The following is a 1,035,985-nucleotide window of genomic DNA, read 5'->3' as shown; positions in this document are numbered from 1 at the left end:
ATGTTTTTGGTTCTGTCTTTCTATTGTGACACTTCTGCTGTGCTTTGTACTTCTTCCTCTTGTTCTTCTCTAACACTATCATAGGCTTTTCGTACGTCTGTTAAATGTATCCAATATCTCAGGCCCTTTACTTTTACCGCTGCCGATGTGCAATACACTACCTCATATGGGCCATGAAATCTTGGGGCATTCCACCTACGCACGAAGCTCCTCAAGTACACCTTCACACCTGGCATTAGTTGGCCTTGCAGGTTTTCTTCTATACATTTTACTACCTCATTTCCTTCCTCGTGTGTAAATGGTGGTGCGAGCTGTCTTGATATCATGCGGGCTGCTCTGGTGAGTTTTGTCAGATAGTCATTAAATTCTTCTCCTAATTTCGTGGCGCTTTTGTGGGCATCTGAATGTCTGCGGAGTGGGGAGTGTGCTGTGTGCATGCGCCTTCCAGTCACTATTTCGTGCAGTGACAGATGGTGGTCCTTGCTGGGTTGATTTCTCAGCTCGAACAAGGCCAAAGGCAGACAGTGCACCCAATTTCTTTTAAGGGAAAAGCACAATTTTGATAGCCTCCCCTTCAGGAGGCCGTTGATCTTCTCAACTACTATATCACAAAAAAGGGGGTAGCCGCCAAACAGAAGTTCAGTCATACTAATTGTTTTATATGACATTATTTAAAGAAAAGTAATCGTGGTGTTTAGAAGAATCACCACTGGTCCATACTTCTAACAAAGTCTGAAGTATCCCATAGAGTAGAAACTACAGGCACATTAGTTTGTACATGTAAATACAATGCTGACAATAAAGGCATTAAGATATGCAAATTTAATACAGCAATTTTATGGTAAAAAAGGCCCACAACAATCAATGGTAGGGCATTTTAGTACCTGTGAGAACCGACAGAAAACATTGGAGGCATGAATCTTGAGTGTGTTCTGCAACCGTGTTTGTACATAATTTTAAATTATTCATGTGTAGTTGTACTTCATCAAAACACGATTGTTGTACAGTGAAGGGTATACAAAGAAAAAGAACAGAAAAAATACATCTGTTAGCAAAACCTTAGTACGGTAAAACATAGGGCTAGACTGCAGTAAAGCATAAGCAGGTCTAGTGAGGAAGTGAGGACTAATTAGTAGTGTAAAACAAGGAAAAGGATGCTTGCCCTTGCAAAAGTCAAGACAAGTCCTGTCCATTCCAACATTAGTCTATTAGCTGTAGGTGACCAACCCTTGGTCTACGTTGGGAATAGAAGATTCCCAAAGATGTAACTGGGGCCAGCAGGAGTACGACTGGACCTTAGGATGTTTCGGCTTCCAGGATCTGGTGACTTCTTCCGGGCCAAAGGATTGTGTCTCCCTATGGGTGCTAAACACAAAGTGAGGGGGTGTTAGACTCAACACTGTGTGTAAAGTGTTGCAGCTTGTGCCTGTGATAACTACACGGGCGCACAGGTTGTATGATTAAAAGAGTAAACTTTCTCATGTAAAAACAAATGCAAACAAACCTAGAGCTAGAATCAAGGGGGAAGTGGTAGAGGAATTCCGACTCCGATTAGTAATCTCAGGTCCCTGCTGCAGTATTAGAGGGAAAAGACAGCCCCATGAATGTAGAATGCCATGCTGAGAGTAAATCCTTGAGGGACCACCTGCACAAGTGGAGGGACAAAGAAAGAAAAAGAACCACTGTGTCAGTGCTGGGAGTATGGCATATACTGCTGCAAGGATATATGCAGGGACATGGTCAACCTGAAGAATGGGAAGCTTTCCCAAAGGACCTACATAAATAGGAGGAGCCTTCAGAGGGTAGTAGTGCACCGAGCTTCGGGCAGGTGGTGTGCACAATTTGTCTCCAATGGTGTGGAGAGACAGGAGTAGAGTCTCGCACCTGTCTTGCTGCTGAAGTTGGAGAAGCAGTTGGAGAGGGGGGCCCTTTCAGTGTAGTAAAGGGCAATATGCATTAAACAAAATTAAAACAAAATGGAGAGCGCTATTGTGAGAGGATCCACAACGAGAGGCCACAACCTCATGGGTCGTGTGCCGGGCTACATATATATCAGCCAGAGTTACGAATGGAGGAAAAAGGTGGCCGGTGGCCCAGTGCCAGGGGACAGCTTACCTCAACGAAGGAGGGAGCACGGGACCGCGGTCGCGAACACGTCCATTGTTTTGCATGGAGCTGTATATGCTGTAGGTGAACAGCTTCCGCACATGCGCCAAGAACAGGCTGGTACTCCTGTGGGCATGCGTAGAGTACGACCGCTATGTGAGCATCAGCGGGTTGTCAACACAACAGGAGGGCCTGCCCGGGGGCCCGTAAGTGCATAGACATGCTGGGAAGCAGGATCAAATAAACGGCGCCCGGGCCTACCCTCCTCGCCTGCAGCCAGAGTGTAATCAGCTGTTAGGAAGTGAAGGTGCTGTGAGAATATGTAGTGAAGCTCACAGAAAGGTAAAACAAAAGGGGGGGACTGGACCCTACGTCAATTCACTAATTGCAAAACACCTAACGTTATTTATGCAATTGAGTATCCCTGCAGGTTAAGATATGTGGGGAAGACCAGCAGACCCATAAATAAATGTATTGTGGAACACCGCTCCAGAATCAGATGCCAGACCATAACAGCCCTGTTAGTACCTCACTTTCTTGAATTACAATACAACCAAGACCAATTGAAGTGGTGGGTACTTGAGAAAATACAGAACACAGTGAATGTAAGAAATGCCTGAATTACAAGGAAGCTTGGTGGGTCTTTAAACTGCGCTCCGTTGAAAGAGGTTTCAATGAAGCCATGCCCCTTGAGAATCGTCACTACTGAAAGTTGCACTAATCACTCTCAGTGTGTTTTCTGCTGCATCATGCTTGCACCTTCTGTGCTCCCAGTATTAAGCCCCCTCTGCAGGACCATTTACAGGGAGAAGGTCTTTGATTCAGCCTAGCCCGTGGCCTTGTTTCACCATTTTTACTTTGCCAGTTGTGCTAGCACTTCTGTCTCCCTCTGCCCCTTTGACAGGATCTACTTACTGTACTGTACCATACTAGTTCCCGCAGCAGTGTCCCTAACAGTTTTCCCTACTTGCATCCCAGTGTGCAAACATAACATCATGTAGCCCCAGCAGCACATTACATATTTAGCTCGGGGGCTACACAGGCTTTTTCCTTTTCCTTTTTCTCTTTCCTTTGGCTATTCGCCTTTGGCAGTCAATAACCCTCCCCCCCTTTTGTTTTACCTTTCTGTGAGCTTCACTACATATTCTCACAGCACCTTCACTTCCTAACAGCTGATTACACTCTGGCTGCAGGCGAGGCCGTAGGCCCGGGCGCCGTTTATTTGATCCGGCCTCCCAGCAAGGCCTTGCACTTGCGGGGCCCCCGGGCAGGCCCTCTTGTTGTCCTGACAACCAGCCGATGCTCACATAGCGGTCGTACTCTACGAATTCGCACAGGAGTATCAGCCTGTTCTTGGCGCATGCGCGGAAACTGTTCACCTACAGCATATACAGCTCCATGCAAAACAATGGACGTGTTCGCGTCCGCGGTCCCGTGCGCTCTCCGTTGAGGTAAGCTGTCCCCTGGCACTGGGCCACCGGCCGCCTTTTTCCTCCATTCGTAACTCTGGCTGATATATATCTAGCCCAGCACACGACCCATGAGGTCGTGGCCTCTCATTGTGGATCCTCTCACACTAGCACTCTCCATTTTGGATTTTCTCCCATGGCATTCTACATTCATGGGGCTGTCTTTTCTCTCTAATACTGCAGCAGGGACCTGAGACTACTAATCAGAGTCGGAATTCCTCTCCCACTTCCCCTGGATTCAAGCTCAAGGTTGGCTTGCATTTGTTTTTTCATGGGAAAGTTTACTCTCTTTTAATCATGCAGCCTGTGCGCCCGTGTAGTTATCACAGGCACAAGCTGCAACACTTCCCACACAGTGTTGAGTCTAACACCCCCTCACTTTGTGTTTACCACCCATAGGGAGACAATCCTTTGGCCCGGAAGAAGGCACCAGATGCTGTAAGCCGAAACGTCCTAGGGTCCAGTCGTACTCCTGCTGGCCCAAGTTACATCTTTGGGAATCTTCTATTCCCGACGTAGACCAAGGGTTGGTCACCTACAGCTAATAGACTAATGTTGGAATGGACAGGATTTGTCTTGACTTTGCAAGGGCAAGCATCATTTTCTTCACATTTGTGTTTTACACTAATTAGTCCTCACTAGACCTGCTTATGCTTTACTGCAGTCTAGCCCTATGTTTTACCATACTAAGTTTTTGCTAACAGATGTATTTGTTCTGTTATTTTTCTTTATATACCCTTCACTGTACAACGATTGTGTTTTGATGAAGTACAACTACACAGGAATAATTTAAAATTATGTACAAACACGGTTGCAGAACACACTCAAGATTCATGCCTCCAATGTTTTCTGTCGGTTCTCACAGGTAGTAAGATGCCCTACCATTGATTGTTGTTGGCCTTTTGTACCATAAAATTGCCTTGTATTTACATGTACAAACTATGTGCCTGTAGTTTCTACTCTATGGGATACTTCAGACTTTGTTAGAAGTATGGACCAGTGGGATTCTTCTAAACACCACAAATACTTTTCTTTAAATAATGTCATATAAAACAATTAGTATGACTGAACTTCTGTTTGGCGGCTACCCCCTTTTTTGTGATATAGTGTATACCCCAGCCTTAGGTTCCGCCATTTGGGCTGCCCTCCAGTTAATAGATCTTCTCAACTACGCCATTGCTTTGCGGATGATAAATCGAGCATAGTTTATGTTTAATTCCTCGCAAAGCTGTAACTTCTTTGAATAGGTCATTGACAAAATACGTGCCATTGTCCGAGCGAATCACATCGCAAATTCCCCAGTGTATGAATACTTCCCTCACTAAGAACTTTGCAGCACACTTGGCATCTGGACATGCACAGGGCCCTACTTCGACCCACCTGGAAAATGGACAAACTACCACTATCATGTATTGTGCACCATTGCATCTTTCTCCCATATCTGCATAGTCAATATGCAGCTCTCTGAAGGGACCTGTTGGTATTGTCCCCTGCAGTGTCCTCAATGTCAGTCCTGAATTATATATCTGGCATGTTGTACATTCCATTGCCAATTTTGATATCTGTTCCTGTAACCCTGGGACAAACCAATCTTCTTTTATCTCTGCGGCAATATGTTGCTTTGCATTGTGTGCGGGAAAGTGTGATTGTTGGAATGCTATTTCTAAGAGTTTGACTGGCATTACCACTTTTCCTGTGTTATTTTGATGCCATAAAAGATCAGTTGCTGACTGGCTACATCTCCTCTTTTCCCACAGCTGTTTCTCTTCTTCACTTGCTCCTTCTTGTAACTCCAGTATTTGTGACACGGGCATGGAATTATAGCCATCCGGGAGGTCTTCCTCTACCTGTTTGTGTACTAAGTACTCACCTGGCAATTCTTTCACTAGATAAGAGGCTTCCTTAGCTGTAGCGTCTGCCGACGCGTTTCCCAAAGAGATAACATCTGTGTTGGTGATGTGGACTTGGCACTTCACTATGGCTACCATGGTGGGGTCCTTCAGTGCTTCAATAATGTCTTTGAGGAGTTCTGTATGTTGTACAGGCGACCCATCAACCCTGTGGAACCCCCTCAATCCCCACCTTGCCAGCCCGCCATGTACGGTAGTGGTCATGTATGCTGAGTCCGTGTAGATTGTGACTGCACACCCTTTTGCTGCATGTAATGCTTAAATTAGTGCGATGAGGTCTGCTGCTTGAGCTGAGTAATGGGCAGGTAGGCGCTGCTGTACTATCACTTCGTACTCACCTTCTTCCATCCTTACAACCGCTATTCCTACGTGCTTTTCACATGTGTCTGGGTTTATTGATGCTGATCCATCTATAAAGAATACTTCTCCTTCATTTAATGCGTTTTCGCTCACCACAGTGCTTTCTCCCTCTTCCCCCTTGTATGTAGCACAGTCGTGCACCTGCATGTCTTCCAATGTGCATGGTTCTGTGATGAAGCTTGCGGGGTTCATTGTTTTACATCTTACTATGTGTATGTTTGCACTAGACAGAATTATCTCGTACACAGTGTCTCTTTGCGTTGTGAGTGTGTTTTTGATCTTTCCAAGGTAACAAATAGGGAATGTTCCACAAATAGGGTCACGGAACACCCCATCACTATTGTGGCACATTTTTCAATGGCAAACGCTGCGGCTGCGAGAGATTGCTCGCAGGTGAAGTGTCCTTGCATTACTGTGTCCAGTGTGCCACTGTAATAAGCAAGGGGCTTGTGTCCCAGGGATGTCTTTTGTGTCAGTACTGCTGTCATGAGGGTCCCTTTACAGTGGGAGAAAAGGTAAAACTTGCGCTCGTAATCTGGGTTCGCGAGCACGGGTGCGCTTGAGATCAGTTCCTTGAGTGACGGACCATTGTATTTCTGTGTTCTCCCGTTGGGCCTCCTTGAGTGCCTGCAATAATGGTCTTGTATATGCTGCGTAATCTAATATCCATGCTCGGCAGTAATTACACATGCCGAGGAATATTAGCATTTCCTTTACTGTTTTTGGTACTCCCACTGCTGTAATGGCAGCTACTCTGTCTGGTATTATTTTCTTGCCATCCTGTGATATCAGTTGTCCCAGGTACAACACCTCTTATTGACAGTACTGCAGTTTCCCTCTGTCAACGTTGTAACCCTTGTGGGCCAGCAATGTCAAGAGAGCAATGGAGTCTTTTCTACATTCTTCCTCGTTTTTCGCTCAGATGAGTAAATCATTTACGTATTGAATAATCATACTCTCTGCTGACCTATTCCCTAAATCTTCATGCAGGATGCGATTCAATATGCTGGGGCTTTCGCAGTATCCCTGGGGTAACCTGAAGTGCTCGTATCTTTTCCCCCCAATGTAAATGCTGTTAAATATCTGCACTCTTCTGCAAGTGGTATTGAGAAAAAGGCATTTTTCAAATCCACTACTGTGAAATGTGACACATTTTTTGGAATGCTGCACAGGATGGATGCCGGGTTAGGGACTAAAGGGAATTCTTTTTGGATGGCGTCATTGAGGGGGCGTAGGTCTTGGATCATCCTCCACGCCCCACCTTTTGCTTTTTTGATCGGGTAAATACAAGTGTTACATGGCGAGTTTGAGGGCACTATTATTCCTTGAGCCAGTAATGCACCAATCGTCTTTTATCCCTTCTTCTGCTTCTCGGGACAGGGGGTACTGTTTTACCTGGGGTAATATGGCTCCAGGTTTTGAGTTTTATTTTAACTGGTGTGACCCCATGCAGCAGTCCCACATCATGAGGGCCTGTGGTCCACAGGTTACTGGGCACTGCTTTCATGTCATCATCGAAGAAGGAAGGAGGGGCTCCTACCACTGCTACAGGCAGGCACATGTCTTTCCTGTATCATGATATCACAAGGTATCGCTATTTCCATTATTATTTCACCATCACTTTCTGAGTCTGAGAAAAGGTCCTCATCTGATAGATCACACAATGCAATTTCGGCATTGATGCACAATACTGTGCGCCATTCACAGCCATGTATGTCCATTGCAATGACTTTTGGCTGACATCTGAACTGCATGCAGATCTAGTGACATCACTGTCCCGGGCACGATCTCTGGGCGTGCTATTGGTCGGAAGATGAACTCTGCGGGTACTCTCCATTCTAAATTTTTAAATTCTGGGACCACCCGAGCAAGTGTTTTTAGCCCTTGAATGAACACATCAGGGTCCACCGGTATGCCGTGCACTTCTGGTGCTGTTGCGCGTGCTTGCACCACCAGCATTACCCGCATAGGGCAGATCCCTGGAGTTGAACAGACTATATCGCGTTCTGTGAAAGAGATAGTCATATTAAGCTTACTGATAAGGTCCCTTCACAATAAGTTAATTGGTGACTGTTTGTAGTATAAAAGGGGTGCCCTCACGGTCTTTCCCCCTACGGTGACATCCAAATCTTTTGTATAAGGAACTTCGACAACAGCCCCACAGAACCCCTGCGTCTCCAATTTACGATTAGATAGCGGACACCGGCCTTCACGCAAGCATGATTTTTCAGCTCCCGAATACACCATAAATATGAACTGTTTATTCCCTATCTGCGCCGCTCTCAATGGTTCCTCTGCTGCATTGTAGGTCGTAGATAGTACAGGACACGCAAGTGCTCCCTGTGGGCTGTCCTATGCTGGGTGTCTCGTGTTCCCCCCTTGGCTGAAGACATTACCTGATACCACTGCCACTCCACCGTATGGTGCAGGCGCCCCGTTAGCCGTTGTTGCGAATGGGTTGCCCTGTGAGAATGGCATATGCTTGCGGCCCTGTGAGTGCTGTTGTATGTTGTGGGGTTGTTCCCTTCATTGTTCCAAATACACTTGCTCTTGTTGCCCTTGTGCCCCTGCCATAGGTAATCCGTATGGGCTTCCCGGGTGTGGGTGACCATAAGGTTGATCATCTTGGTACATGTTACTGGGTCTATTCCTGCACTCTCGTGAGAAGTGTCCCCATTTTACACAATTCCAACAATTCCCTTGGCCTCCTCTAGGTCCTTGCCCTCCATACCCGCCATTTTCCCCTACACTTGACCACCCCATCTGCGTCCCCTGTACCCACCTCACCCTCCGCGGGGGGCCCACACTTGCCACTATGGTCCTCCGTACTGCTGCTGTCCATTCCACTGTGTCTGCCCGTTGCCTGCCCAATTTGCTGCCATCCTGCCTTGTATTACTACCAGTCCCTCCTCCTCTTCTGCCTCCTTATCTTGGGGGAGTGCTGCTACAGCTGCAGCGACCTTCACCAGTTTCGTTTGTACTAACTTCGCCTCGTCTGCCAACCTTTTTTGTACAATTTCCTTTTCTCTTTCCTTTATTCTTTTGCAGTGGTGAACTATTATGCTTTGAATTTCTGGCCACCGCTTTGCTTCGATCCCTGCTATTTTGTCGAGTGCTTTCTGCACTTCTTTTGAAAGCCCCCTCTTTATTATAAAGTAGAATAGGGATGTTGACTGGTCCCAGGCCGTACCTGTCTCGGCTCTCCACATCTCCTGCACCCGGAAAATGAAATCCATAGCATCCTCCCCATCATTCATGGTACATTGCATCACTGACTGTAAATCTGGTGTGTCTGGAAATGTTTCTCTTAACGCATCCCATACTCTCGCACGCATTGTATTAAAAGAAGCTCCATCATGACGGTCACAATCCAATGTTACTCCTGGGAAACCTGCTTTTGCCCATACTCTGTCTGCTTGGTCGCCTACTGCCGATACTAGCAAGCTCTACCGCCAATGGCACTCCTGTGGTATGCTTCTCAAATGCATATATCCACTTACTTGCCCCTCTTGATAGCGGGGGCAGGGACTTCAATAAAATTGCTTTGTCCATTCGGGCCCAGGGTATGTAATTTGGCCTCCCATCTCCCCTATGTATCAATGGGAGTTGTAGTTTGCTCTTGGTTACTTTTCCTGTACTTACCTTCAATCCTTTCCTCCCTAATGTGGCCATTCTCCCCATTCTATTCCTTAGCCTCCCCGTCCACTCTTTTTCCATGGTTCGTCTCAGGGGCGTCTCGTCCAATCTTCCCGACCCACCTCCTGCTGCTATCCCCAGCCTTCCATTTTCCTGCCCTTCATCCTCAATATCACAACACAGCTCTTCCATTCCCCCAGCGGCCATCCCTTCCTATCCTGTTTTGTCCTCGAATTTGTGTGGTCCCAGTTCTATTATTCGAGTTGGTTCTTCCTTAATTCTAAATAGTATTTCCCCCTCCTTCACTCTTCCTCAGAAGACCCGTCGAGCGTATGCGCCCTAGGCGTTCGTTCTGTTCTTGCAGCGCTCGTCCCACTCTGTTCACATATATTTCTTATTCTAGATAACTCATCTCTGGCCATTCAGAGCCTAGAGTCTAAATCCTCTGTCAGTTTCTCAATGTCTACTGCAGGGGTACTTACCTGTCCACTCTGTCTAGGACACTCATACGGTGGTGGTGCAGTTGGTCGTGGAGCAGCTGTAGGGGCAGTGGTGGGCACATGCACATACGTAGGATCGCTATACCCTTCTGCTGGAACTGGTTTGTTTAGAAGGGGATACAGCCATGTTACTTCTATTGACTCTTCTCTCTCCTTACTCTCACCCTCATTTGCACGTTCTACTAAGGGAGTGGTAGTGGTGGTGGGCTGGTCGAGCGCTATGTCTTTCTTTTTGAGTGGAGGAACTTCCTCAAACAGCCTCCACAGATCTCATATCTGTCTCCTATTATGGAACTGCTTTCCTTTGTATTTTATGAATATGCACGTGGCTACCATATCCAAGACACTTATCAAATGATCTTCCTTGTGGCCATACCTGGGGTAGCCCCTCTCCTTTCAATTCCGTGACCCATTGGTTATGGTACTTGTTTATACGGTCTGCATAACCAGGTAGATTTTTGCAAATGTGGGCCAGAGGTGTTTCCGCCCCCATATTGTATTCTCGTTGGTCACCTGTCTATGTTGTTTATGTCTGTCACTAACTTATGTGTGTGCGTATCTCTTGTCTCTAATAATTCTTGGACGTTAAAGAGTGTTTGTCCACAATCTTACTCTCTTAAAATCTTACCGGGTCACACTTACAATGACCATACCACAGAACTATCTAGTATCATTAATTCAACATCATTTCTTTACAATTCAATTCCCTGAAACATGAATAGCTTAGCACATGCAACATGAAACAGACATTTAACAAACCTTTAACATACAACATATAACATTGACTCTCCCTTTTCTTGCCCTGTACTCCTGTCTTTACGAGGCCTCCTGACCCACACCCAATTTCTCCCCCTTAACCTTTAGAAATTATAACACTTTTTCTAGTATCGATGTACCCAGAATAAAGAAGAAGAAAGAAGCAGTTTCTAATGTATACACGTGCCTCCCTATTTTTCAGACACCCTTATTTTATTTTCCACTTTTCAACTTATTCCCAGTACTAGTCAAGATAGCACTATGTGGCGCCGCCTTCTACCCCTTTGCAGAGCTAGGTTCCCGTCTTTATCTTCCCTTATTTCACCTTATTATCCTAATGGCCATATCCAGAGAAAGAAAATAGTATTAATAGTCGAAAGCACCCACTGACTGACCTTGTATAATCTGGCTCCCCCCCTTCTCCTTTTATGATCACTCGCACTTAATACTCACGTGCCCGTCTTGATCTGAGATTCTCCGGACTGGCTCCGTCCAGACGGCGCTGCGTCGCACTCAATGGCCGCTCCCCGGCTCCGGCGAGCGGTACTAAAGGGTTTTTTGGAACGGGACCCATACCCTTTGGCCTACTGCGTGCGCACGTCTAAGCGTACCAGTTGCCGTAGGCGGGCAGCTCTCTTGAGCGGGCGCACCGTGCGTCTCCACTGCCGCCCGGAACTTCTCGTGCCAACAGGGGACAATACAAATCAAATCACGCCTTTGGGGTCACCACTGAAAGCAAGCATCCCCCATAAGGCAGTAACCTCCCTGCAATGAGAGGCAATAAAGGGCACACCCCAGGAGGGAATGAGACGAGAACCAAGTGCGGGTGATGTAAAAAAGGTTTATATAATTAATATAGGGCATGCAAAGGACTCTGCAAGCTCTGAGAGCCCTCTGTCTGACAATAGCAAAGACAGTCATATGTATCGATGAGCTGCTCCAGGAGTGGTGGACATCTGCTATATATGTTAGTACAGGGGTGAATAACTGTCTCTATGGACCATTAACTTGGGGTGAACTGGAGTACTATTGGATCAGTAAGGGCACATCTCTGGCCCCTTGAGGCGGTGGAATTTAGGACCAGATTGTACATAATTCACTTGGTCAAACTATGGCAGCCTCTGACATGGGGGAGGCAAATACTTGAAGCGGGTCCAGCAGGAATGTGGGGAGGTGAGGCTGTGCTGTTTGAACACCAGCAAGCCCTGGCGGGCCTTGACGGGAGGAGGGGGAGATGGCCTTGTAGCTCTAAGCGATTCTCTGTTCCTGGATTACACAATATACCATAAGGGGAGACAGTTACTACAGTTAGTGGCAATAGGATGATTACATGTTTCTATCGTTTACAAATTTGTTTACTGCTTCATACGTAACAATGGGGGTCTGGCAGCGACACATGTATTACATCACGTTAGTTGAACACATATTGATCATTCATAGGACAAACAGACGAATAATAAAGTGAGGTAGTGTCAGGTTGGATTGTATATGCAGGATCAGAGAAGCAATATGTTTGTTTACATTCTTGTTCATAGCAAAAAAACGGCTCAACGCCCTTGACGGCTGTTACACTCTTTTAAAACGTGTTTCACTGCATTACACACAAGTATTCGTTGTGACACTTTTCGCTTTATCCTTTGTACATTAGCAGCAATCATTAGTTAGCATAAGGCGGAATCCATCAAGCCCTTTCATTAGACCTTCAAGGCACATGGTATTTTGCAGTGGGCAGAGTTTCATGGAGGAAGGTTATTGACACCATATTTTTTAAATGTTGGGGGTTAGATGCAGGGTCAAGACTTGTTTGATTGGGATGGTTCTTGTTATTTTCCAGACTCGGGCTGCAAGTCAGGTCACTTCTAGTGAAAGGGGCCCCTAGAGGACCCTGACATCTATGGAAACAAGGCGAGTCACCACACACGATAGATACGCCAGACACAAGGTTGTATTCCCAAAGCTAGGGTTTATTGCAAAGCAAAAGTCTCAGTTGGCCAATTCGGTCTCACGCCCCGCGACGTGTATCTCTAGACATCGAGGGACGCAAGAGAGTGAATTACGTACATCAGTTACATATATACAAAATGCATATCAAACAATCAGCTACGACATGTTTAACACCCCCCCCTTTATTGGGTTTCTTTGAACTTGGTGTGATGATGGACATCTCCGACTACTATGACACCTTCAAACATCTATTCTAGTAACAATTTGCAATTTGTGAGTGCGAAGGCATCTTTCAGTTGTTGAATAGAACACAGCGCTTCTGTTCTTGGAAGCGAGCTACATACGGGGGGAAGAGTTGCATTCCGGGCCTTGCTATCCATCAGGTGTTATTCGCGTCCTGGGAGCCGACACGCTCTAGCGGGCTTGGCAAAGGGGGGCCGTAGGAAAAGCATAATTCAAGCCTTTAGCGGTATTATTCTAACATATTCTACCATATAACGAGACTGGCTGGCAGCTGTGAAATGATTAAATGCCCTGCAGCTCTGCTTCAAGGCTACATTCCGGAGGGAGCCGGGTATTCTTCCTGGCGCTGCCTACGTTTGTGTTTCAGCGAACTCTTGTTATCCTCACGGCCCTGCGGCCTTGTCCTTTTCACATACAGACAACAATGTTTCACAGTCGAGCAGTGTAAGCGGAAAATATACTGCGAAGCAATAGGAACAGAAAGCAATGAGCAATGGTTAGAAAACAAAATGGCGATTCTTGTTACATCAAAATGGCAGTTCATTGGCAAACTCAAAAAGCTATATTCTGTCATATCGTGCATGAGACGGTTGGCCCACGTCCACCAAAATGCGTTTGTGGTCACAAAGTAGAGGTATCCATATTTCTAGACTGACAAACCCTCCTTTGGCCGTATGCCAAACGTCTCATCTATTTTTTGAAACCTCCTCTAGTGATGATGAATCTGAAGTACTTATGTCTGAATTTTGCATGCTATCGTGGATATCATTGTCTTCATCAATATCTATTGCCATCAACTCTTTTACTGCTCTCATCTCATTTGGGTCTGGGTCAGTTCGATCATGAGGTTGTTTTTTCTTTGTCATCATATGCATACATCCTTCCGTACATCCCTCAGTTACCCTCAGCGCAAACTATGTGTAAACAATGTATACAACAACAGCACGTTAGGAATATTCCAAACACCACTACTAATATTGAGATCAACTTCCATCCCCAAGAACGTAGTATTCCCCAAAACCAAGATCCTATTCCCCAGCTCCCTTCTCCAGTAGGGAGTTCAGAGCTTACGACGTGCATTTTCTTTATTGCTTTAAAGATCGTGGGGGAATAGTCATCGACATGAACGCAACATGCTGATCCCACTATTTTGCGAATTCCCCCACGATCAACCAGGATCACATCGAGAGCCATTCTATTTTGCAGCGTCATTAACCTGATTCCTCTTTCTTCCAACGTCATGTTAAATAATATATCTGTTGTTGTGTTTATTCAATTCTTTAGGATTCTGGACAGTTGCCTTATATAATAGGAGTTCACTATCTGCCCTAAGAATGGAATGAATGATTTTGCTACATCAGTTGCTATTAAAACACCCTTGTCAGTCCTTTTGACTCTAGTTCTGGATAATCTGGCCATGGCTGCTGTTTCTAAGAGGAATACTCCTGGGAACAGTAGCCCTAGGTAACATGTACCTCCCCAGTTTCTGGGCAACCAAGGGTATTCTCTCCACATATAAAATAAACTGGATCACCTGCGTATACTAGTGCTATTTCCCATTTTAATACCACTGTATTCATACAACCAGCATATGTTCCTACTGAAAAAGAGCCTTTCTTTTTTAGACAAAAAGGGACAGTTCTTGGGCTATAATTCACTGTGTAAGATGGGGAATTGCATCTTTGTCCCCTTCTGTTCTTACACGAAACGTCATTACAGATGTTTGTTCTGGTGGGGACAATCTATCTCGTCTATTTTGTCGTGTTATCTTTCGTGTATTTTTCCACGTGGGCTCTGGGGCTATTACTTGTGCTTTATGGAAAATGGAACAACCCACAGGCTTCATTATTATCTCCTCAAACTCATTCATGTTGGTTCTGTCTAATTGACCCGTATTACTCTCATTCCATTTCCCATAGAACATTGCACCTAAAGATGCACTACATGCAGAACTTAAAGGATAGTTCCGGGACTTTTTTTTTATTGTCCCTACGGTTCGGCCATGTGTTTTTAAGCATAAATCGGTAGATCGTAGAAAACTTTCCTATGGACCTTACCCGACTTTTCGTCCATTAACGCACTTGAAATCAGCCGCCATTTTCTGATAATCCTATCATTTCCCCCCATCGACCTGGCTCACCTGCTTTTGCGGCACTAAATCAAATTCCCCGCCCCGAGCCTGACATCAGCAGACGCGTACCGCCCATTTCCCAACGCCAAAGCACGTTTCGTGTCAACAATCGCTGCGCCTCAGCTAATGAAGTGTCGCCATGGAAATGGCAGGACGCCTCTTTCCTCAATAAGTATAAACACACCGTTTCACAACACACAGCAGCAGATTTTCGATTCCATTACTCTCTCTGTGTTACTTTGAGTATTCTGTGACTCTTTTCTGTGCTCTGGTCAGCTACCTTCGCCGCTTCTAGGCCTTGTGAACACCTGTACCATCTCTGTAAATTATTTTACTTTCTTTACCACACAATGGCTACAATAATGCCGTATATGTACGAGCCCGAGTACACCGAGGAAGAACTACTGGAAAGGCAAGCACGCGAAAACGATGGGGATTCGGACGGCAGTTGGGAGGACCAGTCAACGGATGAAGAGCCTGGACCATGTCGCATGGACGGCGTCTCCACCTGGTGCACGTGCAATCGGTGCGAGCTAATGCCAACTGAGGAGGAGAACTGCTGCTGCCGTGAAAATTCCGGGTGCTTGGCCTACATTTCGGAAGGCGAGCCAAGTCCGCAATGCATCACCGAGCTGCCAGAGTTCAGGGAAGCCTGCCTCTCACGGACCGTGTTGAGGATGATGATGGTGCTTATGCACGAACTTCGCGGCACTGTTCGTCCGCGTAATCCGAGTAACGAGTAAGTATACTCTGGTTGTGATGTCAGTGATGCCACTACTATTTCATGGTCGTCTCCCACATATAAAATTACATCTACATATCATTCGAATGCATGTAAATTGGTTCCATATTGTGCATTTTCTAGATAGAATTTTTTTCAAAGCAGAATGACATTTTTTACCTGAATCGACAGTGATAAGAAAGTTTTGTCATTTTAATACAGTTTGCATCTTTCATTTTCACAGGTGGTACAGGCTGGTGGCCTATCGTTGCTTCACTTGGTGGCTTCACGGGAGGCTCGGACACCGCGTTCGGAGAGTAATACCTGCCTGTGCGGTACTTGCCATTAGACAACATTTCCCCAGCGACAGTGGACAATACCGCGGATTTTCCCTGGATGTGCTGCAACCGGAACTTTACAATGTGTAATGTTTATTATTTATGTTCAATTGAAATTAAGATCTAAAATAAAACCCAACATATATTTTAACAATGGTTGTTTTGATTTTTTAAATGAATCTAGTGTGTCTCCATTGAATAGTCTTCCTGTGCCTTGTCTTGTCACACCACATGTCTCCGGCCAGCATCCTCCCTCACGCTGGCCGCCCACCTTCAATCCACATAACCATTGAACCCATATGCAGCAGACATACATAAGTTATTTTGCGGGTTGGCATCAAGCCTCCCGGCCTTGCCTCCTCCCCCAAAAATACTTACCAAACCACTTTGTTCAAGCGTTGGCAATAAAAGGCCGTTGGATTTTATTGATACAAAACATGGTTATAGGTAAATAATCAATATGGTTGATCATAATAAATCATCCTTTTGGGCACCGGGTACAGAGATGACCCCCTCTGGCCCGTGCCGCCTTGCCACCACAGGCCAGCCTGCTGCTGACTAACTGCCTAGGCATCCAGGGTCTCCAGGGTGAACTGCACCCATATATTCTCCTGGGAGGGTGAGGTATTTATAAACTCACCCCCCTGCCTTCCATGTACTAGATCCTGCAGCCTGCCTCTTACATGCAGTTAGATGGCCTCTCCTTGGTGAGGCCCTGCGGCAAACGAGTCTTGTCTGCACGACCACCGCCCCAATCCACCCCCCCGCCCTATCAAAGGCAGTTCGCACCGGGGTACTTGCGCTGGCAAGTGGAGCTGTCAGGGAGCGATAAAGGCCAAGAGGTGCCAAAGACCATGTACACTTCAAAGTGGTCTATAGAGCATGGGTTGTTGTTCCCATGTCTACCTCCAGACTCCGTGTCTCCTGCCAAGCATCCCCCCTCACGCTGGATGGCCCACTGCAATCCACATAAGTGTGTCTCCATTCACGAGTCTTCCTGTGTCTTGTCTGCACGACCACCGCCCCAATCCACCCCCCGCCCTATCAAAGGCAGTTCGCACCGGGGTACTTGTGCTGGCAAGTGGAGCTGTCAGGGAGCGATAAAGGCCAAGAGGTGCCAAAGACCATGTACACTTCAAAGTGGTCTACAGAGCATGGGTTGTTGTTCCCATGTCTACCTCCAGACCCCGTGTCTCCTGCCAAGCATCCCCCCTCACGCTGGACGGCCCCCTGCAATCCACATAAGTGTGTCTCCATTCACGAGTCTTCCTGTGTCTTGTCTGCACGACCACCGCCCCAATCCACCCCCCGCCCTATCAAAGGCAGTTTGCACCGGGGTACTTGTGCTGGCAAGTGGAGCTGTCAGGGAGCGATAAAGGCCAAGAGGTGCCAAAGACCATGTACACTTCAAAGTGGTCTATAGAGCATGGGTTGTTGTTCCCATGTCTACCTCCAGACCCCGTGTCTCCTGCCAATCATCCCCCCTCACGCTGGACGGCCCCCTGCAATCCACATAAGTGTGTCTCCATTCACGAGTCTTCCTGTGTCTTGTCTGCACGACCACCGCCCCAATCCACCCCCCGCCCTATCAAAGGCAGTTCGCACCGGGGTACTTGTGCTGGCAAGTGGAGCTGTCAGGGAGCGATAAAGGCCAAGAGGTGCCAAAGACCATGTACACTTCAAAGTGGTCTATAGAGCATGGGTTGTTGTTCCCATGTCTACCTCCAGACCCCGTGTCTCCTGCCAAGCATCCCCCCTCACGCTGGACGCCCCCCTGCAAACCGCATAATGCCACGACATATACACGTCATTCATTCACAAACACACCCCTGTTTCGAATTCTTTATAACCCACTTCATATTTCTAATGAGAACTTCTTTGCGCTTTGCTAGTCAACCCGTGAAGGTGCTGGTTATCTGCTCTTCGTCTCTGTGAACTTCCGTGACCACTTCGAGGAAACTCGTCAGTTTGCAACCTGTGAACTGCTCCCTGTTCTACGACAAGAAACTACTCTGATCCCTGCATCTAACTGTTTGTTCGTCAAGGTAAGGCCATGTACCATAATCATTTTGCGTCCAATTTCTTTTCGTTCAAGACAGTACATGCAAGGAACTAGTCACATGTTCTGAGTTTAGTCAAATTATTTTTCTATTTTTTTTAAAGTTATTCAAATACTTATCTGCATGTGAATAACGTGTATAGTTCCAAGAACCAAAACGAACCTTGCATTGAACCTTTTATGTGTCATTTAATTATTTAACACATTGGTATTCATATAGAATTGTTGATCTTTACTTTTCAGAACTTTCCACAATGCCTGCCTGTTCCATTGGCGGTTGCCCTTCGAAGACCCATAAAAAATCTGAAGGTACTATAATGCATGTTTTCCCTAAGACAATAGATCAGATAAGAGAATGGGTCCGATATTGCGGATATCCACCGTCTGAGCTTGAAAGTAGAGTCCTAGAAGTCTTTGCGGACAAGAGGGGTGATCGATACCGCATCTGCAGCAGGCACTTTAGCTCAGACATGTACTCCACATCATTGCTAATAAAGAAGAACACACCGCGAGGGAAGCGAAAATTGCTCTGAACCGCTATTCCCACTCTATTCGTCCACATCCCTCCACTGGTGAGTCAAGTTTACGTATTTATCTCTCGGCCTTGCGGTAGTGTGTAGCATTAGCTAACAATAATTTCCCCATTTATGTATCCACTCAATATGAAGGCGGAAGATTCTCCATCCGTGTCGTTATTGCAGTCATCAGCCACTTCAAGCGCCTATCGGGTAATCTTACTTAGCTATTCTGCCACTGACTTGTTTTAGGCATGTAAATCAATAGTTTTAATTTATCGTGTAATTATTTTACCTAATGGTACACCCTTGTACTCGTCCTCTAGTCTTTGTTTTCAGTTATAATTATTGTTATCCAAAATAATGCAAGTACTGTCTTTCAGGGAGATGCTGAGGAGTCCAACGCATTGACGACAACCGTTGATGTCACTCAGATGCTCGAGGTACGTTTCCGGACAGTTCCATCGATGGAGATCATCAGATCTTGCATTCTTGTAGCGTGATTGTTACACACAATGTTTCTTTCGTTTTTAGCCATTGATATGTCCTTCTGTCGTCGCCCTCCTATGTGTCTTCTTTTTTCAATATTGTGTTCATTACTAATGAAAGTCCTATGTTTCAGGGAGTCGATGGAGCATTAGTCCAAGAAGAAGGGGGAGCATGCAGTTACGGGTCGGCGCAACAGCTTGCAGAAGTGTGCACCGCAGTTACATCGTCCCTTGATGTTCTTATGCATTTCGAGGTATGGATACTGACAGTTCGATCAAGCGAAATCATATGACGTGATTACATCCGCTATACTTCCTTCTTTATTAACGCAAGTACTATGTTTCAGGGAGATGACGGAGCTTCTTCTACAAGAACATCACCCCTAGTAGTTGATGCAGATCTCTGGGTGGTGACACTTCCAACGATCGAGCAAATCGAATCATATTTAGATATCCATTATTTATTTTAGACAACTGATCATTTGTGCAGGTCTATTTAGATGAGCCGTTGACGCCTGCACAAAGTTTATGTTCTTTTTAACAAAATAGAAAACCATACTAATGCAATTACTGTGTTTCAGGGAGTTACTGAAGCATCATCTTCAATAATATCATCAATGGAAGTCTATGAGGAGCCCGAGGTATGGATCTTGACAGTTCCATCTAACTAGATCAACAATGCGTGAATAATTGTCGTTTGAATGTTCTACACAAAGCGTTCATTCGTGTTTTGCTATTGAGATGTACGTGGGTATTGGTCCCCAAGTACATTTTGTGTTTTCAATATTATTATACATACTAATGAAAGTTCTATGTTTCAGGGAGTCGATGGAGCGTCAGTGCGTGATGGATGTGCTTATCATGACAATATAGTCGTTGCAGCGCAAGAGGAAGTGGAGACATGCACACACGAGTCGGAGCAACAGCGTCCTGATGTTGAAGTTCGAGGCAAGAAAGTTTCAAAGAAAAGAAAGCAAAAGAAGGTTAGTGTCCTGGTCACTATATTATGTTGTTTTTCACTGTTAATAGTTCAATACTGTAAGTTGTGTTTAAACTGAACATCCCTTTTCCAATCTGTCCTCTAGTCGCGAGTGGGTGTATGAACTAGATCTACACAGACAGTGAAGCGAACGAGAGATGTTGCTTGTCAAACCTTTTGGCAGGGACTTGAGACTGGAGATGCATCGTGCCAATGGGAAGAATATGAAGTGATTGACAACGGAGCTATACCACCACCAGCCATTGATAGTGAATGTCCTCCTGGTAGTTCGGATGCAGTCGGAGATCAATTCACAGAATCCACACCCGCAAAAACTAAGACCGCGAGAAAGTTGAAGAAATTGTTTTATTCACCCATCGCCGGAGAAGGAACAGATGTTGCAATGGAAGAGAATGAAGTGGACGACAATGAAACACCATCAATATCACTGAACATAGCGGAAGACGATGTCAGAGATTCTACCTTTCATGAGAGTGACATGTCCTCAACGTTACAGGCCGAACCAGCTGGGATGCAGAGTGACAGTATAAGGAAAGAGGCCAAATTCATTGTATTCGATAGTTGTTTGATTGATATTATTATTCGGATGAAATGTGGGCATTCGGTTGGTGGGGAAGTATGTGGGGAGCCATTGATTAATGTGACTCGTGCAATTCGAGGCACTAACCTTAAAATACATGCCACCTGTACAAAATATCATCCTTTCTCATAGTCTGCACAACCCATGCTGGGGCAACTGCCAGCAGGCAATCTACTTTGTGCAGCGGCCGCACTTTTTAGTGGTTCAAGTTTTAAAAAGTTAGAGTCTTTCTTTCAGTTTGTGGGAATCCATTTCATTGCGAAAACTCAGTTCTACAAATACCAAACCGATTATCTATTTCCAGCCATTAGCGAAGCTTGGAGAATGGAAAAAATGTCTATTGATAGTACATTCGCGGGCAAACGGTTCAGGCTAGCCGGTGATGGACAGTGCGACAGCCCAGGATTTTCAGCCAAGTACTGCACCTACCACTTTCAGGACATGGAAAGTAAGAAAATTGTGAGTTTGGTGGTTGTGCAGGTGTCACAAAGTACATCCTCAGTGGCCATGGAGAAAGTTGGCTTTGTAGCATCATTGCAAGAACTACAATCGCGGGGAATGGTGATCGACCTGATAGCCACGGACAGACACGTTTCAATTGCCAAGACAATAAGAGAAGAGTACAAAAATATAAATCACCAATTTGACGTTTGGCATCTTGCAAAAACAATCAATAAAAAAATGTCGGCTGCAGGTAAAAAAAAAGATATGCAAGGTATTTCACAGTGGTACAAGTCAATCAGCAACCATCTTTGGTGGAGCTCAAAAACATGTGGAGGGTCGTTGGAAATTCTACTGGAAAAATGGCGGTCAGTAATGCTACACTGTAGCAACGTTCACCGCTGGACCACAAACCAACATTTCCACAATTGTGAACATGGCCATTTGTCCACAGAGGAGGCACGGAAGAAGAAGTGGTTGATTCCTTCATCACCCACTCACAAAGCCATTGAAAAGATTGTATTTGATAAAACTATAACAAGAGATTTGAGGGGACTCACGGAATTCTGCCACACAGGAGATTTGGAGGTGTTCCACAATATGTGCCTAAAGTACAGGCCAAAACGATTGCATTTTGGCATGGAGGGCATGATAAATCGGACTCTTCTAGCGGTCTTGGCACATAACCATAATGTTGGCCGTCAACAAAGTAGGACGACCGGAACTTTAGGGACGCTTCGCTACAATAAGGCCTTCACTAAAAGAAGTAAACAATGGCTGATCAAACCAGTGTTTGAGGATATGCAATATGAGTTTATTGAGAGACTTATTGTTGATGTCCTAGATAGGCACATACATGGAGTTGTGAACGAACCTGTGCAGGGGACAACTGCATTGCCACCCAACATTGCCTCTGTTCCATGTCCACCTAAAGCAGAGCTCATTGAGAAATACACATCACGGTTTAAATGATTGTAATTTGATTGTCTGTTCTCTCGAGTCTCCTCATGTCGCAGGCCCATTGAATATGTGTAGCTATGTATTGTGTAAATAAAAGTGATTGCTCAGTGTACATGCAATGTGTCTCTCCACCCTTGTTCATTTGCGCATTAAATTAAACCAAACAGTAATATAAATCATTTTTCAAAAAATATAGAATGTCTCCGTATTTATGGTTCGCTGGGGCTGCAAATGCACGCAGACAAAATGCAAAGATGGAGTGTAAATTTCAAGTCCTGTGAGATGGCCTTACACTGAATGTAGCTAACTAGGAATGTGTGCTCGCTCAAAGTGAAGGTCAGCTGCTTTGATTTTTTGCTCGGGTGCCGGAATGGCCCACGACTCAGTATAAGGTTCTATTGTTATTTGACCTTGACAGGCCGGGACCATCCCGAAAGACTTCTTTTTGGGGGTGTGGGGCAATAACCTGAGAAACGATAATGAATATAATTTCAGAAACGAAAGCCATTTAATGTTCGTTCATTAGAAGAAATAACGTCGGCATAGAAGGAGTGGTATTTCGGGGCTGCCCTACGCACAGACACAATGGAAAATGCAAATATAATGTAATTAACTTTGTACCGCAATTTAATTACTATACAGTAGCTTTAAAGACGGGTTAAGTTGTACTTGTTCGTTCTATGTGGCATATTGTTTTGTACCGCGCACTATCTTGAGGAGAACCATCTCCTTTTACGGAAGCACCTCAAAACCTTCCTCTTTGCTTCTGCTTTCTCTCTCCCTCTCCCCTGCTACAACTGGTCCACTGTCTGCGACCTCGGTCCTGGGCCCTTCCACTCTCCACCTGCACTGCCTCCCTGTCAACCCCTGCACTGGGGGACTGTCTCAGTATCCTACAGCCCCCCCTTGACGTATAATACCCAGTTGCACTGTCCTAGCTATGAAATAATTTCCCGACCTAATATATAAAATGAATAATTTTAATAAAGATCTGATGGTGAGACTAATTTCATTTTTTATGTTTTTAAAACAGGTACATCCTTCATTATTGTATGTATCATGAGTACCAGACACAGGCGGATGGCTTTTACAACCGCCAGTTGCTTCTCCGCGTGAACAACGTTACCACCCTGACCATTTTATGGGACGATCGGCAAGTACAAGTATGCCCTTACGCGGTACTAACGGCTAGATGCAACATACAGACCGTTGTGGTGGCCTAGTGCCTCGTTGTTGGAACAGCCATGCGATTATCAGTGCGACCGAAGAGCTTATTTTATCGTAAACCAACACCCTGTGTACTGCACACGAACATCGCTTGCCTCAAGACGAACTATTTTGGATCGAGAGCAAAGAAAAATGCAAATCGCTGAATATTCTCTAAACATTTGATGTCCAATAAATGTACTTTGCCAAATGTACAATCTTGCCGTTTGCTTTTAAACCACAGTTTCATATTCCGAATTGTGGCGCTGTATTGTGAGATGATCTAAGACCCTGTGTACAGCAAAGGAACATCGCGTGTCTCAAAACGAACTTTTTGGAACGTGAGCAAATAAAAATGCAAATCGCTGAATATTCTCTAAACATTTGATGTCAAATAAATGTACTTTACCAAATTTACAATCTTGCGGTTTGATTTAAAAGTACAGTTTCATATTCCAAATTGTGGCGCGCTGTGTTGTGAGCTGATCTGTGTTGGTTTCCGGGTTCTGTGTGGAGTCGCGTAGAAGACGCCTGGGCGCGTTTGCCTACGCAGCACAGTCACGTCACGGATAGAGGCGGGGAATATGAATGTTTTGATAAAGTCTGTTTCAGGGGCGGGGGATTTGATTTAGTGCCGCAAAAGCAGGTGAGCCAGGTCGATGGGGGGAAATGATAGGATTATCAGAAAATGGCAGCTGATTTCGAGTGCGTTAATGGACGAAAAGTCGGGTAAGGTCCATAGGAAAGTTTTCTACGATCTACCGATTTATGCTTAAAAACACATGGCCGAACCGTAGGGACAATAAAAAAAAAGTCCCGGAACTATCCTTTAATGGTAATGGCTGCACATAACACCCTATTCCTTTCCCAGCATGCTGTGGTAAATGGGCACATACCAAGCAATTTGTTTTCTTCAGGATTGCATGTGTCATGTTCATGATCAACAGTAAAGTGTTATTTCCAAAACCTTCCCTGTGTTTTTCTTCCATTGGGGGTAGGGTATAAGTGATCACCTGAACCGGGCTTTCAGTAGTGGATATATTAATCATTGGTAAAAACATTTCTAATGGGTGTATTGTTTCTACCCACCATAATATTAGGGCTGTCGATATTGGTGCTACCACGCTCATAAAGCACATTATTATCGTCAGTACCAGCATACATATCTTTTTACCATGCGTTTTTCTTAAGCTTATAGTCTTTATAATTGACTCATTCTCAGCGGTGGTGGTGCAGGAGGAGGCTGGAACCGGTCCCGGCATGTTTCTCGTCGTCCTTCTTTCTTCTCACAGTTCGTTGTGGATATCTCTCTTCGTCGCGCTTGCTCTGATGTTAATAAGTTCAATGGAATTGTCACAGTTCAGTTCTGCCTGTCCTTTTTAGCCTGGATTCGATTATTCGTTTTTAGGCGAGATCACTTGTCCTTTCTTATACTGCTCAGAGGACCTTTGTTCAGTTATCTTATCGCCTTAGTATCATGTGCACCCAGCTTGTCCGCTCTGGTTCCGGACACACGTACTTTTTATGATCGCACCGAGGAGCCGCGAGTCTTGAATTGTCCGACTTGCACAATTCTCACGCTTCTCTCCTCTACACCTCTGGTTCCTTCTCCGTCCATGAGCTGAACCAGAGGTTGACATAAACACCAAAAAGAACTGCGGATCACTTTGTCTTCTGAGGCCGCAGGTTGTATCGCCTTGCTCCTGGTATCGTATGATCCATGAACAGTGCCGGTGCACTTCCAGATTCAGGCTCGAAGTCAGCCTGTGGCGCTACTGCAGGTGCTGGTGTGCGCCGCGCCAATGATGCAGATCCGTTTTTTGGCATGCTGGCAAGTGCTGGTGGGCGCCAAAGGGGTACACGATTTGTTTCTGCTGGTATTTGCAAGGCAGATTTCGCGTCAGTCACCAGTGATGTCGATTCTGCTGGGCAACGTTGGGGCACTCTTTGCCCTTCCCCCTCTTTGGCAATCGTCTCAGGCTTTGTTTCGAGTTTCACTTCTCATTTTGGCAGATTAGGTGGCTGCTTACTGGCAACAGTTTCTTTCGTTTCTGGGACCGCTGTCTCTTTCCGGTCATCAGTGTCAGGCAAGTCTTTCAGTGCAGTTGGAATCTTCTTGGCATGGGTGGCATGGATCCACGACTTCCTTCCACCCACCCGTATTGCCGTCTGCATCGCCAAAAGTACTTGATAGGGCCCGCGCCACCTGGGTGCTAATGATGACTTTCTTTCAAAGTTCTTTAGCAGCACCCAGTCTCCTGGCTCCAGCGCGTTCCCCGGACCGGTGTATCTCACTGGTAATGCCTCCTGCACCTGCTAATGAATCAAACGCAATTTCTGCATTAAAAGGCCACAATAAGTACTAAGCACAGGATGTTCTATCTCACTAAGACGTTTTGGCTGAGGTGCGCACCAAACATTTGCCGGCCTCCCCATTACGATATCGTACGGGGAGAGCCCAGTTTTAGCCTGTACAGACGTACGCATGCATAATAGTGCTATTGGTAATGCATCCACCCAACTCACCTTGCTTCCCGCACAAATCTTGCTAATCTTTGATTTAAGAATCCCGTTGTGCCTCTCCACAAGACCGGCAGAACTCGGATGCCTTGAACTATGGAATCTCTTATCAATCTGAAGACCAGCACATATCTGTAATACCACTGCACCCACAAAATGTGGTCCATTATCAGACCATAGGACTCGGGCAAGCCAAATCTGGAAAAGTACCCCTTCAACATTACTTTTGCCGTGCTCATTGCTGTGCAGTCCTTCAAAGGATATGCCTCCACCCACTTACTGAATGCACAGATCACCACCAAGATGTATTTTAAGTTTTGGCACCTCTCCATCTCTATGAAATCAAAATGAATGACCTGAAATGGCATGGAGGGCAGGCCAAAACTGCCTGTTGGAGTCACTGTTCCCTTCCCTACATTGTGTTGCAAACACGTGATACAGTTCTGCACCAACCTCTCTGCATTCTTTTTTATGTTTACATTCTGCCAAACTGTAGGAAGGTGCTGTATTATTTTCTTAGCACAGATGTGCGTAGAGCTGTGGGCCATTGTGACCATTGCAGTCATGTATGAAGTAGGCAACATCCAGTTTCTAGTTCCCTTGTCCATCCAACAACCCTCCAGATCCAACTCAGCAGATCCCTCTGCCCACCCCTGTATTTCATCGGCCGTAGCCTCGGCCTGCATTTCTTTGACAGTGGCAACTCCATCTTCTATCATACAGGGTACTTTGTCTGAACCGTCATAATTTTGGTATTCAAATCAGTGGCAGTTTGTTTCGCAATTCTGTCTGCAAACGTGTTTCCCTCTCCTACTTTGCATGTTACTTTTTTATGTGCCTCGCATTTCACTATTGCTAGGCGCTTTGGAAACGTGAGTGCAGACAGCAATCGTACAATCAAAGGGCCATGTTGAATTCTGGCGCCATGTGATGTCAGAAACCCTCTCTCAGCCCAGAGTCGACCAAAATTATGAACCACTCCAAAAGCATACTATCAGTATATATATTCACATTCAAATTTTCAGAAATCTCGCAGGCTCTGGTTAATGCTATTATTTCTGCAGCTTGTGCTGAATTATAGGGAATTCTTTTACTTTCTACAACGCTCTCTAGGGTAGTGATAGCGTATGCGGCAGTTGTCGTGCCATCTGGTAATTTAAAACATGAGCCGTCACAAAATAACTCTGCATCTGGCTCTTTCTGTGGGATATCACTTAAATCAACTCTTCCCTTGGTTTCTTCCTCAGTGACCATTAAGCAATCGTGGGGGGGGGGGGTGATTCATTCTTCCCAATTTCTTTTATGGTTGGTGGCATTATTTCTGCAGGATTTAAAGCGCTACACCTCATAATTTGGATATGGGGCGCGAACAAGATAATCTCATATCTTGTCAATCTAGCAGAGGTGAGGTGTTGCGTCTGTGTCCTATTTAATAGAACGTCTATTGCATGTGGCACCATCAAAATTAAAGTGTGCCCCAATACCATCCCTTCCGTTTGTTTCACTGACACAGCAGCTGCCGCGACAGATCGCAAACATCGTGGTAGTGCGCGCGCTACAGGGTCAAGCGCAGAAGAAAAATAGCCGCACGGCCTATTTCTTCCACCTTGTTCCTGTGTCAAAACCGCCAATGCACATCCTTCACTTTCACACACAAATAGTCTAAAAATGTTCTCATATTTCAGCGTACCCAAAACTGGAGCCGAGCATAATGCAGTTTTCAATCCATCAAATGCTTTCTGACATTCCTCATCCCACTGCAAAGGCATAACCGCATCCTTTCTAATTAAATTCACCAACGGTTTCACAATTAAAGCAAAATTACCAATCCATTGTCGGCAATATGAAGCCATGCCTATTATGGCTCTGACTCCTTTTTGTGTCTTTGGAATAGGCATACAAGAAATACTTTCTATGCGTTCTGGCGTTAGTGTTCTCCCTCCTTTCGAAAGTAGGTAGCCCAAATAGGCCACCTCCTTTCGATTATACTGAAATTTCTTCAAACTAGCTTTATGGCCATGTGCCGCTAGGTGTGACAGTAGTAATGCAGTGCTTTCTTTACAAATCTCCTCTGTGTCTGCAGCTAGCAATAGATTGTCTATGTATTGCAAAAGTACACAACCCACAGGTAATTCCAGAATGTCTAGCTGCTCTTTTAATGCTCTACTGTAAATACTTGTACTTTCCGTGTAACCTTGCGGAATCCGTGTAAATGTAAATGATCGTCCTCCTAATGTGAACGCAAACAAATATCTGCTGTCCTTGTCCACTGGAATACTGAAGAATGCGTTTTTCAAATCTACTACACTAAAATATTCTGCTGAAACAGGTATCATTGTCAATATTGTAGTGACGTCTGCACTAGAGGAAATTATGGATCTACTACCTTATTCAATGCGCGTAGATCAATTATGAAACGGTATGGTACCTCATTACCTCCTTGTTTATAAACCGGAAGAATCGGGCTGTTGCATGTACTGCCTGTAATTTCCTCGATTACCCCTAATTTCACTAAATCTGTAACAATACTCTTCAATCCTTTCTCACCTTCAACCAAAATTTTGTATTGGGGTATTCGCAGTAGGGTAACACCTTCTTTCAAAATGATCTTTACAGGCTCTACCTTTAAACATCCTACATCATTGTCATGCATTGCCCATATACAGGTTGGTACTTTACTTAGTTCCCCTGGTAATGCTTCGGACATGAATTCTGACACAGGGGCGTCGTGTGGCCATATCGTTAGAAACACTCCGTCTGCCGTGCAATGTATAACAGAACCTAGTTTTTTCAACAAGTTTAATCCCAACAAATTCTCCCCACAATTTTCTGTTAAAAGGAAAGGACAATGTTCAGTAAATGGTCCTATGGTAACTGGGACTGGTTTGGACACTGGGTTTATGACTGGTGTACCTGCGAACCCTACGGAAATATTCTTTTGCCCTGACAGTGGTATATCCGGAACCAAGTGATGGTCTATTGAACACTTATGTGCTCCTGTATCTACAAGAAAGCGGTGCTCCTCATTCCCGACTCTCATTTCTATGTAGGGTCCTCTCTGATTCACGGAATAGACACTGGTCAGACCCCTGTCCTGGGCTGTCCTATTGGGGAAATAACACATCATCCGATGTGTAATCATTGCTATTACTGTAATACGTGTTTGGCTGTGTATCGAAAACATTCCCACTCTTCCCTCTATTTCCCCCACTCTGGTTTCCATATTGTTGATTTTGCTGTCCCTGACTCTGGTTTGGGGCATTTTGGTTTTGGTCTTGGTTTTGATTACCTCTGTTATTGTGATGCTGCTGTATACTATTCCTATTTGGTCCATTCGCTCCTGGGTGTCCTCTATGCTGTCTCCTCTGACCAGACCCATTTCTATTCTGTAGATACGGACATTGCGCTCGCCAATGTCCTTCCTCCTTACAATATCCACACTGATTCGGTTCCACTGTTCCCCCATGCATATTCGAATTACTCCTTCCTTGTGCGTTCCCTCACCCTAAATTATGTCCTGTTACTTGCTGCAATAGTACCTGTGCTCTTATTAGACATTCTTTCAAGTCTGCCCCCACCTGTTTTAGCAACGATAATTCGTTCACCATCTCCTTCTGCCCCGGCGATGGTAATTGCTGCTGTTTATTATGCGACCCCTTTTCCCCCTTCCCAGGTCTCCCGATATCCCTACTCCTGTATGCAGGTGTAGTAAACACTTTGACAGGTGCAGTAAACATTTCGACATAATCATTATCTAATTCATCTCTAAGCTCAAAAAGTCTATATACATGTTCTCTCACTTCTTCATCCCTCTCCCTACAACGTGCTAATGCAGTCAAATCTACCAATCGCTGCGGTGGTAATTTCCCAATTAGCTGTTTCCGTTTCTCCACCAAATATTCACCCATGCATTCCAACACTACCTGTCTTTCGTTGCTTCTATGGAAGTCATATATCGAAGCCACTGCTGCCGTCCCATCATTCCCGTCTATATACATCTCTGCCTGTTGCTGCAATTCTACCTTCCTTTCTTTGCTGATTGCGCTGCGAGTAACCCTCGTGCATCCCCGTTGGTCAGTCCCGCCTCTTGCCCCCGTGGTTTCAACTTCAACCCCGGGAGGAACGGACAGTACCGAGTCTGTGCCTGAGGCAGGAGGTGCGGATGGGTCAATGGGAACAGGTAGTGTCTGTTGTGGGCCTGATTGGCTAATAGGAAGTGTTATGCATGCAGTCTTTGGCTGCGGGAGGGCTTGAGCTACCGGAGGGGGAGCTTGAGCTACAGGCGGGGTCTGGGCAATAGCTACTGACGTGTCTGGTCCTACTTCTGATCTTGGGCCTTGTTTTGTATGGGTCAATATATTTTCTATCAATTCATCTGCTATGTGTAATTCTCGTTGTGGGTATTTCTTTTCTGTATTCAACTGGTCACGCCTACCTGCCCTTCTTAGACTCTCAGTCCACTCCTCCTCTTCTTTCTCTTCCGCTACTTCACCTTTCGATTTATGCCTGCGCGCATGCTTTGCTCTGCTTTTAAATCGGAGCATTACTTCCTTTCTCCAGTCTTTAATAGTCTCAAACGCAGCAGGATGCGCTTTCTTTCTTATCAACACCCTTTCCAGGTTGTCTATCCTCGCTATCTCAAAACTACCATTAATCGGCCACTGATGGTCTTGCTGCTTTCTCGTTTGCCTATGCCAACTCTCACAGAATATTATCGCACCCACTCCATACTTCACATACATCTCATACACCGGCGTTCCCCCAGGTGGTACAATTTGGCCATCTTCCAAAGATTGTCTACCACAGCGGAAAAACCCTGCTAAAGTGGACAATACCCCAGGCATGTTTCAACCTTCCCCCGGTTAATCAACCTTACCTAGGGTGTTTGATTTTGCAAAGTCAACTCTCAACCAATATCAGGATACTTTGAATCGGGGAATGACTCACCTGATAAATCAAGTCGTCTGTATACTGATGCACCAAAGGACGTCGTGTCTGCATTTCTTGGCTTCCGCCTCTTTTCGGGACCCTCGCCTCCTTGTTCTCTAGCCAGGCACGTCGATCAGGGATCAAATGTGTGGAGATCTTCAAAGGAATCTCATCACTTTTACAGGGCGCCCCGAATACCTCATGATCCCGGCTCAATCGTCCCGTCCTCGCCGTTCTCTGCCTTACTCAATTACAACGTTATGCGATGGAACAAGTGGGAGAGGATCCCTATTCGGGCGCCATCTTGAAAGGGGCCCCTAGGGGACCCTGACGTCTATGGAAACAAGGCGAGTTACCACACACGATAGATACACCAGACACGAGGTTGTATTCCCAAAACTAGGGTTTATTGCAAAGCAAAAGTCTCAGTTGGCCAACTCGGTCTCACGCCCCGCGACGTGTATCTCTAGACCTCGAGGGACGCAAGAGAGTGAATTACGTACATCAGTTACATATATACAAAATTCATATCAAACAATCAGCTATGACATGTTTAACACCCCCCCCCCCCTTTATTGTGTTTCTTTGAACTTGGTGTGATGGTGGACATCTCCGACTACTATGACACCTTCAAACATCTATTCTAGTAACAATTTGCAATTTGTGAGTGCGAAGGCATCTTTCAGTTGTTGAATAGAACATTAGAACATACGGGGGGGGGGAAGAGTTGCATTCCGGACCTTGCTATCTATCAGGTGCTATTTGCGTCCTGGGAGCCGACACGCTCTAGCGGGCTCGGCAAAGGGGGGTCGTAAGAAAAGCATAATTCAAGCCTTTAGCGGTATTATTCTAACATATTCTAACATATAACGAGACTGGCTGGAAGCTGTGAAATGATTAAATGCCCTGCAGCTCTGCTTCAAAGCTACATTCGGGAGGGAACCGGGCATTCTTCCTGGTGCTGCCTACGTTTGTGTTTCAGCGAACTCTTGTTATCCTCACGGCCCTGCGGCCTTGTCCTTTTCACATATAGACAACAATGTTTCACAGTCGAGCAGTGTAAGCAGAAAATATACTGCGCAGCAATAGGAACAGAAAGCAATGAGCAATGGTTAGAAAACAAAATGGCGATTATTGTTACATCAAAATGGCCGTTCATTGGCAAACTCGAAAACCTATATTCTGTCATATCGTGCATGAGACGGTTGGCCCACGGCCACCAAAATGCGTTTGCGGTCACAAAGTAGAGGTATCCATATTTCTAAACTGACACTAGGACAGTGATGTACTGCGGAAGGTAAATGATACAGTGTTCGTTCTGATACTTGTTTGTGTCCGGTTGCTCGTGAGAACGGGCCTTCAGCGGATCTGCCATGGGGTGGAGGCCCGGGGGAAGTGCATGACTCCCTGTGCGCGGTGAGCCGAGGCACAGCTACAGCTTTCACATGCAGGCTATTTCGCTTGGGGTTTGGCCTGTACATCTAAAATGGAGTCTTGTCGTTTTCAAAATGGTGTCTATAGTATGTTACAGTACAGGTCGTGTGGTTTTATGTGTCTGTCAGCAGCCATCCTGCCTCCTGGGCCAGGTGCATGGGGGGGCCGCTGACGAGCCACGAGCCTCACAAAGGTGGGGAAAAAAGATTGTCAGTGATTCTGATGATTGTTTGGCACAATAATTTGAGATTTGAGATGAAAGAGAAATTCTTGGCACGTGGCTACAAGAAAGAAGAATTGGATTCAGCATCCCAAAGAGTCAACACTCTTGATTGGGACATTTTACTGTCTAACAATAAAAAAACCAAGAGAGAATTTAAATCTCCTGTATACGTTTCTAAATTCTCCGTGCAGAGCAATACGATTAAAAACACCATTAAGAAACATAGGAGTATCTTTAAGAATGCTATAAGGGTACAAAATGTGTTTGACGAATTACCGGTATTTGCTTACCAGAGAAGTAGGAACCTACGGGATGAATTAGTGCGCACAAGACCGCCAACAAAAGAACCAATCACGCAGCGAACAGGGACATTTCCCTGTCTTCACTGCACTAATTGCAATTTGGTATTCAAAGGTAACGCCATATACCATCCACGCACAGGCAAGAAGATATTCCTTAAAACTTTTGGCACCTGCGACAGTACCAATATTATATATGGCATCAAATGCCCATGTGGGAAATATTACGTGGCCCAGTGCACCAGAACAGCAAAAACCTGTTGGAACGAACATTGATCCTGTATCCGTAATGCTAACCCCAACTCTGCAGTAGCCCGCCACTGGGTTGAAAAGAGCCACAACTTGACACAAATTAGGTTTCTAATCCTAGAAGTTCTATCCAGAAACAATCCACACAAAGATTTGGGCTTACGACTCAACAGGAGAGAAACCTTTTGGATCGATAAACTGAGTAGCCTGGCTCCTAATGGTCTCAATGAGGGGATCAACTATCACTGTTATATTTGAAATTTGATTTGTTTCCTATCACAATTACTGTTTTGATCATGAGCATCCTGTCTCATGTGGACTTATTTCATATCCTACTTCCTTCATCCATTATGTATTTTTCATGTAGATTTATTAATTGTTTTCAAGTTGATTGCTTTATGTATGTTATTTGTAACATATGTCCCCCATGATTTGGTTTTCTTAAGATATGATTTCTTATATATTGTCATGTTGATCTGGGAACCATCATCAGGGACCCCATCACCAGCACCCAACATCATCAGCACTGTGCATACAGCATCCTTTAATTTTGATTCATTCCCTCAGTGGGGTGGTTTTGCAACTTAAGAGCATCATGGCCATCGATCCCGGACTGCTTGTCTGGGACCCAAGGTGCCACCTACCGGTGGCACCGCCCGTGACATTGGTGCCCCCCCATTTTTTCAAATTTACATCCTTTTTACATCTTTTTACATCCCATTACCTGATTTTCGATCAGAGTACAATATGCTATTTCCTCGTAATTCTTGCTGAGTACTTCTGTTATGTCTATGCTTTGGTAGTTTGTTTTTTTCATTACCCACTTTTATTATTATTTTTATTTTCATTACCCAACATTATTGTGGATTATTGCATCAGTTGACCTCTAAATTGATTTCTTTGGTTTATTCCGATCTGCTTATTCCCCAAGCAGTGTTCTACCCCCGCTTCGCACCTTTCTTCAGACGCGATGTGGTCACGAGTGAATTATGTATAGCGTTTCCTTAGCAACGGTTAAACTGAATATTTCTTTTATTTTTATTCCAAGTTTAGCTCGATTTTATTGCTTTGACCCCAGCACAATTTTGGATAATTCTCCAGATTTCCTCTAAATTGATTACTTTAGCTTGATCCTATCTGCTTTATCCATCAGCAGTGTTCTGCCCCCGCATCGCGCTTCTTTTCGGGCGCTATGCGGTCACATGCTATTTATGAGCAGCGTTGCCTCAGCAACGGTTAAACACTGCAGCCCCTTGCCGCGTTCACGCGCCTGCGAGGAGTTGTCTCTCTGACCACCCGTGTGTTATCAGGTACACTTTTTATCATTGCTCCCATTACCTGGCATCTGCCTCTTAATTCTGTCACTGATCCAATACTCCCTATTTGTCTTTCAGAACGGCACGATCGTTCCGCTGTGTAGTGCACCGAGCGGCCATTTCGAATGCCGTACACTATTTCTGTACGGATATTATTCTGCATCTCCTTTTGTCTGGGCTGCTCACATCACACAGGTAATAGATGTGATTCTGGTATTTTGCTTTTACCGTTGATACCATATGTAACATTGCCCCTCACAACTTGGCTTTTCTCTTTCTCTTTTTTGTTTGCTATTACTCACCTTTGAAACCATCCACAAACGGTATGTTGTATTTTATTTTATTTGTGTTATTATGTCTGTTTATTTTACCCATCATGTTGATTTGCGACAAAACACAAATGTGTAATTTATTCATATTCTACACCATAGACTAGCCCTGATGAAGGAGAAGATTCTCTGAAATGCATTGGCATGTTAAGTCTGCTCTGTATGATAGATGTGTCAGCCGCTTCCTCACTAAGAGTTCATTAGTGATGTTCCTTCAGATTTTTTTATAAAATCCATTGTTGTAAAACAACGAAGACTCTTTTCTTTCAGAAACCTGCTCATCTAATTTTCAATTAGCGGCATTTTTTACTAAATATATACAGTTTTGAAGAACTCCATAATCTCACTACCCAGGTTGGGTGCAACGGAGAGCGTCTGTGTGACTTGGTTTTGTTACCTAGTCTCCTGATCTCCATGCCTGTTACCACTGCCTGTGAGGCCAAGTAGCACAAAGGGTAAAAGTTGCTTGGTGTGTGTCGACACCCGCCCACGTTGGCTTCTGATGGGCGCCCTGGCTAAGCATCGGCTTATATGTGGCTTTCTGCTGTTTGATGAAGTGTGATGGCTGTGAGGACACCCCCGCCTCCTCCTTAACGCGAGTCCTGCTGTTATCCCGCAGGCTCTGTAATTGCTTAGTAAGCAGCCCTGACTGCTTACGTTTCCGGGACTGCGAGGACGCTCCTTTCATCTACCTTGCTGTTCCCTGGCTGGTGTGTGGAAGGCGTAGGACATAGGCAGTCTTCTCCACAGAATGACACTGCTCTAGGTAAGCGGCATGCATCCACAAATGGGCGAGTCTCACAGAACTACAGAAGGGTGTTGGGCTGCACTACATGGTGTATTTAACTGCTGGGATCATAGCCCAGTGAGCCTGCTGTGCCGCCCCCCCTTTGCCACGGTCGTGGAGATGCGTTGGGTCCCAATTGGAGGTGAATGTGCTGCCTACTGTGGGCCTGATCATGAGTTGGGCGGTATTCCAGGTGGGATACCGCCCAACTTTATTAGCGTTAGTGCCCACCCGTCCGGCCGTATTATCGCCGGATCACGGGATGGGCACTAACTGTAAGTCCCCATTCCCCAATGAGTCCATTGGCCCCAATGGGGAATTTTTGGCACAATTGCCATGTGGAAATACTGCCGGCGGTGATTGTGCCAAAAATGGGCATTTTCTCTGTGTGTTTACCCCCAGCTCTGAGCTGGGGGTAAACACCCCAGACTAGTGGTAGGGCCAGCCTTTAAATGCGTTACAACCACATTTAAGGGCTAACGCCCAACTCGTGATAGGCCCTGTATCTGAGTGTGCTCCGTGCTGGCTGCTGCAGTGCCCTTGTTGGATTCCTATTTCTACTCCACACAAACACTGCGTCAATACAGCATCAGGAAGGGAGCCACCCATTGTAATGTACTATGCATACAAGTCTTCCTAGTCAGTGAAGAATGCCTACTTGCCCTCGTTTACCACCCCAGTCCGCCCTTGGGCATGCCTGCTGTCTCCTGTTGGGAGTGGTGCTGCTGTCTACAGTAGAGTCAAAACATTTTTTCAACATGAGTGCTGTCACTGTGCATGGTTTCCATCTCTTGGGAACTCAGTGTGGCATTCGATCACCAGTATGAAAAGGTGCAAAATGAATTTTTCCATCTGAGTTTCTGGACATCTCCATGTTGGTGGCGTGATGCTTAAACTGGTAGATCAGACAAGGCTCCATTAAACTGCAACTTCCAGAGTCCCTGTGGGAGCAATCTACAAAGCCCAGTCTGGATCCAAAGGATGGAGAACCAAGGAACACTTCTACCAAGTTCCAGTTTGAGACTTGCCATATCCCAATAGCGACGAGCGAGAAACCTATCATAGGCTGCTACTGAAACCGCAACCTGAGAGAAGCCCTGAACAGCCAGAGAACAGAGTCTGAAGTTCTGAAGTTCTTCTGAGCTCGCCTTCCTTCCTCCTCTGCTGCTGGAGCAGTGCAATACCCTGTTTTCGGTGACCTGTGGGACGTTGTGCACCTGATTCGTCTGCACCTGTCTTGCTGCTAGGCCCTCTGGTGAGATTGTTGTGCATTGTGCAGTTTCTCTGTCTCTCTCCCCCACTTGCATCCCTCTGCCCTCTTCCTCCATGATGCTCTCCATCTCCCCTATTTACTCTAACTGCTACTTCATTACCTATCCTACCTCGCTTTCGAAGCCTGGAAGAAAAAGGTTTAAGAAAGATCTCTTGGTCTCCAACCCAGGCCTGCCCATCGCTGACACCTACGTCAATGTTTCTTCCAGGCAGACTGTCATTGACATCCTCTTTGTCGCCCCCTCTCTAGACCTATGGACTCCCCAAATGGTCTCAGTCCTCTCCCCTTTGTCTTCTTTGCCAATTAATGGCGCAACAAGATGGGAAGTACTCTTGGCACATTTCCCATCTTCTAGGCGCATCATTGTCTACATGAATGGCACTATCATGGCCCAGGGCTCTCAACCCACCCCCCTCCTTCTTGATGGGTGCTTTCTGTCTTCCCTTCTCCTGCCACTCCTCCTTCCGCCACCCACTATCCCTTTGTCACCACCGACAGATGTAACACATCCCTGTACCCCTCCTTGGAAAACCACTTAGCTACCCTCAGCTCTCACTCTGCCGTTAAACACACCTCTGACATCAGTCACCTCCTTGAAGACTTTGACCTTGACGTTCTCTCGCTCACTGAGATGTGGTTCACTGCCAGCTCTGTCACTGTTTGTGTCATACTCTCCCTGAGGGCTACAAGATCCTCTCTAAGCCCAGGCCTAGCCAGTCTGGAGTTGGAGGGGCCCTGATCTTCCCTGAATGGGTCCCTGCTACTATCATACCCACTCAGTCCTACTCTTCCTTCGAATGCCTTGTCTGCAGGCTTGGTGTCTCTCCTATCCTCTTGCTGACTCTTGCCACCATCTACAGGACCCCTGGTCCAGTCTCCGTCGTTCTTTCAGAGTGGTCTGACCTCACCTCTTCTCTCCTGGCCCCACCTCCAAGCTTTTCTTCCTCTGAAACTTCAATATTCACATTGACTCTCCTGACACGCCACTGGACTCTTCCGCTGCCTCTGACTCTTTTTCCCTCACCATTCTTCCCTCTGGTCCGGCGCACTCAGTTGGACACCCCTTGGATGCTCTCTCATCACAGCGGAAAACACCATTTCCAAACCTCTCACCACACCTCTCTCCTGGTCTGACCATGCTTTCCTGTCCTCTCACCTGGATCTCTTGGGTCCCCCGGCTAAACCTCTGCCTGCACTGCCAGTCTCCTTCTCCATGATTCGACCGATGAAGCGAGAGTCAGTTGCTACTTTTACCGCCACTTTCATTCCCCCTCCCACTCCACCCACTGACTCACACACAGCTCGGAGACAGCCCTTGCTAACCTTGACCTCTCCATCTCCAAATGTCTGGACATCCTTGCCCCTGTCATGTGGATCTGCATGAAGCCTGCCTCCAAGCGCAACACCTGGTATGACTCTGACCTTGCCTCTCTGAAATGCAAGTGCAGAGCTGCTGAGCAGATATAGCAGGCATTAGACGCATCCTCTGACAGACTGGCCTGTTCCGAAGGCAATACAGACTCTCTATCTGCTTGAGGAAGAGGGACAATATCAAAGCTGCATCTCTGGGGCCACCAACAACACGGCTGAACTGTTCACAATCTGCAAGGAACTCACTAATCCCACTGCAGTCTCCACTTCTCCGCTGCCATCCCTGGCCCTCTGCACTGCACTGGCCTCCCACTTCGTCACCAAAACTCAGGAAATCCTGTCCTCACTCTATTCACCCGCTCTCAGGCCTCCCTTGGCCCCCCTCTACCCTTCCCTCCTACTCGCCTCCTTCTCTCCCATAGCATCATATGAGGTCTCTAAACAAGTCCTCTCTATGAAAGTCTCCTCCAAACAGCTCTCCTGCTCCTTCAGAACTATCAAGGACACCATTGCCTCCCTTGCTCCAGCCCTGGCTGATTTCTGCAATCACTCCTTTGGCACTGGCTCCTTCGCACTACCCCTCGAACACTCCCTTGTGACCCTCTCCTCAAAAAGTCTTCTGCCGACCCTTCCAGCCCAGCTAACTACTGTCCTATCTCCATTACCCCCTTCTTGGACAAACTCTTGGAGAAGCTGGTCATCTCCCAACTGATCCATCATACTGAATCTGTTGGTTGTCTAGAGAGCAGTTAGAGGCACGGAAACTGCTCTCCTGAACACCCGTGATGACGTGTTCTCAAATCTCAATTCCAACTCTCCTTCCATTCTTACCCTTCTTGATATTTCCTCTGACTTTGATACGGTCAATCATGCCACCCTTATAAACCTCATTCCTATCTGGCCGACCTTCCCAGGTTCTACTTGGCCTTTTTCTCTCCTCCAACACCCTCTCCAATTGCAGCGTCTCCCAGGGCTCTATCCTCTCACGGTGGCTCTTCTACATCTACCTTTGCCTGTCTGGCTCATTTGATCTCCACCTTCTCTCCTCACTTCCAGTGTTATGCTGATAACACAAAACTATCATTCAAGCTCCCCCAATGCCTCCTCTTCTTCCTCTCTCATTCCTGACTGTGACTGCTATTCAGGCATGGTGCGTTGCTAACGATCTCTGCCTAATGCCATAAAGATGGAGATCCTTCTCATTGGGCCCCCTACTCCATCCTTGCCGCCTCCTCTCTGTCCAGCCTCCATGGGACCCCTCCCCCCACCCACTTATGAGGCTACAAACCTTGGCATCCTCTTTGACTCCTCTCTCTCTTTCTCTCTTCACATCACGGTCCTTGCCAAGAAGGCCCACTTTCAGCTGCATCTTCTCAGAGGCATTCTCCCTTTCCTCACATTCCCCCAGAAACTATGTCTCCAGAGCTCTGGTCCACTCTAGACTGGACTACTGCAACAGCACTCTTCCTCAATCTGCCTATGTCCTTCCTTCGCCCCCTTCAACTAATCCAGAATAAGACTGAGAGACTTATCCTTGGCCTCAAGCCCAGGGGCCGCTTCTCTCCAGCCCTAAAATCTTTCCACTGGCTCCCGGTTGATGTGAGTATCAAGTTCAAGACCTTCTGCATCATAAACATGGCTTTCTTGGGCCCTAAATCCAACTCCCTTTCCGTAAATACCTCCCTGCTAGAGTCCTACGATCTTCTAGCTCCAACTCTCTGCAGATCAGACACTTCTCCAAGCAGAGAGTGGGGGCAGATCTCTCGTCCGCAGGGTCCTCCCTCTGGAATGGCCTCCCTGCCCCTGTCAGGCTTGAGCCAGAACTCCTTAAGTTCCGTAAGCTTCTCAAGACCCCCCCTTTTCTCTTCTTCCTTCCCTCTCCCCTGCTTATGCCCCCCTGTGCTGCATTGACTTTGACTAGCAGCCTGGTCCCTTCTGAATCCTACAGGGAACCAGGCCCTCCTCACCCACTCTACCACAGCAATCCGGTCTCTTTGCCCCCACCCCAAACCTACACTTGCCCCTCCGTGCTCCCTTCTTCCTAACTAGCCTGGTGGGTCGTGCATCCCTACCCAGTCTGGTCTACCCCCGTACTCGCACTTAGCATCCCCTGGCACTTACCCACCTTGCCTCCCCTTGGCACTCACCCTGCCCCATTGGACTTCTACTCTTCCCCTCCACCCCTTCACCTGTATGCCTCTTCTCTGCCTGCACTTCACGTCCCACCCTAGCATTTTTCCTTCCACCACGACCAGCATTCCCCCTCCACCACCCCATTCCCACCCTGCACCTCTTGTTACTGCACTTGTACGATCTGAATGACACAAGGCCTAGTAGGCGCGTTATTGTTATTTTTCTCCCCTGTTCTCCCCCACTCTCCCCTTTTGTCTTGTGGCACCTCGAAACACTATTTTGCTGTACAGGCTCGTTATAAATATTCAATAAATACAAATAAATGAATACATAGACTGTAGACTGCTTTGACAAGACTGCAGCACTCGCTTCATAAGCAAAGCAAACACAGGGGAATTAGAAACGGGAACCCACTTACCCCATGCCTAGTAGCATACCACAGATCCTGTGGTCCCCTGCCACCCACCACAAAGACTTACATGGAATCCATTTAAAGACTTGATCTACCTGCTCAGTCAATTGGTAAATGCAGGTGAATAAATTGACCCCAGCCAATCCCAGACCCTCAGCACTTTGCCATCATTCAGGGAAGCTGCCCTAAAGAGATGCTACAAGACTTCTTAAGCCTGACGCTCATTAAGTAAAGGTGGAGAAGGAAATTCTGGCAAGGGTTTGGAAATGGCTGGAAAGAAGAAGGAGCCTGGAGGAGGAGTGAAACCTCTAGATGAGAAGGGAGAGTTTGGTTTGTAAGAGGTGGCTGTGAAAAATGAGATGTTCGGAGAGTAGGTTGGCAATTAGAGGGGAAGGAAGCAGCAGGGTAAAAGGAGAAGGTTGGTAAACAGGAGGAGCTAAAACAAGGAGATGAAGAGGAGGATGGTAAACATCAGAAGAAAATGGAATAAGCAGATCAGGAGGAGTCAGATATCAGGAGGGGGTGGCAGAAAGAATTGAGGAGGAGGTTAGTGAACTTCTGGGGGAAGGGCCAAAGGAAAGGAGGAGAGTTCATGAATATCAGAAAAATGTGTTTGAAATCCAGACAGAGGATGGTGGCCGAAACCCGAATGAAGTCGTAAGAAGAGACTAGGTTGTTTTTGGAGAACATCAGAAGAAGGTGGCAGCAGGAACCCAGGAGGAAGTAGTGTATGGTCAGCCCAGGAAGGTTTGAGGGGGACAGTTAGACCCAACCCAGGGAAGAGCAGGAAAACACTGATCTGAAGGGGTTGAAACCACGAACAAAGGATGAACACGATTGGCAGAGTATCGAGGGGCGTCAGGAACAGAATATAGGGTCCTCCAGGTGGGGAGAACCTCAGTCTGGGAATGGAGAGACCCTTTCATCTGTCATTGGGAATGGAGACGGTACTCCATGCTCCTCATGCCAATACTCCAGATTCCATATGGCGTTGGAAGGTAACACTCAGTCAAATATGAGAATACTTCAGAGCCAAAGACTGAAGCAGTAGCCGAAAGGATGAGCTAGAGAGAGACAGTGACAGACCGAGAGATAAAGAGAGAGAGACAGAGAGAGAGAGAGAGAGAGAGAGAGAGAGAGAGAGAAAGAAGTCAGTTTATCTCGAGAAATTTAGTTTTGGTCATAGGAAGGAGAGAATGGGGCCTAGTGGGAACATTTAGAGGGTAGTCGGCACAACAGATGGTAGAAGGAGCTATAGTGTTGAATGAACAATGGGCAGGATCTGCAGGAGTAACCCCTGCAAAAAGTAGGGTCAGATTATGTGGCGGGCCTGGCCCGCAGCAACAAAATGTGACACAGGAAACCAAGTCTCGGCAAAAGTGGCCTGCAGGCAATTTTCATAGAACCTTTTAAACCAATCTGCTTCACCAATACAGTCCAACAGGGGAATGGGGCCAAATTCATGGAAGGAAAGATGTTCTGCTACCAACCAAAGGATACGATTGGGATCCAGCAATAACATACTCCTAGAAACCACACAACATGCTACAAAAATATACAGGCTTTCACTAGCATCACAACGAATTCCTGCAACTCTCACCCAAAGGGAAAGCTGCACAATCCATGGCCTCTTGACTTTCATGAGCACCTTAAAGTCCTGGCTTTTTATGGGCCTATCTAAGCATGGCACCATTCTGGCAATCTGCCACTGACATACCAGACAGATGCTCTAAATCGCCTACTGGGAGCACGGCTAATCTCCTGCACTAGAAGGTCATATGCACTGTGCACATACCAGATACACCATCTGTGCACAGTGCACTAATGATCCCTCCCATCAGACTTCAATCAACACAATGCACTACCTCAATAACCAACATGCCACACTCTCTGGCCAATGCATTGTAGCACCACAGGCAAATGAGGTTCCCCATTGGGAAAATAAGTGCCGCTGTGCCCCTGACAAACAACACATAGGTACAGACCCCCACACAGAGCTCAGGGTGCTTCTGGTCTGCACGCGTAAACACAACAGCAGAGCTATCTTGCAGCTTCTCTCTCCTACCTCCAACCTAAATCCTTACGGTTCAGATCCACCAGAGTGCGCAGAGGTCAAGAACACGACAGCAGTTCATGGTATGTATCCCAGTAACAGAACAGAGATACATGTTATGTGCATGAGCACACACAACTCAGCACGCTGCAGTCATGCTCATGCGGGTTGACAGCCACCCTGACCAACCTCCAAACTAATGATTAACACTGGGCCCTTTTCTCTGGTGTAATCTAGTTACTACCCAAGCACCAGAAGAAAAAAAATACCACCTCTAGGAAAAGGCTCACAAGGTTCCACTTGCAGCAGGCCTTCCACAACGTGGACTACACCTTGACCACACAGGGGCACTTTGAGTCCATTGTTGTATTCTTTGCTAGGTGATAATAGCATTAAAATCTGTGGCGATGCCTTATACAGCACGTGACACATTGGAAACGACCAAACACAATATCCACGATTAAAAAGCATAAATGGCTTAATGCTTCCTTTGGACTTTTGATAACTTCAAAGAACTACAAAAATAACATCAGGGGGATTAATCGCTGTGCCTTTTCCTTTGCATTGAGACCAGAGGGCACAGGGGTGAATACCTCTGGTGCCACTGGCTGCTGAGCGGGTGGCGGCAGAACACGAGGCCTTTAGCATCTTCTGGCACAGGAAGGTTGGTCGCAGTGGTGTATGGCCGCCGTCAGTCTCTATCACTCTCTCACGGCCTCTTCTGAGGCTTGCCAATTTCCATGCCTGCACTCAGTGAGGAGGGACAGCTTCCTGAACAAACTGCAGTGTCTTTTCAGCGTTTGTGTGCATTGGACTATCACCATCAATCCCTTTACCTTGATGGACTTCCAAGGAGTAGGTTCATAGGGTAAAGTCATTTTCTGCTTAGGCCTTTTACTTTGTGCTAGAACTTCCTCACCATCCAGTATTGATGGTGGAACTGTGTGGTATCTATGGCTTTCTTTGTCATTGGCAAACACTTGTTTGCCCAAATTTGGTTATTCCCGATTTGGAGAACGGATCAGGAGGGCTGATTAGGAAGCATTCTGCGGAGGAGAGGGCCTAAAACGGCCCTCTTCTGTGGCTATCTCGTCCTTTCTGGGGAAGGGTTTGCACTCCCGCAGAAACACATAGTGCCCTTTTCCATTATTTTCCCTGGGCCGTGGGCGAACATAGAATTCTCATTTAGGGTCTGCATGACCCTCTCTGAGTCACCATTCGGCCCTGGGCCATATTGGATTCATTTTGTGGCCAATGTCTAGAAAGTCCAGAATTCCTGTCCTTTCAGATGGTATGTTGTCTGTTCCACTTCTGGGTAGAAGATATTCTGCGAAACACTAGAATGACTGATCCATTGGCCATAGATTGCAAGAATATCGACTTTCAGGGTAACAAGACCCTTTGTCTAACAAAGGTGTGTCCGTCAGGATTGTGCTTAAGTCCATGCTGACATGGGTCCATGGGATGAAACACTTTCGGGGAGTTTCTAAGGGAGGGGGAAGAGTGATGTCTGCCATCCCTTGGACCCATCTGCAGCTTTTAATGACCTGTTCCACTTTGACCCCCAGATCCAGGAACACACTTTCTCCCAGAGGCCTACTTTTATTTTAGCAACGCATATGGACCAGGATTATTTACCCACAAGGGCCGAGGGTGCTGCAGGCGAGAATCTCAGAGGGATTCACATCCGTTACTGGCGGTTTCTCATGGGCTCTGATTGGTAGCTATGCTGCAGGGGTTCCATGACCTTGGGAGCCCAACAAATCTTTCTAACAGTCGAATTGCGTTGCTGCCACCACAAGGTGGAAGGAGGCCAGGAGGCCGCAAACAATGTGGTCACCATGAAAATAAAAATGGCCATTGAGTGAGGAGGGAGGAATCTACCTCAGTACGGAGAGCCCCACTTACTTGTTTGTTGATTTATTTTTTCCTAAGGGTGTTGAAACAGAATGTCTACGGGATCATTTGCTACAGGACTGTACACCGAGCGAAGTGCAGAATCATGACAGTGCGCATAAATGGTTTGTGGTCAGTCACCAGTTGTACTACTGGTTGTCCACAGATGTATACACCTGATAGTGGGGACATACCACAGAACACTCAATCTGTGAACCTCTGCTCATAGGCAGTTACCGTACTGTTGCCATTGGCGATGGGGAGAGCTGTTCCTGCCTGGTCCAGACTGCCCTAAGACAAAATAGGCTTAAATTGACCAGCAGCTCTGTGGTTAAGGCAAAGTGGTGGTATCGGTAGCGAGCACCATCTTCAGAGTCCTGAAAAACTCTGTTTCTTCCGGTGTGGTCCAATCACTTGTGGCAGCTTTTTTTGTGAGAGATTTCTGGGTGGGTCAGACGGGGTTCTTAAGCCCTGTGTGAATCTGCCACAGTACGTGACCATTTCCAGAAAACCTTTCACCTCAGAAGGACTTTTGATGCAACAGCCAAGTGCACATCTCTCATATGTGTGGAATCGGCAGACAGGCTTGAATCTTAGAACACTTAGCCGAATAATTAAATCTTGCTTTGCAAGAATGTGATCTGTCTCGATACATTCACTTTTATTGTTGTCACTAAAGCACATTTGAAAGGCATTACGGGGGTTCCTCTTCTGTAGCCACGAATATGAGGGTAAAGACGCTGACAGGCTTCTAATTGTGCATAGAAACACCACTGCCGCGGACTATATTCAAATACTTAGGGCCTCATCACGACTTGGGCGGTAACAATAACGCTATTAGCGGGGGCGGTATTAGCCCTACAGCCGAACTCCCCGGCGCTAATAGCGCCGGATCACGAGTTCGGTGGTAATGTCAATCCCCATTCCCCATTGAGCCCATTCGGGAATGCCCCATTCCCCATTGGGCTCAATGGGGAAATTTTGCGCTAATACCGCCGGCGGATTTCCCGCCGGCGGTAATAGCGCGAATTTTCGGCGGATTTCCCCCCAGCTCAGAGCTGGGGAGAAATCCGCCGAAGTCCTGCTTTGGCGGACCCTTAAATCCGGCGGTAATAGCGCTACCGCCGGATTTAAGGGTTACCGCCAAAGTCGTGATGAGGCCCTTAGTCTCTTGCAATGATAAAGAACTTTAATGTGTAGAGAATGTCATTATGTATCTCAACACGCAGTGTAGAACTTCATGGTGATACCCTGTGTTTAGGTCTAGTTTAGAACAAGACTCTGCATCCCGCCGTCAGCCACTGTGTTGTCTACAGCCTGTGTGGGATGCCAATGTCTCTTGATTTCTTTGTTGGGGAATTGCATGTCCACACAGATTCAGACCAAGCTAGGTGGCTTAGGACAAGTGGTAACCATGATGCGGAATACTAATGTGTGGAAAACCAGTCACTCATTCAAAGACATCTTCCTGCTCAAATTTCTCTAGTTCCTCCAGACTCCAACGCAACATCAGCTCCGATTCTGCTAGACCTCTCCGCAGCCTTCGACAAAGTAAGCCATGACACCCTAACCAAAAGATTGGAGGACATAGGTATAACGGACATGGCACTACTCTCTATTAAATCATTCCTAGCAGACAGAACAGAAACCGTATGCATAAAACCCTTCAAATCTACTCCATGAGTTAACGACTGTGGAGTACCACAGGGATCCTCACTATCACCACTATAATTCAACATCTACCAGACTCCAGTAATCAGAATCTTCATAAATACAAAATTACATGCTACAACTACACAGATGACACTCAAATCATCTACAAAACTGAAGACACTCAAGACAATCACTCAACCCTAATTGAGTGTCTAAAAGAAGTCTTTAACTGGATGAGCACCAACAATCTGAAAATCAACCCAGGAAAGACAGAAATCATGATTATATCCAAAAACCAAGAGAACCGCTACATTCCCTGGCCAACGGAAATGCGAACCGCGCCAACATCATCTAAGGTAGTCAAAAATCTGGAAGTCCTGATGGACAACACCCTAACCTTAGAACTGCAAATAAATGCAGTAATCAAGAAATGCTTCTTCCTCCTTCACACAACAAGAATAACTCTACCTTTCCTCTCCTTCACCCACAAAACACTCACAATCATCGCCCTAATCATGTCAAGAATCGACTTTGCATACAGCCTCTAACTCGGGATGCCAGAATACCTCCTAAAGAAACTACAACGCATCCAAAATGCAGCAGCCAGACACCTCCTCAAACTATCCAGAAGAGACCACCTCACTCCAGCGCTAAAAATACAACATTGGCTCCCAGTCAAACACTGCATCACCTTCAAAACAATGTACATAGCACACAGGAAGCTGAAATCCTACAAAAGAAAATAACAATCTACAAGCCAACAAGACTCCTCAGATGAAGCAATGGAATCTGCTTGGAGCCAAAACCGTCTGTCAAGAAAAGACTAGGAGGCTCCTCCTTCTCCTACCTGGCCACAAAAACCTGGAACAACGTTCCGAAAGAAATAAGAAACACCAAAGACCACCTACAATTCAGCAAACTACTAAAACCCTGGCTGTTCAACGCCACAGAAACAAATTGAAACTAAACAAGCAAGCAAACAGGAAAGAGAGAGAACAGGTTGACAGAAATTAGGATGACACAGACAACAACCAGGCACGACTAAGGAAATTCCTACAACAACGAGAGAGACAACGATAGGTTGAATAGGACACAAGTGACAACCCCATGAAGACAGAATTAGCACCCCTGCCCAATTCCGTCCTACCACCTCACCCACTCCATGAACACTAGCAAGTGCCAATTATGAATGTTAACAGCCGCCTTTTTGGCCAGAGCTATGGACGTTAGCATGCCTACAGCCCGGACGGAGTTATGAATGATGGCAGATGCCCACCTAGTCGTAGCTACGAATCTTGGTATGTACCTCGCTTAGATGACAGGGTTGTAAGTGATAGCCTGTGTGAGCAACTGGGTAGGATTATGAATGCCGACCATTGCCACATCTGGATAGAGTAGCAGTTGCTGAACAAACCCACGTCTGGACTGCACCGGAAGGCTACCCAGGCCAGATTAGGATGGAATCGCGAATACCAGCTAGCCGCACAAATAGGCAGGTTCCAATGGTGGGCAAGGGCCGAATTTGGGCACAGTTGTGAATATTGGAGAGCATCATCTATGGAAGGGATAGTGACTATCGGCTGGCGCCTGAACTAGATTGACATGCAGTGATGTTCACTCGCCACACCTACAGGAAAGAAAAACGTGGAAATTCAGCACATGACTTATAGACAGCAATGCCAATAAACAATCCATTAACAATTTGACCCCTCTGCCTACACCTCTCAACTCTAACCAGACACAACCACAACCCTATACCACAACAAACCGCACAAACTTCACTACACCGCAACAACAAAACAAACCGCACATAGACTCGCACAACAGCACACGACATCTACCGACCAGAAAACACCCCAAGCCCAGCGAACAGTGTAAACCATGTTGAGGCTGCCAACAGCACATCACTGCTGTCTTGCACTTTTCCTGCTTACTCCCACTAACTCACCCCCCCTTTCCTGTTTCAGAGGTCCACGGGACCACTATGGTGGTGATAGTGCGTGGTACAAATATCCTTTAACATTAACCTTTATCCTTAGGTGAAAGGGAATTCTGCTATGTTTAAGGACAATCAGCTGGATTGTCTCATCGATATGAAGCCTTACTGGTTGGCCTCTTAAACATTCTACGCCTTGGACTGTGTCCTTGTATCAATTGAGAAGGCTTATGACATCCTCAAAGTGCACGCAAAACACAAACTTCCCCACAGCTACTTCTGCAGTGTCGCAGCTCAGCAGAGGGTCTGTACTTGTTTTAGGTATGAAGAATCTTGTCTGTACTGTTTTCTGTCGTACCCACATCCCCCACAGTTGTCCGTGCCAGGGGGCATTAGCTTGCGAAGCCAAAAGGTGAATATATAGACTTAGTTGTATGAAGAATCTTGTCTGTACTGTTTTCTGTCGTACCCACATCCCCCACAGTTGTCCGTGCCAGGGGGCATTAGCTTGCGAAGCCAAAAGGTGAATATATAGACTTAGTTGTTTTTAGCAATTGATGAAGTGTCCTGGAGTGGGTGCCAGGCAGGACGTTCATAGACGCTCCTGTGTAAATAACCCCTGGAATATACTTGCCCTGTATTTAGTTCATGCTTCTTGGCTGACGGCGCTTTTTGGCCTCATTTAGAATTTTCATAGCTGTTTTGTGCCATCAGTTTGCATTTTTCCACAGGGATAGGATTGAGGGCCGGCATCATTCTGAATTTTCACTGCTGTTTTGCGCCACCACTTTGCATTTTTCCCCCACCAGCATTTTGTTGAGGTTGGCCTCATTTTGAATTTCCACTGCTGTTTTGTGCCACCACTTTGCATTTTCCACAGGGGATTTGGTGTGGGTTCGCATTTTTGATTCTCGCTGTTCCGTTCTACCACTCCGGGTTGTTTCCGCAGGGATTTATGTATTGGTCCAGCATCCCATATCCTGCTCTAGTCCCTCTCACTGCACTTTCTTTACACAGTACGCCCCAGAAGAGGTCTGTTGCACTCCCAATCCCACAAATGCGGATATCACACTTGATTGATGTTGCTGAACTGTTCCTGCATTCATACACTCTTCTGCCTTCTCCTCCCCCCATAAGGCCCAGAGTACAGTCTCCCAGTCATGCCTTGTAGCTCCAAAATTAGATAGTTACTTCCTGGGTAAACCATCACCCCAAGACAGGCGTCCTGGGCACCTGATGAGTAACCTGGTGAAACAACAAGGCGGTACCTTGCCTGCAGAGAAAGGATTCCAGTCAAACCGGATATGATATGATCTGCATCACTGCATGGTAACTAGCTATCAGCCGGATTCACTGGTGCCTATAGCATTCCATAACAATGGAACATAGCTGTATCGTCCCGGAGGCACAGTCACTCACTCGCATACATCTGCAATAGTCTGGACTCGACTTCACAACATACACCACCACTTCCAATGGAATGCTGAGGAAATACTTCAGTCCAGCTGTGCACATAATCAGTCTTCTTGACTTGCCTACTTTCCTATCCCAGGGCCCGTAAAGTGTACAGATCTCCATGGGTCGCCATCATGGACCCAGCCGCCCCTACTTACCTTCTTGCTGGCTAAAAATGCACACATGTATTTTAGAATCCTCCTTCACATCTCGGTCCTCCAAGGGCGTTCACCCCACAGCACTGAGGTCATGCCAGCGGTCCACGCCTCTGTCACCCCTTTGTACTATCCTTCAGCTGTGTGCAAAGTCTCGAAGATCTTGTGAACAGCTGCACCGGCAGTGTACAGGAAGGTGTACTTCTTGGCTATGTTGTCATCGCCCAGAGTTGCTGTGAAGTACAACGTGAGGTGTTGCACCCAGAGGGCCCTAGAGTGCAGGTAACTCCTACCACACACATTTGTTCCATGGGTGAGCGGTGCACGCAAGACGTGTGCGCCATGCCCCTTCCTGCACAAGGCAACTGTAAGGACATCAGGGAGGTGATTTTTCTCACTCATGACTAATCACACGTGGTGGACCCAACTCGGTGATCAGAGCGTACTTTGATCGTCTGTCTTCTGTTGGTGCTGCAGATACCTCAGTGCTTGGTACCTCTTCTGTGTGAAGTATGCAGACGGGGTGCCAGAACACTTACATAAATGAGGTATAACACATACCTTGAATAGCATTGGGGTGGCTTGCCAGGTTAAACAGTGACCTCTATACTGTCCCACATGTGCACTCTGGGCAGAGTCACCATCACACTTGGACACAAAATGTTCGGGATTGGTCACACATGGAGCACCAGGGCCGGCCCGAGGCATTGGTGTCTGTACGGCTGGCCAAGGCGTTGCGGTCTCAGGTGCCCTGCAGGATATTGCTTTCAGAAGGGGCTGTGCTTCCTCTATGTACGAGGTTCCCTTTTTGTGGTCCTAATGAGACCTCGTGTCACCTCTCAACCGCCTGCTGCAATGCTCTCGAGACAAGTACCACCCCCTATCAGCCGCCCATTAGACACTGCAGGTCCCCGTAAGTGCTGCTTATGCTATGATAGTTTATTTATATAGCGCCTATACACAATGTGTTTCAAAGCGCTTCACGGCAAGGGAGGGAACAAGGGAAAATACAATGACATTCTTACAGGCCATGAACAGTCAGGATGTGAAATTAACTATCGTACTCGGCCTGATGACATTTCAGATAGTGCAAGAGCTAAGACATAGATAACTAAGGGCCGGGGAGAGTGGGAAGGAAATGGAAACAGACAGGCGACTACCGTACTAGGACTGATGACATTTCTGGTAGAGCCGGAGGGGTCGGGAACGAAAAAAAAACAAGTAAGGGGAGGGGGGAGGAGATAGACGAGGTTGCTATCATACTAGGTCCTGGGACAATTCTGATAGAGTAAGTGCATAGAAGAAAGTAAGGGGAGGAGGGGAGGAGATAGGAAAAGGGAGAGGAGGAGAGAACAGAGAGTAAGCAGTCAAAAAGAGTGGAGAAGCACTTCCTTTCTTCGAGAAGAGCATTCAAAGTGTGAATGATTTACAAGTAAAGGCCCATTGAAGAGACCATTGTTTTGGACAAGACGTTCTTAACATTTCTATGTTAAGAACTGCAAAGGGGCATTTTTATTTTGAAAGTACACACAAAGCACCAGTTAGATGCCTAAAATCTGTGCCCTCCTTCAGTACAGTTAAATATTACACAAAACCGTTTTATCTGCCTCATTTTCACATGCTCATATTAAACACCCCAAAGTGTTTATTTTAGGTAAAATGTAGCATTTGCCTCACAATATATATAAAGCATTCCTTTGTCAAACATTGAAACACAAACAAGTTACCTTTTAACACATTACCTTTTATTTTGAGTCTTTAAGACACGAAAGTACATTTTCAAAATGCACAGGCCATTTCTTGCCTTCTGCTGAATTGCATTTTGGTATTTGTATTCTTCCATTCCAGGTGGGGGATTAATGCCACAATTGTAAACCTTTTGCCTAGCATATTTCTATAGGGATTTTTATATTTGTGCGAGTACTTTGCTATGGTTTGTGTACTTTTCAAGTTATCTTTATAAAATAGAGTATTGTTGAATGTCAGACGTGGGGGTGAAAGTGGAAAGGATGAGGGGGGCAAGTGAGTCATGCATATTTGCCCAGGATGTGGCGGAAGAGGTTACAGTCCTGGAGACTGGAGGGGTTATTTTCTCGGTTCTGGCCCTGTGCTGATTTTCAGGGAAAACGTTGAGTATACATGTTGGACAGCGTCCACCCACTTTATTTTAGAGGGCCAATCCCTGTTGGATGTTTTTGAGACCAGCATTAAACCAAAAAAAAGTTTGCTTGGTGAAGTGTTCATAACAGGTTGTCATGTTTGCAGTGCAGACGCTTCCCCACAAGACCTCATGAATGTGCCATTAAAGCACACGTCCCATGTCTGGATTTTGTGTTCCTTAGAATATTTATTTATATATTTTTGGGTTTAAAAGGTGGGCACCTTTTGTACTTTACCAGCATAGTAATTCAAATTTCTACTCTCTCTGATAATTTTTCCAGGTTGATAAATGTTTCTGAAAAGCAAATGCTTGTGCACTTTCTTCTAAGGGGAAAGGTACATTTGCATATTTCACTTTAAGATATGTTCATTTCCTGTGCATATATTAATGGGTGGCAGCCTTTGATTTTTGCTAGGGGGCACGAAGATTCCCATATTGAGTGACACACGGGAGCTGTACCCATCTCCAGGTCTAAACAAATTTTACAGCACATTTTGCAGCAGAAATAGGAAAAAAGCCATTTGATTTACAGGAAGGTCTAAACATATAACATCTCAGCAACAGTCACCTAACCTGCTGGGTTGAATTTGCAGCATTCTACTATAGGATCCCTGCTTCTCCCGAACCGCAAAACAGTTTTGGCCTGCCCACCCTCTTAAATCATGGGTCAGGTGGGTCCATTAATGAGGCTCCCTCCCCATTTTGAAGTGAGCAGCTGTTGCTAATTTTGCAAGATGCATGCCAACATGTCATCAAGCCTGAACCCAGCAGGAGAGGAGAAAGAAACCCTGCCACAACCAGAGATTTAGATGAGCATGGCAAGGAGAACAGGTACAACTAAGCACCCTACCCCCATGTACGCAGCGCCTATGCATATATTATTGAGCCTCCCCTCCACTTTTTTTTTTAGGACTGAAGAAGTTAATTTTGTTAACATTTGAAGACCTGAAAATTGCTCAAGATAGGATTTATTGCACTGTAGACAATTCTGCAGTGGACACATCCTGCCATATCTGTCCTCACCAATCCCCACCCTGACATGACATCCTTGGAAACTGCTTGGAGTTAATCCTTACCTGTAGCTTTTGAAATAAAAGCATATTTCTAGTTTGGACAAAATGGCCAAATATATACACAATAAAAAGAATTGGGAAACGCCACTAAAACCCTCCGTTAACTGCAGTTCGCAAACTACAAATCATATTTTTGCAATGCCTTCCACAGTCAGATGGCGTTTTCATACAAAAGTTTCAAAAATACCTTTTACAAACTATAGTTCTACCAATTACATCTGAGAAGAGATGTGTGCAAGTTCCTGAATTGCAGACTGGTCTAAAATCCCTGCTTCTCCACTTAACCAAAGTGTGTGTTCCTGGCCAAATCCTTTTATCTCACTATTCCTTGTCGGCCAAAATTAAAAGTCTATTTAATGTATGCATTTCACACTGTCTTCTACTTCAAAAAAAGACTCACTCCTGATATTTCTACATATGTAAATATTAACAGTGGAAATTCATCTAGTGGAGGTCCCAGTTTATTTGTCTCCTGCCTTACTCATGGCAAAATGTTTTCATTTAACTTCCCATGATACCTTTGTGTATTATATCATTTCTGTAATATCACCAATGTCACTATTTATGCAAATAAAGGGGCCCCCACACACTTTTTTCCACCCATCGCCCCACAAATCCTGTGGAGCACCACCGCTCATGAGTCACCATGTCTTTGTTGACCCACTGTACTGCAACCAGGCTGTGCACCAGGGCACGAGAACAGAAGCCCTGTGCAGGTGGGTTAGCACAGCAGGCACCTCCCTGGTGCGGACGAGTCACTGAGACCTTCTCCAGAGAAATCAAACGAGCACAAGGCCTCGCCTTAGTCTCAAGTTGTTGTAGGGGCAAGGGGTGGGGCATAGCCCCGGGTCCAGAGTGTGGCCCACTTACAATTCAGGAGGTTGAGCACAGAAGAACCATACAGTGCGTGTTCACCTCTCTCAACCTGTGGGCGCCAACCCATTTTAACAAATCAGCGTGATGATATAAACAGCATCATCATGCACAACAGTACTTGTGAAACACACAAGCATGCAGTGTTGATAATCCAGGAGAATGTTTATAAATGCACTGTGTAATTCTTCTTAGCCTTTTGAGTTTCCCTGGCAGGAAAAATCAGATGGAGCCAGACTCCAGCCCATTGAAATCTATTGGTGGGAATGGGACTGGGCGAGTGGCTGTGTTTAGGCACTAACTCCATGGCATGCGACACCCGCCAAAGGCGTACGAGTTAAGAGGTATGATTTTGAAGTAATCCAAATATATGGTGTTCCCTTATCCATTAACAGTATCAAAATGTTTTCCATGCAGACTGGTGCTGTGCTCGCCACACAATGCAACACAACAAGACAGACACTGGGAGCTAATAATACTAATTTGCATTTATATAGTGCTACAAACCCTCAGGCATCTGAGCGCTTCTTATAATTGCCCACGGTGTATGGTGCTCTGCACGGATGTCAAAGCGAGCGCTCTACTTGCTGTGCTATCTGACCGGCTGGTAATTTTAGAACAGTACCATCATTGCTTGCGCAGCAGGACTGCGCTTGTTGCTCCCGGCGTAGGATTAGCGAGTGGGATCCGCCTTTTCCTTCCACATGCCCTCCTCCTTGCTTGTGCCTGCCTCATGCACGCGATGATGACAGTCGTGAAGGTCGGAGCAAGAGCAACACAGGATACGATAAACCCTGTGAACAGGGGGGTTGCTAGGTCTGGCAAATACCCGGAACTCTTGGGACTCGGGGCTAGCTAGTCTTTTGGCTACAGTCCCTGAACTTCTATCTGGGGCTACAACCAAAAGACCAGGTGCTATAGCCCCCTTAGCCGCGCCCTAGCAACGCCTCTGCCTGTGAACGTAAAAATAATCATAGCTCGTCCATTTCTTCAATGCGATAGATGAGTTAGCAAACGCCCCAATTAGGCCTTCTGGGCGAGACTAGGGGCCCCTAGGAATGTCCACTGTTGCACGTGGGGGCAACCACGGCATCCCCTGAACTGTTTTTGTAACTGTTTTCTCCACTTCTCTGAAATCTTCTTCACCAACAACAAACCTCTTGCCGGTGTGCTAGGAGTTGCTCGTTTTTGTTTTGTTCATCCTTTTGAGTATCCTTGCGAGATAGTCCGTGGATTGGAATCTTTGCGTGTGACGCACTAAATCAACAACTTCAATGTTGACTTCAGTGTGGTTGGCATGTCCATACTGGTCAACATTGGATTGTATTGTGTTCTTTTGGGCAAGATGCCTGGACCCAAGAGTTTAGGGGTTCCACATAATTTGCGCCTGGGGTTCTGCATGTAGGATGTGTGTCTGGACGGTGCGGCCAAGCATAGGTTCAGAGGGCAACTAATTGGTGATGCACAGTTGAGTGTTTCGGCAATCTCTTAATCATTTTGATCTTTCCGAAGTCACGGTGCATGCACTCTGGCTTGAGAAAGCGGAGGACCGATGGCTGCGGTGCGCCCTTTATGTCGTGTGGCCCTGTGTGGCCTCAAGCCCTGCTGGGGCCTGTGAGAAGGCATACTGTGCATCCTCTCACAGGTCCTGTGCATGCATACGTCTGATATTGCATACCTGACGTATGCATGCACAGGGCCTGAGAGAAAGCATATGGTATGCCTTCTCACAGGCCCCAGCAGGGCTGGCATAAGGGGCTACCGAGCAGTGTGCCCACACACAGGAAATCCCAGGAAAAGGAGTCGATGCAGCCATTGGCACTGGTAACTTCATGCCCAGTCAATGATGGGTACCTGTGAAATTGAGGGTTGAGACATCGGTAAAAGCATTTCAATTTCAGGCCATTATCAACGAATTGTAGTACTCCAAAGTAAACACTAGATGGCAGACAATGCACATTTTGTGAATCTAAAAGAAGATTCCAGGCTGCAGAAATCTAGTATCTGTGTGCTCATAAAGAAAGGGGGAGCTCATATAATTTAACTAGACTAAATACATTATAATGTTATATCTAATCCAAAAATATCAAAGTACTGACAAACAGGAAGGCGGAAGTCCTTGAGTGAAACCAATACTATGTGAGTATGAAAAAAATCTATTATTGGCGCATTAAAAAGTGCATACAGAATCTAGCTGGGGAAGAGTACAAACCATTGGGTGCAAGAAGGACCACGAATGTCTGGCATGCAGATACTTGTGAAACGTCTAACAGGGAAAGGTCACGTAGCAACACTTAGGAAGGAAGAGTTTCATTGTTTTTGATTTTCTAAAGTGAAGATGTGTAAAACCATCGTTATCTAGAGTGAAAATCGACGCTATGGAAACATGGGGCAGAAGATGAGTGAACAGGAAAGCCAATGGAATCGAGAATTAAGAATTAGGCCTGTGACAGCAAAAAGTCAGATGGGCGATCACAACCGTTCATCATACCCGCCTAGTTTTTACGCTCTTCTCCGGGGTCCCTGGGGAAGAGCATGGCGTCTCCGGGATTTCTGGCCCGTCTAGTAACTCTGCCAGACGTAATGTTATTGGCTACAAATAGAATGATGGAAGCCTATCACATCGAGGTATGGGCAGATTAGCGTAAAACTCGGTCAGATTGGCGTAAAACTCGGTCAGATTGGCGTCATTTGACGTTAAAAAGAAATGTGGGCAGGGCGGGTGGGCGTAGTCTCATAAAAAAGGCAGTGGGGTGTCCGATGACGACATCCTCTGTTTTTTTCTTTAGCAAATGTAGGCAGCCATGCTGTCAACAATCCCAATCGCTAACGCGGCTAGGGTACAATTCAAAGTGGAAGTTTGCAGGACCCTCTTCATCAAGGATGCTCTAGATAGCTTTTCAGACATGGCCACCTCGACTCGACTCAGTGAAGTGCGAATGTATAGCGTGTTGCAGGCTCCGGGGAGGTCGGGCCTTGCTCTATAGATAGCAACAGTAATAACACGTAGAGCGGGTGAGAGTGAAAGTAACTGGCGAGCGGGAAGCCGCATCACCTCCTTTAGTAATAAATTGCACAGGATCACAGCCGTCCTGGTTAGAGACATGCTGTCATCACTTAGGCAGTAACACGTCACAGCACAGGCCGTGTTTAAGTCACAACATCCCATGCCAAGGTTAGAAACACAAAATATTAACACAACCATTATAACATCAACAAGACTCAGCCCCAGAGTTCATTTGCAAAGCTAGCCCTGGCCACTCACATTCCTGCGTTGGCGGGCCCGGGCCTCCTTCTTTTGCCTTTTCCTTTCTGACGCTCTTGTCTCGCTTTCTAGTGCTCTCAGCACTTGATCCGTCAGGAAGAACAGCACCTTCTCCTTGCATTCGACTAGGGTTACCACTCTGGTCTCATTTACACACTTCCCTCCTTCGTTTGTGAGCCGTGATTTCCACAAAAGTTGGCATAATGTCCTGCCTTTTGGCACCTACCACACTGTTGTCCCACTGCCTTAAGTGGCCCTACATGTGGCAGCCCCCGCCCACAGAATTTGCACAGTCTCGGGGGTGCCCCTTCCTTGCCCTTCCTTGGCGTGGTTCCACTTCTGGCCCAGGTCACCGGAGCGGCCTTCTTGCTCTGGGTCCTGACGGCGTGCACGTCCTCCACTTGCAGCCCTTTCATAGCTACCTCCATCTGGGTCGACCGCACCTCTGCAAGCTCTTGAGCTCTCACTAGTTCTAGAATCTGCGCCAGAGATTTCCCTGGTTCCTTCAGGATCTGAGCGCGCAGTTTATTGGACCAGCATTTTTTTATTACCTGATTTGTTCTCAACTCCCTCTTAACTGCTCGCTACTCTAAGCAATCCTTGGTCCTTATCCTCCTAGACCTCTCTGCTGCCTTTGATACTGTAGATCACCCCTTACTTCTCAATACTCTTTCCTCCTTTGGTTCAAGGGCTCTGTCCTCAACTGGCTCTCCTTCTACCTCTCCCACCGCTCTTTTGCTGTCCCTTGGGGTGGTCGAACCTCCCCTACTCTCCCTCTGGACTACAGCTTTCCCCAGGACTCTGTCCTTGGACCCTTCTTATTCTCTCTTTACACCTCCCTCCTTGCCCCCATCATCTCGTCCTTCAGGATTTCTCACCATTTCTATGCTGATGACACCCAGGTATTCCTCTCCTTTTCTTCCTTCACCCCTGACTTACATCTAAATCTCTCTTGCTGTGTTACCGCCATTAAAAACTGGAACTCTGCTGCCTTCATTAAGGCTGTAGCTGCTACTGAAACGAACAAACGTTTTTCTATTCCTTCAAACCAGCATTGCAAGCTGATAAGGAGCTCTTGCAGATGCTGGTGCCCTTGTGCTTCCTGGAGGAAGCAGGGCTTGAACTTAACACGTGTCGTGTCAAGTGACTTACATCGACGGGAAAAGCCCGAGCCATCCGCTCGAGAGGCGAACTCTGCTGCCTTCATTAAGGCTGTAGCTGCTACTGAAACGAACAAACGTTTTTCTATTTCTTCAACCCAGCATTGCGAGCTGATAAGGAGCTCTTGCAGGTGCTGGTGCCCTTGTGCTTCCTGGAGGAGGCGGGGCTTGGACTCCACACGCGTCGTGTCACATGACTTACATCAACGTGAAAAGCCCGAGCCATCCACCCTCGCAGCGTTAAGCCCTTAGGAGACAAGCCTACTGGCTGTTGTGCGGCTGTTTGGCGCTGGTGGCGCGTTAACTTCATTCGGGGAGACTGCGGAGGAATTACCTCTTTGATCCCTTTACGGAGTTGTGCGCTGAATCAGTTTGCGCCTGGCTGCCACCTGCCCATAATGACTGCTCAAACAGAAAATGGAGGGCCGCATACGCGTAGGAAAACCATCCAACAACGTCGGATGCAAAACCCTTGGGCAGCCTTAAAAGCCAACTCACTTCCTGAGACTGTAAAGGTAAGCGCTGCCAAACGTGTTCGACATCCTATCGAACTAGCTTTTCCTACTGACTCTTCATCTGACTTCCCATCAGTCTCAGCATTATTGCCCATTCTACCATTGAAAACGCGTGCTCTCAATTCACCCCCCTTAACATCACCATTGCGCTCCCCAACATCCTTGCTTGCAACCTCCAAGCTGATAGACGACAGGGGTGAGATGAACAATCCTCCCCACCTGATAGCAGTGTCATCGCTCCTGGTCAGGCACCACTGCCCCCAGAAATAACCATTTGTCAGCTTGCGGGAGCTGGTGAGCTGAATATTTCCGCCCGTACAGAGGCTGCAGCTCCCGCTGAGCGCGAACAAATTATCGTGCCTGCAAACGATCCGACATACTTCAAAACCCCAACTCCATGTCACTTACTAACGTTGACTGTTTTACCTCGTGTACCTGTAAGTCCATCAGGTTTGTCTCTATCAGCCAACTGTAAACAAACTGATCTTAACTTGCCAATCTCGGCAACAGCTGATGAATTTTTTTCTCCCTTTGACTGCACAGACGCAGAGATATGGAAGCCTCTCAAGATGGTGACGAAAACATGAGCATCAACAAGAGTGTGTATTCCTCTGACCAATACACATGTGAAACTCAGCGCCCAAATATTAAAGCTGTAATTGGCTGTGACCCTGAAACTGACACCATGAATTCTCATGATGTCAGCCGTAGAGGGCATGAAATGAATAACTCTCAATCCCTCGAAGGCGAGGCAACTGTAAAGCCACCAAAGAATCATCGGAATGTCACCACTTCACCCCAGCCCCTCTGCACAGAGCCTCAAAATCGGCCGTGCTTGTCAAAGCTTCCTCAGCTATGTCTTCCGACTAAATCTGTTATGAATACTCAAAATATTTTCCAACATGATGCTGATTTGGACAACCTGCCTTTCCTCGCAAGTGACAACTCACGTAATCTACGAAATTCAAAACTGACCTCTCTTCGCCCTAGTGCAAATTCAGTCGATGGTAAAAACTCTGGAGGTCTGGCAGGCCTTAGCGTGAAAGAAACTCCACTAAAAGTACGCGTGTACACAATGCACAAAGACATTCTTAGCACCCCCAGGAGTGCAAGCTCACGCACCAAAGCTGCACAGCCACCATGTGACAGTCAAGTCCTGCCAGCTGTCAACACATTTGATCTCAGCGATGTCCACTCTGATTCTGCAAACAACTCCCAGTTAAGCACTGTCGAAAAATCCGGCTCTAAATCTAAACCAAGTCTCTCGTCCGCTGCAGCGATGCAGATTTACAATAACGTCTTGGCTGCCTCTTCCACTGCATTGCTACCTTTTCTAAAAATGTATGAATCACTGCATGAAGCCTTCAAAGACCAGACTTCCGTAATCATTACCCTAAAAGAAAAGATGGACAAATTTGAAGCCGTGACCAATTTTCTACAATCTCAGTTATCTCGGGAGGCTGAACAGACTCTGCGATGGCAAGAGCGGCTAAGCGATCTTGCCGCACGGCACCACTGCCAAAATGATACTCTATCAGATGGCCTGCTTGAAGCCGTAAAGTGGATGCACCATTCAACACAAATGATGAATCCAAATCTGGCGCCAGTAAAGGATCCTCCAAGGCCAGCCATCGACACCAACGTAATGCCTTTATTACAACCATCGGTACTTGTTCCTGACACTATGCCCTCCCTTGATTGTTCAAACAATCCACACTTACCTATTATTGCCCTTGAGAGTGAGTGTACTGAAAAAGGCACTGGTTGTCCAATCGATGAAGTCGCAATAATTAATTTGGACACAGAGCCTCAAATTGTTATTCCAAACACCACATCAAAGGAACATCCAAAATGCCCATCTCCACTTGCTATCCCATTGAATCGAACAAGTTCCTTCGGCATCTTTGGTGGTCCTGCCAAATCAATAGTGGTCACCCCTAAACCGGTTAAAAAAATTCCAGCAAAAAAACTTTTAAACGACGGCACTATGGCAGGCATGAAAAAACCAAGAAATCGTGAACAGAAAACAAAGCAAAGAAAATACATCAGAAATGTTATACCTTCCACTAAACCAGGTTTAATCTCTCGGCCTGAACTGCCATATACACCCCCAAAATGGTATTTTGTTGGAAGAACTCTCGGTACCCAAACCCCCTAACTTTGCGGCACCTACAAAAAAAAAGACCACGCTTGGAATCAGACCATGAAAGTCTTGTGAGTAACCCATCAGGATCTGAGATCGATCTTTGTAATCTCTCAACATATTCAGATGGTTCCCTTACCGACCAGCAAACCGGTCAATTCCATACAAATCCCAAAGTTGCTGGTGCGGCACCCGTGTCTAGTTCTAAGCCAGAACCGCGGCGGAATAAGAACTTCGACCACAGAACGAAAGATCCTAAACGAGGACAGCAAACATCTGGGTTCTTGAACCCCAAGCAACCGAGACTCCAGTCACAAAAACAACCTCTGTTTATTTCACGAGTCCATACAGCTGCAAAATCTGGACCAGGAAACCCGAATTTCAAACTCCGCTTACAAAATGTTCACCATGAAGACTGCGAACTTAATTTGAATCGACACAACGTGATGAAACTTTTTACCTGCATTCCATCAGTCCGCACCATTCGATCCGACGACATTCGAATCGTGGAGTATGCCACAGAGAAATGTGACCAAGTTCTTTTACACATAACCTCAGCCTCAGTCAGAAATACCCTGCTGAATGCCACAGAAGACCTGCTCGTCTTTGGGTTCGACATCTCAATCGAACCGTTATGCCTCAGGCCTAACCCGTCACCATCAAGCCCAAGAAGTAGCCTCCAAGGAAGCAACGAACAACGACGTGCGGATCTTCGTCAAGAAATATCAATTCCAAACAACTTAAGACCGCCTTCCACTGAGGTGCAAAAAAGTGTCAATCGACATGCCGCTGCATTTCAGCGCTAGCCATCAGTCATCCCTGCTGAATGCAAATGGGAATTCTTATCCTGGAATACCCGTGGATTCACCCACCTATTCACCTCTTGTGATTTTGAACTGGACAATGTATTTGCTATCTGTCTCCAAGAGACATGGCTAACCGATCCCCCAATTAGAGACGGCCTTGTCTCCTTATTAAATCCGGCCATCAAAAGCCCTATAGGACGCCCATCGTCCGGGCTCCTGATGCTGATTAAAATCAATCCTTGGCGGAGTCTCGTGGATTCATTCAACCCGAATCCATTCGTACAAGGAGCCTTACTAAAAACTGCCGAAACAAGAACCTCTGCGAGAAAACATTTGTTAGTCCTGAATGGATACTGGAATCCAACTAAAATAAGCACAAAGATCTTCATAGACACGGTCACGACAATTATCGACAAGACACTTTTGATTCACAAAAATCTGACAATAATATGTGCTGGTGATTTGAATTGTTCCTGGTTCAGCTATGATCCCAGCGCTGGAAATTACAAACTATTGTCAGCTGATGATCTGTCTACAAGAAGCAGTCATTGGAGTCTCTCTCTTGGAAATCGCAATTGTATGATGGTAAATGGAAATGTTCCAGGTGATCAGCCACCGCGACCAACCTGGTCAAATCAAAAGGTACATTCAATAATTGATTATTTCTGGGTCTCATGTAACTTAACTAGAGGAGCAGACAACTTTGACAGTAACTGAGATGCCATCCAGCGATCATAATCTTCTGCGTTTATCCTGCTTCTTGGAATGGCAAACAGACTGCATCCAATTTAAACCCTCAATCTCTGTCAACGCTGGAGAAAACCGCCTGCGGATTGACGGACCAAAGATCGAGAAAGTAGGTCAAAAATTCTTGCAGGACACAGCTTTGTCCGTGAACTATGCTCCTTTATTTCATGACTTTATCACCCCTAAATCCCACCTTTCGAAATTGGGTATAAAGTACAAACACAAATCCTCAGTGACACTGTCGCAAGAAAAAAAGCCCATGAGACGCAACATTCGCGCGATAAAAAAATCTAATTCCCCGACCAGCAACAACATCTTGATTCAAACAAAAATCCGCCAGCGGCGTCGAACATATCGTAATTGGCTAAAATCTCAAAAAATAATCATCGAACAAGAACAAGCGGAAGCACTAATGAAGGAACTGATCACAAAGAATTCCCGTGAAATCTGGGTAATCCTGGATACAGGCAATGTCCGGCACTCTTCCATGATGTCAAATGTAATCGATGCCGGAAAATGGGAACAACACTTCTCAAACCTCTTTAGTGATCAATCCCTGGAAACATCGACAGTCTCTGACCTTGGTCTCACTCCATGGGATTTAAATATCAACAAAGAGGTCATTGAGTTAGCAATACGAGCCTCAAAAAGATCACATGCTGCAGGTCCGGATCTAATTTCCAACATGATGCTCAAGGAAAATGTTGATCAGTGGGCAACGTTTATTGAAATGCTGTTCCTGCGACTATCTGCATCAAAGTCGATCCCAGATTCTTGGCGTGAAGCGATTATTGTGCCAATATACAAAAAGGGCAATCGGGCTGACCCTGCCAACTATCGCCCGATTGCCCTGTTGGACACAATAGGAAAAATCTTCGCCTCATTTCTGTGCCAAAAACTAGCAACATGGTCTGTGTCTAACCACATCTTTGACATCAGACAACTGGCTTCATTAAAGGTGTGGGTGTGGAAGTAAATCTCCTATTATTAAACATACTAAAGCTAGAAACTCTCAAGTCCAAGACCCATCTCTACTTGGCCTTCATCGACCTGAAAGGCGCCTTTGACAGCATTAAACAAGATAAATTGTGGCAAAAATTGAATAACTGGAATTGCCCCCGCAATTTAATCGACCCTATAAAAGCTTTGCATAGCCAATTCGTTTGATCGCAAAAACCAACATTATTTATATGTACTATAATCTAGAGGCTCGCGCGCCCCCATCTTGACAATTGGGAGCACTAGTGCTATTTTAAATCACAAAAGGGAAAATGTTTAAATATGAAGTTAGATACTTCTATACTCAATAACATCAGTCATACGGAGCTTATAGAAATAACTAAGCTCTCTGTATATATATTTTTACAGACTCACGTACCTGAGAAAATCTAACCACTAGATGAACCATACACAAGGTGTGGAAAGAAGGGAAGCCTCAGAATTAGTAGCCACTTTTTCCATCGAATAAAGCACTCAAAAATGAATTAACATCGCAGATCGTGGCTGTTTCCACTTTTGAGTAAGTGACAGAGCCCTGTTCTTCCATTTATGGATACTGATTGTGATTTACTAAAACATATAAATAATGTTGGTTTTTGCGATCAAACGAATTGGGTATAACAGATGGTAATAGGTATATGCCTTAACCCCTTAGATCAGAGGACAATCATCCTCGAGATTCCAATTAAGATGTGCTGAAATTCAATACTACATCCTGCCCCTCCTGATTCCACTGGATAGGAGGTGAGTCGGATGATGCTTTACAAATTTTTAAAGCATACCATATTAATATGCAATTAAATAATTTGAAAAGGATTGACGGGAGTGCCCAATACTTATGTAGTGTTTTATATATTTTTATAGATGGTGTGGCCCATGCCAATATATGTGCCTGAAAAATGGGTTGTTTTGTCCTGAAGAAGGTTGCCGTACAGAGAGAGTATTAATGGTGATGCTCGCAGAGAGCAACTGAAACACGTGTCGACGTGAATCTGTGGGAATAAGAGAACACAGACTGTTGTGATACCCCAAATTTGTGGGGATGTTTCATAATGAATTATAATCACATGGAGATATAACAGATGTTTAACTGTTTTTTATATACAGACCATTTTTTCAAAGAATGAATTGTGAAATGAGAGATTGATGAGAATAGTATGTATGTGAACGAATGGAAAAGTGAATGGGCCATAGTGTTGTAGGAAACGTTTAATATGTTTTTAGACATAGCATTTTTTGTTTGAATAAAATAATAAAATCTTGGGAATTGAAACCAAGTTAAAAATTACCTGTGCATTCCGTCATCCTTACCTTTGTCTACTAGTTCAAGTTCTTTTGTATTTTCTGATTGATTGACCTGTAGAACTAGGGACGTTAAAACAGGGACCCCTTCTATTTTTGCAAATTCACCCTCAATCCAGTTCTAACCTTCTATGCTTTAAAGGTTGTTCCAGCAATTACCTTTGGATCAGAAGCCGCATGGAATATCGACACCTTATTTTGGCAGAAGATGGAAGGCCTTTTTTGGCGGCGAGTTCTGAGGTTACCTTCAAACATTTTGATGGTCCAAATTAGATACGAACTGTCCTTGAACTCGCTCCACACTTACGTTCTGTGGAAATCACTAATGGCTTTGCGCAAGATGCGTCTGACGCCAGTGGCACCAGCTTTTCAAATCTTTTGCACACAACCAGGCCAGAGTTCATCGAAGTTACTAGAAGAGTGGAAAGAGATGATGATCTCAACTCTAACAGCTGCCGATCTAAATTTGAATGACTTGATCTTGCGCCCATAAGTAACAAAAAAGAAGTTCGAACTCTGGTGCTGGATTCAGAACACTGACCGTTGTCACCAAATGCCGACTACTTTAGACTCCGGACCTAGTGCCCATAAATTGAATGTGCCAAGCATGTATTTGACAAACTGTCCCTCTCGTCATCACAGGACCCAATTCTTGAGACTTCGCTTAAACGCGCTTAAAACAAAAGAGATTCTGCGGCAACGACACATCAACGAAGGAAAAGATAATATGTGTCGCTTCTGTAATAGCGATACAGAAACAACCAAACACCTGCTAACAAAGTGCGAGCGGCTTGTAGCACACCGGACACAGCATCTAAGTGAATTTATGCCTGCAGCAGAAGGAAATCGAGATTGGTGTACTTACGCCAGTGCTTGTCAATGCATTAAATTGAGTTGTGCTGTAGTTAACCTTTTAGATTCACTACGACTTGACAAACTGTGATTGTCTAGTGATATATATACCTACTTGGGCGTATAACACCCTTTTTTTTATGAACATGGATTTTTGTCAGCATTGATGATCAACAACTTGTAACAAAAGCTTGAGGTATCGATGCTCGCGTTGAGTCTATCAGGCTGAAGTTTCATTAAAAAAAACAAAAAAAAAAACAAAAAAAAAAACTGGATGTCATCTCACTATCTCTCTCTTAACACAGACAATACTGAAGTCTTATTCTTTCCTTCTAACACTCTTCCTCCTCCCTCTCCCCCTCCTTATATTCATTTTCCCCCTTCTAATCTTGCCATCTCCACCCTTGCTCGTAATTTAGGCATTCACTTTGACCCTTCCCTCTCGTTTACTCATATTTCCCTCACTTCTTGCGCATGTCGCAACCACCTCGTCAATATTCGTAAAGTCCGCTCTTCTCTCACCTTCCATGCTACCAAACTCTTAATCTCCTCCCTCATCTTTTCTCGCCTCTTCTATTGTTCTTCTCTCTTCTTTGGACTCCCCGCTTCCCATCTCGCCCCACTCAAATCCCTCTACCACTCTGCCGTCCGTACCCTCTGTCTTCTCTCTCCTCATGACTCCATCTCCAACTCACTCTCTTACCTAGGCTGGCTTCCCTTCCACTCCCAGCTTAAATTGAACTTCCTTTGTCTTGTCTTTAAATCTCTTCATGATCTTGCCCCTCCATATCTCTCCTCTCTTCTCTCATTTTAAACCCCCTCTCGCTCCCTTCGATCTGCCGATCACTTCTTACTTTCTGTTCCCCTCCCCCTTGTGCTTCTCATTTCCGCTCCTTTCAGCGCCTCGCTCACCCCTACACTGGAACTCCCTACCTCTTTCTATCCTCTCCATTCCCACCTATTCCTCCTTCCATTCCTCCTTGAAATCACTCCTTCTTTCCCCACCCTGACACCTTTCCCCAATCCCCTTTCACCTTTCTCTCTCTCTCCCGTCTTAATTCGTTTTACCTTCCCCCTTCTCTCCTAAGTCCTCCCCTCTTCCTTCTGACTCACTCTTCTCCCTTCATCTTCTCCCTCTTCCTTTCCTTTCCTTCCCCACCTCCTCCTCCCTTCATCTTCAAATGCAAATTATTCTACATGCTGTTTTACTGGTTTGATTCATATATATTGTCATTGCTTCTACTGTTTCATGTCCTATGTATTCTTGTTGTTAAACTGTAAAGCGCTTTGGATTAAAGCGCTATATAAAAACAAATACAATACCTGGCCCCTCAACTGTCCCTTTTTTTCAACAAATGTGCACGTTGCTGCTAGTTGACGCACCCAGGTATAGAACGCGTCAATGGTCTCAGTGGGCCCCTGAGCCGCCTGTCGCAGCTGGAATCATTTGTAGTCCACATTGACCATTGGTGCAAAGTAGTTGGACAGCACCCTCCCCATAGCTCTACACGACCCATTGCCTGGGGGGCAGCACTCTGTACAGTTTATGAACCTCGCTCCCCGCATAAAAAAGCAGGAGCGCCTTCTTTTTTTTGTATCATCTGTTACTTCGACCACTTCGAAAAACATGTCTTGCCTCTCCAGCCAGTGCACCCAGCTCGTGGCCGAGGGTTTTGGATTCGCCTTCATATCAAACTCCGGCACCGGGTGGCTGTGAAAGGACATGCCTGCGGCAGCGCTGTATCCCTTGGGCTCGGACTCAGTGTCTGGAAGTTGAGAAGTCCTTAGGTCGTGAGTCCAGCCCCTTGGGGATCCGCACCACCACCATGGTTTGTGAACCTGGAATCCTGATGCGTGATGGGCTCCTGCGGGTCTGTGGGTGCATGGCGGACTCCTCTCTAAGCCTAGGGGGCCGAGTCCCTTGAGCGTGCCCTTTCCTTGAGGGCCGTGGCAGTGACAGCCGGGTGACCGAGCACCACACTTTGCTCCTGCTCTGTGCTTCACAGCGCACGCCCTGGGAGCACTGGAGCACCTGCCTCATGTCTGAGGGCACAGTGGTCGGAGCACTGTGTCACCACCCAGTGCAGGAGTCCCCAACCAGAGTTTCTTATGGATTGTTCTAGCCGGATGAAATTAGGTGTTTAGGATGCGGTCAGGTGTGCACAAAATCGCCAGCGCAGTGAACCCTTGATCTTGCCCTCTTAAACTGTGACAGCATCTTTCTATAGCACCACTCTCCTCTCTGTGCAGGGCTGCAGTGTCACTTCATCAGTTTGTGAGGGATCTCTGTGCCCACCCACTTGTGTCCTTCAATGATCCCAGCTCCCCCAACAACACGTTCTCCACGAACGTTGCCGTTCTATGTCCAGGACCTGTGGCTCTGGTAGCTGTCCAATTTCCCTTGCAACCAGTCTCCTTTTGCAGCTATGCTGCACCACTGCGCTCCAGGAGGCTGCACCAGCACCACCAGCAATTGCCGTACTGCCCCCATCCTTTATTGAGAATGCTGGCAGTCCTGCTTGCCGGTCTCCAAGCCTGCAATCCACCGCAGAGGGGCGCTTCTCCAGGCGGGAACACAGGCTGCTACAGAGCAAGCCGCGTGAGTCTATTCACGGCTCACCACACGCCTGGTAGATCACAGCGGTTCTCTCTTGCTGCCCCATGCCCAGGTGGTCATGCACTGCTGGCGAACAGCTTCTTTTTTTTCTTCTCTATATTCAGTTTGTGTGTGTGTGCCCAGAGGTATGGAGCGCTGCACATCTCTCCCGCAGCACCTCAGGGACTCAGGAGGCACCGCCACGTGCCAGGGAGGCTGGCCGCGTGCAGTAGTAATCTTGGGTCGGCAGCTCCATGCAGAGGCTGAAAGAGTGTGCACTGAGGAGGCCAGCACACAAGTGGGCACTTTCAGACACTCGCTCCAAGTTGTTGGAGGCTCCGGGGAGACCGGGCCTTGCTCTATGGATACTAACATAGCCGCAACACCCCACACCGGCTACCGGGGCCTTGCATTGGCATGACTGATTTCCACTTCCACTTGGTTTTCCTTGCGTGTGTCTCCACACATTTACCTCATTCCCATGCCCTCCACCCACAACCCCCTGAAATAACACACTAACTCAGATTGTGGGTGGACAGGCCACAGCTGCTTTATTTAGCAGGAGGTAGCTTACAGGTGTTCCGTTACTTGGTAATACAATGTCAGGATTCTGCTCTGAGCAGAAACCCCTTCCACTTCACTCCCCCAGCGACCACTGAGGAGAGAGGGCAGGAGCCCGCCTCCATCGTGGACCAACTCAGCTGATTTCAGCGGCACAGATCGATTGCCCCCACATGACCGCTACACTGCGCCGTAGCCGAGGTCCCCATATCCATTTTTAAATTCATCCCTGGCCCCTAGCCAGTCTGATTAGGTGAGATTACAGCCTACTTGCTACTTTTGGGACCGAAACAGCCCCATCCAACGTGTGCTTTTCGTCTAAACGACCGCAGCCTGATCCAAAATGGCCGGTGCAACGTGGCCCCAGAGCGAGGCTGCCTCTGGTTGCTAAGCAACCACCCCGCTCTTTGGCCAATCTGCAGCACCGGCAGGTGGAAGCCGGCTGCGGGAGAAGGCCAGGGAAAAGGCCCTGTTAGCCTCTGTTCGCCTCGGGACCACAAGACTACTGAAAACTATAGACCTGTTCACCTGTGTCGCCGACCACACCCACAGCACTTACAAGGTACTTTTCATCCCTGACTTATTGCCGTTGTATCTCTCCTGGAACATAACCTGTCCTCATCTCCTCCATATGTGGCCCATCTCCTCCAGCCGCATGGTAACTCTAACTTAGTTTGCCTCTACCATCCTATCACGGAGACACTAGGCCTTGTACTGTTTGTATTCATCATGATGTAATATTCCTGCTTTATGACTGCTATGTACGATTTGCTTTTATATTGCCGACTTCCTGCCAAATGTATCGATTCTATTAATTTTGTGCGCTAACGCCCCCTGCCATAACGCATATTTTTGATTACCCCATTGGCTCATTACAACAAGTATATGGTTCTGATTGTGCTAATGGCCTTGACCTCTGCCTATTGTGAAACTTCACTAACCCACTGCTATTATCTGTCTGCAACGAATGTTAACCTGCATTTGGTCATCTTGTGCCTACCCGGCTGATACCCTTCTATCTGGTTAGTTTGTGTTCACCTGTTACTATGTATGCCCCCCTCGGGAATCTATTGCCGGTTAGACTCCTTATCCTGACCGCCATCTTTAGTGTTAGCACCCTCCCACCTACAACTTCAGCCACTAGTAAGTGCCTGTTTGCCCCCACGTCTAGGCCAGACCATCATGGCCAAGCAACTTAATCCAGAACCCCACATCCCTTCTATTAACTTCCTCCCACCAATGAGCCTACCAATGCTGATCAAACCTACTCCATTTCTCTCCCCTTTGAAACATATGTACACCTCACTACTATACAGAACCCCGACACTGCCCACAGCAACTATTACCCACAATCACAGATTGCCACCTGACATCCCTCAAACCACCATGACCATCAGTACTGATAGCATGCCTGAACCTTTGACCACACCCACCTTACCGCTTCCCACTTATCCATGCCCTACAGTCAATCGTAACATTAGCCTCGGCAGTAGACTTGGCAAATCCTATAAGATACCGTCTGACCCACTGCCTTCCAACAATCCTCCTCAACTCACTGATCAATGCTAGGTCCCTGGTAGTCCATGCAGTAGACATTGCAGATCTAATTTCAGAAAATAACCTAGACTTCCTTGCAATTACCAAGACTTGGCTACATGCAGCAACTGTGCCCTCCCTCCTTTTAGCTACTCCTGACAACTATACAGTCCGCACATCGGACAGAGAATCCTCAAGAGGAGGTGGGGTAGCTTTCATTTCCAAAACCACATTGAGACTCAGAATTGTCTCACACACCCCCACTAAATCCTGTGAACTAATGACTGTGAAACTTCCCCTCACAAAATCCCGACCCATAACGATGCATCTAATGTATAGACCCCCTCGACCCTCGGGCACCTTCGAAGAAGAAATTAACACTCTTCTTTCTACCAACACAAAACCCACTTCACAAATCCTCTTACTAGGCAATTTTAACTTAGGTGTCAATTACCCTACAGACCAACCTGCAGGATCTGTAGCCAGCTCCTTAGCCAAACTGAGCCTCACTCAAAGAGTCGCACTCCCTACCCACGACAAAGGAAGAATCCTTGATTGGATCGCAGACCTCAACTGTAACACAACTATCACCTATATTGAACCTCAACCCTGTACTGACCACTCCCTACTTTCCTTTAAACTTTAAGATTGCTCCCTCCCGAATAAAGACAACCTCATTGCCCCTTCCGTGCCAACCAGGAATATTACAGCAGACAAACTCAGAATTGGTGGACATTTACAATAAAACCTTGCTACAGCGCTAGATAGCATTTCCCCTTTAAAAATGCACAAAGGCAAAGCTAAGGCACACCTGAACTCATGGTTCACCTCCAAACTAAAAGCCTTAAGAAATGAAAAAAGGAAATGCGAGACATCCTGGAGAAATAACCCCTACATAGCCAATAAAGACATCCTACTCAAAATCTCAGCCAGCTACAAAGAAGAAATCTTGCTAGCAAAAAGGGATACCTAAAACAACAACATTGAGAAGGCAAGCTCAAGTTCTAGAGAACTATTTACTATTCTAAGAGAACTTGAATCTCCCATTCTCACCACTGAGAACTGTACCAAGGACGAGACCTGGTGCACCAAAATTCAAGAAGCAGTAACCAATAAAATCACTCTGCTCAAAAAGAAAATAGCAGCCAAAAGGCAGAACCTGACACCTCAGCCCACCACATCTATACCAGCACCTAGCCTCCCTAAACCTCATCAACGTTTCAATTTCACTTCAGTGTCCACCCAAGAAGTAATCAACATTATTGCCTCACTTAAACCCTCCAATTGCCAAGGTGATTCCTGCCCTGCATCCATCATCAAAGATGCGGCCAAAGAACTTATACCCTTCATCACCACTCTCATTGATGCCTCCTTCCGCACAGGCATCGTTCCAACAAACCTGAAGAACTCATGGGTACTCCCTCTCCTAAAAAAAACCTACATTAGACCCTAGCATCCCCACCAACTTCAGACCTATCACCACTGTCCCTTTTTTCTTAAAATCATTGACAAGGCTGCCTATAACCAGATTCAAACATACCTAGAGACCCATAAACTACTTGGACTCCATCAATCTGGATTCAGATCCCAACATGGGACAGAAACTGCCATGATCGATTTGAAGATCCAGATCGATGACCTGACGGACAAAGGGAAATCTGCTCTCCTGTTTCTGTTGGATTTGTCGGCCGCCTTTGATCTGGTAGATCACAAGGTGCTTTGTAGACACTTATCCACTGCAGCCCACTTTTCAACAGAACCAAACAGCGTGGATCCAATCATTCCTAAATAATAGATCCATGATAGTCTTCTCAGCCTCGGCAGCAGCTAATCCTATCCCCATCTCTTTGTGGTGCCCCACAGGGTTCATGTGTATCACCGACCATGTACAATGTGTTCACCAAACCATTGTTTGATGATGGGCCATCTGGGTGTCACCTACACAAACTATGCCGATGACACCCAGATCCTCCTTCCCCTGACAAGAAACTATGACAAGGACCTTGCTCTTATCAACAAAATCTACCTCATCATCCAGGCCTGGATGGCCACTCACGGTCTGTGCCTGAATGATGAGAAGACCGAGTTACTCCCGATAGCCTCTCCTGCCAACATGAAGAAACTGAGCAACCAATACCTATCCTTTAATATTGATGGTAATGACATAAAGGTGGCCAGCGGAGTTAAAATGCTGGGCTTTTACCTAGACTCCTCCTTGAACCTGTGCAAACAGGTTAGTGCAACTGCCTCGACGACATCATACACCTGCAAGCTCATTCATTCTTGCAAACCCTTTCTCTCCCCGGAAAGCTGCATCACCCTAGCTCGAGCGCTTGTTTTATCAAAAATTGACTATTGCAAGGCACTTTATCCAGGTGCCTGCAAATATATCACCAACAAACTACAGATCTTGCTGAACAATGCCCTTAGAACTGCCCTGGGTATCTCCAGAAGGCATCACATTTCTAGTGACAACTACTAGACAAAACAACAACTGGCTATCTATCATGAAAGAATTCAGCTCAAAACAGCTTCACTGACCTATAAATGCCTCAACAACGCTGCCCCTCGATACCTGGCAGAAGATTTTTCCAAAAACAACCCCATCAGACCCACTAGGACGTCCAACACCGGCTGCCTAAGGGTGCCAAGGTACAAATCAAAAATGTGAAGGGGGTAGCAGCTTCCCAGTTATGGCTGCCCAACTACGGAATTCCGTTTCCCCTACGCTACCAACAGACCAGTCCTTTTATATATTTAGAAAAGACACCAAACTTTGGCTGATCTCAAAAGACACACCGTAACAAACCACATTCTCTCCATGTACCTACCTGTATATATCTCGTGTCAGCAATGTTGTATTCCTTATGTACATACCTTGCCTTCTGGCTAAATTGTGTTTTGCTATGTATGTTCCATGCCCTTTTGTGTAATTACTGTGTGTACTGCCCTTTCTGTAACCATGAATATGCATATCATTGTAATGCGCCCAGATATCTCAGGGTATGGCATGCACTATAAATAAATAAACAAACTTGACGGCGGGCAGCATCCGTTGTGCGGAGCCAACGCCCTTACACTTTATTAACTCCCAACTTCAAACACCCCCCATTTTGGAAAGGGCTTCACATTACTGCCGATTCCACTTTACTACTTTTCCCCAGGTGCAGGATCGCTAAACATCTTTTCACCCCCGTCGCCTGCCCCTGCTCCCTGTTGGCCAGGTGCAAGTGCTCTAAACTTTCCCTTCACCCAACCCCTTCATACACCGACCCCCAGCTTCCAGGTCCCTATCTTATTCCTCGCCCCCGGGGACCTGTAACTCTCTCGCCTCCTCAACCCTCCCCTCCCTTGGTTCCTAACCTCTGCCTTCCACCCGGTCTCAAGGCCTACTACTCGCTCCCCGTTGCTTGTGTGACTTACCCTCTTGCATGCCGCCATTTGGTTTCCTGTTCTCCTTCATTCCCTGTTGCACTTGCCCACTTTCCCTTACCCCCGTTGACTATTCCTCGTTCCCCTGGGGGTTGATTGCTGGCTTCACTCCCCCACCCCCGATGTTATAGCTTCCTCCCCCTTGTTCCTGGGCCAATTGTCCTCTCCTAGGTTTCCTTGCGTTCCCGGGTATCTGGACCTCTCCTCGTCCCTTGGGTTCCTTCCGTTCTGTCTACTCGTGTCTCCCTTGGTTGCCCCGCTCCCCCCCCACTCTCCTCCACCTTTGCTCCTTAATGGTAACCGACCACTAGTCCTCTACCAACTCCCCAAGTTGCTGCACTGCTTTTCGTACCTTTGGCCCTTTACCCCTTTTCCCGACTAACTGGATTCCCCTGCACCCTGTTACCTTGTGCCTGCCAGCTCCTACCACTAGTTGCCTAGTCCCCCACCATTCTTTATCCTTGCACCTATTCCATCCAGCCAGCCGCTCATTCCTTCCCCACTTACCCCGTGGCCTGCTGAGTTACCTACTTCGCTGGCGACAATCTTAGACACTGCCAGTCCCTTGTGGATTCCGGCAGGCCACCAGCCTGGATGCACCATGTACCTCCACTGCGACGTTTCTGCTGTAAAATATAAACACAGATTATAACAATTTAACAATTCATATTTATGCATTACAACTTCTGGGTGGGCGGCGAACCTTACTGCCATCAGTTGATCAGGAAATGAGGCTGTTTGCCTACTTTCTGGTGCTTAAAAGTACGCAATAGGGGTTGGGCTACCCTCTATCCCCCCATAACGCCCCTTTTGCACCTTAGGGTTCCTTCCCCTACGCCCACTTCCTGAAGCTGGCAACAGTCGGAGGAGGGGTACCCCCAGCTGGTCCCTACTGTGGGGGGATGGGACTACGTGGGCCCAGGGAGGCCTGCTGGGCAATGCGGCTATGGCAGCGCCCCCTGGCTGTGAAAACACCCAGAGCCGAGGTGAGAGTGAAATAACTGGCGAGCGGGAAGCCGCATCACCTTCTTTATTAACAAATTACACGTGAACAAAGCCGACCTGCTTAGAGACGTGCTGTGGTCACGTAGGCAGCAACACGTGACAGCACAGGCCGTGCTTAAGTCACAACACAGTGAGCTTGTTGATAGACGGGAGTTTGTTTGATAGAAAACTGTGAAACCAAATTTAAACTGCACCATAACATGCTCTTGTGCATTGGATGAGATTTTTCCAATAGATTACCTCACCGTCTTCATCTGTGACGTCACATCTGCCCATGATGCAAGCAGGCATGGCTCCTTTGTTTGTTTCCAGGTAGCATGTAGCACCTTGCTCCATATACACTTCACCCAGTGGCAGATTTAAGACAAAGGGCGCTATGGACAAGACTGACAGAGGGCCCCGAGTGGGCAGGAATTGGGGCGGAGCTTAGGGTAGCAGGGGTTCACGGCTATCATAAGTGTGACAATGATGAACTTTAGGGATAAATGTTCCGTGCTTTTCTATCATTGCAGCTGTGTGCTGTTTAGTGGCGTGGCTGGCTGGAAACAGCCGAGACACCTCACCAGGTTTAGCCGACATAGTGATTTGCCCAGGATCACCCAATCTGACCAGTGTAATTGGGTGGTAAAAGCGTTTGCAAGGGCGTTCTAGAACCTGTGTGATTATGTGCATCAGAACTAAACACGTGTGCCTGCTCTTTCAGGGCTGCCTGCCAAAACCGTTTTGGTTTTCCTCCAGCATGCATTTTCGTGGTGGTGATGTAATGCCACCAAATCACCGGGATAAGGATATATGAGATGGAGAAAGTAAAACTCACAAACAGGCATTCCACGGAGAAATGCCCCTTCAGTGGAAAAAGTGTCCTGATCTATGAGCCCATGCACTTCAAGTGGCAAATCAATGCCCCCAAAATCACAGGCTGTCCAGTACCCCTTTTAAAATCTACTCCTCTCCTATTCCTGCTCCATCTACTCCCTTGTCTCCTTCATCCACCCACTCCTTTCACCTTCCATTTGCTACTGCCTTCCGTCAGTCCCCCATCCCTCTCACCTTCCAGTGCTGGAAATGGAAATGGTTAACTGTGGGATCCCACCAGCCACGCCGGGTGAGCGTGCGGGGGAGCAGTGTTGCACACCCGTGAGATCCAAGCCCTCCATAAATAAGCCTTTCCATTTCAAAATAAGAACACCTGGAAAATAACCCAAGAGGAGTGGCGCGTTTCCTATGATGTTGCAAGCAAAGTATAAAGGCTACATACCTTTTCAGCGTTTAAGGCTTGCTTAAATGTGTTCTGCAAGATGCAATGCTCACATGTATCCTGAACAGACGTTCAAATGGGTAAGTCTCTCGACTTTCATCCCGAGGACGTTTGTCCGAATCCTGGCTTTGCCAACAAAAGTAAATGAATAACATTAAAACACTTGAAGGGCGGATCCGAGTTCCAGGGGAGACATTTTGCCGGATCATGGATCCGTCCCAATGGCCAACATTGATACTCTCCCGTTCCCTATAAGAAAAACTATAGCCACAACATGAAAAATATAAACTATACACCCGAGTCCTCCGAACAAGAGACTGAGGGGCGAATCGCACTGAATCATGCCTTGAGAATCCAAGTTATGTACCTTCTATTCAACAGGTGTGCATTAACTGAGCTATAAAAACAACTGCACAAACTAAGGGTAGGAAGAAAAGTAGTGTGGAAACATCAATGGACTGATTGTCCCTTCTCATTCTGCTCTACCCCTTCCAAGTCCATGCATTCCCCCTTCACCTTTCACCCACCAGTCAACTTCCATTCACCCCCCCACCCCCTTACCACAATTCCCCTTTAACACCATCCCCATGCACCCCCACCATGTCTTCTTGGCCTGTTGGGGGAGGATCGAGGATGAGGCCTTTCTCCTCTCCGAGGGTTGAGTAATGAGGCCCCCACTCCTTACTCTAGATCATCTTCAGAACGCTCCCAAAAGTGCCCCCTTGAACAGTGCGGCCACTCCTAGCAGGCCGCAGGGGTCGTGACATCGTTTTGTGAAACAGAACCAACTCAGAATACTGCAGCATTATATTGTAGCTTAAAAAACGAACCTACATTTTGAAACACAATTGCATTTTTTGCAGCAATTTTCCAGCACATTTGTAATTGATTTGGGGCTTGAGGGAGTGTGCGTATGCAGGAGAGAGCCAGGGTGCAACAGCATGTGGAAATGTAACCAATATCCTCAGGGTGGCAACATCTGCTACTTTGCACAGTGAATAGGACTATTAAATATGAAGCAACCCTAGTCTATCACATTATGAGTGAGGCATTTTTGGGATAGTGCACACTGTGAACAAAGTTCCTTCAAAGGGGACCTAATTTTAATTGGTGAGGCTAAGTGAGATTCATTTTCTGCCCAGGATCACACACCTTCATTAAGTGGCGAAGCCGGAATTTGAGCCTACTCTGATATGTAGGTACTTGACCAAGTATCTTCCCAGTTCAAGTTAGTACAAATATGTGCTAAGGCTTGTGTTTGAAAGACATAAAATAATACTCTATGTTATACAGATGAATTAAAAAGTGCACAAGTCGCATGATAAACCAACCTGACAATGTATATATCAAGGTAGGAATATGGTGATCAAAAAGTATGGGGGTCATTTTTCTCTCTGCAGTTTTGTTTCCACAAGGTCTTCAAAAAGTAAATAGTTAAAACACAAGAAAACGGTTCCCTTTTCCACATGTCCTGACAAGTATAAATGTCCCTTCCAATTAACGATTGTGCGAGCCATGTCCATGTATTCATTTGAAGTGTTAGGAAAGAAAGCGGAGTCAACAGCTACCCTAGTCATTGAGGCTTTCAGTAGGAAAAAAAAGTTTGAAGTGTGCCTGCTTTTTCCAGCTAGATTCCATAAGAATCTACAGGTTTTCCACCACCACGAAAATGCATGCTGGATGAAAACCAAAACGGATTTGGCAGGCAGCCCTGAAAGAGCAGGCACACGTGTTTAGTTCTGATTCACATAATCAAACAGGTTGTATGTAGAACGCCGTTGCAGACGCTTTTACCACCACTTTTTCTAGTCCCCAGAACTTGGAAGATGAATTCGATTGTAGGTTCTCATTAATGTGCATGCTGGAACTTGTAGGCTTCCATTGACAATGGAGACCTTCTAGCTACAAGGTGAAGAATAATGCATGAGAAGGTCATTGTTTCACTCAGGTTACAGCTTTTTCTCTACTGCCGTCATCTCCAATCACTCAGCAATCGCACTTGAATAGCTTAGACTATCTTAATAAAACCATATATAATGAAAAGTTAAACAGTGCCACAGCTATAGCCACTGCCAGTAGTTACCTGCTCTCATCACTAAGCATTTCCTGCTGTGAAAGGTCTGCTGCTGAGACCTCACTGGGAGGGGGCATGTGTTCCGGGTCCCACTATTAAACTTGCCTCCGACTTCATCAATGCTTCATTTGTGTGTTCTTTTCCAATAAGTCCATTCACTTCAGGGCAGTAAAAACACTCCGATGTTTGCCCTTCCTCTTTCCCCACACCCCGGGTTTACTCCGGGTTACTCTCGCGCGCGACCCGGAAGCCCTTGGATTCCCTTGGTTTTACCATTTGACGTGGTCACATCTTTTTCCTGCCATGGACTCATTTAAATGCCACCTCGGATTACCTCCCTAGCGTAGCTCTCCCTCTACTCTACTCTAGAGCCTGAGTGCTCACTTGGGTGGTTGCAGTGGGCTTCTTGCCTTAAATCTGGCCGCGCTTCTCGATTCCCCCTCTTCAGATAGAAGATTCTACAACAAAGGTTGGGCAGAGTTCATGGACTGGGTTGCACATACAATGATGTCATGGTTACAATGAGGATATGATATGTCATTTAGAGCTTAGTGTTGCAAGGCGCGAGGAGACACATGAGTGAAGCGATGCCCTGGTGGCAGAGCTGCCCAAGAAATTACCTCTGTGCTTTCTTGTGATTACCACACCCTCTTGCCACAGAGGACCCAGAGGGAACGCAAGTGCTCCCTTTGCACCGCTAGATACACGGCCTATGCTGTCGCTACAGCAGGCGGCATTCTGTCAGTCTAGAAAAGGGCAGCACCACACTGTCTTTACAGTCTGCCCTGGAGAAGAGCCGGGCGAGGGGAAACATGGAAAGTGAATTATGGAGGAAGACGGGAACGAGCCCTCGGTGATGACGGGAGAGAAGTTGGGCGAAGGAAAGGTGGTGCCCACCCTCCCCCACACACGCCCACCTACTCCACATACCCATACGCTTAACATCGGCCTGTAATTTCTGATGTATGCTGAACGTTAAATAAACAAAATTATACAATGCCGGCTAATTTACAAACTGGTTAAATTGGATTTCTTAAAGAAAAATTGAAAACACCAAGAATACCTTAAAATCAAATATCTTTATTAAAAGTAGATACTGCAGAAAATGCATTTACATTTCCCTACCCTATTATTGTGGCAATAATCGTTTTAATGTGGGCTTTGGGAAATTGGAGTGCTTGCCGGCTCGGGAAATAGTTTAAAAAAGCAAGTCTGTACGGGATATTTTTGTTGATTTCAAACTGTAAAAGATATCGGATTTAATCACGAATTCGCCATTACTGATTAAATGCCTTTCATCAGCTGCAACAAATCAGAAGTTTAAACAAAACACAAACTCAAATACATTTCAGTGCAATGTGTATTTTACATCAAGTGCTTTTTTAGGCTTAACTGCAGGATTGCCTAGAAATAACAGGAGCTTCCGGGTTTTAGAGTCCTCGTTAGTAAGGCAGCCTAGGGTCCTTTTAGAAATCCATCCTGGTCCAGGAAGTCGGTGATGGGTTCACCGGTGGCGACAGGAGATGCCACAATGCTAACAAACTACAGCTATGGACACAACATTGCCAGTGCGCCTGTGGGTCAGCGCGGCATAAAGAATTTGTTCGTAATTTACGCTAGTGCTGTGGAAGTTGGAAAGATCAGGGTTGTGGAGAGGTGTAGACAGGGTAGGGCCTGAGCGGGCAAGGCCGAATTAAAGTCTGTAAATGCCCACTCAGCAGCACTTTGTGGGCATTTACAGATGGTAATGTCACTGCGGTGGGCCCAACTACATTAGCTTCAGGCCCCACTTGTTAGATAATCCTGGCCAGCCTCTGGGGTTGTGCCTATTGTCATGGCTCAACCTGCACATTTGTTTCGATCCTCGCCGCATAGGAAACAGTCACATAGAACGATCATCTACACATCTTGAATTGCCATCGCCTCCTTCGGCCACGTGTAATTGTCGATGACGAAGGAGTCATAGTCTGGGCTGTAGATCAGGGATCTGACGAAGCTCTCCTTGTCTTCGGGTTCCGGGTACCAGGAAGCAATATCATTTCTATACGCGTGGTCAACGATCTGCAAACAAATGCAAACAATGGGATCAGAAACACACTCCAATGTTACGATTTCGTGCAGCCATGTATCATCAAGGTTTGAACAGAAATATGAAAGCTAATTTATGGCAGTTTGATCATCACACCCATCAAGTAAAGACAATTCTACAGGGGTGCGCCATTTCACTGCCAGCACTGTATGGCACCTCAGGTACAAATGTCTTTTCTCATATCGTCAACGAAGCACAGAGGACAGGTTTCCTGTCTTTGTTTTGTACATTGTACTGTGTGACAAGGTCAGCAAAATGACTGTCTAGAAGGGATAGGAACCTCCCTCCGCCTGGGCTGGGATGCCTCTGAGTGGAATCCAGAGCCAGTACTACCGCAGATGTGACCTTTTACCAAGGAGGGCCACATGTCCCGTCTCCTCCCCAAGTGCCAGTCTTTATATGTGCAGTACAAACTTGGATCACTCCATGGCTCTTAACAAAAGTGCTGGCCAACTTCTCTCTCCCTTTTCCAAAAATGTCAAAGAAACCACAATCACGAAAGGAGAGCATCTGCGGGACAGCAGTTCAATGCCACACCCCAGCGCCAAGAGAGTACCAGCGAAAAGGCAGACAGAGCTCCTATGTATCTGCTTTGAGGCATGCATGGTGTGCATACAAAATCTGCCATGAGAGAGAGAACAAGTGAAGGAGGAGCCGGATTTCCTATGCAGCCGTTTCTGACATTGCAAATAATACCTCAGCCTTGGCATGTGCGGTAGCAGTACTGCTGCGGGCACCCTAAACAACCAGGGAAGCAGGGCCACGTTTTCACGCAAGAATGTAACTTCCCTAAAGGGAAAAGGGCCGCAGTCCCTATCAGAACTCTGACACCGTGCAGTGCGGGGCACCACTGTTGCTTTGAAAAGGGGCAGGGCTTAACACGCTCTTTGAAACCTTCTGTAATTGTGAGCCACCCTGGGTGGGGTAAGACATGGACGGATTGGCCTAGGACAGAAAACCAATCAGAAGGTGGGGAGGGGGATAAGAGTGACCACAGGAGGCAGGAAGTTGTGGGTTGTTCAGTGAGGTCAGAGGAGGAGTTGGTGGCAGCCCAAGAGACCAGCAGGATGAAGGATGGTGGAGAAGAGCGTGGAGGCGAATTGTAGAGTAGGTGAAGCATTGGTTAGTAGAGAGAATGTAGGGAATGAACATGAAGTGAATGTGAGTGAAAGAGGGTTGGCTGTGGAGAAAGTGGGGTGGAGTTGTAGTAATAGTGTGGAGGGGGAGTGGTAACATCGAAGGATGGAGGTAGGAGGCAGACACCACAGGTACTGAGGAGGAAGATGCAGGGAGTAGGAGTGAAGGTGGGTGGAGTTGGGAGCAGGAGAGTAGTGATGGGAGAATATCAGACAAAGGAGGAGGGAGAGGACAGGTGGGCATAAGACTGAGTAGGGCAGCATGTCTGAAAACAACACTCTAAACATCCCTGTTGGTCAACTAACACAGGTAGTGTAGTGTAGTGTAGGGTCAGTCTAGGACATCCCTGAGGGAGTTTACATAGAAAGGCATTGGCCAGTAGGGTGCCCCTTCCAGCAAAGTCAGAACCTAGACAGTAGGGAAAAATCTGCAGTACATTCTAACCTGGAAAACTCGGCTAGGGTGGCAGTAGTGCTTTTATTCAACAGAGCGAGGGACAGCCGAAGGGCCCTCATAAACGGTGTAATAATAACAACCTTGAACCATCTCTGAGTAGGGGTGTACGTGGAGCCATCGGCGACAGACAATCTGCGTGGGTTTAGGAACTGGAGGAGCTCTCCTTTCACAAACATGGATTGTTCAGCACGATCATGTTACAAAGGCAGACGTTACCTTTTTAGTGATACTTTTAATAAAGTTCTGCAATTTTATTTTAAGCTTCAACTTCAGGCAAAAGGAAATGGAAGCAGCATAAGTATATGGTGCTACCTCAAAGGACTGTAAAACACAGCGACAGAGATATTTAATTATGCAGACATTAATTAAAGGAGGATTATATCCTTTCTCCATCCACTTGGTTGGAGAAAGGATATTGTTTCGTTGCAAAGGAGTTGTTGTTTTGTTCTACCAGTCCTACAGTGCAATGTGTATATAGTGCAGGTTGGACAAGACGGTTCTACATTACCGCCTCTGGCCACACGCCTGTGCAGACCTGTATAGTGATCCTGAGTTCCACGGCTGCAGAACTGTTGAGGAACCTTAAACCTTCGTGCATGTATGCAGGTCCTACTCCTGTGTGTGTGTGGGAGAGCATCTCGGGCCTGCAGCTCTTGGACTCTGCTGGTCCATAGCAATCCAGAGATCAATAGGCCTTTCCTCCCACTCGGCTCTGATTGGGACCCTGCGGGAAATGGGTACATCTACCACCCTACCAGAAAGGCATGCCCATGGGACAGGGTTGAGGAATCAGGATATCATTTATTCCAGGAGGAAAACAAGTCATGTAAGCATTCGATTTGTTTTTACTGGTGAGAATTTTGATGGAGAAAAGAGTCTTGTAAAATGAATATGTTGCTGTTATGCCTTGATGAAGGCAAACAGTTTTACGAGGTGAACTTGGTACTTTCATTATTCGAAGCCTCTTGTTTTTCTTCTATTGTCAACTAGAATCAACACGTTCTCGTCTTGCCAAAGGTTAGAGGCGCCAACGTGCTGTAGGCGGTGCCAGCTGTAAAAAAAATAGGCTAATGTGAGGTCTTGGTGGACAAAGTGTTGCACAAGACAGCAACGATTCTTCCCACCTCCTTGGAAAGCTCTTTGCTAATCCTTATCTACAAGAAGGGCGATCGCCTTAATCCCTAGAATTACAGGCTTCTAGCACTGTTGATATACCTAGATGTTTGCCACGTTAATAACAATGAAATGCTAACATGGGTTAAGTAAAATTCGATCTTAAGTCCATTGCAAACTAGCTTCTGCCCTTGGTCTGCTACCACACAACATTCCGGCACTTGAACTGAGAGTTTGAGCATGGCCTAGAGCAGCACGCCATTGGCAGCGGATTGCGTTTCTACTAACATCAACAGCTAAGTTACTGCATTACAGGGTTATGTCTAGCATGAACAATCAGATTTTCAGTTTGGGATTGTTTTTCAGGCACACTGGTAGTCATTAACATTAGTTGCCTGAAATTAAGAAAACCAGATGAATACGGTATGCAATTTTTTAATAATGGTGGATCCTTACAGTGATTAAAGGCCATAGAAGGGATTTCACATTAGAACATCCTATGCTTTGTCCCCTCTCTGCCGGTATTTCATGGCAGTTTAACATTTGGTGGAGAAGGGTTCCTGAATTTGCTGCAACAGGAAGTGCTGTAGGCAGACCGTGCAGCAATCTATGGGCCCTCTTTTGGCATAGTTAATCATTACTGGGTCCTGAAGAAATGGGCAACTAATAACTTGAATGCCTGCTGAAACTGGCTGACCGAAAGAGTGCATGTTCACACGTGACACTCTTGATATCCAGTGCTGGATTCCCCAAAACCAAGACATTTCCTTACAGTTTGACCCAGCTCTTTCTTTTTTAGAGTTTTTTCGACACAAGAGGGAATAATAAAGTTTGAAGTTTAACTCCCCCAGTGTCACAATCCCTTACAGAATTGTGAGGGTTCGGGTAAACGATGTCCACTACCTAGTAGGCTCCAGAGAACAATACAACTCTTTTATACTTGGATGTGTGTTATTTGGAGGTTAGAATGAAGAAATGGTGCCAGCCTCTTGTTCTATGCCCTAACCAGGACAGGTGGCACATCAGCACCATCTCGAGGGGGACACCACCCCAGGGATAGTTTGCTGTCTTTGTGAGGTTGACTTAGTGAGGATGAGGCCTATTTGAACTCATTTATTAAACATGGGGATTCACCTCCATTTTGTGTGAAATGTTACTGAGCATTTGGATGGGTTTCGACTGCTCGTGAAGGCCCCCTTGTGTGTTGTTACTTAAACTGAATAGTCAGGCTTTTCAAAAAGCCCCCGCCCCACATTATACTTCAGGTTTATTGATTTCACTGCTGCATTTGGCCGTTATATGCAAACAACTTTGGGCAAAAGTGCAGAAATAGGTTTGGAGACCTGCCCTGCTAAATCCGCGTGTACCATTGCACGCTGGCAAATATGTGCAGGTGAGATTTAATGCAGAGGGCATTATTCACAGCGAGTCGGCACTGCACATGGTTTGAAGCAGGGGTGTGTATTGGCGCCGCTGCTGTTTTACCTCTATGTTGCTGATTTACTAAAAGTGTTTCAACGTGTAAGGAAATCTTTTACCTAGAATAGGCAGCCATCATATACACTGGCTCGCGTACGTGGATGACGTGGTCTTACTTGATCATACATCCATAGCGCTGCCTAGATCACTCATGGGGTTGCACCAGCACGCAGTCGCAAATGGATTAAAGATGAATTCTGACAAATCGAAAATAATGTGTATAGGGAACGAAGCAAACAGCGATATATCAAACTGAAGAGAAATTGGTACAGATGTAACTATTATGATAAGGGAAGCTTGAAAGTATTCATTTATACATTATTTTGATTATTGCGCATTACGAATTAGCACAATGGCAAAGCGCGGGTCTTGGAAGGAAGACCACGCAGAGCAACAGAGGTTCGAATCCTGGATCCGCGCTTAGAAACCGAACTCAGGTATGGTATTAGGCGCGTTATAAAAAAACAATTAAATAAATACATTGGAAACCTTGGATAGGAAGGTAATTAAAGTTTTATGTATAATGCAATGAATTAATTATTAGCAAAAATGTCGTTACCATTGATCTGACATTTTTATATGAAATTATTATGAAATTTGGATATTCTGAAATAAAGCCTATTTATGGACTTTATATGAATATATGTGTAACTTACATTCATTTGTTTAATGTAGATGTGTGTGAAAAGTTTAAATAAAACGAAATTAATTTAAATTTGTACAAAAGTAAAAAAGTATTTCAAGATGATATCAGAAGAGGTTTTGTACTGGCGTGACCCAGCGTGGGGAAAGATAATGACTAATGAAGGACACAGAAGTAATTGATCCAATAGAAAATGGTTAATAGGAAGCCACTGGTGGCCAATTTATCATCAACTGCCTTCACAACACAGCAGGGGGGTGGCATTTTCCCTGGCAGGCATTTATGTTTCCCATTTTTTAGTTGCTGCTGGGTCAGGTAAGAAGGAGCCTAGTATTTGACATAGTTTCCGCGTGCCTCCCCTGCCCATCCTTAGCACTGGGGCCATACACCCACCATAACATTACAGAGGCACAGCTTTCAGCAGTGGTGTATATTCCACGGTGGAGTTCTGAGACAGAAGACTCGAGCTTCACTCTGGTCTATCAGATGTCACCCGGATCCCCCGTGGGGAAATACCTCCCCATACTTTATAGACACAGCCATACATCTATAGCCTTCCATCATCCAAAACTGTAGTTGAAGCATACGCTACGCGGTAAGTTAACAATTTACATGGCTCGGTGCAGAGAATGGCCTTTGCTTGACAGGTCGTTTCTCGTTTTTGCAATTTTTTTGCCATTTATGCTGGAACAAAAGGGTTACACCGCCATGAGGACAAAGAGGAGTTGCTCAGCCACATTCTCATTTAGATACAAGTCCTGGAGCAAGCCCATCCACTAGATGGAACCTGTGGTAGCACAGCGACAGTCATTAGACGGACACAGTGTTTCCCCCTCAGGCAGGGGTACGCAGACTACGGGCCCTCAAACACTGGGCCTATCCCCCAAATCTTTAGGGTTAGAGAGCCCTCCATGTCTCCTTCAGGGATTCGCGTGCAGCTCAAGAATGAAAGAGGAATGTCTACAAGAGCAGCGTAGAACATCTCAGGCTCAAGCATCCTTTGAGTGCTGCGAAGCACGGAACTAGAACACTCCCTTCTCCACCTTCAGCAATGGGCAAATGGACAGAGATCCCACTTTCCCAGGATGCATTAAGCAACATTACTAATTTCATGGATGACTATGGCCTTTAGCTCTCTTGAATAAAGTGGCAACTGACTTTCCCTCGAGAGGTGTGGATAGGACGCGCAGGTCGGCCATCAGGACGAATTCACTGTGGCAACCAGGACCAGTTGTGGCAGAACCTCGATCATCTTTGGAGTCGCCATGTAAAACCAAGATAAAGGGTTCCTGATACAGAGGACAAGGGGTCCTGTATCGCAGGAGCAGAGAGCAGGGCATTTGGCGACGTTTACAGGAGTTGGGGTTAGAGCTGGCTAATATCGTGACTATTCAGTATAAGAGATGGGCGAGGAAGGGGCTAGATCTCTACAGCGGTGGGTCCAAGAACTGACTAACTATACGCTAGACCGTCTACTCCCTTGATGTCAGTGGTAAACAGCACCTCCTGAGGCGGTTTCTGGTGCCTGCTTTAGCCTCAAACCCCCTCCATGTCACTTGGCCTTCACAAACTAGAGCATGCAAAGGCATTCACTCCTTGACATGACATATTGCTTGACGTGAAGAATGCCAGACCCTCTGCATTATGCACACAGATCCTTAAATCAAGGTTATATGATAACATTCATCAAGTGTGCGCATTAAATGACATACTCGGACTGCTATTTTGAAAGACACATCTCTGATCATGCTGAGCGGAGGGTACAGCCGTCCTTCTGCCAGGTTCTCTTCTGTTACTTCTTCGGCGATAGCCTTTGAAAAGAAAAGAACATGTAACATGTATTTAGTATTTTATCAAGCAAAGTATTCAAGTGTGTGGCTTATGAAGGTTACATTGGTACTGAGACAAGTCTTAAAGCATACGCCATCCCTCCAATCTCAGTCCCACATTGAACATCACAGATTTGTAGAAACACCCAGAGTATCCAAGAAAGAAGACAACACAATGTACTTGACACAATTGTGCATGTGCAGTTGTCCTTCAAGCCACACTGTGCATTAAACGCAGGCTGTTTGAAATCTCTGCTCCCTCATCAGGAAAACAACGACATACACCTGGTGCGGTCTAGAGGTGCTCTACGGCACAGGCCAGACAAAACCACACCCACTTCACCCGAGAGCGGCTACGCCTGTAGCCAGAGGCATAGCCAGGATGGTCTAACAGGTGGGGCCTGAAGCTAATGTAGTTGGGCACACCGCAGTGACACTAACATCTGTAAATGCCCACGCAGTTTGTGGGTGGGCCTTGCCTGCTCCTGGACTACCCTGTCTACGCCTCTGCCTATAGCAAGCCTATACCATAGAGTCCGAGCTGTGTGTACGGTGCCCACACACAGCGCCAGCTCTCTATGCCCACACTGAACCTGGCTGCCTAACACAAGCACAGTTTTCCACCACATCACCTAAAGATATTAATTCCTCCTATATGTTCCATCTGTATTAGGTCACTATGCCAGTGCGTGAATGCTACTGGCAAAAACCGCAACACCGTCCGCGCATTCATATATACACCACCATTCTCACTTAGAACCAGATCACCACAAAGTGTACAAATACACACACTTGTAACTTTTTAAAAACACACAAAAAGCAACACCCTTGCACAAGCACTCAAGTCTTTTCCCTGAAGCTACTTCCCACCGCCCCACACTCCACTTTATTTAACCAACGATCTTATAGGCTTGATTGCATTCCCCCATCTATCACACGGGCGTCGAGAGGCAATGGCAATTGTCTAACGCCCCAAACCTAAGTTATCAAGTGAATAGAACTTTGTCACTCTACCAGTATCTCTTAAAACCTGTTCGTCAGTCGCCTCATTGATCGTGATGCTGCGCCCCGCCTCTGTTGCTCTACATACTTGAGCAGCGTTCACTTTGGCCGTTTTATCGACTGTCTTTGATTGGTCACTTAGACAAAACCTAAAACCTGGGATGGATTCCTATTACCACACGGGGGAAAAGTATCAATAATTGGAAGCAAAGCTACGTGTGCAATATGTCCAACACCTCGGAATTCAGCAAGAGAGAATATTGTAGGATTACAGAATCTTACAATTATTTCTTTGCTATACATTTTTCTTGATTTTGTCCTTTGCGAGTTATTCCTGTTTGTTTTCTGCGTTTTTACACATGGTTTCATCACAAGAGTAGGTTTGCTCCCCTTTCTTTGCAATGGTAGCCAGGCAAGTAGAACCTTTATAGTCAGATACAGGGATGTTAATGTTAAAGGACATTTGTACCGCGCACTATCACCACCGAAGTGGTCCCCTGGCACTCTGGCGACTCTGAAAAGGGAAAGGAGGGGGGGGTTAGTGGAAAGGAGCTGGAAAAGTGCAAGAGAGCAGTGATGTGCTGTAGGCGGCCTTAGCCCGGTGAGTCCGTTGGCTGCGCCTGGGGTGTTTTGCAGCCTTTAGTCGTCGTGTACTGTTGTGCGAGTATGTGCGTTTTTGTTTTGTTGTTGCCATGTAGTGAAGTTTGTGCGGTTCGTTGTGCTGTAGGTTTGTGGTTGTGTTTGGTTTGGAGTTTGAGAGATGTATGCAGAGGGGGAAATTGTTAGTGCAGTTGGCATCTCTATCCTGACTTGAGGCGGTGGGTTTCTGTATTCTCCCCAGATGGGTTTTCGGTAGCACCCCTGTGCATCTGTCAGGATCTGGGTCCCTCCAGCCTTCAAGGTCCCTTTTGCATCTGCCCCCCTCATCCCCTAGCCTGTCTCGCAGCGCTACCCATCCCACTTATACAGCCATTGCACCTGCCTACACCTGCGTATCCTAACAATTCCAACCACTGTGGTCCCTGGTAGGAACTAAGGGGCAAGTGCGCATGTTGGATGCAAACATTGGTAAAGGAGAAAGGCAGAAGAAAAGGTCTTCAAATCTGAGATTAGCTTGGAGAGTCCAGATCAGAACATGACAACATGGGCCTGTTGCCAGGTCCAATGGAGACAAAGCAGTGCAGAGGGCATTAATGAAGCAACAATGACCTGCCCTGTAAGCTTCACCAGCCGTTAACAGCCTGGAGCCCAAGTTAACTCTGGGCCCTGGTACAGTTACAGACAGGTGATTATTGCGATCATCACCCCGCTTTTACATTCCAGGGTGCACACAGCAATGTGTTTCAAAGAATGGGTCTTGTGCTCACTGCGACCTGTTCCTTCAAACAAATACTCACTCAACATGGCAGAGCCCCTCTTCCATTCCATGGTGAACCAAGCCCATGTGGGAGTAGAGAGGTGTGGCAGCACCGTGTGGATGGGGCCGGAGTGAGGGAAGGAACAGGGAGACGGAAGATCGCAGGTGGGTGTGAGAAGCTGTGACCTTGCTCGGTACGCAGACGTGGCTTATAAGAACCTGATTGGCTGCTGTAGCTGCCTCGGGCACTTATGGCTGGAGTAAGTATCCATTCCCAACATGCTCTTATTTCTCCTTTGACTACCCCGTTTTAAACAAAAAACCTTCATACTCAATCCTCATCATTTTAGGCCTGAGCTGCTTTAACGGCTGAAATAACATTGGACGGTTCTTGATTGTATCCCGGTAAAACAGACGTCACTCATTTCTGTTAGTTGGCTCTAGGTTTAAACGAGAGGGTAAAAGATATTGGCAATTAAAAGCAATCTATGAGTAATAAATAATGCAAGTCTTACTCAGAGCCGGCCTTGCGGAGGGGCAACAAGCCAGCTCGGGGGTCTTTCAAGGGCTCCCCCGAGCTGGCACTGTGGGAGAAGCCGCAGCAGGCGGCCTTTTAATGTGAAATGTGCCCACGGAGGCGGGTGCATTTAAATGCGCTCCTCCACCACGGGCACTTTTCATAAGAAAAGGCGCCATTGGCCCCCCAAAACACCAGCTCTGGGGAGTCTTTCAAGGGCTCCCCCGAGCTGGCGTTGTGGGAGAAGGCGCAGCAGGCGGCCTTTTACTGTGAAATGTGGCCACTGTGGCGGGCGCATTTAAATGCGCCCCTCTGCCAAGGGCACTTTTCATAAGAAAAGGCACCATTGCCCCCCCCCCCACCACGCCAGCTCGGGGGAGTCTTTCAAGGGCTCCCCGGAGCTGGCGTGGTGGCAGGCGCCTCATTGTCATTGATGAACCCGCGGCGGCAGGCTCATTCAGTGATAACTCGCCAGAGCGAGGTTAAAAAAAAAAAAGTTGCCCGCCCTGGCCCCGCCCCCTTTCGTCCCGCCCCCTGTTAACCAAGGGCGCGCGGTGGCCGAGAGGGGGGCCCTGGTCTTACTCAACTACAGCTAAAGCATCCCTGACATGTCTGAGATATCTGAAGAAAGCACATTTTAAGCTTTAAAGGGGATGCAACTGTTATTTCTAAGCAGTCTTCTGAAAACGAATGGCTTAAATCACAGCTGTAAACCCCAGCTACAGGTGTGATAAACATGGGTTAATGGTGCCTTCATCTACTTGATCTATAACCAATAGGCCTATATTTGCACTGAATTCCTGGTTAAAATAGGCATTGGTGTAGCCAACAGTTTTGGCTCTTGGAGCGACATAAGATAGGCATTTTCCAGGCACTACCAAAATATGCCCAGGTAATAAAACTATTTGCCAGTTGTTGCCGTATTTAGGCCAGATAGTGTACCAATAGGGCATTGCCTGGAAAATGCCTGTGGCTTGCCGACACAAAAGCCCGAACTGTTGTCTTTGGCAACGCATGTTGTTCTTTGTAGTATGTTGTGGTCTGCTGAGTTAGCAGCACACGCTGTACTCAGCTGGTGGCTTGGCTGTCCTCGCCCATGACAGCCAAGAGTGCATCCTTTGAACTAGCACACGCTGGCACAGCTGACACGAGCGTGGCAGCTGAGTTGGGGTGAATAAAGGTACTTCGAAGGCTCCTGCATTTTCCTCTCCATTCCTTCTCCGGCACTGACCATGAACTGGCGACGAGCAGCATAGCAAACCTTTTTTTTCTTTTCCGTCGTGCTGGTTTGCTTTTCTTGTGTTGCATTGCGCCCCCGGTGGCTGCTGCCGGAATTACAGCCGCCAGCAAAAAGCAACTACTGAGAATGTTGCTTAAAGAATTACTGAGGATTTCACCTTATGGGGCCTCTTGCATCATTGCCAAGTGCAGGTTACCGTGAGCAGATGTGGCAAAGAATGTTTGTGGCCATGGGTTGCTGAGTGCCATACAGTTGGCTGTTAGCATTAAGACACTGTGCACGTTAAGAGAGCCACGCTGCTCCACATTATTACTGGTGTTATGCAGACCATGGAAGCCACCGTTCAAGCTCCCACCCTTCCAGCACACCAGAGGAACCCAGGATATTGTGGGAACAGTGAAAACAACTGTTTGACACATAGTTGATTGCCACAGGTGGGAGAGCATTTGATGCCGAGAGAAAACAGGCTGTTTTGTTGAACTGCCTTTGCGTGGAGGGGAGAAGGATTTTTGAAACTCTTCCTCCAGTATCTGTTGGAGATGGTGACAGTGAAGCAAGGGATGTTAATCTGGCAAAAGAACAAGTCATTTTGTAGCAATTTGGGCCGTGTTAATGTTGTTGTTAATGTTGTCCTGGAACGTCATCTGTTTTTTTCTTTCGAACAAGGATCAGGTAAGAAACTGAGTTCGCATGTTGGGGCTTTAAGAGGATTGACGGAGAATTGTGCTTTTGGCAATCTTACAGACAGCCTCATCAGGGACCAGACTGTGCGCTGCACCACAGGTAAGAGGCTACAGGAGAGACTACTGATGATTAATAACGGACCCTAGATCAAGCTGTGAACATCTGCAGCTTACTCTGCAACCTTGTCTGCAGCGCAGAAAAGTGAAGACCATACAGTAGACGTGAGGCACAGCAAGACCAGCAAAGAAGGGGCGAACACCGTGAAATATAGTGGAAATCTCAGAAACCGCAGTTCCCAAACAAATCAAAAGTCCATAAAATTGAATGCTATGCATGTGGCGAAAGTGGGCATTTCTCCACAAGCAACGCTTGTCCTCTCTGTGAAATGTAATGTATGGTAAAGGCAGAAAGCGGGGTCATGTAGCAAAATGGTGCAGAAGTGACAGAACAAACGATGTGCGGTGTATTGGTGATGACATGTAATTCTTGCAAGAAGTAGTAACTGATATTGTGATTGCTACTATAGATGAACATAATGTGGCAGCGCTGTGGTGCACTGTCCAGATTGTTCGTCGTGATTTGCGCATGATGGCAGATTCGGGATCAAAGTATACTGTGGTTGGCATGAATACATTTGAGAATCTGGGGTTCAAGAGGGCAGACCTTCAAGCCTCGGACATTAATCCTAAAGGCTATGGCGGTGTTCCAATAAGGATTTTAGGCTCTAAGATTATAGAAATTGGATTTAAGGGCAGGAATGCTTGTGGCAGAGTCTATGTAGAAGACAAAGGGGTGTTTCTGCTGAGTTGGAGACATCAGAAGGCATTCAATATCCGAATGCAAGTAAACCAGTGATGCTGGTAGAAGGAGATTCGTTCAGTGAGTTTAAAGAAGTTTTCAGTGACATGATTTGCTGTTAGAAAGGGTTTCAGCACAAGATCTGTTTCAAAAGAAATGCAAGAGCAGTTGCTCACAAAGTAAGGCCTGTACCCCTAATGCTAAAAGAGAAACTAAAAGCTGAGTTGAGTTAGATAAGTTGTGCCGGGTAAATGTAATTGAACCTATTGAAGCGGCTGAGTGGGGTTCTCCTGTGGCCATAGCAAGAAAACCAGATGGAGCGATTGGCTTGTGTGTTGATTTACGCTCTTTAAACAACATATGGGTTGACCAGTATCCCCTTCCGAGAGTGCAAGAAATTATAACATTGTTGCATGGAGCAAGGTATTTCAGAACTATAGATCTTTCTAATGCATATCACCAGATAGTGTTGCACCCGAAGTCAAGGGCTCCACATCATTCATGTCTCAGTTTGGAGCATGTAGGTTAAAGAGAATGCCTTTTGGCCTAGTCTCTGCGGCTGCCGTGTTTCAGTGCATGATGGAATTTCTGTTGGGAGTTATGGAGAATGTGAGATGTTTCCAAAATTACATTCTGTTCTTCACATCAAATGGAGATCAGCATGATGCATGTGTAAGGAAAGTACTGTCTGTCCTTCAGAAGGTGGGGCTGACAGTTAAAAAAAGAAAAGTGTAAGTTCAAGATGAAAGAAGTATCTTACTTAAGTCGTGTTTTCAATGAACAGGGTATCAAGGCCAGGACCAACCTGGTAGAAGCAAATGTAAAAGCTTCTGAACCCCATGACAAAGACACCTTGAGAGCATTTCTAGGATTAGCTGCATATTATTCAATGTTTGCAGAGAGGTTTGCCACTGAGTGCCCCGTTGAGGGATTAAAGACAAATGTGGCTTTTACATGGACTGAGTGTCATGATGGAGGTTTTAGTAGGATAAAAGAGGGTGTTCTTCACACCCCGATGCTGGAGATGCTTGACCCATGTAAGAAAACTGTGTTAAACACTGATGCTAGTGCAGTAGGATTGGGAGCTGTGCTTACCCAGGTGAAGGAGGGGCAGGAAGTGGTAATCGCGTTTGCCTCAAGGGCCCTACAAGAGGCAGAAATGAACTATTCTACTGCAGAGCGTGAGGCATTAGCTTACTTCTGGGCAGTAAATAATTTAAAAGGTTCCTTTGGGGGTATACAATTTTTGTTGAAGACCAACCACAAACCTTTGGTGCATGCTTTGGTGGAGCACAACAGGGGTGGTTCCCCTAGGATCAATCGATGGGCTCTTCCTCTGCAGGAACATCATTTTGAAATAATATAAACACCTGGTTTAACTAATGTTGTTGCAGATTGTTTGGCCAGGCTACCGATTGAGGAAGTACACACGTTGTTTATTGAGCAAGTGGCAGTGGTAGCACAAGTCACTCAAAGTGGAGTTTTGGAGCCAACAAGGTGGCGAGAGGAATGTGCAGTGGATGAGGAATGGAACAGAGTCTAAGTTGTTGGAGGAAGGATGGCCGAAACGGTCTTCGGGAGTGAGAGTGCAGTTCGATCAAGTGCAGGGCTAATTGTGGATGGCGAACGGTCTGTTCCATAGGGGTGAGAAAATTGTGCCTTCCAGATGTACGAGATCAGTGATTCTTGAAGTGGCATGTAGGGGCCATCTGGCTCATAACATGACCAAGAAAATAGTCAGGGAAACATACTGGTGGGCAAGTATGGATTCTGTAGTTGAGCGCATGGTAGTGAATTGTTTACCTTGTGCGGCCAGTGACACATCACATGTGTCAGTGGAGCTGCCCTTGAAACCGAAATCCAGATGCCAACATGCCCCTAGGAGAAGGTGGCATTGGACATTATTGGGCCATTACCTAAATGTTATCAGTGCAAAAGATTTATGTTTATGTTGATGGATTACCATAGTAAATGACTATGTGTGGGTTGGGCTGACGGGGTTACAGCCAATGCTGTGGTGGAGTTTTTGGATTATATATTTTTGTAGAGGGGTTTCCCTCAGTTGTGATAACAGACAGCAGTGTACAGTTTCAATCCAACGTATCTGCAAGCTATCTGGGTAGTGCTGGTGTGAAACATGAGACCACGGCTTTGTATTGCCCCAGGCAGAATGGGTTGGCGGAGAGATCTAATTGAGTGGTGAAGGGGACATTGCAGCTGGCTTTCGTGTCCCGGTTAGATGTTGCGATGACATTGAGGGATATGGTGTGGGTATACTGAGCCATGCCTCATTCGGCAACTGAGGTCTCTCTATTTGTGTCCCGGAGGGTAAGAACGCGCATCTGCGAGTTGGTTCCTGAGTGGTTGGGGACATTGGGCCCAGTAAAAGTGAAAAGGGAAGAACTTATTCACGGAGCGGAAGTGTGTCAGGAGAGATATAAGAGATGGTTTGATGATAGGAAATGTATACACTTGGAACCGTTTCAGGTAGGAGACAAAGTGAGAAGAATCCCAAGATAAGAGGAAGAATATTCCGTACCTCCCAAGTCCTAAAAGAATTCAGAAGGTACTAGGTACCGTGGTGATATTAGAAGATGGAACAAAATGGAATGTGAGGCAGCTGGTCAAGTGTCATGAGGCCGAGAGTAGAGAGTGTGGCAGGAGAATTGTGAATGATGTGTGGACTGATGAGTGTGGCGCAGAAGTATGGAAGGAGTGGATCAAAGGATTGAAGGACATGAGGGAAAGAATTCCAGAGACAATAGGGCTCCTAGATGGGTAGAGTCAATGGAAGCTTTGAGAACTGATGTGGCTGGTGCTGGGGTTAGTCCTGCTTACCGAGGAGGAACTGTGGAACCAATGACTATAATAGGTGGTGCATCAGACAGGGAACAGCCTGTATTGGGAAGGGCTCAAGGAACCAAGAACATGGTGGACTCTAGTGAACCAATACTGTGTACTGGGGAGAAGGAGGAAGGAACTTGGAAAAGTTCTAGAGTGAGATGCATCTCTAACCAACTGAAATATTATGTGTTAAGTTTATTATCTTGGGGGGGCTTTGTGGTCTGAACTGCAGAGCGGGCTGAGTTAGCAGTGAGCTGGTTGCTCGGCTGTTCTCGCTCGATAGCCGGGTGTGCATTCTTTGAACTCGCACATGCGGCTGACGCAAGCGAGGCAGCAGAGTTGTTGGGGTGATCTGTGAGTGGTTGCTCAGGAGCCGCTGTCTTATTATTTATTTCCTTGAATAACGGTACCTCAAAGGCTCCTGCATCTTCCTCTTCATTCTCTCTCCAGCAGAGAACATAACATAGTACTATACTTACGTTATATTTCTTTGACAGAGCTCTGGTTGCTGTGCTGGTAAGTTTCATAATTTTTCAAGCTACTGTAGTCTACTTTATTTTTGAAAACTTTCTTTCATCACGTTTTGGGGAGGTCCTTTCATCGAAGCTGTGGCACAATGAGACCACCTGTCCAGATATGGATTCCCACGTTCTTTGTTGTACATTAGCCTGTGTCCTGAAACATTACCAGGCCAGACGCACGGTCAGCACAACTTGTACTGAAGGTCGTTAGGAAGTATGTCTGCCAAGCAAGTCTCGGTTGTAACAATCATTGTCAGTGCTGGCCAGCAACATGTCTTGTTTCTATGTCCATGGAAACTTGGTTTAAGGATTTGCTGGAACTTACGTGTGCTTTTGTGTCCCATGATCATGTAATTACTCTTTTACTGTGGTCTACTTTAACAGCAATACAACTCAGACTATTAGTTTTCAGTTTACAATATAATTGAATGCTGGGATTGCCCCCATCTAGTCCCCCAAACTCAAAACGGTGCTGTGGCAAAACAACTTTTTCAAAGAAATATCATACTATGCTTACTAACATCCAATTGGATGCTCTGAGAAAATTGGCTGGGGTATACAAATATCAACTCTACCCACAAAACAAAGAAAAGTCAAAGTGAGAAAGACTTCTTCTGCAAAATAAAACACACGTTTTTCACAACATTAATCAGGCGCCCACATCCTTGTTTGCTGTTGGAGCACCTCATTAGCTAAAAGCTAATACTCACCTTTGTTCCTCTTGGAGTACTGTACTGTCCTCGGGAGCCACAGTGGCTTAACTCAACAATGCTGGTCCATGCATACCAGCTAATGTATTGCAGTACTGCCAGGAAGGTTAAACTGAGCAAGATAATGCCAGATCACAGGAATTATGGGGGGGCCATAAGAAGCTTGGATCTTGGTTCCACTTTATTGTTTTTTATTATAATGATAATATCCCTTGTTCATTTTTGGATTGCCAATTTAGAGTGCTGTAGTTTAGGCCATTTTAATAATATACAATTAAATTCTGGTTTCTTCAGTTTTAATGAAATTGGATTGTAGCGATTAGCCACAATTGAAATGATTGTACTAAAATGTTCAATTGAATTCTTTTTCTCCTGCTAAATGAATGTTAAATGGCATTGTGTTTTGTATGAGATGGATTGGATGAGCAGAGGGACTGCTGGCACCTGCGTATAATGGAGGTGTGGAGAGATTACAGAACAGAATGTGAAGGGTGATATGTGAAACCAAAGGGTGTCTCATCCTCTAGTCCTCTGGGACTTGTCATCCAGGTGGCCAGGTCACGGCCATCGCATTTGGATCCAGTTCCAAGGGGTGTGGGAGGATCACCTGGGTGAGGGGTCTTCGGGGAGTGGGGGTGAGGGTGAGGCAGCCGGTGGCGAGACGCAGTATTCCTCCCTTTTCCACACCTATGATCCCTCCTATTTCATAGGATTCTCCAATGTCCCAAATCCCACCCCCTCTTTCCACACAAACACTGGGTTGAGGGAGAGGGCGACTAAGAGTAATAATGCCAAATCTTACACACCGCAATGGGCATATCCCACTAATTGGGTCCGGTGAAGTCAGGCACTTAACCCCAAGTGCATACATCTGATACCAATTAGCTCTCCTCACACGGATAAAAGGCAGAACGTAGAAACACTCTGAGCAAGGTGGAACAAGAGTAAGAGCTGAACTTCTGGGGTGAAGGCCAACCTACTGGATCAGAGCAACGGACCAAGGGACGAGAGCCACGGTTGGATAATCCCAGGGGATCCCTGCAGGAGGACGTTCCCTCCAAAAGGCTGTGAAAGGAACGTGGAGAAGGCTGAGTCCCAAACAAGAAAGCTGCATTGTGTTTCAAAGACGCCAGTGACCCTCCCGGGTGAACGGCAGATTTGGGGAGGTGAGGTCAAGCCTGTGGTACTAACATTGACTCGAGAATCAAAGCAACACAGAACAAAAACGAAACTCACAGCCGGTGAGTTGACAAGCAACATGAGAGACCGGTGTGTGCTAAAGAAAGATTGAAGTAGCAATATAATATTGCAAAATTGAAGGCTGCACGCATTTGGATGAGACGCGAAGAAAGGAGATCTGTGAATGAACCTTAAAGTAACTGCAAAGACTTGAGGGGGCGGGGTTATCTGTACTCCTGCCCTCTATGTGGCAGAGGGGAAGACCAGAGCATCCCAGCCAAGGTTCTCTATTGTGGTAACAATGGACGAGCAACCAAGGCTTAAGCTCTCAGGTGGTGATGCGGTCTGGTTTCTAAGTACAGTGTAGTCCCCAAACCCCCACAAAGGAATGTCCACACACTATGTTATGTGCTAACATAGTTCTTTATATAAAAATAAAGTTCAAGATCTATACATCAATTAAAAACACACTTTGTGCTCTGGCAATTCTAATATGGCAAATCTATACAATGTCTGTGGTACCACACTTAGCTATTGGCTCCTTTAAAATGCATCAACTACTGACAGTTATTATGGCATACAAATTATATAACAATGTGCATCAGCATAGATCATAGGAAGGAAGGCAAGTTAGATAAAACAATGGCAGAATGGTTCTTTAGCTACAAAAACACAGTTCTGAGTGAGGATCCCCTCACCTGGGCAACCTGTAATAAAGTGTATTAACATGCTCAGGCCATTTCTTTATTTAATTTTTTTTTGCAATTTGTACAGCGCACCCAACCCGAAGGCATCTGTGCGCTATTCTTGACATGTAAAAATACACAGGTTACATAGTTACGCATATACTTGAAGATTCAAAAAACACATAGGTTACATAGTTACAGATATACAAAGGCATACATTTACAGGGGTCAGTCATTAATGGTTAAATAGTCTTGTTTCCTGGTTAAAATGTTCAACTACCCCAATGTACACGAGTTAGAAGAGTTTCTTCAATGGTTTGCCGACAGATCCCAATAGAGTGGACTCCCTTTAAAACAGGGGCCACAGGGCACTGCGATTCCTTGAAGAAACGTGAACACTTGCGTCGAGACTGTCCGCTTCTGGGCAACACGACTTGGCGGCCTTCCAGAGGTTACGGCAATCTTCTGAACCCCGGTCGACGGCGATGTACTTCCATGGACTCGAGGTCCGGGTACTTCACTTCAAGATTCTCGGTGGACCCCTTTTCCAGTTGACAGCCTTTCGGAACTGGCTTCCAGGGTGCCTCGATGAAGATCAGCTTCTGCACAATGCTCCCTCGTAGCTCGGGGAGAGGTCTCCTAGCCAGGTTCTCTTTCGGATTAGTCCTCGGCAGACTCAACAGCTTTTAGATTGGATCAAAGGAAAGCAGCAGCAATCATTCTTGTTCCAGTTGGGCTTCAAGGATAAGCAGTTTCAAGTTTCAACTTCAGCTTTTGAACAAATTGGGAAGTGAGAAGTCCCCAGATATACACACCTGTCCCTCATTCACTCTGGTGAGCCAAGCTCAGTCAGCCAATCAGACAGAAGGGCATTCATGCAGGCAGGCAGCCAATCAGGCTCACAGGCATTCAGGCTATTCACTTCCACCCAGACACCCATAATAAGCAATGTGGATGGGGCAAGCCCCCAGCCTTTCAGCAAACCACACTGCATTCATTTCATTTTCATGCAGGGCTGTCTCATTATTTGTGTCACTCACACAGAAACCAGAAACCAATAACATAGAATGCATATTGGTCACAGACTCTATTCACATAGGTCCCACCCCAAGGGTCTACCCACAACATAGTCACCGGGAAGGCTCCAGCTAGTCTGGCCTGGACTTCCCCACAATACCATATATGGTTCTTCCACCCAACAGCCAGTCAGGGGAAGGGACAGAGTCAGAGCTTCCCAGGACTTTGAGAAAACAAGGTAACAGGTAATAGAAAATAAGAGGCCACAGGGGCCATCTCTTCTATCAGGAATCCACCGATTCCTATGGCAGGGCCTGGGTATCCCAAAATGGAGGATACTCACAGCATGTGTCAAATTCAGCATGGAGCTGCCATTACCATTACCATTACCAGGTCTGTGGGCAACACACAGGTGCCAAAAAACATACACTAGGGGTACAGGATTGTACACCCACCCATGGGTGCTATAAGGGTATCCCAAGGATCTCTGTTCGCCACAACCAAAAAGAGGAAGAGCTGCACTGTCAGGAGTCCCAACTGGATTCCTGTGCAGAAAACAACACAGAACACACATAAGGAAGTACAGGACAAGGACATGGAGGCCCTGTCCCTCCAATGCATTTCCAGCATCACAGTAACGATAGCTGTAAAGTCAGCGATACTGAGTAACGTAGTGGTCCAGCAAAAGGAAGTAGCCCACTCAAAAGTCTCAGTGAAAGGTGAAATGTTTGTAGCGAAAAAGAGAGGGAGAGTAAAAAGGTCAACGTTGAACTTTGGTACATAATCCAGTGAACTACCCAGACTAGGAAGCACTGGGGCAAATGATATAGGCACAAATGATGTAGAAGAACAAGTTACTTTCTTACCTGGTAACGTTCTTTCGATGGGATGGTCCGACGACGTATTCCATATCTATGACAGGTAATGTCCACAGCTGTGCTGCTTCGGAAAATCTTTGGCGTCTGCGTCCTGCGTCGATGATGTCGATGCGCCGTCCCTGAGGACCTCCTCCGACGGCCGACGTCACCCGATGTGATAAGTAGGACGCACAACGCCCATAGCCTCAGTTATAGTTTTTTCCCAGAACGTGTGCCACCAGTTTTCTGCCAGTCAGACACACAAGGCCTTGCGGAACGCAAGCTGCAATCGCAAAAGAAATTCTGCAGCGGGAAGGCAGGGAGGGAGCGATATGGAATACGTCGTCGGACCATCCCATCGAAAGAACGTTACCAGGTAAGAAAGTAACTTGTTCTTCGAGGGGATTGGGTCCTCCGACGAATTCCACATCTATGACAGACTCCCAAAGCAGTACCAAGCAAGGAGGTGGGAAAGAATTTAGAATACAAATTTAGCATGCCCAATCAAATTGTGGAATAGAGAACTGCCTTGCCAAAGGCCAGATCTTGCCCTCTGATGGAATCGAGGGAATAGTGACGTACAAAAGTATGTACTGAAGCCCAGGTGGCTGCATCACAGATGTGACGAATAGGAACTCCCCTCTGCAGGGCAGTAGATGCAGCCACTCCTCTGGTAGAATGGGCCCGCAAGCCAGACGGAGGGTCCTTACCCGCCAAGCGGTAACACTCGGAGATAGCTAAAATAATCCAACGAGACAGTGTTTCGTCACAGCTTGTCCCAAACGCTTTCCAGCGTAACCAATGAAAAGTTGATCGTCCACTCTGACCCGGGACATGCGCGAGATATAAAAGCTCAACGCTCTCCTAGGATCAAGCCTATGGAGCCTCCTCTTCCTTACCAGGATGTGGAGGAGGATAGAACGCCGGAAGAACAACCTTCTGGCTCAAATGAAATTCCGAAACCACCTTCGGAAGAAAAGAAGGACGAACTCTAAGGACAACCCTGTCCTTGTGAAACACAGTGAAGGGTGGCCAGGTAACCTTTAATGGTCCCCACTTGCAAGCCCCTGTGGGCCAAAGAAAGCAAAAAAGACAACCATGGGAATGTCGCATTCAAAAAGATCCACATTCTGAACTCTGCACCAGTCGCAGAACTTGCTCCAACGGCAATGGTACAGAGACTTAGTTGCCGGCCGCCTGGCCGAGAGCAACACCTCCATCACGTCTTCAGGGAGGTCCCAATCCTTATACCTCAACCTTTCAGAAGCCAAGCGTGAAGATTGAGGGATCTGACCTCTGGATGGAGAACCTGACCCCCCTCCCGTGAGAGCAGATCGTCTCGGTAGGGAAGACGACGTGGAGGGAGGATGGACAAGTCTAGAAGGTCCGGGTACCACGTCCTCTGGGCCCACGCCGGAGCAATGAGGATCATCCGGGAACCGAACCTCCGCAACACTTGCCGGATGACGGGGACTGGAGGAAACGCGTACAGCAGTGGGAATGACCACTCCACCACGAACGCGTCTCCTAAGGCTCCTTTTGGAGGAAATTCCCGTGAGCAAAACCTTTCGCACTTCCAGTTGACACTGGAGGCAAAGAGATCCACTTGAGGGGTCCCCCAAAGGGCGAAGATCTCCAGGAGAATCTCCTGAGCCAGCTCCCACTCGTGAGAGATCGTGCTCTGCCTGCTCAGAGCATCTGCCGTCTCGTTGTCTTTTCCGGCCAGATGAACTGCTGAGATCGACACTTCCTGCTGGATGGCCCAGAACTCGAGCTGCGTCGCCTCCCTGCACAGCGGAAGTGACCCTGCCCCCCCTTTTTGTTGAGGTAGTGCATGGCCACCGTGTTGTCCGTCAGAATCAGGACACTCTTCCTGCGCACAGTCGGCAGAAAAGCCTTCAGGGCTAGCCTGACGGCCCTCAGCTCCAACAGAGTGATATGGAGTCTGGACTCTGACGGAGACCAACGACCGCTGACTGTCAGCTCGTTGGCATGAGCTCCCCATCCCGTGAGGGATGCGTCCATCACGATTGTCACCTCCGGCCAGGGCAGCCAAAATGGGGCACCCTTCATCAGATTGCCCTCGACGGCCCACCACAGAAGGTCTCGGGCTACCGAGGGCGGCACCTGAACAGGGTCAGACAGCCTGCCGGAGGACTGAGACCACTGGAGCTTGAGCGCCCACTGCAAAGATCTCATCCGCAGACGAACCTCTGGCACCAGAAAAATGCAGGATGCCTTGAGGCCGAGCAGTCTCAAGAACTCGGACGCTGGGAGTGTCTGGGCAAACTGAAACTTGTGCACCATCTGCTGAATGTGTAGAGCCCTCACCTGAGGAGGAAAACCCTGCCCCAGGGACGTGTCGAGCACTTCTCCGATGTACTGGAGCCGCTGCGTTGGTGTCAAATGGGACTTCTTTAAATTGAGGGAGAAGCCCAACCTGTGAATGGAGTGGCAGGTGACGGAACGATGATCCAGGACTTGCTCGGGAGAGCTCCCCCTGATCAACCAATCGTCCAGGTAGGGGTAGAAGTGAATCCACCCTTTCCTGAGATGTGCTGCCACCACCACCATGAGCTTGGTGAAAATCCTCGGGGCGGAGGTCCATCCAAACGGCAGGACCCGAAACTGAAAGTGCGAGTCGCTAACCGTGAACCTCAGGTACTTCTTGTGCTTGGGATGGATCGGCACATGGAGGTAAGCATCCTTGAGGTCGAGAGACACCAACCAGTCCTGAAGTTGAAGGGCCTGGAGGACTTGAGAAAGAGTCACCATCTTGAACTTGTCCTTCCTGAGGAGTTTGTTCAAACCGCGTAAGTCCCCCGTCTTTCTTTGAAATCAAAAAATAAGGGGAATACCAGCCCTTGTTCCTCTCCGCTACAGGCACCAGTTCTATGGTGCCTTTCTCCAGCAGAGCTTGAATTTCCTGCGCAAGGAGCGGATCCGGACTCTTCAAAGAGAGGTTCCCTGGTGGATTGTCGTGAGGCCTCTGCCGAAAGGGAAGACAGTAGCCGTGGGTTATGATCTCCAGAACCCACACATCTGAAGTAATGGCTTGCCACTCTACAAGATGCTGCGGCAGCCTTCCCCCAACCGGCGAACCATGGGACCTGGCCTCATGACTGAGTGGTAGCGGCTGCGGCGTTGCCTGAGGGCAAAGAGGCAACTGCCCGAGCGGCCTTGGCACCTCGAGTACCTTTGTTTCCACCTCTGGCACTCTTACGATGGCCTCTGACTGCTAACTCCTCTCACTTTACTGAAGGACGAGTAATAGCGAAAGGAACCTCCCCTCCATTGCTGTCCCATAGGACGAAAAGGCGGAGGTTGGCGAACTGCAGTGCCCAACGACTTTGCTGCAGCTTTCGAGGTCTGCAACCTCTCAAGGCTCTCGTCAGCCTTGCTGCCAAAAAGGTGTTCACCGTCAAAGGGCATGTTGAGGAGCCGGGACTGCACATCAGGAGCGAACCCAGACTTCCTCAACCACGCAAACCTGCGCATTACGGTGCTCGCCGCCATGGACCGGCTGACACAATCCGCCAAGTCCAAACCCGACTGAACGGCCTCACACATGGCATCTTTGCCATCCTGAACCATAGCAAGGAAACCATCCCGTTCGTCCCCTTCGGGAATATGATCAGTCGCTAATGCAACACAGTTCCACAGAGTGTGTGTGAAACGAGACAAGGCACATATGGAGTTGGCCGCCTGAAGCGCCATACCCCCAGAAGAAAACACTTTCTTCGCCCAGCCGTCAAAATGTTTGTCGTCCCTATCCGGAGGGATGGTAGGATACGACGCCTGCTTTGCCGGGCCCGTAGCCGCCTGCACCACCAAACTCTCCCGGGTGGGGTGCCTAGACAAGTAGCAGGGGTCGCTACTGGCTGGATGGTATTTTCGCGACAAAGACTTGCCCACTGCCGGGAGACTCTCCGGAGCAGTCCAAGCCGCTGCCACCCTTCTCTGCAAAGCCATATGAAAAGGCAAAACCGGGTCAGTGGGTGGACCGAGATCAAGGATGTCCGTGAGATCATCCTGAACAAACTCCCCTGGGGGAGCTGACCAACCCAAGTACTCGGTAACCCGAGACATAAGGCGCCGATATGACGATCGGCATGAGTGCCAGGCTCCGGCCGACAAAACTCCACCTCGGGAGAGGTGTCCAGTCCACTGGCATCATGCAGTGACGGCCTCAGGTCATCAAACTGACTATGGCCCGAGAAAAGGTCATCTGGAACTGTAACCGGAACAAGGCCGCCATCAGAGCCTTCATCACCCTCTGAAATGTACTCCAGGCGGGAAGAGGAAGACCTCTGCGGACCAAAGCAGTGCCGGACCTTAGCCACAGCCTTTTTAGGGGCAAACCCCGTGCCACGAGGCCCCGCCGACACCATCGCCTCGAAAGGCGTCGAGGGCGCTGAACGAGTCGGCGTCGACGTCAGCTGCAACGCCTCCAGCATCGGCGGCGTCGACACAGTCCTCGAAGCCGGAGCTCCGAGCGTGTCTCTCGACAACCTGGGCGCCAATGGCGTCGACGACCCCCTCGAAGACGGAACCTCGAGAGAAATCGTTGACGACCTCGGCACCACAGGCGTCGACGTCTTCTTCAAAGACGGCACAGGATCACGCGGTCTCGAGCGCGTCGAGGACTGGGACCTGGAACGGGCATGGCGAGAACGGCTACCCTTGTCCGAGCAGGACCTCTCTCGCGAGCCGTGCCGACCACCCGAGCCCGAAGGCGTACGGGCGGTGTCTCTCGACCGGTGCCGACCGACCCCACTCGGAGGCGCAGACGGATCGGTGCCCTGCGATTCCAGAATCGCTAGCATGTGCTTCCCGAAGGAAGCCCATTCCTCCGGTGTCGCTTGCATGGAGGGATAAGCGACCCGCCGCCAGGCGGAGTCCTCGGAAGAGGACGGGGAAGGCGACCTATGCCGGCGCTTCCTGGAATGCCTAGAAGACGCGGAGGAGTGGCGAGACTGACTCCTGGAAGGAGACCCTCCGGACTTCCGACGACGACGCAGAGAGTCACCCCTCGAGTCATCAGTCGAAAGCCCCGCAGACCTCGACCTACCGACAGTTTCTTCTTGCGTTCTGGCAAGGCCTTCGCAGTGAGCGACTGGCAGTCGACACAGTCGTCCGTATCGTGGGCCTCCCCGAGGCACCAGAGGCAGGCATCATGCAAGTCCGTGACCGACATCTTGGACCCACAGTCCCTGCAGTTCTTGAAGCCCGGACGCGGGGTTGAAGATGAGAAAGACATCGCCACAAACAACCGAACAAGTTCAACGAACTGAGAAAGAAAACAGTAACTCCAACGAGTCGAGGCGTACCGAGATTCATGAAGCGAACACGTTCGCGGAAAAAACGGAACTGAGGCTATGGGCGTCGTGCGTCCTACTTAACACATCGGGTGACGTCGGCCGTTGGAGGAGGTCCTCGGGGACGGCGCATCAACGTCATCGACGCAGGACGCAGACGCCAAAGATTTTCCGAAGCAGCACAGCTGTGGACATTACCTGTCATAGATATGGAATACGTCGGAGGACCCAATCCCCTCGAAGTGTGAGTTACAAGTTGGAAAGTCGAAGTGGTCCTGAGGAGATCTGAAGAAAAAGCCACACACATTTGAAAGTCTTACCATTGGGAAATGGTCTGAGCTCGACAAGGAGACCGAAGGTCTAATAAATTAGGGGAAAGGAAACCCTAAAGGAGGTGTATGAAGCTTGGGGAAGGGAACGTTTTGTCTTGCTGGGAAAGGTCCAAGCCCGATTGAGGGAGAACAATTAACTTTTGGCTGTGAAAGGTTGAGGACTTTTGCTTTAAGAGGTCTGAGCCCGGCTGAGGGTGACTGATGTGAACTTTGCTTTAAGAGGTCTGAGTTTAACATATGGGGGCCGACGTGAACTGTTTGGTGAACTGTGTTTGAAAATTGGAAAGAAAGACTTTAACGTGGAAGGCCAGGCGGGCCTCTATCCACGTATTGACCTGCCTTTGTGTTAAGAGCCTGAGCCAGAGTGTGTCATCTTGCCTACAGGGACCGCCTTACTCCGTGCTGTCCAACGTGGGGAGGAGAGCTGATTCGGCCACATTTATTCTTTGTATTTGAACACTGGCTTTCCTTTACAAACATTCTCCTTTTCACACATTTTGTACAAGATATAGGGCAGGCATTAGGTTTTGTTAGTATAGGCCATTTTGATTTGACTACTCAACTACAACTGTTTTGTTTATTAATTGATGGCCGAGACGACTCCCATCTTAGCTATAGGGCAAAGTAGGAGTTTCTCCAACCCCATAGAAACTTCAATAAAGGTTTTACAAATTGTACCTTTTGTGTAAGTGTCATACTTGTGATACCATGTCTCCCTTACAGTGATCAAAAGGTAGGAGTTGATGGTTGTTGCCGGGTGAGGGCAGCCGGAGGGTCGTGAGGGTCGTGAGGCTGGAAGACATGCAACAAAAGAAGTTACCGTACTTACCTCCTGAGCATGAACAGTGCTTCAATCTGAAGGGGGGAGCCGGATACAACATTGTCAACAAGCACCCGTCTCTGGAGTCGGACCGGTTCCATGCAATAATATCCACACAAAAAATGTCTCCTGACAAAAAAAGTCCCGTTTTCTGCATAGCCATTACATTGAACATGCGGGGGACACGACCGCAAAAACTGAATTCGTTTTTTTCAAGGGGAACAGGGGCCATCCCTGCAACCCGCCCCCATACATAATGTCACCATATTTAATGTCGCTTTTCCCGGCGACATTATGTATGGGGACATTATTACTGGATACCGTCGGACCACTGACGTGCCTGGCACTACATACGGAGCTATGAGCCATGAGGAGCCATGACTGAAGTCCCAGAGCGTTAGGAATCCAGGGTTGCCTTGGACTCTTTGGTGGAGCTGGAAGCGCTGGGGATGCATTGAAGTGTCTTTCTGCGCTCCTTCAAAGATGGCGCTTGGAGTGCTGTCAGCACACTAGCTTCTGGCTACCTTCCTCGAAGGACCCCGCCTATTGCAGAGTTTGGGAACAGTTATCAAGTGTTTGGAGCCTGGCGGTCCCCACATCACTTCTCCCCATTGTGGACGCTTTGTAAATTCGCTCACTAGGCAAACCCTAATCTGTTCTCTATCTGTTCCTTCATATCTGTGCTTAACTTCTATGTTTTCATCTGCAGAACGCCTGCACGGACTCATGAAACTCTCCTCACGAAACCCTGCTTCCAGCTCATTCTTCTGGGAACGCTATCCTGTTACCCGGCAACGATACAACTCTGTTCGAGGGCTTTCTCTTTTATGACATATCTCATACTAGAATCTCATTTCAGATCGAATCCGCGACCGTCACATTCTTGCTTCTGTTTCATAAAAGGAGTTTAAGATTGTCCCAGTTACGAGGCTACTACTTGGCAATGGTATGGCGTCTCATGTACACTAATGCGCTATCAACTGAAATCTTTACCCGATCTCCATTCACTTTCCTATCTTCAGTATTTCAGAACTCAGGTTTATTATCTTCCGACTACCATAACCCCGAAGGAATTACCTCACTCAGACATGCATACACAAAACGAATGTAGGAAGCTCCTTACCCAGCTGCTTTTTACTTCTAAGGTTCTCGTGCTTCCGCTCTGTTCCCTTCTATATAGACCTGGCTTCTCCCATCTTCACAGACGGATTCCACTGCATACCAACCTGCAGGGATACATGGGTACTTGCTTTCTTTTTTCTCATTAATGGACTTCACCTCTCAAAACCCACACACTAAGTTTCCATTTCTACACTCCAGGTAGCCGCCAGCATTCAGACTTTCAACCATCTCACTGAACCCGACCTCCAGCAAGACTGAACCTAAGACCACGGCCGTCCAGGTTCCCCCTCCCCCCCAAGAGGGCTTCTCTGAGGGGCCGTTGTTATCTGGCACTGTACATCAGCGGGGAGGACTCCGGTTTCATGGGGGGATTCTTTCAGCGCATCATGTGGTCCATTCTGATTCAGGTTAATCACTTTCTTGCTTAAGACTTCCAGTTATCAATTTCATATTCAGAGGTAGAACACAGGGAGCAGTCCAATACCAGGAAAGTTAAGGCGCTGGGTGAAGGGGGAATGGCGCAAGACAGGCACCTCACTTGATTTAGGCATTAACAGGTCGGCGTTAAGCTGCGGGGAGCGGCATCAAGTAGCACATGACATGTAGAATTTGTGAGAATGTGGTTGCTGGGCAACAGGATGTGAAAATGTGTATACGCTCTGTTAAGTTCTGTCCACGGTGTATATTTCCAGCATCACGATGACGCGACTCACACTTTAGTATTTAAATGGGTTTATTTATAACGGAGAGTTCTCCTCCAGCATCACGGCTCCGATGTCGTTATCTCTGCCCAGCTCTAGAACAGAGCTCGGCAGACACACGTCACCTAGAACCCGAGCCAGTGGAGATTCTCATATAGTAACATCGTCACACAGGTTACATATCATAACACCCCCCCCCCCTTTATATTTAAACAAAGTATGACCATACCTTCCTTTAAAATAAAACAACAGAACTTTAAAAGAAAATATTCAAAACGTATAGCTAAACCACCAAAAAGGATACATGTCGTTGTTGCTTCCCAAACATAACTGATGAACCCTTTATAATAAAGAGTATTAATAATACATGAAGTCCTTCTTGACATATGGCACTCTATTCCTGGGTTTCACCATAAAAGTATTGTCCTTCATCACATCTGCAACATTGGTATGCTTGCTTGTTGACTTTTCTTTTGTTTTATTGACATCTCTCCACTCCACTCTTTTGGCGATGTCATGAGTTCGCTCCACTTTCTCATCTGTCTTGATCAAATCATCACATGACCACCCATTTCCATCCTCTAATACTACAGATTTACTGGAGCAACCCACTACCCTCTGCGGAGAGCGATATTTAGATTCTCCTTTTACGACTCTTCTGGGCTCTTTCACTCTAACCCAGTCACCTTCCTCTATAGTGCTTTCCTTCACATGTTTCTGTCTGTCATAATATTTCTTATACTTTGCTTGTTTATCTTTTACTCTCTTTACAACAGCTTCCATGTTGACAACCCTATTGTTCCTTTCTGTTAACCAAGCTGGTCTCAGTCTGTTGGTAGCAACTCTTCCTCTCATCATTGTAAATGGTTCTACCTCTGTTGTGGAATGTGGCGTAACTTTATATGTAATCAATGCCTCCTTAAGGGTCTCTCTCCAAGAAATGCTGTTTGCTACTGCTAATTGGATGGTGTCTTTGATAAATCGATTCATTCTCTCAACCAATCCATTTCCCATAGGATGATATAAAGCAGTGGTTCTGTGTCTAATGGCTCTTTCTTTGAAGAATTCTTGTACATCATTTGACATGAATTGTGCCCCATTATCTGATATCAACTCCTGAGGCTCTCCTTCCCTTTCAAATATTTCCTCCAGGAATTTCTTGACTTTTATTGCAGACATAGACTCCTCCACAATACCACATTCAATCCACTTAGAAGTATAGTCAACCAGTACTATGATGTACATTTTGTGAGGCTCTAATATTTCAAATGGCCCGAAATATCTATGGCTAACTTTGTCCACACAGATCCTGGTATCTCTATGGGTTGCAAAGGTGTGGCTCTGACAATCTTCCCTTTGTCACTCACTGCACATGCAGAGTACTCTTTCACCATGTTTTCCAACTCATTCCACATCTTCGGCCACCAATAAGTCTCTCTTACTCTTCTTTTAGTGAGATTTCTCCCTATATGTCCTTCATGTGCTATTTGCATGATCTTCTCTCTTAAACCCATGGGCGGCACAATACGATCACCCCGATATATGCAGACTTCATTGCAAGACATTTCCTCTTTCTTGCCTTCCCATGACAACATCCCTTCATGAACATTCTTCCAGTCACTCTTTATTGCCAATCTAAGTTGTTCTTGTTCCTCATCTGCTTTGACAGCTTCCATCCAATCTTCCTTAGTGAAACCAGGATGTATTTGTGCAATGACGCTGTCCATTTCTATTTCTTCTCTACTGTTACCCTCATTACCTGAGGAACATGGTAATCGAGACAAGGAATCTGCAACTACATTACTTTTACCTGGCGTATACTTGATAGAAAGATTGTACTGCATTATAACGAGAATCCATCTTCTAATGCGAGGAGATGTTAAATGCGGATTCCTTGGATTTAAAATATGGATCAATGGTTTGTGATCAGTTCTAACTTCAATGGGAATACCCCATATTAATCCTTTAAAATGTTCTTCCAAAATCCACATCACAGCCAAGGCCTCTTTCTCTATTGTAGAATAATTTTTTTTCAGCATCTCTCAGTGTTCTAGAAGCAAAAGCTATTGGAACAACTCTCTCATTTTTAACCTGTTCAAGTACACCTCCCAAACCTGAATTGCTTGCATCAACAGATATAACTGTTTTAGCACTAAAATCAAACATTTTCAAAACTGGGGCTTTGTTAATTAGCTCCTTGATTGTTTCTAATTCATTTTTACATTCTGTTGACCATCCAAACTTCACATTTTTTTTCATAAGATTTCTCATGTGTGTCGTTTTGTCAGTATAATGATCAATGAACTTCGCATAATATTCAGTTAAGCCCAACAAGCTCCTCAATTGATCTTTATTAGATGGTTCAGGAAGTTTCAATATAGTATTCACTAGAGCTTCCTTGGGCTTAATTCCGTCAGCATCAATACAATGACCCAAATAAGTTACCTCACTCTTTTTCACTTTGCATTTTTCAATTTTCAAAGTAAGACCTTTTTGTTGTAATATCTGAAGAACCCCAAGGAGGTTGGCATCATGATCCTCCTCCGTCATAGCTGATATCAAAATGTCATCTTGGAAATAGTACACTCCCGGTAACCCCTCAAATAAATGTAGCATTAGTCTCTGAAAGACAGCAGCTGCCGACGCTAGGCCAAACGGCATCCTTTTAAAACGAAAGGCCCCCAACGGTGTTATAAATGATGTGAGATGTCTGGAGTTTTCCTCTAATTCAATCTGATGATATGCTGATGATACATCAAGTGTGGTAAAATATTTGGCCGGCTCCATAGTGGTGAGCATTTCTCCTATGTTTGGCAGGGGATGGCAATCTATCCATATGTTGTTATTCAAATCTCTTAAGTCAACACACATTCTAATAGCCCCCTCCTGTTTCCTTACTATAACAATGGGGGACAACCACTCAGAGCTTTCTATCGGTTCGATGATATCTTGAGAACACAACTTTTCCAATTCTTTCTTCAAAGGATCACGTGTTCCAACCGGTATATTTCTCAATTTATGCACAACAGGTCTCGCTCCTCTTTTCAGGACAATGCGATGTTTGAAGCCCTTAAGCATTCCAATCCTATCGTTAAATATTTCAGGAAATCTCTGAACCAAGCTATCAGGAGAATCACAACATTTATCCATGACACTCAAAATAGGCTTGATTTCTCCTGGATGAATTCTAATCTTTAGAGCTGCTTGTTCCCACCAACCAACTATGGCAAAACCCTTGCGCGCCACATATAACTTGCAGTAAGTTTGTCTCCCTTCAAAGGACAATTGTACCCAAACATAACCAACAATGTCAATAGGGGATTTGCCATACCCAGTCGCTTTGACTCTTGTCATATTTAGATCCTCCATCTTCTTATCTAAAACTCCTTCAAACGTGTCTTTGTCTACTATAGTATATGGAGATCCAGTATCAACCATAATCTGTATGGTCACTCCATCAACATTCATTGGTACCCATGGACCCATTGCCTTTCCACTGGATGAAAGAGCCAAAATGTGTACCTCATCTTCAATCTCATTGGAAATTGCCACTACTCCATCTGGCTGATGGGTCTCTTCTATAGCTCTCACTCCTGATACAGATTTCTTACTGTTAAATCTATGTCCTCTATAACTATTTCCACGCATGAAATATCTTCCTCTTCCTCCGATACTTCTGCACATCTTGCCATAGTGCCCAACTTGACCACACTTGAAGCATTCAGCGTTAACTGCTGGACAGTCTTTGTCTGGATTGACATGTTTAAACCATCCACACTTGTCACAATTAGCTTGAGATCTTGAAAAGGTATCTCTGTTTTGCCATGAACTTGTTCCCATATCAGATCTCACTATTTTTTTTACCATAGCAATCAACGACTTCTCATCTTTATTCAAACTTTCGTTCTGGACAGTTTGAATAGCGCTCTTATCAAGTACCTCTTGTTTATTTTGTACTTCTCGCATGCACTTATCTCCCAGTTCAATGGATCTTGCAATTTCCAGTGTCTGTTCTAAAGTTGGATTTTTCGCTTGCCAGAGTTTCTGTTGTATCTTGGGGTCAGCCACATGTAAAACTATTTGATCTCTCAGGTACTCATTGGCTATTCCAGAAAAATCACATGTAGCAATGAGACCCCTCAATGCCGCCACATACACATCAATCGACTCATTTTTGAGTTGTTTCCTGGTAAAGAATCTATATCTTTCCAGGACAACATTCGTCTTATTTCCAAAGTGTTTGCTCAGTTTTGTTAACGCTATATCATACTTCCTGGAACTGGTCGTAGCATCACCTGAACTACCACCAGAATCGGATCCCCCGGCAATGTTCTGAAAATTCTCAATGCTTCTGTCCCTATACAGCTCAGCAATGTAGCTTCTTTCAAATCATCACTGAATTTTGCACCACCTATAGCTGTTATGTAGACTTGAAAATTGTCTAACCATTGTTCCCAAGACAAAACAGGATTTCCAGGATGAGTCAAAAACTTTTCTGGAGCTGGTACACTCTGCATTTTTATGCTCTAAGTGTGCTGGTATCTGTACTGTATATTTCCCTTACAAAGTCTATTGCCGTTAAATGGTCACTTTATGTGTGTTACAGTGTTGTTCCACGTAGATTGACTCCTTTAGATATTTGATTTATAGAGCTGTGTTATAGTCCACACTGTTATTGACTTGTGCTTAGTAACCACTTTACTACATGTCCAGCAGTAGGATGTAATTCACTAATTGCCACGTTTCACTGTAACATCTCTGTGGATTTTTATCTTGCACTTCCTGTATAATGAAAAGTCACTCATCCAAAATATAGCCGTTCCGTACTATCGGCGGTTTGTTTACACCCAAACAAAGATGGTGGCACGTAAAGCACGTTTTTTTAGGTGCTTTACTCTAATAACGTGATACACGTCATCACGTTTCACTTCATGGCTCCTTCATGATCTTCCGCATCGCCTCGCGCAAGATTCAAAACACGCATCGTATTTCAGCATGCCTTTCAATCCTCCAAAGTTTACGAGGTATCCTTTGTTAATATTTGTACTGCCATGCACACGAAAAGTTCCGGTACCTTAAATTTATTTTCGTGATGTTTGGATCTGTTGTTCCGTATATTCTTCTTCCTCCGGGAACTCTCCGCACTAGGGAACAACAGTGGTATCCTCGTCGCCACTTGTTAAGTTCTGTCCACGGTGTATATTTCCAGCATCACGATGACGCGACTCACACTTTAGTATTTAAATGGGTTTATTTATAACAGAGAGTTCCCCTCCAGCATCACAGCTCCGATGTCGTTATCTCTGCCCAGCTCTAGAACAGAGCTCGGCAGACACACGTCACCTAGAACCCGAGCCAGTGGAGATTCTCATATAGTAACATCGTCACACAGGTTACATATCATAACACGCTCCACTGACCGACCCCAAAACAGCTGAGCGGGTTGCCGAGCAATGGTGCTCCGAAAATAGCTTGGCAAACTCATCGCTCTGAAAGAGCATGGAGCACAAGATGCAATGTGGACCCAGAGGGCTCATAACGGAGCCAAAAGCAAAGCACACCAAAAAAGAAGGGGAAGGAAGAGCCAGAGAGAAGGAAAGAGTGTAATTGGCAAACATACCAGTGCCAATGTTATTTTTGCCCTCAACCGGAGAACCAACTATAAAATGGAAGGAATGAAACAAAGGTTTTCTAAAATGTATATTGGCAGAGTATGGGTCCAATTACTCACAAGAGAAAAAAGATTTACTATTCCACTGCCTGGAACACGCTGTACAAGAAATCTTGAAAAGGTTTCCAGACATAGTCGAGGCGGGGGGAGAACCCTCAAACATGTTTATAGCAAGCCTGAAGAAATTAGGTAATATTGTGAGGTAAAATAAAATATTGGCAAGATATACTTTTGCCACCAGAGCACAAAAAGGTGGTGAAAGCATAGAAGAATTTGTCCCGGCATTGAGAGGATTGGCAATTAAATGTGAGTTTAACCACTGCAGAGAGGAGGAACATTTAATGATCACATGTATCAACAACAGGATTAGGGAAGATCTCTGGAAAGAGAAGGATCCAATGCTGGAGAGAGCAATAGAAATATGCAAGGCAGTGGAACACAACAGGGTTGCATCAAGGCATTGAATGTGGATGGAAACAAAAACATGGGAGAAGTCTGTGTTGGCAACCCACCAAGATAAAGGGGTTGTGATGAGCAGAGGAGACAACCCGAGAAGTTGGATAGAAAAAGGTTAGTGATCAGAGAATGAGAGAAGAATATCGAATGGAAACACGATGTTACAGATGTGGAAGTACCAGGCATATAGCAATGGATATAGAGTGCATGGCGGTGCCAATAATCTGCAGGAAGGGCCATCATGCAAGGTGTTGTATATCTGCCAGTGGGGGCCAGATTAATAAATGAGGTATTCAGTCAGCATGACTCGGAAGAAGGTGGTTTCCGAGGACGACAACCCACAAGTGGGGAATGTCATCATTGGGGAGAGAGAAGAATAAATAAACCCTGAACAAAAGTTGCCATTAATGGAATTGAAACAGATGTTCTGGTGGACAGCAGTGTAGACTATACGCTGATTGGTGTTAAACCTTGGAAGAATACATTCAATTGCTGTACACTGAAGGAAATGAAAACAGAAGCCAGTGTATATGCTGAACACCCAAAATGATTGTAGGAGAATTTGATGCTAAAACAACAGAAGGAACTGTATGTGTCACTGAAATAGGAGGAACTTACCGTCTTTGGATGATCAGGCTGGGCTGCAGATAAGGTTAGATACAAATGACCAAATATTAACAGTGAATAGTGAGAAAGATGAGGAAACAAACAGGGAAATCTGCATTTGGGCACCTAAAGTGATCAAGGAGTTGGGGACTTCATACATCAAATCAAATTGAAGAGTAACGCAGTACCAATAGCATCCATGGTTTAAACAATTCCACTGGCACTTAGAGCAGAGGTGGAAAGAGTTGAAACGGATGGCCAAAGGAGGCATAATTGAAAGTGACGGAAGCAGCACAATGGATTAGCCTGTGTGTTGAGGTCAGAAAGCCCAATTGAACGATTGTGCATAGACTTCAGGGGTTTGAACAAAAGTGTTGTTTGAGAAATTTTCCCATTGCCGAAAATCTCAGAAATGGTGACAGATCACAGGAGCAAAGATGTTATCTTTCTCAGATCTGAGAGCAGGATACCATCAGGTGCCGCTGCACCTAGTCTATGGATCTCAGGCCATTTGGGCTGATTTTAGCAGCTAGTGGATTTCAATGAACAATCTGCTGGGTGACATTAGAAGAGTGATGTGCTATTCAGGATGATGTGCAGAAGGAGTGTGGTGGAACATGAGATGCTTATGGAGGTTTTGTCGAGACTGGAAAGAGTTGGGCTTACGATTTCACTGGAAAAATGCAAGTTTAGACAGCTGAAATTTGAATACCCGGGGCATGAGAGAACGGTGGAGGGTGTAAAACCCAAGTATGACAATTGCAGAGAAGCCTATTACCAAGAATAAGAGTGAGGTATCTTCGTTCTTGGGGTTAGTGGAGTTTTATGCCAAGTTTGTGAGTAAGAGTGGGCCAATGAGTAGACTGACTAAAAAGAAAGTTCGATATGAGTGGACGGATGAGCGTGAAGAAGAATTTCAAGCGATAAAGAAGGAGATTGTTAATGTCCTGCTATTGAAGGGGTTCGATGAGAAAATGGAGACGTTATATATGCGGCTGCCAGTGCGAAAGGACTGGGGGCTGTGTTGATGCAAAGAGGAGCAGAAGGTGAGAGGATGAATGCATTTGCATCAAGGTTGTTGATGGAAGCGGAAACCGGGTACTCAGTAATTGAAAGGGCGGCGTTGTGTATTAGGCGATAGAGAAATTCAAGTATTATGTGTGGGGAAGAGAGTTTAGAGTTAAGACGGGCCATTTAAACAAATATATATTTTTCAGTTTTTATCAATAACAAAAACAACCATGGCAGTGCCTCGACTTCTTCTCATTAACAATATTGTAACATAATAATCCTAAATATGGCAATTCCATGTGATGGCAATAGGCCACATCCGCTAACCAGTCTGTTATTCTCGGGCCAGAGCCAGCAGGAGACCAACAAACCTTTGCGTAAAGCTTGGCACATTTCTGGTCAACCCCAGCAATGTCATTGCCGGAGTTGGATTCAATTTGTCCGCAATCATGCCGCTCACAGCGGGGAACACCTCTGCCCAAAAGATCAAAACCACTGAGCAAACACACGCCAGATGTATGAAATCTGCATGTACCTGCTTGCAACGATTACGTTTGTGTGTAGCTTCCGGATATTTATGCAGTTTTTTGGGTAGTGTAATAGGTCTGGTGCAGACAGTTAAAATGTATCAGTTTGTACGTAGAATTCAATGAAACCTTTTCGTCTGCCCAAGTATATACAACCATTTCACATCTGGTACCACTTCACCCAGGTCTCTTTCCGACCTTCGCTTGGTGCACTGTCCATTATCTTGAGTGGCCTGCAGGACTTTATTATATACGATGACAATCAGATGGCCTTTCCCCTGTGCTATAATCATGTCTGGAAGGTGGGGAGGAATGCTCTGGAAATGTGGGGAACACTGCTTTAAAAGCGGTCTGAATTCTAAAATACATAAATATATCCAATGACGACGTTCCCCACCTTTTCCTTAAGTGTGTTTAGTGATAAAAAAAAAGGTGTCGCCAGGAAAGAAATCTCCAAAGGAGGTGAACCCCAATTGTGCAAATGTGTTCACATACAGTTTCTCATGAGCTATCTCCAGTCCCACCATGTGCTTATCTGGTAGTAATGCTGGTTATAGATATGTTAACATGAATTCTATTGCCAGCCTATGTAATGTCATCACTGTACATGTCACAACATTCACCTCTTTAATTTGGCTGTTACAGGGCGCCGCCAAGGCTCTCTCAATCTGCACGTGTGGGCCTATCTGTGTAGAGTACCGAAAAGACAGATAGTGGGCTTGCGCAATCAGATAGTATTGTTGAGAGTCGGGTAATGCAAGACTGTCCCTGTCCATGGGTGCTGACAGTTTATTCCAGCCCCCCCTTTGCCGGTTTCCTTACCCATAGGAATTCAGTCAGTAAACACATTAGGCGCAAGAATAAGGAGCCCGACAAAATTAGGGGAATATTAGTAAACAAATACAGAAACTCTGGGAGGACCACCATTTTTATTAGGGCCACCTTGCCCATTAATGACAGCAGCAACCCTTGCCATCTCTGCAACTGCCCCAGCAAGTTATCTACCGCTTTGCCCTAATTTTCTCTATCATTCTGTGTCTCTCACTCTTTCTATCCCCAGATATCTAGTGCGGTCAGTGCCCCAGTTAAATCCAAATCCATCTTGATATACTAGGGTGCATTTGGTCAGAGGAAATAGAAATTTGGTCAGACTTCCCTAGTAATCCAGAGTACTCCCAGAATCTCTCCGTTTGTTGCATTAGTGGAGACATATTCTCCCTCAGTTCCTTGATCAACAGCATCATATCGTCAGCCAACAGCATCATATCGTCAGCGTACAGACATCTAAGTAGTCGATGTGCATACAATTGTAGACCCCTATGTAGATGCTGCTCTATTAACAGGGCTGCCAATGGTTCTATCGCCAGGGCAAAAAGTATCGGCGGCAAAGGGCAGCCCTGTCTCGTACCTCTACCCACTGTAAATGTTTGCGACAGCTGCCCATTGACATTTATTGCAGCTTTGGGTTGATCATATTAAATTGTAACCATATTAACAAACCGGGACCCCTATCCTAACTTCCGCAGTACTATATAAAAAAAAAAACACTTGAATGGAGTCAAATGCTTTTTCTGCGTCAAGAAGAACAGCTATTGCTGGAGTCTCCAGTTTCAGCACTTTTAGCAACCCAAATACGCTTCTGAGCCCATATTATGTGTTTCTCCGAGGGATAAATCCAGATTGATCTGCTATCTCACATTAGTGCATGCATAGCAATAGTCTGTTCGCTAGTATCTTAGCATACATTTTATCACCCATGTTAACAAGAGAGATAGGACAATCCGAGGAACATTTGTCTGGACTCTTTCCCGGTTTGCATAACAGGTTGATCGTGACCTCCCTCAGTGTCCGGGAAGACACCAGACTGAAAGTGTGAGGGGAAGAATATCACTTCACAATACAGTCCATCATGGCTCTTGACACTATTAGATAATCTGTACGTGAAGCTGTGTGGTGTACCCACGAGTGGAAACTTTAGACTCTACCCAGAAGACGCTGCTGCCATCATATATATACCAAGTAGAAGATTTGTTTTATTCTGGCCACTGCAATGGGCGTATATTGTCTTTGGATCTGGCTACCTTTGTGTCCAACACAGAATTAAAGTCTCCTCTTCCTACAAGCATAGAGTCGACAGCTTTGGCATAGACGTCCATCTCCCAATTATAGTATTACGGGGTATCCGAGTTTGGGCTATAACCCATAATAAATTAGATTGCCCTGTTTTCTATGAACCTACTGACTGATATGATCATTCCTTCTGTATCCTTGCTAGTCGTGTGCAATCAAAAGCTGAGATAGCTATGTATCAGTATGGCTACTCCTCTGGCATAGGGCGAATCAGAGAAATCCCCATTGGCAGTCAATGTTTGCTTCAGTTTGGCAGGTCAGGTGCGCTTCTTGTAAAAATACGACCTTAATGTTGTGCCGGCACATATACAACAATATCTGCCTGGTTTTATGCGGGTGGTTACTATCCCGTATACGTATATTCAATGTGGCTAGCTTCACCTTCTCCGGGATTCCCCCTTCACCTCATCATTTCTGCCCCTCACCATCTAGTGTGTGTCGGCCATATCCTCATGGCATGGTATGTTCTCCATAGAGCCCCCAAAAATGTGCCTTCCTGAATACATGCATTTGCCTGCACCTCTCAGGCTATAAAGATATTGCTTCCCCAGGACATTGTATCTTCTCACTGCCAGTCATTAAAAAAAAATGTTTGACACAACCATAGTCCCAAACTGAAGGGTCAGGAATGAAAGCTGGAAACACTTTAGTTTATTATTTTAAACTTTGTTTATTGGCATTTTATTGGCAGTGTAATTACTACAGTGACTTCCAGCAGTGAAGGAAATGATATAAACAAGTCTCTGCTTTTTCTGCAGCCGGTCAAACAGGCCAATAGAACTGGTTAACAAAACAAACAAACATTCCATACACATTAGACTGTTCGCTAGACAGAGGTGGGTGGTCCATTGGTTCAGAGGTTATGATAGACTGGCAGTATTAGTTTACAAAAGGTGTAGTACCCAGTAGTGTAGCTCTAGGTTTGTTATTAATTGAACTTTATTACATTTCGGTAAGTTCGGTCTAGCAAATACAGCAAGTCATAAGTGCCATGTAAATGATCTATCACATTTCTGGGGCTCTTTGGTGATTTCAATTGCATAGCGATTTGCCTTTTCACGAGTATATGTGCCAAGTCCGGGTCAGTCTGTTCCCACTCTGGGTCAGTGATATCAGCACCCAGGTCCGCCTACCATTTTAGTTTCAGTTTGGGGTCTCTGACACCAATGCCTTCGATCAGGAGGTTGTGTAATCTGGTCTCTGGTCTCCAGCCATCCTCCATAAGTACATTAAGGCCAGACCTCCCGTCTCCTCTGGCTCCTCAGGCCACCCCTCCCATTTGCGTCTGGCTATACTCCTCACTCTCATGTATTGCAAGAAATGGCCCTTGGGTAGGCCCATCTGCTGTGACAGGTTATCAATATCTCTGAACTGACTGTTCTCATACATGTCCCACCCCTGTATAGACGCCCCATTCTTCCCAGTGTCTGGCAACTCCCATGTCTAAAATTTTTATGCACACATCTGTGATTATCGGAACATTAGGTGAGTATGGACTATGTATATTTAGGAGCTTCATTGCCCTGTGCCATATCTGTCGGATTGCGTTCGCACAGCTCACTGGAAGCCACAGGATTTAGCTGAGCCTGGCTGGGACACCAGTTGCTGCAGAAACTGCGATTCTGATGTGGGGTGTTTCGCCAGCCATTTTTTTGCGACAAAGCTTAGTTGGGCGGCAAGGTAGTAAAGTTTGAGATTAGGTAGTTGTGTCCCCCGCCATCTTTGTAAGGTAGTTGCAAAATGCTAAGGGCTAGTCTGCGGCGACCAGTGCCCCATATGAAGTCTCCGACTATCGTGTCCAGATGGTGAAAAAAGGCTGCTTCTATGTAGTGGTGGACATTTGTAAAGCCATAAAGAAATCTAGGGAGCACTATCATTTTGATAATGGCAATTCTGCCCATGGCAGATAGCAGCAGTCTGGACCAGAAGGACCTGAATTTCTCCAGACTCCTCAGTACCAAGAGCGTGTTGCAATTGTGTGTTTCTTTGCGTGTGTGTGTGATCCAGATTCCTAGATATCTAAACATTTCAGTTTCCCAAGGGAGTCCCAAATCAGGCAGGGTAGCCGAGTCCACCTCGTGGAGGCCAGCTACTGGGAAGAGGCATGATTTATGTCTGTTAAACGAGATGATCCCAGATAGCTCGGCAAATCTATCAAGCACATCTAGGAGATCGTGTCGTGTTCACAAAGGTAAAGAGTCATCCGCATAGAGTGATATCAAATCCTTAGTGTTGCCAATCATTATGCCAGCTTCTAAATATTCTTGGCGCATATATGCCGCTATGGGTTCCATAGCTAGTATGTATAACAAAAGGCGAGAGTGGGCAGCCTTGACGGGTACCGCGCTGAATATTCCATATTACCCGTCTTTAATCTAGCGTCAGGGAGGTGTACAGAAGTTTGACCCCAGTGAATGACTGTCGGGCCCAGCCTGAAATTTACCAGTGATGTGAGCAGCCACTCCCAGTATACCGAGTCAAATGCCTTAGTGGCGTCTAGGGATGCCACCACGTAATGTCTGTTGCGGGTGTGAGTCTGGTCGATGATGTGCTGGAGTCGTCTCAGGTTCAGGGCCTTACTGCGCTCGGGGACAAATCCTGTCTGATCTGTGTATCAGTGTTGTGATGACTGTGCGGAGGCACCTAGCTAGTACTGTCGTATCTTTTTTGTCACAGTTTAGCACTGCCAGAAATCGGTATGAATCACACCCGTCTGGTGGTTTTCCAGGTTTGAGAATGGGTATCAGTAGTGTTTCGCTCATGTCTGCCGGGAGTGTGTCTGTGTCATACGCCTCCGTAAAGACTTTCAGAAGTAATGGGGCCAGGGTGGCGGTGTAAGCCTTATAAAATTTGGAGGGGAGCCCATCCGTGCCCGGGGTCTTCCCGGTGGGCAAGGAATCGACAGCTTTGCTCAATTCCTCAACAGAGATGGGTAAGTCCAGGGAGTCTCTCTGACTGTCAGAGTTTCGGCAGGCGTATCTGGGACCTCATCCTTGTCCTTTTGGGGAACTGGGTTATAGTGCTTGTACTATTGTGCATAGAAGGAGGTAAGGGTCTTGTTAATCTCCAGGGGATCCCACATTCGTCGTGGAGCAATGTTGTCTGTAGTGTGGGGTGTTCCCATTTGCAAAAGCCATGCCAATAACCTCCCAGGCTTATCCCTCTCCATGTGTTCTTGGGCAGTCTGGACTGTGTAGTTGACTTTATACAGTGCCTGCCAGGCACCTAGATAGTGCGCCTTTTAGTTTTTCTTCAGTGGACAGCTGGCCCGGGTGTTGGGTCTCTAGTGTCTTCATTTCTTCTTCTGTGGTTTTCAAGCTCTCCCGTAGTACCCGACAGATGCCCCCAGCGCTAGTAATGACCTCACCTCTTAAGGAAGTTGATTAAGAAGTCTGAGAGTTACTTTTTGAACGCTACATCAGTTAGTGCTCCAACAGGTAGGTGCCATGTAGGGATAGGAGGTCTTGGGTATGCTATTCACCACTCGATCACCAGGGGGTCTGATATTGTGCGGGCCATGTTTTCTGCGCTAATGATCTCTGGCTGATGTAGTGACCCCACAAAGAAATAGTCGATTCGCGTGTGCACCTTATGGAGGGTAAGGGGGGAGTAGCAGGAGTAGCATCTACTGTCTGGGTGCATTTCCCTCCAGACGTCAACTAAATCAAGGTCTGTTAGCATCGTGTTCAGTGCTGTAGAGGATTATTGTTCAGTAGGGAAAATCTGTCCAGTACAGGGTTCCGTACACAATTACAATCTCCACCCCACAGAACCAGACCATCACTCCTAGCTGTTGCTAGTTTACATAGGGTGTGTGTGGGTCTTGTGATTTGGGACATATGAGTTTACTATGCAGACCTCCCTATGTTCAAGATACCATCTAACAATCAGGTATTTCCCCTCCTTGTCTCTTTCTATATCTAGTAATTGGAAGGGTAGTGTGCCATCAATCCAGGTAAGCACTCCCTTGACAAATCTGGAATAGGTAGCAGCATACCCGGTACCTCCCCAGCGGGACAGTTTCGCCTCCTGTCCCTCTGGGAGCAGGCCTGTCTCCTGGAGCACTACTATTGATATCTTTTTGCGTCTTAGGTAGGATTTTACTCTATTTCTGCAAAGGTAGGATCCAAGGCCTCGCACATTCCATGACATTTTTATGGCAGTAGACATTGCATTATGTAGTGGGTAGCCCGCCTGTGAACTGTACCCCTGTTCCCCAGTAGTAGCATTGCTGTCCTGCCTCTAATAGCCCTTTGCTAGTCCCAGCGTCAACATGAATATTACGGATACCCCAGATCAACCATTTTAGCGCCAGTCGTGCCTGCTGGACGGGAACTCTCGAGAGTCGTTGTGTGGATAATATACAAGAACAACAAAACCAAAACCAAAACTTGAACTTGGTGCCCAAAAACATCACGTTGTTCAGACAGTCTGGTACCTACAAGGGTTGGTCCAGCCATTGTGTAGCAGGCGTAGGGTCCAGCAACGAGCTGGAGACCTTCAGTAACTTCTGGGGCAAATGGTTGAGACCAGCAGTGAGTAGCTGGGTTCCGCTCCCGCCAATGGTTGAAACAGAGATTGCAGCAGCGACATTCTCCTTGTGTAGTTAGGGAAATCTGTCCAGCCTTGGGTAGTCCTAGTAGTTCCCTCCAAAGAGGTGGGTGTCTCTCGTGGGTTTAGGGACAGTAGTTTGTCTTATATAATTAGTGTTCATATCAAGATCCAAAACCCAGGTCTGCAATTGTTGCAAATAACTTCTTTGACATAGTTTTTTTTTTTTTTAATTCTTTTTTATTAGGCAGCATGGCAGCAAAACAACAGGCGAACAGCGCCCAGCAGGTACAGACTGACAATACAGATCATGAAACAGTCATACGGAGATTGCACATTAGATGACTCAAAAAAAAGGAAACCAGAATTACAAACGACATACGGGGAGGGGAGGCTGATCAAAACAAAATGGGGGGAACTCTCAGACTAGTAAGAAAGAGCAGGTGGAGGGGAAGCAGCCGGAGTCATGTCAAGGTCGGACAAGTAGGAGCGGAATCTAAGCCAGATGTCCCTAGGCCTGGAGTGAGTAGGTTGCATGTGAGACCAAGTTTCCTCAGAGTCAGAGGCCCAAGTAACCGCCTTTAACCATTGGGCATGTGTGGGGGGAAAGGGGCGAAGCCAGCAGAGCAGGATGGACCGAACCGCTAAGAGCATGCAGAGGCCAGTCAGTTTTTTAGAGTTACGGGGGAGGCCGGGGAGATCATGGAAGAGACACAATGCTGGAGAAGGATCGATGGGGTGATCGAGCATAGCAGATACCGTCGCGCAAACCGCTCCCCAGAACTGTGTGAGGCGGGGGCAGGACCAGATCATGTGGATGTAGTCCGCGTCATCATGCCCGCATCGAGGGCAACTAGAAGGGTGCTCACTGGACATGCGATGCAATCTAGCCGGAGTATAGTGGAACCTATGCAGCACTTTTAACTGAATGAGTTTGAATCGGGAATTAAAGGACACCCGGTGAGTGCGGTCGCATATATGTGCCCAGCGGTCGTCCGATATTTCCTCCCCCAGGTCCCTCTCCCAAGCCCCCCTGAGTTTAGAAAATTCTGGGGAGGATCTGGACTGCAGCATGGAGTATAACCTAGAGACTTTACCTTTCATGGGTGAGGGGGAAGTGAGTTCCTCAATGGCCGGGTCGTCTGGTGGTAACGCAGGGAATGTTGGATAATTACGCTTAAGGGTCTTACGGAGAGACGCGTATTGGAGCCAGACACTCCGGTCACTCCTCAAGGATAGGGGAAGATCAGTCCACTCGATGAATATGCCCTGGTCAAACACGTTCGCAGCAGCTCATAGCCTGCCTCGGCCCAGCGACGAACAATAAGTGGTGTGACCTGGGGAACCCCCGGGAGGAAGTTCCAGAGGGGAAGGTTGCCGTGGAAGGCGCGGGCTATTCCAAGCAGCTTCCATGTTTTGGCTAATGCAAGGGATGTGCAGGCTACCGGACTCTGTGAGTCCAGCACCTGAGGAGCGGGTTGTATAACCAAAGAGCGGATTTCGCGATCACAGACCGCAAGTTTCTCGAGGCGGACGTGGGGGGGGGGGGGTCAGTTGTATTAAACCAATGGGAGATATATTGGATCTGGGATACTAGCCAATATTTGAGAAAATCAGGGGCACCAAAGCCCCCCCTGGCCATGGGGGTGGACAAGGTCTCATACTTAAGCCGGACCGCTCCCGAGTGCCAGAGGAAGGAGTTAATCGTACGAGTCAAGTCGCGAAAAAAGTCTGCGCCCGGCCACAAGGGTACGTTGGCAAACTTGTAAAGCAGCTGAGGTAACACCACCATTTTCAATAGACCCATTCTGCCCGCGAGAGAAATCGGGAGCTTGTCCCATGCTAAAACCTTAACAGACAGGAGTGTAAGGTATTTCCGGAAGTTCTCTTCGAGGGTTAGTGCCTGCTGGCGCGTTACTGCTATCCCCAGGTAAGTGAACGTGGATTGAGCCCATGAGAATCCCAGAGTGTCAGGGGGGGGGAGAGTGCATTCCGTGAGTGGGAAGAGGGTGGATTTCGAGCAGTTCACCCTGAGGCCCGAGACCCGGCCAAAATAAATGATATCCTCCAGCACTGGAGGCAAGTTGAGGGATGGAGAGCGAATGAACAGCAACGCGTCATCCGCATATAGGGAAACTATGTCCGCCCTCCCGGCAGTGCGGAGGCCCCTGTGGGCGTGGCGATGGCGAAGCATGTCCGCGAAGGGCTCTATGGCTATTGCAAAAACCAAAGGAGAGAATGGGCACCCCTGCCTCGTCCCCCTGGCGATCCCAAAGGAAGGAGAGCAGTGGTCACCTGTACGGACCCTAGCCACGGGGGACGAATAGAGTAGCTTGACCCAAGAGAGAAAGGAGGGACCAAATTTACAGCTCTCGAGAACCCGCCAAAGGAATCGCCATGAAACCGAATCAAAGGCCTTTTGCATGTCCAGCGTAGCCGCTACAGCCTGAGTCTCTGGGCTAATCCTGTCAATTATATTAAATATACGCCGTAAGTTCAGGGAGGTGGACCGCCCCGGGACAAAGCCCGCTTGATCGGAATGAATGATGGACGGAAGGATGGGGGCCAACCTGAGAGCCAGGGCCTTTGCGTATATTTTGGCGTCGCAGTTTATAAGGGAAAGCGGACGATACGATCCACAATGCGAGGGAGGTTTGCCAGCCTTTAGCAATACTGTAATCGTGGCCTCACGTAGTGAAGGGGGGAACACACCTGTCTCGACCGACTCCTCCCACACAGCCAACAGGTGAGGAAGGAGAAGTGATTTATAGGACTTGTAAAATTCGACTGGGATACCATCGGAGCCGGGGGCTTTCCCCGAGGATAGGGAATCGATAGCGTCAGAGAGCTCTTCCAGTGTGAGTGGGGAATCAAGAGAGCCCGCGGCCTCAGGGGATAAAGTTGACAAGGGAAGGGATTTGAGAAAGGAGTCGATTTCTTCCACTGATACTTCATCCGCATTGGAGTATAGGGACTCGTAAAAATTAAAGAATTCCGTGTTGACGTCCCGGGAGGAGACAGCCAAAGAGCCGTCCAGTCTCTCAATCCCGAGAATGTGTGGGGAACCCGTCTCATGTCGGATCAACCTCGCGAGGAATCGGCCAGGGCGCTCGCCCTCCCCGTATTTCCGCGCGATACCTGGGTTGTCCAGAAACCTCTGTTCACGATCAGCCAGGGAGCGAAATGTATCCAATTCCGTCCCAATGGCCGCTAGGTTACCCGGAGAAGAGTGAAGTGAACATGCAGCCTCCAGGGTCGACAGCTTGGATTCACTCTTGGCTAGGGCTCTCCTAATTGATTTGAGGACTCCGTTTTCCTTGGAAATTGCAATCCCTCTAATATAGGCCTTGAAAGACTCCCATAGTGTGGCTATTGATGGTACCGAGCCTGTGTTTATCTCGAAGAACTCTTCAATAGAGTCCTCGAGCTCGGAATGAAACTCTGGATCAAGAAGGGCAAGGGGTTTCAGTTTCCAGCAGCGGGACCGGCCAGGATCAGGGGCCCAATTCACGGTGATGGTCACTGGAGAGTGGTCGGACAAGGTTCTGGGTAAAATCATTAACTGTTTCACGTCTTTAACCAGGACATTGGAGATCACCCAGCGGTCAATTCGGGAGTATGAGTCATGGACTGAGGAATAAAATGAATAAACGCGAGAGTCGGGGTAAAAGAACCTCCATGCATCCACCATGGCCAACCGGGGCAGAGATGATAATGCAGCATAGGCTGCCCTGGAAAGATGACGGGGCTTGGTCCCAGATCTATCAAGGGCCACATCAAAGATAGTATTAAAGTCCCCCCCCCAGAGAATTGGAACAAGGGGGAAGCCATCCAGAAGGGACGTGACCTGTCTGTAGAACTCGGGGTCATCGAGGTTGGGGCCATAAATGTTCAGCAAAACCACTTCTTTCCCTTGAAGCGTGGCGTGTAACAGTACATACCTGCCCAGGGGGTCAATATGTGAAGAGATGAGGGTGAACCGGAGACTCTTGTGAATAAGGGTCATGACCCCACGACTTTGAGTAGAGAAGTCGGTAAAAAACCTATGGGGGCCCCAGGTTTTGGCGAAACGCACGCATTGTTCCATGCGAGCATGTGTCTCCTGCAAAAAGAGGATCTTGGACCCATGGCGCTCAGCCTGCAGCTGGAGCTGCCTCATCTTTCTATAGTTCCCCAACCCCCGCACATTCCAACTCATAAAGGTTAAGTCCCCCTCTGCCATGGATGACGTAGTGGTATAGTCAAAAAAGGTGTCCAAGACCAATGGGTGAGTGCTGCACCCCAGTCCGCCCTCGCTGCCAGTGCCAATTTTCTGATAATAAAACCCCAAACATGTCCCATCCCCACCCACATCCCCCTCCCAAACAGAGGAATGACAATCCCAAACCCCCTCAACCAAAACCAAACTAGAGGCATCAGCGCCTGGGGGCCTGTAGGCCGGGCCGACCGCAGCGCTCCGGGCTCAAGGTGCAACTTCAAACATTGAATGTAACTTAAGCAGGGTGTCTTGCACTTAGCAGTATGGCACATCATTGAAATGAAAGGAGAAACTTGAACAAGCCGAATCCGGGAGAGAGGATCAATGCGGCACCAGCGACGGGGAAGGGCCGGACCCAGCCTCCCCCCGCAGGGCCCAAGGGGGAAGCTGCAGAGTTGTGGACAAGAGAAGGAAGTCAGCCTGGGAAGTGTTCGTCCATAAACTTGGAGGCCTCTTCCGGGATCGTGAAGAAGAACACCTGATTAGCGTTTTCTATGCGCAGTTTGGCGGGGTAGAGCATGGCATATTTAATGGAGTGATCTCGCAGTCTCCGCTTCACAGCCTGGAAAGTCTTGCGTTCTCGTTGGACGGCGGTCGAGAAGTCGGGGTAAAGATGAATCCTCGCACCTCCCAGTAAGAGCTCGCCCTTGACCCTTGCAGCTCTGAGTAGAGTATCACGATCCCGGTAATTCAGGACCCGGGCGATGATGGGACGAGGCGGAGCCCCGGGTTTAGGTTTAGCGGTGAGGGCACAGTGCGCCCGCTCAATAGCGAAGTGGGGGGAGAGCTTGGGCGAATCCAGGAGTGACATTAATGTGTGCTCAACGAAGTCCTCCATTGGCTCGTGCACCTCGCTCTCAGGGACCCCGATGATGCGAAGGTTATTGCGCCTCGAGCGGGATTCCAAGTCCTCGTTCTTCTTCTCCACCTCAAGGACTCGGCTCGAGAGAGCGACAACCTCGGAGCGCAGTGCACCCAGTGCATCCTCAGCGGAGCCGACCCGTGTCTCGACCTCAGACACGCGGCTATCAGTCCTCTCGATGTGGGCCTTGATTGAGGATATTGTGCCGTTCATATCGTCCAGTTTTGAGTGTAGGGCAGTGAAACCCTCCCTGATGAAGTCCATCATGCCCTGGGGCTCAGGTGCCACTGCGGACGACGACGCCACAGGGGCCCGTTCAATGGGGTCCCCCGGGGATCTGACAGCCGCCTTCGCAAACATGTTGATGGAGCTCTGTTTCCTCGCGCCCCCTTGGTCAATTTGACAATGGTGATGGTTGAGTGGGTTGAAGGGGAGTCACCAGCAGCCCCAATAGGGAGACGGGGTGGAACCCAGGCCGTGTAAGTCAATAATCCAGGTGGGGTGCGTGACAAGAGAGGGAGGCAGGAGATATCGTGGCCACGAGACTATGCCGTAGAAGTGTAGGCTGCAGGGCTCCCGCCCGATCAGGAAGGTGTGGAAGACAGCCAGAGACGGAAGAGTAGGGACCAGCGGTATTGACGGAGCCCTTCTGCAGAGTATCGCTCCGGGTGGAGTGGCAGTAGCCTCCAGGGCACTGAGGCGGGGAGAGGGCAGCCCCCAGTGAACGATAGGGCCACACAGAACGAGGGGCTCCAGCCAAGGTAAATGCAATATGAGGTTGGTGAAGGCCGAGTAGCCCCCCAAGGGGGGGAGAGCTAGAGCTGTGCCCCAGAGCAGGGGAGCCAGGAAGGACAGGGCTCACCAGGCGGAGCCGGTCGTCGTTGTTTGTGGGCCTCAGATACCCCACACCGCAGAGAGGGCGGGCCGCCAAGGAGGGGTGACCCCAGAGTCCCGAGGGAGGGTGGCGGCAGTTCCGGCGTGAAAAGTCAATGGAGCCTCCCCAGCACGCACCCAAAGGCCGCGTCGTCCCACCGGCACAGGGTGTGCAAGCAGGGGGGGGAAGGTCCCCTCGACCCCCCTGCTGGGACCCAAGGAAGGAGGAGAGAAGGAACAAGTTACTTACCTGTAACTGTTGTTCTCCAGCATGGGTCTGGCATGGATTCACATGCTCATGAATATTCCCCGTCGTCAGGCTGGGAATCCTCGGTAAAGAAAAAACCAGTATCAGTTTCGTTTCTGATCTGTCTTTCGTAGTAATATCCAATCACTGGTATCTGCGTCATACTGACCACAGCCAATGACTGCCCTCTACCTAAGCACCGCCTCTGGCAGCCATCTTCAGATTTGGAAGCACGTGAAGTGGCAGTATGACCAAGTGAAGAGCCGCAGAGGGGTAGGCGGGAGGGTTCGCATGTGAATCCATGCCAGACCCATGCTGGAGAACAACAGTTACAGGTAAGTAACTTGTTCCTTCTCCAGCATGGGGTCTGGCATGGATTCACATGCTCATGAATAAAGAATACATAGCAGTACACACATGCACAACCACGGGAGGTGGCAAAGGCTCAACATTAAGCAGTACATCCAACTCAACATTAAGCATCTTACCTCCTCACCAGGCTCACCTCAGGCGAACAGGTTGCGCAGCACTGCTTGGCCGACCCTGGACTCCTCCCTGGAATCCCGATCGACGCAGTAGAATTTCGTGAAGGTGTGCGTCGACCTCCACGTAGCAGCCCTGCATATGTCCAGCAGGGGCACACCAGAAAGGAACGCCGTGGTAGCTGCGATCGCTCTGGTGGAATGGGCTCTCGGACGGCCAGGCAGCGGTCGGTTTGCCAACCGATGACAGTACATGATACAGCCGGAGAGCCATCTGGAAATGGAAGCCTTCGAGAGAGCCTTCCCCTGATTGACAGGTCCAAAGTTCACAAAGAGTTGCGACGTCTTCCGAAAACACTTCGTGCGGTCCACGTAGAACTTCAGCGCTCTAGCCACATCCAGCGAGTGCAAAGTCCTCTCAGCCGGCGATGAAGGCGACGGGAAGAACACAGGCAACACCAAGGGTTCGTTGAGATGGAAGTCCGACGGTACCTTGGGCATGAAGGAGGGGTGCGTCCTGAGCACTACCCTCGTGTCGTGAAAAGTCAAGTACGGGGCCTTGCATGAAAGGGCCTGGATCTCTCCCACCCGTCGTGCGGAGGTGATGGCCACAAGAAACGCTGCTTTCCACGACAGAAACTTCAACGGGGCCGAGTGCAGAGGCTCGAACGGAGGTCCCATGAGCTTGGTCGGCACCACGTTGAGCTCCCACGCCGGGGCCGGAGCCTTCACCGGCGGGAACGATCTGAACAGTCCCTTCATGAACTCTTTCACCAGACGATGAGACCACAAGGACGTCCGGCCCGTGGTTCTGGTGTATCGGGAGATCGCAGCAAGATGAATCTTGATGGACGCGTGTGCCAGTCCAGCTTTGGCCAGCGTCAGCAGGTACGGCAGTACCTGGGGAGCCGTAATCCGTAGAGGGTTAATCTTCTGTGCGTGGCACCAGACAGAGAACCTCTTCCATTTGTGTCCGTAGTATTTAAGAGTCGAGGACGCCCTGGCCTTTGCAAGAACTTCTCTGCAGTCGGCCGGTATGTCGTATCCTCCAAACTCTAGCGCTGCAGGAGCCAGGCCTGCAAGTTCAGCGATTTCGGGTCGTGGTGGAGGATGGCGCCTCCTTCCCTGGAGAGAAGATCCGCGTCCACCGGCAGCTTGATTGGCGGGGACGCTGACAAGTCCAGAAGGTCCGGGAACCATATCTGCCTCGGCCACGCAGGTGCGACGAGGATCATCCTGCACCGTGACCTCTTGAGCTGGTTGACGAGCCGGATTAGCAGTGGCAAAGGAGGGAACGCGTAGAGGAACAGGCCCTCCCAGGGGAACGAGAAGGCATCGCCCATGCTCCTCGCCTGGGGAAACCTGCTGGCGAACCTTCGGCACTTGGAGTTCGTCGCCGTCGCGAACAGGTCGATCTGGGGTGTGCCCCACCGTCGGAAGAGGCGATCCACTAGATCCTGCCGTCGTTCCCACTCGTGGCACGAGCGCAGCTCCCTGCTGAGTGAGTCGGCGATGGTGTTTTTTATCCCTGCCAGATGAAACGGCACCAGAAACATCCTTTGGGCGACGGCCCAATGCCACAGGTCCTGCGCCTCCTTGGACAGCGCTGGGGACCTGGTTCCGCCCTGTTTCCTGATGTAAAACATGGTGGTGGTGTTGTCGGTGAAGATCCTCACCACCTTGCCCTTGAGGGACGGAAGGAAGGACCTGAGGGCCCAGAACACTGCACGGAGCTCCAGGACGTTGATATGGAGGGACTTCTCCGTCGGGAGCCAAAGGCCTCTCGCGTGCAGATTTTCGGTGTGCGCTCCCCACCCTTCCAGGGAGGCATCGGTGGTCACTGTCTCCTGGTGGTCTGGGGTCTGGAAGTCCATGCCCGCCGTCAGATGCGTGCGGTTGCCCCACCACCGGACCGCTCGGCGGAAACTCTCGTCGAGTGTGATCCTCTCCTCGAAGCTGCCCGTCGTTTGGATCCAGCGCGCGTCCAGGAACTCCTGCAACGGGCGCATCCGGAGCCTGCACATGGGAATGAGGTAGATGCAGGAAGACATCATTCCGAGGAGGGACTTGATGGACCTCACCTTGGCCGCGTCGGAAACCAACATCCGCTGTACCTTGCCCAGGATGGACCCGGTCCTTTCCTCCGACGGGGAGGCCAGAAGAGACACTGTGTCGAGCTTCGCTCCCAGAAACAGTGCGTTTTGCGCGGGTACCAGGTGAGACTTGGCGTAGTTCACGGAGAATCCCAGGTCCGTGAGAAGTCGGACGGTCCTTGCCGTGTGATCCAGGGCGATCTCCCTCGTCTTGGCTCGGATGAGCCAGTCGTCCAGGTAGGGGTAGACGTGGATCCCCTCGCGGCGCAGCTGCGCCGCCACCGGTGCAAGGCACTTGGTGAATACCCTGGGGGCCGACCGTAGTCCGAAGGGGAGGGCTTTGAACTGGTAGTGACGCCCTTGGACCACAAACCTGAGGAATTTTCGGTGCCCCTTTAGGATGGGAATATGGAAGTAGGCATCCTCCAAATCCAACGACGACAGGAAGTCTCCTTCCTCCAGCTGACCCAGGACGTGCTGGAGGGTGACCATCCGGAACTTTTGCGCCTTGATGAACTTGTTCAGACGTCGCAGGTCCAGGATGGGGCGCCATCCCCCCGTCTTCTTCTTCACGAGGAAGTATCTCGAGTAAACTCCGGAGCCCCGAAGTCTCTTTGGGACGAGTTCGATGGCGCCCTTCCTCAGCATCGCCTTTACCTCCAGGAGAAGTTGAGGGACGTGAAGTTCTTTCCTGGCCACGGAGGGGGACGCGCGGACACCTTCTTTGAAATTCGAGCGCGTGGCCCCGGGCCAAGGCGTCCAGCACCCAACTGTCGGTGGAGATGGACTCCCACACGCTGACGAATCTCGCCAGCCGGCCTCCCACCGGGGTGTTTCGGTGGGGGCCCGACCCCACGGTCGGTTCAATCCTGCTTCGACGAGGCTTTGCCGCCTTGACCTCCTTGGCGACGACGGCGGGGTCCGCCAGACTTGCCTCGTCCTCTGTAGGCCTCCTGAGCCGACGAGCGGGCCGCTTGACGGTAGGTGGAGAAACCGCCGCCTGAACTTTTGGAGGCACCCTTGCCTCCGCTGCTCCGAAAGGGCGTCCGTCGTTGTTGCAGAACTCCAAGGGCCCGGGCCGTCTCGGTGTCCGCTTTAATGGCCTGAAGGGAATCGTCCACTGTTTTCCCAAACAGGTTGTTCCCATCGAAGGGCATGTCCAGGACTCTGGTCTGAACGTCTTGACGGAAGTCCGTAGCCTTGAGCCATCCACGCCGCCTAAGGCAAACGCCGTTGCCCAACTGGCGGAACCCAGTGTCGGCGATGTCCGTCGCAACGGTAATGGCGTGGTCCGAAGCCATCTCACCTTCCTGCAGGATCTCCAGGGCCTCTGCCCTCTTGTCGTCCGGCAAGAAGTCCAGTAGGGGAGCCAGTTTGTACCAGAGCTCCCTGTCGTAGCGGGCTACGATAGCCAAGGCGTTGGCCGCTTTAATCGTCGTCGCCGCCGACGAGATGACTCTGCGTCCCATAGCGTCCAATTTCTTTCCCTCGCCGTCTGGTGGGGAAGTCGATGTGGAGGCCGCACCCCCCCCCGCTTTTTTCCTGGCCGCTGCGGAGACGACGGAGTCCGGGGTAGGCTGCGCCCGGAGGCACAGGGGGGCCGTGTCCGGGACCCGGTACTTCTTCTCGTACCGGTCTCTTCTAGCTGGCGTCGTGGAAGGGTTCTTGAGGAGGGTGAGGCCCTCATCCCAAATGTCGTCCAATAGAGGCACTGAGAGGACCGTCTTCCTCTTGGCCTCGCGCCGCTGATAAAGGAAACCTTCCTTCTTCTTCTCCTCAGGGCAGAGTTGGAAAAGCTCGGATGCCCTGGTGATCATGGAGTGGAACGATCCAATCTCGTCGGGCGGAGAAGCCCTGGTGGGAGGCGACGACGGTACATCCTCGTCGTATACCTCGTCGTCCGTACCCGTCGCTGCCGTGTCAGTCCCCGTATCATCCCCTCGGGTGGACGGGGAGGAGGGCTGGAAGGGGCACGACGGCTGAAAAGGAGGCGGAGGGTGGATCCTTCTTTTCTTGGTAGGGGGAACACCAGAAGGTCCCGGTTCTGGGTCCCCCGACGGGAGAGGTTCCGTCGGCAACGGTAGTCTCGTCCTTATCTCTGAGCATAAGGACTGTATAGCCAACAAAATGGCCGCCGAGTTGTCTCGCGGCGCTGGCAGAGGGGAATCCGACGGGCGATCAGGGGCCCCGTCGGTACCCTCGATGATGTCGTCGTCACCTGCGTCGGGATCCATCCCGACGGGCCGGTCTTCTTCCACGCCGAGGCCGTGGCTTAAGACTTCGACCAGCTCCTCCTCCGAGGTTGAGGCCGAATCTACGACGACGCCCTGCCCCCCCTTTTTCTTCCCCACGGGGGATTTCACGGGGGCCCTATCGATGGGCACAAAAGAGGACTCCCTCCGAGGTGGCAGGGAGACTCTGAGCCCCGAGGTCGCCACCATTGGTGTAGCCCCCACAGGCTGAGCCAGGGCCGCCGCGACAGTTTCGATAGAGGGCTTGGCCGGATGGATTAAGGCCTTCACCACCTTAGGTGCGCTCACCGCCTTATCCTTGAGGGGGGGGGACACTGCCTCGCTCCCCCTCCGATGGGGCCTTCGAGCTCGACCGGGGCCTCTCCAGGAGCTTCGCCGGGTGCTCGGCCTTCCTCTTACCCGACCCAGAGCGTTGGCTCGTGGTTGATGGTGCCGGGGAGGGTGCGCCCTGCCTGGCGCCCGTAGAGCCCGACCGTTCGGCGCTCCCGGTGCCAGCGGACTCGCGGTGCTTTGCCTTGTGTTGGACCCCCGTCGCCGGGGCGTCCTCAAAGGTCTTAGAAGACCGCTCGGATTTCTTCTTCTTCTTCTCGCCTGACGGGCTCTTCCCTTCCAGCCAGTTGGCGAGACGTTGATGGCGGTCCTTCATGGTCCGCTCCGACATGTTGCCGCAAAACGCACAGTCCTTCTCCACGTGCGTCTTGTCCTCATGTAAGCAGTAGAGACAAAAGGAGTGTTCGTCCTCCTTAAAGACGTTCTGCAGCTGGCATCCAGGGCAGACCCTGAACAGCTTTCCGGGCGTCGAGCATCCCTTCTCCTGGGCCATGTCCGGGCCTGAGAAACTTCTGGAGTCCTCCAAAAGCGTAGCTCGACGAAATCTTCACCCTTGAGGGGCGCAGACGAATCCGACACGGGTCCCCGTTGATCGGATGGAGAGTCGGTGGAGCTTGAGGCTCCTTTGACCGAAAAAACGAAGTTTTTGAGAAAAAACGTGAAAAAATAGCACTAACGCTCGAGAGCAATAGCACGAGGATCCCAACACATGAACGTGCGGTAAAAATCTGAAGATGGCTGCCAGAGGCGGTGCTTAGGTAGAGGGCAGTCATTGGCTGTGGTCAGTATGACGCAGAGACCAGTGATTGGATATTACTACGAAAGACAGATCAGAAACGAAACTGATACTGGTTTTTTCTTTACCGAGGATTCCCAGCCTGACGACGGGGAATATTCATGAGCATGTGAATCCATGCCAGACCCCATGCTGGAGAAGACCACACGGCGACTCCCAAGCTGGGACAAGGGATCAGTCCAGGCGCCTCTCCAAGAATGACGGGGGCGGCGCGCTCCAGGCCACCCGGCACCAGGGGGAGCGAAAGCCCGGCCCCCCCCAGCAGATCGCAGGTACTGGAAGGAAATCAGCAAGGCCCCCAGGCGGATTCGTCCACCCCCCGCCGGGGCCGGCCGCGGCTCACAAGATCACCCCAGGAGGGGGGGTCGGCCCAGCGGGGCCCGAGGGCTGCAGGAGCACCGAGGCGGCAGCCGCAGGATCGCCCCCGGAGGCAGCGAGACCTCCACAGCACGTACCCGGGCGCCGCGCCGCTCCAGCGGCGCAACGCGTGCCGTCGGGAGGGAGAGGCTCCGGTGACACCCCCACAGGTCGCGGAGATCCTCCGGAGAGGGCGAGGAGGGCCCAAGATGAAGTGTGCAGCAGGGGGGGGGGGAGCGGGACGGCCGCGTCACAGGTCCAACGTCCCTCCAGGGACACGGGGGCAGCCCGCCCCAGGCCGCACCGTCCCAGCAGAAGCCACAGCCCCGCCGGCGGGCCACGATCCCGGGCCCCCGTCGGCCCCGCCGCCGGAAGGGATGAGGCACGCAGGCCCCCACCAATGCCCGGCAGATGTGGGAGGCACCGTAGCAGGACCCCGGCGGGTACGACCACCCTCCGCCGGGGCCGAGTCTTCGGCGCGCAGGAGCGCCGCAGGCGGGGGGATGGGTGTTACGGAGTCGGGGAAAGCCCTTCCCGGCTCCGATTCACAGCGGGATCGGGTCCGCTGGATCCCGGAAGCCGTGGCAGCAGAATCGTGTACCCCGTACATGGCAGCAGATAGGAAAGGCGCCAAGGAACAGGATTATGAGGTCCGTTCGCCACGGAGCTCACGCATCAAGCGGCCATCTTGCTCGGCGCACAACAGCGTCCCCTTCTTTGACATAGTTTTGTTAACGGTCCGGGTAGTTTTTACTAGACAGGTCGTTGTGGTCCATCCACATGGCAGCCGCTTCTGGGCTCTCTAAAGATTGTGCTTTTCAATGATAAAGTACTTTGAGTCTTGCAGGGTACAGAAGCATGTATTTGAGGCTCAGCTGCTTCAGTCTTGCTTTTATAGGGATGAACGAGTTCCTGGCTCTTTCAACTGTTGGCGTATAGTCCGGGTAGATATCGATCTTGGAACTACCACGTGTTGTCTCGCCTCCCTCTCTAGAGTGTTGCAGGATAACTTCCCAGTCTCGCAAGTTAAGGATTCTGGCAATCATTAGTCATTGGTGTGATCCAGGCGGAGGTCTTTTTTGGAGTGATCGTGGGCTCTTTCAATGGCGATCCCTTGTCAATGTTTGCCTGGTCCGATCTCTTGAAGTAGTAGGTTCTCAATATACGAGGTGGTGTCTGGCCCTTCGGTATACCCAGAACCAGCACGTTGTTTCTGCGCGATCTGCCTTCAGCATCTTCTGTGTGCATTTCCAGGATGAAGTTTTGTTTCTCAAGTTCCTGGACCCTTTTGTCTAGGTCCTTGGTAGAGTCTGTTGTCTTTTGCAGGAGCACTTCTCCAGACGTGATCCTCTCGGCTAGTTGGCTGATGTTTTGCTAAAGGAGCTGTACATCAATTTTGACCTCATCTATTCTCGACTCCAGGGATGTGCGTAAGGCCGCTATTGCTGTGAGAACCTGGTTCTCTTGTGAGCCTTGTGGAGTTGCAGGGATCAGTTGTTGGTTAGGGTTCTCAGCCTTTGCAGTGTTCAATTTATCCCCTGCATCATGATTTATTCTTGTTCTTGGTAGGTGACATGTTGTGTCGTTGCTTGGCAAGCAACGCTGATTATGCTATGTCTTGCAGTCCAGCCAGGGGCCCAGCTGTGTTTGCAGGGTCACTCTCAGGGAAGCCCAGGTAGACTCCTCTGCTGGGCATAGTCTGTGGTGTAGCAATTTGCAAGCCGCTGAACCGTCAGGTAGGCACGTCACCAGAGCGCAAACAGCAGGGTTTCCTAGGGCAGTGCCCGTCTACCTGAAATTCAAAAAGTTGCTTGAGTGTTGTTGACCTTGTTGCAGGCCACATAAGGACTTGCTGCTGGGTGTATGGGCATTTTGTTCTCACCGTTCCAAGTATCTGGCCATGCTATGGCTGCCCACTTCGCTGGCCGCTTGTTCTAAGAAGATCAACGCCAATGGCTCACTGAAGCAGGCTTATGGTCACCTTGCCCGGCCTACATTTCAAGAGCCTCAGCAATGTAGGAGCAGACTGGCCCAGCTCCGCGGGCGCAGTGGTGGGGGGGGGAGGAGATAGGGGAGAGGTGAAGGCAAGGATGTTTTTGCTCAGCTATGAGTCTAGTTCTGCAGTAGTCTTGAGCTGTAGTGGGGCCACGTGAGTCTGCGTATGGTGGGGGCCCTGGGGTGGAGCAGCGGCAGGCAGCCCTCACTGCGAGGCACTGAGTTGCGAGACTGAATCCAGGTGCTGGAGCAAGCTGCTTAGTGCAGGTCCCTCAGTTTGGGTCGTTAGCCAGGGAAGGGGAGTAAAACAAGACAAAGGGGTAAGCCCTTTTGAGCGAGTTCAGGCCAGGTGCAAGGCGTCTTGCGCAGGAGTCTTTATTTAATAGGGCCTGCCGTGATTGTGTGCTGGCAGAGGCCCTGGGGTGTGGAGATTGTCACCCGCACTTACCGCATAATGGGAATCGCTGGCCCGGAGCCAGGCAGCACAGGCAGTGTCACGGCTGCGTTCGCAGTAATAGGGTTGGCGGGAGCCGCAGGCACAGCCTCTTGCAGAGGCGCCGGGTGGTGTTGTGCACTTCACAGCTGGTCCTGGCAGGGGACGGGCCGCCTCCTCGCCGGTCGCAGGGACAGACTGCACCAGCATGGCTTGAGTGGAAGTCAAGCCCCCCCAGCGTTGCTGTGCGCATGCAGACTGCAAGGTGAGTTGAGCTTTGTGGGTCGCTATCTTGGTGCACAGGGGGGACTCATGCGATCATCTGTTATCCATTGTTATGTGGCTCTCATTTTCTCCCGGGATGGGCTCGACAGTCAGGCACCACTTTCCCCCGCTTAGGGGTGTGTTTCTGGGCTGGGATAAAACATTGTAGCTGCCATTGTGAGGATTAAAGCAAGATCACGGCAGGAGCACCACGCAGCTAGGACTTAACGCATTGGCTCAGGCCACGCCCCCACGTTGGGCACACTTTAGACATGGTTTTGGCTAAATAATGTCATTGATGAAAACAAAGGGGTTGGCAAAAGGCCTCGCTAATCCTGTGCTAGAGGTGTTTCCCTACCTAAACTAAGGATTTGTCAGTGTCAGGGTGTCCAAAACAAAATTGTCCTGTGTACAAAACACTATTCTGACCCTCACATTCTAATGGACTAAATCTTATGGTGAAAAGGGTAATGTTTTTGGCCTTCAGCATTTCAAAAGTGTTCCAAAAAGAAATAAATAACTCAAACATAAAGTCTCTTATGTATATAGTTTCTTAATCCAGAGGGTGCCACCCTTCCCCTGAATTCTTCTTCACAATTTCTTGACTTTTGCTCTTGTTTAATATCAAAGACACTTGTATGTCTATCGTTGTCCTTTAGATTGTCAGGATACCTGTATACTTGCCTGCCAGTGTTTCCTCTGTTCCTCTAGTTTCACACACTTGGGATTGCCTGGTATTGTCCTTCCAGGGCGGCTTGTATTCTCACTTGCAATGGCCTGGTATAATCTCCTGTCAGGGCTTTCGGTTTCACACACTTGCAATTGCCTAGTATGCTCTCCTGTCAGAGTTTCTTGTTTCAGACACTTGCAACGGCCTGGTATAATCTCCTGCCAATACTTTTTGTAACTGTCTGTTTCTTCGACTCCACCTTTCATAGTTGATCACATTCGCTCTGTTGGCTAATTCCTTTATTTCATAATCTATTACCTCATTAGTGTTTTGCTCACACTTCCAATCATTCACCATCTTAGCATTGTGGGTTAATGTACATTGTCCGTTAAAGATTCTCTCGAGGCAAACGTGCTTTTAACTTTTTATTTTCAGTATCAAGAAACTATTTTCTCTCTTTAGCCAACTTGCATTGTTCAATGTTTAACATACAGCATGTATGCAAATGCGCCCCAGTGCTCCTTTCATCCCAGCGTGGACTCACCGGCTCTTCGTGGTGTCTCCTGTTCTGCCTGCAGCTCGCTGAGGACAGCCGCTAGATTCTTTCTCCTTTGCGCTGCTCGGCTTTCGGTTTCCACGACTCTCATGGTGCTAGCTGGGCTTCTTTACTCGCGGCTTCCCAGTAAGCTTCTCTTTGCGTTCTTCCACCAGCACACCCAGGAGCACTGTTCTCGCTTCTGGCATTTCCACGTGAAAGTTTCTCTGCGTCTTTTGGTTCTGCTCACTGCATGAGCCGGTTGGCTCCAACGTGCTTCTTTCGGGTGTCCGGCCTCTCGAAGAGCTGCAGCCCACTCTCATCAGCAGTCTACAGTCTCTTTACCATAACCATAAACTTACATGGCACTCACCCCAGTTGGGAAGGAAACAAATGCTCCCTGGTTTCCCCCTCAGTGAGGGATTCTGCAGTGTCTTTCGGGATGTGGCACTTTGTTGAAGAACAGGGGTTTTCCTTTAGCCCAGGGGTTTTCCATCTTTCTGGAGGGGGTAGAGTGCTCTCCCTGGCACCTTCAGCACATCTCAGCTCTCTCGATAGTTAGTTGGGATGCGAGGGTTCCCCCTTCCTTCTTCTGGCACAGCAGTCCAAGGCCCTTCTCTCTGCAACACAGAATTACTGCAGCCAGGTCCTCCAGGGAGAGCCTAGCCTATCTCACACTTTGAGTCTTTCCTTACTTTTATATTGGCTCTAGTCAATAGGATTTGGGGAAGGACTAGGCAGCTGACAGTATATTCTTCCTCATCCCAGTACTTTCTTTCTAGGGGATTGGTGAGGGGTACAATTTATGAGACTTTTAGGGAAGAGACTGTTCCTGGGGTCTTAAGAAGGACGTTTTAGGTCCCTTGATTGGCAGAGATAAAGCGTTCCATCTGGCGAGTCCACTTTCCCCCAATTAGGATGTTCTCCCTACACATGGTCCACCCTCCAGCAGCCACCCCCAGGGTGTGGATCAGGTAGCCCCCGTCCTTCCATGGCCACATGGGGAGACAGTGGTAACATCACCAGATTCATCACAAAACCCTCCCTCCTGCCCCAACAGGCAACCCCAATTGGCCTGGCATATTCCAAGCCACCCTTCTCCCCCCTCCCAACAACCTACATGCGGTTCTTGCAAGGGGTTGCTCGGACTACCAGATTCCCAGCCAGCCTGGTCCCACAAAGCGATCATTAATAGTGTTACCAGCCTCCCAGCTACTCTGGCATTCATATCCATTTGGTCTGCAAGGACCCCTTAATTCGATCCATCTCGTATAACCTTCCAGTGTCTCCCCCCACGTTACAAGTGGCTTCTTTCCCTCTATGCTCCGTTCCCTTCTCCAACCTCAATGGGCATGACTTACAGCAAAGACTCCAGCTGATTCGGGAGACAAATAGATGTGGACCTTAACCTCATATACAACCCTCAATTTGGTGGGGAACATCATGGAATATGTAATGTTCTTCTCCTGTAGTAGCTGTTTGACTCCTTGGAACATTTTCCTAGAGGCTTCAACTGCCACCGAAAAGTCTAGGAAGAATTGGATGCAATTGTCATCATATTGTAGGTCTCTATTTTGCCTGGCTAGATGCAAGATAGTGTGTCACAATAATGTAGAGTTTTTTGCAATGATTGACCTTGATGGCACACCTGGGATTGGGTTGGTCGCTGGTACTCTGTGGCCCTTTCTACGATAAACATTGGTGAAAGCTCTTCCTGGCAAAAACAAATCTTTACGTAAAGTCTCAACATATTTCGTCCGTATCTGCTTCTCATGTATCCCAAGTATTCTTTTGCTTCTATGCAGTGCATGATTCTCCAGATCATTTTGGCACCACCGCTTTCACAGACACTTCCATCACTGCAAGCTTGGAGATTGTTGACTTAGACACATCCTCTTACTCAGAAATTCTGTTTTCACTCTCGACTAGTTGTGTCCATTGCTCATCAAGCCTTGTTTGTAGCAGGTCTACCTTTCCGGAAAGGGCGTCCAACACAGACTCTAGCTTGCTGATCCCAGCTTGAAGTTGCAACATTAATTCTTTTAGACCAGGTGAGGAGTCACCTTCCATTTGCCCACTTGTTTCACCACTAACATGGCCAGGAAGTGTATGCATAGCTGTTTTACACTTGTTTGAGGCCGTAGTGGTTTCGCAGGGCAGTTTGTGCGATTACAAAATACTTTTCTCATGTACACATTTCTTCAGGGCGTACACGTTTCTTCAGGGCGTCCCACACCCGATTCTATCATAATAGCCTGGCCTCCACGGCAGGTGCCCGGGACAGCCTCCCAGGTGGTTCTGCAGACCGATGCCCACCTGTATCCTCCACCGCAGAGCCTCGGTCCGCTATTCCAATCTGGCACCAGCCTCTTGTTCGTGTCAGCAACCAGTCAGGCAGCCAGCGATTGCTAGGATGTTAGTCTGCTTGAGAGCCTCACCAGGTGCCCACCTGACCCTCAGTACCCGGCAACTGCAGGTTCCATGAACGAGTCGACAGGCGGGCCTACCCGGATACGGCTCCGATCTAGTCTACCTTGTAACACAGCCCAGCTTTGGTCCCAGCTCTCTGTGCACCGATCACCATTGGTCCTGTCAGATGGGTGCACTTCAATCGGAGCAGCTCTCCCCTGTGTCCTGGAATCGCCTCATGCACTACATCGTCGCCCGCCCTGCGTTAAGACATCCTGGGCAGTCTGCCACATCAGACCCTGCCAATATATTGCGCCCTTCAGCCCTGGTGTCTGTAGCCGACCCAATTGGCTGACGGCAACAGCTTCCGGTCTGTCCCACAGCCTGTTCATTGGATCTCAGTCCTCCGAAGTCCCCACAGCCGTCTTTCACTGGGGCTGTCCCTGCCTTCCCATATTGTTGGGCACCTGCTGCGTCCAAGCCCTCACTTCCTCTGTCCATATGCACTCTGTCAAGGGGAAACCTCCATTTGATATCTTCCCGGAGCTGCGGAGCAGCCGGTAATCTCGATGTCGGTTCCCAGTGTGGTGTTCACCACTCCGTTAGTGTCGGAGTGTGAGATGATTGCCAATTACTATAGGATTTCTAAGGACTCTCAGACTGGGTTTGCAGAGCTCACACAAGCACCACCATCTTATCCGGGCTCTCCAGCGCCCCCCCCCCCCCCCCCCAAGATGGATCATAAACTACTAGTGTCAGTGTTGAACAAGGGACTGCAAGGAGAGTGAAGGGGAATAATGAAGTGGGTGACCAGCGCGCAGGGCCGACATTTGCTGGTTGAACACCTGGATGGTTGGAGAAATGTAGCAGTCAATACCCTGTCCAGAAATCCAGGAGACAGACAAGGTAGAGTATGTTGCTGGAGTGAGAGTAGGGGAGGTGTTTCAAGTCAATTAGATGATGAAACAGAATGGATGGGACAAGGTGTGTGAAGAAGATGAAATATCAGGGAGTATGTGAGGAAGGAATGGCTAAGGGACGTGGAGGACGCCTGGATACAAGCGTTCAAGAGGTTGAAGAAAGAATTGAGTGTGCAAGACTGGAAGGGATGAGAAGAAAAGTGGTGGAGTTAACATCAAGGACATTTTGGGATTAGCAAGACAAAGGGGTTGATACAAATTGATTGTTGGTGGCTGAACATGGACAAATACATAGAGAGCATCATAGGGGAATGTGTTAGGAGGGACACCGTTTTGTATATTAAGATGCCACCCATGACATTGACTAGGGCTCCACAAGTGCCGTGGGATGAAATAGCAGTAGATTGGATTGGACCAATGAACTTTGGAGGAGCATGGGATGCCAATGTGTTAGTGCATCACCTTTTGAAGTGGCCAGAGGTGTGTGTTTTGAGGAACATCATGTCAGCGAGCATCATTCAATTTTTGGATACACTGTTCTGGAGAGATGGCTTTCCAAAGAAACTAGTGTCGGACATTGGTCCACAGCTAGTGTCAACATTTTTTAGGGGTTCTTGCAGAGGCATGCAATTACCCACTCCAGCACGTCAGTGTATTATCCAAAGGGGAATGGAACTGTTGAGAGATTTAACCGTACAATAATGGACATTAAAATGGCAGGATTCGGTCAATGGCATGATGGAATGAGTGTTCCAGTATCGGATTTCGCCACACAGTACCACGCGTGAGACACCATTTGACATGTTGAGGGGTGCAAACCCAATACCCAACTATGTCCTGGATGGATGGTGTGGCGGGACGGAAGAAGGAGCTGGACAACTGGTAGACATTTTAAGGATTCTTTTTTTTAAACTATAAGGAAAAAGCCTATACTTTCCTATCACTAAAGGGATTACCCTGCCCATGTAAAGAAACTAAAGGTGCTTGTCTCATCAGAAAGTCCACAAAACAAATGCCCTCAGTCCAAATCTAGTTCTACCCAACCCTACCACTAAGACAAATAACTCAAAATAAGGCCAAGAGAATCTCTCTTTTCTCCTGCTCTCGTCTTGTGGAACTTTTGTTATAGAACTGTCTTTGGTCAAAGAACATTTGTTTCTTAACACAATCTTCCTTGATATCTTCTTACCATTTCCTTCATGAGCTCCTGTAGCTCTTCAAGATTACTCTCATCTCTTGTCCCCTCTTTAGGGATCTGTTAGAATATTACTTCTCCGTTTTATCCTTGGTTGTATAACTCTCCCAGACTTTAAGCTCAACATTCCCCAGTTTTGTTGTGACTATCTCAAGCCTTTCCCTCTCCAGGCTTCTTGTTATTGGATTGTCTCTTATTTTATCTTGCTCACTTGACACTTATCGCACAACACTTGTTACTTGTCTGTATGCCGTGTTCTCTCCACTAGTTCATGGGGCCTTTCCCGTTCTTCCTTGAGTATTTGTTTCCAGTCTCTTATTTTGCCATCCAGGGTTATTCGTTGCGTTTTTAATGGGTCTTTCAGATCCTCAGTCAAACTGTTTTACTGTTCGTATTTCATCCTTATGACTGGGACGAGTTTTTCCTCTTCCTATAATGTTGCCCCGGCGGCCTCTCGCTATTCTCGTTCTCCTCTGTACCTTCTTGTATGCAGGGGAACATTGCAGGACTTGGCACTTGCTCGGGTGGCCACTTCCGTGGTCTGGCTTCTCCACAGTTGCTTTCGCTGTTCTGTTCTCAGTTTCTCTGCAGACAGCGTCAGTCTACGATCGCTGGATGCAGGGAGCTGATAGCACTCTTGGTTGTGATGCTCTCGGAGCCGTTCACTGGGCTGCTCACCACCACGAGATGTTTGTGGCCACGTCAACACCTGGTGTGGGACTCCTGTCCCCGCTCTGTTAACGGTTTCTCTGTAACTTCTCTTGGCAGCCTTCTAGCATCTCAAGTCAGCTTTCTCTGCCTCTTAGAAAGTTGCAGGCTCCGTGGTTTGCCTTTGTTCCACCTCTACAAGGCGCAATCACGTCAGAGGGCTTCCCCTGCGTACCATGCTCTCTCTACCTCTGCAATCCACTTGTCTCAGTTAAGTACCCATCTCTTCTTAAATAGACATCTGCTTTTCCATTGCAGGATGCGTTTGATCAAGCATTGCCTGTAGCCATGTGTAAGAAGGACATATCATTCTTCATTGCAGGCAGTCCCATGCATGCTGAGATGGTCTAGGGAGTTCCTTGAGGGAACAAGTCTCCTTGTACCCTAAGGGGGAGCCACTACCAGTGAGGTCCCACTTTCCAAGACCCCTACAGAGGGTCTTTTGCAGAGCGGGCTCCACTCCCTAGCCTCAAAGGGGGTTGCCCCCCTTGGGGAGAAGGGACAAATCCCTTTGATTCGTAACAATGGGTAGGTCGAGGATAGTGGTGCCAAAGGTCGAGGTTGTCAGATAGGATGAGAAGTAGAGCAATGAAAGTAAAGTGAGGTATGATTGCATGAACTGCTGTAGGAAAGTGGAGGTAGAAATAACAAAAAGGGGTGATGGCTGGAATTTTCAGAATAAAGCAACCTCTGGCATTGCTCCGAGCAACCCTCCAGAACATCGTTCTTTGCCTGCCAAGCCATTACAGAAGGGGAAAGACCACATGCAAATCAGGCTTGGTCCCACCCCAAGTGAAGGTGCCCGAGGGAAGCATGGTCAAGATAAATACCCAGGACAGTCAAAAAAGGAGTCTCGAGTTACTCCAGGCAGAAGGTGGTGTGTGAGGATGGTACGGTGTGGAACATGGCGAGGGTGGCTGCAATCAGATGTGGTTGAAGTGGAAGGGGAGGCGGTGCTGTACGAGACTCAATATGGATGAGAGGGGATGCTGCTGTCACCTGTGTAGAATGAAGGTGTGCAGAGATTTCAGAACAGAATCTGAAGGGTGATGCAAGGGAAGGAGTTGATGGCTGATGCAGGGTGAGGGCAGCCGTAGGCTGGTGAGGCTGGAGGGCACACAATGAAAAGTTACTGTACTTACCTTTTGAGCATGGACAGTGCTTCATTCTAAAGAAGGGGGAGCTGGACACAGATCTATGCAAATGTGTGTAGTTATATTGGTGTGGAATGCTCCAGGTTTGCCACCTGCAGTGGGATGACTTGCATTATGTTCATAGGGACGAAGTGCATAGAATACCAGGATGTGGTGGTCTTAAGGATGCCTGTGCTCTTTCGAGTGGTGTGAATTTGCTCAATACAGCATATTCATGTTTTCCGTTAACAGCCCAGTCGGTTGTGTGGACCAATTAGCTTGCTCCAAGCGCGGGCTGAAACCTGTACCTGAAAGGTGAGTGTAAATGCTATGATCAGAGCCTGCATTCGGGACGAGCTGTAAACTCTGTGCCCCTCTACCCACTCCCCACCATCACTCTGGCTCGCCACTTCCCCTGCTCCAAACACCCCAAGCTCTTCCTCTCACTGCACTTGTTACCAATGATCTCTGCCCGTTACCACCCTGTGTATTAGTGCTTAATAACAACACGGAGGGTCAGCTATAACCAGGGCGGATTATAGAAAAAGGCAGGTTTAGGTAGCCCCTGGGCTCGCTGCAAGGGGCCAAGTAGGCACAACACAAAAAACTATTGTATGGCCGAGGCGGTGTGCGCAAATGCCCCTTTGCCTATGGGTGCCCACGTCTGACAGCCGCAACTAATGCGGATGTCTTCTCATGCTCAAGCTTACGCTTAAGAAGTCTTAGATTTATTTCTGAAGACAGATCTTTTTCTTTTTTGATATGTGATTGTTTCATTTTTGAGGATTCGGGATAGCTTTTTGACTTTGCAATTGATTGGTCCGACTAGCATAGTGTGACGTCGAAATCAGCATTTTCCATTATTTCTGGCATCAGAAGATCATCCTATAGACAATGGACCAGAATCTGCCTCCCAAACCCTCCTTGTGACCCGTGCTTGACATGGACCTGCTAAGGCTACATCCGAAGGCTTGTGCGTTTCTGTACCACATCTAGAGCCCCATAGGCACTGGTGAAGACAGACTAGGCCTGCTGAAACATGCCAAGTGAAGCCCCATAGTCTCTGCCCTAACTGAATAACGGTAGCTCTCCTAGTATTAAAGGTTAGTCATCAAATTGTACTCTTGATTGGGCATTTTTCTTTTCGTTATGTCATAAGGAGGGGCACTGCACCTTATCACTCAGCTGCCTTATCGCCTCAGTCTGAGGTGCCAAAACGTCAGGTGACCTAGCAAGTGCAATTGTTGGCAAGCCGTGCAAACACACAACTCCTTATTTCAATCCTACTTGCATGCATGCTAATATAGCCCATTATATTCCTCGCCTATGGATTCCTGCATTGCCCATTATAAATCCGCCACAGGTCCCTGAAACCAAGGAAAACAAGCAGTCGCCATGCCAACAGTTTGGGTTTTTGTGTAGAGATGAAGTAGGCATTTGCGAGGGACTACCATAATGGTACTTAATGTCTGTTAATAGTTGCAGCTGCAAATTGGTGCGGGGACCCGGCCATATAATAGCAGTGCCCGGCAAATGCCTATGCACAAGCCGATTCATGCTTTTAACAGGACTTCCGTGTAGGAGGCACGCACTGCTTATAAATCTATTATACCAGTAGCACATTTGAAACTCCAATTAAACCATTAACTCTCAGAAGACTGTTGTTTTGAAATAGCACTGTGAGGCGCTCCAAGCACAAACTTTAATGTTACTGCTTGAGAAAACGAGTTGAAAGAGGTCCCAGGAGGATGTGTTTTGGCCTTGGAGAGGCAGGAAGTGGTTAGGAGCGGCCATAGGGATTAGCATGGCCATGAGCAGTCAATGGGTGAATAAATTACCCATCACCTACAATGGGGCAAAAATTCAAGTTGAAAGCTACTAGCCAGACATACAACAGTCACATGCCACCTCAATGTTATACATGTAAGCAGAACATTATTTCTTGCTCGCCAAGAGTCAAATATCACCAGCGCATGGCTAGTGGAGAGTGCAATGTGTGTGCCCTGTCTACAAGCTGTGTTTAACTACTCATATGCCATCTCCCTCCTAGCGGCACTCCAAAACAATCATTTGGGCCTAGAGGTGGTGTTTTCGTGCCAGCTAATAGGCAAAATTAAAAACGGGACTGGAACGACACCCCCCAGATGGAATGTCAATATGTCAAAACAATATTCATTCATTAGCGACAAGAATGCTTTGAGAATGCAACTTCAAAGAGTGCAGTAACTACCATCTACATAAGTAGATCACAGATGTTGGTGGAACTATAACTGCTGGAAGACTAATAGAGGAACAGTTGGAACAAGGAAGCCGGGCGCTGGAGACTAACCATTCCAAACTGTTGGTATGATGTATGGCATTTATAATGCGCTTTTACACACGTGTTTCTAGGCGAGACAAGGCGGGGGAAACAAAGGGAGGACAAAACAATGATCTTACTAGGCCTTGTGTCACTCAGATTGCGCAGCTGTGAGGAACAGGGAGGGGAGAAGGGCTGGGGGGTGAGTGAGAAGTGCAGGTAACTCAATAAGTGGGGCCAGCAGGTGGCTCATAAGTGCAGAGAGAAGGGACTGTAGGGTTGCAGATACAGACCCTTAAGTGCTGGGGAGCCTGGAGGCAGTGCGAGAGCAACTGGACATGCAGGAGCCTGGGCCCGAGTTCAGAGAGTATCCAGTGCGCAGAGCAGTAAGGTGCATCAGCAAGGGAGAGGAAGAGAGAAAGCGGAAGCTAAAAGGAAGTTCTTGAGTTGCTTCTGGAAACAGAGGTGGTTCTGCTCAAGTTTGAGAGAGGCAGGGAGGCTGTTCCAGAGGGAGGCCCCTGCCGAGGAGAAAGATCTGTCCCCAACTCTCAGCTTCGAGAAGCGTCTGACCCGAATAGAGATGGAGGTGGATGAGTGGAGAGCTTGAGAAGGAAGATGCGAAGGAAGAGAAAGTTGGAGATAGAGCGGTCCCAGAAGGCCTTATGGACGATGCAAAGGGACTTGAACTTAATCCTTGCAGCCTCAGGGAGCCAGCGAAGAGATTTCAAAGCTGGAGAGATACGATCCCTGGGCTTGAGGCCAAGGGCAAGTCTTGCAGTCCTGTTCTGGATGAATTGTAAAGGGTGAAGAGTACAGGAAGGCAGATTTAGAAAGAGGCTGTTGCAATAGTCCAGCCTAGAGAGGACCAGAGCTCTGAAGACAGTGAGCTTCTGGGGGAAAGTGAGAAAAGGCAGAATACCTCTGAGGAGGTGCAGCTTATAGTTTGACTTCTTAGAGATGTCAGAGATGTGAGGAGAGAAGGAGAGGGTGGAGTCGAAGATGACCCACAAGGTTCTTAACCTCACAGGAAGGAGAACGAAGTGGGCCCAGAGTTGGGGTGGGTGGGAAGGAGAGGAGAGGAAGAGAAAGAAAGAGAGGGAGAGGGAGTCCCATTGAGGAGGATCTCAGTCTTACTGGCAGTAAGGCACAATGACGGCACACCATTCCTGAATTGCGGCTAGACAGTCTGGTATGAGAGAAAGGGCAGAGGTGGCTCAGGGGAGCCTGAAAGATGGGTGTTATCAGCATAACACTGAAAATTGGAGCATAAAGTAGTGATGCAGTGGGCAAGAGGTGCCAGGTAGTGGTTGAAAAGCATGGGAGAGAGGTTAGACCCCCTGGGGAACACCACAACTAGAGGGAGAAATAGAAGAGAGGAAAGACTCAAGTTGGACCAGAGGGTCGTCGCTGAGAAAGGAGGTCAACCAGGTCAGGAACTGATCAGCGATACCCAGGTTGTCACAGAGGCGATTGAGCAGAATGGCATGGTTGACCGTATCAAAAGCAGAGGATAGATTGAGGAGAATGAGGACAGAAGGAAGATTAGAGTCCAGATTGGAGAGCAGGTCTTCACAGGTGTTCAGGAGAGCAGTTTCTGCGCTTCTGGCAGCTCTGAAGCCAGACTAGTGGTCGTGGAGATAACCAACAGATTCAGTGTGCACATTAAGCTAGGAGATGGCCAGCTTTTCCAGGAGTTTGCCCAAGAAAGGAGTGATGGTGATCGGGCAATAGTTAGCTGGAGAGGAAGGATTGGTCAAGGGCGTCTTTAGAAGGGGGTGCACAAGGGAGTGCTTAAGGGGGAGGGGAAAACCTTAGTCTTTGAGAAAGCATTTTGGGAAGATGCAGCTCTCGCCCTCACACTGCTGCTGTTAGCTGGGAATAAGCTAACCACGCTAGTCAAGGTGTCATCATAACCAGTATTTAGTTCAATAAAAAGAATCTTAAGAATATAATGTAAGGATGGGTCTGGTGCCGTGCTCGACATCTCGTAACAAGGTGATCCATGAGCAATCCGTAGGAGGGTCAGAGCATGAAATGGCGTATTTTGTGGCATAAGCAGGAGTTAAACGCACAATTGTGTACACTAACAAAGATTGAAATGCTCTGCATTGTTCTTGAGGTTCTACGTGATCTGGTTGAATTAATTTCATCGAATTGAATTCCCCCCACCTGCAGCCTTCTCAATAAACCAACCATATTATTTATTACCCTAAACTCACCCTCCACATATATTTGGGGCAAAATGCACTAAAGAGATGAAATGAAATAGAATTAGATGAATTCTCCCACGCAGTAATCTACCGATCCTGTTCTTGACAATGGAAGGACGGCATTCTGTTGAACCATTAACGTGTGTGCCAATCACAAGTTGAAGAATTGGATTTATGATATAAAATAAGACTGGGCTGAGGGCCAAAGCCCTGCAACTGTCAATGCGATCATTTCAATGCCAATGGATAAGTGGGCGGATGGAACAGAAACGCACAAGATTTTGATCCCTCTCCTTCCGATGAATTTGTTTCCTGGCATCCAGATACCCCCTTTAGATGCAAGGTTGGGCTTCAGAGTTCCTAGCCTGGCTATTTAGGATATTGCACAGTCCAGTAACTGGTTTAATAGAGAAACCCCAACCCCCATCCCACTTCATTAATACTCATCAGATGAAAACACAAACCTCGGCCGTGGTCAGAAAGAGGTCTTCCGTGATATGCCGCACTCCACAGGCGATGATGCCAAGTGCCACTCCAGGAAACACATAGGCATTATTTCCTTGACCAGGAAAGAACGTCTGCCCATTGGGGAGGGTCACTTTAGAGAACGGGCTCCCGCTGGCAAATATACCTCGGCCCTAACAGCAAACAGAGAGAGAGATCCGCTTTAGCAAAGACAATAAAAAAAGAGAAAAGTACCTGCGCTCCGGCGATATCTTCAAACACGTGGCAGTGGCACAAAGGAAACAAATAACGTAAAATGTGCATTTTAAGTTACACGTTGGTGAAAATACTGCCCCCAAAAGATTAGTGGATTACATTGATATTTGAGAATAAGAAAAGATTTTTCATGGCAAATGTGCATTCCCAACGGAGCATTTAGTAGGGCTGGGCTGGTATATAGTAGCTATCCAGACAGGGGTCTCAGAATGACCAAACCCAAACAAACAATGCCCACTGATATCGATTGCATCCAGCAGATTGCTACATACATGCTTTGGAATATCCTGAAACCGGACTAGAGTTTCACTATTCAACGGGTCGATACGCCCTACCCTAGTAGAACATGTGATGTAAAATAGGCCTCTGTGAACCTCAAGCCTTGCAGTAAACGCAGTGAGAGGGTGTCCTTTTTACACACATCATGTTAACTTCTTGAAGATGAGCAAGGCTTCTTTTTTATCCGGAGCTCTAGGTAACGTTTGTATTTAGTGGTTAACTGCAAACCCATTTGAAGACCTACATATATTTGAAAACGTTTTAATAAACAATTGCAACTTTAAAAAGAAATCATATACTATTGACATATTTGTTTCTGTTTGGGTGTATAGCCTGCTTGCATAAATGCTATAAAAGCTATCAAGGTGTATACAAATTAAAGTTTACATTTTTTTTTTAAATGTTAAACTGACAGAGCCACACCTGCTCTTTTTGTGAAATCTGCTATTCACTAAAGTTAACTGACTTTTAATTCAAAAGACACTTCCACTCAATACATTTGGGTTGTACCGCTCGGTGCTCTTGTAATATTGTGGCAATCCCAGATTTCGCCATCTGGTAGCAACTAATGAAAAAGAAGTGCCCATGCTTCAAGGGTAGGCTGGAGCACATTTCAAGTCCATCAGCAACCCAGTCACTAGCCGATTTCAGGGCTCCCCAGAAAGTACTAGATGCGACCCACACGTGCACAGGCGCGTTTGCAGGAGCTTTACGCATTTCCCATTTTCTGATCAGTGATCTTCTACCGGCATGTACCACTTTCATTCCTACCCCTCCTGTCCTTTCTCACCTGTACAAATCTTTCATGTGAGGATTAGCCCTCCCATACCTCCCCTTCATCTGCTGCCCGTTTTCTATTCTTGTAGGACAGTGTCTGGACACCCCTTTTGGGTTCAGAATATGCCCCTCTGCGGACAAATACAGCGGTGATTACCGCACTAACTCAAACCTCGATCTTTCTTTTACTGGGAGTTGGCTTCGAGACTCTTAGGGTCTGGAATTTCTGGCTGCTTTTCCTTCAGGCTGCAACATACTCGCTCTGATCACCCCAAATGCTAGTGCTGGAGGAGTTGTATTCATTTTTAGTTTTGGCTATTAGGTGGCGCTGAAAGTGCTACCTTTAAGCTGAAACTATTGTCATTAAATTAAGAGCTTTAACATAAGAGCTCCAAATAGGGGCTGTAATGCTTTTCAATGCAGATGTCAAATGAGGATGTATTTGTATTGTTTGGCTATGTGCCCCACCCATTTAACGTCCATCTCTAGGTCAAATCTATATGATTTCCCTCCCATTCCCGCCCATCTCACCCTAATCCACACCCTTTTCTGCACGCTCACTACTGTGATGTATGTGCTTTTTTCCCTAACGACTGCCCTTTCCTTTCATTGCAGCAGAGCAGGGTTCTACGGGATGTGCTGAGTGATTTAAAACACAATCTTTTAAATGAGAGGCTATGTGCAGCACACATTTGGAGACCTATTTTTCTGTTCAGGTATTTAAGGGGGCATAGATAAAGTGTGTGGGAACTGGAAGCCGTTTAATGCTCCCAGTCCGGCTCCCTTGGTAACTGTTTGGTACTATAATGCTTGATCGGCATGATGGTGGAATTTTATTACTCTCCTCAATCTGTCGAAAGATCATACTTATAAACGTTGCCCAGCCGCCTGGATCTTTCTTTAATTCCACGTTTGTCAAACCGTCGGGTCCTGCTGCTGACAAGTTTTTTTATTTTTGTAAATAAAATTTTAAATTACATTTTTTAGACGTCTGACTATACAGTGACTATACAGCACTAATGAGGGTGAAATGCCTGTATGCTTGACAGCTGCCGGTCTTGAGTTGATAAATAGCGCTGCCTTACAAGACAAGGGGCCTCATTACGACTTTGGAGGTAGCCATGGCGCTATTGGCACCATGGCTGCCTCCAAAATCGGGTCCGGGTTCCCTGAATGGGGAATTACCAGGCCATTCCGAGTTCCGAGGGCCCGGTAATTCCTCCTTCAGGGAACCCGGGGCCGGACCTTCCCCATTCCCATTTGAGCCCCCAGAGGGCTCAATGGGAATGGGAGAGGGAGCAAACAACGGGCCGATTACGACCGGCCCGTTGTTTGCTCCCTGGGCCCCTCGCGGGACCCGTCCCACGAGGGGACCTCGTAATCGTGTGCAGTGGGTTTAACGGCATTGGCACCATTACCGGCACCGTTAAACCCATTTTGCACATCTTGTAATGCGGCTCAAAGACTTTTCTGGAACATAAAGCAAGATTGAACTCATTTGTAAAACCACCATGCAATGTTCAATGGCTATGCATTGGAGATGAACTTCCAGTGGCTGTCACTGGGTGGCGCTGTGGCATTTCCGTCTCACTGTAGGTATTGTCTATCTAGTTTGCTTCTGGACTTTATTGCTCAACTAGCCTTTGCTTTATCTAGCCTACAGTTTAGGGATGAGCACCCGCTGTAGCCCCAGTCAGGTCCCTCACTAACAAACTGGAGGTGCTGGATTTATCCATCGCAGTCCGATTCCCCCCCCCCCCCCCCCCTTCAGAACTTAGCTTTGCTTCCCCTCCTCTTCCTTTTTTTCTACCTGTACTTCCCCTCGTCATTGGCCACATTTCTATTCCTTTTCTTCTTTCGGCTCAGGCCATTGGTAGGGGGCTGATCACGGGATAATGATTCCATCAAACATGATCCCATTACCCGGAGATCGAAGTGGAATCTTAACTACCGGATTTAACATGGGGCATGCTTTTGGGGAGCTGGTATAACAGTTTTTGCAGATTTTGGCTTGGTAACCAAAGTTTAATGCATGTAGAATTGTTCATATGAAAATAGAATATAAAGAGTTTTAAAAGGGCAGGAACACACGTTGCTACGTAGAGCTCTACTAATCTCGGCAAGCAGAGTTCGCGCTTTAAGACAAGGTTACCTCGGTGATGCGATAGCACTGCTCGGCAGTGCACTCGGCTTTGCTTGTGGGATTGCTGAGGGCAAATATGAGTGGCCGATCATTGAACGAAGCCATGTCGCTCAAAATCTGTTCCGTGAAAGCTCCTCCAATGGCTGCGACGCCTAGAAAAAAAAGACACCGGAAGGACATGTTTAGAAACTGTTATTCTAGGTGACATTTGGAAAGCATAACGTTCCTCGTTTTGATGTTTCTTGGCACTGATGTCTGTGTCTGAGGGGGAGAATAAGTCCAGTCCTGTGATACCCTCCAGGAGGCTACCAGACCTTGAAGAGATCTGACACATCCCCCTGCTCAGGTGCACTGTGGGTTCTAGTAAACGAGCATCTCAAACTGAAACCTTACACAATACAGTGAGCGGTAGAACACATATTACTTACCTCTTGGTAATTTTCTTTCTGATGGATTAGTCCTTCCTATCACATATTCCTCATCTTAGATATATCTTCCAGGAACTGTCTTTGGAATTCTTTCAGCCACTAGGGGGCGCAATGCAGCTCTGCTGGGTATCGTGGGGTGCCGTAGCATTGGACATGACGTCATGGACAGTATATATGGCTTCTGCTGCGCCCCATGACCTCAGTCCACCTGTTTTCCATAGTGCACAAGCTCAGTGAGCGGAGACGTTTGCAGAGCCATCTTTCATAAGGGAAAGGTTGGGAAGGGAATGAGGAATCTGTGGGAAGGAGGACTAGTCCATCAGAAAGAACAACAGAGAAAAGTAAGTAACGTTGTCTTCTAATTGATGCTTTCCTCCCTACAAATTCCTCATCTTAGACTTCCAAAGCAGTACAGAACTTGCAAGAGGCGGGACAATCTAAAACAGCAAAGTCTGGACCACTACACGTCCAAAGTGGGCAGCCTGGCCAGACAAAACTAGTGCTCATAGAATGTGTACTGGGAAGCCCATATAGCTCCCCGACTGATGCCCAAAGCACAGACATTCCTCTGCAGGGCAGATGTAGCAGCCACGCTCTTGTAGAATGGGACCCAAGACCTCCAAGAACCTCTTTCCTGGCCCCATTCATGCACTCTGATACAGAAGATGATCCATATGCACAGGGCCCGCTTAACAACAGCCACGCGTGCACAATAGCACCCCTGTAACCAATGAAGAGCTGGGCAGCCTTCCTGATGCCCTTTATCGGATGGACAGTTACTGGGGAGCCCTCTTGGGGCCCAGACTGAAACCTCTCCTCCATCTTAGAAGGAGGCAGAAAAAAAGAAAACCAGAATATGAATCTTCTGTGAGAGATGGCAATGTGACATGTCCTTGGGGTAAGTCCGTCTGAACCTCAGCCACGTTCTCTCTAGAGACGAAAAAGAACAGAGGCTTTACAGAAAGAGCCTGGAGCTCACTCGCCCACATAGTACAAGTGATGGTACATGGGGAAATCACCTTAAGGCTCAGTAACCACAAACAAGAAGCAAAGACTCCTCTCGTCACTCCCTACAACCTCTGCTAGCCCCTCCTTCCAACCCTCTCCTCATCCCTCTCCACCCACCCTATTCTTCTCATCCACTCCTCGCCACACCACTCCTCTCCTCCTCAACCCCTCTGTCTCTCTTCACCCTGTCTGCCTCCTCTCGCTAGTCTCTCCCCCTCTGCAACATCCTCCTTTCCTCAAGCCTCCTCCTCTCCTCTCCTCACCTCCTCCTCCTCTCCTGCCCTCTCCCCCCTCTTCTTACCCCCTTCCTCCAGTCACCACCCCTCCTTTCCTCCTCCTCGCCCCACAATCTCCTCATCCCCTCATCTCACCACCTCATCTCACCCCTCCTCAGGCCTCCTTCACCTCCTCTCCTCACTCCCTCCTGCTCTTCTCACACCTCTCCTCACCCCCTTTCCTCCTCTTGCCACCCCTCCTTTCCTCCACCTCGCCCCCTCCACCTGACCCCCAATCTCCTTATCCTCTCATCTCACCCCTTCACCCCAGTCCTCCCTCACCCCTCTACTCACTTCCCCATGCTCCTCATCCCCTCTTCCTCTCCTCACCCCCACTCCCTCCTCCTCTCACCTCACCCACCTTTCCTCACCCCCTCACTCTCCTCGACCCCTCCTTCTCTCTTGCTCTCCTACCCTTCCCATTAATCTCACCCTCACCCCCTACTCCTCACCCCTTCCACTTCCCCCTCCTCACCCACTCCTTTACTCACCCCATCCCTCCTCCGACCACCTCCCTCCTCACCCGCCTTCCCCTCTCCTCACCCCTCCTCTCCTCCTCCCCAACTACTCCCTCCCTCCCTTACTCAACCCTCTCCTTACTCCCCTCTCAACCCCCCTCTCCTCACTGCCTTTCTCATTTCACCACACCCTTCTCCTCACCCCTCCTCCTGCTCTCCCCATTTTATCCTCAACCCCCTCCTCTGACCTCCCCCTCGCCCCTTCTCACACCCTCTCCTCATCCCCTGCTCTCCCCTCTCCCACAATCTTCTCCATCTCTCCTCACTTTCCCTCCTTTCCTCAACCCTCCTCCTCTCCTCATATCACCCACTTCTTCACCCCCGCTGCTCACCACCTCTCCCGCTCCTCCTCTTTTCAACCCCCTCCTGCAAACACCCTCCTCCTTTCCTCACCCACCTCCTCTCCCCACTCCGCTGCCCTCCTCTACTCATCACCTCCCCCTCCTCTTATCCCATTTCTCACCGATTCCTCCCACCTTTTCACCTCCTCCTCCCCTCAAACACTTCCTCCTCTCACCCCTCTCCCTCTTTACCCCTCCCCTCTAACTCCTACCACATTCCCTCCTCCTATTCTTCCCCCTCTCCTCCCATTCCCTTCTCCACCCTCCCTCTCTCCCTCTCGCAACCCCTCCCCCTGTGATAAGTTGGCCTCTCACATTCTCCCTATGTGCCCCCCTTCTTCCTACAGTTGTGCGGTGTAAATAGATATAAGGGTCGAGCGTGTCAGAGAAACCCACCCCGTGGAGTCACTGCTGTTTGTGCTGCCTGCAATACGATATCTAAGAGCGCACTTCAATTGCACCCTGATCTTATGCTGAGAGTGCGGGTGTGTGATGTGCAGTTTAAGAACATTACTAAAAACTGGGGTTAGAATTCGTCAAACCCTTCAGTGAATATAATATAGGTTTAACTATCTCCAGGTCCCTTAATGGGACAGGAATGCCCGCTGGTGGCACGTGGCGAGCCCATGTCTACTGATGTGAGCCTAGTGGGATTGACACAGAATCCTCCCCAAGACAAGTCGCCATCTGGCTTGCTGGCGGCACCCAGCCACCTTGGCGACCCCACGATCCACCCTTGAATGAGAAGTTGGTCACATATCTCCCCCCCTTCCCTTCAAAGAGGAAACCATCTCAAAGAATCTGCATTAGTATGTATGCAGCCTTCTATGAACTACGGGGGTTGGAGTGAGAGGAAACATCTCTTAACAAAGGGCTGGTTTCTTTGGTTCTTGCTAGCCATGTGAAAGGTGGATGATCAGTGGATAGACTACTCTTTCCCTTTCTTCTAGTCACCCATTACTTCAGGGCATCAATAGCCCACTCCATGACCTGGTACTCTAAACCAATTGAGGCATCATTTCTATCCCTGAGGGGAGAACATTCTGCCGATGAAAATAACCTTTTGTATCCCATGGCGTACTTGGGATAAAACAGCACTGAGGCCAATCATGGAGCATTTTGCTATCGGATAAACAGATATTTGGAATCCTGTAAAAGGGAGGGGCAGTTGACAATTTATTTTAATGGCTTGAAAGCCTATTCGTAATTCCAGTCTACTCGATCTGATTAAACTTGGATCCCTTCATTCAGTCTTTAAGTGATTCTAAAAGTGTTGTGAAGCTCAGGATGAAAGCATCTGTAGTAGCTTTCAAACCCTAGGAAGGTTTACAGTTCTCCTTTGCTTTTAAGCGAGGGAATGAATCTTCTGAATGGCTTCAACCATGGCCACTGGACAACGTTGAGAGCAAAATGACATTTCTCTTGGTTAGCTTTCAAAACTGCCTTCTGGACACTCTGGGTAACCAGGCAGGTAGAGCTGCTGCATGTGTTCCGCTCAGGATGAAATCTATGTATCTCTATCATGCAGATAAGCCCAAATATATGCCTGGTGGGGCTGCAGGATGCATTCCATAACCAAACGTATTGTGGCAAGGGCACGAATTGTAACACTGTTAATTGAGATAGCCCAATAAGTATCAGGCAGGCAGCCATATTGCAGTCCTCAGCAGCTAGCAGGAGCTAGCAGTATCTGTAAATAGCTCTTAGTTAGATCAGGAGTAGTACTTGGATGGATCTCAGAGAGTCATTCTGGGCATTGGATATGAATCAAATCTTGCGATTTTGCTGTCCTTTTAGAAGTTCATGCAAACCCTCAGGGAGCTGCACGGCTTGCCCACAAGGGCCATGGGTGAAAATAATTGGCTCTGGGAACGTCAGTGACACCAAACCTCAGCATGCTCCGAGTTTCTTGCACCCCTTTTTTCTTAGCCTTTCGCAGTCAGTAGGATACAAATTGGCCTATTTATCACTATTCAGTGCACTCTTCCAGACCTCTCCCTAACCAAATCCTCAAACTGTTCGAGCTAGTCGCACCATTCAACAGCCAGGTGTGGATTCAGGTTCTCTGGTATCATCTTTCATAGACTTGTATGGGTCTCTGCCACTAGGTGGGGTCCACCACTGGACATACCTTCACAGTTGTCAAGATCCTTCTACATTTTCAAACAGATGAAGTGGTAGAGCTGGGAGGTTTTCCAATGGTCACCCTGTTGAATATGAAAGTTCAGATTATGGAGGACCTTAGTGATTCCATAGGGTCCATGCCACTTGGCAAGGAGTTTGTTCTCTGATGTAGGTTGCAGAACCGGTAAATGGTGTCCGAATCAGAATGCCCACAGGTGGGCTTGGCAATCATGTAAGCCTTCTGCTTCTTCAGACAGGCCTGTAGGTGCTGCATTATGATCGCTCAACAATCAAAGCCTTTCTATCCAGTTTCTTCTTTAATCTCCAAACCTTCCTGGAGTATATGAAGGACCTCTTTGGGTTATCGTCAGCAGCAGACTATCTCAAAGGGCAAACATTCTACCAAGCTCGTGGAGAGGCTCTTTCTCACTGCAAACATGGCCCATAGTAGTAGCTCTCGCCAGCCCCTGGCTTCTTTGTTGAGCAATTTCTGCAAGACCTTTTCAAGGTCTGATTGCACAGACACTAAGCCATCCATCTGTGGCCTGTACATGGAAGTGTGGAGAGGGACTTGCTCTACTTCTTTATATGCTGGTAAATGCCCAGCCAGCAAATATGCCTATTTAGGATGAAGTCTTGTGTTTTTGCAATGCCGTGGTGACCTGCAGACACGCATGAGTCTTACAGGGGCTTGACCAGTCTCCCCCAGCATCCCTACTAGTACTTGCCTTCGGGCATCCTTCCCAGACTAGCTTGAATCTGGTCCACCCCTTCCACCGCACTTGTCCTCCCTCTCCCACTTTTCCCCCGGCACTTGCCCTTGTGGCTCCCCTCAGCCCTTGCTCATCCCCATGGGCCCCCACTCCTGCACTTCCCCCCTCCTCTATCCCAACCCTTCCCCCTACTTCCACCGTCTCCTGCACTTCTTTGTCTTTTCACTTGCACGGTATGAATGTCACAAGGCCTAGTAAGACCTTTACTGTTTTTTTTCCTATGCCCCCCTCCATTTTTGTTTTGGTACGATGATTAATATTTGGATGTTGACCATGCCCTTTTAATCTGTGTCTATTACTGCCGTTCTCACATCAACCACATACTGCCAGTCCTGACTGATGCTATACTGCCCTAAGTACCTATGGGAAGCAGAACCCTCAAACCATTGGAAAGGAATGTCCACCTCGTTATTGCTATACGGATTCAATCCTGCCGATTAAGGGAGGTGAGAGCTATGAGGTCAGCTATGCTCCTTCTACTGCAACCACAGTATCTGAATGGGAAACATGCATTGCTGCCCAACCTGAAAGCCTAAGAGCAGAGACATAACCTGGGAGTGGAGAAATCAGTTTGCAGGTAGAACTATTAGGGAAGAGGGACACTGGCTCCATGGAGCAAGTTGCCCCAACGCGCTCCTTTCTCACAGGGACTGCATTTCCCCTCTGCACTCCTGGTGAGACGGAGATGCATTGTTCTGGTAAATTACATTTACAACTAATGATATATGATATGATAGGTTATTTATAACGTGCTTAATACCCAGAGGTTTCTAAGCGTGGACCCGGGGATCAAACCTGTGTTGCTCCGTGTCGTCTTGCATCCAAGGCGAGCTCGTTGCCCCCGAGCTATCCTCCCGAGACTCGGGTAGAACTAAGGGTAGAACTCTCTAGGCCCTTCAATGGACAAAGGTTTAACTATCTCCAGGTCCCTTTAAAGGGACAGGAACCCCACGTGGAGAGTGCATACCTCCCTATTTAGAATCACGTGGCTTGTGGTGGTAGGTGCCCCACCCCCATGTTATCTTTGTCATAATACACCCTTATTTCAAACATTAAAACATCATATCCAGTAACGAAAAAAAGGTTCTAACAGAGGAAGATTGTACCTATAATAGCAGTAGGCTTCACTGCCCGCACCACCTCCTCGAGTGTTTTCACTTGTGGGTGGTCTTGGGCGAACATCTCCTTCTCATGGTTCAGCTTTCCTCTTCCCTTCAAAAAAATAGAAGATACATCAGCATTAGATGAGCAACAATTTATATTTCTATCAGACGGCCATGCTTGCAAACCCCTTTGTGCAATACGTAAATTAAATGTATAAACTACTCTGGGAAACTACTTTCTCCAATCTTAGCAGCCCTACCAAGTCAACTGCTAGCAGTAAGTTACCAGTCACCATGCTGTCTGTGGAACCCATATGCGCTTTTGGAATCTGTACATCCTGCTTTCCACAAATTCCTTAATGATAGACTTCTTGTAGATCTTGGAATATCTTTATCTTGAAAAATATGAATAGTGACATTGACTGTATCTTACCCTTACCAGAAGATTCAACAATCTCGCATTACATGTTTCAATAAACCATGATTTCTGTAAGCTTATTGAATTTGATCAATAGTAAGACAACTCATGCAGCAACAACTATACGCTCTTGTTCCTTCAGTGAATAGTACTTCTCTTATTTAGTGAAGTTATTAAATTACAAGCCAAAAAGTAAAGTGTGATATTTGTTTGACTATTCCACTCAAAGTATACAAAATAAAAGTAATACATTCAGGAATTTTAGGATTAAAAAGGAACACAACATGTAGGGTGACTTTAAACATCTGCCTCTATACACCTAGCCTTCACAAGATACCTCTAAAAACAGGGCTTTCTTAATTCAGGTTATGCTTTGTAAGCTCCTTAACTGATCAATGTAAACTGTTTTATTTGGAGGAGCCTTTTTTTTTATAATCTTACACCATCTTCAATGGGGATATTCCGTTTATTGCTTGGATTTCAAACAAAGACCATTCATTAGGCCTCTTAAAACTTTCTTCATATGGGTGATTTTTGCACATGCAATTTTACGTTACTTTTGAGTGTGCTCATCCGGTTTAAAATCTATGAAGTGCTTTCACCTAAAATTACAAAAAGAACATACTAAAAATACATGGACAAACAAGATGATACATTCTTAGCAATTCCATATGACAAGGTGGTGAGTTTTGAGACGGATCAGAAAATATCAAGAAAGGAGGATCAGCAGAAAAACATTCCAGAGTCTGGGAGCGAAAAGGAAAAGGGAACATGAAGTAAAGACGGGCTGGACACAGGGAGGCGGTGGGAGAGGCAACAGGAAGAAAAAACAGGCCCAACGGGAGTGAGGTGGAGCATCGACAGAGCCAAGACAAGAGAAAGGGGACACATGTAAGAAGAATACACAGGTAGCAAATCTGTGGACGGGCAGGGGAAAAAAACCCAATCAAGAAAAGCTAAAAGGAGAGACAAGGGTGCAGGCAGGAGCAGAAACAGAGACAAAACTGCAGAGTTAAAATAGATTTAAGAGAAGAAAGAGCAAAGACCAGAAGGCAAAGGAGGATTGAGAAATGGAAGTCAAGATAGGAAAAGATCGGTGCGAGATTACGAGTCTTAGAAGGAGAAAAGGTAAGGTAACAAGAACTGAATTTTGTTGACCACCAAAACATGCGAACGGTGAGATGCAGTAGTCGAAGTGTACACAAAATAGTAGCAGAACTATGTTCCCTGCTGGCCTGCCCCCGCCCCCCACAAACCCCATTGCCATGGCCCCTCCCACCCGCAATCCAAATCCCCAAACACACACACCGGCTGTTTAATGGAATGTTCAGTGTAGTGCACTGAAGTGCAAGTTTAAACTTCTACCTACACTTTTATTCTAAAACGAAACCATTCCGGAACAGTTTCTTTTAAAAATAAAAGTATAAAAACAGTAAAACTTTATGTAAAAGTAGAGGAGCACCGCTGCCAACCGTTCCCACCCACTTTGACCACTGGTGAGACAGGAACAGAACAGGCACCAGCACAAAAACACAGAGGGAGTCAATACAAAGACAGAAGAAAAACTAGGAGAGACCAGAGCCAGAAATGCCAGAAGAGAGGAGAAAGGAGTAGAATGATCTATCTTATTAAAAGCTGCGCAGAGAATGTGAAGCGAGAAGTGTTTCTATTTACAAGAAGTGAGAAAATGAGTGATGTGTAAAAGAGCAGTTTGGGTAAAGGATGAAAGCTATTGTGTAGTCGAAGGAGCAGAAAATTTGAGTTATGACAGAAGGATAGTTGAGAATGGACAGCACGGCTCAAGGAATTTCAAAAGCAGACACAGGAGGCATGATGAACCAGAATCCAGTTTCTCCCATTGGGTGGGATAACTTCTCACATCCTAGGGCATTGCCGATTGCGTAGGGGTTCCTGAATCCTTTCTACTGATCTTGCTCTTCATAGGAAAAGTCTTTCAGTTAGGTATAATGTCTCAAATCAGTTGTTTGTATAGCCACAGTATCTCAGTCAGGGCGTGGAAGGACCATGAGCGGTCACTGCTACTTTTACCAAACTTAACTCTGGGTTCCCTTTCTCCTTCAAGTCTCTGGGCCTTCTCGCCTCCACTCCAAATACTACACGCCGTCCTAAGTCCCTTCCTTGGGGGTGGGTGGGGACTCCTTCATTCTCATGCCTTCTCTGCCTGCCTTGGGCCAACTCCTGCCACACTGTGCCTTCCTGTTCTTGACTAGGGAGTTTCTCTTCTCAGTCCAATCAACTGCTGTTTCTTAAGCAATATCCACCATCTGCTCCTTTGACACCTTCACATCTGCCACCATTTTTGCCATTTTCCTCTCCATTGTTCCCACGCCCTCTGTGTCTGTTCTCAGCACTTTTTTCTCGATCTTGCCACCTTTCCATCCTCTGGTATTTCCACCTCCTCCTACTACCTCTTCCTCTGACACTATGCATTTCTAATGGCTCCTCCTAATGCACTCCAATACTGTCTCACTACTTGCCACACCCTTCTCAAATGCACAGTTAGCGACTTGAGCTGGGTACTTTTAAAGTGAAAGTGTGTTCACGCCTCTCCCTGGGTGAACGTTTCAGTGACTGTCTGCTCTGCACATGTGACTTCGAGTTGGTTGAGGGCTGGAATTGATTGTTCTCCAAGTGTACACCTTGTGCTGCCTGGAACTGAAATGTGCTTCCCAAACCTATATCTGGACTGCCCACCATCTGGAATGGTCACTTTTCTATTCTAACCCTCACTGGTGCGGCTTAGTACTGAGCTGAAGTGTTTAGGAAGATTATTCCGAGTGTTTCCAGCTTCTAATCCACGCGCTGGCAACAGTCTGGGTAATTCTTTTGACCACTTTGTCTTACATTTTACGATGCACTTGCGTGGAAATAGTGGTATAGTGTTGAAACATTGTCTCATGCAGGAAAAAATGCTTTGGTAACTGTTTACCATGTTGAATCTTCAGCGTTCAGGCGACATTAGTATGGTATCGTCTTTTTATTGCAAACAAAACAGAGCAGTACATTTCAGAGCGGACAAGAACACTGAAAAACAGTACAAACATTAATGAAATTAAAAAAAGGGTAGTGGGGTTAAAATGAGTCGGGATGGGGTTGGGGTGCCGTTAAACGATTTTAAAAAAACGGTGGGGGGTAGGGTTTGGCCTCCCAAATAAAAAAAAAAAACCAAAAGAAGTTAAGTATTTTTCTGTCTTTTGACCGCAAGGAAATTTACCACTTTGCAATTGTGGTCGGTAAGATTACTTAGTACCCGGCGAGAGTCAAGCAGAATGCAACACGCATTCTGATTGGCTCTCGCCGGGTCCTTACCCGGCCGAGAATCCTTCGATTCTCGGCCGGGATTCCAGCTGCCTTGTCCTCGGCGGGGGGCGTGGCAGCCCCTCAGCCAATGAGGAGGCTCGAAGCGGGGCCATCCCCGCTCCGAGCCTCCCCACGGCTCAGAGGCTGCCTCCGCCCCCCGCTGGGGACTCGGGTAAGCTTTTTTTTTTTTTCCTTCCCTCTCTCCTCCCTACCAGTGTTGCCAGGTCCGCTTATTATAAGCGACTTTGGGCTTCTTTTTGCCCGAAGTCGCTTATAATTTTTGCTGGTCGCTTGTCGCGGTTTTTGTCCGCTTATTTCCCCTAGTAACCGCTTATTGTTGCACTTATTCAGTTCACTGATTCACTGACTCGCTTCGCTCGGGCCTATATGGGCCCCGGGGCATTACCTGAGTCGGTAATGCCCCCGCCGCTCGGGTCATATTGCTTAAATATAACCCATTCTATCTGCAGGGTTGCAGCGTGAATCGCGGATCCTTTGAACCTTGCAAAACTTAGGACTCCTGTGATGTACTGAGTGATCTAGTCAACTCACCCTGCTACAGCTGAAGCCCGGCAGGTACTGCAAACTCTTGAGAAGATGTAACAGGGCTCAGTTGTGGGCGGAAGCACCATTGTCTAGATGGCTATAATCACTGAAGTCCGAAAAGCATCCAGGTTGTGAGGGGAGGCTGGTAGAGTGAAATTCCACCAGAGCATCCTTTAGGGGAGGAGAAGTCACATGGTATTGCCCAGTAGGAGAGTTCCCTGAAGAGACACAAGGAAAGGGAGCAGAAACCAACATCTTGCACTAGTAGAAAAGTGGTGAAAACTGAGGCTAAGCACAGATTCCAGGGACGTGACTGACCCACATAGACCATGTACCAAAGCTAAGAAGAAAAATGCTGATGAGCTTTAAACCTCAATGAGTGCGATTGAACCTTAGAATATTGCTGGAGTGAGGCAAGCCGGAATCTTGCTCATTAGGGAACTGGACATTTGAATTTGGACAGTAGGTCTTTTAGATTAACCCTGTGCACCAGATTTAATTGTATCCTAGCATTAATATTAGGTATCCCCTCTGTTGGTATTCTAGTAAGTGTAGACCCAGGACTCAATATGAGTTTTGCTCTTCAAACCCCAATTTGCCACCTATAACCTGCGGGAACTAGACTTGGGTTGGCCACCCTAGGATCCAAGAGATAACCAGGAGAAAGTGACTACTCATCTGTGTTCCTCCCCAGGGAGGCTGTCTTTTGCTCATGATAGATACACATTGGGTGTCACACAAGCAGTAGCTGTGGTTCACATAAGAATAAAATGCTTATGCTCCCTCCAATACCATTGTCGAGTATTATAATCCTTTTCTCCAATTAAACCTAACTTAGGCAGTAAGCGAGAAGAGGCTGCAGAACACAGCTTTTTTTTAATTTAATTTTTTAAAGAAAAACGTACACATTAAACAATACAGTATAGCCAACCAAACAAAACAAATCCAATCTGTTAGTACAACACTATTTAGCCATGACATATTCCAAGTCCACTTATTCCCCATATCTCTGTTACACCCTCATAAGCCAGGCCCCCCAAAACCAAAAAAGAGGGGCCATAGCCTATTTCTTATGAATATTCCAAGTCCTCAACATATTCTTCAAAGACAGTTTCAGTTTGCATCTTCCCATTTCTGCCAGATCTTCTTCGCTTTCCCAGGGCACCCTCTAGCAGGATATATGCGCTGTTCCCTTAGCATACAGACATTCACATCCGCTACCCATTGTACAAAAAGCAGGACAACCTTAGATCCCCACAGTTGTGCAATATTACGCTTAATCAGTCCCGTGGCAGTGGAGAGGAACAGTTTCTCAAAGCGTGTTATTTCACCCTCCTCTTCAATGCCCAGTAGCATCATCTTTGGATCGCTAGGGCTGGTGTGACCCAGGAACGCAGTCAGTTTGTTACAACATTGTTGCCAGTATTCTTTAATCCGTGGGCAGTCCCACAGAATATGGAAAAAGGGGACTTCTTCCTGTCGACAGCACAGGCAATTGAGATCAGTGGCACGATTCAGCCAATACAGAGCTACTTGCGTATAATATACCCTGTGTGGGATCTTTAGCTGTATTAGCCGGAGTCTGGCAGAGATCGGAGTTTCCCGCGGGTACATCAACATTGTCAACCAATTCTCAGGTTGTATAGGTCCAACATCCCCCTCCCGTTTGAGTTTCAGGTTACAAAGTTCAGGGGTAGCAAAGGAGGATATGGCATTATACATGACATAGGTGATTTTAGTAGGGATGCGTTCTAATACTATATTCCTTTCTAGTGGTGTGCTGCAGTCTGGCATGTTCGATAGTATGGGGAGGTGAGTATGTATTGCATGCACCAATTGGAGATAGAGATAGTGCTGCGTGGCAGGCAGGCCAAATCGCTTGGAGAGGTCCTCAAAGGGGGTTATCTTGCCACCTATGATCACGTCCCCGACTTTAATTATACCTGCTGATACCCACCACGGCCACACCGGCAGCTTATCTAGCTCGGGCAGGTCATTGTTTCCCCAGAGTGCTTGCACCGGGGTGTTCCTCCTGTCCCAGCTAATATACTTGTGGACGTCTCTCCACGGTAGTGTAATGTGTGCTGTCATCGTACAGGGGGAGGGTCTTGGTAGCTTCTGATAGAGACACACGAGTGGGGCATATCTTGCATCGTCGTGCTCTCTGCTCAAATGTGGGGAAGTTCTTTATTCCCATGTAGGATATTGTTGACTACTGACATTTGGCTGGCCCAATAGTAGGATTGCAGGTGTGGTAGCCCAATTCCACCCTCCCAGATGGAGCAGAACACAACTTGGTTAAATTATATCAATATGAATATAAGAAAAACATTAATCTTGCTTTTAATTTTTTTTTTTTATTAGGGCCACGGTCTCTGTGCCCACCCTTAACTCTGGATTATAACATTCATTGCTGTTTAATTACTTTCAGGATTGAGCATGGTGGTAACGGGAGGCTGCGGGTGCATGCTTCTCCCTCAACACTAGTGGTAAGATAGAAGACAGCAGTGATCACTGTTACTCCATGCAGAGTGGTGAAGACCAGTGATTTGGTTACGATTCCTGAGAGGAAGTCACGAGACGCTGTTCCTACATACGAGTATGCCATTCTGTTAAATAAACATACTGCATCGTGGCCACGCTATCAATCAAGTTTAGATTTGGTTGGAAACCATTTTATTCCACTTTCTAATCACCCTAAGCATATAATCTGTCTACTTCCCCGTCTCCAACACCACGATCCTCTCTTCATCTATATTTTGACTTTTCCATCATAAATGCATTATGTATTAATATCTAGCTAGAAAGGTTAATGCCTATGTCTGTTGTAACACCGTTTGAGGAGAAACTGATCTAACCTAACCCCAAGATTTTCTAATGGCGGGCAGGGCACGAGAGAAGGCGTCCACTGATCACCATAATGTAGGTTTAATCAGTGTTGGCCTTTAGTTAATTACTATTCATTCAGTTGGATATCACCAGCATACAACTCTGGAAACAGGATATGTACGTCCTGTGATGAATCAGGGGTAGTTGTCCCAGTATCCCCCTTTGAGGCTAAGGGAGGTGAGCCCACTCCGCAAGACCCTCCCTCGGGGCCTGGGCAATTGGGACCTCACTGGGAGAGACTCCCCCATTATGGGACAAGGATACCTGTTCCATAGAAGTATATATGGGACTATCTGTTGTGAAGAGCACTGTAATACCTAGGTGTTTGGCTGAGAACAAAACTAAAATACACTATAATGTCCAAGGAAAAAAGGACCCTTCTCTTTAAGGAGAGACGCATATTTAACTCAGATGAGTGGAGAGAGAGATAGAGAGAGAGAGAGAGAGAGAGAGAGAGAGAGAGAGAGAGAGAGAGAGAGAGAGGATTGGAAGCAGAGGAAGCCCCCTGACATCATAACGCCTTGGAAAGGCAGAGCGAAAGGGAGCTACGGAGTCTGCGACTTTCAAAAAAGTCCTGAACACCAGATGAAAATGCCAGAGGCCAGACGTTTACGAGGATGGAGAAACAGCAGAGAAGGCAATCATTACTCCAGTGGTGGCATGACCACAATGACTTTGTGGTGGGCGTACGCCCATCGATCTATGCCGAAACCATCCAGGGGGGGAGTGGATGAAATGTCACTAACTCGGTGTCTGCAACCCTAACCGGTCGCACAAAGAGAGAAGACCGAGGGGGCGGGATGCCAGCAATATCGAGAAGCACGAGATCCAGAGCAGAGGAAGAGAACCCGAGCGAGCGCTGAGCTCAAACAGCATTCCCATGCAGACACAAAGGTAATGGCTGGGCCATTGTTATGAAACAGGAACATTTTGTCCCCGTGAAATTGACGAGATACTGAATATAAAACCTTTTCAGTGGAATTGTGATAAGGCAATTCACAAATAAGCCTGAAAGAGGAGTCATTAATGACTGGACACCAATGCCATGGGAAGAGGAGAAAGTACCCCATGGTTTCAGAAGTAAAAAGTGGTGGAAACCAGAGAGAGAATTCTATAAGTATGATTGGGAAGTGAAATCAAGTGAACCATATAAGAGATAATCAAAGTGAGAAGCCCCAAGAGATGGGGGCGGGGGGTGGTCAAATTACCACAAAGTACACCCAGAACTTATCCAGAAGGAGGCAAGAGACCATCTAAAGATATCATACTAAAGAAAACCTTTGAGTAAAGAAGAGACATTTCAATAACAGATGACTAGGAGAAGGGAGACCTTTGTTAGTTAAAATAGTGGTAGGGTCAGTTAATACTAGTCTGTACCGTGGACATATTAATTTGGGACTTCCTGACAACTAACAAGCACCTTTATAACTCACCACAGGCCCCACAGGTCCTTCCAGTCATATGAGAAGTGCGGGGTCATCAGTCTAAATCGAGAATCCATAGCAATTTACGCTCGGTCAAAGAGATTACAGAGAAGGGGAGAAGGAGGGGAAACCTAGGGGAGCACCACAGGAAGGGAGAGAAAAGAGACAAAAAAGGTAGGACACAGCCCACGAGAAGCCCTGCAAACATGTTGCAATGGGGGGCATTGCAAGGCTGTCAGTCCTCATCAGTTCCAAACCACTAATGTGTCATGGTCAATGGTAAGAAATGTAGCTGAGAGGTTGAGCCTGGATTCTGTCGTTTATAGCTACCCTTTGCATCATTCGCATCTGACACAAACCCAGGGTTTACACCGAGAGCAGACGATTGCCGGCGTCACAGAAATCACTAAATTGAAGTGTGACCAAGGATTCTAACATCACAGAAGGGCAGGAAGAAGAAATTAGTGGGCACAGTCGATTCAAGGGAAGAGATAATGGTTGAATTGAAGGAGGGAGGAAGTGTGCAGATGCAAATAAAGGTTAGTAGTGGGTTCAGCACCGGGTGCATGCATTTTCTCCACATGCTCATCACTGGGTTCACACTGGGATGGCAACCCTAACCATGCTTGTTACACATATGCCAAACTTTGTTGATGTAGGTGATAAATCCAGTGAGTGGGCTCAAATTCATGCACACCCACTACATCCATCAAACTGCTTTGAACTCTGAGCAGCAACAAGCAAGCAAACGTATCAGTTCTTACTGAATCTTCCATTTCCTTGCCTACACTACTTCGGTCTTTACTTTTAAATTAGGAATGTGCAATTGGCAAACAGCCTAACAAGTTGTTTGGGAACTGTAACGATTTATAGAATCATCTACTCCATTCTAGGCCTACTGAAACACCATACACCCTATCTGGTCCCCGGGTCTTTTATGTTATTAGCTCTGGAATAGATCACATTTTCATTACTCAGTAGATGTTGATAGCATGCACGGCCAAGTCCATCTTAACTATTAATTGCCTTGCCTGATGCAACAGGATAGGAGTTCTTATGCGAGAGCAAGGTACACACGTTCCTCCTTACAAGTCAGGTGCATGTGGTTGACTAGCAAGCAATTCACTGGGATATCTTGCTCTGCAACACCCATCACACACCGCAGCTTGCATCACAGAAAGCTAATACAGGCTTTTATTAATTTCTTAGATAGGTTTTCCAAAATATGTTATTTCCTGCAATAACCTATGACCACCCCATTCCCATCCTCTCTAAGCCACACACACTGAAGGCATAGGTTGCTGTTTCAGAACACCATTTTTAAAAATGATTATTTTTTAATGCGTTGCGGTTATACAAATAACCTTTTTCGCAAATACAAAGAAGACGTAAATAAAAATATATGTATGATGCAGTTTAACATATTTTAAACTAACATACTAAACATAATAAAAGAAATAAGAGTTAAAAGGCATAGGTTATCAGCAATTGTCTTTCATAAACGATCTCTGTGGCAGACTTCTCAGTGAGTTTATGAAAAGGTAATTATTTTTGGTTATCCGTTTCTAAAGTTGATAAATAGCATTCATTAACACTAATGAATTACCAGACACGACATGTGACCCGAACTGGTCTGTAAATATTATAGATAGATTATGCACAGTGTAAGAACACAATCATTCAAATATAATTTAATTTATGCTTTAGAAACCAACAACATTCAGTGACATTGAAAATAATAACAAAGAGCTGTAATAAAGTAGGTGTGATTGCAAATAAAGTGGAAACCGAGTCAGTAAGCCCTGCTAAAAGGGTAAAAACGAACAGATGCCTTGCAGAGTGGAAGATGAATCGGTGGCGACGTAGGGTAGGGTTTTGCAACCTTTGGATCGCCAGATGTTTTGGGCTATGGCTGCTAAGAACCCTCACCATTGACTATGCAGGCTAGGGCTGATGGGAATTGTAGTTCATAACATCTTGAACACCTGACAGCCTGTCTGAGAGATTCCTTAATCTGGCACAACAATGCTATGCCTTTTGAGGGGAGCATTCTCTGTGATTCCCCGCACATGCCAGCCTTTCAGAGACGATCCTGACATGCAGCCGACAGTGCTCCATACCTACTGATTTATCAGAGCTACTGAATGGACATGTGGCCGATTCGGAAATGATGCATTTGTTTATTTATTTTTCATTTGTAAAGCGCACTCCAGCCAGCAGGCATCTGGGCGCTGGTTAAATGAGTGAAACGGTATCAACAAAGCAGTACATAACAGTAGGTTGTATATCAGGACAATATGTTAGCGGTAGATGAGGCGACTTAGTTCAACGCCAAGGTCTTCAGGTTCTGGCTTGGCTTGTAGTATGGTTCCGATCATATGGACTCATCACTACCGGTAATGATTTCTTTAAAAAAGGGTTGAAATCCAGTCTTCTCTCCACAAGTAAAAACAAACCATGAATACGCACGCGCAAAACCAGGTCACTGGCAGCTGATTTCAAAGCTTAGTTTCAAGGACAGCAAAAGAGAATCTGCTCTCACAGGATGTGAAATAAAACCACCAAAAACCTCACCTAAAAAGTTTGCCATTGCTAAGGAAAACATAAAAGAAAAGACAATACCTGCAACTCCCCTCCCCAAAAGGCTGACATTTTGGCAAACCAATATGAAAAGCACAATATGTTGAGGGAAATCAGCTTCTCAGGAGTGTGTTGACAAAACATTGTTTACACTAATGCCATTTTCTCCTCTCCACGCTCTATACCATTTGTTTAGGCACTACCTAATAACAAAAAACGCCATAAAAGGTGCATATTTCGCCTATTTCAGTTGTAGTCAAAGAACTACGCTGTTTGAAAAAGACTATGCCGCACAAATTGATTCAGGTCTTTCCACTGCACACAAAAGAAACAAAAAAAGTTTCCCAAAATACTGTAATATGTATATATTGTACTTGTTTTGGTTTGGCAATATTTTCCTCTGTTGAGCTTTAAGTATTGGCTTATTTCTGGTTTGCATTTGGTCAGGGTTATGTCTGTTTTCACTCGTCTTATAAGTGTGGTGTGTCACCCCTACTGGGAGCATGTTATCTCCCAGGGCTTGTGCCAAGGTCACATGTTGTGGCCATGTGACTCAATGGTAATAAAACATAAGGGCCGTTTCCGGCTCGTCAGTCAATGCAACCTGGCTGCAGCGCGATGCTGCCGCTGCGTAGTAGGCAGAGGGCCTGCTGCGTAGTAGGCAGAGGGCCTGCTGCTGCAGGGCCCGCCACCCTGACAGTGCATCTGCCGGGCAACAATGTCTCTGATGCCCCCGCCCCTGTGTAAGCACAGCCCCTTTCTGGGCAACTCTGCATCCCTTTGTTCACAGAGGCCCCGCCGGACAATTCTGCATGGAGGTGCCGGTGCCCCTGCTGGGCAACTCCATTGCTGTGTCCGGTGGTAGCTTGGGTGCCCCCAGGCAATGGCAAAGCCTGTGTGCTCACGGGCTGACAGGGTGCCCCCTGTCCACAGATGTCTTCTGGGTGCTCCCAGCAGGTCGGCTGGGTGCCCCCTGACTTGGTCTGCCTGGCATGCGTGATAATAAACAGCTCGAACAATCTGCCTAATTTTTAGTGCGCTCCGATTCCTCCAAGCTGCTACAGGCACTTCCTGAAAAGGAAGGCCTTGCCATGAAAAGGACACTTCCCAGTCTACCTTGTCCTTCCTTTGTTTCTAAATAGAAGGGGACCGTCAGGATGGCGTTATCAGGGGAGTTTCACACTGTGTCACATCCAGCCACTTAGGATGCTGCCAGAACATGACACTGCATAGGTCAAGTCCATTCAGCAAAGAGTGAAGGACGTTAATGCTGCAACAAAAGTATTCAAAAATAAAAAAAATACTATAAAATACAACCCAATCTAGAACATTTTTCATAAAACATATGTTTTCAACTGTTTCCTTATAAACAGCCAGACGGATAGACTGTTGCAAAGAGTGCAGGGAGGTCTACTGTAGATTACTTTTTAGATGTCTGCAATTGGGATCATTAATGAAGCATGCACAACAGTTAGTTGTTTTAATAGATAAACTACAGGGGCACAATTAAAGTAATTTTTGATTTGGGGGGTTAGGTCTAAGCTACTTGATTATATTTTACCTGCTGTTTTATAAAACGTCACACAGTTTAACAAGGGACCTCCTTGGAGAACAGAAATAACAAGCGTTAAAAGGCATGCCACACTTACACGGTGGATTTCACAAAATTAACTATAAGGAAAAAAACAAATATCGATGCATCTTGCAGCAACCATAGTAACGCATAAAAAGTAGAAAAGAAATGCAAGTTTAAAAAGCATATTGACAATGCATACATCATACTTCTGGGTGCAAAAGTGCAAACCTCTGATAAACTTTGAACATCCTGCATTTTAAACCTTGAACATCCTGCTATTTCTTCGCCCTTAGACTTCTAGGAAACATCTCCCCCAGCGGATCGCCAGCATCATTAGGTTCCAGGCGACCACAGGCGTTTGTAGTTTTAATGAATTGTATATTTAGCATCGGAGAGAGAATGAGGAATAAGGGCGCAAGCGGGTAAGAATGACAGCACAAGGGGGAGGAATGAATGATCGCACAGGGGGGAGGAATGACAGCGTAAGGGGGGGAGGAATGACAGCGCACAGGGGGGAGGAATGACAGCGCACGGGGGGAGGAATGAATGATCGCACAGGGGGGAGGAATGACAGCGTAAGGGGGGAGGAATGACAGCGCACGGGGGGAGGAATGACAGCGCACGGGGGGGAGGAATGACAGCGCACGGGGGGAGGAATGACAGCGCACGGGGGGAGGAATGACAGCGCACGGGGGGGAGGAATGACAGCGCACGGGGGGGGAGGAATGACAGCGCACGGGGGGGGAGGAATGACAGCGCACGGGGGGAGGAATGACAGCGCACGGGGGGGAGGAATGACAGCGCACGGGGGGAGGAATGACAGCGCACGGGGGGGACGAATGACAGCGCACAGGGGGGACGAATGACAGCGCACAGGGGGAGGAATGACAGCGCACAGGGGGAGGAATGACAGCGCACAGGGGGAGGAATGACAGCGCACAGGGGGAGGAATGACAGCGCACAGGGGGGAGGAATGACAGCGCAAGGGGGGGAGGAATGACAGCGCAAGGGGGGGAGGAATGACAGCGCAAGGGGGGAGGAATGACAGCGCAAGGGGGGAGGAATGACAGCGCAAGGGGGGAGGAATGACAGCGCAAGGGGGGGAGGAATGACAGCGCAAGGGGGGGAGGAATGACAGCGCAAGGGGGGAGGAATGACAGCGCAAGGGGGGAGGAATGACAGCGCACAGGGGGGGAGGAATGACAGCGCACAGGGGGGGAGGAATGACAGCGCACAGGGGGGAGGAATGACAGCGCACAGGGGGGGAGGAATGACAGCGCAAGGGGGGGGAGGAATGACAGCGCAAGGGGGGGGAGGAATGACAGCGCACAGGGGGGGAGGAATGACAGCGCACAGGGGGGGAGGAATGACAGCACACAGGGGGGAGGAATGACAGCGCAAGGGGGGAGGAATGACAGCGCAAGGGGGGGAGGAATGACAGCGCAAGGGGGGGAGGAATGACAGCGCAAGGGGAGAGGAATGACAGCGCAAGGGGGGAGGAATGACAGCGCAAGGGGGGGAGGAATGACAGCGCACAGGGGGGGGAGGAATGACAGCGCAAGGGGGGGGAGGAATGACAGCGCAAGGGGGGGGAGGAATGACAGCGCAAGGGGGGAGGAAGGTGTTTGCATTACCCTTGCAAGTAAAAAATGTCATGTCACTTTCAGAAAGTATATACAGACCGCCACTATAAGTAGTGCCAGTCTGCATATACTTTCTTCATGTGGCCTGGCATTTTTTACTTAGCATAAGGGTAAACAGGATAAGGCAGACTGGCATACATCAAATGTAGTCCAGTCTAGCCTTGTAATAACACTTATGTTTGCTTTACCTTCAACGCACAGTACTGTGCTTCAAAGGTAAACCAAAAAAAAGAAGGCCTTGACCCCAGCAGCACCACCGGGTGTGGGCTGCTGAGGGCATGGAAGCGGCCACCCCTAAATTAAGTTGCACTGTTCCTCCTTAACAGGCACCCCCACAACACTTTCACCTGTGCAGTCATACACCAAACAACTGCTTGCAAGCACGCATACACTTACCAACACGTACGTACGTACGTACGTACGTACGTACTGTGACAAACCCCTCAGTCTCGTCACTTCTCCCCTGGAGGGGGAGCCTTCCCATGGGGCCAGGGAGGTGAGGCCGCTACCGGATAGCCCCCCTAGGGGTGTTACACAGCGGGAGGATCCCATGGGATGGGAGCCCCTCTGTGGGAGAGGGGAAAACTATCGAGGAAGAACGTGGAATGACAAATACCCCTTAATCCCCAGAACCACATCCTGTTAAAGCCATAATATTTTCATCCTCTGTAGCCCTTGTTTCTACTCATAGTTATTTTAATGCTGTGTACTCCTGTTCATGAGAATGAGGAAAACCCCACTGTGACGGGCAAGAGTAAGGAAAATTATTGCTTTGTAAACGCTGACATGAGGAAGAACAAAGAGGAATGAAGAGCCTTTTGCAGAACCAAAGCAAGCATACCAGCTCTCACATGAGCCGACCAAGGATAAAAAGAGAGGAAGGGCTTCTCTGCATGTCTGATCCTCCCTGGAGGAACCATGAGCTGGAGGGAGCTGCTGTGCAGAGAAAAGGGACAGAAAGCGACCAGGATGGCATGCAGCCAATTTACGCGTCCCAGCTGTGTACGCCGCTGACACCCGTGTACCACAGTGGGAGAAGCAGGTATCTGGCGGCGAGCAGGAGAAAGTACAGCTGTAACTGTGAGGGACCCAGGGTTGTGGGGCCCACGGTATGACTTTGAGGGGAGAGAGAAGCCCAGCGAAGCAGAGAGCCAATGAGAGAAGCCTTTGGAGAGCAGGAACTGGCGAGAGAATCCCAGAGATACCAAGAGCCAGCAGAGGAAGCAGTAGGGGCCAAGAGCCGACACGAGAAGCCTAGAGGGGCCAAGAGCCGACACAAGAAGCCTAGAGGGGCCAATCGCCAACACGAGAAGCTCAGAGGGGCCAAGAGCCAACAAGAGAAGCCCGGAGGGGCCAAGAGTTGACACGAGAAGCCTAGAGGGGCCAAGAGCCGACACGAGAAGCCTAGAGGGGCCAAGAGCCGACACGAGAAGCCTAGAGGGGCCAAGAGCCGACACGAGAAGCCTAGAGGGGCCAAGAGCCGACACAAGAAGCCTAGAGGGGCCAAGAGTCGACACGGGAAGCTCAGAGGGGCCAAGAGCCGACACGAGAAGCTCAGAGGGGCCAAGAGCCAACAAGAGAAGCCCGGAGGGGCCAAGAGTCGACACGAGAAGCCTAGAGGGGTCAAGAGCCGACACGAGAAGCCAAGAGAGACCAAGAACCGGTGAAAGGAGCCTGGATAGACCAGAAGACAGCAAGTGAATCCCAGAGGGGCCTAGATGATGACATGAGAAGCCCAGAGGGCGCAAGAACCAACAAGAGAAATCTGGAGGGGACCAGAGCTGACAAGAGAAACTCAAGGAGACCAAGAGCCAGTGAGAGAAGCCTGGAGAAGCTGGGAGTAGAAGAGAAAAACAGCCCACGGAGTAGGTGTAAGAAGCTAGCCTCTGGGATTGAAAGAAACTATAAAGCGAAGTGTGATAATGAATGGGAAGGTGCCCTACACAACAGGGGGACAGTGTGAAATCCCCAGTGAGACCCCGAGGGCTGGAATGAAACCAAGTTCGGGAAAAAGCAAGACTCCTAGCTAAAACAAATTATTGAAAACAAGCAAACTGCATACAAGAGTCGTCATACACATCGTATCATACTTTGAAGAAACCCAGAGAACTTATGCCAAACAGTGTCTGGCAGGTTAGTTAACCGGGCCTCATTGAGAAGCATTATAAACTGGAAAAGAGGGGTCTGGAACCCGAATGCTGCGATGATTGGAAACATGTATGTTCAAAACAGTGCCTGGCAGGTTAGTGAACAGGCCTGATTGAGAGACATTATAAACCTGAGAAAGGGTCCAGGACCAGAATGTTAAAAGGATGAAAGAATTGCATTGGCAAAACAGTGCCTGGTAAGACAGTGAACTGGGCCGGAGTGAAGGATATAATAAATCTGAGGAAGGGGTTTGAGACCACCCCCACCAGTGGGGGAGTAGTATCGAGAAAAGAGAAGGAGAGATACCCTTTTTACAAGAGAAGACTGGGGGAGGAGAAAGATTCTCTGGCCAAACCACAGACGTCATTGGGAATACAAAAAGAGCTTAAAAAAGGATTGGGGGAGGGACACATACTTCCCCTTTCTTTATGGAACTGTAAAGAGTTGGCTAAAAGGCACTGGGGAGGGGAGACCTCTGGGAAAGACTTGTGACGGCCAGGAGAAGAGGATCTGCCTTATAGTCATGTACTGCCAAAACCCGTCCAGAAGGAAGGGACCACCTTTCTGGAACCAGAGTGAAGCTAGCATTATAGTTTTCTGTTTCCGTCCGAGGGACCAAATAGGTTTGGGTCATAGGACAGGACTATTCTTCTTTTGACGGACACTGACACTATCCTTAGTTATGTTCGAGGTAGGGCAAGCCCTCTTAGTTATAGGGACAGATAGGATTTCCACATTAGTCCTTTCAATAAAGGTTTATGCCCACAAACAAATCACCTTTGTGTCCCGTGTCTACTTCTGCAACCTTGCAATACATACATACACACACATTACATAAAAAACACTTACCTGCTCGCGCCCTCACAATGAGCCGCACCGGAAGACTGGATGGCCCTCCTCTCCGCTACGCAACTTGGATTTGCTGACTGTCCGCATTGCATAAAGGAGAGGGACGGAACATCCGATTATCCATGGCAGCACAGCACATTGTGAGGTGACAGGCATTAAGTGTATCTAATGTGCCTGTATGCATCGGTACATACAGGCACATTACATAACATAACATTTTTAAAAAAAGCACGTACCTGCTCGCACCCTCAGCATGCGCCACCATGGAGGACTGCAGGACTCTCCCTTCCACTCCACAACGTGAACGCGATGATGGACAGGAGGGGCCGCCTCTGCCGCTATACGAGAGGGGGCGGGGCCAGACTTCCAGTGCCCCTCCACCTCGTATTATTTCACGCTCCGTCATGTGCTAAGCCCCTTCCGCGGGCCTCTGGTTGCTTGGTGGGTCACGGCAGGCAGAGACAGAACTCCATTGCTCTGCCATGAATGGAGCAACTGGAGGCACGCAGGGGCGGCTGGGCACAACCACAGATCGCTTTGCGCTGTTGATGCATTGGGCATGTGATAGAAGACCGTACTCTCCATGGGCCAAATGCATTTAAGATCAACAATCATTAGTTTAAAGGGTGGAAGGCCATGTAAAAGTAACACATTGTGCATTGCCCACTGAATCCAAGCATTGCCAGCTGTCAGGACAACCAGATACTGTTTGTTCATAAACCACATTTCTTTCACTTATATCAGTAGCAATGGTTTCGGCTTTATGGTGGTTTTTTGCACTACCAAAAATGCACCAACATCAAAAATGCACCTGGCAGCAGTGCTGCAAGTCGTGATCTCAATTGATAACTACTTTCCGGGCAAGGATGGAGATTCTACTTGTGACGAACACTGCACTAGCAATGCCACAGCGTTACCTTATAATTTAGCTCAATGCATACCACCCAGACCACGTTGTGTGCCTCATCATGACCAATTCCACCCCAAATGACCTTGTTTTCACTCTACGCAACCTTTATCAGAGTCAATTCAATGTGAGGTAAGGTGGCTTGCACCACTGGCAGAAACCAAGATTCAGAGCGTACTCAAGACAGCATTTCTTAAGTGTATTTGAAGAGTCTTTCCTTAATGCTTATAAAATTGCATTCTGGTTTTCATACCGTTATACATGCAAATGTAAAATACCAGGTAGTTTGAATCAGTAGAAGCCTGAATATGTATTATTAGAGCAGCTGTCTGGCCACGTCAAGCACTACAGTATCTCTTCATAGACCCCAATCCGAGCGATTTGCATAAAAGCAAAGAGCATTATGGGAACATGAGAATGTTCAATTCATTTCGAAACATGTTTTATAGTGATTCAGTAAGAAAACCTTTTACGTGAATATTGGAGGTTGGGCTCTGCAGTTTTGATTGAACACACTACTCACCCTAAGAATACAAATGTCTGTACATTGCAGGACATATACATTTGTGTGGACAGCAGCAACAAGTATGTTAGGCTTTGGCTGTTTCTGTATTCAGTTTCCTGTGTTGAGTCTACTGAAAGCATCTGCTTGTTGAAACATGGGTTGCTCATGCAGGACAGATCTCACTGTTCTGAAGCAGAGTTATCACATGCACAAGCAACCAGCACTTCAATTAGCAAAGCGCTTTCAGAAAACTGGGCAGTGCTGCAGAGTCTTCTGAAAGGTGCCTGCTCGTTGAAGTGTGGGTTGCACGTCCGTCCAATAAGGCAGCTTCAGAGCAGATCTGTGAGTGTCATGGGAAGCCCCTGGGTCGGGGGACAAGGCAGCGCATCGCTCGTGTTACGGCCCATTTCCAGCGCTGCTTGATACAAAATAACATACTATACAATCCCACTAATGTTCAGGCACGAGACAAATGCCAGATGAAAATGTCGAAGGCAAATCATGAAAGAGGTTTTCAGTTGAAAAGCTCTATGTTTTATATTTGCAAAGTTTACAGCAACTGAAAGTGGCACGCTATTTACCAATCTTTTACAGAACAAGTCGATACCACTTCAGCTAACACAAGCACAATAGTAGTATTTTTTGTATGTACATGTTATTCTATTAATTGACACTGTGTTGTTTTGTGCTAAAGGGCTATTATGAATAAAGCTTAACATTGATTGAGCGATATTGCCATAAAAAGAACACATCCCAATCCATCTTATTTGTATGACACCCAGTGTAAGGGTGTGGAAGGAGACACAGGTGGCCTGCTTTTGGGGAAAGACTTATTTAAACTAAATGAAAGAAGGAAACCCAACAATCCCAAACTCCAAGAGGGGTTTTAAGGCGGCCTGTCAGAATGTCTGTAACTAAAAAGAGTCCACCGTGTTGTGTCCAAATTCTACTTCTATCCCTTACACTTATAAATGAACTAAACTGGATCAGTCTCTTCTGAGTCCAGAAGAATGACTCCCTTCTTCTGGATGAACACAGTACACAAGTAGGGGGAATGTCTTCCTTCCGCTGGCCTTGTTCAGACTTATGTTTACAGTTCCGCAAAGTAGGGGGAATGTCTCCCTTCCCCTACCCTTTCTCACACCTCTGGTGAGCCCCTCCAGTGACTCACTTGGACAGACCTGATATTCGACCTTACCAGGTACTGCGACGAAGAAGAGGGCTTGTTGAAGGACCTTGTCCTCAGGCACGGTTGGGTCCTTGACCCCTGGGTATGCTTGACTGATTCTTCCCAGTATTCCTGGTACACTACCCTGCCCGGAATACTGTCTCTGCTCCAGAGGGTCCTTGACCCCGACGTTATTCTTTCTTATCCTTGGATCCCAGAAAGCTTCACATTGGTTTCACTTTCACTTTCTCGAGTCCTCAACCCCTTCTCGGTTCACAGGCCCCTGGTTCTGCGTTTCTCTCTCTCGGGTCTCAGCACCCTTTACATTGGCTTCTCAGGTCCCAGACCCGTGTTTTTGTGTTTCTCCCGGGTCTCAGACCTCTTTGTATTGGCTTCTTGGGTCCCAGACCACTTTTTTCTCTCTCTTGGGTCTCAGACGACCTTGTATTGACTTCTGTAGTGCCCCTGAGGTCTCCAGGCCACCCTGTCACTTCTGTATGGGCTCCCGGTTTCTCTTCTCGGACTCGGGCTTCATCGCATCCTCCGACGGCTCTTCTATGCTGTTTCCGGTTGTGCATTGGCATGCGCGGCTCTCCAGGACTTCCTGGGAGCCCGGCTGTGTGTACCAGCTGGACCGTCTTCGTCCGTGCTCTTCCACGTTAAGAATCTCATCCTCTTCAAAGCAGGTAGGAATGCAGTTTCTCCGCCTGCCACATCCCAGTCAGTAGCTGCAGGTTCAGCTCTTCCATCTGCGCAGTGCTTGCCTTACTCGTGGTGCCTCTGGAGAGGAACTGCCAATGATGTTAGTCTTTTTTACCTTTTTAAATTCAATGTAACACAAAAGGTAGACTGTTCAATGCGATGGTCTTGCAAGTTCTTTCTGGTGTAGAGCTTCTTCCTTGTCTCAGTATACTGAGGGAATAGTTCAGTGGAGCCAGCCCTGATCTTCCTCTTCCCAGTACTAGTCATACCACTAGTATGGCAAAAATACATGGGGGAATTTGTGGGACCAGAGGAAGGAAAAGAAGGTGAGGGAAGATAGGTGGGTGAGGGTGCACTATACTGCGTTAACCCATCATGTCCTCCCTAAATCCCAGAGGGGGAATCCCTCCCCATGAGATCCACCAGCTGAGTCACACCCCCAGGGGACTATTGGGTAGTGGCCTCAACTCTCTGGCCTCATGGAAAGGGTCTCCCTCACGGGGAGAAGGGACGACATCACAGGATTCGTTACACCAGCTACAAATGGCAGCAGCAACCTGCATACATCCTTTGCTGGTCCTTTCAAGGTCACCCCCATAGAAGCCCTGAAGCTCAGCCATCCTGACAACAGCCACTTTTTCAACTACAAACCTCGAGTTGCTCCTCACCACCTTCAGCCAGAACCAAGGCACCCTTGCTGAGATGCATGCACCATTAAAATCGTGCTATATAAGGACAAAATCATTCAAGGGCTGGTATTCACATAAGCTCCCGGATAGTAATCGGCCCACAAAAAACTTAAATGCTCGGAAAGCATACCAGTCAAACAGTCATCCAATCAAATCGTGCCTGGCGACCATGAACCTCTAAGAGCTTGCCCCTGCTGCTTATGACTAGGCTTCACTACTGACTGTGACCTTTTCATCACCAGGAAAGACTAAAATGTCTCCTATCAATTAGCATTATTGCACAATTAAACCCTTTCATGCCAGTCTCCGATTTCAGGACTGGAGCACAGTCCCTGGTCCTACAACACCTGGTTGGAGAAAACTCACTCCTCTCTGGAGTTTCTACCTCAAACTATATAGCACTCAACGTAGAAAATCAACGCAGCATGCAGACCTATCACAGGCCGGCATAAATAAAAATCAATGTTCACATCTCCCTGACCCCAAAGGAATCTCTTTGGCTACTGTATCACAGACTTCAGCAACTAAATCACCGCTGCATCTAGCCGTAAAGCTTGGGAGGCCAGCTTAATTCAAGAGGCTAGAGCATAGTGAGAGGGCAAACAAGTTTAAAAAGTAACTAAAGTGGCAAAAGGCCTTTTCCGGTTCAGCACCAGCACTTTGGAGCCCCACATCATTCCATATACCCATGGCACCAAACCGCACGACTTTTAGGAAAGAACTGAAGACCATGCTACTTGAGGAGTTTCTCTCAAAAGCTTGGTGCACCATGAGTAGTAACAATTTAGCATTTATAAAACGCTACGAACCGTCAGGTATCCGAGTGCCGCTTATTATTACCCACGGGGTGCGGTGCTCATTTATCGACCTCCGGAGGTCGCCGGGATTCGAACCAGCGACAGCAGGATCTGCATAGATGTCAAAGCGAGCGCTCTGCTCGCTGTGCTATCACACCGGCTGTATTAAACAAGATGCTGTAAAAGTATGATGCTTTCACCTATCACTGCTTTGATAAAGTCAAAGAAATGTCATTAAATGCTATGCCATTGGGATCCTGTAAAATCTCTTCTGAATTGTGGGTGGGGGCATTCTCTTCCGTTTACAGGGGATATTCAGTTCGTTTGAATTATGTACCCCAGAGAGCAATGGAAGGGAGTAGTTTCTTACCTGTAACTCCATTTCTCCAGCATTGGTATCTTTCATGGATTCACATGCTTAGAATATTCCCCGTCGTCAGACTGGGAACCCTCGGTACACATATATATAGTCATTTCCAATAGGAAAAAACTTCTGCCCTATCCCCGTCTGCGTCCTCTACGGGGCCGCCCACGTACACCCCGTTGGACGTGATGGTATATAAGCCCCGCCCCCGCGGGTCCCTTCAGATTTCGACCCCTCCAAAATAACGGGGGAAAACTTGCTTACATACCAATCTTCCACATTGCAGTCCGGGGGGCCGGAGGGCGCATGTGAATCCATGAAAGATACCAATGCTGGAGAAATGGAGTTACAGGTAAGAAACTACTCCCTTCTCCAGCATTGGATCTTTCATGGATTCACATGCTTAGAATAGATTGTAAAGCAGTAACATCAAGAAGGAGGTGAGAGTGCAATGTAACTTACATTCGTAGAGACACCCCCAAACACTGCCGTTTACACCATGTATGTAAGCAACAACTTATTATACTGATACGAAACGGATTTCCGCCATACAATGCTATGTCATACGACTCAGTATGCACCCCTTGCGCATATATCTACCCGACCACTTATGTTTAGGTCAATAAACTATGTACATTCATGTATACACTCTGAAAAAACAGCTGAGGCCAAATAATAGGCAGCATTATTCTTGAAACTTTGGCTTACCTCATTGAAAAAGGTGGCGAAGCACTGCCCTTCCCATTTGTACCTCATCCGCGTGCTGCTTTTCCAGGCAGTAGTGGCGCGTAAACGTGTGCGGAACAGACCATGCCGCCGCCTGGCAGATGTCCGTCAGCGGAATTCCTGCCCATAGAGCCACGGAGGAAGATGTCGATCTCGTGGAATGGGCTCTGGGACGATGTAGTAGAGGTCTCCCGGCCTTGGAATGACACAGGGTAATCGCCGAGGAGACCCAGCGAGCCAGACCTTGTTTGGAGATAGCCTTACCCCTAGCCGAGGGGCCGTAGGCGACGAATAGCTGTCTGGTGGCTCTGATATCTTGCGTTTTTTGCAGGTAAAATTTTAGCGCCCTTTTGACGTCCAGAGTGTGAAGAGCCTTCTCCGCCGTCGACGAAGGAGATGCAAAGAAAGTAGGGAGTACCAGGGTCGAGTGCTTATGATAGACCGACGGTACTTTTGGGATGAATGAAGGGTTAGTTGATAAAATAACTTTGTCCTTAAAGAACCTCAGATATGGAGGGTCTATGACCAGTGCCTGTAGTTCCGACATTCTTCTAGCCGAAGTGATGGCAACTAGGAACGCGAGTTTCCAAGATAGAAATTGTAGAGATGAAGAGGACATTGGCTCAAAGGGAGGCTTCATTAAGGCAGCTAGAACCGTGTTCAGACTCCACGACGGTGGGAACCGTTTTTCCGGAGGGAAGGTTCTAAACAGACCCTTCATGAAATGCTTCACTAGCCTGTCACTGAATAGTGGAGGGGACTGTCTTCTTCTTGTAAATCTCGAAACAGCCGCCAGGTGCACTTTGATTGACGATGATGACAGTCCGCTCTCCGCAAGATGAAGAAGATACGGGAGGATTTGCTCCGGAGTTACTTCCAAAGGTTGTATATTTTGTTGTGTTTGACACCATATACAGAACCTTTTCCATTTGCTTACATATGATTTGTTAGTGGAGGGGCCCTGGCCGCCTGCAGAATCCTTCGGCAATCAGTCGAGACTTTTAGGTTCCCGAACTCCGAGAAGTCAGGAGCCATGCAGTTAAGTTCAGGCTGTCCGGATTGTGGTGCCACACGGTCCCCTCGTCCCTGGACAGGAGGTTCGGCACTTTCCTGAATGGTATCGGCTGATCCAGCGACAGATGAAGGAGGTCTGAGAACCATGGTTGCCTCGGCCAGCGCGGGGCCACTAGGATGACCCGGCAATTGTACCTGTGGATCCCCTGGATCGTCCTCCGTATGAGGGGAAATGGAGGGAAGGCGTAGAGGAACTTGCCTGTCCACGGAAACGAGAACGCTTCCCCCAGGGAGCCTGTTTGGGGCCATCTGCTCGCGAACTGAACACATTTTCGGTTTCTTTCCGTGGCGAAGAGATCGATCGACGGGGTCCCCCATCTTTCGAAGATTTTCCCGAGTTGAGTGGAGTCCAGCTCCCACTCGTGTATTTGTGACATAGTCCTGCTCAGGGAATCCGCCTGTACGTTCTTCGCTCCCGGTAGGTGGTATGCCACTAGGGAGATGTGGTGTTTTAAAGCCCAATGCCAGATCTTTTGAGCTTCCTTCGAGAGGGTCCTGGATCTGGTGCCACCCTGTTTTATCAGGTAGAACATAGCTGTCGTATTGTCCGTGAGCACTCTTACTTTTGACCCCTTGATGTGTGGGAGGAAAGATTTCAGGGCCCATCTCACCGCCCTTAGCTCCAGGACGTTGATATGTAGGCGAGATTCGGTCGACGACCACCTGCCTTGGGTTTGGTGACGTGACATGTGTGCTCCCCAGCCCGACAGAGAGGCGTCTGTAATGATGGTGTTCTGAAATTCCGGCTCCTGCAGGGGGACCCCTCTGTCCAGGTTGCGCGCCACTTTCCACCATCGGAGGGCTTTGATAACTCGCTCGTCGTCGACTATTATCTTGTCCGACCAGCGGCCTGTGGCCTGTGGCCTGCTTCCATCTGTCTGATAGGAACTCCTGTAGAGGTCTCATGAACAACCGGCAGTTCGCGACTAGGTGGATGCACGATGCCATGGAGCCGAGGAGAGCCGCATATTTTCTTACTGACAACCTGCTCTGTAAACGAAGTTGGCTTGTCAGGTGTTTGATCTTCAACAACCTTTCCAGGGATGGTTTCACTAGTCCCGTGTGGGTGTCGAATTGAGCACCTAGGAACTTCAAGCTCTTCGAGGGCTTTAGTGAAGACTTTTCGTAGTTCACTGCAAATCCCAGACGCTGTAGCAGTCGCAAGGTGGTCAATAGGCTGTCGTTGGTCGACGCTGGGGAGGATCCCCTCACGAGCCAGTCGTCGAGGTACGGGTAAACGTGATGCCCTTCCTTCCGCAGCCAGGCTGCTACGGGTGCTAGGCACTTTGTAAAGGTTCTTGGGGAGGACTTCAGGCCGAAAGGGAGCACAGTAAATTGGTAGTGTGTTTGGCTGACTAGGAACCTCAGGAACCTCCTGTGGTGAGTGCGCACCGGAATGTGAAAATACGCATCTTGGAGGTCCAGAGACGCCAGGAAATCGTTCTTTTGGACCGATCTGATTACTTCCTGTAGAGTAAGCATCTTGAACTTTTGACTCAGCAGGGTTTTGTTGAGGTCCCGTAGGTCGAGGATGGGGCGCCACTTCCCGTTTGGTTTCTTTACTACGAAGCAGCGTGAGTAAACCCCTAAGCCTCTCTGCGAAGCAGGGACTAACTCGATGGCGCCTTTTTTTAGCATGAGCGCAACCTCTCGACGCAAGACGCTTAGGTGTGGTTGAGACAGGCGTATCGGTGGACGTCTTGGAGGTCTGGATTTGAATCTTAGGGAATGTCCCAGTCTCACTGTGTCCAGAACCCACCGATCTGTCGTAATTGACTCCCATTCCTCGACGCAACTTGACACTCTCCCTCCTAGAACGTCATTGTTGATCTTTTTGTTTTCCCGTCGACGACGAGTAAGTGGGACGTCTCTTGGAGGCCTGGAAATTTCTGCGTCGGGTCGAGGACTGTGAGGCGCGCCTATAGCCTTGGGACGGATATGAGGACCTCCCGAATGCTCTATCCCTGGATCCCGCAAATCGTGCGTTTCCCGTAGCTCCTCTAAAGGGGCGAAAGGAACGAAAGGGCTTACCGCTTTGGAGAGAGCCCAGTGAGCGCGCCGTCTCAGAGTCCTCCTTCATTCCTTTCAAGGCCTCATCCACCTTTTCGCCAAACAGGTGGTCACCTTCAAAAGGCATGTCGACGACCTTATATTGCACCTCGGGTCTAAAGTTGGTGCACTTGAGCCAGGCCTGGCGTCGTAGAACCACTCCGTTGTTAATTTGTTTGAACCCCGAATCTGCCAGGTCCACCGCTATATTGATAGCATGGTTCGAGGCTTCTTCTCCTTCACGAACCAGGGACATAGCTGATTTTCTGTGTTCTTCTGGGAGGTGGTCCATAATGGGTGCCAGTCTGTGCCACATCTCCCTGTCATACCTGGCCATGATTGCCAGGGAGTTCGCTGCTTTCACTGTTGACGCTCCCACTGACAGGATCTTCTTACCGAAAGCGTCTTGGCGTCTAGCTTCGGAATCCGGAGGGGTAGAGCATTTATGCTGGGCCTTTGCCTTTCTCGTCGCCGCCGCCGATACCACCGAGTCAGGCGTGGGTTGCGCAGAGAGGCATTTTGGCGTCGAATCTGGAACTTTAAATTTTTTCTCTACGCGGCCCTTGACCGCAGGTTCCGAGAATGGATGCCGCATGGTTTGGACGCCCTCTTTCCATACGTGGTCCAGTATCGGTATCGAAAAAACGGAACGCCTATTCTTGCCCATGTGGTCAAAGAGGAAGCAGTCCTTCTTTTCTTCTTGTTGGGTCAAACCGAACTCCTTGCAGGCCTTTTCCATCATGGAATGGAAGGCCCCTATGTCATCCGGTGGAGACGGGTGAATGGGACTTTTCGGAGGATCCACCTCCACATCCGAAACCCATGACGGGTCTCTCGACGGCGAGAGGGAGATACCAGAAGCTGACCCCTGTTCAGAGAGGGAGTCCGAGAGCTCACCTTCTTCCTGGACTGTTGGAGCAGTTGGGCCCACGACCGATCTAGTCGGGCGGTGTGAAGGTCCGGGCTCGTCGACGAGGGGAGTCGTCGGAACAGGTGGGAGCCTTTCGTCCAGGGACTTCAAGAGCGAGTGTAAGGAGGAAAGTACCTCCATGGAGAGAGTAGCCTGGGCGTTTGGAGGCTGGGTGAAAACTTGAGAGCAGGTTGCACCAGAAGGAAATCTGGGCCGTAGCCCCAGGTCTTCCGGGCTCACTATTCTGAAGCCGTCGTCTTCTTTGGAGGCGATCGAAACTGCCTGTTCTTGCAGCAGTGTGTCGGGTAGCCCCATGTCGAACACTTCTGGCCTCCAGGCCTGGAACTCCGTCGACGAGGGAATCGTCGTCGACGATGAGCCCGTTTGAAAGGCGGGGGACTGTGACGGAGTGGGCACTTGGATCGTCGCCGTCGTCGACGGAGGGCCTGCAGGTGGCTTAGGCGGTCCCGCCTTCGCGGAGCTCTCCCTGCGTTTATCCGCCTCTCTACTCGTAGCTGATCTTTTCTGATCGCTCGAGGAGGATTTTGGCCTGTCCTTATCTTTCTTCGACGAAGAAGAAGAGGAAGATGATTTCTTCGTCGATTCTTTCGATGAGGCCTTAGAGGAATGACTTCGAGGCACGTCCTTCTCCGTAGGTCGTGATTTTTTGGCCGGAGGTTCCGACGGATGTGAGCGTCGGGGGGCTTCTGATGTTTTCGCTGAGGCGATACTGCGCACCGATCCTACCTCCGACTGAGGGTACGCTCCAGCGCCGTCGTTCAGCCACGAGACCAGTCGCCGATTCCGGTCCTTCAGGGTTTTTTGGGAAAACCCCTTGCAAATATCACATTGGTCCGCAGAGTGGTGGGGGTGAAGGCAGTAGATGCAGTCAAGATGGCCATCCCCTTCATAAACCTTCTTTAGACCGCACGTGGCACACGGGCGGAAAAGAGGCTTACCCGACATTATTGCCAGCCCAACAAACAAAACTTGTAGGAGTTAGAAGTGGACCAAACAGACAAACTCGCAGGAGTTAGAAACAATTCGATAAGTATTTGAAGAAAATACACGAGGAGATCCCACTATCTTTGGAGACGGTTGAAATCTGAAGGGACCCGCGGGGGCGGGGCTTATATACCATCACGTCCAACGGGGTGTACGTGGGCGGCCCCGTAGAGGACGCAGACGGGGATAGGGCAGAAGTTTTTTCCTATTGGAAATGACTATATATATGTGTACCGAGGGTTCCCAGTCTGACGACGGGGAATATTCTAAGCATGTGAATCCATGAAAGATCCAATGCTGGAGAATGATTTTTTCTAGGGAGAACCTGACCCAAACTGATCTTAATACTTATGAGAAAAAGACCTTCCCACAGATTCCTCATCGTTTCATCCCAAAATTAAAACCAAATGTCAGGATGGCTGCGTGGGTAACGAAACCCAAGGAACCAGTGTCCTAAAAGACAAACCGCTGTAAGAACAGAGGTCCAAAGGTAAGCTTGCTCCACATGCAAATAGTCCAGGGAGTACAGCTCGGCAAAAGCATGCATTGAAGAAAAAATGGCAGCCTGACAGATCTCAAGCCGAGGCACACCCCTCCAGGCCACCAGTGGCCGCTAGTCGAATGAGCCCTCATGCCTTTACCAACTTCCTTGACTGGCTAGCTCAAAGCAAGGCTTTATGCACATGGCAATGCACATCGATTTGGCCTATTTGGTAATGGCCTGTCACCTGAGGACCATAAATCCAAGAAAGAGCTCGCTTTTAGCACAGTCCTCCTTGGATTGAGACACCTAGAAGCTGAGCACTCTTTTTGGTTCTTGGTGATGAAACCTCAAATTTGAATAGCAAGAATTTGGAAGAGGAAAAACCTGAAGCTTTCCATTAAGGGAAATTAATTTCCAGCTATCACTGTGGGAAGGCGAAAATAATCTCAAAGTCACCTTATCCTTATGGAACACCAGGGAAGAAGGGTCCACTCAGAGAGCCATTGGCTCACACACTGCATCTTTATTTATTTATCTATTGGGTATTTATAATGCGCCTATACAGCAGATGGTGTTTCAAGGCGCAACGAGACAAAAGTTGGGGGCGGGGAGACAGGGATTAAGAATAACAAAAACGGTCCTACTAGGATTTGTGGCATTTGGATCGTGCAAGTGCAGTAACAAGAAGTAGTGGGGAGGTGGGGGAGAGGGGGCAGGGAGTGCTGGTCAAAGCAGCAGAATGCACTAATGCTAAGGACGGAACAGAAGTGCAAGGCGGAGTGGAGAGCGTGAAAGTGTAGGGGGCCGGGGAAAAGAGGGAAGAGGGCCCCTGAGCAAGGAGAGTTCTAAGGTGATGCCAGGGTGAAAAGTGCCAAGGGAATGAAGGTCCACATGCTAAGTGCGAGGACGGGCTGGATGGGCTCAATAGGGATGCAGGCTAGTACAGTGGGATGGAGCCCAGTAGGGCAAGTGCAGGTTAGGGGGGTGGGTCAGGGGAGACCAAGGTGCTCGGGTAGACAGGGTGAGTGGGGCCTGGTGCCCTGTATGAATCAGAATAACCAGGCAGCCAGTCAAATGCGGCAAGGGGGACATTAGCAGGGAAGGAAAAAGAGAAAAGGAGGGTCTTGAAAAGCTTCTGAAACTTAAGAAGATCCACCTCAAGTTTGAGAGGGCCAGGGAGGCCATTCCAGAGGGAGGCCCCTGCGGAAGAGAGATCTACCCCCACTCTCTGCTTGGAGAAGTGTCTGATCTACAGAGAGTTGGAGCTAGAAAACCACAGGGGTCAGACAAGGAGGCATTTAGGGAGAGAGAGTTGGATGTAGCGGGGTCCCAGGCCCCAGAAAGCCTTGTGGATGATGTAGAGGGTGTTGAACTTGATCCTCGTAATAACCGGGAGCCAGTGGAGAGATTTTAGGGCTGGAGAGATGCGGTACCTGGGCTTGAGGCCAAGGATAAGTCTTGCAGTCCTGTTCTGGATTAGTTGAACGTGGCAAAGGGAGGATTTAGGCAGATTGAGGAAGAGGCTGTTGCAGTAATCCAGCCTAGATAGGAACAGGGAGGGCTGGTTGTGGAGGTGCACTCAGATTGCGATAAATCTGTTATCTTAAGGTCTTCAAGTGTTCATGAGTAACTTATTGTCAAATTCGAGGTGTTCCTAGTTGGTAAAGTGCTACCTTTACAGAACTAGAAATACAACAAATAGGTTCCCCGTATATAATAAACGGGGAACAAACTGGGGCACAGCAATAGGCAAAACAGAATATAAATAAATATATCTGATTTTTTGCAAACCTTTTAAATTAAGTTCATTAGTACATTGGAATACATCAGAGTAATCTACATGGCAATAATATATATACTTACAGGGTTCATATTTTTGACTCCTAGGGATATTTAAGATCACGTAAATTCTTGAATGATGTAAACTGTATGCATTTTTTCTACACGACCGCAATACATTACATCATATTACTGGAGTAAGAGTTACCATCATGATTACTTATTGAACAATTGCCCTTCAGAATTCTGATGTACAGGCGGACCCAGCGCTATTTTAAGTGCCTGGTCCCTCTGTACGCCACCGTACTATTGTACATAGTATTAAAAGCGATGTATATATATGTTTTACAGCGTCCCTAACAAGTTCATCCTACTGAGGTCTTCCTTCGTGGACTAAGGGCCATTCTGAAGGTTAGTAAGGGCTAGCGCACACTAATTTTACTTATGATTACTTGAAACTAGGGAGTTCAGAGACAAATTTAGAATTTTTGTTACATTGTTTTCAGAACATTTAACCCAATACATAAACCTGAAGGAAGGGTGGGAAGCGCCCGAAACGCGTAGTTAAGGATAGGCTACTATAACAAACGGCTGCCGCATCTGCATTATGACAGCCTCCGATCAAGTTACTGGGACATGTGTCTTATTTTTATAAAATAAATTGCAATGCCACTGTTTATGAAAGAAAAGTTTGTTACTAATTCATGAATACCCGAATTGAAAGGTTGCAAAATAAATTATGTGATTTTGTTATATCTTTATGAAGAATTGTTGTTACTTGTTGATCAAGAATTTGTTTTCCACCATATTAGAAAAATATATTGATACAACAGGATGGAATGATTTAGACTATTTTTCTTACTGACCTGAATTCCAATGTACTAATGAACTTAATTTAAAAGGTTTGCAAAAAATCAGATATATTCATTTATATTCTGATTTGCCTATTGCTGTGCCCCAGTTTGTTCCCTGTTTATTATACACCGGGAACCTATTTGTTGTATTTCTAGATAGGAACAGGGCTCTGTAGTCATTGAGTTTCTATGGGAATGTGAGGAAAGGGAGAATGCCTCTGAGGAGGCGCAGCTGAAAGTGGACCTTCTTGGCAAGTTCTGCGATGTGAGGAGAGAAGGAGAGAGAGGAGTAGAAGATGACACCAAGGTTTTTTGCCTCACAAGAGGGTGAGGGGAGGGGGCCCATGGAGGGTGGCCAGATTGTGGGAGGGAAAGAGGGATCAGGGGTCCAAATGAGAAGTAGCTCTGTTTTACTGGCATTAAGGCAGAGATCGTTAGCAGCACACCATGCCTGAATAGAAGTCAGACAATCAGGAATGAGAGAGGAAGAAGAGGAGGCAGTGGAGGGAAGCTTGAAGGAGAGCTTCGTGTCATCAGCATAACACTGCAAGTGAGGAGAGAAGGCGGAGATGAAATGGCCTAGAGGGGCAAGGTAGATGCTGAAGAGCCATGCGAGAAGATGAATCTAGGATGGTCAGTCAGAGAGGAAGGATGTCAACCAGTCCAGGGACTGGTCTGTGATGCCAAGGGTATCACAGAGCCGATTTATAAGGGTGGCATGATTGACCGTATTAAAAGGCAGAAGAAAGGTCAAGAAGGATGAGAACGGAAGGCGTGTTGGACTCAAGATTTGAGAGCAAGTCTTCAAGGGTGTTCAGGAGTGCAGTTTTCGTGCCTCTGGCTGATCTGAAGCCAGACTGGTGGTCATGGAGATAGGGCAGTAGTTAGCTGAGCAGGAGGGGTCTGCAGAAGGGTTTTTGATGCGAGGGTGCACAAGGGAGTGATTGAGGAGTAGAGGGAAGGAGCCAGCGGCAAGGGAGTGATTGCAGAAATCAGCCAAGGCTGTGGGCAATGGAGGAAATGTTGTCCTCGACAGTTCTGGAGGAGCAAGGGAGCACCTGTTTGGAAGAGACTTTCATAGAGAAGACTTGGCTAGAGACCTCATCCGGTGATGTGGGGTTGAAACAGGAGAGTAGGCAGGACGGGGTCAGGGGGGCCACGGGAAGATAGAGTGGTTGAGGGAGAAGAGAGGGGTGTAGAGGAGAGTGAGGACAGAATGTCTTGAGTTTTGGTTATGAAGGGAGATGCCAGTGCGGTGCAGGTGATCAGGGATGGCAGAGGGGAAGTGGAGATTGCAGTAGGATTGGTGATTTCTTTGCAGATTTTGAACAGTTCAGCTGTGTTGTTAGCAGCCTCAGAGGTGTGGGCTTGGATATAGGCCTTCTTTGAGTGGATGGAGAGTCTGTATTCCCTTTGGAGCAGGCAGCAGGCCAGTCCGTCAGCGGATGTGCTTGAAGCCTCCCACTTCCGCTCAGCAACTCTGCACTTGCGTTTCAGAGAGGTCAGGTCGGAAACATACCAGGTGTTGCGCTTGTAGGCAGGCTTCATGCAGATCCTCATGACAGGGGCAAGGATGTTCAGAGTGTTGGCGATGGAGAGAGGAAGGTTAGCAAGGGCTGTGTCAGTGTGAGATTCAATGGTCAGAGCCGTAGGGGGAATGAAAGTGGCAGCAAAAGCAGCAACTGAGACACGCTTCATCGGTTGAATGACGGAGAAGGAGACTGGCAATGCGGGAAGAGGCTTAGCCAGGGGACCCAAGAGACCCAGGTAAGAGGACAGAAGAGCATGATCAGACCGGGAGAGAGGTGTAGTGAGAGGGTGGGAGATGGGGATGTCTGCTGAGATAAGGGTATCCAACATGTGTTCAACTCAGTGCGTCGGACTGAAGGGGAGAATGGCAAGGGAAAGAAAGTCACAGAGGCTGCTGGAGAGTCCAGAGTCTGCATCAGGAGAGTCAGAAGTCTCTGAGGAAGAGAAGTTTAGAGGTGGAGGCCAGCAGAGAAGCAGTGTGGTCATATCACTCCGAGAGGAAGAGGGAGGCCGGACCAGGGGTCCTGTAGATGGCAAAAGTCAGCGAGAGGACTGGAGAGACACCAAGACTGCAGACGAGGCATTCGAAGGAAGAGCAGGACTGAATTGGTATGATAGCAGCAGGGACCCATTCAGAGCAGATCAGGCCCATTCCACCCACAGGCTGATTAAGCCTGGGCTTATAGATAATCTTGTAGCCCTGCAGGAGGAGTGTATCAAAAATAGTGACAGAGCTAGCCATGAACCACGTCTTGGTGAGAGCGAGGACGTCAAGGTCGAAGTCTTCAAGGAAGTGGCAGATGTCAAAGGAGTGTTTAACGGCAGAGCGAGAGTTGAGGGTAGCTAAGTGGAGCTGGTTGCCACCTTTGAAGGTCTTCCGAGGAGGGGTACAGGAATGTGGTACGCCCGACGGTGCTGACGAAGGAGCCAGACCGGTGGCAGAAGAAAGAGTGGCAGGAGAAGGGAGGAAAATGATGAGACACAGAAGACGCCTATCAAGAAGGAAGAGTTTGGACTGAGAGCCCTGGACCATGACAGTGCTAATGATGCCCCTAGAGGATGGGAAATCTGCCAAGAGAACTTCCCATTGTGTTCCACCATTAATGGGTTAAGAAGAGAAAGGGGAGAGCACTGAGACCATACAGGGAATCCAAAGTCCGGAGAGGGAATGACAAAGAGGATGTCAGTGATAGTCTTCCTGGAAGAAGCTTTGACATAGGTGTCAGCGATGGGCAGGCCTGTATTGGAGACCAGGAGATCTTTCTTGAACTTTTTCCTAAAAGGCATTGACAGAGAGATAGGATAGCTGATAGAGTAGCAGTTAGAGAAGATAGGGGGATGGAAAGCACCATGGAGGGAGAGAGCAGAGAGATGGAAGGAGGAGAAAGAGGGAGGGAGAGACTGCACAATGCACAACAAACTCACCAGGCAGTCTAGCAGCAAGCCAGGCACAGACGAATCAGGTGTAGGAGAAAGAAAGTCCAGGCCAGTGAAGAAATGTCCTACACATCACAATGTCGATGTGGGGTCTGCTCTGGGACAAGCACCTTTAATGTGGTTTGGTGCCTTTCACTATGCTGTGCACACTGCAGACTTCAACTTAGTGGGAGGATGAACCAGATGCTTCAATCTGCTGCTGAGACATCCAGCTTTCAGAAAAGATGCAGGCGGGCTCGGCACTCAAAAGCTGGTGAAAGTTTTTTAGGCCCAATCTGACTGCCGGAGCGGACACGAGAAGGTGGTCATGCACAGTGGACTCAGGGAGCTCACCGGAGCTGAAATGGTTCTTAGCGTCCTCAAGCAATAAGCCACGGAAGCCTAAGGTTGGTAAGCCTCAACTGCGTCCCTGGGTAGGGCAGACCAGGGCCACCAGGACAAAGGAGAAGGAGCCACTGCTTGGCAGTCAAATCAGGCTGAATATCCCATTTACAGTGGCGATCCAGCCTTTTGGAGCCGGGGACCTCCACAAAGATTGGTCCGCAGCGGCCGCTGTAGGCAGCAAAATGCTCTTGTTCTCTGGAATCAGCATATCGGGAGCATCCCTGCATCGGTGGTGCAAGGTGATGGGAAATCCATGGGTCCCAAACAAGGGGTTCAACACACGCCACCATCAGCCCCACAGAGCAGTGAGGAAACACGACTGCTCTGGCTCATCACTCGTCCACCAAGTCCACTGTAGTGCTCGCCTCTCACCTGTCTCCATCCAGTTTTTCCCACACTGTGAGCATGGGGAGGGTGCCCGGGGGAGTGTCTCACTGGTCTGTTCTCCCCTCACTCATTAGTCAGCAGTATCTGGAAGCATGTCTTGGTGCAGCAGGCCCTTGCACCCTCCTTAGGTGACTGTGCCGGTGTGCCAGGTCAGCTGCTGTATACCTTCCCAGACTCTGCAGGCCTTCTTCCTCAAGTTCGCACCCAGATCCAGCTCCCCACTAAGGGGACGGTGTGCCACTTCTGCCCTGGGCACCCCTGGTGGCGTGCTGCCTGACTGTGTCGGTACACTAGTCCCCCTGAATCATAGCAGGGATTGCCTTGTTCCCCTGTCCCCAGAAGACCTTGTCTTGGCCTCTCAGTTCGGGATGTGGAAGGAGAGCACACATCTCCGGTGCCACACTTCTGCGCCAGCTAGGACTCCTCTCACAGGCCCGGGTGGGGAACAGTCCCCCCTGATGGCAGTAATTAAATTAGGCTATCATGCTGTAACCAGTGACAGTGAGTCTGCTACGGTAAAGCCTTGTTTGGCTGCGGCGTGTGCAGACAGTTATTTTGGAAAAATAAACTCTGAGGAGAACATGTCTAGGGTAGGCCAATGCTTGCATGTCCTGCACCTTTGTTTATATGTGAGTCAATAACAAGCAGGAACATTGACCTTCACATTCCCAGGTCCTTAAATCCACTGGTAGTTTCCAGGGCACCTTCATTAGGTTTCCAGGATTGATGCCCGAGCTGTCTAATCTACAGGAACAGCTAATTCCTGCTGGAGTGCTGCGCCACATCGTAAACAAAATAGTTATTCAATTGTCCATTCTCAACATTAAATGTATAATAGGTAACACATTTGTTAAATGATCTGCATTCTAGCTTGCATTCACGGTCTTACATTAAAACACAGTATTTCTAAGATCAAATAAAGCTTTAACCTCTCTCAAATGATCAGACTTGGTGTTTTCTTTCAGATGCCCAACACCCACTCCCTTCTCCTACACCGAAGGCCATACTATTAGGGCTCTGTGGGGGGGGGGTTCTTTGTCTTATTTTCCTGTGTGTCCTCCAACATACATTCTGAACACAGCCCACTCAGCAAACACCAATATTAATATCAGGCCATGAACATGAATATTGGGTTATGCTTTGCCCCAAGACCTTACTGCAACTCTTGCAGATATCAAGGCACTCATGTATTCATGGATTGATTCAAACGAGTTTCATCAACACACTATTATTTACAACTGTTATAAATGGAGACTGCCAAGAAGGACAGTTCTCAATTATTTACTAGACCTAGCTTTTCCTGTTCTAAATACACAATACATTGTATACATACATCCCTGTGACCACTATCACTCACGCTCTTGTTTATCACTCCATGCCGCTGCGACTCAAGTCTGTTTGGTTCCCCATTTCTCGACTCTTTCCCTTCTCTTCCTTTTCCGTTTCTCCCTTTCACTCAATAAACCAGTAACAACCAGAGCACAGTCACAATCTGCTTGCACATGAACAAGGTCTTAGTGCTTTAAGACCAATACAGCAGTGATTTCCACACTACAAAAGCCAGCTAACATTACAGAGTTTAAAAAGGACAAGAATGTGTAGCTTCAAAAGGCGCTCCCATTAGAAATCTCAAAATTAATTTCAAATCCCACAATGTGAGAACACAAAGGTTTTAACTGAAAGGATGTTCTTAACCTTTCAGAAAGTATAGGACTGTACAAACCAGGCTCTGGTTTCCTTGCATATGAATATAGATGTGCTAAATAAGTATCAACAGTCCAGAGATTAAGACTACTCTCAGCAAAAACTCCAAAACAACCATGGAAAACAACAGGTTGATACCATTTGCAGAGCATCAACTCAAAATCCATTTTGATCTCCAGGTATAAATTGCCTTCGTGAAAGGCTGGGAGTCAAAAAAACATGACATTAAAACATTTTCAGAGTGACCCCAATTTCAGTAGCTTAATCTTTGAAGAGTCTGGCCTGAAGGATCAAACATCTCATGCTCAATACAGGACCAGACTGCAACACGTACACATACTACAGAAGATGGATTACCGACAGAAGACGGAAAGGTACACACGCTCTGAATACCACGTCGTCATTGCACAGTTAGGTGCTACAACAACTATCGAGGTATCATGTCTTCTGAAAATGCAACAAGACGAGGGAATGCATTTAGAAAATGGAAATCAAATCCACAGACAAATCTTCCTGCAGAGACCAATTGATGGCAAACTATGAAGCAAAACAGATGATCCTTGTAGGCTGGAGGTGAACAGATCCAACTGATGATGTCCTCACACCACACAGATATTGTCACTTCCCAGTGTAGCTCACACTCATGAAAGATGCCTCCTGCCTGCTCTTACTCTAATGTTGTCGGAAAGTTAACTATAAAAGCCTTTCCAGGATGGATTGGAGATGGGCAATGGTGGCAAGCTTGACAGCCCTCATTTTCAAACAGTTGATGTGAAGATTTTCTCCCAAATCAAACAGGGATGCATTCACCACCAAGGTCAACTGTGGCCTTGGTTGGCAAAATGGCCCACTACGGAGAAGATTGGAAGAAGAAACCAAATGCAGCATATCATAATGTAAACTGCCAGACTCTGAAAGCCAATCCATGAGGCCTCCCCAAAACTGGGACAAATGAGACCTGTGCCTATCAACCACATCAGTAGCCATCCCTCTGGCACCAGAAAGATGTGCAAAGTAAGAGGACCCAAATAGTGTGAGGAATTGTGTTGCCTGTATGCAAGTGTTTGAGTGGAACAGAGACACATTGGGAGAGTGGGCTCTAACCTGCTTTGCTGGTGGGCATGCTTTCCCAATCTGGGTGCCCAAGATCACCCCAATTAAATGAATCCTAGTTTAAGGGCATAGATTGGAGTTGTTGAAATTCGGCAAGAACCTCAAGGAATGAAGAGTTTTCATGTATTTCTGAGATGATGAGAAGCAACGTTTGATGACTTGGCCTTATTCGGCCAATCATCGAGACGCAGAAAGACAGGAACACACTTGTTTCCTGAGGTGGGCATACACCATGAAATCCCATAGGCTAATGCTGGTCTAAAAAGGTACTGAAGTAAACTGGCAGTGATCTTCCCAGATGATAAATCGCAGGTACTTTGTAGTCTATGAGGATTTGAATGTGTAAATCTGCTTCCTGTGTGTCCAGGAGTCTGAGGAATCTGAATCAAAGCTCCCATCTTGATCTTTTCATTTCTCAAGAATGTGGTCTTTGAATGAAGGCTTCCCACGTCTTCCTCAGAGCCTAGCCTGCATTCTGGTGGCCTCTAACCCTTATGCCCTTCTAGGAAGCCTTCTGAGTGCCCTCTGTAACATCCTGGATACCCTGGCCGAGATGTGGTTCTACTCCAACCTGGCCAACACCACAAACTTCTTGACCGGTTGCAAAAAACATTTGCCATTAACAGTGGTGCTTTTAGGTGAATTACATCCTTTCTTCTGGTGAGAGGTTTAGGTCTGGTCAGATCAAGCCCCTATTGTTCCAGTCCTACTATCTCTCACTGTGGAGCTCCCCATGGCTCCAGTCTCCCCTTGGATCTTGAACATGTACCTCTCCCTGACCTGGCCGCTCACCCCTTCTCCTTTCAGTCTTTTTTTTCAGCTGTATTGCAACGCATTTCCCTCCCTTGTGTAGAGGCTTGGATGTTCAAAATAAAACTGTCACTATTTGTGTTGAAAAGAAATCTACCTTACCCCCTACCCCCACCCCTCATCACCTCTTTCTGGGCCATGGATCCCTCTGTGAGGAATCTGGGTGCATATTCAACAACTCCCTCATTTACTCCCTCCACCCCCCTGAAACCTTGAGCTTGCCAAGATGTCTCCTTACCAATTGCACCGCATTCAACATATTCTGCTGTACCTTATATGGTGGACGTAATCAGCGCTTTGTCTCAAAGCCAGACTGCTGTAATAGCATTTCTTTGTACCGCAATAAAAACTGCAACAAGTCCCTTGCCTTGCTTTAGGGGCCTGCAGTGGGGTAATGAAGGACCCATCTTCCCCCCCAAGCTAGTAGGTGATGGGTCCAGTGTGGTATAGTGAGGATCCCCTAGTCACCCAGACTTAGTACCAGACTCAGGTTACGGTCAGTCACATGGTTCCAACTATGGGCAGTCCTTACACCTGGGAAGTACAAGCAATATGAGATAATGAGATAAGGGAAATCGGTTCCCCCCCAAAACAAAATTAATGGCTTTAGTGTCTATTGAACTTGTGACGCTGCCACTTCTGCCCTTTTAAGAGAATCATGGAATAGCAGTCCCACAGACCAGGATACCGGAATCCCATATGAATGTGACGAGGAACCTAATGAAGAACAGTGGATAGTGCACAGTCATCCATCCATCCATCCATCCATCCATCCATCCATCCATCCATCCATCCATCCATCCATCCATCCATCCATCCATCCATCCATCCATCCATCCATCCACTCATATAGTTAGGAACAGATAGGGTAAGAGAGTTTACCCGATGGACAGGGTCAGGGCATGATCACTAAAGGGAGGACTATCCAAGAGGGACTAGCCAGCTCCAAATCCCAGATCAGAACTGGAAGCCATAGGGGTGAGATACATCAGCTAAGCCTTGCAACATGCTGCCTGAGGAGAAACACTAGAGTTGCCATAGCCCACAGAGGCTAGAAGGCAGCCACCATCCAAGGGGAGGGACAAGCCAATCCCCATCCCAACCAATACACCCAAGTCCTCTTCAACTAGAGAGAGGGTGGAAAGCCAGGTTGAAAGCTCTAGAATAGCCCACAAGCTCAGCCTGGCATTGACAGTGTTTGGAGCAGGAGCTGGAGAGTGGTGGGAATGTTGGGGGAGAGAGCAAGAGACTGAGCAAGTCCCAGGACAATGGAGGTGAGGTTCTGGAGGCAGGGCAATAGCAGAACCTGGGAGCTAGGGGAGAGACCCATGAAACCAGACAAAGAGCAAAAAAACTGTACTGGGACAAGAGGCCAGGGGTTTGCGAGAGGTAGCCAAAGAAGGTATCCCTAGTTTACAGGGGGAGAGGGAGGTGCCCGGACAGGTAAAGACATTTTGAGTTACAGTACTAGTAGAGGGGGTGGTGCCCAGAGGAGCGAAGGTGGTGCAAAGAGAGATGAATAACTGGAGAGCAATAGTAGGGCAGAGGAGGGTAGCATTGATAAAAAAAGGTTGGGGCAGTAACAGCAAAGCTAAAATGGGTGATGCGTTTGGGGGTGGTAGTGATGCAGAGGAAGGGAATGCTCAAAGGGGTGATGGCAGTGATATTAGTGTCCAGAGGGATACCGCATTTGAGAGTCATCACAGCACAGAGGAGGGTGGTGCTCAAAAGAGTGAGGGTGAGAAGGTGAGGATAGGGGTGAAGAAGAGGACAGTTACAGTAGTGAAGAGTGTGGGCAAGAGAATTGAGATGGGGGCACAAAGATGACAGATGGTGAGGTAAAGAGGAAGTCTTGAAAAGGAGAGGCAGTATATATGTATAGCTTTTAACAGAAGAGTGTACTTTAGAAGAATGGAATAAAGAATATGAGGCAATAGGGACAAAGAACGGATCATAGAGAAAGAGGAGGACTGGGGACTACAATGGTTGAAAAAACTAAAGGCTTACTGCGGAGAAAGTATGGCATCACAGCTGGTGGGAGGAGATCAGTGTATTTGGACGCTCCCTTACATTGCCACACTCCCCTGGCCCACATCCCGGACTGTGAGTCATCCTAACCTCGACTCGGGCCTCTCCTATTCTTGACACTGGACCAAACCTCTACTGTGGTGGACAAACTGGAACCACTGGCAAGAAGCCCAATAAATAACAAATCGCACAAGTTACATTGGAGGCCAGAAGAAAAAGGGACAGTCCCTATAAACCAGGTACAGTGGAAGTCAGGGCCAAGGTGAGGCACGTTCCAGAGACTGGGAACCCCAAAGACGGTTTTATCTCGTTTTAAGAAACTCTGCTGGCTACATACTGATTTCCTGCCACGCGAATGGAACCTGGGAACAGCATAACATTTTGTTTCACCAATTGTGTTATAGACAGCTCTCAGAACCATTCTGACATTTCCCCTGCACTTTCCGAACGCTCTACAATATTTCGCCCAATGATAGTACAGGCTCCCTAATAAATCACTTTAAATGGATGTTTATGAGTGTGTTTGGGTTCTTTGATCCCCGCCTGACCATACTTAACATCACCTTCAAGCCATCTAGAACAAGGCAGCTAGGCTCGTCCTGGGCCTCGGACCTCATAACCATATCGCAGCTGCTATCAAATCCCTTCAAAGACTCCTGTTTAAAGCCAGGAACTCCTTCAAAGCCATCTGTATCATCCACCAGGTCATCTGGGATCAGGGTCAGGAGTACCTTGAGCACATGGTTTCCCAGTACTAACCACATTCAGGTTCAGGGCCCTAAGATTGTCCTTTTAAAAGTCTCTTGTTTTGTGGCAGACCCATCAGATCTGCTGGCCCAACCTCTGGAACAACTTTTGAGTCCCAATCAGAGAATTAGAAAGCCGCCTGTATTCCATAAAACGCCTAACGACTAATTTTCAGGGAAAACTGACCAGTCACATCAAATTATTTTCCACTCCCTCCCTGGGTGTGCCCCTCGATCCACTGGGGCTTCCTTTGCTCTGGGACAGCCTGGTGGCTCACACCTTCATGATTGGAGGAATGAAATGGCATCTTGGACAGAGGGGGGGTGGCATTAGTTATGGCTACAGTAAGCAGTTTTGCTTTGCTTACTCCAAATTATTTAGGCTCTCCTGGTTTAGATTCCAACAAGTGTACTGCAATATCTGCAAATGGAGGTGGCAATGTTCTTATGAAGGGGGGGGGGTCTCTTCACACGATCTCAGATGCTACTTTCTATAGAGTTAAAGAACAGGGGCCCTTGTACCGTCATTGAGAGTTTTGAATGTGTGGTTAAGCTTCACCTCAGTCAGATCTGGAAGCTGTTGGAAGACAGGATTGTGCACTGTTCTCTTATATATAAGATATGGTTGCAAAAGAAAGCCAAGACTACCCACGCATCAGCTGCCCTCTCTTAGGGTGAGGAGTTTAAAATAGTATAGTTTATCTGTTAAGATGAACTTGTCCTCATTTCCGGGGGTGAGGGGGGGAGCTACTCCCATTATTAGCAACCCACATTTTAAACCAGCAAATTAAAATGGCATATTCCAGAAATGGGAAAATTAGGGTTGCAAGTGCATTATGCATATGTATGCAAATAGGCAAATTAAAACATTTGAAGAATGCAAGAGAGAATTCGGTCTTGATTAGGACAAATCTTGCAATCCTATCAAATGATACATTGGGTCTGAAGTGAAGAGGTGGCCTTGCGCTAATTGACTCGGTTTGAGGTGGTGATCTATTCTGTGAACCTGCAAAGGGGCCCATCTCGCAAATTTACAAGCTTTTGGAGATATAGACCAATGCAAACCTTCACTCCAACATGTCTGGATGGCATCAGGATCTCGGAAAAGATGTCCGTCTCATTGACTGCAAAAAGGCTAAACAGGTGTCTGTCTATAAGCAGTCATCACAATGAGCATGTCTACAAATGTATATCAAGATGGCATCTGGTACCAGAGAACTAGTCGTTTTTTAGTGGAGGCATCTGGTCTATGTTGGCGGCCTGCGGAGGAGCAGAAACCTACTTGCACATATAGTGAACTTGCCTCAACCTAATATGATATTGGGAGACACCTATATTTAGATTCAATCTGATTAACTATGCTTGCAAGGTCCTCTTCCAAATGATCTGCTTAAACTCGAAACCAGGAACATTCCTAATGGTTACAAAGGTGATAAATGCACACTGGAAATCTTCACTTGTCTGGACAATAACAATTGTATTCTAAGGTGTTGACAAGGATTATTTGTGAAAAGATGACATATGTTCATGATGAGAATCTCCCTAAATTCTTTCCTACTTGATCTTTATATCTTGAGGATGTTAAAAACACCAACACCTATTTTGCCTGTCCCTCTAGGTGGAGGCTGTGGCCTGCTTGATTTCATGGGTGGATAATTAGTCTACTCTTAGCCTTTAATTATACGTTTTCTTTTTTCTTGATCTAGACGGGGATTGGGAAGTGGGTGGTCTACTGCTCATCTCGGCATGTTTTCTATGATGTGTAGTTCTCATTTCGTTTTCTTGAAATGGTTATTGATAAGTGACTTAAGGGTGTGAAGTAAAGAGCTACAAAAAAAGATAATAAAAACACAAACTACAAAAAATCTTAAAGCCTTGCATTACCTTAACAATAAGTCCCTTCGAATCGACCATCCAGATTTTGTGGATTGCTTCTTTCCTAGGCACCCCTTCCTTTTCCATTGCCATGACGATGAGGTTGGCAATACCCATAGCAGCCTGGAATAGTAGAAAAAGCAAGTCATGAGATTTTTGATGTGTTGCTGACTTGGCCCCTCAGGCTTCAGCATGCATCTATTAAAAAAAAAAGTCTGGTGATTTAAAGTTCGGCACATGGCCCTGCCAACAAAGATTTTTTCAGAAATGTGTTATTCCCACCGGCCCACCTGTGTTACACACCGCGCAGTCAACTGCCAGGGGACACCCATGACACTAATTAGTTCAAAACGATGCCACAATTCGCCTTATCATGGAAAATTAAAATGCTGTTATTTATAACTGAGATGATGCTTCTTCACACACTGTCCAGTATTTCATTACCACATTTTTATAAAACATTTCTGATTTATTGACATTTGATTTATTGTTTCTATAGGCCTGTTTTTTCTCTTGACAAGATGGATTTCTTATTTCACACAACAGAAATTGCAAACTGGCATAACATTTTTGTTGGCACTATGAGCCATCATGATGAAGGTTCTCAAGTGGGGATACTGGCCATGTTTTATTCAGTGGCATATCATCTTTTGCTAGCATTATGGTCAAGGCAAATAGGACTGTGTGTTATGTGGGGATACTGGCACAGCCAAGCATGGCCATGCCTGCGCACTCTTGGTTACCTGGCATCTTCTGAATTTTCCTATGCGTTACCCTAAAAAAAGTGATCGTACAATATGGGCCATTTACCCAATTCTTCCACAGGAAATGCAATGCTTTAATGCATTTATTTAATCCCCCTAGTTGGGTGGAGCTCATACACATATTTGGGAAATGTTTAAGTCCCTCCACCTAAAAGATTCCCAAGCCATCACGGTCAACAATACTTTTATCTGTGTGGTCAGATCAGGTTAATCCTCCCTCTTCAGAAGCCCTCTAAGATCTAGTAGTGGCACTGGAAGACTTGGTGGCTTTGGGTGCAAAGAATCAGAGAAACTTGTTCGCAAGCGGGATCAGCTGCCTTAACATGGCAACAGGGTACTGCAGCAATGTCGCCTTGGAACTCTAAGCTGGTGACTCGGTGGCAGATTTGAGTTGGGGACGCTAGAAGACTTTGATCTCAGATGCAGATATAGCAGAGATTTGGCTTGGAGAGGAAAACTCTGATGCAGAGGTGGTTGAGCGTCGCGGTTGGAGGGGATATTGACAGTTCCTGTGCAACTTGCATGATGTGGAAGGTTCCCAAGCCAGAATCAGCATGGTTCAGAGATGCAGGGAGAGCCAAGGATCACTTAATTGGTTTTGTCATCACTGCGAGATCCAGTCCTAGGACTCAGGGGCAAGCAAGTTCTTCAGTTCTGCACTTCCACTTCAGGAAGTTAGCTGGCACCTACAGGGGCTCCTTCAGTGCAGGGTACAGGTTCCAGTTACACAGCTAGCAGATGAACCTTGATCCACAGCAGTTCACCACCAACGTTCCCAGAGAGTGGTGTAAGGAAGGCATAGTATCAACAGTAAGACCGACACAAGTGACCACAGTTCAGGGGTGTTTATTGAACTTCAAAAAAGGGTTTAGAAAACGCCTATCTCATCCTAAATCTACAGATGGGAGCAAGCTACTACCATCAAATAATAATAACGCAGTCCTCGTAGTGTCTTGTCAAAACAAAAAGCGCCTATACTAATAAACCTATTGCCAATCCTATCTCTAAATACAAATAGTGTGGAAAATAATGCTATGAAAAAGAAAGAAGTGTTCACAAAATGATATGTCCGGATGTTTAGGCCGATGGCCTCCCTTCCCCATGTTTTCAGCACGGGACAAGGAAGTACACGCGAGTTTGGCACAGTCTCTGGCTTCTCTGGCTCGAGGATACAGTTCAATCATCAGCATCAGGGCCTTCTGTGCCCAAGTCTTCAGAGGGCCTGATGCAACAAACAAACAATAAGTTATTTCCCTTTTCGGATTATCACAAGTACTCAAGTTCTTAGGCGATTCGCTATTCACCTCGGATCCCCCTCAGCCGGACGCAGATCCTTTCACCACAATGTTCGTAAATTATTTATGCATCTAATTCCTCATAGGGTATTCTTTGTCGGCTGACTCACGGTTCACCCCAGATCCCCCTCAGTCAGGCTCAGATCTTGGATCCCCCTCGGCTGGGCTCAGATTCCTTTCAACAGAATGTTCATAATTTTACACATACTTGCTTTAACCAAAAGCTGTTGGCTGATCTCTCTCTGCAGGGCTCGGACCAACCTTCAATATGATTTCAACAACTATCAAAAACTTTCGAATGTACACAGGGTTTTTTCTTGACCCGTTGCAGGACCACTTCGATTTTACAATTCTTTATCACTCTTCACATTTGCCACCTTTCAGCTGGATACCTAAGAGAGACTTTCGAATGAGCACCCATGTGGTGCCGGACAACTCAGTTTACGGTATCATATCTTGGCTTCAAAGTTCAATCCCTCATCCGCTGATTAATTGTATTTGCATAACTTGCCACAGACGCTTCATATACTCCTCTCTTCAGTTTTCATTACACAATGTTGCCGCTTGCAACCTTGGCTTCAACACAGAGCGGTCTGGTATCAGTCTCCCCAACTCACCGGCACCGCTCAACTTCACTGGCGCTGCTTTGTTGTAAAAGCCAATGACAGTACCACAGCGGCACACGATTCTCCTCGGTGTGACTATCGACGCGGGAGTGGCCCGGGTATCTTCGGCACACAATGCAGCGTTGTTCAGCTTAGATTCTTGGTCTTAAGTTTCCTATTCTCGAAGGTTCCTGAAACTATCAGTCTTTCATTCAAAAGGTCAAGGACACTTTCCTCCTTGTAATCCTCTTTGGTCTTCCCGTCTTTCGCCTGGTATTAAACTGCCACCCTGGAACTGCTGTTTGCTCATGTACTTTGCCTTGCTCAGAGTGTGCTTTCATGCTCCACCTTTTATCCATGTGGGGGAAGTGTGATGGAAGTTGGGGGTGTGTAATGATCAGGGACTGCCTGACCCTGTCTGACCATAGTATTGGGACATGTCAGGTATACTTCTTGGTGTTAGTCCGTTTTCTCTGACAGTGAGCTGTCTGTGAGAAAGTGTTTGTGTTTGGAAAGAGGGAGGTGGAGTTCCTAAGTATCCTACCTGGTAGGATGGGGTAAATGTGTTACAGGGAAGGGGATACCTCATCTCGCCTCCGGAGGACCCCTCACCCAGGTGATCTTTCCACACTGGTCCACCCCCAGAAACTGGATCCAAAAGCAATGGCTGTGTCCTGGCCACCTGGATGACAGATCTCTGGGGACTAGCGGGTGAGATACCTTCAGGTTTCTCACAGTGGATAGAGAACAGAGATCTACTCTGCCTTAGATCCCCTCTCGGGGTCATCTTCAACTCCACACCCTCCTTCTCTCCTCACATCTCCGATGTCTCTAAGAAGTCACACTACCAGCTGCACCTCCTCAGAGGTATTCTTCCTTTCCTCTCCTCTCCTTCCCTCAGAAGCTCACTGTCTCCAGAGCTCTGGTTCTCTCTAGGCTGGACTATTGCAACAGTCGCTTTCTAAATCTGCCTGCTTCTACTCTCCGCCCTCTGCAACTCATCCAGAACAAGACTGCAAGACTTTTCCTTGGCCTCAAGCCCAGGGATCGTATCTCTCCAGGACTGAAATCTCTGCACTGGCTCCCAGTGGCTGCGAGGATTAAGTACAAAACCCTCTGCATTGTCCACAAGGCCTTCTGGGGATTGGGGCCTCAATACCTTCAACTCTTTCTTCCTAAATATCTCCCTTCTCGAGCTCTTCGCTCATCCGCCTCCAACTTCCTCAGGGTCAGTCGCTTCTCTAAGCAACAAGTTGGTGGAAGAACTCTTTCCTCAGCTGGGGCCTCCCTCTGGAACAGCCTCCCTGAAACTTGAGAATCATCTCCAGTTCTGGAAGCACATCAAAACCTTTCTCTTTGCTTCTGCTTTTTCTCCTCCTCTCTCCTGCTGACTTCCTGGCTGAAACTGCACTGGTAACCTGGCCACCCTCTAAACTCGGTGCCCAGGTCCCCTCCCCTGCCAGTCGCACACCTGCACTGCCTTCCTGGCAACCCCCGCACTTGGGGACTGTTTTCTGTATCCATACAGTCCCACTACCAGCCCTTGACACCTGATGCCTGCACTTACCCCTGCACTTGCCACCTGCTGCCCTTACTTTTACTTACTGTTATTTATTCTATTTTTCCCCCATGTACAGCACTGTCCCCTCCCCCTTCCCACGCACTTGTGCGATCTGAATGACACCTGGCCTAATAGGATCGTAGTCTGTCTTCCCTCTGTTCCCCCTCCCTTGCCTCGTCGCGCCTTGAAACACTTGTGTTTAAATGCCATATCATATCATTCTGTCTCCCCCTCTATGGAAAAGTACTTTGGAATGGGCTGCACTCCCAGAGGTCCAAATGTATTCTTCTCTTGATGGTTTCAAGATGAATCAAAGAATGAGGGGCGCACCTCTCCTTTTAAAGGCAAAATTTCAAAGGATATTGGTCTAAAGCAAGCCTACTGTAAGAGGTCTTATCAAGGATGTTGTAACAAGTGCCCTTTGCCTTATGACATCTCGTCCAGAGTACCATGCCTGCAGAAAATGAAGGACACAGGGAAAGCAAGTGAGCCGTATCAGAAACTAAGAGGGTGGGACCCTTCTCATAGCCCACCTTCCCATTCCTGCTGACTTCCAAGGAATTCCAGTGGTTAGCATCCTTGTGTGAGAGTGGCTTTGTTATGTGATACAGGGTCAGAGTGATTACCCTGTCAGAGGGGGGCAGGGATCCCTCCAACCTAGCGTAGGCGCCATACGAGGGCATTGACAAAACAGATCCTACTCTAGAGATGAGGTGTGGGAGTTGAGGGGGACTCATGTTCCGGACTCACCAGAGGGCCTGACCGGTACAACCGTTAGCCACTGTCCCATACGAAATGCTGACTATTGTCTGACCTGGCCAGGTCTTTTCGGTTTCCTTTGCAGGACTACACATCCCAGAAGCTGCCAAGTCATCACAGTGAAAACATGGACCAGAGCCAGAAGACCATATGTGGCACAGCGCACCATCAGGTATCAACAAAATCTTGATAAATATTTGTGTTACTCCCAACACCTAGCCACTGAAGAGAAGAACCACAAATCAACAAATAACTTACCCAAAGTGGGGAAAACCATGGGAAAAACGGTTTTGCGTAGAAACACCAGAATGGGGGTAGGGCTTACCAGGGGTTCTAAGACCTGTGACCTGAAGACCCAACCTCCTCAGGAAAGAGCAGTGACTGATTGCCCCATATAGCAGTTGACCACAGGAACCATGGGAACTTGGGGGTGGGGGGTGTAGTGAAGGTTAGTCTCGGCTCGGGTAAGGTCAGCGGTGGAGTTGGTTGACCAAGAGACCAGGCAGTGGAAAGCTGACAACAGAGTGGAGTACAGCGAAGACTGTTGGTGTAGTGAGAGATTGGTGGTAAGGTATTCTTTATGAGAGAGGGTGGTATCAATTGAGAGTGGACAGTGTGTGAGTGAGTGTCCCTCTGTCTATCTACACCAGTCAGACAGAACGAGAGAGAAAGAGAGAGGGGACGAGAGAGAGTGAGAGAGAGGGGAGAGAGAGAGAGAGAGAGAGAGAGAGAGGGGGGGGGAGGAGAGGGAGGGAGAGAGGGGGGGAGAGAGAAAGAGAAAGGGAGAGAGAGGAGAACAGAAAGTTAAGCAGTGTGAAGAGTGAATGTGAGAGAAAGGAGTGGCATGCATATAGAGAGAGAAGGGTGAGGTGGGAGATTGGTGGAGGGAGAGAGGTGAGAGAACATTAACCTCAAAATATATATTAAAACAAAGTCCCTTGAAAAAGACCCATAGGTCAGAAAAGGCTATAGCCGTGAGTCCACCCTTAAGAGCAGACTAGCTTAGATAGTAGGGTTGCCTTGCGTTAGCCTAAGTCTCTGGGAGAGTTGTGGGGAGTAGGGACACCTGGGATAGGATGGAGAAGCTTTGCAGAGATTGAGGCAGCCATAGCCCTTGGGATGGAACAGAATCTCCAAGAGAAAACGTAAACAATCTTAATAAATAGTGAGAACCTAAACTATCAATTCAGTGGATTTTTGAAGCCATCTGTGACATACGTCAGTGCTGCCTTTGAAGCACAATTTGCCAGGAGATCTGACTGAAGTTCCTATGCCCTGGGGGAAGGTGTTACCCCTCCCTGCAGGAGAATCAAAGCAGCATTCTCGCTTCTGTTCTGCCTGGCAGCCAGTGCAACAGTCCGGCCAGGTACCAACTGGATAGGGGCTTAAGAGCCAGACAGATTAACCTCCTGCACCATGTATACTGGACACCGGATACAATGTTCAAAAGAAATGTGTGACAGTGACTGCTTTTGGAGATGCAGAGGAGAAAAAGGTACATTGATAAACACATGATTTGGCGGTGTCCCAAGAACAAACTGTTCTGGACAGACATCTGAAAAAAATAATCTAATTCTGGAAACCAATATTCCAATGTCTTCATCATGTCTTCATCATGGGCAATGACAAGCAGGTCCACATGGAATACTGAAGTCCGGAAAAACAATAGAATAGTAAAAATATATATATTTTCAAATGAACTCTTTTCTCCTCCTGGGTTCTAATTGCTTTTTGTCATGCTATTCTTCATGTTTATTTTTGAGCTTAAATATTCCACCTGGAATATTTAAGTTTCCCCAAAAAATATAATAAATATTTTTTTTACATAAACATTTGCTGTGTTTGGCCACTGATTCTCATAGCTTTATAGTACTCTCCCTCAGGCTGTACCGTCGTTATAGACCCTCATATCACCTTAAAGGACCTCAGTGCGCTCAGGCCTTTAACTCGGTCTTCAGGGCTCAAAACTGAAGGTATGGCCCTCGTGCGAGGTCTATGAATCTAGATTAAAAATCAAAAATGCTTCAGATATTCTGCCCACACAAGATGGCATTCTGTCAGAACTACAACTCATATTACAGGTAATAACGTAATGGTGCTTGCAATGGCAGGTTTTGCAGTTCGGATAGTTCAGGGAGTTTAGCCCTTGCCTTAGACAATTGCACTCAGCTTGCAAGACACAGCTTCAAATCCTGGCAGAGTGGATTCAGCCCTCACTGTTCCCAAGGCCTATAAACCAAGTACCAGTAAAGTGGGTACAATGTTCAAGAAAGGGAGAAATCAAGCTTGCAGCACTATATACAGATGGGATAGTGTTTGTATGTATTTGTGTTATGTTGTGCTTGAATGCGTGAGCCTGCATGAGTGATGACATTGAATGGATTTTGGGTTTGCGACTGCTTGATTGTTCCAAAGATGCCAGCTGGGGCTGGAAGAATGAGATGTTAGGATGGCCGGTGTATTTCAGCCATGCAACTATGAAGCTATAAGAACACACATCAACATATCTATTGGGACTGGTTCGAGTGTGCCCATTTCTCTTTAGGAGTGAGCATGACAATTTAAATAACAGCCGTTCCTATTACCCAACTCAACAGGGAATCATCTTATCAACCTCAGGAAGATAAACCAGCCTTCTGGGATTAAAACCTGCGGCCGAAGGTTACTCACAAAGCTCAGTTCTTCTTAACCACAAATCTATCTGACTGATTCATTGTAGGACCAGTCATGGCCATATTGCTGCCCAGCCAACGTGTCTACCTACTGAAGGTCCATTGAACCACATACGGCGTCATAGAATACATGTGGTTGTATAATAGCTTAGAAATTGCTATTGTGTTATTGCAGCAGACAGGAAAACATGCTGCATAAGCATTTTAGTAGCGGCTATAGTTTTTTTACATTTTTTTTATTTTATTTTGTGTAATGGAAAACATCTTCTAACTACTTTAACCAGCAGGCCATCTTACAGAATAAAAAGTATGGCAAGCCATCGACCTGCAAATGCTGAAAGTGGTTGAGTGCTCGTAATCCTAAACTTGACCTTACTGCACGTTTTATTAGGACTAGCACTTCCAACACAGAGCCATATTGTGCCACTACCTGATAACCTGGAATATGTCTGCATTGGCCCTGCGAAAGGTCACCTGACTTGTTCTTGCTTCAACTAGTTTAAAGTTTGCTGTAATACCACTACCTTGCAACATCTGTAATCAACTGTTCCTTAGCAAAATCATCAACCACATGGAAGCCAATTGCCAGTTTCGCTCTGGAGACCAACCAAGCAGACTAGTTGGGTGTGGCACCTCTTCCCATGTGTCCTTTTCCTTGTAGATATGTTGCATCTCTGTATTGTACACAATATCTTTGGTTGTTTTTCCCAGGTACTTTGAAGTGGTAATCCCAAGAGTTAGCACATTATAAAACCATATCTTTGGAATGTAAGGTGCCAGAGGCAGTGCATTGTAAGGGTCACAGAATATTAAAGACCTATGATTAGAAGGTCTACCTAGAAAGAAGTCTGCAATACTTGAGGAAGATTTTGTTCTAAATGAGGGGTCGCTGGTCTTTTTAAGGAGATACTCGGTGATCATGTCAGAAAGGCATGTAGCTTCGGAAATGTCGAGGTCATGTAGATTTGATTTAATGTTTATAAGCAAATGTTGGTATACATTGGGTTCGGGTCTAGCTGCTGGGTACTGCTGCACGGTGAATTTGTAGCCTCCCACTGTGGTACGGGTGGAGGGGGCCCGGGGGCCTTAGAATCTTGGAAGCATGGGGGAGGGCACATACCTTGCGGAAGGGATTTCAAAATGTGTTATATGGGCTTATAAGGGGATTGGGTAATACCTGGGTTCCTGGTGGAATATTTGCTATACTTTTGGACGGAGCGATATGTTTACGACCACTTTTTAAATATTCATGGTATCAAATGTATTTGTTTGGACGACATATTTCAAGTCTAGGTAATGAGTGGTCAACATTACAACAGAGAATCCTTAGAACCTTTGGCTAATACACACCAGTGTCACTTGGGGATAGCATAATGCGCATAATATGACAGGGGGTAAAAACATTTGAAACAAATAAAATGATACATCACCTCTCCAGCTCCTTGAAAAACAAACTTGTGGTCGGAGAGTTTGTTCTTCGTGATCCTCAGCGCCGCAAAGATGCCAGCGACCGCAACAGAGGCAGTACCTGCAGCAAAACATAAGACAGAATAGAACCATCAGCTGGCACACTCCATCCACCCTGGGGCAGCAGAGGCAGTACCTGCAGAATAACACAAGACAGAAAAGAACCATCAGCTGGCACACTACATCCACCCTGGGGCAGCAGAGGCAGTACCTGCAGAATAACAAGACAGAAAAGGACCATCAGCTGGCACACTCCACCCTGGGGCAACAGTGCCAGTGCCTGCAGCAAAACACAAGGCAGAAAAGAACCATCAGCTGGCACACTCCATCTTCTTTTATTACTGTGGATTCCCGGCCTGATGGCAGGGATATTCATGAGCATGTGAATCCATGCCAAACCTCATGCTGGAGAATGTATCGAAACTTGTAAAGAGCAACCACGCCCATAGGTGGCTAGGTGCTGAGCATCATATCAACAGATAACAAAACTGTGGGACCAGGCACCTGCTCGTAGTTATTGTTCTTCACTGGCAGGCCACTTGTTACTGTGAAAAATGTGTACAGAATACGAGATTTCATAACATGCTTCCTTTGGGTTTCCAAGACAACCGTTTGTTGTCGGGTTCCACAGGATTCACTTGTAGTAGCTTTGTTTCTGACTTGAGGTAAGGCATCAGTTTTGCTCTCACAGCGTTTCATTTTAGACACACGGCCAACAAAGAAATCGATGTATACAATGGAGAATAATACCAGTCATTGTTCTGCACAGCCCCCGCAACGTGTGAAGCGCAGAACTACTGTAAGTGACTATCTCCGCCAGCAAACAGTTTACACAACTGGGGAGGATCTTCATTTTGATCGCCGTGGATTTTAGACTGCATAGCTGATGTGCACACACATTTGGAATTTGAGTAATGGCGTTACCGTGCAATGAAGTTCCGTGTGAGAATACAGGGTTCTGAACTGGTAAGGATGCACGTAGGATTTTCCTTTCTCCCCTTTTAGTACTATTTGAGTAACCAATTAATAATACGCTGTTCTGTCCATGTTTACAGAAATTAACAAGCATTTAACAGCGTCAACAGGTCAGTTAGCATTTTATTACGTTGCTTTTTCGTTACTCATTGAGTCTTAGAGATTTTAACAGAGGTTCTTTCCCTTTTTTTGTTCCATTTCAAAATTCCATATGACGTACGTATTATCATATCACGTTGAATTATTGCTGCCGCACAATACAATCTGTTTACCTACTATTTGAATATGCAAATATGTTGTACATGCACAATTGATGTTGATGCCAATTTATGACTAATTTATGAACGTTGTGGATATTCATAATTAATTTGCTTCTGGGATGTCAGAAATTGGAAGTATATTGTGGAACTATATCATTGATTGTGAATTACTGTTTTAAATATAATGTTGACTGTGTTTGGACAATGAATTGTAATTGTCTGACCTAATTAGAGGATCTAATATGCCCTGATGAAGGACATGTCCGAAATGCATTGACCCGATAACGCATCTGCGCAGAAAATGTGAAAGAATAATCATTTCTGAATATAATTAACAAATAAATTAAGATATCATTGGAAGAATCGAGTTACTAATTATTGAACAGTTCAAAGAATTATAAACCACTTATGTGGACATTGGGAGTGCAGCCCACACCGCTGGCTTCATAGCCAAGGTCCTTTTTTTGCATCAAATAAAATGCAAACATTCAATGGTACTTAAGAAGAAAATGTGGTTTATAGTGACATTTTCGAATGTCACAATTTCGAATGCATTTTTGTTGAATGAAAAATGTCGGAAAAAAGTCAATTTTTTTAAATTTTTTTTTTTTTTTTAATGGGGGGTTCCCTCCCAGCCCCGTTTATTTTTTTATTGACCCTTTTTTTTACCAACTAAACCCAAAAAAAACATATAAATTAAAAAAAAAATATACTCAACATTTTATTTTTCGACAAAAAGGCATTCGAAATTGTTCATTCGAAATTTTAACTGGATACCAGAAAATGTATCTGAAAATGTTAGCTACTGCCTCTCCAACAACAAAAGGCCCGTTTATATTGATCTGGTGAAAGACTAGCACATGCAGTTTTAGAGCCTGCTTTAATAACCTTAAAAAAGAAACGCCATGCAAGCAGAATAAGTATAAAGCGTATGAGTAAAGGCTGACTAAAAACAAAGCTGGTGAAGGTGTTGTAGAGGTTTTGTTTAGTACAAATTTATCCTTAAAGTCAATTCTACCAGGCATACATATAGAAAGAGGATGATTATCTCTCATCCCTTCAGAGCGCACATAACCATTGTTTGTATTTATTTAACAGGGGATTGAGCGCTTTGTTGACAAGCACTGCACCGTGCAATAGACATAGAAAGAGGAGTAATGCCTACGATGGCTCCCTTACAGTGGGTAGCTGTACTCGACAGGCAGCTATTGGCCCAATAGGGGAAGATGGCAGAAATATCAGTGAAGACGTGCTGGGGACAACACAAACTGACAGATAAATGATGTCCATTAAACATACACACACACAAACGCACTTATTTCTGAAAAACTATTGAGTGCAAGGATCATTGTAGCCACTGGATGGCAGTAGCTACACATTTCTTTTGCAAAGAGAAGCAATAAAACGAGCACACGAAGGGATGTTAGCAGAGTTCTTGCAACTGGGATTATACAATCACTGGGCCTGCAAAGATTTTAAATGCAAAAACGCTGAACCTTTTGCTCCACATTTCACCGCAAGTATATGGGTAAAGGTAATAAATAAGGTAAGGGGAATACGGGAGGAGGGACTATGGGTGGGCGGTCTCCCCTTGTGGAAACGTAATGTGAAATGAAAAAAAAAAAAGGAAACACATTCTTTTCTTTTTTTTTTATCAACATTTTCGTTGTCGACATTTTATTTTGCAGTGATTACATAGATCCCTTGCAAATGAAGACTGGTTTAGGAAGGACTGCATGAGGTCAGAATGGTAGATATTTGATTAAACAACTATTATACATGGGAAGCATTTAAGTTTAATTACTTACACACATTTCTTTTTTTTAGTTAAGGCATTTTATTGAAGGCATAGAACAAAAACAATGCGTGTACAACATAGTACATAAAAGGATGACAAAGCGGAAGCATGTTATATAATAGTAATACTAAACAGCTTCAATTGGTGTATCAAGCATTGAATTTAAATTATGTATAAGTCACAACTAGAGAGATTTTTCAAAAGATTAATGGGGATGGGGAACATATAACAAACAATACAGACAAACGAGTAAGGAAGTGGGAAGGATAAGGGGAAAGGGGGAAATGATAGGATAAAGGTAATGGTTACAACAAAGAATGGTATTAAATTAAAATAGAGTAATCATTTGCGGTAAGGAAGTTAAGAAACATGTTTCGTTTCAATGCATACTTGTGCTGTACTATTGGGGTTGAAGCTATGCAACCTTCCAATCTATGTATATTGCATGTGGACTTCCACCATATTTTGTGATTAACCAATTCAGGTTCTGTTGAAAGAAAGCACTGACTAAATATAAGATCTTAAAACGTAAAGGTTGGTTTAACTTAAAGATACATGTAATCATTTGCCATACATTGTTCAGTATATTTACAATCCAAAAACATATGTTTGGATGATACTTCACCGTTGCGACAGTTCCAACATTTATTATCCAAAGATATCTTACGCTTAAAGAGCATGGGAGGGGTAATACACATTCCTTGACGGAAAAAGAAAAGAGTTTGGCTTAGATTGGCTGATACAGGTATGGTTGCTGTTTTTTTCCAGGAAGACGGACAGGTATAGTCTCCAACGGTTATTGAACAGTCTTGTTGGCATTTTGGCTGAGTTTTCCATTGGAGATTTTCAGTTAAGTCATTAGGTAAGGTTTTTATAAAAAAAGAGGCTGAAAACTGATAGTTGCGAGAAGGCTGTGAGAAAAGGCCAACCATGCTCTTTGCAGCTCTGCTGCGAGCACGACTCCTATGTGATCAGCTGGAGGCTAGATCAGCTGCTGCTGTATTTCTTGGAACAACCGAGTGTCCCACATCCGACATGATGCCTGCCGCATGCTCTGCGGCACTGAAAACTCCCACAACCACAACAACCAGAGCCATGGAAATCACTGCCACAGGCCCGTGTGCTGATTTGTTGCCCCGACCCGCCTGCCCCTTCCCTCCTGCTTTAAATGGAGGGGGTGAGGGCCGAGAGGCAAGCAGAGACAAGAAGCTGTGAGAAAAGGCCAGCGGTGCTCTTTGCAGCTCTTCGCTGCTCGCACACTACCGCCTGCCCACCTGCCTCCCAGGAGCTGCAAGGTAAGGAGACCGTTGCAACCCATAGCTCCCTATCCATTGTACTAGCCACTAGGCTAGTACGGCTCTGCTCCCGTATCCCGACTTCCGCTCTTGCCTCCCACCACCCGCCCACCTACCTCAGAAATGCACGTCTGCAGGTGAGGCTCTCACACACTGCCAAACGCCTACAGCGCACATCGATCTACACCCGCTAAACCCACTTCAAAGTCAGCCATATTGATACCGTCAGTCTGCTCACAAGCTCCCCACTGCCCGCACCCCGAGGCCACCTTCAACTCCAGCCCGCCCATAAGACCAATTCAAAAACTACTACTAAGTACGCCCATGACCATCCAGGGAAACAAAACAAGCTCCAAACCCCCTTTTGCTCCAACTCCCATTCTTGTGACAATTCCGCCTATCAAGGCAGCGCCAAATGCCAAACTGAACCTGGCTTCCACTTCCACCCCTAAGCTATTGACTGTTGCTGCAGAAGCTCAAAGTACTACAATCACACACCCACCTATTGCCAGCTCGGCGCATGATACGGAACTGCATACCACCATGAAGAATGCTAGTAATATCAACCCAAATGATGCCGCTACTAATATTTTACAGTGACAGTTATCAAGCACCTGCATTGTGTAGAGTCAATGTCGCAAAACTGTAAATGTTGCCAATTCTATTGCAAACGAAATGCCTTCTGGTATTGCTGCATATAGCTCGTTACCACTATCCACTACCGCCTGCTCTGGCAGTAGTAAAGTATGTAATACTGTAAATGTTGCCAATACTATTGTAAATGACATGGCTTCTATTATTGCTGCAAATAGCTTGTTACCACTATCGCCCAATACTATAGTAAATAACATGGCTTCTACTATTGCTGCATATAGCTTGTTGCCACTATCCACTACCGCCTGCTCTGGCAGTAGTAAGTATGTAATACTGTAAACGTGAACAATACTATTGCAAATGACATGCCCTCTGCTACTGCCGCTAACAGCCTGTTGCCACCTTCCACTACCGCCCGCAGGGCTTACAATCAATTGCCTATTACTGTTATAGATGCCCATATGCTGCTGATAATCTCATCTTCATTGCAATTGAGACTAATACTGCTCATCCCTCCTATCCTCAAGCAACTGTCTTCCTCCCAGCATACCAACGCCACCATCCACAGCCACCCCGGCCCCTCACCAGGAGCCCCACATCAGTTGTGCACTGGTTAATGCCCGTTCCATCAATGCTCACGCACTAGGTATTCACGACCTTATCACTGCTCATGACCTGGACCGCCTCATAGTAATGGAAACCTGGCTTAATGACCCCTCTGGGCCTGCTCCATCCCTTGCCCTTCCCCAGGCTACACCATCACTAGACATGACCGCCCATCCAAAGGAGGCACCGTAGCCCTCATAGCTAGGGACTCCCTCTCCATCAGGAAGGTTGACAAAGACATGAATAACAACAGTGACTACATCCAGCTGAAACCTAACCTCTCACACCACTGCACTATTACACTACATCTTGTCTACCGTCCACCCGGACCTATAGGTGACTTCCAGGGAGTCCTCAACCACCTCCTCTCAGACAACTTAAAAAAAGCCACCAAAGTCATCCTATTAGGTGACCTGAACTTAGGCCTCAATGACACCAAGGATCCTGCTGCTAAGTCACTTAACTCCGCCCTCGTGACTCTAGGTTCAGCAACTCTGTCACTGACCCTACCCACAGACAAGGCCGTACATTGGACTGGATAGCCCAGCACAACTTCGCCCTCATCATCACTGGCAATACTCCTACCCCGTGGTCTGACCACCACATTATCACGTTCAATATTCCCACCACCAGGGGGAACACACACCCTTCCTGCCTCCTACCCCCGGCAATCTCCAGAAGTACACGCCAGCTCACAAAGGAAAGACTATTACCTTACCTACAGATACCAGCCTTCAAGCCTCCATTCTCCAATGATCCAGAGGCCCTCACGCTATCCTATAACACTGCCCTCAAGGCAGTAGTCAACTCCATTGCCCCTCTCAAACCTTGCAAACCTAAAACCACCAGCCACGCTAACGCCTGGTTAGCCCCAGAGCTCCTTGATCTCCGCACTAAAAAACGGGCAGCATTATGCTTTTGGAAAACTACCAGCTCCAACACAGACAAACAAGACTTCCAGAATCGCTCTAAAGAGTACAAAAAAGCGTTAATTCATGCTAAAGCTAACTCTTTCGAAACCGGGATTTCCGAAGCAAAGTCCAGCTCCAAAGAGATCTTCTCTATTTTTAGAGAATTAGAGACTCGCACCCTCCCTCCCCAGAACTTCATCAACGACAAGGGGTGGTGCGACGAAATACAAACAGCCATGCGCAACAAACTTAACACTCTCCAGGCAAAAATCAAAATGACTCCAATCGCTAACCCACTATCCAACCCCCCAAAACCATGCCATCCTCTGACACCTCCCCCTTATTCTCATTTAAGGCAATTGAGGAACAAGACCTGATTAATATCATGAAATCAATAAAGCCCTCTAACTACAAAAGGACTGTCGGCACAGGCGACACAATTCCCGCATTTGAAGTGTCCCACTACCAGTGGCAAATGCCACAGTGTGGTCTGAGTGGGCAACGTTTCTTTTTTCGGGTATGAGTGCACAACTAAGTCCCTCACATTTTTTTGTCTCCCTTCAAATGCGGGAATTTTGTCGCCTGTGCTTCCACTAACAATCTAAAAGAAATTGAGTTAAATGGTAAGTACTGGGAGTTTCGTACTTTTACTAATTGCGGGTCATCTTGGGTGATCTATGGCATAAAATGCCTGTGTAATTTAATTTATATTGGGAAGACGAAGAGATGCATTAGATAACGCATCTCTGAACACAAGTCATGTCTTAAAAATAAAGTTCCTAACAAGCCTCTAGTTGCGCACTATGAGGCAGAGAAACATAAATACACAGATGCTGTGGTTTGTTTTACAAACGATTCCAGCAAGTATAAGGGGAGGCAACAGAGACAATTTATTAAGTTTGAGCGAACAAAAATGCATATATTCCCTCAATACGGCTAGCTCAGGTTTAAATCTGGCAGTAGAGTGGAATTCCATTATCACTCCGAGGTAACTGTTAACTGTTCATTGTTCCCTTTTTACAATCGCTGCTTGCCTCCCCCTTTTTTGATCATTTGGGAATTTTTTTCTGATCTTTGCGAATAACTAGCTAGTGCCTATCTTGTATTATAGGCCTTTACAGGTTATGTATAACATGCCTTGTTGTAGCAGCCATTCATGTTTTGCCCCCCATGTAATTTAGAAAAACACCACTACAAACAGACACTGCCCCCAAGGGGGTGTCCTCGAACAACAGGCATTTCTAAGTGCTGCCGTGTGCTTTTTAGCAGCTGCATTCTCCCTTTAAGAGGAGTAGCTGCAGCCCTCACGTGACACGTAAATGCGTGCATTTAAAACTGCAGTTGCGTACCGATGCATTCGGACTCTCTTTGAAGCCTCGCGAGTGCACCGGCCGCGACAGAAGGAGATCATACGGAAATGAGGTAAGCACCTAGTGCCTGACTCTCACTAGGTGACGGTTCTTGATTTACTTTGCTCACTCACCTATCGTCGCTCTTTTCTAATAACATTTCCAGAGGGCTTTGGGGCTTGTAACTGGGGTTCAACTCCCTTTTCTTTGGGTAGCGGTTTCGCCTGTCGTACATGACGGCTTGTGTCAGTGCCCTGCTATTGTGTGCAGACGGGTACTGTTGTGGCACAACGTTGTAATCATACGGCGCTGGATCGCTTTGTTTTTTGTTTCATAGATTTGTTGTATGACTGCGCCAACCATTTCGGGGCGCGACAATCACGTGACGGCTGGCGGACCTTAAAAGCGCCTGCCTGACAACACAGATTCACTAGGCTCGCCACAATATATTAAAGCTGTGGACACGAGACCAATTGTGCTCACGTAAGTGCAGTGTTTTCTCTTCCCGCAACCATGGTAATAAAAGTGACAGACCTCGTTTCTGACACACAATGGAGTATATCACTATAGCCAGATTAATGATGCTAGTTTTAATGTCCTCAAAATTTAGCTGTAGAGGCCCGAATAACCTTAGGTGGTTTCTGAAGTAAATAAGAAGTCCTCCTCAATTAGGAAATAATAAGAAGGGAACCAATATGCAATTGATTTCGTAATGTGGAAATAGTATGTATTAAACATATGGTGGGGCTCCCCCTCCTTTCTCCACAGAATTCTTTGAAGCCACGAATTGGTCAGGCTTAATGGTGTTTGTTGTGAACACTGGAAATCATAATCCGTCTTCATGAAAAGGGACTGTTAAAAAGCTCTAGTGCCGCCAAGTTTGTAAGTAAAGGCTTTCGCAACTTACAGTATGGTTACAGATTACAATTGAGTTAATTGTGAAAATAATATGATGAAATATGAATGCATGAAATTTAAAGATCCACTATTGATCAAAACAAATGGATACAAGGATCCAGAGATGTTGATGTTTTAAGAAAGGAACCATTCTTTTTTAATATGTGATAAATGTTTTTGTTTGTTTTTAGATCGTATTTGTCTGGCAAACGGGGATTTGGGAAAGAAATTTCATCTTCTAAAAAGAAATTGGTCTGTCCTGAAGAAGGCCTTGATTTGATTGTGTGTAGGGACACTAGGGATAGTGTCCCATATATGTAGATGGCCGAAACATGTCGACACATGACGTTAGACTAACCTAAATTGATAGTCTACTATCTGCAAAACCACCTTAAATAAGACAGTGGCCATGATTAACTTACTGAACCCCTTTTGAAATGAATTATACTTGTTCTATTTTTTACAAGTGAGAAGAATCCCAAAATGTGCAATATTGATTGTAATATATGTGTATGATAGTGTGTTTTTATTATTAGATTTCGTTTTTGACTGTGAATATATTAATATTAAATATGATAATGTGTGAACATTTTTTAGCTCTGATGTAAGATGGTTTCCTGCTCTGGCACTCTGGTCCTTTATGCAATTCACATTATATACATGAATTGAAAAATGACTTGATTTGCATATTGATATGCTGTAAATTGCTCACCCTGTTTTTGGTAGCACCGAGAGAGGGGTAGCCAGTTCCTATATTCTGTAGGAAGGCAGGAATGTTGGGATTATTGAAAGTGGACTCAGAGGAATATAATTGATGATACAATGTACTAAACACATTGATGATCTTTTTATCTACAAATGTTCTAGTAACATGAGAGTCTTATTACTGTGATTCTGCTTCTTTCTTTTTACATTTTGTGGTAGGAAGCTAGGGATTTACTGGTTTTATTGGAAAAGTGATACATTTTTTTTTGTATTTTAACAGGTTAGCACACGAGTAATCAGAGGTAAGTTTGCTGTATTTTATCCTTAACTGTACAATATTGAATTGAGTTTCGTTAGAAGGCCTAGAAACATTGTTTTTCAATAATTTGTTATTTTCTTAGAATTCCTTCAGATTCGTGTTTCAAAGCCTTCTTTTTTCTTGCAACAAAGGAAATTATTTCACCGCCAAGTACTGCTTTATAGCAGTCCCAATTATTAGGTATAGAGGTGTCTGTTGCTTTATTAATCTGGAAAGAATTATTGTGAGCATTTGTCAGCAAGTGAGCACATTTTCTGTCTTTTAATAGGCCTGAATTAGACCTCCACCGATTTGATTTAGACTTAGAATGGGATGGGTATCACTAATTTTAGTATGAACAGAGGTGCGATCAGATAGGTATATGCATTCTATGGTGGAATTGATCAGGCTGGCATCTAAGGAGTTGGACATAAAGATGTATTCAATTCTGGAAAAAGAGTTATGTGGACTAGAATGAAAAGTATAATCTATGTCCGACGGGTGTTGCAGGCCCAAGCGTCAGCAAGGCCTAATTCAGAAATAAACTTTAGGAATTGGTTGTGAGATTTTGAATTTCTGAAAGGAGATTTAGACTCTGTCCAGAAATGGATCCACTATTTCATTACAGTCCCCACATACAATAAGATTGTGTACATTTCAGCATAGCAAACCTGCCTTAAGTTGTTTCCAGAAAACAGGATCTGTTGCGTTAGGGCCATATACATTCAAAATTGAGTAGTAAGTAGAACAAAAGAGAAGATTCAATAGAACCCATCTAACCGAGTCATCGGTCTATGAGCTAATAATCTTGCAATCAATGTTTTTATTGATCAGAATAATAACTCAATTTGTCTTACCCTGTGCCTTGCTTGCGAAGACTTTACCCACCCACACTTTCTTAGCAGCTTCGAATGTTGGGAGGTGCATTTCTTGAATGCATGCAATGGAAGGCCTATTTCTATTGAGATATGATAGTAACTTCTGTCTTTTGATGAGATTGTGAAGACCTTTAGCGTTCCAGTATATGTTTGTAGACATAGGAACTCAGGAGTAATACAATATAAACTTAGAATAGAAAATTAACTGAATAGCGAGATAATTTGAATATATGGACTTCCAAACAGTTTTGATTAGATTACGAGCCAGTCATATCATCCTGACTTATTTTGTGAACACTTTTTTCTTTTCTGGTGAACATTATCTCACACTCTTTTTTTTGTAACTAGTAGTAAGGATTGGCAATAGTTTCTTTTTAGTATAGGCCCTTTTTATTTGACAAAACACCACTAGGACTGCCTTATTATTATTGGATGGTTGTAGCTTGCTCCCATCTTAGATTTAAGTTTAGATTAGGCATTCATCTCATCCATTATAAGGTTCAATAAACACCCTTGAACTGTGATCACTTGTGTCTTTCTTTACTGTTGCCACCTTGAGTTTCTTAAAGGTCACAAACGAGTAAAACGTGGGAAGGAATTAGCTCTTGCTAGGACCTTTACATTATTTTAACTTAACGCGAGGCGCGTAGCCAAGGAGCTAGCCCACTATTCCGCTTGGCGCCAAGCCACGCCCTCCTGCACACATTTATGCTCCCTTTATTAGATAAAATAGACCTTCAACCAATATTACATTTGAAGTCTATATATATTCCATTTGCTATCGTTTAACGAAACAAGAATATTCGAACGTACATTGATGTAGTGGTCAGGAGGGATGGAGAGCGAGACGGCGAGAGCGAAACAGTTATTGCATTCCATCAAGCACACTGCACTCTGTTGTATCATCTGCAGTGTTTTCCAATTGGTGTGATGCGGATACAGACCTCCATCTAAACCTAGAGGGCCAGCCCAGAGTTGGACTAAGCTTGTATGCTAACTTTCAGGGGGGCTCAAGTGATTGAGAGTATCCCTACAGCAAATGTATTATTCAGCTGAGCTATCTTACTAGGATTGTACCAATAACCAGTAGGCTACACACTGATCTCTGCTGCAGGAACCTAAACATGCAGAGCTATGTGACTGATGGCATTCTGCAACTGCTGAGCTATCTCGCCCTTTTAATACTAGGTGATTTTGATGAAGTGCACCCTCCTCCTTTTGCTAAGGCTTGAGGGCTACTGTTTTCCATGATTGTATTAAGTGCTTTATAGAAGCAGTGGAGTACACAGAGGAAATAGAATGTGCAAGGTACTTGAACTAACCTCCCTTGAAGACTTTCCTTAAAGGTGCCATTACCCTCTCCAAATGAATTTATTTGACCACCCTGTAAAGTTAAAAAAACTGCCATGAGAACCTTAGAGAATGGAATGAAATGACCGACAACACAAAAAAGCAGTAGGCTGGTAGTGCATTTGATGTTTAAGTGGAGAGAGTAAATTGCAGGCGATTATCGAGTCTGCCTCTGCAGAGCTCTCATTTTTCCAATGAATGATGTCACAGGGAAACAAAAGAGGTGATGGCCGGAAGGTTTAGAATTAATCTTAACCACTAGTATTGCTCTGGGCAAACCTCCAGACCATCGTTCTTTGCCTGCCAAGCCATTACAAAAGGGGAAAGACCATATACAAATCAGGCTTGGTCCCACCACAGAAGGGCACAGCACCTGTTTGGAATATCTCTCTCTCTCTCTCTCTCTCTCTCTCTCTCTCTCTCTCTCTCTCTCTCCCGAAGATAGCAACCCTTTGTATGGGAGCATGAACCACCATGGTGCACTGCAGCTTTAAGGAAGTGCTGCAAAGAACCCAGAAAGTGGTCTCTCTGTAGAATAATTTCAGTAGAATCCTTCATTGGCTATGGTTTATATTCATAATGTAGAAAAAAAAATGTTGCCTTACAAAAATGTAGAAAAAAAATGTAGAAAACAATGTCGAAAACCTATACATATAATGAAAAGAGTCAATTTTTATAAAAAAAATGTTGGAAAAAAATGTCAATTAGCACTATCAATAAATACATAAACAAGAAGAGTATCATTTACTAGAGGGGGTCCCCCGCCCCAACCCCCCACAACCCAACACCCCCAAGCCACCCCCACCACCCTCTCACCCCTCATACTCAACACATTTTAATTATATATATATTTATTTATTTTTTTCGAAAAATTCGAAAAAATGTAGAAAATATTCGACATTATTGGTTTTCGACATTATTGTTTTCTAAAAAAAATTCGACATTTTGACTTTCGACATTATTGCATTCTACATTATGACTGACCACCATTGGCTATATCTCACTAAACCAAATACCAGGCTGAAAAAAAAGTATCTGCAGTTTGCTAATGAGTGTTTATAGTTTTCTGTTTATGTACATGAGTGCACCACGAACACTCACGGGGCCATTTCTTAGGGCAGGCAAAGCAAATGGCTGCCAGGTGTAGGTAGTTTAGGGTGCAGGATCAGCTGTTTCAAGCCAGCATCACCTGACTAACCACTAGGCAAAGCTCACTAGTTTAGCTGCCCCTTGATTTCCAATTTGGGAACAGAGATTGTCAGAAGCGGCCAGCTAGCTAGTCAACAGCAATCAGTGGTGCCACTTGACGATCCACCTTACTCAGTGTAGGTGTTGCAGGCGTTGTGAGGTTCCTTCCTCTAGCCTGACAGTGCGGGTGCTCACTTACCAGTTGCTGAGTTGAAACTGTGGGGGTACGTCCCTTTGATCAACAGGGGTCACAGGTAAAGCGCCTACACATAACATTATGAAGGGAAAAAAATAAAGTAAAACGTTACCAGCTTAGAAGTTCTAAACAATCGTTAATAGACAAGGAGGTTGAAACAATTCTGCTTCATATTGGGATACAGATGCCTTCCTTTGCACAAGCAAAAATTACAGAATTTTCCCCCCCGGAATGCAGCAAAACTGTATAGTCAAGCTGTCTGGGATGAGACTGCCTTCCAGGATAGTATGCTGTCAGGGGAGGTGGAATCAGGAGGGCAAGAACTCGAAATTTCAGGGGCAGTTCTGGATCAAGCGGAATTGGAAGCAAGCATCCCCATTGATAAATGTTTGTATTAGCCTGGAGAATGAAATCAGAATCGCAGAAAGCACGTATGAGTGACTAAGCAGGTCGCCTGGTCTCTTCAAAACGCAAGAAGGAGAGGCACTTGTTATTCCGGACTGCATTCCCATATTATCGCTTCCCGAGGAGATTTTGTTCCTGGCGAATGACCGGTCCTCACTGCCATTTCTGGCAACGATGTAAGCTGTGGAGAGGCACTCAATATTTTTCTGCAATCTTTTAGCAGACTTTATGACATCATAGCATTAGATGTCAAAACAAATACGAAAATTCTCACAGACATTAAACAACAGCTAGCTACGGGAGCTCACACCATATCCCGTCTTAGCAAGAGTGGGACCACTTCCTCATGCGAATATCTATAGGGGAACCCTATCAAGGGTTTTGATAGCCCGATAATGCACGGACACAGTACCAATCCACACGTAAAGCGTGCGCCAAGCAAAGGCACGGTTCTGAGCAAAACTAAGAAGTCCAAAAATATGAAAAATGTGTTGGAAGCCATAAATAGAGGGTCACGAAGCTTCTCAGGACAATGTGGCTAGCGGCAAACAAGAAAACCAGGAACAAGGCAGACGTCAGTGTGGCAGAGCATTCTGTGGTGAAAACAACGGAAAGGGAGCACTCAGGAAGAAGACCGGAAACGCCAGTGTCTATCCATACTGCTGACCAACTGGCGCTGTCATCCAGCAGTTACAATGTTACCACAAATGCAATTATGGCTAAATGTACTAAAAAAACAGCAAAGCCACCTAAACAAATGCCCTTGATTGCCGACATGCGGGTCTCGATGCATCTGGGGGATGCGGCAGGTGACGCCCGTACCAAGCCAAACGACACAAAGGCTGAGGGCACCGTGAGCCCTGATAAGATTAGGGCTCAAACTGTCCAGAATCACTCAGGGAAAATACTAAAAAATGTGAATGCGGCTACTAAAGCAGCGGCATTCCGAGATGCGCATAGTTGGATGAAGGACAGGGGCATTTGACAGTCTGGCACTCGCCCCATCATCTTCGAATCTGTATTTGAGGAAGTGAAGAATGTGCCGCTAAAAAGAGGAGGCATTTGGCACTGCTTGCCACGGTCCCGGTTTTAAAGGATATCTCTTCCGCAGATCTAAAATTCATCCACATGTTTGATCGCGCACAACCGGTTAATTCTTGAGACTGGTTGAAACACTGGTTAGTGACTGCCAGGAAGATCTCCTAGTAAAGGGCTTCGAGACATATTATCCTAAGACGAGAGAGAACGATTTCCAAGATAAAGGCAGACCTAAGCTTACTGTGCGATGTTTCTTTGAATCAGACCAGCAGAGGCATCCCAGCTATGGGTCGGACTAGTTGGGGATAGCTTTCCAGTACCCTCCCAACGTCAACGAGAAAGCGTCCAGGGTTATAAAGACAAAGAATGTATAATTGGCTGCTGAAACTCGAGAGGGCATAACTCCTTTCTGAATTCTGACATTAATTACATGTTTTCAGGACATTATATTTTTGCAAGAGAAGCGGCTTAGATTGACCCCCACATTTGATGGCTACATGTTTATTTGTAAAAATGCTAGGAAAGGTAAGAAAGTTAGGAAGTCAATTCTGATTCACTATGTTAAAACTGGTACAGATGGGCTACTGATTATTTAGGATGACATACAAAACCGCCGGCCAACAGGTGGATACCCTTTTGATTAATATTTATTATAATCCTCTCAGAGGAGTTGGACAGAGTCACTAACGAGGTGGAAAATGTCCTACTAGACTGGGAAAGAAAGGATGGTGGAGGTTCTATTGTTATGGGGGGGGGGAGAACTTCAATTGCAAATGTAGGGTGTGCCCACTGGAGTTTGAAATGCCAGATGGGATGAGCACTGGCGGGGAGTGTGTTGAAACCGCTAGAAGGGCGAGTATTGGGAGGAAGTGATCGCAATTTCTGTCTAGATGGGGCTTCATTTAGTCTAACTTGAAAGGGGAAGCCCGTCTAAAAGATGCACCAACATGGACTAACACAATCTCGTCATTTACTATTGATTACATCCTAATTAAAAACATAGATCCTGCAAGAATGATAGATCTAAAAACAAATACAGAACAATTTGAGCAACCACTCTCTCCTCTTACTGTCTTAGATAGCGGCGTGGGACAAGATGGATTCTATGGGGACTAGAAATCTGGTGGTCTCAAGCTCAAAGTGTAAATTGATATAGCTTAGCCGAAATGTCAGTAAATAAACAAGAAGTACACACACAATCAGGAGATGTTGTTGCAGCTAGTTAATAAAGATATGCGTGCAATAGGGGGAACCCTGAACAACAAGAGTGCTTTGCAAACTCCTGCGCAGGGGTCGGCTGTATCCGAGGAAGCCTGGATCAATTTCCTCCAGCTAAAGTTTAGTGGAGGCAGTGAAGTGGTGAGCTTGGGAGGGTTGTGTAGGGGGAGGCCCCAGTCTGGTACTACGAATTTGATAGAGACGACCTAGAAACAGTTATCATTAATCTAAATAACTCCCATCCCAGCAGTCCAGATGGGGTGACGAATACGTTTTTGAAAAATAATCCTAACCTATGGGCTGACATTCTGTGCTACCTGTTTAAACAAATTGCAACGAGTGGTATTTGTTCCAACTCATGGCGTACCTCCATAGTTGTTCCCATATATAAAATGGGGGGAAGGGGCTCACAGCAGAGCTATCGACCCATAGCCTTTCTAGATACGACATCCAAGGTTTTTGCCACAATGATACTCAGAGAACTGAGAAAGTGGGCCGAGGCGACACATCACCTGCATCCACTACAAACAGGGTTTAGGAAGGGAGTGGGAACTGTTCAGAGTGGAATGACCCTTCATGGCGGTCTCAGTGAAATCGATATGGCAGCGCACCTAAAGATCTGTATGTAGTTGCCATCGATTTATCAGCAGCTTTTGATAACGTGGACCTTTTCGAGCCTTTGGGTAAAGTTGGCTAGTAGAGCCACAGAGCCGGGCGTTCTGAATATGATCCAGATGCTGTATACCAACAATACCATCAGAGTAAGGCTAAACATCAAATGAGAACTCTCCAGGGGCATTGCTGTTACAAAGGGAGTGCGCCAAGTAGTAGCACCCGCACTCTTTAATCTATATCTCGCCGATTTGTGGGAGGAAGCTAGGAAGTGGGGAGGTCATGCTCCGCGATGGATGGAGTTAAACATAGGATACATCGCGTATGCGGACGACCTGGTCCTGGTGTAACTATACTCCTGGAGAACTGCAGTGTTGCTTGTCAGGACTAATGAACTACCTGTCACAGAACCATCTAGCAGTAAATCCAGCCAAATCCTACGTGATTACCTGTAGTAAGAGAAGACATCAGTCCCAGACTAGAGGAGGTCATGGCCGGTGCGCAAGTAGATGTAGTCAAGGGCAACAGTGCCTAGAGAGAGCAGTCTTCCCACCTGACTCTTCTGTTTGTGAGATTGATGAGATGGAGCTGGCAAAGAGCTGCAATGCCACCCGTTTTGCATTAGCTACACTCGAATTCTGGGTTGTACGAACAAAGGATCACTGTAAGGGAGAGCATTTTGAAAAGTGTAAATGTGTCATTGAATGGAGCGGGTGGGATTTGCCAACAGGATCCTTATTTCTTGCGTACTGTTAATTTGCTTTGCGTTTCCTTTTTTTCTTCTTTTATTTGCATTGTGTGTTTAATTTATATTGTGATCATATTTATTCTGTTTGTACTATAATGTAAAAGTACCATGTGTACTATAAACTTTTTTTTAATACATCTTTTCATTAGCATTTGTTAGACAGAATAACAGTCGATTGAATTTAAAATACTGGTGCATGCATGGTTACGAGAAGAGGACATAATACACATTTCTAGTTCCGGATCGAAGGAGTCCTTCAGTTTTTGCACTTAGACCTTTCTGAGGCCCCCTCCATCCACCCTCCCTCCGGGTTGATCTCTCCATGCTCTGTCTCTACAGCCTAGTTAACTGTTCCCCCCCCCCATCAACTAACCCCCCTGAACTCCCAAACTGAGTTGCTTTCGTGTGGCGCTGATAGGCGAGTTGTCCTTGTTGTGGTGTGGCGCCGCTGAATGTTAGTGTTCAAATGGATAGCGTGCGTTCTCTTCTTTTGCCCATGCCTTCCCATGTTGCTGGTGTTTCCCTCATTCACCTTTCTTCATCTAGATGTATGGTTCTGTTAATTCTCTGAATTTCTGAGCTCTTGTGGGGTTGTGAGTCTGATGTCGCATGAGGGCTGCTGCTTCCATTCTGCAGGTTTTGGCTAAAAGTGCTTTTCATGCTGTCGGGGGGAGGGGAGTTTTTGCTTTCCAATGAGTGATAAGGAGCTTGCGTGCTGTGTACAGAATTATGTTCATAAGTTTGCGTGTGAGCCCCTCTTCATGCTGATCATTGGCCTCTGCTCCAAGGAGCATCACTTCAGGTGTAAATGACACTGTGGCCCCTGCAATGTCATTTTGTTTTTTTATGGACTTCCCTCCAGTATGGGGTGATCCTAGGGCAGTGCCAAAGTATGTGTCCGAACGTGCCCGTGGCTCTGCATTCCCGACAACATTCGTCTGTGTGAGCTATCCCCATCCGGTGTAGTATGGTGGGGGTGTGATACAGTCTCTGTAGTATTTTGTATTGGACCTCCCTGTTCCTCGGTTTATCGAGACTGGCGGTATGTTCGAAGTATTCCCTGATATCTGCTTCATCGATATGGGTGGCTAGATCTTCTGTCCAGATGCGTGCAAGCGTGTGGATACGAACCTAATTCTGCAGGGCTGTCATTAGGTAGAATGTGCGGAGGTATTGCCCCATCTCGGTCTCGCAGGGGGCTGTAGCTGTGAACGGGTGGGGTTTGGCCACATGTCGTAGTATGGTGGCACAGATTGAATGATATGTTAACCAGTCGCCTTCGTTCAGGCCAAGTATTGCGCGCGTGTCTTGGAACGTCTGCGGTGTCCCCCCTTCGCATATGTCCATGATTCTTGTGTGGGCCCAGAGGTTGTCCTGATTTCGGTGTATTTTGTGTTTCGTGCCGAGGTGCAATGTTGCCCTGATGCTGGCCCATGGCGGTACGTGCGTACTATAAACATTTTAAATTAAAAAAAAAGAAAAACAAAATTACCGGACTAACTTAAGAGCCGTGTTCCTGTTTATCTGTTTTTTAAATTTGAAACTCAAGTACAAAGAAAGAAACAGGATGGCACAGAGTCTGTCTAGTATGTTTTGAAAATGTCTGTTGTTGGCAGACTATTTCAAATGGGAAGCAATTAGTGGTAGATGACTGAAGCCACAGCTGTGAGTGGGTCACTTGCAGTCACTATTGTTATTGCTATGTGCCTGAAGAAGTACCATTGTTGTGGGAGGTGTGCATAACATGAGCCACATGTTGCAGAAAACAATGACTTTAGGCAAGTGACCTTATGCATTTTCTTTCACTCATGACTAAGGGCCTCATTACACGGACGGCGGTAAGGGTTAACGGTCACCGTTAATGGTACCGGTGACCATTAACCCTTACCGCCTTACTACGAGGTACCTTTGCGGGTTGGAGACTTTAACGCCTGCTTTTTGCAGGCGTTAAAAACCAACCCGTAAAGGGACCAGGGAGCTAATTACAGTACCGCAATTTGCGGTGTCGTAATTAGCACCTTCCCCATTCCCATTATGCCCCATGGGGCAAAAATGGGAATGGGGAACGGCAATGGGGGAAGGGGGAATTACCGCCCCACCAACCTTGGAATAGGGCGGTAATTCCCCTTTCCACCAAGGCGGTGCCGGTATTTTACCGGCATGGACCAAGGTGCTAATAGCACCTTGGTCCACCGCCGTCCGTGTAATGATGCCCTAAGTCTCCATAGTACAGCTGTAAAATGCAGATATTTGTTTAGGCTCCCAGTAACATCTGTGGCAACTAAAGTTGGGAAGATATTTAGTTTAATGCCTATATTGCAGGCTGTGCTCAACGGTCAGCTTTACCACGTAAATAAAGTGTGTGATCCTGAGCAAATCATTTAATCTCACTGTAGCCTACGTGCCAAAAGTGGGAGCCCCTACACGTGATTCAGTTTGCAGTAAACTCATTGTTTGTTAGACAATAGTTATTGACAAAGCCAACAATTATGGATAGAGAAAACGCAATGTATTCACCATACAAAAAACAGTTATTGTTTCCAAATGTGTTAGTTACTCCAAAATTCTTGGTCACAGGTGCTGCTGTCGAATGTTGAGAGGAGTTTTAATAAATTCAATCAAACAAAAATATAGTTATTAAATGGGTAAAGAGGGGCTATTGACTCGCAAAATCCGTGCAGACGATAGATTATGCGACAGCAGTAAACACTCTCGCAGGAGAAAAATCCAGGGAATTGTGCAACAGACAATGAATGTGTGCATGGTGCAATGATGAAAGTGAATTGCTATTTGCAATGCTGGCGTCTATTTTGCCATGTCTATTGATTACTTTTAAATGTTTAATTACAAGTTGATAAAAATAGAGTTTTGTTTATATTGCAATGATTTTAGAATGTTGGGGAGGGAGTGCAGTGTGGTGTTCCTAGTAAAGAGGGGCATCCCAGTGTTTTGTCCTGGGGGACTATGTTGTATAGAACATGCCCAATGGACACTCCTCCCAGAGGCTTGCCTTATGTAGCCTGTCCACGCATACAAGGTCAGCCATCCGCCCTGTAGTAAGACTGCTAGACCATTCACAGGGCTTTAAGTGGGCTGGGGCTAGCCAGCGCAGATCGCTGGCACTCTCTGAAAATTGTGACTAACACAGGGCCCTGTCAGGGCTCCCTAAAGGCCCCTGCTAACCCCAGCCCACCAGGCTGCTAGAAGCCAAGGATTTTCTTCTAAAGCCTGAAGCTCTCACGTGTAAGCGAGGATTTCAGGCTTTTTCATTGCGACGGCAACCCCCCACCAGGCACTCCTTTCAGGGCAGGGGCTAAGTGCCGCAATTAAACGATTGGGCATCACTTACCTGACCTCAAAGCTGCCTGTTAAACGGCCATGGGCCAGCCCTTTTGCAAAATCGAGCAGGGGCTCTTACTGGGCATGGCCTAACAGGCAGAATTCAGGTGAGGTAAGTGTTGCCTTTTAAATGTGGCACTGATCCCCTGCCAGACCACACACCAATAAGACCCCCCGGCTCGTGTTTTCAGGCCACTTAAAGCACTGACCGTACTGACAGGTAGGCCAACTAGACTGCCAGGCTAAGGAGGGTGAGCGGTGGACTGGTACAGGAAGCATTTAAAATATGGCTGCTAGGCCCAGCAGGGAAATGGCTGACCAATGGATCCATGAAGCAAAGGTGGCTCTTGTGTCCTGGATAAAGAGGGGAGGGCCAGGAGAATGAGCAGGTGACCGGAAGGTCCTGGAAGGGGGTCAGGGTGTGTAGGTCGAATGGAGTAGGAGGACTTACTGAAGACGGGGGCCTGATCTGACGGATCTACAGGATGATTACATTGGAAAAAACCACGACGCAGCCCACATCGATTATTTTTTACCGAACTTGTGCACGTCTTCAAAAATGAATGCGTGTGAGAGTCCCCCCTGCAATACTCCCTCCACCTCAATGAATATTCCAACCCAACCCCATCTCTATTTTCGATGACATGTGCTAGAATTCGTTATAGAAATTCGATGAAGTGCGCTTCGCAGTGATTGCATTCGATGTAATGGGGTAATGCCAATCGGACTCTAGGACAACTAAGCATAGAAAGGGAAGCCTTTCGGGCAAGAGGGAGCTCTTTTAGGGTAGTCTTTGGAGCATTCGCGCTCAAGCATCAGTGCTTTGGTGGGGCTGTTTTACAAGGCTAGCACTGCTTTCAAAGTTTACTGTAGCTTTGTCAATATAAAGCAACAATGTATGCCAGGAATCGTGTGATTCCTCAGAGAATTTGGACTACGACTATGATCACTGCCCACTGAACAAGCTGGTTACGGCTGATGGGAGTTGTAGTCCAACACATCTTGCTAGCCAATTGTTGCAGAGCCCTGTGTTACACACTAGCAGAGGATCTGTGGTTAATGTTCGCCAATGCACCCAATGTCCTGGCTGATGGCAATTGTGTGCGGCAGTCCTAGCACCAGAGATTGCGGTTGCGGCAATGATGTTGTCTTCTGTGATGGCATGCCAGTTCTCTGGGGATCAGAAGGACCCCATCCTTCAATACCCCCCACCCCCCCCACCCACGAGAGAGATCGACTGGTAGACCATCATGATGATGCTGGTGCAGGGGTGCTGATAATGCTTCAATGCAGTACCCCTTGCAAATAAGTTACCCTGTAGCAAAAGCGGCACCTGCATACAGGAGTGCCACAAACATATGGCATTGCAAAAGGGGCCTTATAGCGCCTGCCCATCACTGCACGCATGCAAGAAGTAATGGAGCACTTGTTATGTACGGCACTTTAGAATAAAATAAAAAACTGCAGTTGTAAAATGCTGTGGTTACTATTGAAGGTGGGATTTCACCAGAACCTTCAGGGCTGTTTGCATTTCTCACACAGACCAAACTCCTAGCAGGAGAGACTTAAATGGGTGGGTGAGGGTGGGAAGCGGGAGTCAGGGCTCAGGCCCCTGCTCAGACAGGCATATATTGTGAAATAAGTACCCTAAGAAGGTGTTGTACCTCCAGTGCCCCCCTAAACTTTGATAAGAGGGCAAATCTGAAGGAGGGCCAGGGGAGTTCCGCCGTCGCACAACTCCTGGTTCCTCAATCGAAGCCTGGGAGCCTGGCGGCTGTATGACCACTTGCGGTGCGCCCCTTACCCGGTTCCCGGTGGTCGGATCCTACCCACGCTTCAGCAGACCTCCTCTGTTTTTTGCTTGCCTGGAGGGGGTCCGACAACACTGAGTCCAAGGCAGCTGGTTGCGGCCATCACGGCCAAAGCCAGGCAGGCGCGTGCATGTGTGTGTTCTGCACAGCGTTGCCTAGCAACCCCGTCTACAAATGCATGAAGTAGACGCAGCTCGGTACGTCTGAACACTCTAGTTGCTCGCTCCTTCCCCTTCCTCTGCTCTCCGTGCATCTTTTCTGGATGTTTCCTTGTTTCATGTTCTCTGCCTTCTTGCACTTTGCTTTCCAGCTCTCTGCCTTCCTGCTCCTTGCCTCCCAGCTCTCTGCCTGCTTGCTCTCTACCTTGTTTCTCTCCTCTCCTTGCTGGCTCGTGGTTTCTCTTGCCTTGCCTCTGCCTTGCCTGGCCACCCTTGTGCCTTTTCTGGATTCCGGGGTTTTCAGTGGTTTTTGTACCACGTAAAAATCTCTGGGTTCTCCTTTCCATGGTGCAAGAAGTGTTGTCCTGTCTCCTGCCTCTTGGTGTGTTGTCCAGGTAGGCGGTTACAGGGTAGTGCTTTTGCATTACACTTCTTCAGTTCCAGCGCAGCCTTTGAATGACACCGTAGCGGATACTACACCTCTTACGCCAAGATCGGGTACGCACCACCACCCCCTCTTGCTTGACGGGCGGGGGCTATTAGTAAGACACTGACCTGTGAAGCAGACACCCTGAGAAGGTTAGAACACCTGGCCTCACCCCCCACCCCAAATCCTGGTCAAAGAGGCCCAAGCAAGAAGGCACTGGCTTTCGAGGCAGAGACCCATAAAAGTGTTAGGGATGCCATTGATGCCAAGATTTCCTACCACAAAGATTAACAATGCCCCCAAAATGTCTACATTCAAAAATAAAGTAGGTCACGACAATGTTCACGAGATGAACAAGACGAAAAAACTCAGATCTTAAAATAGGTTAAAAAAAAATCTGCATGCTATAGCATCAAATAAATTCAACCTAATGCTGGGAACAGAAACTTTAGGAACATCAGCATCCTGGTTGGAAAGTCTCACTTGGGATTTCAAACACATTTCGGGCACTATTATCGGATATTTGCTTAGAATCAGCATTCTTGACTGGTTGGGCCAAATTGCTGCCACCATGCTGCCCTGGCCATGCCACTCTCCCCCTTCCACTTACCTGCCTCCACTGTAGCCTGCCATTTGCAGCCTCTGTTCCACCAATGAGTTCTTGTTATGGCAGGTTGCTGTCTGCTTGGCCCATTCTCTCATCTCCGGCCTTCCTGTACGTAACCTAATGTCCGTAAAAACCCAGTCCCCACGGGCGTTGAAGCCTTATTAATACATTTACCCATCACTAAAAAGCTACAGATATGCATAGTCATCTTAGAAGGCCAGCTCGTGCATTCTTGATTTGCTAACTGCGTATTGTTTGCAAGAGATTGTGTTAAGCTCATGGTCTCGAGATGCGACCTTTATGGGGAGTGGAGAGGAAACTCATGGATACTAAAAAGGTGCCAGGCAGTATTAACAAGAGATATAGTTTTTCCAGTCTCTAAACCCAGTGGGGATGATGGTTTATTGTGTATGTGGGAGCAACAGAAACCTGCAGCATTACTCTGACAGTTTTATACAATCATATTATAAGCAGAAATGCCCCCCGCACCCCTGCGCGAGGGGCTTATTGCTATTAGTACTCAGGCCCGAAAGACCGGAGTACTAAAAGGCAATTTTTTCATTTACGAGACGCTATTGTGTTTTGCAAGTGAAAAAAGAAAAAAAGAAAAAAAGCCCGTCAAAGAAGTGGCAACAAAGTCCGTTCTCCCTTTCCATGGCGGACATTTAAAATAAAAAATAAAAAAATGTAATAAACAAAATGGCCAGCTATGGAACAGGAGACAGGACTAGATGTAGTCCCTTCTCCCTTTCCATGGTGCTGTGGCGCAGATCGGGAGCGGCCGTGCAGGGGACAAAAGTGTTCCCTCCCCCTCTGCTCCGATCCGGACCAGAATAAGGAGGTAAGTGGGGTGGGAGCAGTAGGGAGAAAAATCTGAGGGAAGGGGCCTGGGGAGAGAGTGTTAGGCACCTACCTTGTTCCCCGGCAGGGCATATGGTGGCCCCCAGCCCTGAGAAGGCTCGGAGAGGGGGGGCTACCATGGCAATGCCCCCATTCTGAGCCTCTTCATTGGCTGGGAGGGCCCCCACGTCCCCTTCGCGCAGTACTAATATTCAGAAAACCTCCAGGAAGCAATCAAAAGGATTTTGTGAACTAGAGAATCTCTTGAAAAATAAAAAACATTTTGTTTCTTAAAAACCAAAAGATGCAAACCCTGAGATGAAACAGTATGACCTAAAACATTATGAACATTTTTAAAACAACGTTGACTTCTCTAGAAACAGAAATAAAGGGTGAGCCAACACATTGCCTGTGAGGTGCCTAGATCTCTATACAATTAACAAATCAGGAATTTGTGTTTGAGGATGGTTTGGGAAGATGATTCCTCAGGGCAAAGGGATGAGGCAAAACCATGTGTTGAACTTAAATTGTTACCAGTGATCTCGATTTCCAGGGTGCAGGCTCACCCTCATGGATGAAGGACTGTGCGAAGTAAGATTGACAACGTTTTTAAGGCTTTTTCTCCGACCGTCAATAAGCACACAGATAGCAGGTCACTCCAGATCTCACTGGATGTGTAGCTAAATTGGGAACAATGTCAAGGAGTCCTCAAATAATTCTCAGTCCCATGGTTCGTCCCCATGTAGCGTTCGGGCATATTGCGTTTTCTTCTAGGTCTGATTCTTTACCTTCTGCAGAAAAACGCCTCCCCCTAGCACAGACATGGATGCTGTGGGCGAGGGAGCCTCCAGCGATCCATCGACTGACTATTCCAGGGATTTGAGTGCTACTGTGCAAGGGTTCACTAGTTCTTTCATTGCAGGCACAAGACAAGCCGCAGGTTTTTCATTTCACTTCGTAGTGTGTAAGGGTGCAGAAGAAAGGTTCGGACACAGGTTCTGTAGTAGTTGTCATAAACCTTCATTAAAGTAAAATGAGGGTTTGGAAAAATGCCTCCCTGTCCCCAAGTACTCGGAGCGGTTTCCCTACCTCAAAGAAAACTAGTGAACCGGTCAGGATGTCAACATAAAACGTTAGTCACTGTTGTGTCCAAAACCCCTACTTCTGACCCCAACACTAATCACATAAGTAAAGTGCAAGGATACTTTGTTCTCAAAAAGGTGCTGATGAAACTCCTTCATCAAAGAAAAAGGTTCAAGTGTCAGTGATGATATTAATGAAAATAAATTTCCTCTTTCAAAAATGAGTTGCAGTGTAATGTAGTGCAATGGGTCATTTATAATGCGCTTAAGAGGTTTCCAATCGCGGACCAGGGGTTCGAACCTGTGTTGCTCAGCGTCGTCTTGCTACCAAGGCGAGCGCATTGCCCCTGAGCTATCCTCCTCTCAGGGTCGCCAACTCTCCTCTTGGTCTAGGTAGGTGTGAGCCCTCAACTCGCTGTTGGTTCCTTTGATAGCTTGGTTTACTCTCCTGCCAAACCTGAAGTTCCTTAGCATTTCTCTCTCTTTCTTTCAGGGTCCTTGACCTTCATTTCCTCGGTTTTAAATATGGATGCGAGTCCCAGACTGGCAATATAGCTCTCAGACAGCCTGGTTCACTCTTCTGACATAGCTGTTTCTCCCGTTATGGTCCCTGACCCTCTTTTTCTCGGCTTTAAATGTGGGTGAGTGTCCCAGACTCTCAATACGGTGCTGTGACAGCCTGGTTCACTCTCCTACCAAGGCTGTGTTCCTTCTGTGTTTCTGTTGTCCATGACCCTCTTATTCTGTTTTAAATGTGGGTGCAAGTCCCAGACTCAAAACTCTCCTCTTGGATAGCTCGGTGTACTCTCCTGCCAAACCAAGCTTTTTCTTGCCGTTGTTTCATGGTTAACTAGGGTATCTGACCCTCTTGCTGTCCAGATTTCTCTCCGGGTGTCAGCCCGTAGTGCTCTCCGACTTCCAGGCTTCTGTGAGGGGTCAGAAATGCGAGACGGACACAAAAGTAAAGTTTTCTCAAAGTTGGCCATTTATTCAAAGTAAAAAGGGGTTCTGATAAACGACTAACTTTCCCTAACCTAATAGAGGTCCCTACCTAGCAAACTAAAACTAAAGAAAAATGACCTAGTGTCCAAAATACCTCACACAAATGCATACATAAAATCAAATTATATAAGGAAAATATGGCTGACTTTTGGTTCAACGAAACAGTTTTGTAATTCAAACTCAAATGTTCTTGAAAGTACGCCTTGCGACCAGAATTGTATTCTCTTCCCCTGGATGAATTCAGGAATACTTCGATAACAGTTCTGTTTCGACAAAGTTCTGCTCAAGCAGAATAGAAAAGTATTTTCCAACCACAGGGTTCTTCTTGGAGAAACATGTCCTTTTCACCCCACTTGGTTAATAGTTCAAAAAAATCAAGGTCTTCCACAATATCCCTCTTGCAAGGATGATTGGCTTTCTTCCCAACACACAGGTTCCATAAACTAAATGCAATTGTTCTGTTATCATGTAACACTTTTTCAAAAGCAAACTACTTCTTGTCAAGCTAGCATGTCACTCTTTCTCAATACTTCTTGGAAAAAAAAAACACTTGTCAGGATAGCAAAGCGCTACTTGTCTCAGAGCATCTACTGCATTCTCGTCACTCAACTAAAGTTCTTCCCACATATCTTTCTGCCACAAAGACATCAAACCATCATCTTCTATCCTTGTCCACTCGCCTGCCAGGACTAACCACTATAAGCCCATTCCTGGTATACTTGCCTGCCAGGAAGAAAACTCCGAATACTAACTTCAAACTTGGAGAATATTGATTCCACACGCTCCACACAAATCTCTCTTGGAAGGAGGTTTAACCAACAACTGCCTCTTCTTACAGTCTCAGGAGTCTTGACATCTTGTGCTCCAGTTTCCCTAAACTGAGAAACAAAATGTACAAGAATTATTCACAAAAGGTCTATTAATGAACTCAGTCTTCTGGCTGATAGCAGTTTGAGTTACAAGATTCCTTCAATTGAAATCCCAAAAAGGAAGAGTTGCGCTCTTGTCACCTTAATGTAGTTTCAGTCACGTGGCTGTTGGCAAGGTAAGACATATGCTTTCCCAAAAGTATCTTGCAAATGGGGGTTTATGCATCAGTTGCTTTCTTAAGGGTTTCTCACAACCTCTTGGCTTTTGGTAATGCTAGTTGCAAGCTTTTCCCAGTGGTTGTCTTAGTAGGGACTTCTCGCAGCTTCTGGGCTGTGAGTAGTATTGGTTAGAGGCTTTCCCACTGGCAGTTGGCCTAAAGTCTCGACAACCTCTTGGCTGCGGGTAGTGCTGGCTATATACCTTTCCCTCTTGTAGTCCCTTATGAAGGAACTTTCTTCTTTACCACTTAGCTTTGTTTTCTTTAACTATCTGGTGTTCATTAAAGAAGTTTGGCTTTGATATGTTAATAGTTCGGCATTCAAAATGATAGTTTTGTGACAGCTTTTATGTACAGAACACACGGTTGTCTTCGGCAGTTCCCGCATGCTGTCAGGTTTCGCGGCGGTGCTTCTGTGTTCAGTCAGCTTTCTCTCCCGCCTCTGTGAGCCTCAGGTAAGTTATACGGCTGTCTCCGGGAGCGACAAGAGCTCCATTGAATTTCTGCGGCTGCACCTGTCTGCCACACACTGCTCTGGAAGCACGTCTCCTTCTCAGCAGGGCTTCTTCTTAGTATGCTGCCTTCCGCTGTGCATACTCAGCAATTCTTCTTGTTTTCGCCCCTCTGGGTGACTCCTGCTAGCGGCCTTCTCTCTGTGGCTGCCTTTGCACCTCGGATGGTTGTAGCTTCCCCAGCTACGCCTCCCGCACAGCCATTAACTGCTCCTTGGCCTTCCTCTGCTTCATATTCATCCCACAGCTGGGTCTCATCTTGGGTTTTAAATATCCTGTTCAGGTGCTTCAATTGGCAACCTAGACAACACCTTTGAATATCCACCATTCTGAGTCCTCATTGCTTCTCAGCTCCTCGTTCTTGTCCCAGTACATTTAGCACTATAGGAGCTGCAGTTCATAGAAGAATGTATAACATTAAGTTGTTCCATGTAATTTTCAATTAAGTTAGATTGTTCTATAAACTGAGAGTTACTGGAGAAAGGGGAGCTTGTGGAAAGGGTCTGCAATTTCACATTAAAGGGAGGACTTCCCATGAAGACAGAATTATGACAATTCTAGGTTTCCATCTTTACTTCCTGAGTCTCTGAGGCATCAACTTTGTTCGGTTTAACTGATTTTTTATAACAGGTTCCTTGAACATTGATATTAGAGGGATTGGTACATTGATAGTATGCCATTGAATACCTGAGAATGATTTAATCTTCATCCTCAGAAGATGAATACTGCTGCGTCCTAGTGGAGTCATCACTTCCCCTTGATAGCCATCTCTGTCCATGTGATCCCTTCTCCCGATTCCACCCCGAGGGTATGGATCAGGTAGTGGCTGCCTTCCCCGGAACACATTGGAGGAGACTTTAGGCTGGTATTTGCCCATGACTCACCAGGATTCATCACACTTCCCACCCTTCTCACTCATTTCTTTCTGTGCTTCTCCCGGCTTCACCGGATCTCCAGTCCCTTCCCACCCGCTCATGTACCTTTGCTTTCGGTTCATGTCTTCTGGGCCACATAACTCCTTCTTGAGGCTGATAGCGTTCAGGTTCGTTTTCGTGTCGGTAGCCGTCAGCGGTATTCTGCATCCCTCCCGCAGTCTCATCTCAGCGTTGCTGTGGATACTGTGGGATGCCCATCAGTCTACTCGGGAAGCGAGTCTCGTAGTACCCAGGTCTTGGGCTACGCTCTCTCCCTGCTCAGTAGACGGCATCTCCGCTTCAAGGTTGCCGGGCCAGCTTCTCCAACAGCCCTTGTCCGGAAGATCGCGCTCTCTGCTTTGGTTTCCTCCAGCTATTTTCTCGCTGCTCCAATGAGATACTGCAGGGGACTAGACCGCTCACCACAGTTTAGCGGAATCATCTTTGTACTCCTTATCTTCTTCCCAGTATGTGAGCTAAAGGTATAGGCCTGGGGAGTCTGTTTTTCCTGAGGCTTTCTGTTATACATTGTATTAGCTGGATTAACTTCACAAAAGTACATGTGGGTCGTGGTTGGCAGTGGATCTAATGGGTCTACTTCTGTGGAAGCAGGAGAGGTGGGCCCTTATGGGGTGTACCACGTTCTCTGGGGATAGACGTCCCTCATCCCATAAGGGATTCCCTTTCCCATGTGATCCACCCCCGGTGCACCACCCCTATTGTACTGTGGACGAACCGCCCTGGCCCCATGACAAAGGTCTGGATAAGGGAGGACATCTGAAGATTCGTCACAAGTGCCCGCAGCTATGTTTATTGAAGGCCTTATGAGCTTTGAAATGACTCCATCAATACACTCTCACTCGTTCACACACCTATTGAGAGGGCTGTGCAAAAAACCTACCCTCACATTAGCTGGGTCCGCTCTGAGTTTTCTCACTCCTTTCCACTCCAATGTTTAGCAGGAATGTAAACCCAAAACTATAAAGAAGACTGGGCTTCTCAGATAGGGAAAATCTGCAAGGACTGCAATTCCACGAGGACGTGGAGTTGGCAAGTTTGGAAGTGAACACAATGATTCAACTGTATTCTTTTATGGGCTATTTGCAGCCAGTATGCCTCTGGAATAAGGTGCGCCTTTACTCGTAACCCATTTACTGCAATAAAATTCACTGGATGACTAGTTGGAGACAGGAAACATTTTCTCAAATAGAGAATGCACTCATACAACCATAATATTTGAAAGTTATAGTGAATTTAAATAAAAGTCCCCTGTCTGTAATGGACACTTGCTTTGCCCATTAGCCAATTCTTACGTCTAGCTTGTAGATGTTAATTACGCATGTTTGCATTACCCAGTACATGAAATTAAATAATTCCCTTGCCACAGTAAAGAGTTGTAGCATTATTGAATATTTCGAAAGGAAGCAATCCATAAGCATAGTTTAACCATGTAAAGCTTTTTAAAAGGTTAACTATCCTAGATAATACATCCTAATAGCTCATTTGATAAGTATCTCTTTACCGCCGTCACAAAAGGTTTACAAGCAGGAAAAGAAACACAATGTGACAGTGTACATATAAACTGAATTTACGCTTCATTTTAAAGGTATGGTCATTTAAATGGTATTGCCTACAAAGAAGGCAATGCAAGACCATCCCTTACTTCAAAAGATCACGCATTAATTGTATTTTATTTGAATCCCAACTTCTTGGGTGCAAAACGCCCCTGAGCAGCTTGCTTGGCACACAACCATGAACCCTGTCTCTTATGGCAGCAAATATATTCCCACTGATCTGCCTAACTCCTCATGTGGTCCACTTTGGTGGTGAAAGTCACACACCACAAGTGCTTATAATAATTATAAACACACTTATACAGCCCACACCAAATAGAACAAAGCACTTACTACTCTCACCATGCAAACAGGCTCAATTCCAGATACCATTTATCAATTCCATTTCTATGGCCACCAACTAATGATCGGAGAATTCTGCCTATGGGCAAACGCTCCCACCGACATCACTCACCCATCCAAGATCCAGCAAAAGCCCTGGGATTACAGCAACTGGTCAAGTGGCTGGACACTCAATGTGTTTTTCAATAGGCCTCATCACTACGATGTTCAGCAATGTCCCTAGTCAACTCCTCGAGCTATCTGAGATTATCTTGCAGACATTCAACCCAAACTGCCTAAGCCCAACATCAAACTAACGCCAACAACTCTGAGACCGCACCCACCCCTACCTTCTATTACCCAGCCTTTTATCAACTCCAAATGAAAAGCATCACGTCCTCCATAATACCGCCTCACCCAGGATCATCAACCCCTAAAAAATCTCACATACACAGAAATAGCCCCTCCTGGAGTCATCTAATAAACAAGTCCTTCAAAGAGATGGGTCCAAGCCACCCTCAAAAAGCTATGGTCTTGCTGCTATTCTGGAGTGCGTCGAGCGGACCGGAGTGTGTGGAGCAGACTGGGGAGCATGGAGTGGATAGGAGTGCATGGAACGGACTGGAGCGCATAGAATTGCGTGACGTATATAGTATGGTTTGGAATGCAGAGAACGTTTGAAAGAGCATATAACCCATCATATCACACCACCACGCTTACTCTCTCCTTTACACCACCACTCAACTAGAACACAGAGATACTATGACACCATTCGGTATAACTGTTCTCATACCAACATCTGCCGCACACTCCACATCATTCTAAGTAAACACTGCTGGTTACACAGTATTACCCAAATTGTTCGAATGAACAATTGACCGAATTTAAAGGGTCACAATTGATCTTTTCACAATTGACCATATATATATATATATATATATATATATATATATATATATATATATATATATATATATATATATATATATATATATATATATATATATATATATGGGATTTTGGGTGGGTTTGGGTTGGGTGGGGGTTGCGGGGGGTGTTACAATTGACCTTCACAATTCGGTCAATTGTGAAAAGGTCAATTGTCATTCGAACAGTTGTAATACGAACAATTCGTATACAACCGGTTGCACAGCACCCAGCCAGGCGTTCTCCTCAGGCCTAACGCAGCCACATTTGGTCTGGATAAATCCTGCCAGAACGAACACAATACTCCTGATCGCTCAACCACCACACCTACTGCTAAGAAGCAGCTATTACACGAATACCGCACCAGCTGCACACATACCCGGTGCTCACACGCACCTTTGACTCTCTCTACTCTCCCTACTGATCTGAACTTCGGTTCCCAAAGGCGTTCAACCTACCAGCGCCTTCAGACCATACCAATGGTATATAAGGTGCTATATAATGCAAATAACATAACATAACAAAAGGCCACCCATGACTAACAATTCATTTTTTTGGACAAAATATTTTTATTGAAATATCGTACAATCATGAAACCATCAAATACATTCATGTGGAAGATTCAGACCTCCTCAATGATGCATAGTTGGGTGTCAGCCTAAGGTATTGCACATGAACAGCATTCCCAAAATCTGAGTTGATGCTCTTTAAGTAGCAGGGGAAGGCAGGACAAGTCTTAACGATTGTGACCCAATGCAGCCTTTGATACTGTCGATTAATAAATCCTATCTCTATATTCTACAAGACTGCAGCAGTGTGCCACTCCTGAAGTTTCCTCTCTGGCGACTGCAGATGTGTCAGACTAATACCCTTCCTCTCTGGCTGTCACCAGGGCTTGTGTGGGGCTTGGCAAGGACCTCCACTCTAACCAGTACTCTTTATTATTACCGTCACACTCTCAAAATAAATGGTGATTTAATGCACTCCTTGATAAGTTGCCTCAACACCCTGGTCTCCAGTGTGGCAAGTATTTTCTGGAGCGTTAATAGTAGCAAAACAGCCCTCTAGCTGCATGGCCGTAAAGCACACAATCCACTTCTCCAATACTCTACCCTGCCACTCATCTCATCGATGGCCAGTTTATTGCCCTAGTAGCAAAACAAAAATTGACAGTCATAATCATCCCTAAAATGACCCTTCAGTGCAAGCATTGTTCTGTGGTTGGAACCATCTCCTGCTGTCATGCCCACTCACACTTCTTTTCATCCCCTCATGCTCTTTTTCCTCCTCCCGAGGGCCGCCTGGTAGCCACCTTCAAATTCTGTCTTGAATATGTAAATTGGTAAATCCAATTTTTCTCTGCCTATCAAAATGTCTAATTTCTTGTTTCAAAGTGATACAGAAAATTGCTGCAGGATTGGCAGTTGGGAAGAGGCCTTAGGATTCAATCTCATACTGAAATGACTACACAGACTTCCTGCCCGTGCTTATGCCGATGTGAGGAGCCGCTGCCTAGAAAATCCCTAAACAGCCCAAACTACAGACTCCATTCATGCATTCCTGATTGTGTTTATTTTGTGATATCTTGGGACTGAGAACCGAGACTGAAAATTAAGTCGTAAAAATGATGGTGCAAAAATGAGCAACCTTTACATGTAAAATAAGGAACAGTGAGGAAATTAAAAATAACTAAAATTCACTCTTACTAGTCCCCCCCCTCCCCCCCAAAAAAAAGATTCAGTCCAATGGGTTTAGTTTTCTCATCCTTTCTAATGCAAGGGGAAATACCATTCGAGCTCTCCCAACAGCTCAGCATCCCTTCTTTTGCAATGTGCCATTTCAAACAGTTGAGATAAGATTTCAAAATGTAGGAACCCCTTAAAGGTAAGCACTGAAAAAAAGGGGGTCTAAGGCCCCGGGGACAAGTCCTCAGCTCAAGGCGTGGTGACAAAATGCCCAGGAAGTGGTGGATGCACCGAGGAGGGCATCCACGCCAGGATGCTCAACGAGGGCTCAGGCCCAATCAGAGGCTCGGGGGGTGGAGGGATGTGTGGGGGTAGCGTGGGAGGTGAGAGGAAGGGACACAAGGAAGGGGTGGCGGTGAGATCAGCATGGCAAGAATGCTGAGAAAATAAACACAAAGAAAACAAGAAAAAATTGGGTCGTAAGCCCCAGGGACAAGTCCTCACTTACTGGTAATGCCCCCACCCCCTCCACCTCCTCCTTAGGTTCTATTGGTTCAGTAACCTATAATCTGCGAAAGCTGAGATTTGATTAGTTGTCCATTTGCTCCGTTTGACTTGCAGATTAATCAGGCCTGCCCTGGGTGCAGGTGGATCCTACAACAGAAAAGACTGAAATAATATGTACTTTAAAACGGATTTTTACTCATATGTGCTTTAGAATTACAATGATTTTGATGGACAGGCAATATTTTCTATTTACCTTCAGCCTGCTGAATAGACTGGATTGATTGTATTGGTCTGAAACTTTCCAGGACACACTATCATCCTCCAGATCCCGTTTAGCAGAATGTTCAGTTGTGACAGTTGTAAAACGTTAGTTTTTTTTACAGTCGCCTTATATATTTAATAGAGGGCGTTTCCAGGCTACCTCTTCTAATTGCAGGATGTCCGATTCCTTCCAGAACCTGCATTTATTTAATTTAATGGATAAAGAAAACTGTAGTTGTGTTAGTTATGCGTGTCATTGTGTTTCATATTAAGAATGTGGTTATAATATGTGTTATTATGTTGGTACACTGGAAGTTATGTATAGATCTGCAGTTGCTACCCCTTAATAGGATGCAATGCTATCCTGGAAGCCCTCCATGACCACCGCATCCACTTCATCAGACCCCTTGGTTATTTGTAGCCCCAGGCCCCTGGGTTTGCATGTTTTTCCCTGGAGACCTTCTGGGGATACTTGGCGTTGGCCTGTGTTCTGTTGTCGGACCTGCCTTGTCCCCCTGCTGCTGGATGCCTGTTCACCTGTCAGGTCCACAGTACTCCTGGGTGCGGCGTTCTTGCTTTCCATCCTGCCATTGCCGAGTCCTCTGCAGGTGCGGTCTTTCTGGATTGAGCATGTGAGCGCCATGTTCATTGTGTAAGCTGCTCGCAGCTTCCAGAAGTCTATGCTTGAGAGTATCCTCCAGGTCCTGGGCAGTTCCCCGCCCTCCTCCTTTGAGGTGCCTGTGGACTGTCCACAGGCTGTCCTGGTGTTCCCAGGCCTTTCCTTGATCCTACGGGGTGCTAGTGTTTTGGTTGGTCTTTGCAGCCACTGATCTCCCATTGCTGCAAGCCTATGATGCTTTGCCATCAGTCTCTTAAAACTGCATTAGCCCCCTTTTCACATACATATCCCCCCTGCGGCGCTCACCTTTACATAGACTCCAGTTGTGTGATTCATTTCTGTCTTCAGGTGAAGTTTATTACCTCTAACTACATCTGGAAGTCTCTCCCCTTGTGTTACTGAGGTTGCGTACTGCTCGTGTGGAAATGTTACGCTATTTTATCGGGGTTTGTAACTTATTAGTCTTCATATGAGCATTTTGAGACCCTTTCTAGGGTGTGAGATGTACTGCAAAAAAAGTTGACTTTGCCCGTAAAAGTGGCACTCCTAATTAGAATTCACTGCTCTGACACACGATCATTGTGGGTCAGCTTGGCCCCTGTGGGTTTGGGTGGTGGGACGCCGGCACATGAGTTTTGGGGGGCAATCCCTGGTTTGCCCTAAAGGGATCTAGGACCCGGAGCTGGCTCGCCTAACTCCAGGCTTGTCCAGAGCAGGGAGAGGGGGAGCCCTGGCGGCAAATGCAGGGCAGCTTCCTCAGGAGCTGTGTGGCAAAAGGAAACTGTTCATTTCCAGTCATACCTGTAACACAGCTTTCATAACTGAAGCGTGTGCAGTCAAACATGTGGGAAATCTTGATGTTAGACGGATATTGCAAAGTACAGTAAAAGTTAGAAAACCACTTGCCGTTTTGTGGCTCTACTGTGTATGTAGATACAAGCCAGTTCACCCTGTTCCAGGGGTGTCCCTGTGCAGTTTTATGCTAATGAACTGCCATTAAAAGGTGCCGATTTCAATGTAAGGATCCCAATTGCCCTTTCACAGGCCCAGCATTTCAGTTTGTGCTTCCATTCATTTGCAAGGATCGAACCTTCTGGTCAGGGTTCCCTACTTCCCCATTCCCTGGCTGTCTAGGGCAGGCTGCCTTTACCCCATCGTGCCGGACTCAGCTAGGGGGTCATTAGGTAGCCCATGTACCGATTTCTTTGCCACTACGCTTGTGGGGGCACAACGTCATCCTTATCCCCGAAACCTCCAACCATTGCATTGGTTTCATTTTTTTAAATCAGTCGCAGGACCATCGGCATAAATATCAACCGCAGCAAATACAATCCTCCATGTGCCTCTTTTTCATAGATAAAGTAATGCAAGTATTCTTTTATACTGTGCGGATTACCTCTGTAGTGCGTTCCCAGCACCCGTGCTTGTTTGCAAGTTCACGAATTGTACCAGATCAGAGTGTGGGAGTGGGGGGTCCGAATCTGAATAGCTGATGAGGCTTAGGGAAGATGGGGCGGCGGGAGAGTGAAGGGGCGCGGGTGCTTGTTTAAGCTGAGATGCATGTAGACTCAAATGTCCTGATTCAGAGGAGATGGCTGAGGCAGACTAAGGGCCTCATTACACGGACCGGCGCAGGACCAAGGTGCTTTTAGCAAAATACCGGCACCGCCTTGGTGGAAAGGGGAATTACAGCCCTATTCCAAGGTTGGCGGGGCGGTAATTCCCCCTTCCCCCATTGCCCTTCCCCATTCCCATTTTTGCCCCAAAGGGCTCTATGGGAATGGGGAAGGCGCTAATTACGGTGCTGCAAATTGCGGTACCGTAATTAGCACCCTGTTCCCTTTGCGGGTTGGTTTTTAACACCTGCAAAAAGCAGGCGTCAAAGAACCTACCCGCAAAGGGACCTCGTAGTAAGGCGGTAAGGGTTAACGGTCACCGGTACCATTACCGGTGATCGTTAACCCTTACTGCCTTCCGTGTAATGAGGCCCTAAACCAATAGCAGGGTGCGATATAGGCGAGGGACCATTGGTGGTTGGCAGACTGTTTGTACTCCAATGACAAGTACCCTTAGAAGGCGTGTGGTTGTGCAATGGGCTTGAGATGTGCCGAAGCGTTCCCTTCAAGCACGGAGGCTTGTCTGGCTATGAAAACAGATCATCCTGAAATCCAACTGCAGCAGATTAATACTGAGACTGATGAAGTTCCATTTGCGAGGATGTAGAATGGGTTAAGAGGGACCTTGGAAGCTAGGGAAGGACACTTGCTCCATTATGCCAACCCCAGAGGTGGCACCAAGATTCCCAGGTCCTCACGCCCATTCCCAGCCTCTATGGTGCATCTGGCTACCCTCCCCGAAGGAAGAAACAGCAGGGCATTGGCAGAGCATTGGCATGGCCAGCTCTGCTGAAACAATTGTGGTCTGAAAGACATATCCATGTGTTCCACGGGAGTTAAGAGCAGCTGCATGTGCTCAGAGGGTACTAGGAGCTCCATCGTACCAAATTCATGCATTGGGTGGTCACATGGGCCATGAACACCAAGAGGCATTTGTTGGAAGGAGAGCAAAGACACATTTACTAAATGAAGGATGTCAAGGAGGAATCAGGCGGCTGCCATGATCGTGCAGTTTGATTCCACACTGGCGCCTCCCCGCCCCCAATATTGCCCTGAAGAGGTGAGGGCTGCCCAGAGTCACCCCAAAGCACCTCGGGTGGGAGGCAGGTCCAAACGCACCACCAATCCTTCTATGCAAACCATAAACAAACACTGGTCCCCGCCCCCCACAGGCCATAAGGAGAAATATTATGCTGAAAAGGCGAGTATATAAAGCGAAAGGCCAAGGGCAATGTATGGGAAATTGGGACAGTGGCACAGCAGAGGGGAAGCAGAAGAGAACCACCAAGAAGAAGGGAGTGGTGAAAGAAGGCAGAGGCATGAGGGAGTGAAGGCAACATCATTAGGAGGAACGAATTTGGAGAGAGGAGATGGTGATGGAGCAGGACGACGGAAAGCAGACCAGGAGTACCAGAAAAATGAGGATGGTGGCTGAAAGTGGTTATGGACAGAATAACATGCTGAGCAAAACTAACATTGTCTGGCACACAAGGAGCTGCAAGAGGCCGAAAGCCAAGTCAGGGAGGCCTAAGTTAGGGGAGAATGCAGGATACCTTGAGCGAATACAACCTAGAAGCTTTTGGACCTGTGCAAGTGACTTGTATTGCACACGTCTAAATACCCAAGCACATCTAATAGATAAGATAACCAGAAACCGAATCTCTGGGGAGCCATGGATCTGCTGGGACTGGAATCCCATCACTGTTAGCAAAGAAGACCCATCCACAGCAAATACGAAGAGGAAAAAAGAAAGTGAACCAGGAACCTAGAGCTCGCACCTGGTGGGGCCGAGACAAACAAAAAGACAACAAACAACAACAAAAAAAAAAATCAGACTTGCGCAAGAGTGCAGCCTAGATGGCACATTGAGAGCATTATCCAGTGGACTCCAGGGGCCAGATTATCAAAGCTTTGCACTTGTGCAAAAAAGCAGAGCAAATGAATTAAGCACCAGCTTTTCTGCTTAGATAATACGTAATAGAGCAAACGGGTGTAGGCCCACTTGGTATGATCTAAACATATTTTCACCTCGGAAAACTGAAAACAGGTTGTTTTATTTATTATATATGCTGTGTAATCTGAACAAAAATGTAGTCAGCACCTTTAGTTTTCCGTTATCCAGCAAAAATAATACAGTCTGATTACATTTTTGCCATTGTGCAAATGGTTTTAGATAATATAAATTGTGACAAACAGGTTTGCTCCAGTTTGTATTATCAAAGCATTTGCTCCATTTTTAGCACTGGTGCAAATGTTAGATAATCAGGTCCCGGGTGGAGTCATCCCTTTAGTAACGACAGATCGAGCTGAGAAGGCCCGTGGAGTCTGTGGGCAAAGGGTGCCAATGTGAACTGAGATGGGGTTCCCTGCAAGTTGTATCTACAAAGGAAGGCATGTGGGTGACTTGAGGAAGACGTACCTCTCAACACGAGATCTCGACCGTGAATCCGTCATTTCTGGATTCAAACCTGCCAAAGCAGGCTGCGCACAGATATCGGGGGCTAGCGCTTAGCTCACTGTGCTATCTGACTAGATCTTAAACTGATATGCAACATTGTCTATTGGATTAATAAATATCTTGCAACTATATCAGTAATGAGAATCCTACAAAGCTAGAGTCTCCCGTCCAGTACTTATTTCTAGAAATGCCCCGCCCCTATGTTTTGCCACAATTATTGACATTTGTTGTCAACTGCCCATAGGTAAAATCTAATTTAGTGCATTTCTAACTATTTTAGGCATCTATAGTTTAATCAAATCCTTACTGAGGAAGCAGCATTGAAATGTGTGTGGGACACTGAATACAGTTTGGAAACAATGAGGCTATGGAAGGAAGCAATGGCTTGGGAGATTAGTTTGATGGGTACCTGCGAACCAACAGATGGGCGGTGTGCATACTGGACACTATTAAAATAGTCCCGTTGTGATAGGACAAGCATTGAGTCTCGAAGCAATGAACGAAAAGGGAAAATACTTTTGAGTGTTTGAAGATCAAGTATTTTTGTACTACAACCGACATTTGGGGAACCAGGGAGAGATAAAAGACCATATGCACTTTCAGGTTCTTAAACACTTGGAAAAGATTAAGGAGGGAGGCTAAACTAGCCCAAGGTACAAACAAAGAAAGACATCAAATGTTTGTAAGGAAGTTTCTACATTCGCAGGTTTATGTTGCATTTAATTGAAATGCCTACAAGTGCATGTTATTAGATTGAATCCTAAAACAATGCATGTGTGAATAAGGCTGGAATACAGTGTTAGGATTGAGTACAAGTCAAACGGATGGAAGAATTGAGACAATGTATGGAAGAATTGAGACCATATGGAGCACACGTTATAGTTTCTTAATTGAACCTATTGTGTATATCAACCAATGCTCAAAGATACTGTCAAGATCAAGCACAAACAAAAGAATTACAATATTTTGAACAAACATTCAAAAATACTTATTTCTAAATATTTAATGCTTTGGAGGAAGTGCTCTACATAGGTCTGTAAACATTGTCTCGTTCCTATATTTCTAATTACACAAGGGGACATACCACATTACAAAATGTCAGGTGTCAGTTTACTTAACATACACAATATAAGAAACGTGCCCGCTATCCCACAGAAAAAGTTAAAGCTACTACGCGAGTAGTAGAGGTTCAGTACTTAAGCCGATGGTGGTTTAAATTGACCATCATAGGCCTGTTTAAACAACAGGGCCTCAGTTGTGTCTCTTAAGCCTTTTATGGTTTGGCTCTGCCATGATCACCAAACTTGATGTGTTCCAACTCTCAGACCTGTGAGAATCCTAAAAGCATTCTCACAACTACTCTCCGGCGATCTTCTGCTCAGGTGGCCAGGGGAGGGTCATTGCTTTTGGATCCCCGACCCTGGCGTTGGATAAGTGAGGGGAGGGAGGATCACTTTGGTGGATGGCCTTCAGGATTGGGGAGAGGTTGCCATACGGCGAGACATGGTATTCCCCTTCCCTTACTCTGACTAACCCTACCTCCCCTCAGCCTTTATGGGCTACTTCCATTCATGCCCAATTTCCCCCTGTAAGTTCCCACCAAGTATTGAGAAGAGGAAGGAGCAACTAGGAGTAATTCACACTTCCTATCACAAACACCACTCTGGTACTGAGAAGAAAAGGAGGAGCATGAAAGCATCCCGTACTGAAGGTCAGGCATTTCCCATTGCTTGGGTTCAATATGGTCAGGCAAGACAAATCAACAACTTACACCTGAAGCCCCTTAATAGGACTCAGGTGTACAAAGGAGAGAATCACGAGCCACTGAGAACAGGAGAACCGCTGTGTTGGGAGAGAACTCAGAAGTCTGAACAAAGGCATTGATACTGGGGGAACATATAGCTGGTGGGTGAGGACCGGGAGCCTTCCAACTGGAAGGGCGGGCAAGCTGGAGCTGCCAAACTGATGAAAGGGATGATGTCTGCGTCAAGAGCTGGAGGCAGCTGGAGCTGCAGAACAGGCTGGGAGCAGGGGGGAAGCAGTCTGCATCTATTGCAAAGCAGGAAGCCGAGAAGGGAGATCGGGTCATGCCCAACGAATGTGGGGGACTGCCTTCCCGCTATCGGGTCATGCCCAACGAATGTGGCGGACTGCCTTCCCGCTACGGAGAAGGTGAGCAGGAGAAGCAGGAACCGCTGCTGTGGAGATGCAAATAGCTGGCGAGTGTCAGACGACACGGGAAGACCAGAGCGCTCCCAGGGGACCACAGGCAAGTAACGATCCAAGTGAATGTGAACTACATTGAATACCGAACTGAGTTGAAACTGCTAATTGAGTATACTGAATACTGAACTACTGAATGGAAAGTGCTATTTGGCATAGGATCGTGTACAATTTGAATGCTGAACGTACATTTGAAGTTAGACATATTGAATGTCAAACTGTATGTGAGCAGCATGGTGAGCAAAACGGAAACAGATGGACAATTGAACAGTCACTTGAGTGTTCTATCAATGTTGTTAAAAATATTCATAAACTGTGGCAAGACAAAAACTGATGCAGAAAAGTGTTACATAGAATACAAGTGTGAGAAGCCAAAAGTCTGAGGCAGAAGAGCCTGTAAAGGGGTCAAACAAGGCTAAGGGAACATATGGCTCCGCGACCGGTAGTGGGTGGACTGTGTCGTCTAACAACTGCACCGAGACCTAAGCGTTCCCTAATGTGAAGATCACAAACAATATGAAGCAAGCCAAGGGGAAGCCTAGGGTTAATGGTTGTGTGACCTGTAATGGGTAGACCGTGTGGTCGGACAACTGTGCTTAGAGCAGAGAGCCATAATGATCACTAGCAAAGGATATTGGAAGTGAGTCACAAAGAACTGTGAATCAATTGGTAAAGCAAGCCAAACAGTGGGTCAAGTGAACCTATTGTTTTCTCGTGTGGAACATTGGAACGATGAAAACAGTGCAAGTGCTTCAATTAAATCTTGGGGAAGGTAACCCTTAGAGGTGGAAGAACTGAGAAAGGCTGTCTTGGGGAAGGGAACCACAAGACCACCCTTTTGGTGTGACCTATGAAACATTAACCTGGGGAAAGAGAACCTCGGGGTCTCCTTTTTGTGTGAACAATACTGTATTCAGCCTCAAGATCTGGTGGGACATTGTTGAGACAAGCAACTGTTGGAACTGTGTTGATCTTGGAATAGGGAACCCCAGAAAGAACGTTTAAGCTAAGAACAGTTGAAACTTTACTTTTGAACAGTATTTTGTTGGACAAGACAAAACCCACACAACGTTTTTTCTAGATGCGAGGGCAAGCATAGGTTTTGACACAGACCGACTCTTGATTTGAACTTACAGACACAGACTCCCCTTAGTTTCCTTTTGGCAGGAGAAATCCCTACCTTAGTTTTAGGGCGAGTTAGGCCTTACACCATCCTGATATTGAAATAAAACATTATTTGAAACTGGAAATCTGTTGTCCGTGTCATCTCTTGATACCATGCATGTCTCACAGACCCCAACACTGCCAGTTTATGGCCAACATGGATGTTACTTTTGAAGGTCAGGGTGAGTAACAGAGGTTTGTAGACCTCTGGTTCTTGCTTGGCTGGCATTTACGTAGGCTTGCTTTCAAGGAGGGTGGTCCCACATTCAGAAGGGTTTTGTGGTTGATGCACAAGGACTTGATGGGAATTGTTTGGTTGATGGGGAGCGGTGCCATGGCCTTACATGTTTTCATAGAAAATATTCTTGTTAATTTGTTTAGCAGTAGATGCAACTGGAGAATCAAGCTTTTACTGAGGCCCATACAAGCCGACTTGCAATAATTAAATCAGGCAAACACAAGTGGTCGGATTACCTTCATTTTCTAGGCATGTGTAGAGTAGGTATGACTTTTTTAATCTTCATTGGTGAGACGATTGAAAGGCAACTGTCCAATAGAATGCTCAGGTTATTTGCTTTACGTGCAGAGGTGAGTGGGGTTCACCTCTGTGTTCAACAAATAAATGGGAGGGACCTTGGATTAGGTCATCCGAAGCAGGTGGTCTGTTTCATCAGCATTCAGACACACATTATTATCTAAAGTCCAGCCTACAGCTCTTTGAAAGAAGGAGGACACAGGGGCATGGTTGGTTCAAACGTCCAGTAAACCTGGGGCTCAGCTGCATGCATTTGCTGTGGGAAGAACAATTTGATAAGGTCTGCTAATGGTTTGACACAAGCATTAAACAACTACGGTGGGTTTATGGATCCCAGAACTGTTCTTCACCTGGGTGGAGCACTCACTGTGGTAGATATCTATTCTATTAAAGGTCAATGCCTTCACAATCCTTTGTTTGCATCTTTAAAGCTCCAGCAGGCTCTGTTGCACCTCCTTCATGGTCACCGCATCTGCAAGGAACCAAGCTCCAGAAACGCAGCCTGAAAGAGGGGTCAGCTAAATTACTCTACCATATTAGTCCACTTGGACCAACACCATGAGAGTTACCATCCCATATGCCTGCAGCAGCATAGGACCTTGGAGCAGGCTGGTCAATCGCTAGTCAGCAGGTCACATAAAAGCATCCTTCTGAATCAGTGATTCACCATGCTGCAGAACCATCCTTAGGCTCTGCAGTTCTTACCAGGCTGACCAGACTCCTTGAAGCCTTTATGATGGAGGGGCAGCTCACGTCGCCTGAGCACCAAGATTATAATTACGGAAGGAACCCCCTTCAGTCGTTCACTGGCATATGTTGTGGCACTCAAGAGGATTGGAGCAAAGCACTAATATTGCGCTGCAGTGGAGAGTGGCAGAGCAGTTATGGATGGTGAGGTAGGGGCGCATGCTCGGATTAGTTGAGGTCACATAACTAATCGCGAGGGTAGCTAGATGACATATTGCAGGTTCCTGAAGGCTGGTCAAGTGGTAAAGAGATGCAAATAGATCTAATTTTTTTTCTGGATGCGAGGTCCTCTAGGGAGATGCTACCAGTCCACCATTTTGAAATTAAGTGCAGAAGAAATGAGAAGCCTGTTTTGCATTACATCGCTATTTTAGGAGTGGAAAGGTAAAACAGAAAAAGGGCATGCACTGAAATACAGGCAAGGCCATTCAGGCCATGCGCAGCACAGGCGAAGGCTGTTGAAGGGGAAGCAAAAAACAACAGCATTTTCTTCTGTGAATTAAGGATTCCCTTAGGAAAGCACCCAGCGTGACCCTCAATTCAGATTTTGTAGAAGGGGAAAAAAGCCTGCCCATGGATGGACTGTCTTGTTATTCACCCAATTCAAAACAGTATGAGTTCCCTACTGCCTGTAAAGCACATAACCTTTGTTAATGAGGCCCTTGACAACAATAATTTTGTAAAATGTTTGCCCATACTTGGAAAAATTTAACAAATCGGACCCATCATGAAATCCTCTTTGCACCTTTCCATAATATGGAGGCATAAAAAAATGGTGCAACAAGGATTTGTCTCAAATTTGTCCCAGTGCCAATTAAATTCAACATGCCCCCCCCCAATGCACACAGTTGCAAACTGAAGGTTCTTATACAATCAGGGCTGTGGCCACGACACTGTTGAGAACACACATTAATGAGTGCATGATGGGGTTGTCTGGCGTTGTGTCAGTTGGGTCTCCTTTTGCGAACTTTGGTGGTACCCTAAACTTATAGTTCACATTTGGTATTCCAGGTGGCTTTCTGCTCGCAGACATTACTATAATCTGCCCGAAAGATGCTACCCAATGTTAATGTGCTACCTTTGGTAGCCCAAATGACTACCTGGGCTGGGGTGCTGTCAGAGCACCCCATTTTGTTCCTGGGTGAATTTTAACGCCCACAAATCCTGTTGAGAAATAGGCTGGGGAAGCTTGTATTTGATGTTTGGCTGCTCCACTCAGATTTCTTTACCGGATTGGAAGCCACTTGTTCCCTGAACTGGAGAAAAAGGGACTACTGGAGCTTTTTTAAGCCCTACATCCCCAGCCATTTTCTTTGTGCTACCTTTACATGAGGAATGGACGTTTTAGCTGGTCTGCCTACATGAGATCTTTGTGGTGGTCACAATGGCGTCTCTATCTTAATGGAATCTGGTTTAGGCTGGATGAGGGGCTATTCGCATACTTGATCGTGGCCGAATTGACCTTTTCCAAATTAACCAAATTATTTTGTTCTAGGAATTGAATTTCAGTACATTTTAATTAAATATAAATGTGGGGTGGGGTAAGGGAATAAGTTAAGGTGGGGAGGAAAGCGGGGGGGGGGGAGAATTTGGGAGCTCTCCACCGCATTTTCAAACACAAAAATGAACAAAACAAATTAGGTCAATTCGGAAAAAGGTCAATTTTCCCCCCATCAATTGGATCCTAAACAGGATGAGGGTCTAAGGCACCTAAAATACACACGTGCGCATGAAAGCTGAAATTGGCTGGCCAGTCCTGTTTGCATGGCCACCAACACTTTGAAGGGTTCACAATTATGGAGCGGTGTGCTGAGCAAACCTACACGCGCCCCCCCGCTCCCCCCCCTCCGGTGAATGTGTGTAACAAGGCAGACCGGCCATTCAGCAGATTCATACCTTGAAAATCGCAAAAAAATGTAATGTAATTTAAGGAACAAGTTACTTACCTGTAACTATTGTTCTCCAGCATTGGTCTGGAATGGATTCACATGCTCATGAATATTCCCTGTTGTCAGGCTGGGAATCCTCGGTAAAAGAAAAAAAAGTTTCACTTTCACTTACAAACTGTATTTCTCCTTTAAACCAATAACTGTCCTCTGGGCCATACTGCCCCCATCCAATGACAGTCCTCTCCCTAAGCCCCTCCTCTGGCGGCCATCCTGAGGTTTGGTAAGCACGTAAAGTGGCAGTATGACCAAGAAGAGCCGCACAGGGGTCAGAGGGAGGGTTCGCATGTGAATCCATGCCAGACCCACTCTGGAGAACAATAGTTACAGGTAAGTAACTTGTTCCTTCTCCAGCTTGAGGTCTGGGATGGATTCACATGCTCATGAATGATGAATGACTAGCAGTACAACATTACCCAACAACGGGGGGTGGCAAGGCTCAAAAGAAGCAATTACACTTATCCCTGGAACAGACTCGCCTCAAGCAATCCGGTTGCGTAGCACTGCTTGGCTGACTCTGGACTCCTCCCTGGAATCCCTGTTGATGCAGTAGAATTTCGCAAAAGGTGTGAGTGGACCTCCATGAAGCAGCCCTGCAGATGTCGAGCAGTGGCACACCGTTGTTGCAGCGACCGCTCTGGTGGAGTGGGCACTCAGACGGCCAGGCAGCGGTCAGTTAGCCAACCAATGACAGTGCGTGGTGCAGCCGGAGAGCCATCTTGATATGGAAGTCTTGGACAAGGCCTTCACATGGTTCAAAGGACCAAAGTTTATGAACAGCTTTGAAGTCTTCCAAAAACTCTTTCTGCATGCGACATAGAACTTCAGGGCACGAGCAACATCCAACAAATGCAAGGCCCTTTCCGCTGGCGACAAAGGTTTTGAGAAAAAAACCAGGTAAAACCAAAGGCTCGTTGAGGTGGAATTCCGACTGAACCTTTGGCTTGAAGGAGGGGTGCATGCGTAGCACCACCCTCGATACGTGGAAAGTCAGGTATGGCTGTTTGCAGGATAGGGCCTTTATCTCACCTACCCTCCTGGCAGAGGTGATGGCGACTAGGAAACCATCTTTAACAAGAGGATTTTGAGTGGAGCTTGATGCAGAGGCTCAAAGGGTCCCCTCCCCCCCGCGAGTCTCGTCAGCAGCATGTTGAGTTCCCATGTTGGGAAAGGAGCCTTCACCGGCGGGAAAGATCTGAAAAGTCCTTTGAGAAACTCCTTGATGAGTCGATGAAATCAGAGCGATGATCTTCCTGACAATGTTGTGTTGCAGGAGTTGGCCGCCAGATGCAACTTGATAGAGGCGTGTGCCAGTCCAGCCTTGGCTAAAGATAGCAAGTACGGCAGGATCTGTGGGGCTGTGACCCTCAAAGGGGTAATCTCTTTGACCGGCACCACTTAGCAAAATGCTTCCACTTGGGACCGTAGCACCTCAAGGTCGACGACGCCCTGGCTTTTGCAAGGACCTCCCCTGCAGTCTGCTGGCAACTCATATCCTCCAAACCCGGTGCTGCAGGAGCCAAGCCCTCAGGTTCGGTGATCCCAGGTCTTGATGTAGGATTGCGCCGCCTCCTCTGGTGAGAAGATCTGGAACTACCGGCAGCCTGACCAGAGGCGACGCCGACAGGCCGAGAAAGTCCAGGTACCAAATCTGCCTTGTCCACGCCGGGGCAATGAGTAACATCCTGCATTGGCACTGTAAGTGTGTTGATGACTCGTAGCAGGAGAGGCAACAGGGGAAACACGTACAGAAACAGCCCTTCCCATGGAAAGGAGAACGCGTCCCCACAGGCTGCTTGGTTGGTGGAATCTGCTGGCAAACTTCTGGCATTTGGAGTTTTCCGCCGCCGCAAACAGATTGATCTCGGGCCTTGACGAATATGTGGTCCACCTGGTCCTGCCGCAGTTCACACTGGTGGCAGGAGCACAATTCCCAGCGGAGGATGTCTGCAATGGTGTTCCTGACTCCCGCTAGGTGAAGAGGAAACAGGAACATCTCTTGTCTGCTGGGCCAGCACCACAGGTCCTGTGCTTCCTTGGAGAGCGCTGGGGAGTGCCCCCCTATTTCCTCATGTAGAACATGGTGGTGGTGTTGTCCGTAAAGATCCTCACCACCTTGCCCTTCAGAGACGGAAGGAATGACTTGAGGGCCCAGAACACTGCCTGTAGCTCCAGGATGTTGATATGGAGGCCCTTCTCTATCAACCATAGGCCTCTGGCGTGCAGACATCCGGTGTTGGCTCCCCAACCTTCCAGAGAAGCACCCGTGGTGACGTCTCCTGGTATGGAGGGTTTTGAAACCCTGTGCCCTGGGTGATGTTGGAGTGGACGCCCACCACCTTATCGCCCAACGGAATTCGTCGTCGAGCGGGATCTTCTCCGTGAATCTTCCAGACACCTGTATCCAGTGAGCGTCCAGAACTCCTGAGGAGGTCACATTTGCAACCTGCAGAGCTGGATGAGGTAGCTGCAGGATGACATCATGCCGAGCAAAGACTTAATAGTTTGCACCAGGGCCGTCTTTATCGACAACAGCCGCTGCACTTTTCCTTGGATAGCTGCTACCCTCTCCTCCGAAGGGGACGCCAGACAGGACACCAGTCTGGCTCCTAGGAACAGCACGTTCTGCAATGGTGTTGGCCGACTTCAATCCGAAAGCTAGGGCCTTGAACTAGTAGTGCTGGCCCTGCACTACAAAACGCAGAAACGATCAATGTTTCTGGTGAATGGGGATGTGGAAATAGGCGTCCTCCAGGTCCAGCAACGTCAAGAAGTCTCCTTCCTCCAGTTGGCCGAGCACGTGCTGCAACGTGACCATCCTGAAATTTGGGACTTTAAATGTTTGTTGAGACGTTGACTCCAGCCCCCTGTTTTCTTTTTGACCAGAAAGTATCTGCAATTAACTCCAAAGCCCCGGAGCCATTGGGGAACTAGCTCTATCGCACGTTTTGCAGCATGGCCTGCACCTCTTCCACGAGCTAAGGAAGGTGCTGCTCCCGACAGGACACCGGAGTGGTCCGCGAACACCTGCGTTGAAACTCCAGAGTGTGTCCTTGGGCGAGAGCATCTGGCATCCATCGGTCGGTGGTGATCTTCTTCCACTCGCTGACGATACTCATCAACCGGCCGCTCACCGGGGTGCACGTGTGGGGGCCCAACGTCCTGGCCAGTTCAGGCCTGTTTCGGAGCCAGCGTCCTGCCCTGCCGGCGACAACACTGTCCTCCGCTACCATAGGCCTGGGAACGGTGTCTGTAGGCTTCCAGGGTCGTGGATCTGGAAAGCTTACGGTACGAAGCACAGAAACCTTTGGAAGACCTGCTCGACTTTCCCGTGGAGGAGCGAAAAGAAGAGCGCTGCTGTTGGAGAGTGCTCAAGGAACGGGCAGTCTCTGTATCCACCTTGATGGCCTGGAGGGACTCCAACGACCTTCCCAAACAAGTTCTCTCTGTCGAAAGGCATGCCCAACACCTTCGCCTGGACTTCCTGGCAGAAATTTTGTGGACTGTTCCCCATCTGCCAGAATCCCCTGTTGGCGACGTCCAACGCCACTGTATTGGTGTGATCAGACACAACTTCCCCCTCCTGGAAAATAGCAATCGCCGCCATCCTCTTATCGTCTGGGAGGAACTCCAGAATAGGGACCAGCTTGTACCACAGCTCCGTGTCATACCTGGCCAGGATTGCCAGTGCATTGGCGGCCTTGATAGTGCACGCTGCGGTGTAAATCACCCTCCTTCCCACAGCGTCCAACTTATCCCCTTGTTGTTCAGAGTGACCGAAGATGATGAGGACGAGTTATTCTACTGCTTCCTCGCAGCCGCTGATACCACCAAATCCGGCAATGGTTGCGACCTCAGGCACTTAAGTGCGGAATCCGGCACCCGATACTTCTTCTCCAGTCTATTTCGTTTAGCTGGAGCCGTGCAAGGGTTCTTCATGAGGGCCAGGTCCTCTTCCCACATGTTGTCTAGAAGGGGAACTGCCATGATTATCTTCCTCCTGGTCTCGTGCCTCTAGTTCAAGCAATCCTCTTTCCTGGTTTCTTCGGGCACAAGCTGAAAAAGCTTGGAGGCTCTGGTGATCATGGAGTGGAACAACCTCGCCTCATCCGGTGGGTATGCTTTAGGGAAATGCGGAGACCCATCGCCCGCTGCAACAATATCCTTGTCACCGTCCGTAGTCGTGGACGTATCGGTCCCCATGTCTGGGTCTACTGGTGGAGATGGGGGCCGACGCAGGTGTGGAGGGTGAAATGGAGGCATCCGATGATGCTTCCTCTTCTTTGTTGGAGGCTGAATGGGGGCCTGGGGAACCACTGGAACCAGGCCCAGTGGCATCCTCTTCTAGATCTGACACCAAGGTATGAAGGATTGACAGAATGTCCAGAGACACAGCCCTCAGTTGAGCTGGCGGGATCGGAAAACTAGGCCCATCTCTGTCATCGCCATTGTCCCTGTCGTCCTCTTGGACCATGTGCAAGGACTCCTGGTCCTCGTCGTCTGTGGACGAGACCTCCATGGCTTGAGCCACGGCCTGGGAGGGCTGTTTTGGGGCCTTGTCGCCGCCACGTGGGGCTTGAACCAGGGTCTGAGGCGTTCCCCCCGCCCCTTCTGGCGTGCCAGCAGACTTTGCCAAAGTCACTCAGGCGATCTCGAGCCTAGGGGGCAAGAATACTTTCTGTGCTGCAGGGGCTACCTTCACAGGGTCAGCTCCCTTAGCCGTCGAGAGAGCAGCTGCCACCAACTATATCGTCGACAAAGTCTTAGCCTGCGCCAATTGTGCCTGCTTGGGCAGTTCAGCCTTCTCCTCTGTCCCCGGCTTCTCGGACTTCTCCTGCAGTTTAGCCGGGTAGATTTCCTTTTTGAGGAGGAGCTCTATTGCCGGCTGGCAATGGAGGCAGAGGGTGATGTTGATTGTGCCCTATCAACCTTGGGACCCGCTTCCACAGTGACCCCGGTGGACTCGGAATTGCAGTTCTTGTCCTTGTCTTGGGCCTCCATGGATGAGGTGCCCTCAAAGGACTTAGAAAACCTCTCCTTGGACCAGCCGGTCTTGGCGAGGCATGACCCTGCTCAGGGCACGGGGCAGAGGCCTTGGTGTTAAGCCATGCCCCCACTCTACTGTGCCTGTCCCTCATCGTATTCTTGGAGAAACTGAGGAATATCTTGCACTCCACCTTCTTATGGTCCGATGCAGGCATCAGAGGCATTGTAGCTGCTTGTCTTCCACAAACACATTCCGTAACCTGCACTTGGCGCAGGGCTTGAAGAGAGACCTTCCCTCCTCCTCCTTCATCATGGTAGGAGGGCGTGAATTAGGCCGGATGCCGAATGAAAACTTTGATGATCTTTGCTCTTGAGGGGCGCTGAAATTCACAGACAATGGGTCCCCGCTGTCGGCAGATGAAGAAAAAGAGCACACAGGCTCTTTTGGAACAAAAATAGAACCTTTTTCCATCTTAAACACGAAAAACCGTAGAAGTAGCTTGCAGAGCAAACTCGAGAACTCCCAACACTGAAGCGTGGGGTAGAAATCTGAAGATGGCTGCCAGAGGAATGATTTAGGAGACTTTCATTGGCAGTATGACCCAGAGGACAGTGATTGGTTTAAAGGAGAAATACAGTTTGTTAGTGAAAGTGAAACTGTTATTTCTTTTACAGAGGATTCCCAGCCTGACGATGGGGAATATACCTGAGCATGTGAATCCATGCCAGACCCCATACTGGAGAATGTGGTTTTGCTAATCGAGCTTCAGTCATTTTGGTGGCCTAGCAGCAAGTGGTCTTGTAAGCAAAAAGGAGGCCTGGATTTGTCCGTGGGATAGAAGACAAACAAGAGCTACATATAGTGGGGAGGGGTGTCATCCAGACAGGAATAATTGGCACCAATTGAAGAGTTGATTAGGGTGGTTAGTTTGAGGTTTGTGGTAGACGATTCCCTGTAGGTTGTGGGGAATATGACCAGAAAGAGGCCATTGTCCAAATAGTCTGTCAGTGTTTCATCTGTGTTCCACTTCAGTTCATATAATTTTGGATGGCAACTTCCAATGTGACAAAGTGGCAGAGGGTAGTTGTTTGAGGCCTTGGTGCTGGTCTTTTGCTGGTGTTAGTTGATCAGCCAGGTTTTAAGCCGTTATCTGAAGGTGAAGTGGTCTTCCGTGGAAAGTTGGACATAGAGTCCCAGAGTACTGTTGAGAGGAAGGAAACAGAAGATCTTTTATACAGTTTCCTGTTGAATCTAGGCAACCTTGCCCGATTGAAGTGTTCTCAATGGTTGGTAATGGGAGAATTTTTCTAGTGATGGATTCAGATCCCCTGCTGTGGAAGGCACACAGTCGGCAATGGTGAAGAGGAGAGAAGTCCCTGAAGGTCCTAGAGGTTGGCTAAGTTGCAGACTTCTGATATGTGGAAGGATAGCTCAGCAGCAACATGCTCACCTTGGAAGCAAGACGACACGGAGCAACACAGGTTCGATACTCCGGTCCGCGCTTAGAAACCTCTGGGTATTAAGCGCGTTATAAATAACCTACCATATACTCCAGACAGTGAAATTCCTCATCCAAGTGCACTGGAATCCTACTTCTGGTTCTTACTTGTACCTCACCCAGCTGCAATTGCTACAAACTGTCTGCACAGATTCTGGTGCTCACAGATGCTTTCCTGGACCCTTGGTACTCAACAGACCTGAAGTAAGAGTTCCTGCTGTCTGGCTGCAACCAGAGTGGCAGTGGTGTAGACAAGGTGGGTGTTGCCACTCATGCCACATCCTAATTTCCCCAGGGCTCAGCCTGCTATTCTGCCACATCTCTGCTGTGTTCAGTATAGTCCTAGACAGATGTGCCAAAAAAATGTCAACACTTTTGGTGTAAATGTTACCCACAGTTTGCAAAAAACACACTGCATGCCTGTGTCAACGAATTATGACAAGCATGTGACTATCACACAGCTCTCTTGGGCTAGGTGTAAGTCTTGAAAATAGAAAAACTATTGACAGGATCTCAAGTTGTCACATGCAAGATGTCAGACAGTCAACCAGTCTTGGCTTTTAGGGTCACATCATATTGCATTCTGGTACATGGTAGTCACGCAAGGATAAACTAAACCGGAACACAACATGGCATGTGCTTTTAATTTGAGGTCTTACAGAACAGGATTTGTGAGCTCTGCTTGGCATTTATTTTTTACACAAAAAAAAAAAAAGTGTGAATGAAGGAGGTGGGTGAGAAAAGTGGGGAGTGCTTCTGTTGCATTACTAGCTGTAAAACGTTCACACGACAGTTTTTCTGAATGCAGATCAATATGATAGAGAATGCAGAGAAGAGCCAGGGGAGGCCAATTAATAGGGTTCATCCCATGGGTCTAGGTTCACACACATCTATCTACAGAGATCCTTGTGGAACCTTTATGTGCTGTACAAATTTAGCCAGTGCCCCTTCTAACCTTTCATCCTTACACAGCCAATAAAATGATTACTATTTAGCTCGAACGTATAAACATTTGTTTTTAAAAATACAATGAACATAGCATACAAACAGCTCAATATTCTTCATGGTCATGCAAGCATCCAAAATAAAACCCACTCCAATGAAACATTCATCCCTTAGTTTATAGAAACCCCTGCCCTATGCTCATGCGCACATAGTGCAGACCCACCTAGTAGCAAACCTCTGGATACACAACTGCTGATTGAGTCATTGGTTCTGATGCTCAAATCTACTTGCTCTTCAAAAGAACATTCTGACTGGGACCCTCCTGGCCACTGTCCTGAAGCCCCCTTTCCTCAACAGAGAATATGGTGATCCATTGTAAGGTGTCACTATTGTGCTTCTTTAGTTCTGTTTGTTCATTCATCCCCAGCTCTCTGTGAGTTACCTTGAGGAGAAGGGGGGGGGGGGGGAGACTGATTACAAGAGGGACTGGAACCACAACCAAAACTTAAACCCAGCACCCATGACTCCTGGGACTCCAACTACTTCAAAAGACCTGGGACACATCCCAAAGTGGTCTTAAGATTTCGGATCCATTATTGACCTCATTTTCTTAGGTCTTAGCGCTCCACCTGCAGTCCAGCTTCATGCACCCCTTGACAACAACCACTTGCTGCAAAGAGGCTCTAGCCCCAACTCGGCAACTCTTGCATACCTGGGCCACTGGTAAACAAACCTGGGCCTGGGGCTCTTCTAGAGGCGTCCACTACCCTCTCCAGACTGAAGGTTGCTTTCCCTGCAGTTCTGGAGACATGCTGATAATACTTACATTCCTTTTTACTATCACAGGCTGGCTACAAAGGCCCGATGACCTATATGGACAAATGTTGAAACTAACTTAAACTAATTGCAACTATACAATGATTTAACTCACTTAATAAAATGTTCCCCATACAATTAGGAATAGGGATTTACGATTTTTATGGATACTGTTCTGATTTGTAATACTCACTTTTCATTTTAGAGGACTTAGTTAACTTGTTTGTAACATTTTAAGGCTTCCAAAGTAACAGTTGCGTTTTACTCACTATGAAAATTGTGTGCAACTGTTCATAAATGTGTGTGCCTCTTTTAGACACTACACGTACCGCGAGTATATTTTTCAGTGCATCATTTTTCAAGATTGATTTTATATTCAAAAGTATATTTTTCAGTAGCAATACTCTGTTGACTTAACTTTATTGTTTGCTAATGCGTGACTAGCTGTACCTTAGCAGCGCCCCTCTCCCCTCTTAAGCGGGAAGCCTGGCAGCTCTCACCTTTTCCAGGAATAATTTGGAGGCAACCCTGCACAGCTGTCGGTGAATCCTAAACTCTCAGAGGACCTAGAGAAAATCCTAACCGTGCCAGAAACCGCAGATGTATTTTTTCTGTTGCAACTCTTGGCATTCCGTTCCACTTGAACCTTTTTAGGATGCCCACCCTTTCTATCCAATTGATTTGAAAAGTTAATAGGAGTTAGCTTTCAAATACAATTGGGACAGACATTTAATGAATGTGCAACTTGGTGCACTTTAACATTATTTTCCTCTTTTTAAATTGTTTTAATTTCCTGTCAGATTTACTGACTTCATGTTCCGTCGCAGCTGAAACAACATTCAATGTGTTTTGCACTGCTGCAAAATGTATTAATTACGTTGCCAAAAAGCTTTCCTATTGTAGATTAACTTCTGGGAATTTCACGCAAGGATGGCACCGTAGGGAGGAAATAGGTGGTCCTGCACAAAAGAAGTGGGGGCTAAAGTATTTCTGAAATGGGCACGCCAAGCCAAATGCAAGACACCACTGTCTTTAAATTAATATCTGAACATTTTCTTGCAAATTATCAGCCAGCGATCTTGAGGCTGTAGACCTCTAAAAACACAAATTGAAGACAACCTAAAACAAATGTCACTCCGTCAAAAGTACTAATATCCGACAAACGAAAAGCGCGGGTACATATCATAATGGCCTTCTTATAGCAGTTAAGGCTAGCTGTTACTCAATATCCCGACTAGGTGTTATTGAATTGCATTTAAGGGCAAACGATCCCCAAAAATGAAAAACAGCAACAATAACTAATTTTAAAAAATGTATAAGGGGTCTTAGAAGAAGGCTGTATGGGGATTTGTGGGAGACTAGTATGGGGAGTCACTAGTGCTCTCAAGGTTGCCAAGCCCTGTGTGAGAAGGGCACCCAGTCCTGATTTCCCCTTTGGATTCTGGGACTTGTAGTTTTCTTAAATTTGAAATGTAAAATGAAAAAAACTGAAAGTTCGAGATTTCCAAGCAAACCCGGAGTGGGTGGCCTCAGACATGGCCAGGGTAAACTTGAGAACTCTGGTGTACACAGGGCAGAAAGAGAGAAAAAGCCCACATGTAGCAGGAAACGAAAGGAATTCTTTCTGTGAGCAGTGATGTTCACACCACAGTCTGGGAGCCTAGGACATTCCCCACACCTCTGCACGACCATCCATTGTTTGAGAAGATTACCATGATGTGTGCTGGAGGTCATCAATTCAGGCTCCTACTGATGATAAGAGTCTTTCGATTGACTCGATTTAGACCTAGGCACAGAACTAAGATAGTAACGTTCCAGATTGTTTATGGCATCCTTCAGGTTATTGATAGGGGGAGGTGTTAGATGGAGGGCAGGGGCACTGGCGTGCGGATATCACTGGATCTTTAAGTTGCCTTTGACACGGTCAACCACAAGATGCAGCTTTCCAGGTGCACGGGCATTGGTGGGACGTTCTCAAGTTCGCCCCCTCATCCTATGTGTGAGGTGCCCCAGGGGTCAATCTTGTCTTCCATAATTTCTCATCTTCGTGTGGAGCCAGATCACTGGCTGTGGTATCACCACCCGCCAGTATTGAGACGACACTCATCCGTATGTATATTCAAGTGTCTCCAGACTGTTATGACCACTGAACGGGTGGTTGACGTTCTAGCACACACTGGATGGATTCGGCCTCATTTGAGTTGAATGATACCGGGTCCCTACTTTAAAGTTTTTGCTGGTGAGAATGCACCATGGTTTCTTTGTGATGCATGGTGCAGGATGTGGACGGGGCATGTTAGCTAATGCACAACAATGACAAGAGAGATGCCAGGGTGCCTTGGTCTTCCTGGGAGAGGAAGGACAGCTACTGGATGAAATCCATGTTTTTCTTTTTAGAAAAAGGGATGTCCACTGCGGGCTTCCCTGTGAATGAGGAGCCACACAAAAAGGGCAGAAATCCCATATAAACCAGCTTGGTGGCACTTCCCAACATCAGAGATAATAAACTTCAGAAACTCTTTTCCAAGCCAGATGGTGTTTATAGAACACTAGTGTACTGTGCAAGAATAGAAGAACCTTTTACCTTGAATATCATCATTGAATGTGCAGTACTTGTTGCGGTACTTGTTTAGAAGTCTGAATGCATTCGAATTGGCAAAATCTTCAAACTGGATGAGGCAGTTCATACCATACCTGCATTTTAAATTAAAAACAAATAAGTGTTACCTCAAAAACAAATATGTACCACAACATGATTATCTAAATTACTTTTTCATAGTTCAGATTTTTATTAACTTAACTTGTTATAGAAAAATGCAAACAAACAAAAAATACACACATTTAACAAAATTAAACCAACCAATATGATTTTTTGGATGTACAACAATATCACAAACTTCTGCTAAATTGAATCAGATTTCTAGCAACAATGAACTCTGCATGCCTCATTATCGCCTTTCTAAAACACACAATCACAATATAGCATGGTCGATTACAAATAATTAGCTAGCCAGCCACCCCCGCCGGTTCATACAACGATTTTAGAGTCTCTAATCTTTTAAAAATGGCCCTCTTACACTGAGCAGGATACCAAGGGCATGGAACAAACACATACAGAAGGACTTCCTAATGTCTTCAACATGGGAGCATAACCAATATCTTGTGTCCGCCCCCAAGTTTGCCCACCTCCAATTAGGAGAGTTACTTCACCTGTTCCAGACATGAAGGGAGGAACTTCAACCTAGTTGGAAAACACCCTATTTCCTAAAGCTACATGGGTGGTTCCTACAATTAACCCACGATGTATAAGGAAAGTACGGGACACATAGCTAGCGAGTAATCTGAGATCAAACACGCACCCATGCACCAGCTTCCACAAACTAATTTCATCCAGCCTATAATTCTGAGACTCACTTTATTAGATCCATCATCAATTGCATGAAGAATGTTGTCAATGATATCTGTGGTTATGAGTTATTCAAAACCTTCCAGCCATCAAAATTTGATTTTGCTTTAGTCAACAATATCTTCCCATTCTCTGATCAATAGAGATTCCCACACATTTTCTGTCTAATGCAACTCTGAAATTGTCCACCTGCCTGTACTTTATCTTATAGGGCCAACCCTCCAGAGTTCTATACCCCTTTTTAATAACTGAAGGTGAAATATGCACTAGTGCCTAGTTTACCTATTACCTTACATGGCTTGGAATCTCCTAAAGCATCACCTCCGAAACCAGTTCTCGGCGCGATTTGAGACCGGTGGATCACTTTGCATTGTCCGCTCGGCTCGTATTTTGGAGCATCTTAATATTTCTTCTTCATCAGCTGTCACCGAATCCCTTACAGTGCTTCAGGACGCCTTCCTTAGCGCAGCAGATCTGGTTATGCCTTTGAAAACATGCCCAAAACCACACAAGTTCTCTGCCCCACGATATACTTCCTTATCTTAGGGCACTTAAACTGCTATTTAAGCAAGCCGAGCTTACATGGAATTCGTCATACCACCTGTAGAGCAAAGTAGTTTTAAAGATTTTCAGCTCAAATAGCATTTAGCCATCAAAAAGGCAAAAGCTGCCTTTTTTTTACCAACCAGATTCAGCTGGCACTGAACAAACCTAAAGAATTGTTTTTAATTGTAAAAATCAGCCTCATCAAACATGATGGATACCCCAGTCCGCACCAAGTAGGCCTCTTTTTTTAATTCAGAAAATCGTGAATATTAGGGTCAAGATCGTGGTTTCAGCCTTTAGAGATGTTGCTGTGGTTCCTAGTTCTACCCTTTCTGTATTAGCTCGGAATAATTATTTCTCTCAGTTCGACAAAGTTACGGATGCTCATCTTCTTGCAGTTATTTTCCAACTTAAGTCTTGCTCACTATTAGACCCGATTCCACTGCATGCAAGGAAATTAGTTCTGAGCTAGCTTCTGTCATTACGCCTTCTATAAACTATTCGCTAACTCAGGGAGTAGCGCCTACCACCCTTAAGCATGCATTGGTTACCCGTCTTCTCAAGTAGCCCACGCTTGATCCGGCGTTACTGGTAAATTTTGCCCTATTTCATTGCATAGATTGGTAATGAAGATCCTGGCGGCCATAGTTCCTCCACAGCTAAGAAATTTCCTTGAAGGTTCTTCGATTCTTGACCCTATGGGGACTGAGTCAGTCGTCATCTCATTATTTGATGACCTCATCATGGTCGGGGATCAGGGCAGAGTTGGCCTACTGATATTATTAGATCTATCGGCTGCATTTGACACTATTATTCATGTTATCTTGTGTCAGCGACATGTGGAGGTTGGCATCTCAGGCATAGCTCTTCAATGGTTTATATCTTTTCTGTCTGACCACTGCCAGATGCTACTTTTGCCAACTTTCAGATCCAAGTCACCTTTCCTCGCATGTGGCGTTTCTCAGAGTTCAGCATTATCCCCATTGCTTTTCAATATTTATGTTTGTTCCCTTGCCAGTTTAATTCACTCCTATGGCTGTCATATGCTAAGGACACCCAGCTTGTCCTTAGAGTTGACCAACATCCTCAGGAGACTACCGGGGGTCTGAAAACATGTCTGTTAGCCAGAGCTAATTGGATGAATTCCAATTGGCTTGAAATGAAGAGCGATAAGAATAAGACTGAGGTTTTAGTTGTTGGTTCCCCTGTTGCATGTCACCTTTGGACCCCTGATTTCTGGCCTTCCAATCTAGGGACTTTTCCCACTCCGGTTAACTCAGTGAAAAACCTTAGAGTCGAACTTTCAGCTTCACTTTCACCTGAATTGCACGTTAGTATTGGGTGCAAGACTGGCTTTATGAAATTGAGAACCCTGAAAAAAGTGTTACCTTTTGTACCTTATTCGCTTCTGGCTCTCGTTGTTGCCTCTACTTTCTCTGGCACTACCGACTATTTTAACGCTACTATTTCAGCGCTGTCTAAATATTTCATTCAGAGATGGCAACTCCTTCAAAATGTTGCCTCCTGATTGGTTGTGGGCCTACCTAAATATGCCCATATTTCTCTTACTCTGGCTCAGCTGCATTGGCTTCCCGTGGATAGGAGGATTAAATTCAAGGCCCAATGCCCGACTCCTCAAGCCCTATATAAATAGGGTGCTCCATTCATTCAGGGGGAAGATTGTTCCCTATCGTCCAACCAGGAACCTTCGCTCTGCTAGTGTTGGCCATCTGGTGGTACCTAGATTTGGTCAGTGGCAAAGCTTTCTCAGTGGCGGCACTTTTGTAATGGAAGACTCTGTCCTTAGCGCTGAGACTGTCAGAAGATGATATTCAGTTTCGCAAACACCTGAAGACTGTTTCCTAGTAAATTTGTTCGCCTTTCTTTGGCTCTGTTATTTTCTCATTTGTTTCCCCGTAAGCGCCAGGACACCTTTGGGTTGCAGCGTGCTCTACAGGAAGCACAACATAACATCTAAAATAACTAGTAGCTATTGAAGGCCCCAATCACCTCTTAGCACTCAACATTTGGGTATTTGGAAATCCCTTTAAAAAACCACTGCCAATACCATCTCCCTGTCTGCCCTAAAGTTGGACTCCATCAACCGCAAGAGTTACGTTATGCTGAAATAGTTGAATTGCTGGTAAAAAGGAACTGCCTCCTACCATTTCATTAAGATGCTGGATTTTTATGAGAGGGCTTGCCTAAATAACCTGCCATTTATGAACATTACTATAGATTAGGCTTATGAGTTGAGTGTATTAAAATCCATCATAAAACAGGAAATAGGTGATGAAGACTATGTTGTTTGAAATTTCAAGCTGATGATACAATGAGTGTAAAAGAATATCTGGAAATACTCTGAATTTGGTATGAGACCTAGGTCCATAGGGGAATTTCCTATGTTCAAGAAGACATAGGAATTAGTGCATTAATGAAATAATGTACTGCACTCTTCCCAGATTGACAGGACCACAGAAGAATTCGGACTCTGGAAAGTTTTGGGGATCATGCATGAGAGAAACCCTGAAAAAATGCTCTAAATTTGTACACCTAGATGTCCGGTCCGAGAAGGTTGAACATGTACATCTTTGTAGAATGACAGTGTTCATTAATACTCAATGTGTCATACATTAATACTCAATGTCTCATACATACAATACATACAATATGCTTCAACCTGTGGCCACTAAGGATTCTATGTAATTCACAATTATTTGGCATTTTAAGACACGCGCCAAGATCCCCAACAGTCTAACCCCATCTTCAAAAGAAATGTTTACATTTGGCAAAGAAATTAGCATCCCAACCTGCAGTCCTATTTATTTAATATTTGTAGAGTGTGCCTAACCCGTAGGTATCGGGGCGCTGGAGAAGCAAGGTAATACAATTTACAGGTGTTATCACAGGCAACAGCGTAAGACATGAGATTTACAGGTAACAAAATTGTGCACATTTACAGTTGCAGTAACAATTTACAGTGAATAAGTTCTCAGTGCTATGGTCATTTGTGCAAAAATGGTAAGCAGTGGATATGGCGAGTGCTCCCACTATAGGAGTACTACAGGTTAGATGTAGGAGACCGATCTTGAGTCTTATGCGGAATGAAGAGTGGGAGGGGTCAGCTCTGATGGCTAGAGGGAGGGCGTTCTAGCCTTTTGCTGCCACTACTGGGAAGATGTGTCCCACGGCTTTGGTTCTTTTGACTTTGGGGTCCCGTGAGAAGGTAGGCGGAGGCGGAGCGTGTGGGCTTTGTGGTTTGGGTTAGAGTAAGCAGGTTTGTGAAATATTTAGGAGCTATGTTGGTAAGGCATTTATGGGTGATTGCCATTGTTTTGACTTTGATTCTGTCCTGAATCGGAAGCCAGCACGCTTTGCATTTTGTTTCAGAGATATGCTCTCGCCGAGGGTTTAAGGCCACCCGATGGGAATTGTTTTGGGTGACCTGAAGTTTTTTGATACTTCTGGTTGATGTGCCAGCTAAGAGAATATTACAATAGTCCAGGTTCGGCAGGATGAGGGTTCTCGTTAAGGTCAGGCAGCTGTCGGTTGACAGGTAGGGTCTACATGCGTTGATGAGCTTGGCAGTGTAAGCTGCCGATGAGATTGTTGAATTGATTTGTCTGGATAAGGTTAAGGAGGAGTCCAAATACACGCCCAATGTTTTCACTTCTTTTGAGACAGTGATAGTATTCCCATCTATTATGAAGTGTTAGTATTTAGGGTCAAGTTCTTTGAGGCGTATTTCGGTGCCGACTAGAAGTAACTCCATTTTGTCATCGTTTAGACAGAGTTCATGTTGGGCCAAGATTGGATCATCTGATAGATATCGTTGAGAGTGGTGGAATCAGTATCGTAGTCCCCAGAGAGATGCAGTAGGATCTGCGTGTCATACGCCCAATTTGTATAGGACACTGTGCGTTCATCTAGGCGGTCGAACAGGGGCTTGGTAAAAATATTGTAAACGTTGCTGACAGCATGATCCTTGGGGTCCACCGCAGAGAACTGGGGATTGGGCGGCATTTTCTAAATTGGAGAAAACTCTCATTGTGTGCTCCGAGAGGAAAGATTCTATCCAGGCGATGGCTTTGGGTGAGAATTGGGCTGCGCTGTCTAGGTGATGACAGTATTTTGTGGTTCACTAAATCAAAGGCTGCTGAGAGGTCTAGGAGAAGTAATATGGCTAAGTTCCCATTGTCAATGATGACGTCCATTTGGTAAGGTCGAGGGGTGCCGTGTCCAGGTCTGAAGCCCGAATTGGCATAGGCCCAAGAGGTTGTTTGTTTCTAGATATTCCTGAATCTGATGGTAGGCGGCACGGTCAAGGATTTTCAATAGGACAGGGATCTTCGTAATGCGGCGGTAATTGGTTGGGATGATTGGGTCGAGCAAAGGTTTTTTTTTTAGAAGTGCGAAGACCCACGCTTCCTTATGGTTCTTGGGGACAATGCCTTGTGAGAAAGAATTTTTGATTGGAGGAGTAATGAATGGGGCAAGTTTTGTGACACAAGAACTTTGTATTCCACTCCTAAATTAGAGTGCACATTGCTTTCAGAGGAGCACATCTTTTAGGCTAATTGTCAACGTTACATATCTTTCGCAATAGCACAGATTCTCTGGCACACAGAGTGCTCAGCTAGTTTTTCCTCTTCTTACAAATTGTATGTGCCTCACGATTAAAATGGAGACCAATCTTCTTTTAAAACGAGAACATGAAACCCACGTTCCACCCATCCTCTACATGGCTTTTTAGATTGTGCCAAATTTGGAAGGGTCTCCTGGAGACAGGCTTTATCACTACACAAATGCCTTAGTTGGTTCAGCAATCAGTGCCTCTTTATAAGGTGCCCAAATCCCCTGACATAAGAAGTAAATATTCATCCCATCTATGAAGTACATGTTTTAGGGTGCCAGCTCAGCTCACTGAACTCGGAAGTCCCTGGACAGAATCATGTAAACTGCATATAATATTATGTGTAAACATTAAACTATCCTACTTCCCAGTCAGAAAAACCTTTCAACCATAAATAACTTTACATCCATTAACACTAGATACAATGAGAAACAATACTTGTTGCAGTGTTTACATTGCATAGACATTGCCCACATATTGATCTTTGGGACTAGTATAACACACAACCTTATCTAGGTATCTGGGCTGGAACAAGCCTAGGAGGTGGAGGGTGAGAGGTTTGCTTAGCCTGACCAGTTTCCTCAATTTTTAAGATGGAAGATTGCCAGTTATCGAGACTGAAACATTGCCTCTATAAAGTATTGAATGTCCCAGTGGCAGAGGACATCCTGGATGTCGATGTCAGTCATTCGCGAGACTCTTCTAAAAAAGCGGAAAAGCCAGGCACTAAGCACTGTTAATCAGCCTCACATACTTTGTTAGGTTGTAAAGTGTCCAGAGTATCTTTCCTTTGCGTTACTCTTTCCATACCCGTAGAGCTCACAATAGCAAGAGTTATTCTAGTATGTATGTCTTACAAGTCAAGTCTTTCTTGAATCTGGTTTCCTAGAGCACTTTGTATCTTTCTGCAAACCCTGGTTACGTTGATGGACTTGGCCTAATTTTGCAGTCCATGTGAGGTGTTTTCAGAGGTGCTTCATGCATCTTGGTCCGACATTTCATCAACAGGAGGATATATTGAAGCATAAATTGGTGGGTGTTTTCAGGGTAGTCAAACCTATGCCAGCTAGTCCTGAACTGAAGATTATAAATAACTGGGAATTTAAGAAAATAGCAAAGTGATTAGCCTTGTGGTGAGTCTAAGAAAGCAATGGACCCTCTCTGCCACCTAGTAACCTCCACCGAGTAGCCATTGAAAAAAAGATATGAAGATTGTTTTCTCTCACCTGTGGTTTTGTCTTGTTAGGTTACGTTATGTTAGGGGCACTTGTTAAGCACACTATCACCCAAGGGTATCCTGGTGCTTTATTCTGGAAAGACCTGAAGCAGGACAAAAGAAAAGTTGCAGATCACATATTACGACTACCTAGGATAAAGGAAAGTATTAAGAGCTTTCCAAAACTTAATGTGATTTTCCATTGACCTGAAAGATAAGGGAAGGGCGTTCCAAAGAGTAGGGGCCGCTACTGAAAAATCCCTACACCCTACGGACACCTTCTGGATCCCAGTGAGGCAGAGGAGACAGAGATTTGAGGAGTAAAGGTTCTTTGCAGGCCTATAAAGAATGATCTTTTCACGGAGATAAGAAGCACCTTGCCGGTACAGGGCTCAATGTGTCTAGCAGAGAGATTTAAACGTAACTCTGCTTTCTAAAGAAAGCCAGTGAAGTTTGTACAGCACGATGAAGATATGTGCATACTTTGGTAACAATAATCAATCCCCAAAACAGAAGAAGCAACCATAGGCCCCCTTAAGGTGTGGGGATAGAGGGATCACCTTTTTCTTATAGTGTTTTTAGTTTGAAGTAACCCACACCACATCTAGCACTGATTTGGAAATCAAGGGAGAGGGAGACAGACATTTTTACTCCCAAATGCTTTACAGAATCAACCGGGGTAGGCATTGAGCCTAAAGAAGAGGGCCAGAACTCTGAAGACCAAAGTGATCCGGTTGTCGCTGCCTGTCTTATCCCTGTTAAATTTCAGCCAGTTATTGTTCATGTCTGCCAGGCAGCCCCTCAAAACGCACAGTAGTTTCCCTTGGATTCTGGTCCACCCGTAGAATTAACTGGACGTCGTATGCAAAAACGACATCCATGAGAGTGAATAAGACTAGCAAAGGGACGAATATAAACATTAAAGAGTAAAGGAGAAATAGCAGTTCCCCGAGGGAGCCCACCAGTCAGAGCAGATGGAGCAGACCTAAATGGAGGAAGAGAAAGCATCTGAAATTGTTCCGAAAGAAAGGACCTGAACCAGCAAAACACTGTGCTAGAGACTCTGTCTTCACTAAGACGTTGGCACTGGTGATTCAGTCGAAAGCTGCGGACAAGTTCAACAGAATTAAAATTCCAACCCCACCCTGGTCCAGCATCCTGATGAATTGATTGATAACCGATACTAGCACTCATTCGGTACCCATTAATGGGTGAAAGTCGGACTGGAAAGGATCTAGGATGGAAGCATCCTCCAAAGAATTCCTTAACCGAGGTCTAAGTATTGCCTCCAGAACGTTCCTGAGAAACATAAGTGAGATGGGATGAAAATCAGATGAAGCGCAGGTTCTAGAGAGGGTTTCTTTAAAAGGTTGGTCACCAAGACGTGCTTAAGAACCGACGGGATTAAACCATGACTCAAGGAGAAGTTCACAGCAGAAGTAAGGATTGAAACTATTTTGGCACTGATTATTTTTTAGCACTTCCAAAGAAATAGAATAAAGATGGGCACATGATTTTAAATGTGATATAACCAATAGGACTTGGTGCATAGTGGTTGGACAGAGGTCGAAAATGAGGCATTATTGTGGGAAAATGTCGGCATGGGCTGGGAAAGAGTAGCTACAACATCTCTTCCCGAAACAAAGATATTGGGCCTCATTACAGGTATGGAGGTAGCCATGCCGCTTTTAGCAGCATGGCTACCCCCATACCGGTTACCAGGTCCGGGTTCCTGGAATGAGGAATTACCGGGCCATTCCAACCTTGGAGGGCCCGGTAATTCCCTTTCCAGGAACCCCGGACCCGGTACATCCCCATTCCCATTTGAGCCCTTATAGGGCTCAAATGGGAATGGGGAGGATGCTTACAATGGGCCTGTTAATGACGGGCCCGTTAGCATCCTGGTCCACTCGCGGGACCCGCTAAGGACGCCTGGTAAAACCAGGCGTCCTTAGCGGGTCCCGCGAGTGGACCTTGTAATGGGGCGGTAGAGGGTTAACGGCGACGGCAGCTGTGCCGGCGCTGTTAACCCTCTACCGCATTCCTCGTAATGAGGCCCATTGTTTCTAATATTAAGAATCTTCTGAATAAAAAAACCCAGATAGCGAATCACAAGGCAACTGCGAGGAAGGGACTGAAGCGGAAACTGAACTAGAAGATAACAACTCTCTAACCACAGAAAACAACTCTCTGGGAAGATTTAAAGCCCCGGAATTGCTGTTGGCAAAATATGCAGTTTTTAACTCTTTAATGGCTTTATGATACCTGAGACAGCAAGCTTTCAGAATGATTTTATCCGCTGTTACACATGCTGAGGGACAAATGCGTTCTGCCGTTTATACCAAAGTTTACGAAGACGCAAGGAGGCTGAATACCATGTCGCCGAGCACCTCAGTGGGTTTTTTCCTATTTTTAAAGGAGCCAACTTGTCAGCTACCACTTTAAACACATCTTGAAGTGTAGCCAATGGATCATAATCTGGTATTAAAAAAAAAGACTGCTCACAGTGTACAAGAATGCACAAACAATGTGGAGAGCTCCACTTGCCTCCAAGATTGTTGCAGTTGGTTTGTTGGTCTTGCTGCTGTCTGCAATTGAGAAACCAATATTGTGAATAATATTATAAAATGTTCTGACCAGACCACAGGCACGGAAGAATGAACTCTCAGAGTATTGGCATTGGAAAAGATCATGTATAAAGTATGTCCCTTGACATGGTTAGGATTGTGTACTAATTGCAATAATTGGAAAATATTTGCAAATTGCTGGAATTGGACTTCCAGCGCAAAAAAGTTCCCTTTGTGATTGGAAGTTGAGAAATGTGACTAATAATTCTCTGCCTATTACCCTGGGCCATTTCCTGTAGAGGTATTTGGTGTGCTTTCTAGATGGTCAATGAGGCGACCTCTAACGGACCCAATTCGTCTTTAAAGCGTGCTTCCGTTAAAGCCATTAAAGCCTGTAGGTCTTACCCTTCGCGGTCTTCAGGTACCCCAACCATGTGTATATTTTAATGCCTCACAACATTTTCCAGGCTCTCCACCCTGTCATTAAGGTGTAGCCTTAATGGCAGCATCACACTTAGTCCAGCATTCAATACATTCATCATCTTCAAATCATTTGTTTTGATTTTTCATGAGAATATTGATAACTTTCATCTGGCACATGAGATCTTAAACAGTCCAATTTGTTCATTTTAAATTATTGTTCTTTGGTCCCACTTTACTGAAACCTGGGGTATGGAACCAATTAATAACAAGCACTATACCTGGAAAGCCAGAGGCTTGCATTCAATAATAGACTATGTTTTTTTGTCCACTGCACTTTCTAAGGGTTTAGACAAGTTTGAAGTAAAAGACTCGGGAAGCAGTGACCATTGCTTTCTCATTTTTGAAATGAGAATTGATTTTTTGCCTAAACCACCAGTGACACACTATTCCCATAATGTGACTGTTAATATCAGCGGTAACAGAATCAAAGGTGTCATAGACTAAATGAAAAATTTACTGTCACCATGATTGGAGATAATGATTCTATGACAAAGTACAGTCGGGCTGAAAGTTACTCGGCCAGCAATTTTACTAACTATATTGAAACTCAAATAACCAATTTGGTGGGTGGTACCAATGACTATACACAGGGTAATAAAAACTATAGACATGCTACGGACACTGTTACCCACAAATGCAATAAACTCTACAGGAAGGAGCTTAGACACCTAAAAAAACTTGGTTTAGCTTATTCTATTGCTTTGCTAGAGAAGAAATAAATACAGCAAAAATACAAAAACTGGGTAATATCTTACAAAGGTCGCCGTCAACAACTAGACGGGGCAGCAATGTTAACATCTCTTCATGGTCATAATTGTACTAATTTTTGGACATTAATTAATGAGCAAGAAAAACCTCAGAAAGATGCTATGCTTAATCCTCTTTCTGAAGAAACATGGATAGGTCATTTTTCCAATTTTTACTCCGAAAGTACGAAACCCGAAAAGTATAAAGCCTTGGTCAGTCCACCGTGGTTGCTGCAATTTTCTATGGGGGACATAATCACATTAATAAACAAATCCAAAAACTCGGGTGCTACTGGTCCCAACAATCTCTCCAATAAACTCCTGAAAATTAACCCGTCCTTTTGGGCAAAGTCCTGTTCACACTCTATACTAACATTGTGATTTGTAAAGCTATTCCGCAGTCCTGGAGAGTTTCCATTGTAATTCCGGTCTTTAAAAAGGGGTCTAGATTGTGCCCCAAAAGCTACAGGCCTTGTAAGAGGATTCAATTCAACACTACAGCTAAGTCAATGCCTAGTCTGGGATACTGAATGGAAACCCTTATTAATATATCTTTATGTCCAGTTCATGAGTTCTGGATGACTACCCCTATATAACACCCCTCTCTTAGAATCCCCCTGACCCCACTGAGCCAAGAAGTAGTTCTGTTTTGCAAGTTTAAAAGGTTTATTTGAAATATAATTAAATATATATATATATATATATCTCATACTTTTATAATGAATTAATAATTAAATATCACACTTAATCTGAGCAGTAATCAATAATGGATAGTCTGGCACCAGCACACTTCTTTATAATCAATGATGAGTGGGTATAGGATGGATAAGATAGCAACAATACTTTTATGGTTTCAAATAGATGCAATGTGGCATGAAAATGCAGTACAGAAAATAACTTGGTAGGATTTCAGCAAAAGACAATGTAATCACTTTCTTGGACAATTCACCCCCCCCCCTTTATGCAATGTAAGGAGATGAAGATGAGAGCACACAGTTCTTAGGAATGTAATCAAATAGAATTCAGTTCAATTCCCCCCCCCCCCCAGCAGCTTATACAACAGATAGGAGTTTTGAAACACAGGCAAAATGCTTTGAATATGGTGACAATGCAGTGAGAAAAATGCTGAAAATGCTTTTAATTCCCTTTAGGAGGTTCAGGGTGAGTGAGAGATACTAGGGATGAGTGCAGGCTCACTTTAGCAATGATTCAGAGATGATGATTAAGAGGCAAACGAATTTTTAGCAAGGAAAGAAATGACTGCTGATGGTTACACGTGGCTGGATTTTTAACCACATCGCAGTAAAATTTGTGAATGCGTGAATCGCGATTACGGCAAAAGTATAAGGTTCTAGGTCCGTTGAAAAGCTAAGATTATAAGCTTTCAGAGGAAAGTTAAACCAAGTTTCTAGCCCAAACGGTTCCAAAGATATGAACGATTTTGTAAAGGTTGTTTTTCGAATTTAAAGTAACTCAAATTGACAGGTGACAGCTTTTAAAAATGACAGGTGACAGCTATGCGGCTGCAGAATTGACAAGTGACAGTTAGGAGGCAGTTCTACTTAGATTAAATAGATTGAATTAGATCACTGGAAACTAAGAGATTTGGTTTCACACCGTCCTAGCTGTACTCACAATGTATTTGGAAGGTCTAGGTCTCACGGATCGGGTCAAGATGGCTTTGGTTCTGGTTTCGCCCCGGACGGTCTCTGCGCACAGCGTCTGGTCTCTGCTCTGCTGGTCTGGTCTGACACTGCTCCTGGCCCAGCTCCTGGATCTCTGGGTACAGCGTCTGTGCACAGCTCCTGGATCTTTCTGCACAGCTTTCTCTGGACACAGCGCTGATCTGCACGGCTCCTGGATGCAGCTACCGCTGTTAGGTTTGCTGGATGCTGAGGCCTGCTGAAGTGTTGGATCTGGTATCTTCTTGATGTTGTGTGGTCCTCCAGCAGAGCGCGTTGCAGCAACTGGATTTGAATGTCCTCTCTAGCTTCCAGTGGCTCTTTTTATGTCTTTTGAAAGTGGGTGTGTGTGCAGCATCACTAAGCCGGCCCCCCTCTCAACTGGTCATTGGTCAAGCTTTCCGCACTGCTTGGATTGGGGGAAGGAAGTGTGTGTCATGGTGATGCTGTTTTATGGTCTGCAGAAAGGATACTCCCCTGTCAAATTGCACACAAATCTATATTTGACCCAAATACATATTTGCACAGGTACACATTTGTTTAAAATTACATGCACCCATCACATATCACATGAGGTATACGCTGTTCAAACTCTGCTCTTTCCGGGGGCTTGCATCCAGAAATGGCAACATTTTGTGCTTTTTAGTGGGTTTTGCAACCTTGGTTCTTCATTAAAAGTTATACACATATACACAGGCTGCCCATACTTACTCCAGTAAATTCCCATATCTCTAGCTTAAACACAGAGTATGTGGTGTCAATAAATAGCGGGGTTTTGCCCCAGGACATGGCACAGTTTCCCAACGCGTCTTAAAACGTGCACAGAAAAATCACAAGAATTATGGTATCATTTAAATCATTTTAACAAGTCCGCACTGTGAGTTATACATCTTTCTTAGAATCATATTCTGGCCAACAGGGGTGTGTCTTTTCAGGTCACGTGGTGTAGAAACCAGTTTATCCAGTTTCTGCCAAGCTCAGAGACCCTGCCCCTCCCAGCTTCTGCCAAGAGGAAGCTATTTTAAGGCCCCCCCAATAAACCGTCTGCCTGAATCAAGGAAGGGCTTTGTTCGAAAGGAAGGCATTTACGACCGCCCCAATAAACCATCTGCCTGGGCCCTTTGTTTAGTTTCTTGCAATCCCCTGGTAATTCAATCAGAGAGTGTGTGGCCTCCTTTTGGCAGGAGCAACAGAATGCAGCCAGGCCTGGGAATGCATTTGTTGGGCCAGCCCCCACTCCTGTCGGGGGTAGCTGTCTAGCAGAATTCCAATTTCCTTAAGCCAGGTTTCAGGTAAAATGTCACTTTTTGTTCCCCAGTTTAAGTCAAGACAATTTTTACATATGCAGCTAGAATGCTGATTCTAAGTTCAAAACTATGACATTTTAACAGTTACAAACTATGTGACACTCAAAAGTAGGTCACTCAGTTAATTTAAACATTTTCGATTTTTGGTAGTTTTAAATCCAGTTTCAGTTAGGCTGCTGCAGACCTGCATAGCTCAGCCAGTCTTGTTATGAACATTGTTTTGGGGCTCTTCAACTTCCCAGATTTTGTATGCACACATACTTCATTCTGCCAGATGTCTGCTGGTGTTCAGTGAGATTTTTGGATATGTTGCAATGTTTGAAATAGGCATTTTGAGCTGGCATTCAGGGAAACAAAAGGTGATTTTAAAGTGCGGTTTTTCCTTTGGCACACATTTCACTCATGGCACCCCGGCCCATCCTGCTCGCACTGGTGGGTGGCAAGTTAGGCAACCATTTTAGTGTGCACAAACTGCGTGGTTCTCCTGGATTTTGGCGCACATGTGGGCTTTTTGGCCATCTTGGATTTTCTAAGCCCACAGCACCAAATGTTGCAGCATGATAGCTCAAACGTGGGTCAGGACACCCAACAAGGCCCCACCACGTGACTGCACTTTGAATTTGAGTCGATGGGGAGTCGGGTGCACAAAGGTCTTGACCCACGCACTGGTATGTCCGCATAATTTTCTTCCAATTCTGCAAATGGCACAGTTCAGCATCTTTTCCTCCATCCGGTATTGATCGATCGGTTCTCCTCACTGGTCCTGATGGGAATGTTGGGCGGTACCCCGGGCCCCTCGGATCCTTGCTCCCGGTCTCCAGATCGTTCTCCTTGGCCAGTCTCAAGGTTTTCTTTCTCGTAGGATGACAAAGGAAGAGCGGCAATACCTATTCATAGACATTTTTCCCCCACCATTGATATAGTGGGGTGGCATATACATTTTTATCACTCAACAGATATGAACATGCACATTTTTTTAAATTAAGAAACGAGGCCCCCACATGGAGAAACACCGAATTTGATAGGTTATATGTAGGATATTTTAAGTTAGAACTGAATTAATCTGAGACAGTACCCCCTGGGATTCCAGAGGATTCCTCCAGTTGTTGCAGAGTGTGCCTGGGATGGCAACACTTCAACTGGTTAATGTGGACCCACTTGTCTTCCCCCTCTGCCAAACCGCCTTTGGGGATGTGGATCTTGTAGGCCACAGGGGAGATCTTGTCTATAATCTCATAGGGTCCCTTCCATGTAGGCAAAAATTTTCGCTGTTTCACCTGGTTTCTTTGGAAGTTGTATAAATAGACCCGGTGCCCCACCTGATATTCCTTCCTGGAAGTTTTCAGGTCATAGTGGGTCTTCATGCTATCAGCTGATCTTTCTAGATTCCGCTGAGCATAAGCAAAAGCATGTTGAAGGTGTTTCCTTAAATTCTCCACATACTCGTGAGTTGTGGAGGCATTTATTAGTGTCTGCTCTTGGGTCCTGTAGAGCAAATGCTGCGGAAGCACCATCTTGCATCCAGTCATCAACTCGAATGGTGGCATTTTGGTTGCAGATGACGGGGTAGATCTGATGGCCATTAGGACCAGAGGTAATCGGATATCCCAACTTGGCCCAGAATCTGTCACAAACTTCTTTAATATGCTCACAATGGTTCGGTTATATCTCTCTACTGCCCCAGAAGAAGCTGGCCGGTAAGCAATATGTAACTTCCTTTTGACCCCCAATATCTCCCACATCTTTGTCATTACTTCACTGGTGAAGTGGCTACCCCTGTCTGACTCAATCCTTTGAGGTAGACCGAAACGGGAAAATATGTGGTTAATCATCAGGGCAGCTGCTGTTTCTGCCTTGCACTTTGGGGCTGGGAGACATTCCACCCACTTGGTAAACAAGCATGTGACCGTCAACATGTACTTGTTTCCTCTGGACGAGCGGATTACAGGGCCTACAAAGTCGATTTGCAAATCTGACCATGGCAGTGTCATCCCCCTCTTTTGGAGGGGTGCACGGTGCGTGAGGGATGATGGCTGAAATTGTGCACACACAAGACACCCCTTCAAGTATTGGTCAAGGTCCTGCCCCATGTGTGGCCAGTATGCAACCTCTCTTAAGATTTCCAGTGTTGTGTGAAACCCCCTATGACCGGCGGTGGCTGCATCATGGGTGTGACTTAACATCAGGCTTCGAAATGAGGTAGGAACCACCCACTGATCGTGGCCAGCTTTGGATTTCCTTACCAGCAAACCGTCTTGGATTCGGAACATTTTTGGACATTTCATCAACCCTCTTAGGTCCTCTTTCCCAATGTAATCGGTATCCGTCAGGGGAGAGTTCTCAGGGTCCTCAAGGTGTTAGTAAAACTTACCAAGAATTGGATCCCCCTTCTGAGCTGTAATTAAATCAGCATCAGGGGTCTCCTTACTCCATTGGGCAGTTGAAAGATCATTGTGAGCATTTGTCTGGGACCTAGTGATAGCAGTGACCCAGATTTCCCCCAACAAGGATTCAATCTCAATTAGATCCCCTTGGATGGCCCCGGTTTTGGCCAGCTGATCAGCTAAGTCATTTCCAGTTTTGTCTGGTCCCTCTACTTTGGAATGACCCTTGATCTTCTTCCAATAGATGGTCATCCCCTTTGAGGTGACCAGATCATCAATGTTTTGGATCAACTTCCCATGTTTCAAGGGTTTGTTGTTAGCACATAACATGCCTCTAGTTTTCCAATTAACCAGGTGCTCCACGAACCCGTTCCGTACATAATCAGAATCTGTGATTATGACCAGTTCGTGGAGTTGGTGTTGGACAGCAGTGAGGATGGCTTGATGCACAGCCATCAATTCTGCCACCTGACTACTTCTGGGACCAATTTTGTACCCAGCGGAGGGTTCTGGGGTCTCCTTCACCCATGCATTCCCTACGCCGGCCACCAGTTCTTTCTCCCCGTTGTTGTCAACAGGGTAAGAGCATCCGTCCACATAGACAGTCGGCATTCCCTCACACTTGTCTTCTTCAAAGACTTTGTGTGGGGAATTAAGGTATGCCTCCATGTTGTCCTTGATTTTCAGACTTTCGTCCTCGAGACAGTTTTCTCTGGCACAATCATGCAAGTCAGCCAGACCTTGCGCGAGGGGACTCTTCTTGTTTTGGCCATATCTGACCTCCACAGGAAAGCCTTGCATTGACAGAATCCAGGAAGTAATTCGGGAATTACTCACATTTCCGGCCCGGATTCTGTCACTTTGGAGATATTGCAGAGGCTGGTGTGGAGTCTCCACTATGATGTGTTCCCCATGGATGAACGGGCGGTAATTCTTTAATGCCCACACCGTTGCTAGGAGTGCCTTCTCACAATCGTTGAATTTTTCCTCCACAGAGGATAAAGTTTTGCTCGCATAGGAGATTACTTTATTGACCTTGTCATGCTTTTGGTATAATACTGCCGTCAAGCACGTATTAGAGAACCCTGTCTCCAGGAAGAACTCCTTGTTTCTGACAGGGTAAGCTAGGCAGGGTGCTTGTGAGAGGCTTCTTTTGAGTTGTCTTACTGCCTTGGCTTGTTCTGGACCCCATTCCCACTTGACCCCCCCCTTCAGGAGATGAATCAGGGGTCTGGTGATCCCTGCGTAGCCCTCAATGAACTTTCTGCTCTAATTAGTCAGTCCAAGGAGGCTCCTTAGTTCCCGCAGAGTTGTGGGGTCTTTCAGTTTCTGAAGTGCTTCCACTTTCTTTTCCTGGGGACAGAGACCCTGAGGAGTAATCTCATGCCCTAAGAAATTAACACGGGTTCTACACCACTTTGCTTTCTGAAAGGAAAGTTTTGCTCCGGCGGCCCTCAACTGTGTCAGAACATAACGGATCTCCGCTATGTGTTCCTCCACAGATGAACTTTTGATGAGGACATCATCTACATAAGCCAGGTTGCCCCTCGCACCCAGGTCGGGCATGGCCTTATGTAGGAAAATGTTGAATTCATTGCCGGAGTTGAGGTATCCGAAGGGAGTCCGGGTCCATGTCTACTGCTGGCCCCCAAAGGTAAAAGCCAGTTTGTATTGGTCCTCCCTACTGACAGGCACGGTCCAGTATCCATTGGTCAGGTCTATTGCTGTGAATACCTGTGACCCCTGAATATGGGCCAGCCCTTGGTCAATGTAGGGCAGAGGCCATCGGGAAGTATGGACCCATTTGTTGAGCTCCCTGAGGTCGGCGCAGAGTCTCCACTGGCCGTTTGGCTTCAATATTCCCAGCACCGGGTTATTGAAGGTGATGTGAACTGGACGGATTATACCCCGGGACTCAAGGTTCTTAATTATTTCAGTAAGGGACTCCATTGATGCGAGAGGCAAGCAATATTGCTTCACAAACACTGGAGTCATGCCAGGGTCCGTGGGGATTGTTGTTGTGTGGATGTCGGTGCGGCCACAGTCATATGAGTCCACCGCAAAGAGATCTTGGAAATCCAAGAAAACTTGTTTCAACTTTTGCTTTTGTTCCAGAGTCACACAGGCATCAGCTAGGTTGACTCTCTCTTCCACCATCTGCCTGAAGCCTGGAAAGACTTCTGGTTTGGCCATCTCAGCGGCCTCCTCCAGCTGGGTGGAGAAGTCCCTGGTCAGAGTGCTGATTTGGACTGGAGGCCTCAGGTGGGAAATGCAACCCTCATGGACCTGGAAAATCACCTCATCCCTCCTGAAGTCACAAGTCACATCTTCCTTACCATAGGGGCAGCAAGTGTACACCAGGAAGTTCCCCCCATGCCGGGTAAAAATCCTGTCTGGTGTTGTATTGTCATCACTGTCACCGTCAAAACAGTCCTTGGGGATTGGTCCTAACAGTTCGTTTCCTAGATCAATGGAAAAATGTCGGTCATCAATCGCCATTCCAATAATGGTGCCTGCGGCTAGAGTAATACTCTTTAAGTCGATGTTATCCACCTCTATTGGAATGGTGTCATGTTCTATGTTGACTAATGGTGTTGGGTTTACCCATAACCCTTACTGTTGGAGAGAAGCATTTAGATGTATATAAGCATCAGGGTTTTGCAATTTTTGTCCTCTTTTAACTTTCACTTCCAGGGAGAATTGTCTGGTCCTTTCTGGGATGGTGACTTCCTCTTTGATCTGAATTTCAACTGCATAAGGTAGCAATTGAGCTGACCTAAATGCTTTTTCTGGATCATCAAAGCCCATGGGATTATCCGCTAATCGGGACCAAGCTTTGAAGTTTATTAGGTCCAAACTAATGGCAAAGCAATTGAGAATGTCACTGCCTATGTAAAAGGCGGCAGTGACGTCTCGCACGACCCAACAATTATGGACTATGCTCTTGTTGCCAATGGAGATTTTGAGCATACACTTGCTTGGCGGGAGATGTTTGGAATTAGGTGCTTCCAGGTCCATTTCCCATTTGTCTATCAGTTTGAATGTGGGAATGGCTGGATCTTTTGGGAGTTGGCGGAACATGGCTTTGCTGATGAAGCTCTTACCGTTGTTCACGCACACTCGAGCGAGAACAGAGTCCTTCCCATCATTTAACTGAACAGGGATGAACAACTGCTCTCCAAATTGCTGAATATCGGCCAGGCTCTGAGCTGATTTCACATCTTTCTGGACTATAGGAGTGGGAGTTTCTGATTGTGGATTAGTAAAGAATTTCAGGGTGTTTCCTTCAAGTGTGGAATACCACCTTAAACTGGAAGGAAGGTTGATTTTCAGAAATAGAGAGGACCCCCCCATCACCAGTCGGTTGTCCTACTGCTATTACTGTCACGTCTGGAATCTGGCTGTTCTGGAAGTGAAATTCTACTTGGTTAGATTTTTGCTCAACCATGTGGCATGTGCCGTTTAAACTAATATGGTTGACACTCTGTTTTAATTTTATTGGACGGCTAGTCTGTGTCCAGAGGACCTTGTTTACACAATCTATTAGGGGTGACAACCTTCTCAGGAGGTCATTCCCTAGTAAACAAGGGGTGCCCTCTGGAGTCACTACTATGACCGGGTGTTTCAACTTGTGTCGCCCAATTTTAATGTCCAAGTCTGCAGTCCCCTCAACGGGAATTTCCTTCCCGTCAAAGTTCTGCAGTTGTCCAGGAAGAGAGGTGAGAGGAATACGGTAATTCTCCCCTTTCCGGCATTTAGTTCCTCAAAGGCCCTTTTGGGCAGAAGGGGAGCTTGGGATCCAGTGTCCACCAGTGCCAAAATTGTACCCTGCCCCTGTACTTGTACCGGGGCATAGTATCTTCCCTCCTTCTCCTCAAGGGGGCACAGATAATGCACATTTTTGGACAACTGGTGGGCTAACTTTCTGTTTTTGGACATTGCTAGAGAAGAGATTTGGGCAGAATTCTGTGGAGAGTCTTGGGAATCTGAAAGAAAAAGTTGGCAACTGGAGAACAGAGCCATGTGGGTTCCCCTGGTTCCGGTTCTGGGCCGCCCCCCCCTTTTTGGAGGCAGTCACCAGGATGGGTTTGAACCAGGGGATTTTGGTATTGTGGGTTCTGGGATGAGATGATGGGCGGCGGTAGCTCAGTCTCCATATCTCCCCAGTCTGAATTGGCATCCCTTGGGACCCATTTTTCCTTGGGAGGAGTTCCCCCATCCCTAAAGGAGAAGATCCTTTCCCCAGGATCCTCTGAGGATCCCTCTCCCTCAAATTGGAAGACCTGTACCTCCTCCACAAAGTGGGTCTGTTTGGGTCCTTTGTTTCTCCTACCCCCCTCTGCTCCTTGGGAGGCAGGCTTTCAGGGGTAGGAGATTTTGTTTCCGGTTCCTGGTTTTCCAGGGGCTGTTTACAAGTTGGGAAGGAAGCTTCCTCCAAGGCTTTACACCCCCCTTCCCCTTGTGCCTCCTCCATGGGAACCGGTGTGTTATCGGGGTGCTGCCCCCGTCATTGTTCTGGAGCACCAGGTCCAGAGTTTGGGGCATTGGGCAGTGGCATGCTCATCTGAGGGTTCTGTTGAGCCCTCAGTATGTGACCCAGATCCTGTGCCATATTTTGGACCTGGCGCTCTAACTGGGAAACCCGCTCAGGCTGATACGGGGCTCTATTTTCTCCCCTGGGCTGATCCCGGGAAGGGTAGCTATCCCTTCTCTGGTAGTACCCCTGGTTGGGAGGATTTTGGTACCCCTCCACCATTGGCCTCCCCTCTCCCAGATTAGGTTGTCTGGGCTCAGGGAATTGGGGAAAGAAGGATGGATGATTTTGGGGCTGGAAATTGGGTAGATACCTGGGGAAAAAGTTCTGCCCAGGATTTGGAGAATTTCCGCCCTCCTGGGGGAAGTTGGGAGGGAAGTTCCCTGGGTTAGGTGCTTGGCTAGATCCCCCCCCCCCTTGGGCTGGAGGAGTCCACACATAACCCAGGATTGGTCGGTTTCCCTTGTAGCGGGGACTTACATAGTTAGGGGAGCGGGGGACCCCATTTGTGGGACTACCTCCTCGACTCCCTGTCTGTGACTGGCCCGAGGGCCTTCTGGGCTGTGAGTTATTTGGTGCAAGCAGGTTTTTAGGCCCCCCCATCTCTAAATCTGAAACGGGGGCAACCTTTACCTCTGCCACCTTGGCAGCAGCAGGGGTGCTGTTGGTTTTGGGGTTTTTCGGCGCGTTATTTTTATTTTCGATAGGCTTCTGCACCTCATATATCCGGGTAGCCTGTTCAATGACCCAGTCTAAAGATCTTTTCTCATGAAAATCTCTCACGAGTTGGGTCATTATATATTTAGGGAGAGCATGGAAAAATGTATTGACAAACTCTTTGCTGTCTGTGCGCACCCTTCTGGTGGTCTGCGCAAAAGCACGCTTTAATTCTTGCACAAACTCTTGTGGGGCCTGATCCTCCCCACATTGCAAATTGTAGGCTGCCTTGCGAGCCTCTTGAGGATTTCTGTGAACAGAAAAATGTTTCAAGATGGCTGCCTTATAGGTGGACCATCTTAAATGATTTTGGTCCTCCAGCCCGGCAAAGAAACTGGAGTATTCTGGGGAGAATGTCCATTTGACGTACTGGATGCAGCTACTGCTGTCCTTCAAATGGAAAGTCTCCATCATTTGCTCATAGAGCTCCAAGTGTTCCCAAACAGAGTACTTGGCGTTCTTATGATAAGGCGTGATGACACTCCTGATTGCCTTAATCTGTTTCAATGGGTCCTTAAGCAAGGCCCTTTTTGCCTTATTGGCCTTTTTGGTTCGGGTAACCCTGGTCCATTCATCCTCTGACTCAGAGGCACTGCTCCCAGAGGTTCCTGCCTGATCTTCCAGGTTTTCCCGGATTCTGCGAGCCTGGGAATGGCTGGCAGAATGTGGGGACCTGGTCTCCTGTGTCCTGTGCCGTTCAGAGGAGTCTTCAGATTCCTCCTTGCTGCCAGGATTTGATGGGTACCCCCCCCCCCACTGACCAACTGGGCAGAAGTTTTCAGGATGCCCTTAATGGGCCTATTCTCCTGGGGTTCCCCACTAAATTGCACTGTGCTTGGGTGCCCATACCCGGATGCCCGCCCATCCATTCCTGGGAGGTACTGGCCTATGAGCCCCATGCTTCTGGCTGGATAGTAATCTGCCATCCCTGTGGCCCGGTGCTCATGTGCGCCAGGGGACATGGGGGTGGCAGAGTCCAGGGACTGAGAGAGATAAAGGTCTCTGGTACTAGGGCTCCTGAGGTTATGCTCAGGAGTTTCCCTTTCCCAGCGAACCTGGTCTCTATCTGCCCCTGCTCCCTGTTGCAATGCAAGAGCCTGCGCCTTCAGTTCCTCAGTTAAGGCCTTACTAGACTCTATCAGTCTCTCCTGCATCGCTACCTGTTGTTGGAGCCCATCATTGTGCTGGCAGAGAGCCTCATTCTCTCTCTGCGTTTCCTGATTGGTCCTGGAGCACTGGGCTAGTCTTTGCTGCAGAAGGGTTACCTCCTGAGTCCCATCCCTACTGGCCTGCTCCTGTCTTGCCAGAGCCTCCTCCACCCTCCTGGTGTGCTCTAGCAAGTTCTGGTGTTCTTTTTGGAGGGCACCCAGTCCCTGGAGGGCCAGGTGATTTTCTTCCATTTTCCTTTTTAAGTGGCAGACTTCCTGGCCTAAGGTATCCCTTTCCTGACTAAGAGTCTGCATCTGTGCCGCCAGGTCGCCCCTTTGCCTTTGGAAGGCACCAGCTTTCTGGTTTTCTTCATCAAACTCTGCCTGGGTATCCAGGTCTTTCAAAATCAATTTATTGCTTTCCTCTTTCTCTCTGTCTAGTTGGATTTGCAGGGTGGCTACCTGCTCTGTGCATGCCCTGTTGAAATTGATCTGTTGCTCCAGCTTTTTCTGGCTCTGCAATAAGGAGTCCAGACTGTCTTGGTGCTCCTTCTGCAAAGCCAGAATTCTGGTATCCTGGTCCGTCTTTTCCTGTTGCAGGATATCCATATCCTTCTTTATTTTAATGATGTACTGTCTACTCTCATTTTTGGACTCCTGGCTTCTGTGCAGCCTCTGCTCAGAAGAGACCAGGTCAGATTGGGCCTTTTCTAATGCCAGCAGTTGCCTACTTGCCAGATCCTGGCCTTCAGCACATTTGTCCTGCATGGCTCCCATATGTAAATATAAATATGCCGCTACCCTGGCAATTTTGTTGTGCTCATCCTTGGCCTTAGGGGCCATATATAGTTCACTCAGGGCCACATGCAATGGACCCTGATCTCTCCATGTATCTGACCGTGTTTCAGTGACCTGTTGCGCGATGGCCTGCAACCAGACCGTTTGGTCCTGGTGAGTCCACTCACCTCTCACAAATAGCTTATGCAAGAGGTGCTCCCTCGCTATTTTTATGTCTACTAAGGTCGTCATTCTAGAGATTGATCTCTGTCCTGACTTACAGAATTTAGTATTTTATTTTTGCAAAACGGACCTTTTCCTTAGAGTGTCCCTTTTGAGGAGTGCTTTACAGTGTAACACAGCGTGGTGATCCGACCGGATGCATGTATCCCGTCAGTTAGCACACTGTATTAAGCTGCACAAGTGATAGATCTAACCCAGACGTCCGGCTCGAGCCCCCAATTTGTAAGAGGATTCAATTCAACACTACAGCTAAGTCAATGCCTAGTCTGGGATACTGAATGGAAACCCTTATTAATATATCTTTATGTCCAGTTCATGAGTTCTGGATGACTACCCCTGTATAACACCCCTCTCTTAGAATCCCCCTGACCCCACTGAGCCAAGAAGTAGTTCTGTTTTGCAAGTTTAAAAGGTTTATTTGAAAAATAATTAACAGTATATATATATCACACTTTTATAATGAATTAATAATTGAATATCACACTTAATCTGAGCAGTAATCAATAATGGATAGTCTGGCACTAGCACACTTCTTTATAATCAATGATGAGTGGGTATAGGATGGATAAGATAGCAACAATACTTTTATGGTTTCAAATAGATGCAATGTGGCATGAAAATGCAGTACAGAAAATAACTTGATAGGATTTCAGCAAAAGACAATGTAATCACTTTCTTGGACAATTCACCCCCGCCTTTATGCAATGTAAGGAGATGAAGATGAGAGCACACAGTTCTTAGGAATGTAATCAAATAGAATTCAGTTCAATTCCCCCCCCAGCAGCTTATACAACAGATAGGAGTTTTGAAACACAGGCAAAATGCTTTGAGTATGGTGACAATGCAGTGAGAATTATGCTGAAAATGCTTTTAATTCCCTTTAGGAGGTTCAGGGTGAGTGAGAGATACTAGGGATGAGTGCAGGCTCACTTTAGCAATGATTCAGAGATGGTGATTAAGAGGCAAACAAATTTTTAGCAAGGAAAGAAATGACTCCTGATGGTTACACGTGGCTGGATTTTTAACCAAATCGCAGTAAAATTCGCAAATGCGTGATTCACGATTACGGCAAAAGTATACGATTTTGTAAAGGTCGTTTTTCGAATTTAAAGTAACTCAAATTGACAGGTGACAGCTTTTAAAAATGACAGGTGACAGCTATGCGGCTGCAGAATTGACAAATGACAGTTAGGAGGCAGTTCTACTTAGGTTAAATAGATTGAATTATATCACTGGAAACTAAGAGATTTGGTTTCACACCGTCCTAGCTGTACTCACAATGTATTTGGAAGGTCTAGGTCTCACGGATCGGGTCAAGATGGCTTTGGTTCTGGTTTCGCCCTGGACGGGCTCTGTGCACAGCGTCTGGTCTCTGCTCTGCTGGTCTGACACTGCTCCTGGCCCAGCTCCTGGATCTCTGGGTACAGCTTCTGTGCACAGCTCCTGGATCTTTCTGCACAGCTTTCTCTGGACACAGCTCTGATCTGCACGGCTCCTGGATGCAGCTACCGCTGTTAGGTTTGCTGGATGCTGAGGCCTGCTGAGAAGAGTTCTCAGTTTGTGGGTTTAGGCCCTTGCTTTGAGTTCTGAATCAAGTTCTTTGGAGTTTTAAAGTCTAAGTGTTGGATCTGGTATCTTTTGGATGTTGTGTGGTCTGGCAGAGCGCGTTGCAGCAACTGGATTTGAATGTCCTCTCTAGCTTCCAGTGGCTCTTTTTATGTCTTTTGAAAGTGGGTGTGTGTGCAGCATCACTAAGCCGGCCCCCCTCTCAACTGGTCATTGGTCAAGCTTTCCGCACTGCTTGGATTGGGGGAAGGAAGTGTGTGTCATGGTGATGCTGTTTTATGGTCTGCAGAAAGGATACTCCCCTGTCAAATTGCACACAAATCTATATTTGACCCAAATACATATTTGCACAGGTACACATTTGTTTAGAATTACATGCACCCATCACATATCACATGAGGTATACTCTGTTCAAACTCTGCTCTTCCTGGGGGCTTGCATCCAGAAATGGCAACATTTTGTTCTTTTTAGTGGGTTTTGCAACCTTGGTTCTTCATTAAAAGTTATACACATATACACAGGCTGTCCATATCTACTCCAGTAAATTCCCATATCTCTAGCTTAAACACAGAGTATGTGGTGTCAATAAATAGCGGGGTTTTGCCCCAGGACATGGCACAGTTTCCCAACGCGTCTTAAAACGTGCACAGAAAAATCACAAGAATTATGGTATCATTTAAATAATTTTGACAAGTCCGCACTGTGAGTTATACATCTTTCTTAGAATCATATTCTGGCCAACAGGAGTGTGTCTTTTCAGGTCACATGGTGTAGAAACCAGTTTATCCAGTTTCTGCCAAGCTCAGAGACCCTGCCCCTCCCAGCTTCTGCCAAGAGGAAGCTATTTTACGCCCCCCCCCAATAAACCATCTGCCTGAGTCAAGGAAGAAAAAGGAAGCCATTTACGACCGCCCCAATAAACCATCTGCCTGGGCCCTTTGTTTAGTTTCTTGCAATCCCCTGGTAATTCAATCAGAGTGTGTGACCTCCTTTTGGCAGGAGCAACAGAATGCAGCCAGGCCTGGGAATGCATTTGTTGGGCCAGCCCCCACTCCTGTCGGGGGTAGCTGTCTGGCAGAATTCCAGTTTCCTTAAGCCAGGTTTCAGGTAAAATGTCACTTTTTGTTCCCCAGTTTAAGTCAAGACAATTTTTACATATGCAGCTAGAATGCTGATTCTAAGTTCAAAACTATGACATTTTAACCGTTACAAACTATGTGACACTCAAAAGTAGGTCACTCAGTTAATTTAAACATTTTCGATTTTTAGTAGTTTTAAATCCAGTTTCAGTTAGGCTGCTGCAGACCTGCAGAGCTCAGCCAGTCTTGTTATGAACATTGTTTTGGGGCTCTTCAACTTCCCAGATTTTGTATGCACACATACTTCATTCTGCCAGATGTCTGCTGGTGTTCAGTGAGATTTTTGGATATGTTGCAATGTTTGAAATAGGCATTTTGAGCTGGCATTCAGGGAAACAAAAGGTGATTTTAAAGTGCGGTTTTTCCTTTGGCCCACATTTCACTCATGGCACCCTGGCCCATCCTGATCGCACTGGTGGGTGGCAAGTTAGGCAACCATGCGTGGTTCTCCTGGATTTTGGCGCACATGTGGGCTTTTTGGCCATCTTGGATTTTCTAAGCCCACAGCACCAAATGTTGCAGCATGATAGGTCAAACGTGGGTCAGGACACCCAACAGCCTATAGCGATCGATTCTGGATCATCGAAAAAATATTTGGTTCTCTAGTGCTACGTGAACTGTTAGACTGGATCAACAAAAAATCAATACTAGACACTAAACAAATTGACTTTAAAAAAAAGACTGGAACTGACTGTGGGGGGCTTATACTAAAAGCTCTTATCTTAAAGTCCATGAAACGAGACAAAAGACCTTTATTTGTGGCATTGATGGACTTAAGCTCAGCTTTCGACTTAGTCGACAGGAATCTTTTGTGGCAGAGACTTAAAGACCTGGAAATTCCACTATATTTGCTTGATATTATATCTGCCCTCTATACGGATACTAAAGTTAAAGTACGTTTAAATACAGGGGGTCTTCTGTCTAAGGAGCTAACTATACCAAACGGTTTGCGTCAAGGGTGCATGCTGGCCCCAACTGTCTTTAACTTGTATGTAAGTGGTGCAAACAAGGCGCTTAATGGTAAAGGGCTTGTCTCTCCTAAAATAAATAATACGGAAATGTCATGGCTTGCGTACGCCGACGACTTTCTACTGATGGACAACACTAAGATCGGTCTACAAAGACTGCTTGCAGCCTTTGAGAAATTCACCTCCGACTTACAATTGAAAATCAATCTATCTAAGACTGTTATAGTCAGGTTTGGCAGACGAAACCTGAAAGAGAAGTCCTTTGCATGGTTCTGTGGGAACAAGACCATTAAAGCACAACAAGCATTCAAATATCTGGGGTTTTACTTTTCTTGTACTGACTCAAATGTTCTGATAAAAAGTCAACTTAAACTGAAAGCTGACATTGCCATTAGACAGATCAGGGCAATTGACACTAGATACGGTAAATTTAGCATGGTTCCATTGAGGGAATTTTACATCAAAAAGATTATACCAAGGCTGATGTATGGCATGGAATTGTTTTCTAAAGAACCGTACGAACATCTAGACATTATTGAAAGCAGAATATGGAGATCAGTCTTATTCCATTTGCCTAAGTGCATACCTCTGAACCTGGTAAGATACGAACTGGGCCTTCAATCACTCCATGCACACGCAATGTGGAGAGGTATGAGTCTATGGAGAAAATGTAAGACTGCTGCAGACGACACACTGTATTCAAGGGCTTTTCAAGAAAAGTCCAACCAGTTTATGCACAATCTACATTTAGAGACAACAAACTGCCTTTCAACCCTAGGCATGTCAGTCACAACCTTCTGTAACAATCCAGCGAGAATTAAAATCAGCCTCATGTGTTTTTATTGGCAGAAGACCAAGGAAAACATCTTGGAATCGAATTTGTATAAATCTGCATGTTCCACTTGGAAGTGGTTTCCAAACATAGAAGGATACTTGAATCAATACCCGAGTAAATGTATACGAAATGATTACATGTGTTTTCGATTTAATGTTATACCCACAAATCAAATCCTAAACATTAGGCAATGTAATCCAAATACTTGGTTATGATGTAGATTTTTCTTGAAAGAGGGTGAAGTAGAAACACTTGAACATATTCTGTTGGTCTGCCCTGGACTTAAGGCTGAACGAATAAGGTACTTTGCACAATTTGTTAACTCCATCCATAGCGTAGAAAGAGATTTTATATGGCACAGAATGCTACACGACAATAATATAAGATTAAAAATACGAGTGACTACTTTTTTGCGGAATGTGTGCAAATTGTGTCAAGATATAACTAAGCCCGTGGTTAGTTAAAACGTAATCTGGTTAGTTAAAATGTAATTTGGTTTCCGTTAATGAAAGTGTGCTGAATAACCACTGTGCTTAGATGGATTTGTTTTAAAAACTATGATTGTGATCGTTATGTAAATAATTTTAACGTGTGTTTAGTGACTTTGGTTTATGATTAAGTTTTTATTCTTGTTTTGATTGTAGTATATCTAGCTAATGTACTCAAATTGTTTGATTTCCTTTTTAACTTGAAGAAATGAATTTGCAATGTATTAAAAGTATATGTATTTTTGTAAAGGTTTATAAATAAACCAAAACAAAAAAATAATAAAAAGAAAAAAATTATTGTTCTTCATTGTTTAATTGTAGTGAAAATAGCATGCCATTGTGAAGCTTGATCCTCCTGTAGCCACCCTTTTGCTGTCCTTCTGTAGGAACGAGAGCTTTTAGACAGTATTTGCTTAGGTACTTACACTCCCAGAGTCAGATAACAAAGTAGCTGGAGGCATATCAATGAATTGTAGAGAGTCACCGCCAAAAAAACATTCTGTTCATCTGTTCTGAAGCTCCCGTCTCTGGATGCCAAGATGTGTGGATGCTAAAACGTCCTAAAGGAATCGGGCCACCTCTTTCCTTTCTACTTTGTCACAGATAAGCATTTGTGCAGAACAAAGCAGTTCTGGTGCATTCTGCACATGTGCATCTTAATTATGATCAGTGTGTCGTTGTCACAACGTCTGGACAAGGTAAGCAGACCGAGTGCCTTGGCAGTGGCTAGCTACGCCATGTTGTAGTGCCTGGGAAGCTACCAGCTATGTGATATTAGCCAAGACTGTGGTGGGATATGGTATATCCCCGGCGTCCCTTGACCCACCCCTTGATCTTAGTGGAAGGTAGAGGAGCTCCTCGCCAACCCCTCATTGGTTGCCATATAAAACCCATACCCTGTTTCAGGGTTGAGGAAACCCTGGTAGATAATCTTAAGGCAGAACCTCATCAGGAAGACTCTAAGAGATATATTCCCATGAAACCCAGGCAAGCCTACAGGAACAAATACAACTTTTGTTTTAATATTCCTCCAAGAAAGTGTTTCAGTTCCCCAATGGTTTGACTCCATTTTCAGTAAAAAAATAAAAATAAAAAGAGGCATTAAAGTTATTTTCTGCTTTTCACCTTCCCATGTGAAAGGTCTGTGCCAGGGACAAGTCCCTTTTCTGTGAATCGGTGTGTGGTTTTGCATATATGATTTGCATCAGTCGTGTATTGAGCATCGGTCCCGTGAGGTGCATACAGTCTGTGTGCTGCCACAAGCACAAAGTGCGGCTCCCGCACTTTGCATGCAGTGTGTGAATCATAGCCACTATTACACAAAAACAAAAAATAGACTTCAAAAAGACTTCACTTCAGATAAGATGATCATTTATTTTAGGTTGAAAATTCCTGCATAACTTAATATAGGCGCATGGACCCATCACTGCCAGTTGCCAACTCCAGAAAAATGCATTGTACAAAAAAAGTTACCAGACGAAGCTTAACCAAAAATGTATTTGTAGGTGTACAATACATGCAAAGAAAAAGAAAACGTCTTCCTCCAAAGCTACTTAAAACTGCAATGACAACTAAACTACAGCCCCAACGTTGATGACACCAAATCTGTTGCTGAAATAATGCAGGTCAGCAGGCTCTTCAGGTCGGCTACAGGTACGTTCCTTTATTGCTCTTGTAAGGTTACATCAAGTTATAGCTTAGGAGCCCACTGGCACCCATTACCCAGGCTTGATCTCTCTAACTGCCTGAGTTTATGTCAAACACTCTCGCACTCATACAACATTCTCAAAGCATTCTCTTTGACATCATAATATCAATGCATCCATCTGTAATGTGTGTGCGAAAATGAGCTAAAACATGGCGCCGGTGAGTGACCATTTTGGACATTCACCTCCAAACTGAAATGAAAGTCTACGTTTCTGTGAGCTCAGTTAGAAAGCAGACATGAGTTCTGCAATGGTTGCAATATCATATTATGAAGCAGATGAGCTTACTATGAAGGATAGTTGTATTGTTCGCTCAAGGATGAGCCGAAAGGGGATCTAGAGATGTGCAGGTGCATTGATAAGGGGAGCTGGGAATGAGCGCGTGAGACGTGCTAGGTTTTTCCACTACTGTCTGGATTTTTCTGCTCTTTGCCACCCATGCTTGCTGTCTGTCCTTTGGCCGGGGACAGTTTGCAACTTATGAGGGACAGGGATTTGTCCCCCTTAAGAGAGGTATCCCAATGGAAGACCAAGTGATTAAGTCTCGCTGAGAGGGAGGACGCTCTGCTCCAGACCCCATTAGTACCTGTGAGCTCTCTGCCTACCTGCCTCGGGACTGGGTGGTGTTGTCTTGGCTGAGATGAAGTTCTCTCCTGCAACTGCACTAACGATGATGAATATCCTTTGTAGCTATCCTTGTTTGCGTGATTATGTATAACCAATTGCATTTATCCCATAGTTATCTGTGTCTTTATGGATTATGAATAAAGGGGCCTGTAACAAGCCCATTATATTTCAACCCTTGGTCTAAGTGTGCTTTATTGCCTTCCCGAGTCCAAGAACTCTTGGTCCAGGCAATAGGAGGACTACTTCTGAGATTATTACACGTGTCCGAAAAGCAAAAAACCATCCAAGCACAATAGAACACACCTCCCTTTCCCAGCTCTCACCACATACCAAGCACAACTAACACACACACACACACACACACACAATTCTGCTCTTCTCAAAGTGCCAATAAATTAAGATAACCCTATAATTTCATAGCTGTCTTAAAAGCACTAACCCTGCAAGTTGTCAAAGAGGTTAATTGATAATAACACACTCCCATTAACAGCAAGCGTGTTCTTCTACAAGACCTTGCTGCTCAAGGCAGATCTAAAGCCCGAAAAAATCCTCACACGTGTAAAACCCAACACACGCACATTGTAGTAAAGAAAGTACAGCACTTGTCCAAAATACGTAAGCACTCAGTGTAAACCTGAAAATCACCAAACCTTGTTAATGTTAAAGGACTTACATTTCCTCTTTAATTAGTGAAGAGTCCTGCAAGTCCATGCTGCATACAGCAGCAATAAACCATAATATCTTCAACATGTTATTCTATCAGCTCACTACACGTCAACATTAATTTTTCCCATCCAAATGTAACCCACTGATGACACCCCTTTCATGCACATACATTTACTGGATGACAAATCTCACTGTACTTGCTTTCTCTTTGGTTATCGAATAGCCAGTTCTGTGAGAAAAGCTCTTCTCAGTCAGCTGTACCAATAGCTGGAGTACTGTGTTGCTCTCACACGGATGTAGCATGAGTTAATCACACACAGGACATGTTGAAAGGCACTTTCCTTTGATGTGGCTGACGTCTTCCTTGAGCCCCTCAGAACCACAGTGCTCGTGAACACAGACACTGTGGTCACCATATTCCCGCGCCACACCAGTGACATCACCACTGTCCTGCATATCAGAGCTTGAACGAGCTCCTTCCTCCCAACGACAGCAGACATGTCAGGCAAGTACCTTGGCACTCTTGAACCAGGGAGCATCACCTGGGGCTGTGTGGCACATCATTCTGGCAACCGCTGAGCAGCAGGTCCTCCTGCGCTCCACACACAGAATGCCACAGCGCTCCAACTCCACTTTGGGTCTGCTCTGTACCTTTCCTTCTCTCTCCACCTCGGAGCCTTTCTTGCTGCAGGAGTCTTGAATGCATTCAGGGACCCCTTCCCTATCCTTCGCCCTTGCCAAGAGACTCTCTCCTGCCGGCATCTCCTTGCCCTGGATATCCCTTCTCTCGCCATGGGTGCTGGCTAGCTTTCCTTCTCTGGTCACTTTATTCTTCTTCCTTTGCCCTGGGTCATATTCATCTCTCGTGACCTGGGACCCCTTTGCACTACCCTGGGTACTGCTTCTTTGCTCTGGGTCTTACTTGTGCTTCTTTGGCTTGGGTCTTACTTGTGCTTCTTTGCTCTGGGTCGGTCTTCTGCTTCTTTGCCCCGGGTGATAGGCTGTAACCGTTAGTGGCAGCTGGTCCTCTTCTTCTCTTGCTGCAACCCCCGTAGCAGCTCACTTCTTTTCTGTTTCTCTCTTCTTTCCAGGTTCTGCACTTTGTAGTTCTTTAAGCTTGTCACCAGTTAACCAGTGTACCCATATGCAGGCAGAATAGAAGAAACCCAACCTGGGTGAAAACCCTTTATGCTTTCCCCCCCAGGTAGTACACAAAAACATTGGGCGAGTGTTGGCAATAAAAGGCCGTGGAAATTTATTGCACTAATTATGGTCATAACAAACAATCCTAATTACAGTAACCATACTATGCTGTACTTTTGGGCACTGGGTCCTGAGGTTGCCCCCTCTGGCCTGTGCTGCCTTCCTTGTCCGTACGGTGACCTGACTTATTTCTCTATCTTCTCTCCCTTTTTCTAGGGTGGGAGGGTTCTGGGAAAAAGGAGAGAGAGACTCTGGGTACGCAAAGTACTCTTTTGCTTGGGTCCCCATGCAGGGACCCAAACGGACTTCTGTTTTTCTGCTGCCAAGGCAGCTCCTTATATTGGGCACAGGGCTGGACCTGGGTCTTTGTTATGCCTGTGTGGGAGGCTGTGTTGCCCGCCCCCCGGCTGGCAGTGCCGATGTCAATTGCACACTGGGTTCATGTCTGCAGTTGGTCCCTGCCTACTTCCTGGCTCTCCTATCTTGGGTGCTTAGCACCTCTTTGTGAAGAAGGGCAAAGTGTTGTTTACACCTTGCCCTTCATTCCTCTAGTTTGTGCTGGCGGAAGCGTGGCTGCCCTCGGGGTAGACATGAAAGCTAAGTGGGGAGAGGGAGGGAAGCCATGTGTGTTTCGGTTCGGTGCGAGCTGCCCCCGCCCTCTCCCTGCTGGGCCGAACATGGGGCATGGGTTACCCGCCCCCACCTGGTACCCTTGCAGTGCTGGCCATAACCAGTGTACCCATACACAGGCAGAATAGAAAAAAGCCAACCTGGGTGAAAACCCTTTATGCTTTCCCCCATGAGGTAGTACACGAAAACATTGGGCGAGTGTTGACGATAAAAGGCTGTGGAATTTTATTGCACAAATGATGGTCATAACAAACATTATCATAATTACAGTAACCATAATATGCTGTACGTTTGGGCACCGGGTACTGGGGTTGTCCCCTCTGGCCCATGCTGCCACACCTGGATGGGTTACCGGCGATCCAGGTTCCCCCAAAGGTTGCTCCTCTATCTCTACCCATGGCCAAATTGTATGCCAATTCTAGTCGGGGCTCGCCCCTAGACAGTGCCTGGTATTGTCCCTTGTGAGGGTTTTTGTCATTTACTTGGTCTCTCTCTTGCAGGGTTTAGCTTATTTGTTAAAAACAAATAAATCTGACTTGCTTAAAATAAATTAACCCTCGTCTTCCCCTTGGGTTTGGTGACTCCCGCTCTGACCGTTTCTGGTTTTACTGGTTCTGAGCCCCCTTCTATTTCATATACTTGCTGTAGTACTTACATATGGTCCCCCCAAAGGGGCCTTCTGGCCCTTCTGCTGTGCTTGTGGCTTACTTGGCTCTTCTTCCAGCACCGTTTCTGCGTGCGCAGTTTTGGGGTCTGTTGCCCTAGTTGTCTTTACGCTGTATTCGTTGTGGGCTGGCCTTGTATTTTCCTTAATTCACTTCATGCATTATGCTAGTGTTTGCACCTGCTCTTTTGGGGGCGCCGGAGCGCTACCTTAGTTTCTAGTATTACTGCTGCCAACCCCTTGCTCTACTGTGTTGGTTGGCCTACTGCTTTCTCAGTGAGTCCATTTTGTTTTTCAACCCATTTTACGGTATCGTGCTATTCGCCGCTTCTTGGCTCTGGCCATCCGGCGTTGGCCTGTTATATTGTGCAGCGTGGTGTTTTACCACTGCTTTTTATTTTTTAAACCCATTTTCAGGTTTAGTGCTACTTGCAGCTCTTTGGCCCCGGCAGTCCGGTGTTGGCATATTGTTTGCCTTAATTATTTCTTACAAATATTTCCTCCGGATATTTGTTACTACCTTGTGAGCTGTGCTTCTCTATTTTCTAACATTCTATGTAATATTTGAATGACTTGCTGTTGTCTTCGATTTGTTTCCTTCACGAATGTCACCTTTGTCTGGGTTCGCCTGAAGTTCTGCATTGGTCCTTGTTAGTGTTGGTCGGGCATCCATTTGGACCCTGTTCCCTTTGCGTTTCTAGTCGTAGCCACCGTTCATCTTACTTGCACTGTCTATGTGTGCATTCTTTGACCAAAAGCCCTGTGCACAGGTCTCCGGGGTGCATGGCTTCAGCATGTGCTGCACTTCTCAGACATGCTATTAAGGCCCTTCGAAGCAGCCCTGTCACACTACCAACAACTGAACAATGCATAACGATAGGAAATGAGGGTTCAACGCAAACCACACTCCCCCCTTTCACTCCAGTCGACGTGCTGTAAAATATCTATCTCGTTAACGTTCATTTTCACTTTTTAAATCGGTAACCGGTTTCCAAACACGCCCACTTGGCTGTCAATTTTCAGCACGTGTTCATTGTCAAGTCATACCGGAAATCAGACGAATTGAAACAAGCAATGTGTAACGGAAACACACTGACGTCGCTTTTATGCGAAGGAATAGTAATGAGGTTCATCCTTTCTTGTAAAGTAGCGAACCATTAATCATGTGCCTATAGATTAAGCAGTCGCCCATCCCCCAGAGAAGAACACTGGCTTTGTAGTCTAGTCTGGTCAAGACAATGATTTCCTGACCTGTGATCCCAGAACCTGGATCTCTCCCAGAATGCCAAACAGGGCCATCTGGGATGTAATTTACTGTGATCAATACAAAAGTCCTCTTTCACGAACCCTAGATTTAGTTTTAAGATCCCCTTAACCCGTCATTATTAGACCACTCCTGCATTCGCACTAGGTCGGTTGTGTGGTGATGTCCCCTTTAAGCTGGGAGTCAGGACCATGTCATCACGTGCTCCAAATAATAGTAGCCTCACACTGGCACGTGAAAAATACGGTGGTGAACGAAACACGCGAGTCTGGCTCTTCATTTGGGCAACGCTGTGTGATCACGGCCCTGTGTAAAGTAACTCTGCATGATCACAGCAATCATCCCCCTGTGTGCCCGCGGCAACCATCGCGGGGAAGTCCGTGTGGCCATGGACTCCCCCACAACATGCTGTAAAACACGACCTAGCTGCTTTTGGGACAAAGCCAGTAGAACCACAGTGTGCTGAAGTGTGTTATACCTATTTAACGCAGTCTTGCAGACCTGGTTGCTCATTGGATTGAAGAGTGGGTGCTGCCTCCTTTCAATAGCTGACAGCATTTTCAAATATGCCAGCTGGAATTGCACTGGGGACTGAAGCGCCATCATCAATGCTCTGTGTAGGCCATGGCCTATGCTTTTTCAATGTTGTACCTTACAGTTCTCCAACTCAATGTTACTTTCCCCCTTTGTAACTCACTGCACCAATCCCTGTCAGTCCATCGTTGCGTCTCCACCCATCCTGGCGTGTCCAATGCTGCTTCGCACCACTATCAAGATCTTACTTCCTCTTGACCGTGGATCGCACCTGCTTCCTCCATAAGCAAACTCTGCGTAAATTGTCTGAAATATCCCAATTCACGTTTCCCTACCTTTTGAAATGTCCGGTGCCAATGTCACCACTTGTACAGGGTCTGTACTGCACAATTACACTGTTCCCTGCGTGGCCAATTTTAGCATAGATCTAACTCTGTTCAATTTCTCGATCTGATTCCCTGCACGCCCAATTTCCACCACGCCCCCAATCATGGCTTAGCAATTTCTTATTTTTCCCCACTTCATTGCTTGATTTAAGGGCCACCAACACCAGACACCTTCTCCCCATACATAAAAACACGCTTGCACCCCTTAGCCCGAAATCTTATAGCATTAAGACTTCCTTTGCCCATAATGATCACTATAGGGGGGGGGGGGTTTAAAACACAACCTAGGGTTCGAGAGGACTTTTGTATTGATCACAGCAAATTACTGCTGATGGTGTCTGAGCCTGCCATCCACACTAGTAATGACCAGTGCTGAAAATTGCCAAAATGTACTGGGGAACCACCTCCCGCACCCTCGTGCACAGGGGGGGGGGGATTGCAGAGTGGTGGGAGGAGGCGGATTGTCCTTGCTGTGGGTGAACTGAAGAGTGGAGCTAGGTGTCAAATAATGTGGGTGCCCTGAATATAGGATGCTGGCTAATTGGCATAAACACAAAGGGCATTTTGGGAATATAAGAATGATCACCAATTTATCAAACATGTCTGCGATAGTAATTCAAATGTGCAATGCACATTGGGTATGGTGCTCGGGTCTACAAGGAACGGCTCTCCAGCAAGACAATTCTTGCCGGGGCAGCTCCGTCTTGTTCCGGCCCAATTCCTTCCCTATTATGCCAATACTAGATATTGGACTATGAAATTAGAACTGGCTATCACTCTGGGAGAGCTCCAGGACCTTGGATCACAGGCAGAGCCGGCTTTAGGGCAGGGAGGGCCAGGTGGCCGTCCGGTCCTGCCTTTAGACCCCCAGTAGCCCAGCTCGGGGGACCGAGTCTTTCAAGGTCTCCCCCGAGCTGGCGTGGTGGGAAAAGACACAGCAAGCAATCTAATGAAATGAAATGCGCTCAGTTGAGCACATCTAACAATAGGGTGCTGTGCCTATTGAAATATTTGGTGCTCCCCGCCACCCCCTCCTGCATGACATGGGATGCGCAGGGGGAGGGGCGCCACATTTTTGATTTGCACCCCGGGGCGCTGCAGCTCCTAAGGCCGGCCCTGATCACAGGTACTGCCTGCTTGCTGTGTCCTGTTCAGTGTTTCATACGTAGAACTAATGAAACGCAATACAGAGCCTCTGAGGGACCTCATGTCGGGTGCAACCCCTTCAACCATCACTAAAGATTCCGCCGACACTTTGCACACTGGGATGTGTAGGCCCTCAGTTGTAAAGGAGAAAAAGGAAACCACTAGTATCGCAATGAAGTACTAGTCGCAAAAAAGATAGGGCTGTCTCAAGCACCCCTCCGCCTACCCCCCGTCCCCACCGCACTTGACAGGGGACAGTTGGAAGCTACTTTAATAGCAAATAAACATAATGCCAACCATTCCTTCAGAAAGATCTAGAACATTAGAACATTGCACATCTGGCTAATGAGCTGACAACCCAACTGCGCGCAGGCAAATATATTATTGGTCACCGGAACCTTGACGATTTTGTAAAATGCTTTTCTCAAAATAATTTACATTTGTCAACTCCGCAGACCAGAAAAAGGGCAGCCAACCATAACGGAGAACACAATTTGCAGAGCCCGCTAAACCTTTCTGGTTACAGCCACGATTTTAAACAAAACACGGCGGAAACGGGGGTTGATGGCCCAGATTGGGTCACGTGGAAAAGCAGCGAGTTTTGATCAAAGCGTAGTGGCTCGCTGGCACGACTTCATTTTTATGAAAAGAGCATGAAATAAACACACCCAAGCAGGCAATGTGTGGTTCACTGGTGCAAATGCGATGCTTTTCTGGACCAACAACAATATCTTTGAACGCATCGAAAAAAAACAAAGTATATGTCTGCAATCAAACCAGGACAGTCTTCGTTCACAAAGTTAAGGCAGACAAATGTGCGGTTTTCTTCGAGTGTGCTCTATAATCGAATTTCCTCCTAATTAAAATGGTCGGGGCCTTTTGTTTCAAACAAGCTGTTGCCTAAATGAATTCCAAATGCGTTGCTTTGTCCCTCTGAAATAAAAAAAAAAAACACAGCTAGCACCGAGCCTGGCTGTCCTCCATCAGCCTATGATCCACAGTGCACATCTTCCAAACCCCCTCACTAGGGGGTGCTGCAAGCATTGGCAGCACCCCCCAGCCCCCGCCCCGCTTTAACCTAGAAATCAAACTTGGTGCATCAAATATTGTGCTTTAATCACACGAACCCCCGAGTATACGAACATATGACCCCTAGTTTTTCCACTACAGAAAACACAGAACACAAATTAATTATATGTTCACCTCTGTTGATCTAATTTATTTGTTCCGTATTGAAGCAAAACTATCAGCCCAACTATTTGTCATACGCTTATTTTGTCTTAAGCCACAAAGAGAGATCAAATGCATTAATTGTTAATGCTGTAGTGATAAAGCCTAACCACACCAAATACAATTAGGTGTATAGGAATCCACCGACCAGAAGAACTAGGTTTCGCAGAGTTCTTAAGCTACCTCATGTCATGCGTGCACAAGACATCCAGTCCTGATGTTGTGATTTCCATTGTGGAGCTTGTAGTTTTGGTTACCCCATTTTCAATTCAGGACTGTCCTCTGGTGATCCTATCACCTCCTGTCCCCCCAACCGTTCTTTATATCCACAGACGAAGGGCTGATCACCCCTTGGCAGGGTCACAATGTGCCACTTCTCAGACAAGGTGAAGCGCCGTAATACCACTGCGGTGGTGGTGATGGGCACAGTATAATACTTTATATAACTGCAAAGCCCAGGAGTCAACGAAGAAAACCAGGACTGTCAGAGGGTGAAAGGAATTAAAGGATCAGGTAGAAAACAAGAGGTATGAAGTCAGAATCTGGGGCGTCTCTCCACCATCCAAATCTGCGGGCAATTCAGACTACATCATTCCAAGAGGAGCATTACTGACTACATATTTCCAAGAGGAGCACTAAGGAGTACATCATTCCAACAGGAGCGATACGTACTACATAGTTACAGGAGGTGCGATACGCACTTCATAATTCCAGGCGAGGTGAAAGACTTCTTTATTCGCAGAGGTTTATTTTATCAGTGTAGCAGATCCGTCAACAGCAACGAAAGCTCCTGCAATCTTCCATAGCATGCCCCACCAGTTATCTCTTTACATCAAGGAAACAAAAAATTGGCAGAACAAGTCACGATCCACAGCGCTTGCAAGTATAAATTAGACAAACAGGGTCCAGGTTGCAGGTATCTGGGTAGTGTGGATATACTGCCAGTATAATTCCACTGAGGTAAGTACAATTGCAACACAAACAAGTCCCAGTTTCACTGCGCCAAGTATAGCAAAACAAAAATCGGGAGTCCAAGTGATTTGTATAAAAGAACAGCCTTTAAAGTCCAAGGTTTAGTACAACCAACAGCCTATCAAGTATTTCGAGCCTTCCACGGCTCTTCATCTGAGGCTTAATAGGGATAGAGCCTGAAATTTAAGCTGAAGGGACAATGCCCAAAAAGTACTCTGAAGGCTTCGCAATTGCAGTTAAAGCTGGTCGGCTGTTTAGACAGACTGAAGAAATCAATGCACACTGACACGTGTTAGGCTGTTGCTTGTACTAAACCTTGGACTTTAAAGGCTGTTCTTTCATCCAAATCACTTGGTCTCCCGATTTTTATTTTGCTATAATTGGCACAGGTAAACTGGGACTTGTTTATGTTGCAATCTCTTTATATCAGTCTGTGGTGGTGAGATTGGCTGCTTTCTGTGAAATACAAAGTCCATTTAATATAACGGGAACTCTTAAATACCAGGAATTTTCCAATAAACACCCAATGGATCTGTGTAAAATATGCGTTGTTGCAGCAAGAGAAACACCCCCTTTTTATTTACGAAAATATATGTATTAACTTCTTTGAATGTTCAGAATAAAATGTAATTAAATCAATTATGTCTCGTAATTTGGGAGAACCTATATACATACAAATTACTCTGTTAGAAAAACATAGTGATAGATAATATTTGTTGGCTCAACATCCGCGAATGCCTTCACAATCAATAACTTTGTGATTCACTGTTTAACATTGTACTAAACGAACAGAAAATATCTCTAGCTAGGCTCGAGATCATAGGGTCCTATTTAAGCTGTTCAAACATTCTATTCCGTTTCTGATTAATTAAACATCGAGTACATTTATTTGTTACAATTCAGAACTTAAATTGTAGATTTTGTACGTTTGATTTTATCAATGCATGTCTCCGAAAACAGATAGGTCATGTTGCTGTTCCCTTCTCAGTAAATGTGGAACATGCTTCAGGGGTATAACTAACAGTCTCTCTAGATAATGATAGGCTCCGTTCATTAGATTAGAACCTTTGTGAACCATTATCTATCAGCTATGTTGTAATGGAACCTAGGACTGGTGACCTATGTCCAAGGTTCCACATTCTTTGTCAGTTACTGTGTGGGGAAGAGTGGCTGGGTGCTGAGGTTCATGTTAAAATCAATATGCCGTTATGCACCTTACCTGTGTGTACGACCCTCATTTCACTGTTCATGAGGATTCTACTGCACTGTAGAAAGCAAACCTCAGTGAGACCTGGGCGTGCAGCCCTCGGCGCACTGGACAATTATGCCGTGCCCAGCCACCATCGCAGGACATCCCCACAAGTGTCCCCTGCTCACTAGAGAGTGGCTGCCTTCGTTCAAAATAAGGGACTGATCGGTTTTCAGCTAAACATTAAAAAAAAAGGAAAGAGACAAAGTGCGAGCATCACCTTGTGCACTAAGACGCAAGGAGTTCCAAGGAAACAACCTTGCAACGTGATCGTGCATGGCGGACATCTTTGGTAACCACAGTAAACAAGCAGGACATTTCTCAAGTACTCAGGAGGATAGCTCAGAGGCAACGCGCTTACCTTGGAAGCAAGACGACGCAGAGCAACATAGGTTCGATCCCCGGGTCCGTGCTTAGAAACCTCTAGGTATCAAGCGTGTTTTAAATAACCAATTAGAATTAGAATTACTGCAGCAGCGACCCTGCAAGGACGCTCCTGCCGTAAATTCTGGTACTACCACGAGATATCAAATTCCCCTTCCTTTCAAAATATGTCCTCCCCATGCCACTAGCATTACGGAAAGTTTGCCGCCCAATGCTCCATCACAGCATAAGATTCACAATCGCCCCACACCTGCATTCATGGCAAAAACTGGCGAACCCCCAACAGCATGGGTCCTTTGGATGTATGCCTTCAAGGTGTACTTAAGGGCAGCAGGGGCACCAAATACTCCATTGACGAGAAGGAAGCAGCATTGCTAAACTGTTTGGGAACTGAAGGGTTACGTGTGTTCAGGCACCTTCCTGGAGATAATGTACGTATTCCAGGTGCAGGAGAAGGGGAAATGATAGTGAGCATGTATGAAATAGCCCTTGGCAAGCGGTCCAATGTGGAATTAGAGAGATACCATTTTTTCTCTCAGGAGCACAAGGTGTTGGTGGAGTCGATAGATGAGATGCCTACTTCACTGCACTGCACACACTCAAATCTACCTGCAAGTTTACTGACGTGCTACAGGAATATATTAGAGATCAATTAATGATGAAGATGAGTAATGCCAAAGTGAGAGAGAGACTATGGGTCGATAGAGACATTTCCATGGAGAAAGTAATTGAAATTGCCAGGGCATTTGAAGAGACACATGTGAGTGTGCAAGCAGTGACCGAGAGAAACGACAAAGAGCCAAGGTGGACAAGGCGAATTGGTTCACGCAGTGATGCCCAAGAGAAATGGAGAAGAAAGGGGGAAATTTAACAGAGGAGAGAACTTTGCCAACAAGGACAATAGAGGGCTGTCCACAGCCAAACAAGTTTGCAGAAAGTGTGGTTGGACACGTCACTCCACAGGAGCAAAGGAGTGTCCAGCCTGCAATGAGGATTGTAGGAGGTGCAAGGGGAGAGGGCACTTTGCACGAATGTGCAGAACACTTGCAGAGGGGAGGCAAACCGTGAGAATGCTGGATGCTGAGGAAAGCACGGATGGTGTGATAGGATACGTGAGTGAGGGATTGCACAAAGGGGTATTGTTGAGTGTGGGAGGAGCACAGAAAAAAGGACCATGGGATATGATTACAGTAAATGGTGCTCATGTCAAAATGCTTGTTTCAGTGTCAACATACACCAGGATGTCACCAGAATTGAATACCGAAAGCTCTGGAAAGGAATTGTCTGCGATGAAACCCTCCGATACGATTCCATATGCATACAGCCCTAAAGGTTCTGGGATATGAATGGGCAAGGATTGAATTTAAGGGCCGTACTGTCGAAGGAAAGTTATATGTTGCCGTAAGGGCGGCCGTGTTTTAGGGTGGGGTGAGCAAGCTGCCTTGGAAACTGAGGTACGTCCAGGGAAAGCAATTCCTGTGTTGTGTGTGGAGGGCGGAGGTCGGATACTAACTGGGGGCATTGTAACTGCTGAGCATTTGAAGGATACTTTTCCCACCGTTGTTAGGGAGAATTCTCATTTCAGGGCTAATTTCCCTCACCTAGTGAGTCCCCCAGCAACTTTGCTGGACTTCTGGAGTTTATTTTGTTCACTTGGTAAGAGTGTGAGATTTTCCCCCACTCTTACCTGTGTTTTGCTATGTGTTTCTACCTGTTTCTTTGTGATTGTGGGCTCTGGAGTACACCACTTCAGTAGCCCCCTTCTTTGTGTGTGTCACCCAGCACCTTCTGTGCAGTGGCACAGGGTTGTCATTCAGACTCCCCCGACTCCATTTCTGAGGCGACTACCGTCCCCCAGAAAAAGGTAAAGTTACCATTAACATTAGTCAATCTACCACATATCCAGTACACCCCATCTTCCATGGAGTACTGGAAAGGGTTAATTCGTATCCCTTTTTATCTGTACCTCCTAGAGCATTGTTTCACTCTTTTAACATTTAGACTTGGCTGGTGGCAGTAGTATCTAACCTAACTTTTCTACCGCGATTATATTAGATAAACGTGGTACTGTTCTTGGCCATTATATTAGCCTCGAACATAAACCCGCTTGACCAAATCGTCTTTCATTTGGCTCCGGTTGGGTTTATTAGCCATTTCTTTTTGTTAAAGTCCTTCTTGTGTTTTACTTTGCACGGCAAACTAGGTTTGCCTTCTTTGTTCACCGTTTTTTGGCAGGCTTCTGCTCAGAAGCCCTCCTCAAGGCGCCTGGGTGACTAGGTGGGCTGAATGTGAGGGAGAGGTGTAGTCACCCCCTGCACAGGGTATCCTAGGAAACCCAAGTTGCACTTTTTCATGATTGGCCAGGGTAGTTGTCCGGGCTGGACAACCCCCCTGCTGGGTGATTGACAGCCAGTCTGTGTGAATGGGGGTTTTTCGCATAAAAGGCAGGTCTCTTGGGCTAGAAGTCAGCGAGTCGCCACTGGAACTACAAGGAACCGAAGAGAAGTGGAGAGAACGACGGCTGATGCAACTACCCCGTCCCGGTGAAGCCCTGCTGCAGTCCTGAGCTATCTTCCCTTCAACGACTTAGAGAAGATCCAGTCCGGAGTCTTCTTCCCTTGAGCGTGGTAGGGATAACCAGCTCATCATCCACAGCCAGAGGATCCTCTTCCTTGGTCGAAATCAATGCAAGCTGCTGTAGTGGTCCGGATAGCCATCTGAAGAGTCTCTCCTGTTTTTAAGGAGTGCACCTTTTATCCCTCGTCGCTGCTGCCGGCCTCATCCCTGTGTGGTGCAGACCCCCTTCAGACGTCCTCCTTCACAACGAAGCTCCAGGAATCGTGAGTCTGCAGGAAACCAACAGGAACAACTGCCAGGGCGCCAGCTACACCATTGGAACAAGGTACTGTGTTCTGCTTGAGGAAACTGGGTGAACCCCTTTTCTTCATCTCCAAGGCTTGCCCTTGTCTTCCCTCCTTCTTATAACTTTTGCTTCCAAACATTGACAATATCGAAGTACTTTTGGCTACGTTGAATCGTGAACTGTGTGATCTTCGGCAACAGGCCCCCGGTACCACTTGACCCTGGCTCGGGCCCTTTGACTTCTGAACTCCTGTCTGAGTGTTTCTCGATTTTGTCTGCCTAACCAAAATATTGCCTGTGATTTTTGCCTCCAACTCCCTCTGGGTATCTAAGGTGCTAAGTGTGTTTTTGCCCCGGTAGCATTTCATGTCACGGATACGCGTTTATTTAGTAGACCGAACTGTCAAAAAGTGATATCAATCGTATTCGCGGTAACGTGTTTTGTTCGTAACACCGGTTCATTCAAACACAGGGTACTTACCTTGCGACTTACTGTACAAAGTGAATTGGTTAGTTGTAGTATATTTAACGTGTGGTTTTTGTTTAAGTTTAAAAGAAGTGTTGTGTTTATACCGAATGGTTTAAAAATAAATGTACTTCTATTTTTCTACCTGAAACCTTGAGTCAGTGTTTGCTTGAGTCACAGTAATTGTGGTCCCTTTGTGTAATCTCTGCTACTGCTCATATACTCTTGAGATAAGCCTGGCTGCTCTGCCACTGCTACCACTCTGACATAGTAGTACGGGCGTGTACCAAAGGTACAACTTGTATTGCCACCTGTAGTCTTAATTGTGTGTAGTGGTCCCAAAGGGCACTGCACAGGATTCTGCCCAACAACCGTGTTCACAGATGAGCTAGGGAGGCTAAATGGTTTTTCTCGCACAATTGTGCTGAAAAGAGGAGCGGTGCCAAGGCTCCAAGTTAGGAGGGTACCTGTAATTTTTTTATTTTTTATTTTTATTGACATTAGTTTTGTAAAAAAAAAAAAAACTTGTCATTCTTTCCAATGTTTACATCATGCAATCCTTACAAATGAAGTGACAGGTTCAAAGTAAGATGATAAAAACGAGCGGAGGGGTGTAGACAGACAAACACACGGGAATATACTAATTCCAGCTCTTAATGACTTATAACGCGTCAAGGTTAGGAAGAATCGAATCCATAAAATTAATGGTGGCACAGGTTAGTTGGGTGTTTGTCCCTGAAATTAAGTAACTCCACCAGTCCTGCATATTTCCGTTTTTGGGTGCAAAACGTTCCAAATGCAAGGAGCGTTGGGCAGCGATTGCTGGGCACCCCATTATCAGATGTTTGCTCGTTTCCACATCTTTCGTACAGAACCGGCAGATATTACTCGGTGTAGACAGATCTTTCCTTTGCATCAGCACCTCACGAGTTTTATAGAGATTTAGACGTAATCTTACAAATTGATTTCTGTGGTGTCTAGAGGGAAATTTCTCAAGGTATCTTGGCAGATCTCCGAGCCTCTTTGATGAGACTCCCAGATCTAATGATGAAGTAAGAGCATTTCGTTTGTTCATGTTTGTTATCCAATTCCATTGATGACATTTTTTTTTTCGCTATCTGCGGAGTCGACAACAACAATTCTATGTTGATGTTAGCGTCGAGTAGGATTGACTTCAGTTTTGCTTCCCATTTGTTTAGTAGGCCTGCTGATGGATCGCTAGACTGTTCAGATAAGATCTCATATACTTTTTCTGGTGCTGATAGACGCATTTTTCGAAGCGCTGAAAGCGACTTCCAGACCACAAGATTATATAGCAACTCAAGGCCCAGTTCATATCTAATTGCAACCATTGAGAGACATCGGGGTAATTTCAAAACTTTTCGCCAAAAGAACCCCTCGATTTGAGTCCAAAATTCCGCTTTTATGTTCCATCCTGCCTCGCTTCCAAATGTTACTGCCGGAGATACCTTTTGCATGTAAAAGATTATTAATGGATGCAGAGTAAATTTTCCATACTTAGCATGCAGTTTTGATCCTTGTTGAGCGAGAATCTTCATACGGGATAGAACATTAAGGGTCCAACTCTGTTCTCTGATAGAGGTGTTGAACAACACTCCAAGGTAACGAATTGCAGCGGTTTTTTCTAGCGCTTCATTATTAACTTTCCAGGTGAAGACTGGCTTCTTGGCCTGCGTGTTTTGGCCGAAGACAATAACTTTTGATTTCATAGCATTTATTGCCAGATGATTTTGAGTTACGTAAACTTGTAAGGATGTCAGAAGTCTTTGTAGGGCAATTTCGGTGGAATCAAGTAAGACTATGTCGTCGGCATAGAATAACCAGCTGAGCTGTTTGCCATTCGCCTTTGGTGGAAACGACCTTGTTACGGACAAAGCTGCTGGAAGATCTGAGATGAACAATTTGAATAGTAATGCGGCTAACGGGCAGCCCTGTTTCACACCTTTTGTTGTTACAATTTCGTCTGTTAAGTCTCCCACTGCATTCGTGCGCACACGGATGGTAGTGTTCGAATGAAGTGCCAATAAGGGCGACAGTAGTTGTGGTGGGCAACCCCAGGCCTTGAGGTTTGACCATAACAGTTGTCGGTTAATGGTGTCGAAGGCCTGTTTGAGGTCAACAAATGCAAGAAACAACCTTTTCTTGCGGATCAGGGCGTCCAGCTTTACCAGATTGAGAAGCATTAGGTTTAATTCCACCCCCACTCCTTTTGTGAAGCCAGTTTGCCTTTCATCTATCAGATTTGCTTCGTCAGCCCAACTTGCAAGTTTTTTTTGTAAAAATGTGGCAAATATTTTGCCCATAGTATCGAGCAACGCGATTGGGCGGTAGTTTGCCGGATCTTCGCGGTTGCCTTTTTTGAACACTGGTACAATTACTGCTGAAGTCCATGAGGCCGGAAGAGTTTGTGTTGCTGCTATTCGATCAAATAGTGCTTTGATAAAAGTTGCCCATTGTTTGCTATTAGCTTTTAGCATTAGGTTTGATATGCCGTCCGGGCCCGCCGCCCTTGAATTCTTGAGCTTTCTAATAGCAATTTCGATATCTTCTACAGATTCAGTTGTATGCCAGATGCGGCTTTCCGACAGCGTTGGTCCAGTTTCCACAGCGTCCAAAGATGTAAATACAGACGTGTAGTGTTTTACCCAACAGGATGCAGACACACCATTGGATAATGCAAACGTCTGTTTTAAATGGCCGTTGTTAATTAGTTCCCATATGTTTTTGCTATCTTTTTGTGTTATTACACGCAGCATTTGTTCTGCTTGATCTTGGTCACGAATGCAGTTAAATGATTTTAGCCAGTTTCGATAACGTGATCGTCTCTTCGCAATTTGTTCATGTGCATTTCCATCTGCTAGTTTCTTCAACCGCCGAATGTCCTTTTTTAGCGACTTCTTGGCTTCAGATAGTTCTTCACTGAAAGAATGTTTATTTTTTGTCACTTTGATGTTATGCCTATTTGAACATGAAGAAAATTGCAACAACAACGGCGCGTAGTTTTTCGTGTTGCCCAGCTTATTATCGTGACAAAAATCAGCGGTCAGGATGTCAATCTGACGGCTGTTTATCTTTAGTCGGTTTTGCGCAGTGTTTGTAGTTAGGGATGTTTCGTATCTTGGCTGGGTAGTTTTGTTTTTCAGCTCCCAAAATACCCTCAAGACATCATGATCGCTCTTGGCCGATTTTATTATGGTCAGCATGGAAATGTGTCGGTGTAAACTATCAGACACCCAGATATAGTCTAAGGTTTTTCTTAGTTGACCTCTATGCCAGGTGTCGGCTGCTGGAATGTCGCCTGTGGTACAGCCGTTCAGCATTGTGCAATGTCGCAAACTTAATTCATATTCCCATTTGTGACTGCGATCGGCAGGGTCAGAAAGATTTTTAAGCTGATTCCGAGAGATGCGTGTTTTGTCTTGGTTGAACCAAGAATAGTTTAGGTCTCCGCAGATCAGGACGAAAGGGTCGTCAAACTGCACAAAACTGGCATCTATTTGTGCCATGATTGATGCTAAGTACTCAAGTTCTGAAATCATTGCGGGGTTCCAGTAAGTGTTTATTATCAGAAGATGTTTTTTCTTTTTAAAGTGGGCTTCACATGTTGATTCTAGGGTTATGGCTTGCACAAACAAGTTTGGGTTTGAACTGTCGATCACGGCCCACTCGAATGTGTTTTTTAGTAGCGTGAGTAGCCCTGAAAATGGTCTGCCAAATTGATTTTTCCCCGCAGCATTTAGGGCCACGGAATATCCATCACAGACAGGTAAATCACGGAGCCAAGTTTCTTGCAGGCAAATTATTGGGCTTCTTAGATCTACCGCTGATCCTGGTTGAAACAAATGTGTGAATCCTCTTGTATTCCATGAGGTTAACAATGGGGTCATACAATTTGACCCGACGTTATCCTAATCGCGCTTGTTCCGGTTGTATATGTTGGATGAGAGCGAAGGCTGCTCTCTGAGCTTTTTCCACAGATCGTCTCTTTTTAACATATTGCGGCCGGTGGTTTTGGAAGAATTTGAGTTGACAGTATTGGATGAAGACTGCTCGTCACATATCGTTAGATCGAATCCATAAAATAGTAGGTCATCTTTGGCATCGAGCAGTGGTTTTGCTACGTGTCTAGATTTCATGTGAAGAATGACCCAATCAGTTCTACGTTCTGATTTGTATTCTACGATCGCTATGTCATCAGATGATATGATATGTAGAGCTGGGATATAGTGCAGCAGCTTCATTATATTGGCACAATTCAGATTTACATCGTTTTTTTCTTCAAGGATGTTTTCTAGTTCCAATTTCCACCATTGTGAATTAGATTGTCCAGGTACTCGATTATTTGAGTTGGTCTCGGGTTGAGCGTTTTTCATCGAGTGAGCTGCAGTTTGCTTCGGATTAAGCTTTGAAGCAGGAGACTCAACTACTTTTGATGTTAACTTTATTGAAGGTTTCGGGTGCTGGGCTGTATTGGACGATGACGACGGTCTTTCTTTTTGTTTATCCCTTGGACTTGTGGATTCCTGAGGCTTGAACGAATGTTTAGATGAATTCCGCGCTGCTTGGTCTCAATTAGGATCGCGCCGTGGCCGCGGACATTCGTCAGCCAAACTGACGACAGTTGCTAAACAATCTTCGTCGTCAATTGAATAAGTAGAGAGGTCGCATAGGTCGATTGAAGTGTTTGAAGACAATTCCTCTGAGAGGATTGACTCTTCACGTCTACGCTTAACAGATGGAATTGGTAAGCGATCTAAATCATTGGTGAAGATGTACTTGTCTTGCGGTTTTTCCAATCTGGATTTCAGGGCACTTGTTTTGGTGGCAACAGGGCGTGGAGGGGTTGTCAGATTTCTTATAAATTTCTTTGCGCCGTTAGAACGTGACCTTTTCAGGAGAGGTTTATTTGTGCTAATATTCGTCTTTTTGCTAACATTTTGTGTTCCATTTTGAGTAGAATTCTTTGCTTTCTTGACTTGTATTGATTTGGCAGGACCAGAAAAGATTCCAAACGAGACATTTTGAATTGCAACTAATCCTTTTGCAGTTTGAGGTCTTAGAGGTGTCGGTTCATCCGCCTGATCGGCAACTGGTTTTTGAGAGTTGTCTGCGAACTTTCCATTCAAGGGTGATGGTTCTACAACTCCTATTGTGGATTGTGATGACACCACTACTGAAATGTCGGCCACTGCTGGAAGCTTGATTGTCGAGTGCGATTTTTTGTTCCTTATGTTATTCAATTCCCTGAGTTGCAATGGCGAATCCTTGTTCACGGTAGCGACCTCTGGTGACACGCTAGTAGTTGTCAAGTGAGGCCCAGGACAGCACCATGGGGCACCAGAGTTTGAAACTTTACCATTGTCTGTTGTGTGCCTCATCCATTTTACTGCGTCCAGTAGCCCGTCCATTAAAGAGTCATTTTGACAATGGTGACGTGCGGCGAGATCACTCAGCCGCTCTTGCCATCTTAATGTTTGTTCGGCCTCGTGAGTCAGTTGCGTCTGTAGGGCCTCGTTGACTGCTTCAAATTTTTCCATCTTGGTTTTTATATTTATAATGAGCGCAGTCTGATCTTTAAAGGACTCATGAAGGGATTCGTACATTTTTAAAAAGGGAAGAAGGGCTGTTGAGGAAGCTGCTAAAACATTGTTGTAGATTTGCATGGCAGCGGCAGAGGAGAGACTAGGTTTAGATTTGACTCTTGAATTTTCTTCAATAGAAGAGCGTGTGTTATTTAATGTCTCTGACTGCAGGCCGCTACATGAAGAAGAGTTTTCTGGTGCAGCACAGATGTTCTCTTTTGATAAAGGTACTGAGTTCGTGCGAGCAGATGGAGCTATTGGCGTGCTGGCTTGTTTCTTTCCGGTTTGAGATATGTATGGCTTCAAACTCGGTGTTTGCAGTGTTGATACTGTAAGGTCACACCCTGCTCTTTCAACGTAGAGCGTTGAACGCGAGTTTGGTCTGTTTTTTGACAAAATGGAGAGGGTGTCATCTAGTCGCATCATGTTTCGTTGCATGTCATTTTTATTTATAGTAATTTGCTGTTTTTTAGGTGTTTGCTACGAGGCTGTTGGCTCTACGTGACAGGTTGATATGCTCAGTGACCGGTGAACATTTGCAATTGGATGGTGCAAAGTGCTCCTTTTCTCGTGATTTATTTGAGGCTGGGTAGCGTCTGGGTCTGTATGCGTCGGAGTAGGAGTGGGTTCAGCTAATATGGTCACCTGCCGCTTATCAACAACAGCATCCAATTCTTTTTCAGTTTCAACTCCGGTATTCGAGGAATTGTTTTGTGGCTCAGTGTCCTCGTCACATTGAGAAGCTTCCATTAATTCGGCGTCAGTGAAGTCAAATGGTGAGAAAAATTCGTCAACAGTCTCGGCAGTTAGTAACGACTGCTCTGTAAGTGTTTTAGTCAGAGGAGGAGATACAGTCGATGGTAAGCGGGAAATCAGGGGTAAGTCTTTTAAGGAGAGTAGACGCATTTGAGGTTGGAATTTTGTGCTGTGAGTGGCTTCTAAGTGGACTGAAAGTTTAGAGACTTCCGCTGGCTCTTCTTGATGGCCAATCAGGCCGTTATCTATTGTAGTTGTCGCAACAGCGTCTAGTATTTCTCCTGACTTTACAGGAAACTCAGCGGAAATGTCAGATGGAATAACCTGTGTGCTAAGCAGCGAGAGATTTGTGTCCGCCAATCCGGACGTGGCCGTCGTCACGGCTATTTGCTCTCGTACAGCTGAGGATAGTGGGGTTAACTCGGTACCAGAGATTGTAACTTCAGAAGTGTTAAGCGGTGCAAGATTGTTCATAGCAGCTAGTGGGGCTACTTGCGGGTCATTAAAGGCAGTAGATGAAAGCAAACAACTTGGTTCGCTTACCTTTGGTTTCTTGAGTGTAGAAGGCGAGCCGTCAGGCTTGAGGGCAGTCCAAGGATTTTGCATCCGGCGCTGCTGAATGGTCTTACGCCTTAAGACGGGTCCACCATGACTTGATTGAGCAGTCATTTTCTGATCGGTGTCAAGCAAGCTAGCAATGTTTCTGCGGGCCCCACTGCGCCAAACAGCCGCACAACAGCCGGCGCCCTTTACCCCGTCGGGCTTAACGCCGCAAGGGTGGGTTGTGCTCCTCTTTGAGCCGGCAGAAGAGACACGTGACCCGTCACGTGAGCGCAAGGGCGCTCCGCCTCCTCCAGGAAGCGAGCGCGAGGTCTGGCGCGTAGAGGCAGGTTTTCCCACCAGCAGCGATGATCCGGTAAGCAGAGAGCAATGTCTGATGAGGGAATATGCGCCGCTCGGCCGGGTTGTGCTCCTCTTTGAGCCGGCAGAAGAGACACGTGACCTGTCACGTGAGCGCAAGGGCGCTCCGCCTCCTCCAGGAAGCGAGCGCGAGGTGTGGCGCATAGAGGCTGGTTTTTCCACCATCAGCGATGATCCGGTAAGCAGAGAGCAATGTCTGATGAGGGAATATACCTGTAATGGCCAGGGAAGGGTTGAAGAGCGAACTTGCCAATCTTAAGCATGCAGGTATAATTGAGGAAATTGAGTGTTCTGAATGGCTATCACTGGTGGTGCTGGCGCGGAAGGCGGATGGGACCTAAGGGAGCTGAATGCCAACATATGGGTTGATTGCCACCCTTTACCCAACATTAATGAGCTCCTGGCATCAGTAGAGAACGCAACGTGTTTTTCCACGTTTGACCGATGCTCTGCCTATCACCAGATACATTTACATGAGGAGTCCCGACCCCTGACCATGTTTGTCACGCCTTTTGGGGTATACCAATTTTGTCACATGACGTTTGGGTTGGCATCAGCCTTCGCAGTGTTTCGGAGGCTGATGCAGATGCTGTTCGGAGGGGTGCCAGGTGTGGGGTATTTCCAGAACAATATTTTGGTATGGGGCAAAGACTATAAGGAGCACGATTGTAGAGTAATTGAAGTAATGCATGTCCTGAAGAAGAGTGGGTTGACCGTTAAGTTGTCGAAGTGCCACGTGGGTGTTCCGAGTGTCACCTATTTAGGCTACACGTTGGATGCTAATGGGATAAGTGCTAAGGAGGAATCAGTAAAAGTGTTGAGTGAGGCACCTTCTCCAGTCAACAACGAACAACTTCGGTCGTTCCTGGGTATGACAAAATATTATGTTAGAGGCATTCCTTCTTATACTGAGAAAATAGTGAACATGCAAGCATTATTGAAAAAGAATGCCAGGTTAGAGTATTGTCAAAGGTAGTTTGTTGATTTGAAAACCAATGTGGATCATGCTCCATCCCTGGGTTTGTTCAATCCAAGAAATAAGACCATACTTGCCGTAGATCGCAGTGATGTGGGTTTGGGGCGATGTTGGAGAAATGGCAGGATGGCAAATTTCGGCCATAGCCTTTGCTTCTAGGGCGTTAAGGGATGCAGAGAAGTGTAATGTAATCATTGAGAGAGAAATATTAGTGGTTGTTTGGGCATCGAAGCATTTTAGGATATTTCTCTGGGGTATCCCTTATGTGGTCTGGACGGATCACAAACCCCTCACATTTGTGTTGACTAAAGGCATGGGTTTGGTCTCTCCTAGGATCACAAGATGGATGGCCAATTTGTAGGAGTTTAATTTTAGAGTAGAGTACATACCTGGATCTAAAAATGTGGTGGCAGATTGTTTGTCCCGTTTGCCTGGTGGTTGCAATGATTTGCAGGAAGAGATCGATGAGAACACGCAGGTGGCCAGTGCGTTCCCAGCAGTTGATAAAAACGAGTTGGATAGAAAGTGTGCAGTGGATCCAGAGCTGGTATGGATCAAGGAGGGTCTATGAAGTGGTTGGTCTGAGCTGAACTGCAAGGAAGAAGGTAAGAGTTATGTGCACTTTTGGTGCAAATTGTCTGAAGGGCCATGTGGTGTCACGCGAGGGGATAGGTTGCTTCCTCTCTCAGTTTGAGGTCCAGGTTGGTTAACTTGGCTCATGACGGACATCTAGGCAGGTCTCTGACTAAGAGAAGGTTGCAGAATTCATATTGGTGGCCAGGGATGGATGAACAGGTTAAGCTGGTGGTGAAGGATTGCGTTGTGTGTTCTGTAAGTGATAAGAGCAAGGCGGTGAAACCGCAGCCGGTGTACCCAGTGGAGATTCCCCAGGACATGTGGTCAAAATTGGCCGTGGAGATTGTGGGACCCATGGATGCCTTGGGGGGAGAGTTGAGGTTTGTCATGGTCCTGGTAGACTACACTTTGCGTTGGGTGGAGGCCACTGCTCTGGAGTCTCTCACGGCCCAGAAGATCGTGCCATTTTTAGGTAAGAATTTTGACAGGGACAGGGTACCGGCTGGCATTGTCATTGATAACGGGGTGCAGTTTGAGCCGAGTTGTATGCAGGATTTTCTGAGGAAATTGGGAATAAGGCACCACAGAACCACATTGTACAATTCCCTCGGCAAACGGATTGGTGGAGAGGATGAACCGTTTTGTCAAGGGTGCCATACAGTTGGCTGTTGCCAACGGGTTGATTTGGGCCGAGGGGTTATCTGAAGCTCTATCTGCATATAGGCGCACGCTTTCAGTGGTCACTGGACATTCTCTGTTTGAACTCATGAGGGGTAGAAGGGCTGGTTCCAAGTTGAGGACTGCTGCATTGGGGGAGGAGGGGTCTGTACAGAGGTGGATATGGCTAAGATTACGGCAGTTTATCAAGAAGCCTCTGGAAGTATCAGTTGGCAGTTGCGTACATGTGAAAAATCTGCAGTTTGTTCCCAAGGGTTGCAGTGTGTACATGCCTCCCTGCACCATAGTGAGGGTCGGCACAGGTCATGATGTGCTTGACGATGGTTCGAGATGGAGCAAAAAGGTTGGTGGTGCAAAGGGGATCAGTTGTTCCTCGCACAGTTGGTTCAATTGAGGGAGCTGTTTGTGCATGGGAATCCAATGAAGGTGATCTGCCTTTCAAAGATATTTCAGGAGAGGGTGTGGTAGGCACAAGGGGAGGCAGTGAGGGTTCCAGTTCTGTGACCATGGAGGGGAGGAGAGGTGTGAGCGGTGGTGTGAGTGGTGAGGTATGTGGCCAAAGGAGGAATGGGCCCGGTGCAGGTGTGGATGTGCAGGTGGGCGAGGAGGGTGCTTCTTTTCCTGTTGCGCATGTGGAGAAGGTAGTGGGTCAAGAGCAGTTTCAGTCCAGTAAGGAGCGTGTTGGGTCTGGTCGTTCTTCAAGGATTAAGCTGCCTCCCATCATGTTTAAAGATGTTCTTTGGGGTGCTAGGAAGTGAGATGTTATTTAATATTGCCATTTATGATGGTCCAAATTTCTATCATGATTACCGCTGTTATTTCAATTGTAATGATCTGTTTTCCTACTGGATTCTTGTTTTTCCCCTCTCCTTTTTCTGTTCTTCCTTCCTTTTCTATCTTCATTCATTCATTTCCTTCTATGAGGGAAGAAGTGTTGCAATGGAACCTTGGACTGGTGACCTATGTCCAAGTTTCCACATTCTTTGTCAGTTAGTGTGTGGGGAAGAGCGGCTGGCTGCCTAGGTTAGTGGTAATATAAACGTGCCGCTCCGCACTTTACCTGTGTGTACGACCCTCATTTCACACCACATAGTGAGATAAAGTCTTTCCTTTCGAAACAAGAGGAAACAGAGTTGGGATTTTTTGACCTGGGAACGTGTGAAATCAATCTGGAAACGAAACAGCTGTTTTTTCATGAACTTCTTTGGTATGAAGGCTTTCCAAATTCCCTTAGCAGCGAAGTGACACGCCATATTGCACTAATTTTGAGCACATGGTTAAGCAGTATTTCTTACTGTCTCCCCATGAGTCAGAGGCAAATGCCTCCATAAACGGATTGGTGAGCACAAAAAAAGCAAATGGATTATTAATAAGCTCCAAAAAATGCAGTTCTGCCAGGAACAATAGCTCCCAGACCATGCCCGTCAATCAGCGGCAAGGACGGTGTTCTGTTTTGTATCATAAACAGAATGTTCAAGCCAGCAAGCAACCGCCTCCCTCCAACCCTCCCTACCTGCACAGTATTGCACGCGAGAGAAGCTTGTTTCCTGGGAGCTTAGCGATAGACACACTAACAAGGCATAGAATCCTAAATGAAACCTTTGCTTGCACCAAGGGTAACGAATTTCTTTTCATATGGTTAGGAATGTTACCACGGGTCGCATTTCAACTGCAGGATTGATATGGTGAACCATTTAGGAAAATACGCGCCGACAAAGCCAATAGGTTGAGATGTTGTGTAGTGAAACGTTTTTGTATGTAAGAGGCGCTGGGGAAGGGCAGCAGCTGCAAGGCATGCTGGCAAAGGAGGACAGCAAAAAAAATAAGGGGTGCAGGGAAAAGCAATATAGGAGAGGAAAATAGCCAACTAAGACCCAAGAGAAGGGCCGAAGGAAGTATTACATAAGAGGGATGTATGGGAAGGAGGAGGGCGAAGGGCACAGGGAGGGAGACACGGGTGCACGTGGGAGAACGTTCATTGACTATCACAGGGATAGAGAGCATAGGGACACAAAGTATGACTGGAAGTGGCACTGAGGTTTGGCACGGGGGAGAGGGCCAGGGAAGGGTTATTGGGGAAGCACCACGGGAGGGGGAGAAAAGAATGGGCACTTGAAGAAAGGGGACACGAATACAAAGCAAAGGGACTCGTTTCCCCATTATGCGCCAGCCAACTAAAAGCAACTACTGGAGCCATTAAAAAGTAAAAAATGTGTAGCATATATCAGCAAGATCTTCTGAACAATAGACAGTGGGGTTTAAAGTGGGGCCATGCGGTTTGTCCCGCCATGCTTTCTACGCAGTGCAGGGAGAGCCATGTTCAGATCAGGCACCCCAAATTGCTGTCAGCCCTGGTCTCCAGTCTCAAAATGGCTTCCCAACTGAACAGGATTACTGGCAAAGAACCACCATAAGGGCTCTACTGATTAGAAATCAATTTACGATGGGCCAATCAGAAAAAAGACACGATGCAATGGGCCAATGAGGAGTGATCTGTTCTTCACAGGCTAGCTGAATGATGACAGACATCATGCAAGATATGCATTGAATAGGTCTGCCAGATGTTTGTTCTTTAAATCGAGGAGCGTTGGATTTATATAGACCTCCTCTGTCTTATTCCAGACAGACAACATGGGTTACTGTATCACTTTGGTGTTACCACTTATTCACTCCAGGGATAGCAGAATGGGGACACTAAACCACACACAAACACTTGGTAGATGCGAAATTCTCATCCCCACTTTCCTGTGGGGATGCATACAGATAGGCACTGTCACTTTCCATTAAATGATCACACTTCACTAATTCAAGGTTTGGTGGTCCTGTCCCACATGACGGAATAAGAACTTGGGCCATTTCCCTCCATTCCCAGAGGAAAAACTACAGGATCATAGGTGGCATAACTATGGCAATGTTGCAGAGATTTTGTGACAGTGGATGTGTCATTCAATCAATTTTGACTGGACGCCAACACCCAAATCTAATCCCACTTCCTCTGCAAAACCCAGGACATTCTGTCCCCTCTTTCCTTTACCTCCCTCATCCCATGACAGCTATCTTGCCTCCCTTGACTCCCCCATCCCCTCACCCCTTCCCTTCCTCTCTCATCCTCCTCCTCTCTCACAGCACCGCATGATGTCTCTAGACTAGTGGTCTCTATAAATGTCTTCTCCAAACAGGTGCTCCACTACTCCTTCAGATCTTTCAAGGACAACCTTGCCTCCCTTGTGCCTTCCCTGGCTGATTTCTGTAACCACGCATTTGCCACTGGCTCTGTCCCTCAACCCCTCTTCTGACCCTTCCTACCCTGCTAACTATCGCCCCAGTTCCATTAGCCCCTTGCTGTGCAAACCCCTAGAGAAGCTTGCCATCTCCCAACTGACCCAACACTCTGATTCTGTTAGCTGTCTCCACGACCACCAGTCTGGCTTCAGCGAATGCCAGAGGCACGGAAACTGCTCAACTGAACACCTGTGATGACCTTCTCTCTAATTTTGACTAACTCTCTTTCCATTGTTATCCTCCTGTATTTTCCTCTGCATTTGACACAGTCAACTATGCCACCCTGATACATCGGCTCTGAGACACCCTTGACACCACAGGTCTGGCTCTGGACTGGTTTGACCTCCTTCCTCTCCAACCGACCTTCCCAGGTACAAGTGGGCCCATTTCTCTTCCCCATCACACTCTTCACCTGCAGCGTCCCTCTAGGCTCCATCTTCTCACTGTGGCTTTTAAATATCTACCTTGCCCCTTTGGCCAATCCGATCTCTTCTTTCTCTCTTCACTTCCAGTGGTATGCAGATGACAGACAGCTCTCCTTCAAGCTTCCCTCTCCTTCCTCCTCTTCCTCCTCTCTCACCCCGACTGTCTGATTGCCCTTCAGTCTTGGTATGCTGCCAATGATCTTTGCCTCCCGTGAGGCAAAAAACCTTGGTGTCAACTTTGATTCCTCTCTCTTCTTTTCTCCTCACATCGCGGACCTTGCCAAGAATGCCCACTATCATCTGCACCTCCTCAGAGGTTTTCTACCTTTCCTCCCCTTCCCCCAGAAACTCAATGTCTCCAGAGCTCTGGACCTTTCTAGGCCTGACTACTATAACAGCCTCTTCCTCAATATTCTTTCTTCCTCCCCTTCAACTAAACCACAATAGGACTACAAGACTTATTCTTGGCCTCAAGCCCAGGGACTGCATCTCTTCAGCCCTAATTTCTCTCCACTGGCTCCCCGTTGCTGCTAGGATCAAATTCAAGACTGTCTGCATCATCCACAAGGCTTGCTTTCTGGGGCCTGGGCACATCCAACTCTCTTCCTAAATACCTCCCTGCTACAGCCCTTCGGTCTGCTTGTTCCAAATCGGTCGCTCCTCTAAGCAAAGAGTGGGGGCATAGATGTCTCATTTGCAGGAGCCTCATTCTGGAATGGTCTCCCTGCCATGCGCAGGCTTGTACCCACCAGTAGCTTCCACACTGAATCACAGAGAAAAAGAAACGTTGCTGGGACCCAGTATAGGCCAGATCACTCTCGATGCAGTGTGCACACGGCAGTTCACCTGGCATCCCTCACCACCCAGTGTATGGAGAGCAGGACATACTTATTGGGCCAAAAGGTTTCCCTTTGTGGTCCTCCATTATGTCTTCAGGCGAAACAATGGGACTATAAAACAGCAGCCTGTGCCATTGTAATGAATTGCGCTGTCTCTGCCACCTAAAGTGAACAGATAACATTATAGAAGTAGACATGAAGGTTGATGGGAAGTGCATATGCCCTAAAATCCCAAACCTGGCCTGCAAGCTACTGAGAACATACACTCAGAGCTACATTACATGGCCGATTGCACCTTACTGATGCTTTAGAGGAGCTACAGCTTGTTAAATAGATTATGACGGGTTTCCTAGCCTAACATATTTAACCGAAACAATAATGCTTCTTCCTTTTGAAGATACCACCAAGCACAACCCATGGCTAGACTTCTGCTTGGTCCTAAGCAATATGAGGATAGCCTAACCCATAGTGAAAGCTGTCTGGGTACATAACGTCTCCTGGAATCGTCTTGTAATCGGGATCAGATCTGTGTCTTTTTACAGAGACGAGGGACAAAGAGGAGAAGGTAAAGGGGCACGATCATCGGCTGCATTGGGGAAAGTAGGAATGCTGTGACCGGGCACTCAGTACGCTGTGGCAGATCAGCATTTCATACGCGCTCCCTCCTGCAGCTCATCACCTTGTTTATGTGGCAGAAAGGTGGGGGAGGCAGGCATGGTAGGGTTAAGGAAGTGCTACTTCTTCCAGCAGTGTAGTCCCTCCAGCAGCATGCAGGGGTGAGAGTGTGAGGATTGCAGTACAAAGGTAATGATATCCAAGTTCTTGCTCGACTACCTTGCACCCACATTTGACCTTATTACTTCCACGTAGATGTTCAATGTGAAAAAGGTTCGCTCTGATTGGCCAGCCTTGTGAAGCTGTAAGCCAAAAGTCTTCTGGATGCCTCGACAATCTCAGTGTCTGAATGGCTAGTCCTCTGGCATACTGACCAATGACAACGCATGATCCCTTCAGAACAGAGCAACCACGTCACAAAAGCACTATACTACACCCTGCCTTTGTGCTGACTGCTTGCTTCGACAGGGATTTGTAGTATATTTCTCCTTCCATTATTGTTAAGATCGACCTTGTCTTGCATGGACACAGAAGATGGACTACAAATCTCTTCACATATGAAGGAACACATGTTTGCAGTCTAGTTCCTTTGGCAGCTGCAGAAAGACTAGCTCAGAGCAGCGGTGGACTGGCCTATAGGGAACTCTGGAGATTTCCCGGTGGGCCTCTGCACCCTGGGCCTCTTGTGTTGCATTTCCAAATTTTCACATAGGAAAAGCATTGGACTTGCTGAAAATGTGTAATGGGAGGCCACTGAGAATTATTTCTAGGGCCTCTTTCGGTCCCCAGTAATTATTTACAGGGCCTCTTAGTTCCCAGTCCACCCCTGGCTCAGACTGTTCAGACCATACCAGCTGGCCATTACTACAGGAAATCGATTGGTATCCAGGAGCCACTGGAAGCCAAAACTAAAATTGGTCTTAAAAGCATAACTCACCCCAGATAAATTGCACAAATGTGCACAGATTTTGTGCATTTTGTAAAGTGGTAAAGATGAACCTGGAACATGGAGATACAAAATGGAATGATGGTGGGGAATGCAGGCACACGTGCAGTATCACTTGTTATAATAGAGTATTATAGAGAATTACATTAAAGTAAATTACTCCATGGAGCGTATTTAAAGGAAGATATAAAATGGTATTTGATATCACCAGCCTCGACGCTACTCTTGGGCCTGGCATGTTCTAAACTCGCAACATAATAAATAGGAGGCAAGCCACTTTTTGATTAATCCCAACATTTCTACTTGACTTGTTTTCACAATTTCACAATCAGTTAATTTGTCCTATTTCTCGTTAAACCGCAAATGTATTTTCCGTGTCCACAATAAAAGCCATTGTGTGGCTTTGCATCTTACTTGGTAGTAACAGCTTGCATGAACTCGTCAATCAGTTCATCGTATTCTTTCCCACGGACACGCCTGTGCTTCACTCCGATGTAGAGGGGATCATTGAGTAGTGCCTGGAAAAGGAAGATTGGGTTGGGTCATGCACTTCAAAAGTAGAGATGTAAACAATTTACACTCCCAAACATTTGTAACCCATTATTTTCAAATGTACTCTTCATGAAGCAAGAACACTGGATTGCTTGAGTGCAGGTTACAATACAATATCAGGGGTCGATGTGACCCTTGAACCTCCAATCATCTAAACGTCACAAACCCCAGGTGAAATTCAGTTGTGTAATGAAAGCTTGATGGAATAACATGTTTGTCAGAAATATGGAGCGACACTCGTGTTTTGACACATTGGCCATTCAACTTTGCTGGGATGTGTGTATTTGTGTACTTGTGAACGTGTGTGTGGAGTTGACAAGCTGGGGTTCTAGAACTAGGACCCTGGTTCTTTGTGGAAGTGGTCAGGATTCAGTTTCTTAGTGGGGGATGGAAGGATTCAGGGCAGAGCCAAGGGTGCAGGATGTTTCTAGGTGGGAGGAGGATGGGATGCAACTTCACAGTGGAAGGGTGCAAAATTCAAGAGTGGGACTTGGCCTTTTGTGTAGCAGAGTTGAAAAGAAGGGTTATCCCATGCTGAAAGTTTGCCAACATGGTCAGCCCTTTCCAAAATGTGTACCTTTCTGTTCTTAATTTACATGACATTTCAATAATTCACCAACCGTGGGACCACCATTTCTTCTCAACTTCTAAAGTTCCCAAGATGCCACCCCTAGTTTTACTTTGCAATGACCAGCAACTCTTGATCTTCATTAACTGGTTTCCTTTTCCTCTATCTCCTTTCTCCATTACCTCACTATTCTGTTTTTGAATTTCTCCTCGTGACATTCAACTGGTCTGTTTCTACTGCTCTTCCACCTATTTTCACAGACCCTTTGCTCTTTTGCCATATTCATTAGCCACCTTTTTCACTTATAAGTCCATCTGTTTGTTGTCAGGGGCCCTCTTGTCATCCTCCTTCTCTCCTTCCTAGGACACTACACACTAATTCGAAAGCAATCCCACAAGTTTTTGCTTACCACTCAACAACCTCTGTCTCTCCCACACACACACCCACATCCACATCTCCCTCCGCCCCCCATCAGGCTCTGTTACAAGACCTCAGTGATATAAGAAACAAACGTATACCTCAATCTACCACCTTTACCTGATTGTTACTGTGAAGGACCGGAGGGGGGTGTCTGTACCTCTGCTCTCTGTATGGTAGAGGAGAGGCACAGAGAACCCCAGCCAAGGTTCTCTATTATTGGTACGTGGTGGAGCAATCAAGGCTAGCTTCTCAGGAGGTGATGCGGGCTGGTTCTTAAGTACAGTGTAGTCCCCAAGCCACCACAAAGGAATGTCCACACACTATCGGTTAAAACACAGTTTTTATATTATTAATATTCAAGGTTATGTACAATATCATAACTCACTTTGTACTCGGTTATCTATAATGGCAAATATACAGTTCTACGTGGTACCACAATTACTTATAGATCTCTTTAAAGTGCATCAACTGTACGGTTAAATGTCACACAAAATCAGTTTGTAAAGGAAACCAACAATAGAGATAAGAGGAAAGCAGTTGGTTTGAACAATTGGCAGAATACTGGCCCCGATACGTAGACACAGTTCTGTGTGGAGATCCCCTCACCTGGGCAACCGGTAGAATAAGGATATATCACAAGCCTAGTCCATATATTGTTCACAAGAGACTTTCCAATAGTTCTGCAAACCCAAAGTACCTGGCTTTGTAGCGTTCCTCGTCGGGGAATCGACGGCCCTTCTTGAGTGCCCTCCATTTAAGGCAGGAGTCAAGGGTCGTCGAATGTCTGAAGGAGAACAGGGTGAACTACGGCGGTGAAGTGGCAGCTTCTTTCCTAGCAGTGCTCGTCGACAGGGGAAGCGTAAACGTCCTGCAAGGAAGAGGTATGCGGGGCACCTCGATGTCGATAGTTCTAGACCACAAAGAGTTTGAAGAACTGTGGCCCAGCAAGGGCAGAGTCGTAGGCGTCTCTGTGGTCTTTGGGTGGCGGGAAACCCACTGGCGGATGCTCCTCGGTGCGTCGACAGCCTGGCCTTCTCCAGCGGGATCATACGGGCGATGATGCAGACTAGAACGTCCTTGGATCAAAAGTTCTTAGGCAACGGGAGCACGGCGGCTCCGGTCAGCGACGGCGGTCGTCGACAGTGGGGACAACAGTCCGGGCGCTTCTCTTTGGGATTTCGCGGCAGTCCCCGTCAGCAGGTGCACGATGGTCCCTCCTGGTCCCTCCTAGCTCGGGAAGAGGGTGCCTTACCAGGTCCTCTCTGGGTCAGTCCTTGGAGACACAGCTGCTTTTAGATCGATGAAGGAGAGCAACAGCAATTCTTCTCTTCCAGCAGGGCTTCAAGGTCAAGTGTCAGTGTCACTCCAGTACTCTTCGTAGTTTGGACTTCAGCTCTGAACACTTCTGAACACACTTCCTAGCAGTGAGAGGTCCCCAGATATACTGTTGATCTCCCATTAATTCCGCTGGGTCACACTCTAGCATCCAATCACTACGAAGGGCATTCAGCAGTCTGTCAGCCAATCAGGCGCACTGTGCATTCAGGCCATTCTTCTCCATCCAGACACTCACAACACAGAATGTGGATTCGGACAAGTTCCACGCCATTCAACACTACACACTACACCAGTTTCGGGCAGGGCTGTCTTAGTCATTGTGTCAAACACCAGAAACCAGACATCCACAAGAAGAAGTGCATATTTGTCACACACTCCATTCACCCAGGTCCTACCCACAGGCATACCCACAACATACGGTCGTTGGGAAGGCTCCAGCCAGTGTGCTCGGCACTTCCCCACACTACCATATATGGAACTTCCATCCAACAGCCAGTCAGGGAGAAAGGGACAGAGCTAGGGCTTCCCGGGACTTCGGGAAGATCAAGTTAACAGGCGATGGAAGGCAAGAGGCTACGGTGGCCATCTTGTCTCATCAGGAATCTACCGATTCCAATGACGGGGCGTGGGCATCCCAAAATGGAGGATACTCCGGGAACCAGTCAATTCAGCATGGAGCTGCCACCAGCCCATACCCGGCTCTGTAGGCCACACACAGGTGCCCAAAAACAAACTAGGGGCACAGGGTTGTACCCCCACCGATGGGTGCCATAAGGGTATCCCATGTGTCCATTCACCAAAACCAAAAGAGAGCTGCACTGCCAGGAGTCCCGCATGAACTCCTGTGCGGAAAACATGACAGAACACATGATAAAAAGCAGTAAAGGACGAGGGTACGGAGGCCCTGTCCCTCCGATGTATTTCCAGCATCACAGTTAACCCCTTCAATGGGTCCCCTCCTCTGTCCTCTCAGACCTTCCAATTTGAATCCCTCGTCTTCCCCCTTTTCATTCAGGCCACTGTTGGCATGTGCCAAACCCTCCTCTGCCTTTGACCCCGCTTCAAACATTTTACCATTTAAAGATGCAAGCATGTTTAACAATTATAACATTATTTCCATGTCGTAGGTTTGTACATTTTCAAATTAAAGACACCTTCATTGAAGATTGCTCTAGTCCCAAAACGGTCTATTCTTTAAACCATCACTGCCTAGCCCTCAATTTACTAGTGATGTTTGACCCCAACTTTCAGGAACAAAATGCATATAATTGAAGATTTTAGTGTACTGGTAACAGATGAATCCAGTAGTGTCACTACATGGAATGGTGCTTGAATAATCTTTCCAGCCAACAAAACACACACAGGCCAACCATCTCAAACGGTACACATTGCAAGGGCGGTCGAAAAGCCATTAACTCCAGCAATTCTAAACAAATAGGTTTCACAAAGCATGTGCACATTAAATGTATATTGGTTCCTTCAGAACCCCTTATTGAGGAGAAACATCAATATGGATGGATTCAAGTTGGAAACGATACAGCAAAAATCTGTTAAGGTGGGCCATTGCCAGTGTTCAAGTCCAATTATATCAGTGAACTGGTCTTTCTCATAGGACTCACAAGAGTGGGTTCATAAGATAATTCCCCACGAATAACTGATGATGTAAAATCTTATAGGACACCTGCCTTTTTCTCTGATCACGTTGTAATGTTGGAGCTTGAAGTTTAAGATGTTTACCTACATTCTGGCATTCTTATCCACACTCCGATGTGTATAGTTTACAGTTCCAATGATTACTACGGCAATAACAGAGCCGGTGGGCCATTACCGTAAAAGGTCATGCCCCCGGGGCCCATAGTAACAGGCCCGAGCATGAACGCAGCCTGACAGTTCCTGCCAAGGACAACTGCATCACCATTGCAAGAGCTATTACAGGATGCAGACTTGACTACTGTAATGCACTCTTCCTGGGCACCTTTGCAAAAAACATGGAAAAACTATAAGTCATTCAAAACAATGCCCAACGCGCAGCCATCGGCATTCCCAAAAGAGAGCATATCACTGCCTCTAGGAAACAGGCACTCTGGCTCCCTGTCAAGGAGCGAGTACTCTTTAAAGCCCTTGCCATGACACACAAGTGTATCCACCAAACTGCCCCGCCATACCTCTCGCAAAGAATCCACATCAACGCCTCCACTAAACCTATCAGAACACCCTACACAAACATGCTCACGAGGCCCAAAATCAGAAGAGTCCGAGCAGGACGAGCTAACTTCCCCTATCTAGCAGCCACGCAATGGAATGCCCTCCCACCGCCTCTACGAGCAGAAAACTCCCACTTTATTTTGCGAATCGTTGAAAACACTGCTCTTCACCTAACCACCCCTTTCCACCTTACCACGATAGCCTGGACTGATTCCTGAAAGACAAGATGAATAGAGAATGATGTTCTAATGTTTAAATGTCTAATGTATATGTCTATAGGACTATGAAACGAAGTGTGTACCTTTACTGTTTTATAGTAACCACAAAATTTCAAGAGAAACAGGTCAATACAACTACTTGGCCTATCCTCTTGAGTTGTTTAGAAAAAGCGAAACATGTGTTGCCTAATTTTAGCAATCACTAAATGAATCAACCACTAGGTATATATTACCACAAACTCAAACAAAGCATTTAGACAATTTGTAGAGAAATGAAAAAAATACAAGCAATACATAAAATATTTTTACTACTGTATAAAGTGAACAGCTAGAACATGTAAGTACAAAAAATGCAAAATATAAAGCTGTTGTGAATGGTTATTTACATTAAAAAAAAAGGGACAGTCTACACATAGTGAAACAAGTTGAAAACAATTTAACATGTGCAGTCAACATCTTGTGAAATTATCACGCCCGATATCTCTAAAGAAATGATGCTTCAGATTTGATACGAAGTTGGGAAACAAATTATAGATGCATGTGTAGTTTTGCTAGTAAATTCTTTGCATCATGCGTTCCCGTATTTAGTGCTAAAAGAGTTATTTAGCTGAAAGTTATTTCATTAGAAAGTCAATGAATGATGCAGGGTCTTTTGACGCAAGATATCCGATCGTTAGCCAACGTGATCAAGAGCTGGTTGGTGGCAGAGGTTACAACTGGCTACTATTCAGGTATATCACTGTTCCCTGTAGTTGTCACGTTTCTGCGGTGGTAAGTGGATGTAATGTCCGCCTTCATCAGGGCTGAGAATCAGGGACCCTGTAAGGGGTGACATAGGTATGTTGTGAGTGGCTATAATACCATGGGGATCCCAATCAATGGGACTAGGGTTAGGGCTGAGTTTGTTCTTATAGCGACCGGTTTGTGAACTTACTTGCCGGTGCGCATTAGCTCAAGCGCGTTGGTGTGGCCACGCTTTTTGGAAAAGAGGAGACCGTCTTGTGCTGGGACCACTAATGCAGGTACCAGGTCAGGATTGGCGGGCTTCCCAATAAATGCAGAAGGTTCACGAATAGTCTCGAGGCTGTGTGGAATGGACAAATCATACGGTTAGACCGTTTTGAATTTAGGACGCCAGTAGTTTTGTTACTGCTCCAGAGGTCACTAGGTAAATAGAGCACAGAGACCGCTATCAAAGTTAGCTGTAGGCGGTAAACTAAAGTTTAAATTAATTAAATTAAAAATTATATTTATTTACAAGCTGGGTGCCATAAAGCATGCCAATGTGTTTGGGGGCAGCTTGCAAATTGTGAGCAAATGGAGAATGTGTAACCCTCAGAAGAAGCCTAAACATGGTGTTTGAAGATTGGTGCTGCAATGGTTAAAATAAAATCATGCGGCAGCAAAGGAGAAGAATGAAGCGTCCTGTGTTCCAGTGCTAGTTGGAGAGATAGACATGTTAGTGTCTAAAGAGTAGCGCCCACATGCTGGTTTAGTGCAGGTTTATTCGAGGTTAAATACAGGGCTAAGGAATTAGTGCGGTGTGCGGGAAAATTGCCCTTGGTTCGGCGCGCGCACGTATCGTTAGCCAGGGGGCCAGACAGACACGTGAACGCGTGCAAGGCAGCTGCCCCGGGCTCACCTTGTTGTTGAGACGCTGAGTCATGCTGCGCCGCTTCTGGAGTCAGCGAGGTCTCTGCCGCGGGTGAGTCGGCGAGACGTGTGTTCCCAAGAATGCGGAAGGAGAGGTCCATCCGTAGCGCAGGGCGAGCGAGCTGTTTGTTGCTAGGTACGCCAACGCATGCGCACTGGAGATTTTGTCATTATTGACAAAACAAATGTTACACGGGTGTGCATGCCCCCTCATTTACTGAAGTAGTACTCAGGAATTCCTGTCCTTTGGCAATACTGGTCATCACTTGCAATTACTAAAACACTGTGGCAATAAGTCGAGACAATGTACTGCATCAGTGCATATTAGCAATTGTGATTGATGATAGGAATAGAGGCTGAGTCAAGATCAGGGAAGTTAACAGGCACAGCTCAATGCATCGCTGCTTGTTTGATTCCATGCTTAGATGACTAGTGCGTATATGTGGCATCTCGCAAGTTGTTTATTATGTCTAGTTAGGGAGCTGATTATCACTGCCGTGCGACCCGGTGGGGGGGGGGCACGGTCACGTTACTCAAGACATGTTGCGATGATGCATATATATAGAGTTGAGAGAGTATTTGGCCAGCATTAAGAGTCGCTATGTAATGGGTTGAAAAATCTCATTTAGGCCATGAGGGTATGTGTCCAGCCTGTGAATCCATCGTGCTTCCTTTTTCATGAGGCTGTGGTGGATGTCGGGTCCTCCTTTGACTTTTTCAATCACCCACCAAAGGATGTTGTTAGGAGTATGGTTCAATGCCAGAAAATGTTCAACCAGGGGCGCAGTTATGTTTTTACATCGGATTTTTGACCTGTGTTCCGATTTTCTGGTGTTGACGGCTCGTGTTGTTTGGCCAATATATCTAAGGCCACATGGGCACTCTATGCAGTAGACTACATTATGGCTTTTGCAGTTTGTCAGGTCTTTGAGTGTCCAGTTACGTGTACCAAATTGGAAGGAGCTCATTTTTTTGGTGAATTTCCAGGCAACACAGTTTCCACATGGATGGTGTCCTTGCAGAGGTCGAAGGGTACGGGTGGTATTTGAGACCGGTTGGAACAGCGAATGGACGAGATGTTTTTAGGTTTTTTCCTCATTTATATGCAAATCTGGGAGCAGGATCCTCAGGCATATTAAGGCGAGCGACATGCCAGTACTTGTTGATGATCTGTTTAATTTTCGAAGTGTGGGCTCCAAAGGTGACTACACATGTAAGCTGTTTATCCGATAGGTCTGCATTTTCTCGTTGTAGTTGGAGAAGAGTTTCACGGTTGCAATTACAAGCTCTCTTGTTGGCTTGATCTAGATGTTTCTTAGGGTAACCTCTTGCTTTGAGGCGTGTGGTCAAGCTCTGAGCATGGTGCTTGTAGTCATCTGGGGAAGAACAATTCCGGCGTATTCTTAAGTATTGTCCATATGGTAAATTGTTTTTGGTATGTTCCGGGTGGTTGCTGGTGTAATGAAGTAGAGTGTTGCGGGCAGTTGTTTTTTGATACAAATCACACATTAGTTTTCCATTTTTGGAGCGGATTGATAGGTCCAGAAATTTTATTTCATAGTTACTTTGTTCAATCGTGAACTGGATATGTGAATTGCAGGTGTTTAGCCAGTTCCAAAAGTTGGTAAGTTCCAATGGGCTACCGGTCCAGATGAAAATGACGTCATTGATGTAGCGGTGACAGTGGCTGATGTTGGTTTGCCAGTTATGGTTGGAGAATACGAAGTCTTTCTCAAATTTGGCCATGAACAGGGTATCTAGGCTGGGCGCGAAGGCTGCACCCATGGCAGTTCCCTTCATTTGCAGGTATATGGTGTTGTCAAAAGTGAAGAACTTTCGACGAAGTGCAATCGTCATGATTTCCACAATGAAGTTCACTGGGGTCCTGGTCTCGGAAGGATTCAAGGTGAGCCATTCCCTGATGCATTCAATTGCGTTTTCTTGAGGAATACTGGTATATAGTGATTTAATGTCCATAGTAACCAGCAGTTGTTCCAATGGATTAAATTCTAGGTCTTCAAAGATGGTTATTGTATGAGTGGTGTCCCAGAGGTAGGTTGGAGTTTGAATGCTGATCGGTTGCAGAAAAGTGTCTACAAATTTGCATAGTGGTTCAATGATTGAGCCGCATCCTGAAACTATCGGTCGTCCTGGTGGGTTTGTGGAGTCTTTGTGTATTTTGGACAAAGAATAGAAGCACGGGGTCCTTCCAGTTGGTTTTACTCGGCATTCCGCTTCTTTTTGCGAGATCCACTCGTGTTGTAATGCAAAATTTACAGATTCCGATATTTCTTGTGATATTTCCCGAGTAGGGTCTTTGCGAAGTAATGAGTAGCTTTCTCGGTCATTAAGTAGTGCTACAGCCATGTTTTTGTATTGGTCTATGGTCATGATCACTAGACCTCCCCCTTTGTCCGATGGTTTGATAATGATGTTTTTGTTGGTTTGTAGCGATGTTAGTGCCTGTTTCTCAGCTAGAGACATATTATGTTTATTTTTGTAGGGTTTCTTTCGTAGGCGATCAAAATCTTCCAGCACACATCTTTCAAATGTTAAGAGCTCGTTAGGTATTTGGCCATCAGATGGGGTGAATGACGATGGATTATGTAGTCCAGTGTCTTCATCTGTTTCCTCTGGTTCCAAATTGTGGTCATGGAAGAAAGTTATATATATATATATATATATATATATATATATATATATATATATAGGACTAACATGAACTACTATTTCCTGTAACTAAGATCACCACAAGTAAGAGCGCCTCGATGCCCAAGGGCAGTTTGTGCGCTATATGAATGTAATAAATAAATATATAGAAGGTGTGACAGGGTGGCCTGTTGCAAAGCACAACACTGACTCTGATAGCAAGTCCAAGGGTGTTTATTAAAATTCTTTACAGATGGGATAGCCGTATTTCTTGTGGCAAAGGTTTCTGGGCCTAGCAGGGCATGGGATATTTACTGTAAGGAACTCATGGTGGCAACAGTAAAGACAGACACAAGTGATCACAGTTCATGGGTGTTTATTTAACTGTATAGGTAGGTTGGAAAAACGCCTAATCTAAACCTAAATCTAAGATGGGAGTAAACTAGACCATCAAATAATAAGGCAGTCCTAGTGGTCTCTTTGTCAAATTAAAACGGTCCCATACTAAAAAACAATATTGCCAATCCTTACACTAAGTACAAAAAGAAGTGTGGGATAATGTTCATAAAAAAGAAGGAAGTGTTCACAAATAATAAGTTAGGATGCGGTAGTCGGGGTCTCCCTTTCCTGCATTTTTTGTTCAGGACAACGTAGGATTCTGGAGCACCGCACACGCTTTCCCAGCACAAGCCAACAGTTCTGCTCTCAGCAATCAGGGCCTTCGGTGGTTATGTCTCTTTTCTACAAAAAGTCTTTCCTCCGAGGACCTGATGGGTTATAAAATAAACAAAGGTTCCTTCCTGTTTGTGCTTTGGATGAGAACTTTTTACCACTGGGTCCCCCTCTTCTGGGCTCAGACCCTTCTCGAATGTTAGCTTCCCTCCGTCAGGTTTCATTACTGCTTTCAAAACAATGGGCCTCTTTACAACTCAGGTGGTAGCCGTGCTGGTAAATTCGGCCCGCCATCGCCGAACTTGCATTTTTTCCGGCGCCCGCGAATGGGCAAGAACCGGGTCATGCCAAGTTCGGCAGATGCGGTAATTACCCATTTGCGGGTGCCACAACAAGGGCCTCGCCATACCCATTCGGCCCCATAGGGTTCAATGGGGATGGAGACGGCGGATGCACCGGCGCATTCAGAGTGCTGACGGTGCATCCGACGTGCTGTGCTCACGGGTGCCACTCTGCCCGCCTGGTCAGACCTGGTGGGCAGAAAATGCCCCCGCAAACCACAACATGTAGTATGGCAGTCCAGGAAATGCGATACCGACATTCTTACCGGTACCGTAGTTCCCAGACTGCCAGGGTCGTAATGAGGCCCAATGTCATCTGCATCATTCACAAATCTTAATGTCTTTTTAAACAGTTCACTACGGACATCCCTCTGCCAGGTTCACTCTTGTCAACACACTGGGCCTCATTACGACCCTGGCGGTACGGTGATAACGGTGCCGGTAAGCTTACCGCCATACTACAAGTTGTGCTCGCGGGTCTCGCTCTGCCCGCCAGGTCTGACCTGGCGGGCAATTCGGGACCCGCAAGCTCAACTTGTAGATGCTCTGGCACCGTTATGAACGGTACCAGTGCATCCGAGCTCCCCATTCCCATTCGGCCCTATGGGGCCGAATGCGGATGGGGAGTCCCTTATTAACGGCATCCGCGAATGGGCAATTACCGGGTCCGCCGAACTCGGCATGACCCAGTAATTGCCCATTCGCAAGTGCCAGTAAAATCACGGGTTTGGCAGCAGCCATGCCTGTCTTACAGGCATACCGCCAATCTCATAATGAGGCCCACTGTATTTTCGGACTTTAGACTTCGTCCCCTGTTCATCGGCATCCTTCCTTCGGGTTCACTCTTGCCAACGTTGTCCTCAGTTTTACGAGGGGGGATTCACTTCCCTTAGTTTCACAATCATCTGTCGGTCAAAGACTTTCCACTGTACAGAGGTATTTACTGGACCCCTGTAAGACCACTTTGACCCCATTCCTCACCTTTCCCAAGGCCTTGTGGGAGTGGTAGTTTCAACAATCGGGTAATCACCCAGCGTTTCCTGAGTGAGCACCCATGTGGTGCCGGACTCCTCTGTTGTTGGTTTTCTCCCTTTTAGTATCAATAGTTCTTTATGCTTTCACAGTTCAATTAGCTGTTTGCTACTTTTTGTTCAACACAGTCTACTCACCGGCTGTGATGAACTGCTTGGCTTTCCTTCTCTTTGGAGTCAAGGTTGGTACCACGGACACAAGCGTCTCTCCTTGGCTTGGTTATCAGCGGAGGAGGGTCTTGTGTACCATTGACCTCTGCTGCAACACACGCTGGTCCTACAATTCCTTCCGCAGAGGTTTCACAGGCCTTTGTTGGAAAGGGCAAGGTCGCTTCTCTCCTTGTCACCCTTGTCACCCTCTCAGTTTGCACTGTCTTTCACCTCCTCTGGAACTGCCGTGCTGAGTTAGCTCTCTCGACGTGCGGTCTGCCTTGCCTCATGCTCCACCTTTTATCCCTGTGGGGAAGGGAAAGGGCAGTACGGTGTGTGCAGTTTTGGTCAATTGCCTGACTTTGCCTGACCCTTGTGTTGGGCCATGTCGGTCATCCTTCGTGATATGCGAAAAGTATTTGCGTCATAAAAGGGGGAGGGTGGGTTAGAGTGTTTGAGTATCCTACATGGTAGTTTGGAGAAAAGGTGTTATAAGAAGGGGATACTGTGTCTCAACTGTCAGTGTCCCACTTCCAATCCCTGAGGACCCCCCATCCAGGTGACCCTCCCTCACTGATCCACCCCCAGGAACTTGATCCAATAGCGATGGTCGTATTCTGGCCACCTGGATGACAGTCCCCCGGGGACGAGCCAGGGAGACACCTTCAGGTTTCTCACATAACCTTGCTCCATGTGATGTAGCCACATTTGTTTCGCTGGGGAGCCAGGAAAGAAAATCTACATTTCCCTGGTCTTTTCCCTTTTGGTGTTCCAAAGTGAAACAATAAAGTTGTAGGTCTAGAAACCCTTGCATGCCCCGAGAGTTAGAGTCTTTACATTGGCTAATCCAAACTAGGGGCGAGTGATCTGTGACGAGTGTGAATTTTCATCCTAAGAGGTATTATCTGAGATGGATTATGGCCCATTCAATGGCCAGGGCCTTTAGCTCTAACACAGAATAATTTTCTTCCTGCGAGAACAGTTTGCAGCTGGTGAATGATATGGGGTATTCCATTCCATCACAAACCTAGGATAGGACTGCTCCTTACCCTGTAAGGGAGGCACCCGGTTGTAAAATGAACTCTTTAGAAAAGTCGACTATCTTTAGGATCGGGTTCTGGCACAGAGTTGCTTTGAGGGTGTTGTAGCATATATCCTCCTCGTCATTCCAATGAAGTTTCTGGCGTTTGCAATTCTGTTAGCCGGGCTGTTTTATCAGAAACGTTGAGGTTAAACCTACGGTAATATCCTTTGAACCAGAGAAAAGTTCTAAGATCTCTTTTGGTCTTGGGGGTTTGTGTATCTAAGACAGCTTTTACCTTCTTGTATTGGGGTTGTACGTTCTCATTCCCTACGAAGAAGCCTAGGTATTTTACGGCTGATTGGACCAACCAGCACTTAGCTGGGTTTGCAGTTAGGCCAGCTTTTCTGAGGACTTTCATGATGGTATAAAGATGCAGAGCTGGTCTTCACAGGTTTTACTATAAATGACGATATTGTCAATGTAAGCTCCACAGAAATCAGAGTAGGGTTGTAAAATGTGATCCATGAGGCGTTGGAAAGTGGCTGGCGCATCGTGTAAGCCAAGCGGCAGGTCTTTAAATTGAAATAGTCCTAGAGGCGTTGAGAATGCGTTTTTTCCTTATCTGGCCCGTATACAGGGACTTGCCAGTACCCTTTGGTTAAATCTAGGGTAGATAGAAAGGTAGCTGCTCCGAGTTTATCAATAAGGTTGTTGACGCAAGGCATGAGATATTCATCGAAGTCTGAGATAGCATTAACTTGATGCAAGTCTGTGCAGAATCTCCAGGATCAACCAGGTTTAGTGACCAACACGATAGGAGAGGACCATGGGCTTGAAGATGATTCAATAATATTGGATTTTAACATTTTGTAGACTTCCTCAATCACTGTCTACTTACGGGCTTCTGGGAGTCGATACAGTTTTAAATTAACCAATTTACCTTTAGGTGTTCTAATATAAGGATATGTGCATTTTACTCTTCCTGGTTTTTCTGAGAATACGTCGGGAAATGAGTCTACCTTGTCTACCTTGTCTTTTAAATCTTCTTTTTGCTGGATAGATTGCTCAGGAGAGATTCATTCAAAGTTATTTATCTTTTCGGGAACCAGACAGGCTAGTACTTTGGCATGGATGGCTGATGGGTTCTCTTCCCACTCTTTCAAGAGATTTACATGATATGAAATTGATTTTATGTTTTCAGCCCGGTTGGGCTACTTTGTAAGTACAGGTTCCCGTTCGCTCTACGATTTCATACGGTTCGTGCCACTTGGAGACAAGTTTGTTTTCTGATTTGGGTAAGAGGACTAATACTTTCTGTCCTATGCAGAATGATCTTAAGTTCACTTTTTTGTCATAAGTGAATTTTTGTTGGTTCTGGGTCTTTTCTATATGTGTACAAACCAAGTCTTGGACCAATTGCATGTGTTCTTGCATTCTGGTGGCGGTTTGCGAGATGGCAATGGGAGCCTCCTCTCGTTCTTCCCAGGTTTCCTGGAGCATGTCCAAGACATCTTTGGCTCTCTACCACAGAGCATTTCGAAGGGAGAGAACCCAGTGGAAGCATGGGGGTATTTCCTCATCTCAAATAGTGTCCATGGGACCATTTGATCCCAGTCTTTCCCGTCCTTGTCTACTAGTTTTTGTAAAATCAGTTTCAGGGTCTTCTTGAATCTCTCTACTAAGCCATAGGTCTGGGGATGGTACACAGAAGTTCGTAGGGTGGTAATGTGGAGTAGCTCTTTGACGTCGGCCATATGATTACTCAAAGTTTGAACCCTGGTCTGTTAGTATTTCCTTGGGAAAACCAACTCTCGAGAAATACAGTATATGTTTGAGGATATATTGTGTGGTATTATTTCGCATTGGGAAGGCCTCGGGATATCGAGCTGCGTAATCCACAATCACAGGACATATTTATTGCCTAATGAGGACCAATTATGTCCATGCCGATTCTTGAAAAGGGGATTTATATGATTGGTAATGGGTTTAGAGGGTCAGGTAATGGGATGTCTGTGCTGGTCTTTTGACAGATTTTGCATGTCTGGATGAATGTTTTGATAAAAGCATGAATACCTGGCCAGTAAAACTTGCCAGTAATATGCGCCTGGGTTTTAGATTGTCCTAAATGCTCCCCGGTAAGGTGGGAGTGTGCAATCTCCAGTACAACCTTTCGGTGGCTCTTAGGTATTACCAATTATGTTTTTACTAGACCTTCCGTGGAGGTCTCTCTTCCATAAAGCAATCCTTGTTTTAAGAAAAAGGTACTTCCCTTCTCTAAGCCTTCTCCTTCTGGGTTTGTAGAAAAGCTTCAGTGAGAGCTGTATCATTTCACTGAGCAAAGGCTAAGTCAGGATAGATGGTGGGCTCTTCTCCCTTTTTCTCTTCGATATTAAGAGATTTATCAGCTTCCCCAAAGCCTAAATTGCCTCTGTCTGTTTTATGTGGTTCACTTTCTTTAAACTAAGGGAATAACGCTCTTTCTAAAATTACCTGGGCAATTTGATCTCTTTGACGTATCTCAAAAGGGACCTCACCATGATTCTGTAAGAGAACCTGCAAATCTCCCCAGAAGTCGGGATGAAGTCGGGATCAATAACGCTTGCTAAAACGTCTATTCTGAACTTCCACGCTAGGCCAGATTTTGGGGCCAATCGTATGTAACACTCTTTCAGGTTTCTCACATTACTACTAGGGCTGGCACATCTCTCTGGTCTACCCCTTGTCCCTGCCTCACTAACCCAGACTTCCCTATTGGGGATGTTAGTAGCACTAGGACTGGTAACCCCTAATGGTCTTAGATTACCTGGGCTTCAAGTGTTTTTCCTAGGTCTTTGGCTATCTGACTCTGTAGGGTTCTTCTACCTTTCACGCTCCTGTCTCCACATAGTAGTTTCAGGGAGTTATAAATGGTGCCTTCTTTAGCTCAGCGTCACGCTCACTCCTTTCACATCCTCTCATACCCGACCCTTCGCTATACTGGTCTCTTAAGAGGTTCTCCTCCAACCATGTCGCTGTCCCTCAAATCTCTCACTCTGCCTTTTCACCTCCCCCCTTAGATGTTACCACTCTCCTTATTCCAAGTCCCACTCTACTACCAATACCTCTACTACTATCACCTTCCGTCCTCCTCACTACTAGTCCACCTTTTACTCCCACTTTACTGTTATCACTACTTCCATGCTACCACAACTACCTCTCTCCCCTGTTCCTACTACGCTCACTAACTCTCTTCCGCAACTGTCACTTCCAATACAATTGCTACTACTAACTAATGTCCACTACTACCAACTGCCACTTCCACTACACCCACCCATTACTACGTTCTACTCTATGGCTATTCCACACACCCCTTACTTTCAAACCCAAACACTCCACAGACCCCCTTCTCACCAATACCTTCTGCACTCTTTTCGCTTTCAACTCCTCTGTTCCCTCAGACCTCCTTCTCCACCGCCTGTCCTCCAAACTAACTCACACTGCACAACTCGCATGCACTTTCTTAAATACCCACCCCCTACTCACCCTGTCCAATCACTTACCTGGTGCAATGGGGTTTGGCAGGGTAAGTGTTTAGTGAGACTTCAAAAAGGGTTTGTAAGCCCTACCCCCTTTTCTGACAGCATCTTGTGCAAAGACAGTATAAGACTGAGGTACTGGAGTCCCTGTTTGATCAGGTCTTCAGCTTGGCCTTTTACAGTTAATGTACCTGGTGGGAGTTTCATAAATAAGACCTCTATTTTTGGATGTTGCACAGACTCTTAGAGTCTCCGCTACGTGCCTTTATCTTGCGGCAAAGTGTGAACTGCTGCTCCGTGGTATCTTCCTTCTGCTTCTTCCCGTTGTGGCTTCTCACAGTTTCTGTTCGCCTACGACAGCGCCACCGCCATTATGACATGTAAGGTTGGGAGGGGGCCAGTACACACTAGCGCGGGCACCGCAGGTTGTTTGAGGTGGACTCCCTCTCTCCCCTGACAGGACCTATATGCAGGCCTTGTCACAAAGGTTTATAAAACTTGAACTTGTGTACATAAAGTACATTTTAGTTTAAAATAATCAATAAAAGCATTCTAAGATTGTATTCACTATCAGATAAATGTTGAATCATTTACTTTTAAATGGATTAAACAGTATTATGACTTGATCGCAAATCATTTATACAATGAAAAAGTCAATCCCTCACTCACAGTGTAATCATCTGACAAAAATAATAGTTTAAGTAATTAACAGATCAATTGCAATTCTGGGCAGAAAATGTAAACCTGGTCCCATTAATAATTATGACTGGTACTGAGGTGACACAAAGCTCTCTCTATGACAATATTAGTCCAGACCCCCCCAATTAACAACCCTAGCAAAATATCAGAAAGGCTATTCACAAAGGTGTTCAGTAACGTTTTAGTCCTGGCCACTGCAGAGGTCATGACCACATTCCAAAAATCTTTTGGTGGTGCTGTGAGCTAAGTTTCATCATAGGCATATTAAAAGATGACATACATCCAAAAAGTTAAAAGAACAGATACCATACATTCAGGTAATGGGAATATTAAAGTAGTGCAGTAATCCAACTATCGAAGAGAACATTTTTCAGTGACTCTTTTCCAGAGTTAGCCAGATGATATTTCAAACGGATAAACGATGGCCTGGCCCCTACTTTGATGGGTGCTAATAAAGGTTTTCGATATGATGTTCTTGTCAGGATAGATTCTGCTGACCCCAGGATCGCTTCGCAAAATTGAGCTTCAATTTATTAAGGTTAACATGCTTCAAAGAGAGAACAAAACAGAACCCACACAATATAATTAGAATAATCTTTGAGCTAATTGCTCCAACCAGGGATTCACTTGGCTGTCTCAGTTTTTTATAAAACATTGAAAACACTATAAAATCAATGATCTTCTAGTTGTCACAAACTAGAATTTGCACCCATCTCATTCTAGAATTAAAAATGAAACCCAATTAATGATCCACAACAGTTTTAGGCTCATTTTGACCAATCTTAAAATGAAATGTACAATTCTACCAATGTCGTTTAAATGTCTTTGAAGGTGATTTGGTTAACAGTAGTTTCGATTTAGTACTAGCCACCGAAACCTATTTCTGTAACAGTGAATATGATTGCAAATTGGAAAGATTCAAAAATATGTTATTACAGATCATTGGAAAGGTATTTGAGACCTTCAATCTGCAATAAAATGTTTAAACAGTAGCTTCAATTCATTCACAGTCATGCTTTGTTTTTACTAATGGCTGTCAAACTTTGACCCAGGTTATCTGAATATAGAAACCGAATACGTATTGGAGAATTACCAGGAATTCCAAAACCAGTGAGGTTTTCATATAGTCAACCTGTCTGAATTTGCACAAACGCTGGGGGTCGGCTATTCTGGTGCTAGGCATCTCAGCGTAGCAGGGCAAAATAACTGGATTATTTTTTTCATAAAAGATTCAGAGCCACATTTTTGTGTGCTAGCAGTTTCTAAAATCAAAGGGGTCCAGTATGTGAGTGTTTCAAGGAGACCACTTCAGCCTCTATGCCTACTTCTAGAAAGGATACGTTCTCAAGGCTTACACCTTTAAGATGACTCCCTGGATGAGACTAGGTACTTTCGGCTATTCTATGTTCTACAGGAGGGTTTTGGCAAGATCAAATGAAACCAAAAGTCTTTCTTTACGCTGGGTAGAGCATATGTGGACAGTTCAGCAGATTTAAAGCGTTTTGACCTACTGCGATGGACCCCTTTTACTTTATTGGTGTATACTATTCGTACTACTGAATTCTATCAATTAGGATATGTTGAATCTGTCACAAGAAAAAGTCCCCTTTATGCCTTTAAAACTCCAATCATGCTTCTACTACTGCATAACAAAGGCCTCTGAATTCTTTTGCACTTGGACTATGGGGCTGCATTGTATATGGGCCTTGCTAATTAATGTTCAAAGTATTCTGCTCATACACTATATGCTCCAGCATACTCAATATGTTCACCCAACGCCATTCTGACACATCTCCCCTTCTAGGACTGCATTGACTGACTGTTAGGCAGAGGACTAAACTCAATCAAAAGTAGTTATCTACTAGGCGCATAAAGTCATTTACAAAGCAGGACCTTCCGATATTGCTCACAAGTGGATCACTACCCATCCCTCCCTAGCTGCCATCTTTCCTCATTTACCAATGGACTAGCAGGAACCCCTGAGACGGCCACTCATGCAGGATAATCCCTCCCTTTGAAACTCTGCCCGCAATACCTTACCATCACCAGGCATGACCTGAACAGGTGTAGCATGCCTGCCATGCCGCTTGCGCATCTGGGGTATCTATGTTTGACACACTCCCCGGGGTCATGTGACGTGTAGTTATATCTGCTTAAATCTAGCTTTCGTGGACACCTTCGTTGTGTATACCAATGCTTTGGCCCATTCCCCATCTGTGAAAGGTCGCCCAACATCCTCCTCCCACTTGGCCCTTACCCTGAGTTATGGTGTGCTGAGTGAGTCTATTATCATTTCATAGAGCCTAGAGATCACATGGTCCCCTTCAGTTAAGTCATAAAATGAGTCCAGCATAGTGTCCCCTTTTGCACCCTTCGTTTCTGGCCATCTGGTTTCGGCTGTTTTAATCAGTCTGTGATAAGTCAAAAACTGGCCTTTAGGGATGTCAGATCTCTCAGTCAGTTTAGGGAAACCGTTCAATTTGTCATCTTTGTGCAAGTCTCACAGGGCGACTATCCCATTCGGTTCCCAGTGGAATCTGAAGCTACAGACCTCCCCTTGATTCCTCCCGCAAATTGCTATCAGGGATACATTGGCAGAGTACGGGTCCTGCTTTCCTATCATCTTCCACAGTCTATGCCATAGTCTCCGCCCCAGTGCTATGAGCGTGGATGTCCCCTGCAAACTGGCATCTCCCATCCAGAGAACTTCCTTCAGGTAGTATGGTCTGACTTCACCCTGCAGTAGCCCAGTGTCCAGTGAAGCTTCATCTGCCAGTCATGACATAATGAACTGCAGTTGGCCTGCAAGATAATATGCTTTGAAATACGGCAGCCTAATCCCTCCCCCTTTGTAGTCCCTTTTCAGTGTACCCAGTAAGATCCTATACCGCTTGCCCCCCAGTTAGATCTCCTTGCTAATGAATCAAGCCTGCGGAAGAACTGCCCTGGGATATCATAGGGTATGTTTATAAAATGATATAACAGGCGCGGCAGCACCACCATCTTGAGAAGCACCACTCGGCCCATCATTGACAACGGGAGCCTCCACCAGAACTTTATGGATCCTTCGATACCCGCTGAAGCGCCCTCAGTGTATTCATTTCATGTTCCTTTCTGGGATCATGATAAACATCCACCCCCAGTTACCTGAACTCTAACCCCAGGTCCGATAGGCACCTTTGCTCCAGCCATGCCAGGCCTGCCAGCGGGAACAGCCTCGACTTCTCTTTGCTTATGGTTATGCCTGAAAAGCCTTCAAAACCAGCCAGGACCTCCAGCATAGACGGCAAGTTGACCTCCGGGTTCTGTACGTAGAGTGACATGTCAACTGCATACAGTGAGACCACATGCGTGTTTCTTCCCACCAGTAAGCCCGTTTCTTTGAAGTCCACTCTGAGGAAAGCTGCCAGGGGCTCCAGAGCTAAGATAAACTGCATGGGGGAGAGCGGACACCCCTGTTTGGTACCCTTACACAGTTTCCACGCCTCAGATATATTTGCCCGTTCTCACCAGGGCCGTCGGCCTCTTATATAACCGGTGCAACCACCGCAAAAATCGCAGGCCAACCCCAAAGTGCTGCAAGACAGTGTGTGACTAGTCTCATCTCACAGTCAAATGCTTTGATCGCGTATAGCAAAGTGACCGTTTATTCTTCCTCCGCCCTGCTAGTCTGGTCTATTACATGATTTAGTCTGTGTAAGTTCCAGGATGTGTTCTTACCAGGAACATAACCAGTCGGATCAGGGTGCACCAAGGCACTGATCCCGCTTTGCAGCCTATACGCTAGGAGTGCATCTAGGATTTTGCAATCCTGGTTAATCATTGAGAGCGGCCGGTAGGAGCCACATTCGAGCAGTGACTTGCCAGGCACTACTATCGACTCCCGCAGGTTTGCAGGCATTCCTCCCACCACAAATGCCTCTGCAAAAGATTTGGTGCTAGTTCACCCACATATTCCTTCTAATATTCTGCCAGGAGGCCGTCGGCCCATTGCATTTTGCCAGCAGGCAGCGAAAGAATGGTCACCAGCAATTCCTCTTCAGTCAGCGGGGCATCGAGAATCTCTGTCTGCTCTTGCTCCAAGCATGGCAGCAACATTTCCGACAGCTTTCCTCATCGTCGGTGCCATATATTTGCCAATAGAATCAGCCGAAGGCTGCGTTAATCTCGCTTTGGTGCTGCCACTCTTCCCCAACCAAAATGTGCCTCTTCTCTCAGTGTGACATAGCTGGGCCAATACTCTCCCGGGCTTGTGCCCGCTTTCGTGGAGTCTCTCCAAATACTTGGTATAGTTGTGTTTGCCCAACTGCTCCTTGTCTGCAATACACTTCTGTCTAAGCTTGGTAAACTCCCTCTCGCTCCCTGCTGGTTGTCCCAGCCCATCTACCAACACCTCAATCTGTACCTCTATAATAGAGATGAAGCGCAGCAGGTCTCTCCGCATTCCACCCATTTTGCCAATCGCCTCGCCTCTCATCACTACCTTGAAGGATTCCCACAGGGTCCAGGCACTTTCCACACTCCCAATTTTCTGGGTGAAAAACTCCCATATCTTCTCCCCCATGTGGGCTCTGAACTGTTCATTGAGTGGTGCTTCTGATCTTGGTCGCCATGTCGGGATTAGGAGTCTGCATGCAGTTCACTGCCACGACCTGCGGTGCGTGGTCCGAGCAGACCCTTGCCTTGTATTCAGCGGTGACAAATTTGCCTTAGGATTCAGTGCCCGTAAGCATGTAGTCGATGCATGTGTGTACCCCATGAAGGCTTGAATAGTAGGAGTATCCCCTCTTGTCCTTGTGCAACCGCCTCCATATGTCACATAATCCCAGCTCCCGCAGTAGGGTGCCCAGCGCTTTCGCCAGTGGGACCCGTTTCCTATGCCTATTGTCGAACCTGTCCAGCGCAGGATCAGGCGTGCAATTAAAATCCCCTGCCTATATCCACAAGTTGCCTCTTTATGGTGCCAGTCTGGGACCCAGTGACAAAGAAGGCAGTAGCGTTGGGGGCATACGTGTTGATAGATATCTCCCGCTGCTCCAGGAACCCATACAGGACAACCATCCTACTCTCATTGTCACACTCACATTCCAGGAGCTTAAAAGACACCACGGGGGGGCACCCTTACAGGCTGAAAAGGCCAAACCATATGCCTGCCCCCCTCCCCACTTCTTGATCATCGTGGCTTGCCAGGCTGTGGTGAGATGAGTCTCCTGTAGGACGGCTATGTGCACCCCGTAGCCCCTCAGGTATGTGTGCACTCTGTTCAGTTTGACAAAGCTATTGATCCCCCGACGTTCCAGGCGATAACCTTAATGTTGCTCATTCTGGTTGTATGTTCCCTGCTCCCTTAGGCGTCCCAAACACTCCTTCTCATTCTCCCCATCTCCTGCACCCCCGTCTACAGCCATGACCAACAACCAGCCCCGGTTTGCTCTTGGGGCTGCCTTCTCTGCCCTTCCCAACCTCCTCCCCCACCTCCACCCAGAGATTCCCCCACGTATGTGTGCACTGTGTACACTGTACAGCAGCGCGTAGAGCAGACCGCAAGGCGGGTCAGCATGCATCTTAACCAAACTTGAAACTCTCCCAAACATCTCAACAACTGTCCAAAGCTGGTGGCTCGTTTGGGTTCTGCTGCTTCGCACACTCAACCAGTGCTTCACTCCCCCTACCACCGGTCTAGTGTTCAGCAGTTGGGTGCCTCTAACCAGCACTCCAAATAACCAAAAGAGTTAAAGTAAGGGGTGTGCAGCAATAACAGAATGCGCTCACACCGCTATTACAGGGTCAACCGGTCACCGTCTCAGCCTCCCTGTGAGGTATCCCCCCCACCACCATATGCATATTACAGGACTCCCTACTGCATGTCTCCTTGGGGCTCATCGCTACTACTCTTCCGCTGCCCTTCAGTTCTCTGCGTCATGCCTGCTCGAGAGGGGAGCCACTTCCATCATGTCCATCCAGGCGTGTGCTCCCTCTGTGCTATAGAAAAAATTTAAAGTGCCGTTATGAAGGACTTTTAGCTTTGCAAGGTAGATCAGCATATATTTGAAGCCTGCCTGCCGTAGTCTCTTTGTGGGCCCGAACTCCACCCAAGCTTCTGCACTTTCAGCGTGTAGGCGTGTTACAAATGCCATATCATATAGTCGGGGTAAACTGCGATCTTAGCTGACCCCCTTTCACTGATCCCTCCTTGTCTGGAGAACGGGAGGATCGTTTCCCTCTCCCTGTAGTTTAGGATCTTCGCAATCAGGGGTCTCAGGGGTGCCCATGGTAGGTTTATTTTGGCAAGGGACCTATGGGCCCTTTTCAAAGCAAAGCCCTGCGACAGGGCGCGGCCCAACTTCCCGCAGCAACATGTTTTCCACATATGTCGTGGGATTCTTTCCCTCTGCCTGGTCTTCCTTTTATGTTGTCTAACTGAAATGTGAGCCGAGTCTCCTCCGTGTGGCTCTGTTCCAACCGTCAACCTCGTGCTCAGTTGTAGTTCAGCGGTGTGATCCGCTTGACTTCCAGTTGCTGGACTGACCAGTGAGGTCTGCCCTCCTCTTGCTGGGGAGTGCCACCCAGTGGTGCTCAGTTCCCCTCTCGTGGTGCCTCCACTGCTATGATTTGCTATGCCAATGTCTTCCCTTCTGTGTGGAGCTTCCCCAGGGGTGTAGAAGCACCTCAGTCAGGCACCTCACCCGAGTCCCTCTGGCTGCCCCTCTGGTGGTGCTCTATCAAGCGTCAAAAGTCTCACCCTGACTCCTGGGCACCAGTTGGTCTACTTGGATGTGCTCAATGCTCCTCCGCTGCAGTGATCCCGCTGCAGCTGCATGCTGTCAGCTCCATCTCCCAGTGCCCCCTCCAAGCCTCTGGACTGCCTCCACTGTTTGCCACCTCAGTGCTGGGGCTAACGTGGCACTGCCTCTCCACATGTGCCCCTGCGTGCACACTGCAGTTGGCGGCTACTTCTGGCCTCACCACTCTCTCAGTCGGCAGGTGCCATTTTCTGCTGTGGGTGGAGCTACCATTCGGTCCCATTTCCACGGCTCTCCAGGTGCCCCACCGGCACACACTGTCTCGCTGGCACTCTCTCCATGTTAGGACACACTTCCCTTCACTTTCTCACTATTTTCTGCGTAAATTATAGTTGTAGGACTAATATTCTTGACATATTCGGAGGGAGCTCACAGAGCTGGTGTCCTCACATGATGGTTGCTGGCCATGCCACAGCTGTATTACAATCCTTAGTTCGGTTTCTTGGGTCTTGAATAATTACTTGGTTTATATAGGGTGATGTTGCCCTGGTATCGGGTAATATTATCCCCACCAAAAATATTGCTGTATATATGGTCGTCGGGAACGGCCATAGGCGATATTTTTAGTGGGGATAATATTATGGTTTTTTGGGAGCAGAGGTTGCGTGGGTGCCCCTCGCTCCTTTTAAAATAATACATGGGTTGCAGGGGTGTCCCCCGCAGGTTCCATGCCTTAATATTGCCGTAAAAATATGGCGATTTATTTGTATGGCGATATTTTTGCGGGGATATTAACACATGGAACCGTTCCCCTCTTCCCTGGGTATTGATGCCCAGTCTCTGAGTTTCTCTCTTTTTAAATCTCTTTCTCTTATGTTATGGAATTCTATCTCTTCAGCATCTCTAGCCTTGGATAGATATTCATGGTTGACCCTTTCACCAAGCTTGTTTCTCTCACTTTAAGTGTCTCAGTTCTATTACATTCATATCTCTCTCATTAAATACTCTGGTTCTTTCCTTAGACCTTTGTATTTTTAATGTAGCATCTTTTCAAATACTTATTGTGTTCATGTTTCTCTTCTCATCATTCCAATTCCCACCTATTATATTACTGGGACAAGTATGAATGGTCCCATAATGATTACTCAAATCTCTCTTATTCTGTTTTCTTATCTTCTCATTTATATTACTGAGACCGAGTTACGAGTGGTCCCATAATGATTGCTCTCAGGCCTCCCGGGTCTCCAGTTTACCCGTTACCTGTATTTGCTGAGGGTAACGTCACCGGGGCCTTCGTCTGCTCAGGGTAGACTGGTTTCCTCGTTCTCTTGCGGTCTTGCTTCATTTCGGCATCTTGATACTTGTATCCTTTCTCGATACGGTTTATCAGCCCCTCGGATGACATTCTGGTAGGCGGTCATATCCGCCTAGTGGTTTTGGCATAGTTTGAGGGACCCTTGGCCCACCACATGGTCTCTGTGGTCACGCCCCCCACAATTGCCTTCTCTCCTCTCTGCTCTCTCTGGACACTCTGTGTCCCATCTTCCTCATCCTGTGGCTTCCCAGCAACTTTCAAAATCACTGGCTTTACCAGCGTTGGAGTCTCCTCCTCTCTCAGGAGTTGCATCTTCCTGGGGCGTCTCGGACTGACATAGGCGGCTCTCTAATATAAAGGGCAGATTTTAGATAATTGAATAAGAGACCATTTTACACGTGGAGATTCAGCCCATAATAAGGTCTGGGCAGGCAGATAGTGAACAAAACCTAAGTCATGAAGCAAGTCACAGAACCTCTCAGATGCTGGACAAATTATCAAGTAGACCACAAACGAATTCTGGAGTTTCTCAGAGAACGAACTGGCCTCTTTGTCCCCACAGGGGGAGTCTCTCCCAGTGAGGTCCCGCTTTCCACGACCCCGAGGGTCCCCAAGGGAGAGTGTTGCAGAGCAGGCTCACTTCCCTAGCCTCACCGGGAAGGGAATGGGGAGGCTCCCTCGTCGGGAGAAGGGACAAAATCCATTGCTTCGTCACATTGTGAATACTGGCATATATAGGTGCAGCCAGCATGGAAATGTATGGGCACAGCCAGCAGGAAAATGGTTTTTAAACAGCAATATATTGTGGGAAAGGCATCAAGAAATGCTCCTGTGCACCTACGGTGACTTGCATCTATTGGATTTATTATCAGTTTCCCTGCAAAACAGATTGCAAATGGTCTTGCTTTATGCTCAATATTTCAAAGAAAGTATTTTAACACATTCTTCAAATATTATTCCTCAAGTGGTGCGGGGGGGGAAGGGTGGAAATGCTAATGATTGTTTCCAGCTACCAGCGGCAAATATTTACAGCCCTCCAATTAAAAAATTCACCAGCTGCCACTATTTAAATGGGCTAATGTTGTCGAGATCAATCTTGGCACTGTCCGATGGCCTTGTGTGCGCAGCTGCATGATCACATGAACAGGGATGTGTGTGCACAATAGGGCTGCACGTCGACTTCAGTTATTCAAAATGTCTGAAACGTTGACGCCTTTCGAAAAACCCATGAAAAGCAAAGAGGTTTGAGCCTGCTTTTCACTGCCCCTGCCTAAGAGAGATGGAAAGGATTTGTTGGACATGCGCTACCTCGTTTATGCCCAGAAATGTGTTTGGCGCCCACATCTACTTCAGAGAATTCATAGAAAAACGTTTGGATGATTGGAGAAAGGGGGGGAATGTTCTGTACCAACTTCGGTTGGGTGATAATTGTATGTAAATGTTCTATACACAGCTCGTTGACAAAATGCAGTATATAAATAAGGGATTATCATTATTTTTGCAATGAATCGCAATTAATTGACTTTTGTTACGAAAAGGTTGCCGAGTCTATTCTACACAATCAGGGTTTTTTTTTTAGATCATTGAGAAGGAGACAGATCTTTTCTGTTGTTCCCAAACAATTCCTATGGTTGAAATAGTAACATTTAGCATTCCTAGACCATAGTTTCCTTTCTTCCATACTCTTAGGACCTCTTCTCCCCGGGGACTGGATTGTGCCATTGCCATGTCATTGTGCCATGTCATTACAGAAGAGGAAAGACCATATGCAAATCCAGCCAAGGTAGTTCAGGGGCAGCCCGGGGTGGCATTGTCCCGAATTATAGAAGACAGGACGAGAGTAGGGCTGATTAGGGCTGACTGGACTGAAGGACAAAATAAATGTTTCGTTTATCGTATGTTGGCGGGTCACACCTTGGCAATTGAGAAAAAAACGATTACTCTGCATATACTAAAAAGCCTGAAGTGTTACGATTTCAGGTACATAATCTCACCCTTCATGTATTTTCCTGGCAATCCTTGACCCAGCTAACATTGCATTTCCTTTACTTATTCTATTATTGATCAATAAAGTTGTTAATTTTACAATACTATGTGGTGTACTATCATTTCATTCTTCTAAAATGCAAGGATAGGCTTAACTCTGCAAGCACATTTCTGCCAGGCTAGAGTGCAAATATTGGTTACTGCTGTGCTAGCTATTCAGATTGTTTTAGAACCATCTAAATTAAGTGGCGGACCGGCAAAAGATACAAAGAGTGTGCAGCATATATTTAGAAGTTATATTTTGATCTTTTCTAGAATCTAATTTCCTTGATGCTATCAAAGTGGCATTTCTTGGCACTAAAAGTCAAATCCCTTGGTGATTCTATGGGAAGTTCACTCGATTTTTCCCCAAATGCAATGTCAAGGTTCTGGAGGTCTTGAATGGTTTGGTAACTTGTTATGCTTCCTATTCTACAAGTGCAGGATATGCTCCATTTGGCAATGTCACTACTGTTCCCAGAATGCACCTTCACGACTATTATCAAAACTTTTTTTGGCTGTCTGTTACTGATCACAATGAAGTCAAGGTTTTCACAATCTCTTGAGATGCTTTGGTACTTTTGACTAAGTATCCCAGAATGCAGTGTCGGGGGTTCTTTCCATCTTGTAATTATTTAGCACTTTCACTACATTTCAGAGGATGCGCATTGAAGGTTTACTTTATCCCCGAATGTCTTGTAGATGCTTCAATACTTTAACTGCGTGCTCTAGGATGTAGCTATAAACTTCTCCCTATCACACCTTTTCTTTCAGCATTTTCCATAAAGGTACTAGAAGGCACCTCAGATCTCCCAACCCTGTACTTGCTCCTTAGGTTCCTTCTTATTCACTTTTGGGTCCTCCTGTTTACCATCAAAGTTGGGTCCTCATTGTCTACCTTGCAGCATGCTGTTCCACAGGCGCCCACTATGTCTTAAACTCTCACAGAACTTCTCATGGGTTTTGTGGCAGCGTCTCCAGGATGCAACTCTCTCTACGGGGGATCCCTTTGAATCTCCCACCAGGACCTCCAGGCCTCAGAACTACTCAGGAAACCATGATTCCCTATTGAGGCCCTCGTTCGCGTCTAGCCTCTACAAGGTCAAAGCACCTCACAGCCTACTTTCAGATTCTCCACCTCTGACGTTTCACCTCCTTGTCTTACAGGTCTCCAGTCCCTACCCTATTTGCATTGCTCATTGCCAGGCATTCACAGTCTCTGCCCCCTGGCCACATCAGTGTGGAAACACAACTCCTATGTGGGAATACTCAAAAAACTACAAGACACTGCTGCCTTTTTCATTCATCAAACGCTTCTCATACACAGCTCTGCAACCCAAAATGTGTTTGGTATTTTATTTGAACCGTCGAACACAGGTGCAGTTACGAAATTCAATACAATCTTTTTTTTTAAATACATGAAAATACACTCATATAAACATCTAATCCTTAAGTGGGGGTTAGTAGGTGAGGCAATGCTGTACTCACACCCAGTTCACACACTTATTTCTCTGTGGGCTCTTAGAGTTAACCCATTGTATACATTGAGGCTTCTCGCACATACTTGTTATACGTGAAAAACTGTTTACATGCGGTCTCTCATTACAATGCTAAATTACATGTTCCCTCCTGCAAACACGCTCCAGCTCCACAGACCCTCAATGTGGTGCTCATTCGCATGCCTTCAAAGCCATGGTTGCTTAATTGCCACGGTTAAACAATGTCCATTTTAAACTTGACGACACATCTGTGTTTCGGCCCACTTGTCTACACGGTCTCTCTTGCATAGTACATAAGAGCCACGTTCATTTCAGTCGCACCTTCATCAGAACTCCCCAGGACCAAATTCAACATCTCCTCTATTCTTCAAATAGCTGTGTTTCTTGTTAAAAAAAACATACACTTTCCAGCGGGAAAACTTGCGGCCTTTCAATGGCACCACTTCTGGATCATATTCCTTTCCGTTTTGCTTACAGGTTTTCTCAAAAACGTGCTCTTTTTCATTTTATTGAGCATGGAAAACTGGGTGGTATTTAATTGATGCCTGGTGCCCCATTCTCACTCCCTAACCATCTGCATCTCTTTCTGGGCTTCTGTCGCAGCCCCTGGAGAGGCTCGCCGCTCGGGACTCATCTATCTACTGCGCATCCAATGTAATGTGCCTTGCTTCAACCGCGAGGTCACGCAACCTGGCTCATATCCAGAGAGTGGAGGTGACAAAAACTCAGGCCAACGGCTTGGATTTAATTTGTCCCTTTACCTCAAACTAATTGGCCAGAGGTTTTTCTGCTCCCCAATGTGGACTGGCTGGGTTTCTACGTGCAACAGATAAGTGTATTTAGGTCACTAAACAGGAACACATCACTTCCCTTGTTTTCATACAAGAGAGTAAAAAAGAAACTGATGGATGACAAAAGTCATTTCAGGAATGTCTCCTCTCCCTCCGGCTTTGCAGGTAAGACCTGGGGATAGGTTGACCTCTATGGTGTACAATCCCTGCATCTTCTTGACATCTCAAAATGACCCATGTCAGTTGCGGAATGCACAACCATTCTTGTTTTTTCTATGGATTCTGGGCATTGCAGTTATGGATTTATAATGGGGAATGCAAATATAGGCGTCCCAGAATGTGGCATCTACAAAGTTCTTAATGACAGGGTGGGTTAGATGCAGGTTGGCATGTACCTAGAACCTTAGTGGCATGTCGCGAATGTGTGCTCCCAAGCTACACGCATTCGCATCTCACGTTTTACATTTTGCTGCTCTATCCCACACCGCAAACTTCAGCCCTTAACTCACTTTTACAGGACCTAGTGTTGAAAGGTCACACAAAAGCCAGGAGTTATTTCTTTTCCCTTTCTAGAAGCACATTAAATTCAGAGGCATCAAGGCGCTGGTTACAAAAGTTACATCAACATGTGAAACAATTAGGGCAATGATATTTCTTTAGGATAGAAATCCCACAGTGGCAAGATCTTTTATGAAATGATTCCCGCAATGGTCGCATCTTGCCCGAATAGCAGAGTCTTGAGGTGCTTACGGAAGGCCCAATAGGATTGTTCAGATCTTAGATCAAGTGGTAAGGCGTTCTAATTCTTTGAGGCAATATCTGGGAAGCTCAGCCACCCCGATCTCTGTTGTCTGAATGTTGAAATGATGCAGCGTTGAGTGTTGGAGGTGCGAGTGGGTCTCGCAAAGTGCGATTTTAAGAGCATTTGCAAAAGATAATTTAGGGCGGTGTTCGAGAGGCATTTGTGGGTGATGGCTAGTGTTTTGAAGATAATGTGCACACGAATCGGAAGTCAGTGCGCACTTCTTGTGGCGGCTGAGATATCCTCGTCTCGGGATGTTCAGCGCGGCACCAAGCTCATTGTTCTGTATGACCTGCAGGTTGCTAATGTTTTGAGCAGAGGTGTCTGCAAATAGGATGTAACAATATTCCAACAATATTCCAGTCTGGAGGCCATGAGCAATGGTGAGGTACATGTCAGTAAAAAGAAAGGGTCTCCATGCATTTATTACCTTATTGGTGTAGGCTGAAAACATGGCAATGACATTGATCTACCTAGATAGAGACAAAGTGGAGTCTAGGTAGAGAGCTAGGGTCTTGACATCACCCAAGACTGGGATAGTATTGCCATCAATGACAAAGGATTTGTAAACTCGGTCAAGTTTACTTGGTGAGGTTTTCGAGCCGACCAGGAGAATGTCTGTCCTATCATCATTGAGGCATAGCATGTGGGAGGCCATCCAGGCTTGGTTTACTGCAGTGTGTTTGAGTCAGTAGCATAGTTACCTGTGGTGGGTAGGGGTAGTTTGTGTAGGATAAGCCCTGGTCATCTATTAGGTCCAAAAGGGGTTTGGTAAAGATTTTGTGCAAGGTAGGTGACACACATGAGCCTTGGGGGACTCCGCAGGCGACAGTGGCAGGGGGACACATAGCTGTGGCTGAGAAAACTCATGGATCTGTCACTCAGGAAAGAAGAGATCCAGGCGATGGCTTTGGCAGAGAAATGTGCTGTAGAGTGGAGGTGTTGACACAGGAATTGGTGGTCCACAAGATCATAGGTTGCCGACAAATCTAACGGGAGGAAGAGGAGGAGGAGGAAGAGGGTTATTTTGCCAGTATCTTTGAATTCGACCACTTGTTTTCTAAACTCTAATTATGCTGTTTCTGTGCCGTGGCCTGGTAGAAACCTGCATAGGCACAGACCCAAGAGGTTGTTTGAGTCGAGGTGTAACTGGATCTGAAGGTATGATGCACGATCAAGTATTTTGAGGAGGAATGGGAGGGTAGTGAATAGGCGGTGGGGGTGGACGGGTCTAGAGTAGATTTATTTAACAATGGTAGGACCCATGCATCCATTAGTTTGGTTGGCACTGAACCAACAGTGAATGAAGTGTTGATAAATGTGGAGATGAAAGGTGAACGTGATTCAGTGTAGTCCTTAATGACTGTGGAGGGGCAGACATCCCCTTGTCATTGGGAAGGTTTGAGACATTAAACAATCTGGATGACCTCCGTTTCCGAGACCGGATTAAAGTTGAATAGTGAAAGATTTTGCAGACTGGCTCTGTGCATTTTTCTTCAGCCATATCAGCGAGGTGATTTTATCTAGCAGAGCATTGTGCATGTTGGTGCACCACCTGCAGTCCTTGGTACAGTTAGTTAAGGGGGGTGTGGGCGATTCTAACTCCTGTAATATTGCGAAAAGCTCCAGGGAGCCGAAATTACCTTTGGCAATTCTTGTGTTATTTGTGGAACATTTCGATAGACGTATCGAATGTTTGTAGGGCTTCGTTAGGGCTGTGAAGAAGGCTTTATTGGACTCAGAAGAGTTGTTCCACCAAGTGGTTTCAGCTGCGCATTCATTTGCACAAAGTGCTTTAAGGTCTGGGGTGAACCAGGAATTGAGATGTCAAATAGGTTTAGCTTTACGTTGAGTCAGTGGGGCCACGTATTGATGACCAGCGTAAGGGATTGGTTGTAGATATCTACCAGAGTAGCAGGGTTAGTGATAGGAATTTGTAAGTTGGTGAGCCCATTCAGTAAAGGCAAAATATGGGTAAATGTTGTGTTGCAGGAATTCCTTTTTAGTGAAGGGCCAAAGGCGCAGTTAAAGATGTGGCTGGATTTGATGCTGGTATATTAAATGAGATAGTGTTGTGATCAGTCCAGAGGCAGGGCAGATTGGAGTTGACCGTGATGTTGCAATTCAGGATGCAGCCTTTGCCGTGAGTGGGACAGAGGAGACGTTGAGTGAAGCCTGGTGCCTTAATGAAACTAGCTATGGACAGGGCGTTTATGTCAGGGTCATCTTTAAAAGCCCATGTTGAGGTCTCCCATGAGAATAGTCTTGGGTGAAGGTTTGGAGTCGGCAGAAAGGAGTTGCGTGATAGCCTCTTTAAAGATGAGTGGTGGGCCTGGTGGCAGATAAAGCAAATGAATAGTTAACTTAGAGGTGTGAGAGAGGGTTAGCTCAACCGTCAAGAGTTCACCTGTCGGGATGGTAGAATTGCCAATTACTCTCATGGGGAGGGAATCTTTGGCAATGAGGGCGACCCCCCCCACCTCTAGTGTCTAGTCTGTCTTTCCCGTACATTATATATTTAGGGGGAACTGCATGAGATGGTGTACTGGGGAGACCCCCGGCCGACCCATAGAGTCAGGGTTTTCTCCAAAATACTTTAAGACGAGATAGCTGCACCTTGAGATAGATGGGGTGCAGATTTATTACTCCAACACCAATCAATAAGGACAACTCAATGGTTTGGCAAAGGGGAGTCCGTTTAATAACAAGTACAAAAAACGGGGAGTCATAGCAATCAGCAGTGATGTGATAGTCCGTCTCGCTCCAACTCCTCGAACTTCATACAAAACATAACTTTTATACTAAAAACGCGTCATAATCGGACGTGTAACACTCAATAGTTAACATGCAATTCTATTGGTCAGGAAAAGGTAACTTTAATATAGGTGTTATAGCTGTATATGGTAACGGAGTGAGGGGATTGGGTGAACACTATCAGGTGGGCAACTAAGACCTTCCTTCAAAAATGACTACTTTAGACGTCACTAAATGTACGTCCCATTGGTTCTACTAACTATAGGACCCTAGATTACTTGGTCCATTGTGATTGGGTTGGCATCAACCCCATGCATAAATTTCCACTTTGCTTAGCAGCACACAGAACGGTCAGCCAGGTTTAGGGTGTCCCCCAATTCACCCTGCCTTCCTTCAATCAATCATCACTTTATGGGCTATGTGTCAATTAGTTCACTGTGGTTGGCCTCGAAACTGCATCTCCTTGTCTCGAGAAGGTTCCGATATCTCTGTCTGGGCGGATGCCAAGTGTAGGTGTGAACCCGTGCCTCTTCTCGCTCGGAAGGTCACATGCTACCACACCGTGAATTTTCCTCGTTTCTGTCAATTTGTGCATTTGATTTTCGTTTCACCTGCCATCGCCTTCTTATCTCGATCCTTCAGAGGCCGGATATTCTGTTCTTATCTTCAATTAAAAGTAGCTACTGTACATAGCTTCCATTGGTATTACCTTGGCTTCCCCGGCACAAGCTGCCTCTGCCAAGCTTCGATTCAGCCTCTTTCCTCGTGTTGCTAGAATATGAAACTTCTTGCGTTTGGCCTATAATAACCTGGGTTGGTTCTGCTTTTCATGCAAAGTGGACATGCACTCATAACATGCTTTGTTTTGAGGTAGATTGTATACAATGGCGCTTGCCGCTATATTGTTCTACTTAGCATAGCAAGCCGCACTGTTTTCCTACCCTTCTTGTGGTTACAAGCATATGTACAGGCATTAGCTGGTTGAGTATCTTCATCCTGCTTACTGCTTAAGCTCCCTTGTATTTCAACAACGTTCTCTTCTTTCAGTTTCACTATATTTTATTCATGGCATTTCGTCTCTTTCTTCTATGGGTGAGTTAGTCCAGGCCTTTGTGACGTCACCATTCGTCTTCCATTAAGGACCTTTTGGTTTCTTCCTGTACAGTACTTGGGCAATCTTCATTTCGTCTCATTTGCTTGTAGGGTTTTCTCAATGGATACTTTACTGTCCATGGTTGTCTGATTATGGGTACTTCAATAGGTATTGTTCTTCTGATAGGTACTGGGCAGAGTCCTACTGCGGCTCTCTGCTGGTTTATCTGCTCATCATACGTCACATATTTTGGTGTGAATGTTCCTGGCACTTCAAAATGGGCGACTGGGGTGCAGGCTTTATTTGCGACCTCCTCTACAATGGTATTAGGTCAAATTACCTTTTTCTTTTTCCCGAAAGGAAAAAGGACCGGTTTAGAAAGACTTCTCTGTGACTGCACAAAGCGGTCTTTCTAAATCGAACTGTCAGAACCTGCGCCACACACGAGTGCGTGCAGGGGCTGACAGGCACACGAGATGGAGAGGAGGAGCTGTGGGTGTCAGAGGTAAGTGTGTGTGTGAGAGAGAGTGTGTGTGTGTGTGTGTGCGCGTGTGTGTGTGTGTGTCTGTGTGCACGTGAGTGAAAAAACTTGTGTATATGCGCAGGGCGGTGTTGGGGCTGCAGGGAGCAAAGTGGGGTTTGGCGAGGGTGAAACCCCCTGAATTACAAACAAAAATGGGAAAATGACATAGAACCCTAGAGGTAGGGCCAGGCCTGAGGCAACGTGCAGCCATGTTTCAGAGATGGCTAGCAGGTCGAGATTATTTGATGTAATGAGATCTGCAATGTCCAGTGCGTGGGCTAGGATGGACCTTGCATTTACTAGAGTTCCCTTTAAGGTTGGGGCTGTAAGGTTTGTAGGATTTTTGTGTGTAGAGCATCTATTAGCATGCGTGCTGATTGGGCGACACTTCGTATCAGAGTATGGGGAATGTGGTGCCCCTGCATGGTTAAGTAATGGAGCTGCTGAGGTGATGGTGGTTGTATCATGACTGGTAGTGCAGCACAACGTTGAGCTAGTAGGGTTATGTGGATTACGCAAAATGTGGGCCAAGGAGGTAACACCAGGAATTGTCTTGATGCCGGTGGTTGAGCCAGTGCCAAGCATTTGTAGTAGCTGGCATGGTAGGCTGGGTTTGTTGGTAGCAGGCTGGACAGGTAGTGATACGTTGCACGGTCCGTGTCAGGCGCAGTTGGGGCTGAGGTTTTGACTATATTAGAACGGGTGCAGTGTGCAGGCTCGATGGCAGGATGATCTCCTGCAATATCTGGCGGGACTGATGGAAGGTCAGCCTGGTGGGCAGGGACTTTGTTCAAGCGCGCTCACAAGCGCTCGTTTCTAAATATTGTAAATCTTGGTCTACCCAACGGAAAAGGGTGCTTATAGCTATGTGTGGAGAGGCGTGCCCACCTTGCATTACCAAGACACGATAATGATGCAATGCGCCTGGCTCTTCTAGGCAGGCTGTCCGCGTGTGGACCTCTCAAGCACATCCTAGGTGAGGCGAGCAGGGTAATAACGCACCTTTGGTAAAGTGCTTGCAGGCGGCCTTCTATGGCAGGGTCAGACAGAGGAAATGATTGTCGGCCTGAGCAGTGGGCCTTTGTATGGGGGGCGGCGTTGCCTGCCAGCTCCCTGAAACAGGAAACAAATATTCAGTGGCCATCCAATTGGACGTAGTGGGGGGCTGGCAGTACGCTGTTGGCAATGCTAATGTAGCATACAATAGCATCATGGCAGCCATTTTTAAAAGACTCGTAAGTGATTCTATATCATTCCCATCTAGGCTCTTCGGTATAACTCATCAAGGCATTTCAGCGCATTGTTAAAAATCCCATCACAGCTTACCTTGCTTATTTATGCTACCCAAGACCTACTGCTTTGATGGGCTTTGTGTTCATTGCATGAGAAACTTAAGTGTAAAGTACTCCCTCTGTAATAGGTGCACTTTTTCTATTTCTTCATCACCATCTGCATAGTTTTACATTAATTTACAAACATTTGAGCCATGTCATACTGTTAAAGAAGTATGATTTGGAGGAAATTAATGGCCTCTTGTTTTTGACTGGGAACATTGATGCCGTGGGCAATTTTCCGTCATTCGGACAAGTGATCCCATGCACAATGCACGGCAGGGTGATCAAATATGCCTTATCTTCAATTGAGAATAAAGAAGGTTATTGATGTTGGCCAGGGTTGATATCTTGGATACTGACAAGAGGAACAGCTAATGGAATCTGCTACAGGGCAGCTCCTGCACATGAACGTCACCCGCAACAGAGGATCTCCAATAGGTGCGCTCACCTGTCCCGGCCATGCAGCTCCATATAAAGGCTGACTGGAACACAATCCACACATTGAGGTTCAAATTGACAGACAACAATGCGGTCTCTCAAAAAAGTGCTCAATTTCCTCCTAGACAAGTTGCACAAATAAGAAATAAATAGAAGCAACGAAAATGGAAAAATGCAATCTCACGCTCCCGACCGCCCAAAAAAACGAAAGGAAAAATTACATGTACATCACACAAACTATGCCTCAAAAGTAATCCGATTGTCTCCATGGCAGAACAGGGACATTAGCAAGATTTGAGGTAAATCCTAAGCATCGTTTAGTCCTATCTCATTCCTTCTCTACCTTTTACAAAGAAATACCAAAACCTATCCTCAGCCTTAACCTTAGCTGCCCCTTGCTTGCTCTCCCATAAACACCACCGGGACTTTTTACCTGCTTTATGCGATGCTTTGATCCCAGTTTACTCTTTCAGTAACCATTCACTTTGGAGGATATGACCGAAAAGGGGGCAAATGATGTACACGAATCGATTCCATTCCCGCCTTCAGTAGGTCACGATGGAAAATATTAGCAACAATCGGATTTCATGGCATCTGCAAGACTTCTCTTTTCACTGATTGGAGTGAAAGGGCAGAGTAAAGTAAACAGGCCACTGTTTAGCTCAACCCAAGCAAGTTATCAAATAGCCCCAAAACACTAGGCGAGGGGGTTCACTTCCCGAGCATGCAGGCACAAGAACAGCCTGAACAATTTGGGATTGTAATGTGTCTTTTCTTGGCCAAGGGTGAACCTTTTAGCCACACAACTATCGCTCCTCTTATTGAAGTGGTCAACGTCACGAGAGTCGTAGAACAGTGATTTATTCCTAAAAGTGCCTAAAATGAAAACAAAGCCACGAAACTGCCAAGCATGATTAGAGGGTGCCCTGGAAAAACATGGAATCCCGCTGAACCTGAACCTGCACCCGAGACCGCGCTGACCCTGAACCTGCACCCGAGACCGCTCGATGCAGCAGGCCGATCGTCTCCAGCAGATATGCACACGTCCCCCTCCAGGTAGCGCTGGCCTGCGAGCTGGCATCTTTCAACAGGTCTCACTGAGAGACCGTGTTGGCTCTGTTGTCAAGCTGGCCGCCTTCCAATCTGATTGGACTGGCATTGTGCCATGAACCAATGACAGGTTTATTTTAGCAGCAAAGCTAATATTGAGGGCTTTTAGCAGGCACGCGTTGACAGAGTGACCCAGATAAGGGGTGTTGAAGCTGATAAGGGGCGCCTCTGCTTCAAGCATTTCAACAATCCAGTTCAGTTACAGCTTCTTTCTTAAATGGCCTGCACTGCATGTCTAAATGTCAAAACAATCTGGAGAATGTGCAAAGAATACGTAATTTAGCCTGCTCGTGAGGTTGCACGCGTTGTCGTTATTACGGTCCCATACTACGAAGCCGCACGATTTACACATGCCAACCAACAAAGAGGACACATTGCATACTTTCTGCCCTTGCTACGAGTATGCACGAAAGGGCACAATAGGGACACGTGCAACTCGGACAATGTTGAGAAACTCTGCCTGAGTGCATCCTCCTCTACACGGTTCATGGCACGTGGGTAGGAAATTGCTCATGAGCTTTCCATCGCTAAAACGGTTCCCAATTGCTTCCCGCATAAAAAGGGCATTCTTGGAAAATAATCTTGTAATCGGGATTAAGAGGCCACGTTTATAAGGGAGGAGATAATGGAATGCACTTGACAGACGAGGGAGGGGCATGCTTTAAAGGTGCACAGCAGATGCAGCCTCTTAATATTGCTTTAGAAACCTGCCTCCTGGCCTGGTCCCATCTCAGTCCTAGAATAATGGCCTAACAGACTACAGAACACATCCTCTCCCTTTTTTATTGAATGTAAATAACGATGCGACTCTGTGTAGGAGTAAGAGCCGCTATATTGGGCCCTGGGTGGAGGGCACCCCCTCAACCATGCCACCGAGCACTACAATAAAGGGCGAACCTTCACTCAAGACATCCCCCGAAGGCCAAAGGCGGCAACGTTACTAGGGGTGGTCCATGACTACTGAACCTGCCAAACCGGATAGTAGCTGCCCATTGGGGGAGTGGGTGAGGTGGGGGTTACCTGGCCCTGTAGCAAACGCAAACTGAGTCTTCAATATAGGCCTACAGACCACTAAGCAGGACTATGACACAGCGTACAGGCTAGACGTAGCAACCTATACACTACTAAGCAGGACTATGACAGTGTACAGGCTAGACGTAGCAACCTACACACAACTAAGCAGGAGTATGAGACAGTGTACAGGCTAGACATAGCAGCCTACACAATACTAAGCAGGACTATGAGACAGCGTACAGGCTAGACGTAGCAGCCTACACACTACTAAGCAGGACTATGAGACAGCGTACAGGCTAGACATAGCAGCCTACACACTACTAAGCAGGACTATGAGACAGCGTACAGGCTAGATGTAGCAGCAGGGGACCTTTGACGTCACTGCTGCATACATGAAAGAAAATTGCACACTTCATTATTGTCGTGAGCACATAGATGTACAATGTAGATGAATTAGATTTACTCAACCAAAATGTATACCTTGAGAAAGCTTGTGTTCCGCAAAACATGTTAGATGAACCTATGAACTAAACACTGTATGACATACACCCAAAGCAATCTTTTTTGCAGCATGAAATAGATTGTATTTAGAACTGACCTTTCCAGAAAGCACTGCATTACAAGCGTGATCTTGTTAAACTACATGCTCCTTTTAACCAAAAGTGGATAAACCAGTGCATGGGCCCCTCAACTCTCAATATGCAGGGTGTGCTGGGAACTCCTCAGGTAATTCTCGGATGCATTATTATTCTGGTACAATAGTAAGACCAATGCATCACTGCTCCTGGCATAGTACTCCTGTTGGGCACAAAGTCTGCATAATTACTGTGCTTCGGGAGGATCATTTCTGCTAGTCCTCCGGGATTCATTCATGAAGTACGGGCTTCATTCATGAAGTACAAACCTCATTGTCTGTGCCTACATCCAGAAGCACAGGGAGACACTGATGGGGGTCAACTCCACCGCAAGCTGTGTACAGGGCTAGTTTTCCAACAGGAATCCCCATTCCGTAGCTTCCTAGGTCGCCGAGGCCCAGAATCCGCTCTCCATCGGTGACCACTATTGCCTAAATAAAATATAGAAAATCTATTACTTGGAAAGCATTCGTCACACAGAAGCAATGTTTGCTATGTATCCTGTGCTTTTGGTACACATTAGTGGGAAGCTTTTGGTTAAACAAACTTTAAGAACAATGCATTGATGACACCTACATTACATGATATGACAAAGCATTCTGGAAACACACAAATCTCATTAATAAATCAATGGTGTGGCATGCTAGTTTAATAGAAAAGACGCAGAAGATTAAGTACGTGTAATATATGGGATAAAGTACCCCACGAATATTTCACGTCACCAAGTTCATGAACAAATAGAGGAACGAGGCCAAAGGCTGAGTTCCGGTCACGGAGCGTCGAGGTAACTTGTAATATCCTTTTTATGTATGGCAGGGGCTATTTTATTCCTTATTATACATGGCCACATACCGTCATTCGCTAAAATACCTTGTCTCTTGTGTAACATAAGAGATCTCCCATTTGCTGATTCACAGAATTAATATAGAAACGGTTTGCATTTGCAAAAGCAGAAATGCAGCTCCTAATGTGTCGCAGAAAAATAGTTCAAGAAGTTTAATAAAGTGTCTGGAAAACAGATTTTCTGTCCTCTAAAATAAGAAACATGCAGATTCTAGCTCACATGTGTTAAACTCCAGCATTGCACAAATTAAACATTCTACCATAAACAGTTCCTTGTCAATTAATGGCTGTAAAGTGACACAGAAAACATCTGCAAGCAAGGATTTTTAAAAGCTTTTCATGGCTTTAAGTGCTGCAGTGACAGCTGGAATTCTCTCTGCTTGTTCAAGCAGCAGGCATTGCGACGTCACAAAGGATGCGTAAGAACCGATTACTCAGCGGTTGTGATGTCATTTTCTTATTACAGGTATGTTGTGTAGTCACAACTATTTTGTAATAAGAACATTCTTTCTTTTCAGGCTTTTATACAGATATTGCAGGCTGCCAAATATTAGATTTGTATATATTATGTAACTCCAATGTATGTCGCGGACATTGTAGAGCACTTTCTTACAGGTATAACTAGGTCCACATCTACTGATGGGTTAAGCCAATCAAATAACTAGGACACCACTATGTAAAGCTCGGGCGCATCTCAAAATGGGATGAAAAAAATAAAGGGTGGGTGAGGAATTCGTGACACGCAAGAGGAAAGAAAGCTTTGGGTTCAGGGGTCACAGAACACATTGAGGAGCTACAATGATTGTGAACGGAAAGCTGGCAAAGGAATCGGTGTTGCTACAAATAAAAGGGATGGAACAAAGTCTAATGCACAAGTTACGTGACCTTTGACAACAGGCAGTGAAAACCATGGAGCAGGTGGAAGAGTGGTTGGGTGTGGGACCTTTATTACATTTTTCTTAAGACTAACAAGGGAAGCATTCTGAGTTTAGGAAGAGCATTACATTTGGAGAGGTTAGCACCCAATAACTAAAGGGAATTGACAGACCTCCCTCTTGTGTAAAAGTTATTCAGGTTTGCTAGCATGCGAGGGGTGTGCACGTGGATGGTAGCGGAGCGTGAAGGTAATTCTGGCATGCTCTGGCAACTTTTAGAGGTAGACATGGTTGTGGCTACTGCTGCCTGAGATTAGGTGGACTGAAACTTGTAAACACTGCCCTTGTGCATCCAAAGTTTGGCCAGCACGAGGCTGCCTGTGTCATTTCAGGGCGTCATAAGTGCTTGAACTAGACGATGACCAAGGGTCCCTGCATGCAGGATCCAAAACGAAATATTCTCCTTTAGCCGCTTCTCCTGCTCCCCCTCTGGATCATGTTTCAATTACAACTCTTTCTTGGCCATGTTATCCTCGTCCTAGTTTTCTTGGGATCCCTTTCTAACCTCCCAACCTTTCCCTTGTTCCCTATCAGGCATGCACCTCCTTTTTCTTTTGGATCGCTTTCTCCAAGCTGTGGTTGATGCATCGCTCCTCCTCCTTCCTTTGATCCTTTACTCTCCAACCTCTCTCGCTTGCTTTTTTCTCCTCTATACTACACACTTTCTGAAAACTCCTGTTGATGCATTTACCTAATTCCAACTCCTCCTCCTCCCTATGACTCTTATCCAGTTTCTCTCTTTCTCCCGCTCAGTTTTGCTCTTCCTACCTCCATTTTACGTGTGCGACTCTCTCCCTCACACATACCTTTGATACTTTTTTCTTCCACCATCCTTTGACCCGCTTTCTCCAACCTATTACTTATGCCTTTCGCTCTTTCTCTCACTTTTTCTGAATTTTCGGTCTAGCTGTTCATTGACTCTTCCAACTTATTTGATCATTTTCTTAGCATCAGTCTCCCCTTCTGATAATTACGGCAGCTGTTACGAACCTAGCCACTCCCTTCCTACATACCAACATAATCATATTATATAATAAAAGGCCAGATGTATGTTTGTCCGAAGCCACCCTCCCTACTTTGCCTGTTATCACCGCTAGACAGAGCTGTTGCCTTATGCATACAACAATACAATTCAAGTTCATCTTCCAGGCAAATAAAATGTGTATTTGAACAATGATAACATACAATTAACTGCTGAAAAGGTGCAAGCTAGGGATATAACTTTAACATCATACTTCAAGTTGCAAACACTAAGAAAATATATCCATTTTTAAAAAAAACATAGAAACAGAAATTCATTTAATGAAGCACTATTTCTCTAACAAAATAACTTTTTTTGTTCAATGTACTTATGCATTATGTAATTATTCATTGTAATATTTCTTGGTATGTATTACATCAATAATATTCTTCATGTACGTTTTAAACTTTATATTACTTAAATGTACTTTATTTTATGACCTCATGTCTACTTAGAATCCTGCCGCAAGTGAATTGTATAACTCGGACATCCCTCACAATTATATATTTGAGTCCAAAATCCGTAAGCAGTAACCAAGACGAGGAGCAGATACAGCGATTGGCTGTATGTACTGTGTTGAACTTTCAATAGATTCTGTGAGATTTTGTTTGAGGTTATTACTCCCACATGTAAAAGGAACAAGATGCTTTCCAATTTATCTATCTATTAACAAAAATTATGTTAAAATAACCACATAAAGTGGTGTCAAATACACCACTAGAAAAATGTCTTGTACACTGTGCATATATAGCCAACTAGTGCAAATGCCACACGCATTTTACAACTGCATTGATCACTTCTCAATCCTCTGACTACGGTCTTCTAAAGGGCGTTCCACCTCTCAGCATTTCTAGGCCATACCAATGGCAGCAGGCGCTATACAAATACCATATAGCATAACATGCCTCCCCTGCTCTGTCAAAGCCTGCTTGGATTTGCTCCTTTTGGAAGGCAGTGCAAAAGCTATTAAAGGCTCTACGATTGTGATTTGGTGTTTGGCAGTCTGAGGGGTTCTTGTGATTGGTCTTTGCCGGTATTCCCCTTAAAAGCCCCTTCCAAGGTGTCCGCCTGCAGGGTTACAGAGCCACAAGTGCGTTTTGCATTGTTCCGAATCCTATTTGATAAGGGTTGCCACCATCTTAGCATCAGGCAGTTCCAAAAGGACAGTTGCTTGACCTAGTAATGGGTCCTCTGTGGCACCTCACTGGTTTGTCATGTTTTTTTCACAACCCCATCCACAGTATGCGGCAATCCGGCAAGCCAGTTCACTAGCCTTCTGCTAGTCTCTCAAATTGGGTGAGTGCATGAGCAAGTCCCTGATTTCTCTCATGAATCGCGACTTCTGGTGACCGCCATTCCTTCGTAGTCCATGGTCCCTGTCCACAGACCATAACTGACCTCCTTTTCTGTTTGTCTCTCCTAAGGAGGCTAAGTGGGTAGAGATTCTCTGGGGGTCCCCATATATAACCTCCACAGCCTGCATTGCGGGCCTGTTGGTCGAATATAGCAGATGGTCGTAGGTTTTTTTGTTCAAACTTATTAAATCAAATTTTACCCTCATAATGTAGGCAGTGAGCTGGGGCCAGAGGCAATATTGATAGGAGATAGATGAGGTGCTGGGTAGGGGTAGTCGGGAGCTGAGGCAGGTCTTGTCCCCCCGCATTCTGTTGTAAGAAATGTAATTAAAAATATTTGACCCAAAAAAACAAAAAGACCGATTTTTTCGATCATGAGACTATAGACTAGTAAACAGAAGCAAACTGTTCTTTGTTGCCACACATTTTGGAATTGGGTGTATCTACACACTGTGGCGCATGACGCAAGCTATAAATCACCACCAAAAAAAAATAATATGCCCGTTTTCATGATCTTATGAATATTCGGCTTTCTACTGGAGCAGCAGAAGCAGACGTGAAATTACACAGGAATGCTTTACCCTGGGGTATGAACAATCTTATTGTAAATCAGCTTCGATCAAAGCGACTGGGCAAAGCCATTTTGGAAATGTACAGTGATTACGGTCTAAACCCAGTTCACTTTTAATGCTTTCAAACCAGTAGTCGAAGTGAGAGGGAGTGGTTGGGAGCAGTGCTCCTCTACTTTAAAAAAAAAAGAAAACCTTTTACTGTTTCTATACTTTTATTTTTAAAAAGAAACCGTTCCGGAATGGTTTAGTTTTAAAATAAAAGTGTAGGAAGAAGTTGAAATGTGCTCCGCAATGCACTGCACTCAACATTTCCTTAAACAGGAGGTTTGTTTGTTTAGGAGTTTCGATTACACGTAGGAGGGGCGTGGCGATGGGGTTTGTGGAAAGCGGGGCAGGCTAGCCGGGAACATAGTTGCAGTACTTCATTTTGTACACCTTGCCACTGTTTGAAACATAAAATTATAATTAGCACCAAGAGATTTGCACAGGAGATATCTGTGCTTAAACACATATAACCTAACATGACAACCAATAATAAGACAATCCTATGCTCTTCCTTTTTGCATAGACTTGCATAATAGCCTGGCACTTTTAAAAGCGCAATAGTTCACCATCACCCTAAAAGGCTTTCCAAATACACCACAATCAATCATTCATGTATTGTTTGCTTGTTAGGCGCTTATACAATAAGAACATACTGTTTTAAAGCGCCCGCAGGACGGGGAGGGAGGGTGGGAAATACATTACAAGCTGAGGGGAAGAGGAGGAGGGACGGACCTACTATGCCTTGTGAGTATTCAGAAGGTGCAAGTGCAGGAAGGAAGAGGGAAGAGGGGGTAAGTGCCGGGGATAACCTCTGGCTATACATATGAACAGACAAAGGCTCCAAGTGGAAAGTATTGCATTTTATCTGCCATGATCACCAGCGCTCAGACCTCATTTGCTAGCTGCCAAAATAACAGTTCTCCAGGGCGTGGCCTAGGAGGCAAACAAGAGGATTACATTGGCCCCCAACTTCCAGCTCACAGATCCACGGAGAAAATGATTTGGGGATTTAACCATGTGTGGATCCTGAGGAAGAGAGGCCACACACTGTGATGATGCCTAGATCTCCTGGGTGTGGGGGGGGGGGGTGAGTGGGGTAATAACTACCTAGTTGAAGACACACAACATGTTTAGCTTCTGAGGTCTAGTAAATAGATGGGGCGTCAGACGACTGAGACTACTAACGTGTGCAAAGACGCCACCATGCTGTGGTGAGGAAATTAACATGCAAAGGCAAGAGTAATTGATGTTTAAAGGGCCAGTAACCCTGGCACGGAATGGAAAAATTTAACCAGCAGCAAGAACGAACGTCAGTGTCAATTAGCGACCATAACAATGGTTAACCCATTAATTATCTCGAGTAGAAATGGTGATCAACAGAAAAAGTATTGGAGTTACTAAAAAAAGAGAACGTCTACCTTGGGATTAGGCTAGGTCACATCCAAAAATAATTTGAAGACTTACTAAATGCAATTAATTTTCATAAAACTCAGGTCCAGGTCCTGGTGGCGTTCTATTTGCTCCCCCCCACCCCGTTCCCTCCTACAAAATAGTTAAACACAGTGGATGAATCTGAATATCGCACATCCGCCCCAGTATCCCCCCAAGCTATCCCCTTGATGAATAGGTTGCAAAAAACAGAATGCATGTTACCCAGGACCGACAGGACACCAAATGTGATAGCGTAGCCCCGCACTAAGGCATAATATGCTTTGCAAGCGCTTTGATTTAGCTGAATGGGCTAGTGATGTTTATGAATGTATTTCAGCCTCGTATTTGCAATTGAGGCTTGCTAAAAAAATTAGCCTATGTCCTTGTCAGGTGATATCCCTGGTCATGTGGGTGGGGGAATCTCAGATGTAAAGTGATGTGTGCTCTCGAAGGACAGGTTCAGGGCCTGCAGTTCCATGGTTTTGAGGAGTAGCTTCAACTTGAATGCAGTGCTGCCTTTTTGTAGCCCAGGACTCCTCCAAGTTCTACACAACCCACCCAGAATTCAGAGCTGCGCCATGCTCACGAATCTGCGGTATATATCTCCATTACCTTGCCACTTCTTCGGTTTATCACCTGCAGTTTTGCTGGCTAACCAGAAGCCTTTAACAAAGTCCCACTGCTACCAAATGTGAAGGGACTTCTGGCTGCTCTGAAACTAGCCTCACATTACCCCTTTTCTCCATTTTGTGTCGATAATATGGATATCGTTTCCTGGATCTGCTACAGAAAGCTTTGGTGACTTTCAGAATGAAGGCAACAAACCGATTTTAGGCAAAATCACCCCAATTGGTCCTGACAGTTGAATCCTTCCCTAAGCAGATGGGTCTGCAATCTGAAGCTCTAGATCTTTTGGACTAAGACCCCCATGATCCATAACCATTGGCTATGCTGGCTAAGACTGATGGAAGTTGTAGTCCAAAACATGTGGAGAGCCAAAGGCCGCAGAGCCCTGCTTTTCATGCAGTAAAAATATAGCGGAGCTAGCAGATAATCTAATAGAGGTCCCCCAATTTTAGAGAGAAATATTTTCCAATATTGACTTTTTGTTAGGTTAAGCGGCTGCATATGAGAAATTGATTTCTGCTAAGCCTCTTTTGCTATCCTTTCATGCCAAAAATGAAATCAGATAACCACATGCCAGGGTGGGAGAGTGGCACTGACGAGCCGGAACGTCTGGAAATTGTATAACACTTTACATAAGGAATACATTTGTTTTCATAAACTGATTAGCAGAGTTTGAGAATTAAAATGTTCTTGATTAGCAAACAAACCCATTTGATTAGCAATGCAGTACTAATATTTTTAATAAAACAAAAGAGGTGATGGTTGGAAGGTTTAGAATTAATCTTAACCTTTGTCATGTCTCTGGGCAACCCTCCAGACCATCGTTCTTTGCCTGCCAAGCAATTACAAAAGGGGAAAGACCATAAGCAAATCAGGCTTGGTCCCACCCCAAAGGGGCAGTTCAGCCCAAACCGCTTGGCCACATCCCTTTTGCACATGACCACAAGCATCCACAAACATGCTTCAGCATTGTTGGACCTGATCAGTGAGAGTAGCTTGGGACTCCAGGGCCAGCAGGGACAGGACCTATGTTTGGCATACCCGTCCCACTCGGGGTGACTACAGCAAAACAAAAGAGGTGATGGTTGTAAAGTTTAGAATTAATCTTAACCTCTGGCATTGCTCTGGGCAATCCTCCAGACCACTGGGAACCAAGCTGCACCACACTGATGAGGCCCAACAAGGCCGAAAAATGTCTGGAGTTGCGTGTGTTTCTGGGCAGAGGGCACCTGGCATAGCAGTTCGGGCAGGGCTGCTCCCATTGGTGGAAGTACCCGACTGATTTGCATATGGCTGGACCCCTTTTGCAATGGGGCAGACAGGCTAAAAATAGTGGTGTGGGAGGTTGCGCAGAGCATTGCCAGTGGTTCAGATAAATTCAAAACCTTCAGCAATTATTTTTTTTGCTCATATTTTTAATATCACCAGAAGTTATTGTACCCAAGACAAAAGGAGCAACAATACAGCATTATTGCGTGCCACTGAAGCAAGACGTTAGTGAGATGAGAGGCTGTAAAATGTGTAGAAGGTGAGCTGCATGAATGGACACAAATACATAGATATGATAATGGGGCTCTGAAAAAACAGTCTTCAGTACAATGCTTTGTGCAGCTTTGTGCAGTCAGTGTTGCGCAGGCCAGTGTCCCGTGTGTTGTATGCTTGGCTCAATCATTTAATGTGTAAGGAAAAGTTCAGAAGTTTCATAAATCTAAAACATAAAAGTTAAAGGAAAGACATAGCCTGAGACCAAGTACGTGATATGCTGTTGCGGCAGACAGGGTAAATGTAAAACTTCAGGTGGACAAGATGAGCCTTACACGCTTACACGTCATTGATATGAACTGTTTTCAATATAGCGTTAAATACCACTTTTGGGTTAGGGCAGGGTAGTGCCAGGTATGCTGAAGCGCAGCATTTCAGGCCTGCGCACCTATGAAACAGGTACTTGTCACTATTAGCACTTGGAGCCACCATTTGGGGTGATAGTTTTTTTAGTTTTTAAGGGAACCAGGCTTTGCGAAAATCATACTTCCCTTAAAAAGAAATGCCACTAATGTCTGCGATGTTGGCCTAAGCCGAACATATTACCCTAAACCTCCCACTGAACGTGATCTGCAGAGCGCAGGACTCTCCCACGAGAAGAGTGCAATTTGTCACAAGATAAGGGATGGCCAGACCATGAAGACACGTAAACACCAACCAAAAACGTAAAAGCTGGCTAGCTGTGAACGAGCTCCTGGTGACGCGGGTAGAAGGAATCCCACTTACGGTAGAAAAGTAGCAAACAGCTGCGTTCTAGATGGTTTGGAGTTCTGAACTTGAAGGACTGGCGGGTGATAAGAGTTTACATAATCCGATCCTGATTTAAAGCAGCCAACGGCACTGTGGGGTTGCTTCGGGAGGACTTATCTGAAATGAGGACGTTTGGAAAGTAAGCTCTTGATAGCTATGCCAATGTAAGCATTGAGAAGCAGATTAGCTTCCCACAGCACACTAAAATGTTTAGCTTTCTCAGCAAACTCAGGGTGGTGGCCAAGAAGAAAAGGGGGAGGGGAAGTAGTCTAGGCCCAGCAGGAGCAGAATTAAGTTTGACCAAATCACATTGGTTTCCTCTCCTCTGGGTAGGTCCATATACATTAGCCATTCCTGTCATATGGTGTCTTTATTAGATGCTGTGCAGTGCTGCCAAAAGAAACCCCAGTCATTTAATGAGGGGGACTCCCTCTTCCCACCACCCACGCAATTAAGAGGCAACACTTACCTCACCTGAATGTTGACTGTTAGGCCACCTCCCACCCCTCACCCCCCCCCTAAAAGAGCCCCGGCTCGATTTTGCAAAATGGGCTGGGGCCGTGGCCTAACAGGCTGCATTCAGGTCAGGTAAGTTGTCTGCCTTTTAATTCCTGCGCTTACCCCCTGCCAGGCACCCCTTACATTACAGATACTGGGATCATTACCCATGCATCTTTAATAAAAGGGGTGCCTGGTAGGGGGTAGGTGACAATAAAAATGGCTGGCATTTTTTTTCTAAAGTGCGAAGCTCTCGCTTACACGCCTTACCTTCTAGCAGCCTGGTGGGCTGGGGTTAGCAGGGTACTTTAGGGAGCCCCGGCAGCGCCCCGCCTCAAACAATTTTCAGAGCCTGGAGGGGCTCTGCCCCGGCAAGCCCCGGTCCACTTAAAGCCCTGCAGAATGTACTGCCAAACTTTAAATCCTCATCCACAGCGCAACCGGATTTAATTGACCCGAATTACGTACAGGGAAACCATAGGTGGCCAGAAATGAAAACCTTAAGAAAATGAAGGGAAGCACCTGGCAGGGACAAGGAGAAATAACCAAACCCACTCCCAGACAATATCAGAAATGTTAGCGTAATGAGCATCACAAAAGGAGTAGAAAAGACATATTGGGTGTCAAGTCTCCTCACGAGACATTTGACTCCACAGACTTCGTTCCTGTTCTCCTCTTCCTATTTTTACATCTCTTGCACCCTCTCTTCTCTCAATCCCACCTGCATTGGTCTTCTCATTTCTTTATTGTGACCTCTCCAATGTGCAGCCATAGATGGCACCACTTCCCAATTCAGACTATTTTCAAGTCCTGCAACTGACCCTTCTTTTTTGTTTATCGCAATGATGAACAATGCAAAATAGAGATTTTTTACCAAAAGGGAGTGAGATCGCAGGGACCGGACACACAATTCACATTGTTTCAGCCTGTTCCGAATGGATGGTGCCCAAATATTCAATGACTAATGCAGCAATTACCTGTTCCTTTTCACGCTTCATAAAACGGAGCTGTACAACAATAAAACCACATATCCGAACCCTGGAGGCAGAGACAAAAAGGTGTCGAATAACTGGCTTAGGCGTCTCCTTTTAAAAGCATGCCTGCTCACAACATGGTACACTTAAATAATGGAAACCTGTAACCACAAAAGCGCTGCTTATGACGATAACACCATTATCAGCACCACCTTAGCTAAAGTTATTTTAGTATTTCAACCTTATATAGTTTAATCTGCAGTATACAATGGGTGCATTGATTGGTAACATGTACAGAGGGTTATACCCCAAGAGGTCCCTCGATCCTTTAAGAATGGCGAATGTTTTAGTGTATGGCGGGTCATTGTGTGGGGTCTGGGATTCCTGATATCATTCAGAGTAATTGTCCACTGCTGGGTCACTTGTACTGAGAACACTCTCCCACTTCTTGAATCCAGTCAATTTTTTTGGGACAACCAAGATAATCGATCGGTTGTGAAGAACTATCAGGGTAGGATGGAAGGTAGTATTTATTTATTTATTGTTTGCTTATACAGCAAGTACATACTGTTTCAACGCGCCCACAGAGCTCGGGAGGGAACAAGGGAGTGAAACATATTGAATACACAACAGAGGAGGGGGAGGGGAAAGGAAAGTGACATCCCTACTATGCTTTGTGAGTATTCGCAACGTGCAAGTGCAGCAAGGAACAGGATAGAGGCAGTAGGTGCTGGAGTGTCCATGCTCATGAGTGAGCAACAGATGAAGTGCATGGTGAGGTAAGTGCTACACGGTCTGGAGCCGTGTTGGGTGCAAGTGCGAGCCTCCAAGGCAGACCGAGTGCCAAGGCGAGTGCTGAGAGTAGACAGAAGCTGGCGTGATTGGGTGGGGGGGGGTCAGGGGTCCCGAGGATGCATAAGGGCCCAGGACACCAATCACAGCAACTGTGAGATTAGCAGAGGAGAGAAGATGGGAAGGAGGAGGTAAAGAGTAAAGTGTTGAGGAGCTTTGGTAATTTAAGGAAGTCCTGCTCAAGGCGCAGAGGGAGTGGGAGGCTGTTCCATAGTAGGGAGCTAGCTGAGGAATGCGATCTGTGGGATGTATTGACCCACTCTGCTCTCTTATGCGGCATCACTCCGATAGTTATGGTGCAAGAAACAGCAACAATGGAGGCAAAACTCTGGTGTCTACTAAAAACCTCCAAAAAACGCATGTTTAAACGCACAAGAAGATGGATGCACAACCTGCCACCCATGTTGCCTATGTCGTGGGATAGAACACACACTGCAGAAAATGTGCCAGTGGGCTCCATGACCAGCAAGCAGAGTGCAGAGAGAGACAAGCAGCACTTTGCAAATTAAACTCCAAAATGTGCCTACAAATGACAGTTGCTTTGTTGCTAAAATCTCCAAAATGCCTATACACAACACTTCTCAACATTCAAAATCTTGCTTGGTGCTAAAATTCATGCAATCTAATGAAGCATGGCGAACATACAAAGTCCTAAAGTGTAAAGAGCAAAACATTTCCTCAGACAAACTGGATTGTCTGTAAACTGACAGCTCCTGTCAAAATCTGTGTGCAGTACACCGGGCTATCTGTAAATGACAGCTGTCAGATGGGCTCCTGATGAAACTGCAAAGTATCTAAATTAAATGTCTGCCAGATTAGCAAACACAAAAGGATTGTTGCTAAAAGGAATACAGATCTCAGTTGTGTTTTTGATCCCACAAATTTAAAACTAAGAAAGTAATGTATTTATGTTTCATGCAACAAGTTTGATTTTTGCTGGATTTTAAGAAATTAAGAATACATTAGCCTGGCTGAGCTGCAAGAAGTGGAAAAACAGGTTTCTCCCAAGGGGAGGGAAATCCTCTCAGCAGAAACTCACTGGCAGATGATAATTGTGGGTTAGGCCAGACTTTTCTCTACAAAAAGAGAATGAACAATGGCAGATCCTCCAGCCCAGGAAACGGATGTGCAAAAGGGTTTTAAACTGCTCCTGGAAGGAATTCTCCAAAGGAGGGGGCTACTCCTGGACTCCAGGGAGGGATGAAGGGGCGGACCATTTGCTGTTAAGAATGAACAATGAACATTTTTTAGAGACTCATAACTTGTGATTCAAAGTGATGAAATGTCCAAAGGACAGAGTTGCCAGTCGAATTTTGGGCTGCACGTTTTAAGAGGCAGTAGAACTGTGTAACATATTCTGGACAGCAATGGCGATATATGTGGTTTTATGTGAACTGTATTAATACTAGAATTGTGAAAATGTACACACACCTCCCTATGTTAAACACACACATTTGTGAAAATTTGCAGACAATTTGGAAAATGTGTTCATGGCAAAAAGGATACATTTCTGTAGGGAGGTGAAACAAGATCCCACAGCTGTGGGATTTTGATGAACAGATGCTACATAAAATATGGAAACTTTGTGTGTGATTTGCATAGACTTGACCAATGTAGAAATATGTATTTAGGATAAAATCCGATTTTCACACTAGTGGTGGAGGGGAGGTTTCTAAGGACTATGAAGCTAAACCATAAATGTGACATCATCCGGCCTTGATCTAAACACTCAGATGCAAGGCGGAGATGAGGTCCTGATCCAATCCCAGCTCACAGGGGCAAGCTTAGTTAAGCCGGCCCATACACCCATTTTGTGATGTCATTTAGAAGGATAAATAGAGACAGCTGACAACACATAGGGACTCACTGATCCACTCACTTTCCTGATTCCGGCGAAGCACTTTGTTCCAGCATTCTACATCCAGCTTTAACATCCTTCCAGATCCAGATGCAAGACTCTTGGCCAAGCAGTAGAGAACTATTGACTTTCACTTATTCTCACAACTCAGTGTGGCGCTGTGGTGTGGGAAAACCTTCTGAACCACAATCCTGAAACTATCTGGCTTGGTACCACAAGGCTTGCCTGAGGAACTCGCTATCCAGCTGAGATGAAATACTCAGAAACAAGAAGGGCGGATCCTGTGCAAATCCAGTGACCGGCCTAGCTGACCCAGTCCTGCGCCTGATTTGATGTCCTTCCTTGACAGACCCAATCCATGACCAGAACTGACAGTCCAATTTAATAACTAAGTATTAATAATAAGAACAGTGACCCATAATATATCTGCATTGTATGAACCCAATTTCAAACCCATCCCATCTTTAATTCAGAACCATAGTATTGCTAGAACTACCCTTGCGCTGCCTTTTTTCTCTCATCTGTGTACTAAACCCTAACTCCTTATTGATTTGATTAAGAAAAGTAATTCCCAAACCAAATGGAAACTAGAGTATCACACATGAATAGTTATGAGCGGCCATGAATGACAGATTCCTGTGTGGCATTCTCCTTTTTGTAGTCCTCAACATAGTATAAGAAAACCTACCTGTCAGTTTTAAAACCGAATTTCTGTTTTCCATTCTCGTGCCTATTTTGCAAAAAGGACTCTTACTAAAACCTCTATAACTCCCTCAGTTTTTATGATAGAAGCGAAATTTCAACTCCTACTAGTACCTCACATCCTTACATCCATAGAACCCTGAACCGCAGCAAAACAGTAGGATTAGCCCATTATAGCAAAAATCGCACATGGAAAAGTTTGCCACGATTTGACATTCTGAAAGATTTTACACGTGTGATATTAGCTTTAAATTATTTCCTACTTTGAGTTTGAGACTCCAAATGTTTTCGTTTGACTAAATTATTGTTTGTGATTGTGTCCATCTGTTCAAAGCGGCTCTCATAGAAATGTATCATAATTTAAGCATTTTGACCACATTTGGTGTTTTTGCAGAGACAATTTCAAAGCCATTCTGACAGTTGAAAAGTGAACTCTGTTCTTCTCTTGTGTTTAAAAGGTGGGAGTGATATCCTGTTTGATTTGTGTTATTCCCGAATGCCTGCTCTCTCCTCACATCTATATAATTGCCCATTGGTGGGTTCAGGAGTGCTGCAGGGGGAACCTCTAACCATAGTGCTATCTGTTCCAAACCAACCCAAAAGTATTCTCTTCTATGCTGCATTTGTTTTTGTGCTCATTACTTGATTCCTAAGGTATTAAAGATATTATTTAGTGTTCTGTCACCCCATTAGTGAGTTTTGTTATCTATTAAAATATCTTGTGATTTAAATTCTAAATACATAAATAAATATTTAACTTTGCAAACTAGCCTGAATCCTGGTTCAGTGTGACTGGTGGGGGGTCTCAGGAGAAGGGTGTGATATGAGTGGTATAATGTTCAGAATATTGAACTTCTAGATAAAAATAAATAAGGGTTTAATTTGCGCACTACATGCTGGGCGTGACTTGGGTGTGTGCCAGATTGAAATCACTTCCAGATCGACCTCCTGCCCTCTATTTAGCAAAGACCTTTACATACAAAGAGTTGGTGCCAGAGGAACATAGAGGTCTGGAGGGGGAGTATTTAGTGAGATAAGGTTGAAGATAGCCGGTAAGAAAGCTCAGTATAGCCAGTAAAATAGCTCAGTATAGCCGGTAAAATAGCTCAGCATAGCCGGTAAGATAGCTCAGTGGGTTGAGCGCTCACTGCTGCGATCTGAGCGTGATCTGCAGGTCGCAGGTTCGAATCCCGGCAAGGCCAACTCAGCCTTTCATCCTTCCGAGGTCGATAAAGGAGTACCAATTTCGGTTGGATGATATTGTATGTAAATATGTGCTCTGTAAAGTGCTTTGGCTTAAGGCACTACATAAATAACACATCATTACTATAGTGAGACCACCGGGCCCAAACAGCCTTCTGGATGATGCAGAGGGATTTCAATTTAATTTGTGCAGCAACCGGGAGCCAGTGAAGACTTTAGGGCAGGAGAGATGCGGTCCCTGGGCTTAAGGCAAAGGATACGTTTTGATGCCCTATTCTGGATTAGCTGGAGAGGTCGCAGAGTGGAAGAAGGTAGATTCAGGAGAAGGCTACTGCAATAGTCAAGCATAGAGAGAACCAGGGCTCGGGTAACATTGAGCCTCTGGGGCAAAGTGAGAAAAGGGAGAATTCCTTTGAGAAGGAAAAGCTGAAAGTGAGACTTCTTGGCAATGTCCTGAGTGTGAGGGAGGAAAGAGAGAGGAGGCGAAGAGGACTCCAAGGTTTCTGGCTTCAGAAGAAGGAGCATGGGGAGAGCCCATGGAGGAAGGCCAGAGTGAAGGGAAGAAAGAGGGTGCAGGGGACCCGATGGGAAGGATCTCAGTTTTACAGGCGTTGAGGCAGAGATCATTGGAGGTGCACCAGGACTGGATGGCAGATAGTCAGGGATAATGGAAGCTGCAAGGCGGTCAGCAGGAAGTTTGAGAAAGAGTTGTGCGTCGTCTGCATAACACTGGAATTCGGGGTAAAAGGAGGATATGAGGCGTGCCAGCAGAGCAAGGTAGGTATTAAAGAGCCCAGAGGAGAGGATAGAACCTTGGGGACACCACAGGTGGTGAAGGAAGTAGGAGAGGAAAAGGTGGCCAGGGTGACCTGGGATGAGTGGTCAGTTACGAAGGATGTCAGCCAGTCCAGTATACGATCCAAGATTGTGGAGTCTTTGTAGGAGCATGGAATGGTTGACTGTATCAAATGCAGAGGAGAGATCAAGGACAGCCGGGGAGTTGGAGTCCAGAGATGCAAGCAGTTCTTCACAGGTGTTCAGAAGAGCCTTTTCCGTGCCTCTGGATGCTAGGAACCCAGACTGATGGCCGTGGAGACCACCAACATGTTTGGTGTGTGAGTTGAGTTGAGGCAAGGCCAGCTTCTCCAGCAGTTTACCCAGGAAGGGGGTGATGGAAATAGGGTGGTAGTTGGCAGGACAGGTAGGGTCTGCTGAAGGTTTTTTCAGGAGGGGGCGCACAAGGGAGTGCTTGAGGGGGAGAAGGGAAAAATCCAGTGGCAAAAGAGTGATTGCAGAAATCAGTGAGTGAGGGGGCAAGAGAGCCAATGTTGTCCTTAATGGTTTTGGATGAGCAAAGGGAAATCTGTTTAGAAGAGACCTTTGTGGGGCGGACAACTCGGGTAACTTTTTCAGGTGTGATGGGAAGAAGGTAGAGGGGCAAGGGAGGCAAAGGGGCGTGGGAAGGGTTGGGGGGTGAGTGACAAGGAAGTTCAGGGTGTCCTGAGGTTTGGTGGCAAAGTGAGTGGCCAGTGAGTTGCACAGGGCCTGGGAGAGAGACAGGGAGGAGACTGCAGAAGGGTAGGCTTGTTCACTCCAAATCTTGAAAAGTTCAGCCGTGTTGTTGGATGCACCAGAGACCTGAGCTTGTAAGTGGGCTCTTTTCTTGGACGGTTGGAGGGTTGGTATTGCCTTTTTGAGAATGGCCTGACCAGGATCTAGGGGTGACCAGTGGGGAAGAGAGAGGGAGGTCAGAGTGGATGAGCGCGTCCAGAGTGTGCATAATCTTCTGGCACACGTGTTATGGGTCAGGTGCTTCTAGCATTTGTACCTCATTCAAGTAGGTTTGAACCTAAGGCAGACCGAGAGGCAAGAGAAGAACCCTAGATTGCCCGAGCCTGCCAGCAAGTCTTATTCTTGCATTTTGTTACTTTTTGCAGTTCGGAAAATAATTTATTTGGAAAGCCTGCCTGAAGCTCATTGAAGTAGTCCCATTTGGTGCTGAGCACCGACGATTAGCCTGATGGTTAATAAAGGAATTTGGAGTCTTAGCAGTGCATGCCAATACAGGCAGCAGTCATCAGTTAACCCACCACTGGAGAAAACTCCTGTGCTATGGGATATAGGAAACGTGACTTGCTAGAGTGATTTTTGACCTAGGGTGCACTCCATTACAGGTGGCAATTAGCCCTGTAGGTCATACTGGTGACAATTAGATACATGTCGGGAGTTCCAGCATGACAAAGGGACCAGGAAAGCGTAAACAATTCTGGGCAGAGCAACAGCCCCTCAGTATCCCCCAAAACAATGGATCTCTGATAGTTGTAGCAAAATATCATGGTTTGAAGAATAATAGCACAAACACATTTCTTTTTTCAATATTCCAATATCCTAAGGATTGAACGATTTAGCTTTCAAGAGTGAAATGACATCATAATGCTTCTAATTTTTTCTGTTAGCAACTATTTGCAGGACTAGCATGTGCACACTGGAGGCACGGGCTGCATATCCTGTGTTTATTTACCCTCACACCGTACTGCATAATTTCCTTTCTGAGTTTACAGCCGTGACAGACAGACGAGGGCATTGACTGGCAGGAGCATTGTGCTTAGTCTCTAATGCAGTTCAGAGGTAATGTGACAGGACCGCCCCTCGTCCACACCTAATATGCAATTTAGAAAACTAGCTGTTAACAGTCCAGACCAACTTCCTGATGGAAGAGTATGCATAACATGTGAATCGAGCGGGAGAGCAAGAGAGAAAATAAGCAATTTCTGCTAAGCCACACAACACATGCCACAGCGCCACCCCCAGTAGCCATCAATAGAAGTTCACCTCCAGTTCAGAGCTATGTGAGCAATGCATTGTTAATATGATAGGATATATTTTATTCATATCTCCCCTATACACCAGTGTTTCATGGCTCGACGAGGCAAGGGAAGGGAACAAGAGGGAAGAAGACAACAATCTTACTAGGCCGAGGGACATTGAGATTGTGCAAGTGCAGGGGATAGGGAAGGGAAGAAGTGACAGGGGAAGGGGAGGAGGAGAAGTGCAGGACATAGAATCAAACATTGAAAAAAAGAAGTGCGGGCAGCAAGTACCAGTGCAAGGGGTAAGTCCAGAAAAACAGGTGATAGATAAGTGCAAGTATGGAGGGTTGCAGATACAGCTTCAAGTGCAGAGTTGCCAGGGGGGCAGTGTAGGAGTGCAACTTGGAGGGCACAAACCTGGGCCCGTGGTTCAGAGGGTAGCCAGTGCAGTATAGGACAGGAGATCAGCAGGGTAGCGGAAGAGAGAAGGCAGAGGCAAAGATGAAAGTCGTGAGCTGCTTCCGGAACCTGAGCTGATTCTGCTCAAGTTTCAGAGAGGCAGGGAGGCTGTTCCAGAGGGAGTTGCTAGCCGAAGAGAGATCTGCCCCCAACCAGTTGCTTGGAAAACCAACTGACCCTCAAGGAGTTGGAGGAGCGAAGTGCTCGAGTAGGAAGATACTTCAGAAGAGAAAGCTGGAGATATTTTGGTCCCAGGCCCCAGTAGGCCTTGTGGATAATGCAAAGGGTCTTGAACTTGATCCGTGCAGGCACTGGGAGCCAATGGAGAGATTTCAGTGCTGAAGAGATATGATCTCTGGGCTTGAGGTCAAGGACATGTCTTGCAGTCCTGTTCTGGATGAGTTGCAGAGGATGGAGAGTAGAGGCAGGCAGATTTAAAAGGAGGCTGTTAAAGTAGGGAAGCTTAGAGAGAACCAGAGCTCTAGATACAGTGAGCTTCTGGGGGAAGGAGAGGAAAGGAAGAATACCTCTGAGGAGGTGCAGTTGGTAGTTCGACTTCTTAGAGACGTCGGAAATATGAGGGAAGGAAAGCAAGGAGTCAAAGATAACCCTGAGGTTCTTAGCCTCAGAGGTGGGAGCAGGAGGAGGGCAGAGTGAGGCCAGCCTGAGAGTGGTAGGAAAGAGGGGTGTGGGTGTGCCGATGAGGAGGATCTCCGTCTTGCCTGCGTTCAGGCAGAAATCATTGGCGGCGCACCACTCCCGGATTGCTGTAAGACAATCTGGGATGAGAGTGGGAGAAGAGGCGGCAGAGTGGAGCCTTAAGGCGAGCTGGGTGTTATCAGCATAGCACTGGAAATTGGAGTAGAGAGCAGCAATGCAGTGGGCGAGTGGTGCCAGGTATTGGTTGAACAACCAGGCAGAAAGTTTAGACCCCTGGGGAACACTGCAGTTGGAGAGAGAGATAGAGGAGAGGAAGGACCCAAGTTGGACCTGGGAGGGTCGGTCAGAGAAGAAAGAAGACAGCCAGGCCAGAGCCTTATCAGTGATACCCAGGCTATCACAGAGCCGGTTGAGCAGGATAGCATGGTTAACCGTGTCAAAGGCAGAAGAAAGATCAAGTAGGATGAGGACAGAGGGGAGATTAGAATCAAGTTAGAGAGCAGGTCTTTAAGGATGTTCAGGAGAGCAGTTTCCATGCTTCTGGCTACTTTGATGCCAGACTGATGGTCCTGGAGACAGCCAACAGATTCAGTGTGAAGATTAAGCTGGGAGATGGTCAGCTTTTCTAGGAGGTTGCCCAGGAAAGGAGTGATAGAGATTGGACGATAGTTCGCCAGAAGGGAGGTGTCGGCTGAGGGTTTCTTGAGAAGCAGGAGCACAAGAGAGTGCTTCAGGATGGAGGGGAGGGGAAGATCCCCGGAGGTGAAAGAGTGGTGAAACTTAACACAAATGCACGTGTTCTGGTCTCGCAAACGATTTCTCTCAGAGCAGTTCCATTTTATACATAGTGACCAATGATGGTGTAAAATAACCAATCGGAGGAAATCGGTACATGCAGGACCGGCCCTAGGATTAGGGGGGGGCAATTGCAGCAAATTAAGTGTGTGAGCCCTTAATTTGCATTTGATGACCTCACAGGAAGTGCCATAGCAAGATAATGACCACTACGTATGTCGACAGGAGCGAAAACATGATTATATATTTTACACAGCCACGCTAGTGGCTGTGTAGTTATGGTTAAGTTGCTGTTTCCATAGGAAGAGCACTTTTTGGGCGGCCTATAACTCCGCTCCCCCTGGACGAATCCTCACCAAACTTTGCAAAAAAAAGTATATGGGCACTCTGAATTTTGTCTGCAAAGTTTGGTGATGTTTGGTCCGGGGGGGGGGGGGGCGAAGTGAAGAAGGGTTTCTATTCAACACCCGTCTTCCCTTTCTAGGGTGGCCATCTAGGAAAAGGATTTGTTTTCTTCAGCCGGGAACGCCGGAGGCATTTCGGTTGAAGACACAAAGTCCTCTTTTTTGGTACCACAGGTTACTGCTGTAAAATCTCGATTGCTAATGCCATTCATCCCCCATTTTTTGGAGAGGAATGGGGGTTAATGATCCAGATACGTCGGTATGTACTCTTGCTTCTATTGTGCTGCAAACTTGCCCTGTGGAGTTCTGCGCCGGAAATTTTGCAGTTACAAGTTCCTACAAGAATATACAATATACTTCCGCACTATCAACCAGACACACATGTTACTGTGAAGTGCGTATGAGTTTTCGAGCACGCCCCCATGCTGTGCGCCAGCATATGATAATGTGGAATTCTTCGGAAGGTGGGCAGTTAATTCAAATGTTCCTTTACAGTATGCTTATGTGTTACTATTAGAACCCTGATAAATGCAGTAGAAACATTTTGTTAAAGTAATGTTATGATTCGATTACACTACTAAAAACCTATGGAATTCAGTGAAAAAAACTTTGTTAAAAGGGACGTTATGGTTAAGTTGCCGTACCAAAAACCTGTGCACTTCACTAAAAGAAAACCTTTCCAGCCTGACATTACGGTTCACATTACAACCTAAAAACCCCTGAAATTTGCCAGTTATGATAGGCTAAGCACCCACTCCTGCCATTAGCACTGTGCACTGCTACCACTACCACCCAGAAAATGAAAGATGCCATCACAAATGTCCTTGATGACATCACTGACGGCATCACATGTTTCGCCCCTTTGTTTTTCTTCACTGCCATATATGTATATTCAGTGAAAAAACTTTGTTACTGGGACATAATAGTTCACAGTAAAACCGAAAAACACTTGACAATCCCTAAATATGGGACGCTAAACAACCATAACTCGTGCCACCTACGTGCATTGCTAAGACTAACAGCCAGAACATCAAAGATGACATCAGAAATGTCATTGATGACATCACTGATGACATCACATGTCTAGCTGCCTCTATTGTTGTTCACTGACATATCCAAGGCAGGTGCATTTCTTCACAGTCAGTCAGTAAGTGAAAAAGTAAAAATTGCTATATTTGTAGTCCCAACCCTTCTCATATGTTCTTACAATACTTTCCTTAGGGGACATTTACATGATAGCAAACGTAAACATAGCAGAAAAAGAAATCCTGAGGTATAAGAATTTTTACTGTGCATGAAGGTAATGAGGTCGGGTATGAACGGTTCCTGGTAATACTGCAGGTTTTTTTCACTTACTTTGCGTTCCCTGTATATGCTTATATTTGTATGCATTGTGGTCTCTTTGTTGTTTGTGTTTAATAGTGCAATTGTACAGAAAGAGAAGCATGCGTAGATGCTTATGTTTCACAGTATGGAAACATTCTGTAATGAAAGGTTATATCAATTTAGTAGCTAAAATGGGAAGATTTAGAATATTGCACTTCTATAGCACATGCTGTAGACAACGTGTACGTGACTTCATGAGGTCGTTCATGCAAGGAAAGAAGTTAGGTTGGAATGGAATTGTTGACCAATAGATTAGGTAATTAACTTTTTAGCATAAGATAGTTCTGCAATAATCTCTGACAATTTGCTGCCAATATTATAATGACAATCCCTTGTGGGGACTCTGCATGAAAATTAAGAGCACATGTGATGTCATCAGTGATGTCATCAATGACATTTCTGATGTAGTATATATATATATATACATGGGTTGTGATCAAGCGGCGAGTAGAGCCGCGAAACGCGTTAACGTTCCCAAAGCGCACTTTTATTATGCACTTTGGGAGTGCCACATTTTGATGGCCTTTAACTTTTGTGCCATCTTGCGAGGCACTAATAAAGACGTGTATTTTACCACTATTTTCGGTGTCCGGATCCCTTTACTCTATGGATGTGAAGAGTGCTACTCACCTTGCCTGACGTTTATCAGTGCCCAGCAGAATATATATTATATATATATATAATCCAAGAGGAAAATTCCCAATAACTACACTAGCAAAGTATAAAAGGTGCCCACCTTTTAAGCCAACAATGTATAATGAAATATTCAAAAGAAAACAAAATCCAAACGTGCGCTTTAATTGTACTTTTATGTACTCTTGTGGGTAAGCGTCTGCATTGGAAACGTGACCAACATGACCACCTGGTGTGAAATCATAGTAGCTGAACACTTCAGCAAGCAAACATTTTTTTTTACCTCAAAGACTCACATCAGGGGTTTTACCTCAAAGACTCACATCAGGGGTTGTGTCTACCCATTGAAAAAAGTAGGCGGATGCTGTCCACCCACATGTATCGACTTGTGCCCTGAAAATTAGTACAGGGCCAGAGAAAATATCCCCCCCCCCAGTCTCCAGGATGACATCCTCTCTTGTCACATCCTTGGTAAATATTGCTCACTTGCATGCTCCATATACAATGTGAGGAAAATGTTACATGGTACTTAAACTTTGGCTTGGGAAATGGAAATAAGGCAAATAGCTTAAACGGTTTTGTGCGATATGCTTAAATGTGCAGGAGCAAGGCATAGATAGCCAACTGCTGCTTTGCATGTGCTTTCAAAATATAAAATGCCCCTTTGCAGTTCTTAACACAACAATGTTCTCTTAAATAGGCCACCAATAGTAAATTGCACCCACTTTAAATGATTTGCAGTGCTTATGAGGCCTGCAGCGCCTATTGGGCCACTGGGAGGGGAGGGGTTTGTCTCTCCAGAGTCAGAGCAGGAGGTTGACAGGTGATAAGTTGCCTGCCCATAAGAAACAAAAGGGAGCCAAACCTGAAGGCAGTAGCATACCGAGCGGGTGGGAAGGGAGGGTTCAGAGGGGGCAGGGTGTCAAGCTGCCCCCACACAGGCTCTTTTGAGATTGAGAGCCTGACCTGGACTTTTGTCATTGGGTGACCATTCGGCACCTGAATGAGGGTGCCCAACGGGAAAGGTGTCCCGCTGGGAGGACAATATGTGCTGAGCAATTCCTGCTCAGCACGCTCATTGTCCTGGCAGCAGGACACCTTACCCTTTTCCGAATAGGAGAGGTGTCCCGCTGCCAGGACAATGTCCCAAGGAGCTCTGTGAGCTAATGTGATCCATTAGGCACTGATGGGAGGGAGAAGCTATTAGCATGGACTTTTGTCCCTTTAGAAATGTGCATGGGAGGGAGTGATCAGCAGTGAGAAGGGTGCATAATGCTGCAGGCTTTATGAAATAATTACTATGGCTTTACCCAAGGGGGATTTGTTTGGCTAACATTAATCTGTATGATGCTATTGTTACTTTGCATGATGTGCAGAATAAAACTAAATCCATCCTCTTATTGCTCAATATATTTCTATAATGATGTTTCTGATGCTTGTGAATATGCTTAGAAACCAATGCTGTGCATATAGTCCGACATCTAGTGGAAATTGCGGAGTATTGCATCTTTCTTCCAAAGATCGAAAGGGGACGTCGAGATGGGCGTGACTTTAACACTATCCCTAATGTGACATGTAGTGTACCCAAAATACCTCACGTGTCGAGGTCCCTCCGATAGTTTTTTTCCACCAACCTATTTGGTTGCCTATGCAGAGCTAGCAAAAGTTTTATGTTAACAACTTTGGCCCCACGACCTACGGTCATCTAGTCTCACGACTAATCTTCTCGACAACTGCCTCGTGGGTTTCCTGCCACCTAAGACAGCTACACCTTCTCAGGGACTGTTCAACTGTCGACCGCGTGGCCTCAGCTCTCTGGCCAGACCCTTACAGTAGGGAGAGTGGGGCCCTGGGTTTATTCTTCTCTAAGAATGTATTTCCTTTACCCCTCTCTTTCTCTTCTTGGTCTGGCAGCCGCTACCCTCTGCTATGGAGAGGACGCCCTTTAAATTTTGCCCATCGCGTAACAGCAAGTTTCCTTGGAAGGACACCCATCGCTGATGCAATTGGTGTCTTCCTCGAGACCACGACGAGCGCGTATGCGAGTCCCGTAAACTCCTTCGACCGAAAATGTTGAAAGACAGGCGGACTAAACGGTGGGTGGCCTACGCTATGCAGGCTGAAAGCCTTTCTACCGTTGGCACCGTCGCTTCAGACGAGCAATCCGTTAGCAGCCATGGCCCCGAATTGGAAGCCATCGACCTCTCGGCGGAGCCTACAGGCTCCCAAAGGCCCGGCCCTAGCCCCAAAAGACAGGCCACCGGCTCTGTTATGGGGAGTTCACACCCCAACGACAAGGACAGCCACGCACCACCAATAAAAAAACACAACCCCTAGGGCATCTTGGACTGAGTCGTCGAAGAAGCACACAAGGCCAACAGGGCTGCTGAAAATTTCAGCGGCACCTTCCAAACCTCGCTGTTCGGCACCCTTCACGCAACCTCTTTTGCGGCATGCGACTGGGCATCACTCTGGAAAGGACGTTCATTCTAAAAAACATACCGTCGTTGACACACCGTCCAAAGGCGCGCAAGCACCTAAGGCCTCGGTGGAGTCACTGACCGCGACGGTGCCATCAGGCGTGTCGAGACCTTCGATTCAACCGCTGAAAATCTGCAAAAGCCTTGCGGCTATCATTCCGGCAGCCACAGAGCACAAGGGCACCCCCTCTCGTCGAGGGAGTATTCTGAAGCCAGCAGCCTCTCTCTAAGGCCTTATTGGGAGAATCTCTCCCTTCTGGGAAACCTTTTCAACCTCCAGACCCTTCTGCCTCTTCCCTATGAACTAGGGAGAGATTTGAACAATACATGGACAAAACGGCCCAGTTTATTGACTTTCTGATAGGTACATTACACCCAAAAGACCCAGGGAACACAACTCGTGCCCCATTCCTTACAAAGTGCAGAAATTCCCCATCTATGCACAGGGACAACAGGAAGATATCTTGGATGTTCGAGAGGACCCAACCCAGGAGGATAACTATGAGGGCATTAATCCCTTCGCACAAGACACAGCTGATCAGCACCCAGGCTGGGATAAAGGTCAGGTGGGGGATCAGGGCCCTTGACTATCACCAACTCATACCCCAAACCCAGACATCATCTATCTAGATCCCCCTCCTTTGCCTCCACAGAGGGATTTGTCACCTGTTGAGGATGAGATGTTGTTCCATGCTATTTTAAAAGCACAGCCGATCATTTCCAGATTGCAACACATGAGGCAGCTCCAGACACAGACTTTGTTGTCCGGCGTGACAACGGTCAGCGATGCAGTCGGTCGCAGCTCGAGGGGCTCGACTGACTCGAAAATGTCCTTTAAGGCAGACGCTGGTTGATGCTTGTCGATTTACTCCTCCTCGCTTCTTCACTGAGCTGCTATCCTTTAAGGCAGACAGCCCAGAGTTGAGGAGAGTGTTGCAGGCAACTGCCTTGTCCTTGGTTTGGTTCAGAGCCTCTCTGGCACTTCCCACCTAGGAAGCTTGCTTGCAGAGCCTAGCAGGGCACGCTGTGTGCTTGCTGGGTACCGGTTCTGGAGCTGCTGGAGGGTCCTCCGGGTTGAGGTCCCTCTGTTCCTTGGGAGAGGTTTAGGGGAGCGTTCTTGCTTCCCTCTTTGGAAATCCCGGCCTTCCTTCACTGGCGGAAGCTGTTAGGCAAACTGTACCTTCAGTCAGAGTCCAAATTAGTTCTTCTCGTTACTCCTTGCAAAGTCTTCAGATCTGCCCAAAAGAGGGGCTCAGCCCTCTTAATGCCAAATGGGCCACAGTGATTGGTGTAGGCTAAGCCTACCTTAATAAACCAATCCTGGGTCTCCACCAACAAACGCCTGTAAGGATGAGGTCATAACCAGAGTGCTTTGCAACAAAAAAGATAAAGGGGTGAAAACATGTAATACTAAGTACCAGCCATCTTCCTGTCTGTTGTGGATCAACAGGTCTTTCTGGTTAACTGAGCTCTCTCTGGTTCCTGATTAAAGACACTGGTCTCCCTGGAAGCTGTGGTGAGACCAGACTGTTGGTTGCCGCCAAACCACATAGTCATACCTTCTGAATGGGGTCCCCTTGCGGGGGGTGACTACTGTAAATACATATTCCAAGACATGACAGGTCACTGCCCTGGATACTGAGGCGGGAGCTGGCTTCAGGTTGACAGTGTATATCAAAGGTTGTTGGGGTTTTCCTGTCTTTTGTTCACCTCTGTAGCTAGGCCCCATCTGGGCCTGTTAGAAGTAAACTGTTATGCTAATTATGTTAATTGCTGCCACCATTCTGCAGTGCTTACAAGAAAGGACATGGCGGATCAATGGAGTCTTTGATAGTTAATTAGGCTGGCAATGGCAGGACGAAGATTTTGCCTTCCCCCATCTGGGATGCCTTAATGTACTCTTGGCTATCATATTCCAAATAAATATGACCGGGGGGACGGCGCCTGTAGGCTGTGCCCACCCAGAGTACACAGGTCTTTGTTGGTGTCATGCGGTGAGGATAGGAAAATGTGTGCGGATTAGCCCCACATATTTTCCAGAGGTTGATCTACCATCATTCAATTTCCTTTTGAAATTTCAAAAAAGCCCAGGTGAGCGCACACCCACCGTGCGGATGGTCGAAATTCCTCACACTTGGTAATGGGCTTTGTCCCAAGCAGGCCACTGAAGAAATAACATAAACGTAGCAGTTCTATGATAGCTGAATGATGTATGTTTAGAGCTGATCATGCAGGTCGCAGGTTATAATCCCCAGTAAGGCGAATCTCACGATTTGTGCAGCGTGAACCCTGTTGCAGTGCACTGAAGTGCAAGTTTCAACTTCTTCCAGCACTTTTATTTTTAAACAAAACCAATCCGGAACGGTTACTTTTTAATCTAGAAGTATAAGAATGGTAAAACCTTATTAAGAAGAAAAGTATAGGAGTAGAGACGTTGCTGGGGAGGGGGCTAAGGGGGCTATAGCCCCTGGTTTCTTGGTTGTAGCCTCGGATAGAATCTCAGGAGCTACAACCAAAAGTCTAGCTAGTCCCCAGTCTCGACAGTTCAGACATTAGCCTAGCCCCGGGTCTTTTCCAGACTTCGCAACACCCCTGTATAGGAGCACTACTCCCACCCACTACGACCACCGAGTATTACTGTTGATAATAAACACTAATTTTGCATGGAATAACCTTTATTTGTTCCCACTCATTTAAAATAATGTAAGGTCTATTCGCAAGGATAAAGGGTAAAAAGTGCAAAAAATGCAAGGACAAAGTGTAAATGGCATGCATTCTGCACAACATACACGGACCCTCTTCATCCACATATATTGTGCAGAATATATGCTACTCGCAAGGAACAAGTGTAATTAGCATACATTCTGCACAATTTAAACGGACACGCTTGTCCTTGGAAATTGTGCTGAAAGTGTGCTATTTATCCTTCTTCCTTGCAAATAGACACTACTTTTACACAAACCGTTTGAGCTTTTTATCTCACCCGGTATTTATGTGTAAATCTAGTCGACATAGAGAAGAAAAAAACACAATAAAAAAAACTGATTTTTAGCGTAAGCTCAGAAAAGCATATTCTATTTTCTCCCTTGCATCCCAGCCAAGCAGCCCTCCAGTCTGTCTCCCGCTGGCCTCGTAAACACATTGTTACAGTCATCACGGAAAGCACCTTCAGCTAAGCTGTGGAGAGGAATTCAGCGAGGAGAAAATCCGTCCACATGTGCACATGGGAGTCTGGCCAAAGGGCAGGTCGGATTGCTACTAAAGAATGCTGCCCTCTAGATCTGAGAACAGGGTTGTATACGAATTGTTCGTTTTACAACTGTTCGAATTACAATTGACTATATATATATATATATGGTCAATTGTGAAAAGGTCAATTGTGACCCTTTAAATTCGGTCAGCTGTTCATTCGAACAATTGTAAACGAACAATTTGGGTAATACCGAGAACAGAGCATTGAATAGGCAAGTAGCATGGGAAATCCTGCTGGCTACAAGGCTTGGGCCTTTTCACAAGTGGATCCCGGTTTCATTTATCAATTTAATTCCGATTTATAATGGCCTACAAGTAGGTTGGCTTCAGAGCGCGAAATATAACTCGCATTTTGTACCCACTGAAAGCCCAATATTTTGTTCCAGCTAGACAGACCTTCAGCTCTCTGGCAGAGTGTTTCAATGTGCATATTAGAGGGACCCTGATTCCAACCAGCTGCTCTGTTATGTAACCTGTGCATCATGGTGAAAGCTCTGTTAAAGTGGCAGTCAATTTTGAGAAGTGAGTGAACTGTAAGCTGGGAAGAAACGTGTTGACTGACGCTTTTAAGAGCACAGTTTGTTCCATGCTGCTTGGCACTCAGATAAATCCTTACTGTTAACCGTAGCGAGAATCAAAAAGGATTAAAACCCTTGAAACCTTCTAAAAGTCTCTGAAAATTATTAAGACCATCTATGGCACAAAGATTGCGGCAAGGTTAATCTGGGTTCATGGCTGTATGTACGTAGGGATCACTCAGTTGAAGAGACAGGTGTTAGGTTGTTTCCTGAAAGTTTGCTGATTCACTTCCATGCAGAGATGTTTGGGCAGGGAGTGCCAAAGCTTGGTAAACAATATGGAGAATCAAATTTCTTCTTGCCTTTTTCTTTTGAAGTTGGGAACAAGTCTGGGACTCGATTTAAGAGCAGTGGATGGTGTGTAAGGCTGAAACATCCTTATGAAGCAAGCTGGGGCCTATCCATGTGCGACAGGGCCAGAGATCTGATCCTGTAAGGAGGTGGCGGGGGCCTCGCTCAGCCTGGGATGGTAGACCAGCCACGGTTAATGCCAAAGCCAGTTCTTCCCCAGGGGCGGGTGTGGGAGTTGAGAGGGTCCTAGTCCTTGCCCCTTCCCAAAAGGAGGACCAATTTGTATCACCTCGTGCCATTCTGCCAGCGTTTTTCCTCTTTGTATTGCAGGACCCCTCATCCCACCAACAGCAATGACACAGGAAGAGAGTACTCCGAGAGAATCCCAGTAGGAACCTGTGCAGCAGCATGGATCAAGTATGCGTCTACGCGACCCACTCTTGGAGAAATACAGCAAACTGCAGTGTGCAGGGCTCCTACTCCAATCACCCAACATGAGAGAACTTGTGCCGGCAAAACACCAGTGCAAGCCCAGCGCAGAATGCAAAGAGACAGACTAAGTCGGACAGAATGCTTACCTGCAGGGGGCTGCTTGGTGGCACCCTCACTAATTCGGTGTGCTTGGGAGGCCAGGACACCCTCACACAAACTGGGGCATTCATTGTGAAGGGTCGCCATTGCAGAGGAGCTGCATTCCTGTGAATGAAAAAGGGGTCGAGCCTACAACCCTGTTTGAATCTTTGCCTGTTTGCAACATCTCCCCCAGTGAAAGAACAGGCAGCTGTTGGCACGGGGAGCCAGGTGATGGAGTGAGCCAATCGAAGGGTAAGGGAGAAGATAAAATGGAGCACAGTAAGATAGAAGGTGTGGGTTATTCGGGTGAGCTCTAGGGAGAAGCAGGAGGACCAAGAGATCAGCTGGAAGTAGGATGGAGCAAAGATGTATTGAAAGAGTGTGCAAGGTATTGGTTAGTGGGGAGGGAGGTACTTTAATTTGAGTGTATTGAAGTATGAGAGTGGTATTGGATAGTGGGAGAGTAGAGAGAAATGAGTGACTGAGGGAGACCTGAGGGGAGTGCGATTGGGGCAGTAGTAGTAGTGTGGATTGGGGAGAATAGTAGTGGTGTGGAGATGGAGGTAGTAGTGGTGGGAAGGGGTGAGAGAGTAGTAATAGGTAATAGCCAAGGGTGGAGGCAGCCTTACAGATAAGGGGTGTATAAACCACTTTTACTCCCTGGTAAATACTCCCAGAAAATTAAAATAGGTAGTAAAAATGGTACAACGTCCTTTCATCGTGGGACGTTTTTTCGCCTGGTTTTTTACCGCCAATTTTTTATCGGAAAAAACCCATCAAATGTTTTTGGGGGGGTTAAAAATTATATATATATATGGGATGTGGGTTTTTGGTAATAGATATAAACTGAAAGGGAATGGAAGTCAGGGGGGGCACCGCAAAAAAAAAAAAAAAATGTGCAGTAAAAAACCATGCGAAAAAACATCCTGTGATGAAATGGAACCGTAAAAATAGTCCCAACAAAAAATAGGAAACAGACACATAGAACCTTGTGCCCATGCTTTCATGCAGACATCTCCATGGATATGTTTGGGCCAGTAGGACACGTATTGCCACAGGAAGAAACTATTGTTACAGCCCGATCAGAAGAAGTAAACCTGTATCTTTTAATCTGCATGAAAATAAATAATTATTATAAAAACATTTTTACCCGCATATAAAATACTCTAATTGAGAATTGGGCTTACATTTTTACTCCCTACAAAACGTTTTCTTCCCAACTCCAAATAGGGAGTAAAATACAGCCACTTACAAATCTCATCTGGAGGCCGGGGGCTATTTACTGGTGAGAAACATTGGCGGTACATGGTAGGAAGTGCCGGGGAGAGAGAGAGAGAGAGGAGAGACGGTGGGCAGAGTAGACGGGCTGGAAGTAGGAAGAGATAAGGGAGAGTGACAGCTGGATCTAGGGATATGAATAGATGGGTGTGGAAGGATTAGATGCACTGGGGGTCTCAGCATCTTAAAGACACCAGAAATCTAACCCAAGTCCCCCCCGGTATCTTACAGCAGGGACCACCAAGACTGTTCCGGCAGAAGACTTTCATAAGGCATTTGCATTTAGGCCATCACTTTTAATTAGTAAGGCATTAGACAGTAGTGGTCACCTATCTCGAATGACCAACCTAGGGTTGAGGCACGCCTGGGTTAGAGAAAAACTACCATTCCCTAGATTAGATTTGATAAATAGGGACAGCCCTTAGAGAGCCCCTTGAAAATTGAACAAAAATTCCCTTGAACTTTCTTTGAGTTGGTGTGTTCTTGAGGTCATCTGTAACACATGGTATGCACCATGGGCAATGCAGAGCTTTTGAACTGTATTCTTTTTTGATGGGGAGTAAGTGTATGATATGATATGGCATTCATAACGCGCCTGTACACAAGTGTTTCAAGGCGCAACGAGGCAAGGGAGGGGGAACAAAGGGAAGACAGACACCGATCTTACTAGGCCAGGTGACATTGATATTGCGCAAGTGCAGGGGAGGGGTCAGGGGAAAAGTGCCAGGGGGAGGGGGCAATGCAGTACATGGGATCACACAGTAGAGCAATTTAAAATAATTAAATACAAATAAATGAAGTGTACCAAGCAAAGTGCACGAGTGATGTGTTCAAACCGGTCATCCTAAGGAGTAGTTTGGCCACCACATTTTGTGCTCTTTGAAGATTTTCCATGAGGTATTCTGCAACACCAAGAAAAGGGCTGTTTGCGTAATCTAGTCTCGTTAGGAAAGTTGATATTGAAGCCATGGACATGTGAGTGAAGAAAAGGTATAGTAGCACGAGTCAGTGTGTGAAGTTGGAAGAAACAGCTTCTAACAATTTCCCTTAGACATGGTCTTGTGCGAGGCTACTGTCCATTGTTCTCAGGTTCCTTATTTATTTATTTATTTATTTTATTTACATTTATAGAGCACGCTAAGCCCGGAGGCATCAAGGCGCTATTACACGATCAGTTAGTTGCAAGACAAAACAAGCATTACATTACATACCGTTTTAATCGAGCATCAAAGGGGATTTTCAGTTTCACATTTCCAGAACACGGAAGAGGCACTGGGCAGACAATGAAGTGAACCTTAAAGTTTTTAGCGCTCTCCGGAAAGTCCAGTAAGAATGTTCAAGGTAGGCGGGAGAATATCATAGATCATGTTACTGAGCATGGGCTCAGCTCATTGGGCAAGGGAACAGAAGTGGTGTATGCTGGGACTGCACTGCAAAGCATACGTTTTGTTTTGGAAGGTTTACGTTTTAGTCTCTTTGTGGTCATCCCGGTATCCACGTGTGCAAGACAACTTTTCATGTCTAGCGAGTTAGTTGAATGGTTATTTAGCAGTTTGTAGAATATTTGAGCGTTATCTGCATAGTTGTAGCTGGTGAGGCCGGACAGGCTGAGGAATTCCAGTAGTCGTGCCATGTCGATGTTGAACAGCAGAGGTGACCGTGTGGAACCTTGGGGTACTCCATTGACAAGATGGCATGGCTGGGATAAGTAACAGGCCAAAGTAGTGACTCGATCACGTGTGATGCGTGCACATACTTGTTGCATTTTTGCTCTTTACATGTGCTGGGCGTTAATGCTGCAGGTGGCTCACACTCACGCTGAGTCGGCTTATTGCCTTGTGCGTTATGCTTTCTGTCCATGGGTAGGTTACTAGACAGCGAGTGACCGTGCTTTAGACTGATTTCGAACGGACTGATGGTATGGTGTGGTACCCTTTTAAGCAAAAGAGCCATGTACTCCTTTTTGCTTTGGCTTTCCGGAGTTTGGCAGGTGTTGGACGTTTTTCCCGGTGCCTTATGGGGTTTGCACTCCTATGATTCATGAGTAAGTCTGAAGGTTGCAGTCTGGGCACGTGGGACACTCGGATTCAAACGCTCTTCCTCCTTACCGTGAAGTTGCCGAAGCCCCTCAAGAGAATGGCATGAGTGGGCCGCACAGGGAGCTTTCACAAGTCCCTTTTAAGTGTGTTTCTTCTTCTGATGTTTCCACAGGGGGGCGGGGGCGGAGGGGAGATGTGCTGTGCTTTCTATTCTATTTGCTCTGCCACCATGCATGATGCCAAGACAGTTCTGACTGTGGAATGCAGTGCGAGTGACCTGCTGTGTCTTCTATGCATGACAATAGGAAAGAGGCTGGTTGAGAGGGCGTGCCCATGGATGTCCATTTGCCCTTTACCTGTCATATGTATGTATGTCATATGCTACTAAATTGCTGGGGCCTGTACTCTCCGATACAAAGCTGCCCTCTTGTTTACCTGTGGTTCCCGGCTTACTTCTAAGACTGCTAACCTAAACAGAGTCCTTATTAAAGTTCCCTGTTCCATCGGAAGCAGAGGTATTAACAATTAGCAGGAAAATGAAGACCACAGCTCCTAAGAGCCCTTGAAAAGCACACCCAGTACTCAAGAACCAAGCCATTGTTAAACTACAAGTAACAGTTGATTCCCCCAAATCCCAATATTTGTGAACCAGCAATGGAAAATAACTCCTGCTTACCTTTGAATAATAAAAACAGCAGAGATGCGTACATCAAGCTGAGATGCCCACAGCAGCTCAGAAGCACGGGATGAGCACGGAATGTCACAGGACCTTGCTGCAGGAAAACGTATAAAAACCTTGTTGACTCACAGTACAGTGCATACGTCTCTACTTGGGCTATCCTGAAGGACAAACTCAGGTGAGAAGTCATACTTTGAGGAAACTTGCAGCAAGTTTTTAGGAGGATCCAAGAGGCGAGGCAGGCAGTGGATCCAGACCTGGAGACCCTTGAAGGAGCAATTAACCAAGGCGCTGACCTGAGGAAATTGGAAGGCATACGCGTGGAGCCATCCACCAGCAACCCCAAAGAAAGCGAAGACAAGATCTGACCTGTGGCAGGAGGTTGTCAGAATATTGGCTGCCTGACAAGGACTCTGATGAGGAGAGAAATACCAATCTCTTCAAATTGCGAAAGCACAGGATGGACCCACTGCGATTCCTGAGAGAGCCAAGGTCCAGGAGGAACCACTCAAAAAATATTCCAAAAGCTAAGGTCCAGGAGGGATAGTGGAGAAAAGTGACAAGGCGGATGGTCACAAAGTCATGTTATGAGGTTTGTGAAGATCTAGGAAGGACATAGCTATAATCCTGCCACAGGTGAGGTCTCAGCCAAAGATCGGCTTGTTAAAGATTATAATCGGGCGTCACACACCGGACCCTGACCCTTGCCCTTAGCCTAGGATGTAGCGCTCAATTAGAATACTTTTCTTTATTTCCTAGAATTCAGATTGAGCTGGCACCCAACCCGTCTCACACACCCTTTTACAAATACCCCGGCCACAATGGACCATGAACTAGGCCAGTTGGGCGGAATACAATATTTATTTTAAATTCAAAGAAAATCACACAATTTTAATATTGGGCAGCAATCAGCAATGGGGTGATAATTACAATGTAAACTGATGAAATACACTCGGTTGACCTTCTACTAGAACATATCCAAAGCACAGATGAATAGGAGCAATTTTACTGCTCGGGTAGATAGCACCTGAGTTAAGATTTCCCCCTGCAATGCTCTCTCAAACCCCAACTAATCGAATTTTGAGTGGATAGAAAGCAGCAAGGAAACAGGGATACTATGCAGCAAACAGAATTAAAATCTGACCTTCCCTCATGAAATGGGAGGCAAAAAAAAAAAAAAAACACATAATCGGGTTGGAAAACTTTTGCAATTGCATAAATGACACTCGGAATTGCTAAATAATTTATATGTGTGGTTAAATAAATGGGGTAAATATGATTTCTAACAGTATCAGCTACATAAGAACACTAGCAACTATAAGGCAAGCTATGAACAAAGGTCATACAGTTCAAAAATCAAGTTGAACACAGGGCAGCCAGAATCACATGCACATAATTTGCATTTGCTAAATTACACAGGTTTAAATGTCAAAAACGGTTTGAAAATGGGTGAAATAGACAGAACCGGAATGCGGATTTTAGGCTGGGTGATAGATGCACGTCACAGGGATCATATGAAAGTGAAAGAGTGGCTCTAGCTAAACGACTGGAGGAGATTTTCAAGAAGAAAGGAAATTCGGTTTTAAGAATAAAAGCAGTTAAAAGAGAAAATCGGTTTAAAAAAGGAAAGGACAAGTTTTACTTAAACTAGATTTTATGGCTAGATTGTTAAAGAAAGACACGGTATGCTCCAAGGTTAATTTGCAAGGTTAACCTTTTCATCCCGCGTTCAGCTCTATGTGGGAATTAATTAAATTATTCAAAATATGACTAAGCACTTATGCAAGACAGAAATGAATGGAAGAATTGCGCCAACACTAGGAAATCAAGGAACAGAATACACAGAGGATTCAGACTATCTTCAAGAAGTTATCAGGGTATGGATGAGATTACTTAGAAGGTGGAACAAAGACAAGGTATCAAGTTGGGGTATACTATGTGCTGCTATAGGATGGGGTAATACTCACAATCAGTGCTTGAGTTTGGAATTTTGGGACAGCCAACCGAGTTTCTGGACAGCGAGGCGAAGGTCTGGTCATGGCACAGCGGCATGCACATAGTGGGGCAAAAAGCCGGTCTGGTCACAGGATACTCTCAAAAAGGGTACCACAGCTTTTCCCCCTTCTCCCCGAGTTAGTGGGATTTTGTTATGGGGTTTAGTTCTGAAGGGTGGTTCTGCCTGGATAGGAGGGTCTGGATCCACTATCCCTTTCCTGGCAGTTGAGTCTGGAATCTTGCATGATGAATATAAAATGTCTGGATACACAGGCACTGGAAAATTCAGAAGTGTCCTTTGTCTCTGTGTGCTCCCACTTTATATAAGGTGGGTGACATCACAGGATTTATTGTTGGGCAGCACTAAGCTAGCCCTACCCCGAAGAATCGGTGTGTTTTTATGAGGTACAAAGCCACCCCCAGTCATTTTTGCCAAAAACCAGTTCTGACACAAATTGCACCTTTTTACAGTTGTGGCGCTTTCACAAATCATACAGGCAAATTGCATATTCCACACAGAGCACAATACTCCCCCTCCCAAATGTGTAATACTTTGTTTCGTTCTTCTAATAATTTTTCATCATTTTCAGTGAGAAATATTTTACCTAAAATGCTATAATTTTAAACATGTGTACAGATCATAAGGCATGTTAGTATTGAACTTCAAAGTTGCACCATATACACTTTCCACAGATTATACCATTTTCCACCATTTCCATCCCCAATATGCTAGTGAAGGCTACCACGTCTTAATTTAAAGCCATAAAAATTGCATTTAAACTCTAACACTTTTGCATTACTGCATTGTCCAATAGCAGAAATAACAGTCTTAAAGTTTATTAATTAAAATAGTCTTTTGAGCCAGATGACCAGCATTGTCTCCCAAATAAGGGCATAACTTCCAACGCTTCTCTGGAGCTGGCTTTGAAGCCCCCCAGTTGAAGTTGAGGGGAGGTGTGATTTGCAATTTCACACCCAAGTGTCCTGGAATCTATTGTAGCAGGCCCAAGCCCAGACACAAAGTCTGATGAGCGTGTAATATGCTTCCACTTGGTCCATTCAGAGTTTCCAAGGGGGTGGCCCCTTCTGGGGGGAAGGCAACTTCTGTTCCCAGCAAACAAATATCCTTTGAAGCCCGCAGGAAATCCTGTTTTGCTGGTTCTCCAGTACAGCAAATGCATTTATTAATTAATTTTTTTCTGAATCAGAAGCAAGTCTGTTGAAATAAAACATCCCATATATGTTTTAAAGCAAAACCAACCTTACATTTCTAGGCAAGGACAGGGCCTTATTCAACATTACACTTTTAAACAGACATTTGTCGTGTTTGCAAAAGCAACCATTTTTACACATGGTTAATTCTGCTGGGATGTCACTTTCAAATGCAGCCTTCTTACATCCATTTCCTGAATATTTCCAAAGCCCCAGTCATGTTTCTAATGCACAAGCATCTGTCCAAATAAAGATCCCTTGAAACTGACACATGCACAGAGAGAGAGAGGGTTTATTTTGAAGAGTTTATCTGGGATATTTTGTCGCAAAAAGTCAAGCGTTTTTCCATATGGCTGGGAGTAAAGTTGTTTGTGATTTTACCAATTTTTCCTGACAAAGCTTGTCATTCAGTGAAAAAGGCTTTCTTTTGCTGGAGCACAACCTGATTATGGCTGGGCATAGCTGGGTATCACTGGATCAGGACTGTGTATTGTTGAACAGATGAAAAAGGGCATCAGGGCGGCATCATTTTAAATGTAAAATATTTCCTTTTTCAATGGGGAATTCTGAGCTAGCAGCAAAGCAGCGCTGCTTTTCAACTCTCTTCTTTGGTGCACATCAGGAAACACATTGGCAGCCTTTCTTCGTGTGTTCCCGGTTCCATCTTGCCCCGTATGTGCTTGGCAAAGACAGTGCAGCCATTATTTTGGTGACTGCAAAATGCAGTTTTAAGGCAAGGCGATAGTGCTCAACAGTGCCAGCGCAGCCATTTTGCTAGTAACTGCTGAAGTGCAGCTTGGTGATGGAGGGTTATCCTACTGAGTGGGTAAATGTACCCCACAGGTTGTGAGACCATGAAGCCCCACAAAGCTATCAAGAGCCTGGAACAAGATGTCTCAAGACCTGGTTGAAGGGTCAAGATAGAAGCCGAAAGCAGAGGCTTGCCAGACCGAGAATGTATGACAAGAACCTTCAAGGAAATCACTTATGTTAGAGAATAGGAATGGCGTTTCTAAGACTAGATTGAGACTTTCCACACTTTTGAACATGTTGTGTTACTAGCCGTAGACATATTTATGTGTTTATATGTTTGAATTATAGGTTCACGTTAGGGTGACATGACTAATGTCATGTCCTTGATATACAGTCCCACCCCACAATTCTGAGTAAGAGAAACAGAAAGTGAATTCTCAAAACTTAGAATGTATTTAAAGAATTAAGTCAATCTGATAAATGTGGTCTCCAGCATTACACAAGGGAAATCACCACAATGTTAAACAGGTACAAAAACCACTGGTGTGTAACACACGACTACGTGCCTACATGAATCTCACTAATATCAATTCACACAAGCCTAATTTCCTTTTCTAGATATATCTTCTACTCTAAAAGATACTAGGCATTCTAAAAATGTCTATTGCTGGCCATCCTTAACTTCAAAACAGCAATTCAACATGAGGCATGATATTGCTGTTTAATTGAATCAAAATACAGTCTCCTTTTTTTCGCCCAATGACACCCACAATATATAGATCAAAAAGCTTTCTCTAGATTAAATGTGGCGCAGGGGATTCTTACATGCAATCTTCTCTGAATATGAGTATGCAACTTTAAATCTACATTTGTGTGTACAGCTTCCTATTGTTGTGCGTGCAGCTTTCAATCTATTGCTATTCATTTGCCTTCAGCTTTACATGTTTGGGCTGGAGATGCAATCTTCTCCAGTAAAGGTTACCATATTAAAGCACCCATGCCCCATCATATCACACATAGGACTACCTTTGCATTTCAAGATAAGGTATTCAGGGGTTTAACACTCTGCACAGTTTTCTGTGAATAGGATGAATTCTCTGTGGCAAAATCTGTTAAGCAAACATCTAATTTATGACTAGGCTCCCCTCCAGCCACAAGTGTGCATGAAATCACTTTGGGTAATAGTATTTCATGAGAACACTATGGCTTGCAGGATTTTATGCTGGCATGAGCCAGGGATTCCATTTGAATTTGGTAGAATTCTACAAAAACAAACTGCATTCAATGTGTACAAAATGCTACCAGCTGCCTGCAGAGGCCAGGATACCTACACAAACTATGTTGGGTCGATCTCCAGGTTGATCACTTGACACCTGACAAGCTTTATAGAAAGCCCACTAAGAGGACTCCTGGCCGGGGCGTACAGTTAAGGGTGGAAGGTGGGGTAGACCCCCTCCACCCATTAGGGGTGTCATTTTGCAGGCCAAGGCTCCATTTGCAGTCCTCCTCCCAGCTCCTTACCAGCATCCTGCGATCCTTCAGCTGCTGCTTTCGCTTTCAAAAGAGGACTGGCTTTCTGTTCCCTTATTATAGCTCTTTCCTGCTGAAGTATGTCTGGGTTACCTTGGGAATTGAAACAATTTCCTTAGGGTGTCCACTCTCCTGGGTGTCCAGAGCAAAGGGCTGTCAGAGCAAAGGTTCTTTCTATTATCTTTTCTCTTTTTTTATTCTTTGTTCCCTGTCAGCCCATGGTTGCCACTTGGTGTCACAAAGCATGCCTCCTACAAAGCACACAAACATTCAATTTAAAGTCAGCACAACTCCACTAAAATAACTAATTGCAAACACCTTCATTCTGAACTGCCACTCTGCACTTGCTGACACACATGAAATCAATGAACTCATTAGCAGACACTTGACAAAATACACTCTTCCTCACAGAAACATGTCTCAAACCGCACCACACACTTATTATCCCTGACATGCTTCACCTGCACTATCATCAACCACAGCGACCACCCAGACAAACAGGGTAGTGGAACTGCCATCATATACTGAGTTACTCATACTTAGCAACTCCCCAAACACATCTTTTGAAGCTATATCCCTAACTTGTTCCGCTCCATCACACCCACGCCCCACCTTTCTCCCCCTTATTTACAGCCTCCCAACACACAATCCGAATTTCCACACAGACTGGACTGACTTCACAATTAACAACAGCTTCCCCTGCATCAATATCTTCCTTGGCATCCTGAACCCTGGTAGTTCCCATCTGGACAGCAACCCCATATTAAGAAAGAAGTCCGCAGGCTCTGTCACGATTCCCCAACAGCAGGCCATCGGGGAGTCTTCAACACCTCAGATCTCATTCAGAGAAATTTTTGGTGGCCTTCATTGAAGAAAGACGTACAAGACTATGGGCCTCATTACGAGTCCAGCGGTAACCGTGCCGGAAATTCCGGCAGGTTACCGCCAGACCCGTATTACCATTCCACCTCTGTGATTGCCAGAATTACTGGCGCATTACAACCCGGTGACCCGGTAATTCCAGAGGCGGAATGCTGTTAATCCCCATCCCAATGGAGTCCCATAGGACACCATGGGAATGGGGAAGTGGAAACACCGCCACCATGCTGTAATGGTGCCAGTGTTTCCATGTCCGCCTGCAGGCGGTTGGTGTTAAACCTGCCAGGTCAGACCTGGCGGGAGCGACACCTTCCGCCTGCAGGACTCAATCAGCCGGTCCGGAAAGAACAGTGGTGGCGGATTTACCACCACCATTCTTTCCAGACCGGCAGGGTCATAATGAGGCCCTATGTCTCTTCTTGTCAACAGACCAAAATCCCTCGCGACCATCCAGTAGGCAAACTGACACACATGCCATTGCCAGTTCGTCCATGGCAAATCTCCACAGACTTTGTAGTGGAACTCCCCCTCTCAAGGGGATGTACGACTATTATGGTCACTATTGATTCTTTTACTAAAATGGCCCACTTCGTTCCACCAATTGGTCTTCCTTCCGCACCTCAAATGGCGTGGGTATTCGTCAAATACATATTCTCCAAACATGGGCTCCCAGATACAATCAGATCAGATCGTGGATCACAATATACAGCCAGATATTGAAAACAGGTATGTTCTTTGCTGGGTATCCAGAGGGCTCTTAGTTCCAGATATCATCCCCAGTCCAACGGTCAAACCGAGCGTCTCAACCAGACATTGGAAGGGTACCTGAGATGTTACATTTCCTCGGCTCAGGGCAATTGGTAGCACTTACTGCTGCTGGTACAATTTGCTTATAATAATGCATTGCACACCTTGCTCAAGGCCAGTCCCTTCTTTTGTTCTTACTGATATCATCCAAGTGTCTTTCCTACTCTGGGTACTTCCGCATCCTCCTTCCCGGACATTGACAATATGATCACTACTATACAGTGGGGGCACAAGGCGGCTCAGGTAGCACTGCAGGAGGCTCAAGATCGGATAAAGCGATTTGAAGATCGCCATCGCACCCCAGCTCTGACAATCATGGTGGGCGACCGAGTCTGGCTGGCTTCCCGTTTTCTGCCTAAACATCTGGTCCCGTCGAATATTTCACCAATGTTTTTTGGTCCTTTCCTGGTGATCAGCATTTGTGTAAAGCTCATTTCGTCTGCACTTTCCTTCTTCTTGGATTAGGATTCACCCGGTTTTCCATGTCTCACAGTTGAAGCCGGATGTTCGCAGTCATTTACATCAGACTGTTTCGTCCCGTTTGCCCCCTATACTCACCTCTACTGGCGACGAATATGAGGCCTCTGGCATCTGTGACTCGTGGTATCACAGGGGCGTCCTTCAGTACCTAGTAGACTGGAAAGGGTACACGCCCGCAGAGTGAACTTGGCAGCCGGCATCTGCAGTGCACGTCCCTCTTCTGGTGAAGGCCTTTCATTTCTGGCATCCGGGTAAACCCGGTTCCATTCCCCTTCAGAAGGGGCATACGGTCACAATTTGCAGACATAACTGGTCACTGTGGCGCCTTTGGCTGTAGTATATGCTTCCTCGTCCAAGATGGCTTCCCCAGCGAGTAGTGCCGTTCCAGAAGTTCGGCTCGGTGCAAGTGTTCCAACTCTGCCCCAGAGGCCGGACACAGTACTTCATGCATCTTCTCCAGCTCCACTTCGCGTTACTACTCAAGTATGCTCCCCTTAGGGTGTACATGTTCTGTGCGTTTACTTATACTGCCTTTCACTTACTTGTATTCCCTCTGTTTTCTCGGAGATCTCTCCCTGGCATTCCGATTCATATCTATCCTCCCGCACCAATATTGCCATACCCAGAAGCAGCCACTGGTCCGGTATGCTACGACTCCATTTATCTCCATACACATCCCAAACCCTTTTTCTTTCGCGACCGCTTACCTGTGCTCTCTTCTGCTCCCTCTTCTGCTCCCTCTTCTGTATTCTAGCTATCAAAGCATTTTCCCTCTCAAGCGTCCTGGCGCCGAAAACCCACTGCTGCAGCGCTGTTCCTGATACTTGACGGAGGATCACATAAACCCCGCCTTCTGGAACTACTTCAGCGGTAGGAACATTTCACTCACCTTGCCACAAGGTTAGCACGCCTTTGTTATACCTTTTCTGTCTTCGCAGATTCCTATTAAGCCTCCGATCCGGCCTGTTCCTGCCTCCTATCAAACCAATGACCATTGTTGAACAGCGAATCCTTCTGCCCCTAAAGGGTAAACGGCATTCCACTAGACTTAACCCTTTTGGCATTCCCTCTCTAATCGTATACTTTCTGTTTCTAGGGTAACCTTTCTACAACCATAATCCACAACCATAAGACGCTTGAACAGAGGGACCTAATGCAGACCATCACGGCTTCCAGACTTAGCAGGGTTTTATTCCCCAGACTGTTTCCCTGGGAGCTTTTCTCCTCCAGTCAGGTCTCACTGGTAGAGAGGGGAAAGGTGACCAGGTGGATTCTCAGGTCATCAGATTGCTGAATCTGCTTCAGGTTGGTGTTCAATATAAATTACTTATGCATGCAAAAAGTGGTTCACCATTACACCAACCTACTCGTCTTAGTGGGTGGACAAATCATAAAAAGATTGAGACTAAATACTGGGTACATGACACATATCCCAACGAGGAACCTAATGGTCAAAGATATAGCAAGTGCTAAAAGGAGAACTGTGCAACTGGTGAAAGGACTATCAGAAAGAGAAAGTATATCATTTGCTATTGAGAAGGACCTAATAAGAGTTTACAGGGAACAGGGTACCTAGAGAGAGGACTATAAGAAAACAAAGAGATAAAGAAAGGAACGTGGAAAAGTCCCCTATGTGAAATGAACATTGAAGATCCTATACTGAAAAGGACATAGCCAGAAAGTAAGCCCCAGGTGAAGGGAGTCATTCTCCTGGTCTTTAGTCGTTTAGTCTAAGTGGTAGGGTCAGCATAGACTGGTTTTGGATGGAGGACAGATTGTTAATCTGCACTATTGAATGGACGACGAGCACTCTTGTTTAGTTTGGTCAAGTATCGAAACCCTTTGAATAGGGAAAGTCAGACATTTTCTTATTTAGTTTAAATAAATACTTCTTGAAATAGCAAAACCTAATGAAATTCCCTCCCGCCTGCTCTTAGAGTAGAAGGTTCCTCTGGACCTTCCGCAAAGCCCTTAAAACTTGGCTATTCAATTAATCTGTTTATGTCAACCACACAGTAATCTGTTTGCTATTTCACAAATGTTGTATGCCTCGTCTTTGGGACCTTTGTAATGTTAAGCCTTCCCCGCCTTCGGGCCCCATGTAACTGGTTTCACAGCGCCCTGTTGCCTGAGCATTTGTGCACGCTTTACATATTAGATAAATAAAATAGCCAGTCTCCTCCTTTTGACTTACCACAGTATACACACCCATAGCTGCAGGGTCACTTTGTAAGTCTTCAGTATAGGATGCCTTCAGGACGTCAGTCAATGGGGCAGTAATCGAGGAAAACAGTGGAATGAACCTAAGACAATAACCGACAAACCTAGGAAAGCCCACCCTTCTTTTTTTGTCGAGGAAAAGGGTACTTTACGTATAGCTTCTATTTTGTCTATTTGAGCTTGTATCTCCCCATTGCCCACGGTATATAATACATATTTCGTAGTTAGTGCACAACCTGGTTTCCTTAGGATTGATCCCATGACCTGCCCTTCCTATTGCTTAAATGCCATTCTCCAAATGTTGTATGTGTTACTGTACAAAATGATATTGTCCAAATAAGCTGCTGCTTACTCTTTGTGGGGTCTCAATATCATATCTATTAGTCGCTGCAAGGTGGTTGCTGCACCGTGGAGTCCAAATGGGAGTACCTTGAAGTGGAACAGGCCTTTGCGGCTGACAAAAGCTGTTTTTCCAGATCCCTTATCCTCGAGGGGATCTGCCAGTCTCCCTTAGTAGTTCATTCCTTGGTACTTAGGGAGTGTGTTTGAGCTTTTCGATCAGTTCATCCACTCAGGGCATGCAGTAGGCCTCAGGAGGAGATCTGGGTAGCAGTCTGAAGTCTATAAAAAATCTGGTGGACCCATCTGGTTTTAGAACTAACCCCATAGGAGAAGACCACGGACTATTGGAGGGCTCAATTCAGTATTTCCTCTCACTTGTTGCCACCTGGCTTCCGGTATCCTGTATGGGTGTAGCCAGACTGTTTTTGTGGGTATGGTATGGATGGCGTGTTTTGTTACAGATGCTCTGCCGGGTACAGTGGAGAAGACATGTCTGTGTTTAGACAACCAATGGTGTTCTTCATGTTTTTGGTTGTCTGACAACTGATTGCCCCACTGCAGTCCAGTAAAGTCCTCATGATCCATTGTGGGGAACATCTCGGTGGGTTCCGTTGGTTCAGTAGTGATGAGGTACATAGTGGGCTCCCTGTTTTTCCACTATTTAAGCAGGTTCACATGGTAGTTCTCTTCCTTGTTTCTTCAATCTGGTTGTGCCACACAGTATTTCACTGGCCTTTGAGGGGGATACAGGGAGAATAGTGAATTACTTAAATGGAATACTTGTGAACATCTGAAAGAGAAAAATAACTTATTGTTTATTTGGTTGCATCAGGCCCTCTGAATGAAGAGACTTTGAGAAGCAAAGAGACTTGAGCACAGAAAGCCCTGATGCTAATGATTGAACTGTATCCTCGTGCGAAAGAAGTCAGAGACACTACACTGCTTCGCTTGACTGAACCGTGCTGAAAATGTGGGGGAAGGGAGGCCATTGGCCTGAACATCCTGACATATTATGTTGTGAACGCTTCTTTCTTTTCTGTAACACTATTTCCCACAATATTTGTATTTAGAGGTAAGGATTGGCAATAGGTTTATTAGTATAGGCCCTTTTATTTTGACAAGACACCACTAGGACTGCGTTATTATTTGATGGACGTAGCTTGCTCCCATCCACAGATTTAGGATTAGATAGGTGTTTATCAAACCCTTTTTGAAGTTCAATAAACAACCTTGAAGTGTGGTCACTTGTGTCTTACTGTTGATACCATGCCTTCCTTACGGCATCATGAAGCAAAACACAGACAACAGATTTAAAGTTCAAATAAAACATTTTTATCAAATTAAATGTCAGGATGATTGAAGATCTATCTTGACCTATGCTAAGGTGGGATTTCCCTACCTGAACAAAACTAAGGAATGTCTGGGCCATAGAGTTCAACTTAATAGTCTGTCTCTGTCCAGAAACTATTCTTGCCCTCATCACTAGAACAATAAATGTGTAGGGATGTTAAAGTCAAAATAAACAGTGTTTGATTTAAAGTTCTGAGCTTCTTCCTGCTTTCTCTCAGCTCCCCTTCCGCAAGCATACAAAAGTTCCATGAAAAAGAGTCTTGAAGTTTACCTTTCTTCAGTTCAAAGCAATATAGTTCAGAGGCACTTCTAGGTTCCCTTCCCCAACTTTCAAATAGCACAATCCAAGCAAAATGGGATCTTGAGACTCCAATCGCAAGATATCACATAAACTTGCCGAGTCTCAGGGTTCCCTTCCCCAAGGTTCCTTGTTCCTTGCTCCTGTGCACAAGTTACCTTCACTTGCTTCACTTTACTGATTTTGGGATTTGGGGTGCACTCTTTGGGCTCTCTGGTTTCTCCCCGTGTGTCTGCCACCATGTGTCACACACCCCTTTTCGAATGGTAGCCTTGTCACACTTATTCACTCCTTCAGGTTCACTGTATAGGCTTTCTTCATTGTGCAACAATCATTTAATGTTATTCAATTGCAGTTCAGAGTTTAAGGCAGTCTAATGATGCTTAATTATATTCACCTTCAAGATGTGAGTTTGTTCATTGTGCAGTATGTATTCAGGATTCAGCGTTTTAACGGTTTACTTCAATGTTAAATTTCTCTTTTTAGTTCGGTATTCAATATGCACAAGCTTCTGCGTTCATTTGTTGTATAAAAATACATTATATTCAGCTTTATTCAATAATCAGTGTTTTGCTGGTTCGCTTCAATGTTAACTTTCTCTTTTTGTTAGGTATTCAATATTTATTCACTTTGGAGTTCATTTATTGTGCAACATACATTCAGTGTTCAGCGCTTTACTGATCTCTTTTAAGGTCAAACTTCCCTTTTAGTTCAGTATTCAATGTGCATTGCTTTTCAGTACTTTCATTACGCTGTTGAAGACTTTAGAAAATGTTCCTTTAAGGCTTGCGACCACTTCAACAAGCTTAACTAGTTCAAGAGGGAAGAATTCATAATGTTCAGAGACTTTTTAAAACATGCTTGTACCTTTAACAAGGTACTTCGCGCTTCATAGACAATAGCGGTTCACTTCATGAGACTTGCGGTTACAGTAAAACTGGGTTTCTCCTTCCAAAAAACCCACCGGTTCTCTTTGAAGTCTTCTTCTATATCGCACAGGCCATAAACTTGCCGGTTTCCTTCCAGGGGGTTTTCTCTGCCCCTCTCAAGCTCTTGCAGCGCCACAGGAGAAGGAGTTCTTTAAATGCAAGGAAGGATGACCCTTCATCTGGTCTCCTTCCTCTGCATCGCCTCTGCGCCATTTCACACTCGCCAGGACCCTCAGCTGCTTTGGTCCTCGGTATGCTTGTACGGCTGCATCATGGCTCCCATCAGGGTCTTGCCTCTCTCCCTTCTTCCTGCACACACCCCTTTTAAACACCCGAGTTGTGTAAAGGGGTAGCAGTTGTGAGACTTTTCGATTAATTGACCGATTATAGTTAGACGTGTTAGCAAGACATGCCCGATCTTTGCAATGGTATGCTTCTTCCTCGTCTCAGTACCAAAGTGGTGCAGGTTAGTGTGCATAACTCCTAGTCGCCTCTTCCTCGTACCAGTACTATTAAGTGTGGAAAAATTAGGGGGGCTGGCTTGCAATAGCCCAAAAAGGTCAGGTGAGGGTTAGGTTTGTCATCAATGGGGAAGGGGGATATCATGTCTCCCCCAAAGGATCCCCACTCCCAATCCTCAGATCCTCTCTCGCTTCTCCGCCCCCAGGGTCAGGACCCAAGAGCGATGGCTTTTCCCTGGCCACCTGCGTAGGGGATCCGTGGGGAGTAGGAATGAGAATACCCTTGGGTTTCTCACAGTGTTAGAGGGATGTTTAAATCTTCGTTATCTGCAGCTGTTCACAGACATGTGCCAGGAACATGGGCATGAAGTTTGTACCTTGGTCAGTCAGGATTTCACTGGAAATGCCCAACCGCACAAAGAAAGGGATGAGTAGGTCAAATTGATTTTTGCTGAGGTGCCACTTATGGGGAACGCCTAAGGATATCTGGCTGCATAATCCACTATGACAAGTATGTATTTGTACCCCCTGCTGACAGGCTCTAGCGGCCCAATCAGATTTATACACATCTGCTGGAACGGCACTGTATCGGCATTCTTTGTAAGGGAGCTCTTGCCGGTAGGACTTTCCTTGCCTGTTGGCAGATTGGACAGGCTGCACAATACCGGGTTACATCACCATAAATTCCCAGCCAATAGAACTGTTTGATCGATTCCTGTACTGTTTTCTGAGCAGCTAGGTGTCTGCCTCCTGGGTAGTTGTGGGCTAATGTCAATAAGGTCTCTCAAAATCCTTTGGGAACCTGAAATTGGTCCATTTCCTTTCCGACCTCGTCTTGAAACACTCTATAGCAAAGACAGTCTCTGAAGGAACCATGGAGCGCATTGGTCGTGAGGTTCATTCCCTTGCTCCGCTTTCTCTCAGGCTACCTTCAACCTGAGGTCAATCAACACTTTGGCCCTGAATGAGGAGAGGGGCCCGTCTAGGTTCCAGTCAACTATACTGTTCTGTAGCGCTCTTCTAATGTGCTGTGCTTTCTCTTGCCAGAATTCCCTTTTACTTTCTCGGTCTGATTGGGGTGGGTTCCACCTCCACTTCGTCAAACGAGAAAGGTGAGAATGTCTGAGCCAGTCACCACTGGAGCAGGTGTTGTATGTAGGATGGCAGCCCGAACCTCGTATTCCTTTGTTTTCACCCGTAGATAGATGACCTTGGATGGATAAGGTTTCACATCCTTGTGTATGCACTTAATTCTAACCGGTATACCCACACCCCTTCCCAGGGTACTCACATGTGGGTCTATGGTGATTTGTTGGCTTGCACTGTCCAACATTGCATAGTTAGGGATACCATCTATGCTCACACAAATTGTATAAGGATAATCCCCTCTGGATCCCATGATCTTTGCATCATTCTGACTGACATAGGTTAAGGACGGGATTTTCTTGGGCAGAAGCGAGCAATGTGTCTCCATTCTCCACAGTCAAAACATTGTGGCTGTTGGGGTAGTCCAAATGCCGGACTTCGATTCAGGGAGGTCGTTCTTCCGGGCTCTTCCCCCCCCCACCCCCAAGTAGGATCTGTTGCAGCACTCTGGTACCGGTTGGTCCGCTCCCTTTAGGAGTTTTCACGTTGGTCCCAGGACTCGGAAACCAGTTGCATGCGGCCTTCTGATATGCAGAGAAATAGTTTGAGGATGATTGATTATCTGTGGTGGAGGTTGTAACCGCATCTCTGTCATGTCCATGACTCTTTAATACAGCCTTGTGGTCTCACCTGGCACCAGTCTGCTTTCTCGTAACTTTTGCCGATAGGCTTCTTCGTCCAGCCAGGGTCTCTCCAATATAGCGTCTTTGACATCCGCATACAGAGTGCCTTCCATAGGGTTTGCTGCTTGATATGTGCCCTGTGAGCGACTGGTTAGCAAAGGGGTAATCTACTGACCCCCGCCCCTGTTTTGAGCTCACTGAGCAGTCCTGGCGATCCACTGAAGTTCATAAAAAAAATAATAAAAAAAAAAAAAAAAAAAAAAGAGTCAGGTTGTCTCCCTCCTGATTTCTGCAGCACGGAGGAGGGAGCAACTGGCTGTGCTTGGACAGTGGCAAAGGCATTCGTAATTTGTAGCAACGTCTCTTCATGATTCTCGTCAACTGTTGGTTTCCCTGCGCCTGAATGCTTGTTGGAAAATCTGTTTTCGCTTGCGATTGTTGAATGTGGAACTGTATCAACTGATGCAGTTGTCCGTCTGCGAGGAGTTTTGGCAAGCCCTCCACAGCGTTCTTGATCCTACTACTGACACCACTTTGTGATGGTTGTGGGCATAGAGACAAGGACTCAGGTAGCACTTACATGACTCTTTAATGGAACATTAGAACAGTACAGCCAGAGATACTTCACCCAGGCTCTCCTCCCTTTCTTCGCAGGGTTCCTTTATTATTGGCATAAAGAATAGTTCTTAACCTCAGTATCTTTTTGTAAAGTCTCTGTGTCTTAGTCTATCCAGGCCAGTGAAGATCCTTCTCTGTCAGGGTCTGCTTCCTATCCGAGGCAAAAAGGAATGATGGTGTATTACTTTCTTGACCTGCTTTTTTATATGCCTCACTTGGTTCCCACCAATCACCTTGTTCCATCATTGCTCCACTGATAGCCACTGTAGCCCTCTTCCGCAGGCAGGCGATTGGGCTGCCATTCAATTCAGCACTCCATTGTGGCCTGTGGCTCCTCCCTCTTTGAAAATCCTGGTGGCATGCCATCTTTCTCGCATCTGGCTGGTTCCTCTCCTCAGCATTAACATTCTGGATACCGATTGAGATCCGCCTCCCTGGGTCATGGATGCAGCACTCCGGCTTGGACTTGGCCCTGGACCCACATGATCCTGCTCCATCGCCCCTGGCCTGGGCCAAGGACAGACATGCTCCTCCTCCGTTGCCCGCTTCCCCCGCCCCCAAGCTGCAGTGTCTTGCTGGCTTGCGGCCACACCAGATATGGGAAGAACATGGGGACTGTATGTCATCTGCTCACACCCCTACACTGGTTATCAGTGAAGGAGAGAGTTTGCTTAGTCCACAAGGTATTGTACAAGCCTGGCCAGGGGTGGCAGATCTTTTTCATCGACTGCTTTATTGTTAAATATCTGTCAAGTTTCTGATCACTGCATTTTTCAGACATTTTTATTAAACAGCTCCCTTTCCATGTTACAGTAAACTCTATTCGCCTCTCCTATTCACTGGGTCCGCTCAAGCAGCGCCTGGTGGCAAGATATCCTTCGGGCTGAATGTTGGGCTTCAGACATTTCACACCATATCATGTGTTCATGCGATTGATCCATCTTGCCTATTGTCTTAAACATAAGGTGAGGTTTCCTCGTATCGAAGGCTTCATGTTAGTGATTACAGAGAACTTAATGATTCCATAGAATTTTAAATACTTAAGAGATTTGTTTAGCCCAAGTCATATTTAGCCAAAGTGTAGAGCAACAGGATAAGTCGGATATGCATAATGAATAACCCAAACATGCTCCTAAATTATTGCTTTTAGCATCCTAATGGAGGATGCTATGTATGTTTGACCAAAGGAACAAGACCAAAGATAAAACGCAAGTACTTCCACAATCCTTTCTCTGGTTTCATAGCTTTGTTGTTGATGAAAATAAAAATTCTACTATAGCCTTTTAGACCGAGGAATGGGTCATTATCATGGGATAATAACCCGACACCATGTTATTGCCCATGGCAAAACCCTGGGCCATACGTTGGTAAAGGGTCATCATCCCAAGTGATAGAGAATGACCCTCCTGAGGTCTATAAGGCTATTAGCACATGGTGGTACTATAAAATCAGTTTTTGGAGTTTTGGTAGTGAAGTCAAAAATGTGTGTTTTATAATGAAAAAGTAAATCACCAAGCTCAGTAAATTTAAACATGGTTTTATTTTGTAGTATTTAAACAAGACTTTTCTTCATGGGTTAAGCATTTCCATGGCATTCTTGGTTAAATTTGAGAGGCTTTAATGTGCATGCATTAGGGGTTGTGTAAAAGTATCTTTAATAAATGATAATTGTTCGACCAGGTTTTATCTTTATCTTTGGTTGGCTAAATAGGATGTTGCAGTGAAAGAAAACAAGTCCTCCTAGAGAGGAAAGTGTCTTGTAGAATAACATTTTTCCTGGAAATTGCATTATTATCTTATCTGTTTTGTTTTGAAGTCAGTATGTTCAGAAAGCACTCAATAGTTGTAGTTTTTGACTGCACTCGGAACATTCCAATTGGTTGTGAGGAGGTCAGTAATGATCTCCATGTGCTAATATGGGTGATCTGCATAGCTCCACACTAAACAAAGGCACATTCATAGAAGTCATCATCTCTTGACCAATGGTAGGAAGTTGGGGGCCGGTTGGTCATACCTCTGAGGTTAACATCTCATGCACTCAGACACCATGCGGGCACTGTGCCACTCCCAGTACCCATGGGGGTGCCTTAGATGATACTTCAGGACTGCAGAACTCTGGGTGAGGATTGGCATTTGCCTTTGCTACCCATGCCCTGCTCATCTCTGACCTTTTCTTTCTTTTACATCAGATCTGGGAAGTGGGCACGCAGGGTGTCCGCACAAAGGCTGCGGGGATAGGAAGAGGGTCCTTGTGTTTGAAAAGCTGCTAGTATAATGGGAGCAGGATGTGTGAGACGAGAGATTTGTAGAAATGCTGCAATTTCGTACTATTGGAGTAAGATATCTTTTCCTGTGAGCAAATCCACAATTGTCCACACAGCAATATTGTGACCTGTAAAAGGCCAAACTAAACACTTTTGCAGCTTACGAGACATAGGTTTTGCACACAAATTGCATTACCATTGAATTTCCTCATTTTCTCCCAACATTAATAAAAAAAAAGGGACGCGCCAACATTAAATACAGTCTATGTACTAATTCATCAAGCATTCTCCGGTCCAGCCCCATGGGAGTGCACTGGCGCAGCAGTCTGAATAAACAATGTGCAAAAGCAAAATAAAATGTAAGATCATCAGGAAAGAGGAAATATGCTACTTCACAAAAAGAAACTCAACAGGCAGTCTAAGGCTGGATATCCTTGAGCAAAATTCCCACCCTTCCTTTGAGCCATTAATAATTAATGTACCTCCCAAAACATCTGAAAACATACATTAGGCCACTGAGCAGCTGTGCGGCTGTGGAGTATGCCAAGTAGCAGCTGTTGGTCTTGAAGGACAATCACTTGGCTGCAGCCCTCGAGTCACTCTGCACTGTGTAAAATCAGGAGTACATTCTGTCATATCACAGGCATGTGTCTAATTTATCTTACGATAAGAGTGAAACTTGATTAACTGTCCTCAACACCTGAAACTTAAGCATCATTGTCCAGCTGGCTCCATACATGCTTATGCAAACATATGCATACATGGATGCAAGCCAATAAGCTTGCGCTTAATAGTTCTAAAACAGAACTTATGATCCTGGGCACCGCAAAACACAGATGCGCAAGTTGAGCCCACAATACAAATCTTTTAAATTTGCAGAATGTTGCATTGTCACCCAGACCAAGGTTAAGAGTCTTGGGGTCACACTTGACCAAGAACTAACTATGAAAGGACAAGTTAACAGCCTCGTGTCTAGCACCTGCTATCATTTGAAATTGCTTGCCCAGCTGCACCCTTTTTTCTGCCACTTATGCTACCACTGCTCGCACAATTATAGGCGCCAAGCTGGACTAGTGTTCCAGCCTTTTGCTTGGCATTTCAAAACATGATCTTTCTCACCTACATCTGATTGAAACCCATGCTGTGCGCATTGTGGGGGCCTTGCAGCGAAGAGACCATGTGTTGGCGGCCAGGAGATTCTTATACTGGCTTAACAGAATCACTTTCGGGTTCTATGCATTACACATGAATGCCTCTTTGGGCAGGTTCCCAAGTATCTTTCCACCTGCTTGTCCTTGTTGCCGATTTGCAGGGCCTTGAGATCTAATCATACCCGCCGTATCCTTTCCACACGCAGCACCTCGGATCTGGAATCTGGAACACTCTTCCAATTGACTTAAGATCATGCCCTTCACTCGTGGTGTTCAAGCAGAGACTAAAAACAACTTTGTTCATTTGATGCCTGATCCCCCTACTACCTAGCTCCAGACTTGTTTTTTGTTATCCGTTGTTTGTTCGTCTCAGCGCCTCTATGCCTCCGGACTTGTGTTCACACGCTTTACAAATAAAAATGAATAAAATATCAAACCAGTTTGGCCTTTTCAGCTACTAGCAGTTGGCATCCTGGCACATGTAGTTCTACTTTTTTCCATTTTAAAGCAAAGGCCTACCAAAGTCCCAAGTGCTGTTGGCTAAAGTGACGGCCGGTAGAAGGGGACTCGGATGGCCCGGGTCCGGATGTGAGCGAGGTTTCAAGATTTCTACTATGCAACAGGTATTGTGGAAAGCAGCACTGGAGGCAGATCTGCCTTTGAGAAACGAAGTTCCGATGAAGGGATCAAGCATGGACTTTGCTGCTACATCTGTATATTGACGTGCATTTTCGGGCACTGCTCCTAGATTTTGATTAGTCATAGCCACTGGAATTCTCCCGCTGGGAAAGCTTCATCTGGGCTATCCCAGGCAGCCTTGGCCTGGGTTCCCCCAGCCAGATGCCTCCGAGTCTGCCGGACAGTGGGGAAGGGATCTCGGAGTATGCGCCCCTTGATGTTGATTTACGCACAGCTGATCTGGGCGTCCAGGAATAGCCTTCCGCGGGAATCGGTCTGGAAAAGCAATTTTGAAGCGGAGGTATTTGTGATGAGTCAACCCTGACCTGAGTCATAGGAACACGGTGACTCCTCGAGTCCAAATCGCTTTATCAGACGCTGGCAGCTTCCAATTTCATCCACTGTAATTGATTGCCTTCCTGGGGTCTATAACAATGTCATCCGTTGCAGGAGAGACCGAATTAAAGTTCTAGCAATGCTCCAAATGGCTGTCATATGCCCCATTAACAGAATGATTCATTTTCACCAAGGCACGAGGCGCAGGAACACTTCCATGGAAACAACGGAGAGAACACAATCATTTACAGATAGAATACACATCACTTCACAGCACTAAAGAAATTGAAAAAGTTTATTTGCTATGAAGCAAAAATAAAAGTTTGTCATACTAGGTTTGCATTTGAAATAGGTTTAAATTGGTATTATGAAATGTGTGTGTATGAGATTTTATGTCAAGTCTGTTTTAAGTCAGGCGACACAATTTCGATACGGTCTCATTTACCCAGTGCTGGAATTGGGCCGGATTTTCCTGGATCGGGGAGCCCGTAAAAAAAATGTCCGCCCTGTTATCGGATCTGGATAAATCCACAGTGCCGAAGACGGGATTCACACCCAGGTCCTTAGGAGCAATAGCCTCCCCAAGTTTTGGCTATTAGCGCTAAAGTGACACATAAGCCAAACGTATTGTATTAGAATACAGCTAGGAAAAAATTGAATATGAGGAGGGACACAAAGCTTTTAGGGGTTTGATTATTTATTAACCAATTGACTGTCCATGGCCATGCTAATCCCTATGGCCATTCCCAACTAAAACACATCTTCCTGGGATCTCCGAGCTAGCTTTATAAGCCTTACCATCAAACTTTTGCTCAAAGTGCCTTTCAGTGTTTGTTCAAAGCAGTCTTCTGAGACTCTAGGAATTGATTTACAAGCACTTTGAGTATCCTTCACTGAGGTCCTGTTAAAACAAGCTTTAGCAAAGCCAACAGTTTTGGATTGTGTTGAAGTATTGGGCATTTGCCAGGCATTGCTATGCAATGCCTAAGTACTTGCACCATTGTGCATCGGCTACCATCGATTGTCAATGCTTGTTTAGGACTGTGTGTACATGTGTAAATGCATGCGTGTGTGTACGTGTGTGTACATGTGTAAATGCGTGCGTGTGTGTGTGTGTGTGTGTGTGTGTGTGTGTATATATATATATATATATATATATATATATATATATATATATATGTGCACATGAGGCAGGGGAGCAGGGTGAGATGGGATCAGGTCCTGGGGTAAGGCCAATGTATTTGTTTGTGAATACCAGCATTAGGGAATTCGTTTGAAGTGGCAATGACAGTGTGGCAAAAGCATCATGAAAGGGATTTTAAAAAGCTGCAACAATATATTGATACCAATATCATTTACTGGTACGATCCCAGAGTAAATAATTTCAGTTTCCAGCAATGATATATCAACTATCTGGAACAATCTACCAAAAGGCCTAAAAACTGACTAGTCGGATCAAGACATCACTGAGGGTAACGGTTGTAAGGGTGCAGAAGTACAAGTCTGACACAGTGGTGGTATGTTTGTTGGCAAATCATTTTATTTATGTTTGTTAATAAAGAAAAGGAAAACCCATCTTGCCCTCTTTCTCCAGTTCATCAATGTATCAAATCTGGATCACTATCCTGCCAGACTGGACTATAGATCTTAGAATTCCAGAAAATGTATTCTTTTGGCAATGGGTCCTTGACCCATTGTTTTAGCTTCTTGCACATCTCTCTCTCTCTCGCTCTCTCATGTGGGTCTTAGACCCCTCAGGGCTGTCTCTGTGACTTGTTCTGTAGCTTGCTTCTCTTTTGTGTTGTCTCTTTTGTGCAATCTCCATCACTCCTTTTCTGGTTAAACTCCTGGAAAAGCTGGCTATCTCTCAGCTTACCCTCCACACTGAACATTTTGGTTGCCTCCATGACCATAAGTCTGGCTTTAGAGCATCCAGGGGCAAAGAAACTACTCTCTCTCTCTCTCGCCTCATTCTCCTTGAACTCTCCTCTGCTTTTGATACAGTAAACCACAACATCCTGATCACCCGTCTCCGGGACACCCTGGACATCACAGATCAAGCCCTGCCGTGGCTTGTGTCCTTTCTCTCGGACCGTCCTTCCCAGGTGGAACTCGGGTCCTTTCTCTCTGCTATCAGTCTCTCTACGTGTGGAGTCCCCCAGGGATCTAATCTATCCCCCTGGTTTTTCAATGTCTACATGGCCCCTTTGGCCCACATGATCTCCGCCTCCACCACTAACTTTCAGTGTTATACGGATGACACACAGCTCTCTTTCAGGCAACGCTCAATCTCTTCCTCCTCCTCTCTCATTCCTGACTGTCCACAATTCAGTCATGGTGTGCGGCTATCGATCTCTGTCTGAACGCCAGCAAGACAGATCGTCTTCATTGGGACCCCTGCTCCCACTTTCCCACTCTCACTCTCACTCTGGCCGGCCTCCCTTGGTCCTGTGCCCCTACCGACCAGTGAGGCAAAAAACCTGGGGGTCATTGTCGACTCTACTCTATCCTTCTATGCTCACATCTCAGACATGTCCAAAATGTCTCACTAGCAGGTGTTCCTCCTCACAAGTATTCAACCTTTTCTCACCTTCGCCCAGAGGCTCACTGTCTCCAGAGCCCTAGTTCTCTCCAGACTGAACTACTCCAACAGTCTCGTTCTCAATCTTCCTACTTCTACTCGCCGACCTCTGCAACTTATCCAGTACAGAACCGCAAGACTTATCCTCTGCCTGAAGCCCAGGCACCGCATCTCTCCGGCGCTGAAATCTCTCCACTGGCTCCCTATGGCTGCAATGATCAAGTTCATATCCCTCTGCATGGTCCACAAGGCTTTCTGGGGCTGAGGCCCTTACCATCTACAACACCCTCCTCCCAAATACTCTCCTTCTGGACCCCTCTACTCCGCCTTCTCAAACTCTCTGCCAGTGAGCCACTTCTCCAAAACGAGATTTGAGGGTAGATCCTTATCCTGTGCCGGTGCCTCCCTCTGGACAGCCTACCCACCTCTCTCTGTCTTGAGCTGGACCTCCTCAAGTTCCGGAAACTCCTCAAGACCTACCTCTTCTGTTCCTCCTCTCTCCCTCTCCCCAGCTAACCTCCTTTCTCCTCGCTTCTTTCCCTCCTCCCTTCTCTTCCCCAACCTGCTCAGTTAAGTGACTGGTCGCCTGGTGCACCTCCAGAGCCTCACAGTTCCCAGGTTCCATCGACAGTACTGCACTTGCCTCCGGGCTTCCGCACTCTGCCTGGCACTACTGCAATATGTTTCATGAGAGGGGCACCCACTCTGCACTTAACCCAGGCACCTGCTGGACTTGGTGCACTTGTTCCCCTTCCCCTCCCTCGCATTTCCTGTTATGGGCACTTGCACGTCCTTGACCTTGAAAGTTCTGGTGTTAAAAGACGCACAAAAAAAGCTCAATTACCCCTCTTTTTGGCCACCTTGGAATTAGATCAGGGACAAGGAAAAAAGAATGTCGATAGATTATCTAATTCATCTATCTAACATTCACATCGAACAGAACATTTCTTCCAAAGGGTAAACAAAGTGAAAACACATTTTTAATCAATACATTTTTCACACATGGATATAAGGTGGGTGCTTTCCACAAGGCACCTCACGCATTTAAAAAGAATTCATAATTAGAAAAACAAGTACTAAAAAGTCCAGCAAAAAACACATTTGACATCCCGCAGACATTCAAATCAATGTGTCTTTTTTACAGCACTAGCACTTCCTATGCTGGACATTCATAGTATGTTCCCCCTAATGGCAAAACAATTAACAATCAATATTTTGAATACAGTTTGTTAAGGTGATCTGTTACAACTGTCACTATACTAACCTTAGACACCATTAGTAGAAAATCTGTTTTTGCTGGACTTTTTAGTACTTGTTTTTCTAATTATGAATTCTTTTTAAATGCGTGAGGTGCCTTGTGGAAAGCACCCACCTTATATCCATGTGTGAAAAATGTATTGATTAAAAATGTGTTTTCACTTAGTTTACTCTTTGGAAGACATGTTCTGTTCGATGTGAATTTTAGATAGATGAATTTGATAATCTATCGACATTCTTTTTTCCTTGTCCCTGATCTAATTCCTAGGTGGACAAAAAGAGGGGTAATCGAGCTTTTTGGTGCGTCTTTGACACTTTACAATAAGTCCCTACCCAAGCTCAATCCCCCTTCAACGAAAAATTGGGACTCACCCTCCTTTACGCCCTTGAATGTTCTAGGCCTTGCAGGTCTGTCTGTCTGTCCGGTCCCCCCTCTACCTCCCCCCCTAGCTTGGGCATGCTTAAAATACTCTTGCAGAGGCGCATTGGATGACCAACTATCAAGCAACCTGAAATGTTGCCAGGCCAGTACTGTAGTTTATTTGTATGCTCCTATCCCTGCCCTTCCCTTCTCACCTCACTCTATGTCAAGCTTACGAATGATTACTACTCCCTTGCTCTATTCCCGCTTTGAAGCATTTCACTTGTGTATAAGCGTTCTACAAATACACAATTAAAATTACCCTTTTATATTATCTTGGGATCTCCCCAACAGCCCCTTGACCATGTGCTTCTTCGGACTTGCGTGTGTCCTTGACCCCTGTGTGCTGATTTTGTGGGGGCTGGCCCGACTTCGTATGGGCCCCAGACCCTGGTGTGCTGTTCAGTTGGGGCTTTCCTGACTTCATATGGGTCCCAGGCCCTGGTGTGCTGCTTTGGCGGGGCTTACCCAACTTCATATGGGTCCCAGACCCTTGTGTGCTGCTTTTGCAGGCCCTCTGCCCCAGCTTCACTCAATGTCCAATTTAACAGACCTGGTGTACTCCCCTTCCAGGTAATGTTCAACATAGAATATTTTGTAATGTTTGTTCCAGTTTTTACAGTTCTTTCGCTATCCCTTTCTGCTTCTCAGGATATTGGCATGTGTCTGTTTAATCTACTTGGCCCTCTCCATGTCCCGCCAGCTGGTCCGACCCTTTCGCTACCATCAGGAAATGCTGTTGCAGTCTCCGGTCTGTCCTTGGAGTAGAGCATGGCTTCCGTACTGCTTGCGCATTTGGAGTCCTGTCCTGTGCCTTCTCCTTGCATTGGCTTTGCTGCTCGGGTTTCCTCTTTCCCCCCACATCACCGGACAGGTGAAGGCAACGTCTTTCTCCTGCCATTGCCAGCCTAATTAAATATCAAAGGCTCCATGGATCCGCCCTGTCTATTGTCAAAGTTCTGCTGGTGGCAGCGCATACTGATGAGAGTTAATTGAAACAGGTCTGCGAGAGACCTGATTGCAGAACTGACAAAAGGGGACAGGAAACCAACACCTCTTGTTATGCAACATGTCAACTTTAAGCTAGCTCCCACCCCTCGGTATGAAGGGCAGTGAGTGTCATGTCTGACACCGGTTAACAGTAGGCAACCCCTGCAGGGGGACACCCCCTTTCAGAGGGAAGAAGTACATGATTCGATGGAGACAGAAAGTCTGTCCTTGCCACAAACTTGAAGGGAGAACTGAGCTTTGATCAGGAGCCACAGAGAGCTCAATTAACCAGAGAGACACTGATCCATACAGACAGGAAGATGGTTGGGAATTAGTAGTACATGTTGTCATGCCTTACCTTTCCTGTTGAAAAGCACTGTGGTTATGACCTAATGCATAACAGAAGATTGCTGGTGGGGACCCAGGATTGGTTCATTAAGGTAGGCTTAGCCTGCACCAATCAATGGGGCCCATTTGGATTTAAAAGAGGTTTGAGCCCCTCTTTTAGCAGATCATTCAACGACTTCCAACAGAGTAAGAAGGACTCATTGGGACCCCGGCTGAAGGTACAGTCTGCCTTACAGCTTCCGCCAATGAAGGAAGGCCAGGATTTCCAAGAAGGAAGCAAGATCCCTCCCCTAAACATCGGCTAGGGAACAGAGGGAGATACTGGACTCAGAGGACCCGTCCAGCAGCTCCAGAACTGGTACCCACCCAGCACACAGCGTGCCCTGCTAGGTTCTGCCAGCAAGCTTCCGAGGTGGGAAGTGGCAGAGCCTTGTACTGCTTGTCCCAAGGCTAGCCTCATTCCGAATCAAAGCATCCTCGCAGCTAGGACATCGCATGAGTTTGGAGGAATATGCATTGGACGCACTAGTATCTGCTACTTTTTAGGGAGATTAACTCTTGGCTGGTCATTGGCCTTCTCTCCATCTGAGTTATTCGCTTTTTATCAGGCTGGTCAAACTTGCCCAGTCCAACTCATACCATATATTGCAATGTACATCTCAAATCCTAAATCATTATATTGACAACTTGCATGGGCACTGAACACCAGTTCGTATGCAATTAAACAAAACAAATCAATTTATGTTAAAACATATCCTAATATATGGTTTAAATGTGTTTTGTCAGCCATTTGCTGTAAAAGAACAGAATGGAATGGAAGCAAATTACCAAGAGAAAGGCAGCCTAGATGAACCTACCTTGATATCATCTTCTGGCCAGGAGTTCAGCATCGTGGCAATATGGCCCTTGTCATGAATGGTGATGAAGAGGCCACTAAAATGAAAAGGAACTCCCATGAATATTAGCCAAACACGCCTGAACAACAATTACATTTTTAGTAATGTAAGCAATGATTCAACCATTGAGTTAATGTCCTGAAATAATCATCACTACGAACAATGCCCTCAACATATGTTGTGCGGTGGAAACAGTTTGATGTGTTCGTCCTGTTTAAAATAAAAACACAATCCAAATTGTGATAGCTTTTATTGGACTAACTGAAAATATTATGCTGAAATGCATAAACTTTCGAAATCCCATAGATTTTATCAGATGTTGTTCACAAGATAACGGGCAGCTAAAAATGACAGAAATAGACATTCTGCGTAGAAAAAAAGGAATTGATACATTTATTCTTTCTATGTATAAGATATGTCCGGGTCTATTTTGTTTGGTTGCTCATTATATCATATAACCACTATCTGATGAAGAATTCTGTGGGCCTTAGAAATCCGATGCATATCATCATTGCAAGAGATATATTGGACTATTCCAAATAATGCGATTATGGTTGTGTTCCTTAATGATGGGTATTCTTACTTGGGATAGCACATGCATTTTTATATCCTCGCAGTTGGTTTTAAATAAATGCTCTTCTCCTCATTCCACAAAAAGAACAACTATTGTCATTGTTCCGTCAGCAAGTCTTATCAAATACTCTCAATGGCAGCTACTGCTCTCAGAGTATTTCGCAGTTGAAACAGATCGAATTAAAAATGTGACAAAAAATATCCATTAGTATATCCGGTGATAAATAAACCATAATTAAGGAACAAGTTATTTACCTGTAACTGTTGTTCTCCAGCATGGGTCTGGCATGGATTCACATGCTCATGAATATTTCCCGTCAGGCTGGGAATCCTCGGTAAAGAAAAAATCTTTATCAGTTTCGTTTCTGATCTGTCTTTCTTAGTAGTAACCAATCACTGATCTCTGGGTCATACTGCCCCCAGCCAATGACTGCCCTCTCCCTAAGCCCCGCCTCTGGCAGCCATCCTCAGATTTGGTAGCACGCCAAGTGGCAGTATGACCAAGTGAAGAGCCGCAGAGGGGTAGGTGGGAGGGTTTGCATGTGAATCCATGCCAGACCCATGCTGGAGAACAACAGTTACAGGTAAGTAACTTGTTCCTTCTCCAGCATGGGGTCTGGCATGGATTCACATGCTCATGAATAAAAGAATACATAGCAGTATACACATGCACAACCATGGGAGGTGGCAAAGGCTCAACATTAAGTATTACATCCAAAACTCAACATTAAGCAATTCTTACCTCCTCACCAGGCTCACCTTAGGCGAACAGGTTGCGCAGCACTGCTTGGCCGACCCTGGACTCCTCCCTGGAGCCCCGATCGACGCAGTAGATTCTTGCGAAGGTGTGCGTCGACCTCCACGTAGCAGCCCTGCAGATGTCCAGCAGGGGCACACCAGACAGGAACGCCGTAGTAGCATCGATCGCTCTGGTCGAATGGGCTCTCGGACGGCCGGGCAGCGGTCGGTTTGCCAACCGGTGACAGTGCATGATGCAGCCGGAGAGCCATCTGGAAACGGAAGTCTTCGAGAGAGCCTTCCCTTGATTCACAGATCCAAAGTTCACAAACAGTTGTGACGTCTTCCGAAAACTCTTCGTGTGGTCCACGTATAACTTCAGCGCTCTAGCTACATCCAGCGAGTCCAAAGTCCTCTCGGCCGGCGTCGAAGGAGACGGGAAGAAAACTGGTAACACCAAGGGCTTGTTGAGGTGAAAGTCTGACGGCACCTTGGGCATGAAGGAGGGGTGCGTCCTCAGCACCACCCTCGTGTCATGAAAAGTCAAGTATGGAGGCTTGCAAGATAGGGCCTGGATCTCTCCCACTCGTCGTGCGGAGGTGATGGCCACGAGGAACGCTGTCTTCCATGACAGGAACTTCAAAGGCGCCAAATGCATAGGCTCGAATGGGGCCCCCATGAGCGTGGTCAGCACCACATTAAGCTCCCATTCCGGGGCAGGAGCCTTCACCGGCGGGAATGATCGGAATAGTCCCTGCATAAATTCCTTCAACAGGCAATGAGACCACAAGGTCGCCCGTCCCGTAGTCCTGGTATATATCGGGAGATGGCAGCCAGATGTATTTTGATGGAGGCGTGAGCCAGTCCAGCTTTGGCCAGCGACAGTAGCTACGGCACTACTTGACGGGCCGTAATCCGCAGAGGGTTAATCTTCTGTGCACGGCACCAGACAGAGAACCTCTTCCATTTATGACCGTAACACTTGAGGGTTGATGACGCCCTGGCTTTTGCAAGAACCTCTCTGCAATCAGCCGGTATATCGTACCCTCCAAACTCTAGTGCTGCAGGAGCCAGGCCTGCAAGTTCAGCGACTGTGGGTCGTGATGGAGAATGGCGCCTCCTTCTCTGGAGAGAAGATCCGCGTCCACCGGCAGCTTCACTGGTGGGGACGTTGACAAGTCCAGAAGGTCCGGGAACCAGATCTGCCTCGGCCACGCTGGTGCGATGAGGATCATTCTGCACCTGGACTTCTTGAGCTGGTTTATGAGGCAGAGCAGCAACGGCAACGGAGGGAACACGTATAGAAACAGGCCGTCCCAGGGAAACGAGAAAGCATCGCCCATGCTCCTCGGCTGTGGGAACCTGCTGGAGAACCTCTGGCACTTGGAGTTCGTCGCCGTCGCGAACAGGTCAATCTGGGGTTTGCCCCATCGTTGGAAGAGCCGATCCACTTGATCCTGGCGCAGTTCCCACTCGTGGCACGAGCGCAGCTCCCTGCTGAGTGAGTCGGCGATGCTGTTTTTTATTCCTGCCAAGTGGAAGGGAACCAGAAACATCCCCTGGGCGACGGCCCAGTGCCACAGATCCTGGGCCTCCTTGGATAGGGCTAGGGATTTGGTGCCCCCTTGCTTCCGTATGTAGAACATCGTGGTGCTGTTGTCGGTGAAGATCCTCACCACTTTGTCCTTGAGGGACGGAAGGAACGACTTGAGAGCCCAGAACACTGCTCGGAGCTCCAGAATGTTGATGTGGAGAGACCTCTCCTCCGGGAGCCAAAGGCCTCTTGCGTGGAGATCACCGGTGTGGGCCCCCACAACCCTCCAGAGAGGCGTCCGTCGTCACCGTCTCCTGAAACGCCGGGGTTTGAAAGTCCGTGCCTGTAGTGAGGTGGGCACGGGTGCTCCACCATAGGATTGCCCGACGGAACTCCTCGTCGAGAGGGATCCTGTCCTCGAAGCAGCCCGTGGCTTGAAACCAGCGGGTGTCGAGGAACTCCTGTAGCGGACGCATCCGAAGCCTGCAAAGGGGTACAAGATAGATGCATGAGAACATCATCCCGAGAAGGGACTTGATGGACCTCACCCTGGCCACGTGCGTGGCTAACAGGCGCCGCACCTTGCCCAGGATAGTCTTGGTCCTCTCCTCCGAAGGGGAGGCCAATTGCCCCACTGTATCGAGCTTCGCTCCCAGAAACAGTGCTACCTGCGATGGAACCAAGTGGTATTTGGGGTAGTTGATGGCGAACCCCAGCTCCGTGAGCAACCGGACGGTCCTCGCCGTGTGTTCGACAGCGAGTTCCCTTGTCCTTGCTCGGATTAGCCAGTCGTCCAGGTAGGGGTAGACGTGGATCCCCTGCAGGCACAGCCACGCTGCCACTGGTGCCAGGCACTTGGTGAAAACCCTGGGTGCCGACTTTAATCCGAACGGTAGAGCTCTGAATTGGTAGTTGCGCCCCTGAACCACGAACCTGAGGAACTTCCTGTGCCTTCTTAGAATGGGGATGTGGAAGTAAGCATCCTCCAGGTCCAACGACGATAGGAAGTCATCTTCCTCCAGCTGTCCCAGCACGTGCTGGGACAGCTCACCATCCTGAATTTCTGCGCCTTGATGCATTTGTTTAACCGACGCAGTTCCAGGATGGGGCGCCAACCGCCTGTCTTCTTTCTGACGAGGAAGTACCTTGAGTGCACTCCGAAGCCCCAGAGCCTCTTGGGGACGAGCTCGATGGCACCTTTCTTGAGCATCACCCTTACCTCCAACAGCAGTTCTGGGACGTGATTCTCCTTCCTGGCCACGGGAGGAATGCGAGGGCACTTCTTTTGGAATTCCAGCAAGTGCCCGTTGGCCAGGGTGTCCAACACCCAACCGTCGGTGGAGATGGACTCCCACACGCTGACGAACTTAGTCAGCCGGCCTCCCACCGGGGTGCTTCGGTGGGGGCCCGACAACACGGCCGGGTCAGTCTTGCTTGGAGGCGGCCGTGCTGCCTTGGCCTCCTTGGCGACGACGGCGGGATCCCCCTGGATTGTCGCGACCTCTGTAGGCCTCCTGGGAAGAGGAGCGGGCCGCCTGGTGGTAAGTGGAGGAGCCACCGCTGGATCCTTTGGAGGCACCCTGTCTGTCGCCTTGAGCCATCCTCGTCGTCGGAGGCAAACTCCGTTTCCCAGTTGGCGAAATCCGGTATCAGCAATGTCCGTTGCCACCGTTATGGCGTGATCCGACGCCACCTCGCCTTCCTGCAGAATTTCTAGGGCCTCCGCCCTCTTGTCAGGTAGGAAGTCTAGCAGGGGAGCTATCTTGAACCAGAGCTCCCTGTCGTAGCGGGCCACGATCGCTAAGGCATTGGTTGCCTTAATCATCGTCGCCGACGAGATGACTCGTCGTCCCATAGAGTCCAACTTCTTGCCCTCGCTGTCCAGCGGGGAAGTGGAAGTTGAAGCCGCCGCACCTGCTGCCTTCTTCTTAGCTGCTGCCGAGACGACAGAGTCCGGCGTGGGCTGGGCCCTGAGGCACAAGGCGGCGGCATCGGGGACTCGGTACTTCTTCTCGTACCTGTCCCTCTTGGCGGGTGTCGTGGAAGGGTTCTTGAGGACAGCAAGCCCCTCGTCCCAGATGTCGTCGAGCAAAGGCACCGCGAGGACCGTCTTCCTCTTGGCCTCTCGTCGTTGGTACAGAAACCCTTCCTTTTTTTGTTCTTCAGGGCAGAGCTGGAAGAGCTTGGATGCCCTGGTTATCATGGCGTGGAAAGAGCCAATTTTGTCGGCTGGAGAAGCCCGCGGGGGGCGAGGGGGTGATGACGGGATGTCCACTATGTCATCGCCGCCGTCATTGTCCGTCCCCGTCGCTGTATCCGTCGCCGTATCCTCTCTAGGGTCCGGCGAGGGGGATGAGGGGTCCACAGGTCTCGCAGGTACGAAGGTTGGAGCGGGGTGGACTCTCCTCTGCTTGTTTGGAGGGCTTCCCGACGGGCCTGGTTCTGGATCCTCCGTCGGGGTCCGTGGTAATCTCGCCCTTATCTCGGTACATAAGGATTGGATTGCCAACAAAATGGCCACCGAGCTATCCTGGGGCTCAGGCAATGGCTGCGACGGGCGGGATGGCCGCTCCACTGCGCCCTCTTCGATCACGTCAGCAGGGACCGCCCCCTGGGATCGAACCTTCTCGAACCTCTCGTTGAGGCCTATGAACCGCTCGTTGAGGCCCTTCTCGGTTTCCACCAGCTCCTCCTCAGAGGCTGATTCCGAGTCTGTAATGGCCACCGCCCCCCCCCCCTCTTTTTCCGCCGGGGACTTCACGGGGGTCTTAACGATGGGCTGGAAAGAGGATTCCCTCTGCGGTGGCAGGGATACTCTGGGCCCAGAGGCCGTTTCCACTGGCATAGTCTCAGCCGGCTTCGCCAGGGTCGCAGCGACCACTTTGATGGAGGCCTTTGCCGGCTGGATCAAAGCCCTCACCACCTTAGGTGCGTCCTGGGCCTTTGCCTTGGGGGGAGGGTCAGCGCCTCGCTCCCCCTTTGAGATCGACTGGGTTTGCTCCAGCGGCTTAACAGGGTTCTCGGACTTCCTCTTCCCCGAACTAGAGCACTGGCTCGTGGTCGAGCGTGCCGGGGAAGGAGCGCCCTGTCTGGCAGCCGAAGAGCCTGACCTTTTGGCGCTCCCTGTGCCCGCGGACTCGCGGTGCTTGGCCTTCTGTTGGGCCCCCGTCGCCGGGGCGCCCTAAACAGGACTTAGAAGCCCGCTCAGACTTTTTCGTCGCCTTCTCACCTGCTGTGCCCTTCTCCAGCCAGGCGGCGAGGCGGGAACGACGATCTTGTTTGGTCCGTTCCGAAAGGTTCTTGAAGAACGCACAGTCCTTCTCCATGTGCATCTTGTCCTCATGAAGGCAGTAGAGACATCACGAATGCTCGTCCTCCTTGAAAACATTTTGTAATCCGCATCCAGGGCAGCACCTGAACAGCTTGGATCCGGGCGTCGAGCTTCCCTTGTCCTGGGCCATGTCCTTGAGGTAGGCCGCAGATCTTCCGGAATCCTCCAAGAAGTGTAAACTCGACGAAAACTTCACCCTTGAGGGGTGTAAAAGAATTCCGAAACGGGTCCCCATTGTCGGAAGTAGACACGGTGGAGCTTGAGGCTCGATTAAACCGAAAAAATAGAAAATCTCCTGAAAAAGTGCGAAAACGCTGCAAAAAACTCGAGAGCTAAAGCACGAGGGCTCCCAACACTTGAGCGTGCGGTAAAAATCTGAGGATGGCTGCCAGAGGCGGGGCTTAGGGAGAGGGCATTCATTGGCTGGGGGCAGTATGACCCAGAGATCAGTGATTGGTTACTACTAAGAAAGACAGATCAGAAACAAAACTGATATTTTTTCTTTACCGAGGATTCCCAACCTGACGACGGGGAATATACAAGAGCACGGGAATCCATGCCAGATCCCATGCTGGAGAAAATACATTTAGATAAGCTTTTTGATTCATTCAGCAGCAAATGAATTCTTCTAACAGTACACAGACCATTCCAGAGTAGAAAGCCCACCAGTCCACAATCAGGCCACCTGGCACTGCTGAGCGCATGCCTTACACCTGGCTAGCCTCCGATGAGTGGTAAACCTTCCAGACAGCAGCAACAGCCTGTGAAACCTGCTAACCTGTGATGGGGTGGTGCGAAGTAAACATTTAACATGTGGTTATATGAACTGCACACTACATGTAAACGTTGGTGATGAATTGCTCTTTAAAAAGCTGGCCTATAGTGGATAACATTTAACCAATCAATGTTCTCATTAAAATATAAACACCATGTAAAAAGATCTATTTCTTGGTTCCATTCTCCCTTTTAATATTAGCGCAAGTCCAATTTCCATCTTCTTCTGAATTATTTAGAAACATGATTTTAGTTGCTACCCTCAAGTTTATTTGCTGAATAGATCGAGATCTTTTTCTCTGAACCTAGTGGCACATAGTAATAATTGCAGAGTCAAAGAGAAAGTTTGGCATCGATGGGGACATCAAAGTAGCACATTCCAATATAATCGGAAGGACTGTGGTAAAGAGCGAAACCAGGACTAGTTGGTCCAACTCTTTTCCCTGAATTCTGATCCGCCTCCATGCATGGAGTGCTCTACTGTGTGCTAGGCAACATTCACACCTGCACGAGGCCATGGGCTTGGGACCACTAACTTGTGCGGCTGTCACCTTCCAAACAGAATCGCCCTCTGGCATGAGTCCTCACGCTTTATTTGATCATTGGAAAATTCTTTACCTGAATTTTGCACACTTGTCCTCAGGGGGAAGACCTATTAATCAAATTACCAGCATTTTAACAGAATAAGGGAAGACTGCGGACATATGCAGCCTGAACAAGACCAACATGTATTTGTTATGCTATTCTAGGTCAGTTATTTTTCAATATAAAAGATGCAGCTAATTGTATGAAAACCTCGGTCTGCAGCCACGCTGGACGCTCGGTCACGCTCGCTTGGCGCATAAGCAAAGCTGAGAAGTTGATTAAAAGTGGAGGTCAGAGTGGAATCCTTCAGGCTGGGATCAGGACAGTGCAATGACTCATCCCAGGGAATGGCTGGGGGTCCGGAGGGGGGCATTCATCGGAGATTCCAAGCGTGCTTTCCCGACGTGGGCTGTGTCTCCCGAAGACGAAAACATGGGGGCGATTCAGCTATGCGCTAAAACGGCCCAGAAGAGGATTAACGGCATCCTGGGAAAACAGGAATGGTTAAACAATTACTGAGCGCAAAAGAAGCAGAGTCGAGCAGAAGACATCAGGGAGTTTTAGTTTATCCGTGTGCACACAGTGTGTGCCAACACTTTAACATTTGAGAGAATTCTTCTTTTTTACACGATGCAGACACGCCATTTGCCGATCTCCATTTGTGTGGCAAACAAACCTAGTTCAAAACTCCATATATATACAGAGAGAGAGGGATAGAGGGATAGGGAGACACAGAGAGAGATTTTACTAAAAGTAAATATAACAATTTGGCGCCCCTGGTCAATTGGGGAGATGGGGGGTTGGAGGGGCCAAACGTTTCTTTTTAGTGGAGGGAGAAGGTGTCCTTTTGAAATTAAATGCACTCGCAGGAGCATTTAACAATAGGGTGCTCCAGCACCCTATTAAGATGATCATCGCCCCACTCACGCGCCGGAACAATGAATTAATCACTGGAATAGGGCACTAATGCAAGCATCAGCGCCCTATTCGAATGAATACCACCCTGCGCCCGCGTCACAGCGGGGAGGTAATTATCTCAATAGGGTGCCAGCACCCTATTGTTGTTAAAAGAGCCCGCTCGCGCGAGCAAATTTAATTTCAGAAGGACACTTCTCCCACCAAGCCAGCTCGGGGTAGCCCTTGAAAGGCTCCACCAGCTGGTGCCCCAGGCGGTCGCCCGGCCCGCTCTGCCACAAAGTACAACGTGCAGAAATACAAGAAACGTTGCTTTAGTCAAGCACCTACCCAAAATTAGACTAAGTCCATTACGGAGCACGACCACCCCCGATCAGGTACAATATCTCCATCATCCACAGACGCAGTTTCATTAGCCATTGAATTCTTCCCTCTCTCCCATTTTCCATTTGCTCCCACCAAAATCAAGCAATGCATTGTCCTGCACCCTCAGCTCCACGCCCATGTCAGTCACCATCAGCTGCATTAGACAGTCCTCCCGCGAGGTACAATCCAGAGAAATGGCAACAAAGTGCTGAAGGGTGACCATCCGGAACTTCTGGGACTTTATGTATTTGTTGAGGTGGCGAAGGCCCAGGATGGGTTGCCAACTGCCGGTCTTCTCTCAGATGAGGAAGTACCGCGCGGAGCCCCAGAGCCTCTTTGGGACGAGTTCTATCGCGCCCTTTTTTAGCATTGCTCGTACCTTTAGAAGTAGCTGTGGCAAGTGGATTTCCTTCCTTGCCACAGGTAGTAGACAGGGACACTTTCTTTGGAATTCCAGAGTGTGCCCGTGGGCCAGAGCATCCAGCACCCAACGGTCGGTGGTGATGGACTCCCACAGGCTGACGAATTTCGCCAGCCGGCCTCGCACCGGGGTGCTTAAGTGGGGGCCTGACGTCACGGCCGGTTTAATCTTGCTTCGCCACGGCCTTGCCGCCTTTGCCTCCTTGGTCGACGATGCTGATGACCTCTGGCCTTGCTGCAGCCTCTGCAGGCCTCCTGTGATGATGAGCGGGCCGCTTTGGAGGCACCTTGAGACTTGCCTCCAGGTGTCCGAAAGGACGGCCATCATTGATGGAGAAAACCTAATGCAATGCCCGGGCCGTCTCAGTGTCCGCCTTGATGGCCCGCAGTGACTCGTCCACTGCCGTGCCGAACAGGTTGTTCCCGTCGAAGGGCATGTCCAGTAACCTGGTCTGGACATCTTGACGGAAGTCGGTGGCCTTGAGCCAACCGCGCCAGCGAAGGCAAACGCTGTTGCCCATCTGGCGAAAACCGGTGTCTGCGATGTCTGTGGCCACCGTGATGTCTGGCAGGAAATCCAGGAGGGGAGCGATCTTGAACCACAGCTCCCTGTCGTAGCTTACCACAATCGCGAGGGCGTTGGCCGCTTTGACGACTCGTCGTCCCATGGCATCCAGCTTCTTCCCCTCGCCGTCCGGTGGGGAAGTGGAAGATGATGCCGTCGCCCCTGCCGACTTCTTCTTGGCCGCCGCGGAGACCACTGAATCCAGGGATGGCTGAGCTCTGAGGCACATCGGGGCGGAATCCGGTACTTCTCATACCGGTCCCTCTTAGCAGGAGCCGTGGATGGGTTCTTGAGCAGCGATAGTCCTTCAGCCCATATGTCGTCCAGTAACGGGACTGAGGACTGTCTTCCTCTTGGCCTCCCGTCGTTGGTAGAGGAAACCTTCCTTCTTCTGCTCTTCGGGACAAAGCTGGAAAAGCTCTGATGCCCTGGCGATCATGGCGTGAAAGGAGCCAATTTCGTCGGGAGGAGAGGCAGGGGATGATGGGAGATCCGTCCCGTTGTCATCACCATCGTCATCCGTCCTCGCCGTCTCCATTCCCGTCTCATCCCTCGGAGGAGGGGAAGGGGGTGAAGGCTGGAAAGGCGGGGGGATAGATTCGCCTCCGCTTGTTCGGTGGGCTCCCCGACGGTCCAGGCACCGCTGGATCGTCCACTGTGGGTAAGGGCAACCTCGTCCTTATCTCCGTACACAGGTTCTGGATAGCCATCAAGATCGCCCCTGAGTTGTCCTGTGGCACAGGCATCGGTTGCAACGGGAGCGAGGGCTGGGGCGTGGGATCCTCCGTATCCTCCACGGCCCGTGGTTCCTCGTCGGCTCCACCGTCGCTCTATACGTCCACCTCATCGGGATCCCTCCTGTAGATCCGGACTTCCCCGAACTTCTTGTTCAGGACCTTCTTGACGCCAGCCATCTCATCTTCGGAGGTGGTATCTGTGTCTGTTATGGCTACTGTGCCCCACCTTCTTTCTCGTCCCAGGGTTCCAGAGGGGTCTTTGCGATAGGTTGAAAAGATGATTCCCTCTGGGGTGGCAGGGAAACTCTAGGCCCAGAAGTCGATTCCACTGGGGTAGGCTCCACATGCTTTGCCAAGGCCGCCACGACTCCTTCAATCAAGGCCTTCGCCGGGTGAATCAGGGCCTTCACGACCTTGGTCGCGTCTGGGGCCTTCACCTTAGGGGAGGGTCACGGCCTCGCCACCCCTTTGGCTTTCTCTGTTGGCGTCGACCGGGGCTTCTCCCAAAGCTTACCCGGGTTCTCCGACTCCCCCCCCCCCCCCGAGCCAGAGCGTTGGCTCGTGGTTGATGGCGTCAGGGACATCACGCCCTGCCTGGCAGCTGAGGAGCCCAAACCAACGGCGCTCCCGGAGCGTCCGGAAAGGTCTTAAAAGACCGCTCAGACGACTTCTTCTCACCTGCTGCTGGGCTCTTCCCTTCCGGCCACTTAGTGAAACGAGTCTGACGGCCCTTCAATGTCCGGGTGGACATGTTCTTACAGAACGCGCAGTCCTCCTCCACGTGGGACTTGTCGTGAAGGCAGTAGAGGCACCGAGAGGGCTCATCCTCCTTAAAGACATTCTGTAATCCACATCCAGGGCAGTTCCTAAACAGCTTGGATCCTGTAGGCGTCGTGTCTCCTTTGTCCTTGGCCATGTCCATGCGGAGTAGGCCTCAAAGATCTTCCAGAATCCTCCAAGAAGAGAAACTCGACTTGAGGGGCGTAGAAAAATTCCAAAACGGGTCCCCGTTGAAAGAAGAATCGGTGGAGCTTGAGGCTCAAATTGACCAAAAAATAAGCGAAAACTCTTAGGAAAAAGGCAAATGCAGTAAAAGCTCGAGCGCTATAGCACAAGGACTCCCAACACTTGAACGTGCAGTAAAAATCTGAAAATGGCTGCCAGAGGAGGGGCTTAGTTAGAGGGCAGTCATTGGCTGGGGGCAGTATGACCCAGAGACCAGTGATTGGTTATTATTAGAAAGACAGTTCAGAAACAAAACAAACTGATTTTTTTCTTTACCGAGGATTCCCAGCCTGACGACGGGGAATATTCATGAGCATGTAAATCCATGCCAGACCCCATGTTGGAGAAGCTCCGGTTCTACAACCAAAATGCTAGCTAGCCCAGAGTCCCGCCAGTCCCGACATTAGCTTAGCCCCTGATCTTTTCCAGACCTAGCAACACCCCTGATTTTTGCCTAAATAATAATCTTTGAACCATTCTTGAAGAAGGATTCATCGAAAAACTCTGTCAGGGGAACAGTCTATGCCAAAGTCCTCTGAGAAAGGTGAAGACTGAGCTCCAAGGAAGAGGAAAGTTGTTCTCTCTTTCCAGCTTAACAGCCTATGTAGGATAACAAGCTGATTGGGCAAGGCCTACTGAAACACTAGTACCCAGGAAATGCGCACTAGATGTGACAGAACCCTGCTAGTGACCTCTACAAATGTTCCTTGTTGGGAAAAGACTCACCTTGCCCCTGAGACACTGGACTAATTCTGCTAGCGACTGCAAATGCAGAACGTGGCCTAAATCCCGTTTCCTACCTTAAGATGCATTTCAGCTGGTTCGATTGTGCTGGACTCACTTGAAACCAATACAGAACCTGTGTTGCTGCTTTTGGCACTCTAAATACTTCAAACCACTTACCTGCTCTTCAAGTCATCCAGATGCAAACAAGACCCATTGAAGCAACTCACCTCAACCCAATCACTGTCTGGACTGCGAAGTCGATCCAAAAGAGGCATCATTTCGACCAGTTTAACGCTGTTCTCCAATGCGGATTTAACCCAGCAGCAGCATTGGTCTTGCCGGACTACTGCCAATTTGCCCCTCTTGAAGATAGACCCTCCTCAATCCAGCTGGGAGCACTCACCTGGAACAGTCTCCAAGCAGACTCGACATTGGGAAAGACCAATTCTACAGTCTCAACATGGGCTCAACTTTAGTAATGCACCTAAATGCCTGGCTTGACTAATTTCCTGCCTTTGAGACTCAAAGGTATTATTTTGAAGAAGTTGTCTTCCCTTAGCGCACTGAATTTAAAGCACCATTCTCTACCCTTCATTAAGGCACCTTCAGTAACTTTGACATTATGCTGCTGACCTCTTTGAGCACAGTTGTCTACAAACTCAGAGTGCTTCTTTATTTTAAAATCTGATTTGTCTGAGTTTTTGTTTACAGGGTTTGGTTAGCAGTGCTTTTATTAGTTGTGTGCATTTTTGTTACTTCTTGCTTGGATATTTTTATTCTGGTACCCCTACTGTTGTGATTTGTGTTGCTTCTGTACCAGTTCAGATCCCTCCCGAATACAGCCTGGCTTTGGTCAATGTTACCAAAAGTGATGAAGAAGTTATAACCCACGGGCTGTGTCCGTTTCATCTTTATTATTGGGATCACTGCTAGTTTAGTAGTATGGGGCTGAGTGGACGTGTTTGCCACTACTCAGCCATGTACTAGTCATTTCGTCACAGATACGGACAAGAGGAGGATGGCATTAGCAACAAGAGAAGGAGAGGATGGGTTCAATTTGGACAGGGGGAAAGAGAAGGAGAACAAAGGAAGAAGAAAGAACAAGGGGAGCAGAAAAATATATTTGGGGAGAGGAAGAAGGAAATTGCAGGGTCTGGCCTGGAGTGTAAGGAGCTAACCCTATGAGAACCAGCATCACCTCACACATGGCAGAGACCAGCTGAGGTTCTGCAGAGGGCCTCCCCATCGTGTAAACTGTGGGGGATGAAGAATGCTTACAAAAGCCAGCAGAGGTTAAAGCAGTCTTCTCCTAAGATATGTCAACATTTCAGAGATATTCAGTGCAAAGTTCTCTCACATTTTGAAATAGGACAAGTGTTGGTACAGAGAGCCTGGATTTCACCGGCCCATGTAAAGCATGGACAATAGAGGTGCAAATTAGGAACAAATTCCTTACCTGTAGCTCCTGTTCTCCAGCATTGGAGTCTTTCATGAATTCACATGCTCATCAATATTAGGCTGGGAATCCTCTGTAATATTAAAGCAGTTTTGCTTTAAAGCATATAACTGCTTGCCACTTATATAGCCAAATGCTGTTACTTTGGGTCATACAGCACCAGCCAATGACACCAGTCTTCCCTAGCTCCGCTTCTGGTGGATATCTTCAGATTTGTCAGCGCACGTAATGTGGCAGTAGGAACCAAGAAGAGCCATAGAGGGGTAGGAGGGAGGGTCGAATGTGAATCCATGAAAGATAATGCTGGGTAACATCGTTCATGGATTTACATGCCCATGAATACGATTATACAGCAGTACATATACACAACCAACGGGATGCGGTACAGCACTCAAAAGCAATGGAAACTCACTGCTGGAACACTCACCTCAAACAAATAGGTGGCAGAGCACTGCCTGGCCGACACAGGACTCCTGCCTGGAATACCAGTCAATGCAGGAGAATCTCATGAAGGTGTGGGTTGACCTCCACGTAGCAGCAATGCAGATGTCAAGCAGGGGAACACCAGACAGGAACGCCGTAGTAGAAGCCACGGCTCTGGTGGAATGCGCCCTTGGTCTACCTGGCAGAGGCCTGTTTGCAAGCTGATGACAGTGCAAGATGCAGCCAGATAGCCACCTGGAAATGGAAGTCTTCGACAGGGCCTTTCGTATTTCAACAGGTCCAAATGTTACAAAAAGTTGTGAAATCCTGCAAAAGTCTTTTGTGTGTGTGATATAACACTTCAAGGCATGGGAAACCTCAAGCAAGTGCAAAGCCCTCTGAGCAGGAGAAGTGGGAGAGCAGAAGAATACGGGCAGAACCAGTAGCTCATTTAGGTGAAAACTTGAAAGAATTATTGCCATGTAGGAGAGATGAGTGCGCAGCACCACCCTGGACTGGTGAAAAGTCAAGTAATGGAGGATTGCACAAGAGAGCCTGTAGTTCTCCAACACGTCTGGCCGGTGTAATAACCACTAGAAAAGCAGTCTTCCAAGATAGAAACTTTAGCGGAGCCCGGGGGAGGGGCTCAAATGGAGGACCCATTAACTTGAAGAAAACCACATTAAGCTCCTATGCTGGCGCTGGGGCGTTTAGCGGAGGCATTACCTGGAACAGACCGTTGAGGGACTCCTTAACCAGCCTGTGAGACAACAGGGATGGCTTCCCAGCTGTGCAAGTATAGCAAGAGATAGCTGCAAGATGGACTTTCATGTATACATGTGCAAGCTCTGCTTTCGCCAACGACAGCAGATATGGTAGGATTTGATTAGCCTTGATTGGAAGAGGGTCGAGCCATTGAGAATGACACCATACAGTAAAGCGCTTCCACTTGTGCTTGTAGCGGGAGTAGTTGGAGCTCTAGCCTCTGCCAGAATCTTTCTGCATTCTACAGGTAATGCAAACTGTCCAAACTCTAGGGCTGCAGGAGCCAAGCCGTCAACTGCAGGGAGGCTGGGTCGTGATGCAGAACAGACCCTCCATCATTGGAGAGCAGGTCTGGTAGAGAAGGTAGTTTGACACAAGGGGCCACCGACAGATGAAGGCAGTTTGAGTACTAAATCGGACGGGGCCATGCCAGAGCAATGAGGATCATCTTGCATGACTCCATTTGAGTGCATTTAGCACTGGTAGTGGAAGTGCAATTGGAGGGGATGCATAGAGGAACAGGCCCCACCCCAAGGGATTGAGAAGGCATCCCCCAGACTACTTGCTTGAGGATATCAGCTGGCAAACTGGGGGCACTTGGAAATGGCAGATGTGGCGAACAAGTTGATCTGTAGGTGACCCCACATTGAGAAGAGAAGAAGAACTTGGCTCTGATGAAGCTCCCATTTATGGCAGGATCGTAGCTACCTGCTGAGGGAATTCGCAATGATATTGTGGATCCCTGCCAGATGAAACATGTTCTGCACTATTGCCCAGTTCCATAGTGTTTGCGCTTCCTTGGACAGTATGGGAGAGCGGGTCCCACCCTGCTTCGTGATATAGAACATTGACCTGGAGTCGGGGTTTGAAGGACTTGAGGACCCAGAACCCCACGCAGAGCGCCAAGACATTTATGTGTAGTGTCTTTTGTTTTGGCAGCCACGGGTCTCTGGCATGGTGTTGGCCTCTATAGGCTCCACAACCCTCCAGGAAGGCATCAGTTGTTGACATGGCCTGCTGTGTTGGGTGGTGAAATGGAGAGCCCCGTGTGAGGTGCTTGCAAGGATTTCACCAACAGAGTTCGGCGGAATGCTGGAGTGAGGGTGATCTTGTCATTACAAGAGCACCGACACCTGCTCCCACCTGGCATCCAGAAACTCCTGAAGAGGCCTCATGTGCAATCTGCAGTGAGGAACTAAGGGGATGCAGGAAGACATCATCCCTAACAAACTTGATGAAGCAGAATTTAGTCACCCATAGTGTGGACAGCTGTTGAATCTTATAGAGTAAGTTGCTGACCCTCTCCTCCGAGGAGGTAGCCAAACATGACAGTGTGTTGAGTCATTAACCCGGGAACAGAGCATTCAGAGACGGCGATGCGCATGACTTTGGAAAGTTGATGGAGAATCCCAGAGAAGTCAGGGATTGAATAATGTCTGCGGAGTGCTGCAGGGCAGTATCGTACAAAAATGTCGCCCTCATTTGTGCGCCCCCGCAGTCACTGCGACTTTGGAGATGCACAAAATGAGGGTGACATTTACTGCGCCCAAGCAGAGCGGAGGTTGCGGGGGTGTCCCCTGCTCTTCCTAGGTGCAATAATGGGGGTCGTGGGTTGCGGGGGTGTCCCTCACTTACTATTTCGGAAAGCGGGGGACACGTAAGAAAAAAAAAAACACCCCCCTGCGGCGTCAGCTCCAACCCACGTTAGTGGGAGGAGCTTATACCGCAGGGATCGCAGAGTGTGGGAGGAGCTTATACCGCAGGGATCGCAGAGTGTGGGCAGCACACGCAGAAGTGTGCCGCCCTAAAGGTAAGTGGGGTGGGGGGTTAGGATGGGTAATGCTGGCCAGGGGAAGCGGGCACAGTGATCCATAGGATCACTGCGCCGCGCTGCAACTGCCGTCGGCATTTTCGGCGTCGCAGTTGCGGGCGGTGCAGTGATCACATAGATCCCTGCAGGGCTAGTGGCTGTGACGGGGGCACATATTAGCTAGTCGTCCAGGTAGGGGTAGACGTAAATGCCTGCATGGCGGAGAGGGGCAGCCACCAGAGCTAAGCATGTTTGAATGTAGACAAGGCAAAGCATAAAAAGGCACCCCCGAATCAAGTACAGATTAATGTGATGCCAATGTGGGGAAGAAGTTTGAGCTGAGCAAATGATACCAAGCTCTCATGATATATGCTATTGTGGTATAGCAAAAGAACTGTAAAAAAACTATAAAAGAAGTCCTGGCAGCCGAGTACACCAAGCAGCTAAAATTGTATGTAGATTCCTGGCAGTGGAGTACACCAGGCGATCTATCAAGTTACAAGAAACACTACAGAAAAATTGTTACAGAACTTCTTGTTTAAAAAAGAACTTTGTGAGTCCAGCAAAGACCCGAAGGAACTGTTATCTAAAGAGTTGTTTTTCCATCCTATCTACAAATCCACAGGAAGGGGAGCATCCTATGGATACAAGGGTCTATACCTTGGAGAACATTTCCGTTGGAATCATTTTGATACTTTTTATTTTGAACACTTTTGCTAACATCAAGTTGAAGACATTTTCCTTGCACCCTTTGTGGTTTTGTTTATTGTGTGAGATTCGGGAAACAACATTTTGGACACCAGGACAGCTTTTCAGTTACTGACATCCTGACACAGACCGATCCTTAGTTTTTAGTTTCTAGGTAGAAAAGGTCCTCTTTAGAACAGGGATAGAGAGGCATTTTTCCAACCCACTTTTCTTTAATAAATGTCTTTAACCAAAAACATGACAACTTTTGTGTCCGGCTTTCATTTTTGACCTCTCACATTAAGTATAACAAACCGCCAAAAAGAATTAGATTTGCCCTTAGCCATTCTATGCTAAGTAGCAGAAGTGGGTGGTTTAGCGGTGCGCTACCTTCCAATAGAAGCAGGTGCATTGCGATGTGGATTGCAAGTTTTCTTACTATATATAAGTGCCAAGTGAGAATGTATTCCAAGAAAACCGATCGTATTTCCGATGTAAAACTCACAGCATTGTTGCACAGCTAAAGCAACATTTCTGTAATTAAGTCCTATTAAAAGTGTACCAAATGTGTTTTTATGGGCCTAGTTGACAACTCTGACTACGGACCAATCCAGAAGCTTCATAGCCTGACAAAGATTTTTTTTTTATTGGAGTGGGCGTACATATTTCCCAAAGCAACTAAGCCAAACCCAGGGTAGTTAGTGGGAGGGCAGGAATTTCTCCCCTACCCCCCCCCCCCCCCGAGAAAATGTTATGAATAATGGGTTAAAATCGTCCATTTTACAGCACACAGTGAATAATTGGGAAAAAAGCCAGACAGTTTGCAATTGGTTTCATAGGGTAACTAGTGATAAAATCTAAAAGATGCAAGACCCTAACAATGCACAGGGGCATTTATCATTTCATTTTCATGAGGCCTTTGCCCACAATATATGCCACTATACAAACATGTGCATACTGGCTGTGCCCAAACAATTCCATGCTGGCTGCATCAATGTATGCCAGTATTTCCATGTAAGAACACACTCCTTTTTGCTTTGCGCATATTGCACGCAATGAGAAAACATGTCCACCGTAGTTATGCCAATATATGGCAGTACCCCCGTGTAAGAACATACTCCAGTTGGCTTTGCAATTAAAAATGTCATGCCACAATATGAAAACATGTCCAAACTGGCAGCATCAATACATGCTAGCCTTGCCACGTATTACCACTTATCATGCTTGCTTTATCAACGATGCACAGTAAAAATGATGCCGTCACGGCATCATGTTCTACTGGGCATCTTTGATTTTGTCCCCTTCCTCGCCTCAAAATCAGCCCCCGGGACCAGCCCAAACACATGCACACTACCACACACATTCATGAAACATCTACTCGCTCATTCCCAAAACATTCACTTGCACACCTATACACTCACTCATTCATACGTGCTCCCAGCACCCACACTTCCAGCATGCAGATTCTTTCATTCGTTCACACATGCAAGCATGCATCCATAATACAGATTCTTACCTTCAGCCCTGGCCCAGTCTATGCTCCTCTGTGTGTGCCAGGCTACCTAGAAACACAGAATCCATCTGGCTCCTGCGCTTCATGAACAGGAACCAGGAAGCAAAGAGGGCATCCTGTGCTTGTGCACATGAGTCAGAGCGCTACCATGTCACCAACCCAGATGTGCAGAGGCGTGGAAGCGCCCCCACGCACATTCAGAGGTGCAGTTCCCCAGCCTGCATCCTGAATGGGTTTCAGCCTTGCATGGACCATGGGACATGCACTCTGGGGAACAGGAACTTTTCCCTTTGACAATTTAAGCTAACTCAGGAGTGCTGCGTCAGCGGCAGAAAGTATTTGGGGGAGTGCTACATGTTTACACTGGGCAGGCTCGGCTCCTTCATAATGGGCGAGTGTACTTGCGGCTTGGCGCCGATTATGGACGAGATGTTACTGGATGTAGATCATCCTGCGTGGGCACCATCCCAACGAACAGGTGATTGGTTCTTCTTCCTTCTCAGTAGTGGGCTTCCAAAATTATATATATCTTGTTAAGGGACTCTTCAAAGGTGCTACAAGCAGACCGGCTTGGTCTTTACTGGCCCTTTTTGTGGATTTAATATACATTTTGGGGCTTTACTGGCTGAAAGCATAAGAGGTTTTGCTGGTGTCAGTAAGAAAGGTAAACAGGTTAAATTCTTGTTTCAGAGATCTGTGTGCACCAGATAAACACAGGTTTGAATCCTTGCAGAGGCAAATGGACCCCTTTTCCTTCCGATCACAATAAAGTGTTTAACACCCCTTTGTATATTAAAACCTATTAGTCCAGCACTTCGCATAATGTACTATATAATATGTCCGATTATTATTACAGCTACTGCTATAATTGCTGCAGCTGTGTAACATTTGGGACTATTATTGGGTACATGCCTTCACATAGGTTTCATATTTTAATGTGGCACTCCCATTTTAGGGGAGGAATGGTATCACAAGTATGACACTGACGTAAAAGATACAATTTGTAAAACCTTTAACTTTGTGGGGTTTAGAAAAACTCCTACTTTGCCCTATAACTAGGATGGGAGTTGTCTCGGCCATCAAATAATAAAGAAAACAGTCTTAGTTGTGTGTCAAATAAAAATGGCTATGCTAACAAAACCTAATGCCTGGCCTATCTCTTGTACAAAATAAAATGTGTAACAGAGGTATGTATATAAAAAGAAAATCAGTGTTCGACAAACAAATGTGGCTGCATCAGCTCTCCTCCCCACGTTTAGACAGCACAGAATACGGCAGTCTCTATAGGCAGGATAGACACACTCATGCTCGGCATTTAACACTGAAACAGTTCGGAACGTGCATCGAGGTCCGCCTGGCCTTCCACGTTAAAGGCTCTTGTTCCAGTCATCCCCAAATTACAAAACAAAGCTAACACCGGTCCCCCCTCTGCCGGGCTCAGACCTTTCACAGTTCAACAACATTTGCTATGCTCCCTCCCCCAAGCTTTTTAAACTTCGGGTATCCCTTAGTCAGGTTCAGACTGCTTTTCGGATGTTGAAGACTTTCGAATGTGCGGGGCTTCCTTCTCAGACCACCGCAGGACCACTTCGACTTACAATTCAATGTTCAGCTTTTCCTCTCCCCTTCTCTCTGGGTTAACTTTTCACTTTATCGCCTCAAACGATGCACCTTTCATGGAGACTGTAGAGTGGGCTACTCCTTTTCGCCGGACCACTCCATTACTCAGTATCGCCGATTGCACAGCTGACTTCATCTTAAAGTTCATTAACAGGTCTGCCTTTCTTCGTGTCTCATCTACATGCGTGCAGCCTTCACTTGCGATATATTATTGCAAACCTCAATCTTTCTTAGCACACACCGGTCTCTCAGGTCGCTTACCAACTCACCGGCTGTGTGCGCAGTCCTTTCTTCCTTTTTCAATTTCCAATTCACAAGTCAAGGTTGGTACCACAGGCTTGGCCTTCCCTCCCCAACTCTGTCGTTCACCCAGGGGCCAGGGGCTAGTTGCTGGCATCCTTGAAACACAATGCAGTCTTTGATATTGGTATCTGGCCTTCTCCCATGTCTTTCACGGCTTTGTGGAGGCAACAACCTCCTGTGGGGAATTCTTGGGGTTTTCGACCCAGTGCTCTTGTCCCTTGGTCTGTCGCTCTGCTCCAGTAGGTTCGCCTTCGGCCCGGAAGTTCTGCTCGTACTTGTGTTCCACCTTCCTCAGAGTGTGTCTCTAGGTTCCGCCTTTTATCCGTGAGGAGAGCTAATTGTAATCAGGTGCACTTGAAGTCAAGGGCCTGACTTTGCCTGGCCTGATTAGCGGGGCATGTCCAGTATGATGTAGAAAAGTTAGTCTTGTAACTCTCAGTCGCCCTCTTCCTCGACCTAGTGTTTGTGCAGAAAGGAGGGGCAGTGGGACATCGGATCGTAAAAAATAGGATGGTTTGGAAGTAGAAAAAAGGGGTGAATACCGCGTCTCACCATCGGCTGCCTCACCCCCAGCCCCCGAAGACCCGTCACCCAGGTGATCCTTCCGCACTGGTCCACCTCCAGGGTCTGGATCCAAAGGCGATGGCCATGCCCTGGCCAGCCGAGAGAGAGAGAGAGATCCCCGGGGACTAGTGGGTGAGACAGTCTCTGGTTTCACACACCATACATAGCAAATCTTTTTATAACATTGAAGTGATCACCACTTCCAACTGCGAGAACGACGACAGACTGACTGCAATATAATTAGCACCAGGAACTACCTCTGCAATTGGATTAATTGGAAGACTTAACAGTTCATCTTTCACACAGACTGCTTCATTTTTGGTAAGATGATTGTCCCCTTATTACCCCCCTCCCCTCCCTCCAAAGATCCCGATATACTTGACCTGCAGGAAACACATTCTTCAACTCTAAAAGTGCAGTGAAGCCAAATGTATTATGTATGTTTTGTATCAGGATATCCATGCACCCAAGATTGGATCACTGGGGGAGGGTCACACTGTCAGGGGCATGGAAAAAGACAGACCATGCCCAACATGCCTTGTGGGAAGGGGAAACTGCTATGTGCAAAAGTAATGCCCCGGGTACAGTGAACACAGGCTATGGTTGAAGGATGTCCCAAACCTCTGCCCAAGCGAGGGGAGTGCACTTCACACGTATGCTCAGAGTCTCCTGGGCAGGGCTCAAAATGTGCACTCGCCACTAACCATTGGCTATTCAAAAATCAATATTGGCAAGTAAGAAATATTGTGCTGTGTGTATGTGAAGAATTGTAGGTGCAAGTAGCTTTATGCCCGGCATATAGCTAGATCAGATCTTTAAAAAGCATCAACACCAAACTAGAAACATTATGGTTGACCGTATGTAATATAAACCTAGGACATTCACTGAAAACAACTTTATTTGAAGGGGTGCTATGGTTAAAAAAGGACAACGTTTTTTAATGTTCCATGTAGAAAACATGGAAAAACAAGGCAGCCACATGATTTGTTGCACCACTTTTTCTCTTGCACACATATATACACTCAAAAAAGTCTAGACAATTACACAAACTGAATAAAATTACAGTAGTGAGACTTGTAGGAGTATTAAAAAAAAGCAATACTGCCATAACAGTTTAAAATGTTCTCCTTGTAAGCTAGGACAGCGCATCTTCTCCAGCCTCCCCGCCCCCAAAGAATCTATTTTGGAGAAATAAATTGACCGTCTGTGTAAAAGTCATAAAGAATACTTTTATATATCGTGAAGGAATCCAAGAAGTGTTTTTATACGTTTGCTTTTTTTCACTCGCACATAAAACCAGCAAAGACCTTGAAAAAGTACAAAGAACATGAAACATGTGCCTGGATAACTGAGAATTAGGAAACACGGAGCATGTTTTAACACATAACATTTAGAAAATCACTATTACCAAATATTGTCATTATCTGTCAGGATCGTGGGTCTGGGGAAAATAATTCTACAGTGCATCCAATACACAGTTGCAGAGTGAGCTCTTGGCCTCGTATCCATGGAGTGGGGCGACAATTATATCTTTGATGAGGTCATATGTGGTGTTTGAGCTGTGTTGGCAGGAGGCGAATTATGGCTGTGTTGCTAACTGTGCAACTGTCGATCTTCAGCGTCTTTCAGATTTTGTACTGTATCCATAAAGGCCCTTCAGTGAAGGTTTTCTTCAGCAAATTCAAAGGTTTTCTCATTAGAAAAGATTCCGAACACTGCATGTTCTGATGTTGCTACAGCAGCAGAGTGTGACGATGTGTGCCTTTCCTCTGGGAAATCACGTGCCGACAAGAAGTTCAAGGACACCGGCGGAAACGCAAACCCAGTTAGTTTCCTTTTTAGGCTGAAAAACAGTATAGTGACTGTACCAAACGTTACACTTCGGAATAGTGGCATGAGGACAATTTATGATGAGTCAGTACAGGAAACAGGATGCTTAGGGACATTATTTTCAAAGCAGATGACACCCTAGGTTCAATTTAGTAACGCGTTTGTGTCTTTCTTAAATTCTCATAATATTTGCGCGTTGCTGTATTCTCAATGATTCTTGTGAGAAAAAATCCCCAGCAAGCATGTTTCTTGCTTGATCAATCTATATAAAAGCATCACCAAGAGAATGTTTCCTTATATAGTTGGCACTCGTTGATTGACCTTGGTAGGATGAAAGGCGGAGTTGATTTCGTCGGGATTCGAAGCTCAGGCCTCAGCATCGAACACTCAACCCACTGTGCTATCATAATGCCTATGATCATTTATGAGTACCAGCAGGTTAATACGAGCATTAAATACTTGTGGGTCAACTTCCATGCGTTACAAAACTCAAGGCAACATTAAGGAGCCTTTAGAGTTCTCCAAGGGGAAGGCTGGATAACACCACGTGCTTCACTCCATGCAGGCTGATATGAAGGAGTACTAACGAGTCGATGTAGGTGAAAAGTAGTCCGTTTCTTCCCAATATACACTTAAGCATGTGCAGCTGGTTTTCAACTTTTGGCTCCCCAGATGATTTGCGCCACAACTCCCATCAGCCTTGGCACGTGTTATCAAAGGTTAGGGGTCATCGGAGTTGTAGTCAAAAACATCTTCAGAGCCGCATGTTGCAGATGTGTCCCACTGATTCAGTACACTGGCAGGACACATCTCGAAAAACAGGTTATTAAAATAGGGCGTCAATTGGCAATTTGATTTAAACTAAACATCAACCATGTAATCGCCAAGGACGCAGAAACACTGCTATTTAAGAGGTTACACTTTAGGGAACGCTTTTAGTACCCACACAGAAATAAATACACAGGGATTCCGGAATGTTGGCCAAGGTGACAGCAGCTTGAACCTGCAGCTCCTGGTCCCCTCCCTGAAGCTATTTCATGGTTGATAATGAATTCAAAAAAGAAAATTCAGGAACCAGAAAATCCTAATTCCAAAAAACAGAAACAACTGATGGAGATGGAAGAGGAGAATCCGAGCAGTCAGGACATTTATAAGCTGCTGAAGCAGGTGTCCCTAGACATGGTAGAAGTGAAAACTACCTTGGCAGAACTGAACTCTAAGGTGTGTCATCTGGATGGTAGAGTGGAAGAGCTGGAAAGGAAATCACATTCAATGACTTCAGAGATGGCAGGAAGCTACAGGGCCTATAACAACTTAAAAAAGGACCTCCATGATGAGAAAGACCGGAGATTGGAAATGGACTTCAAATTGCGAGAAAGAAATGTCAGACTGGTTGGAGTAGAGAAACTGATTTCAGCAGTTGTTGGGATTTTCAAAGATTGCTTTGGTCTAACGGTGATTAAGGAGGAGGATATAGACCATGTTTACAGGATTGGTAAGCAGCCTGGCTCCAGACCTAGGCATATCATGGTGGTCTTTGTTTTGACCAGGAGGAAGGAAGGTTTGCTGCTTGCTGCTCGGTCTAAGGGACCTACCTTCTACAAGGGTAAACCTATTTTTGTCTTCCCGGATTACCCTAAAGAAGTCATGGCAGCTCGGAAATGCTTTAAGGGTGTTAAGGACTTGGCGAAGTCCCTGAAAGTGAAGTCTTTCCTGAATAGATGTAACGCTTTGACATTGATGTTGCCAGAGGGAGAGAGAATTACTTCTGACCCAAAGGAAGCTTTATCTTGGCTTGAGACATTACGGGATAATACTAACGCAATTGATGCTTGATTTGACATCTTATATTTCACAAGGGGCTTCCTCCCCCTCCTCGTATATATTTTTTTTTTTTAAACATAAAATTACATTGGTGAAGATGGCGCCGAGTGCTTACTTCAGTTATACGTTTGAAATTCGCCTACGTTCGGTATCGGAATGCAGCTCTTGATTTCCTTTCCACGGGCAACACATCTCTGAAGAAGGGACCTTCATTGTTGATGCGTGACGTACGGTGCTGCATTATGCTCCAGTACGCTCCGCGTCACGTGTCTCTGCTTCGGCGTTGAGGATAAGTCCGGAATATGGCTGGGATTCCTCCTTCCGTGTCGCGTCTGCAATTCGGCCTGCGACATGGAATGAAGACGCGTCCAGACTCTGCGGTGCCCCTCCTTTGATGGGTTTTGTGTTGCAGTCCATACCACTTGTAATGAGGAGGTACGTGATGAGTAGTTATCAGCCATTACATTTTGCCCGGGGAGAGACTCTTTTACATCGGACTTGCTGTCGGCTCACAATCTTTTAAGTATCTGCGTGCGGTAATTATCTCTAAGCTTTGGTAATTGCACCTGCTAGATAATGCTAGAAGTATAAGTGGGCTGCTGCTCATGGAAGTGGCACGTGACGGCGTCCTTTACAAAAGCCCTCTATGGATCAGTGGTACATGTCAGGCATAATTTCGAAGAGCGTACCATATGACATCTGGGACAAATGGCGTGTGCAGCCGTGAAAGCATGAGTATTGCAATGGATTATGGCTATTTTCCGAACATATGCATGCTGAGTCCATTTTTTGATAACAATGGAGACAATATTGATGCTCTGCTGCGGAGGTTTGTTCTACACTTTGCATTGGCCTCATGGTGGATCCTGGAGTCAATGTAGAATTGTTACAATTAATGCCCCTGCACCTGTTGTTTGGTCCGGGTGAAGGAATGGGCATGTTTCTGACCCATGAAGATATGTGGTACCTTTCATTCTGCCATTGCAAAAGGTGACAATGTGGGTTGGAGGCCGCTCACTGTACTTTGGTCCATGATACAGCAGGGAGGGGCCAGGGGCGGAGATTTTACATTATGATTGTCTGCTATGTACTTTGCTTTTTGTTTTACCTTTTTTGTGTTTTTAGTTCACCTTTTTGGAGGGGAGGGGGAGGTGATATCTCTGCTTACATGTTTTCCTGAGTGTTGTTTGGACTACTAGTGGAGTGGTCCGCATGTTATTTCAGATATATTTGTTGTTGCACCCTTATCACCCGTTGCATCTACCAGAGAGGCTTCTGAAAGGTTTCATGTTATACTGATATGTTTCCTTGAAATTTACATGGGCTTTTTAATTTTAGGGTTTTCTGGTTGGTGATATTTATATGAGATTGGGCCGGGTACTGGGGGTGGCTTGGGGTTTGTTCTGGTTGACGTTGGATTCATACTTCTGTAGGTGGGCGTGGGGGAGGGTATTTAATTTTTCTCAGTACAGAATATTTGTTTCGGTTTTTTACTGTTTTATTTTTTTCCTTGCAATGATGCCTGGGAGGAGTGACCAGTTGTCTGTTTCCTCGTGGAATATAAATGGTCTAAACAATCCACTCAAAAGACAAACGATTTTTAATTGTTTAAAAGATATGCACGGTGATGTACATTTTCTCCAAGAGACCCATTTACTGTTCGAGGATGCTAATATGCTGCGCAAAAGTTGGATTGGGGAATTTTTTGTCTCGTGTTATTCATCCAGGAGTAGGGGGGTTGCTATTTTGATTCGGAAGAACTCCCCGATTAAGGTCTTGAAATCTCGCACTGATAAAGAGGGTAGGGTCATCGTGCTCTTGGTGGAAGTTCGGGGAGTACAGTATATTCTTTGCAATGTTTATGCCCCTTCAGTAGATGATGGCACATTTTTTGGGACAGTGGCTCAAATGCTACAGGATTTTGCTTGTCAGAATGTTATTATGGGAGGCGACTTTAATTTGGTTATTGATAATGTCAAGGATCGCAGTGGGCCGCATATTGCTATCAGAAGAGACCCGACTTTTTGTTCCTTTAACTCACTTATTTCTGAATTTGCATTAGAAGACTGTTGGAGATTGCTTCATGGGGATTTGAGAGAATATACATTTTATTCTAGTTCTCATGGCTCACATTCTCATATAGATATGTTTTTCTCGGCTGGTTCAGCAACCCTGAATTTGAAAAGCTGTGAGATTGGTTGTATTGCTGTCACTGACCATGCACCAGTGTTTATGAATGTAGATGTGCAGTTCGGTACTCCTAGATCGTTTTGTTGGAGAATGAACACCTCAATTCTTCGAGATGAAAAGATTGTGGAGAAAATCAGATCTGAGGCTGATCATTTTGTTGTGGAAAACAGGACAGATGGTATGACTGTTGAGACATTATGGGAGGCATTTAAATGTACAATGCGGGGCTTAATTCTAGGTTTGTCCAGTAGCAGGAAGAAATGTATGGTGGACATAAGTATGGATTTGGAACAAAGTATTAAGCAACTTTCACTGGAGATGATTAATGACTCTGGGAACATGGAAAAAAAGAGAAGATTGAGGGAACTACAGAGAGAATTGAATGAAACTTTGAAAATGAGGTCTGAGAAGGATTTGTTTAAATTAAAATGTTCGTATTTTGAATATGGTGAAAAGTGCGATCGCTGGCTTGCCTATAGATTAAGACAACAGCAATCAGAAAGATCTATCACTTCTATTAATAGAGAGAATGGTCAGGTGACTTGTGACCCGAAATTGATTAATGAGACTTTTAGGGAGTATTATATGAAACTCTCAAAGTGAGTTGGGTGTCAATGGATTGAATGGTTCCTTTTTTGATGGATTGGAGATACCTAGAGTGAATGATTTGGAGAATGCAATACTGAGTGAGGCTTTGACTGTGGATGAATTGAAAGCTGCGATTGGGAAATTGAACTCGGGCAAGTTTCCGGGTCCGGATGGTCTGCCTGCTGAATTTTATAAAATCTTACCTGATTCAGTGGTAGAACTTATGCAGGATATGTTCATAGAATCCAGAGTGGGAGGTTTGCTTCCTGCTTCTACTAGTCATGCCATTATATCGGTTCTTCTGAAAAAGGGTAAAGATGGTTGTTTGACTTCGAATTACAGTCCGATCAGTTTGATTAATACTGATAATAAGATCCTTGCAAAACTATTGGCCCTTCGCTTGCAAAATTTTCTTGTGAAGTTAGTGCACACTAATCAATCGGGCTTTGTTCATGACCGGAGGACATCTAGCAATATTAGGAACTTATTGTTGTTGATGACACATGCACAGGATATAGATGATGATGTTGCGGTGCTTTCCTTGGACGCAGAGAAAGCGTTTGATCGTGTTGATTGGAACTATCTTTTTTCAGTATTGCGTGCTATGAATTTGGGAGAGGAGTTTATTTCATGGATCGTCTTGCTATATGCTTGTCCGACTGCCGCTGTCAGAACTAATGGGCAATTGTCAGACTCCTTTGTGCTACGGAGGGGTACGAGACAGGGATGTCCTTTATCCCCCCTGATATTTGTTTTGGCCATGGAACCATTGGCAATTGCCTTAAGGAGTGATGTGGGGATACAGGGTCTGGGTTTTCATGGTGCTGACCAAAAGTTGTGGTTTTATGCGGATGACCTACTTTTGTTGCTACGGAATTTAGCAGTGTCCCTTCTGGCCTTGCTGAATGTTTTAGAAAGATTTCATGCGGTGGCTGGATTTAAGGTTAACTGGTCTAAATCGGAGGCATTACCAATTTCAGGATATTGTGACAAGAACTTAATTACTGGGATTGGGTTTCAATGGTGTGAAAGGAAACTGAAATACTTGGGTATATGGCTAACCCCACTGGTGAATGAGATGGTTGTGGTAAACATGAATGAGGTATGTACTGATTTGAAAATGAGCATCCTGAGGTGGTCTTTGCTTCATTTGTCCCTATGGGGCAAGGTGAACGCTATCAAATTGAATGCAGCTCCAAGGATTAATTTTGTTCTAGGTATGCTTCCGATGAAAATTGGTCAACATTACTGGAAAAAAATTGATGGTTTGCTGCAGTCATTCCTGTGGGATAATAAGCCGCCTAGGCTTAAATTGTGGAAACTTCAGTTGCCAGTAGAAAAAGGTGGTCTGGGTGTACCGAACTTCAGGTCATATCATTTAGCCTTTTCAAGTCATTTTATTGTGCCTTTTTTGATGGATTTGCCTGATAAATGGGTAATTGCAGAGGCAAGTATGTTGGGTCCGCTCCCTCCAAGGGCTATTCTCACGGCGACAAATAAGTCATGTAATAAATCGCCTTTGATGGTTTTTCTGAGAGAGACGTGGAGACAGGTTCATGAATTGTTGGGCTCGGTTGCTTCAAAGACCATTCACTCATCCATTTGGTTGAACCCATGATTGCAATCGGGGGAAGGTCTTTATTCTGGCCGGATTGGTTTCTAGGCGGGGTGCTTTGGATTGATGATGTTCTGGTGGATGGAGGGTGGATTGGGGAACGTGAGTTACGAGCAAAGTTTCACATTGATAATTTCAGAACTGAAGACTTCAGGAAATTGAAAAGATGTATCGGTGATGTGGCAGAGCTAGGAAGTTCAATGGTGAATCTCTATCTTATGGAGAGGGAGCCAGGTGGTTGTTCCATTGCTAGCAGGATATATAATTGTATTGTGTCTGCTTATAAGGAAAATTCAAACTTGAGAGATGAATGGGGAAGGAGGTTAGGGTGTGTGATTTCGCCTGAGATGTGGTTGGATATGTGTGCGAATGTTAAACTCTGTGCAATTGATATGGTGGAACGGTAAAGACAGATAAAGATCCTCAATAGAGTGTTTTGGAGGCCGCAGCGAATGTTTAAGAGGGGGCTGATGGACTCGGATGAATGCTGGTGTTGTGGGAATGAACAGGGAAGTCTGGAACATCTGTTGTGGGAATGTGTGCGTGTACGGGGATTTTGGCATGATGTTTGTGGTGCCTGTCTGCGTGTTTTGAATTTGGATGTTGAATTGGATTTTATGACAATGATTTTGGGAGGTGGAGATTTGCTGGATGAACTCTCTGTGTCACAGAAAAAGTTTTTACTCCGTGGAGCTTGTCTGGGTAAAAAGTTGGTCCTCAGGGGCTGGAAATCGCGGAATGCGCCTTCTCTTGATGATTGGGTGGAGGGCATGTCTGCCCTTGCATCCATGGAAAGGGTGGTTTACAAGAGGCAAGGGAAGTTGAGGTTGTACGGAAAGGTGTGGGATGACTTTCTGGGTATTTACTGATTTATTGCAAGTTACGTATATATATTATTCTGTTATCCTGTGTATTTTTGCTCAGTATTTATTGTTCTGATTGTTTGATTGATTATATATGTGTAAATTTTACAAATAAACAAATAAAAAAAAAAAAAAGAAATAAATACACAAAATGAAAAGATTGTGTGCGCTCTCTGAGGCCAAAACCGGCTCACGTTTTAAATCTTTCATTAATAAATGGGCAATTGGATTAATCTGTTAAGGATTACTGCAACACATCTCCAGTTTCCAGTCCAATCGAAGATAAGAGGTTCAGTTAGCAGAATTCCAAGATGGCCGCCTCTGTCACAGGAGGAGAAGGCACCCAGCGTCCTCGGAGGCAGGCGTCGTTTCGGGCTATGGAAATATGGTGTTTGGGTGAAGGAAATGCAATCAGTAAAGGATTATGTACTAACCTTGCCTCAAGTCTACGGGCGAATCTCAGACGCTTCTTAGTTCTCTAGGTTACAGCGCGGTATTCACAAAGCTGCTCATGGTGCGAGGCATGCTCTCGACAACATACAGGTTCACTGTAAATCACAGTTTCTCACAAAAAGGCAAACAATATCAATAATCCGAATATAAAGAAACATGTTGGCAAACAAGAAGTCAGCATAAAATGCCAACTGCAAAGTAATTGCCTTTTTATGGGTTATTAAGTCTGACTTAATGGACGTCAGGAGTAGGTTGCAAGTAATATATGCCTGGTTCCTTGCTTAAAAATGATCAATCTTTGCGGCTCTTTCCAAGTCAACATTCTTGGCAGAATCCTACTCGGACACGTTGGATTACACTCTGTGGGCACTTGGCCATACTATATAAAAATACCAAATCATCCAACAAAAAAGATCCCTCACCAGTGTACATGAACATCTCTGAAGGACGCCAGGGGCTCCTCGGCTTTCCTATCAGCAGGTCTATGTCACTAGTATTCCATTCTCAAGCGTTTCAGATGCAGGGTCTCTCAGGACCTCTTCACAGTGTAAAGGAGCCGATCTCATCCGGTGGAGAACTCTGGAGGGAGCATCCACATAAGGAGGCTAGCCATCAGATGGAATCAGGTCCTCAAACTCCTCTGTACCTTGAGTACCTTGTGAGGTGTCAGTATCCAGATTAGTATCTGTATCCGTGAGGGCAGCCACAGGGACAGAAAACAGTCTAGGTGGAGGCGTATGCAGAGGAATATGCAGTAAATGTGGCCCCGGCCCGAGGGCAAGGGTGGACTCCTAGAGGGCAGAGTCTGGGGAGCTATTGGAGGCAAACGCTGCTGCAGCTTGCAAACCAAGGTAAGTCCAAGGACAAGTCTCTAGGTGCTGCTCCCATGGGGGGGTGTGGGCAAAGGCACAGTTGGACAGTCTGGCTGAGGAGCAGCGAGCAAGGGCACAGTTGGTAGCATTGGATGTGACTGTAGAGAGCGATGAAGCGGTTGTGGCTGCGGAGATAAATGAGGTCTAAAAAGAATGTGGTTGGGACAATCCTCCACCTCTTCCAGATTAGTGGAGAAAGACCCTGGGGGCTCGTCATCAGAGAGAGTGCCTGCATGTAGAAATTGATCAGGAGGTAATGCTCCCGGAGAACCCACAGACGACAGGGCGAAGAATGCTTGTGCCTTGGGAGGACGAAGAGAGAGCTTGCAGCATCTCCTTGTCCACACTCGCACCCCTGGGAAAGGAGGCGATGACCGGAGCCTGTGGTGACATCAACGGAACTGAATATGGGCTGGATGAGGGTGGCCCTGGAGGTAGAGCAACTTTGTGGACGTTTAAAGTAGTCGTCAGCACGGTTGTGGATGGGACATTAGTAGATGTAGTCGTAGCCACCGACGAGATGGTAGAGGGAGGAGCCGTTGAGGTGGTAGATGGAGATTTCCGTCGAGGGACAGGCGACGATGACTTGAGTTTCACTGGCGCGATGAACATGGACATGACCCGTGCTCGCCCGCGGGCGGTGTTCTGCTTGTTGATGGTGCGCAAATCATCATAGAGGTCATCGACCCATGATGTTTTTCTGACAGTGGCAGTGGACCCCGTTGTCGTAGATGAAGCCTTGGGAACCGTTGACAGATAAAGTTGGAGTGTGGAACTTCTTGTCCTTTTTAGGTCTCTTTCCAGGAAGTGTCCACAACAGACCTCAAACTCTTAGTAGAGGTAGTACGCTCAATGGATCTGCTGACCCGGGCAGAGGCGCGACTATGCACAGAGGCCATGTCAGAGGCCCTGGTATCCTCCTCTAGCCAAGTCACCAACCTTCTGTGACTATCTCAACGAGCTTTGGAGGAGAAAGACTTGCAGATGGAACAGTTGTCCCCATCGTGGTCCGGGTGCATGCAGTAGAGGCATTTACCATGCCGATCAAACAACAAAGACATTCTTCAGGTTGCAGGTGGAGCAGGCCCTGAAGAGACGTCTTTCTGGCGTCCGCCATGCTGCGAGGTGAAGGCCCAAATTGAAGGATAAGGCCTCACACGAAAAAAAAAACGATGTGACGATGGATTGCATCTTAACCGGCAACAAGTCCCCCCATTCCGCCAGCGGTCACCAATGTGACAAGAGATAAAAAAAGGATTAGGAAAAGTACACAAAAATATAATAGAGATTTTCAAAGAGCTATATCAGAATAATCCCAACATGAAAACGTGGTAAAAATCTGAAGATGGCCATTGGGGGTGGAGGCAAGGAGGACAAATGCCATAAGCTTGGGCAGTATGACCGGAAATGACAACAGGCTGTATAACCGACAAGCCGTTATTAACTTTAAAATTAAACTGCTTTTAATATTACAGAGGATTCCCAGCCTGACAACAGGGAATATTCACAAGCATGTGAATCCATGTAAGATCCCATGCTCGAGAAGCCATGCTAGAAGACCAATTGCTGTCCCCAAGGTTTTGGTGCCAGCTTCTGCAGAGCTTCCTGCACTTTCATGTGCTGCATTCTAGTGTCAGCATCAACAGTGAACTATTTATGGTTTAAATGTACCTTTGCTTTAAGATTGCAATATGTATCCTCAGCGCTATTCAATTTTGTATACAGGGTCTTTTTCACTGAATGCGTCTTAACAATAAAGAGGCCACGGATCACATCTTTAAAGACTTTCTATAGGACGACCCTAGTCTCCACCAAGCTTTCATTCTGCTCAACACACTCCATACTGTCTTTCTTTAAGTCCTCTCTGAATGTAACATCCTAAATGGGCTCGATCGTAAGTCTTCACTGAGGCATTGCCTGAATGAGAAGGGAGTGGTCTAAAATGACCCCAACCAAATACTGTATTGCTGTAAATCTGTGGAAGTGAGGCTGCATGACAAAGATAGCATGATCAAGGGGCAGATGTATAACATGCACATGCAAGTTTTAGGAATAGCTTTTTACTTCCCTGTGTGGAGCTCCCCAAACCACCACCAGCCGGAATTAGATCAGCGTCTCCCCACTTTGTTCGCTGAAAGCTCCCTAGGTGTACAGTCTGGTTTCAAGCTAATCTATTGCTTTTTCACCAAGAAAATAAATATACCAACCCAGATTAGGTTACCACCAACATGTCCAGAACATCTACTTGCCATTTCCGGGGGAAAAGAAATTATCCTCCACATTTGTAGCCTACATATTTACAATGACTATCTGTAGCCTAGCCAGTTAATGGGTCAAGAGAGATAAGGTAGGAGGCGTGCTGTGGAAGTAACGTGTTCTAAGACGGGAGTTTCAAGAGGCGATACCAAAGAGTACAGCTGCAAGGTCGAAGGGGCTATGGAGGAGTGCCAAATTGTTACCACGAGGAAGCCATTGTATTCCCATGCAGGGTTGAACCCGTTCCCATTCGCTCCCCGATTGGGTCCCGTCGGGGGTATGCACATCACAAGATGGCCAAAGTCACCTTAACCAATAAGGGGAGTCAATTGTTGCAACAAAGTACCTGAATAAAAAGGGACCAATCGCATCACTGTTTTCTGCTGATTGTACAATAAAGTCATCTTGCAAGGGTTTGCATTTAGACATGCACAACCAATGAGGTAATGAACTATAGGGGATGTTTACATTTCTTTATAGGCGTTAGCCAATGGAGAATGTGCGATTATGTTCTATCTCATATGTTTTGCTTATGGTAATTTTCGGTTTTCCACTATAAAGATGTAACTCGAAATGGGTGTGTCAAGCGTGGTTCCAGTCCTCAGTTTTACGGGACTTACTGACAACTCCTGGCTGGATTTGCATGTAATAAAACTTTCCCTTGTAACTGGTGCATTTCTTATTGACCCCCATGGAATTGTTTTTATCTATTATTTTTTGGCCCTACCGCAAGCTGGGATATTCCCTGCTGCGAATCCTGGCTTGCAGCACCCATCTGCAGTAATCAGTCCATGTTCACACTTTGAGGAGGTCCGCAGGCGTCTTGTTGCCAGAAGGCCTGCCTGTTCCTTGGAGCGGGGCACTGTGCCCAGCTGTGCAGGCAATTGGAGGGGGACACTTCATTGGAGGAGCTTGGAAGAATGCCTAGAACGAGAGTGCAATCTTGCAGGAAAAATAAAACATACAACATAACAGTCACATAGAAACATCCCAGACATTGGATCTTACCTGTATGGATATAACAAGCCAGTGCACGCAACCTACCATCTGCAAGCCAACACAGATGGCAGTTTCTCCTGGCTCTGGACCTATCATATCATTCTTCCCTCACCAACCAACCCCGTCCTCTTTCTTGCAGAGCCACGTGAGCGCCTGAAGATTGCCCTTCGGTGGTATAGGTGCAGGGTATAAATCAACATAGCACAACATCAAAATAATTGTGTATATAAGAGTGGGGTAGTATGGGGCAGTGGTTGCCCATTTGTGTGGATATGGGTTGTGGTGTGAATAGAAATGTTTTGAGGGGGCAGGGTTTGCATTGAGGCTGTGGGAAGGAGGGAGTGAGTGGTTTTGTTGAAGCATTGTGAGGTTTGCTAGCAAGACGCCTCTGGACCGGTGATCGGTAATGTGTGTGCGGCGCTGCCACGGTATAGGGAGAAAATCATTAAGTATCATCGTGAGTGGGTTCAGGGAGCTGAAGGAAGGATGTTTAAATCTTGGTCCAAGGAGAACACGAACGATAAAGCAGTCCTCAAACACATGTTTAGTTATTTGGCATCAAAATATAAAGGAAAAAAGTGAAAGAGCCGGCACAGTATACTCGAATTGTGGAAAATGTTTGAAGATTTAGAGAACGCCCCTGACGATAAGGAGAGAACAGAACCAGTACACACACACGCCACCATCCCCACTGCCCTGCCTACTTATTGGTGCATTTGTGTACAGCCCGCCATGGTTTGAACTGTCAGGTGGAATCTTTACCTGGGGAATGACTCCCTTCCCCAGGTCTCAACTTCTTTTCAAAGCACAACACAAAAGGTCCCAGTTGCAATGCTAAAAAGCAGCAAAGTTCTCAGGTCAAGTTCACAAGGAACTGTTCCAACTCAAACATCAACATTCCTTATTGCCCATAGTTTTCTTCACTATTGGGTTCCTGGAGAATGTCCCCCGTCTGCAGGTGTCTTGTTCGCACAGTTTACACAATGCCAGGGGTGTGGCTACCTTGCCCTGGGCAAAACACAAACAAAAGGCAATGTTCAAAACAGTTCCTTGTCAGATATAGCAAATGGCTTCCTTTCCCAGGTTACAACACAAAAAAGCAAAGTTCCACACAACCAGGGGGAATGACTCCCTTCCACTGGTCTTGATTACTAGGACAATAACTCCCTTCTCCTGGTATCCTTTTAATTGTCAGCACAGTTCCAGACCACCATTGGGAATGACTCCCTTCCCTAGCTATCACTTTGGTTTCAAAAACACAGTTCTAAACTTGTCTTCTTCGATTGGGCTCACTTGGTATCTTCTCTTTACCAAGTACAGCGACGAGAAAGATGACTCATGTGGCATGCACATTTTGGGTCCTGGACCCTGGCTTCTCTTGTTGTCTGGTTTGGCCCACTTGGTTCACTCTCGTGCCAAGTGAGACCATTAGGAATACATCTCTCTTCCTGGTTTGGGTCCCAAAATCCTGCTTCGCTCAATCCTAAATTCAGTACTGTTGGCTCACTCTCCCACCAACTAGTTATTAAAGGGAGATGCCTCGCTCCTCGGTGGGGTTCCCCAACCCATGTTTCTCTTTTTTCTGCTCAGCTCACTTGGCTCGTTCTCACACCAAGTACTGATGCAAGGGTTATTGCTTGCTTCTCGTTGTGGGTCCCAGAGCCCTCTCGGGTGGTCAGTGGTTGTTGTGACTCCACTGGGCCGGGGAAACGCTCCTCTGCTGCAGAGCCTCGTCACCTGCCCTGTGTCACTACTGGGCCTCCCTATCAGCCCTGTACCGGTTACTGGGGTTGGGTAGCTCTCCGGTCCTTCCAGGGATCGGACGTCCTCACGGCAGCACCAGCGTTCCTTCTCGTCGGCTGCTCAGGTCTGTGGTGCTCTGCTCTGCTTCCAGCTTCCGCTCATCGTGCCATCACACGATTCCTCAGGACTGGCAGGGAAGTTGCCTCTTGCATGACCTCCATGGTTCCTTGCCTCTGTCTGCTGCTCTGCCTGGTTCTTCTTTCCAGCACACAGTTTGAAACTCCCGGGTTGGTTACAGGCTGAAGGAGAAGACGCTAAGTCCCTCTTCCCTTTCCTTTTTACTTTGTATGCGCCACCCTGGCACAAAGTCCACACCTGCAGTGAAAGCTTTCAAGTCAATCCTTACTCCTCCTAGGGGCCACCTCGTCCCAGTACTAGTGTCAGGCAAATCCCTAGGGCTCTTAACGATCTTCTTTGTCCCAGTACCTTTAACGTCACAGATATAACAAAAGTACATGGACCTAGCCGGACCATGAGATTGAGTGTGTTAACAGAGGGGTCTAATGACTGAGGGAGTGTGTAGGGTATGGGTGGAGGGTGTATGTATATCGCATTCTACTGAGATGTTCTCCCTTGCCCCAGATGGGAGGTCTCCTCCCTTGAGATCCTCCCGCTGAGCACCACCCGCAAGGGAACTATTGGGTAGTGGTTTCACCATCCTGGCCTTCTGGGAAGTGCCTCGCCTGGGGAGAAGTGGCATCTTGGGGTTTGCCACAAGCTATACATTAGAACAGTGAAGGAAATATTCAGTGACACTTTTAACATTACTTGTAGAAAAGGGTACAAAGTAGACAAAGATACAATGCAGTACTACCAGAAAGAGGTAGTATACCTAGGCCAAATAATATAATCAGGAAGGAGAGTAACACCGGAAAGAGCAACAGCAGTAGAACAGACAGTGCAGCGGACTACAGTCAAGGAGATGGAACAATTCTTAGGACTATGTACTTATTGTAGGTCATGGATTTTTGATTATTCCAGTTACAGCAAGGCCTTGTTGCATGGGCTAAAAGAAGCACAGAAAGCTAAGGCAACAATTACCTAGACAGGAGAAATTATCACATGCTTTCAGGAACTCAAAAATGCGATCAACAAAGCCCCAGTGTTAGCAACACCAGATTACGCAGAACAATTTTTCCTGTTCCCACATTTTAACAGCCAAGTAATGACAGCTGTTCCGACCCAACAGACATCCCTGAGACATAAACCCCTGGGGTACCATAGTGGACTTTTAAGCATAGTCATTTCTCGTGCGAGCAGGCTCTAGCAGCAGCAGCTTTCGCAATACAAATATCCTTTACGATCACAATGGGATGCCCAGTGACAGCAGTAGCTAGTCCTATATATGGGGAATACGAAGTAATGATAAAAAAAAGATTGCCCGCACATTACTCCGCACAGTCAGCAGAACTCCTAGCACTTATATAAGCATTAGAAATGTCACAAGGCACTTCAGTTAACATTTATTCTGACTCAGGTTACGTTACTCCCACTGTGCATTCGGTATTGTCCAAATGGCGCATGAGAGGGTTACAAAATAAAAAAAATTAAAAACAATCAGACGAAACACCAGTGCAACATGCAGCATTATTAGCAAGACTATTTTACGCATTGATGCGTCCCTCAGTGGTTGCCATGGTAAAATGCGTGGGCCATTCAAATAATACAGACCCAAATGCTTATGGTAATGATGCAGCAGAAAAAGTAGCAAATCAAACAGCGTACGTAGAAGTACCCGATCTAACAGCATCCACTGAGATAGCATTTCAGCAGGTGCAGCTGCCAGTTCCTTACAATGCAGTTCCTCTGACACAGATTATTGAACTACAGGGGCAAGCTCCACGACAGGAGAAGGATTTGTGGGTCAAAAGAGAAAATTCCCTTTCACAGACAGACTTATTTGGAGACAAAATATTGCAGGAATTGCTTACATTTGCCCTTGAACAATTGCACTATGCCAGTTTTGAAATTGCTGGGAGCTATTTAGCTCCTGTTTCAAGCCTCAGAGAGCCAGATTAGCTTGAAAACAACAGCTACCAGGAGCTACATTTCTCTCCCCAATCCAACTGGCGCCTTACAAACATGCACATGTGACATTAACATTGACTATTTGAAAATGTTAATGAAGACAAATTAGGGCACATCTAATACAAATTTAAGCATAATGAATCATACATAATGGACAAAAAGTTCAAGTTTGCCTCTCCTGTTGGAGTTAGATTTGCAGTGCGCCGTGTACTCGCTCCTGGTTCTCCAGCGGTAGCTCATGCCTACTGGGTGATGCCTGACAACCAGGAGCTTGTTTTAGCTCTTTCTCGTTCAATCTCAATTTCGAACCCTGCAATCCTACACATATCTAAGCAGTAAATTGCAGCAGACATTTAGGAGGACTGGTTTGTCCCCAATCTTCAGGAACACGTGGACAGGTTTGTAGCAAACTGCTGCATTTTACAGTACAGGCCATACCCTCAAGGGTGTTACAGGGATCATTGCCCTGCCCCTTAGGGCCTTTGAGAGTTCTACATCGACTACATCAACATGGTTAACAGGTGTAGTAACTATCGTTAGTAAGCGCATTCGCCCGTTGGCTTGAAGTAGGACCCTGTGCCCACCCCGATGCCAAATCAGCAGATACATTTCAGGTATGCAAGGTGTTTCCTCATTGGGGAAGATGTGATGTCCTGAGATCAAACAATGGGATGCACTTTTTCCCTGAGATATTGAAAGAAAGTACATCCCTATTAGGCATAATGCACAGACTATGCTCAGTTTACCACCGGCAAACCAATGGGATTGTAGAGCATTTCAATGGTTTATTATACCGGCACTTGTTGAAAATATGTCACTCTTTTGGTAAGAACTAGCTCTACTGTCTCCCACTCACACTGTTTAGACTCAGTAATCAGCTAGGGAAGGAGCATCATTTGAGCCCACACAGAATTGTGACTTGTAGAAGGCTGCACATATAACTCACACCTGCATGCACAGCATCCGACGCTCACAAAACCGCAGATATACTAGTTGTTTCATGGATATCTTAGGGATTTAACCAAATGTGTTAAAGTTATCGATCAACAGCCTGCACCCCGTTCGCAATAGCCGGCTGCAATCGAAACAGCATCTCTGCAACAACCTCAGCTCTTCCCAGGAGATTCAGTGCTCATCCGCTCATTCGTGAGGAAGCGTAACACACGTTTCCATGGGACCTACGAGGTTATCTACTCTATGCCATCTACAGTAAAGGTTGAAGGACTAAAGTAATGGATCCTCCACAGACATCAGAAAGGACACAAGTAACACCCTCCTCTGCAGGACACACACGAAGGACAACCCTAAAAGATTAGTGTTGCCCTGTCTGCAAGGAATGCATTCCATTGAACGTACAAATATCTACTCTTTTTCACATCTTCCAGGAGCAAGCGCATTGCATCAAGCATGATATTGTGTATTGGATGTTTCTTTCTCTCTGTCTCTTTATTTTGGCAAGAGTTATATGGAGGGGCATTTAAAAGGGTGATGCAATGACCCTAAAGTAGCATGTATGTTAGCAAATAGGAGAGTATCAGTGCCCAGAAGCAGAAGGGACACTGAATATCGAGAGGTTCTCTTGGACACTGTTGCAGATGTGCATCACCCCGACACGGATAAGCTTTGGTATAATCAAATGATTCCTGCTACATACGTTCCTTGGTCCCACACACAACTGGCACTCCCAGATTGTTTATTCCCAAGGAAATGCCACCTATGACAGCACAGTGTTTAGTGCTCCTAGCCATATGTAGGGTATGAGGGTTGTTCCAAGGACACAAGGTTCAAGCAACCATGCTAGGAGCAGACACCAATGAGTGTTCTGAAAATAAGGAGCAGATGCAGTGTCAAATCAGACCGCAACTACAGTTGGAAGGTGCCTTTTTCTGCAACAACAAATGGGAGGAGGGGCTGGTGTACTGCAGAGCAGGGGGAGTGATGGGGTTCTCGGAGGAAATAGTGGCACACGCTAACAAGACCTGCTATTATGTATGGAGTAAACATGTCCAGAAGTTAACATGGATAAAGATGGATGAACGACCCACTAAAGTACAGCTACTTGCATGCTTTTCCTTGTGTTTCCGAAGCAATGGTACTGTGCCTCTTGGCACCAATGAGCACTGCAATCGGACATTGTATATTCCAGACCTGACTGGAGGAACAACAGCGCTCATGGACATTTTCTGGATATGCGAGAGCTCTGCATAGCTCCACCTTCTGCCCTTTTGGAAAGGGGTGTGCCCCCTGCCAATGTTACATTCTGTTGTCCTTATGGTGCGCGATACCCATATCACCATCATAAATGTGCCACAGCCACCCACAGTTACAACTGTGCCCCCCTCCCCACCAGTGTGCCCGATGATCAAAGAGCTCGCCTTGCCATAAACGTTCAATTATTTCTCCCAAGACTCTGTTGATAAGCTTAAAGAAATACAGGAGCAATGCTGTCTTTTCACCAAGACTGAGACTTTCTCTACTTCCCTGCGTCTTCCAGGCAACCAGAATGCAGCAAATTCAAAATGGCTGTAGATAACCAGATGGCAAATGATCCAGCTTGTGAATGACAGGGAGCATGGCCTTAACTCAGAGAGGAGTTGAGGGCCACCCGGTTGGTGAAACTCCAGAACCGGTACATCCTGGACCTCCTCACGGCCATGGAGGGGGTTGTCTGTAAGAAAATAGGGTGCTCCTGTTCTATCTATAACCCACCCAACTCAGAGCATGAGTCTCTGTCCCACGCCATAGGGGCCCTGCACAATTAGCGTGTTGCTGTGGGGATGGAAGCTGCAGTGGGAAAGCAAGATTGGCTGGATATGTTATTTTCATGGTATCAGGTAATAATATCCCTATATATAATGTCGCCGGGAAAAGTTTGTGGCAACATTATATAGGTGACCATATATATCAGGACAGGGGCAGCAGGGGTGTCCCCCGCTCCTCATGAAAAATAAAAAATGTATGGGGGTTGCAGGGGTGTCCCCCGCATGTTCCATGTAATAATGTCCCCACAAAAAACAGCAATTTTTTGGCGATTTATTTGCTATTTGCATGGCGATACTTTTGAGGGGAACCATTTTCATGAGCCCCTTCGTGGTTGGGCCTAGCCATAAAAGTGTTAGCTCCCATCGTCCTTTTACTTGCCATATTTTTCTCCTGACAGCTTGCTGTGTGATGCTGCTCCAAGACGTTACCCAAAGGAGCTAGGATGATGTCCCTGACCCTCACAAAAGGTAAAGCTGCTCCCCTCTTAAAACACGTGCATACATAGACAGAAAAACAGAATGGTGAAATAGAGCACCAGATGGTAAGGGTAGCAAATCCAGTTGGTCCCCTGTGGACACACTCACCCCCACCTGACCCAGAGAACCATGTAGAACACTGGGTAGATCTTGCAGCGGATGGGGGATGTTGCTTTATGACCTGAACCCAATAGGAATGTGTCCAATGTGGTGAAAGCTTACGTCATGTGTGTACGGTGTGAGTGCACGAAGATAATTCCTATAGGGAGAGTGAAACAAGATTAGTTAATGAAACTAAAGGGGGACGTCTTAGGGTGCAAGTACAATAACCCAACTGTGGAAAGAGGTTTAGGCTGCAGAAAGTGTATTAGCAAGAGAACTGGTCACTTAGCGTCACTATTTTGCCGATTGGTTTAGCAGTTCTGAACCTGTGTTATTTGTAGTTAGCGTTGACATATATTAGAGAGCATCAGAGAGCCTTACACGATTAACGAAGGAGCAGCAAAGTAATAATGTTGCTCAGTATATTTAGAGCTAGTGCTAGGGCGTGTTTAATAGTTTTGTAGCGAGTAATAGTGAATGAACTTGTGCTTTGGTTGCAGTATATTCAGGAAACATTTTGGTAGCAGGTGAAAAGGTAGCTAAGTATTCAGTAATGAGAAAGGGTAAGGGTTGTGTTGTAGTAACATGAGGGCTTTGTGCCACGTGAGCAAGAGTTCTGCCATTTTGACTAGGCCTTGTTAGAAGTTTCAGATTCTGGTAGTTAGAAAATTGGGCCGCCTTTTGGAGCTTTTGCTCTTTCCATTTAAATAAGAGTTTATGCATCTTTCCCCCCACAGCGAGTGTGACAGCCAAGGTTATGAAGGAAAAAAAGACGTGAAGGACAGATCGATAATTGTACCAAGCCGAGCAGCTCCCAGGAACCGAGAACAAAATGCTGGTTTTGGACGATTAGATTGGTGCTGCCACTGTGAAGGATGAATCGAATAAAAATAGAGCCTGGAGTCTGGTATGGCCAAGATGTGGAGCTAGGTTTGGAGTAATGCTGCCCCCATTGCGAAGTAGCAGGTCTATTTGAACAACAGGTGTTTGAACAAATAGAGCAGATAAATATGAGAAATTCCTCCCAAAGAGCGGTGCCATGCTAAAGCAGCTGGTTACCAATAGAGATATGGTAGGAGGCATGCTGGGGAAGTAATGTGTTCTAAGATGGGAGTAGCAAGCAGCGATGCCAAAGAGTACAGCTTGAAAGTCAAATGGGCTATCGGGAGTGCCAAATTCTCTGGTCTCATGAGGAAGCCATTGTATTCCCAGGCAGAGTTGACCTTGTCATTCCCATTCGCTCCCTGATTGGGTCCTGTCGGGGGTATGCACATCACAAGTTGGACAAAGTCACCTTGATCAATAATCAGAGTCCATTGTTGCAACAAAGTACCTGAATATAGTGGACCAATCACATTACTGTGTTTCTGCTGACCGTTCAATTAGGTAATCTTGCAAGCGGTTGTATTTAGATATGCACGACCAATGGGGTAATGAACTATGGGGGATGTTTCTATTTCTGTGTGGGCGTTACCCAAGGGGAAAGTGTGATTATGTTGTATCTGATATGTTTGATTATGGTAATTAGAGATTTTCCACTATAAAAGATGTAACTCGAAATTGGTGTTTTTTTTCCAGTTCTCAGACTGACTGACACTCCAGGACATAGCTGCATGTAATAAACTTGGTTCTTGCAACCAGTTCCCATCTTATTGATCCCCTTGCGGTTTTTTTATCTACCATTTTTTGGGCCTACAGCACACCAGGGGACTGCAAACTGCAGATCTACAGAGGGTTTGGGGAACACTTATGATCCAATACAATGGACTATGTGCACAAGGTCTGATGGGAATTGAAGTCCAAAACATATGGAGAGCCAAAAGGTTGAAACCCACTCGTGTGGACAGTGTAGGAATCGTCAATTCAAAGTATCTCTGCTATTTACATGTATGTGAATGACGGCCCGCGGAGCAGAGGAATATCGTACAAGGGGACTCACCCCCTCACATCTGTCTGCAATGGTTGTACATCAGTCACTCTGTTAGAGTACACAGCACTCAAATATAGCTGGAGGGACATCAATGGCACTATTTTATAATTTAAAAAACACCCCCAAAATAATACAGTAAACAAAAGAAAAAAGTTACTTGGCTAGCCCGTAGTTGGCCTTTCGCTGTACCCACACTTATGTTTTCACTTTAATGTGCACATTTCATCTTAAGTAATAGCCCACAATGTATTAATATGTGTTCCTGCTAACGAACAGTTCTAAAATACACTTCAAAAGAAATAAAGTCTTTTTCTTTAATCATCTCTCGCTCGTGAAGGTGCAAGAACTATTGCAGTAAAGCAGAGTCAAGTTCATTTGACTTCCACATAGAAAAGAAAAAAAAAAGTCCGAAAAAAAGCAAATGTCATTTTAAAAAAAATGCATTTGAAGTGTGAAGCTGTGTGAAGGTCGTCCGTAGGAGGAATTGCGATAGTTATTTGTCACAAGCTCGACCGAACTCGTTGGACACAGCTGTTAAAACTTGATTTGAGCAAGACAACACCACAAAGCGGAAAGGAGGCAGAGCTGCGAGGTTACATTTCTGACTGAGTTATGAACACTTCATGTAGCGGTTTTAGGAGAAAAAAAGAACACGTCAGAGCGACGTCACAAAGCCTCCCCCCAGCTGGCATACAAAGTGCCCATAGGAAGCAGGTCGGTAGCCCGTCGTCGGATGAGGGGGGGCACGCTTTGATAATATGACACCCCAGAAAGGCGTCCACGGCAAACAATGATCAACTCTACTCACCGGGGCCTCCTGAAGGCCAAGCCGTACTGCTGGCACGCCAGCCCCACTGTGGGGGTGTACACGATGGGCATGAAGCGCTCGATGTCCGAGGTCAGCACCCGGTAGAACAGCTTCTCATTTCGGTCTTGTAAGGTCATCAGGATAATGTACCTAAGGGTAAAGCAGAGACTCTTTGGGTACTTTTACGTTACTACAACCGGGATTTTGTATTGTTATTTTTGTTTTTACTTTCTTTATTCATCATATCATTCATTACACACCCATATGAAAGCCACACAGCAGCATGGTATTGGAGCTCCATTTTAAATCAAATATACACTTTCCCATCAAGTACATATCAATTTAACTAATCAGCAACATGGAGCCAAATTATACAGACATCAATACATCCCACATACTTCACCCTTAGCGTTATACATAGAGGGGTTGTAATTTAAAACTTGAGCAAAAGCATATACATGCCATCATCAGATCCTCCCACGTCCCTGTTCATCAAATAGCCTCTTGGGTAACACCAACTACAACTGGGATTTTACGTTTAATCAGGTGTTCAGGAAAGACGGGCATTTTTCTAGCCATGTTTATTTGGCAGGCAAGCATGTGGTAATAACATTGGGCTCAAGAGTGCATTATGTGCGGCCCTAATGCGAAATGATTTATTGCAGGGAATTGGAACACCTCATAGTAACACCTCCCAGCATTGCATGGTTCAGAAGAGCTTCATTCTGGATTTCAAAGGGAAGTGGATCCCCCCCCCCCCTCCTACCCCCACTGAAACTCACGCAGCACAGCTGTTTTTTTATTTTTGACAACACACAGCATCATGCACCTGCTAAAAAGTCGACTGCTGTTCCTCACGAGAAACTGTTTATTCTACACTTTTTTGGATAAAAATGAATCTCTGATGCGAGTGATTGATGGGAAGCAGCGTTGCACTGTGCGGTTGAAGTTAAGCAGCGAATTTGCCAGTTCAAGAAAACATATGGTAAAAATTAGTTATACACATTTTATGATTAATGCATATTAATTGGTCTTCAATTCTGACGCACCCCCTCCCCCCACTTTCAGTTGTGAAGGATTCTTCATAAACATCCCACCTCTGTGGTCAAGACACCAATAGAGGCCCCCTGAACAAAGTTCCATAATACAGGTATCACAAATATGTTGGGTAAAATTAGCTGTGGAGAGATTCTCCTTACACGGCTACCCATGTTTTAATGTACGCGTCACAGTGTTGAGTTGATACACAATTGTCACTGGGTGTGGTGAAGGTAGTTAAGCACTTGTTTGAGATTTTTTGATTGATAGTACCAAGTGTCTCATAGGTGATTCTAATTGATCTGTGAGGTTGATGATTCTGCGTTGTGATATGTACTATGTTTTGGCATGTTTCCCTCTCCCCTGCTAACCTCTGTTCTCTTTCTATTTACCCTCCTTCCTCCGTCTCCTCCCTAACTCTGTTTAGATTTTGCTGACTGTTTGTCTGGTTCACCTTCAAAGCCTTACAGGTCCCAGGCTCCCTGCCAGTCTTTTTTCACTTGCCTCCAGGCCCGCTGCACTTTGTTCAGCATTACTGCACTTTCCGCTTATGCTCCTTGAGCTGGGCAACCTCTCTGCACTTAACCCAAGATCCTGCTGGACTGGAAACGTTTGTTCCCCCCTTCCTCGCACCTCCATCTATATGCATGCATGACCTAAATGTACTAGGACTAGTACGTTTGTCTGTCCTGTCCCCACACCCTTTTTTTGTCCCCCTCCCTAGCTTGGTTGCACTTGTAATGCTTCATGAAATTGCACTAGGAGAAATGCTAACAGGCTTAGTATGCGGTTTCTTTTCTGCTAAATAATTTGGAAACTTCAAGGCCAAAGAAAGATTACTGTATTCCCTTGTTCGCTTCCTGCCTTGAAGCGTTTTGAAGCACTCCACCTGTGTACAAGAACTGTATAAACAATTACAACTGTATTCTTTTAGTTACATGATTTTTTACAAAAAAGTGACACAAACGACATTTTTGCTGTATTATGTGAAATATGTTCAGCATACATTGCTAATTGGATAGAGGCCTACCTTTGCATGAGATTTCTTATGTGTTATGCGATAAACTTACCAGAGTGGATCCCCCATGCATTTTCCGGGGATCCTCCATTGAATTTTCAAGATTACCCATTGTAATCAGGGCACTACACTGCTGCTGATAGAATACCCCCAAACGGACAGGTCACAATATCTACACCCCTGTCTTTAGGTGATGATGGGAAATGAATGTGTGCGCTGAGGCACATGCAGCAGCTCTGTAGACCCCCAGAAAGGGCTCTCTGACCACCTGCCCGAAACATCACCAACAGCAAACCACATTACCTAGAAAGAGTGGAGTCTTTTAGGAAAATAAGCACAGCCCTATGCACGTCCAACATATGCAATTGGGCTGCTTCTTCCGATGGCAGACTAGGGAAAAGGCTGGGAACCAGATTTTCTGGTTGTATGAAAGGCTGACAGTACTTTAGGCAAAAATGAAGGCCTGCAAGTAGGGTTGAGACACCAAAAGAGCAGAAACCTCACCCAAACGGCATGCTGAAGTTATGGCGATTAAGAGTTTGACCTACAAGGAGAGGAACTTGAAGGGAACTTCTATTAGATGTTTTAAAGGCTCTGCCTGAAAGGTCCGGAGGACAAGGGGGAAATTCTCTGGTGGAAGGATCATCCTAACTGGAGGCCTGAGACGCTCCAAGTGAAGGAGAAGTCGGGAACCATACCAAATGACTATTGACAGATCACCCTATGGTTCACAAAAAGCCTGAATGGCCGCCCATTGGATCCATAAGGTGACACGGAAAACCCCAAAGGGGACCCTTTGTGCAGAAACACTGAACTGCAGTAAAAGAATCCCCGTTCAAAGAACAAATAGAATTCTTTTAACACCTTATGTGAAACATCAGCCAGTGTCATGAATAAGACTGCAGAGTTGAACAGTGGCGACATTGCTGTATCACCACCTCAAGCTCTATTGATAACACACTTTTCTGAAGCCCTCCACCCCACTAAGCGGCACATTCTCATGAGAGACACTGACGTTATATCCACTGTATATGGTGGTCCCCCATCTGAGAGATTAGCAAACTCAAAAAGCTTGCGACTTGACCCATTATTGAAACAATGATGGGCATACCACTCCCACACCCAAATCAGTCCATTGGCTGAATGCCGAGCAGAGGTTAGAAAGCAAGTCACTCTGCCTCCTCCATAAAGCACTATATGACATGATGAAACCCTACCACCTGATCGGATACCTAAAATTGACTTTGTGGAATTCACCTTCACGCAGCTTAAGAAATGAAGTTCTAGAGTGTTTTCTCCATTTCAGGAATAACCAAGATCTGCGGCACGACAGCCAGCTGAGAAGGTCCTAGGAGAAGAAGAGAATTGTCTTCACCCACCTGCTGTGTGAAGCCTGTATGGTCCAAGCAGGAGTAGACCACAATTGCATGTGTCCAAATAGGGTACCCAACCTTTCTTACCGTTTACTGGCTGGTGTACTGGAGCAGAGCCAAGAAGCAAAACCCTCATTCGAGATCCCACAGGATGTCTGAGATGGAGGTAGTGGTGAGTGAAAATAATGATATCACTGATGCCTGGCATGGAGATCAGTGTCATGGAAACATCAACAGGCCTGCGGGACCAGACAGTGGGGGGTATTCCGGGGTGGATGGGAGGAATAGCCAAAAGAATTTAGTTCCTGCTAGCTGATATGTGAGTGGGAACAACGTGAATAGAAAGTAAGTCTGCTGTTGGGGAGCGAGGGGGGCCTGGAAATTGGGGGCGGTCAAAGGATCTTCAGCCAAGACTTTGAACAAGTAATTGCTAACCACAATATTAAAGCTGAATGCGGGGACACCAGCCAACATGTGAAACGCACCTAACTTAGTTAAGTTTGAACTGTGCAACAGCTGCGTATGAAAAAGTATTCGTGGTCTGAAATGCTGCTTTCTGGGGCACTGAGACCCAATGCCCAGAGTGAATTGAGAACGTATCAGTTGCCTGGACTGTGGCATGCTGGTAAAATATGTCTCAAAGTCCAGTGAGATCAGACAAACGAATTTCCTGAAATCTGTGCCTTGGAAAAGGAATGGCCAGGAATCTCCCGTTCCTTAAACACTTATCAACCACTAGCAAGAAGAATCAGTGACGATTCCACCAGAAAGACTAGAGGGAACCTAGCTAACCCAGGCGTGCAAAATAAAGCCTTGCCTTGAACGCATTACTCTCCAAAAGAGCCCTCCTTCACTAGGCTCACCTATAAGGAATGGCCAACCTCTCACCATTCAACTTAAGAACTTCGGAAAGTGACAAAAAGAGTTCAAGAGTCATTGCTCATTTCAAGCGCATGGCCTGTCAACCCCCCCCCTTCCAACTCCACCCACGGATACGTGTAGCAGTCAACATGGTGTTAGGTCAAAAGGTCTTTTTCTATCCGTCCAATAGAAAAAAAGACTGATTTAGAAAGAGGGCTCTGTGATCGCACAGAGCGGTCCTTCTAAATAAAACTGTCATGCCCCTGCCGCATAGGAGTGTGCGCAGGGGCTGACGGGCACAGCAGGACCCGGAAGCGCCAACAGGGGAGAATGGGCGTTTGTGTGCGTGTGTGTATGTGTTGCGTGTATGTATGCGTTTGGGTTCTCAGGATTCTTGTGTGGAGAGGGAGGCGGCGGGGGCAGAGGGAAGGGGTGGGGTTGAGGGTCAAAGCAATGTCATCTTTTTGTTAGGCGACCTACAAAAAAATTGAAAATATGACATAGAACTGTCAACATGCAGCATGAGAGCTATATAAAAATATTTGGTTTGTGCATCTTGTGGTTGGATGGGAGTTTCTGTGCCCAATCCAGAGTTTACACTTCAATCTGTTACAAACATTACTCGACACTTGGCAGCAAAAGTGCACTTTTAATCATGTAGGATGGTGTTCTTAGTCAGGTGGGTGTGCAAGGAGCCCTGTGCTGTCCAGGATGGTTCTGCTGATCTCATTTTCTTCAAGTGGGGTTGGTGTGTTAATTGTGTGTGTCTTTTTGACTATCGTCTGCCTTTAAAGATGGAGATACATTTGTCAGCCTACGTGTGCTACAGTTAACCTGTATTGGGTGTGTGCATACCATTGGTGGTTAGTCAGATTACCCCAAAGGATCTTCTATTGTGTAGTAGCATTCAATATCCCTGGGCCGAATATCAACTTGAACAGCCAAAAGACCTAGCTGTGCATGCATGCAGTTGGCTGCATATATGCCCATTGCCCAGTGCATTTATCCAACACATGGATACGTTATTTGCAGGTTTCTTGATTTAATGGTACATAGAAGCATAATCCCATGAACTGGGAGGCCATTGTGGTAGTTTATATATGGTGTTGCAGTGCAAGCTAAAGCTACCAACTTAATTGCCTGTTGCTACGGTCACCCGCCCTTAACTGTGGTGCACAGTGTGTAGTACTTAGGTGTGTACAGATTAAATATTCATTTTCCATATTATACTGAGGACACCTCAGCCTCCCTTGTCATGCTAATTTGATGGCACCCTTGCATAGCTACATGTATATGTTCCAGTGGATCCATTCTGCGGCCGCTTGAAGTTTGCATATACCATTGTGTATATAGGTGGTGCACCGTCCCTCCTTCAGGCTGCTCGTTTGATAGTTTACCTGCAGATTCATTGGCCAAACAAGCTATTACATTACATAACACTGGCCACTCGTGTGAACCGTAGAGTCTGTTTTACAATTTTGACAATTCTTCTCTGCCCGCCATCCTCCAGTCTGCTGCAAGGGAAGTATGTCTCGATGAGTCGTGAGGGGTCTGCGTTTAGGTTCAGATGTGTTGACCCTATGGGTATTTGCGTTCATTTGTCTCCTCGAGTGCGGACAACCGGTTGGATGGTCTTTATGTTATTCGAAGGGCAGGGACTGTCACATTGAACATCGGCCGGTTTATGTTAGAAGTGGGTCTACGGAGGGGGTCTGTTCAGGGGAAATGACGTGCAAGGACAGTAAGTCCTCCATTATAGGATTAAAGGAGTTGAAGCCAGTCATCCTGTATGGGCCTCCCAATTATATGCATATTGCAGAGTTCCCACATATGGTGGAGCAAGGGGCTAGTGGCCACCCGACGTGTTGACACTGGCGACAAAGGACCCACGACACCTGTGGAAAAGGGCCCCCTGCTATGAGGCCTCCCATTGCACTGTGAGCCCCCCCCCCCGGCCAACAGAAGACACAGGAGACTGCTTCTCGTCAAGGTGCTCCAAGCATGCTGTGGTGAGCGCAAGTGACATGCCCCATCTATTAATTTCCACACGCAAACGAGTTACGTCACTCGCGCACATGTCTGGTAAAGGTACACCACACTCCTCCTTTTTCATTACAATAACATCATAAAACCACAACCCACACAAACATGTGGCAAATCACACCCTCTAACTGAATCAGGCGGGTAGGTCTCCCCTTCCCAACTCGCTGGGGATACTGTCTGCCCCCTTCCCAGCTCAGCCTCTCCTCACCTGCAGGGGAATCTGAGAGCAGTCAGTCCCGTCGCCTTCATCTGGTTCTTCGTCACAATCTCTGCCCGGGGATGCCCTTGGCTGTGTGCCATCTCCCAGCCTCTTGAATAAACTGGCATTCCTGGAAACGGTGGCATTTCCATCCGAGGCTGTCACCCTAGACCCCCTTCATTGCAATCACATCCGTGGGGCTTGTTTCTTATGTCAACAACAGCTTCCCTTAAGGGTGTGATTTCTTACTCACCTCGTCTCTCAGGGCTAACTGGTGCTGTTGAAGCCCCTTCTCATATCCTCACCCTTTTTTCTGTACCTAGTCTCCTGCTCCACTTGGGCGTCATCAATCACAGCCGGTTCCCGGTCAACTGTGCCCGGCAAAAAAGGCTCTTTGGGCATCTCTTAAACATCACTTCCACTGGGGCTACTCTAGTCGAGCAATGGCGAGTTGCTCAATATTCTCTTAGGAACTGGTATAGAGCCCTTCAAAAACACTGTCCCTGCCCAGGGTTGCTCCTGGAGGGTCGTCATGAACCACTCTGCTTCACCGTTGCCCATGCCCAAACCGGAGTGATCTACCTATGGTGTACTCCATACTCCTTCACAAATTGGTCAAAGCTTTTGCCTCCTTGACGCTGGTCGCATCCACCACTTCCACTTTGTACTGTGGGTGGCATGACAAATAGTTGCATTTTTCACCCCTGGCCGGTACAACAGTGATGCACCATACTCCAGCAGTGCCAGCATCCACCTCTTAATCCGGGCTGGTGGCTTCAACAATAAGCCTGCCATGATTGGCAACAAAGGCTTGTGATCCGTCACCGGTCTACCCAGCACATATGGCCAAAAATGCTTACACCCCCACAATACTGCGAAAGCCTGTCACACAATCAGGTAGTACCTCTGTTTGGTCTGCGACAGAGCACGGCTGGCATATGCAATGGGTCTCACTTCTCCTTCGATGTCCATCTGCGTTAGAACCGATCCCAGACTAAAACAGACTGGCATCCACCCTCACCTCGGATGGAAGAGATGGGTTGAAGAACACATTGCATCCTCAGCCGTGAGGGCTCTTTTTACATCCTCAAACACTGCTTTCTCAAGAGGGCCCACTGCCGCTAGGTGGTATCCTTCCTCGTGAGGCTCCTCAGAGGCTCTGACCGCGTGGCCAGGTTCCTTATGAACCACCCACAGTACGTCACCATGCCCAAGAAGCTGCGTACTTCCATCACATTCTCTGGGTGTCTTGCCTCCATTATGTCCTTGACGTTGCAGGGGTCAGGGGACACCCCTCCTCCTTTAAATAAGGCCGAAGAACTCAAATGCTTGTCCTCAGAAACTCATACTTCTCCCGATTCAACATTAAGCCCAGGGCTTGTATACGTTCCAGGGTCCTCACCAGGCGTATCGTGTGCTCTACCTCCGACTTGGCAAACACTAGGATATCGTCACTAATATTCAAGACACCTAGGTCCGCCAGAGCCCCTGTTATCAAGTTCTGGAACACTCCAGCAGCTGACGACACACCGAAGCGAAGGCGTTTGTATTGGTATAGCCCCTGTGTGTCATGAATGTCGTGATGTACCTGGACTCGGGGTGTAACACGACCTGGTGGTATCCAGCCCTCAAATCCAGCTTGGAGAAGAACGTTGCACCCTGCAGTTCTGGGATGTCATCAATCGTTAGGGGTAAGGGTCTCTCTAAATCACCTTATTGGGCAACCGCATGTCCAAGCAGATTCTGACAGTCAGGTTGTTTGGGTATTCGAAGCAATCACGATTGGCAACACCCAGGGTGTCGGGCTTTCCACCTTTTCGATTACGTCCAAGTTCACAAGATTATCCAGTTCCTTGTCCACTCGCTCTTGTAGGTGAAAAGGCACTCTTCCGTGCTTCAGGGCCACTGGTTGGATAGACTTGTCAATGTGCAATCTCACTGGCTCACTGACCATCTGGCTGATCCCCAAGAACAACTCAGCAAATATTTCTAGGACCGCCTGCACATCCTCCACATACACAGTATATGTGAAACTGACGTTTCCCAGTGCTTCCGCCGCAGCACAACTCAGGAGTGTGTTGGTACTCACATCCGTCACAAAGAAGTGTGCCTTAATCGAACTTCTGCCATGCGCCACCTTCAATACGAAAGCCCCCACTAACGGGATGGGCTGATCTCCCTCGAAAGTAAAAAATCTGTGCCTTTGGATGTTGCAGTGTCGAGGGGTCTCGCATGAATTCGTAATGCACCCCAGCCATGACATTAACTGAGGCGCCCGTGCCCACCAAGACGGCACTGGTAACCCATCCACCTGCACTATACATTTCAGCTGCCTCTTCGCCTTAAATCTCAAAATGCTCACACTGGAGATAAGGAAAATGTTCTTGTCATCTTCCTCTTTCTCCAGGTCCTGGGCGGCTTGTTCCTCCACCTGATCCACGAGGGCCACATTAGGTGGGCGCTACTGTCTGAAGAACCCGGCCCGGATGGGACCTCTCTGGACAACCACTGGGAATGGAGCCCTGCACATGCGAGCAGAACGCCCTACAGTCCAGCATCTTCTGCAGGCTTTTCCTTTTTCTGGCCACTCCCCGGGGTGTGGCAGGTCATACCCACACTTCAGACATGACTCGGGCGACCCGTTTCTGTCCCTCTGTGGTTTGGCCATGGCCAATGGCACACACCTCCTCAGACTTGCTGGGGCTAATCGCCACGTCCATCCTGGACACACATGTTTCCTCCACCTCATGCGACCGCCCGAGCTCAGGGAAAAGCGTCCAATGACTCATCTTCCTTCTGCCTCCCACTACACATAATGAGCCTCTCATAGTCAATGTTTGTGAGAGGCATTACATGTTCATGTAGCACATTCTTCTCCTCGACGTAGCACTCATCCACTGGTTACAACGACTGGAAGATCTGATGCACTGTAGACCGGTGATGGATCACAAGCCTTGGCCAGACGAGTACAAAAGTGTAGCCACCTTGATTTCCTAATCAGTCTTTCCACTGGCTTTGAAATCCACGATTTCCACCTCTGACCTAGGCTTGATGGTGCCGCTGAGACATCAAACTCAGGCATTGGGGCTAGCGCACCCTGATTGCGCGGAGCTCGGGCACCCCCCGGCACAGCCAGCGCAGCTCCAGCAGGGGCCCCTCCTGCGTTCTGGTAATCCGCCATGTTGGTGAGCGCACAAACAACCATACCTTGCTAGGGGCCGCAACCCAGACTGGAACCAGAGCAGAAAACCCAGCAGGGGGGTCCTGCACCACAAAATGTTCTGTAGTCTCCAATATGTCCTGCACCTCCACACTGAGCAGAGGAGCCGTAATAAAATGGAGCATGCCTAAAAGCATGGAGATGTCCCAGGAACAACCCACCTCACTTTCTTTCCGAGCTGCACTCAGTCACTGGTGTAAGCTCTATATCCACAGAGAGGAGAAAAGAAAAACAAACTCTCTTCCCACTCCTCCTGCAAAGTCACACGTTCCCCTCACCTTCCTTTTTCCAGATGGGGGATCCAACTCCCAAGTTGCTGAGATATACCCATGTGGCAGTGGGCTTTTCCCAAAATTTGGCTTGGGAGGTGCAGAAGCAATCCTCTAGGGACCCGCAACTTCCCTCACCAATGCGGCACAAAATGATGTCCGAAAATGCTGTATGCGCCGGCTCCCCAGCATGAGAGAAGCTCGTTCGTCGAGCCACAGCTCGTATCTCACTGCTGCCTTAGCCTGTGCATGCATGGACAGCCACCACGTCACCAATGTGGTAAGGGGCCCCCTGCTATGAGGCCACCGATTGCACCGTGAGCCCCCCCCAGCCAACAGAAGACACTGCTTCACGTCCGGGCTCCACGCGTGCTCTGGCGAACGCACGTGACGCACCCCATTTATTAATTTCCACACTTGACAGAGTTACATCGCTTCGCTGCATGTCTGTTAAAGGGACACCACAGCACCCAGGGGACAGTTGGCGCAGAGAACACGAGCGTCGCAGTTACGGCCTCCAGTGAGCCTCTTGGGCAGCAGTGTAGAAGCCTCGAAGGAGTCTGCCCAGGTGATCCGGCTCACACAAATGCAGACTTGCAGCCTTAGGTTCCAGGCACTACAGCACTCATTAGGTGATAGCGCGTTAGTCGCTAGGTGGGGAGCCCACGTGCAGGGAGAGCACAACCCTCCAGGCCTGACAATGCGCAGGAGAAGCTGCCGAGTTCGTCACAAGGTGGGAAGCCTGCATTTGTGGAGGGAATGTTACCTATATACCACACCAGTAGAATATCTGGATTGCTGTATTTATCAGAGGTGCTCTCCACCAGATATGTCACTTGGCTGGAAAAAGTAGAAGGCAAAATATTATGATATATTTTGGGTCCACTGAGCACAATATCTGTCCAGGCACTGAGAATGGAATTCGGCCTCTTTTCGCTTAGGTCTCGCTGTCTCCTTCAAATATCTAAATGGTACCTAAAACTGTTATCTAGGAACAATCCAAAAACACTATTGGGGTTATTGGCTCTAGGTCTCACTGAGGCCAATCTTAATCCCTTTCTGCAAGAACTACATATTTCAACGGCATTACATTTGACAAACGTTGGCCTATCTTCTGAACAGGCATTGGAATTACTGAATTTTTATTCTATTTTGGGAAGAAAGACCAGAAATGGGGTTAGAGCTACTACCATGAGTAGGCTACACGAGAAAAGGAGGTTTAAAATAGTATTGCTGTCAAGGTTTCCCTTTGGAATCGCCTTGTACTTACCTAACAAAAATGTGTGCAGCCGATCTCTGAAAATGTATAGTGTATATATGTTTTAACTTATTACCAACCTTTGAAAACATGTGGGTACGGGGGAAAGTGCCCCATGGTGTGAGGCTTTGCCGACTTTGCAATAGTGAAGTGGAGACTAGTCGCCAAATTTTTACTCCGTGTCCCACTCTTTAAACCATTTATTTGAAGGGTTATATTATCTTTGTGAAAAATGCAGACCGAATTGGATCAAATCAGTTTTGGATTGCTAGCTACGGGGCGGAGTCAGCAACTGCTTTTAATGTTTGGAAGGTGGTATTAACAAGGCTTAGTGTAGGTACATAGATATTGTAATAGGAAGATTTGAAGGTCTTAACATATATCAATATAATGTATTTATTGCTATTAGGGTAAACAAAAAACTTGATTTTAAAGTAATTTAAATATTTGTGGTGCTAAATTGGATTTTTATTTAGAAGGTGTTGATTTGATCATTTTATTGAATGTGCTTAAGGTTTATTCATTAGCCCCATAACTGCTGAGGGTTTCCCCTACCAGCGCTGAGCCCTTTTGTGGAGATTTCGGTATGTCTCATTCAATCCCTTGTAACATTTTTGTTACAAGAGATATCTCGGCCAAATTTGGTCCCTTTTCTTCCCACATGGTGGTCATAACGCCACCAAGGAATCCTAGTTTGCCGTAGAGGGGTGTGGGGGCGGGTTAGAGAAAATAGCAAAAAAGAGCACATTTTGTGTTTTTTCAGAAGATGGCAATAAAATGATGTACAAAGAATCCTGTGTTTTCTTTCTTGTAAGAGCTAGGAACAAATGGTTTCCAGTTCTGAATCAGCCATTGTCCAAGCTGCTTTCAAGAACAGGTTGAGTGGAAACATAAAAAGATTTTATTATAAGGTTACCATCAGTTTTGTGCAAGGTAGGCGATTTTTCCCTTTTTTTGTTTTAATAGGACCTGCTTGGAAGGAATGGAAGAGCAAGGTAGGAAAGCTCGATGGAAACCCAAAAAGGCATACATTTCTGAAAAGTAGACACAATTCTAAGTTCTAGAAGGGGTGATTTGCACAAGTCAGGAAACCACTATGTACGTAAAATTTCTATAATTTGGGAAACAAATTGGAAAAGCGAGTGAAAATATGTGCTGGACATGTTTGGACTGGTAACGTAATGGCTTCTATCAATATTGAGAAAAGCAATGCACACATTTCCCTGACTCATCTAGTTGGGAAAACACATTTTTGGGAATGTTTCACAAAACAAGCAATACCACGAGCCACAAATGGAGCCATGGTACACAGGATTCTTATGCCGACGGACTAAACAGATGTACTTAGCATTTGCAAATAAGGAAAACGAATGTGGGTAAGAATGGCAAGCTTACATTTTTTGAAAGAGCACAGGCAGACCTTTTGAAGGATAGGTGACTTGTGCAGGTTACAAAAGGGCAGTGTGCCTAAAGCAGAGACTAAATGTAGGTCACAAGAGAAAACGGCAAATGTCCTAGCTTCTCACATTCCCACAGGTGTCCCGATGAAAACGGTACCTCACGTGTGTGGGTACACTGACCGGGACACAAAGGGAATAGGCTAAACTACTGGTACATCAGACGCCCTGGGGAATACTGGTTTTGGTAGGCTGGACAACCCATAGATTTGGGGCTGGGGTGTCGCAGCCACCAAGGAAAACATGGGACACCATACCTTTCTGAAAAGAAGACGCCCACGGGCATCCAAAGGGATCTGACGTTAGCCAGTTACCCTAGAATTTATTATCCACAAGGCCTGGCAAACTCCAAAAAGTGGTAAAAAACCCACAATTTCCAAACATTTGCCACCAGGAAACCACTGAAACACGCCGGCAACAACACATGTCCTCCCTTCCCACAGGTGTCCCGATGAAAATGGTACCTCACATGTGTCGGTGCACTTACCTGGGCGCAAAGGGAAAAGGCTAAACCACTTGTACACTAAAAGGGCCTAGGAAGAGGAAATTCTTATGGTATTTGGTTTTGTGGACAACCCACAGATTTGGGCCAGGGGTGTCACAGCCACCAAGAAAAATGGGCAACCCCATACACTTCTGAAAAGAAGACACCCGGGGGAATCCAATGAGGTCTGACTTTCGACAATTGCCCGAGAAATTATTACCCACAAGGGCTGGCAAACTACAAAAAGTGGAGAAGAAACTAGCTCACATGTGTCGGTGCACTTACCTGGGCGCAAAGGGAAAAGGCAAAACCACTGGTACACCAAAGGGCCTAGGAAGAGAACATTCCTATGGTAGGGGGCGATGTCTCTGGCCTTGAGCGGCCCTCTCCCATGTGGGTTGACCGTCCTCAAGGCCAGCCTGGAACTCTGGCTGGGCTAAGTTACAGCGTTTCCCTCCGGGAAAGGATGGGGACCCTGCCAGGGCTCCCTGGGACTGCTGCTGTGCTTGGGGATGGTCGAACCACATGGGAGACAACTACCCAATGCTAGGGACATCACCTCCAACCATCCTGGAGCTCCGGCTGGGCTGCATTACAGAATTTTCCTCTGGGAATGGATGGGAACACTACCAGGGCTTCCTGGAACTGCCACTGTGCTTGGCGATGGTCGACCCGCATGGGAGAGAGCCACCCAAGACCAGGGACTTTACCCCCCCCCACCCCTGAGTATCCTGGAGCTCTGTCTGGCCTGCGTTACAGCTTCTACCTCCGTGAAAGGACGAGGACCCTGCCGGGGCTCCCTGGGACCGCTGCTGTGCTTGGGGATGGTAGACCGACATGGGAGATGAAAGTTTTAACACAGGCCCACCAAAGCCAGGATGGCCGGGGGTGATGTCCCTGGCCTTGGGCGGCTGTGTCCCATGTGGGTTGACCATCCCCAAGCCCAGCAGCGGTTCCAGGGAGCCCCCGCAGGGCCCCCATCCTTTCCCAGAGGGAGAAGCTTTAATGCAGGCCAGCCACAGCTCCAGGATGGTCGGGGTCATGTCTCTGGCCTTGAGCGGCTGTCTCCCTGGCAGCACCCCCGGCCGCCCCAGAGCTCTGGCTGGGCTGCGTTACCCTCTGGGAAGGGACAGGCACCCTGCTGGGGCTCATTGGGACCGCTGCTCGTCTTGTGGATGGTCGCCCAACATGGGAGACAGACGCCCAAGCCCCGGGGACATCACCCCCGACCATCCAGGCGCTCTAGATACCTCGTCCTCTGGACTTAAGGGGTTAACTAACCAAATGCACAATAAAAAATAAAAACACATTATCAGGGGATACAGACATGCAAAACAACAATATGTGACATGAGGTGCCTGCACATCCATCGGATGTATTCCGAATGACGCAGGGAGAGTCCATACCCTGGCAACTACCTACTGCTTTTGATCTTACTGATAGGAGTGATTTGGGCCTGCAATGGATTCGCTTTGCTAAGGAGTTTAGAGTATATATATTGGCGTCATGGGCCTTATAGATGACAGAAAAAAAATGTTAACGTTGGCAGTAGGAGCGCTCGTACGAAACATTCTATGAATTGGTGGATGAGGAACAGGCCACATCAGGTATCTGGGAGATACAAGAAGCATTAGCAACGTACTTTGCCCTGCATACTACTATGGATTATGAGAGGCACATATTGTATACCTGTGCTTAGAGAGGCATCAGCTTCACCTCACTGATGATCCCCAACAAGGGTGAAACACGTGTATGGGGTTGTCGGTGGTACTCTCGTTCAGGTTGGAATTGCCATTGCATTTCGGTGCTGGACTGCCCCTGGGCAGGACAAAGACTGATATGCAAATGGTTATTTCCCATCTGTGAAAGGCACAGTGAGAAAAAGCAGTGGCTGCGAACTCTCAAGTGGTTAATAACCACTGAACAGGTTATCAAGCCTTGTTCTATCGAGAGAGGGGCGCCTGCTACCTTTGCAAAACAAAATTCAAGGAACCTGGGATTGGTAACCCTAGGTCTCCTGGGGGCAACCAGACATGGTCTCCCTCTCACTGTGCTTAGAGAGGCATCAGCTTCACCTCACTGATGATCCCCAACAAGGGTGAAACACGTGTATGGGGTTGCTGGTGGTACTCTCGTTCAGGTTGGAATTGCCATTGCATTTCGGTGCTGGACTGCCCCTGGGCAGGACAAAGACTGATATGCAAATGGATATTTCCCATCTGTGAAAGGCACAGTGAGAAAAAACAGTGGCTGCGAACTCTCAAGTGGTTAATAACCACTGAACAGGTTATCAAGCCTTGTTCTATCGAGAGAGGGGCGCCCGCTACCTTTGCAAAACATATTGTATACCACCATGCAACAGAACGGTGAAACACTGCACAATTTTGTTATGTGCCTACGGACCTGCATAAAACATTGTGTATTCCATCGCTACTCCAATGAAGAGGCCCTTCGCTCTCAGGTCATAGCGGGATGCAAATCTCCCGAATTCAGGAAGAAACTATTGCAGAAGCAAAAGGTCCCAAGACAAGATCCTGGCTATGGCATGAACAGAGTCAGCCATCTCACTTCAGGTGGTCAACATGGGCAGGGTAAAACTGTTCCCTGTGCCCAAAGACCAAGAGGCCATCAAGAAATTGATGATGACCCCCAGGAGAGTGCCAAGAACAACAAAACAGGTTTCCGGCGTGCGGATACAAATTCCCTCATGAAGGCCTGTGCCTGGCACTAGGTCAAAAGCGTGCAGCTTGTGGGGGTGGGATGATGACTTTCCAGCTATGTGTCACAATTAGGAGTGTCACGGTATTAGTTCTATGGTGGTACAGTAACTTTCTTGCCAAATGACAGTATATCATGGTTATCACGGTATAGCAGGTGGAGTTAACTAACCCTAACAAATATTTTCTCAAAGAGGTCATAAATTGATTTATCATCGCAAACAAAACCAGGCACCCAGGGCCAGAACTGGGCTTTTCAAGATACTTTCCACTGAAATGCCACCCCTTACTTCCACCAAACAACACAAACACACATGTGGAGAGGAGAGGAGGCGGGGGGAGCCCTACTGCGACTGGCAAGGCAAACTTAATAGCTTTTCTTAAGTGGTCATTTAGGCTTTAGCTCCCCCACTGGCTACTGGTGCAGATGAACATGTTGCCATCTGATAATCTGCATGCCACAGATCAATGGAGGCAGATGGTAGTATGCGCTTGTGCGCATTCACACACACACATACACACACACACTCTCTCTTTATGTTACAGCCTTTAGTTTACTTGCGGGCTAAAAGGTGTTCTGTAATCACGGACATGTTACCCTTTGGTATGGCAGCAGGGAATACCTGCTGAAATGAGTGAATTTCGCGGTGTGACTTATTATATGTAAATTCAATGATAGAACCAGGGAAATCGCCCATTGTCATATGTTTAGAAAACATTATCCATTATAAAGATATAAACCCCAAAGCCGCCAACCCAAAGTAAATCTTCTTGGCACTGTGTTTATTCTTCCTATTGCTAACATATTGATTTTGTGTCAGGCACGTGTGGTTTACGGAATGGCATTAAAAACTGCTCCAACTGAAACTACTTGTACCAAGAACTTTTTTTTTACATCGCCTTTTTGCATTTGAAGTTCTTTAACTTACCATTAAGTCAATGCTTTTTAGTTAATTTACGAATATGCAGGCAGGATTTTCCAGCTGTGGCAAGGTAGCATTTTGAAACTGCTCTCTGCACATATTTAGCTGATACTCCAGGAATCTAAGGCGGCTGCACACTTGGTCTTTCATGGCGCTCATTCGTTGATCGCCTTGAATGAAAGAGTGACTAGTGGAAGTGCACATTTTGAGCCATTTGCTTCTCAGTCACAGGTCATCGCTTTGAAAATTGGCCTCGACTTGCATTTTTTTGGAACCACATGGCATGGGCATCATGACCCCTCCCTGCGACAAAAAGTTTGTTTTGACAACTCTTTATCCCATTAAAGGGAGAAAAGTCACTTATGTGCGGTCTGAAAGCCCATGTCATTGTGTTTCTTTTCTCAAAATGTCATAGCCAACACAGACACACTGAAAGGTTGCATAGTGATCTACCATCTGCCTGGTGTATTATGAAGGTCTGATGTTGGAGTCACCACTGACCATGTAGTCCTAAAGGAACAGCATTCAGTGGGCGCTGTTGAATTCTTTCTTGATTCTTGCAATACATGTTCATTTACCTTCTTAAAGATGGTGGCAAAAAAAAAAAACTTTGAAAATGACAACGTTAAAATAAATATCGGCACAAATATGGCCTAGACCACCACCTCACCAGAGCCCCATCATTACCGTTTTCCCCAGATCTGAGTGCATTAGGACCCTTGTGATGCGAGTATGAAATATTTTACCCCCATTGCTCTGGATACTTCAAATTGAATGTAGTATCGGTCCTGCCTGCTTGAGTCCAGTGCCATATGCAGAAGGCAGGTAGGTGAAGGATCAAGCGAAGAAACAACCCTAGTGCCAATGTACAAATCTACACAGAGGACAGGGGGGGCAGTTTATTTACTAGCAGAAAGCACAGATAGGCCCAGTGTTCACACAGTCTACAGCAGGGTAGGACTGGGGTATAAAATTGTCTCGGGCACCAATATAAAAGTGGCCCCACAGCTGCAAATGGGAATCATTCCTTTTGGAACACTGTTTGAATAGTACCCAAGGGGGAGATTTTTGATTAAATGTGATGCAAATTGTACATTTAAAAGAATATCCAGCAACAGTGGTTAAAACTATTAGCCGCATAGTAAAGTCACTCGTCAAACTGGCCCACTTTGGCCCAAAAAGTGCCCCACTTTGACCCAAAAAACTGGCCCACACAAGCATTTCGCGTTTTTGGTTCGGCATGGGCCTATTGCCCTAAAGGCCAGTCCATGCCCGGTCTACAGAGCTAAAGTTGTTTGTGGACATGCATCAGAAGGGCATCCAGTTCATTCCCCTTTGAATTCTGGGATGTGTAGTTCCCTATCTTTCAAATTGGCTGGAAAACTACAAATCCCAGAATTCTAAGCTAAAACATAACTGGATGGCTATCCGATCCATGACCATGAGAAGTCCTTGAATCTAAACCATGGGGAAGAGTAATTTGATATGCATGACTTCACTGGCCGTCTTTTGTTTTTTTACAATTTGCACAGCCAGAGCAAGAGCTGTTCCAATGTGTGTTTGCTCAGTGCAGTAGGACCTTAGCTTACTGAACTAATGGCACATGATGCCGGGCCAGGCTGAATCGATACTTTTCTGATCTTGCTGGCTGGGTGATTGCTAAGCAAAGTGCTCCTGGCTCCACTGTTTTGCAAGTCACTGAACGTTGTATTACATTTGATTACATACGAACAAAAGGAAAAATAAAATGCTCACTTTCAGTTCAGGCCCTCAGGTCACCCTTGTGATGTCCCTGTGGTCTTGCTAATTGCAAATTGAAAATCGGGACAATCACCATAGAAGATCTGACCTGTAGCGCGGAGCAGCAGGACTTTGTGAAAATGTTTAAAATCTGTATGCTGCCTTTAAAATAAATAATGCCTGAAACAAAATAACTGTTCTAGTTTGCCCATGAAATCCAGGTGTGGCAGAGTCTATGAACTGGAGCCTCAGGTATGCGTATAGAGCCAGTCAGTCAGCTCATCGTTACCAGCTTTGCATGGGGAACACAAAGGTTCAGGCACTGGGCAGCTTTCAACACAATTTGCGCAAAGTCGGCTGATCTTTGACCCGACTCTACTGATCACAGAGAAAGAGCGGTCACAGCAGCAAAGCTGCATTTACTAATGTGGCCTCACTTTCCTTATGCTCTTGTCTGTCAAACAAGGCCCCGTTGGCAAACGGCACATCCAACAGCACAAGATCCATACTGCGCAGCACTTGCTTGCTGCAGCCTTTCCAAATCAGATTGAAAAGCACACTTAACGGTATAAACGGTATACCGGTATAAACAATGTGACGGGTATTATTGTTCAATTAAGCTGTTCACGGTATCTAACGGTATACCGTTATACCGTTACATCTCTAGCCACAATGCCCCTATCATGTCACCACAAGATGCATCTCAGTGGTGGGAGATGGCATCCAAAATACTGCTCAGATGACCGTAAACTGAGTCACGAAGAAATATCGTCAAGTGGAAGACGATGGTGACAAATATCAGGCGTTGAGGCTATGTAAGTCCCCAGACAGGAGAGGGTCCTACAGATCACGTCGGAATGTGCGAGATATTGAAGTGAGATCCCAGTCGGGGAGTGACTCCTCTTCCTCTCCAGATGATCAACGAAAAAGGGGACATGTATGAGCATTAGGTAATAAGGTTGCAAAATAGCACAGCCCCACACTGGTTGCAGGACACACCGACTGAATTCCTGATTGATACCGGTATCACAGTGAATATGATGAAGGAAGAAGCCTACAATCAGCTTTCCCATTTGCCGATATTTAAACTGTCATCAGTGGACATCTACCCATATGGGTCAAATACAGCATTGCCCAGCAAAGGCATGTTCCCAACAGTATGTCCCCACAAATCCCAAACAGCAAGCATTCAGCTGCACGTGCTGTCTACGGAAGTCAACAGTGGGTGCATATTAAGCTTCAAAACTACAGATGACAACGGACTCGTACCCATTCTGTATCACCTGATGGCTCAAAATACATGGCTCTGGATGGCGATGTATTGAAGGCATTTTCCAACCTCTTCAAGGGACTGGGCAAGCTACGAAACTGCAAAGTGCGACTGCACATTAACCCATCAGTCAAGTCGATCGCACAGCATTACTGAGGGATCCCAATTAACATCCAGAAGCAAGTGGAGGAAGACATTTGGCAGCTGCTAGACCTAAACATCATTGTACGTGCAGCCGGGCCCACCCCGGTGGGTCACATCAATAGTGTCAGTTCAGGAAAAGTCAGCAGAAGGGTCCATTAGGCTCTGTGTAGACATGCGCCAGCCAAATGAAGCCATACAATGGGAATGACACCAAGCACCCAGGATTACGGATATGATCCATCTCCTCAATGGGGCGACAGTGTTCTCCAAGCTGGACCTCAACCAAGGCTATCACCAGCTGGAGCTTGCTCCGGTGTCTTGCTACATCACTACTTTCGTGACTCACATGGGGTTCTATCACTACAAGAGGCTGAACTTCGGGATACCATCCGCAGCTGAGATATTCCATGAGAAAATGCATCAGGTCATCAAGCACATACCTAACTGCCTCAATTACAGCAATGACATTTTAGTTTTTGGCAAGTCAATAAGTGAGCACGACGACACACTGCATCATGTCTGCCTGGCCATAGAGGCAGCCAGAGTGACACTAAATAAAGCCAAGTGTGAGTTTCAAAAGCGAACACTGAAATTGTTTGGACACATTTTCAGAACAGGGCATGCGGCCAGATCTGAACAAAGTTGCTGCATTGAATGAAGGCCCTTGCCCGAGCAATGTGTCCAACCTGAGGTCATTCCTCAGTTTAGCCAGTTACTACTCACGGTACCTGGAGAACTATGCCACAGTGAGCGCCCCCCTCCAGCAGCTCACAAGAGAAAAGCAACAATTAATTGGATTTCTGAGTGCCAGAACAGTTCAGATGATACGGGCGAGCATTGCGTCTGCCATAGACATGGCATACTTCAGCTCGTCCAAAGAGATGGAAGTGATGGTGGACGCCAGTCCTGTGGGCCTGGGTGCCATTTTAGAAGTTTGGCAAAAAAAGACTCCGCACATCAAACAGGTCGTGTCAAATGCGAATCGCAGCCTGCCGGCCATTGACCAGAAATATTCACAGGTGGAGAAGGAGAGCCTGGCGGTGGTCTGTGCCTGCGAGTACTTTCATCTCTTCCTGTATGGAAAGGTGTTCAAGATTGTCACAGATCACCAGGCACTCCTTACCATCTACGACAACTGGAAAGCAAGCATGCGTCCACGCATAGCGAGGTGGGGTCTCCGCCTTCAAGACTACAAATTCAAGACTACAAATACACGATCTGCCACAGGCCAGGGAAGGACAGGAACTCTGCAGACTATCTGTTGCACCACCGCACAGGTTCCACCCGGCCAGAACCTACTTGCAGATCAGATGAAGCCCTTCCCAGTTGTGTGGCAAACACTCCAACAATAGTCGGCTGCAGACAACATCACACGCTACATCACCATGGAAAAAATGAAACACTAAGAACATGGCAAAGCATATCGATCACACCTCCCAGGAAGACGTTGACGTCGGACCCTTGTGCAGGACAAACTCACGTTCATGGAGGACCACATCATAACGAAAGGCTGCAAGATTGTGCTGCCCAGGTCATTGTGCCAGCAGGTCATAGACCTGGCGCATGAAGGCCACCACGGGGTGGTCTCCACCAAGAAACTACTGTCAAAAAATATGGTTCTCAGTTCTGGACAACAAGGGTGCAGAGTCACTGAAGAACTGTTCCATCTGCTGCGTGGTGGCCCCAGACCCCTGGCCAAATTACTACAGATGTCTCTGCTGCTGGAAGGCATTTGGGAAGAGTTGGCGATTTCATTTTTTAGCCCAGTCTGAGGCACTTCCTATATTCTAGTGGTCATGGAGGAGTACTTGAGGTTCCCTGACATCCATGGCAGCCATGTCCGTTATACCGGTGCTAGATCGCATCCTCATAGCATATGGCATCCCAAGACTTATCAAGTCAGACAATGGCCCACCTTTTACGAGTCTGGATTGCTCCAACTTCGCAAGATAGCTGGGGTTCAAGCACAGGAGAATCAAGCCTCTCTGGCCTCAGGCCAACGGCATAGACAAACGATTTATGGGGAATATCAAAAGGGCTTTGCAGGTGGCTCATGCGACAGGCAAGCCTTTTGAACAAGCTTTATACCAGCTGTTGAGGGACTACCACCATACGCCTCACAGCACCAGAGGCATATGCCCGGCAGACATCATGTTTGGCAGAAGAATGAGGACTCGCATCCCGCAATGGCCAGGACCTGGTGTGCCAATGGCATCTGACCAGTGGATTTGCAAAAAGGAAGTGATGGAAAAGAGGAAAATTAAAGTGGTGGCAGATTCCAAGAGAGGTGCGCGAGAAGACTTGTGTACAGTAGGGGACAGAGTGGTGGTGCGACAGTCGCAACGCAGGAAGGAAGACCCCATGTTTGCCACGGGTGTCCTCACAGTCACGCAGACGAAGGGCACCATGATCACGGCAAAGGACAAAGAGGACAGGACAATTGCACAAAACGTATCTCACATCATAGAGTGCGTGGAGGAGAACGAAGCATGGCACATGTCTGCAAATGCTAAGAAGATGTGGGACTTTGAGGAGTCCTATCACGGAGACAGTGAGGTGTCAGATGAGGAGTGGGAAGTGCATGAGCTCATCTAATCAAGAAGTCCCATCCTGTAGAGGGAAAGGCAGCCGGTCAGGGCCAAGATAAAACCGGTAAGACTAATTGAAGAAATGGGTTAAGTTATGTTATAGCTGTTGGTTTAAGAAGGGGTGGGAGGTGTCTATATCAGCCTCGTTATGTTAGAGGGGGGGCTAGAGAGGGGGCTGTTTAGGGGAAATTAAGTGCAAGGACAGGAAGCCCTCAGTTAGCTGATTAAAGGAGATGAAGCCAGTCATCCTGTGTGGGCCTCCTAATTATATGCATATTGCAGCGTGCCCGCATACCATGGAACAAGGAGGCTGGTGGTCACCTGGTGTGTTGACAGAGACCTGTGTCAAAATAGAGAGACTGGAGCGTTTAAGTAAAAATCATTTGGTGTTTGGTTATATATTAGAAGTGGGGGAGGGGAGCCAAATGCAAGAAACAACCAGTGTGAGTGGCTTCACTTTGCTTCATGCTTTCCAAGGTTAGGTATTGCCGTTAAAATGCTTTTACACTGCTCCAAACCCCTACCAGAGTAGTCTCGGAGATCTTGGCTTGTCCAGGGATTGGGATGTGGTGCCACCACCGGGGGTAACACGACCTTGAACCGCTGAAGGAAAAAATACCAAGGGGGAAATAGTGTGGATAGATTGTATTTGTAATTAAAAAGGGTGCATTTGGGTTCTGGCAAAGTAAATGCCCAGTGTCTGGCCAGGCTAGCTGTAGACTTGCAGCACACTTGATTATGGCACAGCGTGCAAACATCTGGAAAGATAGGTCTGCCTAAATCCTAGGCCTCAGCAAACTACTTTGGTAAGAACTCTATGTAACCTATACTTCTGGGTGATTTGATTTCAACTGAATGAAACATCTTGGCGATTTGGCACAAGAAGTGTTTGACCAAGTGATCCCTCATGTCGAAGGCACCTTGCCATCCGCTTAAGTGACCAAAATAATGGGAACTAAAATTTAAAAATAAATAAATAAAAAAAACACTCCTGGATGTTCTTATGATTAATAGTAAACTTGTCTCATTGCGCTGCATAGGACTGCACAGGTCTCAGCAGAACAGCCTAGGCTAAACAGGATATTTTTTTAAAACCCTCTCTTCCTCTCACGTCAACTAGCTAAAAATACTGTTTCTGGCACGGGGCTGGTGGGATGGTACGAGCCGGCTGGAAGGCTCCTGAACTCTACCGCAAGTCCTTGTTGGGTTTCGGGAGCCTTAAGTGACCTGCAAATATTCCGAGTCCCCTACCTAATCCAGGTACTGAGGACATGGTAGTGATTGCAAAAACAAATATATGCCGTTATTCGTCTAATAAAGCAATTCTAGATAGGCCATACAGTAAAGACAACAGAAAATGTGAATCCATGTGAAAAGGTCACATTCAATATGTTTTGACACTTTGCATTGAGCTTCTAACCTACTAATCTGGGAAACTATTTCAGAAAAGAACTGCTTTTATATCTCAAATGTTTTCCACAGTGTCTAGACTGCATCACTTTCTAAACAAAAACTCATTCTCATATATATCATTTTCAATGGGACTGCGTGGCTTGTTCAGGAACACTCCTTATATTAGATCGAACGTGCACTTAGTGCCTGAGACATCTACTGAGGATGCTGGTAAAAGAAACTGCCCCCAAAAGCTACATGGGGTCCAACCCATAGACTGTCCAAGTGGGCATAAATAACTGTGCTCCTCTACCTCTGGCCCCCTTGTGGCCACCTCTCCTCCCTCTTTCTCTTCCTATCCTCTGTTCTCCCCCAATGAGGTTTCTAGACAAGTCCGATTTACGAAAGTCTTGTCAAAACAGGTTCTTCCCTGTTCTTCCAAAACCATCAAGGACCACATTGACACCCTTGCTCCTGCCCTGGCCGACTTCTGCAACCATTCCTTTGACAATGGAGCCTTCACTTCCCCCCTGAAGCACTCTCTTGTGCACCCTCTTCTCAAGAAACCCTCAGCTGACCCCTCCTGCTCAACTAACTATCACCCCATCTCCACCACTCCGTTCCTGGGCAAACTCCTGGAAAAGCTGGCCATCTCCCAGCTTAATCTTCACACTGAATCTGTTGGTTGCCTCCATGACCATCAGTCTGGCTTCAGAGCCGCCAGACGCACAGCAACTGCTCTCCTGAACATCCGTGAAGACCTGCTCTCTAACCTGGATTCTAATCTCCCCTCTGTCCTCATCTTACTCAATCTCTCTTCTGCCTTTGACACAGTCAACCATGCCATCCTGCTCAATCATCTCTCTGATATTCTGGGTATCACCGATCAGGCCATAGCCTGGCAGACCGCGTTCCTCTCCGATTGACATTGCCAGGTCCAACTTGGGTTCTTCCTTTCCTCTATCTCTACCGCTACCTGTGGTGTTCCCCAGGGGTCTAACCGCTCTCTCTGGCTGTTCAACCACCTCTCACCCGCCGCATTGCTGCCCTCTGCTCCAACTTTCAGTGTTGGCAGATGTCACTCAGCTCGTTTTCAGGCTCCCCTCTGCCACTTCTCCTTCTCTCATCTCTGACGACTGTCTGCTATCCAGGAGTGATGTGCTGCCAACGATCTCTGCCACCTCTGCTTTAATGCCAGCAAGACGGAATTCTCCTCATTGGCACACCTGCATCCTCCTTTCCCTTCACTCTCTGGCCGGCCTCCCTTGGCCCTCTTCTTGCTCCTCTGGGTCATCTTCGACTCCACACTCTCCTTTTCTCCTCACATCTCTGATGTCTCTAAGAAGTCAAACTACCAACTGCACCTCCTCAGAGTGAGCATCGGGGGGGGGGGTAGGAAAGGAAGAATACCTGTCTCTAGAGCACTGGCTTTCTCTAGCCCAGACTACTGCAACAGCCTCTTTCTAACTCTGCCTGCTTCTACTCTCCGCCCTCTGCAACTCATCCAGAACAGGACTGACAGACTTGACCTTGACCTCAAGCTCAGGGATTGTATCTCTCCAGCACTGAAATCTCTGCATTGGCTCCCAGTGGCTGCAAGGATTATGTTCAAGACCCTCTGCATTGTCCACATGGCGTTCTGGGGCGTGGGTACTCAATACCTCCAACTCTCTCTTCGCAAATACCTTCCTACTCAAACTCTTTGCTCCTCCACCTCCAACTCCCTCAGGGTCAGTCGCTTCTCCAAGCAAAGAGTTGGTGGTAGATCTCTTTCTTTCTGCTGGGCCTCCCCCTGGAACAGCCTCCCTGCCTCTCTAACTTGAGGATAACCATCTCCGGTTCCAGAAGCACCTCAAGACCTTCCTCTTTGTTTCTGCTTTCTCTCTTTCTCTCCGCTGCTGATTTCCGGTCCGATCCTGCTCTGGTCACCTGGCTACCCTCATATTTCAGGCCCAGGTTCATGCACGCCCAGTTGCACACTCACACTGCCTCCCGACAACCCTTGCACTTGGGTATGTATCTGTAACCCTACAGTCCTCCTACCCGCACTTTTGGATGCCTTCTGTCTGCACTTACCCTTGCACCTGCCACCTGCTGGCCACACTTCTTGTTATTGTTTTTGATCCCATGTACAGCACTGCCCCTCTCCCCTTTCCCCTGGCACTTTTCTCCTTTCCTGCACTTGCACGATCTCAATGTCAGTTGGCCTAGTAAGATCATTGTCTCTGTCCTCCCTCTGTTCCCCCTTCCTTGCCTCATCGCTCTTTGAAACTCTTGTGTATAGGCGCGTTACAAATGCCATATCATGTAAACTAGCCCAAAAATAAATTCCCAGGTCCAGAGCTTCCAAGATATCAACAACTATGGTGAACAGAGGCAATCTATGTGATCACATCTTCACACCTGTGTTGGCCTTGGGTTGGTGTTCCGTCCTGCATATGGTTCAGCCCAAGAAAATGTTAAACATAAGTAATTGTGTACTGTGGTCGGTCAGAATCAGGATACAGACAAGGGGGCATGATCTTTGAATACCTTTATTCTTTCTTGAATGTTAAAATGCCCAAACTTACCTTACGCATCGAAGTCTTAGCCCTACTCTAAAAAGAAACAAATAAAAGGGCGCTAGCCAGGATGTCTTCCATAAATGAAGCCCTCAGTCCAGACTCCTATTCTAACCTAGTTTCTTTCAGTACCTCTGAAAAGGAGACTGCAAATACAACCAAAAAATACTTTGGGACATTGCCCAAAAAAAGTGTAGGCTGATGACTCCTGAACCCCACCCCGTTGGTCTCTTTATCATAGGCCCTTGCATATGTTCACAGTTCATATAGAGTTTGTGTAGTGATGGAATATCATCCCGGGAGTCCAAGTAGATTATTCTCGGCTTCTCCTTCAGTTTGATAAGTCACTCTGTCCTTCTCCCTTTTCAGACACTTGTCTCTTACACTTTTCTTGCTCCCCCTTTAGTCTGGGGTTCTCTCAGTCTCTTCCGCCGACTCTAGTGCTCCACTTCATATCACGCCCCCACTCTCAGGTTCTTTCCTTCTTCCCCACTCAGGGCTTTCTCCGCTCTCTCCCCTATTCTGCTTTAATCCCCACTCTGGGGCTCCACTGTTCCACCCCCACCCGGGTGCCACTCTTTCTTGCTTCCCACTCTGGGACAGTTACGTTCCCTCCCCACTCCGGGGCTCTTTTCCTACACCCGAGAGCTCTTTTCTCTCATTCCCGGCTCTGGGGCTCTTTTCACCCACTCAGGTTTTCTTCCTCTTGCTCCCCATCATGAGGCTTCTCTGGTCTTTCCCAGCTCTGGGCTTTGTCTCTTTCCCTCTTGTATGGTCACCCTCCTCCCATTCCTCTTAAGCCACTCCGTACCTGTTCCTGGTGACCGGTGCTCCCTGGGAGGGGCGTGTAGTCAGACCGGCTCTCCTCTTGTCGCAGAGTCATTTTACGCGACACAACAACTGGACTACATGTCCACTGGTGAGGTCTCGTCTTTCCCAGTCTTTCCTGCTTGTCCAACGTGGCACTTCCTACACTGCTTCTCCTCAAGGCATTGCCATGGCCTTCCGAGGTATCCCGTTCTCCTGGCCACACTGGTTGGCCCATGTTACTTCTCCATTGGATCTGGCTGCACACGTAAAGTGCACGCCGCCGCAGGGACACCGTTTGACATTCTCGCTCTCCTACCTGCCGCCATATGTGTGCTCTGGTGCAATTAAACTCTGCAGTTGTTGACTAATCTCCCTCTTAATTGGTTCCCCCTGGAGGTGGATTCCTTCGTCTCTCCGCTGTCTTTGGTGAGTACTGACCAGAAGCTGATTCAGCCATTGGAAAGGGGGTTTGAAGACTCTCATACATCTTAACTCCTATATAGCACATGATGGTGTTAGTGTCTGGGGGTTGGGGATAGTGACTTATGTCTCTCTGGGGGTCCTGCTTACCCTGTGCTCTATGGGGCGTTAATTGTCGCAGACTCACCTCTCTAGTCCCAATGGGGTGTGATGACGAACTCCCTGGACTCATGACAGTACTCAGAGGTTTTTTTTAAAATAACCACATTCAACCAATCATTTGATGGAAGGATAGTTCAAGTGAGGCCAATACTGACCCCATATTTACTTATTCATACATGGGTTTTTCGTAAGCAGTTTGTCATGACTTATTACACAGCAACTTCAGCATGTCTGAATGAGTGGCAAATGGTGGAATAAGTAAGCCAGAAACACTCGTAGATGACTAAAGCAAGTGTGTGTGCCAGCTGCCATGCTGTTCCATCTTTACATTATGGACTTGCCAGAGGCTCTTAAATCTGAATTTTCCACCCAAAACAGGAGCTTCACATATTTGTTGGTTGGTGTATGACGACAATGTGATCATTAGACCACACATCAGCAGGTTCAACTAGGAGTATTATGGCTGTTCATCAATATGCGTTACAGAATCAGTTACAGATCAAATTTAAATAAAACTAAGATTATTTATTTGTTAATGGTTTTATAAAAAAACTTTACAAATCATTAAAGCAATGTCAAAAGTTAATTTTGGTTTACAATATAAAACTAAGAAGATTCATATTTAGAAAAAAAAGGAGGGATTAAAAAAATTACACAATATTCTCAAATAGGATTTAACAAAAGAAAAGAAAGTAAATATAAACAAATTTACTTTAAACACTAATCTATTAGAATAACTTACAAACATCCTTCAAAAATCTTACTACACATTTTTGCCATGCAACATATTCAGCCAAAGACATTCCAATGCATAATGAAGACTAGAAACGTATTTCCCAAAATAGAAAATTCTCAGAGACCTCAAGGCAGGATAACACATTAATAGGTGTCTCAAAGATTCAACTGCTGAGCTGTCCTGACAAAACACGTGTGTTTTCTTTGCAGGTTTTGTTTACCTGCCTGATGTTAATAATTTCGTTTGTTAATAAAACGTTAAAATGGAAACGCATAAAATAAAAAACAAAGATGATGTTCTTCACAAAAGGCTGTCAAACCTATGGTAGTCCGGACGGGAACAGGTGAGATTAAGCATTTAGACTCCTGCATACATTATTGTAGACAGAAAAAATATAGATCTACAAGACAGCAAGAAATCTAGGGCTACATCTTTATTGACCACCATCAAAAACATTGCTACTAAAAATGCAGTTTACAGTTTACAGGGAATCATTTTGGCTTATAGGCAAAGGATGATCACTTCGGTGATACATAGGTTAGCGGCAAATTTAGAAGATCATTCTCCCTTGCTAAATAAGTTGAAGGGACCAGTGTGGCAAAGAAGGATTACCACATTGTTCCCCAATCCTAGCTACAGGATTGGTACTGGGATGGGCTTTGTTGGGCACTTGCCTGGCTATTAAGAGAGGGCCATTGTATATAAAACCTTACAAAAGATCGGACTTTATCTACTCATCCATAATGGGGTTAATTCTAAAACAGGATAACCAAAACTCTTTATTGGGATTTAAAGAATAAAAATAAAAGAAATTGGATGAATAAATTAATGGATTACCCGCGCTTAAAGCAAATTTGTATTCTAAAAACCGTGAGATTGGTGTAAAACAATGCACATGTTGCCAGGTTGAAATAATGGTCTGATTTCTCTAGACTATCTTTGAACATTCTTGAGCCACAGAGGTATTTGGTCCAATTCCCTTCAGCAAAGCTGAAAACAGTATACATGCACATTAACATTAAGTGGTCCTAGGCTTGGTACTGATCAAAATAACAGATTTTGCAGAATCTGGAAATTGGGGCACATGAAAGAAGATCCACGAAATGTATTAAAAATATGTAAACATTTGGAAAATCCGAATTTGAAATACCCAGATAGACTTGTACATAAGTGAGACAATAAAAACAGAACAACTTTGCATACGTTGTCTATTGGCAACACACGTCTCACTGATTTTAGACATCTGTCGATTATGGATTATTTGTGAAGAAGGGTTAGCTGGAATACATATTTTTGATACTTGAAAAAAATATTGATTATTTTAAACTAAGTGAAGTGTTTTATGATTTTGTATAATGATGTAAGGGTGAAAAGTTTAATTGTAAATTGTACCACATTATATTTCAATAAAAACAAATACATACATTAGCCAGAAAAGAAAATACTTGGAGAAAGTTGTGATTCAAGTAGTGACAGGCAAACGCAAGCATCCTGTTTATTTTATTTGCACATTTATATGGGATTTTTAGAATGCTACACGCTTCCTTTTGGTAGCCCGAGAGTGCTAGGAACCATGATGGATGTATGAGGGACAAATACTCAAAGCAGAGGAGGCAAACAATGGATCAGTCATTTGCGTGATGGTTGGCAGACATAAGACTGGCGCCATATGGTCACGCATCGGTATGTAGAACATCTTCAATCGTGATGAGGCAATGGAGGGCAAGCACTTCTGATGCTGGTCAATGTCAATAGGTGACATTAGTCACATCACAAGGCAGTTAGGAATGGGAAAGGGTCTGCCCGAAGGGACTGTGATTTCTTTGCCATAGGCCAAGTGGAAGAGGCGTCTCTCCAGAACCCTTCTCAATCTAAGGAAATCCCCTTAAGATCACGAAGTTGTGATGCTAGATTCTTCAAAGAAAAGAGACTTGCCTTGCAGAAATCTCCTCATGCAGCTCCAGTATCAGGTTGGAGTAGGTGTTTAGTAACTACAGGCAAACCAAACGCAATCTTCTGGATAGTTGTTAGGGTTGAAATTCGTTGAGGAGTATTATGGATTTAGGCAGTTATGAACTTTTTTGGTCACAGCTTTCCTCTAGTGACATCAATGGAGTACCCCCATAGTTGCTTTCCGTTTGGACTCTAATAGATTTTTGGGGTGAGTGGGATCTTATTGCCTCACTCGCCTCCTTCTCTTATTTTGTTCTGGGGGCACTGCTCAGCCTTATAGCTACCAGTGCACAGAAGAGGTCTACCTTTGTTTTTAATCTTTATTTTTACAGTGCAACACAAGTCCCTTCAGGAGAGTGCTACAGACACACAGTGGGCCTCATTGTCCTTTAAGTAACCCTCCCAGTTATTTTTTAGAAGATCTACTAAACAGGTGTGTGGTACTGAATTGTTTTTTTTATCTTTTTCCCAGTGCACACTCATGTGCCTTACTTTTTAAAAATGATAATGTCTTTTTGAGTACCATATACTCAAAATGGCTATTCCCTGTGTTACAAGATAGGCGTGTTCTTTGTGCCATCTTCTTTATTGTCCATCTTACTTTGAAAATTGCCAAAGAAGAGAATGCACCATCACTGCCGGTCAATGCTTGGGGTGTGTGAACTGGCTGAAACCAGGATCTGGGATTGTCTGGTCAAAATTAACACCTCAGCCAGGGAATGTCCAGTTGCTGGGTGAATTGTGAGGAGGATGGTTGTCCCTGATTGGAGAGACTCCACCTGTTTGAAATCTGCATCTGAATATGTGGGCTGGGACAGCCCCCTCCTGAAACCTGAAATCTGAATAGAAGTAAAGGACAGAAGCTATGCGAGATAGACCACAATATTCAAGTCTCTGAATATGAGGAACTGCCAGACACCCATTGGCCAGGCCAATTACAGTGTTTCAGACCTCTGTCTTCCAATCAACTGTGAAGAACTGAACTAGCTGCCTTCCTCCTCTGAACTGGAAGGACTTACCAGTCTGAAGACCTTCACTGCATCCATCACAGTTTCATAGTCAGATTTGCTGCTGGGTCTTCATTTGGTCTGCATCTGACTGGAAATGGACTGCTGCTTTGAACAGGCCCCTTTCCATCGCATTGCTGGAAATGTTGCTGGCATCCTCTAAGCTTTGCTATAACCATGGCAACCTGCTGCTGCTGCCATCTCGCATTAGGAGGATGAACCATATAGAAACTGAAATCTGATCACAATGCTCCTGCGGGCCTTCCAATACTGTCCTGGGTCAAAGAACAACCACTCATGTCTGCTGCTTCTGAGTGGGTCTCCTGTGCTGATGGATCTGAAGTAGAGTCATATTCACCCTGTCTGGGTTGGGTTTCCCAAGATAACCTGCACCCTTTGAGCCTCCTACAGCAAAGCCTGTTGGGAGCCTCGTTGTACCCACAAGCTCCCTGTCACATGGTGTTGCAAGCAGGAGTCTGGTGGTTGAGATGATCTCTTTAATCGCCTCCATCCACATTGACTTGCATTGGGCATAAAGCCCTCACGTGATAAGTGGCTACCCTACTGAGCCAAAGGCAGTATAGTATGGGAGAGGAAGTCACCAGTTTACTATTTGGTCATCTATGCCCTGGGGAGTGGTGGTCTACCTCCTCCATAGCTGTAGGTACTTTGCATTTATTTGCTTCTGATCCCACTTAATTTGTTGTCCTTTTTTGCTTCTCCTGGCAGCACAGACCCTTATCGCTGCGCAATCGTCCTACTCTGCTTCAGTTTCACTCTGCTCGCAACGAGCAACAGTGTTGCTTAATGTGGGTGCTATGCGTTTACAGACCCATTTGGTTTGTTTTCCTTTTTACATGGACCCATATCGCCACACGGTCGTACTTTCACTTGGTTCTAACTCGTGGAGCAAAGTACCTACACTAAGTGGCTAATGAAATATCTCATTTAAAAGAGTAGGACAGAATCGGTCCTTGGCTATTGACAACAAGGAACAATTTGAAATAATCAGAGGTCTTAAGTTTGGCACAAATAAACGGGGGTACACCGGATTGAATCGCAGACCAAAAAAAACCTGATGAAGCCCCAATATTAATAAACGTGAGATCGCAGTGGACAAGCGTATCTCAAGGTAAGGGCCAAAACACATCTTGTCGACCAGAATCCAACTGGATACCATCAATTGACTAGTCCCTTTTTCCAATTTAAGGACGTCTTTGTGTCTTTTCCACAACTTCACACAGAAGTTAATCAAAAACAACTTCAAATAAATATACCCAGAGTAAAATGAACTGATGTTTTGATGCACCTATCTCTGTCTGATGTATTAGCTATTAGCTGTGTTGCCACTCTATTTGTTCAAGAATGTTGAAGAGTCTTTTGAACATATGCTAAATATGATAGACTATCTCCAATGATTGATACGAACCCCTGGACATAAGGAATGAACTATATGACTTTTTGTTGAACAATGTTTTATTAAGTGTATGTAATGATCTGTTAGATTTATGTAAATGGTTGTTAAAATAAAATAATATTTTATGAGAAAGGAAAATAAATATATTTTTTGGTATAAAAGGAATCTCTGGTGCTAAACTCGATTTATTTGAACATCGGACAGACTTCTGTGTGTTACCGCAAAATAAATAAGCGGGTAAAGGGCGGGGTAACCTGTTCTCTTTCTATATATTGTTTAAAGAGAAGCCAAGGGAAGCCCACCTCAGAAAGTGGTGGAATGAGAGAATTTAAGTGGCAAGAATATATAAGCGATAATCATAGCGTGAGGATATGTCTGAGAGGAAGATATTCTAAACATAGGACCACAGAAACTACGAAGCATAAGAGTACTTTTGAAGAGCTACGAGAATAGATCTCAAAGTCTATCCAAGGAGGTTATATCAAGAAATATCTGTAGAACAAAGGAAATCTATAAGTACAGAGACTATCAATGGAACTGAAGAGACCTGGCAAAGACCAGCTATTCCCATGCTCTTTAAGTTAGTTAAAAGTAGTGTTGGGGTCAGATAGGGTTAGTTTGGGTGGAGGACAATTTTACTTTGACTTCCTGACTACTGACGAGCACCTTTGGTCTCTTTAGATGTGTAGGCGATTCCTTCTAGTTATAGGGAAAGTTAGGTCTCCTACTTCTAAGTTTCATTAAATCATTTGAATCACGTCTTCTGAGTGCCTGTCTCCTTCTTCTGACCCACCACATGTATTACAAGCAGTTTGTCATACAGGTATGATCCACAGAACCCTCAAACAGCTTGAGATAATTCTTGTCGTCATCACTTCACATAGGACAACCAATGACGGTTTGTGCTTTAATGATGCAGGTCAGGCGAGGGGCATTATATATTGATGCACATCAGTGAGAAGACCAACCCATAAGGCACACTGCAGGTGATGCTTCCAGGCCTGGCGATCAGTGCACCCAATTTGACTTTGGAAAAAGTTCAGTGGTGGTCAGTGAAGTTATTGGTAAAAAGCTGATTGTCTGCCATCCTATTTTACAGCCTGAATTGACGTAAGCAGGCCAACGGAAGGGAGCTTTATAAAGCTTAGGCCTGAGAAGCAGGCCTGACCCATCAGCACTAAAACAAAATAAAGCTGTCAAGTTATTGTAATGAGTAGAATCCAGGGAAAGAAATCGCCTTTTGGAACCCACGTAAAGAGGAGAAGGACTAGTCAGAGGCACTGCACAAAGTTGGGGACCAAAGAAAAAAGGTATGTGTGCGCCATTACCATTCGATACACTCCGTGGATGGAACGATTTAAGTAGGATGATGTTTATACTTGGTCTTAGAAGCTTTAAGAATATCGGTACGAGCTAGAGGTCACTAATTGGAAAGCAAGAGGGATTTGCTGAAAGTACAGCGGATACAGTATGCATTTTAAAGAACTGAGTGGACAGCAGAAATTTGAAAATGGAAAATGAGAAGATATAGTGAGGCGAGAAGGATTGGATTACATGGAAGGCAAATGGATTGCCTGGTGCACAAGGTCTGGGGATGTGAAGCTCCACCCGGCCTAAAGGATGGAAGCGGACTCCTGGCTCTGTGCAGCATGGTAAAAGGTAGAAGTCTGAAGATGGCAATTATGGTGTGGGCCTATTCACAAATTCTGGCTTCACTGCCAGGCCTGTGGATTTAATTGAGTTATTTGTGGCACATGTGTGCCACTATGGAGGCAAATTAGGAAACAAGTAAGGGCTTCTGATAGCCATTCATGGCATTGTGGACTAGTTTTGCCACCATCTGGGCATCCAAAGGCTTGCCATTTACAGAAAAGGCGCCACGATTGGTTGATGGGTTTATCTATTGGTGGGATGGTTCGCAGTGAAAGTATGCATTGGATGGAAAGCCAAATGTTGGGAAGAAGGTGTGAAGGACGCATGGAGTAAACTCCAAACTTGCTGTAGCATAGATAGCACTTGCACGCTACCTAAACACATGGCTCTGAAAAGCAGCATGTTGCCTTTGGTGCATTTTAAAAAGCTGACGATGAGCTCTCGCAAACATATGGCAGTACCGCCTGGGGGCCCCATAGGGTGTCCATTTGATATCAGACTTACACAAGGACTGAACAGAAAAAACAAAGACTAAGCCACATTTGAATCAACACAACGTGAAGTGTCTTCACGAGTCTTCTCTCAGGATTCACCCTGATCCCAGTAAAGTACTTCATCAAGGAAGGGAGAGAGTCTCCACCAGTTACAACATACTAAGTAGTTGAATAGGCTGGTCAAAGGCAGGTCTACGTACTTGTCGAGGTCATTGGATTTTGTCTCATAGCTTTTCATGACCCGCAGGACTTGAACATCTTGACTCAGGAAGCAGGGAGGAAGGAGGCCATGAATACCCAACTGCAGCCTTTCCTCAAGCGTGAAGGCCATGCCCTAGAGGGAAAAGAGGACACCATCAGTCACATGAGCACAGGTAATGAACACACAAAAGAAAAACAAACACATTAGAATAGAGAGAACACTTAATAAAAGGCCCTGACCAATGCATTTGCAATTCTGCCCCATCACAAGTGAGGGTGAAAATGCACCGCTACCTGCTGACGTCAATAGGGGAATGAAACCACCAGCTCACCTGACTTCTAGAGCCTATGCCAGCTTTAATAGAATTATGGATGTCAGGGCCAGTAGGATCTCTACACATTTATTCTATTTTAGCATTTATAGCAGCGCACCAAACCCTCAGGTATCAGGGTGCTAGTTACAGTAAGTGTGAAGTGGCATTCTTCAAAGGGCAAGACCACGTATAAGGGTAACAACATGCAGCTGGATCTTGAAAAGCATAATCTAGCAGAGCCGCGCCTCACAGCGCGGGGGGGCTACTGCAGGTGTACAGGTATGCATGAAATACAGAAATGGAGTAGGTGCACAGTCTGGCAAAGCCACGCCTCATGGTATGGGGGCTACATCAGGCATACAGATATGCAAAAAGACAAAATTAGAGCAGGTGCACAGTTTGGCAAAGCCACGCCTCACAGTACGGGGGCTACATCAGGTCAGCAGATACGCAAAAGGATAAAATCAGAGTAGGTGCACAGTCAGTCTGGCCAAGCCACGCCTCATGGTATGCGGGGGCTACATCAAGTATACAAATATGCAAAAAGACAAAATCAGGTAGGTTGCAGGCAGGTAAAGATATATAGCCAGCACAAGGCTGCAGGGCAAATCAGAGTTGCAAGTGTAAAGACTGGTAAGCATATTTGGGACTTGTGGGAACTAGGAAAAGGGACTAGACAGGGGTGCCCGCTGTCTCTGCTGCAGTATATCCTGGCCATGTAACCGATAACGCAATATTTGAGATCTGAATACCTTGAGGCGAGCATAGTTATAGATGGTGTTCCCCACCTGATATCGATGTACGCTGATGACACATTACTGTATATCCATAACCCGGACGATAATTTAGAATTGATCATGGAAGCCCCATCGCTGTTTGAGGGGTTGTCAGGAATAAAGATCAGCATAAAGAAGTCCACTCTGTTCCCGTTAGCAGGGTTGTCCAGAAAGAGAGAGCACTTACTCCTGTTTTTGGCACTACAGTGGATGTTGGATACGTTTAGATACCTGGGAGTCAATATATACCGTGACACAGAAGCAGAACACGTGCACAACACCCTGCGCACCTTGGAGGGTATCAAAAACTGAGGTTTTGAAATAAACTGCCCCTGTCGGTGATAGGCAGAACAGCTCTGTTGAAAATGGTGGTCTTGACGAGGCTGTTACTTTTTTTGTCAGTGTCCCATACTACATACGTAGGGCCTTCTTCAGGGCGTTACAGACAGTATGTGGTGGTTTCCTGTGGTAATACAGTAGGCGCAGGATAGGGTTGTCAGGATCCCACACTTTGAGTTGTATTATTTAGCGGGACAGCTGCAATTTGTGGCGGACTGGCTGGCGGATGACCCCAACCCAGACACGTGGATGCTTCTGTGTACAGAGCCACATTTCTATTTAAAGGAATTAATATGGGACAAGAGGCCCCGGGCACACGTAGGGTCACACCTAGTGTCTTTGGGGGTACACGTGTGGGACAGAGCACGCAAACAAAAATGGACTAAAAGACCCAATCTATGCAAAGATTCCCTTGAATTCTGTAGTATGGACCTCCACACAAGCCTGACCGGGGATGCAAGTGATTTGGGAACCTAGCGGGGTGGTCACGATCGGGGGGGCACAACTTTCATACCCTTTGGTGAGATAGTTGACAATACCGGGATACATGGTGGCTAATATTTGTTACATTGCACTATTAAGAGGGAGATTACGTGTTGTTGGCCTACATGGGGAGAGTTAATGCAAAAGCACTCAATTGTGGACATACTATATGATATATCAGAGGGAGGGCATACTATATCTAGGATATATACTTATTGCTTACGGGAGGTCCCTCTGCACCATTGGTAGCGAGATGCAAGTTGGAGGCAGACCTGGGAGCCCCTCTCTCAGACACACAGTGGAAGGATCTTCTGGATACCATAAGAGTGTCCTGGAATCCAAGATTACAACTGATTCAGTTGTTCGTGACACATAGAGCTTATTTGACTCCTTTGAAGAACTCTCGTTTCTCTGGAGCAGGAATGCAGCTCTGCCCTCAGTGTAATTCCGAAGAGGTGGGGATATTGCACATGTTCTGGGCATGCCCCACGGTGCAGAAATACAAGGAGGAAATAGCAGCCAGAATGTATAGGGGAGGGCTGGTGCTGGATGTGATTTCCCCGGAGTATGTCTGCTGGGTTGTTTTGCGCACCGGAAAGGAGCGAGGCACATTCATAAGATGAATGATCTGGCATACATATTAGCCAAACACAGAATAGCAATGGCATGGAAAGCAATGGGTGAAAGCTGAGACAGATGTTTAAAGGGGGGCGCTGCACTTTGGTCTTTCGACTCCAGATGAGGCGGTGGCCGCTTGGATCGCCCTGGTGCAGGTTCTATTTGCCCTGGTAGCCGCAAAAGCTGCATGGCAAATCAGGAAGGTTACAGACAGGTAAGATTAAATAGTCCGCACAAGGCTGTAGGTCAGGTCAGGTAGGATGCAGAAAAGTAGGATACAGGTCAAATCGGGTAGGTTGCAGACAGGTAAAGTCACATAGACAGCACCAGGCTGAAGGGGAAAGACAGGAACTTAAGAGTGCGACTAGGGCATCCCCCTGGTAAACACTGGGGTTGAGATAATCTGGTATGATGGGTCATAGCGGCAGGACAGATACGTAGTAATTTTGTGAGCGTAGGTTTAGAATTTTTGATGGCTGACGTAATGCAGCACATATGGTGCAGATTGGGCGCCCTCCTGTCAGAGGCGGGAGATAGGACCTACTAAGGTGATGCAAAGGATCATCAGTGCTGGGGAGGGACCCATATCTCTGCATTCGGGGTGTGATGAATCAACTTCAGGGGCACCAGTGGCCCAGGGATGAATATTGGTTTCTAAATCATCAATCAGCCCCACAACTCTAGTACACCCCAATGGATCCAAACAGATTGGAAACACAAACAAATTAGCAAATTATAAACCTCCTTGTCCAATTTTGGTAACGTGGATGGAACGGCAGGCTGATCTGCAAAAGGCCGTGGATCGTTGGTTAGTTGCAACACAGCGAAAATACAATTATTACCCAATGATAAAAGGGACTGTCCAGTGAAGCTTGTATAAACATATCTACTTTTATTATTATTCAACAGACAGTTTTAGCACACTACAAAATACAACCCACCCTGAATAGGAATGCAGAGGACAGACAGTTGCAAGGAAGGAAAAGGGATGCACTCTGGGAACTGACAGGAGGGTAGTCGTTATAGTAAATAATCGCAATACTTCAGGGATTGCGGCAGCCAAACCACAACCTTTTTGCCGTGATTTTTTGTGCAAACGCCCATTTTTGCTGCGATTTTAACACATGGAACTAAAAATTCTTTAAAGTTCAACTAGACCTGCAGGTCGGGTAACTTAGTTTACCTATTCAACTGTGGGATGTATTAACCCACTTATGCCCTGCGGCATCACTGTGTTTTCTGGTGGTGCCAGAATTATCAAAATAGCCGCAAAACCCTTGTCCGCGCCAAAACCTATGGAAATCGCGCTTTGTATCACGAAAAGATGGCTGCCAAATCTACCATGCATGTTGTCAGTGGTGGAACGGAGATCTCACTCCTGAAACATGTCACTGGGCTTCACAACACGTAAAAATGGATCATGCATGAAAAGCAGTGCTTTGCTGAAAGAAATCCAAAATCTTGTTTTCAAATCTTTTTCTTAGTTGCTGAAACTGCAGAATGTCAGTACAAAACACCATCAAACATCCAATATTCTTGCTGGGTGCTACAAGTCACTTAGTTCAAGAAATCATTATGAACAGACAATGTCCTGAAAAGCTGAATTTGTCATCCAAACACGCACAGCAAAAATGTGCCTGCCTGTGAAATCTGTCAAAATCTGGGCGCGGTACCCGTGGCCTCCTGTATGACAGCTGTCAGTAGATTGCATTAAAACTGTAAACTTGTACAACTGAAATCTAATGTCTGAAAACTAAGTGACCTGTTATTGAGAGTAACCTAGGTTGTAACTATTTAAATGCCATGGTTTAGAATCTGGAATAAGTGTTCTAGCTGCTTGTTTTGAAATTGCAAGTTTGTTTTAAACCAAGAAAAAATGTAACAAAATAACATTGAATTTAGGCCTGCCTAAATCAATGTAACCAGTCCAACAGCTTCCCCCACGGAGGCCAGGCATCGCCCTTTTCCTCACTCCACCAGGAAATCACACCTCTGTGATGATTAGATTAGGGGAGGAGAATTTGGTCTGCCAGGGGAAGAAGACAATGGACTTCCTCCAGTCAAAGCAAGGCTACGTGTGAAGAGTCGTAAAGTGACCTGGGCCGCTGGAGGAAATGGGAGGAGACTGCTTCGAACTGCAGAGAGCCAGAAGGAGGCGGAGACAAACAGCCATTTGGGGCTGGACATTCACAAAGAAACATTTTGTTCAAGACATATAACTCGCCACTTAAAATTGTTTAAATTACAAAAATCACATTTGTGCATCTAAATTCTGACTGTACATTATAAGAGGCAGCAAAACCATGTGACATGTTCTAGAAGGAAACGGCAGAAAGGTGGTTTTACACCAAATGTATTTGTGCCAGAAGTATGAAATGTTATACCTTTATGCCCATGTTCAACGCGCATATTTGTACACATTTTCGGATAAACTGGACATTGTGTTCCAGTCAAAAAGGGCACAATTCTGTCAAAAGCAGACACAAGATCCCACAGCGACGAGACTTGGAGGAGTATCTGCTGCAAAAAATGTGATTTATATATGTTATTGTTCTAAAGATTACACACATGCAAATATGTATTGTACCAAAAGTAGATTTTATGTTCAAGGGACAAGGGGAGGATTCGCTGACTCAAACTCACACCATCATGGTGACACCCTGTTTTCTCCTCCAATCAAGGGAGAGAAGAGACTCCAGCCAATCGCCGGCCTAAGAGGCGTGCTTGGGATAAACCAGCACACACCAATTAATTATAAGCATAAATAGAGACAGCTCAGACTGAAACACACACAGATTCACCAACTAACCGATTGCTGGTGGAGCACCCTGCGAGAGGACCATCCATCGTCCTTGCTCCAGACTCCAGAAACTTGGCAAGCAGAAAGGCCCATTCCATTAGTTGAACCATTTTCAACTAGGCCTTGAATTTCCAGAACCAGACAGAATCCCACAAAGCTAAGGGGACCAAAAGAAACAGCCAGGCTGTGCTGTAACTGCTTGCCTGCTAAATAATTATCTTCAGAACCAAGAAGGGCAGATTAAACCCAATCCTGTGCTGATCCTGTCCAGTCCTGTCATACGGTGACCAGAGCGCCTTGTTGATTGCAGACCCAGTCCAGTCCGGTTTGCCCAGCAGTCTGTCCCAGAACCAGAATCCTTGACCAGAATCCCCGACGGTTCCGTTTGAAACCCATATAGGGAGTATCTATAGATAGGACTGTGTCACTAGCATATGTACTGTCCATAGTCCAATCCCTATGTAAACCCATCCTCTCTTGCATTTAGAACCTGATATTGTTGGGAGTAGTTTGAATTGTCAGAACATTTCTTGTACTAAGTTTCTCTCATTTGTTTTCTAAAATCATAAATCAATAGTGTTGTGAATAAATAAATAGAATCCCAGAAAGAAATTATCCACCACATGAAGGGTCCCTGGCCAGGTTTGATGGAGATTCATGTGTGGCATTCTCTTTTTCTCTAGTCATAATCTAGTATAAGAAATCTTTTTGTCATTTTAAAAGTGCATCCCTGTTTTCCCATTATTGCGCCGAAAAACGACCTCCACATAAACGTCCATAACTTCCTCAATTTTTATGCTAGAAACAAAATTTCAACTTCTGCTTGTAGCTAACATCATCAGATTTCCATAGAACCAAATCCATATAGTTCATTTGTTTTAGGAAAACTCTATCACGTGTAAAACAGTTTTTGATTGCACCCAACCTCAATTTCAAGTTTGCACATTGCTTATTAGTATCATATCATTGCTAGTGTTTGTCTGTAACTATCTAAAGTGGCTCCCATTAGAATTTGAACAATTTCAGCAATTTAAACCATATTTAGTGTTTTACCCAATCAATTCTCAGATAACTTTAAAACCATTTTGACAGTTTGCCAATCAATTCTGTTTCTCTCTTGTGTGTTGCTGGGGGGAAATTGGGATTGACCTCTTGTTTGAATTCTGCATTCCTGAATCCCTGCTCTCTCTCCTCCTATCGCTTTATATTACCTGTTGGGGGGGTTAAGGGGTGTGCAGGGGGAAATTGTAACCATACTGCTATTTGATCTGAACACACACCAAAGTATTATTTCTGTGCTGAATTGTTTTGTTCACTATTACTTCTTGTGATTAAAGAGATTGCTTAATGTTACATCACCCCATTGGTGATTATTGTGTACCCATTAAAACAGTGTGATTGAATGAATTGTGAATACATAAATAAATATTTTAACTTTGCAAACCAGCCTGATTCCTGGTTCAGTGTGACCAGAGGGGGGGGTAGGTTCCAAGAGAGGGGTGTGATACGAGTGGTACATTGTTCAGAATAAAAGAACTTCGACACAAAATAAATAAGGGTTTCAGTTGTGCATTACCCGCTAGGCGTTGATTTAGGTGTAGTGCTGGATTTAAGTCACTTACACAACCTAAGAGAAATGCACTCGACCCGTAGCGACAGAGGACAACACATTTAAAATGTGATTTCTTTAAAATGCTACATGTACCTCCAAGCCCACTTTATGTTTGGCACACTGCTGCCACCCAGAAGACAGTCATGCACAGTGAAACTTATTTGCCATTTTTCTGCAAAGTAAATGTTAAATCAACGTTTCAAACATCTCTTGCAAATGCTACTTGCCCTTTATAAAATCTACTGGACTATGCAGTGGGTGTAAAGACTTTGCCAGCCATAGATGAGTGTCTGTAAAATCTAAAAGGATAGCTGCATGGATGGACACAAATTTAATAGATATGATAAAAAAATCTCTGAAAACAGTTTGGCCAGCTGTCTCCAGCAGTTGGTAATATATAATACAATCAAAGAAAAGCGTACTCTGGAGGCCATCTACAGTGTTTGGTATTGCAGTAGATCTGTAGATGTACAGACTGGATGGAACTATTGATAACTATTTTGCGTAAGCATCTAGTTCACTTTATGTATTCATTGTTTAAGAGGTAAGAAAGAGAGTAAGCAGAGTGGATTACCTAGCATGCCGAGAACTGAGCAGACTAGGTGAAATATTGTAGTATGTGGTCATCTCACTTTCAGGGTACCTGGTGTAAAGCAACAGTGATGATACAAAATGTCAAGGATTATGGGGTTGCTCATGGGTTGAGCACCAGTTGCAAGATGTATGCAACCTGCAGGTTACAGAACTATGTTTGCCATCAAAAGAATTTGATCGTTGTACATTTTCAAACGTTCACTTGTCAATATGATGCATCTTTCCCAACAAAATGAAATACAGTGGACACTAGGAAATTAAGATACACTAACATAAATGTTACTGTAACACATGGAGAAGAAGATGTTCGTTCACTGAAGAGGGCAACTTACATAGCTAACTTTGCTACACAAGTGTCTACTTGATTAGCAAACCTACAGAATTGCATAGCAAATTGCTATGCGACACTGCTTATTCTATGCCTTGGCAGCTCCACCTACAACCCAGAGGCCCTGAGAAGAAAAGGTCTTAATGCACAGGGCCAGAGAGGAACAACATGCTGCCTCTTAGAAGACTGAGGGTTGGTGGCATTGAGAATATTGTCGGGCCCGGTGTAAACGGGAAAAGAAGCCAGACCACTCCCAGGCATTGCCCACGTGAAGATCAATTATTTATATATTTGTATTGTATTTTTTGGGCGAATTAAAGTACAAACCATCAACACAATTGTAAGATATAGATCTTTGTTAAGCAATCAATGTACGAGGTATCAAAGATGGTAGCTCACCTAAGAACAGCTATTGACAGGCAGGAAACACCATCACATGAAGCCAAAAGAGGACAATGAAGAGGACTTCAAAGCTAGTAGAAGGCCGGACTATAGTCCAAATGAATGTGAGAAAACAAGAGACCGGATCATAGCATGACAAGAGAAGGACTTGGTGGTGCGGAAGTGGTCTGTGTAGGGTGCCACGGGACAGTCATCAATTCTCCAACAATAGGCAAGTGAGAGCACCAGGATCCAATGGCTCCAGGCACCGACAAGCTCCTTTTCATCTTTTATTTGAATCCGACTTTGTTCTCAAGCTACAGCCAATAAATCGGCCTGATGGCCAACTCAGAGATCCCAAGGCGTGCAGGCAGATAATTGAGCTAGTTCTGCAAAGATCAAACGCTAACATGACACAAAGCAAAGGTCCAGGCACTGCTCCAGTATCCAGATGGAATTTCCTTTTAATTAGTTTAAACGCTTTTGCACGTTTTTCTTTCTCTGTTCAGATACGTAATGGGACCGACATGTTTGCATAGAATGCAGGCTTTGATTTTTTTGGAGGCATTAAAATACTGCATAATTTCTGTCCATGAAGGCTCTTTACACCACGCAATATTTTTTAATTTGTATTAAGGAAATCAATAACGAGGGACAACGTGATTGTATTTGGTTCTTTTACACTGGAGACCATCCTCCCAACTAAATGAAAAGGGACCGTCCATATCGAGTTCTTGGGGAGGTTTTTGTGAGCATTGACTCTTGAGTGTTGGGTTTCATGCTTTTGAATTGCCCACACTTTTTTGGGTGCAGGACGACATTTTCATCTTAAGCAACCTGCAATATGAAATTTCAACTTGATTAGTTTGCCCTGTATTTTATTTATGTGTATGCTTGTGCAATGCTATATACATCTTTTTTGTTTCTTCTCGATGTGTGTAAGGTTGTAAAACGTTAAAGGTTTTTTTGTAAACCGCAACACAAAAAAAAGAACAAAAACAAAAAGGGACAGCCCATAAAGAATGTGGCATTTCTCTATCAGGACATGTGGTGGAAGGAGGTTTGGAACCAACTCTAGCCATGGGGAAGGACTAGTGCCTTGTTTACTGGCCAGCAAGCACCCTCTCTGGGAGACGGCGTGGAACAGGATAAAACGTCAATGCCAGCCAGAGAACTTATATATAGGATGGGGACAGAGAGTGAAAACATTTCCAAAAGAGACGAGACTGAAAGATTAGTCAACACACATCGGACACAGACTGGACTCGCAGGTTGAGTCTGACACCCGTGCTAGTTCCACAGAAAGCCATGCAGAAACACCTCAAAAAAGGGTTTTGTGCTTCTCGCCCGCAATCTTTCCAGGTACCCTGCACCTGCAGCACTTATGTGGCTTTTCACGTAAATGGCCCCCACCCATGCTGGATCTTCATTTCCCTATGTCAGTGGTTAAAACAATACAGAACCTCCTTCACGAAAAGTCAGATGTTTGGGGGAGCTCAGTGCAGATGTCAATGTTAGGAACCCAATTGGCTAGTAGAGCTGCAGGAGGTATCCACTCGCAATGCCAAGGAAATATTTGTGCGAGATGGTCATAGTTATTTAATGCTCTGCCCACACCAAGCTCTACATATTACATCTTCTGAAGGGCTCCATGATGTTCTGTGGATCTAGGAACAAACCTGCAGAAAGGTTATCTTTTTTAGTATTGAACAATTGGTGGGATAGGGGATGATTAGGGTGACTAGTTTACAATGGCGGCTGCTGAATTTTTTAATTGGAGGAGAGTCAATATTTCCCAGAAATATGGCAGAGCGACTGAGCGTAGCGAGGGAGCAGAAACCAACCACAGGTTTAGGTGGGTTCCACATCACTCCACAGCCTCTCCCCTGGACCTTCCCACCCAAGAATAATTTTTAAATATTTGATTAACATGGTGCCTTATACAACACACTTTCTGTGAAAATCTGGGTAAAAAGCCAGACAGTTTGCAATTGGTTTTGTAGGGTAACTCCAATCCAAAAGTCCCCAACCGTGCAGTGGAGCATTTCCCAATGCAGTTTCATAATGTCTTCCCCACAATATATGCCAGAATAAACACTTTTTCACACTGACTGTGCCCATAAATGTCCATACTGGCTGCACCCATATATGCCAGAATTCCTATATCAGAACACACTCATATTATGTATAATATAAACATAAGAAATATGTGGGGATTCTGCCATATACTGGCACAGCCATTGTGGACATATTTTCGTATAAGGACATACTCCTGCTGGCTTTACGTTTAAGAATGTCATGCCACAATAAGAAAGCATGTCTAATCTTGATGCAAAATGTAGTCCAATCTAGACACAACACACATGTGTCGAGGCATGCTTTGTCCATCATTGATATCCTGTTAAAAATGACATGTCGCAGTAAGAAATTATCACATCGCAGGCTGAAGAAAAAAAAAAAAATAGGATTTTTTTTTTATTTTTTTTTTTAAACACGGCATCCATTCAGCTGCCCAGTTAAAAATGTGTTGTTGCCATGCCCCCACCCCTGCTTCCATCTACTCCCCAGCTCAGCACAAATCCACATGCATGCACATATTTCCACAACACATACACAAACAGCATTCATTCACTCATTCACAGGCTCACCCATACATCAAACAGTCACCCATCCACACACATTTTACATAAAAAACACAAATCTTACCTGCACTCAGCTTGGTTTGGTATCCGCTTTGCAGAGGCCTCCTCTCCTGGCTCCTGCTCGTGCACGAGCAGGAACCACGAAGCAGAGCACTTCAGAGTTCCTGCTCGTACACGAGTTGGAGCTGGAGTGGTGATGATGCAGCGCCCAGCTCTGGCCAGCTCCTTTTGGATGTGCAGGGAGGTGCAGAAGAGCCCCTCGCACATACAAATTTGCAGTACCCCAACCTGCATTTCCAATGATCCATGCTAGGCTGGGAAAGCAAAACGCACAGCCTTGCATGGCCAATTGGACATGCGTGGCTGGGGTACGCACTGCCATGGGATAACTGCTTTTCCCCTTGACAGTTCAAGCCAGCCCAGGAGGGCTACCTCAGCTGCAATAAGCAGCTGCAGGAGCACTCCTGGGCAGGCACGCCCCGTCCATGATGGGCGAGGGTTGGTGGGTAGACGCCCGCTTGTCTATTATGGACAACCTGCCACTCCTAGTCTAAATATTGCCTTCAAAACGTTCTGTGCTGTGTGTCCAACCTTCTGCATGCAAAATAGCATGTTAAGAAATGATACCCATATATTGGAATGCTGTTAAGTGGAGGTCCCTGGGGTGTACTCCATAAAGGACTACACATGCAGTTTCTGAACACAATGAAGCACAGAGACCCCCCACCATCACAGTTATCAATGACACTCTACACATCATAGACAAAGGAGACACTGCTTACTAATCCTCCTTGCAATCTCTGCTGCTTTCGATACATTTGACCATGAATCCCTCCTCAAAATTCTTTCCATGCAGATAAGCTTCAAAGTTATAGTCCTGCAGTAGTTCACCTTCTACCTCTCGAACAGGGCCCAAACAGATTCAACGCTACCCAATAACCTGCAGCGTTTCGCAAGGCTCCATACCATCCCTGGTCTTCAACCTCTACATGGAACCTATGGGGGAGGGGAACTCCTCACCAACACAGACATCAAGATACACCAATATGCGGAAAATGCACAGCTTTAAGTAAATATCAATTGCATCGGCAATGTCTATCAAGCTTTACCCTACAATCACTGAAGTAATTCTCCTAGGAAACCCCACCAAGCTTGCCCAAGTCCAGAAATGGCTGAGGGACATGCAGCTTGATGCATTCATGCCTCAGCTCTCACCCAGTGCAAAATCTCTCAGCTACATTATCCACTTTGTCCTTACATTGACAACACACATCACCAAGAAGACCCAAGCAGCATGGTACTAGCTTGCGTACCTCTGCAATGCCAAGTCTTTCATCCCTGTCCTGAGCTTCAGAACAGATAGACATTGGCCATGCCCTACTCGCAGGAGTCCCATATTCCATCTTGGCCTCTCCGACAGTCACCCAGCATACCGCAGCATGCCTCGACTAAGAAAATTCAACCACACCACCCACACCCTTATGGGGCTGCACTGGCTACCCCTTCAAGTACCCTTTATGTTCAAGATTGCCTCATCACCTACAAAGCAGTAGCAACCAAAACCCACTCTACTTTGCTGAGGATCTCACTATCTCCGGGTGCAGGTGCACCACCACAAGCCACAACACGGACAGGATAAAAATGCAGAACTGCTAGTGGGAAACACAGGAAAGGTGCCTAGTTCTGCTATGCACCCCGTCTCTGTAACAAGTCGTCAAAGCAGATAAGACTGGCCCCTCCAACCTATGTTTCAGGAAGGACCCACTCCAGATGAATGCACAATTCCACTGGAAATGTTTAATGCTACTCTTCAGTGATACATGATGGAGTCCAGCTGAAGATCATGATGTAAAGCCAGAGTCTGATTCTTGGGTGAAAACTCCTGATGAAAGTACAGCAGCGGCGCATCCTGTACAAGGGAGTGTAGGGAATGCATCTTTTCTACTAGTCATTGCAGTTCAAGCTTTACCCTCCAACAAACCTAAACCTACATTTTTTGTATTCAATCAACAGTGACCTTGTTCTGTGCGATTCCCCACATCGAGCTCCATTAATATCCATTTGACTTGCATCACACTGAGAAACCAAAGATAGAATGAAACACATCATATCAGTGTCTCCCTACAACACTACGGTTCAGGCTTTCCCCTCCAAAAACCTAATTTTTTGTAATCTCCATAACATGGATCTTGCTCGCTGTGACACCCTTCATCGAGTAGAGAGAAACATGTAGGATGTTTTAACATGTTGGAGCATGGTCTGCCTTTGGCTGATAAAGGCACATTTGAGAGGGCAGTACCTTCATATTATGACAAAAGCATGTACTTTGTTTGAACTACATGAAGACAAAAGGTGGGTCATTAGCAATTGGAAAATACAGAGAACAGCATGTGCTGGTTTTTCTCTCCTTGCCATAAGCAGAACTAACATTTATCTAAACTGGTCTAACACAGTGAAAGAACAACTCTGCAATTAAAGAATATTCAGTTAAGTATAGAAAAACCTGCACCCAGTCTCCCAAATAAAACCACGCTGCATAAGCATTCGTCCAGGACGTGGGCAGAAGATACCTACGAAGGCATATGCTTTAAGGAGGTCCACACCATTTTTCTCAGACACATTACTGGAGACAACTGTGGAAGTCTCCTTTGAAGCCCACGCCTCGATTATCATCTACTTCTTTCAGGGCATTGTTCCAGATTGTGTGCAAATGTTGGCAGAGTTGTTCCATTGCTGAAGAAACAGCCTTTTGTTGCAGGCGGACTAAATTACTACAGAGTGTTTCCTAAACCCATCTTCCTTTCGAAAACAATGAAGAAGTGTGTGGCAGCTGAAAAACTAAAATATTTGTCTAAAAATTACTTTTTGGCTCTACACACACCACTGGCAGCCAGCCTGCAACAGACAGATAATCTAAATGTGTGCAATAGTTCACAGTGCATCTGGATCAACTGTGGCGGAGCCCTTTTTTGCAGGGTGATGGCTAGCAAATGTCAAGCGCCATCAGCAAACTTGCACCCTAAACATCTGTACAGGCTGTAAGGGTGCAGAAGTACGAGTGACACAGTAGTGGAATGTCTGTTGACAGCCTGGTGAAAAAGAGCAACAAGGCAACGGATCCCTGCCCACCAGACATCTATAAATCAATCCTTACACAGGGCACACTAGTGGCATGCTACCCAAACCTCTTCACCGATCCCCCTCAATGGGGAAAGAGTACCACAAGCATTCAAATCTGCCTACATCAAACCTCTCCTCAAGGACACAACAGGTGATGTGCAAGACCTCTCAAACTACAAACCAATCTCAAACATTCCCTATCCAGCATTACTATTAGAGAGCTACTTATACGAACAAACACTGGAACACATAAAAAATCACCAACCATGTAACTGCCGGTCTGCTGCCCCACGGTCCGACTATATCTTGAGCCTTACCTGACAAGTGAGTACAGGTCTATAGTTACGTAGTTAACCATATACATGAATCTGCACGAGAGGGTGGCGCGAGCAATCAGGACCCCGTAAGATACTTAATACAGCATTGTGTAGTGACGGTGGTGATAAGGTCACCCTTGACATGCTTTTATAGACCAACATTAATAAATGGGAGATTGGCCAATAGTATTCTGGTGTTGGGCCAATGTAAATACAGAGACTGGATTAAGAGTTGACAGTGAGTACTAGAAAGTAGGCCCCATATGATATGGGATTACATTGGTGACACTTTACTATTTCCAATATTACTACAGAGAGGAACGAGGTCGGTACCCATCACAGGTGGGGTGTCAGATGTTGACAATACCCAGTGCAACGGCAATCTGAGAAGCAGAGTGAGTGCCTCTCTCTCTAGCCTTATGCAGATGTGTAATTACATTACTTACATGTGTCAACTACTAAGAGTGATATGAGTAATGCGTAATAGGATTTACTTTCTTTTAGGTACATTTGAAAGGTGATACCTGGTGAATATAAAAGAGGTTAGTGATACAAGTCTGCAGCTCATAAATAATTCTATAATGCCTTTAAAAAAGTGTTAATGTACATTAGGAGCAATAAAATAATAATACTACATTATTTATTGTAGGAAGATGGAGCAACGCTCAAGTTAATAATGTAGAGAGAAGGACAGCCTAATGGCTTGGAGGATGGATACATCAATGTATCTGGAAAGTGTTGTCAAATAGAAGAACCATTGTGGTTATCTTGTATCATTGAGCTGTACCAATTGTTTAAGATGTATAACCGACAAGTGATTGAGAAGTTGATGTACCTCTAAAATGTGTTATTAAATTTGATTTCAGATACACAATCATTTCAGAAAATATACATGTGTGAACATGCTCTGTTATCACTTTGATTTAAATACCATGTTACTAATCTTTTTTTATATGATTCATTAAATCATTTTTTGATTTGGTAAGATTCAAACTTTCCTACAAGTGTTGTTTGAGCTTTTTTGAATGATTACTGAAGGCTACAGTCATGTAAGAGTTTGCTTGTGTTACCTGTTGGAGACAACAGGCTTTTCACCTTTTTCAAATCCCCAACTATTGAACCAGGCACAAGTTAGCCTCAGACCCATGAGAGGGACAGAGATGGCACTTCTCTCGATATGGGACGACTAAGGACCAACGCAGACTCCAACACAAACTCAGCACTGATACTACTCAACCTCTCCTCAGCATTCAACACAGTCAGCCAGAACATCTTCGTCAAGAGACTGGAGGAAATTGGGATCACTGACTCTGCGCTGCTCTGGATTAAATCTTTCCTGTCTGAAAGAATAAAAACAGTATGGAGGAAACCATTCAGTTCCGCACCACGGGACACCACCTGTGCAGTACCACAACGATCCTCATTACCCCACTCCTCTTCAACATATATATCGCGCCACTAATCGACCTCACCAAAAGGCACGGCTTCACTTGCTACAACTATGCAGGTGATATACAATTCGTCTACAAAATCAGCGATGAACAACAGGAGAACACAATACTAATAGACTGTCTCATAGACCTCTACCAATCGATGAACACCAACAACCTCAAAATCCACCAGGACAAGATTGAAATCATGATTACATCCAAGGGAGCTACCAGTACATCACATGGCCCACAGAACTTGGAACAGCACCCACACCATCCAAAGTAGTAAAAAACGTGGGCATCTTAATGGTCAACGAGCTAACCCTAGAACCCAAGTACACGCAACAATTAACAAATGCTGCTTCCATCTACACACATTCAAAAAGATTCTACCATTCCTCTCCTTCACAAACAAAACACTGGCCATCATCTCCCTAATCATGTTCAGTAGAGACTATGCCAACAGCTTATACCTCGGAATGCAGGACTATTTACTAAAGAAAGTGCAACGTATATAGAACGTAGCTGCCAGACTTCTCAAACTCTCACGAAGGGACCAAATCACTCCAGCACTAAGGATGCTCCACTGGCTCCCAGTCAAAAACAAATCATCTTCAAAACAATGTGCGTAACACACAGAGCAATCCACAGCCTAGGAGCAGAATTCATATGAAAGAAAATCACCATCGAAGGCCTAGGAGCAGAATTCATATAAGAGAAAATCGCCAACTTCCAGCCGACTAGAACACTCCGACATCTGCCTAGAACCTAAATCATACAGGAGGAAAAAACTTGGTGGATCAGCATTCTGTTGCCTAGCCATAAAACTATGGAACTCCCTCCCCAGAAAAATACCATGGAAGGACCATCTAAAATTCAGGAAACTACTAAAAACCTGGCTCTTCAACTCCGAATGGAAAGAGAATGAGCGAAGAACACAGGCACCATAAAAAGGAACACAAACTGAGTCGAGTGCAGGGAAAAAGGCGTCTGACCTTCTATAGGGAAAGGTACATCTAAGTCTTCCTACCATTCAAACGGGAAACAGGGGAGAGAGATGGGTCCAACTTAATTGGACCACTGAGAAGAACTGGTTTGAAAAAGGGGAGAGAGAGAGAGACGTCCCGGTCTCAGAACAGATGGGCCATGGAGAACACATCCTCCATGAAGGAAACAGTGGGGATGGTAATTGCTACACACCAAAATATGCTATATGGGGAGGGATATGTAGGACCCACACTTCTGTACACAACATAGGAGTGGTAATTGTAACACACTGGAATGTGAGATGGGGAGGGATATGGGCTACAGTCAATGAAAAAAGAGGCAGTAGGATAGGCTACTGCTACTAAAACCGTACTAAAAAATGAATCTTTCTGCATACATCTCTCAAACCCTGAACTAAACACAACCAGATCTCAGTAGCACAACAAACCGCATGAGCTTCACTACGTCACAACAACAAAACAAACCACAAATAGCCTCACCCAACATCACATGGTGGCTACCAACCAAAAAAAAACCTACGCTAAGAAAACAGTGTCAACCGAACGGAAGCTGCCAACAGCACATCACATCTCTCTTGCTCTTTTCTCCCAATCAGTCCTACTAACCCACACCCCCGTTTAATTACAGATCCGCCAGAGCGCCAAGAAACCATTCAAGTGGTGACAGTGCACAGTATAAGAACCATTAACATAACATATATAAAAGAAAAGGAAAACCCATCTTGCCCTATTTCTAAGAGAGGTTGCCCTGCCTCAACAAAAAGGCTAAGGAGTCTGTCAGGATGTCCATTAAAGTAAAATGTCCACCGTCTGTGTCCAAACCTATTTCCATACCTTACACTCTAGGTTAACCTAGGAAAAACTGTGTGTCTTGATCCAGAAGGATGCTTCTCTTGGTCTGGATGCCAGTTCAATGTTCCATTTTTGATGAGGAAACACAAAGAGTTGCTCTCCTATTTAACTTAAAAGTTCTTGAAGATGGAACTCCTCCAAATGTATACAAACAAAACAGAATGTGGGAATTGGCTTCCTTACCCTTTTCTTTCACTGTCTCTTATTTCACAAAAACAAAGTTACCAAGGATCAGGGGTGTCTCTCCCTTGCCCTGTTCTATCTCCAGTTTACTATCCTGCCAGGATTGTCTGTAGATCTGTGTTGAAGAAAATGCTTTGCCGACCTGATATGAGTCCTGGAGCCTTGTGTACTGCTCTTGCAGGGCTTGCCAGACTTATTGTGTGTCCCAGAGCCTTCTCAGGTTTATAGTATGGAGTAATCAGGCCCGGTTCACTAACCTGCCTAGCACGGTTTTTCCATACGTCTCTTTCTTGGGTCCTTCCAAATACTGGTACGAGGGAGATTGGGTTCTTCAGCCTGCCCCAACCACCTCCTTTGTTTTCCTATTACCTGCTACGGTACGGTAACCCATGTACCTTTTATGGCATTCCTGGCTTTTTCAGGTGGCTTAGCGGAGCTGCTTCCTCCTGCTATGGGTTTCCACACGTCGTCATTATTCTCTGCGTGCCCTCGCAGCCTTCCCAGTTCTGGTCCCCCCCAGCATGTGCTTCTGGGTCTGACTGCATGGTCCGACGCCTGTACTCTTCTAGGCCTCTGATTCTCCATCCTGGATGACTGAACACTGCTTGTGTTCGGCAAGGCTTGGTCAGCCTTTCCTGTTCTCCGTAGCGAGCCTCCAGCCGGCTCTCGGTTCCTCCAGGGAGGATCTGACAAAATACATAGCCCTTCCCTTTTATCTTTATCTCTTGTTGATTGTACTACATATGTTGGTTCTGCAATAGGCTTTTTCCTCCTTGCCCGTTCTTCATGTCAGTGGTTGTATGAACTCCAACTGGATAGCCCTCACTCCTCCTCATCCCAGTATGGTCTGTGTGGATGTGGGTCTTCTACTCTACAAAGATATAGGCATGTGGGGTGACCACAGAGGACTGCGTGGGGCAAGAGGGGACTGAAATGGAGGGGGTGCATACCGCGTTCTCCCAAGATAGTCATCCCTAGTCCCACAGGGGGGACCCTCCTCATGAATTCCAACCGCTGAGTACCACCACCAGGGGGACTATTGGGTAGCAGCCTCCCCTTCCAGGCCTCATTGAAAGGGACTCTCCCTAGAGAAGCAGGGACAACATCCTGGGATTCGTCACAGGGCATACTGGGTGGGAGACACTTGCAAATGGCTGTTCTCTTTCATCAACTCTAGAACTCAGCATTCCAGGAAAGGCAAATCAGAATGTCTCTTTGTGCCAATTTACTATGATGTACGCGTAGGTTGATCCGGTCCCTAATTTTGTGCCATCTTTGAATTCAGCTGTATCTTATTGGGATATCCAGCATCATACAACACTACACAGATGCCATCCAATAGGTCTTGAGGGACAACAGCCGGGGTCCTCTGCCAACTTAAGAACTGCCCAAAGAGACAGAGTTATGGATGGCCAGGAGGGAAATATAATGTATTCAAAGTAGTGTAGGTGAAGTTTGTGTCCATCTGTTGCCTATTTGTTAGGGAGAATTCTCTGTTTAGGCTGAATTTCCTAACCTAGTGAGTCGCCCAGCAACTTTACTGGATTTTTGGGGTTTATTTTTTTCTCCTGCCAAGAGTGAGACTCTTTTACCCTCACTCTTGGGCATGATTTGAGTGTGTTTCTTTGAATCTAGATGTGTTTAATGGGCTATGGGGTCTTTTACTCCATAGGGCTTCATGTGTTTTTGTGATGTGTGTTACACAGCACCCTCAGTGCAGTGACACAGGGGTGTCATAGTGATCCCCCAGTATAGACTCCATACCCTGGGACTGACTACTGTCTCCCAGGGCATGTAAAGTCACCATTGACTTTACTAGTCTTAAATTCTGAACAGAACCAGTACAAACCATCATATTGCAGACGTACTGGCTAGAGCAATTCGATTGCCCCGGGGTCTGTTAGTCGAGGGGGCACGTCTCCGTCCCCCCTGATCGAGTTTTGGCTGGTGGCAGTGGATACTACGTTTTATATTCAACCGCGTATATTTTCCTATGGGATTTCCCATTGTTTTAGGCTACTATCTTTAATTATTTACGGTAGCCTCGAACATACCGCCGGTTTATTTAATTAATATTAATTCTCCGGTTGGTATTTTTTGCCAAAACTGGATTCTAAAATGGCGTTTGTGTTCTCTTCTGTGACTCGAACCCAAGTCGAGCCCTTTGTTCCACTTTTTGGCGGGCTTCTCCACAGAAGCCCTCCAAAGTGGTGCCACTCTGTCTGGGGTACTTAGGAGGGGTGGAGGGGGATTTAGGCACCCTGGACTGAGTTGCCTAGGCAACTCAAGTCGCACTCCGTCCTGATTGGCCCAAGTGGTGAGCCGGCCGGCTCACCACTTAGCATGTTAGAGTGACAGCTAGGCTGAGTGAATGGGGGTTTTCTGCATAAAAGCAGGGCTTTGGGGACTGGAACTTCAGAAGTCGCCACAGGACCTAAGAATCCGACGAGGGAGAAGCTGAGCCGACCTGCCACGACACCACCACCGGTGGAGCCCTGCTGGACCGCCTCACCACTTTTCCCAACGACAGAGGAGATCTCCCGCCAGAGTCTTCTTCCTTTGACTGGTGGGGATAACCAGTTTCACCATCTTTTCGCCTTCCCGACGTACCTCGTGGCCGCCTTGCCTGTGCCAAGCACCCCGGCAACCGGGATACCACGTTTTACCACGACCGCGAAACAAAGGTACCACCTTTAACCGGAAAACTCTGCGGCTGGTTTCTTCCCTGGCAGTGCAACAACCTTCATCTTTCCTCCAAGTCGAGATCTTCTCTTCCCCTGGACGACGATGCAACTTGCACCCACTGCCAGGAACAACTGCCACCGCTGGAGGATCCTTCCCACTTAAGGTACCGTGTCCCGCCTGGCTTCCCTTGCTACCGACTGTACGGGGTAGATTTAGTCCCCTGCTTTCGAACCTGGGTTAGCCTGGGACACCCTGGCTAAACTTTCCTAAGCCTCTCTAAACTCTTTTTGAACCCTCTGCAAGACTTTCTAAGCCTAGTGTAACTGATCTTGGGCGCATTTGTGCTCTGCTCTCTCTGAGAGTGGGCCCAGCCTTTGGACTTTGGCTCACCAGTGACTTTTGCTCTTCTGCCTTGCTAACAGTGTTCCTGAACCTTAGAGTGGTGTACCTTTCCATATTCTGTCTTTTTCCCTCCCTTTCTCACAAACTTATTGGAGTGCCATCTAGTTAAGCGCTCACCTCTGTATGAAAATTAGTGGTGTTTTACTGTGACTTATCTGATAAGGAAAAAGGGGTGTATATATTACAATAGTAACTGTGTTTAGAATATTTTACAACAAGAGTGCTGGAGTGTTTCAAACCGTGTGTTTTTAAAATAAATAATTATATACTTTGATACCAAAGCTCTGGTCAGTGTTTGCTTGTATTATTGTATTTGAATGCCTATTGTGTATACTTTGCATACTGCCTAACTCTTCTTGAGAGAAGTCTGACTGCTCAGCCACAGCTACCAGGTAAATCTGGGTGGTACAGACTGCTACCAAGTGGGTTTACTGCCAACACCTGTAGTCTTAAATCTTTTGCAGTGTTCCCTAAGGGAACTGCACAGGTTTCTGCCTAACACTATTCAAGTAGAGCAAAGGAAAATGACCCTAGAAAGGGATCAAGACCCTCTTACACATCTCTATTAAATCAACTGGGAAGTGGTCAGTCTGCGAAAAAATGTAATTCTTTATTTCTCCATCTGACTTTCAAGTCAGTGGTTCCGGTGTCAGCCGTATTGCTAACTGAAGCTGGAAACATGCTTTTGGGCTCCTCTCAAGTCAGTGCTTCATGCTGAAGATCCAAAACCAGAAACTGACATTTATTTATTGTGCATTTGTTAGGCGCTTATACAGCAAGTCAATTCTGTTTCAAAGCGCCCACAGGGCAACAGGGGGGAACATGGGATTGAAAACAAATACAGTGGAGGAAAAAGACAAACCTACTATGCCTTGCGAGTATTCAGAACATGGAAGTGCAGGGAGAAGAGGGGAGTGAGGGTAGGTGCTGGAGTGTCCGTGCCCATGGGTGAGCGGCAGATGTAAGTGCCGGTTGTAGTAAGTGCTATGAGGCGAGAAGCCGCATTAGGTAGATAAGTGCAGGCCTACAGGGTGAAGGCAGGTGAGTGCCAAGGCAAGTGCTGCGAGTGGGCAGACACAAAGGCGATTGGGTGTGGAAGGCCAGGGCCCCAAAGGACACATACAGGCCCTGGTCACCAATCACAGTGCCTGTGGGATTAGCAGAGGAGGGATGAAGGGAAGGAGGAGGTGAAGAGGAAAGTCTTGAGAAGCTTCTGGAATTTGAGGAGGTCCTGCTCAAGACAAACACGGTACGGGGAGGATGTTCAACTGTGCCCCCAGAATTAACCAATCACTCAATAAAAGGCCATCCACAACAGATCCCATGGAGAAGGCTACACAGGTTACCTGCGGTGTTCACCAAGCATCTGTGCCGTCTCTAAACCTCTCAACGTCTAGATGTGTCATCCAGCTGTAGTCCAAGATGGATACAACAAAAGCATTCAAATGTATGCAGATATCACACAGTTTCATATTCGCATTTTTGATGAACCTGGAAAGCGGCGCCGGGTCATCAACTACCTTATTGATGTTCAACTCTGAAAGCAAGGACATTGGCTACATATTTATTAGATTTTAAAGTTGTAGAATTGCAGTGTTACGGCTTTGAAGTGCAAGCAAGGACTCACTTTCCATTAAGCTTCAGTGATGAACACATTCATGCACGTGAGGGCAGAAATACATGGAGAGGACAATTCGAGGCGAGAACTTGACGGTAGTCATACTATTGGCAGTCTAAATCCATGGGGTAGGCTGAGTCTATAGCAGAACCTATTGCAAGATGATCCACTGTGAGATTGCAGTGTTTAGTGCTAAACACTGGGGAGAAAAGGAGCAGCTCATGTGCTGGTTTCTGCAGAAGTGTGGGGTGCAAAGCAAGTTGAGGGAGGCCAATCTTAACTTTCTGGAGGGGAAGTGTCTCGGATGAAATGTAATGTTGACCTTTATTGGCAAGTCTCTTCTGAATGAAGCAGAGGGAAGTCTCTTCTGAATGAAGCAGAGGGACTTAAAAGGATTCTGTACTCAGCAGGGAGCCATTCTGGGGATTTCAGAGCAAATGAAATGGGGTCCCCAAGATTCAGGGAGGAGGATGATTCTGGCGGCCTTATTTTTGCAGTAGTTGCAGCCCTTGGATGGATTCCTTAGAGCCAAGTAGACTGTGTTGCAGTCATCACGTCCGCAGAGCACGAGGGCTAGAGCAACATTAATTTCCTGCAGTGGGATCAGGTATAGGAAGATTTTCATCATATGCAGCTGAGTGAATCTTTTGGACAGTTAGATTAATTTCAGGGTGAAATACAAGTTTCTGTCAAACAATAGTGCCAGGTTTTTGGCTGTGGAGGAGAGAGTTGGAGGAGTGCCCTAGGAGTCGGGTCAGTTCCTATTTCTCAGGGTAGTCAAGAAGCTAGAGCTAAGACTTCCCGGGGTAATTATGCGCTATCTAAATTAAATTCAGTCAATCAGATAAAGGGAGGGTGGTCAACTGATGAGGGCCGAACCAGATTATTCCAGATTTAGAAGGGTTGAGACAGAGGTTGTCATCAATAGTTCGGTCTTTCATTCTTTGGGGAACAAGTATTTTTCAGAGGTCCCAGTAGGTCTATTCAGTGAGATCTGGGAGTTGTCAGTGTAAATATGGAACCAAGGCGTGCAGGAGTTTATCATCCTTGCAAGAGGGCACACATATACTTTGCGCAACTATGGAGAGATTATGGAACGCGGAAGAACACCACATGGCAGATGGAAAGTAGGAGAGGAGCATTTTTTTTTATTAATATGGTATTTATTGTGAGCAGACTTAGCTTTGAGAAGCAACGGAGTACTTTACACTCATAGGGGGAAGAACAAGGTGAGGGGAGCAGAGAAACAAGGGAGTGGGGAGTTAACATGGGGGGAGGAAGGCGGGAATTATCAAAAAGGGATCAGATCACCCAGTCTTAGGTAGGGTGGGAAGTCAGGAGTAGAGGGTAGAAACTGGACGGATTTGTTATGGAGGAGGTTCTGATTTGCTCAAGTATTTTTCCTACATAGGGAATATTGGAAATGGGTTGCTAGATTCTTGAACTGTAGGATTCGCAGAGAAGAGAAGGATAGTGCTAATATGAGCTCTACTAAGTACCACCCCACTGGCAAGAAGGATGTTGCAAAGGCCTTGAGATTTTCTGATACATACAAGTTCCAGCAGATGCAATTTGTGGGGTGGGGAGGTCAAGGCTGGAGGGAACGCAAAAACGTTGTTTAATCTGATGGCAAAGCAGACTTGGTCGTCTTTTTCTTGAAAATTACAACCAAAGTCAGTATCCAAGGCCAGCTGAGGAAAAGTGTATTTGTATTTGTATAGCGCAAACCAGGCCCGAAGGCTACCGGGCGCATATCTTAGGACAGTGGTTACAAAAACAGTGTTACATTGCAAAGGACATTTAAAATGAGCAGAGGAGTACAATCACAATACATAATGGACAAAGACAGTGCATAAGTAATCCAATTATTTTAGCGTGTCAATTGGTCGTCTGAGGTGATTAGCCAGAGTTTAGCTTTGTGTTTGAATAGGTTCAAGGAGGGCAGGTTTCTAATAGTAAGAGGCAGCAGGTTCCACAGTTTGGCTGCCAAAACTGGGAAGCTAGCCCTACCGGCTGTTTGGAGCTCGTATCTAGGGATCAGTAGGCTCTGGTTGAGGGCAGATATTAGTGACCGAGGTGGGGTATATGAGTAAACCGAGAGGATAAGTAGGAAGGGGCTTGGTTATTCAAGCATTTGTAAGTCAGGGCAAGAGATTTTAGGGAAATCGTTTGGGAGACCTTCAGCAAGCGAAGGTTCTTCCTAGTTTGAGATGTGAGCTGATCTCGGGATATTGAGGGCTGCTCTAATGGCATTATTTTGTATGATCTGCAGTTTGTCGAGATTGCTTTGGTTAATGCCTTGGTACAATGCGTTGCAATAGTCCAGTTTGGACATGACCAAGGTCCTAGCAAGGGTTATGCAGTTCTGGGAAGAGAGGAAGGAGCGACAAGCTGTGATCAATTTGCATGTGTAGGCGGAGGCGGCTGCGACTGCATTTGTTTCTGTGGAGGGAGAGAGTGGAGTCGAGGTAGATTCTGAGAGTTTTAGTATCTTTGGAAACTTTTATGGAGTTTCCATCAATATTGAAGGAGCTAAACAAGGAGTCCAACTTGTTAAGTCTTTGCTGTGTACCAAGGAAAAGGAGCTCTGTCTTGTCGTCATTAAGACAGAGCTCATGTTGAGCCATCCAGTTTTGAATGACAAGGTAGATGTCATTTAGGGTTTTCGAGTCTACTGAGTAATAACCTATGATTGGGATGACTATCTGGGTGTCATCGGCATAATTAGTGTATGTGACACCCAGATAGTCAAGCACGTCAAACAGCGGTTTAGTGAAAACATTGTAAAGGGTAGGGGAGACACAAGATCCTTGGGGGACCCCGCACGGGATAGGCACAGGGTCGGCCGCAGATGTTGGAGAGAATACCCTCATATGTCTGTTGTCCAGGAATGATTTGATCCAGTTGGTGGCATTATCAGAGAAGTGGGCTGCAGTTTTTAAGATGATGACAGAGAATTTGGTGGTTGACCAAGTCGAAGGCAGCGGATAAGTCTAATAGTAGTAGTAATGCTAGTTTGCCTTTGTCTTTAAGATCCTCGATTTGGGTTTTGAGGTCTAAAAGGGATGTCTCCGTACCATGCTTAGGTCTGAAGCTGGATTGTCTGGAGCCTAGTAGGTTATTAGTTTCCAGATAGTTCTGAATCTGTAAGTAAGCTGCTCTGTCTAAAAGATTTTAAGAGAAATCGGACCGTAGTGATGGGCTTGTAATTGGTTGGGACCTCAGGATCCAGAGTTGTTTTTTTTAGAAGAGGGATGACCCAAGCATCCTTCAAGTTATTAGGGACCACTCCCGATTGGAATGAGGAGTTGATGAAAGTTGTTATGAAAGGAGCGAGGTCATGGGCCGATTCCTTGATGATCGGAGCTGGACAAGCGTCACCTTGGCAATTGGATGGTTTTAGGTTAGAGATGATTTTTTCAACCTCAAAGGTGGCGAGTGGCGTAAAGCTGAACGGCACAGGGGAGTCTGAGGAGGTTGTTCTGGGTGGTATAGTTTTGCTTGAGAACGGGATCTGAAGAGAGTTTTGTTTAGCGTTAATTTTGGATTGCAGGGTGGATATTTTGTTGAGAAGTGCATTTTGTATGTTGTTGCACCATGTGCTGTCTTTGATGCACAAGACGGGGGCAGGTGAGGGGGATTCTAATTCTTTGAGAATTTTGAATAATTCTTTTGTATTTGATTCTGCTTGAGTTATGCGTGAGTTATGCATCTCTTTTTGGCTTGAAGGATGGCTTCCTTATAGTTAAGAGAGGTGATAAAGAGGGCATCATTATTAGTCGTACTAGGATGACTTTTCCAGAGAGCTTCGGCCTTACGTTTTTCTTTACGTAGGGCGTTAAGCTGTGGGGTGAACCAGGAATTCAGGTGGGACTGTTTGGCTTTACAAATTTTTAGCAGGGCTATGGTATGAATGGCTTTGAGCAGAGTGCTGTTGAAGGTGTCTACTAGGACTGTAGGGTCCTTATGCTGCGCGATGCAGGAGTTCGGGATGGGGAGGATGAGGGGGAGCAGTTTCTCTCTAGTAATGTCCTTTTTGTTTCTCGTGGGTATAGCGGGGGCTATGTTAGGTGTAGGCGGAGGATTGGTGGCTGGCACGAGGAAGGTAATGACGTGATGGTCAGACCAGGCACATGCAGCGTTGGAACTGACGGTAGTATTGCAGTTAAAGTCTGCTAGCCAGTCTAGCGTTCTGCCCTTGTTGTGGGTAGGATCATGGATCCGCTGCAAGAAACCTAAGTTGGAGAGGGTGGTGTCCACTTCTGTGGCCATATTGTCTTTAGGGTCGGCGAGGCAGAGGTTGAGGTCACATAATAGCAGTACCTGGGAGTTAGGCTTCATGTTGGCGGACATGTAGATGTAACATCATCAATGAATGAGCCAAGTGGGCCTGGAGGTCTGTATATAAGGTGGAGTGTTGCTGTGCTGGTAGGAGAGAGGGATAGTTTCACTGATAGGGATTCTGCAGAGCTGAATTGGGCATTGGCAATATTTCTCATTGTGATTTTGTCACTGTGTATGAATGCGGCAACTCCTCCTTTAGACAAGTTGGATTGTCGATCATTTCTAATAATGGCATAACCCTTAGGTATGGACAACGCGAGAAGTGGGCCGGATGCATTGTGTAGCCAGGTTTCAGTGATGGCTAGGAAGTCGACGTTTTGAACAGTAATTAAGTCCACGATGTCGAGGGCGTGAGCCGTGAGGGATCTGGCATTGATCAGGGCACCCTTGAGTGATGTGATGCGATGGGTGTGGTGGATGAGGGGGTGTGAGGTGCTGTAAGTGTGATGGGTTGTGAGGGGGTGGTGTGGCAGCGCTGAATGCAAGGAGGTTGGGGCAGTTTAGATCTAAGTCTGGAGTTCCTGGATTGCAATGTGCATGGCAAATTTGGTGTGGGTTTAGTGGCAAAGTGCTTAAGCCACAATGCTGGGTCATTAAGGTAAGGATTCGAGGGGGGGGGTCAGTGAGAGAGAGCATGGTAGAGGGGTAGGTAAGGTGTATATCGTGGGTGTAAATGTGTTGTGTCTGAGATATGCTGGCGGGCTGGGTGCCTACAAAGAAGGATACGAACCCTAGGATAGCAATGTGGGTGAGGTGTAGGTTGGCGCAGGGCAGCCGCATGTCGTAAACTGATGGTTTACGTGATAAGTATGGTGTGGTGCCAGAGAGAGGGGTTGCAATAGAGGTCGCAGTGGCTAATTGGCTAATACCCAGTTGGACTAAATGGAGGGGATGTAGCATCTAGATTCGAGGTAGTGCATTTAAGCTAAGCGATTCTGGGCACAGTTAAACTTAATGCACTGGAGGTAGCAACTAAAGTCGAAATACCCCAGTTGGGCAAAAACCAGCAATTTCAACTGCAAATTGGGCTCAATGCAATGTTAGTAGCAACTAAATTCGAAATACCCCAGTTGGGCAAAAACCAGCAATTTCAACGGCAAATTGGGCTCAATGCAATGGCAGTGCAAGCAATACTTTAGTAGCAACTAAATTCGAAATACCCCAGTTGGGCAAAAACCAGCAATTTCGATGGCAATTGGGCTCAATGCAATGGCAGTGCAAGCAATACTTTAGTAGCAACTAAATTCGAAATACCCCAGTTGGGAAAAAAACAGCAATTTCGATGGCAATTGGGCTCAATGCAATGGCAGTGCAGGCGATGCATGAATTTAGCGTTAGAGCGTCAATACAGGCAGAGACTGAGAACTAAACAAAATGCGGTGTGTAAGTGCTGTCGCACATGCTGGCTGGTTACCCTTGCAGAGTTTCAAAGTGGTTGGTACTTATGTGAGGTGGGGACATCGTCTGTGGAGTGACCAAAGGGAGAAGTGTGTTTGGGGGGTTGGGGGTTGCAGAGTTCCACATAGATCTTGGTCATCTGCATTAAAACTGTGGTTCTGGAAGTAAACTCTTTATTAAATTCTTTGATCTGATTATAGCCCCGCCTCCCCCATTTCAGACTCTCCGGGCTTGCCAGTAAGGTGCCAATCCCACCACTATTATTAGTTACTGGACTCTCCAAGTTAGGTTTTCATAAAACCATTTGCTGGCTTCCTTGATGAGAGGTTTGGCATAGTGAAGTTTGGCAGTGGCAAAAAGTTCCAAGGGGAGCTTAGTCCCATTATAAAAACGTTTTGAAAAGCAATAAAACGCATCTAAAAATCCAGGTTTTGTTTTTTGATTTTCAAAATTCTGCATCGCTCATTTCACTGGCCTCCCTAAAAAGACCACTCCAAAGACTCCATAGTAAATCTTCAAAATTAGGATCACTTTTGATTAGAAATTCATTTATCCATAGGTCAACCCGATTACCAAAAATGCATCGTCCTTCTCTGTAGGATCCTGCTTCCCTAGATTTCCACCCGGTCGCCTTGGTCCTTGCAGTCATCGGCTCCACAATTCACTGCTGCAATGGCGTCTAGGGTGGTCTCTGTAACACATTTTTAGGTAAGTGGGAAACTTGGCAGAACTAAGCAGCATGACTCATGCCAGACCTGAAATGTAGAGCCACATTATCCCTGCAATTAAGTAGTCAAGCATTGAGGCACATATAAAACAACTCTGTGCCAGGTTCATAAAGTTCTGCATAACCATGCAGCTGACAATCCATTGCAACTGATGCTCCCTTATCACCTGACCAGAAACCTCCCTCTCAGGAGAGTAGTATAAAAATGCTTGGGAGGCGAGTAGGCAGAGGAGAGGACTCCTCCGCTATGGAATTCAGTTCCCCCAGGACTCAAGACATTTTTAGAAAGTACTGCAAAGGCTGGCATCTCCTTCCCAACGTTGTAGACCCACCCGAAGTCAAATACCCTGGTGCAGTACAATCAACATCCTGTCTGTCTTAACTTATAGGGGATGCACCCAGGGGGTTACAAGTAAGGATGTGAGAGGTCGCAGAGGAGGGGTTGGGGGCTCTGAAGGGGCACATTGGTAGAAGAAACGTTGTATAAGACCAGTAGTAACGTCAAAACAAATGATGCTTTAAAAAAACAAACATGGAGGCAATCGATTTTTAAGCTCCACTGCTACCTGCTGGAATGCATTCTGAAAAGGCCTGAAAATGTCAGTAATTCTCTTTAATGGTGCAAGGTTAGTTTCTTCATAAATGTATCGACAAAGAGCTGGCCTAGTTCTAAGGAACATAGGGTGAACATGACAGTATGACGTGCGGGGTCTGGGTGAGATTTAGCCCCAAAAGAATAGGATGACATAGGAAAGATGGTGGGAACATGTCATTGGGATAGTAATAGCCACCACATTGTATCCTTGGCTGCACAGACATGTATAACACGTTACATGTTTCTAAGTAAAGAAGACATTCATTTCTCGTTTCATTTATTCCTTCCTGTAAATATGGGTCTATGTATGGTTTGCATTTTAAATAACCGAATCAATACATGTGTTTTAAATGTGCAATCTGTGTAAGTTCGGGGGTAGGGGTGGGGATTGGAAAGTGTTCACATTTCCACTCTACCACCAGGACCAAACAACTATTTGCTAAAATGTTTGGAATTTGAATACGGTATTCCACGTTATGAAATAATTAAACAGGATCCATACTAGTGAAATTAAACAAAAATGAAAAATGTACAGAAAAAAACTCACCCTTAATTTATACAAAATGCTTCCAGAAATGCATTAAATGACATGACTGAATACAGTGGAAGAAAGGACAAGAACTGGCTTACAAACGTGTGCACTGTGGACAAATAACGTCTCAATTACACACGAAAAGGTAATCTTACTTCCGAAAACAACTAATAAAGGTAACTTGACATACAATATTATGTGCTTCATCAGTATTTATTAAATATAAAAATGTGCGGTGGAAAATCAGCGTCCATTACCTTTTGGGCCACTTGTCAAACTCAATTAGCAGTTGGTATAGCTGCAAAAGATACAGCTTGATGGCATGTGGGCTACCTGACCCACGCTGGATTACTTCAATCCAGCAGAAAGGACTGCTGTGGCATTCACTACGCTGGGTGTGGGTATTCCCAATCCCTGGCAGGAAAAAGGCATGCTTTCTTTCTAGCGTAGCGGATAAATACTCTGAGTGAATGTTGGTGAACAATCGTGCTCGCCATCATGGGTGTCCATTTTTGTTTTTTTGCTAAGGGGCAGAAACGAAGCAAGCGAGCGGTACCCATATTGATGTCGAAACAATATATTTCACATACATTTTTACTGCATCATTTGTAAGAAAAAAAAAGCCATAGGATAAACGTATAACATCTCAGCAACAGTCGCCTAACCTGCGGTGCTGTCTTTGCAGCATTGTGCTTTAGGATTCCCAACTTCTCTCATGGCCAGAAACAGCTTTGGATTGTCCCCTTCCAACCCACGCCCCCAAATTAATGCAGAGGTTCTACATTGAGGAAGTACTCTTCCCACTTTGAAGTGAGCAACACTTGCTCATTTCGCAAGATGCATGCGGACATTTCAAGCTTGAGCCCGGCGGTAGTGGGGCCAGACGCCTTACCTCAGCCAGTGATTTACAAGAGCAGCACACCCAATCCAGACTTCCTGGGTTGTCGTTTTTGGTTGCAGAATAGCCCCAGGTGAAAAATTACACTGTCCCAGTTCAAGGAGAATGGGGGTACCTGCCCCCTTTGCCCATCTGTACTCAGCACCTATGGACGGCATGTACCAACATGATGCTTGTCCCATTGCAATGAATCCTGTGGATTCCGCTTATTTGCGGTTGTAAAAAGCAGAAGGAATCCATAGAGATCCATGCTTGCCTCATTCCAAAGAATCCTGTGGATTCTGCTTATTTGCGGTTGTAAAAAGCAGAAGGAATCCATAGAGATCTAACCTCATATTCCAGCATCAAAATTAGATGTGGGCAGTGACGCTGTCAGTTTGCTTACATGGAGAAATGCACAGGGCGTTTTCCCTGCCCTTTGCTTGCTCAGTCTGGGGAAACCGGACTAAAAAATGGCACAGGTCAGTAAAAACACTTTTAATTTGACCAATCTGTCTCTTTTTACCCTTCAACAAAAATGAGACTATTACATTACTTTAATTAGCACATGCCGATTGATACTGATGCTCTCTCAGAATGTTCTTGCCGTGCATTAAATGAACATTTAAAAATGAAGTTCTCCAACTGCAAGCAATCCGTTCGCATTTCTAGGTGCAACACTTTATTTGGAGAGTGGGAGCTGGTGTGGTTCATTGGGCCGGATTTTCCTGCATTTGGCCGAAAAAAATTCTCCCCAGATGTCAGAAAATCTATTTGCATCTTTTAAGTGTTTCAGTGGTTTTGACCAGCTTACAAGTTGGCAAGACGAGATGGGAACTCGCGTCCATACCAGGGTCCAGACGCTTATCCACAAGCCTGCTTGAACCTCTGGTTTGGAGGCGTGTGAAATGGCTTGTTAGGATAGTACTCGGCCGAAAAAATGTAACTACAGGCGATATAGGTCTAAAAGGTGTGCAACGTTTAAACTTTGCTTGCAACAGTCTAGGAAATGAAACCCTCCTCTCATGCGTTATTTTCCACAGCTTCATGATTAGCCTCTCCTGAAAGGCCCATTTTTATTCGGGGGGTGGTCGGAGAGATTAGAAAAACCTCACAACCGCCCTCTTCCCTACCCCTTCCCCGTTGCTGGTGGTATGCCCCAGGAAATCATGTCAATTTCCAGCACTGCCCGTAACACACCCCAACCTTCTGCAATAAGGCGCGTGCCATATGCAGCAAGGCGTGTGTCAAGTGCAGGAATTCTCCAAGCCCTGCACGCAATAGCCGCACACTGACCCGCCTTCATTAAAAGGCCTGTGCTTTTCCTTTGGTGGGGTCCCGCCGATCCCCCAACACAGAGGCCTCTGAATTGGCAGGCCCAGCTGGGAATTACTGAAAAGGTTAATTCATACAAGAAAATAATGGCTCCAGCTGTGCGCACTAACCTTTGGCTCCCAAATATTAAATCTTAAGCTCGTAAACCACGTGCTGCAACGCCCTCTGCTCAATCCTAGATGTCCTAATACTTTCTGTTGAAAGGCATTTCTTCTAAAACGTAGTCTACTGTACCCCAAATAAACTAAGTCCAAGTCTCCGGGTCTTCTTATAAAGTCTGCGAAACAGAGTCACGGGGATATCCTAGACTTGAGCGCAGTATAGTAATGAGGTTAGTAGATTCATTGTTGCAGTAAAGCATACATTAAACAAAATAAGATCAGTATTGTGAAAAAATGCCTTCAGATTGCTACGAATTCTGGCTCTAGGTTAAGAGCAATACGTGCCTGGCGTCAGTGCAGGCGTGTTCTCAATATTGAAGTCCTCTCGTGGAGAGAGTAGAAAGTGTACTTTTGGAAACTAGACCAGGGGGTCTGCAACCTGTGGCTCGCCAGAGGTTTTGAACTAATACTCCCATGATACCTCACCACTGAGTATGCTGTCTAGGGCGGATCGGATTTGTAGTCCACAACAGCCGGAGGGTAAAAGGTTCCAGACCTTATGGTTCATTCAGTACCCTCCAGGTAAACCGACATCTGTTTGCACGACATTGATTGGGTTGGAGAAATAACGAGCCGCCTTTGCCCCAGATTGCATGAAGTTCCTGGTGAGGCTTCAGGTGCCCGAATCCTCTACTATGAGCTCCTGCCGCAGCAGCAGCAGTTCCTTTCAGGGGTAACGAGAAGGTCATGCTTGGACCTTGCAAGAGTTGCCTGCAGGGGAAGAAACCCGGGCACAAATCTGAATAGCGTGCACGCAGCCAAGAAGCACAGGCAGGGACAAACCAGACTAGTCCTGAAGCAGTGCGGATCATTTTTGATATTCCTAAGAGGGAGCACATTTCTGGAGCCAGAAGGATATTACACTGGCTACCAGTGCCAGCCAGAGCAGGTTTCAGGGCCCTTTCCGTGGCACATCAATGCCTGCGTGCAAAAGCTCCCAGCTATCTTAAGAAACGCATATCCCATACATTGCCTCTAGGCTCCTACAATCAGGTACCAAAGGGCAACTGGAAGTACCACGTGTTAAAAAGGGCAAATGATGTGGGCGGTCTTTCGATGTCCTTACGCCTCAAGGATGGAATACACTCCCTCCGATGATGCGCCTAGAGCAATGCCACTTGGCATTTAGGAAGCAACTGAAGACCTGGCTGTTCGAATAACTACTTTTCCCTAGCCCATCTCATCCTTTTGTCCTGTCTGACCCTAGTGATCTTATGCCTGCGTGTTCAAGTTGACTGCAGGCTTTGGCGCTATATTAATAGATAAAAAATAAAATAAAAAAGTCACTTAAACATCAGAGTAAATGGTATCTAAACCCCACTTCACATGTACCGTCTTTGGAGGAACACATCCTGTCGAACAGCTGCTGTGCTCTTTGGGAGAGTGGAGGCCAGTGCCAGCGCGGGGAAGATGCAGTTCCCAGCTGTGCTCACAAGAGTAGATGAGTAAACTGTGTTGCAAAGTCAGTAAACCAGACCTTGTCAAGTGGGGATGAGAACCCTCTCAGCTTGGGGTGGGTGGGCTACTGGGGGGTGGGAGGGAACCTAGAGCCAGCCCTAACCCCAGAGGGCGACAGTGACAGTTGGGAAGGCCCCCGCAATTCCCATCCTCTCCCATGTGCCAGTTCATGTGCTGTACTCATTTGCATCAGCCCATGCCTAAAACTGTCCAGATGCTGGCCACGTTTATGCTTTTCAGAAATGCTACAAACATGGGAGAAGATCATCTGCAAGTGAGGGAGTTATCAACACCACACTCAAAGCCATTGTTACACTCTGCCGTAGAGGGAGAGTCATCACAGAGGGAATCGAGGACCGGTCCAAGTGGCATGCCAGCACTGCCGGAGCAAAGCAAACCATTTAACGAGGAGACAGAGATCCTATGCAGTTTTCTGCATAGCAGCACCCTGCATGCCAGCCATGATACGGCCAGAAAATAGTTGTGTAGGACCCCAAGACCATCATGGACATAACAGAAAAGTCCACCATATCAAAACAGGACTACCTTATGAGGGAGTAGGCCAGATCCCCATAACACGTACAGGGATATTGCACAAGACAAAAACCGCCATCATTGTTTTCAACAATGACCCCATGATGAGAAAGAGGCCAGGGCTTAAGGGACTATAAAGATGTTCTTATATGTAACCCCACCCGGGAGATGAATACAGGGCCAGAGAGGGGTGTGCTCTAGCACCTTGAAGCGTCTCATGCACTGGATAGAATTACCAATAATGATCTCGGACCCAAATAACCGGAGAGGCTCAAAGAATATGGCAAAGTACTACTTTAATATCAACATAGAATAAAGGAGGGCAATCTGGCGAATAACTGACAGTAATTCACACACTCACTGCCAAATGTGATATACAAAGGTTTTATACCGCGATGTGCGTCATTTAGGACATCATTCTACGTGGAAAACTAAAACCTATTGAAGGGAGGGATTGGTGAGGGGAAGATATGCATCTATAGCATACATAGGCGTTAATAACTTCAATGGGGGCCTCTTATCTGGTGGGCAGGCCTCGAACTACCTCAATGGAAGGGTACATTCCAGAAGCAAGACTTAATAAAGCACACCGCATGAGTGACAGACACAGGATAATGCCTCCTTCAACACGTTCTTTGATGCGACAGCTCCCGCGAGATCATGGTCACGGGCAGGAACCGAGGTGGAGACGTGTTCCTACTTCTTTCCCGTGGAGGTCTCCAGACAACACGCTGAAGGGAGCAGAGATAACTTGGACGAGGAAGCTGTGAGTCATTGTTTTGCCAGCCCGTTAAATGTTGTTGGACATACAGTCTACTGCTCTGGCACGGATACTATTCAAGTTAAACAATGCGGTCGCTGTCTCAATCATTGTGGATCGAAATCACGGAACATTCACTGATCCAGCTGTTCAGACTGAGGACAGAATGACCGTCACATCCTTCCTGTCACAGCACATCATCGTGTTCTCAATGTATCAACTCCAACGAATTAAAAAAAATAGGGAAATTGTGGCTAAAAGATGCACCACTCGGGATAGTGGCCATGCTTTTAGGATTGGTGATCTTGCGAGGTCTGAAGAAAGATGACCTAGCATTCCTAGACCCGCTTTTGAGTTGGCCAGTGGTTGATGCTGGGCAAATCCCTCTAGAGTATCTTCCCTTTTCCATACAGTGCTTCTTGCAAAGCTCCACATATATTCTGCACAATAATGCACTCCTTCATTGTGTACTGAATTTGGGTTTGTTCTGCATGCTAGCTTCCTCTGTGATGCCACAGCATCCACCTGTGGGACATTGTATGTTCACTGCATGCTAGCGTGCCCTGTGATGCCTGGGCAGCCGCCTGTGGAATACCGTATAATCAATGAATGCTAGGGTCCCCTGTGATGCCTGGGCATCCGCCTGTGGGGCCCCGTATGATCACTGCATGCAAGCGTCCCCTGTGATGCCTCGGCATCTGCCTGTGGGACCCCGTATGATCACTGAATGCTAGCGTCCCCTGTGGTGCCTTGGCATCTGCATATGGGACACTGTATAATCACTGAATGCTAGCGTCCCCTGTGGTGCCTTGGCATCTGCATATGGGACACTGTATAATCACTGCATGCTAGCGTCCCCTGTGATGCCTGGGCATCCGCCTGCGGGTCACTTATAATCACTTCATGCTAGCGTCCCCTGTGATGCCTGGGCATCTGCACGTGGGACACTGTATAACCACTGCATTCTTACGTCCCCTGTGATGCCTGTGGGACACTGTATAGTCGCTGCATGCTAGCGTCCCCTGTGCCTGTGGTTATGATTTATTCAAAACCTTCCAGCCATCCCCTTTTTGTTTTGCTAAAGTCACCCCGAGTCGGGCGGGTATACCCAGATGTGGGTCCAGAGTCTGCCGGGCCTAGAGACCGAAACTACTCCTCACTGATGACGCCCAACAAGGCTGAAACATGTCTGGGGGTGCTTGTGGTCTCGTGCAGAAGGGATGTGACCTATCAGTTCGGGCTGGACTGCCCCTTTTGGGGTAGGACCAAGCCTGATTTGCATATGGTTTTTTCCCCTTCTGTAATGGCTTGGTAGGCTGAAAAACAATGTCTGGAGGGTTGCCCAGAGCTGTGTCCGTGGGTATGATTTATTCAAAACCTTCCAGCCATCCCCTTTTCGTTTTGCTCCTGGCGTCCCCTGCGACGCCTGGGCATCTGCCTGTGGGACACTGTATAGTCGCTGCATGCTAGCATCCCCTGTGATGCCTGGGCATCTGTGACGAATCAACTTCCGGGGCAGCAGTGGTCCAAGGATGAATATTGGTTTCTAAACCATCAATCAACCCCACTCTAGTACACCAGAAGGGATCCGAACAGATTGGAATACAAGTAAATTATAAGACCTCCTTGCCAATTTTGGTAACATGGACGGAGCAGCAGGCTTATCTCTCCAAGGTCATGGATCGTTGGTTAGTTGCAACACTGCAAAAATACAATTATTACCCCATGATAAAAGGGACTGTCCAGTCAAGGTTGTATAAAAATATCTACTTTATTATTACTACAACAGTCAGTCGTAGCACACTACAATTACAACCCACACTGTAAAGGAACACAGAGGACAGACAGTTCCACAAAGGAAAGGGATGCACTCTGCTTTACCAACTACCCTCCTGTCAGTATCCAATCAGTCTTACTGTTAAACGTTATTTGGATTCAACACCAAAGGGTCGTAACGGTCGCTAGGGGCCTTTATAGAAGGAACAGAGGTGGGGAGGGGCTGCTGATTAACAATCTTCAGTATTTGCTGCCACCAGCAAGGTGCAACAATGGGGATGCAAATTCATGGGGCCTTGAAATGCTAATCAAGCTACCCATGGCAAAAGGCTATGTACCCAGAGCTGTCAGGTGTCAGCTACACATGATAGGGGAGGGCGGCACTGGTAAGCTGTATCCTCCCAGAGTACATGACTATTTTCTGCTGTGCGGTGAGTGTGGAAAATATGTGCGGGAATGGCCCCACAGTTTCCAGAGGTTGATCTCCCATCATTCATTCTTTTAAATAAAAATAAAAAAGCCCAGGAGAGCGCACTCACCGTGTGTGGTTGGCCGAATTCCTCACAGCATCCACCTGTGGGACACTGTATAATCGCGGCATGCTAGCATCCCCTGTGATTCCTGTGGGACACTGTACAATCATGGCATGCTAGTGTCCCCTGTGATGCCTGGGACACTGTATAATCACTATGGCCAATTTGTAAATTATCTGCATTACTGGACATAACATGCCACCAACTGATATCCAGCTGGACCCTCACCTCACATCACACCTTTCCTACAAGTACCCAAAACTGTCCTCTTAACAACACTCCTTCCCATCAAACACTGATTCCCAAACATCCCACAACAACTCCCTTTTCCTAACCCCATTCAGCAGACCGGACAACACATCCATACCAGCCATAACGTGATAGTTACTACTGTGTCTTGCTCCCTAATGAGCCTTGTAACCTTCCAAGAAAGACCTATTGGCAACTGGTACTCACTCTGCTGATGGCTCTTCTCTTCATACCCACACTTCTTCCTAGTTAGGTTTTACAACCATGCCATCTTGGCAAGTGTCTGTTATGGGACATGCATCTTTTCCCCCCACAGAGGTTGATGACCCCACAAGACAGTCCCTTTGTCAACATTCACTTTATATGGTTTATTTCTGACCACACTGCATTAGATTGAGTGTATTACATAGTTGCCAACATGACCCATTCCAATCTGTAGGTGCTTATCCAGTACTTTTTTTTTCTTTGCAATCTGGGACTTGTAGTTCCACGTTTACCCATTATAAAACTCAGATTACAAGTCCCTGAATGCAAAGAAAAAAAAACAGGACTGGATAAACACCTACTTTTTTTATTTTTTATTAAAATGTATTTGGTTTGTATCAAACCTTACATTTCAGTCCTACAAAAATACATTTATGATTCTACAAAATGATTCATCATTTAGTCTTTCCTTTAAAACTCATCAATGTTGAGATACTTTTCGGCTGTAATATCTTCCCAAAAATTGACAATGGTAGCAACCATTTTTCTATTATTTCCCACCAGTATTTGGCTCCATCTTTCCTTGGGTTCCAGTTCCAAGGTAACACTTTGGTATTTGCCACTATATATCAGTTGTTTCTGCTTGAGTGCCTCACATTCCATTAGGATATGATATATAGTTTCGATTTTCCCAGAAATTAAACAAAATCTACAATCTTTCAGGAGGTTCAGTCTAAATCTTAAAAACTTATCTAGGATTCTTCTATCCAGATAAAGGTTGAGGTAGTGTGGAAGTTGATTAACCGCTCTTGATTCGCCTTCACATTTTAAGTTCATTTTATATCAGTCTTTCTTCTCTTGGGTCTCGATCCAATCAAGTCTAACAAGCTTTTATTTTGCAATCTGGGGCATTCTTATCAATGTCTCTAGGAAAATTTCTCTTTTCTTACATAACCCCAAGGTTACTTCTTTCCATTTCGTTGACTTCAAATGTTGAGCTCCTCAGGATGTCCAGGGCCGGGATCTTTTCTTCACCGTTTACTTTTCAAAACAGGTCTAATGTTTTCCATTCCACTATTGATTGTAGGGATTGGAGTCCAACTCGTAGCGTATCCGTGTCATCGGCATCGCTTTCGGCAGTCCCAATATTTTCCACCAGAAGATCGCCCCCAGTTGTATCCATATGTTTGAGTCCAAGTTGATCATCGTTTCTGCTCCATATGCTAAAATCGCCATCACCTTTTGTTTAAAAAAGTTAGCACTGCTCTGAGAGAGAATTGGCCATATTTTCTATGCATCATGAGGCCCTGTCGTGCTAGGGCTTTGTTTTTTGATTTCAGATGTTGCGTCCATGGTATTTCTGTTGTAGATTGGTTGATCCAGATTCCTAAGTATTTGTAAGTAGAAACCTGAACCAATTTTTCTTTTTTCAGATAATATGCATGAGTTTTCTCTCTTTTTTTCTTTCTATATGACAGCAACATTATTTTTGTTTTCTTTATGTTTATTGAAAGTTCGTTTTGTTCCATGTATTCCTGTGTTTTATCCAGTGCTATTTGGAGACCTCACAGTGTTTTTGCTAAGAGGATGATATCATCCGCATATATTAAACCAGGCACTTTCGTGGCATTTAATTTTGGAGGGTTTATGCTTGGTTCGTTTATAGCTTTCTCAAAATCTGAAGTATACAGACTAAATAATGCCGCCGCCAAGGGGCAACCCTGCTTTCGTCCGTGCCAAGTCTTGATTGATTTTGTTACAACTCCATCTGCTGTCATTCTCACTTGAATTCTAGTGCTGGTGTATAGGTGTTTAATGGGTTCAAGTATGTCGCTAGGGTATCTCCATTGCTCCAGTTCAGCCCATAGCAGGTCACGGTTGACTTTATCATAAGCAAGGCTGAGATCTACATATGCTACATATATTTGTGTTTTTGTCCTCAGCGCTTCATGTTTCAGCATATTTAGGATTGCCAAATTTACATTCGTGCCGACATTGCGGACAAATCCAGTCCGTCTCACTGTTTTTTTATTTTTATTTTACATTTATAAAGCGCTCACACAGCCCGCAGGCATCGAGGCGCTGTTACAGGAATTGTTTGTTTTTCTTATCTGCGTGATTGTGTTTTTTTTTTTTGTCTTAGTTACGTATTTATAACGCGCTTAAACACCAGAGGTTTCTAAGCGCGGACCCCGGGATCGAACCTGTTGTTGCTTCGTGTCGTCTTGCTTCCAAGACGCGCACGCTGCCGCTGACCTATCCTCCCGGGACGGGCAATGGTTTGCTTGTTTGGAGCATATGTTAAGTTTTGTGAGGAGTAGATTAGCAAATATTTTCCCTAGAGGGTCCAAGAGTGCTAATGATTGTATATCGTTATCAATGTGGCCAGTTGCCAGGAATCCGGCATCTTTTTAGTACAATTAATGAGCTCGATAATGTCTCCACAGAATCTCACCCAGGTTTCAGGATTCTTTTTTAGTGTGGCGTTTGACATGCCGTCAGGTCCAGGGGCTCTTGATGCATTCAACTTTTTAATTGTGTTTGTGAGTTCTTCTATATCATAACTGACTTTCCATTTCTTTTCACTAGGTGCAGGGTTCATATTACACTTTGTCGTTCTTTCTTGGTATAACTCCGTGAAGTATGTTACCCAAGCAGCTTCAGGGACGTCTACTATCATTACGTCTTCTGTGTTTTTCCTAGGTTTCAGAAGCTCCCATAGTCGTCTAGTATTGTTTTTGAGTAAATTCATCATCTGTTCCACATTTTCTTGTTCTTGCATTATTTTTGCATTCTTCAGCCAATATTTTAATCTTTGTTTGGCTGTGCTTGTCAATCGCCTTTTCGTACATGGGGATTCTGTTTTGGCTCTCTTGATTATCATTTTCCTTTCATATTTTTGTTCAGTTATTGCTTTGTTGTATGTATATTTAGATGTGGGTTGAGCTTTATCTTTCTGTTTCTCTGTTAATCGGAATTGTTGAATATCCATCCATAATTAACTCTATTGGAATCTTCTAGCTTCGAGTTCTTAAACGTTTCAGTGAGTGTTGCTAGTTTGTTCTGTGGAATCTTGAGCCGATTCATTCTTGACACTGTGAACTGTGGGATATTTATTCTGTGGCGCTCAATAGTGTACATTTCCCACGTGTGCTTAAGGATGTAGTGATCGCTGTGATTACTATATACATTCTCTGCTTTAGACAAGGATTGAGGTATTCCTTTTGTGGTATATATGTAATCAATGATTGATTTCGTTCTTCCACGCGACCATATTGGTTCTGGTTTGTTTGTTTCTTTATTAACTGCATCCCAGCGATCCAAGTTCCTATTGTGTACCTCTATAGACCATCTACGTGCTCGTTGTTCCAGAGAATGTTCTTCGATTATTTCCCCTTCATCGTCAAATAAATGGAGATTGAGGTCACCACATATAATGAATTCTACGCTTTTGTATTTCTGTGAAGTGCTATCCATCAAAGTCATTATTGAATCTATCACAGTCTCCTCTTTATTTTTTCTAGGGTTCCAGTAGACGTTTGTGATGCTTAAATACATTCCATTAAGGCTCGTTAATCCAAGTGTAGGTCTTTGTTGATTCGCTGTATCAATTTTCATTATCGTATTTTTGGCCCAACCACCTATGTTATGATATTCGATTACTTCTGAGGCCAAGTCTTGTTTTATTAGAGTAATAAGGCCAGCTGACGGTCGGCCTGTTCTATTAGCCATTGCCGGATTCGCATAGGTGAGGTAGCCTTCGCATATGGGAGGTTCAATCAGCCATGTCTCTTGTAGACATATGATGGTTGCATTGTTTAGTTCTGGCTGATCCGTTTGGAATAAGTATTGGTGGCCTCTTGTGTTCCATGAACATAACGCAACTGCTTTTTTATTACTTACTCTTCGTTGTTATAGAGTCTCCTGTTTGCGTAGACCTCTTTGCTCCATTTCTATACTGGTGTCTCTCCAAAAGGGCGATTTCTCCTGTTTCCGTCCTGTAGGTTCTTTCACTGTCTGATAATGGTAATTGGTATTTTTATGGTAGGCAGTATTTCTTTTTCCTTCCCTGTATGTCACACTTTCTTCATACTCCTTACTCATATCATCTGTACCACTGCTGATATCTGAATACCTTCTTCTATTATCTCGCCGGTTCGTAATGTTGGTATCATCGTGCCTGTTATCTTGGCTATCCTCCGCCGTCACAATAAACCCTAATGACTTAATCTCTTTGGCACATGCTGTTATTTGTCTCTTCAATTCGATTGTATGGCAATGTATGCATATTTTATCAAGTCTTTCCTCATCAATGAACTTAATTAATTTGACATCTTTGGTGTTCATCTTCCTCAATTTCGGTATCGCCTGCAGTAGGCGTAGTGTATTTGTTCTGTTCATGACGATTTTGGTCTCTTTATCCGTTTTTCCTTCTAATTTCAAGCATATTATTTTTGGTCTCCAGTGTGGGTCGATGAATTTTGGTTGTTCAAGGTGCATGCTTGTTGTACTTGAATCTTGCTTCTCATTCCGCTCAGATCCTTCTGAGTTAATGCAGCTATACTCCCCTGTTTGGTTCCCGCGATCTGCTCCTTCCCAACATGTTGAAGACAGATTATAGGTTTCAGAGGACAATTCATCGTCCGATATCTCCTCACAAGATAACTCTACGGCTATATGTGATCCTGTGAATGATTCCTCATAACAATCTATTATAATCATTGAAGCCATTTCTGTATGTTCGGATATAGTTCTCAGTGAGCTTTTATTCGCATTAGTCTCTGAATCCTGTGTCGAATAAGTAGATAGATTCATCAACAAGTCGATGTTTCTCTGTTCTATTTCTTCAACTTCTATGGTCTGTATTGTTGTTTTTTCTATCATCTTTCCTTGACTTTGGGTAATTTCTTCTTTTCATCTTTTATTTTCAGTCTCATCTCTACTTGGCATCTTTAATTCTGTCTGTTTTGATTTTCTGGGAGTTTCCCTATTGCTGTGCACCAAATTTCTGAGAAAAGCTCTGGAGCCTCTCTGTTGTTTTTTTGGTTTGTTTTTTCGTATCCTCTGTTCTTGCTTTGTCTGAAATATTCTGTACCTGTTGTTCGAATATACTATAATTCTGGCCTCCTTTTAAGTTTTTTCTTGTTTGGATCAAGCTGTATTTCTGCTGGCTCAGAATTCCGGTTAGGATGCTTTTCATTCGTCTTGTTCTGTATAGTATCTGATGTCAGGTCAATCAAAAGTATATTCGCTTCAGGGATCATGTTATCTTGTTGATTTTTGTCTCTTACCTTGATTATTTGAATCTCTTGCATTTACTTTCTGCTTTTTCAAAGTTTCTTCATGTAATTCGTTCTTCTTTTGAGTCTGTTCTCTGAGATTAATATTCGTTATTGATGTCTTGGTAATAGTGATAAGGGCTTCTGTTAGTGAGGCTTTATCCATTCGATCTTGCCTTGCTATCTCAGCCAGCCGTTGTTGCCAGATATAGCTTTTTTCCGCTTCTACACTCAGTCTTTCTTGGATCTTATATATTAGTTGTTCAAGGCTCTTTTGTTTATCGAAAATAGAGTTTAAGATCTTTGAGTGTTCTTTAACCGTCTCCATATTTACTTCCTGTAATTTTACATATGGAGCCATTGTTTGCGTGGTTACGCCGATCAACATATTTTGCAGCTCTACCATTGTAGTGGCCACAGACTCCTGCTGTTGTTTTGGATTTATAGTACAGGGACACTTCCCTTTTGAAGGTCTTTCCCTTATCAAATGAATCGACTTTTGGCGTAGGCGTCTTTTTTACTGTTGTATCTCCCATATCACTGTTATGAAGAGTTTTGATCTCTCTAGCACTATTCTCCTTTCTGGGTCCCGATTCGTTGTCTAATCTTTTATTTTTCTTATTCGTTTGTTGTAATTGCATAGGTGCTTCGATTTCCGATAAGTCCAGTGGGAGCCATTCAAGGCGTCGTGGACTTAATGGTACAGTCTCTTTCCAATGGGATTCTGATTTTGTTGCTCTCTGATAATATTGTTTCCATTTTTCCTTTGCTTTAATAGCTTTCTCCTTCTGTGAGAGTGGATCATTGGTAACTGCACCGTTCTCGTTGCCATGCACGGGTGCCATTATGTTTCCATTTTTATTTGCTTCTTCCTCTGTTTCTCTGCCACTGATTTGATTTTGTTCACTCTTACTCTGTTGCTCTTTTCTCCTTTGTGTTTGTAGCAAATGTTCCCTTCCCATATCAGTGTTTTCTGCCTCATCTTCTTTATCTTGATTTTGATGTGTTGTGTACTGGTGCTTTTTTCCCCGTTTATTTCAGCCACTCTTATTTGATGCCGGTATTTGTTTCACTTCACTGGTGTTTCCTTGTGTGTTACTAAAGGGTACTGTCTCTTTAATGGAGGGGGATTTTGAAACTTCTGCCGAGGCGGGACTATTATACTCCACCGCTCTCTTGTTGTTTCCCTTAATTGCCCTGGTCTGCTTTTCTGACATTTTTTCCCCTCTGAGCCTCGTCTGATGCACCGGCAGCTCCTCCGATGTCAAGTCCTCTCTGCTCTCCTCCACTCCAGGCATCGCGCCCGCACTGGAGGGAGGCGTACAAGAAGAAAGCGAAAGCGAGACCAAACACACCTCGCGGTCCTCCTCCGACTGCGCCGACTCTGGCTTCACTATCGGCTCTGCAACGTCCAGGCAGCTGTCAATCTGCCGCGAGGAGGCTGGCCGGGTGCCGCCCGTGTTCCGCGCTCCGTCCCCTGTTCTTCAAAGGGCTGCAGGTAACAGGGGATTCTGTACGAGTACAAGAAGCCGGGGGGGGCAACTAGTGACAAATTGGTGATTGAGATTATAAATTTGTCGGCGCGGGAATCAATAAATGGGCCCACAGACTTCTCACTTTAGCCTGTCGTAATGTTTAGTTACTTTGATTTATCTTAGGCTACTTAATTCCAGCGTTTGCTACTTATCCACTTGTACTCTGTCCATGAAAGGGTGCCTCGGCTTTCAGCACGGGGGCCAAAGGTCACAACCAAGGTCGCAGCGCGCGCGCCCCCTCCCCCCCCAATCACACTGTTTGTTTATTTGGTTTGTGTTTGTTTATTACGTTTGAGCACTTATATCCAGCCGTTGCAAAGGTTTAAAGCACCTATGCTATGTCCTTGGGGGGGAAAAAGGCAATGGTTATCAGGATAGGTTGTCTTACCTGTTACTGGTGGGGCTCCACCACAGCACCGCTGTTCCCGCGGACTCCTGCAGACTCCACACTCTGCTCCACACTCCGGATAAACACTTACAGATTGGAATGGGTCATGTTGGCAACTATGATGAAACCACAAGTTGTTGTACTCCATGTTCCCATGCTCGGCACAACTGCATCAAGCAGCTCCATCTGCATGGGAATTTCTTCATTGGCTCCTTGCGGTTCTTTCACCTTTTCCATTTACTGTAAATCGCCCGCCTCTTCTGCTGTATATTCACTCTAGGAGGGCTCTGTGTATTCAAAATATATAGAAAACGTATTCTCTCTTTATATGTGTCCAATGCCACCCACGTACACTGAATATTCCCTTTACAATGTGGATATGCATGAACCACAGGATCATGAACGATATTGGTATTCTGCTGAACCTTTTTGTGTCGGATACCTCCTATGTAAAATGTAATAATAAATACTGAATACGTTACTTCACTAACAAGAGATTGCCTGGCCGGATTTGGCACAGCATGTAAAAGATCACGAGATGATGAAAAGCATGAGCTAAAGATTAATTTGCATGTAGAGGAGTGCCCTGAATGGGTAGATTACTAGACCCATAGGGATCGAAACGAAGGTGTGATGAGCAGGAGCTAAAAAGGACTCCTGGGTTCCACGCATCACCAGATAGACAGGCGCTACATCTGGGAAACCAGGAGCTAGTACACAGCACACCACAAATCCAACCTGCGCAAATGATGCAAACACTATATTTCTGTCTAGAATATATGTTCCACTATGTTTTAGAATACCTATTAGATTTGTCCTTTATTGTCCTTTATACACATTCCCAAACACACAGAGATCAAATCACATGCGTCCAACTGGCCCACGGCTTCCTTGGCACTCACAGGGAGGAAGAAAGCCAGTACAAGACCTTCCCAGAAACCCACACATGGATCACACTGAAGTAGGATCTTGTGCTCCTCCAGGTCATATACTCCTGAACGGTAGAAGAAGACCAGGGAAACATACATGATCTTGTAAGTTGATTTGAGTGGTTCTTCTAATGTTGGGATCAGCCATGTCCATTCTGTTGCAAGGCATGCACGCAGATTGGTTATTGTGCATTAGTGTCCTGCATTCGAATGTACACCTGCAATTGAGCTTTAATGTTCTTCCGGGAACAACGTCTCACTGGGTAGGTTGGACATGGGGCTGATGTTTGCCGGAACACTGGGGTATGCATTAGGATATTAAAGTAGGCTTTACTGTGTGGGTGTTGGCATAGGACCAGGTGGTGAGAGATGGAGCCATGGCTCTGATGTTGGATTTTAGAAAGCTCACCGGGAAGGGGTCTCACTGGGCCGAGGAGAACTTTATACCCTTGTCTGAAGCGATTAACTGCCCCGAATTGTGTATTGTCTCAGGAACTTGAAATATGTACACCATACCCTTCAAGGGTATACATTAAACTCACCTAAATGTACCGAGATAGGTCAACACCCTCAAAAGAGAGGTGGGTGGGTTAGGTAGACTTTCCTTAAACCATACGGTCGGGGACTTTAGGCAATTATTCCTAACTTTGGAGTACCAGTAACTCCTTCAAGCTCGCCGGGCTCTCCAAGTGGTAGAGTGCCAGAGTAGTACAGGCGTAACTCTCAGGTTGAGGAGTGGGCCACAGGTACAGTACATATTGTTCACAAATACCAAATGAGAGAATGTCCACAGGCCTTCTTTTGTTTATAAATATATATCTAAGAAAAGGCAAGGGATGAAACACCACACCAAAAGGTTGCTACTTATCTAGTACAGTGTTGCAATTGTTTTGTAGAGTACAATGAAGAGCCTTTCCTAGAAGGGAACATGCAATCGCAGGCAGGCAAAACTCTTCCTATCAAGTTTGTGAAGAGACCAAGAGGGACCAGTTGTGTGGATTTGGACAGCCCTTGTCGGGAAAGAGTTACCATCTCTGAGTGGCCAAAGAAGCAGTATATGGAGTGGTGCCATATTAGAACCTTGGTGATGAAGAGGTGAAGTCCAAAAAAGCATTGCTTGGCGACTACCTTGGGCTCCAGCCAAGACCTCAGTGCAGGTGTGACCTGGAGGTACTGGGGAAGCGCGACTGAGGATTTGGCTACTGGCAAGCCAGAAGAGCTGAAAGGTAAAGACGCTGGTCGGTGGTTGTTGGCAATGCAGGCTTACTCAGTCACCCTCTGGATCAAGATTTAGCTTCTTAAACTGGCATGAGCTTGAGAAGAGATCAGGGAAGAACGATTATTATTGAAAAGCTTGCAAAGACACATTGAAAAGCAGCCAGCCCTGGAAAAAGGAATAGGAGGATATTTTAGTGCTGCAGTTACGAGAGCAGCACAGGCCCACGAAGGTTCACGGATGGGGAGATGGAACCAGGATGCGTGCCAGATTTCCTGGGATGAAGAAACTCTGCCCAGTTTGGCACAGAGTCTGAGGTCCTGGGAGCGAGGGGGCTCCCACTTCTGGATCCAGGATGTAGGAGTGGTCAGGAGCTTCCGAGAGAAGAGACCTTAGAGCAGGAGCTGTGATCCAGCTCCTCCACTGGATCAGGAGGCAAGCTTTGCTGCTGGGTTTGGTGGCGGGTTAAAGGATGCTGATGCAGAGTTTCAATCCTTCCTCAAGCAGCAGGTGCAGAGCTCTGGCAGAAAACCAGGTAAGGGGGCCTGCTTCTATCCCCCACGGGAACAAGTGAGGCAACACAGGAGCCAATCACACACCAATCATCATTCAAACAGATGAGGGGGCAGACAGCCAGTGGCAGACCATTACACTCCCGGCAACCCATGCACTCTGAAAGCGCCCTCACACAAAGGAAATTAAACCACAACAGGCATTTATCTGCATATGCCAATCAGGACTGGTTTTAGGCCGTCCACAGCTCCCCGCCCCCCACTCCTGGCATCTAGGCATCCAGGGGCCAAATATGGGCACTTTCTCTCATACCAATATACTATAAGGAGGGAAACCCAATTCTTACTACTTGAGTAGTAACTCTACCTTTTATCGGGAATACTTTATTGTAGGTAGTTAGTTTATCAACAGTTTACAGTCGAACTTCATTAAATTAGCACTGTAAAACATATAATTCAATCTATTTTTAATATTAATTTCAATGAAAAAACACACAATAGCTTAGAAAAAGCGATGGGAAAATCCCATTTACTTTGCATAAAACAATTGTGTATTGCTTAAAAAGAAACAACTTTGTTGAGACTTTAATTTTTGCCAGTGAAATTAGTGGCTTTCGTCTTATCGACAAAAGTGTGGTTCTGTGATGAGTGTGGGGAGCTGTAGCTGTCTCACACTGGTCACGAGACCTCTATTGAGGTTGTTAGCTCATCATTCTAGTGTTAATGCTAGATGGCAAAACTCGACGTTTCAGTTCTTGTAACCATTCATAGAACTTTCTTCAGGAGGAGTGTCATATTCTAAAAAACAACAAATGGGACAACTATATTAGAGGTTGCTATTATTGCATGTCTCTTGAATTGGTAGTTTCTGTTGCCCGTGTTAGGTAGTAAACTTGACTGTTCTTGCTGAAGCTGTTGATAACAAGAAAGTATAAAAAAGTGTAAGCTTTTTATGCTAATATTACTTTTAGATAAGTTAAATTTATCAGACAGGACTAGGTTTGTTAAATTACCCAGTCTGGCCAGCAACCAGTGATTCTTAAAGAGGAGTCTTCCTGTAGTAAATGCATAAAAAGCGACAAGGTATAGCCATGTTACCACTCAGGTCTTTGAGGCAAACAAAGACAACCTGCATTTTGTGAAATGGCGGAGGGGATCAAAAAAGGACCTAAATCGGGCAAAATCCCAGAAAAGCCAGCAAAATAAAGTAGAGCTGGCTACCTTACCAAAGAAAAAGGTGGACTTTCTATCTAACAAAAGGTCACAAAATCAGACACCCCTAGGAACTTGTGTGGCACATTGTCACAGAAAGCTGTAGGCCAAAGAACAGACTCAGATTGGAAATGCAACAGTCACCTTTTTCCCTTTACTACCCACGAGAGAAGTTGAGCGACAAATGAAGGACCAAAACAAAGTTTCCGAAATTCTGTATGAAATCGTTACAGCACTGGTCTACGGATAAGAAATACAATGAGTCCATGCAAAGTAGCGAGCAGCTTGCTGCAACACTCTTCCAGCTAATCCTCCTTTTCATAGTTAAGGAAATTAGTACCGGTGTCCGGTTTTCACCACGGTCCAGGGATATAAATCCACTAGAGCGGTGTGCTGACGTCGGAAGTCTGGAAGCGTCCGGAAAAACATGCGGTGATGGACCTGAGGCGTGTGGGCCATCAGAGGTGGGCCAAGGAACGGCATTTTTGGTTTTGGTGCATTTTGGTGGTGTAACCACCAGAATATTGCCAACACATTGCTACTCTAAACAAAACTGTAAAGGGTAGTTTGGGAGCAGTGTATGGCATTGGCATGGCAACATGCCAAGTTGGTGATGAAATGGCCAAAGCACCAGCTGGCCCTTCACCCTCTCGCCGACGTCTGCCGGCCTGCTGCTGTTGTGGAGCTGTGCGCGCTAGTAAAAGAAAAATGACTGCATTTAACTATATGCTCGTTAGATTGTCATTTGGATGCACCAATGCTTTTTGAAAGTTTATATCCTGTGGGACTACGTTAAAGCGGCAGACTGATCCCTTTGTACCTTGGTGTCATGTTCAGAGGTGTGGAGCTGCAGAGCGTAGTCTCTTGAAAGCGGTGACCAGTAGTGGGGTCGGTAGAAGGGGTAGGTTGACCAGATTTCCGGGTTGTCCCGGGACAATCTGTGGAAATCACTTGACGTCCCGGGGTCCCAGGAGTTTTTTTATTTTATAAACCCTGTCCGGGGTTTCACCTACGGTCCTTTTTTTTGCTGCGACCCAATTTCAAAATCTCAAAATCAGGTCCCGGCACAACTTTTCCTGTGCGAATGGGGGCCATTTCTTCCCCTTCCCCTCCCCGACACACTCCTCCAATGAGAGGAGTGTGCCAGTTAGCACACCCCTCCCGACATGCCCCCTCCGCAACAGGCCAGCGACATAGAAGTAGGACTAAAGTTGCATGTGTATTTACTTTAGTCCCACTTCTGTTTCAATGGCCCGTCCCAGGTTTTTTTATTTTTTAAATCTGGTCACCCTAAGAAGGAGGCTGCCAAGAACGACACACAAATGACTTTTCCCCACAAACCAGGGATTTAACGACTGAGTGTGCTGGTGATCGCCTCGGAAGAAGGACGTTTTACTTGTTTTTTTTTAAGTGCCCCCTTTGTTAAAACCGGTTCAATCCTGTTTGTGACCAGTGTTTGGTGTGGAGGAAGGAGAGGGAGGGGGACTCGCTGTGCCTCTACTGGCATTGGCTAGACACGTCATGTGCTGAAGGGTTCTTCGTTGTCGTTTCATACGCAACGCTAACTCCATATTCCCAGCGGTGCCTTGATATGTTGCAATTTTATCTGATTTCATTATTTTTACTTGTGTGCACCTGGCTGTATTTGCCTGGGATTCACATTTTGATTCAAGATGTGTTTCCACTAGAGTTTGGGGACTTGCATCAAATGAATGATTTGACCGAGTTTAATTATAGCTCATTAAAGGAGATTGTGGCATTTTGTTAAATCGCAATATCCACCAAGTTCTCCTGCATATACATGTGTACTATGGGGGCGGAGATACGGCACGCCACTGAGTTTTGTATATGTATTCTTTTTGCTCTTTTGAAAAGATGTTGATGCACCGGCTCCCATCTGTGGTTGGGCACCGGCTCCCATGTGTGGTTGGCAGTAAAGGGCAACGAGTCGAGTCTTCTGCTGTGTAGCCTTGTAGCAGTGACTACACACCCCAGCAAGTCCTTGCTGGTTTAACTATACCATACCTGCCTAACCTGCGGGTTTAACCCAGAGACTCAGGGTTTTTACGCTCTTCTCCGGGTCTTTGGGGAAGAGCGTGGAGTCTACGGGTTTTCCAGCGTCCCCTCATGTTTTCTCGCATCATGCCTCCTCCTCTCCCCTGTCGATCTGCATGCCTGTGCATGCACTGTGAACACGCAGCGCTGCTTCCATAATCCTGCAGAACTGTGCGCAATTCATTTATAGTTCCCCCTTCTTGCTGTATTGTGCACCCATTGTGAAAGACAGTTGTCCTTGGGATCTGCTGCTCCACATCCTTGGCAAGGTTGAGTAAAGGCCCAGAGAGAATTCCTCTTTGAGGGGGCTGATCTCAAAGCCCTCAAGGTGACATTAGAAGGTGCAGAGAAAGATGTGAGGAGCTGCTGCAGCCCGCCCCCACCACAAGCCAAGCCAGACAGACAATTCATGGTCCAAAAAGGAGAGTGAATGGATGCTGGGCACGACAAGCCACAGGTGGGAGTGGAGGGGGGTGCATGTTTCTATCCCAATGGGTCAATCAAGGTGAAACGTAATGGTGCAGAGGAAAAAACGATGATGCAAATGATGCTATCATGAAGCGTTCACAGTGAATTCTTATTTGTGATGGGAGCACAACATTTATTAATATGTCCACTCTTACTTAAAAAATAAAGTTACACTTTAGCCCCAATACCACATCACTACCCCCTTGCAAAAATGTGGGCGTGGCCTTCCGAGCGTATGGGTGTGGCCTTGCAGTGACAGATCTCCAGGTTTTTCATTTTGGAATGTAGGCAGGTATGAACTATAAATCTGGCACCAGATTAAGGCACTAGGTAGGTGGTGTGTTTAGCACCAACATGGCTGACAGTACAGCGTTCCCGATGTACTTACCGAACTGAAGCTGCCAACAGGACACCACTCTCTCACGTTCCTAATCCCTCTCCACCCTACTAACCACCCCCTAACCCACTGTTTGCCAATCTGCCTGAGCTCCTGGAGACCAATTCCATTGGTGACGGTACGCGGTACAAACCCCTTTAACATGTAACTTATTCCTCGCAATGGGAACGGGTTATCAGAGAAGGCTTTTTATTGTTGTGTTACGGTCTCTCACACTACCTTTATCATTCACTCCCTACTGCACTATTAACCACCCGCTCCTTGCGGCGGAGGATTGGTCAATCGTGTTTGTTAGGTGCATTCCCAAGGAGAATACGGATCTTTTGATTTGACAGCGCTGTTGATGAGCAGGTTTTCAGAACGGACTCTTCAGAGGAACGTGCGCATTGGCCCAATTAATAGCATTGTAATCGACTTTTGGCGACTCGCTTCTCAAAAATTGTTCGTCATATTAAACGCAATGCTGCTGCTAAATCTGAAGGCACCCGTGCGGACATTTCCGAAACACATTGTCACTGTCTGATTTTGGGTGAAATCATGTAGCGTGGTTTCATTCTTTGTAGCTTAATGGCGTTTCTCCCCGACCCCCCTCTACCAAATGTAGTTCAGTATTGCTCTTTACAGAGTTCTCAGGTGTCTCCTCTGTGCGGTCTCTCTTTCTGCGCTGTCTCTCTTTGCGAGGTCTCTCTCTGCATTGTCTCCATCTCTGTGCTGGTTCTTACACACTCACCTTTTCTTGCTCGTATTTCCTCTCCCTTCCTGTATACATCTTCTTAATCTATTGCACACCTGCACCCCCAACCGCCCTTCACATCCTCCTTTGAAAATTTGAACTCTCGTCCTTTACAAATACAAAATGCAAAGAACAATAGTAAACGCCAAAACGATTGGCATTGCCAATGCAGCTTGTCAAAGGATTGAATCTCAGCATCCTTCAGAACTCTATACAATCAGAAGTATGGGGCAGGGCGAAAGTACGAACTGCATTCAGCGGGATTTAAGCTGTTCCCATTTTTGGCGGATACAAACTGTGGCACAGACACTAATTTATTTGTGTGGATTCAAACTGTAGCCACATGCGGAAGTTGGAGACGCGCACCCATGTGTTCTGGATCCAAAACAACTTCTGCACTAGTCCACACATCTTCCCAAGTAAAATACCTGTTGGGTGCTTTGAAACCTTGGCAATTTAGCGCTAACGACTGATGATTTAGATCAGGTTTGATAATCCCATCTGCCTTTAAACTAGGCCATTTTCCAAAAACAGATTGCATTCCAGGCACGCACAGCCCGTTTGTTGTGACTGTTGCCAAGACAAGGTTTCCTCTCCTCAACTGGCATCAACATCAAACAAGCGTTTCCTGGTTTTACTATAGGAAGCGAGTCTCCCTGGCATCCGTGTCAGGGGTAGATGGACAATTAGGTCTGGTGATGGGAGCACATAGCAGAGCTGGCACACACACAATACTAAAGGAAATCTGGGGACAGTGCTCCCCACCCCCCCAAAATAAACGGCTGTTTAAAAGTCGTCTATAGTGGGTGTGAGGTGACAGCACACCATACACAAACAGGAAAGCCGTGTGTGAAACCACAGTAACACAGACACTCTACATTCGGATAACGGTTCGATTCCTCCTGCAGGTCCTCATCCACAAGAGCAGATCCAAAGAAAAACCCGCTTCTTTGTTCTTCTTTAAAGTTGCATGGGTAAGTTCCATTACCTCACTGGAATGTTGGGGGCCACCTGAGGGCCTTACCCATTGTTAAGAAGCTTGAGGTTCCCCCGCGGCAAGGTTCTAAGCACCCTCTCCACTGTTTTCTTACCTAGTTTATGATTCTGCCATATTGTAACGGCATTCAAGCCCTCTAGGTGGTTTGTAACATAATTCCCGAGCCTCGTTAAGCACTCTCAGCTTTTCCTTGGGCCCATAACTCGGGTGTGGACCGATAACACCAGCTGAAGCACCCCTCCTCCCTCCGGGGCTGTAATTACTGAGTAAGACATTCCATTCACGCATTACTCTTGCGACATTCTGCACACATTTTGGAACTCCAGATGCCCCAACTATCAACAAAATCATTCTGTTCAAAATCTCCCCATGGTCGACATATTGAAATGTTACTCAGAAGGAAAACAAAAATATGTGGTTGACTTTAGGTGGTAGGGCTAGGCCTTCAGTGGTAGAATCAGGGTGCTAGCAATATCCTGAGACAACACTATTGCAAACATAAAACCTTGAAGCTTCTAACAACGTCCGTTGACTAACATCTGAACATGTTCACACTGCCTTTTAAACACAACATTTCCAAGTCCAGTCCTCAGAGAGCCAACCACGCTAGGTTTCCAAAACAACTATGGTTGCTGTTTAAATCCTCACATTTCGAGTCCCTGCATTCAAATGTATTTAGGGTGGATCGCCTAAAACATGGAGTGGATTTGGTGGCCAGGACTACATGCATGGTCTGTCTGTAATGCTCTAGCAGTCAATGTGTGGAAATTGACCTTGGTTATTGACAGATCATGTTTCACATAAAGAATTAGGCTAGAACTGGAGTTAACATGCATTGGGGACGAGGGACAGGCTGTCGGCTAAATTTACTGTTTCATCTCTCCAGTTGCCACTGGATCCCTCCAGGAGAAAATGATGCATCAATATTTGGGTGGTTGCAAGTATCCACACTGAAAAGCCCTTCACTGTTTTTAGCCACGCACGCGACAAACATTTCTTTTATACATTAACTGAAGAGTAGAAAAATGAACCAGAAGGCAACCACAGTGAGTGTTCCTAACATTATCTAATAGAATCAAGAAAGTAATCATGAACATAGAAATATCCGAATATCAAAACCAAATTCCTAGTCACACTATTGCAACTGTTATCCATATGGTCTTCCAAGGAAAATATTATGCCTTGGTTACAACTATATAATTCAACACTATGAATAATCATTCTAATATGCCAATTGAAGAGGGTCATGAAACAGGCAAAAGTCTGGAGGAAGTGTGGACCAGCAATGACCGAGATCAGACCTCCTGCCCATGCCACACAGGAGAGTTAGGTCCCAAATGCATTGGCAATCAACCTAAATTCTGCTTCCCAGCTTTAAGATGAACTTTCAATATTAAAAGACTAAAAGAAGCATTTGCAAGTCTATTCATTAAACCAGATTAATGAAAATGTATGAACTACTTTTCAACAGTGAATGAACTGAATCTAATTTTGGAGTAGTTTCACTACACCACTGGCGACCCAAGGTCTAATGAATGTTTTTTCATTGGACATTTTTTTGCTTTTTGATTATTTCCAGTGTAAGTGTACACTGGTTGTGTTGGGTTTCGCCATCAACTTCCTAAGGAAAAATCAAACATCATCTAATTTGAATTAACTAGCAGTGCCCGCCCATAACTTTTGTTCATGCCACAAAGGAGAGCCTTAATGCACCTTCGATTGGGCCTAATCGATTAATTTCTTCGAACAGAAAGCCTTGAGAATCAGCCGCTTATGATGGTTCGCATTCGAATCACCAGAGCTGATCGAGGATGGGGTCTTTTATCCGCCCAATCTGTGCCAAGTTTAATTTCCCCATGATTGGAGAGGCGTATGGCTGCTTTTATCGAGGCAGCAATAATGAAACCTATATTGCAGTCAGTAAAATGCTTGCAGGGTTTTATGAAAGGTTACAAATGCAAAAGACAGACCACGAAATTCGCATCCTATAGGTAGAAATTGGAGCAAGACAGGATAGAAGGCGTTAGCATTAGTCTTACATGTGCTTTTTATTATAGTATGTTCTATTTTTTGTCATGTATAGATTTGTTTTCCGAATATTTTGATAGGTATAATGTGACACAAACAATTATTGCTTGTATTCTTTTTTATTAATTGGTTAACAAACCTTTAATAAACAGGAATCCTGTGACTAAACATATTGCATGCTACTCCCTCCACTATAGGCCGGCCAGGCCGGGAATCCTTTTGGAGCAGGCCACTTCGAGAACACCCTAGGACTTGATAATGGGAACAAAACCGTGTCATGGGATCCAAACCCTTCCTAGTGCAACAGTTCTTATTAGTAGGGAAGTGAGCACCCTCCAGGAGTAATACCTCCATTTAGTATTTTCAGGTTGACCCCAATTCCTCAATATGTTCACTTGGTACAGCACAACCAGACATCTCGATGAGCACAAGGGCTAAAACTAAAGCCCTCATTAGGAGTATAGCACTTCTAAATAAAAGGCAATATTCAGACAATCTGCTCGATTATGGGGCTGGAGGATTTTAACGGTGTGTAGTATTCCCTAGGAAAAACGCTTTGGCTAAATATCAACAACGGTGGAGAGCCTCCCGCATACGTGTGGCGATTTTTACTGCCATACAAAAGCTGGTGGTAAACTCTGGAAAATCCATGTTGACCCTGTGTAGAAGGTGCTGCTGGTATTGAGCCAGCTGGGCTTTCAGTACCATCCAAGACCTCAAGGATATAGCTCAAGGAATGGGCAGTGCCACACAGACACGGGTCAACACACTGCTGATAGTTTCACCAGCCAAGGTTCCATTAGCTGTGCCAAATTTTCAGGGTAAAAAAAAACTCAGTGCGGAGTGGGGTTGGCTTGAGCCATACATGACTCAATAACATCAAGGAACTACCACAGGTGATGGACATTCTCAAATGACAATTGGAAATATGGTTTGGCAATATTGGCTTTTTGATGGGCAGAGGCACCTGTGCCATCAATCCGATCGCCCAACTGCCCCATGAATAGGTTAAATAGTACTGGTGAAAGGATAGACCTAAGGGGACTTACTGGAACAGACTGAGACCTGTTGGCTAGGAAAGATCAAAGCCATTCCAGAACCATTTCCCAAAGTCCAGGTGCATTGACAGAATGGAGAGAAGTTCCCCCATGGACCAGTGTATCGAATGCCATGGAGAGATCCAGCAGCACACGCAGGCGGGTGTCCCGGTCGCCATCAGCTATTTGGAGTCAGCGCCAGGACCTATATAAGGGGTGTGGGGGGGCTTCTTAATGTGGTTCTGTAGTTGCTTGGCTACTGATGGACATCATATTTCCTAGAAGCAGTAAACTGGTGACTGCTTATAAACTGCTTAGCTCTGCTGCCTGGAGACCATATTTTCTTAACAATGGGTTAACCCGAGCACGTGTTAAAGCATGGTGAAAGGTCTTCAGAAAGAGAAACATCTCAAGGGAGAGGGGACCAGAAAACAACACTAGGAATTGCTTCAGATATCGGGTAGGTATGAGAGTGCCAAGTACACTCCAAGATGGCACCGGAGTGTCTGAATGCTATCCCATACAGGAAGGGTGCGCAGCAGAGCAGGGGTATTTATTGGCAGTTATTTTAGGCTTCATTCAGATTACATGTGCTTCCGGGTCCACTCCTTATAGAAATAGCTCTACACTATGTGTTGTGGCACTGGACTGACCACTTGTCTCTGCCTATGCAATACAAACTGGGCACCAGTGGACTCCGACAAGCTCCCAGTCTAATACCGGAGCTCTGGTGTGGGGATTGCACAACTATGCAGGCAGTTGATGCTTTCATCCACGGAGCTAAATAACCATCCTACTCACAGTGCCAAGAAGCACACCCTACATATGTAGCTAGCTTGGCGAAAATGTCGCATCAAACAAGTACTTGGGTAGATTAAAATGTAATAGTTTCAGATAAATCTGTTGTTTGTAGTGTGCCAAATTACACATATAAAGTGCTCCCAAACTGACAATTACCGATGCCAGGGCCGTGGTCATGGTTCATGGCTGCAGTTATCCTTTGCAACAGAGACCAATAAGGAGTGCTGTGTCGTCCACAGCTGCCCATTTCGCCGCGGCCTCCTACCAGAGACCCTATACGGTCTGCAGCTTTATACTTGCCATTTCAGTGTCATTGCTGTTTTGTGCCTGCACCCTTTGTACTATATAAATGTAGGGTGACCAGATTGAAAGTGGCTGTCAAGGCACTATACCTTAGTAGCGTTTGGAGGGGAAAGGTGTATAAGTGCTACTGTTCAAAGAAACACATATTATTATTAATTTATCACAAACTAACACTGTCTTGAGTTGTAAAATGCAGCATTTCTTCTGTGCGAGCTGTGCCTGCCAGCAGTGAAGACCTACTACAAAAAACCAGGACCACTGCAGTTTCCAATGGAAACATAATCTTGAGAAAGGGGGACAGAGCACCACATCCCGGATGATCCCAGCAAAACCGGGATGTCTGGTCATCCCATATTAATGTTGTTCTAGAATCCTACGGGCGCTTCATTTGAACTGTGGCACATACAAAGTTTTAAATTACACCGATTAAAGGAATAACAATTAAATTACAAATGTCAGAAGAGCCAAAACTTTTGAAATTAGCAATCGCCTATTTACAAAACACATCGTCATTTCAGACCAATCATGAAGGCAAACTGTTTGCTTTGCCAATGGCTGCTTTATATTCCACAGTTCGGAGTCCTTTCGGTGACACATAAGTACTTTTCAGAGCTCTTACATGACCCAGTAAAGAAAACGCTTCGTTGAGATAACAGACTAAAGTTTTAAGACATTACGCGTTGTCTGGAGAGTCTAAAATTGTTCTATGAGACTGATGGGAAATATAATGTGAAGCACACAGATAGCAAAACATGGCAATAACAAAAATGTGGAGAGGGCGGATTGAATCCCCACTCTACAATCCATACCAAACGTTTCAGCCCGAGTGATTGAGGCCTGCCACCTAGGAGTGAACACGAAACAGGACAGCAAGGTATACAAGGCAAGCAAAGCACGGAGAGCTTAAAATACGTTGGAAAACAAAGAGTTTAAAGATATGCAACAAAAAAAAAATTAGTATTACGCAGCTCGACTCATACCCACTAACAGTAACTGAAAGGCCTCCCATCACCATTCCAGCACTTGCAAATGTATCCATTGTTTTGCGGATTTATGTAAGCCATTCTCAGGCTAGTCCAGCAGGGGGCGAGCTAGGCCATACTCTGAAGTTTCCTGGGCACTGTATACCAAACAAGCTGCTCGAACAGTATCGGTCTACTCGAGGCAATACTAGCTAGCATATCCTTATGCTTGTAGACTGCCGGGGGGTGGGGGCTGTCATTTCCACTACACACTTCCTGCAAACCTTTCCACCTTGAAACTATCTTAAATTGCGAACAAAAGTTGAAGTTGACTTATTAAGCCATTTGCAGTACATAGTGTTGATAATTAGGAATCATGTTGCAGTGGTGGAGTTTAGTATGGGGTGGGGTAATGCTTGCTGTGCATTAGGTTTGTTGCAATAGGATATCTCTAGCAACCACTGTAGGAATTCGACGATCCGCACAGTGGGTGTGCGCTTGCCTGGGCTTTTATGAAACTTTAAATGAAATTGAATGATGGTAAAATGCGTGTGGCTACTTAATCCACACATATTTTCCTAGGCTCGCCACACGACAGAAACCTAGACCCGTGTACCCCCCCCACCTCCTCCCCTCCGTCAAATTTAGTTGAGATTTGACAGTCAGTAGTACACCAGATTATCTCAGAAGAGGGAGGCAAAACCTTCCTCCTGCCATAGCCAGCCTAATTAACAAAGGCTCCATGGATTTGCCCTGTCATTTTGTTTAGCTCTGTAGATTGTGCCGTGATTAACTTAATTAACATACTAATAGAGTGTACTTCAAACAGGCCCACATGGGGCCGGGATGCAGAGGCTAACAAAGGAGACAGGAAACCCAAACAACCTTTCAGATGCACTGTGTCAACCTGAAGCCAGCTCCCATCATCAGCATCGCTTTGACAGTGAAATGTCATGACTGGGATGGCGTGTATTACAGTAGTCATCCCCGCAGGGGGAGCCCATTCAGAAGGTACGAGTATGTGGATTGATGGAGCAAGAAAGTCTGTGCTCACTGCAGATTCAATGGAAAGGCGCCAGGAACCATGAGAGCTCCATTGACCAGAGAGACCCTTTGATTCACAACAGACTTAGTATTACATGCTTTCACCCCTTTCCCTATTATGTTGCAGAGCACTCTGGTTATGACCAATAGAAGCAGCCCGTTGTTGCCAATGGGTAACCCACATGCACTTCTAATGGACAACGTCCTTCAATCAATTTTCACAGAATTATACATTCGTCAATTAGTAATTTTAATATTACAAACAAAATAATGCTATACATTTGAAGAAGTTACCTCACACTCAAAGGGTAGTAAAAAAACAATAAGGCTTAAACAGAACCGCTTAATTGTAAACAAAATTTAAACAATCAGTACAGCTTAATAATAAATAATGAAAAAATGAGGTCTGAAATTTCAATTTTTAAATGCCAACACCTTTCAGATATTTCATCATATCCATCTTCAGGGCAATAAACTGTGCTTTCAACGTTATTAATCAAACTTGAATTTTCATCTGTAACCTCAAATGTTGATTCACACCCATATCCTGTCCAAACTGGTAGGCTGGGTATCGCAGAGTGTTCATTCTCTTAGGGTTGAGTCACTCATTTTATCTGCGACAGTCTCTCTAAGACGGATCACCGGGCATACTCTGGTTATATCCTCATGCATATGGGAGATTGTTGGTCGGGACCCAAGATTGATTCATTAAGGTAGGGTTAGCCTACACCAATCCCTGTAGTCCATTTTGCTTTAAAAGAGGGTTGAGCCCTTCTTTTAGGCAGATCATCTGACGACTTTGCTAGGAGTAACCAGAAGAACTCAGCATTTGGACCCTGTCTGATGGTACGGTCTGCCTTACATCTTCCGCCAATGAAGGAAGGTCAGGACCTCAGGAGGGAAGCAAGATCGCTCCCCTAAACATTTCTCCAGGGAACAGAGGGAGATACCAAATCCAGAGGACCCTCTAGCAGCTCCAGCATCAGTAGCCAGCCAGCACACAGCGTGCCCTGCAGCAGACTTCCTAGGGAGGAAGTGCCAGAGAATCTCTGAACCAAACCAAGGACAAAGCAGCTACCTGCAACACTCTCCTTCAGATTTGGGTCATCTGCCTTAAAGGAAGACACACGCTCAGTGAAGAAGTGCATCAACAAGCATCTACCAACGCAAAGTGGGACTCTCTCAATGTGTCCAACACCTCCTGTGTAGCTTTCTCAAATTTAAAGTGTGCAACCTTTCCTTCGAGAGTCCTTGTCCCTCCGGGAACAAGCTATTCCACAAATCAATGTGCAAAGAGGTGAACAACAGACGGATCCAAAACCTATTCTTAGCCAGTCCTTAGCCTCCCAGCTAAACCTAGGCTAAACGTCAAATGTTCCAAAGCCTGACCAGCAAAAGCATCTGGAATCTCCTTTGGTCTGCCTGCTTTCACAATGAGTCATCAGCCACTCCCACATCTTGGGGTTCACATCACTCACGTTCAGGCTTCTCCTCAGCCACTTGTCTTCCAGCTGGCACCGCGTATTCCTTCAGAGCCCTCCTCGGTGGACCCCATGCATGGTTGGGCTTCTCATAAATACCTGGTGCTCAACAACAAGTAGACTGCTGTTTTCTCAGCATTCACTTGTTCAGATGTCCACCCCCCCCCCCTTACCTCTCCTCCCGGCCATGGGTTTCTCGGCGTTCCCTTATTCAGGTCTCTTAGCCCTCTGGATTTCTCAGCAGTCACTTGCTCAGGTCAGGTCTCTTGTAGGCCTCTACGTCCCAGCATCCAGCTTTGGGTCTCTCCTAGACATCTCGTGGGCATCACAGTGTTGTATCAGGGTCAGAGTAGCATGTACAGACTCAGCAGAGTGGCCACTCTGTACTAAGTGGCGGCCTCCCGGTCTTGGCAGGGAGCGGTAAGGAAAATGACCTCCTGGGCCGCTTCTGCTGGGCTCATCCAATCTTTTTTATAGTGCTTCAATTGTATGTTTATCTGTGCCAGTACTTGGAATTGGCTGGGGCTGCATCAGGGATTGGGCTATTTCTCTGGCTCCATAAATTGCATCAAACCTGTAACCAGCAACCTATCTTCATTGGCAAATGTCGGGATTGCGTTCACCTGTTGAATCTACGGCTTTATAGTGGCGCCATCTTAGATTCTTGTTCATAGCTGTGTCCCTTGCTCCTTCTATGGTCGGGGAGTGCAGTGCGGCAGCATGGCCATTGACACACACAGCTCGTGGTGATATTGCATCAAGCTTCTCCTCCATCTACCCTGAAAGGAGGAACATCAGGTAGTAGCTTGTCCAACGGAGTCCCTGGCAGCTCGGCCGCCTTCGCATAGAAGATGGGCAATTCTACCAACTCGCCCCACCCATCTAGCACGCATTGTGTTCAAGAAAGCCTGCATCAACTACAAAGTGGTCACAATCAAAACGCCACACTAACTGGCCAGAAGAATCCCCATCTTCAGGCTCCGCTGGTCTTGGGCTCTGGTCGTATCTTCCATTGATATTGCAATTCCCTCTGTCTGTCGCAGCTGCTGATCTCCTGAGACGTTTGCAAGTCCTGCAAAACTCTGCTGTTTTGCTACCTCCACACCTTGTTGTGCCCATATTTTGCCCGTGCTACGGAAGCTTCATTGGTTTCCGGTAGCCAAGCGCATTCAATTCCATCACGCCTATTATGGCCAAGGTGCTGAATACCCTCAGACGAAATTCCATCCATATGTTCCCTGGCGAGCTATCCGCCCTGCAAATGCCCTTCTCGTTCCTATTCCGAGGTTTAAATCTAGTCGGATTGGTGGACAGGCCTTCTCGGTCGCAGCTGCTTCCTTGCGGAATTCTCTCTGCAAGCTGTGGGCAATTTTCACTTACTTTTATTTCCGTTAAGCATTAAAAGAACAAGTTACTTTCTTACCTGGTAACGTTCTTTCGATGGGATGGTCCGACGACGTATTCCATATCTATGACATGTAATCACCACAGCTGTGCTGCTTCGGAAACTTTTTTCGGCGTCTGCGTCCTGCGTCGATGACGTCGATGCGCCGTCGTCGAGGACCTCCTCCGACGTCCGACGTCATCCGATGTGATAAGTAGGATGCACGACGCCCGTAGCCTCAGTTGTAGTTTTTTCCCCCAGAACGTGTGACATTAGTGAACTGCCAGTCAGACACAAAGCCTTGCGGAACGTAAGCTGCAATCGCAAAAGAAATTCTGCAGCGGGGAAGGCAGGGCGGGAGCGATATGGAATACGTCGTCGGACCATCCCATCGAAAGAACGTTACCAGGTAAGAAAGTAACTTGTTCTTCGAGGGGATTGGGACCTCCGACGTATTCCATATCTATGAGAGACTCCCAACGCAGTACCAGAGCAAGGAGGAGGGAAAGAATTTAGAATCAAAATTTAGAATAGCCAATCAAATAGCAGAGCAAAGAACCGCCGCCTTGCCAAAGGTCAGATCCTGTGCTCGGATGGAATCGAGGGAATAGTGACGTACAAATGTATGTACTGAAGCTCAGGTGGCAGCATCACAGATGTTGCGAATAGGAACACCCCTCTGCAGGGCAGTAGATGCAGCCATACCCCTGGTAGAATGGGCCCGCAAGCCAGCCGGTGGGTCCTTACCCGCCAAGCGATAACACTCCGAGATGGCCAAAATAATCCAGCGAGACAAAGTCTGTTTCGTCACAGCTTGCCCCAAACGCTTTCCAGCGTAACCAATAAAGAGTTGATCGTCCACTCTGACCCGGGACATGAGTGAAACATAAAAGCTTAAAGCTCTCCTAGGATCAAGCCTATGGAGCCTCTCCTCTTCCTTACCAGGATGCGGAGGAGGATAGAAAGCCGGAAGAACAACCTTCTGGGCCAAATGAAATTCCGTCACTACCTTCGGAAGAAAAGAAGGACGAACTCTAAGGACAACCCTGTCCTTGTGAAATACAGTGAAGGGTGGCTTAACTGAAAGTGCCTGTAACTCACTCACTCTGCGAGCGGAAGTAACCGCAACTAAAAACACAGTTTTCAGAGTTAACAGCCTCAAAGGGCAAGAAGGTAAAGGCTCAAACGGAGCACCCATAAGAAATTTAAGAACAAGGTTTAAATCCCAACCGGGCACCAGGAAAGGTGACGGAGGGAACACATTAGTGAGCCCTTTCAGAAACTGTGAAATTAAGGGATTTTAAAGTAAGAACACTCTTCAGACGAGCGCTTAAAGATGGACAGCGCCGCCAGGTAACCTTTAATGGTACCTACTTGCAAGCCCCTGTGGGCCAAAGAAAGTAAAAAGGACAGAACCATGGGGACGTCACATGCAAAAGGATCCACATTCTGAACTCTGCACCAGTCACAGAACTTACGCCAACGGCACAGAGACTTTGTTGCTGGCCTTCGGACCGAAAGCAACACCTCCATCATGTCTTCAGGGAGGTCCCAATCCTTATACCTCAACCTTTCAGAAGCCAAGCGTGAAGGTTGAGGGATCTGACCTCTGGATGGAGAACCTGACCCCCCTCCCGTGAGAGCAGATCGTCTCGGTAGGGAAGACGACGTGGAGGGCAGATGGACAAGTCGAGAAGGTCCGGGTACCACGTCCTCCGAGCCCACGCCGGAGCAATGAGGATCATCCGGGAACCGAACTTCCGTAACCTCTGCAGCACTTGCGGGATGACGGGGACTGGAGGAAACGCGTACAGCAGCAGGAATGACCACTCCACCACAAACGCATCTCCTAAGGCTCCTTTTGGAGGAAATTCCCGCGAGCAAAACCTTTCGCACTTCCGGTTGACACTGGAGGCGAAGAGATCCACTTGAGGGACCCCCCAAAGGGCGAAGATCTCCAGGAGAATCTCCTGAGCCAACTCCCACTCGTGAGAGATCGCGCTCTGCCTGCTCAGAGCGTCCGCCGTCACGTTTTCGTCTCCGGCCAGATGAACTGCCGAGATCGAAACTCCCTGCTGGATGGCCCAGAACTCGAGCTGCATCGCCTCCCTGCACAGAGGAAATGACCCTGCCCTCCCCCCTTTTTGTTGAGGTAGTGCATGGCCACTGTGTTGTCCATCAGGATCAGGACACTCTTTCCTCGCACAGTCGGCAGAAAAGCCTTCAGGGCTAGCCTTACGGCCCTAGGCTCCAACAGATTGATATGGAGTCTGGACTCTGACGGAGACCAACGACCGCTGACTGTCAGCCCGTTGGCATGATCTCCCCATCCCGTGAGGGATGCATCCGTCACGATCGTCACCTCCGGCCAGGGAAGCCAAAATGGAGCCCCCTTCATCAAGTTGCCTTCGACGGCCCACCACAGAAGGTCCCGGGCGACCAAGGCCGGCACCTGAACCGGGTCCGACATCCTGCCGGAGGACTGCGACCATTGCGTCTTGAGTGCCCACTGCAAAGATCTCATCCGCAGGCGAGCCTCTGGCACCAGAAGATTGCAGGATGCCATGAGGCCGAGCAACCTCAAGAACTCGAACGCTGGGAGCGTCTGGGCATGCTGAAACTTGTGCACCATCTGCTGAATGTGAAGAGCCCTCACCTGGGGAGGAAAACACTGCCCCAGGGAAGTGTCGAGCACTGCTCCGATGTACTGGAGCCGCTGTGTTGGCGTTAAATGGGACTTCTTTAAATTGAGGGAGAAGCCCAGCCTGTGAAGGGAGTGGCAGGTGACGGCCAGATGATCCAGGACTTGCTCGGGAGAGCTCCCCCTGATCAACCAATCGTCCAGGTAGGGGTAGACGTGAATCCCCTCTTGCCTGAGATGCGCTGCCACCACCACCATGAGCTTGGTGAAAACCCTCGGGGCGGAGGTCAATCCGAACGGCAGGACCCGAAACTGAAAGTGCGAGTCGCCAACCGCGAACCTCAGGTACTTCTTGTGCTTGGGATGGATCAGCACATGGAAGTAAGCATCCTTGAGGTCGAGTGACACCAACCAGTCCTGAAGCTGAAGGGCCTGGAGGACTTGAGAGAGAGTAACCATCTTGAACTTGTCCTTCCTGAGGAATTTGTTCAAACCGCGCAAGTCCATGATGGGTCTCAATCCCCCGTCTTTCTTCGAAATCAAAAAATAAGGGGAATACCATCCCTTGTTCCTCTCCGCTACAGGCACCAGTTCTATGGCGCCTTTCTCCAGCAGGGCTTGAATTTCCTGCGCAAGGAGCGGATCCGGACTCTGCAAAGAGAGGTTCCCCGGTGGATTGTCGCGAGGCCTGTGCCGAAAAGGAAGACAGTAGCCGTGGGTTATGATCTCCAGAACCCACACATCTGAAGTAATGGCTTGCCACTCTACAAGATGCTGCGCCAGCCTTCCCCCAACCGGCGAACCATGGGACATGGCCTCATGACTGAGTGGGAGCAGCTGCGGCGTTACCTGAGGGCAAGGAGGCAACTGCCCGAGCGGCCTTGGCACCACGGGTACCCTGTCGTCCACCTCTGGTACCCCTGCGTTGGCCTCTTTGACTGCCAGCTCCTCTCGCTTTACTGAAGGACGAGTAATAGCGAAAGGAACCACCCCTCCACTGCTGTCCCCTAGGACGAAAAGGCAGAGGTTGGCGAACTGCAGCGTCCAACGACTTCGCTGCAGCTTTTGAGGTCTGCAACCTCTCAAGGCTCTCGTCAGCCTTGCTGCCAAAAAGGTGTTCACTGTCAAAGGGCATGTTGAGGAGCCGGGACTGCACATCAGGAGCAAACCCCGACTTCCGCAACCACGCAAACCTGCGTATCACGGTACTCGCCGCCATGGACCTACTGACGCATTCAGCTAAGTCCAAACCCGACTGAACGGACTCACACATGGCATCCTTACCATCCTGGACCATAGCAAGGAAACCATCCCGTTCGTCCCCTTCGGGAATATGTTCAGCCGCTAACGCAACACAGTTCCACAGAGTGTGTGTGAAACGAGACAGGGCACAAATGGAGTTGGCCGCCTGAAGCGACATACCACCAGAAGAAAACACTTTCTTCGCCCAGCCATCAAAACGCTTGTCGTCCCTATCAGGAGGGATGGTAGGGTACGACGCCTGCTTCGCCGGGGCCGTGGCCGCCTGCACCACCAAACTCTCCGGAGTGGGGTGCCTGGTCAAGTAGCAGGGGTCGCTACTGGCTGGACGGTATTTTCGCAACAAGGATCTGCCCACCGCCGGGAGACTCTCCGGAGCAGTCCAAGCCGCCGCCACCCTTCTCTGTAAAGCCATATGGAACGGCAGTACCGGGTCAGTTGGGGGACCAACATCAAGAATGTCCGTTAGATCATCCTGCACAAACTCCCCTGGGGGAGCAGACCATCCCAAGTACTCAGAAACCCTAGCCATAAGGCGCCGGTACGAGGAATCGGCATGAGAGCCAGGCTCAGGCCTACAAAACTCCACCTCCGGAGAGGTGTCCAGTCCGCTGGCATCATGCAGGGACTGCCTCAAATCGTCAAACTGACTATGGCCCGAGACAATTTCATCTGGAACCTGACTAGGAACCAGGCCATCAGAATCCTCCTCCGCCTCTGAAATGTATTCCAGGTGGCGAAAAGAAGGCACCCGAGAGTGCTTGCTCTTAACCAGAGCCTTCTTAGGGGGTTCCCCCGTGCCACGGGGTACCTCTGACACGAAAGGCGTCGACGGCGTCGAGCGAATCGGCGCCGTCGTCGAGAGAACAGGCATCGGCGCCGAGAGGATCGGCGTCAACGTCGAGGAAATCGGCGACGACGTCAGATGCAGCGCCGCCAGCATCGGCGGCGTCGACACAGCCCTCAAAGCCGGAGCCCCGAGCGTGTCCTTCGACGACCTGGGCTTCGACGACTTCCTCAGAGCCGGAGCCTCGAGAAAGCTTGTCGACGCCCTCGACGCCTCAGACGTCGATGTCTTCCTCGAAGACCTCACAGGTGCACACGGTCTCGAACGCGTCGAAGACCGGGACCTGGAACGGGTACGTCGAGAACGAGTCTCCTTGTCCGAACGGGACCTCTCCCGTGACTCGTGCTGACCACTCTTGCGAGCGGTGTCTCTCGACCTCTCACGACCGACCCCACTCAGGGGCGCGGACGGCTTAGTACCCTGCGACTCAAGAATCGCCAGCATTTTCTTCCCGAAGGAAGCCCATTCCTTCGGCGTCGCACGGCTGGTGGGGTAAGCGACGTGTCGGGCAGAGTCCTCCGAAGAGGACCTGGAAGACGACCGGTGTCGGCGCTTCCGAGAATGCCTCGAAGAGGCTGAGGAGTGGCGAGACCGACTCCTAGAAGGAGACCCACGAGACTTCCGACGATGACGCGGAGAGTCACCCCTCGAATCATCCGTCGAAAGCCCCGCAGACTTCGACTTCCGGGGCTTGGACACCTGACCTACCGACAACTTCTTCTTACGTTCGCGTAAGGCTTTGGACGTGAGCGACTGGCAGTCGATACAGTCATCCGTGTCGTGGGCCTCCCCGAGGCACCAGAGGCAGGCGTCGTGCGAGTCCGTCACCGACATCTTGGACCCACACTCCCCGCACTTCTTGAAACCCGGACGCGGGGTCGAAGACGAAGTAGAAGACATCTTCACACGAAGGATTTTCACAAAAACGAACAGGTTCGAAGAACCGAGAAGAACAGAACTCCAAAGAGTCGAGGCGTTAACCGAGATTCACGAAGCAACACGTTCACGGAAAAAACGGAACTGAGGCTACGGGCGTCGTGCGTCCTACTTATCACATCGGATGACGTCGGAGGAGGTCCTCGACGACGGCGCATCGACGTCATCGACGCAGGACGCAGAAAAAAGTTTCCGAAGCAGCACAGCTGTGGTGATTACATGTCATAGATATGGAATACGTCGGAGGACCCAAACCCCTCGAAACATATTTCTTTTCCTCTTCTTTCTGAGTAGCTGAAGGTCGCGCTCTAGAAGTTCCGCTAACATGACATCTTCGGAGGCCAACACACCACAGGAAGCCACGACATTGCCAAGCTAGAAACAAAGTACTGCAAGAGGGCCCAGAAATAGGAAACTGGCTTTTTTCTTCCACTCACTGTCTGTGGAAAAATTTCAAATCAGCAGCTTCATACTACACTTCAGAAAATCCCTACTCTACAAGGAGCTGCTCAACAATACTCACTGCACTCAGCCCAAATGATCGCCTTTCCTCCCCTTATCACCCTAGCTCCTCTGCTACCATTGCATCCTTGCTTGTGAGCCCCGGGATGCGCGTCATATGTACAGCGCCCTGTTTCTTTCCAGCTAGGTTTGTGCTTCATACATACATTACATACCACTAAACTTGGTTATAATGACAGCAAAAATTACACTGCTTAGAAACCAGGGTAATGAGCAAGAAGCACTATATAAAAAAAAGAAGAAAAAAAATAAAAAAAATAAATAAAAAAAACACCCGATACCGTTATTTTTCTCCTCAACTAGTGTTTTATGGCCAATTGACAACTTCCTTGTTAGTCACCAGGACCTATCCTGCCTGTTATTGCAGGATTCACAGTTCTAGAACTATCGGTCTTAAGCACAGCCAGAATGATAAGGGTCACAGTTGTAGCCAGGATTGCCTGCCTGACCTGCTAGGTTTTCATTTACTTCAACCAGCAGCCCACCAGCAAACAGACATTACTGTGAATAAAAGGATCTCTAGGTTTCTTGAAAGCTCAGGTGATGAGGCAACACAAGGTTTTGTGCGCCTGTCTCTCCATGCTGCATCACAGGACCAAGCAACATTGACAAAATTGTCCTGGGGAATAGCTCCCACTAAGCGCTTGCCTCAGATATGGGCCCAGACTGCACGTCACAAGTTCAAATCCAGATGGGGCAGGCTCAGGCCTTCATTCCCCGGAGGCTGAACCTGGATAGTAATGTTGGGGATTAGTACAGCTTTACAGTGTAAGGAATCTGTCAAAAAGATCTTCATAAAAGCGTTTTTGATACAACAGATGACAAGATGCAGCCTGGAGTGAACTTTTTGAATTTGTATTGGTATGTACCAGAGTTATTCATATATGTTTAATGCCGATTTTATCATGAAGGTGGTTTCATGTTGGCCAGGGTGTGTGCGGGGAAGCAACCAAGGCAGTGCGAACTTTAACTCCGCCGGTGCAGGAAGGAAAGAATGAGAAGACCGGCCTTCTCTCTCTATGCCCTAAGACTCTGGAATCTCCTCCCCATTAACATCAGACACACACCTTTGCTTCTGCAGTTCAGGAAGGTGCTAAAGCCCCATCTCTTTAAGGAATGGCTCCTACATAACGCCTTGGCCCACACCCCCTCCTATCCCCACCCTACCCAAGGCTGGCTTATCTGCTCCCCACGGTTTCCTCCCCTAGTTGCTTTTAGATCCCTTGCTACTAAACTGCACTCCCTCCCGCTCCCTCGTTTCTCTGCTTCCCTCACCATGTTCTTCCTCCACAATTGTAAAGTGTCCATGGCATGGTCTCCAGTCACTTTGGCAGATCTGCAACACTGATTGGTTAGGCTTGTGGTAAGATCAGGAAAATGCAAGCATTGAGGCGTGCAGATCCAACGAGCCGCGAGCTCTGTGTGTGGCTCTCATTCCAGAGAGCAGAGAAGCCTGGTGTTCCACTGGTATTGACCGGGGCACAGGGATGAAGGCTGATTGTAGAGATTTTGTGTTCTGATGTTTAGTGGTGTTCGATTGCTGCTCGAGTAGCTGGGATGGTATGCGCGCTGGAACATCGAATGTGAGTATGTTAGTGCAGGGATCAGCCAGAGAGCTCGATGGGCAGGTTATGCAACCTTCGCTGCTTTTCGGATGGAAATCATGCTTACCAATATTTCTTTGACAACAGGGGCCTGAATCAATTGACAGAAGCATAAGCCAGGTCATGTCCTGAAGGTCACCAGCCTTCAAAGGAGGCGTGTGCTGCTCTGGACCTTGTGGCCACTGTAAAGCACCCCACCATGTGCTTTGTGCTGTAGATGGCACCAAACCCATCACTTTACCCACAACTGATATTCCAGGACCGTGTTTAGTAGAGAAACTGCATATACACTAGATCACTCCCGTGCCCCATCTTGCAAATGGAAGGAACCATGAACTAGGGATGTAACGGTATAACGGTATACCGTTAAAGATACCGTGGACCACTTAATTGAACAATAATAACCGTCACATTGTTTATACCTTTATACCGTTCATACCGTAAAGTGTGCTTTTCAATCTGATTTGGAAAGGCTGCGGTAAGCAAGTGCTGCGCAGTCTTGGTCTTGCACTGTTGGATGTGCCGTCTACCAAGTAGTTTCAGTTGGAGCAGTTTTTAATGCCATTCCATAAACCACACGTGCCTGACACAAAATCAATATGTTAGCAATAGGAAGAATAGATACAGTGCCAAGAAGGAAAAGGGTTTACTTTGGGTTGGGGGCTTTGGGGTTTATATATTTATAATGGATAATGTTCTCTAAACATATGGCAATGGGGGATTTCCCTGGTTCCATCATTGAATTTACATATAATAAGTCACACTGCGAAATTCACTCATCTCTGTGGGTATTCCCTGCTGCCATACCAAAGGGTAACATGTCTGTGATTACTGAACACCTTTTGGCCCGCAAGTAAACTAAAGGCTGTAACGTAAAGAGAGTGCGTGTGTGCGTGCGTGTGTGTGTGTGTGTGTATATGCGCACAAGCGTATACTACCATCAGCCTCCATTGATCGGTGGCATGCAGGTCATCATGATGGCAACATGTTCATCTTCACCAGTAGCCAGTTGGGGAGCATAAAGCCTAAATGACCACTTAAGAAAAGCTATTCAGTTTGCTTTGCCAGTTGCAGCAGGGCTCCCCCCCCTCCTCCTCTCCACACGTGTGTTTGTGTTTGGTGGAAGCAAGGCATTTCAGTGGAAAGTATGTTGAAAAGCCCAATTCTGGCCCTGGATGCCTGGTTTTGTTTGTGATGATAAATCTGTCAATTTATGACCTTTTAGAAAATATTTGTTAAGATTAGTTAACTCCACCTGCTATACCGCGATAACCATGATATACCGTCATTTGGCAAGAAGGTTATCGTACCGTCATAAAACTAATACCGTGACACCCCTACCATGAACGTAACACTTGCAGAAAGTCTACTGCAGCAATGTATTTTCCAGGGCCATCCGTTTACAACTATTGAAGGCAGGGCCGGCTCTACGCATGGGCGACCCGAGCGGTCACCGGGGCCCTACATTTATTTATTTTTACATTTATAAAGCACTCAAAACCGAACAGGCATCCCGGCACAGGGCTTGGGGGGGTGGAGAGAAGGATGAGGGAGAAAAGCAACATTTGAAGGAGTAACACTGACTAAGTTAATGAAGAGCACCTAATAGACAGAGTGACTGAAGTTGAATGGTGAGGGTCAAATCAAGGTCAGTTAAACATTAGCTCCCCTGCCACAGCAGGAGTCTTTCAAGGGCTCCCCCGAGGTGGCGTGGTGAAGGCGCTTTTTTGAAATGAAATACGTTCTGCACTTGTGCTGACGCCAGGCACTCCACCACATAAGCGGGGTGATTTTCAGTTCAATAGGGCGCCGCTGCCACACCCGCATGGGGCAGCCTTTGAAATGCAGCCCCATGCTGGTTTGGCAGCGGCGCTCTACTCAGCAGAGCAACCCCAAATTTGGCACCTCCGCCCTCCTCCTGACTGGACTGCGTGGCCGATGGGGGGGGGGGCAAATTTCCTCGCGCTGAGCCCTCCCAGCGCGACGGCCTGGCCTGATTGAAAGCGAAGTAACCTTCATTTGGTATCAGGTAGTCTCTGTATATAATGTCACCATAAATATAGTCGCTGTGAAACGGCATAGGTGACATTATATATGGGGACAATATATAGGGTAAATGGGAGTGGGGACTAAAACAAAATGTCCTTATGATAATATCTCGGCAAATACATGCCGCCATTCTTACATGGCTACATTTTTGCGGGGACATTATCCCCTGGAACCCTTTGTTTCCTGTCTTGGACAAAACAATTTGACAGAAGATTGTGATCTGCTGTACTGAAGTCCATTTCCTTTCCAGCAATTCCATACAACTGGGCGCCCTGTGCTGTGTCAAAGGTTGTTTTGTCAAGAGACAGACATTAAATATCAAAAAAGAGCAAGACGACTCGTTGCTTTGGGGCTGGTAGGAGCCGGTGGCCACAGTCATGCAATCTGAACACTCAAAAACCACCAAGTAAAGCCGGCTAATCTAGAAGCATAAACTATGCGATTTCATCGCAGCAAGTATGCGGAATATTTTGGATTGTATCGCGTGTCACAAAAAGGTATATATCTATGGGGTGCTGCTTCATGACCCAATTTACCTTGTAGGTGGTTTATCCCACACATCTAGAATGATAGGCCCCGCACCCAAATATCTCTGCACCCCTGCACTCTCCCACAGAGGCTCTAAAGGGGATATCAGATTGCCGTAAAATAGCTCACTGCATCCACTTCGGAGACCCAGGTGCCAGCTGAAAGCCTCATGCTTGAATCCAGGTGGATCCTGTCAGTTTCATCCTTCCGACGTCAATAATAGCAGTGCCATCCAGCTGGGCGAGGACTGGTTATCCGCGCCTCGACAGGAATCCAAGTGTAAAGTCTGCTATTCAAATGCAATCATTTCTGTTTATTTTATTTATTTGTACATGGGTTAAAATAAACCTTTACAAACAATCACATATTTAATCACTTCTAAAGCATTTCAATTAAAATATATCATTTTACATTACATTTGAACACACTTTCATATTAACATTCATGATATAAACGATATGATATACGCTATTAATTGTTATAAAAATTGCAGAGCTGCAGAAACCTCCCTGCTGCTAGCTTTAGTGCCACAGAGTGCCCATTGGACATATTCTTCCACACATTCTCGGTGTCATCATAAACTAGATTGTGAACACATTTTTCTAAATATGTAACACGCCAGGGTAGTAACACAGGACATATTAAAAGCAAGTGGTAGAGCTTTTCTTTCATCTGTGCGTTTTTTGCAACATTGTCAAAAAAGTCCATCTCTGGAGGAGAGTGGTTCCTAATGCATATCATCGCATTTGTTAAAGGCACACTTAGCCTACATGGCCTACAATTATTTCTGAATGGACGACCTGGAAACCTCCTCAAATACCCTTTCATGATCGCCGCCTTTCACAAGCATTTATTATTTGTAACCCCGATGCGCTCATCTTCCCAACCTAGCAGTCTGCCCAACTTTTTTGCACATCTAAACAAACTTTCTACTCCATCCCCTCCAGCTACCCTCCATAGCCCTATGCCATACTTCCCCATCCATACGATCTATAATCTCAATATAGATTGACAACAGCACCATGTTTTCTGATTCTGTGTCTTGGCCACAGAAACTGAAAAATGAATTGAGTAGTAACATGTGGCCAGCTAGAGCTCCTGCTGACATATGGGCGCCCAGTGATGGTGGTGCTCCACGGGTCTCCATATAGGCCCTGGAGAGCTATGCATCGAATGAAAAGAGACTGGCTTGGTGCCTACACTGGCAGCACCTGCAAGCAGAGCAGTCTCAGGACATTGGCCTGCTAGAAGTCGCCAGTTATGGTTCCTGCGCGGCTCTTGACGCCGAACGATGGGCTCGCGGACATGGAAAAGAACCTCATGAAAACGACCTTTCGGGTCTATTTGGGCCCTGTGTGTCCTCCTAGCCCTCGACTCACCATTAGGAGTCAGGGGTTCTTCCTGCCTTTCCTTAGCTGTTTTTCTTCTCTTGCCCCATAAGAGCTGAGTATCATGAGCAGTGCGGGGCTGTGGCCAAGGTAAGGTTGCTTTAAGAACTAGAACTGGGGAACGTCTTGGGTTATGAAGTTGTGTGCGGCAATCAGCACACAAGTTCCAGCAATTTCTATGGTTATTGCAGTAGGTTGACCATAACCGTACTTTGAGTATTTTTTTATTTGGAATTGATACATGTCAACATGTTCATGGTGCACACTAGGCATGGGCTCAGGCCATGCACAGTGGGCACATTGTGGCCAAGCAATGTGCACACCGGGCATGGCTGCAGCAGACCTTACCAACTGGGCACCGTGGGTGCGTTCACAGTGCCCGGAGCATGGCCACTGTCAATGCCCTTAGCAGGGTCTACAGGAAGCGGAGCACAGGCCATGCTCAGAGACACTGTGGGCTTAATGGGTTTACAGTGCCATGGGCATGGCATCCATGACCATTGGGCACTGTGCATGTGTTTGCTATACCCGCAGCCCGGCCAAATGGAGATTGCGAGTGCCCAAACAACGCAACTGGCACCTTTTGTCCCCTGGTCTGCCCCATGACCCCAATGTGATGACTTTACAGAGTGACTAATGGACAAGACCTATAGCCTTTGACCATGGACAGAGGAGCTTGAGCCCAGTGGGCATGGTCAGCCATGCCCCAGTCACCCATTAGTTAGCCTTTGTGCTGATTGTGCATGGCCAGAAGGGGCGCGGCCAAGGTCATGCGACAGGAATCTCCCAGCCGCCCAGAGCGGATCCACAGGCCATGCACAGACCCGGCTTGAAGCACACACGCCCTCAGCTGTTGTCATGCATGGACCCACATAGACTGTGCTCACAAGCATCTCGTGACCCCACAGGCTCAAGCCAAGGCTCCCCGCCCACACAGACTTCACCAAGAACTGGGTCGGGCAACAAGATTCAGCCCAGACCTGAATTGCTGCCTATGCCAGGGCTGGGTCCGCAGGCAGGCCCTGCACACACACTTTTCAGTCTGTGTTTTAGGCCCGTGGACCCATGTCTGGTTCTGACGTCATTTCTTTCGATGGCACAGGCATTGCCCTCATCGGCAGAGTTCGAGGTATGTGCCACACGCGCCTACCCTCCATTACACATGCATATTTATAAACATATTTATTATTCATGTATTTGTGATATTTTTGAATGGATGTCAAATTAAATACCCAACGGAGGGCGGACAGTTACATTTTCTCAAGACCAGAAGCAACTCCTTTGCATCGTCTACACCGTGGACTGGAACCTGCAGCTCCCCGGATGTTTTGGACTACATCTCCCTTGATTCCTCACCGTTGGCTATGCTGGCTAGGACTGATGGGAGTTGTGGTTCAAAACATCTGCCGAGCCAAAGGTTGACGACCTAGTCAACCCCATACAAAACAATCAGCCCGTACTGTACAACACAGACATAGACTATTGGGCAAACGACGTTTCTCTTCTATTGCCACAGAAAAATCAGCGTTGATGACATCCTTGCCACAAATCAAACGGGCGAGGCAGGGAGCCAAGCTGCACACCCGAGTGCTCCCAAAACAACGCAGGCAAAATAAATGTTCCTAAGATCGTAACATGTGTCGCTGTAAGAGGCGGTGGACCGTGGGAGTTCTCCTAAGGCGGCCCTGGGAACTAACGCACAGAATGTGCCCGGTTCCAGATAGGCCATTCCTGCTGCCCACAGCCCGCAAATGTCAAGTACAATATTCTCACAGCTTACTTACTATGCATTACCCGTCCCTTCTCTCCCCGAACCCCAATGTACAAATTATCGTCTTTATTAATCCCCCCCCCAACCCCCCCGGTCCCGCCACAAAAAAATGACTAGGACATGAATTGTTTCCTAAGAGTAGGCGCAATCAGTAAATGTACAAAACCATTAAAAAAAAAAAACACATTTTGTTTATAGTTATGGTGAAAGGACGAATTGTGCAAAGAAATACTAACTCGTGTCAATATCAGGCCAGATTCTACAAAGGAACAACCACAGGCATCAGTTGGCGTTATAGAAGAGAGCTCAACACGTCAGATTAGTAGCATGGAAGTTATTCACGTGACGAGGGACAGTGGCAGGTCCTATCAACATGGTCTGTTGAAAGGGAACCGGGGACGGGTGGGGGGAGGGGCAGGAACTGCCCCACGTTGTTTTATGATACAGCAATCTATTCCTTTAATGATGGGCTTTAAATGAGAGCTTTGCGGCACGCATGTAACAGGCTGCGTTTGCCCGAACCCTTCAGGTCATCTCCTCACTCCGAGTATGCAGAAGTGTTCTCATTACCTAGTTGATTTATCACCCCAGTTTCTCTAGATCCGCCCCTTTTACTGACAAAGGAGGATTAATAGCTGTCCAATGGCCATTTAGTGTTTCCGCTACCTCCTGGCTGGCTGGCTGGCTGGCTCACGATAATCTGCAGCTGCTAACCCTCTGGCTTTATTTCTTTGTCTCCATTAGTTGCATGCACCCCACGGGTGCCTCAGATAATTGTTCTTCACTCTAAGCAAAGGGGGTGGGGGGTCACCCAAACATGTTGAAATTTCTTCCCCAGCCCCCCCCCCCCTCGGTGATGAGCCGCATCTTCAGCTGGACCTGAACGTGACTGGCTATAAGTGCTGGGATACGTTTGAAATGAATATTGGAAGCAATGCAAGACAACCGTGATTACGGTATTTAAAGAAAATGTGAGTTTATTGAAGGAAATCTTTTACATAGAGTAGAGTTTTAATTTGTTACGATATAAATACATCTTGAGGACAGGCCATTTTGGACTCAGAGTAAAGAGCCAGCAACCCCACGGTCAAGCAGCTAGTGACCCCATTTGGGGGATCCGGCATCGGGATCTAGCACAATCTAATGATGCCGCGTGGCAGGCTCTTGAGCGGTGGCCCGGGGCAAGTTCTGGAAGACAATTATCCAAGCTTAATGTCTGCCTGCCTGCCTTTGTTCATACCTGCACATAGGCTCCAAGCTGAATGATCCTTTTACTGGCTTTAGGAGGTTAGAATATTTAAACCCAATTTAATTGGGTTTAATATGCCCTTACGGTACATAGAGAAGGTCTTACAGTCTTCACATACTCTTTGCCTCATCCATAACTCAGCAACTTCTGGGGAACCCTTTTGGAAAGTTCCAGACAAAGCAGTGCACAGTAAGACCAACAGGGAAAGGTTTACAGGTTCTTTCCTTGCCCGCTACAGATGACTCCAAAAAAACCTGCTGCCCTCCTGGCATGTGCTTCATGCTTGTGGACAGCGGGTTATCTCTGTGTGTATGCAGTGCAGATGAAGAGGAGTTTGTGGGATAATGTATGGGGTTAGCTGAATACCCATAGGAAGACATAGGGATGTCCGGCCTCTCGCCGAGAGCCTCCTCTTCTGTGGAATCAAGTAATGCATTAAATACCGTGCCGGGCGGGGCCCTCCAACAGGCCTTGCAAGTGCTGCTCACAGGCTTTCATGAGGAGAACACAGCTTGCGCTGCCAAGCCCTGCAACGCCCCGGGTTCCCCCTACCTGCACCCTCTGCAAGCCAGATGTTTGGGAAACCCTCTCCCGGCCTGATAACGTACTGCAACTTGGCAGCCCCAGTCAGAAGGTTTTAGGGAATGCTACAGCGCTGCCAAGAATATGACAGAAGTGCAGCAAGTACAGGGGAACAATGGAAGCCCAGCTGGGCCCACAATTAAAAAAGCACAACTCACCATTTCCACCAAGGGATGATTTAATGAAAAGGCTCTACACTGTGTAATGCCATCATTACTGTATGTGAACTTCATTCAGTTCCTGCCGGCCGACATGGAAACATGCCATATTTTGACTCCTTAAAAAGGGAGCGGGTGGCGTGCTCAGAATCCAATGACTTGGAAAACATGATGTGTACCTAAAACCACGAAACACATTTTAAAAAACTGTTCAATGGCAGAATAGTTGTCATCTCCGGTATTGCCATCGCAGAAACCACAAAAATGTAATACATTTCGAACAGACAGGAGGATTGCGAAGCAGTAAAATAACATGTTTCACCAATCAGGAGAGAACAGCGCCATACACGGCAAGCAGAAAGTCCATCCAAAGGGAACAGGACCAGCTTGCAGATTAGTGCCATCTTCCACGCCAAACAAATGCAATGGTGGGCACCACCTCGGTTTGCTTGAAAAAAGAATGACCGTTTAAGGAAAGCTATGGAGCACTGCAAAGAAAATGCCTCTGGACCCAGGGCACCAAAACCACATATATAGAAATACCCAGAGCGTCTCCCTAGGTATTGCATGCTCACCACATGGGCCTAGAAGACCCGCCAATTAATGATTCAATGAACTGATTTACAAAGAGAATGATTTCCAAAATGACTGATATGTGCTCTTTGATGATTCAATCGCTTAATACTGTGGGGAAAATTCTGGAATGGAACATTTTATGTACTCCCCCAGTATACTGATGCATTATAATATTGAGTAGGTACTGCAAACTGGCGTGTTTAAACAACCGTTTCTTGCTTGCGCGAGTCAAAGCTTAAGTCTCTACTGCACTTGTCTTTCCAATGAAGGTTATTTGCCTAGTGTGCAGCTATGCTCGCCTCCACATTTCTCGCTTCTGCTGGGTTTCCCCTTTGGCATATGTAAGTGTGTTCTAGGCTCCCAGTTGGCTAGGAAAAGCGTCTTTAGTAGACGGAAGTCATCATACTCTAAGCGTGCTCGCCTGCCTCAGACTGTGTGTGAACGTTTGAGGAGTATATTCAGCCTCACTAAAGGTATCGCTTTATGCTGTCCTTCCTGATCACACCACCTTACATGCAAGAACGTAACTAGTATCAAAGACTTGAATAGAGGGGCTTTGTTCCCCGTTTGTAACGCTGTTTCAGTATGATTCGTTGTACTGGACCTCCCTTTCCATTTAAATGAATGCGTTAATTTGGGTGTAGGAGCAGTGCTTAGACGGAAGGGAGTTCTCAAGTCTCGTACTGTCGTCGATTTGTTTTTGGTGCGTTTTGTTGCATTTTACTATTAAATTGTTCACCAATCCACCAGAATAGTCATTGGTCATTTTTCCCACCGGAATAGTCAGTGGTCATTTTCCCCACAACAATACAAAATGAATATAACCATAAAAGGCGAGGAGAACAGATACATCGCCCCTAGCCAATGCATTCCGGAGAGGGTCCATCATCAGGGCCAAGTCTGCATGAATGAAAAACAAGAAAAAAAACAGATAGGCAATAATGAGCCAACCAGATAGATACAAACAAGGTTCTGAAAGGAACCAAGTATAATGTAATCCCAATGTCACTAAAATGAGCTGAAACGCATGGGACGTTCTCTAGAATATGACTATATGTTTCAGATCATTTCAGTCGGCACCATTTGCTCCAGCTGTAATTTTGCACAGTCAATCTGGTCCTGTTTTTGACACACTATAATGATGATTCAGACTTGCAGTGAGAGATGATACAGGTATGATGTAAGACAGTGGGATTATATGAAAACCAGGTCTGCAATCTCACTTTCCTGCTTCAGTTAGGGGGGGGGGATTGCAGGTACTACAAGTTCTCCCAAACATATGTGTGCTAACTTGCATATTTTAGGGCACGCAGTTTTATAGTGCTTAATGTAATAAATGGGTGCAAATAAATGACAGGTCAACCCTTACAGGATTCGTAGCTAACCATATTTCAACCCACACTGGGACTCTGATGCTCAATGCACTGAGCCATTTTACCAGCGCTAAAACAGGCAGGAGCAGCTTTGTATAGGAGCCGGGCTCTGAGCTCAATGAAAGGAACAGGAGACAGTCTGCCCAACCACCCTTTGCAAATCAGTGATGATTAGGCGCCTCAAACTGCAAGCGAGCACACCTTTTAACACAGAGCCCCAGTTCTCCTTCTGGGGAAACATACAATTAAAGAGTGCACACATCACTTAAATCAAGCTGCAGTTTCACATCCTCTGTCTCACTGGCCCCCACCCTTGCTCTCCCAGTTTCGTTTCTCATCAGACATGTTACCTGAACAGAGCTGCCTAATGGCCACTAATAGATTCCTTTTATGGGACTTGTGGCCTGGAGGTCACAAGTGCTGCAGAACAGACCTGACTTTATCTGGTCTTCACCACATTTCTGATCTAAAAAGTATTCCTGGTTGTATTTTTAAAGGAAGGGCACTGATGGATGAAGATAACCAGGCCTGAATCTCCAGGGCAACAGAGGGAGGTCCTGGAGTTTAGTTTCACATCTGAAGAAATGGCCAGCAGCACATGGCCTTTCAAACTCACAGACCATTGCTTTTAAATGACATCTTATAAAGCACACAATTTAACAATATATGCATATTATTTCTGAATGGTACATGTACATGAGAACACCAGGCCCATGCTTGAAAGTCTGGTGGCCATTTTGCTTGACATCCTGTCAATTTTGGAGGGAAAAACGAAATTACATGCTTTTATTTAATTTGCATGTAAAATGCTGTTTTACTTCAGCACAGTTCTCGCATCCCATTGAAGATACTGTGCACTGCGGTTGCATATGTGTGGGGGCAGCGCTCCATGGATTTGTCAAAACATCATTGCCACTTGTCTTTCTTTCCCTTCATGCAATGCATTGCACACATTTTGGTATTTCAGATTTTAGGCCCACTTTCTTTCCTTTATAATTTAGGTCCCTTAGGTCTTAGGTCGGAGCTCATTTCTGTGCTGGCCTCTGTAGTTCAGTGGGCATGCCCAAGTGACTCTGCCCTCTTTATTTCTGGCCTTCAGGGGCTATATTTCACCCCACAGCTGGTTAGCTCTGATGGCAGTTTCAGTCCAAAACATCTGGAATGCCAAAGGCTGAGGTAGACATTCCTTTTGGTCATGTGTATCACTTCTAGTCCCCTTAAAGTTCCGGATGAAGGGGTTAACTCAAAAGCAAAGTCAATTACTGGCACTTGCAGAATGAGAATGTGTCCTCATTTCGAGATAAGAGGCTGCTTTGTAGCGTTAGTGGTTCTGGGATTTCAGTCCAAATAATGCCAAAACAAGTTTCCTTAAAATAGGATATTGGCCAATTACATAGTACATTTGAAACCATCTTTTGACATGTTGATTCCAGCTCGTTCTCCAGGAGCCGAGAGTTTTACTGCTAAACCATTATCTTCCACGCTTTATCCAAAATACACAAAGTTCCTGTTGTCGCCCTTTGTGCTCATACCTTGAGCTAGCAGGCAATATATAGGCAAGTTCCAAAAGCCTGAGGCTAGCTTCGACAGCTCTTCCCTTTCCGGAAGATACTCAGGATATTACTGATGATGAGATAGAGAATAAACCCCTTCACCTCAAACAGATCTCTTGGGGACCTTTGACCCACTTCCCTTTAAGAGCAGATCCAATTGTCAGAATTATATCATTTTGTGGGCTTTTAGCATAGAGACTATGGTGAATCCTGCAGATCCCTCACCAAAAACCCTGCCTAAAGTCTCCTTGCAGGTGGCCAGGAAAGGGCAGAGTCTTCTTGATCCCAATCCTGGGGGTTGTGTTCTGCGGGAGGATCACCTGGGTGGAGACAAGGCCCCAGTAGTGGGTAGATTCTGTAGGGTGAGACACAGTATTTCTCCTCTAAGAGGGATACTCTTGCCACTGGGTTAAAGGATTAGTTGGCTTATTATCACTTTAATGTATCTCAACAGCAGGGCATAACTTGCAAACAGTGAGAGGAGCAATACCACGCCCCAAAGGTCCTTTTCAGCATATAGATATAGATTATGTGGATATGTTGCAAACATGAAATGCTTACAGATATATATTATCCCGATGGATTGAGACAGGTCCATGCACGCACCCCAAGGTCACATGTGCTGTCAAGTTTCTCATACGTGAGGTTTTTCCTAGATGGGGTGTATGCAAAGTCCTGCGGTCTGATAATGGGCCACCTTTTGTAAATGAGATGTTTGAACAGATGACTCTTTCATAAGGCATAAAGCATACGTTTTCATCTGCTTATTACCCACAGGCAAATGGTGTTTGTGAATGTTTAAACGGACTCTTTAAAAGAAAGAATAACTAAAATATAGATGACTTTAGAGAAGGGATGGCTACATTGACTACCCCTTTCTCTATATGCATTAAGAAATCAGGCAGGATTAGAAAACCATTTCTCATGAGTTGGTGACTGGACATGGTATGAGAGTGCCCCTTGCTCCTCCCACTCGATTAGAAACCGATCACCATAATGTAGCAAAAACATTAGGGGATGAGATGCATGATTATTTGACAAATATGACCGCTAGTATTTCCTTTATTTCTTAACAGATCAAAAACCAGAGAAAAGTGTTGGAGAAGATTGACGAAAGCATCAATTCTGTAGAACTGTTAAAGCCACCTCGTTTGTACCCAAGGTGAACAAGTGCTTATAAAGAGTTGTGTTCACACTTGGATTAAGTCCCACTTTGAAGGACCATACCTAGTAGAGGGGGTCAGCCCCACTGCCGTGAAAATCCAAGGAAGACGAGCTTGGCTGCATCCAAATGACGTAAAGCCTTACAAAGGAGAGACCCTAATCCCTCTGGCACCCGTTGACTGCGAAGCAAGAGGAAGTTCTGCGGATGCCAACTAGATGGCTACCAACAGCCAACAAGTCCAGATGAAATAAAGACAATTCTCCCCTTTGATTGTTCCCAAGTTTAAAAGGGAAACAAACAAACTTTGCAGCATTTACCAAATTATTTTTGATAGGTTAAAGAGACAATGTTTTGAAAACAAGAAAAGAGGAGCACACAACACTTTGTTACATACATTCTTGTAAGCTGTTTTCACTTATATACTTTGATCTTATTCAGCTGTAGTGAGACGAAATGCTGACATTATTCTAGCTGTACATACATCCCTGCCCATGATGGAGAAAATGGAACCCTGACAGAGGCCATAACTATGCTGTCAACCCTGCATACTAAGATGGTGGAACGAGTAGATGAAACCAAAGAAGATTGTTTTTCATCTCTATTCTCATGGGTTCTGACCTGGATGACAAACACCTTCAAATTATTGGGAGTAATACTAGTGTTATTGTTGCTGGGATTCTGTCTTATAAGAACAATCATCAGACAATGTAAGAAGACAGCAAAGAAAGCTATTAGCATGAAGATAATGATCGATGCAAATGCTGTGACTGACGAGCATACACAGACTGATAACACCACCCACGAGCACCTGAAAGGAAGTACCGGAGCAACCCCAAAAACAAAGTTTTTATCATCCCAAGGATCATAAGAACTATGTGGGATGTTAGGCGTTTTGTCAACCGACTAGGGAGTGTTGCCATATGACTTGAGTGTGGATGAACATATTAAGAATGCAGGTGACCGGAGGGGGGGGTGATAAGGATATGGATAACGAAGAAACCACAGTGTGAAGAAAAGGTGAAGAAAATTGAAGAGCTGGTTGAGGGCTCGATCAGAGGGGGGAAATGCAGAGAGGCAGATATACACGTCATCTATAGAGCCCACCCCCTCACCTCCGTCATATTGGAAGAACAGCAAGAAATCACTGCGCGTGACACCTGGTATCATCCCAATATCACATCGAAGGTATAGGAGACGTTATGCGCTCAGACAACTGTACCAAATGTACCCTCAAACTGAAACGGTTCACATGAGTCTGCAGACACCACTGGACATACAAGAGCTATAAGTAAAAACGACAAAAGCGAAGTGACATCACAAAAAGAGAAGATACATAGACACAGTGAATCTGAGGAATGGATGTCCAAAGAATGAAGGATGTAACTGAAGCAACGAAGTAAACATATATGCAAATATGAATGAAACCATATACATGAAGGTAAGCGAAAAGAGATGTAGCAGAAGCGCATGGTAGGTAAGATAACGTAGAAGCCTGCTAAAGTATGAAATATACTATGTGTAAAGCAGCCATGTTAAGAAAATAATGATAATGATGTGTTATTTATATAGAGCCTTAATCCAAAGTGCTTTACAGAGCACATATTTACATAAATATTACCCAACCGAAATTGGTATTCATTTATCGACCTCGGAAAGATGAAAGACTAAGTTGGCCTTGCCGGGATTCGAACCTGCGACCTGCAGATCACGCTCAGATCGCAGCAGTGAGCGCTCAACACGCGAGTTACCTTATCGACTTAGGCATTGGCATCGTATAATAGTAAGCAAGAAATCTAGAGGAGAGAGACCAAGGCTGTAGAGCGGACAGGTAATACAGCATTGTGCGAAAACAAAGGGTATTTGCTTGGCTTAGGATAAAGGGTGCCACAGCAAGAAGCAACTGCAAGGAATGAAAGGAGTCTAAGAGAATAAGCCATGTATGTAAGATATATTTCTCTTAGACTAAGTAAAGGAGTGAATAATTATGAGTGCCAAATATTGAACAATCAAAGATGCAGAATGTGCATGCAAGACGGAGCAACCACGTCTCCAGAGGCCAAGAGGAGTAATAGCACCCAATATAATTGAATTAAATAGCACTAAATAGGACAGAATGGACAAAATGATGGTCTCTTCTAACGTGGTTTAAGACCAGAAAACAAGGCATATTCATGAAGCTCCAGACAAAGATAGCAATTTATATTCGCTCCCTTTAAAGTTCAGAAGAAGAGAACAGTGTTGTGATCTTAAGTAGGGTCACTGGGGTAAAAGGATACGCTGGTTGCCAGGAGATCTTCATTAGGTCACTTTAATCATGTGTTACATCAGGAAATTCAGTTACAGGATCAGAGGACGCCCACTGGCTCCCACCACCCAGGCTACATCTTTGTCAACTGTCATCATCGCTGTGACAAGAGAGGTGTTAGGGTTGTGATCTCCTTTCCTGTTAAGCTGTTTAGGAACCTCTTGGTATGTATGCTGGGTGATTGATGTATAAGGTCATGTTTGGAATGTTTGGCTAGGACTGATTGGCATGCTGTGTGTGGAGGTTCCACCCAGGACAGTTGACAAAGATGTAGCCTGGGTGGTGGGAGCCGGTTGGCGTCCTCTGATCCTGTAACTGAATCTCATGATGCAACACCTGATTAAAGTGACCTAATGAAGATATCCTGGCATCCATCTTATCCTTTTACCCCAGTGACCCTACTTAAGGTCACAACAAACAGCCAGCAAGGTCAACTACAAACGAGAAGCCTTGGCTTAGGGCCTAACTGATGAGATGTTGCGCTAATTAGCTAAGGCAATTGTCTGACGTTTCCATGCACCTGGGGATTGTTGCTTACATGCTGCTAACGAGCTAAATGTCCAAGGTTGAAAGAGTGCCAACCAACCACGAGGGTCTAAGTAGTAGTATACCATACACTGTTGCAGAAGCCTATACACTGCTGGCATTCTGCTATTATCTGTATTTTCCGCATTTAGAGGGTGTTTAAGGTGTGCCTACCAGATAAGGGGCAGTCAATGATGATATTAACACTTATATGAACTATAAGTATACATGTTCCCTTAACCAATCCCTGCACCCGATAGGTTTTATTGCTTGCCTCGTAGGATGAATTTATAGCGGACGTACATTGAGGTATAAAGCCTTTTGTGTAATGGAAATGCGATGAGATAGTGGGAACAACCATCTGTTTGTTCGACATGTTTCCTTACTTTATTGAATGGATAAAAAAGTAGTATTTTGCCATATTCTTTGGGTCTGTCTGGTTATTTGGGCCCGAGATCATTTATTTGGTAATCCCATTCAGCACTTGGAATGCGGCAGGTGCTATTGCAAGGAGAAGTAAAGAACAGGCAAATAGTCCCAACAGCCTTTTCCACGGTCAGGCAATTAACATGAGGGGCCTGTACCTGAAATCAAGGACCCCACCTTAGAGGCATAAAAGGCTGCAGCAGGAAGGAGCAGTAGGAAAGTAATGAACGGTTGGCAGTAGTAGCAGAAGGAGAAGAGCACAAGGCTGGCAGTTCACGAGGAAGTGTAACCACTTAAGGGACGCCGGGACGAAAGAAGAGCAGATTTCACTTGCAGGTTCTGAGTTGGTCCTGTATGCACAAACCCTGCCTGGCTGTGGCTGCACCGAGAGAGACTTGGAGACGTTAATGGTTTCCCCAGGTGCACTTAATTGCTGTGACTGCAGAGCTGAAGTCATGCAGATACCCGAGGGAAGTAGGAGAGAAGGAGCCTCTGTGGTCGAGGCCGGATCAGAGACACCTGTGCTGCAGAGGGGAGTGGGTTCCAAGAATGCCTGAAGTAGTAGTAGCAGGAAGACAAGTTGGGAAGTGGAAGACGCCCACCACCACAGTGTTTTTGGAGCCAGCGAGTGAAGCTCTGTTCTACAATTCACTGAAAACTCCTTGCCAGTAACTAACTAGCTCAAATTATTACTCATGTAGAAGTTGTTAGATGCCCTGGGAAGTCTTTACAAAATAGGAAATGTATCCCATGCACCTTTAACATAAGTCAAGTGCTTGCATACAAGAAAAGCCTTTTATTTTCCATTATTGTATTCAGTAACCTTACCGTAGTGGTTGCATGCCTCCAATTAAGAGTGAGAACGCTGGTTGTAACAACTGGAAAGGTAGCAGCTAACTTTCCCCAATTGTTCCAAGAACATTTTCATCAAAGAAAGGTTGCGTATGAATGATTGTGATTCCCGATCCATGTTAAAGCAGCATTCTGAATGAATGAAAGGGAACGCAAGTCTTTTCAGTTCTTTGAAGTCGAAATTCTCCAAAGAAGAGTGGTCGCTTGAACCGAATTCCGTTTCCCTTGTGAAACCTGAATCTTGTAACATCCAGACCAAGTACTTTGTAATTGTAGAAGTTGCTGAAGTCACGAGAAGAGCAAGCATTACCCACACCAGTAAAAATCCTTTCTTACTTGAAACCAGCCCTACTAAGATCTAACCAACTATATTTTGAAGTTGTCAAAGTGGTTACAAATCCAGTATCCGCCGATACAAGGGCGACAATGTTATCCAAGGTTGGAAGAGTGGCAATACAGTTTTGGGGTAACTGCTGGAACCAAAAATGTGCATAAAGATGGGAAAGGGATCTGGGTGCTTTTTAGAAGAACTAATCAACACTATGTAAAGCTTAGGCTGTTGAAGCTAAGAGAGAGAAGCAGTCTATAAGCCAAGGCAGATTCTAGTGGTAGCTGTAAGACAGACAGAAGAGGCAAATAGACTGTCCCTTTCTTGTGGCATCAGAAGAAAGGGTGACTTGCCTACCAGTGGAGGTCAAAGAGTCTTGTCTTTAAGATGCCTAATAAATCCTCAAAGTATCAAGTAGCAGCAGAGCTAACATAAGGAACAAGTTACTTACCTGTAACTGTTATTCTCCAGCATGGGTCTGGCATGGATTCACATGCTCATGAATATATTCCCCGTCGTCAGGCTGGGAATCCTCGGTAAAGAAAAATCAGTATCAGTTTCGTTTCTGATCTGTCTTTCGTAGTAGTAACCAATCACTGATCTCTGCGTCATACTGACCACAGCCAATGACTGCCCTCTACCTAAGCCCTGCCTCTGGCAGCCATCTTCAGATTTGGTAGCACGTGAAGTGGCAGTATGACCAAGTGAAGAGCCGCAGAGGGGTAGGCGGGAGGGTTCACATGTGAATCCATGCCAGACCCATGCTGGAGAACAGGTAAGTAACTTGTTCCTTCTCCAGCATGGGGTCTGGCATGGATTCACATGCTCATGAATATAAGAATAAATAGCAGTACACACATGCACAACCACGGGGGGTGGCAAAAGGCTCAACATTAAGCAATACAAAAACTCAACATTAAGCATCTCTTACCTCCTCACCAGGCTCACCTTAAGCCAACAGGTTGCGCAGCACTGCTTGGCCGACCCTGGACTCCTCCCTGGAATCCCAATCGACGCAGTAGAATCTCGTGAAGGTGTGCGTCGACCTCCACGTAGCAGCCCTGCAGATGTCCAGCAGGGGCACACCAGATAAGAACGCCGTAGTAGCAGAGCACCCAACGGTCGGTGGAGATGGACTTCCACACGCCGACGAACTTCGTCAGCCGGCCTCCCACCGGGGTGCTTCGGCGGGGGCCCGAGACCACGGCCGGTTCAGTCCTGCTTGGTGGTGGTGGCCTTGCCGCCCTGGCCACCTTGCCGACCCCTGTAGGCCTCCTGAGACGAGGAGAGTGCCGCCTGGCGGTAGGACGACGAGCCACCGCTGGATCCCTTGGAGGCACCCTGTCTGCCTCCGGAGCTCCGAAAGGGCCGTCGTTGCTGAAGGGCTCCTAGGGCGCGGGCCGTCTCTGTGTCCATCTTTATGGCTTGGAGGGATTCGTCCACCGCCTTCCCGAACAAGTTGCTGCCATCGAACGGCATGTCCAACACCCTGGTCTGGACGTCCTGACGGAAGTCGGTCGCCCGGAGCCAACCCCGTCGTCGTAGGCAAACACTGTTGCCCAGCTGGCGGAACCCGGTATCGGCAATATCGGTTGCCACCGTTATGGCGTGGTCCGACGCCACCTCGCCTTCCTGAAGTATTTCCAGTGCCTCGGACCTCTTGTCGTCCGGTAGGAAGTCCAATATGGGGGCCTGCTTAAACCAGAGCTCCCTGTCGTAACGGGCCACGATCGCCAGGGCTTTGGCCGGTTTGATCGTCGTCGCCGCCGACGAAATGACCCGCCGCCCCATGGCGTCCAACTTCTTTTCCTCGCCGTCCGGCGGGAATTAGATGTCGAGGCTCCTGACCCCGCCACTTTTTTCTTTGCCGCCGCCGCCGAGACGACCGAGTCTGGCGTTGGCTGGGCCCTGAGGCACAGGGGAGCGGTTTCGGGGACCCGGTACTTCTTCTCGTACTGGTCCCGTTTGGCTGGTGCCGTGGAGGGGTTCTTGAGAACCGACAGGCCCTCCTCCCAGATGTCATCGATTAGAGGCACCGCAATGACAGTCGTCCTCTTGGCATCCGGGCGCTGATAGAGGAAACCTTCCTTTTTCTGCTCCTCCGGGCAGAGCTGGAACAATTCGGACGCCCTGGCGATCATGGCGTGGAATGAGCCAATCTCGTCGGGCGGCGAGGCCCGTGCGACGGGAGATGGGAGACCCGTTCCGTCATTGTCGCTGTCGCCCTCAGAATCCGTCGTCGAGCCCATCGCACCGTCATCTCCCAACTCGTGGGAGGATGAGGAGGGAACTGTAGGCCTTACGGGGGCGAGTGGAGGAGAGGGCTGGGTCCTCCGTCGTTTGTTCTGAGGACTTCCCGACGGGCCAGGTTGCGGGTCCTCCGGCCTGGGCCGTGGTAATCTCGTCCTTATCTCAGAGCATAAGGACTGGATCGCAGACAAAATGGCCGCCGAGCTATCCTGAGGCCTAGGTTCCGGCTGCGCCGGAAGGGAAGGCGGCTCTTCCTCGCCGTCGTCCTCGGTTATCTCCCGAGGATCTTCCTTACGGGATCGAACCTTCTCAAATTGGACTTCGAGATTCCTCACGGCCTCGGTCAGTTCCTCCTCCGACGCTGACTCCGAGCTCGAGGAGGCTACCGTGCCCCCCCCTCGCTTCTTCCATCATGGTGGCCATGACGATGGGCTGAAAAGAGGATTCCCTCCTTGGCGGCAGGGAAACTCTAGTCCCGGAGGCATTCTCCGCTGGCAGGGTCTCTGCCGGCTTGGCCAGAGTCGCCGCGATCGCCTCAATAGAGGCCTTTGCCTGCTGGGTAGGGGCCTTCACCACCTTAGGTGCGTCCCGGGCCTTCTCCTTAGGGGGAGGGGCGACGCCTCGCTCCCCCTCTTCCGAGATCGGACGGGCTTCTCCCGAAGCTTACCCGGGGTCTCGGACTTCCTCTTCCCCGAACCGGAGAGCGCTGGCTCGTGGTTGACGGTGCCGGGGAAGGCGCGCCCTGCCTGGCGACCGAAGAGCCCGACCTTTCGGCGCTCCCGGAGCCAGCGGACTCGCGGCGCTTGCCTGGTGTTGGGCCCCTGTCGCCGGGGCGCCCGCACAGGATTTAGAAGCCTGCTCGGACCCTTTCTTCTTCTTCTCACCCGTTGAGCCCTTCTCCAACCAGCTGGCGAGACGGGTTCCCCTCATGGTCCGCTCCGACAAGTTCTTGAAGAACTGGCAGTCCTTCTCTACATGAGTCTTGTCCCCATGAAGACAGTAGAGGCATTGCGAATGTTCGTCTTCCTTAAACACATTCTGCAGCCCGCATCCAGGGCAGCTGCGAACAGCTTGGGTCCGGGTGACGAACTTGCTTCCTGGGCCATCTCGAAGTAGGCCGCGAATCTTCTGGAATCCTCCAAGAAGTTGATTCGATGAAATCTTCACCCTTGAGGGGCGTAGGAAAATCCCGTAACGGATAGCCGTTAACGGGAGTAGAAACGGTGGAGCTTGAGGCTCGATTAACCGAAAAAAAGTGAAAATTCACCTGAAAAAGCGCGAAACACGCAGTAAAAGCTCGAGAGCTAAGCACGAGGACTCCCAACACTTGAACGTGCGGTGAAAATCTGAAGATGGCTGCCAGAGGCGGGGCTTAGGTAGAGGGCAGTCATTGGCTGTGGTCAGTATGACGCAGAGATCAGTGATTGGTTACTACTACGAAAGACAGATCAGAAACGAAACTGATACTGATTTTTCTTTACCGAGGATTTCCAGCCTGACGACGGGGAATATATTCATGAGCATGTGAATCCATGCCAGACCCCATGCTGGAGAACTGTGATTCTCTATAATATTGTCAGAGAACTTTATATTGAAAGTGGCTGAAGCAGTAGTACACTGTGAAGCAAAGGAGCCTGCTCTCACAGTGCCAGTCGCAGAAGGGAGTGGTCAAGTGGGAAGCAACCCCTTAGAAGAAGCATCCTGACAAGTTATACCAAAGAAGCTGCAGAGGTTGCAAAAGGATGGACAGTTGTTGAAGCAGAAGTAATAATTTTGTTTTTGAACTTTGTCAAGTATATCCTGGAAGGAGGTTATCCAAGATTACCATTGGTGCTGTTTTTTTTGTGGAAATTGGAAAGGGAACTTTTCAACAAACGGAGAAACACTATTACCAGTGGACCTTTATTTGGGTGAACTTGTGTTTCTTTTGGAACTTTCCAAAAATGGTTCAAAACTTTACTTTTCTTTTCGAGAGATTGACTTTGGACATTCCTGGGAAAGGGAGCTACCTAGGACAGGTGAAGGTTTTCCAAGTCTCTGGTTATTTGGTAATCATTTATTTATGTTATGATTTACTTTGACGGTTTCGTTGTTTAGTTTGAGTGCCAGTTTTGTGTATGCGAGGAGATTGCTCCCTTCAAACCTAGACTAGGTAGGGAACTCCCTGGAAGAGTAGGCTTAGTTTGGTTTGCTTTGCATTTTATTTCATTAATAAAATGTCAAATACTGAGAAAATCCAGTGTTTAGAAAAGTCTCCTACATGTTTACGCAGTCATAGTTACCATTCCCTTGATCATAGCTTTAGTGTTTCAAGCACACTTTTCATGTTTTCCAGTTTGTGTCTCTGCACCAAGTGTGCCACCGGTGCTCAACTATTTTGAATGCTTTATTTGTTCTCTCTTGCAGCTTATTTTGACAGCGGCGCAGTAACCAATGCATTAATCACCGAGTTGTGAAACTAGCTGATCACACAGAACACCAGCCAAATTCAAGGGTTCCCTAACCCCAGAGACTAAACTCAAAGTATTTTGACCTGGCCAGTAGATTATTTGATCCTGAAGAAGGCACGACTTAGAAATCAGTCTCAAATAGCCAAACTCAAGTTGACCTTTCAAGTAACTTGGATTGAATTGTAAATGAAAACATTGGGTGTTAAGTAACCCCTTTATGTTTTTTTGTATATTGTAAACAAGGAGAAAACAAGCAGCAGAGCCAACAGTTTTGGCTTTTGAACTAGAACTGCATCAGTTGCACAAGTCACCTCCCTGGTAGCTCGGCCTGGTATGGGAGGTGGTGTGTGCAGGAGGAGATGCTATGAAAATTCAAAACTCATCACTGCTAATGCTCGTTGACCCTTGAACCTCTGGCTGGCAGGTCACCTCACCCTTGTGCTGGGCAGGGGGAAGCCAACTGTAGGAGCACAGAATCTACCACCCATTTCTCTTTGAATCAGGCGGGAATGCTCCAATCTCATCCCCAGGACCCGTCAACAATGTCCCGCTTAGCCTGGAAGCCGAAAACCTTAAGAATCTTGTGCTTTGGGTTATCCCATGTGTTGCAAACACAGGCTTCAAGATGCAGGACCAATCGCCACCCACCACCTTCAGGTACAGCCAAGAGATGGTTTGTGAGGTTGTTTTATGGGTAGTGTTTTGCAACATCTCCAAGGACATACTTTTGGGTGCCCGTCGGTGCCGTTTGCCACCTCACAGTTTGAAGAACACTTCTGGGGACCTTTGAACACCATTTGGACTGTAAAGCTGCCCCGAAAGGTTGAATGTTCTCCTCTTTCAATCATGGAGTGGTGGATGAAACCCCTGCTCCATTAGGATACTTGGTGCTCTAGCCACAAAGCCACAATGTAGTGGAATGTAGAGTTATGTCAAACTGCACTATTTCTTGCTATAAAAGCATGCACTATGCTTGCAGGTTTGCATTAATGTGTGATAATACTGAGTTAGGTTTTCATAACATGGCCCCAGGTCATTCTGATCGCCTGCACAAGCGCGTGCATGCCAATGTGTACCCAGCTGTTTACTTTGTAACTCGTGAGCATCTGCAAGGACCACACTCTGTTCGAGAAGTAGCATGGACGCAGGTGGCAATGGGGGGGGGGGGTATGTAGAAAACTGGTTTCGCAGATGGCAATTTATCATTGCAAGTAAATGGCGTAGCACTCCTAACCAAAATGTATGTGTTCATTAAAACTATAAAAGGAAAAAGCCGGTAAGCTGAATTAGGAGGGGGAGATCCAATGCCACGGAACCCAGTCTTTTTACAGCATATTTTTCGCTGTGGTTTTTTGCACTGATGATTTTTTCACTAATTGTTTTGCCAAATAATGCATGGGGGCGTTTGGTTAAGGTAATATAGGGTGAGAGGTGTTTGGGCGGGGATATGGGAAGGGGTAGGTGAACTGGTCTTCTCTGCATTTTATTAAAATAAACATTTTTTTTAAAGTAATTTGTGAAAAACAAAAAGAAACAATTGGCTGTAATCTACACCTCTTATTTTCGTCTAGCCTCTTGTGGAAAATTACATTAGAAGCCCTCCTGTAGCTCACCCCTCCCCACCCTTACATGTGCAGAAGGGGGAATGGCCGTGGGGTCAGAGGCAGCAACACTTTAAACGTACATCCTACCCAACGCTGCCCAGTCACAAACGGTTGATGTGACCCTGCCCTTGCCAGAGAGGAAGGACATCACACAGACGGTGTAAGAAGAGGAAGAAGGGCTCCTAGAAGGACCCCAAAGGAGGGCGATCGAACTTTCAAGGCATGGTTCTCCTTCCTGAGACCCAAAAGAAATAAAACTATGTAGAGATCGAATGGGGTGCGGTTTGATTGGCAAACAAATGTGCAAGAGATTGGCCTTTGTCATCCGAAGGCCTGGTGCCATCCAGGTTAGAGGGAGCAGGCAGCAGGAGCAAATGGCAGGCTCAGCCCCCATCATTCCAACCTTTTGTTCCCACTGAGTCTTAGCCAGATTAAGCCCCTGCAAAACCTTTTCGTCTTCCACAGTACCGAATGCACGGGCGTACATGTTTAGAAGCTTGCAACATTATTCAGATATGGAAACCAATTTGTTGCAGCCAAACTGCATTCTTTACATGTGTGCCGCACATTTACTGTGGCTGTCCAGAGAGATGACAAATGGAACAGGCCTCACATATGCCGGCAGACTCTTGAACTCTACTTTGGGGCATAGCTATATTTAGTTTGGGTTGATGCATCATAGCTTGGTGACTAGATGGGGTGGACTGCTGGTGACGGTAGACAAAACAGTAGGCATTGGGGGTCCAGTTCTAGAGAGCAGCAGCATGCAAGGTTAACAAGGTTAACCTGCTGTAGGCTGATTGGTTAGTGAATTAGACAGTGCGTTCTGCCCAGTAGAAATACAGTGGCCAACACCGGCCCCATCAGTCCCGTCTCAAAGCACATCTAGATGAGATAGATTGGCCTGGATAGAGCGCAAGCAGTGGCATATTTAGGCTTTCTGCTGCTCTAGGCCCGACTAAGTGCATGCACCCCCCCCCCCCAATTTAACCCAACTCTGCCAGACTCTGCTCCTTCACCACATTCTGCCCCTTCAACAGAGTGTCTGCCTTGGCCAAATGATGCCACTTCACCCCCAGTTTGGCTCCATAACAACATGAGGACATTTTTTATGGCGCTGGGATAAGAAAGTTATTGCTTCCACTCTATTAATTCAAGCCTGTCAGCTTCTATGTTGTTAGTTGAAAGAGTGTGCCCAAGATTTGGAGAAGCAGTGTGTTCTTCAGTTGAGGGCACGGGGTTAACTGATCCTAACATAAGCGGTCTGCCAGCAGGACACAAGTGAGGGAAGGCTGGAAGAGACATTTTGGTTTCAATGCTAAATGCTAATATCTGGTTTCTCCGAGTTTCCTGCTGTCACCCCTTGATAAAGACCAAGACTGGTCTGTAATATAAATGTTTCAGGCAACATAACTACATGCAGTCTTGTCAAATGGTAAAGCTTACATATGAAATATGTGCAACTTGTACAGGAACATCTTCTAAACATGATGAATACAAAAAAATGACCTTCTCATGCTCACAGCTCTGGTGTTAGCAGGGGCAAAATGGAAGAAAGGTACGTTACTCCCCCTCCCCCTGCTGCAGCCTATGTACCTTCAAATCCCTTTGGCTGGGGCGCTGTTAAAAGATGGCAAAGTGACATTTGTAAACACTGCCTGGGCATAAACACGCAGGTAAAGATAGTTGCAGAATGTTCTTGGAATCTTTTGGCCATGCATTCTCATGGTGGAGTAATGGATAGCGGTGACCCTGAGCATTCATGGGTGGGAAGCAGCAGCATTCCACGCAGCTGTGCAGTGCAGGCAGCTTTTATAACAAAAAAGTGGTACTTGCCGTTTATATCATTGCTTTGTGCCATTGTGTAAAATACCCAACACTAAGAGTAAAACAGAGATCTGTTGGCTACCTTTACAGCTGGGACCTTGCACTCTGAAATTGCTGCAGAGCAAGAAAAAGGGACAGTGCGGTGAACAATTCTAGAGGTTTTAAAGGCTATCTTTTTGATATCCCTTTGCTAGTTGGGAGTCACCCTTGAAATAGTCAAGAAAGCAGGACTCCATCCACCGGGCTACTGGCGCAAGACACTATTGAGGGTAGCGGGGGCCTGGCAGGGAGGGGGAGCCAAAGCAATTTTCTGGCTGCGTAAAGCAGCAATATAAAAATCGGACATAGACAGTAGTAGGCATTCGCAAAATAATCGAATTGTGATTTGCACAACAGAATATTACCATGTGCAGAGATGCAAAATGTTTCTCTTTTCCATTTATCCACGAGTAAGGGCAATGGCCACAATTTGTGGCAAAGCCCGTGGCCAAAATGTTGCTCGTTTATTTGAAATGTGTGCATTTCAATTGGCAAATTAAGAAATTCTTAATTGGTGCACATAATCCATACAAGTGTTTGACAGTCAACAAAAGGATGCACACTTTACACATAGGGGCCGAGTCACAACAGGTGCAACTAGTGGCGTTTGAAATGTGCATCTATGCCGTCACCATCAGCCCTTTTCCAGTAATTGGGTCTAGCCCTCAATTTCTACAAGTAGCTAATTAGCACGTTCAGCAGGAGTCCCAGATGGTAGCATAAAGCAATTAAAGCACTTTGCTTGGGGTCTCAGAACTGCACTAGTTTGACTTCACCTTTGGCAAATTGGAAATAGTTAAATATGAAACTGTTCTTGTCTGAATGTCTTACCAATATAACATTTTGTATGTAGCGCTCAATTTATCGCAAACATTACAGAGTGGTACATAACAGAGCGGATTACAACACCGAAAAACACCAAAAAGATTACATTAATGTATAAAGGGTAGTAGGGTAAAGGGTTAAAATGGGTCGGGATGGAGTTGGAGTGGCGTTATAAGGGTGGAAAAATCGGTGTTTTGGCCGCGATTAAATGTACCACTCTAATAGTCTGTCGGTAAAATCACATAACCGGGTTCAACTTCCAAGCAGTGGTGTTGCTGGCACTGAATGACTGCCCATCTATAGCCGCACACCAGACATCATGTAGAGGTGCATTTATTCTGAGACGACCTCACTTCACAGGCGCTGTTGCGCGGCTGCGCATCCTTTCATCATTTTTATTAAATAAAAAGCGCTCAATTGGTTGGTAAAACCGTATCAGAAAATGTTTGATGTTCCCCCTAATTCGATAGCTGGACTGATCACGCCATGAAAGGCAGAGACGGGGTGCAACATTTCATTGTCGCACACCTATAGGGACAGGTCTGAAACGGGTCAAACATATTGAGATCCCATAACGAGAGCTAAAGGGCGTCAGTGCATGCACATAGACTATATTCAGGAGGCTGGGCTGGGGGTAGGAGGTGCTCCGACACAAGAGGGAGATCTACATTGCATACACACCAACAATGAGAAGGGGCAATCGGCCTTGTTACGGTAGACTCTAGTACAGGGGTCTGCCATGTACTGCTTTCCAGATGTTTTGAACTACGAATCCCATGATCCCTCACCATTGACTATGCCGGCTCCAGCTGATGGGAGTTTTAGTCCAAAACATCTGTACAGCCCAAGGTTGCACAATCCTGCTCTAGTAATGGGAGGGTTTGAGGAGTACAGAGGGGGAATTCAGTATCATATGTTCCACTCTTGCCATGACACTACCGTGCTGACGAATGAACACAAAAAACAGGGTGCCTTTATTATAATATAATAACACGTTAGAAAATAATGTTGCTGCTCATGGTTGCATTCTTAGTTTCAGCAAATGTGCTGCTTCTCGTGGGGGCCCTCGTGTGTGGTCTTTAAGTCTGAACATGCATTGCACACTGCATGGTATTCATTAACCAGCAGGTGCTAAGGATGGGCCTCCCCCGGCGCTCCGATTCCCCCTTGGGCAGCCTGACCCCATTCAGAGCAGACATACCAAGAGTCTCTGCTGGAGGGGTGGGAAGCACCCCAGCACCGACCCCAGGCAGGGACTTATAGCCGCTTAGTGACGCTATGGGCTGAACAAAGACTGGGCGGCAGAGAATGAACATAAATTAAGTGTATGCCACATGGCAATGTTTAGGGGGCTGTGGAAGGCGCTGGTGAGACCTCCGTGCTCGAGCCAGACTTGGTCAATAGCTCTCATTTCTGCAATATCTTCCTACACTCCCAAACCACAGAAGTCCAGTCCTCCGAGAAATCCATTTACAGGTGGAGTGCTTACCGGATCGGTTGCACTCGCTAGAGGGGAAGCGGGATTGTGGGAAAATAGTCCAAGACAGATTCCTCAAACCGATGCCCTGAATGCAATGTATTCATTCATTTGCAACAGAGAAACTATCGCAAGAGACACACCAATATTACAATGACCTCACTAACCTAGCGGACGCCTCATCAAAATAGAAAACTCATGGGTGTTTAATAGTAATTGCTGCATTTTATCATCAATGGTAAAAATGTCAAGTTGCAAGCTACTAACCAGGCATAAAAAGTTTGTCACACCCTCAGTTCAATATCCACACGCTGCACACCATTTCTTATTCACCAAGAGTCAATTATCACTAGTTAATGGCTAGAAGCGAGCTAAAATATGAGGCCTGAATTATATAGACTTCATTATCTAGCTATGCAAAAACTTAAATTCGTGGGTGTCCTAGTTCACGGCTCTAAACCCCTCAACCAAACCAGGTTATCATGATAAATAGTGGCGACTAAATGACTCCCATTTAGAATCCCTCGATTCAACTAGATTTTGTGCACATAGCCCGAAAACATGGCATGGATTTGGCACTAGATTTAGAGAGTTATTAATCGAACGCAACATGGGTTACTTTCTGGCATTGTGGCGCTTCTTCATAATATCCGTGCCTCAGAAATGAAACTGCAGTACTTTCTTAAAAGAGCAAATCATCGACCCCAGCCTAAATTGGACACCATCTACTGGCCTCTCCATGGAAAGAGACCCCAAAATCCAGGATCACCAAGAGAAACACTATAACCTTCCTTTGGCAGAGAATTTAATAAACAATGTTCTGGGTGTCTGGCAAAATAATGTACACAGTGCAGGCGGATATTTACAGACTAACAATTTGAGGATGTTCTTGTGAGGAGGAGTGGCTCTGACTTCCAAGTTATTTGTATGTATAGTCTGAAACAGCATCATTGCCAACTAAGGCAATGGTAGCATATCATCATAATCTGGGATCATTTCAACTTATGTAAAAGGGCATTATTGTCCACAGAGGCAGGCAACATTACACTTCTCAATAAGGACCTTCACAGAACAATCTTAAAATGCTAGAAACACCACTTGACGTGTTTTTTTAAAAAAACAAAAAACATTAATTGGTAATTTATTGTGCGCCTATACACGTGTCTCTCAAAGCGCAACAAGGAAAGGAGGTTGGAATGATCCTACAAGGCCTAGTACATTCAGATTGTGCAAATACAGGTTATTTATAGCTTCAGCTCGGTGCAGATCCGGGATTCGAACCTGTAAGCTCAGCGTGGTCTTGCTTACAAGGCCCACACATTGCCACAGAGCTATCCTTCCTTCATGCACAGGGACAAGGGACAAGACCCACTTGAATATGATCAAAAGAGTTTGAGAACTTGCGAGTAGCAGTGTAGACGGAGTTAAAATACACAATGGAAAATGTGGCAGGCAGAAGATCTGGTGAAAGGGAAAGCCCGGGAGGAGGTTTACTTGGACTAGAACAAATGGAAGTGGTGCAGTAAACACGGATGGTAATGGACGAAGAGAACAGAGGTATGTCCACCCAATGAAGCCTTTACTGAATCAACAGTATGGTTAAAAGGGAATACCCGGATCCGTGGTAATGGACTGCTATAGAAAAAACATAATGAGAGACAACAGCTCAACTGGTCATAGCAGTGGAAGGCATTGCCTCAGGTAGGAAATCTATGGGTCTAACTTCAAGTGTGAGACAAATAGAAAAAAAGACATAAAGTCAATTTGAGCGCACATGGTGTGGATACTTGGAAGGTGATAGTAAGCAATTGTTTGCCATCCCCTTGACTGTGGTGGTGCAAAGATGTATGGCACCCTAATCAATGTGGCATAAAGCTGCACAAAGAGGCTTGAGTCTTCCTAGGTGGGTACTCAACAGCAGGTACAAGAAGGATGACCTTCAAGGGGATCCAAATATGTAATTTAAAAAAGAGGCAAATCAGGATACGACTGCTAGAGAGACATTTATGCTTCAGAACAGAGTCAAAATGCTACGTATTTCAAAGAGCACACAATGGGATTCAATGTTGCTGGCTCCCGAGGCTCCTAGTTTAAACCCGAAATACCAAGCTAGCACTTAGAGGTTCAACCAAGAGCATCCACTTACCCAGATCCAGCCACACTAGCCTTCTGTATGAAGTTCCATTGCACTACGCTAGCTTGCATATGTATAGCACTAAAATGAAAGGCATTGAAACCAGAAACATTTGGTGATGTACTGAATACATGACCAACAGCAGGAAAAGTTATATAGAGTGAGAGAATTGGAAAATGGTTCACACAGGCCTATTTGGAAGGCGGAGGCGATTCCCTGTTAAAAGTGCACAATATACATCCCTCTTACCTTAATGCTCCTGCCTAGCTCAGACGTCACCACAAAGGTAAAAACACACGCACCCTTCAATGCAATCTATCTCTTAAATATCCCACATTTAAGAGTGGTTAACAAGTAGTGCTTTAAACACTGCCTTCCTGATGTTAGGAGAACTGGGAGAAGATTGATTTTACCACCCATAGACCATCACCAACAAAGGAAATGCAGCGGCAGTGGGATACGATTGTGTTCCTATAATTATTGGGAGCAAACAAAGTAATAAAAAGAAAGAAAAAATAGGAGTGAACCGGGAGAGATACATAAATCGTGCTCGAGGACAGAATTCTGTCTCCCTAGGAAGGATAGATGGTTCCACCAAACGTAAAACATATGTAGACAGCCAAGGGATAAGAGTGGGAGAAAACACAAGGACAAGAGTTAGAGGAGACCTCCGATGAGAGGGTGAGAATCACAAGGCCAGTGATGATGGACATGGAGCTCAACGAATGGACACAGAGGCCAGGGGATGACATCACCAGACTGCCCGTGTATAAAAGTGAGAGATAGCTCAGGTGTGACAGTGAGAGCTCCTGACCTTGCGGGGATGTCAAGGCAGCCAGAGGAGTGAAAAGGAGCGGCAGTTAATGGGGTGACAGCTGGAAAGAGCCTACGGTCGGAGACACCCAATGGTACGGAAGTGGGAGACACAACCAAAGGTATGCTATCACGCATTTATACAGCACCTCCTGCAATAGGTCATAGCATCAAAGTGCTTTGTCTGCCAGAGAGCAAAGGAGGAGTATGATTGATCCTCCACTACATCTACTGAATGTTCCACATCGGGTAAATAGTTGGGATGAGGGTGAAGTAGAGTGGCAGCCTGAGGAACACAGCGTGGGACAGCTCCGGTGATGAGAACCAGCAATAGCCATGGAATGGGAGGAAAACCTTCCAATGAGCAAAACAACCCAAAGAGTAAGAGCAGTGCTCCAGAAAAGATTCAGGCAGCAGGATTTCACTTACTCTTCGAAATTGGGAGAAAGGTGAATTAAAAGGGGACTAAACAAGTAGTTCCCATTCTCGGCTGGAGTATTTTTTTAATCAAGTAAAACATACTTGTAATGTTAAGGATATATTTGTTGTACGCAATACCTTCCTTGAACGGAATAATTTCTGTAAATATATATATATTGCCATCTTTAATCTTCCCATAAGATCAGGACACCGATTTGCGTAGCTCCCGTTTGTGGCACCATCAACAAAGGATGCTGGTCTGGACTTGAGGGGCAGAGACTGACGTACTATTAGATTCGAGTTTCTTGGGTTCATTAGCCTGATTTCAGAGAGTACAATGGACAGGCAAGCCTTGGGTAGCAAACCATTTTAATATATCATTCTTTTCACTAAGGGGACATCCCAGATGTAACACTCCCTGATATACAATCCCACCCCACAATTCTGGAGCAAAACGCAAATTTATTTAAACAGAATAAAGTCAAAGGTGGTCCCCTTAGCTTATGCGGGGGACGTCCCCACAAGATATCGGATATACATTACATGGGCTCATTTGCAGAATTAAACTGAGCTTGCCTAGGATAATCTCACTAATTAGAATACATGCAATCAGTCACACAATAATAATTCTAACCATTCTAATCCAAAATGGTACAAGGCCGCCTCTAAATAGCACTTAATTCTGTGACCACAATGCTGCTTACTGACCAGCATATTACATCTCTCTTCAGTTCGCATTTACACAATACGGCTTTGGTCAATTATTAACAAATGCAAAATCATACACTGGAGCTTTCTGCATTTGCTGCTGTCGATTTAAAGTTATTCAAAACCATGTCTTTGGGCCAGATTGTATGCCATGTGTGGGATGCTCTGTCTCAAGGGGGCAGGTAATCCCTTGTAATCTATAAACTGTACCCTTATCGCGACAGCGGGTGAGGAGCTCAAGTTAAGAAACAAGCGATGGAATTCTGGCACCACTCCACTTTAAAGTGAAGCCGGCTCCATGTGTCTTGAATTTGCCTTACAATAGGTGATGTTAGTAGGAGAAAGTTGTGCATGGGTGCGGGGGGACAGCCAGAGAATGAGGGGCATATATCTCAGTGACGGAGAGCGATATATACAGCCTAGAGGTTGCAAGCAATGGGGTGTGTGGTGGGGTGCATATACACGCAGAAGAGTCTTGTTCATCGAGAGAGGCAGGCACCAATGCTGAACAGAATGGAGAACCTTTAAGAATAATTTTAAAACATTCTTTTGTTTGGCAATTAACGAAGTGTGTGGAATCCTGGAAAACGGTAGATGTGTGTCTAATAACCTGGTTATTTTAGACCTCCTAGGTGAAGTGGCAGAACACCACGCACAATCACTCACAGTCATCAACCACCCAACAGTCACAGATCCCGATGGGCAAGCAGAGGGTCTCAGGAAGAAAACCAAAGCCCTTGCATTGCCCTGGTTCACCAGAAGAAGAGAGCTACAGCAATGGAAGTCTGCATGGAAAGCCAAAGGCATGGCAAGGGTTTCCAGAGAGAGGACATGGCACTGGCCGAAAAGGGCTTCAATCTCTGTAACACTTCAGCCATCAGCTTAAAGGAATGATGCGCTCAGAATTATTTTTGTCCCGAGGGTTCGGGCTTGTGTTTTTAAGCATACATTGATCAATCGCACAAACATTTCCAATGCACCTTACCTTAGTTTTCCTCTTTTGTACACATGTGAAATCTGGCAGCAGGGCACGGCCATCTTGTGCTAATCTTATCCGTTGCTGCATTGCCCTAAGGTGAACTGCCCTGGCGGCACTGAATCATATCCCCCCGCCCCTGAGCCTGACAGCACTAGACGTGTCCTGCCCATTTCACAATGCCAAAGCACGTCTCCTGTCAACATTCTCTGCGCCTCAGCTAATGACGTGTCACCATGGAAATGGCAGGACGCCTCTTTCCTCAATAAGTACAAACAGACCGCCTCACAACAGACATCCGATTTTCTTTTCCATTCCTCTCACTGTATTTCTTTGAGTAGTCTGTGCCTTGTTTCTGTGCTCTGGTCAGCTACCTTCATTGCTTGTAGCACATGCAAACGGATACCAGTACCATTACTATACATTCTTTTCGTTTGTTTCCCCCACAATGGCAACAATACAGCCCTTCTGAGGCGAATTACTTGCAAGAGAAAGATGTGGAAACGATGGGGCTTCGGGCAACAGTTGGGAGGACGATTCAACAGATGAAGAGCCTGGTCCTAGTCGCATGGACATTGTTTCCACCTGATGTACCTGCAATCGGTGCACGCTAATGCCAACCGAGGAGGAGAACTGCTGCTGCCGAGAAAACTCTGGATGCTTGTCCTACATATCGCAAGGCGAGCCACGGCCGCAATACTGAGCTGCCAGACTTCAGGGCAGCCTGCCTCACACGTTCCATTTTGAGGATTTTGATGGTGCTTATGCACAACCTTCGCGTAACAGTTTGCCCTCGGAATCCAAGTAACGAGTAAGTATACTCTGGTTGTAATGTCACTTAGGCCGCTACTATTTCAAGATTGTCTCCTATATTGTCGTAATTTCAATATATCATTGTCAAACCAATTTAGTCTTGAAATTCTCTAGTAATATTCGTATAATAGTCATTCAATATTGTACAGTGTCTAGGTAGTATTTGCACTGGCAACAATGCCACTGAATGCAAGAATTGTTATTGGCAACTAAGGTTTTATACACTTATCTTGGACATTTAAAAACAGTTTGTATCTTTCACTTTCACAGGTGGTACAGGCTGGTGGCCTATCGTTCATACACATGGTGGCTTCATGGGAGGCTTGGACACTGCGTTCGACGAGTAATACCCACCTGTGCCATTGGTGCCATTAGAGACACATTCCCCAGTGACAGCGGTCAATACAGGGGATTTTCCCTCACTGTGCTGCAACCTGAACTTTATATGTGTAGTACTTTTGTGCCATAAAATTAAGAAACAAAATAAAGCACTACAGAATTTTTATCAATGGTTGTTTCAGTTTTTCAGTGAATCAAGTGTGTCTCCATTCAGCAGTGTTCCGGCCCTTGTCTGCACGCCTCAGGCCCATCCATCCCCCCTCCATTATCGAAGGCAGTTGGCACCAGTGGATGTGCGCTGCCAAAGGGGGCTGGCAGGGGCAGGAACAGCCAAGGTGCCAAACACTATGTACACTTCAAAGGTATTTTCCGCACAGGGGCCATTCTACACATGGCCTATACAGACCCCGTGTCTCCAGGCAGGTTCCCCTGAAGCAGGCCGCGCCCCTGCAATCCCATAAAACCACGACATATACACGTCATTCATTCACATACACACCCCCTTTTCTAATTCTTTATAAACCACTTGATATTTATCATGAGAGCATCTTTCAGCACTGCAAGTTAACTTGTGAACGTGCTACCTGAGAACCTCAGTGACCACTGCAAATCTGCTCGTCGTCGTGCTACCTGAGAACTTCTGTGACCAATGCGACTCTACTCGTCGTCGTGCAACCTGTGAACATCTCCCTGTTCTCCTACCACTGACTACCCTGCTTGCTGAATCTAACTGTTTGTTGGTCAAGGTAAGGGCAGGTCTCCTAATCATATATCCTTGATCTCTAAATTTCTATCCATTTCGAGCGAACGTACCCAGTAGTGTTATGTTAATTTGTCTCATTACCATTGACTTGAGTTTAATTTGTTATGTTATCGATATATCAATTGTCATCAGTGTAAATTGGCATTGAATTGTATCCGTAGCGGACCGGGTCAACATTATAATCATGTTTCCTTTTGATGCACGATGGTACATTCAAGGGACGAGTAACATGTTCTGATTTTGGTCCCATTAAAGAATTGTTTATGAAAGTTATCCTATAATACAGCCGCCCACGCTACACTGGTTTTGCTTTGGTGACCAAAGCATACCTTGCATAGAAGAATGTATGGTATTATCCTTCTCACGTTTTTATGCAAAGTAATTTTCGAATAATGTGTACTTTTATTTTGCAGAATTTACAATGGAATGCCTGCATGTGCAATTTTCGGTTGCCCTTCTAAGACCTATGGGAAATCTGAAGGCACTACAATGCATGTATTCCCAAAGACTGTAGGTATTGCGGATATGCGCTGGAAGAGCTTGAAATTAGAGTCAAAGATGTCTTGGAGGACAAGAGGGGTGATCGATTCCACATCTGTAGCCTGCACTTTACCCAGAATATGTACGACCCATCCATGTACACAAAGAAGAATCAACTATGAACGACTCGAAAATTGCTCCCAAATGCAATACCGACTCTATTCTTTCACATGCCGCCTCAGGTGAGTCACCGTTCCGGATTAAGCTGTAGTCCTCGGGGTCATGAACAGGTAACTAAATGGACGGATTGGGGTTTTAGGTGTTTTTGTCCCTTATAAAACTTTTCATTTAGTAAGATTGTATTGCTTTTTAAATAAAGACCATTTTCCTAAACATCTGTCCTTGGTTTTAGAAGCCTCATAGAAAATGTATTTATGGGCACAGATAACTATGCTACAGTGTCCTTTGAAATAAGCATATTTTTTTCGTAATCTGTCTACTTACATGGCAATTTTTAAGATTAGCATTTCTAAATCAAATAATATTTTCCCTTTACAACTTCATGACTATGCACTGAATATGAAGGAGCGAGATTCAGCATCCATGCCTTGCCTGGAGTCAACAACCACTTTGAGCGCGTATCAGGTAGTATTACTTAGCTATTCAGTTCCTGAATTGTTTTATGCATGGAATTTGAGATAATCTGATCAGGTTTAAGTACTGTGTCATTCGTTTACACAATGTTTCATTCGTGGATTGCTATCGATATGTACCATTGTCTGCGTCACAATGTGTGTGTTCAATTTCAGCTGTTTCATCCATACTAATACAAGTACTGTGTTTCAGGGAGATGCTGAAGCTTCGACTACAATTACATCATCCCTTGTAGTTGATCCAGAGCCAGGAGGTATGCGTATTGACATTTCCCTTGAATGATAGAAAGTAGGTCCTACATCTGATACTATTAGACAGTGACAGTATTAGTATTGTTTGGCAAATTGCTGGAGTGCAACATTTGGAAGTGTGTGCTTCGGACAGTCAACTTTGATCGAGTAAACTAGCCATCAAGCAGGTGAAATCCCAAATGTATATTTTGACTAAATGACGTACACGATGTATGGGTTTATCTGTGTAAGACATGTGTGCGAAGGAATAATTTGATTTCGAATACAAATAACTTAACAAATGACTTATTTTAAATGGATACTCTTTTCTAGGGATGTATACAAGATCCAGATATAGAAGAGGAGGAACATGGATCTGAGTCGGTGGACCAGCTTACTGTTGCCAACGTTAATGTAAAGAAGGTTTCAAAGAAAAGCAAGAAAAATAAGGTAATTTATAAACAAATTCAATTTTTAACCAGTGTTTTGTGCTGGGTCCTTCATAATGTGCTTTTTTATGTAAACTGTCCAATACTGTATGTTGGATGTACGTTGAACATCTTTTTCCAACCTGTCTTCTCGTTGCCCGATGGTGTACGGACTATGCAGACACAGACAACGACACAAATGAGAGATGCTGCTTGCCAAACTGATTTCACCATGGAGCAACTATTAATTGAGGTGCGGCACGTTAAGACTCAAGATGCATTTGCCCAATGGGCAGAAAATGAATTTAATGTGACCGGCGAAGCCAGCAAAGTGTTTTTGGACCATTGCTACAATGTGTTTGCTCCACCAGATGAAGATGAAATTGAATGTATTGGAGATGCTTTTGAATTAGTCGCAGACCACTTGACACAATCCACACCCGCCAAAAAAGGGCCACACAAAAACCTGTCGTCATTGATGTTTTCTCCGATTCAGGTTCAAGCAACAGACGCTGAAATGACAGCGACTGAAGCATCAATACAATCAACTGAGGAACTAGACAAGGATCTCGACTACATTATGTCCAGTTTGGCTGATATGTCAACCACAGTTCAGTCAAACATTAATGCCGGATGACAGTTTAATAAAGGAGGCCAAATACATAGTATTCGACAGCAGCTTGATGGAGATTATAAAGATGCCGAAATGTGTACATTCACTGAGAGGGGAAATATGTGGGAAGCCATTGGTGAATGTGACTCTTGTATCACAAGGCAGTAACCTCAAAATACATGCCACCTGTGAAATGTTCCATGAAAAATGTTCATGGCCCACTCAACTAATACTGGGGAAACTGCCAGCTGGTAATCTACTGTGTGCAACAGCTTTACTTTTCAGTGGCTCTAGTTTCATTAAATTGTCCAGTTTCTGTCAATTTGTGGGACTCCATTTCATTTCTAAAATGCAGTACTACAAATATCAACGTCAATATCTATTCCCTGCTATTAGTGAAGCTTGGAAAATTGAACAATTGTCTATTTAAAGTACATTCTCTGAAAAACGGTCCAGGCTAGCTGGCGATGGACAGTGTGACAGCCCCGGATTTTCAGCAAAGTACTGCACATACCACTTTCAGGACATGTAAAGTAAAGAAATTGTAAGTTCACTGGTCGTGCAGGTTTCCGAATGTAAATCCTCAGTGGCCATGGAGAAACTTGGTTTTCAGAAATCACTGGAAGATCTACAATCGAGGGGAATGCAAATCGCCCTCATAGCCACGAATAAACACGTTTCAATAGCCAAGACAATAAGAGAGCAGTTTCCAAATATTCGCTATCAATTTGATGTATGGCACGTTGCCAAATCCATCAATAAAATAAACTCAGCTGCAGGGGAAAATAAAGGGTTTCTAAAGTATTTCACAGTGGTCCCAGTCTTTCAGCAACCATCTTTGGTGGAGCCCCAAAACTTGTGATGGGTCTGTGGAAATTCTACTAGAAAAATGGTGGTCACTGATGCACCACTGTTCCAACGTTCATTCTTGGACAGAAAACAACATTTCCACCAATGTGAACATTCGCCGGAGCAGGAACGGAAGAAGAAGTGGTTGATTCCATCTTTGCCTCCACACAAAGCCCTTGAGAAGATTGTGTTTGATAAAACTCTATCAAGAGATCTGAAGGGACTCAAAGCATTCTGTCACATGGGAGATTTGGAGGTGTTCCACAATATGTGCCTAAAGTACAGGCCAAAGAGATTACATTTCGGCATTTCAAGGGATGGCATATAGGACATTACTAGTGGTATTAGCGCATAACGAGAATGTAGTCGTGAACAATCAAGGACTGCGGGAAACCTTGGGATGCTTCGCTACAATATGGCCTTTACAAAAAGGAAGCAAAAATGGGTGGTCAAGCCAGTATATGAGGAATTTGATTTTGTGAAAGATCTTATTAATGTTTTGGAGATGCATAATCATGGAATTGCGTGCAATTTTGTTCACAGTACACATACATTGCCACAAAACATTGGCAACGTGCCCCGTTCACCTAAAGCAGAGCTTGTAGAACAGTTCAAATCCAGGTACAAATGATGTTTTTATGAAGTGTCCAAATAAAGCATCCAATTTGTCTGTTAAAATGTATCCCCTTTGTTCATTTTTTTTTCAACTAGTGCAGTTTTTACAATTGCCTTACAATCCAACAAAAGGGATGAGACCTAGGCTACATAAGTGAAGGAGTCCGTGACATAAGCAGTGGTGGGGCTATTGCTAGACACACTTTGACTCCTTTTTGTGTACCCTCGACTCCAATTTTGGAGTAGGGCGCATTCTGTCATTGCAAAGTTTCCCCTACCCCTCAGCAGCACCACGATCATCGAGCAAGGACAGCCCCCACATTTTTCCTCATGTGCCTGTGCATCACAATTACAGTTCTCATGGATGCGGTGAGCCAAGATGTTGCAAACTAAGAATGTATCTTCATTCTGAGTGAACGTCACAAGCTTTGAATTTTTGCTTGCGAGCTGAGGAAGCCCACGCATCGCACACACAGTTTAAGGTGCAACTGTTTTTTGCCCTTGAGAGAAAGGGACCATTTTTGAAAGGAATTGAATCAAAGCAGGGGTGTAATAACGTAAGATATGATAAGGTTCTCCATTCCAAAACTGGACTAAGGAACATGTAAATTCAGTTTATGCAAAATCATTGGTGCGAACGGAGTCTGCGTTACACCAATAGAATGGAAATGCTGAATATAATTTAAGTTTGACTTTCGATGATTTTATACCCGAACAAGCATCAACTCATCATTAGCTGACCGTTATTGCTGGGTTACATTCTACTTGTTTGTTCTGTGTGGCATATTGCAATGAAACACAAGTACAACCTTTGTGTGTACTGTTCTTTCTACCAGGCACATGGGCAGTCCAGCATCAAGATGCATGTAGACCACCACTCGCTTCCCCCAGGTTCAACGCTAATATTTCATTAAAATGCCATCTATGTGCACCTCGAATTGTAGCGTCAGCTTCCGTATCCCGTTTAGAGCTGAACACACTCCATAGCACAATCCTCGGAAGCAAATTCTGTAGTACTTTCCACGTTGTTTTCTCTGTTGACATTGTTTCACGTCTGTGCTGATCGTTAGTTTTAACTCTATGTCGAATAAATAAGTCAATAGATAAATTGTAATAAAGATCGGCTACTGAGACACATTTCTATTATGTTTTCCAAACAGGTACATCCTGCCATTCTGCGATTGTCATTGATTCCAGATGCCAACTGATGGGTTCTTCAACCAGCAGCTGCAGATACTTGTGAACAACTGGATGTATTTGACTCTTTTTTGGGACGATCGCCAAGGGCAGATATGCCCTTACGCGGTACCAGCCATTAGGAGCAACATAACATCCTTTACGGTGGTGTAGCCCCAAGTTGATGCACAACCCCTTTAATTCACTATGTGACCCAATCGCTTCTTTTACCCAAAACAAACACCTTGTGTACCCAAAAGGAACACCGTGTGACTCACGATAAACATTTTCTGATCGAGTGCAAAGAAAAAAATTCCAATTTGATTGAATATGGCAATAGCCGGATGTTCTTGGAGCGTTTATTTTGAAATAAAAGTACTTTACAAATTGTACAGTCTTGCTGTTTCCTTTTAAAGTACAGTTTCATATTCCGAATTGTGACACGCTGTGTTGTGAGACGATGTGTGTTGATTTCCGGGTTCTGCGTCACGTCACGTAGGTGATGACTGTGCGCGTTTGGCTACGCTGCCCAGTAACGTCATGGAGAAAGGTGGAGAATATCACTAGGTTTGGTGATGTCAGGCTCAGGGGCAGGGGATATGATTTAGTGCCGCCAGGGCAGTTCACCATAGGGCGATGCAGCAACGGAGGAGATTACCACAAGATGGCCGCGCCCTGCTGCCAGATTTCGCATGTGTACAAAAGAGGAAAACTAAGGTAATGTGCATTGGAAATGTTTGTGCGATCGATCAACACACATGCCCGAACCCTCGGGACAATAATATTTCTGAGCGTACCATTCCTTTAAAGCTTCTGGAGGTTCTGAAATCAGGTGCCCATGCTTATGGCAATGCACCAAAAATGACACAGAATTAAGCCCTATTCTCCACCACTCCAATCCAAGACTGTCCCAACTAGCCAACTGATCTATAGAAATGGGCCATCGAAGAATAGTGATATAGGACATGATATAAGTCATTTATAACGCGTCTGTACACAAGTGTTTCTAGGCGTGACGAGGGAGGGAACAGAGGGAGCACAAGATAAACCATTTTACCAGGCCTTGTGTCAATCAGATTGTGCAAGTGCGAAAACGAGAAGGGAAAGGGGGGGTGCAAGGGAGAGGGGAGGTGAAATCGGGGTCGCAATGCTCCGAGTAAGCGCAGCCATGGCAGCGCGGCTCTGGGTAGTGCAAGCAGACAAGGGACTGAAGGGTTACAGAAACAGCCCCTAAGTGCATGGTATGCCCGGAGGCAGTGCAGGAGTGACTGATAAAGAAAGAACCTGGTACCCAGTGAGACTCAGAGGGTAAGCAAGCAACCAGTCGGTACAGCGGACAAATGGCGCTTGGAGCCCAAGCCACTGACCTATAACGAAGTGCCTAAAGGGCTTTAAGCTATATGAAAAGCATACTAAGTTACAGGTTATATTTCTACACTTTCCTTTTGTTAATGTGATGGCCCTTTTTGTCAATATCACTTCATAAAACCAATAAAACAAAGTTATCCTATTGACTGTTGGCCGCTACTATTCGTTCCAGGCTATCCGCTATCCCATCATGAAGTTGCCCTAGCCTTAACCCTCAGACTTTCGGCACACTATGTTACATGTCGACAATACTCCTGATCATACTTGCTACTCCAAGCTAACAAACCAAGCAGCCTGAGCAGTTAACATTACAACTGACCCTCGTAGCTTTTAAGGAACCTTTGAGTGACAAAAAGAAAAAGTCAACCAGCATTGCAGACAAACTCGTTTCAGTCATGTAACACAAATTACACAGCAAACAATTGTAAAGCAAGGAATACTTTTGTGGTAATAGGAGGTACTGAAGGTATAAGGTGCACTGCTGTACACCGATAGGCACAATCAGGTAAGGAAGACCAAGGAAGACCCAAGCAGTCAGCAAAAGGTACTGCGTGCTCACAAACATGGTTAATGCAAAACCAAGCACTTTAAACCAACATCCGCAGGTTTGTTTTTTTGCAGTAATCCTGGCACAGAACTCGATAGCTGTGAAAATAATGTTTTAGTAGTGCAATACAAATATAAAATCTACGCTGGGGAAGACAGATGGCAAAGGCCAATGCTTTGCGGATGGGACATCCTTCATCAGGGCGAATCTACAACAGCGCTAAAACGATATCAAAGAGGATCCCTCTCTATAACCACGTCGAAATGTAGGAAGAAAATGCCAATAAAAACACACACACAAAAAAAAAACTAAATCATACCCGTCTCAGCTGGCATAATCAATAATCTAAGTCTAAAAAGGAGATGAGGCACAAGGGAAATGCTTGGGTCTCAACGCGCCAGTGGTGCTACTCCGCACAGGTGACGCCCAATGAGGCTTTTAATTACTTTGAAATAATTCCTTCCAAGACACTTCAAATTATACAGGGGGTTGTGGATAAAAGGGGTGGGGACCGCCCCCCTCCAAACTAAAAAGAAAGAAAGAAAAAATAAAAAGTGATTTTTCGAAGTAATAACTTTGTAGTAAATTACTTCGAAGTAATCACCGTCGGAAAAACTACATGGAACCTATGCATGTGGTATTGTGCAGAAGGGATGTGACCTAGCAGTTTGGACTGGACTGCCCCTTTTGGGGTGGCACCAAGCCTGATTTGCATATGGTCTTTCCCCTTTTGTAATGGCTTGGGAGGCGAAGAACGATGGTCTGGAGGGTTGCCCAGTGAGACACTAGAGGTTAAGATGAATTCTAAACCATCCGCTCATCACATGTTCTTCTGTTTTGCTATACACTTGGCTCTGGCAGCAATGTTCGACTAACTGGCCCACATTTCCAAGGGCCAATACGCTCCTTTCATGACAGACCATTTCAGTAGTACCCAAGAAGGTATCATTTCGTAAAAAGTGTAGCATATAGTGAATTTGAAAGAACATTCGTTCATTAATACTTTTCAAAACTACCAGCTGATCAGTGATGTAGCTTTAATGCTTTAATGTGGCCTGTTGCTCTATAGGCCAGGCCGAGCCTGGTGGGCATGGTTCTGGGTCCACTATGTGGGCAACCTCTTTAGACAATAGCAATATCGGGGTCCCCATGCACACTTTGTAAGGCGCCACTGGCATTCTCCGTGGTGCCATTGCCGTGTGAACGATGGAGAAGGGCACATCACAAGGACATTCATGATGCAGGTCCAGGTCCAGGTTTAACTAGGTTAAGCAAGAGTGGAGGACCAGCCACAGATGCGAATGAACATATACGTCATCCGGATCCAAGCAGAGGGGTCGCTAAGGTGGGGGCTGGGGGCTATAGCCCTGGGTCTCTTGGCTGTCACCCCGGATAGAAGCTCAGGGGCTACAACCAAAAGGCTATAGCTAGCCCCGAGTCCCAACGTTAGCGTTGCCACTGATCTTTTCCAGACCTAGCAACAACCCTGAATCCAAGCAACATGGAGACAGCCCGGAGAGCCTCACAGGTTCAGAGACTCTTCGAGTAGATGCGTAGGATTCAGGATGCGCTAGTAAAATAAATATAATATATATATATATATTAGTTTTACAAAGGTAGCGGGCGCCCCTCTCTCGCAAGAACAGACATGATAACCTGTTCAGTGGTTATTAACCACTTGAGAGTTCGCAGCCACTGCTTTTACTCACTGTGCCTTTCACAGATGGGAAATATCCATTTGCATATCAGTCTTTGTCCTGCCCAGGGGCAGTCCAGCACCGAAATACAATGGCAATTCCAATCTGAACGAGAGTACCACCAGCAACCCCATACACGTGTTTCACCCTTGTTGGGGATCATCAGTGAGGTGAAGCTGATGCCTCTCTAAGCACATTGAGAGGGAGACCACGTCTGGTTGCCCCCAGGAGACCTAGGGTTACCAATCCCAGGTTCCTTAAAAAATAGTTTTACAAAGGTAGCGGGCGCCCCTCTCTCGCAAGAACAGACATGATAACCTGTTCAGTGGTTATTAACCACTTGAGAGTTCGCAGCCACTGCTTTTACTCACTGTGCCTTTCACAGATGGGAAATATCCATTTGCATATCAGTCTTTGTCCTGCCCAGGGGCAGTCCAGCACCGAAATACAATGGCAATTCCAATCTGAACGAGAGTACCACCAGCAACCCCATACACGTGTTTCACCCTTGTTGGGGAACATCAGTGAGGTGAAGCTGATGCCTCTCTAAGCACATTGAGAGGGAGACCACGTCTGGTTGCCCCCAGGAGACCTAGGGTTACCAATCCCAGGTTCCTTAAAAAATAGTTTTACAAAGGTAGCGGGCGCCCCTCTCTCGCAAGAACAGACATGATAACCTGTTCAGTGGTTATTAACCACTTGAGAGTTCGCAGCCACTGCTTTTACTCACTGTGCCTTTCACAGATGGGAAATATCCATTTGCATATCAGTCTTTGTCCTGCCCAGGGGCAGTCCAGCACCGAAATACAATGGCAATTCCAATCTGAACGAGAGTACCACCAGCAACCCCATACACGTGTTTCACCCTTGTTGGGGATCATCAGTGAGGTGAAGCTGATGCCTCTCTAAGCACATTGAGAGGGAGACCACGTCTGGTTGCCCCCAGGAGACCTAGGGTTACCAATCCCAGGTTCCTTAAAAAATAGTTTTACAAAGGTAGCGGGCGCCCCTCTCTCGCAAGAACAGACATGATAACCTGTTCAGTGGTTATTAACCACTTGAGAGTTCGCAGCCACTGCTTTTACTCACTGTGCCTTTCACAGATGGGAAATATCCATTTGCATATCAGTCTTTGTCCTGCCCAGGGGCAGTCCAGCACCGAAATACAATGGCAATTCCAATCTGAACGAGAGTACCACCAGCAACCCCATACACGTGTTTCACCCTTGTTGGGGATCATCAGTGAGGTGAAGCTGATGCCTCTCTAAGCACATTGAGAGGGAGACCACGTCTGGTTGCCCCCAGGAGACCTAGGGTTACCAATCCCAGGTTCCTTAAAAAATAGTTTTACAAAGGTAGCGGGCGCCCCTCTCTCGCAAGAACAGACATGATAACCTGTTCAGTGGTTATTAACCACTTGAGAGTTCGCAGCCACTGCTTTTACTCACTGTGCCTTTCACAGATGGGAAATATCCATTTGCATATCAGTCTTTGTCCTGCCCAGGGGCAGTCCAGCACCGAAATACAATGGCAATTCCAATCTGAACGAGAGTACCACCAGCAACCCCATACACGTGTTTCACCCTTGTTGGGGATCATCAGTGAGGTGAAGCTGATGCCTCTCTAAGCACATTGAGAGGGAGACCACGTCTGGTTGCCCCCAGGAGACCTAGGGTTACCAATCCCAGGTTCCTTAAAAAATAGTTTTACAAAGGTAGCGGGCGCCCCTCTCTCGCAAGAACAGACATGATAACCTGTTCAGTGGTTATTAACCACTTGAGAGTTCGCAGCCACTGCTTTTACTCACTGTGCCTTTCACAGACTGATATGCAAATGGATATTTCCCATCTGTGAAAGGCACAGTGAGTAAAAGCAGTGGCTGCGAACTCTCAAGTGGTTAATAACCACTGAACAGGTTATCATGTCTGTTCTTGCGAGAGAGGGGCGCCCGCTACCTTTGTAAAACTATTTTTTAAGGAACCTGGGTTTGGTAACCCTAGGTCTCCTGGGGGCAACCCGACGTGGTCTCCCTCTCACTGTGCTTAGAGAGGCATCAGCTTCACCTCACTGATGATCCCCAACAAGGGAGAAACACGTGTATGGGGTTGCTGGTGGTACTATCGTTCAGATTGGAGTTGCCATTGTATTTCGGTGCTGGACTGCCCCTGGGCAGGACAAAGACTGATATGCAAATGGATATTTCCCATCTGTGAAAGGCACAGTGAGTAAAAGCAGTGGCTGCGAACTCTCAAGTGGTTAATAACCACTGAACAGGTTATCATGTCTGTTCTTGCGAGAGAGGGGCGCCCGCTACCTTTGTATAACTATTTTTTAAGGAACCTGGGTTTGGTAACCCTAGGTCTCCTGGGGGCAACCAGACGTGGTCTCCCTCTCACTGTGCTTAGAGAGGCATCAGCTTCACCTCACTGATGATCCCCAACAAGGGTGAAACACGTGTATGGGGTTGCTGGTGGTACTCTCGTTCAGATTGGAGTTGCCATTGTATTTCGGTGCTGGACTGCCCCTGGGCAGGACAAAGACTGATATGCAAATGGATATTTCCCATCTGTGAAAGGCACAGTGAGTAAAAGCAGTGGCTGCGAACTCTCAAGTGGTTAATAACCACTGAACAGGTTATCATGTCTGTTCTTGCGAGAGAGGGGCGCCCGCTACCTTTGTAAAACTATTTTTTAAGGAACCTGGGTTTGGTAACCCTAGGTCTCCTGGCGCCAACCAGACGTGGTCTTCCTCTCACTGTGCTTAGAGAGGCATCAGCTTCACCTCACTGATGATCCCCAACAAGGGTGAAACACGTGTATGGGGTTGCTGGTGGTACTCTCGTTCAGATTGGAGTTGCCATTGTATTTCGGTGCTGGACTGCCCCTTGGCAGGACAAAGACTGATATGCAAATGGATATTTCCCATCTGTGAAAGGCACAGTGAGTAAAAGCAGTGGCTGCGAACTCTCAAGTGGTTAATAACCACTGAACAGGTTATCATGTCTGTTCTTGCGAGAGAGGGGCGCCCGCTACCTTTGTAAAACTATTTTTTAAGGAACCTGGGTTTGGTAACCCTAGGTCTCCTGGGGGCAACCAGACGTGGTCTCCCTCTCACTGTGCTTAGAGAGGCATCAGCTTCACCTCACTGATGATCCCCAACAAGGGTGAAACACGTGTATGGGGTTGCTGGTGGTACTCTCGTTCAGATTGGAGTTGCCATTGTATTTCGGTGCTGGACTGCCCCTGGGCAGGACAAAGACTGATATGCAAATGGATATTTCCCATCTGTGAAAGGCACAGTGAGTAAAAGCAGTGGCTGCGAACTCTCAAGTGGTTAATAACCACTGAACAGGTTATCATGTCTGTTCTTGCGAGAGAGGGGCGCCCGCTACCTTTGTAAAACTATTTTTTAAGGAACCTGGGTTTGGTAACCCTAGGTCTCCTGGGGGCAACCAGACGTGGTCTCCCTCTCACTGTGCTTAGAGAGGCATCAGCTTCACCTCACTGATGATCCCCAACAAGGGTGAAACACGTGTATGGGGTTGCTGGTGGTACTCTCGTTCAGATTGGAGTTGCCATTGTATTTCGGTGCTGGACTGCCCCTGGGCAGGACAAAGACTGATATGCAAATGGATATTTCCCATCTGTGAAAGGCACAGTGAGTAAAAGCAGTGGCTGCGAACTCTCAAGTGGTTAATAACCACTGAACAGGTTATCATGTCTGTTCTTGCGAGAGAGGGGCGCCCGCTACCTTTGTAAAACTATATATATATATTAAGCAGGGCAAAAAAAGCTGCCAATGTACACTTAAGGAGTCAAGAGTCGGGTGTTTCGTATGCGGACAGGTATTTCAAGTCGCGCAGCGCAGGGAGGGTGGCAGTGAAGGCTGCGTTTCTTGGCGAGTGTCTAAATCTTGCTCTTATTCACAAACATGCCTAGACCCACAAGAAAGAGGCAGCAAGCTTAAGCCTGCTGAAGAGTAAGCCGTTTTTTAACAAGTTATTTTTCTGTGTCTACCGTCACGTGATTCTATTACCTGACTTCATTCAGATTTTTCCAGGAGGTAGAACAAACATTTCGAAAAAGCACATACTACATAACCCAGTGACGTCCACTTTTGGGCGAAATTTAACGCAAGCAGGCACTGTCGGGATGTAACATTTCCACAGCTTAGAGACGATTGGAAGCAAAAGCTCAGAATGCCGCCAAAATATAAACGCGGTGCCGATTTGGTAGGCAAGCACAGGCACCTTCCAAAAGTGTTCAGCAATCAGTTTCCTTTGGCTTGATATGTTGCCTGGATTGCACTCGCATCTCACCAAGTGGAGAAATATGACACAAGAGAAGTCTATGCAAACTAAGTCCTAGATCACGGTTACCTGATCCCCGCTGCATAGACCTGTGTTGTGCGTCACACCCGCCCGGAGAAGGAAACGAGTTTCTTGCTTCTGTGGAGTGCTTGGAGTCTGTCTCAAAGGCATATATACTGTACTGCTGGCCCAGCTGGTGAGCAGCCAACTTCACAGCCTTCTTGCAGGGGCACACGCTTATTTTATTGGGTTTTTATAAAGGCGCCAACCATAGGCAGTGCAGTTTCAAAGCACCCAAAATATACATATGAATGGTGGCGCAATGGGGCCGCAGCTCCAATTACTAGGGCCAAAATTATCAGCATTTTTGGTTGGTGTACAAGGTTTGGTTGGTGGTGCACTTTTCTATATTATAGCTCCTTGAAGGCTCTCGGTTGTTGGAGGCTAAGTTTTGTATAGGTCTTTTTAGTTTGGGCTATTAGGTGTTGGTCTGCGTGTCCTTCACTGAAGTCCTGTTAAAAACAAGCATTGGCAAAGTCAACAGTTTACACTTGTGTATATGTATTAGGCATTTGGCAGGCACGGCTATTAGATGCTCGCACCATTTTGCACCTGCTACCATCAATAGCCAGTTAATATTGCTACAGTTGCACCTGGCAAGTGCCTTTCCCATGCCTACACAAAAGCCCAAAAACGGTTGGCCTTGCCAATGCTGGTTTCTTGGGGATACGGAAACGTGGTGCAGGTGGATGGAGTGTGGGTCAGGCTATTCTCCAGATCCTGAAACAAGGAAAATGCTCTGGATCTGTGGCTGGTCGGATGGGCCCAGAAGGCAGCCTTGGCTTACCCGTAGCCATTTGGCTGACCAATTAAGGGCCGAGCTGCAGCACAGGGTTAATCACCAGTGGGAGTTAGTTAAAAAAGCAATAACTTCACATGTTCATACTCGAAAACATGCACGATACGAAAGGAGTATGCCAAAAAAAGACTAGAAATATCCAATCCTTACTGCTCGAGTTCTGCTCCCATGCAGGGTCTTCAACAAAACAGGGGTCCGCAGGCTGCTAGAAAGGTCACAAAGGGAAGGCGGCAATGCTACAGCTCACTTTGAGGCTTCTAGACTTTGTGGTCAGAGTGTTCTAGTGGTCTTTGGTTCTTGGAGGAATGTGGTACTCCATGCTGCAGTTTTCCAGTGCCCCTCATCTGTTCCTTGAGGCAGGGGGCCCCACTGCGGAGGATTACGGTGTCCTTTTGCCAGTGTTCGTGGATGTCGTTGTCAGGAACAGCACAGATGATTGCATGTTGAGTGGGACCAATCTCCTTTTGTACTCGGTTCTAGCAGCAGTTCGTAGTTCCTGGTTTTGAGACGGTATGAAGTAAAAGTTGCCGCTGTAACCCCATTTATTGATTCGTAACTCTGCACAAACATGCGTAGAAGTGCATTTCATTAAATGTTGTGCATGTACCAAGAGAAAACCAGGTTACTCTGCAGAGAGTTCATTGAACCAACAGGATCGGGGGGGGGGGGGGGGTAATCAACTGCTTTTAATGTTGGGAATGGGTACAGAGGCACAGAAATGCTTAAGGTTTGAGATGTTGTGTGATAGGGGACCATTTTGTGCCAGCACTGCGCCATCAAAGCCATTTGACTTGCACAAGTTCAGATTTCCCTAGATGGCAAGCAGCTGTGCAAAAATTGAACAATATAAAAAAGTATGGTTGCGTAATATGCGGCCCCACAGATGTTGGACTTCAATTGCACCCAACGTCCCCCCCCCCCCCCCAGCCCCCAGTGAGATCCTTCATCAATGACCATGCTGGCCAGGGATATTGTGAACTTAAGTACAAAACATATGGCGGGCCACATAATGAGAAGCATGCTGTAGAGTATCATGTGGCATATCTTTGGTGCAAGGGTGGGATGTGTGGAAACCACACACGCATATCTATTTCCATCGACTCACTCCTTAGACCCTGCAATGGCCAACATCTATAGGCAAAAATGCTGGGTGGAACTAGGGTCATTGGTATTGGAGGGTGGGCTTTGAAGTATACCTTTTGTGGGAAAATGTCCTTGACTGGGCCATCTGGAAGTTCTTGAGGCCACTGGGAGCATTGTGTGAACGGCAATCCTGGTGTCAAGATACTATTCCTCGTGCCCCGAGGCTGGGCTCTTCTGAGAGGCATCTGTATAATTAAGTACGTTTTTAAAAAAATCTCTCTCTACCTGGGCTGCAGTTGCCTTACACTTGTTAGAAAGAGGACAGCAGGGTGGTCTTCGGTCCAACAAGGGTGTAGAATGAAACTACCAGTCTACATTTGCAGTCCTAATTTGAGCATTAATGCCTTTGTGATGGAGTGAGTTCCCCTTTACCCGACTCATTTATTTGAGTGTTTTGCAGAGTTATGCCACCTTACAGCTGCTTCCCAGCAATTGTAGCCATTGTGGATTGAGCCAAGTTAGCAAGTGTGCATCTTTTATTGATAAGCCTCCTGGATTCCCTCATTGGATGATGGTTTAAATTGTCCGGGTGGAGAAGGATCAATCAGGCGTTCTGCAATTTGTGGGGACGTTTGAGGGAATTCAACCATTCACACAGTGGGTGTGCGCTCGTCTGGGCTTTTTTGAAATTTTAAATGAAATTGAATGATGGTAGATCAACCTCCGGAAAATGGGTGGGGCTAATCCACACACATTTACTTATGCTCACTGCACGACATCCACATAGACGTGTGTACTCTGGGTGGACACAGCCTACAGGCGCTGTCCCCCCGTCCTATTTAGTTGGGATCTGACAGGTGGAGTACATGATGCATCTCAGAAGGGGGAGGGACAAAACCTTACTCCTGTCATGGCCAGCCAAATTAACTATCAAAGGCTTCGTGGATCCATCCTGTCTGTTTACCCTCTACAGATGGTAGCATCAATTAACATACTAATAGAGTATACTTCAAACAGACCCACATGGGGCCTGGCTGCAGAGGTCAACAAATGACAGGAAAACCACAACAAACTTTGATATGCACTGTGTCAACCTGAAGCCAGCGACTGCCTCTCAGTATCAAGGGCAGTGACCTGTCATGTCTGGGAGTATGTATTTACAGTAGTTATCCCTGCAAGGGGAACCCATTCAGAAGGTATGAGTATGTAGTTTGGCAGCAACCAAAAGTCTGATCTCACCACAGCTTCAAGGGATAGCTGCTGCTTTAATCAGGAACCACAGAGACCCTCTGATCCACAAAAGACATAAGATGGGTGGGACATGTGTTCACCCCTTTACCTTTTCTGTTGCAAAGCACTCTAGTTACGACCTCATGCATACAGGAGATTGTTTGTGGGGACCCAGGATTGGTTCATTAAGGTAGGCTTAGCCTACACCAATCACTGTGGCCCATTTGGCTTTAAAAGAGGGCCGAGCCCCTCTTTTGTGCAGATCAACTGAAGTCTTTGCAAGGAGTAACGAGAAGAACTCATTTGGACCCCGGCTGAAGGTACAGTCTGCTTTACAGTTTCCCCCAGTGAAGGAAGGCCAGGCTTTCCAAAGAGGGAAGCAAGATCCCTCCCCTAAACATCTCCCAGGGAACAGAGCGAGATACTGAATCCAGAGGAGCCTCTAGCAGCTCCGGAACCGGTACCCAGCCAGCAGACAGCGTGCTCTGCTAGGGTCTGCAAGCAAGATTCCTAGGTGGTAAGTGGCAGAGAGTCTCTGAACCAAACCCAGGACAAGGCTAGTGCCTGCAACACTATTCTCAGCTTTGGGCCGTTCGCCTTAAAGGACGACAAGCCCAGTGAAGAAGCTAGGAGGTGTGTATCGACAAGCATCAACCACCATCCACCTTTTAAGGACATTTTCGACCCAGTCGAGCCCCTCAAGCTGCAACCGACCCCACCGCTGACTGTTGTCACGACAGTCGCTAACGTCATCCGAGATGCCTCGACCGGTGCTTCAGACCCACCAACCAGCACTGAGAGAACGATTCCTGACCCCGATCCGCTGTGTAGGCCAGCCGGCAGCCGTCCGTCCAGCCCGCTCGCCGAACTGCCTGCCTCCTGATAACCGCAACTGTCTCCCTTCTTGAACCCTTTCACAGGAGCTGCAAAGCACCCTGAAACCGACTCGACCCTATCGAACACCAAGAACTTCTACAAGCACAAGGAACATTGAGGTTCTGTCCCACTGGTCCTTCTCCGAAGGCCTCTAGTGACATTTTTTATGACCCATTACTCCTTGTGTGTCGAAACCAGGCATCCTTGAACTACTGCGATTAATTACTTAACCAACTACCCTCCTGTCAGTATCCAGAGTTCATCCCTTTTCCTTTTTGAAACTGTCCGTTCTCTGCATTCCTGTACAGGGTGGGTTGTATTTCGTAATGTGCTAGAACTGTCTGTTGTAATAATAATAAAGTAGATGGGAGTATAAAACCTCGACTGGACAGTTCCTTTTATCATTAAGTAATAATTGTATTTTCACTGTGTTGCAACTAACCAACGATCCACGACCTTGCAGAGAAAAGCCTGCCATTCCGTCTAGGATACCAAAATTGCACAAGGAGGTTTATAATTTGCTTGTGTTTTCAATCAGTTCGGATCCCTTCTGTTGTTCTAGAGGTGTGGGGCTGATTGATGAAACCGGAAGTTGATTCACCAGAGGCCCAGTCCCTCAGCAGTGGGCCCTATTCTTGGACTTAATTGTACCTGTACCTTCGGCGTATGCCATTACGAAAGCTGATTTAAAAGGTAACGGAACACAGACACTCCGGATTGTGTGGGTTGCTCACGTGCGACATTGGACAGCTTGGGCTTGTGATATTTGCAGAGTACAATGAAAAACAATGTTGCTTGCGAATCAATTTGATAACCTGACAGATCCAGCTATGCCCCATGTGAGGAACGAGTGCACATCCTGTACGGCTTTCTTGGATTAAGATACATGTACTGTACTTTTGCTTTTTCATTACAAGTGCGGGTCTGCAAGTGGCGCAAGATTTGGCTGCAAACATTCAGATTGCCCATCACAGTCTTAGCAACATGTGCATTGGCAGCTTTCGTGCACATATCATGCAAAAGGGGCACTGAAGAGGAGTTTGCCCCCATGACCCATTAAGCACCATGTGTAGGGATTCTTTTGACTGGCGCAAAATATGTAAATTACAGTATAGATGGAATGAAAAGGCAATTAAGAGAACTGTTGTGGGAGTGGAGGGGGGGGGGAAGAGGGTCATGACTTCTCTGGACCGGAGGCATACCCTCGACTGAACAGGACCCTCGATAGCTTTGAAGGAAGAAAGGAGGAGTCCAAAAGGTTAGCTTGTGAGCAAAAGGCAATTCATCGAGGATTTACATATGGCCAAAAATGCAGTCTCATTTTACTCTTTGTGCATAACTAAGAGGCAGACAGACACACACCCACCTCGAGGTAGTCTGTCAGAACACAGCAGGACTGCTTGGTTAGAACGTACTGCAGTTTGCATCGCTGCTGGACAATATGACATTTCCTAAGCAGAATTAAATGGAGACTCCACACAGGTCTGAGAGAAACTTCTCATGATAACAGCGGGAGACTAGTTTAAAAGGCTGAAGGACGCATTTACTGCAGAGGCCTTGGCCCAACGCCCATTGCTTACAATAAACGGTCTCTGTAAGCACCGTATGAACAAATTGGGCAATGGAAACATATATACACACATTTTCTTGAAATGGCCCAGTTAGAAGCATCATAAACCGACTGGCAGATGCACAGCGGTCGGCCGTGATCGCGAGCAAAGTTGACCAATCACTGTTCCATGGTGTATAAAAACCGAACAATTGCGCAGCTCGTTTCCAGTGCTACCCGAAAAGAACCCAAACCAAAGCCCAGACAGCAGAGTTTGAACTTCGCATAAGTCCTGGAGCTCAATTGCCCGTGGTCTGGGCGCTGCAGCTCAGTGGGTAACCCAGCAGACCCCTTGCATTTCCCATGCGTTACGTTTGGTAGGAGCAGAAGACACAGGCGACAGCAGCTCCGGTTATATGCTCACTGCTCTTTGCAATGCTACTATGATGAGTTGCGTGTTCAAACCCACACAACTTCCAGCTGCCCACAAACCGTGCCAAGGAGCATGAAAGGCATAGGCACAGTTTTTACAAGGTGTGCAGAGTGTGAATGAGGGCAGTCAGAGGCACTGTGCTGCATAGTGTGCAGGCCACAGTCAATAATTGCTGGCGGAGTCAGCGCTCTTTTTTCAGTGCTAGAATATTACGGATAGGACTAGAACATAGCTGGTTCTGCAGATCTGTCTGTTTTTGAAAATACCACACAGGTGGTTTAAAAAACGAATCCACCGGGACCTAGAGAAGAAAGGTTTTCATTGTTTTTTTCTGAATGCCTGATGCTAATAATCTTCTGGAGGTTCTTGGGTGCCATCAGCAGTTGTTCACTACTGGGCTGCAGGCTTCTGGAGAGATGATCCAAGTAGGACCTACCGGGGATAAGAATGTTCATATGACTTTATCAAATGTGCGAGCTATTAGAAGCTTGAGATATGCTACTCCTAAAGGCAGGCTTTACATCCCCTGGTGGGCTGGGGCCATTGGAGCTCTGCATAGGACATTTTCCATCAGGCATTCAGTATGCATAGGCCTGAAAACGACAGATCTCAAATATAAATTCTTTGTTTACCAGTTCCGGTTAAAACAAGGAAGAAGCTTAGATTTCGACATTCTTTAAACTTAGCCAGTTGGTGAACATTCAATCCAGAAGACAAGTGAAGATAGTTGGCACCTCCCCTAGATCGGCCATCATGGAGCTGGCAGTCATAAAGCACAGGTTGGCTAGGTGTGAAAGTCAACACCAAAAAACTCATACTGAAAATAGCGTTGGTGGGATTGAAAGACCCCAAGCGAGGTCTATAAGCAGTTATGTTGCCCAGAAATAGGAGAACCGCTCACCTCACAGGCCATATGTTGACTGAGAGACACATTTCTACTTGCGGACAGAGAGTGGTTGGGACTTTCGAAGGCAGTCGATAGATCAATAAGTGACAGCAAAGCCGATACTTTGCGCTGGCCTTCTGGAGACCTTTTTTCACATTCATTGGAACGGTCTTGGTCTCTCTCGATCAGAAACATCTTTCCTGCTATATTGCTATGTTTTTCCAAGGACTGTTCTTTAAAAAGCCAGAGTTAAATTGTGTGATATTAATATAGTTAAAGTAGATCAGCAGGTAGCTTTACATTTTTGGAAATGGTGTAATTCAAGCATTAACTAAGTCAAGTATGCCGGCCATTCCAAACTATGGGTCCCTGCTGGCATTGTTAAATATCCCTGTAGGTAACGCCCGGGTGGAGTGGGTTGACACAAGGCAATAGTACCCCACTTGGGCTGCGAACTATCCCAGCTTGGCCTGGCAATCACACATACGTTGTGCCTTGGGGAAGAGCGTCCGTCAGTGTCACAACTTGGCCTAGGCTTTGCGGCGGGGCAGTGGCATGTGGTCTAACACAATGTAGGCGAGCCCCCTAGTGGGGAGCTTGCACCTCCAAATGCATGGGAAGGCGCGTGGGGATTAGAAGTACCATGATGCACGAGGCCTCGGTATGTTGTAAGAGATCGGAGTGGGAGCAATAACCTTTGTGGCTCTAACGTAGACTGCCCCACAACAAAAGGGCTTCCAATTACAATGCTTCTGCCCTTTGAGCTGCATCCAAGCCAACAATTTTCCTTTAAATTTGAATGTTTGGTAGGGTGGTGCAAGGGTAGTTATTTAGGACTTTTCTCCATATGTAGATGTACGGCCTAATGCCAGAATTTGGAGCAACCATCTCTGCTTTAGAGCAGATCTTAACATCTATAGCACGAAGGCCATCTAGGAGACCGAAACAGATGTCAAACAATTGGGAATGTAGCAATCACTCCTGGGTCGGGGGCGTACAGGGCTGTTATGGCCCGACACCCCGAGACTAGGTAGGCAAGATCGATGCGTGGATCTCGGCAATGGCTGTGGGCCATTTATTGCCATTTACACCCCCCCGACAAGGGGGCAATAGCTATTTGCATCCCGCGGCTCCCTGTTGTCTCCCCACAATCAAGATGGTGCCACCTGTGGTAAATGCAGGCCGTACACTGTATTCTTGCCCACATTTCTAGCATCTCGAGTGGCTAAGCACCCTTCCCCAGGTGCCAATACAGAAGCACATTTCAGTAATACTTTGGATGCAACATTGGTATTGCCAATTTTGCAGGACATAGTGTTACATTTCCATGGATGCAAGCAGTAGGATGGAAACACTTAAACCTATGCAAAGCTGATAAGAGTACAATTATTCGGAGTATTCCTACTCTAATTCAGCGCATGCATGCACCATGAAAAGTGGTGAAAGTCGTGCCTTGAACAAGCAACGTAGCCCGACTCGGTTTTTCTTGGCCAATCAAAGAATTTGCAAACTTCAGACTAATGCTCTGTGGCTGGAATGAGTTTCGGGAATTTTATGAATGGATGCAAAGCAAGGTGATGCAAAGCAAGGTGCTCAGAACGACTGAACAGGACGTTTAATAAGCTCATTGTGAAGGCCAGAGTGGAGCTGAAGATCCACATGGCACCACGAACCCGCAGTGAAAACCTTGCCTTCAGACATGCAGGAATGCACACATCCCTAGTATCTAGAACACATTTTTATGGGGAGGCGTAGATGGGTTAGAAAGTGCCCCCTACAGCAGGTTTCGAAATTGCCAAGAGCTAGGAGTGATTTAGGTGCTGCTTCTAGTCTAGGAGAGCCTGGTTGGCTTGACACCACCCACTACCAGGAGCTACCTTTGGCTTCCCAGGTCAACTGGTGTCATACAAAGATATCAACGTGGCATTGAATTGGTGTTCTTGGGAAGAAGCACTGGACCATCTAGAATACATTTAAAGCAGAACGGATCGTATAGAAGAGACAAGAAGTTAAACGTTGCATCTCATGTGGCACTTCAATCTGTAGCTCGCTATATTCTCGCTCCTGGTTCCCAAGAGCTAGCTCCTGCCTGCGGGGCCTTGCCCGATACCAAGGAGCTAGTTTTAGCTCTTGGTCATGGAATCTTAATTTCAATCACAGCCACACGGTCTGGTTCAGACGGATGGCCATGCTTGCCTGGAAAATGACATTGAGGTTCTAGAAATCGCTTGCGAGTCCCTCTTGAGGAAACGCCATATGCAGTCCGGAAGATGCATGTAAGCGAACAAGTTACGCCATCTAATCATTGCAGAGCCACCTTCAATATTGGTGAAAACTCAAAACATTCCTCTTAATGAGATCATTTGTTTGGTCCCTTAATCTTGCCTTTTACCACGTTGAGACCAGCCACTGTTCTGGATAGTCTCTGCTGGCTCCTGCTAGTGTCTTCTTGTGTTAGCACTTGCACATTTTCCTGTATCTAGACTATTGCCTCATTGGGGTCATTATGTAAGCTTTGCACACTAATCCGCGTTCTGCTCTTGCAGAACCTACTGAGTTAAATGTCCACAAAGCATTTTAAGATCAGACTCCCTTTTCTTTGGGGGTGTTACAAAGGGACTTCTTGGTGTGGGCACCTTCTAAAACTCAAGTAAACAATTAAGGGGGAATTTTTTAGGGGGGCATATTTATGGGCATTAGGTTGGCACCTCCCTAACACCCAAGCTTGATGGGAAGCTGGCGTATGTTTTTACCCCACAGAATCCCCACCACTCGCAATAACAATACGTCTTTTACTTTCTTAAAGTGATTGGTTCTAGGAGCGGTTGCTGTTCAATACCAGAGTCGCAACCCATCAGACGTCAATTAGCAAACATGATTTGTTTCAGGACTGACACTCTTCTCTACACATACACTAGTCACTGTTAGTTTCCGTAAATAGAAAAAAATATAAATGCAAAAAAGGCCCTTGCACGGCTCCAGGATAGGCATGGTTGATTGGCACGGAGCTGTGGAGCGGTACTGCTACTTGCCGTAGTGAGCTGTCTTCACCAGTGGGATTTCTGCCAATCAGCCAGTTTGGATGTTTAGACAAGCTTAACCAGACGAACTGTAACAACATCATGGGAGCCTTTCCTTCACAGTGTGGACAGATCTCTGCGATACCTTGTCCCGTTTGCAATATATACATTTGCAATAACCTTACCTAAGCGATCACAAGACAGGGTTCAGACTCCCAGGATCATTCAACACCAGCGCAATCGTTGTGCTGGAAAAATGTGCTTAGCGGGCTCTGGATATCTTACAATGCTCCACCTGGTGATCGAGGAATCGGCCATTACAGGTTTCTCACGTTTGCCCAATCCATTTATGCCACAGTGTGCTCGTGGTTACTTTTCTACCTCTACACATAATGGTTTCATTGTTTATATCCTTAAAATTGCAGCCATTGTTGTAAAGTTGTAGGTTAAGGTTGCATATTCTTATTTTCCACATTTTTGTTGCTAAATTCTTGTGCTTCAGAAAGAATGAAAGGCTTTTTTTCCAGCAGAAAAATCTGTCTAAGCACCTGTAAATGGCACAAGGAGAAACACCAGAGGGGGATCACCACGATGGCTAAGTGGCACAATGCAGACAGGGCATGCTGAGCCACTACACCTCAGACTTCTTTCTTCCCTAAATCTGGGCCCACCTGGCTGTGAATTGGGGGCCACAGACCGGGGACCCAGCCCAGGAGAAAGTCACAGATCTTCCACATGTAACCTGAGAGCAGGCTCTCTGAATAGGTGGCACTCTTGTTTTTCTAATGTGAAAGTATAGTCTATTGGAGGATGCTTGCTAACTTCACAAATACAGAACAAAAAGAAGCGTGCAATGCTCCGCTTGTACTTTAAAAAAATCCAGGGCAGAATTGGTCATTTAATCGTGATCCACAGAGAATGTAATCCAAATAAAGTGCCGAGTCTGCCCTAGATGCTTGCACAACAAAATAGAAACTCATGTTATATTAGCCACAATGACTGATTTGAATGTACACTAATGCGTTCTCTGCCTCATGTTTTTGTTGAAATGTACACTGCATGGAACACATGCATTTGCTGGGTTTCCTTCTCATGTATCTGCAGGCTGTTATTTTCTTGTTTCCATGCCCCTATTGACAGTGAACAGTCTGCATTTAGTGGAATAGGTTTCTATAGGGAATACTCATTTGATAGGTTGATTCATTAGAGGAGTTGCACTTTATGGAACACACTATTTTATTGATTGAAAGAACTGTACACAAAGACATTGAATGTTGGTTTAAAACTAAAAGATTGGGATGCGGGCAGATGTGGTCTAGTTTTAGCTAAATTGTGAACACCAGAACTGGGAAATTAGGGATAAAATCCCAGCTTCACCAATTTGAGATCTTGGGCACATCACTAAACTCCATGTGACTTTTTCCATAACTTCCAAAATTGGGAGGTTATTCATCTCACTGTGTGCTGTAAAAAGGATTTGGTGATAAATAGTTTAAGAGACGATAGCTTTCCACCATAGAATTGAAATATTGACCAATGATATAGTGTGCACAAGAACCTGAATGGGAGCTTAGATCACTCAACGTTACGTGTAAGCCATGCTCCCCTCCTCTAAGAGAAGTGTTAAATGCAATACATTACAACATTACTCATCCACCTAGTGAAGTGGAACTTACCTTCGGAATGACCGCCCACTGTATTTAATACACAGGTTCCCAAAAATCCAGAGGGCGCTAGACCCTTTCCTACATACGCTACCACAGAGAGTCTAGAAATATATATTACACAATCGCAAACAAAACCTGGTTGATAAAAGAGTGGTCTGAAGTCAAAGTTGTATGCCTCCAACAGAACTGCAATGGGGAAATGGTTTGAAAATAAACATTGAGCCCTAAAATACAGTTATGGCACAGAATACCAGTGGTAGTCCCACCAACCCAAAATAAACCTCATCAACTGCCCCACTTCATGACACTTCGGAGGCCATTTTGTCATTCTTGCCGACAGAGTCCTTTACTTTAACTTTGTCAGTGAAAAATACAATGCCTTATATTGCTACTAAACTATATATGGGCTGTGTGCACAGCCTAATGCAATAATTGTATTAGGTCATTCATTTTTATTATGTGATGAAGAACATTATTCAGTGCCACATCTGTTATTACTGGTGTACGTATGAAAACAGAGCCTATCAATCAGACTCTGCACAGCTGAAGTCCGATAGATTGTCTGCTCCAAGTTCCTTGAGAATTTGGTAAAAGTGGAGAAGACACCAATGTGTTTATAGGGAAGACACCAGGGGAGCAGTGTGTGCGGTGGATGTGTTCCGACACTATAAAATCGAGTGATTATAAAGGATTTCATGACAGAAGTCACAATGCACAAGGATGCAGGGATCTAGGGGACAGAGCACCAGGTAGGTGTAAATCGACAGTTTTGGAAACCACTGCTCTAAGAGGGCCTTAGAAAGCTGTCTTGCCATACGAATCAGACATACACAGACATGCTTTCAGGCTGCTACAAATGTTAGGTTTTATAGTAAGCAATTACATTTCTGGTCACTAGGACAAAGCCTTGATGATGCAATCTATCATTTGAAGAAAGACATGGAAATGTATGGATTTTGATGCTAGATTGGGCTCCATTCAGTAACAAAATCTAAGAGACCAAAAGGATTGAGAAGCCGGAGAAGACCAAGCATTAGACAGAGGTTTCCAGAAGGTGAGCATGCTGCTGGATCAGAAATATTTGTTCAGTTCTTCTGAAATTGATTTGGGGTGCTTGGGATAATGATCATGGCTCTAGGAACCCTAACAAACATTTAAATATAACTGTCCCAAATCAGGACATGCTGTGTCCCTGCACACTTTTTAAACTGATAAATCAGACAATAAGTCAACAAATAATTTTAAAATAAAAACAAATATCACTTGATATATGAAATTCAATAAATAAAATCACTTCTCTTTATAGATATTGCTCCTGACGATGGCCTTTTTTCCTGAAATGCGTTGAGATTTTTATGTTAATACAAATAGATTGAGTTTTTTAATAAATATCATTGTTGAACATTAAATACACTGTGTAGTGCATGTCAAATTATTTTTGTTAAAATGTGTTACAATTTTGTCAGATTTATCAGTTTAAGGGTGTGCCAGGACATAGCCTGTACTAATTCAGTACAGCAATATTTAGATTGTTAAAATAAATGTACAGTTAATCTCTACTGCTAGGATGGGATGAAGTGCATTCACTACACTTTCTCTAAAACAAATATTTACCAAGTTATCAAAGTTTCCTAAAATGGCAGCCATTCCCTCCGTGTACAACACGTTTATACCAAATCCACCCTCTACCTTAATCTATGGTGACGAAGTGCCTCCCACCAGCATCACAAGCCCACATAAAAAGGGATAAAACAAAAGGATGTACTTGTTTAATTCGATTCTGGTGGAAGCAGAAACGCAGCCAGTCACAATTGATAAACTAGGAGAACAGCAAACACACACCTCTGACCAAACTGTTCGAGAAATCCAGGATGCCAGCCTGAGCCTTTAGATCCTCTCCTCATTAGCCCATGCCAGCAGTTTTCAGAGACAGGGGATGCTTGCGAAGAGGTACGAGTCATAGGCCGAAAGAGCAGTGAGAACCGGTAATGGACTCCCCACTAATGAGGTGAAGCAATGGGAGTTATGAGGAGGGGAAGAGACGCAGCAACGGGGTGAAGCTGTTGAACTCTGGCAGAGGAGGCAAGGAGGTGGTATCTGCTGAAGGTTGGAGGAGAGCCCAAAGAGTACCGTGATCCAGAGATGCTCAAACTCTGGCTAGGCTAGATGAAGGTAGAAGACTGCACTGCAAAGAACCCAGGTGGTACAAGAGCTGGAAGGCATGGCAGGATGGTGACAGTATTTAGGAGAAAGCTTTGCCCAATGAGTAAGGGACACTGCAGACATTGCTACAAGAGAGGCCCTGTGAGAGCTAAAGAGATGGGACAGCTCCAATATCTGGAGAGCAGTGGGGTGTTCCGTCAAAAGCTACCAATGTTTAAAACCTGTGAGAAAACTGAGAAGGCTCAAGTAAGTATGAGGGCAAGTCCAAGTGGAAGAGATTCTGAGGCTGTGTTCACAAGATGGGAAATGTAGTCCATTAAAGTGTCCGATAAAGAGTGCGAGAGACAGAGAGCTCTGACATGGACTACAGTTCTGGGAATTCGGTTCAAAGTACCAACGTGTCTGATAAAACACAAGAGTTCTAAAACTGCACTGCAAAAAACCTACACCCAACACCAAAGGGTCCCATATGAACAGAAGGAAACAACAGACGCTACATGTTGGGAGATGAAGTCTGCAGGTGTTCACAAGTGCCAGTTCTGCAGGAGAGGAATCACCATCCTGATGAAATGAATACAAACTACAATGTGTTACGTTATGATGATTCATACCGCACACCGCTCCTATTTGCATGGTCTCCAGGCACTCATGTGGCTCTATAAGAAATGTGGGTGGGGTTGGTTAGTGAGGGAAGAGTGATAGGTTCAAGATTGTGCTCTTCTGTGGATGCTTACTGAACCACGAGAAACTGGTGGCTGTGCGTGTGAGCTTTCCGAGTGTGCTTTGTGATGACCACTAGGCTTGTTGTGTCCAGAGGGTAGCATCCAGTGTCTGGGTGGTTTGTTGTTTGCAACTATTTGGTTTTGTTGCCTGGTTAGCAGTGGATGTGTAGTTTGCATGTTTTTGGTGTGTGGTTTTGCTGGCCCTTTTGGGCGTGTGTATTAAGTGAGAGGTATGTTGTTGTAGAAAAAAGGAAGGGGGTGGTTAGTTTTAGCTCGGAGTGTGTGGTGGTTTTATTGTTGCTTCTGTGCAATAGCACCTAGAGCGTTCCAAGTGCCGAACTGGATTACCAAATAAATGATCTCAGACCCAAATAACCGGACAGACTCAAAGAGGAAAAATACTACTTTATTATCAGTTCAATAAAGTAGGGAAACCAAATTGTAGCTCACACACTCATCGCATTTCCATTACACAAAAGACTTTATACCTCGATATATGTCAGCTAGGACGTCATCCTACGTGGCAAACAGTACAATTTATTGGGTGGAGGAATTGGTTAAGGAAACATATATACCTATATTCGTTATAAGTGTTAGTAACATCATTGGCTGCCCTTTATTTAGTAGGCACGCCTTAAACACCCTCCAACTACGTAAAATACAGATAATAGCCAGCAGGCTTCTGCAACAATGTACAGTCCACCATTACATAGACCCTCATGATTGGTTGCACTCTCTTGAAACCTTGGACACTCGGCTTGTTAGCAGCACGTAAGCAACGAAGCCCAGGTGCAGGGGAACAACGGCAGACAACTGTCTTTCTTAGCTAGTTAGCCTACCATCTCTCATCAGTTAGGCCCCAAGCCAAGGCTTTTTATTTGTAGCTGACCTTACTGGCTGTTCTCTTCTTCAGAATGTTCAAGGGAGTGAAGGTACATTGCTATCCGTGTTTGGAGCGTTACGAATAGGCATTGTTTTCTGGTGCTACACCACGTATGCGTAGACCATGATTTTGTCCATTCTGTCCTCCTATTTTGTGCTATTTGATTCAATTATATTGGGAGCCATTACTCCTCTTGGCCTCTGGAGACTTGGTTGCTCCGTCTTGCATTCACTTTCTGCATCTTTGATTGTTCAATACTTGTCACTCAATTATTCACTCCTTTACTTAATCTGAGAGAAATAGGTCTTGCGTACATGGCTTATCCTCTTCAGCTCTTGCGTTCCTCGCAATTGCTTCTTGCCTTGGCATCCTTGATCCTAAGCCAAGCAAATGCCCTTTGTTCTCGCACAAAGCTGTATTCCGGTGCCTGCCAGCTCTGCAGCCTTGGTCTCTCTTCCAGCTTTCTTGCTTACTATTATTCAATGCCAATGTCCATTTTCTTAACATGGCTGCTTTACTTGTGTTATATTTCCTACTTTAGCAGGCTTTTACGCGGTCTCATCTATCTTGCGTATCTGTGTATACACATCTACTACATCTCTTGTCACTTATCTTCTACGTGCATATGGTTTTCTTCATATTCACATGTATGTTTACTTCTTTGCTTCAGTTACATTCTTCATTCTTTGGACATCCATTCATCAGATTCAGTGTGTCTATGTGTCTTCTCTCTTTGTCACGTCACTTCTCTTCTGTCTGACTTTACTTATAGTTCTTCTATGTCCAGTAGTCTCTGCAGACTCATGTACCATTTCAGTTCGAGGGTACATTTGATACGGTTGTCTGAGTGCATATTGTCTTTCATACCTTCAATGTGATATTAGGATAATACCAGGTGTCCTGCACCTTGCTTTCTTGCTGTTTTTCTAGTATGACAGAGCTGATTGGGTGGGCTCTATAGAGGACATGTACATCTGCCTCAACTTTTCTTCAATCCGTATTATTCTCCCATGTTTGCTTTGGTACGAGAGTATGGTTTGTGGGGGGTGCATTTTTATGCAGATCTCAGTGAGTTGAATAGCCAGGTTTCCAGTCATATTCTGAAAGTAAGGTGGTCCCCCATCGTTATTTCCTCCGGTACAGAGTTCCATAGTTTGGCTATCAAATGGAGTTCCTCCGAATGTCCTTTTCTGGTGGTGTTTTATTTCTATTTGTACCTCGTTGCTCGATCTTTGGTTTCTTCCTCGTTGGCAATGATTAATTTTAGCTTGGAGAAAGTTGTAGTGATTTGTGGGAGATGTAGAGGGCTTTAAGGTTAATGCGTTTCTTTACCGGTAGCCAGTGCAGACTTCTGAGGGCTGGTGTGATGTAGTCTCTTGCATTTAGACTCAGGAGTAGTCTTTCTGTGGTATTTTGGATGCATTGTTTTTCTGTGAGGAATTCTGGCGTTCCAAGGCAGAGGCTGTTTGCACAGTCTAGTCTTGATAGTACCGAGGAGATGATTGCAGAGTTCTGAATGGGAGATTGAGTTAAGAGAGTATCTCTCTCAGTCACAGGAGGTAGAAGCATTTTTTTGCTATGGAGTGATCTTGTGGTTCTAGAGAAAGTCTGTTGTCCATGAGGATTCCTGTTTCTTTTTTTATTAACTTCACTGACTGTCTCTGGTTGGGTTCCCATGCACAGTGGCCAGCTCAGGTATGTCTGTGTTGCATTGTCGTCTGGTGGTGAGATAATTATTTCTGTTTTGGTCAGATTTTGTTTGAGATTGTGGTTTGTCATCCAGGGGAATATGTTGGGGAGGCATTTGTTGAGGGAGTTGTTCTGGTCTTGGGCAGAGGTTATTTTGAAGATGAGTTGTGCTGTTTCCGTAGTTGTAGGCTGTCAGTACATGGGTTTGAATGAGTTTCATTAGGGGGGGAACATGTAGATGCTGAAGAGGAGTGGGGAGAGGCTTGATCCTTGTGGTTCACTGCAGGTGATGTTTTAAGTGTTCGATGCGAATGCTTCTAAGTGTGATCTTTCTGTTCGGTTAGTGAGGAAAGATTTCAGCCATTGTATTGCAGAGCTTTTCATGCTGCATTCCTCAAGTCTCTTTATTAGTGTTGTGCGACTGGTTGTGCCGAAGGCGGCTGATATGTCTTGTAGTACGAGGGCCGATTTGGTGCTGTTATCTGCGTTTATTTTTGAGTCGTCCCACATGGAGAGAAGTGCCGATTCAGTTCCTCTTGTGGGTCTGAAGCAGACTTCGGATTGGTTGAGTATTCCGTTGCTTTTTACATAGTTGAGTAGTTCTTTGCATGAGTAGTTTTCAAGGATTTTTGCTGGGTAGCGTAGATTCGACATAAGTCTGGAGGTGGTAGGGTCTTCTGCATTTCCCCATTTCATTTATTAGGAGGGGCTTGATGTATGCTGATTTGAACAATTTAGGTTACTTCGTTTATCAATAAGCATAATTTATAACAGTATGTGTAAAACAATTTTAACAATTCGTCATGCCACTATCCTCCTAATCCAACCTAAACAAATACATTGTGAGCATCTGGCATCACAATGAATGGTGGCTCCAGCTTATCCAACAGCTCCCTCCTTGAGGTATTGGTCTACTTTTATATAGAATTCCGTTCATTTTGCAACCACTCAAGTTAGGTTAACTTGTATTTGCTAGACTGCCCCCAGTTCATACTCTTCTTATGGAATCGGACAAAAACCACCTCATCCCACCCCGCCCATCCTCTGGTCTCCAGGTCCATTTTGACCAGGTAAACTGAGTGGACACTGGCCCTGCCAACATAGGCTATTATCAGCCTTTTTTCCGTTGTGCCATCTGTCTTGCAAGCTCCCTCACTTTCACTTTTGTAACTGAAAAGAAACCTACCTACTCTTTTAGTGCTTTCTCTATGGTATATCTGTGCTCTCTCATTGTAGCGAGCACTGACGCCAAAGCACAAGAGGGTGGCAGAGAGCAGCCAGAAGCATGTTGCTTTGGCGGCATATGTGTGTACTGGACTTGCTAAAGAATGCCAGCACGAGGGCATGCCTCACTCAGCCTTGGTGCCTGAAATACATTTGGGTCTGGAACTATAAGGACCACAGTCAATGGTCTATTTTGCTAGAGCCCAGCTGTGTCCCAAATATGCTGTTGAAACTGACCAGCACAACGCTAGTTTGAAAATGCTATAGTATGATGTGTACACTATTCTGATTGACTTTGGCAGGTTCAATTTGGTTTTGTTGGCACCCTTGGGCTGAACAGTTGCTGACTGGGAGCTAGATTATTATGAACTACATTTTAATGCCAGTGTGTGAAATCTGTGTTCCAAAGGCGTTGTTTGCCGCCCATCAGGTCAATGACCTAGGATACTGGCCCAATACCTGGAGTTACCCGAATGGAAGAAAGGACGGGTACTAGATTTACAAGTGAGTGCCATCCAGGAAAGTGGCTACTAATTCAGAAATTGTGCTTTTTCCTGGTCGTCAACATACTTTTTGCCTTTTCCCACCAGATACTCAACCCCTTGTGCAAATTCTCCTTTCACTGTAAAAGGTACAGCTTTTGGCTTCTACCTTTAGCCTCCCAACTGCATCTCTTGGCTTTTGAAATAGTCTTCCCATGCTGCCAGCTGCTGGAAAATCCTTGGACTTATGAAAGGCTGGACTTTTTTTGCCATGCACATGCCTCCTCTCTAGTAATATATATGGGCTTACATTTTTCTTTCTTTGAGTTTGCTTGTATGTCAAGATTCTGTACTTATTGTCCCTCGCTGGGTACCAATTCTTAGCATGAGCTTGTAACAAGCAAGTTTATTGGCACTCGCTGAGTCGTTACCAGCCCGACAAGGCCCTTCCCCGCAGCGCTTTCAAAGAAGGAGGACTTTCCCACCTTTACCAGATTTTAGCAATCTTTGTTGATTAATTTTAAAACAAAATCGCAATAGAGCCCTTGGGGGAAAACTATGTACTTAAAAACTAAGATTTTGATGCAATGGCAGATTTCACAACAAAAGGATCTTGAATCACTTTCAAATATGTTCTGTTTGTGGAAGACGGGTGAGCAACAAAGACATTTAAATAGATGAGCTTGGAAAAGCGTGCCAGATAAACATACTCTTCCCCTCTGAGCAGGGAAGCTTGTGTGCGCTTTGTGGAACATATATAATCTGCTCCAGACTGAGGAGGGCTGCCCTGAAACGCTCCATAACCGCCCTGGGAGGGTTGTCAAGGCCTTCTGACACAGAGCATTAAAACATTTTAAGTACTCGGTAAAGTGTGTCCGCCTTCACCCCGGGGAGTAATCCTACTCCCCATTTGATACATTCCAAGCTCTCAAGGCGCTACCTAAACCAGCAAGAGGTCGGGCAGCCTGCGTATGTGACATGCCATTCATCCTGGAAAATCCACTAAGATAGGCGAGTAAAATGATAGCGGGGAGCACTGCACAACACAGTGAAGTCCTACTGGAGAACCAACGAAAGCGAGGAATGCTGCGAGCTCCCCAAATAAGGGCACGCATGTTCTGCTTTATAAATCACTGAAATAAGTCCTCCAGCGAGGGCGCAGAGGAATGCCTGCGCCATTTAACAAGCGCCAGCAGAGAGAGAGAGTCTGTCTGTCTCTGTCTGTCTGTCTGTCTGTCTGTCTCTCTCTCTCTCTCTCTCTCTCCTCCCTCTCTCTCTCTCCTCCCTCTCCCCCCCCCCCCACCCTCCACGTGGCTACGGCCTTCAGAAACCACCACATATTGAATAGGAAGCACTTGTATGTGAGGTCATGCGTGCCTGAATGTGGAAGGTTGAGTGAATGTTCTCTGCCGAGTGTTCTCTGAATGACAGTTGAAGTGAGGCTGGCTGAGAGAGGGTGGCCGGTGTATGTGTCCCCATACACCTGTCCTGTACTTTTAACCTGGATATTATCTTTGAAACCTACAACAAAGCAAAAAAGTGCTTTTCTACCTGACGCTACAGTGTCATCTGTACTAACATTCTAGTCCATAACACCGCTCTATTCCCCTGATCTCCAACTTTCACACGTAAGTGTGAAGAGAGCTGAAAAGGCTTTGTTGAGGCTGGGCCCAATGCAAATTGGGGACTTCTCCCATCGTGCAGAGAATTTGTGCGGGACAAAACTTATCAATGCGGGAACGTTTTGCAAAATTAAGGACAGTTGGCCACCCTAATAAAGCGCCTGGACAAGACGGTGTGGGTTTCAAGTGGAAACATGCATATTCAGAATCTATGTACTTATAAAGCTATCCCATACACATTACACAAGTCTGAAAAAGCATGTTTGAAGGTTAAGCTGTAATGGTGTATGAGCCACCACTTACGTAAACAGGAAATTATTTGAAGAATGTTGCCTGAATTCCCATTAAGCGTGCAGTTTGACCCCGCACGTGAATGGCAAATCCTCTCCGAGATTTCTCCAGTGCAGCCTTCAAATAGGCTTAATTATATACTAGGACTATTGATATGTGGACAGCCTGGGCAAATCCTGTTGTAATTGCTGGCCGGACAGCAGCCTGGAGAAATCTTTATGAATGTTGGGATGAGGGTACCTGGAAACATTTCCAGGTGTTGGTATGAGGGCAGCTCAGGGAATCCCCTTCTAGATGTGGGCATGAGGACCCCAGGGGATTCCCCATAGTGGATGTTGGTATGACTGCTTGGGGAATTCCCCTTCTGGATCTTGGTATGGTGGCATCCTAGTGAATTATTATGGATGTTGGTATGAGGGCAGCTTGGGGAATCCTCTTCTAGATGTTGGCATGAGGGCATTAGGAGTTTTTCCACAGTGGATGTTGGTATGAGGACTGCTTGGGGAATTACCCTTCTGGATCCTGGAACAGTGGCATCCTAGGGGATTTTTCTGGATCCTGGTATGAAGGCAGCTTGAGGAATGCCCTTTCAAGATGTTTGGCATGAGGACACCAGGGGATTCCCCATAGTTGCTATGACGACTGCTTGGTAAATTCCCCTTCTGGATCTTGGCACGGTAACATCCTAGCTGGGTTTTCTGGATCTTGGTTGAAAAGCAGCTCGGGCAATCCCCCCTTCTGGATCTTGGTAAAGTGGCATCCTAGCAGATTTTTCAGGATGCTGGTAGGATACCAAAAAGGAAAAAAGGAGGTTGGCACAGCTATCTGAACAGAGACCATGATTTCCTCCAATCTTTCCCAGCCTTCCTCCTGAACTCAACATTCCTGCCAAATCGATAGTGCCAGTGATCATGCCTCTCCCCTCTGGGCCACCAGTGGATGAAAGCAGACATTGCCTATACTAGCTACGCAATTGTGACAAATCAACTTCCAGGGCACCCATGATCCAGGGATGAATATCTGTTTCGAAACCATTAATGAGCCCCACACCTCTAGCACACCAGAAAGGATCCGAACAGATTGAAACCACAAGCAAATTATAAACCTCCGTGGCCAATTTTGGTAACTTGGATGGAACAGCAGGCTTAGCTCCGCAAGTTCGTGGATGGTTGGCTAGTTGCAACACAGCGAAAATACAATTATTACCCAATGATAAGAGGGACTGTTCAGTGAAGGATATATACAAATATCTACTTCATTATTATTCAACAGACAGTTCTAGCACACTACAAAATACAACCCACCCTGAAAAGGAATGCAGACGACAGACAGTTTCAAGAAGGACAAAGGAAGCACTCTGCATACTGACAGGAGGGTAGTCGGTAAAGTAATTAATCTCAATAGTTCAAGGATACTTAGTTTCACCACAAAGGGAGCAATTGTCGTAAAATGTCACTGGGGCCTTCGGAGAAGGACCAGGGGGACAGAACCACAATGTACCCTGCCCATGTAGAGGTTCTTGATGCTCCGCAGTGTAGAGTCGGTTTCAGGGCGCTTTGCAGCTTCTGCGACAGAGTTCAAGACGGGAGACAGCTGAGGGTATCAGGCAGCAGGCTGTTTGGCGAATGAGGCTGGACGGATGGCTGCAGGCTTGCCTAAATGGCGGCTCAGGAATCGTTTCAGTGCTGGTGGGCGGGTCTGAAGCATTGGTCGAGGTGTCGGACAACTTTAGCGACTGCAGCGTGACAACAGTCAGTGGTGCAGTCGGTTGCAGCTCAAGGGGCTCGACTGGCTCGAAAATTTCCTTTAAGGCAGACGCTAGTTGATGCACTCCTCCTAGTTCTTTACTGGGCTTATGTCGTCCTTTAAGGCGGATGGCCCAAACTGAGGAGAGGGTTGCAGGCACTGGCCTTGTCCTGAGTTTGGTTCAGATACTCTATGGCACTTCTCACCTAGGAAGCTTGCTGCAGAGCCTAGCAGAGCATGCTGTACGCTGACTGGGTACCGGTTCTGGAGCTACTGGAGGGTCCTCTGGATTCAGTATCTCCCTTTGTTCCCTGGGAGATGTTTAGGGGTGGGATCTTCCTTGCTTCTTTGGAAATCCTGGCCTTCCTTCACTGGCAGAAGCTGTAAAGCAGTGTACCTTCAGCCAGGGTCCAAAAGAGTTTTTCTTGTTCATCCTTGCAAAGTCTTCAGATGATCTGCCCAAAAGAGGGGCTCAGCCCTCTTTTAAAGCCAAATGAGCAACAGTGATTGGAGTAGGCTAAGCCAACCTTTATGAACCAATTCTGGGTCTCCACCAACAATCTCCTTTATGCCTGAGGTCATAACCAGAGTGCTTTGAAACAGAAAAGGTAAAGGGGTGAAAACATGTAATACTAAGTCCTACCCAAATGATATGTAATTTATAAACGTGCCTGTGCACAAATGTTTCTAGGCGTGACAAGACAAGGGACAAGGGAGGGAAGACAGAGGGGAGGACAAGACAAATGATGCCTTGTGTCATTAAGATTGTGCAAGCACGAGAACGAGAGGTGCAAGGGGAAAGGGAGGGGGAAGTGCAAGGGAGAGGGGAGGGGAAAAACAGGGCAGCAACGCTTTGAATAAGTGCAGCCAAGGCAGCGCTGCTCTGGGTAGTGCAAGGAAAACAAGGGACTTTAGGGTTACAGTTACAACCCCTAAGTGCATGGTAGGTCCGGCGGCAGTGCAAGGGTGACTGATCAAGAAAAAGCCTGGTACCCAGTGAGACTCTGAGGGTAGCCAAGCAACCAGTCAGTACAGCAGACAGGTAGGTCAGCTGAGGAGGTAGAGAGAGAAAGAAAGCAGATGAGAAGAGGAATGTTTTGAGCTGCTTTCGGAACTTCCGATGGTTCGGCTCAGGTTTGAGAGGGGCAGGGAGGCCATTCCAGAGGGAAGCACTAGCAGTGGAGAGAGATCTACCCCTCACTCTCTGCCTGGAGAAGCATCTAACCTTTAGAGAGTTGGAGGTAGCTGAGCGAAGGGCTCGAGAAGGAAGGTATTTTGGAAGGGAGCATTGGATGTAGTGTGGGCTCTGGCCCCAGAAAGCCTTGTGGACAATGCAAAGGGTCTTGAACTAGATCCTTGCAGCTACCGGGAGCCAGTGGAGAGATTTCAGGGCTGGAGAGATACGGTCCCTGGGCTTGAGGCCAAGGATAAGTATTGCAGTCCCGTTCAGGATTATTTGCAGAGGGGGAGAGTAGAGGAAGGCAGATTGAGAAAGAGGCTGTTATAGTAGCGAACCATGGCTCTGGAAAGCTTCTAGGGGAAAGGGAGGATTGGAAGAGTTCCTTTGAGGAGGTGCAGCTGATAGTGGGCCTTTTTGGCGACGTCCGAGATGTGAGGAGTGAAAGAGTGGAGTCGAAGAGGACACCAATGTTTTTTGCCTCGCAGGAAGGTGAAGATATAGGGCCCAAGCTGGGCGGCCAGAGTGAGAGAGGGAAAACAGGGGTAGGGGTCCCAATGAGAAGGCATTAAGGCAGAGATTGTTGGAGGCACACCGATTCTGAATCGCGGATAGACAGTTCCAATACATCTTAACTTCAAAACTGCAATGTTCAGCCAAAGGGTCTGCATCACTGTTCTCATCTGAGGCTGTTCCTGATATACGAATTGAGGAAGCAGTGTTTGCCTTTTTTATCCCTGGATTGGCCCTCAAGGCACCAAACCATTAGTAGCTCCTCCCACATTTTTCACGCTCTTTTCTGAGCGTGTCAAATGAAGATTTAGAAAGCATACAGAGATTTTGTTTTTGTCATCAAATTTTTTGCAACAAATGCTCACAACACGGAAGCACTTACAAATATATAAAATGCAAGTGCCAAACTAGAAGCTGTATTTCTGTGAGGTTCTAATAGATCTTAACTTCAAAACTGCAATGTTAAGACAGTGGGTCTGCATCACTGTTCTCATCTGAGGCTGTTCCTGTTATGGGAATTGAGGAAGCAGCGTTCACCTTTTTATCCCTTGAATGGCCCTCAAGGTACCATACCATTATGTAGCTCTTCCCACATTTTTCCCTGATCGTTTGAGCTTTCCCAATGAAGATTTTTAAAGCATACAGAGATGGTTTTCTGTCAACCCATCTTCCGGTCTGTTGTGGATCGAAGCGTATCTCTGGTTAATTGAGCTCTTTGTGGTTCCTGATTAAAGCGACAGGACACCCTTGAAGCTGCAGTGAGAACAAACTTTCTGTCTCCTGCAAACCACATTCTCATACCTTCTGAATGGGGTCCCCCTGCAGGGATGACTACTGTAAATACATAATTCCTGACATGATAGGTCACTGCCCTTGATACTTAGAGGCGGGAGCTGGCTTCAGGTTGATAGTGCATATCAAAGGTTGTTGGGGTTTTCATGTCTTTTGTTAACCTCTGCAGCCAGGCCCCATGTGGTCCTGTTTAAAGTATACTCTATTAGTATGTTCATTATGTTAACTACTGCCACCATCTGCAGAGGGTAACGGACAGGACGGATCCATGGAGCCTTTGATAGTTAATTTGGCTGGCCGTGTCAGGAGGAAGATTTTTGCCCTCCCCATCCTGATATCCATCATGTACTCCACCGGTCAGATCCCAATTAAATATGACAGGGTGGACTGCGCCTGCAGGCTGTGTCCACCCAGAGTACACAGGTCTATGTGTTTGCTGTGTGGTGAACATAGGAAAATGAGTGAGGATTAGCCCCACACATTTTCCAGAAGTTGATCTACCATCATTCCATTTCATTTAAAATTTCAAAAAAGCACAGACGATTGCAGATCCACCGTGCGGATGGTCGAATTCCTCACAACAATGCAGTTCAGGCACAGAGAGGATTGCTATGCCAGTCACTATGTGACAGCTGGACAGCTTTTTTCATGAAAGGTATTCCGATTAAGGTTTTCCATTGGGGCTGGGAGACATCAAACAGAAGGTCATTTGTACATCTCAACGGCAATGTCCTCTAATGTGCAAAACATGGTCCCATATTGTGCTGAAGGGAATTTATTGCCCGGCTTCATTCTGGTGGTCAGAAGGTGTGCTGCTAAACACTACCAATCGACAGTGGTTTATAATATGTATTGCGCATGGTACAGGGATCCTAACAGTCCCCATTTCCAGCCAGTGTTTGGGTGTGGCTAGGTGGTATACTGTAATGGGACTGCCAAGTAGGAGCTATTGCACATCATACCATATGAAGGATCTCGGCTGCTGGTGTTCGGGGCATTAAATCCCACTTGTGCACCACTTTACCAGAAGAGAGATCCAGATCCCTTACCTTATTTTCTCTATACTCTGGATTGACCATTTCCTCCACAAGAAGATCAACACTAGAAAGACAGCAAATAAGTGTAGTACCTTTAAACTGTATTAATCGATGCATTGTTAAATTACATTCGCATCCGGGGAAGGGTGCTCAGGAAATCAGGTGACTGGAACATCGGGTGAGAATACACATTCACACCCGTGGTCCCAGCCACCCAAGCCTATTCCCCGGGTGGCACCCTTTTTTTCTTAATGTAGGGAAGCAGCAGAAGCCTCTGTTGCCTCCCCACTCCAATCTTCCCCAAAAATCCCACTATCCCCTTTCCAACCCCCTCCCTCCATGCCTACTTCCCGGCAGTACTGGAGCTTCGTGCTCTGGTCCGGTGCTCCTCCAGCCCCTCGACCACCACCACAGACATAGAAAAGGGACTTAGCCCCTGTTCCATATGGTGGCCATCTTTATTTTGTTTTCCTCAAAAGAAAGGCTGCGCAAGCAGTGCAAATCTCCCAAGGAAAAATAATGCAAGCCATTTGGGGGTGCGAATGACTTACACTGCCGCTCAGGAGGGCGGACATAGCGGGACAGCCCTAGCTCCGACTGGTGGGTCGTGACCGGCAATGTCTGCCTTCCTGCCTTCCTGAGCAGGACTGCATGCTATATTCATTTAATGCAAGCATCAGAAACGTGCTGTATTTCCCAAACCTCCTACAGAGGGGCTTCAGTTCCAGGTTTTATGGGTATTAATGCAAAATCAAATGAATTTAACCAACAACAAAAAAAAGATTCTATATTATAGACTCTGCAGGGTTAACCTGATAACTGGGAACACTTGATTTCCGGGATGCAGTGTGGAGATGGAGTGGGGCTTGCATCAGGAGAGACCATATGGAAAGGACAGCATTCTGCTTCCCTCCCCTCTATGTACATAGGGATGAGCAGTGTAGCAAAACCTGAGGTGTATCCTTTATATCGATGCCTGGGAAGGGGTCCCATGGGTTCTATCACAAATGTTCTACAACACAGCATTGGTGACTTTCTGCCCAGGTGGGACGTGAGTTCTGTACTCCAGCTGGGCACACTGGTGGAACAGCTTTAAAAGCAGTGGAACGCAGAGTGGGATTATTCCATGTTGTCGAAGAGAGTACACAGAGCAAACAAACCAGAGAGATGTAATGACTTGGGCAGCATGTCACAACTGCAGTGCACAGTAAGAAAGCCTGTAGGTCCAAGATGCAGCACGAGAATGAACCGCACATGCAATACACAGTCAGATGTACGGCCGCAGGGTCAGACAATCAGCAAGATAACAATTCACATATGCAGCCCACAGTGGAGCAGGACAGCTGCAGGGTCAGAGATGTAGTAGGAAAATTAGCTATACGTGCAGTCCACAGTGGAGGAGGATAGCTCCAGGGTCTGAGATGTAATAGGAGAATGAGCCACACGTGCAGTTCACAGTGGAGGAGGATAGCTCTAGGGTCCGAGATGTAATAGGAGAATGAGCCACACGTGCAGTCCACAGTGGAGCAGGATAGCTCCAGGGTGTGAGATGTAATGGGAGAATGAGCCACACATACAGTCCACAGTGTAGGAGGACAGCCGCAGAGTCCGAGATGTAATAGGAGAATGAGCCACACGTGCAGTCCACAGTGGAGGAGGATAGCTCTAGGGGCCGAGATGTAATAGGAGAATGAGCCACACGTGCAGTCCACAGTGGAGGAGGATAGCTCTAGGGTCCGAGATGTAATAGGAGAATGAGCCACACGTGCAGTCCACAGTGGAGCAGGATAGCTCCAGGGTGTGAGATGTAATGGGAGAATGAGCCACACGTGCAGTCCACAGTGGAGGAGGACAGCCGCAGAGTCCCAGATGTAATAGGAGAATGAGCCACACGTGTAGTCCACAGTGGAGGACGATAGCTCCAGGGTCCGAGATGTAATAGGAGAATGAGCCACACGTGCATCCACAGTGGAGGAGGATAGCTCTAGGGTCCGAGATGTAATAGGAGAATGAGCCACACGTGCAGTCCACAGTGGAGGAGGATAGCTCCAGGGTCCGAGATGTAATAGGAGAATGAGCCACACATGCAGTCCACAGTGGAGGAGGATAGCTCCAGGGTCCGAGATGTAATAGGAGAATGAGCCACACGTGCAGTCCACAGTGGAGCATAGCTCCAGGGTGCGAGATGTAATGGGAGAATGAGCCACATGTGCAGTCCACAGTGGAGGAGGACAGCCGCAGAGTCCGAGATGTAATAGGAGAATGAGCCACACGTGTAGTCCACAGTGGAGGAGGATAGCTCTAGGGTCCGAGATGTAATAGGAGAATGAGCCACACGTGCAGTCCACAGTGGAGGAGGATAGCTCCAGGGTCCGAGATGTAATAGGAGAATGAGCCACACATGCAGTCCACAGTGGAGGAGGATAGCTCCAGGGTCCGAGATGTAATAGGAGAATGAGCCACACGTGCAGTCCACAGTGGAGCATAGCTCCAGGGTGCGAGATGTAATGGGAGAATGAGCCACATGTGCAGTCCACAGTGGAGAAGGATAGCTCCAGGGTGCGAGATTTTTCGCAAGCTCAAGAACAAAAACAAATTGAGAGAATATGAACAGCGTTCAAAAATCGTATGCATCTTCACGATGTGCATACTCAAATGCCACAAATACACCTACGCAAATGAGCAAACGTCCTTTCCGTATTCACAGCAAAAGCTGTGGGACGTGGGTTTGAGCTAAATCCAATTACCGTGTACAGGGATTGAAATAAAGATTTGATGAGGAGGAGGTGCCAAATGCAGCCCTTGGGTATGTGGCAGCAGGCCGGGGCTACTTCTGAAGCAGGTGGTGCTACTGGGGGTAGCACAGGCACTGGATCCGAATTCACATAGTGTTCGGCCACTGGAAAACCATGCACCCCAGGTAGGGCTTTAACAGGCGAGTACTTTCAAGCCTTACATCACCTAACAGACAAGCAACTGCATCTTACCATTTGTTCAAACAGCTCCTAATCTCAGATCGTGTTGTGACCCCCGAGATTTCAGTTTTTAATTGGTTCAGGGTTCCCACGCCTCACAACACAGCTGGGCAATGTGTTTGGTCCTAGCGTTTTTCTACAGTATCAGGAAAGTTTTTTTGCCCCCATATGTCCTGCCCATCCTAACCCAGGCACAAAGGTATGTAGCCGCACAGGCACAGATTACACGGGGGCTCAGGGGGCAGTTGCCCAATTCTCCTTGAACATGAGGACAGGAGTGTCTTTCTGGCCTCTTGGAGATTCTCCCAGGATTGGTATGGGATGACCAAAAATAAAAACTCATCATTGGGTGAGGAAGAGCTATGTGGCTCCTTTACAGATGGCTTCAGGCTTGGTGAAGCGTCAGCTACATCTTGCAAAATTAGCAAGTGCTGCTCACTTCAAAGTGGGAAGGCAACCTCATCAATGGATCAACCCAGAGTTGATTGGAACGGTGGAGGATGAATCAGGAGGGAGGGCAAAGCTGTTTGGCAGGTGCAAGTAGTAGGGGAAAGTAGGCAATCCTAAAGCAGAATGCTGTAAAGATAGTTTAGCAGGTTAGGCGACTGTTGAGATGTTCTAGGTTAATACCTTCTTGCATCTCCTATGTCCTTTTCCAATTCCTGCCATTAAGCGTGCTGTAAAATGTATTGTTTCGACCCAGTATTTTTTTCTATTTTTTTAAAATAAATCTGTTCATTGAATAAAGAACACAACATAACCTATTAAACCATGCAATAGGTCACAAGACAAGTTCTGTATACATCGTTAGCAACAGTGAATAATGTCAAACAGATTTGAGGACAACTGTTTACGGGGTCACAAGAACACATCTCCTGGAGTCCAGGGTCATCCATGCTGCTACATGCATCATGGGGTCACCAGAAGCATTTCAAGTGTCCTCCCATTTGCCCCAGATCTTCCGATACTTCCCAGGGCATCATCTGGCTGTATAGATAAGTCTCTCCAAGGATGCACTTCTGCCCACATCATTAAACCATCTGTTTACGCTTAGCTTTTCAGTCGAGCCCCAGGTTACGGCAGTTTGTCTCTTTCCCTCCCCCAGTGTAAGTGCCAGAAACATCTTTTCATACTTGGCAAAGCCCGTCTCACCCCATACGCCCAACAGTACCAGCTTCGGATCATGTGGAATCGGGGACCCCATGACTGTGGATAGTTTGTTAATACATTTCCTCCAGAAGCTTTGAAGGACATCACACTCCCACAGCATATGAAAGAAGGCGCCCTCATCCCTTTTGCATCAGAGACATTCTCCAGTATCTGCCCCTCCCCATCGCATCATTGCCGTACGGGAATAGTACACTCAGTGAAGTGTTTTTAATTGGATCAGTCTCAACTTGGCGTCAATCCCAATCTCCCGTGGGAACATGAGCACCTCTACCCACTAAGGGTTCCAGTGAACCCATGTCTCCCTCCCATTTCTCCCTCAGTTTAACCAGTTTATGTGTTCCGAAGGAGTTGAGGACCTGGTATAGTGTGGAGGCGACTCCACACTATGCGCTTCAGAAGGGGGAACTCTTGGGTATAACGCTTAAATCAGGGAATTGGGCGTTCATGGCGTGTGTAATCTGCAAGTACTTGTAGCGGTTGCCTGATTGGATCCCAAACTTCCCTTGTTGGGCCTCGAAATCCAGGAGGCGTCCTTCCTCTACCACGTTAGCAAGCACGCATATACCTAGTCTCTCCCAGGTCATAAAGTGCCCCATTTTCTGAATCTCCGGGAGGAGTTCATTATGCCACAGTGGTTGTTCGAGTGTTGGCCTTCTCCCCCACCAGATATGTTTGTGAGCCTCTCCCCAGACCCTACGGACATGTAGTGTCATCTTTGACATTCCTGCCAGTCTCTTATTTACATCATATAGTATGTGGATAAGGGGGGGATAGTGTTGGCCCCGCCCATCTCAGCCCCAATGTGAGGGAGTTCCGGGTCACCATGTAGCCAGTCATTTATCACCCCAATTTGTGCTGTCCAGTAATGGGTACAGAAGCACGGGAGCCTCCCACACAGAACATTGCAGGGTTTTAAGGGCAATGCAGGGTTGTTTCTCGCACCATAGTAGCCAGCGGAGGATATAGTCTATTGCAGCAAAAGTTGTGTGGGGATGGAGAGTGGGGCGTTCTGAAGGACGTATAGGAAATGTGGAAGTGCGAGCATCTTAAATAGGGCCGGTTTGCCTAGAAGTGTTAAGGGAAGTGTTTGCCAGTGGGACACATCAGTAGCAAATCTATCTATCAGAGGCTGTAGGTTAAGCTGGAGAAAGTCTTCTAAGGCAGGTCTGATGTGTATGAAGAGATAGGTAAAGCTTAGGACAAAGACCTTTTACGGGCATTGCTTGGGGATTGCGGCATCTCCATCTTGGAGCAAGAAGAAATAGTGTTCCGTTTGTTCACTTGAAGCCCCCAAATGTTTGATATTCTGTGAGTATGCGGGACACCACCGGGGTCGATACCGTGGGGTTGCTAAGGTATATAAGAAGATCGTCAGCATACAATGAAACACAGTCCTCTCTTCCCTGGGGCCAGGAGAATCCGGTCCAGTTCTTATCTAGTCTTAATCGTATTGCTAGTGGCTCGATGACAAGGAGAAACCACAGTGGGAAGAAGGGACATCCATGCCTAGTCCCTCGACCCAGCGTAAATACTCTAGAGGATTTGCCGTTTACTCGGACGACCGCCTCTGGGGTGTCATAGATCAATTTCATCCAGGATAGAAAGCCCTGTCCAAAGCCCATCCGAACCATAATCTCGCTCAGGGCATCCCATCCCACCGTGTCGAATGCTTTCTCGAAGTCCACAGCCAAAAGTGCTAGTGGGTCCAAGATAGCCTGGGCTCTTTCTATGGCAAGATGTATCCTGCGCAGGTTCATCCGGGTGGTTCTGTTGGGCATAAAGCGGCACTGGTCCGGATGGATCAGGGAACCCATCACCCCCAGCAGGCAATTTGCCAGGATCCGGGCCAGGATCTTAGCTTCCCCATTGATTAGCGATATGGGTCTGTATGATGCAGTTTTGGCGGGTTGACCCTGTTACTTGCTTCATATAAACATGCGGTGCATGTGACTAGTGACTGAGTTTCTGAGTCTCCTCCAGGTTTCTATCGGGAATCCATTGGGTCCAGGGGTTTTCCTAGATTGGAGCTGTGATAGAGCAGCGAATACGTCTTCTGTAATTTCAGACTCAAGCTCTAATGCTTGTTGTTCTGAGAGGCGGGGGAGTTCAATTGACTCTACAAAGTTTGGGCCCTCACCTTTGGGCATTCTCGCAGGGGTGGGGGAGTGCGGGGGGGAGAGAGGGGAGAGTAAAGCTTCTCATAAAAGGCAGCAAATGCTTCAGCGATGTCAGAGTCTGTGGCCAGCTCATCTCCATCCCCTGCAAGTATAGCCCATACCTGCCCGTTGCTATAACTATGTCTTTCTAACCAGGCCAGTGTCTTACCACCCTTATCCCCAGCCTCATATATATGACTTCCGACTGACCAATTGGCAGCGTGTGCATTATCTAGCGCTAGGTTTTTCAAGACCTCCTGTGCTGTTAGGGCCTCCTGTGAGACACAACACCCCGACTCCAATAGTTGCTCCTCTGCCCTTGCCACCCGCTCCTCTGCCACTAAAATCTCCTGTGTGTGTTGTCGGCGATGTGCTGATACTAGGGAGATAGCTTCTCCCCGGAGGACTGACTTATATGCCTCCCGCAATGTTACCGGGGAGTCCACTGACCCCTCGTTAATGTCAAAGTAGTTTGTGGTCTTGAAAGAAAGGCCCTCCATAATCTCTGGCATATCTAAGTAGCAGGCGTTCAGATGCCAGGCTGCCTCGGGTTTGTTTCGCCCATCTTTCAGCGTAATCAGTAGCGGGGAGTGGTCCGAGATGCCTCGTGCAAAGAATCTCGTGGCCCGCAGTCTATGGGTTACGTTCCGTGAAATAAAAAGATAGTCCATCTTGGAAAGTGATCTGTGTGCATTAGAAGAGTTACAAAATTGAAATCCGAATATTACTCTACTTGCAGTCATGCGTCCCTTCACAATTCACCTGTAGCTCCTGCCCTGCAAGTGCTAAAGGTGAGTACATGTTCGTCCTGAGTTTCCATAAGGAATCATTGTACGTTATGCCCACTCCCACACTTAAGTGTAGTACCAGCAGGTGTCTGTCCACAAACAAACCGCCATTGGCTAATCCAACAGTTTGGCTTTTGTAAAGTGCTTGATGCAGAGGACTGGTGGGCAACCTTAATGCATGGGGAAAAAAGCAGTGCTGGCATTCATAGTCAAGGTTTTGCCAAGAAACAGTTAAGTTACCAGACCTTATCCCCAAAGGAAGGATTTACGGTGATACCTCAGTTGTATTTTATGGAATTGGGACATTGATTAAAATTTTGTTTAAAATAAAATGTGAATTTAAATGACATTGGGAGTTCTTGCCACTAAAGGTGCTGCCACTACTGTAATCAGTAGGGTCCATGGAGTGTTCATGCGCATCACAACGTGTGTCTGGTGCTGTAGAATAACTTGCCACTTTATACAGGCTTGGCCTTCAGTTCTGCATCAATAGGCAGGGATCCAGTTTAGCAGCACACCTGCCTATGTTAATCCCTAAAATCAGACAAATAGCCCCAATCCAAAAAAACAGTAGGGCGTGATTGACCCTTCGTGCCACTTGCGCTGCTCAGGGGATGTGGTCAGACTAGTGGCACGAGCAGCACTTTAGCTCTACTATAGGTGAAGACTGCCTTCAGGAGCAAATGCTTCCTTTGCGGAACTGGTAGCTGCAAATGATTTCTGGGGTACATACGAATGCCCATTTTTTCTTAAATTACTATATTTTAACTTGTCTAAAAATATGCCAGTCTAAGAACTAGGTTTTACTCCCCTAGAAATCCTTTTACTCCAAACTTGCACAAAAGAGTGAGTCAAATACTCAGATCTCAAAATCTCCTGAGGAGCCCTGTTAATAGGTTCACTCGCTACACCATCACCAGGCATATAAAATCTGCACATGGGTCCACCAAGTTAGGATTGGAAGTAGGGCTTTTTGTGTTGTGGCAACAAAATGCTCTAGTGGTGCCAACCATAAACAGCCATCTCCTCTTTCGTGGATGCCAGAAGACATGGGTGTTTTCACAGTCAACAACTCCTTGACAGATGAATGCCAACTCTACATATGCCATTGCTGCACTTTAGGTGAGCCTTCACGGAATCCCATAATGCCAAGAGTGTCGCCCTAAAGGATAGTTTAAATGTTAGGGCACCTGGCAATGCCCTGAAAAACCCAGGTGGGCGTACTTGAGTAAACAAAAACAAACTTTCAGGGTGAGAGGTCACACCAATCCAACATATTGGCACATATAACAGTCACTAGTAATACATTTTTTAACTGAATATATTTAATAACATCTGACCCAAGATAGTGGGGAAAGAGCACCTAGGGGTATTTAGAAGACAATGCAAGTACGTATAATCCAGTGGGAAGAGCTGGATTTCAATGCAACAACAAAACAAAAAGCTGCCAAAATTGGTCAATTATTTCAATTGTGCAGTTACAGAATGAACATAAACTCAATTTCATGGACATTTTAGAAAGAACAACAACAATGCTTGAGCTGTGCACTGTTCAGATGGTATAATCGTCGACACAACAGTGTTTCGGCTTAGAAAAGAGCTGTAAAATGCAGCTTTGTGAGCAGGCCTTCATCAGGACGTGTGATGGAGAGAATGGTTGTCCCGGGATCTCTATCGATGGCTTATCCAGTATAGGGATAAGCGGAAATATCCATCAAGGGTATAGATATCTGGACGGCAATAAGTGAGCTAATGAGGGAACAAATGTGTACCTCATGCGGTAAGTGGTGTCATCTCCAATGGAAATGGTGGAGACACCCACTGTGCATAGCGGCCGTTAACCCAGGCTGTCCATATGTGACAAAACTTGCAAAGATTTCAGCGTTCGTCTGGGGCCTCAAAGCACAGCGTCTCCAAAAGCGAGAGCTGCCGAGAAAGTGAAATAAAAGCGTTTTTTTTCTCTTTTTTTCCACTTTCTCTACAGCTCTCGCTTTCGGAGACGCCGTGCAGTGAGGCCCCAGATGAACGCTGAAATCTTTGCAAGATTTATATCATTACCTCCTCGCCAGAGCGAGGAGGTATGAAAAAAAAAAAATGAGAAAAAAAAGAAATTGCCCATCATGGCCCCGCCCCCTTCAGCCCCGCCCCCCGGTTAACCGAGGGGGGGGGGGGAGGTAGCAGGGGGGGTGCCAATTCGCCCAGGGCGCTGCTGCCCTTAAGGCTGGCCCTGAAAACAGGACACAATAAATGACATTTAAAAAAAAAAATAGAACTAATAATTGGGTCAGGTTTTTGTATAGCGCCTCGTGTGGATTCCTCCCACTTCCAAGCACTGTCGTTGTAGCGGTTATTACCCAACCCAATTGCGCTCAAGTTAGCAACCTCAGAAGGTTGAAGGGCTGGGTCTGCCCCGCCAGGCTTCACACTTGCGGTATGTAGGCTGGCTCCGAGGCAAGCGATCAGCGCATGAGACATCTTCTGAAGACCCTATGGGACATAAGAATGCGAGCATTTCATCATGACAGAGAAATGATAAAAAGGTTTGTCATGATGTAAAATGTCATTACATAAAACCGGCAAAGTGACAAACCCTGCAAACGTCAGTCATGGCACGAGTCCAGTATTTAAGTGGTGAAGTGCTGCAAAGGACAGATTCTAGAATTTGCACCACGCCCTTTCTCCCCGCCACCCCTTCCAAAGAAGCCATTTGGGAGTGAATTAACTGGGTGTTATGTTATTGTGATTTATAAGGCGCACAGCATCCATTTTCATGGTCTCCAAGCGCCTTGGCGGATCTGAAAAGGAAGGGGTTGGGAGTAGTTAGTGGGATTGAGAGGGAAAAGCTCAAGAGTGCTTTGATGTGCTGTTGGTGGGTTCATTTCGGTGCTTTATTTCAGTTATTTTAATGGCCTACTAGGTTTTAGTACTCTTAGATCGCCCAGTCCCAAAGATTATGCGCCCACTGGCGGCGGGCAAAACAGCTCCGAAAGAATGTGTGACTCCATAAGTAAACAAGGAACTGGGAACTTTATTACACATGGTTTTGTGATTATGTACAAGATGATACAACTAGAATAAGCAATAATTATCCAGATGTGGCTTATTGTTTTCAAGTGCGAGTCCTGGGGTGAATTAACTCAAATCTATCCATAATTTTGCTGTGCTGCTCAAAACACAAACCAGAGCGTAGATACTGGTCATAAAAAATGCAACTTGTGAAATTCATGTACTCCAATCAAAAACAGAAAGGAAGAATTACAAGTCTAAAAAGCACACAAGTTTTAGGGGAGGGTTCTCATTTCCATTCCCTCTAAGGAGAACATAAACCTCTTTTCACTGCAGATCTTCTCATGACCAATCTAATACAGCAAACATGACACCTGTGGCCCAGATATGCAAGGGTCCTACATAGCAAAGTAAAAAAGGTTTATAAAACAGACTTTAAACTGCAACTATGCCAAAAAAAAGCTATAGCTTCTAAAAGAGGTAAAAGCGAACAAGCTTTGTTATAAAAGCATATTAACATAACAGAACTTCAAAATGTCCATCATATTGCCAAGCTCTCCCATTCGCTCTGCAGCCTTATTTTTGTTTTAATTTCTCTACGCAGAACCCACCATGCATGCTGCTGGAAAGAGTACGGTCTAATTTGCACATCCATGATGCCCGTCTTAATTAGAGACTTCCAATTTATTTCTGTAAATCATGTTATATTTTCACATACGATGTATTACAAAGGGTTGAGTGGAGAGAGTTCAGTGGATGTAAAAGTTCTGAGAGAACAAATAGGACCACCATGAAATAGTACACTCCCTGTGTATTCTCTCTTTAGTGTTCTCTCCCTCTCTTTCCTGTTACCTCTCTCTTTCCGATTAACTCTCTTGTAACCGCTCCCTTTTGTGCTTTCGTTCTTCTCCCTCCCCCTCGTTCACTCCACCCTTTTGTGCTCTCGATCTCTCCCTCCCATTCCTGCTCTCGTTCACCCTCTCTCTTTCGTTCTCCCTCTCCCTTCTGTGCTCTCATTCTCCCACTTGTACGTTCGTTCTTCCTCTCCTTTCCATGCTCTCCTTTCCATGCTCTCATTCTCCCTTCCTCATTCTCCTACCTTTTGTGCTCTCTATCTTGCCCTCCATTTTGTGCTCTCATTTCCTCCCTCGCGTGCTCTCGTTCTCTATGATACGATATGATATGATATGGTATTTGTAACGCGCCTATACACAGGTGTTTCAAGGCGCGACGAGGCAGGGAGGGGAGGAACAAGGGGAGACAGACAACGATCCTACTAGGCCAGGTGTCATTCAGATCGCGCAAGTGCAGGGGTGAGGGAGGGGGAAAAGTGCAAGGGGAAGGGGAGGGGGGGAAGTGCAGTACAAGGTAAGTGGCGTAAAGTAATAAATAAATAGGGCCAGCTGGTGGCAAGTGCAAGATAAGTGCAGAACAAGTGCTGGGGAGGGGGGGAGGGGGCTGTAGGGATACAGAGACAGTCCGGCAGTGCAGAGGGGTTCCAGGGCATCAGTGCAAGTGGAGAGTGGCTGGGCCCAGGACCGAGGCCGTTTAGAGTGGTCTAGTTGCAGGATCAGTGCAGTTTCAGGGAAGAATTAATTAGCTGTTCAGCAGGGGAGAGGGAGAGAGAAAGCAGAAACAAAGAGGAAGGTTTTGGAGGTGCTTCCGGAACCGGAGATGGTTCTCCTCAAGTTTCAGGGAGGCAGGAAGGCTGTTCCAGAGGGAGGCCCCTGCCGCGGGGAGAGATCTACCCCCAGCTCGTTGCTTCGAGAAGCGGCTAACCCTGAGGGAGTTGGAGGCGGATGAGCGAAGGGCTCGGGAAGGAAGATATTTGGGAAGAGAGAGTTGAAGGTATTTAGGACCCAGGCCCCAGAAGGCCTTGTGGACAATGCAGAGGGTTTTGAACTTTATCCTCGCAGCCACTGGGAGCCAGTGTAGAGATTTCAGTCCTGGAGAGATACGGTCCCTGGGCTTGAGGCCAAGGACAAGTCTCGCAGTTCTGTTCTGGATGAGTTGCAGAGGGCGGAGAGTGGAGGCAGGCAGATTAAGATAGAGGCTGTTACAGTAGTCCAGCTTCGAGAGAACCAGGGCTCGGGAGACAGTGAGCTTCTGGGGGAAGGAGAGGAAGGGAAGGATACCTCTGAGGAGGTGCAGCTGGTAGTGTGACCTCTTGGCGACGTCAGAAATATGAGGAGAGAAGGAGAGTGTGGAGTCGAAGATGACCCCAAGGTTTTTTTGCCTTGCAGGTAGGAGCAGGGAGGGGGCCAAGGGAGGCAGGCCAGAGAGCTGCAGGGAAGGAGGGAGTGGGAGTACCGATGAGTAGAATCTCAGTCTTACTGGCATTAAGGCAGAGGTCATTGGCGGCACACCATTCTTGAATAGCAGACAGACAGTCAGAGATGAGGGAAGGAGAGGGGGAGGCTGAGGGTAGCCTGAAAATGAGCTGGGTATCGTCCGCATAGCACTGGAAATTAGGGCAGAGAGCGGCGATGCGGTGGGCAAGGAGTGCCAGGTACTGGTTGAACAGCCAGGGAGAGAGATTAGATCCCTGGGGGACACCACAGGTGGAGAAAAAGATGTCGGAGAGGAAGGACCCCAGTTGGACCTGGGAGGGTCGATTTGAAAGGAAAGAGGTCAGCCACGCCAGAGCCTGACCAGTGATACCCAGGTTTTCCCGGAGACGGTTGAGCAGGATGGCATGGTTGACAGTGTCAAAGGCAGAGGAGAGATCGAGCAGAATAAGAACACAGGGAGTGTTGGAATCGAGGTTCAAGAGCAGGTCTTCACGGATGTTCAGGAGAGCAGTTTCCGTGCTTCTGGCAGCCCTGAAGCCAGATTGATGGTCGTGAAGACTACCAACAGATTCAGCATGGAGGTTAAGCTGGCAGATGGCCAGTTTCTCCAGGAGCTTGCCCAGGAAGGGAGTGATGGAGATAGGGCGATAGTTAGCCGGGCAGGAGGGGTCGGAAGAGGGTTTCTTGAGAAGAGGGTGCACAAGGGAGTGCTTGAGGGGGGAAGGGAAGACTCCAGAGGCGAAGGAGTGGTTGCAAAAGTCAGCCAGGGCAGGAGCCAGGGAGTCGATGTGTTCCTTGATAGTTTTGGAGGAACAGGGGTGAACCTGTTTAGACGAGACTTTCATTGATCGGACTTGTCTGGAAACCTCGTCAGCAGAGAAAGGTGGAAAGGCAGAGAAAGAGGGAGGAGGGGTGACCGCAGAAGGGCCAGAGGAAGGGCCGGGTAGGGAGGGAGGGAGGTGAAAGGAGGAGAGCGAGGACAGGATGTCCTGAGTTTTAGAGATGAAGTGAGAGGCCAGTGCAGTGCAGAGGGCCTGGGAGGGGACAGGAGAGGTAGAGACTGCAACAGGGTTGGCCAGCTCCTTGCAGATTTTAAAGAGTTCGGCGGAGTTGTTTGATGCCGCAGAGATGCGGGCTTGGATAAGGGCTCTCTTCTTGGTGAAAACGGAGAGCCGGTACTGCCTTTGGAGCAGGCGGCAGGCCAGTTTGTCAGAGGATGAACATGAAGCACGCCATTTCCTCTCTGCAACCCTGCACTTGCGTTTTAGGGCTCTCTCGCCCTCGCCCTCCCTCCCGCCCTCCCTCCCGTGCTCTCGCCCTCGCCCTCCCTCCCGTGCTCTCGTTCTCGCCCTCGCCCTCCCTCCCGTGCTCTCGTTCTCGCCCTCGCCCTCCCTCCCGTGCTCTCGTTCTCGCCCTCGCCCTCGCCCTCCCTCGCTCTCGTTCTCGCCAGTTTGTCAGAGGACGAACATGAAGCACGCCATTTCCTCTCTGCAACCCTGCACTTGCGTTTTAGGGCTCTCTCGCCCTCGCCCTCCCGCCCTCCCTCCCTCCCTCCCTCCCTCCCTCCCGCCCTCCCTCCCGCCCTCGGCCCTCGGCCCTCGGCCCTCCCTCGCGTGCTCTCGGCCCTCCCTCGCGTGCTCTCGGCCCTCCCTCCCGTGCTCTCGTTCTCTCTCGCCCTCCCTCCCGTGCTCTCGTTCTCTCTCGCCCTCCCTCCCGTGCTCGCGTGCTCTCGGCCCTCCCTCTCGGCCTCTCTCGCCCTCCCTCGAGGCCTCTCGGCCTCTCTCGCCCTCCCTCGAGGCCTCTCGGCCTCTCTCGCGGGCTCTCGGCCTCTCTCGCCCTCCCTCGCGGGCTCTCGGCCTCTCTCGCCCTCCATCGCGGGCTCTCGGCCTCTCTCGCCCTCCCTCGCCCTCCCTCGCCCTCCCTCGCCCTCCCTCCCTCCCTCCCTCCCTCGCGGGCTCTCGGCCTCTCTCGCCCTCCCTCGCGGGCTCTCGCCCTCCCTCGCGGGCTCTCGGCCTCTCTCGCCCTCCCTCCCTCCCGTGCTCTCGTTCTCGCCCTCCCTCCCTCCCTCCCGTGCTCTCGTTCTCGCCCGCCCGCCCGCCCTCCCTCCTGTGCTCTCGTTCTCGCCCACCCTCCCTCCCTCCCTCCCGTGCTCTCGTTCTCGCCCTCCCTCCCTCTGTGCCCTCGTTCTCACCCTCCCGTGCCCTCGTTCTCACCCTCCCTCCCGTGCTCTTGCTCTTTCCGTCCCTCCCTCCCGTGCTCTTGCTCTTTCCCTCCCTCCTGTGCTCTCCCTCCCTCCCATGCTCTCGTTCTCTCCCTCCCTCCCATGCTCTCGTTCTCTCCCTCCCTCCCGTGCTCTCGCTCTCTCCCTCCCTCCCTCCTGGGGTCTCGCTCTCTCCCTCCATTTTGTGCTCTAGTTCTCTCCCTCCCTTTCCAAGCTCTCATTCTCCCTCTCTTTTGTGCTCTTGGTCTCTCCCTTCCTCTCGTGCTCTCGTTCTCCCCCTCTCTTTAAGAAAACCCTGTTCAGTACAATACACTGCTCATACATATCAAAAGCTGCTTGTAACAAAAGTGATGCACACTTAACCCCAAGCACCACCGACAGCTTTGTAAACCTTCATGGAAAGAATAACGCTACAGCTGCACAAAGGGGGAGCCCGGGCGGAACGCAAAGAGTTTCCCCCCGGGATGGTTTTGGGTGCTGCACAGGCCAGCGAGCTGGCCTGCGCATAGCGCGCAGTCATGGGTATTTAAGGGGGGCAGGGAAGGTTCGGGAGCAGGTGACGGTTGAGGACGAGCGTTTTTACAGGTTGCCCACTCCTGACCCTTCCCTGCATGGGGCCGTTAGTTGGCAGTTGTTGGAGGTGAGACAGGTTTTTGGGTATAGTTAGTTATTCGGAGGGCGGGTAGGCATAGATATAATGTTTTGTGTAAGTTTAATAAAAAAAGGAAAAATAAAATCAAACATAGCCGTGGGTGCCGTAGATAAGGTTCCCCCAACCGTTACCTTTCTAGAGGGGCTCCGCGTGGTCTGGTGCTGTGGGTATCTGTGAGTAGCAGGGGTGTGGGTTCCAAGCAGTGTCGGCGCCGCTGTGTGCCAGCTACATCGGCTCGGTGCTAGTTCCCCGCAGTTTCTCTGGCCAAGAAAAGCGTTGGGTTTAGGGCGCATTTAAGCGGTTTGCATCTTCGGGTGTAGGAGACTGGATCTCTTTCTTGAGGTGCGTGAGCCCAGGCAGCCGGCACCCAGTCATTTCAGCGCAGCATCGAGGTTTGGCCAGAGGAGGCAGTGCTAGGCCCTTAAAGTGGGCGCACTATTTTGTTAACATCTAGTTAGGAGAGGAGCGTCATCTTTTCATGGTCGGGGCATATCTGTGCGGTGCCGCCGGTGCGCCTCTAGGTGGTGGTGTGATCTGCCGCTTCTACTGTATTTGGAGCCAGGGCAGACACGCTGTGTGAGGTGGGGGCGTTTATTCTCTGTGGACTAGGTTTTAGGAGCACGGGTGGGACTACAGAGGGTATTCTTTGGGATTTCCTAAAGGCAGGTAGGGCATGAATAAAAAATAAAATAAAATTTAAAAAAATAGTGATTAAATAAATAGAATCACATAGAGAACCTAGGTTGTATTTGAGACAGCCAGTTGCTGCCAATTCTAAGCAGGCGGGGCTGCTTTTATTTAAGGGCAATTTTGGGTGCAGGGTTGGCAGAAGGAAGTGGCCTGGCTTCTAAGAAGAAGCTTTTCTTCACCTTGTCGGGCAGCACGCGAAGGGAGTAAGTGGCTCGGGGGCCAGCTGTTGAGTGTGGTGCAGCAAGGCGTTGCCCGCATTGGAAGCAGCACTGTTTGCAGCAGGATGGTGGGTCAAGGGGCAAAGAAGAAGAGGCTGATTGATGCCCAGGCTTTAAGGGAGGCCCTAGCAATTATCAGCAGGGTGTCTAGGGCCCAGCTTGAAGAGGCGGTGGAGGAGGTTACGAGGGAGAAGCAGATTGATGGGGGGAGGCCACAGCAGAGAGCTGCGGCAGATAGGGCCCTTGCGGCAGTGGTGGCCTGCAGCAGGGAGTAGGGAATCTTGGGATAGCAGGGCCAGGAGGAGTAGGAGGGAGATGCCCAGGAGAGCGTCAAAAGGGGTTGGTGAGGCAGGAGAGGGGTCCTGGAGGGGTGTGGAGGACAAAGACCTGGTGGAAGATAGGAGGGATAAGGGAGGAAAATCCCTGCAGAAGAGTGCAGGTGGGAGGAGGAGAGAGCAATCCCCTTCGATTAGTGAGGAAAGTGAGAGGCACGGAACGGCCTCCCTGGCTAAGAGGATTTCGGGTGGGGTGCAAAGTACGGCCCCCACTGTTCCAGGCGATGAGTCGGGAGAGAGTTTAAGAACGGCCCCTCTGCAAGAGACACAAGGACAGACTAGAGGGTTTAGCACGGCCCCTAGCTCAGAAGACAGAAGGGTGGAGGAGAGGACCCCTCGCCCGAGAAGAGAGGACCAGGAATGGGGTCTCTGCGGCCACGCCGAGAAGACGCCGAAGGAGTTGCGGCGCAGACGCCCCGGGCTCACAGGAGGATGATCTGCCCGGCCCAAGTATGTGCTTGCAACAACCATGGTATTACATGGGGGATGATGAGGGGGTGGAAGAATATGTGGGGCAGTGGAAGGATGAGGGGTACAGTGTTGTACGGAGGAGGGATAGGGTGAGAGGGGGTTTAAGGTGGGAAAGGGATAGCCAGGAGCAGGGGGGGTTGGGGTGCAAGAGGTCGGGGGGGGAGATTGGTTGGGTGAGACTGTTGACATGTAAGGAAGGAGATGAGGAGCGTTGGAGTGGAGGCCAGACTGCAGACGGGCGACGGCCGGGCAGTAAGAGGTGAGCGGGAAGGGGAATGGTCAGATGCATGGCATAGGGGGGACACGAGGTGGGGCAAGAAAGGAAGGGGTAGGGGTGCAAGGGGTGAGTAGAGAGTTTGGCTTGCAGGCAATGGGGGCCTTGCAGGTGGAGAAGAAAGTTTCTTCGGTGGAGGTGCAGACAGACCGGGTGATTGAGCCTGTGGCACCTGAGGTACAGGTTCCAAAGGAGAATGATGCAGAGGGTAAGGGAAAGGAGAAGACGTTGCCATACATGGGCATTACAAAACCATTGGGAGCGCATTTGATAGCATCAACAAAGGATAAGATATGGGCTGGGGAATTTGTGGACGTGTTCAAGCTATTACACAGGGAGGTAAGAGCTAAGGAGGAGGAGGAGAGGGAGTTGGCCTCGCGTCCAAAGGTGCTGATGACGATCAAGAATTGGACGTCGGCTTTTATCATCTATGCGAGTGTCTATTGTGAGAAATTCCCAGAGAGGTGTGTGGCACTGTTGAAGTATATGGACGTGATTAGGAAGGCATTCATGAGTTTTGGGGTTTTCACGTGGGTGCGTTATGATGAGGAGTTCAGAGCAAGGTTGGCAGAGGACAGCCAGGTGGTATGGGGGGAGATCGAATTGGATCTCTGGCTGCAATGGATGGCGCCGACGAGGCTAGCTCCAACGGTACACACAGCAAGTTGCTTACCCGTGCCTTACCGGCCCTTTCTTGGCGCCCCGCCCTGGAGGGGCGCCCTCAGGAGCATGTTGGCCTTTCAATAAAGAAGGCTGCACGAGGACGATGTGCAAATTTAAACACGAGTGCAGCAGATGTGTGAGTCGGCATCCGATTAGGTTTCTGGAGGTGGGCCTCAGTTTATCGGAAAGGGTGGGAGGGTGCAAAGGTCAGGGAAAGGTTTGCGGGGGTTTTAAGCAAGTAATCAAAGGATGGGGGTTAGGTGGAGGTAGTTCACCGGTCAAACTTAGGTGGACAAAGCGTTGCCTAAGGGCTGGGTATTTCCCAGGTGGAAGTCTGTGGCAGGGCCCCTCATGTTTGCCGCACGACAAGGTGAGTAGGCTTGGGGGAAGGGGACGAGAGGGTGATAGCGGCACAGAGTCAATACGGAGAGACTCACAGAGGTTAAGTGGATTTCACAAGTTTGAGTGTACGATAGTAGCCCCGGTTCGCATGTGGGCAGGTGACAGGGCACGCGCTAGGGCGGGAATTAAGCGCACATCACATGAAGAACTTGGCAGTTGAGGTCAAAGGAGTTAAAGGTTCGGCTGGGATTAGGTGAAGTATTTGCTGGGAGGCAAATAAATAAATAAATAAAAGGGGATTATATCAGAGTTGGTGCTCAAGTAGGAGCAGAAGGAGAGAGGCACTCAAGAGGAGTAAGGGTGCCGGGAAGCTACATGAGGGGGCAGGTTATGAGGAATGGACTGCCTGGTGCTAGTTTGGCCCTTGGTGCAGTGGGGGGGGGGGTGATGAGCGGTGACTGCATGGACGGGGGTGCACGAGGGCCCCTGGTGCAGTTGGGGAAACATGGTGTAATGGATGCAAGGTGCTGGAGGGGCAGGTTTTCTGGATTGGACCGGATGGACAGGGGAGCAGGTTGCCCCCCGGTGCAGTGGCGGGGGGAAGAAATGATGAGATGGACCTGCATGGACAGGGGTGCACGTGGGCCCCTGGTGTAGTGTGGGAAACATGGTGCAATAGTAGTAAGGTGATGGAGGGTGGGGGCAAGTGGGAAAAGGAGGGTAATAGGATAGCGGAGGCAGGAGGTCTAAGCGGGGGTAGGTGCATTTGGTAGAAGTAGGGGGTTATAGGTATGAATTAAAGGCCAGGAAGGGAAGGGCCGGGGGGTGCTTACATAGTGGGAGTAAGGAGTTGGCCAGGTGAAGATGGGGGTCTTGGGGTAGACATATGGAGGTAAAAGAAGGGTGGATTTTGCAGTGATAAGATGGGTCGGCAGAGCTGGCAGCACATGTATTACGGGGTCAGGAGGAGGGTTTGGAGGAGGTGGGGGAGTGAGCAGAGGTGGGGAATAATGCCTAGGAGGTTGGCGGGAGGAATAAGGAAGGAGTTGGAAGGGGGCTAGCAGGAAAGGGGGGCAGTGTGGGCACGGGGATAAGGGAAGCACAGGGGATATAAGTAGAAATTTCCTGGAAGTGGGGCAGATTGGGAACGAAGGCAGGAGTGGGGGCGGGGATTTCTGGCAGTGGCGAAGAGAGACTCATACTATTTTCTTTTTCAGATGGGGGCATGGAGGAGAGGCGAGTTGCCGTACACATGGAATTGCGGCCAGCGAATTGTTATTGGGCAGGGTATGTGGGGAGAGATCGGATTGTTTGTACACAACTGAGGACGCAGTCATAACAGTGTTTGATTGCGATATAGGGACTTAGGTGGGTCTATTTGCTGCCCATGTTAGCAGGAGGAAGAGAGCGTCATGGGGTTTCGGGGGTGTCCGGACATTTCATCGAAAAAAATTTGTCGACAGGACATTTGGTCGACGGAATTTCGTCGAAAACCAAATGGTCGAATTTTTATTTTTATATATATTTTTAAGGTTGTGGTTTAGGGAAAAAAAGGGTTTTTTAGAAAAAAAGAGGGTTGGGGGGGACCCCCCCCAAAAAACAAAAAAAATAAAATAAAAAAAAAAAAAGGGGTAAAATGTTTTTCAAAAAAATTCGACCATTTGGTTTTCGACCAAATTGGTTCGACCATTTGTCCAGTCGACCAATTTTTTTCAATCAAATGTCTGGTAACCGGTTTTGGGGGCATTAGTAATACACGCAGGTGGGAATGGCTTAGTAAATTAGCATTCTACAGGAAATAACAAGGGACCTAGCTGGTTTCGGGAGATGGGGCTCAGGGTAAGGTGGTTGGACAAAGCTGTCGCTGAGGAGGGTTGCAGGGGGATGGTGAATAAGGGGCAGTGGGAAGGTCTAAGAAGAAGTTTATCGGGTAGTTGCGGGATGTTGTTAGTGCGATGGGGACACAAGTGCTGGTTCAGGGACACAGCTTTTGAGGATTTTCGTTTCAAGAGGAGGGAGTGCATCTAGCAGTATATGGGAATAGTTAGTGGATTAGGGGGCGGCGTGTGCGGTCTAGGACAGAATACAAATGTGAAGCAGAGGTTAGCTTAGGTTAGGTGGGGCAGAAAGAACCCCTCAGGGGAGGTTTTTTCTGGTGCCGGGGGTATGGCCCCTTTGGATGAGAGGGGAGGGAAGCACAATGGGGGAATAGCGTGGGAAAGGATGGGGGTAGTGCTGTTGGCACGAACGGGTTACCCCAGGGGTGCAAAGAGTGGGAACAGGTATTGAAGATGGAGGGGCATCGCCCCGGGGATAAGATGGGAGAAAGTGGGAAGGAAGGCTTGAGAAGATGGTAAGGAGACGGTAGGAAGCAGGGGATAGGTAGGAAGTTGAACTGATTTAATTATTTAATTGTTGGGGGAATCAAAGTGTTTAATTATTAAATTGGTTTGGCAAGTTGTTAAAAGCAGTTATGTTATTAGTCTGTAAGGCCAGGGAGCCAGGTTAGCGTTTATTTGTGAGCATTGGCCCGTCACATTAAAGCAACCTTTTCCACTGCAAGCGAGTCTGGGTGTTTTTGTGCAGTAAGCCCAAAGGGGGGGCACGGGGGAAGGTAAAGTGTTTCCCCCTGGGGTTGTTTTAGGTGCTGCACAGGCCAGCGAGCTGGCCTGCGCATAGCGTGCTGTCATGGATATTTAAGGGGGGCAGGGAAGGTTCGGGAGCAGGTGACGGTTAAGGACAAGCGTTTGTCCCCGCCAACTCACCCCCTTTATTAGGGTTTGCTGGGGTGCAAATTACAGGGGGTTGGGGGGGTTTTATTGGGGATTTTTTTCCTTCCCCGTACATCGGGTTTGGGGGGGCTTTTTTGCGTGAGGTAAAGGGGCCTGGGAAGGGCTGGTAGTTTTCGTGTGACAGGCTGGGGCATTAGTTGGGGAGTTTTGATGTAAGGTTCCCATTGCTGATGCGACTGGTTAGCCTGGCTGCAGGTCATAGGAAGGAGGAGTTTGGTGGAGAGGGGGGTTGAAGGGTATGAGGTTGCTGGACGCCAGGACCATGGCCCCTTTGGATGAGGGGGGAGGGAAGCACATTGGGGGAATAGCGCGGGAAAGGATGGAGGTGGTGCTGTTTGTACGAACGGGCTACCCCGGGGGTGCAAAGAGGGGGAACAGGTATTGAAGATGGAGGGGCATGGCCACGGGAGGAAGATGGGAGAAAGTGGGAAAGAAGGCTTGAGAAGATGGTAAGGAGACGGTAGGGAGCAGGGGATAGGTAGGGAGGAAGTTGAACTGATTTAATTATTTAATTGTTGGGGGAATTGAAAGTGTTTAATTATTAAATTGGTTTGGCAAGTTGTTAAAAGCAGTTATGTTAGTCTGTAAGGCCAGAGAGCCAGGTTAGCGTTTGAGAGATTTGGCCTGTCACATTAAAGCAACCTTTTCCACTGCAAGCGAGTCTGGGTGTTTTTGTGCAATAAGCACAACATGGTTTTGCCGGAGGGCCGATAGTAGGTTACTAGCCTTCTTTGGTGGGCTGAACCAATAAGGAAGTCTGCCATAGGTCCTTCTTAATAGGAGGAAGACACAAAATAAAGAAAAGAAAACACACAAAGGAGTAGTATCTACTGAGTGTGCTTTATTTTTAACGCCAGCATTATGTTTAATTAAAAATGTAACTAAGAAACATGTGTAATGTTACCAGAGAATAGTTGAGACCTATGTTCAATCAAACATGAAGGCAATCGTCAGGACCACACAGCCTAGAATGTACTGTTGGCAAGTAGCCTTCTGCAAGTTCTAGATCAGTATTTGCCCTTTTGCAGAAAGCAGAAAGAATGCAGGAGCGCATAGAAGGTGCTGAGGACCATTTTAAGTTACAAACTGAGGCAAGAGCAGAGGCAGATTAAGTGAGAGGAACCTGCCACAGACCAGCTTGCAAGCCTATTCAGGGCACGCAAAATCTACTAGCCCATACGCATTGGTGAGGAGATTTTATGAATGACGAGTAACTTTCTGCATAGTTCTCTCCCTTGCTGGTGAGTATGGTGCAAACAAACGTTGTAGTAAATGGCAAATATAAGTTTCCCTGCGAGTGGCTGGCCTTTGGGAGGCAGCATGCACGAAACATGAAGTGTGCTTATGGTGATATGCAACATTTTACAGAAAGCCCTGGTAAATATTTGGTCACCAGCTACCATGGAGAGAGTAAGGAACTTACCCTGCAGGTCCAGTGGGATTTTTAAAGAATGTTCAAGGCCTGCTGTGGGACTTGAACCTTTCCCGCATTCAATACCTCTCAAGACCCAGGGGGTGCTAGGAGAAGCTTGCCCTTATTTGAAGTTAACAGGAATGGTTGGTGTGATGAATCAACTTCCAGAGCACCAGTGGTCCAGGGATGAATATAGGTTTCTAAACCATCAATCAACCCCACACCTCTAGTACACCAGAAAGGATCTGAACAGTTTGGAAACACAAGTCAATTATAAACCTCCTTGTCCAATTTTGGTAATGTGGACGGAACAGCAGACTCATCTCCAAAAGGTTGTGGATTGTTGGTTAGTTGCAACACAGCAAAACTACAAATTACTACCCAATGAAGGAACTGTCCAGTCAAAGTTGCATACAAATATCTACTTTATTAATATCACAGCAGGCAGTTCTAGCACACTACTAAATACAACCCACCCTTTAAAGGAACGGAGAGCACAGACAGTTTTAAAGAAGGAAAAGGGATGCACTCTGGATAGTGACAGTCGGTATAGTAAATAATCGCAATAGTTCAAGGATACTTGGTTTCAACACATAAGCAGCAATGGGTCGTAATATGTCACATGGGGCCTTCGGAAAAGGACCAGGGGGACAAAACTACAATGTACCTTGTGCTGTAGGAGTTATTGGTGTTCACGTTTACAGGGCGCTTTTGCAGCTTCTGCGACAGAGTTCAAGATGGGAGACAGTGGGGGGGGCGGGGAGGGGTAATAAGGCAGCAGGCAGTATGGCTCGACTGGCTTGAAAATGTCCGGGTGTCGGTAGATGCTTGTCGATGCACTTCTCCTAGCTTCCTCACTGGGCTTATGTCTTAATGCGGATAGCCCAAAGCTGAGGAGAGTGTTGCAGGCAGCTGCCTTGCCCTTGGTTTGGTTCAGAGACTCTCTGGCACTTCCCACCTAGAATGCTTGCTGCAGAGCCTAGCAAGGCATGCTGTGTGCTGGCTGGGTACCGGTTCTGGAGCTGCTGTAGGGTCCTCTGGATTCAATATCTCCCTCTGTTCCCTGGCAGATGTTATGGGGAGGGTTCTTGCTTCCCCCTTTGGAAATCCTGGCCTTCCTTCACTTGTGGAAGATGTAAGGCAGACTGTACCTTCATCCAGGGTCCAATGATGAGTTCCTCTTGCAACCCCTTGCTAAATCTTCAGATGATCTGCCCAAAAGAGGGACTGAACCCTCTTTTAAGGCAAAGTGGACCATAGGTATTAGTGTAGGCTAACCTTAGCTTAATGGACCAATCCTGGGTCCCCACCAACAGTCTCCTGTATGGATGAGGTCATAACCAGAGTGCTTTACAAAAGAAAGGTAAAGGGGTCAAATCATGTAATACTAAGTCCCACCCATCTTCCTGTCTGTTGTGGATCAAAGGGTCTCTCTGGTCAATGGAGCTCTCTGTGGTTCCCGATTAAAGTGGCATGGCTCCTTTGAAGCTGCGAGACCAGACTTTCTGGCGCCGTCAATCCACATACTTGTACCTTCTGAATGTGGTCCTCCTGTGGGGACGACTACTGTAATACATGCAGTCCCAGACATGTCATTGTACTGTCAATCAATACTAAGGGCGGGATCTGGCTTCAGGTTGACACAGTGCATATGAAAGGTTGCTGGGGTTTCCTGGCTCCATTGTTAACCTCTGCAGCCAGGTCCCATGTGGGCCTGCTTGAAGTACACTTGAAGTACACTCTATTAGCATGTTAATTGTATTAATCGCAGCCACCAACTGCAGGGCGCAACAGATTTGCAGGTCATATTTCATTATGGAGCAGAAGAGCTCAGTATAACAAGGTTTCCACAAAACACATGGTTGCTACGCAATACTTTCACTTGCCGGTGACAATTCCTTATAGTTGTCCCCATTGTTTCCAACATAATAGCTCTGAGTTTACTGTTTGCCCAAGAGCTCTGGTGTACTGTTTGCCCAAGATCACAAGTCTGCAATGTAACTGATCTCTGCAACTACAGTAGTAACTACTGCACAAATTGCTTTCTTCCCCACGGATGAAAGATGCGACTAGAACAAACTGTTTGCCAACGATCATAAGCATACATTGCATCAATTGCCTTCACCGCCATGTACTGATTAATTGTCTTTCATCCATGTGGAAAAACAACCCACAACATAAAGTTCAACCAAGCCCAACAAGGCTATACTGCAATAAACTCTTCCCATCTCTGTGGCAATTGCTTTTTCCTCCTTCCACAAGAGCTCAGAATATACTATTTGCCAAAGGTCACAAAGATACCCTGTAATGAGTGTCCATCTACCAATACGGACATCTTTGCCTTCCTCCACCTTCATAATAATAGCTACATTTTTAAGCCGTTTGCCGAGGATCAAAATGCTGGACTGCAACAACTCCTTCTTTCTCTGGGTGCCGATTGTTTCCCTTTCCTCTCCATCAGTGCCTTAAGTGTCACTACAAATCGAGCCGGGGCTCATCGAGGGAGCGTGGCCTAACAGCGGGGGTCTTGATGGCCCGTTAGGCCACGCCCCCTTGACGAGCCCCGGCTCAATGGGCTACTGGCACCCCTGCCAGGCAGCCTTTTGTAGAGATTAGCACCCTCTCCCCTACGGGGGAGAGGGTGCTGATCTCTCCATTTATTTGGTGTAGGCTTGCCTGGCAGGGGACAGCGCCTGCCTATTCAGCCTTAATGGTGGTGCTGCCCCTCGCCAGCTGGGGAGGGGCAGCACCACCATTAAGGCTGAGGCCGCTGGAAGCAGAGGCCCTTTTTTCCTAAATACTGAAACTCCCGCGAATGCGCGGCAGCTCCAGTATTTAGAAAGCAAGGCCTCTGCTTTCAGCGGCCTCACGTTTTTTCCATAATGGTAGCGCCGGACGACGGGAATCTCTTGATTAAAGGGATGCCTCGCAGGTGCGGCGCCACCATTATGGCTGAAAGGCATTTTTTTTCTGTAGCCTGAAGCTCTCGCAAACGAGCAAGCGCTTCAGGCTGTAGAAAAAAATGCCTTTTCGTGTAGTGGCCGGGGCTGCCAGGGGAGATTACTGGGCCCCGGCAGGGCCCCGCCTCAAAACGAAATTTCGGAGCCTGCCGGGGCCCAGCCCCGGCAGGCCCCGGCCCACTTAAAGCCCTGCTCTCCATAAATGCAAGAGCTAAGAATACTATTTGTCCAAGATTCCAAAGCTATACTTGCTTGTTGAAGATATCCCACACCAACATATTGAAACGGCTGTCATGTTATGCTTTAAATGTAATACCAAATGGCACTTTGTGTTGTAAAAATACAATTGTGATATCTGAGGAGTACTATTATGTATAATTCAACTATTAGCAAATTCAAATGACCCGAATTCTGCCACTCTATAATCTGTTTGGCTCTCTTTCTCCTCCATGAATATCTGCATTCCCTACTCGCTTAGTACCCTTGGGCTTACTCTCACAAGTAAACGCCCCGAGATGTAGATTCACATCTACATGTTGCAAGCCAAAAAAAGTCCAGGTAATATTACGTCTTTCTTCAAAATGCATGGCCATTCAGAATTTGTGGTCGTGGAACACATACCATGCTTACCCACATTTGAGACTACCAGCTCAAAACTGGTTGCGGTTAAACTACCACAGCGAGTCACAGGCCAAGCACCACTGGAGGAATAGGAGGGTCTTGCGGCAATCAGCCTCCCACACTGCCCTTCTAAGGGCAAAACTGTCCTTTTTAAACCATTTTTAATGGTGGATTTGATCTCCATTTCGTACTCATCGAGAGTGCATTATCTCTCGCCAATGGCTAGTGACGAGTGCACATTTTGGACACCCTGCTCTGTAGGTTCAGCCTCTCTGGAGTTTTGAAGTAGTGCAAGATCACACTTTGGAAGGCTTGGGGTAGGTATGATTGGAGCTATGGTTTTGCAGCTTGGCAAGATGCATGGATGGAAGGGTTGGGGCTCAGCACCTCTTGGAGGTTGCCTGAGGCAGGGTGTTTAGCACCTTCACAAGTCAACAAAAGGGTTAATGCAGTGTGAGAAGTTCTGCCACAGTAGCAAAACTACCTCAGAATGAGGGCTGGAAAGCCAACCTGCGAGATAGCTCCTCAGACCCAGACCCTCAGTCTGACCAAAGTAAACGATTGGATGCCGGCTATGTAGATTATTGGATGTGGACTGTGGAGAACCACAAGTTGGCTACTTAAAATTATTTGCAAAGTTATAAAGGCTGCTCTGAGTGAAAACTAGATAGAGGTTCAGGTTCTTCTCCCTCGAGAAACCACTGTGGAGACCAAGGTCTCTGGTGGGTGCGAGATGAAACTCAAGGGATGAAAGATGAAGGTGGGCACCACATCGGTGATACAAATTTGTTCACTTGTGCAGTGTTGTGTAATAACAATTACTATTGCTTTATCCTGGGGCTACCAGTTGAAGAAGGTCCTGTGGCATAAGGACCAGAAAACAATAGAAAAAGAAAAAATAGAGTGAATCCACCCTATTAGAACTGGTGCTCTCAGTTTGCCCTAAACCGGGCTGCACACATGGGTACTGTAAAGTCCATACGTTTTCCCAAAATACTGAATAATCTCAACTCATTTTGTACAAGACATTCACACCCCGCGGGAATGCATGGAGGGAGATGCCTGAATGATATGCACTCTGGTAGTAGCCCAGTGAAGTAATATCACTCACCCTCTTTGGAGCCACTGTATACAGGCAGGGTGAAAACATTTGGAAAGCTGGGTCATGGATTTGGACATTCAGGAATACGCTAACCCATTGACCAGGTAAAAGGAGGTACAATGTCATCATGAGATGTATTATCAATCAATAATTCCCTGTTGTACTTTAGCGTATATTTTCAACCTTGATAGTTCAGATCTTAATGCTTATAATGATATTGTGAAAACTATTATCCTATCAATGCCAAATCTTTCCCAAATAAAACCTTCGATAGAATTAAAGAAACTTCTTGTAAACATTTCCACTAAAGCTGCTGTGATTTACAAACTCCTTATTTACAATTGTAATCTCGCCCATACTGATCATTCTATCACCAATGGCTGGGTTAATGATATTGCTGTTCAATACACATCAAATACATGGGAAAAAATTAAATGAAACAACTTTAAACATTTCCAAAGCAGCTAATCTCACTCAAACTGCCTTTTTTTATTTTGAAGAGAGTTTATTTTACTCCCAAACCTATATCGAGATTTGCTCCTACCTTACTAAATTCATGCTGGTCCTGTAAAGATAGTTTTGCTGATTTTAAAACACTATCTTTTATTGTAAATGTGTTTATTCATTTTCGAAGAAGATTTGGGTAACATTGCAAAAATTATTGGAACGCATGGCAACTCAGATTTAGTCTACATCTCCTCTGCTAATTTATTTCACTTATGTGTAACCATTGGCTTTTATCCGATTCCTTCTAATTGGAGGAGCTTTGAATGCCTGCCCTATGCTTCATGGTCGAATTATCTGTGTTATATTCATAGAATTAAAAAGGGTTGTGCCATCACTATTAAAGATGTACATAATTATAATCAAAAATGGAATCCCGTTACTAAAAGTCTTAATACATCTTCATTGTAACTTCTCGAATATCTCATATTACCACATTTATCGGCGCCCCTTCTGTGTGTCTCATTTTCCTTTATATTGTATTTCCCTTGGTTTCAATGGCCATATATTTCATGCCAATTACTTTTATTAACACACATTGTTTTTGCAATGATTTATGTATTCTCAATGTAATGTTTCATTTTTATTCTGAACCTTGATACACCACGTTGACTGTTCCAAATTGTTAGCAAGGACTTTGTATTTATTCAAGATTATTTGTTAGGCTTATATTTATAACTATGTTTACTGCTGAATTTAACAATGTGTTCTCTTTCATTATAAATGCTTAATAAAAAACGCATTTGACAACAAAAAAAAAAAGAAGAAAGAAAAAAGGTAATAATGCATGTGTTATACCGTGGTCAAAACACCACATTTGCACTTCAAATAATCTCTTGGTGATATTCATAGAATTCGGTTTCTTTGAAATCTATGTGTCAAAGTTTAAATGGAATTGTTAATTTTACTAAACGTGCACATTGAATAAATTATACATATTTTGTATCAGTAAAAAAAGTGCTGAGATTACATCAATGCAGTAGGCATCTACACTCCACACTACAATCTAACCTGGTTTAATTACTGATTGCGCAACTCTAATAGCCTGGTCAGTAGAGGAGTGCAAAGAAACACCTCGGTCACGGTCTCGCAAACTAGGTTCGCCTCATCCCTTTTTATACCTAAGTGCCAAATACCTATTCTGGGAGCAGAGGCTTTGTGCCCTGCTTGGTGCCCTTTTTGGACAGGTTAGGTGCCCATTTTTATGTTTTTCCTAAGGATCACACAAGAACTCCTGAGATCAGGTGGATGAATGAAGGGATACACTGCAGTATACTGAAAAACTGCACAAGAGCACATTTTCAATATTGTTTTACATCTGTCCAGGTTGCTTGAATATGGGCTGTCAGTTGGCAAAAAATCCTAGAGGGGATTTATCAAACCACTTTAATTTCAGCACATTCTTAGCAGGTTTAGTTTCAGACATGTAAGCTACTGGCAATATTGAGGGCAGAATAGCTTGTATGCAAGATGCATAGATGGAAGGCTGGGGTTCAGTCTCTATGTACATCTGCTCATCTGTGTGGCATGCCGTAGAGCGGCCTCACGGCTCCACAGAGTGGCACCTGCAATGGTTTTGTGCCCTTCACACCTGACAAGGCACATGCCTTGAATGACGTTCCCTGTAATGAACCCGACAGGCGATTGTAAAATGCATGCCTGGAAGTGCTGGCGCCCTCCATATAGCATCCACATTGTTGCTCACCAGGAGATGTCACCCTACATCTGAGCGTCGAAAACTACTGCCTGCAGAGTATCTCTGGCTCCCACAGTGTTCTGCACCCTGGGCCACTCTGTCTGCCACTGTGCTTCATACACTATTGAAGGGGCTAGGGGCCTTCCGGTGGCCTTGAGGTGGCTGCACACTTCTAGGGTCCCTGCATATGGATGGGGAAGCAACGAGGGTACCCCCGGACTCCCTGTTGAACTAAAAGGCTTTGCATGATATTTCCTCAAGGCCCGCTTCTCTGGCGAGCCAGCTTTTCATGTCCCTTCCCTGCAGCGCAGCCCATGCTGTGCATTTGTGAGCTGTACATTGGAGCCTGGAAGTCACCACACTTGACGCCTGCCCCTTGGTCCAGGGAGGCCTCCCCTCGGAATGCTCAATAAAACAGGGGATGTCAGGGTGCCCAATGGGTTATGTTGCAACCCTCCACCATGTCAGATACTGAGGCAACAGGATCCCCACACCAATATACTACCTCCTCTATGGCGGTCCATGAGAAGGAGGGAAACGATGGACGTCCCGACACAGATACAGCACATCCTGGCCGAAATGAAGAATATTGGGCAGCGCACACACGAGCGGCACGGCACAGTGTAGGATATCACGAAAGAGCTGAAAGACCTTAACAGCCGTTTTGACTGTCAAGCCGAACAGACCGTGGACAATGAGTGCCGAATCAGCGCACTTGAAGACAACCACGAAACTATGGCGAGAGATGACGATGCTTATCAAAGAGGTCCAACGCCCAGGCGCAAAATTGGAGGACTTGGAAAACAGGTCGCACCGCAATGATCTGCACCCGATTGGCCCGGATGGAATGGATGGTGCAGACATCAAAAACTTCCTCTATGATTTCTTTAGGGGCAAGTGGAACCTCACGGAAGTGGGCATCCATTCCTAAACCGCAAGCAGGTGAAAGACCCTGAATCATCATAGTCCGTCTTCTCAACTTCCAGCGCAAGTTGTCTATCTTGAAGGCATATCAAACTGTGGGCACTATGTAAAGGGGCACGGTAGTAGTCTAGGTCTTTCATGACTACTCTGTGGAAGTCTCAAGCCGAAGGAAGACCTTCAACCTGATATTTAATGCTCTGACAAAACTCGGACCATCGCCATTACCTCAGCTACCCTGCAACATGGAACATTCAGCTGGAACGTCAATGTCATTCGTTCAATGACCCCAAGGGAGCCTGGAAATTCCTGAAAGATTGTGACCTGGTCTCTGTAGATGATATCCCTGAAGAGCCAGACAATTCACCAGCTCAAACCTCTGATATGCTGCCCCGGAGAGAGAATGCCATGCGCAACCATCGGAAGAGTGGCGGCCAGCGACCAAGGGCCCGTGGGAAAGAGGAACGCCCGACTATGATTCTACTTGGGAGCATGCTACAATGATTCTTATGAGCCTAACTCCATGATCAGCCGGGGCTCGGCCGGAGAAAGATTTACTACCACGGCCGACGAGGACGCAAATGGCCCGTGTGGCTGGCGCCAGATGAACATGACCGGGCACGGGTGATGCCAGGCAGCGTGCAAGGGTTATACCTTTGCTTTGTTTTGTTTCTGATGACGAACAAATGACTGTCTCCATAACACACATGCGATCACCAATATCTGTGACCACGACGTAGCCCGTCGTGCACCCCCACCGTTGGACATCTGCATGGGATGAAATGGCTGCCATGGTCTCATGACGGACCACTTTGGTCTGGACTGATACCCATGGCACTGGCCTTTCTCCAGTTATATTGGGTCCGTGTTTGTTGGCTCGAATGTTGAAATGTTTAACTGTTGCCCAATAGGGCTATTTGGGAGTTCGGTTGTTACTTTTTGGGGACTGTTTGTTACGTTGTTTAAGTTCTCTGAATTCATCATAGATAAAGTCTAACCTATCAGATCGTATGCCAACTGGAACTTACCGTATCCACCTACTACCAGTCAGCTGGGAGCAGGATTGGTGAGTTGTGGTATTCTTGTGGCCCGTAAAAGCTGACTTGTATGTTGTGCTGTGCCGCTCTGCTCTACCGCCTTGTCTGGGCTGCTCTGTACCCAAATACTCATGTGCTCTTACTGTTCTGCAGTCCATCTACGTGCTGGATTATGGTGTGTGAAGAATGGCGACGCGTACCTTCCTTACTCTTCACATTCAAGGGCTGGGTCACCCCATTAGGCGACACCGACTTCTCAATTATATCGGGGCATCTTATTTTTACATGAAACGCACCTAAATGCAACCAAATCAGCTAAGTTGGGTAGGGGTAGGTTGGAGCAGCAGATCATTCCCCATTTCACTGGAAGTGGGGTGTGTCTATTCTAGTGCATAAACGTGTACACCTCACGATTTTAGACACAAAATCAGATAAGGAGGGCAGATTCTTTCTGCTGCATGGTACTGTATCACCAGCATATTACCCTTTTAAATATTTATGCCTCAACTACACACCCTGGGTTTCTCTTCCTACACGCTGGCCATATGTGCCCCTTTCTTGGGACACTTAGCACTAATTGGTGGCGACCTTAACGTCACGCTGGATCTTGCACAGGATTGACAATGTAGGGCTAACATAATATCACCGCTGCCGAAAAAGGCATTGACGTTTCGCTCACTAATGGACAAACTCCAACTGATTGATGCTTGGCACTGCCTACACAGTGGGGACTACACATTCTTCTCGCACCACCACAGGAGCTACTAGAGGCTAGACTACTGGCTCTTTCCTTGCGATATCCTTCACATGGTTACAAAATGCACTATTTTGCCAACCACACTCTCCAACCATGCACCCGTTCTTCTACAGCTTACATTGGCTACCGAGCTACAGCGCACTCCAACCTGGCGCCTCAATCTGAATACGCTTACTCACCCTGACTTGGTGCAACATGTGACGGAGGATGCTGAGGGATTCTGGCGGGACAACCTCTCAGACGAATATTCAGTACTATGTTGTTGGGATGCATTCAAGCTATATCTGAGGGGACAGTGCATTTCAAGGTGGACATTTAAATTACACACCCGGAAAGAACAGGAAGCAACGCTCACTGATTCACTATCAGTGGTTGAACGCAAGCACAAACTATCTCGGGAGTCAATAGTCTATGCTCTCTCCATGCTGAGAGCGTTCCATAAATGGGCCCTCACACTTTACTCTGAGAGCGATCGCCCACATCCAACTGATGGCACTTGCGCTGCGCGGCAAACAACGTGTGCAGATTATGGAGACCACACGGGATGCGGCAGGTAATCTTCTGAACGGCGATAGAACCTTTAATCTGCGATTCGCTGAATACTATGAAGGTCTATATGTCGCACCCCTTTCCTGCAAAATGGGACTAGTGAAGGAGTTCCTCCACGCGTTTCCCCGCCCGACAGGGTCTCTTGAGGATCTAGACACGTTGAAAGCGCCGCTGTCCAACGAGTAAGCACTGAGCACTATCAGGGGCTTGACCACGCGTAAAGCGTCTGTCCAAGATGGCCTACCGATTAAAATGTATAAACACCTGAGCGACGTTGCACCCAAACACAGCAGATGTTCCGTGACCACGTGTTAGGTCACCCTCCAGCCTGGCTACATACAACCAATTGTTATACCATTGATTGCTTTCTGTTTTGGTTGTATTTTGTACCTGCACTATCACTTGTCACTATAGGTCGTGGTTACACATTGATCTTTAAACACTACGTTGTTTCAGTTTTGTATGAATTCAACTCAGCTGCTAAATCAGTTACATTCAGGACTGCTGAATACTAAAGAACTAAATATCCTTAATGTACTGGTCCTTTTATAAAAAAAAAATCATAAAAAGATTACAAATGCATTACTAAGAAATGCATTAACAGCAAAATAAAAGAAAAGCTGTACCCTCTACATCCATTTTTGTCTGCGTTCTCAATTTCATGAGTACCACTACATCCAGAATGTCTTTGCATGTATGTGACATGATAGAATAATTCTAGGCCTACTGCACTCAATACGTAGACCCCAATACCATAGATGTCAGGAAAAACCCCTTATGTATGATGTTCCGTGAGGCGGCTGATGTAAGCCACCACACAGATACTTTGTTCACAGAAAGTACTGTGGTCTTTCATGAGAGGGGATGTGACCCGACACATATCCCTGATCAATGCAGATGCAAAAATCTTGGCGAGATGTCTGGCAAAGCGTCTTGAGAGGCTTGTGCCTAGACTGATACACCAAGACCAAACTGGTTTCATATTGCATCGTCACTCCTCAGATAACATGAAGGCTGCTACACATCATCGAAGACATGGTCCTGTCGTTGGATGCCAAAAAAGCCTCTGACAGGGTGCAGTGGGACTATATGTCCAACGCTCTCCAGCGTTTTGGCTTCTCTGGGTTGTTCCTGCATCTGATTTGACTACTCTACAATGCTCCTCGTGCCACTGTGGTCACCAATGCCAACACTTCTGAGCAGTTTCCGCTGCATACTGGCACGAGGCAGGGTTGCCCCCTGTCGCCACTGCTGTACGCACTAGTCACTGATCCCTTGGCCATTAAATTACGCTTGGATACGGAATGGACTGGGATCATGAAAGGGGGCAAGGAGCATAGAGTCTCTCTATGCAGATAAAATAGTGCTCTACATCAGCAACTGCGCCCAATACCTACCCCACATTCAAACAATCCTAATGGAGTATGGACCAGTTGCAGGATACTCCATAAACTGGGACAAGTCGGAGTTCCTCCCTCTGCGCTTGGATATCCCATGGGACCCTGGTGGTGTGGCACCCTTTAGATTATAAGACCAACATATTAAACACCTGGGGATTCACGTCAGCGCACGCCTCTCACCTGAGCAACTTGAACCACCCACCAGCACGGCAGAAAATAAAAACGGCCCTTGAAGATGGCATGCCATACCACCATCACTCACTGGGTGAATTAACGCAATACAAATGAGCTCTATCTCCAAGCTCATATACTTAGCTACTGTGATCCCTATGCCCCATCACGCCCACTTTATGACCAGTTAGATAGAGCAATGTTGACATTTATTTGAAGGAGCAAAAAAGTGTGCTTAAACAAAACCGTCCTTCAGGCGACGAAGGCTAATGGTGGACTTGCTCTCCCATCCTGGCATACCTTTTACCTGGTTGCACAGTCTCTTGGGCTAAGCGACGGCTTAGTTAATGCCTCGGATACAACCAGGTGGAGGGTCATTGAATTACAGATATTGAGCCGGCTTACCCTGCATGAAATATTGGCGATGCTGCTTAAACAGCTCCCAAGTCGGATAAAGACCCACCCAATTGTAGGCCCCACATTATGCAATGGCACCACATGCGCTCACTGACAGGATCAAGCGTCTGGGAAATCCCAGCCTGGATAAGTCCGAGAGCTTTCCTATCATTTAGGTCCGCCTCCCCACCCCCCCCCGACTACTACACAGTCGGCAGAACACTGCTAGGAGCGACGTGCGAGTCATGGATCTGTGTGATGATCAGAACGCCCTACCATTCACTGTCGCCAAGGGGATCCTGGTGCTCACCTCCCGGAACTGGTTAATGTATCTCTCTATACAATCCATAATAGTTCAGCACATCAGTGCGGAGGCTAGGGTTAGGGAACCATCACAAAGCAAGGCGGAATTGGGTGTGATGTAGACAACTTTCCTAAACTTCCGATTTATGTGCGCCAAACAACCTTGCAAGACACATGACTTTAGCGAAGATTTGAGCTGAGGACCTGAGTGCACCGCTCAGTGCTGGGGACTTATACAATGCTTTTGATGCAATAAAATACGTGTTCTGCAGCCTGAAGCACAAGGAGATGCAGTGCAAGATCATACATAGGACTTGCTACACAACCTCAAAATGATATGCTGTGGGCTTAGCCCAATCTCCCCTCTGCTGGAGGCAATGTGGGACAGTTGGCTCCGACAGCCACATCTTTTGGACCTGGCCAGGTATACAACCTTTCTGGGGTCTTGTGCTGCGTCGCCTATCTAATGTTTAAGGCTGTACTGTCCTTGCGACCCTGCTGGCGGGGCTTCTGTGTCTTGAGAGTGAGGAATGGCATGATGACTGAACGGTGCAAATGTTCATTCATGTGATATTTTCTATACGTAAAACGATCTTGATGGGGTGGAAGTCGGGGAATGCACCAGAGAAATGCAAATGGTTGGCCCTAGCAGCTAAGGCCTGCAATGCGGAACTGGTCTGTCTTAGAAAGACAGTGTCTCAGCCTAGCATTGACAGTTTTGTGGAATTAATGGAAGGCCTTCTGACAGAATTATGATTCTGTGGGCATGTTTATCAGTGGATTGGGAGGGGCCTGTGAACTGTGCATTGGGATATGGACTTCCTTTGTGGGAGGAGAATATGGTTGATGGAGCGGACTGCGGGAGTTGGGATATTGGGCAGGCTACTGTCTGGATTGCTATGACACTGATGCTTTTATTGATATATGCACAGATGGGGTGGGACGGTTGGGGGGGATTGTTGGTTAATATATTGTCATAAATTGATCCATTTTGAGGGTAATGTTAAGTCAGATGGTCGTATTGCAACCTCGTGTTTGTGTTTTGTGTCTTGCCTAAACGGTTTAATAAAAAGATTAAACTGAAAAAAAAGAACTGTTGAAGCTAACTGGGGGTAAAGGAACATGCTCTCACAGGTATATCACAGAAGGAAGTCTAAGAGAGGAATACATCTCAAGGAGAAGCAGCCTGACAAATTGTACATAAGACACAGCAGAACCTGATATTGAAGGGTTCACAGTGATTTTATTGTGGAAGTAACAGTGACGTACAATTATAAAGTGTAATAAATATTGCATGAAAAAATATTGAAATGCCTTTTACAGTGCATGTTGCAAAATGCAACCTCCCTCCCCTTGCATCTCCTGGTCCTAAACTCTCCTTGTTCACCTCCACTTTATTCCAATTTTAACCAATATCTGTTTTTTTGTCTCCTAAAACCCACACCTATCATAATATTTTGTTTTCCATTTTAATACTTTTTCTGCTTTTAGATATGTGTTACCCACTCTGTTTTTTCTTGCAATATTCTTTCATCTTTGTAAATTCCTTCTTTATCGTTTCCTGCAATATCGCTGGATACCACATTGAAGAAGTTGTCAAAGTGGGAGAGGTACTTTTGTCAACTTCTATTCTTTCCTGGGAGGAAGTCATCCAGGAAGCTCCATTGGTGCTGTCATTTCTTTGTGGAATTGTACAGAAAGAAGCCCTTCACCAAACAAAGAAATTACTTTGGCGAGAAGATTTTATTTGTGCAAACCTTTTGTTTCTTTGGAACTTTAAGACTTTGGTTAAGACTTTTTGTTCCTTGGAGGAAATTGACTTTGGGCCATTCCTGAGGGGAGCAAGATCTGCCCAGAACCACGAGAAATCATCCAAGACAATGGGTGTTTGGTAACCTTTCATTTACGTTGTATTTATGTTTTGAATGTGTATGTTGGAGAACACTCCGTTAGAGGTAGGTGTGTGTGACAATGTTGGGAGACATTAGATGATTGTCAATTAAACTAGATGGCAGTGATGTGATTACAATGTGATTGAAACAATTTGTTTATTCCTATAGACATTGCATTACTTTTGAAATGAATTACTGGTTGTACTATTGAAGAGGTAGACATTTGTCAGTTATATTGAACTCCTTTTCAGGTAAGACCGATAGAGATGTATATCATTATACTTGTTAGATAGTATTGAATTGGTGATATGATACTTTATTTTCTTTTGTAATTATTTTCAGATTAGGGTTCTGGATCAGCATCCTTCAGAGTTAGTGTGAGGAAAAGCATGCAGCTCACTGCTTGTTGTTGAATATTATAGGCGTGTAGCTAAGGAACCATATCGGGGTCAGATAGACACTTGAAGGGACATGCCTGTGCCCACAGTATGCTCAGGACATAAGATAATAAACATACCTGGAAAAGGGCAATAGGCTCTATGGTAATAAATGAGAAAACCAATGAAGAAATGTAATACTAGTGTCATGGCAAAAGACTTGCACAACATGGGTGGATGTGTTAAGACAAACATCATCAGACTGGATTCTGGTGTATTGGCTACGGTTCCTATATTGTGGATTTGTCAATGTGTTAAAATTCTGTTTTGATTTGGGTGATTAATTGTATGTCATATTTTTCATAGATTAATGCAGCATGTTATAGCCATGAAGAAGCTCCTTAGTCTCCACTGAAGTAAAGTTGGGTGCTATGTGAACACGGGTTGGCTTGATTGGATGAAAACAGTTTGGAGCAAGTAATTTGCTTTGGGAGGGATTTGTTTTGGATCAAGTAAATGAAATAAATTCAAGAAGAAGGAATTATCTTTCCGTGGCAATTGGTTCTTCTTTGTCTCTGTTGAAATTGGACTTCTGGTTTACGGACAAGTGACCAGATCTTACTTCTCATGATCGAAAATGGAAGTTACATATTAAGACATTTTGATTAAGACTTTTTGATGTTTGGCGCATTAGGGCGTAATTGCTATAGGTGCATGTTCAAATACAGTCCAAACAGGACACGACCGTAACACATCCGGGCAGCCTATCAATGTATCAAGACACACCATCGGAAACAAGACCATTATTCTCTTGGTAGCGCATGGAGAATTATCTGTAAAAAGGAGCCTGTATTCTTTAACCTTTTATTTACGTTGTTATGTTGTTTTTAATGTTTATGTTGTTTAGTGTGAGGATTCGTTTTGTGAATGCTAGGAGATTTTATAATAGGTAAGGAATCCCCTGGAAGAGTAGGTTTAGTTAGAATTTCTGTTAATTTGTGTTCACAACACTCGGACTGCCCTAGACCTAGCAATCGTGCAACTATATCTTGTTAGGGTAAACCCAGCTTTGGCTATTTGGGCAGTCCATCTGCAGTGGTCTCTTACTCGCAACCAAATATGGTTGTAAGTGACAACTTGCTCAATAGGCTCACCATGCAGTCCCACTTTTATTCTCGCCTTGCGATTAGCCCTCTGAATACCAGAGCTTTGGTCTTCCTGTATTGATGGTTAATGCATTAACCATGCAAGATTTCACAAATTCAGTTAACTGCAGCTTAGGTCCACTTGGAGAAAGCGACGCAAGTGCTGCGTCATTGGCGTACTTGAGAATCCGGATTTTATCACCCACCAACGATGGTGTGTACGAAGGGAACTCAAGGAACTTGTTGATCACCCCATTAATTAACCAAAAAAAATAACGTAGGGGCGACAACACAACCTTGTCACACACTCCCATTTCAATCCCTATAGTCTTTGTTGTGCTCCCTTCCATCTGAATGCAGCGGCATTATTTGAATACAGCCTTTGGATAGCCCTTAACATAGGTGGGGGCATTTTCATACCCATTAAAACTTCCCATAATTTCGACCTCGGGACTCAAAGGCAGTTTTTAAATCTATAAAAATATACAGGAACATTTTCTGCAAGTCACATATTTGTTGCACAATAACTGATGGTTGAAGCTGAATTGTAGAGTGGCATTATCCCATGCCTACAAAAAATCCTGCTTTACCAAAACTCGCTTGAAAAGGACTCTGGTACATATGTCTGTACAATTACAAATTCTCCCAAATCGCCACATGGAAAGAAAACTTCTACGATATACGTCCACCTCTCAGACTACTAGTTGAAAACTAGATATTTAAGATTTCTGGGAAGACATTTCAATTTTGAAAGAATGTCCCGATCTTTTCAAGGTACTAAAAATGCCAACAGTTCATCTAGGAGCAAGGAACGAAAAACACAGGCAGGGTCTGGCTCACATTTGCTTTTGCTAGAAGACCGTTTAGAAGGTAATAATTTTCAGCAATGAAAATAAAACTGAACCCTCTACGAACACAGATGCCAAGTGGTTCCAGTTCATGTGTGGTGTATGGAGACAATCCAGTCTAAATATACGACAAGGCCTCTAGGCAACTACGAAGTCGATTCTATTTAAATTGCAAAGCATGTTTGCACAAACAATTGGTCCAATTGCCACAGAGAATGCCCCATGCATACTACTAGAGACCCTGAAATACATAGATTTGTATTAACATCTTCATTGGGTTTTCCTTTTGCAGGTCTCAATGCATCCTGCAACATTTAGCCCTACATTGCTGTGGCTTCCTACAAACAAACCTCCGTTGCATTGTGCATTGTGTGCTCCTCTAATAATGCGCTCTTCGTGGTGAAGTTTTCATGTGACCTTGTTGAAAGTCCTAGATCAAGCTATTGAAGCACCTGGCACTGATCCAAAGTTCTTCTGCCCCAGGGTTCACACCATCAACTCCACCACACATCCAGTAAAAGCACCACTCCCACCACCATGCACTGCTCATGATGCCTCTTGCTGTGCGGAGTGCCATGGAAAAGCAGGTCTTCCAAATAATATTTCATTTCCTTTGTTGTTTTCCGTACCCTCGCCTCCATTTTAAAGTGGCCATAACCTATTAGGGACATTGCTATTTTTTTATAGGTGTTTTTGTTGTTCACATCGTGCACAAACTGTGGGCACGTGCATGTAATGTGCGTTTGCAGGGTGTAATGTGCAGTTTAAGGCAGTGGCCGACATATGGTTGCCTTAGGCCAGGTACACTCTTGTTCTGTGAAGTTAACTATAGGTGGGCTGCAGTTTATTCTTGCAGCCCATGAATTCTTATAGATGCACAGCTTTGAAGGGTACCGTATTCTCACAGAATGATTAGGAAGCAATGATAAAAGATGTTCACGCCATAACATTTGGAGTCAAAAGGGAATGTTTCAGTCTTACTTCTTCGCTGTAAAATGGACAAGGATTCTGGCGAAGGCGGTTGGTTTTACCTTGGATCATGTCTATTTCATATCATTCTAACATATCGATTGAATTTGCCTAATTTTACATCTCAATTTAACTACGGTAATCTTTATACTTCGGTTATAAGGCTTAGGGACGTGCTGGAGAAGCAAATATTGTTAAGGAGGGTAGCCTGGAGCAGATTAAGATAATCCGACAATTTTCTTCTTCGATAAGTGCACACAGCTGCGGGGCATATTCAGCAGAAGAAATTAAAACATGGGTGTGATCTACAGGGTGGGGCCCCCTAATGAGCTTATTCTTTACAGCCTGGAGTTATCAAAGCCAGCAGGTTGGGTATTTCATTAGTCAAGGAGAGAGGCCTACCTAGTCATGTGCGAGCCATCCGTGGCAAAGGTTTTGCACACAGGCCAATTTGAACACAGACAGCCCCTAGGTTTCCAAAGGGGGTGTAAACTTAGTTTCAAGGACATAGAGAATGCCGATGACCACGGCAGTGACCGATAAAGACCGAAGACATCTGTAGAGCAATGCACAATAGAAGGTGTCAGGGTTTCTTTTTTTAAGTTTAATTCTAATGTCTGGGAGTGTGTTTGCAATAAACTTAAACCTACTCTGGGTTGCACCAAAGCATGGGGAGGCTGCTTGAGAGGATTGACCCGACTGAGGATGAAGACAAAGCTTGAGCTAGCGATGCTCCTCTTAATATTCCAGAGACATATCGAGACCTAAAAAATAAAAAAAGGACAGTCAATGTAAAGATACCAAGTTCCCTTTTCAACTGACAAATGGATTAAGAGGTCCGTGGGCAATAATGGTCAGAATCGAGGTCAAAAGGCCCACACTGAGTGTAGCCGAGCATAAATAGGATCAAGGATAAGGGTGGGTTACCTTTGCAGGTTACACAAGGGGTATACGGAAAGCCATACATTGCCCTTTGACTCCCCCCACAAAAAAGGCAGAATGAAAAGGTGCAAGCCTGTTTGCAGCACCAACCATTGTGTATAAAGAAAGTGTGGAATGGGACCGTTCTACAAGAGCCAGATGGACTCCAAGCATGAAAGTCTTCTCCACTGAGATTGAATTTGTGCACACTAGTGGGCCAATGGGTCCTTAGGTTAGTGAATATATAGTATTGAATTATTTCATTTTGCAGGTGTTTTCGTTTACCATCTACCCAGTGCTGATCTTGTAAATTTACTTCTAGGAGGATCACTGCACTGTACGTCCAAACTCTGGGGGGGGGGGGGAAATGCATATGCATTGAACTAATTCCTAAATCATGAGCAAGGACTTGCAGTACTGAATACACATCCCCATTAGTCAGTTCCTTCTGGTCGGGTTCTGCAGATTTATGGTCTATTGATGCTGAGATGGCTCCATTTACAGGGCTAGTGCCAGGTGAAGACAATTCCAAGCAGCTACCTTGGGGACCAACAGCAGTACGAGGTGGCAGAGAGCAGAGTGGCGCAGCAAGCAGTGCATCTCTCATTAATGCCAGTGGCCATTTGACGAGACACAGACCTTGCACCAACCCAGCCCATATGTGTTTAGACATATGGGACACACAAACTCAACATCAAGCACCTTAAATCATACCTAAACCCAGACTACAGTAGTGCGGTATAACAAAACATTTTGCTGAGTGGGAGCAACTGTGTGCTTTGCACCAACTCAAACGCTACTGACGGATTGTCAAGTAATCACATGATGGATAATAAATCATGTGGTTCACATTTGGCTTGGATTAAGGCAAGAAAAAATAAATCACTGGAATAGATTGAGAAACAATGAAGGTTAGCCCGCTGGATAAGAGATTAAGAATCCAAAGAGATAAAGAAGATCAAGGGCGAGATGAAGAAAGCACAGATCTGTAGCAAAACTAGCAACACAGGCGCTGCAGTTTACGGAGAACCGTGGTTTGCAACCCGACAAGACCTCAATATTTGAGATATTAATTAACCAGCTTACATATCCACCATCAACCGATGATACAATTCTCTATAAACAAGCAACAGGAAACAATGGGGCAGGCACGATTCATTCCCAGAGGGCATCTAACATTATCTTGCAATGCGCCTCAAAGGGTTTTAATGTGAATGGAAAGGTCTGCCTTTTATAAAATGAAAATAAGGAATGCATTTTTCCCCCCAAGACAGAGGAGATCCAGGTAAAATAAAAGTTAATCTATGTGGTGTTAAATTTTCAATTAAGAAAACAAACTATTGGTGATGGGTTTCTTGTGCAAGTCTGAAATGTCTGCTCTTAAGGGGTTACCACCAGCACCACCATAATGTTGTTTACATGCCAATCTGCTGCGTGCTGCAATTTTGAGGGACTTTGTAATTTGTAGTTCTCGCAATATACTCAAGGCTGCATAAAATTATAATAATTTCAATGTGACCACTGTGTTGCATGCCAACTACTGACTGGTTTGTTTGAAAAATTAGTACCCGTCACGGCGAATCCACGGGATGCACTTCATGTGGATTGGCTCGTTTCCGACACGCCGGGGACAGTTGTTATGTATGTGACCATGGAAAGAGTGAAGGGACCACACCTAGTCCCTTCTCCCTTTTCTAAGGTGGCCATTTTTTATATGTTTACTATGGCCGCCACAGAAACAGAAAACGGACTATGTTTTCTGTCCGCGGTGGCCATTTTTTAAAAACTTTTTTGTTCCCAGGCTGCGAAACGCAATGCGTCTCGGAGCCAGGTAAAAAAACATTAGTACCACAGTCTAACGGGCCGGAGTACTAATGGCAATAAGCCTCGGGACGGCGGGTCATTACTGCCCACGGTAATGCCCCCAGGGCCTTCATTAACTCTCACTATGGGCGCCGGGGGCATTACCTTGGGCGGTAATGGCCCGCCCGCCGTCTCGGGGCTCATTGCCTCAGTAAGGCTTTTGTAGCCTTGCAGATGGCATTCTGTCACAATAGTCAAGCAATATGTAGTTCCCAATATTAGCAATAAAGTAGTTGGATAGAATCATAGAAGATTTCAGATAAAGCATCTTAAATCCACCCGCAAAGATTTCTCCCTTATGTCCTCGATGCTTTAATGAACCAATTTTTCCTGGCCCAAAAACTATGAGGAGCAGCACAGACTGATGTGCACTGTGCTAAACTCTGCTGGTGAAACACTGAGTTTATCATGACACAGAGGGATACATGAAACGCTTACCCAACAAAAATACATTATGGCGTTACTATGGAAAAAAATATATATGTTGCTAAAATGTTTCAATATTATGTTACTGGAATAATTGGAGTAGGAAAAATTGGCAAAATGCCAACTTTTAGACCCATGATCGGAGTTATTGCCTCATGTGAAGACATCTGAAAGCAATTTGCTTCTGCTTATCAAAGCGGTTCCTTTCTACAATTCAGTTTTGGCTCAATTATTGAAGAAAGCATTAAATGCAACATTTGGAAAAAACGCCCAAGTGCCAACTATAGGCCCATAAAAAGAACTACTACTATGGCCCATGTATTGAATTAGCTGCATGTTTTTGCGTACACAAGCCGACCAACTTGTTAAATCACCAAGGTCCTTCAACACGCTTCTACAGGAACTTGCCATCCAGCCGCCTCCGTTGACTGCGATCCTCTGCAGTATTGTGCAGCTAGTTTTGAAGGGTATAAGCCCACCCCTTAGGCTCAACTGAACCACCCTTTCTTGCTAGTCCTCCAATTTGGGCGTCATTCATTTCCTCTGTAAATTTAGTTTTCCGCATTTTACTGTGATATCCGTGTCCTATGGAATGACGTATGGAATTCACCAAAATGTTTTCTTTAGGGGGAAGTTCGGGGCTTTGTATCACCAAGACGGCTAAACATAAGCCCATCAGACTCTATAATTGCCGAAGCAACCTCTCGAGTTGAAGGAGATGCGATTGCCCCAGAACATGAAAAAAAGAAAGAAAACAAAATGAGTTTGATGCACAATTATATGGGTATATGGTTCCCCCATAGGTAGCCCTGCTGACAATAGCCATGCTGCCGCAGGTTTTCAAACATTAGGAAGAAGACCTAATGGTGGCCTACAGCAGCCTTGTCACACATTTCTAGTCCCCGAGCAGCACTTTGTGATCGACTGGGCGCGCAGGGGTCCAGAAAAATGTCTATTGAAAGGTAGCAGTCACTAGCCACCAATGACATCCCTAACCTCCAACAGTGACAGTGGAAGGTTATAACATGGGCAGAAAGCTGAAGCTGAGCCATCCAAGTGGCCGCTCCCACAAGTGGAACCAGTATTGCGCCAACATTGCATTCTCTTGCTCAGGGGAGGTGTTCATGTGATTTCGGGCTCAACTGTCCTTATCGACGGAATCAGACTTATGGACAAATGAAAATTCTGGTATGGCATAGAGACCCAAAAAGGTAACTTTGATGCCCCCGTGGGGGTTACAGTGCATAGAACAAGATATTTTAGCGTCCAGGATTTCGCACATTGGTGACTGCAATCGAAGGAAAAAAAGATGTGCCCATTAACGGCCTGGGTTTAGAGTCGGCAGGAGCCCTGATCAGGAATAAAACCACCAATCAATCTTCCAAGATTGGTATTGAGGAGCATCCTCAGAGTTTAAGAGGGAAGAGTACTGTCCTGAAGCACTCTATACGTTGGTTGACAATTAGTACGGGACATAACTGTAGAACAGGGGTCTGGAACCTGTGGCTCTCCAGATGTTTTGGACTAGGACTACCATGATCCTTCATCATCGAATGTGCTGGTTACGAATTAAGTTGCAGACCAGAACGTCTGGGGCAGTCATACTTTGCAGACCCCTGCACTAGCACATTTTCACCACATTCTAAAACAATCTGAACACTGCAGCAGTTCTTCCAGAAATCACATGACTAGCTAGGACGAGCACAGGCCTATTTGATCATCACTGGAAACCTAGACCCACAAATGCACTTGTACACAGTGAATTTAATAAAAATAAACGCAGGGACAGACCTTGCCTGCCACAACTCTTCTATTCTGGGCTCAGAGACATTTTAAAAACCTTTCAAAAACAGCTTCACAGTACGTTAGTTATCATTTAGTGGTACATGCAGCAAAACAACAATCAAGCAAATCACATACAGGCCCCCTTAATTCCAACTATAACAACTGCTTCATCCCGGTAGCGTCTCTCCCATCCCTACGTTCCCCCTCTTTAGTTCTTACTCTAATGAAAAAGTTATTGAGGAGAATGGGTTTGTGCTTAAGCGCTGGGGGGCCTTTATCAAAGTCAATTATTGGGGACCATATGTCCAGAAACCGATGCAACCGATTACCCATGATGCCACCTTTTCCACCACCAAAATGTCCCATATTTTGATCAACCACATGGCCTCAATCGAACCCTCCTCAGATTTCCAACAACGTGCGACTGATTATTGCTCCCATCAACAGGTGGGTGATAAGTGCCGGTACACCCCCTCAATGGTGTCACCCAAGAGAACAATCAAAGGGTCCAATGGCAGACGCACAGACGCACTGCTGTTACGCTCTCAAAGGTTTCTACAACATCTATCCAGAACAAGCAAACAATGGGGAAATCCCACCAGACATGAAGATAGCTCCCGCTAAGTCCACATCCCCGCCAGGTGCCCAGATCTATGTTGTGTTTAAAAGCATGCAGCTTTAAGGGTGCATAATATAATCTATAACATAACTTGAACATGCACTCCATTTGTACCACAGCGAGAGGAAGAATAGTTTCTGGCCCATATTCCTGAACCAGGAATCATCTTCTATCGGGTGACTCAGGTCTGCTTCCCATCTCAACATACAACTAAGATTCTTGACTAGCAAGTGCGTCCCCAGAAATTTGTAAAGTTTGGAGATACGGCCTCGGGGCACATCCTCCCCTATGGTGAGTTGCAAAGCAATGGGAGCCCATAGTGCTACCTCTGTAGTCCCCAATTGGGTGATCCAGTGTCGCAGCTGGGCATATCTGAATCTTTCGCTTTCACCAATTGCAAATGTATCCTTGCATGCCTCTAAAGTCAGGGGTGCTCCATTGGCATACAGCATCAGAATATTTACTAGGCCCCCTCAGGACCGCGATGAAAAGACCTCATTCCCCAACCCAAGGGTGAACTCTGGGATGTCCCTTATTTGTGACATAGGACCCCAGCCAGGAGTCACCTCCTTGCCCCTCAGAGCAGTTTTCCAATAACCTAATGAGGCTGTTGTGTCGGGTAAGAAATGGGTCTGAGGAACCCCCCGGTCATTATGAACAGTAACTTATGTAAGGGGATCCTAGAGAAGGTGTGTTCCACGAGTACTAATTTGGGGGTCTGGCACCTTCTATTCCATGGCATGATGTGAGCAATCTGTGCCGCAAAATCATACTGGTTTAAGTAGAGGGCTCCCAGACGGCCCGTTCAGGCATCCCCTAGTACTACACTCGGGCAATCCTCGGTTTTTGCTCACCTATATAAACATTAAGACCCATTTCCATATCTATTGAAGTGTTATGAGCGTGAGCATGCATAGAGAAATCTCGGTAAAAGAGTCATTTTAACTGCTGCAATCCTCCCTATCAAGGAGATTGCCTGTTTACTTCATCTCCTCAGATCTCCCTCAGATCTTCCTCAAATGTTTCAAACAGTGCCAGGAAGTTTGTCAAGTGTACGTTTTGTGGGGACGCTTGAATATTAATGCCTAGGTATTCTATCATCTACGTACCACGTTTCACAGGATATAGTTGCTGAAGTGATTCCATTTCGGCTCCAGACAAGGAATGCCTAGAGGAGACTAAAAATGGTAGAGGAACAGAAACAGCGGGACAAGGTCACCATAGAGCTGCGCAAGCTGGTGGGTGAAGAGCAGAAGGAGGCCAACAGATCCACCTCTAATGAAAGAAGCAGTAGTGGCTCAAACCAGAGTGCCTGGGACAAGCCCTGATGGCACATCCCCAAAGACTTAGTACAGGCTTATGAAGTGGGGCAGATATTTTGGACTGGTTTGAAGTGCTCAAGCTGGTTTCCAGCTACAGGAGGTGGATGAGGTACTATGAGGGGGCAGCCCTGATAAGTCGCTTAACGACACCAGGCACTGATTCAATTCTTCAGTTAACTCCTGAGGAAAGGCCCTTTTATGACAGCATGAAGGCAGCCCTCAGAAAGTCCTGTAAAACCACAGAACAGTATCTCAAGAGCTTCAGAGAGCTCGGAAGGAAAAGTGGGCAGACATTTGAAGCGTTCACACACTTGTCGTTGAATATCTGAGCGGGTTGGTGACTGGTAACAAAGTTGACACACTTAAAGGGATATACAATTTGATTGCGTGTGGGCATGTGTTGATAAATTGTGAGGTTGACCTATTGTGAGGTTGACCTACACAAGCATCTTGTGAACAAGACGATCACAGACCCTAGGGAGCTTGCAAAGGCTGCCGACAGGTGTGTGAGTACTCGGGTCCAGAAAAAGGCTCAGGTGAGCACAACCAAACCGGAAAAGAAATCGGCGGACAAAAAAGTAAACAAGGACGGGAAGGTCCAACTCAAGCCTCGTCAAAGTCAGGTCCCCAAAAGAATGAAGGGAGGCCCCCAAACTCTAGTTCAGCCATGCACACTGAAAAGAAGAGCATAGGCACCCCTAACAATGGGACACCTGCGTTCTCACCATGCAAAGGTTTTTACGTGTGTAAGGTGCTGGGCCATTGGAAACGGGATCCGGCTTGCAAGGGCTTTCCCAAGCAAGCCATATTCAATGTTGGACTCATGGAAGAGGCCATCAGTAGTGTGGGCCTCCCACAGGAGGACTTCCCACTAGACCAGGGAGTGGCCGAATGTGGATTGGTTACACTGAGTGGGAATGGGACCGGGTCTCCAGAAGAAACCCAAGTTAGAAACCCAAGTTCCCAATAATACTCAACTCTATCTAGAACATGTGTGTATCAATGGACACAAAACTACTGCGGTCTGAGACACCGCGGCTAGTGTCACTACTGTCATGCAGCAGTGGGTACAGCCAGGCCAGTATATTGCTCATCCTGATTTGTGCATAAGTGGGTTTGATGGTAAGAGTAACTGCCCCTTGGCAATAGTAGAGTTCAGCTGGCGAGGTGAAACGACCCAGCGTCGTGTAACAGTGAAAGACTCCATCCCTGTCCCATGTGTGTTGGGTAATGATCTTCCTGATCCCGCAATAGTCGCAGCAGCTACACGATCCAGGGCCAAAGAGAGCGCCAGATTGAACACTGAGAGCTTTAGAGCCTGGAGTGCTTTCAGAGGGCTTGTTGGAAGGACCGGCGTGGTCGGTAGCCCAGTTCCACAGACTACCGAGTCACCTACTCCTGCAGGAGCGGCGCTAGTAGCCACTGAGGACCCTACTTTGGTAGCATGGGACTCCATGACTTCCGGTTCCTGTGCTGCGCCAGGCAACTCTGAGGTGGAGGACCAGGTGGGCGCAGATCTGAAGGGTCTGCCCAAGCTGGGTGAGTTTGCATCAGCTAAGGGCCCAGGTCAGACTGACTTCTTCACAGCCAAGAAAGAGAGTGTCCCACTCTGACGGGTCTGTGGAACCAGGCAGAGGAGCAGGCTAAGGGAGAGGCCACTGGACTGTTCAAAGTGTACTGGAAGGATGGACTCCTGTACAGTGAACAAAAAAGACTGAGGGCAAGGGCACCAGGAGGTTGGTGATTCCCCAATGCTACAAAGTTCTTTTTGGAGTGGGCTCACAAAATTCCTTTAGAGGGTCACTTGAGAGTGACTAAGACATCGGAACAGTTGGCTGCATACTTAGACTGGCTGCAGTTCGGCATAAAAGTTAAGGAATTTGTCTGGTCCTGGACGACTTCTCAAGCTTCTGGCAAGTCAGGTGGTGCCACAAAGGCGCACTTAATTCCACTACCCGTGGTTGGGCAGCCTTTAGAGAGAATAGCCATGGATATTGTGGCTCCTCTAGATCCTCAAACCAGCTCAGGAAATAAATATATCTTGGTGGTGGTAGACTACGCCACAAGATACCTTGAGGCTGTCCCTCTGAGGAGCATCAAAGACCCTGTAGTTGAGAAGGCTTGATTGGTATAGTCTTCTGTGTTGGATTCCCCAAGGAAGTCATTTCTGATGGGGAATCAAACTTTATATCAGCATATATGAAGGCGATGTGGGAAGTGTGTGGAGTCACCTACCGGTTCTCTACTTCCTTCCATCCACAAATTAATGGGCATGTTGAGTGGTTCAACAAGACCCTGAAAGCATGATAGGTGGCTTGGAAGAGCACCTGGGAGAAAATGGGATATTCTCCTGCCATGCCTTATGTTTGCCTACAAGGAGGAGCAACAGAGAAGGGTTTAGCCCCTTTGAGCTTCTTTTTGGACACCTTGTATGAGGTCCCGTCAGTCTTGTGAAGGAGGGATGGGAAAGCAAACCCTAATCCCTGTCACGAGATGTGGTGGACTATGTACTCGGCCTTCGGTCTAGAATGGCAAAGTACATGGAATAGTCAACAAAGAATCTAAAGGCCAGTCAGGAGCTGATGAAGCACTGACACGACCAGAAGGCCACAGTGACAGTCAGTACTCCAGGCCAGCGGGTGTGGATTATGGAGCCTGTCAAACCCAGTACCCTTCAGGACAAGTGGACTGGGCCTTACTGTGTGCTGGAAAAGGTCAGTGAGGTGAATTATCTCATTGACGTGAAAGGACCTAAACAGATGTGCAGGGTCCTTCACATCAACCCGGCTAAAACCCCCATTATAGTTGGGATGACTTGGTCATGGCATTAGTGACTGACGGAGAGACTGAGGAGGAGGCTGATCCCCCTACCAAACCTATAGCACACTGAAGCCACAGATGGGTCAGTTGAAGGTGTCAACCTTGCAACGGACCGGTCAGAACAGCAACTGACAGACTGTTTCCAGTTACTGGGACAGTTTGCCAGTCTGTTTTCACTAACTCCTGGTCACGCAGATAGGTGCACCCATGATGTGGACACTGAAGACAGTAAGTCAGTGAAGAGTAGGATTCACCAGATATCCGATAAGGTCAGGGACACCATGAAGGAGGAAGTTTCCAAGATGCTGTCCCTAGGAGTCATAGAGCCATCCGACAGCCCCTGGGCTAGCCCAGTGTTACTGGTCCCTAAAAGACCAGTGGTGGGAAAACTGAGGTTCACTTTTGTGTGGACTACAGGGGGCTCAAATCTATCACGAAGACAGATGCTCACCCCATTCCTCGGGCAGAGGAGCTCATTCACAAGATCGGCGCTGCCAAGTACATGAGTACTTTTGACCTTACCGCGGGGTATTGGCAGGTTGGCTTAACAGATGGAGCAAGAGAGAAGTCGGCATTCTCAAACCCGGAAGGACATTATCAGTTCACTATGACGCCCTTCGGATTGAAGAATGCCCTTGCCACTTTTCAGAGGATGGTCAACCAGGTTTTGTCTGGACTGGAAAACTTTAGTGTCCCCTATTAAGACGACATTGCTGTGTTCAGCCACACCTCGGAGGATCATGTATCCCCCACCTGAAACAAGTGCTTCTGGCGCTGCAGAATGCAGTCCTGACTATCAAGGCCATAAAGTGCCAGACAGTGCAGAGTAGGAACAAGTTACTTACCTGTAACTGTTGTTCTCCAGCATGGGTCTGGCATGGATTCACATGCTCATGAATATTCCCCGTCAGGCCGGGAATCCTCGGTATAGAAAAAAAAAAAATCAGTATCAGTTTCGTTTCTGATCTGTCTTTCTTAGTAGTAACCAATCACTGGTCTCTGGGTCATACTGCCCACAGCCAATGACTGCCCTCTCCCTAAGCCCCGCCTCTGGCAGCCATCCTCAGACTTGGTAGCACGTAAAGTGGCAGTATGACCAAGTGAAGAGCCGCAGAGGGGTAGGCGAGAGGGTTCGCATGTGAATCCATGCCAGACCCATGCTGGAGAACAACAGTTACAGGTAAGTAACTTGTTCCTTCTCCAGCATGGGGTCTGGCATGGATTCACATGCTCATGAATACATAGCAGTACCCACATGCACAACCACGGGAGGTGGCAACAGTCTCAACATTAAGCAATACAACAACTCAACATTAAGCATCTCTTACCTCCTCACCAGGCTCACCTTAGGCGAACAGGTTGCGCAGCACTGCTTGGCCGACCCTGGACTCCTCCCTGAAGTCCCGATCGACGCAGTAGAATCTTGTGAAGGTGTGCGTCGACCTCCACGTTGCAGCCCTGCAGATGTCTAGCAGGTGCACACCAGACAGGAACGCCGTGGTAGCAGCGATCGCTCTGGTCGAATGGGCTCTCGGACAGCCGGGCAGCGGTCGGTTTGCCAACCGGTGACAGTGCATGATGCAGCCGGAGAGCCATCTGGAAATGGAAGCCTTTGAGAGGGCCTTCCCCTGGTTCACAGGTCCAAAGTTCACAAACAGTTATGACGTCTTCCGAAAACTCTTCGTGCGGTCCACGTAGAACTTCAGCGCTCTAGCTACATCCAGCGAGTACAAAGTCCTCTCGGCTGGCGACGAAGGCGACGGGAAGAAAACTGGCAACACCAAGGGCTCGTTGAGGTGGAAGTCCGACGGCACCATGGGCATAAAGGAGGGGTGCGTCCTCAGTACCACCCTGGTGTCATGAAAAGTCAAGTATGGAGGCTTGTAAGATAGGGCCTGGATCTCTCCCACTTGTCGTGCAGAGGTGATGGCCACGAGGAAAGCTGTCTTTCATGACAGGAATTTCAGAGGCGCCGAATGCATAGGCTCGAATGGTGCCCCCATGAGCCTGGTCAGCACCACATTAAGCTCCCACGCCGGGGCAGGAGCCTTCACCGGCGGGAATGATCGGACTAGTCCCTTCATGAATTCTTTCACCAGGCGATGAGACCACAAGGACGCCCGTCCCGTAGTCCTGGTATATCGGGAGATTGCAGCCAGATGTATTTTGATGGAGGCGTTAGCCAGTCCAGCTTTGGCCAGCGACAGTAGGTACGGCAGTACTTGAGGGGCCGTAATCCGCAGAGGGTTAATCTTCTGTGCACGGCACCAGACAGAGAACCTCTTCCATTTATGTCCGTAGCACTTGAGAGTTCAGGACGCCCTCGCCTTTGCAAGAACCTCTCTGCAGTCGGCCGGGATGTCGTACCCTCCAAACTCTAGTGCTGCAGGAGCCAGGCCTGCAAGTTCAGTGACTCCGGGTTGTGGTGAAGAATGGCGCCTCCTTCTCTGGAGAGAAGGTCTGCGTCCGTCGGCAGCTTGACTGGTGTGGACGTTGACAAGTCCAGAAGGTCCGGGAACCAGATCTGTCTCGGCCACACCGGTGCGACGAGGATCATCATGCACCGGGACCTCTTGAGCTGGTTGATGAGCCGGAGCAGCAACGGCAGCGGAGGGAATGCATAAAGAAATAGGCCGTCCCAGGGGAACGAGAAAGCATCGCCCATGCTCCTCGGCTGGGGGAACCTGCTGGCGGACCTCCGGCACTTGGAATTTGTCGCCGTCGCGAAGAGATCGATTTGGGTTTCGCCCCATCGTCAGAAGAGTCGATATACTTGATCCTGGCATAGTTCCCACTCGTGGCACGAGCGCAGCTCCCTGCTGAGTGAGTCGGCGATCGTGTTTTTTATTCCTGCCAGATGAAGAGGCACCAGAAACATCTGTTGGGCGACGGCCCAATGCCACAGATCCTGGGCTTCCTTGGATAGGGCCGGGGACCTGGTTCTGCCCTGCTTCCGGATGTAGAACATCGTGGTGGTGTTGTCGGTGAAGATCCTCACCACTTTGTCCTTGAGGGACGGAAGGAACGACTTGAGAGCCTAGAACACTGCTCGGAGCTCCAGAATGTTGATGTGGAGAGACCTCTCCTCCGGGAGCCAAAGGCCTCTCGCGTGAAGATCTCCAGAGTGCGCTCCCCAACCTTCCAGGGAGGCGTCCGTCGTCACCGTCACCTGGTGAGCTGGGATCTGAAAGTCCGTGCCCGCCGACAGATGGGAGCGGGTACCCCACCACCGGATCGCCTGACGGAACGTCTCGTTGAGAGGGATCCTGTCCTTGAAGCTGCCCGTCGACTGGACCCAGCGGGCGTCGAGGAACTCTTGTAAGGGGCGCATCCGAAGCCTGCAAAGGCGCACCAGATGCAGGAGGACATCATCCCGAGAAGGGACTTGATAGATCTTACCCTGGCTATGTCCGTGGCCAGCAGACTCTGCACCTTGCCCAGAATGGTCCTGGTCCTTTCCTCTGACGGCGAGGCCAGCCGCGCCACTGTGTCGAGCTTGGCTCCCAGAAACGGGGCGACTTGCGACGGAACCAGGTGGGATTTCGGAAAGTTGATGGAGAATCCCAGGTCCGTGAGCAGCTGGACGGTCTTCGCAGTGTGCTCCACGGCGAGCTCCCTCATCCTTGCCCGGATGAGCCAGTCGTCCAGGTAGGGGTAGACGTGGATCCCCTGTAGGCGCAGCCGCGCCGCCACCGGTGCTAGGCACTTGGTGAACACCCTGGGTGCCGACTTCAATCCGAACGGGAGGGCCTTGAACTGATAGTGCCGCCCTTGGACCACAAACCTGAGGAACTTTCGGTGTCTTTTTAGAATGGGGATGTGGAAGTACGCATCCTCCAAGTCCAACGACGACAGGAAATCGCCCTCCTCCAGCTGTCCCAGCACGTGCTGGAGGGTGACCATATGGAACTTCTGCACCTTGATGTACTTGTTCAGTTGTCGTAGGTCCAGGATGGGGCGCCATCCTCCTGTCTTCTTTTTTTACGAGGAAGTACCTTGAATAAACTCCAGAGCCCCGAAACCTCTTTGGGACGAGCTCGATGGCACCCTTCTTGAGCATCACCCTTACTTCCAACAGTAGTTGAGGGACATGATTTTCCTTCCTGGCCACGGGTGGAACGCGAGGGCACTTCTTCTGAAACTCGAGGGCATGCCCTTGGGCCAGGGCGTCCAGCACCCAACGGTCGGTGGAGATGGACTCCCACACGCTGACGAACCTCGCCAGCCGGCCTCCCACTGGGGTGCTTCGGCGGGAGCCCGACCCCATGGTCGGTTCAATCTTGTTTGGAGGCCGCCTTGCCTCCTTGACCTCCCTGTTGACGATGACGGGCACCACCTGACTTGCCGCGTCCCCTGTAGGCTTCCTGGGACGAAGATCTTACCGCTTGGCGGTACATGGAGGAGCCACTGCCGGATCCCTAGGAGGCACCTTGTCTGCCTCCGGAGCTCCAAAAGGACGGCCGTCGTCGTTGGAGCACTCCCAGTGCCCGGGCAGTCTCTGTGTGTCTTGATGGCCTAAAGGGACTCATCAACCGCCTTCCCAAACAGGTTGTTCCCGTCGAAGGGCATGTCCAAAACCTTGGTTTGTACGTCCTGGCGGAAATCCGTGGTCTCGAGCCATCCTCGTCGTCTCAAGCAAACGCTGTTGCCCAACTGACGGAAACCGGTGTTGGCGATGTCCGTTGCCACCGTGATGGCGTGGTCCGAAGCAATCTCACCCTCCTGTAGGATTTCAAGGGCCTCAGCCCTTTTGGCGTCCGGAAGGAAGTTTAACAGAGGGGCGATTTTGAACTCCCTGTCGGAGCGGGCTACGATAGCCAGGGCGTTGGCCGCCTTGATAGTCGTCGCTGCGGATGAGATGATCCGTCGTCCCATCGCGTCCAACTTCCTGCCCTCGCCGTCCGGCGGGGAAGTTGATGTCGAGGCCGATGCCCCCCCAGCTTTCTTCTTTGCCGCCGCCGAGACGACCGAATCCGGGGTAGTTTGTGCCCGAAGGCACAAGGGGGCAGTGTCGGGGACCCGGTACTTCTTCTCGTACCGGTCACTCTTTGCCGGTACCGTGGCAGGGTTTTTAAGGAGGGCGAGCCCCTCATCCCAGATGTCATCAAGAAGTGGTACGGCGAGGACAGTCTTCCTTTTAGCCTTGCACCGTTGGTAAAGGAACCCTTCTTTATTCTGCTCTTCTGGGCAGAGCTGGAAAAGCTTGGATGCCCTGGAGATCATGGCATGAAAGGATCCAATCTCGTCGGGCGGGGGCGCCCGAGCAGGGGGCAACGGGAGACACGTCCTGTCGTCGCCTCCGTCATCATCTGTACCTGTCGTAGCCATGTCCATGCCTGTATCATACCCGTGGGTAGTAGACCGGGGGGAAGGCAGAGCAGGCCGCAGAGGTGGGAGAGGTGGCGTAGGATGCGTCCTCCTCCTCTTATGCGGTGGACTTTCCGAAGGTCCCGGATCCGGTTCCCCGGTCGGGTCTGGCTCAGGTACCTCCGTCGGGGGAAGGGGCAACCTTGTCCTTATTTCTGAGCATAAGGACTGAATCGCTGACAAAATGGCCGCTGAAGTGTCCTGCGGCGCCAGAAACGACGGGCACGAGGGCTCTTGAGGAGCCTTGTCGGCGACACCGTCGCTCTCGTCGTCGCCCTCGTCGGGATCCCTCCCGATGGGCTGGGCCTCTTCCACGACTTCGATGAGCTCTTCTTCAGAGGTCGTGTCCGTATCCATGATGGCCACCAGCCCCTCCCCCACCTTTTCCAACGAATGGGCCTGAAACACGACTCCCTCCGCGGTGGCAGGGAGACTGGGTCCTGAGGGCGCCTCCACTGGTGTAGCCTCCACAGGCTGAGCCAGGGCCGCAGCGACATCCTCAATCGGCGCAGGGTGAACTAAGGCCATCGTCACCTTCTGGACGCCTGGGGCCTTCACCTTGGGGGGAGGGTCTGAGCCTCGCTCCACCTCTGCCGGAACCTTCGAGATCGACCGGGGCCTCTCCAGAAGCTTCGCCGGGTTCTCGGACTTCCTCTTACCCGAGCCAGAGCGTTGGCTCGTGGTTGATGGTGCCGGGGAAGATGCGCCCTGCCTGGCAGCCACGGAGCCCGACCGTTCAGCGCTCCCGGTGCCCGCGGACTCTTAGCCTTTTGATGGGCCCCCATCCCTGGGGCGCCCTCACAGGACTTAGAAGACCGCTCGGACTTCTTTTTCTTCTTCTCGCCTGACGGGCTCTTCCCTTCCAGCCAGTGGGCGAGACAGAGGTGGCGATCCTTCATGGTCCGCTCCGACATGTTCCCACAAAACGCACAGTCCTTCTCCGTGTGCGTCTTGTCCTCATGGAGACAGTAGAGGCATAACGAATGCTCGTCCTCCTTGAAAACATTGTGAAGCTGCCATCCAGGGCAGGTCCTGAACAGCTTCCCGGGCGTCGAGCTTCCTTTCTCCTGGGCCATGTCCGGGGTAGGCCTCGGAACTTCTGGAATCCTCCAAAAGCGTAACTCGACGAAAACTTCACCCTTGAGGTTGAGGGGCGTAGAAAACTCTGAAACGGATCCCCGTTGATCGGATGTAGAAACGGTGGAGCTTGAGGCTCTATTTAACTGAAAAATGAGAAAAATCTCCTGAAAAAGCGTGAAAACGCAGCAAAAGCTCGAGAGCTACAGCACGAGGACTCCCAACACTTGAACGTGCGGTAAAAATCTGAGGATGGCTGCCAGAGGCGGGGCTTAGGGAGAGGGCAGTCATTGGCTGGGGGCAGTATGACCCAGAGACCAGTGATTGGTTACTACTAAGAAAGACAGATCAGAAACGAAACTGATACTGATTTTTTTTCTATACCGAGGATTCCTGGCCTGACGACGGGGAATATTCATGAGCATGTGAATCCATGCCAGACCCCATGCTGGAGAACCGTGACTTACGTAGACCATCTGGTCGGTGGAGGTAAGAAAACAACCTCTTGAAGCAAAGGTACAAGCTGTGAAGGATTGGGACATCCCAACCACACAGATGCAGGCAAGAGCCTTTCTAGGTCTCACCGGGTACTACTGGTCGTTCATCCGAAGGTATGGGACCATTGCCAGGCCCCTGAATGATGCAACATACAAAGAGATGTCAAAGGCGGTAACTTTGACCCCCTGCCTGCCAAACCTCCTTTCAGGATTTAAAGGATGGGTTGTGCAGGGCCCAAGTTTTAAAAGTGCCAGACTATGGTCAGGAATTCACTATCCAGACAGACGCCTGTGATTTTGGGATTGGGGCAGTGTTAGCGCAGCTGAACTCTGAAGGGATAGATTAACCTGTTGCCTACACTAGCAGGCGGTTGACAAAAAGGGAAAGGAACTGGGCTGTCGTAGAAAAAGAGGCGCATGCGGTCGTGTGGGCCATAAAGAAGTTAAAACCCTACATCTTTGGGTCTCACTTTACAATCCAGACGGACCACAGGCCTCTGCGATGGTTAATGGTCATGCACGGGGAGAACCCCAAGCTTTTGCATTGCGCCATATCCCTACAGGGATTAGATATTGACATCCAGCACAAGCGAGGCTCCCAATATGCAAATACAGATGGCCTCAGTCAGTACTTCGCATTAATGATGAACCAGACCCTCAGTAGGGTGGTGGTTCACATGATGAGGCTGGGGGGCATGTGAGTAATTCAACCATCCACACAGAGAGTGTGCGCTCGCCAGAGCTTTTTTAATTTCTTTTGATAATGAAAATTAATGATGGGAGATCAACCTCTGAAAAACGTGCGATGCCATTCCGCACACATTTTCTTTGCTCACTGCATGAAACGCATAGTCACGTGTACTCTGGGTGGACACAGCCTACAGACGCCTTTCTCCCCCGTCATGTTCAGACGGAATGTGACAGCCACAGGTACATCAAAGCATATCAAGAAGGGGGAAGGTACACCTTCCTCCAGCCACGGGCAGCCTAATTAAAATATCAAAGGCTCCGTGGATTCGCTTTCCCATTGTTTAGTTCAGCTGGTGGCAGTGCATACTAATGAGAGATAATTGAGGCAAGTCCAAAGGGGCTTGGTTGCCGAACAGACCACAAGAACGCGGGTTGAACACCCCTTTGATATGCAATGTGTCAACTTGAAGCCAGTTCCTACCCCTCTGTATGAAAGGCAGTGAATGGTATGTCGGGGTCCATCAGTTACCGTAGGTACCCCTGCAGAGCGGAACCCTTTCAGAGGGGAGAAGTATGTGATTTGAGGGGGACAGGAAGTCTGCTCACTCACAAACTTCCAAGGTGGACCTGCGCTTTAAATCAAGAGTCACAGAGGGCTGGGTTAACCAAAGACAGTTTGATCTACAACAGACAGAAAGATGGGTGGGACTTAGTTATATGTTGTCACCCCTTACCTTTCCTGTTTCAGAACACTCTGGTCCTGACCTCATGCATAAGAGAAGATTGCTGGTGGGGACCCAGGATTAGTTAATTAAGGTAGGCTTAGCCTGCACCAATCACTCAGGCCCATTTAGCTTTAAAGGAGGGATGAACCCTTCACTTAGCAGATCATCCGACGACTATGAAAGGAGTAAGAAGGACTCAGTTGGACCCAGGCTGAAGGTACAGTCTACCTTACATCTTCCACCAGTGAAGGAAGGGCAGGGGTTCCAAGAGGGAAGCAAGCTCCCTCCCTTAAACATATCCCAGGGAACAGAGGGAGATACTGGACTCAGAGGACCTGTCCAGCAGTTCCAGAACCGGTATCCAGCCAGCACACAGTGTGCCCTGCTAGGTTCTGCCAGTAAGCTTGCTAGGTGGCAAGTGCTGCAGAGTATCTGAACTAATGACAAGGCCGTTGCCTGCAAACACTCTCCTAAGCTTGGGGCCGTCTGCCTTGAAAGGATGCCATAACCCCTCAAAGAAGCTAGGAGGAGTGCCACACAAGCATCAACCAGCGTCATTGTTTAAGGACATTTTGAGACAGTCGAGTCCCCAAACCTCAACCGGCTGCACTGCGGACTGTTGCTCACCCAAGCATTCTGAGACGCCTCGACCAGCGTTCCAGCTCCGCCAACCAGCACAGAGACAACGATTCTTGACCCTGAGCCGCGGTGTAGGCCAGCCTGCAGCCGTCCATCCAGCCGCACTTGCCGAACTACCTGCCACGTGATACCCACAGCACTCTCTCGTTGCGAACTCTGTCTTAGGAGGTGCCAAGCGCCCTGGAACCGCCTCAATGCTGTTGAGCATCAAGAACTTCTTAAGCACAAGGTACATTGGGGTTCGGCCCCCCCTGGTCCTTCTACAAAGGCCGCTAGAGACAGTTACGACCTTTTGCCCCTTGGTGTTGAAACCAAAAAATGTTGAACAGTAAGACTGATTACTTTACCAACTACCCTCCTGTCAGTATCCAGAATGCATCCCTTTCCTTCGTGAAACGGTCTGTCCTCTGTGTTCCTTTACAGGGTGGGTTGTAGTTTGTAGTGTGCTAGAACTGTCTGTAATAAAGTCAATATTTTATACAACCTTGACTGGACAATCCCTTTGATCATTGGGTAATGACTGTATTTTTGCTGTGTTGCAACTAACCAACGATCCACGACTTTGCCGAGATAAGCCTGTTCCGTCCACGTTACCAAATTTTGACAAGGAGATTTATAATTGACTTGTGTGAAAATCTGATCAGATGCCTTCTGGTGTACTAGAGGTGTGGTGCTGACTGATGGTTTAGAAACCGATGTTCATCCCTGGACCACTGGTGCCCCGAATGTTCATTTGTCACAGGCATTGCCACTAGATTGCTGCCATAGCCTAAGGGAATAGTCACTATTGCATCCACTTTCCTCTAACCCATGATATCCAATGACAACAATCAGATAACAAGTCCACCCAAAAATAACAACTAATATAATTTGAGCCATTATCCCAATAGCTCGTGATAATTGCAGTGTGTGTCCAACTCTGGTTTCAATAGCATCTACAAGCCCTTTACCCACAACAGCCATTCTTTGCCTTTGAAGCCGACCCTCAAACTGCCCTCTTCCCAAGAGTGACCAGTCCAAAAATGCCCTCGCATTTGGGCTCATCTGGGCCGTGTGGTACGAGAGGCTTGCTGGCTTTAGCCCATGAAGTACATTACAGTCGTGGCTGAGGAGTGTCTCAGGCCAAAGTCAGCGGATGAGAGCCCGGACAGTGGGCTCCCTATGAACCTCCTTTTTTAGAAAGTCTTCTGCTTCCCCAGGGGTGCCAACGGCCCACTTCTTGCTCAACCATGTGAAGATGAGTGTCGCCAGAAAGGATCAGCGCTACTGGATCTTTTCTTCCTGTAGATAAAATGCAATCAGCTGAAGCACACTCCATTTTTGTATAGTTGTGCTGGCAAGGTCCCGATATATTTGAATGGAGCTGTTGCAGAATATGATAGTTGGAATCCTCATTCTGCCACCATTATTATTTTTTGGTTACGAAGAAGTGGATACACATAATCACATCGGGGAGGGGGTTCTCATGGTTAGTTTTAGGAGGACGATAAAGCCTGTCGGTGCGATCAAGCGTCAGATCTATCTCCTCTTCTGGAGGCAGTAGGGATTGAAATAAGGCTTATACCCAATCCTCAAGATCTTGATCCTGTATGATCTCTGGGACTCCCTTGACTCTAAGGTTATTGTGTCTGGCTTGGTTTTCCATTTCCTCCTGCTTGGTGTCCAGGTGCTCGTACTTCCGTTCCATCGCCGTCAGTCCCCGAGTGATATCTGCAACTTCCGCCACCTGGTTCTTCCCAAGATTCTCCAGCTCATTGATCTGTTGCTCTGCTTCATCCACTCATCTAGGCTCGCCACCTTCATCGCCAGTTCCACTATACAGATATGGATTTTTTTTTATATCTTCCAAAAAAGTTTGTAGATCTGATTTAGTTGCCCATTGATTAGGGTAGTCTACGGGGGCCATGCGAACTATCGCGGCTACATCTCTGATCTTTTCTCTTTCTCCTGGGCCTGTAGGTGGGTCGCAATATCAGCATTCATAGGGGGCTTATTTTCTTTAACCATCCCCCAGCTGGAAACTAGATGCAGCATTAGAATACTGGAATAGTGAAGTGCTATCGGACAGCCCTGTGCGCCTCCCAGCAAGTCCAATTTCAAGCTGTTTCATTCCGCTGTCAGGGCAGGTACGGCAGGCTCAGGGCCCGTGTGTCTTCTCAGCACCCTTGGTGTGTGCTTTAACTATGCATCGCTTCAATCCCCTCCATGCCCTGCCAGCCAGACTTTCGACTTCACCCGCTGAGGGCTCACTGGAAACCCCTTACCACCCTCTGTGCTTGCAGTGCCTCTACGCCGTGTTCCCACAGCCTGGGCGAGCAGGAAACCTGGATCACTGGGCTCTACTATTCCATGTCCTACGTCGTGCCACCTGCGGGCACATGCTGGTGAGAGTCCATCAAGCGGCTCAATTATTGTTTCAAAATTTTGTTTTTGAGGCTGCACTGTTTGACAGACAAGCTTCGGTCTAAACCAAAAATGTGTGCTTTGAACGCCAGTCCCCGAGATCTGCTCAAACGAACAAGCAACGTTGAACATATTTGAAATCTTTGTTTTCCCATTAAAATAAGTGTAAATTACGACAATATTGTGTGCACCATCAACAGTTTAGACGTTTTATGCCTATACCTGTAGCTGTGGTCAACAACCTGGGTGTGACCTTCTCGGCTAATCTTTCTACGTCCCTGCATGTTAGTCATGTTAGTGCCACCTGTAAAACCGGTCATTTCTTTCTTTAAATGCTTTGCAGGGTGCTACCATTTTTGCCTGTGGGCCTGCGCCTCCGTGTGGTATCTGCCATGGTTATGAGCCGCCTGGACTATTGCAATGCCCTCTACCTAACTCAACCTGTTGGAGTTCTTCATCGGCTACAGCTTTTGCAGAACCTGGCTGCCCGTGTTCCTACCTCCACCCCCGATGGGGCCCACATCACCCCAGTACTCCGGGCTCTCCACTCGCTTCCGGTGGCAGAGAGGGTCAAATGTAAGCCACTAGAATTGGTGCATCACGCCTACTTCCACCAAGGTTCTGGCTATGTGCAGGATACATCCCATCTTGTTGTGGTCCTCAGGTTCCGCCTGTCTACGATGGGCGGTCGGGCCTTTTCTGCGGCAGCTAGCAAACTTTGGGACGCCCTTCCTTCTGCCCTAAAGGAGTCGAGAATCCCCTTCACTTCCGTTGCCTAATCCAAACCCTACTTTTCTAGCTCTGTGCCGTCTGCCTGAAAGTGAGTTTCCTCCGCACCAAGATGCCCTAGGGTGAACGTGCGCGTTACAAATCTGGTAACATAACATACCGTATACGATGTGAATTTTCTTTTGCGTGCATAATTCAATAATCGCGATGTAGTTACACTACTGTCTGGTGCCTCGCTTTTTCCTGGAGGCCCACAGTGAATGAGGTGTGTATTGTACGATCACACTTACCACACAGCATGCCAAGGCAAAGCCAAACCACCACTTAAAAACAACAACGGCATGCATTATTTCTTTTCCAGGTAACTCCCTAACGTCAGCATTGCATTCCACCAAAAGGGAAAAAATATCATATAATATATATATATATGGAGGAAATGTCCGCGCACGGGCTTCCCTCCTCACCATGGCAGCGAAGAAACAGACCCTGACCTGTTCCAGATGCCAACGGCCCGAGCAGTGACTCAGAGCTGCCTCCCCCTCCCCCGCGGATGATTACATAATCCACCATAGGAATTTATGTCAAGAATCACCATTTTCCTGCAAAATATCTTCTGCCTGCCAGGCTGTAGGACAATGTTTATGGATGGTTTATCCTGGTTGCCATGACGCACAAACAGTTGTGACTGTTACACACGCTGCTGCGAACCACAGCACAGAAGCACTCTTTGATAGGGAAAGGTTAGGTTTGCCTCCGCAGCATACATATAGTGCCTTCATATAATGCTAGGCAACCACAGCCAGTGGCTCAGATTCGCAGAGATTAATACCACCAAAGTGCGAGAAGGTTACCCCGTGCCCAACTGGCACGCAGCGGTCTATTCATGCTAACAAGGCCATGGAACAGACCACTAACACATAGAATGTCCATAGTTCATACGTGGACGACAGACAGAGAGGAACTACCTCAGCGCTACCAACGTGTGGCCCTTGGGAAAGGGTCCCTGGACAGGTGATTTTCGACCCTTCTAGTGGAAGGGGGGGGGGACCATACTCTGCCATGTCGCCGCAGGGGCCAAAGTTAAGCAGGGCATCGCCACAGGCCCTTTTTCCCAACCAGCCACCTTCATTACAAGGGGCGAAGGCTGAGCGATGGTTAAAGCAATGCTGTGACTATGTATTGCTGGGTAGTGCCTAGGTAGTTATTACATGGTTGCACAAGCTTCTTGAGAGTCTGCCACTTTGCCATCTACCATGGGTAGCTCCAGTCCAAGGCATGGGAGGGCTTTTGTGGCCGAAGGCCCCACTCTGCAGTGACGCCCAGCCAGGCCAGTGGCTCTGAGGGCAAGAGCATTTCTCACCTTGGAGAGCGGTGCATTTACCTACTTTCAACCAGTCATTAACTGTGGCAGCAGCAAAAGCACAGTGCTGGAGGACACAAGCCTGCCAAGGGGGCGACAGCACTCGCACAGTGCTGGAGGACACAAGCCTGCCAAGGGGGCGACAGCACTCGCACAGTGCTGGAGGACACAAGCCTGCCAAGGGGGCGACAGCACTCATGACACTAACGGCTTAACTGCTGGGCTGACTTTGAGGCGGCCCCTGCTGCCAATTATTTGCATCGATTTGTTTAACTAAATCGCCTCGGAGTTGGGGTTCCTCTATGGAGTCAAAGGAAGTCGTAACAGCTATTCTGCTTCCTGGGCTCAGAGGAACGGAGGGCGGGAGTGCTTCAACCGTGCAATTTCTTCAATGGCCCCACTCACTGCCAGCTTTCAAAACTCACATCCAGAACCCCAAAACTTTGAAGCTGCCACTACCCCTTGCGGACAGTTTAAGCAAATCCCGATGACAGAGGTAGCGATTGAACTCGCTGTAGGGCAGTCTTGGGGTGTCTGCAGAACTCGTTCACGGTCGGTAACAGGTGTGCCTTGACCCCTGTGTACCTTCTTCAGGGCGCCCCATCATCGTGGCGGCCGAGGAGGAAAACGGGTGTTTTCTTAGTTTGTTAATTTCCCCTATAACCGTAGTTAGACACAGGCTGGTTTGCACGCTTTTAATCGCACGCCACTTTCAGCGACGTTATGGTCTACATGCCCACTGATACCGCATGGACATTGATGGAGCCATGCCACAACCCGCACCTTTAGTGTCAGCAGTTACCGCTGCCGTGTACACGTACACGCACACACGCACACGCACAAAACATGACGTGTTCAGTTTTTCATAGCACTCATTAGGCACAGGGGTGTAGACGAGGCACTAAGAACTACAGACTCCAAAGCAATGCATTAAGAGGAGGCAGGAGCACTAACACGCCTCAGTTTGAAGAGCAGATCCACACGGCACGCGCTAATCTGTGCAATGGGAGGCAGATGTGCTGGGCAGCATGAGATCACCGCTTTGAAATGCAGCGACTAGAGCCCTTGGATGGTGTAGGGGGAAATCCCAGCTGGGGGACCGCAGTAACCCATGGAACACTCTGCCCCAGTACAAGGCACCGCAGACTCTGGGAGGAGACAGGACTACATTTCAGTTCCGTATCTCCCCGTCGGAGACGAGGAGGACAGAGTACAGAGAAACAGCAGCGCAGGGTCACATCTGTTTGAAATGTACAGACTAATTCACGGATTGCCATCACGTGTCACTCGGGGGAAGACGCCGGGGACGCATGCAACATCACTAGATGCAAGGGTGAAGTGCATTTCCTCAATATACTTGGGTCATCTTGGATAGCACCATGGGAGCTCCCCAAGAGGTTCCAGATCCCACAGGTGTACCCAGCCCCACAGCTAAGGGGTGCACCAGCCACTTTTACTCCCTAAAAATTAGCAAATGCCCCCCTCCCCCCCAAAATAGGGAGAACATGCTCAATAAAAATGAAAATAAAAAAAAATAGGAAACGGACACACAAGGAGCTTGTCCCCGTAGCTTCGCCCACACAGCTCCATGGATACGTTTGGTAGTGTCACAGACAGAAACTACTATTTGTACTGCCTGATCTCAGTAGGTAAATATGTAATCTTTTAATGTGCATGAATAACTTGGCGCAAATTAGCATTTACAGTATTTTACAGTTACTCACTTCTAAAATACTCCCTTTAGGAATGGGGCTTTCTTTTTTACTCCCAACTTTATAAAAATAGAGAATAAAACACTCCCACTTCAAAATCTTATCTGGAGCACTGGGAGTAACCAAGAACATTATTTTGCACTAAGATGCTACCTGTGAAAAAAAGCACAGGTTCAGACGAGTAGTACCCGAACAGGAGTGCAGCACTGGGCCTGGTGCTGGGGGCACAGGCACACCAGGTCCAGCTCTATACATGGGATGCTAAGGTGGCCCATTTCCATGCCTGCTCTCCTGCCAGTTCCCTGGAGGGGTTCCAGTGCTGTTGCGAAGATGAGCCCTCTATTAAGAATCTTATGCACACAGCAGTAATTCTCAAACTCCCGCCCAATGCTGCATTGACCTCATTGAATTCAATGTGCAACTACAGAATGAAAGCACCAAGGTTGAAATGGCCCCAAGACATGTGGAACTAGGAAAGCATGATCCCTGTTACCAGCACTCACAGCCCGCCAGGCACAAGGTTGGGGTGCTAATAGTGTCCATACCCAAATACACAGGTTGCGATAGACTACAGGCCACAGCCCTCGCAAGGCCCATGTTTCACTTGGACCCATGTGGACTCAGATGAGCCGGTCGTTAATGGCCATCACTGCCTGCAAATGTGGGCATGAATGCTAAAGACACAGTTGGAGAAGGTGCTGAGAACCTTGCATTGAGCCCCCGCTTCTGGAATGCTGGAAGTGAAACATCGGGCTTTGTAACATCGGTTAAGGCCCTCTGCTGATCCATTGTTCACAATGGGCACACCAATACCTCACTTAGACCCTTGTATATGCATTTATTTGAAGGTCAGAGATGTCAATTTCGAGCAGAAAGGACTTCCTAAAACACCCTTCGACTCAGTAGCGCTTGGGAACATCTACCATTTCTAGTCTCCCATCGACAGCAAAGATCCTGGAAAAAGGTTGGTGATAATTAAAATTATTCATGGAAACCCATCGCATCCTGGACCCACGCCAAACAGGCCGCTTACATTTCCCTCTTAGCAGTCAGCCAAAGGCATTCTTGCCCAGGGCGACAAACAACATAGCTCTCCTTATACTGCTCGACCATCTCCTTTATCTTCTGACAGGATACCAAAAAAGAGGCTCCCGCTTCACACCTAGACTCTAGAACAACTCACCAACACATGCCAAAGTGCCCTCCTCCCTCATGCAGTTTAGGGAGTAACTGAAGCCTCTGCTCTTCAAATGATACATTGGTGAATGTTGAGTACAGGGTCCCAGAACCCCCCCAGCCCTCTACTCCCCTCCCACAGCTTCTCCTACTCCGGATCACTCCTCCAGCCTCACCCGATTCAATGGGTCCATCCTCTCCTGAAAAGCAATCAGAGGGTGAACCATTAAGGTTCATGCAAAACCAATTGGATATACTCCCAACAGTAGAATATTCTAAAATGTATTCCAATATAAATATATGTAGGGGGAACCAAAAAAAAGGAATAGATAAATAAATAGGACACCATCTGGGGGGCGGGGGGCGGGGTTCAAGGAACCATGCACTGTGTGGAACTTTGAAACATTTCCCAGGCAGGAGTGGAGACAGCTTGTGTGTGCAATAAAACAATACAAGAAGACTTACTGGAGAGTTAAAGTATCAGACTATCTAAAAACGTAAGAACTCAGGTTTTCCATTGAAGGTACATACATGTCACAATATTTTGTGGGCTTTGTGACGGGCATCTTAGCACTTTCCAGCCAGTTCAGTGCACCTTGGAAAGGTGGTTACTAGGAGGAATGGTCTACACAGATTATCAGTAGACCGATCACAAAGAAGCATATATGAGGACGACCGACAGAACGGCTATTCATGCTGGTTCATCGGGTAAAGGTTACTAGGATGGTGGGTTCATATTGTACCATAATAAAATCCTCAGAGACTTGTGAAGTTGATAGAAAGGCCTGATTTGCTTGTGAACTCAATCTTCGGAATAGAGCCGACTATTTCAGGGATAGAATAAGTCTGCTGATGACCCAGGGGCGACGAGCGATGAAGACAGGAGCATCATTGCCAATTGAGTGTCAAAGAAGAGGGTCTTCAGGCCAGACTTTGGAGACATTCTGGCCATCTGCAAAGCCTTAGCTGTTGATTTCCATTTCATGAAATGATGCAGGGAATTCTACCTGTTCTGATACAGAGCTTTGCAAATCAGACTTACCTTCATAAGTTCTCCATGTCAAAAAGCATGCTGTACACGTGGCCCTGCTGCTAGGGAGAGTCTGCTGAAGCCAACATTTCCAAGCAGATGGACATTATCACAGGCAAGGCAGCCCCTTTCCCAAAGTCATAACAGTGTGTGCGTTAATGGCCCGAGGGCACAGTAAACTTCAAATATAAACAAACACTGGTTTTCACATGATGGCTCCAGAGAATACAAAGTTATACAGCCACAAGCAATTTGATGTTATAGAAATTTCAACCTAATAAGTGACTCCTCCATGGCAGGGAGATGTGGATTCAGTTCGTCTTGTCTCGGCACCACCTGGGTGGAGACCAGGAGGCTTCCCCTTTGATGCTTCAGCGAATGAGCGTCACTCCTCTTCAAAGCAGGAAATCTTCCTGGGGGAAGTTGGCTGGGAACCATGATTTCAAAGACATACCTGCCAGGATACAGTAGATTGTGCTCGCCAGGGTGTTGATTGCGAGAGACGCTTTGAAGTTAGGCAGATAGAGGAAGGGGGTGGAGTAGCCAAGGAGAAAAGTACCTCCACTTTGGGGTTCTGCCATCTTGGAACTTGGTGGTCCAACCCGCACTTCCTGCCTCTTCCTCACTTCCTGCAGAGTACTCAGAGTATGACATCAAAGGGCAAAGGGCAATTGTTACAGCAGCCCTGATTGGTTGAATTCTGGCATTCTGTAAGGAAACCAAGAAGCTGTGGCATTCTACCTATACAAAAAGCGAGGTCGAGGGGCTTGGATACCCTCCCCATAGTGGCTGAATATTTAGACTCTGAAATAAGAAGGATTTATCTGGAATTCTTTTGGGGGTACAGTTTGCTCCGAAGCACTCTCCCATAGAGGTGAAGACAGGGAGATCCAAGGAAGAGGGATACTTTGCCTTCTTACCATCAGCAGGGAACATTGGGGATGACTAGCTTGCTGGACAAGATCTACTGCAGCCGAGTATTGGTACCCAGGACCTATTCACTGGAAGTGACAGAACCCTAAAAGTGGCATCTCCAAACCTTCCCGGCTGTGATGCGCAGAAAAAGACTCACCTTGCCTCCAGAGAAATGGGACTGGTCTCCCAGCACCCCGGAAGCACCCCAGAGCTGGTTTACCTCCCCCCGGGAACATTTCGACCTGGCGCAACCAACCTTGAGCTTCTACAGAATCTGCAGTGTTGCATTTGGCACTCCAAGAATCTTCGATCCACTTACCTACACTGTCATGCCTTCTCAACGGGGAACTAAAACCATCAGAGTCCATTGCTCAACTAGACTCTGCTGGCTCGACCCTGAAGAAGCAGCGGACTTGCTGCCTCTCAACTGCCGACTCGAACCTGCCAAAGCCAACATCCCGCTCATCGTGACATTGAATCGAACTGCTGGAAGCCATTGTCTTTGATCCTTTGGTGGTCCCCATCTTGAATCATCTCGACTGCAACTTACCATTGGGAATACAATCTTAACACCCCCTCAACGTGGTGTGCAGCACCTAGAAGCCCAGCTCAATGCTGCTGAGCTCCAATACAAGCTTTTTAAGCTATGGTTAGTGGTTTGGTGGCCCTAGACCTACCTTTTACGGTCCCACTCCCTACCTTTTTACATAGACATCTTCTTTTAATGACATTGCTGCTGAAACATTGCCTTTCCATCCCCATCTAGATCCAGATTACCCCTTGTCACTAGAAGTCAGAGTTCTCGGTGCTCACTCCAACAGGGAAGATGTTTTAGTACTTTTCTTAACTATCCACATTTTTGTTTGATTAAAAAGGCCCTATTTGTGCAGAACTTTGCTGGAAGTTTTTATTTTGGATTCATTGTACTAATGCCGTTTGGCTTACTAGCGTTACCGGCTCACACCCCCTTCTAAAGAGCGTAGCCTGCAGTTGGCCTACCCTAGCGTAAGTAAGTGGCAAAGGCGGCATACACTCAGGTTGTGCCTTGTTCATCTGTATAATTGGAATCAATATTGGTTTAGTAGTAGTGCGGGTCAGCAAAGGCGTTTCAGCCATTTCTCATCCCTGCAGTCCTGCAGAGCACTGGTCATTTCGTCACAGATTTCCAGAGCGAAGAGACCCAACGTGGAGGGTGCAGCCACCAGGTTTAATGCAGTGGGCCTTGTGAACAAATAAGAGGTTGAGAGAGGCCAATCAAGTGTCCTGTCGGCAGGTAAGACTGGAAAACATGCATCCTGAACCGATGTGTGCAGCTTCTCGGACTATGCACAGTGTTGCCAATGTGCAGACTTTGATTGATTAGTAGCCAGTAAAGGGCCTTCAGCATAGAAGTGATTAAGTCAAGCCTAATACGAGCACTGCAGCATGCTTTTGTAAATGTACTAGAAGCCCCATGTATAAGACTTTACAATAGCCCAGAAGTGATGGGGCCAACACCAGGGGCAAGGCAGCTTTGTGGTTGAGCTGCAGTAGCGAGAGGATCTGGTGAAGATGCAGAAAGTCATTTACAGTGATTGTGTTAAACCAAGTTTGAAGGTGAGACTGCGGTGAACTAGAGACCCTAGATTGCACATTGGACACAGTGATTATAATAAAACAAAAACCACAACATTAAGTCTGCTTCTGGCAAAGAAGTACCCACACTTCAAACACAGTGATAATATTTCATTTAGCACGTTTTTCACTGGTGCAAGAGACTGCATGCCCAACTTGTTTCGGGGTGGTGAAAACTAACATCCTGCAGCACACCGTAGGCCTCGCTTCAAGGAGGAACAGTAGGAGCAAGGATTATAGAAACAGATGTATGTGATTTGTTCGAATATATTTCTTCTAATGGAAATTTCACCGAAAAACAAAATCTTGTTTTAACTTTTGCTACTTTTTTTTTTTATGCGGTGGAGAACCTCCACAGACCCCCCTCATGCCTCCCTATTCTAACTTATACACTTACCCCACCCATAACCCACCTATCATACATTACACAGTACCATTTCCCCTACCTTTTCTGGTGAAATAGATTCGGTGAAATCTCATTAGGGGCAATGGTATTTGAAGAAATCTACGGTAACACATAGAAACTGGGATTTCAATGAGGGGTGCGGGGTAAGGGTATGTGAGAATGGGAAAATACTAGGCATACCGCCGTTTACGGTATATCCATTTGATTGGTCTTAAATCAAACAATTCTTCGGTCAACTGATGAACCAAGGCCTCAAAGATCAGGCATTCACACACTGGCCACTAGTGGGCAGGAGAAATCTCGAATTCACAAAAATGTTAGGCGCAAATTCTGCTTATAAAACACAACTCACAGACATGGCATGAGAACTGGCCAGTGAATACGTTAAAAACAGCAAAATAACGTGTACTGCACTTTTTGAAAACAACTGTTTTCATGCAGAAGTCACTTCGAGATATAAAACAATAACTTAAAAAAAGGAATATTTTCTTACACTTGGTAGACTTACTGTGAAAGTGCATAAGGCATTAGTAACTGAACAGTGAATTCCAATCGATAAAGGGCAATAGCATACATTTTTTTTGGGTTGAACCTGGAAAATGGTCGCCAGTGGACTTTATACACCGTTACAAACGACTAAATAAAATATATATCTTTTTTTTTTTTTAAAACACCACTTGGTAAATTCAACCACAGTCAAATCCACGTTAAGCTCATCACAATACGAGAATTGCAAAGATAAGATAAAAACTATGAGCATAGCTAGCATTCACTTTATCAAGCCATCAGATTAAATATATACCCAATTGATGGCCGCCCAGGCACCAAACCAAAAACCTAACAGAACATTTTAAAAAAGGAGGGGCATAAACAAATGTACGAACATCGATTATGGGGGCTTTTATCTAATCGTGGTATTGAACGGCAGTTTAAGAAATGGCCAGGGAAACGTTGGTCACGAATCTCCCTCACACACACGTGAAAGGCGACCCTGCACCCTGCGCGTTATCACCAGCAGAAAGTGATACCGCTGGTTTGTAGCGCGAGAAATACCTCCGGTCTATTTATTCCTGCCAATAGGATCACGCACTCATTTACCACCCTCTCCCGGCAGCTGGGAATGGCATTACTGTGCGCGTCATCAGGCATTATTCTTTCCACTGCAATGTGCACCCTTCATCTTGGCCCAGTCGGCCTTCCCACGTACATCTGGGGGCAGTGGAAAGTGTCCAACAAGGGGAAACGACAGAGGACTGTTTTAGGACCTTTAGTGCAACAACAACCGTTACTTCCGCTTGCCATTTTCCCAGTGATGTGCACGCAGAGTTTCCAACTCAACTGTAGACTGAAATTCCAGAATGCATTCAAATTAAGCGTCTCTTAGATCAGTGGTCCGCAAAGGGGTCCGAAGCATGTCCGGGGGGCGCAAGGCTGTATAAAAAGGGATTATGGGGCTGTTTTTAATTAATAGGTAATATTAGCAATTGTAGCTAGTGAGGGTGGGAAGCCTGAAACAATATTTTTACTGGGGGAGGTGGTTGAGGGAGGGCGGGGTGGCTCGGTATAGCCAAGTTTGCACACCACCGTCTTAGACTCAAGTCATCTCGGTTTACAGGAATGTGAGGCCCAGGGGGGCATTATTGATCGTACAGTCCCATAGCAAACCACACATTGTGCCGTCTGCCCTGCAGAACTGCACTTTGATATTCCATAAGGGACCCTACCCTAATAACAGATGCCCAGCCCCTACCTTTTTGTGTATGCATTGAAAATGGTGTGTTACCGCATCACAGTGAGGGAATCCCTAGTGCTCGTGCACTTGTTTCAAACTAAGGAGCATGCACAGAAGCAACAACGTCCTGAGGCCGCGCTGCTATGCATGTGCGCTGTGAGGAAGGAGGTGTGTTGTATTGGGTCTTCTTCCCTCGGGTGTGTGTTAGGGAGAATTCTCATTCTATGGCTAATTTCCCTTACCTAGTGAGTCCCCCAGCAGCTTTGCTGGAGTTTATTTTTCCACTTGGTAAGAGTGTACACCTTTTTCCCACTCTTGTGTTCTGCCATGTGTATTTCATCCGTTTTTGTGATTGTGGACTCTGGAGTACACCACTTCAGTAGCCCCCTTCTTTTGTGTGTTACACAGCACCTTCAGTGCAGTGACACAGAGTTGTCTTTTAGACTTCCCACCGACTCCATTTCTGAGGCTGACTACTGTCCCCCAGAAAAGGGTAAAGTTGCCATTAACTTTACTTAGTCATTTAACCACAGATCCAGTACACCCCATCTTACATGACTGGAAAGGGTGAATCCTTAGCACTTTGTATCTGTACCTCCTAGAGCATTGTTTAGCTCTTTTAACATTTAGACTTGGCTGGTGGCAGTGGTATCTACCCTAACTTTTCTACCGCGATTATACAAAAAAATGTGGCATTGTTTTAGGCTCTTATATTAGCCTCAAACTCAAACCCGCTTGACCAAATACTTTTCTTTTGGCTCCAGTTGGGTTTATTCGCCATTTCTTTTTGTTAAAGTCCTTCTTGTGTTTAACTTTGCACGGCAAACCAGGTTTGCCTTCTTTGTTCACTGACATTTGGCAGGCTTCTGCCAAGAAGCCCTCCTCTAGGCACCTGGGTGTCTAGGTAGGCTGAATGTGAGGGAGTGGTGTAGTCACCCCCTGCACAGGTTATCCTAGCAAACCCAAGTCGCACTTTGGCATGATTGGCTGAGGTGGTTGTCCGGGCCGAACAACCCCCCTGCTGCGTGATTGACAGCCAGGCTGTGTGAATGGGGGATTTTCGCATAAAAGGCAGTTCTCTTGGGCTAGAAGTCAGAGTCGCCACTGGAACTACAAGGAACCGAAGAGAAGAGGAGAAGAAGTCGACTGCTGCAACTATCCCGTCCCGGTGAAGCCCTGCTGCAGTCTTGAGCTATCTACCCTTCGACGACCAGAGACGATCCAGTCCGGAGTCTTCTTCCCTGGAGCTTGGTGGGGATAACCAGCTCGTCTTCTACAGCCAGAGGATCCTCTCCATGGTCTAAATCGCTGCACACTGCTGTAGTGGTCCAGATAGCCATCTGAAGAGCCTCTCCTGTTTTTAAGGAGCGCACCTTTTATTCACCGTCGCTGCTGCCGGCTTCATCCCTGCGTGGTGCAGACCCCTCCAGACGTCCTCCTTCGTATCGAAGCTGCAGGAACCGTGGGTCTGCAGGAAACTACCAGGAACAACTGCTGTGGCACCAGCTTCTTCATTGAATAAGGTACTGTGTTCTGCTCGAGGAATTTGGATGAATCCCTTTTCTTCGCCTCCAAGGCTTGCCCTAGTCTTCCCTCCTTACAACTTTTGCTTCCTCTGTTGACAATATCTAAGTACTCCTGGCTATGTTGAATCGTGAACTATCTGACTGTGTGATCCTCGACAACAGGAACCCGGTTCCACTTGACACTGGCTCCGGTCTATTGACTTTTGAATTTCTGTCTAAGAGTGTTCTCTGGTTCTGTCTGCCTTGACAAAAGTATTGCCTATGATTTCTGCCCCCAACTCTCTCTGGGTATCTCAGGTGCTATGTGTGTTTTTGCCCCGGTAACATTTCTTGCCGCGGATACGCGTGTCTTTAGTAAGACCGAACTGTCATTACTGTCAAAAAGTGATTGCAAGTGTATTCCCGGTAACGTCTTTTGTTTCACAACACCGGCCCGCTAAAACACAGGGTACTTACCTTGAAGTATACCGTACAAAGTGAATTGGTTAGTTGTAGTATATTTTATGTGTGGTTTTTGAATTAATAGAAGTGTCGTGTGTATAACAAATGGTTTAAAAATAAATGTACTTATATTTTATTACCTGAAACCTTGAGTCAGGGTTTGCTTGAGTCACAGTAATTGTGGTCCCTTTGTGTAAACTCTGCTACTGCTCATATACTCTTGAGATAAACCTGGCTGCTGCGCTACTGCTACCTCTTTAACATAGTAGTACAGGCTTGTACCAAACTTGTATTGCCACCTGTAGTCTTAATTGTGTGTAGTGGTCCCCAAGGGCACTGCACAGGATTCTGCCCAACAATGTGCATCGTTGTTTCAGTGTGTGAGTGTGTCGTATGCATGTTTAAGGAAAGGAGGCATGTCATATCTTGCTTTTCCCCCCCGTCTTTGTGAGCTGGAGTCATGTGAGCTTGATTGGAGTCTGTGTGATGTCATGATCAGTGGTCGATGTGAGCGGGAGCGGTGCTCCTCTACTTTTTTAAATTAAGTTTTAAAGCGCCAATACTTTTATTTTAAAAAGAAACAGTTCTGGAATGGTTTAGTTTTAAAATAAAAGTGTAGGAAGACGTTGGAGCTTGCACTTTCAGTGCGCTGCACATTCCCTTAAACAGCAGGTGCAAGTGTTTGGGGTGTGTATTGTGTGTGGGAGGGGGCGTGGTGATGGAGTTTGTGGGGAGTGGGTGTAGGCCAGCAGGGAACATAGTTCCACTTCTTCTTTTTTACACTTCGACCACTGGTCATGATAGAATGTTTGGTGCTCATGTGGCGTGCTAGTGTTCAACTTGATGTTCCACCTGGGCAGTTAGAACTATGTAGCCTGGGTGGTGCGAGCCAGTGGGCTCCACTCCCAGAGTTTGAGCATTCTATCAAGTAAGGAGAACGTAACGGCGTTACTACTTTGCAGTCCAGGAGCTTTGAACAAGAAGAGGGAGGCCCACTACCCCCAAAGGAGAGGTCTCACCACTCAGGGAGTGGAGACAGGGCCAGGGGAATGAGACTATAACTGCCTCTGCTCTCCATGAGGGGGAGGAGAGACAGGCTGCCTCCCCCTGCCAGGATAGTGACTTCACTTGCATCCAGGGCAACCCCAGCAGAGCCAGAAGTTACCTGGGGAATGAGAATGAGAGTGAGGGGAGATGGAGTTTACCTCCCTGTGATCAGTTACACTCGAAATTGGAAGAGGAGAAGGATGTGGTGCCCTCTGCTGCCAAGGTGCTGGGTTGTGGAAAGATGAAGAACAGAGAGAGACGGGACCAGTTTCCAATTGAGCTACTGCGTAATGGCACCAAAAGGTTGCAGAATGTACCTGCTGCCTCCAAGAGTTCATCCCATTCTTGTCGCCAGTTTTGTAGGATGAACTCTTGGAGGCAGCAGGTCAATTCTGCAAGTTCATTTATTAGGAATCACAGTGATGGAAACATCAGGTATAGGTTCATCCAAGATAGGAGCGGAGGTTAGGGAAGGGAGCAGGGAATAGAGCCCACTGGCTTGCACCACGCAGGCTACATAGTTATAACTGCCCGGGTGGAAAATCAAGTTGAACATTAACACTCCCCATGAACACCTAACATTCTATCATGACATCACACAGACTCCAAGCAAGCTCACATGACTTCAGCTCACAAAATCAGGCGGAAAGCAAGATACAACACGCGCCACATCAGAGATGTACACACAGAGGACCCGATTCACAGAGGCAATTTATAATGACGCAATCCCCTTGAAAAACATTCTGCAAATGAAGCCCCGCGTATACCCCCATGGTGCCTTTGCAAAGTGTGAAAAAAGGGATTTCGGCGTGTTGCGTATATGTGGCACAGCGACCCTCGAGAAACCACTGCATTGGAGGTGTAGTTCCAGAATGCACGTTTTGGGGGCACCACAGACCCCTCAAAAAAAGGGGTGAGAATTGGTGCCCCACAGCCAGCACGGCTAGCCCAGCTTCCTGTTGCTCTGCATCTCTCCAGAGCACAGAACCCCACCCCCCCCCGGAAATAATGTATCTCCTTAATAGAAAGGGTGGCACACACGGATGCACTGTGCATCTGCGGGCAGACGCTGTGTGTGGTAAGCCAGGCGCACAACTGGACTTTGGCCCGGATGTGCCAGGTTATCGCAGATAATTGACAATCTGTCTAATAAAACTCTTAAGAATTCCATGCAAAGATGGTTTTTCTGCGGTCGCTCCACTTGGAACTATCAGGAGTGGCCAACAATGACTCTACAGATTTTGCATGACTGACTGACCACTATCTGGGCACGTCCTTCATGCTAGAAGCACAATTACATTGTCGAGTTATTTATCTACGTGAAGAGGAGTTTGGGGAGGGGAGTGGGGGGCCATCATTGCACCTACATAGCAGGTATGGAGGCTTCACACCGCTTACCGGTTTATAGCATACTTATTTTTATAGAAATCACAGGGATGCATTTTTGCCACAAAAACGTTTACAAAATGTATCATTGATAACAGAGCGGAGGACATGGGTCCTAAACAATGGGATGAGAGAATGTGCCTGAAGACCATATGTTGTAGGGAAAGATGGAAATATATGAAGTGACTGGTCCTCATCTTCACTGAAACAGGCTAGAGCAGTGGTATTCAAACTTTTCTTTAGAATGAGCCCCCCACCCCTGTGATTAAAAATATTGTTGAGGAACCCCTCCGCTCCTGGAGATTGGAGACCACTGGGCTAGAGATATAGTTTATTAGCAGATGGAGATAGTTAATGACCTCCTCTCAGCCATCAGAATGTTTTAGAGTGCAGTCAATAACTACTGGTATTGACTGCATTCTAAACATTATGTCTTCAAAAGCAGACAGGGAGACAACCGTGCAATTGCTATGCAAGATTTTTTCAACAATAAACGTTCTCTCTGGGAGGACCGTTTTATTTGCTGCAACATGCTATTTAACACAAGAAAAACTAAAAGGTAACACATCGGAGAATGCTTTCACTTTTTTAAAAATAAACTACGTGACACCGAATGCATGCTCATATTAAACCTGTTCTAGTTCAAACACATTCTAATAAAAGTGTATGAAGACCAGATTATTTAAATATTACACAATATAAATAACTCAATCAGTTTGTCCATTTACCAAACGCACTCTTACTTCACCAGCAAAACATGCATTGCTACTACCACCCTGTGCTAGTAGCCTTATATACCTCGGGTGGGGGGGGGGGTCATTATCGCTTGGCATAATGACCCTTCCCCAACTTCTGGCCAGAGGTGAACATGACCCCTCCCTCAGTCTAGAAGGCTATATAAAGCGTCACGTTATGTTAGGTCATTGGGATTTATACCATGCACTGCTGCCCTTTGCATAGCCTGCAGGCCCAGGGACCAAGTGCTTTGCTTACTTGGGACAGATTTCTCCATAATAAAGAAAATCATACTGCTGCCTCCAGCAGATTTACCGCCAAACTCGAGCCCCAGTGTGTGATGTGATCCTGGATGGATGCAATTAACTTATCTAAACCCATCGGCTAAAGGTGGTTGTGGCACACAATTTATTTTAGTGTGTGCAACAAGGTAACACCACTTATGTGCATTGCACTGCACCACCAACAAGAAGAGAGTTTGGTACAATAAAGCAAAAAAGCTGCATCTTACACTTTTGGTGCAGCAGTAATGGTATTTCTGTATATTGGGTAGTCCGTCTATGAGAAGGGACCAATACGGACGTCTCAGAGCCAAGTAGACCTGGGAATAACACACTGCACAGGCTGATCTCCCAAGCAAATCATGTATGCCCCACCAAGAATGGGGTGGATTAGCCAGTACCCTCGTCTGCCCCTCCCAGCATGCCTAAATTATTATTATGATATTTATTGAGTGCGGACCAAGCTTCGAGAAGCAACAGAGGTATACAACAGTGAACATGCATAACGGAACGCTTTTCAGAGATAACTACAGAACAGTATATAGCGGGATTAGGATACAGAGGGGCATAGAGGGGTAAAGCTGTACAGGGTGGCGGGGAGGAGAGGGGTGGATGGCGTGTAGGGAGTCAGGTGGAGCAGAGGGGGAGTGACGCGATGGCCTAGGTGTTGGTCTTGAGTTCTTTTCTGAATTGTAGGAGCAAGTCGGATTCTGCCAGGAAGGAGGTACCATAGTCTTGGGACATAGGCAGAGAAGGCTTGTGTTACGGTCCTTTCTTTTTTAGAAGTAGCAGATTTCAAGCCTGTTGTGTCCTGGTTTCTGGTGGTGCGTTGTCTGCCAGAGATGCAGAGTTTCTCTGCGAGGTAGCTGGCAGACCTGAGGGCAACTGCCTTATAGATGGCGCAGTAAGACTTGAAGGTGATTTGTGCGTGAAGTTGGAGCCAGTGAAGGCTGATGAGGTCCGGGGTGATGTGGTCGTATCTGCGTAGACCCCAAATGAGGCATGCAGCCACATGTAGGACACTTCTCAGAGGCACAAGGGAGGATGACGGGAAGAGAGGGGGGGTCCCTTTCCATGGTTCATAGACAAAGAATATAATCAGGACCATTCCTATGAAACGTATTACAGACAACGAATGCCACATATAGAAAAGATGGCCTTATTACTGCACTTAATGTTACTCGTTGTGTTCACCATAGAAGGGTGAAAGTTCACGTGGCATCTGCTGCAAGTCAAACCTGTAAAAAGTACGGTGGAGACAGATCTCCGCAGCGGGCACTCAGCTACTTTAGCAGTTCGAACCAGACATCATGTATGTCATGCATGTTAACTAGGGCAATGAAAACAAGGGCAAGGGCAATGAAAACACACACATTATGTATGCACCTTCCAGGCGGCAGAAGGGCCATTTTACATAAATCATTTGTTTTTGCCGGGTGGTAATCAGAACCAATTTGGGCAGGGGCTTTTCTTCCTGCCAGAGGTTGTGGTCTATAGGTGCTAGGATATGGGTGGAGTTGGAGAAGGAAAGGAATTGGCTTGGGACGAAAGCAAAGCCCTGGTGAAATTAATTCTTCAGCGAGTCCTGGTGGGAGATAGCAAGCGACCGAAGTGCTTATGCAGGTGGAAGTGTTGAAGCATGCTGGAGAGCTATCTGGCCAAAGCACTTTAGCGTGAGATTCACATACACCATCTGGAAAGAGGATTGAATAGGACGGCTACACTTCCTCCCCTGCAGCGATTCTCCATTGTGGTGGGCTCTGGCATAAACAGACGGGAGGAAGGGAGAGAAATGTGGTGTGCGGTCTTTGATCAACCATGACTGCCACTACAAGGAGTATTGATTGTTGGGCTAGTATGGGCCTGATCAATACAGATCTCAGTAGCAGAGGCAAGTTTACCCAACATTGATGAAGCCACATTGGAATGACGAGGGTGGCCAATTGAGGATGTTTGTATGAGGCCTGGAGACATTTTTTCTCTAGTACAATGGTGCAGTTAATATTCCTGCAGCCAATCAGGACATTCCTAGACCAGGGCTGAGTACATGGGCTAGTTAATCATTTTACCTAAGGAGAGCAGGGTACCATGGACCATGTTACAGGTGGCTTACGGCACAGTTTGCCCGTATCAATGGGTCCAGGCAGCACAGGTCCGCTTCCCAAGAGATCGACCAATTTCCATGGTGACCATGTTCGACTTTTACAGGAAAATATGAACGCTTTTCAAGCGTAAACAGGTTTACTATAGGGAAAACAAAGCTGCTGGGCAGACAGGAGCCCAGATATCAAACTTACTGCTGGGCTACAATGGCTTCATAGAGTCCCTCAGACCTCATTAACTGCCCTAGCTTTGCTCTGGCTATTTGGCAGGGATTGCGGGCCTATCAAATCGGTTATAACTAGACATTGTGGGCTAAAAAGAGCACCTTGCCTTAGATGGCAACACCTGGTATAAGATAGCTATACAGTTAAAATAAAGAGTACCAGGTCACACAATGGCACAAGCCAGCAAACAAGGGTTCCACCTAGGAATGCGATGGCACGATCTGGCAAATAGTAAATCCTTGGCAAACACCAAGATGATGCTACTACAAAAGGTGAAATGTTTGGTCGTTTCAGTGCAGGTTTTAATGAACCTAGAAAAGGTGCTTTTCTAGACGGAGCGATTCTTCCTCCGATTTCTCATTTAACCAAAAGCACAGAGAAATGGTTCAATTGCAACACAGAAATAAACACTCATAAATATGCATCGGTCAACGAGATCCTTCAAGAAAGGATGCACAAAGACATCCAGTCTGGAATATTGTTCGTCACAATTCGCTCACATTCCTGCCACTGGGGGGCATGCTTTGGGGTCCGCTCCCTATTGGACTTTCCTTCCTATCCTTCCAACACATTACTACAGTGATCTCCTAATTCTAAAAATCAGATTTTCCACTTCGCTTCACTTCCCTTCCCTTCCCTTCCCTTCTGGATCCATGTTCGGTTTTTGGCTGCCAGTATGCTCGTTTGTTGAAAAGACTATGCTCCCCAAAACGCATTGCCCACTGCTTCATCTCCACCCTAGAAGGACACGTTTACGCGGAGGATACACCTTTGGATGCAGGTGCTAGCAATCAAATATGAGGCATATTGAATGTTAGGTGTGGTGTGCGGTTTGTCCTGCTCCTGTGTGAATCCCAAGCTTGTATTCACTATCCTGTAAACACTATTTCTACTCGTCCCAGGGAGGAGTTATCCTCACTTTACTGTTAAGACCTTTCAGGGTCCCTGTTTGACCGTCAGTTTGCGGGCTCCGCTGGCATCTCGTCCTCATAAGTATCATATTCAAGTTACCTTATCTAATACCAAAATGGCTGTCTGCTCAAAGGTCCGACCCTTGCTTGTCCTATATGTGGGCTTAGCACCAACAGTGCCTATAACAGCGATCGTGGGCGAGAAGCTGGCAGACTTTCCTTGTAATCATAAGGATCTTCTAAATACTTAGTTCACGTCCTTTTTCATATATTTGTAGCATCTAATTTCGCAACCTGTGTTGGTCGATACAAATGAACTCACTGTCTTATCTTGCACACATTTCCCTTGCCATAACCTCTGCCCCGTTTCCCCCATGAGAGTTCCATGCGATTGGGTTGATTTTATCACATCAAAGGTTTAAGCTCAGGTCTGGATGACAAATGCCCCGCCCACCTTTGTTATCTTTCTTCAAAACAACCCCTTGTGGGAGTTGGGGGTCATAACCATTAGTGCCATAATCACAACAATAAATAAAGCAGTGGAGCAGTCTGCATTTCATCAACACATTGGCCGTCTTACCTACATCCAGCTTGGAGTGGGGCCTTTATGTTCCCCCTACATGAATCTGGTCAAGACAAGGGCTTTGCTGAATAAATCAGAGAACTGGTTTGCTCTCAGCTTCATGAGGGAGATCAATCGTGCACTAATGCAATGGGTTGAAAGGAGAGACACTGCTAACCTGTGAACAACTCCTGGGACATTGGATTCAGTGTTGAGGCAGTACCAGGTAGCAGAAGAAACCAAAGACATTGGTTTTTGGAAATATATCTAAAGAATCGTGACACCAAAGTATAAAGTTGACCCTAAAAAGCGAAATGCATAATTATCACAGACACATATCAAATTACATGTACTTATTCTCAGTGGTTCCTCCGTGTGACAGGTGGTCCAGGTGGGACCGCCAACTCCGCCCCAATGGGCGCTCTACAGAGGTGAGGGCCCCCCCCCTTGTGTCACTGCAGACCTCCCCGTCATACCCTATTTTGGGGGGTGATCCCAGGAGGCACCCCTATCTTGTCCGACACCGTCTGCCTTCTGGCCCCTCCTAGGCCCCCTCCCCGTTGGGCCCCCGCCGGCCTGAAGTCATCCAGTGAGAGGCAGACTGTTCCGGCCTCAGGGTCACCACTGCACCATACCAGCCTCAGGGTCCCACTGGCATGGGCAAATCAATGACCACATGGTCCACCCCCACCTGCCACAGGACCCATGACCAACTGGTCAGGGGTACTACCCCCAATCCCTGTTGTGCGTATTAGCGGCATCAAATTCTCCATTAACAAGTCTGTTCCCTGGGTTTACAGGTGAACGCCATCACAATGCAAATTCTCGGTCCCTCTCACCAGTCCATTGGCGACGACCCGTAGCCGCCCCCCCGCCCCCCACCAACCGGGCCAGTTCATTGATTAGTTTTCTTGCTGGTATGATCAGGGGCCTCGCAGGGCCTGGTACTACTCACCTAGTCTCCCCTCATTTCCAGTGTTATGCTAATGACACACCGCTCCCCTCCTCTACCTCTTCCTCCCTCATTCCCAACTGCCTCACTGCTATTCAGGCATGGTGTGCTACCAACAATCTCTGCCTTAATGCCAGTAATGCCAAAAAGCACCACTTCAGCTTCACCTCTCTGAGGCATTCTCCCGTTCCTCAACTTCCCCCAGAAACCCAATGTCTCCAGAGCTCTGGTTCTCTATAGTCTGGGTTACTGTAACAGCCTCTTTCCTCCGTCCGCCCTCTTCAATTAATCCAGAACAGGACTGCAAGACTTATCCATGGGCTCAAGCCCAGGGACCGCATCTACCCAGTCCTAAAAACTCTCCAATGCCTCCCAGTGGTTGCAAGGATCAAATTCAAGACCCTCTGCATCATCCGGAAGGCTTTCTGGGGCCTGGGACCGTGCTACACCCAGCCTTCTAGCCAAGCCACCCTGCTAGAGCACTTCAGTACTCTAGCTCAAACTCTCTGCAGATATCAGACATCTTTAAGCAGAGATTGGGAGGTACATGTATTTCCTCGGCAGGAGCCTCCCTCTGCAATGCCCTCTCTGCGCCTCTCCGACTTGAGCCGGATCTCCTCAAGTTCCAGAAGCTTCTCAAGACCTTCCTTTTCTCCTCCTCCTTTCCTCTCCCCCTCCCTTGTTGATCTCCACCTGCCATAGCGTCTGGTTGCCTGTGTCCCCTATGAGTCCAACTGTGGCCAGGCCCTCCCTTAACTAGTCCTCCCCTTCACCCATTACCAGCACTTGCCCCCAGCCACCCTTCCCTGACCAGCCTACTGATTTTGGTCGACCCCCTCCCTCACACTTAGCTTACCCCTAGCACTAGTTTTCCCTGGCCCTTGCTCTCCTGGGCTCCCCCTATCACTTGGTAAGCCCATGGGACCCCCTATTCTGAGAGTTCCTCCTCCTCTTCCTATCCCATCCATCCTCCCTATAACCCCAACTGACCCCTCCCGCACTTCTCGTTACTGTACTTGCACAATCCAAATTTCAAAAGGCCTAGTAGGACCGTTATTGATGTTTTTTTCTCCTTTGCCCCTCCCCTACTTTTTTGTCTTGTGGCTCCTGGAAACACTTTGTGCTGTATAGGCGCCATACAAATGTTCAATAAATAAATGATTTGTGACCAAGTGATCACGGCCCGCTGACAGAACCTGCCCATCTACCCGAAGAGTGATACCAGCGCCATTCATAGCTCTTTCTTCCCCATGGGCCTAAGGTTATTCCCCCCTATGTGAAGGATCACCAAATACGGTTCAGTCAACCAATGTGCTGCCTTGCGTCTGGTCACGTTGCACCGGTAACATCTTGTACAGACAACAGAAGAGAACGACATGTTAGGCAAGGGCCAGGTATATATCATAAATCAACCGTGCAAACAAACCGAAACTAGTGACCATTTTCTTATTTTTTTTTCCTTCTCTCGTCTCCTGCCGGGGGATGCCGCCCCCCCACCCCAGTCTTAACAGGACAAACGCGCCCTGATGTAACCCTTGTAGGCCCCAGACTTCCACCTCCCAATTCTCATGAGCTCTTCCCCCTGCAGCCCACACCTGGTAGCTGTGGTGGCAGTGTTGATTCGGAAAGAATGTGGTGCGAAACCCAAACTCCCAAGGCCCAATACATCAATGCCATTCTGAAAAATCATCTTGAACTGAAATCTGGAAGCCCCCGACCTGACTTGGTGCCTTAATAATGGGCCCTCTTCTCGTCCTCCAAGTGCAATAAACTCCCTTAGTGCTGCCACCGTAAAAATCGTCCTGACCCCATACTAGCTTGGCTAAGTATTGCCCCCACTTTCCTTCCTGATCGTTTTTTTACTTCCTCACATATATCTGCACCAAGTCCAAACCCATGAACCGCACGTCTGACAGGGCTAAACCCCCTATTTTGTCCGTCCTTGAGGCACCCACTATTTCCCCCAATCTAAAAGTCCTGAAGAATGCTGTGACAAATGCATCCCGGAATAGCGCCACCTTGTCCCTGCATATCCCTCTGAGCGCCAGCACCATACTTTCCAACTTTTGAAAGGTATGTGAGGGGGGTAAGAGGGAGGGGAGAGAGGCATCCTAGTGTCCTTCTTGTCCCCCAGCCTCCGCCATCCAGCTAGCACCTTCTTAACAGCAAAGTCGTTGGACGGGCTCACCACTGCGTGTAGGCCCGCTATAAAACCCCACAGCTGCCACCTTCCCCTTAGCCCTCCCTGCCGATGCCCCAAAGTCATACAACTGTCCCAAGAACGAGAGTAAGGTGTCCCATTGAAATAGATCGCCCTGCCCCTTATTCCTGCAAAATAAAACCTGTACTCCTGGAATGCTCTCTCATATGCTGCCTTTGTCTTCTTGGTCAGTGAACGAGCGATCAGGGGTGCTTTATCGGGGCACAAAAACTCCTCAGTGTGTCGGGAAACGGGGTCATCTTTATCTCTGCCTGGGGTAACAATCTGCGAAATTCCTACATCTTAAAACGAGACAATGCATCAGCAGAATTATCGAGCACCAGTCCTGGGAGGATAGCTCAGGGGCAACGTGCTCGCCTTGGAAACAAGATGATAGTGAGCAACACAGGTTCGATCCCCGGGTCCGCGCTTAGAAACCTCTGGGTATTAAGCACGCTACAAATAACCTATCATATCACCCCGGGACGACCTTTCCTGAAAGTGCGCTCCCCTTTTCAAAACATACCAACACCATATGTTTCAGTAATCTAAGTACCATCGGCATGAAGTCCTCCGATTGTTAATAGCCATTACCACCGACATGCTGTCTGACCAGAATACCACATGCTTCCCCTGGAGCCCTTCGCCTCATATCGCTAAGACCACCACAATGGGGAACAACTCTAGAATACAACATTTCTAGTAGGCCCGCCGCTGAACTATGCCTCTGGCCGTGGCTGCCCACACTACTTGTTCCCTCATATGCCTCCCCCCCCCACGCTTCAGCCGCATCTGTATAGTGCCCTACCTCCTCGTTAGGGAGCATTTTTTCTGGCCACACTTTTCTCCCCATTGTAATCCGACAAAAACAATCGTCCCAGACCTTGAGGTCCCCCGTGACGGAGGCAGACAATCTTGTATGATGGAGTTTTTCAGTGAGCCCTGACATTGCCCCAGCTATGGCGCATGAAAATGGGCGCCCCAATATGGGTGATCCTGAGCGCAAAATTTAGTTGCCCTGCTAGGTGCTGTAGAGGACCCAAAGTCACGTTTTTGGGACACAGACCTATGTACACTGATTCCTAGAAGTCCACCTCCTTGCTAGCTGGAAGCCGGCATACCCCTTTCCATCGAGACAATTTCAATACCCAAGAATGTGATCGTGGTGACGGGTCCCTCTGTTTTGTCCTGTGCTAAAGGAACCCACAATTTTCTTGATATCTCCTAAAACGCATCCAGTGTGCTCAAAAAATGCCCTGAAGGTTGTGGACCCAAATCATCCAAGGAATGCACAAATCTGGCCCCCTTTCACTGACACTTCGTGACCCATTCTAGGATGGAGCTGAAGGTCTCGAATTAACTGCAGGATATGTAAAACACCCCAAGGGCATGCATTTAACAAAGTCAAATGTGGTCCCTGCTTGAAAGCTCAGCAGTCGACAATCGTCTGGGTGCACCGGTAGAAGCCTGAATGCTGACTCGATACCCGCTTGGGCCACCAGTGCCTCCTTCCCATAGTTCTCGTAACTAGCCGAGCACATAAACAATTGACGCATGTCTAAGTGAGCATACCTCTTCACTGATTGCATCATTCACAGATGCTCCTTCCAGGAACAACAAATTGTGTATCATTCTGAACTTTCCTTTCTCTTTTTTGGGAATGATGCACACTGGGAGGCATACAAAGGATGGGAATGGGGATTGCCCAAATGGGCCCTTCCACCCTCCCCATCTTCTTCTCCTTCTCTATTTTTTGCATCAGCACTCCTTGTTATTTGCCTAAAACGGATTTTTGGCAGTGACTGGAGTATGAATGCCTGAACTGGAATGCGAAATCCCGTCGAGAACCCTACTACCAATAATTACCCATCCGCCATCCGTCCGGTACTTGTTTGCTAGGCACAACACATCCACCCCGATTGGTGTGGGCAGGGGGACATGCTGCATGAAGTGGTCACTCATTAATTTTGTGCTCTTTTACACCTCTGTTCAGGGTGACCTGCCAGACCACAGAAAGAGCATACATGTTTAAATCTACATACTGTCCTAGTACATGTTTTTGTGTTGAATGCCCAACACGTGCCCTTTTTATCCCCGGCTTGGGTAGGAGTCTGAAAGAACTGCACCTGCCTTGCTGCCCAGGCCCACTGTGTCCGCCCTACCTGTTGTCAGATCATTGTGCAGCTGGGCCAGAGATCCAGAGCCCTGGTCCCATAGTCCAACTGTACACTCCCTGCCTAGGACGTTCTAAACATCTCGTCATAAGTAAACCATGCACCAAATGTACATTTGCGGTATATGGATGGTATTAAGTGCAAATATGACCATCATTTTGGATGCAATTCGGGGAACCTTGTTGCCCAGTTTACGATTTGATTTTCTTTTGTTTCCCCTCCCCTTTAGCATCCTTTTCCTCTTCAGATACCATATAATTTAACAATGACGACTATATCTACAAATTTGTCCTTCCAAATCTTATCCTTACATTCTGGAGAAATGTGTCATGTGAGGGATTGGTGATAGAGCCTGCATCGACCATGGAGGTGCTTGTAGCCGGAAATACTGCGGTCCTCTGGGCTCCCATCACGTCTACTCCCATTGTTGTCGGTCCCATGATCATCACATTCTGTATTGAGAAAAGGACTAAGGCTACCCCATCTTGCGGACACTGGCCGTGCAAGGATCCAGCACACTAATGACAGATTCCTCCTAGTGATCTGCTTTCTAGAGAACACCCAGGCTACTTGTGGCACAAATATACATTTTATTCATATCATTAACTTTCAAAGACGAACAGTTTAGCTTAATAAAACATGGCTAAAATTCACAAACATTTGCTTGTCCTTTGGGTTTTTTAAATAGATTTCATTCCGACATTTTGTACATTCAATTACTTTGTAATGTGGGTTAGTACATATTGGTGACTGAGAATGCGGTCAGAGTGACCCAACATCTATCTCGTCGACACTTATTAGTGTTTCTGGCACTGAAAGGGTTGCTGGTGATGTGGTGCCGTCTTCAGGACTGTTCTAGTGGACTTGATCGCGTCACCGGTTACTCAATGAAGCGCGGCCTCTAAAGACAAAGTACGGGTGATTAAAAACATGGGGTGTCTCTACAGGGACTGGTGGTGCCTGATAAGTTGCTGGGTAATATCCTACCTGAGCATTTGATTTGCAGTGTCCCAGGTCTGGCGAGACGACAGTAAGCCTCTCGCTGTGAGCGCCTTCTCTGCGCTTGGTATGATTTGATCTGGATTTAGTTAGATCCGGACTCCAGATAATTAATTGTGGAAAAGATTGTACATTTCTAATTAGGTCCCCAGTTGACTAACTGTGGGGAAAGATAATGATTATCTAATTGGTGAGGGGCAGGTACACTAGCTGTCGTGCCTCTACCTCCCACTCTGGTTATAGTATTCCTCTATCTGCCCAAGCATGCTGTTGGGCAGGTGAACATTATCTATACTCAGTTAGAAGTGCACTCTGTGTTGGTGATCGAGTGAAAAATGCTACTCATTTCGCCGTGTGATGTGTGTTCTAAATAGATCTTGGCTCCCGTGGCTGTGAGGGATGCCTGATCAAAGCTACCTTTCTCTCTATTAGTGAAGGAGAGCGACGTGCTGTACAGGGGGAGTTCGGGACCACAGAGGGTCAGCGTACTGCTTACCTGTTGATGCGTGTAGCTGCAGATCACCGTCAGAATGGCGGTGTCTGTAGTTACACGCATGTGTACTAGTTTTTTAATGCTCGTTGGCCGCGTGAATGCGCACCCTGACTGCAGGGCCGCATGCGCATGAGAGCAGTGTCTCGTTCCTGTGGCTTCAAGATAGTGTCTCGGTCGGGAGCCAGTGCATGCTAGGGACACTGTATCTCTTGCCACTGGCCCGTGAAAAGATTATAAGTGGATTACTTGCCTACTTGGTAATGTTCTCTTATGAGGCTTGCAGTATGTAAGCGTTCCGTTGTATATATGGTCGCTTTCGTTATGTGTGAATAGTGTCCCCTTTTTTTTCTTGGTTGTGCCAGTGACACTTAGGGCATGGCACTGATGCTGTAAGTGTCTATCTAGTATGGGTGAAAACATAAATGCTTTGCTTACATAATAGCATACTCGTGCTCTACTGAGGGCACATTCCCATACATGCTACTAACCAAAGGGGTCAGCACAAGATATCATTACCACAGTTAAAAGGCCATCCTAATACTATAGCAGACATTGCTAGTATGGCTAGGGCTACGATGTCACATGGGTAGAGAAACATCCATCACAGAGCTGGGCATTTAAGTTAAATGCATTTACCAACATTCTACATCTGTAGAATCTTTTGATTAAAGAGTCTTCTATTCATAGATAGTCATTGACACATATAGAATAATTCACACAGAGAATTAGAAAAACAGATTCCACTCTATGGCCACGTTTAACCCGTTTTTTACAGTGTCTAAACGGTGTATCCATTTTTGCTCTAATTTTCTTAGTGTTAGATCTCTATCTCCCCCTCTTGCTTTGGCTTCTATAGTTTGGATCACGCACCATCTTAGTTCTGTACGTTTATGTTGTTTTTTTCTCAAAATGGGCCACCATTGGTTTGTCCTCTACTTTGTTTTTCAGACACCACCTATGTTCACATAACCTTTGCCTCACTTCGCGTTTGCTCTTTCCTATGTATAACAAATCGCATGGGCATCGGATCATGTATATGCCCCATTTGGGCAGACAGTTCGAAAAAGACTTGTATTTCCATATAGTGCCATTTAAGGATACCTCTTTTTGGTCTTGTGAGGTGACGGACCAAGCACTTACCACATCGGAAGTGGCCACCACAGGTGAAAAATGCCACAGTGTGGTTTGGGCTGTGGGGTACGCGTGTACCAGACGGTCCTTGATATTTTTGCTTCTTTTGAAAGCGAATCTCGGTGTTGTTGGTGTAAAAGTATCTGTTTGCAGTAAATGCCAGTTTGACAGGACTGTCTTTCAAAGTGTGTTGCTCACTGGTGAAAAGGTCGTGACGCATGTCATCTTGTATTGCTTCTCTGTTTGAATCTGTTCTGCTGTGATTTCGTGCCGTTTTTCGTGCTTTCCTGATGATTGCCCCTGGATACCCTCTGTTTCTTAGACGGTCCTCTAGGTCTTTGCAATGAGAGTCAAATTTGGTCATGGAGGAACAGTTCCTTCTTATTCTTAAAAACTGTCCGAATGGTAAATTTTCTTTGAGTGCTTGCGGGTGGAAACTCGAAAATTGTAGGAGTGTATTCTTATCTGTTGGTTTACGGTATAGCGTCGTCGTTATTGTCCCATCTGGTGCTCTGAGGATGTTGAGGTCAAGGAAGGCCAAGTTGTTGTTGTGCTGCATTGTACATTTAATGCACGGGTCTACAGTATTGAGCCATGTGTGAAACTGTTGTAGTTCGACCAAGTTGCCTTTCCACAGAGTGAAGATATCATCTATATACCTCACCCATCCGACTAGTTTGTTCTTGTACTGGTTTGCATCGTTATAAATGAATGGGTTTTCTCGGTTGTCCATATATAAGTTTGCGATATCTGGTGCAAAAGTTGAGCCCATGCTAGTACCTCTTATCTGCTGGAAAAATTGTCCTTTATATAGGAAGTAGTTTTCCGTCAGGGCCAGGCGAATGCACTCTTGAATGAATGAGGTAGGTGTAGAGCGGTCTGTGCGTTTGTCCAAGTATTCTTTGAAGACGTCAATGCATTCCCTTTGTGGTATGCTGGTGTATAATGCTTTGACGTCAAAAGTGACCAGTATATCTTTTTGCGAGTTAGGTATGTTACTGAGGTGGAGGATCATGGCTGTAGTATCTTGAATAAAGGATTTCATTTCTCTTACACATGGTCGCAGGAAAACAACCGTGTATATGGACAGGGGTTCAAGAATGGACCCTATGGCCGAGACAATGGGTCTCCCTGGTGGTCTGGTGGTGTTTTTGTGGATCTTTGGAATACAGTAGAAGGCCGGTATTACTGGGTGATCCTTGGTGAGCAAAGCCTTCTCATCGATCCATCCTTGCGTTATGGCATACAGTATGAGACTCTTGATTTCTTCCGCTATGCGGGATGTAGGGTTATGGTCTAGTTTCTTGTAAAAGCGAATATCACTGAGTTGTTTTTGGATTTCTTCCTCGTAAAGTTGTTTGCCCCAGAGAACTATCCCGCCTCCTTCATCTGCCGGTTTGACCAAAAATAGGTCGTTCATTTCCAGGTTCTTTAAGGCTTTTCTTTCTGTACTGTAGTGGTTTTGGGTTTTGAAAATGTTGTCAACTTCTCTTAAAATTCTGTTTTCAAAGGCTTTCAATACTCGACCGCACACGTATAAAAAATAACTCTCACCACACTCCCATACAGACAATTCCCCAACCGCACTGCCACGGACCGCGCAACCCAAAGAGAGCTTGCCCAAACTGTTCGCTCACAAACACCTCGACCCTCTCCTTACCTTTTGGGCATGTCCTTCGAGCCCGGGGCTGCAAAAATCTGTTTCAGCTTACAGCCCACCGGAAACCCGAAGCGGTAGCGGCAAGCAAGCTCCCTCCGGCAGCACCCTCCCTGGTGACGATCAAGAAACCCAGAGACAGCAGAGAGTAGGCAGCAGGAGCAGCGTCCCTTGGCAGCAGAAGTTGCACCTCCATTGTTGGGCAGGATGCGCATCTCCACACCTCAAGCCAGTTCTCGGTTGGCTGCTTCCGGCAGCAGCCTGTTCCCCCTGCTGTTCTGGCAGCCCCCAACCACCCAGCGCCCCTCCACTGGGAAAGGGGACCCCCTCCAGAAGAAGCTATTATGGTGTGAGGTGGAAACGCAGCTTGAAATGCCTTGCCAATTTTGATGAACAAAATAGTAGGTGCGCAACCTCAACATAAAAGCAAGTCAGCTTTGCAAGCAACTTCCACTCATGCAGGTGTGATCTTTTATATTGCCTGAGGAAGGGTGGTTTTAAGAAAAAGTAGTAACAAGGAGTGAGCCTAATAAATACATGTCATATGTAGCATAGCATAAAACGCATGAAGCTGTGTTGAAAGCTCATGCACAGCACCGGACTATGCGCTGCATCATGGGTTGGATACGACTCAGCCATTGATGTCTCCCACCCCAGTTCGATAAACTCAGTAGCACAAGAGGACAATAATAGTGATACAGATTATTACAGTGTTTAAAAGAAGCTTGAGAAATCTGTCATGAAGCACCATATAGATCACCAAATCATTATCACTATAATTTTATTTAAAACGAACAAATGATCTTGCATAGATTAACTTTTTTTTTTTAAAACAAACAACAAGCTGCACTTTAATGGCGGCAGCCTTCAGTCTCAAAAGCAGTTAAACTTGTGTAGTAGTGGAAAGAGTCACCCAACACCAGTTCAGAGGTGTATGGTTTGGAGCAACAGCAGTTTATTATTAACCGGTTCTAATAACCCTTTCCAGCATATCAAACAGAATACAAATTAAAAAAGGCACTTCAAGGTACCCTTGAGAGTAAAAAGAGCCTTCAAATCATTCAAACACATATGATCTGCATTCCAGGGCTTCCCAGACCTTTTTTGGGTGTTCTAGTTGTGAGTATTCGGTTCGTGTTTTAGATATTTCTGGTGTTCAAATACCTGTCCTAACAAGTATTAGTACATGAGATCGTTATTGACCACCTCTCAGCCAATTAGAATGTTAGGTTCGCAGTCAATAACTACATTCAGAAGCAGTCAGGGAGACAACAACGCAATTCCCAGGCACAATTTAGTTTTCTACAAAACACTGTTCTCTGGGTGGACTTTATTGTTTTTTTCTGCTGCAACATGCTATTTAACTCATGCTGTGGGGCAAAGGGAACGGGTGGATTGCCCAAACTCTGCTTGCCCCAGGAGGACCACCATACAAGCAGGATCGGGCCGTAGGTCACGCCCCCTTCCTACTTCAGCAGCCGCATCTTCTGCCAGGGCCGAATGCCAACCAGGGGGCAAAGGGTGCAGGGTGGATTGCCGTAGACTCTCCCTGACCTAGGAGAGGCACCATACGCGCAAAGCCGAGCCATAGGCCACGCCCCCGTTCTACTTCACAGCCACATCTCCCGCCATGGCCGAAGCCTGCCAGGGGCCAAAGGGCGCGGGGTGGATTGCTGTAGACTCTGCTTGACCCATGATGGCCACCATACCTGCAGGACTGGGCTGTAGGCCACAGCTGCCCCCAGGGCCAAAACACGCAAGGGGGCAAAGAGCACAGGGTGGATTTCTGCAGACTCGGCCGGACCCAGGACAGCCACCATACGCGCAGGACCGGGCACTAAGCCATGCTACATTCGTACTTCAGCAGCCGCATCTCCTGCCATGGTCGAATCCTGGCAGGGAGCCAAGGGCGCAGGTTGTTCCGCTCCGCAGGGGTGTTCCGCATTGGCAGGGTTGAGAGGGGGATGGTACCAACGCACACAAATCCTGGGGGAGCGCAAAAAAACTCGAGCCACTGGCCAACTGCATAAACATATTACAAGGCGCCTCCCCCTTGTCCTCTTTGTACAGTTAACTGTCATGTAACTATGTAAGCATGTGCAGAGCCCAGTCGAAAGATTCTGAGTGCGAGGCGCAAAATGGCCCGGGGGCCTCACCCACCTACTGTGAACTCCAATACATATTGACATCAACCCTGCATCCAAGGGAAAAAGCTGCAGCCCCATCAACATTACGGGAGAGATGAACATGCATCAATAAAATTGAACAGTCCCTAGGATTGCCTAGATTGCCTAGAAGGGGCTAGCGGGTAACACAGGCAACCTAGGTGGTAGTCTTGGCAGTGATGCTAGTCCGGCCATAGGCACTCTAGGGGATGGAACCAGAGATTTCTGTGTGGGCACACCTACCGCCAACGAGCGGCCTGCAATGCTAGTGAACAAGGACCAGCAACCCATCCTAGGCCATAACCCCGGTGTTGTCAGGGAAGCAAGAGGAGGGCCAAGCCTATGCATTGATTCAGTAAAAATTGCGATAAACCCGGCCTCCGCTGGCCCTACAACCTTTATTTTTTCTGCCCGTCCGTCCCTCTGTGGTTATTTCCCAAGTTTTATGACTAGCAAAGAACAAGATTCAGGGTGGTGGGTGTGGGGGAGGTTCGCCGCAGGAAAAAAAAAAAAAAAAAAAAAAAACGATGGCCCCCACACCGACCCCTAGCCAACTGCTATCTCAGCCACATTCATTATTGCCATCACTGCCTGTATGCAACTGCCGCCCCCTCCCCTTACATCCCTCCCCTCGAATCCATTGAAATAATAGCATCAGTGGTTGGGGCCGAGTCGGTAGAAGGGATTGATGGCATTAGTAGGAATAGGAATGAGCAGGGGCTGGGACTGGCAACGGGGATGGCCATGAACCATCTTGCCCTGCCTCCATTTATCAGTAATCCTTAATTGCCCGGGCCCCTGTTCCCTGCCCCCAGCTGACCCATTCGTCCAGGAGGAACGTGCAGACCATGGCAGTGAATGTAAACTTGTCAGGGCCGAACTAACAGAGCTCAAAAAGCTCCTGTTGATCTTAAATGAAGTCCAAGCAAGAGGTTTGGCAGCTACTAAGGGACCCTATAGTCTACCAGTGGTCCCCGAAGCACCTGCAGTAAAACCTCATTTGCTGCAAATAAAAGCAATGGTGCGCACTGCAGTTCTCAGCAATAACCGCACCCAATCACATGATCCAACAATCCACCCTGAGCTCATGGATTTGAGATGGCCAGCTTCCATGGGAGGCCATCAACCGACCAATTGTGAACATGACGTCTGCATCAAGGGATGCCAGAGTTGCTAATGCTTGGGGCAACAATGGGCCAAATGAGATCTATCATAGTGCGCCCAGATCAGGGACTGGGGAAAGCATGGACAAGAGCAAAGAACAAGAGGGCACAAGGAGGGGCACAATATTGCTGCATGGGGTACCAAAGCTGCACCCCAACCCAAAAAGAGCCAAGGGATGCACTCCTCAATAAATCTATGCACTGGATCCGTACAGTGGGAGGTTGTTTTGTAACCAGAGAATCAATCACCACCTGTTCTAGACTATGCTACGAGGGTGACTCGAGACTCAGTGAAGTCGGTATTTAAAGACCAGAGACAGGCCAATGGTGTATTGAGCAAAAACTTGAGCCATGGTTATAATTCAACGAGGTCAAATTGTATTAGTTCCCATCCCTCTAGTAGTATCATTGAACTGCCTGGAAAAAACTATTAATTCTATCCTGATTGGAGCAAACAATATCCCACTGGGGAAAAGGACCATTGGTAATTCCCCAGTTAATGGGCTTGAGGGTTCACCATTCTGCAGTCGAGATAAGGGGTTTGCTCTGCTGTGTGTTGGTATATTATTGTTTTGTAAATTCATCTGTATTGTGTTATATTTGGATGGCCGAATAAAGTTGTTGATGATGATTTAACTCACGAAAAAAGAAAGCTAAAAAAAACATTGGAAAATGCTTTCACTTTCTTATAGAGAAACACTTTACTTTTACATGACTTCCAATGTAGGCTCGTGCTAAACCAGTTCCAGTTCAACCAAGTTGCAATTAAAATCCTTAATTTATGAACGCAACCATGTTATTTAAATACAACAAACCAAAACCACATTTAATTTACTAACGCAGTTTTTGTCTGTAACATGTTTTACTGCACCACCAAAACTCCAAAATGTGTAATCCTACTACCATCATGTGCTAATAGCGTTATAGACCTCAGGAGGGGGTCATTATCGCTTGGGATAATGACCTTTGCCAATTTATAGCCCTTGGCTTCTCCTCGGGCCGTAACTTGGTGGCAGGTCATTATCTTGTGATAACGACCCCTCCCTCAGGCTAGAAGACTATATTATCAACTAATCATATTTAAGTTTTTTTTGTCTTTTCATCATGAGGTGTTACCATTGCATTTAAAGGTCTTTTCTGTTCCCTTAGAGCAGCAGTAGTAGTAGCTTCCGGTTGACCATGGAAATAAGGTTAGATTTAACCTGAGATTTAACTTTGTTTCTCAGACAGATCAAAGTCATTAGATGAGGAAACATGTCAGTCTCATGTTTTTTATTAAATATTTGGCTCAAAGAAGAGGGCCCATGGAACAGAGAGGGAGAGATGATCGCCTGCAGTATCCTACATGGTCACGGAGGCATGAGTAGAAGGACCATGATGCATGCAAAAAGTAAGGCTGAACTTTGGAGACTTGACAGATTTCAGATACCGTGACAGAAGGAGAACCACTGCCAGGCCACAGCGCCTGAGGTGACATGAAGGAGGAGAGACACCAGCCGCTGTGACTGAGCGAAGCTGCCGGGGGTTCCGGCGAGTGGATGCACACCGGAGAGAGAGTCCCCCAGAACCGAGACAGAGCAAGTGTGTTAAAGATGCACTGAGCTATAGGGAGAGGCTAAAGTGAAGATCGTGAGATGGAGAAGTGTTGGGACAAAACCCGATAAGTAAGTCGCTGAAAAAGTGACCACCAAGTGAAACACACTGTACAGGAACCTTGTGTTCCTAGCGTGGACTGAAAAGGTGGAATAGTACATTGCCCCCTCACAAAAAACAATGCTGGAGAAGTGCAGTGGTGACATCTGAACCTTAGCCACTCAGGTTCTTGACAAGACCGGACATGATCCCCCCCCTGTTATCTCCCCCCAACCAACTCTTCCATGTTTCAGTCCGAACAAGTGAAGGCGGAGTTACCCATAAGCCTCTTGTGTTTTTTGCTGATCTTCCGGAACAGCTCTCCTGTGGGGAACCTTCTGGGCTGGTCTTTCCACTTCTCTCTATTCGTGGCTCCTAAGACTTCTGTTGAACTTGGGTTGTAGTAGAGCAGGATAGGTACAGACCCTGAGTGAGCATTTAGCAGGCCCCATGACTTCGACGAGGGTCGAAGCAGGAGGCTCCATGTAGTCATGCAGCTTATGATGCTGAAGGGCTTGAGTGAGGCCTTCTGTGACAGGAAGCCAGAAGGGTGGGACCCACGCCTTCCCCCTTCTGTCTCTGCTGCTTTGGGCCTGGGATAAAGGACGGTCTACTCATGTTTGACACAGCAGGTCATGTTGCCATTTCTTCTCACTTTCCTTCTAAATCTTTGAATGGGCGGGGGAAACTCCACTTACTTTGAAACACCTGCTCCCATACGAATGCCAGAGCGAGTAGCTTGTCGAATCTAGAGTCCCCAGTGGGAGACTCTGGATATTTTGCAGAGGCGCAGGCAGTGTGTGTGTGATGCCTATGCAGGTGCAAGGCAGCAACAGGCATACATTTAAAGAGGTAGTCGTGGCAACCTCTTTTTATTTGGACATGCAGTTCTCTGCAAGCGACCAGAAGGGGCTGCCAGGACAAGACACGCTCACAAGAGAAAGTGATCTTCCCCACTTGCAAGAGGGCCGGTATAAAGCAGATCAGCTCCTCTCTTTAAATGAAGTACCTCAGAGAGAGAGAGAATGCAGAAGGAGAAGGAAGCAGAGACATTACCTTCCTCCACTGCATCTTTATATTCCCCCCATTTCTTCAGATATGAATGCTGAGAACGAACCCATGGGGAAAGATTTGGACCACATTGTAGTAGGCCATGTCCTAGATTTTGTGACCCGGTGCACGGTACTCACCAGCGAAGAGCTCCCAAATCCCAATTCCAACTTACTGTACGGTAGTTCAAGAGTACTGCAAAGAGAAAAGGAGCACTCATTCCCAACATCTGGGATGAAATTTGGAGGGAATGAAAGGAACCCAATGGTATCAAGGATTCCCAGGGCCATGGGAAACTAAGGTTATCAGCATGGACAACACCCCCCACTGCAATGGTTACAGAATCCCTCCTATCCAGCCTCATGGGTCACCACTCTATGGCAGTCCACAACATGGTGGACAAAGATGTTTGACAGTGCCCTCAGAAAGAACTATATAGTGGGCCTCCTATTCCCGTGGGCCACCAAATATACATCTGTCCCCTCTCAGGTTTCCTGGTCGAGCTCCAAGGTCTCCACACCCGTTTGGAACAAGGGGTAGACTGTACGCCACTATTCAATACCATACACAGGGAGGACTGTCACTCAGATCTGGCTTTTGATGGTGTAAGGTCAGTCACTCTACCATGGGCTCTTGGTACTTGCCGCAGGGAGGGAAGGGTGAGCGAGGGTAACAGGGCTCTGCCTAAAAAATACAAGTCGATTCCCTGCAACCCCACCTAGGATAATGCAGTCCTCTCTGGGCTCGGTCCAACTCTCTGAGCCCAGTAGGGGGCAGTATGGCTCAGTTTTTTCTCCTTTGATCACGCTCATCAGATAATAGGGTCCTGGACGTGGTGAAAAGGGACTCAAGCCACTCAATCCCCAATGCCTGCCCCCTGATGATAGTATAAGGAGACTCCGTGACCTGGGGAATCGCCTAATGAATGAAGCCATGCCACAGAAGGTTTGGGTTCTACTACGTAAGTAGGCGATCTGATCCTATCAAACCACAGAGGTAAGGTGGCTGCCAGGGTCTTCGCCAGATACAGGAAACCCAGATGGGCATGTTGCATGAGGAAGGGTGCCCATCTTCCCTTACCTGGATGATCTTCGGATTCTGGTTCCTTCCCCACAAACGTGCAGAGGATGGCGGGTTCAGGACTTGCAACTGCTTCACTGTTCATGGGTTTCTGATCAACACCAAGAAATCCCAACCATCACCCTCAGAGGATCTCCAGTCAATTGGAGTACGATTCCTGACAAAGGAATTTCAGGTCCTCCTTCTACAGTACAGACGCAGACGCATTATTCAGGAGGTGCCGAACCAAATGCAAGGCGCGACTGCATGAAGATGGATGAAGTTTCAGGGTCTGTTGGTACGCTCCGTCTTTCTCACTCCCATGGCACATCTTCACCTGGTATTACCCGAATTGTTCGAATGCCTGAATTCACGGTTTACGCCCGTACATATGTACCAATTGTAATTCGAACAATTCGTATACAACCCTTCACCTATGCCCTCTTCTATTCCACCTACATCGGCACTGCACCCAGTTATCAGGAGACTGATAGCAAGGACCGTCTAAGTGAGGCTCACTTGACATGCACTTCCACAACTCCAATCACAAAAAGTCTCTTCCCTGCCCTCTGCCCCCTGAGATGTATAGCACACAAAGCTACGGATGGGATGAGGCCCTGGGGGAAATCCCAGAGCAGGCGGCAGTCCCCAGCCCCTAGGTTCTCCCAATCCTCATACCTCAGGACTTGCTCATATCCCAAGAATGTGGAGCTATGCCACACCAAAATGAAAACTGGATTATGATAAATAGATAACGTATTTCAATACAGTGAGCATGAATGCTATCAAAGGTCAAAGATCTAGCAAGAGGTGTATCCGGACACATACAGCCCTCATGTCATGCATTTTACTAGCTGCCGGCCTTCTGCTTACCAGACAAGCCCTTAGACATTCATGTTATAGCTATGATCCTGGAGCAAGGTGTGGGATGGAAAATGCATGGAGAACAATTACAAAGCTTTCAAAGTCATCCCTTTAGAATCCTTTTTGAAATGTTTATCAACATTTCAAGTTATGATTTTGAAGCTCTACTTATGCCACCAGCAGGGCACCTTCTGAACTCTGATCACAAGGCTTGGGAAACTCTACATCAGCAAGCTCATCCGTGGAATACATTGGGAGTGATCTTGGACTCACAGTAGTAGCATTAGATTGCTTTAGCAACAAAGACTATTTTCTACAATATTTAAAATGCTTAAATGGATAATCGCATAAATTAAGCGTACCCGCAAGTAGGTTTGACCTTCGCTCTCTCATTAGACGATACAGTGATATTAAATCAACACTTTGCGGGATGTGGAAGGGGGGGGTTGTGTTTGATCGATAAAAGTCCACTAGACTGAGCTTTGGTATGGCTGAATAAAGAGAGGGCCTCTGCGCAGGCTAAGGGCCATTACCTGCTATGTCTGCTCTCCCCTCTCCATTACACCCAAAGTGTTGATTGACCCCCATTAGCACTCCAGTACTCCCTCTTGCATGCTAATATAGTTTTATCCATTTCAGCTTCCCAATATTGTTTGCATTCTAGACCCTCCCGAGAAGGCTGCATCCGAGGAGCATGGAAAACAGTACACAGATATTGACATTGATCGCGGTGAGTCAATGGCAGGTGATGAAGTCCCCATGCATGGCCCTACTGCTCTTCCACCTTCCTGGATTGAGTTTGGCTAGAGGACCTAAGGGTTTAATATGCTGGCCGCTGGGCGGGTTCTGAAAATTCACTCATAACACACCTGTACATTCATGTTAATGTAAATACCAAACGCGGAGTAGCCATTACCTGGAGAAAGCAGAGAATGCATATAAAGGCATTACATGCTTCTACCATTGATACCGTCTTGCTAATGAAAGAGTGGGTTGGTTAAGATTTCTCCATAGACTCTGCCCCCGGGCCTTGCTGGGCATTATGGCCCGGTAAACCTTGTTAAGTGCCTTTGCTGCACCCTGGCCTTTATCCAGGCGTTCAGGGCACATTTCTTGTGGCACAGCCTCAGCGCTAAGGCTCAGTAGCTTAATTAGAACATTGGAATGTTGGCCGTTCAATTGCAGGCAACTTAGTGGCAGAAGGCTGTACTGGCCAGTATAAGTCTTCTGTCCCAATATTTTAAATGTCCTCCTTGGCTTTAAAAACAGACCATTTTACCCTAGTGGGTAGAATGTTCCAATAGGAATAATGCCCCTCCTGAGGACATTACCAGGTGGTAACCTCTGTTGGTCCTCGTATTACCTTTGGCCAGGAGACGTTAACATATGGCAATGCCCTGGCAATGTGGCATTATTGCTTAATAAATGTAGATCACTACCTGGTTGAACCCACACTTAAATAACCTTTTGCTGGAAAGAAATATTTTGGTACAAAATAGTAACATTCGCCGCAATTCTATTTCACGAAAACATGTGAGGTCTAGAAGACTTGCAGAATTTGAGACCTGCATCCTCATTTTGGTCTCCGAACTGGAAACACATTTTCAGAATTCTCTACCTAAAATCAAAAGGTTGTCATGAGGACACCATGCTGTGGTATTTCACTATCTACATTTGCAATGTGATTGCCTGGTGGCAGCTGGGTAAAATGTAAATTGCGCACCCTTTAAGCAACGTTTTGAAATTAAAGGGTAATTGAACATTTTGCATATATATATATATATATATATATATATATATATATATATATATATATATTACTCAATGTATAGGTTAGATCGAGATTACCAATGATTAAGGCGTATACATTAATGTCATTTTATTAACGCACGTGTACACCACACAGAGGGTCTTTAGATGGGAGACGGCAATATACCTGTGAGTTTGCCCCATTACTATGTTTCTTTGGGGCAGGCTTCATTTTATTATATTCTTGATTCTCTTAGGTATGCCGCTGACATCGCATCGCACCTTCTTAAGTACATTACATACCTATATTGTATACATCATAGTAAGGGGCTATGCAGCTCGCCATTGCTCTCTGTATTTTGCATTTGCAAGGCGTTCCTTACTTTATGCTTGTGCGGTTCCTTCCTTCTGTCCTACAGGTATTATTATTATATTTTTTAATAATATTTTACCTTGTATTCTGACCATTTTAGGGTTTTGTGAGGTATTTGTCGTCTCTTTCATCTATTCCCTCTTTGTTGTACTCTGTGGCGTTAGCGGCAATAATTAAATCTGTAAATTGCCGTTTTAAGTTCAGCATTCTATTTAATGTTTTTATTTGAGACTATTAAGGTCGATACGAGGTAACACTTGGGCACTATAAAATGGCCGATTGTTTTTCTCCCTACATTGGAGTTACGTGGTGTACGAGACACTACACATTGCAACCATAGAGCTTGAATTGTGTTTTAATGAGTCCATTTTCTGCGTTTACCCTACTATCGTGAACAAGCGGTCAGTTGATCGCGAAACGCGTTGGTGTAACCTTCCGGTTCTCCCTTGCTATGCACTTTTTATTAATAAAGAACATTTGGTGCTACCTGATCTTTGCCGTGCAGCCCTAAGTACTGGATTCTCTGGACCTGGCTGCTCTTGGGAGTGCATTCCGCAGATTTGGCCCTCTTTTGGGCTTAATTTTAGTTTGAAAAAAAAATATATATAACAGCTAGAATAATTTAGCATGCCAAAGAAAGCCATGCTTGTGTTTTTTAAAGCTACTGATTAGCCTCTGAACAGTCCAGCCTTTATCAACAGCCATTGGAAACTTGCCCGAGTTACCTCCAAAGTCCAGACACAAACTTTAACCATACAGGGGTCTGCAACTTTTGGATCTTCTGATTGTTTGGACTACAACTCTCATTAGTCCATGCCAGCATATGCAATGGTGAGCGATCATGGAATTTGTAGTGCGAGCTGCAGATTGCACAACCCTGCCACATGGAGGCATTTGTCTGGTTTAATATTTGTACAATATCCAAGGCCACCTCTTTATATCCTAATCTTTACAATCCAAAATTTGTGTTAAAAAAAAAATCCACAAAACAAATCAACATTTCTGAAAAAAGCACTTGACCCTTCCCCCGATTAAGTCGCTGAAAGAGAATACATTTAAATAAATACATACACCAGATGTCATCATTTGGTCTCCATTCTGAAGCTCATTGAGCAGCCACTCATGTGGGCAGTGACCATCACAAGATGTATGGGACAGAGAAAAAGGGATGAACAATGATAGCCAAAACGAATCAGGTTTTGGTCTGTTTTGTAGCCTACCCAACATCTTTGATGCCTTTCGTAAGCCAAGTCAACTAAAACTGATCTTTAGGTGACTCAAAACTAGTTATTATCTTTCAAAGACATAATTAAGCATATTAATGTGAGATTGTGCCAATGATGATCCTACTTAATCTTCAAGGACTAGGCCTGCATCCTTGGCAGCATGCCCATATACAACCTTGGGCACTAGCCCTACCCCGCTTGCTGTAAGGGAAACAAAAAACAAGTTCCCACACCAAACTATCCCATGCCTGTCGTATGTAAAGTCATTCTTTTACCAGTCACCATCTAGAAGCATCAGGCTCATTACCAACAAGCTTGCCTATTATATTAGAGTTTGGGACAGCCATGGGTACTCTCAACACCTAAGCAGGAGTTTATATAGAACCATATTGCCAGCCTTTTGTATCAAGTCGTCTTTTGCGTCTTTTATCATACGTTATGTCAAGAAAGTGTAGCTGTCCTGCAGATTACCACATCTGCAATGCAGGTTTCTAAATTAAGATTCAATGAGCAGGGGATAAAACCAGCCCTGGGTGTCAGGCATCAGCCAGGAGCTACTGCTGGGGAACCAGGAGCAAGCACCCAGTGCACCGCCAATCTAACTTCCATATGAGATGCACATATTAACATTTTGTATGATTCATTGTGTAATGTGCACTAGATGTGCCCTGATTCTTCTTTATAAGAATTCTCAAATACTCAAAGTTAATGTCACATATGCATCTTTGTAAGACACCAATTGGCCTGGGGAGACAAAAGTAGCTCCTGGAAGCGGTTGGTTTTAGGCGAACCATGGTCTGCTAGGTTAGAAGCAGGAGCTAAATAGCTACCAGCCCCTCTCAATTTCGAACCTTGAAATGTGCCAGAGAGTAGAGAGTCCACGATTTCCGGGTATCACGTATGCAGGCTGTGAATACAGCAATTAGCCAGGAATTATTGTTTAGATATCAAAACAAGTTAAATATTCAGTGCAAGATCCAAAGGAATGTGCACGTGTCCCTGGAGAAGAAAGCAAAAACTGACATTTGAAAAAGGTGTGTAAAATAGTGCATACGTAATTCTGTGAATACACACAATTAAACACCACAGAAAGGTTTTGTGGTGTTTAGATGTGCACAATGGGGACGACTCGCGAAAATAGTGGATGCACGAGTTAATCAAAATTAAAGTGCTCCTCTAATATAATTTACCCATGAATATAGTTTTAGAGATTACACCCGCTTTAGAATTATGGCAGCTTATCTTCAGAGCAGTACTGAAAACGGTGGCCCTCGCCCATGACATTATAACACAGCAATACAGAAAGTAGTAAATTACTGCAAAGGTCAGCAACTGTCCCTCACATAAAAAGACAAGAGACTGCCCCTGTCCAGGACACCATCTCACCAATACTGAAAGAAGTGAAGGACGCCATCTCACCAATACTGAAAGAAGTGAAGGACGCCATCTCACCAATACTGAAAGAAGTGCACCCCACGTAGGGCAGGAACCAATATGCAACGCAAAGTTCACCCCACACAGGGCAGGACACCATCTCACCAAAGCTGAAAGAAATGCACCCCACATAGGGCAGAACACGAGCTCACCAGTACTGAAAGAAGTGCACCTCACGTAGGACAGGACTGCAATACTGAAAGAAGCTCACCCCACGTAGGGCAGGACACCATCCCGGCAATACTGAACTAAAAGAAGTGTACACCACGTAGGGCAGACACCATCTCTGCAACACTGAAAGAAGTGTGCATCACGAAGCACACCACCTTGGTGTTCATTTTATTTTTGTATTATTGAGATGGTGTCCTATCCTAGGTGGGGTACATTTTTTTCAGGATGGCAGAAATGATGGTACTGTACTATGTGGAGTACACCCATTTCAGTATTGGGGAGATGGTGTCCTGCCCTACAAAGGGTACGCTTTAAGTATTGCAGAGATGGAGCCCTGTGCAATGTGGAGTACACCTATTTCAGTCCGAAGTGAAGGGCAGACAAAGAAAAGGGCAATTCCTGTTTGGACCGGAGGGACCCAGGGCTCAAACCTCTGCTCAGACAACAGGCAAGCATGCGCCAACATGCGTTTTCTCCCTCCGTCCCCACAAGCCATCCCCACCATCACCAGGCAACGCCATACCCCTCCTCTAAGGCATGGACGACACAATGCAGCAACCTCACCCAAATCAGCCTGAAGCCATCAGCATCCCCTCACCGTCCACAACACAGACGTTGATGCTCGTCAACATATGCTCAGCTATCACCCATGCAGCGGACATTGCCAACCTCATCACTACACACAACCTTGATACCATCTTCATCACAAGACCTGCTGACACCCACATCCTAGACGTCCTTGTCCCCAATGACTACACCATCCAACACAGAGACCAACCGAACAAGACAAGCGGAGGCCTCGCAGTCATCCACAAGACCTTGTGGCCCTGCACCAGACTCAACGTCGCCAACATTGGCTCCTTCAAAGTCCTCGCCTGCCACTTCCCACTCTCCCAGATGGACACAGTCACCCATCTCATCTGTAGACCACCCAAACCCAACACTGCCTTCATCAGAGACTTCACTGACCTGGTCAACACCATGTACCTTACGCACGCCAACAACATCTTCCTAGGCAACTTCAAACTCTGGCGCAACAAGACCACCAAACCAATGAAGGAAACACTCCTCTGCCTTCTCGACACCCTCAAACTCACACAGCGCACGAAAGGCCAAACGCACAAGAAAGGTAACATCCTGAACCTAATCATCAACACACTGCCTTCCCTTCACGACAGCTCTCCTCTCCCACAGTCTGACCACCTGGCCGTGCCGTTCCAACATCCTGCACACCGCCCCAGTCAAGCACTCCCACCAGACACCAGAAACCAATCAGACAAACCTTCAGGTCCTTAAAGAACTTCCTGATAGAAGCCCTCGCAGAAGACTTCGCCAAGCTCCACCTCCCATGGACCGAACTGAGACTCTATACTGGAAGCACTCATCCATCGACCGACCAAAATCAGCATGATTCGCCAGCACACAGACACCCGCTCTGCATCCACAGACCCACCTCATGTCACTCCTTGCGAAATCTCAGCACCCTGGAGAACATATAAGAAACTATCTACAGAGGACCTGGGAGAAACCCTAGCCACCCTCAAAGCCACCTCGTATACAGACAACATCAAACCAGCATCCAGATGCTCTCCTTCCCTACATGGAGATCGTCAACAGCTCTCTAACTCAAGGCACCTTCCCATCGACCCTAAAGACAGAAAAAAATCCTCCCTCTACTAAAGAAACCCACTCTGGATCCCGACAACCTAGGTAACTATCGCGCCATCATCCATCTTCCCTTCCCAGGTAAGATCATTGAGAAAGCGGTATCTGCACAACTGCAGCAACACATTGACAACAACAATCTCCTCCAAACCTACCAATCCAGGTTCAGGCCCAGATGCAGCAGGGAGACGGAAATCATACATATGGTTAACGATGCCCTCAACATTCTTGATGACGGCCACTCCTGCCTCATGGTTCTACTCGACCTCTCGGCTGCTTTTCGACGCAGTAAACCACCAGGCGCTCAGACACCCTACATAGGTGCACGAGGATCAGCAACCTTGTCCTACGCTGGTTCAAGTCCTACCTCGCCAACTGCAGGCAGTTTGCTCAGATCGACTCCCTCTAGATCATCAATGCTACCCATCAGGGTTCCATCCTCTACCAAGTGATCTTCAGTCTATACAATGAGCCGTTGGGAGCCCTTCTACCTACACACAACACCCACATCCACCAATACACAGACGGCGAACAGCTTTAGCTCAAAATCAACTCCTGTCAAGGACATCCACAGGCTCAAAACCTGCCTCTTGCTGATCCAGTCTAGGATGTCCAGTGCATATTTGAAGCTCAACGCCTCTAAGACCGAGTTCTAACCCCTTACCAAAAACCCTGAACAGCATGAGATACAGACCTGGGTATCAACCATGAACTCTGAAGGATTCACACCCGAGCTCACCTCCTGCGCCAAGTCCCTCGAGTTCCACGTCGACAAACACCTCTCCTTCAAGACACACACAGCTAAGAAAGCTACGACAGCTTGGTATTCGCTCTCCCTCCTGTGGAAGGTTAAGCCCTTCCTCCCTCTGGACCAGTTTGGATCCACTGTTCCAAGCGCTGGTCCTATTCCACGTTGATGGGGGCAATCCCCTCCTCAAAGTCCTCCCGTCATCCTCCCTTCTTGTGCCTGCACCTGAGAAGTGTCCCACACACGGCTGCACGCCTCATCAAATGTCTACAAAGATACAACCACATCACCCCGGCCCTCATCGACCTTCACTGGCTCCCACTGCATGCACAAATCACCTTCTAGTCTTGCTGCATTGATCTATAAGGCACACCCTAAAGTCACCCAGCTACCTCGCAGAGAAACTTAGCATCTCTGGTGGACAGCACATCACCAGAAACAAAGACTCACGCATACTTGAAATCCACGGCTGCAAAAAGGAAAGGACCAGAAATAAGCCTTCTCTGCCTATGCCCCAAGACTATGGCACCTCCTCCACATCAGCATCAGACTCGCCCCCACGCTCCTACAATCCAGAAAAGAACTCAAGACCCACCTCTTCACAGAGTCTCTCCTCCTCAACACCTAGGCCATCACGTCAACCCTGCGCCACCTGACTCGCTAAATGCCGTCCACCCCTCTCCTCCCCGCCAGCCTGTACAGCTTTACTCCTCTGTATTTTAACCCCCGCTGTATATCCATTCTGCTTTTATCTTTGAATAGCGCTCCGTTATGCATCTGTACTGTTGTATACCTCTGTAAAGTGATCCGTTCCTTCTCGGAACTTGGTCCGCTCTCAATAAATACCATACTAATCATCATCATCATCATCATCAATACTGAAAGAAGTGTACCCCGCGTAGGACAGGACACCATCTCACCAATACTGAAAGAAGTGTACCCGACGTAGGAGAGGAAAACATCTCGGCATTACTGAAATGGAACCCTCGCTTAAAAGGTTGGAAGCCTGGACGCTTCTAACAGAGAGGATACTGCCATTACAATACTGAAAGGTGACCTACACTGCCGGACTGCACCATGATCACCTCACACAGGAAAGTTCCACTGCAAAACTGAAAGAGAATAATTGCAGGATTGAGAAACCGGTCCTTCCAACATCACATGGGCACTGCCACACTGAAAGGTGATAACACTACAGGGGTCAAACAGCTGTGCCTAACTGGAATGCAGTGACGAGGTGTTCACTCAGGTTGCTCCCAAACCAATGGCCTCACCAGAGGACCCCAATTCGAGAATCCATTTACACTGAAAATGGATTGTAATTACTGGAGTTTTTATCAGATTATCTTCAGTGAACCCTTTTTTACCAGCACTCTTTGCTGCCTAGCCATCCGAACCTGAACTCGTGCAGGAATTAAACTCTACCAATGGTCACTGGTTCAGCCGCTCCCCCATGATTGGCCGAACTGGACGCACGCTCGATGTAGGAGGCAACCCAGGTGTCATCTTGGATTCCGCTTTGCCTTCTCTCACATGCTGACGCCCAGGGATGCAGGTCCTCCTCCTCAGGCTCCCCTCAATGAATTTTGGCCATAAACGGCACTTGCCCCCTTCGACCTAGAATATGAAAGCAGTCTTTGAGGCGGTGCACCATGCTTGCTCAGCCAACTCGAGCCTGTCCAGAACTGTCGCTGCTCTAAATGCAGCCTCTACAAGCCACTCATTGCATCGCCTTCAAGGCCCCAATGCACCACACACCGGGCTACATGGGGCTTTTAAAGGCTGTATGATTCCCCAGAGGTTTTGAACTACAACCCCCAGGATCCCTCACCTTTGACTATGCTGGCTCTGGCAGGTGGAAGTTGTAGTTGGAAACATCTGGAGAACCAAAAGGTTACAGACTACTGCTCTAAGGATTTGCCCCAGGGTCCTTCAGTCCAAACAGCATGTTCCCCCATCCACGGTGCAACGTCAGCAAGACCTTCCTCATCACTGCTTATATCTGAAGGCAATCACAGGTGCCTTTTTACAACGATGGCCTGTACTTGGGGAAAAGGGTTCTTGCTTAAGATAACGCCTGCAATAGTGAAACACCCTTGTTCCTGTGCTGTCCTATTGGTCCACCCACATGATAAAGGGCTTCACAATACTCTGCAGACAGTGGTAAAAGTGGCTACCGATTTAAAACCTCAAGGTTGGGCACAGCTGGGCTGGGTGCATATGCAGAAAACAAGATGGACTTCTACTGGCCAGAAGTCTGCAGTAGTCATGCATGAAGAAGCCCGGTTCAATTTGATCTCCAGAGCTAGAAGACAATAATAGTATTCACATTGGCCTTCTCGTTGCAATCGCTCATTGTGAGATATGTGGCCTTGGCAGTGGTAGACAAGCAGCTCATTTGCTTTCTGCAAACTGTGCATTCTTTCAAGTTCTCGCTTCAGCTTGCCAAGGGTTTGTCATGTGAGCCCACGGCCATGTTGAAGGGAAAGGAAGGGAGAACAAAAGTGGAGGTATTGCAATGATAAAGCAAGTAGACAGTATGAAAGTCCTCACACTACACATGTGGTTCACAGCCACACCTAGAGCCTGCGTTACTCAGCAGTGCTCGCATAGCTGCCATTAGTTCTACAGGTAGCTCCCATAAACTAGATATGAAATTACAGAAAGGTAATTACCCTGCTCAACCTTTGACCAAAGCCTAATAGTAGCTCCTATCTACCCCGGCCGATGAGATTTCATGAGAAGGGAACTGATAAAGAGTTATAAACGCAGAGTTCGCCCTTAGCATAGCTTTCACTTCTGCATCAGGGATTCACGTGAATCTGCGGGGTCAAGACTGGCGGTTTCTGGTGCTTTTGCAGCGTCAGGCATTGCTCTTTAATGGCACCACTTTACATGCGGTTCTTAGAAGTATGCAGCCAGTTAAAACGTAAAAAGTGTAAGGCGTAAGAGTTAGGGCAAGCTCAAAATACTGGTAGTCAGCCATTCTCAAAACGCTGACAATGTTCGCAAATGAGGGAAGGGAGTTACAGCAAGACCTAGCATGTTGCCCAGGAACACACAGTTGGATAAGTGGGGGTAGCCAGCACCATCTCAGATCAGGGAGAACGTTTGCCACTCTGCTCGCGTCCACAAGTGCGTCTCGTTTTGAAACAACCAAATAGATCTTCAAGCACATATATTTACGGCCGGTAAGTACGGCTAAGAAAAGAACAATTATGTTTGTTTAGCTACAAATTGAGGATGCGATTTTCTTAGATATTAGGTACCAAACTTACCACTTACGGCACTAGGCTGAATATACATCATCGACTTATGCAAGATTTACAACACTGCAGAAAACATCAGCAACCATCGATCAATAAATGGTCCAATCCACTAGGCCACTACCGGTTATTGCCCTAAAACTGAACAAGAAGTACCATCCAATGGTGCAGGCCAACGTCTCCTGACCAAAAGCCTACCAGGCTGGGCCATGGAATCAGAAAAATTGAAGGCTAGCTTGACATTAGTCATGGCGATCCTTGCAGTCAAAGTAAGCAAACAAACCAGAACAGCAACAACTATAGCACAATACAAAACTGCAAATTCCCATACCAACCTACGTCCTACAAAGTATGCTTGAACCAAAGAGTTTTCACTAGGTACAAAATTCTAAACAATTTGACGGTGGCAGTAAATTACTTCCTGAACTATGCTCTTCCTATGCAGAAGGTTAGGTCTACATGAGCAATAACCGAGGCAGTCTTCTTAGATCATGTGGTGCTTCTTCAGATCTTCCGTTTGGGAGGGACACCGTGCCGGGCCAGTAGTTGGTGGCACATCTTATACCGTACCCTACATGCTCACCCCTACTGGGCTTAGGCACAAGTGTGACATGTTCCCACCAGCAGAAGCTCAAGCACAGCATGGTGGCCTGCCCTTCAAGCATGTGTTGTTTCATTTGGCAACGTTGAATAAAGCAGTTGCGAGATTACAAGCGTTCCTACCACATATAACCCCTTGATGATCAGAAACCACCCGTAGTATTGTTTCCTACAGCATCCTTCTTAAAGGAGCTACTTTTTGGAGGAAATAAGGCAACTTAAGCACTGTGAAGGTCAAGTTGCACATGAACGAAGTGGAGGCTTATTGTGATCCGGTCCTTTGGTTACTCTGGCGAGGAGGTCCGATTCCATCCTAGCACTGCACGCACAGCATGTACCGTCATATCCCCCCAACTAAGTAGATCACAGTAACACGACCATGGTATAATATGGATGCAATCAACCTTCAAGAGAAGCCTAAAAGAGAACTCACCCCATTAAGTTGCATCAGCTTTAGCTTGCACTCCATGCACCCCAAAAGGTGCCCTGCTAACTGTAAAAGAATGACCATACCAGGCCTCTATTTTCCAGAGTTCCCCCCAAACATGTCCTTTAGTATATGCGGGGTGTTCTGGCCCATAGGAGTTATTGCTACTCCTGAATTTTTAAACCCACTGTATTTTTTGGACCACTCATTGGAGGGATGTCGTTGCTTCCGTTTTCCTCTAAAGCACCCTAAAGGGGCTGCATTGTGTGTGGTGCGTTCCTGCTTACAAATCCCAATACATTTTTGCAATGAAGACACCAAGAATGATCAATATTGGAATGAATGCCGTTCATTTTATTTAAATGGATCAGAATTCTGCTCCACCGAATTAAAATCAGAGCTACATAATCACATACGGTAAAGAAAATGTACGAGAAACAGACTATACATTGCCATTTAAATTGTTAATCTTTCCAGAAAGCAGTCATTATTGAGCAATGTAGCCCTGATAGACGTAGGTTGTTGAGGGTAATAGAAAAGAGTAAAAGTGTCAGTACACCAGAATAAACCATCAGTCTCAGGTGATGTAAAACAGAAGAAAACCTCATGCAGGTAAGCGCTTGGAGGATCTTTGAATTGTATGCTTAAATACAGACATCCAGTTCAGAGCAATGGGCAGTTTCCAGACACCTCAAGGTCAGGCTGGGTTGCTGTGGCTAGGATACTTTCTCAGGCAGAGAAGAGCCCAAGTGACACAGAGCCTCGCAAACAATAGCGACAACTGGTACTGCATTTGAAACCTTGAGCGGCAGTCAATGTGGCACAATGCCACTGTGCAATGCGCCTGCAGGGTCTTCCGTGTCCCCTGGCATGGGGGCTTATGGATATATTGCGCTTAACAGTTGGTCATCCCTGCATATGTAACGCTAGCAACCAATACCCGAGCAAAGGCTGATTGGTGATCCATAAGCACAGCTTTATTAGTGTTTTCTTGACGCCACGTGCTGCTTGCAGGTCCCTGCAGAGTAGCAAGACTGCATGGGGGCAGGCGGGAGAGAAGGTTTCGTTAGAAAGGGAGGTAAGTAGGACGTGACATGATCATAATCACCAGCAAACACAGTTGACTAGACATTGCATCGGCTCACACCATTTTGTCAACTTTTCATCCTTCGATTTACAATGTACTCCTCAAAAATCACGTGAGTAAGTATCCGGGTGACAGCGATGTTGAAAAAAGTCAACCAGGAGGAGACAAAAAAATAAATAAAAAGATTGGATCAAAAACCTCGTTATTAACACGTCATAGCTGTGCCCCCAGGATGAGATACCCACCGAGAGCCCCCATTTACAATATAGGTTAAGCCCAGCAGTAATAGCCGCACTCTGCAAAGAGGCAGGCATGGCACATGGAATTATCATTACCCAGATGCTGCAGTTGGCCTAAAAGCTCAGTGAGGTTTGCACTTTGAAGTAGCCCAAACATATGAGGCACTTTCCACCAAACTTAAAAAATAAAGTGATTGATCCTGTGATCAGAGCCAGCTTCCATGATCAGAACCCAACAGGGTCTAAATACGTTGTTAAATCTTTGGAGGCTGATTAATGGAGTACCAGGAAGTACATTACTTGCAACTCCTGCTATGGTTACAAGTACCATGAAGTGCACTACTTCTGACAGCAGTAAAGCAGCAAAACATGCTTCAGCAGGCACTACATAATAACCGATTCATCTAATTACATGAGTGGCACTCATTTTTTCTTTGCTTCCCTCACTGTGTTCTTCCCCCTATGATTGTAAAGCACTCTGTTGCTTCCCAAAGTTAGGTCCACGCTCTATACATACCCTAATAATAATTACAATTGTTAAAAAAAATTCTCCCATCACTAACATAATTCATCGAGCATTTACTGAATACATTTCACACAATACCAGGTTCAAGGAAATTGTGGGAATAGCATGGGGCTAATCAAAGCTTCAAGATAGCTGTGCTCAGAAGACAAAGCAGACCGCCATAGATACATAATGAATATTGAAATCAGGCCCCATTTGGGGGCGAAACTAAAAAGGGAGCTCTCATTTTCACTTTTCCTTTACAAAAGACCACACACGGATCTAAATACACAAGTCTGAAGTTCACAAATAGTGACTGGCATCAACCAAACCTTTGCAGGAAAAAAAAGGTTATACGCATTTGGAAATTCCAATGGACAGGAAGTTCACGTACGTTGCAAGCAGACATCGAGAAAGATGCGCGACCTACTGCATGTCTGAGCGGTGGCAGATGATGCAGGGGTGTACAGTGCACGGGTAGTTCTCACGCAACTCGAACGACCGGCGGGTCTAGAATCTACATACATGTGAAAGGTAGAGTATTGGCAACAGCACATCAAAGTGTTACTGGAGAAAGGCACACTTTAGAAGAATGAATTGTCCTGGTCGGATGTTCTAGTGCAATTGTTCCTAGCAGTAGTCAGGACTCGGAGGCTAGAGACTCTGAAGTGTGGGCTTTTCCGTATTAACATCCACTATCTCAGGTGCATTAGTGCAGAGTTGGTAGATGGCATGCAGAGATGCGACATGTGCCACTCCTGCGAACATGCATATGAGGTATGCTACCAACCACGGTGGGTCCATGAGTGTATACATACCATCCCAACAGCAGGCAAACATGTTAAGAACTTTGTGGGTCAGAGGAGTCAGTGGGAATTCTAACCCTCTGTATAGGGGTGGTGTAATAACACTTCATGCCCCTTGCAATTCACGTTGGGGGTCGGCCACATGTATGCGTTTTTGAAACTCAGTCATTATACACCCTAGTATTAAAGCAATTACAGCACAAGAAGGGGGTTGTGACCCAAAGGGTCGTACTCCTATTCCTTTAGCCGCTTTATTAAACATTGCTATGACTAGCAATCTTCGACCTGAACGCGACCTGAACGCGGCTCAGTGATTCATCCTAACAATCCAGATACCTAACACAACATAGCTTCCTCTGTAGAGCATGCCAGCAAAAGAATAAAGGGACGGAGTACTTAGTGTCACGTCATGACCTTGGGCTAAGCGCCCTCCCGCATCGTTATGTGGGAAGGTCCACGTTTGGGCCTTAACTACAGGGAAGTGACGCTGGGCTAGGGAGAGGGGCAGGACAAAGGAAAACCGTTAGTTACGCACATTGCAGTGTGGAATAAAGATGTGTTGATTCCACCGGCCGTAGTGTGTCCGCCGCTATTATTCACGTCAGGCCTCCATGCTTGGGCAGCCCCCAGGGCACCTGAGGTCCAACTGTACACTGGCGACGACGGGGTTCTAGTCGGGACCCACACCACCACTGGAACTGCGCCCTGCGGGTGATGGCGACGCCGCAAACCACGCTCATGTGGTTTTGAGGAGCGAGCCACATAACCTGCAGTTTTGCAAAGCCAGAGGGTGCTGTTGGGCACGTGTCGGAGCGCCTCCTAAAGCAGAAAGCCAGGAAATAAGATGCAAGGTACGGAGTGGGAGGGGGGGAAGCAGACACCCCCTGCAAGCAGTCCAAGGCACGCAGACCACATGGCCATCAGGAAACAAGTGCCCCCCCCCCCCGGCCAGTACAGATCAACTCCCAAACAAAGTGAGGGTTAAGAAGGGCACAGCCCAGAGCCACAGGAAGACCTCCACCTGCAGAAGTACAGACACAGAAAGGGCTACCACACCCTATACACAAGGGGTGACTACCAGTGCAGATCACAACACTCAAGGATTCACGAGGAGGAAAAATGGGCAGGAAGACCACCCCACCCACCAACACTGAACAAGAATAACGCTCCCAGGGCGCCAAAGCACATACACCATGTCAGGAGAGGACACTGCATCCACGTCGGCCAGCGGCACCCTAGGACCCACCCTTCCCTCGGGTGGAGGATCACAGATACTGTATCTACCACATGCGTTCGACCTACATGACACCAGCAACCTGGGGCCACGATGGACAATCTGGCTAAGGGATTTCAAATTATATGTAGGAGCCACAAGGCTCAGTGATGATGAAAGACTAAAAAACACCCAGTCTATGGCAGTTGGACCCGCAGTCAGCAGCAGGGGAATTACTCAACCTCGAGATGGCATTATTCCAGGACTTACACACAAAACTGTCAGAATACTTCGTACCCCATACCAACGTCGACTATGAAAGACACATCTTTCACACAACGTGCCAAAAGGGAATCTCTTGACAACTTTGTTATGATACTATGGATCAAGTTGAAACACTGTGAATTTCATTGATACTCTTATGAAGAAGCCTTAAGATCCCAAGTCATCGCTTGATGCGACTCAAGCATTCCGCAAGAAACTCATGCAGAAGAAAAGGTCACAGAAGAGATCCTAGGCCTGGCTCACATGGAAGTGGCAGTAGAATCCCAGCTAGACAAATATGGGCAAGGTCACAATACAACCCAAAGCCCCTGAACCTGATCAAGTCAATAAATTATACGCCACACCAAACCTGCCGGCCAGACACTCGGATCTCACATGCTTCAGATGTGGATATGAATACCCTCACACAGGGGATTGCCCGGCTCTGGGCTAGAAATGCGCTGCAGGTGGCGGCGATGACCACTTCAGGGACATCTGCAAAAACACGCCCATACATCCGGTCAGCAGAAGATCACTAAGGGGGCGACGGAAGACGACACTAGTAAGCCCACACGAGGTCGAGCCTGACAGCATACCCAGAAGACGAGGCGTGATGAGCGCGAATACAGCAGATCCTATGTACGAGAAGAACATCGACCACCCGAAGGCTTCAGATGCAGTGTCCGGTACATCGAAATGAGATCACCCTAGAGCCCTCGTCGGGAGAAAACCAATGCAAAAAAAGGGTACATGTGGGACCTGAATAACAGCACAGCGACCCAACACAGTCCAGTACTCTTGCACCAAGTTAACGACACCCCCCTGGAATTCCTCATAGACACAGGGGCGATGGTCAACATAATCACAGAAGAGGCCTACAACTCACTATCTAGGGCCCCAAAGCTCAAGAGATCTACCGTCAATATCTATCCATATGGGTCCACCTTGCCACTGCCGTGTAAAGGCGTCATCACAGCCACGTGCACCCATAAGGCACACAGAGCAAAGATCCCGCTACATGTCCTAAAATCAGAAGTCATATTTAGTATAGCATATTTTATACCAGCTAATGACCCACAAATACTTTGCGAGGCACAAAGACATCAAAGCTGCATTCCCAAACCTATTTAAAGGACTCAGAAAGCTAAAAAAATGAAGGATGTCAAGCCAATCACTCAACAATATAGGGGAATACCCATCAACATACAACGACAAGTTGAAGAAGAGATCAGCAGACTCCTGAAACATGTCATTGAGCCGGCAACAGGACCCACCCCATGGGTGTCACCCATAGTACACGTCCTGAAGAAATCGCCGGATGGCTCCATCAGGCTGTGCGTGGACATGAGGAGGGCGAACAAAGCAATCGAGTGAGAAAGTCACCAAGCGCACAGGATAACCGACATGATTCATTTACTACACAGTGCATCATTTTTTTCAATGTTAGACCTCACAAAAGGCCATCACCAGTTCGAGATTGCCCCTGAATCACGGTACATTACCACATTCGTCACCCACACGGGCCTCTTCCAATACAAGCAGCTTAGCTTCACCATCTCGTCCGCGGAAGAATTGTTCCAAGAGGAGATCCAAAGTTATCCGCCATGTCCCCAACTGCCTCAACTATTCCAATGAGGTCCTTGTGTTCGGCAAATCGAAGGAAGAGCATGACAGGGCCCTACACCGGGTCTGCCGCTCAACAAAACCAAATGTGAGTTCAGGAAAGGCTTGCTCAGATTCTTCGGACACATATTTTCAGTGAAAGGGATGCGCCCCAATCCAGACAAGGTAGCAGCACTGAACACCGCCCAGCCACCTCAAAACTTCTCAGAACTTCGCTCATTCCTTGGACTTGCGAGCTACTGCTCCAGGTATCTCCAGGATTACGCAACAGTCAGCAACCCTCTTTGCATGCCCACGAGGAAGGACCAACCCTTTTAGTGGTCAGTCAGCAAACTGTCAAAACGCCTTTGAGACCATCCAAAACAACATCTCCATGTTGGATGACATGGCTTACTTCAATGCAGAAAGGAAGAGGAAGACGGAAGTTATAGTTGACGCCAGCCCTGTGGGTCTCGGAGCCATACTTATGCAGCAAGACCCCATGGACCAGACAAACTTGCTCATAGTGGCCTATGCCAGCCAGAGCCTCACAATCACAGAACAAGCGTACTCCCAGGCAGAAAAGAAAAGCCTGGCAGTATTGTGGGCCTGTGAGTATGTCCATCTCTTCCTGTATGGAAAGGCATTCACTGTTATTACCTACCACCAGGCCCTCCTGACAATCTACAGAGACCCCCAAAGCGAGAATGGCACCAAGAATAGCGTGATGGGGCCTGAGGTTGCAGGACTACACATTTCACATTGTACACCGTCCTGGCAAGGAAGACAACCCTGGCGACTACCTATCAAGACACCCCACGGGGCCGGCCCAAGCGGGCCCCTCAATCACTAATGCGTACATCATTTACATAATTCACCACCTACAGCCCTTGCCGGTAGATTGGACCACCCTCGGAAAAGAATCGGAACGGGACCAGGCCCTTGCATTCGTGGCTCACTGCATCAAAGCGGGAAAAACATCCCACCTAAAGAAGATGGCCAGAAATGAGCCGGAATCAGTGAAGGACGACATAAGATGCATGGAGCTGGTGAAGGACTGGTGAAGGACGAACTGGCGCATGAAGGCCACCGGGGGGGGGGGTAGTATCCACAAAACGCCTCCTACGACAAAAAGTATGGTTCCCCAAACTAGACACTATAGTGGAAGAGGTCATAGGCAGATGCACCATCTGCTCCCAGGTCGCGCAGCCCTCTCACCTCAACCGAATGCAGATGTCCCCGCTTCCAGAATGCATCTGGGAAGAACTAGCTGTGCAGTTCTTTGGACCACTACAAAATGGAGCATACATACTTGTATTAATCGACAAACATTAACACTTTCCAGATGACCAGCTGATAGAAGCTACCTGTGTCATCCCTGCACTAGATTGGTATCCCGTATGTAGACAACATGCAAAGATCATAAAATAAGACAAAGGCCCACCTTTCACGAGCCATGACTTTCAGAACTTTGCACGCTACATGGGTTTCCAGCATAGGAAGAGAAGTCTGCGATGGCCCCAAGCCACCGGCATTGTGGAAAAATTCATGGCCAACATAAAAAGAACCCTACAGGTAGTCAACAACCTCAAAACGCCATTTGAGCAGGCCTTGTACCAACTCCTGTGTGAATATCGACACATCCCACACAGCACCACGGGAGTCTGCCCATCTGACCTCATGTTCTGCAGAACCGTGAGAACACGACTGCCCGAGGGCCCAAACAAGAGCAAACAGTGCCCTTTGAACAGCAGGCCAGGGCTCGAGATCAAGAAGAGAAAGCGAAAAATGAAAGACAGAGCAGACTCCCGCCAAGGAGGGAAAGAGTGCCACATAGAACCAGGAGATCACGTACTAGTGCGTCAGCCGAAAGTAAGAAAGAAGTATCCAACGTTCGCATCAGAACGACTGATCGTAACCAGCAAAAAGGGCACCATAATAATGGCACGTGGGGACCAGCATCAGTCCATAATGAGAACCTCCTCTCACTTCAAGAAACTCACGGGCCCCATGCCCACCATCTGGGAACACTCGTATTGTAGTCAAAATTTCCCGTTCTCGGATGACTCATATCAAGCGGACGGTGAGCAGTCAGAGGAAGAGGCCAGCAGCGGAGAGTCGGATGAACAACCACCTGCGATGGCACCCAACCTACCAATGCGGCCTCAATGATGTTGCATAAAGCCTCAGAGACTGATTGAAGAAATGGGGTAAATCTTAAGTTAATCCGGCATGCTAAACAGGGGGAGATGTCATGTGGTGACTTTGAGCTAAGTGCCCTCCCGCGTCGTTGTTTGGGCCCGAACTACAGGGAAGTGACTTTGGGCTAGGGAGAGGGGCGGGACAAGGGAAAGGGAAAACCGTTAGTTATGCACGTTGTGGTGTGGAATAAAGATGTGTTGATTCCACACGCCATAGTGTGTTTGCCTCAATTATTCACGTCAGGCCTCCCTGCTCGGGTGGCCCCCAGAGCATTTGAGAGCCAACTGTACACTTACAACACTCCCTTTTCATTTTTATATTTACATTTGGAGGTACCCTTACTTTCGTGCCCCAGCATGCACAATACAGCAAGATGTCACCAAACATACATAATACTGGGTGCCACCAAAATGCGGTTTTGCGATACTGGACTGGTGACCACAGAAATGATATGAACACACATACACATCACTTTCACATGGACCAATCAATTTGGCCGTTTAACCGTGCACGAGTACGGTCCTCCTGACGCAGGTATACACACACACACACACAAGGTCATCATGACGACTATGTGCTATAGCACACATGCTCCATCGGGTGCGCCCCATGTTACAAAAGCGCCTCCTTAACAACGCAGCTCACACCGTTTTCCTCAGCTACCATTCAGGAGACACCCAGAACTACAGGGGCTGCAGGTAGAATGGAGCTGTGAGTGAGCCAGTGATCCTCATAGAATTTCAGACATTGATTATAGCGATGTGACCCATGATGCAGTAATCTCCCGACATACTGCTGTTTGATCCTTACAGCTGGAGGAATACCAGTTGTGAACAGGTCATGATACACATAGGGAGCCATCAGGGCTCCAGGCGAATGATAGATGCTGAAGACATATGTAAGGATATTTCCATACAGCACAGTGAGCTCTGCCTAATCACTTGATCTACTCGCACTGCCTGTTATTGTGCACCAATATGCACCCTTGCATGCTCGTTTGTACACCAACACTGGGACCATTTTCTGGTATCTATTTGGGGAACAATAGAGATGCCCCCCAATGGTAGCAGTTTACCAGATGAAACCCCTACAACAGCAGATACACGAGGTCCCAGCGCCCCCCATAGCCCCTTTTGACCTGAAGGGATGCAGGTTGGACAGATAAGCACGGGTTAAGGGCCCTCACACACAGGAGAACACACATCACTTTTGAAGTGCTTACTTGTCGGGACTTCACTTTACCGCTCTATATACACCAGATCACAGAATCTATACACGGCCTGGAACGAAGAGGAGTCCACAGAACAACGGAACGTTCTGCAGCCCTGCATCGATAGACTGAGATAACCGTGCTGAAATAACGGGAATTTCATCCTGCTTCTGCCAAATAGGAACCAAATCAACACCTTACTCACCGCTGCCACCCTAGGTGGACCGGAGTTAGCTGGAACATGCCACTTGTCACAGATTATAGGTAAGTGTACATGGGTGTTACCATTTGGGCTCTTTAAATGATTATTAGATGTGCATTGGCATGACACTAAAAAGCACATATACATGTCTCCACAGGGTCCAACGTAGATTCCCTGACGAAAGTGACACGATTTATACTCCTTGATCGCTGAAACGTGCGTATCCAGGGGTTCCGATGAATTCCTCTGGATGCCTAGAAACATCAATTTGATGTTCATCAACACGTTGGCAGACCCTTATCTAGAAAATGAACTCCAGACTGTGAAAGAAAGTTTGGACACATTAGTGGCAAACTTCTACCTATATCAACTCTAGACATTAGACAAAAGAAAAGGAAAAACAACTTGTGCCATATAAGCTACAATGGAATAATTAAGTAAGAAAGAAATATATTTACTTGCTTATCTATGCACCACTCCATGAGTGGTACATCCGTCTTTTCCCTTATTTACCGTTCCACCTCTTATTTATCTACTCTTTTTCACTCACTTTCATAAATCATTTCTCTGCAAATCATTACCTTGGTCTCCATTGAATACTTAGCAAGGTCGAGTCCACACACATTCTGTGGATACTCTAATTGACTTATTTTTATCAGGATTAGATCCTATGCATGTTCCCCTGTGAGAAAGGTCTACTCATTGTTATAATCCAAAATTGTGTTATGTATGTGCTAAATAGATAATTGTGCGACTAATAAATACAAATTTTGAATTTTTATGTATGATTCGAATTAGTTACAATCCAGATACTATGTGTGTTTTAGAGATAGTCATGCCATGTACAAGATCGGGATGATCAGATATAGATACCCGTACTCACAGAATTAAAAATGACGAAAAAGCAATTAAAAAATACCTTTTCTTATTATACAAGCATATGAGGTATGCACCACACATGGCGGGTTCATAAGTGTATACATACCACCACCCCAATAGCAGGCAAACATCTTAAGAACTTTTGTGGGTCACAGGTGTCAGTAGGAAGACTACCCTGGCACCCCTGAAATGTGTCCAGCCTGCAGAAGCAAGATTCATTAATGGACTCTGCAAATTCGACCACATCACCCCGGCTCTCTTCGAACTGCACTGGCTCCCTGCTGCAAGCCAGTATGATCTTCAAATCCTGTTGCATCATCTACAAGGCTGTTATCGTGGAGTCCCCAAGCTACCTCATTGAGAAACTCAGCATCTCCGGAGGCCTGCGTTCCACCAGAATTAAGTAAATGTGCAGACTTGAATCACGACAGTGCAGGAAGGAAAATAACCAGTTGACAGGCCTTCTTTGTCTACAATCCAAGACTCTGAACCTCCTCTGCTTCAACATCAGACTTGCCTCATCACTTCTAAAGTTCAGGAAAGAGCTCAAGACCTTCCTCTTCAAAGAATGGCTCTTCAACACGTAGGTCCATACACCCTGCACTCCCAACCCTACCCGAGACTCAGTGATCTGCTCCCCACTATCTTCCCACATGCTGCCAATTTCCCACCCTCCCCTGTTAGCTCCCAGTTACTTCTTTCTCTGCTTCCCACGCTGTGTTCCTACCCCTAGGGTTGCAAAGCGCTTGGTTCCTGAAGCTAGGTCTGTGCTCAATAAATACCCTGATAATAAAAAGAAGACACAACCAAAGCCAATCTGAGAACCAACCGCACAGAAGCCCCTTGGTATAGTTACCCACGAATGCCCACTCACAAATTAAATACACATTATACCGAGAATATATCACCACTGGTTGCTTACCTTGTTAAGGTAGGGGTTCCTTGTGATGTCATAGCCCCTCTTTTTGATGGCCTGAGTCTTTGCTGTCTGTGTCTGGGGTAGCCCTGAATGGCAGACTCTCACCGCCTCCAGAGTGGCCCTTCTGGGCTCTGCAAGATGTGGCAGCCTCGGACCCCTCTGCAACATCTCCAGCATTCTGCTGACAGACCTGCCGCACGTGGACATCATGCCTCGGGAATTCAGGACAGGTCAGACGACTGATCTACAAAAGGGGACAGGAAGTGCCACCGTTAGAACAAGAAGAGCATATGGCTGGCTAATTAAGAAACTCTCATCCTTGTAAACACGTCCTGCCTGATCTTATTTATGGGTGCTCCAACTGTGTCTAATTATTTCAAGAATGCTATGGCCATACTTTAAGGAAGCGTGCATGACTTCGGAGGTGGCTGAAGACAACTGCGGCAGAATGCACATTTTAAATGCGTGAAAGGCGCGCACACGCACAACCCCTCCTCCCCCAGGGGGCGATGGGGGAAGCATGGGCCCCCCGTACCACGCTTACTTCGACTCAGTTCAAGTATTACACGATACAACTTTAGCGAAATTACACTTTATATAAATAATAGATGACCGTCCTTCTTCAATTTGTTATTTTGCCGAATTTATTACCATTGTTACAGGTCTCCCGGGAACAAAGGGATGGGGGACCACAGGATGGGGCCATAGAAAGCAAATAAGGAGGAGCAAGTGGGCTGGAGGAGCTGTCCCAGGAAGGGGAAGGTGAACACGTGCATCTCAATAAAGAAGAGCATGTTCAAAGGAGCAGAAGCGTTTACTTCTCTCTGGCAGAAAGCCTGTCCCAGCAAGGAGGACGAGGCGATAAAAGCCCCCCATTGTCTCTCATGCACCCACGCGGGTCGGGGGGAGGGTGGGGTGCAATCTGTTGGTGGAGAAGAGAGGTGGGCTGTCACTGCCCCAGGAAGCAGCCCACCCAAGACATGCCCGCCTCCTCCTCCCCCTACCGGTGCCGGGCTGCTGCTGTTCCGCGGCTCTCCTTGGGCTCCCTCTGCGCCTTCCTCTCGAGCTGCTGCTCCTCGCCGGGGTTGTTGATATGCAGCAGGCCAGGGATGGGAACAGCTGATGCTCGGCTACGGCCTCAACTACTAGAGCCGAGAAGTGACAGCGGCTTCTGCCCCGCCCCCTGCTCTGGCTGAACCACGTGACCTCGGAGACGAGCGCAGCAGGTCCCATCTCTTAGAATACACCCGTCGTCTGTCTTCCCTTTCTATCCCACCAGCACTGTGTAGAGCTGCTGGATCAGGGATATATACATGCGTAGTGAAATCCCGGAACGGCTTGGGGCACCTTCTACAGTTAATCTACACGTAAATGGCATAGAAATCCGGATTTATCTATATTAACGGATTATAAATATAACATGCTTTTAAAATAGCTTCGGTAACAAAACAAGCACATGTGCCAGGATCTTCATTAATGCATAAAAGAACCAATGTCATGGCCCAGGGCTCTCAGCCCAACCTCCTCCTCCTTGATAAGTGTCTCCCATCTCTCATCAACTTCCTCCACCCTCCTGCCTCCCCTTTTCCTGACATCCCCATGCCAACCCTCCCGATTTAGGCGGGAGACTCCCGATTTTTAGGTGAAAAATATTGCTATTTTTCACGGTCTCCCGCCTAAAATAACTGTAGCCCCAATGCATTCCCATGGGGAAATATGCATCTCCCGATTTCCTTGTGGAAATCTCCCTTCCCAGTGCATCTGAATGTTGGCATGTATGCATCCCCCTGGCTGCCATCTATGATGGGTGTACCCAGTGCTTTAAGTGGGCTGGGACCTGCCGGGGCCTGGCCCCGGCAGTCTCCAAAAAGTAGGGCTGAGCCGGGGCCCTGCCGGGGCCCCCCCAGTCTCACCTTAACATTGGTAGGATGCATTATCCCGTCGCAGCCGCGACGGGAGATGCGCCTGCCATGAAGTCAGGCGAGCTGACAGAAGTGCCAGCCAGCCACAGCGACGCTGAGGCTGGCTGCCACTTCTGTCAGTCATAGTAACTGCCTCTGGTTACCCCTCGCGCGAGAGGTCACCAGAGGCAGTTACTGTCCCTTTGTTTCCCCAGGTCGCCGAGGTGTCTTTAACCCTCGGCGAACCTGGGGATTCCTTGACATTTTTCGAGGTTTAGAAAAGACGGCTTGAAAAGTACAGAATTCAAGCCATCTTTTATAAAGCTTTGCCTACGGACAATTTTGCTCTCACAGAGACATGGTTCACCCCCAAATCTGTCACAAGTTTGGCACTCTCCTCCCTGAGGGCTACAAGATCTTCTCCAATCCCAGGCTTAACCGGCCTGGAGGCAGAGTGGCCATCATCTTCCTTGAATGGGTCCCTGCCTCTATCATACCCACTCAGTCCTACTTCTCTTTCAAATGCCTTGTCTGTAGGCTTAATGTCTCTCCTGGCCTCTCTCTAACTCTGGCCACCATCTACAGGCCCCCTTGCCAGGTCTCCCACTTCCTCTCTGAATGGGCGGATCTCACCTATTCTCTCCTGACCTTCTCCTCCTTGGTGACTTCCATATTCACCTCGACTCCCCTGATGCAAAGTCTAGGCTCTTCCGCAATCTCTGTGACTCTTTTTCCCTCTGCATTCTTCCATCTGGTCCGACACACTCTGCCAGGCACACCTTGGATGCTCCCATCTCCTCTGACCTCCACATTTCCAACCCTCTCATTACTCCTCTCTCCTGGACTGACCATGCCCCTCCTCTCCTCTCACCTGAACCTCCTTGGTCTCTTGGCTAGGCCTCCTCCCGCACTCCCCTCCTTCTCCTTCATCAACCAATGAAGCGAGTTTCAGCTGCCGCATTTGCCACCATCTTCACTCCCCCTCCTATTCCTGCCACTAACTCTCACTTTGACTAACTCAGCCCTTACTAACCTTCATCTCTCCATCTCAACACTCAGGACATCCTTGCCACTGTCATGAGGATCCGCATGAAACCTGCCTCCAAGTGCAACTCCTGGTCTGACTCTGACCTGACCACTCTGAAACACAAGTGCAGAGTGGCTGAGCAGAAATGGCAGGCTTCGAGCACATCCTCTGACAAACTGGCTTGCCGCCTGCTCCAAAGGCAATATAGACTCTCCATCTGTTCAAGGAAGTGGGCCTTCATCCAAGCCTGCATCTCCGCGGCCACTAACAACACAGCGAACATTTTAAAATCTGCAAGGAACTCGCTAACCCTACTGCACTCTCCACTTCTTCCCTACCTTCCCAGGTCCTCTGCACGTCTCTTGGCTCTCACTTCATCTGCAAAACCCAAGACATCCTCTCCTCACTCCCCTTAACCCACTCCCTTCTTCTTCACTATCTCTCAGGCCTCCCTCAGCCCCCTCTCTGCTCCCTTACTACTCCCCACCTTTTCTCCCATAACACTTGACAAGTCCGCTCTATGAAAGTCTCACCCAAACAGGTGCTCCCCTGCTCCTCCAGAACCTTCAACGACAATATAATCGCCCTGGCTCCAGGCCTGGCCAATTTCTACAATCACTCCTTTGCCACTGGATCCTTCACCTCTCTCCTCAAGCACTACCTTGTGCACCTCTCCTCAAAAAACCTTCTGCCGATCCTTCCTCTCCGGCAAACTACCACCCTATCTCCACTACCCCCTTCATGGGCAAACTCTTGGAGAAGCTGGCCATCTCTCATCTTATCCTCCACACTGAATCAGTTGGTAGCATTCACCAGTCTGACTTCAGAGCTGCCAGAAGCACGGAAACTGCTCTCCTGAACCCCTGTGAATACTTACTCACTAATCTTGATTCCAGCTCTCCTTCTCTACACATCCTTCTTGACCTTTCTTCTGCCTTTGATACGGTCAATCATGCCACCCTGATAAAGTGACTCCAAGACACCCTTGAAATCACAGACCTGGCTCTGGACTGGTTGACCTTCTTCCTCTCAGACCGACCCTCCCAGGTCTAACTGGGCCCTTTTCTCTCTTCCATCTCACTCTCCACTTGTAGTGTTCGTCAGGGTTCTATCCTCTTCCTTGGCCCCTCTATTCCACTCGATCTCTGTCTTCTCTCCTAATTTCCAGTGTTATGCAGATGACATGCAGATCTCTTTCAAACTTCCTTCCGCTGCTTCCTTCTCTTCCTCTCACATTCCTGACTGCCTATCTGCTGTTCAGGCATGGTGCTCTGCTAACGATTTCTGCCTTAAGGCCAGTAAGACTGAGATCCTGCTCATTGGGACCCTTGCTCCCTCTTTCCCCCCCACACTCTGGCCACCCTCCATGGGCCCCCTCCCGTCTCCCTTCTGTGAGGCAAAAAACCTGGGGTCATCTTCGACTCCTCTCTCTCCTCTCCTCACGAGTCTGTACAAATAACCTAATACACAAAAAAAGAATCAGAAATGACCTCATTTATTTGACCGAAAATAGTAGGTATTTTGGTATAAGTATGATTAATGGTAGGTGGAGGGCGGGTAAGGGTATAAGTTAGGGTAGGGCGGTGAAGGGGAAATGGGGGAGGACTCACCCCGCATTATTAAAAAAAGTGTTTCGAGGTCAGTGGTGTTGGGGACTAGGGGGTCCAATCCCACCCCCCCTCACCATTCCCACTGTGTCTAAAACTACATGTAAGCTAAGGGGGGAGAGGTCCCCACCCCCACGGTACCTGATCGCATAATGTAACATAGAAATGTACCTGTAACACCTGACCCACATCCAAGTAACGAACGCCATTTTATATTAAAGCAGGCGCCATCTTTTGAATAGGCCCAGAAAATAATCTGTCTGTAAAACCCAGCTCTCCCCAACCTCAGCGCCTCACACAGAACAGAGAGCCCAAACCCCCCCACCTCCCTACCTCGCCTGCTCCGTGCGAAGCTTGTTCCCATGGAAGCCCAATCATTTATTGTTGCAATTGTACCGCATCACTTCCCCAGATTACACTGCAGAACGTGAGATCATAGCCAGCCTCTAACACAATGCCCATCCATCTCCACTAAACTGCCCATGCCCTTTCAACCCCCACCCCACCAGACCAAGTCCCACCAGCCAATGGCCCCTTACCCCCTTTTATGCTGAGACCCAACAGACCACCTCACGTTGGCTATTCCAAAACACCAACCACAGGCCTAATCCTAAAAAACTGCACTATATCCTCTCAACAACAACACATGTCTATCTATATCAGAAGAATTCAAGTGAGGTAGTTGGCAGGTCAATCCCCTGGGGTGGGCACCTTGGTGTTGGGATAAAGGTATCAAAGAGAACCTCGAGTGAAAAATTCCAATATATTAGCTAATTCGACATAACCACCTCTATTCATGCAATATTTTATGTGAATCATTATTTTCGTATTATCAGTTCCTGTTGTTTAGTCAGATAGTTATATTACATGCCGACCTGACCTTAACACCGCGGAGATGAGCACAGCAGACCCACATGCACTAGGAGCGAGTGGAAAAGCAACGGCCAATTAGCATCCGGCACCCCTTATAGTATCAACTGTGCCATAGGTCTCCTCCCAATCCTATGCTAGAATGTGTACCTTATACGCAATGTCATCACTGACGCTGTGTGTCCTTTTAATGTGCTGCCCGTGTATTGTCTGGCAAAGCGCTCTCAGGCAGCAGAGTTCTTTGCTTGCATTTTTACTTTATACAAAGTTTTGTTTCTCCTTGCAATTCATCTCTTAGTCTGATTCCCTAATGGGGTGCGTACATTATTTTGGTCTGTTGGAGATCACATGCTTTTAGGGTGCCAGCTTTCATTTGGTGACCCCAACGTGATTTTCTTCGAGACTCCCGGTACTTGCGGCGAGATCCAGGGCTTCTCAGACAGGGCCATCCCCACCTAAGGCTGACCAGTCCCCAAAAAAACACACACATAGAAGAAAGAGGTTCATGTGGGTCCCGGCTTTGCAAATACCCCGCTGCTCGCCTGAGCCGGGTGCAGCCCCAAGGGAGAGGCCCAGACCTTGTGGATTGACCGCGAACGGAGGCTCTTGGAAGAACACGGCACATGAATATAAATTGCAAGGAATGACAAACGAAGGGGAGTGTGAGGAATTAGAGCGGAATGATTGAAGGAAACACGCAAGAAGTATGTATGAATGAGAAGGTGGAGTGGTTGAAGACAAAGTATTTTTACTTTTTCATGGCCATTAATTTTTTTTATATGAAGAGAAATAAGGTGAAAATATAGAGGTGATACAGGAACCTCGCTCCGAAAGGGGGTGGGAGGCAGCGCTGCGGTGCACTGTCCCGACCAGTGCGCAGGATAAATAAGGACGAGAAAAAAGTAGGAGCCCTATATAATTAGTGGGCTTGGGAATAAGTAGTGATTGTTGTTTTAGTGTGTTCTTTTTGAGATTTTTATAATATGTGGAGGCAGGCCCAGGAGGGGCAGAGGTGATGTGAGTGTTGTAGTGAGTCAGATAGTCAATATGCTCTAAAAGAGAAGGGCGGGGTATAAAGATTGTGGGTATATGTATTAGTGTCTATTCATTCCGTGTGTTTAATATGTTTTTTGTTATTGCTTTTAGAAGGTCTCTGTGGGCCTTTAAAACGTTCAATGTTTTTATCTGTAAAGAATATTGTACATTGTGACTGAGAAGACAGAGGTTTTAAGATATCATTGAATAGTTTGGAAAAGAAAGCAGAGAGTAACACTGGGAAGTGGAAGGTGAAGAAGGCCCTATAAGGGACTAAGGAAGTGTTACTAGAAGACAGCAGAATGGATACCCCGCTGTCGCATATTTTTAAGCATCTCCCCCTCTATAGTAAATTAATCAAAAAATATCATGAACAATGTGTAAAGGAAACGAAGGGGGAGGGACTATCTCATGCCTGGCCAGAGGAGGGGTCCTTTGATAAGGGAACATTAGAACACCTATCCACATATTTGATGACAAAATATAACAACTCCAAAACAGACGTGAGGTATTGGATTTGTGGAGGATGTTTGAGGAAGCGCCAGCCATAAATAAGAAGGAGATGGGATCAGGGTCCCCAGAGGTAACGAAAAGTGAGGAGATGGAAAAGAGAAGGGGGAGGAAGAGCCCAAAAAAATATATTTGCTTACATTGCCAGACGAGGGATATGCGGACCCAGTAAATGTACCTGGAAGTAGTTCACCGACAATACCTAGCACTGCCCCACCGCCACCTTACGATCCATTAGCCACCACCCCGGGCCCCACAGGGCCGAGTACCCAGGATCTTGAAATAGCATTGATGTCCACCCAAACAGAATTAGCTCGTCTGAGGATAATATGAGAAGCAACACAAATGTCAGGTGTAGGGCAGCCACCTCTAAAAATGTCTTCTCTTCTACCAGAGTGCAAGTGGAGAGGGAGGTGGAAGCAGATAGTGTGAGATATGACACGGTAGCCTCAAAACGGGATGAAGAATACTGGAGCGATTTTGACGAAGTGGAGGAAGGGGCTGTGGGAGGAATACAGCATGTGCAATGGACATCCCCAAGAGTGAGTGGAGGGTGGGAAGGAAGGCTCCGAAATAAGCTGGGAAATATAGCTCTACCAAAAAAGAAAGGAACAAAAGTGAGCAATGGAAAGGTAAAATCAAAACTCCAAATTCCCCTCATTTACAAAGGAGCAGGACGACCCCACTGTGTACCTTGGACACAGATGGACAAAAACAATCTCCTTAAATCCCTCCCCCCTCTTACGGCGGGTGCAGGAAAATGGAATTACGCATTTGAAAAGAACACGGCAGGCGTGCCGCTGGCCATTGGTGATATCAAAAGCCTCCTGGTATCCGGAGTAGGTGATCAAGCAGACTCAGTGTGGGTGAAAGCCGGATTTTTGGGGGTGACCACAAGCAATGACACTCATGATGGGGCATTGTTCAATAATGTAAGGACACAGTTGTGGGTTACCCTGCGGAGAACCTTCCCAGATACCCCCGATTTACATTCTATAATGCAGTGCACTATGTGGGACGAGGAAGATGCTGCGCAGTTTATTCTATGGGTGCCGTAGATGTGGAGGGCAGAAACGGGCACTGCGTGGGATCAGTCTACATCCCTATTTTACTTTAGAATTAAAAGAGGACTCCCAAAGGAAGTACAGAAGGCCCTTGATAAAATAGCTGGGATAGAAACCTGAGATTTAAAGCATCATAGTGCACCATTGTAGGAAGATCAAAGAAAGAGAGAAGGAAGCAATGCAGAGATTAGCTGAAGAAGCAAAACTAGTACAGACAAAACTGGTGAAGGTCGCTGCAGTAACAGCAGTGCTGCTCTCGAAGCCGACAGGGGAGGAGGGAGGTATCTCTGTGGCTACACAAGCTAGAATGGCTCCAATGTGGACAAACTATGGGCAGGAGCAGTGGGGAGGAGAGCAACAGTACATGGGACCCCAATGGCAAGGAAGACCAGCAAGAGGACGAGGTTGGTTTCGAAGACAGAGAGGAGGGGCATATGGAAGACAAGGACCTAGAGGGGGAGGGCCCGGACAGTGTTGGTCATGCAGGGGGTGTGGCCATTTCTCGCGGGAATGCCGCAGCAGGCAAGGGGGCAATTATCTGTACAATCAGGCATACCATAACCAACCACAATGTGGGCACCCACACCCAGGTAGCCCTTTGGCCTTCCCCAAGGAAATTATGAACAAGATGACCAGTCAAATAGTAGACCAATGCCAGGTTATAACACCCTCCGACACCCCCACATGCCATGCAATCACAGCCAAACTGCCCTAACCAAATAGCGCATCGCCATAACAACCCTTTCACCACTACCCCAAATGGTGCACCGGATCCATACCAGGGAGCGTGCATGCTCAGTGAAAATGTTTTCTCCTGCCCCGGCACAGATACCCACCCAGATTAGGACAGCTCAAAGAGAGCACTTGCGTTTCCATTCCTATCCACTACCTTAGGTCCAGAAGAGGAACCACAGGTGGGGCAGAGATAGGAAATAAACAGTTCATATTCATGGTGGACTCAGGGGCAGAGAAATCATGTATACGTGAAGGTGATTTTCTGTTATTTGACTGAAATCTCGAAACACAAGTTTTCTCTTCTTCCTTCCTCCTCCCCTTCCCCAGCTAATATCCCCGTTCTGCCCTACACTGGTGGCATGGTTCCCTTCAGGGTAACACAGGGCTTTAGAGCCCCCACCCAGTCTACCCCTGCACTTGGTCTCTCCTCACCCCCCTCATCCTGCACTTTTGCTCCTGCCCACCCTCCCCCGCCCTCCTGCACTTGTCTGGCTGGCCTGTACTCTTGGGATCATCCCAGCCCCTTACCTCACACTTGCTTGTGGACCCCCCTCCCCTGCACACTCTGATTTCCCCTGGACCTTTCCACCTGACCTCCCCTGACACTCTCCTCTCTAGGGCTCTCTGCCCATTCCTGCACTTCCCGCCACCCTTGCACTTCTCATTACTGCACTTGCACGATCTAAATGCTGCAAGGCCTATTAAGATCGACACCTTGCTCCTATGCCCCCCTACCCTTGACTTGCTGCGCCTCAAAACACTTGTGTATAGGCGCATTATAAATTACCAATTACAAAATAAAATGTGTATTGTAACATGTACTTGTTTAATCTCCTGTACATACTTTTAAAACAACTTGAAACATACATACATATGCATATACGCATATAGTATTTCATTTGATTATTTTTTTTTAGCGCTGCCTCATTCAGAAGTTCTCGGAGCGCCCAGTATGCAAATGTGTGTTACTTTTTATAAGCATATTGCAAACATGCACTTTATTTGTACAACAGTGTATTCTATTAAAATATGCCTTCATCATTTCTGCAAGCCTAATCTATGACCTGCTTTGCCTGGACCAACATGCATCCAAGCTATCACAAACACTATCCTTCTTAATTTAACCTTCCCCATCCCCCATTTGAAACCCCCCCACCACCATTTTATGCCGGTACCCGCTTGCCCACACTACTTCACCCTTTCCCTTCCGACTGCAACATTGTGGTGGGTGAGTGGGGGGAGCATGGTGCGACTCTGGCAGAGAAAGCAGACGACTCTGTCCCACACGATAGTGGGTGTGCAACCCCCCCCTTCACGTGTTCCCTAAGGAAGCTTCATTCCTCATAACGCCTGTATCACTTTAAATGTCTATTTGCTTAACAAAGGCACTCCGCTTAGTGGGGCTCGTGTTGTGCCTGCAATTTGCATTAGGAAACATATTCTCTATTTGAATCAATGCACCACACAGCTATGACACCCCCAACGTGTTTCTACCCCTGTCCAGTCATTCTTTCGAAAACATAGTTTCGAATGACAAAAGTTTTGAAATTATTTTTTTCGAAATTATTTTTTTCGAATGCATTTTCTTTAATGTTTCTGGTTTTATTTTAGTTTCGTATAGAAAAAAAAGTTTGTTTTAAAAAGAAAATGGGGAGTAGGGGTGAAACCCCATTAAAAAAAAATACCAAAAAAATTGCATTCAAATCTTTTTATGACTGTCGAAACTATCACTATAAACGGTTTTACCTATGTGCAATTAATGAATTCTTCCAATTTCTTATAATATATTGATTGTGTGATCAGATATGGACTGTGGGGATACAAATCCACACCATCTGAAACTGCATGCACCACAAAATGTACTTACAACTTTTTACTTCCTTTTGCCTTTGAAAACTTTAAACTACACTCTATCAATACATTTTTGCTTTTGTCCTATGTAGGTAGAATTACCCAGTTATGGGCACAAGGGGCTCACAAACACACCCATTTTTGAATGCCCCTCCACACCCCTGCACATCTTTGCTGGCACCACCAACTATGGTCTGCATACCTCGTTCTGGGGCACCATATGCCAATTTACGGACAAGCCACAGAACTTCAAGTCCACTACAGTGGCGATTTGGTACAGTATAAAAGATTTCAACATAACACAGTATAGCCTAGCATACAATAAGAATATCACATTGTTATATAGCGCTTCATGCAAGGCTTCCCAATAATTCAGGGGTTGATATCAGACACAAGCAATATCAGCCCCAAAGTGGCTTGCTAGTGAGAACTTTATTTTACAAAAACCCTTGTTTTTTAAAATGCGTTTGGAAAAGCCACCTATTTTCAACCCAATATTATTACCTTCCGGATGCACAATGAAACCAGAAAAGTGTTCTCGTCTTGGAAATGTAATTGTGACGAATCAACTTCCGGGGCACCGGTGGTCCAGGGGTGAATATCAGTTTCTAAACCATCAATCTGCCCCACACCTCTAGTACACCTGAAGGGATCCGAACGGATTGGAAAACAAGTAAATTATAAACCTCTTTGCCCAATTTTGGTAATGTGGATGAAATGGCAGGCTTATCTCTGCATGGTCATGGATCGTTGGTTAGTTGCAACACACCGAAAATACAATTATTACCCAATGATAAAAGGGAATGTCCAGTCAAGGTTGTATAGAAATATCTACTTAATTATTATTACAACAGACAGTTCTAGCACACTACAAAATACATCCCACCCAGCGTCAAGTCGGTTCCAGGACGTTTTGCAGCTCCTGCAACAGAGTTCAAGATGGGAGACAGCTGTGGGTATGATGTGGCAGGCAGTTCAGCAAGCAAGGCTGGACTGAAGACTGCAGGCTGGCGTACACGGCAGCTCAGGGTCAAGAATCTTTGTTTCTGTGCTGGTTGGCGGATGTGGAACGCTGGACAAGGCATCTCAGATGGCTTTAGTGACTGCAGCGTGACAACAGTCAGTGGTGCAGCCGGTCGCGGTTCGAGGGCTCGACTGCCTCGAAAATGACTGTAAAAGATGGACGCTGGCTGATGCTTGTTGTGGCACTCCTCCTAGCTTCTTTGCAGGGCTTGTGTCGTCCTTTAAGGCGGACAGCCCAAAGCCGAGGAGATTGTTTGCAGGCAACGGCCTTGTCCTTTGTTCAGAGACTCTCTGGCACTTCCCATCTAGGAAGTTTTCTGACAAAACCTAGCAGGGCACGCTGTGTGCTGGCTGGGTACCAGTTCTGGAGCTGCTGGATGGGTCATCTGAGTCCGATATCTCCCTCTGTTCCCTGCGGGATGTTTAGGGGAGGGATCTTGCTTCCCTCTTGGAAATCCTGGCCTTCCTTCACTGGCGGAAGCTGTAAGGCAGACTGTACCTTCATCCAGGGTACATTTTAATCCTTCTTCTTACTCCTTTCAAAGTCGGCAGATGATCTGCTAAGTGAGGGGCTCAGCCCTCTTTTAAAGCCAAATGGGTCCTAGTGATTGGTGCAGGCTAAACCTACCTTAATGAACCAATCTTGGGTGCCCACCAGCAATCTTCTTTTATGCGTGAGGTCATAACCAGAGTGCTTTGCAACAGGAAAGGTAAGGGATGACAATATGTAGTACTACGTCCCACCGATCTTCCTGTCTGTTGTGGATCAAAGTGTCTGTCAGGTTAATTGAGCTTTCTGTTACTCTTGATCAAAGCGCAGGTCTCCCTTGAATTGTTTGGCGAGAACAGACTTTTTGTCTTCATACTTCTTCTCTGAAATGGGGTCTCCCTGCACGGGTTGCCTACTGTAAACAATCAAAGTAATTGTGATGGGAAGGTGGGTCGCGCTCAAGCTACAAGAAGAGTCATTCAGTGGCCAGTATGTATTGTCCCAATACGAATGTTTCCACAAGCAAGAGTTTCATCAACAAAGGTATTTATTCAGAAAGTTGGACAGCCGACATGTGTTTCGACCAGCGGGTCGTTCTCAAGGCTGTATTGGTCCCATATTACACATAGTGACAAAACATATTTACCCATGGGTAGAATACATCATCCATTTGTGCACAAATGAATACAAATTTCCAACAAAAGAATACAGTTAAAAATTCAGAATGAGTGAAAAATGTATGAAAATTACATTACATACGTTAACAATGGTATTACGAGGGTGAGCTTCAATAATAATCGAAAAAATCACATACCACATTCCGATTGCAGGAGGAAGGATTCAAGCAAGTGATGAACATCGTTGGTAAATCAACAAAATAAGGGAGGAATGAAAAGTGGAAAAGCCAAAGAAAAAAATTAAAATTAGCAAGCCCAAGGCAGTTATTGAGTTACTCATGAATGCATCCTGAGTCCCTAAACAGGGTATAGTATTAGCCTGAATTTTAACATCTGAGTATGGAATATCAATTTTAAATTCGGCCGAGTGACCAAAAATTGTGCCTGACTCAGTTTGCCACCAAAACCACCCGATCCAGTGTGCAATGAAAAGAGGATAGCAGAAGAAGTGCTGGTTGCCAGTTAGTATAAATTACCCAATATATGATTAATGAACACCTGTTCCACTCGCATTTGAAATCAAAGATTAGCTGTGCTGTTATATTCCCAAATGTAGATCACTTCCTAAATTTGCAAATATATGGTGTTATGGGATAATGTGATCTTACCCTGAATACTCGTTTCTGTAAACCCAATTACTGTAAAAAAAATAAGGTGAGGGAAAGGACAATAAGACATCACATGCAGAATAAGGTTTCCCAATATAAGTGACGGTAATGCATGCTGAAAGCATACCTGAAAGCGGATTAGTATCCGTGTTCCCGAGAAAATGGTAGGTTAAATCTGCGTAAATGCGTGACTGCCTGATCGTGGGTTTACGAAATATAACCCTGTTCTATTTCAGCCTGACATCAATGGCTAGTAAGAAGTATATTCCTAACACAAAGTGAAACATGTCCTATATTAGACTACACAAAACAAGAGGAATCAAGAAGCAAAGTAACGGAACTCAGTATTAATAATACAGCGTCCCATTGCAGGTTGCAAAATTCGTGAGTAAGTTTACGCTAGTCACTTCTCAGATAACCTCAACTGTTTATGGGAGTTGCAATATGAATCATAATAGGTTGTCACATGTATAACAAGGATATGGTTTTCCGAGTGTAATGCCTACATGTTAAGAGCAATGCTGCACGTAAAATTCCATAACATGACTAGATGGTACATTAATATATTGGAGAAGCACAACCATTATCTGGTCAATACATACCCGAAATTCGGAGCAGCAGAGAATAATGGGGCCAAATCGCTGCGAATTGCGGGTTAAGGGAACCCAATCTGACATTGAACATTGTGTATATCAGCCACTACGTCACGGAAGTGACGTGGCGGCGTGGTGACATCACCCGTTCATGCCGTGTGACGTAAAAGGTAAACACAACGGCTCGGTAAACTACGGAGCGCTTTAGAAATGGGGGATTAAGCATGACTAAATCATACCAGAGAAGTTTACTGATACGTTTAAGGACACAGCTAAGATGGCACCTTTGTCAAAGAAGATGATGGGCAATAAGGTTCGAATTGCCCATGTGGCCAAATTAAGCAACTGAACAAAGGGACACAGTATAGTCTTTCTATTTGAAATGAATGCCAGGGATCTGATGGGAAAGCCAGGACACACAAAAACATGTATGATGATATATATAAAGATTTATCTCCATTGATTAGAGCAAGAGAGCAATGGAAGATGACTGTTGAAAGGGGCCCACCAGAAATAAGAATCCTCAACTAAGGTGTACATTGATAATGTAAGACTATCTGAATGTCTAGGAAAGGTAGAAACACTCAACCTGTAGGGTAGACACTAACACGTACCACAACTGTGGGCTATATATTTTTGTTTTTTTCAACATGTAATGTGTACTACAGTAGTAAAGCAATATCAGTTCCCAGGTGTGAATTTAAATCGGACAACATATGCAATCGGTTAGCTATTGGGTGCAGTAAAAAGAGCTGCAGTATAAAGGGATAAGGATTCAGTAAACCATGTACTAAATCTGTTGACCAGATATAGTTACCAATTGACACAAGATTAAGATGATGTATGATGGCAAGCACAGTAGTCTGGTGAATCATCATGGCCAACAATGGTGTTGGATTATAGGAACACATGCATTTCATGATCACTGTTAAGGCCCCTCACAGTACATCTGAGAAAACAAATAAGTTTGGACTCCATCTGTCTCAATCAGAGTTGAATGTTACCACCTTTTTTGCCCATTCTGGCTTTCATGAGACCAATAAATCTAAGTTCTGATTTATCACTTAACAGCCTGTACCCTGCACTTACTGTAACTAGTGCCTAGATGTCCTTGGACTTTGTGCACTGCTATAAATGTCAAAATAAAATAAAATAAATAAAACACTGGTGGGTCCTCTGATCCCAAACCTATGCAAAAAGACACTGCTCAGAGTCATCTGACTCCAGAAGAAAGATACAGAACAAGGATGCAAGGCCTTTGCATGTTTTGTGCTTCTCGCACTCATTTGATGAGAGATTGCCCTATTGTCCCACCACATTGCTAGGGCAAACCTATCTCCTGTCCCTAGATGGAGCATGGAACAGGGAGACCAATGAAGGCTCCAAACCTCTGCTGTCACTGCCCACTATTGCCCAACCATCTTTGGCGGTCTTGCAGGTAACTTATTTTTTCTTCACCAGAACCCATATCTGTCTTTGCTTTGGGGGACTGTGAGGCAGTGGGCTGCTCATGGATATATCTTGGGCCCTGACCCACTACATACTCAAACAATATAAAGACACCATTCAAGCTGTGGAAGGCATTGTTGGCTGACCTCTACCCTCTGGCCCCATAGTTGAACAAACTTGATCAGTACGGATGGTTATCGCTCAACACACAGAGGTGCTTTGCTTTCATCTAAGTAAGGCTGCTCCTTTCCCCATTGTTTTGGGCATCCCATGGTTACAGCGTCATAACGCTGACATGAATTGGTCCGCCGACACTCTGTTTCTAGGGTATGAGTTTTGTGTTCAGCAATGTATCCAAGATAAAAATGATGTACTAGTACAACTCGTCACACAGGTTTTATCAGACGGCAATGTCTCTGTGGCTCATGTACATCAAATTCCACCCAAATACCGGGACTTGCATGATGTATTCACAGCCTCCCTGGAAAAGAATCTACGTCCTCACCAGCAAGAGGACTGTGCCATTGATTTGCTGCCAAATGCAGTTATTCCCTTTGAAAATCTGGATGTCAACCTCAAGAACAGCTTAATCAGGAAGTCCAAAACCCCCACTGGGCCCTCGTTGTTATTTGTGCCTAAAAAGGAGACCTCAGAACTCTGTCCATGTTTGGACAATCATGGACTCAATCAAGTTATAGTAATAGGTAAATATAGACTACCACTGATAGCGGACATCCTGGAAGCCCTGCATGGGGCAGACGTATTTTCTAAACTAGACATAAGGGGAGCATATCATCTGATTCGTGTCCGTCACGGCGCTGCCTGGAAGATGGACTTTAGAACACCATTTGGGCACCTCAAGTACTTGGTCATGCCCTTGGGTCTCATGAATTCCCGTGGCCGTCTTCCAGAGATTTATGAATCAGGTTTTTTCAGACTTGCTCTTCCAGTTTATAATCATCTATCTTGATGACATTTTGATTTATTCACGAACCTCAGAATTCATCAGAAACATGTTCAACGTGTACTTACCCAGCTGCGAGAAAATCAACTTTTGGCCAAACCAGAGAAGTACTTGGGATTCGTAATATCTGCCTCTAGCATATCTATGGATCCTCGCAAGGTGTCAGCAATTTTGAATTGGGCAAAACCCTCCTGCGTAAAACACATACAGCGTTTTCTTGGGTTGTCAAATATTTATAGGACGTTTTTAGTGTGATTTCCATTTGGTTTTGTCAATCACTAAACTTCTCAAAAAAGGGGTCACTTTTTTTGGTCTTGTGATGCAGACAAAGTGTTTCTTACACTAAACAAGTTGTTTACACATGCTCCCATTCTTTCTCAACCTGATGTAACCAAACCTTTCATTGTGGAGACCGATGCGTCAAAAGGTGCTTTAGGTGCCGTTCTTAAGCAGGAGCAAAAGGATGTCGAAGAACACCCTATCGGATATCTTTCCAGGACTTTGACTGACAATGAAAGACATTGTTCAGTTCTGGAGAAAGAGTTGCTAGCCATAAGACAAGGCTGCCTTGAATGGTGTCACCTCTTTCTTGGCGCAAACACACCAATACAAATCCGAACCGATCATGGGAAACTTCAAGGCTTACAGTCTTGGGAGTGCCATAATAGTCGGCAGGCCAGCTGGGCCTTCTTTTTTGCTAAATACCAGTTTTCTCTTACCTATGTACCAAGAAGCCAGAACCTCATCGCAGATGCCTTGTCTCGCCAATATGCAGACACTGAAGCTTTTAGCATGCCGTAGGCCATCATTCTACAGGACAAAACATCCATATACTATGTTGATACTGTGCAGTAGCACCTGGAGCATGCCAAGAGCCATATGGAATTATCAATAAACAATCTCAGCCCCAAATAAACGGACAGACTCAAAGAATATGGCAAAAAACTGCTTTATTATCAGTTCAAATAAAGTAGGGAAACCTGGTGAACAAAAGTTTGCAGCACACTTGCTCTCGTCTACATTTCGATTATACTAAAGCTTTATATCTTGATGTACGTCAACTATGACAGCATCCTACGTAGCAAACAGTGAAAACCTATCGAAAGGAGGCATTGGTTAAGGGAAAATATATAGCAGTACTTTAATTAGGTGTTAGTAACATAATTGGCTATCCCTTATCTGGTAGGCACGACTTGAACTACCTCTAAATGCAAATGATAAGGATTAATAGCAGAATAACAGCAGGGGATTGGCTTCTGCAACAATGTATGGTACACAGATACATAGGCCCTCGTGAATGGTTGGCATTCTCGCCCAACCTTGGACATTCGGCTCATTAGCAGCAGGTAAGCAAAACTAAACCCAGGTGCAGGGAACAACGTCGGACCACTGCCCACTTGGTCAATTAGCCTCTCATCAATCATCAGTTAGGCCTTAAGCCAGGGCCTCTTATCTGCTGTTGACCTTACTGACTGTTCTCTTCCTTGGGACTTTCAAGGGAGTTTAGGTACAACTCCATCTTCAGTTGGAGCTTAATGAATAGGCCTTGTATTCGAATCTTGCACCACGTGTGAGGAGACCACGATCTTGTCCATTTCAACCTTTTATTTAGTGCTACTTAATTCAATTATGCTGGGTGCTATTACTCCTCTTGGCCTCTGGAGACTTGGTTGCTCCGTCTTGCATATGTCTTCTGCATCTTTAATTGTTTAATACTTGGACTTGCAAATGTTTTCTCCTTTACTTAATCTAAAAGAAATATGTCATGCATATGCACCTTATCCTCTTTGACTCCCATTGTGGCTTGCAGTTACCCCCTGATGTGGCATGCTTGGTCCCAAGCCAAACAGATATTCTTTGTTTTTCATGCAAAGCTGTTTTTCCAGCACCTGTCAGCTCTGTGGCTCTCTCTTCAAGGCTTCTTGTTTATTATTTATACAGAGTCGATGTCAATGTTTTCATCATGACTGCTTCACTCGTGTTTGTTTGTTTGTTTGTTTTATTATTTATAATGCGCAAGCGTACCCAAGGGTATCAGGGCGCAGCCTTTACAAGAAATTGCGAAGATTAGTTACGATTCATAGGGTATTCAAAGAGAACAGTAAGTTACACCGAAATTATATACATAGCAACAATGAAGTACATGGATATTATATACATATATACATATGGGCACACGTGGTTACATAGTGTGTGGGTAGCATGAGAGCTACAGCCTGGCAGTGGAGAATCTCGGCGGCCTACATTTTCAGCCATGAGGCTACCTTAGCTCGGAAGCTCTGGTAGGGCAAGTCTACTCTGAGGTTAGGTTGTAAGGAGTTCCACAGTTTGGCTGCTTTCACTGGGAAGCTGTTGCCCCCTATGGTAGCATGTTTAAAATTAGGGACAGAAAGGCAGTCTTTGTAGGCAGTTCTGGTGGGTCTCAAGGAGGAATGTCTATGGAATCTATTAATCAGGTAAGTAGGGACAGCGTTATTAAGGGATTTGTGGGTGAGCAATGCAGTTTTTAAAAGAATTTTGTCGTTGATGGCGAGCCAGTTGTTCTGTTGACTAGGTCCTGAGATGTGGTCTCTTCTGGAGATGCCTAAGGCCACTCTGAGAGCATTATTTTGAAGAGTTTGTAGTTTGCTAGTGGTAGCCTTGGAGGATCCCAGGTAAAGGGTGTTACAATAGTCCAGGCGGGACAGTATGAGGGCTCTAGCAAGGGTGAGGCAGCTGGTGTCCGATAGGAATGGTTTAGGGAGCTCACCTGTCTTCTGAAGGAGAGATTCGAGTCCAGGTAAAAACCTAAGGTTTTGACCTCTTGTTCAACTCTGATGTTATTGCCATCGATCATAAAAGAGTTGTAGGCAGGGCCAAGTTTCTTTAGGCTGGACGTAGTGCCTAGGATGATAAGTTCCGTTTTATCATCATTCAGGCATAGTCCATGTATGGCCATCCATGCCTGGATGATGATGTACACCCGATTTAACAAGGCCAAATCCTTTCCATAATCTCCAGAAAGTTGAAGGAGGATCTGGGTATCATCTGCATAATTAGTGTAGGTGATACCGAGATCATCCAAATCATCAAAAAGGGGCTTGGTAAATATATTGTACAATGTGGGGGAGACATAGGAACCCTGTGGGACGCCACAAGTGATTGGTATGGGTTCTGCCGCCGTGGTGGGTGAGAAGACTCTCATGGTTCTACCATTGAGAAAAGAGGTGATCCAAGTGATGGCCTCAGTGGAGAAGTGAGCTGATGTGTGAAGATGTGTGCAAAGGACAAAGTGATCAACCAGGTCGAAAGCTGCAGACAGATCGAGAAGGAGGAGTAGGGCAACTTGGCCGCTGTCTCTAAACGTATCGATCTGAGCTTTCAGGTCAATGAGAGCAGTTTCAGTCCCGTGTTGAGGGCGGAATCCTGATTGTCTGGTGTCTAGTAGATGGTGTTCTTCCAAGTACTTCTGGATTTGTACATAGGCAACCTTATCTAGGATTTTTAGTAGAAAGGGAACCGTTGTTATAGGTCTGTAATTAGTGGGTGTGGCTGGGTCAAGTGTGGTTTTTTTTAATAGTGGAAGTACCCAGGATTGTTTCAAATTGGTGGGGATGGAGCCAGCGGTGAAGGAGGCATTAATTAGTTTCGTGATGAAGGGGAAGAGGTCTCGGCCGGCATCCTTGATGAGCTGTGCCGGGCACAGATCTCCCTGACAGTTGGAAGGTTTCAGAGACAGGATGATTTTTTCTACTTCGAGAATCGTGACTTTAGAGAAGTTGAAACGAGTGAGATCTGTAAGCATACGCTTATCTGGTGTTTTTGAAGGGAGAGTGTCATTAAAGGATGCGTTTTTACGGGCGATTTTGCTTTGGAGGGTCGCAATTTTATTTGCTAGGGCGCTTTGGATTTCTGAGCACCAGTTTTTGTCTTTGGTACAGGTGTCAGGGGGTACTATGGGAGTTTCTACTTCTTTGAGGATAGAAAATAGTTCCTTCATGTTTGATTTCACCTAGGATATGCGAGAGTCATAGGATGTTTGTTTAGCCAGGTAGATTTCTTTTTTGTAGAGTGTGGCTATTTTGGAAAGTTTGAGTTTATTTGCGGCTCAGGGGGATTTTTTCCAAGTGGCCTCACAATTCCTTTTTTGCTGCCTTAAATTTTTTACGAATGATGTGTACCATTTGTTGAGGTGTGTGTTTGGTTTGCTTGATCTCAGTTTAAGGGGGGCGATTAAGTCTACCGAGGTGGCCATGATCTTATTATATTCTTCAACTAGGGTCTCTGGGTCCAGACTGTCTGGGAGTGTGTTGAGTGTGGGGAGTAGGTTCGGGATGAGTCTTTCAACTGTTATATTCTTCTTGTTTCTTGTGAGGGTAGGCGGGGCCCTAATAATGGGTGGGGGTGCAGGTCTGTCAGTTGAAAGCAGGAACGAGACCAGGTAGTGGTTGGTCCAGGCTAGTGGTGAGATGTTTGTAATGTTCGCTAGACAGTTGTAATCGGCCACCCAATCGAGTGTTCTGCCTCTGGAGTGTGTCGGTGACATACTTCTTTGCGTGAAACCTAGTTCCGAAAGAGTGTTGACTATAGTGCTGGCCGAATGGTCTTCAGGATCATTGTAGCCCATATTAAAGTTGCCTAGGGTGAGAACTTGGGTGGAGCTTGTGAGGTTATTGGAGAGGATGGTGTTAATATCTTCGTCAAAGGTGCCCATTGGGCCTGGCGGACGGTAGATCAAACGGATGTTGAGAGTTTGGGTGTTGGTGAGTGGGACTTTAACTGAGAGTGTTTCGTAAGATGAGACATTGGTAGGTGTTGCTAGTCTCACGGTGAGATTACATTTGTGAATGATGGCAACACCTCCTCCTCTGGAATTGGGACGGTCTTGTCTCAGGATAGAGTAATTATCTGGGACTGCCAACATAAGCATGGGGCCTGCTGCTAGGTGTAGAGTGTGGCTATTTTGGAAAGTTTGAGTTTATTTGCGGCTGAGGGGGATTTTTTCCAAGTGGCCTCACAATTCCTTTTTTGCAAGAAGGTCAAAGTCTTCTTTAAGGATCAAGTCGGCGATTTCTGTACGTGAGCTACTAATGATCTAGCGTTGATCAAGGTTCCCTTTATTTTGGGGCTGGTAGTATTTTTAGTGGTAGTGATGTGGCACTTGTCCTGAGTTGAGTCAGGGGTAGCCTGGATAGGGGAGCTGAGTGATTGTCTGGGGTTAGAGTTTAGAGGCAAGTTGGATTTTTTAGTGGAGGAGCTAGGTAGAGTTTTGGAGTTCTGTGAAGTAGGCAGTGAGCGGGCAAGGGGCTCATACATTTTGGCTAATCTGGCTCTAAGTCCTAGGTTGCGATCGATGGTAGAGCGCGGGAGACTGGTAAATTGCAGTGATTGGCGGTCATTTATGTCTAAGTGTGAGGGTTTGGTGTTAGGCACAACTGAGTAAAGCATGTTAGGTAGCTGAGGAGCCATGCTAGGCTGTGATGCAGTGTTGAAGAAGAGGGGCAAGATGCAGACAAGCACATTGGTAATTAATGGACACATGCTCAGTAGTAGTGGCAAAAATGTTGGGTGATCAGAGAGTTGGTTTGGTTGACATCGGTTGGGGCGATATACGTTGGTATGGCAGCTAGGTTGGACTATCGAGTTAGCAGCGAGGCATTGAGAGGCACTTCAGTTTGGAATCAGATAATGTTATTGGCTGGTAGCACCAACATCTAAATTTGAAGTGGGCACAAATGCCTAAAATGCAGAGGGGCAACAACTACATTTGAAATAGACACAAGTGACTAAAATGTAGAGGGGCAACAACTACATTGAGATAGGCACAAATGGCTAAAATGCAGGGGGCCACATCTAGATTTGAAGTAGGCACAAATGACTAAAATGCAGAGGGGCAATGACTACATTTGAAATAGGCACAGATGACTAAAATGCAAAAGGGCAACAACTACATTGAGATAGGCACAAATGGCTAAAATGCAGAGGGGCAACAACTAAATTTGAAATAGGCACAAGTGACTAAAATGCAGAGGGGCAACAACTAAATTTGAAATAGGCACAAGTGACTAAAATGCAGAGGGGCAATAACTACATTGAGATAGGCACAAATGGCTAAAATGCAGGGGGCCACATCTAGATTTGAAGTAGGCACAAATGACTAAAATGCAGAGGGGCAATGACTACATTTGAAATAGGCACAGATGACTAAAATGCAAAAGGGTAACAACTACATTTGAGATAGGCACAAATTACTAAACTGCAGAGGGGCAACAACTAAATTTGAAATAGGCACAAGTGACTAAAATGCAGAGGGGCAACAATTAAATTTGAAATAGGCACAAGTGACTAAAATGCAGAGGGGCAACAACTACATTGAGATAGGCACACATGGCTAAAATGCAGAGGGGCAACAAATAAATTTGAAATAGGCACAAGTGACTAAAATGCAGAGGGGCAACAACTACATTGAGATAGGCACAAATGGCTAAAATGCAGGGGGCCACATCTAGATTTGAAATAGGCACAAATGACTGAGATGTAGCAATATAGCACTGCAGGAGCAAATAGGCAGCATTAGGTTCAGGATTACAGTGAGAGCTGCAAAGGCAATGTGGCAGTAACAGGCGGTGTATGTTCTCTATCTTTGGTGAGCTAAGTTACAAATCTGAGAATGGGAGCGAAGCCATGCCCTTGTGGATAGGCAAGACAAGTAGTGTGAGTGAAAACAAGTAGATTAAATTGATGGCACTTAAACATTTGTGTGGAGAGACTACGACAGGTCAGGTTGGCAGCAAGAGCAACAAGGTACTCACATAAAGGGTCAATATGTTGTTGAGCTTGGCCGCATTGCGAGGTGAGCCTCACAGTTGCACGTGGTGTAAGTCCAGCATCGGGTAGTTCGTATTGCGCTCCAAGGGGTGAACAGGGGCAAACAGAAAGGGCCTTACTCTTGCGAGCCTTCCTCGTAGCGGCTTGCGCCTACTTGTGGATCTCGATGAACAAAGCGATTGCGTTGCTAGGCAATGCGGTCAGGCAAATGCAGTAATGGCCGACGGCCATTTTGTCAGGCAATCGCCTCACGCTAAGATTTGATTCTAATCTGTGCAGAGCGCACGCTGGCTGCAGTCAGCAAAGCGGAGGGTCCGCTCACCAGGTGTTATATTTTCTCCTGCAGCAAGCATATATATATCTCATTTACCTTGCATTTCTGCGTATATACATTTACTAATTCTCTTCTTACTTATCTTCTTAGTATATATGATTTCTTCGTAATTGCATACATGTCTCTCTCGTTACTTCAGTTACATATTCATTCTTTAAGTATTTACATATTGTTTCAGTGCGTCCTCGCGTCTTCTCTTCATGACGTCACTTTACTCTAGTCTGATTTCACTTATAGCTCTTCTATGTCCAGTGCTGAATGCAGACATCCTTACTCCACGTCAGTGTGTGGGTACATTTGATACGGTTGTCTGAGTGCATAACGTCTCTCGTATCTTCGATGCAGTATAGGGATGATACCTGGTGCCATGCACAGTGTCTTACTGTTATTCTTCCAGTATGACAGAGGTGAGGGGGCGGCCACTAGATATGACGTGTACATCTGCCTCTCTACAATACATTTCCTGCCCAGGTAAAAAATGACAGAGCCCTCTCTCCACTTGCACATACATTGGCTACCTTCAATCCATGGAAATTGCTGAGATATCAAGGCTTCTTGTTCAAGGATCACCACCTGAATCTGCCTACGGAAAAGATCCAGAAACGTGTCTTGCGTTTTTGTCATAGTTCCTTACTTGTCGGGCATAGAGGAATTACTGCCACACCATGTAGTGGCACTTCTGATGGCCCTCCATGACCGCTGCAGTGAAACAACACGTTACAACATGCTTTCAGTGTGCTCAGACCAAAACATTTAAAGATAGGTCAGCTGGACTGTTACTGCACTTTCTCAACCTTCCAAACCCTGGGAAATTATTTCAACAGATTTTATTGTTGACCTACCTCTTTCACAACCATCACGATGACAGTAGATTTCTTCTCCAGAATGGCTCACTTCTCTCCCATGACCAAACTACAGACTGCTACAGAAATGGCTAATACGTTCTTTGTGGATATCTTCAGACTACATGGATTTCCTGCTTCCATAATTTTGGAACGCAGAAGCCAGTATGTTTCCAGGTTTTGGGCCGAATTGTGTTGAATCATCGGGCCCTGTAATCTGCCAATCATCCACAGAACAACAGGCTCACTGAGAGGGTAATTTAAAACCCTAGAACAATTCTTACATTGCTTTTCCACCCAGGTAATTACGATTGGGTCACATTGCTTCCTGTTGAAGAATTTTCCAATACCACTCATTCATCAACGAATGTAAGTCCTTTTCTTTGCACCTACGGATTCCATCCCACTCTCCTTATTTCAACTACCCTGGAATGCTCTAACATTATCTCGGTGGACCAGTGGATGTCCAACGTCCGCTCAGTTCATAAAACGTCTGCAGAACATCTTGAGAATGTTCAGAAATGCTTGTCATTTCTCGCCATTAACAAATCACAAGCTGTACTTTTTTGGTTTAGGGTTGTGCCCTTAGATATTATTATGCTATTTCACATGGTTGGGTCACTATCGTTTATGGTATTATAAACTGATAGGACAGAATTGCTTACTGTTGCCTCGCCTACGTTCCGCTGCATGTTGGAGCCGGCATCATCCCAAGGCAGGCATCTAAGGCAGCAGGAGCTGGCTGCAGATGTCCTCTGCTTGACGCCATTGCCCACAACCGAATGCCATTTTACTACTCAAACATCATCAAAGTTGAAGGTAAGCCTGACGTAATTAAATGTCCTGCCTGCACATACAATGCATCCGGCAAAAGTATTGTCACACCACATGGCCTGCGACATTGTCCATTACCCTGCCCAAAACCCTTTTCCCCTCCTGCTACCACATTAGGATCCAGATTAGAAGCCCTTGCAACCGGCTCCACCTCCTCCCCAACACAAAGTAGATGCACTCTCCCTATCCTTGCTGCATTGCTGAAAACCCCTCGAGTATACCCACGTCCTCCCAACTCGAAATCTATCCTGTTCCTGCCCTGCATAATGCCTCACCCTTCACTGCGCGTCTATGGACGACCAGCACATCTCAGCAAGCTTAAAACGCCCAGCGCTGACCTGTTCGTCGATATGCTCGCCTGCACCATGCCAGCTTCTCTGGTTCATTACCCCCACCGGGCCCCTCTATTGAAACCCAAAGACATGCATAGCGCCACCACCAACAGACCTAATAATGCTCACCACGCTAATCACATATCAACAAAAGAAACCAATACCACCAATATTCTCTCCCCCCAATCCAGGCATAGCCAAGGCCCTCAGCTAATCCATACCGTCACCGCTGCAGCTAACGTGCCCCCACTCTATCACACCTTGAGAGCCAAATCCACCTCTGGGCTGCCCCCACCGTTCCCTATCCAAACGGGCGCCCCAACCCCACTTCACATTGCAGCAAGGAACGCTAGATTTTGTTTAAAGACCGCCAGCAGCCTCCCCACCCACCTACTGGCCTCCAGCCAATTCAGGAAAATCCCATATAAATTTCCCCACCCCATACCCACCAAAGTGTCTAATGCCCATATCCTACCACCCAGTAAAAACCAACTCTCCCTATACAAGCAGCCACCAGATAATACCAGCTTTAGCCCACAACACTACTCTCCCTTGCCCTCCCCAAGATACGGCTAGTGCCATCATCAAGCCCACGCTAGGACCTGGGCCCACATTTAACACACCATCAGACCTCAAGCACCTCAACATAGCCCCCCAAGAGCCCCAACAATACCCCCGTTTCTATGGAGCCCTCATCAATGCCAGGTCACTCCACGTGCATGCCCTAGACATCAATGACCTGATTACCAATCAAAAACTCGACCTACTGGCCATCACAGAAACCTGGCTCAACCAGGCTTCTGGCCCGCACTATCCCTAGCCCTACCCGAGGGCTTCACCATCCTCAGGTGCGATAGACTAGACTCCCAAGGGGGGGGGCATCCCTCTTATCTACAGGGATTCTCTTCAAATCAGACCTGCAGTAACTCTACAGATGATCACTGCGAGCACCTTGCCATGAAATTTAATATGGCCCCCACAGACTCCATCACAATACACATTCTCTAGAGGCAGCCAGGACCCACAACCGCTTTTGAGGAAAATCTCACCCACACTATAGGTAACAATATCAAACCCTCCTCAAGAGCCATAGTAGTATGCGACTTCAATCTAGCCCTTCAAGACCCAGCTGACACTGCAGCTTCCGCTGCAGCTAATGTTCTTGCAAACCTTGGCTTCAAGCACTGCGTCTTGCCTCCCACCCACAACAAAGGTAAAACCCTTGACTGGATAGCTGACGTGAATAGCCAGATCAACATCACAGTCAGATTCAAGGTTTGGACCAGGAGGTGGCGTGCGGGGCTGGGAAAATGTCAGTTTGGCATGTGGTGATGGAAGAAACTACAAGTCCCAGCAGCACTGGGAGGGAATTGTAGTTCCCCGGTGCGTGCGCTTAGCCAGCTGATGTTCATTTTGGGGCACGGCTTTGCACGCCGGCTGCCCATGCCCAGGTAAAGATTATTGAAGTGTTCAGGCACGGGCAGTCACATCAGTGTTTATGGAGGTTTTGCAGAGGGGTATGGACGCCAGAGGACTGCTGGTGTGACCTCCCAGGCCATAGAGCTGATTTCGAGGCCAGAGGACTTCTGTCTGATGCGTGGCTGAAGTCACGGGGTGAGCGCAGGAAACTCAGACAGTCTGGGTCGCGGCGGTCCGGTGTGGTCCGGTCTGCTTATCACAGCATCATCTCGTCAGGTGCGGGTGGTCCTGCGGGACACCCGGACAACAACCTAAGTACCTGCATGTCTTGTGAGGTTGTTACCTCGACGTATGTCTTTCATGGAAAACTTATGAGTGCACTGAGAGTTGGCTGCTGCAACACGTGTTTATGTACATTATTGTTTGTGTAAAAGCTCGCCTTCCTGGGAACCAGGACAATGGGCAACACGGAGCACAGAAAACCTTATTTTTAGCCTTACTCAGAACGTTATTAGGTCGGCAGAAGTATGCCGAACATCTGTCTCATTTAATGCAATGATTAGGAGATTACCACAGGAAAGGGTCCATTTATGTTAGTAGATTACATGTCAGCTGTGTGTTGTTTTGCTTGCCCAAAAGGGCCAGGAGTATGTTTCTTTATACAGTGTCATTCCGTTGTTTGTTTCATTGCTATTGCTAAATGTGAGTACGTGCATTGCATGTTTCATCATGCTGCTTGCTATTAATACAGTGCTATATGTCTGAAGGGTTATAGGATGGTGTAGAAGGGCTTCAGGTTCTATGGTAGGAGTCGGGCAGGTCAGGAGGTAGAAGTAGAAGGTTGTTAAATATATGTGTGTTTTTCCCTATCTCCCTGATACATATCCCATCATGCTTACCCTTAACCTCGTTCCACTTTTCCTTATCTCCCCCTCCCTATCCACAACCTCTCCCTAATCCCTCTTCCCCCCATTGACTGCCACATGGTTTCCTGTTACTTCAGACATCAGGCGCCCATGCCAACCACGATGGTTGGTACGAATCTATTCAGCTTCTATGGTTCGGGGGACAGTGTCGATAGTCTTTCCCCTTTTGGAATCTTGACAAACACCCCCTGTCCATGGTCGGACCATCGCATCATTGGTTTCTCATTCCCCTCACAGAAACAAGCCCCTGCACCCCCATCCACACTACCACCCACCTCAGCCCATAGCTCCCGGAAAATCACCAAAGATTTCATCTCCCCCTCCCTCAAGCCCCTCAGCTCAGAATCTCTGGACGTTACTGACCCCCAAGGCCTAGCAGGCCTATATGCTAGCACTCTAATCAATGCAGTCAACCCGGCCCCCCCCCCTCCCGGGAAAGTCCCCCTCAACCCATGGTGCACCACAGACCTCCAAGCACTGCCCACTAAGAAGCGACAGGCTGAAGCCCTCTGGAAAGAAGACCCCACAAATCTACCCAAAACAGCCTTAAACAAAATTGCCAATGAATATAAACAAGCTATCACAGCTGCCAAGTCTCAAATCTACAATACTAAAATCAAGAAAGCCAACTCTAACTCCAAGGAACTGTTCAAAAGCCTTAGAGAGCTTGAGACACCTGTCACAGCTCCAAACTCCATTGACAAAGATGAAACTTGGTGCGCAAATATTCAAAATGCCATGCAAGAGAAAATATGTTTACTACAGAAAAGAAATGAACTCAAGCAAGGTAAAACCACCCCCTCTAACCTACCACTCCTCACCAGAGTACACACTGCACCCACATTACAGTTCAGGGAAATCACCGAACTAGAAACAGCAAACACCTTAAATAACCTTAAACCCTAAAACTGCAAGGAAGATATATGCCCAGCACCCGTAATTAAAGATTTTTCTGAAGCCTTGGTCCCCTTCATCACTAAATTCATCAACGCCTCCTTCTCCACAAACCTAGTACCAGCCAGCCTCAAGTAATCGTGGGTCTGCTCCCTACTGAAAAAACCTTCACTCGACCCTGCAGCACCAAACAACTACCGCCCCATCACTACAGAACAATTTTTTAAGATCCTGGACTGGCCAGCCTACAACCAGATCCAAGGCTACCTAGAGTCGAACCACATCCTAGGTATGCAGCAATCAGGTTTCCAACCTGGCCACGGCATGTCATTGGCTCTACTAGATTTAAAATTCCAACTCCACTCCTTCAGACATGAGGGCAAATCAGCCATTCTTCTCCTGCTAGACCTATTGGCTGTCTTCGACTAAGTAGACCACACCACCTTATGTCACCACCTTATCACATCAGCTAACTTCTCTGCCAATGCCACTTGCCACTCCCTGGATAGCCTCCTTCCTAGAAGGGAGAACCATGAGAGTCTTTTCAGATACTGTGAGTGCTCCTCCTATCCCCATTCCCTGTGGCGTCCTCCAAGGCTCCTGTGTCTCCCCCTACCTCTACAATATATTCACCAAACCGCTATTCAACATCCTGGATGACATCAGCATATCCTACACTAACTATGCAGATGACACCCAAATCCTCCTACCCCTGTCAGGCTTCTACAAAAAAGACTCCCTCACCCTCAGCAATATCTACTCTACTATTCAAACGTGAATGGCGTCCAAGTACCTGTGCCTGGACGACGATAAGACAGAGATCCTGCTAGCAGGCCCACCCCCATGCCACAGAAACTCAGCCCCCAATACTGCACCTTAAGGATAGATGGGTTCCAGATCCCCATCTCAGCTACGGTAAAGACTTTCAGCGTCCACCTGGACTCAGCCCTCACCAAAGAAGTAAGCACGGTGGCATCCTCAGCAGCCTACACAGCCAAACTCATCACTGCAGTGAGACAATTCTCGATACCAGAGGGCTGCTTGACCATTGCTAGAGCTACCATCATGCAAAATTGGATTATTGTAATGTCTTCTTTTCCAGGACGTCCAAACAAAACATTAAACTTCAGATAATCCAAAATAATGCCCTGGGGGCAGCAATAAACATCCCCAGAAGAGACCATATCTCGGGCACCAGAAAAAAAACTTACATTGTTTCTCCATGTTCCATTGCATGTGCGTAGGACCCGGAACCTGCCCCTCCTCCCGACTAGGCACCCGACCTCTCCTGGGTCGCTGTCGCTTCCACCACGCTGGATAATAGCCGCCTCGGCTCCTGAACATCCCCGGTGTGATCCAGCCCACATGGACAATTTGGCTGCATTCACTGCTTCAGCCTTCCGATGCGCAAGCTCTGCAAAGGGGACAACAAGAGGTACAGACCCTTTCAGAACCCACAGTGGTGCCGGCATCCTTTTGCCTCTCAAGCTCTGCTTCGAACTGCTTCTTCCGCTTCTCCTGCTCGTTCCCCTTCTCCTTAGTCTGCACCTGAAAGGGATATTTATACCGCCCAGTCTTTCTCAGGTAAAGGCGATCTCCACTCATTACCTGATTATCACAATCCTGGTACTCAGTATCTCATTTCTTTGCCTCAGTACCAAAGTGGTGTTTGTCATCTTATTCTTCCCAGTAACAAAGTGGTTTGTGTAGCTATTGTTGTCAATGGGAAAACTGGGAAGGGAATTACAATAGCCCATGAAAGCTTATGGAACGTAAGGGACATCATGGAATTGAAAATCAGAATACCACGTTTCCTCTTCGTGCACCCCATCTCCTCTCCCCACGTCACCTCTCCCCCGGTGGTTCTCCCTCACAAATCCACCCCCAGGGTCAGGATCCAGCAGCTTCGGCCTTTCCCTGGCCACCCGGGTGGAGGCTGGTTTAGAGAAAGGAGTGAGGATGCCCTCAGATTCCTCACATAATGTAGAGGAGGGAGTAGTTGTACAGAGGAAGGAGCAGCAGTGTGGTGGAGGGAATAATAGTGTGGAAGAGAAGTAGTGGTGTAGAGGAGGGTATAGTAGTGTGGGGGAAGGTATAGTAGTGTGGAGGTGGGAGTATAAAGGTGGAGAGAAGAGCAGTAGTCTAGAGGAGGGAGTAATAACTTATTGGAGGGAAAAGTGAAATCAAAGAGTGGAGTCGAGACCTAGAAGAGTGAGAGTCATCAGAGGGACAGAAAAGGAGAGGGAAAAGAGTAGAGGAGAACTAAAAATAGTGGGAGGGAAAGGACACATGGGCATGATAGAAAGGAGACTGAGTAGGGCAGAGTATCTGTAAAATACAATCCCATACCACTTGGAACGCAAATGAGTGGATGGAATAGAGACAGTTTAGGGTGTCCCTGAAGGATTTTAGATAAAGAAAGCATTCAGCCTTAAAGTCTCCACTTTAGTTCAAGTGAGTTCTTCGACAGTAGGGCTAACTAATCAGTATCTATTAACCCGTGGTTAGGGACACTTGGGTTAGGTAGGAGGTGTTTAGCAAAACATGAGATAAAAGGTTGGTTTTAACCCATTGAAATCTTAATAAAACCCTTAAACCATCTAAGAGCATTGGAGCATTCTTTGAGCCATTTTTGGCAGATGGAGTCTTTATCAAGACCCAATACAGAGCAGAAGGGGAATTGAATGCTGGAGACCCCAGGGTGACGGCCAGCACTGAGCCCCTCTATTGTGAGATCTGGGAGATAGGAGTGGAATTAGAATTACCAGAAGACTCTGATAGGTCAAATAAGAGAGGCCCGGGAGAGGCCTAGCTAGTGGGGGAAGGCCCTAGGCAGTGGAAGCAGATTACAAGAACATCAATCTAGCTCTGCTTTCCAGCAGGTGAGGAACCCTACTTTCCCCGACAAGACAGAAGAGGCAGAAGTACCCGCAAGGCATGAAAATATCTGTGCCCGAATACCCCCAAATGCACCTGTGGAGGACCTTTTGAGAGCCCTTGTGGATGACCAGTTGGCCATCAATCGACAACAATAAAAAGCAATCACTGCTCTGCAGGACACGATTACTGAGAAAAGAGACCTACCCATGGGACCCCTGGCGAACCTACAAAAACTGGGAGCTGGAAAAGACCCTTGAGCATTTTTCACTGACTCCAAGAGGGTTGCCAACACAGCAAGCTGGCCTTGTTATCGCTGGGCCAAATACGTCATCCCATTACTAACTGGGAAGCACAACAAGTCTTTCAAACTCTACATCCTGATAGGACTTGGGCTTCTCAATACAGCACCCAATCCCTGTCTGTAGGTAGCAGACTAACCCAGATGGACAGAAGAGGAGTCAGCACCCAATACCTGGCACATCTATTTCAAGAATAAGAGGAATGACCAGCCCCAGGAGCCTGGGCATTGTGCACCGTGGGAGAAACGGATCACAAATTTCACCTCACTGTGGCTATGTGTAACGCTCACCGGGTATCCACGGGGACGTCACTCAGCCTGTTCTGACCTCTTACGACCTCAAACCCTTCCCTGGAGGCTATTCGACTGGAGACTGGGCCTGCAACACAGGATTGGTAGAGTTTAACTCCCTATTGTCTCTGTGTGCTTGAATGCCTTCTTCCCTGGGGTCCAACCCTTCCCTTTGACCCACAGCTCACCTTGTTTTCTTGGATAGTGTGCTCTCCGTCCTGCTTTCAGCGCAGGGGCGCATCGATTGATGCGGGCTCATTGCTGCCTAGTTACTTCACTGGCAAGAGTCCGACAGGTAAGTATAATGAGTCTTTTGAACAGTTCTCTAACTTCGTTCCTTTCCTTCTTTAGATGATGGCCGGTGTCCGTGGATGGCAGCGTGCTGCTGTGATGAGTAGCGCTGAAGGTGTTAGAGAGCGCAATTCGCCATGCACCCCTTTCGTATTTGCATTGAACTGAGTTCTTTTTCTGTGTCTTTTAGGTGCCGCAATGTTTTCAGCGTGGATGCCGGTTATGAAGAACAAATGCAGTGGGTAAGCGTGGTATGCAGCGCCTCTAGATGTTTCCACGCTAACCTGGAGTGTCTTTTCCCTCTTGCAGATGGATGAGAAGTTCCAGAGACAGAGTTCCCCAGAGCGGCTGGGATTCAGGTAAGAGTTTGAAGCTCGTACAGTATTTAAAAATAAGCGAAGATTTGCAGAATGCTTACTAATACCTTTTTTCTGTTCTTTTCCCTTTTCCTTAGGAAGCAGCGTGCCGGGATGGGAATGACACTGCCGAAGATGCCCGCAGAACAGAAGGAGCGATGAATGATGGGCAGAAGCGCCACAAGGTAAGGCTGTTACTAACAGTGTTCTTGTTCTTGAAGGAGCTGAGCGCAGAAGAAAGATGCAGGCGTACTGGAGACCGATCCGAACACGGTGAGTGTCACGCTGCAGGTGCAGAAAAAGCAAAGCATGTTTCTCAGCCTGGGTGTGGCTTAAATAGTCTCTGGGTATCCTAGGTGTCTCTGGGCTGAACCACACCCAAAAGACTAGACCGCACATGCAGTTCTGTGAACCGAAATATGTGAGGGCATCCATCTTGTCCCCATCAATGCACTACAAGTCCAATCCCCAATTTTATCCTATGGGAGTGAGTGAGTCTGGTGACACAAGCGCCAGGTCTGACTCCAAGTGGGTGGCCTGGCTCCAGGCTGACATCTTGGAGGGCTGGGGACATGAGGGGCAGGAATCATGACACCACTCCCCTCCAAGGTCCCTTTCAAGGTGGCTCTTCTGTCTGGTCCTGATTTGGTTGGATGGTTTTGATGAAATCGTCTAAGCAAGCGAGGTGCATGGATGTACTCACAAGACTCCCATGTCCTGTCATGTGGACCATACCCCTTCCAGTCTACTAAGTAGTATAATTTGGATCTGACGTACTTTGAATATAGGATGTCCTTGACTTCGAATTCTGGCTCCCCGGCGACTACTACTGGCTGCGGTGGCGTTGCTACCCGGGTCCCAGGTTAAACAGGTTTAAGGAGAGACACGTGGAACACAGGATGAATCTGCATGTTTGACGGCAAAGCTAGTCTGACCGCCACAGGATTTATCACAGAGGTGATAGTGAATGGACCCAGGTATCTTGGTCGGAAAGTTCGGGCTCCTTTAATGGACATGTGTTTAGACGCCAGCCAGACTTTGTCTCCCACTTGGTAGTTGGGGGCCTTTGCTCGGTGTTGATCAGCAATCTTCTTTTGGTGATTCTTAGCTTGAAGTAGGTGTTCAGCTGCCCTTTTAAAGGTTTGAGAAATGGTCGTGTGCAAGTAATTTTGACTGGTGGCATTTCCAGGGTTTTAGGAACGTCCAACTCAGAAGTACGTGGGTGCCTGCCATACATGGTATAAAAGGGTGTCTGCCCAGTGCTGGTGTGTAGGGAATTATTATAAGCATATTCAGCTATCCATAATAGGTCGAACCAGCTTCCTTCAGCTTGGTGTAACATGCAACGCAGATACTGCCCGAGCATCTGATTTGTCCTCTCAGTTTGACCATCCGTTTGGGGATGGTGACTGGTGGATAGCCGGATGTCGATCTGGGCCATAGAGCAGCATTTTCTCCAGAAGTTAGATACGAATTAAGTACCTCGGTCTGAGACCAAAACTGAAGGAAACCCATGGAGCCGTACGATGCCTTCAAGAAATACCTTTGCCAGAGTGGAAGCATTTGGGAGCCCCTTAAGAGGAATGAAATGTGCCATTTTTGAAAATAGGTCCACGACCACAAGAATAGTGTTAAACCCTTGACTGGGTGGTAAATCAGTAATAAAATCGAGGGACAACGTGCGCCAGGGTGCTGGTGGGATTTCCCATGGTTGTAATAGCCCAGCCGGTTTCTGCTTGGATGACTTGTTTTGAGCACACACTCCACAAGATAGGATGAATTGGATAATGTCTTTACGCCACGTGGGCCACCAAAAATTTCGTTTTACCTTGGCTAGGGTTTTAGCGATTCCGTGGTGGCCCTCGATCAAGGAATCATGATAACCGGACATGACTTGTTCTCGTAGTTCTTGGTTTGGTAAGAATAAACGATTCCTGAAGTAGGGCAACTGATCTTTTATCATGTAATGTTCTCCTTGTGCACTCCACGCTTGTAATTTCTCCGGACTCATCAGGTTTTGGATTTCTTCATGTAATTCTTTCTGAGTTATGGTTGCTGTGATTCCTAGGAGCTTGGCACTCAGGATGATTGCTATTGGGTCAGGGGTCTGATACCCTTGCTCTTCCACCCCCATACGGGAAAGGGCATCAGCCTTCCCGTTTTTCACCGCTGGTCGAAATGTAATCACGTAGTCATATTCAGCAAAATAAAGAGCCCAACGTAGTTGTCGTGAGGATTGGGCCTTTGCCGTTTTTAGGTACTGGAGGTTCCGGTGGTCAGTTATTAGGGTGATTGTGTGTCTGGCGCCCAAGAGGTTGTGCCGCCATGCCTTAAAGGCTGACTTAATGGCCAGGAGTTCTTTGTCTGTGATAGCGTAATTGAGTTCAGGGGGTGTGAATTTACGCGATCAGAAGGCAACAGGGTGTAACTGGCCCGTTTCAGGGTCCTTTTGTGAGAGGACGGCTCCCATAGCCATGCTGGAGGCGTCCGTTTCCGCCAGGTATGGGAGATCAGGGCGAGGGTGGCGTAAGATTGGGGCATATGTGAATCTTGCTTTGAGTTCCTGGAAAGCCTCCTCGGCATCTGTTGTCCACTGGAACTTTTTGTTGCTTTTTCTTACTAATGACGTGATGGGATGCACGATTTGCGAAAATCCTGGGATGAACCGGCGGTAGAAGTTTGCAAAACCCAGCATACTTTGAACCCCCTTGAATGAATTTTGGGATGGCCAGTTCAGGATAGCATCTACTTTGTGTACATCCATTCGGATTCCATTTGGGCTGAGAATAAAGCCCAGTAATTCCTCCTCAGAGACGTGGAATGAGCAGTTTTCGAGCTTGGCGTAGAGCTGGTGTTGACGGAGTTTCTCCAATACGGATCGTATGTGTTTAACGTGGTCCTGCTTTGATGCGGAATATTCTAGGATATCGTCGGTGTACACTAGAGCACAGACATCAATCAATTCCCGTAGGACATCGTTCATGAAGTATTGAAATGCAGCAGGCGCGTTGCAAAGGCCAAAGGGCATTACTTGATATTCGTACAAGCCGTATTTGGTGCGAAAACCGGTTTTCCATTCGTCCCCCTGTTTTACGCGAACAAGGTGATATGCCCCCCTCAGGTCTAGTTTTGTGTAGATTTGGGCATCTTTGACTTGCTCAAGCAATTCAGGGATCAGTGGCAGGGGGTAGCGATGTTTTATGGTAATCTGGTTCAGTGCGTGATAGTCGATGCACGTTCTCAAGTCCCCCTTCTTTTTCGGTACGAAGAATAGAGGGCTGGCTGCTGGAGACTTCGAGGGATGGGTGAACCCATTGGCCAGGTATTGGTTAAAATGGGCCTTCAGGTGCTGGTTTTCTGGTTCCGTGAGTGCGTAAATTCGCCCACAAGGGATTTGTGCGCCGGGTATCAGGTCGATTTGGCAATGGTATGGTCTATGCGGTGGCAGGGTATTAGCCTGTTCTTTCTGAAAGACATCTTGAAAGTCCTGGTATTCACTTGCTAGGGTGCCGATTGCCACAGTCGCAAGCATGGAGGTTCTGGTGTCTATTGGTTGTTTCTCTTGGCGATAACATGTGTGGGCGCAAGTCTTGAGAAAGGCCAATTCTTTTGCTCGCCAATCGATTCGAGGATTGTGAGCTACCAACCATGGCATTCCCAAAATCAACCGGAACTGTGGTGCCTTAATGAGGTCTAAAACGATAGATTCTTGGTGTCCATCCTGGCTCAGAAGGGTTAAAGCTGCAGTGCATAGGGATGCTGGACCAGAAGCTATTTCCGTGCTGTCGACAGTGGTAACAGTGTCGGTGGTTGATTTAGGGCGTAACGGAAGCCCCATCTTTGCCGCAAGATCCTGGTCGATGTAATTCCCAATGGCTCCACTGTCTATGTACGCTCTTGCTGCGTGCATCCAAGATGGTTGTTGGTGATTGATCAAGACCACAGATAGTGCAAAATGGGAGGTCTGTAGTTCACTTTCTTCGCTCGACAAGTGGACCCCTACACTTGTCGGGCTGGGGAGTTTTTCGATTCCTTGATGGTATCTTCCTTGTCCGTGGCCCCTACCGTCCTCCTCGGTGGCTTCACAGGGCACTCTTTAAGGAAATTACCTGACCTTCCACAGTACAGACATAACTGCTGCTGTCTCCTTTTATCCCTTTCCGCTTTAGTGAAGGGGGATCTGACCCCCCCGATTTGCATTGGTTCTCCTGAACCTTCCGTTGTTCGGGCAGTATTGTCCTTTGAACGCACATACATAGGGCGAGGGTCCGGTCTGGTTCGATCTGCTCTTCGGTCGTCAACGTATGATCCAGTTGAACAGCAAGGTCAATGAATTCTGAGCAGTCTTTTGGGGGGTTCACTACTTGTGTGAGAACATCCTTGAGCTCCCCCCGCAACCCCTGATGAAATAACGTGGTTCTCTTCTCCACTGGCCATTCTGCTTCAACTACAAGTCTATTGAACGTGGCTATGTATGTAATAGGTCTTGATTCCCTTGGCGTAGGGACAGAAGTTCGTTGTCTAATGCCTGCCCATGAGTACCACGGGCGAACAGCTTTTCCATCTCCTGCTGAAGGCCCCTGAAGTCATGCAGCAAAGGATCTTCTTGGGCCACAAAGGGTACAGACCAGTCCGCGGTGCTACCACTCAGGTAGGATAGCACAAAAGCGACCCCTGATTGGTCATTCGTAAAGGCCCCTGGCCTAAGAAAGGAAGTGCAGGCGGCACTGGTTCATGAACGTTGCAAACCTCTTGGGATCCCCCGTAAATCGTTCGGGCGGGGCCAAGGGAACTGCCCCAGGAAGGGTTATCTGAACGGGATTGGCTGATGGCGCTGGCATCGAGGGCACGCTTCCCGGCAATGGTGCATGCCCTGCTTCTGACTGGCGAAGTTGCCGGCTTAAATCATCAGTGCGTTCTTTGGCTACTATCAGCTCTCTCCTCAGGGTGTTGGTCTCCTGCCTGGCTGCATGTACTTCATAACGTAGCTGCCCCAACATGTGGGATAACTGGTCGGTTTCTGACGTTTCCATGACGCCCAGGTGGGTTTTGATGTGAGGCTTTGCATTCTGTAACGCTCACCTGGTATCCACGGGGACGTCACTCAGCCTGTTCTGACCTCTTACAACCTCAAACCTTTCCCTGGAGGCTATTTGACTGGAGACTGGGCCTGAAACAAAGGATTGGTAGAGTTTAACTCCCTATTGTCTCTGTGTGCTTGAACCCCTTCTTCCCCGGGGTCCAACCCTTCCCTTTGATCCACAGCTCACATTGTTTTCTTGGATAGTGTGCTCTCCATCCTGCTTTCAGCGCAGGGGCGTGTTGATTGATGCAGGCTCGTTGCTGCCTATTTACTTCACTGGCAAGAGTCCGACAGGTAAGTATAATGAGTCTTTTGAACAGTTCTCTAACTTCGTTCCTTTCCTTCCTTAGATGATGGCCGGCGTACAGGGATGGCGGCGTGCTGCTCAGATGAGTAGCGCTGAAGGTGAGTGAGAGCGCGATGCACCCCTTTCGTATTTGCATTGAACTGAGTTCTTTTTCTGTGTCTTTTAGGTGCCACAACATTTTCAGCATGGCGGTTATGAAGAACAAATGCGGTGGGTAAGCGCGGTATGTGCGGCCTCTAGATGTTTCCACGCTAACCTGGAGTGTCTTTTCCCTCTTGCAGATGGATGAGAAGTTCCAGAGACAGAGTTCCCCCAGAGCGGCTGGGATTCAGGTAAGCATTTGAAGCTTGTACAGTATTTAAAAAGAAGCGAAGATTTGCAGAATGCTTACTAATGCCTTTTTTCTGTTCTTTCCCCTTTTCCTTGGGAAGCAGCGTGCCGGGATGTGAATGACACCGCCGAAGATGCAGGCAGAACAGAAGGAGCGATGAATGATGGGCAGAAGCGCCACAAGGTAAGGCTGTTCCTAACGGTGTTCTTGTTCTTGCAGGAGCTGAGCGCAGAAGAAAGATGCAGGCCTACTGGAGACCGATCCGAACACGGTGAGTGTCAAGCTGCAGGTGCAGAAAACGCAAAGCATGTTTCCCAGCCTGGGTGTAGCTTAAATAGTCTCTGGGTATCCCAGGTGTTTCTGGGCTGAACCACACCCAAAAGGCTAGACCGCACATGCAGTTCTGGAAACCGAAATATGTGGGGGCATCCATCTTGTCCCCATCAATGCACTACAAGTCCAATTCCCAATGTTATCCTATGGGAGTGAGTGAGTCTGGCGCCACAAGTGCCAGGTCTGACTCCAAGTGGGTCTTTGGAGGGATGGAGAGGCCCTTGAGGGCCATGCAGGTGATCGTGGCCTGGCTCCAGCCTGACATCTTGGAGGGATGGGGACATGAGGGGCAGGAATCATGTCACTATGCAAGGCCTTCAAGATAAAGCGCTCTTAGACTTGAGGAGTGACACAACAGCAACACGAGCTGATTTGGTGAAGAAAATGCTCCCTAACCCAAACCATATGCATGTACCGATATGCTGACCTCTATCCGCTGACCAGGAGAATAACCCTTTCTCCTGGGGAATGCTTCTCAGCACAAGTCTCTTCAATATGATTACTTCAAATAGTTTCTTGCTATTCCTTGTAATAGCGCCTTCAACTCGAGCAATGGGTCTTCCCAGGCTTTCATGTGTTTGTTTCCCCTGTTTCTACAAACACTTTTCTTCTTCTTCTTGAGATGTGTAGACAATGTCTCTGTCTTACTCTTATTCCTCTCACAGTCTTGCCACTCACAGGAGCATGTATAATATACTCCTAAGTATTTCTTATACTTTTGCAAATCACTGGGATAAGTAGGCCGGTCCCCTGGATGATCTTCACTCTTCATATACTTTTGCCAATCACTGGGACGAGGATGCAGGGTTCCTGAATGATCTTCACTTTTTACGCCTCGCTCCCTGGATCTTCCGCTCTCCCCTGTACCTGTATTGAAGGGGTTCTGTGTCACTGGGTGGGCATTCTCTTTCTCTGCTCTTTGGTCAGTCCGGATGGTTTTCTCGTATCCTGTGTCGCTCTTCAGACCCACTTTGCTTTTCTTTGGTGGTTTCCGCAATGACAAGGTTTTTCATTCAGTTACATTCCACATCACCACCTTCTTCCTTTGGTCTTTTGTTTGGGTTCTCCACCGATGAACAGACCTCCTCGGGTCTTTCATTGGCATATCGTCTACTCAGCATGCCAATGATAGGACTCTTCACTGGCCCTTCTTGAGCATCCCATCCAGGGACTATTATGGACTTCATCTGCTCTGCTGGTCGGACAGCGTGCGGCTGTCCTTTCTTCTCTGTAGCTGCTTTTGGACATGTACAATTACAATTACAATTACAAGGCAGCTTCTCCCTCGGTTTCCCAGCGTCCTCCATCCGGCTGGTTTGAAACTCCCGGGTCTCACTTTCTTGTCCTCTTGACCCTCCTCTTTTTATGAGGCACTACTAGATCTTCCCAAGCGTCCTTCCTTTGTGGTGGGGTCACATTCACCATGCCTCCTGTTGGCTTCTTCGTGTCAGTACCTGACAGACAAGCACTCTGCATAACTCTCAGGTTCTTATCTTTACAGTATTAGGTTGAGAATGTTCTTCTGGTATTATATTACAATAATACAAGTAAGAAGAGTTTAATTGTCTGTCAGTTAATGAAGTCGTAGGGGGTTTTGTGGGATAATAAGAAGGGAGTTTGTTATGGGAAAGTGAGTCTTTATACCCAAGAGGGGAGTCTCTTCTTGGGAAGTCCCGCTTACCGCCACCCCTAGCGGGAATGTTGTCTAGTGGGCTCCCCTGCCTAGCCTCACTGGAAGGGGCGCCACCTTTGGGGGAATGGACTCAATCCCTTAATTTGTCACACAAAGCAGAGATCAAATGGGAAAAGAGAGAGGCACCAGAGAAGAAAATGCATCTATGTAGCTGTGAGACTGACGATGCTACGCTCCCTAGCAACAACTCCAAGCACAATTGGGCTGCAGCCAACACCCTAGACCACCAGGGACTAAACAAAGGAGTGCAGACCCCAGCACAGACTGTTCTTATCTTGGGAAAAACTATACCAAGCCCCCTTACATGAACTTTGATGCTGTAATTTCTGGCCAGCCATCACTGTTCCATAGCGGCCTGTGCTTTTTAACATCTTTGCTGATTGTAACACCTCTCGATGGGGGAAGACAGGGCCAGACTGATCGGGGTAAGAGATCCAATGGCAGCAGGAGGAGCATAAAGAAGGTTATAGGAAGCAGGTAGGTGTGGGTTTTTTGAGTGTTGAGGCGATTTCTGGAGAAGGTGAGATATTGGTTATTGGGTGCAAGAGTAGCTGCATTGTGAGTGTGCACGAGAGAGTATGGTTAGGACAAATGTATAGGTTGTTTATGTGATGTTCTTGTTTGAGTAAAAGGATGGTGTCTGAGTAGGAGCTGGGGAGAAGTATTAGTAGTGTGGATGAGGGATAAAAGTGTAGAGGAGGGACTAATAGTGTGGAGGGGGGTGTAGCAGTGTGGAGGAGGGTATAGTAGTGTGGTCGAGAGAACTGCAGTGTGGAGAAGGGTGTGGTAGTATGGAGGAGGGAGTAGTAGTGTGAAGGAGGAAGTAGTTAGGTTGGGAGAAGAGCAGTAGTATAGAGGAGAGAGACTTACAGTAGTGGAGGGAGTAGTTACATCAAAGGGTGTAGGTGAGGCCTAGAAGGAGTGAGAGACATCCGAGTGACAGAGGAGGGGAGGTAAAAGAGTAGAGGTGGGTAGAGCTGTAGAAAGAGACTAGTGAGAGGAGAACTACAGATAGTGAAATGAACTCATGAACCCATCATGAGGAGAGACCACCCGCCGTACAGTAGCACATTAGCGTCCCATGCCACCCAATATCCGACTCCAGCCAGGAAGAAAGAGCCAGCGGGAGTAGAACCAGCGTTCCTACGTGCTTGCTTAGAGGCTGACCAGTCCCAGAGGGGGCGCTAGAGGGACAGCCTACATAGCGGGCTGCCCCTCTAGCTGCCCCACCCCGGGGTTGATCAAACAGCTCTCCTCCTCCCCTTGGAAGCAGAATTGGTGTTCCCCAGGGCCTGACACATCCAGACTCGGGCACCTGGGGGTGCTCATAAGGCGGGAGCTGCAATGGTGCAGTCACTTTGTCGGCAGCCCCCAAGAAAAGGCAGAAAAAACATAGGGTGGAAAAAAACATATTCAATTGGAATAAGGCCTTTTCTCCATTAGCAGTGGTGCGGATGGAAACATTTGTGAACACAGCCCGGCCTTGTGGAAATATACGGACATGATTGTTAATGAACAGAAGAAATATGGCTCTACAGGTTGGATTGATTATAACAGAGATTTTAGATCTAAGACGGCCTTGGTTCCCGAAATGACTTGGGACCAGAAGGACATGGAGGGTTGGGTCTCCTTCATGGGGGGTAGGGAGAGGACCAGTCTGGTGTCAGGTGATGTGCCATAGAGTTCGCGGAAGCCATGGTAAGTATGAGCACAATCACAAGTCGAACAGGCAGGCCTTTCACCAAGGCCCCCAGAGACGGGGGGACAAGATCATGGTCACAATAACGCTAGCTCAGGTCAAGGGCCTCAGAGGGGCCAAAAGCAGGGGGCTACCCATGCCATTCTTTTAATAAGGGCAACTGCAGCTGGGGACCCAGGTGCAGGTATGCTCATGAGTGTGCAAAATGGGGCCCGCGCAAAGAAGCTCAGTAGCGATGAATGGGCCAAACGTCGGTCTCCTGTGGACCCACATGTGTTGCAGGAGTTCTTGAATGAGTGTAGCAGCGTGAGAGAGATTTACTGTTTGGGGAATTTATGGAAGGGTTCCCCATCCCGTACGAGGGCCCACTGATGGTCTGGGTGGCTAAAAATGACTTTCTGCATTAGAGCAGCCCATGGTTGTGTGAGAGAAAATATTGATGGAACTGGAGCTTGGTAGGGTTGCTGTCCGCTTGTCCCACCACCCCCTGCCCAACTTTATAGTATCTCCGCTGGGCATCGTGCCCAAAAAGCAACCAGGCAAGTTCAGGTTGAGTCATCACTTGTCACATCCCAGAGGGGATTCGGTAAACGACTGGCTCAACCCCAAGCACTGCTCCGTTTATTATCGGTCCACCCAGACAGTTTCCGCCTGCTGGGATTTCAATGGGAAGGTAGTTTTTATGTGGAAAATAAATGCGTGCCGATGGGTTGCTCTGTGTCATGTTCACTAGTCGAGGCTTTTAGCACTTTTCTGGAATGGGCAACTCGCAGGGAGGAGCAGAGGGGTGCCATCATCCACTACTTGGATGTATGGATGATTTTCTGTTCCTGGGGACAGTGGGGGCTGCCGAATGCGCCCACAGGCTATCTTCTTTTCAGGATTTGGTGGGCAGTCTGGGCATACCATTGGCACCCGAGAACATTTAGGGCCCCTCCGAGGTGTTAACATTCCTTGGCATAGAAATCAATACCAGTGAGGGCAGTTGTAGGTTGCCAGAGGACAAAGTTGAGGGGCTGGTAGCCGAGATTGAGAACAATGTATCCAAAGAAAGGACCACCTTGGAAAGAATCCAGCAACTATTGGGCAAGATGAATTTTGCTTCTAAAGTAATCCCCACTGGCAGGGTGTTTGCACGCAGGTTGGCAAGAGCAACTGCAGGGGTTAAAAAAAAAACACCACCACATCCACCTCAGCTCCAGCCTGAAAGAAGACTTAAAAATGTGGTTTTCATTTCTAAAAAGATTCAATGGGGGTTCAGCTTTGGAGGGCACCCTGGGAGATGAGCGGGGAGTTGCAGATGTATTCAGATGCATCTGGCAGTGAAGGCTTTGGGGTTATCTTGGGGCAGGAGTGGTGTGCTCAGAGGTGGCCCAGCAATGGCATAAAAAGGGCAGGACAAGGAATATCATGGTATTGGAACTCTTTCCCGTAGTGGTAGCTCTCATGTTATGGCCAAGGGAATTGGGTAACAAAAGGGTGCGTTTCTGGTCAGACAACAAGGCTGTGGTATGAGCCATTAATTTACAGTCCACCTCTTGCACAGCTGTGCCAAGCTTGCTCAGAAAATTAGTAGGGATTTGCTTATACAGTATTGAGTTTAGGGCCCGGCATGTTCAGGGTGTTGTGAATATTGCTGCTGACGCTCTTTCTGAATTTCAGTGGACTAAGTTTTGGAAGGCCCATCCTGCAGCAAAACTGAGAGGGGCCCAATTTCGGTGTGAGTGGTGGCAGCTGGTAGCGTGGACAGGGCGCCCTGTGAATTGAGGGAGTGATCGCTCACACCAGGCATTAGGTCCAGGCACCAGCACGGCCACGATAAGATCCTGAGTGTAATTATGGCATTGGAATGCACGGAATGCGCTTTGGAGGAGCATGTGCGTGCATTTGTGGTGTGGGCACATAGGGAAGGAAAATCCAAGAGCTGGGCAACAGCCCATCTGGCAGCAGTGGCATTTTATAGCAAGTTGGGAGGGGAGCGGACCCCACAAAGGGTTACACAGCAATGAAGGGTTGGGGCAGGATGGAGGGCCCGACACAAGACAGATGCAAACCCATTGATTTTGATTTACTTCAGAAATGACTGACAACCTTGGCAGGAGTGTGCTTCAATGCTTACGAGCTGTCACTATTTAGGCTGGCCTTTGCACTGGCATTTTGCGGTGCTTTCAGGATCAGCAAGCTGTTCTCGGCCAGAATAAATGACAGCTCAGGGAGGGCCATTGCAGTTGGTGATGTTTACTTCTTTGACAAGAATTGGAGTGAGGGGGTGAGGATTAACATGAGGAGATGTAAACCTGATCAGTTGGGAAGGGGTAAATGGGTGGAGATGCATGTGTCCCCATTTCAGGACAGCTGCCGGGTCCACCTATTAAGGCTCTTCTTACCCAATAGGCCGAGGGCGGCAGCCCGCTACTAGTACATGCGGTGGTTTGGATGATTGGTCATTCCTTTATAGCACAGGCAGAAAAGAAGGCCCGGCAGTGGAAAGTAGGTCCCAATTTAGGATTTCGGGGGACCAAGATCTTATTGCTGGGTACTCCAGGTATGAGGTGGCACTCCCTGTTACCTGCAATACATTGGCAGCTGCAATGGAGTCCTGCACCTAGAATGTTGGTCAGCCATCTGGGCATTAATGACCACACCAAGTTGGGGAGGAGCCGTTTGCTGGCCCAGGTACAAGTGGCTTTACATATCTTGGCTCATGAGCTGCCGGACACTGACATATTTTGGTCTGAGATTTCTCCCAGGCAGCTCTGGCATGGGGCCTCTTCCTATGAGGGATGGAAAGATCCAGGTGGCGCCTGAACAGGAGCGTAGAAAAATGTTCTAGAGCCGAGGGACTTGGTTTCATTGGGCATTGCTGTCTGACTTCACTCCCGTCACATTTTGCGGCGGACAGAGTACATTTGTCAGACAAAGGAATGGATGTCTTCCTCACAGCAATCCAGGTGGCATTAAGAAGGGCCGGCTGCAAATAGGAGTATTGGTGATTATGTCCTGGAAGTGTGGGGGCATTGGGGGCAGGGAGAAGCCACCACCAAAGCGTGGCGGAGTGTCGGTGCGGTCCTAGCCAGGAATAGGTTTTGATGCTGTAGCTTCGGCCGTGAGCGGTTCAGGAATGGCCGGACTTGATCCAAATCCAAGCGACAGGCACTGACTCCCTCTCAAGGACAGTTCAGACTCCATCATGTGATGTCAGTGGTCCCGATAATGATTTACTGACTGACAAGTCAGAACCAGAGGCGTATGTCCGCTCTGTTGCCAAGAGCAAACAGGGACTGACACAGGTCATCCTGGAAATGTATTTTATCTTTACTGATGTGGCTGGGATCGCCCCAATTTGTTTGCTCCAAATAAACTTTACAACCGTTTCTGTGTTTTTTCATAAATAAAATTAACATGTTTCTCATGCTGTGATCATACAAGGAGGGGGGTGGCAGTCAATAGGGGATTGCCCCGCTATGAGCCCTACGCGATCCATCTAGCAACACCGGTAAGAGAGCGAGAAAAAGCGAACGAAGAGCCAGAGCACCTACGTGGCTGTGTCCGAAGGTATTGTACGTTTTCCCGCATATAAATGTTTGCATGGGCAAAAAGTTCTCAAAATGCTACCACCAAAGGTTCGAACACCAAAAGTTTAAACCTTTGGTGGTAGCATTGCAGGTAAGTATTAAAAAAATAAAAGACTGCAGGGGTGTCCCCCGCAAACCACGCTCACTGTATAGTGGTCGGAGTGTTGCGGTCGACACCCCGGTAGCACACCCGAAAAAAAAAACAGGGGCATCCCCCGCAACGATAGTGAGTAGGGGTTGTGGGGGAAACCCCTGCAGCCTTCCGTAAAAAAAAATACAAAATAAAGGACCCTGCAGCGCTGGTTCCCGATCACGGAAGTGAAAGGGAACTGGCCTGCAGGGACTCAGCGTGAAGAAAAAGGTAAGTGAAGTTTGTGTATGTTGGGGACATGGGTGGGGGGGTGTTGAGGGTGTGGGTGGGGGGTGTCGTGGGTGTGTTGTGGGTGGGGGTGAGGATATGTAGGGGTTTTAACGTGTGTTTTCATGAGAAATGTGCAAACCTTTTGCGGTTTGCACATTTCTCATGCAAACTTTCCAGCCGCAGTAAAATCAGCCGCGGTCGGATCACATAGATCCGTGGCCGAAGGCACACATCAGACTCAGTCCACGGCATGGGCGTTAGCGGAACTGCCCTAGACCACCAGGGACTCAAAGCAGAGCCACAGTCTCCCCAAGAACTGAATTCACCTTAGGGGAAATTGATCCACGATCCCCCAGCAGGAAGGTGGACACTTTACAGCGCGGGGCACCATTATTGCAACACAGAGTCCCCATGCGGAGAAAAGGAGCTGGGCATATCCGCATCGCTGTATCAGAGAGCTCTTTCACCCTCACTGCTCAAGGAGTGTGATGTCAACGATAAGGATTAGTATTGAGGATTTCCAGCAAAACAATATGGCAAATGTTTTGGCCACATGCTTCAGCTTCATGTGTTTGGGGAGGATAGCTCCGGGGCAACGCGGTCGTCTTGGAAGCAAGGCAACGCAGAGCAACACATGTTCAATCCCGGATCCGTGCTTAGAAACCTCTGGGTATTAAGCTCATTATAAACAACCAATTAGAATGACTTTAGCTAGAAGGAAGAGGTTGACTGATTCAGACCAATCAATAGGGTTTCCTGCTTCCCCACACCTTTCTGATCGTGCAGCGACCATATTACTCGTATGATGAATACTTTTGGTAAGTGTGACTAGAGGAGTGGGAATGATCTGCCAACATCTGTGATCAGGCAAAACATGTTCATCTTCAGCAGACCAGAGGCACAAAGGAGGCTCCCCAACTACACACGGCGCTGCAAGCTGTTTGCAGCAAAGCATAGCACTGCAAAAGGGGAGAAGGCAGATTTGCATGGGGGAAGGCCACATGCAAAGCAGGGGATTGGCACTTGGTTTGGTGCACGTTGCCACCATGGAAAGCGGGCTGAGCCACCACCCAAAGGAGATGGAAACTATAGGTCAACCAGGAGGACTTTTATTCGGTGCTTAGCAATGTGCTGCATGCAAATATAGACCCTTTTCAGAGCAAGGCCATACAAGTTTGGAGAGAGTGGGGGAAATAACATAAGCAGGCAAAAGGTAACGAGCCCTCATTAGGAACTTAGCTAGGCGCATTGGTTTGGATATGCACTGCCAAGGTCCTAGCCAAGGCTATCGCGAAGCCAAGAGAGAATAAAGGCACCAGCGTGCCAGGGGGAGATGGTTGACAAGGTGGGGCCACAGATATAATTCTGGGAGATGGTCTGCCTTTGGTTCCACCACCACCCTCCCCCTCACCCCCGACAGGAGATACAATATAAGACACAGCCTAAGCAGACAATGTTTTTGTATGAAGACTAAAGGAGCAGAGCTGTTTAACTACATAGCACTAGACGTAAAGCGTGCATGCTATGCTAGGTACATCTGTCACACATTGCCATATGACGATGGGTCGATGACCCATGATCTCCGCTGAGGGATGGAAGTCTCGGCTGGGCCTGTGAGCTTCGTTGTGAGACCCTGGACTCGAGGTGGAGACAGGGTCACAGGTGAATATCATCACTGCTGGGACGTCGTGTAATCCTTTCTGGTACGGAGGAGAATTAGCTCTGGTGATGAATGGCATGCAAGCATTGCCAGCGGTGATGAGTAAAGATGCGTGTGCAATGAGCAGGGTGTGTCACACACATTAAGTGCCCCAGTCCCAGTACTTGGCTATTCCCGGGATTAGGCTTTGTGTCCACTGGCCACAGTCTCTGTCAGGTACAAGGCGTCTCAGGGTGTTCAAGGCAAGAGTCAGTGCAGTAACCATGTCAGGAAAGTTATCTTTCGGGACTATGGCTCGAGGCTTGCGACAGAAGTCCAGCGTCTACATCCATTGTTCTTTGCAGACTCGTTTTTGGAAGAGTGCAGGGACCAGCAGAGCTTCCTCGTGATTCCTCTTAGGGTAGGCATCTTATGTGCTTCAGGATTTGGCGCCGGGTTCCACAAAGCAATGAAGCAGATTCTTTTCATCACAGGGTCGCATTCCACTAATTTACACCTGATCAGTGCAGGGTTGCCTCGTTTAACTTTCGCAGGCTTTCTGTGAGCCAGAGATACGTGGCGTGTCCAGGGAGTGGCCTCTGTTGGCAGTGCTACCCCTGGAATCTGATTGGCCATCTCAGGTGCACTGCCACTCCATTACCCTAAATTATGATAATTATGTGTGTGTGTGCACTCATACTTCATGCCACCCCTGCATAAACCAGTGTCCCGCTTGGGCCACCCCGGTGAAAAGGGTCTGGACACGCCACTGTCATGGGTGCAGACTGACATTAAATCCGAACTCCATTCACAGTCAGGCCATGTCTGGGTTTGGCAGCTGTAGAGCTCGCTCTGATAGGTAGGCAGCAGCAGGAACATATGCGGCAGGCAGCACGCCCCCCAGACTAATGTGTGACACGGGGTTACTGGGAGCGCATTTCATGAGAGGGGCTGTTAAAGGGCCTGTCTTGGTGAAATGCTCGTTTGTGGGATGGAACTGCAAATGTGACCGCTGCAGTTTACACTACTGCTGTCACACGTCAATAACACATCCCCTGTTATGATTGGCGCCTCCCCCTGCACCTGTTTCCGGATGACCCTTGCTTCTCGGCATTTTAAAATGCGTCCTGTTTGTGAATTCCGGATAGGCTTTTAAATGCCCAGAAATGCCCTCTTATTTGCGCAAATGCGCAACGGGGGAAAGGGGAATCGGAATGAGAGCATCGCCATCTCCTCACTTGCGGCGTCAACACACGTGTCTAGGATGTGGCCCTTGGTGTCTGCCAGGGGCACAATTGGTACGTGCGTGCCAGGTGAGCACTTATGTGAGGGTCGTCCACCAAGCAAATGCTGACTTGGTTCAAGGAAAATGGAAAACACTGCATTCAGGGCCTCGTGCTGTAGTCGTAGAATGCAACTTTTGATCTCACTGCAACATGGGAGTACTGCGTTAAAGGCAATATTCCAAGGTCACCTCTCATATACTGCGAGCGCACCATATCATTCACAGGCCCGCTTATCAGCGTTATCTGTGTGCCCAACACAGCAGCTATCCGTTTCCTGGTTGCACTCTGAACTCCCTGGCAAACACAGCAACGGTCCTGGCAGCAGTCCACGGATCACTGATAGTTACTTAGGCACTGTATTAGGGATGAGCATTTACACACTGATAACAGAGGTTTCATTGAACACCCAGGCAGCACCATTTGTGTTGTAAATTCAGGGGGTTCTCTTGGGGCAAGTCACTCTATTATGAGCCCAATCGAGAACACAGCTGTGACGGAGGGTCCATGGCTTGCATTCCCGCCATGCCCTTTGAGCCTGGAAAGAGAAGTCCGTGCAGGACGCTCTCATCACTGTCTACTCCGATTAGGATCACTGAGCTTCAGTGTCGAACGGGATCGAGAGGCAAACTAACACGCTGGCTTGAAATCGATTACACGCAAGAGAGAACACTGCACGCACACCACGGGCACTGCGCCGGTCTGCACTCACTGAATTTAACAAGAAGAAGCAGTGTGTCTGAACACAGCACTCCCTGCAAGCGAGAACACAGCACACACCACAGGCACTGCGCCAGGCTGCACTCATTGAATTTAACAAGAAGAAGCAGTGTGTCTGAACACAGCATCCCTTGCAAGCGAGAACACATCACACACCACGGGCACTGCGCCGGGCTGCACTCACTGAATTTAACAAGAAGAAGCAGTGTGTCTGAACACAGCACTCCTTGCAAGCGAGAACACAGCACACACCACGAGCACTGCGCCGGCTGCACTCACTGAATTTAACAAGAAGAAGCAGTGTGTCTGAAAACAGCACTCCTTGCAAGCGAGAACACAGCACACACCACGGGCACTGCGCCGGGCTGCACTCACTGAATTTAACACAAACAAGCCAGAGCACCCCTTGCAAGCGAGAACACAGCACACACCACGGGCACTGCACCAGGCTGCACTCACTGAATTTAACACGAACAAGCCAGAGCACCCCTTGCAAGCGAGAACACAGCACACACACCACGGGCACTGCGCCGGCTGCACTCACTGAATTTAACAAGAAGAAGCAGTGTGTCTGAACACAGCACCCCTTGCAAGCGAGAACACAGCACACACCATGGGCACTGCGCCAGGCTGCACTCACTGAATTTAACAAGAAGACGCAGTGTGCCTGAACAGAACACCCCTTGCAAGCGAGAACACAGCACACACCACGGGCACTGCACCAGGCTGCACTCACTGAATTTAACAAGAAGAAGCAGTGTGTCTGAACACAGCACCCATTGCAAGCGAGAACACAGCACACACCATGGGCACTGCGCCGGGCTGCACTCACTGAATTTAACAAGAAGAAGCAGTGTGTCTGAACACAGCACCCCTTGCAAGCGAGAACACAGCACACACAACGGGCACTGCACCGGGCTGCACTCACTGAATTTAACAAGAAGACGCAGTGTGTCTGAACAGAGCACCCCTTGCAAGCGAGAACACATCACACACCACGGGCACTGCGCCGGGCTGCACTCACTGAATTTAACAAGAAGAAGCAGTGTGTCTGAACACAGCACTCCTTGCAAGCGAGAACACAGCACACACCACGGGCACTGCGCCGGCTGCACTCACTGAATTTAACAAGAAGCAGTGTGTCTGAACACAGCACTCCTTGCAAGCGAGAACACAGCACACACCACGGGCACTGCGCCGGGCTGCACTCACTGAATTTAACAAGAAGACGCAGTGTGTCTGAACAGAGCACCCCTTGCAAGCGAGAACACAGCACACACCACGGGCACTGTGCCGGGCTGCACTCACTGAATTTAACAAGAAGAAGCAGTGTGTCTGAACACAGCACTCCTTGCAAGCGAGAACACAGCACACACAACGGGCACTGCACCGGGCTGCACTCACTGAATTTAACAAGAAGACGCAGTGTGTCTGAACAGAGCACCCCTTGCAAGCGAGAACACATCACACACCACGGGCACTGCGCCGGGCTGCACTCACTGAATTTAACAAGAAGAAGCAGTGTGTCTGAACACAGCACTCCTTGCAAGCGAGAACACAGCACACACCACGGGCACTGCGCCGGCTGCACTCACTGAATTTAACAAGAAGCAGTGTGTCTGAACACAGCACTCCTTGCAAGCGAGAACACAGCACACACCACGGGCACTGCGCCGGGCTGCACTCACTGAATTTAACAAGAAGACGCAGTGTGTCTGAACAGAGCACCCCTTGCAAGCGAGAACACAGCACACACCACGGGCACTGTGCCGGGCTGCACTCACTGAATTTAACAAGAAGAAGCAGTGTGTCTGAACACAGCACTCCTTGCAAGCGAGAACACAGCACACACAACGGGCACTGCACCGGGCTGCACTCACTGAATTTAACAAGAAGACGCAGTGTGTCTGAACAGAGCACCTCTTGCAAGCGAGAACACATCACACACCACGGGCACTGCGCCGGGCTGCACTCACTGAATTTAACAAGAAGAAGCAGTGTGTCTGAACACAGCACTCCTTGCAAGCGAGAACACAGCACACACCACGGGCACTGCGCCGGCTGCACTCACTGAATTTAACAAGAAGCAGTGTGTCTGAACACAGCACTCCTTGCAAGCGAGAACACAGCACACACCACGGGCACTGCGCCGGGCTGCACTCACTGAATTTAACAAGAAGACGCAGTGTGTCTGAACAGAGCACCCCTTGCAAGCGAGAACACAGCACACACCACGGGCACTGTGCCGGGCTGCACTCACTGAATTTAACAAGAAGAAGCAGTGTGTCTGAACACAGCACCCCTTGCAAGCGAGAACACAGCACACACCATGGGCACTGCGCCGGGCTGCACTCACTGAATTTAACACGAACAAGCCAGAGCACCCCTTGCAAGCGAGAACACAGCACACACCACGGGCACTGCACCAGGCTGCACTAACTGAATTTAACACAAACAAGCCAGAGCACCCCTTGCAAGCGAGAACACAGCACACACACCACGGGCACTGCGCCGGCTGCACTCACTGAATTTAACAAGAAGACGCAGTGTGCCTGAACAGAGCACCCCTTGCAAGCGAGAACACAGCACACACCACGGGCACTGCACCAGGCTGCACTCACTGAATTTAACAAGAAGAAGCAGTGTGTCTGAACACAGCACCCATTGCAAACGAGAACATAGCACACACCATGGGCACTGCGCCGGGCTGCACTCACTGAATTTAACAAGAAGAAGCAGTGTGTGTGAACACAGCACCCCTTGCAAAAGAGAACACAGCACACACCACGGGCACTGCACCAGGCTGCACTCACTGAATTTAACACGAACAAGCCAGAGGACCCCTTGCAAGCGAGAACACAGCACACACACCACGGGCACTGCGCCGGCTGCACTCACTGAATTTAACAAGAAGAAGCAGTGTGTCTGAACAGAGCACCCCTTGCAAGCGAGAACACATCACACACCACGGGCACTGCGCCGGGCTGCACTCACTGAATTTAACAAGAAGAAGCAGTGTGTCTGAACACAGCACTCCTTGCAAGCGAGAACACAGCACACACCACGGGCACTGCGCCAGCTGCACTCACTGAATTTAACAAGAAGCAGTGTGTCTGAACACAGCACTCCTTGCAAGCGAGAACACAGCACACACCACGGGCACTGCGCCGGGCTGCACTCACTGAATTTAACAAGAAGACGCAGTGTGTCTGAACAGAGCACCCCTTGCAAGCGAGAACACAGCACACACCACGGGCACTGTGCCGGGCTGCACTCACTGAATTTAACAAGAAGAAGCAGTGTGTCTGAACACAGCACCCCTTGCAAGCGAGAACACAGCACACACCATGGGCACTGCGCCGGGCTGCACTCACTGAATTTAACACGAACAAGCCAGAGCACCCCTTGCAAGCGAGAACACAGCACACACCACGGGCACTGCACCAGGCTGCACTCACTGAATTTAACACAAACAAGCCAGAGCACCCCTTGCAAGCGAGAACACAGCACACACACCACGGGCACTGCGCCGGCTGCACTCACTGAATTTAACAAGAAGAAGCAGTGTGTCTGAACAGAGCACCCATTGCAAGCGAGAACACAGCACACACCATGGGCACTGCACCGGGCTGCACTCACTGAATTTAACAAGAAGAAGCAGTGTGTCTGAACACAGCACCCCTTGCAAGCGAGAACACAGCACACACCATGGGCACTGCGCCGGGCTGCACTCACTGAATTTAACAAGAAGAAGCAGTGTGTCTGAACACAGCACCCCCTGCAAGCGAGAACACAGCACACACCATCGGCACTGCGCCGGGCTGCGCTCACTGAATTTAACAAGAAGTCTGAACAGAGCACCCCCAGCCTCAAAACAGAAGAGATCCTTTGGGCTGTGCTGCACCAGCAGTGTTGATATTTAGGCGCAAATTAAGAGAGGAATGCAATTTTGCAAATGTCCAAGAGTACGCATTGGATTCACAAAAGTGCACATGTGGATATTGTGCTAGAGCCACATGTGCCACGCGTGGCGATATTGCACAAAATGCTCAAAAGGGATGGAGGATTATAAACAGGCATTGACAATGCAATAGTTGGAGCTTTTGTGTAGACATAGGAAAGACACTTGCCAGGCATTGCCGTAGTGGTATTAACTTACCATTGATTGAAACAGGTGCAAAATTAGGTGAGTACCTGGACATCTGTCAAAACTGTTGGCTTTGCCGATGCTTGCTTTTAACAGGACTTCCGTGAAGCACCCACATAGTGGTCATAAATTGAGCGATTAAAGGCATTCCTGGTTTAGACATTTGTCTTCCACCACTACATAGTTTACAGCTCCAATTAAGTCATTGGCCCTCATTACAAGTTTCCCGGTATCCTAGCAGCAAATCCACCAAGATACCGACAAACTGTATTACTGTTACAGGGAGGCAGTTCGGCCGAATTACCACCGGATTATGAGTGCCAGTAAGGGTGGTAAATTCTCATTCCATGGAGTCCCATATTCTATGCCGGTAGGGTGTTGGAATTACCTCCAGCTAATAGCTGGAGGTAATTCCTCCACCCCACCAGAAAACTTGTTCTTTTCCGGTGCGGAAACGTGCCAGAATACAGTAATATCGGCACGTTAATTCCACACTGACAAAGTTGTTATGACCCACATTAGCTCTGAGAAGACGGCTTTGAAAGAACACTGGTGGGCACATTGAGTGCAAAGTTTGATGTTAAGGCTTGAATAAAGCGAGCTCAAAGAGATCCCAGGAGGATGTTTTTGGGGCGGACTGGGGCAGAAACTGAGTGGGAATGGCTATATGGATTAGATGGCCATTGACAATCAATGGGTGGGAAAAGAACCAAATACCACCAACATGCTTTGTGTCCCTTCTCATGTGCCATTTCTCCCTATCACCACTCTAATTCAATTGTTTTTTGGCTTATGAGTGGTGCAATCACCTTCTAACAGCTCAAACTAAAAATCAGTCAATCCACCTTCGCAAAAAAAACCTGATGCTTGACAAAAAGTGAGTCAATGTTTTTCTCACAAAATGGCAGTTATCAACGTCTCCAATCCCTGGGAAGAGCAATGCACAGTCCTGAAGCCATCATTCTCCAGAGTAAAAACGACCGACATGGATGACCCCACAAATAGCGTACAGCTGTAGAGGCTGATAATGAGGCGTAGGAGGGAGATTGAGTATTTTTTAGGTACTTGACTTGAGCTCAGCAGGAGGTTCAGGTTCCCACTGCCTGTCATTCTAGAAGTGCCCTGTGAATGGGTCATTTTCGTTACCCTAGAAGTGGATGGGTAATTTTCATTACACTCAGGCCTGTCCTTCGAACCTTATGAAAACCCTCGTGAATTTATATTTTAAAAATCACATCTCCATGACAGCAATGCCACTACTGGAGTTTATGGGGGTCCTGATGATGGCGTGCCTCCACAATCTTACTGGTGGGGAAAACGATAGGCGGCTTACCTGTAATCCCCTACCTGGTTTTTGACAAAACTGGGTAACGTCAGCCTTGCATAGACAGAGAATGGGGAATGTGACGAGGTCCTGGCCTTTTCAAGAGGGGATGGGAAACCCTCTCAGCCCGGAGTGGGAGGCCTACCGGGGAGAAAGCCAGACTCAGCCCTTCCCCTGAGTAGGATGGTGGTATTTGGAAAGACCCCAATTCATACCCCCCATCTTTTGCCGGTATGTTCTTTGGCAGTACATGCTTATCTGGCACCATGTCTGCCAAACAAAATGATCACCAGAATCTTTCTATCTCTCATCGGAACAATGTACTGCCCAGAGGAAGAGGCGAGAACTAGCAGAGATAGAGATCAGTTAGACAGCGCCACACGCTGTCCGTGTAAGGCAGACAGAGACTGAAACCCAGCCAAGTATGGACAACCCTCCAATGGTTAGCACAGAGAGTCACCCCACAGCGTGACAAGGGGAGCATCAAGGAGGAGTGAGAGGCCACAATAGATGAGCTGTGCATATGCAGTGGCACTCCTGCTACCCCCTCTTCTTCCCGCTCTCTACTCCTCCTTCACCAACTCCGATGGGTGTACCACCCCCCTGTGTCCCAGCTCGGAAAACCCTCAAGGATGGTAACCGGTTTCACTTAGCCACGCTCAATGCTCACTCTGTTATCAAACATTCTTGTGATAACTGCCTCCTCCTCAAAGACTTTGATCTCGACGTCCTCGCTCCCACCGAGACGTGGTTCAATGCCAGCTCAGTCACTGCTTTTGACTCCCTTCTCCCTGATGGCTACAACATCCTCTCCAAACCTCATCCTAACGTGTTGGCGGTGGTGTAGTAATGATCTTCCCTGAGTGGATTCTTTCTCTCATACCCACCCAGCCTCACACCTCATTTGAATGCTTGGTCTTCAAGCTTGGCATCTCTCCTACTTCTTCTCTCACCATTGCCACTATCTACAGGCCGCCTGGCCCATCTCTCCTTTCCTATCTGAATGGGCTAACTTCGCTTCCTCTCTCCTGACATCGACGTCTAAACTCCTCCTCCTGGGTGACTTCAACATCCACTCTCTTCCGTGATCTATGCACCGCTCTCTCCCTCTCCATTCTCTATTCTGGTCCTACCCACTCTCCTGGACACACTCTAGATGCCTTCATCCGTACAGATCTTCTTCTCTCTGACCCTCTCTCCACTCTGCTTTCTTAGTCTGACCGCTCCCTCCTCTCCTCCAACCTTTGACCTTTCGGCCCCCTGCCCGAGCCTCCCCCAGCACTGCTAACCTCGTCTGTGAACATCCGGCCAATTAAATGAGGTGTCTCAACAATCTTCAACTTGCTATCTCTAACTTTCTTGACATTCTTGCCCTTGTCATGAAGATCTGTCTGAAACAGTTGGTACGAGTCTGATCTAGCAGCTCTGAAACGCAAATACAGAGCTGCTGAACAGAAGTGGCAGACCTCAAGATCCTCATCTGATAAACTGGCATGTCACCTCCTCCAAAGGCAATATCGTCTCTCTACACGCTCCAAGAAGAGGGCTCACATCCAGGCCAGAGTTTCTGGAGCTACTAACAACATGGATGAACTCTTCCAAATCTGCAAGGATCTAGCCAATCCATCTGCAGTCTCTACCTTGCATCTTCCCTCCCAGGCCCTCTGCCCTGCACTGGCCACCCACTTCACTGGTAAAACTCAGAAAATGTTCTCTCTTCCTCCCCTTCTCCTGCCCCTCTCCCTTGCCCCCTACCTCTCCTGGCCCATGCTCCTCCCTCTTCCTCTTTCTCATCCTTCCCACCTATCACACTAGAAGTGGTCACTAGAGTAGTCCGCTTTATGGAGGTCTCATCCAAACAGTTCTCTCGCTGTTCTTCCAGAACTATAAAGGACAATATCTGTTCCCTCGCTCCAGTGCTCACTGATTTCTGCAACCACTATCTTGCATCTGGATCTTTCCCTTTCACTCTCAAGCACTCCCTTGTGCACCCCCTCCTGAAAAAGCATTCTGCTGACCCCTTGTTTCCCACCAATCACTACCCTTTCTCTATCGCTCCCTTCCTTGGGAAACTCCTGGAAAAAGTTGGTCTTCCCCCAACTGACCCAACATTTTGAGCTTGTTGGTTGCCTACATGACCATCAATCTGGATTCCGAGCATCCAGAGGCATTGAAACTGCTCTCCTGAGCAGCAGTGAAGTATTTCCCGCAAACCTTGACTCTAACTCTCCCACTGTTCTCATTATTCTTGACCTCTCTTCTGCCTTTGATACAGTCAACCATTCTATCCTCATAAAGTGGCTCCATGACACCCTTGTCATCTTTGCTGAACACACGAGACTGATTGATCTCCTTTCTCATTGACCGTCCTTCCCAGGTAATCGTGGGTACCTTCTCCTCTTCCACCACTATTTCTTACCATTTGTGTTCCCCAGGGCTCTTTCCTCTTGCCCTGGCTCTTTAACAACTATTTCGCTCCTCTTGCCCACCTGATCTCTAACATTTCCCCTAACTTCCAGTGTTATACAGATGACACTCAACTCTTCATCAAACTTCCTACCACCTCTCCTCCTACTTCCTCTGTCATTCCTGACTGCCTTTGCGCTATCAAATCTTGGTGCATCTCCAATGATCTCTGCTTCAATGCCAGAAAAACAGAGATCCTTCCCATAGGGACTCCTATCCCCGTTCCCTCCCTTCACTCTGGCCGCCCTCTATGGGCCCTCTCCTTCCTCTGAAGCTAGAAACCCTGGTGTCATCTTTGACACCTCTCTCTCTCTCTGTTATTCCTCACATCTTGGACTATGCCAAGAAGGCCCATTTCCAAATTCACCTCCGTAGAGGCATTCTCCCTTTCCTCACATTTCCCCAGAAGCTCAATGTCTCTAGAGTGCTGGTTCTCTTCAGGTTGGAGTACTGAAACAGCCTCTTCCTTAATTTACCTTACTCCTCTCTTCGCCCCCTACAACTAATCCAGAATAGGGCTGCACGATTTATCCTTGGTCTCAAGCCCAGGGACTATTTCTGTAAGTGATTTCAATCCAGCACTCCAACTAATTCAATGCCTAGTATGGGATGCCTAATGGAAACCCTTATTTATATATTGTTATGTCAAATGTTTGTTTAATTCTGGATGATGTACCCTTATATAACGCCCCTCTCTTTGAATTCCCCCGGTCTCACTGAACCAAGAAATAGGTTTGTTTTGTAAATTAAAAGATTTATTTGAAGAAATGAACAATATATATGTATTACACTTTTATGAATATGAACAATATCTGAATATCACACTTATGAATATGAACAATGATCAGCAATGGGTAATATTACAACATCAACAATCTCTTTAATCAATTAGGAGTAGGAATAGGAAAATAATATATCAGAGAATACTTTGTATGGTTCAAAGAAATGCAATGAGAGGAAAGAATGCAACACAGAAATAAAACTTGATATGACCTCAATCAAATGACAATATGATCACTCTTTCCCCTGTTACTACTCACTCCCCCCACTAGGCAATATGAAGAGATGAATGAGGGCACACAGATATCAGGAATGCAATCAACAATGAAGTTCAATCACAATTCCCCCCAGCAAGCAGAGAGAAACAGGAATGCTCTAAAATCAGGTCAAAATGCTTTTGAGTGTGATTTGCAATGAATGGGAAAATGCTAAAATTGATTTTAATTCGTGAAATGGGATTCAGAACTAGTGAGAGTGGCTTTGGATTGGTTCAGGTAGACACTAGCAATGATTGTTGAATGGTTAGCAGATGGAAAACGAAATTCAGAAGTTGAAAGCAAAAAAATAGCTGTTTTACCTAGAATGAAATTTAACCAAATGCGAAATCGCGGCAACTTTTCCGCGTGCCTGAAATGCGATTACAGCAAAACTATAAGGAATTGGAATTTTGTTTCTAGGACGTACGGTTCAAAAGTTACAGAGGTTTTTGTAGAGGTAGATTTTTCTTAAAACAGAGTAAATATTTTAAAATGAAAGATGCGCTGTTGAAGATTTAGAACAAAGATTTCTTAACACTAAAGAGTCTATGGAGCCACAAACTACACGTCAGCCCAGCCACCTATCCAGAGGCGCCTCCGGATGGTTTCTGTCTGCACGAAACGATTGCCTTTCTCCAGAAAATATATATTAGCGCCAAGATGATTATCACTGCAATTATCAAGGATTATGTGGAGGAGAGAAGAATTTAGAATAGACAAAAGAGATTCAATAATGCAGTTATGGATAGGTTGGAATGGTTGGATTGGGTTACTGAAGACTAAGAGGTGACTATGGACAGTTCTAGACTAAGTACTCACTCCATGGCTTTGGAATGGAATGGAACCGTCAAAGATCTGGTCAAGGGTTTTAACTTCACTCGCCACCGGACAGGATCAGGGCACCTGGACTCTGCTCTCAGCAAGGCACTCTGGTCTGCGCAGCCTCTTGGACTGGATCTGATGGATTCTGGGTTACAGCTCTGCTCTGCGGGTCTGGATCTTGGTTCTAGCACAGGGTTCTTAGCTAGAATAGCAAAACAGCTCAGCCAGGCTGTTGGAGTTTGTGGTGCCCCTTTGAAGTTTAGGGGTTAAAATTATGTTGCTTGAGATTCTGAAGGCCAACTGAGAAGAGTTCAGCTTTTGGATTAGGCCTCTCTGCTTCAAAGATCTAGAGTCTGGATTCTGGATCTATGTCTGGAGCCTGCATCTGCCTGCAGGGTGCTTTGCCAAGGAATCAGTTGATGAGTGGAAAGTGTGTGTTTTGTTTGTCCTCAACAGTCCCTATTTATCCATTTCCAAAGTGGGTGGGGAGGCTGATTAACTATGCCCAACCCTCTAAGGATCTGATAGGTCAGAGAATTTCCCCACTCCTGATTTGAGACAGGAGCAGTGTGTCATATGTGTCAAAGTGACACTGTGTTTATGGTCCAAAGGAAAACCCTCCCCTTTGCTTTTACTTAGGAAATCTATTTTCCCCCAAAAACATATTTCCCAGTTGCACAACTTGTTAATAATACATAATTACATGACAGATTACTTAAGGTACATTGCTGTCTAACTCTCATCTTCCTGCGAGCTTTAGTTCATAAATGACAACTTTTTCACACTTTTGGTGGGTTACTCAATGTTAGTTCTGCACCAATTTTTGTACATGCATACACATCCCATCTGGGCATATTCCTGAAAATGTTCATGTTCATAACATAAACACAATGGCTACAATATGAATAATTTCCGGGATTCAGTCTCAGAACTTCGCCCATATTCCAAATTAGTTTTAAACTGTGAGCACATTTTTCATTTTAACAACCTATGAGTTTCATATTTTTGTCAGTTCAGTACAATTTGCTATAAGCATTTTTCTAAAACATACATTTACTTCTACTTCAATCCACATTTTCAGTCTGGCCTGCCTCCAAAGCTGGGCTGAGTCAGAGGGTCACATGGCTTGCCTTCCTGCCAGAGCTGTTGTTGTCAGTCACACCTGAATTAGCATTTTCTATTCAGTTCAAGGAACCCATTATTTCTTGCTCAGGGCAGCAGAGGAAATCTCCTCCCCTTCTGATTATCATGCCAATGCGAAATCATCTCCTTTTGGTGGGAATGAACAAGGTGGAGATTCCCAGGGAAAGAAAGCCTTTTGGAAGTTTTAGCTAAACCAGGTTACCTTATGGTCAATTGTAACATAGTTCCTTGTGAAAACATTACATGTATAAATTTAAATCAGCAAACATATCTTTAATTCCAGTCTTTTTCAACATGAAAATCAAATGTGTGGCACTCTATATGGCATTTGATGAAATCCCTTCTTTGACACATTTAACTTTGGAAACACAAGTTTCTCCTGTCAGATTTAGAGATCGCCAGCGTCTGTCAGAGGCGAGTAATGGTACTGCACCCATTTTGACAGATTTCTTTCCATCAAGTATCTTTAAAAGTGGATTTTGTTCTGATAACATATGATTCTTGCTGACATTGTAATTGTATGGGTTCCTGAAGTAGCATGATGTGGAACACCCAACAAGGAGGTGGGATCTTTTGGGTGGTTTGTGAGCCATGATTTTTGTACATTTGACAACCAAGAAAACGGATTTCCAAACAGCTCTGTGTTTCTTTTGGCAATCAGCATTGCTTTCACAAGTGGTTTCAGGCTATTTTGTGGGTAGCCCAATGGTGGGTTTTGGCAGTGGTCTCCTGTGTTCACTGAGATAGGCAAAAGTGGATGGCAGTCTATTTTTCAGATTTTTACTGCGCAATTTTCGGTGATTTTTAGCGAGCAGCATGCTTTCCAGTGGCCATTTCTGAGGTTTCTGCTGCCAGCAATGCTCAGTAATGTTGCAGGGCCTGGACCAGTGGGTTGAAACATCCCACAAGTCCCCCTCTTGCGATTGGCTTTGATCGTCCATCAATAGAAACTCGCAAGACTGGGATGTCAGCCTCATCTCTTCTGATTCCATCAATGGCAAGTTCATCATCTTTTCCTCCATCAGTGGTGGATCGATCAGTTCTCCTCGCCAATCCTGATGTGACTATTGAGCGATACTCCGGGCCCCTCGGATCTTTCCTCCCCGTCCCCGGGTAATCCTCCTTGGTTTCTGTCTCCATGGTTTATCTCTCCTATGATGACAAAGCAAAAACATATTTGTAGACATTTCCCCACCACTATTAATGTAGGGTGTTGGAGTTTGTGGTGCCCCTTTGAAGTTTAGGGGTTAGAATTATGTTGCTTAAGATTCTGAAGGCCAACTGAGAAGAGTTCAGCTTTTGGATTAGGCCTCTCTGCTTCAAAGTTCTAGAGTCTGGATTCTGGATCTATGTCTGGAGCCTGGATCTGCCTGCAGGGTGCTTTGCCAAGGAATCAGTTGATGAGTGGAAAGTGTGTGTTTTGTTTGTCCTCAACAGTCCCTATTTATCCATTTCCAAAGTGGGTGGGGCGGCTGATTAACTATGCCCAACCCTCTAAGGATCTGATAGGTCAGAGAATTTCCCCACTCCTGATTTGAGTCAGGAGCAGTGTGTCATATGTGTCAAAGTGACACTGTGTTTATGGTCCAAAGGAAAACCCTCCCCTTTGCTTTTACTTAGGAAATCTATTTTCCCCCAAAAACATATTTCCCAGTTGCCCAACTTGTTAACAATACATAATTACATGACAGATTGCTTAAGGTACATTGCTGTCCAACTCTCATCTTCCTGCCAGCTTTAGTTCATAAATGACAACTTTTTCACACTTTTGGTGGGTTACTCAATGTTAGTTCTGCACCAATCTTTATACATGCATACACATCCCATCTGGGCATATTCCTGAAAATGTTCATGTTCCTAACATAAACACAATGGCTACAATATGAATAATTTCCAGGATTCAGTCTCAGAACATCGCCCAGATTCCAAATTAGTTTTAAACTGTGAGCACATTTTTCATTTTAACAACCTATGAGTTTCATATTTTTGTCAGTTCAGTACAATTTGCTATAAGAATTTTTCTAAAACATACATTTACTTCTACTTCAATCCACATTTTCAGTCTGGCCTGCCTCCAAAGCTGGGCTGAGTCAGAGGGTCACATGGCTTGCCTTCCTGCCAGAGCTGTTGTTGTCAGTCACACCCGAATTAGCATTTTCTATTCAGTTCAAGGAACCCATTGTTTCTTGCTCAGGGCAGCAGAGGAAATCTCCTCCCTTTCTGATTATCATGCCAATGCGAAATCATCTCCTTTTGGTGGGAATGAACAAGGTGGAGATTCCCAGGGAAAGAAAGCCTTTTGGAAGTTTTAGCTAAACCAGGTTACCTTATGGTCAATTGTAACATAGTTCCTTGTGAAAACATTACATGTATAAATTTAAATCAGCAAACATATCTTTAATTCCAGTCTTTTTCAACATGAAAATCAAATGTGTGGCACTCTATATGGCATTTGATGAAATCCCTTCTTTAACACATTTAACTTTGGAAACACAAGTTTCTCCTGTCAGATTTAGAGATCGCCAGCGTCTGTCAGAGGCGAGTAATGGCACTGCACCCATTTTGACAGATTTCTTTCCATCAAGTATCTTTAAAAGTGGATTTTGTTCTGATAACATATGATTCTTGCTGACATTGTAATTGTATGGGTTCCTGAAGTAGCATGATGTGGAACACCCAACAAGGAGGTGGGATCTTTTGGGTGGTTTGTGAGCCATGATTTTTGTACATTTGACAACCAAGAAAACGGATTTCCAAACAGCTCTGTGTTTCTTTTGGCAATCAGCATTGCTTTCACAAGTGGTTTCAGGCTACTTTGTGGGTAGCTCAATGGTGGGTTTTGGCAGTGGTCTCCTGTGTTCACTGAGATAGGCAAAAGTGGATGGCAGCCTATTTTTCAGATTTTTACTGCGCACTTTTCGGTGATTTTTAGCGAGCAGCATGCTTTCCAGTGGCCATTTCTGAGGTTCCTGCTGCCAGCAATGTACAGTAATGTTGCAGGGCCTGGACCAGTGGGTTGAAACATCCCACAAGTCCCCCTCTTGCGATTGGCTTTGATCGTCCATCAATAGAAACTCGCAAGACTGGGATGTCAGCCTCATCTCTTCTGATTCCATCAATGGCAAGTTCATCATCTTTTCCTCCATCAGTGGTGGATCGATCGGTTCTCCTTGCCAATCCTGATGTGACTATTGAGCGATACTCCGGGCCCCTCGGATCTTTCCTCCCGGTCCCCGGGTAATCCTCCTTGGTTTCTGTCTCCATGGTTTATCTCTCCTATGATGACAAAGCAAAAACATATTTGTAGACATTTCCCCACCACTATTAATGTAGTGGGGCTGACACATATATTTTGATAACCAGGACATATTTTTCTTATTATATTTTATAGACTATGTATGGAATATTTTACAGTTGGAGTTTTATGGATCTGGAGTGGCCCCTTCTGGGGTTCCAGAAGACTCCTCCAGTTGCTGCAGAGTGTGCCTAGGATGGCAACACTTTAGCTGATTAATATGGACCCACTTATCTTCCCCCTCTGCCAAACTGCCTTTGGGGATGCAGATTTTGTAGGCGACTGGTGAGATCTTGTCTACAATTTCAAAAGGACCCCTCCAGGTAGGCAGAAATGTTCGCTGTTTGGCCTGGTTCCTTTGGAAATTGTATAAGTAGACCGGGTCTCCTACATTGTATTCCTTTCTGGCAGTCTTTAAGTCATAGTGGGTCTTCATGGTGTCTGCTGATCTTTCTAGATTTCGCTGAGAATAGGCAAAAGCATGTTGAAGGTGTTTTCTTAGATTTTCAACATACTCATGAGTTATGGAGGCATTGATCAATGTCTGCTCTTGGGTCCTGTAGAGCAGATGCTGGGGAAGCACCATCCTGCGTCCAGTCATCAGCTCAAACGGTGACATTTTAGTTGCAGATGAAGGGGTAGATCTGATGGCCATTAGGACAAGAGGTAATCGAATATCCCAACTTGGCCCAGAATCTGCCACAAACTTTTTTAATATGCTCACAATTGTTCGATTATATCTCTCTACTGCACCGCTAGAGGCTAGCCGGTAAGCAATATGTAGCTTCCTTTTAACCCTAAGTATCTCCCAAAATTTTGCCATAACTTCACTGGTGAAATGACTACCTCTGTCCGACTCGACCCTTTGGGGTAGACCAAAACGCGAAAAGATGTGGTTGATCATCAGCACAGCTGCTGTTTCTGCCTTGCAGCTTGGGGCCGGGAGACATTCCACCCATTTAGTAAACATGCATGTCACTGTCAACATGTACTTGTTCCCCCTAGAGGAGCGAATCATGGGCCCAATGAAAGTCAACTTGCAAATCTGACCATGGCAGGGTCATCCCCCTCTTTTGGAGAGGCGCACGGTGTGTGAGGGATGTTGGCTGAAATTGTGCACACACAAGACACCCCTTCAAGTATTGGTCGAGGTCCTGCCCCATGTGTGGCCAGTATGCAACCTCTCTTAAGATTTCAAGTGTTGTATGAATCCCCCTATGACCGGCTGTGGCCGCATCATGGGCTTGACTTAACATCAGGCTTTGGAATGAGGTAGGAACCACCCACTGATCATGGCCAGCTAGGGATCTCCTTACCAACAAACCGTCTTGGATTCGGAACATCTTAGGACATTTCATCAACACTCTGGGGTCTCCATACTCCATTGTGCAGTTGAGAGGTCATTGTGAGCATTTGTCTGGGACCTAGTGGTAGCAGTGACCTGGATTTCCCCCAACAGGGACTCGATCTCAATTAGATCCCCTTGGATGGCCCCGGTTTTGGCCAGCTGATCAGCTAAGTCATTTCCAGTTTTGTCTGGTCCCTCTACTTTGGAATGACCCTTGATCTTTTTCCAGTAGATGGTCATCCCATTCGAGGTGACCAGATCATCAATATTTTGAATTAATTTCCCATGTTTCAAGGGTTTGTTATTAGCACATAGCATGCCTCTGGTTTTCTAGTTAACGAGGTGCTCCATGAACCCGTTCCGTACATAATCCGAATCTGTGATTATGACCAGTTCGTGGAGTTGATGTTGGACTACAGTGAGGATGGCTTGATGCACAGCCATCAACTCTGCCACTTGACTACTTCGGGGACCAATCTTGTACCCAGCGGAGGGTTCTGGATCTCATTCACCCATGCATTCCCTACGCCGGCCACAAGTTCTTTTTCCCCGTTGTTGTCAACATGGTAAGAGCATCCATCCACATAGACAGTGGGCATTCCCTCACACTTGTCTTCTTCAAAGACTTTGTGTGGGGAATTAAGGTATGCCTCCATGTTGTCCTTGATTTTTTGACTCTCGTCCTCGAAACAGTTTTCTCTGGCACAATCATGCAAGTCAGCCAGACCTTGCGCGAGGGGACTCTTCTTGTTTTGGCCATATCTGACCTCTACAGGAAAGCCTTGCATTGACAGAATCCAGGAAGTAATTTGGGAATTGCTCACATTTCCAGACCGGATTCTGTCATTTTGGAGATATTGCAGAGGCTGGTGTGGAGTCTCCACTATGATGTGTTCCCCCTGGATGAATGGGCGGTAATTCTTCAATGCCCACACCGTTGCCAGGAGTGCCTTCTCACAATCGTTGAATTTTTCCTCCACAGAGGATAAAGTTTTACTCACATAGGAGATTACTTTATTGTCCTTGTCATGCTTTTGGTATAATACTGCAGTCAAGCATGTATTTGAGAACCCTGTCTCCAAGAAGAACTCCTTGTTTCTGACAGGGTAAGCTAGGCAAGGCGCTTGTGAGAGGCTTCTTTTGAGTTGTCTTACTGCCTCGGATTGTTCTAGACCCCATTCCCACCTGATCCCCCCTTCAAAAGATGAATCAGGGCTCTTGTGATCTCTGCGTATCTTTCAATAAACGTTCTACTGTAATTACTCAATCCAAGGAGGCTCCTGAGTTCCAGCAGAGTTGTGGGGTCTTCCAGTTTCTGGAGGGCTTCCACTTTCTTTTCCTGGGAACAGAGACCCTGAGGAGTAATCTCATGCCCCAAGAAATTTACATGGGTTCTGCACCACTGTGCCTTTTGAAAGGAAAGTTTTGCTCCGGCAGCCCTCAACTCTGTCAGAACATAACGGATCTCCACTATGTGTTCCTCCACAGATGTACTTTTGATGAGAACATCATCTACATAAGCCAGGTTACCCCTTTAACCCAGGTCAGGCATGGTCTTGTGTAGAAAAATGTTAAACTCATTGCCGGAGTTGATGTATCCGAAGGGAGTCCGGGTCCATGTGTACTGCTGGCCCCCAAAGGTAAAAGCCAGCTTGTATTGGTCCTCCCTACTGACAGGTACAGTCCAGTATCCATTGGTCAGGTCTATTGCAGTGAATACCTGTGACCCCTGGATCTGGGCCAGCCCTTGGTCAATGTAGGGAAGAGGCCATCGGGAAGTATGGACCCATTTGTTGAGCTCCCTAAGGTCGGCGCAGAGTCTCCACTGGCTGTTTGGCTTCAATATCCCCAGCACCGGAATATTGAAGGTGCTGTGGACTGGACGGATTATCCCACGGGACTCAAGGTTCTTAATTATTTCAGTAAGGGACTCCATTGATGAGAGAGGCAAGCGATATAGCTTCACAAACACTGGAGTCATGCCAGGGTCCGTGGGAATTGTTGTTGTGTCGATGTCGGTGCGACCACAGTCATATGAGTCCACTGCAAAGAGATATTGAAAATCCAAGAAAACTTGTTTCAACTTTTGCTTCTGCTCCAGAGTCTCACAGGCATCAGCTAGGTGAACTCTCTCTTCAACCATCTGCCTGAAGCCTGGAAAGACTTCTGGTTTCTCTATCTCAGCGGCCTCCTCCAGCTGGGTGGAGAAGTCCCTGGTCAGAGTGCTGATTTGGACTAGTGGCTTCAGGTGGGGAAGGCATCTTCACGGACCTGGAAAATCACCTCATCCATCCTGAAGTCACAAGTCACATCTTCCTTACCATAAGGGCAGGAAGTGTACACCAGAAAGTTCCCCCCATTCCGGGGGAAGATCCTGTCTGGTGTTGTGTTGTCATCACTGTCACTGTCAAAACAGTCCTTGGGGATTGGTCCTAACAGTTCATTTCCTAAATTAATGGAAAAATGTCGGTCATCAACTGCCATTCCAATAATGGTGCCTGCGGCTAGAGTGATACTCTTTAAGTCGCTGTTATCCACCTCTATTGGAATGGTGTCATGTTCTATGTTGACTAATGGTGTTGGGTTTACCCCCAACCCTTGCTGTTGGAGAGAAGCATTTAGATGAATATAAGCATCAGGGTTTTTCAATTTCTGTCCTCTTTTAACTTTCACTTCCAGGGAGAATTGTCGGGTCCTTTCTGGGATGGTGACTTCCTCTCCAATCTGCATTTCAACTGCATAAGGCAGCAATTGAGCTGACCTAAATGTTTTCTCTGGTTCATCAAAGCCCATGGGATTATCCACTAATCAGGACCAAGCTTTGAAGTTTATTAGGTCCAAACTAATGGCAAAGCGATTGAGACTATCACTGCCTAAGTAAAAGGCGGCAGTGACGTCTCGCACGACCCAACAATTATTGACTATGCTCTTGTTGCCTATGGAGATTCTGAGCATACACCTGCTTGGCAGGAGATGTTTTTAATTGGGTGCTTCCAGCTCCATTTCCCATTTGTCTATGACTCTAAATGTGGGAATGGCTGCATCTTTTGGGAGTTGGCGGAACATGGCTTTGCTGATGAAGCTCTTACCATTGTTCACACACATTCGGGTGAGAACAGAGTCCTTCCCTTCATTTAACTGAATTGGAATGAACAACTGCTCGCCAATTTGCTGAATATCAGCCAGGCTCTGAGCTGATTTATCATCTTTCTGGATTGTGGATTGTTAAAGAATTTCAGAGTATTTCCTTCCAGTGTGGAATGCCACCTTAAACTGGAAGGAAGATTGATTTTCAGAAATAGAGAGGACCCCCCATCACCAGTCTGTTGTCCTACTGCTATTACTGTCACGCCTGGAATTTGGTTGTTCTGGAAGTGAAATTCTACTTGGTCAGATTTTTGTTCAACCATGTGGCATGTGCCGTTTAAACTAACATGGTTGACACTCTGTTTTAATTTTATGGGTCTGCTAGTCTGGGTCCAGTGGACCTTGTTTACGCAATCTATTAGGGGTGACAACCTTGACAGGAGGTCATTCCCTAGTAAACAAGGGGTGCCCTCTGGAGTCACAACTATGACCGGGTGTTTCACCTTGTGTTTCCCAATTTTAATGTCCAAATCCACAGTACCCTCGACGGGAATTTCCTTCCCGTCAAAGTTCTGAAGTTGTCCAGGAAGAGAGATGAGAGGAATTTGATAATCCTCCCCCCTTCCTGAATTCAGTTTATTAAAGGCATTTTTGGACAGACGGGTAGCTTGGCATCCAGTGTCCACCAGTGCCAAAATTGTACCCTGCCCCTGTGTTTGTACCGGGGCATAGTATCTTCCCCCCTTCTCCGCAAGGGAGCACAGATAATGTACATTATTGGACAACTGATGTGTTAGTTTTTTAGTTTTGGACACTGAAAGAGAAGAGATTTGGACAGAATTCTGCGGGGAACCCTAGGGAATCGGAAAGAAAAAGGTGGCAACTAGAGATGGGACAAGTTTTGAGTTCCCCTGGTCCTGGTTCTGGGCTGCCCCCCCCTTTTTTGGAGGCAGTCACCAGGATGGGCTTGAACCAGGGGATTTTCATGTTGTTGGTTCTGGGCTTGGATGATGGGCGGCGCTAGCTCAGTCCCCACATCTACCCAGTCTGGATTTGAATCCTTTGAGACCCATTTTTCTTTGGGAGGAGTTCCCCCATCTCTGAAGGAGAATATCCTTTTCCCAGGATCCTCTGAGGATCCCTCTCCTTCAAATTGGAAGATCTGTAGCTCTTCCTCAAAATGGGTCTGTTTGGATCCTTTGTTTCTCCTACCCCCCTCTGCTCCTTGGGTGGCAGGCTTTCAGGGGCAGGAGATTTTGTTTCCGGTTCCTGGGTTTCCAGGGGCTGTTTATAAGTGGGGAAGGAAGCTTCCTCCAAGGCTTTACACCCCCCTTCCCCTTGCACCTCCTCCCTGGGAACCGGTGGGTTATCGGGGTGCTGCCCCCATCATTGTTCTGGAGCACCAGATCCAGAGTTGGAGGCATTCTGTGCCGGCATGCCCATCTGAGGGTTCTGCCGAGCCCTCAGCATGCAACCCATATCCTGTGCCTTATTTTGGACCTGGCGCTCTAGCTGTGAAACCCGCTCAGGCTGATACGGGGTTCTGTTTTCTCCCCTGGGCTGATCCCAGGAAGGGTAGCTATCCCTTCTCTGGTAATACCCCGGGTTGGGAAGATTTGGATACCCCTCCACCCTTGGCCTCTCCTCTCCCCGATTAGGTGGTCTGGACTCAGGGAATTGGGGAAAGAAGGATGGATGAATTTGGGGTTGAAAGTTTTGTGGATACCTGGGGAAGAAGTTCTGTCCAGGATTTGGGGAGTTTCTGCCCTCCTGGGGGAAGTTAGGAGGGAAGTTCCCTGGGTTAGGTGCCTGGTTGGATCCCCCTCCTTGGGCTGGAGGAGTCAACACATAACCCAGGGTGGGTCTGTTCCCCTTGCAGCGGGGACTTACATAGCCAGGGGAGTGAGGGATCCCATTTGTGGGACTACCTCCTTGGCTCCCTGTCTGTGACTGGCCCGAGGGCCTTCTGGGCTTGGGATTATTCTGCTGTTCAGGCAAGTTTTTAGCCCCCCCATCTCCAAATCTAAAATGGGGGCAACCTTTACCTCTGCCACCTTAACAGCAGCAGGGGGTTTGGTTGTTTTGGGGCTTTTTTGAGTATTCTTGTTGTCTATGGGCTTTTGCACCTCGTAGATCCGGGTGGCCTGTTCAATGACCCAGCCTAGTGATCTTTGCTCATGAAAATCTCTCACTAGCTGGATCATGATGTACTTTGGTAAGGCATGGAAAAAAGTATTAACACATTCTTTGCTGTCCATGCGCACCCTTCTAGTAGTCTGCGCAAAGGCACGTTTTAGTTCATGCACACATTCTTGTGGGGCCTGATCCTCCCCACATTACAAGTTGTAGGCTGCCTTGCGAGCCTCTTGGGGATTTCTGTGTACAGAAAAATGCTTCAAGATGGCTGCCCTATAGGTGGACCATCTAGAATGATTTTGGTCCTCCAGCCCCGCAGAGAAACTGCAGCATTCTGGTGAGAATGTCCATTTCACATACTGAATGCAGCTACTACTGTCTTTCAAATTGAAAGTTTCCATCATCTGCTCAAAGAGCTCTAAATGCTCCCAAACAGAATACTTAGCGTTCTTATGATAAGGCGTGATGATGCTACTTATTGCCTTGATATGTTTTAAGGGGTCCTTAAGCAAGGCCCTTTTTGCCTTATTAGCCTTCTTGGTTCGGGTAACCCTGGTCCATTCATCCTCTGACTCAGAGGCACTGCTCCCAGAGGTGCCTGCCTGGTCTTCTAGGTTCTCCCGGATTCTGCGAGCCTGGGAATGGCTGGCAGAATGTGGGGACCTAGTCTCGTGTGTCCTGGGGTGCTCAGAGGAGTCTTCTGATTCCTTCTTGCTCCCAGGATTTGATGGGTCCCCCACCCCCCACTGTCCTAGCTGGGCAGAGGTATTAAGGATGCCCTTAGTGGGCCTACCCTCCTGGAGTTCCCCACTAAACTTCACAGTACTTGGGTACCCATACCCAGGTGCCCGCCCATCCATTCCTGGGAAGTACTGGTCTATGAGCCCCATACTTCTGATTGGATAGTAATCTGTCATCCCTGTGGGCCCTGGGCTCACGTGCGCCAGTGGACATGGGGGTGGCAGAGTCCAGGGACTGAGAGAGATGAAGGCCTCTAATACTAGGGTTCCTGAGGTTATGCTCAGGTGTTTCCCTTTCCCAGCGAACCTCATCTCTATCAGCCCCTGCTCCCTGTTGCCATGCAAGAACATCAGCTTTCTGTTCCTCAATCAAGGCCTTACTAGTCTCTATCAGTCTCCCTTGCATGGCTACCTGCCTGTGGATCTTGTCATTAATCTCACAGAGAGCCTCATTTTCTTTCTGTGCTTCCTGGGTTGCTTTTGAGTACTGGGCCAGTCTTTGCTGCAGGAGGGTTACCTCCTGAGTCCCGTCCCTACTGGCCTGTTCCTTCCTCGCCAGAGCATCTTCCACCCTCCTGGTGTGCTCTAACAATCTTGCATGCTCTTTTTGGAGGTCATCCAGTACCTGGAGGGCCAGGTGATTTTCTTCCAGTTTCCCTTTTAAGTGACAGACTTCTTGCCTAAGGTGTCCCTTTCCTGCGAAAGAGCCTGCCTCTGTGCCGCCAGGTCGTCCCTCTGTCTTTGAAGGGCACCAGCTTTCTGGCACTCTTCCTCAAACTCTGCCAGGGTATCCAGGTCTTTCAAAATCAATTTATTGCTCTCTGCCTTCTCTCTATCTAGGTGGCTTTGCAGGGTGGCTACCTGCTCTGTGCATGCCCTGTTGAAATCCAGTTGTTGCTCCAACTTTTTCTGGCTCTTCAGTAGAGAGTCCAAACCTTCTTGGTACTCCTTCTGCAAGGCCAGAATTCTGGTACCCTGATCTGCCTTTTCCTGCTGCAGGATACCCATATCCTCTTTACTTTTAACTATATACTGCCTGCTTTCATTTTCTGACTCCTGGCTCCTCTGCAGCCTCTGCTCAGAAGAGGCCAGATCAGATTGGGCCTTTTCTAATGCCATCGGTTGCCTACTCGCCAGATCTTGGCCATCAGCATATTTGTCCTGTATGGCTCCTATAGATAAATATAAATATGCTGCTATCTTGGCAATCTTATTTTGCTCACCCTTGGCCTTAGGGCCATATATAGTTCACTCAGGGCCACATGTAAGGGACCCTGGTCTCTCCAGATATCTAACCCAGTTGCAGTGATCTGTTGTGTGATTGCCTGCAACCACACATTCTGGTCCTGGTCAGTCCACTCACCTCTCACAAATAACTTATGTAAAAGGTGTTCTCTAGCTATCCTGATTTCTACCAATATCGCCATTTTGGAAATATTAATTTCCTTCCTGATTTACAGACGTTTTTTATTTTATTTTGCAAAACAGACCGTTTCCTTAGAGCGTTCCCTTTTGAGGGGTGCTTTTACAGCATACCACAGCGTAGTAGCCCAACAGAATGTATGTATTGTGTCAGTTAGCACACTGTATTAAGCTTCACAAGTGGTAGGTCTAATCCTGAAATCCCGGCCACGAGCCCCCAATATGATATGATATGATATGGCATTTGTAACGCGCCTATACACAAGTGTTTCAAGGCGCGACGAGGCGGGGGGGACAAGGGGAGACAGACAGCGATCCTACTAGGCCAGGTGTCATTCAGATCGCTCAAGTGCATGGGTAGAGGGGAAGGGAAAAGTGCAAGAGGGAGAGGGAGAGGGGAAAGTGCAGTACAGGGTTAAAAGCATACACGATATACAACAAGGGACAGCTGGTGGCAAGTGCGAGGTAACTGCAGGCAAGTGCTGGGAAGGGGGGCTGTAGGGATACAGACACAGTCCGGAGTGCAGGGGTTGACTGGGAGGCAGTGCAGGGGAGTGTGGCTGGGCCAAGGACCGAGAACGGTGAGTGGCCCAGTTGCAGATTCAGTGCAGTTTCAGTAATTTTAGCAGGGGAGAGGGGATGAGAAAGCTGAGGCAAAGAGGAAGGTTTTGAGGTGCTTCTGGAACCGAAGATGGTTCTCCTCAAGTTTCAGGGAGGCAGGAAGGCTGTTCCAGAGGGAGGCCCCTGCAGCGGAGAGAGATCTGCCCCCAGCTCGTTGTTTGGAGAAGTGGCTGACCCTGAGGGAGTTGGAGGCGGATGAGCGAAGAGCTCGAGAAGGAAGATATTTAGGAAGAGAGAGTTGAAGGTATTTTGGCCCAAGGCCCCAGACGGCCTTGTGGACAATGCAGAGGGTTTTGAACTTGATCCTCACAGTCACTGGGAGCCAGTGTAGTGATTTCAGTCCTGGAGAGTTACAGTCCCTGGGCTTGAGGCCAAGGACAAGTCTTGCAGTCCTGTTCTGGATGAGTTGCAAAGGGCGGAGAGTAGAGGCGGGCAGATTTAGATAGAGGCTGTTACAGTAGCCCAGCTTGGAGAGAACAAGGGCTCTAGAGACAGTGAGCTTCTGGGGGAAGGAGAGGAAAGGAAGGATACCTCTGAGGAGGTGTAGCTGGTAGTGTGACTTCTTAGAGACGTCGGATATGTGAGGAGCGAAGGAGAGGGTGGAGTCGAAGATGACCCCAAGGTTTTTTGCCTTGCAGGTAGGAGCAGGAAGAGGGCCAAGAGAGACAGGCCAGAGAGCTGCAGGGAAGGAGGGAGTGGGTGTGCCAATGAGAAGAATCTCAGTCTTACTGGCATTAAGGCAGAGGTCGTTGGCGGCACACCATTCCTGGATAGCAGAAAGACAGTCAGAGATGAGGGAAGGAGAGGAGGAGGCCGAGGGTAGCCTGAAGATGAGCTGGGTAACATCCGCATAGCACTGAAAGTTGGGGCAGAGAGTGGCGATGCGGTGGGCAAGAAGTGCCAGATACTGGTTGAACAGCCAGGGAGAGAGGTTAGATCCCTGGGGTAAACCACAGGTAGAGAAAAAGATGTCAGAGAGGAAAGACCCCAGATGGACCTGGGAGGGTCGATTGGAGAGGAAAGAGGTCAGCCACGCCAGAGCCTGACCAGTGATACCCAGGTTATCACGGAGACCGTTGAGCAGGATGGTATGGTTGACAGTATCAAAGGCAGAAGAGAGATCAAGCAAAATGAGAACACATGGAATGTTAGAGTCAAGGTTCGAGAGCAGGTCCTCACGGATGTTCAGGAGAGCAGTTTCCGTTCTTCTGGCAGCTCTGAAGCCAGACTGATGTTCATGAAGACTACCAACAGATTCAGAATGGAGATTAAGCTGTGAGATGGCCAGTTTCTCCAGGAGCTTGTAAGTGATTTCAATCCAGCACTCCAACTAAGTCAATGCCTAGTATGGGATGCCTAATGGAAACCCTTATTTATATATTTTTATGTCAAAAGTTTGTTTAATTCTGGATGATTTACCCTTATATAATGCACCTCTCTTTGAATCCCCACAGCAAGCAGAGAGAAACAGGAATGCTTTAAAATCAGGTCAAAATGCATTTGAGTGTGATTGGCAATGAATGGGAACATGCTAAAATTGATTTTAATTCGCTAAATGGGATTCAGAACTAGTGAGAGTGACTTTGGATTGGTTCAGGTAGACACTAGCAATGATTATTGAATGGTTAGCAGATGGAAAACGAAATTCAGAAGTTGAAAGCAAAAAAATAGCTGTTTTACATTGGATGAAATTTAGCCAAATGCGAAATCGGCGCAACTTTTCCGCGTACGTGAAACGTGATTACAGAAAAACTATCAGGAATTGGAATGTCTAGGACGTACGGTTCAAAAGTTATAGAGGTTTTTGTGAAGGTAGATTTTTCTTAAAACAGAGTCAAGATTTTAAAATGAAAGATGCGCTGTTGAAGATTTAGAACATAGATTTCTTAACACTAAAGAGTCTATGGAGCTGCAAACTACACGACAGTCCAGCCACATATCCAGAGGCGCCTCCGGATGGTTTCTGTTTGCACAAGACTGCCTTTCTCCAGAAAATATATATTAGCGCCAAGATGATTATCACTACAATTATCAAGGATTATGTGGAGGAGAGAAGAATTTAGAACAGACAAAAGAGATTCAATAATGCAGTTATGGATATGTTGGAATGGTTGGATTGTGTTACTTAAGACTAAGAGGTGACTATGGACAGTTCTAGACTAAATACTCACTCCTATGGCTTTGGAATGGATTGGGCCCGTCAAAGATCTGGTCAAGGGTTTGGACTTCACTCGCCACCGGACAGGATCAGGGCACCTGGACTCTGTTCTCAGCAAGGCACTCCGGTCTGCGCGGCCTCTTGGACTAGATCTGATAGGCTCTGGGTTACAGCTCTGCTCTGTGGGTCTGGATCTTGGTTTTACATGGGGTTCTTAGCTAGAATAGCAAAACAACTCAGCCAGGCTGTTGGATTTTGTGGTGCCCCTTGGAAGTTTAGGGGTTAAAATCAGGTTGCTTAAGATTATGAGAGCCAGCTGAGAAGAGTTCAGCTTTTGGGTTAGGCCTCTCTGCTTCAATGTTCTAGAGTCTGGATTCTGGATCTATGTCTGGAGCCTGGATCTTCCTGCAGGGTGCTTCGCCAAGGAATCAGTTGATGAGTGGAAAGTGTGTGTTTTGTTTGTCCTCAACAGTCCCTATTTATCCATTTCCAAAGTGGGTGGGGAGGCTGATTATCTATGCCCAACCCTCTAAGGATCTGATAGGCCAGAGAATTTCCCCTCTCCTGATTTGAGACAGGAGCAGTGTGTCATATGTGTCAGAGTGACACTGTGTTTATGGTCCAAAGGAATTCCCTCCCCTTTGGTTTTACTTAGGAAATCTATTTTCCCCGAAAAACATATTTCCCAGATGCACAACTTGTTAATAATACATAATTACATGACAGATTGCTTAAGGTACATTGCTGTTCAACTCTCATCTTCCTGCGAGCTTTAGTTCATAAATGAAAACTTTTTTGCACTTTTGGTGGGTTTCTCAATGTTAGTTCTGCACCAATTTTTATACATGCATACACATCCCATCTGGGCATATTCCTGTAAATGTTCATGTTCCTAACATAAACACAATGGCCACATTATGAATATTCCTGGGGTTCAGTCTCAGAACATCGCACAGATTCCAAATTAGTTTTAAACTATGAGCAAATTTTTCATTTTAACAACCTATAAGTTTCATATTTTTGTCAGTTCAGTACAATTTGCTATAAGCATTTCTCTAAAACATACATTTACTTCTACTTCAATCCACATTTTCAGTCTGGCCCGCCTCCAAAGCTGGGCTGAGTCAGAGAGTCACATGGCTTGCCTTCCTGCAAGAGCTGTTGTTGTCAACCACACCCAAATTAGCATTTTCTATTCAGTTCAAGGAACCCATTGTTTCTTGCTCAGGGCAGCAGAGGAAACCTCCTCCCCTTCTGATTAACATGCCAATGCGAAATCCTCTCCTTTTGGTGGGAATGAACAAGGTGGGAGATTCTCAGGGAAAGAAAGCCTTTTGGAAGTCTTAGATAAATCAGGTTACCCTATGGTAAATTGTATCATAGTTCCTTGTGAAAACATTACATTTATAAATTTAAATCAGCAAACATATCTTTAATTCCAGTCTTTTTCAAAAATCAAATGTGTGGCACTCTATATGGCATTTGATGAAATCCCTTCTTTGACACATTTAACTTTGAAAACACAAGTTTATCCTGTCAGATTTAGAGATCACCAGCGTCTGGATGAGGGGAGTAACGGTACTGCACCCATTTTGACCGATTTCTCTCCATCAAGTATCTTTAAAAGTGGATTTTGTTCTGATAACATATGATTCTTGCTGACATTGTAATTGTATGGGTTCTTGAAGTAGCATGATGTGGAACACCCAACAAGGAGGTTGGATCTTTTGGGTGGTTTGTGAGCCATGATTTTTGTAAATTTGACAACCAAGAAAACGGATTTCCAAACAGCTCTGTGTTTCTTTTGGCAATCAGCATTGCTTTTTCAAGTGGTTTCAGGCTACTTTGTGGGTAGCCCAATGGTGGGTTTTGGCAGTGGTCTCCTGTGTTCACTGAGATAGGCAAAAGTGGATGGCGGCCTATTTTTCAGATTTTTACTGTGCAATTTTGGGTGATTTTTAGCGAGCAGCATGCTTTCCAGTGGCCATTTCTGAGGTTTCTGCTGCCAGCAATGCACAATAATGTTGCAGGGCCTGGACCAGTGGGTTGAAACATCCCACATTTCTCTCCAGCCTTAAAATCTCTCCACTGGCTCCCAGTTGCTGTAGGGATGACATTTAAATCCCTTTGCATCATCCACAAGGCTGTCTGGGGCTGGGGACCACGCTATCTGCAACTCGCTATAACTAAATACTCTCCTTCCAGATCTCTCTGATCGTCTGGCTCCAACTCTCTGCTGGTCAAGTGCTTCTCTAATCAGAAAGCTGGTGGTCGCTCCCTTTCCTTGGTCGGCTCCCTCCTTTGGATCAGCCTCTCCCTCTCTCTCTCTCTCTCTCTCTCTCTCGCTCTCTGTCTTGGGGTGGATCTCATAAATTTACGCAAGCATCTCAAGACTTTCCTTTTCTCCTTTTCCTTCCCTCTCCCCCTCCTGTGCTAATTCCCTTCAGTGGCTGACATTGGCGGCCTGGCCCCTTAAAAATCTAATTTGGTCCTGGCCTTCCGCCCAATCAACCACAGCACCAACCCCACCTGCACTTGCCTTCGGGCCCTTACTGGCCTGTGGTGTTCCTCCGGTCGGAGTGCTTACTTGATCACCAGGTGATCTCCGCCTCACACTTTCCTGTTGCCTATGCAATGGGCACCCTGGCACTTCCCCCCCTCGGGGGAGGGGGGTTATCACACTTAACCCCTTACACTCTCCCCTCTGTCTCTGCACTGCACTCTCTGAATGTCACATGGCCTAGTAGGACCGCTTTGTCATTTGCTTTTTCATTGTCATTTTCTTCACTGTTTGGTTTTGCTCCCTTGTTCCTTCCCTTATGCCCTGTGGCGCTTCGAAACACTATTCCAGCTGTATGAGCACCTTATAAATGACCAATAAAATAAAGACAGCCCACGCTGCACTCTGTGGAAGCAACTGTAAACAGCTGTAGGCTTCGGACAACACCCTAGACCACCAAATACTGAATAAGAAGCACAGACCACCACACAGACTCTCGTTACCTTATAAGGACCTGGATTAAGACCCCCTAACAGAGAACCTGGATATTGCACGGTCCGGGCCACCAATGCTATTCCACATTAGGCCCAAATGGGGAAAGTGACGGTGTTAGCCCATTATTTAACATCTTTGCTGTACCTAACTCCTCCAAGGTGCGACAAATAGGGCCAGATTAGCTAGGCAAAGTGGACCAATGGAAACAAGAGGGAGAGCATAAAAAGAGGGACCAGAAGTGGTGGGTTGTTCAGGTGAGGTTATAGGAGGAGGTGGCACATCAAGAGACTATCAGGAGGAAGGAAGGAGCTTCTGAGTGTGGCAGCGATTCCTTGATTAATTGATTAGTGAGTGCACCTGGTACCGTGTTGTGAGTGTGCGTGGCAGTGTGGCATGTGTGGTTAGTTGAAGTAGTGTATGGTGTGACTATGAAGGAGTTGAGACAGAGTGAAAGGAGAGTGTTTATGTAGGAGGTGGGCAGACTGATAGTAGCATGGAGGAAGGAGTAATGAGAGGAGGAAGGAGTAGTGGAGTGGAGAAGGGAGTATTAGTGTGGTGAGAGAGTAGTGGAGTAGATGGAGTAGTGGAGTGGAAGAGGGACTAGTGGAGTGGAAGAGGGAGTAGGAGTCTGGAGGAGGCAGTGAGGAATGGAGGGAGTAGCAGAATAGAGGAGGGAGAAGTAACATCAAGGAACGGAGGGATAGAGTGAAAGAAGGAAAATAGTTGAAAAGGGTGGAAGAGGAGAGTAGTGAGAAGTAAGCTGATGTAGAGGGAGGACATGAGCATGGCACATGGAAGACCGACCCAAACAGGGTGTGTGCAAGGCACAGTCTCCTATGTCTTTAGGGTGCTGACAACTGGATAGAATAGGTATTGTTTTAGGAAGTCCCTGGGGTAGTTTTGTTACAGAAAGCATTCCTCCTTTAGGTCCTTAAATACAGTACAAGACAGATCTTAGACAGCATGGGTTCAATATTCACTATTTACTAGCCTGGGAAAATGGACGAATGGGTTAGGGAGGAGGTGCATTATAAGATGAGTGAGTGAGGGTCGGTCATAGGGCCCATTGGGAAATCAATGAAAACCCTTGAACCATCTCTGAGCTTGGGAGTGTTTATTGTGCCATCTGTGACATGAAGCAAACACTGAATGGCAGGAACTCTGGTCAGAATGCACATCCCATGCAAATCAAAGCGAATGCAAAAATGAATACTGGCCTTCAGAAAGAACAAACATGAGAGATGAAACAAAATCAACACAAACTTTAGTGACAGGTGTGCACAAGAGATAACACTGGAAGGGAGTGGACAAATGTGCATCAATATGTACATCAGAGCTACAAAACAGTAATAGGTTAATAACGTGTTCTTGATGATGCAATGTCTATTTCACAACACAACATGAACACTCAGGGTTGTTTTTATTAAACCAACGTAACGCATAAGATTGTCAACCTTTTTCTCGTTTCTTTAATAAGGAACACTTCACATGTATGACTTGAAAATGAACACAGGGTTTTCTTTTACACACTGTTTAACGGCAAAGTAAACTTATTTACTGCACATTCCATACTTGAAAGGGTAGCACAATGCTTAAATACAACCTTACAAACCCCAAGAAAACTTTCTAAAATACCCAAACATTGCTCAGAACATCGGAAAAACAGCCAAACAGAATTTCAATGGCAAAATAGGGGAACCTCTAGATGTGATTAGAGGTACTGCACTAAAGTTAGATCACAGAAATAAGTCACACAGTTGGAGTCAATGGAAAGGGAGAGTGCAGTGCCACCCATTAATGACAGAGGTTACCGCACAAGGTTTAAGCTAAACACATATATCAAAGCATAGGCATATGTTCATGATATGATATGATATGATATGGCATTTGTAACGCGCCTATACACAAGTGTTTCAAGGCGCGACGAGGCAGGGAGGGGGGTACAGGGGGAGGACAGACAACGATCCTACTAGGCCAGGTGTCATTCAGACCGCGCAAGTGCAGGGGTAGGGGGAAGGGAAAAGTGCAGTACAAGGTAAGTAGAATAGAAATAAATAGATAAATAAATAAATAGGGCCAGCTGGTGGCAAGTGCAAGGTAAGTGCAGACAAGTGCTGGGAAGGGGGGGCTGTAGGGATACAGAGAACAGTCCCGCAGTGCAGGGGTTGCCAGGGAGGCAGTTCAAGTGGAGAGTGGCTGGGCCCAGGACCGAGGTCGGTGAGAGTGGCCAAGTTTCAGATTCAGTGCAGAATTTTGTGAAGAATTAGCAGGGGAGAGGGAGAGAGAAAGCAGAAGCAAAGAGGAAGGTTTTGAGGTGCTTCCGGAACCGGAGATGGTTCTCCTCAAGTTTCAGGGAGGCAGGAAGGCTGTTCCAGAGGGAGGCTCCTGCCGCGGAGAGAGATCTACCCCCAGCTCGTTGCTTCGAGAAGCGGCTGACCCTGAGGGAGTTGGAGACGGATGAGCGAAGGGCTCGGGAAGGAAGATATTTAGGAAGAGAGAGTTGCAGGTATTTAGGCCCCAGGCCCCAGAAGGCCTTGTGGACAATGCAGAGGGTTTTGAACTTAATCCTCGCAGCCACTGGGAGCCAGTGTAGAGATTTCAGTCCTGGAGAGATACGGTCCCTGGGCTTCAGGCCAAGGACAAGTCTCGCAGTTCTGTTCTGGATGAGTTGCAGAGGGCGGAGAGTTGAGGCAAGCAGATTAAGATAGAGACTGCTACAGTAGTCCAGCTTCGAGAGAACCAGGGCTCGGGAGACATTGAGCTTCTGGGGGAAGGAGAGGAAGGGAAGAATACCTCTAAGGAGGTGCAGCTGGTAGTGTGACTTCTTAGAGACGTCAGATATATGAGGGGAGGAGAGTGTGGAGTCAAAGATGACCCCGAGGTTTTTTGCCTTGCAGGTAGGAGCAGGAAAAGGCCCAAGAGAGGCTGGCCAGAGAGCAGCAGGGAAGGAGGGAGTGGGTGTGCCGATGAGTAAAATCTCAGTCTTACTAGCATTAAGGCGGAGGTCGTTGGCAGCACACCATTCCTGGATAGCAGACAGACAGTCAGAGATGAGGGCAGGAGAGGAGGAGGCCGAGGGTAGCCTGAAAATGAGCTGGGTATCGTCCGCATAGCACTGAAAGTTGGGGCAGAGGGCGGCGATGCAGTGGGCAAGAAGTGCCAGATACTGGTTGAAAAGCCAGGTAGAGAGATTAGATCCCTGGGGAACACCACAGGTGGAGAAAAAGATGTCAGAGAGGAAGGACCCAAGTTTGACCTGGGAGGGTCGATTGGAAAGGAAAGAGGTCAGCCACGCCAGAGCCTGACCAGTGATACCTAGGTTATCGCGGAGATGGTTGAGCAGGATGGCATGGTTGACAGTGTCAAAGGCAGAAGAGAGATCGAGCAGAATGAGAACACACGGAGTGTTGGAGTCGAGGTTCAAGAGCAGGTCATCACGGATGTTCATGAATAGGTGAAAAGGGCTTTAACAGATGCAATCAGATGCAATCGAGCCACAATGGGAATTCAAGGTTGCAAGGATCAAGCTCAACTCCAACACCCTGGAGGAGCAGGGAAAGGCGGAGGGAATACCATGCTATGCAGCAGACAACCCAGAGGAGCTGCAAAGAAAGAGTAACTCTGCAGGGCCTTGAGCATACTCACAAGAATAGATTGCTGCGCGCTGGGAGGAGCTCCTACAGCTCCTACATGAAGTGAGGTGCTCACATGAAGACAGAGAGCACCGCTACTGCAGATGTCCAAGCAATGGCCTGATGGATAGCAGCAAGGCAGCAAACAGCGGTGCTCAGGGCCTGTCAGGGGTGCAGGCCACCAGCAGCAGGGGGACAAGCCTCAGACGGGTCTGACAGCAGAACATAGAGGCCTGAGCTAAAATAGCCAAGGGAACAGACCAAGTGGATGTGTGGTGGGGGCATTTAGGGCTGTACCACTACACAATAAAGTACAAATGAAGTGTTAACTGAATAAAACACATTAAAACAGCACTCCTAATATTAAAATGACAATAAAATGAACAATTAATGAAATTACTCAACATTTTCTGTGTGCATGAAATGAAATAAGTACACGCAGGTTCCGGAATTTTCCTAACATCCTGAATTTAGACACACACATGTGAGCTTTCTCTTTATGAGGAGAGGTGGGTGGCTTGGAACCTTCATCCATCATAGGGACAGAGAGAGTGGGGGAAGAGAACAATGCAACATTTTCAGACTGTCACTACTGAAAGGTGTGGTCAACAGGATCTAGGGGTTGGGCTCAGCAGTAACGTTGGTGTGCTAGGAAACTTCCCATTGAAACCAGAGCGCTCCATTGAACAGCATGATGGTCCGTACAAGGGCACTGTTGCCAAGAGAGGCCTGGAATCCTGTGGGTCCAGGCAGTGACTCTTCATACCCAGTTTTGGGAAGGCATCTCTTCTGTACTTCAAGAATCCTCCCAATGTTGTACAATAAAAAGGAGCAGGCTAACGACTTCACATTCAGCTTTTGCAGGCTTCTTTCCGGGCTTTTTCTCGAATGTGGATTCAGGTTTGTATTTTAGACACCAATGAAAAAATGGGTTGGGTGGTCTTGGCGTCTGCAGCCCTACCTCTCTGCGGCAGGCAGAAGACCCATAGATAGTAACAACATACAGAGTAACAACAATGCCTGACTGCAGGATTCTTCACTGAGTTTTACACAGGGTTCCTGATAGGGACGCACAGGTGGAAACGCCAGCTGTACACCACCACAGTCACCAAAAGGCCGCCAGAGGCCAGGAGTCCACTCGGCTAGTGGTGCAAGGTGATGCCCACTGGGAAAACAAGCTCCATGGATTACCCTGAAGCTCAGGAGAGGTCAGGGGTCCTTAGCGAGCTCTAGCAGCATTTGCATTCCAGGCCTCAGATGAGGAGGCATCAGGAATAGGGGGTCGGGGGGGGGGTTACCAATTAAGAAACAGTCATAAATACAAGTGCCTCATCCCGGAGTGGCAGGATGGGACTTCCTGTCCCACAAGGAGACAATTTTCTTGCACCTGGTGGGGAGAGTGTCAGGATCACAGTGGTCCTCCATGAAAGCAGCAGGCCCCACAGACCATCTCTTAGTACTGAGGCCCTTGCTACAAATTATGAGCACAGAACCACAAAGGACAGGCAACTTGGGTAAAATAGTAAACTAACCACCCTGGCTGAGACCTGAGGAGATGCAAATGACACAATAACCTCAAGTTGATAAGTTCTTTCTTAAACTGCTTTCTCTCTATTGCTATGTAATACACTCTTGACCAATGTTCCCTCTAATTATTTTTCTCTAAGTGCGTAAATGGTTGGCTTTCGTGCACACACAATTTTCCATGTGCGCAACTCACTAATGAGGTAAGTCACTTTGTGAGCATGCACAGTTAGTGAGATATCATCTCCGAAGAAAGTTTGGAAGGGAATTTCCACACCCAACCACTGTAATACTTTATAAGGAAGTGTAAAAGGTGCATCCTAAACACTTTCCCCAAACATATAGGCTACAAAAAAACAAATATTTCATATGAGATTATAAAGAGTATCCATCAACCAGTCCAAGACATCAATGTCTGCCACAGTATCTAGCAACAGTACTCATATGCAGAAAAAATAACTGTACAAAAAAGCATTGTATGCTCAGTACAAACAATTGGTTTAGTTGCGGTTTGTCGACACTGCTCAGAGACAATGCCGAATTTTGTTTGTCATTGGGAAAAAAACCCATATGTATAACAAACAACAAATATCACTTGTCATAACTGAAGTGGCTGTCAAAAGATCCATACAGGACACAATGCTTGCAAAAGGAATAATGACAACTAAAAGGAATGTTTCAGAAAACATGTCAATATGAGTTCATGTTCCACTTTAATGAAGTCATTCAAGAATAACTGCTCCACAGAATATTAGGAACAGAAATCCTTGTTCCTCTGCTAACCATCAACATTATATTGTTCTGTGAACAGAGCTGTGACAACACTTACTCAAAATCAGCCTTTCAGCTAAGAGGAATATATACGCCATCCATTTTTTCTCCATAAAAAAGGAAAATGTGTTCAACAAAGATGCAAAACAATGAACATAAAGGAGTCTACCACCTGCTTCTACCCACAAAGCTCCATTGATATTTTCTAGTCAGGGACCAGCACAGCAGTTGCATAGGAAGGAAGTCTAATAATATGCCAATCCCAAGAGGCATTTTAAGGGGAAAGAACTTTTAAGAAGCATAAGGTACCCATACTGGCAAAGCTAGTTACTTTATTACTCCCAGAAAAATAATTTAATTGCACGTAGAGAGTACAATCCTCTCAGAACCCTCCTTGTAACCCTGACATAGGAAGTGAAATGACAGGGTACATAATACAGCATATAGTATTGCCCACCCTTCCTCGCCACAGACTACACAAAATTCAACAACTGAGGTTTCTTATATAGCTGATGAAGAAAATTACATATAATTGCAGCTTAAGTTAATAGTAGCAATACTCAGAGGTACATCAGATTGAGTGCCTTCTTCTATAACTAGGGACCCCTCTTCTGCAATTCACTGTTATCAGTTAAACAAGATGCATGGGGATGCTCAACGCAATAAACGCAGAACACATGATTATATTGGAAAGCCCTCAATAGCTGAGCAGAAAGAAACAGAAGGTGCCGTTTCCTAGACGGTTACTTGAGTTTCCTTTAGTTTAGCAAACAAACACATTTCCTTCACTGTACTGTACTGCCGAAACATCTGACTTGGTTTTTGAAAGTTGCTGATTTCTTCTTCATCCTCCTGAGCCCTCCTCTCCAAACCCCTTTCGCACATACCTCTCCTCAGCTCCTGGGCTAGCCTTCAGTACTGGTTGACAGGGTTTTGTAAAAAGTGAGGAATTGTAGCAGTGAAACACTCACTGTGATATTTGCATAACCACACTACTTTGCAAGCAAAACATATTTAAAGCCTCAGCGTAATATTATGTTCGGATTAAGAAATTGTAACCATTCTGCATGTACACAATTATTTTGGAGTGCATGCAAGATTGTTTACAACATACCCTGCCCTAATATTGTTCTGAAGGATTATACAAGTGCTCAGTGAAACCGTTTTTTTATAGCAGCGACTTACCATATCATTTGTTATGGTCTATGGCCAATGAAGTCTGAAAACTTAGAAATGATGCAGAATATGTCAAAAACATTCTAGCTGTCTGAATATCCATTGTTCTAATACTATGTACGAGTAATGCCAGGCAAAGTCCATACCCATTATCTCTTGCAGGCCAATTAAATGATATTGCAATCTTGCTCTCCACCTATATGGTAATGTTAGCAGTGCTAAAGTAGGAGAGACTGAGCATGACATTTGCCTACTCAAAATCCTTAAAAGGCAAATTAGTATTTGAGTTTTATTTTGCGTTACAAAGGTACTGCTTCAAAGCCTGTATGTGACATATGTACAAAAGCAGAGGAAGCATGGGGTGAGGTTACACATCCAAGTAGCCTTCTTACTTGCAGTCAGTATTCAATATACAGTTTGGTTACATAGTGTGGATGATACTTTTGCTAAGGATCATGAGTAACAGACATTCTGTTGCTTGAATGTAATTCATATTACAACAGACATAAGACAGGTGGAATGGTAACCTGTCGCAGAGCCACAGTAGGCAGATTCAAGGTTGTCCGGTAATATCTTAATGTGGACATGGGCGGAAGTTGGAGTCATAAGGTACAAGTGTGGTAGTCAAGTATAGGAATCATGGGTGGGGAGGGAAGGTTCTTTGATTAATTTGTGCAGGCATATCTTAGTAAGATCTTCTGTTCAAAGAGCTACCCTTTCATGCTTGTTTGATGGTGTATTCTCTATTTCAGATTTTTAAGGCCACGCTTGCGTAGAAGGGTACTGTAAATAGGCTGGACCAGAATATCAAGACTAGTCAGTACAATTTAGCTTTATTTTGAGAGAAATCAAATGTCAGGTAACTGCTGTGGCTTGTTCAATATTAATTCTTAAGAAGGTAGAAATTGTCTGTGTGCGCTGCTAAAATTCTTCTGAGCAGCACCCAGAAGGAAGCTGGGCAAGCGCACATGCGCACAGCTTAGAGGGAACACTGCTCTTGACAATCTGTTTAATTGGTGTAGTTCAGCCTTATTCAAACAGTAAGGCACGTCCCTCTGATGGGGCATAACCTCCTTTCCAGTGGGGCACGCACCCACAGTGTGAAAATGTAAAGAAACTGTTACGCGGTACGGCTTCTTTAAGAGGAAGCACGTGACCACGGGGGATGACGTGGGAGCGAGAAGGGGAGAGAAGGAATGAAAGTTAGAATCTGAGATTTGAATAAAGAAGATGTGTTAATTATCCCTACGGTGTCACGTCCATCATTTAATACAGGCCGCAAGGCCAACAACTGGTGACGAGGATCTTTCCTGTGGCCCGGAGTCCTCCTACATACACGGAAGGTGATCCCACCTTGCCGTACCGCTCACCAGCGTCCTCCTGCTATACACTTCTGAAGAAATGGCGATCCCGCCGTGCATCCAGAAACCCGACCCCCGGTCCACCCTGCAGTGACGGCAATCCCGCCACATATCCTGAAGAACGGCGATCCCGCCGCACATCCTGAAGCCCGACCCCGGGCCCTCCAAGGGTACATGTGCCACATACCTCATGTGTGAGACTCACGGAACAGTGCAGCAGCACAGCCGCGTGTAGGAGCTGGAGACGACACGCGGGGCCACAAGGTGGGTGCCTCCTCCTACTCTTGTCCACGGCAATCCTGCCTAGAGATGAAGGCGCTCCTCCCCACACAGCAAGCAGACACCACCACTGTAAGCTTCACCAATGGCCTAGACATTTTTTTTTATCAAAACCTAGCTTCCTCAAATCTTCCCGCCTACGCTGCTGAGAAAGAGCGGCAACCTGCAATTGGCTCGAGGTCTCCACAAGGCACGGGGCCCATCTGCCCCTAGCCAGTAGGCCGCATAACAAGGCTGAGCACTCCTGCAAGGAGAGGGGACGACACACAACAGTAGATAACATGAAGCCCCAGCCCACCACCAGGCACGTGTCACCACACTCCAGCAAAAGACTGCGCCTGCCAAGGACCTTAAAGACTACCGCCCAAAGTCAGCATGAGCGACCCCACACCACCGCCACCACCCCAGAGGTCCATGGCCACAGCATGGAGCATTCCACCACCGTTTGCCATGACACCACAGGGGTACAAAGGCCCAAGGTGGGTCGAATGGCTAGATGATTTTGACAACTTTATTAAAGCGGCAGGGGAAGAAAAATCTCCCAATCTGAAAACATGTTTATCAACGTTGCCGGGAGTGAAATAAAAACATTAATGAAAACCATCCCGTTAGAAGAGCAGTCAGACTACGCATCCCTAGATGAGGCCATAAGACTGAGGGTGATCGAGGGATACCTTTCTCAACCACTAAAAAAGCAGCTGTTAAAAAAAAAAACTGCTCACGATTCACAAAGTAAGTGAAATGGCGTGCATATTTGAAAGGGTGGATGTGCAAGCAGCATCCATATCAGGGAGCAGCTCAGTCAAACATGACAAAACCAAAGTGATTGCGGCCGTCCAACGGTCTGTAGACAAGGGTGCATCGCCATGAGAGAAAGGAAGCATGAACTACCCCAGGACTCAAAGGCAGTTCTACAGGTGCTGAATGGCGTTTCCACACTCTGGGACTTGCTCAGATTCTCTAAGAGTTGTGGAAACTGTGGCAGAGACGGACACTTCCAGTTCGTCTGCAGAGAAGGCAGACTGTTCCCCACAGCGAGAATGCCACTGTAAACTCAGCAGAGAACGTATAGCCGCAACAACCAATATACCCCACACCAGCCCAGACATTACCAGCAAGGGCAAAGACGTTATATCAGAGCGATAGAGGAATTCTGGAGTCGTATGACCAAAGCTCGACCTGGGGCGGATGAATATGATGGACCACCCCATCCTCACCAATGGCACGACCGGCAGAAACCACATGGATTTCCCATTGGGAGAGACGACTATGACCAATACGCACAGAATGAGTATGTCAACCTCATACTTGATGCCAGAGAAGCAAAAGAAGCGCCCAGGATCCCAATCAACATCGGGACAGACAATTCTGTTTCCTAGTGGTCTCAGGCACAACTGTCAACATAATGGGGGAACAGGAGTTCCTACAGATACCAAATTGCCCAAAACTTGCCAAGACAGTGACCAAAATCTTCCAGTGGGGGGGCAGACCTCCCTCTCCACTCCATCGGCCATTTCAAGAGACATCTCATGCACAAAGGGCTCACGAAAGCCACAGCCATCCATGTCATGTGGAGCCCCATGAAAGATCAATGCCTATTATTCTATCATACAGCGCCATGCCTAGGACTTATAGACATCAACTTTCATGAAGGGGACATGATACAAACCGCAGCGCCATGGAGCAAGTCCGAAGATCACGTCTACATGCTGCAAGGAGACCCGCAGAAGGTAGACCTCATCATAAAAGAGACAATCATGACTACATTCCCGCTCCTCTGCAAAGGGCTGGGCAAGCTAAAAGGCCCTCCCATCAAATTGCATGTGGATGAGAATGAACAACCTGTCCCGCAACATCCCAGGAGGGTTGGTTTTCACCTCCATGCCGCAGTCTCAGAAGAGCTTAATCAGCTGCTTGACTCCGACATCATAGAACCAGCATCCGACCCAACCCCGTGGGTCTCTCCCCTGGTGATTGTGCCCAAGGAAGGAGGATGCTTGAGGATATGCGTCGACATGTGCATAGCCAACACCGCCATCCAGAGAGAATGTCACCCGGGTCCCCGAATTGAGGACATGATAGCACAACTGAACAGGTCCGTACTGTTTTCCAAACTAGACCTCAATCAGGGCTATCACCAGATGGCACTACAGCCCGACTCGAGAGGCATTAACAACTTCGCCACCCATGATGGCATATTTCCCTACAGACGCCTTAATTTTGGCATCTCGTTGGCGGCCAAAATCTTTCAGGAGGCTACAAGACAAATAATCAGGACAATACGCAGAGCACTGAACTACAGTGAGGACATCCTGGTGTTTGGGAAAGCCCGAGAAGAACATAACAATGCTCTGCTAGCGACCTGCAACGCCATCCAAGAAGCTGGCTTAACCCTCAACATGGAAAAATGCAGATTCAGTAAAACAAAGCTAAAGTTTTTTGAACACATCTACTCCAATGACGGCATGACACAGGACCCTGAAAAGGTCCTCGCCATTTCTTCGAGAACCCGCTTAGGTGGCAGAAATCCACTAAAAAGGATTGGGCTGCTGCTTCAGCAACTAGCGAGCAGCATCCCAATCCAACATGGCCCCCGCCGCACATGCTCAGTGCGACGGGGTCTGGGACTCAGTAGGAGGGGTCAGGGGCATGGTCATTTTTGGCACCGGGACCAGGGAATAAATGCATTGTGGGACGGCTGTTTGTGTTTTGATTTATCTCCTGGCCCGACTCGAGGGTCGGAGGGGAAGGTAAGTGCTCTTTTATTTTATTTTACTTTATCCCACTGTTTGGGGGCATTTGGTCCCCGCCCCAGACCCCTAATATTCGACACACAGATGTTAGGGGTCTGGGGTGGGGATCTTATGTTCGAAACAGTGGGATTGTCCGTGACTTTGGGGAAAAAAAGGTAGACCCCAACACCCATGCTCTACTTCAAGAGCACAGGTGTTGGGGGTCTGGCTTTTTTAAAATTTATTTTTTTTATTTGGTTTATTACAAACCTTTAAAAAACAGAAATTCACATCATCACATTACACAATATCCATTTTAGGGGAAAAAAATCACAGCAATTTTGAAAACGAGAACGTTTTCAACTGCAGTAGTTGTAAGTGGTTCTATCCATGACCAGTTAGATCGGAACAAAACGGTCCGTGCAATTATCACTTCCAAAAAAAAAGTCAGTGCTATCGTAAGCTTTCTGTTGCTTTCGTCGAAAAATACTTGCCACCAGTCCTCTAGACTTAGGGATGGTCGTGCTCTGCTAAATTTCCCTAGATAGTTGCATCTTTCACTAGATAGAGTCGGGCACAGCATTATTAGGTGTTTAAGCGTTTCATCTGGTCCATTACACATTCTAAATGATTTCAATATGGGAGTGTCGCTCACCCATAAATTGGTACGTTCTGTCGTCTGAAAGGCATTGAGATGAAATTTCATGTAGAGTTTCCTTTGGTGTGGACCTGGAAATTTCGATAAATAATTTTGAAGTTCATTTATGCTTCTTTTCTGGGGAGGGACAATTCTCATTATACAATGTTTTTGATATTGCTCGCCCGTTAAGATCCAGTCTTGTTTCCACAGCTTTGTCTTGACATAGTTAGGGTTTGTTTGCAGTGTGTGAATGTCAGTGTCCAGATCCACCAACATTTCTTTTGAGCGCATGACCCACATAGAAAGTACTGACACAGCCATCGTCTGATTTGCTTGATTTAATATCTCAAATTGTGGGCCTATCGACGACAGCGTTATTTTTCGATATAGGTTGAGCGTAAGCCAACAAACTCTTGCATTGAGAGAGATCAGGCTAAGCTCATGTCTGATACATGCTGTAGGTGTACCCCATGGAAGAGACACGACACGTGACCAAAACATGTTTTCCAAGTAGTTCCATAATTCAGCAGAGCATCCCAGAGCACACTCAGTTCTGTACAAAAGGGCAGGTACAGCTTTTTGTTTATAAAACGATAACACCGGTAGAAGCGAAAACTTGCCATATTTTTTTTAAGCTAAGCAGCTTGTATTGCCAGTTTCTTACATGTTGTTTTGATGTTATTAACCCAAGGTGCACCGTTTATGTTCGGGTTAAATACCGTGCCCAAGTATTTAATTTGTAATGTAGTTGCTAACATTTTGTCGCCCAAATGGCAACAAAATTTTTGTCGCGTTCGGGCATGAGACCCTTGTAGCTTTTGCAAAACTATGATCTCAGATTTGGTGGTATTTATGACCAGAGCATTGTTTTCGACATATTTTTGGAGGGCATTCAGGCTGCGTTGCAGATCAATTGGAGTTGAATCAACCAAGATAAGGTCGTCTACATAGATCATGTGGCCAATATGACAGCCATTGATTTTAGGAGGAAATGTGGCGGCTTCCTTTAGGGTTTGATCAACATCCGACAAAAAGAGGTTAAAAATTATTGCGGCTAAGGGGCAGCCTTGTTTCACCCCACAGAATGTTTGAATGGCAGCAGACAGCCTACCCGTTCTATCAAGCCTGATACGTATATTTGTGTTGGTATGAAGATCCTTTATTTTCAGGTCGAGGCCTTTGCCCCCCCTCACCACTGACACCCATTCGCATCACAGGGCGTATTCAGCATCGGCTCCAGTCCCATAGCATTCTGCACACAGGTGGAAGGGGTCTGGAGCAGGGGGTCTTATGCCCACAAACGTGAGATTGGGGAAAGAGGTTGGACAGTGGTGAAGAGGTCTGTATCGGCCTCTGCTCAAAAAAAGGCATCCCTAAGACCCGTACTCCCCCTCGAGAACATGTGTGTTAGGGGCCTGGCTTAAACAAGGCTTCTACATCCCCCTTCATGGCACTGCCAACCCGATCCCACTGTTGGGAGCAGGTGGCGTGGCCACCGCTGATGGACCCTACTCTCAATGTTATTTTAACAAATACACTTTTGGGGGCAGATGGGCTCCACTGAAAGCCCCTGCTCCCAATGTTTTTTAAACAAAAAAATAACTTTTGGGGCAGGTGGCCACCGCTGAAGGTCCTTGCCCGGAATGCTTTTATCAAAAATGTATTTTTGGGGGCAGGTGGCCCCCGCTGAAAGCCTCTGCCCCCAATGTTATTACAAAAAATTCACTTCTGTGGCGAGGTGGTTCCACTGAAGGCCCCTGCCCTCAATGTTTTTTTAAAAGATGCAATTTTGGGGACAGGAGCACCCTGCTGAAAGCCCCTGGCCGAGCAGTGTAATTTTAAAAATGCACTTTTGGGGGCTGATGGGCCCCCACTGAAGAGGGGCAGAATGGTGGTATGAAAAATAAAGCCACACATGGACTCTCTTTCTGGAGAGAGACTGGCCCACCCTTCCCATTAGAACTGTTCACTCTGTAAAATCAAATAGCTTTTTGCTGAGTATACAAATATGAATTTAATTTGAGAAAATAAAAGCCTTTACTGGAGATTTTTCTGTCTTCTGTCCATGTATGGATTGGAAATGATTGCCGTACTGTCCTGCAACGTATCCCCAACCAAAGATGTCTTCAATATTATGGCACCACGCACTCAGCATCCAAAGACGATGGGCCTCATTACACGGATGGCGGTAAGGGTTTACCGGTACCGGTAAGGGTACCAGTGCTGGTAAACCCTTACCGCCTTACTACGAGGTCCCTTTGTGGGACCCCACCTTAACGGCTGGCTTTACCAGCCGTTAAGGATGGGACTCGCAAAGGGATCTTGGAGGTAATTACGGTACCGCAATTTGCGGTACCGTAATTACCGCCTTCTCCATTCCCATTGAGCCCTATGGGGGCAAAAATGGGAATGGGGAAGTGCCATGGTGAATGGGGAATTATCGCCCCCACACACCTTGGAATAGGGCTGTAATTCCGCCATTCACCATGGCGGACTTGGTAAAATGCCGGCGGCAACCATGGCGCTAATAGCGCCATGGTTACCGCCGTCCGTGTAATGAGGCCCGATGTGTATAAAAAGATGAACACTAACACAGGGAGGGGTGGGGGCGGGGCAGTGGGGGCACAGAGATTTCTTTTCTCTTATGGGTGGGGAGCTTGGTATCAAACGTTTGAAGACCAGTGGTGTAGTTGCAGAGTCTTTTCAGGATGGTCTTGGTTAGTTTCAAATGTAGACTGACAGGTGAGTTCAAGACCCTCCCTTGTGTGCTTGGAAAGGGACCCCCCTTTTAAATCTCGGTGGAGAAGCTCAGTATCACACATCGCTCCTGTTTGCACTCTGAACGCCACAAACTGGGCTGGCCCTGGCTATGCACTCTCAGTCCTGGCCTGCCAATGGCCTTCTGCATTCGTGCTGTAACCTAATAAAGAACACATGGTTTTGTTTCGTGTAAATGTAAACTCTGGATTGCGTTTGAAATCCCTGGGCTGACTTTGGAGATTCTGAACTTTGCATTTTTGCACGTGTAATCCTCCATTGCCAAACTGTTGCAAGAGCGCCGTGGTGATTTGTTTAGCATCAGGCTAAAACTTTGATTAAACTCTGGTTAGCCCACATATTTCTGAATGCCCATATTCTGTTTATTAAGACTCTGATTAATACTTTGATTAGTCTCAGGTTATACTGGTTACTTGGTTATTATGCAATGCCCTGGTCCTTACCTGGACTTATCCTGACTCAGTTCATTTCTTTCCCCTTTTGTTGTTGTAGTTACCTGCAGAGTCCGTGGGCCTCATAACAAGGTAGGCAGTAGCCATGGTGCTATTAGCACCATGGCTACCTCCTTACTGCATTCCGGGTCCTGGTTCTCGAAATAGGGACTTACCGGGTCATTCCAACCTTGGAGAACCCGGTAAATCCCCATTCCGAGAACCATTCCCCATTCCCATTCGAGCCCCCATAGGGCTCAATGGGAATGGGGATGGAGCTAATAACGGGCCCGTTAATAGCGGGCACGTTATTAGCTCCCTGGTCCCTTAGCGGCTCCCGCTAAGGGACCTCGGAATATGGAGGTAAGGTAATCCCTTACCTCCAACCTCGTAATGAGGCCCCGTGATTTTCAACCGGCAGGGCCGGCCCTAGCATTTGTAGGGCTTGGGGTGGAAAAAGATTTGTGTGGCGCCTTATTTGCATATGTAGTGACATCGGTGATATCAGAGAAAATTGTTTCACAGAATGCGTCTTTAATTTTCGAGGGGATCACGGGAAGCTACATTGAAAGAAGTTGCCAGATGTAAGCCAAGAGACAAACGTTGTGCTATCCAGTATATGAATGATCACTGCTATTGTTACATATGTGGACATATCACAAATGAAGCTTTTCTTGGAGTAGTGAACACTGTGGGCTAAATCAGTTTTAGGGAATACTGTTCTTACGGAGACTTATCTGCCAAAATCAGGAGCGCATACTATGGTAAGGGGCGAAGCCGAGATTTGAGACACGCCTGCTACACAGGCACATGAACACACATCCTGCCAGCTGCAGTTGGTAGAAATCATGTTTGTAAGCACTATTTTTGCATCTTATACTTCAAAACAACATCTGACCGTGGAATGCAGTGCAAAAAGCTTTTTTATTGTGTTTTGCTGGTTGAAGTAAATTGTTGCTTTTGCAGGATTTTCATGATTACTTTTATTGTCACGGTGTGTATATCTGGCCATTTTGTCCATACTACCAATAGGCTTTTAATTCAAAAGCTGCAGAGGATGATTACTTTTCCTGCCAAAAGAAATCAATGTCCAATTAATGCTTATTATCATGAGCTACTTACCTATGTCTCCTGCTGTGAGTGTAAGTACCATTGATGTCTGGGCAGGGATTGGGCCTGGGGCAGACAGGGCAATGCTCCTCTACTGCAGGTTTGTGTTTTAGTGCGATGGAAGTAGAGCCTATATACCAGGGTGGTCTTCAGGAATTGAGTGCAAGCAATTTCGCAGGTCTTCAAATGTTAAAGAAAATGAAAACGGGCAGAACCAGGGAAAGCACTCTGTCCAGTCTCCAGGACCGCAACCACTCTTCCCTGGACGAGGTAAATCATCATGACCCCCCTGCTCTCCCTCGCTTCATTTGCCCTACTAAGCCCGATGCTGCTTTCAACTGTAGGCTGTTTTATAAAGACGACTTCAAAATTATAGATCATAATAAAGGATTTGTACAGATATGGAAATCTGTACAGAAATATGTTAAGCTTAAAGAGTAAGATTGCAGGGTTATTTTCCCACATCTTGAATCCAAGACTACAAATACCAGAATGCAATATAGGGGAAGGCTAAGAAAATGCTGTGTGGGGTTTATGGGGGCATTTTCAAGACTTAAAGGGCCTCATTACATGTGAGGCGGTAAGGGGTTAACGGCGCCGGTAAAGGTGCCAGCGCCGTTAACCCCATACCGCCTCATTAACGGGCCCATTGTTAGCATGCTCCCCATTCCAATGGAAATGGGGATGGTCCAGGTCCGGGTTCCCTGAATGGGGAAATACCGGGCCCTCCAAAGTCGGAATGACCCGATATTTCCCCATTCAGGGACCACGGACCCGGACCCGAGTTTGGAGGTAGCCATGTCCTTATTAAAGGCATGGCTACCTCCAAACTCATAATGAGGCCCAAAGACTCAACACAAAAGATTGGGCCCCATTCTGAGTTTGGAATTACCACCAATTTTACCACTCTGCTAAATCCCGAGTTTGTTCTTGAAATGGAAGATTTTCTCGCAGCATCGTACTGGAGGTAAATCCTCCACCTTACCACAGAAAAATCAGCCAAATCGTCAGAATTACTCCTGGCGGTATTACCATTGGTAGTAATTCTGCTGAAATCCACTTGGACTCGAACTAATTGGGATTTACACTGCCTACCACCCAGGGCTTTAAGTGGGGTAAGAAATCGAGGGGGGCCCTCATTTGGGGGGCGTGGCTTGTGGGAGGGGCGAGGCCCAAAAAGTATACAAAACCTAAGGTATGCACACAAATATATATAAATGTTATATATTTGTGTGCGTACCTTACTATGGTTTGTGTACTTTGCAAGCCATCATCTGTAAACAGATATTTATAAAAGATGGCTTACAAAGTACACAAACCATAGTAACGTACGCACACAAATACATAACATTTATATATATTTGTGTGCATAAGTTACGGTTTGCGTAGTTTTCAGGCCATCTTTTTAAACATTTCGGGTTTATAAAAGATGGCTTGAAAATTCAAGCCATCTTTTATAAACCTTGAAATATTTAAAGGAATCCCCAGGTTCGCCGAGGGTTAAAGACGCCTGTGTGGTGATGTTACATATCTAATCTGTAAATAGTTCTGCTAATGCAGGCATGCGCCTGTATCCCTGACAACGTCTTCGCGTATCGTTCCAGAATGTTGATGGAACTATACGCGAAGATGTTGCTATGAAGAAGGTTGGCCTCCTGGGGGCTCCTCAAATTAAACGCATCTATTATACATTAACACTGTGTAATGAGTGTTACATGATACTAAGAAAACAGAACAATTGGCCACGAGGATTTGTTCCTGAGGAGGTAGCCCCCAGGTACAGTAAGGAGCGACTTCAAGAGAATAACCGCTTTGACAGTAACGCTGTTCCTACGATTAATCAGTCGCTACGTTTGCATTACGGCACACAGCAACAAGAGAAAAGGTGAGTGGCGCACAAAACGAGCTTCAAGTGAAATAAGACTGTAAATAACTCACGGCTCTAGCATCGTATGAATGATTCGCGAGCGCAAGGCCAACCGCCACTAATGTTAGAGGAAGGCACCTGTGTGTGTGCCGTGCATGCCGCCATCTTGGGTTTCACGGAGATACTAAGCAACTGTAAGCATTACGCGGTCCGCAGCTAATGCGAAAAGACGCAGCTCATCCTTCGCTCCGAAGGAAAAGACTGAATATTTAAGTAACAGTGTCGGAAGTTGTAGTAAAGCCGAACGCATACACGGAGATAAATGCTGATTAATGCTGCGTCCTAAATGTACGTTCGTGTGAAGGAATGCAAAATACAATGAGCATCGACTGAATAGTAAATTAAGAGAAAGTGGATAGATTGAAGCGATAGTATACAGATACACAAAGAGAGGTTTATTGGACTATAAACAATTCCACTAAGTAAAATATACCCCAGCACACAGGCATCGCCTCTGGAAAACAAATTGAGTATAACATGCAGAGTATAGCTGCCCCGGTGAAATTTTTAGCGCTACCAGGGAACCCAACATGTCCCTGGGAACAATGGCAAGACAGTTTCCAAGTGTATCTGAGGGCAATAGGTGGATCCAAGCTCAATGATGACCTGAAAGAGGCTACGCTTCTCCATTGTATAGGGGCAGAGGCACTCAGGATTTTCAGAACATTACCTGCTTTGGATCATGATGAGGAAAGCTGGGGAGAATCTTCAAGTGGAGCCAGGAAGTATGATATAGCGATTGCTAAATTGAACAAGCACTTTGGAAATAAAACAAACATTGTTTTGGAGAGATATAGGTTTTTTACAAGGAGACAGAATAAAGGGGAGAGCGTGGATGCATACCTGGCTGAACTAAGAGGGTTAATGGCTACGTGAGCCTTCACGGGAGTAGCAGACGAATATTTGAGGGATCAAATGGTGTTATATGTAGCTGATCCACGCATCCAACAACGCCTGTGGCAAGCGAAGAACCCGACACTGGAAAAAAGTATTGAGATAGCCAGTTCTATTGAACTGGGCGAGAAGTGTATGAAAGAAGTCCAAAACAAAAGGGAGAATGCTGAAATAAAATCAGTTCAGGGAATGGATGATGGACAATATTGCAATCAGGAAGAGGATCTAGTTGCCATAGTCGAGAGGTTGGTCAAGTCTGACATAAGCAGTGGATCTAGACAGGAGAGAGAGGGTGCATACAGACAAATCAACAAGTGTTTTAAATGTGGATGGTATAAGCATGCAAATGCAGAGAGAGATTGCCCGGCTATGTCAGCGGAATGCTACAAATGTGGACAAATAGGTCATTTTGGTAAGATGTGTCGCAACAGTAGAGGAAGAGGCAGATTTAATAATCGCTATGTGAGGAGTGCTGGTCGATATAATAGAGGTAGAGGTACAGCCATGACGAGCATAAAGGCGTTGGAAGAAGTTGGTGGTTCAAGCAGTTTGTTGGCAATCACAGATCGATTTGAAGACAAAGTACAAATACTTGCTTTTACGCCTCTTGAAGGTGGTTTGGGACCTTGGGTTCCAATGGAGATTAATGGTATAACTTTACAAGTCATGGTTGATACGGGCTCTCCATATACTATGGTTGATGTAGAGACATACGTGAACATACTAAAGAAAAAGATGGAAGATCTACAGATGACCAAATTAAAGGCAACGGGATATGGAAAGACACCCATCAACATTATAGGTTTTGTTTGGGTACATCTGAATTTTGAAGGACGGAAGACATACTGCAGACTGTATGTGTCACGTTGATCACCTTCCGCCCCCTGCTCCTCACCTGAAGATCCTTGGCTTTCTCGGACACTGGATGGCTTCTTCCGTAGTACCTTGGGATGTTCCTTAGATGGTTTCTCCCTTGATCTCCTGTCATGCAAGTAAGGCCTGGCTCCCTCGGAGGCCACCTCGACAGGGAATGGGACCTGTCCTGAGGGGTGCCCCGAGGAGCCAAGCCCCAAAAAGACAGGGAAAAAGCCGATGGATGGCACAAAAAACCCTGCAGACTGTTCCAGGAAGGATACTCGAGTCGAGTATAGTTGCAAGAGACAGACCGGTAAAGTTCTGGGGTGACTTTCACTTCTCAGGATCACATAGGAAGCAAGCCGGCAAAGCCCCAGGAATAATATACCAGCAAAGAGTACGAGGTATTGGGAGAAGTAGAAGAGTACTGTAAGCTGTCACAGAAGGATCCGTAACAATCTCAGAAGAGAGCGAAGGAAGCCGAAAGGATAGAAAGAGAGGGAGAGACTAGAAGTCAGGTATAGTCCCAAACCCAAAGGATCGACAGAACCCCGAAGCTAATAGAGGAGAACGCGAGGAGGCGCGAGAGTGGCGGAGGAGACCGCGAGTTGGAACGGCGAGGCGCCGAAGGTAAGGAATCAGAGTGGAATGATGAGCGGCCGACGCCGCGGAAAGAAGGAAGCAAGGTAAAATCGTAGGAAGGGCAAGTAGAGTGAAGCGCAGGTAGAAAACGGTAGAAGGCTGGGAGGAGGCTACTCGGAGGAGTAGCCGAGCGAGCGTATCGTTGAAAATCACAGATACAATGCGCAGGTAAGTGGGCGGGGCTGGTTTAAGTAGCGGTGGCCTCCATGTTGGTTGAGGGCTAGGCCGTTACTGTCAGGTTCTTCGTGGCAGTGCTTTCCAATCGTGCCATAGCTTCCAGGGACAGATCGTGACAGTATGGCCTCTCCCTCCCCGGAACCCCCCTGGTTTTCCTGGATACCTCAGATGAAACCTTCTTACGAGTCTGGGTGCGTGAAGATGGTACCTGGGTTCCCACGTCCTTTCATCTTCGGAATATCCCTTCCAATGTACCAGATATTGGAGTCTCCCTCGGTGGTAACGTGAATCCACTAAGTAATCAACCTCGTATTCTTGGGATTCCTCCATCTTCGGAGTCTTAATCTTCATAGTCTTGCGGTGAAAAGGATCCTCCTTGTATTCCTTGAGTAATGAGGTGTGGAAGACTGGATGTACCCTTTGAAGACCCCTAGGTAAGCGTAGTTCATAAGCTACGGGGTTGATCTGTCTGATGATGGGATAAGGACCCAGGTATCGAGGTGCAAATTTGCCTGTGTGTATCCATCCAAGGAAGATGTTTGGTAGATAACCAGACTCTCTGTCCTGGCTTCCATTCTGGGTTGGTCCGTCGACTTCTATCCGCCCATCTTTTCTGTGTGAGCTGACTGCCTTCCAGTGCTTCTCTAGCCATTCTATGAACTTCCTTGAGTTCGGACAACCTGTCGTCTATGGCGGGAGATTGGGTAGGTTGCATTCCGGTACAGGGCAGTTGTTGTGGATGATACCCGTAAGTGCAGTAGAATGGACTCATGCGAATGGACGTGTGGTAATTGTTATTATAGGCAAATTCGGCCTGAGAGAGAAAGGCTGCCCATCTTTCTTGTTTGTGACTACAGAAACACCTTAAATATTGTTCCAACCCAGCATTGAGTCTCTCGGTTTGTCCGTTAGTTTGGGGGTGAAAACCAGAGGAAAGTGCTCGGCTGATACCCAATTGGTGACATAGTAACGTCCAGAATTTGGAGGTGAATTGGGTTCCGCGGTCTGAAATGATGGTCCGAGGCAATCCATGGAGACGAATGACATCTCTGAGAAAGATCGAAGCCGTCTCTGGAGCTGACGGAAGACCTGAAAGAGCAGAAAAATTAGCCATCTTGCTGCAGGTGTCTACAGTGACCATAATAGCTGTCTTATTCTCGGATTCTGGCAGGTCAACAATAAAATCCATGGAAATCAGTTCCCAGGGTCTAGTGGGTAGGATAGGCTGTTGCAACAGGCCCAAAAGTTTGCCTGTTTGGTATTTGTTGGCGGCGCATACAGGACAGGTGGTTACATATCTTTTGACATCCTTGGGTAGTCCTGCCCACCAGAATCTGCGGCTTATGAGTTCCTGTGTTTTCTTGATACCTGGGTGTCCCGCTAGGGGGGTATCGTGGCACCATGATAGTATCTGTTTTTGAAGCTCTCTGGAAGGGAGAAACAGCTCTGTACCATGGTAGTATAGACCGTCATTGGCCTGAGTGACGGAGGCGGGTATGGCCGGTAGAAGACTGTATTGGGTTACCAGATCTTGTAGAAGTGGCACGACCCTAGCCATAATCTTCAGATTTGGGAACAAGAGGTCATGCTCTTGCGGTAGGTTGTTTTCCTCTCCTTGGCAGCTGGAGAGTGCGTCTGCCATCTTGTTTTCAGTACCCGGTACATATGAAATGGTGAACTCAAATTGGGAAAAGTAATAGGCCCATCTGGCATGTCGAGCATTGGCGCACTCCATCTGCTGCAATACTCGGAGGTTGCGATGATCTGTAAGTATTTGGAAAGGATAAGCTGCTCCCAAGAGTAGGTGCCTCCACTCTTGACAGGCTGATTTTATGGCAAGTAATTCTCTTTCCAAAACTGAGTAATTACGTTCACTTTTCGTCAGAGTCCTTGAGTAATAAGCGACTGGATGTTTGAGGCCATCGTCCGTTCTTTGTAGAAGTACGGCACCCAGTGCTCCTCCAGACGCGTCAGTTTCCACGATAAAGGGTCTTGTTTGATCGGGTTGTATAAGTATGGGAGCCGAAGTGAATAACTCTTTAAGGCGCAAAAATTCCCTCTTCTGTTCTGGACCAAAAACGTACTTGACTCCTTTTTTAAGAAGATCGGTAATAGGTAACATCAGGTCGGAAAAGTTAGGGATGAACTGGCGATAGAAATTGGCTAAACCCAAGAATATTTGAACCTCCTTTATTCCTCTAGGTTCTTTCCATTCGATGATGGCTCTGATCTTCTCGGGTTCCATCTGGATTCCTTCCTTGGATAGGATATAACCTAGATAAGAAACTGTTGTTACTTCGAACTGGCATTTCTCGGGTTTTACCAGAAGGTGGTTAGACTGGAGTCGGTGTAACACCTGTCTCACATGTTCTTGGTGTTCTTGAAGCCTTTTAGAGTAGATAAGGATGTCATCCAGATAAATGACAACCGACACAAACAACATGTCAGAAAAGATCTTATCTATAAATCTTTGGAAAACAGCTGGGGCATTCACGAGACCAAAGGGCATGACACGGTATTCGTATAACCCGAATGGGGTTCGAAATGCGGTCTTCCATTCGTCGCCTGTCCTTATCCTGAGAAGATGATAGGCTCCCCTGAGGTCTAGCTTCGTGAAATAAGAGGCCCCTCTGACCGCTTCCAGAATGTCTCTGATTAAAGGCATAGGATAGCGATCACGAACAGTGATCTGGTTGAGTCCCCTATAATCAATACAAAGCCGCAATTCGGTGGTTTCTTTTTTGGGGATGAAGAATAACGATGCTCCCCCGGACGATCGGGATTCCTGAATGAGTCCGTTCTGAAGGTTATCGTCTAAGTAGATCCGTAAGGCTAGTCTTTCGGAAGGAGACAAAGGATACATTCTACCAAAGGGAGCCACGGACCCTGGAAGGAGATCTAAGGCACAGTCCTCTGGTCGATTGGGAGGTAATAGCTTGGGTACAGTGTCCTGAAACACCTCAGCATATTCCTGGTATCGTAGGGGAAAGCAGCTACCACCTTATGCTGGGGTGCTCAGGGCTCCTTGTTCTCTCCCTGGGTAGGGGGATTGATGGTACAGTGGTCCTTACAACAAGTAGAGTCAAAACGCACATCATTGGTGGTCCAATTGATCTGAGGGTTGTGACGTCTAAGCCATGGAATACCTATCACCAAAGGAAAATGTGCTGCTCGAATCAGGTCAAATATCATAGATTCATGGTGTTCTCCCAAGACCAAGTGTAAGGGTAAAGTCTCGGAATCTATGGGACCTGAGGACAAGGGTTCACCGTCTACCCCTTCTACAGGGATAGGTCTCTCTTTGTGTCTAATGGCGATTCGTTGTGCCTTAGCCATTCGATATCCATAAAGTTTCCTGCGGCTCCGCAGTCCAGCATGGCTAGAACTTCTATGGGGGAGGATTCTGTTGTCCATAGTTGAACCCGAAAGATCATCAGACTGTTGTCTTCCCTTAGTTCCGAGGGTCGGGTAAGGTTGCAAGGGCTGCTTCTTGTTCTCCCGAGACCACCCTTGCAAAGGACCGAGGGTTGGAGTTTTCCTTTCTTCGTGGAGGTACTTCCGGGCAGTCCCTGAGTAAATGCTTCGAGGAGCCGCAGTATAAACAGAGACCAGAGTCTCTCCTTCTTTTGCGTTCTGCAGGCGTCAAAGGACCTCGGGCTGTTCCTATCTGCATTGGTTCTTCTGATGTCGGCATGTCTTTGGGAGGATGTGGAGCAGGGCTAGGTGATGGTAGATTGAGCCGAGGTCTCCTCTTTCCTGTCGGCGTTCAGATAGCCGGTATTCCAATTGCAGGGTCAGTGTCATGAGATCTTGGAACGACGGTGGGCGAGCTACCCTAGCCAACTCGTCCTTTAGTTCGTCCTGGAGACCTCTCCTAAATATCGTCTGCTTCGCCGAATCCGGCCAGTCTGTCTTCGCCGCTAGTCTCAGAAATCGGGATATGTAGGTCTGCACGTCTGTGTTCCCCTGTTTCACATCGAGTATTGCCTCAAGAGAGGTGTATAGGACCTCAGGACGATTGAATCTCCCTTTGAAGAGATCCACAAACTGGTCATAGTTGGACAGAGCAGGATCGTTTCTGGTCACCAAAGGGGTGGCCCATGCCAAGGCATTCCCTGTTAGGTTGGTGATAAGGAAACCGACCCTAGCTCTAGCAGTTTCAAAAGCATAAGGTCGAAAGACGAAGTGAACTTGGCAGGCGTCTAAGAATTCCTTTAGACCGCCGGGATAACCATCATACTTTCCAAATGTAAGAGGCATAGGTGGCAAATCCCCTTGGTCATCTCTACGGAAGACCATTTGTTGGCGTAAAGCGGCGTTCTCAGTCTTCAGGGCTTGTACTTCTATGGTTAAACCCTGTAAGGCGGCAACCAACTCCTGGTACTGTTCCAGAGAAGCCATGGTTACGTTCGGGCGTTGTATTCTGTCACGTTGATCACCTTCCGCCCCCTGCTCCTCACCTGAAGATCCTTGGCTTTCTCGGACACTGGATGGCTTCTTCCGTAGTACCTTGGGATGTTCCTTAGATGGTTTCTCCCTTGATCTCCTGTCATGCAAGTAAGGCCTGGCTCCCCCGGAGGCCACCTCGACAGGGAATGGGACCTGTCTTGAGGGGGGCCCCGAGGAGCCAAGCCCCAAAAAGACAGGGAAAAAGCCGATGGATGGCACAAAAAACCCTGCAGACTGTTCCAGGAAGGATACTCGAGTCGAGTATAGTTGCAAGAGGCAGACCGGTAAAGTTCTGGGGTGACTTTCACTTCTCAGGATCACATAGGAAGCAAGCCGGCAAAGCCCCAGGAATAATATACCAGCAAAGAGTACGAGGTATTGGGAGAAGTAGAAGAGTACTGTAAGCTGTCACAGAAGGATCCGTAACAATCTCAGAAGAGAGCGAAGGAAGCCGAAAGGATAGAAAGAGAGGGAGAGACTAGAAGTCAGGTATAGTCCCAAACCCAAAGGATCGACAGAACCCCGAAGCTAATAGAGGAGAACGCGAGGAGGCGCGAGAGTGGCAGAGGAGACCGCGAGTCGGAACGGCGAGGCGCCGAAGGTAAGGGATCAGAGTGGAATGATGAGCGGCAGATGCCGCGGAAAGAAGGAAGCAAGGTAAAATCGTAGGAAGGGCAAGTAGAGTGAAGCGCAGGTAGAAAACGGTAGAAGGCTGGGAGGAGGCTACTCGGAGGAGTAGCCGAGCGAGCGTATCGTTGAAAATCACAGATACAATGCGCAGGTAAGTGGGCGGGGCTGGTTTAAGTAGCGGTGGCCTCCATGTTGGTTGAGGGCTAGGCCGTTACTGTCAGGTTCTTCGTGGCAGTGCTTTCCAATCGTGCCATAGCTTCCAGGGACAGATCGTGACAGTATGTGGCTGAAAATGGGTTTTCCATAGTCAGATGGTGGGAACAAGCATCGCTAAAAATCAGAATACATCCAGGTAAAAATGTGCCCATTTTATGCATCACCGAGAACAGTTGTACCACTGCTGATAATTTGGCAAAGAGTTTTCCTACAGTTTTCAATGACATAATTGGTTTACTCAGAGGATTCAAACATCACATTGTACTCAGAAGAGGAGCAAATCCTGTAGTGCACAAAGTGAGGAACATACCCATCGGCACCAGAGAAGCACTGACAGGTGAATTAGAAAGGTTATGAATGCAGGACATTATTGAGCCAATTGAAAGCTCGGAGTGGTTATCCCCGATTGTAATTGTTAAAAAACCTGATGGATCAATCAGAATGTGCGTTGATCTAAGAGACTTGAATGCTAACATCTGGATAGATCGCCATCCTCTGCCGAACATTGGGGAGATGTTGACCACCATGAAGCCAGCAAGGTACTTCACTACATTAGATCTATTGTCAGCGTATCATCAAGTTGTACTGGAGGAAGAGTCTACGCATTTGACATCCTTTATAACACCATTAGGAGCTTTCAGATACAAGAGAATGCCTTTCGGATTGGCTTCAGCAGCCGCTGTGTTCCAGAGGTTAATGCATCATTTGTTTGACGGTCTCCAGGGAGTACACTATTTCCAAGATGATATCTTGATATCTGCAATATCTGAAAGGGAACATGACGCAAAATTGTTAGATGTACTACAGGTCATACAGCAGAAAGGGATGACACTCAAGATTGAAAAGTGCAAAATCAAGAGAAGTGAAGTAATTTACTTGGGTCATTGCATAAATGCTGATGGTATAAAGCCTAAGGAATCATTGGTTGACACCATTCTTAAGATTCCTAATCCAAAAAATAAGGACCAACTTCGGAGCTTTATGGGATTAGCAGAGTACTATTCTAAATTTGTAGTCCACTATTCCGATAGGACCGAGAAAATGAGAAGTCTAATGTGCAAGGGCGTAAAGTTTGATTGGTCTGAAGAATGCAAGGAAGAATTTGAGATGATTAAATCATTAATCAACAAAGCACCAGCATTGAAAATGTTTGACTCGAAGGCAAGAACTAGTATATCAGTGGATGCTAGTAATGTAGGACTTGGAGGTGTGCTAGAACAAGTGCAAGGAGGTGAAATTGTTCCCATTGCTTTTGCTTCCAGAACATTAGGAGGGGCTGAGAAAAATTATTCGACCATAGAGAAGGAAGCCCTTGATGTCAAATGGATATTAGAACACTTCAAAGGACTTATTTGGGGCATTCCAGTTGACATTAAAACGGACCACAAGCCACTCATTCATGTTTTGAACTCGAAAAATCCTCACATGACGTCCCCACGCATAAGGAGATGGACACTAATCATCATGCAATTTAATGTGAACATAAAATATACCCCTGGAAAAACCAATGTAGTAGCGGATTGTTTTTCTCGTCTACCGTGTGAGAGTGCCACAACTGATGGTGAGGACAAAGAAGAACTTACGGAGGATCAAAACATGGAATGTATAATAGCGCATGTGCATCCAAGTTTCTCAAAAGAGGAATGGGTGGAAGCTAGAGAACGAGACCCTGAACAAAATATGTTGAGAAATGCCATTGAGAGTGGTTGGAAAAATACTGAGAAAGATATCAAATCCTGGGAAAAATTCAAAGACGAATTGTCAAGTGATAATACATGTATATATCGAGGAGATCGAATAATACCTCCGGATAATATGAGAAAGAGAATTATGGACATTGCTCATGAAGGTCATGTGGGAAGAACCTTAACAAAGAGAAGAGTAAGAGAAGCATATTGGTGGCCCAACATGTGGGATGAAATGGAGACTCTTGTCAGAAATTGTACTGCATGTGCGGTGAGTGACAAAAGCAAATCGACACATATCACGCCATTGCAGCCAGTACAAATTCCCAGTACAGTATGGACAAAACTAGCGATTGATATAGCTGGACCGTATGAAACATTGGGGCCACAAAAAGTCTACTTTATTGTATTGGTTGATTATACATCCAAGTGGGTGGAATGTGGTATTGTTGAGGATTCTGTATTGGCTGTCAAAGTTATGAAGTTTTTGGAAGAAATCTTTAACAGGGAAGGAGAACCACAAGAACTTATATCTGACAATGGAGCTCAATTTATGTCTCTAGAAGTTCAAAAGTTTTTGAAGGATAGAGCTATTAAACACAACACAACAGCCCTGTACCACCCCATGGGGAATGGTTTAGTGGAAAGAATGAATCGTTTCATTAAGGGCATAATTCAATTGGCCATTGTCAACAGTCTACCCTGGAAAGAAACGCTCAAGGAAGCACTCAACACGTACAAAGTTACCGCACATTCAGTGACTGAGGAAGTACCATTCACGTTGATGAGAGGAAGAATATGTACAAACAGACTTAGACCAGCTTAGATGATGAAGCAGAGAAACAAAGGAATACATTTGGAAGAAATTGTCAACAAGGTGAAAAGGAAGCAGGAAGAATACAGAAAATACTATAACAAGCAGAAACATGTTCAAGAGAGTAAAATTGTGAAAGGTGATTGGGTAAGAGTGAGAGAACCCAAACGTGTAATGAAAGGAGAGTCGAAATTCCGTTCTCCCCAAAGGGTGATAGAGTGTTCAAAGAAATCTGTGATATTAGAGGACGGCAAGAAGTGGTCGTGTAATGATATAATCCTGGCAAAGGAGGAGGAAGTATTGAGAAATGAAAAAGAACAAAACATGTTCAGAGAACCAAGTTTGATATACAAAGAAAAAATACAAGGAAAGATAACAAAGGATGGTTCACACGAGAAAAGTGTTGAGGATAGTCAGCCATTATCAAGACATAGGAAAAGAGTGTGGAACTATAAACAAGACTATATATATTATTGAGAAATTTGAGAACTGACAGAACATGGATCCTTGGTGCATTTATACTAATGGTGCAAAAAAATGAAAACAACTCCTTGTATCCTTTTTGATGTATTATTTAAAGTTAGGAAATTGCATATATTGTCACACTCATAGTAAAGTGCGACACCGTTAAAGTTAAATATATCTCTTAAGTTTTTATAATTATTTAGAGGGGGAGATGTGGTGATGTTACATATCTAATCTGTAAATAGTTCTGCTAATGCAGGCATGCGCCTGTATCCCTGACAACGTCTTCGCGTATCGTTCTAGCATGTTGATGGAACTATACGCGAAGGTGTTGCTATGAAGAAGGTTGGCCTCCTGGGGGCTCCTCCAATTAAACGCATCTACTATACATTAACACTGTGTAATGAGTGTTACATGATACTAAGAAAACACAACAGCCTGGCGACCTGGGGAAACAAAGGGACAGTAACTGTCTCTGCTGACCCCTCGCGCGAGGTGTTACCAGAGGCAGTTACCTTGATTGACGTAAGTGGCAGCCAGTCACAGCGTCGCTGTGGCTGGCTTCCACTACTGTCAGCTTGAATGACTTCATGGTGGGCGCATCTCCCGTCGCGGCCGCGGCGGGATAATGTGTCCCACCAACATTGCGGTAGGACCGGGGGGGGCCCGGCAGGGCCCCGGCTCAGTCCCATTTTTTGGAGACTGCCGGGGCTTGGCCCCGCCAGGCCCCGGCCCACTTAAAGCACTGCTACCACCACTTGTAACCCTGCAGTAAATACGTGGGGCCAAGTGGCAGTTACAGTACTTCTTTTTTACTGTTTTACTGCCAAACTCGTTAGTAAGGAGAATGTGTGAAAAGGTAACCTGGTTGTTTTTAATTGTCTGACACCTCATATACAATGAGGAAAATGTGACATTCTAAAGAAAACAAAGTGTTTTGTTGTGTCAAATGAGAACATATGAAAATAAGGGAGGTAGTTTAAAACTTTTTTGTATAACATAAGTTAATTGTCTCAGAGGAAGGCATAGATTCTGGTGGCTAATTGGTGCTTTGTGTGTGCTTACTAGAATACAAATATCCTTTTTGCAGTTGTGATCACCGAAACCTATGAACTCTTATCCAAAACAATTGTCATTTAAGTGAACCATCGCTTCCTAATAGATTACACTTTAAATCATATGCCATAACAAAGAGTGATAAGTAGTAGCGTATTTGTTGAGCCCAGATGGGACCTACTGAGCAGTATCTGCTGGGCCTCATGAAAGGTGGGGCAGGGCGAAGTGGAGTATTTCGGCCTAATTAACAGAAGAGTTTTATGATGGCAAAACCCTATAGGAAAATTCTCTGTGAATTTGGCCCTTTCTCTCCAAAGCTGTCGCAGAGTTCTGGGAGGGGATAGCACGGCTGTGCTGGGACAGTCAGACAAAAAGACCATCTTGCATGAAATCAGTCATGTGTTTCCAGACTTTCATTTTATTTATTAAGTATTTATAATGCGCCTATACACAATGGGCCTCATTACGCGGTAGGAGGTAACCATGGCGCTATTACCGCCATGGCTACCCCCTTACCGCATTCCGGGTCTGTGTTCCCGGAATAGGGACTTACCGGGTCATTCTGACCTTGGAGGACCCGGTAAGTCCCCATTCCGGGAACCATTCCCCATTCCCATTTGAGTCCCCATAGGGCTCAATGGGGATGGGGATGGAGGTAATAACAGGCCCGCTATTATTAGCTCTGAAGTCCCTTAACGGGTCCCGTCCATAACGCTTGATAAAACCAGACGTTGAGGAAGGGATCCGCTAAGGGACCTCGGAATAGGGTGGTAAGGGATTACCGGCACCTGTGACCCTACCCGTGCCGGTAATCCCTTACCACCTACCGCGTAATGAGGCCCAATGTGTTTGAAGGTGCAACAAGGGGGGGGGCGGGCAGGGATGACAAACAAAAACGGTCTTACTCGGCCTTGTGACATTGACATTCGGGTTGTGCAAGTGCAGTAACACGAAGTGCAGGGGGCGGGGGAAGTGCCGGTCAGGGCGGAAGGGCCCAAGGGATAAGCAAGTGCCAGGGGAGGCCAGGTGGACAGTGCGGGGGAATTCAGAGAGTGCATTGGAAAGGGGGTCCACGTTCTAAGTGCGAGGGAATTCAAGCTATGTTACTCGCTATACACATGGCAGTTGGTCGCTGCAGGGCCCCCACAAGTGCTGGCCCCTTGGCTGTAGCACACAGAGACTGCCTATGCCTACCGCCAACTTTGTGCACCAGTGCCGCTTGAGATTGAAGGCAGCAGGTAGGTGCTGCAAACAACTGACAGCTTCCTCTTCCTGGATCATCTTGAAATTAAAAGGCAAGGCCCAGGGCTGGTGTGCGGTCTTACATACTATACAAGTCAAAATGAGATCTCTATATTAACCAGAATTTGAAGAGAAAACAGTAATAATATGAAAGATAAACAAACGCCTCATATTTTTCAGTTTATGAGGCCATTATTCTAGAATAGGACTTCCATATGGCTCCTGATGTGACTACTTTCGTGCTAACAGACCTCACAGAATCAGGTGGGCTGTCTCTTCTTGGAGATGTGGGAAGGCAGGAGAGAAGAGTGTGTCGGAAGGGAAGGGGGGAGGCAGTGAGGTTGGTATCTGAGAGATGATATAGCATCTGTGGAGCAGAAGGAGGGGACACCATCACCACCTGGAAGGGAAAGTGTGCGTACAAAGTGTTTGTGTAACTGTGGGCTTGTTGTGAATGCAATGTAAGTGCTGTGTGTGTTTGGAGTGAGTCTGTCTATGTGCTTGCGTTTGTGTGCATCTACGTATGCGACTGACAGAATGGGGCATGCTGGCATAGAATGGATGGACTACACAGGCAGTATCAAAAATGCTACCACAGGACAAAATGTGCACAAATTGGACACAGCCACAACGACAATATCCATAGAGTGGTATAGTGGCATATATATTTTGGGCACAACCAGCATGAAAGCATTTTTGTAGTTGTGATACTGGCATGTATTGGTTACCGCCAGTATGCAAATGTTTTACAGTGGCAATATTGGTGCATTGGAATGCACCAATGTGCCTAGAGGTACAACAGCTAAAATCTGTGTTCCTATAGTGGCAATACTGGAAAGCATTGCCCCAGCCAGCATGTACATGTTTTACAGTAGCAATACTGGTGCATTTTGGGCAACTCACCCCACACCCAAAAGTGTGTTCGTACAGTGGCATTATTGGCATTTATTGGGCACAACCAGAATGAAGATGCTTTACAGTGGCAAATGGCACAGCGAGCATGAACATTCAGTGGCAATTGCATATAAGTGGCAATGGTGTCATGTATTGTGGCACAACATCATGGAAGTGCTTCTCTGTGGCAATGCTGGCATAGACTCTAGGCACAGTGATCGTAAAAAAGTGGCTTTTGCAGTGGCAATGCTGTCTTATATTGTGGGTTCAGGGATCATGAAAATATTTTGTAATATACTCCTGTGTGCTCTTTGTGACCTGGCATCTACTGGAGTTTTCATGTCTTACCCTACAAAAACAATTGTAAATTACATGGCTTTTGACCCAATTTTTCTCAGAAAGTATGCTCTAAAATGCACCATTTCAATCCAATACTTAGAGCCTCACGAACACCCTTCAGACGGTTCCAGCTCCCTTCCTACACATGGTCACGTGCACTTATCGGAGGAAAAATATTAACATACATACAGTGACCACTGACTTTGAATCATTTACAGTGGACATGTCACCCTCAAGAGCCCCCTGCCCCTCTGGCACCAAAAACTGCCTGTGCCACTGAGCAAAGCTGGGTATTTGTGGTGTGAATCTGTCAAATGTCACGTTGTAAAACTATTTCTGGATCTAGGCATGTCTGAAACTGCTGATGATATGGATACATTTTGTTTTGCAGGGTTCTGTTTGTGGTAGATAGACTTGAATGACAGTGAGGCACTGACTGATTCTGCCAAACGGACATGATAAATGAGGTTTTTAAATAGAGTTGCCTATCGTCTGAGAATTGATCCTTGGGAACTCAACAACTGGCTACATGTTTTAAAGATATGGCGGATGCCATGTGTAGCAGTAATGCCTGTTGCTAATGTAGGAGGTGGAAGTTATGACCAAGGCATGGGAACTGATGGTGATGAAGCATGTGATCTGTGATGTCATCATTGTGGTCACAGGCTGCACATAGGCTACACAACAGGGGGCGGGCGCAACAAGGGGCGGAAGTTAAGGTGGCTTTGGCTGAATTTCAGGGTCTTTGTTGCGATAAGTTCTTACCTTAACGTACTGCAACTAAAGTTTTTTCCTTGAATTGCCAGGGTTTTGCTATTCCATACATAATTGATATTAATTATACAGACAATTGGGCTAATGAAAACGATGTAATATGTAGAAAGTAAAATAAAAAGAAATTGTGCAACACATACCCCCCAAATAAACCTGTTCTTAAAAAAACATTGTTTGCATATTAACTTAACTTTTTAAAGTGTCTATATTTATTTGTACTGCTGATCAATAGAAAGTTATTAACTTATTACAGTAAATGTGTACAAAGACTACACTCAATGTATCCTAAACTAAATCTTTACACGTCTACTGGCCACATATATATATGTACATATGTTTTTTTTAAACAGTTTTAAAGCCGCTGCTACCAAGGGTGCATGCGTGGCGAAATGCGGCAACGACTCGGGGTGGGGGGTTTAGCAGAAGTTCCACAGGGGATAATCGCAACTATAATGAAATACATAAGGATAGCTATTTCCTTTAGAGGACCCTGTATTGAAAGGATCTATTCAATGTCTTTCAGCCATATATACAGTATGTGTTATCGGAAAAGTTGGCCATGAAAAGGATCGTTTGGGGAATAAGGAAAAAAGAGGTAGGAATTGGGAAGGGAAAAACACTAGGCTTAATACATATAACAAAAGGCATTTATATTTAGAACATGTGTTTGTGGGTTTTTTTCTTCTAAAGAATAGGGTAAAAAATTGGACACTGAAAAATATACCTAGCATTGGCAATTGGCAGTATGTTCTGAAAGAGCCTTGCTCCAAGTGTCTAGGGTGCCACCTCGATCAAGCTGTGACAGGTTTTGCACATCACGATAAAGTTAGAAAGATCAGGTGTAGGCAGGATGGACTGAAGTTGGGTGTTAGTTGGTGGAAAATAGCCAGTTATTGTATTGGAAGTCTGTGGCACTGATAATAAATACTGCTGTGCTGATCTTGCTTCATGTGCTTTGACCTTATGTTTTACATGAGACTTCCTATATGGTTTATCCACTTCATCCCAATGAACGCAGAAAGTCCCTTGCATAAAGCCTTACCATAGAAATTGCACATGACCTCCTCGATCTCCCTTTTGCTGTGTTGTTCTTTTTTTGTGCACATTGCTTCTTCTATGGTGGTAAATCTGAAGCCACCCACACCACCTCATCATCACTGCTGGTCATAGTCATTTTGAAATGCAGGATCATGGAGGAAAAATAAAAACTGCAAAAATACACAGCACAAAAAGGACTCTGCCACTTAATATCAAAAAACAAAACAAAAGAAAGTAACAAGCTAAAATAACAAAAACGGACACACTATAAAGCACAGTACAAAGGAAAAAGGTATAGGAAGAAGAACGGTAAAAAGGTAAAAAAGGAATGGATACAAGTTCTTGAAGGTACATACTGAAGTTCACTCTCCAAAAAACAAAAAGCAATGACAGAAAACAGAAAAGAGGTGCTTGGGAGAAGGGTATAACTGCGGTTAGGTGATATAGTGAACCAGAATGTGTTTTCTATAAGCGCAGCCACACCCATGCGCACTGACATGTTCATGCCTAAATTATTGACCAATCGCCTAAATCAATGAGAAGACATGCCTGCACGTGGCCGTAGCTGTGGCGAGGAAAGGCCCAATCACTTTGAAAGCTTAGTTCACATGGCTGCGAGGCATCGCGCCTTTTTTCCACAGCCAATCGGATCACTGGCTGCGCTCGACCCGCTTAGCCGCGTCAACCAACGACCTAATCACACACTGCGATATATTGATGGGGCCATGCCCATGCCGTACGATGAAATCCGTGCCTGCAAAATCACCCAAAGGGATGACCAGCTTCATCAACATGGCTACCCGGGCCTGTAGCACCAGCCAATCATATAAACCGCTGTGGCTGTGTGTCTAGACATGATTCCTGGCTGAGTCAACAAACCGACCAATCACACGTTGCAAGGTATTGACGCGGCTACGCCCATACTGTGTCACAAAATCAATGCTTGTGAAATTACCCAATGGGATGTCAAGCTTCTTCAATATGGTTACGCATCTTCGTGCCTGATGAACTATCCAATCATATCACGTGCTGTGCGTCTACACATGATTCCTATCCGCATCAACGAAAGGTTCAATCACACCTTGCAGTGTATTGAGGCAGCTATGCCCCCAACGTATGACGAAATCCACAAGTGCGAAAGTGACCAATCAGGGCATGCGACAGTGCGTAGCCGCGAATAATCACCCCACCCACAAAACAAGTTTATATTGATCACTGCTACTAGTGCTTGTTAGTGAAAGTGTAACTACAAGAACTTTTGGCATTTTAACCCTTTAATTGTTCCTCCTTTTTCCCCACGTTTGAGGTAATTGTCTTTTCACTTGTATTGTCATTTGTTCAGTTCGTCTATTTTTTGTTTGACTTTTTTTCTTCATTTTTTAAACTTTTTCCATTTTGTGGCATTGTCTTTTAGTGTTGTCAATTATCTGATTTCACATTTTCCTCCGCAGTTGGACATTTGAAGATGTTTTACCATGAGAACAGCAGCAGCAGCAGCAGCAGCAACGATTTCATCTGGGTTCCCAATCCATCGCCACCCAGGAAGAAAGCTGCAGGAATAAAACCCCCTGCGGTAGCTGCCCTTAACATTTTTACAGATTCAAAAACACATATTAACAGGATGTAAAAATTAAAACAACACCAAGGTGCACATGAGGGCATAGAGTCAGAAACACATGTGAAATTGTGTAGTGTAAAATCGATGAAATATCATGATCAATGCACAAGAATTGGTATTGCTATACCTGCGGCTGAGGCGATAGTTATAGCTGCGGTCCCACCCACCAAAAATACACAACATCCCATTGGCTTAGTAGTACCCGTGGACATAATCCATCCACAGCATTTCACTGGCTACGATGTTGTAACAGCGGCTATTTAAAAAAAAGGAATAAAAGGTATTTTCCTTTTCCAATATACTTTAAAAGTTCTCTGGGTGGTTCTTAAAAGAGCCTTTTGGAATCCTTTAACAATATATAAATATAGAAAACCTCTTAATATAATGATACAGTATCATCTACAGTCTTATTGGTACATATAATCATCACCTAAAAAAGGTACATTCTCTGATAGGTTCAACAGTTGAACAGCATCTGAGGTACTTGACATCTTATTGGCAGCTACCCACCACACAAACAATAAACAACCAATCAGAAAGAAATACAAGAAATTCCACCTTCACTCCTCATGTAATCTTCCTCCATTTCTAATTCTGATATCTGAGGGGACAAACAGTATTTATTTCTACACAGTACAATAGAAAGCTACATGGAATGGCTGGAGGAGAATTATCCTACAGAAGAGGAAATTAAAAAAGAAGATGCTTGAGAAAAGGGACCCGAAGAAAATACATAACATTCAAGATTTTCTGAGTCCATTCTTTATATTTATGTAAAATTCGACAAACAATAATATGTAATTGAACACGTTTCAGTCAACAAACCGATACTGTTTATCTAACTAGTTTTATTTATCTATACAACCACTGCACATATTCAATTTTTGAAATATATTTCAAATATTTTCAAACAGATGAAGAAGTCATTCAAGTATCATGAAGAATTAAACAAGAAGCACCCCAATAACTACTCATAAAAAACTAATCATGGATTCTTTAACAGAATGAAAGCAACTATTAATTAATGTTGAAAAAGAAGTACAATCAATGAAAAAAGACATTGATAAATTAAGCCAAATCATGGACAGTAAGAATCCAGATAATTGGGCTGAGGAAGAAGATGTATCATGTGTTCAAACTAAAAGAAAAAGAAAACCCACAACCACATACCCCCCAAATAAGCCTGTTTTGAACAAACTTAGTTTGACTATTTATTTACCTTTTAATAACATGTACACTTATAGGTATTATTAATGAATAAAAACTATTAAAAATGTTAAAATGTTACAATAACTGTTTACAAACACTACACTCAATGCATTCATGGTGTGGGGTGGGTTTGGGATAGCTGCAGGTAAACACCCCAGTCCAGGGGTGTTGCTAGATCTGTAAATGATCTGGAGCTACGCTAATGTCGGTACTGTCAGGACTCGGGCCTAGCTAGCCTTTTTGGTTGTAGCCCCTGAGCTTCTATCCAGGGCTACAACCAAAAAACCTGGGGATGTAGCCCCCTCAGCTCTCCCCTAGCAACACCTCTGCCCCAGTAATTGCTGTTTCTAGGTGCAATCCTCAATACACTCATCGCTTCCCGTTTATATAACCGTGGCTGTAACAGTTTTCGTTTTTTAGAGAAAAAGGTCTGAGTATGGAATATGAACGATTAAAGAGACATTAGTTATACAATGGAAGTTAAAAGATCAATAAAGTAAATGATTGCTTATGTAGTAATGCAAGGTGGATGATGATAAAGAAAGCAGATCATACATGACAGTAAACTATGTGGGGACATTTCATGGGTACAATTACACAAGATATAATAGCATGGGTGAGAAGACACAGGCTAAAATACAGTGCATGGGGCATCTAAAACTAGCGTAGGATGGCTCCTTTTTGTATTAATTTTTTAAACCGTTTCTTCTTGTTTTCTCCACAGTCTCACATATAAGAAAGTCTGAAAACACACAGCCAAAATATATAACACTCCCAAATACCTAGCGGGTCACTGACCAGGGCCTTTGTCCATGGACAATGCTTTTTCTCCCCCGATGTCACTTTACCTAAAATATATCTTTGAAAAAGAACTAAAATACAGACACCTCAAAATGTATAGCCACGGGCACGAAACTACTCTTACCCATGGCTATCTGTAGTCGTTTGTAACCTCGAATATAGCTGTGAATATCAGAAAAACTGCCGAAAATAAAAATGCTTTCCTGCCCCCTAGCCCCCTTCATCTGTGCCAGCTCCCCCCACTCCCCAGATGGCCTCTTCGCCTCCCCTGCCCTCTCCCTTTCCCCCCACAACACACGCTGTCTCTGTGACACAGTTTACTTTGAGATGTCGGCTATTTGCGTCTACAGCTAAGGCTACAGAATGTTTTGTGTTTCAAACTCGGTCCCTAGACCCCCTCCAAATCCCAAATTTCACTTGGTGCCCTCTGCCCCACCCCCACCTCTAGCCTGATGGCATTTGCATGTTTCTGACCTGCAAATAGCTCTTTTCCTGCGTTTCATTTTCCCATATCCACGGCTATAACGATATTTATCTCTCGCATCAAGAGAAAAACAAGATGGCAGCTTTTTCATTTGAAAACCATGATCCTGCAATGGACCATGGGAGATATAAGTTTAAATTTTTGGGAAGGGGACACCGCCTTCTCTGTCAAATATTTAAAATAGCTACTGCACGGAATAACCAAAAACCATGCATGGATCGCGAGTCAACGCTTCGTGCCCAAGTTGTTTCGGACCTGGTCCAAATCCATCCAGCGGTTTGGACTGTGCGCTCAGGCAAAAATGTACCTTGTTTGTCTATGGGACAATGAATGGGAGGTAGGCCGCAACCTTGGAGAAAAATAATGTTGTCTTCTTAATAACTTCTGATTTTTTAACATATCTAATGAAACTTTGTAGTTTTTGAGGGCCTGCAAAATTTTGGTCAGATCCGAATCCGTTACTTGAATCAAACGTTATTAACAATAGAATTTTGAGGGGTTCCTATGGGGGTCCGTCTCACTATCACCACCCTATAATTAAGTTCTCAACAACAGTAGACATTCTAGTTACACTTCTGCTGCTTGTCGGTCAATATATCAAAAGCCTTGACTTCATTTTCAAACATTTCCAAATTACACATGAAACTACATTTGCAAATAATGCAAACACTTGCTTTCTCCATTGGACCTATAAATGCTTGAATAAAAGAACAGTCTCCGATCTTTTGATTTCCTTGTAGATATGGTGCTATGAGCTGCTAACATGTGTGTGCTGTTCTGAATAAGATTAATATAGCTTGCATTAGAGTTCTACAAGTTTTGGGATAGAGAAGTAATGTTTTTAATGTAGCATGCACATGCTATTTTGACTCACTCACCCTACCTGAGAAAATGGTTTTCAGATTGTAATAAACACATATAAATATCCCTCCCCTTTCAAATCACATATGAATCTCACTTTGCAATATCAGAAGGAGAGATTGCATGGGATTTACATTCTCACTATTTTCATGGCAATAGAAAGGACTCCTTTTCATTTGCCCTCTTTTTCAAATTTAGTTTAAGTAATCACTACTTTCCTAGAACATAGACTGATCCTCGTTAGGCCATAGTATGGGGCCCTCGAACCATGATCTAATGTCAGCTATATCTTTGATATTGTTTTGGGTACAACTTAATGAGATTATCATTTTTAAAGAGCTGTGCACCGAATGCACAGAAATGCTGTCTTTATCATAGCACGCAGAACTAGTAAAGTATTTTAAGTTGGATTGAATTGACATCTCACTTAATTGTATATGCAGCAAGATTGCACTGTTTATTTCCTATCTAAATCAATGTATTTTGATAACACCTTCCTAAACCACCCACTTTTCAGAACTTAGCAGTAAAATAGTTATAGAAAGCATGTTTCGCTTTTTGGGGGGAAATCTCATACTCACTTTTGGTTGAAGCCGGGAGAACCCTCATGTGTTCAGAGGGGAGCCCCAGTCATCACCAGGTTCCCTTCTGGATACCCTCTTGTCGACAGGTGTCATCCCCTGGAACAGGAACCTTCCCATCTGCAGCCCTTAAGTTAGTCTCCCTCTCTCCCTCTCTTTCGTCTCCAATCCATCCAATAGGAACAGGAGCCATTATTTCATGCAGCTCTTCCTAGTGTCAGAATCCTATCCTCTCTGTTCTCACTATATTTAAAATGTCCAACATGCCCATTGTATGTCACACTCTGTGATTGGCCTAGTCCTTCTCATAGTTAGAAACTCCTATGGAATACACACACACACACACACACACACACAAGGCACTTCTAAGTACGTGACATGAAGTTATAACATGTTTAGTCATACAATTATAACTGTTCATAGTTTTTATTAGTTTGTTTTCATTTGTTAATATTTATTTAATAAGGGAGATTCTCACCAGTGTAATGCTGCTATTCCAGGGATTCTACATGGTATGGTCTCTGAGTAATCTTACATTTTGTTTTGCAATGTAAAGTGAATGACAATAACATGGAATGTTACCAATGGGAAATTATACAAGCCCAGACATGTCCTGTATTTGCCCTGTGAATAACATCTCGTGCCGTAGCCTCATGACTCAAGTAAAGAGATGTTCATAAGTGGTTGTGACAGTGATGGTTATGAGTGAAATGGCAGAAGCCCTTTGTTCTGCTGTTCGTATCAGACCACACACATGTTGGCTTATATGTTGATGAATGCTTCAGTCTCTCGTGTTCCTTGCAAGAACTGTTTGAAGCTGGTTTGTATGTTCGACCAGATTTGTACCAGCCAATGGTGACCTCTACATAGACTACAAATTGTATTTTCCTGGAATGTTAGAGTTAGTCTGACCTTCTCCTCTGGAAGATTTCCAAAGGTGTGAAGGATATTTTGCTCCTAGTTGAAATCTAGATAAACTTGAATTCAGCACACCATCATGCTGAATCAAACACCAATGCTATTCAAACCACACAGAAGAATCCCAACTTTTCTTCATATTATACTGTAGGATATTATTTAAGTCCACTATATTATAATACATTTTTTTACAATAATCTGACAGTTGTTGGAGAAATAAAACTTGCATTAAAATACTCGGAATAATTGATAATACATTGCCTTCCCTTGATGTTTATTAAGAAATGCATATGCACAACACCCTATTACTGGACCTTTATTATTTTAAAACTTCTGTAATATGGCCCGTGCTCTTCACTTAACAGGATTATATTTTTGACTGGTTTAGGTCTCTTTGCACTTCTAATAATAAAGTTCTGTTTTAAATTGGTGCATTCTACATCTCCTGTTTTCACTTGAAATTGGTAACACCTAGTCTTTGGGTAAAATGTACTCAAAGGCACAATGTGTTAAGTGTTATCTCTCAGGTGCGCAGCTGATTCTGCACCCCGCAGGTGCACCCTTATTGTGGTAGCAACAAGTATGAGGCAGAAATTGTAGATAAAAAGATACATTCTTCTGGCGCCTTTCTCATTTAAACTTGAAACAATTTCCATTGGTTTTTGATTCTCCCTACACTGAGCCATCTGCCTCACACTTAAAAAGAACAGCACAGTTCATAGTTTTTTGGCATCAGTTTGCTTTAGGGAAATTGTCTTAAGTTCCATTTGTGTTGACACTCAACACCCCTTTCCATGGCCCAGTACTATCTGCCCTCTGACAGAACCCATTCCCAAGTATTCTCCTTTTATTTAACTCCTTCCCACCCCTTTCTCTGTGTATAAAACCCCTTACCCTACCCAGAATCGTCCTTTTTTTCTTTCTGTCCTTCAAACAGTGAACCATGAGAAGGCCTAGTGGGCTGGCCTGCTCATGTTCTTGAGGTTTGACCCCAATGCTGGGCTTTGTGGGTTTCCTCATTGAATCTTTCACCACTCAGTCCCTGCTGGGCTGGAACATAGGAGGGGTGGGCAACCCTGGGCCCGGTGAGTATATGGTGCAGCTCTGTGGTTTCAGATGGGCAGAGAACCAGGGGTTCCAGGGCATGTGGGTGGCAGTGGTTTGCTCTTCCTGAACTTGCCACTGGTGAGGTGTGACGATTGAGCTATAGATTAGGTCAGTGTTACTGCATACTCACCATGGCACTCAGATAGAGCAGGGCAGGCTGGTGAGGTGCATGCTTACGCTTGCTTTGGGATACCAGAACATGCAGTGAGTAAAACATCAGCTCTCACTGCTACACAGTAATCGGTAATGTGCTATGGTGAGAAATACAGACTGCATACCTCACAAAATGAGAAGAGCACTACTAAGTGTTGTTCAATGGGCAGTACGGATTTTCTCTTGGATCTGTTTGTCGCCGGCGTCCCCTTGGATGGTGCTTATCAAGGCTTCTTACTGCGTCTGTTTCGAAGAGACCACACATTTGGAGTGTAATTCAGAGGTGGGCCCTACATCCTCCCACTCATGCAGAATCTGGCACTTTAGGTGTTAGGGTGGGATAGTCTGGGGCTGCACGGATTGCCACAGGGTCTGACACTGGTAGGTATGCCCAGAGTGTAGAGGAGGTCTATAACCCCCACCCTCTCGTATATGACAAGAAGATAAATATGGTAGTTAGGGCCAACAGTTCACTCCCCTGTCCAACACTGGACAAATCAGTATTATCGTCAGTTTAGGTAGTTAAACTGCACATATTCGAGGTAAACATAAACAGAAACGTATGTTTACATTACACACACATATACATAACACAGACAATAGGCCAGAATATGTTTAGATATGGAGGATATTACACTTATTCAATAGATATTACAGAGATACATTATGAATAGTGTATCTGCAATATGTAGTGCTTAAATAAATACAGCATATAGCTCCCTGACAAAACAGATAGCACATTATCAAGATTATATATTCTTTTAAAATGGATACTCAGTTCAAATGGCTGCAAATCTCAGAATCCCACAAAATGTTTAGAAAAACTGAGAACACAGGGAGTGTGCTGTGTGTAGAAATTTAAGGTTGACAAAGAATAGCTGAAAAACAGGTTCGGACAATTCCCTTTTTAAAAGCAGAATATGTGCTTTTCAGTGGTGTGGTTCATGAAACAAAACTGGCTTGCAGTCAGAAAAGATAAGATAGGGAGAATTAGCTACTAAAAACCAGACAGTCACTTTATGTCCTGAACATTGTGTGCTAAAGAAATCTGGAACAAATTTGAAATCCTCAGAAACATGTTTTGTTCAGTATTGCAACATATATCACATGGTCAGTGAAATTTGGGAAACTACCTAGATTTGCTAATTTGCATAAGGAGTCATGTGTCTCAGAACTGCTGTTTTCTAGTTTTTAAAGTTGCTTGTCCTCCAGGAAATAGCAAGTCATCATGATCAGGAAGTGTTTTGTCCAATGGAGAGTGAATAGTGTTTTGACCTTTTAGTAAGATGTCCAATTGAAATGTGTTGAAATATAAAAGTCTCCATTAGCATATATTGTTGCACAATCCATTTTCAGTGTATAAAACCAATGATGTATGCATGTCAAGTGTGAGATGTTCCTTTTTTGACTGTGAAGAAGAGTGAATAAATGAATTCAATCCCATAGCTGACTGATGTTTCCCTTTCTCACAAAAGAAGTATATGCTGACAGCACGGCCTACTGCATGAGAATTATAGCTGTGAGTTAATCGTTAACATTAGCATAAACAAGACTACCAGGGGTGCTACTTTCATCAGGGTGTATCATCTTTCTAACACCCTCCTAACCACTTGTTAGATACAGCTAAATTGCCTGAGGGTCGGTGAGCATTAGGAGAGTTGTAGCCTCACTTGTTACCTTCCTGTTGACTTCCATACCCAAAAAACACCTCCGCACAGCAACACGGTTTTCCAAGTCTGAAAGGGCATCATTGAAACCAACCAAACTGACACCAATGGATAGTTCAAGGGTGTTTATTTTGTATAAAAACAGACAAAATGGCTGTCAGATAGTGTCTGGTATTTTAGGGCCAACCGGGGTCCACAGGAAATTAGTGCTAGCCCTCTCTAATGACCTCATTTTCCCTTCTCCCCAGAGCAGGCATCCGTAACTGTCTTTACAGGTGACGCATACTGTCTGGTTCTTATTAGGCCTATGGATGTTTTCTCTAAATCATTGGCTACCTGACTCCCTAAGGTCCCTCTCCAAGTTCTGCTTAGTGGTCTATGGGAGTTCAGTGATGGCGCCTTCTACTGTTAGAGGCACTCCAGCAAGCATGCACACTCCCACCTGGCCCTCTTCCGCACAGGTGTCCCAAGATGTTCTCCTCCCCACCACTCTACTATCCTTCCGAGGTTACACTCTGCCTTCCTACCTCCATCTTTTGATGTCACCATATTTCCTCCTCTCACTTCCTATCTTCTCTTCTCCTCCTCTTGCTACTATTACTACCAACTAGCCGCCTAATACACCCTCAGTTGTTATCTTTCTTCTCTCCTCACTACAACTTCACCTCCTTGACACTACTACTGCTCCACTACTACTCCACCATTTTTGCACATACCACTACTCCTACTCTACTACCACTTCTGCCTACTACCACCTCTCTTCATCGCCATTATCGTGACCACTTCCACTACCTCTCAGCCACTACTACTCCTAATACTACCTCTCCTCTCACTACCATCCACTACTTCAACTACCGCTCACCACTACCACTTCTTACTCCCAGTACTAATCCTAAAATATCTACCACTACCTCCACTTGCAAACACTACTACCTCTCTGCTATCTCTCTACCACTAGTTCACACATTCCTCACAGACCTTGGGGCCTCAATTGGTCTCCTACAGGAGACTCACTTGTTGCTCAAAGATGAGTTCACAGAAACTTCCTGCACCAGTTCTTTGCTTCTGGAGTCAAAAACCTGTGGAGTCACTATAATAATAGCCAAAACAGCACCATTCAAAGGTAAATATGTTTTGGGGTATTCAAGGGCAAGGTACCTTCTGGCTATCATCCTCTCCCGCTTACACTACGCCAATTACCTCTATCTGGGTGCTCCAGCCTATCAGCTCAGAAAGCTCCAGCAGATCCAAAACTCTACAGCCAGACTCCTCCTTGCCCTCTCACCAAGAGAACACATCACTCCTGCTCTTAGAGTACTCCACTGGCTTCCTATCAGCCAATGGGCAACCTTCAAGGCCATGCCCATTACACACTGTGCCCTCCACAAGATAGGCCCTGAATTCCTCCAACACAAGCTTACACAGTACCAACCCATCAGAAATCTTGGGTCTGGCTGCGCTGTTCTCCTTGAGACCACCCCCCTTTAATTCCACCAGATTTGGAGGATCCTCCTTCTCCGTCCAAGCTCCCACCCTCTGGAATTCACTGCCACTCAGCATCCACCGCAATGAACACTACCTTTCCTTCAGGAAGGCCCTCAACACATGGTTATTCCCTCCAGCAACCTGATGATCTTTCCCCATTTCACGTTTACCTTCATAACACATAAGCCTTGACATTGTCAGTGCCTCTCCAATATATTCTCCAGAGCAATATAAAGTATAATTTCAGAGCAGACTGATCTGATTACACGGCTACATCAAAAGCAAAGCTCCAACTGAGGCTGATGGTACATATTTACACCACTTCAGTGGACACCAGCTGCAAGTACAGTCGCCGACCAGCACGCATCTGCCTCCATACACCAAACTAAAACACATAGCACAACATCTCTGCTATTAGAATGCAGATACATCCTATAACAAAAGAATGTAGTCCAGTTGGACACATAACAAATCTCTGTTACTCGCGCAGTATCATGACCACCTCTCAGCACCCACCCACATGCCAGACCATCATGGGTAGATTACTGCGGCTAGACTATCCTGCCTGAATCCCAAATTTGGCAAATACACAAACGCATTCTAATCCTTCTGACAAGTGTTCCCATACCTTGGACTTTGGTCCCCTGAGTGTGTTCCACCCACAAGTGTGTTGCGTTGAGGCCATACTAATTGGATAAAGGTGCTATACATAATGACAAACAACTCCTCTTCCACCTCCTCTCCCTCTTCCTTCTCCTCTTCTTCCTCTTCTTCCTCCTCCACCTCCTCATCTTCTGTTTCCTCCTCCTCGTTGTCATTGTTGTCCTCCTCGGCCACCTTGTCCTCCTCCTTCCACCTCCTGTCCTCACCCAACTAAACCCACACCAAACAACTCCCAGGTTACCATTTAAATAGCCCACTCCCGCTCTTAATTGGCTAGCTCTCCATGCCCAATCACTTACCTGGTTCAGACAGGGTGCGACAGGGGAAGGCTATAGTAGGCCTTTGAGGGCTTTAAACCCTGCCCCCTTTTCCATTCAACACTGCTGAGTCCCTGGCATGGGCAACAGCATGGCCCATAGCAACTGTTGTTCCTTTTTATTATGGCCTATCTATAGGCCATTTCTTAAATAGAAAATCTCTGGTGGTTTAGTGGTGGTTTACCTTCCTCGGTGCATGTTCCACCAGGACGCCACACCGACTTGTGGTTCTACTGCAGCGTCCTCCAGCTTTCTGGCTCCGCTTCCTCCTCTTTCCACCGGTAGTCTGGAGGAGTGGTCCCTCCAGGGTTTTTCACACCCAGCGGTCTACTGCAGTGTTGGCATTAGCTCTATTCCCGCTCCTCCGGTGCTCCGCTGTGGCTACTCCTCCACTCACCTCCCCCATCACCTCTGCTCTGGCGCCTGCCCTTGAGCTGGTTTGTTCTCGCCCTGCACTCCCTTGCCGTACCGAACACCTCAGGCAAACTCTCTTCCCTCCCGAATTAGCGGCCATGTCACACAAGGTAGGATCCATGGAACCTGTCTGGCTGTGTTGCTAGGGTTGGATGATACCTGCACTCTAGTTATGACGCTCTGAAGCTAAATCGTCACACAGTGAGAAAGCAGGGCCTGTAGGAGATGGCCGTTTTATCACATTCTTCCAGGTTACACGGATATGTAACAGATAAAATGAAGCACTCTCTAGAGTCTAATAGTGCGCTGTGCTTGTCTTCAGGATCAGCTGTCTGCCCCTACATGGCAGACAGGGCACCAGACACTGTGCTCTTAGATGTGGTGTGTGGCCTGTTGTCCCTTTAAGAAAAAGCGTCATGACGCTCCTCAAATAAAAGGGGCTCTGCTGGCACGTGTGAGGCAGTGCAGCAGAGGCCCAGGAAGTGGCAACTCGTGTCTGTGTCTTTCCTTTGGTGATCCAACTTCCGTGTGATCACGCCCTAATGTAGAAGCTCTTGCCTGGGGGCCCCCAAGCCGAGGCTCGGGTCTGCTGGATGCCCCAGACATTGTCTCCAGTATCTGGTGTTCTGGATACTGCAGGGTGACCCCTGCCTCGTGGTTGCTGCGGGCCTGCAGCGCAACTGTCTCGCCAGGTGATCCTGGCAATTGGTGTGGCCCGCCCTGGTGACATGTGACGGGCCACCACATTGGCAACGAGGACAGTCTGGGCCCTGCATGTGTAAATGTGCGTGCTGCTGGAAGCCTGTTCGGGGGAAAAGCGGCGTCGACCACGTGTGAGGCGGCAGCGTTGCCCATTGCAGATGGCTGAGGGCCCCGTGCTGTGTGTGTATACGGCCTGCCTGGTGCCTGCGAGGGAGTCCAAGGCAGGAGGGGGGCCGCCAGACTCAGGCCACGTGTATGGAGGTGGGAGGCCACTAGACAAAGGAAGGTGGGCATGGCCCACGTACATCGGGCAACAGTGGCACAGAAAGGGGGGGTGAAGCCTCCGGTGGCCTCTGGTGGAAGGGGAGAGCCCCCATCGAGACCTGGGCCTGCCCGGAAAAAGAAAAAAAGAAAAGAAAAAAAACCGGAAAGGAACAGAACACCGGCCCAGGAGAGGAGGGGTATAACCCATCAGGACTCGGGCCGGCCGTGGTGAAATTGAAACTATAAGTGAGTGGAGGTCTGCGATGGCCCCGAACGAAAAGAGTGGGCTATGATCACTTGGCCACGACGGTGCACAAAGAGAGCAAGCAAGCTAGCAGTAGGTGGGCGTGGCGGGTCAACACAACGGCCTGCAGCAGGGAATGGAAAAATAATAAACAGTCACAACTGCTGGGTCTGCATATCCCTCACTGTGCCTGTGGAGGGGTGTCATCTGTACCGAGAGGATAGTCTATCAAGGACACTAAAAGTCTCCCAGCATCTCCAAAGAGTAGCGGCTCCATAAGGCCATAAGGAGTGATTGTGCACCCTTAGGTGGTCCTTAGCCTGCTGGGTCTGCCTATCCCTTGTTTGCCCGCGGAGGTGTTACTTCAGCACCGGGAGGCCCGTTTATCAAGGACATCAGAATAACCCCTGGGGGCCCATCAATATATTGTTGCAGAGGCTCTTCTGCTCTCACAAAGCAACACTGAAGGGTGGCTGCTCCATAATGAGTGCTTGTGCGCCCTCTGTGATTTCAGAAGTGCACAGCCCGAGCAAGGGGCCCATCCACAGTGAGGACGGACAGCGGCATGCCCACTCACCATCATGGGGGATGCCAAAAATGAGAATAAAGGGGCATATCGCCAGAATATACAGCTTGCCCCCTTATATCTGTTTGTTGTGGTGGGGCTCCAGCCAGTCTAGGACCCCGGTGGATGGCGTTTGTGAAAAACCTAGAGCTATACTTCGAGGCGGTGGAGATCAAGGACAGAGCCAAATGCTCAACACTTCTGTACTCAACCGGCCTAGCGGTCCAGAGGCTGTTAAAGACCCTGCGGCCCATAAAGCAGTCATATGGCGCAGCCATTGCTGCCCTGAATGAGTACTTCATGCCCATGGTCATCTGGGATTATGAACAGTTCAGGATGAGATGCGCGAGGCAAGAGGGAGGTGAGAGCCTCGACGCCTTTCATGGCAAGCTTCTTGGAATCACGCTGTCTTGCGCCCTGGACAACTTCGAGGATGATTAGATCAGGGCTCAGATAATCTACGGCTGTAGCTTGTCGAAGTTGCGAAAACAAGTCCTTAGGGAGCCAGGACTGGGCCTTGACCCAATCCTAGAACTGGGCCTTGCCCAGGAGTTGGCAGAGGTGCGTGCCTCTGGTATGGATCTCTCCAGGCAAAAACTCAAGCTGGTAGCCCCCATGCAATGGTTAAAGTTGGAGGATGTGTTTGCCGTCAGCAAAATGGCAAGGAGGTAGGCCAACGAGAATAGGGGATTGGCCACGGAGAGAGCCAGGTGTCTCAATATGCCATCAGTGTGGATGGGAACACCCGCACGCGCAGGAGTGCCCGGCCAAAGGACACACGTGTGGGCTGTGTGGAAAAGTGGATCATTTCGCCTGAGTGTGCCCAGCCGCAACACCGGCCAGCATGGTTGGACCATCAGCAGGAAGTGGGTCAAAGGAGCTCGTAGGGAGGAAGCCCCCCAGGGTGGCGGCGATCCAGGTGGCAGAGAAGCCAAGGATGGGACTGTACAAGTATGCCGAGGAGGAAGATGAGGAGAATGTGTTTTTCCTTTCCTGCAGCAGTGCAAGCGGGCAGTTTGATCCAGGCATTTTCTGATCTCCCACCGCCGGCCACCGGGGACCCTGTGGGTGTGTGGACTGGAAGGCACTGCACTTTGCGGTGATTGAACCGTTCATCTGAGTGGTGTGCGGACTGGAATGTACCACTGGTTGCAGTGATTTGGTGGTTGACGGGTGGTGCGTGGACCGGACTACACCACAGTAATAGACCTGGGATAGGTTTGTTGTTTTATGTGTGCTGTGTCTTTTTGTTATAATAAAGGAGGGATGTAGTGTGGCCCATTTCAGTGTGGGCCTGTTGCCCCTTTAAGAAAAAGCGTCATGACTTTGTCAAGTAAAAGGGGCTCTGCTGGCATGTGTGAGGCAGTGCAGCAGAGCCCCAGGAAGTGGCAACTCGTGTCTGTGTCTTCTCTTTGATGATCCGACTGCCGTGTGATCACGGCCTACCGTAGCAGCCCCGGCCTGGGTGCTCCCAAGCCGAGGCTGCGGTCTGCTGGGTGCCCCCAGCCATTCTCTCCAGTATCCGGTGTACGTGATACTGCAGGGTGACCCCTGCCTCGTGGTTGCTGTGAGCCCGCAGTGCAACTGTCTTGCAAGGTGATCCTGGCAATTGGTGCGGCCCGCCCTGGTGACCTGTGGTGGGCCGCCACGTAAATGTGGGGCTGTTTGAGAGACCCTCACTGTTGACATATATCCTGGTTCTATTGGGGGGATGGTTGTCTATGAGCCTGGCTACCCCTTATTCTTGTTCTTGTGGGGGCGTGCTGAGTTCATTGAGCCATGCAAGCCTTCCACTCCTGCGTCCTGGCAGTGTGCGGAAAGTGGGTTCTGTTGGGAGGATGCTTGGCTTTAATTCCAGTTTGAGGTTGGCAAAGTTGTGGAAAGCTGGCCTGGACTTATTCCGTGTGCTGGGAGCTGCCCTGGGGTTTGGCGGGCACTCATACTTGACTCAGCTTATCTGCATGACAGGCGCCAACGTTCTCCTCCTTTCAGTGCCTGCATTTCTCTGTCCTGTTACAGCATGATCTGAAAGGCAATTATTGAATTTAGCATGTAATGGCGGTGCACTTCAGTCCACCATGTTTGTCTGCTGGTGTGGCAATGTTTCAGTTGTGCAGAGGCTCCAGCGTAGGTGTTTGGGTCTAACCTGCGTTGCCTCCTGGTATCTGCTGTCCTTTTGGTGTTGTTGTGGTGCTTCCTTCACTAGGTGTGTTGTCAGATGCTCTCCTTCTGAATACACATGCTGCCCTTGGATGAGTGGCAGCAAGGCTCTTTGTGTGTTGGATGTATTACATTGGCTGTCTTCGTGTGATTGTGTTGCCTATTCTGTAGAGGGCTCTTCAGGGCAGAATTGCGCTTGAATCTTCTCTTCCTTTGATGGTGTAGCTTTCCATTGTGTACACAGTGTTTCTGGTATCTCCCATCACTATTATACCAGACTGTCTCCGCATGGTAATCGATGCTTTGGCCTAATGCTGGGAGGGACCAGTACACAGTGTTTTGGTCTCTTCTAGTACATGTTGTTTGTGGTTCGGCTTCCTTCAGAACACTCGCCCTTCTGCCTGCCCTTCCATTCACTCCATGTGGGTCTGCACCCCGTTGCGAAGAGTGTTAGTACTGTACTTGGACTACTTGACAGTGGCCAATAGTACTTTCTGCCTGCAGGGAATATTGCTGTTATTTAGTGAATCTACATTGCTACCTGAATAGGAGATGGTGTTCACATACATTGTGGATTTTCACCATTGCAACGGTGGCAATCTTCCTGTGTTGAGATTCAGCCAGGCACACAGAGGCATAAAGGGTAAAAGCCTCCTGTGTTTCCCTGCTCCTAAGGTAGAGGGCTTCATCGTCTTTACCCGTGGTAGTGGATAGGGTCGTACTGGGGCATACAGGGGTGGACTGGGAAGCAAAATAGGGCCTGGACATAATTTTCAAAGTGGCCCCAAAATACACATTTTCAGCAAGCCCAACCCTTTTCCTATGGGAAAATTTGAAAATACCCCACAAAAGAGGCCCAGTGTACAGAGGCGCACCAGGAAATCTCCAGAGTTCCCTCTGGGCCAGTCCACCCCTGGGGGCATAACATTGTCTCGGGCACCAGCGAATAAGTGCAAATAGGAATGAATTCCCAGCATATTGAAGTAACTCATCAAACTGCCCCACATTGGCCTAAAAGTGGTCCACTTTGACCCAAAAAACTGACCCTTCCAAGCATTTTGCGATTTATGTTCGGACGTGGGCCTGTTGCCCTTTAGGCCAGTCCGTGCCTGGCATTGGACTATCAAATTAATGGTCGGCTGCCAGCGGAGTCATTCGGAATTACAGTTTCCGAGGGACTGGCAACAGCAGCTCCTATGCATCTCAGCAGGGTAGCCTGATGAGGATATGCCTCCCTCTGCTGGACAGGTTGGGGAGAACACGGGCGCTCTACCTTGTCTTTCTGGATTTGCACCTGAGTATATGATGTATCTTCCTGTTTTATGTACCAGTGGGTTTTGCGGATTTGTTTGGATACCTCATTCTAAACCATCTACGTCCCTCCTGTCTCCTCCCATACCCCCGTCTCCCATACCCTCTCCTCTTGCCCCACCCTGCCTCTGTTTCCTTACTCAGAGGCAACCAAGGTTTTCCTACATTGGTTCCATAATGGCAGGGTCCAGCTGTGCCCCATGGGCGTCTACGACTGATTTCATCTGATCCCACTGGTTTGTGGGGACCCTTGTTTCAGCGACTATTATCTCAGCACCGGTCTTCCATCCCTGGGTCCCCTGAAATCAGGGGATCTGCTGACTACCACAGTTGTGGGGTGCTTCTCAGGGGATTCAGGGCTAGCTATATCCCTTTGGTTGTAGCCCCTGAGCTTCTATCCGGGGCTACATCCAAAAGCAGCCCCCTCACTGCCACAGAATTGTGTTGTTTCCTTCCATCGTCTTGGTCTCCTGTCTCTATGATCTTATAGGAGATGCTTCGTGGGGTTTCAGGCTGTGATGAAATGTCTAATGCTCTGTAGAAGTAGAGGGGTGAGTATTGGCTAAACCGTCTACTCTGCCTGACACTACTACTAAAGCAGCAGTAATCCAAATCTTTAAGGTGTAAGAGGAGCATCATGAAAGGTTTACCATCTTTGCCTCTTTTGGCAACATAGGTCGAGGGCATGCTATAGCTTCGGGATTCATATGAGCTGATAGCAGGTAGCAGTGCACACAACTCATGTGCAATGGTTATTAAATAAAAGAATGTAAAACTAGATTTTCTATGACAATATAGAGTTTATTCAAACCATGACAGGGCCTCTTGAATAGTACCTTTATTCTTGTCTTAAGTGCCTGACAGCTTCGAGCTTGGCTTCTAGGTGGTTTTGCTGCAGTAGAGTCGGTGTTGCGATATTCAGGTCATTACGATCCCACTGGCGGTTAGAATCAACTTGGTTCGCCAGTGTGGGCTTCCGGTGTGTCGAATCAACGTTTGAGAAGCCAAGATAAATGCTTCCAATGGTTTGGGCAGCGTTACAATCAGCGGCGAGACAATGGTTCTGCAGGGTCGACAGGGACGTCATTTAGGGGTCGCCAGAGTTCGCCACTGCGACCTCTGAGGTCTCCCTTGCGACCTCTACAAAAAACGAAAAAAAAAGCTTTATATTTTATTATTATTTTGTTTTAATGCAAGCTCCTGGGCTGTGGCCAGCACCAGGTTGCTCTTTACTTCTGGAGTGGCTGGCTTTCTTGTTCAGGCCCCTTAAAAATAAATAAGAAAAATAAGAACAGAACACGAGTGCCACAAGTCTAAAACTTTCAGCACTGACCCTAAATAAGAAAGAATAGGAATACCAAATAATGTGTCTTTCTGGAATTCTATACAATAATTGCTAGACTCCTTAAAGGTTTATTTCAGGCACACTACAGGGGGTGAGTCGCTGATTTAGTCTGTTCTGAAACGCCTCAACTCAGCCTTTCATCCTTCTGAGGTCGATAAATGAGTACCAACACAGGTTGGGTGATATTGGGTGTATATCTTTTCTATATAAAGCGCTTAAGCCTAAGTAATAACACATCATTATCCTTTGGTCATGGATGTCTGCTTGCATTCACAGTAATTTGTTAATATGGGCCTATACACACTGATCTTAACGATACATATGGCGATCCATTCTTGTATGAAATGTACATCACACTATAGTGATATTGTAACCATATTTTTCGTAGTGTACAATGCTATGTGATGCAACTTCCTGTTTTGTCAATGGGTGAAAGGTCGTGTTCCATCACTTCCCGCAATATCACTTTGGGGTGGGGTCAATTGGCATCACTTCCTGTGATGTCATCAGGGGGTCAAGGGTCGCGTGATGTCACTTCCGCTACCCCTGGCATTTTGGTGAAATGACGTCCCTTAGGGTCGAGTTGGCATGCAAGACAGGCAAGTTCAATGGCTTCCAGCAGTTCAGTCAGTACTTGATTCAGTTGCGCCCACAATATGAAGCATACGATCGACTTGAGATGAGTCGGTCCAATTCAGTTTGTTCAGCTGGGATCTAGAGGGCTCAAAGTGCAGAAAGCTTCCATAGAAGGACAAAAGCAGCACCCTGGGTACTGTGGTGGCTCAAAGAAATCAAGAGCAGTCCATCCTGCGCCATGATGTTTCGAGGTGGTGAAACAGGATTCCAATTGTTTTTGGGTTGTTTGGAAGACCAATCCAGAAGCTCAAAAGCAATGAGTGTCCTTCTGCTCTGCACTCCCACTACAGGAAGCTTGGCTAGCCCCCAGAGGGGATCCTTCACCTCCAGTAAACAGGGTCCTGGTTTCGGTGCAGCCACTAGCGAGGCCTTCGTCCAACAGAAGTCTCCCACGCTGTTGCCTGGGGATGGTTTGGGAATAGATCTTGCCTCTGCCTTGGATGCCTTGTGTCTTCATCTCTATAGCAGAGGACTTTGGAGTAGCAGTTTAGGCTGGACTGCCCCTTTTTGGGTGGGACCAAGCCTGATTGGCATATGGTCTGTCCCCTTTCGTAATGGTTTGGCAGACGAAGAACGATGGTCTGGAGGGTGGCCCAGAGCAATGGCAAAGGTTAAGATTATTTCTAAACCTTCCAGCCATCACCTCTTTTGTTTTGCTAGAGTACTTTGGAGTAGACTGTATTCCCACCTGAGGTCCAGTGAATCATTGTATTTTTAAGAGTCCAATAAGGTATCAAATAATTAGGCAAATTGTCACAGGGGATTGGTCCAAAACAAACCCACTGTAAGGGGTCCAATCCAGGTTGTTAAAACAAGTGCCCTTTGCCTTATGATGTCACATACAGAATACCTTGCCTGCAGGAAATGTGGGGGTAGGGGGAGCAGGAAAAGGAAGAGTGGCTCAGAGTGCTTTTGGACTGTATGCACTCAGTGGCAGCGAGAAAAAGCTAATTTTCTCTCCCCGGTTTGCTGCTTTACAACGTTATCTGAAAAGGACTTCTGTTTTCCAATTGGCAGAATGAAGACCCTCCTTCAATCACCTGGGATTGTATAAAATCTCCCACTGCGGGCACTCGGGCTGTTAGGCGGAGAGGTGGATAGTGTGGTCTAACCCTTGATAGCCTTGTGTTCCACCCCTTTGGAAGTTAACACTTCAAACAAGGCAGGCCGGCATACAGGTTATTGACCGCCAATTTTAACTATGTGTTAACATCACCCAGCTTATGGTACAGCAGAATATAGCTTAGTTTATTCTTTATTACAGCAATAGAGTTTGGACAAGCCGACTGACTCTTATAACAGAACACCATTGGGCTGACATCCAGTACTTGTGGTACTAAGGTAATATAACCTATTGTATCCCAACCTAACAGACATGCTTTCCAGATGTAACATACTGAAAGATTATAGATTTATGATGAATCGAATTGGTGATATTTTTTTATAGGTACAAACTGAATCCATTAATGAGTTCAGTGACACAAGATGGACTAGGACAGAGATTGAAGAGACGTAATGCTCTCAGAACAAAAGTTAACCAGGTGATTAAGCAAACCAGTCATCAATGATGAGTGCGCGCTTGAAAGTAAATGAAGACTGTCATTAGTTATAATTTTGATAATATGTTTATTTTGTACTTATTCTTTAGATACACCACACAATTGGAAGAAGTAGAAATTTGCAAAAGATGTTTTCTCCTGAGGAAGGGCATTGCCGAAATGTTCAATTTTTTTTGTATAACATTTTTTTATTAAAAGTTTATATATATATCTGAGGCGAACCTTAGGGGCAAACATCAACATCACCTATAGACGCTCCACCTCTTTGAAAGATAGCCTAGTGTCCAGCTATATGAGTCCCAGAACTACATCATTAGTCCCGAGTTGGCTAGGCGCCAATCCAGAAGGTTTCCATAAATGTACCAAGTGTAAGGCCTGCAAGTTTGCTAAAAATCCCCAAAACTACCAACATCCAATATTAAAAAACAAAGTGAACATTAAATCAAGGATCACATGTGATACTGAGTATGTTGTGTATGTCCTCACCTGCCCGTGCAACCAGTGGTATGTCGGGAGTACGATCGGAAAGTTAAAATTGAGAATTTTACAACACATAAGAGCGATCAAAAACATTGTCCCGACATACCCCATGGCTCTACATTTCCAAGAGAGACACAGAGGGAAACTGGAGGGATTTTGGTACTTTGGGATACATGCCATACCAAAATCTGCAAGGGGTGGCAACCAAGAACTTCTTCTGAGACAAACAGAGACAAGATATGTCCTGGACTTTGAAATCAAGAAGCCACAAGGCCATAATCTTGATGATGAATTATATACATTCCTAGGCACCTGATCTCTTAATGTATCTTTGACTATTCTTATGAATGATTAGCTTTAGCAAACCCCACAGCACAGCACGTACTGTTTGGTTCCTGTGTCTTCAGATTACGTGTGTTTTTAGATTCTTTTAATAATGAATTTAATCGTTAGCCTCATGTTTTTGTAAATACGAATAATCTTCGTCAATTATCAGCTTGATTACAGCACAGCCAGTAAATGGTTTCCTCACATGTGTAAAGGTTGAAAGGTCTATAAAAAAACATTTTTCCTTCACAAACTCAAGTATTGAATGTACTTAAGACCTTCCTCTTTCCTTTACTCTTCATTTTTAACATTTACATTTCTTTTACACTCTTTTTTCTTTATTGTCAGGGCAAGCAACTCACTTTATGTTGAAGTATGTATGAACAAAGGAACTTAACCACTTACATGCACAACTTTTCCTTTCTCTTTCCTCTTTTTTGTTTTTCTCCAATTCTGGTTGAAACATCGCTTGGGTTAGTACTATTATGTATTATTCATTCTGTAACTGAAATCGTATCACACAAGGTCAAATGGTTTGATGGTAATTTAGAATTATCTATTCATGCGGTATTCTATGATATCTGTGTATTTTTAAATGTACAAAAAAGCTTTTATGCACTAAGCACTTTATTCTATTCTCAAATGCAGAATAATAATGTCAGGCTGCTAAATGCACGAAGCACTTTACGCATTAGGAATTGTATTCCATGACTGCTGCTAGCACTAAGCACTTTAATAGCATATCTTGCACAGCGAGTCTACATAGACATTTGTACCAGAAAATCAATTTAAATACACACAAGTTTTAACATGAATAATTCATGTGCACTAAGCGCTATATTTTCCAAAACACTGCATTGTTTTAAAAAAACCATACTGTTTATATGAAAAGACACCTAATATTAGTGTGATTTCGATTCTGTAACATGTTTTATCAATGTTCAAGAATGGCAGCTTTAAAATGTTTTGCTTTACTTTACCATCACGAATGGTTTAGTTTCTGTACCTAACCCAAGATGGCTGATCTATGTAATAGACCAATAGGAAATGAGAGTGACTGTCTTCACTGAAATCATAGAGTTCAAATATGGTTAAATAGTCCTTCCTTTGTGTTTCTTGCCCTAAACGTGAACAAGCGGTTTATTACCGCGAAACACGTCGTTTTTCGTGTTGTTTTCTCTTTTGTCCTGGACATTTGCTTAATTAAAGTACATTTTTTTGGCTGACTTAATGGTTTGTTGCCTCAGTGTTTTGCCGCAATTCCTGCTAGCAGAACTGCTTCCTGGAGTGCCTTCCGCTTTCCCTGTACCTTTGTACAGGGTTTGCCACACAAATATATATATATATATATATATATATATATATATATATATATATATTCAGTGAAAAGACTTTGTTGAAGGGACGTTATGGTAAAGTTGCGCTACTAAAAACCTATGAAATTCAGTGAAAAAACTTTGTCAAAGGAACGTTATGGTTCCAAGTAAAACGGAAAAACCCTTGAAATTCGCCAGTTATGGTAAGCTAAGCAACCATAACTCGCGCCACCACCGTGCACTGCTAAGACTAACACCCAGGACAACAAAGATGACATCACAAATGTCATTGATGACATCACATGTGTATGTACTTTTCATGAAATATGTGTACAAGGGATTCTTATTATAATGTTGCGAAACAAGTGTCAAGGAGCATTGCAATAAATATCATACCCTAATTAGTGCATTGAACGATGCATTGATATAAATAGCATTCTATTATGGGGTTCCATCTAGTATACTAAGCTACTGATACAGAAACATAACATGGTGTGCAGTGTACAAGATGAAGGTATAATATTCGTAATGTTAATATGTTGAATAATGAAATGATAATTGTTTTCTTAATAGATTTTTGTGTACTATGAAATATGTAATACGTAGCTAATAAAACATTACTATAGACAAAACACAAAGACACAAGAACACATACCAATATGGGTATATACAGGGAAAGTGAAGTTAGCAAAAAAGCACATGTAGTAGCAGAAACAATTCATAACTTAACTGATTATTTTCATGCAAATAAATGATTGCTCTGTTTCAAAGCTGCTATTCACCTTATGTATATGTATCACTTGATGTGATTGGACCCACAGGGAAAGTACAGCCATAAAAAAAAAACAACAGAACTATCAGAAAGTGCTCATAAGTCTATTGATTATCTTTATGCACAAAAAGGATTGCTGTCTTTCAAGCTTGTGTCTTCCCGTATGTATATGTTTCATATGATGTGACTGGACTCTAACAGAATTACTGTAAGAACCTACTTGAAGGATACGTCTACAAATAAAATAAAATGTTTAGTTTCTGACTGTTACTGAAGAAAACCATGTGGCCTAGATATGTCAGCAAAAGAAAGAAGAGTGAGCCAGACATGTGATGTCATCAGTGATGTCATCAATGACATTTGTGATGTCATCTTTGATGTCCTGGGTGTTAGTCTTAGCAGTGCACGGTGGTGGCGCGAGTTATGGTTGCTTTGCTTACCATAACTGGCGAATTTCAAGGGCTTTTCGGTTTTACTTGGAACCATAACGTTCCTTTGACAACGTTTTTTCACTGAATTTCATAGGTTTTTAGTAGCGCAACTTTACCATAACGTCCCTTTAACAAAGTTTTTTCACTGAATTTCATAGGTTTTTAGTAGCGCAACTTAACCATAACGTCCCTTTAACAAAGTTTTTTCATTGAATTTCATAGGTTTTTATTAGTGCAACTTATATGTGACAGAAGGCTATTTTATTTACAAAGTTATTCCTAACACTAGGTCCCTAGTAAAAAAGCTTTTTCGCCCTATGTGTTGACAATCTAGTGCCCATGGGTGTTTAGCCCTAGTGGGTGCTGATGTGCCGACTGCAAGGGGATGTTGCGAACCTGTCCCTGTCCTCTCTAAACCACTTTCCTATTAGCTAAAACAGAGTGCACACATTTGGGGGTCGATATCTGTATTTTAATATTTTCGCCTCCCAGCCGTGTGGCTTATCAAAATGCAAGTCAAAAACACAAGGTTTTATAAGAAGAGATTTCTATGTCATTCTTGTCACATAGAACTCTATTAAAAAGCTCCTTTTGCTCTGTACAGTACTATGACTGTGGAAAGCAAATGGAGTTATGATAACATTAGATTTCTTTTTGCAAGCCCTTTACTTAATATGTAGGGGTATTGGGGTCTGGGTTATCCACCAGATCCTGCTATAACAACAGTCAACCGGTTTCAGCGGGATTCGCAATTGGCCGCTTTCTTCAGGACGAATATTAATAAATGAAATATTCTCTTGTAAATTCTTCAATGCTAAGAAGAATGTTGAGGATGTCTTCAGGTCTCGGACCAGCTTAGTTGGGTCAATCCCTGAGTCCTACAGGACAAACAACAAAGAGAGATAGGTGGACTGTCATCAGTCTCCGAGTACTAGTAGAAACTACTGGACATATATTTAAGTCATCATTCAGGAGTGAGGCACATCTTACCTCTTATTCTGGCATTTGTAGTTATACCTGTTCTCTGTTGGAACACAGCTATAGATGTCTTGATTCTTCCTGTCAGGAAGCCTGCGTCTCTCAGTATTAATTCCTAAAAATGGAGAACGGGGAGTTACAGGGCTTTATGTTTCCAAAAATGTACTGTGCACTACATCACACAGTCCATCTGGACTCATCTCCATTCTATACAGGTTGATTTTCAACGTCTATGTCTCTATATACAACTGTATCCAATTCACTATGAGGATTCTGATCATTACTACATATGTAGTCTCATGTAGGCTACCTGACAGGAAGAATCAAGACATCTATAGCTGTGTTCCAACAGAGAACAGGTATAACTACAAATGCCAGAATAAGAGGTAAGATGTGCCTCACTCCTGAATGATGACTTAAATATATGTCCAGTAGTTTCTAATAGTACTCGGAGACTGATGACAGTCCACCTATCTCTCTTTGTTGTTTGTCCTGTAGGACTCAGGGATTGACCCAACTAAGCTGGTCCGAGACCTGAAGACATCCTCAACATTCTTCTTAGCATTGAAGAATTTCCAAGAGAATATTTCATTTATTAATATTCGTCCTGAAGAAAGCGGGCACTTGTGAATCCCGCTGAAACCGGTTGACTGTTGTTATAGCAGGATCTGGTGGATAACCCAGACCCCAATACCCCTACATATTAAGTAAAGGGCTTGCAAAAAGAAATCTAATGTTATCATAACTTCATTTGCTTTCCACAGTCATAGTACTGTACAGAGCAAAAGGAGCTTTTTAATAGAGTTCTATGTGACAAGAATGACATAGAAATCTCTTCTTATAAAACCTTGTGTTTTTGACTTGCATTTTGATAAGCCACACGGCTGGGAGGTGAAAATATTAAAATACAGATATCGACCCCCAAATGTGTGCAGTCTGTTTTAGCTGATAGGAAAGTGGTTTAGAGAGGACAGGGACAGGTTCGCAACATCCCCTTGCAGTCGGCACATCAGCACCCACTAGGGCTAAACACCCATGAGCACTAGATTGTCAACACATAGGGCGAAAAAGCTTTTTTACTAGGGACCTAGTGTTAGGAATAACTTTGTAAATAAAATAGCCTTCTGTCACATATGTGTTGAAATACTGAGGTATAGATAGGAGGCGTACACCTATCGACTCCATTTCTGTAGTTACATTAGTGCAACTTAACCATAACGTCCCTGTAACATTTTTTTTTTACTAAATTTTAAAGGTTTTTATTAGTACAACGTGACCATAACATCCTTTTCAATAGATGAAGACCACTAACATCTTATGACCTCAAAGTGGGAATGCCGGGTGGTAAAAAAAACAAAAAGATTTTTCTTCCTACGCCGGGACGCCTGCGGCATCTCGGTGTAGGAAGGAAAATCTTTTACCAAGATGGCCACCATGGAAAGGGAAGGCGGGGTGTATAAAGAACACAACGGCGCATGAGCGGGGTTGGGGGGGCACAGGGGAGACACATGGGCATGAGCGGGGGTGAGAGGGAACAGGGTACAAACGGGGCATGAGCAGGGGGTGGGGGGAAAAGGAAGGAAACACAGGGCATGAGCGGTGATGGGGGGAACACGAGAGAGACACGGGGCATGAGCAGCGGGTGGGGAGGAACATGAGGGAGACAAGGGGTATGAGCAGGGGGTGGGGAGGAACACGAGGGAGACACAGGGCATGAGCGGGGGGGTACAGGGCACATACGGGACATGAGCGGGGGTGGGGAGGAAAGGAGAGAGACAAGGGGCATGAGCGGGGGGTGGGGGGAACACGAGGGAGACACGGAGCATGAGCGGGGGGCGGGGGGTAACACGAGGGAAACACGGGGCATGAGCGGGCGGTGGGGGGAACACGAGGGAGACACGGGGCATGAGCGGGGGGTGGGGAGAACAGGAGACAGACACGGGGCATGAGCGGGGGGTGGGGAGAACAGGAGACAGACACGGGGCATGAGTGGGGGATGGGGGGAACAGGAGACAGATACGGGGCATGAGCGGGGGTGGGGAGAACAGGAGACAGACACGGGGAATGAGCGGGGGGTGGGGGGCAACAGGAGACAGACACGGGGCATGAGCGGGGGTGTGGGGGGCAACAGGAGAGAGACATGGGGCATGAGCGTGGAGTGGGGGAATGCAGGAGACAGACACGGGGCATGGGTGGGGGCAACAGGAGACAGACACGGGGCATGAGCGGGGGGTGGGGGGAACAGGAGACAGATACGGGGCATGAGCGGGGGGTGGGGGGAACAGAAGACAGACACGGGAAATGAGCGGGGGAGTCGGGGGCAACAGGAAAGAGACACGGGGCAGGAGCGTGGGGTGGGGGGGTACAGGAGACAGACACGGGGCATGAGTGGGGGGTGGGGGGCAACAGGAGAGAGACACAGGACATGAGTGGGTGGGGGGAACAGGAGACAGACACGGGGCATGAGTGGGGGGGCAACAGGAGACAGACATGGGGCATGAGCAGGGGTTGGGGGGTACAGGAGACAGACACGGGCATGAGCGGGGGGTGGGGGGAACAGGAGACAGATACGGGGCATGAGCGGGGGGTGGGGGAACAGAAGACAGACACGGGAAATGAGCGGGGGAGTCGGGGGCAACAGGAAAGAGACACGGGGCAGGAGCGTGGGGTGGGGGGGTACAGGAGACAGACACGGGGCATGAGTGGGGGGCAACAGGAGAGAGACACAGGACATGAATGGGTGGGGGGAACAGGAGACAGACACGGGGCATGAGTGGGGGGGCAACAGGAGACAGACACGGGGCATGAGCGGGGGGTGGGGGGTACAGGAGACAGACACAGGGCATGAGCGGGGGTGGGGGGGTACAGGAGACAGACACGGGGCATGAGCGGGGGTGGGGGGCAACAGGAGAGAGACACGGGGCATGAGCAGGGGGTGGGGGGAACAGGAGACAGACACGGGGCATGAGCGGGGGTGGGGGAACAACAGAGACAGACAGGGGGCATGAGCAGGGGGTGGGGGGCAACAGGAGACAGACACAGGGCATGAGCAGGGGGTGGGGGGCAACAGGAGACAGACACGGGGCATGAGCGGGGGGTGGGGGGGAACAGGAGACAGACACGGAGCATGAGCGGGGGTGGGGAGAACAGGAGACAGACACGGGGCATGAGCGGGGGCAACAGGAGACAGACACAGGGCATGAGCGGGGGTGGGAGGAACAGGAGACAGACACGGGGCATGAGCGGGGGTGGGGAGAACAGGAGACAGACACGGGGCATGAGCGAGGGGGTGGCGGGCAACAGGAGACATACACGGGGCATGAGCGGGGGTGTGGGGGGCAACAGGAGAGAGATACGGGCATGAGCACGGAGTGGGGGGGTACAGGAGACAGACACGGGGCATGGGTGGGAGCAAGAGGAGACAGACATGGGGCATGAGCCAGGGGTGGGGGGAACAGGAGACAGACACGGGGCATGAGCGGGGGGTGGGGGGTACAGAAGACAGACACGGGGCATGAGCGGGGTAGTGGGGGGCAACAAGAGAGAGACATGGGGCATGAGCGGGGGGTGGGGGGTACAGGAGACAGACACGGGGCATGAGCAGGGGGTGGGGGGCAACAGGAGAGAGACACAGGGCATGAGCGGGGGGGTGGGGGGTACAGGGGACAGACACGGGGCATGAGCGGGGAGTGGGGGGCAACAGGAGAGAGACACAGGACATGAGCGGGTGGGGGGAACAGGAGACAGACACGGGGCATGAGCAGGGGGGGCAACAGGAGACAGACATGGGCCATGAGTGGGGGGGTGGGGGGTACAGGAGACAGACACGAGCATGAGCGGGGGGGTGGGGGGTACAGGAGACAGACACGGGGCATGAGCAGGGGGTGGGGGGCAACAGGAGAGAGACACGGGGCATGAGCGGGGGGTGGGGGAACAGGAGACAGACACAGGGAATGAGCGGGGGGTGGGGGGAACAAAAGAGACAGACATGGGGCATGAGCGGGGGATGGGGGGCAACAGGAGAGAGACTCAGGGCAGGAGCGGGGGGGCAACAGGAGACAGACACGGGGCATGAGCGGGGGGTGAGGGCAACAGGAGACAGACACGGGGCATGAGCAGGGGGTGGGGGGAACAGGAGACAGACACAGAGCATGAGCGGGGGGTGGGGAGAACAGGAGACAGACACGGGGCATGAGAGGGGAGTGGGGGGCAACAGGAGACAGACATGGGACATGAGCAGGGTGTGGGGGGCAACAGGAGAGAGACACGGGACATGAGCGGGTGGGGGGAACCGGAGACAGACACGGGGCATGAGCGGGGGGGCAACAGGAGACAGACACGGGGCATGAGCGGGCGGTGGGGGGTACAGGAGACAGACATGGGGCATGAGCGGGGGGTGGGGGCAACAGGAGAGAGACACGGAGCATGAGCGGGGGGTGGGGAGAACAGGAGACAGACAAGGGGCATGAGCGGGGGGTGGGGGGAACAACAGAGACAGACACGGGGCATGAGCGGGGGGTGGAGGGCAACAGGAGACAGACACGGGGCATGAGCGGGGGGTGGGGGGCAACAGGAGACAGACACGGGGCATGAGCGGGGGGTGAGGGGCAACAGGAGACAGACACGGGGCATGAGTGGGGGGTGAGGGGCAACAGGAGACAGACACGGGGCATGAGCTGGGGGTGGGGGGCAACAGGAGAGACACAGGGCATGAGCGGGGGTGGGGGGCAACAGGAGAGACACGGGACATGAGCGGGTGTGGGGGGAACAGGAGACAGACACGGGGCATGAGCAGGGGGTGGGGGGAACAACAGACACGGGCATGAGCGGGGGGTGGGGAGAACAGACACGGGGCATGAGCGGGTCGGTGGGGGGCAACAGGAGACAGACACGGGGCATGAGCGGGGGGTGGGAGGAACAGGAAAAAGACACGGGGCATGAGCAGGGGGTGGGGAGAACAGGAGACAAACACGGGGCATGAGCAGGGGGGTGGGGGGCAACAAGAGAGAGACACGGGGCATGAGCGTGTGGGGGGAACAGGAGACAGACACGGGGCATGAGCGGGTGGGGGGAACAGGAGACAGACACGGGGCATGAGCGGGAGGGGTGGGGGGCAACAGAAGATAGACACGGGGCATGAGCAGGGGGTGGGGGGAACAGGACACAGACATGGGGCATGAGCGGGGTGTGGAGAGAACAGGAGACAGATACGGGGCATGAGCGGGGGGAACAGAAGACAGACATGGGGCATGAGCGGGGGGTGGGGGAAGGGGAGAGAGACACACGGGGCATGAGCGGGGGGTGGGTGGGAGGCCGACAGACACACGGGGCAAGAGCGGGGGTGGGGGGTAGGGAGACAGACACACGAGGTATGAGCGGGGGGTGGGGGAAGGGGAGAGACACGCGGGGCATGAGCGGGGGGTGGGCGGGAGGGGGAGAGACACACGGGGCATGAGCGGGGGGTGGGCGGGAGGGGGAGAGACACACGGGGCATGAGCGGGGGGTGGGCGGGAGGGGAAGAGATACACGGGGCATGGGTGGGGGGGAGGGAGAGAGACACATGGGGCATGAGTGGGGGGTGCGGGGAAGGAGAGAGAGACACATGGGGCATGAGCGGGGGGGTGGGCGGGAGGGGGAGAGACACACGGGGCATGAGCGGGGGTGGGGGGGAGGGAGAGAGACACACGGGACATGAGTGGGGGGTGGGCGGCGGGTGGGGAGAGACACACGGACATGAGCGGGGGTGGGCGGGAGGGGGAGAGACACACGGGGCATGAGCGGGGGGTGGGCGGCGGGTGGGGAGAGACACACGGACATGAGCGGGGGTGGGGAGAGACACACGGACATGAGCGGGGGGTGGGCGGCAGGTAGTGAGAGACATACGGACATGAGCGGGGGTTGGGCGGCGGGTGGGGAGAGACACACGGACATGAGCGGGCGGCGGGTGGGGAGAAACACACAGACATGAGCAGCGGGTGGTAGAGACACACGGGGGTGGGAGAGACACACGGGGCAAGAGCGGGGGGTGGGCGGTTGGGAGAGACGAGCGGGGCACGAGCGGGGCATGAGCGGGGGGTGGGCGGGAGGGAGAAAGACACACGGACATGAGCGGGGGGTGGGCTGGAGGGAGAAAGACACATGGACATGAGCGGGGGTGGGCGGGAGGGAGAAAGACACACGGACATGAGCCGGCGGTGGGCGGGAGGGAGAAAGACACACGGACATGAGCGGGGGGTGGGAGGAACAGGAGACAGACACGGGCATGAGCGGGGGTGGGGGACTTACTGTGCAGGCGGGATACAAAGCCTCTCATGCGAGGAACAAAGATGGCGGGCGTCTCTGAAGCCAGACGCACTGCACGCTTTCACGCATCCAATGAGAGAGCACGTCAGATGTCCGCGGACATCACGCAAGCTGCTTGCCCAATCACCGTCCTGTCCGCGGAGCGAACAGGGAAGTGTGTCCGCGAAGCGAACACAGATATCACTAATTGTTTTCACTTACATTTTTGTCATTTTTTTAAAAACTACTGGACGGATTTACACCAAATAAAGCAAAGCACGCTTTCGGGACCAAGCCGCCGCTCCTGCTGCTAATTTGGTGTAAATCCGTCCAGCGGTTTGGGCTGTAGGCGTGAGCACAGTTTTTTCCCATTATGTCTATGGGAGAAAAAAAAAGTTTTGGGACCCCCCCTATAACTTTGCCCCCCCTGGACGAATCCTCACCAAACTTTGCAAAACAATTCAGTGTGACCCAAATACATTTTTTCGCAAAGTTTGGTGAGGATCCGTCCAGGGAGAGCGAAGTTATAAGCCACCCAAAAAGTGCTCTTCCTATGGAAACAGCAACTTAACCATAACTACATGGCCACTACCGTGGCCATGTAATATATATATATATATATTGTATCAGAAGTTGTGTTTTCATGAATTATATGTTGATTAAGTTTAACATTGATGACCATTTAATGGCAAGATACATTATTAAGAATGACATATGTAATCTAACACATTTTTTACTGGAGAGCTCCGTTAGGAAGGTTTGCAGGGACGGGAGTGTCCATTACTTTAGGACACTTTTTTGTAGTATTGTTATTGAGACAGCTTTCAGTGCCAGAGTTGTGGTTTTCTCCCCTGCACCCATAACACTCTTTGAGAAATATAGAATATTTACTCTGAAAACTTGTTAATTTGGTGTGCAGGTCGGACATCCTTTTCAACAACATATTTGATTAAGGCACAATCGTTCCCCCTCACCCCCCAAAATTCGGTAAATTCCTGGTCTCATGGTGCTTGCTATATGCAGACGACCTGTCTATTGAACCAGAAGTCTGTGGGGCTCCAGAGACAGTTAGCGATGTCGGAATTATATTCTAGAGACAATGGCTTTAGAATTAACATCAACAAATCAAATGTGATGACCTTCAAAGCTAAATTAGAATAGAAAAGAAATACCTTCAAGTGGAGACTGTATAATTCACCTTTAATTATGGTGAATGAATATAGATATTTGGGGGGGTGTACTACTGATAATCTGTCAGAACTTCCTTACATAGCAGAACAAAAGGCTAAAACAGTGGCCTCAAAGGGGATCATTATCCACTGAAGGTTCGGTAGGTAGTCATGTGATTCATTGATAATATTTTATAAACAAAAGGTGGTCCCAACCCTTGTTTATGGGGTGGAGACCAAGCTAGGTGTGCAGAACCTGAACTGGAATTTCATAGAGAGTCCTTTCTGGAAAAGCGTTTTTGCCCTTTCCCTAGGTGTCCGAGTTCAAATGATATGCTATAAGCTGGGGTTGCTTTCTTTGTCAATTTAGGTAAAGTGAAAGCCTTGGCATTCCTGAGGAAATGCTTGCTAGCACAATCAGATTCCAGCTTGCCTTTTAGTAGAGATGTGTTACTCAAGGAATCAGCGCTCCTTATGATGAAATGGAAGGGCAAAGGTCTGGATTTGTTATCTGCAGAGTACATTTGTCTTGAGACCTTGATGTCTACACCAGATTAAAAAAAAGAGAAACTATGGTGGTATGCCTGGCGTATGACAGTGGATCAATGTAATGGTTATAAGATCTTTGAGAACTTTAGATATGAATCAAAGCTAGTTAATTCCATGCCGAGATATTTAAGAAAATTCCCTTGCTATACGTTCTGTAACTGGTTCTTGAGATTTTGTTTAAACCTTTGGAAGATGGTTGTCGATTTTTTGTGAAAACCTGTTAGAACTCGAATCGTTGATACCTCTTGTGGTATATTGCCCAGATTTGTTGGATAAAAGGAAGTTATACTTGACTAAATATTTTAAACAGTATAGAATTTTATCAGAAGATAAGGTATGGGCAGTGATTTTTAGCGGTGAATACGTATCCTGAAATGTATTGACCATTAGATTTCTTTTTTCAATTGACATTTTAGCCGATACCTCGTAGAAGGTGGTTTAAGCTGAATTGTATATAAATATTGATTAGATCATGAATGTTAGATTAATTGAGATTTGTTGTACTATTTTATGAGTGAAAAAATGTATTGTTTTTTTTTAGATGTTTTGAAAGGTTGAATTATTACAGCCATATCAATAAAGATAAAAAAGGAAGAAACCCATAACAGAATCCAAGGTAGTGGTACCCTTCTCTCTACCCACCACAACTCTCTTGCTTCTCTAACTCCTCTAACTCTGCCCCTTCCATGTCTGTTGACTTCAAAAGGTCACCCTGCAGTGAGAATGCTTTTGTTATATTAGTGATGCCTTTGAAGCATCAGTTCCCAGGAAACCATCCAGGGGAGGTTCCTGTACCCTGAGGGAAGATGTTGCTCTTCCTTCATGGGGATCAAAGAGGCAGAATCGTAGCTATTGTTCAAGAATATAAAATTGTTGTGGCAGTATAATTGTGTGCTCTTAGCAGACACAATGCCACAACCAGGCACGGCTTATATTTACAGATTGACATGCTACGAGACTGCCTAAGGTATACAATTAATACAGTTTATGACATTCAAATTAATTCTGAACTGTCTGGTGATATGGCTCATGATCTGGCTCAGGTATAACAACTGCTTGAGACTGTCTAATTGAATGTGTGATAATTGGCTTTTGTTGAATCAAGATAAGATGGAATTTCTACTAATCACATCATCAGTTATGAAATCTAAATCAACATTCTTTGATTGATACTTTTAGCTTCTTGTTACAAAACGTGGTGAAAGTTTGGGCCCACACGTTGATCCTTCTATAACAATGTTAGCTCAAGCTAAAGCAATTGCATCATCCTCTAGTTTCCTTCTTATGTTGCTGAGTCAGATCTGAAAGCTTTTTTCTGAAAGTGACTGTACCACAATTTTAAGAGCAATTATTGGTTGCAAGCTAGATTATTGAAATTCACTTTTCCTTGGAGCTTCTGAATATGTTCTCAGATGACTCAAAGCATCACAAACTATGTAACATTTATAGGTCCAAAACCTCTCAACATGCTCACATATCTCCAGTGTAAAGGACATTGATTTGGCTCACTGTTCCTGCCAGAGTCAAGTTTAAAGCCTTGACACTGTTTTTTAAGGCGATTCAAGGGCCAGCCAGCCATGGTCACAGAATTAACTCTAAATGCTATTGTCCCGGTCGTTCATTATGCTCCGCCAAAAAAACAGATTTTGACGCCCACGCTTAGGTGAGCCAGAGCCATGGGAAGATCTTTTCGATATTTGGCTGCAAAGTAATGGAACAAACTCCCAAAAGACATTAGAACCTTCAATGATCTCCTAGAGTTTCGAAAGAAATAACCGTACCATTCTAAGTGCACATGTTCTGTTCTTATTGACTTTTTGGGTTCTGTTGGTTAGCGCTTAGTTGCCTCAAGGTTGTAACGCTTTACAAATTTGGAGAAAAGAAAATTTGACCATAAGTGCAGAAGATTAAACAGCCATCTCTGCTTGCAGAAACCTTGTGTTCCAGCAGCTGTCAGGAATGCACATGTGGCCTTTGAATCTGGCCTGTTCCACTGCAGAGTGGGGGTTGAGGGTAGCTGTGGGCTATTTCAGCAAGGCACATGTTTGCAATATAATGTTGGCATTTAGCATTTATATAAGGAGGTTTGTTAGCAGACCTCCCTTTCTGAAACAGAATAACCTGCGTCATTTGATATAATTTAAAGCTTGGGCAATTCCACACTCACCAGATGGCATTCTGACACGCAGGCAGCTTCTGTGCTGGTTTGATCTGCATTATTTGGCATGCTTCCTAGAGTAATTACTGGGACAAGGAAGAGGAATATGGAGGTAATGCTCTGATTACTTACCAGTAACCTTCACTACTCCTAGTCCGACTCTCATTAATCACAGTACTTATGACCTCCCACTCCCGCCCTAGTCCGCAGATCATCCCGCAGATATGCTATAAAACAAGGATTCTGGGTAAGGTATGGACTTTTATAACCCAGATGAGGACACAAAGAAGTTAAAAAAATAGATGTTTTAGGAATGGGTCCCATCTGTGTGCGGGTTCACCCCATAGAGTAAATACTGTGATGAGGAGGAGTATGACTAGGAGTAATGAAGATTATCAGCAAGTAATCACAGCATTTCAAACTCCCAGTAGGAATACATGTAGTCCTTTGCACCCCAACTTCAGGTGCTGCTCAGACCACGGCGGTGGACACGGAACTAGTTGTATGGGACAATCTGATACAAAGAAACATTGGATGTCTTCTTTGAGTTTATGAATTAAAGCAGACCTCGCGGATTAAACCACAGTCATCAGGTTTGTAGGCCGGACACCTCACCACTGCACTATATAACCTGATCAAAAATATTAATAAACCACTAAAGGTGAAATATCCCATTCGGTACTGCAAGTGCCAGGGAAAACATGTGTATTGGTTCTTGGAGTTTAAAACATGCACACATTTTAACGTTTTCAAAAACACTAGTCGAAGGAAATATCCTCTCTTGGTTTTGTGTGTGTTGAATTTATGAAAGGCAAATGCCATTCGTCCTGTGCAGTTTGGGTGGTTATGCAAAGCCAATTTAATGAAATGTGCATATTTCACCTTGATATGCTAATTTCTGGTGACGTCACATCCCATTGCGTTTGTTAATGAGTCCCCCCACTTAAATGTTTAGGACTTGACCCCTGCACTGTATCTTTTACATTCTATGGAAGGACTCCTAGTCAGAAAAGAAAAGAAAACATTTCAATACAATGAAGGTGTGTGCGTTACCAAAGTGTGTAATCATTTTGAAGTTCATTTATCTCCGTGTACCGCCACCTAGAGGCCCTTTGCAGAATAGACGTGTTATTTCCTCGGGGAGCTTTTGTTCATTGAAATATGCGCTCAACTTCCCCGGGTTTGAAGCAGACGCCGCCACCTTCCCTTGAACTCCATGAAACCAGTAACGCGTGGATTTAAAGTGGGCATCTGGCATTTCATAGTTTTGTAATATGGAACACTTTTGTTGTTTGGGCCACACTCCAGCCGACGCTTAAAAACCTGTTCTTTAGCACAGTTTGTTACAGGGTGCGGCAAATTATTCCACAAGCGAAAACCTAGATCTTTAAAACTAGATTTCAGTGTAAAATTAGACAAATCATCCTGTGCCATATGTGAAAGAGACTCCGTTGCAACACCATTCACAATTTCCCACATTTGAATAAGCACTGACATCTGAATCATGTCTTCCATTGGCACCCAGCCTAGATCCCGCCGGGCTTGAGTAATATGATCGAATTTTTTCAATGTAAAAATACACGCACAGCACGATTTTGCGCTGCCTGAAGTTTAGATATTAATATCTTTGTGATTCCAAGATAGAGAGATAAACTGTAGTGCAGCCTCGATAGGACAACTGGCTGGACTACGATCTTCAGGTGGTGTATGTTTAATAAGGGAATCCGTAGAAAGCGTCAAAAAAAAACCCGTATGGTAGAATTGTCCCCCGCACCCTTGTTCGCTATAATGACATCGGAGGTTGCAGTGGTGACCCCTGCTTTCTACACAATAAAGTTTAGAAAGAGAAACAAGAAAAAAAGGACCCTGCGGCGCCAGTTTCTGAAGTTGAAGGAACTTGCGTTGCAGGGATACAAGGGAGACGGTAGCACACAACGAGGTGTGCCGCCAAAAGGTAAGTTGGGTAGCGGGTGGTGCGGTAATACGATAAACGTGAAAATGTCGAAATGGAAATGCGGTTAAATAAACTTCATTTTTTCCTCCCACTGACTTTTCCCTTTCGAAATGTTCACGTATATCCTTTAATTTTCACGTATTTCCTTTACTACTTGACTAACGCTATAGAGATGGAAGAGTGCACTTTATGCAACTGCATCGACTTGTGGCGCAAATGAGGGTTGGCAGTCAAACAAGATGCCCAGATTCCTGACCTCCATCATGGAGCTCGGAGAGTCCCCCAAATTGGAAGGTCATGAAAAAGGGAGAGGGGTTTTTGCAGGGCAGCCAAGAAGCAGAATTCCAGTGTTATCACCATATAAACACAGGCAATTATTCTGAATCCAATGCTACGCTGCACGTAGGCAATTCTCTATTCTGCTCCCCACATGTGCCTCTCGTTGGAGGGCATCCAGGATCTGGGTGTCGTCTGCGTACAGTTGGCATTCCAAGCACCACTTCTGCATAATCTGAACCAAATGGCAAATGTATATGTTAAAAGGGAGTGGAGATAAGCTTATCCCTGAGGAAGCCCCCAAGTTAACTGGTCACTAGATGAGAGGAAATTGCCCAACTGCACCCTTTGCTTTCTGCCTCCTAGAAATGATCCATAAGCCATAATCGTACTACCTGCCCATAAAACAGCAACAGCCGGAAAATTATGTGGGCATATGATAGCAGTGCCTGCCAAACGACTATCTAATAATTATAGACTAGCCACAACTGTTGGCTTTACCAGTGCTTCTTTTAAAAAGGACATCCATACAAGGAAAAGATATACATAAGGTAGCTGAAGGCACACTTGGTTGAGACATTTTTATTACACAAGCAACACATTTATTTACAACTGCAATTAAATCCTTAGCTCTCAGCTGACTGCTTACAAATACACTGGCAGGCCAAAGATTGATGGTGCTGCTAGAAACAAGCCACCTCAAGAGAGATACCAAGACAATGTGTTTTGAGCGGTGAGGGGTATGCAGTGGGTGAGAATGGCCATAGTGTTTAGCGCGGCCATGGCACACAGCAGGGGGTAAATAACCAAACAACCACAAGTTGTGTGTCCCTCCTCATATTTCATCTACCTCTTAGTTGTACTGCAGGGCAATCGTTTTGGCTTATAGGTGGCACTTAAGCACCACCAAATAGCCAAAATTAAAAATGTAATTCACCATGGTCAGCAAATGAAAAACCCTCACCTGTTGTGGAATCAGAAAATACAATATTAAGGCTTTTACACCATGCAAAGAGAAATACACCAACACAGGCTTGTAAAGATTCCCAGAATCTTTATTGCAATACTGAACAGTTTACAAAAACAAAGTACACAAATAGCTATTTGGCCGTCAGTACTTCACAGAGACCACCAGCAGGTTCAATGTGAGCAGTGAACAGGAATTCCTAGCTGGACAGCAGCATATTTATACAGTTTCTTCATAACGATGTCCAGCCTCCTACAAGTTAATCATGTACTGGGCTAGGGTTCGCGCCAGGTTCATTCCTAATTTACATATCTCGTGCATGCGGTTTACTTCTTAATACATTTACTAACAAGCACTATTATTCTCTGGGTTTAACTTTACACTCTTTACACATTTGCTTCAATGCAGGTCAAACAGATGTTTCGCATGTCATGTTTAAATAGTGTAAGAAGATTCAATTCAACACTACAGCTAAGTCAATGCCTAGTCTGGGATACTGAATGGAAACCCTTATTGATATATCTTTATGTCCAGTTCATGAGTTCTGGATGACTACCCCTATATAACACCCCTCTCTTAGAATCCCCCTGACCCCACTGAGCCAAGAAGTAGTTCTGTTTGGCAAGTTTAAAAGGTTTATTTGAGAAATAAGACAAAATATAGATACCACGCTTTTATAATAAATTAACAATCGATATCGCCCTTATAAATATAATGTTAATCAACGATGGGTAATCTGACACTAGCACACTTCTTTATAATCAATGAGGAGTTAGTATAGGATGGATCAAGTAGCAAAAATACTTTTATGATTTCAAGGGAGAAGCAATGAGGAATAAAATGCAGTACAGAAATACTTGAGATGATTTTAGCAAAAGATAATATAATCACTTTTTCTCTGGCAATTCACCCCCCTCCCCTATGCAATGTAAGACATGGAAGTAGATGGAAAGAGGAGCACACAGTTCTCAGGAAGGCAATCAAATACAATACGAAATTCAGTTCCCCCCCAGCAAGCTTAGAGAAAACCGGTATGAGTTTTAAAACACAGGCCCAAGTGCTTTGAATGTGGTGGCAATGAAGTGAGAAAGATGCTGAAAATGCTTTTAATTCCCTTTAGGAGGTTCAGGGTGAGTGAGAGATACTTGGGATGAGTTCATGCTCACTTTAGCAATGATTCAGAGATGGTGATTAAGAGGCAAACGAATTTTTAGCAAGGAAAGAAATGACTGCTGATGGTTACACGTGGCTGGATTTTTAACCAAATCGCAAATCGCGGTAAAATTCGCGAGTGCGTGAATCGCGATTACGGCAAAAGTATAAGGAGTGGCAAGCTGAGATCCTAAGCTTTCAGAGGGAAGTTAAACCAAGTTCCTAATACGAGCGGTTCCAGAGATATGAACGATTTTGTAAGGGTTGTTTTTCGGATTTAAAGTAACTCAAATTGACAAGTGACAGCTATGCAGCTGCAGAATTGACAAGTGACAGTGGTGCAGCTTTACAAAATGACAAGTGACAACTTCTAGGAGGCAGTTCTGGTTAGATTAAAATAGTTTGGATTAGATTATTTTAAACTAAGAGATTGGTTCTGCACAGTTCTGCTAGGTACTCACAATATAAATTTGAAATAGGCCTCGCCACGGATCTGGTCAGGTTTTGGACTGGACTCCGGTTCTGGTCTCGGCACTTCACAGTGATCTGGGTCAGCTCTCTGGTTCTGCTCACAGCGGTCTGGGTCACTCTGGATCTCTGGTCTGGTCTGTCCGGATACAGCGGTCTCTGCACGGCTCCTGGATCTCTGCACTGGTCCTGGCAAAAGTTCTTGGCAAGGTATTCAAGCAGCTCGCCCAGCTGTGAGTAGCTTGCAATGATTTGAGGCCTGCTGCAGAGAACTCAGCTTGTGGTTTTAGGCCTCTGATTTAGGTTCTAAAGTATAAGTTCTAGGTTCTGGAGTATGTAGCTGGAGTCAGTCTGGAACTGGTATCTTCTGGATGTTGTGTGGTCCGGCAAAACGCTCCGCAGCAACTGGATTTGAATCTCTCTACCTGTCCCAGCAGTCTCTTTTTATGTGTTTTGGAAAGTGGGTGTGTGCGTTGGTCATAACTAAACCTGCCCCTCTCACTTATCATTGGCCAATTCCTCCTCTCTCCCTTGATTGGGGGAAGGAAATGTGAGTCAGAGTGATGCTGTAGGTTTTATGGTCAGAGGAACCTCCCCTTGTCAGTTTGCCCACAAATCTATATTTGATTCAAATACATCCTTCCCAGATATACAATTTGTTGAAATTACATGTGCACATTATATATTCCTTATGGTCCATGCTTCTCCGCCTCTGATCTTCCTGGGGGCTTGCATTCAAAAATGACAACATTTTGCACTTTTTAACTGGTTTTGCAATATCGGACATTTACCCAAATTTACACACTTGTGCGCAAGGAGTATGGACATTAATTGATGAAGTGTCAGATTTTTAACATGCAGACATTTGGAGTGAGACCCTATTTTCCTCTAGCAACCCCCAGAATACACCACAGGGTCCTAACGCATCTCAAAATGTTCACAGAAAAATCACAAAAATAATGATATTACTTATATAATCCTGACAAGTCCGCACTTTGAGTTATCTATCTTTTTAAAATTATGCCCTGGTCAAAAAGGGGTGTGGCTTCCCACATCACAGGGTGGAATAACTGGTTTGTCCACTTCCCCCAAGCTCAGCTGCTAGCAGAGGCACTGCCCCTCCCAGTTTCCCCTAAGAGGAAGCCACTTTTACGACGCCCCCAATATAACATTTGCCTGAGTCCAGGACAGGCCTTTGATCAACTCCCTGTAGTCCCCAGCTGCTCCACCCCTAATCTAATCAACAGGGCCATGTGACCTCAGGTTGCAGCCAGGCCTGGCAGCCAGGCCTGGGAACACAGCTGTTGATCCAGTATCAACTCCTGTCGGGGGTTGTTGTCAGGCAGAATTCAGTTTCATTAAGCCTGGTTTCAGCTAAATGTCACTTTTTGTTCCCAGTTTAAATCACTTACAATTTTTACATATACATTAAATAATTACTTCCTTCAAGTCATTTCAGAATATAGTTTTACATTGTATCCACCTCTTAGCAAGTCTTTCCTTGGTCTGGTTTTGTTTCATTTGTTCAGTTTTACACAAAAGTCTGGTGGTTTTAAAACGCCGGCTTTCTGATAGTGGTGAGTACTGGTAATGCAACCATTTTTGGGATTTAAGAAAATGAATTCCCCACAGTTCTAGGTTGCTTTTGGCAATCAACATTGCCATTCCCAATGGTTTCAGGCTACTGTGTGGGTAGCCCAATGGTGGTTTTAGGCAGTGCCCTCCTGTGCTCACAACATAGGCAAAAATGGGTGGCAGCCTATTCTTCATGCATTTCCCTGTGCATTTTCTGGGAAGTTCTGGCCATCATGATGTTTTCCATGCCAGTACTGCACAGTTTTCCTATTCTGGCGTACATGTGGGCTTTTTGGCCATCTTGGATTTTCTAAGCCCACAGCACCAAATGTTGCAGCATGATAGCTCAAACGTGGGTCAGGACACCCAACATCTGGTTTTGTTTCATTTGTTCAGTTTTACACATAAGTCTGGTGGTTTTAAAACGCCGGCTTTCTGATAGTGGTGAGTACTGGTAATGCAACCATTTTTGGGATTAAGAAAATTAATTCCCCACAAGAAGGTTGTATCTTTGGAGTGGTCTCGTGCCAACTGCGCAGTTCTCCTATTCTGGCGTGAATGTGGGCGGCGATAGCTCATCCCCACATCCACCCAGTCTATTGATTTAGTTTGTTCTGGGATAGAATAATGGGCGGCGACAGCTCATCCCCACATCTACCCAGTCTATTGATTCAACATGGGTCAAAACCCATGACAATAGCGTTATTGTTCTTGTATACTTGTAGGTTAACATCGCCGATTCAAGTAATCCCCTGATCCCGAGGTCAACAAAGGACAAGGTCTACATGACCCTAACATGTAGCCTGCAGGCAGGTTGGACATTAACTCGCCTACAGAGGTTGGAGAGGTTAAAGTAAGAACAAGAGAACACAGGTCGGCCATTTTAGGTCACAGGGTGACTTTGCACGATAAGCCAAAATGGCCGCTTTAACTTAAAATGGAGGTTTGATTAACTTAAGGTCACGACCTTGCAATACAGATTTCCTCGCAAAGCGACTGGGCATAGGCCAACTTTTACATTGGAGACAAACTAATATTATATCAGTTTCGACACTGTGTCTACTCTTCTCAAGGAGATCAAGTCTACTTTGCTCACAGTTATTTCCTTTGAAGGTCCCCCAGACTCTGGGCCTCATTACACGGATGGTGGTAAGGATTTACCGGTACCGGTAAAATACCGGTACCGGTAAATCCTTACCGCCTTACTACGAGGTTCCTTTGCGGGTTGGGGAATTTAACGCCTGCTTTTTGCAGGCGTTAAAAACCAACCCGCAAAGGGACTTTGGTGCTAATTACGGTACCGCAATTTGCGGTACCGTAGTTAGCGCCTTCCCCATTCCCATTATGCCCTATGGGGCAAAAATGGGAATGGGGAAGGGCAATGGTGGAAGGGGGAATTACCGCCCCGCCAACCTTGGAATAGGGCGGTAATTCCCCTTTCCACCAAGGCGGTGCCGGTAGGTTCACTGCCATCCGTGTAATGAGGCCCTCTGTCTTTGCTCTTTAACTCAAAGCACCTTCTCCTCGACCTGCAAGACAGGACTAATCCTCCTGCTTCTCAACAAACCAACACTGGGCCCTGACGACCTCAGCAACTACCACCCCATCTCCCATCTTCCCTTCCTAGGTAATATCCTTGAGAAAGCAGTAGCCACACAACCCCTCCAACACATCAAATCCAACAGCCTCCTTCAGTCTTACCAATCTGGCTTCCGACCCAGATGCAGCACAAAAAGAGCTACCATTAAGATGATCTAAGATAACCTTAATATCCTCGATGATGGCCATCTTTGGCTCCTGGTTCTCCTTAACCTCTCTGCAGCATTTGACACAGTAGACCACCAGACACTCACTGACAATCTACATAACCGCATGGGGACCAGCAAGAGCATCCTCAGCTGGTTCAAATGCTACCTTGCTAATTGCCACCAGTTAGCTCAAATGAATTCCTCCAGAATTCCTCCTTCTACTCATCATATGTGGAGTCCCACAAGGAATCATCCTCTCCCTTGTGATCTTCAATCATTACATGAACCACTCTGAACCCTCCTGACTCCACACAACATCCACATCCCCCAATAGGCAGATAGCATGCACCTCTTTTTCAAGATATTCTCCATTGAAAACATCCACATTGTCAAGGCCTGCCTCACATTGATCCCGTTCTGGATATCCAGTGCTTCACTGAAGTTTCAAGACTGAATTCCTACTGATGACCAACAACACTGAACACTCTGACATACAGCCTGGCTCTCTTTTATGAACCTCAAGAGCATTACACCCCAACTGGTCACCTGGGCCAAGTCTCTTGGGTTCGCCATTGACAGACACCTTTCCTTCAAACAGCAGACAACAAAGAAGACACAAATGGCTTGGTACCAACTTTCTGTCCTGCAGAAAATCAAGCCTTCCTCCCAGAAAATAACTTCAGATCTGCTGTCCAAACCATGGTCCTCTTCCACCTGGAGGTTGGCAATACCCTTTTAGATGGCCTTTTGGTGACTACCCTAGCACCCTTGAAATGTGTCCTGCATGCTGCAGCACAACACATCAAAGAACTTCACAAATTTGACCACATCACCTGACCCTCATTGAACTGCACTGGCTCCTTCTGCAAGCACATGTCATCTTCAAATCCTGCTGCATCATCTCCAAGGCTGTTACCCTGAAGTTCCCAAGCTGCCTCACTGAGAAACTCAGCATCTCCGGTGGCCTACGATCCACCAGAAGTAAAGACATGTTCAGACCAATCTTACACTGAAAGGTATCCTAGGAGAGAAGCATCTTTGTGGCGACCCATCCTGCCTGCAATTCATTTTGAATACTTTTTTTAAGTTGCATACCACACTACGAAAACACCTGAAGCAGAAATACTTGTTTAAATAGATACTTCTTGAAGAAACTGTCTAAAAAAGACTGTATCAGATAAGTGCACAAAAGGGTAAATAAATAAAATATTCAAACGAAAATAGGGCACACAAATATGATCAGCAAGTGGTTTTGAGAAGAAGAGAAGTTCGTAAATTGAGGCGTCTGGCTAGAGTTTCCGGCAATATTGAGTATGAAGCAATTGCTATAGCAGCCGCAAAAACATACAAAACATGGCTAAAGCAACATAAAGGAGTCATGTATCAGAATGACGCTGAACAAATGCTAAAAACGCTGACGTCAAAAAACTCTAGAGATTTTTGGGCGCTGATTAAAAACAAAAGCCGAGAGACAGCAAATCAGATCGCAAATGTAATATCGGAGTCGAGCTGGACAACTTTTTTTGTAGCCCAGTTCGCAGCCATACCTGAAACTACTGGAAGCTTTATACCTCCTATAAAGTCAACATGGGTTCACCTTGCAGATCAACAAGAAATTCTGGCTACCATATTGAAGCTGAAGACAACTAGGGCACCGGGGCCAGATGGTCTAACCAATATGGATCTAAAACAACATCCTCAGGAATGGGCAGACTTGATAACAAAAATATTCAATCAATGCCAGACTAAGAAACAAATTCCCAAAACATGGACGGAAGCATTGATAGTGCCCGTCTTTAAAAAGGGAAATAGAGAAAATCCAGCGAACTACCGTCCTATAGCCCTCTTGGACATTATGGGCAAGATATTCGCAACCCTTTTACTTACCAGATTCCATAGATGGGCAAGAACTGCGCCCTGTTATGATGAACTGCAAACGGGCTTTGTAAAAAACGCAAGTACGAGTATCAACATTATGATATTAAATATCATAAAAGAAAATGTGAAAAACGATGCCCCAAAAGTTTTCATAGCGTTTATAGATTTAACGCAAGCGTTTGATAAAATCAGTCGACGGAAGCTATGGTTAAAATTATCAAATTGGAACTGCCCGGGAGAAATCCTAGAACCGATCATTGCTCTCCATACAGACACAAAATTGAGAGTTTGTCTAAATAGACAAGGCATGCTGACCGAACAATTCCCATCGGAACGTGGCGTGAAGCAAGGATGTCCTCTCGCCCCGGCACTTTTCATCGCGTTTTTGGGGGACTTTCAATATACTCAACCAGCGGTAAGAGCTTTTCCACCAAGAGTAGGAAACACCGTAATATCTAGACTACTCTACGCGGACGATCTGATCCTAATAGATCAGACCCAAATAGGGCTCCAGCGCCAACTAGACAACTTGGCAAAGTATATTGAGCGAAATGATCTGGAAATAAACATCACCAAATCTAAAATCCTGATTATGGGGAAAAACAAATCGTCCATCAGTGAGCGCTGGTTTTTGAATAAAAAGAAGATTGAAATTGTAACCTCCATAAAATATTTGGGAATAATGCTTGACGACACACGCTCAGAAAAGGCTATTCACTTGGCCTTATGGTCAAAAATAAAAACATTAACTACCCAGACGAAGCTTGTAGATCGGAAATTTGGAAAATTTTCTTTATTGCCTGCGATCCAATTTTACAAACAAAAGGTAGTCCCTGCGATGACTTACGCTATGGACGCGGCACTACATTTCCAAGATTCAACATGGTCTAAATTAGAAGGATATTTGTGGAAAACAGTTTTGGGTCTTCCAAAATCAACGTCAATTACAGCTATTAGACGTGAACTGGGCTTACTATCGCTGAAAGCGGCTGTGAAACAAAGCAAGTTAAGACTACTGCAAAAAATCATCTCACCAGACGCCCTACCATTAGTCAAGGCCATTCGCAGGGAACTTACTCAAGGCCACTGCCCCGCCTTGAACAAATGGGAGCAAGAACTGCAAAAAAATCTGGCAGAGTTAGCTTGTACGCCAGAGGACTTAATGTTAAATCCTGAGAAGATAAAGAAAAAAATAGCTCAAGAAGACTGGATTCAAACTTGTGAATCAGCAATGGCAAACAAACTACTTGCCCACTTACCGCCAACAACAAATAAGCTCACTTTGCCACTGAACTATTGTATCAAATTTCCTGATAAGAGACTGCAGAAAACATTTATGAAAATAAGACTGAATCTAATTTTAACCCAAGAAATTAAAGCCATTCGGACAAAAACTTTGTCAAAAATGTGCAGACTGTGCCCAGAATCACAAGAAGTAGAAACTGTAAGACATTTACTCCTAAACTGCACGAAAACAGCACATCTGCGAGAAGCTTTTCTGCTACCCCTAATGCAAAATACATCTCTGCTGAGGAGGACACATGGTGGTGTCGCCTGGTAGCAGGTGAAAAGACCAAATGGTCCACTGCAGCAGTAAAGATGTTGGAGGCATCAATCAAACTAGCAACAGAGACTGGCAGTCCATGCAGCACCGTCTAGCAGAAATTTTATTTCTTTTGTCCTTCTGGCCGACTTTTTTTCTTTCTTTCTTCCAAATTCTATTTAGTCTCAACTCTTGTCGTGTAACATTTCATATGTGTGCATCAAATTTGTGAGTTGTGATTTCTTGTAAAAATCAAATTTTGTTTTGATTATACACAAGTAAAGAAAAAAATAAATAAATAAATAAATAAATAAATAAAATAATTGCATCTTACAGATGTTGAAAATAGACCAAGAGATGTCTGGGAGAAAGGAGCGTGATTTTAGAGATGACAATAACATGAGCCCCTTAAGTATCTCTGACTGTCAGCCTCTGTACATGAGAGACAAGCAACAAATACTTGATTGATGGCACTGCACATGACAGACAGGTGACCAATGCTTCTGATTGATGGGCCAGAACATCAGACACAAGTGACCAATACTTCTAATTGACAGCCCTGCACATGAGAGACAGGTGACCGATACCCCATTCCAGTGCTCGAGGGTGAAGCCCTCCTCATTCTCCCTGCTCTCAGGTAAGCCATAGTGACCACATGAATCTGCCTCCATTTCCCCAGTAAATATCAAGCGCCATCTGTGCTATCCCAAGCCCCTCTCCTTCCATTCTTCCCCTCACCCATCTTCCCGCCCCACTCCAACCCACCCAGTCCCCGATTGGCCAGAGCACCAGGAAGCACTTTTAGCTGTGAGTCCCAGGGCAGCCTTGCCCGGTCAGCCAGTTAAGGAGCAAAGGTAAAGGGCAGGTTTCTTTTTCTTGGCAGCTCCCATTCCCTATTCGACCCTGTTTTCTCCTGGATGCCGGACTGACATCCTGCAGCTACAACAAGGTAAGGTGGCATGAGCAGTGGGCGCAGCATTACTGTGCTCGAATAAAACCCTGCCACTTCTATATATTTCTAATGCCTAATGTACTTCTGCGTTCCTGTACATGTTAACACTTTCATCACGATTTGCCTTGCTATACTCCCTCCCTGCTTCCTAGGAAAACCTCCCTGTCTTGGTGCACTGTTCTATGTGTTGTATCTAGACAGTTTTTCTAGGCGTTGTTCATGTGTTGTATCTAGGCAGTTTTTTAGGCGCTGTTCATGTGTTATATCTGGACAGTGTTTCTAGGCGCTGTTCATGTGTTATATCAAGTCAGCTTTTCTAGGCACTGTTCATGTGTTGTATCTAGACAGTTTTTCTAGGAGCTGTATATGTGTTGTATGTAGACAGTTTTTCTAGGCGCTGTTCATGTGTTCTATCTATTCAGTTTTTTTAGATGTTGCTCATGTATTGTATCTAGTCAGTTTTCTAGGCACTGTTCATGTGTTGTATCTAGTCAATTGTTTTTCTAGGCGCTGTTCAGCTGTTCAATTTAGACAACTTTTCAGGCACTGTTAATGTTTTGAATTTAGGCATCTTGTCACACTGCTATCATTTTAAATCTTGGCATTTAATCACACTGTTAATGTTTTGAATGTAGATATTTCATCACACTGCTTTCATCTTTAATCATCTATATAATCTCTCACTCTGCTGATATTTGAATCTGGGCATTTCACCACACTGCTATGTTTTTTTAATCTAGGCATTTTTTCACTCTACGGATGTTTTGAATTTTGACATTTGTCTCACTGTTATTGTTTTGAATCTAGGCATTTCGTCACACTGCAATCACTTTGAATCTAGGCATTCAGATGCACTGCTATCATTTTGAATCTAGGCCCTCCCTCGCCCTGTCGATGTTTTGACTCTGGATACGTTTGAGGTATTGCATCTAGACATCTCAGGCATGGCTCATACTGATTCTCGTTCCAAAAACTCACATTTCTGACCATCTCAGACGGTGAGCACCACCCTGACCAGATCTCACAGCAGCGCCACCCTATCCCTAAATCTACGCAATCCTATCCAACGATCAAACGTTCAGGACACACCCTCGTCACCATGCCTCACTCTGCCAAGATTAGAGCTGCACACTGGAGCTCCAAAAACCTATCCAATAACACTCCCTGCCACTGACTCCACCTTTCCTCAGTCCTCCCCTTACCCCTTCTCTTTCACTCACTCCCCTATCCCTTACCACTCAAACACCCCTTCACACCCATCCTCCTTCCCCCAGCCCCTCTCACCTCACATCCTCTAACACCCACTCCCCCTGTGTCCTTCGCACTTCCAGGAAAAGGGCTGCATGCTGGCGCTTTACTGCCCAGAGCATCAGCACTCTTTACCACCACCAGTCCATGTTCTCACTAACTGACTCCTCCCTTACAAAACTCCCCCTGTTGCCCATCCTCCCTTCTCAACACACCACCGCTCCCCCTCCTACACCAACTCCCAGTATCCCCAATATGTGTTTCCGCTTCCTAAGCACAGCACGAGCTGGCCTGGCTAGCACACCATGCTCAACATCCCCTCCCACACTCACTCACACCCCTTTGCCCCCAAACAACCCCCAAAATGCACAGGCCTCATGCGTCATAGGACTCCACACCCTCAGTCCTCTCCTCATCTCTGATAAGGATCCCACCCCACACCCCTTTTTATTCCTCCCAGCCCTCTCCACCCACTCCCAAATCTGTCCTGGCTCTCTTCACCTCCCTGCTAAAACCCCCATCTCCTAACAGCATCCCGCATACCCCTGCCCCAGGAAACTACACTGTGCCTCCCGCCACTCCCCCTCGTCATCTTCCCTCATAGCACACCCAGTGGTCGAAGTGGGCGGGAGCGGTGCTCCTCTACTTCTTTTAATTAAGTCATACCGTTCCTATACTTTTATTTTAAAACCAAACCGATACGGAACGGTTTCGTTTTAAAATAAAAGTGTAGGAAGAGGTTGGAACTTGCACTTTTAGTGCACTGCACAGGATGTCTCCTTAAAGAGTAGGCACATGTGTTTTGGGGGTTTTATTGTGCATGGGAGGGGGCGCGGCAATAGAGTCTGGGGGGAGCGGTGCAGGCCAGTACGGAACATAGCTCCACTACTTCTTTTCGTACACTTCAACCACTGAGCACACCCCCTCCCCTCTTCCAGCACTACAACTGCTCTCCCATCTGACCTCCACCAGAAAATCTTCCCTTCCTGTCACCCCTCTCCGCCACCCCCACGCCAACCACTTCACCCATCCCCAATCCTACCCTACACCAGAAACCACACCACCTATCATGCATACTCATTAATGCCAGATCTGCCTCCAAAAAACAAATACAACATGTGTGACCTTATTTCCAATGAAATCCCAGAAACCTGGTTCAGCAATGACTACAAACCCATCACATACAAGGCTTTCCACCCTGAATACTCCTATATCATACAAAATAGGTCCAGCACAGCAGGAGGACTAGTCATCGTCCCCAAACAACACCTCTCAGTTGTATCCACTGAGAATCTACCCTGTAATACTGAATGCGAATCATTACTAGTAAAGATTCACTCCAACCTTCCTTCACCCACAGCTTCCTACTCCTATATAGGCCTCCCTGCTATAAAAGGAACTCTGCCGACTTCCTCAGTGACTCCCTATCAGCCACCCTAATCCATCATCCATCCCTCACTATATTAGGAGACTTGAAGATCTGGTTTCACGTCCTCACCAACCCAATGAGCCGCTCTCACCGACAACTTGGAAATTCTCAGCTTGACACAGCTGATATCCCTCCCAACTCATACCTCAGGGCACACCCTCAACACCTTATTAAGCACATCGGACCTAATTTCCACCATCCCTCCTCATCCTCTAATCTGGACGGATAACTACACCATATTCTTTTCCCTTGGGCATCGTTCCCTCGCCCAACCCCCGCCTGCTAATTCCTCCTCAACCCCTCCCCTAGCTGTCCCTCTCTGGAATAAAATCATCATCAACTCTGATCTGGCCAACTCCCTTCTAAACACACTTCCAGATCTCCCACTGCAGGAAGGACACCCCTCCATTGAAATTTTCAATCTTTGGCTGCATACCCTCCCTGAAATCCCTTAAAACCCTCAAGCATTGCCTAGAGTGAAATTGGAGGACAAACCACACACCTCAAAACAAAACTGCCTTTGCAATAGGGCCTGCCTGACCAAAATCAGAAAAGCCTTCACCCTGTCATATCCCTCCCCTGCCCACTCGGCCAATCCTCTCCTCGCTCACACCTATTTCCCACTCTGAATTCTTCAAACTCCTAGCACTAAGCTGGCCTTCAGGCTTCCCTGGAGATCCCTGTCCCGCTACACATTCTTTAAAAACATCCTAACTACAACGTGTGCTGACAACATCCCTCGGTCCATTATTAACAATTCTCTCTCGTCTGGTATCTTCATGGAGGCTACTTCTCAAAAGCAACCACTCTCAACCCCCTCCTTCCTTCAAACTACCGCTCTAATACTCTAACACCAACTTCATTGCCAAACTCCTAAACCACACTGCTTACAAGCAATTCTGCCTATTCACAGAAGCCAACATGCTCCTCAACCCAACCCAATCAGGCTTCAGACCCCTTTGAGGAACCAAATCCTCTTTTGTATCCATCTAAAAAGGACAATCTAAAAGGAACTGCTGACTCGGAAGGATGCGCTGCCCTCATCCACCTCAATCTTTATGTAGCTTTTGACACCATTGACAACGCAATACTCAAGGACATGTTTTAGACACTAGGCATCAGAGACTCTGCTCTAAAATGGATCGCATCATTCCTTTCTATTCAATCGCAAATCATGCTCCTTCCACCTTTCATTTCCGCCCACCCTGTTCCGACAGGGGTCCCTCAGAGAACCTCCCTGTCACCCCTTCTTTTCAATCTCTATCTCAGCCCACTGCTGGCACTCATCCACTCTCATATCCTTTCAGGTTATAATTATGAAGATGACACCCAAATAATTTTCAGGATCCCCAAGACACCAACATTCTCCAGACCCGATCTCTCCTCCTTCTTCTCTGCAACCGACCACTGGATGATAGCCAACCACCTTCTCCTCATCCCTGGCAAAATTAAAATCCCACTATGTGGCAAAACCTCTCTTATCCCCCAACCGACACACTGGCTGCACTCCCTAGGTGCCCCACCTGCAGCTTCCACTTTTGTAAAAATTCTCAGATGCATAATGGACTTGGAGCTATCACCCTCCAACACATGAACTCTGTGTCAAGAACTTGACACTTTAAGTACGCATCCTAAGGCGAATATTCCCTTATCTCTCCTACCATCTCTGCAAACCTGACATCATTCTCTCCTGTCCAGGGACGGCTGGTTCATAAAGCGCAAGGGGGCCTCGACCCGCCGGGTCGAGGCCCCTTTTCACCCATTATGAAGGAGCCAGTCCAGTGTAATACAGAGCGATTCCACAGCTGTTTTTTTCAGCAGAGGGAGCGCTCTGAACTGTCAAAGGTAAACACAATTTCCCTTTGATAGTTACAGTTCCCCAGCCACGCAAGCTCAATGGGCCATGCGAGGCTGGGGACGTTTTGCTTCCCCAGCCTTGCATGGCTCCTTGGAAATGCGGGCTGGAGAACTGCATGTCTGTAAGTGGAAGGGGGCACTCCTGCACCTCCTCGCACATACAGACAGAGCAGGTTGAAGTGGGGTGTCTGCTCACCTGCACTCAGGCCCCTGCATGCATGTGCAGGAACCAGGAAGATTCCTGTTCATGCTAGCAAGGGCTGTAACGCTGGAGAGGAAACTTCAGGACACGCGGCAGAAGGTAAGTTTGTTTCTGTTTATGTATTTTATTATTTAAATTATGTGTGTGGATGCGTGCATGCTTGTGTTGTTAGGTGAATGTATGATGGATGCTGTTGTGAATGAGAGAGTTCTTGCTGTGTGTATATTGTGTAAATGTGTTGTTTGTATGTGCATTTATGTGTTCTTTAAATAAGTGTATGGGTGTGTTTATACTTGTTTTATGAGTGAGTGCAAGATGATGGGTGCTTGTGTGAATGTTATGTTATGTAATGTTAATGTGTTTTCGTGTGTGTGTGTGTGTGTGTGTGTATATGTGTTTGTCCGTGGACCTGATTTTGGCGAGTGGGGGGGGGGGGGGGTTTGTACAACAAAAGCATTTAAAAAATACCTTTGTTGCACAATCCCACTCCTCACTGGCCAAAATTAGGTCTCCATTTGAGGCGCAGTGGGGCCCAGGGGACAGGGATGGTATTTTGTTACTGGCCATCTATCACAGATGTATGTCCAAATAAAAATACCATACCTGCCCCCCTGAGTCCTCTAGCACCTTGCATACATGCATAATCACTTTGTGCATGTGTTTGGAACTGTGGGGCCCAGGGGACAGGGATGGCATTTGTTTACTGGACATCTATCATAGATGTCTAGTAAAAAATACCATACCTGCCCCCAGGGGCCCTCCAGCACCTTGCATATACACATAATCACTTTGATTGTGTGTTTGACACTGTGGGGACCGAGGGGACACGTATTTCACTATGATAGATGTACAGTAAAAAATACCATGCCTGCCCACTGGGCACCCCAGCGTCTCGCATAGACAAATAATCAGGTTGGTTGTGTGCGTGTGTTAGGCACTTTGGAGCTCAGGGGACAGGCATGATTTTTTTTACTGAATATCTATGATAGGTGTCTAGTAAAAAATACCATACTAGACCCCCCGATACCCCAGTGCCTTGCATACACACATACTCACTTTGATTGTGTGTGTGTGTGTTTGGCGCTGTGGGGCCCAGGGGACAGGCATGTAATTTTCTTTAGTAGGCATCTATGATAGATGTCCAGTAAACACATGCCATGCCTGACCCCTGTGCCCCCCAGTGCCTCGCATACACACTATTACATTCATTGTGTGCGTGTGAAACACTGGAGCCCAGGAGGCAGGCATGGCATTTTTGACTGGGTATGGCCAGTAAAGAATGCCAGCCCAGTCCGCTGGGATTCCTAGCACCTCACATGCAATGTCATGCCTGACCGCTAAACCCCCAGCATCTCGCATGTACACATAATTGATTATCTGTGCATGTGAGGTACTGGAGGGCAATGGGGGAAGGAATGCCATTTATTAATGGGCATCTGATAGATGGATGCCCAGTAAAAATGCTGTGACTGGGCCCCCCAGAACCTTGCACACATGCAATTAATGTGTGCCTGTGAGGCGCTCAAGTCTAACATGGCAGTTTTTACTGGGCATTTTTGGCCAGTAAAAAATGCCATGGTTGTACTTTGGGACCCCAGCTCCGGAGACGTATCTGCCCCTTTGGCCCACAGTGCCTCGCAATCACACATAATCACAGTCTTCATAAATGTGATTCTGTCTGAGCGCAAGGTGCTGGCGTACCATGGAACAGACATGTCATTTTATTTAATGGGCATGGTTGATAAAGCAAGCATGATGAGAGTTATTATGTAGCTAGACTGGCATTTTAATGCAGCCAGTCTAGTAATTTCTTATTGCGTTATGACATGTTGTATTGGGCATCTTTGATGAAGCAAGCATGATAATTGTTATTGTGTGACTCGACTTGCATTTTAGTGCAGCCAGTTTCGACATGTTTTCATACTTTTGTATGCATTTTTAATGGTAAAGCCAACTGGAGTATGTTCTTAAGTGGGGATACTGCCATATATTGGCAGAACAAACATGGACATGCTTTCTTATAGTATAATTACTGGCATTATGCACAAAGCAAACATGGGTATGTTCTTATATGGGATTACTAGGGTATAGTGGTGCAGTCAGTATGGAAATGTATGGGCACACCCAGTGTGAAAATGTTTTAAACTGGCACACATCGTGGGAAAAGGCATCATGAAAATGTGTTGGAGAAATGCTCTTGTGCCCTGTTGGTGACTTGCATCTATTGGATTTTTTCATGAGTTACCCTAGAAAATCAATTGCAAACTGTTTGGCTTTTTACACAAATTGTCAAAAAATGTTGCTCTAAAATGCACCATTTTAACCCATTATTTAAAAAAGTTTCTCGGGAGAGAACCCCTCCAAACCTGCCCTTGATTGATGAGGGCTCCCTTGCTACGCTCGGTCGCTGCTGCATATATCTGACACATATTTATGCCCGTCCAGTTAAAAAATTCACCAGCTGCCACTGCTCCTGTCTAGACTATGCCGACTCCCTCTATCTAGACTTCCCAGCACATCAGCTCAGGAAACTTCAACAAAACCAAAACTCTGCGGCCAGAGTCTTTGATGCCCTCTCACCAAGAGAATATATCTCCCCTGCCTTTAGAGTACTACATTGGCTCCCTATCAGCTGACAGGCCACCTTTAAAGCCAGGTGCGCCACACACTGCACCCTCCATAATACTGGACCAGAGTTCGTACAGGACAAGATCTCCATCAAGGACACCCATTGTCTCAAACCCTGCCTCTTGCTGATCCAGCTCACCTCCTGCACCAAGTCCCTTGGGTTCCACATTGACAAATACCTCACCTTCAAGACACACATAGCTAAGAAAACCCAGACAGCTTGGTATCAGCTCTCCCTCCTGCAAAATGTCAAGCCCTTCCTCCCTCCGGACAGCTTTAGAGCCACTGTTGAAGCACCGGCCTTATCCCACCTTAATTGGGGCTATGCACTCCTCGAAAGCCTTCGTCGTCCTCCCTTGTGCCCCTGAGAAGTATTCTACATGCTGCTGCACGCCTCATCAAGGGTCTACGCAGATATGACCACATCACCTCGGCCCTCATCAACCTTTACTGGCTTCCACTGCAGCACAAATCACCTTCAAGTCTTGCTACATCATTAATAAGGCAGTCACCGTCAAGTCACCCAGCAACCTTGTGGAGAAACTCTGCATCTCTAGCCGACAGCGCACCACCAGAAGCCAGGACACCTGCAGACTTAAAATCCGCCACTGCAAAAAGGAAAGGACCAGAACACAAGCCTTCTCTGCCTATGGCCCAAGATTATGGAACCTCCTCCCATCCAGAAAATAACTCAAGACTGACCGCTTCAAGGAGTCTCTTCTCCTCAACACCTAGGCCATCACATTGCCCCTTGCACAATCTGACTCACTAGATGCTGCCTGCCCCTCTCCTCCTCGCTACCCGGTACAGCTATACCACTCTTCTGTCCCCCTCTGTTTCCTACCCCCCGCTGTATAACTGTTCTGTGGTTACCACTGGAAAGCACTCTGTTATGCATATGTAATGTTGTACATCTCTGTAAAGCACTCTGTGATGTATCTGTATTGGTGTATATCTCTGTTAAGCGCTGCGTTGCTTCTCAAAGTTAGGTCTGCACTCAATGAATACCATAATAAAAATAATAATAATAATAAATAACAAGAAAACTGGTTACCGACCCACCAGTACCCTCCGATTATGCTCTGCATTCCTTCTTGTAATCCCCCCTCGCAACTCCACGAGAAGGGGAGGATGCACCTTCTCTATCCAAGCCCCCTCCATCTGGAACTCCCTTCCACTACACATCCGCCACTATGAAGACTACCTCTCCTTCAGAAAGCACCTAAAAACATGGCTATTTCCCACAGCATTTTGACACATGTAGTGCAAAGCAGTACCTCCCTCATCTCCATCACGACAATATCACTCATCCAGCCACAGCTATGTGTCATGTATCGACGATATCGACCCTTCTGGTCTGCCTGGTCCTTCAGTCAATAGACTTTATGCAGTCACCTTCAACATGGCCGACGTTATGTCCTGGAGCGGTCTAGTTGTCCGTGCGGACCTCGTGCTCCTTTGAAAACAGTCACGCCCCAGCACTTCCACGCGTCTCAATGCTCTGCTTGCCTGCTTATCGCCCGGCAAGTTGTGTTCTCGTGTTAGCCCCTTTTCCCTTCGTAAACCCTGGTTTCCAATTCCTTTCCTTCCTGGTTACCCCTTCTTCCCAGTGGTCTTTCGGAACCGTTTTACCCTGTATTCTTATCCTGGTTCCGTCTTAGTCTCTTCCTGGACTCTTCCTGGAATAACTGAACGTACTCGAGCCTTGGCGTTTCTGCGACCAGGAGTCGCGAACCTCTGCGCCTCTCTGAAGTCCAGCAGACTGGATTCAGAAAACTCCAGAGCTTACCTTTACAAGGCACGCTCATCCAGGAAAAAGAAACCCGCGCACTTACGAAGAAAACCGCAAGAAGCAAACAGGTGAGTCACGAATCCGAGGACTCGGATTCTGACACTGCGTACATATCAAAACCTGTCGCTCTGCAAGGTGTATCATAATACTGATTAGCCCGGTCATTTCCTTCCACCTAGCAACACCATTGCAAAACACCACCCAGGTACATGATCTGACATCACCAGGCGGCACCATCTCAAATCGCGACGGCCCACCCTTGCAAACTGGCAACCACAGACCACTAATCAAACAACTCACATCAGCCATCCAGACTACGGACATGTCTATGAGCCATTTGGACCTGGTAAGACCTACTGCTATGCCCCAACCATTAAGCCGGCCATAATCACGGCAGCCCCATATAGGGACCCCTGAATCCCTCTAAATACACAGTGCACATTAATCATCTACAGTATATAAACTATTGATATGTCCATGATTAAAATAGACGTATAAACTAACCCAACTAACCCATTGCTATCGCACACACTACTGGCCTACTCAGCACCCTTGTACATGCCTGACCTCTTAGGAGGCTTATTGTAGCACAGCCAGCCTTCCTAACTGCCTATCTCGGCCTAAACTCACACGCATTCTAAGCCTTAAGACATTCTTCCCTTATCTTGATCCCAGTATTAGTATAGCATGTCCTTCACACTTACTTCTGTCATGATACCTTGAAAACCCTCGATTTTAGCCTGTCTACTGCACATATATGTATAAGGATTGACAGAGAATTGCAATTAAAGATAAGGGAGTAGCGTCGATATCACACCAGAAGACAGTAAGATAACCTGTCTATCGCGTTTAGAAGATGCATTATGGCGCCAATAACAAAGCTCCACCCGAGCCTCAAGGTACGTATAAACGGACCACTTCAGAGAACATCTGCGGCAGGCATGGCTCCATACACACATGCACCAGAATGCAGTGACGACCTACAACAAATTTGGTCTAGCTGGGCACATAACGCTTTCGCCTTTGTATACCACATTAAGCTTAACACCTCTGCCATCACAATACAGCGACCACCTACAAAACAATTCGGTCCTGCTTGAAACATAGTCTGTTACACTCAAGCACTCTCCTGTCCTCCCTCAGCACCCGTCCACATGCCTGATCTCTTGGGTTGCTTAATGGAGCCTGGCCAGCCCACCTAATTCCTTATCTCGGCCAAACGCACACACGCATTCTAAGCCTTTATGAGAATTTCCCATATTCTGGACTGTGTTCCCTGAGGGCGTTCCCACCACAAGTGCGTTAAGATCATAGTAATGGGAAAAGCCACTATATAAATGACTACTACAATACAATACAACACTTCTGATTGATGCCGCTGCACATTAGAGACAGGTGACAGATACCTTTGATTGATGGCCCTGCACATGTGAGACAGGTGACAGATATTTCTGTTTGATGGTCCTGCATATGAGAGACAGATAACAAATAATTCTGATTTACAGCCCTGCACATGAAAGACAGGTTTATTTTATTTTATGATGTATTGCTTAAAACGCTGACCTAGGTTGAGAATAACGAAGCACTGTACAGTGTGTGGGTAGCCACTTTATGGGCTGGCATCTTTTAACAGTACCGCTAGTACTGTGAGTTATTGTCTGTGCGTTGGTCTGTAAATCCATTGGGATTAGTCCTTGGTTAGGTGTTGTTGAAAAAGCCACATTTTGTGAGATTTGTGAAATTGGAGAATTGTGACAGCATTCTGAGCTGATACCGGGATCGAGTTGCAAAGGGTGGTTGCATGACAAGAGAAGGATTGTTTGCGGATCCTCTCTTAGCATGCGAGTTATAATTCTACCCGGTTGGTCGATGTGCTGCATGAGGAGCCTGTGCCACCAAATATGTGGAGCTTAGCTGCCAAGTATCCTGGTGTGCTACTTGTGACTGCTTCGTACATGATAACATGCAGTCTTGAACAGTATCCTTGCCTGGAGGGGAAGCCAATGTAGTTTGCATAGGACGAGGATGATTTGGTCACATTTCTGCACACCTTTAATAAGTTGTGCTGCAGGATGGTTGACTGCTTTTAGGGGACCAAAGTGAGCTGCTGGAAGCTCTGTCTGGAGTACATTTCCGCCATTGATGTGCGAGACCACAAGGGCCTGCATCACAGTCCGGAAGACCTGCATGGGATGAAGGGTTTGATTTTGGAAAGGGTGGCGATTTGGAGATAGGCCATTTGGGCCTTCTTAGCTATGTGTTTCTGAAGGGACAGGATGCGGTCAATGGTGAAGCTTAAAGAATTTGCTGAATTCAAGAGCTGCGGATCAAATCCTTCTAGGCGCATATAATTGAGACACTGTTGGACAATTTGTTGGTTAGCCGGGGACTGAGGAGGACGTATTTGGTTTTGGATGGGTTAAGCTTGAGGTAGGCTGTCGACATCCAGGGCTGGAAGATGGCTAGGTAATTGCATGGGTGACTGATATCCTGTGGGCTTTTTACTCTCATGTATAACTTAGTATCATCTGCATATTGATGGATGGCTATATTGGGATCTTTGATGAGTGTGGCCAGAGGCTACAGGCAAAGATTACCAATTTTTCTGATTGACAGCACTGCACATGCGAGACAGGTGACAGATACTTATGATTGACTGCCCTGCACATGAAAGACAGGTGAAAGAAATCTCTGATCGATGGCATGGCACATGAAAGACAGGTGACATATACTTCTGATTGATGGCCCGGCACTTGAAAGAGAGGTGACATATACTTCTGATTGACGGCCCTGTGCATGAGAGATAGGTGATTGATACTGTAGATTGATGGTCCTGTACATTAGTGGAAGTTGACCGATACTTCTGATTGATAGGCCTTGAACATGAAAAACAGGTGTCTGATCCTTCTGATCGGCAGCCAATGGGCACAAGAAATACAGCAGATATACCTGTTTTACAGTCTATAGATATAAGAGACAGACAACCATGATTGACAGCTCTGCAGAAAAGTAAGTAAAGTAAAGTAACAAGAATACATAGAGCGCACCTAGTGGCGTTCCACAGTGTGGCTGCGCGACAAAAAAGGAGCAGCCCCACACACGTGCATGCTTCAAACAGAGGAACATAGATTCTCAGAGCTGAAGCAGATCGCAGGTACCGAGCAGGAACATAGGGTCGAAATTTGACCTGGGAAAATTCAGAGCCTTTACCATAGAAGCACGACGAACCACACAAAGGGCCTTGAATTTAATATGCTTGGCCACTGGGAGCCAATGCAATTTTAACAGAATCGGGGTAGTATGACAAAACCGAGGAGCCCCCACTGCTAATTGAGCTGCTGAAATTTGCAGCACTTGCAGCCGCTGAAGAAGGAACTGGGCCAGGTATAGCGCATTGAAATAATCTAGAGAGTCGGACGTGAGGGAGGATACAACCAATGACCGTAGATGAATAGGAAGGCAAGGAAGAACCTTCCACAATATGCATAGTTTAAGATGAATGGACTGGCAAACTGCACTGTTCTGGTTCTGTATGGAAAGCGAGTTGGAGAGCTTGACCCCAAGTTCTTAACTACCAGGGAGGGCATGGGCAGAGGGCCAAGATCAGATGGCCAAAAGGCTGAGGACCAGCCAGAAGATGCTGAAGAGGAACCGACTACCAATACCCCAATTTTATCGCCGTTAAGGCGAAGCCAGTTTCTACCCATCCATAGATGGATAGAAAGAAGGCAGGAACGGGGTGTTCAGCTGAGGCTGGACAAGATAGATCTAACCTCACGAAGATCTGCGTGTCATCAGCATAAGAGGAACACCGGAACCAAAAAGAGTGAATCAGACTAGTAAGAGGCTGAATATATAGATCAAAGAGAATGGGACAAGAGAGCAGAACCTTGAGGGACACCACAGGTGAAGGATTTTGCAGCAGAAATAAAAGGAGGAAGAGAAAGAGACTCGGTACGATCAGCAAGGAATTAAGAAAACCAGTCCCGGACCGGCCTGAAAACTCTGCAGAGGACAGTCGCTCCAGCAGAATGTCATGTTGAAGTGCAGAGGAGTCAAGATTAGGTTTTTTAAGGAGAGGAAGAATAATAGGGTGCTTAAGAGAGCTAAAAAAGGTGCTGGCACTCATAACACAGAGGCCCTGAAAATAAGAGTTAGATTAGAGTCATACCTCAATGATAGTCCTTATACACAAGGGAAAAATGACATGCACACTTGAAACTTTCCTTACTGCTGGTCTAGAAAAAGCAAATGACTGAAAAAACACCTACCTGACAGACCCTGCATGTGGGACTCATATCACACACATATAACCTAGATGGCAGGTTCTGCCCATTACATAAATTGAGTGCATACTTGTTTGACAGCCCCTGCAGATGAGAGGAAGATGAGAGGCACATCTGCCAGCCTCTATACATGACATATGGTAGTAATTGCAATGATCATAGTGAAATGACGCTCTACACTGTAAGTACCCGTTTCATTGCCTTATTGTTTATTTAAGCTCATGGGCAAGGTCAGAACTTGAAGCATTGCTAATGCAGTGACAGTTCTTAGATGTAATCCCAGCTCTAACCCACACACCTGCAAATCACTGTGCAGATTCTGTTAAAGGTCATGTGGCATGTTGCACTGGAGTCTGGCTGTTCTCTGCTTCCAAGGGTTAAAGTGGGTGTGTGATTGTTGGCACTAGTGCACTTTTCTCTGGCACTGAAGCATTATGTCCCATCTATGTGATGTTACAAGGAATACATTTTCCTTGCAGGAGCTACACAGTGAAGCACTAGTGCTATGTGATGTTACAAGGAATACATTTTCCTTGCAGGAGCTACACAGTGAAGCACTAGTGCTACTCTGTGTAGCTCCTGCAAGGAATGTGCATTCTGACATCAGTCCTCTACTGTGCTCTCCAGCAGCAAAGTAGGCAGGTTGGAGGTGCTGATACCTACACTAGCAGAGCTCTTGAGTTCCCAGTCCTGACTTTCGCATTTGCTTTCTCGTCGTAGTTCAGCATTTATATCATGTTATATAAAGTCTGCAAGTACATGTTCCCTCCCCGTTGCCCTGTGGGCGCTTTGAAACGCAATTTACTTGATGTATAAGTGCCTTACAAATGCACAATGAATAAATAAATAAGCCGTCCTAGATGGGCTACTTGTGCACGTAAAGGGACACATGAGATTTCTGCAACAGTGTACTGCTGTGGGGCAGTTGCAACACCTGTAGTGGGTCAGAATCAAGAGACAGACAAGGTGGAACGTTCTTCAGCCTAAAAGGCCTAAGCGTTCCCTATGCCTAAGCCTCTAACCCCCACCCTAAACAAAGGAACAGGTAAAAGGGTGCTCATCAGAATATGAGGCTGTCTTACATAAATGAAGTCCTCAGTCCTGAATCCAATTCTAACCTGCTTTATCCTCCTACCACTAAAAAGGTAAATGCAAATAGAACCAGTACATAGTTGGCACAATGCCAATTGTAAGGGATTGTTGATGGCTTCTGATCCCTACCCATTTTGTCGATTTAGCATAGGCCCTTCCCTATGTTCACTGTTTCAGATTATATTGTTTGTGTAATGCTGGACTACCACCGCGGGACTCAGGGACGTCATTTAGGCGTCACCGAGGTCGCAATTGCGACGTCTGAGGTCTCCCTTGCGACCTCTAAAAAAAAGAAAATAAATAAACACATTTTTTTTATTTTATTTTTTTATTTTGTAATGCAAGCTCCTGGGCTGTGGCCAGCACCATGCAGTGCTTTACTTCTGGAGTGGCTGGCTTTCTTGTTCAGGCCCCTTAAAAAAAAAGACAAAAAATAGGAACAGGAGTGCCACAAGTCTAACACTTTCAGCACTGACCCTAAATAAGAAAGAATAGGAATATCAAATAATGTGTCTTTCTGGAATTCTATACAATAATTGCTAGACTCATTAAAGGTTTATTTCAGGCACACTTCAGGGGTGAGTCACTGATTTAGTCTGTTCTTAAACTCCTCAACTCAGCCTTTCATCCTTCTGAGGTCGATAAATGAGTACCAACACAGGTTGGGTGATATTGGGTGCATATTTTCTCTATGTAAAGCGCTTAAGCGTAAGTGCTATATAATAACACATCATTATCATTTGGACATGGATGTCTGCCTGCATTCACAGTAATTTGGTAATATGGGCCTAAACACACTAATCTTAATGATACATATGGCGATCCATTCTTGTATGAAATGTACATCACTTTATCGTGATATCGCAACCATATTTTTTGTAGTGTACAATGCTATGTGATGCCACTTCCTGTTTTGTCAACGGGTGAAAGGTGGTGTTCCATCGCTTCCCGCGATATCACTTTGGGGTGGGATCAAATGACATCACTTCATGTGATGTCATCAGGGGGTCAAGGTTTGTGTTATGTCACTTCCGCTACCCCTGGCATTTTGGTGAAATGACATCCCTGGCGGGACTCCTGCAAAGACTCTCTCTCTTTCTTTTTCTCGTTCTCTCACTCTCTCTCTTCATATTTCTCCTTCAGATTTATGAGTCTCACAGTCCAGTCCTTCTCCCTTTGGAGAGACTTTCATCTTTCTTAGGCCTTTCTGGCTTCCCCAGTCTGGGGTCCTCTCAGCCTCTCCCCCCGCACCTCTCTGGGGCTCCACTCCTTCTCATTCACCACTCTGAGGTTCTTTCCTCCTTCCCCATTCTAGGGCTCTGTTCCTTCTTACTGCCCATCCTGGGGCTCATCTCTTTTTTTCTCCCAATCTGGTGGTCTGCCGTTTCCGCTCCACACCGGGTTTTGCTTCTTCCTTTCTTCCCCCTGCGGGACGTCTCGGTTCTTTCCCCACTCCAGGGCGCATCTCTTTCTCTTGCCCTACTCCAGGGCTTTTCTGTTCTGTCCCCACTCTGGGGTTCATCTCTGTCTTAGTCCCCACTCTGGGGCTTCCCGGTTCACTCTAGGGGTCTTCTATACTTTCCTCACTCTGGCCTTTCTCTCTTGCTTTCTTCCCACTCTGGAACTGCTCTGTTCTCTTCCCACTGCGGGGCTCTTTTCTCTCTTTCCGCCTTCCTTTCTTTCCCCTCTATGTTGGTTCTCTGTGCCTTTCCTCCCACTCTGACATCGCTCAATTCTCTAAAGAGAAGGATAACCACATTGCACTGCTAAGGTAGTGTATTGGTTTTGTGAAATTATATTTATAAGCATAAAGTAGTTTAGTAGACATTTTGTGTGTGGGGACGGTCAGCATGGTACAACCACCCTCGGTGACAGGGTCCACAACTCGAAGGCGCAGGAGTGGCACGAACCAACCACCCCCACTGCGGTTTTGGCACCTGCAAGTTGAGGCTTACACAGGGTGCTGCAACACTAGCAGGGAAAGAGGGTTAGGGAACTGATGGTTGAATGGGAACAGGGAAATGAGGGATACCGGTATGAGGGTTAGGAAGAGGTTATGGATAGGTAAGGGGCATAGGGTAAGATCTGTCTAGACACAGGCACCCATGCATATGCACACAATAATACACTCATACCATACACACAACTATACCCCTTCAGCAGTGAACACAGCAAGATTAGCATTAGATAAAACACTTAGCTTGGCTTGTGGCTGATCAGAATGTCCCTGGTTGTCTCCTGCTGCGTCCCAGAGATGAGCTACCTTGCAGTAGCAGTTTCATGCTGCAAGAAAAGACTGCAATTAGTATACACACGGTGTACAGCCACACGTGGCTTCATACGTGCATATGCCCAAGTTCTGACAGATTAATGGTTAGGTAACATTAGCTACACATGTTCACGTGCTTTGTACATGCAGGGCTTCATGGGGTTGCAAGTGGCTAATTAGCATGCAGCATCAATGTCCTAGCCACACGTGGCACGTAACACGCAGCGTTTGTTCTTGGGTTTTGCTCTGACAGCGTCCACAACTATTAAGCCATTCCCAAGTGTTGCGCGTGATGCGATGGTAAGTATGCGCTGGTAAGTATGGAATATGGTATGTGCTGGTTAGAGGGTTCGGTGCATGGTGCTCGGGGCATTCTGCTCACGTAGCGCAGTTTGCTGAGGTAGAGGCACTCAGCTTGAGGGAAGCAGGGGGCCAGGAAAATGATGGGACAATCCCCCTGTTCCCTGTGACCAACGGAAGCTCTGCGGCACTTATCTGTCGTGTGCGAGGGTCCAGGATCTTGGTCCTGTGGGGCGTGGCTCCCCGCGTGTAGTTCTGTTTCTAGTGCTGCTTGACACACATCTTGTCAGCTTTGAGTGTCGAGCACACGCACTGTGCTTTTTGTTGAGCGCATTCACGTTGGTAAACCACAACCAGCGTGGCCTTTGATGTGTAGTTCTGGGACCAGGAGCTGCTGGGAAATGTAGTCCTGTAGGCAATCTCCAATAAAAAATGGTTTTCGTTATTGAAGCCAGTAACTTGTAACCTCAATTTGTGTCATGACCCTTGCCCCTGGCTCTCACTGGCAAGTCAGCCTTCCAGTTAGGGCCAGGTCAAAGGCCTTAAAACCTCATCCAAGACTCTCCTGGAGTCAGTCCTGGCACCTTTGGCGCCAGGCTCATAACCATCATGAAGACCAACATTAGAATGGGACTATTTACTTGGGACTATTTAACTTGGGGGGGTTCAGCCAACATGGAGGCACACACATAGCTCAGTTACAAGGAACTGAGTTATGCGGTCTAGTCTTTTGGGTGTGGCAGGCCTGGGACTACTTTACCTGGCCTACTTTGGGTGTGGCAGGCCTGGGACTATTTTACCTGGACTACTTTACCTGAGACTATGTAAACCGCACCCAAACAGCAGAACATGCTTTGCGTTATTCTGCTGTGGGCAGTGTAACGCTCACCGTGTCCAGTTCTTTGATGGAAGCTTACCTGAAACCAAGGACCTGCAGAGAGAGAAAGAACACTACGAAACTTACCTGGAACAGTATCCTGTCTTCAATCCATCGCCGACTTCAGTTCCACTCACCTGAAGGTACGAACTCCATCATCCGGCACCGAATGCATCCTGGAATACCATAACCTGGAAAGAGGAGAAAGAAAGACAGCATTAGTAAGCGTTTACTCACCTTTCCTCCCGAATGAAGAAAGCCACACAATTGTTACCTGGGTAGTCATCTCCTAGTCAGTATCATTGCTGGAACATTACGGCGCTCGGCGAGGAACATCGCAACCTGCAAGGACAGAAAAGACACAGGTTAGCAATATAAAAGGTGAAACAGCGCCGTGCATCGCGCATTACTCACCAGACAGCATCGCGCACACCGCGCTTTCACCTACCGGCCCATGCTCATCTTCAAACCACATGACAACACCAAAATACCTTTCCATACTTAAAAGGAAAGAAGCAAGACATTATTATTCGAACTAAGAGGAACATAAGAACTGCATATAAAGACTGTAAAGCAGCAAACCTACAGAGTCACAGCAGGCTTGGATTCCCAAGGGGGGGCTTGCACCAGTGAAGTAACTTGGTCGCTGCTCGCCCCCCACATCTATGCGCCCCTGCCACGAAGAGCAGGACGGAGAATCCACCTTTTACAATATTAAGGTGAGGAGAAGGCCCAAGGAGGAGGAAGGAGTTGAGGCCAAGGGAGGTGGGAAAACATAAAGACAATCTGGTATTGAATCCAGCTCTCCTATATTGCAGACCCATCTTTAACCACAGGCCTTACCAAGGGACCGGGAGAGGGTTCGAGAGTGCAAATCATGCAACCATGGCTGGGTGGCGTCCCCGTGGATACAAGGTGAGCGTAACAACTTGTAGCGTCTATCACATAGGGTGACGGTCTGCTCTGTTCTCTCCCTGCTCGGATGTTTCTCTCCTGTTTTTCATCCGTGGGTCCACTTGTCTTGTGCACGCCACTGGCCGGGACGCAGCTTCTGGCTGTCGCTCTCTGTTACCGGCCACACGCCCTGTGTACAATAAGGTGCAAGTGAACTCCTCAGCCCTCGCAGATTAATGTTCCAGATTTTCTCTTCAAATGATGCTCCTCCTGGAGGCTGGTCTTCTCATCTCTCTGTTGTTTTTCATGAGCACTGGGTAAGGTTTAGGTCAGAAGCCAAGTCAGACATTGTAATTGAAAGGTCATAGGGGTGTCATATACCTTAGCTCCTACATGCCCCATAACATAAAGGTGTTAGAGTCTGGGAAGGATGGATGTTGACCTAAGTCCCTCCCTGGGGGTTTCCAGTCTCTGCTTTTTCACCAACTGGGTTGCTTTAACCCCACTGTAGCAGGCTTCTCACGTCTCACTTCTTTTCTCAACTAATTTCTCTTTTGGTAACCCACCCTTAGGAGTGGGACGAGTCTCTCTCTGCATGTAATAACCCTCTTCCTTATTCAGGTTATTTGTTACTGAGTTGCAAGTCCAATTACCAATCCTTAATATCAGTTTCTCATCTTTATGACTGGAATGAGTTTCTCTTGTTGTAAAATAAGCCTCTTCCTTATTAGGGTTATTCGTTACTGCTTTATGCGTCCAATTTCAAATTCTAATTGTTAGTTTCTCATCCTTAAGACTGGGATGAGTTTCCTCTCGACTATAACAATTCCCCAGCGGCCTCCCACTTCTCCCGGTATCCCTGGTACCACACTCTTTGCCGGGGACCGTGGCAGGGGTTGCCTCTCGCGCGGGTATGCTTTCTAGTCTCTCTCTCTCTCTCTCTCTCTCTCTCTCTCTCTCTCTCTCTCTCTCTTTCTTTCTTTCTTTCTTTCTCTCTTTCTCCCTCTCCCTTTCTCTCCTTCTCTCTCCCTCTCCCTCCCTCTCCCTCCCTCCCTCTCAGTCCCTCCCTCTCAGTCCCTCCCTCTCAATCCCTGTCAGTCCCTCCCTCTCCCTCCTTCTCACTCCCTCCTTCGTACTCCATCCCTCCCTCTCCCTCACTCTCTCCCTCCCTTCTCTTCATCCCTCCCTCTCTCCATCCCTCCCTCTCACCCCCTCCCTCTCGCTCACTCTCTTCCTCCCTCTCACCCTCCCTCTCTCTCTCCCTCTAGCCCACTCTCCCTCTCTCCCTCTCTTTCTCCCACCTACCCCCTCTCTCTCTCTCTCTTGCTCTCTCTCTCTCCCTTTCCCTCTCTCTCTCTCTCTCTCTCTCTCTCATTGGATTCTACTTCTAGGTTCCTACGTGACTGCTCTGCACTTTCCATGCTTCCACCTGCACCTGTGGTTACACTACCACTAGATATTAATTTCTCTTCCGTTCTGTACGATGCCTTACTCGTATCGACACATGCCGGGCCTCTGGCTTCTCGTACTGGCATTTTCTGCCATGCGGAAAGTCACAGGATCCGCGACTTTCCTTCGCTTCACCTCCACAAGGCTTAATGATGTCAGCAGGATTCCCCTGCGCACCATGTTCTCTCTCTTCTCAGCTACTCTTCCCAGTTAAATATCAGTCCCTTGTTAAAAGAGACAGCTTCCTTTTCTTTCACAAATGGATTTCTTTTTGCATTGCCTTCAGCCAACAGTAAAGATGTGACGTTACTTGTTCCAACAGGTAGTTCCATGAATGCGGCTATGGTAGATGCCCTAGGGAGTTCCTCTCAGGAACAGGAGTCCTTGTCCCCAAACCGGGTGTCTCTCCCAGTGAGGTCCCACTTTCCTCGACCCCAAGGTAGGGTCTTGCGGAGCAGGCTCACCTCCGTAGCCTCACAGGGGGAGGGCTCCCCCTTGGGGAGAAGTGACAAATACAGGCTATTCGTCACACATCACTTTGGAACCCAAGGGACATCCCATCCAGGATTCCACAAGGAAACATTGGAGGGGCTGGCGTGGCGGCTGTGGGTCGCATCAATTAAACTTGCTGACCTTACCCGAGTGTAGTGGTGGTCAGTTCATGGTGGATTCACGGCAACAAGATCCATGATCACGTGTCCTATAGAACGTTGACCCAATCTCTCACAATAGCATGCATTCCTATCCCTTTTATAGGAATACAAATGCATTTTTTATTTTAAAGCCAAAACCCGTACATGCACTAAAATGAAGCATTGGCTATGGAAATATTTGTACAGCATGCAGTATTTCAATTACAGATTTGATTTACTTCCCTAATGGGCGAAATGTTTACTGTAGAAATGCTGCTTCAATTAACGCTTCCCTGTGTAGCAATCAAAGTAAAATACCCCAAATCTCCTCATAAGGCCCTGAATTTCATGAGCTCACCAATTCCTGCTGTAGTTGATGCCATTAACAATCCAGTCCCAGTACACAAACACATAATCCAAATTAGGAGCTGTGAATAAATGACTCTATTGAAACACTGGTAAAGTTCCAACTAAGCAATTAGCACCAAAGGGCCACGGGAATGCAAACACATTCTGCTCCACTTTGCTTTATTTCAGATGCACTTGAGGCGCAACAATGGAGACTGTGTCTGTACAGACAGTGCCTTTTGCAAAGCACATCTGGTTGATACAAATGCATGGAGTCCTTACCACAGTGGGCACAGAATACATAGCACTAGCTACTACAGTAGGTACCAAGAAATAAAGTCACAGAGGCCAAACCAAGTGCCAAGAGGGATTTCAAATGAAGAAGTATTCTCAAAGCCCCAGAGGCTGCACAATGAAAGGGCGGCAGTAAATGCTGGCCATTGAAGGCTAAAGAATGGTGCAGTATTCTGCTCGTTTGGCAGTTCTGTGGTAAACGATTCTTTTGCTGCACAACTTTATGTTGAGGGAGCAAACATCGATCATTCCGTGCAAAAAGAGGGTCCACTGAGATTTCTGAAGTGTGCTTGCTATAACTGGCTGCAGTTAATTTATTTATTTATTTTACTGTTTCATACTGGATCTTCTGCAAAACCCTCAAAACTTGGCTCTTCTCACAAATCCTACAGTCCTCTACTGCAGCCTGCAGCCTGCACTTTATAATATAGAGATATTGCTCTGGTTTAATCTATGTACTCGCCTCGCGTTCTGCAAGTGTATTACCATGCATGCAACTGCATCCTCTGTATTCATGCCTATGCCTTAACCTTATCGCCTCATAACTGTTCACCACAACTGCAATGCCTGAAATGTTCTCGTCTGAACCTATGCCTTTGACCAACCTGGGCCCATGTAACTGGTAAAAGTGCGCGGGTGCCCTCGGGTTTGTGTGCGCTCTACAAATGTCAAAAATCCTTCCTCCCCTCATGTTGAAGAACATAGGTTAGCTTTGTGGAACAGGTCACAGTCTTTATAATCTCACTGAGACCAACTGTTGTAATTAATATTTTATTTGTGAAGCACATATAGTTTTTCATCAATTTCGTTCTTGTGTGATATGTTTATGTGGCACCACCTCATTGAAGATTTGTAAGTGCCAAGACTTTACTGCTGTTTCTTTCATTAGGACCCCATGCTCTGGTGATGATGGAGTGTAGAACTGGGATATAACAAGAAATGAATGATGCCAGGGTGTACAGTATGACCAGGAATGCAGTAACCACAAGGCCACAAGCCAGAGAAGCAATTCAGAGGTTTTACATACAGGGTGAAAAAGAATTCACGCTTGTTTTAAAAAGTGAAGATTATCATATGTAAAAAGTTAAAATACTATAAACTTTCCAAATGCCAACATTGGATTTAACAATTTATTTATCACTAAACATAACATAAAATCAGACCCACATTGCTGAAACCTTTACTCGTCCTCTGGTTTTGGCTTGTTCTCAATCTGTTATAGTATTTGGGGGTTTGGTGCATGTGTGGTTGTTTGTACCTCACATGTGTATGTTAGTTATTGACTGGTTAAAAATATGGTATGCGGATTTAGCAAGAGAATATGTTTTTGTGTGGTAGTTACTTAGTATGTGTGGGCGTATGTTTCAAGGTGATTTAATGCAAGGCGTGTAAGTGTACTACTTATTGAAATGCTAATGCGTATTTTCAGAATGTATTGTATGCTTGCAATATCTGTTGGTTGTGAATTGTGTATTTTCTGAATGCAGGTTATACATTTTACTTGTTTTTGGGATGGTGAGTTAAGGTTCTACATTTTTGTTTAGTGGTTAATGAATCATGAAAATGTAATGTTGGCATTCCCAATGTTTGTAGATTTGAACATTTTATACATAGTAACCTTAACTTTTCAAAACAAAATTGTCCACAGAGTTCCTGTTTGTGAATGGACCAGTGTACCTTGGTTTGATGTTGATTTTGTATAATGTTTACACAGTTATATGATGCCTATTCTGTACAATAGTGCACATTGTACATATGAGTATGTCACCAATCTGGATTGTTTTGTAAGCCACTACACTGAACTATAACTATCTGTCCATGCATACTATGTATTATTTGATACGAGTACCATCTTTAAATATGTATTGTGATGAAACTACAAAAATGACTTATTGTCGAATTTGTAATGCAATTTGTTCCTCATGACACCTTTTGTAAAAGGGAAATATTCAGTGTTTGCACTTATGTATATGATAATTTATGAACGCTATTATGATTGTGCAGTTGTCATTACTATTACTCAAAGAAATATGTTTCTTAAAGGGACCTTGTAGCTGAAGCACAAGAAAAAAGCATATCTAGTTTTAATTTCTAAATCAATGATAACTGTGCACATCATCATCGCGAAACAATCATAACTCGGCCACAGCCATGCACTGCTCATGACGCCACATATGCCAACACAAATGGCAAGCATGTAACTACACTTGGAACCAGACTTCAGTAACAAAAAATGCATAAAAATGGCTGACAGTTTGCTCCTATTTTCAGGCCGATTCATGGAATTAATGTGCGCTGAAAATTCCCGCGCAAGCGTGCGAAAGCATGCGAATCGCAGCGCAAGTGCGAAAATCGCAGAAAAACCCGCGCACAGCGATTAATGGAAGTCCGTGCGTGTGTAAATCCATGGATGTGTGCTAAAATCCTCCGTGGCGCACGCTGGCGCACACATCTTCAAACAGCATGTGCTACGCACACAGCGAAAGCGAACCTAGCGCAGCGCACACAACAAAAGTAGGCGTACAACGGGGCGTAACACACGGAATGGGGAACAACACGTGAAAATGTGGGCATCACGGGGGAAGTACAGGAGGCAAATGCGCGGAACGCCCACACGCGCGCCTACACCACGTATTCATGGAATCGAACGGGGCTAACGTGTGCGCCAAAAAAGACGTGCTAATCCGGAAACACGTACGCCAGCAGGAAGCAGGCATACGTGGACCCGCACAGCATAAAAGTGCGCGCAAACAACAAACAAGTTCAGACGCCAAGATGAATATACCGTTCCTCGCAGCAGTGGTCGTGGGATACCGCAGGAGGAGGAGGAGGATAGTCAGGGCCAGAATGTTTACACCCAGAACCAGCCTTTTTGGGATGCCTGATGACCAGGTGTATGGGAGGTACAGGTTTCCACCTCACATAATACTCGACCTGGTGAGTGAGTGGGAGGATGACCTCACATCACCCACCCTGTGCTCCCAAGCACTGAGCCCCTTGGAAAAGGTCCTCAATGTACTGCACTTCTTGGCCACTGGTTCATTTCAGCGGACAAGTGCCATAGTGGGGGGGGTGACACATGCCACGCAGTCACGCTGCCTGCACCAGGTGTTGGCCATCATGACTGCACGCCCATCAGTCCGCAGGCACATATACCTGCCCGAACACCTGCAGAAAGGCAGGCTGTCATCCAGGATTTTTACAGGGTGGCACACTTCCCCAAAGTGCTAGGTGCCATTGACTGCACCCATGTGGCTCTACGTCCTCCCAGGGCAACTGAGCACATCTACAGAAACCGCAAGCACTGGCATTCCATCAACGTGCAGGTAGTATGTGATGCCAAGGGAATCATCACCTCAGTATATGCCAACTATCCAGGGTCCACCCATGACAGTTTCATTTACAGAATGTCAACCCTAAACCGGGACCTAGAAGCTGGGCGACATGGTGATACATGGCTGCTTGATGAGTATAAATGCCCTTGCACATGCATGCATGTCAGATACTGAGTAATGTCACAACCCCACTAATGAAACCCATCATCACCTCCCCAGGGGACAGTGCCTACCCTCTGAGCACCCACATGATGACGCCAATTCGGAACCCCACCACACCACCCGAGGTAAGATACAACACAGCCCATATTGCAACCTGGGGCATAGTGGAGCGCACATTCGGAGTGCTCAAGTCACGCTTTTGCTCCCTTGACCGCTCTGGTGGGCAGCTGCTATATGTGCCCCCAGTAGTGTGCAGGATCATAGTGGCAGCATGTGTCGTGCACAATGTTGCAACACGCCGGGGCCTGCCGGTGGACATGGTGGTGCCCCCACATCCCCAACCACAAGCACGCCCGCTGCGCATGGGAGGGGAAAGGGCACGTGGTGAGGCAGCCCGTACGCAGCTGGTTGCTAATTACTTCACCTAAAATCACACCCCTGTGGAGTGCACACAGCCCTGGCACATACCAGCTGACAATCAATGATGATGACATAAGGGACAGTGTGGGATGTATTTACCCATGCATCCGAGCCCTACCTCAAAACTGTGCAGTACTGACATGAAAACATCATGATGGCCAGAGCTTCCCAGAAAATGCACAGGGAAATGCAGGAAGAATAGGCTGCCACCCATTTTTGCCGATGTTATGGGCACAGAAGGACACTGCCTAAAACCACCATTGGACTACCCGCACAGTAGTCTGAAACCATTGGGAATGGCAATGCTGATTGCCAAATGCAACCTAGAATTGTGGGGAATTCATTTTCTTAAATCCCAAAAATGGGTGCAGTACCAGTACTCACCACTATCCAAAAGCCGGCAGTTTAAAACCACCCTGTGTTTCTCTGAAGGCAAGCCAAAGTGCCTATTTCAAACATTGCAATATGTGCAAAATATTCACTGAACACCAGCAGACATTTGGTAGAATGGAGTTTTGTGTGCCTACAAAATCTGGGAAATGAAGAGCCCAGAACAATGCTTATAACAAAACTGGCTGAGCTATGGAGTCAGCAGTTTAAGTTGCACTGGATTTAAAGACACTAAAATCTAAATGTTTAAATTGACTGAGTGACCTACTTTTGAGTGTCACATAGGTTGCAATTGTTTAAATGTCATAGTTTTAAACTTAGAATCAGCCTTCTAGCTGCATATGTGAAAATGTTTAGTTTTATTTGAATGCAGAAACTGGGGAACAGAAATGACAGCTTAAAGAGATTCCAATTTGCCTGGCAACTACCCCCATCAGGAGTGAAACTTGAGTCACAGCTGTGTTCCCAGGCCTAGCTGCCCTTTTGCTGCTCACACTAAGGATATGCCATCTATCTGATAATTGAATTACCTGTGCTCTGCAGGAGAGTGAACAATGCAACTCCCTTCACCCAGGCAGAGGGTTTATTGAGAGGATCATAAATGGCTTCCTCTTGAACAATGAGCCTCTCCTGACTCAGGCAAAGGTTTTATTACAGCAGTCGTAAAATGTAGCTTCCTCTTGGCAGAAGCTGGGAGGAGCACTGCCTGTGAGAGCAAGCTGGCTTGGCAGAACTGGATAAACCAGTATTTCTACCTTGTGCTGAGAGGAAACCACACCCCTTTGGAGCCAGAACATAACTTTAAAAAGATGGATCATTCATAGAGCGGACATGTGAAAATTTTATAAATGATACCATAATTCTTGTGATTTTTCTGCCCACATTTTAAGAGGTTTTTCGACCCGGTGGCGTGTTCAGGGGGGTTTTAGCGGAAAAGTGGATATTACTCTAAATGTATGCATGTTAAAAATCTGAAACTTCATCAGTTAATGTCCATACTCCCTGCGCACATGTATGTAAAGTTGGGTCAATGTCAGAAATTGAAAAATCAGTTAAAAAGTCAATTATGTGCCATTTCTGAATGCAAGCTCCTAGAAAGAGCAGATTTGGACAGAGACATGGCTAAATTCAGCCACACCATGTATGTGTAATTTCAAACAACTGTGTAACTGTGAAATAGGGATTTTGATCATATATAGATTTTGGCGCACAGATGATAGGGGAGTTGTTTCAAGAGATCATAAATGGATGACATCACTCTAACTCACAGCTCCTTCGCCAATCAAATGAGAAATGGAAGTTTGACCAATTAGAAGCTGAGAGAGAGGTAGGGTCAGTGATGCTAGAACACACCCACATTCTAAACACATAAAAGCAGACAGACAGGACAGATAGGCACCTTCAATTCCATCTGCAGCGGGACGCTCTGCCGGAAAAATCCATACTTACCTCCATCAACCTTCAGAGAGCAACATAGAGACTTCAAATCCATCAGGCCAGACCAGAAGCAGAGTAGAGCTGACCTGTTAGCAGAACCAGAGAGAGCTGACCCAGATCACTGTGAAGAGCAGAGACCAGAGGCGAGTCTAAAACCCTGACCAGATCCGTGATGAGGCCCATTTCACTCAAGAATATAGTGTGAGTACCTAGAAAACTGTGCAGAACCAATCTCCTAGTTAAAATAATATAATTCAATCTATTTAATCTAAGTAGAACTGCCTCCTAACTGTCACCTGTCATTTGTAAAGCTGTCACTTGTCATTTCCTAGTTGCAAGCTGCACTTGTCTTTTTGAACTTTAAAATTTCAAATCTGAAAAACGACCTTTATTCAATCGCTCATATCTCCGCAACCGTTTGTGCTAGAGACTTGCAGTAACTTTCATTTGGAAGATGAGATCCTAGGCTTTCCTAGGACCCCAAAACGATAGAGATAGTCCTTGTGGTTCCTCTGTAATAGCGCTCGGCGCATCCGCGAATTTTGCCATGATTTGCAAATTTCTTCACATGTAAAAACTGCTGCTGCTTGCCTTCCATTTGCCAGAAATTCGTTTAACCTGCTAACTATCCCTGCATCATTGCTAGTGTGAGCCTGGACTAATATTAACTAGATACCACTCACCCTGAACCTCTGAAAGGGAATTAAAAGCATTTCCAGCATATTTCTCATCCATTGCTAGCACATATCAAAGCATTTTGCCTGTGTTTTCAAACTTATGTAGTCTAGGTTTGCTGGATTGAACTGAATTACAGTTGATTGCATTTCTGAGAACTGTGATCTTCCTTCCATTTCCTTGCCTTGCATCAAGGGGGGAAGGGGATTGCCAGAGAAAAGTGATTACATTGTTTGGTTGAAATCATATTGAGTATTTTCTATACTGCATTTCATTCATTCAACCTTGCATTTCCTTGAACCCTGTAAAGCATTCTCTACCACATTATACTTCTGTACCTATTTACCACTGTGCTACCTTATCCATTTCATGTCAACTCCTTATTGATTATAGAGAAGCGTGTTAGTGCCAGATTCTCCGTTGTTAATCTTTATCATATCAGATTAAGTGTGCTATTCAATTATTAATTTATTATAAGGTGTGATATATACATCTCTTGTTTAAGTTAACAAATAAACCTTTTAACTTGCAAAACAGAACTACTTCTTGGCTCAGTGGGGTCAGGGGGATTCCAAGAGAGGGGTGTTATATAGGGGTAGTCATCCAGAACGCATGAACTGGACCTAAAGATATATCAATAAGGGTTTTCATTCAGTATTATAGACTAGGCGTTGACTTAGCTGTAGTGTTGAATTGAATCCTCTTACAAATTGGGGGCTCGAGCCGAGACGTTGGGTTAGAATACCACTTGTGCAGCTTAATACAGTGTGCTAACTGACGGGATACATACATCCAGTCGGATCACCACGCTGCATTACGCTGTGAAGCATTCCTCAAAAGGGACACTCCAAGAAAAGTTCTGTTCTGCAAAAATAAAACACTAACTTCTGTAAGTCAGGACAGAGACCAATCTCTAGAATGACGACCTTGGTAGATATGAAAATAGCCAGAGAGCACTTCTTACATAAACTATTTGTGAGAGGTGAATGGGTTGAGCAGGGCCAGGATGCCTGGTTGCAGGCCATCACGCGACAGGTCACTGAAACAGGGTCAGATATATATAGAGATCAGGGTCTCCTACATGTGGCCCTGAGTGAACTATACATGGCTCCTAAAGCCAAAGAGGAACACAATAAGATTGCCAGGATAGCAGCATACCTGTACCTATATATGGGAGCCATACAGAATAAATGTGCTGAAGGCCATGATTTGGCAAAAAGGCAACAGATGGCGTTAGAGAAGGTCCAATCTGACCTGGTCTCTTCTGAGCAGAGGCTGCAGAGGAGCCAGGAGTCAGAAAATGACAGCAGACTGTACATCACTAAAATGAAGGAGGATATGGATGTGCTGCAAAAGGAAAAGTCAGAACAGGATACCAGATTTCTGGCCCTGCAGAAGGAGCACCAAGACAGTTTGGACTCCTTACTGCAGAGCCAGAAAAAGCTGGAGCAACAATTAGACTTTAACAGGGCATGCACGGAGCAGGTAGCCACCCTGCAAAGTCATCTAGATAGAGTGAAGGTAGAGAGCAACAAGCTGATCTTGAAAGACCTGGATACCCAGGCAGAGTTTGATGAGGAGCGCCAAAAAGCTGGTGCCCTTCAACGGCAAAGGGACGACCTGGCGGCACAAATGCAGGCTCTTAGTCAGGAAAGAGACGCCTTAGGCCAGGAAGTCTGCCATTTAAAAAGAAAAATGGAAGAAAATCACCTGGCCCACCAGGGACTGGGTGACCTCCAAAAAGAACACCAGAACTTGGTAGAGCACACCAGAAGGGTGGAAGATGCTCTAGCAAGAAAGGAGCAGGCCAACAGGGACACAGCTCAGGAGGTAACCCTCCTGCAGCAAAGACTGGCCCAGTTCTCCAGGACCAACCAGGAAGCACAGAGGGAAAATGAGGCCCTCTGTCAACACAATGATAGGCTCCAACAACAGGTAGCGATGCAGGAGAGACTGATAGAGTCGAGTAAGGCCTTAACAGAGGAACTGAAAGCACAAATGCAGGCTCTTGCATTGCAACAGGGAGCAGGGGCGGATAGAGATGAGGTCCGCTGGGAAAGAGAGACTCCTGACCATAACCGCAGGAGCCCTAACACCAGGGGCCTTCATCTTCCCCAGTCCCTGGACTCTACCACCCCCATGTCCCCTGGCGCACATGAGCACAGGGCTGCAGGGATGGCAGATTACTATCCAGCTAAGAGTATGGGGCTCATAGGCCACTACCACTCAGGAATGGAGGGGTGGGCATCCGGGTATGGGCACCCAAGTACAGTACAGTTCAATGGGGAACCCCAGGAGAGTAGGCCCATTAAGGGCATCCTGAAAACCTCTGCCCAGTTAGGTCAGTGGAGGGGGTACCCATCAAATCCTGGCAGCAAGGAGGAATCTGAAGACTCCTCTGAACTGCGCAGGACACAGGAGACCAGGTCCCCACATTCTGCCAGCCATTCCCAGGCTCGCAGAATCCGGGAAAACCTGGAAGAACAGACGGGAACCTCTGGGAGCAGTGCCTCTGAGTCCGAGGATGAATGGACAAGGGTTACCCGAACCAAAAAGGCCAATAAGGCAAAAAGGGCCTTGCTTAAGGACCCCTTAAAGCAGATTAAGGCGATCAGGAGCGTCATCACGCCTTACCATAAGAACGCTAAGTATTCTGTTTGGGAGCACTTAGAGTTGTTTGAACAAATGATGGAGACTTTCCATTTGAAGGACAGCCAAAGCTGTATTCAATATGTAAAGTGGACATTCTCCCCGGAATACTCCAGTTTCTTTGCGGGGCTGGAGGACCAAAATCATTTAAGATGGTCCACATATAAGGCGGCCATCTTGAAACATTTTTCTGTTCACAGAAATCCTCAAGAGGCTCGCAAGGCAGCCTACAATTTGCAATGTGGGGAGGATCAGGCCCCACAAGAATTTGTGCAGGAGTTAAAGCGTGCTTTTGCACAGACCACAAGAAGGGTGCGCACGGATAGCAGGGAATTTATTAATACGTTTTTCCATGCCTTGCCCAAATATATCATGACCCAGCTCGTGAGGGATTTTCACGAGAAAAGATCTTTAGACTGGGTCATTGAACAGGCTACCCGGATCTATGAGGTGCAGAAACCGGTAGATAGCAAAAGTAATGCCCAGAAAAACCCCAAAGCCAACAGCACCCCTGCTGCTGCCAAGGTGGCAGAGGTAAAGGTCACCCCCGTTTTGGATTTGGAGATGGGGGGGCCTAAAAACCTACCTGCACCTAATAATGCTAGGCCCAGGAGGTCCTCGGGTCAGTCACAGACAGGGAGCCAAGGAGGCAGCCCCACAAATGGGGTCCCTCGCTCTCCTGATTATGTAAGTCCCCGTTACAAGGGAAATCGACCCATCCTGGGTTATGTGTGGACTCCTCCAGCCCAAGGGGGGGGATCCAGCCAAGCACCTAACCCAGGGAACTTCCCTCCAAACTTCCCACAGGAGGGCAGAAATGTACCAAACCCTGGGCAGAACTTTTTCCCCAGATATCCTCCCGACTTTCAGCCCCAAAACCATCCATCCTTCTTTCCCCAATTCCCTGAGCCCAGACCACTGAATCCGGGAGAGGGGAGGCCAAGGGTGGAGGGGTACCCAAATCTTCCCAACCCGGGGTATTACCAGAGGAGGGACAGCTACCCTTCCCGGGATCAGCCCAGGGGAGAAAACAGGGCCCCGTATCAGCCTGAGCGGGTTTCCCAGTTAGAGCGCCAGGTTCAAAACATGGCGCGGGATATGGGTCATATACTGAGGGCGCAGCAGAACCCTCAGATCAGCATGCCGGCGCAGAACGCACCCAACTCTGGACCTGGTGCTCCAGAACAATGACGGGGGCAGCACCCCGATAACTCACCGGTTCCCAGGGAGGAGGCACAAAGGGAAGGGGGGTGTAAAGCCTTGGAGGAAGCTTCCTTCCTCACTTGTAAACAGCCCCTGGAAACCCAGGAACCGGAAACAAAATCTCTTGCCCCTGAAAGTCTGCCTCCTAAGGAGCAGAGGGGGGGTAGGAGAAACAAAAGACCCAAACAGACTCAGTTTGAGGAGGAGGTACAGATCTTCCAATTTGAGGGAGAGGGATCCTCAGAGGATCCTGAGAAAAGGATCTTCTCCTTCAGAGAGGGGGGAACTCCTCCCAAAGAAAAATGGGTCCCTAGGAATGCAAATCCAGACTGGGGAGATGTGGAGACTGAGCTACCGCCGCCCACCATCTCATCCCAGAACCAACAGCAAGAAAATCCCCTGGTTCAAACCCATCCTGGGGACTGCCTCCAAAAAGGGGGGGGCAGCCCAGAACCGGAACCAGGGGAACCCACAATGGCTCTGATCTCCAGTTGCCAACTTTTTCTTTCAGATTCCCAAGACTCTCCACAGAATTCTGCCCAAATCTCTTCGCTATCGATGTCCAAAACCAGAAAGTTAGCCCACCAGTTGTCCAAAAATGTGCATTATCTGTGCCCCCTTGAGGAGAAGGAGGGAAGATATTATGCCCCGGTACAAGTACAGGGGCAGGGTACAATCTCGGCACTGGTGGACACGGGATCTCAAGCTACCCTTCTGTCCAGAAGGGCCTTTGATGAACTGAATGCAGGAAGGGGAGAGAATTACCAAATTCCTCTCACCTCTCTTCCTGGACAACTACAGAACTTTGACGGGAAGGAAATTCCCGTCGAGGGGACGGCAGATTTGGACATTAAAATTGGGCGACATAAGTTGAAACACCCGGTCATAGTTGTGACCCCAGAGGGCACCCCTTGTTTACTAGGGAATGACCTCCTGAGAAGGTTGTCACCCCTAATAGATTGCGTAAACAAGGTCCTCTGGACCCAGACTAGCCGACCGATAAAATTAAAACAGAGTGTCAACCATGTTAGTTTAAACGGCACCTGCCACATGGTTGAACAAAAATCTGACCAAGTAGAATTTCACTTCCAGAATAGCCAAATTCCAGACGTGACAGTAATAGCAGTAGGACAAGAGACTGGTGGTGGAGGGTCCTCTCTATTTCTGAAAATCAACCTTCCTTCCAGTCTAAAGTGGTACTCCACGCTGGAAGGAAACACTCTGAAATTCTATACTAATCCACAATCAGGAACTCCCACTCCTATAGTCCAGAAAGATGTGAAATCAGCTGAAAGCCTGGCTGATATTCAGCAAATTGGAGAGCAGTTGTTCATCCCTGTTCAGTTAAATGATGGGAAGGACTCTGTTCTCGCTCGAGTGTGTGTGAACAACGGTAAGAGCTTCATCAGCGAAGCCATGTTCCGCCAACTCCCAAAAGATCCAGCCATTCCCACCTTCAAACTGATAGACAAATGGGAAATGGACCTGGAAGCACCTAATTCCAAACATCTCCTGCCAAGCAGGTGTATGCTCAAAATCTCCATTGGCAACAAGAGCATAGTCCACAATTGTTGGGTCGTGCGAGACGTCCCTGCCGCCTTTTACTTAGGCAGTGACATTCTCAATCGCTTTGCCATTAGTTTGGACCTAATAAACTTCAAAGCTTGGTCCCGATTAGCGGATAATCCCATGGGCTTTGATGATCCAGAAAAAGCATTTAGGTCAGCTCAATTACTACCTTATGCAGTTGAAATTCAGGTTAAAGAGGAAGTCACCATCCCAGAAAGGACCCGACAATTCTCCCTGGAAGTGAAAGTTAAAAGGGGACAAGAGTTGAAAAACCCTGATGCTTACATACATCTAAATGCTTCTCTCCAACAGCAAGGGTTGGGGGTAAACCCAACACCATTAGTCAACATAGAACATGACACCATTCCAATAGAGGTGGATAACAGCGACTTAAAGAGTATTACTCTAGCCGCAGGCACCATTATTGGAATGGCGGTTGATGACCGACATTTCTCCATTGATCTTGGGAATGAACTGTAAGGGCCAATCCCCAAGGACTGTGTTGACAGTGACAGTGAGGACAATACAACACCAGACAGGATTTTTACCCGGCATGGGGGGAACTTCCTGGTGTACACTTCCTGCCCCTATGGTAAGGAAGATGTGACTTGTGATTTCAGGAGGGAGGAGGTGATTTTCCAGGTCCATGAGGGCTGCCTTTCCCACCTGAAGCCTCCGGTCCAAATCAGCACTCTGACCAGGGACTTCTCCACCCAGCTGGAGGAGGCCGCGGAAATAGCCAAACCAGAAGTCTTTCCAGGCTTCAGGCAGATGGTGGAAGAGAGAGTCAACCTAGCTGATGCCTGTGTGACTCTGGAACAAAAGCAAAAGTTGAAACAAGTTTTCTTGGATTTCCAAGATCTCTTTGCGGTAGACTCATATGACTGTGGTCGCACTGACATCCACACAACAACAATCCCCGCGGACCCTGGCATGACTCCTGTGTTTGTGAAGCAAAATCGCTTGCCTCTCGCATCAATGGAGTCCCTTACTGAAATAATTAAGAACCTTGAGTCCCGGGGAATAATCCGTCCAGTCCACAGCACCTTCAATAATCCGGTGCTGGGGATATTGAAGCCAAACGGCCAGTGGAGACTCTGCGCCGACCTCAGGGAGCTCAACAAACGGGTCCATACTTCCCGATGGCCTCTGCCCTACATTGACCAAGGGCTGGCCCAGATCCAGGGGTCACAGGTATTCACTGCAATAGACCTGACCAATGGATACTGGACTGTGCCTGTCAGTAGGGAGGACCAATACAAGCTGGCTTTTACCTTTGGGGGCCAGCAGTACACATGGACCCGGACTCCCTTCGGATACCTCAACTCCGGCAATGAATTCAACATTTTCCTACATAAGGCCATGCCCGACCTGGGTGCAAGGGGTAACCTGGCTTATGTAGATGATGTCCTCATCAAAAGCTCATCTGTGGAGGAACACATAGCGGAGATCCGTTATGTCCTGACACAGTTGAGGGCCACCGGAGCAAAACTTTCCTTTCAGAAAGCACAGTGGTGTAGAACCCGTGTTAATTTCTTGGGGCATGAGATTACTCCTCAGGGTCTCTGTCCCCAGGAAAAGAAAGTGGAAGCACTTCAGAAACTAAAAGACCCCACAACTCTGCGGGAACTAAGGAGCCTCCTTGGACTGACTAATTACAGCAGAAAGTTCATTGAGGGCTACGCAGAGATCACCAGACCCCTGATTCATCTCCTGAAGGGGGGGGTCAAGTGGGAATGGGGTCCAGAACAAGCCGAGGCAGTAAGACAACTCAAGAGAAGCCTCTCACAAGCGCCTTGCCTAGCTTACCCTGTCCGAAACAAAGAGTTCTTCCTGGAGACAGGGTTCTCTAATACGTGCTTGACGGCAGTATTATATCAAAAGCATGACAAGGTCAATAAAGTAATCTCCTATGCGAGCAAAACTTTATCCTCTGTGGAGGAAAAATTCAACGATTGTGAGAAGGCACTCCTGGCAACGGTGTGGGCATTGAAGAATTACCGCCCGTTTATCCAGGGGGAACACATCATAGTGGAGACTCCACACCAGCCTCTGCAATATCTCCAAAGTGACAGAATCCGGGCTGGAAATGTGAGTAATTCCCAAATTACTTCCTGGATTCTGTCAATGCAAGGCTTTCCTGTGGAGGTCAGATATGGCCAAAACAAGAAGAGTCCCCTCGCGCAAGGTCTGGCTGACTTGCATGATTGTGCCAGAGAAAACTGTCTCGAGGACGAAAGTCTAAAAATAAAGGACAACATGGAGGCATACCTTAATTCCCCCCACAAAGTCTTTGAAGAAGACAAGTGTGAGGGAATGCCCACTGTGTATGTGGATGGATGCTCTTACCATGTTGACAACAACGGGGAGAAAGAACTGGTGGCTGGCGTAGGGAATGCATGGGTGAATGAGTCCCCAGAACCCTCCGCTGGATACAAAATTGGTCCCCGAAGTAGTCAGGTGGCAGAATTGATGGCTGTGCATCAGGCCATCCTCACTGCTGTCCAGCATCAACTCCACGAACTGGTCATAATCACAGATTCGGATTATGTACGGATCGGGTTCGTGGAGCACCTGGTTAATTGGAAAACCAGAGGCATGTTATGTGCTAACAACAAACCCTTGAAACATGGGAAGTTGATCCAAAACATAGATGATCTGGTCACATCGAATGGGATGACCATCTACTGGAAAAAGATCAAGGGTCATTCCAAAGTAGAGGGACCAGACAAAACTGGAAATGACTTAGCTGATCAGCTGGCCAAAACCGGGGCCATCCAAGGGGATCTAATTGAGATTGAGTCCCTGTTGGGGGAAATCCAGGTCACTGCCATCACTAGGTCCCAGACAAATGCTCACAACGACCTTTCAATTGTACAATGGAGTAAGGAGACCCCTGATGCTGATTTGATTACCGCTCAGAAGGGGGATCCAATAATTGGTAAATTTTACCAGCACCTTGAGGACCCTGAGAACTTTCCCCTGACGGATACCGATTACATTGGGAAAGAGGACCTAAGAGTGTTGATGAAATGTCCAAAAATGTTCCGAATCCAAGACGGTTTGCTGGTAAGGAAATCCAAAGCTGGCCACGATCAGTGGGTGGTTCCTACCTCATTCCGAAGCCTGATGTTAAGTCATGCCCATGATGCGGCCACCGCCGGTCATCGGGGGTTTCACACAACATTGGAAATCTTAAGAGAGGTTGCATACTGGCCACACATGGGGCAAGACCTCGACCAATACTTGAAGGGGTGTCTTGTGTGTGCACAATTTCAGCCATCATCCCTCACGCACCGCGCGCCTCTCCAAAAGAGGGGGATGACACTGCCATGGTCAGATTTACAAATCGACTTTGTAGGCCCTGTGATTCGCTCGGCTAGGGGGAATAAGTACATGTTGACTGTGACATGCTTGTTTACCAAGTGGGTGGAATGTCTCCCAGCCCCAAACTGCAAGGCAGAAACGGCAGCTGCTTTGATGATTAACCACATCTTTTCCCGTTTTGGTCTACCTCAAAGGATTGAGTCAGACAGAGGTAGCCACTTCACCAGTGAAGTAATGACAAAGATGTGGGAGATACTGGGGGTCAAGAGAAAGCTGCATATTGCTTATAGACCAGCTTCTTCTGGGGCAGTAGAGAGATATAACCGGACAATTGTGAGCATCTTAAAAAAGTTTGTGGCAGATTCTGGGCCAAGTTGGGATATCCGATTACCTCTGGTCCTAATGGCCATCAGATCTACCCCTTCATCTGCAACCAAAATGTCACCATTTGAGTTGATGACTGGGCGCAAGATGGTGCTTCCTCAGCATTTGCTCTACAGGACCCAAGAGCAGACACTGATAAATGCCTCCACTACTCATGAGTATGTAGAGAATTTAAGGAAACACCTCCAACATGCTTTTGCTTATGCTCAGCGGAATCTAGAAAGATCAGCTGATAGCATGAAGACCCACTATGACCTGAAAACTTCCAGGAAGGAATATCAGGTGGGGGACCGGGTCTATCTATACAACTTCCAAAGGAACCAGGCCAAGCAGCGCAAATTTCTGCCTACATGGAAGGGACCCTTTGAGATCGTCGATAAGATCTCCCCTGTGGCCTACAAAATCCACATCCCCAAAGGTCCTTTGGCAGAGGGGGAAGACAAGTGGGTCCACATAAACCAGTTGAAATGTTGCCATCCCAGGCACACTCTGCAACAACTGGAGGAATCCTCTGGAATCCTAGCGGGTACTGTCTCAGACTAATTCAGTTCCAACCATAAAACATACCACATCTAGTCTCTAAAATATTGTGATTTGCATGAAACTGTCTCTTAGTTATACTGTTTTTATTGTTTCGAAATAAGAATGTAATGTGTCGTGATGATGAAATGCATATGCTGCCCCACTATCTCAACGGTGGTGGAAAAACGTCTATGAATAGGTATTGCCGCTCTTCCTTTGTCGTCCTAGGAGAAAGAAAACCTTGAGACGGGCCAAGGAGGACGATCCGGAGACCGGGAGCTGAGACGCAACGGGCTCGGGGTACCGCCCAATATTCCCATCAGGACCGGCGAGGAGAACCGATCGATCCGACCGGATGGAGGAAAAGATGCTGAACTGTGCCATCTATTGGAAGAAGATGAGGAAACATCCCAGATCTTGCGAGTCCCATCAGTGAAACCGAATGGCCATCGCAAGAGGGGGGCTTGTGGGATGTATTTACCCATGCATCCGAGCCCTACCTCAAAACTGTGCAGTACTGACATGAAAACATCATGATGGCCAGAGCTTCCCAGAAAATGCACAGGGAAATGCAGGAAGAATAGGCTGCCACCCATTTTTGCCGATGTTATGGGCACAGAAGGACACTGCCTAAAACCACCATTGGACTACCCGCACAGTAGTCTGAAACCATTGGGAATGGCAATGCTGATTGCCAAATGCAACCTAGAATTGTGGGGAATTCATTTTCTTAAATCCCAAAAATGGGTGCAGTACCAGTACTCACCACTATCCAAAAGCCGGCAGTTTAAAACCACCCTGTGTTTCTCTGAAGGCAAGCCAAAGTGCCTATTTCAAACATTGCAATATGTGCAAAATATTCACTGAACACCAGCAGACATTTGGTAGAATGGAGTTTTGTGTGCCTACAAAATCTGGGAAATGAAGAGCCCAGAACAATGCTTATAACAAAACTGGCTGAGCTATGGAGTCAGCAGTTTAAGTTGCACTGGATTTAAAGACACTAAAATCTAAATGTTTAAATTGACTGAGTGACCTACTTTTGAGTGTCACATAGGTTGCAATTGTTTAAATGTCATAGTTTTAAACTTAGAATCAGCCTTCTAGCTGCATATGTGAAAATGTTTAGTTTTATTTGAATGCAGAAACTGGGGAACAGAAATGACAGCTTAAAGAGATTCCAATTTGCCTGGCAACTACCCCCATCAGGAGTGAAACTTGAGTCACAGCTGTGTTCCCAGGCCTAGCTGCCCTTTTGCTGCTCACACTAAGGATATGCCATCTATCTGATAATTGAATTACCTGTGCTCTGCAGGAGAGTGAACAATGCAACTCCCTTCACCCAGGCAGAGGGTTTATTGAGAGGATCATAAATGGCTTCCTCTTGAACAATGAGCCTCTCCTGACTCAGGCAAAGGTTTTATTACAGCAGTCGTAAAATGTAGCTTCCTCTTGGCAGAAGCTGGGAGGAGCACTGCCTGTGAGAGCAAGCTGGCTTGGCAGAACTGGATAAACCAGTATTTCTACCTTGTGCTGAGAGGAAACCACACCCCTTTGGAGCCAGAACATAACTTTAAAAAGATGGATCATTCATAGAGCGGACATGTGAAAATTTTATAAATGATACCATAATTCTTGTGATTTTTCTGCCCACATTTTAAGAGGTTTTTCGACCCGGTGGCGTGTTCAGGGGGGTTTTAGCGGAAAAGTGGATATTACTCTAAATGTATGCATGTTAAAAATCTGAAACTTCATCAGTTAATGTCCATACTCCCTGTGCACATGTATGTAAAGTTGGGTCAATGTCAGAAATTGAAAAATCAGTTAAAAAGTCAATTATGTGCCATTTCTGAATGCAAGCTCCTAGAAAGAGCAGATTTGGACAGAGACATGGCTAAATTCAGCCACACCATGTATGTGTAATTTCAAACAACTGTGTAACTGTGAAATAGGGATTTTGATCATATATAGATTTTGGCGCACAGATGATAGGGGAGTTGTTTCAAGAGATCATAAATGGATGACATCACTCTAACTCACAGCTCCTTCGCCAATCAAATGAGAAATGGAAGTTTGACCAATTAGAAGCTGAGAGAGAGGTAGGGTCAGTGATGCTAGAACACACCCACATTCTAAACACATAAAAGCAGACAGACAGGACAGATAGGCACCTTCAATTCCATCTGCAGCGGGACGCTCTGCCGGAAAAATCCATACTTACCTCCATCAACCTTCAGAGAGCAACATAGAGACTTCAAATCCATCAGGCCAGACCAGAAGCAGAGTAGAGCTGACCTGTTAGCAGAACCAGAGAGAGCTGACCCAGATCACTGTGAAGAGCAGAGACCAGAGGCGAGTCTAAAACCCTGACCAGATCCGTGATGAGGCCCATTTCACTCAAGAATATAGTGTGAGTACCTAGAAAACTGTGCAGAACCAATCTCCTAGTTAAAATAATATAATTCAATCTATTTAATCTAAGTAGAACTGCCTCCTAACTGTCACCTGTCATTTGTAAAGCTGTCACTTGTCATTTCCTAGTTGCAAGCTGCACTTGTCTTTTTGAACTTTAAAATTTCAAATCTGAAAAACGACCTTTATTCAATCGCTCATATCTCCGCAACCGTTTGTGCTAAAGACTTGCAGTAACTTTCATTTGGAAGATGAGATCCTAGGCTTTCCTAGGACCCCAAAACGATAGAGATAGTCCTTGTGGTTCCTCTGTAATAGCGCTCGGCGCATCCGCGAATTTTTCCGCGATTTGCAAATTTCTTCACATGTAAAAACTGCTGCTGCTTGCCTTCCATTTGCCAGAAATTCGTTTAACCTGCTAACTATCCCTGCATCATTGCTAGTGTGAGCCTGGACTAATATTAACTAGATACCACTCACCCTGAACCTCTGAAAGGGAATTAAAAGCATTTCCAGCATATTTCTCATCCATTGCTAGCACATATCAAAGCATTTTGCCTGTGTTTTCAAACTTATGTAGTCTAAGTTTGCTGGATTGAACTGAATTACAGTTGATTGCATTTCTGAGAACTGTGTGCTTCCTTCCATTTCCTTGCCTTGCATCAAGGGGGGAAGGGGATTGCCAGAGAAAAGTGATTACATTGTTTGGTTGAAATCATATTGAGTATTTTCTATACTGCATTTCATTCATTCAACCTTGCATTTCCTTGAACCCTGTAAAGCATTCTCTACCACATTATACTTCTGTACCTATTTACCACTGTGCTACCTTATCCATTTCATGTCAACTCCTTATTGATTATAGAGAAGCGTGTTAGTGCCAGATTCTCCGTTGTTAATCTTTATCATATCAGATTAAGTGTGCTATTCAATTATTAATTTATTATAAGGTGTGATATATACATCTCTTGTTTAAGTTAACAAATAAACCTTTTAACTTGCAAAACAGAACTACTTCTTGGCTCAGTGGGGTCAGGGGGATTCCAAGAGAGGGGTGTTATATAGGGGTAGTCATCCAGAACGCATGAACTGGACCTAAAGATATATCAATAAGGGTTTTCATTCAGTATTATAGACTAGGCGTTGACTTAGCTGTAGTGTTGAATTGAATCCTCTTACAACAGTCAACTGTCACAACCATACCAGCCTGAGATTGGTCACCTGGAAGTGTTACATTGAGTGCATTCCTATCACCTACTGAAAGACAACCAATGCTGTGTCACAAAATGACACACATTTATGCTGCATGAATGACTACCCCCTTGCAAAATACAACATGAAAATAACGCCATGTCACCCAACCCCTCCCCATCTCCGCCACCCAACACACCATGGCATGTCCTGCAATGTGAAAGCAAACAAAGCAATGCACAACACATGGCACAAGTGCCACAAAGTGCACTGTCCCAAATGGAAACTGCCCACAGACAATACGCTCCCAGTAATCAATAACAAACAGCACACATGACCAAATACTTACCAGCAACACAATACAGCAACACAGCATGAAACATCGCCAAAATATGACAGTACAAACTCCAAGTAATGTAAGTCATACAACCTCAATAAGCCAGCACATCGACCCCTTCCAACGCCAGAGTGTTGCTGCCACACAAATGTGTCAGTGTACTGCATACAACATGAACTCCATCTGCAAAGGAGACGTCCTTGTGAAGACATGAGGAAGGAACCTGCAAATTAGGATGAAGACCTGGATGCACAAGCACATATCAATACACCATGCAGTGTACAATACAACAACAATACCCACTGGGGATGTCCACACAGTATTGACTACAGACTGCCCACACAGCTCATGGGAGCCCAATTTCACTGTGTAAGTCACTGTCACTTGGTCACACCTTTTGCAAGCCCATGGAAACTGGAAGCAGGAGGGGTGTGTGTGTCACGAACCCAAGCATCTAACCCAAACTCAGGACAAGCCTGCATGTGCCCAGCCAGAATACAGTGGATGCCCACGGGAGCCACACAAGGCAACACTGTAAAACAAAAACAAAAAATCAAAAATGGCCATGTGGGGAACAGGGGGGGAGGCCACCCAGGAGGTTCGAGGACAGGGTGCACACCAACACCCACCTGTGTGGATGGTGCGAGAAAACAAAATACCTCCATGGGCTCATGGCCTGCACGGCTATGCCATTGTGGGAGAACTGCTGTCGCTCTCTTCACCCTCTGCTGCTGCATCAGGAGGTGGTGGCACTATGGGAGGCAGCCCACGCAAAGCCCTCGTATGGTCCTCCATGGCAGCAAGCATGCGGGTCTGGAAGGTCTGATTCTGGAGGATTAAAGTGCGGAGATCCCCATGCAGCACCTCACGGGTTGCCTGCACTTCTGCACGCATGGCCTCGCCTGATGCCCTGATCTCCTCACGTGTTGCCTGCAGCTCAGCTGAGAGTGAACGTGTGCGCTGCTCCAGCTGCTGTTCTGCCCTAACATTTCGGGAAGCCTCAAGTTCAAGCAGACTCTGCCTGAGGTTATGGAGTTCTACCCTCAGGGCTTCCCTGTGGCCCTGTGACTCTATTGATATGGATTCGCGCAGAGTCTCCAGTGCCGCCCGTCGGTCCCTGTTGGACGCCAACATGTCTTCCCTGTGTAATTGGCAAATGGAGTCTGTTGCCTGCTGTTGTTGCTCCATCTGCCTTTCAGGGGGGATAATGGAAGTCACCACCCTCTCCATTGCCTGAGCCATCATTTCTACTGATGCTGCCTGTTGGGTTGCCATACCGTACATGGAGTTTTCCCATACAGTATTGCCTGGTGGCGCACGGCCACCGCGTCTGCGGGCACCACACCTGTTTGGGGCAAGGCGATCTGCACCTTGCTGTGCTGGCACTGCCTGAGGCTGCAGGACTGCATTCCCCCTCTGATCTACTGGCCCAGGAACAGGATCAGATGCTGTGGAGTGTGACCCTGCATCCGTAACCACCAAAGGCGGACCTACCAACACTGACATCCCCATAGAGGGTTCTACCCCTGGTGCAGGTGGGTTGGACAGAACAGAATCCCTGCCAGAAGCACTCACCTGCGACAGCACATACATCACATCATGCGACTCAGCACCTGAAAAGAGGTCTGGGGTGCTGCACCCAGAGACACCCCTCAACAGTATGGTCTGCAGTACCAAAGTGTTTTTACCCACCACCACACCACATCCCCCACTGGTGCTTGGTCGTGGCTGAGAATCCTCCTGGGTCTGCACCATCTCCTGAACCTCACCAGCATCAAGTGCGTCGTCACCTGCAAAAATATGAAATACAACAAATGGAAACAGGCATGAGCACCATAGCACACACATAGGCCTGACAAGACAGAGATCCTGTACATGGTTTACACATGTCCCACATGACTATAACCCTGGCATGCATGCACTGTCAATGAGTTTGAAGGGGAGTCAAAAAGGCAGACAATGAGGACACCAAGATGGAAAAGCAACACATTTGCAGCATGTTGTGTAGCACTGGCATCACACATCAGCCTGTGAGTGGCATGTCCAATACACATACATGACACATGCGAGCACACAGATGGCATGTAGCAAAGCCATGGTAAATTAGACAACTACAGCGATATGTCAGTGAATGAGTACTGTCACACATCCATGTCACATGGACATGATGAGAAGATTAATGCAGAATAGTGTTGCAAAATATGCATGTGCCTCACACTGCAACACATCCAGTGTACAATAATACAGTGATTGTAGGCAGATGTACACATCAATGGTTGGTCACTTCAACATGACAGGAAACAACTATCATGTTCCACATGCAAACAGGCCCTAAAAATATATTTCAGCAGGCCAATACTCTCTCGCCCTGAATGGTCTAATCATTCACATAACCAGGTAACAAATGTGGCACAATGTGGGGTGTAAACAATGACAGAAGCATGTCACATATGTGGCATTAGTGATGAAAAAAGCATATGAAAAATGGGAAGATCTAAACAATCAGCCTGAATGAACACAGAAAAAATCAGAACAATGTTGTTGCAAGATGATAGTTCAAGGGCAACAGCAGTAATGTGGGGCTAATTGGCTACTGTGGGCTGAAGGGATACTGTCATACCCAAATCAAAGGCACGTGAATGTATCGGAGGAAGCACATGGGTGACCCATAACACTCAGGAGTACACACCCTCACCTGGCACTCAATCAGAACCCGTCACCCAAACAAAATACACATGGATCACACACACATGCATGGGCACTCACCGGACAATGCGTCGTAATCAGGTAGGTCTCCCACGCCTTGGATCTGTTCCTCTGTGACGAAGGTCCCAGCAACAGACTCATGTTCAGTGAGTTTGTTGTCCTCTGGTGGAGACCCACCACCAGTCACCAGAGTAGCGGCATCAGGCCAGCTTGTTCTTTGCTCTGCGTTTCAGGTAATTCCACCGCTTGTAGCAATCATCAGCTGTGCGCCTCACAAATCCAAGGGCACTTATGCGGTCCGCGATGGTCTGCCAGTGTGCCCTACGTTGACCAGGTGTGGTCTTGCACCCTGCAGTCACCACCATTCCGCGGCTATGTGCCGACACATAGGCCACAAGTGCATCAAGTTCGGCGTCATTAAAGCTAGGCTTCCTTGACGTGCCAGAGTGTGTAGCCGTGTCTGGGGTCTCAGCCTGTAGTGCCAGAGCACCTTTCTTCCTCTTTTTCAAAGGTGGAGCGGAGCCTGATTGGCTTACGCCGCTCTGGTCAGTAGGGGCAGAAGAGCCGGTGGACTGGGTACTAGGAGTGTGCGAATGCACAATGACCATAGGTCTTGGTGCAGGCATTGGCTGAAGTGTGATGTTGGCAGGGGCAACGTCGGTTTGATGGACCTGGACCGACACTGTCCCGGCTGGGAGACTCAGAGCTGGGGTGGATAGAGCTGCAGCTGCCCCTGCAGCCTCCCCACCCTGCCTACTTGGGGCAGCAGATGACATTGCTGACCCAGATCCACGTGGCCTGGTGACACCAACTTGCACCACCACACGTGGCTTAGACTTGCTGACCTGGAAGTCAGCCTGGGAGTCATCCTGTGCTGGTTCAGGTGCCACAATGGGCTGGTCCAGCAAGGGCTGAGCTGGGATGGTGTCAACTACATTTCCCACAACCATGGGGGGCATGGGTGTCCCTGATTGGTCCTCCACACATGGGGGTCTAGGGGCACCCTGCAAATCCTGGCCACATCCCCTACCGCGCCCACCACGCCCACCTTTTGGAGGTCGGCCACCTTTGCCTCCCTTACCGCTTGGTCGCCTCCCAACCATGGCACTGATGTTGTTGTGCGTATAGGAGTAGCAGTAAATGGTTGTGAAAGGGGCCCCTAGGGGTCCCTCGTGATATGGAAACAAGGCAATAACCATACACGAAAGGATGCGCCAGACACAAGGTTCAAATTCCCAATGCTAGGATTTATTGCAAGCAAAAATAGTCCCAATTGGCCAACTGTGGTCTCACGCCCGCAACGTGAGTTTTCTATACCTCGAGGGTCGCAAGAGAGCGAATTACGTACATCAGTTACATATATACAAAATGCATATCATACAATCAGCTATGTCATGTTTAACACCCCATTTATTAAGAATCTTATAACTCGGGATGACGATGGACATTTCCGACCAGTATGACAATTATGACACTTTCGATTTCTATTCTAGTAACAATATGCAATTAGAAAGTGCAGAGGCATCTTCTAGCTGTTGAACAGAACACGTGGTTCTGTTCTTGGAAGCAAGCTGCACACGGGGGAAGAGTCACATTCCAAGCTTTGCTATCTATGAGGTACTATTCGTGTCCTGGGAGCCGACACACTCTAAAGGGTTTTGCGAAGGGGGGCCGTAAGAAGAGCATAATTCAAGCCTTTAGCTGCTTTATTCTAACATATTCTACCACAGTATGAGACTGGCTGGCAGCTGTGAAATGATTAAATGCCCTGCAGCTCTCCCTCAAGGCTACAGAGAGGGAGCGTGGGCATTCCTTTCTGGGCTACTCATGAGGATTTTCAACGAACTCCTCAGTCCCGCGACCTTGCCCTTTTCATATTCAGACAACAATGTTAACAGTTGAGCAGAGTAGGCAGAATTCACAAGAATTGCAAGCTGCAAAGCAGTTTTAGACAGAAAACAATGAGCAATGGTTAACAAGCAAAATGGCGATTCTTGCTACGTTTAAAATGGCCGCTTGTTCGTCAAGCATAGCAGTCTGTATTTCTATAATTCTGTGCATAAGACGGTTGGCCTTCGGCCATCAAGTTACGTCTGTCATTCAAATGAAAAGGGTATTCACTTTTCCAGATTGACAAACCCTCCTTTTGGCCGTATGCCAAACGTCTTATTCATTCATTGTATCCTCCTCCGATGAGGATAAGTCTGGGGTATCTATGTCTGAACCTTTCATGCTATCATGAGCATCATCTTCATCATTAATGTCTATAGCCATGAATTGTTTTACTGTTTTTGTTTCATCAGTGTCTCTGTTATTTCGGCCATGCGTTTGTTTTCCTCTCGACACCATGTGCATACATCCCTTAGTATATCCCTCAGTTGTCTCAGTGCAAACTATTGGCAGGCATTGTATGCAACAGCAACATGTTATGAATATATCAAGAACCACCATTAGTATCAAAATTAGCTTCCATCCCCAGGACCGCAATAGTCCCCACAACCAGGATCCTATCCTCCAGCCCCCTTCTTCAGTAGAGAGTGTGGAACTTAGGGCATGTAATTTCCAGATTGCTTTAAATATCGTAGGGGAGTAATCATCTATATACACACAGCATGCAGTTTTTACGAGTTTGCAAACTCCCCCACGATCAACTAATATTATATCGAGAGCCATCCTGTTTTGTAGTGCCATTAGTCTTATTCCTTTCTCTTCTAACGTCATATTCAATAAAATATCCGTTGTTGAATCTATTGTATTTTTTAATATTCTAGACAGTTTTCTTATATTATAGGAGTTTTCTATTTGGGCCAAGAATGGTATAAATGATTTGGCTATATCTATTGCTATCATTCCATCTTCACTACTCCTTTGAGTTCTAATTTTTGTTCATCTGGATACTTCTGCTGTTTCTAAGAGGAACACTCCTGGAAACAGTAGACCTAGGTAGCATGTACCTCCCCAGTTCCTAGGTAACCATGGATATGCTTTTGCCCCACATATAAAGTAAACAGGGTCCCCTACGTACACGGGTTCTATTTTGTGCTTTAAAACCACTGTGTTCAGGCAGCTGCTAAACATTCCTACTTTATAGGAACCTTTTTTCTTTAAACATAGAGGAGCAGTTTTTGGGCTGTGATCCGGGGGCACAGCATCTTTATTCCATTCATCCCTCATTCGAAATGTCATTACTGATGTTTCTTCTGCTGGCGGGGTCGGTCTGTTCTGCCTATGTAATCTATCTAGTCTTGTTGTCTTTCGTGTATTTTTACTCATGGGATCTGGTGAAAACATGCAAGCTTTGTGGAATATGGAACAACCCACAGGTCTCATGATCACTTCCTCAAATTCATTCATATTGGTCTCATCTAGCTGACCCGTATTACTCTTGTTCCATTTCCCAAAGAACATTGCACTCAACGATACTTCACATGAATGAACCAACGATAACGGTTGTACATACCAGCCTATCCCTTTCCCACCGTGCTGTGATAAATGGGCACAAACCCAGCAATTTTCTTTCTTTAAAACCGCATGGGTCATGTTCATGATGAGCAACAATGTATTGTTGCCATATCCTTCTCTATGTCTTTCTTCCATTGGGGACAAAGTACCAGTGATTACATGAACCGGGCTTTCAGTAGCTGCTTTTAGCAAAAGTGTTTCTAATGGGTGCGCGGACTCCAGCAACCATAGTGTAATAGCTGTTATTGTTGGTACTACCATACTTAAGAAACACAGGACCAATGTCCAAACCAGTACCTTATTCCTTTTACCATGCTTTTCCCCTAAATTTACAGTCTCTAAAACTATTAGCTTTTCAGCAGGGGTGCAGGAGGAGGCTGAAACCGGTCTTGATTTGTTCTTCATCGTCCTTCTTCTTGCTGGCAAAGTTCGTCGCAAATGTCTCTCGTTCTTGATGCCAGAAAAGTTCAACGAAAATGTCACAGTTCCATTCTGCCAACCCTTTCACAGCCTAGATCACTTGTCCACTCCGAGCAAGATTAGCTGTTCTTTCTCCCACTGCTCAGACGATTTCTGAACAATTCTTTATTGACAGAGTACTATGTGCATCCAGCTTGTCCCGCTCTGGCTTAGGACACATGTACTCTATCAGCCTTAGCATTTATGTACATCCAGCTTGTCCTGCTCTGGCTCCTGACACATGCACTTTATTATAAGCGCACCGAGGAGCCGTGAGTCTTGAATTGTCCGACTTGCACAACTCTCACACTTCTCTCCTCTACGCCCCTGGTTCCTACTCCGTCCGTGAGAGGAACCAAAAGCAAAAGAAAAGCACCAAAGATCTGTGGATCACTTTGCCTGTCGAGGCCGCAAATTATACCGTTTCACTCCTGGTATTGTATGATCCGTGAATAGTGCTGTTGCACTTCCAGTATCAGGCTCAGTGTCAGCCTGCGGCACAATGATGGGTAGCGATGAGCGCCGTGGCAATGATGTAGTTTCTTTCTCTGACTTTGGTGCGTTTGGAGAAACTGGCGGGCGCCAAAGGGGTACACGCGTTGTTTCTGCTGGTGTTTGCAATGCAGAGTTTGTGTCGCTCGGCAGTGATGTTGTTTCTGCTGAGCAACGTTGGGGCACTTTTCGCCCTTTCCCCTTTCTGGCAGCCTCCTCAGGCTCTGTTTCGAGTTTCACTTCTCGCTTGGGCTTTGTTTCAACTTTCACTTCTCGCTCAGGCTGATGCTGTGGCAGTGGACTGGCAACAGTTTCTTTCGTTTCCGAGACCGTTTCCTTTCTCTGGTCGTCGGAAGTTGTCAGCAGTCCTGGGAATCTTTTGGCATGTGTCGCATGGATCCATGCCTTCCGACCGTCCACTTGAAGGGCAGTTTGCGTCATCAAAAGTACTTGGTAGGGGCCGCACCACCTGGGTGCTAATGCTGTCATCCACTCAAAGTTCTTAATCAGGACCCAGCTTCCAGGCTCCAGTGAGTGCCCCGGTCCGGTGTATCGCACTGGTAACGCCTCCTGCACCTGCTGATGAATCAAACGCAACTTCTGCATTAAAAGGCCACAGTACGTGCTTAATACAGGATGCTCGACCTCACTTAATCTTTTGGGCTGCGGTGCGCACCATACATTTGCCGGTCTCCCCACTATAATTTCATAGGGGGAGAGCCCAGTTTTAGCCTGCACAGACGTGCGCATGCACAATAGCGCTAGGGGTAATGCATCCACCCAACTCAACTTGCTCCCAGCACAGATTTTAGCAATCTTTGACTTTAAGATACCGTTATGTCTCTCAACAAGCCCGGCAGAACTGGGATGCTTGGAACTGTGGAATCGTTTAGACCTGCACAGATCTGTAGTACTACTGCGCCCAGTGGCTATCTGACCACAGGACACGGGGCAGCCCGAACTGGGAGAAATACTCTTTCAACATTACTTTTGCCGTTGACATGGCAGTACAGTCTTTTAAAGGATATGCCTCCACCCACTTGCTAAATGCACAAATCACCACTAACACATATTTGTAGTTCTGGCACCTTTCCATTTCTATGAATTCAAAACGGATCACCTCAAATGGCATGGAGGGTAGGCCAAAACTACCTACTGGAGTCACGGTTCCCTTCCCTACATTGTGTTGCAGGCACGTAATACAATTCTGGACTAGCCTTTCTGCATTCTTTTTTATGTGCTCATTTTTCCATACTGTGGATAAATGCTGTACCATCTTCTTCACGCAACTGTGGGTAGGGCTATGCGCCATTGTAACCATTGCGGTTACGTAACAATATGGCAACATCCAGTTCTTGGTCTCTTTGTCCACCCAACATCCTTCCAAATTTAACTCAGAAGAGCCCTCAACCCACCCCTGAATCTCTTTGGTCGTGGCCTCAGCCTGCATTTCTTTGACTGTGGCAACTCCATTCTCTATCATACAAGGTACTTCCTCAGTCTGTACTGTCATCATTTTATTTCCCAAATCTGTGGCTGTTTGTTTTGCAATCCTGTCTGCAAATGCGTTTCCCTCTCCCACTTTACATGTTACTTTTTTATGCGCCTCGCATTTCACTATAGCTAAGCGCTTTGGAAACGTGAGTGCAGACAACAATCGTACAATCAAAGGCCCATGCTGAATCCTGGCCCCATGTGATGTCAAGAAACCCCTCTCAGCCCAGAGTCGGCCAAAGTTATGAACCACGCCAAAGGCGTACTGGCTGTCAGTATAAATATTCACGTTCAAATTCTCAGAGAGTTCACAGGCTCGGGTCAGTGCTATTATTTCTGTGGCTTGTGCCGAATTGTAGGGGATTCTTCTGCTTTCTACAACACTCTCTAGGGTAGTAATTGCATATGCGGCCGTTGATGTGCCATCAGGTAATTTAAAACAAGAGCCGTCACAAAACAACTCCCCATCTGGCTCTTTCTGTGGGATGTCGCTCAAGTCAATTCTTCCCTTTGTTTCTTCTTCAGTGACCATTAAACAATCATGGGGTGGTGATTCGTTGTCACCAATTTCTGCTATGGGCAGTGGCATTAATTCTGCAGGATTCAATGCGCTACACCTCATAATTTTGATGTGGGGTGCAAACAAGATGAGCTCATATCTTGTTAGTCTAGCAGAGGTGAGGTGTTGCATCTGTGTTCTGTTTAATAGAACGTCTATGGCATGTGGCACCATCAGAATTAAAGTGTGCCCCAATACCATTCCTTCCGTTTGTTTCACTGACGCAGCCGCCACTGCAACAGATCGCAAACATCGTGGTAGTGCGCCTGCTACAGGGTCCAGCGCGGAAGAATAATAGCCGCACGGCCCATTTCTTCCACCTGGTTCCTGTGTCAAAACCGCCATTGCACATCCTTCACTCTCGCTCACAAATAGTCTAAAGATCTTTTTATAGTTAGGAGTGCCTAAAACTGGCGCAGCACACAATGCAGCTTTCAATTGCTCAAACGCTTTCTGACATTCCTCATCCCACTGTAAAGGCATCACTGCATCCTATTTAGTTAATTTTATCATCGGCTTCACAATCAACGCAAAATTACTGATCCACTGCCGACAATAAGAGGCCATGCCTATTACAGCTCTCACTCCTTTTTGAGTTTTTGGAATAGGCATACTAGAAATACTTTCTATGCGTTCTGGTGTTAATCTTCTCCCTTCTTTCGAAAGTAGGTAACCCAAATAAGACACCTCCTTTTGATTATACTGGAATTTCTTCAAACTCGCCTTGTGACCATGGGTCGCTAGGTGTGTCAATAGTAATATAGTACTTTCTTTGCGGATCTCTTTTGTGTCAGCAGCTAGTAATAAGTCATCTATGTACTGCAAGAGTACGCAACCTTCGGGTAATTCTAACATGTCTAGCTGCTCTTTTAGCACTCTACTGTAAATACTCGGGCTTTCTGTGTATCCTTGTGGAATGCGTGTGAATGTGAATGATCGACCTCCTAGAGTGAACGCGAACAGATATCTACTGCTTTTATCCACTGGAATGCTAAAGAACGCGTTCTTCAAATAAACTACACTAAAGTATTCTGCAGTGGCCGGTATTATTGTCAGTATTGTTGTGACATCTGGGACCAAAGGGAATTGTGGGTCTACCACTTTGTTCAATGCGCGCAGATCAATTATGAAACAATATGGTACTTCATTGCCTCCTTTCTTGTAAACTGGAAGAATCGGGCTGTTGTACGTGCTACCTGCAATTTCTTCAACCACCCTCAATCTCACCAGGTCAGTAACAATACTCTTTAATCCCTTCTCACCTTCAACAGAAATGTTATACTGGGGAATTCGTGGTAATGTAACACCTTCTTTCAAAGTTATTTTTGCTGGCTCTATTTTCAAGCATCCTACATCGTTATCATGCATTGCCCACAGACACGTTGGTACTCTACTTAGCTCTTCGGGTAACGCTTTTGACATAAATTCCATCACCGGTGCATCGTGAGGCCAAATCATGAGGGACACCCCATCTGCCGTACAATGTATAACTGCCCCCAATTTTCTTAACAAATGTAATCCTAGCAAGTTCTCCCCACAATTTTCTGTCAGAAGAAATGGACACTGTTCCGTAAATGGTCCTACTGTAACTGGGACAGCTTCGGACATGGGGTTAATTACTGGTATACCTGCGAACCCTACAGAAACATTCTTTTGCCCCGACAGTGGGATCTCCGGAGCCAAGTGGTGGTCTATCGAACACTTCTGTGCCCCTGTATCTACAAGGAAACGGTGCTCCTTATTCCCGACTCTCATTTCTACTTAGGGTCCTCTCTGATTCACGGGAATAGACACTGGTTCCGACCCCTACCGTGGGCTGTCCTATTGCGAAAATAACACATCGTCCGACGTGTAGTCACCGCTGCTGCTATAATTCGTGTTTGGCTGTGTAACAAAAATATTCCCATTTCTCCCTTGGTGTCCTCCACTCTGATCATTTCTCTGTTGGCCCTGCCCGCCCTGATTTTGGTTCGGAACACTTTGGTTCAATGCCTGGTTCTGTTGAGCTTGGTTTTGACCATATGATTGGTTTTGATTACCTCCATTGGTATATCCCTGTTGCTGCTGCATGCTATTTTTGCTTGGGCCATTTGACCCTTGATGTCCTCTATGAGGCCTTCTCTGGCCAAACCCACCTCTATTCTGTAGGTGCGGGCATTGCGTTCGCCAGTGTCCTTCCTCTTTACAGTACGCATATTGATTTAATCCCAATGACACCCAGTGCATATTATTCAAATTTCCTCTGCCTTGTGCATTTCCTCTACCTCTATTGTATCCAATTACCTGCTGCAGTAACACTCTCGTTTTTAAATTTACTCTATCCTTCATCTCTCTTTCTTTCGCCACATTTACCCTGTTCTCGTAATATTGGGCTATGTGTAATATCTCACTCACGGGTTTTGCTGCCCAGGCACTTTCCGACGCCATTAACATATCTTGAATTGGTAATATTAGTCCCCTCACATATTTATCAACAAATAGCCTTTTCCCCGACTCTGTGCTCACATCCTGCCCACTGAAGTCTGTGAATACTCCTTCAAATCTATTGAAATAATCCGTTAATGGCTCATCCTTGCCCTGTACACATGTAGTTAATTTGTCCCACTGAATTCTTTTTTCTGGAATTATTTCCCTCAATCTCCGCATTATCCGTTCTGGTAGATCTGCCATGCGAGTTCCCGGATTTTCCCCTACTTTTCTATTTTTGTCCTCCAATAGTAACTCTGCCCATGTGGCGCCAAAAGCCCCCACGTCATCTACCATCCTTATCTGTTTCCATATATCTGCTGGCAAAATGACTGGGAAAATCAAATCTATATTGCTCATAGTAAGCACTGCTGATCTCAGGGTTGACTCTACTTCCTTGTAGAAACCTGCTGGATTCTTTCTTATATCGGGAATCGTTTGTTTTATAGTATTCACCTCTTGCCTGGAAAAGGGGACATGCACATACTGGGCGGTGAAATGGGCTGGTGTTACCTGCGCCCCTACTGTTCCCGTCGCAGGGACCTCTACTTTTGGTATAAACGTGGGCGGAACCTCTCTCATTGGAAATTCCCCACTCATGATCCCTCCCCCTTCTCTTAGGTTCAATAGTATTCCTAAGTCCAGTGATAGGCCCGTTTCTCTGGTACTTCGCTCGAATGCTCTCTTGTATACCGCTAGTATCTCAGGTGGGCTGGCCTTATTATTTTTTATATCCTTCTCTAGAAAATGTTCAGCCATCGATTGCAGTGCCTTTCTTTTCATTGGCATGGAATATTCGTCAAATATGTCATGTATGACCATTGTTGGGATACTAGGATTTGACACCCACTTTATCGCTTCTCGTATACATATTTTCAGCTTGTCGCCCCTCTGTACAGATGACATTGAATGTCTCCGCTGTATGTATGGTTCTACCGTCCCTCTCCCATCTCTTCTAATATCCCAACCCCTGTATCCAGGTGCAGCAAACATTTCAGCATACTCATTATCCAACTCATTTTTAAGATCAAAAAGTCCATTCACATGTTCCTTTACTTCTTCATCTTTTATTCTACAACATGCTAATTGGTTCAAATCTAACAATCGTTGTGGCGGTAATTTCTCAAGTAACTTTTTCCATTCTCCCACCAAAAATTTCCCCATGCACTCCAACACTACCTGTCTCTCGTTGCTTTTTCGGTACCCATGTAATGAGGCCAATGCTGCCGTCCCATTATTCCCTTCTATGTACATTTCTGCCTCTTGCTTGAATTCAATCTTTCTTTCTTTGCTGATCGCGCTGCGAGTTACCCGTCCAAATCCTGTTCCTTCAGCCCCGCCTCTCACCTCCCCGGTCTCAATTTCAACTTCTGCAGGGGCGGATGGTGCTGAATCTGTTTCTGGAGCGGGAGGTGCGGATGGGACAAGTGAAGGGCCTTCCTGGGTGCTGGGAAATTGTGCGTCTGCGGTCTGCGCTTGTGGGAGGGCTCGAGCTGTGGTTGGGGCGTGGGCTAATGCTTGTGTGAGGGGAAGTGCTTGGGCTTTGGGAGGGGATATGAGAGCTACTGGTTGGGCCTGCGCAGTCACTACTGGCGTGTTTGGTTTTGATCCTGGTTTTGGGCCTCGACTCGTATTAGTTAGCAAATGTTCCATTAATTCATCTGCTATGTGTAGTTCCTGTTGCGGGTATATTCCTTCTATGTTCATTTGCTCACGTCTCCCTTCCCGTCTTAGACTTGCCGTCCACTCCCCCTCCTCCTTTTCTTCTGCTACCTCAAGCTTCGATTTGTGCCTACGCGCATGCTTCTCTCTACTCCTAAATCGGATCATTGCTTCCCTCCTCCAATCTTTGATAGTCTCAAAAGCTGCGGGTCGCACTTTTTTCCTTATCAACACCCTTTCTAGGTTATCTATCCTCGCAATCTCAAAACTACCATTAATCGGCCACTGATGGTCCTGTTGCTTTCTAGTTTGCCTATGCCAAATTTCACAAAATATTATCGCACCCACACCATATTTTGCATACATGTCATAAGCCGGCGTTCCCCCAGGCGGTGCACTTTGGCCATTTTCCAAGGACTGTCCACCGCAGCGGAAAAGCCCCGCTAAAATGGACAGTACTCCAGGCATGTTTTTAACCTTCCTCTTTGGTTAACTAACCTTTACCTGGACGTTTGAATTTGCAAAAACAACACTCTACCAAAAAACAGGTTTTCGTTTGAATCGGGGAATGACTCACCTGATAAAACAAGTCGCCTGTCCTGACGCAACCTCTCCCAACGTCGTGTCTGCGCTTCTATGGCCTCGGCCTCGTTTCGAGACCCTCACCTCCTTTGCCCTTTGGCCCGGTACGTCGTTCAGGGATCAGATGTGTGCAGATCTGCGAAGGAATCTCTCCTCACTTCTACAGGGCGCACCGTACACCTCTTGATCCCGGCTCGATCGTCCCGTCCTCGCCGTTCTTCCGCCTTTACTCCGTTACAACGTATACGATGGGGCAAGTGGGGGAGGGTCCCTATTCGGGCGTCATCTTGAAAGGGGCCCCTAGGGGTCCCTCGTGATATGGAAACAAGGCAATAACCATACACGAAAGGATGCGCCAGACACGAGGTTCAAATTCCCAATGCTAGGGTTTATTGCAAGCAAAAATAGTCCCAATTGACCCGCGACGTGAGTTTTCTAGACCTCGAGGGACGCAAGAGAGCGAATTACGTACATCAGTTACATATATACAAAATGCATATCATACAATCAGCTATGTCATGTTTAACACCCCCCTTTATTAAGTTTCTTTGAACTCGGGATGACGATGGACATTTCCGACGGGTATGACAATTATGACACTTTCGATGTCTATTCTAGTAACAATATGCAATTAGAAAGTGCGGAGGCATCTTCTAGCTGTTGAACAGAACACAGTGGTTCTGTTCTTGGAAGCAAGCTGCACACGGGGGAAGAGTCACATTCCAAGCTTTGCTATCTATGAGGTACTATTCGTGTCCTGGGAGCCGACACGCTCTAAAGGGTTTTGCGAAGGGGGGCCATAAGAAGAGCATAATTCAAGCCTTTAGCTGCTTTATTCTAACATATTCTACCACAGTATGAGACTGGCTGGCAGCTGTGAAATGATTAAATGCCCTGCAGCTCTCCCTCAAGGCTACAGAGTGGGAGCGTGGGCATTCCTTTCTGGGCTACTCATGAGGAGTTTCAACGAACTTCTCAGTCCCGCGACCTTGCCCTTTTCATATTCAGACAACAATGTTAACAGTGAGCAGAGTAGGTAGAATTCGCAAGAATTGCAAGCTGCAAAGCAGTTTTAGACAGAAAGCAATGAGCAATGGTTAACAAGCAAAATGGCGATTCTTGCTACGTTTAAAATGGCCGCTTGTTCGTCAAGCATAGCAGTCTGTATTTCTATAATTCTGTGCATAAGACGGTTGGCCTTCGGCTATCAAGTTACGTCTGTCATTCAAATGAAAAGGGTATTCACTTTTCCAGATTGACAGTTGTCCTGGGCAATTGGGGGTGAAAGGGGTAGGGTACTAGATGGAATTCGTACCCTAGTGCTCTAGCAAGGCTTTCTGTGACCCCTGGGGGAAGATGACGGGTCACGCAATGCACAGGCACCCGGAAAACAAAAAATAACGTGCACGCAACCCCTTGTAGACCACGTGCGTGGAAAAATGAACCTGCACTATGCTGTGGCACCCAGGAACACAAAAATAAGCGTACGCGTGTTACACGCAGCCTACAATGACCTCTGAAGGGTACGCGACACACGGGGCAAGCACAGTTGGTAAATACGTGCGCGACTCACCGTCTGCCTGGAAAAAGAACGTGAAAAAAACACGCGTGTGTGCGTTGGCAATACCCCCGCCAAAAGAAGAATTGTACGCTGTCTGAGGAGACGGGACAAAAGAGGAAGTGAACGCTGTTTGAGGAAACACGCCCAACAAAAAAAATGAACACTGTCAGAGGTAACAGGGAGTACGAACTTGAAACGCTGTGAAGTAATCGCGTGTGAACCGACAAGAAGTACAGAATTCACCCACTCGCTTTCCACGAAAAGTACGCACAAGGAAATGGGGTCCTACACGTACCTTTTAAAGCGGCCCACACGTACAACGTCACTTACGCGTGTACGCGCTAAGGCCCTTTCCTCCAATTACACGAGCTGACAGTTTTTGGACGTGTACGATGAACATGCACCCGTGTTGATGGAAATGCCCACGCGCATCACGTCACAGACGATTAGGCCCTTTCCTTGGATTACACGCATTCACATGCAGACGTGCAGTTTTTTCACGCGCCATAACCCACTATGCCCACGTCACGAGGGAAACGCCCGCGCGTGTCACGACACAGACGCGCTTACGCGCTAAGGGCCTTTGGTCCAATGAAACCGCGTACGTGTGCTGACGCGCTTACGCACTATGGGCCTTTCCTCGAATTACACGCTGACGTGCAAGATTTTCACGTGCCAAATCACTCCATATCAAGCTGGCCACGCAACAACACACGGAAGACCATGCTCTTGCCCAGAAGGCGGAATTATTGCCTCCCAGATCCCCGAGCACGCTCCCACCTGCCATCTGCTGCTGCCTGCCTGCCTGCTACCCACGTGCCCTGCTATTTGCTGCCTGCACATCATCCATCTGCAGGGGTGCAGTTGTTGTGACCACCCCTGCTGGAACTGAAGACTCCCGACTTGGATACCATCACTCCACAGCCCAGCCCCAGGACCCAGTTGCCCACCCACACCTGCCTCTGGGGTTGCCATGTCGGGCACACCACCATCTGGCACCAGCCAGAGAGGCAGATGGCCACCAGCTTCAGTGCCAGGGAAGTTGGTGTCCTGGTGGAGCAAGTCCTGGGGCAGTATGATGCCCTCTTTGGAAGTTCTCGCGCCGACTATGAAGGACGGACCAGGATCTGGATGAACATCATGACTGCCATCAGTGAGGAGGGGGTGGCAGTCCGCCACATCAAACATGTCAAGAAGCGCTGGGAGGACTTCAGGTCCAGGACCCTGGACAAGGCCCGGTGCCTCTTGAAGGCAGCGGATGCCAAGGGGCGCTGGGGCCACCTGTCCGACCACCAAATGAGGGTCCTGGAACGCATATGCCCAGCGCTCCAAGTCCAGGTCCTTGAGAGGCAGACCAGTCTGAAGTCGAGCGGTAAGTGTACATGCATAATGATTGGACGCTGTGCGTGTCGTGGTGTGCCAGTAGTGTGCAGGTTGCACATGTGTTTTTGTCGGGCCATGTATGGATGTGTATGTACAGGGGCGTGAGGCTGACACATGCGAGCCCTCTCATGTGTGAGACACATGGATGGTGTATGTGTGGGTAAGCATGCCGGCCAAATGCAGATGTGGGAGCACACATGTTTGAATTACTGTGTATGTACGTTGGCATGGTTATGGTGTCACACATGGATGTTGGTTCTAGCTGCATGTATCTGCACTCTGTACATGTGCATGTGTGTGTATTTGACAAGTGTGCAACTGTGATGCAACATGGATGCATGTGGCACTGACATGTAGAAGGCTGAATGCCAGAATTGACATGGATGGCGATCTCATCACTCTGACAGTTGGTGGACATGCACAGATGCATGTAAGTGTGTTGGTTTGTGTGCATGTGTTATGTACTCCCCGTGTTTCATGTGACGTCAGGCTCACCTTCGGATGCTGATGCTGTTGTATGTGTATGGATGGTGCTGCCTGGTGCAATATTGCTATGGAATTGCTCATGTGTGTGAGTAGAAATGACATGTGTGTTAGGGAGTGTGATGCCATGTCTGAAGTTTAACACTGCCACTCATGTACAACTGTCATGTGTGTATCAGTCCATTGTACAGTGCCCTGATGCCTGTGTTCTATCTTTCCCTGTCTGCAGCGTCAACTGATGAAGAGGGCGGAGAGGGTGCTGTATAGCAAGGCGGCAGGGATCGCACCGCCAGCCGGAGACGCAAGGCCCGGCTCCCCCCCCAGGTTGTCATCTCATCAGGGAGAGCGGAGTCCGGTGCCGCGTCCCAGGCTGCAGCTGCCGAGGGTAGATCCAAGAGGCGGAGGTTGGAGTTGGACTCCACGGCAGCAGAAGGGGCAGCTGAGACCCCACAGGGTCTGACGGAGGAAGATGGCATGGAGTCTTCCAGGTTAGTGGGGGGTTTGGTGGAGGAGGAGGCCGTGGAAGGGACAGACACAGGGTCTGGAGGTGGGGATTCCACTGGTGCTAGTGGTGCAGTGCAGGGGCAGGGACAGGAGTTAGCACAGGCCACCGCAGAGGTGCCTGTGTGTAATCCTGTCCCCGATCCTGTGATCCTGTGAGCAGGGATGCCTACGTCCAGACCCGTTTTCAGGGAGGGGATCCATTTACAACAACTGGCCTTCCTCTCCCTGCGGACGTGGCTATCCGGGACCAGGTTGAGCCTGTCCTGAGTGGGATGGTGTTACGTCAACGGGGCATGCGAGGTGACCTGCAGTGTTTTCGTGAGGACACTGCACGTCATCTCGAATGCCTCGTTGACCACGTTGACCTACTGGGACGGGTCACCAGGGCCGGATTCCTCCGTTTGCTGGACCTTGTTCCGACCCCCTCCTCACCTGAACCCCCTATGCGCCAGTCATCCTCCATACCATCTTCCCACCCATGTATCACCTGGGTACCCTGTGGAGCTGCCTCTGACCCTGCGGCCAGGCTGGTGGAGGACACATCCCTGCCACAATCGGGAGTCGGACGTCCAGTAGGGGTGGCCACCTCAACAACTGCACCCCAGCCGGAGGAGGACGTGCAGGCAGCAAGAGCCAGGGCACAGGCACAGCAGCAGCAGCAACAAGGTGGGAGCCATTATGGCTCGGGGCCTTTAACATCGGAGGGGCAGGCATCGGCCAGAGGGCAGGAGGACCCAGGATTGGAAGTGTCTTCCGTGTGGCAGCGGTTGGGCCAGGCCATAAATGCGGAGCGGCAGCGGGCGAAAGAGGCACGGCTCACAATGGTCAGGGCGGAGAACTCCATGCGGAGGGCTCTGAGGCGGGCCGAGTGCCTCGAGGCAATTCTCAGGGAGTTGGAGATCCACATGTCATCGTCCCTGCCAACCCTCGGGGCCATGGAAGAGGACCACCTCTGGGACATCGAGCAGGAGTTCGATAATGCCCTGGCCCGGGAAATCGGGAAGTGAGCCGTCGGACTAGCCCGCTGCCATTGTAAATAGTTTTTAGAGTTAGTTTTCCTTTTCCTTTTCCTTTGATTTGTGGTAAATGGACTATGCCACACACATTTGTATATCGTTTTTTTATGAGGTAGTTTCTTAGGTAGGTTTTGTTTCTTTCGTTGGGCTCATGGACCCTTGACAATGGAATGTACATAGCCGGACAATGGATTTATTTGAACTTTTTATTTGATTTTGAACATGGATTAATGGATTTTTCTTTTGGACAATGGATTGTACATAGTTGGACAATGGATTATTATGAACTTTTTCTTTTGATTTCACCATGGATCAATGGATTTTTCTTTTTACATTTCCTTTGGATTTGCGTTGGTGGATGGAGAGTTTCGACTATTTTTCTTTCGGATTTCTTTGGATTGGTTATACTTTTCATTTACTCATCTTTTGCACATGCTTTTAATTTCATGTTTGCTATTTTGTTATGCTTTCATTTCATTGCTTTATTTTTGTACATAATATATTTTGATATTTTAGTTCCATGTGTGGGATTCGCTCATTGGGTTAATGCATGTGAAAATGTGGGTTTACACAATCAATGCCAACCAGTGTGTGACGGACATGTGTTGATGTACATAGTTGACTTTTGGTTTGTGTCTTGAGATAGGCATGTCAGTGTGGGGTGGATTGGGAAATCATTGCGTCTCAAGAATGGGGTGGCGTGCTGTGGTATTTTGGTGAAGAAATGGGCCATGATTGTGCATCTTTATTTCATGTGGGGGGGGACATGAGTGGGGGCCTGCTGGCAGGTGCCCCTCACTGCTGGGGGGTGGGGGTGCTGGGAGATAGGAGTGGGGGCCTGCTGGCAGGTGTCCCTCACTGCTGGGGGGTGGGGGTGCTGGGGGACATGAGTAGGACATGAGTGGGGGCCTGCTGGCAGGTGCCCCTCACTGCAGGGGGATGGGGGTGCTGGGGGACATGAGTGGGGGCCTGCTGGCAGGTGCCCCTCACTGCTGGGGGGTGGGGGTGTTGGGGGACATGAGTGGGACATGAGTGGGGGCCTGCTGGCAGGTGCCCCTCACTGCTGGAGGGTGGGGGTGCTGGGGGACATGAGTGGGACATGAGTGGGGGCCTGCTGGCAGGTGCCCCTCACTGCTGGGGGGTCGGGGTGCATGAGTGGGACATGAGTGGGGGCCTGCTGGCAGGTGCCCTCAATGCTGGGGGGTGTGGGTGCTGGGGGACATGAGTGGGGCCTGCTGGCAGGTGCCCCTCACTGCTGGGGGGTGGGGTTGCTGGGGGACATGAGTGGGGGCCTGCTGGCAGGTGCCCCTCACTGCTGGGGGGTGGGGGTGCTGGGGACATGAGTGGGACATGAGTGGGGGCCTGCTGGCAGGTGCCCCTCACTGCTGGGGGGTGGGGGTGCTGGGGGACATGTGTGGGACATGAGTGGGGGCCTGCTGGCAGGTGCCCCTCACTGCTGGGGGGTAGGAGTGCTGGGGGATATGAGTGGGACATGAGTGGGGGCCTGCTGGCAGGTGCCCCTCACTGCTCGGGGGTGGGGGTGCTGGGGGACATGAGTGGGACATGAATGGGGGCCTGCTGGCAGGTGCCCCTCACTGCTGGGGGGTGGGGGTGCTGGGGGACATGAGTGGGGGCCTGCTGGCAGGTGCCCATCACTGCTGGGGGGTGGGGGTGCTGGGGGACATGAGTGGGGGCCTGCTGGCAGGTGCCCCACACTGCTGGGGGGTGGGGGTGCTGGGGGACATGAGTGGGACATGAGTGGGGGCCTGCTAGCAGGTGCCCCTCACTGCTGGGGGGTGGGGGTCCTGGGGGACATGAGTGGGACATGAGTGGGGGCCTGCTGGCAGGTGCCCCTCACTGCTGGGGGGTGGGGGTGCTGGGGGACATGAGTGGGGGCCTGCTGGCAGGTGCCCCTCACTGCTGGGGGGTGGGGGTGCTGGGGGACATGAGTGGGGGCCTGCTGGCAGGTGCCCCTCACTGCTAGGGGCTGGGGGTTCTGGGGGACATGAGTGGGGCCTGCTGGCAGGTGCCCCTCACTGCTGGGGGGTGGGGGTGCTGGGGGACATGAGTGGGGGCCTGCTGGCAGGTGCCCCTCACTGCTGGGGGGTGGAGGTGCTGGGGGACATGAGTGGGGGCCTGCTGGCAGGTGCCCCTCACTGCTGGGGTGTGGGGGTGCTGGGGGACATGAGTGGGACATGAGTGGGGGCCTGCTGGCAGGTGCCCCTCACTGCTGGGGGGTGGGGGTGCTGGGGGACATGAGTGGGGGCCTGCTGGCAGGTGCCCCTCACTGCTGGGGGCTGGGGGTGCTGGGGAACATGAGTGGGGGGCCTGCTAGCAGGTGCCCCTCACTGCTGGGGGGTGGGGGTGCTGGGGGACATGAGTGGGGGCCTGCTGGCAGGTGCCCCTCACTGCTGGGGGGTGGGGGTGCTGGGGGATATGAGTGGGACATGAGTGGGGGCCTGCTGGCAGGTGCCCCTCACTGCTGGGGGGTTGGGGTGCTGGGGGACATGAGTGGGGGCCTGCTGGCAGGTGCCCCCACTGCTGGGGGGTGGGGGTGCTGGGGGGTGGGGGTGCTGGGGGACATGTGTGAGGGCCTGCTGGCAGGTGCCCCTCACTGCTGGGGGGTGGGGGTGCTGGGGGACATGAGTGGGACATGAGTGGGGGCCTGCTGGAAGGTGTCATGACGCCTACCCCCAGGGACGCAGACCAAGTCCAGCAACCCGGAAGCAGGCATCAAGTTACCCCAAGCAAGCCCAAAAACCCCTGCTAGGGGCTATTTGGGTGCAGTCCTGGCGCCTATGGCGCCAGGCTCATATGGAGAGTCAGTCCTGTCGCCATAAGCGCCAGGCTCATAGATTAAAACTTATCTGATGCAGACCATGCTGCAAACTTACCTGATGCAGACCATGCTGCAAGAACTCCAAGCCAAACGAGGCTTGGAAGGGACTATTTTACCTAGGGACTGTTTTTTTACTCGGGTGGGGCTGGGGAGGAATACTTACCTGGGACTACTTTGGAGGCTATTTAAACCACGCCCGAAGAGCAGCACACGCTTCACGTTATTCTGCATCCAGCAGCGTAACGCTCACTGTGCCTGCAAGTCTGCATCCAGTCTTCTGCCACGCCCGCCTCGAGTTTAGAGCTCCTAGAAAAAGGGAGAAAGAGGGAGAAGAGGTTAGAACAAGAGCAATACCTTTGATCCTTACCTGAATTCCCGATCGATCGTGCCTTCGAGCTGGAAGAAAGAAGTTATTTTATGCGCGTCGCCTCGCCTGCTGCAGCACCGCGCTGAACTCACCGGCCTTCGCAGCATCTTCACATTTCACAGCATCCTTATTCGAATACCAGGTGATGCCTTTCGGGTTGTGCAATGCACCTGCAGCCTTCCAATACTTCATGAACGATGTCCTTCGTGAACTCATTGACGTTTGTATTGCCAAATATATTGATGATATTCTAGTATACTCCTCTTCAGAATCTGACCGTGTGAATCAGGTAAGTCTATGGGGGGTATTCCTCTGTGTATTCCCTTGGCTCACCTTGCTGTTCTTGTCCTCTCCTTAGGTGCCGGAGTGCGGCGGGAACATGTAGGAGGATGCGGTGAAATGTGAAGATGCTGCGAAGGCCGGTGAGTTCAGCGCGGTGCTGCAGCAGGCGAGGCGACGCGCATAAAATAACTTCTTTCTTCCAGCTCGAAGGCACGATGGATCGGGAATTCAGGTAAGGATCAAAGGTATTGCTCTTGTTCTAACCTTTTCTCCTTCTTTCTCCCTTTTTCTAGGAGCTCCAAACTCGAGGCGGGCGTGGCAGAAGACTGGATGCAGACTTGCAGGCACGGTGAGCGTTACGCTGCTGGATGCAGAATAACGCGAAGCGTGTGCTGCTCTTTGGGCGTGGTTTAAATAGCCTCCAAAGTAGTCCCAGGTAAGTATTCCTCCCCAGCCCCACCCGAGTAAAAAAACAGTCCCTAGGTAAAATAGTCCCTTCCAAGCCTTGTTTGGCTTGGAGCTCTTGCAGCATGGTCTGCATCAGGTAAGTTTGCAGCATGGTCTGCATCAGGTAAATTTTAATCTAGGAGCCTGGCGCCTATGGTGCCAGGACTGACTCTCCATATGAGCCTGGTGCCATAGGCGCCAGGACTGCACCCAAATAGCCCCTAGCGGGGGTTGTTGGGCTTGCTTGGGGTAACTTGATACCTGCTTCCGGGGTTGCTGGACTTGGTCTTCGTCCCCGGGGGTAGGCATCATGAAAGCACTCCCCCCCAAGGCCCCTCCTAAAGTCGTTCTCCCTGTGGTTTCGGTTTGTCTGGGAAATTTCGGTGGAATTTCTTCACCAATCGGGGTGCACGAACATGGTCACTAGGTTCCCATGACCTTTCCTGTGGTCCGTAACCTTTCCAGTCGATTAAATAAAAAAGTTCTGACTTTATCAGCTTGGAGTCCAGGATGTTCTTAACTTCAAATCCGGGTTCTCCGTCTACAAGGATGGGGTCTGGTGGCTTGGTTAGTCTTGTCCCTGGTTGTACTGGCTTCAAAAGTGACACATGAAAGACGGGATGAATTTGCATATTAGCAGGTAAGTCCATCTTGACAGCCACCGGGTTAATAATGGCCTTAATGGAGTAAGGTCCCACATATCTGGGGTTAAAGGTCTGTGTTCCCTTTAGAGGTATATGTTTTGTGGCTAACCATACTTGGTCCCCTATTTGGTATTGTGGAGAATCACTTCTATGCCGATCAGCATCTTTCTTGTATTTTTTTTCGCCTGTTTTAAATGTGTAGTTGCTTCTTTAAAGGCTTGTGTAATCGTAGCGTGCAGATGGTCCACTGCGGGCATTTCTAAGTCTTGGGATGAGTCAAGGTCTGAGGTTCGAGGACGGTGCCCATATAAGGTATAAAAGGGGCTTTGTCCAGTTCCAGAGTGTACTGAATTATTGTATGCAAATTCGGCGATCCAAAGAATGTCTTTCCAATTACTCTCCGTCTGATGTAACATACAACGCAGGTATTGTTCGATAGTCTGGTTGGTCCTCTCCGTTTGACCATCGGTCTGGGGGTGGTGACTGGTCGATAACCTCACATCGATTTGCGTCAATTGTCAGCATTTTTTCCAAAAATGTGAAATGCATTGACCGCCCCGGTCAGAGACCAATACGGACGGACTTCGTGTATGCGAACAATGTTTTCGAGGAACTCCTTGGCCAGGATTGTAGCAGAAGGTAATCCCTTTAAAGGAATAAAGTGGGCCATCTTGAAAAAAAGATCCACAATAACTAAAATGGTGTTAAATCCATTGCATGGGGGTAGATCAGTAATAAAGTCTAACGATAAGGTGTGCCATGGTGTAGGCGGAATGTCTAAAGGTTGTAAGAGTCCAGCTGGTTTTTTCTTTTGACTTTTGTTTTTGGCGCAAATGCCACAAGACATGACAAATGATTTAATATCCTTTCGCCAGGTGGGCCACCAGAATTGTCTTTTAATTTTAGCTTCAGTTTTCGCAATACCTGGGTGCCCCTCCATTAGGGTATCATGATAACGGGAAATGACTACCTCTTGTAGTTCCTTGTGTGGCAGAAATAGACGTCCTTAGTAATAAGGCAGATCATTGGTGACAGAGTAGTCTGGGCCTTTCTTTACCCAGTCCTGCAAGGCTGTAGAATCAAAGAGTTGCTTGATCTTTACCTGAATGTCCTCTAGAGTCTGTAGAGTAGTCATGCCAAGAATCCTTTGTTCGGGAATTATAGGTACTGGTTCAGGGTTCACTTATGCCTCTCCCATCCCTATTCGGGATAAGGCGTCTGCTTTGCCATTCTTACAACCTGGTCGATAGGTTATCACGAAATCGAACTCGGCAAAGAACAATGCCCATCGGAGTTGACGTGACGATTGGGCCTTTGCTGTCTTTAAATACTGTAAGTTCCGGTGATCGGTGATCACAGTAATGGTATGCCTGGCACCAAGAAGATAGTGCTGCCTAGCCTTGAAGGCGGATTTAATGGCTAATAACTCCTTATCGGTAACCGCATAGTTTAACTCAGGTGACGAGAACTTTCTGGACCAAAACGCTACTGGGTGAAGCTGGGCAGTTTCAGGGTCCCTTTGAGACAGGACAGCTCCCATGGCTAGACTGGAGGCATCAGTTTCCACTATGTATGGAAGTTCAGGGCGCGGATGCTTTAATACAGGTGCAGACGTGAATTTCGCTTTTAGCTCTTGGAAGGCATTTTCAGCTTCTTCAGTCCACATAAAGCGTTTATTTTTTCGCAAGAGTGCTGTGATGGGATGTATAACATGTGAAAAATCCGGGATGAATCTGCGGTAGATATTGGCAAAGCCGAGCATACTTTGTACTCCTTTAACTGAACTTGGTGATGGCCACTTAAGGATTGCGTCCACCTTTCGTGAGTCCATTCGGACTCCCTTTGGGGTCAGGATAAACCCAAGGAATTCAACTTCTGTGGCATGAAAAACGCATTTTTCCAGTTTTGCATATAGTTCGTGCTGGCGCAATTTCTCAAGGACTGCTCGGACGTGCTGGGGGGTGGGGGTTCTGGGGGACATGAGTTGGTGATCATATTGCAAGGTGACATGTGGCTTGGCTGGGGGGCATGCCCATGGTGGATGGGCTGCCTGCGGGACATGACATGGGGTGCAGGGTAGTCCCCTGTGATGTGGGCTGCCTGCAGGGGCCGTGGAGGGGGTAGAGGGGACACCTGGGAGGAACCACACTGCCAATTCACGTGTAGGACTCCCCGCGCACCACACTGGATACATGTACCCCGCTCTGACAGCAAAATCACGTGTGAAACTTCACGCGCACCCCCAAAATACACGTACCCCGCTCTGACAGCAAAATCGCGTGTGAAACTTCACACGCACCCCAGAAATACACGTACCCCGCTAGCACAGGGCCAATCGCGTGTGACACTTCCCGCAAACCCCAATAATACACATACCCCGCTCGCACAGGGCCAATCGCGTGGGACACTTCCCGCAAACCCCAGTAATACACGTACCCCGCTCGCACAGGGCCAATCGCGTTTGAAACTTCCTGCGAACCCCAGTAATACAAGTACCCCGCTCGCACAGGGCCAATCGCGTGTGAAACTTCCTGCCAACCCCAGTAATACATGTGTATTTGGAGGGGTGCGCAGGGAGTTTTACAGGCGTTTTCGAGGTTGTGAGCCTGTGCGCCATGTACGGGATTTGTGCGCTGTACATGGCGCACAGAGAGATGTTGGGGGCGTAACTGGCGCTGCTGCAGGGTCGATGCGCCACTCTGCGCCACGGCTGGTTTTGGATGTTAAAATCCATGAATACGCTGTGCGCGGAAATGGATTTTAGCACATGCGGCTGGTGCAGAAAGTCGCACGCGCACACTGTGCACCAGCCACGTGCGCCACTTGTGCGCTGAATTCTATGTATTACCCCCTTAATGTGAGGGCAAGAGCAACAAAAATAATATTTATGGTTTGTGAAGGTCTAAGTTCCTTGTTGAATTATCACACAGAAGGACATCAGGAACAGTGTATTACAAAACTTGAGTTATGTTTTTTTTACGATAGCTATGGCACAATTATGTTTGCTTCAGAAGCCTCACTGTCCGATTTGTTTTTCTTTTCTAGTGCATCAAACTCCCCAGAACCAATTGGAATGCTTGAAATGCAGTCAGTAACTAACGGTATTGACTACATTGCAAGCATTTTGAATTCAGAAGCCAACACTGAAACATGCATCTTCATATTCTCCTCACCTGGAACCACCAATGCAGACAAAACAATGAATCAGTCATACAAGTACAAAAGAATACAACATAACACTTACCTGCACAACCGTGGTCCACTCCAGCAGAAACACAAGAATATCAACTGCTGAACAGAAGAAACCCTGGCTGCCATTACTCCAACTCTTTCTCTGTGGGAGGATCTGCTTTTTGCTGCATCTTCAATGTGACAGGCAACATTCAGTGAACGGCTTTGCATTTCCTATACAGAAACTCTTCACTTATAGATATCACACCACTCCTTTGCAAAACTAATTATACATTCTTGGTAGTCGCCTCAATTCTATTGTTTGAGTGAGTCTTGAGAAGCAGTTGCATACTGGGCTCGAGCTTGGTTTGTGGTTAGATGGAATGTGTTACTGTTCGGAAAAAAGTTAATTTGTGCTGTTTGTAGTAACCCTAATATTGGCATTTCCGACATTTCAGACCTTTACATTTTCTATAGTAATTCCCTTAACTCACTGTAAAAGACATGTTCAGCTATATATATATATATGTACATGTTTTACCTCACAGTAGGCACTGGCAAGACGCGTCTCCCAGACATTCTGTACAGCGTTGCAGTGTTCGAGTGAGTCATTGTAGAGTAGACAATGGAGAATTAAGGGCGTTCCAAGGTATGATTGGAGTCTAGACTAGTGCCAGAAGCGTGTAATGATCTGAGCAATGCGGAGGTAGGGCCAAGTTCTAAGCTGACATGTTCAGGCTTCACTGGGAGTTGGCGTGATTCAGGCATGTGCTGTTGTTTAACAGCTAGCAAGGGCACACCTTCAACTAACAATCCACTGCTATCTGCAAGAAACTGCTAAGTAAGCATCTCAGGAAGGGGCTTTCACTAGGCAGAATACAACATGTGACACATACCCAGCGCCAAAAATAATATCATAGGTAATGACATCAAATCAGTCAATGTCTATTTTGAGGGTGTATTCCATTAAAAAATGTACACCAATTCATTTGTTGTTAAAATGATGTGGTACCTAATGTAAATGGAACAGCATTACTGAGAATCCAACTATCAACACCCAGTTTACTTCAGCCTTAAAAAGTGTTATTTAAATGATCTTTTACCCTCCCCACTTGCAAGACTTTACAACTGTGTCAGATGTGGTTAGCCAAATATCAAACCAGCAGCGCTTTCCCAACCATTAGAGCAAACATGAAGCAAAAGAAAACACTTAAAAGAGGGTCAATAAAGCCAATCACCTATATTCTATTAACACATCTACGTTTCCACCAATCATTCCATCTATATAAGGTCACTAAGATGTGGACAAGTAGGGTAGTCACCGTTTAAGGTCATTTGCGTATTTCTGCCATACTGCCCCCCAGAAAAAGAAATACAGGACAGATAAGGGTCTCCTCCTTCACAGGGTCACGTGCACCTTCCTGAGTGCTGGTCATCCTGCGCCCATATCTTCATGGAAGTGGCTGTTGACATCCTGTATGTGCAGCCTAACTATAGCTCCTCGTGCTCCTGTAAGCAGTGGACAGGTGCTGTATCAGAATGCACAGTGTTGCCAAAACATTAAATGTATTCTCTGGATAGTGACTTCATGAAGTGCTACCAGCAGCCTTGTCCAGGATCCTAGCATCTCTCCAGCCTCAGTAGTTATCTTTCAGCAGACCATGCGAGTCTCTCATTAGGCAAATTGGTCTGTTATCAAAATCTGGGCGACATAGTCAAGGCTTGTGTCCACCAACCCCCGTAGCACAAAACAGAAATCTTAAAAAGTGGGCATTTGGGTACACCCCGAGAAATGCTCAGAATATAGCAGTCACTGTAAAGCTATTTCCTGATCTCTCAAGGCCATTCCAGCCACAGACGTTACAGATTGTTTAATATTATTACAGCCTACGTTGCAGCTTATGTCATAAACATCTTTGGATATTTGATTAAAGTCCCACAGAGGTGACCCATAGGTGGCCAATCACTGCATCCTTTCACATGGCCATGGAGTGTGTCATATCCTGCATAAAAGGCATACATGGGAATATGCCATCAGACTTTTTTGTTTGTTTGAAATAACCCTTGGTAGAGTTCTAATTTGTGGCGTAGAATTTTGCAAATGTGCAATAGCTATTGCAGTACATCAGAACAAACCCACATTCTACCTGGAATTTTACCATGCGTGGAGAGGAGAATCTCTACCCATATAGTGACTGGGTAATGCCCCCTTCTTACAGCATGGGGTGATCTGGAAGCTTTTGATCATTGCATCATAAGAAGGAGTTAAGTGTAACTACAACATGCAGCCAGCAATCTGGCAAACTGGCGCATTCATGGTTTCAAATTAACACAATGTGGTTCTTGCCATACCTATATATCAAGCACATGAATGGAACAAGGTGAAGGGGAAAAGGGATGGTGCAGCTGTTTGGCTCTCCAACGCCTGCCATCTTAATGTAGAGTCCTGTGTCAATTACAATCAGGATAAAAAGGCATCACTAAAATCATGATCAATAAAAATCATGAGGTTGGTCACAACCTCCTCATTCTGGTACCAACCTTATAGAACTCACGATTTGCAAGCAGTAAGGGACATTATCAGCTTCACGAAAGGATATCATTTGTGGAAGGTAGAAGACTCCTCTCACCCAAAAGTACTTGTATGCCTCCTTTACCCCCACACTACGCCCAATGGTGTCCCTCCCCCACAGAGCACCGCAGGAATGCTAAAACGATTATTTCGATTTCCATTGCAAAGAGTCCTGGAAATGTAAAACAAAGTGTAACATGCCCCACTGTTCTGCAGAGACGTGCCGGGAGGTGGGGCATGTTATAGTGCTATAGGTGTATGACAGAAGTCTACTTTCCCACGAAGGAGCCTTAACTGTGGACATCTGGGTGAACCTCAAACCTTTCTAGATGAATTTCTAGAACATTTTAAAAGTTTGCAGAGCTTGAGACACCTGAAAATTGGATGCCTTAAGTTATTCCCAAAGAGGTCAGCCAAGGCCTATGTGTTGATAAATATTGCTATTAATGTAGCATATTATTTATTGTGTTTCACAAATTGAAGTTACTTTTAGTAACTTTTGTTATTCTCATTTATATAAGTCACTTAGCTTGCATCGAACTAAGAGGCACCACTTGAGATGTTGTGACCTTAAATGGATCCAGCGATTAGCCGTAACATAGTAGGCCATTATATTCCCACTGAAATAACTAAAACAATTAAAACAATATCATGACTACAAACGCGTGCTTCTCACTCAGATATTTATTTTTGTTTCCATATTCACCATATCATATTTCAAATTATAAAATGCATTGCATTGACAAAACACATTTAGCAAACACCATCAATGATATAGTCGGTTTAATACTTGCCTGAAACAAACCCTTCTACCTGAAACTTGTGAGTGGAATAGACCATTTATGCTAGCAAACCACCCATGCCACAGCTCCGATATGTAGTCATTCCTCGAAGCTCACCTCCCGATCAGAGTCACAGAGCAAGGAATTGTGGGTATGCAAATTAACTAAACGGAATTAATGTCTGGCACAGAAACTTGTCTTTGTCTTAAAGGGCAGTGCTATTTTAAAAATAAATATATCAACCCAAAACAGAGAGCTTTCAAGGAAATCCAGAAACCACATAATATATCACCCTGATTAGGTTAAAAAAGCATGAGCATATGAAGCATATCGTTTCTGCCTAAAATGTGAGAGTAGACTATGGGAGAGCACATGCTAAACGGGCCCCCCAGTAGCCATCCGTGGAAGTTCAACTCTAGTTCAGCGCCACTGAGCTTTGCTCCGTTGGTGTTGGGGGTTTCCTTCAATTTAGTGATGTCTATCCGCTGAAGTTGTGCCCCTTGCCTTATTTTAATCAATTGGAATCTTTGATCATTGCCAGGTGTTTGTAACTTGTGAGCAAAAACTCAATCCTGTTCTTTGACAAAAGCTACTTTATTGTGTATTTGGAGTACACTGCAGTTCTCTTTTTGATACTGCGCCTCCCTTTGTTAGCTCTTACCCAAAAACTATCTATTTTACTCAGAGCATAGCCATGTTTCTTGTCACATGATTACTGCATGTAAAATGTCTGCAGCATGATCAGAAGCCATTCTCATTTTGATAACCAGCTTAAACCGGCCACCGTCCAGAAGCGAATGACATTGGAATTTACATAAGAAATGAGGCATCCTCAGTGGTGGAGATTATTCCATAGGAGGTGCTTTCTCACTTGGCACACTCCTTCCACCTGATGTAATCTATGCTGTCATCATTGTGTAGTATGCTGCACAAGAGGGGGCACATCGTAAAGAGGGACTTGCTCAAAATGCAATTGCTGAATTTTAAGGGTTTTGCTGTGTTAAATATGATCACCTTAACCGTCTCCTAATTAAAGTTGTTTCACTAAATTTGAAAGGTTTTGTTTTAAATCTGATTACTTAACTCTCTCTCTCTTAACCAAGGTTTTTTTCACTGAATTTCAAAGGTTCTGTTGCTATGGATTTTTCACGTTAACTCTGATCACCTTAACGCTCCACTAACTAAAGTTTTTTCACTGAATTTCAAGGGTTTTGTTATACTGTAGTTTGTTTGGGGCACACTAGACATGGCCTTCAGCCATGGCCAGCCACTGTACATGTTGTACCAATAGGCTTCTTTGTGCCCACTAGCCATGGCATTCTACCAAGGCCACTGTACATATTGCACCAATAGGTTGCTGTGGGGCACAATAGCCATGAGCTGGTATCGGTATTTATATAGTCCCTATGGCCAGGCAATCGAAGCAATGTCCTTCAGTGTTCCTCTAGGAGCGACTACATAAACAGAAGAGTTTTGAGTCACTTTCCGATGTCGAGAATGTTATTAGATTCTGTAAGTTTGTGGGGGAGTTCATTGCAAAGTTTAATGGCATCCTTTTTCTTCATCCAAATAGAGTTCTCTCATTTGTGGCTTTTCCCAGTAACATCGCGTGAATCACTCGCTTCGCGCAAAAAACAAAATGGTCGCTTTTCATTTCCGAAAAGCCACTCAGCCTCTCTGCTGCAAAGCACCAAGCGGATATATATAAAGGTTTTAAGGAACGGGGGGCAATCCCATGACTCAGTCGAGTATTTTAAAATCAACCCCAAACCAGTCAAGGAGATTAAGTCAATCCTTTGTGCCCAGATTGTTTCTTATTTGGTCCAACTCTGCCCAGCAGTTTTCGCACTAAGGCTGTTCAAAAACTGCACTTTTTCTCTATGCGAAAATGAATGGCTTTTTCATTTTCTCATGAATTGTTCAACTATTTGGAGGGCCCTTCACAACTTTTTTGTTTGGAAAACTTCACCCAAATCCATACAGCAAGTCAAAACCGATCAGCCTCACTCAGCTTCTCTGCTGCAAAGCACCATTTCTGATACAAAGGGTTAAGGAGCAGGGGGCAACCCTTTTGTGTCAAGTATTTTTAAAACTACAGGATGGATGTACCCCAAACCAGTCAAGGAAATTAAGTCAATGCTTTGTGCCTAAATTGTTTTTAATTTGGTCAAAATCTGACCAGCCGTTTTTTGGATTATGGCTATTGAAGAAATGCACTTGAACTGTGGTGTTTTTTCTTTATAACATTTTTATTTTATAATGTATTTTTCCCAGCTACCACTTTAGGACAATCCTTGACAACCTTTTTGTTTTGAAAATTTCATCCAAATCCATCAAGCAAGTCACATGTTATTAGCAATAGAAATTTGGGAAAAAATTGCTGCTTTTTCATTTTAAATTCCATCCAGCAGTTTCTGCGCTTCGGCTTGACAACATTTTGACCTTTTCTCTCTGGGAAAATTAATGGGGATATGCCAAAAACATTTTTTTTTTTGCTTTCTTAATATCTTTTTAATTTCTTACTGAATCCTTCCCAAACTTTCACGCCTGGAGAAACCTGTGACAAACTCTTTTTTTAGGAAAATATCTGCCAAATCTGCCCTGAAAGTCAAAAGTTATTAGCAATAAAATCTTTGCATTTCCTTTGGACCAAGACCCTCACCTTAAAAAAAAATATATATATATATATATATATGGTGGATATTTTTACACAGTACGTTTGTTGGATTCCTTATCCGTTTTTACTCTGTCCTCCATTTTGTCTCGCCTTTTACTTCTCTTTTTGCATTACAGGAGGTTATTTTATATCTCTTGTGATGTAGATGTTTACATTGCAAGGGTTACTCTGGTTTGACACAGTTTTCATTAGGTCTATTATGACTAAAGATTTTAACCTGCACGATCAAGCTCATGTGTACCACCTTTTTGCAGTAGAAGGTTTATAAGGAAGTTAGTTTGCCTTTAAAATTGGGTATTTTACGGTCAAAGCACTTTGCACTTTATTGAGGATGTATTCGTTGGCTACTCTCCAGCTGTCCATGTATGCACGGTTTTTGTGCCATGTATTCTTTCATAGGGAGCAGGGTTATTTTTAAACATTTGAGATACTATGTCATTTTAAATATCTAATGATCTTTTGATTTATCTCTGTTAACTATGTGTATGGTTTTATGTTCTATATTACCAGTACATTAAGGTATACATTTGTGCATCCATGGACGTAGAGCACTGTGCACATTATTACTGCTGTAGAGATCTCAACTTTCATCCCTTTTACTATTTTCCCTTCCCCTTCTTTTCCTTTTCTTTGCTGCTATGCACATTGCACTTTTTTGGCTGCTAATGCACTATGCACTTTATATTGCTCATATACTGCAACATTTGCTTGATTTGTCCCCTTTCTACCCTTGTACATGCACGATGACAATGATGTGTTTAAGTACTTTGAGACTATAGATTACCATGGGGAATGTGTACACTTCATACAGCTAATGACACGTTTGAAACTCAGACTGTAGGACCGATTTGAAGAGATGGCTATATAACGGTGTGCGTGCAGATTTTTTGCACGGATTTAACATTCTTCTGTATGGCGGGCATTTTCTGACTACGCCTCTTTTTTTATTTATATTTGATACTTTATACTGTTTAGATGCATGGTACGGTCCGTCTTGCCCCCGTACATTGCACCCACAGTGGGAGCTTTTCATTTGATATACTCTGTCTTTCTTACTCAGCAGTGATTTTACCGTATAGTTACCTCCCATAGCTATTTTTTCTCACGTTATATGCCGTCTCTTCTGTAGTTCCCACTTTCATGATTTTCGTGGCACTGGCAGCAGCATTTTCAATTTAAGCCGTTACTTAATGTTCAGATAATCAAGGTGTGTACTTTATTTTATTGTACAGAAAAGAATGCGTTGCCTTTCATATGCTACAACATGGCCACCTAGTGCCCAATACATTGTATTGACCCGTGCACAGAGACGTTCTATGTACTGCTACCATAGAGTTTGTATAACGTTTTAAGGAGTCCTTTGTCTGTGTTTCCCCTACCTACGTGAACAAGCGGTCGGAGCACCGCGAAACGCATTGTTTTGTTACTTCAGGTTTTCCCTTTTCTTATGCACTTTGGATTAATAAAGAAGATTTTGTGCTGCCTGATCCTGCTGTCAAGCCTTTCATTTTGCTGAGATTGGATTTTCTTCACTCAGCTGCTCTCAGGAGTGCAGCCCGCTGGTTTTGCCCTGTTCAGGGGCATAATTTCTCGTCTGAAAATATATATTTATATATATACACACACACACACATATAAATATATTTATTTTAATTTGTATAGTCCCCTCAATCAAATATTTATGTTAACTATATTAAGCACTGTGTGCACCTGGACAATAGGGTCTCCCAAATCGCGACTTTTTGCAATATGTTTGCTTTTTGGCATCCTCCAAGTGATTGACTGAGTATTGGGCTTTCACCTTATTCAATAGTGTAGGGTTTCCCAGAATTTGTGATTAAACTTGACATTTTCCTTACTTTTGTTAATTCTCCTCCATGTTGACTAATGACTGACCTCCTTTCCCTTTCATTTGGGATCATCTTAGATTTGCTGGTACCATTTCTGCATCTCCTTGAGTTAATATCTTCCCTGCACTTTTAGTCCTAGGTTATAGTTTTGGCCTTGTGAGTGTAAGGATACATGCCTGTAATGATTGGACCCGCCTGTTTCTACGCATGCAGGTGTGGACACTTCAGTGCTCAGGTGTTCCAATATCCGTTCCGCTGCTACTATCGTCTTTCAAAGTAATAGAATTGTTCCACCTAAAAGTGAGACATTTTCACAAAAAATCTGTTGTATAATTTTCGAGTTAAAGGCCATGAACAGTGAAGTGTTGGAAATGTTTCTATATTTGTTGGTTTTGATGTTTACTTGATGTTATATTCTCTATGTGCTCGCTATTTTATTTTGTGCTTCAACTGTTGCATCGGGTTTGGCAGAATGTGGTGCATTCAAACAAGTCTTGCTTTCTTTTTTTATTTTTGTATACATTTTGGTAATTTACTAGTGCACAGAATGTGCTCCTTCAGACGCCAAACACTGCACAATCCACAATGCTGGAGGGGGGGAAGGAAGACACAGGGCCTCATTACAACCCTGGCGTTGGACCATGGTGCTATTAGCACCATTGTCCATGCCGGATTCCGCCATGGTGGATGGCGGATTCACCGCCCCATTCCAAGGTTGGCAGGGCGGTAAATCCCCATTCACCATGGCCCCTTCCCCATTCCCATTTTTGGCCCATAGGGCTCAATGGGAATGGGGAAGGCGCTAATTACGGCACCGTAAATTACGGTGCTGTAATTAGCACCAAGGTCCCTTAGCGGGATGGACTTTAACGCCTGCAAAAAGCAGGCATTAAAGTGGGAATCTGGCGTTAAGGGTTTAACGGCGCCGCAGCCTTTTACGGCGCCGTTAACCCCTTAACACCAGGGTTGTAATGAGGCCCACAGTTCAGTTTACCTATCCGCAGCCTCACAAGACACTTGACTGGTGGACTAAGGTTGGACAAGGTTGAAGAGAGAGCATTAATACCATTGATGAGTGTAACAACATAAAGGTGATGGCAGTATGCTGCAGTACTCCGTGCAAGGATATACCAAACCTGTCATGGTGCAGAAAAAGTACAGTATTAGATCATGTGGCGGGTGAAAGAGATTGGTTCAGTGTTCATTCAGGCTCAATACCAACAGAGTCAGAGTTCCAATCATGGAACTGTTAACAAAAATATATTCAGACACCGCATCGTAGAAGAAACAAGATGGAGGGATCATTAAATTGATAGTGGAAACATGTACAGCCAAGAGTGTGTAGCATGCAGAGAAATTATGCTGCTATGCAACTGTTACTCTGCCACCATCTTTACTCTGTCATTGTCTATGTGCAATGGTAGTAGACAACTAGGCCATATAAAAATATCAGTATGCAAATGTGCGCTTCTCATGACCATCTAAATGCTGCTTCACTGCATAAGTTTACAGTGTTTGCTCAAATTACCTTACACTTTGTCTCAATTCTTCATAACACCTGTCACAACCTTATCCCCAGACTGTGGGACTCGGGCACCATGGCCCCCTCCACAGTACTTTAACAAGGCAAGAAAGGCCTACTTTGGCCCGTTGCGGGAGCCTTGGTCGCAAACCTGGCGCCGTTGCCATCAGACTCACTTGGCAAGCATGAGTTCCAATGGACAATGGGTGAACACGGCTCCCCTCACCAGGATCATCGAGGAACTGCAACAAGCAGCCTAGCATCAGGGCGGGGTCCGCCCCAAAGGCACCTGGGATACCTGCTGGGTATTTAAACCATGCCCGACCTGAGGCACATGCTTCGCGTTATTCTGCTCTTGCAGCTTGACGCTCACCGGGTCCTGCTCTGCATCCTGGCCTGTGCGGGCGAGAGACTTCAATACACCGCCATCCTTACCTGTTCAGCTCCAGCTCCTCCATCCAGTCGAGCCTTCTGGGACTTCTCCATCGTCCTCCTACTACATTCCTAGGAAAATAGAGGAAAGAATCAGAAGCTTCTTTCCGGCTCTCCTGGAAGGCCTCCGCCACTCCGAACATCATCCTCTGCATTTGGTCCCATCTATCGCTGCTTCCAGGAATCCTCCTCAACCTGTAAAGAACAACAGCACAGGTCAGACCACATGCAAGGACGCTTTCGGCGCCGCATCTAGCGCATCCTTACCTTCTCGAACTCTGCCGTCAGCCTCGGCTCTCTCCATCAGCCTCTGCAAGACAAGAGAAGAAGGTTTAGAGCATTCATCAATACAGACATTATTCTAAAATCTCTAAAAGACTTACCTGAAAAGTGGAGTCGCAGCCGGACTGGACTCCGGGCTGTCGCCAGTGAATTAACTCGGTGGACCAAGCCAACAACGACGCACCCCTGCCCAGCGCGGCAGTACGAAGAGCGCAGCATTCCAAAAATCAAGGTGAGAGAAGTCCCAAGGGGAAAGAACGCAAGGGGAACACCGGGAGGTGGGTCTCTCGAGGGAAGGAGAAGTCGCTAAAATACATCTGCTATTTCCTAGAACTGATTCCTGAAAGAACGAACCCCGGGGAAGGTGCAGTGTACCCAGAAGTGTCCAGACCAGTCGAGAGGCGCCCCTGTGAATGCAGGGTGAGCGTTACACCACCACATGACAATTTTTTTGACGGAATGCTCTTTTTCTGGACTCTAGTGTTTGCTTGAAAACACCTTGTAATAGGTAGATGTCTACCTAGTAAGCAACCTCTGGTAGAGGGTTTCTTTGTTTGATTGATATTTCTTCTGATTATATTAAATTAAAATGTATTGAAAGTTAGTGACTACAATCAGAAGTGTGGAATCCTGGATAAAACAAAAGAAAAGTTCAATTCAGATCTGTTCTCAAGCCATGATAGAAAGCAAAAGAGTAAATTGTGGACTTGCATAATGACTTCCTTGTTCTGGGGTCTTCTAGGAGTATTAAACCAGAACACACGTTGCTTCCTCGACTACGGCAGAAGGAGGGCTGTATGTAGACCTGGTGTAGACTTCAGGAATCAATAGTGTAGGGACAGTGGAAAGGTCACATGTGAAACTCACAGGAATACAACTTCAACGGGTTAACAGCTGCACGTCCACCAACAACATAATCAAGAACGGGACAGCCTTTCCATCCCAAACTTCTATCCCCTACCAGTAGCCCACTGTGTTCCCTTTATCCATGACCTGCCAAGTGTACCCTTGCTATTTAATCCTCCTAAATACATCTATGATATTGTGTCCTATCCCTGTATCCCCTTGTTGTGCAGCAGTCTGCTGCTTCCCAGCTGGGTTCACGCCATGTTCCAGCATAGATAGGCGAATGCAGGCGCAGGAATGTCTATTTTCTTTATCTATATTAGTATTTACATCAGCATTGGCTCACACAAGGAAGTGGAGGCTGGATGTCAGTTTAAGATTACTTGTTTTTTAATGAACCTGTGAACGTCTGATCTTCCTGGAATGTTTCCTTTTCATTGAAATTCCACCCATGAAAGGCATGTGCTTTACCCAGAGTCGGTGTTATCGCACAGTAAATATCCGATGGATATGTTCCTTTTGGGAGGAGTTCTGCTGTAGTGAAAACATTGTCTGTGATATAATAAATCACCAGGACAACCAGTTAGGCTCCTGAATGAATGATCCTGGGTTTACTGCCTTTATGCCTATACTTTTCATACTTGTGCCCCCTCAGAGAAGAGGAGGGATATGCAGCCTGCAGTTCCAATCACTATAAGAAAGCTAACCCACCTGCAGCAAATACCCATGTTCCGATACATCCTCTGATTCATTGGATTTCCTCCGTAGCCAATCTAATTTTATTAGTATTATTAATATTACTGTATGTAGTGAGCGCAGTCCTTGCTTCGTGAGGCAACAAGGCACTTTACAATCATAGGGGGAAGAACACAGTGAGGGAAGCAGAGAAACAAGGGAGGGGGGAGCTAACAACCAGGGAAGACAGAAGTTGGGCAATTTGTCAGCAAGTGATCTACAAGCAACCAGAGCAGGAAACAGTGGGGAGAGGATCATCCAGTCTCAGGTAGGGTAGGGAGTGAATGCTTCCCATAGCCATTGGTGTGGGCAGAGTTCTGCTGGCTCTGGAACCTATACTCTCTGACAGCCTCCCCTAAGTCGGGCTCTGCTTGATTGCACTCGGACTTTCTACATTCAGCCAAGCAGTCCGACGAAAGGGGGGGGGGACGGTAGGACATTCACACAGCAAGTTTCAGTTCCCCTCAGAAAAGTGTAGGGCACCTGGGACTTGTCATCCCCTGACCACTTTCCAGATGATGCAGCCAACCCTACTTGGAGTTGGTTGGGGAACAGAAAGTGTCCCTGGACATTTCTTTCAAAGTGTCTCAATGTGACAATGTACACACCCAGCAAGCAAGCCCAGTACTCTAAGGCGGAGCTCCCAAGTTTCCCCATTCCATACATGAATCGATCTGATAGTCGGGGTTGTATTTTTGAAATTGTGATCCTCATTTAAAAATAAGAAAAGTGAAACTAGAAATACAAGAATGCAAAAATTAAAACTAGGGCTGCAGCACCTATTAATGCATGGAAAAGGTAAACCTGGGATCTCTATAATGAGGGTTTCGGGAGGGCGCTCTGCCCCCAAGAAAACCTAACAAAAACTTGACATATTACAAGAACCTAACATACAACATCGGTTTGTTAAGAGTGAGGAAAAACATACTCAAAGGTTTATAACAAATTCTATACTGCAAAGGACTGTGGGGGATGAGAGAGGGGGCAGAGTACCAGGAAAGCAGGTTGGTGATGTAGCAACTAAGACTGTCCAGATGACTCTTCAAAGTGGTAAAGGGAAAGAAAGAGCTGAGTTGGCACCGGAGGGTTGGCTTGCAGTCATTGCATAAATGCATGTAATATTATTACTAGGTTACAGAGAAAGAGAGCTCACGTGTATTTTTTGGTAATGTTTATGTGTATCATTTATAAAACACTAACGACCTAACACACTATCAGAGTGGAAGGCAGACTCTAAGTGTCTGCTATCCTGGTCCAAACTTTCTAAGTGACCTCAGGGAGAGGTTGATAATTAGGTATTTCTGTACACACATGTGGCCTCATTATGAGTGGGGTCATCCAGAAATAAGGGTGCCGAAAGCAACGCACCGGCCTCCTTTCCAGGCCGCCACACTCCAACTCTGCAGACGGGGGCATTATGCCCGACAGGTCTGACCTGATGGGCTCAATGGCACCCACCTGCAGAGTTCTCAGGGAAGCACCAGAACTGTTAACAATGGTGCCAGTGCTTCCATGATCCCATTCCCGTGGAGTCCTTTGGGACTCTACGGGAATGGACACTCACCAAATCCGCTGTGTGAATTCCCGCTCCACCGGGACTTGTAATGTTAGTATCGGATTCGGTGTTACGAGGACGGCGGCAAGCCGCCGGTAGCACTAGCGGGTTACAGCCGTCCTCGTAATGAGGCCCATTATCTGTTTTGCCTGCTAGACCTGGTAATGTGAAGCAGCAATATCAAAAAGAAAAACAGAGTGAAAACCACCCTGTAAAACCCAGTGCTCCTCCTTGCTCCCCGTAAGGAGCTAAATTCATTCCTCTGTGGATTGTAGGCTTGTATTCGATTTGTAGATTGTGCGTTTCACTTAATATTATAGAATTCCAATCTTTCAAAGTAACTGTTGCAATAAGATTTCAAACACTATCTCAAAGTATTATATACGTAGTTTGTGTTTTATTCACACAATTCTTTAGGCGAATCAGCAATTCCTCGACTAAAAGTATAAGCTATTTTTGCCAATGCATTTCGGTGCAGAGCACCATCTTCAGGGATACAATTAACAAAATCAATTCATTTCAATTCCATTGTAATTTCATTTACATAAATTTCAAAAATTTAAAATATACATACCGCCATATTGGTGAAAAAATGAAGGATACGTCCATTCATGCAAATCAGTAAAGAAGAGAGAAAGTGAAAGTGCGTGCATTAGTGTCCTCGATATTACTATTGGGGAAAAATATTGTGAGAGATCTACGTGAGTCTACACAATCCGTGGTTCGAATTTACCTTAGCTTAATTTCAAAACGTGTGTCGCCTTGCACATGAGCACGTACTTCGGGAGGACCTCCCTGTTAGAAAAAGCGTGAAATCAGTTTCTCTGTCTCATAATCAAAAGAAGTGTGCTTCCATTGTGCCTGCTGTAACTGAACGGAGTTCCTTACCTCGCAATACTCCAGTCTGTTCGTCTCGTGATACAGGTTGCGAATGAGTGCTCACGTTGGAAGGATCGGTTTTAGCGTTGCCATGGCGATCGCGGCATCGTCCCTCGTCCGGGATTGGACGTTGCGGACGCGTCTCCAGTCCCACCTTCCCATGGAAATGGGTAGGCAGGACTGTTGACCGCCATGGCAACCTCTCGTGCGAGTACCATGCGTTCTCGACATACAGTGTGTCATAAACAATAGAAGTGCCTGCTGCTATGGCGGATGCACTCGCAGGCCCGTGCATGTAAGTGCTGTATAATAGTCTTGACTCCGACCAAAATTAAAAAATATAATAATATCGTACTGTGACGCATGCCAGGACGTAAAGTCCTGTGGTGTGCGGGCTGAGTCTGCAACAATGTCGGTGGCCATAGATCTTTAAAGCTGCAGTGCACACACAAGTGCAATGCGGTTACCCGCCTGTGCTGCAGCTGGTTATGTAAGATACAAGAGATAATACTGTAGCTGGTATTCCATATCATTGAGGGTTGGAAATAATAATTCTCACATCTGGTGTTGGATAATCGGTCTAATCGCATGTGTATATGTCATCTGTGCACTATATTACTTGACTGTGGTAGCTTCTCTCTTCATACATATATACTCCAATAAACTCATCAAGTACATACACATTGTCTAACTCAAACTCATTGCCCCCTTATAGACAACACACCTACTTCTTAAAGAAAACAAGCAAAATTAGTCTCTTCTTTCAATGATTCTCACATCTGGTGCTGGATGATCGGTCTAATTACATCTGTATGTGTTATCTGGAGCACTATAATGCATAATTGTGGTAGCTTCTCTCCTTCTCCTTATATAAGTATGCTCCAACAAACTCATCAAGTACATACACATTGTTTTGCTCATGTGTTAACCAAACTCATTGCCCCTTATAGACAACACACATAATTCCTAAAGAAAACAGGCAAAATTGATTTCTTCATTCAATCCTTTAGGTGTCAATGTTCCAAGCTTATCGATCCAGAATGATTCCCTCTGGTCACGTCTCTGCTGTAGGTTCATGTGTGGTTCTCTTTTCCTCACCACTCTTATCTGAGATAGATTGTGTTTCTTCGAATCCCAGTGTCGTGCCACTGTAGAATTTTTGTTATGATTTCGTATGCATGAGCAGTGCTCGTTCCATCGCACTTTTGCAGTCCGTGTTGATTGTCCCACGTAATATAGTCCACATGGGCATTTTATGGAATAGATAATATTGTTCGAATTACATGTCCCAAAATGTCTGAGTTTTATCTTTTCGCCAGTGTGTGGATGGTTGATTGTGTTGCCCTTGAGTATATATCCACAATTAGAGCAATTAAGGCACGGGAATGTTCTGGTTTTAGTTGTGCCTTGCTTTGTCTTAAAGCTCCTTGTTTTCACCCATTTATCTTTTAAGTTTTGGCTCCTCTTGTAAGCAAAGGTAGGCAGTTCCTTAAATAGTGGCTCAACTCTCTCATCCAGGGCTAGTGTGTTCCAGTTTTTTCTGATTATCTCTTTAATTCGTTTGCTCTGTTTTGAATATTTGGAAACAAACACCATTGGAGGCATTTCATCTGCCTTCTCTTTTGGTTTAAGAAGCTCATCCCTCTTCTTGTTCTCGAGTCTCGCCCCCGCTTCTTCAATTTCCGTTGTAGTGTAACCTCTATTCAGAAATTTCTCTTCCATCCTGCTTATTGCTTCTTCATAGTCTGAGGGTCACTGACAATCCTTTTCACTCTCAACATCTGGCTGTAGGGTAGGTTTTTTATAAGACTTGGTTGATATATGTTGGTCCTGTAACCTGTTTTTCTCTTACTGACCTCTACATCCAAGAAGTGTATGGTTTCTGTGGAGAATTCTGATATGAACTGGATTCGTTGATCGATACTATTCAAATACTCCAAAAACTTTGTTAGTTCTTCTTTGGTGCCGTGCCATATCCCGAAAATCTCGTCGATATAACGAATCCATAGTCCAATTTTGCTTTTCCACCCTTCGTGCTTTAGAACGTGATCCACTTCGAATTTATGCATGAATGTGTTGGCATAGGACGGTGCCATGGTTGCACCCATTGATGTCTGCATGGTTGCACCCATTGATGTTTCAATATAAGGAATATCTTCCTTATATTGAAAATAGGAGTTTTCACTGATGAATTCCAGTAATGTCATGACAAATTCTTTTTGAGCCGGAATGTCACCTTCTTGAAGTAGCAGCCACTCTACTGCCGCCCTTCCTTGATCATGAGGGATTGATGTATAGAGGCTTTTAACGTCTATTGTGATCAAGATGTCAGTTTCACCATGTTCTGATTCTCTTAAATATTTCAAAAAATGCGTAGTGTCCTTTACATATGTGGTGGTTTTTTGTATTAGAGGTTGTAAAAAATTACCAATATAGATTCCCAATGGTTGTAGTATGGCGTTGGTACCAGCGACTATGGGTCTGCCAGGTGGATTTAGTGAGATCTTTATGTACTTTTGGTAGCGTGTAGAAATGGGGAATTTTAGGAAAGTTGTTAGTCAGAAATGTCTTGGAGTGATGATTAATCCAGCTAAGTTCTTCAGCTTTAGTAAGTAACTCCTCCAAATTCTTCTTTATTTCAACAGTAGGATCTCTGTCCAATCTTGCATATGTTTTGGGGTCATTCAACTGTCTCCTGCATTCTGCATCGTAGTCTGCTGTATCTAAAAGAACCAATGCTCCCCCTTTATGGGCACTTCTTATAGTCAATTGTTCATCACTGTAGAGTCTCTTGATAAGCTCCCATTCATACGATTTCATGTTTATACCTCCTTTAGATTTTAAATTGATCTTTTAAAGGTCTTTAATGGTCTGTTTTTGAAAAATATCAATAGATGGTACATTGATCGGTGGAATAAATCCACTCTTTCCTCTAAATTCTTTAAGTTCATCCTCTTCCATTTCTCTCTCTTCTGATACATCCAATTCATTTAAAAATACTTTTAACTTCATTTTCCTCACAAGTTTGAAAAGTTCTATCCGTGTGTTAAACAAAGAACTATTATATGTGGGTACGAATCTGAGACCCTTGTGTAATGTTTTCATTTCTTGTTCTGTTAGTATTCTGGAAAATAGATTCAATAATAGACTTTTCTCTGCTTCTGTCACGTTTCTGGTCCTTCCCTTTGCTTTCCTCTTCCCCCTCCTTGTTCTTTTTGTTCTTTCCGGCCTCTTTCTAAAAAAGAGGAAGAGTCACTTGTAGAGGTTCTCGGTCTGTGTGTGGGGCTAACGTTTCTAATTCCCTGTTCTTCCTCCCCTTCTGCTTGAGATGGATTGCTCTCTGATCCAGAGCTTGATGTTTCACTGGTGTTCCCAGGTCTAGGTTTAGATTTAGGTTTACCTACTGGTGGCCCATATTTCTCCATCCAGGTATACACCTCTCCATTCAAATAGTATTATGTGTCTCTGCGAAATTTCCTTACTTTCTTCGCTTCTAATTCGGATGTATAATCTGCCAGTTTTTTGTTTATATAGTCAAGAATTGTTTGTACCACTTCTTGGTTCAATGTTTTCACCAATTCTTTCTCTATTTCTTCTATTTCAGTATGCAGTGTGGTTAATTGTTTGCCAGTTCTTGTATTGTGAGAAGTATCAGATCTAGGGAGCATTTATTCAGGATGGCCTCCCATTTTCTTACGAATTCCTTACTCTCCTCACAGAACGTCGGGCATTATTGTATTCGCAAACCTCGTGGGATCCTTTGATTTTTGTGGTATCTGCCCAGGGTTATGGCATGCAGTTTTTGGTTAATTTCTTTCCTAATCAAGTATTCCAATTGTTTGATTTTTCTGTCTGGGTCCTGTCCAGCTGTTGAGCTTGTACTAAAGGAGAAATCGGTAATTAAACCCAAGATCTCATTCGCCTCTTCAGCAGAAAATCCTAAGGTTTATGCCTTGTTGTTTGTGAGTGAATGTGAAGCAGCAACCACATTTCTCCTTTGGTGTGACCTTGGTAGGCTCTCAGAAGACTTCATGCTGCAAACCTCTTTCACTGCTGGAGCATAGTGATAGGTTTCTGGTTGTGAATCGTGAATCTACACTCAGGATAAGCAGGTACCCCACTTTTCGGTCTTGTAATCTTAGTCCTTTTTATCCCATAAGCATATGTTGCCACATGGGTACGACTTACATAGTGACTGTTTAGGGTAAGGATGTTTCCAATATCTAGAGGGTTTCCTACTAGGGCTACTTCATCTGGGTTTGGTGGCCATGACAAGGTATCTTCTACTTTACGACAAGGCTACGTTTTTACCAGGTCAAATCCAGACCAAAGAACCATATTGACAATTCCTCCCATGCCTAGAAAAAATATCATTAAACACAAGGATCAATTACAGCACCATCCACTATCTAAACTCGTGTGTAGTGCTAGTTCTCTCACTAACAAGATCAAATGGCATAGAGATATCTCATTGGCTGTGAATGTTGTATTTCTATTTCTATTTGTATATGTATTCATTGAAGAACAGGTGTCATTATGAACAGACATGACTTGCAAAGTAGGCAATAACAGAGAGTAGATGCATTCCTAGAAGGTGAAGATGAGGGAGTTTGAACATGTACTGTGGACTAGGATTGAAGGACATAACAATACTTTTTAACAATGACAGTTTGAGGCCATTATTTACACATTTACCAATTACATAGAGTGGTCCTGATGGCAGAATCCAGAAGAGGTAGTTTGGGCAGTTAGTTTGGATAGGTGGGGGTAAGGGCTCCTTCCATTGTTAGCAGGTGGAGTTTGAGCCATGTTTTAAATGGTTCCATTTGAAGAGATGGATTTGATAGACAGGGAAGAGCATTCCATTTGAGTGGGCGGAAGTAGAAAAAAGAGTGAAAGCAGGAGGAGGCAAGGGAAGCAGGTGGCTAATAGGCTGTAAAGAGATGAGGAGTGGAGCGTTTAAGAGGGTGAGCACAGTGAGGTGCAACCAGAGAGGTAGTGTGGACAAGACCATGGATCTATGTATAGACGAGTAGCCTGAATTTAAAGAGAGAGCAATTGCGCATGGATAGCCATTCAGCAAAGTGATGGTAGGCAGAGACGGAGGAGGATCTTGAAAGAATGAAAAGGATGCATCTCACCGCCCATTAGGGTTCTTGTATGGCAGTCAATGTTATTTCACCCTCCTGCCACATGTCCGAGCCCTCTCCCATTTACTGTAGGCTTGCTGGTGGGTGACCTGAGGCTTTGTTCTACCAATTCTCTCAAGGTGCTAGAGGCTCTTTCCAAGCACACCGGTCAGCTACTATTTACAGCGCCTTCAGGACTGGGCTGATTCCAGTCTGGATTCTTCTAGTCTCTTAGAAAAGCGTTTTAATTTTACTCAATGCAGTTCTATAGTTATTGTGCCTTGCTGCAAGGCTCTCCCCTTGTCTCAAGAGTGCACAAGTAGATAAGGCTGCCTCCTCCATGTATCACTCCACTGCTGAGTTTTCCCAGTCCATTGTATATTCACTGGACTGGGGATTGGCTACTGATCTCATTCATGATAAGTTTATTTCTCACCCTGTTATTAATTCTCAAGTCGGATTGGTTGTTTCTGGGGGATTCCCTAATCTCCCCAATTAGGCAATTTTTAGTATATCGTTCATATCGAGTAATTGTCTGATAGCCCTGATTTCTGCTAATGAGGTCTTGCAGGGTGTTAAATATGTTTTCTGCCGCCATATTAAAATCTCTTTCCATGTGATTAGTGTTTCTTGGGCTTCTGTGGTTTCTCCGCTCTGCTGAGGCACGAGCCTCACCAGTAGCGCTGGAACACAGAATGCACAAGCCTTCTCTCTTGCGTCCGTTCAGACAAATGTCAGGCACAGTTTCTCTGTGGCTCATAAATACTGCGGGTTCATAAAATGTATGTTTTTCAGACAGACCTCATTATTGCTCTAGTCCCCGGCTGTAGGTACATATTACAAGACTTCTTAGGAGATGTAGTTCCTTAAGAAACCTTAACCTGACATATCTTCTCCCTCTAATTTTCATCCTATCACACTTCTCCCTTCTCCTACTATACTCTTTGAAATAGATGTCTATTCTCAAGTCTCTTCTTATCTTAATTGCTACTCTCTGCTTCTCTTGGTTCAATCTGGCTTCCATCCGGCACACTCGACCAAAACTGCTTTGTTGTACGTCTCCAACTCTTTATGTTCAGACTAACACAACATGCTTTCATCTATTCTTATTGTTCTAGATCTTGCGGCTGCATTTGATACTGTGAATCACCCTAGGCTCCTCTCCACTCTCATTACTCTTGGCTTCTCTGACGCTGTCCTTCATTGGTTCTGGTCCTATCGTTCTTCCCACACTTACTATGTCTCCTGGGCAGGTCATACTTCTTTGCCTTGTTCTCTCCTCTCTGGTGGCCCACAAGTTTCTCTTCTCTGTACTTTATTCTTCTCTATATAATCTATTCATCTATCTGCACGTATTCAGTCCTTCAATCTTTTGTGTCATTTTTATACAGTCGACTCCCGGATCATTCTCTCTTTTTCTTCCTTTTTCAACTCTTTTGACTCTAACATCTCAGCCTAACTTTATGCTATTCAGTCTTGGATGTCTTCTCTGTTCTTGCATAATAACCCCTTCTAAATACTGGAATTCGCTGCCTTCTCCTCCTTGGTCTCTTCTTTGCTCACTCTTTTCTTCCTTTTTTTTTTTCTGCTTGTAATCTCGGGGTCACTTTTGATTCCTCACTATTTTACTCTCTTCATATTTCTCCTACTGCTCACACCTATAAGTACTATCTTTACAACATATGTCATATATGACCTTTATTATCTTTTCAAATGGTCAAACTCATCAGCTTCTCTTCTGTTTTTTCTTGACTTGACTATTGCTCCACCCTTCTATTGGGCCTACATCTTCTTAGCTTACTCCACTCCATTTGGTGATTAAGTCTAATATTTAAGTTCTCTTTTCATTATCCCCCGATCTTCTATTTCATTGTTTCCTCCTTCCCTTTGATTCTTGTTTTATAGCCCATTTCCTTACTATTGTGTTTAAATGCTATTATGGTCAAGCTTCCTCGTGTTTTCTACTTCACCTCTCGATCTCTTCACTCACAACACTTACATCTTCTCTCAGCCTAAACCACCTCCTGCACCCCATCTTGTTTTTGCTGTTTTTCTCTTTTCGCCCCTAAACTTTGAAACCGTCTTCCTCCTGGTTTTTGCTCTTCGCCCCCGTTTCACATCTTTCATACCCTGTTAAAAGCCAATTTTATTTCCACTCTTTCTGCTAATTGTAGTGCGCCATCACTTAATTTTGTACCCTATTAATTTCAGATTGTGTATGATATGATATGACAAGGCATTTATAATGCGCCTGTACACAAATGTTTCTAGGCATGACAAGACCAGGAAGGCGAAAAAAGAGGGAGGACAAAACAATGATCTTACTAGGCCTTGTGTCATTCGGAACACACAACTGTGGGGAAGAGGGAAGGGGAGAAGTGCCAGGGGGCGAGGGGAAGGGAGAAGTGCAGTTAACTCAATAAGTACAGCCAGTTGGTCGTTCATAAGTGCAGAGAGAGGGGCTGTAGGGTTGCAGATACAGACTCTAAATGCTGGGGGAGCCCGGAGGCAGTACGAGGGAAACTGGACATGCAGGAGCCTGGGCCCGAGTTCAGAGGGTATCTAGGTGACTAGTGTTCGGAGCAGTCAGGTACATCAGCAGGGGCGAGGACGAGAGAAAGCAGAAGCAAAAACGAAGGTCTCTCAACCGGAGGTGATTCTGCTCAAGTTTGAGAGAGGCAGGGAGGCTGTTTCAGATGGAGGCCCCAGCCGAGAATAGAATTCTGCCACCAACTCTCTGCTTGGAGAAGCGCCTGACCCTCAGATAGTTGGAGGTGGATGAGCAGAGAGCTCAAGAAGGAAGATGTTTTGGAAGAGGAAGAGAAAGTTGGAGGTAGAGCAGTACCAGGATCCAGGAAACCTTGTGGACGATGCAGAGGGTCTTGAACTTGATCCTTGAAGCCACGGGAGCCAGTGAAAAGATTTCAGAGCTGGAGAGATATGATCCCTGGGCTTGAGGCCAAGGATAAGTCTTCCAGTCCTGTTCTGGATAAGTTGTAAAGGTCAAAGAGTAGAGGTAGGCAGGTAGATTTAGAAAGAGGCTGTTGCAGAAGTCCAGCCTAGAGAGAACCAGAGTTCTGGAGATAGTGAGCTTCTGGGGGAAGGAGAGGAAAGGAAGAATACCTCTGAGGAGGTGCAGCTGGTAGTGTGAAATTTTTGGAGATGTCAGAGATGCGAGGAGAGAAGGAGAGTGTAGAGTCGAAGATGACCCCAAGGTTTTTAGCCTCACAGGTGGGAGAAGGAAGAGGGCCAAGAGAGGCCAGCCAGAGAGAGACAGGAAAGGAGGGAGCAGGTGTGCCGATTAGGAGAATATCTGTCTTACTGGCATTAAGGCAGAGATCATTGGTGGCACACCACTCCTGGATAGCAGACAGACAGTCAGAGATCAGAGAAGGAGAAGAGGTGGCGGAAGGGAGCCTGAAATGAGTTGAGTGTCATCCGCATAGCAAAGAAAGTTGGGGCTGAAAGCACCAATGCGGTGGGCAAGAAGTGCCAGGTATTGGCTGAACAGCCAGGGAGAGAGGTTAGACCCAAGGGGAACACCACAAGTAGAGAGCGAGATAGAGGAGAGGAAGGACCCAAGTTGGACCTGGGAGGGTCGGTCAGAGAGGAAAGAAGTCAGCCAAGCCATGGCCTGATCAATGATGCCCAGGTTATCACAGAGACGGTTGAGCAGAATGGCATGGTTGACCATGTCGAATGCAGAAGAGAGATCAAGTAAGATTAGGACACAGGGGGTGTTGGAATCAAGGTTGGAGAGCAGGTCTTCACGGATGTTCAGGAGAGCAGTTTTCATATTACTGATGGTCATGGAGACAACCAACAGATTCAGCCTTAAAACACTTGTGTATAAGCACGTTATAAATGCCATATCATATCACATCATATCATATCATATCACTGTGAAAATTAAGCTGGGAGATGACCAGCTTTTACAGAGGTTTGCTCAGGAAGGGAGTGATGGAGATTGGGCAATAGTTAGCCAGGCAGAAAGGGTTGGTAAAGGGTTTCTTAAACAGAGGGTACACAAGGGAGTGCTTCACGGGGGAAGGGAAGACACCAGTGGTGAAGGAGTGGTTGCAGAAGTCAGCTAGAGCAGGAGCCAGGGTGTCAATGTGGTCCTTGATGGTTTTGGATGAACAAGGGTGAACCTGTTTTGATGAGACTTTCATAGATCGGACTGGTCTAGAAACCTTGTCAGAGGGGAAAAGCAGAGAAGGAGGGAGGAGAGGTGGCCAAAGAAGGGCCAGAGGACGAGCAGGGAGAGTAGGGAGGAGGGGTAGAGGAAGAAAGAGAGGACAGGATGTGCTGAGTTTTAGAGATGAAGTGAGAAGCCAGGGCCGTACAGAGGGCCTGGCAGGGGACAGGAGAGGTAGAGACTGCAGCAGGATTGGCCAGCTCATTGCAGATTTTAAAGAGTTCAGGTGAGTTGTTAGATTCCGCAGAGAGGCAGGCTTGGATGTGGGCTCTCTTCTTGGTGCGGACAGAGAGACAGTATTGCCTTTGGAGCAGGTGGCAGGCCAGTTTGTCAGAGGGTGAGCCAGAAGCACGCCAATTCCTCTCAGCCACCCTGCACTTGCGTTTAAGGGTGACAAGGTCTGTGTCGTGCCAAGATTTGCACTTGGCTTTGGGCTTCAAGCGGATCCTCATGACAGGGGCAAGAAAATTGAGAGTATCAGATATAGCAGAGTGGAGCATGGAAGGGCTGTGCCTGGGTGTGAGGCAGCCAAGTGGGGAGGAGGGTGTCAGAAAGTGGCGGTGAAAGCCTCAACTGATACACGCTTCATGGGTCGGATAACTGAGAACGTACGTGGCAGTGGTGGAGTTGGCTTGGCCTGAGAGGTAGAGAGGGTGAACTGTGAGGAAAGGAGAAAATGATCACTCCAGGAGAGAGAAGTGGTGAGAGGGATTGAAAGGGGAAGATCAGAAGAGATCAGAACATCCAGAGTGTGCCCTGAAGAGTGAGTCGGGCCAGAAGGGAGAATAGAGAGTGAGAGAGAGTCGCAGAGGTCGCGAAAGAGTTGAGTGGAAGGACAGGAAGCATCCAGGTGGATGTTAAAGTCTCCAAGAAGGAGTTGAGTGGGCGAGACCAGGAGGGAAGAGGAGAGGTCCGCCCACTGAGAAAGGAAGGAGGAGATCTGACCAGGTTGCCAATAGATGGTAGCCACAGTAAGGGAATGGCCAGGAGAGAGAGCCTGCAGACAAAGCATTCGAAAGATGAGTAGGCCTGTGTAGGAATGATAGAGGCAGGGATCCACTCAGGGAAGATCAGGGCCACAACTCCTCCGGAACGTTTGGATCTGGGAGCGCAGAGGATCTTGTAGCTGTCAGGGAGGAGTGTGTCAAAGCTTGTGACAGAGCTGGACGTGAACCATGTCTCGGTGAGACGGTCAGACATCGAGGTCAAGTTCCTCCAGGAGGCGGCATATGTCAGAGGAGTGTTTGACAACTGAGCGAGAGCTCAGAGTGGCAATATGGAGAAGGTTGCCGTCCTTGAAAGACTTCCGGGGAGGTGTACAAATCAGAGGTATGCCCTGCAGAGGTGTAGTAGAAGCCAGAGGGGGGGCAGATGAGGAAGGAGAAGAAGGCAAGGTAGCCAAGGGGGGGACGGTAGGGGAAGGTGAGGAAGCCATGGAGGGGAGAGAGGGGACAGCAGAAGAAAGGAAATTGATGAGGCGAGGGAAGCGTCTATCAAAGGGGAGAAGGTTGTCTTGAGGGCCTTGGACCAAGACGGTACAATTCAAGTAAACATTACTGATGACCTTAGACGAGTGGAAGGAGGCCAGGAGGGCCTCCCACCAGGTGGCACCATTAAAGGGAGCAGAAGAGAAAGGAGAGAGCACAGAGACCATATGTAGAGTCCATAGGTCTGGCGAGAGGATGGCGAAGAGGATGTCAGTGAGGGTTTGCCTGGAGGAAGCACTGTTAGGGCTGAGCTGCAAGGGGCCCGATTTTTCTCAAAGCTGGACTTGAGGGCTGGGTACCATCAGGTGGTCTTATACCCAGAGTCGTGGTATATTACTATGTTCACCACTCATCGTGATCTTTACCGCTATAAACGGCTGAGTTTTGGGGTGCATCGGCGGCAGAGGTATTCCAGAACATCATCCGCAGTGCTCTAGCTGATCTTTCCAGAGTATTGAACATCAGCGATAACATCTTGGTGTTCGGTCGGTCAGAGGCAGAACATCTATGCCGGCTTGCCAAGACGTTTGAACGGCTCCAAGCTCTGGGTCTCACGCTACAACGGGTCAAGCTTTGTTTTTAAAGAGGGGGGTGTGTCACCTGACCCCAAGAAGGTAAAGGACATTGCGGAGGTCCGACCTCCTGATAACGTCTGCGCGGTGCGCAGTTTTCTGGGGATGGTCACTTATTGTGGCTGGTTAATCAGGAACCTTGCGTCCTGATCCGATCCGCTGCGAGAGCTGACAAAGAAGGACGTCACATGGCAGTGGGGGCCGCTGGAGCAAGCAGCATTTGAGGAAATAAAAGGGGTCCGTGTGGCGGAGGACACAATGGCTTTCTTTGATCCATCACTCCAAACTGATATCGTGGTGGATGCCAGCCCATTCAGACTGGATGCTGTGCACACTCAGGTCGATGCGAACTCAGAGATCCGCCCGGTTGCTTACGGCAGCAAAGCCCTGTCGGAGACGGAGCAGAGAGTACTCTCAGATCGAGCGAGAGGCCCTGGCTGTGGGGCTGTCGCCATTTCCGGCTGTATGTGTTGGGGAGTCCAGTAATGGTGGTCACAGATCACAAGCTGCTGTTGCCCATACTGGCCGGGTCATCCTCTAAGCCACCGGCAATGATTGAGCGGTGGATGCTGGCCCTGTTGGAGTACGGGGTATCCCTGGTGTACCGGCCCGGTCACAGCAATGCAGCCGATTACCTCTCAAGACATCCGGGTGCTCGAAGGGCCACTGGACCTCAGTGTGAAGGAGGCAGATGAACATGTCCTTCTGGTGGTGGAGGCGGCTACACCAAACCTGTCATTGTTTCGTCATCCTCAGAGCAGCCCATCAACATGGCTCGTGGAGGTCCGCGTTAGACACCCTGGCACGAAGAACTCAGGAGGCCACATTGAAACAACTGTATAGGGTCAGGAACGAGCTGGCTTTCTCTGAGGCTGGTCTACTCCTCTGGGGTGACTGCATTGTGCTCCCACAAATGAAGATCACTCAGGTGATTGAACTGGCACACCAAGGACATCAGGGCACCGCCAAAATGAAGGCCCGACTGCGCCAAAAGGTGTGGTTCCCTAATCTCGAGAGGCGAGTGGAGGATTTAGTAGCAGCCTGTGAGTGGTGCCAGGCGGCGTCACCAGCGCAGCGGGAACCCATCATAGAAACTATGCAGCGGGGCTCCAAGCCCTGGGATGTGGTCCATGCTGTCCATGCTGACTTTGGGTCCACAGGGCGGGACACACAGTTTCTTGTGGTTGTGGACGAGTGGTCCAGATATCCGGAGGTGGAGTTTGTGGAGTCAGTGGCGTTTGAGAATGTTGCGGTCGCAGTGGAGAAGGTCTTTGCGACCCATGGATTGCCTCAGGTGTTGTGTTCGGACAATGGGGCACCCTTCCAAGGTGAGAGTTTTTCCCACATGATCGAGGAATATGGAGTACACCATCGAAAGATCACGCTGCTGTGGCCCAGAGCGAATGGCGAGGCGGAACGCCTGATGAGGACTTTGAATAAGATCTTTCAGATTGCCAAAAGCCAGGGTCAAAGTTTGCAGAGGGCCCTTTACAAGTTCCTGCGGGAATATTGGGCTGCCCCACACTCATCCACGGGGGTGGCGCCGGCTGAAGCAATGTTCAGGCGGTGTCCGAGTGGCCCCTTACCGGAAGTCGGCGAGCGTGAGCCCGCTGTCATCAACGATGAGCAGGTGGAAAGGGAGAGGAAAGCAAGGACTGAGCACGAGAACATCCGGAGAGGACTTCGCCCACAACAGTTCCTCTCAGGGGATGAGGTATTGGTCAGAAATCGCCACCCACACAGGAAGCTGTTGCTGACCTACGGGCTGAGTCCCTTGGAAGTGGTGGCAGTGCAAGGATCGATTGTGACGGCATCCGATGGGGCTGCGTCAGTGACTCACAACGCCAGCTTCTTTAAAAAGCAGGGAGAAACCAGGCAGGAGTCAGCGCAGAGAAGGGACATGGCTGATGTACCAGACGAGGGTGGTGGCCTTGTGCACCCGCCATGCCCCCCACTACAAGGAAGTTCAGGTGAGGAGGGCCTGATCCGGAAGGCGGGCAGGAGGTATCCCCAGAGCGTTGGTAGGGGGAAGCCTGCCCACCTAAGTGACAATGTTCTGGACTCCTGAACTGGCGGGAACACACAGTGGACTGAATTTGAAATGCGGGACGGGGTAGCTGTAATTAAAGGGGTCCGCCATTTTGTGTGCAGTGTGTTCTTTTAGTGCTGCAGGTAGCCATCCTTTGTCTGTTGTTTCGTCATGAAAAAGGAGGAGGGTGGTGCTGCCCCTTTAAGGGTACACGCATGCGGCAGAGTACACTCTGCCGCGTGTACTATAAATAAACGGGGTGTTCCTGGCTGCGACAGAGCGACCGTGGAGCCCGAACCGATCGCAAGTGTGTGCGAGTGGCCTTTGTGATCAGGGGTGGGTCTCACGGGACTCCGTTCACCGGAGACTTACAACAAGGATGTCCTTTTTAAACTTCTTCCTACCAGAAGGCGAAGTATAAGGCAGTGTATGTGACGCGAAAATCAAAGATTTAAACCTCACTTCCGAACCTCTTGCAGGATGGAAAAAATGAAATTCCATCAACCAGCATTATATAAAGGAGCTTAATAGCCGTACATGAAACGCATTTGGAATCAGGGCGGTTTGAGATCATAATCTTTCTCGCCGCCCTTGGCGGTTAAACTCAGAGGGCACACGTCATGCCATCTGCGTGATATTCATGCTGCCTGGGTAGGCTGCTACTTGGCATAACATCTCACGTCGAACAAAGTGCCAGCCATGGGAAAACAATCCGCTTTTTCACGTTGGCACATTTTCTTTTTCTGAGAGCACCAGAAAAAAAAACGTATCTGCTTGTTTTGGCCCAGACAAATCTGCACAGTGCGTTCACGCCTCCCCACTTTCATGCTGGAGGGCGTTTTAAGCAGATACGAATGTGTGTTTCTTTTGGTTCAGCTTGCCATCTTGGTGCAGCATTCAGAAACAAGTAACTTGATTACTGTTAGGGCCTCATAACTACGGGGATAACGCAAAAGAATATCTGGCATTTAAAACGCCTCTTCAAAATACCACCTAATCGTGTTTGGATTGCTTCAGATATGTGCTGCATAGGAGTATTTGTTTTATATGTTTCTCTTGCAGTAGGGTGACCAGATTTTTAAAATAAAAAACAGGTACAGGCCATAAGCATAAAAGTAGGACGATTGCTGCTGCCCCTAAGCCCCTCCTCACTCCCTCCTTACTCTGCGCCCTCATGATACCATCTTAAATAATGTACACCTACAGCACCACTATTCCTTCATTTAAACAGTGCTGCTTTAGTTGTGACTGGATAATTAAAAACAAATAGTTTTTGTTCTGATTGCTATTTAGAGGTTCTACTGTGTATCCAGCTCTGTGACGTCTCTGTGGCACAATCAACCAATGACGGTGGTTAACACGTGAAAAGTTAGAGGTTCGAGTACACCCTCAGATGGAAACAATTATGATATAGAGATAGCAAATGTAACGTTTATTTGGTTTATGTCTCATAATGAATGGAAACTTCAAATTTTGCAGTGGTCACCCTCAAATTCTGCAAAATCAGGACAGGTTTTTTAAATTAAAAATGCTCTTGGGAGGGGGGGTGGGGAGAGGGCCCAATTCCGGGACAGTGCTGGCAAAACCGGGATGTCTGCTCACCCTACCTTGCAGTAAATATTATATGGGAGCCCAACTCGTAACAAGGTTGTATTTTAAAAACAACTATGATTACACACTAGTGTGAACGACTGAGTGAGTACACAGGCCAAAGTGAATAAAGAAAGACATTTTCAGAGTGTTAATATGCTATCTAGTATATTTGTAATTGATTGTAATTCATGTTAATAGAAAACAATTCTATTTTAGGTTTTCATCTAGCGGTGATAACCGGCGAAACAGGCAGTCTCTACTTTGCAACTTGAAGTCTTATTGTTGTATGCAAAAGGCAACCACTCACTCTAGCTCCCTCTAGCAGTGGTAACAAGTGAAGCGGGCGCATGGCAGCTTCGGACAAACATACATCTGGCCTTTTATTATATAGTATGATACCGTGTTTGAACTGTTAACACTATACTCACAATGAATCCACAAGTGAGCAAAATACCCTCATTGTTTGTTCGGGAGCATAACTTTAAAATAGATAGGGAGTGTACGCAAGATTTTTAGTACAGCACACACATGATGATGTAGACTGCCTGCAACAACTTTGCACATTCCAGGGAAAGTGGGTAGGGCTAACCTTAAGCACGGGGCTTTACTGGGCATCAGGGTGTGGTTCTAACCAAAACCAACATCAAAGTAACAATGTTGGGGCCAATGACGTATGACCCAAAGGAGCCAGACACACTATTCAATCAATGCATTTCATGGAGATTTTTGTATTTTCAGAAAATGGCTGCTAGATTGATTATCAGATGAGGCAAGTATTGTTATATATCCATGCTCCATTAACGACTTCCTTTTGCTTCTTATCCAAAGTAGGATCCGTTTACAGGTTGTCTAATTATAAAGCCACACCATGCTTATATTCCTTATATATGGTATACAGTATACTCCTAACCCACACCACCGTCAAGTCTTCATTCATAAGTGAATTAACGCTGATACACAAATAGTTACATCAGAATTCATATACATATTTTTATTACCCACTACAACATATCATCGCTTAGATGTAATATACAAAGCCATTCATATATTTTATAGTCTCATGACTTTCACATTCACATAAACCATTTATTGAAAACAATATATATATCACGTTCTTGGAGGAACACAAATTCTAGGCTACAAGAAATCAACTCAATACTAAAAAGATGCCTTGTCTGGGGAAGCGTCACATCAAGAGGTCAGGAAATTGAAGTCGTCCGACACTTCCTAGGATACGGTCCATGAGATCTTGATGTTTTCGCGCTCTTAAAGACTTGTGTACGAGCGCGATATAAATAAAATATCATTTCATTTGATTTCATCTAGGGCAGGGGTGCCCAAGTGTAGTCCTCTATGGCCTCATACAGGTCAGGTTTTCAGGATATCCCTCATGAATAATCATGAAATTCATTTGCCTCCAATGGTTCCAAATGGGAACATATCTACATAATCTGTAACTTAGTTAAGGGCTAACTGGATGTGTGGCGCGCTTGTGTCTTGTGTTATATAGTAGTATCTAGGTATGACCAATTGACAGCTGCAAAGCCAATAGGAGCAGAGATTGTCCCCTTATCTCTGTTAAGTGAACATGCAAACTAGTGGCTTCCTAGGCTAGTGCACTAATCATGAGATAACTTGAATGAGGACAAATATCATATTCACATTTTATGTAAAGTATTTATTGATTGGCTTGATCAGCCTACACATGATTTCCACCTTCGGTCGTTCTCAAGGCTACAAATGTGCTTAATTTTTTTCTTTATGCTCTCTCTACAAAAATCACGGTAGGGGGAGAACAGTAAATAAGACCCCCCCCAAATGATTGTTTAGAGTATCTCCTAGTTTGGGCGGCTACAATTCAAAGTGGTTATTTCTGTCCAATTCAATTCTGTTCTCCGGTCAACATCTATTACAGGCTAAATCCTCTCATGTAGAGTTGATATGCGGGTGTCCTGTTAAGATTCAC

The 1,035,985-nt window shown here is 46.5% G+C and overlaps 1 protein-coding gene across 1 annotated transcript; it reads right to left on the bottom strand.

Annotated features, from left to right (window-relative positions):
• Positions 1 to 79,208: 79,208 nt before the first annotated feature.
• ME3 (malic enzyme 3) lies at positions 79,209 to 776,700 on the bottom strand. The gene is made up of 15 exons (XM_069639735.1): positions 776,452 to 776,700; positions 775,451 to 775,691; positions 510,240 to 510,373; positions 474,833 to 474,982; positions 429,984 to 430,059; positions 370,202 to 370,363; positions 331,236 to 331,339; positions 270,415 to 270,524; positions 213,865 to 213,962; positions 204,788 to 204,901; positions 161,361 to 161,466; positions 154,797 to 154,939; positions 151,333 to 151,506; positions 86,774 to 86,872; positions 79,209 to 80,205 (listed from the first exon to the last, which is right to left on the bottom strand). Exons 2-15 carry the CDS (start codon positions 775,655 to 775,657, stop codon positions 80,044 to 80,046), a joined length of 1,839 nt encoding a protein of 612 aa, XP_069495836.1. The 5' UTR covers positions 775,658 to 775,691; positions 776,452 to 776,700; the 3' UTR covers positions 79,209 to 80,043.
• Between the last annotated feature and the right edge of the window lie 259,285 nt (positions 776,701 to 1,035,985).

This window comes from Ambystoma mexicanum, chromosome 7q, assembly GCF_040938575.1.
Source record: "Ambystoma mexicanum isolate Mex_15411 chromosome 7q, UKY_AmexF1_1, whole genome shotgun sequence".
NCBI lineage: Eukaryota > Metazoa > Chordata > Amphibia > Caudata > Ambystomatidae > Ambystoma > Ambystoma mexicanum.
Note: the sequence above shows the minus strand (reverse complement) of the source record. Positions and strands in the feature narration are given on the sequence as shown.

Excerpts from the sequence above, each read along its gene's own strand:
- ME3 (XM_069639735.1), bottom strand. The coding sequence starts at position 775,657 with ATGATGTCCACGTGCGGCAGGTCTGTCAGCAGAATGCTGGAGATGTTG. Across the intron at positions 213,963-270,414 it reads ATTCAATGATGATATTCAAG|GTACTGCCTCTGTTGCGGTC; the intron begins GTAAAAGGTTCT and ends GTTTTGCTGCAG. Across the intron at positions 161,467-204,787 it reads CGAAGGGACTTATTGTTAAG|GGAAGAGGAAAGCTGAACCA; the intron begins GTAATGCAAGGC and ends ATTTTTTTGAAG.